This window comes from Phalacrocorax carbo, chromosome 2 (genome assembly GCF_963921805.1).
Source record: "Phalacrocorax carbo chromosome 2, bPhaCar2.1, whole genome shotgun sequence".
NCBI classification, from domain to species: Eukaryota; Metazoa; Chordata; class Aves; order Suliformes; family Phalacrocoracidae; genus Phalacrocorax; species Phalacrocorax carbo.
In genome coordinates this window covers 147,957,285-149,110,717 of record NC_087514.1, presented here as the reverse complement: position 1 = coordinate 149,110,717, position 1,153,433 = coordinate 147,957,285, and the positions used below count along the sequence as shown (strand labels likewise).

Genomic DNA, 1,153,433 nt, shown 5'->3' with positions numbered 1-1,153,433 from the left:
TGCACTACTTGTTGTCCAAGTTTCCCACTGTTTCCTCAACATTTGCACTCATGTCAACCTGCTTTTCCACCACCTACCTGTTCCTTTATCATTTCGGTAAAGAGTCGCCCTTGAATTAGCCCAGCTCCAAAAAGATTATTTAATCTCTTTTAAACCTCACTTTTCTGAGCCACACGGGCCATTTGTTAAAATGTTTTTATTGTGCTAACTAAATAAATTATTTCCAGTGTAAAAACTTAACCACTGAAAAAATATAATTTAAAAACTAAAGTTATGAGATTACTTAAGTTACAAATATTATATGAATATGGCTTTTTGCCATTCCATTCCATTGCCATGGCTTTATGTAAACTATGAATTTTGCATGGTCCTAAACTTGATATTCTTACTTTATTTCTGAAATGTTCAACCTTGAAAGTTCTTGCAAATACATATAATCCATTTTATCATGCATTTTCTTATCTGAGTCATGCATGGAAGTTTCTTCCTGTGTATGCTTGTCACATACTACAGGGATAACAGTCAATGAACAGTTGCATGTGACAGTAAATATCCCGAGGATATGACTTCATAACCCAACAGCAAGCCTTTGCTTAGATGTGTCTGGTGTCATGCTGTCTGCTGTATACAAAGGAAGATCAGAGATATGCATGTCCTGTACTGCCAGCTATGATTGATTATCTGGTAAATGTCTTTTGACTTTGAAATGATTCTTCATTATAGCTAATATAAAAAAGACCAAAAAAATGGATCTACTTGAGATTTTACATAATCTAAGAAGGAATTATTAACAAACCCCATCTTTTTTTTTTTTCTCTCCTTGCCAAAAAGAAAGAACATTCTTCAGACCATCTGGAAGAAGCTCTTGGGAAAGAACTGATTGTTGTATTTACCACTGACCCGGAGCTTGTTTGTCCACCCACACCCTTGCCCTGACTATATGTCTCAGGGCACTGCTGCCCACTGTGTAGTTGAACATTTCTGCCCTTTACGTCTGGCCCTGTCACCTCACCAAAGTCAATATAATGTCAATGCAACCCACAGACAGTCCAAGCCAAGCAGGCAGTTACTGCCTCTTACAGCACTGCTAGAGATTTCACTGTGCCATGTCTTCTCGTATCTCAGCTGCTCTTTGGGATCACACATGCTTCTCCAATGAAGAAAATCAGGTTTTCCTCCCCAAAAGGTGGCAAAAGATTGTAGACACTAGTATGGTAGATGGACAAGAAGCCAATTCTGCTTCTTGTAAGGCGGCAGCAGTTTTAGCACTGACAAAAATGAGACGGAAGCAAACACTAAAAGATTGACTGTGCTGCAGGAGTTGAAACTGAGGATGAGGAAGATGTAAAAAAGTACTGTCCTCAAAGAAAAAAATGTAGTAACAAAAAAAAAGGATAAAATGGAAGGAGAAACAAACAAAGAATTGGTGGAAAGTAGGAATAGGGACACAAACTAATTTGAAGTATAATAAGGAAAATGCTTGAGTACTGGAAAAATAAACAGAAAAGTTTAAATGGTTCAGCTATGACCCCTCTACTATATTTTTTCCTAGTCAGCCCGTTCATTTTTGAAATGGTCTCCTAAGGGTAATTCTTCATCATCTTTTGTTCTCCTAAGCACACTCTGCTACGCAAGGGTGCCTCTGCAGCTGTGACATTGCCAGATGAGATCTTCCTCCAAAGTAAGAACGGCACCACAGACTGCTAAGTGCCAGGACAGGGATTGCTACCATCCCAAACAAAATCATCCCAGACACCAGTCAAAACTCAGCAGATGAACACAGAGAGCACTGTGCATGCTGAGCGCTGGGCAGAACAAGAGACTGATTCTGTTCCTGTTCTATTATAAAATACATTTGGAACACCAGTGATGCTGCAATAACTCAGCACTTGTGAATGTAACGGGGCCTTCTAGCATCAAAACCTGGTAACCAGCCATGGTCATAATCCTCAGCCTAGAAAGGGATCACTGAAGTCAGTCACGGCCTTCATACGTGCAAAGATCTGCATGTGCAACAAGTTCTGTTGAAGAATCAAAGCCAAAGGGCAGGTGTAAAAAAATGGGAATTCCCGTTGAACTGGAAACCCCTCCTGGGACTTTTTATGTGATCATAGCACTGTTAGAGACAGTAAAGTCCCACATCCAGACAAAAGAGCCACCTCTGGTGCAAGCAGCTTTTTGCACAGGGCAAGTTCAACATCTGAAAAGCAAGAGCTGAGCAGAATCTCTGCAATATACAGGTGATGCATTGCTAAAGAATAAACTTTTAGGTTGAACAAAGCACTGCTGTTCTACCATGGATCTTCCAATGCAAACCTGATTATTCCATGAGCCAGAGAACATAAGTGCTTTGGAGAAGGGTGTTATGAAAATGTTATAATGTATGTAGTAGTCAGCAGTTAGTCTATTCTACCTATACTAATAGTGCTATGTAAAAACGAGCCATTAGGAGAAAGTGCATAATCATGTACTCAAGCACTTACAGGTTAATGCAACTTGCATACATGAAATACATCTTTTTCTAAAATTAATTTCTGTCCTCAAAAGAGACCCTGGAAATACGGCAATAACTCTGTGCTCTGCTAGTACCCAGGGTCCTCATTAACTAATGCAGAAAAAATAGAAAGGTTTTACATATTTTGGCACTGCCAGTTCTGAAGAACAAACTCAGCCGTGGGAGGGAAATGCTCTCCTACCTGGTTTCCAATTTAGTAAAAGAACAGCCTAAATTTCAGCTGTGCTTCAGTCCCACACCCATTTCGGGATCCTGTGCGACCTCCCTGCAAGCAGCAACACTGTGCTGCTTTAAGTCAGAAAAACAACCAGTCTGCAGCATCTTTCCTATGGAGGACACCGTTTATGCAGCATTGTATCGCGGCGTTCAGGGCCCCAGCTGAGTTTGCAGAGGAGGCAGATAAGCAATCTTTTAAGCCTTCCCACCAGCAAACTGTGTAGAGTGTCCAACATCCCTGCAAAGCCATTTTATACAGCTATCTTTCAGACTCAAACCAAAATCTTCATCTGGACCTAAAGCAGAACCTGATCCCCAGTTAAAACTCTTGTACACTTCAGGTACAATGTGCAACTGTAGTTAACCATATTTTGCTGTGGTGCAGAATCCCAGTATCATTGAGAAATGTTCCCATCTCAAGACACAACACACTTGATCCAATTTTTCAATCCACAGAAGTACAAAAGTGGTCATTTTTTGTATCTATCTGCTTACTTAAGACCTACCTCTCATCTTAAGACCTACAAATATTTCCTGCCTCTATTTTCTTCCACTAGGAATACTTTCTAAACGATTAACATTTCTACTCAGTTTCATCTCTTTCGTGCTCAAACTTCATCAACCTATCTCTACCAAGAGATCTTCAGGTCAGACAGTTTCTGTCAAAGCTGCTGGCAGGATTCATGTCTAGAAGTCTTGTATTAGCATAATTTAGAACCTCCAAATACAGACATTTTAACCATGTTATCTTCTCCTTTTTAAAGGACGCAGCTGGGTGACAGGGCCAAGTTCCCTTGAACTACTAGTTTTTCTCCCACTACTTCAGAATCATTTCCAGTCTCACACTAGCTGTCTCACTGTTCACTTTTTGAAATCACCTGTAGAGGTTCACGATTGACCTGCATCCAGATGAATTAAAGCAGTTCTTTATTACTGACTGTTTCAAAACTCATGTTTATGTTAGCTCAGTAACACATACTCAAATCAAAGTGGCCCCAGATCATGTAATTACACCCCCTAAAATATCAGCATATGCAAACACTTCCATGAGACAAATGTCTCTCATTTAGAAGCTAAATATCCAATCTAAGGTAGCTATATAGGTTCCTCCTCCTATAGTAAATGCAGAAAAATGAATATTTGACTGAAGAGTTACTTTTCCCATCTAAAGACAAATTCTGCCTTTCTAAAGCAGCAGAATTAATCCTCCAGGGGAGCCACACTCTCATTGCTGACTGCATTTGAAACTTAGGTGACTAACACATACCAAGCATATACATTTTAGACAGCTGATATGAGATAAAATTAATCTCATCCCTAATGATCAATGCTGTTACGATCTCTAGCCACATTATTTTTGTGTGTTCTGTGGCATTTGGCATGACAAAAATCTAAGACTTTTTTTTTATTAAATACTTATTCAAGGAGTTAAATCCCAACTCCATTGTAACTCGCTGCACTGCAGGAGCAACCAAACATCATCCTCACTTCATCAGAAAATTTGCACAAAGCCCAGAGAAAAAGTGCTATCGCACAGCTGCCGTCTGTGACACTCCACAATATGAAAAGAGAAGGGAAACAAACACTCACCAGGTAAACTGTTGAACAAACACACTGTGCTATTTACACTACATATAGATATACAGGAGACAGGGCACATATATATCTCTATCACATATACAGCATAAATAGCACAGTGTGTTTGTTCAACATATATATATATGAGACATATCAAGTTAGGGATCAGGTATCTTGCCAACCTATATCCAAACCAGGTCAAATCAATAAAAACCAGGCCAACCCATGACACAGACCAAAGTATTTAATATCTGGAATTCAGGGCTGCAAACAAATAAGGAATTTGAAAGCTTTCCTAATATTAAGTTACTTACCTTTCATCTAAAACCCCTGTTACTTTTTAGGTAAGAAAACGGAGCTCATGAGTAACTAATACAGGAAGGAACTTGGAAGCTTTATTTGCAGCTCTTGAGTCCACACCAAATAATTTATTTAACCCAATTATCAGGTACCCTGTAGCATGGGGGCAAGCTTTTATAAGTACCATCCTGCACAAGATTTACCAGTACAAAACACCTGAATCTGTATCTGTGAGTATCATAGAGGTGCACATTAAGTGTTGAATACTACTAGAGGTATTTCTGTAGTGGAACAGGATCAGCTGTGTTCACATAAGGCAGGAGATAACACATGCAGTCTGGAACCAAACTTGGTGAAAGCTACTCATCACCATTCCCTGTGCATTTCATACAAAATGCTCCCACAGCAGAGAGCTGATGACATGAACCTTTGGCTAAAGGATGGTGCAAAGAAGCTGGGGATGGTATTCACTCAAAAGCAGGAGGCAGAGAAGGATGCCCTGTTGCACCTTCAAGCAACACCTTTACACCTGCGACTGCAGCATGAGCTCTACTAGTTTAACTGCAACGATTTCGGCACAAAATCTGCTCAGAGATTATGCTTTGGTCATGTGATGAAAGTAATGGACTTCATCTTTGGGCGTGCAGTTTATATATTTTCCCTGCTGAGTATCGGCCAAGTTCTGCTTCTCTTACTGTGGGCAACCCAGTCTCAGTACCGTACAACACGTGTCCTGGGCAAGTGTAGGCTGTGTGTCATCTGTATCATACAGTCCCACTGATAAACCACTGATGGGTCTGACCCATCTCTAATACTTCATCAGCAACTATTAGAGTTTGGATGCTCCTTAGGATTTACCTTTGCAAATGAAGCAAAATGAAAGCAGTTAAAGCCCACAGAAAGCCAAAGGCTAGGGCATTCAGGTTTGCCCTGACCAAAGAGGAAATTACTAGATTAATTTTCTCAATACTTGTGCTTGAGCACAGATGCCAGAAATCTCTATTTCCCTATAGCAAGACTTCTTTTCATGTTTTTAAATTTATTTACAAATCAAATATTCTTCAAGCGGGTATGTTTTACAGGATTCTCAAGAGTATCGCAAATGACAAACCAAAGGGCTAGAACTCCTTAAGTGATTATATAATCCAAGAGTTGCAAACCACTGGGATTTTACTGTATATCCCTGACGAGGATAAAAAGGAGTCTTGCATTATTAATGCTAGCTCTGTTTTCTTTTTCTTTTTTTTTTTAAACTCAAGCAAAGGCACTTACTCTGAAAGCTGTTCACTGAGAAGATATTGGGATGATAGAATCCAGCCTTGCAAATACATTTGTAGGCTCCGAGCACAAATCCAAGGCCTTTAATTGGCATACACTGTGAGAAAGGAAAAAAAGAAAAGTCATGCAGATGATCATACAGTGATATACTCAGATGTACATTCAAGCATAAAAACATTACAAGATACTGTGAGCAGATTTCTAAGAATAAACAGACACCCCTTCCAGTCTGACAGTATTTTCTCAGTGACTTTCCCCACAAACATACATCACAAATTTTTTTTCTTTGTTGCTCATCACCAGCAAACAGCAAAGATTGCTGTTATCAAGCCTGTCCCACTGATAAATCAATCAAGTGCTAAATCTGATTCATGTACTTTGGTTCTAGGTGGGACATCAGATGGCTGTGTTTTTTCCTGGAGAGTTTCCAGCACTCTTCCCCAGCTGAGCAGGTAGGGTTCGACAGCTGGAGCTCATGCTACATGAGGGAGAACATGGACACCTGCAGCCAAGCCACCAACCTTCTGCAGGCAGCATGTGGGGTGACCCCACGGCACTGGCAACCATACCAGAGCGGAGACTGACCCAGCCAACACAACGCCAACAACTCATTAGAGAAAATGGTTGCAGACCTAAACCTGACCTAGGTGAAGGAGAGCAAACCTACACCAATGGGAGCCCCATACTTCTAAGCTCGCTTGTCCCTTTTTGAGGAAGTAATATGTGAAACAAGTTTTAACTTCACTTTTGTTAATTTTGACATCAGGACAACCACGGTGACTTTATTACAGTAACAGAATATCTACTCTCAGACCATTTTTGTACAACAAATACTCTGCCCAGTACAGAGGGAAGAAACAGTCCAACAACATAAAGGTAGAAACACTGGTAAAATTATTTTCTCCCAGTATAGCTTGCTTCACTTTATCAGATCAAAGTAGACTACTGTACTAGATGCCTCTCCCATCAGTATAGGTGTAACTATACCAACATACCTCCATGAACAGGAACTAGACACTAGTAGTTCCTCAGCGAGCAACTGAATTGTTTAACTAAAACACCCTCTGTCCTCTCATTTCCTTGAGTTTCACTTGTTTGTGACCATCTGTGACTTCAGAATGTGCTTCAGTCTCTAACTGCCTGTAACTGGGAAGAAGATGCAGAGGACAGGGTTTGGTAAAAAAGATCTGTTTCAAAAGATCAAATGCAAACCAAGAAATGACAGTCTGCACTGACACTCAAGAAAACCTCAATTTTTTGATCTCAGATTTCAGCTTTGTGACATAATTCTGCCTAATGTTGGGAAAGACACTTGCTTTTCTTTGCCTCAGTGCCCCAGATGGCATCGTCTTTTCTTGCACCCTTTGCCAATCTGGTGTCTGTGCACACAGTGCACGATTGCAGGTGCTATTGGAAAACAACTAATAAGCAGGAAACCGGCATGCAAGAACACTGAAAATTCATTCAGCCTTTGTATAAACATGAAAGCAAGAAAGAACAGGAAGAGAACACACAGATCATTTTTCTTCACACTTCATTGTCACCCTACGGAAATGTGACTGTTGACAAGGTGGAGGACGGAAGAAATTGAAGTGGGATGAGTGTGTGTGCAAGTCCAATGACAGCAAAACCTTTTTAACCAAGCACAGAAAAGCAGTTAAAGTAGTAAAAAGAATTTTTCAGGCGAATATTCTGTTCTGCCTTTCTAGCTTTTTGCTTTGTAATGGGAAGGTACACAGTGCTATCGAGTCTGCATTTTCTTTTCGAAGGCAAGGAAGAAAAGAAGTAGCTTCTACTGAATTCTGCGAACACCACAGTACCCCCAGTACCATATCCATAATCCATTCCTACTGAACAAATTCTTCATATAAAATGTGTCACAGGCTCACAAATCTGTTCTGCATTAAAATAAATGCTTTACTGATGATCCTTTCACACATATCCAATATTCACACCAAATAAAAGTCTAACTTTTGTTGCTGACAAGTCTAGAATTTGAAAATGGACAAAATATTTCAAATGCCGTTATCTTTCCTTGGTCTTGGTTATTATCCTTGTTTCCAGTCTTTGGCAGCCGTAATGCACACCTTAAAAACCATCAGTCAAATTCTGCCTCTTGCAGTCCATCTAATCCCATGGAGAAGTGTAACAGGGATCAGAACATCAGTCTGTTGAAAGGAGGGAAGGAGAGGAAGCAAGCCTAGATCCCTCTAGATGCAGTTTCAAACTCTGAAATTCCACCACACTCAACACTTCATGGAAACAGAACTATGTACAGCCTGAATTTTTTTTTTAAGAAATTGCAGCAGCAAGGCAGGGAAGAACACTAAATATCATATGGGCAAAAATGGGGAAAATACTTTTCCTGGAAAGAAAAAACACTCCTCTTTTTACCAACAATTTAATAGTTAATATTATGTTAACCAATGGTGGTAAATATTATGGTGAAAATGGTAATAAACAAACTGAGTAAGAGTTTGCTCAGGTACAGGAGGAGTTCAGCAAACAAAGTCCAGATTCATTTAATCAAGGTTCTTTTATCAGATACAGAGGCTTTTCCTGGCTGTCTGTGGGTGAATATGCCCAATACACAGCAGGCACATGCAAGCAACTTTTGTCCTTGCCCTGGCAAGTGGACCCCCAGAGCCCGAGTCCAGCAAAGATGTACTAGCTCAGCCACAGCAGCCCACAGCATCAGCCATGGGCTTCAGACTGCCAGGAGCACAGAGGCTGAGCAGCCCACAACAGACTGCATAGACACAGCCAGTAAAACATTAGTCTGCTGCTAAGTTACTTAAGATTTGATCCATATAGAACTTAGCACTGAAGAAAAGATGTGTGAAAAATATCCACCTCCACATAAGCAAAAAAAAAGGAAGCATAAAACTGACCTGGTTTCAGATTTCATTATAAATGTGAAAGCAAAGCTGTGGGAATAAAACCACCATATTCCCAAGTAATTTTTTGTTCATTAGTGGCGATCAGCTTTTTGAAAATAATGCTTTATTTAATTCATATGAGCAGCTACCTTGGGTTAGACCAGAAGCTCCATTTAGGCTTGTATCACACCTCTTTTGTGCCCAGCAGCAAGTGTTGAGGTAAACAGTGAAAGATGCAGTGTGGCTACTGAGTGAGCCTTCCCCTGATATGTCCTTTAGGACATCATCCTCCCAAATGGAATTTGCATTGCTTTAAATTCCAGCCATTAGTACTTATAGATGGCTTGGTTACAATTCAGAACAGCTTTATCATGATCTTTGCTAAAAGGAGAATAATCGGTGTCTGTACTATTCACACTGCACATTTATTCCAGTTGTCTGTTCCCTGGTTTGCAATTTTATACCTTCAGCTTTACAATACTTGCACAACATAGCGACTCCCAAGTTTAAGACAGTATACTTTAAATTATACAGTCAGCCCAAAAAATAAGATATTCAACAAATGTTTATCTTGTAATTATTTATAAATAAACAGGTCCTGAATAAACACAGACACATCATCTAAACTAGTTTAAAAAGGCTGTATTGATTTCATTTTTATGCTGCTTGTTGTAAAGGACAAATTTGGAAAAACCTATTGCGATAAAGACTATATCTGTTGGAGACAAAATAAATCCTTCAAATAAGCCATGCAATTGCTTTGAAAGTCTGAGCCAAACCCTCTGGCATAAGAGAAGCAAAGCCCTTCATCAGACCTGATTAGCCAGAAACCAAGTGACAAAGTATTCAGCAGATACACAAAGCAGATGTTACACCCACATCAGAAAACAGAAGGGAATAACAAGGCAAAAAGAAACCAGTAGTTTAACAGAGAAACATGTGGCATCATGTCCTACATCTAATTTAGAAACTTAGATAAACCACCAAATAAATCTGGCCTGTGGCATTCTGGAGCAGAGGGGTTAAAACAGTAACTTTAGAAAAAAAAAAAAAGAAAAGAAAAGAAAAAAAGACTAAAAATGTACTCAGCCTTGACTCAGGTATTTCAAGGTATTTCAAAAAGCATCTTTCGATTTCCACATGCAGAGAGTGATGGGGATGTCTCCCTTTTCTAAAGTTGACTCCTTCTTCAAAGCATGGAATAAGTGCAAAGTCATGACAGAAGCAGCTTAGAAAAAATAATACAAATAAGCCCACATTTCTTTGCACTGGTTTGGGCAGCATGTAGGGACTTTCTAGAAAATACTACGTACAGAAGAGTCATTTTCTGCCTGGCACACAATGACAGCTGGAGCCGGTTGGTGTCCTGTGAGACCCCGAGAGCTCCTTTCTGATCCTGTTTACCATGTTGTCAAGCATGCTCGCTCATAAAAATAAAGGAGATAAAAGTCAGAGTAAAATTCTGCCTGCTGAAGTCAATGACAGTTCTGTCATTGAAAAGGCTTTACCTGTTATATCTTCTTATTTCATTTCTCCTTCAAAATCAGAGTTTCATGTTAAAGTGTGTTTGCAGCCTCAGAAGTGAACAGTGAGCACATCCATACATTCAAGGTCCTGGTGCATCACCCAGGAGCACCCTGCTTGCCTCCAGACAGCTCAGGAGGCAGCCAGCTGCCAACAACACTACTCATAAGCTTTTTGCTTTTCAAACATAACATTTTATTTCAGAAGGACAGGACAGGGCTGGACACTTCATAATTTACACTCCAGGGTTACTTGGTAGGCCCCTGTAGCTTTTCTCCTCCCTTCTGAATGCATCGGTGGAGTTAATTCTTGTTTAAATTCAAGTTTAAAAACGTGGTTTCCAACAACAATGTACTTAAAATGACATTGAATTGTTTGAATTCTGATCAGTCAAAGCACAGCAATAGCTGATCTGATTCATCTCAGAGCAAAGGTAGCCGTCAGGACAATATTTATCTCAATAGTTTGAAGCTTTGCTAAAAACTCCCCACTGCTTTTTAATGTGATTTTCCATTGTTCTGGTCCTGTTAAGCCATGGGACCAGAGTAGATACTGATGGGAAAGAGCCTCAGCTCATTCACACACATAACTATAAACTGCATGTGATTGTTAAAGTTAAAATGTCTGATTTTTTATTAAACTTTTTATTACTCTTAGTCAAAATACTCAGAAAATAAAACAAGTTTTTCAAGTTACACGTTTTTGTTAGGATACATTTGTTACTACTGACAACCAATGAACAGAAAAGTTAACGTCAAATCATCCCCAGTTTGAGCAGGAAAACTCTCCTATATGTAAGAGACTACAGAGTCTTTAACTTCTGATTAACCACTTTTGCAATGTCGATCAGTTCGGTTACCTGGCTGTATGTCTGAGGAATCCTAGAGGATTCCCTTCTGGTTCTCTGTCACTCCCAAGATGCCATTAGCAGCGTATTACTAGACAAACATGACAAAAATTCAAGTGCTAGTGAAGAAAAAAAATATAAATTGGTGGAAATGGAGCGTTTTGCAAAGAAATGAAAGTGAGGGGATCAGAAATACAAACAAATGACAGTACTTGCTTAGAAGACAGTGAGAGAGGGGGGAAAGGTGAATTTTGCAGTGTTTGAAAGCAGGTTACTTGGAGTGGGGAGGCTAAGCAGCAAAAAACTCATCATCAGCTGTTGTGCATACAGAGAACCCAAGGTCAGCTTACAAAGTGCTTCCCACAGCCCGGATCCTTTACTAAAGGATGAAAGCACAACAATTACAGCAATTTCTGGAAGATGGGTAGCTTGGACACTCAAAGGTTCTCAGCAATGACAGTGTTGAAGACAGATTTTTCATTACTGCTGAAAATAGCTGTGCGGGCTACAACCAGGCTACTTCAAAAAAGGAAAAAAAGTCTTTATACGGCAGACTGGAATTGTCATTGGTAACCTGGGTATCATTGTAGAATACATCAAACTTCACTTCTGATTAACGTGATAAACAACAAAATCACAATTTCTCCTCTCCTTAAAAACTGCACAGCAATTGCAGGGGAACCTGTTACAAGACACCAAAGGTAGTGATAATTTTATAGCCATTAAATAATGCAGTGTGATTAATTTTCAGGCACGTTCTCAGGGCCAGATTTCCTTGGCTTTGAGGATAAATTCAGATATTTTGTCTATTAGCACAGGTTAAACTGCATTTAGAGCGAAGTCTAATTCACTTCCTTAGTGTCTTACCCACATTAGAGAGAATTCTCTTCCTACTGTATCTCTACCCCTTTTTTCCTATCACTAGGATAATTTTGTGCTTTAAACATGGGCAATACTGGAAATACCAAACTTCATCTGCAGAAGACCTTCCAGAAGCTGTCAAGGAATACACATAGGTCCTTTACCTCCAGACATCTGGTTCTGCCAACTACTTCTGCATTCATCTGTGACTTGGCACCAAGTGTTGCAAAAGTTTGCCTGGAAAATGGACCACACAGTAAGAGGGGATTAAGAAAGCTTGCCAAAACCTGCAAGAATGTGAGGCATTTCCAAAAACATTTGGTGGGGAGAAAAGCTGGATCTATCCCTGATCCCCATGAAGGGTGCAGTTCTGAGTAGCAGAGTACTCTTTCTCACCTATTGACATTTCTCTGAATTATTAACAAACTAGCAGAATTTTGCAATGTTTTAAAAATGGAAAAAACCCTCAATTTTGTATTACTTATTGATGTTAATTTTTTTAACCAAATTTTCCCAATTGGCCATTCACATTTTCTTCTAAAAGCCAATAGGAAATACTAGAATAGGCAGTCCAAGCCAGCAACTAATCAAGAGAACTGTGGAGTTGAAGCAAAGAAAAATCATTCACAATAGGAAAGAGTAGCAGAGGGTGCGCAGGAATTGCACATTTCATCTCACAGAAGAGCATGGCTGAATGTCTTGTAGACTGCACCGTTCTTCATAAAGAGCCTGACTGTTACAGAACCACCAGCATGGATAGCCTGCTGGCCTTGCTCTTTGGAAAGGGAAAAGAATTCCTGTAGTTCATTCAAAAGCTACCAACTAGCGGCTATAATCCACAGGTAATTTAGAGGCATAATTCAAAGAGGGGAATAAAACGGTGGAAAACAGTGCACAATATTTTAATAAGTTAACATGGACAACATTGGTAAACCAATATTTTCTAGCCAGCTGCTGTATCTGTTGTTTCTATAGCATTTCCCAGCAACCATTAATGTAGTTACTTCTTGAGTCTTAAACATTATTTTTAGGCTGATTCCACACGCTAGCAAGCCATATGTGATCGCACTGGAAAAGGTGTGTAACGGTTTGTGTGTTTCTCCCCAACCCACAATAATTTTTTCGACGTACTGGCTGGTTGCAGGCAGTGCAGCAGGGGTGAGAAACTTGCTAAGTTCCCACAAGCTTCATGAAAATAACAACTAGTAGAGAAGAGATACCTTATCAGTGCCCCCGCTGAGGGAAAGACTACATCATGAGGATGTACCTTTTATTAGACACTAGAGAATGCTCTTTCAAGTGCCACAGTCACAAGGAAAGCTTTAGCTGGCACTGGTGCCTTCTTAGACATCTGCTAACAGTATAAGGAAATGCCCTAGAAAACCAGCATAAGAAAATGCACTAGAAACCAATAATCCAGTGCTCCTGTTCCTTGGCATTCAGTCCATCTTCAGGAAAAGTTGGCCAGTTATTCCAGAGGTTTTTACTACTCAAGACTGCTAGGAGTCTTGAGTAGAGTCCAACTACGCAAAGCCGGACAAAAGATGCTTCTAGTCACAAAATCATTTCTTACTGAAATTCTACTTGCACATTTTGCATGAAACATGATTGAGAAGATAGCTGCACAAAGGATACAAATTTTATTATCTTTGCTCAATTTTGCAGCATTCCGTCCTTTTGTATTAGTGCAACATTAGATGGCAACTGAAAGAAAAATACCCACTTCATTGGTACTTGAATGAAGACACAGTGTTATTTATCACAAAACAAAGTCTGACACAGTCTGTTAAATTCATCTTTCTGTTCACTTCATGGTCATTGGTAAAACAAAACACCCAGCTAGATTCTGTCCATCAGCAGCATGCATTTTAAAAGCCCATTTGTTTCATGCAAGAAGGCAGGCAAGTCCTGCAGCAGAGTGACTGCTCTGTCCACAACTTGATGAAAATCCTTTTATTAATTTTGCTTTATTCTGGATTGTAGCCTCTACAGTTTAACAATGTGTTAACTCATCAAGAAAATTAATCTTGCTTACAAAATAGTACCAGAATTTGAGTTTTTCTACTTGTCAAACATTCATCTCCATGTTCCAGCCACAAGTCTCCCATCCTCAAGGTTGGGATGTATCTCAGAACTGAAGTTCAGAGCACAGTTTCTAGGTTTAACCTATGATCTCAGCTTGTCAAAGTATAGATTCTTCTTGAATGCTTTTGATCTCATCACCTGGATTCTCTCACAATTTCATCTGTCAAAGGAAACAATGATTTTGTGACAAAGCCATCATTCCTCCTCTTGCCCAAGAACACTGCAGATCACGGTCTGTCAGGCTGCTGATCAAGCACCATCATAAGGGTCATATCACAGTCAGAAGAAGCACCATTTTATTGCTGCCCGAAAAAATTCCCCCAGACTCCCATTACTTGACAATACCAGCTTCACACTGACCTTCACAGCTTCGCTTTGTACACTTACTCATTACACCAAACAAGTCCCACAGAGATGCTGCATGACCTGCTAGCACCATGAAAATACAGCACCCACTATTTGCCAGCTATTTGCTAGCTCATTCAGCCTCTTCTTTAGCACTAGGCAAGCACAGGGTTTTAGAAAATCCATTTGGGCAAGACATATAGTTATACTTTTGGTTATAACTAAAATTAATATGAAACAGCAATATACTTAATAAATTAATACCTTTCTACTTGCTTACTGCTTCTCATCCAGGACCCCAAAGAGATCAGCCATGATAGTACACCATGAAATCCTGGTTTTTGCTCTGTACACTTGCTTTCTTCTTGCAACCTTTATCAGCTTTGAGGAAAAATGGCCTAATTTTGAGTAGTAACTGTCCTATAGGTAAACCCTCACTTCTAGGTCTAAGGCTAGCCAGAGGGCTGGTGATCCAGCTCACTATATGGAGCCACCATATTCTAGGAAGACACACTGAAAATCTTTCCTCTGTTCTTCTGCTTCCTTTATCTCAAATCTAGATTCTTACTTTTTATCCAAAGCCAATGTAGACTTGATGACTCATATCTCACTCCTCCATTGTCTTCTAGAACTGGAAGGTTTGGCCATGAATGTAAACTCCTTGGAAGGCTCTCTCAAAATGACTGCTTTTAATATTTAATGATGCTTCTCTCTGCCCATCATCATTTTTCCCTCAGGTTTGCACTTAATCCAGCAAGGCTATTCCTGTGCCCTGGTGTTTAAAACCACTTTTCCCTGTTCTGCTTGACTGCTATTTCCTGCCCAACCTGAACTCCTCCTTTATACAAAGCTACAGGCAGCCTCAGTTTAACATTATAAAAGCCACCCATTATAAAGATGTTCTCTGAAGCTTATGGTATGTTTAACACCAGCTTTGATACAGACCTACAAGAAGCATTCTTATTTTAATAGACTGAGAATAAACTATTGTTTATAGACATGTATATGAAAGCAAATACTCCCTTGTCCTGTCTCCAGTAGGGAGCCCCTGTGTTACAGAGTCGACTTGTATCCACAGAAATTTTAGGTGGGTGTCAGCTAGAGCACATGACCTCAGAGAAGGGCTCTGGGACTCTGTCAGTGATATGCCAGGGACTTCCATGGAGCAGCCCAGAGTCACAAGTGTGCCAAGGTGGCTTAAAAACTTGGTAGCAGCCCTTCTCCATTGTGAGAGCTCCCAGCAGGACAGCTTGTATAAATCTGAAGTATAGCTAATCTTTACCACAGAACTACAGCCACATTTAGTTAATCCTCCAGGATGTATAACAATACACACCCCAAAGTGAAGGTTAAGTTCAAATCTAAGACGGAAGGATGAAACACACTTTCCATTTTAATTTGTTCAGTACTCTGCTTTCCCTCAGTTCAGCAACGCACCATTTTTGAGCCACAGTCCCAAACCGACAGACGGCTTAACCAATTCTAAAATGAGTTCCCTGCTAACCTCAACGGCAGATGGCAACGCCACAGAGATACAAGAAAGATGAAGTTGTTCCAGCTTGCAGCAGGAAGCCAAAGCAAAGCATCAAACAGTCTCTGGAACTACAAACTCTGGAACTTTGTATTACTTCTCCTGGCAGGGTAACTACTGATAACACTATTCGAAAAGCATGTGACTGTAAATTTGGAAGCCAAATTTGTAGGGATCATTAAGAATGTCAGAAAATACACAGCAAGTCTATCTGCACTGTTAATTATTTCTTCCTCAAGTACTTGCAAGTATACAGTGGCAGACGGGTAACACTAAAAACACAGGAATCAAAGTGGCCTTCAGGCAGTAAGGTACCTATCACCCACCAATTCTATTCTATGAGCTTGCATGAAAACAGGGACTAATGAATAACAAGTAATATGGTATATCAACTGGACAGAAAGAGAGCTGGAGTTTTCTCTCTATTATTCAGGAGCTGCCAGGAGCTGGTTCACAAAGCATGATGGACTGGATCTTTTCTGACATTGTTAAAATTAAAAAGGAAATTGTTTTCTATTATTAATTATAGAAATGTACCTCCTGTTCTCAGAGCTCTCAGAAATAGTGAAACAACATCTGGTAGCAGTAAACTGTACACATACACTCAGCAGACAATAAGATGCTCAGAAGAGTTTGCCTCAGACTCAACAAAATGACATGTTTACTTTCCATCTGACAGAGCAACCCCATTTTATTGGAAGCAGCTACAGAAATAGCACCAAAGACCTGTCAGCCTTAATGTGACACACACACACACACACGTATACACAAAAACCCACCCTCACTCCACATCATCTCACTTTTTACCTCTCACTTCGAGATCACCTGAAGAGGTTGCAATACAGTTATCACTTCTGCCAGGTGGCAAAATCCCCGAGATCAGTGAAGCTTAAGCCAGGACAAATGAGGGCAGAATCAGATCCTGTCACACATGCATAGAGTTTAGTTGGTAAACATGTAGATATTATAAAGGTGACAATGGAAAGGAAACAACTTTCAAGTTAAGAGAGAAAATGTTTGGTTAGTAACTTAATAACCTGCAGTTTAATGGCATCAGATTTTGTTTCATATTTATAAATAAATAAAGCTCACCTGTCTTCCTGGGCTAACATTTCCACAAGAACAACAACTTTATAGCACACGGACTTGTAAAATTAACTTACTGTTATGTTTTGTGTTACTGCTCTCCCCTCTCTGTCCTTTCTACTCTTATTCTGCTGCAAAATGCAGCAAACACCTCACCAAGGAAATGAGACTTGTGACCCACCTCCTCAGAGAAGTCTCCCACCTCACCCCCAGAAACGACACAGACTCTCCATTCACCTCACTCCAACAGACTCTTATTCCCAGTGCTCACGAAGCAAGAGGCAAACCCAGGCACCCGCCCATTCGGTAGTCTCAAGAGCCTTCCCAGTTCAAATACATTGCCCAGTACTTTTCCAAATCTTCTACCAGCACAAATGGGACACAGATGGGATCTTCTGAATTTCTATTCTGATAAATCTAAAATTCCATCTCGACCACTGACTTCATTAAAACAAAAAAAAACAACCTCCTGAAGCTAAATTGCATTAACGTGTTTCTGTATTGTAAGTGAATTATAAACCAGCAAGTTTGAAGACAAGAGTCTCTATTGAGTTTTCTTGAGTCTGAGGCAAACTCCCCCAAGTACTGTCATTGCTTCAGTTTCCAGAAAGTTTCTGGATTCTACATGCAAAATTTGTAATTCTATAATATTGTAAATGCAGTCCTATAATGTGATAACTATATCCAGAAGAGGTTTTATACAGTTATCATGTTACAGAATTGCATTCATTATATTATAGAAATAAAGCTGCATGAATGGACTGTGGCAGAAGCTTATGCTGAAATCATACCCCCACTCATATCAACCTTCCAGAGTCAGCTGCAGGAAATGTAATGAAAAGCCTAAAACCTAGAGGCAATGTTCTGAAAGCTCAAAAAAAGTCAGAAACACATGAAAAACCGAAGCACACTATTAGCAGCATGAGAACCTTGCCAACCTGCAGAGCCCACACACTTCCAGGTCAAGTCTGGAGGTTCTTGATAAAGTTCAAAATGTTCAGAAGTTCCTAGGCATCTGCATGGTCACTCCAGGACAAATACTTCAGCAGACTGTCAATGTGACCTACCCACTAACAATTCTTACTGATCTCTCACTAGGAAGATGCTTCCTTTACTTATCTACAGGTTTCTTTTTGCCTTGTCTTGCAAATGATACATCTTCTTTTTCCTATCTATGGACTTATTGGGGGTGTGTGACTTCTTTTTTGATCCCACTTGCAAATCCTCAAAGCATCTGAAGATTAGGCATTTCATACAGCTTTGTACCATGAAAAGTATTTTGGTGAACTAGTATAAATACCAGGATATTTAGTCACTATCATACCCATAAGGAAATACAGAGGGGAAAAAAAGAAGAAGAAAAAAAGAAAGGATCCCTGCTCTAAAAAGCAATAACTTGCTCACCATAATGTAAATACTCTTAAAGTGTTCCCGTGACATAAAGTTACCTGACAATCTAAATTGTACTTAGATTTTGCTATCTCTTTGCTATCCTTATTAGCTCATTTGAGACTGTATGCTGCTTATAATTACCCTGACCTGTAAAAAAAACCCTGTTAATATTGGCAGTGATGCTGGTACTGGCAGAGCAAGTTATAGACACTGAAGTTAATTATATTGAAACTAAAGTAAATTTGGGAAATGTATTTGGATGCACTGAGCATTTGGCTACCTTTCAAATTACAATCTACTGTAAACGCAGAACTTAATTTCCCCAGTGAAATTATATAGGTTTGTGTCACAACAATTGTTAAGTTTTGGGCCCCTCACTACAAGAAGGACGTTGAGGTGCTGGAGCATGTCCAGAGAAGAACAACGAAGTTGGTGAAGGGTCTAGAGAACAAGTCTCATGAGAAGTGCCTGAGGAAGCTGGGGTTGTTTAGCCTGGAGAAGAGGAGGCTGAGGGGAGACCTTATTGCTCTCTACAACTACCTGAAAGGAGGTTGTAGTGAGGCAGGAGTCGGTCTCTTCTCCCAAGGAACAAGCGATAGGACAAGAGGAAACAGCCTCAAGCTGCGCCAGGGGAAGTTTATATTGGATAGTAGGAAAAATTTCTTCACCAAAAGGGTTATCCAGCATTGGAACAGGCTGCCCAGGGAAGTGGTGGAGTGACCATCCCTGGAGGTATTTAAAAGACATGTAGATGTGGTGCTTAGGGACATGGTTTAGTGGTAGACTTGGCAGTGTTAGGTTAACAGTTGGACTTGATGATCTTAAAGGTATTTTCCAACCTAAACAATTCTGTGATTCTAATTAGCAGTTTTGTGAAGGAGAAGTTCCCTGGGTAGGCACCAAATGTAAATGAGTGAGCGGGTAGTTAAACTCCTCCGCCTACAGAACGCATCCTTCCACCAGCATCCAGGTGAGTGCCACCGCCCCTTCATCCGCCTCCAGCTGTCACATGTGAGAGTGGGGAAGGACGGCATTTATGTACTGCACCCGTCATGCTTTTTCTTATTACACTTCCCACAGCTGCAAGACAGATGACTGAATACAGAAACACTACTTTCAATGGCACTCTTTAGCACCTTCAAAATTCTGCCCAGTTATTCATAGATACTGTTAGTATCCTGAAAACCATCTCCCTCCCTAGAGATACATTACAGACTCCTCAGCTACATCTCATAACTAATTCCTATTATAAGACTGAAATAAATACAGAGAGTAAAAAAAGAGACATCTCATTTTGCACTAATCTCTTTGTAATAAAAGTAAATACTACTGTTAATTTAGAAAATAAATATAAACTACACAAATTTATATAAATACCAACCATAATGAGTTAATATACAAGAAGAATACATAACTCACACTTAGCCACCAAAGAAACATGTTTGCGTGTAACCTGCATTGGAAATAACAGAAATCACAACTACAGTGGATATTTAAGATCACCATCAGTTAACTGTACCTAAAGCAACAATGTGTCTCAGTTTGAACTACAAGGAATCTGAAATACTTTACAGGAGTTATCAGATCTACTAATAACAATAATAATGAACATATTTTTTACAAAATTTCATTCTGATTTTAGTAACAACCCTATACTGCAATGTACTACAGCAGTCACTTTGCAACTTATGTCCTCACTGAATCACATCTTAGTGTATATAGTCTATATATTTTTCATTTAATATCTCTGTATGACAAACCAGCAAATTTCAGAATTGCTGTTCTAATCATTAACTGCTGATTTGCTCAGTCAGTACCCTCATGGATTACTTCTTATACTCAAGTCAGAATTTGGATTAAAGGTTGGTTTGGCAATGAGAAATTTCTAACCGTAAGACTGTAATATAAAACAATATTGAGCAAAATTCCAACAAAATGTATATATGACCTAATATAAACATGTAATCTGGAGTGGAGAAGACAGGAACAAGTCCTTAGCCAGAAGGCAGCCCGCTGGAGGAGCAGACAGGGGCTGCATCCCAGCCATGTACCAGGGTGGTCTCTTTGCCTTTCTGCACCAAGCTGAATAGAATTGGTATGTGCCCTCAAAAAAATCACGTCAGTTGAACTAGCATTTTTATTAAAACCTCATTCCATCAGAAAACTGTAGCTAAGCTACTCTTATATTAGTTTCTCTCATGTCAAAATTAACAATATAGAGGAAGGTGGGTAAATTTAGTATATCTTATTATCCCAATGACCCCATCCATTATCTTCCTCCCTCATACTCCTTCCCCAACCTTGTAATCTCTAAATCTTCCAGACAAAGCCATTTATCCTCACAGGCAATTGTGCTGCTGAACCTCAAACTCCAGCTGAGGAAACACATTTGAAAGGCAAACCAGCTTTTAGTGGCATAATGTCAAAAGCAGCTGAAAATACACAGCAGTTCTTCAAAAAGGACAATTCTTCAGGAAATCATTAGTGGTTATTTTCAGGATCACAATAATGTGCTCAGAGTTGCACAGAACAAAAGATGTATACGGTCTCTGTAACATGAAGTTTATTGTAACAGACACTTGAAAGACAAAATGAGAAGGATCCAATTCTGTTCTCATTTGCCTTTGTTTTAAATAAAACAAAATTCCAGCAACTCCAGTGCTTCCAGTCACCTCACTGAACTTACTGGCTAATGATGATAGAATCAAATCCACTTTGCTTCATTCTACTTTCATACTCAATTAATTTAATACAAATTCATTTTTTGAGACTACTAAGAAGTTATAAAACCTAAAGAACAAAGACCAGTGTAGCCCGAAGTGTCACCCATGACACTGGCTTCCAACACATGCCAGGACGGGCAGCCTTGCTGCTATTGCCAATTAGAAAATTATACTCATTTAGCCACATGATTTCTCGTCCTTATCAAATTCCAGCTTTATCAGTGAATACTTTCCTAAAACTGTTTAGTCCTCAAATCCTGTTTTTCAATCCACAGTTTCAGCAAGCCTCTCTCTTCGCTGTAAAGTATAGAGTAAACTTGCCTTGAGACGCCAACTAACTGTCAAGTTTTACCACTGAAACAGCTGGATTTCAGTGTTAGCCAGTGGAAAAAATCCCTGAGCTAGTCTTCAAGTCAATAAAGTGGACTGTGGGATCTTTGAGGGAGGAAGAGACTTTATGTTAACAGGACTGAAATTATTTTTGCTGAACACCCTACTCACCACAATCGATGCCAGAGAGATTATGAACACAGCCTGAGCTTCACTGGTAGGACTAACAAAGAGGCTTTTTCCAAGAAAACCAAAGATCCTTTGGAATATCTATTTGTAGCATCACTTGACATTACAGAAAAAGCTGGCTCAGAACAGAGCGCTGTGCCATGGCCTGATTCACATCTTTACTAGACAACCAAAAGAGCTATTAGGTTGCAAAAAGCCCCATCTCAAAAAAAACAGTTCCACTGACACAACTTCTGACAACTCAGAGACACCTTTTCACTTTCAGTAAATTAGCTTATTTTTATGCAGCAGTAACCCACAGCTGTGCTATGAGAATTTTACTGTTTCAGTAATAACAAATCTCTCTATAGACTGTATCCTCTCTCTTTATCATGTAAACCCACCAGACTTTTCATGTCCTAATTTATCTTCCATGCAAACTGCCCGCCAGATTGGAAGGGGTGTCTCCCCAACGCACAGGTTGGTTTTGCCCTTTCCCCACTCCTGCTTGCAGACCCATTTGCTTCCTTGGGAGGTTTCTCTACCTGAACAACCTAAACCAGTGCCAGTTAAAGCTCTCTCTTCTCTGCCCTCCTCCACGTATTCCTTTATTTCACTTTTCTTTCTGGTCTAAGGCATACCTCTTAATTTATAGAAAAACTGGGGAAAAGTTGCTAAATGTTTTTAGGCTGACATCCTGGCATTCACGTTCATTACACGTCTCCTTAACCGAATGTGTCAGCAGCTCCTTAGAAATGAAAATCATTAGACTATTATTCCTATTAAGATCACGCAGATTTCAATCAGGATGCTTATTATGAAATTTCATCCTTTAAAATAACTTTGCAGAATTCTATTCAACCTATTGTCCAAACAAATTACTTCTTTCACAGAGGTAGGAGGCACTCCCCACTTGAAGAGACTAACTTCAAGTATATTTTCTCCTCATTTGCTCTCAGAGGTAGGTGTCATAGCTGCATATGTCTTAAAGCTACAACAGAAATTCCTTCTTTGCACAGGAGATTCTGTCATCTCCTCTATACTGGTTTGCTTCTTACTCTGAAACAGCCCCTCAGATTTTCACAGTTACTTTGCTCAAGTAAGAAACTACCAAAATGAGCAAGACAATAAAAGTATAGCCCTAAAATAAGGTGTGCAACAAAGCTGTTATCCTGTTATCTGTGGAGATGTCAAGCATTCCTCAGCTTTTGGAAGAATCATTTATACAAATATTTAAGCCCTCAAAGCCAACACATTTACCAATCATTTAGACATAATCATCTTGTCACTTACATACAGCTCAACAAACATGTCACTGGGGAAACCCTACAGTGTAATTAATGTTGGGTTGAATGACAACTGAAGAAAAACATTATAAACGTTTTCATTCAAACCTGAAAGGCAATATCTAGCATGTCAACACTCGCTTCACCAGGAAGATTGATTTTCCCCATTATTATTCTTAATTGTACACATGTAGCTTTCAATGTAATTTCACTGAGTGCTTTAATCGTGGCTTGGCTTTAAGGTTTTCTGTTTAGCAGTGCAGTCCAAACTTTTATTCTCAGGAATCAGAGATCAAGCCACATCGCCTGATGGCACAGTTAAGAGATCTGATGGCCAGAGAAGAAAGAAAACAAGGAGAAAAACTTACTGTAATTTTTACAAACTTTCAATTTTTGTAGGTAAAATTCTAAAAAGAAACAGTAAGTGCCAGTTCCACTCCAATAACCGTATTTTCCTAAATATGGAAAATTGGTCCAGTCTTCTGAAGGAACTGTGGCCTCAAAAGGTCTTATTTTACTGTCAGTGTTGTAAAATTTCATAGAGTGAAACAACTTGCAGTCATGTTTACCTATGTTATGTTTCCTCTACATTGACTGCAGAGATGTAAGCAGAGCTATCTGCCAGTGTATCATTTTAAAACACATGCACAACCATTCTCTAAGCAGCACAACAGCCCGAAGCTCCAAGATGCAGCAAGGTCTCACCAGCACATCTGAATTCTGCATAAAGTGCTATTAGTGTCCAATTAAATATTAATTATAAGAATGTAGTTGTACAGCATTTAACTGGGGAAAGGCCATTAGCAAATCACAGTTTTTCTGCCAAAAAATACCTAGCACAGCACAATGTTACTTTCTGCCCTATTTAATATGGATCACAAGGAGGTAGTAAGTAGCCTGAAAGCATCAGTCTGACCAGTGGCAAAGGCTATGGTCCACTGTGCTCCCCACTTTTAACCAGACAAAATCCTGGCTAAAAAGCATGCCTGGGAGACATGAGTAGTATTTATTTCAACAGGGACCAGAGGCAAATGTTCCTTTTCAAAGAGAAGCCAAGCCTGTATACAGGGAGCCAAAGCCACAGCAGCTCCTGACCTGTCCTCTGCTCCCCTTCCCTTCCTGCCTGATGGAGGTTTTGGGCACCTGCCCTCACGCCCCAGCTCCTAGCTGTGTGGGGTCCCCGCCGACCACATGTGGACCACAGCCATCCTTCTCCAAGAAGGACGGACCATCTCCAGCTATCCACATGTATTCTTTGCAATCAGTTTAACCAGGAGATCCACCCAAGGACCATTCCCACACCCCCTGTCTTGCTCAGATGCCACCTGCCCTATCCTGGGGAAGTGTACCAGCTCTGCCCATGAGCCCTGCTGGCAGCTACACAGCTGTGACACCACTTTTTTCCCCTAACAAACTTATGTCATGTGATGGATATATCACAAAGACTTGAATTCTACCAACTGAAGAGAGCAGATCTAGTGCCTCCACTGAAAAATTGGGGTCGTTCCTACTTTGCTAACTTAGAGCGATGAGATATGGGCCGAAGGAAAGCTCTATCTAGCACTACCACAGGCAGGGGTGAGCAAATAGTTTTCAACTATTATTTGCACAATAAGAATTGTTTGGGTCATATTTAAACTACTTAACCACCTGCATCCACTCCTGTGAAAAATACTGGTGAGGAGAGGGAGAGCTTAAATTCTGTATGATTAAAACATGGGTTCAATAATGGTGGCAGAAACAGTAGTTTCCCACTGGGCACTGAAAAACCAGGAGTACCTACACCTACCGTCTTGCAGCAGGCATCACAGGTCCAGGTCCTTCCCTTGTGTTTAAGGACCCAAACTTGCATCTGGCATCCCCAGAGAGTGCTCTAGCACTCAAAATTGTTCTGGGAGTGGTTTCTCTCAGCCTCCACCAGAACAGTGCAAGATACTGATCTCTGGGCATTTTAGTTCAGGTCTCTGAACGTGTCTTAGAAAAAGCACCTCACCTCTCAGACACACCCTTTAGCTAGCAGGCTACGGATCCATTCATATTTCCTCAGTGTTTCCATGTCTCATTGCAGCACTTTAAGTGATTTATTAAGTGACACTAGTGGGGTGGATTAGAAGTGTAAAATTTACTCCTTGTTTCCTCACACCAAAACACCCCCCCTTACTTTTTTTTTCTTTCACAAAATTGTCTCCTGTTCAAGGTGCCCTCTAGGTTTTCACATGTTTCACTAGAGCACTGAAATATTTTATAGCACTCAGGAGAGCACCGGATGGCAGAGACACATGATCCCTGCCCAAGGAACTCACAGCCCAGAGAAGCAGGAGATGGCGAGTCAGTTTGGTGTCACAGTTATTGAGCTCTGGGAGATGCTCCTCCTGGGCTTTCCCACCTAGTCCTGACCCTCTTCTATTTGTCCTCTGCAGCCCTCACCTTTAGGGAGGCATCTTTACAGCCCTGAGCTGTGCCTGCAGGAATTGCTCTGAAACCTATTATCACTTTCGATACGGACAAACACAATCACACTATTCTTCCTTGTAACACAGGACACACGAAATGCTTAGGAATTACAAAGTCATCAAGCAGGTCTATAGGAGCAAACTCTTTTCAGAGAAACCTATGCAATCAAAGAAGGACTAACTCAGAAGCACCTTTATGTTGGCTGGAGAAGCTAGGCATCCTCAGTCAGGGTGAACTAGCTCCCTGCAATCCCTTCTGTCGGTTCCCAAGGCATTTCCTCTCAAGCAGTCTCTACTACCACATTTTCAGTACTTTTTGTGTCTTAGCACAGCTGCTAGTGGGAAGTTGGTAACCTCCAAGAGGATTAGAAACGAGGTATGCAACCTGGTAGAACACCATCACGTTAAGAGCTCCCAAGGGCTCTGTGGGAAACGCTTCTCCCACCTGGGGCCCATGAGAAACAGCACTGCAAATAGCACCACGTGCAAAAGTATGAAACTATGCTTGGGGACAGAATTTGAGAACGTTTTTTCACTCCGCTCATTCTCTGCCTGCAGCTGCCTTAAATACATGTAAAATTGTTCCACGTGATCCAACTTCCTCAGTTTCTGCACTGGGTTTTAGAGTAATGGAACAAGCTGAGCTTGTGATTTTTTGCTTTAGTTGTTGCCTCTGTATTAAATAGGTTATGCTGAATGCTTAGGGAGAATGAAGAAAAAAGATTTCTTCTTCTTAAATGTTGTCATCATAGGATTAGCCTACTAGGAGATGAATGCCAACGAACCTCTCACTGGGCAGCCCAGATTCAGGCACTCTCAAGCTGCAGATGCCCTGGGAGAGTACAGGCTTTTATTTGCAGTACATTTGATCCTAGCTTACACTTGTAATTATTTGTCACTGCTCAGCCCCATAGAAATGAAAGGATTTACATCTTTTTAAATAACTGGCTTAGAATAATAGGTAAGGGTTTGATGAATCTTCAAATGTTTCTTACAAAGACAATTAAATTCAGTCTGCATTATCTAAAAAGCTGCTACAGCAGGGAAGCAAAAAAACCAGTATAACTCCCCCTTCTTTTACTAATGCATTTTTATGTTCTGCATACCTAGATATTTAGCTATACACTTTTTAAACTGATAAATGGTGCACTGCAAGCACTATTTGAATGTTACATCTAGGATTACCATGCCATTTCTCAGGAGTCACAGTGAAGATTTTTAATACTTATTTTTTCCTGTAGTGTTGCTCTCCTTTCTTTTACAATGTTTTTCAACTTTCTACTGCAGCATTTGAAAATAAAACTGACCAAGAAAGCCCACCAATTAATTCCAGAAGCAGTGGTTGCAACAAAAAGTTGGTATAATAGATTTAAAATAGGCTAGTGCTCCAACGCCCCTGCCTCCCACAGTCAACAGTCATAAATCCTAACTCATTCTTTGAAATCAGAAGGAGGTTGCTGATGCAGACAGCTCCAGTTTCACCTGGGAGGTAATGAGGTGAAGTCATTGCATAGGAGAGAAGAAAAATACAGCCAGCTGACTACGTACCATTTAATTCAATGGCTCCCTAGTGGGAAGCATGAACAGCAGGGGTGCAGCTGACAAGTGAAATGCTGCTTTGTATAACACTTTACTACCCATTTATGGGCTATCAGAATAGCAAACAGTTAAAAGGCCACAGAGGAACAGAGCCCCATCAAAGCAATCTGCAGAGGTACCGTTTGTGGTTAGTAGGCAAGAATTCAGCAAGCTCATGGCTTGGCACAAGGCTTTATCCCTTGAATTTTGTTAGTAATTAGTTTTCTCAAAAATACCTTTAGTTTTCTCAAAAATGCCTGCCTAGACTGTGCAGTGCTTTATAGTATTGACAGAATATAAAGTCCTTGCTTTTAGACCTTAGACTATAAAAGTGAGTGATAAAGAGGATGTAACATCTCTCTTGCTACTCTTGATGCCTTTGTTACCTGCTAAAGAAAAATTCTATAGGCAGTACAATCATGGAAGTCTAGTTCTTAACAGATGTACCTCACGTTTCACTGTGAGCTCTACTTAAATCATCCCACGTGACCAGTACGCTTACACCTCCTGCACTTGTGCAACTTCTCCTGACTAAAACAGATGAAATCACCCCATGTCTTTCACCTCATGGAGGGATTTTGCTCTCTTCCACTCCTTTCTCTTCACAAAACGTGCAGGACCATTACGTGTCTTGGACCTCCATCCTGCTGTCATATTGGCCAACTGGCTCAAAATTTTCTACGTGAGACAACCAGACAGTCACACAACACAGTCACGAATGCACCTTTTCCATGGGAAACCAGGCTAAAATTACAGTAGAAATACATCCAACAGTAACACAGTTTTCCCCCACTCCCATCACTCGCAGACTGTAGATTCTGTGCTAATTACCCACCGAGCTGCAAGACTGTTCCTACGTAACCTGGGTGGCTGGCCTCCAAAACACTTCCAAGCACACTCCCTGTTCAGCAACATCAGGGTATTGGAGTGTGCCCACAAATTTGCCGAGATCTGACTCTCTTTATCCCAGGGCAGGACTGAACACCATGTGCGCTCAATTTCAACGCTTTTCTGCTGTTGAGCTTGCACATCTCTACAATCACAACTTCAACTGAATGACCTGGATAGAGAGGTGACTATAGAAACATTGGAGCTTCCAATATATTTGACATGTTACCAATTAAAAAGAGAAATCATCAGAAAAAACACTCTTTTTTTCTTAGAATCAATTTTCTCCACCATAGCATCCACGTTTCTACAAGCACTACCACAGCTGCAGATAGGTTAATCTCCCTATCACGATTCAAAAGCATGTCTCTTGTGCCCAGTACTACTTGAGTCAAGTACAACAGATAAAAGTCACATAACTCTGTAACCATCCAAGAGCAGAAAGAATATGGTCTCCTGCTGATCGATGGTGTCTTGAGAAGAGAGAGAACTGCCCAACACTTCATGGTTTCTGAGCAAGGTGGGTATAATATAATTTCCAACCAGTCCCATCCACTTCTCGGTCAGCTACAAGTCAACAGCACCGGCTGACTGCTGACCCCAAGCAGCTAATTGTCAGCTGCTTTATTTGATAGCACTGCCATGACTTGCCCTTCCCAGTATAGCTCCTGTCCCGTTCAAAGCAGCAACTAAGCAAGGATAATGATATAACCCTAACTGCTTATTGATCAATAATTAACTTGATTATCATCATCAGAAAACAGCTTCCCAAGCAAAATTTACCCAGTGGCCTCACAATCAGATGCTCTATCATTTCCTTAACAAAAAAAAAAAGGCATTAATAATAGCCATAATCAAAAGCATAATAGTTTCTTCATGGACCTTTCCCAGCCAGGGTAGTCACTTGTCTGTAGCCTGAAAGAATACAAAGCTGCCTAAACAATTCAGTAAGCACCACTGACCCATACCCAGCCAGAAAACACAGTAGCATTTGATCCATCATCTGCCACATTTGTAGCCGTGATAGCAAGCTGGGCAGCCTTGACCTGCATCATTTCCATTTGAGAATCACTGGAAATTTCCTCACAGCTGGGAGGCCACTGCACCTTGTTGAGACAGACATTGTTAATCAAACTGTCCTCAATCATAACCAAGGCTGCAGTTGCAACTTTACAGATATAGTACAAGGATGGACTACAGAGAACTGCTTATGGAAGAAAACATACTTTCTAATCTTGTTTTACCGATGGATTGAATTCAAGACATTCTGATTAGTTATGTTTAAAAGCAAGCATGCAGGAAGAAACCTATATTCTTTCCCCACATACCAGGAACGTGTCTTTGCTGTCCCCTAAGCAGTGCAACAATGGTGCGAAAAGATTTCTAGGAGAAATAGGAGTCAGAGTCTAGGATACAGGCAGTATGTATTTTCTTCTTCCTCTTGGTAAGTCTCCAGAGTTTTAATAATTATTAGATGCCTTTGCTAAGAAGGAGTTTCAGTATCAGAACAGAAGCCTATAAACGGTGAGAAAACACAGGAATTGAAGTGTCAATTCACTAACGTAATTTTTTTCATTTAAAAAAGTAAAATTAAGTTCAAGGTTGAATCAATGACTATTGGGTTATGCCATTATCATTACTGGCAGATAGAAATGTCTTTGATTTGTGTGCTGCTGCTCTTTCCAATGAAGATATGGGTACACATTTACATTTGTGCTTAGACTTGTGTTTAAATTTAAGATTTGCTTTTTGGTGTATTGGGAAAATCTAGTAACACACTAATCAGATTTTTAATTAGCAGATATGTATTAACACTTTCAGCTAAATTAAGGAAGGGGGTTTTGTCTGGGAATTACATGATTTTTCATTTCACTTCTCCGTGGCTGTGAACTGAAAGCACGCAATGCTGATACTTCTTTCAAAGTGACTTTCCTTCAGAGGACTTAAATTTTATATTCCTTCTTCATTTGCAGTTGTTCAGGTCAAAAACACACTTATCTAGAAACTAATTAAGTGTTTATGTTAGGATCATTGTATTGCTTTCATAAATAAGAAACCATGTTTTCTTTAACTATCTAGCGATATAAATAGCTGTCATTCCAAATATGCATTATTTTTATAATTTATAAGAATGGTTTTAAATGGTTAAATGCATATTTCAATATCTTTTTGTCATATTTTTCACATAATACTCTGGAATTATTAACATTTTCAAGAATCTTCCCTTATCCAAACTCCCACATATAATCAGCCAAGCAGTTTACCAACAGAAATAACAGAGCAAACAATGAAAATCGACTGACAGATGCCTAATAGCTAGACATTTGTAATATAAATAAGGGTAGAGAACATGTGTGACAAACATGTTCTAAGAAAACCAAAAGAGATGGCTTGATTTTGGAATATTAGATTGTGGAGAAAAGCTAAGGTAAACCAAGAATTAGCCACCAAAATATTTTGTGAATGTCCCTGAAAAAAAACATACCTAAGAAGTCAATTTCTAAAACCTGCTTGTGTGTTTTCCAGTTTTCTCAGTCCTAACTCATATATATGAAATAAAAGGAAAAAAAAAAAAACACAAAACCAAAGCTGGGCAATAAAAAATTTATGTCAAATACAGTCAAAGTTAGTGGAAAAATTCCTCTTGCCTTATTACAGTGTTTGAACCAAACTTTTAATAAATATCAACATGAAGATGCTACATAGATTTCTGAAGAAATATAGTCCATATCATTCTGACTGCATTTTCCTTTTGCTTTAATTAGATAACTTGGTTGCACAGCACCTTTGCTGTTTGCCACTTACCCCTTCCCCACTTCATCACTCCTTTACGCCACTAGGCTAAAGTTACTCAAGTAGTGGTATTTTCCTTCTTTTTTTTTTTTCTTTTTTCTTTCCCTCCCAAGATTAATTGCATATTCATATATTTCCACAAATCTTCCCCAGACCATATGGGAATTATTTCAACCTGCCCCAGGTTAATTTCTGTCATTATTGGCTATTCATTCCCATTAGAAGCTGTTACTCATCCTGTTACTCAACATAAAAATGAAATCCTTTATCTGCATCACAGTGATGCTGGCATTCGCCTCCTGCCATTTGGGCAGTCCATGGCAGCGACAAGATGACCGTCACTTTTTGAAAGTTTGCAGAAGCAGCTCCTCTGCTTGTTCAACAGATGGTGCAAACCAAGTCATCTCGCACACAGGCATAACGCACATAATTCTACCAACTGTATTATTAGGCTGTCAGGAGTGGCGTAATGTATATAAACCATTCTGTATATAAACCATTCTGTACTTGACAGCAAAGACTCAGTTGAAAAGAGGTCAGTGTTTACAACTCCAATAACAATAATAAAAGAAAATGAGGGTTTTTTAAGTTTCACTGATACAAATATGCAAGTGTTCAGCATGGTGAAACTGGGCAATGACGTTGCTTCCCAGTAACTAACCGATCCTGGAGCATGGAATCCTGAGTTACTTCACGTAGGAAAAAAAAAACAACTGACTTTCTCTCCAGAGAACAGCCAAATGACCGCTACCCACAGCAATTCAGGGAAGCAGAGGCTGTGGTGAGAGATCCAGGTCTATCCACTGCTCTGGACTTCTAGACAGTATTAGGAGAGGACCATGGAAGGAAAGATCAGTGGTATCTATGCCCCACTTCTAGACTAGAGAAAATCTTCTTCCCATACTTCAAATCTTTGCTCACACTTTACTTGCAGAAGACACGAGTCTCTCAAACACCATATATACCTAATAGGTTGTATTTCAAAGGACTACAGCATAAGCTGTGAACTGTCTGCTCAAAGTTCTGACCAGCTCTGCCACAGCTTCTGACCGATGGGAAAGAGCAAGAATTCAGGGTGTGTTTTCAGCCCTGGTCCTGCACGGTACTGTGGCTCCCAGGAGCCAGACTGCTCAGTCACAACTCCTTCCTATGGGGGACATCAATCAGAAAGGTTGACCCTGGTAAAGCTGGTGAAAGCAAACTGCAGCCTCACTCCTCTCTTGTTGTTGCCTTGGCTTTCTGACTTTTCCAACACAGCTCACCAAGACTGACACCATGCCGGGGGTGGGGCCATTCCTGATCACCGCCCTGTGAGACTCCTGGTGACACTCTAGCCTCGGTGAGCCACATGTACCTCTCTGTTGCAGACTCCCTGGACTGTCCTTTCATGGCCATGTCATTAGCTGCATTTCTGAATGGCCTGCACTGGCTCATTTCTCTACCTTTTTCTCAAGCCAGGTACCATAAATATTACACATCGACTTGCCTCTGAATTGATGTGACTGATGGCACCAGTATAGAGCTGGATGTGATTTGTAAAATGGAACTATTTCCACCTAAACCACCTGTCTTTCTACTAATTTCTTTTTGAACATAGCTATAGGCTTTCTGAGATGACTTCTCTAAACTTGTCTTCTACCTCCACCCCACGGTCCTGAAATTCAGATTTCTGTGACTGCTATAGCACTGCTTTATCTGATATCAGAAGTAAGGAGAGGAACTCAGGATGGCCCGGCAAACACCAAGGCAAAGAAAAGAATCACACGACACTATCTGTAATTGTGCAACCCAAGGCTGCCGCCCCTTCTTCATTCAGAACATAGGCTAAATCTGGACTTGGGATAAATCCTGGTGCTTACTGATGGTGCCTGTTGCCTGAGTAACCCTTGTTTCATTTGTTGCAGTAGTTCAGCAGCACACTGAAAATGAGGCAAAGCATTAGAGGACTTGCAAGACAATTTCATGATTCAGATAACTACATACTTCCTTGACGAACCTATTTCTATCCCTGCACAGGCAACAAAGGCTATGTGTGTGGTCAGCCTGGCAGACCTGAGCTCACCCTGCCTTTTCTCCAAGTCAGCATAAGCTCACCCTGCCAGTGAGCTGATCCAAGACCATGCACATCCACAGCACAAAGCCCAGGCTCATACACCCTGCCCAGGAAGACGGGCACTCAGCTGTATGTAAGGTGCCTGAAGTCAGCAGGATGAAGTATTTACTAAGAATGTGAGCTTTTCTACTGAGGTCAGTTTGGCTGAACCCCATCATACCCAGGGATAACTTGTGTCCTGTCTCAATCACTGCTGCAAGGAAGGTGCAGTGCTCAGGGCAATTCTCCTGAGCTCTCCTGACAGCTATCCTATGAAAACAGGAAGCAAAAGAGTTTTCCAAGAGGCAGAGATCTGCTCAAACCTGGGCACCGTGGACTCTGGTTAAGTCAAAATCAAGAGAAGCAAAGTGGCAGAGATCAGAAGACAGAAATCCTGCCCAGCACATGACAGTGGACTCACACGTTTTTGCTGCTGGGGAGGGACGCCAGCTGAAGCAGCCTGGTAACCACATGTGGTACGACCAGCAACTTCAATGGTCAGCCAGATAGGAGCAGGAAGAAGAAAAGACAAACAAAGCCTGTGAGTAAATAATGGAAAACAATTCCAGTGAGAGCTGCCTTAACAGTGCCTCTAAAACTTTTCTGTAAATAGTCCTCCAAAGGCTGCCTCACAAGAAATCTGAAATAAATGCTAGAGTCGGAGTGCTCAGCAGCCTGCAGCAATTTGTAGGCTGGGAGCATCCTGCACGCCGAGCACTGGCACTTACAGACTCACGGGGTGCTTGTTCACCCTCCCAGCCAGACAACAATAGGCACAGATCCTGACACCACTCAGCCCTGGCAGCAGGAGCAGGCTCTGCTGGCTTCACTGCACACCCACCCAGTCCCAAAGCACCCTACACACATCATCTATGTCTTGAAGTCGTGTAGGGGGACAGAGGTGACCATCTACGCATGGAGGTCACCTCTGTCCCTGGCTGACACCTTTGTCAATGGATAACAACTGCGGCAGCTCTTCCTATATATTTGTAGGCAATAATACTACTCTGTATTTCTGCATGGCCTAGCAAACAGAAGGTGTGTTGCACACTTAGATTTACTTGCATAATGCTACATCTAAACAAGTATTTCCAACAGTATTTTATAGTTGAATTAACCTATAAATAGTCTAGGAGTCAAAACACTACAAGGATGCAGACTACACTGTTCTATTTTTAAACAGGTAACTACTGCATTTCATTTTAGCAAACATTTCTCTTCATTCTTATTAAAGGGAAAAGCTGTTTTCATAGGGGTTGACAGAAACTGAGTAAAGGATGCTTTCTTATGAATCTTATGTAATTCCTAGCTTTCACAAGCCTTCAGAGTTAAAAAAAACAGTAGGAACCACCCAGCCAACATTTCATACAATTTAGCTAAAAAAAATCAGAAACAAGTGTTGGGGGTTAATATGCTCTGAATGACTCCAATAACCTTAGAATAAAGGTCTGAGCAGAGTTTGATGATCAGATGGTATGCACCAAGGTGACAAGAAGTGTCCTCAGATACTGTGAGTCGTTGTTTTAGTCCCCCTTCCTACGATCTCTGACCCTGCTCTGCAGTGATCATATGCTGCAGCTTTTCTTTTATCTAAAAAAAAACCCTTGAGAAGGTTACAATAGATGAAGTGATAGTACTGTAGACATAGCCTCCTTCTCCTTTCGTGTGGCAGTTCTCTGAAACACTCATAAAATATGTATGTTTTAAGCTTCTTCATGGCACTGACTATTGTGCTAGTTAGCTTGATGAAAGCAGCACAATAGCGAATTTAAAGGGACACCGCTGACTGGTTTGAGGCCTTAAAAATGGTTTGACTCAAATTCAGCATGTGTGTTCGGAGGTGTTTGATGTTAAACAAGTCTATTAACTACAGAAATGCATGTTGCAACAAATAACTTAATCTTTAATTCAGAATAATTTGTATTCTTTCAAATTATCTCCCATGAAGTTGTAAAGCCCCTTCCAAAACATGACTGTTACAAAATAAGAATACAGGAGAAAAAAAACCCTGCAAACTCTGGAACATAATCAAAATTATGTAATTTTTTAAAATTACTTTAGATTTTTCTCTATTTTTGCACAAACATCCCCAAGCAAAGGCCTTTGCCTATTCCACTGTTGCCATCTTCTGAAAAGATGGCTCTAAAGTAAGGATAATACTGTGGGGAAGTTCAAGCATCTTGGTTAAGGCTGAAAACTTTTCAGTCTTGATGACAAAACCTTCAGAGAAGCTCTGAGTATCCACTACCTCAGTCCGCTCAGGAATGCATCCAAAAATGGCATGTGGACTTCAGCCTTAACACTTCTATCGTTAGCCTTGATGACCCACTCACCCATCTCCCGCAAGAAAATTGCAGAACTTGGGTCATCAATACTGAAGGCCCTAAGCGTGTTGAGAGTGCCCTTAACAACAGCTAACCAGGCTTTTACACTCTTTAAACAGATGCTGACATCTGAGGAAGGTGCAGAAGCTAAGTACTCCTGACCTTACTGCCCCCGTACCTGGTGTTCAGCCTGGCATGCATGCAAGTACCGACAGAAGCAGGCTCCCTGCAGAAGGCAGCGGCGGCGGCTGCCGTTGCCTAGTTGAGCATCTGCCCCTCTCATGCGTTTTTGTACTAGTTTTTGGATTAGAGCAGTTGCATGGAACACGGAAAAGACATAGGTTTAGGTCCCCCCTTGTGTGATCGAGGTTCAAACCCACAACTTGTAAATCCCAAAAAAAGAATGTTAACCACCAGACTCTGCACTCTCCACATGTGAACAAAGACAAAGGGCAGGAGGAGGTGAGAAGAGCTCCTCAGCTACGTCGCTAAAGCATTATCAAACAGAACCAAAGATTTATTGTACAAGACAAAGAAGTTACATATGCAGCAGGAAGAAGGCAAGTCTCCTCTGTATCTAGTGAGGTCTCTGACCAGTTGGCTACAGTGCTTTCTCCAACCCTTTTCTCCTGTCCGATTCATCTTGAATCCTTGGTCACACAGTGGCATTAAGTCAACAACAGGAGAGGTGACTGTCCCTGCCTAGTGGCACGTTACTCCTCTGATCTGAATGGTTTTGTATTCACTCAGAAATAGGAATATTGGAATCTGGTCTCCTTCATCCTGGGTGAGAGCTTTAATTACTGAGCCATTGCAGAATGAAGATACCAGCAGCAGCCTTTCCTCCAGCTGTGTCTTAAATTAAAAGAGTGAGGCATGGTGAGTTCCATGGGAAAAAATCAAAAAGGCTGCCCATAATGAAGGGGGGGCTCAGCAGCAAGTAAAGAAACCTCTCTGCTGCCTTCGGTGACATGCCAGAAGTCATACAATGGGTCAGCAGCAGAGCAGGGAACTGAATCTAAATCTGCCTCCTAACCCAGTGCTCTTTCTGCTCCACCTTCTGAGCTCTCAGCACCAAAGCAGAGCTCAGCCACCCAAGATTCACCAGCTTTACATGAGTTTGCCTTGCAGGGTGCTGAAGCCCTCCAGCACATTTCCTCTTGGACAAATCCAAGATGACACACACTATTCCTCCCCTGCTGGTTTTATGTTGAGGTGCCTGCCATTCCCCTACTTTGAAGAAAAGGACAAAGCAGAGGAAAAGCCAAATGCAGGAAAGATTCAGAGAGACCACCTGTCCAGCCTCTGGGGAGCCTTCTCAGAGTGCATATCTATGGTCAAATGATCAAAGGAAAACTATTTTTGCTCCTACCACTCTCCTCTGGGTCCTTTGAAGAAAAGAAATAACAGCTCACAACAAAAGTGAATATTTACTCTTGCAGTTTACATAGCACGTGATCGCTATCCAGCTTCTTTGGCTTTTGCTACACCTTTTGCTAAAGCTTCTTTGGCTTTTGGCGCTTCCTACAGCTATTGGAGTGGAGAAAGGCTTCTTGTTTTCAGACATCAACTATTTCAGCCTCCTGAATACTTCTTTCTTGCAGTTAACTAGCAAAAAGTCTCTCTTTATCACTGTCCCCCAAACTGCTGCCCATGGAAATTGGCAGTCAAAGGAATAACATCTGCTAACGTCACCAGAGTAATCTATCACCACCACCTTCGTCCACCTTCCCCTCTCCCTCAGAAGGATAAATCAAATTAACTGTCAATTGCTTAAAGGTTTTCCCTCTCTTTCGTTACCCCTCTCTAACGTCTCCTTACAACTGTGTGGCTCGGAACATTTCTCAGTGTACGGCAGATACCACACCGATAGACAGTAGGATAGTCTTAATGCCAGAAAATCTGGAGTGACTCATCTTCATGAAAGTAAGCCATGTGAGTCACAGCCATGATGACTCAGAAGCCTGAGGAGAAGGCACCTTTCTGGGAGAAAGAATTGAAATTGTCCTACTTTTCCAAATAAATAACTTAGAGAGGAGCTTCCCATAGTGGTAGATTTGGGGGGAAAGGAGTGAGGGGGAATTACATCATCAGAAAGGGACAAGATGTATATTAATAGCACTAAAGAAAACCACCAGTTACATTGTAACTCGACATATTTTAATTGTTAGACCTCCTATTTAATAAATAATATCCTTCTTTTCTTGTTCTGGCAAATTAAACTGTGTTAGGCTTTTTGTTGAAGAGCTTGATTGCCTGACATCATTGACCATTCAATAATGATTTCATGAGTGACCACAGGGAAAATAAAATTTAGAAGATCTACAGTTCATTAAAGCTGTCAACAGAAGTGGATAAATATGACACATTGAATAACAAATTGTAACATTTCTGGATGTAAACGTGATAAGGCATTTATCCATCATGATTCACTTGATGGTAGCAGAAATATCAGATTGAATCATCTGAAACAAACAGTATGAACTTCTAAGTCTGCTATCATAATTTTTATAAAAACTATAAATTATAACTCTGCTTATTAGAAATTGTGCAAAGATATCAATTAGCAAGCACCTGAATGTGATGGCAAGTCATGCAAATTTCCATCTATGGATCACATGTGGTCCAGGCTACGTGAGCCACAAGGCAAAACAGTCTGTGTCTACAGATGTTATGAGGCATTTCTGTCAGGGTCTTACACAGACCTACAGAAGGGAGAAAGTTCATTAAATAGAAAAATTCAGTGACTAGAGACAGATAAGTTAGAAAACTCAATCTAATTATCTGGCTTGATCCATCAAATACCAGCTAACCTATCCACCTGGTGCTGAAGCAAGTGCCTCAGAATGGTCTGTCATACCCAGGGTCTGCACTACTGTTGAGTAAACTCTTTGGAATGCATCCAGTGTTAGAATCATTTTATTCTTCAAGTTTCAGCTCTTGCTGACAGATTTGTCCTTAAAAAAACTGATTTTTCTTTCTTCAAATTGATCATCGTACCCTATGGCTATTCTGGCCATGTCCTTTAAGCACACTGTCACATGGAATAGACTAATCAATCGCTGTCTCTACATACCTTCTCTTCAACCTGCTTTCCATTCCCATGAATTTATTTTATATTTCAATTCCTTATATTTTTCTTTACAGTTATGAAGTAATGCAGCTTCACTTAAAACCTCAGCAAAAAGTTTTATGCTAATACATTTATTCAGGAAGACTAGGAACATGCAAATGAACACCTGAGGTCCCTTCCAATCTGAATTTCTCTATGAGTCTATCAGATTGTTACAGTGCCTTAAATAAAGAGCAGCAGTTTGTTACTCCACCATAACGTACCTATTTGTCTCAGACAGCGTCACCAGGTGAAGACACAGCTTACAGCACATCTCTACCGCACAGGCAGTCACACAAACGGCTGCTCAAAAAGGCTGCCAGCATTCAGATACTTCATAAGGAGAGGAAGTGTGTACGCATGCAAAACAAATGGGTTCTGCAGATGGTCCTCAGAGAGCAGACCTGTGGTAAATTATTTTGAATATTTAGCCCAACAGCCAGCACGGCTAGCTCTAGCTGCCACTGCTGAGGACATTGCTGCCCTGGGTGTTTATTCTGCCCCTGCCCCAGCCCCAGCTAAATTACTCAGCTCACAGTATGGCCTTACCATCATCTGCTGGTAAAGGTGGGTTTGCATTATAGCTTAGGATGGAAAACTGATGCAGGTAATGCACCGGCCCATAATCCCCTGTCAGCGCCCTGCAGCAGGGGTGCAGGTCTCCAACAGCAGGGACATGCAGAGGGCTGGGAGCAGCAGTGTTTCAGTCTATCATGTGTAGGTTTGCCAGCAAACATCTGCCAGAGACTGGAATTTACCTGGACTTAAAATTCAGATAATTGTTTGTCTTCCTATAGATGCAGGTAGAGCCATGCTCCCCTCCCACATTTTTATTACTACCTGAAAGGTATTTATAGACATTGGCAACATTTTCTACAGTGGCCAGCTCTTGTACATATTCTGATTTCAGGATACCTCAACTCAATTCACCTGAAAAGGCCCGGTTACCATATGCACCGAGTGCCAGCTCTCTCCAGAAGCAGGTCATGTTGAGGCAGCTGAGCTCCCTGGTCCCTCTGCACAGCCAGAACACTCGATCTGTCTCCCTGACTCTTTCTCTTCATCAGGGTAGATCTGTGGCAGGCGTGAATCAGCAAAATTCCCGCTGGTAACAGAAATTTTAGTAGCATCTTCTTACAGGTTTTCTCCTTCAGTTGTCACAGACATATTGCCCTTCAGTTTTCTCCCAGTTTTCCATATTTTTGTCACCTCTTAGAAACAAACTTGAGGTCACAACACAGAATACTTATCTAGAAGCAGCAAGTAAAGGCAATTTAAAAGAAAAAGCATAAAATATAAGTAGAAACCAAGCAAAAGTGACTTGCTAATCTGTGATTATATGGTATTGCTACTTTTTCTGACATGCACTATTAGAGTCAGTGGTTTGGGGGCTGCATTCAGAAAAAGAAGCAATTGATTAGAGATCCACAAATTCCTCTGACACAACTGTGTGTATATTTATAAAAGTCCTATTTCCCTGAGCACAGGAGGAATCAAACAGCAGGAGGCAGTGGGTGTGTTGATGCTGCAGGACGCACTGCAGCATAGAGATACCATCTTTAAACAGGCTGGCTTGCACACGGGGAAACTGGCACTGCCGCAGCAGCACAGAGCTCCAGTTTGGACCAGCACATCCACGCGGGTTTGCATGTTAACTCCCTAACACTTTAAAAAAATTTTCCTTTGGTCCCTGGCAGCGAGCTGCCTGCCCAGGCTCTCTGCAGAGCAGCCAGGCAGCACACCCAGGACTGAAGTCCAGGCTGCTCCAAGAAAGCACAGAAGTTTCCCAAGCCAGAATGACTCTTCCCTAACTTGGGAGCCCCTATATTTAAGCATCTCCAATGCCACTGCATGTCTTTCTGCTATTATGTCTCCTATTCACCCAGAGTGATTTACATGAGGCTTCAGGAGCTATCGCAGGGTAAGACTGAATGTGGGAACAATGTAGACACTCTAGCCTAGAAAACATATTTACACCTTAGACAAGCACATGCACATTCTTACAGAGTACTGACAAAAGGAACTTCAGTGGCTCCAGGAGCTAAAATCTAGATCAGGCTCAGGCTTGTTGATACTCTTGGCTCAGTCCATGAGCCCCTCTCTCTCCTAGTGCCCAAGTACCTTTGCTCTTTCCTTAGTTCCTGTCATTCCCTCTGGGAAAAATCACTCAGAGATGCTGAGTGAACAGTGAGGACAATAATTATCCCCCTGCATCACAACTCCACCTTTACAAGCTGCTTCTGCAGGCAATTGATAAGATCCTGAATTACATCAACAACAGAAATGGGCATTGCTGCACAGCCGTGTTAATGCCTCTATTAATTCACAACATCCATGAAACGAAGGCCAAATTCACGGTCAATGCTTACAGGAGGCTCCAGACACAGCCCAAATCAGACATAATTAGGACAGCGTATGTTTAATGATAAGGCATTGATACTGTTTGACATTGAAATTACTCCAGAACTTCAACTCACAAAGGCTATATGTTTTAATTGTAAAGGTATTTATAGCCTTGATAAGAGGATAAAACTAAGCCCCTTCTGCCTAGCCCTGGCTGCTGAGCACATGGATGTTAAAGATCCCCCTTGCATTCAGGGATTGGGATAACCCATCTTCTCCAAAATAACACTGCTCTCAAAACTAAGTTCACAAGTGCTTGTATCATGTTTGAATAGGTAGGTAGGTAGGTAGGTAGGTAGGTAGGTAGGTAGGTAGGTAGGTAGGTAGGTAGGTAGGTAGGTAGGTAGGTAGGTAGGTAGGTAGGTAGGTAGGTAGGTAGGTAGGTAGGTAGATAGATAGATAGATAGATAGATAGATAGATAGATAGATAGATAGATAGATAGATAGATAGATAGATAGATAGATAGATAGATAGATAGATAGATACCTTCCTTCCAGGACAACTGCTTACACCTAAGGTACTAGAGCAGTATAAAGTTAAATTGGAAATAAAAGTAAATTGTTCCATTTCACTGGTTAAGAACAAAGCTCAGAATACAACAGTTAGTACAACAGTTGTAGACACAACATATACATAATTGTAAGCACTTGTTCTGATCTAAAGACGATTAAAAGTAATACTTTTTATAAAAAGCTGCTTGTTACAAGAATAAAGATGCAGAAGTAGATTATAGTGTGCTTTTTCTTGTGTACGCAGCCAGTTGAAACATAATGCAAAGTTATGTGTATAAAGAAGCAACATATTTGAATTTACCTGTCAACATCCTAGACATAGCACTGCAACTGCAAGGACCCATGGAAACCAGCAGTACAAATTCAGAAATTAGCTTTATAAAACCACTTGTACAATTTATTAATTTTGACAGAGTAGTTGGTTGTACCAAAAAGGGTGCACCATATTGCAGGCTGGAATTACAGCATGATATTAATTTATAATCAGATTTTCATATTTACATAGAGAGGCGTGAGAAAGATGCGTGACATTAGGAAAAACAACACCACCACCCCCAAAGTACTTTCTATTGCAAAGCATTCTATGATCATTATCCAGCAATTGTAACCACTTGTTCTGAAGAGTTACCAAACAGGCAGGTGAGAATTGGGGAGAAAGCACAAATTACTCAGCATACCAGACAAGGAAGAATCCTGCTAGACCCAGAAGTCAGATGTGCCTTTCAAAATCCAGCCTTGCTAAGCCTTCCTGAATTAATAAAGAGATAAGCTACATACCTTCCTATCACCTTTTCCACAATTCCCAGTTCAAAATATAGGTTGGTTGCGCAGTCCTAAAATTCCCACTTACTCTGCAAGAACTAACAACTTCTTCCCTGTCCAAGAGTTTTGCAAATAGAGCTTTAAGAAACACCCTGCACAACGAGCAGAAGTTCCAGAACATTTGGATGGGACTGCTCAAATAAACATTAAGGACATCTGTTCTGAAAACTAAATGAATCTTTGTGGTTTTATATGAGTAATAAGCTAAAAATGGATCATAAGTGGCCAAAGTCTGTTCTCAATCAAACAACTTCAGTGATTTCAGCACTACTACCCTAATTATCTCAGCTGATATGCATCACTTCTGCCCGTTGGCACAGAAGCTGCAATATTCACTATATTACAGGATGAGGTGCTTTCCTCAGTTGAAATCCTCTCCTTTCATTGTCTCTTTACTGGTAATTTTATTTCCTGCTAGTCTTCGTTCTACTATAATTTAGTCATTTCATTTCACTTTGCACATTTTTCATCAAGTTGAGAATTACAGTTTGAAAAAACTGCATGAGGAGAAAGGCAAAAATGGAGACAGGCTACCATTAGCATGCATTTAATCCACTCAAATCACACCTCTGTTCAGTCCAACAGCAAAGTGTGAGCTAGTCACAGCCATGAGTAACACAGTGGGATAGATTACCAAAGGAACTAAGGAATTTCTCATTGATTAGAGCCTTTAATTTCAGATTGTAGGTTTCTCTCAAAGTCATACCTGAGTTCAGCTACAATTTATCGGACTTGATGTCTTTTACTTATATCCTAGAAAGATAAATTTCATCCACAGAAGGAATTACCAAGTGACATTTTGTGCTTTTAATTATGCAGGTGATCAGGCCAGTTATTCGTATATTCTCTACGTGGCCTTGAAATCAGTGAGTCACAGCTGAGGCTATGATATCTGATTTGATGTGACCTAGACTTTACAAATGAATATTTCAATTTACAGACTAAAACAATTGTACAGTAGCACAGTTCATAAAGTTATCAGGTCCTGGCTGGTTCCAGCTCTTAGTATTCTTGGATAGGAACGTGTTTCTTAGCTTTGGTTTAATCCAAGTCCAAAATTAGGAAACATTTCATGTATGCACAAGCCACAGCCCTTAACTTTACCTAAGTAATAATCAGTTCATATAGTAATTATAAAGTAATAGTCAGTATGGGGGAAAGAAATCAAAACCCACCAATATTTTCTTTCAATAACTAACACATTAATTTGTATCACTGCTAACTTGCAGTAATTTTCAGACAGAGGAATACTAAGTGATTTTGTAATCTTTACTTCATTCTTTTTATGTCTTTGAAGAACTCAAAGAATAAAAATTACACTTGTGCAAGACAGTGAATTCAAATTTCCACAGCTCCCCACAGAAAATCATTCGAGGGTGGGGAAGTTAATATCTCGCAGGCCATCATCAGCAGAACATCCCTTGCACTAATGGAACACAGCAATTCTCAATTACCAAATGGTAGAAAGCATTTTATTCTATTCCTGGCAAGTGGCACAACATCAGACATTAAAATCACATAATTTCATTTTTATAATATTTTACATTCCTTCCCCCCATTTCAATTTGGATGTTATATTAGCAACCAATAATACAAGAGCAGCCAGAAATAGAAATCAGATCCTTGTACTATCCAAGAATAGCTTTAAAAAATATTTCAAAAGCTATGAAGCTTTAACCTTCGCTTTAAACTTTTAAAAAGAAGTATTACATACTGGATCCTTAAGTCATATCTGAAATGGGAGGAGGCAAGATTAGAAGCAGATATCAAAGGTTAATATCTCACAATTTACAGTAAAGAAAATAGTTTGGCAAAGGCATAAATAATACAAGGTTACCTAAGAATTTCCAAGTATTATTTGTTCCCTAAGTCTCTTTCAGTAGCAGCACCATTCAGTAGCACCAGCTACAACTCAGCAGCTGCAACCAACTGGAATACATTTTTCTTGTCTCATTGCTTTTTACACTGCAGTAACCAGTGTAATGAAAACAATACCCTTAAGGCTAAATTTGACCAGGGGAAGTAAACAGGGACCAAACTCAGCCCTTCTGTGAGTATCATACTCCAGTAGGAGCAAAGAGGATAAATATGAGGCTCTATTTGGTCCTGATGTAGAAGAAATTGAAGTCAGTGGAGTTAAATAAAATTTTCCTACTTCATGTCTCACTGTAAAGGATTCTCCAAATTGACAAAAAAATACTATAAACTTCTTCAAAATTTCATAAAATTTGAAGTCTCTCATGTTTCAGTACCTGCACAGAGATATTTTTTTTTTAAAAAAAGGACAATTTTTCATTTAACACCTCGACTTCAACAGTCTTATTTTGTTCCACCAGTGGTCTAGAATGATATTATGAATTTTGTAGTACTACTATCCAATCTAAGTTACTGTGAGAAACCATGCTGAAGTCTCCTTTCAAACACAATGCAAACTCAACACCACAGGAGAACCCAGAGCATGTCTCCATAGCAGAGAAAGGATTTTTCACCACTTTTACATTACTGCAAGGACCATCGAAGGTCTTATGATCTCTTGACCATTTTAATCAAAAGAAACCACTTAAAACAACTGTCAGATGTTGCCAGCTGAGAATATGGATATCAAGCAGTGGGATTTTTGGCTGTGTTATGACAGCTCAGCAAGGTCTTGGATGCCTTGATATTACATGCATTAGACTAACATATAGTACATCTGCCAACAAGCAAAATTGCTTTATACTGAAAAGGGACTATGCTAATTGCACAAACCTATAGACAAGTTAAACACTAATAACGATGATCCCCGTAGTACTGACAGAGTTGAGTAAGCACATAGAACTAACAAAGCTAAGAAAGAATAAGATGCTTTCAATTCTATTGCTATATTTGTTGTTTTAACTTAAAATAACTGTACCTGGAATTACTTGCATATCATAATAATTTGAAACAGCTACAGACTTGTGTACTTTAGGTGTACACAAAACATGAAGGAATAAAAGCAGCAAATTTGCCACCTTTCTCCACTGTGCACAGATATGAATGTAGTGTATGAAAACCTTAGTTTAAAAAAAAGTAGCAAATGCATGATATGATATACTGGGATGTGAACTAGGTAAAAGGGGAACTATAAATCAAACTGCTGGATAGCCAAACTGAACCTGTAAGGGCTGCTTGAGGTGCTGCAGGTGTGAGCAGTAATTCTGCTACTGAATCATGTTCATGGCTTAACGGTACTGAAATCGTAGATGCTAGAAGGTAAGACCAAGCTCACACCTTGCCTTGGAAAGCTGTATCACACAGAGTTACAGAAAGAGGGTATCTGTGTCTAGTGAGTGTTGCAGGCAAGTTAGTAAGCCCCCTTGTTGGCAGGAGTTACTAGCTCAGGATAGCCAGCTCAACAAAAATGCAGAGAAAAAACAAGAAACTCATCTCACTTGTTCACCCTGGAAAACCACAGTTGTATGAAAGAGCCTGTGCTACCTGTAGCACAGCCCTGGACTAAGCAGCCCAGCAGGCCAGGCATGCATTAGGAACCACTCCCTGCCTGAGGGACAGCACAAATTGTCTGTAGCAGAACTCAAAAAGCTATCAGCCGTCCACAATCAAAAGATAATCGCATATAAAGTAGACTTAGCAGAAAAAAATGTAACCACACTCAGCAATGGGATAAAATTTCTTAGTCTGCCTGTGCATTTTTCTGGGAGCTGTAGCATAGATTTCCAATTTTAACACAGATTTTTACAATTCTTCAGCCTCTAGGAAATCACTGTACAGTTCACAGAATCCCAGGTTGGAAGGGACCTCAGGGATCATCTAGTCCAACCTTTCTAGGAAGAGCACAGTCTAGACAAGATGGCCCAGCACCCTGTCCAGACGACTCTTGAAGGTGTCCAACGTGGCCAAGTCAACCACTTCCCTGGGGAGATTATTCCAATGGTGACTCTCCTCAATGTAAAAAATTTTCCTCTCGTGTCCAATCAGAATCTCCCCAAGAGCAATTTGTGTCCATTCCCCCTTGTCCTCTCCATGTGACTCCGTGTAAAAAGGGAGTCTCCATCTTCTTCGTAGCTGCCCCTTAAGTACTGTTACATTGTAATAAGATCCCCTCTAAGCTTGTAAGATGATATCTTGGGAAAAAAAAATTGCATAGGTTTAGGACTCAGTAATGTATGGTGATAGGCAGAGAGCAAGGCGAGACTTCAGAAAGCTAAGCAAAAGAGAGACAAATTCACTACTCTCTTTAACCGTTCCCATTCTCCATAAAGCTAGAAAGCTGCAGCTACATGGTGCCAGCAATCACTCCCACTTGCTGTTCCATACAGCTAGATACCTCAACTGGTTGTCCTATTATGAGCAACCTTTGACAAAAACCCTCAAGAGCACAGGAGAGACACATTAAATCAGCCCAAAGGCACAAAGGCGCCTAGCATCCAATCTCGTAATTGTGGCTAATAGCAAATGTAAGGAAGCCCGTAAGGACTGGAATAATATACAGTGAAACTTCTCCACAACATTCTCTTAACTTCCATCTTGGAGGTAAGAGATCAGATTTGATAATCATCAGATTTGATAATCCCCATTTGATTTTACTTCCCTTCATGTGTCCAGACATTTTTTTAGCATGGGAATTGTTAGCTTTCACGGTGCTCTCTGTCAAGGAATTTCAGTGCTGAACTATTCAGCACATGAAGGGATCCTCTCTTCTTTTTGTCTCCTGCTTGATGCATTTGGTAGCTTCCTTCCCAGAATGTCATTATTATGGAAAGAGAAAGTATCTGGTACTCGGTCACCACTTGTGGGGGAAAGAATAAAAATAAAATAAAATGAGGCAGAATTAGACCTCATTGTATACAGTAACAAACCAGTCCTGGAAGAGAAGATTGATACAGGATGGTGTTCTCCCAGCAACCTGAGAAACTGGAGTCCTCTTCTCCAGGAAAGAACTTATCCCAAAGGCTACAGCGGACCATTAAAGCTGGTGGTTGTAACTGCAGTCAGTAGCAGAAATTGCAGGGCTCTGCCTCCCCAGGCTCTTGTGAGGAAGTCAAGTCTTTGCCACAAGTATCATAACCAGTGAGGAACCTGAATTGTTTCTGGGTCTGCCAGCCTGTTAGGTAGGGATGGGAGGCAACACTGAATACACTTAACAGTAATCAATAAAATTACTCATATTGAAAGGAGTTACACGCATGCCACAGTTTGTATTTATATCCAGCTGTTTAACAAGATTTTTATGTAAATGTTGAAAGAAAACTCCTGAGTGCAACAGAAACATGGAACATATTTTCAAAGAAAACTCCTTACAGCTGCATTTCTCACATGAACATGGCAGGCAATTAAATAAATATGCTAGGGTCAATAAGCATAGACTTAAGAAAGTTAACTAATTTAGAGCTAGTCCCAAAGAAGGGAGCTGAAAGTAATGAGGAAATAACCACACTACAACAAGAAGAAATATTGCAGAGGTTTTGTCACCACAGGCTTCCAATATGGTCATATCATGGCATATAAAACTGGGGGACAGAAAGCAGACCCTGCTTAAAAGTAACCACTGCTATGAATACATGGTAAGCAGAGATGATCTGTACCAGAGAGCCAGGGAAAGGCAGAGCCTTGTTCCGTAGCACTGGTAACAGATAACACGCTTCAGGCTGGGAGGCAGATGTTGGCCATCACATGCGTTCCTCCCCCATGCTAACAAGGAGCGCAGCCTGGCTGCACTTTTACACTCAGACACAAAATCCCTAGTAGACACTAGTCCATACTGTACAGAATTTTTTTTTTAAAGTTTGAATTTAAAAGATATTCACCTATCCTAAACAGAAAGCTCCCCTTTGATTCTGCTACAGATCATGTGTTAAGTTCTAATGTTTTTGCATTTTTCTATTTCATTATTTGGGGAAAGAGTAAATGCTCTCTTCTGTTAACCTTTCTTTGAATAACTGTTTCTCCAAAATAAAATGCAAATCTTCAACAGCTATGTTATGCACACGTATGTACACACACAAAGCCATGCCTTTTCATATCCACTGTTTTAAAGACAGCCCTCAGTCAAAATTAGCCATATTCCCAAGCTGATTTTCAACACTCTATCCATTTAATGAAAAATCAGGCTGTTTTCACTAATACAAACAAGAACACAGACATATTTACTAAGGAATCCAAATTCTCTTCCTTTTCCTCTTACACACCATCTCACTTGGTTCCTAATTTATTGAGCACATCACACTATGTACTTCATCAACACAAAATTTAATGTTTAAATAAGAAATAAAAATAACCAGACATTCATAACTAGAACAACTTCAGATTTTCATTCTGATTTTTTTTTTACATTTAGTTCCAATCATTAAATCTTTACTTTTTTAGTAGTTGATCGAATTTGGGCATGATGTTTGCTGACAAATTGTACATTCCGCTTTTCAAACATTATGCAGTGAGTTCTGCCGGTGTTTCCCATACCAGACGTGTGCGTTCCAAGTAGTGTTTTCACTGAATTCTTTTTAAACTAGAACGATCATTATCTGAAAAATGTATTTAAAAACCAGTGCTAAAGTACTGGCCTTTATATTGCAAATCCTTTTAACCACTGAAGACAAACAAGGGTAGGGGGTTGGAAGGGATCTTTTGAGGTCCCTTCCAACCCAAACCATTCAATGATTCTATGATTCCATTCTGTATACTCAGTGGTGTGTACTGCCACAGTGGACAAGGGTGTAAGGGTCAAAATGGACATCAATGCCAGCCAGCTACCACCACACTACCTGGTGCACCTGATGCTACCTACCACTCCAGGTGATGCTTTAGAGGAGGGAAGGGCAGGAGGCTACAACCCTTTTAATCTTAGTTCTCATGTACATCCATGGTCTGCTGCTTGGGTAAGGATGCTAATGCCTGCCCTAAAATTAGAAACACTTAATAGCTCAAATTATATTTTCAATTTCAAAATTAACTATGGGATAGCTACTTTAAAAGAAAAACAGCTGCCATAGGGATAGGCATTGGCTCTCTACGCTAAAGTTTATATTCTTACGGTAGAACATAGTGTATTGATGTGTACCCTGAAAAATACCACATTCAACAGGAAAACTGCTGCCAATTGCAGCCAAACCTCTACAGTTCCTGGCCTCCTTAAACAGAGCCAATGCCTCATGGAAGCCAAGTGGTCAGCACAGGCTCCTGGTGTCTGTGTCTTCTTAGGTGAGGCACAACTGTGCACCAAGTCCAAAGAAGAAAGGAATAGAAACGTTTTAGCCCCTGTGGCTCTGCTGTCTCTAGGCACCGCTCCTGATGGAGAAAGCTGAGAGTGCTTCTGACCTGTGCTTTCATGGGACCTTCAGCTTACAGCTCCCTTGCGCCAAAAGCAACGCTGACCAAGCGAAAAAGAAATTAAGGAGAAAATGTATATGAGTGCAAGGAACTGAACAGAGTGGGACTCTCCAGCTTGGAAAAGACATCCTTCACTAGAGGCATGATTGACATTTATAAAATGACAGACACAGAGAAAGTGAACAGGGAGGGACAATTCACAGTTTCTTATAACACAGCTAGAGGCAGAAGAAAACTATTGTTTCCCTGCAAAACGTGCTATACCTAAGCAGGGGCAGGGAGCTGAGACATTTTACCCCAGTCAAGTCAGCATTTATGTCTGATCAGCCTTGTAGGATTTTGTGTGTGTTGGCTCTCATGGAGAAATCACAGACAAGAATCTTAATAAGTAAAGTTAGTGGGTTGGTTGTTTTCAAGATAGCAGATAATTAATTCTAGGAAGACTTCTCCAGAAGAGTGGAAAACAAAACTTCACAAGACTAAAAGGCTTTCATTTGTTCTACAGAATTATCTTTCTTCTGTTATGTTAGTGACAGCCAAGTAGATCATATTTTGCTTTCCTGAAGCTTTGAAATGTGTCTATCAAAATCCATTACCACAGCAGCAGCCATTCCTACTAGAAGCCATTAGCCAGCAGGAAATAACAAAACTCTTCAGACACAAGCAAGAAAAGAGAGCAAAAATTAGAAATATGCTAAGACAAGAACAGGCTAAAAATATCAGTAAGCAAGTTTCCCGATATAACTGAAATACAGTCAGAGGAAACACATCCAGCTCCCAACAAATGCTGATAGTTGCTTTACATGGGCAATGGTCACTAACTTGAAGCAAAATATTACACTACATAATTACACTACATAAACTCTCAGAATTTGGTTGAAGAAGCTAAGAATACTTTTGAAGATCATAGATCTACTTTTTCTGTACTAATAGAGGAAGATCTGCTTCTCCCAGGCCAACAGTCACATCAGCACAAAGAACCGTCCTAAGGGTACAGGCTGAAAAGGATTCACCATTTTTCATAAAGTCTTCACTTTAAGTTTAGACAGGCTTTATTTTGACCTACCAAGTTAGCCCTTTGGTAGTATTTAACTGTATCAACAGAGAAGAGAGGAAAGCATTTTACTTTCTATTTGGATGACAACAGTAGCTCAGGGCAGAAGCAGATCAGCATCTTCAGGGTAACGGAGATCCAGCTATACTACTTGCAGTGTACCGGGCCAAGACACCCAGAAAAGTCACTGGAGAAGATGCAGTCGTAACCACCCTGTGAATCGCTCCCACTGTTGACCATGAATGGTTCAAGCTGATGGGAGTTTTAACCACTTATTGTGATCTCCACACTCCAAAACGCTGACTGCAGAAAAACGCAGGCACTGCATAGCAGTGCCCATGGGTGTTATCCAACGCAGACACAAAGGATTGTGATATAGGCCAGAAAGCAGACAGAGGAACAAGATGGCCCAGCCTCACTGTAATGCTGCATCTCTTTAATTGGTCATTCATTTGTCTGGACCTTACTAATTAGTAGGTCTTCAAAAATTTAGTGCTGTCACTTTTAAAAGGCCACAGAACATGTGATAATCAGTTTTATCAAGAAATATTTATAATGAACACTGCTAATATTTAGAGGCAATTCGAGCCTTCAATGAACAACCTCAGGAATTTGGAATAGGAATACAAAGTGATTTCTTCTGTTTGTAAATACATGCACTTCTGGGGGGGATTTTTGCAAGTTTTTTTTCCCCTGTATTTTCTATGGCCACTTAGTGCATGTGGCAGGGACCTGCTCTGTGTCAAGTTCCATAACCCAATGCAGCGATCACATTTCACAGCCAAGGCTGCAGCTGGTGGGGGCGGAGTTTGTAGAAAGAATGCCCTGAGAAAACATCAGACAAAACCATCCTGACAATTTCTATTCGGGTGCCAGGACATTCTGTTTCAGAACTGTCCCAGCCAGACAGGGCTGTTTAGACACGTTATGTAGCTACTACAAACCTGAAGCTTCATCTGTACCCCAGTTGCTTGTGCTGCCAAGCTATTGCTGAAACTACAAAGGAAAGAGTGTATGTCCAATAGGCTACACTGTCCTTCTGCTAGAGAAACATCTGCAAAAATTTCTCATTTGTATGAGCAGAACAAAATTTTACCCAAAACGATGAAGTAATATGCTTCAGTTCTGGATAACGAAAAGCATGCACTCTTAGTAGCAAGAAATCCAGGGCCAACCATCTGGGTAAGGTTACTTAAGCCTTCTGATGCCTAAACTAAAAACAGGCTTGGGCAGGTAACCCAAATAATATGTCAAAGATACCTAATTTGAATGAATAAATTCACCCACCTTCTTCACCTAATATCAATTGCATAAGTAGTTAATGTAAAAAAGCATTCACCCTGAAAGAAGAGCAGAGACCTTTTCTCCTTTTTTAACACATGGGAAACTCCTCCTGATGTCCTAGGAAATGGAAGGCCAAACTTAGAAAACCACTGTTTAAAAGGAATGGATAATCAAGAAAAATTGCTACTAAGGTTACATAGGAAAAATAGGAATTTCACAGCCAGTTGCATCACAGAACATGCTATTTAATGTAGCTTTACCTGAAATTTTATACCCGAAGAAGCAAGTAGCTAAGGTAGATGAAGGGCAGTGTTAGGGTAAGCAGTTACACAGAGCATGGCTGAAGTTCAGAGCTTCAGAAAATACTTAGGAGCCTGATAACCACTGAACTTGAAATCAGGGAGAGACACTCTCGAGGACTTCTGAAGAATTAGATAGAAATTAGTGATCAAAATTCATCACCAATTACTTCTGACTGCTAAGACAGCAGAGTTGATCCTGACATATATCAGGAGGGGAATACTGCAAGGGTGAAGAGTCAACATTAATATCATACTATGGCATTCATGAGGCCATAATTAAAAGGCAGTGTCCTGTCTTAGCACCCAAATTTCAGAAAAGATACGGACAAATAAAATGAAGTCAAAAACAGCTATAGGCATGAGTCAAAGGTTGTGAAATATGCACGAAGATAGTCTAATTTACTAAAAAATAAAATAATCAGTTTCATAAATACTTCCCTGCCACACAGAATTCTAGTACTGGTTGCCTCTTTATCCAACAAAATGGCCTGACTCATTCCAATTACTAGAAAATGAAGTTAAATAACCTCAAAATAGAAATAAGTTTATTATGTTTGCCAATTAAAGTCACAAACTTTTGGAACAGCCTGGCATCTCATGTGGTTTGTTATAGATGACTGGAAGAAATTAGCCAAGATCAAATACCTTTATAGAAACCTTGTTAAAATTGAATGAGTAATTACAAACGTGCTGTAGAGGCAAACGAAACCATAATTATAAAAGACAGTGGTTCCTCCCACCCCTAGTTGACAAAGCTATTTTAAGAGTTTCAGATTTCAGTGCATCAGGGCAACTCCATTGATTTCAGATAATTTATCCAAGACTCACTTCAATAGAGCTGACATTAGGCACTGGCACAATGTCTCTGAGTAATGCACCAAGGATTACAACATCCAGTTCAAACTGAAGTAAATATATTTTGAAAGTTTTAAGAAAAACTGATACCTAGGCATGCTGTATTGTTGAATATTGCTTCCAAAGGGTGTTAATTAAAACCATTTGCTATTATGCCATCTGCTATTTTCAGTGGCACGTTTTAAGTGCTGCAAGATATGACAGACATACCAGAAATAGGCCAACTAAAAAAATAATCATGGTTGATTCAAATAAGTAACCCACTTAGGGAAGCTTCCTAGATGACTACTGAAGCATCACAGATCTGCAAGCGCAGTTCACTTCAAATTTCCAATTATTTTTCACATCAGTTACAGATACACAAGCACACTAGTTGCATGTATTTCACATCTCAAATTGTCAACAGGAGCAAAAAACTGAGTAAAAATATCAATGCATACACAATTTACGACACTCACTTCCTGTTTAACTAAAGGCTACATTCAGTTCAGTCTGGGTAAAGATACCAACCATTTTTTTTCTTTCCCCCAAATTTTTGTCCACTCAGAAGTCTAAAATGTTAAAAGAACAAAGGAGAGCATTCCAGCCCCCTGAAAGACTAAAAGAGAACATAATCTTTGAATATAATACCAGGAAAAATACCAAATAATGAAGCAAGGAGATTATATAATCTCTGAATTCAGCAATTGTGAAGCACATTCTGGGATGTGTGCCCATTCCTGGTGTATACAGTACGCTGGAGTAAATTCAGAAAAAGGTCCATAAAAATGAGCAGAACACCAGAAAACGGGCTTTATAGGAAAACTTCTTCATGATAAAAAAGACGGAGTTGTTCAGATTGAAACACATGTTCATAAAGAAGGCAAATTTTATTTCATTACCAACCAAGTATCTATAGTGGAAGAAGTTATTCAACAGCAAAGGAGAGCTTTAGATATGTGTCATGATGAGGCTGATATTTACATGCTATCTCTGAACCTGCACATGACATTTATGATGAAAAACAAACTGAAGGGAGACAAACATATATGTAGAATAAGAGACTTATTTTCACCAGAAAACCTATCAAGCCACCAAATAGACTTTTTGTAAATAATGCAAAATTTACACTGTAAAAACAAGAGAGGATCTCCCTCGCCAAGTCATTGCCTTGTGGTCTACATTTCATGCAGGAACTCATAGCTAACTCTAGGTAACCTGTGCTGCAAAAGGGCTTGGTCTTTTAATTTCTTTTGTCAGGAAGTTACTGCACAGAATTGTTTCATAAAAGATGTAACAAAGCTCTCTGAGTAAAAACAGAAGACTAGAAGGCCTCTTGTTCAGTCCCTATGCCTGCTACCACTGCATGATTTTTAATTCTATCCGTCAGTAATTCAGCTGGTACCTTTGATTTTTGTTTGCCTCACCTTGAAATACTTAAAATCTTGGCATTCTGCAAAGGTACTAGAGTGTGAAAGAGCAGCTGCAGTCTATTACAATGATAATGCAGTGAACACAACCATGAAGGCTTTCCTGAAAGCTAAATGATCTGAAATATAATGGATGGAATATGGCTGTTCCTTCTGTAAAAATAGATGACAGAATCCCTTAGATTTTTTTGCATTAAAAACATGACTCTGCTTTTAATGTTCACAGTAAGTAGGGCTAGTTTGGACTAGGGTAACAGCGAGAATCATTTCTCCTAAGAAATAAAGAATTATTCAGCATCACTATTCATTAAAAAAAAAAAAAAAAAGGAAAGAAATAAGTAATTTTAGATGCCAAAAAGACATGCATAAAACTATGTATTTTTCTTGCTCTTATGAAGCTTTAATGAAAAATACATCTTTATTCAATGGCAAGCCAACTGATCTTAATCAGAACAAGCTGTGGATGCAGAGGGTGATGGCTCTTATCTGTGTTAACCACCCAGAAAACATCCCTCTTTCCCTTTTAAGCAAGAAAACCATTGGAATCAGCTAACACCAGACCCTGCAAAAAAAAAAACCAAACTGTCCAGACTGAAATGTTTCTATATTGTAAGAAACCTGGAGACTGCTGAGATGGAGACTGAAGGTATAAAAACAAAAGAAAAATATGCTTGAAAATAGCTTTTAATAATTTCTGATTAAATAAATGATGGATGTTTTAAAATATATTTTACAGTGGGTGACAAAGAAATGAGAATTCCTAGATTCTGCGACTCTTACATTAAATAGCACTTTTTTTCTAACATCACCTCACCATACCCAGTAGAGCTGCCTGTGAATTGAGGTGTAACTGGAGAAGGGTAATAAGCATCTTTCTCAGAAAATACAATGGGAATGGTCCTGTTTTTCATTAAATTTATATTCATCATGCCTCTAACAGAGTTGCGATACAACTTGCACACTATTTTTTGTTTCTACTGACGTAAAAAGATTTCCCTATCTCTATTAAGCACTGGTAGGGACCTCTACAGCAGTCCACATCAACAAGAAAATTCCAGTATTTCTTTCTGGTCTATTAAAACTAATAATCAGTTCTACTGCTGTGACAGTACTGACAAGTTAAAAAATAAGAATTTTACTCAGTAGGGAAATTATAATTTTTGCAGGAGAACAGAGACCGAAGAGATTCTCAGTAGATAACAAATGAGATCCACAGGGCTCAACCCATCTGTTTGATTTCCCCAAACCTCTGCTGTTGTCCCTCCCCACCATGAAATGAACCCCAAACACACACTGTTTTCTTTGCCTGGGTAGTCTCACCAAGCTCACTAGATGATACATAAGCACTCTCAGCATTCTTTGTATGCCTTTATCAGGCTTCAAATAAAAATGGCTTGGTCTGTGTCTGTCAGACCAGAGAGGTTTCTAGTGTTCAATTACTTAGACAAATGCTGATACATCCTTTTGATTTCCACAGGCAAGGTTACAGCATCTGTCGTGGCATTTTCCTCAGCTTTTTTCCTCTCCTCTTTCTTGACATTATTTACGACATATGGTGTCCCGTAAGTATTTATGCGACACTTGGGAAATGATGTCTTCAGCATGAAGAGGTAACAACTCAGCTACCTGTACTTAACCAGGCAACATACAGACATTTATAAATTGGTGTAATCTGTGCAAAATTCTGTGTTACCTATCTTTCCTCACTACATCTGCTACCTGGGCTGGGTAAATTAAAATTGTCTTCTGGACCAACTTTTGTCACTTTTATCCTTATTTAACTGTGAAAATACCTTTGCTAGAAAAGAGTGACACAAGATGGACCTATCAAACAATCCTTTTCAGTATTACTAGTCTCCTCCAGGAGGCATGTAAAAAAATTCACTACAAAGATGGGTAGCCCACACATACAGAGTGAGTGGTTTGTACCCTCTTTTGATTGAAGACAAGTTTTACAATGTACTGACCTCATTTCTTTAGTCACTTCCAAGCCAGACTTCATATCAGGAATGCACTTAAGCTTGTGCTGAAAATTAAGGTGGCATTTCAGTACCATTTAGGTTTAAGTCCTTCTATCCTGTTTCTGATGATTTCCTGATCTAGGACCTTGAATGAATATGCAAACAGATTCAAAGTCAGAGTCTTCATCTGAGGGTGAAAGACTTTAGACAGCCAACCTTATTGTTGGCTCCTTTATTGCTGGTTCTCTTATTGTTTTTTGAAGTGTTAAACAGAAACAAGGCTCTGAAGCCTTTCTTCCCAGCATTGCTTTTTCAAAATAAGGTCATTAAGGTCTAACGACCCTATAGCCGCTGAAGGCAACACAGGTATTGTCATTAAATTCCTGAGAAATGCAATTCCTCAATTTTTCACTATATTTTTACGAAAAAAAAAAATTCAGAGTTCTCAGTACCTGCCAGTCACAAAAGAATTGAACTTCCAAAGTCTCCAAGAGCTGAGCTCTGCTTCCAAAAACAGCTTGTGTATTTACAGTCATGCTTTCTGACCTACTTTTCTTATTTTCCAGTAGGAATACACAACCTAAAAAGATGGAATTTAATTACAGTAATGGTTCATAAAGAAAAAATCCATTTTGTTACAGTCAACCATACAGGTTAAGCCCTGGAAGTCTTTTCACAGGCTACAGGAGCATACTAGTTTGCTTATCTTTCATTATTGTCATTGCTACCTACTGATTAATTGACAGGTACTGTAGACAAAGTGCATACAAATACTTGGGAAAAGCAAGGTCAAAACAACATTTGAACCTGAAACATTAGAACACTGAACTGGAAATTGTTTAGATACATACTTGCATTTAACACTCACTGTTAGACACAATACTGAATTGTTCAAACTATTTATAACTTGGGTCCTGCTACAGACCTGGAGAAGAAGAAAGATGGCACCTTCTTACCCAGGAAATTTTTTCCCCCTAATTTTAGCAGTAACACACTCATACAACTTTGGAGAAAGGTGCTCCCAAAGTACCTTAAAGACCGAGTAACTTTGTTTCAAATGGATAAACAAATTTCATTCTTACTTCTGAATTCAATCATTGGTATCTATATGATACACTAATAAGGTCGGACAAATGTAAACCCGATTTTGTATTGTATAAAGAACCGAGAGCACATTTTAATTTTGAGATTTCAAGTTGAGTTTGTATGGGTGTAAGTTAAAGTGAAAACATCTGTAAAAAATTGTGAATACAGAAATTAGGTAGTAGCCACAAATATGAAACAGAAAGGAATGGAAGGAATAATAACTAAAAAACCCTCAGAGTCATGTTTTGGGACATTGTGGGGAATTAAACACCTAACACATGACAGTTGCTAGAACAGTGCCACAGGTTGAAATTGCACAGAAATGCAAGGGTCAGTGATGATATGACAGCCTAACTCAGAAGCAGTTCCTTGGAGCCTATGCAATCACATTCAAGTAAACCCTGTGTAAGTAAGAGAAAAAAGTACGCCTTTTTTAATCTGTCAGAATTAATCTTCAATAATCTTCAAGTATTCTATTTCCTCCTCCCAGGGTAAGAGAGGGACATGAAACAAGCAGCAAGATATGCTCCCTACCACACAATATTTCAGTAGAGTTCTTTCTTAAAATACCTAGTTCTCAAATCAGAAGTTTTTCTCATCCTATCCAGACATGCAATTATGTGAATACAGTTACCAACTGTAGCAGTAAAACAATTCTCAAAAATTATGTCCACTGCTGGAATTTCCAATTTTAAAACTAGGTCCAGCCTTTTCACATTGGGCAAACTGGACACCCTGACCCTGATCTGACTTCTTACAAACTAGCACTGGCAAGAACACTCTTAAAATTTAAATAAATAAATAAATGAGCTACTTAGTGCATGATCAAGGGGGGTTTAGCTTCTTCATTAAATGGAAGGAAACAGATCATATACAAAATGCATGAACTGAGAGTGACAGAGATGAATAATGTATCTGTTACTTGTTTGCATAATGGAGTTATTTGATCTACTTTGACTTCTCAGGCAGAGCAAAAGAAAAAAGTAATAGTTTTCCCACCTTCTTCCAAGAAAGTCCTCAGCAACTCATAACCTCCTAAAGGCCATAGGATGCTATAGAATACTAATAAACTTCCAGCTCTTGTGGGGACACCTGTAAAATAGCAGATGCTGCCACTTGCATTGGGAAGACAACAACCACTGGGCATCTGCCTGATCTAATGAGAGAAGCGTAAGCACTCATGCAGAAGGTGGCAGACGAGTGTCCATTTGTGCTCAGATGGCAAGAAGAGAGAATTTGCATAGGGGAGTGAAAAACAAAGGTATTTCAGAGAGGTTATTTTAATAGATCTAGGGTCCTTTTACTCACAAACAACCCATACTCTTATGAACTATTAATACAGTAGTTTCTCCCCAAATAATCATTTTAGAAAGCTTTGGAAACTTTTAATTGCTTTCAAAAGCCTTAATCATTATTTTATTAATTCAAACACTGTGATAACATTCAATCATTTATAGGGCAAAGTTCTGCAGTGGGAAGTTCAGTCCTAAACTGAAGTCAACAGCAGCACTGTCCAATGAGGAGGAAAGCTGAACATCTCTAAGACCCACAGATCAGCTTCCGTTGACTTTACAAGCTATGACTTAGAAGCCATACTTGTACAGGGTCATACGGCACTGCCAACTCCTACGGTCATAGTGTAACTTTTACACAATTGAAATGGTTTTAAAGCTACAGGTCTTGGAGCTCCTGCAAGTAGATCTCTCCAAACACTTTTTCACTCCAGTGTCTGAACCAAAAGTATTTTGCTTGGATTGGCTTGAAATCTTCTCTGGTCTGTGGTCATATAAAGTAACATATCATTTATGCAGAAACCTTTCAGGAATACAAAGGCACTTCTGAATACAGGAAGACCCTTTTTTGTAAGGGGAATTTCCTCTGAAATTGCAACCAGTTTTTCTACCCACACTTACTCAGTTCAATATCACTTTCTTTCTGGAACTCCCTACACACAGTTGTTGTGGGATTCATTCTCCCTCCCTTTCTTTTTTTCAAGTTACTGTTAAAATCAATGCATAGAAATAAAAAATGGTTTTCAATGTTTTCCAATTCAAGGTGCCCTTAAGACAAACTATCTTATACTCTGAGTAATAACAGCAGGTTTATGCATTAAGAATTTTCCATTCTTTTAGACTTACACAGTTAATACCTTGCTCCTAGCATCTTCAGCCACAAACCGCAAGATTTATAGATGACTCAGTAGTATGAACTTTTACAGCCAAATGTCAGTGAGAAACGAGAAAACCAAGACATAACTCTTCAACCACAGCAGATTTTTTTGTCCTCATTTCATCCCAGAATGTAAGTTAACAGTTGCCCAATTTCTGTGGTCCTTCAAATTGTGCTTGAAGGTCCCTCAGAGGTTTGGTCCAGCAGCTGAAGAAGACTGCCTGACCTGCCCAAACTGTTACCATGGCTCTCATGTAGCAATTTAGGATACAGGCAGATATGGTGTACTTGAAAACCCTGAGATCACCTGTGGACAAACTAACTTTCTAGGTGGTCCTTATCATCTCTATGGGAACAGCTTCTTTCTGAAAATTTCTTAGGAAGCCTTGTCTCTTGTAATGGCAGAACTATAGTCCTACTAGGTAAATATGTCTTATTACAGAACAGCTTTGGCATTACTTTCATCCTGGATAATCTAAAACTAACATTAAAACCAGGGATTTTCCAATAAAAAAGCTGCCTGACAGAAATTTAAATACAAGAGAAGTCTAAACTTAGAGTCTAAAATGTAAGTTAGTTCTAACTTACATTATGACAGCTTCCTACATAGTGCTTTACTGAATAAAAATGGTTCGCTTACTTTAATGAAAACAATTAAATAGGACTGCATTTTTCTCAGTGTTTACATATTTGAAATTTAATAAAACTGCTTTTTCCCATCTGATTTTAGTTAATATCCTCACTATGTTCTCTCAAATAATTACATCCTCAGGTAAGAAGGTCCTGTTATTTATTTTTCATTACACTAATTTTTTTTTAGCTAAGAAGCCTGCTGACCTCTCTTCCTCATAACGTCTCATACCTGAAAGCACCTACTATTTTATGAGTAGAATATTGTTGTAATTTTTAAGTCCTAAGAGCAAAAAAATAACTAGGAAAGAATCTTCTCATTGTGACCTAGAAGATGCTGAGCTGTGCTTTACAAACCAATAGCACATAGCAAGGTGCACTGGCAACAGCACATGGTGCTCTGCCAGAGTTTGTTTGGGTGTACTGACTAACTGGCATTAATGCTTTAATCACTTCAAACATGACTGAATACAGCCAAATACAACGCCACTTTTAAATTACCACCCTTATACAACAACTAACTTAACGGCATGACTTTCAGGGACTGAGGTTTACCAAGTAGTTCAACAAATGTTAGCTTTAGTCATTATAAATATTTTCAGTGCAAGTCATAAGAAAGAGCAGTTTGTTTCCAAGCTTCCTATCCAGCATGAGGAAAGGGATCACCCAAAATTGCTCAGTCAGGTCTAAATCCATCCCAGTATTGTTAATTACTGCCCTAAAAAGTTCTTTTGTTATTGACAACCTGATTCATTACAAAATATTAAAAATAAAAAAACTGGAGGAAAAACAGGAAAACCATGGGCCTTTCCCACTAAGTGACCTGTTCTCCCCATCATCCTATTCCTTTTCCTTGGCTAGAACACAGCCTACTTGACTTCAGACTCTTCAAGTCTCATTTACATTTGCTTTTAGGAACATTTACTTACTCGACAATAAACATGTCTATATTGCTTACATCTGTGATGTAGAACCCATCACACATTTTTCCAGTACAAGTGGGGATTTTGGGGGAAAAGTTCTTAACATCTGTCTCCATAAGAACTAGTGCAACTCTGGCACATGGTATCACATTACAGAACACACCCTCATTGTCATCTCCCCTGAAGAAGCTTATGAAGGGCCTTTCCCATGAAGATCAGACTGTGCCTCAACATTCAGGATCATCAGATCTGAAACATCAGTTAATGGCATTTTGACAGAGACAAGGAAAAAATGATTCTTTGTCAGAAAGAGGAATAGAAAAAAGCAACATTATTTTGAAGGGGTGCTGAAAAAATACTAATTTTGGAATCTACATTGTAAATATCTTTAGATGTTTTGACCACTCACCATCCCTCCCATATGTAATCTTTAGCTTTCAGTCAGAGCACAGTTTCTTGAGTCAACTCTCACAAGATCAGTGTTAGCAGTGGTTCAAGGGAGAACCTACTTTATACAAGTAAGGAGAAAAAGAGAAAAAGATAAAGTTAAACAAGTCTGGTGTCCGCTGATCTGAACCTGAACTTTTCCTTCACAGATGTTTGGCCACAGTGTTTTGAGATGAGTGTGCAAAGTGTGCAAGTAGCTTTGAAAAAAAGCTGTGCTGTTTCTTTAAAAACTTGTCTTCTCCATAAAGATTGTCTAAGACTGTTATTATGAGGCTCCACACTTCTTGTATCTATCCTAAACAACATTCACTCCTAAACAACATTCACTCCGGTCACGTCTGTAGCTTTTCCTCTCCAAAAACCAAACTGGCAGTCTCAGGCAAGCATCCAAAATGTAGCTGTTCTTTTTTTTCTTACAGACTATTTTCAGGGAGAGAAATGTGACCAGTCCAGTGGTGCTCCTGTTGAGGCTCTCAGGCTGCCACAGCACCCCGATGCATTGCCTCATTTCTTTCAACAAGATGCGATGTAGCAAATAAACAAGACTAATTCTGTAATTGAAATGTAGTGGGGATATTTAAGAAGGCACAAAGAAATTTGTCAGAGGCCCACTGGACTGTCTTTCCTTGATTTTCATTACAGAGACAATCTTAATAGGAATTAGGCTCTTAACTGTCCACCAAGTTAACAAATCTGAGGAAGATGAAGGAAAAGAAAAGTTTCTTCTACTATTGCTCTATTTTTGTTCAGCTATGCTAAGAACAGTTTTCATATGTATGAACAGACCTGGTTCAAAATAGAGACAAGCTGCTGATTCAGCAAGCCAAGCGCTGCCATTTCTGCATTTTCGCCTCCCACAAGAGGCAGAGACACCTTCACACTACCCATCTGCAGTCACTCGATCCTGCACAGCCCTGGGAACGCACCAGCCTTTGCTCCACAGTCCGGCAACCAGGAGTTTTACAGAAACCACATTAACTCCCGTCTTCTTGAAATTCATTACAGAGTAGTAACATTTTCAAGAACTTCAGGGTTTTTTTCAGGTGCATTATGCTGTTAATGGTAAAAAACTTCACAAATATGACTGGCTGAAGCAAAAAGGAAACTAGCTCTGAAGTAGGAAGCTCTCTAATGGGGTTAGACTGAATAAAATTGTACCAGACTGTTGTATAATTGTCTGGGTTTGGAAGACTCTCAGCCAATTTAGTTTAGAAAAAAAATCAAAGGGGAGGAGACATTTGCTATACTTCAAAAGCCCTCAGCAATTGAAAGAGTAACACAACCAAAGGTACATATGATTAAGTGATTCAGCACTTCTGTGACTTTATTGACTATATTTTAAGCTAAAGGGGAGTATTAGGTAAAATAATCTGACCAACTACGTAACACAGACTATGCTGCTTCAAACAAAACACCTCTGCCAGGATTCCAACAGCATATAAATGGCTAATACAGGTCTTCCAGAAAGGTATCTGGTCTGTATGTGAAAACCAGAGAGAGAAGAGGTTGTACCATATTTGGATTTTATTTTCCTGGTTAACAGTGTAAATATCACCAGCCTACAAATGCATTTGTGCTCCTGGTCATCCGAGAAAAATAAACGACACAAAGGTATAATTATACCTTCGCCCCACACACTCCTCAGTGGCCTGCCTATCAGCAGAAGGGATTTCACATAGATTGGAGAAGCGGAAGGCCCAAGGTAGGGTGCAGCAGTTGGCTGCTCTCCAAATGCCTAAACACTCGCACACTTGTACAATACACAAGTTTCTGCCAGTTTCAAAACCCACTTCAAGTCAATGCATTCCAACACACTTACTAGAGGCGCTACATAAGCTGGTAAGAAAACAAAAATAATAGGAGGAGAATAATAGATCAGAAATATAGTTAGAAAGAAAAGCTGAAACTCCAAAGCATTTCACTGATAGTCAGTCTAGAGAGGAGAAAGGCAAAAACAGACTTAAGGGAAACAGTTGCACACAAAGAGCTTCATTTACACCTGCGTCCTTCCCTAAAGCTGGAATACAACCTAAAACTAAGGCTAGGCTAAGCTAGAGATTCCCATTCTGCAGGCTTTAGAGCACAAATTTACACAGTTGTTTTTCCCAAAAGACAAAGTGTGGTGTGGGATTTGGTGTAGGGAGAAGGTAAAAGGGAAAGGGTCTGATTGTCCCAATTATGGCACTGTATCAAAAGACAAAAATAATTATTGGTAACATCCAAGATGGCCACACAGTCCCAGGGTCGCATTGTACCAGGCATTAGACAGACTCAGATTTCACTTCCACTCAAATAAATTGCCAGTGAAAGAAAACATTAAAAACACACGACTACAGTGGCGGTTACCAATATAAAGCTGCTTCTCAGAAGGTTAAATATGACCACTGTGATGTCTGCAGTCATTCCAAAAATGAAGGGAAATGCCGCTAGTAAGTGGTTATTTTCTTTCAGAAAATAAAAAGGTTCTCCTTTCCAAAAGAGGAAGCAGAAACGAAAGACTTTTTTTAACCTGCACAGAGGTGCTCCAGAAGTCAGAATGAATGCCTGCCAGAAACCTGTCTGACCTCAACGATTTGGACCACATCCGCAGAGCTGTACTTACTAAGAGTATGCTGCTTGTACTGATGGTTAAATTGAAGAAGATCAATAGTACCTGAGAAGGTGATAAAGGGAGAATGATCCACCGAATGGTGAGCTGATTAGCCTTTGTTGCAAGAGGGAAGAACATATCCCATTTGCTTTCATTCTCTTTCCAAGATCTAAAATCCTTTGCTACAGAAGATATTCTAAAAAGCTGGTCATAGAACAAAGCACAACAGGGGCTCTGAGGCCCAGCGCAACAGGTCAGCAGCGCTGTTCATCTTCGCAGAGATCACAGATTACTGCCTCTGTTCTTCAGGATCAAACACGGATTAAAATCATATTAGTGAGAACTGTCTGCATGCTCCAGACTGAAACATCAATTCCCAGTGTAAAGCTATTGCTATGAAATCATACAGCTATGGAGAGTCTGAATGGATAACAATAAACATACTCACACTTGCAACCCAAAATTATTTGGGACTTAATCATCGCAAGAAATAAGAGGGAAAAGCCCAAGGACTGTTCTTTGTAACAGTGTTTATATCTTTGGGGAAAACAAATGCAGTGGAATAAGAACACAAAGGCAAATGTTTGATGTTTGCAATCCACAAGTGAGACGCTATTTCTTTGTAAATAAGGGCTAATGTTAACAATGTTAACAGTGTTATTCTTGTCATGTGACTTACTAAGAAGGTAAGTATTCAGCTGTTTTAGAGAATTTATCCTTTTCAAGGCCTTTTCTTCTACCACTCCTTTCTTGATAGGATGTTGAAGCTTGTAGCTCTAGCTTAAGGGAAGCCTTCTGTGGCCATAGGATCCCACTGACAGACATGGTGCTTCACACACATACCGACTTTGCTTTCTTTCATACATCTGTGAGGCATGGCGGTCATTTCTTGTGTAACATGCATATACATTTAAACATAGAATTAATTCAAGGGCTATGGAAAATTCAGTGAGAAGTGAAGACTATAAAATTGATGCATCTCTTAATATTCCAACATTGTCACCATTTAACAGTGTAATAAAGATATACAAATAGGGAAAATAGTTTTAAGTTTGGTGCAATACAATACAATGATAAAGATGTAAAATGTGACTCCTTATAATCATGTAATCACTGAAGAAAATTTTTCTAGGTTATACTTGTAACAAAAAAGACTGTTATAATGTATCATTTTTGTTAAGCAATGTTAGAAAGCAGCTAGAATAATCCACTGATGCATAATTAAAAGCAACTCTCAATCACGTATGGAAATGAAACATAACTCAAATACACATTAAACCTGTAAAAATAATTCTTCCGTAAGTGGCTTACTGAGTAATACTTCATGAAAATTGCTTTTTATAATTACACAGACTATGTAACAATAAAACAGTCCCCTAGAAAGCAATCATTATTATGGACTCCTAACCTGCAAGAAAACTAGAACTTCAAAATTATACTTCATTCCATTACCAAGGCAAAAAAAAAAATCATCCTTAGTGTTTTTCACAAAAATATTCCAGGAGATTCATATCAGGATGATTGCAGCATATTATTTAGACATTTAATTCAAACAAAATTCCTATAAAAATTCCATATAAATTCCATATTTCCATATAAAAATTCTGTAAAAGTGAACTATCAAGAAATGCCTCCTTCAGCTACTGAAATGCAATATTCACTTCAAAGGGCTCTGGAACGATATGAATTCAGGAGTTTAAGTTCTACAGGCCAAATGTTTGCTCTCACAGGCTTAAAGCTAATTTGTGCCATGTCTTGTACATATTGGAATATGAAGGTGTTTTATCATGTCTTGTAAAAGTGTACAAGTTCTGGAGTGCTCCTTTATTTGACGTCCTTTCTTGGAAGAGAGACAAGCTGTTCTGGCTGAACTAAAAAACACAATGACTACCTAATGGCGTAAGATAGATATGATTAGTGATTGAACTGGACAAATGGTATCAAAAGTTTCTAAACCTTTCAAGAGATAAAAAGGACACATTTTGGTGGGGCTTTAACTGGCAGACAGGTTTCTAGAATTCCCTAAAATGTTATCACCAAGCCATTTTCCATTACCATACAACAGGACTTTCTCAAAATGTCTTTTTCTCATTTTTCCTCATAAGAAAGGATTAAAACTAATGCACATTTTAAATCAAGTTTTATCCGTCTTTCAACTTATACAATTTCCTGGAGCAGCTCCCTGAAATACATATTTTCATATTCCCAAATTAATACTTTTTTTAAATGTTATTTGAGGAAAATGCACTGCTGGTGTTGGTTTCACTCCATTTCAGGATGAAAACAAGTATCAAACATCATAATTTCAAACAAACCAGTAATAATTTACTGAAGAACCCTAGCAATTGTCCTCTATCTCTAGGACAGTATCCTATACATTGTAGACTGATTTACTCTGTTTAGAAAACTCACATTTTATAATGCAGCATATGTTATCCAAATAAATCCCACTACCAATCTGTATTACAGATCTTACCCCCTTTCAAAGCTTTAACCATTAGATACTTAGATGATATATATGAAGGGATAAAAATATTTCAGCCCCATCCCACGCAGCAAGCCAGTATCATTATTCAAAATCTTAGTGATAACTCTACTAAATCAGCCTTTGAAGTTCTGAAAGTAAATTAGTAGATACGTTTGCAGCTATTAACTAAAAAATACAAATCTGAATAAACTTAGTCCATTTCTTCTATTGTAGTAGGAGAAAGAAGTGTTGAACTTGTTACAGAAAAATCAGAAATTATTTCTCAGAAAACTCACATGCACATCATCACACACATGAGAAGTTTAAAAGAAACAACTGGTAAGCAAAAGCAGCTGGCAATGGAAAAGAGTCTTGACATAAGTGTAATAAAACAGAGCAGAAATACAAAGCTCAAAAGGGATACCATATTCTCCAGATATAAATCAGAAAGGAAAAACGAATCATGCAAAAGATGAAAGAAGAGCTGACCACGGAATCACACAGCAGGTGAGGCTGGAAGGCACCTCTGTAATTATCCAGTCCCAACCCCTGTTCAGAGCAGGCTCAGCTAGAACAGGTTGCCCAGGGCCATATACATGAATATCTCCAACAATGGAGACTCCGCCATATCTCTGGGAAACCTCTTTTAGTGTCTGACCACCCTTCACAGTAATAATAAATAAATAAAAATAGATAAATAGATAATGACACCCCTCCCCCCCACCCAAAAGAAAAACAAATCACACTTTTCTTTTTATGTTTCACTTGGTGCCCGTTGCCTCTTGTCCTGTCAGTGACTACCCCTGAGAAGAGTCTGGGTCTATCTCCTTTACACCTTTCCATCAGGTATTTACACACACAGATAAAAATCCCCGAAACCTTCTCTTCTCCACACGGAACGGTCCCAGCTCGCTCAGCCTCTCCTCGTTTAACAGGTGCTCCAAACCCTTAATCATTCTGGTGGCCCTTCGCTGGAGTCACTCGAGTACACCCATGTCTCTTGAGCGGGTGAACCCAGAACTGGACACTGCCCTCCAGCTGCTGCCTCACCAGACTGGGAAAGATCATCTCCCTCGACCGGCTGGCAATGTTCTGACTAATGCAGCCCAAGAGGCTGTTATCAACCTGATGTCCACCAGGATGCCCTGAGTCTTTTCTGCAAAGCTGCTTTCCAGCCATCCAGCCCCACAGCCTGTACTGGTGCATAGGGTTAGGTGCAAGACAAGAACCAGTATCTCCCCAGCCTCTGTAACATCTCATCACAGAATGCCTACATGCAAACGACCAAGTCATTCACAGTTGCCGATACAGGCATATATAGGCACGCATGCATGTGCATGTATATGATATTCATACATATGCACACACATACACAGATTAGCTGTAAATAAATCTATATAGAAAAACAGACACACAAAAAATATCTGAAGGTTGCAATTTATAAGCTACAGAGAAAGCTCAGTTTGTTTCTCAGGTCAGGCCAACCCAGTTAGCTTTATTTTCAAATGTAAGAGTAAGACAATAGCTGTAGCTGTTGTAGATGAAAGTTACACGACTCACTTTGCCTAAATTAGAATGCATAGTTATACCACTCTATTAAGATTTTTTTTACCTAGCCAACCATATTTGAAAGACAAAAAAAATTGACAGAATGATTAGATGGAACTGGTAATGTAAAAAAAGTAACTACCATATTCTCACAGAAAGAGTGGAGCTCAGTAAACAAATCCTACTATTTTATGCAAGTAAATGGAAACTGATTGCCCTGTGAACAATAGTTGTGGTAAATCTGGAAACTAAATTTAACTGCAGAGGAATTCTGATCCTGCTGCAAGAAGAAAACAGAAAACAAAATTGTCTTATTTGTCCAGATAAGGCTGGAAAGCTGGGCTGAGGGGAACCTCATGAAATTCAACAAAAGCAAGTGCAAGGTCCTGCACCTGGGGAGGAATAACCCCAGGCACCAGTACAGGCTGGGGGTGACCTGCTGGAAAGCAGCTCTGCTGAGAAGGACCTGGGAGTGCTGGTGGACAGCAAGCTGAGCCTGAGCCAGCACTGTGCCCTTGTGGCCAAGAAGGCCAGTGGTGTCCTGGGATGCATTAAAAGGAGTGTGGCCAGCAGGCTGAGGGAGGTTATCCTCCCCCTCTACTCTGCCCTAGTGAGACCACATTTGGAGTTCTGCGCCCAGTTCTGGGCCCCCCAGTTCAAGAAGGATGTGGAACTGCTCGAGCAAGTCCAGCGGCAAGTGACAAAGATGATCGGGGGGCTGGAGCATCTCCCTTATGAGGAAAGGCTGAGAGACTTGGGTTTGTTTAGCCTGGAGAAGAGAAGGCTGAGGGGGGATCTCATCAATACCTATAAATATCTAAAGGGTGGGTGTCAGGGCGATGGGACTCTTTTCAATAGTGCCCAATGACAGGACAAGGGGCAGTGGGCACAAGTTGGAACACAGGAAATTCCACTTAAATATGAGAAAAAACTTCTTTCCTGTGAGGGTGCCAGAGCAGTGGAACAGGCTGCCCAGGGAGGTTGTGGAGTCTCCTTCTCTGGAGACATTGAAAACTTGCCTGGATGCATTCCTGTGCCCCCTGCTCTGGGTGTGCCTGCTCAAGCAGGGGGCTTGGACAAGATGATCTCCAGAGGTCCCTTCCAACCCCTACTGTTCTGTGATTCTGTGTGATTCTGTCTCTACAGTAATATCTACTTTTCCTTACCACCTCTTCCAAGAAAAAGAGGAATCAAAGACAGTAAATATCTTATTTATCTTAAGAAGTTTACATGCATAAGATGTTGGGGAGAAGTGTTTTTTGTTTCACTACTTGTTCACTGACAGAAAGAAGAGTAAAAGCCTTAAAGAAGATTAATAACAAAAGCAGTAATATGAGGAAGCTCAGTAATGGCTTATAAACTAGCTGAAACATAAAAAAAAGAGAAGAAATAATCAAAAAGATAAAGATTAAAAATCAAAATGTTCTGAATTCCCATACTAGTAATGGTGCTTAATATATTAATGATCTAAAACAGCATAGTGCAACAATGAAGCAATGAAGAAACACAAAAGAAGATAAGTAGGTTAGTAAAGACTGAGAAATTTCTGGGAGACCAGCCCCTGCCATCAGCCTACAGTACTGGCAAACGCAAACTAGATGAATAAATCATATTAATTACTCAGATGTAAACAAAAGCATAGGTAAACCAGAAGCCATTTCTTCATTTCCAAAAAAACATTCACTTCCTACCAGAAGAGACCAACAAAAACTACAATATTTGAAAACTAAATTATTGTTTCCATTAAGGCTATTACTATAGCTCAGTACACTACTTTGAATATGAAGATTCAGCAGCTATTCTCTCTAGTTTTTCATCTCGGGATCTTTAATATGTTTTCAATCTAATTTTAATTTGTTACAGAAAAAGAGGAATGGACTTTCTTCTCAAGGCTAAATTAAACTTGTTTCTTGTGCAGGTATCATGAAGTATAAAAAAAGGCAGAAGAAACAGTTGCTACATTTAATAAAAGCTTTTTTTAAAATAAGGCAGATGAGTTTTTTCCATCAGTTTAGTTTCTCAAGTCCATGTTTTTTCAACAAAAATAATTAACTGTAGAATATGTGCATGAGCAGAATTTTCTTATTTTAACAACCAGAAAACCCCCTGCAGTATACTGCCTAAGTAAGCAAACAGCTAACTATGCAAGTCAGGAACAGAGTCTGCACGGTTCATAGGAAGCTGGTGTCCTTTGCAATGACAGCAAGCGCAGCAACAGCGTGTTTAGCCGAGAGGAGGCTGGGTGGCTTCATTTTTGACCAGAATGCTATCACAAAGCAAGATCACTAAGAAAACTACAATGCTGGTCAGACACAGGTTTCAAAAATACATCAGGATGCTTAACTCTTCCTAGAAGTATATGAAGTGTGGGGTGGATGCATGCTGTAATGCACCCCAAAACCCCACTCTGGAGATGTCCAGCCTGGGCCCTGGCTGGAGCACACCAGGACTCCCTCTCAGCTCACATCCTCAGCATACCTTTCTGCAGAAATCAAACTGTGCAGAGGGTAATTTGCATGCCTGGAGATCACACCTCAATTTGAGTCATGGTGTTGATTAGTTTAGAGACAATCATTTTGCCCCTGTGTCCCAGCTGTAAAATGGAGGTAAGAGCCTTTATATTATCTCACAAGATATGGGAGTACTTGCGTATCTTCCAAGATAAGCATATCAAATCTCACATAGAACAGACCAGATGCTTTTATACTGAAATGCTGTATATTTATCTAGTTGCATACATCTAATTGTGCTTAATGCTACTAGAGACATCTTTCAGATATTGTACAGTGCTCTGAAGGTAGTGATCACAAATAAGAGCCCTGAATGAGGCTGTACTCTGTTTATGCCTATATCTGACACAGCTACTGCCACTTCATATCTGGGAAAGGTAACTCACAGCCAGCCTGCCAAAGGAGAATGCTTCAGCTCGGCTACAGCCCCCAGGCTCCTTACTGCAAGGTTTTCTGTGGCTCCCGTTAAACCCTGATCTTCCATCTCTTCCCCCAGCCAGAGACAGCCAGTTGCTCAGTCTCTCTCCAGGGAAGAGTTCTTCCCTGTGCCTGTCTCCCTCTCTGCAGCTTCCCCTTTGTCCCACCAGGTATATTTCGTCCGTGTCCCTCCAGGTAACTAAGCTGCTGGGCCTCACCTCTTTCCTTCCAAAACACGACAGGGAGAACCACCAGTTCAGATAATTGGCATTGCCTAATAGGATGCTTTGACCAGCAGGGAAACATCTGAAAGCTGTAGCAATAGATCTGAAAGAACTGGTAATTGATGCAATGCTATCATCGCCTGTCAACTGCAAGAGAAACCAAATACCTCCCTGCTATTTTCATTTTTGTCAGATAGCATCATTCAACCACTCATCCACTGCTTTTCACTTTTTTTCACTCTGGGGGAAGCAAAACAGCAGCAAACAGAACTGCCCCAGATGAATTTAAATGCTGAAGTTAACACTGCTAACTAGGATGAAAGGAACTGTTGCAAAGGTTTTCTTCTTTTGAAGAAAACATTGATAACCAAGATTAGCTCCTGCAAAACAGTGTTATTTAAGATTTTTTTCTAAAAAGGCAGAGATGCTGTAGCTAAGCAACCTGGCTCTTCCTTAAACTGAAAGTTGGTTTTCATAGCACCTTGTTTATCACTGAAAGCTCTGACGAACCTCCACCTTATTTTATGTAATCATGTCTGGAGGAGTGCCAGATTAGATCTGGTACACTGTGGTAAAGGGACTTTTCCCATGAATGCAGATGATGCAAAGTTGTTTCTAAAATAGCATCCAAAATGTTCTTTGTGTCTACTGCATGCTCTTCAAATACACCAGGCTGTGTGAGCTGCCATCGGTCTAAGAGAACAGATACACCCTTCTGCTTTTGAATCCAAGAAGTGCTGGCTATGTTTTTGTTATGTTTCCTGAACCAAGCCATTCCCCTTTCTGTCTTAGATTTCCCCTTTAGCCCAGGATTTTATATAGTATTTAGTATTTGTATTCTACCACTAAAGATCTTGTTTTCTTCTGAGAGGATATATAGCCTGATGTATGCTCTCTGCCCTGATTTGGGTACTTCTCTTGCCCTATCTCAGATGCAATCTGGAGCTCCAAGGATGAGGACTGTTTCCAAATTAGAAGTTAACTATATTCCATAAACCCTGTTCACTCAGATTGAATCACAAACAAACAGCTTTCTTTTCAAATTTTTCTCATTCTGTGTCTTTTCTAATGGACAGGACAGAAAATACATGCAAGTAATAAGCAGAACAAGTGATACTGGATATGACCCACTGGCTTATGACTTTGGATGCTAATCTCTTGCCATGCTTCCCCTCCCACAGAGCATGTGCATTAATAGCCTTTTCCCAGTTTGACAAGGGCACTGGAAAGCATCTGTTTGAAAAACCTGGGTTTTTTCCTCTCTCCCAGCTCAGTCCCCATTACAATTTTTTTTAATCAGCCCCCACCTCCCCCGTTTTCAGTGGGTTGTCTGTAACACTACATATAGTATATTAAAATATGACAGTCCCAAATGTTTTGTTAAACAATAGAAAAAATATTTTGGCTGTACTGCTCATTTATTTTCCCTTCTCAACTGGTTTTGTGTTTGTGCAGAATAAATACACACACAGTAGGCCTATGCATCTTTCTACAAACACAGATATACACACACTATATACAGAGAGCAATGCAGCTTTTTTGTTTACTCTGCCTCTCTCATTCCCTCTAGATATTTTTGCACGCTGTCATTTGTGGAATACCGTTGAAATCCAACGGGATGTCAGCTGAGCCTGCCTCGTACTGCAAGCTGTTGGCAGTCTCATTAAGGATGGGGAAACAGCGTGGAGTCCGCTGCCGTTTTCCACAGACTGATGCTGCTGGTTGGAAGCGTTTGGCCGAGCTCAAGGGGCTACGCCGGCTGCTTTCTTCAGATGCTGCTCAGCCTTGATTTTCTTGTTGGTGTCTCAATAAGAACTCTAAAGTTGTGACTAACAGTGCCAGCAGCTGCTGCCAGCATGTATGGGGAAGGAATCTAATATATTAAATTAAAAATGTTCAAAGGTTTCAAACAGGGTAAAAAGGCATGTTTTCTCACCCCTGTAATCAGCCTTGCCTGTACAATGAAATTACTTTGGATTTGTTATTGGGTAACTATATTTTTTCTACGTTTGTTAATTTCAGAATTATCTGCATAATTTTGTTCTCTACCTGATTAATTATTTCTAACCCTGCAGATATTACCTACCTCATCTGTTGCAGTCCCAGAGAATCCAAATCTCTTCCCAGGTATTTTTCAGGGAAACTGTTCCCTATTTAGGTGTCAAGATAGAGGGCAGGAAGGAGAATGTAATTCTCTGTGCTTCACCATGAGTTGTCCCTTCTTCCCCCAGGTCAAGAAAAGAACAACTGGCCACTAGCCTCTTTTTGGCTGATACAATTGAAAAAAAAAAAAAATCACAACTGAAATAGACTTCAACTGCTGCTGCAGTTTGGCTTTGCTGTGTAAAGTCTCACCTAACTTCCTGCCTAACTAGACTGGGCAGTTTCCAGTCATCCTGAGACTGAAGGAGGGCACTCTTGTTCTCCCAGTTCATCTAGGCTGCTATGAAATCAGGGATATATGGGTCCCGTGCACAAAAGAGAAGAAATCAGGAAAAAATATTACCATATATTTGGAATTTAGGTAGTCAATTTAAAAATGGGGAATCTAAAGTTCCCAGCGCTTGCTTTTGTTTTGTATTTAATTTGAGAACATCAAACATAAAGCAAGATATTTAAGAGTCACCAATCTACCTCCTGAGGAACACCTAAATCTAAGGACAGATGCCAGTTAAAGGAGGAATAGTATGTCTAAGAATTTTGTGAGTCATAATATTTTTTAGTTCCCAACCACACATCATTTTCTTTCAAGCAAGGACTAGCATTACAACTATTCTATCACATAATCAGGTTACCCTTGATGACCTTCCAAGGCCAAGTCCCAATGTCACAGTTAGCATCATCTCCTAGTGATTCTGTGCCAGAGCACATGAAGGCAATACAGTACTTTCATCAACAATCTCTATTTTCTGGAAGAAGTTGAATCCCATCCATTCCTTCCTTTTTTCTGTCTAGCACATGCAGAGACCACTGGTTTACTATATGTTTACGTTCACTGTAATGCACCTCCATCTCCCTCCTTTCATTTGATTTTTATTTAGAAGATAAACACTTCAGGACAGCACAGAAAGTAGGAAAATTTGTCTGCTATGTGTCTAGTAGATTTTAGCCACTATAAAATTAACTGAAATATAAGACAAATTAAAGAAGCATTTTAGTAACCCATAAATTGTTCGGGTTTGTTTTTTTTTCTCCTCTTGTCCATTCCCTAAGTAAGTCTCTTCCCCTTCTCTGTCACTTGCAATGTTTTCATAGTGTTAAGGAAGAGGGGAGTTGTATCTCTGAAATCTTGAGCTTTATGCCTTAGATTTAATGGCACTGGTAGCCCAGCCATGTAGTATGGGCTATGCAGTAAACACACTTTCAGAGCCAAATCATAAATTCACTATGGCAAAGGCTTACCAAACGGTCTGCAGAAAGGCTATGCTGCACTAAATACTCAAGTCACCTAACAGAACTAAAGAGACGATGGAGGGTCTAACTCAAGCAGAGCTGGAAATCCAGAGATCTCCATTCTCTTCCTTACTCTGCTGGAGAGAGACTTTGTAATCTGGGGCAGAGCATTCCAGCGTCAGCAGGTATTTCTGTATTTGCATCTAAGAAGGTAAAGGAGAGGATAGGGAATATTCATTTCATCAGCATTTATAAAGCAAACTGTGTGGAAAGCATTTTTGCACCACTGTAATTTATCCTTATTCCACGGGGTAGATTCCAATGAAACAAAGTGTGAAAAGCAGCATATGGGACCTGCTTGTAAAGCAAGAAGTCCCCATCAGACTGAACTCTCCTAAAGTGGTGACCATAGGGGAAAAGGAGAGAAAGCTTCTCTGTAGATCATTCCTAGCAACTCTCCATCCCCAGGGTCACTGTTATTAAGCAAGGAGTCTCATCCTCTTTAGGCGCAATAACAAAAGGCACTCCCTGCTTGCAAGTTTCATTTTGTTGGAGGTTTGTATTACCTATATATCCTTCTCTTAGCCATGAGAGCCTTGTTGATTTAACACTCTAATAAGTGCCATGGAGAAAGATGAACAGCTGGCAGGTTTTTGCTCCACATACAAGTAGAAAAGCCATTCATGAAGTGGCATTCAACTCCTTACCTATGTTATTAACACCTTAAGGTGTGAATGTGAGCCACACTCACATGTACAGCATCACCCATTAAAGAACCTCTGTCCTAGAATGTATATTTTTCATTCCTTTTTGCATCACAGGAACTTGCTTATGGATGACAGAATCACAGTGGGCTTACTAAAACAAAAACATGCAACAGTCTAATAAGAAGAATTAAACATCTTTTGTAACATCAGCAAATGTAGTGGATCCTATTGTCAAAACAGCACAAAGTGGCTCCAGTTTTACACTGATATCAGGTTGGACTCAACAGTAGCAAAAGTGCTATATAAGAAAAAGATCATTGTAAACTATGTAAAGCAGTCTTTGTTAGCTCTAAAGAACAAGGAAAATACTATTCAGAATAAACAGGAACAAAAGAAAAGTAGTAAAATCAACAGTGCAGTTGAGTCTGGTACATAAACGCTCTGCAAAGAAACTTAGTTGAGCACAGCCAGCTTTACAACAATACACCCCAGAATTCCACCACAAAGAGCTGATCTGTAACATGTTTTAAGTAAAAGAAATGTTATTCTCTCCTTCAGCAGAGAGGAAATGCCCACCACCCTCTTAGCAGGAGAGTGAAGCCCTGAATGCCAAGAACCCAGTCCTGGCTCAAAGCTGGTGGAGACACCATCCCTACATCAGCGGTCCATGACAGCCACCACAGTTTCTCACTCACAGTAAGAGATAAAATCATAGAGGTGAAATTTTCCAGCTTGCCCACTTGAGACACTAAAGACTGTGGGATTAAAATGTTTTATGCAAGTCAGAAAACTTTCCATAACCCTTAAGGTTGTCTTTCATCCAGAATTTCACTCTGCACTCAGTTTCCTAAATGACACTCTGCTTACCTCACGTGCAATAATAAAATGGAAGGTAGATTTTACTGAACGTTGTATTTATGAAGAAAACCACTTTTCATAATCAGAGTGAATTCTACAGAGAAACAAAAACTACTTTTTACTCCCATGAAAATGAATAGTGAAGAGTGAAAAAAATCCTTTTATTTCCCCTCCTTCTCCAACAAATTCTTCCAGAGAGACTAGCTTTTTGCATTGTTCTCTCCATGACACGCTCTTAATGACTTAGATTTGGAAGTGTAATTGTGGAATTATATCCAGTTTGGTTTGATTCAAATTCTGTTTTCCTCTATATTAAGAATAGAGAGCATGATTCAGAGCCCATTACAGCAAACAATGGGCTTTGAACCAGACCAAAGGTGCGTTAAATCCCACCATTGATCTTTCTGAATTCGCTCCCTCTTAATTTTGCCTTGGTTTTTCTTAGTCTTCTCATAGGGGTTTTTCTTCCATTTTCTTCTTGGTTGCAGGAAGAGACGCAACTTACAATCACACCACTCTGCTTACAATTTTGCTTGTAAGACATTAGGAAAAGGAGGAGCATTTGCCAAAATAATCACATTCAGGATAACTAGCACGTATTAAAAAACAAGGTTTACCAGATCTCATGGGAAACAATATTTTCTTCTATGAAGAAACAAAATATTTAAGTATTCCCTTCAATTCATAAGTCAAAAAAAGTACTTGACAAAGAAAAAAATCTTTTCTTCATTTGCAGAAATATTTCATTTAAAATTAGTCTGTCAAAGACTACTTGAATTCTCATTTCAAGCTCATTTTAAGGAAAAAAAAAAGGTCTGAGTTTTTCTTGCTCAAAAGTGTTAGTAGATGAATTCATCAAAACCAACTCCTTTCCTAAATTTAGATTTAGCTTTGATAAATTGGCATTTTATAACAAATTAGGCAAACGTCTCTTGACTTCTGGTAGACAACCATCAACTTTCCCTACATTTTAATTGCCCTTTCTGAAAGCACAGAAGTGCAATGAGGTCCCTGCTCTTACAGAAAAGACATTGGTGCCTTTGAAAACAACATCATATGTCATAATAAAAAGAAAAATCATTGAATGTATTTTATTTTAAACTTTGATTGAACACATATGACTGGCCAGACTGAGTGATCTATGATATGCTGACAGACGGAGCCAGACACAGACCTTCAGAGGAAAGGGGAAGTAGGAAGGAGCTGAACGTAAACATTTAGTCAGCTCTGTCAAAACGTTGGCATTTCTATTAAGAAAGAATTACAGTATCCAATTCTGCATCATTCTACCAAAAGCCCATGTTTTTCTGAATAATTATTATTAGCATTTGAGCTACTTTTACTGTGTTTGCGTGAAATTCATGCACACCATAATGCCTTGCGCAGAAAGATTTTTTCCAGCCTACAAACCACATAAGTCTATAAAATAGATAGCATTTATACTACAGAAAATCATTCATAGTGGAAAGACTTGTTTATGAAGTGTAGCTCGGTCCCTTAGGGACAGACATACCTCAGAATTGTTGAGATGACACCTGTGTGTCCCCGAGAACCACCCCTCACTTGAACACTGGTCAATGTCCACCTTCTGCAGATTGATGTCAACTTTGACAACACCTCTGAAAATAGAGAAAAACAGCCTTTAACACAGTGACTACAGAAATAGTTTAAACTTCTTTATAATGCTGTAGCCTGGAAAGCAGAACTACATCCTTCTAAATACAGAATTTCATTAACTCTCTGAAAACAGAATTTCTGTGTTCCCAAAGCCACGACTGCAGACACACATTCTTATGTTAGACCTTACTGAGATGTACTATGACAAGAGCTTGATAAACCTAATGCACTAAGTGTAATGCGGCAGGTAAGAATAAGTTATACACTCAGTTTAATGCCCTTCATGTTTTACAGTGCAGCAAATAACTAAAATAAATACAATGGATGACCTGCACTATTTCAGTGGCCAGCAACCTCCCCAGTCAACCCCAAGTACAGTAATAAGCACCACACCTCACCCCTGTGCCTGGTGACAACAACATCCTCCCCTTTGCTCCATGGAACACTATTTGCCAAAACAACTGGCAAAAGCCTTGCCCGTACTCTCGCCAGAGACACCCCAACCTCCAGCGACTTCAGGCCTCTCCTCCATGGCTCAGCACCCTCCTCCAGCAAGCACCCAAACCCCTTTTCTCCCCATCTCTGCCAGCCAGCACTAGTATAATACCTGATACAACATCAGAAGGGCAGGGTGAGCCAGGAGTAGGCCACTGGTGTCCGTGAAACCAAAACAAATTTATCCTACACACAGATCCTCAAGGACTGTCTCAGCTGTATTACTCCTATGCCAAGAACACTGATGTTTTCATCATCAACAGCTCCCTCAAATTTTTTTGAATAAAAGTTAACAACCTGATTTGAAAGCCAATGCCCCATTTTATAAACAAATTGGAAATCACCAGGGGGAAAAAAAAAAAATATCTAAGATTGTAGTTGCTTGTCTCAAAGAAGCCTTCAAAAATTTCCTTACTGTCTCTAAAATAATGTCCAGAATGATTATGGATGTAGAATATTTATAGCATCATCTCATGAGAACACATATCTGACAACTTTGCTGCTGTCGGGACTTAGCAAAAATGTCAGTATGCAATTTTGGTAGTTGGGTTGATGGGTGTTCTGTACTGATTTCTTAAATCCAGGATACCATTTCTTTTAAATCAACCATTTGCAGTCACTTTAGACAAAAGTTTTGATTTCCACAACTACAAACACGATCACCCTTTCAGGCTGTGGACTACCAAGAGCACAGCCCAACCTTGATCTCAAGAATACCTTGCTCACCTCAAAGTAGGTTGACTCTATTAGTTAAAGCTCAGTATATATGGACACAAATCACTCTTGGGGAGATTCCGATTGGACACCAGAGGGAAATGTTTCACACTGAGGACAGTCAACCATTGGAATAATCTCCCCAGGGAAGTGGTTGACTCGGCCACATTGGACACCTTCAAGAGTCATCTGGACAGGGTGCTGGGCCATCTTGTCTAGACTATGCTCTTCCTAGAAAGGTTGGACTAGATGATCCCTGAGGTCCCTTCCAACCTAGGATTCTGTGATATATAAGAACTCTAATAATAAAAGAGCTACAGAGCCACATATTTGAGATGCCACGTATGAACAAAGTCAGAACATGCTTAAGAGATAAGCTTGATCAAAGGACAATGCTGCTCCCTCAGAGCAAGTGCAAAGTGTCCACAACTGCTATATTTGGACATTCATCTTCAGACATGCTATATAGTAATTGAGAGAAATACAGGGACATTGTTTAAGCAATCTGAAGAATGCATTAGGAAATTATGTAGGATAGCCAGTAGGAAGTTAGACAGTACATGTGCACTTCATCCCCCTCCATCTCCTGCCTAGATGTCTGATAGTAGGCACACTTAGAAATGATCTGAAATGTTTAAGTGCTGGCTCTAGCAAGCTCAACTTGAAATACCACACACCATGCTTCTACAAGATTTAGAAATATTTTTAGTTTACAGCTCTGTGCCTTTCCAGTCATTTTGGACAACAGCTTCTTCAGGGACTGATAAAACTACACATCCACCCCAATGAACTGTTTTTCCCATGTTCTAGGCAACAAAACCTCAAGTGGAAAAACTGCCACACTGTAAAGACTAACTCTTGATAAGATGTTGATGTCAGGATTACAAGCCTATCTTAACCTGATAACAAGGTATCTGTCTCCATTGCTCACAGAGCAGAGGTAACCAATTCCTCACCTGGTCATGTGCAGATCACACCAGGTACATTTCTACTATTTTCTGGACCTTTCTGAGCATCAGCATGCAGGCCAGGGACAGGACCTGTTCTGCAAGTGAATAATCTCACTGTGGCTAAATACAGGCATGAAGCAGGCAGCAGGACCAGGACCAACACTACTCCTTGCTCTCCTAGTTCAAGCTATAAACCAGGCACTTTGGCAAGGGTCTCAAGCATTAGCACCATTCTGACTACTCTAAAGAAATCCGTTTGTACAGTAGGAAAAACAGTGATGATTCATCCTTATTAGGACGGCAACAGGTTCACCTGGGAGACTGCCTAAGCACCTTAGGGAAGTAGGTCTTTATTTCCTTACATGGAAAGCTTTTCCCTTGTGTACATTTTGTTTTTAACTGGTAGGAGAGGAAACTCCCTTTCCCTCTACAAACACTTCTGCAAAGAAAGAAGTACAGATTGAAAATTAAGGGTAAACTAATCACTGCTAGGAGAGGAAAAACACCTTAAGAGTTTGCTGTGTGGCATCAGGAGCAGGGCCTGTAGAAGCACAGAGTCAGTACAAAGGGACATAAAAATTTTCAAAAGAAAAATTAGCATTACTTGCGAGAAAGACAACACATACAAGCCAGAGGAATTAGGGACAGCAACTGTACTGAACAAGCATTTGAGTACAGCCTTGTACCAGATGTGCTGCAATTTGAAGAATTAGTGGCATGTTCTAGTGGGCCAAGAGGCAGAAAGCAGGAGAGCATCCTAACACTCAGAGCCATGTACTAGAAAGACAGGAAATGTATTTCCTGATTTTTCACATCAGAACTGATCGAATAACTTGTATCCTTTGAAAACTCTCTGATACAATTATTTTCCTCAAAACAGATGTGAAAATCATATTCATATAGCAGCCGTCATTGAAAGAAACCTCTTGTGATCATGCAGTCCAACTGCCTGCTCAAAGCAGAGCAAGTACAGCAAAGTATAAATATATATAAAGCAAAAGGTACAGTTCAGTTGGGTTTCTTAATACCTCCACCTCTCCAATGGAGACTTCACCACCTCTGGGAAACCTGATGTAGTGCCTGAACACCCTCACAGTGTCTAAAAAAGTTTTCTGATGTTGAAATGGAATTTCTTGTATTTCAGTTTGTGCCCTTTGTACTTTGTCCTTTCCCTGACCACCCTGGAGAAGAACCTGGCTCTGTCTCCTTCATGCTTTTCCATTAGGTATTTACACATATGTACGATTGCCCTGGAGCCTTTTGTTCTACAGGCTGAACAGCTCCAGCATGCTCAGCCCTTCTTGTCTGTCAGATGCTCCAGTCTTTAATCATCTTTGAGGCCCTTCACTAGGCTCACTCCAGTACATCCATGTCTCTTGTACTGGGGAGCCCAGAAGTAGACAGTCATCTATATGCAGAAGGTTATTGGGTTGGTTAAATGCTATTTCCCCTTCATAAATCCATGCTGACTACTTCCAATCACATTCTTCATGGGTTTCAGAAGTGGTTTTCAGGAAGATTTGTTCCATCAAATTGTGATTGATATGAGGCTGACCAGCCTGTAGCTCTTGGAAGATATCAAGTACCTTGGCCTTTTCCATATCCTCTGTCACAAAGTCCACTGCCCCATTCAGCAGCAGGCCCATGTTCCCTGTTGTCCCAGCTTTCTTGCCAGTGTACTTATTCCCCTTCATGTCCTTCAACAGATTCAGCCCCATATGGACTTTGGTTTCCCTAACTCCACCCATGAATGCTCAGTCCATGTCTTCATATTCCTCCCAGGTTACCTGACCCTGCTTCCACCTCTTGTGCACCTTCATTTTATGCTTGAGCTTTGTCAGGAGCTCCCTGTTAAGCCACACAGGCCTGAAAATTATATAATTTCAAAATATTTTCACAATACTTCTTCCAGAAACACTACAAAATTCTTCCATTTGAATCTGAATGCATTTTCCCTTTGGTTCTCTTGTGATAAAACTTTTCTTACAAGAACGTTTGCCCTTCACAAAACCCAGTCTTCATGACCTCAGTACAAACTTTTCTACCCACGCTCTTCTGCGTGCAGCTCTTCTGTAGCAGAGCCTGAACCTCTGATATGATTAAGTTGTTCTGCTTCTTCTGAGTTTTATGAATTTCTGGGGTGAAAATCTACAGGAAGGAAACACAGTGCAGTCCAGAAGCAGGCACATGAAAACAATCTCTCCTGACAGTTATAATCTACCCTAGGCTTTCCTTTTTCTCCCCCATGGTGCATATTATTCTTTTCTCATTATACCCCTGCAATGTATGTTCATGCTTCATGGTAACATCACAGCTCTGCTGAGATAGTAACAGGGTTTCCAACTACTTGAGGATAGAGTGCTTTCCAATAATAATAATAAAAAAAAAACCTTTCTTTAAGCATACATGTGGCATTTACAGAAAGCATCGTGATGATACAAGACACACACTGCATTCATTTGGGATGCTTTGCCATTTTAAAACACTATCTCAGACTTGTACCCCACCGCTCTTACATATAGAGTACACCAAAATGTACATGATGATATATTTCTGAAATTAATGTGATTAATACAGTAGTTGGCACAGCCTGGGTAGCCACCCACATTTTCAGTTATTTTTGATTCAGCATTCAGAAAAAAATTGAACATATGGAAGAACACATCCTCCTAGAATGTACATGGACCAGCTACCCGTAAGTGTTATATTTACTGAACTAACTGGGAATAATTGCAGCTCTGCTATCTTGATAGAAGCAATCAAGACAAATATCAATTGTATGAGAGTAGACTCAGCTTGTCAGCATAACACATTCATCCATACTGACAATGCTGCCTGGCCAAACCAAAGCTACAGTGATAAGTTAATAACAATATTACTGGTGATTGTTGACCATCTGGCAAGTAAGTATAGTTTGCTTATCTCCTTATAACAATAAATATTTGTTTCCTGCCACAATTTTACAGTTCTTACACAAAAAAGATACTTAAGGATTTGTGCCTGTTTTGGCTGGAATTTTCTTCACAGTAGCTAGTATGAGGCTATGTTTTGGATTTGTGCTGGAAACAGTGTTGGTAACACAGGGATGTTTTCCCTGATGGCTGAGCAGCGCTTACGCAGGGTTGAGGCCTTTGCTGCTTCTCACCCCACCCCACCAGCAAGTGGGCTGGGGGTGCACAAGAAGCTGGGAGGGAAGGAGGCACAGCCAGGTCAGCTGACCTCAACTGACCAAAGGGATATTCCAAGTCATATGACATCACACTCAGCATATAAAGCCGGGGGAAGAAGGAAGGGGGGGACATTCAGAGTGATGACATTTGTCTTCCCAAGTAACTGTTACAGGTGATAGAGCCCTGCCATCCTGGGGATGGCTGAACACCTGCCTGCTGATGGCAAGCAGTGAATGAATTCCTCCTTTTGCTTTACCAGTTAAACTGCCTTTATCTCAACCCATGAGTTCTCACTTTTACCTTTCTGATTCCCTCTCCCATGCTATTGTGGGGGGAGTGAGTGAGCAGCTGCGTGGTGTTTAGCTGCCTGCCAGGTTAAACTGTGACAGACACATTCATGTTAACATGTAGATAAGAAAGAATTAGTTGAATTGAACACAATAGATAATCATTGAAGAATAACATCATCAAGGATTTTCTGTCAGGTCAGAGGTTTGATTTAAGAGGCTTTCATGTCTGTCTTAATTTCCAGTACCACTGTTTGTTGGCATGCTGTTTGCCTTGAAATCTGTGCCAGAAATTGATTTAAGCTTATTTTCCCAGCCTACTAGCTATCTTGATAGTTTCAGTAGTTATAATATTTCATTGTAACAACATGCTGTAAAACCTATATCTACAGAAGATTTTTTTGCCTGTACCATTACATCATAAAAAAGCAGGAGCACATTCTTTCTCAGTCAGCTTAAGCCAGAGCTGCACAAAATAATAGCCTGCCAACATTTAAATAGTGATAAACAATATCTCTGTCCTGTAGATCTTCAGAAGTTTTTTAGCACAGAGGTCATCACGGCTTAGCTAAACAGGCATTCAAAGTTTGTCTTCTAAGTTTGTACACTTATTTTTGTACCTGTAAGCATTGCAAGCACCATAATTAAGGTATAAGGCACTGTTATCACATGCTGAAGCAGACATCCTCCAAGTCTAAATGCCTGCCTAGCTTCTCACTGCCATATTCTTTCACCCCTACATGCTGTCCTTCGTAGGTCTTCCTTATCACAAAAACCAAAGAAATAAAAACAAATTCTCTATAGCCATCCCAAATCTGCAAATACCCACACCTCTAGATAAATGAAATAAATGTATACTAATTACATTACTAAATGTAATTAGTATAGCCAATGTTTTCAGGGTTATACTTTTCTGACCATTCTCATTTTGGAGGCTGACACTTTCAAGCATATTAATTTGCAAACAGTGCACACTGCCTGACACCTGAGAGCCCTTCAGTGAGCATCCAAAAACAATCCTGGTATCAAATTCACAAGTGACTTCCAGCCATAAGTCTTGCTGGCAATCAACACCTCCTGGCAGGTTCAAGCTGCTCTTTAAAGTTAAGGTTTACTTCACTTAGCCATTTTTAAAACTACTACCTTCACATATCTGGCCAGATTCACAAGAGGGTACTGGGATGTTACGAACAACATAATTTTGACCTTGTCACACAGTTACCACTAATTTCTTACTAACAGGACAGAGACATTACCTAATTCCTCAGCCATAGCATGACTACTGCTTTTCAGCACATTTTCACAGGAGAACCAGCTTTCACTAAAAATAAACTTAACTGAAGAGTAAGAGTGGGCACATGAATTAGGATTCACCTGCAAAGAAAATCCCTCTAGGCCATTTGGGACAGTGCTACAAGGGTGGAATACTTGAAGCTGAATCCTCTGTTGTCTGAAGAATTATTTCAGATATAAATCTGCCTTCAAATTTATGGCATGCCATGCTGCCTCTCTGGGGATTTCCCTGCAGTTCAGTCAGAGAGCTTCCTAGATACTTCAAGGGGTGGTGATTTTTTTTTTTTGCTTGAGGATGTTCAAATTGCTGCTAGCATCTTAACTCTGTCACAAAGCATCACCTTGTATAGGAATGCTGAGGTGTCAGTGATGGTGGCATACCACTTACATTAGATTCTCCCTACAAAAGAGTGTCTTGGAGCCAAATTCAAGCTATTTAGTAAGAAATCAGCATTTTTTTTTTAATGCTCCCATTACTATCCATGAGGTCAGAGAGACATATGGAAAGAAAGGATCTCAAGGAACAGTATAGAAAGTCATACAAGAAAAGAGGTTAGGAACAAGAAAAGCTTTTGAATTAGAAGGGCCCTACACAGGACAAATGGCCTCAGCCTAACTACACCTGATCTTCTGACACTGAAGATATATTTAAAGGCAGTAAGGGAATTTTAAAACTGAAAAGTAAGTGGAAGGCAACATTAAAAAGGGAAAAATGCAGAAGCATAAACCTAGGCAAGGAATGTACAAAACAAGAATGTAAGACAAAACCAAAAGACATTTTTAGAAGCAGCATGTTAAAAGCATAGTCTCTACTAATTAAAAACTTTTCAGATACATCAGAAAAAGGAACCCTGAAACAGAATCTGTAAGGCCAAAAGACAACCAAGATATAAAAATTACTCAGTGTAGAGATAGCCTATGCAGAAAATAAATTATTTTCATCACTGCACACTTTGGAGCCAGGAAGTCTCCAACCTCTGAGCCATTCTTGAAAGTATTAATGTGACAAAAGACAGCTTTCACATGCAGCGATGTTAGCAGGCTGGGCACCACAACTACCCCTGCTGTGTTCAATATATTCACAGATGACCACAAATGGGTGACCAGTGACAAAGTTTGAAGTTGATAAAAATACTTATTATAAACCACAACTAAATCTGACTGGCACAGAGAAGATTAATGAACACTTTCAAAGTGTTGGTTTTATTTTTGGGGTTTGGTTTGGTTTTTTAAGTGTTGGTTTTGTTTTGTTGTTTGTTTTTTTTCAGTCATAAGAATCTGGGATCTCCCAATGAATTTTAGATTCAGGGAGCAAATTTAAAAAACAAAGAAAAATTTTTTTTTCTCTGAACAGTTCATGATTATATTATGGAACCCAATGCCAAACTATGCTGCAGAAGACAAAAAAAAGGGTTAAAAAGTTAATTAGAATCATGGGGGAGAGTTTAATCCATACTTACTATCAACACTCATTCAGACAGAGTCTGAAAAACAAGGGGGTTTTTTATTGCCTATTATTTGTAAATGGGATATAACCAAAATAGAAGAATTCAGCACTCCTACTGCTCTTACACTTTCCCTAAGTACCTACCAGAAGCTGCTTTTAGAGCCAGGGCTAGGTAAGCCTTGCATCTGACCTAACAAGCAATGCTTTTGTTCTTAACTTTAGGGACATTTCTCTATCTCAGCCCAGGTTCACAAATAGACAGAATAGGAAGTGACACTCCTGGAGCTGAATCTCAGATGGTAAGGACTGTCACATGCCTATTCCCTTCAAAAGAGCTTTGATAATCTGCTGTGCTGGCAGCCTTGCCCAAGGTGGATAGGGGTAGAGAACAGAGAAGCGGAAACAGCAGTTCGACCCAAAAAGCTAGTTCCTTTTATTGCAACTTACTATGTGCTATCTAATTATTGACATAATACAGTATGCATTTCAGTCCTTTCCTGGCCAAATTTAACATTTTTCTTCAAAGACACACTTCTGTTTCTCCAATAGTGAAGAAAGTTGAATCACACTTAAAAAAAAAGGAAATCTGTATTTGTTTTTCCATTTGTTTCATCACTATCCAGTCTTCTATCCTCATCCATGACCTCATACGAAAGATTGTTTGGAGAATACTCATAACATACTGGGGGCTTCTATAAGCAGACAGTAAACCATAGGAAGACATCTCTCTGTTCTCACCTCTTTTCACAAAGATAAATGCAAAACTTTCGGAAGTTCCAGGAAATACATTATTTCTTTTCATTTTTGAAACCCATTCTAAATCCACCCACACCTTCAATCATGTTATATGGGGCTAAAGTAAGAAATTAAACCACATTTAGAAGAAAAAAGTTACTAATTCTTACAGTCTCTTTTTTAGGTCTACTTTTACGGTTATTTTACCAAACAATTTAATACCTGTGAAATATTTGTCAGAAGAGGAAGTCACATATATTCCCTAAGAAATTACTCATTTGACATATATAATTATACATCCACAGTTTAAATTGCCTTCAATATCTCCTCAACTAAGAGCCCCATTAAGGCCTAACACTGGTGTGGTCCAAGTCATTGTTAATAGTACAGTGGAAATCACTACATTACACTGCCTTTAGGGAAAAACAGCTAAATTTAACTGTGCAATAAGGATTAATCTTTGCACCAAGGAATACCTTTCTAATAATTAAGAGAGAAGGAACAAATGTCACGAAGACAAAAAATATGAAGTGGTAACACCTGATTCAGCCAAAGTTCAGAATGAAGTTATCTGCGAATGCTCCAGAACACATCATCATTTAAAAAAAAAAAAAACTAACTTACTCAGCTTGCTGATTGTGGAGCTTTCTGCCAAAACAGCCATTATTCCATTGCATTCTCTCAATAGTCCTTAAAAAAAGGTTACTAATACTGGCCTGGATTGGGCGGGGGGGGAGGGACGGACAAGGGAGAAGGGGAAAGAAATAAAAAAGAGACAACTTACCTGGCCTCGCTGGAACATGGAGAAGCAAGGGGGTGTGTGGGGGGAAAAAAAAAAGTGTCACTGTACCCTAAAGATATTCTGACTTCTTAGATGAGAAATAGTGTTAGAGCAATGACCAGTTCCCAAAACATTGGCATATTATAACACAACATTAAAGAAAATGAGAAGACCATGCAAGAGAACATTTTGAACTGCAAAAGCAACCATTCATCAGAGTTTGAAGATAATTGACGTCATTGCACGAGGCTGAAACACTGCACATGAATCTGACTAACCACATTCAACAAATACTGGAACAAAACTTGGGAAGAGGGACCATGGCAACAGAGAGCTTCTGACAGGAGACTAAAGAATGTGTAGTCTAATAAACAAAGGTGGAGAAGGGACTGCTGCCTATAAATAGGTCAGGGCAGTAAACATCAGGGAAGAGTGCTATTTCAGATAGGAGACAGTTCTGGAACAGCAATAAATGGATGAGAACTGAATGTGTATAAACTTAGATTTGAAATCAGAAGAAGATATTCAAACATTAGGCCTGGCACGCCAGTAGACTGGAGAGTCAAGAGGGAAACCCATCTACTTTAAGATGGAGTTTGGCCAGCTGGTGACATTAAGTGGACCTGTGACAGCAGATTAGACCCAGTGACCCAGAAGGACTTTTTTTTTTTAAACTCATATGTTCCTAGCTGACTACTTGCACATCTTTCTTCCAGATCAAATTGTAATCCTCCACACTGGCCTCCTAGACTGCTGAAGCAATGAAAACCTCCTGTTTCCTCTCCATGGGTCAAGCAAGTACTTTCTAGAGAAAGAAACATACTCACAACATGCAGCTTCTCACACCTTTCCACTTCCACAGTAGGGCTGCAAAGAGACCACTGGCTCACCACATGCCACAGAATATGGTTCAGTCTCACCACGTAATAGGAAGTAGCAGAGGAGGGTCACAGAACATCAGCGACAAATGCTATCATCCTCTACCCTCTGCAGTACTAGAGTTGTGGAGCAATTAGACATATTAGATGGTGAATTCCAGCTGCAAACTGCATCACCTTAGACTTTTTAAGAAAGGAGAAGGGAATGTTTAATATCACCAAGTGATTACTTCTAGTCTCTGCAGATCCTCACTTCTGAATGACAGCCTACACGGTATTTTGTAAGCAGGTGGGAACGTTCTTTCCCTACACTCTGGGCAAACCAAAGGCCAGCGAATACAGACACTACCAGCAAGAACTGCTAAGTTGTTGCAGACAGTCAGCACCACTAACACTGGGCTAATGCGGTCTCACTGGGTCCAAACAGCTTCTGGTACAGTTACCAGGACAATCAAGTTGTCTTTGGTTTCTCCATCTCAGTATTGACCTACAGTGCTAGCCTTGGCAAGACAACTCTAAACAACCCTCCTTGGCCTTCACTTTGGACAGTTTGGCTGTCATCTCTTGGGAAGGGGAAGAAGGGGGTGTGAGGTGAAATTAAAGGCAGATAGCAAGCTGTTTGCAAGAGCCCCACCACCACCACTTCCTCTGGCAGAAGGCACTATAACCCTTCACCACATGAAGAAGCAAGCCTTTTTTTCTGCATTTTCAGAATGTCATTGACAACAGCATTGCAGTAGTAGCATGTATTAAACATAACCAGTAGCAATTATTAGTATTGCCTTCATTAAACTCTTTCCATTGCTACACTACATGACATACCCATCTGTTACTGCAACAGAAGAGATACTAGGAAGCAGGAGCAATGGCTTTTCCTTCTGTAATCTGGAAGAACTCTCTTCCATGGAGAGAATGTGTTCTTGAAGGTCTCTTGCCCTAATGTACCTTTAATGTAACTTTATGTCAGCAAAGATAGTACATAAACTGTTAGAAGAACATTAAAGGGGCTTGCACTAAATTACCATCAATGACCTCATGCCAGACTATTAAATGGAAGGAACGTGTACGCTGATCCATTAACATGTTCCTAACAGATGGTTCAGAGATACTTTGTTGGGAGAACTGATGTAGCTTCTCAAAAGATGGAGGTTAATACATACTGCTTTTTACCATATGGGCCTTAAACAGGATTTTGAAGTTAAACCATTGTGCCACTCAAAGACAGATGGTGAGGGGAAAAAAGCTTATTTCAAGAGGCACCTTATAGTAATTAATACTAATGTTCTAATAACTGCATTAGATTTTACATTTTTATATTACATGGTTATACTTCAACCCATTTCTTAAGAACTCAGAGGCTGTGCGCCTACCAAGTATAGAAAATATTGTGCAAATATTAGGACATCCCACAAGTCTTTGGGGAAGTGTACCTTTTTTTTATAGTATTTCCTATGCTGCAGAGTTAGTTTTTTAATACCTGAAATAACCTGTTATTAGAAGCCCATCCTTCATGTAACATACCTCAAACTAGGAACACAGGATCTATCATTTAGCTTTACCATAATATGTGCACATGTGTTCATATATACATATATACACACACACACTTCTTCCACCTGCTTCCTTATATAGTTACCAAAAACATACTGACCCATTTTCTTAGAAACACTTACAAAACTCTGGTTTTGAGTTAGTTTTGTCCTAACTGTTCACTTTGAACTTGCACAACATACCCCATCACAAGATCTAAATAAGAAGAGGCTCTCCAAGCTTAGATGTGCTTCATGGATGCCCTTTGAATTATCAGAGTTACAACAGGTTATTTCATCATCTGAAGTGCCTCCCACACGGTAAACAGAGGCTGGGAAGATGAGGAAGCCAAGGCAGTGCTTTGTACTGCACCCAGGAGGACCTCTACTGGTTGCCTTGGTTAGCCAGGGTTACTCCAAAATGGACTTGGTGAGTTCTGCACACCAGAGCTACCACAGCAGAAACCCACACCACTGAGATGCTCCCTGGCATCACAGGATCTTGGCACAGAATTAGGCTGAAGTTTTTGGCTCTGTTTTTTTAGAGACCTGGTTTTATCTTACTGAAGTCAAGATTGAAGCTTCTTTGAGTTAAGCTTGATACCAAGAACTAAGTTCTCAGGCAGCTGGTTAGTAGCTGCCAGCCCACCCCCAGCCTGGTGGTTCGTTAAGTTATAAAAACCTCTATCCCCAACAAGAGAGTGTCAGCCTACACTAGCTTTCTTCTGCACCCTGAAGTTCATCAAGTGTGAAAAACTGCATTTCAATTAAATACGAGAAGTTTCCTGAACTTTTCTGGATCCTCACACACACTCTAGAGGTCTGCAGTAGAGCCATTCTTGGATTTTGGTCTTGAGTAGACTTCTGCACCAAACAGCCTGCAGGTGAGCTCACTTTACCTTAACCCTACAACCTGTAAGTGTGAGGATTTCAGGGCAAAAGGTAATTCCATAGAGGTAAGGTAATCAGCCACTTTCTATTCAGATTTTTATTTTTCCCCCCACAGATGCACAACTGCATTCACACCTGGTTGATCCTACTGGATTTCAGACTAAGCCAAGAAAACCAGTGTTCACATACACAACTGCCTGGCCATCTAGGTGTGACAAGGTATCTCCAGTGCCTTCTGCATTCTTGTCTATCTTTACCTACTACTGAATCACAGCAGAAAGCAAATTCTGTGCTTCTCTCTCACCCCTGACAAATGCCAGCTGCTTCTGGGCAGTGGGCATTCCCCAGGGGACAGAGTTATCTGTGAGCCCCACCACAGGAGTGCCGGGGGGGGAAGTCTGACATCCCGTGCCCCACAGGTTGCTCTCATTCCTCGGGAACATCCCTCTCGCCTGTCAAAACAGGAAGACACAAGATTGTGCATTTTTGTGCCCTCCTCTCTGCTAATCACAGCCCAGCTGCAAAGTCCTGGGGGCAACAGCAATACAAAAAATAAGTAATTCTTTATGTATGCCAGTATCAGCTACACAGCTATCTAATGGGGTGGGGGGTCCTAAGAAAAGCTTCCCTACTGCCCGCTCAGGTAGCGGCCACATGCACTATTGACAGAACTGCAGTCACAAACACTTATTTACCTACAAACACACTGACCACTGACCAGGCTCGAGCACCTCACACTGGATGTGTTCTGGAGACCAGAAATAGCAGTTTACCAGTATAACAACATTGTTTCCCAGCTGGTTAAAATCATAGCTGGCATCGAGCTAGTTTTAATTATGTAGTGTAGTAAGAAATAATGCCTCAGTAAACACCTTCCTCTTGCAGTGAGAAATAAACTGGCAACTGCTGCTCTTCTCTCCCCCCGAGGAGGATGCTTGAAACCCCAGGCATACCCGTTTCACTGGGAGCAGGTAAAGCAAATGCCATCTCACAGACGGAGATGAAAGCGATTCTCTTACAGAGCAACAGCTCCCTAAGCCACACAAGGTAGAGCTCAACGGGAAGGCCTGAGGTTGCTCTGCGGTGTGACTGAGCAGCCAGCCTGGCAAGGGTGCATCAGGTCACTCCAGAGACACAGCATGCCTGTCCCTGGGGGGGGGTGGGGGCGGAACCAAGACCCCATCCTACCCCCTTCTGAGCAGAACGCAAGCAGAGGAACACTACTCCTACCTGAACTCGGGGAGGAGGTTCGGACGCAGCCCATAGAAAGCTGCCGAGAGAGTCACTAGCCAGCCGGGTTTGTAATTCCCATTCTCACACTCCAGGTAAGGCGAGGACCACCTGATGTGGTTCTTATCAGCGGTGAAGCTCTCCCGCCTCTTCCAGCTGTTCTCCAAAGTTTTGGGGCCCGTGTTTAAGACCTTTCTGTGCAGATGTGGCCTCCACTTGCGCCTCAAGCCGTGGAACCACTCTGTTTCCACAGAGGTGTTGGCCAGGCGGTGAGCCGAGGAGGACAAGTCCTGCAGGAGGACCTGGCTCTCGTGCCTGCTGGCCTGGAGGAACACCTGGGGGGTGGCGGAGAAAGGCTCCGTGCTGAAAGTGATAGCTGCCCTGGAGATGTTGGGGTCCCCCTCCAGGAGGCTCCTGATCAAGGCGCGGTACCACTCCAGGTCCTCCTGCAAGTTCTGCTCCCGCGACTTATTGCTCTGGAGGATCATGTTGAGGAAGTTGGTGGCGTGGGTGAGGGTGTCCAGTGCCCCGTGCAGGGACGGGTGCGAGGTGAAGCGCGACTTCCCGGCGAGGCTGGCCAGCTCGTACCGCCCGGAGCAGTTGGCGCGCCGCAGCTCCCGGGAGTCGCCCGTGTAGAGGAACGAGGCCACGTCCTGGGGCACCTCCTCGGCGAGCCGCTGCGCCAAGATGGTGCTCTCCGTAGAGCGGCTCCGCGGGGCTGGCGGATGCTCCCGGCTCTTCATGTGGCTGAAAATAGGCTGCCTCCCTCTGAGCGCCCGGTCGAGGGCCGCCTGCCCTTGGCTGGCGGCAGCCCCGAGCCCCCGCTGGGCAAGGAGCAGGAGGAGAAGGAGCCGGAGCAAAGCCATGTCCCCTGGCGCTGCCGGTCGCGCAGGCACGGCGAAGCGGCTGAGGACGGGCTCCGCGCAGGCGGCCGCGGCGCAGGGGCGCGGACGCGCAGAGGCGGCCGAGCAGCAGCGGGACGGAAAGCGGTCCCCGGCCCGCGAGTCACCTGTGGCGGCGCCGCCCGCGCCCTCCCCAGCGCCGGGCGCCGCGCAGCCCTGCCGCCGGCCCGGAGCGGCTCGCCGCCCCCTCCGGCGACGGCAGCGGCCGCAGCGAGCCCGCTTGCGCGCCTTCTCCCGCCACGGCCACCGCGCTCAATGAGCTGCTGCCCGGCGCAGCCCGCAGGGGCGGCGGCGCCCGCGCCCGGCGCAGCGGCGGGTCCCCCCGCAGCGCCCCGCCGCCGCCGCCGCCCGCGCTCCGCCGCTCCGCATCCTTCGGGCGCCGCTGCCGGGGAGGGGCCCCGCGGCGCGGGACTGCCACTTGCTGCGGGGCTCGGCGGGCGGGGCTGCTGCCGAGGAGCCGGGCGGGCGGCTCTCCGAACGACGACCCCCGCCCCCAGCTGCGGGAGGCTGCTCACCGGTCGGCCCCGCACCGCCCGGCGCCCCTTCCCCGCCGGCCCTTATAGGTGTAGCCCAGGCAGCTGCCGCCCTGTGTGGCCGCCTCGCCTGTCAGTCACCCGGCAGCCATTCACGGGGCAGGAGGACGGCTCCGTGAGGCGCTGAGGGAGGCGGCGCCGCCGCCGCGAGGCGTCGAGGCACCTTGCCTCACCCTCCGCCGGCTCGGCTCGGGGCGCAGCCGGGAGAGCCGCCCGCCCCACTGGCAGCCGCCCGCTTTCCCCACCCACCCCTGCCCAGGGGCAGGGGTCGCGGGCGGGGAACCGGCCGGCGGAGGGGGGCGGGTGTGCTCCGCCGTGGCCGGGCCGGTGTGCGGGGCTTGCCCGGGGAGTGTGGCAGCGACCCCTGCCGGGCGGCCGCGGGGCGGCGCCGCTGCGCTCTGCGCCTCCGCGCCGGGGGCGATCGGGCGGCAACAGCGGGACAGCGGCCGGTGGGGCTGAGGAGAGCGGGGGGCGCTGACGGGTGCTAGAGGTGTCCCCGTCTCCCGACGCGCCGGCGGGGGACGGGGGGAGCCCAGCGCTTTGGGGGAAGGCGGATGCAGCCAGATCCGCAGCGCGGGCCGGCGCCTGTCGGGGCTGCCTGCCGCTGTGAGGGGGGAAGGCGCTCTTGCCTCAAGGCGGGGGTGGCGGGGGGACGGAGGCCAGCTCCGCGGCTTCCCCAGGCGCGTGGGGCCGCCGGGAGGGAGCGGGGAGCCTTTGGCGGGGGTGCGACGTTTGGGTGGGAACGGACGGCTTTGTCTTCTGGGCCCGTGGGGCCCGCAGCCACGGCCCGCGTCCTCCCGCGCGCCCCGGCAAGGGGAACCGACCCGCTTCCCTCCCCCTTCAACCACTGTGTCTGGTTCATCATATTTCTGTAACCGTAACCTTTCCTCCTTTTTTTCCGTGGAGTTTTATCCATCACCTGTCTTTTAGCTCCAAGATGCTAATTCCTACTGGTGTCTTCAAAACTAAGCCCTTAATCCAGTGGTTTTCCACGCTGACCTGTGGAGCCCTTGGTGGAGCGGAAGCAGCGCTGGCCCATCACCTGGCGCTCCTCCTCCCGCCCTGCTGAAACCGCCGATGGGAACACCCAAATGAGTTGAAGACGCGTTACATTTTTCCAGATAAGCCACGGGTTGTGGGGCCATCGTGGTCAGTAGCAGGCATCCAGTTCAGCAAAGCGTTTAAACACGTGTTTAACTTTGTGCATTTTCTGTGGCAGAAGTATTCGCCTGCTCAGTATCTAGCTGTTGGGTGACGGGTTTGTGGCAGGAGGCAGTTAGCAAAGGGTAGAATTTTAGAGGAGGTGGTCCACAACAAAATCTCCTAATTACAATTAATTCCCTTCTAGTTTAGTATAAAACTCCCTTTTGGAATTCAAAAGTGCAGATGAAAAGAGTAGTAAAAAGAGGACCATTTTTTTTCTTTCTCCCACACACACATGTGCATGCACATCCTATAAGGAGCAGATTTCAGTCATGCAGAATATATGATCTAATTTTAAACCACCAACAAGATATTTCTGCACCTTAAAGCATACTTTTATTTTAGAACTATTTGAAACTATAGTTAAAGGAATAGTCATTCTAATACAGCTAAATGTAAGTAACTTTTGCAGTCCATATATCCTAGTGATGCACTTTATCTCTGCCTATAGTCACCTTCAATAATTATAATATCACATGTGGATAAGAGAAAGTTATAAATACCTTTTTTCTCATTGCATGCAGTTGAAGAGGATAGTTGGTGCTTAAGAGTAATTCACTTGTAATGAACTGTCCCTCAGTGAACAGCCTGTGAGATTATTTGACACCACATTTACTGAGCAACTCAGAAGCCGGAATTTACGGTTTAGCACAGCACAGGGAGCCTGTGCTTCCAAGTCTGCACTGAACAAATACCTGAAGATGCAGCGTTTGCTGTGGATAAGTGAGGACTGGGGCTTTTGACAGGAGCAGCTGTCAGGGCTGGGCTGAGCTAACTTGGGATCAGTTACATGGGGAGATATCAATGGCAACATAAATAAACAAGCATTTTTTTTGACTGTGTGCCTGTGCTGATTCTCTGTACTGGCTGTCACAGGCTGCTCTAAAGGAAAGGTCAGTTCCCTGGTGGGAATTCGCTTCCCCTACTGTAGCCTGACTATTAATACTTATCTAAATTGCACTAGAGCTGCTAAATGGCCACGTTCACACATTCTCAGGGTGATCAAATATCCCTTTAATGTTCTTGCATGGTAAGTTCCTTCTATTTCCTGCTCTCCTTATACTCCTTCCAAAACCCTTGTCCAGTAGCACCCACCACTGTCCCACACCCTTGGCCTTCACTGACACCCCGGGAAGCTCTTCTTCTTAACCCAAAGGTTTGGCAGGAGCAAAGACCTATATGGGTTAGGGCACAACTCCAGCTGCTGGAAGTCTCTCCCTGGTCTCCGAGTCAGAAGGCTCTCTTTTTCCTGTCTCATCGGTTTGCTGTGTTTGTGCTCTCTGTGCTACTGAGTCAGAGGGAGAGGATGAGAGGTTAGCTGGAGGACTTTTTCATTAAGGGTGCCAGGCTCGTTGTTCAGCCTTGCACAGCTGCATCGCAGAGGGTTCAAAGAGCCTTTCTTCATCCTCTAGGGCTTCCTCCTGCAGTCAGTTCAGCTCCCAAACAGCTACTGTGTACAGCCAGGTCCAAAATGAGACACAAACGGATTTTAAGCCATTGTAAACGTGCATCTTCTTACAGCTTTGTGAAAACTATGCTGCAGGACCCAAAGCCTACCATTCATTCCCCAGATCCAGAGAACTGGCAATATGGAAAGATAGTATCCTCTTAGATTAAAGAAATCCACCCAATATTTTATTTACATGATGTTACTACAGATTGGAAGAGATGTAGGAACCTTTCATCATTGTATTTTTATTTTAATATTATAATGCACTGATGATTCTGGCCTGTCATTTGTACTCAGCTGACTGTGTCAGAAATCTCTTCAGCTGTTACCAGTACAGTGTGAAAATGGACTGGGAGTCCCTGAGACACAAGATCCCTGTGACTGGATAATGTTTCCTGCGCTTCTGCCTCAGTTCTGCCAGGGGTGATGCTTCAAGCCACCCACCAGCGAGGAATCAGGGCATCTGACCACTGTCCTGCGTATTTCTGCGTTGTTACAACTATCGCAGTTGCTGTGTGCAAAGCACCTGTACGTGAAGGGTCTTGATTGATTGTATTACCTATCCAGCTGGAAGTCTGCACTTGGATGTTGCACAAGCTCAACCTGAGTCTAATTACAGTGTAGAAAAAATAGCAGTGCAAAATGTTAGCAGTTTTTAAGAGACTAGAGGAAGTGTAACCTACTTTCTCCAGGTATAGCCTATATGAAAAGATCTTGGTTTATCTGAACCATTTGAAATGCTAGAAGGGTCAGAATTATTGCATTGTTACAACCAATTGGAACAAAGGAATGGCTGTTGTAGCTGTGAAATGTATTTAAAAACTCAGTTCTTTATTAATTTTTGTCCTAAGCTAATTAGGTGATATACAGAGTATACTCACTAAGAGTAAGTGCTAAAACTTTGAGAATTATGCATTGTCTTTTTTTCACAAAATAGATAGAAAATGTTTATCAAAATAATTGTTTATGTTGTTCAAAAACACATGAAAAGTAATGTGTTTTTAAAATAAAAGTAGTCTTACTTTCAGCCTGATTACCTAAAGAAATAATGTTCCTGCAGTCATATTTTTGATCTGTCTGATGAGTCCCTTCTGATCCCATTCGTTCATTTCAGCTAGGTGTGGCAGCAGTGCAAAGGTCTCAGTGTTTCTGCAAGCTTCTACAAATGTTGTGAAGCTCACAGCTGGATCAAAGAAAGCAATCCAAATTCATTTTCATCCTGGGGGAGAAGCTGCAGAGTGAGTTCAAGAGTTACATGGTCTCTTTGGTCTTTCATTTGGCCTCTCGTGTTGGCCAGTAAGAGTGAATATACCCCAAAACTATAGAAGGATGTACTGCTTCCTCCCTACCCAATAGACAGGGAACAGTGGAGGGGGCTAGTGTGGGGGAACTCAGAAAGCCAAGGGGGAGCTGGTGGCACTGCATTTTATATACAATGCAAAGAGTACACGGGGGCTGGCAGAGATGCTGGGTTTATTGCAGGAGAGGGCAAGAGAGAGAGTGAAGAATCCGTTGGAAACCAGGCTTTGTTCTCTTGTTTCCTCTCACAAATGAATTAAAACCATCACCTAAATATTTCAGAGAATAAAAAAATAAGAAATAGTTAAAATGCATAGTACAAAATTTCTTACTTAGAAGCTGATGGAAGAAGCAGCAAGAGGTTACCTGTCAATGTTTACTTACAGTGAGAAGTTCAAACCCACTGCGTATTTTCTTAGAAACATGGAGAGGGAAGGAATCTCACAGAGGTTACCCAGTACAGCACTCCTGCGCTGCAGCAGGATTATGTACAGCACAACTGCCTGTGGCAGGAGAGTATCTGCCTTTCTCTCAGAGAACTTCCAGACAGGTAGACTCCACAGCTGCCCTAACTACCTTGTTCCAGGTTTCATCACCTTAGCACCAAATGTAGGGTGAGGGGGTTCCCTAATATACCAAAATCTCCTTTACTTTCTTTGGTTCTTTACTTTCTTCTCAGAGCACAATCACCATAAGCTAGTATCTGTCTGTAAAAGACCACTTTGACTTACTCCGTTTTTTCTTTCCTCTTGGCTAAATTAATTCTTAACAGGCTATGCTTTCTAAAGCTGTTGTTGGTCCTGCTGGTCTCTCCTTGACCATCCATTTTGTTAGCCTGTTTCTCTTGGCGTCCCAGACAAGGCCTCCGGCTACTCATCCTCTGCAGGCTATGTAAAATTCTCTTTTAATACACCCCACATTGAGGTCTGTCTGCTTTTTCACCTTCACCACAGTGTTGACCAGTACTTCAGTCTGTAATGCTAGGTAATCCCCATAACCTTTCAAAACATATTGCTTCCTAGTTATCCATTATCTATTTTTATTTGAGGATTTGAGCTCTGCATTCTCTGGGTAGTACTTTGACCTCGCCTTTGTTGAATTTTACTTTGCTAATTTTATGCCATCTCTCTGATTTTTCAAGATTAGCTTTAATTCCTATTCTGTTCTTCAAAATGCTTTTAACTCTCTCCTTGTTTCTTGTAGTCATTTGCTAATTTTAGGACCTTTATTTCCTTATCCAATTTGTTCATTAACCTGTTTAATAGAACGTAGCTGAGATCAGAACCCTTGAGGAAACTACTTGAAACATCCTCCTGGTACCTAGCTTTTGAGAATGGCTTCAGAGGCAATTGCTTACCAACTCATGACCCACCTACACAATATTTCCTTAGCTTACTGATGAGAACCCCATGCTAAGCATGTAATGAATGTTGCTGATGCAGACATATAGCACATCTGCTTCATTGCTCTCCACGAGGTCAGCTATGAGGCAAAGAAGAAAATTCAGTTTGTTTCATATGGAGTTTTCTTGACAATCCCACACTGGCTAATTTTAATCAATTTATTCTTTTCTATGTGATTACTAAAAAGTATTTTAATAGCTCCTTTCTGAACCTTCCTGGTGATATTTATTTCATGAGGTTCTTTATAATCTCTTCTCTTTTTCTGAAAATACATAGTATAATTTTTTTCCAACTTTAGAATCTTCCTCCCAAACACTTGAAATGGCAAGTGGTAGTATGTGTTTGAAAGATCACATCTTATCTCCAACAGAAAATGTTATTCTAGATTAGGAGAAAATTGTCTGTCAGACAACATATTGATGGCTTTGACTCCTAATTGTTTGTGGAGAACTTGCATCTGATATGCAGATGCATCTAATATGCAGATGCAGACTCTGCATTTTAAATAAACACTATTCAAAAGCTTTGTAAGCTTGTTCACAGTTGGGAAAAGATAAGGGGATGCTGAAGTTAAGGCTGCAAACACAGTCCCTTCTGTCTGTACTTTACAGAAATTATTTGAATGCTGGGAGACATTGCCCACATATACCGAGAGCTGTTGGTGCCTTCAGACTCTGTTGCAAGGACACACTGTGTAATGCACTTACACTAGGGAGAGCAAAACTGCAACTCAGAACATGAACCAATAGCCATCAGATCCCTGAGCCAGTGTCCATGAATTTCTTTATTTTAATTAAAACAAAGGTAAACCAGAAATATCTCTGACAATAAAGGCAGAGTACAGAAAACAATAAATTGCTAGCATAGTACCTGGGCTGTGTTCACAGAGTGAATCCCACTTCCCCATAATTTCCAGTATAAATGTTGTGCTAAAGAAGGACACTAAGTGGGCAACACCCCTAATAATGGATAGAAGAAGGCTTGGGCTGTATCCAAAAGGAATTATTAGTGTTTCAGTCACTATATTATGAAGCCTAAAAGCTAGCCTAAATCCCTGGCCCCTGCAGCAGAATGAACAGCTGAGCTCAACCCCTCAGCCATCCCTGGGAGAGCAGTAACGGTCACACACGTGGAGGAGTCGTCCTCGCTCCCCACTGTTTTAGCCACAGCAAGACCAGCGGTTAACTGCAGCCTCTCATTCACAGGGTAAAAATACTTCTTGTTCTTAGCCACTTAAGTCATGTATGTGGGTACAGATTAGTGGATGTCTGCTAAAGCCCAGCCAGAGGTGGTGATATTGCTCGCCTTTGGATTAACTGCCAGCACCACGAACATTTCTGTGGCAAGAGAGAGATGGAGGCCTTTCTGAACAAGAGCTTCAAAACCACAACTTTGAGAAGACAGCCCAACAGCAGACTGGGAGCTGGTCAGGGCCAGAATGGAGCCGCCAAGAAATGAATAAAAGGTAAATACACTAAGACAAGATAAAGGAGGAGTCACCTGAAAAGTAAAGTTTAAAAAAAATTATAATTGTCAGGAAAATTAAATCTCAACTAGGACATGTTATGTTGAGTAGCTAAGTTTCCTATGAGCACCTTGCCTTCAGTAATGAACCAGTTGATTACACTGAGCATCCTAATCAATGCAGTTCTTTTTAACACCTTAATATACATCCTTTGGGACTATCGGGGAAGAACAATCTGCTGGGTAAGAGCACAGGCAAGGTGGGTTTCTTTGTTCTCTTATGACAAGAATAACATTCATAGTATTTCCAACAATATCTCAACAAAACTAATTCTTTTATCGATCAATAAATCATGAATGCACACTATCCTGCCGAAGTCTTACTCTCCTATCCTAATCCAGTGTGTACAGCAGTAAAATGCTATCTCTTGTTTTCTTCCTTGCTTTCTCTCTGCTTGGGATTTAGGGCATTGTTAACTTTTTTGAACTTTCAAAGGTGTGACCCACAATATGATGGCATGGTAACTGCTTTGGATTTAACTGTATGTCTGGATTCAGTATTCTTCCTCTCACTTATTCTACCAATGACTTTCTTTTCAAATACATTTCAAAACTAAAATAATCTTGTATTTGCTTTCAGTTACATAAAATAGAACAAATTGTCATCTGATGTAGATTAGCATATCTTTACTGCAGCCAATGAAATTTTATGAATTTATATAGATAAGTATTTGCCCACTCGCCTTACATAAAGAAGGCAAAAACCAGAATTCCTATTAAAATGTTTCAAAAACCTACATCCTGTTACATTTTGTTCTAAGAATCTGCAGATGTCAGCTAATGAAAATAAACTTCAAAGGGAGGAATCATTTGAATTAATTGGGAGCTAAATCAATCTCAAAATAAGTTCTGTTTGGAAATGGTTGCTTTATACTGTGTTGCTGAGTGGGTATTGCCCTTTTAACAGCTCTGCTGTTTGATGCAGAGCTGTCCACTTGAAATAAGAAGCAAATAGCTGAAGCTACTGATCATGGACCTTGAGGTCTGAGGCAGCCCTTGCTTCCATGCTGATAATGTATTCAAAATAAACTCTCAGTTAAGGTGCTGCCTTTCATTTTTCTTGGAAAAACCAGGATTTCCACAAGAAACTGAGATTACCCTCTCTGCTCCTGTCCTGCCCCATGCCACATTCAACAGTGAAGCCAGATGAGAGATATGGTAGGTACTCTGACTCCTATTACCAGTGAACGAGAGGGAAATACCTACAATATCAGAGAAGGAAGGAGAAAGAGGAGCCAAGGAAATTTCAGTTTCTGACTTTTTTTTTTTTTTTTACAATTTGTAAAAAGAGGCTCTGCCTAACTATATGCAAGCCAGACTCCACTCTGGAGGAGAAAGGTAACGTGTTGGAAGGTAGTAATAACAATAATAATAATAATAATAATACCACCACCTCATGTCATATGTGCCAGGCTCCAAAACATTAAAACACCCATCTCTTTGGTTTATGAAACCAGTTTTAATGGACAAGAGGGTACATGACTGGATAACCCTAGGGCAAAGTCTTCAATAGTTGTACAAAACCTATAAAGTAAGGACAGAAGACAAGCAAGATTACTCAGCCATTTGTCACAGCAGTGTTTGGGTAGGAACTTTGTAGGGTTGATCCAGACTCAGGAGTCCTCTGGCATTGAAGAGGGAGGGATGACATAAAGAACTAAGGCAGGCAATTGATAGGAGCAGACTGGCAAATACACTGTCAGGCCTCCACTAAGACTGTCATTACTAAGGCCCTTTATTTGCAACTGTGGTGTTCATATTTCCTGGTGTGGATCACTGGTCACTAGGACCCGTAGTGAATAATGATGCACAGAACTACATCTTTCATACAGAAGGTAAAGAGGTCTTGTGGGGATAAGAGCTTTTGGTCTTTGAACTCAGAAAAAAATCCCTATAGTTGAAGAAATCTCTTCAGCCAATCCAGCATTCCCCTAAAAACCTTTTAAAATTAATTTGAGCTCAAGAGCAGAAGAGAATCTCTGTACATTTCTGTTAAATTGGAGACACTTGAATCTGTGGTTCAATGGAGCAAGGATGGCACTCAGGAGAAAGTGCTTGTTCCCCACTGATTCTACAAATCGGTGGCTTCCAAAAAGATTGGAAGCTAATGCGGATGAGGTAGAGGGAGAATTCAACCATTATGGTCAAGAGGAAAGCTATTTCAGAGGAACATTTCAATTTACATTCTCTAGAAAGAGTGATGATTTCCTGTGAGGAAAAAAAGATAAATTCTTCACAGAAATAGAAAAGAAGGATAACTGGTTTTCTACACCTAACCTCATTCTGCAGTTCCTCTCCCTAAGCCATATTATAGTTGGTGGTTCAGTTTTTGCATTGGTTATCCTTTTCTAAGGCAATTCAAATAATAAAATCAAAACAAAGGTATGAGTTACATGTTAAGTTATAGATTCAAGGACATTTTTGCTCATATACAGTTTTCAGCTAATAGACTGATGATATTTGCTTAACACAAATCATAATTAGCGGAGGATGCCTGATTTCCACAAATCCTGTCCAGCAGCATGGGATGGGCATAGTTGAGCTGTCTTTACAGTATTATCCAGCTGCTGTTTCAGCCTACATAACATGCACCAAGGGTGGACAGAGTGGAGGACTTAGGACTGACAGTGTTGAGAGCTATGTTGGCCGTGTCTTCCACTCTCTTTCGTTAAACGTTTGCAAGGGACAGCACCAGTCCAGCGCAGAACTTGGTGGTGTGTCTCTTTTGCCAGTGTATGCTAAAATACCAACTCCCCCAACAATCAATATGCTTCTTGATCCCCATGGTGCTCCAGAAAGAGAATTATGAGCTTGGTCACTTGTTAAACGTGTTTTTCCTGACTGGAAAGACAGTGCAAGGATGCCATTTGAGTGTGTTGTTTTCCAAGAGTATAAGTAATGGGCCACTGCGACTGTGGCAAAACATAGGTAACAGGACTTGCAGGAGGACTTGCAAACCACTCATGCCCCCTGTGCAGCTCTGCCTGGTGTGAAAGGCAATCACCTGCCAGCTTTCATAGACATACAATACTTTTACCAAGCATAAGTTTCCTTTTCCTTTACTGAGATACAGTAAATTTACTGATTCTGGGCAACCTACATAAGGACATTCAATTCTTCATATAAAATAGACTTGCAGTAGCTACAGGAGAAACCAGCCAGCTCCAGATAATTAATTCAGGCACGAATTACAGCTTTCAGAGAGGTGAAAATACGATGACTGGTGGTAGTAAGATAATCCAGGGACTTATTTTTGCAAGTGCACTGTTGTTAGTGCTGCTTCCCTGTTCAAAATCAAGTAGATACAAAGGCTAAAATCTATCTACAGTGCAGTCAATAGTAAACCACCCACAGATTTTTCCAGAGCTGGTATTTTAGCATACACTGGCAAAAGAGACACACCACCAAGTTCTGCGCTGGACTGGTGCTGTCCCTTGCAAACGTTTAACGAAAGAGAGTGGAAGACACGGCCAACATAGCTCTCAACACTGTCAGTCCTAAGTCCTCCACTCTGTCCACCCTTGGTGCATGTTATGTAGGCTGAAACAGCAGCTGGATAATACTGTAAAGACAGCTCAACTATGCCCATCCCATGCTGCTGGACAGGATTTGTGGAAATTAGACACCCTTCACATGTAACTATGCTGAGGACAATTCAGGTCAACGTCTTCTTTTTACTTACTTGCAAGAGAATGTCTTCTAGTTTTACCCTGCTGTGATTAGAAGATACATAACCTTCAGCTTTGCTCTCAGCATCGATCATTTGCAGCTAATATTTTCAGCAAGTGTAAGCAGCCTATGCATCACTGATTCTTTTGAATCACGATGTTTTAGTTAAAAATCATTTTGGAAAGTGAGACTTGGACTCTTTAGACTTGGGCAATTCACAATATTTTACTTTTTTTCCCCTCACAGATCTCAAAGAGTTATGTTAAAAGGTATGTAAAGCATCCATTCTCTTCCACAAACAGGAGAGGCATCTTCTGTTTGATAAGCCAGAACTTATCAGCCATCTTATCTCAGATCTGCTATTTATACTGCCCTTCTGCAAATGTGTTATCACTGCCCTGCACACTGTTCTAAGGCATTTTCCACAAAACCTACAGATTTCCACATCCAAAATGAGCACAACCCAGATCGAATTTATATAGAAGCTGGAACTCAGTCTTCACTTTGCATGGCTGTGTGTGGGAGTGTGTGCATGTATGTGTATTTGTGTGGGCGTATAAGCATTCATTTCTTAAATTTTGTTCCTGCTGTAAAAATGACTCGTATAGCAGTTTATTTTAATACCAAATTGCAAGGTTAGTTCATTTTACAAGATGGCAGCTTAACACATCGGGAGAAGGAGGGAGAATAGATTTTTCCTAAGATCTGCAGTGTCTGTGATGCTCTGTAACAAACAGAGCAGAACAAAATTCTGGTGACCATTTTGATGAAAAAGTGAATGTGCTCAGTGAGCCAACAAGAAGCAGTAAGAGAAATAAAATATGAGACTTGATAATTTTTTCCTCTTCCAGCCATTCCATCTGAATTTCTGTAATTTTATTTAAGGCAGAAATATTGTACTTAAGGGGGTTTAATGCTTTTTTTAATTAAATATGCCCAATTAGTTTGTGAAGAAATGTTTCTTTTTTAAAATCAGCTGTGATACTTGGTGAGTTCATTCTTTCCCTAAAGCTAAAATCAGCTGTAATAGCTTTCCTCCTAACTCTAGAAAAAACGTTCTGTAACTTTGGCACTTTAATCTCCACAAAGGCCGTATAGAAACAATCACAACAAATGAAGATTGAAGAATGAAGACAAGCTGGCTTTAGGGCTCCATTACACTAAAAATGGGAAGAGAAAGGAAGTATGGCTTCAGAGCCTGAAAAGTACTGTAGCTTATGCTACACAGAAATGAAAAGCTCAGCTGCCTGCAGCTGGCTTGCGTCCCACCGTCTGCGATTTAAGGCAGTAGGAGTCTCCTTTCCCTACCTCTGCCCAAATGAAAAAATTTTGCTTGTCATTTTGATGTACCTGTTGCGTAAAATTCACATAATCTGCTTAAAACCCATCATACCTGCTCTCTGCAGGCTCTCGGTGTCCCAGTGTCAGGGTTACCTTTCGACCTCCCACAGGCTCAGCCAGGAGGAACCTGTCTTTTAGGACCATATATCCCAGCAGCCCCACCCTGACCCAAGCGCAAGATTGCGTACCGTTAGCTGGGGTTCGCAAAGTCTGCCTGAGACCCAGGCACTGTTACAGGAGGAGGGAACACCACATGACATGTCTGAGAGCAGTGCTGCAGATGTATCTCCTACTGCCTTTTTCTTTGCTAGGAATGACAATGCTTTTGTACTAATGAAATGCCACATGCCAAACACACCAGGTACCTCCATTAAACTATCAAATGCTGCAAAAAATAAACCAAAAAAACCCTTTCCTTCCCTTGTCTTCATATTCTGTTTAATAGCTCTGATCCTCAGATGCTAATTAAGTTCTCTGCTTTCATCTCTTCCATTGCACTCCCCCATATTCATCAATGTGTGTACACACACACACACATCAACACACTTTGAACCCTATGACACTGTCCTAATCATGTTCATTTTCTACTCCAGCCCCCTTATCCCACCTGCATTTTTAACCCTGAAAGACTCCATTGCTCAGCTGAGGCAAAGTCACAGCAACCATTTGCGAGAACAAGAAGAGGACGGTGCAGCTGGCTTGCACAGCTGGGAAAGAGCAGGGGACAAGGTGGAAGAGCTCTTTCAGGTTTCCTGTTATGCCCCGGACTAGTGCCTGCTGGCTATAACAAAGACAGCAGAGCTGAGAGGTAAGGGTTAAGTCAGGTGAGGTCCAGGGCACGTATTCTGACTGAACCTTGCAGTACTTTAATTTTTTGTGCACCCTGTGAGTTCCACAAAGGTATGTAGCTGCTAGCCAGCTCTGCTGTGCTTTGCACCGCTGTTCACTACACTGCAGATGTTCACCTGTCACTTTGCTCTAGGCAATCAGACTTGATAAATTCCTATTGCAAACAGAAGATAAGCTCCATGTTTAGCAGAGTGGAATGATACCAAGTCTATTTTCATTTCCGCTACCACAGGAATATGCATTATGCATATATTTTACATTTATGCCAGTTGGACTCAATTCTGCATCTTCCTGTTAGCTGAAATGATTACCTGTGTTTTTGGCAGTGGCATGATGATGCTGTATTTACCTGAACAGGATTTTAACTCATGACCCGACTCAGCAGCTTAAAATATTCTGCTTCAAGCCACCTTGTTTTGAATGAGGATGCCGAAGATGGCGTGGTCCTATCAGTAGCAATGGTAAAGCACCTCCTGTAGTCCTTTAATCTTCCCCATCCCTGGGAGTTTTGGCCCCTATGGGGGACCATCTGTGACAGGGGGAGCAGTCCTGAGCAGCAGCACCCAGCCGGCACAGGTAGGGCAACCCTGGGATGCTGCTGGCCTTGCCCAGCACCATTTCCATGGCAGTGTTTGGGCATTAATGCCAACCTGGGAGCATTCCCAACAGGCTTTCTGGACACGGCCACCCTGTTCAGTGATCTGAAAGTATTTAGCCCTGCAGGTGCAAGCTGTACTGGGGCCAGTCAGCCTCTGAGTGGTTCCTGGGCCATTTTGCAGACATAGCCTACAACTCTCATCTGACTTTGCTCCTGTCTTTCCTATTTTCACCCCATAGATTCAGTCATATCAAGCTCAACCACATCTCTCTAAACAGACACGGTCTGTCTCTCTCCCTCTCTGCTGTCTCACTTGCAGCCACTCTTGGATGTTTCCTCTTTGATCCCTTTTCTGCATTCAGTTTTGCCAGTGCATTGCCTCTAACCATCTTCCATTTCTTGTCATCTGAACACTCTCTCCTTCAAAACTTCTGTAAATTCCTAGTGGTCATCCACCTATGCTATCTCCCTTCCACTTTCTTCTGTTTCTGGTGGCAGCACCCTGGTAATAGCATTTTTTATTGGGAAGCAATAACATGATGGTAAAGGTTTTAAATCTCATAGTCCTTCCTTTTCTCTCTCATTCCTTTTTCTCTTGGTTATCTTCTCCACTGACTTTCTTTCCATGTCATTTCATATTCATTTCCCACATCTTTAGAATTCACCAGCACCCTGCTATTCCCTCTGTAGCTTTGCAAGCTTTTTTCCTCTTCTCTCCTTTTTTCCTTTTTTCTTTTTTATAGGCAGCGGCCACTCTTAATCTTCGCAGGAACTATTCATCTCTGTGCAACACCTGTCATCTTCTGTGCCCCAGCTTCTCATTCTACATCTGGTCTGCATTTGCATAGTCTAGTCGTCAGCTGGGTTTCCTGGTGCCTTTCATAGCTTTCCCCACATAATTTTTAATCTTTTCAGTACTGCTTCTCCCTTCCTTTTTATCCCAGAGACAGAGGGACCCTGTTAGCAGGTTCTGTTTCATAGGAAATCTTTCAACATCAAAGAATACCAGACTGCAAACACTATTAAAATTAGTGCACAGCTCTCTATATCCTGGTGAGGTATAGCATTGGGAAAAGATTTATTCCCAAGATTTCTTATTCATCCTTGGTCACAGTGCCAATCAATTTTTTCTAGCCCAGAGGTTTTGGCACTCTGTTAATCTCTTTCTCCATGTCTGTACCTCCATGTCAGTTTTGCAAATCATCATTTCCCTAAAACCTTGCTCTACTGTTCCCAGTCCCTCACTTTTGCGACTGAATGCATACTGAAAGTATACTTCTTGTTCTAGGATTGAATAATTTCTCAGAATTCCCTAGCAATGGACCTCGTACAGTCTTCCCAAGCAACCTGACCCCTGCCCCACTAGCCTTGCTCCCTGTCCTTGCTTATCCCTCTTGCGATATCAGCCTGTTTTTCTTGTGCCAACACAGAGGACATGGTGAACTGTTCACTCCCTCCTCTTTGCAGGTGCCATTTAGATTTTGCACATATCTGCTTTCACCCTTTCCTTCTCTGGACTGAGCTACCACAGGGATTTCAATCTTTTTTTCTTGAGTCATATTTTCTAGACCTCTGACCATTCTTGTGCTCTCTCCTCGGGTCCCTCAGGACCTCTCTCTGTGCCAGATTACTCATACTAACACACTAGCTCTGCTTTACTGAAGAGAAGCATTTGCCTCTCCATTAGTCTGCTCATTCCCTGTAAAGTTTATACTTACACTGTTCTGTATTGGAGAGGAAGTCTCAGTGCTCAGGTCTGTGGTTTGTATATGATCTAAACATAAGTGTGAATGCTTGTTAATACATATAGAAGCGTTTGAAATAATTCTGATATCATGTAGCACATGCTTGCTTCACTCCTCCATCATCCTTGCCCCACAGGGTATGTCACTTTCCTAATAATTCTTCTCTTAATTCCCTTAGTAGTGTCTTAGGGCTGAAGGTACCTTTGGTTTCACTGTCAGTTCCTCTAGTCTACAAGATTTTGTTTCTAAAAGTAGCTTATTTCATTCTCACTAGCAGTTTTCTTTCTCCCTAAAATAGCAGGGGTTAATTTCAGGATTTGTGTTATCCATCTGTATTTCATTTATAAGATTTCCTGAAGACATATAAAGGGCTAAACACAGAAAGTTCAGTGCTGTATTTCTATTTGAAATAACAGAAGGATATAAATCCACCTCCAACCAGTGACCTTTCAGGATTTGCAGCATTAGATCACTTTGAAAAAACTCTGATGGATGAAAAATATAAGCATTAGGGAAAAGTAATATCAGGGATCCCTGGTGTCATGTTTGCAAGAAAAGATTTTATAGCAGTTATTTTACCCTTTGATTTATTCACACCTTTTGCATCTATCCTCAGGCCAAAGTACTCAAACTTCTCCATAAAAAAATCACATTTGGCCAGCTTTTTCCTCTAATGAGATGCTGGCTGTCTGTGGTAGTTTTTTTTTCCTGAGAGTCCTGTCTAAGTTTTTCCTGTGACAAAGGTCACAGCTAATGTTAAGCCTGTAATTTCCTTGCAATAACTTTGTGGCTCCTGACAATACTGTAGAAAATGAGGATGCCCCAAAGGGCAACACAGTAAAATGAATGTTGAGAATTTGCTCTGAGTGATAGGTAAGACCTGTTGGAGGTAGGCGTCCATCCACAGACATGCACACGCACACACAGAGTGTGTTAAGGTCATAGCATGAACCTTTTCACTGATGTTTATTACAAATATCATCAGAGAGTCTCTTCTACTTTTTAAAACTAGTTTATACATTAATCTAAAAAAACCTATAATGCTGAAATATCACTTTTTATGTTAGATAAATCCAAGAGAATAAACAACACCAGTTCTTTCAGCCAAGAGTCCTTCATCTCTAGCTTTGATTCAAGATTTGCTCTGAAGTCACACAAAGTCAAATAAGTCCTTCTAAAATTTGTCCGGTCCCCTTCTTCAGTAGTTTAGAAAGCCTTATATAGGCAGTGGATGTTGTCTACCTAGACTTTAGTAAAGCCTTTGACACCACTTCCCACAGCGTTCTCCTGCAGAAACTGGCTGCTCATGGCTTGGATGGGCGTACTCTTCCCTGGCTAAAAAACTGGCTGGATGGCTGGGCCCAAAGAGTTGTGGTAAATGGAGTTAAATTCAGTTGGCGGCCAGTCACAAGTGGTGTTCCCCAGGGCTCAGTGTTGGGGACAGTTCTGTTTAATGTCTTTATCAGTGATCTGGAGGAAGGGGTTGAGTGCACCTTCAGTAAGTTGGCAGACAACAAGTTGGGTGGGAGGGTTGATCTGCTTGAGAGTGGGAAGGCTCTACTGAGGGATCTGGACAGGCAGTCAGAACCTCATACAATTGTATGAGGTTCAACCAGGGCAAGCGCCGGGTCTTGCGCTTTGGTCACAACAGCCCCATGCAACGCTACAGGCCTGGGGAGGAGTGGCTGGAAAGCTGCCCAGCGGAAAAGGACCTGGGCAGTGTTGGTCGACAGCCGGCTGAACATGAGCCGGCAGTGTGCCCAGGTGGCCAAGAAGGCCAACAGCATCCTGGCTTGTATCAGAAACAGTGTGGCCAGCAGGAGCAGGGACGTGATTGTGACCCTATATTGGGCACTGGTGAGGCCGCACTTTGAATGCTGTGTTCAGTTTTGGGCCCCTCACTACAAGGACATTGAGGTGCTGGAGCGTGTCCAAAGAAAAGCAATGAAGCTGGTGAAGGGTCTAGAGAAAAGTGTTCTCAGGAGCAGCTGAGGTGATGCTAGTCTGGTGTATAGTGCTCCTGTCCTGAGCCATTTCTTAGGGGCTTTCCTTAAAGTCTCTGCAATATTTCTCACCACATGACAATATTTCAGATCAAACTATGCCAGCAGGCAGCGTAACTCAGATCATTTACCTAACCCAGACACAAACCTCACCCAGAATGCCACCCTCTTCAAGTCACACTAATTTCTTAAATGCATCTGTGCCATGTATAGCTTACAGACTTTTGCAGCCTTTTAGATCTCTGCATGGAAACAGGAATATTCCATATGATAACCCTTACGTGCTGATGTTTTGCAAGATAATCTACCTGTGAAAGGCTTGCGCTCTTCAGAGCTCTTCTGTGGGTTTGATGAGAGTCTTTGTAAAATAGGGTGGATATTACTCTCCGTAAACAAGTTTTTCATTTCTTCTTGTGGAAGCAGGTTTAAAAAAAGGGGGAATTAAAAAAAAAAAAAAAAAGCTTCTCTTTACTACAGAATTCCCAGAATCTGCCACGGGATCTGTGGCTATAATAAAAGCAGCCATCATGCCTGAGATCCTCAAGGCTGATTAAAGAAACATTACATAAAGCTGTATTCAATGACTAACAGAGCAGCTGAATAATTCTACCTGAGCCAATACCCTGGGACCTGTAGTGGTAAAAGGCAATCCTCTGACATGTCAGTGAGTGGAATTTGCCTTTAATCCTTAAAGGTAGGCTAGAAATTGAGTTTTCACTTTGTTCCTACTTTAGAGTTAGCAACCTGAATAGCTATTGGCAGGCTGAACAGCAGGAATAGTCATTAAACTCTTACATGGCCCAGTAGTAAGAGTGGAACCAGCTAACACCTTTGGGGTGGGCTAACAAAGGCTCCTTATTCAGGTACAGCACCCTGAGCATCCGTCCCCGGAGACACGGGGCCCCTGCAGGCAGAGCCTGCGTGTGTGTGGGCAAGTATGCGGGGCACCCATAGCAGCACCCACCTGGCCACCCACCCTGGCCTGGCCTCCCCAGCCAGGGGCTGCAGGAGCTGGTGGCCCGGGGGATGTATAAGATAGAAACAACAATAGGGGGAGCTCCATTACCTCGTCCAGTTTTTTAAAAGTGTGAGCGTTTGTGTCAGTAGCAGAGCAGTGGCTTCAGTTCTCGGAAAATCACTGTATTTCCTGTTCAGTCTCAGGCTGCTGTGCAAGGACAACGAGTGCTGGTGAGTTATAAGGTCAGGCTGATTACAGGTATTTTCTTATTAGAAAAACTGGCAGCCTGCTATTCCCACCCTTAAAAGTGGCCAATTATCAACAATGATTTTATCATTTCTGACAAAAAGTCAGAAATGCCACAGAGTTACTTTTAACTATAGTCTTTACATGCACAGACTGATTAGCTAATGAGATCAATAATTAGTCATGGGAACTTCATGCGCCCAGGTTGTGGTGCCTATACAATCAAATGTGTTGGCAGTTTCCCAGGAATTTTTAAAGCTTATGACCTGGACAGTTTACCAGTAATAATTCCAGAACATTTATTATTTTCATATAAGCTGTAATGTGCATAATCTAATACATAAATAATCATTAGAGAAGAAATGGAGAAAAAGTAAAATAGAATTTCTGATTCAAAGGAGGTGGTATGAATTTGAGTTACAGAGAATAAATGCGGGCAGATCATGGCAGAGCAGTTGTGGGGAAGGGAGAAGATGGGTACTCCAGGAGGGTGGAGAGGAGCCAGAGACACTGGAAGAGACAACAAAGTCTATGTAATACTACCAGCAGGATTATTATTCTCTTTATTTTTTTAGTGCTGGGACACAAAGATCAATTCTAGGCTTATTTCAACAGGAAAAATAAAATGCTTTGTACTAAATGGTCTCTTACCCATCTTAAAACGCTTCCTACCCAAACTAGTCCCCTGCAATGAGTGGCAGTGGTCGCACAGCAGGCCACAGTTATGCCTTGAAGCACATTTTTAAGCACCTGAGACAAAAGGAGGAGGCATTGTGTTCAGGTTCTGTGTGCACCATCTGCTGAGAGGAGACACACAGACTTTCAGAAGGCTGCCAGCTGGCTGGCCATTCCACTCATTTCAAATAAACATTCAACATGTTTTCAGTAAATTTGGGATGATAAAAGTCTGGTTTTTCCATTCTGCAGTTCTCGCTGGAGAGGGCGAGAGCTTTTTTTTCTCTTGGCTATATTATATATTTCCAGCAAGATGAGCTTTCACTTCAGATTGTTATTATCTCATAAAAATAGCCCACACGGAGTAATATTCATTATTCGGGTATTATATTATGACCTTTAAAGGGTCTTTGAAACAGGCTAAAGAATAAGAACACTTGAATATCCTTTACTGAGACTATATCTGAAGTATTCCAAGGATGCTCCAATAAATAAAGTCATTTTAAAGAGAGAGTTTTCTTCCTAAAGTGTTTCATTTATAAAAAGTAAGGAATTCAGTCAGCTTTGGGGTGAAAGACAAACACAGACACTGTGCTACTTTCACTGCAGAGTGATCCAGGATGACAGGGATCCCTGAGGTCCCTTCCAACCTGTGAATCTGTGATTCTGTGTGTGATTCTGTGTAATGCCATGTCTTGGTGCAGGACGCTGGTATCATGACTCACTCACTCTGTATTTAGCAAAGACTCTGCAGCCAACGCTGGGTGTCTTCAAGAGTTACAGACTCAGTTTTATGTCTCAGAGGATGCTCATCAACCATGGACATCCAGATGTTCATGTCTGAAGTGAGCAGGATGGAGCAGTCTGGCATGGAGAAAAAGGCTTTTGTAATCTAAAAGCAACACACACCTGAACCACACCATCACCCTCAGTAGGAATGCAACATTTTCAATTTTTATCTCAACATATTCTGAATCATATCATAAGGAGTATCAAAGTTTTTGGAGTACCCGATTCTCCATGCCTCTCTTTTTTAATGCCTGTGAGAATATGCAAACAACCAAGCTATTGTTATTAGAGGAAATTCCAGAGCATCGGCTATGGTCTGATAATTGCTCATCTGAATGCTCTTTCTTGCATGACATGTGAGGTCATTTTCCCCTCTTTCACTTACAGATAAACCGCCTCAGTCCCCTTGATCTGGAGAGGTACACGCAGGCAATTGCCATGTAGCCCCAAACTGTAACTCCCATTTTGTCTGCCCCCTAGGAATCTGTGCCTGTGACCATACCAGCTCCATTTACACAGGCATTCAGATGCTTAATCTGTCCTGGCACTTTCCTCTATCTGCTGCTTTTCATCTTGCATAAAAGAACATACTTTTTTTTCCCCAAATGTTTCTTTTTTTATGAGCCACGCACTATATAAGAGGTTCCGTTGTATAACCTCAAGTGTAAGTACCAGGTTTATGTCAAAGGATTTGAAGGTTTTTGGGTGCCAAAGACAAATGGACAGACAAACATACAAAACACAGTGTTCTTTGAGAGATCTGGGTGAAAATATTCATAGCGACAGCCTGATCCTTCAAACAAACATTCAGGTCAATAACTTTTCTTGGGCATATTCTCTTATCACCTCAAGAAGTTTGTGTAAAATTATTCACATGCATAAACATTTACAGAATCTTTTCAGAGGTCATTTCACATCACTCAGTATTTTAAGCCCATCTTTTTCTTTGGTGATATATATTGTTCACACATCAAGAAGCTAAATCAAAAGCACAGTGATATTTTACTGGTTTAAAATTCTTTGGCTGAAGCCATAGGGCAATTTCCTTCCCAGGAGGATGCCTCATTAAAAAAAGTTCTGACATAGCCTTTCACCCTCCACCCACCCCAAAAATGTAAAAAATTTCATATTTAGCTTGTTCCCTTCTGGGACAGAGAAATAATGTAAGATTTGTGACCATTAATTTACTGGCAATACCAATAGCCTGGCCAATGAAGTAGGAAGGAAGTATAGTTCATTTCAACAGCAATTCCTATTGTAAGAAATGTTTCACATGCTGAAATGTTCCGTACGGTGATGAAGATGCATCCTCAAGCTACTAAAAACAGACTGGGAAATTATTACATACAGAAACATAAATAAAAAAATTCCCAAAATAGCATAAAAGAATGAAGATAACAATTAAGTTAAGGAAATTCCGAATGAAGGTGGTAACTACATCAGGCAGTGGCATAACAAATATAGCACACATAAATAAACCAAGACATAATAAAAGGTAGATTTACTGAAGTGCATTCCGCACAACTCATATCCTGCTGCATTACTTCCTGTCATTAATTACCCCATCTACATCCAAATAATATCAATCAGCCAACTGGAAGAACAAGTTAATGAGCAAAATTTCATACTCTGGGGTCAAGTTCCTTTTCCTTCATTTGTCTTCATTAGCAGCACCTCTCAAGGCTTTCCCAAAATAGAAGACAGTGAATTAGTCAAAAAGATTTTAAAAGTCACACTCCAGAATGCTCAGAAATAAAATAGCAGGATTAGCCCAAAGCTCTTAGGATGAAATGGAGGTTGTTATTGTTATTAAACAAGATTACCAAAACTACGTGTCTTGCCCTCCTGATTATTTTTACCATCTGTACTCTTGACTGGGTGTCACATTTGCCTGGCACCTTGGCACTGAAGGATATACAGGTGCTTTAAAAATTACTGCGTGGTCTGTACTCTGTAAAGCGTCATAACTTTCCTTCTCTGGTTACTGCTCTTCAGTACATTGCAGTCAGCGCGATTCCCTTCAAAACACCCTATCCTTTCTTCCTGCTCCAGTTAAACTGGGCTTATCTCTTTTCTTCCCAAGGACAAAGCAGGAAAATCAGCCACTGCTGGTATCCCATAGCATCTGGACAGAAATAAGGAGGCCAATGCAGCCATGGGACGGCCACACAGAGGTCCTGCTTCTCCACACCCCCTCCTGGGGACTTCCAGTCTCCTTCAGCTCTGTTGTCCTTCCAGAAGTCATGCACACCAAGACTCCTCTGTGGACCCCAAATCCCTTAAAAAAATAGTTACGGGCGGGAGCTGGAGAGACAAGCAGAAAAGTGGGGTGTTCCTGCATTTGTTTTCCCAGGAAATCTCTTTGGCTTATGTAATCTCTGCTTATGAGCTTCTGGGGAAAAGAAGAAGGCAGCATCTCAGGGCCCCCTTCTTTATCAGTAGCCAGAAAATATAACATAGCCTGGTAGTACTAGGAAGTAGTTTGGCCACCACAGATATGCACCAACATGGAGTGAAAATGCAGCAGTTGTTTAACAGCTCCAGCAGTTTGCACGCACATGGTGGGGTCAGAAGCATCAGCATCACTGAGAAGCAGCACAAGGTGGAGGTGTTTGGACATTAAATGTGCACACAGTACATCTCTGCACTGGGGCAGAGACTCCTTGGCTTTCCTACGACCACGTTTAGAGGGACCTCAGACGTACCTCTCATGAGAACAGATGTTTCTTCTGTGCTGATCCTATTCTATTTAGCACTAACACAGAGTCTGTTTATAAAAGAGCAAGATGATAAATGGCAAAAAACTGCTCTTCCCTTGGAGCAGAGCAGTATTTTACCTGAAGGACATAAAACAGACTTCCAAGAATCAAATGGTGTCACGTAAACACGATCAAAGCCACCCTTTAGTGCAGTGCTGCCTACACATAAAGGAACAGGAAAAGGAAAAAATATTTGAGCACTTGGAGTTAAGATGCACTGGTGGCGGGGAGGTTCACTGTGTCAGTGAAATTCAAACAGTTGGTATAGTTCGAGGTCTCCAGCCCTGTGAAGGCAGAGGGCACTTGCAGGGATCAGGTCAAGGTGGTGAGGTATGATTCCCCTGCTCCAGTCCTCTCTCAGGATGCTCTGTTGGATGACCTTGGCCAAGGGCCTGCTGCGTCCTCTGCCCACTGCCCGCTCTCTAACAAAGGCAGGAGCATTTTAAAAAACTGACAATAATCCGTGATTTTTTGTTGTAGCCCTTTCAACCCTGACCTTTCTAACCAGGTGTTCAGGACCAGGTGGGGACTGAGCCCCCTGTTTCCAGGGGTGTTGGTCACACTCAGAAGCAAAGCTGATCTTTATGAGGACCCAACCGACCCTCCCAGCAGAGCCATTTGTTGTGGCACCCTTTAGTAGCCCCAGTGCAACCTCCTGGAGAGCCTTTAAATCACCCAAGTTAAAAACTGTACCATCATTGTGAAAAAGAGCTTTTTCAAAAGAAGTTTAATTTCTTTTTGTTTTATTCTTAAATCAGAATTTAACTGATAACAGTTCCTTCCAGGGAGTGGTTTACTTCTCAACTATTTGGTTCTGTTATCTCCCTGTCTCTAAACAAAACCTCTCGGCTCTCTGAGTCAGATCAGCTTTCAGGTCCGGGTCAGGTCCGTGAAGCAATGGCAAGTAAAGCCATGGCAGATCAGTCCTGCATATACAGCGGGCCCCATCACTGATCCCTCGCAGCGCAACGCTGAAACTAAGCCAATTCCTGCCTTAATGGCAGCTGCTGACGGCGAGAGCAGGCGACACCGAGGTGGTGCAGGTACTGCATGGTTAAACTACTTCTGCATAACAGGGTTTGCCGAGCATGGACACCACGGACCAGGGCAAAGGAGGTACTGAAGGGGGTCAGTGGCAGGACACAGTGCTCCCACAGCGCCAGGGCCCGGAGGGAGGCAATCCCCCTTCAAGGAACAGGAATGACTGGGAAGTTCAGGGTGCACAGTCCTACCTGAGTGCTTCCCTGCCCAACCCAGCTGGGCAGAGAGAAGAAAGGCTTGGTTTGATCTTTTCTAGTTTATAAGAAGCCTTAGCTAATGGGGTTGAGTGGACATTTAGTAGATGAAATAGGAAAATTAATTTACTTAATTTTATCATCAATTTCCTTGAAAAATCCCAGGAGAATTGCAATGCCAGACTGTAGATAGAAAATTATTTCTGCAAGAAAACAGATGCTGAGCTGCAAAACTGGGCCCTGGAAGATTAGCCTGGGTCCTCATAAAGCAGGCTGGGACTTCTTTTGAAGAAACCTTCTAAATGTAATTTGAACAATTAGCTCATCTCTGGTATTTCTAGACCCTTAGACAGTCTCTGTGAAAGAAAAAAAAATAGGCCAGCCAACATTTTGGCCCTACAAAGAAGCCGTATTAGAGGCAGTGTGACAGCTGCTAATGAGACAGCTATTATTGCTATTGATTTTCTGTGGAAAATTGACAGAATTGCATAACCAAGCCTGATAAAAGGGATATAAGATTGATTTTTATACCAACTGTCCACGTACCTTGTAGAGTCATTTACACAGGCAGATTGATGGTAAGTGGAATAGCGATCGTTTTGAAAATCAGTCTATCAGCAATTTATAAAGTTCAATTAAAGGCATCTATTACAAACTCTCAGTATGCAGTAGCCACTGCATATTAAATTGCAAACTTCATTTTGTGAGGCTAATCAGCCTTTCTTGCCACTGTGTTCCCAGTTCTTTTGGGGACTAGATGCCAACACTGATGACAAAAGAAAAATGGCAAGATTTGCTACAGCTTATGTGCCTCCTACTCAAAACAGAAACCTTTGTCAGCAGAGAAGATGGCCAGGTGAAGAAAACTGGCTAATGTCTACTCAACAGATCCCCGCCGTGAAAGCTTTAAACATCTGGTGATGTTGATCAAGGGTTACATGATAGGTGAAAGTGATACCCCAAAGCCTTAAAACTGTGAAGCCTTATTATAGTATCTGTACAAACGAAGCAGTGGTGTGCCTGAGCATGCGACAGGTAAGCCATCAGACATTATGCCTGTCTGTCATCCCTCAAAGAGCTGACAAAGGCTGAGGTAAAACAACTGTGGTACTGCCTTGAGCAGGACAGGCCAACCAGGAAATGGCTGCATCTGGCATTAAAAGACATGCAGGATGAACTGCACACACTGTTGTATAAACTTCTTGGATAATCATCTTAATTATTCAATATACTTCAATATTATTGTGGGCCTGGTATGTCGAATAGTGTAAAATAATCTAGAAGTAGTTTAAAGCAAGAGAGGTAGAAGAACATGACTGAATGTTACCACAAACCTAGGCCTGACTTCAATCATGCTAATTTAGGTTAATAGGATATAAAGTAACAGGAAAGAATTAGGGGCAAAGAGTGTCAGATGTGAGTGCTCAGCCATGACGTCCTATCTGCTGGATTAACAGAAAGAAGCTGGACTGCAAACAGCAAGGAGGTATATCTGCCAGCCTTAAAAGGACACAGATAATTTCATATTAGAGATAAGCTGTCAAAGGAAGAACTCAACCCATATCTGGGCTCATGTCCAAGGAAAGATTCTTTTCTGCAGATGTCTTGGGAGCTTCCTTAGAGCTCAGGTAAATTTAGGTAAGATTTCTCCCCTGCCAGATAACTGACCCCCTTATCAGTGAGTGATCTCTAAGGCAGAGCTCAGAGCTTTCAGCTATAATTCCCACTCCTCTACCTGTAATCAGAAATCTAATACTGAAGCCTTATAGAAACTCTTTTGCCTTAGCAATATCGCATTGTCCTTTTTCTACTCTTTTTTTTATCATGTGTTCAAAAATAAAATTCTTTTCCATCTGCAACACTGAGTGAATGGTTTCTGTGGAGAGCATTCCTTGGACTTTCTTTCTTTTGGCTCAGGTTTACAGACCAACACCTGCTAATGACAGGATCCCACTTAGCACATGCTTAGCATATGAATAATATAATTTATTCATTAGAAAAATGCATCATGGGAATAGGAAAACTAATAAAAGAATGTATGCTGCAATGTATAGGGAAGCAACTGAATTGTATAAAGAATGACCACTGGCTGCACCTCGCAGCTGATCACCTTTCTGTTCACACCAGGTAGAGAAATTAGCATAACAAATCTGGTGTCAGGCTAAGTGAGGAAGGCAGAGAGAGTTTGGTACTAGAAAGAGGTGGCTTTAGAGCAGGTTGCAACGCAGGTGCCCGTGGGTGAGCAGTGCTAATGGTGACCAGTGCTCACTGTCACCAGCGGCTGATAGGGGAGTCAGCCCTGGAAGGGGCACTTGACACTCCAGATGATGGAAGGAGGCTCCTTTACCTCCTCAGCTGGTACCTGGCAGCCAAGTATGCTTTTCCATTAATGCTATGGAGACGAACTAAACCACTCAGAAGTTGGAGTTGTGGGAAGAGATGTACCATGACATGTGTGAGATGGACAGTTTGTCCCCTGCAAACCTGCAGCTAGCCCAAGCAGACGTCAGGGTGGAGCTTCCCTGCTGGTGCAAGGAAGGCAAATCTCATTATGAAACACAGCCATCAGGTCAGCGTCTCTGTAGGGCGCTTAAAGAGGACCACTTGATGGTGTGCAAACCTCTGGTGGGTGCAGGAGTGCAGGGGCATTACTCCACTGTGCCCTGGGAAGGCGTGCAGAAATCCCTGCACCTATGAAGATCTGAGCAAGCATTTCCAGCACCTGAGTGCAGCTTGCATGGTGCAGCGTGGGCCTGGGCGGCTTGATCCCATTTACGTTGTGCTCCATCTGGGCAAGGAAACTAATAGGTCTCTTGGTGGAATTTGTTAGCTCAGATGATGTCTGTGTTGGGGGGATGGGGAGCAGGAGTTTGTCATGAAACGCTGCTGTAGCACCCATCTAAAGGTGCATGCGCTGCATTAAGCTGTTTCCCCCATAACTGCTTTTCCCTGTCTGCAGTTGCATGGCACAGCATGGCCACAGCTTGCCTACTGCTGTGTCTGAGCTGGCTGCCTTGCCAAGACGGCTGTGTCTGCATGCCCTGCCTCTTTGCAGCAGTGCCCACAGGTTCACTGAATTTTGAAGAGTTGGACAAACTCAGACAGCCATGGTCCTTGTAGCTGTGGTCCTTGTTGCAGAGAAAAGCTTTAGCATACGACTGGATGAACGCACAGCTTGTGAAACAAACAAAAATTAATGCAAACTTATTACATAGAAAATCTTGTGATTCTGTGATGCAGTCTGTTCCCTGGGGATCAAGGCCAGTGGTATAAATACAGCTAAGTGAACTTTACCTATCCCGATTTTGGTCTATGCAGAGTCTACCCACTTTTCACTGCATGACCTAAAAATCCAAGCAGAAGATTTTCCCAGCCATTAGCACTGGCCACATCTCTGGCCAGCTGCATGTTGCCATGCTCATGGTGCCACTGCCCTCTCCGCAGGCACTTCTCACAGCAACAGCCTCTCATGATTTTTACCCATCCTTTTTTTTGTCTTTTCCAACCTCCCTTCTCTTGCTCAACCTTCTCAACAGCTCTGTCGTGCTGGCATTACCTGTCTTACCATCTTGCTTGACTAGAAACCAGTTTGGCTAGGTTACCTGAAGGATGTAACACAAAGTAGAGCCATGACAGGTAGGTCTTCTTTCCTTCTCCCAGGGTCTGCCTACATATCAGAGCAAGCCCCCAGCTTCCAGGCCCAGTGGGCAGCTGAGTGTCCCGTCAGCTGCTGACAGTCACGTTTCCTTCACCTGAAGTGGGGCTAGTTTCTGGCAACTTTGGAGCTGATTAAAACTCTTCACAAGATCAGCTGATTAATCGAGACAACAGAAACGTTGATCAGCAGGAACCAGAACATCACGAATATTCAGGAGGCCCTAAAGTAAAATTTCTTTAATAAACGACACCCCCTCTTTCATGATGTCTGGAAGTGTCCCATTCATGACTACTGAGCTAGCAGCTTCCCCTCCAGCCTTCTTGCACGGCGGAGTCTGTTCACTATTGTGCTGAGGAAATATGCTGAAAATACTCAGAAAGAGTGACAGAGCAAAAAGCTCTGCATGCACCGATTACCCGCCCCAAGAGAAAGCAATAACCTAACTTTGATAAAAGAAAGAATTTTTTTTTACAGTGAGAACAACCATTCTTTGGAAAAACCTTCCCAAGGATGTGGTAGAGTCCCCATATCTGGAGGTTTTCAAGAACGGCAGTCCCAGGGTGCTAGGTAATAAGCTCCCTTTCCCACGAAAGATTGGACCAAACGATCTTTCGATGAGCCTTCCAACCTGGGCCGTTCTATGATTATGTAATAAAAGTGAATGTCAGCTCCTGAAATTATAAAGCAGGTGGTCATGGTCTGCAGGTCTCTGTTTCTCTGTTGGCTTTGACCAACTGTACCTCTGAACCCACAGCAGCCTGGTAAAGCAGGCAAGGGCAACCTCGGAGTCCCCTCAGCCACAGCATCCTTCTTTCCCAGGCAGCAGCAGCAGCACCCAGGACTGCAGGAGCTGAGAGTTTTGCAGTGTACCAGCACCCCAGCCCCTTGCAGAGCAGCTCCAGCAGCAGAGATGGGGGCGACATCTTCAAGGCTGAAGTCCTCTTCTCGCCCCTTAATGTGAGACTAGATACAGGTAGTTTGGCATATTTCTGTACACAGAGAAATCTAATTGGATTCATTATATCAGCATTTGCATACATTAGCATCGCCGCTGACACAGAGCAGAGTTGTTATTATATAACTGTCCCCATTTTGCAGGGGCCGTCAGTCAGCCACCTACGGCGCTGGCAGGAGGCATTTTGTGGGCGGAGAGAATATTGCAACCTGCTCTCCACGCCATTTGTTTGACAAACAGTATTGTATCAGCCAAGAGACTTAGCTATCTGTACCCATGATGACACATATCTGGTCTATCATTAAAAAGAAAATCTGTCTAGATTTATATGTGTGTAAATTAAAAAGGTATTGTTTCAGCAAACTTCTTAACCTAACTAAATTCTGAGCAAAGTGAATATAAATTTGCCATTACACTTTTTGTCCTGCTTTATAAATCGTAACAGAAGCTGTGAGCCCTTTCATATATGACTTTAGCCAGAAGCACATGCTGAAGCAAAATTTCTTACATCATCAGCTGTTCACCACTTTTTGTAATATATGGAAAATTATAAGCTCTGTAGCACAATCAATAAATAGTTGATGTATTCTGAGTTAGAAGACTTTTCACAGAATCATAGAATCGTTTAGGTTGGAAAATACCTTTAAGATCATCAAGTCCAACCATTAACCTAACACTGCCAAGTCCACCACCAAACCATGTCCCTAAGCACCACATCTACATATCTCTTAAATACCTCCAGGGTTGGTCACTCAACCACTTCCCTGGGCAGCCTGTTCCAATGCTGGATAACCCTTTTGGTGAAGAAATTTTTCCTAATATCCAATCTGAACCTCCCCGGCACAACTTGAGACTGTTTCCTCTTGTCCTATTGCTTGTTACTAAGGAGAAGAGACCAACACCCACCTCACTACAACCTCCTTTCAGGTAGTTGTAGAGAGTGATAAGGTCTCCCCTCAGCCTCCTCTTCTCCAGGCTAAACAACCCCAGTTCCCTCAGCCGCTCCTCATAAGACTTGTTCTCTACACCCTTCATCAGCTTCGTTGCCCTTCTTTAGACACGCTCCAGCGCCTCAATGTCCTTCTTGTAGTGAGGGGCTTAGTGGGATTGGAGTGAATACCCTGATTTCTAAAACGTTTCAATGCACTTTTTTCTGTTTTCTTTTCCCTGGAATATGAACATACAGGGTGACATTCTTAGGAACGTGATATTAATCTCAGCCCCTGACAATGGCATCATCCCCTCTGTATGCCTATATGTGGTCAATTCTGTTGATGGAAGAAGAAACAGAAAATTTCTAAAACAGAAATTGTAATTACTTTTTGATACAGAATTTGCCTGGAAGATTTTACCAACAGGACAAATATTAAATTTAATTTTTTTTTTTTTTTGCAAATAATACTACATATTTGGTATCCGAATACATGTCTCAAAAAAAACCCCAAAACATTAGCATCCTGGGAGATGCACCCTTTTATCACACAAGTGTCCTAACAAACAGTACTGAAGCTCATCGATAAGGAGCAAGACCTGAGCCATTAATGCCTGTGTGGATAATACAGCTAATGAAAATAACAGAGCAGCTCTTCAACTTGCAGAAGCTAGGGCTTTGCAGAGACGCATCTTCCTGCTGCACTGGAGGACATCGCTGATGATTAGAGTCCTGCGTGGTCCTAGAGAGGCTAATCAGTGACAGCCACGTAAACTGGGTGGTGATGAGTCCTTTCAAGAAGCTGGGGATAAGTCTATTTGTGACAATCTCTGTGGTAAGTGCAAAGCAGCCCCTATTCTCAGCCTCATTACAAATAAAACTTGTGATGAGAAAATAATAGGAAAGGTGGTGAGATACTGTCAAACACCTGTCAAGGCAAAAGCCAAATGTCATTTCCTAGACAATGCTGCTGTATTAAACAGGCGCTGTAACAGAGTGCATTATGCAAAGGAGGCACAAGATGGACAGTTTGGCAGCATTTCAGTTACTTTGGACAGGCAGATCACTGCCAGATTTTCTGGAGGACAGGTATTTTGCTAATTGATGGGAAATGCCAATGAAGGAACCTATGAACCACAGATTAAACTCAAAACTTTGTTTGACTGATCTACCAGTTACACTGAAATACAAGATGACACTCTACTTTTTGCAAAGAGAGGTTTGGAGCAAGTTTGTTTTCTTCTTTCTGGAGATGTAGGAGGAGTAAAGAGAGAAAACACAGTGATGGTCTCACATTCCCATTTAGGACACCTCTTCTGACAAGGCCGGTTTGGTACAGCCCTAGCCATTTCCCAGCAGAGGATTGCACATCTATGTAACGTGATGTGTTCAATACGCACTCTGGAAACTTCCTCATCAACACAGAAAAGGAGCCACAGCACAGTCAAGTTTGGAAAGAATGTGAGAAACATTACTAAAATCTGTGAGGATCTCTTTCAGAGAATGAAATGCAGCTATCAAAGCAAATTCGACCATGGTGCTCTTCAAATTGCGTTCAGGGCTCTGTCATGCTCACAAACAGAGCATACCACACTTTTGCAGAGTAAGAATATTTCCTGCCAGACATTTGGAATCTGCTGCAAAGCTCTTTCAGACACAGAGCCAGATCATCCATCAGGGGAAACACTGAGCTCCATCTATTTGCCAAAAAAAAAAAGAAAAAAATCTGTGTCAGACATCATTAGAAAAATACAGGGGTGTTTATTAGTCTTAATGTGTTAAAAATAAATAGCTTTTAAAAACAAAGCCATGATTTGGAGACAAAGAGCTAGCACTTTAGAAACAAACTGTTCTGCCCTTTGCTCTCCTTGAAGGACGGTGGATGGCAGCTCCCCGCGGCACAGCGTCCCCGCAGCCCCCTCTCCGGAGAACATGGCACTGCAGAGATAAAGAAGCTGTTAGAGCAGCCGTCGCCTCCCTCCCAGATAAGGATGACTAATAACTCACTCAGCAGGCCCCTCTTTTTTGGAAGTGCCATTCTTAAAGGCTTACAATTAGTCAAGTCTGACTGAGGAAAATAACGTTTCCTGGGAAGCGGTAACCAGCTGAGAAAGCCAGTGGCCCAAGATGAATCAATTAATCCTCATCAGCCAGTCCCCAGAGCAGTAGATTGGCGGAGGTCACCGGGGCTGTGCGTGAAAGCCCACTTCTACCGAAGCATGCACCACTGTGCACTGGTACCCCAGGCATTTTTAGAGGATGGGTCCTCATCCATCCACCAGCGTAAAACCTGGCATGACTAACCTGCCTGCGAGAGAGACCACAGAGCTTGCTGCGCCATAATGTGAGATTGTTTTCATGGGAGCCTCAGTCACATTTTTACTAAAAGCTAAACCCGCCATTCGCAGGGCTCAACTGGAAGAACACCGGCTGCCTGCAGAAGGGAGGGCAAAAGCATTTTCACCCCAGGGACCGCTGCCTGGAGCCTGGTACTGAAGAGAGGCAACATCTCAGCTGCTGTCACTGATGTTTCCCCAAATGTGTGCCCTATAAAGCAGCACAGCTGCACTTTTTAACCCCTTGGTGACTTCAGCTGCTGTTCCCCAGCGGTGCCGCTAATGCACGTAACAGAGGAGGTTCAAGGGCCCAGAGAAATCTCAGCACTAAAAGCCAGGCTTGGGGATGCCTGTCAGGAGGAAAGCAGGGGTCAGGGGGAAAGCAGTGCTTTTCCTGTCGCTGCAGAGAGCTCTTGCTGCGAGCAAATTCCTCAGGGAAGGGATGCCAAAATCTAAAGGCACAAAAGCAAAGAGGGTTTGTGCAACCATAAGGCAGCGTTGGATGCATCCAATATAGAAAGCAGGATGGTACGGCTCCAGGCATGCTACCGAGGGGCCTCAGCTCCCCCGCTGCAACGTTCCAGGCACAGTCACTGCCGAACAAGAAGAGATAGGAGCAAGCCAAGCACACCGTTCCCTGCCTGTCAGCAAAGGGAAACAACAGTCAGATTAAACCCTGCAGACTTCAGTCAGCAACTGCTGCTTATGCCAAGAATTTTGGGCTGCAGACAGAGGTCATGGAGATGTTTACACACAGCATTTTAAATCAGTTCCTGCAACTCATCGTAAGAGAAATATTTTCCTCACTGAATGTAGGCATATAAAGATTACCTGCAGAACTGCAGCCACATTTAACTACTGCCATGTTGTAAATATCAATAATTAAACAGTAACCATTCTGAAGATCACAGGAGAAGACAGACTAAACTTATGACGCTGTGAGAAAAGGATAGTTTCCTAAAATAACTCTGAGAATGTCTTAAAAAAATCTTGTGAGACTGTGTGTTTTCCATAGTCTATCTAGCAACCCTTCAGCTTTCAAGTGAAAGCAATATAAAGGATTAAACCAACCGAAATTTTAAAAATTCAATTAAGATAAAAAACTTCATGAAACGGCACTTTCATTCTGCAAGTACCTGCTCTCTGCTGCTTCACCCAGCCACATTTCCCACCCCCAAAAAAAATTGATTTGCCAGCCCCACAAAGGCAATAACACAAGAGGAGTGCAGCAGAGTCTGTCTGCCCTTTGCATCATCGGGAAAACTGAATGCTGTCTTCTACCTTTCAGCTACTGATGTGCATGCACTGCAGAAAACCGGCCCGGCTTTCCAGCATACGGGTTGTGTTTAAAAGGACTGGGATGGAAAAATGTCAATTATTAGCCAAGAAAATAGCCTATGGTGTTTATTGAAATGATAATAGGCCACCCCACAATTGATAGCTACGGTTATGGCTCTAATACTTCTTGTTTTACAAGACAGAAGGAGGACTGGCAAATGGTCCTGAAACACAAAACCGGGCAGACCAACATTTCAAGGCAGATTAGGTAGCTACATAATGATCTATATGAAATGAGCTGGTAGTATCACCCCACTTTTGGAGGCAGTAGATACTCCCATTAGAAAAATCATCATCAAAGCTATCATCTTTCCTACTGGAGGCAGACAATTCAGTCCTGGTTCTCTGTCCATTCCCAGAAACGGTCCTTCTGCGCAGCGTACGGACAGGCGGGGATGCGGACATCCAGGCCGTGCTCCTCGGGCACGTCCCTGTGCCGCTCAGCAGGCAGGCAGAGGCATTTGCCTTCCCAGGGTCTCAGGGCAGCACTTCTACCCAGGCAGCAGCTCTTGTAGGTGGAAGAGCCGTGCCTGCACATGCTAACCTGGCACTGCAAACCATTACAGCCATGTCAGTAAAACTGCCCCAGACACAGTCTTATTCCAGGATCAAGGTGGTTTTCCTTAACTTTACCACTGTAGACTAGAAATCAAAAATGCCCTGTTATTCCAGAGGTGGGGGTTTCCCCTTGGGGATTTATACCTATGCATCCATATTGGCTTACATGTACTAGAATAAACATATTGACAACTGGCAAATATCCCTAAACTGTTTGGAAATATAATGTTTAACCAGTTTAATGGACACAAGTTGTTCTTGGGGAGATTCCGGTTGGACACTAGTGGGAAATTTTTCACAGTGAGAACAGTCAACTACTGGAATAATCTCCCCAGGGAAGTGGCTGACTCGGCCATGTTGGACACACTTAAGGTTCAGCTGGACAGGGTGCTGGGCCATCTTGTCTAGACTGTGCTCTTCCTAGAAAGGTTGGACTAGATGATCCCTGTGATCCCTTCCAACCTGGGATTCTGTGATTCTGTGATTCTGTGATAATGGAGACAAAAAAGCCTGGGGAAAGGGGAAAGAGGGGGAAGGAGGGAGAAGGAGAGGAGGCAAAGGGCTGCTCTGTTTAACTGCTCTCCAAACTAAGAAATCTTGGAGCTACCTCTTTAAAGTAAGGTTTTCAGAGGATGCAGACATCCCTTTCACATGTGCTTTATCAATTCTGGGAAAGCTGATGAGACTTTCCTTCTGAGAAAGCAGGTGGCTCTGCTCCACCCAGCTTTTTGAAATCACCTAATGAGATAATTTCTTCCAGGAGACAACTGAGGAGCCCGCGCTGCACAACGGCCACTGAACGGCAGAGCAGTCTGAGAGTGAAGGGCATTCAAGGTTTCAAAACCACATCCTCCCTCATCTCAACATGATCGAATCAGTGATGAGATGGTGCCTGCAACAGCACTTGACAGCTATGAAGACAGAGCGACCAGTCCGTCAGTCAGCAACCAGCAGGTGAAACGGAGAGCAGCTCCCGCGGTCCCGGAGAGAAAGTAATGAACCCTCCTTTCCCCAGCCGTCTGCTGTGTGACAGATAAAACCAGGATTTCACTGCTGAGTTTGTCAGGTGATAAATTCAGTTTAGTTTAAGGCAGGAAATCTGGAAAACACTTATGACTTTTGTCAGCTGTGAGGGCACAGCGGGGACCCTGGCAACACCCCTCCTGTCCAACTGGAGCGACCTGAGCAATGGCCATGCTGTAGAAGTGTAAAAGCCAAGTGGAGACCTCACACTTAATTATCTTAAAGTTCATGTAATGTCATACAGCAAATGTCATCCCTACAGTGTCAGGAGATCTGTTCTTTCAGCCACTAATCTTTTTATGCCCTTAAAGAAGCAGGCCGTCTGTCTCCTCAGTCTGGCAGGATTTCTAAACAGCATGGAGCTCCAGTGCATCTCCCTGGCTCACGGGAAACCAGCTGGAGTTCAAATCCTTTTCCTAGTTCCTCACCTCCTACCCAGAAAGGAAAGATGACCATTGCTGGTTAAACAAACTCAGAAATCAGATGCTGGATTTATAGACCTTCCTTGGGGTTGGTCTTTGTCTTCCACTGCTGGTAGCCCTTAGTAGATGACTTTTGCCATAACCAGTGCTCTTGACAGAGATGTCTTTTTTTCCCCTCAGCTCTACCACAGGACTTTGGGTTTTGGAGAGCTGATTTCTGTCCTCAGCTACTGCTTTTTCCAGCTGCCCACAAGTGATCATCCAGGGCACAGAGGAGCTTGAGGTGGAAAGTGTGTGCCTGAGGCACCACCAAGCATCATCAAAGCACAAGACCCTGGGTTCGATAGAAGAAGCTTAATACAGTAGCTGTTTCCCACTGAGCTAAAAAACAAGATAACATAAGTAACAGCTGTCTAAGTCAGAGTTTAGGTTGCAGTGCTGCAGTAACATACTGATTTCTTTGGTTTTGATGAGGATAATGCTTTTGCTTCTTATACAGATAGTGTAGAATTAACACTCACTTCAGGATAAGCAAGTTTAGAAATGCTGAGTATTTGAAAATGCATTACTGGAGGGGGCAGAGGTGGGAGGTCTCCCTGAAGGCAGAGAAGAACAGAGACCTAGAGCAGACAGCCAGGTCACTAAGTCTTGTCCCCTGCTGTCACACAGCCCAGACCGTGTCATCCCCTCCAGACGACGGTCACTTTTCTTTGGCAATATAGCAAAGCATTTGCTCTGTGAAAAGCTTGAAGGGCTTATTGCAAAACCCCAGGATCTAGGTGGGTGGAAACTTCCTGATTTAAATAAACTCTATGTCCTCTCTGCATGCTGGCTTGTGGGCTGATATTGTCCTTTCCATAGATGGGACTCCTCCTGTCCAATGTTTCCCCTTTGCTGTATCAGCAGGCAGGGCAGTCGTTTGCTGGACTCATCCCGCAGCCATGCAGGATGCTGGCAACCCCTAGGCAGGCTGGACACATCTCTGAGACGGCTGACAGAGTTCCGCAAGGAGCTCATGCAGTCATCCCTCAAATGACAGAGCATCTTTGCTCTCCAGCCATGCTGCTGGGACAAAGTCTCCTGGGTCTTCCTGATGAAATTGCCTTGATGATAAAGGGAAGAGAGCAGGAGCCAGAGGAAGGTCAGAACAGGGCACGTGGGCCTGCATGGCGGCTGAGGCAGCCTTTCCTTTTGCCCATCACTAAACCTAACTATGAGAAGAGAGTGAGGTTTCCATTATTTCTCCTTTCCTCTTGTTGCCATTGTCATCTACAAAACGTGTCGTGTTTAAAAGAGGTTCGTACAAATATTTAGGTAACATGCTTTAAACATCACTATGTATTGTCCCAGTATGAAGAAATAATGTCTGGGCTCTGACATTATTTCTGTCCTTGTGGAATACCTTCTACAGTTGTTTTGACCCTCCTATGTAGAAACCATCCCAGTTAAAACCACACTGTAGGGCTTTGTGTCTATTCCTTCCCCTCTGAGAACAGCACCAAGGTAAAGATCTGTGCCATCTTTGAAGGGATGCAGTGACTCCATTCTTGTGTCCCCATGTCATTGTGCCCAGGGGGAGGATCCGGCAAAAGGGGCAGCCTTACTGGGGAGGCACCAAGGGTTGGCACAAGTTTTTGTTGTTCCTGTTCTGCAAAGCTCCCCAAAGCACTCAAGGACATTCTTTAAATTCCTTTCTCCCAGCCCGTTGTTTGATAGCCCATAAATAGCTCCTCTTCAATGCTGGAAGCCCCAAGCAATGAGCCAAGAGTGAAAATATTTCAGTGTTTAAACACTTCATATTTGTGGAGGCCAAAAGCTTCCATGCTCTGTTCTGCTTTAAATGTTGAAAAGAATTTAAATTTAAAGAGAAAAGAAAGTTCAAGAAATGCTCTCTGATTCCTGACATTCCCATAAAACAGGGCTGTTTTCCTTTAGTCATCGGTAGTATACCTAGAGAGCAGAGAAGGTCACGAACCTAGTGAGGATGAGCTGAGCTGCAGCAGCTCTGCATGCTTTCATGAAGTCGGCTTGGAGATCATGGCCAGGGTTTTCACATTCAGAAACTTAAATATGGAGCTGTGCAAACTCACCGTGGCTGAATTGCCAGGAGCCTTTATGTTCAGAGCTGGAACATGATCAACAATTTCTAAAAAATCAGTCTCTCTGTGATGTCTAATTTTGGGTACCAAAAAGCAAATCTATTTCAGAACACAAGTTACTTATGGAAATATTGAGATTTATTTTCTTTCATGTGTCACTCAGGGGATTACTTTGTTCCACGACTGTGAAGGCAAGACCAGGGAGCAGTGACCTGAGCTTTCTTAGTACTAATATCATATAATATTACTTTAGAAATACCATACCAGTACATACCAATAATAACCTGGTTATCCCATCATGCTCGCTCAGCACCTCCTCATAGCAGCATGAATTCAATTTTCTTGCTTTAAGGCAAAGCAGTGCTTTTGGATAAGGGAAGGGAAAGAAAGGAAACCAAAATGTTTTGCCTTCCTGAAGACTTTTGACCTGCGCCAGCATGGGTTGCGTTAACTGCCCCATTCAGCACAAGTCCTGCAGTAGTCGCTGGGGTGCACTTCTGCTGTACATGCATGCGCAATGCAGTGTTCTTGAACTCCGTGCCACCGGTTAGCATTATTAGGAGTAATGTGATGTCATTAGATGATAATCCATGGATTATAACAGAGTAAAATATCTGTTATCAACTTGCCTCTGGGATCTAGAAATGCTGGCTAGCCTTTTTCATCCTGCCAAATCTGTAACATAACATTTCACATTAAATGGCCCTTAGTATTAGGGATGTTTATTTATCCCCTAACCTAGCCTTACTCTGTGCACGTGTTTGCTTTTCCACCTGGGAGTATTCCTTTTAAATGATATGACCTGCGTGATTAGTTTCAGCACATGCTAAATTGCTGCAGTAGACAAGGGGCTCCAGGGGAACTACCCTTGCCTTCCCTGCTTCTCTGCTGAGGACCTCTGCATCCTATCCACCCTGGAGCAGACTAAGAGTCTGAAGACGTATTGCACTCATTTTGGTGATAGCTGCTATAAATGTTAAGTGGACTGTGAGGCTGAGAATATCCTGTGGAAAGCAGCTGTGATAATAAGTCATGATAAAAGTATTAGAAATGCCTCACAGTTTGTCAGCTAATGTATCTTTGCAGAGGAAATAAGCATGAGGAGCAGAAAAAACACCTCCAGTGTGGTCATTCTCACATAACTTTCTTGCACTGACAGGAGGTGGCTGAAGGTGCAATTGGGTCTCGTGATCGTTTGGCTCCCTGTCCCTGGACATGGTACTAACCTCTGCAGTCCACTGAAATGCAGCCAGGGAATTCAGAGGTGGGACACTCCCATCCCCACTTTGCAGAAGAATTACAGTCTGTCTCCCCTGTTCAGGGTGCTGCCATCACTCCTGCTTCCCGGCCGGGGAGAGGCTTGTGCCTCCCTGAGGCCTCCACTCCTCCTTGCCCCAGCTGTGCTGCACAGTCACGGACAGATGCATGGAGGAGCTTGTTCTTCTCTTGGACTGGCTCTCTCTCCTGGTTCTCCCCTAACTAAATGACTTGTTGGTTTAAGATGAAGCTGTCTCTCAAGTTCTCTTCCAATTTTAGGAAATTGGAGGATTTGTTTTTCAACTTGATCTGTAACTCTGACAGTTTGACCAGTTACTCAATCAAATACAGACCAAACATTATGACATTTTTCTTCCTTCCATAGGGTGTAGATTCAGCCTTTTCCAAACATCTTGCTACTTTTATCTAATCATTCACTCACATGTGATTCAGGAAACAAAAATGGGCAGGAGCTCTGAAAGATTTGACCCCAAAAGATTTGAGGAAGACCTTCAGCTGGTACAAATGGCATTTCTCCAGCTGGACAGTGGAGCGCTGCAGCTGTAGAGCTGCCAAGCAGCCAACCCTGGACCGTGGGGACCTGGCATGGTGCGTATCACAGCACCAGGCTGGCGAGGGAGGCAGTGGAGGCAACATCAGCCAGAGGAATCCATAGTCAAGACAATCCCCAGGCTCACCCCACTTTGAAGGAATGCCAAAAAACTACTAACACAAGAAAATGGATGAACCTTAATGCATTTTGCAACATTAGGTCCATAAACACAAGAAAACTGCAGGCCCTTTTATAAGCAACAGGACAGACAAACTCCATAAAGACCACTAGGTTCTTCCCTGTTGCTGAACTGGTTACTCAGGAGGTGATCTTTGGCTACAGCGATAGGGATCTGTCAAGTACCTAATCACAGTTTCACACATTCCTAAGTAATGCAAGAGGGTGGCTTTGGTTTAACATGTAAAACCACTTCTGCCTCCTGCTCCCAAAATGTACCTGGTGACACCTAAACCTAAAAGCCAAACAAGGATTTAGCTTAATTTATAGAATAATATTAAGGAGTTGGACATAAAAGATATGTTTTCCCTTCTTTTGGGATAAAATCTAATATAAGACAGTCTCATCTCAGAAGTAAGATTGCTCTAGTATAGCAGTCAGAAGTAGATCAGGCTTACAGACATAAAGCCCCAGCTGTACTGACAGGGGGAAGTGATGCTGGCAACTATTTGCCTATCAGATCAGGAAAGGGAATCCCCTCCAGGGCAATGTGGAAATGATGGGTGAAGAGAGAGTATCTTTGCTGTGCTGATATTAATAGTTCATTTGCAAATTTTTACTCAAATCTATTCACTTCAAAAGCTCAGCTTGGGGACTGAGAGAGATATTTTTCAACAAAACATTAGTCTCAATTAACTAAATGTAACTAAGATAAATGAGCTGAAAAAAATTTAAGCAGATAAAACTGGTGAGGCTGTTAAATCTGTAAAGGGAAGATGCTGAAACTTGGAAGGCACCTGAATACAACCCTGCAAGTATTCCAAGGCAGCATCAGAAAGGGTTACTGGGGCCCTCCCAGGCCGGAGATGCTGAGCAGCCAGACCATGTTGACACAGACAGTCAAACAACAGTGGAGCCCACAGCAAACACTGTGCACTAAGGTGGGAAAGAATTTTAATGAGTAATTTCAGTCTCATATGTGCTATGAAAAAAGGACTTGGCATCGTTCCCAATGACAGTGCCCTCCAGATTAGAGACTAAGTCACAGCATCCTCAAGGGAGGATGAAATGAGACAGCAGTAGAGTTTCTTTCTTTCTTCTTTTGATCCTGATATACTAATACTAATAGTAACATGTGTGCATAAGAGCTATGCTGGAGCAAAAAAAGCAAGCTGAAGAATAAAAAATAAAATAAAATAAAATAAAATAAAATAAAATAAAATAAAATAAAATAAAATAAAATAAAATAAAATAAAATAAAATAAAATAAAATAAAATAAAATAAAATAAAATAAAATAAAATAATCACAATAAAACAATGTTAACTGATTTTAAGGCATTAATCCAAAGTTCTACAAACACCTATAGCAGGTAATGCATTCTTAGGTAAACAGTAACTTATTTAACCAAGAGCACCCCTTTAAAAGACTATTTTCTGATGTCTTCAGAAGAACCAACATCCCAGTCTTTCAGATGAAGCAGATCTATGAAAGCAAGCAATATCTGGTGGGATGACAGGTTCTGCCCTCAAAAACACAATGGAAGAACCGGCGTGTACAGTGAAGGCAAAAGGAACAAAACGCTCTTCAGGCATCAGGGGCCATCAAAAAGCTCAGCTGTCTTCTGCAAAATATCTGCAATATGTTATTAGCCCAGGGTAAATGAGTCAGATGCTTCCCCCAGGAGCCATTACACCCTGGCCGGGCCAGGGGCGGGGGGCTGGCAGATGGCTGCTGGGGATGCCTTTCTGTCCGGAAAACCAGGGATGAAAAGAGTGTGCCCCTGAGCACAGCTGATCTCTTAATGAGAGACTCATCGCTGCTCTGTCCCCAAGCCCAGCGGGCCGCAGGAGCTCTCCCACCCTGGGTGGAGTCAGCACCAGGGCAGGCTGCCGCGGTGCCTTTGAGGCCTTGATCCTGCTTTAAGCTAAAAAAGTATGATAAGTCAGCAAAACTCATGAAAAAGCCATTGTAAGGCTGAAAGAGCGACATGCACGTTATTCCCCCAGCTCTGCACCGCGATGTGCCACGCAAACCCTCCAGGAAGGCAGCATTTTTAGTTTTCGAGCGATTGTGCTGCCACACTATTGTGGGCTTGGCCCCCTTGTGAGAGCAATTTCCCAGCCAAGCTGCAGAGCCAGGGAAGGCCAGTTTGCTTCATCTGTTACTGCCACTGCTTGTTAAAAGGACAGATCCTCTCACCACCATGCCATTAATTTCCACTTGATCCTGTTCATTATTTCTAACCAGCTTTTTATAAGTCAGTGTCCTGCAAGAAACCCCAAAATTGAGCATAATGGAGACCAGGCACATAGGGTGCTTATATCCAGATAAAGAAATACCGGTTAAACTGTGGATAGCTCCGTGTGATGCTGAATGTTTAACCTCGCTGCTATTGACGTGGCTTCACATATAGTCTTCAGCAATACTGAGGCCGCACGCACAGCTGGGACCACCCTGAGAGTCACCTGGACTTCGGACAGACATATTCATCCTTTCAGAATTTCCCTTTGAAATAATTGGGAACACTTGAAAGCAATTACAAGTTTGAAAGGAAAGATATGCAAACTCTTTGTTCCCATCCAAACCTGTAAGTAGTGACATTTTTCTACCTGTTTGGAGAGGTAATCATTACTTTTGAAAATGTAAGGTAAATCTTTTACAGAAAAGGCTTTAATCTATTGGGGTTTTCCCCTTTCTTTTTCCCTAGGTAGAGCCAAAAATCTTCAGTGTTTTCTACATTAGTAGCTTCCCTCAGGTTTTTCACTTAAAAATCAGAAAGGTACAGTTTTGCCTCAGTAGATTATTTCTATTATTTATTTGTGCATTTTCCTGTAAACAAGACTGACTGCTTAATGGACAGTCATCTCCTGTGTTTCTCAAATAAGAAAGTAGCTGCCATCTCAGAGGCAGACATGAGTAATTGCTTGGTAACAGCCAGTGCAGGGCTTTGCTTTTCACCAGGAACCTATTCCCTACCCAGAGACTAATTAGCTACTGCCGAAAGGAAAAGGGAGACTTGCAGAGATGCTCAGCGGCTCTCATTCCCAGTGATTTGCAAGGTGTTTCCTTACACCTCAGTCCAATACCCTCCTTAGCATGCTTGGCCACCTGCTCTGTACCTTTCCTCTGTGACAGGATTTAAAGACACGCTGCATTTTTGTTGTCTCTGGAATGAAATAAAATCCTGAATCCTCAGCTAGCAAGGATGAGCTCTTCCAGCTGGGCAAGGGGCTTTTGGTTAATCAGCGAGCGGCGGGGCAGTGTTGCTGGGGAGGCACTGGACCATCACTTGGTCACTGTATTTCCAGTTAAATATAAGAGAGAAACAGATGGGACAAACAGACATGTGGCTCCACTCTCTTCCCTGTGGCCCCCCCCCAGCTATCCTCACCCAGGCTGCCATGCCAGGTTAACTTTGCCTTTGAAACTTTAGGAAATCAAGAGTTTAGATCAAATCTCTCTCTGCTGGGTTTTCATACAATGCTTCTCTGTGAGACATGAAGATGATAGATCCACCTTATAGGACTACATAAATACACATATTCTCAGAGTAGATATTAGGAGGAAATTTCTGGAGGAAGTTATCTGTGACGCTGTAATTAAATACTGTATTGTAAAGGGTATGTATGGGGAAACTGAGCTAAGGCTGCCTAGGAAGTTATGACTTGGTTATTTCCTAGAAGCTGAATGTTTGGCCTTGGAACTGTAGCATTTCTTTTACCCAAGTTTTCACATGTCATATTAATAGGCAACTTCAGTAGCTTCAGTCACAGACTTGACAAGCAAGTACCTCCAGTGACGATGTCCCTTGTTCTCTTTCAGCTTCATTACACAGGTCAAGCATGAGGGAGATGAGAAAAAAGAATGAGATTTTTTAATTGCTTTGGAAAGAATGATGTCTGTTCATGTTCAAATTTATACAGAGTCACTTGTTGGGGTAACTGCCTTTAACTTGTGCAAAACAATAATGAAAGGGTTAACAGGGAACATCATGGATAATTATTGTAAAGTTAATAAATATGTAATTAATTTCCAGTCTGCATTTTGCAGTAATCCAGTCTTGCTCCCACTGAACACCATGGTAGTTCTGTGATTCACTTTAAATGAATCAGGCTGCAGAGCTATCATGTAAGGTAAAATCCAGCACTTAAAGAAACCCTTTATCCTGAAATTCCAGGGACTTCTCCAAAGATGCATAGTACTGTTACTCACATCACACAGATGTAGATACTGATGATACACAGTCACTCTGACGGTCAGGTGATGGATAATAAAAGAATAATTCATAGCCTGCTTAAATAAATGAGCTTCAGTAAAGCTACAGATTGTATTTTCAACGGGTAACTTATAATTTTATTATTTAAAAGGGAAATCCAACTTCTTCCTGCAATCCATTTTTAAATGCAGTTTGGAAAGTGTATTCCAAATATTTATCCTAAAATAAAATATTACCTTATCTATTAACTGTTACCTATTATCTGTTACTGTCTTCTCTAAATACCCCAGTTAGCTCAAGGTAACTCAGTTAGCTCAAGCAGCACAGGTAAAACCGCTGCAGTGGTGCCAGGCAGCTGCGGTACCGCAGCAAGGGGAGAGGGAGGAGGGGGCTGGGCCGGGATGGGATGGGGCAGCCGACACTGGCAGCGCTGGGAAGCAGGACCCAGCCCCGCGCTCGCCCCAGGCACGATACCCGCCTGCTCCCCATGGCAGGGCAGTCAGGTTCCCCAGTTCCCACGTGGGCAATGCTCTGAGAAGGCCACACTAGCTCTGCTGCTGCAACAGCCTCCGTGGGTGGCACGTGGCCTCTCCTAGACTTCAAAGTCAGGCTTGGCATCTGCAGATTTGTGAAACCCTTGATGAATCAGGAGTGAATCTTCCCAGTTTTCTCTAAAAGTGCCTGGCAAACACAGAAAGTGCATTCACAGCTGCATCTTCCAACACAGCTTCTGAGCTACTGTTTGTTGGGTCTTTTTCCCATCAGGGCACCCATACCAGCAGTTTCAGTTTAGGCATCTTCCCAGCCCCTCTAACACACTCTTATTCCCCTTGGACAGGCTGTATAAAGCAATGGGCATTTGCTTTGCATCATTGCTCTGGGTCCTGGTTCCCAGCTGAACATTGTTTGGACTTCTTGTGGCATAAAGGCACCTGGACTCCTTTGGAGAGCATGACGCAGATTTCTGGTAGTTACTCTGTAGTAGGGACTGCTCATTTTGTCTCACAGCAATTAGTTATTTCCCTTTTGTCTGATAATTCAAAGTGTTTCTGTTGGAAATTATGTATTAAAAGACTCAGCAAACTGAAAATTAGCAGTGATTTTTTCTTTTTTTTTTCTTAATAATAAAAGCAACCAGCGTTTCCAAAAATACTCTTTTCATTTATGTATCAATCACAAGGCAGAAACTGCTCTTGAATTAGCATTGCTTGTAGGAAACTGCCTTAACTTTACAGATACCAGAACAAAGTTCTTATTTTTGTTATCATGAAAGGAAAACTCATACATCCCTCAGCATGCCTATATTTCAAAGCCCATCTGAAACATAGCAGCAGGTGTAGCACTTTCTCCCAGTCAGCTGAAAATACTGATGATGAATTAATTGCATATATGTCCCCAGATCTTTGCCCCTCCTCCCAAAGCCAATCTCTTGGACCAGGCTGAACGCAAACACTGCTGCACAGGACCACCTGCTCTCCCTTGTGCTACATAATATGTTCTCCAAGCCCAGATGCATCTGGAAATTTAGTGAATCCAAGTTCAGAGGAGGCAACTAAGGACAGCGGGGTATAATGGAGCGGGCTGCACAAGAGGACCATTTATTTTCCAGTTGCTAGACTGCTGTGAGTCTCTCCAAAATGTGCCTTTTGCCTGTTTAGCAAATGCCCAAAAGTAAATGATGTTGTACACTGTGTGACAACCTTTCTGGCTTCAGCTTACTCCAACACAGACTGATTTGCTTAGAGGAGCTTGGGCAGCAGCAACTGCTACAGAGCAGGAGCTCACGGTGCAACTAGGAAGCCTTTCTTCCTGAGCACCTTAATCTCTTCGTTCTGTATGAAGTCCCACTTCTCCAGGTTCCTGAGTGATTTAATCATGTCGGCAGGTTAGATCATAGGATATAGTTTCTTGTCTTTTGTCTAAACCTAGTTCATGCTTTGTAGCTCTGGAGACCTCTCTCCAATATCACGTCTCATTGCTACTTTCCAGTTACCATTCATGGGTTTTTGTTGTACGGCTGCAGAGGGAAAATCAACTGACACTAAAGTTTATAGGCTAAATTGAGGTCACATCTTTCTCTGTAATAAACAGCCTTCCAACATGACCGCCTAATTTCTTCCCAGATAAAAAAAAAAACCCTCCTATTTTACAGCCACTTTTTGTTTCCTGCTTTTTGCCCAATTATCAACCTAATGAGCCAACTTTCCACTTATTCCATTACTCTGCATCACAGACATTGTACTCTGGTCTGAAATTTTGCCAAATGCTCAAAAGCTATTGCACTCCCCTGGTGCACCATAACATGAATACCTTCAAACAATTCCACTACGTTAATGAGTTATGACCTTTCTTCCTAACACTACAATCACTTTCCTGTCTTCTGCCCCTGCCTCTTGGCTGGTTTTCCATCACTTGTTTATTCTTCTCTTTATTTAAGAATATGCTGAAGGAATTTCTTACCCACTTCACGTACCAGTTCATATCTCTATTTTCCCTGAATGTTTCTATTTTCCAACCTTTAAGCTTTTTCTTTAAGTATCAGTTGGCAAGTAGCAAGTATCATTTATGCATTTGAAGTTACAGCTGAAATGCATACAATGTCATTATATACTATAATAAAAATGTATCGATTGATCTGATCGAAACTAGTGATTCAAATGTATCTTTCACTATATGCCAAAATGGATACTCTAAGCAAAATCAGAGATAAATGCTATTTCAAACCTGGTCCTCAGAACCAGCATTTCAGGGGCAGCTAAATTGCCACCCATTTTGTGTTTGAGTCTTCATTAAAAAAACAAACCAACCAACCAAAACAACAAAACACCAAAAACCAACCAACCAAAACACCAAAATTAAAATGGATGGACCCAATGTATACTTGCAGTCCAGCTTAAATTATCCAAGTAGTGCCTTTTAGTCCAATGCCCTTCTGCTTGCTTAATCACCTGGTTTGATTAGCAAGATGAAGAGATTGGCAACAAGAAACATGGTGCTGGCAGGAACAAGCCTGCTATGAAATGCGTGCAGAGACAGGGAGACACAGCATCTCCAGATAGGTTGAGAAGCTGCAGAGCACGTGCCAGATAGTGCACACATTTCTTCCATGTCCGAACCAAATGAAAGCGAACACAAGTTCAGTAAGGCTTTCCTGAATCTGAATGCCATCTATTTATACACATAGAACATCCAAACATTAAGCCTATAAATGCAACTAGGCACTCCCAAAGTGAGATTATTTCTTTAAATACAGGGATCCAAAGGCAGCTGAGAGTCTGTTTCTGCCATATATGAAATGTGATGTGCTTCTGGAGACAGCTGCTGGCTTTGGCTGTGGCAGCAAGGCGGGAGCTATGTGAGGGTCCAGCATCCCAGTGACTCCTGTGAATGGAGAACAAAGTTATTTTCATCTGGGTGCTTGCATAAGCAATAGTACAGAGTCTCTTTTGCCCCTAGTTCCTAGCCCAACCCTGGATACCCACGTCTGGACTGGGAATGTTGTTCTTGCTCCCCCAGCCCTGATGCCAAGCTGGGCACCCGGATAGGTGGCCAGAAGGCTAGCTGGTCACCACAGCCGCCAGGGCTGCCACACTGTGTCAGCATGGACAGCGGGGTCAAAAGCAGTGAGAGCACATGCTGAGTGTGCCTCGGGGGTTATACGATTGAAGCAATTTGACTGAGTGACATGAGAGCAAAGAGGTAAAGGGTATCAAGAGGCACTTTTGACCAGAGGCTGACTGGAGAATTGTCGCTCAGACAGGTCTGGAGGGAGCAGACAAGAGGAAATGAGGAACAGCACAGAAAAAATGTGGAAAAGGAAAAGGGAGAAGGAAAAGAAAAGCAGATGAGATAGTTTCTGTTGCATTTTATTAGTATTGCAGACTTTATATTTCATAAGAAAAGTTCTCAGTCACATTAAAATACCCCAGTAAATCAAGTACATGTCCTCAAGTTGCAGAGGTGCCATCTTCTAAGTCTCTGCTTTCTCCTTCAGGTTTTACAGATTCCTTGTCAGTATTTTGTCCCCAGTCCCTGAGACACTCTTACAAGCTCAGCACTTTCAGTTCTGCCTGTTTTTATCTCTTCTTATCTGCACAGTTTCAGTTTACATAGTCCACAGCTCAGCAACGGTTTTCTCAGAAACAGTGAACCAAGGTCAGGCAGCAATGCTGCACAAAACCAGCTGAGGGTCACGGCCAGCTGGAGTCCTGGGCCGCAGCCCACGCTGCGTTCCTGAGCCTGACTGCACAGCTCAGGGAGGTCGTGTGGTCCCTCTGCGACATCTCACATGTGTTGTGGAGGAGGGCAAGGGCACAGGCCAGATCCCGCCTGGATCTGCTAACGCAGCAGACTGGTACCCACAGGGATGCACACCTCTTTCTACACATGATCTGAGATGCATCAGTGAAGATGACTTTCACTATGATCTTATGAGCATGATATTCTGTGCATACACTAAACTGAAATACATATACAATCTATATGCATCTACTTTATATCTACGTGTGCATATATGTAAATTCTCTAATGTTTTCTGTCTCTCAAACTGAACACTAAACTGAACAGGATACCCTGGGAAGCTTCATAATCAGGAAGAAGTCATACAGCTTCAGTTAAACAGACTGCTAAAGTATAAATGCTCATTCCATGCTAAACACAATTTTTGAAGTTTTTAAAAAAATTTCAATGCTTTCTTTTTCCTTTACCTCAGAATTATCGTCAGACAAAAAGTAGAACCACCTCCCTGCCCCCAAAAAAGCTGTTTCCCTGGTATCTAGCCTCACTGCAGCGGGAACTTACACGAATCTCTCAAGAAAACCACAGCTCCACCTTTACAGTAAGAGTTTAAAGCTAGAGGTGGCCTGTTTTAGTCATGGCCATGTTTAAAGGAATTGTTTAAGGGGTCAGAATTTCAATCTTGGGCATTAATTAATGGACACTCAGCAGAATTGTGTCCAGCTTCTGACTATTCACTGGATCTGATTTTTGTTGCTGTTTTCCCCCCTTTTTTACTTTCTACATATTGAAGTCTGATTTTAAATATAGCTCTTCATTTTTGTGTCATTCATTTATGAATTTGGGGAGGAGGAAGGCAGGAAAAAAAACCCAACATCCCCTAATCAACTGGAATAAAAAGAAATGTTGCAAAAACCACCATCTCCAAGCTTTCTGAGAAAGGTATCAGCTTATCAAATATCAGCACACTCATGCACATACGCCTCTTCTCCTCTCAGGTCAAGTTACAATAACAAAATAATGTCTTCTGGTTTTCCTCTCCACTGAAAATTGTTGCATACATAACTTTTCCTTCCATTCAGAACTCATTGCGATTTGTAAAACCCTGCTGTCTGATAGCCATCAGAAGTAGTTAGTGACAATGCAGCTCACAGAACTTAAGTTTGAACATTTCAAAGTTCAAAGTACCCAATTCCAGAGGGAAATAAAACTCTTGATTTGCAGTCCAAGCACCAGCCTGAAAGGAACTTAAATACATTAACTACAAAATGCTTATTACAAGATTATTAATTTTTAATTTTACAATTTTGGTATTTTGAGTTTTAATATGGAGTTAAATTTACACTACAAGGACTGATTTTAAATTCTTCTTTGAAAAGGATTAGAAAATTTAAAAATAGTTATGCTAAAATGACTTTAAGATAATGGGTGATGGTGAAGAATGGGAGTGCATTACACAGACATATGCTTTGCAAACCAAAAGAAATTACCAAGGTGGTTTCAATGACACTCCAAATGTTACTGTTTCGTCACTTCTTTTGTTTACCCTGTAAAAACAGATCTACAAACCTCATCGCCACTAACAACATCTATTGCAGCCACCAAAAAAGGAAAAAAAGGGAAAGGCAAAGGAAATACATACAGAAGGAAGTTTAGGAACATGGGACTGGGCAATTGTTTCTGGGGAACTGGAGACAGCTACATAATAAAATTGCTTTTCTAAGTTGATAAAAAAAATCTTAAAGCGACGGGAAACTCATCAGGGGAAAGTTAAGGGACATTGGAGGTTAGAGAGACCAATTTTTGTCTTTTTGGTCCTTACCCACACAGCCACAGTGACCATAAGGCACAATAACTCGTCAGCTTCTCAACTGCACAATTACTTTTAAGCTGTTCCATTTATATGTAATTTGATTTATGAAGCAGACCATGCAATTAATACAAGGAACAAAAATTCGCTAAAGAAAATTATGCTCCTACTGTCTCTGAACTGACTGAACAGCCACCACCGTGGGAGGTGGGAGATCCACTCTTCACCCCGTAGGCTGAGCACAACAAGCTAAGTGCTCACAGAAGGCAAATTTTATTTTGGAAGGATTTAAATTAAAAAAAAAAAAGTAAGAAAAAGAAAGAGAAATGTAGTTTGTATTTTTTCATTTCCCAGTCAGCTGTCAGCTGTGCCTTGCGGAAATGAGTAAGAATCTGTGATGTTGGGCACTACAGAGATCTTAGTAGTTTGTGAAGTAGTTTTCCATCTAGCTTTTGTACCGGCTCTGTGCGGTGTTGGAAAGTTCACTTTGCACTCAAGACCTTCCAGCTCAGCTTCGGCACTCTGCATTTTGAAGTGAGGTTGACTGTGTATTAGGTTTGATTTGTCGTTAGTAAAGTAATTCCAGTGTCAGGCAAAAGTAACACAGTGGATAAACGTGTCTGTTTTATATGCAGACACCTTTGAGAAGGAAGGAAGGGACCTGTACTTATAACCATTTCATAATGAATAAGTAAGAGCTTTACCATCAGTGACCTACAAACACGAGGAACAGAGATGCTGGCAATTCAGGTGCTGCACACATCCTGGAATCTGGACTGAAAAGCTAATATTAACAGTTTGAAAATGTAACATCTTTTTGCTTTTTGTAAAGGAAGTGAGAGATGGTCTTCTGTTTTCAGCAATCATCAGTGTATCTTCAACATCCAATATAAATTCAGAGAATCCAATATATTGTTTTGATCACAGATAAAGTACAATCATACAATTTGGAAGTATATTAAAGTATCCGATACTTTTCTGAAATGCATATTTCTAGATTTCTGAGACTGAGGAAGTGAAAGGAAGAGAGTGAAAAAGATTAATTATGTTACTAGCTTGGGGAAGCAAATCTCCGTGTTGCATAATGACCCTTTGTAGCCCACTTATTTAAAAGCCTCACGGAAGTGCTTTATAAATCTAACTTCCTTTCAGTAGGCAAACCTGGTCGTCTATTGAAGGTAAACAACTAATTTCCTTTGGAGTACAATTATTCCAGAAAAATCTTTCATCAAAAAATGTAATCCAGAGTGATAAATCATTTAGAACAATAAAATCACTTGCATGAACAAACACAACTTCTGTCAGTAATTGGGCTTGCTTGCCCTAGGCCTAAGTTTGTTACATCTGGGAAGCGATACTACTTGTGGTTACAGTTCCCAGTATAACATTTTCCTTTCCCAGTTCACACTTACTCATAGCTATGCCTATCCAGCAGCAGTTACGTAAGATGCAATTCCAAACATTTATAATCCACCTCTTGCAAACAATAAACCTCATCAAATTAGCCCATCATGCTCTGTACTGGCAAAGCAATTTGCAGATCTGTCATGAAGTATCAGTACTGTTATTTGTCAGCAGTAAGTATGGCCGTTTTTTCTCACAGTGTTTGTTACCTGCAACACCTTGGTTATGGTGGCTGTCATGTAACTGAGAGACCCTTGGGCAAAAGGACAAATTCAGTGTCATTTATTTCTCCCATTTCTGGGAGCTAGAGTATATATCCATCTGATCTGACATCATGAGATGTCCCAGAAGCAACATCAGCAATGGTTGAGACCACTGATTTCCACTGGTGGTGTCCATTGCACCCTACTTGCTGTGGCATTTTCAGGGACCCTGAACCCTGCCGTTACCTTGGCTAACCTGTTTTGCTTGTTTAGCTGTGTGTATTTCTACTTACAGACTCTCCTTCAGGATGAGACCTCTCCACATGCCAGCCATCAGCTCTTGAGAGCAGAGAATGTTTCTTTCCTCAGTACGTTTGGTTTTCCTTTTTAACACCTTCGTGGGACAGGCTTCTTGCTCTTCTCAGTGGAGTCCTGTCCCCATTTACTCACCTAGTGCTGTGCCTAATTACTACAAAGAAAGTTCAGTGTGTAACTTAACTTGAAAGGTAACAGCAACAAATCATATACTTCCTCATCAATATTTCATGATTACTACATATAACTTTCTTTGTACGGCCACTTCCACATCCTTCAAATAGTCATTTTCACTTCACCACATTTCTTTAAAATTTGCAGCAAGTGGGAGATGTTCAGGCTCTTAAATTTTACTGGCAGCCAACACGAGATTCTATTAACTCAGGTTTGCTTCTGCAGTCCTTGTGCTAGATTTAACCAGCAGGTAGGTTCTACCAACCTGATCATTCTGAAAGTGTTTTTTAGACAGACAATTGTTTTCAGTGAATAAAAATTCATATTCTGTTTTGCATAGCCACCTTTGAGAGATGATAGAGGTATAACAGCATGTTAGGAAGAAGAACATCTGCTTAATGTCAAAGTAGTACCCACTCGGCTTGGCAAAGACTGTCATTAGTGTCAGCGGCGGAGGCAGCCACTACTCTGTCCTCTCCACTGTGTTAAATGAGAGGAACTAAAACCAGAGGGCTGATGCATTGGCGGGGATGGCACATGGAGCAGAAGGATTACCAATGTACACATGCATTAGAAAAGATGCCACAGAAGTTTTACTACCACAAAACAATAAAGAAAAAATTATCATAATCCTTTCTGTTGACTTGAAATAGATTTGAAAAAAAAATCCACAGCTTATATTGGATTCCAATTTAAGCACAAACTTAAGGCAATGTCTTTTATTCCAAACCAAAATGCAACTAGGGCAGTAGCTAGAATGGAAATATAAATTATTAATTAGCTCAGGTCTGATCTTGCAGAGTCAGCAAAAATAAGCAAACTTAGCCATGGACCTTAACCATGGGGGAAAAATCCCCAAGTATAATATGCATGTCTCTATGTTTTATAAAATCTAGCACACTTGTATTGCTTTAGTAGGTTGTATTATGCTCCCTTCATGCTTTATTTAAGGAAAAAGAGCAACAAGATATTTGATTTTAGCATGCAAAGATTACAAGAAACTGAAAAAGATGTAAAGCCTGTGGGCTCTGTTATCACCCTGGACGAGAGGCATTTGACAATATGTGGTTTGGTCATTTTAACAGTAAACTATGAAAAATCCTCCCCTGCACAGCAAGACTTATTATTTATACTGTTTTTCTCCTGTGAATACATTACCTGCTCTTCTTTATCCTAAAACTCAGTACAAGCCCCATTTGCTGCATCATATTCAAAACCCCAAACTCTTAGGTTTTGTATATAAGACCATAGTATAATTTGTGGTTTTGATTTAAATATTAAAGAATTCAGTTTTTTTTATTTTGAATTCTTATATTAAAGCAAAATTGATTCAGGATCTACAGTCGAAAAGCCTCTAGCAGCATATAATGCTATGAATTAATGTGTTTCTCTGACCGGGAACCATCACGTTATTTCTGGGTACTCCACATATCAATGAGTATTAACCTAATTATCATTAAGGTTCCTTACTGAAATTTGTGTCAGTTATGTGTTATAAAAATGAAAATATAAAAAGCTCATATAACATTACAAATGCTTATGACAGCCTCTCATTTAGAGCCCTTCAAAAACTGCAAGAAATTATCATGTCTAGCAAACTTCTGTTAGGAATGCCATCTTGTGGTTAAAAGCTGTGTATAACAACGATTCCAGGTAATTTTAACTAAATTTTTACTTCACTTTACTGCAAAATACAGTTTTTGCAGAAATGAGCTATTCATCTATGACCTTTCAGAACTGTATAGTATTCTTTTATTAACCATTCCGGATGAAAACAACTGTGAATATGGCTTTCCTGTCCTCATCTGTATATAATGCTAATTAATTATGCAGGGAGCACTAGTTTCATTAGGAGATGGGATGCATTTATTAGCATTTTAAACAGAACCAGCTTGACACATGTACTTAGTAAAAAAGTCCACTAAATGCCTACTCTATATATAATTTAGTGAATTAGTCTAAAATGTTTGGAAAATAAACACCTTTTTTTTTCCCCAAATACATTTTTACAGCAGATTCCTGTGAGCACACTTTACGTCCTCTAAACTTTGTGGAGCATCTTTGGTTGGTATATAAAAGGTCAAGTGAAACTGTAAAAAGGAAACATTGGATTTTTCAATTTGTCTTACATAGATTTTACTGTGAGCTGAAAATTAATTGAAATGGCCATTGGATCACAACTTGCTCATGAAAGCAGAGCAAAATGACAGGTAAACAAGAATGCAAAGAGGTCCAAAAGCATCTAATAAACTTTAAGAGATCCCTAACTTTTAAAAGCTTAGAAAAATGAATAATAATTAGCTACATTCAATACAGCTGACATTTGCATAGGCACTTTCCTACTATGTATGCTCTCCTCATTTTCATAATTAAAGTATATCTTGCCCAAACCATCACAACACATATTGTATAATGAAATTTAAAACTAATGAGCCATACCCTAATAGCCATGAGTCAAGTCAGGGTGTGCATTAGTAGTCCATTTGCAATTCTCTAGAGACAGGAAGAATAAGGCTAAACATATCCAGTAGCCTATTTAGCACACAACTTGTTCTGTGTACTGATAAGACTACAGCAGAACTGAAACGAGTTCACAATCTCTAGCACTCAAACCTCTGTGAAATACTGCTCATACTTTTTTTAGCATGCAAGTGACTCCTGGGGCAGCCAAACAGGACTGCCATGATTATTTAGTTTGATCTCTTGCACAGCATGGATCTGAATTGCCTGAATTAGTCCTCTATCAAATCACGTCTTTTCAGAAAATCATCTTCATCTAAGACATCCAGACTAGAGAAACCTTTACCATTCTGTTACATGCCTTTCTCTCTTCTTATAAAAGGTACATCTACTTAAAATCACTGGATCACTCTTTCTCTGCTAGATGGAAGAGACCTTTATTTTATTATCAAATTTTTGCTCCAAAGATGGTTCTTCTAGGCTAACGCTCCTTTCACTAAACTAAGTAGATGCTGCTTATGGAGACTCTCATGCCAGTGCTTCTCTTTAATCATTTTATTGCTCTCCTGACTCTTTTCTGTCCAATTTTCCAGCATTTCGGGAAATTGTGGCTATTGGAGTTGGGCACAGCATTCTTCTAAGAGGTTACACCAAAGCCAAATACTGACAGCAGTATTACTTCCCTGACAGTATTTCAATTTCTAAACCTGAGGATATCACCGGTCCTTTTGGCCACAAGGCATGCTGAAAATTCATGTTGGTTGAGCACACACATTACCTCCAGACACTGTTCAAAGTCAGCATTTCCTAGAGCAAATGGTTCTTTTTGGTATGTATGTCCTCAAATCTCTCCTCCTAGAGACACAGGTCTACTTTAGGCCACAGTGAAATGCAGATTGCTTACAGCTCTGCAGATTGCGTAAGCAGTAAGATTGGTTACTCTGTTTAAGTGGCTCCTTAGTATTTAAGTCTTGTGGCATCCGTAGATTTGAGCTGTCATTATTGTATTTCCTTCTGTGTTCTTAAACTTGTGGTTAAGAGCCAAATCCTGTGTGAACTCATTTAACAAATCTAATGGGTCACAGCTATCCTTTCATTTTGAGATTTCTTAGGTTTGGACTCAATTGGTGTTATGGTGAATTTTGAATTTGGGCGTGATACTTTGCATGTTTCCATATCAATAACTTATTTAAAATAAATTATTTTAAAATCTAAGGGTATTCCAGATACCAGTGAGGAAATATCTAAATAAAATGCTAGAGCAACAATTCCTGTGCTGTGTAACTGATTTTGCAGAGTTTGAGATACACTTTTTATGAAAAATGTGTTCCTGTGTTGCACAGGGAAAACATTGTATTTCCTGTACTTGGTTAAATTGTATAAGATATTGTACATAAGCAAGTAACTCAGGTATTTCCTTAATTCTGCTAAACAATTTTCCTATTAAACATTTTATTTCCTGTGCTGTCAAGGAATAAAGTCTTCTTGAGTAAAAGGCACAAACAGATCTACCGCCGTGCTGGGAGACCTTCAAAGGTTATAGCTATGTTGGAGAGCAAGACCAAGATTGATGTCTTTTAGATTGCTACATTGTGAAAAACTGCTGAAGCAACAGCTTCCCGGTTCTGATAAGCATACTGAGTACATGTAAAAACACAGTAACATTTAAATCCTCCTCAAGATGCTAGTGTATGTTCAGAATTAACTGCTTGTTCACGTTAATTCACTGGAATTAACTACTCGTTTCTTATTGCTTTTTTAACCATTCAAGTAACTTTTAAGCCCATGATCCTGAAATCATATTCCAAGTGAACCAAAGTTGCTCCACACTGTTAACAGACAACCAGTTCATCCCTCCACTGAACTAAGTGTGAATAAGAAAGATTAAACCATCATAATATTTCCTTTTCCATATTAATTCCTCAGAATACAGACTTTCCATACAGGATCAGACAAGTCTGTGGTGCAACATAAACAGAGTGTTTAGACATTTGCTATTTTTGATGTGGATTATCTTTTTATACATACTTTCCTTCCAGGATGATGCAAATTATCTCACTAACATCTCTCAATCTTAGCAAACTGAATTACTAGATCATTTACTGTACACCTAACTTTCAAGTAAACACAGGACAGAACATGCCTTTCAAGATTTAAGAATATCAAATTCTGAAACCACTTCCTTTAGTGGATTTTCTTTACATGACTTGATAGGGATTTGAGACCATATTTGCAAAGAAAATGCTATAGAATGGATCCAGCAGTATTTATTTAGAAAAAAATATAGTGGATACAAATTACTAATGCATATTTCAGGCATGCCAAACATGATATACTTAATAATGATGTGTGTTCTTGATGTCCTTGAAGAGCAAACCTGATGTCTTGAAAAACAAAATCTTCCCTTTAGAGTTCCATGTCCTAAAATATTCCATCACCTCGAAAACATAAAAGGCAATTCTTTCTAAATTGTAAGATACTAAGAAAACAGAATTATCTTCTGAAGTCATCTCTATCTGCATTGTTCACCCTTTACCTCAAATCACTCTCTTGTCACCCTGAGAAGCAGAACTGTGACTACAGGCAAGTAATGAGCAGCTGATAAGTCTGTAAGCAAAATACAGTGTTTTCCATATAAATATTCTTATAATAAAGTGTAAATATAGACATTATATTTGTCCTTACATTTGTCGTTAAGGGTCTTCATGTAATATCAGCGTTCAGCAAAAATTTATCTATACAGAAGAATAATAGCTTAACTAAAGCTGTGCTATCCAGGTCAACAAAGCTAGTGGAAATGTGTATATATGCACCCTCACACTCTCTGTAAACCTAGTTTATATTGATTTAGACTGAAACATCCTATCTTTAGACAAATAGGAGCAAACAGCATATACACCAAGCCTAAATGGCTTGAAGAATCCTGCTAACCATCACAATGTAGATCTGCTTTTGTACATCATTGGCACACCATTTTTGCCTTAAGAAGTTAATAGAAAATATTGGATGACAACATTCAGTGTGCACAATGTCTGCAAAAGACAGAAACCAGCACTTGTGTCCACTCTTAATCATAAATGCCCTTTGAATCTGTCATAATATTGATAGTAGGGAAAAAAGGTGCAATAACAGTAGCACAGTGTTTGTTGAACCACGCTATTTTTCTGACTGACATTCTGGGAAGGCAGAAGGATGGCTTCCCTCCCTATCCTATCCCTCCTGCAGCCAGCTACAGCAACAAGTATGCTGGAAATTTCTTCTCTTCCATTCCTCCAGGCCCAGCAGGATAAGGTGAGCCAGGAGATTGTACGTTACAGCTGCCACAACACAGCATCAGCACCTGGTCACAAACACTGTGTACACCCAGGATCACGACACCATTGCAGCATTTCATAGTGCCCGTTACTAGAATCCACAAGCAGATGTGGTGCACGAAAACAGTTCACTGAAATTATATGAAAGTCCAAAAATTAATTATTTTTAAGAATGAGTAAATACTGCATTGTAAATGCATTTAGAAATTCTGAGAAATGCACTAATATCATACATGTTTTTTAACCACTGTCTTTATACACCTTAACTTCACATTGAAAGCCCATAACTAAGTAAAACTGCTCATTTTTTCACTTACTCAATTCAGGTAACCATATCAACTGTTATAATGGCTCATGTGATATGAAAATAGCAACTAGTAATTTTGCTAATACTTTCTCCTTCAAACCAAACTTGAGTTACTGCCCTGAACTTTGAAATATTCATTGTTTGAGTCATGCCAAAATAAATCCTCTGTTAGTTTAGCTCTGACTGTTTTATCTGATAATCAGCTAATTCAAGGTAGGACCTTGGCTTCTAGCCTAATCGTTTCAAATCTCAGCTTTTCTCCTTTAGATGCTTTCTATGAAAACGAGTTCTTTGTAGATGTTTCTATAAAGTATAGTAACTGTGTGACTAATTGCCCTATGATGTCAAATGGCATTAAGCCCCGTGGAACCAGGTACTGCAAGATTTCCAGTGTCCTTATGCTGAAACCAACTCCTATTCCAGTAATTCAATCTGGGTAGTTGGATTTATTTGGGGTTTTGTGTTTTTTTTTTTTTTTTAAGATTTAGAATTCTCTTTTGTACTGAGCACATCCAGTGAAAGCACTACACTTTTTTTCACTTGGAACTACTGCAAGAATCAGACTGCGAGAATCAGACTGAAACATGCAAAGTGGATGTGCGCTTATCACCTACACAATAACTGCTTTCTTTGGGGGAATATGCTTATGCAACTTTTTCTTACAGAACCTGGACTTTTTTTTTTAATTACATATTTATGGTGTTTCTCATGTTGTGTCTGGAAAATGACAAAAAATCCTCTGTCCTATGAGAAGAGACTGAATGAGTTAGGCCTTTTCACCCTGGAGAAAAGGAGGCTCAGGGCGCACCTCATCACACTTTTCCAGTACTTTAATAGTGGCTAGAAAGAAGATTGAAACTCTCTTTCACAAGGAGCCACAACAAGAGGAAATAGGTACAAATTGCTCTAGAAGTAGTTTCATATTGATATAAGAAAGAAATTTTTCACAGTGAGAACACTCAATCACTGGAACAACCTCCCCAGGGATGTCGTAGAGTCCCCATCCCTGGTGGTTTTTAAGACGTGACTGGGTGGGGTGCTAGATAATCTCATCTAGGCTCCCTTTCCCATAAGAGGTTGGCCCAGATGATGTTCTGAGGTCCCTTCCAACCCAGGCTGTTCTACAATTCTGTGCAAATAAAAATAAAAAAATATTTTCCAAAGTTACTGCCAAAATAGTGAGCAAGGATGAGCAAAGAACTAGAGAAGTCCTAAAAAGGCATCCAAGAATGGCAGAATCTAGAAAGCTGTTGTGTTGCACCTTTGTTATCACTACATTTAATTTCATTGCATAACCTATTTACTGTGGCAAATGTACATCATGCTTGGGTCTTTTACCTTCCACTGGAAGAAATTACAATTTTTAAAATAGCTTGCTAGTTCTTCTCCTCTAATGTGGCAAAAAGTACAAGCAGACACACAGAGGAAGCTGGGCGGTATGGGAACAGTTCAAAGCCCCAAATGTGTCTTGACATCTAGGAGATGTTACCAATTACCACCTCTCTTGCCAATACTTCCCTATTTGAATCCTGGTGGGAACAACAACCTCCCGTAGCTATATACCGTCACATCTGAAGACTCTTAGCTCTTTACCTGTAACTGCATGCCACTCAAAATTTGTCAGTACATCATTTCACTATTTCTCTTAGTGTGAAATATAGTTATACTGTATGCCTTTGCCAAATATAATCTACAGTTTGCAGAACAAATTTGTCCATAACTCCATGATCTCCCAGGGCAACCCGCTCTGTTTGGCTTCTTTTTTTTAATGCAAAAAAACAATAAACAGCCAGTCATTAGCAAAATCAGATTGCTAACATAGATCTATTTTAGGTTACACAATGAATACCTCTGATGCTATCACGCTTTCCAGACATTGGAATTCATTCTTCATTTTCCTTGATGAGATGCCAAGCACCTTGGGAAGCTTCTTTCTTATACTAACTCATACAAAGCACAAATAGAATAGAATGGCAAGGAAATTAATTTTAAAAAAATATCAAACCAGAAGTAATTAGAACAGGAAAGCTATATGACCTCTAAGATAAAACTTATATTCTGAAAACTCAGAATACAAGAAATAAATGTAAATAAACAGTGAAGTCTGGTTCTTATTTAAGGAGAGTGCTGCTACTATTAGCAAATTCTTCTGTAACATTGGAAAGGATTCTAAAGCTGAAAGTTCAAATAGAAAAGGTCTAGGAAAAAGACTACAGCACACTGGAAAAGAGTCACATCTCAAAAATTATTAAAAATATCAACCGAAGGATTCTATCTTACACAGGAAATAACTGGGAGGAAAAAAAGGACCGGAAAACAGAATAACCAGATTTTTTTACATACATATACAATACATAAAAAATACTATACAAGAAAATAACACACCACCAAACTGAATGGTTCAAGGATTAACAATACAAGTATACTTCAATCTTTGTAGTGAAATCAACCCTCTTCAGCAACACACAAACATCATTACAGTATCCTACTATGTTTCGGTGCCCTAAGTGAAGTGGATTAAAGTTTAACTAATCACCTACTGACCAAATAATCACATCATTCTTGCAACAAAACAAGAGCTATTAGTTTCAGAAAGGTCAGACTTCATTATCTTCCTACTTTCATGGAGAATGCCTCAGGCTTGTGAAGGAGACAGCACTGCCAAGGAAAGCCAGCACTACTGCTGTCTCTACTATGTACAACCTGCAAAAAAGTATTCCAATCTTTTTATACTCTCAGTTCACAATCTTTCACCACTACTAGAAATCTCACACATGCTACTTACAAACACTGTTGAAAACTTGACAGCTGAATATAAAACTGTGGATGTTATGCTGTGGACTGGACACAGGCCAGATGAATCACGACTTTATTAAAACATGCATCTTGCTAAGAAGGTATCACAACTGACACAGTGATGTGTGATCAGTTACTCAAAAAACTTTCATAAAATGGTTTTGAATTAAGGTTTCTATATGGGACATCAGCATACTCATGTCAGCAGCACAGACCTGGTGATCCTCATTCCCCTTCTTTTTCAGAGTCTCTAACAGGCCCCAGTGGACTGGAGGCAGAGGGCTGTAGGAACTCAACAAGTGAAGCTGACTTAATGGATTCTGTTTTATTTCTGTAATCCTCAAGGCCCTCAAGATGGCAGGTGCAAACTTAGAATAATGAGCTGTGGATGTAATAATAATTGGGCAAGTTCTATCTTGTAATCGATCTGCAACTACTTTAGCAACAGCTGTATGTGTATCCAAAATATATCCTGTAGTACTGTATACAGAGTGAATGGCAGCTAGACAGTCCTCCTCAGAGCACCATCCAGCCACCACGTCCTGCTGAAGCTTTTCAAGTAGATCTTTCCCCAGCTGGAAGTGACCCTGATTTTCCAGCTGATTATATAATTGTGCCACCAGTTGTCCATCCTCATTAGTGATCAGGTGCAAGTATCGCTCAAGATTGGAGGACTTCAAAATATCTACTGCTGGTGAAAAAGTGGGAATTAATTTTCTTCCCCTCAAATCATAAACACCTGTTCTTATGAATTCAGTCAAAACATTATTTTCATTGTTAGCACAAATACATTTTCTAATAGGAATTCCCATCATTTTAGCATACAACGCAGCTAATATGTTGCCAAAATTTCCTGTAGGAATGCAAACATCTACAGAGCTTCCAAAAGGAATAATACTTTGATGAATAAGATCAAGGTATGCAGAGGCATGATAAACTATCTGAGGAAGCAATCGTGCCCAGTTTATGGAGTTTGCTGCAGCTAAAGCTGTTCCGTATTCTACTGTAAGAAAGCCAGTATAATCAGAATTAGTAAAGATTTGCTTTATAGCTGTCTGGCAAAAATCAAAATCAGATTTGACACCTACTGACCATGCATTTTCCTTCTGACATCCAATCATCTGTGATTTTTGAATTGCGCTTACTCCATCCTCAGGAAAAAAATTCATCACAGCAATTCTCTGTTTGTCAGTGTCATGGAGACGACTAAAGCCATCCAGGACAGCACTCCCTGTGTCACCAGAAGTAGCTACCAGAACCAAGTAATTGCAGCTTCTGGGAATGCAGTATGCAAATATATGTGGCACCATCTGTAATGCAAAATCTTTGAACGATGCTGTTGGTCCATGAAATAACTCAAGGAGAAACTGATTGCCTGCCAGATGCCTAACTGGGGCAATTTTAGAACAACTAAAGTTTTCTCCATAAGCAGCTCCAATAATTTCTGCCAGCTTAGAAGCAGGAATATCAGCAGGATGTATGCATCTTTCTAGTATCACTTGGGCTCTTTCAATGTAAGTTGCTTCTATTAGGCTTTGCCATTCTCCAGCAGTGAATTTTGGAAGTCCTCTCTCAGGAACAAACAGACCTCCATCAGGGGCTAAGCCCTCAGTAACAACGTCACTGAAATATTTACGAGAGTCTTTTTCCATACTCCTTCCAGATCTATTAGACCTAGTTGAAATGAAAGTTTCCAGTTCTGAGTCTTGGTATCTCTTCACAGCATCAAGCACCTTTTCTGCTACAACCTCCGCTGCAATATCCCCACACAGAACACGGATATCATACCACCTTTTGTAGAACTGCTTCCTAAACTGAAGTATGTCCTTGAGAGAAATACCAGGAGACTGGCCCACAATGCGATCCACTTTCATTGATTTCAGCCTGCTCATAATGACTGTTGCGGGCACATCCAGATATACAACTATTCCATTTTTCTTCATATGCTGCATGCCAGCAGAATGCATTGGATTGGACCCAGTAAGGGAAATGACACTTCCAGATGCTGAAAACTTCAACAGGGCTTTTCCTTCCTCCTCTAAAAATTGCTCATTACCAACATCCTGCAGTTTTTCCGACACACTCATATTCCAGGTTGTTTCAAGGACATCATCATCTATGTCTATGACAGGGCAATCCAGTTTCTGACCTACTATTCTCCCAACTGTTGTTTTCCCAGCACCCGGAGGCCCCATCAGGATAATATTTTTGTTTCCAACAAGAGAATGGCTTGAGAACCACGACTTCCATATCTGTGCAAATGCAACAGGTCTGGAAAGCATAAGTTTAAAACATGTGCTAGAAAGACTGTTCTGGGTTATTAGTCTTAAAGGCCGATACTGAACAACGTGAAACATCATCTTCGGCTGGGCTGGATTGTTTGGTTTGTTTTTTTGTTTTCTTCCAAGCCAACTTGACAATCCACTTAACTGCTTCAAAAGGAAAAAAAGAACAGCAATTAGTCCTTCAGCAAACATCTAGGAAAAAACCTAAAGGATATGAAATTCAGAAAAACAAGAATCCAAACAAATCCAGTTATGACTTCATCCAGGGAGGTATTTTTCAGAATAAGAGTCATTCCCCTCTCCTGCATAGCACCAGCTCAATTCCACTGACAAATCCAACTTCAAACAGTCCATGTCCTCAGGGTAAACAAAGACATCCAAACCTAACACTACAATACTAGTTGCAAATAATATTGTTTATAGGAATTCAAAATAAATTAGTTTTTTCTCTAGCAGACTTAAAGTACGCATTTACAAATAATGAAGATTAACTAAATTACCTCTTGTAATCAAAATTAATAAAATATGCATTTTTCCCACATCCAAAGATAACTTTGATTTCTTATATTGTCTTTCTACAAAAAATAAATACAAGACCAACTTAAATAGACAGAAAACTCAGACTTGTGCAACATCAAAGCTGGAAAAGTTCCATCCAATTCTCTTCTGAAGAGACAGCAAACCATGCAAGTGTTTTGTGAGGAACTCCTATAATGGAATTGTACAGAGTGTAGTTTGTGTAAAGTAAGAGAGAGAGAACACACGTCATGAAGACTCTCTACCCTAAAAAAAAAAAATCACTAGGAAAGCTGGATCTCCAACAAAGATTAAGCAAGAAGCTCTCAACATGGTGTTTTGTTTGCTTAGTGAAATCAACACCAGTAGCATCATGAATTGCAGCATGATTTGTGCATGTTAGGGCAAAGGGGTAAGAACTCTCAAAATCTCCATAATGGGGCAAAGAAGAGGCAGAAATCAGCACAAATTAGCACAGAAAATCTCTAGAGTAATTTTTTATTTTAGGTAGGCAAACAAGTATCATTTTGTTACTTATTCATTGTTCATGACTAAAAATGCTTAAAGAAAAGCAACAATGAACTTCCTTTTAGGAAATTAATGAACTTTTAGACATAAAAATCCAACCCAGTGCTTACTCATCAATTTTAAAAAAATATATATATTTTATATATATAAAATCAGCACTTTCTAGAAATTATTACTTTTAGTTGCTAGAGCGTGCAGTACAAAGAGATGGTTGACTAAGCTGCAAGTTGTACTTTTTTATTTCTCCTGGCACTGTAACACGTAACCAAAATGGCAGTCAGCGACTTCTAACAACTATGTTTTAGAGACTAAATCTAACTGCTAGCACCCCAGCATTTACTTTGCAATGTTTATTAATGGTTTGGGGTTTTTTAGTTTATATACCAGCTACTTTTACCAGTGGAAAAAAAAAAAAGAGAAATTGTGTTTTCCCATGTTAATCAAGACAGACTAAACAAAACAATTAAAGGAATTCAGTATAGACCAAGTTTTAAAATCCTTCAATTGTCCAGTGCCTTTTCTCTAGATGCTTGCCAGTCCAACAGCCTTTTATCACTGTGGAGAGCAGAAGGAGGCCTAGAATTGCAGTAGAAGGCAGGCAAACACCAAATGGGAACTGCATCATCTTCCAAAGACCTTACTCATTATTAACCTGTGTTTATAGTTAGCACACCAGTCCTTTAAGACCCTGCTGTTCCCCATCAGTGTGCGTAATAACAAATGACTCCAGAGACACAGTTCACAAACTTCAAAAATTACACACAAGCTCAAGTTTTGTAAGAGCCAACCACAAAACCAAAAGCTCTTCACTTCCAGATGCTCTAGATTCTGCCCTCTGTTCCCCCGTCTGTCTTTTACACTCTACTTTCTTTACCAAACTATTAGCATACATTACAAAGTCAAAGTACTTCTAATTATTTAAATCTTTCAATTTTCTTCCTTCTGGAAGGAGAGATGAGCTTGCAAACAGTAAACCCCTGTGTTTGCACCCAGTGCCATGACACGATAAACATGCTGTAATTACAAGGCAGAGATGAGAGTAAAGATGGGCGTATCATACTGTACATTTTTTCCCCAATCCTTGTAACATGGAAGGGAATGGTCACGTGTAGATGCAATATAAGGTTTTTGGAACAGTTATTAAAAAGAACAAACAATCTGTGAAGAGTAGTTGTAATATTCAGTATTATTATAAAGCTGTACCGTACTTGTAATGCACTCCAGTGAATATAAACATACAGAGCTACAGGGCCAGAAAGAGATATTTGTATTAAACATCCAGACCTAAATAACTAATGTTCAGGATTTTAAAAAATTTAGAGATAGTATTTTAGCAATTTTATTTCCTGAACGTGAGAATCACTTCAAGTGTCATGACAAACTAAGGGAGCACAAACCACGCCACATGTAGCGGCCTGCCTATCATGTCTAGTTGCGCTACAGATTCACTCTGAATCACTCAGCGCATGCTACACAGCTGCTGGACATAACATCTGGATTGCACTATGAATCTAGGCCACAGGGACTTAAATCCCCCCAAATTACAGGTGTAGACAAGGAAGGAACTAGGCTCAGATTTCTCTAGTTATAAGCTTACCACATCTACATGAAGTTATGAGCAGTCTATGGTATTGTTTGAAATCAACTTGGTTAATCTGGTGCAAAAATTTGCAGGGAATTTCTTTATTCGGCTGCTCAATTGGCTTAGTCTATTCCAGTGTAATTCAATTTTGCACCCATATAAAGTAAATTTACACAGAAGCTTGCAACCATTGAATTCAACTGTTTCTTTGAAACCATCTGTTAATCAATTGACAAAACCTTACTGTAAAAATTGCTCAAATTAGACTTTGTATCTCATAGGGATTACCAGTCTAGTTAGAACACCAAGCTATCCAACTTTAGATATATCTAATTTGCCCAAAAGAGTGGAGGATTTTTTTTGAAGCAGTTTACCTCCATACCTCCAATGAAATGTTAAGTTTTGACAACACACCCCGACCCTTCACTTGGGCTGCTGACAGCACCTACGTGTCACCAGCAAATACCCACTGCTTTAACGACCGCTGCCGATGACAAGGGTTACAGTGGAAACTGAACTCAGTTACCGGTATAGACACAAGCTTGCAACAACGTAAGGTACGGTTAAAATTCAGTAACCAAACCAGTCAGTGACAGTTTGCAGCTGTCAAAGACCTCAAGGTAGGTCAGGAGCACTAATTACCATATTTCAACACTGTTACCACAGGACAGCTTCCATTTGACTTTTCTCAGAGCTCTTATGCAGAGAGGAAAAAAAAATATAATCCCAAAGTAAACCAACTCCAGCTGTCCCATCATCATCCCTCTCACCAAGATCCTGCGGAGGCTCCCGCCTCACCGTTTCCACGCCCCCAAGGTGTCAAAGCGCGGGTGGGAGGAGGATGGGGGGAGCGGGGAGGGGCCGGGCCGGGGCAAGGCGGCACCGCAGAGCCGGGTCAGTCGCGCCCACCTTCCCCGCGGGAGCGCCGGCGCCCCTGCCCTGTCCGCTCGGCTTAGCTGGGCTGGGCCCGGCCCGGCCCGGCTTCAGGCGCGCGCGCGCACGTACCGGCTGGGGCGGGGACAGCTGCCACAAGTACCACGTGCGCCCCCCGCCTCACACACATCCCCCTCCCACTGCACACGCGCAGCCACCCCCGCGACCCGCACACAGCCCCGACGCACGCGCAGTCAAACCGGCCGGCGCGCCCCAACCCGGTCCCGCCGGCTTCACCTCCACGAAGCGCGCCTGCGCGGCTCCCGTTGCCGTTCGGAGCGACTGCGCCCTGCGCTACCTCTCCGGGCCCTCCGCTGGGCGGGGGCGGAGCCCGTGCCGTCCCGCTTCCGCCCCCTCACGGCGCTGTCTCCTAGCAACGGGTTTCCCCGGTAACGGCGGAGACAACAGTGCGGCAGCCCGCGCCTGTCCGGCGGCGGCCTGAGGGGGCGGCGGGCGAGGGGCCGGGGCCGGGGCCGGGGCCGGGGCCGGGGCCGGGGCGAGGCGGAGTGGGAGGAAACGCGAGGTGCCCCCAGCGAGGCGGGCGCTTCCCCCGTCCGGAGGATGGCGGCGCGGTGTGCCCAGGAGAGCATCTATAACCTCCTGCCCCGCCTGGAGGAGAAGCCTGTCAAACCTCCCAGGTACGTGGGGGCGACAGCACCGCTTGCTGACGCGGTGACTGGTTCTGGCAAGGCAATACAACTTACGGGTAACAGCTATTAAAAAAAAAAAAAAAATCTAGTTTTTGCTCCTCCTAATGAGTCACCACCACCTGAGGGCTTACAGCCTGCTCCATGAGCTGATGATTCAGTCTGGTATCTTCAGTGCCAACTTGTTCATTGACAAAAGAGTTTACAAAGCGCTCTTTCCACGCAGAGGAATTACCTGACATCTTTGTTGTTCGCACGTATAACAGTTTTTCAGTGAGCAGCTGAAAAGTTGGGGATTTTTATAATTTTTTCTCAGTGCCACACTTCCATTCTCCTCACATGTCAGATGTGTCTTCTGACATTGTTTCTTTTGCTTCTCCTCTCACCCCTCACCTTAAAACAATTAAAAATGCCTTTTGCCTCCCCCCCCCGTATTACTTCCTTTGCGAGTTTTTGGAAAGTTTGCAGCTCATATTCAGAAGCTTTTATCAGCGCTGCTACTATGACTCCCATTCACTGGCCCAGCATTACATAATTTCTTTCATCCTATTTCAGTATTTGCATAAAATAGGTTGCATTATTTGTAATCTTTTTGTTCTTTTTTTCCTTACCTGAAAACATGGTATAGCTTTTTCATAAACACTTAATTTTTTTATGTCAAAGGAAAGCGTAACTGTTCGGTCAGCTTTTGTCTGACATAAATTAATGTGACCTGTTTCCTAAAGATGGACAGATTTTAAAAGGTACAACAAGGTAGCCTTAGCGTTAGGAGCAGGGAGTTCTGCTCCTTCAGGAAAATGTGTGTGACCTCAGTCCTTCAGATAGAGGCAAGATGCTCCCAATCAGCTAATGATCAGCATTTGCCGTTTTTTGGAGAACATGTTTGCATACTTTCAATTAAAGCAGAAGTTACAGTGCCATATGCAACATGACACCGAAACAGCAGTGTGTGCATGCTGTGTGCATACAGCTTTTCATATTTGAGCTCTTACTGATCTTCACATTAGCCATTTCAGTTAGTGCAAAAACCGCCACTGATTACAATACTTCAGGATCGTAGTTTGGATCTGTGTAATATAAGAAATACACGGTTTCCTGTGCTGTTTCAGAGCAGTCATCCCTCTCATCTAATCTCCACAATAGTCTGTAACAGATGGTTCAACAGGAACGTTAAGATAACAATACAGTGGCCAGTGATAAGATAAACTGATGATCAAGGACATTCTGTCCAACTCTTGACTATGTTATGTTTTCTGAAGCATGAAGTTTTACATGCCTCTAAAATGTGTTTCATCCCATAGATGAAGCAGTGAATGTTCTCATCAATACAGGTCTCATCTTTCTTGAAGCCAGCTGAGCTTTTCCTTAGATATCTTTGATTGCTGTGTTACGTAAGGCCCTACAACATACTGCAACTGCAGCTTCTGGAACACCAAGATACACTGGCGTTTGCATCTTTCCCAGACTACAGACTTTCAAATACAGAAAATCCAGCAAAGCAGGTTAATGATCACTATTTCCATTTTGATGCACAACAGCTGCATATTTTGGACACATTTTGGAACAAAAGAAACAGCTCTAAAAAAAAAATTTTGAAATGGAGTTAGTTAAAAAATAAAGACCAAAGTGTGTAATGCATAACGTCATAAAAATAATAAATTCATGTTTCTGCCAGACCCCTTGAGGTACACACAGGACTCCTCCATCCTCCCGCATCACCCACTGAGTGCACCCAGGTCCTCGAGCAAATGCAATCCCACGAATGGGTTTGCCTTTGCCTGAGGCAGGAATAACCCAGACTGTTTTCCCCAGCATAGTTTTTACGTGCACTACAGGGACTCTATCCCCTTCCATAGTACGTAAGGGATCTGACTGGACAGGGCCAGATTGATTGGCAGATCCCCTTGTGTTGACTAACCAGGTGGCTTTTGCTAAATGTGTATCCCAGTGTTTAAATGTTCCACCCCCCATTGCTCTCAGCATAGTCTTTAATAGTCCATTGTACCTTTCAATTTTCCCAGAGGCTGGTGCGTGATAGGGGATGTGATACACCCGCTCAATACCGTGCTCTTTGGCCCAGGTGTCTATGAGGTTGTTTTGGAAATGAGTCCCGTTGTCTGACTCAGTTCTCTCTGGGGTGCCATATCACCACAGGACTTGTTTTCCAAGCCCAGGATAGTGTTCCGGGCAGTGGCATGGGGCACAGGATATGTTTCCAGCCAGCCGGTGATTGCTTCCACCATTGTAAGGACATGGCACTTGCCTTGGTGGGTTTGTGGGAGTGTGATGTAGTCAATCTGCCAAGCCTGCCCGTATGCATATTTCAGCCATCGTCCCTCATACCAAAGAGGCTTTACCCGCTTCACTTGCTTGATTGCAGCGCACTTTTCACATTCATGGATAACCTGCGCAATAGCGTCCATGGTCAAGTCCACCCCTCGATCACAAGCCCACCTGTATGTTGCATCTCTCCCTTGATGGCCTGATGCGTCATGGGCCCACTGAGCTAGAAATAATTCACCCCTATGTTGCCAGTCCATAGAATCATAGAATCATAGAATCGTTAAGGTTGGAAAAGACCCTTAAGATCATCGAGTCCAACTGCTAACCTATCACTGCCAAGTCCACCACTAAACCATATCCTCAAGCACCACATCTACATGTCTTTTAAATACCTCCAGGGATGGAGACTCCACCACCTCCCTGGGCAGCCTGTTCCAATGCCTGACAACCCTTTCGGTGAAGAAGTTTTTCCTAATATCCAACCTAAACTTCTGCTGGCACAGCTTGAGGCCATTTCCTCTTGTCCTATCACTTGTTACTAGGGAGAAGAGACCGACCCCTGCCTCACTACAACCTCCTTTCAGGTAGTTGTAGAGAGTGAGAAGGTCTCCCCTCAGCCTCCTCTTCTCCAGATCCACCTGAGCCACTTCAATCTTAGCAGCCTAATCTATCTGCTGGTTGTTTCGATGTTCTTCAGTGGCCTGGCTCCTGGGGACGTGAACATCCACATGATGTACTTTCACAACCACATTCTCTACCCGGGCAGCAGTATCTTGCCACAATGCAGCAGCCCAGATGGGTTTGCCTCTGTGCTGCCAGTTGTTCTGCTTCCACTGCTGTAACCACCCCCACAGGGCATTTGCCACCATCCAGGAGTCAGTACAGAGAGAGCACTGGCCACTTTTCCTGTTCAGAAATGTCTAAGGCCAGCCAGATGGCCTTTACCTCTGCAAACTGGCTTGATTCACCTTCTCCTTCAGCAGTTTCTGTGACTTGCTATATAGGACTCCATACAGCAGCCTTCCATCTCCGGTGCTTTCCCACAAAACGACAGGACCCATCAGTGAACAGAGCATATTGCTTCTCATTTTCTGGCAGTTTGTTATACAGTGGGGCTTCTTCAGCACGTGTCACCTCCTCCTCTGGTGATATTCCAAAGTCTTTGCCTTCTGGCCGGTCCATGATCAATTCCAAGATTCCTGGGTGACTGGGGTTTCCTACTCGAGCCCGCCGGGTGATCAGTGCAACCCATTTACTCCATGTAGCATCAGTTGCATGGTGTGTAGAGGGGACGTTTCCTCTGAACATCCAGCCCAGCACCAGCAGTTGGGGTGCCAGGAGCAGCTGTCCTTCAGTACCAACCACTTCTGAAGCAGCTTGAACCCCTTCATATGCTGCCAATATCTCTTTTTCAGTTGGAGTATAGCAGCCTCGGATCCTCTGTATCCCTGGCTCCAAAACCCTAGGGGTCGACCTCAGGTCCCCCCTGGCACTTTCTGTCAGAGGCTCCAGGTAGGACCATTCTCCCCGGCTGCAGTGTAGAGCAGATTTTTTATATCTTGTCCTGCCCGGACTGGCCCGAGAGCTACTGCATGAACTATTTCCTGTTTAATCTGTTCAAAGGCTTGTCATTGCTCAGGGCCCCACTTGAAATCATTCTTCTTCTGGGTCACTTGATAGAGAGGGCTTACAATCAGACTGTAATTTGGAATATGCATTCTCCAAAAACCCACAACGCCCAAACCCACTTGTGTTTCCTTTTTGCTAGTTGTTGGAGACATTGCTGCTATTTTGTTAATCACATCCATTGGGATCTGATGACGACCATCTTGCCATTTTATTCCCAAGAACTGGATCTCTTCTGCAGGTCCCTTTACTTTACTTTGTTTTATGGCAAAACTGGCCTTCAGAAGGATTTGGACTATTTTCTTCCCTTTCTCAAAAACTTCCTCTGCTGTATTGCCCCACACAATGATGTCATCAATGTATTGTAGGTGTTCTGGAGCTTCTCCCTGTTCCAAAGCATTATGGATCAGTCCATGGCAAATGGTAGGACTGTGTTTCCACCCCTGGGGCAGTCAATTCCAGGTGTACTGGACACCCCTCCAAGTGAAAGCAAACTGTGGCCTGCACTCTGCTGCCAGAGGGATTGAGAAGAATGCATTAGCGATAGTAGTTGTGGCATACCACTTGGCTGCCTTTGACTCCAGTTCCTATTGAAGTTCTGGCATGTCTGGCACAGCAGCACTCAGTGGCAGCGTGACTTCGTTCAGGCCACAATAGTCTACTGTTAGCCTCCACTCTCCATTAGATTTCCGCACTGGCCGTATGGGACTGTTAAAGGGTGAGTAGGTCTTAGTGGTGACTCCTTGGCTCTCCAGTCAAAGAATGAGCTCATGGATGGGAATCAGGGAGTCTCGGTTGGTGCGATATTGCTGCCAGTGCACCATTGTGGTGGCGATCGGCACCTGTTGTTCTTTGACCTTCAGCAACCCCACAACAGAAGGGTCCCTCGAGAGGCCAGGCAAGGTAGACAGCTGTACAGTGCTTGTCACTTTCCTTGCCTTTATCTTTTTAGATCCAGACGCCTTCTCTTCCTCTTGGGGGTACTCAATAGTGTTAAATAGGGCTTGATAGGCATGGGCCAGGCCCCAGCACATTGCAGTAATTTGTATCCCTCCAGGGCTGCCAGGGTGACAACACACTTCCTCCAAATATTCTACTAATTTTTCAGGATTCTGCACTTGTTCAGGGGTGAAGTCCCACGACACTGGCAGTGCCCACTGCCTTAGGCATTTGCCCGTACTATCCCACATACCCTGCCACGCATAGCTATCGAGCCTTGGGGCAGATCTCTGGATGATATTCTTAAATTGCATATTAACCTTAGACAGAACTGAAACCATCTGCCAGAGCAATACCAACAGATGTATCTTAACTACCCAAGGATGTTCAATATACTGAAAAGTTGTAACAAAGAAGACATTATATAAGATGGTAGCTAAAGTGCCATTCTGTATTTCCTCCATAAAAAGCCTCTCAGAGGAGGAGGTATAATTGCTAATTGTCTCCATGAGGTGGTAGCCGAAGTACAGTAACGGCTTCCATGCAAGACCCAAATAACCCATAACGCTCAGGGCCAGTGTTTTAATAACAAATCTCCTAGGCAAAACAACTCTAATCACTGCAGAGCACAGCAAACTACAAAAACCAACAGCAATTTTTAACATGTACTTTACAATCAGCATGGTATAGACTACACAAACTAATATTGAGAACAGATGAATCAATGCTGTGACCAGCAACTGTTATTATCTCAAACCCTTCGTGCCCCACGTTGGGCGCCAAAAAGTACTGTCATGGTTCAGCCTCAGTCGGCAACTAAACACCACGCAGCCGCTTGCTCACTCCCCCCACCCCGTGGGACGGGGGAGAGAATCAGAAGAGCAAAAGAACTTGTGGGTTGAGATAAGCACAGTTTAATAATTACAATAATAATAATAATAATAATGATAATTATAACAATAATGATAATATAACAAAATGGAAAAGGAAAAAAAAGGAAAAAAACAGAAACACAAATGATACAACCGCTCACCACCCACCGACTGACACTGACCGTCCCCAAGCCACTATTGCTTCCTCCCTCCCCACCCAGCTCCTCCCAGGTAACATACTGGGCATGACATTACATGATATGGAATATCCCTTTGGCCAGTTTGAATCCACTCTCTTAGCTGTGCCCCCTCCCCTCCCGGCTTCTTGTGCACCCGGCAGAGCATGGGAAGCTAGAAAAGTCCTTGGCTAGTGCAAGCACTACCCAGCAACAACCAAAACATCGGTGTGTTATCAACATTGTTTTCATACTACGTACAAAGCACAGCACTGTGCCAGCTGCATGAAGAAAATTAACTCTATCCCCACTAAAACCATGACAGTAAGCAACACTCAAAGCAGTTTATTTCCAAACTTTAGGTTTTACTGAGCTTCAGAATACCTGTTTTCAGTATTTATATGAACAGTGCATACAGGAACCATTTTTCCAAACTGTGATACTACTGACCTTGGAGACACAAGAAGGAAGAAACAAGCTAACTTCAGAATCAGAAGTACAACTTGTCAGTGCAGTGCTGGCCTTACCCTTCGTATGGAGGTTGTATGAATGGTGGCCTTTATTTGGGACGGAGTACAAAGCAAAATACTTAGGCATGACTTTGGCATGACCTGCCACGAAACTGTATATTCTTTGAAGAAGTATTTTTAATAATTTTCTGACCTTTAACTTCTTTGTGGCTATTTTTTAATGCCTAAGGTATATATCCACATTTAGACCATCTGTGAAATGTGAAGTAGCCAAAAATAAAGCTCAGTGGAAAACTATGGGACCAGCAAAAGTGGCAGTGCCATCTCCAAAAAACTTTCTGCAGAAACATTCAAAGGAACCCAAGCTACCAGCAAGTAAGTGTAGACATGAAATATATGAAATGTAATGTATTTTTAAATTTTAAAATCAATAATATTCATGTTGAAAATAACAGTTATGGAGAATAACATTTAAAAAAAAATTTAAATAATTTCATATGCTGGGGCAGATTCCATTGTTCATTTCATAGTATATAGGATACCAATATTATTTCTCTATTTTACAAAGTTATTTCTTACTAATTGTGTAAAATACTGAAACAAGTGACAAGGAAATTATATATGTGATTAGAAAACACCATAAGCATTTACTGTCATGTGGTACAAAAGCAGCTGAAATACGAAGAAAAATTATATCTCTTTTGGCTGTAGCTATTCAGATGTTGAAGATGTGTTGATGATATGTTCTATCCTGCTGGTATTTCAGTTTGTAATTATGTAGTTTAGATTTGTACATCATTCTTTTCTGCAACTGATCATTAATATTAAAGTAAATAATATGAATGGGGGTATTAAAAGTGAACTAATTGTTTTCAATGCTTGAAGAGATATGGGAAAAGTATGTGTACCTTTCTTGCTGTTGTAACCAACATACAGCTTTCACTCTTCAGCACTCATTGTCAGCTCTTAATCCCACAGCATTAAACTGGCTGGCAGTGTTCAAAGCACAGAAGTTTTTGGAGAGCTGCATGTCATAGAAATAAGAAAAATTGAATATTTGGTTGCAGAATGCATTCTATCTTTGGGCACAAACCATAATTCTGGGTATCAGGAGTTGACAATTCTAATGTTCAGCCTCATGGCTGGTTCTGCAAGGATAGAGTGACGAGCGAGTGCTGCTGGAGTTCTAAGTACATTGCTGTCAGAATTTGTAATTGAGTTCTAAAGTTTCAGCTTGAAATTGTTTTTAGCCTGGAAAAATAGAAAAGCTTAACATACAGTATATATTCAAAAAGCTGTCTAAGAGAATGTAGGACTCCAGCACCCAAATTTGCTTGGCACATGCAAATGGCTTTAGCACTGAAAATGCAGGCTCTGGAGGCTTAACACCTCAGGCAACATGGATTATTAGAACCTTAAGGTAAGCTTTGGTCCCCGAGGTCCTGTAGGCATCCTGGGTTGTTTTTGAATAAAGTCTTCACTTTTTCAGGAAATCTGAAGAGCGTTCGGTGTACTGGAATGTACTACCGCATGACATCTGAGCATGAATGCTTCCAAGCTCAAGACTTTGTTAAATTACCACACTAGTGGTTTAGATGGGCATAGGAAAGAAGGTTGATTCACCAATAATTTTAAGCAGTCCGTAAGATTCCTTTTAAGTACTTCTATTACAAAATTCGTGTTATCTACTTCAAATTTGCTATATAGTGAGATACAGCACTCTGACCCATTTTTCTCAGACAAGCAGCTCATAATATTTCTGTTTCAACTTGTTGAGCCAGGGCTTCATAATAGCAATATGTGCTTTGGTGTTTGCATTTGGAGTCAATGTACCAGAGCCTCAGAATGACTATGACACATCATAGCTTCAATCCAGAGTAGTAATTTCATTGCCTTGATTAGATCTTAACACATCTTGAGAAGGAACTGTGTCATTAACTCAGAAAGTTCTTGTACCTTTGTTGGATGGAATTTCATCCCGACCTCAGAGAAGTTGCATCGCTTAATTATCTCTTTTACAGCATGGCACTTTCATCACTTGGAATTTAACCATTTATTAGTTGTCTAAATGGGATTATGACATTGTCTTTACGCTACCTGTGCCACCTTCAAAACTGGGTTTGATCTGACTAGTCAAAAAACAGATTGCGAGGACAGAAGAGAAAGATTAAATTTTTTTCCCTAAAGTCTGGGATAACATCATTTTTTTAGAGTCTGATTACTCATCACTTCCTTAAAAAAGGTGTGTTTCTTAACCTTCAGCTGAATCTTGTTGTATTACTGTATTTATCCAAGCTCAGTTGATGGCTCCAGAAGAAGCAGGGCCTCCCAAAATAGCAAGTGTGCACCCATGTACTGCAGATAAGGGTGAGCCAGTGCTCACTGAGAAGCTTCAGAGATCTTGTTTCCAAAAGGACATCCTAAGAGAAACAGATATTTAAGTCTGCGTGTCCTACAGTACTAAGTTATGGCAAGCTATCAGGTTGTAAAAACAAAACCCAGGGAAGGACTGGTTTGTGGAGTCAGTATCAGGAAACCAGCTGTTGTAGGAATGAGCTCTGTCACATGTGACATTACAGTAATTTTCTGCCAACAAAGAACATGAACTCAGACAACCTGAATCAAATCATTATCTCTGATAATGATTGTGAGTTAAGAGTTATATCTAGTGGGAAATATGGTGGGAAATGAATTGTCTTTCACCACTCACCTGAAGTCAGACTACTCAGGAGACTACTGACTTTCTGCTGGTGCCTTGGAAAAAATATTACACAAAAAAGGAAGAGTTTCTATATTCTCTGGAGAAAGGACTGTGAGAAGTTGTTTACGAGTGTTAGGGGGCAGCAAGAGCAGGGCTTTTCCCTAAGGGGAGGGGAGGCAGAAATTGAGGGCAACCACAACACAGGCTGGGCAGTGACCTCACAAACAGGGCACAGTCCCACCACACCAGAGGCAGGCCAGAAGAGCGGGTGGTGATGAAAATGTGTCCTATCAGTGGCCTAGTGACCATCAAGAAAGATGGGGTAACAGGCCAAGTCCATTCACTGATTCCACACAGCTCTTCAGGAATAGGACTAGGAGCAGGCATGGCTGAGACAGCTACAGCTACATCTCTAGTAGAAGTAGTTTTAATTACATTGGAAAGAAGTCTTGTACTACTGCAGTTAGGAGGAAATGAGTGGCATATTATGAAGCAAAGCCATCTAAAACCACATAGTATTTCCTAAGTTATGAAACCTCTGTTATGCCAAACAAGCATACTCACTTTCATCATAGTACATTCCCTGTCAATTATTTCATTGTAGATACAGTTGGTTTCTATTTTTATGTAATTTTGTACATAATTTTTCCCTTTTGAAAAATGTAATAACATCAAATTGCAAAGCTCTTCATGGTTGTTGCTGAGAATGTTTACATGCTCAATTCACAGGAAAAAAAGAACAGGATAGTAAGAAATTGCCTGCATTATCTGTGCCACGGAGGACAGATCACCCAGTTATGGGAATTCAGAGCAAAAAGAATTTTATAAATACAAATGCAGTTGCTGCTATCACAGGATTGCCTAAAAAGCCTCAACCTATTTATGTTGATAGAAGACAGGGAGATAAATATCTGCTTGAAACTTCAGGACTTGTTCCAAAATATATTAAAAAAAAGGTAAGTTTTACTAAATTATAGTGAAAATACTGGTAGCAATGCCTATTTTAGGTTCTCTATTTCATTCTCCTATGAAATGTTTATGATTCTTTTTGAGATGTTTAGATACCACTGCTGTTTGTGGTAGACCTTTGAAATTCATCAGGGAGAAATCACTGGCGCTAGAGTTGTGCCTTGCCTTTGCTCTATATTCACTTGCTTATGCTGTCAGCAAAAAATTGGCAGAATGATGCTGCTAAAGCAACAGCATATGTGTTGCATTGGGAACCCAGGGAGTATCTAATGGGGAGACAAATGGAGTTCTGTGAAGAATGAATGCTGGAAAGACAGGCAGGGGAGAAGAGGATGGGGTGCTCTTCGGATGAAGGAACTGTTCAAATATATGGAGCTCTTCTATGGAATTGGCAACATGCTGTTTGAGCTTGTGGGTCAGGATTACAGGAAGGGCCAGGAAGTGTCAAAAGTACGTTTGTTATGGACCATCCAATCAGGTGAGGAACTGGGTGAAATATCTTTAAGCAACTTGAGGAAATCTTCAGATCACAGTGCACCTTCTTACAGAAGGTAACCTCCTTCACCCTCCTTGATATCTGCTGCAAGCACAACACAATGGGATGAAAGCAATCCAAAAGGTTCCTGGAGCACGTCAGCTTCTTAACACAGATGGTGGATGAGCCAACCAGTGGTCATGCTCTTCTGGTTCTGTACTTACAGATGAGAAAGAACTGCTCAGTGTGATAATCAATAGTAGTCTTGATTGCATAGGCCATGAAGCAGTTCAAGATCCCCTCCTCCTCGGGGCGGCAGGTGGTAGTGTACAGACCCTGTACTTCAGGAGAGTAAACATCCGCTTATTCAGGAAACTAGTCAGTAGGAACCGGTGGGAGGCAGCTCTGAAAAGCAAAGGGGCTTGAGAGAGCTGGCATGCCTTTAAGGACGACCTCCTCCAAGCACAAGAACAGTCCATTCCACTACTCAGGAAAACAAGATGTGTCAGGAGTCTGCCTTATCTAAGCAGGTAACTCATGAGAGAGCATTATGCCAAGAGAGACATGACATATGACATAACTCATGACAGAAAAAATGCAAAAAAAGTGAACCTGCAGCCCTTGCAGTACCTTTGCATGGCTAAACATATATATAACTGATGCTAGTCAGAGTGCTACCCAACACAAAAATATTTGTGAATCATTTAGCGTTTGGTAGAAAGAAGGTAGACTTTGGTACCTTCTGGCAGAGCTAGATAGCCTTCATTTTACAATGGATAAGGCAAAATAGATGTATTCCCCCAAGTACATCTGGGATATTCAGAAACTATTTTTCTTCCCAGAAACACATTTCTGCCACATCCAGTATGGGATAGTTTATAATTCCTAACTAGTTCAATTTTCATGTATGTGTTTATACTATTCACTCTCCTGTGGCATGCAATGTTCAGCAAAAATCAGGATACAGAAAGGCCTTTCAAATAAAGTATCTAAGGATTGTGTTTCAGAACCTAGAATATGGCACCATATAAAAATGTAAAGTGGCTTGCTGTCATCAACAGGTTTCAAACTCCTCACTCAACCATCAGTTCTTAAAAATAGACATTTTGGTTTCTGGATTCTGTTGACTTCCAAGTTTGTAAAAAGAAATTGAAGGGAATTGTTTATACATTTTGCTCAGGCTAGAAAGACAATCATGTCTGATACTTCTGAGAACACAGAGATTTAGGATTTTATTGCTCAGTGGCACAAAATTCCATTTCAAGCTGTCTTTGCAAATGTAATATACTATGGATGTCAGGTATGTCTTTGTTTCCGTCTTCAAAGCACATGTAAGAAACTTCTTCCTTACCCTTACAGGATTATGGTGTTACACCAAAATATGTAACACAGAGAAATGAAGAAATGAAGAGAGCTCAGAAAGAATATGAGGCCAGTATCTTGGAGCATCTCAAGAAAAGAGCCATGAAGCAGCTATCTGATGAGGAAAGGACAAATCTTCTGCAGGTGTGTATTTTGGTTTAGTGTAATTAGTAACGTGTACAAAAGATTAATAAGGTAATGTAAGTCAATATAAATAATAAAAGTATATTAGATTTTTTAAGCAAGGCAAATGAATTAGCTACTTTTTCACTAGATGGAGCTGTAGAACAATTGTAAACTGGACTGCAGGGAGCTGGTTTAGCTACAGTTTTAGTCCAGTTTTACAAGTACTTCAATTCTCTTAGATTTCTGTCCCCCTTAATGACTTGGAATTTAAGTGAAACTTCAGAGGAATGCAGAAAGTCACCTATATGGATTTAGTGACAGTTCTGACTCTCCACTTCTGAATCATGGAAAAATAGAAATTATTGTGGGTTCTTTTTTCCTGATGCATAACATTGCCATTTTTATTGGCAGTTTCTATCTGCATGTTGTGACCTCACTGACTAAAGCGTAAGGTCATGCCTTAAAATGTGGCAAAAACACAAAACAGAGTTAAATTGTGATAAATTCATGGAACTATGACTGTGAAGATTGTATTTTGTCAAGCTGGTTTGGGTACTGTCTTCCATACAGTTTTTATTGCACAAGATTTTCTAAAAAGAAGTAATACCATAAAAGAAGTAGAGTGGAAAAGAGAAATTTTAAAAGTACATCCAATCCTTGAACTTGAATTTTTCATGACCACATTTTACCCAAATTTCCTATGAAGAAGAGCCTTACATTACTGTGATATGTTTATCAGTCTGTCCCTTAATAACTTGATATTAGCAGCCACCTGAAACTACTTAGCAGATGGATGGACATCTCCAAGATGCTAAATTCCCACAAAAAAAGCCAGCAGAATATCTAGAAAGAGAACACAGTGTCTAAGTCACTTGCAAAGATTAACTGGTTAATCAGCAATATCCAAAATAGCTAGCAGAATGGTGTCTCTTGCTTATGCAGCAAGCAGCAGAAGACAGGAAGGAGTATGGGAGAGAGGTGAGTGTATTCCATTGACAGCAGTATAAAGAACATAACAGCAGGGGTGAAGATTAAGATATTTTTATGGTGGGAAAAGCATGGGACAAGCTGCTGTTGCAGCAAGTTAACTGTGCAGCAAAAATATATGTGCAAAAAGGCATGAGAGCTGCTCACAGTTCTGCACTTAGATTAAAATTCTGGTGTATATTTTTGAAGTACAAGAGTGCACTGAAATATTTCTAACTGAAAAGTTTTTAGATTGTTTTTATTAACTCAATATTTTCTTCTAAATTTTTTTAAAAAGTTTGCTTTTTCATGGGCCTGATTACTTATACAGCTATATTATCAGGAGGAATTAGTGTCCCCAGGGTATGTGGCTTCTGCCCAGTGCTCAGCTGTAGACATATGAGAATTCCTGTCTTTTAAAATAACTGACCTTGCAAGGGAACACGTGTACACTATCTGATTTGAAAGAATATGTGGCAATAGATGTCTGAGAACAAAATCCAGCCTCATGAACTTACAAAAATAAAGGGAAATAATTTGCGCCAACATTTCTTGAACTCTCTCTCCACTATGCATACTTTGGTTGGGATTTTATGAGAATAAAAGAGTATGTTGTTAAATGCAGCACATACTTCTCACTGATCCAGCATGTATTAGAATTCCTTATATAGAGTTAGATACTGAGTTTGTGATCTAGCCCATAGGCTGATACTAGAAAGGAAGCTGATCTACATATGCAAGTCCACTCTTAAAGTACTCTGTGGTTCAAGAAAATGCCTCCTTTTTACTTAGATGATTTGGAACAGTCTTTAAGTATGCAAACTAAATGGACTGAAGAACAACGTTATATTTTGCATCTGACTACTCAGTGAATCTATGTTCGTCATCTGTAACAGGTAGCATTAACAGTTAAAAACTGCATGGCTGCTAAAATCCACCTCCACAAAAAGTAATTGTGATTTAAAGTATATAAAGTATCACGGTTTCAACAGAAGGACCTGTTGGAGTGAGTCCAGAGGAGGGCCACGAAGATGATCTGAGGGCTGGAGCACCTCTCCTATGAAGACAGGCTGCGAGAGTTGGGGTTGTTCGGCCTGGAGAAGAGAAGGCTCTGGGGAGACCTTATAGCAGCCTTCCAGTACCTGAAGAGGGCCTACAAGAAAGTTGGAGAAGGACATTTTACAAGGGCGTGTAGTGATAGGACAAGGATTAATGGCTTTGAACTGAAAGAGGGTAGATGTAGATTAGATATAAGAAAGAAATTCTTCACTATGAGGGTGGTGAGGCACTGGAACAGGTTGCCCAGAGAAGCTGTGGATGTCCCATCACTGGAAGTGTTCAAGGCCAGGTTGGATGGGGCTTTGAGCAGCCTGGTCCAGTGGAAGGTGTCCCCTGCCCACGGCAGCTGGGTTGGAACTAGATGATCTTCAAGGTCCCTTCCATCCCAAACCATTCTATGATTCTGTGATAATAGTGGCCAGCATATTACATTGCTGTCAGAGGAGCTGTGGGGGAGATTTTACATAGGGAATCGTGATCTGCTTTTTCTCTCTCCACTTTGTAGGGATAAAGAAAATGGTTATGAGTGCATGCTCTAATGTGTTTTAAACCTCACTGTTTTCAATTATTTCCAAACCAGTTTTTACTAATGCACCCAAAGAATTATTTAGAAGAAGCTATGAGTGACTCTTCTATGAAAGTTTTGGAAATACTTTACTTACTTTCCTGACTATATGTTTGTAAACTATACCTTATGCCTGGTAGACTAGGAACTTTATTTAAGTACTTTACAGCCTTGAATTGCACAGACAATTAGCATTACAAGACAGTAAATAAATAGGCTTGTTGCTCTTAGTTTCACACATTGAGGTAGGGTTTTTAAATTTATGTAGATGTTTGTATATGAAGATTGTTGAAATAACCTTTATGGACAACACTTAGGTGCCCAATATGAATATGCAGAAAGTGCGAATTGCTATGCAATAAATACACTGTTTTGAATCAGTAAAATATTAGTTCATGTTAAAAAGTATGTTTTCTTTAGTATTAGCAGGGACAGGTAATTTTTTTCTGTTAAATCAATTCCTACAGTGAACAAAATCAGACAAGTTTTTAAGCACAAAGAGTCCTTGAGTTCTGAAATAGAAGCAAGAATCTTCAAAGCTAAATATGTATTAAGAAAAATTCCTCTAAATTTATCTTCAGTATGTTAATCAATTAGCTAATCTGGAGAAGAGGTGCTTAAGTGGAGAAGAAGGACATGAGGTTGGAAACCACAACGTGCCATAAAATCAGTGTGTCAGCTGAATCCGGTTTAAGTTATGGAGGAGAACTGAAAGCCTTAGTTCCCAAGAGAGTAACTTCAGATCTTCATTTCTGAAGATACTTTGTGATCTCCTGTAAGGAAACAGAACTGAGAGCCAAAAAAGTTTTGGAAAAATGTTTTCTCACTGATAGCCATATGGTATTATTTACTGATTGCTGTTTGAGTTCCTTGTCATAGGTGTGATTATTAAGTTCACCCATATAGTTTTCATTAGGACATTTGATGTGCTGAATAAACTCTACCAAACCCTCATATATGCCTGTATAGGGTGTGCAGATTTTGATTATCCTCTTCAGGAGAAAAAGTAAGAGTAATTGTTGCAGTAATTATGAGGATATAAAGACAAGTTTTAAATTGTATTTTTCTACCACAGTCTGGTTGCATTCAGCATATATTGGTGGATAACGGATTGTCTCTGATGTTGAATTAACAGGTTTATGAGTACATTTCAGATGATTGCATGGGGTTTTTAGGCTGGGTTTTAGCCTTGGGCTTTTATATATGGAAGATGCAGTTCACTTTACCTAGTAAGGTAATTCGTTGCATAGCAGCACTCAAGAGAGGTAGCAGTTATTGGAATTATTGTTGATAGCATTGGTGACAGCTAGGTTTTTTAGTCCAAATGATAAATAAGTTGCCTATACATGTTATTGTAAATGTAGATTAGGAAGGGAATGCAATTATTTAGAACTTTTTCCAAGTAGTTCATAAAGGTTAAAATATTGTGGGATCATTTTGGTGTCTGTGGTCTGAGCAAAGCCTCAATTAAGGAAAATGAAGCTGGCAGTGTGATGAACTGAACCTGCTGCTGAATTTTGTCTGGAGTTCCAAGTGTTGGTACTCTTGTGATTACTTAAGGTGGGTAACACCACTGTGTGGGATGAGGTGATAGCCGTGGTAGCCAGGTTGCTGTTTATGGGGAAGCGGTGTCTGTAGTACAGTTTGTAAGATATTTCCTGTTGCGTTTTGGAGAAAAGGGGGCATTTGAGTGATATGAGTTTTGAGGCAGCTTTTAAGAACCCTAGTAGTTCCTCAGTGAGCATACTAGCATTAGATGCAATGGGGCAAAGTTGCCTACCTGTAGATCATTGAAAGCACAGAAAGTCTCTTATATAAAATAAGGAGGAGCCACTCTTCATTTACCTGGTGCAGTTTTTCCTGAGGATGCTGAGGACTGGAAATGAAGTGTACGGGCTTCCTTGAGCTCCTGGTAGGCTACAGAGTTGACTGTTAGTAACACTGACATACTTTTTTTCAGTTTAGCATTTTTGTAGCTCATTCTTCATTGACTAGTTTAATTATTGTTTTGTTGCCTCTTAAAGACTAATTTTTTCTTTCCAAGGCACAGTTTTTTAAAGACCATCCTTATATTGCATCAGAATGAGTCAAAATTATTTCTGTTGTAACTGCTTTGACTTGTAAGCATTTAATTGATTTGGTCCAATTAAGACAGTTAAACGTTATTCATATATTTATCTATTATATTAACATTGCAGTGACACTTATCAAATGCAATATTAACAAAAAACCCTAAGTAGTTTATGTGCATATTATTATTAGTGAAGTAAGTTTTTCTCATATATTTCCTTTTCATGTAATGGTACTAGGGGCTGAAAAAGAACTGGGAGGAAGTGTACCGTGAATTTCAGGGTCTTTCAGTAGAAATGGACACCATACCCAAGAAGATACATAAAGAAAAGCTGGAATCACAGATGAAACAACTGGAGCATGACATAGAAGTAATTGAGAAGCACAAAGTTATCTACATTGCAAATGAGTAAGGACTGTTTTCAGGTATTGCCTCTTTCCTCTATTTCTTTTTCTCTATCCCTACACCTCCAAGAACCACCCCCCTAAATTCTCAGAAGAAATTGACGCCGCCAGCTATTCAGAAGGAAATATTTAACTAATATAAGTCTGTAGCTTCTTAGAAAAGTTGTTACATATAGTTCTCGTGTATATTTCAGAAAACGTTTTAAAATAAAATTCTTAATTAGCATATAAAACATGAATTTTATCTATTATTCTTCGTAATTTTTATTAACTACTAAGCTTTCTATAAACATAATACAAAAAGCATAAAAAATACTGTTTCTTATGTTTAGAGCACTTCCTTCCTTGCATAACCAAAACAAAGTGAAATAATTGGCTGCTGAAGACAGCTTGGTAAATATAACTTCAGGGAGGGATGGCTTCTGGACTAGTTATTAAAGAGCTGTTGTGCTTTACTTAAAAGCTTGAGCGCTTGTATTTCTAAACAGCTTGGCTTCTCCATAACATTTTGTGTACTCATTTTTGTTACTGAAAATAATTTTTGTAGTGGAAGCCCATAATAATATAGACTTCACGCAATACAGATACCACATATAGCTTGCTGTGTGCATTTATGTATAAATAATTCTGTAATAGTACAGTAAATCTACAGCTAAAGTAGAAAAATGTGTTTTAATTGCCATATGTATGTAATTAAAGCAATATACCAGCACGTGACTCAAGACCTAGGCAGAAGTTATATCAGCACACTATACTGCAATTATTTGCATAAAAAGGAAACTTGTTTTTCTTTCCTACTGCTTAACCTTAGCTTCAGAACACGGCTTTTTCTGTATGGTATCAATCATTACCACCAGTAGCTGTTGTGACATCATAGTCAAAAGTAAAGAAGTTAAGTAAAAAATGAAGTAAAAAATTTCAGATGAACCATTAAAAGCCAGATTTTCACGTACATTAAGTTCCTTTCAAAAATTTGTCAGGGAATGGCTTTGAAGACTTCACAGTGATTCTAGGCTGAATTTCTTGTGCATCTTAAACTTGTCTATGACATGCACTAGGAAAGCGTGGGTGAGCAGGAATGTGTATTTTGTTCTTTGTAACTTATTGTCAAGCAATCATGTTTATTTTTGAAAGATGTAAGCTGGAAGAAAGCTGTGGTTTTGTAAAATATGAATTTAATTTACTGTTTACTCAAAAGAATTACTTATACTGTATATTTTAACAAAACCACGCCAATTATAAGCACTTAATAACATGTCACATTATCTCCTAGTGAAGTACAAGATGCCTTTCTTAAGAAATGCAATATAATCAAACATGGCTGTTTCTTGTGGCTTAAAATAAAAAAGTAGATTTGACTCCAAACCAGCATGCATTCCCGCTGCTTCACACTCAGCTTTTAGTGGTGTGCGGACCATTTGGTTGAGTTAGGCTGACAATCTGGAGTTGGTTCTTCCATGTATCATCGGTGCTAACTTCACAGGAATGCAAAGAAGGCGATGGCCTATCCCAAAATTTGGGACAAGCAACTAGGCGACACTTTGAAATGTTCACCATTGACCAGTAATACTGACTGGTCATTAGTCATATTAGTATATTATTGGGAAGTTAGGAAGTGGACGGGAAGGGATGCAAAAAGTATTTCTGCTGAGGGAGAGACTAAAGCCAGTGCACTTCTGTAGCTGAGTGGGCTGAAACTAGCGTCTTTGAACAGTACTGTGGGGTTTTTCTGGATAAACCTCATGCAGTGCTGTGCAGGTAGCTCTGCTGCCACAGGGGATGTTCCCCTCTTGGTACACATGAATAGCTTGTGCCACCCTAAGGGGAGGTTATAACCTCTTCCAGCTATTTTGATGTGTATTCCATGTGATCTACCAACACTTCTGATTGTGGAAAAAAACATATTATAATGAAAACCATTGAAAATACACACAGAAAGATAATATACTTACCCTTTAACTCTCTCTGGGAAGTTTGACAAAATAAATTTACAGAATCCAGGGCATGCAATTCTGTATTTATGTGTTCAGGAAATGCCAATAATTGAAGGTGTAATGTTCATGAATAAACTAATATCTACCGTCAGTATAACTAAAGCAAAAAGGTGAGTAAACTCAATAGTTCTGATGGAATTGTTCCTTCATAAAAGTTATTAAATATTAACAGGAACAAGTCTCAAATCTTTTTTATTGGGCAGTTTTTCTCCAACCCATATCTTCAGAACAGTAAGTCCTGAATATGATAATCTGTTTCTGGAACTCCCTAGAGTCAAGTCAGGTTGAGACCCAGTGTGCAGACCTGAGAGCAGAACTTTTCCTGGGATATTTTGAAACAAAAGGAAATGATAATGTTCTTTAGTTTCAAAAATGTTTTAAGCTGTCTTCTTGGTTTAAAAAAAAAACAAACCAACAAACCAAAACCAACTACTAATGTATAAAAACATAGCATCTCGGACATTTCTTAACATCTTAATTTCACATAAAGATGTCTCATGTGACTTTGATTTTATTTACAGATTAATTAGTTTTCACCAGCAGGAGCTTCCAACCTCACCCATTTTTACCATGGCATTTTTACTGTGGCACAAGCTGCTGCAAGTTTTACTGGGGTTTTGAAATATATTCTGAGCATTTGCTGAGGGTGCAAGTTGTGTAACTAAGCAAATGTGTTAAGCGTGTAATTCAAAGTTGCTGGTGCCAACGGTGACCTTTCTACTGACTGTGACCAGCTGCATGTGAGTAAAAAAAAGGTAAAAAGCCCTCAGGATTGCTCAAACGCTTTTCTACAAACAACAGTGTTTAGAATGGATGGAAAACTTTTATCTTTCTACACTTGGTCTTTCCAAATCATAATTTCTGGGTGTTTCACCTTCACAGATAGGCCATAGAATTATACCAGCCCTAGCTGGAACAGGGTTCAGTCTTCAGAAATTCAATGCACTTTTGCAAATATAAAAGTGAAATTTCAATAAAATTGTTGATCGTGGGCTATCACTAAAATGCAGCCAAATCACACAAGCTGTGGGACTTAACCTGTAGTGAAGTTTGAACTTCACTCCACAAAACCAGCCGCCACTATGGGAGTTCTGTCCACAGGCTGAGAAGTAGCATCAGCGGTTGAAACATCCTCTAAATTCACTAGCCAGTTACTGATAATCAATGAAATAATGAGAGACAAAATCATCAAAATGCTTCTAGTACTTCATAATTATTTTATCAAATGTATTTTTAAATGTTCAGTATTTAATTGGATAGCCACCACAAAACACGTGCTAGACGCGGGATGAATGCTCTGATGGTCAGTAAGAGTTGTGTTGCCACAAACTGAAAATACTTCCTGTTGGAAGTTGTGCATGCCAAAACCATGTATCTATTTTTTAAAAATAGCAACATGAAATTATGATAAATATCTCACTGGCTGTTCTTCAGAATGAAACTATTTATATCCAGGAAGGAAGGGATCAGCTATGGCATCATCACAAATGCAGGGAGTTCCTGATTGTATGGCTCCGATAGAGCTGCCTCCAGCGAGTGTCAGGTCTGACAGGAGCATATGGGCTCCATGTGGCTGGTCTCAAAGTGCGGAGGTTTCTTGGGCTCCGCATGCATTCCTGGGGACTAACTCTGGGGCAGAGCCTCAAATCTGCCTTGCTGAGGGGTAACCTCATTCCCCGCATGAAACAGTAAGGGCAAAAATCTGTGGGAGAAATAATATGGGAGAAATTCCTCACTGATTTCCTTAGCCTCTGTGTGTGGGTTTTATTACAGGAGGGCACGTTCTGGCCCTTTGTATGTTTTTGTGAAAAACTGGCATTTCAAACTGCTGCTGTGATCACTCTGCCACAAAGCTAAAATCTAACCCTTTCACTGGCATACATTTCAGGGAAAACAACATATCTAAACATTTCAGCCCTAACGAAGGCAGACACCTTTCAGATAAGAAAACTTCACATACATGCAGATTAATGGGAGTCCTAGATAAATGCTAGTCCTAGTCAACGCTTTCATCCTCAGCTTTATGATGCTTATAATATTAATAATATAATTACAGGAGAGACAAGAGGTAACACCTATTATTAAGGTTGCCCAACATTTCCCATAGCCAGGGAAGCCAGCTGCTGAGCTCTGCAGCTGATGGGGATCACCCACCCCAGGAATCAGAGGCGTATTGAGCCTGACCAAGCTGAGGAGGACTGGCCATTTTGCCCCATGAGTGGACATCCAAGGTAGTGATGTATACTTGACTGCTGAATGCCTAGATTGTGGGTTTTTTTTTGTTCTGCCTTGATCTTGCTCCAGCTCCTTTTTGTTATGTAATGTGATGTAAACAAAATGTGAGTAAATTCAGGGTTTTCATCCTCCAGGCTTAGCGGTGGCATTACGGTAGGGATACAAAACGAGCTGAGCTTGTTTTTTTTTTTTCTTTGCTGTTTAAAGGGTGCTGAGGCAAATGTGACTTCCATTTCACCAGGTTATAAAGAACATACTTATGGTTCTTTTCAACATTGTACCACCTCAAATGATTGTACATGAGCAGGCATAGCCAGAGAGTAGATTACATTTGTGTCAGCTGGTCCTGTTGATGTGGCTATGAGGATGAACTGTTCAGTCGCAGCACTAGCCTGTGTTGTTAATTCGTTATTCCATGCCTGCCTCCATGTCAGCTCCACAGCCTGGAGAAGTTCACACAAGCATGCAAACGCTGGAGTAACTTGCTCTTCAAATCCTTCCTCAAATGTTCCTTTGCAATGGTGCCTACCAAAAATTTAAGAACAGCTGAGCTGCTGCTGAGCTGAGATTAGGGTTTATCTCACTGGCCTGCATGGTTTCCTTGAACTCCCCTGGCACTGTAGCCGGTTGTTTCTGGACTTAGGCTTAGATTGTAAGTTATCTGTGGCATGGATCATCTTTTTCTCTCTTTGCACAGTGTCCAACACAATAAAATTTTTGTTTGTAAGTAGAGCTGCTCCATGCTTGCAATAATAAATAAATATGATCATCTGGGAATGAATTAGGACCATGCAATAAAGGGAACAGATTCAAGTTGTTTACTAAAAGGGTCTGTCTTCCAAGAACCCTCATCTCATTTGTTTCAGCGTCTGGAAAGTAGGAGTCGAAGGAAGAGAAGTGAGATTTAAAGCACTTAACCTATTCCCTGGAGCAACATGATTTATTCACGTCTTTGTCATAGGATGTTTTTGAAATGCAATGGTAAATGGCTTGTACCTGGCTTTTTCACTGGGAGCCATTAATACTGCATTTCTCATTTTTGGGGTTCCTGACTTCTGCAATTTGAGCCCATGTTTTAAATACAGGATGTATGTGCATAAAGTTAGAAGTTATGCTTTGAACCTAGACGGCACTATGTAATAGTTTGAAAGCTGTTGTCTCAAACTGGTCACTCAAGATTAATGAAATTAATGTTTAATTTACTCTTGCTAGGTGAGAGCCCCCATATGGAAAATTCAGGTGATTCAATCCTCTAATTCCCAGAGCTGCTGTGAAGATAGACAAGTACCTCTAGAACTGCTCCCACATTGCTTCGAGGGCTGTATTAAAGCTAAGGAAGCAACGTAATAATTCTCTCTTCAGAGGAACAAAAATTCAGCAGCGTTCAACATGTGGCCCCAAGCACTGCACAATAAGGGAACAGCCACAGTTTTTCTGTCTGCTCAAGAGAATGGTCTGGCTTTTAAACAAACAATAAAATTAGGAAGCGGTCTAAATGCAGCATTCCAGCCCCCTCAAGGAGCGGGTCGTTCCGTGCAGCAACAGAGCTCAGGGGTTGGCGGGCCATGAACATTTAGCCATGCCTATGCTACAGGAGAACTTGCTGGATCAGATTCTGCTTCTCAATACACTTTGTGAGTGCATTGTTTATTCTAGGCAAGCTGTGAAGTATACAAAACTACATCAAAGATGACTGAGCTATTTTTGGGGAAAAAAAGTCCTTAAACTATTGTTCGTTTACTTGTTTAAAACACTCTGAATTCTTTTGTTTTGCAGATTTTCCAAAATTTGTTGTAGTTTATTAAAAGCAAGAAAAAAGAGGGATGAAGTCAAGTGAATAACCTCCCTTAAAAAGAAAACAAACCCTAACAGTTAAATTAATTACATTGGGTGTGACTCGCTATGTATTTACAATTCCCTGACTAGTTTTCATGGCTGTGCATGATGAACATGTCATAGGATATGATATGAACAGCATGTCTTGAAAAGAATGCTTTATCATTCAAACGCCAATACTTCTCAATAGCTGGTTAGGGGAAATATTTGCATAATATTATGAGGGAAATAAAGTTTATTCTAGTAGTGCAGGACAAAAGGAAATTTTTGTTTGCATTTATTTCAGCTGTAAAGAACTCTATATTAATAACATGAACTTGAAAAGCAGGAAGAGTATCTGCAGGAGCCAGGAAATTGCAAAGTGACGCTCTCGCTGCCCTAGTCTGGCACAGTGAGATTAATAACAAACAAAAATGTAGTTTTGTATTAAAGATGTTTATCGTAGACTGAATAAGTCAAAGCCCAGAATCCTGTCAAGCAGTACCTAATACTGATTTAAAGATCATAAAAAATCAAAAACCAGACTAACATCTTGAATGGCAGCTTTTAGGCATTTTCCTGATATCAAAATTATCACAGTTAATTTTCAAAGCCTAAGTCAGTCTTGTAGACTCAGTACTGTGATAGCTAAATGCTCTGAGTTTCCCTCATGGACCTTAGAAGCTGCAGTTGCTTTAAAGCTGAACTTTCTGATTCCCCAGGGTGCTAATTCCGGTGACACTGAAGGTGGACAGAAGCTAGGTTCCAGCTTGCGGTGCCACTCCATCACAGCAGTCACAGAGGGGAAGTATAGCATCTACACCACTGTATATCGTAGGATGCTACCGAGCCCTGCCTAATTGGACAGCTTTTCCTACAGTCCCCCTAGGCTCCCGAATGTAGGGAAAAGGTTTTAAAAACTGCTTCATGTTCTCCCATGTGTCTGTAACACTGGCAAATATGTTCTGCTGCACTCAGGGTCTTCAGCAGCCAGCCTATGGACCGGTTAACCGCCTCAGGTGATGCAAAAGAACGCAAAATTCTGCAGTATATGAAAGCTGGATGTGAAAGCAATTTAGAACTGCTTTCAACATACCCTGAAGTACTGTATCCACTAGACTTTTGTTTTCAGTAATCTCTTCAGTGGCCATTTTACCCAAAAATATCTTTCTCTGCAACACTGGGGGGGTTCGCTTACCTTGTAAGCACTAAGCAATGCAGGTTTATGCTTGATGAGATTGTTTGCAGATCTGCTGTTCACATACCAGCTGCAGCAACAGGCAGAACCAGAATAAGAGCTCTTACTTCATCCTCTAATTGGCAGACTTCTTCCTAGGTAAGCCATACCACTTGAAATATTCTGGATTTTCATTATTTTCTTGTCTATTTTTGGTGTTTACATATTAAACGGAGTTGTCAAATGTTTGTTATAACTTCTTGGGAGGAGAATACGTAATGGAGTTGCAAAGGCTAATGGGCAACTCCATGATAACGTTTGTCTTGGATTGCTTTCTTGATGTAACCCTGCCCCCAACCTTCTATTTTCAATATTTCTTTATGTTAGAGCTGTGAAAGGGTAGATGCTACATGTCCTGCTTTTATCAGTAACAGGGTAAGAGAGGAAAAAATATGTAACTGAAATTATAAAATTCATTCTGTAAAGGCCCAAGTTATAAATACATTCACAAGGGATTTGCATATAAGCCTTAACTCTGCTTTGTTTCTCAGTGTGTCACTTTTTCCATCTGCTCCTTTATATCTTTTGGCTATGTGTCCTGACCTACCCGGACCTACTTGTCAGTATGATCTACCCTATTCTCTTTGTTCTTGCCCCCCTTGATCATTTCCCATGGTTGTGTATCTAAAAGTGTTTATTCTTTTCCTCCTACCTTTAATTTATAAACAAACAGCTGAACAAAGATAATAGGAAAGTTTTTCAGAATGCTTACAGTCTTTTTCACAGTTAAGACTCTGATATGTTTAAAATAATCATATTTTGGCCCTAATTAAAGAAGATTTTGAAAATCTACTCTAAATTAATTCATTCTATACCAACTGATATCCTAAAAAGAATGTAGACCTTCAGAAAGTGCATATACTGCCGCAGCAAAATCCTTAGCAGCTTCATTTCCATCATGCAAAGAACCTCACTAATTCTAGTTTATGTTAATTCTGTGGGTTTACAGAACCACAAATTTGTCCCATTTGCAACAAAACTAAAAAATGTATTACATTTTATGCCACGGAAAAAATCTTACATGGAGAAGAGCAACTGTGTGGATTGGACCAGTGGCTGCTGATAGCAGCACTATCCTTCAAACTGTACCCCAGCTAAATTTGTCTAGTTTTTCATTTCCATATTTTTATTTATTAGTGGGACATGACACTTCATTACACTTCTTAAGTGAGCCCTGTAAAACTGTTGGAAGAGAATAATACCAAAAGAAAGACTTGACAAAACACAGTCGTCCAACCTTGACAGGAAGAACAAACATTTCCTGCTTAGGTTTTTCAGCTCAATGCCAGAGGAATCTATTTTTTAGTATCTGGTTCACATTAACCTTTTCCAAATCGTTAAGCTTCTGTCTGTGGTGTAGGTAGAACAATCTCTTGTATTCCAGTGGTCTCATAAAGATGTGGTTTAAAACGACAGAAAACTCTGTAACAGTGACCCAACTAGTCCAAAAGGTAGAAGAAACCAGTACTCATACAGCAGTGGCAAAATTAATATGAGTTTCTAGCTGTAATCCAAATAGCTTCAGAACTACAGAGCTCTACTACAGAACTACTGTGATGCTGATGCAACAGCAGCTTTATCTGTATTGTGGTGGGAACTGAATTGATTGCATTAGCTTTAGGGTGAACGTGAGCTTTAGAAGTTGTTCTTGCCCACCTCCAAGCAAGAAGAATCTTCAAATCTTGAAAAGTGATTCTGGGTACAAATCAGTAGCTTTTAATCCCAAAGTTCGGACGAAACATTAGACTTTCTTTCTCAATAGTCACATGAAATGTTGACATGCAGTTGAAATACAAAAGGATTTTGCCCGTTATGAAAATCTCCTATATATTTTACAAAAATATTTTTATTTACTTTATGTAGGTTTGTACAAATCTGTACCTGCTGTTTATCAAATTCACTACTTTTTGTTAAGTTTACTTTAATGCACTGTGAACAGCAACTATTTTTTTCCAGCATAACTCAGTCTTAATATACAGGCACCACTTCCGAGGCAGGCATATTCTGGAGTCGGCCTCTGTCACTTTGTAAACCCGATCTTCTGTTCTTTCAAACATGTTGTCAATTGTAGCAATAGTTCTTCTAAGACTAGTTCCTTAACCCACCAAAAAGCAAACAGATCTGGCTTCATGTAAGAAACAAAGCATTTATCACAAGAGAATTTTCACTTGCTTTAGCACTCAGCCAGACTTTAATTTACAGAAGCCTGCTTAACACCAGACTCGGCCTGTCAGTTCTGATGTAAGTGCACTAACAGGATGCACCTAAAAAACTGCCCACATTGGACACCAAACTCCTAATGCAGACGTACCCATGGATTTGTCTGTTATGGCTTGTGACCTGCAAGTCTCAATGACTTCGTTTTGAAAGCAGCATACCAAATTGAAATGTCTTCCTACTTGGTCTGTAAGAGCCCCCCAGGTACCACTGAGCATATTTCATTATGCCCAGGTGTCTCCTAAAACCAACTTTTTCTTCCTCTAATACTTTCTAGTACATGAATGGCAGAATTCTACCAGTTGTATATTTAATGGATAAATACTGTAAACTATTACCAACTTTCACCTTTAGGAAAGTGGAATGCTCCCCTAAAAGCTGTAATTTTACCCACAGTGGTCTGAGAGGCTGTTAGCATTTTCCCCAAAAGACTGGATACAAAATGGGTAGAGCGAGTCCAGGTTTGAACTTCTAATATGGCTATATAAAGGCAGACAACGATCAGAGCAACAGAGCAAGCTCCTTCTCATCCGTGAGGCTGTGAAAGCAATATGATAATTGTTACAGAACTGGAAGGAGGGTGGCATAAGGCGGCGTGGTTCCGGATCTGTTCTCCTTCCACTGGGCTGACAGCATGAGAAACACGGAGGTGGGCTGCAGGCATTCGGAACGTACCACTTGCTCCGGCACGTACACGGTGGCTGGGAAGCAGCACCAGCTCAGAAGACAGCAAAGATGGAAAGCAAGATTAATGAATTATTGGAAGTTTGCTCTCTGGCATACTATTCCGTCCCCCGCAGAGTATAAGTAAAAACCTATTAAAATGTCTATTTAAACGACACCGGTTTAATCTAATCTGCTAACCCGTTCGTTAGGTCTGTGCAGGCCTCCCCACCAGGACGCCCCAGCCTGCCCGCCTCTCGCTGCCGCTGCCTCCTCCGGGCCGTACCCACGCCCGTGGGTCCCACCTCCGGTCCCGCCCGGCGGGCACCGCTGCGCCCCGTGCAGCCCGTTCTGCACACCCGTCCCATGGCTAAGCTTAGCTTAGTTTAGCTCAGCTTAGGCGTTACAGTCCGCATTTCCTCTCCTCATCGCACACCTTCAGCAGATAAGCTGATTTTGTCACGGCTTAAGAAAAGCCGATGAGTTTGGTGAGCGCCGGCCGCCGGCGGGCACCCCGCGGGCTCTGTTCCCCAGGCAGGCGGGGGGCCCGGCCCCACACCCCGGGGTGCAGCCCCCGCCCTGGGGCCAGCCCCTCGGGCACCCCGCAGCTCGTCGGGCGGGCGCCAGGCCCCTCGCCGCCCCCTCGGCCGCAGCCCCCCGCTCCCCCGGCCCGGCGCGGCCCCGCCCCGCCGCAGCCCCTCGGGCGGACGAGGAGGAAGATGGCCGGGCGAGGCGGGAGCGTCGCGGAGGCGGGGAACGGCGGAGGCCGCGGCGTTGTGGTAAATGAAAGCGTCGCCCGGCCCACCCCGGCCGCTGGCCCCCCGCTCGCCCCTCCGTCCCCGGCTCCCGCTCCCGCGCCGCTCCCTGCCGCAGAGCCCGCGCTGCCCGCCCCCCGCCTGGCTCGGGTCCCCGCGGCCGTCCCTCCCCCGGCGCTTTGTGCTTGTCCTCCCGCGCCCGCCGGGCTGCGGCCGCGCTCCGCTCCTCGGCTCGCCCCTCTGTCCGGCCCCCGCCGCCTCCGGCCCCCGCCTCACGTCCGTCGCCGCCGCGGAGTGTCCCCGCTTGCCCCGGGCTCCCCCGGCCGGCGCTCGGGCCGCGCGTCCCCGCACCCTGAGCTCCGGTTCCCGCCCTCGCCTCGCCTCGCCTCACGGCACGGCCCGCCGTCCCCAGCCCTGCCGGGGCTGCCGGAGCGGGACGGCGCCTGGCCCGGCCCGCCGGCCGCGGCGGGAAGGTGCGGGCCGGCCTCCCCGGGCTGGAGGCGGGCCGGCCGGCCGGCTCCCGAGCTTCGCCGGGCTCTCGGCTTCCACCCCGAAAACGCGGTGCTGAATTACGCCGAGCGGGGCCGCGGCCGTGGCTATGCGTCCCCCCAGGCTGCTGGTGTAACTGGGACGGGGATCCCCGGGATCCCGACGTCCCTGGCTCCCACCGAAGTGCTTCGAGGCCTCGGAGGGTCTGGGAGCGCGGTAAAAGCCCGCCGTTGCGCCTTAAAAAAAGGGTAAAAGGGTAAAAGGCGTAAAAAAATGGGTAAAAGCGCGGCTGCCCCTTATTCTGTGGTGGCAAAAAGCCCGACGTTTGGCAGTGAGTTTTGACTGCCCGTGAGGCTGAATTAAGTATGCAAAAATGAACGAACATGTTTCTTATTCTGAGGGAGAAACCAGATTCTCCTGTGAAGCAAATACCACCGCTGCCACCCCTTGGGTATGCTCCGGCTTTATTGCGGCGTTGGGATTTTTGCCGAGCTGCAGAACCGCCGCCCGGGTCGCGGCCCGGAGCCGCGGGCTCCGCGTGGGCAGCGGCGCCCGCGCCCCCTCCGTCCCCCGCCGGGGAAACCCGCCGCTCTGTGTCCCAGCTCTGCCCGAAACCACCGTGCATCCACCGCCTCTCTAACAAGTCACTCTTTTAAAGTGGATGACTGTGTTTAGCACTAAAACAACGTGAGAATATTGCAAAGGAGCCGATGAATGCTCACAGCTATGTCCTGCTGTGCTGGCTCCATTTCTTTTGCTTGGTACACGAAAATGTGTGCATGCGCTCCCCAACCCCACCCCAAAACCAACCAAAAGTAAGGCCAGTGCAGTGTGATTTAAGTTTACAAAAGCTGGACTTTGCTTGATGCTCGCTCCCTTTATACCAAAGCAGAATCCAGATCATTGTTGCTTTAAAGGGAATGCTGTGCTTGAAGCTCACGTGTACCCGCTTTGCCAGACAGCCAAATTAGCAGTGTTTTTCCAAAGGTGTTGTGGTAGAATCTCCGGCTTCTCTCTTACACCTCAATGGAACGCTTGCGTGTATTGCCATGTACTTGTATTCCTTTCTGTATACATTCACATCAACTTTTAAAACTGAAGAATTTGTGCTGGGCTGCTTGGACATGCCAAACCTGAACTTTAAAAATAGCTCTTTCACTTGAAGACTTTTTTTATGCACTTGTGTACCTATATATTTAATATATATATTTATTTATCCAGTTGAATACTGTTTTTATATTGAAACAATCACAAACATTTCCTTCATATTTTCAAGGGCTAAAACCAGAAGTAAATAGAAGTTGCGTTTAATCTGGGGCAGATTTTTTTTATGTTCAACTATTAAACTGAGGACAATTTAACTTTTTTTTTTTTTAATTCACAAGGAGAATACTCATAAAAATTTACAGTTACTTGAAAATTGTCCTATAACATAACGCTATGAGTAGCTTTAGGGTAAATGAGAATTTCTAAGTTGGGAATATGAAATAGGCTTATTATATTAGAAAAAATAACTAATTAGAAAATACATGTGAATTTAATCTTATTTGTCAAATGCCAGTGAACACTTGTGAGAACTTCCATATTATTGCAAAGTGGTACGTTTTATGTTCTTTATTCAAGAGAACCAGAAGATTAGATAGGAGAATCAAAACTTCATCCTGATCCTGTTTCATAAAGAACTGTAACCTAAGTAAAAGCTATTTGTTTGTATGCATTCTGAAGCAGTTTCCATACATCTAGTTTGCTCTTCTGCATCACACTAAAAACCTGCAGTTTGATAAGGAAGCAATACTGACAAGGGTTCTTAGAGGGTGTTTATAGTACTTATGCAATTTAAAGCACTCTCTGGAATTGTTTCATTTTATGTTAAAAGGCCTTTGAACAAAACCATGCCAGAGAGTTCATTGCTACAAAATGTTTAAAAAGTGTCAGCCACCCCAATGCACTGAGAACGAAGGTGGGAAAATAGGAACCCCAGGCCTTCTGCAGCAGTGCTTCGGGAGCAAGATATTTATAATCTCCTGTTTCTATGGAAATGGCGAACATAACTAACTTCTTTCTTCTGTGTAGTTTCAAGGCTTGTGTAAGTCAGGGGAAAAGCTTTCATTGCTCCATATGGGCAAATGTTCAGTAGTAGTTACCAACAAATAACTTTCTTTGATACAGAAACTGTTGGGCTGAGTTAAGAAAACAGGACAGTCGAGGTGTCTGTAGCTGCCAATAAATATGCAAAAAAAACCCCAACCAAACAAAAATCCATGAGGCAAAGAACACCCTTTCAGTACTGCATGAGGCAAGGCTATGCCTAAGTTCACGAAGATTATTTGTGGAGGAACAGCTCCACATCAGATATGTTGTGTTAGCCTAAATATTTTTGAGACATGGTTTACTGCTCTACTACATGAAATCATAAGCAGAGGTTAGTTGCAGTGGTGGGCCTTTAAAGGCTATATTTAGCAGAAATGCCATTAAGACTTGCGCTTCACAAAGGCAAGTTTGTCACCATTTATTCTTCTACTCAAGGTTAATTTGGCCAAGCTGTAGAAAGAAGACAGACAATATGTGACTTGAGAAATGTGATTGTAAAGAAAACCTATTAGGCATTACTTTTTATCCTGAAACAATATTGAAGCAGTGTTTTAGTGATTCCAGTGTACCTTGTGAACCTGCAGGTCTTGGCTTTCGTAAGGAGTTGTGAAAATTGTTGGTTTGGAGTTTGTTTAGTTCTTGTGCTGATGACTTTGCACCTTCATAGCTTTCTGAAGCCTTTACATGTTGGCTGATTTTCGCCCTACTTAATCCCTACTGCCATTGTATGCTGTGGGGTCTCCTAACTGTTGTATTCTGATACTTATGAAGCTAACATATATTAAATCTGTAAAGTATTTTGTCTGTGAATGTATGGATTTACAGACTAGCTGATAGTGAGGTGAGATGCAAGCACTTTGTAATAACTTATATTTGATGACTTATCTAAATTAAGAACCTTACCTTTGGCAAGAAGTAGAGTCTTCCACTGATTTGTATAGATACTGTCCATGAACCACTTAATATATTCTCCCTCTGGGCTGTTTCACCTGTAGAATATTTACTTATTTATGTGCAACTTTAAAATACCTCTAAACCAGAAATTTACAAATTTTATGTATGATTTTATGACTTTTAATCCCCCTGTCTGAATCTGCCATTGGAGAATCCCTTCTTACTGGTAATCTTTCATTTGCATTTCAAGTTTGAAAGTAGTATGAAACTTAGACTTGCCACTAGTTTAGTATTAAATATTTCCTCTTTCTATCTAGTTGTCATTTCAGGGCAAATTTCCCACATTCTGTGGGGAGAAAACTGTAGCATTTGATTTCTGAGATATACCAAGAAGCAAAATAATTAATAGGAAAAGTGAAATAGTAAACTATAACTGGAAGAGTCTATGTCATACGATTAGGTCAGCCAATAGAGCGTACTAGAACACTGATTATATATCAGTTACACATTGTCAAACACCATGAAGTATTCTTAACAGCACTATTTGATATTCAGATTTCAGACAATTGGCCCGGATACAGTCTGGATTTGTTCACTTATCCTCAGCACTACTATGGAGACCTGGAATATGTGCTCATACCTCATGGCATTATTGTTGACAGGTATGTGTAGTTTTAATGTTATTAAATACGTTCTTTGGTCATTAGTATTGTTCTTTTATATAAAGCCTGTCATCCACAGACAGTGTTTGTATAACATTTGTCCTAAAATATTGTATTAGCAATTATAAATATACTTTTATTTATTTAATCTGGAAAGTAAAAATATGCCTGAAGTTTAGGAAATGCTAGAGTTGTAGTTGCCTTTGCAACTCCCTGTCTAATTTCTTTCACCTAATTTCTGATTTGGGCATTGAGTGAGATAGGGGTCCCACAAGAAGGAGAGTGTGATCATGTAGTGAAATTGGCATTGAAACTTAAATTACATGAGAGCTGAACTGAAGGTGAAAGAGCACTTACAAAGCTTTGTATATAGTTTTACTTGAATGTCCCGCTTGCTCTCTAACCACCCTGTGTTTATAATACAAAAAGGCTACGTTCAATGATGTACAACTTTGGCAACTCCCTGGTACAAATCATTGATGCTGATTAACCTAATGGTTTCTAACTGCACCACTGACTTCTACCATTCAGCACAACTGAAAAGCATGTTGGGGACCGCTTGGGTACAGATGCTTGGTTTGGAGGGTGGCAGTGGGAAAGCTTGATCATCCCCCATTCCTTACTCTGTAGTAGTTCCCATGTGCTCTCAGTGTAGGCACTTGATGGTGCTTTGTTATTTGTGGTAGTCTAGCTCAGTGTTCATGCTCAGTTATTATTTTGACGTGCCATTAAAAATCTTACAAAAAAGTTACAAAATGGAAATGGTAATTTTCAACAGTGTATTTATTAGGAATATCTGAGTGGAATTTCACGGCACATTTTCAGCCTGCTGCTTTCTACCTACCACATTTAAACAGCTGGTTGCAAGTACTGAAATTGTTGGAACTCCTTTAAAGAAGCTTGTAAACATCCATCATAAGGAAGAATTATGACTCCTGTATTTGTTTTTAAACACAAGCTTTCTTTCATTGCCTTTTCAGTTACCATTGTATTGAGTTTGTCATCTCTCTTGGTTAGGGTCAACTGACTTTTATTCCTCTTTTTTAAATAAATACATTACAACTTCAGCTCTCATAGAATTCAATACAAACTTGTTTCAAGTAAGCATTGAACTCCAGTGTTGTTTTTGTACTCCAGCAGAATGAACTCCACTGGTTTTTTTTACTCCATCAGAAAAGACTCATTCTGTTCTAATGGAAGAGGACACAGAACTAAATATGATGTGATTATACAAAATTTTAATGTAGGAAGAAGGCTCAGCACTTGAGAAAGTTCCCTTGTCAGTTGGCAGCAATTAAATATAGGCTAAAAAACTGGTACGTCGTTATTTAGAAATTGAAGTTACTACATTTTTATCTACGCTGGAGTTCATGCTCTTTTAAAATACAAAGTGGTCTTTGGAATTTTGGCAAATTTCAACTCCTCAAACAATCTGAGGAAGAATATTAAAAAATTAAAATCACCAGAGAAATGTTTCTTCTTAATGAGACATTTTCACCATTATGCTGAGACTTGATAAAAGGTTATAAAAGACTACTTTACTCATCTTCAGTAAAGTAAGTGGAAGTCTTTTACTAATCTTCATTCTTACATCAGTAAAAGGAATTATATATTTGAGGTAGAACAAAATGATCTAATGATATCTTCTATTTTTCAAATCTAAAAAATACTAATTCATGCTATATGGAATTTACTTGAGCATTACGAATAGAAAGATGTGAAAATGAAGTGACAGCTTTTGCTCATAACTAGTATATTATTCTCAGTTTAGAGCTTATTCTTCTCTGGAACATGCATAAAATGTAGATTTCACTAAGGTTCAATGTATTTATGTAGTGGCAAATGGATTCCCCTATTACAATGGGTAGATTAAAAAAAAAGAAAAATGTAATCGTGGAAGACATGGAATAAATTATAGGATTATTTAATAAATTACATCCTGTCAAGTAGTCCGCTCTCATTGAAACTACTGATCTAATTCAGAGAGCTATCAAAGAACTTTCCAGCAAAGGTGTTTACAGAAAATAATGCACTGAGCTGTTATTTCCTTAAAACATCAAACAACATTGTTCAGTTTTCTGTTGATACCTGCTTTACTTCTAGAAGTGACCTAGTACCCTGTTTTATGTCTAGAAATGCCACCTTGTTCTTTAGAAAGCAAAGCTACTTAAGATAAGCATTCAAAGAATCACAGAATGGCGGGGGTTGGAAGAAACCACTGGAGATCATTTTGTCCAACCCCCCTGCTAGAGCAAGCATACCCAGAGCAGGGGGCACAGGAATGCGTCCAGATGGGTTTTGAATGTCTCTAGGGAAGGAGACTCCACAACCTCCCTGGGCAGCCTGTGCCACTGCTCTGGCACCCTCACAGGGACGAAGTTTTTCCTCATATTCAGGTGGGACTTCCTGTGTTCCAACTTGTGCCAATTGACCCTTGTGCTGTCATTGGGCACTATTGAAAAAAGCCTAGTCCCATCGTCCTGGCACCCACCCTTTAGATATTTGTAAGTATTGATGAGATGCCCCCTGAGTCTTCTCTTTTCCAGGCTAAACAAACCCAAGTCTCTCTCTCAGCCTTTCCTCTTAACAGAGATGCTCCACTCCCCTGATCATCTTCGTCACTCGCCGCTGGACTTGCTCAAGCAGTAGTTCTCTGTCTGTCTTGAACTTGGGGGCCCAAAACGGGACACAGAACTCCAGATGTGGCCTCACCAGGGCAGAGTAGAGGGGGAGGATAACCTCCCTCAACCTGCTGGCCACACTCCTTTTAATGCATCCCAGGACACCATTGGCCTTCTTGGCCACAAGGGCACAGTGCTGGCTCAGGATCAGCTTGCTGTCCACCAGCACTCCCAGGTCCTTCTCAGCAGAGCCGCTTTCCAGCAGGTCAACCCCCAGCCTGTACTGGTGCCTGGGGTTGTTCCTCCCCAGGTGCAGGACCTTGCACTTGCTTTTGTTGAATTTCATGAGGTTCCCCTCGGCCCAGCTCTCCAGCCTGCCCAGGTCTCATTGGATGGCAGCACAGCCTTCTGGTGTATCAGCCACTCCTCCCAGCTTGGTATCATCAGTGAACTTGCTGAGGTTACACTCATGTTTATTATTTTTATCTGGAAAATTTATGTACTATTGTATGGCAGAAATGTGTATCTTTTGGTTTCAGTCATCTGCCACATTGTGTTTGCAAAGCAGAATTCTCAAAGAGAAGACATATATGGGAACCCTGCAATTCCTGGTTAACTGCAGCATAACCTTGATCATTCTCATGTGTGCGACCTTGAAAAAGTCACTTAAGCTCTTTGCACTCTTCTTTTTTGGTGTGTGAAATAGTGATACTGTACACTTTTTATAACACTTTGATGCTATTTTTCTTTGTAGTATTTGTGTATATTTTTCTTAAAATTGTATGGGTAGTGTCTTCCAAAGCCTATCAGTGCAAAATATTTCTAATAATTCTCTTCCCTATCTTTCACTTAATTTATTGTTCTTGCATAGTAACTAACATAACAAATTAGGGGATTGTCCAGGAATATCTTATATTGATGTTCCCTGTGAGGTAAAACTGAAGGCTAAGTTGCATTCTTTACTCCAAAGTCTCTGAAATGCTTTTGAATTCAGCATATGCTGAGATGTGTTACTTTCTTCTCTATACCTGGGAAATTTATGCATTTAAGGTTAATGAGTTTGATTCACATGCTTTGCATCTTGCATCTGTCACTCCATAGCTGCCGCCTGTGAACTTGATCCAAACCCAGGCAAGTCAAGACACTTAAACAGACTGTCAGTCAAGCTATCTGCTCACCGTAGTGTTTCTTTGTAGCCACATGGAAAGCATACCATGAACTTAGAGCATCTGCATCTAATGTTATTTTATCCTTATTTTTTTTGCCCCAGGACAGAACGATTGGCCAAAGATATTATGCAAGACATTGGAGACAATGATATTGTGGTTCTCTGTGTCCTCAAAGGTGGCTACAAGTTCTGTGCTGACCTTGTGGAGCACATTAAAAATCTCAGCAGAAATTCAGAAAGGTTCATCTCCATGAAAGTCGATTTTGTTAGACTGAAAAGTTACCACGTAAGTCAGCAACTTATTTATGTACATACTGGTTGTGTGTTCATAATAAATAGTAGACTTTTGTAAATGTGAAATTTTTTTCCCCCCAAAATTATTAGGAAAACAGTGTGAAAAATATTTTTGTTTGAAAAACGTGAGGTTTTCTTTCAAAGTATTTGCTCATGTCTCTCTATATTTTATAGATAGTATGAATGAGGATATGAAGCATCCTCAGACTATACTTTATTTAGTCTGTCTTCACTTTTGCACGGAAAATTACTCAAGTTTTCATCACGTAAAATGTCAGCATGTTGTTTGTTCTCAAAATCCTTAACAGTTCTGTGAAGTTTATTTCATATTACTTCATTTTCCACCCCCACCTCCTCATAGGTTGGCATAACTGCCAGATGTTAAATCTATGTCTTATTCTAAATGTTTAATGTTAAGCAAATGAAATGCTTTCATCTTTATAACATGCAGTTTACATAGTAGCAAAATAGACCACTAGATGATGATAGTGTTTTACAAGAAAATGAAATAAACCATTGAACCAAATCCAGTGTTGAAGTAAGGGTCAAGACTTCCTGTTATCTTCAGAGGAAATTATGCAATAATGATTCACTTGTTTCAGTGAGGCAATGATGACCGGCCTTTTTTTAGAATGTGTGATTACAATTTCTGTTTGCATAAGCTATAAATTTATATTCTACCTTGTAGTTCACACTCCATACTGAGGGAGCATTTCTAGAAATAAGTTGTCCTAGAAATGTCTGAGTAAGTAGACTAAATAAATGGAGTAATAATACAGTTGGTCTCTGAGAACAAATGCAACTTGCTGAGTCCAATAGTTCTTGCAGTAACACTACGTCCTTTCCATGACAGAGGTTGGTTGGTTGGCATTTTGCGCTAACACCGGTGACCATAAACTTTTCCTAACTTTCACAAATCCAGTCTGAATTTTTTCCACCGTGGAAGAAAAGTGGATGAGAGCCTTTTGTAGCCATTTGGTTAGGATTTGGTCCAGGGACTTCTCCTTCAAGAATTGGTCAGGTCTATGAAGGACTTGTGCAATACTAATATTGTGCAATTTCTAGCTATTTAGCATTATTACAGAACTAATTAATAAAATAAAATGTAATGTTTGTCTCACATAAAGGTACATGGGAATTATACTCAGTTTTTTCTTGGTGTAGTAATAACACTTCAATAATAGTGCTTGGCAAACAGTGAAATTACTTAAATTGTTTTTTATTTCGCACATGGCATACAGGTAGTTCACATGCTTTTCCTATTGGGTTATCTCCTATCCAGGGTGAAGATACCCTGGTTCTAAAACTTTTTTCCTTGGTTACAAGTCAACTGTTATTATCCATACTAACCCATAACCAATGAGTGGCAGGAGATGGTACCACAAAAGTGTGGAAATCTTCACAACGCTGTTTAGGAAATAAAATAAAAGCATGTTATATCAAGCTGAAACTGCAGTACAAATTTTGTTATGCAAGGATGCAATTATCAAGAGTAAGTCCTAGATGATCCTAGCATTTAGTGGCTGTGCATATTTTGGATCTTAGCCTCTTGCTTTAGCAGGAAGGTGGAGCCTTCCCTAGAACTAGTGCTTGAATCTATTTTTTAGAAAACAAATCCTTGTTTTCTTATAAGTGCTTCCAAACAGGTGTCATATATTTGGAGCCTGAAGCTGTGCTTGATTTAGTGCTTGGAACAGTGCTTGGTATCTGCCTGGTCTTGAGAAGCTGAATGACACTGCAGTATAAATTTGAAATTAGATTAATATTGGTAGATTCGTTCCGTGCAATATGAATAATGTAATGCTGACTAAAGTACCAGTACCACTACCAGCCATCCCTCACATTTTGAGTTATCGTTGTGTCCTGACCAATTGCAGGTTTTACAGAACGAACCCCTGTCAGCATAGCATAGTCAAAACCCTTGAGGAACTAGCTGTTACTTGTTTGAGTGACTCTTTATCCCAGCCTTCTGTGAGACTCCCGAATCCCCCACGTCAGTTTATTCTGAAATAACATTCCTCTCACAGTGTTTTACATTTTAATCAGAGGCAACTGATTACAGTTTTAGAGGTAAGACTTCTTTGCTTCCCTTTGCCTTTTCTTTTCCACTTTCTGTTAAGACTTACTACAGCTCTCAACCCGTTTTTCTCTCTTTTTATCTCTTTTTCATTTTATAGACACTGTTCTCACATTATTTATCCTTCTTCCTTTTACTAACTGTTCTCTGTTTCTCTCCTAAAGGGAGTCCTGCTGCTCTCAATATACTTCCTTCAGATATGTCTCTCTTCCCCCCTCCAGCTGTTTAAATCCAACAACTAATTTCAGCTCAAACTCATGGGATTTTTGAATTGTCTCATTCCAACTTCAGTACTGAAAGGTTAGTTGATTTTTTAGAGGTTGTAATTTAAAGTGGGATTTCTTGGTTTAATCATGTAGCAAAAATGGGCTGTAATTATGACCTGAAGTCAGATCTTGGCATCACTGAAATGATTGATGCATTAATTGATTTTTCAAAAAAAAACATAGTACATTTAGATTCTCTGGATATTAATGAGATGAGGGGTTGTTTGTACTTCCAGAATCAGAATGGGTTTATCTGGTTTCCAAAGTATTGATGTAAGCCTGGACATTTTTATGAGAAAACCTCCTGTGTTTTTCAAATAGTGTCTTAGTTTTGTTATCTCAAATTGGCAGGTCACATGGCTGAATTTAGTGCATCTAGAGGTAAAGCAAGAAAATACCATTTGTTTATTATTTTCAGAGGAAACAAAGCAGTATACAACTTAGGAAACCGTAGCTTAAAAATAATGTGGTTATTCTGTTTATACTTTAACGACATCAGTACTAGTTCTTAGACCTCTCATAGAATTCCTGCAACTGAAACTGGAGGTGCAGCCTTGTCTGAAAACATGTTTATACTCCCTCTAGAAATTGCACTATGTATTCCATTTCTTTAGTTTTGAGTTAGTGGTTTGGTTTTTTTTCAATACAATGCTAAAATGATACAGTGGAGAAAATTAAGTTTATACATGTGGCCAGAAACTTATAGGCTTAGGTGTAGATTAATAATAAAAAATGAGGTGTGCTTAATTGTAAACAAAGCTTATATCTGTAAATCCATAAATATACCATTTACAGAGAAACACTTGATAACATCGTTATAACTCAAATTTCAAAGGCTTCTTAATCAGTAAGAATGATATTTCAAATATTTATGAAAAGGAAAAGAGTGGTGGTTAGAAGATATGTGGATAGTTTTCCTCCATAGAAATATGATGAACTCTTGGAGAATGCTGTTTCCGGTAGACTTACAAGTTATATGATATACTTGTTCAAATTTTAATTTTGTGTATTTAAATGAGCTCAAAATAAGGAGATTGTTTATGTGGGGATTTATTAGGGACTGTAGGGTGACTTTACAAGCTTCTAGCACAGCAGGCAAATAAAAGAAAGCACCAAGGTGAGAGTTAGAAAATACAATTTCAGAAATAAACAGATATGGAAGTATCATGTAAACTTAAAGGTAAGGGTCAGGAAGTAGGTGGAGGGGAAAATGAAATGCAACGATCGAAATTTGAATGAGAAGAAGCAGCTCTGAGTTTTAAGAGGCAGAGAGGAGAAAACATACACTTTTTTGAATGGACTCAAGAGCAGTGAGACAGTAAGTATAGTAGGTAGACAAGGAAGTGCTAGAATAGTCCTCACATGAAATGGAAAGCTGCATGCCAAGTTTTAGGGGAAAATTATGTTTTCTGGAAACACTGACATAAGAACTGATAGAATTAGGCAGCTTCTTAGATATTAAGTCCTAAGACATTGGATTTTAATGTAAGATAAATTAGGAACAGTGGAATTGACTGCAGAGACTTTTGAGTTTAAAACTAGATTAATATATTAATATATTACATTTTCACCATACTGAATTTTTCCTGAGTGATTGCTCCGCCATAGGAAATCAGCTCTGAAGTAGAAAAGAGGTGAGGGTTTCAGATTGATAGAAGAATTCAAAATTATTTTCAGAAACATGTTAGGTTGAAGTCAAGGATGAAAAGTAATGGAGGAAGAAGTTGGCCTTGGGAATGTCATCCAAGGAGAATATGACACCAGCAGGAGAGGTAAGAAACAGGAATCCAGAAATCCTTTTATATGTTTGTGATACTGATAACTTCAGCAGATTGAAGAATTAATTAGGAAGAATCCAGAGGGAAGTGCAACAGAGGAAGCAGGAAGGTGTTTTACTAGGGTGTTTACAAGTTAATGGATAGGACTAGACAAGAAAGATGAATGAAAAGAGAGAGAACAAAGGAATAGAGGACATGGATGTCACAAAGAGGAGGGCTGAATGGCCTATGTCTTAGTAAAAAAAAACAGCATGAGAACCATACTGGAAGAGTATACATACTCATACATGAACAATAATTAGAGCTTCTCTTTGTTCAGTGTGGAGGCACAATTTACGACGCCGATAAAGGTAGAGTTTGAATTAGAGCTTGGGACAGAAGAGGATGTCATCAAGTATAATCCCCTAGTAATAGATGCAACAATATCACCTAATCCTGTTCCATGGGTATGCCAAATGCGATCTTTAAACCAAAGCTTAATTTTGAAATGGAATTGGAAAAACTAAGTGGAGAAGTAGAGGAAGTATGCAGAGCCTGTAGACTTTCTTGAGGAGTTCTTAGCAACCTGTCAATAGAAAAGAAAGTAAATGTGTGTGAATTAAGACTTCTTCAGTGGACAGATGATGGAAGCTAAAAATTGAAAGAATCACGCTAAGAGCCATTGAAACTGGTGGTGGGGGCTGGTGGAAGATAGGTAAAACACCACATAGTTTTATTAGGCAGACCAGTGTGCTTTCTACATGCATTGCTACCTGTTGTTGTGAAAAGTTTACTATTCCCATACCGTTATCCTTGGCTGTCTATCTAATTCTCTGAATTATTATATTTTACAAAGTAAGTATGATAGTAAACCTCATGTTTTGGGGAAGGGCAAGTGAATGTCAGTGGCATAGCTTTTTTTCAGTAAAAACCATGGTAAGCTAAACTAGGAGTGAGATGGATACTTTTCCTTAAGAATTTTGTGCACTTTTTCGTAGAATCATAGAATAGTTTGGGTTGGAAGGGACCTTTAAAGGTCATCTAGTCCAACCCCCCTGCAATGATCAGGATGCTCAGAGAATAGTAGATGAATTGTTGATAATCAGATTATACATCATAGTTGTTAATTCCATTTTAAGCACAGATTATTACAGAATATTGATCTGTTTTCCATATAGTATCTGAATTGTGGATTCTAGAAGTGCATTTTTCATCTTCTGGTGTCAAGACGACATTGGTGAAAATCATCCTGAAAAATATGAATAAACTTCAAAGGAATGATGCTTGGTAGTCACTTGGAGAAAAACTCTAGAGGATTATGTGTATTTGGTCAATTAATGTAATTCTTTAAAATGAATACATTATTTATGCTTTCCAGAACATAACCAATAAAAAAAATGTGACCTCTGAATTGTATTCTCTGCACAATGGTTGCACTGAAGTATGTTCACAAACAAATCCATTGATATGATCTGTTTCCTCTTCAGCCTCCAGCTGTTTGAAATATATTTACAACTGCTGGTTATTAATCTTGGCATAAACAGGACCATTAGTGCTGCAAAATTCTGAAAACAAGCAACAAAACAAGCATTATTTAATGGAAATCTGAATGGATTTGCTATATGAAGCCATGTCAGTAAATGGTTTTGCTAAATCTCTCTACTGTAGGAGTAAGGTAACAGAGGGATTTTGTAATGAGTAGGTTGAAAGCTGATTGGGAAATGTAGTAAAATAATTTATTTTTATGCCGTGTACCTTTACTTCTCATACACCTTTATTAAATACTTACATTGTAAAAAACACAACAGCATGAGGCATCAGATTATAATCAGAGCAGAGAATGGGGTAAAATGTACATTCCTGCTTTGCATAATAACTTATTTGTTATAATTTTGCTGTATGGAACTTGGTTTTTTAAGATCAGTATGAACTTTACATCTGAAAACGATGTGTTGTAATGCTGACCCTCAAAAGCAAGTAATTTCAAAATGTTTGTATTCATTTAACAACACAAAAGAAACAGCTAAGTGTATTGCTTGCATTTAACATGCATCCTGAGACAAAAGAGAGTCTACAGTAGCTTTTGTACTTGCAGGTTTTCTCTTGGGCAGGTTGTTATTCCCTTCATTTTGCTTCATGCACACAGTTTAGCTGATGGCTATGCCATCTTGATGCTGAGTAGCCATGGAAGAATTACAAATTGGAGCCTACCTGGTAGAATGAATTCCTATCAACTTTAAGGCCAAATTCTGCAAAAGTTTCACAGAATTGAACTCCAAATCATCTGTGAATTATCAATTTGACATGCAAATGAATAGCTTCAGTGTAGGCAAAATGTGGTTCATTTATTCAATTTGGAGAGAGGTTGTGCATGTACTAGACATTCAAAAACTAAAATACACTCTTGTCACCTTTTTCAGATGCATGGCTTGCAGTCAGCACTGTAGACAGTGAACACCTGTACAGAGAATTTTGCAGCATTGCTGCCTACAGTACTTGTTACAGCCGCTGTTATTACAGCACTACAGTGCAGTACACTGCAAAGTACGTAATTAGCTGACTTTTAGAAGCTAATGGGCAGCAAAAATATGACATTAATGTAGTCCACAGGAGCTGCTAGTGTCAAGGATATAGACCTTAAAGTTGTTGCTGATCTGAGAAATGTGTTTTAGTGATTGTAGACAGTGCTGCCAAATAGATGTCTTATGGACAAGCTAAACATGAGAGATTTGGGACTAGAAATCTACCTCTAGAATTGCCACAGGGATTTTGTGTCTTTTTCCATGTCTACGAATGGATAAAATGACATTTGCATCCTAAAGTAGTGGTATCTTTTTGACTGAGAGCTCTGTGAAATGCTCAAACCTGCTCAAACTAGTGAGTAAAAGGTCCTTTACAGTTCCAAGCCAAAGATGCTCCCAAGTCTTAAGCAGGCACTGATGTTATCTATGTATCTCTGATGCTTCAGTTATTTCCTGAAACTTAATAAGACCTGAGGTGGTTAATAAGGTGAGGAACAGTGGAAACAGGTCATATTTTGTGTGGATAGAATGTTTGGAGATGCTACAGTTCAGAGTCTTCATATTCAAATGTTCATTTGCCAAGTGTTAAAACTTTAAAAATAGAATATTTTTCATGAAAGAAACAAAAAACACTTCTACATGCAGCAGTGTCTTACTGCAAAATGTCAGCCTCAGAGACACTAAAGCTTTTCAGATAAATACCTGAAAATGTGTTAGTAGCAGAAGTTGTCCCAAAACCTTATTCTTGCAACTAGCTGATGAATTTTTAAAAGAAATTTAGAAAAATGTAATAAGAACAGCAGCCTCATTGGTTAAATTGTGGCTGGTGTTATTAGAGTAACAGCAGGATTCAGGTGACTTTGAGAATAAACTCTCCTGCCAGATTCATCTGTCCGTCAGGTACAGATAGTTAGTGGTTTGCTGTGGAAACTAAGACACTGGAAAAGGGTCTCCTGATTGCGTCTGCACTGGCTGGAATGATGACAGTCTCTGGTTCATTCCTCAGTGACTGCAGTGCCCTTCTGCCTGCCACACTTGCCAGCTCAGCCGCTTCTGAGCACTTCCTACCTGTCTCAGCCCAGATGAGACAGATGAGTTACCAGGGACTTCCTATTTGAACAGCTTCGGCTTGCTGGATTTATTTTTCCTGACCCAGATGCATGCATACATCTCAGCCTGCCGGTAGCCCCTGCCAGAGAGAGAGTTACAAGCTGCTGGGGACAGCTTGTGGGCAGTAACTTCTTTAGTTAGTTCAGCTCCTGCTGGAAAAAGAAGTCTGACCATAGACAAGGGATCCTCATCACCAAGGGTGCGGCACAGCAACCCTTAGACCCCCTTTTTCTTTATCCGAGAGATGCTCCTTGGAGGTGTCAGTAGGAGCTTGGATATTTCAACCCTAATTATTTTTGAGAACCAACCTACTTTTCATAGTGTTCTAAGGCAAACTGGAGAAGGCTATATTGAATGTAATAAAATGTGACCTTAAAATTCAGTGTTGTGGAACTTCTCAGGTCTGGAGGCAGACGCTCTCCTTTCTAGGCACCTACAGCTTCCATTTAACGTGATGGCAGAGTTGTGAGATATGAAAGCTTAAATTCATCACTCGCTCAAGGCTGTCTTGAGTGTAAGGAGGAAGAAAGTGTTTCTGATTTAAGTTATTTTAATTAAAACATACAGTATTTTCCTGTTGGACACTGCTTAGGGGCTTGGAGTGTTACTAATAATATAAGTAGGCGTTAATTTGTGGGCATGGTTCAGGGAAGGTCACAATAAGCCTATCATACAGTCAGTTTATCAAGTTTATCTGTAATGTAAAACTTACTCATAGAGGGATGATCTCTGTAACTGTATGCATCAGATATCACACCTACACATCACTTAAATATGTTAGCACCATCTGAATTCTTAGTGATTTTTTTAAGTATGAGTAAGTGTTTCAGTGACTCACATATAAAAGATTTGGGGGAACCAAACAGCTCAGCCGGGGGAGAACTGAGTAGGAAGCGGCCTGATTGCCATGGGGACAGAATGAGAACAGATGTGGCAGTGAAGGCAGAGTAGTTCTGAGCTGTGCTGCAGCTCTCCAGCAATATCAAAATATTGTTTTAAGGCATTTATGAGGCATATTAAAGCAAGTAATTACTTGCCTTGTAAAGATACTTTTCATTTTTATCTATTGTTCACTACTTAGGTATTGACTTCCTTTATACTGATTTGTGATTTTTAGCTGTGGAATTCCTTTTTCTAGCTGAAAAGATTTTACAGTCTTCCTGTACTGTGGGTTGGTACTCTGGTCTTCCAGACTTCAGATCTAACGCAAACTCCACAAGAGGTATTTTCTAATCTTTCTGGAGAAATTTGTCTCCCCAGGGCCACATTTTTCTAACAAGTTGTAATGTTTTATTTTGAAATATGTTTTTCAATTTGAAATAAAAGTTTTAGATTACAGTAGGTTATGGAAGGTACAGCTACTATGTATAATTGGAGTTTTAGATCTAAAGTTCAATTTTCTTAAATTTTTTTTTGGGTGAGCTTAAACCTTTGGTATTTTTAAACAATCCAGGTTTCTGGAACATCTTAACATTTGAGACCATGGATGTTTTTTAAATTGGTCAGTTTTAGAGCAGATTCAAAGCATCACGGGATTTCATTAAAAGCATTCGAGAGGTTGTCTTTTCAAAGAGTTAGAACCTAAAATTCCCCTAGATACAATGTTTGTTGTAAAGCAGAGGTTTCTTACAAAGCCTAAAAAATTGAAGTTTAGTCTTAGTAAAATATTTTGTTTCATATTCTGCCAAAAATACAGCAAGATACTACTAAATAATGAAATTTGCAGCAATACTATATGTTATCATTAGGAGAGACCATGGTCTGCATTTTCAGTCTGGTTCACAGATTTTTACAGTGACAGGGAGATAGGCTCTTACGTCTAAGAAAGGTTCAGAACATAATGGTTGCTAATCCTATTGTACAAATAATAGCTGACGAGTTTCAAAGTACCGTGACATTTTTAGGCATTGGAAAAATATCACCTTGATTACTTATGTGGTTGCTAATAATAGCATTTAATTTGTGTGTTGGTTTTTTAAAATTATTTTTAAGATCTGAAATGGGGCAAAATTAATTAAAGGAAGCTGGAGGGTTCTAATTTTCCCAAGGAATTCTATGACTCTCTTTTACTGGCATGTCTTAAATGCTGTTTCTTAAAACAGATCATAGCATGTGTGATGTTGATGCAGTGCCACACCCCAGGCATGCTCTAAGGCATAAACCAAAAGTGTTACTTTAAAGGAATATAACAATAACAAGAAGTACCATATTATTGCAGTGCCTATCTTTGTGACAAATACAAAATTATTTTCCCTTCTTATTTGATAGACAGAATACTTAAATAGAGAAGGGATGCTGTAAAATAACCTTGCAAAAGAACTCACAAAGGATACACGTGTTGTCAAAGGTTTCCAAGTTGTGACTAGCCAAGGGACAAAACACAGTAGTATGAAAGAGAGTGCTGCTGAGTTGTGATAGTCAGTGATACGCTACACTCCAGATTGCTGGAAGGGACTAAGCATTTGAGGTTTTTATCAGTCTCATCTTTTGTGAATTTGCTTACACCTATCTGTTTTCTCAGCCTATGGCTATTTGACAAATTTGAAGATTCTTCGCCTACCTTCCTTTTATCACCAAATCCTAGGAAATGCTGATAGTCAGGGTCAGAAGGTTAGTACTGGGTGCTTAGTCTAGAGAAAGCTGTTTTCTCTTGTGCTTGCAGAACCCCTCAAGGGGCAGGGTTTTTAGTATGGAGCTATAAATTCACTATACAATTTTTCACAATGTTAATCTACTTTTTTTCATTACTTAATAACACAATTTTAAAAAATGGGGTAAGATGGTACATATGGATCTAGTAGTGTCCCAGCTGGTGTGCTGAGACCCTCTGTTGATGCTGGGAAACATGACTTCTAGGTCCGCTGCTTTAATGTTCATGCATTTAATGCTGAACAATAATTGGGTAAAAGACAGATACTCCAGTTAACATGGACTTGAACCCAAACTGACCTTTTCCTAGCTAAGTCCAGTGTAGTTAGCCATAGCACACTTGATGTCCTTTATGGGTTTTGCATTACCGTAGCATAGTTAGAGAAGGAAGATTTTCTCTACACTCTTTAGCTTATGGTGGGCTTCAGAAAGCTGAGGAGGAAAAGAAGCCCTACTCTCCTATTCCAAGAGTATCGGCTTGTATTATGTTATCATCACAAAAGGTGAACACCCTTAGTAATGCCTCCTGGCAGTCCAAAATGAGTACCTAAGTAGGATTAAGGCAATTCTGGAGAGTACACTTCCTAAACTGTTCTTTTGGCTGTAAGTTTTAAATTTTATTTGCCTCCCATCTCTGGAGACAAAGTATGTGTCTGAACCTCACTTCATATGACTAAACAGCCCTATGAAATTGTTAGTACCTTTTCTCATTCTGGAACATATGCAGGTTTTATTCTATATTTTAAATATTCTTTTACAGAATAAGAAGTTATAGTACAAGACAACCTCAGACTACACTCTGTGGAAACTAACCTGAGTTTTGAGGATATATTGTGTTTCTGATTTATATATGATTCAAAACATTTGGTATCACATGCTATTGATTTCAGTTCTTGCTGATCTTTTTAAGTGTACAGGTGCTGTTTGTGCCATATGGTTATATGTGATGCTGCAATCTGCCACATTGTTAAACAAAATAACCCATTGAACTAATACCAAGCAAATATATAAAACTTTATTGCTAAACCAGAAAGGAAAATATGAAATAATTAATTGTCTATAATCCTTATTAGCCAAGTTAACTGGTCTAAATTCTGCTGCAATTTATAACATTTTGGCCCTTTTCCTGTAGAGTTACTTCATGTTTTTTCAAATAAAACTGAAATCGTATCTCTGTTTAGAGATTTTAAGGAAAGTTTTTCCTACAGTAAAACTATAGGGGTAGATCATGTATGCAGTTGTGTTTTTATAAAATTTTCTTTATTTGATAATATTTGAAATATATTTATTCTGTATATCTATAGAACTTGTTAATAGGTGGAAATATAGTGTTGGACACTTCCTTATTTTGCTTATTTTGCTTCCAGCAAAATAAGAGTGTAAAGAATTTACAGCTTTTAATATTTGCCCCTAGCAAATATGTGCTTAGTTGCAGGTATAATCTGTATTAACCTGTGTTAACTACATTAACATTGCATGTGAGTTCACCTTTGTTGATGTCTGAGAGTACACACAAGAGAGATCAATTCCAAATGCCTTGACTGTGAAGGGAAAAGCTTCAGTTGCAGTTTATGCTTCATTAGATCCAGAGAATCTCCATGGAAGCAACTCCTATAGGGGATGAATTTTCTAGTATCTGTTTCAAGATACCTTACCTTCTTTGTATTCAATACAGAGGAGGCATGCAGGAGTCCTGGTACACAAGAAATTACTGAATGTGTGAACAGATGATTGTAAACACTCCAATTTATTAAGTTCAATAACTTACTGTTGCACTGAGAGTTGTTTAAGCTGAATGATCTGCCTTGCTTTTACAGCAGGGAAGAAATATACACTTGTGTTACCACAGCTCACCTGATAAGGGGTACCTTGCTGTCATTAAGTTCGTTTGCCTTTCCCTGTCCAAAGCCAACTTCCTCATTGCAGAACTCTGGCCTTCCCTGGAACTGGATAGACTAGCCTGAATCTGAAGCACTTCCAACCCTGTGTGAAGGAACTTTTAGTTAAGAAAAAGAATAACTGAAAACTTCAAATAAGTTGTAGTGTAGATCCAACCATAGAGAAGTAAAGTATGTCTTGCACTGGAGTAACTAGAGCTCTGATAGATGTACCTACACCAGTCTGAAATTTACTCTCATTGCAGCATAGCCAGTGGTGTGGTTAGTAAGCAGCTCAGGAAGGCAGCTTTAAAGCTAACAGACATATATGAAACCATCAGTGCTTCAGTGCAAATGTACCTTTACTGTCCCTGCAGGATAGGTGATGTTCTGACAGTGGGTGTATGCCAGTTTATTTTATTTGATTTCCAGTTGGTTCAGCATTGTTGGCTTGTTTGCAAGGTATTCAAAGCACCTCCTACTAATATATCAGTGACCTGGCACTTGGTTATTTTGAATGTGGGTGTGCCCTGGAGGCTGCAGTCTGCCCTTTGGTATACATTTGATTCTAGGGAAGGGAGGGCATGCTTTCCAGTCTTTACTGGGAAACAATCCATGTCATTCCCACTCATTTGCACAACTCTCCAGCTTAAGAGTATTTACTAGCTGCCCTCTGAATGTTGCTGCTTAAGCCCGGATAGTCCTCCTAGTAGTCTGCCGTGAAAACCATGACAGTCCGTGTTCTGACCTACATTCTTGAGGGCCTTTATTCTTAGCTGTTGTTCTTTAGAGAAGAAACCCAAAACGGTATCAGTTCAAGAGTATGTTGCTTGCAAATACAGCATCTTATGTATTACCACTCCACCAATGTTCTTCTTTTTCTGCTGATATACTGAGGAAAATTTCTCAGCCTATACTTTATATATCAGTTTGACTTTACCTAGTAGTCAAAATACATTGATGATGTAGATGCCATACTGACATTTCGCCGACTAACATATTCATATATTGAAGAACTTCTCAGGAGGCAGGCTGCAAAACAATTACGTTTCATACAAGGGTGTCAGCATCCAAACTGGAATATCAAAATTTTCATTTTCATTATTATGTTCATGACTGAGATGTTAGAGCATGGTCATGTAGCAAAAGGTATCATAATTATTGAACAGTATGTCATTTCAAAGCAGACGTCTTTATAATTGCAGATACATATATCTAATCTCTGCCAACACCTGCAATTAACTTCTGCAGTGCTATTTTTTAAGTGCAGGAAGTTTGGTTATATTATGAATCAGTTTGCTGCAGCTAAGTCACACAGAAGTAATAATTTTCTACCTGAAAGTTGTGTGAGAGACATTGCTTCTGTGGTTTCATTTTTGAAAGATATTAACTGGGAAGTAATTTTTTGTCATATCTGCTCTGTTTTCATCTGAGCATCACATTCTTTTAACTGAAAAACATACCTGTAATACGTGTTAATTTATATGCCAGAATATGCAGTTCTGCTTGGGTTTGCTGTAATTTTCAGTTTCTGTTGCAGCCGTGTATTGTAGACATGTCTCTGAAACATAAATCCATTTCATAGGTCAGTTTTGTCCCTGTGATGTTTCAAAGTCTCAGCTTTTCTTTACTGTATGAACTACAAAGAATTTTGTTCAAATCCTCATCATCCATTAACTTGGTAGATTTCTTCTCCCCTTTGCTTTTAATGCTGTCCACCTTGTTCCCTCAGTGCCATTCAAAATGTAGCTGTGCAGATCACCTTCAAAGTTACTGTGGGTGTAGCCTAGCCGGTTGCTATCCTTCCTCCAGTATCAAATGCAAGTTACTGTTTTATTGAGGTTTGCTGAGACTCCATTCTTGATGATCACGGACCCCACACACATGAAATCCAATTGTTTTCATTATTCAGTGGGTAAACCCTGTAGGTAGATTCATATTTCTGCTCCAAGAAGTTTAGAGTGTAGAGCCCTATTAATCATCCAGTGTAATACTTTTGTAAAAAATCTGCAAAGACTGGATGCTAATATTTTTTTCATGGTGTAAGTTGGAAGAAATATTAGATAGGTTGTATCTTTTGAAGTCTTTCCTCAAATACATTTCACCTAGATTAAAATGAAACCTCTGAGTAAATGTGCAAGCAAATTATCCTGGAGTGGTACCAAAAGAGTTGTGTTAAACATTTCTGTGATACAGAGCCTGAGTGCATAGTTCAGGATGTTACTAATGGAAACTAGTAAAGATCATTGCTTCTTATGTGCCTGTGGTAAATGCGTTTGAAAAATAATTTCTTTCTGAGTGCTCAGTGAGGTTTTTAGGAAGAAGAGACTGATCTCATCTCTTATGCTGGGGTTCATCTCACCTAACTTGAGATTTCTTACAGTTAGTTGTCTAGGTGTAAGTTATTTGCTGTAGATTTACCATATGGTGAAACAGACGATTTACGTCATCTGTCTTGTTTTCTCCATTGACTATGAAGGGAGCCCAGGACACATAGATTTAGATGTCTTAACCTTCAGCTATCTAAATTAGTAACAGAGTAATGCTGTCTCTAATGAAGACCTTGCAAGGTTATGGGTCACCCTGTGAGAACAGAAGCAGCATAGATCACGTGCAGTTAATGGCAGTCTTAACAGAAAATAAAAAGGTGAGGTCAAAGTGAATGTGGAGACTGAATTCTGCTTTAGTGGACAAGTCACACCAAACCTATTGCTGAAGTGGTGCTTGACTCTTGCCTTTCAAACTCTGCCAGTGTTGGTATAAGTCAGAAACCGTACAGGCAGTAATTCTGAGCTAACCATTTCACTTAGCCATTGGGGAAGTACAAGGGAAGCCTTAGATGATGCTCTGTGTTTAACGGCTTGAAGTTCCGAGGGACAACTGAAAGTGATGGTCTGTCAATCACTTCTTTTTGGTCAAAACCTTCTTGGAAAACCCAGTTGTAGGAGATGGGATGCTGGTGTGAAGTGAGAGAGCTGGCTCCATGGGAATCCTCAGGTTGGCGGATCTGCCAACCACCCAAGTGGCAGAAAGCAAAGCAGAACAGGCCTGATGGTCACATCCTTCTTTGTTAAGAGTTTCCCTGATGAATTTTGGGAGTAAAAGGTAATCACAGTTTTTTGAAGAAGTTCCATATGAACTCTGCAGACTGTAGTAACTAGATGTGTGATAATGACCTGGTGTCCATATTTCATAATTTAGTTACGCATTTAAACTGTTATGTTAGAGCTACTTTTTGCCATGATTAAAGAATCTTTGTTTCGCTGAGCCCAGTACTAATGTACTCCAGATTCTGTTTCTTTAGAAGAGTAACAGATGTTCACAGTTTGGTGCAATTTTCAGATGAGCAATGCTGTTTATAACAAATTTTCCTGAGACCACCCAACTCATTTCACTTGTAACTTGAACTATGTCCAAGTGTTGATCTCAGGAGATGTGAAAGATGTAATAATTCTGTGCCCCACCCAGTTCAAAAGACATGACTTAGTATAGATGGAATTTAAACATCTATACTTCCAATGAACATAGAAAGTCAAAATTTTATCTTGCATGCCATGAAAAATGGAGGTGGAAATAGCCACATTCTTGCTTTCATTCATCAAGTATTCATAGGATCTGAAGCTATATATTGACAAGGACTGAATGAAATAAAATTATAAAACAAAGATGAACAGGTGAACACAGCAAATAAAAACAAAGAATTTGAGGTTTCTCCTGGAAAATGCAGATTTATTAAACACAGAAAAAATCAGAAATGCAGCATTAAATATAGCTTGGGATGAGGTGTATGGATGTGGCACAATGCATCATGCCTTGTTAGAAACAGCTGCAATAAATTTTGTGCTGCATTAAGCAAAACTGTGATTTTGATATGTCTCTATCTGGGACATTATATTTACCGTCAAGCATTTAACAGCAAAAATTGTGTTGATTGGGTTTAGGGATGTTAGACAGCAAGTCTTGAGAAACTTTGGGGGACTGAAAGCGAACCTTTAATTCATGTCTCTGCATTTATAGGAATTCCTAGAGACTCAATCATATCAGTTTTGTCAAGGTATGGAAGAACTCCCAAAGGAAAAAAGAAGCTCTGAATGACTTGAGACCATGAAAGTTAAACAAACAGTTCTGAACTGACAGTAATTGGTACTGAATGAAACAGATTTTCTTTATTTTCTGACATTTATTATACTTTACACTTAACATTTAATGCAGTGTTATTTTGAGATTATAAACGGAGAACTCAGGAAAAAACATTGAGAGGTTCCTATGGCAACCATTGTGTGCACATTATCTATATGAACATTATGATTACGGTAATGTGACATTGTAGTATTGGGTCTTGCTGTTTGGCAGGTATGTATGTTACAATATGGGCTAATTGAGGGATGTAGGGATAGTTATAAATTGCATTAAAATAAATTATCTGATTTTTTTTGTGTGAGAATTGCCCTACCGCATGATGCATGTAATTTCTTTAAATTTCTTGAAAGCACCTTAGCTAGAGGGTTCTGAGCTTGCATTTTTCTATATGGTTTTTAGGCACAGTGAATACTCAGCTCTGTCCTCTGACAGCAATCCTTCTCCAGGCAGAACATGAGGATTTTCATAATTGTCTGCAGTTGTGTCACAACAGCTAATGTGTGGATATGCAGATTGACAGGATGCTGTGATCCCCCAGCTCTCAATGGCTTTTGTGTTTGCTTAACTGCTTGCCAGCAATGAAGATGCTATTTCAGCATCTTCCTTTCAGCTGGAGCCAGAAATACCAAATGCAAAGGACACATAGCTGCTGTGAAGACTGCTGAAAGAATTTTTTTTGTTGTTAAAAATAAATACATTCATTAATCATTGCATCTCACTGTCATCTTTTTCCCCCCTCTCTTTTTCAATCAGCAACTAAAGGTAAACTGCCTCTTCATTACTTCTTGTGTGTTGGTCGTTAATGAAATTCCAGACTTTCTCATTTGGAAATGAAAAAATATTTTGTCACTGCCTTGGTTACACATGCCGTGATAGATATTAGCAACTGCTTTTTATAATCTTATAATAGTCTTGACCTGAATATGTCCCTGACTGTTGAAGAGTGACCTGTCTTGCTCTGCAACAAAAGGCTTATGCTTTTAAGTCTGAACTTAAAATCTTCTCTATCTCCACTTTTTATTTAGTTTAAAAATAATCTGAGGAAATCAGTTGATTGCTTTGTTGTTCTATTTTCTTTCTGTTTTTCTTTACAAAAATAAGAGAAGTGGTGAAACTTGTATTAGAAAACATATGGGATCTAGCCTTCATTCCTGCTATAGCTCTGTTTCCTGGGAAACAAATAAGAGCAGCCTGAATAGGATCTAAAACTCCTAGATCTGGTGCAGAAAAAGTGAAGGCAGGTCTAAAAACTGTCTTTTAAGGCAATGACTGCTAAGGACCTCTTAACAATGCTGTGGTGTGAGACTTTTTCGAGGAGTGGAATCTGAGTAAAAGGGGAGCCTTTTGGTGGGTCTGCAGTTTGCAAACCTGGAGAAATTGTCATCCGGGCAATTCTGTAACCCTTACTTACAGTTACTCAGGAAGGCTGTAATAATTCGCACCATCCAATCCCATGGGGACCACAAATAGTTCCTGGGGTTGTCAGACTGCTTGTGATCAAGTGGCTGCAAAGGTGCCTTGGAAGTCCCTGGACTTCTGCCACCTGGGCCGTGAGCGTGGGCAGATGCAGTTTCCATCTGCACAGGCGTGCATCTGTAACCGTGCCGCATGGCAGGCGCATGCGTGCTACCTCTGCCAGTGCTGCTTTTTGACGGAAAGAATCACAGAATCACAGGTTGGAAGGGACCTCAGGGATCATCTAGTCCAGCCTTTCTAGGAAAAGCAGAGTCTAAACAAGATGGCCCAGCACCCTGTCCAGACGACTCTTGAAGGTGTCCAATGTGGCCGAGTCAACCACTTCCCTGGGGAGATTATTCCAATGGTTGATTGTCCTCACTGTGAAAAATTTCCCTCTGGTGTCCAGTCGGAATCTCCCCAAGAGCAATTTGTGTCCATTCCCCCTTGTCCTCTCCATGTGACTCTGTGTAAAAAGGGAGTCTCCATCTTCTTTGTAGCTACCCCTTAAGTACTGGTACACGGTGATGAGATCCCCTCTGAGCCTCCTTTTCTCAAGGCTGAACAAACCCAGCTCTCCCAGCCTATCCTCATATGGCAGCTTCCCAGTCCTTTGATCATCTTGGTGGCCCTTCTCTGGACCCCTTCCAGCCTGTCCACATCCTTTTTGTACAGCGGGGACCAGAACTGTACACAGTACTCCAGGTGTGGCCTGACAAGCGCTGAGTAGAGCGGGATAAGGACTTCTTTATCTCTGCTGGCGATGCCCTTTTTGATGCAGCCCAGCATCCTGTTGGCCTTCTTGGCCGCAGCAGCACACTGTTGGCTCATGTTGAGCTTTCTGTCCACCAGGACCCCCAGGTCCCTTTCCACTGAGCTGCTCTCCAGCCAGGGAGCTATAAACCCCTTACCCAGTATATCCTCACCTACCTTATAAGTCCTGCTGTCCCATTATATATTTGTGGAAAAACATTTGACTTCAGGGCACTGGATTTATGAAATAAATGCAAAGTATTCAAGTATTGCATTTTTATCAGTTTGTAACAATAAAGCTTCCTGATGATACTAGTAAACTACAGTGTACATTGTGGTACTGCAGCTATTGTTAAAATTGGACTAACCCTGTCTTCCTATGGGTAGGGAGATTAGATTAGCACATGCACCAATTTGGCAAAAACCCCACATTAACTAGATTTAGTTTTGCTCTTGCGTTCTCTGGAAAGTTCATATAGCCTAGCCACGACTGTCTATTTTTTAATTTGGTACCTTCTTTAAGGCCTCTTTTGTCTTCCCTTAAAAGTATGTCTCCCTTAGGTGATCTTAACTTTGCATGCGCTGATAATGATCTTGGACTAGAGCTGGTTGAGAATTTTCCATCAGAATGTATTTCAGCTAGAAATGTCAGTAACACAGATTCACCAAAAAAAAAAAAGTTTTACTGCTTTTTCCAAAAAAATATCTTTTTCTAATAGGAAAATCAAAGTATGATATTCTGGTGCCTTTAGTTTGACCTGATCGGCAGTATTTTATTTTAGGAAATTGACCTCAAGGATTTTGTCTTTGAGTTAGTTGAAGAAGCAAAAGCAAAACTCTTGAAACTGTATGGCACGCTGAAACTATTCTTCATAACAAGTGAGAATTTTTGCAAAACTTTTTTCCCCTGAGAAAATACTGAGTGAATTTTTTCAAAAATAGCCGAGTTCTCTGTGTGAGTGACAGATGTAAGCACATTTCGCCTGTGTTTCTAAAGCCTGTTCCAAAAAAAGAATGTGCTTACAGGTGTTTGGTCAAGTGTTGAGATGCTCCTGTCCTCTCATCGTGAAAGGAACAAATACATTACTCAACACTTGTCACAGTAAGAAATAGCAAGCGAGGGAACATTATTTATTTTGAAAAGAAAGATGCAATTTTTTCTAGTTCAATAAAGCCTGGAGCTTGATGTTAGCTTAAGTACAACCATGAGATGATGGAAGCCACAGAAACAAGCGAGAGTGTGGTTTCATCATATACCAATACTAACGAGCATTAGAAAACATTGGTACCCAAGACTGAAAGATCCAAAAACAACTAACATGTTTATACTTCTATTTTATACGGTTATATCCAATTTCAAAGTTTTGTCTTTCTTCTTTCAGAATGATCAGTCTATGCAAGATATGCAGATAATGGGAGGAGATGATCTTTCAAAGCTGACTGGGAAGGTTTGTTAATTTTAAATTTAAGAAAGAAAATACATGCACTAAAAACACTTGAGAAAAGTTGTGTAATTTTGCACGAGGACTGTCAGATACTAATACTGGAATCAAATAAATATATTAATCTCTCTTAAATTGCTTTAATGCCATTGCTTGCAGATTGCAGATGCCCAAAAAGGTCAGTATGTATCCTCTTCATCCTAGTGTGGGGATTTCCCAATAGTTACATATGTACCATCGGTGAGACTGTGGGCAAAATTTGTGCTGGAATGCTTCCCCTGAGCTTGTTTATGTCTTGGAGCCTTGTTTTTATTGCCTTTGATGGGTGCATGCAAGCAAACCGCATGTTGACTATCCCTGCTGAATTCAGCATATGAGGAGTTTAATACAATTTTTCCTACTGCACAAAGTTCCGTTGTGGAACCTTTCACTTAGATAATCAAATGGAATTTTTTTTTATTTCAACATCAGGCTGGCTGTATGACTGAATTTGCTTTGTACTATGCTTGGACATTGTGGTAATGAAAGAGAGTGGTTTGAGTCAGTGAAAAGGCTATTTTCATCCAACCATGGTAATACAAAGCAGTACTTTGAAGAGGAAGGAAGGCTGATTTCATTAGCCAAATGGTCTATGTGGAAAATGGTCAGAAATGGATTCTTTACTTATGCATTAAGGCAACATAATACTTATCTTGTTATTTGTACTGTACGTGCAATTACTCTTTTATTAGCTGGCACTAAATAATATCCGTTTCTTCAAAGCACTCAAATGTAGCATGGGCAAATTCATTTGTTTTGTTGTACTAACTATAGCACAGAAGAAAAAACCAAGATAAAAACTTAATTTAAAATATTCTATTAATATTAAATATGTTTTGATGCAACTAAAATTTAAATGAAAAAAATGCTGTTTTACTCAGTATATTTTAGTGATACGTATGTCCTCGATTTTTACTTCTAAATACTCCTGCTGAGTGTTTGTTTCCAAATTATCACTAAATTTTTAATCATGTTCTTGGGAAATATTAATTCATTTGCTACTATCTAATATTCAAACACTGGTGCTACTTGTTTTTCCATGATGATTTTGCATATGTTTCTCTACTTCACAGGCAGAACTGGCAGTGCACCTATTCATCTTCCCTAACATTTCTCTTTCCCAGGTTGTCCAAACACTTTCTAAGCTTCCAGGCCCAGTTCCCCTTCCCCATCTTCCAATCCCCAATTCTTGATGAATGGTTTCAGTTATTAGTATCTTTTCCAGACATAATCTTTCTAGTATCCTTCAAATTCACTGGGCCAAAACATAATTTTCTTTCACAGGACTTTTGTGTATTTGTATGTGACCACATGTGTATGAGAGAGAAGGAAAATTTCACCCCAAGTAGTTCTGCTCCTTCCAAAAATAAAGTAAATTTTTCTCTTATACTGAAAAGCCCAGTGACCTTTTTCTCATTGGCACAGCCCTCCCGTTCCCAGGTTTGGAATGAGACATAAAATTTGGCTGTTGGTAGGCTAGGAGATGCTTGGGGAGAGGACTGAACAGCAATTCAGTTTAAGATTGCTGGGTAAGGAAGGTGGGATCTAGGGTAGGTGTGAAGGGGCTGGTTTGGAAATGAAAGTGGCTGCTGATCAGGAAGGGAGCCCAGTGCAGGAAGCTGGGCATGGAGAGGCTGAAGCAGAGCAGGAAGGGAGGGCTGGGACTGGCAGGGGAGCAGACTTGCTGAAAGGGCATGGTTGGGGGTTGTTTGTATGTGTGGTTGGCTGTGACACAGCTGATGTATGAATAATTAATAGCATTTTCACTATAACACATAAGAATGGGGTTTCCTTAAGACTTATTTTACTGATTGAAAAGCTGAGATGTAAAGCTTGAGCTCAAACACTCATACTTACACGTCTGAAGTTGGATATATGAAGGAGTGGCCTTATGTCCACAGATGCCAACTCCCCCATCTGTTGTTGACTTAAGCAATTAGTGCAAGTATTCAGCACATTTTACTAATCAGCCATTTGCAGACTGATTCAGAGCCTCCTACAGTCAATGTAAATCTTCCCTTGAAGTGTTTTTAGTACCTTAGTTTAGCTGCTGGCTTTTAAAACTGCTGGCTTTAGTAACCATTCTAAGTCACTGAGCGAATTAGTAGACTTACTGTTAGAATTCAACTTCCCTACTTCTAAGTGAGCTGGGTGTTTCTTCTGCCTGCTTGGAGTACTTATTAAGAAAAGATTGTAATTATATTGAAAAATTAATATGCCAGGTTAAGTCCCATTAACTTAGTGATCATGGAAGGTGTTTTCAGAAGTGCCAGCACAGGTTTGGAATGTAAGTTCCATTAAGTTTCTGTAAACTTCCAAAGCATCAATAACATAAACAGGTTTGAAACCTGCAGACAAAAGATTCTGAGATTTTGACCTTAAAGTGTTCTTCATCAAGTAATAACACCTGGAACCTCAGCTAGCCTATAACCTTAGTGAACAACTAAATAATTTCCATGTGTTTCTTACTACTGGAAGAAAAGATCACTGAGTATATTCATGAGCATGCTGTTCTATATCAATGTGTTTTTTCTGAGAAAGCTTAAAGTAAAAAATTCTAAAGCTAATTAAAGAGAGATTGTTAAGGATAATAGCTCTTCAGAAGGAAGAATATCTCCTCTGTACTTCTCTATAATATGCTGTATAAAAAATTTATAAGCCTGGGAAAAATGTATAATGACCCAAACTGTGAAAAAAAAATATTCTGGGAGAGGAGAGTTAGGATACAGACCCAAACTGTTACCTGAAGGAAATAATCCACAATTTGAAATTCTTCTGTGAAGAAGGTCACAGAGGCAAGAATGAAGATTTCCATGGCATGAATCATTAAAAAAGGTACTTGACGGATGAGTCCTGATATAGCTTAAGACTCTAATGCTTTGTGACTATTCATTTCTATGCAGAAAAAATATAATTTCAAAATCTCTCCTTTAATGATGTAAATAGTGAACATAAAATTTCTCATTGTTAAGTAGCTGCTGAGTTTTCAATTACTCTAAAGTTGAAATTCTCATTTGGGTAAAAGTTATCATTAATGTTTGTAAACATTGTAATAACTGTCCAGAAAAGTAGAGGCACTGTTTCAAAACAAGATGGCTATGAAAATTTATATAGATGAGGTGAAAGAACAAATAATATAACCCTGTTTGGTATTAATACTGTAATCGTACTGTGTAATACTGTAAAAAATCATTACATATTTTAAAGTATTTGTGGCATTTAAACAAAGTAAATTTTAAAACATCTAGAAATGTCAGCAGATTCAGCTGTACCAGAGTCGTGAGTTTTCACTGCCATTTACCTCTTATACTTGTATGTGTGTATATTTTCCCCTAAGAGCTCTGGAGCTGGTTGTGTAGTCCAAAGTCTCTGCTGACAGGAATCATTCTGTATATCACTCCCTACATAATATGTCCTGTAACCTTTCAAAAAATACCACTTCGACTTGTCTCCTTGCAAATGAGACAAGTTAGACAAAATTATAAACTTAAGAGTTTATATAATTTTGCAAGTACTTATTATATTTGCATACTGTATTTGATTTCAAAATTAGATCCATATATTTTTGTCATTATCACTATTTCTATATAACATAGAATGTGAACAAAATTAATCATTCTAATTTGGTTAGTAATTAAACCAAAGTAGTTATGCAGTTAGTATGATACAATTATCGTCCATGACATTTCATGGATAGATGTTCCAGGAACACAAGGCAATCTCACTTCCTTCTCTTATGCCTCTCATTTCTTCTCTTATTTTACTGAGCCATTTTCTCTGCATGTCATAGGTTATAACAACAGTTCTGAGAGCTGTTTCTCTAGCATTCTCCTAAATTTGTTAGCATTTCAGTATTTTATAAATCATATATGTGGCAGTTGTGTAACATGAAGTTTTACTCTCTAGATTTAAAATACATATTATCCTCTCCTTCCCCATTTTAAGTTTGTTTCTCAGAATTGTGTTGGTTCTATACCTATTATTTTTTTCTCCTTCAGCATTCACTGCTTTGAGCAATGTTGTGCTTCCTCTCCCTATATGCAAAAAAACAAAAAAGACATTCTCTTCAGAACATTATGCGCATGACAGACTATTTATATGACAGTAAAGGTATACAAAATCCACTATACACTTCTGCAACAGTCATGTCCCCCACTCATCTCTACATTTTACTGAATTCCTATCTGATGTGCAGCCTTGCCTTTTTCATCTTTTCAAAGTTTGATTTTATGTGTCTAAAGCATTACACATCTTCAGAACCTCTACTTAACCACCATCTTTAGTCACTTTTGTTGTTCTGCATTTTTTCTTAATTAGATTTTATACTGTCTACTCTTCTGACAGTTGCCATCCTTAACTGCAAAAGACACAATTTTTTTTCTTCCCCAAAGTCAATCACCTTTCTTTGCACTTCCTTCTTAAGTAACCTGTTCTACTGTTCATCACTATTCTCATTTCTTGTTGTTGTTCTGGAGGAAGGAATGTACAAAGAAAACTTCCCAGCCTTCCAATCCCATTTTTCACAATGGCTCTGCTCGCCCGCTCTCTACCTGCTTCTCCATCATACATGTTCATAATTCTGTTGATTTCGCCTGTGCCCAGAAAACCCTCTTCCAATTCCAGGTGATCTGAAAATTATACTTTCTCTTTCAAGTAAGAGAACGGAGGCAGTGATCCATTCCTGTGTTACCTTTAGATTGATTATAGTAATTTGCTCTACTTCTTATGCACAACAGAAGCATGCTGTAAAGACGGCTGCAAGCAGAACACGTGCATGTACGGCATTCACCACAATGCCCTCTAACAACAAAATGTCAGTAAGAGCGTATCATCATGCCTCCATTGTGTCCCCCACTCTGTTAACTCTTGGAGATACTGAACTGGTTTCACAGACTTTAAGTAGCTAGAGTCTGTATACATAGACTCTTAACGCACTAACCAAGTTGCTCCCATCAGCAGCTGACACTGACCAAAACGAGTGTCTAAAATATAACACTTTTCAGATGTTATCTGTCCTTTCAGGAATGCCATAAGATGTGGATCAGCCCAGCAGAAAAGATCAAAATCAGACATTCACAACCTTTTCTAGAACCCTGTAGAAAGCTCCTTCTTAGATGTCTAATTTGTCAAAAGTCTTTCATATTATTTTCTAACATCTTGATTAAGTGTTAGTTTATGTGGATTTAATTCCTGTGGATGCCATAAAATTATTTCACTTCTAACAGCAGTTCCCCTAGCCTCCTTTGGACCTCTTCACTGAAACTGGATGCATTATTGTTTAACCTTTGTATGCTGATGATTCTTCAGGCCTATGGCACTGCTTATTCACGCCTAACTTAAATTGTCATAAAACGTCTTGTTTAACAAGTAGTACCTGAGGTTCCCCAAATACAATGCTAAGAGAGCAAGTACTGCAGGTAAGCAAGTACTATCAGGTAAGCTGATAATCCGTTAACAATTCAGTTTGAAGAATCACATTATCAATTTATGGAATTCTGATGATATGAAGTACACATGAAAAGAAGGTGTCTTTAAAAATAATCTCTCTGAAAATGCAGATTTCTGAATGGAAATGGAACTAAAAGGAATGAAAAGACACTATTTTGTAGTCTTCCACCTCCCCACCCACCCACCCCCAGAAAAATAGAGATAGGTATAAAGAGGCTGTGTCTATTTTTTAGTCTTGTATTTTTTATGAATATGCATTCATCTGTGGAACTGGATATATGAAAGAACTCACCTTTTCCAGCAACTGTGTATTCAAATACTTTATAAGCTGGTATAACTAACAATATGTTAACTGTATCCCCAAATAGTTTAAGAATAGTTCTGTCAAAGAAGGAGAGAGGAAGGAACGCAGGACACCAATGGGGACTTGAAGATATAAGTAATTCCATCATTTCCATGTATTTTCTTCACTTGTAAGACCACCATTACCACCATACTAAATAGGATGAAAGTCCTGTCTAGGCTTATATCACACCTTCAGCAGCAGACAACTGGAATTTTATTAGGGAAAGGATATATGAAACACAGCAAGGACAGAGACTTATAAAAACCAACTTACATCTGGACCATCGTTTTGAATATATCAAGTGCTAGAACTGTTTATCCATGTCTGTGTCCTCTCTTTGTAACTCCAGTTACACCTCTAGTCCCACAAGATCCTATAGCAAGGAGGTTCATATTTAAGTAGTATGTGAAAAAGTTGTTCTTTCTTATAAGCTTACTACCTGCTTACCTTCAAAGAGCTTTACAAGACTTAGGTAAATCTGCCTTTTTGAATTGCTTCCTTAAAAATTTCTGCAAATCTTGCCACATTAACATTAATTTTCTTTTTTTTCCTTTTTTTTTTTTTCAGTACAGTTATTTGGCCTGATCACAAGCAGAGCTTTGTTTAGAGATTCCTATATTTTAAGGTCCAAATGCACCATTACATTCTTGCCTGAACTCCTGGGTAATTAGACTGAAGGGTCCCAGATGGTTCTTCACTGTGCCTACAGTTTCTCCTTCGAGCTACCAATTATTTTGATTTAAAGACTTGATGGAGAAACCTCCATACTTCGGGCATGTTTTACCAAGAGTCAACTGTCATCACTGCTAAAATGGTGAAACTAATTTCTCTTCTGAATTTGGGTAGCTTTTTGCTTTTCGCTGTTGCCTTTTTTTAATACTTTTGCCTACTAGATTGAGCAGTTTGCCATTATCAAATTTATATTGCTATATGGCTGCGTATTTGCCTATCATCCAGTTATTACTTAAGCTTCTTTCAGATAAACTAATACATTGGGAGCCTGCTGTAAAGTACAGGCATACGGTAGGATGTAAATGAGAGAAGGTTTGAAGGTAGAATTAATCACAGGAAAATAATACTAGGCGATTGATATAGTTGGAAGAAACAAAATTTCAAGCATGCAGATCCTTCTGTTGGTCTGAACAGAATCAGCAAACTTCAAGCTAAGCACAGATTGGGAGAAACACTTAATTTTAATCTAATGTGGTAATCAGACAATTTGGGAGGAAAAAGTTATTGCCCTACATGATCACCTGCCCAATGACCAAAGGGGCAGGTAAAAATGTTAAGAATTCCTCTGAGCTAAAATAAGAGAGCAAATTATCAGCTGTGGAACACTGATAAATGAGTTGGAGGTCAGCTGCAGTGGAAGATTATAATGTGCCGTAAAGCCAGTCCATGATTTCTAGTGCATACAGCAGTTCTGAATTTTTGTTCCCAGGCTCAGCTGTTGAAAGTATTTTGTGGTCTCTTTGAGGTTTTGGGCTGAAAGGTCAAAGTTCTTTTGTGAAAAATGTTCTCCCACTGGGAACTGGGCTGTTAATTAAATAAGAGCTATTACTTCCTGTTACAAACCTTACTTCACTGTAAGGTGTTTTTTCTAGGTCTCAAATCACTCCTCTCAGTCTTAAGTTCTTTGTGCTTTTTATTTTTGTTAAACAGCTTTTTTTTAAAAAATGTGTGTGCATGTTATTCTACTGATTTTATGCTGAAACATTTAAGGAGAAAATATCCTCTTTGTGTATCTTCCTGGTTTTCTTGCTAAACATGCAAGGGCTGTGTTTGTCCTCTTAGCTGTAGTATTGCATTGAGTATGGTTGTTTATTTGGTTACTTAAGTAGAGTTTCTGCTTTCCAGGAAATGCTCGCCCTTTCTAAATTTGCAACTTAGCATTTTATCTTGTTAAAATTTTATGTTTTATGTCAATTCAAAGACAGCTCAGTGCAAATGCCTACATGCAGAGTCACAAGTTTTGTGCACCCTGGTCACTCAAAACTGGAGAATTTTAAACTTCACAGCACCCCTTTGCATTTAAAAACACAGAGCACAGTTTTAGGGCCAGCGCTCTTTAATGTTTCTGTAAAGGATCTGGACACGGGAATTGAATGTACATTAAGTAAGTTTGCCAATGACACTAAACCAGGAGGAGCTGTGGACTCCCTTGTGGGTAGAGAGGCCTTACAGAGAGATCTGGGTAGGCTAGAGAGCTGGGCAGTCACCAACCATATGAAATTTAACAAGAGCAAGTGTCAGCACTTGCACCTGGAATGGGGTAATCCTGCTTATACGTACCAACTGGAGGACAAGAGGCTGGAGAGCAGCCCTGAGGAAAGGGATCTGGGAGTTTGAGTTGATGGCAAGTTGAATAAGTCAGTGCCCTGGCAGCCAAAAGGGCCAACCATGTCCTGGGGTGCATCAAGCACAGCATAGCTAGCTGGTCGAGGGAGGTGATTGTCCTGCTCTACACTGCACTGGCGCAAACTCTGCCCAGTTTTGGGAGCCTCAATATAAGAAGGACATCAAATTATTAGAGTGTGTCCAGAGGAGGGTGACCAAGATGGTGAAAGGTCTCCAGGGCAAGGCTTACAAGGAGTGGATGAGGTCACTGGGCCTGTTCAGGTTGAAGAAGAGGAGGTTGAGGGGTGCCCTCATCGCAGTCTGCACCTTCCTCAAGGGGGGCAATGGAGGGAGAGCTGCTGATCTCTCTCTGGTGAGCAGTGATAGGACACGACGAAATGGAATGAAGCTGCATCAGGGAAAGTTCAAACTGGACATTGGGAAAAGGTTCTTCACTGACAGGGTGGTCAGTTGCTGGAACAGGCTCCCCAGGCAACTGGTCATGGCACCAAGCCTGTCAGAGTTCAAGAGGCATCTGGATGATGCTCTTAGTCATATGATTTAGTTTTAGGTAGACCTGAGGAGAAGAGAGTTGGAATTGGTGATCCTTATGGGTCCCTTCTAATGTGAGATATTTTGTGATTCTATGATTCCATATTGCACCAGCCTACTTCCTGCCAGCTACCTGGTAGAAACAGCTGTAAACACAGGATGAATCACAGTCATCCGTATCTATCAGCTCCATCTGATCCATCAGCAATGAAAGCTGCTGATTCTCTTGCAACGACTCAGTAGAAAGGTGTTTCAGTCTCTCAGGGTTGAGCCACCGCCCCTTCTTTATTTGGACTATAGAAGAAATCTTTCCAGGACATATTTTAAAAAACTGACTATTCTCTGTGTTGCACTGTAAGATATATTAGCACCATTATTAGATTTCTGGACGTACTTCACAGATGTATCGGTGAAGATCGCTCTACTCAGAAATTAAGCCATCCTCAGTCTAGTCAACACGTCAATAAATATTCCTATTTCCTGTTCTCCAAGCTCCAAAATTAGACAGAAAATATGAAATGCATGCCAGAAGGCTGGATTACTTTTCTTTTCATGTGGTTTCCTCCTCTGCAACTGCCTCAGAAATATCTGGAAGGACAAAACAGTCTTGATCTATGTGGTACAGGAGCTTCAAATGCATATACTTGAAAAAAGATCTTTTCTTCAGAGTCCTTTAGCTTCCTATTGTTTGTCCAGCTATCAGTTGCTGCTGTAGCACCACAAGCTGGTGAGTTTCACCAGTCTCCTGCCCACCAGCTCACAGGTGGACTTTATGGTGAAGCTGAATAAGTCTTTCATGTAACTGTGGTGTTTCGCAAGATATGCTGGATGCAGCCAGCGGTGCATTTAGGGTAGTGGTGACATTACTGATAGTGTACCAGTTTGTTGTATCCATTGCATTTGCCTTTTATCTTCTTCTATCCATCTGCTCAAGGATAAGCTAATCTATTTCAACCAGCTTTAGTTACACATCACCACTATCTAGTCTTGGATACTGTATATCAAAACATTTCTTGGCAGTTTGTTCCTCTGATACTCTGCTATGCCATCTCTTTTCTGGAACCCTTCTATCAGTAGCCTGCTTCAACAGGAGAAAGGTAGGGGATAGGCAGCAATACAGTCAGTTTCCCAGCACATCATGTTGTTTTGTAGGAGGTGGTTTCCGAATATGGTACCAAAAGATGGCAAAACATTTTGAATGCCTTCAGTCATAAGGAAAAGTGAAGTATGATGACTTTAGTCACAGTAACCCTGCCTAATCAAAACAGGGATTAATATATCACTCTCAACAATCAGGATGCCTGCTTATTTATATATACAAATTTTTTTCATATCTGAATATTTCATACTGGCTTTTCCACTACAAAGTCCTTGCATACAGGATTTCTCCGCAGCACAGAAAATCCTCATCAATGTCTTGGAAATAATGAGAATGTGCATAATACAAAACAGAACCTATGTTTCCTGACCTAGACGACTGCCTGATTAAAGGGGCCTTCAAAGGACCAAGTCTCCCAGTGCATATCACCTGCAGCTGTTGGACTCCTTGACTCTGAGGAGAAGAGGCAAGAATAACAGAATGCTGGTCAGACAATTTCAGGGTCCACCAATATCCTTCCTTCTCAAGTTAGTCAACAAATACGAGATCTTACGCTTCAGCTGGAGCCATGCACAGTGACTATCACTCTTGTGGTCAGACAAACCCTACAGGCATGTCTGGATCCATATTAATCTTCTTTCTTTCATATGAGTCATTTGTGATAAGGAAATGTAGACGATTAAATTTCCATTAGACGGATGTATAACTGGTTGGAAAGACATTCTCAAGAAACAGTTAATTACACTTCACTGTCAGACTGGATGCATTAAAGCATGTTCTCCAGGGACTATACAATATTTAATTCATTATTTAAAAGATGGAATTAGCATTAAATGCTAGTGATACTACCTGGAAAAATACTACAAGATAGTATTATGATCTTAAGAAATTATTTTAAGAATTTGCTTCAAAGAATGACATGTAATGACAATAAAGATGAATACTAACTTCTGTGTTTGTATAGAAGTAATCTTTTGCATAAACGCGAGTAAGGAAGGACTGACTAAGCAACAGTTCTGAACTGGAGACGATAGGTGGATCACAAGTTGCACATGAGACAACAGCGTACCTTTATAAAAGATGTAACTGTTGTACTGGAATATATAGAAAGGAGGATTATTTGTAAAGTGTTTAGAGAGGTTCTTTGATTCTTCTCGACACTGGAAAAAGCTTCTCTCTGGTTTGGGGCACCACAGCTGGAGAAGGATTCTGACCAACTGGACAGGTTCCAGAGGAGGAGAAAAGAATGATCAGAAAGCTAGAAAATATAACTTGTGAAAAAATGTTGAATAAACAGGGGTTGTTTAATCTGAAGAAGACGAAACTGAGGAAATACATCTGTCATCAAATGTAGAACAACTTAAAAAGAGAAGGAAATAAAGCTTTTTCTATGTATGTCCACTGCAAAACAAGTTCAGGTCAAATAGCAACAGAAGTTTTCTAACTGTATTTTTGCTCTTAGATAATGAGGCACTAAGACACATTGTCTGGGGAAGTTCTGAAGTCCTCATCATGTTTAAGAACAGGTAAATCAGATATCTGTGAGGGACAGTTTTAAGTTAATTCTTTGGGCCACCAGAATAGTCTTGATGACCTTTCATGGTCTCCTTAGCCCCATTTTCTATTAATGTCTATGATTTTTTTCTCACAAGTTAATTAGTAAGGTCTGCTCTTTCCTCTTGGATTTATCCCGATTCCATGGCCAGCGAGGCTGCTGTCCCCTCATTCTGTCTAATTTTATGATTTCCACTTGCAAGTAAGCAAGAGAGTCCCTGTTGCTGCTCATGATAGGATAGCTGAAGCAGCTGTGGTAGCAAAGAAGTTTATTTGTCTATCAATGAAATATCCCAGGACTAGGCTTTTCTCTCAATCTGTCACATCCCTGTGTGCACTAATAGGCCTTAATGGCCATGACCAGTGTCACTTGGGTCCCCTACCCACACCTGTGGGCACAGGAGCCTCAGTTCAGTTCAACCCTGGGCTTTTAGTCCATGCCTGAGGTATGCTGTATGGGTACCAATCTTCAGCTCAGCTACAGCCATGCCTGTTCGTTACTACCAATGTTGATCCAGACTCTAACTCACAGACTGACTCTCAGTTTAACCTTGGACGTGTCTCATAGCTGTGGACCTGTCTGGAGATCAGTGGGCTGTGTTTGATCATGGTTACTCTCACCGGACCTGATCCCAACCTGTGGATTGACTTCCCAGCTTGACCTCACCTGATGATATGCACTCATGGCTGAACAAGTCTCAGGTCTGCTCGCTTGCCTCACTGGGCCACTGTGGGGCTGGGCCCTGGCTGGCAGAGCCCCTGCACTGCCAGCTGTGTTCTTGCACTCAGCTCATGGCTACCCTTCACTCAGGCAGCCACCAGCCCTTGCTGCACCCTGACATGGTGTGCTAATGCAGGACTTTGCAGCCCTCTGCCACATCGGTTTTGGTCTGTCCCAGCTGATGCCATAGCTGCTGGATAGGTCTTGTCACTAGAAGATCTGTGCTTTTCCTTTGGAAGGAAAGCTCTCATCAACAGTATGGAGAGCAGGAAGGAATGCACTGGCATGAATGAAAGCTGGCAGAGTGGGTCAGGATGTCAGGCTGATGTCAGGTCAGCCTCTTACCAGGTGCCACTCGCAGTCATCCTGGACTGTTTGCTGGTACTGAAGGAGCTCATTTCCATCTTTAGTTCTGGTGAAGTTCTTTCCTTGTCAACCCTTCTGCTCTTTCCTTGTATCATATATATATGTGTGTGTGTATGTATATACACACACATAAATATTTACATATATCACCGGCTGTGCAAGTTCCCTCGGGGATGGTTAAACCATTACTCCTGCACATAATCTGAAGGTATCACAGGTGTCCACTGACTGAATCGAGTGGTTTGCTTATGCCTCAGAGCCAGGTGTTCCGGGCTAGTCTTTGGAAGTGTTTTTCTAGTTATGACTTCATCCAGGAAGCCAGATGAGAGCCAAACCCTTTTTGGATCCAAATGGCTTCCTTCAAGTAAATGTGTCCCTGCACACATGTCATAAGCTTCTCCTGAACATGATTTTGGTCTCTTCATCTTACCTAGAAGACTGACATACTTCTGTTCTTTCCTGAAGGAAGAAACTTCTAGAGCCAGGGCATCTTTGGACTTCTGTTGTTAAGAGGCCTTTGACTTTTTACCTCCACAGGACTAGGTCTTTCAGATCCAGAGTTGTTTGTGTCAGCAGATGAGAGGTTTACAGTCAGGAGTGCCAAGCAGGATAACCACCAGTGAAACCTGTTATGAAAACACCAAAAAGGAGCCACCCTCTGAGATTAACACACATTCCACCGGAGCTCAGTCTAAATTAGTGGCTTTCTTGAGTGATATCTCCATTGCTGACACCTGCTGAACTACTACCGGGAGTTCCCTCCACACCTTTACCAAGTGTTTTGCCATTTCAGACGCATCCAGGTATAATACAGTGTGTGGTAACATGTTTCTGCAGTGGTTGGTGCATGAAGCATGCTGTGTCTCCTTACCAAGCACTGTGATTGTTAGGAGGAACTGCAGTATGAATATGGATAATCTATATTAATAATTTCTGTTTTGAAGTTTTAAAAAATATTTACATATCAGTTAGTGAAACTGTCAGAGGTGTGCTTCACAGTATGAGAATGGGTGGTGCAACGTGGCCTGTAATCCTTCACTGTGAGTTTTCTGGAGGGTGGAAGATAATTTATTTTGGAGTAAGATTATTATTGCTGTAGTCTCATATTAACATTGGAAATAGTATTTTAGTGAACTCCAGGGTACACTATAGTACATGGATAGACACACTGGAATGAAGTGAAGCTCATCCCCTTTGGATTTCTTCCATCTAGTTTTATTTTCTGAAGCTACATCTGTTCTTGCACAAAGAGGATAGCCTAGACAGAGCTGAGTAAAGTCGTAGCCTCTGACTGCAGGACTTGCTCTTACGGCTGGCTCATTTTCAGGCCACAGAAATGAAACAGGAAACTCCTTGTGTCCTGCCGTGTTGTACGCATGCACATGGACCTGTGTGTCTTCATTTCACTTTTTCAAACATTCGTTTCTGTTAGTTTGTGGATATTGTGTAATTGTTCCTTTTTGTTTGTTTCTTTCAGAATGTTCTAATTGTGGAGGTAAGTTGGGTGCTTATGTCATATTGTACTTAGGTAAAGTCACACGATCAAGTCGTGATTGTGTGTTCACTTTCTAAAACCTGTCTGTGTTTACGCTTCTTTAGCTGGGAGGTGGTAAAGAGGGAGAGGGTTTGATTTGCTTAATGACCTCTCAGTCTTTTTGCAAGTGCATGACGGAATAAACTACATTGCTGCCGCTCTAATTGGTACTCTGCCTTGTGATACCCAGGAGTCTTTGTTTCTGCATCATTTGATTTGTTCTTTCTGTGGTTTCATCAACTCCTGTTCTGCAAGTTGTTCTGTTCCTTGGAGGACAATGAATCAACTGCAGTGATGCCCTGCACTTCTCAGTTGCATGATTTTGAAATAGTAGCACAGCCCTGCACATGCTTTACAACTTCAGGGCTGTTCACATGCTGGTCGAGAACGTCAGTCATTCTCTCAAGTCCCTGTGACTCCTGCTCCTTAGTATTGCATCCTGCAGTGTCCCCCAGGGAGGGCACATCACGGATATGTTCCTGATGTAAATCAACAGTGTTCAGTTGTAGAGGAAAAGAATGTGTCACCTCATTGATGCTGCAAATTTTCTCTTAATTAATGTAGGTGATTCTCTTTCAAGATGTTGGAAAAGCAACTGGGATGGTTAGAGAGCACTCAGGATCTGATGGGCATTTTAGGCCTGGTCTGCTTGTGTGGGAAGTAAGCTGGACAGCGAATAAATGTGGGAATGTCTTTTCTTAGCAAAGGAGAGAAAAAAAGTCATCAGCCACAGAGATGTCTGCCAGGATAGCAGCTGAGTCGCCGCTAGGAGCTCCGTATTCGCTAATGCAAACTGCTGTAACAGCAATGAAAAATGTTCACAGCAAATTTTGTTAATGCTATTAGATAGCTGGGGAGCAGGGACAAGGTGTTGCTAATCAAAAATCCACACCCAGAGTTGAGGACCAACAGCTGCTCTCCATGCCATCGTCAGTTTTGTAGCCAGGTTTCTACTGATCTCATTCAGACCAGGTTGGGTACAGCAGCTCTGGAGACTCCTCATTTGTACTGGACTAGTAAAAGAACAGATAGGGCAGATTTAGCCCTGCCGTGGAGAGATGTTGATACACCGTAGTCTTGAGCATAATATGAAAAGTCTGATCCCTGCATCCTTGCAGTGCCCAGTAAAGTCCTCTCCAGTCCTATGTTACATCCCAAGTGCTAGGAACGTAGCTATTTTCAAGAGGAAGTGGGAAGTCCCTTAACTGATCATTTTATGAGTAGAAAGTGCTTGCTTCAAAGAGTGTGAACTCAGTTATAACCTTTTTTGAATGTGGCTCACAATACCTGGGAAAAATGCCTTATTGCCACAAAATAAGAAGGTGGAACTGCTCAGTCATGGCCCAGATTTCCCCTTTTCAGCTCTCCTTTGGTTTTTACTTACTGTGTTTTTCATGTTTTGTAAGGATATTGTTGGAACTGGAAGGACTATGAAGGCTCTGCTTAATAATATAGAAAAATACAAGCCAAAAATGATCAAAGTGGCAAGGTGAGTAAAATGCTGACAAAACTTAGTAAGTGATTAGTCTAGCCTGACATATTTTCCAGTGGAGGTTCTCATTCCAAGATCCTGCTTTAATTCGATGCTGCAGTATCACACGGGGAGCTCTGCAAAGGAGCTGCCTGAGCCACTAAGAGGAGGGTGGAGGAAAGGAGAGGAAATGCTTTTGTGTTGTTCTGCAGTGGCAATGACCCTTCAGCCACTTCAAGACTGGCACTGATGGACTTTGAAGGGGAACACACCCATCTCTTCCCTGCCATCAGTACCTTATCGGGAGGAGAAGCAGTACGAGAACAGTGATTCACATCCCCCAGAAGTTTTTTGATAAAGGGAAGTTTTTATGCATGTTATTCAGGTAAATATCTAGATTTACATGGGTTTTATTTTGTTTTTAATTACAGTTTGTTGGTGAAGAGAACATCTCGGCCTGATGGGTACAGACCAGATTGTAAGTGCTGTGAAAATCTGTACATGACAGTACAAGAAGTTACCACTATTCTACCACTTGCCTTTCATATCATTCTGTGGACTGCTAGAAGCATTGTGAAATATCTGTTGTCAATGGGACTATGGGATGCAATGGAAGGGTTTGTATAATAGTGCTTTGGAAAGCCCAGCCTCCTTATAGTCTGATGTTTTCTGCAGAGTACTAACATTATAGGGAAGTTATGAAAGGGTTTAATTTTATCCATGAAAGGTGAGTGTTTTATCTTCTGTCTCTGACAAACTATATAGAAGAGAAAATCAATCAATTTCTTCCTTTTGCTTCCTCATTGCACCTCTTTGGAGGAGCTGCAGGATTCCATCTGAACACGAAAGGTGGTTTATTGTGACCTAGTTATTCAAAGTTTCATTATATCATAATTAAATCCCCCAAAAGCAAAAGATAAATTGGGCTTTTTAAACTTCCTCCTGCTGCTCTGTTTGTGCCACACCAGCACCACTTCTCTCTGAATTATCAGTACTTGTACTGTGCTATGATGAAGCCATAAATGGAGCTACACCAAGCTGTTGTCATTTTAGACTTATTAGAATAAATGATGTAATAACAGGTATGTGGCTAAATACTGAAAAGAATAGATCCATCTAGAAGAGATCAGCCAGTATTTGCTACTGAAGAAGGCTCTGGTCAGCTGAGCTGGGGAGGAGGGTAGAAGGAAAGTAGGCAGGTGAGTACCAGGAGACAGCATGAAGGGTCTTGATTTGGGATGTGGCAGAGAGGGAAACTTTATGAAGCAAAAGTGACTCAATGTTGGGCATGGCGCTGTGGCTTTAGCCCAATCATCTGAACTGTGACCCAGACATTTTGTTGTGCAACTCCTTATACAACGGTGGTTTTAGCATTTAGAATTTAATCCAGTAAATTAAAGTATATATTTGACTGGATTCAGTAATGTTAAACATATAAAAATACGATAAAATTAAGTCATGAAGGGTAGCTTAATATTTTTATGTAACAACTTCTAAAATGAAACAGGTTTTATCCTTGTTTATTCATACTGTGATGAATTTTATAAAACATCAGTGATCTCTCTTGTGAATCACTGACAGTGCTGTGTCATTTCCTCCCTTACCCAAATTTCTGATTCCAGAGTGTCTATTGCCACAATTTTAATAATGGAATACATTCCTTACTTGAATACCTATAAAATTTTGATGCTGACCTATTTTTGTGTCTCAAGGTTCTGGTTTTCTCTGGTTACTTAGTGAATAATTTGGAAAGTCTTAACTTGTTTTATATAGTGCTGATACTGCACAGACCTTCACACTCAAAAAGATACATACCTACGCTTAGCCTCAAGTGTGTGAGTTGTGTGATTCAGCTACGCTGCATGCATTTACTTTGTTAAGCATGTGCATGAGTCTTCACAAGGCTGGGGCCTTAATTTAAGAAGCATTTGACATGTTTTAGTAGCATAATATGCAAAATAGTTTTTGCTGTTCTCAGAATAAAATATATAAATCTCTGAAAGTTACTTCTGAATTAAAACTACATTTTTTTCATCATTAGTGTGATACTGGACAGTTGTCATCACACACATATACCAACGGAGCTTCCAAACGTAGGCAGAACTTTTCAGCTCTGATTTTCGCTTCCTTCTGCATTGTGGCTGTTGCGTACAGTTACCACTGGCACAGCTCCCCTACTCCCTGCTGACTGTTCCCATCCCTGTCACAAACAGTCTATGAGCAGAAATGGTTATAGGGCTGCTGCTGACCCTGATGCCTCAGAGTCAAAAGTAACATAACCTCAGCTGACTACTTATATCTCTAGTTTGTTTGTCAGAGAACCAACATGTGAATTTAAGGGCTATATAATTGCCACTGACCTTGTAATCCTGGTGTTTGTTATTTGTCTCAATACAGATTACGGATTTGAAATTCCAGATTTATTTGTTGTAGGTTATGCTTTAGACTACAACGAGCACTTCAGAGATCTAAACGTAAGTTTCTTTTAAAAAAATAGTTTAAAAAATTTAAAAAATTTTTAAAAATCACTGTTTTACTTTTACAGGGTGTCTTAAATACCCCATAATTTGCCTCCTCCCTGGGGCCTTAATGCCAGGTTGGGGTCGTTTCAGTGAGTGTAGAACTCCCTGAAAAACCTCAAATAATCCAAAGGAGTCAGTGCTGTGAATGGTTCCTTCCCATCTCTCCCACCTAAGAGCAGAAGTCAAACCTCTGCTCCACTTCCATCTTCTGTGGGCCTAGGATTTCATGCATCCACCATTCCCAGTACATGCCAAGGCAGCAGTAAAAAGTGGAACACAGCTATGGTTCAGGCAGGTTTGGACTTTTACTGCTGTGTTGCCTGCCCCTTTCCTCAGCGAGACAATGAAGGAGAAAAGGTGCAAGCCGTGCCTTTGCTTCCTGGGGTACTCCCAGTGGTGGACCTCAAAGCTGGGAATTGCACATGGGAAAACTTGGTGTAGCTAGAAAGTGAAATCTGAATTCAATTCCAGGACTCTGGAAAGGAAGGGGTAGTTACAAGGTCGCTAGATTGGTCAGGCAAAAGTATTTCTGAACAATTAATTAATAATTAATAACCTAATTAGCTATGCTGTTGCAATCAGTGTTACCTTTTTTTCCAGCACATATGTGTTATCAATGATCATGGCAAAGCAAAATACAGAGTCTGAAGCAGTAACATACTCACCTGAAGATCTGTTAGCTCAGCGAAGCAGAAATTCAGCTACACTCCCTCAAGCATCTCCCAGAAGAGCGATTCAACTGACTTGTGTTTCCTTCAACTCAGTATAATAAGGGGTTTACTCTAGAGATTCTGATTAATATTTACAGAATTGACAGCTCTGGTCTAAAATGTGAAGTAGAGGACTTTTAAAGTTACTACCTTTTTTTAGTATTAAAATTACCACATAAGATGCATTTTGACTAATAATTTGTCTGCCTGAATTCTCGTCGTGAACGCCTCTTTTCTTCGCTCAGTCCATCATTCTACCCATTGCAATTTTCAAAAGATCATTCAGAAGTGCCATTCTGTGCGTGAAGATTGTTTTACAGAATTGTATTGACTTCAGCATCCCTTTAGCCTTGGTTGGATATGCTGCCGCCAAAGCAAAAGCATTATTTTGATTTAATTTCACACTACAAAAGTTTCACTGGGAGCTGCATGTTGTGTGATGGTGCATTTCTGGCCGTTCATTACAGCCTCTTCCCAACAGAAGTTTTAACTCTCAGAATGTGCTGAATTAGAGTGCTGGTACAAAATGAACCTTTGCAAGTCATCATCAATCGGAAATTGGAAGATGTCACGGTTTTGGTATGTCGTGTAGCCATAGATCCAACCTGTCTGATGTGCTGAATTTTAATCAAGAGGAAACAATGCCAGGCAGGTTTCAATGTCTGTGTGGTGTCCTCTTACTTCTATAGGACACAAACAAGTAAAAAAATTAACATAGTGTTCTCCTGTGCGTATATTCTCAATTAAACCTCACTGAACACAGAAGTTTCATGCTGGTCAGACAATTATTCAGTTATGATTTAATTTTTGTAGCATGTCTAAGTTGAGATTTTTTGTAACCATTCATTGCCTTTGAGAATACAGATCTGAAAATGTTGGAGAAGACTTGTATAAAAAAGGAAAAAACATAGAAAACCTGTTAATGCGTGGATACTGTAGAGATTCCTTCCTTCCCTCTTACATCATGTTTGAAGAAGTTTGTTAATTTGCATGCTGTATTAAGTGTGAAAAGTTGAATTTTGTACTGTATGTAACCGTTCTCAACAACCTCCCGTGGGAAGCCAGCACAAAGTAAGTAGCTGTATATCAATAGCTATGCCCTGGATGGTAAGAGGCAGGTTGTTATTAGCTTCAGGTTCCTTCAAACAAATAAAGAAACACTAAGAACACTTGTTACATTGCACAGTTGTTTATTTTTCTGCTTTGGCGTATTTCGCACATCCTGTAAAAGCTTGTCAAAAATATGCATTTAACTGGTAATCTAAACATACCTACGTACGTATCCTGGGGCTCATCAGCTATTGTTATTTGAGGAAAATCTGTGATGTTAATGGAATGAAGAAGATCAAAGAATTATTGTGATTGCTAGAGAAATGCTTTAGCCCTCTCTTCTTTACTCCCTTAACCTATATTTTTAAAGAGTTCTGTCAAAAAGCTTTCCCTCATAGAAGAACTTTCTTCTGATTTAGAGAAGAAAGCACACCCATACAACCCCTGGAAGAAGCTGGTGAAGAGTTTAATCTCTTTTTTTCCTTTATGAGAGTGTTAAAGTTTTTCCGAATGCTTCTGATTTCCATGGATTTAGTAGTATTGGCACATTGCGTAGGCATGCTTAGGCCTATGCTTAGCCCAGGAGATCCACTAGGTTATTTCCTTTTTTCCCTCTCTTTTTAAAAAGTCACAATCCAATTCGCCTTGCTACAATGAGCGGCCTTCAGCGGCAACAACAAAAATGTAACAAGTGTATCGGTGTGAAATTAGTGTGAAAACATGAAGCACTGTAGATGCACATAATTCAGACTCTGTTAGAGTGGTTTCATTGGAAGATTCTGTTTACTGAAATCTACATACTTAATAGAAAAGACCAGATTTGTAGAAAAGAAGAACCGGTATCTTTCTTCAAATCAATTTTATTTTCTCCTGCCATCATATTTTTAACATTGTGAAAAAGCACCATACAGATTTCACTAGTGAATTTGCACGTGCAACTATGCTGTGAATAAGAGGTGGTTTTCTCTTCTGATGTCAGATTTGAATTGTGCACCTCTGTATGTCTGAGCACGTCCAGATGTCTCCGCTGCCACCCATGTTACTCTTTGCTTGAAGCACTGAAAAATTAGTTTTCAATTACTTTAATAATCAGGTTCCAAAATATTATTTGTGCAACTGGGGGAACAGGTAACTACGCGTGTATGTCTGATTAATATTGGGCCTAGTTTCTTCAGCGTGCTCAGAGTGTTTAAAAGAAATCATACGTTTTTCTGTAGCTGTCTCCAGTTTAATAGTCGTGTTGATTCCATTCCTTTAACTAAAATGCCACTGCACATCTTTTCAGTTGCGGTGGCACCCTACGACCCCCAGAGCAATGTATATTTTTTTAATCAGTTCAGCAACATCTCTTACTGAAGAAGAGACGATGTTCTTTACAATCCATTATTTTTCTGGACAACGTGTTGATGTGTTTGGTGAGCAGCCATTTTTATCTCTCAGTTGTTCTTCCCATGCACTCGTAACACCAGCATCCTTTCCCTACCTGGTGAACACAGAGTAACATGGGCAGCAGTTTGGTTTAAAGTTACATAAATGTTCATCAGCCGTCAGGTTCCCCACTGTATTCAGTTCATTCACGCTTACATCTGGTCCAATTCCAAAATACCTGAAAGCGATTTTCTGGAGAGAAAGCCAAAGTGGGAAGAATAATTCCTGCCACTTGGTTAACTGAATATCATTTAGGATTTCATGATACAAACTAAAGATATCGACTGAATTTCTAGTAGTTTCTGCTTTAAAAATACATTTTAAATAGTCTAAAAAGTCTGTAATTAAACTTTTTTCAATTCAATTAGCTGCTGCCGTATTGTATTTATAGTTGAACAAAGTAGAAAATAGTGTGGTTTTTTGATTGCTTACTATTAGTGTTACATTTCCTGACCATATTACGTTAATCCTTGAAGTTTTATTGATGAATTTCTAGAATGTAAAATTCCAACCTCTCCCCCCAAATACAACATTAGCTGTAGGTGACATTCAGCTGCAGAACAGTTTCTGGTCTGTGAAAGAGTCAAATCATCACAGCTTATACACAGCAGAACGCTTAACTTGGAGATGTACTTATGTCATGAGTCATCATTATTGCTCTGTGGTGAGAATAACATTTATTTCAATAAAAATATTGGCGTTTTAAATTTTAATATTTCTTTATACTGAAGAAGATAAAGGCAAAATCAGCTTCTCTGCATGCTTGCATTTTTATTTTCTCAGATAAAATAGCAGTGAAAACCCCTAGTGTAATCAAACTTGTTGCACATGCAGACTGTAATTGAGTCTAGCTACATAGAAAACTTTAATTTTCAGTTTCAGTTAAAAATGAGAATCTCAAAAGAAAAACTTTACAAGAGACAGAGGGATCCTTGCCCTTTTTAAAATGTTTTCCAAAAACTGATAGCCTACCTATAAAGATCTGAGGTGAATGCAATACCTAAGTGTACTGTGAAAGGTATTTCCAATTCTTTTTCTCCTTAGATTGGAGGGAGGAATTTAACACATGCAAGTTAATGTAGGCGTGGGATACCTCAGGTCAGTCTTCCAAAAGTTAGCTCTGGCCGCGCTCAGCAGAGAACTCAAGATACCTAGCGAGCGAGCGTTGGCCTCCCTCTGTGCTTGTTTCAGCGTCCCCATTTGAAACCTCGCAGGTGAGAGAAGCAGTGTGTCAGGTACTTCACCCGTCCTTTCAACAAAACTGAAGTGGGGGGATAACAAAAGCTTTCACCCCAATGTCACACACCTTTCACAGTTATCCATTTAATGCTGTATACCTTCCTCCAGGAAGTCAGCCACCTCCGGCTGTCTCAGTACCCGAACTAATAGTGTTTGTACCACCAGGGAATGACTGCTGCGTTTGCCAGGGCTGTTCGGAGCAGTGAGGACCATCGCAACAACACGTGGCCAGCTAGAAAAGATTGACCACAAGCCATAAACTATGCTGTGGGATTATTTTGCGGTGCTAAAAGGATAATTCTCTGTTAAGAAAGAGCAATATTCTGCACTTACTATAAATTACAAGAGGGGGAAGGTAACCAAAATAGAGAAGGGAGCGCTAACATTGAAGAAAGGTTGTCATCTATTTTGCACAAAACATGGAGAACACCCAATACCTTTTAGAAGGGAAAAAGGAGACATCGGTTCTGGGTGAGGCTTTGTAAGGCCCTTGAAGGTTGTCAGCTGTAGTTCAGATACTTACTTGTGCTCTGTCACGAAGTGCTGGCCAACACTACCTTCCTTTCTGTCGATAAACTAGGACTTGGTTTCTTTGTACCTTCACAGGAACACGTGTATCTACAGCTGAACTTTTCACTGTTGCCAGTGGTTTTTCTGGAACACAAAGTGGTTCTAAATCTGCAGAAACTTAGACTCAATTAGTTAAATACTTTGCTGTCATGCCTTGTTCCTTCTGCTGCTGCATGGAGCAATGAACTACCGACCAACTACTGGAGTTTGCAGTACAGCAATTTACTTGTAATACTATGAGAGAAAAAGGTTTGGATACCATTCAAAGGCTGACCTTTAGTTTGTTTCAGGAGTGGCATGAAAGATTTCCCCTTTTTTCTGTAGCAGAAAGACAAAAAAATGACTTGTGGTGTTGCGATCTAGCAGTCTCTCTTAGACCTGCACGATTGCATCTCTGAGAATGGTAAGAAAATCCTCTTTCTAATCATGACACAAAATGTCATTATATTAAATCATTACTACACATTCCAAAAGCCATTGGTCCTACTGTTAGTAAAGCTTTGTACATTTGTCAGCACTGTTAAGTCATGAGGTTATACAAGGGACAACTCTATTGCTGGAAGATATATGTTATGCCTTCATAGCTATTGAATTTGCATAGAAAAACATTGGAATTTAGCTAAGATGTTTTGGAAGCAATGCCAAAAACCAGAGTTATCTTGAAGTGCCTTTTCTCAGTAATTTTCCATTTTCCTAAACTATTAGAGGTATTAATCTCTTTTCTTCAGATTGCTTTTCCCCAGTTACACCCTATTTTTATGTTGTGTTCTATCCTGGCGTCTTTTAACCAAATTCTTGCCAGTCCTGTAGTTTTTAATGACACTCACAAACGTCTGTTTTTTTCCAGGAAAGATAATCCCTTGTTCTGAAACATTCAGGGTGCTCAAGCATCCAAGAAAATTTTATGGGATTTCACCTGCTTGGCGGGTGCCTAGCTGCACCCTTCAGTGGTTATGTACCTTAGAAAATATGTTTCCTGACTAATCTGGATAGACTGGGAAAACATGCAATAATATAACTTGGAATGAAAACAGGAGGTACCAGAATAAAAAGGAGAGGCAAGCAGAATCGTAGAATCATAGAACCATAGAATGGTTTAGGTTGGAAGGGACCTTTAGAGGTCACCTTGTTCAACCCCCCTGCAGTGAGCAGGGACATCTTCAAATAGATCAGGCTGCTCAGAGCCCCATCCTACCTGGCCTTGAATGTTTCCAGGGATGGGGCATCTACCACCTCGCTGGGCAACCTGTGCCAGTGTGTCACCACCCTTGTTGTAAAAAATTGTTTCCTTATATCCAGACTAAATCTACCCTCCTTTAGTTTAAAACCATTTCCCCTTGTCCTGTCACAACAGGTCTTGCTAAAAAGGTTGCCCCCATCCCTCCTATAGTTCCCATTTAAGTACTGGAAGGCCACAATAAGGACTCCCCGCAGCCCTCTCTTCTCCAGGCTGAACAACCCCAACTCTCTCAGCCTGTCTTCATAGAAGAGGTGCTCCAGCCCTCGGATCATTTTTGTGGCCTCCTGTGGACCTGCTCCAACAGGTCCATGTCCGTTCTGTGTTGGGGGCTGCAGAGCTGGATGCAGCACTCCAGGTGGGGTCTCACCAGAGCAGAGCAGAGGGGCAGAGTCACCTCCCTCGCCCTGCTGGCCACGCTGCTTTTGATGCAGCCCAGGATATGGTTGGCCTTACAGGCTGCAAGCACACATTGTTGGCTCATGTCCAGCTTTTTGTCCACCAGTACCCCCAAGTCCTTCTCCACAGGGCTGCTCTCAATCCCTTCATCCCCCAGCCTGTATCGATACATTGGGCTGCCCCGACCCAGGTGCAGGACTCTGCACTTGGCCATGTTGGAACCTCGTGAGGTGCACATGGGCCCACTTCTTGAGCTTGTCCAGGTGCCTCTGGATGACACCCCATCCCCTTGGCGTGTCAACTGCACTGCTCAGGTGGGTGTTGTGTAAGTAAGTGTGTCATTTTTTTGACATGGGCAAGAATATAACTTTTTCTTTCTGAATCATGCATGTCGTTTAATTGTTTTATCTGTTTATTTTTTTCATGAGAATTATTGTAGTAGTGTTTCTGCTTTTTCTTGGGAAATTTGGAATGAGGTGTAAGTAAGTGCTCAAAATTCAGCTTTTGGAAATAATGGTTCAGCATAAACAGTAGCACGGAGAGACAAAGAACAGACCAGATACAAAGGAATATTCAACAGTAGCATGAGCAGCAGAAGAGTCAAGGAAGGTAAAAAATGAAGTGTCATTAACAACTTTAAATGTAGAGTATTGATTGGAATGGATCCATCAGTGAGTGTACAGGAAGAATATTGAAATCAGTTAAATATGACCTGCTGAATGAGTGTGGAGACGAAAGACTTTCTGTTGAGAGCCAGTTTGGTCCTTGGCCCATTTATGCCATACGGGAAAGAAAACCATAAGAAACTGAAAATGTTTATCTTCCTCCAGAAGGCATTTCACATAATAATATGATGCTATTAGCTGCATTCAAGCTTTTAACTACAAACACCCAATTTAAGCTTCCAGTACTATTTTGCCTACGCTGTGTATGAGGCAGTCTCAGCTCTGGAAAATCAATTTGAGTCTCTCTGGGTCTTAAATTTAATCAACCACATTAGACACCTATGTTATTCCATCTGAATAGATCTCAGTGTTACTAATAGTCTCTCTTATTTCCTGAGGTTTTTAGGTCTTCCCATCTCAGGCTTTAGCCTATTCCTTAGATCTTTATTTCCAATTCTCCAAATTCCTCTTATTCCTTGTTGGGCAGAAAACAATTTACAAGCTCAGCAGGTGCTGGGAGCAAGGTGAAGGATGATCTGGAGACATGGCACAAACACTGGTGAGTTCGCAACCCTTAGGGAAAACAAACCCCACGAACTGCTGAGACACTCTCCGTGGCAGTTACTGGTCTTTCATGGGAGATTTTAAGAAAAGTAGCAAATTCATAATTTAAGAGGGAAAAAAATCTCTGGTTTGTGTCCCAAAGTATCAGAGTGGAGAAGCCGGCTGGCTTGCGAGGCATGGAGAGAGACTCCTTGTGCCACCACCATGGCCCAACAGGGTTTTGTTTGCTCCAGGAGCTTAGGCAGCAGCTGCAGCTGGGGGAGGAATCCAGCTATTGAGACGCAAATCAGCACAACAAACATCCCACTTTGCTGCAGTATTTCTAGCTCCAGTACTCAGACAAACACAGAATAGGGTTTATCCAGGTCAGGCCTGGCACACAGTTGATTCTGCCAGGCCTCAGCTGTATCCTGCAGCAGCCTAGCCAAAATATGCCTCAAAATACTTCGATATTTTCCCCACACAGGTCACAAGCTGGAATCCAAAGCTAGCAAGTGTTTTCCTGATTATGTTCCGTTTATTTATAGAAAAAGAGTCAAATATAAGAACATGTTTCCTGTGCAGAAGGGAAGAAGGAAGTCGAGGCACGTCATGGCACTGCCCCAGGCAGATCTGAAGTCTTTGGTCGGGCACAGACTTACTGGTGTTATTTTCCATCCCTTAAACTGTGTTTAGACTGTCTCAACTTCAGCAGTCTCTGAGACGTAAATTATTTTATGCAGAAGGACAACAGCATTTTGTGAAGTCAAAATAGGTTGTGAAAGCTGTATACAAAGCTACTTAAGAAGAAGGAGTGTGTGTTCTCTGTATTTGAATAGCAAACTAACGTCACAGCGTACGGGCCCCATTCCTACAGAGAAACACAGACCAACAGAACACAACTGCTCACACACCCCGAGTTAAGTCCCTACTGAGTCTTAGCAGGATCAGAGCCACAGTTTTTAGTTAGTATAGGTGTACACATGAAAATAGTATAATTTTCAATGTGAATGTTATTCCAAGCAGTCCTTTAGCGTCCCTTAGTATAACGGCATCAGCCTAAAAATGGGAATGCTTGTACTATTATTAACTATGAGAATTTAAAATTTCGGTACAACATTTAATGCGTTACTAAATAGCGTGGAAATGCGGTTGTGCAGTTTGTGGTAAGGCTTACCAAACACTCATTCACCAATATGGAGTCATGGCTGTTGAGGTAAATCTTCAGTACCTGAGGAGAGAAAGGGACATCATAGCTGTTCTCAGCCATCATTACATAGACTTTCCAAAGTTCATAATAAATACTTACAAGTCGCATTCTAGTAAGAAAGAAAGAATAGAATATAAAGTCTTGTTTATGAGTCATAACAAGCAACAGAGAGCACATCTGCTTTTTTTCTGCTTTGCAGCTCACCTGCTCATAAACGCCAGAGCTTTCTTCCCTGAGGCTCCTCAGGGCCAAACCTGGTCTGCCTAAAGCCATAGTTTCATCCATGTCTGAACGCAGCCATTATCCTGACAGAGCAGACAGAACCTCTGCATCATACACCTTAATTTGCTAAGAGAAACCCTTCCCCAGCCAAAGCACTAAACCATGTAAAATTATTATATGTATTGCAGGAGTGGCCACAAAGTAGTAGGAATCAGCTAAGCCTATGGAGTAACAGACTTGGGTTGAACCAGGGCATGGATAGTGGTGTTTTATCCTGCCATTTTTGGAAGGGCTGGGAGGATGAGACAGACTATCATAGTCTCTGGTTTACACAGCAGCCCAAGCACCTCGCTGGGAGCACTGTGCTCCCGCAGGACTGGGAGGCTCTTGTGGCGGAAAAGAGACAGCGACGCAGCTACTAATGTCATCTCCAGCATCCTGCCAAGGTCTCCTGGTATTTTCCAAGTTCAGCTTTCAATGTTTGAGCAGATGGGATCACAGTTTAAAATTGTAGGGGTGTAGGAGTTAGCTTTTCACCGAGAAAAAGCTCTAAATAAAAAAATGTCATCAAGTTAACTTCTTTAAACATCCCTGCCTTTCTCCCAGGGTTTGTGCTGCCCTCCCTGACTGCTGCTATCTTTACTCAGCTTGTTTCCACAACCAGTTTTTCTCATCCTCTGCTGGCTCTCACTCTTGCCCCCAGACTGCTCTATAAATGTGTGTTTTACAGTCCAAAAATACCATTCCTGACTTACAATTCCCTTGCCAGCCCATGGCTCCAACTGAAATAATTGGGTGGGTGGGAAGTATTTTGAAAATCAAGGAAGTAGGTGATTTCCATGTGTAGGTTTAATCAAAATTATAGTGCCAAGATACTTGAAACGCTACAGTAACAAGGCCTGGCTAATGTCTTCTGCTGCTGTTGAAAGGAGCTGCTGCTTTCACTCCTTTGGAGAGTTTTGATATTTAGGGAAATGTAGTGACCCAGTAGCTAGTACTGTATTTATCCATAACATAACTAGCAGCTAATAGAGAGCTACAAACTTATGAAGTTATTTAAGAATTTAGGGTTTGGATGGTTTGGGGCTTGTAAAAATTTTTCCTCTGCCCTCACACACTTTGCAAAAGCCCCTTGCCAGCATATAGTCAAAGGTCTTCTAATTAGCCATTCCAGGAAAACAAGCATTTATGATTTGATCTTTTGTCCATAGTTTCATCTAAGGTGAAAAATCCTGCAAAGTTGCCATCACTCTTCTGAGTTAACTCAACACAAAATCATCATACCAAAATTGCTCTAAAAGTCAGTTTTAAAATATGCAATTAGGCATTCATGTTTCACTGTCTGCATTAACTGTTTTGTGAAAGATAAAGAGTAGTTCTTATTTATGTATAATATTCCTGTAATGATGATTGTTAGGAGGAATGTGGACATAGAAAACCAACTTAAAATAAAAATCAGTATTTTTATCCTTGTTTGTAATAAATTCTCAGCTAAAAGGTATTTTTCTACTTCCCATATTCTCAGTTATTTTCCAGAGCTCTACCAAAACTCGTGTGTTCAGCATTTTAAGTCAGTCACAGGATTCCTGCTTGATCCCTGAGGTCCCTTCCAACCTGCGATTCTGTCATTCTGTGATTCTGTGACTGCCTATTGAGTGTACTTTGTTAGCTCTACCTTACTGACTTTTGAAATTACAGTTAAAACCCTGCACATGTTGGGTTTTAACTAAGGATGCTTACTTTCCCTCCTTCCAACTAGTGTGTTTCAAAGGTGGCATCGAGATTGTTCATCCAAATTAAGTTTCTTTTTACTCTTCTTTGTGCTTCCCACAGCAGGCCCCCTTGCCTTTTCCGATACATCTTGTGTGTGTTGATAGCGCATCGCCGTGCTCCCATTTAAATGCTGAATTATTTCAGCAACCAGGAAATTGCTTTCTTTTGCTCCAGTGACATTTTATGGCACAATAAGGCAGCCTTAAAGTGAGAACAACTAGCTTTAGAGGAATATCCTTTACCATTTGATCCCCTCTGGCCATGACAATAGCATAAAATATATACCGGGCCTCATCTTAGTTCCTGGCCTAGATTTTTGTGGCAATGCCAGAGGTTGCTCATCTGCTTTTCCTAGTGCATTGCAATCAACAGTTACCCCAGCAACCCTGGGATTGCTTTCCCTGACTCTCTGAACTGGGCAGGCTCCTGCACAAGCCTTACGTGGTGCCGAGGTGCCGTAACCCCCACCTTGCTCCTGCCCTAGGTACTTGTTTCGTACATAGGCGCAGAGTAATGCAGGATTACATTCTGATGCCTCCTGCCTCTCCTACTATTTTTAATTATTTGCAACACCTGGAGAAACTTCTAGAAGTCCTGCTTCTGGTTTTAGCCTTCACCTGTGCACCAGCTCGCTCCTCTTTGTCTCTAGAGATCTGTCAGTCTTTTAAAAAACAAGAACATTTTTTTTCCTGACTAAGCCAGATTCTTGGCATATTCTTCCAGCATTCCTTTGAACAGCCAGTCAGCAAACAACAGCACAAACACTCGCCTGCCCTCTCATTGTTTTCTGACCCTGATTTACAAGAGATCAGTGTGATAGATGTTTAAACTAACCACAGGCTTGGTTTATGCCAGGCCCCTCCATCTGAGCTTTCATGTCATATTAATTACAATTCCTTTAAATTCCATTGCAATCAAAATCAAAAGCAGCAGTTATATGCTTTCAGCACCTCCCACCCAAATATTGCTTATTGCTCGAGGCCAGATTCTACTCCTCTTCTTCTTTCTGAATATCATCTTCCCTTCTATTACTCATATTTTCACATTGCTCTTGAAAACCGTGGAAGTTCATCTAGTCGAGCAGACAGCCAAGTGTAGTGACATCCAAGAGCAAAGTGCTACTTTAGATAAGAGTGCTACAAGCTGGCCCTTTGCAGACATTTCTAAGCTGGCTTTCACAACATGTGATGTGGGCAAGCATACAGTCTTAGATTTTCTGTTTTGAAAATCGAGAAGTTACAGCCCTGATTTTAGAGATACCTATCAGCTCTACTTTCAAGCTATTAGGGAGTGTGCCACAACAACTGAAAACAAAGGGCTGCAGGAGCTGTAGTATTAATGTTTTTTCATATCCAGCAGTGGCACTGCACTGGGCAAAGTGTCCTATTCAACAGCTGCATCTTGAGGGGACACCCCGTCACAGCACTGGCCAGTTGTGCTGGGGTTTAGCTACTCAGCGTCTTGCCCAGTAGATCAGCTGCTGGACTGCACTCCGCTTGCTGCACCTTGGCCTCTTCCTAATACCATCTCCTTTGTCCCTCACTGCATTTCATTTACTGTCTAGCTTCATCTTTTCTTGTATTTTTAATTCTGCTCTGTCTTAATTTTGCTGGAACTAGCAACCTTCTGCTGGGCTCTCAGACTCCGAAGGATCTGCTGTACTTCCTTTCTGGTCTCAAAGGACTGCCGCTGAAGCTCCTGGCAGAATTTCTTTCTTGTAGCTTTTTTTTCCCCCAGACTCTACTGAAATAGCTGTTTGACTTTCCAATAAGAGATGCTGCATTATTACCAGGAGCAGGTGGTTCTCATTTCAGAAATTTCAGTCAAGAAACCGAAGCATGTGACATCTTGTGAATCACAGATTCTTGCTTTCTGTCCTGACATTTCTCTTACCTTTTTGAGTCGAAGGCTGATCCTTAAAATGGATAACTAAGTGAAATTGCACACCACACGACTACAGCCCAGCCAAATATTATCTAGACAAATGGCTTAGGTGGAGTCACTGCAAAATGCAGAATTAAAAAAGATCGCTAGATTTTGGCCTATATGATATTTTTATATTTGTATTATTAGTTTCCAGATGAAATAAAAATGACATAGCCTGACAACTCCTAAGTCAGTGTCTCATCTATCAGCATAACTGCATATTTATTTTCTTTTTCAAACAGTTCAACCTGAGATCCTATTTTCCATTTTGCAGCCTTTCTTCACTCTTGCCTGAGAACTTGGAGTGATGGCAACCCTGGCCAGCCACCAGGCGCTTCAGCTTGCTCTAGGCTGTAGGAAGTTAAACAGAAAATGTACCATGTTAAACCTTACAATCTGTCCAATTAGAAAAAATGTATGAGGAAATAAAGCAGGAGGTCACAGAGAAAATTATTTTTTAAACTTATATTACAAAAAGTTATCTACAACAAGAGGTTATATCAGGTTTAGACATCTAAAATTAAAAATCTTAATGTCTTACACATTTTAAAATATGTCTCCTGGCTTGGAGGTCTCCGGCTAGGGTCTGTCTCTCTATTTGGTGTTATCTGAATTGAGCTAGTTGAAAGGCAATTCTGCTGTCTTCAGATGAGTTCATCCAGTTTCCATCACTAGCCCATCACGTAACAACAACAGCAACAACAACTTTATACTTAGCTCATGAAGATAGGCCAGAGAATCTTCTTCCGCACCTCGCTGCCATCCAGACAGGCTGGAAGGCAATGCAGTGTCCTGGGAGTAGCCATGCCTGAGCCCATAACAACTGCTTTTTTGTCCTACTTAGTATCTGAATGATCTTTATGTTTGCATTGTGTGCAAAGGACAAGAGCCCGGAGCTTGTGCACATGCTATCTGAGCAGCTCTTGATAACGTCAGTGCCACTGAGTTACAGTCATTATCCCTGATAAAAGTGATGTTGTCTTGCTGCCTCCTAGGTGGATTCACTGTGAAAGAGGAAAGAGCGTACTTGCAGGTGTAAGGAGCAATGCTTCCCGAGGATACTTTAGTCTCTCCCTCCTTAAGAAACCTGTCCTTGACCCGGGTTGCCCATCTGGGTGCTCTCTCCTCCTTGCTGTGGCTCTGCTCCTTGAGCTGCACATCTACAGTCATGGCTCATAGTTTTATTCTTCAGTTCTGACCTAGACCTTCCCTGCTTTGTCTTCTGCCACCTGTGCTCCACTGAATCAGGGTGCTTAGTTCATGACTTCCATAAAGTTCAGAACTGGAGGTAAGATGAGTCTTTCATTCTAATTTTAAACTATAATTTAAAAAAACATTTTAAACTGTTACTTATAGAACTCAGGTATTTTAAAGACAGGAGCTCATCAGGGAAGGAGAAGGAATAGTGCATCGCTCTCCGCAGCTTCCTTACAATGAAGGCTAACAAGGAACAGACTGTTCTATTGATGCAGTATTTCAGCCTGAGCTTCCGGAAAGACCAGTTATCTCTTAAGGGTCCCACAAAAGCCTCTATTGATTTATTTCCAGCTAAAACTACTGCTCCTTCCTCTGATGTGTCTCCTACTTTCAAGAGATTTACTCAGGTTACTCTTCATGATTTCAGCTTCCATGTCTTTAATCTTTCTTATAAGGTGTTAAGGGATTCTTGTTCTCTTTTCAGCATTTTCTGCAAATTCAAAAAATAGCTGTTTTCAACACCTTTTCTTCCCTCTCTGTACTTTGCTTCTGAAGGATCTCATTATAAATACCATTTCAGCAGCTTTCTCCTTGCTTGTGATTCACCAACCTTTCTACTTCAGATTTGTCATACTCTTTCCAAGTGAAAATTTTGACTCGTCTCTCCGGCATTAATTGCCACGCTACTGTCTGGTATTTCCTAAGCTGGGTTAGTGCAGCACCCACATTGAGATATTTTCGGTAATCTTTTTTAATGCCACTCCACTAAACACATTTTCTTGAAACTCTTTAGCTTGTGCGTCCTCTTATTATAGAAACCTGACTTTGGTTTCCCACATCCGTTACTCCCACCTGGTATAACATGCTCCCATAGTTCTGTCACAGGCAGGAAAGAGGTTGTAGGTTTGTGTGGGCTCACGAGTCACTGTATCCTAAAAACGTGAGCAGTTCTCAGATAGGTTTGGTGAATGGAAGTAGATTAAGTCTTGAAAATATCTCTAAGGCTAACTTGTACTATCCTTTGCTCGTATTTTTTTTGTTTTATCTCTGCATTTCGAGAGGTGAATAATATATAATCAAACCTACCAGATTTTTCTAAAGACAACTGTACCCAACTGCGAAGGTGTAAGCACAGAAGAGAGGGGCTGAGCGCTTAGCACTGACCAACGGGGAATAACTGGGAGTAATGAGATTAAACTGAACAAAGGAAAACCACTGAAGGTTGAACATCAGGAAAATATCCTGGCTGTGTCTATCAGACCATGGACTGATTTCCCACGGGAAGTGGTGGAAACTCCATCTCTTGAGTCATTTAAAATTAGACTAGACAAATCACTAAAAAACAGAGGGCTGGGAGCAACCCAGTTGGAATTGGAAGGGGATGAAGTAGATGGTTTCAAAAGATGGTTTAAGTCTCAGTTCCTCTTATTCTGGAAATGAATACCATGCCTTGTTTAGGGTCTCTTCACGCAGGACTGCCAAATCTGCAGCTGCACTATGTTCTCCTCATTATGGTCAGGTTGAAATGCTAATGTGACTCTAACTGATAATTTTTCTGTGTTGTGGTAATGTTACAGCTCAAGCCTGCTAGCATAACCAGAGGAGTCCCCCACGGGCCCTCCTCCTCCCCATATTGCAGACCTGGTTGGGGACTGTCATAGGATTTTTCTGCCAAAATGCTTCTTTGTTTTGGACCGATTCCTCGTTATTTCCTCTACCACATACCCTGCTGGGCTGAGCTCCCCTAGATGGCAGAGCTGAAGCAATTTAAATTGCAAAATGCTTTATGCAGCCTTGCTGAAACGGGGACTGCCATAGACAGCCCACTAATTTTTCGAGAGCTACTTGCTAGAAACAGCTTCTGCTGTCATGGTTCACTCTCTGCTGCATGTGAGAGATGGTCCAACTCCACGTATAGTTAATGCAGTTAAGATTTGGCTCCAAAAGGATATTGTTTCCCATAAACAATTCAAGTTTCCATTTCTCAAAAACAGCAGGCCAAGAAAACCATTCATTCATGGTTGTGCCTTTAGCAAACCCCCATGGTCCAGCTACACTGACTTTTCAAGAAAAAACCAAAACAAAACATCTTTGACACAGCTGGGCAAATGCTTGGGAAAGCAATGATCGTGATGAGGCAAGTTCAGAGAAGGTTGAAGTGACATTCTTGTCCATGTACATTTTTCAAGCCTTCTGTTACATAAAACTACGTGTTATCCCATTAGCAGCGTTAGCCCACAGTTCTTCTTTCTGTCCAAGCACAGATGTTTTTCCTACTAATTGAATTCTACTGCAATGCATCTTTTCGGGTTGAAGTGCTGAAGAAAGCTGAACCCAAACTGTGTCACATTCTGAGGATTTCTTTTGAAATTTCTGTAAGTTTAAGGATTTGCTAAAAATTATTTGACTTCTGTGATCTCCAGAACTATTTTAATTTTCTACAGTTTGAAGACGAGGACAACAGGTCAGGAGCTTTTTTTTTGGCGTATTCTTTCTTCTTCAGCTGAACAGCTCCATGTGGTGAGTTGCATTTCTCAGCTGGCAAAAGACTTGATATGTTTTGAACTAGTGTTGGATAGGCACAAGGTGCCTGAGAGTTTCCCATCTTACAGTCAGAGACAAAGTACATAAACCGATAATGGCTGTGGTAGATATATAGAAGGAAAAAGGAAATTACTTGGGAAGCAAGAAGATTGATCTGAATTATTTCAGGAGTGTTCTTTTCTTACGTATCTGAGCATCTAAGTTTAGGTAAGTAATACATTCCAAACCAGGAGTTGTGAGTAGAGCATAGCAAAAAAAGAAATAATTTTACCTGCATTGATAAGTCATCAGTTCAGAATCAGGCTAACCTTCTTACTGAATTTTTATAGCTTTACAGTTTATTCCTGAAGAATTTTCTTCTTTTATCACAGTTATTCTGCACGCACCCAGTCTTTTCCTGATTGTTTCCTTATTAGTCCTTGTATCTGTTACACTTCCCACCTCTTTAATCTTTTTTTTGCTGAGTTTTACCATTTCTAATTTCTTACTCATCTTTGATTGCCTCCAGCTCGTTTCACATTTACTTTACGTATTTTTTCAGCTTTTGCGTCCTCCCTTTATGTCTTAGCTTTATAATTACTGTAGATCTTTTTTGATTTTCCTCAGTACTGCTTCACAGTATCAAATACTCATGTTGCAAAATCTCCCCTCATATAAAGATCAACAATAAGTGAGCTGGAAGTCATCCGTATTTCATTATATTTGGCACTGAGAAGCGCAGCTTTTAAAGAGCCTCCACCCTACAGCTGCATCTCATCATTGATCCATTTAAATGCGCTAATCTAGCCAAAAAGCAAATGTTTCCCATTACAACCTGTCTCTAAGTGACATCTATGTGCTAGTTTAGGAATAGATCTTCATAACAGAACTACTTTGGAGGTAAAACAGGAAAAGATATTCTTCTGGTTCAGTGCTAAACACTTGCATGCTTTTAGCCTGAAATAAGTATGGAGCCATGCCCTTCCATCCAGTTACATAGTTGGTAAAATAAACATTGTGAGCATTGCTCACTGAATACAAATTCTGTAATTACAAGATACATGTATGACCGGTTAGGTGAATAGAAATTGGATCCTATATTTGTAGGGACATGTCCACAGAAAAGGAAAATTATTAAAAATTCTGAAGTTCGTAATGAATATAGGGTAGGATATCTAACATGCTACTAATATCCCAAAGGTCCTCAGCTCTTTATAAGGGTGCTCATACCAACATAGCTTTGTGAAAGGAGTAATGAGGCCTGATCTGCCCACGGGCTAATACAAGAGTGTGTGAGATGGCTTTTTAGTTTGTTTGACTTCATTGACATACCACTGGGAATCCTGCTAATCAAGATGAAGTGTCTTAAAAAAAGAAAATGTGGGTTTTGCAGGTTCTGTGACACAGAGGCATTTTGACGTCAACCTCATAGAAAGGTGAAAAGGAGGTTTCTTACAATTAAGCAGGAAAATAAACAGCATATTCAATACTATACTTGTTATTTCACATATGCATATGTTGAAATAACAATTGATATCCAGTACAGATTATCTTTCAGTCCTCACGCTGCCTTCATACTTCTCGGCAGTCGGTGGGCTGCAGGACTCATCCCCAGTGCTCTGTTCCAATGCTGTCACAGGAGAACTAGAGGGTTCTATAATGAGAAAGTGGGTAGCTGTAATTTTGGTACTCAGGAACTCATGGGAGTCTGTTTCTTGACACCGAAGTCAAGTAGATAAAGAAGAACATACAGTGAGACATGCACAGGCTTCAGAGCACTTTGCAGGAGCTGCTACCAAGCGATCCACGGAGGTTATACCCAGCTACTTATGCATTCTGGCACCTTTTGAAATACTATGGTGGCTGCTGAAGGCCTTTCTCACTGCCAATTGCTTTTTGCTTGTGTTAGATGGGTCCCTGACTCATAGTTTCTGCACTGCTAACACTTACAAAACTAAGTCTATTTTTGATCACACTGGCATCTCCTTTCCAAAACTTCTTCCTTTCCCTTTAATTCACAAATGTAGTCAACTGCACTTTTGACCTCTGGTAAACCTTCCCATACACTCAGCCTTACGGTAGACATACTGTTAAACCCCTGAGCTGTATTTGCTTTCTGAATTAACGTCCCGGCTGTGATAAACATGGCAATTTTGGATAACAAAGTTATAGTTTCATGCAATTCAGTCATACACCGAAGGCTGCCTTTATAGACACAAGGACTGAAAAATAACCTGCTGTAAGGAGGCTTTGGTATTCAGTCCCATTTCCATGAAAGGGACATGTCTCAACTACTACCTTGTCCAGCAGTGAACAAGATAAGGATTTAGTCACTCCTTGCTAAAGAATAGTTTAAAGAATATGTGTACTGAAAATCTTTCTACAATGCTGACATTCAGAACTGATCTTCAATGAACAAAAAACCCCCAACACTTGTGAGAGTATATACTGTGAAAAGACAAGATTTGAAGTCAGTTTTAATGCATTTGGCATGTAGTATATGAGGCTTAACTCTTCACCTCAGTAGAGGTCAATTATATCATGTCTCAATATTTTACTTTTCTCTAGACTTATACACAAGTCAGTTGTGAAACAGATCTTCTAATAATTTCTTATGGCAGTGGACACCACTGCTTTATTCTTTGTTACTATTAAATGGACCCAATTTCTACGTCAATAAAAATGACATGTACTAGGCATATAGACTCCAGGGTCACAGCCATTCCTGGTATAGCCCACAAAAGACAGACTGCTAAGTTTTGTAACATGATGAATGAAACTAAACTGAAAATCAGTATTTTCTTTTACAGAAGCTTTCAGAATACAAATCCTAGTGCCTTGCTCAGAGTAAAAAAATCCTGCCAGTAATACAGAACCTGCAGCATAGTCACACTGCCACTCTCACTCCACAAAATGGTATGACAATTTATGAAGTGATAAGCCAAAGAGTTAGGGAATAACTAATTAATGTAATTGAAATGTCTCAGTTAGTATACTTGGTTAACAGCAATGCTACCAGGATAAAATTCCCCCTACATACTTGGATGAAAGCCTTACTGTTAACTCATGTCATACTTATTTCTTAACATAGAAATAATTAATACGTGTATATGTGTGGTTATATAGAGCAGAATTGCACAGCTGTCCCCTGCAACTTATCAAAGAGATGCTGTTTTTATATACAGGAATAACGTGTTACTTTTATTGTAATTCTCACAATACATCGGTGGACAAAAAGGAAATGGGCTAATAATATACCATTATAGTTACAGTAGTCTGGGCTCTCCCAGAAGTCAGTGAAGAGAAGTAAGAACCCCAAAAAGTTGATTCAAGCCGTCTTTCATAGTGGTATCAATATGTCTGGTCAGCTTCTGTGGCTCTTCATTGACTACTGAGAGAGCCTAGCTGATTAGTTCAGATCAAATGAACAATTTATAGATGGGTAAAATCAGGTGTCACGAATACCATCCTCAGTGTCTAGTGCACTTGGAGAGCACAAGGCAGGCAGAAAATTTCCTTTGCCTCAGGATGTTAGGGCTTGTGTTATTAGGCTCCCTGTTTGTGCAGAGAGTTCTATTGCAGCCAGATTTGTTAGGATTTGCTTGTACCTGGAGTTAGCAACAGCAGCCATGCTGGAACACTTTACAAGAACAAGAAACAAGGAACAAGAGCCCCTCATTCTTATCTTCACAGTGAGCTAAACTAAAAGCGAGTAAGACATTCATATTTTTGAAAGAGACTACCCAGCATTCGCGTTGCTAATCCATTAATGTTTTCAATATTTCAGGAGTGCTCCTGCTCTGAATTGGAACCAAAAGCAAGCCTTTTCATTAAAAGCCAGAAGGAGAGAGGGAGCATGAGATCCATTTAATTAAAACATTTCCAGCCAATATGCTAAGGAACGTTTAGGTTCTGCACGTACCTTATGCATAGTCAATGGAAATTGCATGAGCAGAGGCTGAAAAGGCTTGGAGGAAGCTAATGTAAAACGAGCAAAGACTACAATAGTCTAGACTGTAGATTACAAGAATAAGGATCTGGCATTTACCGGAGAAGAACCAAAATATTTTGCTACTACCCGGACCCGCTATCAGTGGCAAGTGAGCCCCGACATAGTTTAGAGCAATCTATCAGTCTGCTCTGCACCAAGTGCCACATTTGACAGTATTAAGGTGTTCCAGCAATGCTTCTGCAGAGGATGCTGCAAGGAGTGGTACCATGAAGCAGCACAATTCCCTTGCCCAGAAGTGCCAGTCTCCCTATAGCAGGCATATCCTCTGGATGGCTCAGTTGTCTCTATACCCTCTTTCAGTGCAGGGTAGCATAACAGGTGGGGCAGTACTTCGATAGTCCAGCAGTCTGTGAAATAACCATTTGGCTCTAGGTGTAGCTAAAGTAGGCAGCTGTCTGAGGTAGCTGTCTTCAAGAGACACTAACATGGACCACCCTTTCCCAGTGATCCAAGCAGCGTGCCTCACTCTCTGCCCTCATCTTTGCTCTTGTAAGAACGATATCGTCATGATCAAGAAGAGCATAATCCTCTGAGCCGGAGTGAGAAAACATCTTGCAGGAGGAAAAGCCAAAAGATGACTGCTGCAGTGTTTCCACTCAGTTCATCCCCTTCGCTAAGGCAGCTAACTATTGGAAGGGGACTTGAGCTCTGCACAGCTGTTATTTACCTCTGTTTTGAAATGCAGAAAATTGCAGTACTCTGTTTATTTAACCCTTTTTTGCTTTGGAAGTATCATGCAGTTCAAAAGGCAATATGACTGAATTTTAAGAAAACTGTTGTGCTGGCAGTGTTTTAACAACTGTTTCTTTGTAAAAGAAAAGCAACAAACAAGGGAAAGGAGATTAAATAAACATAGAAGCTATCAACAGTGCAAAAAAAAATCTTAGCAAACAGAGAAGTTTCACAAATGATGACTGGTGCAAATCTTTGCTTTTTGTCTGGCTTTCATCAGTATTTCTCTAAAACTTAAGGATGCCTCCAAAAGAGGAGCTTGACACACCACAAAAGCAATGGAACCTGTTGCTCCTGCAGCTGTTCCTGCAGGTCTGGGAATATGAAAAGCAAACAAGCATATCAAGGAGGAGGGTTTTCCCTTTAGATTTCTTTTTCATATTAATCAGACCCAGTTATTCAGGCTAATTACCTTTATAGAAGTTGTGTAATACTTGTGTCCCTCACCTTAGGCAGTTGTATAGTCCTGAAATCTAACAGCCCATCCCCATCTGATCAAAAGGAAAGACCACTCTTAATGTAACAAAAAGATTAAGCCTTTTCCTTAGACTTTGGGGAAAAAGTACTTTGCATTACTGTGCTCAGAGTTTGTTTTGTATTTTGCTTAGGGCTTAAGGACCGCCTTGAGACTTAAACTAACTTGGACTATTTCCCCTCGCATCCTTTGTAACCCTTTGGTCTAATCCTGCAAATGACCTTTGTGTGGACATACTTTGCATCCACATGGAGCCATTTGGAGTCTGGTGCATGTGAAACAGCATAGTACTGCAGCAAAGAGTTCAAGTATATCTAATGAGTTAAAATATTTGGCTGCTGCTTTATTCTGGGAAAGCAGTTCTGAAATGAACATCTGAGGGTGGCTCAGCAGAAGACTGGGCTGAAAATATTCTGTAAACGTGGCTTTGTTCCTTAGTTCATTACTTTCATTTTGACTTCTCCCGGCATTATGTTATGGCTGATCAGATTTCTGGATTGATTTTTGTGTAGTTTGCAACTCTAAGCCCATTGCCACACAGCAACAAACTGGTGGAGGGTGCTAACAATTAATTTAGTCACAGTAGAAACATGTTATATTCAATTCAATTCAGTCAGTTCAAAAGCATGTTTCCACTTCATACACTACAGTTTGCATAGGCAGTCAGCATAGCCTGTTTACAGAAAATTAGTGAGCATTTCTGTTCATTAGTTGCAATAATTTACATGGATGGGTTTCCATGGTTTTTCTGTACATGCAGACAAGGCACTAGGAACCTGAGCCCAACCCCAGGTGTCCCTAATTCCCACAGTTGTCTCCGTTGGTCTCTCAAACTAGAGCAGAATCACTTGTCAGATAATATCTCTATCTTTGACCAGCCAGCATCTTCTGTAGCATTTCACATTTGTTCAAATGGTTTGTAAAACACTGGAAGAGATTGAATCCAGTATTTTCTTCTCCTTGAAAGCAGCATTCATAGACAATTCTTTCTCAAAGTACAATGTAGCTTCCTGGGGAATTTATAATATTTCTACTACAGTATAAATCCAGGAAGCTATGGTGACAGTTTAGCTCTGTTAAAATACCAAACATATTCCTAATCCAGCCTCTTCTGGAAAATTCATACCATGCAGACATAAATACAACCCAGCTTGCCTCACAGATTTTTTTTGGTGGGGGATATTATGCTTTCGTGGACACTGCCTCCCCATTTTTTATCTCACTTTTTAAAAGCCAGAGCAGGAAGATGGGTGGTGGGAAAACAGTGGGGGGAAAAAAAAACCAGCAGAACAGTGTAATATCACTTTCAGAGCCTAGTCCCCATAAATAGTAATCAGCTTACAGGTTTAGAGACCTTCTGGCCTTTAGATGGCTCCTGCTGTCCCAGAGAGCATCTCCTGTGTCTCTCTTGAGTGAAAAGAGAGCTGAGCAGTGGTCGGTCAGCATAAGTAGCAGCACATGGAGTCAGGTTTAGAAGCCAGTAAGAGCTGAGTACCTGGTTTCTACGGGGTATCTGGTAGTGAGGTTCTGATGAGCTCAAAGTGAAGTAAAAGCTTGTTGGATGAGGTAGGCAAAATAAGAAAGCAGCAACTGATACATTGCCTTTGGGTGGAGCACATCATTTTTGGAAGGAAGGAGGGTTCTGATGAAATTGGTGTGTTTCTATGATATAAACATACCATTTTTACTCCTGAGCTGTTTCTCATTGCCTGAAAGCTATCTTGATCCAGCCCCAGCTATAGGGAAGTTTGTTAAACAGCAGGGCTCAGGAGAAAGCTGTCATACTTCATTCATTTAAAGGGAAGCTGTGGATAGCTGGAAGAAATACAAGATGGGTAGCCTGAATTTTGGGGATGGCTGTTAGCACCTCTGTGCTACTAAAACACAGTTTCACTAATCAGCGGATCAAGCTGCTGATTATGTGATAAAGGAAGGAGAGAGTGATAACACTGTTGTCAATTCATCAACAGCTACTTCCACCTAAACTGTCAGTTCAGTAGTTAAACTAAACATTTTACAAAATAGGGCTGATTTATCACCTCCCAGTCTACAGCACAGAACCAAACGCAGAGCTGTTATTTCAGTGGAGGAGCTAAGGTAACCCAGATTGTCATTTCACTTTTCTCTGCCATTCAAGCACTTAAACCTTTTCTGTCACGGCCAATTTTAAATAGATTGGATATTTATTGTGTTGAACTCTTTTAAACTGTACATGTGTGGGAGGGGAGGGTTTCTGAGGGAAAATGCTGCACATCTAATAGTCCCTGCTGGCTTTCTAAAACAAGTTAACATTGTTTGACCTAAAGTGAATAAACCCTCAGCAGAACTGAGGCTGATGACTTTATCTGTTAGACTCTGGCTCCTCTAATTTAAAACAAATGAAAGAATGTAGACAGTTTAAGTGAATGCAGAAAAGATGGGAGTGATATTTTTTCCCTTAGACCTTTACAAAATTAGGAAATCTTGCTGTAAACAACAGGCATGGCATTTTCTGAAACAAGTTGTTATTCCACAGCGACAGTTTCCAACAGCAGAACATGAAAAACAGGAGTTTTGCTTTGCTTATGATTTCAGAGTGTTTCAGTAGATTTTCATTGCTAGGAACCCAAGTTAATAGTAAAATGAGTTCTGCTGGGCTCCTCCTAGCCATAATCTTGCTTGCTCAAATTTTACACTGCAACTAATTCCCCTGGGTTCACTGAATTATACTTGAAATTGCTTTTGTCTCTGGCTGGATGACGGTAAATTCCTGCAGGCTTGAACAATTTCGTGTTTCTTTACAGAGTACCAAGCTTGCTGTTGGAACTGCAACAGGAACTAATGCCCCAAACCCACCAAAATGTATCAGACTCAGAATAGCAGGGTGGTTGGTGTGAACAACTGAGGCTTACTAGTGTAAAAGTCATGCATCGGCCTGCCTCGGAGCACATCGGTAGCCTCACACAAACACTCCTGGGTCCAGTTCAGAGAGACAATACGCAGACACACGTGGGAGCGTGTATAAGTACCAAGTTAGTCTGTGAATTCACAAGACATCAGAAACTTTTCACCATCTCTGCTTGGTCATCCTTGCTCTGAAGGGAAATGAAATACCACGAGCCTCTCACCTGAACACAGCTTCCCCTCTGTTTGGTGACAGATCGGTGATGCTGGCCAGGAGGAGCTGTCAGCTCCTGGCTTCTCTTTGCACCTTGGACATCTTCACCCAGACTGCATGAGGAGCAGCACCCTGACAGAGACAGCTCTCCCTTCACATCTCAGCTTTGTTAGCTGAGAAGACTCCACTGAAGAATGGAAGATACATCAGCTGAGACATTGGTTTCCATAGGGTAGCTAGCTGCTTCCCAGAAGTAGACAAATGCCAGAAACCAAATGGCTCCTTTCTCCTTAAAACACAACAGGATAAGGACTAGATGCCCAGACGTCCACCCAAGCTATAACATTACTCTCTGTTGGTACCCTCAAACCCACAAAGTACTTTGAGAGTATGCAGTTCATTGCCCGCTCTTCTATACCTGGGATTTTAGTCTGTGTACAGACATACTCCTCTGTCATTGTGGTCATGTCACACCTCCTCTTTGCAAAGGTGTTGGAGGCATATGTATGCACACACATGTGCACACAGACACACACGCTCTGCCTCTAAGGAGAACATAAAGGGCCAAGAAACAGCAACACACAGCCTGGATTTAAAAAAAAAATAATCTCCTTCATGTAGCACTGAAAGGCAAGACCCAGTTTCCTGCCTCAGAGAAAGCTGACCCAAAAGCACCTCTCCCTCCATCTACCATCATCATCCCACAGTTGGTATGGGAGGAGACAGCCCGACCATTTCTACGCACGTTTCAGGTCAGGACATCAGGGCCACTACTCAGCCTGTGGATAAGTTCTGCGGTCTCATACTGCTACTGGAAAGATGCTGAGGTGTTCTTGAAGCAGTGGGTGGGGGAGTTGTCCTGGTACAGGATAGGAAATAAGCCCAGGGAAGTCAGTTCCTGCCAGCGCCTGCATGGAAGGGTCAGTTCCCATGCACATCTCTACTCAGTGGCCACAGTCTCAGGACACAGGTCCTGAGAGTATAGCCAGAAATATTCCTCACAGCTTCACTGAGTACACCCAGTAACAGCCTTCACCTGAGGTCCTGGACCTGCCATGCATTTATGCAACATCACACTCGAGCTGACCCATTGCCTCAAGTAATAAACAGCTATGCCAAGAGGAAGGATCACAGGGGAAGGCAAGAGGCTGCATTGCCCACCAGACTGGCTAGCTTAGTGCTGGAGCATATTTGAGGACATAAAAGTCACCAGCGACACACTTCTGGTCTTACAGAGAATCCCTTTCTCTCCCCCTCACCTGTGTTCAGCATGCCTGGAGATGCAGGCTCTGCTCTGCTTCAGTGCCCAAGTACTCACAGGAGACTCTATTCCCCCTTTGTTCACACCCAAGGCTTGCCCACAGGCTTGCCCTGTACCTGCTCTGCACATCTTATTATTCATGGGTACTGCTGGCAATCAACCTCCTATCTCAGATTGGAGCCCCTGCTATCCATTTTTACCATGCCTTCAATACATTCTTCTTTTTGTAACATATCCATTTTCTTTTAACTTTATCCACCTGAATTTTGTTCCTAATGGTTAATCCTTCTGTAGATGTCTGAAGTATAGTCCTCTCACGTCCTATCTCATTTCTTGTGGCTTGATGGTTACCTCTTGCAAGGTCTGCTAATTTCTGTTTCTACCTCTGTTCATAGAATCTTCAGATGTCTCTGATCAGTGGTCCTAAGCTGGCCACTGTTCCAGCTCATAGATGACACCTTAACACTCTCCCAAGATGTGCACCCCACCACACACCGCAAGCATCCTCCTTGGCTTCCCAGTAGGCAAACGCCTCCTTTTCACTACAACTTTAGGTAGGCAAAGATTCCCCCTGAGGGCCAAGTCCTGCAGAATACTGTATGCACTTAAAATGGTGTTACTTCTAGGGGATATTAGCCTAGCACCCTGTGACTTCTGAAGACAGCACGACGAGCTTCAGGATGCCAAAATTGTGTCTTACTACGGACACAGTGGCAGGTCTGGCTGCAATTCTCCTTGGCAGTGCCCTGAGATTTGAAAACCATCAGCATCTGGGGCCAAGTGAGGTAGGCGTGATCTCCTGTGAATAGAAGATCGAAATAAGAGAAAGGAGACACTTTGGTCAGAGTTCAGCGTATACATGGGAGCCAATACATAGGCATGGCAGCAATGACATTTATTTCTGTTGCCAGAGTGTAGGTGATAGGAACGTCCATAAAGTGAGAGGGGAATACTGTGGTACAGTTACCAAGAAAACTGCCACCCCCAGTGATGTCTAGGGTGAATAATGTACTAGTGCTGGACAGGAAACAGATGGCTCTATCATGACTGAATCACAGGAATCTCAGTGCAGAAATCTGTAAAGCAAATAGAGTTGCAGACAATGGTCCTATTACTGTGTAGGTCTAGTCATGATTTCATGGCTTTTACATGTCTAGGAAGGGACTGTCTGCTAGCTGCAATATCTTGGAAATATCAATTAATGAAAAGTACATGCATCATTCACTTCTCTAGCTCCCATTCTGGGGAGAATCTAAAGACTTGGTCTCAGGCAGGGCACGTGTCAACATCCTTGGGAGAAAGTAGAGAAGCTGTTAGACTGAGGCCAATCGGTGCTCTGGCCATGTGCTGAAAAGTCTGTAGCCAGCGTGCTCACAGCACAGCTCACAAACACTTTCAGGGCATCAGTAGCAGTCATTATTACCTCCAAAACAGGAGGTTCCAGAGGTGTTCATGTTCAGCCTGAACCTCTCAAAGCAGGCCCTGACCATGAGATTTAAGCAGTTGGGGTCTATGGTGGAAAGTGTTAGAATGATCATAACCTCAGCAGCTCCTACAAGTGACATTTTCTGAGAGCAAACATTGGTACATCAGCATCAGCAAGTACAAACATCTACTTGTTTAGAGGTTTATCTGCTCCTACTGACTCTTCCTTTCATCCCCAAACTCAGTCTCTGTTAAACTTGGACCTTTTCCTACTTAACTTTTCAGACTTTCTAGTCTTCTCCTTATTCCAGCACAAAATACCCAAGATTTACTGCTGTCTCCCACTACTGCCTATCTAATCTACCCTACCCAGGTACTCCATACTAATCTAATCTAAAAAGTCCTGTAAGGAACCTGCTCTCACTTTAACCTCTGTTTCTCTCCACTCATGTTGTTCTCTAACCCAAAGGTAGGGCATTTAGGACTGGCTATGGCTGAGCCTCCTCACTGCTTGTGGCACCTCAGGTCTGACTTGTCATGGTGGGCTGCAGGTGGTTAGAAAAGAGAGGGCCTTCAAGATGCCCAGGACAATGTAACTGCTTCGGAAGTAAGTTGCTTCACAGTGGGCTGAGTGCAGGTTAGATGTCTAAACACATGGGAGAGAAAGGCATTTCTCTGGGCCCTGCTAGAGGTGCGTGCTAAGGACCATGTGGGAAGAAAGCAGGTACCTAAAACATATTTAATGTAATGAATTTCAGTCCTCCAGTCTATCTGGCCAAGTAAATTTTGATGCCCACAATTTAGCCTCTAGAATTTCTATATTCTCAAGAAATCACATGCTCATTCATTAAGTGGTAGTTTAAGAAGATAGAGCCCCATAGTTGTGCCACCACTGACCCGGCAGAACAGAACAACTGAGCACCCCCCCACCTCTGGACTGCAGAGCAGGCTTAACTCTGCCTACCTCAGCAATTTAAATTCAGCTGCTAGACTTTGCACTGAAGTGGCTCAGATGTGCTCAAAAATGTCTGCACTAGCTCTCCTGTGGGGATGATACTCTTTAGCAAGGAGTGATAATAAACAGTAGGATGGTGCTAACACTTTAAGCTGCTACAGCTGTCTGCTAAGTGAATATGTGTCAACACCTTCAGACTGGAAGGTGAGAAAGTGAAATAGCTCTCAGTTACCCTAATTCGGCTTTTGCAATCTCTTTTATTAAATCACTTTCAAGGGTGGTTAAGGGACTCCGAGGTTTTGCTTCCATGTTATGAATCCGAGATAATGAGTATGCTTCTGAAAGCTTGCATCTTCTTTAAGTTTTTCTGTTGTAACTATGATACCATATTTAGAATGAAAAATTACAGCAGCATAGCCTTATACATGAAAGTCCTAAAAACACCCCAGTGTCCCAAAGAAAAACATCTGCCACAAAAAAATAGAACGCTAATTAAAAGGAAGAGAATTAAGTACACAGTTTAATAAAGATTTGCTAGTGTAAATATTCTGTTGATAATTACACAAATATAACCTTCGCAGAGTTAATAAGAAGATCTATTTCCTCTGCCTGGCTATGAAGTAATTTGTGATTCTAGGATCACATTTTCCTCTGTGATATTTTCATCTCCCTGTTACAGTTTGGAAGCTAAAGCTACAGAAATTGATTGGCAAAGTAAGAAAAGTAAAAATGGAAGATTTGCCACTGTACTGATGTAGCTGTGCTGATATAAATAGAGACTTGATAGATACTAAACGATCACTCAGAGACTACTTGTGGTTTAATCTCTCTGAGACATTTTGTAAATCTGACAACTTTCTACACGGATATTAGTTATGATGCTAATTTAGATTTGGAGTAAGTGCTGTGGCTCCTATAGAAAAAGTGATTATTAATAATACACAGAACTGATTTTACATACATTACGGATTTTTGGTGATGTTCTGCAGATTGACATGATGACTACTGTGCAGAAAGCAGTATGCAGCCGAGCAAAAAACTACACTTCTTGGTTCTGTTTGATAACAGCTTCTGAACAGGAAAAGTGCCCCGCCGGTTCCCATTTTCCACCCTTCAAAAATCTCAAGCGATTTTAATTCTGGTCTCTTCAACTTTTTGACAACCATGGACCAGACTATATTAAAAGTTTGCTCAGGGGCTGAATGGCAAATAAATCTCCAAATGTTGTATAACAGTGAGAAACGATTAGGGAGCTGGACAGAACCATCCTGTGGATGGCCAACTGGACAGCTGTATGCTTACTTAAAATATCTATATATAATCTCTTGTCCAGGTCAGGTTCAGCCACAAAGTAGCCTTTATCATCAGAAATTTATGAGGAACTCAAATTACTACTAAACTACTACAGGTTTTTAACTGTATATATGCCTACTGAAATCCATGGTAGCACACAGGATTGTTGGTAAGCACCCAAATCAGTGCGACAGGCCTGAAGCGTAACACCCTTACAAACTCCGCAGATACGACCTTGGTTGAGAAGAATCAGCATTTGGACCTTGAGACTTTTCTTCCTACTACCGGATGTAAGCTCTTTCCTCGGTTCTCTGGATACCAGTATTCATACCTGCTGCCGATGTGAGCAGCGGATGGATGGCCAGGCCGGTCACCTCTTTTAAGAGATCACTCAGAGTAGTGTCATAATCTCCAACCCCCCCCAACCCAAAACAGTGTTATTGTTTTGAAAGCACAAACAAGACACTACCTTTCGTTTCACACAAGACTTTTACCATTTCTTACAAATGCTTTTTCTTCATTCCCTTTCACAGACACCTTACTTATCCAGCCTCTGCACTGAAGATCACCGTTCTAGAAAAGGAAAAAAAACCCACACACTCCGATAACGATAGGTGAAGTACAGAAAATATTTCCGTTTACCACTTTCCCGGAGACAACAAAATGAGCCTCCCCCCACGCTGAGAGGCGGCCGCAGCCCCTCGGCCTGGACCCCCCCGAGGGCGGCCGTGGCCGCCGCCGTCCCGCCGCGGGAGCCCTCACGAAGCCAGGTGCAGGTCGGAGCTGGCAGCAGAGGCACTAAATCCTGACTTAGGGCGGAAAAACTGAGAGCAGTGCTGTGTGGACCCCCCCCTCCGGCCCCCGAAAACGCCTTGGGGGGGGAAGAAGACAGCGCCAACTCCCGCCGCCTCAGGGCGTGCTGGCGGGCGGAGGCCAGTGGCGGGGCGCGGGCCCGGCGGGGCTCTGCGCTCCCCGGCGGCAGGGCGGGTGCCCTGGAAGGCGGCCGGGAGTCAGTTCCTGCCCTGGCGGTGTCGTCTGAGGAGGTGGGTGGATTTTTTTGGAGGGAACAGAAACCGCCAGCCTGGAGGCGGGGGAAGGGGACAGGGACGGGCTCCCCAGCGGCGGAGGCAGCGGGAGCCGCCAGCACCGGGATCGCCTTACCGCCGCCGCGGGGCTGAGGGCTCGGAGCCCCGCCGGCCGCCGAGTAAGACGGGGGCCGGTGTGAGGGCCGGCGTTGCCCGTCGCGGGGTCGCGCTGCCGGTCCAGGCTCGGCGGGCTGGGGCCGCTTGCCGGTCCTGCTTCTGTCAGAGCGGGGGCCACCGTGAGGCGCTGGGGCGGACCCCGGGACCTCGCCGGGGCGAGGGAGGGGGGTAACGGGACGGTGGAAAAGGGAAGGCGCACTCGGAGGCCACGGACAAGGAGGTACCGCGCCGGACCAGGGAGGGACCGCGGTCGCCGGCGCAGGGGAGGCGGTTAAACCGCGCAAACCCCCACACCTTCAGGAGGGCGCTGGCTGAAGCTCCCCGGCGCGCCCGCGGCTCCCCCTCAGGCCGAGCCTGGGCCGGAGCGCAGCCAGCAGCTCCCGCCCGCCGCGGCGGGGGAGGCCGGTGCCCAGGTGGCCGAGGACACGCGGCGGGCGCAGCTGGCGCAGCGCGATGGCCCCCAGGGCCGAGACGCCCTAATTGACGGCGGCGGGGTACAGGCAGAGCCGTCCCGGCCCCAGCGGGCGCCGGCTGCTGCTGTCGGGGCGAAACAGCGCGTTCGTGCGAAGGGGGGGCGGGAGGCTGGAGGGAGGGGCGGCGGGCGGGGCGGCGGGCGCGGTGGTCTGATCGCGAACGACTCCGGCTACGTAGACCGGGGGGAGGGCGGGCGGGAGCGAGCCGCCTGGTAGTGGGGTAGGCTCGCCTGAGAGACAAAAGCCCGGCTCCGCCGAGGCAGGGGCTCGGCCTCGCTGCTGCCGCCGCCGGGAAGGCTCTTTTGTTGCCGTTTCCTAACCGGAGTTTGTGCGTTTCCCGCCACCCCCCGCCCGGTCATAGCGCTGGTTACGACTGGGGCGAGGAGTGCTAATAGGCGCCGGCTTCCGCCCGGCTCGGTGACCGAGCGGCCGCCCGGCTCCCTGCCCCGTCCTCCACCAGTTGATCAAAGTTCGGCCGGGGCCAGGCGAGGAGCGACCGGCCCGCCGCTCGGGGCTCCCCACCTCCCCGCCCTCTTTCCGCGGGCTCCCCCGCTCCCGCCCGCAGCAGGAACGCCTGTGTAGTGAAGTAGGAGGGAGTGGGCGCCTCCCTCGCCGGCCCTCTCCTCCCCGCGGCTGGGGCTCTGGATAGGAGGAGCCGGAGGAAGAGGAAGATGACGAGCGGGTGCAATTAACCTAACGAGGGACGGGTGGCGGAGGAGGCGGCAGCGGCCCCGCGCCGAGGACTGACACATCTGCTCTCTCTCTCCTTCTCCAGCCATGAAGACAGAAGCCGGGGAGCGCCGCTGAAGCCTACGGCCGTCCCGGCGCTCTTCCCTATGGCAGCTGCGTGAAGGGGCCGAGCCCCCTCCCCCGGCGGCGGGGCTGGCCTCGGCGCGTCGGGCGTGCGCCAGTGGCTCTGGCGCTTGTTCCCCCCTCCCTTCCCTTCCCCGATGTGGGCTCCAGAGGATTTGCTCCTCCTTTGTAACTGGGAATGAAATAATGGCGACCCGGTGGGCTGCGGGGCCACCCGGCGGAGATGGAAGAGACAACGAGCCCCCCCCGGGCGGCGGCAACGCCGCCGGCGGCCAGGTAGGAGCGGGGGGGGTGGGGGTGTGGGTGCGGGCGGGGCGCGGGTTGCGCGTACGCGGCGGCGGGCAGGGCCGGGCAGGGCGGACGCCTCCCGCCGCGGGGAACGGCTTGGCTGGAGCGGGCTTAATGGCCGCCCCCTCTCTCCCTCCCTTCCTCCCTCCCTCTTTCTTCCTGCCCGCCCGCCCGGAGTCGCTGGGAGTTGGACGCTGGGAGCGGTGCGGGCGAGCGGCTCCCCGGCGGCGGAAGGGGAGGCTGCCGCCCCGGCCCAGGGCTGCCTTCGCGGTCGGGGCATCGCTCCTGGGCCGGGAGGCGGCTCCGCTTCCCGCCCCGCACGGTGGCCGCGCTTCTCGCCCGCGCCCTCGGGGCGGCAGTTTCCGTGGGGTCCCCTCGTACCCCGCCCAGCCTCGCTGTCAGCTTGCGGCGTGTCGCCCCCACGCTCGGCCGTTCCGCCTGTTTGCGGCGTCCCCGAGGGACGGGAGCGCTTCGCAGCGCGGCGCTGGGGCACAGCTTCGTGTGTCCCCCCAGTCGCACTCAAACCCTGGTGCTTTTTAGTAGAAATACGGGCCCGGCCTCTGCTTCCTTGTCCTCAGTACTCGCCACCCCCCTGCCTGTGCGCGGCAGCTTATATTAAACGTATTTCTATATTTCTACTGTAGCATTTCTTGCAAGAATGGTCCTCGGTGTGTTTAGTTTAAAAACTTCATGGCATGCCCTATGGTGGCATGATTGCATGTTTGGACTCGCAACACAGAGTTTTTAACGCAGAACCGTGTCTGAGGGTTCCTTCTGTGCTGCCTATTAATAGTAATAAATGACCGCAAAACAACTGTAACTTCGGATCCAACAAAGTACAGATGACAGCTTCGGTGGAGTTGTTCTAAGATCTGCCTTAAATTTCATTTACAAAAACAAACTTGCTTTTGTATTTCTCGAAATTAGGGTGTGTTGTGCCAAAGACAGAAAACTAACTTGAATCTGTAGGGCTGTGAAATGGATGCCCTTTATATAGATGTTCCCCTTTTGTTTGTGAAAATTGAAATATAGTGGAGTGATTTTAAACCTACTAAACTTAAAAAAATTAGGTTGTGGATGGTTTTTGGTTTGGTTGTGTGGTGTTTTGGGGGATTTATTTTGTTGTTGTTTCTTTTTTGACACTTCTAGTTTACTGCTATCCTCAATTAACCCTTTTGCCTTGGTTCAAAAGTGGCACATACGGTATTGTAAGATTTTCCTTACTGCCATCATCTCAATTAACAGATTCACATAGCCTCTTAAAGCAGGTGGGTTAGGTGAGGGCAAAATGTGAGTCTTAAGTAAGGAAACAGATGATGTTCAGGTTTAAGACTTGGTGATTAATTATGATTCTTAATTTATATGTAGATTTAATCATGCATTATTCTTGCTGATGTCCTTTTTAAAAATGTAGCTGAAAACAAGGCCATATTTGGAGAATGTGTCCTTTAATACTGTTCAAATAGTGTGAGAAGAGGGACGAAACCGCATGTCTAAGTGTAAAAATGAAAATCTCCTTTATAATTCTGTTATTGAGGCTGCTGGTCTTTTGGCACTGGCACTTGTCATAATCCACCTATCCCTACTGTGGTAAGCCCTAACAAGGCCTGCGGCACATTTGGAGCTCATCATGTTAAAGCTGTCTAATTGGGGACTACTAATAGGTATGGAATTGCAAAAGGGACTGCTGTGCCTGTTGTTTTGCCTGATGTTGCAGTTAAAACATAACTGCTATAAAACATGCACTTAAACTGCCGATTGCCTTAGTCACAGCAGGCCTGACATAATCTTTGCTTGAATGTAGATAGCCCTCATGAATGCCTAATCAAGGTTGCAATGCTTTTTCAGTCACTTCAGTATATGTATTGCTGCATGGCTTAAAGTTCAGCTTATTTTCTTACGACTTTTTTCATAGATTGGTGTGAAGTGCCAAGAGGGCGAGGATTTGCAGCTTGATTTGTAGAGTGCTTCATGTGCTATAGGTGAACAAATTCTTTTAACTGAAGTTTTAACTTGTATTGAACAGTAAGAACCACTTTCCTGTTGAAAAAAAAAATCAGAAAACCCATTTCATGAAACACAGTTACTATAAAAAAGGAATTTTAAGTTTGCAAAAAAGTTGCTGCAGTTGCAGGGTTTTATAGTGTGCTAATACTGACATGCAAGTCGTTAGCAATTGTGGGAAATGATTTATATTTTGGGGAAACTGTATCCCATATGGCGTTTGCATTGTAATGCAATATTAACTCATCTATGCTTAATGTTTAGCTGTAGACCTTATATGCACAGCGGGTTATCATGAGGAACTCCCCAAGCATAGCCTGTTTTCGTCATGGGCAAGGGAGTTGCAACAGAAATTAGGATTTTCAGCCAGCTAAGATTTTGAAAATGTTCAGCTGTAAACATGAAGGTTTGATCAAGAACTGAAAAACTTGTCCTCTGGCTTCAAGATCAGTGGTCAGACAAAGAAAGGGAATGTCTGACTGAGAAGCTAGTCCTTCTGTGTATCTTTGCACACAGAGGTGGCAGAATTGAGGACATGTGATTTGACTCCTTTAGGTAACACATATGTTGGTTGATAATTGTTTTTTGTTTCAGATGCCCGCCTACTTTGATACTGCATTCCATTTGGTCATGCCTTGCCATGATTTTTATTTTTGCTGCTTTCTCCCTCCACCTTAACACTGTACCTGGTGATCTTTTTCACTTCAGAGCCCCTTCATTGAAATGATTGTTGAGAACAAAGATTGTGCATTCAAGCTTGCAGGCTCCTGTCTGAACATACAGCCCCTGTTCAGAGGGACAGATCACGTATTCTGGGCTCTTGGGGGAGCTGGCAGAGAGGGCCAGGGACTCTCAGGGCTGTTTGCCATTCTGTCTGAAATCTGACACACATTTGCAAATGGGTGCGAGAATTGCTGAGCTGATATTCATAAGGACAGATAAGTGAGAGCGTGTTCTTTCTGGCTTTTAGATTAATAGGCATATACTATCTCTGTTTCGTCAGGTTGTAGCAGTGTTTTGCTGGAGTAATTAAGCCCTGCTGAGGTACAAGCAGTACTAGTTCAGTCACAACATACCATCTACAGGCCTGTCCAGATTTGAGGCTGGAACTGGCCTCTTTGTTAATGTAAACTTAATCTCCCTTCCTCTGCCTAGAAAGGCACAACAAAAAGTGCTTTTTTTTGCTTTTCTATTCTCACTATTTTGCTTAAAAGAATTGCTAAATCTGTTCGTGGTATAATTTACTGTTAATCTGTATTAAAATTAAATTAAAACTGTTAAATTAGGGATGAAAAAATAATAACCACAGCATGTGTGGCTTTAAAAGCCAAATTTTTATTGTAAACAATACTGGTTCTTCCGTTTATGCAGACTAAAAATATTTTATCAAATTTTATTAGGAGTGATATTTTTCTGCTGGAACTCACTAGAGCACACATACGTTTAGATATTTATTGCAAATTTCTAATACTTTATTGCAGATTTGCATTAACAGTATGGGGTTTTGGGTGGTTTTGGTTTGGTGGGATTTTGTGGGTTATTTTTGTGTGTTTTTTCTTTTATTTTGCTTAATAGCTGAGTTGTTAGAAATAGTTGATTGTCTTTAGAGATTCCTGATAGTTTCTGTATTTGGCAATAATTAGAAATACATTTCCAAAGACTAATATAAAAGAAAATTCAGAGTTTATTTAGTACTTCTTTGTAACCACAAACATACAGTTTCAGAAAGGGGGAGAAAACCCTACAATATCCTCACTCCTACACCTTATTGGAGAGCACAACTACATAAACTGAAGAGAAGCTTGTGCTGGAAGGGTCAGGAATCAGAGAAGGGCAATGATGATGCTAAAAATAGAACATGATTTCTATTCTCACAATAATGAATAGATTGTTTACTATTTTAACAACCCTTTTGGGATGATATTGGTAAATTTTTGAGTGGTGACTTCCAGCTGTTGTGTGTCTCTGCTATACAGGCACAAGGACCAAGGGCTGTATTTTGATCCTGCATTTCAATCTTTATGTAATTATGCCTGTAAACATGTAAACTGTTACGGAGCTCTGTATAGTTGGAGATTAGTTCTTTTTCTATGCCTGATGCGTAGAGGCCGGGAGGTTTAACCATAATGTTAAAAACCAGAATTAGAGAAATGCATTTGTAAGATTCTGTATGTCAAATAATACACTATACCAAAACTAGTTGGAAGTGTATACTACTTACGGTGATAGAGAATTCTACGCAAACCTTGCATCAAGGGACAACAAAATCAATATAGTACCAGCATTACTAGGAGTTGTGGTTGCAACTATTCAAAAAGATTAAGTCAAATTCTGTTTAATCATGCAAGCATAACACTGACTTCTGCTCTCGTTTATGTCTGAGTAAGCCTAAGATAATTTGACAGAACACGGACCTCTTCCGTGGGGAAATATCACGTATTTGATAAGCGATAATATAAAGCAGCAAGTGGTTCCTTCAACAAGAGGAAAGGATCTGCTCTCAAATATATCTGCATCTGATGGTTTTTAAAGTGACTTTTTGCTTACCAAAAATACTCCTTGGCTGATTGTACCACTGCGATAATTGTCTGAAGAAACCCAGTTTTTGCAAGAGAAACCTGATGGGCTGGAGAATATCTTGAACTGTGTCAGTACAAAATAATTGCATTTATTGCATGCAGTGTATACATTATAAGAGTAAACTTTTTTCTTTACAGGTTTAACAAACGTCAAAGCACTGAGTTGACTTTTTTCCTTGTATAAGCTATTTTTAATGATTTCTAATATTAAAACGTGAAAATAATGTATCTGCTACTTCAGATGTATTATTTCTTGTCTGTTGTATTTACTTGGATACACAAAAAACAACTGAGAGAACAGTTGGGGAAGAGATATTATTTAATCGTACGCAATATGCATTTGTGATCTTGTCTCTCTTGAATGTATGGAAGTGTCTTCCTGTAGGTTGGTGACCAAATGGTAGCTCAGCAGAAGAATATGGGCTCTGAAAAGAGTAAAAGCTGCCTTTTTGTTTTTTTTTTTAATTAATTTTATGAATACATACACATATTGCTGTGTAGATGGTGATGAGAATAGGAACATGAGCAACCAGTGAGTCTTACTAAAAGCAAAACTTTCTGTATCGCTTCCAAAGGAAGCCTGTGTAGCAGTGTTAGACTAACCTGTTAGGAATATGTACTGATGCATTATAGCTGGTGGCTTTTTTTTTCTTCTGATAACAACTGGAAGAAAAATAAAGGTTTTCTAGCATTCAGAATAACACACAACCCCGTCCTTGCAGTTGTTTGTATATCAAATTACATCGGATAGGAAGCAGATACAAAAAATTAGGAAATGATGTTAAATGAAAACAGATTTATTTCCCGTTGTTAACAGGGGTCATTATTTTTAAAAAGCATGAGTTAGCCCTAGTATAAACGGTGAGGCTTCTAAATTGTTATTGAAAAAGTCTGAATTGACAGTACTCCAGAAGTCAGTCTGAGCTGTTAGGTGTAACTCCATGGTTGTAGAAGGTGTCAGAGTCTATGATCTCATCAAATCCTTGAATTTAGGGCCTTGCTACAGAGGAAGTGTTTGTCTGCCTACCATAATAGATAATATATGCATATATACTAAATAATACGTTGTGACAAGCATAGTGGATGAGAGTTGTGCTGTCTGGTCAGATTGGTGGATGAATGGGGATAACCAGGTCACACTTTGCCTGTTTATTATACAGAATGTAGATTAAGGCAAATACTGTGCATTTCTCCTGTCTAAATCCTTCTTATGTCTTGTCACTTTTAATATTTTTGCAAAGACACTTCTGTTGTATTTTTTCCCCATCATGTAGTAGTAGGTATATACAGTAGAAGTATAAGTGCAGCTGATGGGTGAGAACAGAGATATCGAACAGGCTTTGACTGTGTTCAGAGGCTCCACATATCTTGTAAACTTGAAAGTGCCTAATCTTAGAGTTGCAAGGTGGGATAAGCTGTTTTATGTATACAGTTCTTAAATACAGAAAGATTATTTAATGGGAAGGCTTCCTCTGTTGTATTCTTCTTTTTTTTTTTTTCTGAAACCAGGGCAAAACGCATTTTCCCTTTACTCCAGTTAGGTGGGAACTCTGGCTACTCCCTGGACTGTTTAACATCTTTCATTAGTAATGCTGAAACAATTTTCTGAATTCACTGTTTTATTTATCATTGCTGTTAAATTTGAAGAGGACTGTTCTGGGGACATGATACTAGAGTTTAGGTGTTGGATCACTTAGTAATAGGAAAGTAAAAACTAGGCACAGCTATATGCTTTGTTCTCTGAATCTCTTTGTTTGTACTGGGGACTAGAACTACCTCATCTTTCTGAACTGGTGTGCCTTATTATTGTTTTGTATGTCATCAGTGAACTGCATTCAGCAGGAAGTCTTGCTGCTTTATATTTTCTGTTCTTGATTTTTGCATTGAAAACTTGAAGTTCAGGAAGTATTTATGAGTGAAGTGTTGGGAGCTGTTGCTGCAGCTTTCTGAATAGCCTGGTGTTTGAGAGAGCCTGATCATGTTAGTAAATATTTGGTGCTGGGCATGAGAGGTTCTGTGTGGGCATTCTGGAAGAATGCAAACAGCTGTTTAGATTTTGAGTCTGGCTTGCAACCATGAGCATACACCTTTGGGAATGTAGGTAGTAGGCTTATTTTTGTTCGAAATTTTATTTCCATTTGCCAGCAGCTGCTGCTTTGCTGAGAGTGAATGAGGTGCCTCCTTAGAGGACATGGCTAATTACAGATCGGCTGTTGGTGGAGGGGTGCACTTTGAGATAGACATTTTCTTTTATGTGTGTGTCATTTGCATAATGTGTTAGGACACACAGTATGGACTGCATTAAGCACTAGCAAATACACTGTAGGGAATAATCTTGCACTGGCATCACTGGGCTGGCTGGATGACATAATCTACCTTTTAATTTTGGGGTTTGTGCTTTTTGTTTGGAGGGTTGTGGAGGAGAAATCAGATAGAAACCTTTAAATCTTACTGAGGTGAGCATTTTTAAACACTTCTGAGCAACAGTTGCAGTTGAAAAGCATCGAATCAAGAATCAATCAGATCACTTGAAAAGAAAAACATGAACATGAACAAGTGATGTTGTATTTTTACTGTCAGAAATGGTAGCATGCCCTCCTACTTATATCTATGTATATTTCTTTGTATACTTTAATGGAGTCTTATTTCTTACTGAAATTGGATTACAAATCACTCTTTTTAAAGACTATTTTATTCTCTCGTCTTATGTTTCACTTTTTCATCTAAGCATATGGGCTTTTCCTGTTAAGTTGATGAGAACGTAAGATAATAAATGCCCCTGTAATAAAAGAATACTAAACCCCAAAGCTTCCTCAACTGTTTTAACGTTGGTGTTGAATATATAGATGTTCTGTGCTCCAAATATAGCATGGCATTGAGTCAAACTTCTCAACTTTGATAACTAAAACTGAGCTAAATCTACAACTTAAGTTGCATTTTTGTATTGGAAAACTACATGGACAGACACAGCTTAAAAACTATGGAGCTAAAATCATGTGGATTTCAAAACCATAAGACAGTTCCAGTTATTTTTGAGGCAAAGACAACATTTTAACTTGTCCAAGGGTTGCCCTGTTGTAATGGAATGTGGAAGTAGTTGATTTCCTAAGAAACTTGACTGACATTTAAATACAATTCTTTAATTAAAATTAAAGTCTGTTATAGTTTAGACATGTTTAAACGCATACGTCCTCAGTTTTATAATGTTTAAAAGGGCCAGGGTTCACTCAGTGCTTGCAGGGGTATGCAAAACTGTCAAAATTCCCTTGTGATGCAAGAATAGAGAACTGAAACATTTTGTTGTTGTTTTTGTCCAGCAAAAGAAGCAGCAGATCTAGTATGTGCACCTCAAGCAGGTGGCTCTTACTATCTGTAGGTTCTGACCTGTTTTTGTAAGATAAAGATCTGTTTAGGGTTATCTCCGAAAGGAATGCCACAGTTTTCACGTAACAAGCAGTCCCATTGCAGTTCATGCTTTATTCTTGTTGCTGTGCTTTTCTTCTCAGCTCTCCAGTTTTGATGCAACTTTAATAAGGAGCCTGTGACTCTGGTGCAAAGTATTCCCATGTGTAGCCACAAACATTTCTTATTCATTAATGGTTGTAAAATCTCACTTGTTCCTTCTTGCATGCATTTTAAAATTTTATTATCCTCAATCACCATGGTAAAAGGTGAGTAAGTAAACTTTGCCCGGAGTAATCAATTTTCATGGCAATTTTACAGGCCTTCTGCTCCATTCTGTATACTTATGCTGTTTTTGTATGGGTCTGTCTGAATACAATCTCACATTTTCTGTTTGCTTGAGTTATTTTTAAAAAATTTGTTGGAGGAGTTGTTTTGGAGCTGCCTGTGAGGTAGGATTTGAACATGATCTCCTTTCTTGTCTTAAGGAAGGAAGAACAAATGGCTTGAGTACTGCTGTTGGGATATTGAAGTATCCCATCTTGCCAAAGTAGCACTAATATGAATGTTTGAAGAGTGAAACAAGTTTACATGAATAGTCTTCAATGTTTTTCACAATCTGTGCATCTGAATCGGATGCTGGAGTAATTCAGTAGCCATAAATAGTTTGGCAAGCTGATGTTCTGATCCTGCTGTCATGGAGGTAATCTTGCAAGCTCATTAATTGCATCTCTTTTGTCAGCATCTTAATTTTTAAAAAAATGAGTAATAGTATTACTGCTTTTTAATCATACTGCATACCTGACCAAAATGGTCCTTGTAGCTGAGTTGGTGGAACAAAGGAGTTTTCTGTATGCAAGTGTTACGAAACATGACATTGTATAATGGATGTAGGCCAATACTGGTAGCATTTCATAGCCCGTGCCCGCTAGGTGCTGTTTTTCATGACTTCTTTATAGATAGTTCTGAGTAATTTTCTCTCTGTTTAGACTGTGACTGAGAATATGATTCAGCTGTATCTCTAAAATAGGTGTGATTGATAGTTTTCTGCTGTGTTTGAGTTAAATGGTAATGGAGAGGTGAAGTGCTTATTTCTTCTATCTTCCTTTGTACAGAAATTTTGCTTGTTGATGCTGTTATTCAGGTTAGTGAAGAGGAATTGCCTGTGCAGAAATGCAGAAGGACTTTTTCATGTTCAGCAGTAGTTGATAAAAAAATTAAAATGAAAACTCAATGTGCATAAGTGGTAAGTAATATGTCACATATAAAATACTGAGAGGTAATGATTAACTAGGAGCTCATATGAGTGAGGTCTTAAAATTGTGATAGGTAACTCTAAGGATTAAACAACAGCTTAATGCTCGGTGGTGGTCAAAAAAGCAAACTGTCATCCAGTTCCAAATAATTTTGAACAGTTAATGTCCTCTGTCATGCCTCAGTGTATAAATCCATAATGCACTTGGAGGTGGTGTGTCTAGGTCTAGTTCTGTCCCTTCCCCCTTCATTTTTTCCCATCTCAATAACAATATAGTAGAGCCAGAAAAGTCTCGGAGAAAGGGCAGCTATGATAATTGAATATATGGAGTTGTTTCTGTACCAAAAACAACTAAGGAAGCTAGGACTTGTCAGTTTGGGAAAGAGGAGAATGTGGAGATGGACAGATGATTTTAAATGTGGTAGTTTTCTCCATCTCTTGAATTTCTACGGATCAGCTTTTTACTATCTACTCCAAGAACTTGGGGGTGCCAAATGGACATGGTGGAGTGAGAACAAGCAAAAGGAGCTGGCTTTTTGCGTAAAAGTTAATTGAGCTTCTTCCTCTGTACCATAATATTTTTGAAGCTAGGAATATGTATGTTAGGTGAAGGATAACCTGGATGCGTTTTTGGAAGAGCAATTACCAGATTTTCTTCCAGGAAGAATAAAAAGACAGTTACTAAATACCCTTTTAGTGGAATGAATTATGGATTTGTGAGTAATTGAGACTGGGAGGATGTTCTAATGATGCTTGCTGTTGTGCTCTTTCCGAATTATCTGCAACTATCTGCATTTGGTCACTGCTGGAGATGGGCTAGATGGACCTTTGGTCTGTTCTACAGGCGTTCGTATGTTATGATGCTGATTCTGTGATAGCTTATCAGGGTTCCTCCTGCTTTCAGGAGGTTCTGTACCAAGCATGCTGAAACAAGGCAGTTGTTTGACATCAGCAACTGGAAATGCAGTTTTTAAATGTTCAGATCTAGGGCCTATTTTTGCTTCTTGAAGGCTCAGACTAGATATCACAATTAGTCTTTGTTTTTCCTTGCTTCTGTAAAAGTTGCTATTAATTTTTATTGTATCACATGGGTCTAATGTTCCTCAGTTTTGGTAAGTGCACGATTACCTGCTTTTGTGTTCACCTCATCTCTTCCTCCATCCCCACTCCCAGCTGAAGGAGAAGGCAAGGTGATTGTGGGGCTTGTATACAGGACTTAAATATGCTGTTGTAGTTCTCATTTCTCTTCTACTTGTTTGCAGTCAGGTAGGTACTTTTTTTGTCTGTTTTGTCTGTTTTCTGCATTGCTTTTTTAGTGGACTGCATTACATTGCAAGGCATTATTCCTGATTCCAAGTCCTGCAAATATTGCAGCAGCAAGACCAGCAGATCCCTAAAAGCCAGGGAAAACTCCTTTCTCCTTCTGTGGTGAATGATGCTACTCAGTGTTTTGTTCACTGTGGAATAGTTGGTTGATTTTCCCTTACTCCTCTTCCACTCCAGTTCTGTGGTACCAACATAGGGAAGGGAGATGGCACTTCAGGGGGCTACACAGCAAGCTATGTAGCTTCAAAGGCTGCTGCACTGGAATGAGTTGTGTACAGGTAGGGGAAGGACTGGAGAGAGAAGCTCCACCTGGCAAAAAGGAATTTCTCCCCTTCACTAATCCTGACAATAAGTTATCAAAAAAAAGGTAAGCTTTTTACCTATAGGACTGTGAGACAAGGTGGCCACAGGATAGTTTTGTTGAGTTGGAGTTTTTGTCTTTTGTGGGTGGGCAGACCAGCAATCCCCACCCCCCAAGACCAGGCCATGCTGCTTTGCACTGTTTTTAAAGCTAGGTCTAAAATGTTAAAAGGCATCTGTGGCTAAGATGGTTTCTGCTCGTGTAATCAGTGATTCATGGCTCTGAGAAACTAAATTCTTTAAGGTGATTGAGTAGAGACAGTGGTAATACTAGACAGTTACTCAGCAAGGCGTGTACAGGTTAAAGTTCTCACTGGTAAGTTTGTAGAGAATATTTTTTTTTCCTTATTTCACTTAAACTCTGGAGTTGTAGAAGCTTATGGAAAAAAATCTTGCATTCAGTTTAAGACTTCTTAGAATTCAGTGATACCTGTTTTTCACACTATCTGGTGAGATGTTATTTGGGAAAAAGATTCTCTCCCCCGCCAGTGTGTTAACCTTTATCCATTGAATGGCCAGTTGTCAGTGGTTTAAATTGTGAATGATGCAACATCAGTCAGTGATGTAATGGTTGTCTGTAGGCTTCCTTGCAGCTTACAAAGGGAATGTGAAGTTTGGAAACAGAATTTTATCTGCGTCTTATGTTCTGTGTCTGCTGTGAGGGAGGTGAGGCACAAACACTGCAATCATCTCTGTCTCATTTTGGAAGGGTGAATCATAATGTTTTAATGTTTTATTGTGGGGTATGTTTTTTGTGGGTTTGGGCTTTTTGGTGGTATGTGTGAGTTTTGGGGTGTGTTGTTTTTTTTTTTTTTTTGTGGTGTGTTGGGGTTCTGTGTAGGTTTTTTGAGGGGTTGTTGGGGTTTTGGTGTTTGTGGTTTGTTTTTGTTTTTTTTTTTTAAATTCAAGCCACCAGATGAGTTGAGGGGAAGGAATTATGTGTGAGATGAAGAACAGGATTTGTGGGAGTAAGTTGACCTTAAATTCAGTTAATACTGTGGTCACTTCCCCCACTTAGATGATCTGGCCTGGCAGATTTCTCTTTGCTTCTTAGGACGCAAGATACCACAAACTTTTATTCCTTGGAAGGGTCTTGTAATCTTCCCTACTTCTGTAACAAAAAGCAGGGATTACAAGAGTACATCCTCAGCTGAGTATGACTAGCCTTTTCAACCCATGAGGAGCAGTGGTGGTTCTTCCCCTGTATTCTATATCCCATGGTACAATTGTTTTTTGAGGAACTTGGTTTGTTCCTTCTAGACGCTCTTCTCATTTGGGAAAGGAATAGGACTAGTTACATTTTAGAATGACTCATTACAGAAGGATCTTCCAATGAATTTACCCCTTAATAAAGCCTTTCTGGGATAGTTGCACTTTCCTTCACAAGCCTGTTTTTTCACTATTACCCTATTTTACGTATTGTTGTTACAAAGTGGTAGTAGAGGCTTTACTGTTCCATTATGCTATTTTGTACTTTGTGTTCCGTACAGTTCCCAGAAGTTCCTTCATACTTATGGCTTAAAACTATTGTGGTCCAGACTACTTTTTTTATTATTCTTAGTGCAGATTTAGGATAGATACTAGAAATTTGTAGAAAATATGTGTAGGAAAACATTTTGTGATGACTTATGATAAGAAAAGGTTTTTTTATACTTGCAAAAAAAAAAGCATTCACAGTCTAATTTAGAAGAGTGAAATAGGAGAAAAATTACATTGTTCCTATTTCATAAAATAACCTCCATAAATCCTTTCAGCTGAAGATTCTCATGGACTTCAGCAGGCTTTGGATCAGCAGTTCTAATAAACAAACTTTTGAAAAAAAGCCAGTTGTGTCTATTCTATTACCGTTCTCTAAATAAAGCTGACTGCTTTTTGTATTATGTGCTAGAGTATAAGTAAACTTGCATTGTTTACTTTCTGCAAGCCTTCTTTTGGAGAAATCAGTGCCAGGTTTAAGCAGATATCCCAAGCAACTAACATTTTCTTCAAGTATTAGAATAAAAAGGCTACAAATACTAATAAAAGTTCTGGTTTTTTACAATACAAAACTATATATAATATCTAAAACCTGACATGCTGTTATATATGAAGTCACAAAATGAAAACATGAAGAGTTGTAAAAATAATGGTATTTTGAAATTAAATACACAATGGCAATAGATATATTTGTTTCACAAATGAAAAGTTGATACTTTTCTGTAACTCCTCTATTAGCCAAATTTAGTGGTGTAAAAGGCTTGTCTCTTTAAAGGAAATCTCGGAAGACTAAGGACTGCTTTTTTGAGTGTCTACAACTCAAAAGAGTTGTAGATAGTTCTCCAAAACCAGGCAAATAAGATTGCTTGCTGTAAACATATTACAAGTTGTGAATTTCTAAACTGTAGGCTTAATCTTAAAAAAAAAAAAAGTTAAAAAAAAAGAAATTCTTGAGCGTCTTTCCATAGCGAGTCATAGACTGAAGTATAATTATACTTCATCTAGAGTCTCCTTTCAGCATTAACAAAGTCTGCCTGTTTTAAGAGAATTATGTCTTCCTGTTGTGTTTTTTGTTTGTTTGTTTTTTAAACTTTATGAAATGAAGATTCTAATTTTGGTGAAGTAAAGGTTATAGAAGCTTTATGTGTGAAGGATGTAGGTATCTGACCTGGAAATGGATGGTTAAATATATTGCCTAAGCCCTGAGCTGGGAAAGTAAGAACATATTAATGCTCTGTTAAGAAATACTGCTGTTATGGGTTTTCTTATTGCAATTGAATTTTATCTGTCCTTCTGCTCTGTGATCCTTTTGCAGCTCTTTGTAGTCAGCTGTGACTACTTGAAGCATTTTCTTTTTTTCCTGCCTCCTGTTGGGCTTTGGATAATGGGGTAGATTATACACAAGGCGAAAACACACCTTGTTGAACATAGTTATAAATTTGGTAAGTAGATTTTTGTATAGCCTGAACTTGAACTAAGAGGTAGTCAGAAGACAGTGCCCATGATGGCAACATACAGGGGTCAGCTGATAAGTAGTAACTGGTCCAGAAACTGCTGCTATGCCTGCTGCAGTTAGTCTTTGGTATTAGATCTTCTTATGACTTGAGTTTCTGGTGCTCTGACACCAGTATCAAGGTGAATTTGTTCTTTGGTTTTCTTCTCTCTTCCCTATACACATGCGATTATATGTTGTTGCAGATCCTGGGATTGTTGAAGCCAGAAGTTTGAGGAAAGGGTGGCATTTGCATGAGTAACATAGTTTCAGTGAAATTAGATGAGGATGGCAGAGAAGGAATGGATATACCTTTACACTTACCTTTAAAGGCTTATGCACATGTTAGCAGAGGGTACTGCCAGACTATATTGGACATGAACAGTTAGGGAATGTTTGGGATTTGAGCTAGAATGTAATACTGTGCCAAAAAGTAGTCTGAACCTGATTTGTCTGCAGCTGCCGTTTGTGTAGCTGCTGCATAATGCATTCTCGCCATTGAAAATAAGGCATGGAGTTAAAAACTGTTTTCATAGTTAGTGAATCATTGAGGTTGGAAGACGCTTCAGGAGATCACTTAGTTCAGCCCTCCAGGAAGGTCAGCTGGAGCAGGCTGCCTAGCACTGTCCCCAGGCTGGTTTTGACTCCCAAGGATAGAGACTCCTCTGCTTCCCCCGTCAGGTATTTATACCATGGATGTTTCTACCCTGCCCCCTGCAAGCCTTTCTAGGATAAAACAGTCCCGGCTCTATCGGCCTTCCCTTGTGTGACATGTGCTCCAGTCCTTTGCATATTTGTGGCTTCTTGCTGGACTTGCTTCAGTATGTCCATGTCTGTCCTATACTAGGGACCCAGGAACTGGACACATCACTGCAGATGTGATCTCACCAGTGCTGAGTAGAAGGGAAGGGAAGGGTCCCCTCACTCAGCCTGCTGGCTGACCTTGCTTAGTGGAGTCCAGCAGACTGTTGACTTTCCTTGCTGCAAGGGCACAGTGGTGGATTATATTGTCTCTGTTGTCCCTCTAGAAACCCTAGGGCCTTTTATGCAAAGCTGCTTTCCAGATGGTTGGCCCAAAGCCTGTTCTGGTGCTTGGGGTTATTTGTCCTCAGGTGAAGGACTTGACATATTCCTTTGAATTTCATGAGGTTCTGGTTTGTCCATTTCTCCAGCCTGTCGACATCTGCCTGAATGGTAGCACGCCCATCTGGTATATCAACCATTCCTCCCAGTTTTGTATTATCTGCAAACTTGCTGAGGGTTTACTCTGCCTGATTGTCCAAGACATCAGTGAAAAGGTTAGTCTTGACCTCAGTGTGACCTCTGGGGCACACCACCAGCGACTGGCCTCCAGCTGGACCTCTTGCTGCTGGTTACAACCTTTTCAGCGTGGCAGCTCAGCCAGTTTCCAGTTGAGTTCATTGTCCATTTTTCTAGCCCATACCTCATCAGCTTGTCCATAAGGACATTATGGGAGACAGAGTCAAAAGCCTTCCTGAAGTCAAGATAAACAACATGTGCTGCTGTTTTCCCATCCACTAACCCAGTCAACTCCTTACAAATGGCTATCAGGTTGGTTTAAGCATGTTTTCCTCTTCATAAATCCACCTTCTTGTCCTTTGTGTTTGGAAGTCTTTCTTGTTGCCCTTCATGGCCTTTCCCAGATGGAAATCCAGGCTTTGGCTTTCCTAACCCCATTGCTGCATGCTCAGGCAGCATCTCTGTATTCTTCCTGGACCACCTGGGTCTTGCTTGCAATCCTTGTATGCTTCCTTTTTACATTTGAGTTCGGTCAGAAGCTTCTTGTTCATTCATGTAGGCTCCTGCCACCTTTGTTTATTTTTTGCACACTGGTATGGGCCATTCTTGAGCTTGGAGGAGATCCTTGAAAACCATCCAGCTCTCCTGGAACCCCTCTTCTCTCCAGAACAGTCTCCTGTGGGATTCTTCCAAGCTGATCCCTGAACAGTCCTGTTCTTCTGCAGTCCAGGGCTGTGATACTGCTATTTGGCTTTCTTCCCTTCTCTCAGGATCCTGAACTCCACTGTTCATGGTCACTGTAGCTAAGGTTGCCCCTGACCTTCATGCCCCTGACAGTTCTTCGTTGTCTGTATGAGGTCTAGCAGAATGCCTCTTTGTTTTTGGATCCTCAGTCACCTGTGTAAGGAAGTAACCGTTGGCACGTTCCAGAACTCTACTGGATTGCCTGTCTCCTGATGTGATGTTTATAAAATTATTAAAAATAACAATACCTTTATTGCATTTTTTTTGGTGAATACTTTCTGAATTGTTTTAGTAAAAAGCAAAATAGGAACCTCCCTCATAGGCAGTTGGCCAGGAACCTATACAAGGGAATTAAATGAAGAGAAGAGGAAGTTTCATCAGAGGGTTAATCTGTTTTATTATACAACAAAATTTAAGTGCCAGGATATATAATTGATAAGAAAACCAATGAAGAGGTTTGGTAAAGGATTATTAAATAGAACTGAAACAACAGCTTGCATTCCTACTATTAAGTAACTTTTAGCTACTGTTTTATGTCTGTTGCATGTTCAGAATCTGGTTGAAACTAATTTGGTACATTTTGCTGTTTTTGTCTCCTACTGCATGTTAGTGGTGTGCATTGTCTCATATCATTGTTTGACATAGGATATTTTGTGCAAATGCCCCGTGTGTTCTTAGGTCGTGGTACTTCTGCCATTTGATCTGAAGTTGCAGTGTGGTGATTTTTTTTAAAATTGTTTCTCACTTGAAAAACAAGGTTAGAAAATACATTGTCCTTCTACAGACGTAGTAAAAAATGAAAACAAAATCCTCCAGAAGAGAGCCACTTCTCTAGTACCGGATGTTTTTGCACAGTCCTATTACTGTCACTTATGTAATGAAGAGCTTGGCATGTGCGTAGTGGAGTTTTGTGATTGATAGGTCACAGTGTGCATACTCACACTTGGGACAAGACTGGTAAAAGGCATTCCTAAGATATACTGTGAACTGAATGTGAATTTTCTGTTAAGGATCAAGACCTACTCTTGACCGAAAGGTTGTGGTGATACAAGACAGACTTTCTGCTGAAATACAAGCCGCTCTGAATTTAATTCACTTGACTCACTGTTTGTTATGTAGTCAACCTATAGTCTTCCACTACTAAACCTCCTGCTTCTTTCTTGGTTTCTGCTAGTGTGATTTCCGCCTTCCCACCGTGTTCCACACATTCAGCTATGGTTGTTTTTCTTTAATTTCTTTTTGAATGTTGGAGTTTTCAATAGCTTGTTTTGTAGGAATTTTTTGGCTGTAATGTTAATGCTCCCCGGAGCACTGACAGAAGTCTGATATCTGATACATCATGATTGATTTAGGACTTGCTTGTTAAGATGATATGTTTTTCTTGTAACCATAATTTCATTAGGTTTCACCGACACATTAATTTCAGGCTTTGAATATAGCTCTCATAGACTGTCTAGAACTTTTTGATAGCGTTTTGCATGGTGCATTCCTCCACATACTGAAAACTGTTGGAGAGTGAACAGCTTTTTAGTTTTTGAAGTACACCAGCTCAGGTGGTTTTATGTGCTGTTTCCTGGGTTTGTCTACCTGGATTTCTGGCTTAGGTTGTTTGATTAAGTCTTTAATTATTTGGAGTTTCCTTGATTTTTAAGTGCTAGTGTATTTATTTCATATTTGCTAGGAGCCTTTAAGGGTGGGATTTTTTTTTACTTTTTTTCATTTGTTTTTCATGGTAGCCCTGAACTTTTCAGTTAAAAAATAAAATAATAAAAAAATATTTGACCCTTAACTCATCCAGTTTTGCATAAAGGGATTCTGTTGTTTATGATGTATTTTGTCTTTTGTACTCAGCACAGAGGGAGAGTTTAAGTTGTGACAAATACTACAAATTTGATCATTCATGTTCTATTAAGTGTTTGGTTGCCTTTGTACATTGTCCATCACTTGTGCTGTGCAGCCTGAAAATGAGGACCATGTAACGCCCTCCCTCTCCCAGCTCATCCTCTCCGTTTCCTACTGAACTGTTACCTGCTCAGCTGTTGGGGTTTCTTTCCATTATTTGGTGTGTGGCAAAGACTTTCTCCTTAATGGTTAAAAGACCTGAGAAAGGAATTACATGCTGATTTTGCAGCTCTAGAGGGTATGGCTCAAACAAGTCAATGAAGAAAAGAATTGGTACTTACTACTCCTGTGAGTAATGCTGGTGGTGCAGTTGTTGCTATAGCTGTGTAGCTTAGTAATATAGTTGGTCATACTTCTCACAACATTTGCACTCAGATGCCTTCAAAATATGTTGGTGTTATTCCCCATCGGTTTGGCGCTGTTGAGGTTGTTCCTCCCACGAGGCTGTACCCAGTTTTTGTCCCTCTCTACAAGACAGGACAAACTGGAGAGGGGGAAGATATTCAGGGGCTGGAGCACCTGGCTGAAGAGGAGGCCAGTGGCACCAGCTTTGCTTGGCCTGGAGCAGGGAAGGCCAAGAAGGCAGCTGGCTGGGGTCTTTAGCTGCTTGAAAGTGAAAGGACAATGAAAGAACAAGAGGGAAGAGTTGCAGTAAGGGAAACTCCAGCTGAATACGAGGAGAACAAATTCTTGCTGAGGGTGGTTAGGTGCTGGAACGGGTTGTGGGAGGTCCTGGAACCCTTCCTCTTTGGAGACTTTCAGGACTTGACTGGGCAAAGATCACAATGGCCTTTTTATCCGTGGTCTCCAGTGACAGTCATTAGAGCTGTGTGTTCTTTCTCTAAATAACCTTCTGTTTTGTTACATTGTAAAACCCATATTGGTGTGTGCTTTCTAATAAAAACAAGGCATTTCTTAATACACTTACGCCAGGAAACGAAGTCTGTCTGATCCTGTAGAGTTCTTTCAAAAAGTTGGGAAAATGGAATTAGATTCAATGCAAAGTACTAAATTCCCTGTTGCTCTTACACTTTGATTCCCCCCACCCCTGAGGCCTGCCTGTGTAGTACTTCATGAAGATAAAGCTTTCAATATAATCTAAAGCTCAGCAGAATTGTGCTATTTTGGACTAGTGGGGGCAGTGTCTATTTTAGAAATGAAGGTGTTTCAGGGATAAGAAAAAAATGAGGAGTCATCTTGATCTTAAGTATGTCTGGAGAACTTCAGTGTGATGATTGAAGAGGTGATGGCTTGTCATAATCCAGCATGAGTTTTGACTAGGGTGATGATTAGGTCAAATTTACAGTTCCTCTTTATCATTTAACTTTAGAGGATAAAATTTTGGTAAGGAATATTAGAAGAAAATCAGTATCACATTGGCTTTCTCAGGAGCTATTTTGTCTACATGGCTGCTGTACTAACTACCTTTTTGCAGGATTAGTGCTCAAGGAAAGTGAAGGTACAAATCTGCTTTCTAGAGGTTTCTTTCTTAGCTTATTTGTATGTTGGTGAATTCCAGAAATTATATTTAAAAATAAATACTTGGAAGCTCTTTGGGTTTCTCTCATTGTGCTTAAACTTCTCAGTGTGAATCATTCTCTTCTGTCAAGATCTCAGGATAAGGAGCAGGAAAGATGGATCCTAGATCAGTGTGCTTATGAGGATTCTAAATCTTTATGGTAATGGTGGAGTTATGATTTAGGCCATCATACCACAGATACCATGCTTGTCCTTCATTTATTAGTGAAGTTACCTCAATGAATGCTATTACTGGTTTCAAAATAATGTTAAAGCTACATGCATATTTGTGTGCAGGGTTGGAGGTGGGTTTATGAATAGGTCTCAACTTGGTGGGCTGGAACCCTGTTGCCCAGAGTTTTAGTATGGCTCTGCTTATACCCTCCCATAATAGTGAAAACCTCAAAATATTTTTAAGCTAAAAAAAAAAAGGTGAGATTTTGCACAATTTTCTCCTATATAGAAAGTTGATAGGAAAACAAAATTATTAGGTTGAGTTAGAAGTTAAGGGAATGTATCTCCAGTCCTTACTGACTAGAGCAGAATAAGTCACTGCTTCTAGAATTAGTTTTAGATGAGGCTTCTTATTTATTCAATTTTATGAATTGACCAAAGATCACTACCACTCAGAAACGAGTTTCCTCTAGTCCCTAGGAAGTTTTTCTTCCAGTTCCTCTAAGGCCTGGCTGTGTTTCTAGTGGTATTCTTAGTTGTCTGTGGCCTTTAGTGACTTGTGGGCTTACTACCTTGCTGCCAATACACATTTGTTTTTAAATACGCTGCAGCGTGTGCTTGGATGTTCCTTCCCAGAGAGCCCCATCTTTTGTAGGGCTGAAGTGGTTCACTGAAGGGTCAAGCAGCAAGCTTTCAGGTTGGCCTAGAGATGTCATGTAGATTTGAGAGATCATTTGGAAAGTGAAACTTATTTATCATTAAATTTTTTTATGCTAATGAATTCTGTGTGTTTTAGCTAACATGCTAATAAGAACAAACTTCTCTTTTTTTAAGATGCTGCCTGCTTTGATGCTTCCCTACACTGAGGGAAGGTACAGCATTCTATTGGTCTTCCAGAGGATGTGCTGACTTTTTTTTAAGAGCTCTGGAAGGATGAATTGTGCTACCAGCAAAGTGAGGCTTAAAAGTATAATTCTAGGCGACACATTATTACTAAGATCTACTTAGATACTATCCCTGCGGAACTAAGTGTGTTGTCTGTGGTTCTTTGCAATCAGTGTATTTCACATTAGTGGTAACCACTAAAAATTACCCTGGGTTCACAGTGCAATTGAAGTTTTGAGGCCAGAGGGTGAAGCCGTTGATTTCCTCTGTAAATGTAATGGGGCAGTACTTCTAGTTGAGGAAGAACAGGTCTTTATCAGTGCTACAGTAGTACTTTGCATACTGCTTGTTTTTGTCATAAAAAGTTTCTTTTATCCTGTGGTTAAGAAATAAAAAGGTTTTAAATTCCAGTGTATGAAAGAATTAAGTATCATGTCAAGTCTCTCATGCCACAAGTAATTGCCTGTTACATACACACAAATTCAGACACCTGGCTTCTGTGCTTCTGATCATTTAGACACATTACTGTAATGCTTAATTTCACATAATGCTTTTTACATTCTGTATAAAAATGTGCTCAGTTGCCTGAACTCTAGAAATACGTGGAATTTGGGATGTACTCCTTTCTTTAGCATATTATATTGCTGCTTTTAGCATCTGCCTGGTCCGTACTTCGCTGTTTTGAATTTCCTTACTTTCCTTGGATCTATCCATTGTTGAGCTAGAAATCGGAGCAGCAGCACGTTTGCTGTGCTTATGTTTTGTGAATTTGAGCTTTTGCTCTCTAGAAAGGCATGCTGCTTACTCTCTTCAGCTCTTTTGTTTTTCTTCCTTACAGACATATAGAAAACAGGGAAAGCAGAATTTAACCTATTGGATAATGAAAGTTGGTCAGAAAAAAAGTTTTTTTGTCATTCCACCTGTACTCATATAATCCTTTGAGGAGAACATGGCTGTAGGCCTTTTCTGACTTAATAATTTTCAGTTGCTATGTTTTTTTTCCCCCCAAGAATTCACATGAGCATTATAAGATTGAAATGTATTAAAAGCACTAGCCTATGGTTCTGCAAGTTTCTTTCTTACTTCTGATGAGGAAGATTACAATCTCTGCATTTCTGTACGACAACTTGAGAATGATAATATCACAGGATTATGGGAAAAAAGTATGAATGGAGTAAAGAATCAGTTTATTGTAAAAACAAAACGCTATGGAATGTAGCTTGTGCATTAATAACAGCATGCTGAAGGGAAGTGGAAGGCAATACGGTTGGAAATGCAGGGCCTGTGTTCTTCAGGCAAAAGATATGGTAGGAAGCAGGTAATGTGATTGAGCAAAACAGTAAAAATCCTTGAATCTGATTTCTTTTGTGGATGCCATCAGTCTGCCCATCTGTTAGTTCCTCTACAGTTGCTCTTCAGCTCATTGGCCAATTTTGGTCAAATTTCAAGGCAGGAAAAAAGTCTTGGAGGTAATGAAGTGCCTGAAGTTTGGAGCAACTCAGTAGCTAGTTGGAGAGAAGCCCAGGTTACTGCTTCACACTAGAGGTGAGATGGGGGAGCTCTGGTGGCCAGTCAGCACATGCATGACTGCTGTCTAGCAAAAAACTTTATTCTTACCTTCATAGGGGATCTGACAAGAGGAAAGATGATGAGCAGGAGATACAAGATACGTGAGACCAAAGTCAGTTCTTCTACTCATGTAGCAACTTGATATGTTTAATTTGTTTCTAAAATAAACCTTAAGCCTTCTTAGAATTCCGTAGCTTGCTGGAAAATGTTACCTTCTTTTAAAGTGTGTTTTCTCCCAAGTCAGTCCACCTTTGGATGAATGAAGGCTTTAGTGAAAGGGTGGAAACTTGCAGAATGGTGGGGAAGAGCTCTGATCAAGTGCACGTGTTTTATACAACAAAAAATACTGGAAGCAATTAGTGTTATCAGATCAGTTATCTGACGCATTCTGAAACTAACTTTGTGTGAAACCTGGCGCGGTCTACATGGAAAAAACACTGGAGAAACTGAAGGAAAAATTGGATTTTTGAATTTCTTCCAATTGCCTGAATTGCCTGGAGAGATTACTAGATTGGTAGAGTTTATAGAGCTTTACTTTTTAAAAAGAACTCAAAGATTAAGACTGGAGTTTGAACCTCTGACAACACAGCATATGGAAGCAAGTTTATAGGATCTAAACTAAAATTTTATGAATAAACTTGACATACATGGGGCAGGGGCATTTGATTTTTGTTTGTTTGTTTGAGGTATCTCAGCTTCATCTGAAGGGGTTTATGATGATAAATTCTATCAAACTTCGTTAGACAAGCCTCTGGCACTGTGCAAGTTACTAAAATTTGGGGGCAGTCAGAAGAGAAAGCTAGACGTAACAGTCACCAAGCTGTATTAGTTAACAAGCTGTTTTTATTTCACTTTTCTTCATTTAGGAGTGACAAGTGGTGATACTTGTTTCTCTGCTGGGTTCTGTAGCTAGAGTGTGATAAAAGTTCTCTGTACGGCATTATGTTGACTGTAATCAATACAACAAATAGTCTGACAGGTTGAAAATCTAACCCGTAGTATCTTTATTTGGTAGCATATGTTAGCTACTATATTTACACTTGATCCCGCTACAAAAGAAAAGTAGAAGTGCAGATGTAAGTGTATTGTGCATTAGTAATCTAATGTCTTAGAATCTATGTCTACTGGAGAAAATGTACTAATGAAAGACTCTTGTTTCATCCTTGGCAAGCTGTAGTTTTCTAGTCAGTGGTGTTCTCTTAAGGACCCTCTTTTTATGTATTTCCTATCTATAGAGAGTGATAATTTTTAAATACCATGTTTTTTAAAATTTGCTTGAAAGTAGGGGTGCTGCTATAATAACATTTAACCAGAGTTAGGCTTCAAATTGCAGTGGGTAATTCAGTACTAATAATGCTTTGAAGTGGCACTTTTCTCTGTAGTACTAGCATAACACCAACAATGTGCAACTTCTGCTCAAGCCTTAAATTTGAGACCACAGGTGGGAACAGGAGAAAGGCATTTGGAGTACTTTGAGATCTCTTTTGGTGTGGAGGTGAAGCAGCCAAGGGGGGCATACAGCATGTCTGCGCCTCACTAGCTGGCATGTAGCTGCCTTCAAGGAGTTTGCTGTAAGAGTTTGGAGCTCTCGCTGCGATGGGAACCTCCAGCGAGGTATTGAGGAATGTACCCACCAACTCCATGTAATGTTCACTTACAGCTTTTTTTTGTTTTAGGGTTTTTAGGATGTGTGCTATGACTCTGATCATTACCTGTATTTCAAGAGAGTTATTCTAAAACAAACTTAGGTTTTCATTCTGAAATCTAGCACCCTGAAGAACTAGTGTTCAGTATGAAGTTGTGTGTGCTCGTGTTTGAGTCTTTCTATCCCAGGTGTTTTTTGTTGGAGTGGAAGCAGAATGGACATGTAATGTCTTTTCTTTCTTGATGTGAAAATGGTGTATGCTTAATCATTGTAGCACTAAAATTCCAGTCTACTCTTCTGCTTTTTTCATATCTTCCCCCCGGCTACATTTGAAGCAATGAAGGAAGTTAAAATGATAGGATACTTTAAAGGTACAGGGAAAGGTAAGACTGTAGATAAGTAGTGCAAAAAATATCTTGTGAACTAAGATAACGTCATTAAAAATAGTGCTCTGGTAGTGCAGATGGCAAAGCTTAAAATTGTAGAGATTGACCATCTGCAAGGGTAAGTTATCATTTCACATAAACATGTTTTTGTTACTCCAGTACACTCATGGAAAAAACCACTCTGTGTTTAGGATAGCAAAATAAAGATGGTCTATGAATAATAAGTTTATTAATTATGTGTAGTACATTTTCCAGCATGCCAAAACTGACTTGAAGGGTTTGTTGTTTTTTTTCAGTTCAGTCAGTGATACTAGTTAAGTGGAAGAATTGTTAGGAAATTCTTAAATATAGTTAAGATTAGACTTCAGCTTCCTGTCGGAGCTTACCTTTGACTGACAACTTTGTATGGTCCATTTCTTGCTCCACCAGTGGGCTGCTTTCCAGCTGAGGGAAGAGGAAGGCAGGGGAAGCAAAGGAGGTTGTTTTTGTTAGCTGAGAAACTCAAGTTTCACACATGCACTGGTAATTACGTTTTAATGAAGATTTTATTTGCTCATTTTAGCTGGCTTCAGGAAGAGCTCAGCTAGTCTTAATGGCCTGTTAAGTGAGGCTTTCTTAACTTCAAAATCTGTACTTGGTGTTGGAGGACAGTCTGCTGTTATCCCCTATGGAATGTCAAAGTTGTATTTTGAAGTAGACCATCTAGTGAAGCCTTGAGAACCCACTAGACTAACTCAAATATGAATATTTTATTGAAGATGTTTTAGTATTGAATAGTTCTTGTATTTACCAACAGTAATAATTTTAAATTTTGGTTATCTTCTTACAGTCTTAGTTCTGAGAAAGCAGGAATACACCTTTGTTCCGATGAGGCTGGCAGAGTGTCTTCCTGTGCAGCATGACATAGGTGTTGCTTTCTAGGATTGTCTTGCAAGAAGCTCAAGAAGTTCTTGGCACACAAACAGTTCAGCGTTCTGAGCACCCCTTGGTCTCAGTAAGAGGATATTGGACTGTAAATTAAGGTGCTTCAGTGTGGTCACACTTGATGATTAGCTTTATCCAAATCTTGTATTTAGAGATTGCTAGATTATTGAGGAGGTGTAACTGTATTGTAATAGATTTGCTGTGTAAATAAATGTCCCAGTATATTGAAAGGATTTTCTCTATAATCACCAGAGCTAGCACTATATTTTCCTGTGTGTTTTTATATGGATTAATCTATATTAATATCTCAAAATGGAAGTTTTGGGATTCTGAAGCCCAATCTTAGGCATGTAAGAAACTTATGTAGTTCTGGCTTTGGGCTTGGATCAGAAAATAGTGGAGCTGATCACACGGCACTGCAGCATAGTGAAGAACAGGAAGACAACAGGAAGTACTATTAGAATTACCCCTGGGGTGGAGCTCAAGCCAGTTGTGGACCCATGTGTTTTCAGATAGGAGCACTAGTTCTTAGGAAGAAAATAGGTGTGCTGTTGGTACCAAAGGCATTAAATTTGATGTGATTTAATTTAGGTGCTTTTACTATCATTTGGGGGGAGGGGTTACCCCCAACTCCCTGCTGTCTAACCTGATCATGGCTGCATCATTACCACTGTGTACAGTATGTCTTCTAGAGGCACGTGTGTAGACCCAATGAGTAATGTAGTTTAGTTTGCCGTAGCTTACAATTGTTTTCCTGTGGACAAATTCAGTGGTGGTGGTACATTGTGATAGCAATAAGCATTGTAGTATTTTTTTCATGTTTTGGTTGGACATGAAAAAATTACTATGGAAAGAAAGTTCAAATTAAGTCATGTTGTGTTTCTTCTTTGGGTGGAGATGATGTAAAATAGCTAGGTGAATAGTACTAATGGGATTTAAAATGCAGTTAACAAATACACTTGTTTTTAGGTTCTCTTGGTTTTGTTTTTTCAACTTCTGTTGACATATAAAACTAAGGATAGTGAGAGGACAGGAAACGACAGGACAAGGGGCAATGGGCACAAGTTGGAACACAGGAAGTTCTACTTAAATATGAGAAAAAACTTATTTCCAGGGAGGGTTCCAGAGCAGTGGAACAGGCTGCCCAGAGAGGCTGTGGACTCTCCTTCTCTGGAAATACTCAAAACCTGCCTGGACACGTTCCTGTGCCCCCTGCTCTAGGTGTCCCTGCTCAGGCAGGAGGGTTGGACAAGATGATCTCCAGAGGTCCCTTCCAACCCCTACCATTCTGTGATTCTGAGAGTAAGTGAACACTGAAATGAAACTGATCAGTTGCATGGGCACTGGATTAGACAAACAGGAATTTCCACAGGAGCATACCATTTTTCTTTTGTCATCTAGGAACTTGCAGGTGGAAAGCAAGTGATCTGCTCTTGCGAGAGATTGAACTGGAGGTAGCAGTGACGGTAGCTTGAGAACTCCTGTGTTCACACGAGTTTGATCTCATTAAAACTGTAAATGTTACAGAAGTGCTTAATGTGTATCACAGAAGTATACTTTGCCTAAGAGTACATATTGCTTGTATTTCTTATTCAGTCCCCACTAAATTTGACTATGCATTTCTTAAATAGAACAGTGGTAGAAGCTTGCTTCCAGTTTCTAAAGGTTGTCTGCTGCCTTACTGGAGTTCAGTTTGGGATTTGGTTGCTGTTTTTCCTCCAGCGTATTAATTTTTGTGGAATAGCATACAAAGCGATGCTTTCCTGTAGCTGATGTTAGTAAAAAGTCAATTCTTATTGGATAATGATTATTCCCTTCAAACAAAGGAAGAAATCTGTAACTGAATAGGTCAGGTAAAGGGGAAGAGAAAATGCATCTTGTATCGCATCCTAAATAGAAGTTGGTTAGAGTAGGGAAACACCAGACTAGTCCACTGAAAATGGCAGAGGCTAAAATCCAAGGAAGTGGGGAGTACTTCAGCTTAACTGGTGAACTGGTAGCTCAAGGGAAAAGGAGTGTTCTCTCTGTTGTGACTCAGGCTAACTCTTGACAGATCAATATTGCTACCCCATATGCTGCTTTGGAAGCAAAAACGATGATGCCGAGATTGTCTGAAAGTGGATGCAAGAGGATTTTTGAAGAGTTAGTGAGCCAAACTGATGAGTATCTCACTTTGCATGAGTCTTTAAAATGTTACTAGAACAACTCTCTTGATGTGATTTAGATATTATGAATTTGTTTGCAGGGGATGTGTGTTCACAAAATTAGTAACAAAAGTACATTGTTCGATTCATTTAATGAGCTTATATGTTGATTAAAAAATAAGTTGCATTCATGCAGAAGAAAAATGCCAGTTATTTTCTCTTGCCCTTAGTTTTTGATGGAAGAGTGGTAAGTCTTGTGTACTTCCTTGGCTTTTTGGTCCTTGGACTACTAGGAGAGTTGTAGCATTCTGGTATGAACATGTTAAACAGCCTGCAATGGTACTGTGCCAGCTTTCCTAGAGGTGTGTTTTTTTCCCCTAAGGATATCTGTTCTGTTTCTAGGTCTGTTAACTGTATTGCGTCTTAAAAAGAAGTTGATATAGGGGGAAGGAAACACTCCAGATACTTTTTTTTTTTTTTTAACATGGAGAGAGGTATTTTTTGTATTTACTGTTCTTTCCTTTTTTAATGTTCATAGCTTTTTGTAACAATTCCAATGATAGGAAAGAATTCAGAATGGAAATCATATTTCAGCCTCTTCCTGCTCTTGACTTGGTTTGTAGGAACTTTTCTCATGTCAGTGTTGTGAGCTGAGCAATGGAAATACTCTCTTTTTTTCAGACATGCTTTTCCTTTTTGTTCTTGTGCACGTCTCCATTTCACTTACTAAAACAAGACAGATTTCCTCTGGAGCTTTACCATCATCGTTAATAGTCAACACCTTGTTGGTAACTTCTGAAATGCATTTCAGTTGCTCTCGAAATTCTTTTTAAGTAATCACTGTACCACTGTGGTTAATGGCAGCAAAGGGGATTGAAACATACTGTAAAAAGCTTTTACCTCTTCTGTATTTGGGATAAAAAATATGAACAAAATCTTGTCCTTCCTAGGAGCGTGTAAATTCTGGGGAAAATAATCGCTTTCCAGACTTGAAATACATCTTATCTGATGTGGAAGAAGGGAGGAACTAATGAAGGTGCTGTTTGTTGCTTGTGTGTGTGCACATGCTTAGTTTTATTTTTGAAGTTGTTAAAATGTCAGTATAAGGAAGAAAATACTAGTTGCTTGGTGTAGAGTGCAGCAAAGCCTTTATTATATTGGACAGCAGTGCCACTGAAATTCCTGTTACTGGCTCCAAGCATGCTAATTTTTTTAACTGGATAGATGAAGTAATAACTAGGTTTGCTTGGAATGGGTCTTTCCCAGTTCACTTGTGTTCTCAGTCCAGTCACTGTTTACTGAAGTTTTTCATGCCTGACTTCTAAAAGATAACCTTAAAGAGTCATTTTTATACATTAGCACATATAAAGATTCATGGTGCCTTCTTACACAGACATGTTCTCTAGTGATAGCTTGACTAGAATTAGCTTAATTGGGAAAAAAAATGCAAAAGGTTTTCTTCAGTAAAGGATTTACCCTTTCAAAGCACTTGGTGCTCTAAGTTCTGAATAACATCTTTTTGGAACACACTTCAGTGGGTGCTGACAATATGGTTGACTCTGGTGTACAGCTTGTATGTTTGCTCACGTACAAAAAGTATCTGGAGTTGTTACGAAATGGAAACCCTTCCTTTCTGTGAGCATGAGCTGGTTTTTGTGTTTCAGAAGGCTCACTGCAGGTTTTAGATAGAAGTATAGACACTTAAAGGGGTATGACTTTTAGGAAAATCATGCTTCTTCTCTACAGTTACTTTTTAACCTTCCAGAGTTTGCGTATGAGTCTGACAGATTCTGGGAAATAATGAGTTGAGTAAGTTATGTTTCTGGCCTGGTTTTAGCTTAGTTACCTCAAAATAGTGGGATCCTAGACCTGCGGTTTTTAACACCAGGAGAAAACATGTGATTTTGTGACAGTCTTGGAGGGGACATGATGCTTTGGTCAGGCTCTTCCCTTTTTAGTTAATGAATTGCATAACTGAGCTTCAACTTGATTGTATTCTTGGAATTTTAAGTGGTCTCTCCATTATTTTAAGGGGAGGAAAACTGACCAGCAGTAGAACTTCCCTGGATGTCATCGTCATCTTTTTTCAATCAAAGCTCAGTATATGACAAGGAACTGTTTGGGCAATTGGACATTGAGACCTTTGGAGGCTGCTAATGCTGATGTATCATCCTCTAGTTATGCAGTGAGTGCATCTTTAAATGCTCTGTTGGCTTTTTTTTTATACTCCAAATTGGAAATGCAGCGGGGAAGCCTTGCTTTTAAATTTTGGGCAAAACTTTATAAGCTTTTTAAAAGTTTAAAGCATATACGACGCACATTATTATGGTTTTGTTCTTTGCATTAAACTGTTCTCTTTTTAAGAAAAGCATTAGTAAATAGTGTTGGAGGCAAAAAGGGACGCCCTCGGTTTATTGTATGTCTACTTTAAGGAGATTCCATCAATTCTTGTGCACTTGCACAAGAATCTTCTAAGTATAGTTAACCAAGCTTAGGAGAAATAAAGGAGGTCTTCCAAAAAATGTGTTAACAGTAAAGAAAGTAAGGTCAGAGCAGAGAGTGCGAATCTAGTGGAATTTGATTTAACCTCGTGCCAGGAAGGAGGTTGTCTCTTGTAAATGAGAGAGCAATTGTCAGGCTAGCTGAAGATTATCAGGAAAAGTTTTCAGTAATGGCAGATCATTTACAAGTACAAGGTTGACTTAGAGGAAAATTTTGAGAAAGTCAGTTTTAAGCAATAACTGCAACGTGCTGTTGAAGGTGCTACTCTTGCAGTAGCTTCTGAGCTCCTTGTATGGAAGGGACTTCAGTAAAGACTCAAGCTTGCAAAACCTTTGGAACTCATCTCATTCTATGCCTATTGGAATTTACAAGCATTTTGATGCTGACTTTTGGTGGCAGTTGTCAGGCCAATAACTGTTTCTGAAGATATTGTCCTACTGCTCTATATTGTTATTTATTATTTTATCTGCAGTATTTAAATACTTCGGCATGAATTGCAGTGGTATGTAAGCACTGGCTAGATGAGAGGGGAATAAAATACATTTTGTTTCAGAATTTCTTTAAAACAGATTTGAAAATTAATGCCAAAAAGTAACAGGTTAATAATAATGGCTGCTGATTTTATGGGAAAAGTTGCACAAATTTGATTCTGAGGTTTAACCGAGTCTTTTTTTTAATATATCTGTGCAATGGGAGACTTTTAAAATGTACTATGTTGAAGACTTTATTAGGCGTTTGAGTGATTCATAGGGAATAAATACTGAGTAATACTTTATGTGTCTTGAAGTACATAATGGATAATGAAACTGATCACTGCAGAATTGTATGAAAATTCTGTTTAAGAACCACCTAGTTGATGTTGTTTTTAGTACAAAACAGCAGTCTTCTATTAATTTTCCCGATCTCCTTTCCCTTCTTCTTCCACCTTATTTAGTTGGTGACAGCGTTTTTCCACAGCACGACAATGAGCGTGTGGCAGGCTGCTTTTCCAGCCATGTGCAGGCTGCCCTACACGTTCTGCCGGCATCCCTGCTGCTGGTCCTGCAGGGTGCTGGGCCCTTCCTCGTTCCAGTGTTCCTGTCCTGGAGGCGTTGCTGCCTCACTCTGCTCCAGCAGCTCTGCAGTAACCCCCCACTCCGTAAAACATTCCCAAACATCCTCCCTCTCCAAGATATCTCAAGCTTGGATAGTTAAAATGTGTGTTGTGAGGAAGTATATCTGTTCCACCTAGTAATAGTTGCTAAGCAGAACATTTCTAGCCCCTTGTGAGTGCAGGCTGCTTGAGTGCAGACCATTTAACTCGTACAAGGAGATTTTTATTGTTTTAGTATCTCAAACTCTTTAATCCCCTTCTTTAAGTGCTTTTTCTGAGGCCACATTAATTTTGGGCCATGATACACTGATAGTACTGTTCTCCCTTTTTCATAAATAGGTGTTGTAAGAATAACAGTCTCAGCCATGTATGTCATAAAATGCACCAGAATAGATTCATTGTACGCAGCTGCGTCTTGGAAGTTTGCAGACTGCTCACACTGGTGAGGAGGCAAGAGGTTGGCTTGGACTCTGGCATTAATTCCCAGGGCCCTTGGGATGAGAAACTAGAACAAGATTTTTTTGTTTGGTTAAAACACATGAGGCCGTATTTGTATAATTGTTTCAAAGTTACAAGCGGCTATTTGGCCACACCATTTGTTTGACCCTCATACACAAACTTGTTTTATTTCCAGGATGCTTTTATAGCGTAGATTTTCTTTCACATTTTAAGTACTTTTAAGTAGTTTGGCTGTTGCTGAACCAAAGGATGAATTGGCCACCTGTATGGAGGAACAGCTACAAGAACTTTGCATCGCACATACGTTCTTCCTTGAGGCAGAGAATGAGTGCTGATGCAAACAGAACACTGCCCTTCTCCAGTCTGAGCCTGGGAATGGGGCGACCCTTGAGGCCCTGTTTTCTGTGGGGCTGTCTCTGCTTCTTCCTTGGCTTTGGGTCAGAATATTTGGGTGCCTTCTTGTGTCAATGGAGAGATGTTTGGAACCTCTTAACACCTTTGACAGCATGTTCTAGTTGTAAATTATTACAGCTAGTAGATAAAACCATGCCTGTTTCTGAAGCATCTGTTAGCTAGTTGTGGTGTTTAAACTGCAAATTATTGTAAGTTGTTTCTGTGAATAGTCTAATAGTTCATGTAATTATCAGATAAAATGTGTATGTGTCTGTGGAAACACATGTCCTATCTTTCTGAATCTTACCTTTGAAGGGGAAGGGGGAATACAAGGTAGACAGTCACGGCACAGCAGGTGAGGTGCATGCTGAAATAGGGTGGTTGTTCTCAGACTGCAAAAAAGAAATACGAAAAGGAAGAAACAAACTTTTCCAGTATTTCTGCAGTTTCTCGGGATCCCACTGATCTTCCATTTCCCTGCCAATAGGGCTGTCGTCATCCTTTGTTGCAGAAGGCAGGCAGCATTTCTGTGCAATGCTAACAGTGTTCTGATAGCTTTAAAGGGGAGCCTGCCGTTTAAGAATCCGAAGTAGAGAAATCTGTGTAATTTTAACGAAAACTGTCAACTTCTCTTGACTTTGAAAAGTCGTTCATACTGTGTTGTGTTTAAAATATGGGCTGTAGGCTTTTGGACCTCATGAAAACACAGAAGCCATCATCACATCTGTGCCTAAGCAAGTTTAAGATTCATATGATATAATTATTACACTAAATTATTGATATTCGGACTGGTTTCAGCAGCAGCAGAAGTGAAGGGGGTGGGGAGGGAGAACAAGCATAGTTTGAGTGCCTTTCTGTATTTGCTTTAGTGAGATTTCTTAGGTTGTACTTATTTCCCTTTTTTTTTTTTTCCCCAGGAATGCATAATTTGGCAGCTTTGGAAGTATTATTTTAAAGAATGGTACATAGTTCTATCAGTTTATCTTGTTGAGTTGGCACATGGTTGGGGTGGGAAGGGAGACTGAATAGGAAGGAAGGTCCTTGTTCCTGAATGTCATTACTGCATAGCACTCATATCCTCGAGGATCACCCGGGCAAAAGCTGAGTCAGAGCACAGCAGCAGTCTGCGCTAGAGCGAGACATGGCCCAGTTCAGGATTTTGGACTGCATGATCAATCACAACTGGAATTTCATATGTAACCTGTATTGTGCGTGGAGCGGTGAGGTTTGTTTGCTTATCCTTACACTTTTTAATATGATTATATAATTTAGCATGGGGGGGAGGGGGGGAAAGGCTCTCGTTGGTCTCTTCCCCTACCCCCAATCCTACTGAGGATGCAGTATTAGAAATGTTGTCGTTTACTAAGGAGTTTATTAGGGTTATTAAGCATACAAAGCATGCTTTGACTATATAATTGCTTTTTTTAACATTGTGGGTACCTTAGATTGTTCTTTTAGAGTTTTAAGCTTTGAGGGATTTTACTTCATAAATTGCACAAAAAGATAAATATCACATACAGGAAGGGGGAGATATGCCAGGATAAACTGCATTGTTAATAAATATAAAGCTGATTTATTTTCCTGCTTCAAAAGGACTCAGGACATCTTGGCTATTTCAAAATACTAATTCATGAATATGATTAAAAAGAAAATAGTGTGAGGGGAGGTTGTTACTTTTTTTTTTTTAAACATACAGGATAAAGTAAATTTCCACAGGATGTTATTCAGTTCTTAATGTGGACAGATTTAAGTCTAATTGACTGACTTACTGCAGAACTGGGTGGGGGGAGGGAACCCAAACCTGCCTGGATTTTGAATTGAAGTGTTTTAAATTAGAATCCACTTACTGAAGGATTTAAACTAGTGTTTGCAGTTGTAATATTACTTTCAGTGTACTCTAGATATTACCTGTATTCCTCATATAACATTCAGCCAGTCACTGAATAAAATGTATTTTATTCTTTGGTGTAAGGGGAAGGTAAACACTTCTTATAAAGTTGCAGTTTCAGTACAGTTAACTAGAGGCAGGTGACTCAAAAGTATTCCCACCATACATAGAAGTCCTTTGAAACAATATGCCATTTAAAATACAAATGAGCCCTGTGTGTCATGTATGTACTGAAACTTCTTAGTCAGGAAAATACATTGAATACACTGCTGTGGGATGTTTTGGTGGTGGTGGTTTCTGTGGTGGTTTTTTTTTTTTGTTTGGTTCTGGGTTAGTTTTTGGGGGGGTGGTTCAGTGTTGTTTGGGGTTTTGTGTGTGGTTTCTTTTTTTTAAGATGCAAAAGCTGATTCACAACATCTGGGTTTTTTGAGTCATCTCCTTAATGTTACAGGTTAAAGTAGTATCTTCTGTTGAAATAGAAAAAACAGGAAGCTTCAGGCATTCTCTGAGAGTCTTAATTTTCATAAATGCTTAACTGTTTCACTAAGTTTGACGTAGTTTTCTTACACATATGTAAGAATTCACCTATATAGGCAAATTCAATATGACAATTGCTTCCCATACTTCAGAATTCAAGAAAAAATAAGAAGGGTCTTGGCTCATGATGTGGGCAGTCCCATGAAGTTTTAAAATAAGTTTGATATAACTAGAGGGAAGGAAAAGGGGGTTGTTTTTTGAGCAGACTGAAGTTAAAGGTATTAAACAAAACAAAAACCAAACAAAAAAAGAGGAAAAAAAAAACCCAGTCAAAAATCCAAGCCCAACAAACACCCATGTACCCCCCCACCCCAAAATAAAACAACATTCCCTCCCCCCAGCAACAACAACAACAAAACACCGAAGCCAGAACAGGGTTCATATAACCTAAAACTACTTTCTTACCAAGCTAGAAAGAAAAAACAAGCCTTAGATCAGTATAGTTCAAATTACTTGCATGCTTGAGGTAGAAATGTTGCTGTTTGATCTTGCTAGATTTCATTATTTAAGTAGAACATGCAATTGCTGTTTTTGGGTTGGTGTGTGGTGGTGTTTTGGTTTTGTTTGGTTTTTTTTAAACTGAAGTCCTGGGAACTATACATTTTCATGAGTTGCTGGTGATATGTGTCTTTGAAATGAAGCTGAAAGTTCATTTATGAGATACTACAGCACAGCTACTTTCTTCCTACTGCACTGAAATGCCATCGCAGAACTGGAAGCTGTCAGGCCTGGTGTGAGACACATGCTGCTGCTTATAGCAGCGTTGCTCTCCATGTTCTCCACCTAGCAGCCTGCTCGGACACTGCTGGTGAGAAAGCAGATGGGTGACCTGTGAAGTCTGAGAGTGACAGCTCTTAAGTGTAACCTCAAAGAACAGCTGTGGCTTGACTCATGGAATCCTTGAATTAGCAGAAGTTACACAGCTGCTTTGGCAATTTCTATCCATCCTGACCCCAGTAAAAAATCAGGGGATGAATTACGGCTTGTGATATGAGAGCTGAGTTGAAGGCTTGCCTTATAAGACAACAAGTTTTCTAAAAAGTCATCAGAAATATATATTCAAGAAGAAAATAGAAATCTGAATAGCTGTCTTGTATGTGTTACTAATAATTTCTCAAATTAGGTTACAGAGTCATTCTGAGGATTTCATAGAACCATAGAATGGTTTGGGTTGGAAGGGACCTTTAGAGGTCACCTTGTTCAACCCCCCTGCAGTGAGCAGGGACATCTTCAAATAGATCAGGCTGCTCAGAGCCCCATCCTACCTGGCCTTGAATGTTTCCAGGGACGGGGCATCTACCACCTCCCTGGGCAACCTGTGCCAGTGTGTCACCACCCTTGTTGTAAAAAATTGTTTCCTTATATCCAGACTAAATCTACCCTCCTTTAGTTTAAAACCATTTCCCCTTGTCCTGTCACAACAGGTCTTGCTAAAAAGGTTGCCCCCATCCCTCCTATAGTTCCCATTTAAGTACTGGAAGGCCACAATAAGGTCTCCCCGCAGCCCTCTCTTCTTCAGGCTGAACAACCCCAACTCTCAGCCTGTCTTCATAGAAGAGGTGCTCCAGCCCTCGGATCATTTTTGTGGCCTCCTGTGGACCTGCTCCAACAGGTCCATGTCCGTTGTGTGTTGGGGGCTGCAGAGCTGGATGCAGCACTCCAGGTGGGGTCTCACCAGAGCAGAGCAGAGGGGCAGAGTCACCTCCCTCGCCCTGCTGGCCACGCTGCTTTTGATGCAGCCCAGGATATGGTTGGCCTTACAGGCTGCAAGCACACATTGTTGGCTCATGTCCAGCTTTTTGTCCACCAGTACCCCCAAGTCCTTCTCCACAGGGCTGCTCTCAATCCCTTCATCCCCCAGCCTGTATCGATACATTGGGCTGCCCCGACCCAGGTGCAGGACTCTGCACTTGGCCTTGTTGGAACCTCGTGAGGTGCGCATGGGCCCACTTCTTGAGCTTGTCCAGGTGCCTCTGGATGACACCCCATCCCCCTGGCGTGTCAACTACACTGCTCAGCTTGGTGCCATCTGCAAAATTGCTGAGGGTGCACTCGATCCCGTTGTCTGTGTCACTGATGAAGATATTAAACAGTACCAGTCTGAGTACGGACCCCTGAGGGACACCCCTCATCACCAGTCTCCGTCTGGATATCGAGCCATTGACCTTGTAGATCCCTCTGTATCTCCCCAGTTCAGAGAAGGATGCTGTGGTGGACTGTGTCAAAGGCCTTACAGAAGTCTAGATAGATGACATGCAGTGCTCTTCCCTTGTCCTCTGATGTAGTCACTCCATCATAGAAGGCCACTAGGTTGGTCAGGCAGGACTTGCCCTTGGTGAAGCCATGCTGGCTGCCTCATATCACCTTCCTGTCCTCTGTGTACCTTAGCATTGCTTCTAGAAGTATCTGTTGTATGATCCTCCCAGGCACAGAGGTGAGGCTAACAGGATGGTAGTTTCCTGGGTCTCCTTTCTACCCTTTTTAAAGATGGGCACAATGTTTCCCTTCTTCCAGTCCCCAGGGACTTCACCTGACTGCCATGACTTTTCAAATATTGTGGAGAATGGCTTAGCGACTACATCAGCCAATTCTCTCAGGACTCTGGGATGCATCTTATCAGCTCCCATAGACTTCTGTATATCCAAGTTCCTCAGGTGGTCACAGACCTGATTTTTCCCTTACAGTAGGAAGGCTTTTTTTACTGCTCACCCACTGTTTTTACTACTCACCCCCCAACTCCCTGGCATACACTTCCTAAAAGTAGTTTTTTAAAACAGGAAGCGAACAAGTGTGAAATAAGGAGGAATATTTTCTTCTGTCTACCATGGTAAATCAGACTTTACAATAAATACTTTGACGATGCAGCATGAGAGTTACTGTGACTGGAGACAGTCGTGCTTTGATGCAGCAAGCTGTTGTGTGTATTAGAACATTTTCAAAGGATATGCAGTGTTTCATACTAAAACAGAAACCTCTAAACCCAAATTATTAGATGATGCAAATCAGTGTAGTTCTGTTGATGTCAATGAATTACAGTTTTTAGTCCAAACCTTGGGTGGGATTGATGGCTATCATGTGGCAATCCATGAATAATCACTTGGAAGCCTTCTGCAGTAATCTGAGTACAAAAATAAACCAAGTTGCTTGCAAGTTTTCATATCTCATTCTTTGTTCATGGGACAGCTTTACTACCTATTTTCTAATCTTTCTTAAAAAAAGTTATTGCAAAGTACCGAAGTGTTTTGCTGCTTTTTGTGTTGTCCGTGACTGTTGTCTTGTGGGACATGGGTTAGATTCAAGTTGGAGTCTTACGGGCAATTTAGAACTTCAACATGATTGCAAATGTAGGATTAGTGAAGGAGAGTAGCAGGTAGAAAGTTTGTATCCTGTTGGGAGACCGCTGTAAATAGATTTCTGTGCAGATTTGTGCCTGTACTTATTCAGGCTGCCCCAACAGTATCACAGATGATTAATCCTATTATTAAAATAGTCTGGTCTTGGTAAACATGGAATTTTTAGTGCTTTTTCTTTAAGGAAGAAAAAAAGTGTCTTAAATTAAGCTAAGGCAATGACAGTTTTTTCCCTTTGATAGTCTGGTGTTCATGGAGTTGTAGTCTTGGAATCATAACAGCATACTAGCTGTGATCCAAGTAAGAGCTGTTCTTCAACAAATGTATGGAAGTGCTAAGTAATATTTTTACTCAGTAATGTAACAGCTAGGCTCATCTTCAGTAAGATGCAGAAGGAGCTACTCCCTCTGTCCTTTCAAGGACATCTTTTATCGTCTGTCAGCATGTGGGTAAACTCTTGAGATGCTTGGTGTGTCTATTCACCTTGTGGCCATGGTGGGATATATTAGAGCTGGTATGTCTAAAACAATAAATACCACTTCTTTATGTGGTTGGAAGAATTTACTGCTGGATAATATAAAGTAGATGATGTAACAGCTTTGGGTTTTTTTCTCCTTGCATCACAAACACCTTGCTTTCATGTGTTACGTAGGGAACAGTAGACCACAAGTTGAGTATAGGTTGTCTTCTTACCAGCAAAGAACAGAGGTCATCACTGTGTTCTAAGCAGGCTTTTATTAGCTTACAGAGAGCAGATCTTCTCATGTGCTGTTCCCATTGGTTCTTTGTTGAACCACATCTGGCTTCTAATCTTTATCTTATTCCTGCATCCTAGCTTCTAAAAGTAACAATAATGTTTTCAGCCATGTGAATGCTTAAATCTTGGGTTTCTCAGCCAGAGACAGGTATTCTGCAAAGTTCTGTAAACTTAGAGTTGGTCAGATTTCATTGCACAGGGTTGGCCTGACCATTGAAGTTGTTAGGCCTGGAGGAACCTTCTCATCAAAGACTATATTGATGTACCTGAAAGTACATTAGTATGTTGTGACATTAGAAATAAGAGATCTTAACTGCTATATTCTTTAAACTTAAATTCATTATTGCAGGCTATATTTTCTGTGAGGCAGTATGTGAGAATGAGATGTTGCAGTGCAAGCCCAGCTCTCATGTTGCCTTCAAGCCCCAGAATGCAGCAGTACTGCAGCAGCTGCTGCACTGCAGCTATTTCTCTTCCTTTGGAGAATTTCCAATAACATTAAAAAAGCTTTTCCATCTTCCAAATGTGTCACTTGGAGGATGAAGGAACAAAGGTGGCTGCATTGCTTCTGAGATATTTGCAGGTGATAATGGTTTTGAAATGTGATATTTATGTTATCTTACTGTGCTCTTATTTCTGTTTATCTGCTGCCTCGAGGGGGGAGGGAATATGATAAAAATCTTGTCTCAGCAGTTCAGGGTGTGAGGTTTTCAGTTTTATTGAGTAAAAGGTGTAAAATCATCACAGGAAATAGCTGGTAGCTGTACTCATTGTGGAATTCACATTGCTGGAGAAACATTTTGTAATGTTCAGATGTACAGGGAAGTAACTCAGCAACAGTGGGCAATTCAAGCCATAGTAACACGTGTGCAAAGGCAAGTGGTTCTTACATAAGCAAATAGATTTATTTTAAAATAGATTCCTATATCTCCCCACCCCAACCACCAGACAGAGATACAAATGGACATTTATTCATCTATATCAACCCTTCTTACATATTCAATGCAAACTGTGACGAAATATGCAGGTCACGCATGATCACATCGTAAGTCAATGTTCAAACGCTTCTGGATTTGCCGCTAAACTGAAAATCCTGTGGACAACTTTCTCCTCTATCCTCTTAGTGACCTCTCATCTGTGGGCATAAAGATTTGTTTGGGGGGTTGTGTGGTGTTCTTTTTTGTGTGTGTGTGGTTTTTTTTTTTCTAAGGTTAATGACTTCACAGTCCTTTTTTAAAGCATCTTCTTGTGCATTGTGTCTTTGTAAATTAAGATCTTCACTGAAAAAGCTGCTTTTCGTTTTCTGTTGTATATGCACAATAGATTACAAATGTAGGGTTTTGAAATAATTTGTCTTGGGCGTTTGGATATATGGCTTTGCATCTGTGTATGGTAATTTATTTTTTTTTGGACAAAACCCAAGCCTTTTCACATCTGAGTTTAAGGCATTTAAAACTTTAGAGTGTGTTGATTTGCATATTATGTAGTACGTTCAAGGTAAATATCTTGAAACACAGGATCAGGATTGTATTTAAGCGGTGAGTTTGTCTGCAGGAGTTTATTAATAGTCTCTGTATTAGAAAGTTTAACACTGAGTAGCTCAAGCTGTATATTTAGAGGTTATTTTTGAGAAGGGAAGCTATATAAGTGGGGATGTAAAGAATCTTGACACATTTGTCTTACAAGTTTTGTGGTGTTTTGAGTCATGTTCTCTGTGTTAAACTTCCTAAGGTGATTAGGCTTGATACGAGTAGTTCTTCTCTCAAGTCAGTTGTTCTTAAAACTCTGCCCATGTATTTAGGTAAATCTTCCGCAAACCCAGTCAGACTCTGGAATAACAACTCCTTTGCAATAACCATAATTTTAGGGTGACAGTTTGGATTTTGACTTTGAGGGTCAGTTCCCTGGTCTTCCAAAGGCTTCCTTTTGTCTTTGGGCAGGTCAGAGACATTTCTGTTGTACATGAAATAAAATATTAAGTAAAGCTGCAATATTGCAGAATTGATTGATCTTAACAGCTTGAGTTGTCAGCAGGATGCATTTTTGCAAATGAAGTGGTTTGGCTAGCCTCTAAATGATTTCATTTTCCTGTTTTTAGAACAGAAATGAGCATATTCTGTTTATCTTGAAAAGTTCAGTAGCTTCAGTAAGAGAATATCAGCCTTATGCCTGCATTTGATACAGAGCAGGTGTAAGGTGTATTTCTGTCCCACTGCTGAGCCCACAAAGCCCTTTCTCAGCATTGTAGCTGCATTGTGGAGTAGTCTAGTCCAAGCACAGAGGTTTGTCGTAAGCACAAAGAGGCTGTGGAAAAGCGGCTTCTCTCATGAGTAGTTTGGCCAACTTTTGAACTATGTTCCTTGCAGAGTTTATAATTTTTTGAACCAAGACAGCCTCTGGCAATGGTGGAGAGAAACGGTATGAACTGAAGGACATGTGTAGGTTGTTTCAGAGCTGACGTTAGTTTAAAGCTGTGTGCATCTGGCTACTGAAGTGGGGTCTGTGCAGATCAGGTTTTACACTGTGTGGTGATGTTTTTCTTAATGGCTTCTGGGAAACTTTCACATATGTAAATAGGTAAGTTATAGTAGTCTGAAAGAGTAGTGGAAGTTATCTGGTATGTTCTGTGCTTGATTAAACCATGAAAGCAAGAGAGTACAAACTTTGAAACTCATTCCTTTTTTTGCAGCGGTGTACTTAGCTGGGTACATCGGCAGTGTTTCTTCTTGTCCTGTCCCCGTTTGTAGGAAGCAGAGTGGGTCATGGGGTGGCTCGTATTCTTGGGTCTATCAGAAAGTTCCCAGAGACTGAAAGAAGCAATGTTAAGGCAGCCCTTGACAGGCGGTGACTTTGTGCAAACCAGTCTTTATCACTTCTGTCAGACTGCTGAGAAGGTTCTTTTATCATGCATGGAGTAACCTCAAACATTCCTTCAATGCTGGGGGGTAGAAGCATGCTTTCTTGTCTCCTGTCCCTGATACTTCCAGATTAGACTGTAAGGTGAGGACAAAGCATTTCCTATTCTTAACAAGCAACGACAGAACAAGCAGAGAAGGAAAAGCTTCAATTTAGCTAAATTAAGATCACATGACATTTTGCTGTTATGTTACCAGCCCTGCAGATGTTTCCTTTCTTTCCAGTTTAAGGATGTAGCTGTTAAGAGGGGAGGCTTTTGCTAATGAACCTATAAGAAAACAAGGAAGCTCTCAATTTCTTTTCATTTTTAATGTTTTTCTGACTAAGTTTAATACTGTGAACTGTGTTTTTATTGTAAATGCTAAATACAATATATAAACAAAAACACAAGGTGAAAATAATTTGCATCTCTGCCCTGTGAAGTCCCTGGTTTTTTTACTCTGTTTCTTGGTGCTCTTGCTTGAAATTGGCTGCTACTCTGTGGAAGTAAAAGGCATGATCTAAACTGAATTGCACTTAAATTAGCTTTGAAAAGAATCTTAGTAAAGTAGTACAGTTTTTCAATGTGGACAAGCTACTACAAATATACTGGTATATATGTGCAAGCACACAAAATATAATCTACTTCTTTGTGTGTATGTGTATGAAAATATATTAGACATCTGGTAGATTAGGATCACTTTAATGAGTTTATGCTAAACTTGCTAGTATCTGGTGTTTAAAGGGAGACATAGTAAGTTAGTTTCTGTGTATTATTTGGATAATTTGGGGCTTAGGTGCTAACTCTGGAGAAAGTACTGTTTGAGCTGTGGTGGAGCACAGACCTGATCATGCCAGACCCAATCTTGCTCTTGTTGAAGGTAAGAGCATAATGCAAAAAGTCCAGGTATCAGAACCATGGTATAAGACAACCAGAACTTGCTCTGTGTAAAAAGCTATTTCAAGTCTAACCAGACTTAGTAGGTTTGAATTCTTCCTTCTGGATGTTCCTTCTGGATCTCCCCTGGCCTGAGAAGCTGCATGCTCCTTTCATTCCAGCAAGTATGTCCAGCGAGGCTCAGTTTGCAGAGCCAGTTGGTGTCACTGCGTTTAATCCAGAGCCAGGTGAACTGAAAAATTTTCAGCTGAACAGACACATGGAAGTGACATTTTTGAGATACTCCTTTTTCAGACTGTCACATGTCACTGAGTCCTTGAGTGGTTTGCCAATGTAAAGCTAGTTATTTGTGTTGTGATGGAGGAACTTGATTTCAAATCAAGATGATAGAGTTTTTCAGGTATAGGCTTCCTCTAACCCTTTCTACTTTTCTGTATTTGTGAATGGAATGTAAAATATGAATATAAGAATATGAAATAAAAAATGCAATATAAATGTGTGAGCATTTTAAGGTGAGGAAGGAAAGTAAAGGTTGCTGTAGATAGCCCTCAGCTTTGCTTTTCAGGTCTCGTGGAATAGTGATCAGACTGACATGAGCACCAACTGCCATGCTTTACAAAGCAGCCTTTCATGAACAGTAGAGCACAGTAAGGAAAGTTTAAGCTGTGCAATAAGTTGCATGCGTGGAGGTTGTTATTGTTTACTTTCTGTGTGTGCCTTGACCTTATTTGAGAACTGAAATCCTTTATCTTGAAAAAACTGTTTCCCCTTTTGAATGATTGTTTACTACAGTAGTAGTTATAAAAGCATACAGAAACATGAGTCCCTCTGTTCTTCTTGCACCCCCAAGCCAGCTCTGTAGCTTGCATGGAGCATGGCAGTAATGCATGTCTCCTTCCCTGTGCCTCCGAGCCATCTGCTGTGCTGGCACAGACACTTTGTTTTTGAAAGGTTGCAGATTTGCCACTTACTTCATACATTTGGAGTAGTCCTGTGTCACTTTGTTAAGCCTTTTCTCCTTACCCGGGCTTGGTTTGAGATAATTTATATGTATTATTGAATTGGGTTATTTAGTTCTGAGATGTATTTCAAAGTCTGTATTGGTGTCCTTACTGAACTCTGCTGCAGGCAGTCACTGCCTTTGTTACTGAATTAAAAGAATATTCCAGGCTTGTATTCCATCTGGGTGGGATTCACGCTCCTAAAAGTGGCAGGCTTGCTGCTGGGACCACCTCCTAGCAAATACCTAAATTTATGTCAGTTAGTCCCCCAGAAAGGACCTGTTGCTATGGCCACCTGGACTTAGTGCCATAATGGTGCATTAAATGATTAAAAGTGAGCTCCTGTGAGGGAGGCATCTAGACCTGTGGTCACTCCTTGGAGTGATGTTGTCACCTTTGTTGCCTTGCCCTTGCTCAGAAATGGCTCGTAATGGTTATCAGCAAGACCCATTAGCGGGGTGAGTGAGGGATAGCTGCTCACTGAGATCTACTGCCTAACTGCTGGTGGCTGCTTAGGGCCCGACTGCACAACCGAGGTGAGCAGCAAGCATGAGAAATGGCATTGCTCATCCTTGCCCTTAGTCTTATGGCAATCACTAATAATTTGTTTCCATTCTCCTGTTCGATACTGAAACCACTCATTGTAATAACTTTCTCTCTGTCTGAGGTCATAAAGGATTTGGATCTTGTTCTGGAGAACTAGTAGAGTTCTTCAGTGTTTTGCTGTTGTTATCCTTTCCAGTTCCTGCACCCCCCTCAGCTGCAACTCAAGAGAAATGTTATTGTTGGGGATTCTCAGCAAATATCCTGCACTTCGCATATTCAAACCACCTGCCCCATAGAAGATGAATGGAGCGACTCTGAGAGCTGATACTGTCCCTGAGTTTTGGAGTTGGAGAAGTCTTCCATTGGAGACTGATTTTTTTTTTTTTTTTTAATTTTTTTTCTTCCTTCCTCTCCCTGCCCTCATGAAGAGCTGCTGCGTGGAAGAGCTGTGCCTTCCAGTTCCAAAAACAGACTGTCTTCTGCTGTCAGCAATGGACCCAGAAGGAAGAGCTTGACTGGACCAGTTTTTTCTGTCTCTGTGAATGCCACCTACTGATTGTTGCATGGGTGAGGACTCATGCTCCATTTATCTCCACATCTCAGCTTTCTCTTGTGGTGAGAGTGGTTCTGCAGCTGTTTGATCTTCTGAGCTTTGAGGGCTTGTTTATATCTTCATTTCCAGTTTCAGGTGCTTCATGGCAAGGCAGCCTCCTCTTGATACCTGCTGAAAACAGGCTCAGCAGTTACTAGCATTGGGCAACTGAGTACTTCCTGGAGATTTCTTAAATATTTAGCACTGACGTGGACAGGAGGGAGACGGATACCTTCTCTGAGGGTCTTGCTACCAGTCAGTAGGTCCAACACAGTCTCTTGGATACAATCCATTTTCCCGTGGCCTGTTCTGCAAAAGAATGGAGGAATACTTAAGGTTGTTCTGGGGGTGGAAACCCTTTCCTCTTCTGTGCTTCAGTACATCTCCATGTCTCAAACTACCTCATTCTCTATCCAGGGTATGCTCTTCCAGTGTCACTCTGGAGATCATTCATCCTGAACTACTTTCACTCCAATCTGCTATGTTGGTTTTTTTTAGTGAAGTGCTGTTAATAACAAATACATGTCAGCACATAGTAAATGCCAGCAGTTATGTAAATATATTGTATATACTGTTGTGTATATTGTACTGTAAATTTGTATTGTATGTAAGTTGTATATTGAATTGAAGTCATTAGATTGGGGGAAGCTTTTATGTTTAACACTATAGTGATTTATTTCTACTTAGCAAAGTTCAGTTTGACATACAAACAGGAGGTGATTATACTTAGCCATGCCCAAGCAATGTTCATATTTCTAAAAGGGGACAAGAAAAAAGATGCACTTTCTGATTAAATTAGAAATCACAGGGATGCTTAATGGCAGGGTTTAAATGTGATGAGAATTTAGTTTTAGAGGAGAGTATGTACACAAGAGACTCAGAGATTACACAGGGAGACTCTCAAAGCAAAAATATTGTTTGAAAAAGTAGTATTTAAGGCAGAGGCTTTGCATACAGACATCTTTACAGCCTCAAGGCTGTATAATGTCTTGTTACATGAAGAAGGAGGGTGTGAGAGGGAAGTCCTGTGGCGCTGTCACAGCATGTAGGTAGAGGCAACTGATTCTTGTTTATTATATATCTGCCCTAAGCGTAAATCTATACATAAATTAAACAGTAATTAGTAATTATATATTTTTAAACTGTGTTGCTTGTTTAGTGTGAAGGGTGACTTTGGGGTAGTGTGCAAAGATAAATCTTCCAGTTTGACACTCAAAATACTGGAATGTTTAGGATTATTTGTTAATTATACAGGCTAACTTTGGTGTTAGTAAAGAAGGGGCAACTTCTTTGACTGGTATGCTTGCACTGCTGCAGATACCTTTGGAATTTAGCTTAAAGTTTCTTTAAAGTTTAGTAGTATTAGTAGTTTAGTTGTTAAATATTTAATTGATACACACACCCCCCCCTTTTTTTTTTCTTTGCCTTTTTTTTGGGTGTCAGCCAGCATCCAAGATCATACATCTAGGAATTTTGTAGATTTCCTTTTATCTGATCAGTTTGGCAGGCAGATTTCTGACCATCAGCATGGGCTCAGAGATACTGATGGTTTTATCTTCTAGCTACCTTACAAGGACAAAAAATGATGGAAGACTTCATTGAGGGAAGGACACTGTCAGTACCTAGACTGCCAATTTATACTTCCTGCCTGAATTTCTGTCCTCCCCAACATACATTCTACCTGTTTAGGGGAAGACTACAGGGTGTTGTCGAGCATGGAAATCAGCCAGAAGTCTGGACAAGTGGATATTTGACATGGAGGCCTACAATTATTATGTAGGATTTAGGTTTTCTGCATTCCAGTTTTCCTGCTGGTCCCTTTGCAGGGTTGGTTTTTTTTTTTTTTTTTTCCAGTGAGAGGTGAACATGTTGCTGAAGCTCAAAGTGATGGAACTCATTTGTTTTGAAGACAAAGCTGTGTCCTGGATACCTTCAGGATGGATTTGCTTAAGGTGTCATCTTTGAGTCAGTAATTACTTTTCTTCACTGGGAATGACTTCCTTCTGTATAAGGTGCTATCTGGACATTCCAGTCTGGTATAAAGAGATTAAAAATGTCTTAATCTCACCCTGCATCTTGAGACTATTTCAGTATGTGATCATTATTTTTGGCTTTATGAGTATGACCCAACTCCCTTGAAATCTTTGATTTATAAGCTTAAGGAGAACTGAAAGGAAAAGACTCATTTTGTAGCTTGTGTGAATGATCCTGTTTTTGAGGTGCTGCTGAGACAAAACATTGGCTGGCTTTCTCTGGATGCTGGATATACCTCTGTATACTGCAGAAGAGGATGGAGATAATGTACCTCGAAAGAAGTTGTATAACCTGTCCTGGTTTCAGCTGGGATAGAGTTACTTTTCTTCATAGTAACTAGTAGGGGGCTATATTCCCTTGTTTTGGTTTGCTTGCACATGTGGCTTTTACTTTACCTATTGAATTGTCTTTATCTCAACCCACCGGTCTTCTCACTCTTCTGATTCTCTCCCCTATCCCAACTGGGGGTGGGGGGTGGGGGAGGGAGCAAGCACCTGGGTGGGGCTTGGTTGCTGACTGGGGCTAAACCATGATGAACCTTGTACTTGGATATCTTAAATGTCTTTCTCAGATCTTTCTTAGAGGAAGTGTTACGTGTTTTAAGAACGCAGAGGAGCTGTGTGTTTTGAAGGGTTTGTGGTGGTTTTCTATCACATTGGAGGACCAGTGTTCTCCAGTGGATTGAACTTGTACTTTGTCAGAGTTCACTTATGTGCAGGAGTCAGATCTGTGATCAAGGAGAAAATTATAAGGGTCGAGGGGACATGTTGTCCTCTAGGCATGATACATTTCTTTACTTCATCATTTCTGATCAGGTAGGTGTACCAAAAAAAGTAGAAGTATTCTTGGGGGGGTATATTTATTGTTGCTTATTAACCTTTTTGTCGGCTTTTAGCAAAGCAATTTGAAGTTCTCTGTATGGTTGACAAAGAAGGTCAGTGGCTTATTATAACTTTAAAAATCATTAGTGGAAGAACCTGATTATTAAAGAACCAAAGGCTGACTTGCAGTGAAACCTGCCGTTGTTCTGCGGGTAATGTTTTTTTGCCCATACAGGCAGGGCTTTTTTTCCTGTCTGTAGCCTTAGCCAGAAAAGAGGTTTTTTTAAAGGAACTTATACTTTGTCACATAAAATAAGATTCAACTGTTCTAGAAAAGCCTGTTTTCTCTGAAATTGCAGGTATAACAGGGCAGTTAACTAAGTGATAGCTGCTTGGGTACAGAAACTAGGGAAAATAAATGACCTGATACAAGAAATATCGCTGTTTTCAAGTGAGCCTACCATTTATTACAGCATTTGGAATATCCTGTCTTGGGATGATTTTAGGGATTAATACTTATAATGAAGACCTGTTTTGCTCTGGCTTATGTCAGTAGTGACTACAAAAAAATAAGAATTGTATGATGGCTGTTGAATCCATAAAATCAGGTGACATCAACCCATTTTCTGTTCAGCATACATTCATCTAACTGAATTGCTATTTCAGGTATCACATTTCTTGGTGGACTAGCTGAAACTTGAGCAGTGCTAAATGCAGCTGAAGCAGGCCCTGCTTGGCACAGCCCACCTCCATGCTTTTATTTGAGGTATTGATAGCTAAGTCCCCTGGTTAGTCTGGTGGGTTTTGGTTTTTCCTTTTTTCCCCTAGCCTCTTTTCCTTTTTTCCCCTAGCCTCTTTTCCTTTTTTCCCCTAGCCTCTTTTCCTTTTTTCCCCTAGCCTCTTTTCCTTTTTCTCCCTAAATACAGATTTACGCTCCAGAAAGACTCACTTACAACGAGTTGTTTATTTATGTAATTTATTTGTGAAGTGTTCTATATGGTAGAAAAAAAAAGATAAAGTTTAAAACACACTTTAAAGCAAATCTTTATGTTGGTGCTAAGTGTTTTTAGAAATAATTTTGAACTAGTGTATTGCACACAAAAATGAAGTACAGATGAAAATTGATTACTTGCATCAACTTTGAAATGGCTAGAATGATTTTTTTCTTTTCAAGGATAGGTAGTGCAATGTATCAATTATTTCTTGTGTTCACTGTTCATTGTCTTCATTCATCTATGAAGATAGTATTCAGAAGTCAGAGTATACGTATTCATCTGTTTAGATAGTCAAGAAGACAATTCTTTATTGATAGTTTGTATTGCAATTACCTATGACTGTCACTTAAGGATTTTTAGCATGCTAAATACAGGTCTGTCCATAAATTGTTCAGAAATTTAAAAGAGGGGCTTTGGAGAGCATGCGAGTTGGGTGTGTTTACCTTTTTAAATTTTTTTTAGACTGATATAAAGGGAAATTATTGAGTTGCCATTTAATTGGAAATAGTATAATTTAAAAACATCAGTGCTATGTACTGATTCTACATAATTCTGTAATTGTTTGTTAAGGTCACAGTGATTCATGTAGTTCTTTAAGGTGCCATCTGATCTTTCATGGATGTTTTAATTGCTCAGAGAAAAAGGGTTAAATACGATATTAAAAACAAAGTATGCATTTTACAATGCACTTAAGCATCTGTTGTATGTCCTTGTAATTGCATATAACAGGAAATGATGCTTTGAGATACTTTGTGCAGAAACTTGTATGAAGAAATCCTGAGGGAAATGATGCTTGAATCATTTTTAGTACCCTGCGATTCTTCAGTCCTTGAACTCTCATGCATTCTGACTTTGATTTTGAGCATTGCATCTATAGAGGAACATACAGATCTTTAGTAAGGACTATGGGAAAATAATCTTTGGTTTGTTAGATTTTTATATGAAATGAAAATCAAATAATTTTTTATTCTCTTGAAATGCAAATAAGTCTACCCTAAAGACAGATCACCTCAAAGATATGAGTTATTTACGTATTTGTAACTTGATTAATATCATTTTTGGCTCACAAGGAAAACCATGTAGGAACTCTGCCTTCAGTAACATATTCTTGCCGATGTTAAACATCATCTGTTTCTTGCTTTCTGTCTTGCATCTTTGTTTAGTTTGTGTTTTTCAAAACTTTTCTTGTTCTTTTTAAAAGCCTTCTCTGGCAAGGGATTTTTCTGGTGGGTGTGATGTGGTTGGCCATGTCACAGGGTGACTCAACAGATGTTGACTCTCTTTTCTATATAACTTGGATTCTTGTTCATAGTGGTGGCTGAAAGTTGCTGTTACTGAATATGTCTCATGTTTATTATTAATATTGGCTTTTTGCATTGCCTTGTTGGCAGACCTCGCAGCGGGTCCAAGGATGGCATGAAGATAACCTTGCACTTCTGGCAGGCTCTTTCAAGAAATAATGATTTGACTGGGGAGTACCATTGTTTATGAACAGCTTTTAGTTCAGCAAATTCCATGAATGCTTAAAGTTAACATGAAATTACAAGGAAATTAGAGGTTCTCTTCTCATTACAGTCAAATGCTGCATCTCCCATTTCTCAGACCTGGCGAAGTTCTCTGTATGGCTGTATTTTGAACTCAGGTTACAGTATTTCTATACATAAACCTCAGTGATCCATTGTTATACATACTAAAATTGCCTTTAGGCTAATTAGGGAGGTTTTTATCAGAAAAAAGATGCAAATATATTTTTCAGTGCAACATTTAAGCTTACTGTTTACATATCCATAATGATAGGTGTTTGCTTATTACAATTTCTCAATCTTGTACAATATCTGCAGTTGTTTATAATTGTTCAAAACTTCCGTATCAAGTGTTGCCTGTAAAAATTTGAGAGGAGAACAAAAGATTGCAGGAGAATGTTAAATAGATGGATTGCTGCCCATCACTTAATGGGAAAAATCCCTTTTTTTTTTTTAGAGGCCAGTGATATTTTTTTATTAGGAGCTTTTATTTTTTGCCAATTTACGAGGATCAAAATGTTCTTACTGGCTCTGGTTTCTGCTCATGTCATGAGATTGAAAGGCTGAGAAGGGCCATTTATTTGTGCAGAACTGAAAAAATGTTGTCATGTTCAGAAGCTGAATAAATTGGTGGGGAACACCTCAATAACAAACCCCATCCTTAGGCTAAGGATTGTCTAACTTAATCTTTGCACTGCTTGAACTTTAAACTAAAGCCACTCGCCCTGACAGTTCCACAGTCCTTGCTGATTTTTCATTCCTTAGCTGATTGCACAGTCTTTTTGGTTTCACACAAATGATTTAAAATGTGAGTGAAGATGATAGATGAGATCAGACTGGGCTGAGATAGAGTCCTTGGTATTTATTACTGTTTTTCCAAAATCTGCTGATAATCCTTCTGGGCTTTTTAGAGGAGGGGGGCCCTGTCGGAGATTACCTGGTTTTCTGGTTCCAGAAGTGGCTCCAATTCTTGTCTTGGTTGTAGCACCAAGACCGTTCTCCATTTGTATGTTTTTCCTTGCTGAAGAACAGATTTGTTGGAGGTAGCAGGGGGCTGGTCTTTGAAGCCCTGGCTACTATTTCCTTGTCCTCCCTGTTGGATGTACCAAGATGTGGGTTTCTGAGGACAAACCATAGCATCTGTGTAGAAATGTGTCGTGTTTTACATACCTGAATGCAGAATGCTGTTCTGGAGGGTTAACTATCTCACCAAGCAGCCACAACACTTTCCTTACAGTAATATTGTTGCTGTCACTGTAGTTAAGTGGAAATGCTTTGCCTTCTCTGTAGATGTTGATTGGGCTTGGCTGGGCCCACCTTGCTGATAAGCACTGCAGTTGGAGATCCCAGTTGTAAAGCTGAATCAAAAAGGATTATTTTGGAGCAGCCCAGGAAGAAAACCAAGCACTAAATTCTGACGTGTACTAGCCAGTTGCTGAGCCCCAGCAGCAGGGCTACAGAAGGACAAGAAGACTATTATTTCTGTTTGAATACCCTTTGAATAGGCTATAGGCTCTGGTATCTAAATTTGTTTCACGCATCGTTGAACTAGAATATTTAGAGGAGGGTCATAGGTTTTTGCATGCTTTCTTTGTATGTCTTCTGCCTCTGATTCGAAACATGTGGTGTGGCACTCACTTTGAAAATTGAAATGGAAGATTTCATCTAAGTCTGAGAAGATAAAAATATTTATAATAAAGTTTCTTGAGTCATAGGCATATAAAATTACCCTTAAGAAAAAAACCCAAGATGTCTTGTTTCTGCATGAGAGGAGGCATTGCAGTAGGACTTTAAAAGGAAACTAGACCTTTTTACTTGTGTATTTAGAATTTGCATAATAAAATGTTCAGAGAAAGTAGCTATGGGTGGAAAAAACAAAGGTGAAGTCAGAGGTATGACTAGAGGAAAGGGGTGTCTTGCTGAAGAAGCCTAACAAGTTGCATATGTTATTCAGTTCTGTTTTAATTGTTGTAAGTGAGGAGATACTAGGTTGAGAAAACTGTGTCTGCGCTATAAGTGAGGAGGAGATGAGTTGTTTTTGTATATATGTGTGTGAGCTATGTGCACCCAGAAATGAGGTCCCAGAAGGCACATGTTTGTATCTGCAGAAAGCAAAGCACGCAAGCTGTACGCATTTGTTGCAGTTCATTTGAGCCTTTCACTGTTTTATGTTGACTTTCTTGATGTCTAACTTCATTTAAAATTTAAGAATAATTCTGTATGTGATAGGACCAGAAGTGTAATATTGTAAGGATGCTGCTTTATAATACACATTTCTTCAGAAAATACCAGTGATCATTAAGTTATTTTGGTTACAGGGGGAGAAATTATATTTTCAAGTGCACAGTAATGTATTATTGGTTTTTTTAATCTTTAAATTATCTAAATTACTGACTCTGTGTGTGTCTTTTTATTTTAGGCAGCAAAAAATAAAGATGGAAAAGAGCAGAGTGAAGCTATATCACCATCGGAGGAAGAAGAAGCTTTTTCTTGGCCTGGTCCCAAAACTGTTGTGCTAAGGAGGACATCTCAGGGTTTTGGCTTCACCTTAAGACACTTCATAGTTTACCCTCCAGAATCTGCAGTACAGTTTTCTTTTAAAGTAAGTGAAATTAATAATGAAGCACTTATATGTAGCTTTACTACACTTCTTCGGGTCAAAAATCCAGCTTGCTTGAAAGTAAGACACAGATGTGTCTTACAGAGATGAAAGATCCCTTGTGTGTAAGGTGGATGGGCTCACTTATTGCGTTATTTGATAACCATGCACTGATCTGTTCCAAGAAAATGGAATTAACGGAGTATGAGCTCACCTGAGTTAAAAATATTTGTTACCATGGGTAAGACCAGTGGTTATTGTAGAATATGGAAATATTTTTCTGGAAATTTTTATTTTAGCAAAAGCCAGTGTGATTAGTCTGTACACCTTCTAAAGTGTAGACTTCAAGGATGTGAGGCTTGGGTTTTTTTTTGTTTTGGTGGTGGTGTTGTCCCCCCTGAACTGAAAATTTGTCGTATTGTCATACAAAGAGAATAGCCTAAGCATTCTAAAATGAATGTACATTAGAAAGATGGGTTGTGTTTCTATATTATGTTCTGTCTGCTGAAAAGAACAACAATCTGCAAATAAATAGTTCTAAATGTTAAGTAGCTAATTGGTCTGCATTGCTCAAAGGGTGTATGTGTGCCTCTTTGAACCTTTTGAAAGTCGCTGTAGGTACCTGGTGTTGAGAAAAAGTCCATTTAATAGTGATAGAAATTTGAATGTTGACAAGGGTTTTTTCCTAGTGAGGTAAAATAACATTTGCTCATTTTAAAGTCAACAAGTATGCAAGTTCTCATAATCTGTGCCACCTTTTTTTTTGCTTTTGCAGTTAGGCTGAAGAATAGATTTTAAGACGGGGAATGGGTATATGGGTATTGAAGTTTCACGATCTTTCCAGACAGCTAAGTGACTCATGTGTCTCTGTGGGAGCCTTTTTTTATTTTTTCCATGTGGCTATAAGATTTCCACTGAAGTAGAAAAAGCTTTGCAGGAGAAAGTTGGCACACTTTTCTGGTTAACTTCAGCTATTCAGCCTGCACTTGAGTGCCAAAATTTTTTCCCCTTGACAAGAGTCACTGAAGCTAACTGGAAGCAAGACTATATAACCTGTTTTGAAGGACAGAAATGTTGGGATCACCTGATAACTGTTAAGAGAGTCAATATCTGGTTGAATTCTAATGTGAAACAGAGGAGGGAGGGTGGGGAAGTCTTAGCTGACCACTTGTTAGCATCTCCCAACAACAACCCCTATTCATGCTGAGGGTGAAAATATAAACAGCATGAGCAGGCTGAATCTCCTTAACTAAGAAGTGACTGGATAGGTTTCTTTGTGAATGTGTTACTAGATCTCTCTGAGGAGGACGATATCTTTTTCACATGCAGAAGGAGATAGGCACAAGGAAGGGCAAGTACTATAAAAAAGAAAAGTCAGCCCTTCCCATCTCATTCACATCTGATGGTTTCTGAGAGACACCCAAGCAGTACGTAGTGAGCCTGATACCTGTAAATCTCGAGGCGTGTCTTGAAGTTCTACCACCCTCTTTTTCTGCAAGAGAGCTTTTACAACTTTTTTTTTTTTGCTGTTTCTTCTATGATGTGTCTTAATCTGGTTAATTCATTCCCATTTCTGGCTGGTTTTTTTTCCTTATTTTTTGAAAAGGAAATGTTGAGATTGTTGGATAGATCTAATACCTTTATTCAGGGCATTCAGTTACATCTAAAGATGATAAGGTTCATTTGGACAGAGCCCTGGTCAATACTTCTATAAATTAACCTGAACTGTTGTATGCTCTTCTCTTCCTTTTGCTGTCCATGAGGTGGTAGAAAAAAAGAACAGATCTTCAAAATTATTACTCCTAGGTCTTCATAAGGTGGCTTTTATAGAAACCTAGGTACCTAAGTTATCACAGAATCACAGAATGGTAGGGGTTGGAAGGGACCTCTGGAGATGTTCTTGTCCAACCCCTCTGCTTGAGCAGGCACACCCAGAGCAGGGGGCACAGGAATGCATCCAGGCGGGTTTTGAATATTTCCAGAGAAGGAGACTCCACAACCTCCCTGGGCCGCCTGTTCCACTGCTCTGGCACCCTCACAGGAAAGAAGTTTTCCCGCATATTTAAGTAGAACTTTCTGTGTTCTAACTTGTGCCCGTTGCCCCTTGTCCTGGCGTTGGGCACTATTGAAAGGAGCCTAGTCCCACCGTCCTGACACCCACCCTTTAGATATTTATAAGTATTGATGAGATGCCCCCTCAGCCTTCTCTTCTCCAGGCTGAACAAACCCAAGTCTCTCAGCCTTTCCTCTTAACGGAGATGCTCCACTCCCCTGATCATCTTCATCATTCGCCACTGGACTTGCTCAAGCAGTTCCACATCCTTCTTGAACTGGGGGGCCCAAAACGGGACACAGTACTCCAAATGTGGTCTCACTAGGGCAGAGTGGAGGGGGAGGATAACCTCTCTCGACCTGCTGGCCACACTCCTTTTAATGCATCCCAGGACACCATTGGCCTTCTTGGCCACAAGGGCACAGTGCTGGCTCAGGGTCAGCTTGCTGTCCACCAGCACTCCCAGGTCCTTCTCAACAGAGGCACTTTCCAGCAGGTCAACTCCCAGCCTGTACTGGTGCCTGGGGTTGTTCCTCCCCAGGTGCAGGACCTTGCACTTGCTTTTGTTGAATTTCATGAGGTTCCTCTTGGCCCAGCTCTCCAGCCTGTGCAGGTCTCGTTGGATGGAAGCACAGCCTTCTGGTGTATCAGCCACTCCTCCCAGCTTGGTATCATCAGCGAACTTGCTGAGGTTACACTCTATCCCATCATCCAGGTCATTGATGAATATGTTGAACAGGGCTGGACCCAGCACAGACCCCTGGGGAACACCACTAGTGACAGGCCTCCATCTAGTCTCTGCTCCATTGATCACAACCCTCTGAGTTCAGTTGCTGAGCCAGTTTTCAATCCACCTCACTGTCCACTCGTCCAACCCGCACTTCTTTAGCTTGCCTGTGAGGAGGCTATGGGAGACAGTGTTGAATGCCTTACTGAGGTCCTGATAGACAACATCCAGTGCTCTCCCTTCGTCAACCCAGCCAGTCATGCCATCGTAGAAGTCTATCAGGTTGGTCAAGCATGATCTTCCCTTGGTGAATCCATGTTGACTGTTTCTGATAACCTTCTTGTCCTCTACATGCCTGGAGATGACCTCCAGGATAAACTGCTCCATCACCTTTCCGGGGACAGAGGTAAGGCTGACTGGCCTATAGTTCCCCAGGTCCTCCTCCTTGTCCTTTTTGAAGATTGGAGTGACGTTTGCTGTTCTCCAGTCCTCGGGCACCTCTCCTGTCCTCCATGAACTTTCAATGATGATGGAGGGTTCAGCAAGAACATGCACCAGCTCCCTCAGGACTCGTGGGTGCATCCCATTGGGGCCCATGGATTTGCAAGGATCCAGTTTGCATAAGTGATCTCTGACGCAGTCCTCAACCGATAAGTCTTCCTTTTTCCCCGATTTGTCCTCTCTTCTCTGGGGGCTGAGTTGCCGGAGGGCCAGCCTTAGCAGGAAAGACCAAGGCAAAGAAGGCATTCAGTAACTCCTCCTTCTATGCATCCTGTGTCGCCAAGGCCCCTTCCTTGTTCAACAGTGGGCCCACTTTATCACCAGTCGTCTTTACTGCTGATGTATTTGGAGAAGGCCTTCTTGTTATCTTTGACATGCCTTGCCAGATTTAATTCCAAGTCGGCCTTGGCCTTCCTTGTTGCATCTCTGCATACCCTGACAACATTCCTATATTCCTCCCAAGTGTCCAGTCCCTTTTTCCACATACTGTGTACATCCTTTTTCCATTTGAGTTTCTGTAGGAGGTCTTTGCTCATCCATGCAGGTCTCCTGGCTCCTCTGCCTGCCTTCTTCCTCCTGGGGATGCACTGATCTTGAGCTTGGAGGAAGTCGTCCTTGAATACTGTCCAGCTTTCCTGTTTATGGTACTAAAGGATGAAATTCATCTATTGTCAGCCTCATGCTAATATGGGGCAAATCTGATTTCTTTGGCTGTCCTTATTTCACCAAAGATCATATTGGTTACCAGCTAATTACAGTCTCTCTCATTGATTCTAAGCTCAAGTATCATTTCTCCCTCTTTCCTCATTCATCAAAATTGTAAGGGCCTCAGAAAGTGGAGGTGTTTTACTCTGCATACCTTAGAGGTAGTATAGTAATGATAACTATGTTTTGGTTTTCTGTCTGTCTTAAGTCTTGTAGTAGCTTTGTCCCTTCTTCATACCTGAGAATGAATGCAGTTACCTCTGACATAAGGTAGAGATTACAGCTCTAAGTGAAAGATGCCATTGACATAACAGCCGGAGTTACTCAATCCTCTACTAGTTTCTCAGAGCCACAGTCTTTCCGTTACCACAAGTGTAAACCTGATGCTGTCGCTTTCCCTCTAGATCAGTGCAGAGGTCGTCTTTTACTCCAGGGAAGTATTTGCATTCTAGCTCCTCTGATTGCTTTCAAGGTAGGCAAGCAGTCTCTTGCAAGAGATTTCAAGACCTCTAAATTTTAGCAAGCCAACATAAATTGGGAGAGGCAGTAAATAAAGGAAAACTATTCTAGATGGTTTTCCTTCAATCAGTCTTTCCACATTCTTGGAATTTTTTTTTTCTCTTGAGTACCCACTCTTGGTTCCAATTCAGAAATATTCAGTGAAAATGTCTCCATTAAAAGTTCTGCTCCTGTTGCTTGCAGTTCGTGTGTGTTTCAAAAACTGTTGACAGGTCAGGTGGAATTCCCAGGGGAGAAGAGGACAAGGCTCCTCACACGGGGGGGAACAGTGGGCATCTTCAGGACAGAGAGCATAATGGTTCTAGGCTCCAGGATGTGGTAAAGTCACACCACAGCTGAATATTCCATGGGAATGGGAAGAAAAGCTTCCTACAAGCCAGAGAAGGCTGCAACTTGAAAAGCCATTGAGGTGAATTTTCTTGGAAGCAAAGAACTCTACCCCAAAGGATGTATTGAGTGGGGAAGAGTGGGTGTTATTTTATAAAAACCTTTAATAATCTGTTCTTTGTCTGGGTCCATTTGAGGGTTTTTATTTAAATTTGAAGAAGTTCGGTGTTCTAGTTGTTAGTCTAATAAAACCTATGTTCAATTGAAAAGCTTTTTTTCAGTTGTCCTGGGGAGCTTGCTACAAGGAAGAGGTCTAGGCAGATCTGCCTCAGATCTGGCTGACTGGGAGTCCCAAAACACACTTGTCTTCTAATATATTAACACCTAATAGTACTGCCTTGAGTTAGCTTCAGTTCTTCAGGTGATTTTTTTTTTTTTTTTTTTTTTGGTGTGTGTGTGTGACAACTTAGTTATTTCACAGATTGGAGGCACACCTTACCCTTGCTATTCAAAAAGGAGAGAGCTGTGAGGCCTCCCCTTCTCTTATTCAGCGGTGCAGAGCACCACTTTAACAGAATGAGGGTCACTTTTGTGCAGAAGCCAACTCCACTTTACTGTCAAGCACATGAAATTCTAGCTGTCTGGTCCATCTCATGGATGTCTCTAAATGTTGCAGAACTTCAACAGGGGTTTCTTTTGTTTCAGTGCTGATCAGAAAGACACAACAGTGCTAAACTTTAATTTTATTTTTAATGATGCTACTGATTTTTTTTTCCTGAAAAGAACTGTTCAAAACTTGAATAAAATAGGTGGAGTCATATAACCAAGAGACCTAGGGTTTGGTGAGGGTAAACTCTAGTAGCAGATATTTCTAATCTTACATATGCAAAGCTGATGCTTGCCTTTTCATAGACTTCCACTCTCATTAATGTGAAACTACAATTCCTGCTGAGGTAGCTAGACCAGTGCACTAACTGGCATTGAGCCACCTGTGTTAGATGTGTAACACCTGAATAAGCAGGGTGAGTTGCAAGAATAAAAGTTGATACCTTAGTGACAGGGTGACACTGACCTGCATAACTGCGTATGAGGGGCATCCATAAAGCTTTGTTTTCTCCATTTACATTTACATCTGACTGGAAAACAGGCCTTACTTGCTGTCACTGAAATGACTGAACGTGATTTGTTATAGTTAATTCAGGGAAGTATCTCTGCATATTTTAATACTGAATGCTAGTATGTTCTATTTAATTTATATTATACTTTTATTATATATATTATATTTTTATATTTCATTTATGTCATTTAATGTTCAGTTTGTACATGATACTGCAGGTCTAGTCACATTCGGGATAGTGTGCTAAAATCTAGTATCTTTTCATGGTTCCTGCACAAAACAGCTAATTAACTACAAATCAAGGGACTCTCTTTCATTGCAATTGTTTATAAATTAGTTAATAACATTATAATAGAGGAAGGTTATGGAGGAAGGTGGTGTTTGGTAGATCTGTTGGGAGGGACAGCCCTGTGTGAAGGATGGTTTGAAAGATGATCTTGGAACCTGAGATTGTAGTTTCACGTATTTCATTTTGCCAAAAGTACTCGGCTGTGCTTGTGTGGGGCCACACACCAAACTGGAAATAGCTGCACATTCAGGAATAAATCATCATGTATCCTTGCTTTCCATGCCTCCTTTCCCCTAAGAAAGTGCATAGGGAGCGTGTAGATTATTTCTTGCGCTAGCTTTGCAAAAAGTCTATGTTAAATTACACTTTTAAAATCAGATGTTTATTAGGATTTGTTAGTCAGCAACATGCTTTTTTTTGCATGTGAAGTTCATTCTTCAAGTTTGATAAGTCTGAGAAGCAACGAATTGACAAAAGAAAACCTCTTTAGGTATGGAAGCAGCATATACTAACATCTTGCAATGTGTGAGAGGTAAATAGGAGGGAAAGCTAATTCCAAAATGTTTGTGTTGTAAAGCATTCCATTTTTAAAGGCCTGAGCTCGCTGGCTTGATACCATGAAAAACTGATGTTTTGCAGCTGTCTTCTGTAACAGAGCTTTGCATACCCGGTGACAAACTGACAAGCCCACTGCAGTATTTCATAAACAGTGACAATTCTGTATTAGCTAACTTTTCATTTCCTTTTTTTTTTTGTGTTTTATAGCATCAAACCAGGTAGCCTCCCCTATGTGAGACCTATGTTTTCTAGACTGAGCTCTCATATTTGAAGTCCTAAAGATGTTTTTTAACTTGACAGATTCCGTGGAAACTAGAGACATGCAGATGTTAGCCGTGTCTAATTCTTTGCTGCTGCTGTTCTGGGTGATTGCAGTTCAAAACCAACTGGCTATTACAGGGCTTCAAGGGATATAAAAGTAACTTTTAACAGTACTTTTCTACTAGTGTGGTATTACTCAATAACTTGAGTAATCATTTTGTATTTTAAGCATGCCATTCTCCCTCAGTACATTCCAGTTGTATGAATTTTTTTCTTTAAGGACTGTCAGTGATAGCTGGTACTTATGATTGTGTATATATAGTGCAATGAGCAGAAGGGGAATCTTCATGCTTGTTACTAAATAGTGTCCAGGGTAGATATTTTTCTCTAGGCAGTACTGCTAAAGGTAAAACAAACTCAGTATTTCAGATTTCAGGAAGCATATTTGGAACTTACTTACAAAATATTTTGTATCTCTTGCGTATTATTTAACTCTGAATCCTTAGATGACTAAAGCATAACCTCTCCTGCCTGGCTTTCAGTGTGGAAACATGCTTGCAACAATACACAATACAGTATTAGGCTTCCTAACAGTGTTTCGGGGGTTTGGTACATTTGTTTTCAGATAATGCCATTCATGTTGTTTCTGTGGGGATGTGTCATGGAACTGTGCTTAGTTGTTGTTGGCTTTTTTTGCCCCCCCCCCCCCCCCCCCTTTTTTTTTTTAAACAGCTATTAACAGTTCATTTTTGGCATGAAAGCCTCAATTCAGTAAAGTTGATATTTGTGAAAAAGTATGAGATACCAGAATGCAGACTTAATCTTAGAAGTTCACTTCAAGACTTCATAGCTTATAGCATTTTTCCATTTATTCAATTTTTAACATGCACTACTCTTTCTTTATTCTAGGATGAAGAGAATGGGAATAGACAAGGTATGTCTTGTTTTTATTCTTTCGCAGATCCAATATGTTGAACATTTCTCTTCAGACGCGTAATGCATTACAATAGCTACCTAAGAGTTTGAAATGTAAAAATTTCTTCAGTGTGAGCATCAAGTTCATTGAATTTCACAGCATTGGAGCAAAAGAAAGAAAATATCTGTCTTCTAGCTTCACTTATTTTAATGAACGTAGTGGCCATGCAAACACCTCCACTAAACGTGTGCTGTATCACTTCTGTGCTGTGTATATCACCTTGTCATGTATGTGACAAGAAGACAAGAAACCAGCTGTGTTACTTTTAGTGCCAAAGTCTCACGCTCTCTTAATTTGACCTGCGTGTAAGACCCACAGTTATCTGTGCAAAGTACTACTATAAAGGGTTTGAGCTTCATGTATATATTTATATACATGTATTTAAGAAAAACTTCTGTACGTCTAAGAGCAGCCAGTATGAAATAAAAATTTTGTTGCAACTTACTCAGATAGAAGCAACACATAGTGATGGTAAAAATTATCCATGAAAGTGGTATACAACTGTTTTAAAAACAGAAGATAAAAAAGGTTATTCCTGTTAGCTTCATGATACTTTCTTCAGTATTTAATAGTACCGACCTAACGTATTTCATCAGTTTTGGTACCCTCATGTACATTTTAAGAGATCCATGAGACGTGCTTCAGTGATGTCAGATAAGATATGTGAATAATTCTCGCACTTGATTTAGGAGGGATGGAAAAATCACTTATTTCTGGGTTATGCCTGTCAGTTCACCTCCACTTTCATAGCATTCTCCTTCTCACATTACCTGTGTCTGCTCTCTTTCTTAATTCACCAATTAACATATTTTTCATTAATTGGTGCTGCATGTCAGTCCCACTTAATTTAAATTTCTCTTTGGTATTTCGCTATTTTCTCATCCATGTTTCCCTTTTTGCTGATGCCTTATTCTTTCCTTAGGAGGGTGAAAAATGTGTTGATTTAGGTAAGGAACTTGAGTTTTCAGGTTGAGAGCCCAGTCCCGCTTTCTGTTTTTCCCAGTCTGTCATGATGGTAAGGTACGCAGAGGAGGTGGGATTAGCTGCATTGCACATGTAATGTTCAGAGCTTCAGTTTGTGCTCCATCTGGCACTGCAGTGCAACTCGCTGAGGACAGGCTGGTTTGAATGTGGGTACCTTTGCTCAGAGGCAGCGTAGGGTGAATGCTTGTTTTACTGGTGGGTTACAGTCTGCTTTGCACTGTAGCAGAGAACGGTACCCGGATTCAGTGTACTTCATAAAATTTCATTTAGTTGGGAGATGGAGAACATGTCTGTACTTCTGTTTCAGGTGGTTTTGTGTAACTGTGTGTCATGGTTTAACCCCAGCCAGCAACTAAGGCCCACACAACTGCTCAGTCACTCTCCCCACAATGGGATGGGGAGAGAATTGGAAGGGTAAAAGTGAGAAAACTAATGGGTTGAGATAAAGACAGTTTAATAGGTAAAGCAAAAGCCACGTACACAAGCAAAGCAAAACAAGGAATTAATTCACTCCTTCCCATGGGCAGGCAGGAGTTCAGCCATCCCCAGGAAAGCAGGGCTCCATCACCCCTAACGGTCACTTGGGAGACAAATGCTATCACTCCAAATGTCCCCCCTTCCTTCTTCTTCCCCAAATTTATATGCTGAGCATGACATCATATGGTGTGGGATATCCCTTGGGTCAGTTGGGGTCAGTTGTCCCAGCCATGTCCTTTCCCAGCTTCCTGTGTACCCCCAGCCTGCTCGCTGGTGGGGTGGGGTGAGAAGCAGCAAAAGCCTTGACTCTGTGTAAGCGCTGCTCAGCCATCAGGGAATACATCCCTATGTTATCAACACTGTTTTCGGCACAAATCCCTAATATAGCCCTATACTAGCTACTGTGATGAAAATTAACTCTACTCAGCCAAAACCAGCACACTGATAAATTAGAAGCATTCTGGGAAATAAGAATGTACTTGAACTTTCTTACTTTTCTCTTGGAAGCAGATGACTGTATCCATTTCATCCTCCTAGTCTTAGCTGTTGTCACCTGCTTGTTAAACAGTGAGAAGTCAATTTCTTCCTGTTCCTCATCACCCCCCATCCACCCCCCAAACTTGACCTCCGTAATCCATTTTGGCATACAAAAAGAAAAGGCAAATCCCTTTAGAAAGGGGAAAAGAGTCAATCCTCTGTGCCAAACCAGCATGGAAGAGACCACGTGTGGTCTAGAGAAAGTAGTTCTGCAGTATTCTCCTTGTCATAGGGAGAACTGGATCAGTAAAGATGCAAATGTGGATCTGTTTATCTAAAATGTTATCTGAGATCTGTTTTTCAGTAGAGGAACAGCAGTAAATGAACATTTATTTGCTTCACTATGTGACCTGTACAGGGGGGAGCAAGATTACTTTCTGGAAGTTTGTGTAGCACCTTAAACTATGAATCATAGCTCAACTATTGCTTATTTGTAGCAACGTAGTATGTTTTATGCCTTGAAATAAAGATCAAAGGGCACAAAGTGCTCTGGAAAGATAAGTGTTCTCATTAGCAGGAGAGAAGGTTGCTGGATTTGTGCTCCATCTGGAAAGAGAAGAAGAGATGACTGAGGCAGAGGTTGTAGGTGTCACTAGAACTTAACCTGCCACTTTTGTGTATTATACTTTTGAAAAATAACAAAATGGGACAAAGTGTGTAAGATGTTTTTCTCCAACATTTACACTGCTGCAAGTTGTTCCTGCTCCCAAATGAGGTGAATAGGTAGCTTGTGAGGAGAAAAGCGTATCTTAGTTTTCATGTTCACAAATATGTTAATTTAGCAAAAGCAGCTATGCCAGAAATTCTGTGAAGGATTATCACAAGAATTCTTAAAGTAATTAACATTGGAAAATTAGTCCGAGCTGCTTTGGAGTGGCAAGAAGCTTTGTGTTTGGCTGCTGGCTGTGGGGGTCCCTTGCTGCTGAAGCACCAGTAGCTTCAACAGCTTGAGGAAGAGCAGGTCGCTGAGCAGGGTGCCGTGGGTTGTGTGTCGTACAGAGGGGCCATCTAGTGGCAAATGTCATGTATTTTCCTTCAGACTTAGTTGGAAAACCTGCCCCTATGAAGCTCTGTCTTATTAAGATATTTTTGCTATTAATTGATAAACATTTTTCTTTTGAAGTCTGTAGATGATCATTCACTTGAGCTTTCCTCTCACAAAGACTAAGCCAAGGGGATTCAGGCTTTTCTTTTTTGTGAAGCAGTGTGTGCCAGTGCAAAATCGTCTTTTTTTTTTTAAAATTGATTTCAAGTGAAGATATCTAATCACCTACACTTTCTGCTTTGCCCTTTTCACAGGTTAAATTTACCTTTAAAATTGAGATTTTTGTTAGGTTCAGCATTTACAGATTCAAGTAGGTGGGTGTAGAGTAAAGCATTTCTATTACTATTGCCTTTTACTGAAAGCACTTGAATTTTTTTTTCAAAGGACCTGAGTACCTAGTTAAGTCTAGGGGGCGGAAGATAAAAGCAAGTACCAGTTTCGATGTATTCTAACAGTGAAAGAAATGTTTTTACATGGCTATATGTTCTGGATTGGATTTTAATGCAATGTTTTTAGTATATATTTTGATCATGCTTCTGGCTTGCATAAATCTTGCTTTCAGTAAGCAGTAAGATTTCAAAGCACTTAGAATAAAAGGTAATGCAAACTTCTGCAGGAGAGCTCTAAACTAAGAATGACACAGGAGGGACATATAGTAAACAAGTGAGAGGGTGGTGGATTGGGTTGTCAGGCAAAGGGGTTAGGATGGTGTGGACAGGAGATGCCTCATGGGCAGCAGTTGGGACAGAAGGGGACTCTCTCAGGTATATGCATGTAAGTAAGGGAATGCCTGTAGGACAGTATGGTGGGGGAGAGCTCTCATGCCTTTTTTGAGGGCCTCTCTGAAGGCCCTGCGCACTCATGCATGCAGCATGGGGAACAAACAGGAGGAGTTGGAGGTCTGCGTGCAGTTGCAGGGCTATGATCTCACTGGGGTCACAGAGATGTGGTGGGATAGCTCACAGGTCTGGGCTAGAGTGCTGCAGTGGATGGATAGGTGCAGGGACTTTGGGAAGGACAGGTTGGGAAAGCATGGAGGTCAAGTTGCCTTTGTTGTTGAACTGTAAGAGAGCAGGATGCTTGGAGCTCTGGTGTGGGATGGGTGGAGAGCTGGCTTAGAGTTTACGGTCAGGATTTGTAGGCAGACCTGTGTTTTTGTGGATGTCTGCTACAGACTGCCTGATCAGGGAAGAAGTAGGTGAGGTTTTCTTCAGACGGCTGGTGGAAGCCTCACGTGTGCGCATCCTGGCCCTTATGTGGGACCTTAGCACCCTGTTACCTGCCGGAAGGGCATACCCTGAATATCTTGTAGCTATTATTTGAAAGATTTCTGCTTTTTCCTACTTTTACCACTTCAGGTTGTGACCTTAAGCTAAGCTATTGAAATGCTTTTCTAATAGGTGCACTTTATCAGAAGGTGCAGGTCTTTCCCAGTGGATCCCTTGGCCACGGACTGGAAATTTGTATCAGCTTCTACTGTTTTTCTTGAGTTATTTTCTGTTACATTGACCAGCCTGTATTAACTTGGAGTATTTCTTTCATGTGTTTTGAGGCTGGTATAATGCCTGTATTCTTCTTGTTTTCTGGACTTACCCTATTTCAAGATTTTATTTAAGAGGTATCTCACAGGCAGAATTCTCCCAGGAGAGCATTGTAGGAATATTTGGACACAAACTGAAAAATACCTATACCTATTAAAAATAATAATATTTTGTATTAAAAATTTTCACTGTCAACACGTGGTAAGTAGTGCTGGAGTAAACCATCTCTACTGCCATGCTGTCTCCATGCCATTTCATTGTGTACTTAAGATGGTATTGTCCTTCAAAGACTCTTTGAAGCTGTGGTTGGCAACACACAAGTTTAGTACATACTAAATGGCTTGGTCATTTCTTGTATCTTGTCCTGAAACACATTTTTCTTCAAAAATATGGCTTGTGAATCATGATGAAAACGAACAGTGGTAAGCATATAGAAATATCCTGAACGGAATTTCATCTTTCATTTGAGAACAAAGGTATCTTATGTTTAATACAGTGCCTGGATATGTAGTGTCATTATAATCCAGTATCATATTTTTTTAATATGGTGTTCTCGCTTTCCTACTTTATCTCCTATTTCTACGTAGAAGTATCTATAGCAACTAGCAGCTTATCTTGCCATAAAAATGAAAGACGAGTTAGGTATATTGCTCAGTGTCCTTTTCTGTAGAGGCTGAGTGTGTGCTTTCTAATGAGACTTAAGATACCTGTTTTCACTGAGATTTCTAGATTGTTAAATTATGATCACCATGCTAACTATGGATTAAAGTTTCTAAACCTCAATTTTCTAAGCTAAATTGTTCCAATTTTATTACCTGAGCTCCTTCAGCTCTGTGCATATCTGGCTTGGTGTTGCAGAGCCTTTGGGGGAAGGGTGGAAGAAATGCAGGAAAAGCTTTTAATTCCTTACTGCCGCTTATGTAATGCCTTGAGTTTTTTATGTTTTATTTCTTTAAACAGACTGTTGATTTCTGTAATGTGGTTTGTGTTCTCCCAGGATTCAATTTAATCCCACGTTTTCTAACATCATTGTCTATCAGCTTAGTCTGTTATGAAATAAACTAATTGTACCTCTGATGATAGGAACAAGGTAGATAAAGAATAAGGGACTGAATGTGAAAGCAAGTATTTGGAAAGGTCATAGATTACTGGGATGATAGGGTCTAAGGTATATGGTAGTGGAATAGGAGTAAGAGGCAAGAGGTGTATGACACTGATGCTTTAGTATAGTGTCACAGTAAATTGTCCTTTTTTGTGGATTTTTAATCCAACTTTATTTTTAACACTAAATGTTCAGAATGCTAAAAGAGGACTCATTTAGTTTTCCGCTGGGATTAGAGCCTGATAATTCCTTGTTCCCTTAAAGTACATCCAGAATGTCCAGCAGAGTGGCCCTCCAACTTGTCACATGTATAAGGTTTCTCAGTGACTACTATTGAGGTCAAATCATCTTTGACTTTTAATAAAAACGCTAGGAGTTGCGTAAGTGTAATTTCCATGGATTTAGGGGAGAGTCTGTAGGTTCACTCCAACAGATATAAATTGAATGGCTCTATGCTTATCTAAGAACTAAAGTAAATCCTCTAGACTGTTTAATCATAGGTTAAATTTTAAACTTGAAAAGATTTCATTTTAGATTTGAGACAATTGAAAAACTGTCATAATATTGGCAAATAATGCAATGGGAAAACACAGTTTTGGAGAGTTTGTATTTAAGTTGAAACTGTGTTATGTTTTCCATAACAATGCCAGATAATTTTCTCACCTTCCCACCCCTCCACAAAGATGGAGTAGAGGTTGTGTTAGTCAAATGGCTTGAAAGAAGAGTAAGCAAAGGAAGAAATGCCATCTCTGAGTTGCCTAATCAAAATGCCAGAGCTGCTTTGAGTAATACCAGAATGTGTTTTTCCTGTATCACAGAGTTAAATGCCAGGTATTCCTCTGCTAAATGACTCAACGGTGCTATTTTACTTGTTATGCTCTTTTAGAAGCTCATTCTTGGCCCTGTATTTTGCTTAATGGTTTTCAGTTGAGTTAATTTGTGCCTGACAGTGGGTAAAATAAGCTCTGTCAGGGCTGGGACCCGGGACCTTTGGGCTTCTTTTCTGCAATGGATTGCTGGTGGAGAAATTCTTACTATGTATGATATTCAGTTTGCAGATTATAAAATCCAGAATTGTCTTTAGCTGGACTCTCTCAGTTAAATGTAATCCTCACATTTTTGTGATGTTATATTTAATAACATGAAATCTCTGTTAGTAAATGTAGGTTCTGCTGTACTTTCAGCAATCTCTTTTTGAGTAGCTTGGGAAATGATTAGCAGGTTTTTGATTCACTAATCGTTTAGAATCATTTGTCCCACTGTAGCTGTACGTGTATCTCCTCCCTTTTCCCTTGGAAAAGGCGTCCCGAGGATCAGCGCCACTTGGCATTGTTGAACCAACAGAGTGCAAATGCCTTGGATATCCAAAAGCATACTTGCAGATCTTTATGTTCAAGAGGAATGTTCCTCCCTCTTCAGTCAGAGAAAGATATACATAAAAGCCTGTCTTAAATTAATAATTTGAGATGTTTAATGGGGTTGGTGATTCTTCGGTATAAAAATGAAAGTCACCCTTGCTGTCTGCTGAGCATAGGGCCAGGAGTAAAAATATTCTGCATAAGGTTAGCAAAACTCTGTAGCCTTTACTCAGTTCCTGCGTTTTGAGGATTTCTAAGCATGGGTCAGCTGCCCTGAGCAAAAGACCTTTTTTCTTTTTTCTTTTTTTTCCCCTCTTTTCGTCTCTCTTCCTTCCCTTCCCCCTTTAGGAAGAAGATAAATTGTATGTTGTTAAGCAATGGTTTCTTAGGAGAGACTTTGTAAGAAAGTAGTATTATACTGTGTCCCCAAACACTTGCAGGTTTGTGCTCTGCAGGTCATAAAGGAAGAGCTGTGTCAGCAATAGTGTTTTGGTGTGGGTGGTTTTGTTTTGTTTTGGGTTTTATGGTTTGGTTGTGTTTTCTCTTTAGAGAATGTAAAGGCTCTCTGCAGAGAGGTGTCTTCTGAGTAGTGTTTACGACTTAGATGTTTCTGTCTGACTGTGTGTTATATCAGAAGGTTAATCACTACAGAGAAGTGATGTGCTTGTTGCAATTTTGTAGTGTGTTGGTAGATTTTATAATATAACTTCTGCTGTGTCACTTTGTTTTCCAGATGAATCACAGAGCAGTATAGTAATACTGTCAAGTCTGCAAAGACTAGCTTAAAAACTAACTCAAGGTTACTGCATTTGGTATAAAGCTAGTTATGTCTCTTGTAGCAGCTTAATTCCAAACTAGCATTTTTGGGAATTAAGCTAGAGTTGGCAGCTGGATGAAATCAATTTCTATGTCAAGTTTAGGAATCTTGGAGTAAGTTTTGCTGTATGTGACACCCCCTATCCTCCAAATATAAGTAAATTATAAATATTAACAACTCTTAATTCTACTGTTCTGTTTAAAAGCAATAATTTTTTTTTTAATGTTCAATTTTATCATGGAGAAAGAGCATATTACAATTCTATTTTGCAAATCAGATGTCTGTGCTGGTGCAACGTACTCCCCTCTGCCGTTTCTGGCATCTCAAACATTTGTCAGGAAAGCTTCCTTGTAACTTTACAATGGGAAACTTACTTTCCCTGATCAAGCTGTGAAGGTGGTATTGACTTTTAGTCTCAGCTAGTAGATGCAGGTAGTATAAGGGTATAGACCATTAATTATGATAAATTAAAGCCTTCCTTATATATATTTTATTTGACACTTATTTGAACAACAGTTGAATCAAGATACTACTGTCTTAATTCTGTAGATTCTACTTTGATCTCAGTGGTTATTGAAGGTAGCAATTAGCAATTTTCAACCAAAAAATACTAATTGGGAGATTTGTATACAGTTATGAAAAAATATATATGTTGACTAGGAAAAATCTTGTTGCAGTAAACTGTTTTTCTATACTTGTCTTGCATTTGATTACAGGTGTTTGTGCTGCTTCAGACTACCTAAATGTTGTTGTTTAGACTAAGGACCTCATTATAAAGACTCTCCTAATTTCTTACTATCCTTGTTTAAGCTAATGAATTTTTGCCTTGAGCGTTTCATATACTTGGTGATTCATTTTTATTTCCTTACTTCTGATGATACCAAATCTCTGAGGTAAAAATTCAGACACCAGTTTGCCTTCTCTAAAGTTACATTTTCATTTGAATAGCATCACTTAAGGAAGTGATTGCACTGCAAGGAATATTATAGTTACTCTGTTGGTAAAGCTACATTACCACCTGGACAATAACTTGAGATCTAATTTATCCTGACTGGTCACCATTTACTCATGCTGGAGATTTTTGTGTACTTACAAGACATAAGGGAAAGGACAACTTTATGGACTGTTTTTCCATTTCTGGTCAGCTAACTTGTGTACTTAGCAGCTTCATATGCTTCTATTTCTTTTATTGGCCTTATGTAATACCGCACCTCTGTTTATCGCTACACTTGTGGAGAAACAAAGTAAATACAAAATTCTTTTTCACAGAAATTGTGCTTTTCATCTGTGCTGCGTCCTTGCACGTGTGAGAGTGTTCCTGGCAGCTCACACTTTCACTTGTTCTTTGTGTGTGATGTCGTGTTTTCACTTGCGGCTGAAGATTTGGGAGAAAGTCTTATTTGCTGGTAGCTTGCAACAGCAACACTTAATTATAAAGTTGTTCACAAAAGTATGGAGCAGGAGGGAGGAGGCAAAGTAGTATGCAGTAATGAGCATTGGAAAAGCACTGGCAAATAGAATAGACTATTTCTGTTGCAAGGGACCTATAACGATCCTCTAGTCCAACTGCCTGACCACCTCAGGGGCTGACCAAAAATTAAAGCATGTTATTAAGGGCATTGTCCAAATGCCTCTTAAACACTGACAGGCTTGGGGCATTGACCACCTCTCTAAGAAGCCTGTTCCTGTGTTTGACCACCCTCTTGGTAAAGAAATGCTTCCCAATCATAAAATCATTCAGGTTGGAAAGACCTTTAAGAACATCGAGTACAACTGTGAACCTAGGACTGCCAAGCCCACCGCTCAACCATATCCCTAACCATCACATCTACACGTCTTTCAAATACTTCCAGTGATGGTGACTCAACTGCTTCCCTGGACAGCCTGTTCCAGTGCTTGATAACCCTTTCAGTGAAGAAACTTTTCCTAATGTCCAATCTAAACGTCCCCTGGTGCAGCTTGAGGCCATTTCCTCTCATCCTGTCACTTTTTACTTGGGAAAAGAGGCTGACGCCCACTTCGCTACAACCTCCTCTCATGTTATTGTCCAGTCTAAACCTCCTCTGGCACAGCTTTGAACCACTCTCATGTGTCATATCATTGGATACCAGGGAGAAGAGATCAGTCCCCCACCCTCTACTTCCCCCTCCTCAGGAAGTTGTGGACACCAATGAGGTCGCCCTTCAGCCTCCTTTTCTCCAAACTGGACAAGCCCAAAGACCTTAGCTGCTCCTCATAGGCCATTCCTTCTAGGCCGTTCACCAGCTTTGTTCTCCTCCTCTGGATGCATTCAAGGACCTTCACATCCTTCTGAAATTGTGGGGCCCAGAACTGCATACAGCACTCGAGGTGAGGCCATACTTTTGCTGAATACAGCAGGATAACCACCTCTTTTGACTGGCTGGTTATACTGTGTGGATGCACCCCAGGATGCAGTTTGCCCTCTTGGCTGCCATGGCACACTGCTGACTCACGCTGAGCCTGCTGTTGACCAGCAGCCCCATATCCTTTTCTGCAGGGCTGCTCAGCAGCCACTCCTCTCCCGATTTGTACTTACGCCTGGCAAGGTTATAGTAAAGCTACATGCCTGACAGGCTAGTAATATGAGGGGCTTTACTGTTCTTTGCTGTATCACCTTGTAAGGAACGGCTGGCATGTTCCAAAAAATTAGGTGTATTAGAATTTAGATATTGGATCAATATTAGAAAGGAAAGTCATGAATCTGGTCAGAAGCTATGTATTGCAGAGGTGGGTAGAACTTTCCACTGTAATAATCTGCTCTAGATGGTGGACTTTGGAGGGAGAGAAGTTAAGGCTCACATTTTGGTTTTGCCTGATGATTGGGTGCAGACAGGACCCAATGCAGATTTAGGCACAACTAAACTGAAGTGTAGTGATTGCTAAATTTTGAGACATGAGATAAATTACTTGATTATCCATTTTACTTTGAATTTATTTCTGTGACGATTGAGTGCGCATCTACAAGATTTATTCCCCCACAGTTGGTCTGAAGGAACTATCATGAGCTCCTACTGTCAGAAAATATTGTTTAGCTTTGCTTGAGTTTCAAACTCAAAACATAAACATACACTTTGAGGCTACACATTCAAGGAAGTTCATTTATATGTTACTGATGGAAGGAAGTTTTGGTTTATATCCAAGTAGGTAGAAGACCAAAGAGAAATGAAGAGCATGTATTCATCTGCCAAAGCTTGAGAGTCCTAGGTTTTTTTCTCCTCTTTACTCATATTTGGGTATTACTGAGCTGTAAAATGAACCTGCAAATGTAACAACATTTTAAATCTTTCATCCTAATCTTTTGCCCCTAAATGTATCTTCATCTTTAGGGTGGTGGATCACTTTTTTAGGAAGAAGAATGACTGTCCATAATAGCTTCCTTCTGCATGTATGACAAAGAACCAGGTTTAATGTGTAATCAGCTTTGTGAATTGGTCCATTAAATAGCTGTGAAAACCTGAAGCGAGTGCCTGTAGTGTTGAAGAACCTCTCAGTGTAGCTGACACATTGGTCAGAAATCAGATGTTCAGGGAAGCCTTCAGTCTCTGGTTTCCATAAGTTGGTACCATTTTCTCCTCTAACTCAGAAGTGGGAAATATATTAAAGGTATTCAGTGTTATATATTGAATGGGAGTTGACCTCTTGCTTTGTGTGTTCAGGTATGGACAAAGCATAAAGTACCATTTGAGTGTTAAACAGTAGCCCAGTAATATTTTTTTGATGAGCATTTTGAGAAGAAAGCTGAGGTAGGCCCTTGGTGTTGGGTTATAAGTATCAGATATTGAGTGATAAGTTAAATGTGCCATGGGAGCTCCATTATTTTTATTTTTGTCACTTTTGGGATTCTAAATCTCTTCAGTAAAAGATGAAGTGACAACAGGATGTTTGGTGGTCCTATAAAAGATCATACTTCAACTACTTCAGAGTCAAGTTAAAGTAACATTTTGTTCATGGCATCTGGTAAATTATTCCTGAAGCTTGTCTAAACTTGCTGAAATGTTACTGCTTCTTAAAGGACGTGACCCATCATATGTTCAGCGTCTATTTAAATCAACAGATTAAAAATGACAGATATTACCTTAGGTTCACAAAGAGCATTTTGTATGTCTTTTAGCTGTGTCCTGCTAATCAAATTATAAAGTGTTTTGGGACTGAGCTGCCAGCTGGAGTTTCTGGATTTATAATTCAGTTGCTTTGTATATAGTAGTTATCTGATTCTGTCAAATCAACTTCTTGATTATTCTCTACCAATCTGGAGTTATTTTGAGAAAAGGCCATTTAGAGCTGTATGAGTAAGCTACTTTGTTCCTATTTTCTGGTAAAATGGCAGGACACTGAGGGTCTGCAGAATGAAGGCATGAGGCTAAAACCCGTATTTGAAAAATGTGAATCAAAGTGAGAGGGAAGTCTGGTTTAGTGCAATTTATTAAAAATCTTCAAATATTGAGCTTTTCCTACATGGAAACTGAACCAAAAAAGGGGCAAGGGGGCACCTTATTTATAGTCAATAAATAATGCTGTGGCTTAATGAACAGGGCCAGGTGGGATATTTAAAACTGTAACAACAGTACTTCCAAAAGCAGTGCCGTTTTGTGCCTGAGTCAAAGATTAGTCACTGAAGCAGTGATTAGAACCTAATACTCTGGTTTCAAGGAGTGTTTCTTTTATCAGCAGTGCTTCTTTTAAGCAATCCCTTCATTCTCTCCTGCTGTTCCTGCTTTTTCTACAGTTTATACCACCCTTGCTCCTATGCCAGAGTTTCTTGGTAAACTAGAACCCAGACCCAGTTTATTTTCAATCCATGTCAGTTCCTGGGGCTGGCTCATCATGTAGCCTCCAAAGGGTGGTATTCCCCCAGCTGAGAGTGTGGTACAAGGGTAGTAACTGATGATAGGAGCTGGGAGGGATGGAGGCTGTTAAAGCCAGCAGTGGCACCATAAAAGCTTGTCCAGCTGTAACCTTTGAGGTTCTGCCACTGGTTCTGCTCATGTTTTGTACCATGTAGGACAGGAGTGTCAGGAGAGACCAATAACAGTGTAGAAGAAGGTAAGTTCACTCAGTCTTCTGGTAGACTAGAAATAAAGTGTTAAGTTTTATTCTGGGTGGGTTTTTTGTTTGTGTTTGGTTTTTTTTGTTAGGGTTTTTTGTTGTTGTTTCAGTGGTGGGTTTTGTTTTGTGGGTTGGTTTTTTGGGTTGTTTTGGGTGTGTTTTGGGTGTTTTTTTTGGTTTTCTCTTCACTGTCATAAAAATTACACTAGTGAAGCTGTGTACAAGCTGTAAACTTAATCCACCCTACACACAGATGTAGCTCAGGACAGCATCACTGCATTTTAGTGTGAAATATAACTGTGAAGTGTTTTGTTGTTGTGGTTTTTTTGGGTGGCTTTTTGGTTTTGTTTTGTGTTTTTACTGTATTACGCGCCCCCCCATGTTGAGATTTGGAAGCAGTGGCTACTTCAACTAAGAATTACTTAGATTTGGTGGCACGCATGTAAAAGCACAAGGTACCTGTGTTTCTGGAAGTATAGGAATTAAGTGTATACTGAGAAGGCAAGAAGAAACAAGTGTTATGGTTTCTAACTACTGTAGATTAACTTCTACATTTATATTGTGTGTGTATATATGGATATGCACAGCACTTGCTGACATTATAATTTACTTTGTATTATAAATTGATTTTTGAATTTTGATAAATCTTCAAGACAACTTTAGACTTCGTTTTGGAACATCTGAAAAACACTTAGAAAATCAGTGTTACAGTTCCATGAGGACTATAAATCAATGCTTTGGTTTTTTTCTTCTAAGGAAAGATTTTAAAATGTTATTTTTCAGTTTGCACTACTAACTCACACTCAGTTTGTCTAGCTTATATCTTATGCCAGATGGTGATCTAGAAGAGGAAGGGGTGATTCTTATTGAATAGTGTAGGCATCAGCATGAAGTAGTAATGAGATGATGAAATGAACCTGAAAAATACTACTTGCTGGGACATATTCACATGTTTAAGATATAGCTGTCCCTCCACAACGTCTCCTTTCTTTTTTTCCCCAGGCACCTAAAAGATTTTCAGTGTAGCCAAAAGAAATACTGTCTTAAGGACTTGTAGTCTCTCTTCCTTCACTCATGCCAAACTGAACTTGAGTATTTAATGTAATGATGAATATGGCAATCCTTAAGGCAAAAACATTGTAATGCAGTATAATTAAATGTTTTTAAGAAATATTCTCTCTTCCTCAGGAAAACAAAGAAATAGACTGGAGCCAATGGATACCATATTTGTTAAACAAGTTAAAGAGGGTGGACCTGCTTTTGAAGCTGGACTGTGCACAGGTACTGTTCTTCTGTAACATCAATAGCATGTTTGAGTGTGTGATGTAAAATATATGATTTAAGCTGCTACATATAGTTCTATCTTCCATTTAAACCTTGTTCTTTCCTTCAGAAGTTTGAAACTTCTCTTTTAAGTTGTCGTCTAGTGGTTTTTGTCTCAAAAGCACTGTTGTGTTCTTTCAGGAGGTGTTATGTAAAGTATATCAAGGCATTAAAGTCTTAGTCTTTCTATATTATCTTTTAAAAAGTAAGAACAAGCATATGATAAAGTATGTGAGGAGAAAGAGAAAAAGGAGAATGACACCTGTAAGCTCCTATTTTTTTGTGCTTTGTGACAAATTGATAACCTCAAAACATTCAGGTTTTTGTCCTTTAAATGAAACTCTTCCATCTCCTTTAAATTAAATGGGAACAATCTAAGTCTATCTCTTCTTATCAGATTTTGTTCAGTTGTTTGATTTAATCAAACTGGAGAGCGGAAAACATGTGTTTTTTTGTGAAGTGCCAGGTAGTTTGTCACATCTTTACTTAAGAGTCATAGAATCATTAAGGTTGGAAAAGACCTCTAGTATCGTCAAGTCCAACCGCCAACCCAACACTACCATGTCTCCTAAACCATGCCCTGAAGTGCCATGTCTACACATCTTTTAAATACCTCCAGGGATGGTGACTCCACCACCTGTCTGGGCAGCCTGTTCCAATGCCTGACCGCTCTCTCAGTGAAGAAATTCTAATATCCAATCTAAACCTCCCCTGATGCAGCTTGAAGCCAGGAAAATAAAAGCTATGTTAGAATGGGAAGTCTTGCAAGTCTTAAAAATGTAAGATATGTGTTACGTATAAGATGGATGCCACTACAAACACAGGTTTCTGTTCTTAAAAATATGGCAAAACATACGTTCTATGAAAGGATTGTGTTTCTGTCAATAATGGGATGTTGATATTTTCTGTTGAAAACAGTTATGTATGTACATTTCACTTGAATAATTTTTGTATGTTTCTTCCTAAAGAAATGCAAAGATTATAGGATGATCACAACTTAAAAAACAGTACTAGATCCTACTTGTATAAGGCATTTTTCTTGTTTAACTCCTCCTTAAATAGTTATTCAGGGAATGGCTACTTCAGCATTATTTTAATGCTGTTATATAAATGTTTTGGCTTGATAAAGTGCAGCATATGTTGAAGTTTTACAGAGGAGCCATGTTTATTTCTACTCTGTTCAGTGTTTGCCAAATTGAAAGAGGTGAAATCTGTAGAGAATATTTTATTTTTAGGCATAGAAGAGATTTTTAGGAGCCCAGAATAAAGAACAGAAAATAAATGAGAAAATAAATTTTTAAATTAGCAGAATATTCTTCTTAAACACACTGTTGATAGCAGTTTTATTTAATTACGTCATACCACTATTTCTTGTTTAAAACTCCAGGGTGAAATATATTGCTATATCTCTGTCTTGAAATTATATTATAAAACATTCAGGGAATGATCAGCAAGGTAGATTACACAGTCTGTATTAGAGGTTAAGCATACTTCTTACTTTCTAGCATCAACTGGTATTTTGATTTTTTTTTTCTTTAATTCAACTTGCTTTGTTTCATGGTCACACTAATGGAAAGAAAATACTTGAAAATATAATAAGACTTTAGGTAGTTATGCCTGTGTGTCAATTCTTACTTCACTGCTGCAGGGTCCTTTGCAATAGTCAGTCTCAGCCCATGCTTTGTTACCCAGAATTAATGAGCTTTGTTTCAGGTGCCCACCTGGCTGCTACTCACCAGAAAGCTTGGAGTAATCTTGCAAATTTGAGGAATAGGTTACAATATCTTAAATGTAAGACAATTAATTCGGAGTTTTTCTGAATACTCTTGTAAAATTGTATTTGTTAGAAAGATCATACTTCCAATATTTAACCTCCGAGGTATTTCAGTATAAAAGAACATATCTGTGAGTTCCGAACATCAGTATTTTAGAAATATATTAAAACAGACAGCCAAAACCGATCCAATTTCTCATGTCATGATCTTCATGCTGTCATTTATGTACATGCAAGAATATAAAGAACTAAAATACGTGTGGAAAGGGAGAGGGATTAAGTGTATTAATTTTTAGTTTGAACCCAGGTGTTTAATGGGCAACCAGGTTGATAGAGAGCTACTAGAAAAAGCCTGCATGCTTCTATGCCCTTTTTTTGCACGACAGGCACTGGCCTTCCCCTTTATATGTACCTGAAAGTGAGCAAAATTGTGTTTTGCAGAGTTGCCTGTTCCCACTTCTCTCGTGTAACCACTTCTGCAGTATGTCCCACCTGAGTTTTTCGGCAGGTTCATTGGATGAATGCTTCAAGTAGATTTGTTTCAATGCTGTTTGTAACCTAGTTTCTTTCTTTGAAAAATAAAAACTACACAAGAATAGGTAAGATTATATGAACTACTTCAAAGATATTAGTAATTACAGTTTTTAGTGGGTATACTGAGTAAAGCTCTCCATTTGTGGGCAGGTTCTGAAACAGCCTGGAAGAAAGCCAGTACTAAGTTCCAGAGGAGGATCTTACGTGTTCTGTGTGTTCTCACAAAGTCTTGCCATGTGACCTAGCAGGACAGGGTTCAGAGCTTGTAAATAAGAATATTTTTTTGGCATAAACTATAGCATTTCTTTTTCCTGCAATTTTTTTGAAGTATTTATTTCGGTGTGATACTGAGCATTTCAAAATTAACTTTGTTTTTGTGAAAGTTCAGTTTCTCAGCCTAATTACGTAAGGTATTTGTGTGTATGCAACAGTGGGATAGGGTTTGCTCTCTGTCACAGATGTCTATTATGTGGATTGCTAGCAGCCATTAAATGTTGCTGCCAACCTTTCTTTCATCACTTAGGAAGCAAGAGGCAAAACTCTGAGAGCTCTTTTGGGTGAGGAAAAGAGTGATAACCAGCTGATAAAAGGACATATATAAACTTTTATAAAGTTGAAAATATCGCACCAGTTTATTTGCATGATGTTACATTGCGTGTGCAGACCAAATTAAAAACAGTCAGCAGATCCATGTGTTTTAGGAAGTCTGGAAATCCCTGGGGTCTGCATAGGGAACTTCCACAGAGCACGAGCATTTACAGTGTTATTGCCACCAAGTCAGGCCGAGTATTCAGAGTGAACAGCTTTTCCCTTGCTTTACTTTGATCAGCCAGAAACACAAAAAGGGCTTTCAGTTTCTAAAGCAGTGTTGAAAAAGCCATTCCCTTTGGCTTGCTTTGCATGGGTCCTTTCTTTCAGTTCTTCTTTCTCCAGCAGCTTTCCAAAGCTCCCTATCTGTAATCCTTTAAACCATTTTCTCCTCATTAGTAAATTCAAGATACCTCTCTACTCTTCTGATCAGAGATGACATAAATACCATTTTTTTGGTGGTGGAGTGGGATGGGTTTTTATCAAAAGCTGAAAATAGCTCTACGTGATATATTTGCCGCTTAAAGTATGAGAGTATATGAAGCGCTTAATGAGAAAGGTGCAACAAACTATTCAGAGAAATCTGATAAAAGTGATGTTAGGTCTAAAGATTGATTTATATGGATAAGAAATAACCCATTATACTGCCGAGGATTCATTGAGAGACAGTAGTGTCTTGGAAACAACCCACATTATTCTGAGGAAGGAGGAAACTGGAGCCTTTCAAAATATTCATTGTTTCTCAGAAGGAAGAAGTACAAAACTGCAGTATTTGCTGCTGTTAAAGCAGATATGCACAGCTACGCCTGGCAGTGTTCTGAATTAAAGTTTGGTTTTGTTCTGAGGTTAAGTGCTGGAATGAAACGTCTACTTAAAATTTGCTTAAGAATTGGGCAGAGTTGTCAGCACGTGTGCTACCAGCCATCAAAAGCTTTATTCTGAAGGTGGGATACTTAAATGAGCCTCTAGTACAGCTTACACCTGCTTGTGGTTTTCTTTCTGTGAGTTTCTAGGGGATTCATTTGGAAGCTTATAATAAGATACCACACCTGAAAATATTCTCAGAAAAGAGTAGAAACTTGGCATCCTGTTTGCGGTTATGTGTAGTTGTATTGTGCATTTTTCATTTTCTTCTTTTTTCATTTTTAAAGACGACTGACATTGAATTTAACATATTTGTGATCTTGAGTTTTGTGAGGTACAAAAGTACAAAACAAAAATTATCCAAAAAATGTCTAGACAAATTAATTTAAGGTATTACTTTTCGCTTTACAGGTGACAGAATTATAAAAGTCAATGGAGAGAGTGTTATTGGGAAGACATATTCTCAAGTCATTGCTTTAATACAGAACAGGTAAGATACTGGTATGTAATTATGTGCCATGCTTATTTTTTTACATGAAGTAGGAAATGACCACTTACGGTGGTTCTGAAAAAGTCATCGTATTTTTAAATATTCTTTAATACACATTCAGTTTTACTATTTCTGTTTTCCTGTATTTACTGAATGCTGATAACGGTTTGAGAATGGGTGTGCCGAGTTGTGCCACAGTCCTTTTATGTTGGCACTTGTCCCTTGTTAGCAAATCACGCTAAGTGCTATAGAGGAAGGTCATCTAAACAACCTAATAGATTAGTTGTATATACACCACATGCGTATGTGTCAATTTAAAAAGAAAACCAGAAAAATCTACCTTGCTTATGAGATCTGATAGCTAGAAATCAGCATATCTAGTAAAGGAAAAAAATTATGCTGGTGCACACCTGCAAAACATCTGCACTACATCTTGGCTTTCCTCTATTTTGTAGCAAGTTATGAACCTTGCACAGAGTTGAGGTAGTATTTACTGCTTCTGCAACTCACAAGGGCTTGTTAGATCATGTCCATACATGAATCTAGGTACTCGTTTTCAAGTCTCATATCTGCCTCTATTTTTACAGTTTTCTTGGTGTCAATTTCTGTTCAACAGCAACAAGTTTCCAATATAATGGGTTATGTGAAAAAAGATGTATTATGATCTACGTGGAAAAATGTTTTCTAAATACATCTCACATGTCACATTCTAGTTTTAGTGACTCTTCGTGCATTAAGACTTAGTTATCCTTACAGTTAGAAGTAGGAAGAATAAGATCCCGATCATCCTGTTTCAGTGGAGTCTTTATTCAATATTTCATTCAAAATACATATGTATGCTTTTTTTTTAAACAACAAAACTCTTTTCAAAGGTATGGCAGGCAAAGTAGACTGAAATGCATTTTGTGTCATTAGTACTTTCTGTTCAAGAGCTGGAAAGGTGGAATGTATTTTTTTTAAATAACCTTTACTGGAGATAACACTAGCCACACATCATTTTTTGCCATTTTGTATTTGTACACACAGTAATATTGTACAATAGTGTATGCCCAAGGCACAGAACATTACTTTACATGCCGAACAGGTACATCAGTCAATGAAATCTCTTATCTTAATCCAAAAAAGAGAGAGACCAGTCACATCTTCCAGTGGCCTGTGCGGTCAGAGATTCTTAACTCCAGGTCTTCCTGCGAATAAAGTTTTATTTTCAGCCCTGTGAGTGTAGGTAGGAAACTGCCCACTGTGGATAAAACACAGACACCTGAACAACACCTTATCAGTGATTACCTAGTGCAACCAGGAATGGTGCAGCACACTGCTGCATCTGTTCCCCTAATTTCCATGAGTGCACAGATGATGAAGGGATGCTATTGTTTGTTAGGAGAGGAGAACAATTTGTTGTCTTGAGCCAGATGTGTACATCACAGAAGACGGTAACAAAAGGTCATGTGTATCCTTGAGTGTTTTATACAGCTTCAGACGTCAGAACTTAGCTGGCTTAAATGAAATTTTCCCCATGAATTCCAGTGGCACTTACGGATGGGATATAATTCAGCCATGTTTTGTGGTGTTCCTGGAAAAGTTTCAAGCTGTGTCTAGAATGTTATCTGTTTTGCTCTGTTTGGTGATATCAAAGCTGAATTTACACTGATTATTTCCTCTGGAAGGTGAAGGGCACACCTCAAAAAAGTTGCTAGAAATAACTTTGTCCTGTAAGATTAGTTACTTTTAAGTCTAGGTTTCCTACTCTTTACCAATTGTTGTTAGTTTGGTCCATTAAGAATTTATTCTCATCTGTTTACACAATGAACTTGAAGATGTGTTGATTAGTAATGTAAACTCTGTAAATTATTTCTGGTTCTAAATAAAACAAGAAACAGATTCTGATTCCCAACTTTTTTTTTTTTTAACTGTGGGGAATTTGAATGATTAAGTGTATCCCACTTGTTTCTCTATGCAAATTCTTCTTGAAAGTGTTGGGATTACTCAGAAATATACAGAGCTTAGCTACTGATTTGTGTCATTAATACAAAATACTACACCAAAAGATAGTCTTTATGATGATAGTGCATTATAATGCTTTAGTTTGAGTCAATAAATTTAAATTTGACCCTCAAAATGTGTACTGAAAGTCATTTGTGTGGTAGAGAATTGACAGTACTGTGTCTAATACTTTAGTGTAATCTGCCACTATCTGTGTGGCGGTTCTTGTTAACACTTCCTAGTCCATAATTTGTGTGTGCATTATATAGCACAATATACCAAAAGTATTCCTCCCTACTTTTGGTTTCTGATATGAGAATTAAACAATATTCTGAGAGAGCATCACAAAGTACAAAGTGGGAAGATCCAAATTGTCTCCAGAGGTTTTGCAGGCAAACTGGAATATAATAGTTAAGTAGTTATTTGAATTATGAATAAATACTGTTCCTCAATGGAACCCTTTCTTCTTTTGGATGGCTACTTAAAAAGGTGTTGAATTGCATAAATGGACTTAATTCCTTTATTTAAAAAAAAAAAAAAGGGCACAAAATACTTGTATAAGAAAGTAGTTTGTTCTGTGTTGAATTTTAAGTAGGAAACTTTCCTTTATATTAAAAGTACTTGAAGAGGAACAATGCTGTTTATCATATTTTTGACTTCCAAAATGTTCATCCTGGAAATAAGCATTGATTATTATCAAACCAGGAGTTGCCTAATACAGTTTACTCATACATGCTACCCTCATGTAGAAATTAAATCTGGACACTTCATTAGAAGTGCCTCAAGCTATGGTATCTCTTTCGTAGTCTCTTTTTGTTTTACAACAGCTAAGTAGTTTAATATCCATAAAAAGGAGTTTAGGCAAAAGTCAGCTCTTGATGACATTACTTTTAAATAATTATTTTAGAGTTTTGCTGTTTATGCATTCAAAATACTATTGTAAATGCACTTTAAAAAGTCAATACTTTTGTGTTTCTTGAAATTCAATATTCTGAAAAATCTTTAAAAGACTTTTGAAGAGTTATTTTTTCCTAGCTGTGCGTAGACTTAAAAAGAAAAACTTAAATCTATCACTGCTGATCTTTGGTTTTAAAACTAAAGTAATTTATGCTGCTTGGAGAACACTTTTTTTTCCAACATGAATAATGGTTTAAGAAGTTTGTGAAACCAAATACCCTTACTCTGCTATTTTGGAATGCAGCCTTATGTCTGCAGTTGCTAACAAATGGAAAAAAAACCACAAAACAAAAACATTTTTCATATAAGAAAGCATAATAAATTGCATGTTACATGTTTGAGATGATTTCTTTCCTTTCTACAGAACTAAGAAGTTGAGGTTCTTCTCAGTGCTTTCATAGATTGTTCTGTGTGCCCTCAAGTTGGTAGTCCATCTCTGTGCTGGCTTTGTCTTTTCTCAGCAAATGCGCTGAACTAACCAGGACAGATAAGCTAATTTCTAGTCTAGTCTATCCAGTTAGATTGTATGCTTTTTTCTTGTGTCGGTATTGGTCAATTTGTTTAAATATAATGATTCTATAAAAGTTAGAAAGGCCTCTATGATCGTCAAGTCCAACTGTCAACCCAACCTTGTCTCCTAAACCCTGCCCTGAAGTGCCATATCTATGTGTCTTTGAAATACCTCCGTGGATGGCGACTCCACCACCCCTCTGGGCAGCCTGTTCCAATGCCTGACCACTCTCTCAGTAGAGAGATTCATCCTAATATCCAATCTAAACCTCTCCTGGCACAACTTGAGGCCATTTCCTCTCATCCTGTTGCGAGTAACTTGGGAAAAGAGACCAAAACCCACCTCACTACAACCTCCTTTAAGGCAGATGTAGAGAGTGATACAGTCTCCCCTCAGCCTCCTCTTCTCCAGACTAAACAATGCCAGGTCCCTCGGCTGATCCTCATAAGGCTTGTGCTCCAGACCCTTCACCAGCTTCGTTGCCCTTCTTTAGACATGCTCCAGCAATTTAATGTCTGTCTTGTACTGAGGGGCCAAAAACTGAACACAATATTTAAGGTCCTTCCTTCTTGTGACATGTAATGTGAAATTTCTAAAAAAGTCATAATCTCTTCATTTTCTGTTTTATGAGCCTAGTTAAAATAGTCTATGCAAGCTATTTCTTTTGTAGGCTTTCTCTGTACCTGTTCTACTTTACATTTAATGAAGTTGAACAGAGTATTGCTCTATCTCAAATGAGATAATGAATTCAGCTGTTCTGTATCCAATGTTACAAGCATATACTTCTCTCTTGCTTGTGAAAATACTTTTTTCTGGTAGATGCTAACTTTGCGTTTCACTGCTTCACAGTATTTCACTCTGGATAACTGCTGCACTGCATATTTGGTGTCCTGATTTTGCTTGTATTTAAATTATATTGATTGAACTGTCCAGATTCCTAGATCTTTATTCTGCTGCTTTTGGTTTCAGCAATTCAGAGTGACAAACTCAGTACTTAAAAATAGCAAGTGTTTTTTCATCCATATTTCAGATGTCATCTGACTGAGTAAATGTTTAAGTTGATTCTGCTAGGAGGTGATTGGAGCAGAAAGGTGTAAGTCAATGCTTGCCTTGGTGTAGCCCCGCTTTTCACATGATGTGGTAGTTATGACATCTCCCCAACAATTTTAAAGAGTGCTAAGAGACTTTAGTTTTAAATGGAAGAAAGAGAAGTTTTAACTTGTCTTCACAGATTTGCCACTTTGTTTTGTCTGAGAAGCTCCAAACAGCTAATATACCTTAGGACTTAGAATTTAAAAAAAAAAACCAAACACCCAAAGAAACAAAACTCTTGGCGTGATATGCTGGTTTTGCTGAGAATACAGATTATATGTTCTACTCCTATTTGCTAAAACTGTGATTGAAATCAGTGTTTATTTCTGTTGTGTAAAGTAATTTGACAGAACAGCTGAATGTGGGGCTTTTTGAATGGGTTTGACCTATGGAAGTTAATGGATCATCTTTGTAACAAGAATTGAAAGTCTCTTCCAAAAGTTCATGTGTGCTGTTTTTCTGTTCTTTTCTATTTCTTTCAGTGACAGCATATTGGAACTTAGTGTTATGCCAAAAGACGAGGACATTCTTCAATTGGTATGTTTATGAAGCTTATCTTCAGACAGTATGTTGACTAAAAAAAAAGTCTTGCTCTTGATAACAATGTCTTTGAAACTGTGCTACCAGCAAATAATTAGAATTAACATTTATCTCTCTGTCACTCCTTAGATACTTTCATACTTGCTTGCCATCCCTGAAATTTCAGAGGAATCCAAATACAGGGGAGAATACCTCCTTCACAGGATGTATCTAGCATCTTTTTAAAAAAAAAAACAACTTAGGATAGCTTAGAATAGTGTTCATATTTTTATTATATTTTGGATTAGTTTCCTTACGTTAAATTTATAAATTGCATTGCTTTCTTTAACTAGGCTGTCTAATTTTAAAGAAGTTGGGAATCATTACTAAATTTTAATTAAAAAACCTGGCATATGATGTTTAAAATGTCTTTTGGTAGCAACTCACTAATTGTCAGTGGATTTCCAGGAAAGAAGCAAGGTGACGGATGTGCTGAAACTTATTGCCAAATTTTTAAATTGTAACTGCTGTAAATTTTTTGTTACACTGGTGCCTATACGTTGTCAATTTGAACTGAGGTCCCGCATATAGAGTGAAAGAATTCATCTGCCATGTAATGTCTCTAAGTCCAAAAAAGCTGTGAACAAAATATGATGTGCAAGTGCATGTTGTGAAGAATTAGAAAAACACCGAATGTACTGATATGCTGTAGTTTATTCTTAATTCAAAGTAGAGGAAAGAAGAAGACAACAAGCAGGGTAGACTTTCTGGTTAGTAGTTAGAAAAATGTATTTTCTAATCCACACAGAAATAATAAGACTTGATTTTAAATAACAGTTAAGAAAAACCTGTGGGTTTCAGTAGATGTTTTTCAGTATTAAAGATGAATTAATGGGTAAAGAAAAAAACCTAAGAAACTCTGTTTTGAGCTGAAGATGAAGATAGAGGCTAGGATAGGAACTCAGCCAGTTAGGCCAACAAGCCAAGATTATTAGAATAGAAGTTATAATTTTGAGAACACTAGATAAAGAAGTATTTCAGTAATCCAGTACAGAAAATGTTGGGGGCAGGTGATGAGTTTTGATTGCATGAATAAGTGGGAGGGAAAAGCTGGCTTGGTTTTTGTGTGGTGGTGGTTTTTTTTTTTTTTGGTTGGTTGGTTTTGGGGTTTTTTGTGTGGGTTTTTTTTTTTTTTTAACTGGAACTGTGAATATGTAGAAATGCAGGAATAGTTCTACTTTTTAAATTGTCTGAATGGCCTTATGCATCTGACACACTCTTGTAGCCATAAGAGTCTAAGGATCTGGGCAATGCAAGATTTGTATGTTTAAAGTTAAACCTTTGTATTTGGCTGGGCAAGGAGCTCTTGGGCATATTTACCCTCTGCTGATGAAATGTGAAGTGCAAGCTTCGGGTGAAATATACATGAAAAACAATTGATTGGAATTTAACTCTTTATATCAAGGATTGAGATAATGGGTGCAGAAGAAGTAAGATCAACCTTGCCTTTGGGGTAGAGAACGATATTAGTAAAAAGAAAATAAGGTGAGATGAGGAGTAAAGGAAGGAAAAAAAATAAAACTGCCTGTGGGAGCTCTAGACAAAAAACCTGGAGATATGTGTGGGAATGATTTCCAGGTGTAACTAAAAAAATGTTTCTTTTAAGTTGTAAGATGTGGTAGAGTTGTGAATTTTGTATTCCAGGCTCCTCTTTTGAAGATAGACAGAGCATTAGGTTTAAGAGGTGGAGTTGTCATTTTAAATAAAAAAAAATGCTTTATGTTGCCTCTGTAGCTTGTATGAGTTCTTTCTGACAGTTGTTTGTTTGCTGTTGTCTTGGGTTGGTACATGATTATGATACAGCGTGGTGGAGTTCATGCTCCTGTTTGCTATGATGCATCTGTTTGGGTGAAAGTGGGCTTGTCTTGGGGACTGTCAGTTCCACATAGCATCTGCCAGGGGAAAGCCATGAAGAGACAGATGTTTTCTGTAGTTTGCAAGACTGAGCATTGTGTGTACTTGGGCCTATTGGAAAAGACTTCTGATAGCAGCAGTTTGTTCATGTGGTTATGTCATGGTCTGTATGTTAGTATGTATGTTTTCAGGTGTCAATCTTTGGCAGAGTTGCAACATGTGAAGATACAGGTTATAGAAATTAATTGCATCAGACAACAGAAGTCATCAGTTATGGCCTGTAGTTTCCTCTCTTTTAGACAACCACAGAGGAGAAAAAAAATTTTATAACTTCTAAAATAACAGTAGTGTTTTGAGACACAGTGTGCCACTGTAACTTCAGTCAAACAAAAATCCATGCAATTCCTCTGAAGGTCGTGATTATTAATCTTCAGCCTCTAGATGTTAGGATCTACTGTTCTCATTACAAGATTTGGTTAAGAACTTTGCTCTACTTAAAGCTGAACACTCACATTTAAAATATTTTCAGAGTAACAGTATAGAATGTTATTCCTTTCACTCCCAGTGAAAAAACAGTAACTTTTTGTTTTCAGCTGAGAAACTGCATACTTCTTTTGTTTCATTTTTCTATTTTTATCTTTGTGATTAATGCTGTATTAGCTTTTGTGGAAACCTGATGACTAAATAAAATATAAACCACAGAGTTAATTCTTACTCCTCAGTGAAGTGCAGCTCATATAAGTAAGTTATAATCTGTGTAGCGGTAGTGTCAGTATAAGGGCAAAGGGAACAGTAAATGGTATGGTACAGTGCCCTTAATAGAGGAAAAACGTAGGCTTTTGTTGCTGAAGTTAAGTTGTTATAGTAAGTTAAAGAATTTAGTTGTTTTCTTTGACATGTGTCATAAATTTCACTGTAAATATCTTCAAATGGTATCGCTCAGTGTAAATTGTTGATGTTACATAGTAGTATGCTATAAAAATAGAAAAACTCAGAGCACTACTGGATATTGTAGTAGGAGCTAATGAAAGGTTTACCTAGTGCAACGAGGATGAAATTGTTTCATTATATTCAGGAATGATGCTGGTTGGGGTAAGTTTTATAGTACTTGGCAGTCTACTCCATATAGTGATGACTGATTGCTAGGTTAACTACATAAAGAGCACAGTTGCTTATTTCTATCCTTAGTTTGCTATTTATAAACCTTGAGTTTTGTCTTCAGAAATATCCATATATGTCTGTGAGCCTCTTGGTATATAGAGTTTCTGTAAAACAGGGCTTGAAACCTCTTCGTGAATAGTAACAATGAGGTGGTCGAATCCATAGGTCATTGCCCTCTGTGGCATGTGCACACTCCGTACTTAGAAGGGAATTACATGTGAAAACCTGCCATGAGCGAAGCCAGTGTCAGTCATGTTTGTTCACTGGCATGATCTTGGAAATGTCACTTTGGGGATGAGAAGAAGGATATTTCAAACATCTCTATCCATGACAAAAACTTGAACTCTTGACAGCTACAAATGTGTTGGGCTTTTTCCATGCTCCTCAAATTTGAGATTAGTTTACCTAAAATTATCTGTTCTGATACTTTTGAAAAGTTTGTAGCTATGTAACCATTTTGAGACCATGAGGAGGATTATTATATTATACTTCCCTCAGTGTTTCAAATTTGATGTATCTACATACAATTTCTGTAGCAGTCTCAACCCATTTTGACAGAATTTTGGCATCTTGTAGGGTTTAGTACCACTGACTTCATACGAATGGGAAGACACATTTAGGTCGACTACAAAAAGTTCTTTTTTTCAAGTGTATTTAATGGTATTGTTGCTGGTTTGTAGCCTTTGGATAACAAATTTAACACCAAAATGTTCAAATTGTGACACTTTTCAGTTGTTCAAAAGCTTTTTGTGCTACACAAAAAGTACTGAATGTAAAGGTTCTCCCTAGAGATGAAAAATTGAAATTGCTAAGCCCATTTACAGGTCCACCTTATTATGACTGTTGTCAAAAATCTTGTTAATGTCTAATGTGTATGTGTTAGGGTGTCCTTAGCACACAGGGCGTTTGGACCATTTTTTTGAGCTATGATTATGTTGGAATTTGCTTGGTTGCTAATCATTCCTTGTGTATGTAAAAAAAGAATACAGCTTACAAGTCACTGAGTTTTTAAGTATCAGGTACTCGAAAATATCACTCTTTTAAAAATTGGATCTTTAATATGATCTACATTGGAGCTGTTCATTTGGAAGCTTATTTGTAATGTAGCATATTAATGTTTATAGATAGGGTTTATTATATGTAAACATATGTAGGTATTAATTTGTAAATATATATGTGTACTTTGTGTATGTGTATATAAACACACATACTATAGGTAAGTTATCCTGATTGTCCATCTTTAATTTTCTGGCATTTCCCTTGGTACCCACTCAAAAGTTTATCTTTCCTAACTCTTTTCCTACCTCCAACATTTTAATTTCAATTAAGTTTTAAAAATAATTTCCTTATAAGAATTGCCCAAAAGGTAGCAGGTTACTTCTAGTCCTAGGTGTTGTCACCATTAAATTTTAGTAGCTTACATGCCTTAGTATTCCAGAAAGACCTCTGTAGTTTCATTCACAAAAATATGTTATTGGGCATTCTGTGAATAATGGTAAACGTGGAAATAAAAGGAGGCTGTTAACTACTATATGTTTTTGACACGTTTAGTTCCCTCTTGCATATCTTTTAATTTACATCTTAATCTTTCCTTAAAATTACAGACCATGGAAACTGAGTATCAATAACTGAAAGTTGACCACATTTGAACAGAAATGTTTCTCTTTTCATAGATAGTAGGGGAACAAAAAACTCCTGGAAGGGAATGACCAGGAAAGCAAGTGAAAGTCAACTGAAGCATATATTTTCTTTTTTTCCTCTTTCTAGTCAGGTGATACGGAAGTTTTCAGTATATTGGGAGATCTGGGCAGAAAAGTGTTTGCTCCTTTGTTATTTCTGACACTTAAAATTTTTGTGGAATTTGGCAGTTTTCAAGGTCTTGTACCCTGAAATTGTCAGTGATGCACCTGTATTAAAAACCAAGAAAAAAAGAAAAATAACTTGCATAAGGAAATTTGTTCTAGAGTTTTAGATGTTCCAGTAACCTCATGCTTCGGACTACAGGTCTGCCCACAGTCAACTTTAACAATCAGACCTAATGGAGCAACATGGCTGTTTCATTGGCAAACTGAAATATTTGCATTACTTTTAATAAATAGAGACGTTCTCATAAATGGCTGTATTTAGTCCAGAGTCTTGTAGCATTTATTTAGTCTCAGATGTCGTACTGACACAGTTTCTAACGTGTGCAGAGGTAACTATTAAAGCTCTGGCAGCAAGTACACAGAAGGAGGGGTGCAGTGTGAAGATGTAGTGACCTAGAAGAGACTTAAAACTTTGTTATCTCACATTGTGTGTGTTAGAAAATACCATTTGCATCAACCCTCCTCACCTCGATTTAGACTGTCTTGTATATATTAGTCTCACATAGCTTGTATTTGGAAATAAAATTTCTTGGGCTTAAGGCATTAAATTTTATGTACTAAAATTTCAAGATTTCACTGTCATTGGGAAGAAAGAGTGTGCGCTTTTGGTTTGGTTGGTTGTTTTTGGTGGTGGGGGGGTGGTTTTTATGGTGCTTTTTTTTTTGTTGGGGTTTTTCTGTGTGTGATTTTGTTTGGGGTTTTTTTTCTCTGTTTTGGGTTTTTTTCCCCTCCAAATTCTTAGCTGACCGTAGTGTTTGGCTGGTTGTCTCCGAGTAAAAGAAACTTCTTGAGCTGTATCACTAACATTCTCACCAGAGAAAACACCTAACTGGAAAATATTTCCTTTAAAGACAGTTGAAAACCTTTTCAGGTGTGCAGTTCCCGTACTCATGCTAAATGTAAGAACAAGTTAGGACTGGGGGAGAGAATAATTTAGTAGTAAAAAAACAATCTGAAGCCAAACTGGTTGGAGAAGGAAGGAAGAATGCCTCAAGCTCAGTCTTGCAAGGTGCTGGGTACATTAGCTTTTGATTCATCAAAATGCTTATCTCCAATTTTGCAAGTAGTTCAGCTGAAATCAGTGTTATTATTCATCCTTTAGTGAAGTGTAGTGAAGCATACTCATCCTCAGTGAAGCATATGCCTACATGCCTTTATGGATTTAGACTAAGGGGTGTAGGACATGGTTGGCTCAAGCTCTTAAAAGTACGGCGTTTCACCGTGATTCGTACTAAGAGGAATCCTTGTACGTCCGCTGTCATTTATTCTGACATCAAGTGGCATAAAACTGAGTGGGGAAAAATGCAAGCAAAACCCTTCAGCTGAATTGGAGGGTTAATAAAATACCTTGTAGAATGCGGTATTTACTTAAAATTTATTTTGCATATCATGTGGCACAAATGTATTAGCTTACCAGTTAAACCCTTAATGTGCTAATGGTTATAAAAATTGGCAGTAAGAAACTAATTCTTTGCCACAGGAGTTTGCAAACTTGGTGCAAACAAAACCAGATTGCAAGGTGGGGAAGAAATTGTACCCAGTAACTGGAAACATGCTGAGTTCTTACTGTAAGTGCAGCAGTTTTCTTCTAGTAATTGTTGCATAGCTGTTATCCATCAAAGCTGTTAATGTCATTCTAAATCGTTGTATTTGTATAGTAAGCTTTCTGTAACTGCTGTTGTTTTGAGAAGGTGGGAAAGAGCTCATAAAACATCAAGACTGATTTTTTTTTTTTTTTTTTTTTAAAAAAATCCTGTTGGGACTTCTGAATAACTGCTGAGTACCCAGCTCCTGTAGGAATTTGAGTGGCTTGGCTGGCATCTGAATCAGGAACATCAGTGATCTGGATATTAAATATTTTTTGGGGGGGGGGGTGGGGGTGGGGGTAGTTGGAAGGCTTTTTTTATTTTTAAGGCTTTTAAAAGTCTTAAATTTAAGTCATACCATAATGGGTTTTTTTATGATCTATTGCAATCACTTAGTATGTGGAGATACTACCTTAATCTCTATGTCATTTGAGGAACTAAAGGGAAAAGAGAGACTGCATTTCAAATTCGAACTGCATTTTCTATATAGTTGCAAGATATGTTAAGTATCAAAATAGTCTATTGGTATAGTTCACATTTTTTAGTCTCTGACCATCTAAAAATTTTAACCATCACCTTCTGGTTAAAGCAATTAAAATATTTCATGGTAAAAAGGCTGATAATGCATGATCCAGTGTGACATTATTTGGAATGGAGTCATGCATTTCATTTTAAGGTGCAGTATTTCCCTGTAGCCCTTAATCAGAATTATGAAACAAAGATATTTAATGTTCCTTTGCAGAAATGTCACAGCCCCTGTTTATAAACTACTTCTTTCTTGGAAGAAAGCTCAACTTTGTTCCAGTGATTTCTTGGGAAGTGCATGGAATGAGTTTGAAAGGAGAGCTGTACTTTCTGTCATCAAAACCTTTTTTCCAATTACTCTGTCTTGCTGAGAACTGTCGCTCTGTCTGTCCAGAAACACCTGCTATCATGGAAACACACTCTTTATTGGGGGGAGGTGGGAAAAAGCCTAGCTGATTTCATTTTGGACCCTGTAAGAATGCTGTCTTTTGAAGATGTTTTAATATCTGTGAAAAATTTTGTCAAGAGCTGAGAATTGATTTTTATACTCATTTGTAGTCTGCAGCTATGATCAGATCACACCAGTTTTGGAATTTAGCCTTTCTGCTGTCAAAGTCAATGAAGCATTGTTTGTCATGGGCGTGTTTTTAAAAAACATAAGTCCAGTGTGTTTTATATTGGTGTAATGTGTGCGTATCCAGGTTTTGAACATCTGTATAAAGTAATAATTGTTTGGGGAGGATGACTGATTTTGTCTTGCATGGCAGTAGTCTCTTGCTCTGTCTGTTTTCTGGGTCTTCAGCATCTTTTCAATATTTATTTTTTATTTTTACGGCCCACCAAGATCATAAATAGCTTTTGTTTAAAGATCTAGAACTATTTATCTTTGTATGTTCCTTCCCTCCATTAAATGTGCCAGTAGCAACCTGGCTTCATTTTTACTATGAGTGGAGATACAAAATACAAATCACATGAGTAGAGTGTTTCTGCAGCATCATTCCTCTAATTTCACATGTACAGCATGAAAGCAGCTGCAGTCAGCTGACAGCTTGTGGTCATGTTCAGATATGTGTGGGGAAGGGGCGTGCTGTTTTAAATGCATAAGAAAGCTGTTGTTTCGTCATCAGGAAGCAGGGATGGTAGCGGCCCAGGGGAAACGAGAGACAGTAATGTTGCTGTAGTAGAAGGGAAGTCTTGTTGCACAGAGCCAGAGCTCTCTGCAGGCAGCTGTAGAGATGCACGAAGGCAAAATGGCACAAATGTATTTTGCTTTGTGTAAGGGTAGAGGATAAACGCAAGGAGCAGGCAGAAGCCCGAGATGGACGTGCTCACAAGGAGGGTGAAGTTATTTTTTATGCTCTACTGCCCTTTACCTCTGTTGGTACCTTCCAGTGAAATCAGTGCAGTTGTATTTTTAGCTTGCTGTATCCAACATCGATATGACAACATAATTCTGTCTCTACATCTGTAAGCAGCTTTTACTATGTTTTCCTGTTTTCTGCCAGCTGCAGTTTACAAAGGATGTCACAGCACTGGTAAGAAATGTACAGTAGCCATTTCTCTGATGGTTTTGTAAGGCATGTTTTTCGTAATGATTTGTGAGAAGCAAGAAAATGAAACAGCAAGTTTGTCGGAAATGAGCTAGATAGTCTGAGCTGAATTTTCTTCATAATGCTAATCTCTTAATTTGTGGTTTGTGCCTGCGTTATTTGGTTGGTTTTCTCTCAGTGTGCTTTAATATTTTGCACTTCACTAATGCTCGGTGTAACATTGCAGCAGTATTGTAAATGCCTCGCCCTCCTCTGTACTTCGCTCTGTATTAATTTTATGGCTGCACTTGGGCTTTTATAACCTGTCTAGTGTTAAGACAGGGCACATTGATATTCTGGAATTGAGCATGTTATGATTTGGACAGGAAATGCTGTGATATTATACTATGCCTAAACGTGTAAAAGCCCTAAGAAATTATTTTAATCTTCTGTTGCATTGGCAGGCTCTGCATTGGGTCTTTATTTCATTATGTTTAAACTGAACAAAGTCATGCTAAAGTTTTTCAATAATACGGTATTGTTTAACTATGCTGTATGCTCCTCATTTATTTATTATTTTGAATGTTCTGTTAATTTCACAATGATAAATGCTGCTTGTCTAAAAGGCTACAGAAACATATCAAGTGTAATATAACCATTTTTTTTTCTCAGAAGTCAGGCTCTTAAAAGTGCAAATAAATGCACTAAGGAAATTAATTTGAGATTTTAGTTTGTGTTTTAGTAGTGTGTGGGCAGTAGTGGGTATGTATGAATTTTCATACTGTTTGTACCTTGAAGTTAAAACTGTTACTAATATTTTTGCAATAAGGTATGTGTGCCATGTACTGGCTGTCTCCTGTAAAATGTAAGATGACTTATATAGGGTGTTGGCTCACAACAAAGATGTTACTGCTTCAATTTATTCATTTTATGATAAGGAACAGTAGCTTTTATGTAGAAGACATCTTAGAGGAGTGTGTGTACGTATATTTGTGTGTACTTTTCGTATATACTACATTAAGTGAACACAGTTCCTTTACAGACCAAACGAATAGAGAATTTTCTAGTGCTAGTTGACTTTATTATGCAGCATTTTAACATGTTGATTGCTGTGAAATTCGGTTTCCAACAATGTAAAGCTTAAATGGGAAGAATGTGTGAAGCATCATGGTAGAAAGCAAATTTAAAGGGGGGAGGGGGGGAAATACTGTGTTTTGTCATTGCCCTACCCTCAGTATTTCACAGAATTGATCATCAGTTTTGTTTTTTTTTTTAACTGTTGAGGGAGGGAATGTATGTAATGATTTTGCTTGTTCTGTTTCTGCTCACTAAGGGGATGGAATGCTATTTTTACCTAACATTTTATCTCCAATTATAAATAGTGTGGATTTTATACTTGTGTTTCGTCTCTTGAAGCTTGATCATGCAAATGTTAGATTGTGAACTTCTCTCTCTTCGTTGCTACTGAATACTCACTTAATCTTCTCTCCACAGGCATATTCCCAAGATGCCTACCTGAAAGGCAATGAAGCCTACAGTGGTAATGCCCACAACATACCTGAACCACCACCAATATGTTATCCACGCCTGACATCCACAGCTTCTGTTATGGCACAAGCTGGTGACAAGCTGTCTTCTGACTTCTCGCTGGGGAAACAGCAAGTCAGTAGACCAGTACGGGCATTGACACAGCCAGAGAGGGCCTACAGAATGGAAATACAAGTGCCTCCATCACCAACAGACATTGCAAAATCAAATACAGCTGTGTGCGTTTGCAATGAAACTGTAAGGACTGTTATTGTGCCTTCTGAGAAGGCTGTAGATTTGCCATCTTGTAGAAATAATCATACTGGTCCATCACACAGGACAGAGGAAGTAAGATATGGCTTAAAAGATCAAAGCAGTCTAAAAGCACGGACCACATCATCATCTTCTTCAGTGTCCACTGCCATTGTACTTCCCCAGACTCCAATAACAAGGCCAGTTGATCCGACTGGAACACTAAATAAAGCTTCAAATTATGTAATGTGTCCAGAAGGAATCCCAAGCACTAGACCTCCTGCACAAACCACAGACTCGCCCTCAGTCTCTACTAATCATTACAGTTCTCCAACATCCCACCAGCATATAGACTGGAAGACCTACAAAACTTACAAAGAGTATATTGATAATAGGCGCATGCATATGTACGGCTCCCGAACAATACAGGAAAGGTTAGATAGTTTAAGAGCAGCTTCTCAGAATACAACTGATTATAATCAAGTGGTGCCAAATCGCACTGGTTCACAGGTACGGCGCAGGAGCACCTCTCATGACAGGGTTCCACAGTCTGTTCAGATCCGGCAGAGAAGCGTATCCCAGGAAAGACTTGAAGATCCTGTGTTGATGAAAGAGTGGCCACGAAGTGCTTCACAAGATACTTTAACTTCACCGTCAGTTAATGCTAGGAATCACAGGGCTCGGTCATGGGATTATCTCAGCAAACAGGGTGAAGTGCTAGAAAATTTTCATTCTGAGAATCTGATTGCAGATACTAATGGAGATAGGAGAAAGACTTACAAGTGGACAGGGTTTACCGAACAAGATGATCGGCGAGGTATTTATGAGAGATCTAGACAGCATGCATTTCATATGTCCCTTCGAGGTCAAAATTTTTCTACGGCTCCGAGTGCTTATATTTCGGACAACAGGAGAACAGGTAGTAGAGCTTCTCTGCCTGGTTCTCATTTTCAGAAAGTTCCACCAGATATCAAAATGTTACAGACTTCTCGAGACTTGCAAACTCCAGGGGGAGTTTCAAAACCTGCAACTGTTTCACAAGAGAGATTGTCTCTCACACCAGCCAGAAGTTCTAAAAGTAGCTCTTTGAAGAACTCTGCCCCCTATGCAGTAAAACCATCATTCCCCCTTAACCAGGGCCTGGATGCTATTGCCAGCAAAGACCAAAGAACAGTAAATCACTTACATCAGAGTGGTCTGTTAAACCAACAGTCAAGGATCCGAGCAGAAGGTGCCCCAGATCACAAAACAGAAACTGGCAAAACCATCCAACCCTCCTCCCTGTCTCCAGCTTCCGCCAAACTTGTTCAGCCAACAAGCGAGAGTTCAACTACCTCTGACAATGTAGATGGTTCCATCAGACAAAGGAGTCACAATTTTGAAAGGGAAGATGTGCATGAGCCTGAAATTCTGCAAACAGATGCTCAGGAAAGTGACAAAGACACAGTGGTCATGCGGGACAAATCACCTTCTGGCCACCAAACTCCACAGCCTTTGAGGCATCAGTCCTACATTCTTGCTGTAAATGACCAAGAGGCAGCCTCGGACACTACCTGTTGGTTACCTAACGATGCTCGGAGAGAAGTTCACATAAAAAGAATAGAAGAAAGAAAAGCATCAGGTTCCAGCCCACCTGGTGACTCCTTGGCTTCTATACCATTTATTGGTGAGTTAAACTATTCCAGTGTTCATCAAATGCTTGTCTCTGCTAAAGATGATGGAGAGCACCATGCCAGGTAGCTGACTGCTGTTCCTGTAAACCCCGAGGCTGAGGGGCATGGGGGCTCTTTTCTCATCTACAATAATATTAAGCTGGTAAAATGAAAAATAGTCTTCAGTGGAGGAAAAAGGTGTTCTGTTTTGCTTGGAGCCTTGGAGGCTCAGTGTAAAAAACAAGAAGTCTACAGTGATTGAATATTTTCCTAGAATTTTCCTTTAACCCCTGGAGAAGTCTATATTATATAACTGTGTCTGGTTATTACTCTACATAATGCTCTAATGGTATGTATGTGACCAACTAGCATTTGCAGCACCTTTCAAACTCTAGTATGAAATATATTTGGAATCCAATAAAGAGAGAATACAGATGGAAATTGGTATAAGGGTGATTTGTGAAAAGAAACAAAAGCTTGTCAGCTGAATAGGTGAGGTAAAAGCTTTCTGAGAAGGATGTGGGACAGAGAAAAGCTGTTTCAGGTGAAAGGATAGCAATAAAATGACGTGAATTTGCAAGTAAAGGTGCTAATGTGGATATGAGTTAAAGGGTTTGTGGAAGCAGAATGTGAGAATGCAGAGATTCGCCTGTGGGCTGACACAAATGGCTGGAATTACAGGGTTCTTATAGGAAGGGGGCTGAGCACTTTTGAGGTAATTTGGAAGAAAAGAGGAACTCATGGAAGGATTGTCAGTTGTAGGAAAAGAAATAATTAAAAATCCCGTTTTGGGTACATGAGGAATTGGAGTCATCAGCTGAAGAGAAAGTTTCAGTGGCAGAGCATTTTTGTTCTACTCAAGTAGTCAATGCCTGTGTCATCTTTGCCCTGCTGTTGTTGAGTTGGGTTTTCTTTTGTTGTGGCTGGTTTAATCATTTAGAGTCTAGATGTCTGCAGACCTTTTCCACATGGACTGCTTTATACCTGACTCTGTGTTCTTGAATATAGTATAAGAATGTTAAAAAAAAATACTGAATTTTGATTCTCTAACTCATGCATATGAAAAACAACTCTTCTTAATACTCTTCAGTGCATTTACAGTTTAGGTTAAGGGAGTTACAGACATTGCCTTAGGACAACTGTCTTTTACTGTGGATCTGCAACAGTGATTTCCCCCCCCCCCCCCCCCCAGAATTATCTATAATATTTGCTACCTGTTTAAAGTAAAAAACCAAAAATAGTGAAGAAGCTTTGTGTGCATCAAAGACTGGAAATCATACAAAAGATACAATAATTCTGTTCTTTTGACAGAATTTTGTTAGGACATAACAAAAATGCTTTCTTAGCTAGTAGGTGGTTTTTATATTGGGTTTTCCTTTTTGAATGAGAGTGGTATAGACTTTTTTGATTACTGGATGCATCAGTATCCAGTGTAATTTTGGATTCTTCTTTAGACCCTGTCAATCTTTAAGGATTAGTGCAAGTTTGTAAGGCATGTAACTGGTCTTTGTGCACTTTTTTTAAATACTATGCCTAAAATCAAAGTTGAACACTTGATTTAAGTTATGTGTGGTATTTGTACTCACTTAGGAGTGGTTGCTGGGAGTATTCTAATCCTGTACAATTTAAACATCATGTAAAAGTCAGATTGAGATGGGCTTGATTTTGACAAACCTTTTCTACACAATCTCCTGTCTTGATTTTGACAAAGATTTGCCCTGAACTCTTCTGTAAAATCTGGAAGCAAGCCACATGAGTAAATATGTTGATTAAAGCTCAAAGAAGCCTTAAAAAATGACAATTGTACTGCATTCTGGTAGCAGCTGAGCAGTTCAGGAGAGACAAAATGGCAACTCTTCATTGCACCCTCTGGGTATGATACCACATGGATTGTTTGAATTCTTAGGAGCTCCCTTAGCCTCTTGGACTGAAACATCCTGAATACTCCAGACATATTAAAAAGTGGTGCTGCTAGAGCGTGGGCATGGTCTGAGCCAGCAGAGTTCTTGTGGCTGTCTTTCTATCAAGAAATTCTTGTGCCAGTACAGGTGCTGTGGAAAATTTCCACCAGAGCTCCAGCACACTGAAGATGAAATAACCCTCTCTGAATAGGAGGAGCATCAAATGCCATTAAGAGTGGGCATCTTCCAAAGTTAGAATTAATATGTATGATTCTAACTTTGCTTGTTCCACTATCATTATGCCTAATTACAGCTTTGCTTGTTAAAAGCCTTACTTAATCAGGCGGATAAAACCCTAGATCTGCTTTGAAACTCAGTTAAAGGCTATTTAACTCTTCTGAAGGCAAATCACTTGGATTTTTCTTTGTGTTTTGGGGTTTTGTGGTGGATTCCCCCCCACTTCTGTCTAATGATTGAGAAGGATGTTGCTTTGCATAAAGATGTACCTTGGTGGTGGCAACCTCTCTGCTTCCCTTATGTTTACATCAACGTAATTGTTTTTGCAGTATTAGGTTTTATTAGGTATGGTTCATTTCATACATGCACTTAGTGTGCCTTGAAGTTATTTGTACAGTAGATCTTTGGAGTAGTGTAAAAATGTAAATTTGAGGGGAATTAATGTCTTCAATATTACATATTATTGCCACTTTAAATACTTCATGGTGTGTTTATTTTTGTTATCACTTTCTGCTCATTAAAAGTAATAGATATGATCAGACCATATTTTGGTAGAAATTCAGCCAGGACAGTTGGCTTCTGCAGCAGTATTTTGTGACTAACCTGCTCTTGAGAATAAATAACACATCAGGATGATATTAGAGCATCTCCTTGTAAGTAGCATGGTGCCCTGCACCACAAACAGAAATCCAAGCAGTTTCCATTGAGCTTGTTCTGGCAGATTCTTGCAGGGATTGTAGATTGCTGAAAAACTGCCTTTTAACACTAGTTCTTTCACAAAAGGCTGTTCTGAAACAAGGAGATTAAATTTTGGTTTGCACTTGCTAATAGAAATGAGGGATTTGTTCAGAGCAAACCTAGCAGGTATATGTAATATCTTTCATAGGAGAAATTGATTTATTTGAAAAAATTAGGCAAGATATTGTATGCTCAAACTCTTCATCCGGTAAGCAGATGTTCTTGGGGGATGAGGAAGCTGCTGGTTTTACAGAAAAACATACTTGCAGGCTTCAGTACTTTCTATGTGCTGCTAAATGTGCAGGGTATTGTGGGTAGGTTGGAAAGCTGCTGTTTCTATTTCAGGTCCAAAGAAATGCTCTGTTCTTGAAATGACTTCTATTGTTTGAAATTATACCAGTTAGTCTAATGAAAGGTTTTTCCTTTTGTCCAGAAATGGTCTCACCTGTTCTGTAGACTAGTAAAAACACCATTATCTCTCTATCAGTGACTATATTAGCAATTGTGGCATTTAAAGTACCTTTTTTTCAGACTTGTAATTTGTACACAGTTTCTCTGTTAGAGAACAGCAAGTGATAAATTTCTGACCTACTGGATGTGTTAACCTGCACTGGGATGGAAATTAGAGTGCTACTTAACGTTTTTGTAACTGTTGAAGAGGTTGTTTCAGAATATAGTTACTTTAACTCTTTTCTTAGATGTAGATGTCTAGTGTGCATGCCTGAGATTTGCAGCTAGCTTGAAACTATTTTTTCCTTCTTATAACATTTATCGTAGAGTAAAAAGCAATTAAAAAAAAACAAAGAGTAATCCAGCTCCCAGATTGAGCTGAATGAGCTCCCCATATGAGTGAAATGGAGAAACTGCTTCAATACTTAACCTGATTGCAAGATGTCTAGCTGCCAGTGCAGTCTAGGGCTTTGGCCATTACTACTGGGTGAATGTTTTTCCAACTCCACAGTGGTTTGTCACATTAAAATTAATTTTAAATGGATATGTTTAAAAATACTTAGCCTAAATAAACATAACCTTAAATTTTTTTTGTCAAATCAAACAACTTTATAGTCATTCTGTTATAGAGCTTTTCTTTTAGGCATGCAGGAGCACCAGATAAGTATGAAGACTTCTCCTCAGAGGTGTGATCCCCTTTTTGAAAATATCTAGTACATCCTTACCCTAGAAAAATTTTAGGTCACTTCATTCCACTATTAATTTGTGAATAACTGGGAGAAAATTAGCCAGATTAAAGTATTTGACCAGACTTTGATAATACCAAAGTGTTGTAAAAATTAGATGAGTGTTCTTTCTCTGGCTGAAATTGATACCTAAGGAAAGGTGTAAGAGCAGGACAAGGATATATAATACTTAATGTTGGTACTTTCTGTTCTCCAGCCACTTGCACTTTACAACATTCCTGAGCCAAATGTGATTTTAAGTGCTCCATAAATGTCTCCATTCTCTTTTGTACTACAGTGACATTTTGCTATCCAATACCGTGTATTGATTTAAATAAAGATTTGCCAGGAGTTTCACAGCTTTAACCACATGGTATTTATTCCCCCTGCTTTTTGTGTGTGTGTGGTTTTTAAAAACCTGTCCCCTGCTGGCTGAATTTCGCTTACAGATGTTGTAAGAGTGACCAGCAGACTGCTAATCTTGATTCACCCTTTCCATGCCACTCATGGTTTTCTCTCTCTATTGTTTCTGCTCTTAGAGCAGACAACCAACCATAGTGATTTCTATGCTAGTAATCAGGCAGACTCTGCTTTTCACCTTGCATTAAAGAGCTGATCTTCATGCTAGTTTTCAAAACCAAAATTTTTAATCGTGTTCCAATATCTATTTTTCTACAAACCTCTGTCATAATAAAAGTATTTGGGTACTTGATTAACAGGTAGGATATGTTTAGCTGGTTTCTAGTAAATTCTGCTCAACCTTCTTTTCAAGTCTTTTTTTATCAAATACTTTTTTTGAAGTAAATTAACTAAGGAAATAACACCCAGCATTAGTTAAACTTCTCAGGCATCTGTATTGTACATGTGATGGCATTCTTTTTCTCTAATGCTGGAAGTAGAGGGTGTATAGGAATTACCTTATCAGTACCTACCTTTAAAGGGTAAGTCATGTACATAACTCCAAGTACATTTTTTTGAAATGCAATGAGTTTATTGCCGCCTTTTAGTGAAATATGCCATACCTTTCCTCTCCTCCCCTGACATCTTTATGTCTCTCTGTAGGCTGCTTAGGCTCTGGTACAGAAAACAACAATGTGAATACACACATACTGAAGGTAGCTGTATTCTTGAAACTAGAAAATAAATTGATGCACTTGAATACCACACTATGAAAAGGGTTATGAAGGTGGGAATAGAGAAGGGTTAGGGGAAACAACCAGAAATACTCTTACATGCAATAAAGAAATAGTTGAAAGAATGTACTGATTCTGATTTCTCCTTGTGAGAAGAGATAAGCATCAGACAGAGAAATTCAAAACCTCAAAATTCTGCAGCAGAGGTCATGGCTTGTCAACCCAAAGTCTGTGGATACCTTAAGGGCAAGTGGTAGCTGAGAACAGATAGTTGTTACGGCATATTTTAAGGAAACTTTAACTTTAGCAGGAACTGTTAGCAGTCAAGATGAATATGAAAATCTTCAGCCATTCTGATATTTTTTTCTACGAGTTACTGCCTTGCTATTCCAAACTATGAAAATATAAATGTAACTACAATAGAAATTAGAGCTGACGTTCATTTTTGAGGGACTGTTGCTTCCATTATTTTAGCAATAGCATTGGGATAGCTTTTAACATGTCATCAGTATTTCTAAGATAAGCATCAGTCTTCAATTTATTTTGTTTTTCCTTCAGGGTTTTACAGTGTGGCCTCTCAAATAGTTTTTGCTACAGGCTGAAAATGTCAGTGTTTCTTATCCAAAGAACAATTTTTAAATCATTGTGGTATTCTGAAGTATAGCAGCCAAAACACAAAATTACAAATTAATGTTTTAAATACCATTTAAATGCTTCTGTAACTCAAAAATGCTTTTTTTAAAATGAAAACTTAAAATTTTAAGTCAATGATTTGTAACATCTAGAAGAGTTTTAATTGAGTAGGAGCATCAGATTTGTTTGGTAATGGGTAGTATTTTCAAAGCAAAAATTATCCTTAGTGCATCATTATAATTTAAAATAATAATTACAGGTAATAAAGAAATGCTGTCAGGTTCTTGAGGGGAAAAATGTATATTGAGAATTGTATTTTTTTCACATGGTGGGGTAATACTGTGAACAGGAACCTTTAGAATTGCTTCATATAGGAAGATGGCTATACATCTGTTTAATACTGAGATAAGCAACAGACTGTCATAGATAAGGTTTTCAGAATAGCCTCACATGAAGACTAACCTTGGGAAGCCTTTTTATGTTTGTGTGAAACTCAGTCAGTATAATAAACATTATTTACATGAGCACATTAGCAGAGGACTGGATTTGATGATTCAGGAGGCTTGTTCCAAGTCTTGTGTTTCTGTGGCTTACAGAAATGAATGTGCTCAGCATGCAGACATGTTTCCATTATATTCTGTTGGCTACAAGAGGATAATTACATAAACTCATATATTAAGATGTTCTTTGTAAAGACAATCAGTGCTGTTACTGCTGGAAGTACTTAAAAACTAAAAAAACCCCACCACACCTTAAAAAAACCCAAACAAACAAAAAAAGGTTTGGGGTTTTTGTTTGGGTGGGTGTTTTGGGTTTTGTTTGGTTTGGTTTTGTTTGGGTTGTTGGTTGGGGGTGGTTTTTGGGGTGGTTTGTGATTTTGTGGTTTTTTTTTCTAAATGAGATAGCGAGTCATGATGGATCCAGGCACCAGGGTATCTTCTTTCCAAATCATGTGTTTTAGGCTTGGAAGTCTTTAGTTATTGGAGCTTTTACCCTTGCAGGTTGAAGTATAAGATGCAGCAGCTTGTACTTCTAGGTCTGTAACAAAAAGTCGCTGCTGTGGGGTATTTGTTAGTCCTTTGTGCTATCTTGTGTGATAGCAGGATTAGTTCGATATAGTTTATTTTTTTATTTGAACAATTCATTTTTGTTTTATTGGTTATGTCTGGCCTTCTCACTACGCATGTGAAATTGTATACATGGTCTTTTTATTTGATTGTCTTCCTGACAGGTTTTTAAGAAAAATGTTCTATGTCTGTGTTTACCTTAAATTCAGCCTCTTTTGAGGTGTCTTGGAGATAAGCAGCCTCTGAGATAGACCTGTTTTTCACTTCCTTGCCTGTGTGTGGATGAAGGTCCTCTTCCTACCGCCAGTGTCCCATCTGCCCTCTCTCCTTTCTTCCTGCATTCTTCTCACTGGTACCTCTTCCTTGTGGCCTCTGCCCCCCAGCTCTGCTTTCCCTTGCTCTGCTTGTGCCTGTGCTTCAGCAGCCTTTGCTTGACTCCTTGTGTCCTGCCGGTGCCGAGGTGAAGGACGGGAGATCTGGTCCACGTTGTTGTACCATACAGGCAGTGCTACCTTATAGCAAGCTGGAGCAAACCTAAGCTGAGAGGCACAGAGGGAGGTATTAGACGTAGGGCAAGATTAGAAAGCCTTCATGTACTGTATTTAAGAAGACCACTTCGGAGCAAGTGGTGTTATGGGTGTCACAGTACAGAGCCTGTTGTGGTATCGCGTAGTACGGAGTGCTTGGTTAGGCCAAGGGTGCAGTGTGCAGGATGGTTGTTGACAAAGGGCTTGGAAGTAAGGGAGTGCCTCTAAAGCCAGTCTTGCTGCAGGGGCTGCTCATGTCACTGGCGTGTCCTGTCTTTTTTTTTTTTTTAATACTTCTAATGAGTGCCTGATAGTTTTGTGCCTTCTTTTCTTCTATAAGCAAGCAAGCTTGCCGTGTAAGATTCATTCTTAAATTACACCCAAAAACCATAACCTGTTGTTTCAGAGAATTACTGAGGAAATAGAGAGGCAATGGTTAAAATACTTATTGTAATGGCTGTCAGATAGATGCCATCTCAGTATATAGAAACCTTCACATCTGTGCCTCCGTCGAGTGAAGATAATGTTTTTAATGACTCTTCTAGTCCTGTGCTTTGGAGACAGCAGTATGAGTTTACCTTCCTGTTGCCTTCTGCAGAAGGCTGAGCTTTTTACAGAGAGCAATCACTGTTACAATTCCACAAGATCTGTGAGTAACCAAAATTGCATTAAGTTCTACAGGGGCATCTTTAAACACATACGTAATCCAAGAATTGAATATGGTTTCGAGAAAGCCAATAATATTGAAGTACAGCTATCTGCTTCAACGTATGCAGTTTGGGAAATTGTATGTTGAGGGATTTTTATGTCTGGGGTGGACACTGTCTCAACATTCTTCACATAAAGAGCAATTTAAAGCTGTTTTAAGTGTGTGTTACTGCACAGCTGTTATATTTTTGATTTGAATCTTCAAATCAGATAATAAATAGTCTTTGATAAAATACATACTTGTTGAATTAAGGTTTGTAGCCACATAATTTGCATTGTCTGTTTAAACTGAAATGCCTAATTAGCGTGTTAAGCAGTAATGTGGTCTGCAATACTCTTGCTAAATAATACAGTTCTGTCTTACAGTCTTTTCAGGTGGTAATATACTGCTCACAAGACTGCCCTGTCCAAAGGGGAATACATATGAAAGACGGCTTTAGCCTTGGGAAGCTGTTTTTTTCCAGTCACTTTCTATTACCAGCAAAGAAAGATCCAGCAACCTGCATCCCCAGGGGTTGGTGGGAGAAATCACCTTTCTCTGTTAATGATATAGCCCAAGCATCCCTGATGGTTAGCCTTTCTGGACTAAAGTTAATCCATTGATTTGCTCTCTGTTTTTATATGTTATGATTCAGTCAACCATTTCCTTAAAAAAAATAAATAAATAGAACCAAACCAACAAACAAAAAAATCCCCAAACCCAACAAACCAACTAAACAAAATCCACAATCATAACCAACTTGAATAAGCAGGGAACTCATCTTAAGATAGCTTTAGTGCAGCTCAACCCATACATGTCCCTCCGACCCAATGAAATGCATGACCTAGAGAGGAGATGGAATATGCTCATCAAGTTTGCAGACAACACCAAACTAAGGGTGTACAGTCAATACACATAAAAGTGTATTCAGAAGCCTAGAGGGATGGTCTGATAGGAACCTCTTGGAATTCAAGGAAAAATGCTAAGTCCTGCTCCTGGAATAAGCTAACATCCTGCAGTGGTACCAGCACCTTGATGGTGATGAAGACTTAACACCATACTGGTCTGCATCAATAAGAGCACAGACAAGACATTGAGAGAAGAGATCATTCCTCTCTATTTGGCACTTGTTGGACAAAAGCCCTGAGCAGTGTGGTCTGGATTCAGCGCTAACCCTGCTCTGAGGAGGAGGTTAGGCATGGGGACCTTCCGAGGCTCACTCCCTGAATAATCCTGTGATTCATTTGAATTATATTTAAGGTTCTCAAAATGTGCCCCCTTCTGTGTTCAGGTGTTCAGATTGTTACTTTCAAACCTTTGTGTGTAATCCTGAAGGACTGTTCCAGGAGATTCAGGTATAAACAAAGACATTAAATATTATATTAATAATGATAAAATTGTATGCAGCATAGTAGGGTATGATATAGATCTGTGGGGGGTTTTTTCTGTGACTTTTTTTTGTGTGTGTTCATTCCTTTGACTCTTTGGAAAATTGGTTAATACTTGCTCCTTTGTTCCTCATCCACGGAGTAAAGATAGTACATCGTCTTTGTCATGCTTTCTCACCCATGTAATCCTGTTTTGAAATCTCCTAGTTCTGCCTCTGAGCCCATTCAGTGTAAATTTATGTCTTTGCAGAGTCAGAAAGTTAATATTGTTCCAGGTCACTTAGATTGTGTACAGATGCTCCCTCTCTTTGTAGGTCCCTGATCTCCAGCTGCACTGCAATACAAATGTACTTTGATACATCAATTTCTCTCTGCTTTAGCTGGCAAATCAGTTAATGCAAGTTAACTGTAGTTGGAGCTGTGTTGCCTGTTTGTTACAAGTTTTCAGTGTCCTGCCTCCTATAAATGTTTTTTCATTGAACAGCTCTTCGTGAAAATCACTAGTTGCAACTGTTGACCAGTTCCATGCTCACGTTCACACAGAGGTGAAAAGCGGCAACTTCCCCTTTGACAGAGATGCTCTGTCACCATGCTGGCCCATTTTCTGATGGCGTCTCTCTTGGGTTGCTTCCTAGACAATAGTGCAGAACAAACTATTTGTATCCTTTTCTCAAATGAAAAGTAAAACTTTAAGTAGTCCCAGAGTCTGACCTTTTTGTTACAGATATTTAAAGGGACACAGTCATCTGTGAGATAACAGACAGAGAGAATTATTTTGTGTGGCTTCTCCTCTGGCTTGTGTTTTCTGTACGGTTCACCACCTTTCAGGCACAGTTGCTTTCATTCATTGGTGAGCTGAGCACATCCTTTTGCATGCTCTGCGAGGAGGTTTGAGCTGCAAATACATCAATTAATCAAGACAACAGAAGAGGGAGACAAATACTGCAAGCATCAAAGAGGAAAGTAAAAAATACAAGACATTATATATAGTTTGGTTTTTGTTTTTTATTGGAGGGCAGTGGTGGAGTTTGCCAGTGCATTAACTCAGTAGGCAGTAACTCATACAGTGTACGTCATGGTTTGCTCTATAATCACTTTACATTATGTAAAAGCTTGCCATTAGCTGACCTTCAACCTCTTCAGGGGTTGAACAGAGTTATTTCCCTCCTCTACCAGTGTCATTTGCAATTTCTTTAAAGCTTCCCTATTTCTAAAACCACTTTAATTTTGATTCATCTGGGGATTAGATCCACTGTGAAGTAATAATAATTTGAATAATTATTGTTGCTTTCAAGGACTTAGAAACTCTTTTTCCTCAGCTGAATTCTTGGATTTAATTAAGCGTTGTGCAAAATTGCATAGTGGCGCCTAACACTTTCGTATTCACAGCTTGCACAGATTTATTTCAAGCACTAGCATTTTTGTAACTTTTGGGAGTAGAGACTGTGACATTTTGAGTCTGTTACATAAGTAATTTAAAGCTGAGCATTTCCAGTTTGCATGCTATAAACTAATTAATTGTTCAGTGAGTGGTTATATTCTTTAGTCAATGTTAGTGTGCTTCTCTCCGGCTTTGCTGCAGGGAAGCTGAGTAAATGAGAAAAGGCAATAGGGCAGTGACCTTTCACAGTTTTGAAATGGAAGTGTCATGAGGTTTTTCCTATCACCTAGTTGCTGTAGAGAAGAGGTCTGTGAATGCTTCTAATTTGTCACTGTGGGGGAAGGTAAAACTTTGAAATTTTTTCAATTGAAATTCACGTTTGCTGTGAATTCTTTTGCTTTTCCTTTTTATTAATGTTTCTAGTTCGCAGCTAGGTTTTTTGGGGGGTATTTTTTTAACATATAACTTCAAAAATTATTTTATTTTCCACTCCAGACAATTTAGAGGGCTGTTTTGTTTTAAATTTACATTGCCAAATTTTGATGATGCAAGTGCTGCCTTAACAGAACTGTTAGCGACTGTTGGAAAAGCACAATGGAGCACACGCAGTTGTGTTTGCACAAAGCAAAGAATAAACCTCTGTCTGTGAGTGTTCATTGATTTCAATAGGCTTTTCAGTAGCTCTGCATATTACAATTCTTAGCACCTAGAATACATTCATATTCATCATGGCAGTACAGTTCAGCCCCTGCTCGTGACTTGATTTCGCCCCCCCCCCCCCCCAATCCCCCATTCCCTCTTCTACCAGAGCAAGAAGTAGAATTATTTTTCTAGTCCTAGTAATGTGTTCTGGAAGATGTTACGGCTCTTTTCATAGAATGATTGAAAATGCATCTTTTGGCTTCTTCCGTCTTGTAAGAAACATGTTAAATACTAGAAATACTTAAAGCTTTTTGGAATCTTTCATGATGACCCTTGTGGCTATTGAGACTGTGAGGTGCTGGGCATGTATGGCATGCAATCGTTTGTATGAACAATTAGTGGAAGAACTAATTGGTATGTAGTAGTGCCAACTTCTAAAAACATGAGTACTTGCTTTTTTCATTTTAATGTATGGAGGATGGAGGGGTTGGTTCTTTGGATGCTGGAAACCTGTTTAAAATGCTTTTTTGTTTGCTTGTAACTTGGCTTTATTATTTGAACGCTCATTTAAACCAGTTGATTTTCAGTAGTCTGAATGCCCTTATTTTATTGTAGGAAATTGTCCTTATCTGTCTCTTGAGTTTAGACTTAGTGATGTAATAAGCGTGTGTTTCACTTATGCACGTAAACAAAAAAGGTCTACTTGAAAATAATATTACAATAGTTTAGCAAATAATTCCTGTTTCATTCACTCACAGTAAAATCTATAGTTGGGTATGATGTTCTTTGCCCTAATCTCTAATGTACAACTAACATTCTTAGGAAATGAATCAGGGTCCTCTTTCTTAAACAAAAACCAGAAAAATATGTTTTGCAGTGTGAATTAATTGGACCCTTATGTTTGTTTGAAAGACTTAATGTTTAAGATACTTCATCTGATAGCCCAATAATGAGAAGCTCAGGCAGCTATTTTGTTTGAGCATTTGAATAATGCATTTAATATGTTAATATATGACATGTTACCTTTTTAGATGAACCGACTAGTCCTAGTATTGACCATGATATTGCACACATTCCTGCTTCTGCTGTTATTTCCGCATCTGCTTCTCAAGCACCAGCTGTAACAACTGTTCCTCCCAGTCCCACATCTCCAATCCCTTTAATTCGGCGACAGCTTTCACATGATCATGGTGAGTGCTGATTTCTTTTTTTTTTTTTTTTTCTTTCTTTCTCGCACAAATTTTTCCTTTTACACTCTGGAGAACAGGAGTGAAAATTGTGAACTCTTCATTGCTTGTAGTAAACTGCAAAAATGTGATTCAGATTCTTACATACTCAAAAAATTCTATTTGTCTGTAGAATCTATCCGGCCTAGTGTCCTGGATAGCCAGCCTGCTGCAAAAACTGAGAGATCAAAGTCATATGATGAAGGACTGGATGACTACAGAGAAGAAGGAAAAGCGTAAGTTTATGAAAAATATCAGTTAATTTGGAGATCTGTTTTTTAAAGTGTATAAAATCTCATTTTAACATTTGTTTTTCTCCCAACAGATCCATTAAGCATGTATGTAGTTTAAAGGGGATAAAGGTAGGTATATATGTATGTAACAACTCCTAAGAATTACACATCCTGCTGTGACAAGTTGTATGTCTTATACAACTCAGTTATACAGAGTGGTGTGTGAAACACAGATGTGAAGTTTATTGGAATCGTTACTCATCAAATTGTTCTTAATTTTGATTGATTTGGATATTTGAATTTATTCTAATGTTTTTCCCCAGTTGGTGCTGTATGCATCACATAAGTAAACATGGTCCCTTTTTTTGTAGGCTCACCGCATGGTCCTTGATTTTTTTCATTTTCCTCAGCTTCTGTAAGCAAAGCATATCCATGGCATGCTTTTGTAAAAACTTACTAATGAGAGTCTAAGACTCCTGCAGTTTCTTAAAGTATTCTTGGGTTGTGTAAGGTCACTGTTGTTGTATGGAAACTTTAGAAATTGTATTTTCCCAGGGGGATATTCTGTGGGGCTTTTTGCTGAATGAGGTGTCAGCTTTTAAAAAGAGAAACGTGTAGAATGTAGGGATTGTTCAGAAATGTATTTAGAAGTACACTGTGGGGCTCTTTCTGTGATGTTTTCTTCAGGTCCCAGAGAGCCAGAAATCTTCTGAAGACTCTGGTTCCCGAAAAGATTCTTCTTCGGAGGTCTTTGGTGATGCCTCCAAGGAAGGATGGCTCCATTTTCGTCAGCTTGTTACAGACAAGGGAAAGGTACCTGCCATGTTTGGTTTTTTATTAATGTAACACAAATATAAGCTGGTGGAAATCTAAGATAAGAAACTTAAAGCCTTCCTGTTTTGCTTTTTTAATTATAATTTTTGGTGTATGGGCATCAATAAGACTGACAAAATTTTAGACCTGTTACAACACTGACTTCTGTGAATTCCTCAGCTTCTTTTACAGACTGCTTTCTGAACTGTCTTCTGAACTTCTGAACTGATAGGATGAGAGGAAATGGCCTCAAGTTGCACCAAGGGAGGTTTAGATTGGATATTACAAAAAATATCTTCTCTGAAAGGGCTATCATGAACTGCAGTAGGCTGCCCAGGGAAGTGGTTGGGTCGCAATCCCTGGAAGTGTTTAAAAGACACTTGGATGTGGTGCTTAGGGACATGGTATAGTGGTGGACTTGGCAGTGCTAGGTTTATGGTTGGACTTGATCATCTTAAAGGTCTTTTCCGATCTGTGATTCTGTGATTCTAATTTTATTTTCAAAGCATCAGTGAAGTAAACTAATGTCTAATGACTAATTAAGTGGTAAGAATCAGTCCCTTGATAGTTGTAGTTTGAAAAAAAAGCTGTATTTTTTGTGAATTTGTGGAGTTGAGTTCAGATCAACCTTCTGCATAAGTATAGACTAATGCTTAAGGAAAACTGGGAGTCTGGAATTGCTGTACAGTGTTGTGTCAATGTGTCTGACTTGAATGGAGTGTAAAAGGTGTGGGCAAGAATCCACTAAATATTTCTCACTATATTTGTATTAATGCTTCTGCAAATTCTAGTCACATTCTGTTTCTTGCTGCTGTCATACATGAATGCATGCTTGATGGGTGATCAGGGCGGGCAGGTTATCAAGCAGTTCACTCCTTTAATGGGTTGTAATTAGTGTACTTTTTGTGTAGTCTTTCCACAGGCCATTCTTAACAACAGTATAAGTAGGTGGTTAGTCTTTCTCTTTAAAACTTCTGGAGGTATATTTATTTTAATCCAGAAACTAATTGCAACAAATAAGCAAGCTAACTTACCAGTTGATGTTTTTCAGCGAGTTGGTGGGAGCATTCGGCCATGGAAGCAGTTGTATGTTGTTCTTCGAGGTCATTCGCTTTATTTATACAAGGATAAAAAGGAGCAAGTGACCCCATCTGAAGAAGAACAACCTATAAGCATCAATGCCTGTTTGATAGACATCTCATACTGTGAAACCAAGAGGAAAAATGTATTTAGACTCACCACATCAGACTGCGAGTATCTGTTTCAAGCTGAGGACAGAGATAATATGTTAGCATGGATTAAAGCAATACAAGACAACAGCAACTTAAATGATGAGGTAATTTTATAATATATAATGTAGAAGCCATAGTTCTTTTGATGAAAAATTGATTGTGTTTTCTTGTAATTAATATTTCAAGAAAAGAAATAATTTGCCATTAAACAATAGACCAAAATGTGCACAGGAACATACAAGAAAATGAGGTGAAGGGCAAGGTAACAGAATAAATTGAGTTGTAAAAAGCCTGACGTACTCATTATGAGAGAGCAGACTTTTGAAATAAATGAAGGCTGTTGCTGATTTGACTAAATATACACTTTATATTAAACTGATCTGTCAAAAATCCCTAGTCTTTTGTAAAATGTAATTTCAGTATTAGAACCAGTGTGTTCTGTCTTCAGACTTGTGTTGCAGAGTGGTGCGTGCAGTGGTATAGTGTGATGAGTTTCTCAGTAGTTACAAAGTGAAACTTTGAAAGATGCTTGTTTCTGTGATTAAGTGTTGATGTTCTATGAATTAAATGTTAATGCTAACTACAAAAGGCAAACATACGCTATTTTATATGACATAGCAAATTCTGTCCCAATATTATTCGCAGTGCATTTTCATTTTAGTGATGAGCAACAGAGGAATATATTCATGTCTGTGGTTGTGCACATGAGCTCAGATTTGAAATAATTATCCGTAGGAAAATGGATTAATAAACATTACTAGGCAGATGGAAAAAAGCACATCTGTATTCATGGCTGTTTCAGCTATACGTGTAGTAGTAATTAGATATATATGTACTGTGTACACATAGGATTGGATTTTTCATAGTAGTAGGGTGTGTTGACTTGCATGTTTTCTATTTAAACTTACTTTCAGTTTAACAGGATTTAATCAGATTGTATCATTTTGAAAAAACAGTCTAAATAGCAGCATTTGATTTGTAATTGCTCACTTTAGTTTTCCTCATGGTTTTTAAATGTTCTGTCCTTACTGTCCTCAAGGACTGCCTGTTAGAATTTTTTTAACTGTATTGAAATATTTTTAATGTGTGGTCTGTTGAAAGGAAGAGTTAATCGTATTCTTAGAGTAAAAAAATATTTGTTGTATTTTATAAAATTATAAAGTAGATCTCAATTTGTTTTATAGGATACTGGTGTCACTAGTAGAGATCTAATTAGTCGAAGGATTAAAGAATACAGTACAATGATGAGGTAGGTGAATTACATGCTGCCAGTAGTTTTCGTAGTCGTCTTATCTCGCTCCTTTTTACTGAAGTAATACATCTTGTTTCAGTTCTTCCAGTGGCAAAACAGAACCATCTCCCAAAACACCTCGCCAGAGCCTAAGTATCAGACAGACTCTGCTTGGAACTAAAGCAGAACAGAGGACCCATAGTCCACATTCTCCTAAGGATGAGTCTGAAAGGAAGCTTCTCACAAAAGGTCTGTATGTTTTGTGTGTTTCTTTAGTTCCTTAGAGCCCCAGTGTGAGGCCATTGAGGTGCTTTTCTCAGGTTTTTCGAACTCATGAATATACAGATGCAAACCAGGTATTAACCAGTTTTTTTCTGAGCTGCAGCTCTAATAATTCATTTCTTGTAACTATTTCATTGAAATATTACCTTAGACATACTTCAGCTTTTCTCAGATCCCCAAAGCTTTTTATTCTAGTCCTCTCTCAGGAGGGTTTTGGTCTTTTTTTCCTGCAGCTCCATGTAGCGTTAAGAATATTAAAATACAGGTGTTACACTTCTTGTGACCAAATTTTACCAAGCTTTGGAAATAATTTTGTGTGTAATTCATACTTTTGTCTCCAGCTGACTTGGAAATAACAAGGTAAATTCATATTTTAAATATGCTGTTAAGAAACCAAAGATTTTCACTGAAGTAGAAGTAGAGGAGAAGGTTTTTTTCTGCTTGTTTTAATCTTTAAAATACAGGAGTGAATCTGTTACCTTTTTTCCAGAGCAAAATGTAATACCTGCTGGGTTCTAAACAGGTCTCATGAGCTGGCACTGCAAACTTAAATCAGTAACTGAACGCCATCAAATAATGTCACGAGCTGCTTTTTGTTCAGAATGTGTAAACGTATGGTATAATGTGCTTGTAAGGATGTTGCATACAGATTCAGGCAACTGGCTGAACAATCAGTTTTGATCAACCACTTTTGAACGGTTCAGTCTCGAATTCAAGCTGTGAGTGAATTGTTTTATGTTACCAACAAATGTCCCTTCACTCCTGCTATGCTACAGATTATGTAACTAAATTGCATATGTTAAGTAAATGTCAAATCTGCTGAAAGAATATTTCCAGAAATACTTGAATAAGAAGGAAGTACTATTGTGTTAGGCAACTTGCAGTACAGGACAAATGGGAATTGTAATTTGCTACGTGAATTGTGTAGGAGAGGTAAACAGAGCAGCTGAACTTTTTATTACTGGATTTTTTGATAGATAATACTTCTAAGTATTTGAGTCCTGTTTGGAATGATTTAGGAGTGACTAAAATGTGGTAATTTTTGAAAGAGTGAGTAGGTCTGCACAAGCGTGAGCATGGCTGTATAGTTTCATAGGTATTTTGTGCAGCACTGTGTTCAGTAGAGACTTATGCTTTACTAAATGTAGATTTTAATTTTTAAAGTACAATTTATGTACCTTTTAGACTTAGAATGATGAAATTCCACAGTACCATTCAGCTACTTGCTTTTCTAAATCTGGGGTTGTATGTTCAAATGTATGTCTTGAATCACAGAAGAGTAAAAGAAGATATGTTTAAGACAGCCTAATGTTTACTGAGTTATTGTGGGAAGCCAGGCCAGTTAAAGAGGTAAAAATACCGTAGGGTGTCACTTGATCTTTGCAAAACCGTTACCTGTATTCAAAGTAGGTTTTGTGACTTAAATGGTCTACTACTTCTTATTTCCTTGTTTGCATGATGCTAACAACAAAAAGATGAGACAAGCCCACCAAAAGACAAGGGAACGTGGAGAAAAGGCATTCCAAGCATTATGAGGAAGACATTTGAAAAGAAGCCATCTGCTGTAGGAACATTTGGTGTTAGACTAGATGACTGCCCACCAGCTCATACCAACAAAGTATGGAAGAACAATTTTTCTTTCCACTGTGATTTTAAAATACTTTGTGTTAATTACTTTAAAATGTGTATATTACTGTTCTTCTTCAGTATATTCCGCTGATTGTTGATATATGCTGCAAACTGGTTGAAGAAAGAGGTCTTGAATACACAGGTATTTACAGAGTTCCTGGAAATAATGCTGCCATCTCAAGTATGCAAGAAGAGCTCAACAAGGGAATGACTGACATTGATGTTCATGATGATGTAAGTCTTCGATCATGCTGTTTCCAGGTTGAACTCCCCAAAACTTGTTTGTGTTGTGATTATAGAAATATAAAGCATGTCTGTCCTTTTCTTCTAAATGTATAGAAATGGCGTGACTTGAATGTGATCAGCAGCTTGCTGAAATCCTTCTTCAGAAAGCTCCCAGAACCTCTTTTTACCAATGGTAAGTTGTTTACGTTATTACGTTATTATTTTGTCTTTAGGAATTGCTGTTGAACAGTTGTCTTATATCTTTCAGGTGATTTGAGAGAATATCCAGTTGGAATCATTCTAACTCTGTAATAAATGCTCTCTTTCTTCCTTAAAGAGCAGGGAGTTGTGGTGATCATAGAGCTTGAGAATGAGAGCTGTAAATAGAATTTCTGTGCTGGTGAAGGAATTGTGAATTTGAAAAAAAAGAAAACCTGAGTAAAATTTGCCATTTCACTGTTGCAATAGTCTATTACAGCTGGGTTTTTTTCCCCACTACCATCTTATATTATATACAACATCATGGACAAATTTGACTTCCAAAGGTCATTCATATATATATATCTCTCTATAAAAAGATATAAACTTTTATTCACAGGGAGGTTGTGGGGGTGAGGGTGTGTAGAGATATATATATAGCTTGTATACCTATATATATGAGTTTATATATATATATATGTATGATTAATTTCTACTTTTTTTTAACAGACAAATATGCAGATTTTATAGATGCCAATAGAAAAGAAGATCCTGTTGAACGTCTGAAAACACTGAAGAGACTGGTAAGCTGAAATCAGGTGTGTTGTAGGTGCACTACAAAATTAGCATTAAATGTTTAATGTTCTGAATAATGATTGTTTGTTTCAGATTCATGATTTACCTGAACATCATTATGAGACTCTCAAGTTTCTTTCTGCACACCTGAAGACAGTAGCAGAGAACTCAGAAAAGAACAAGGTACCAGAAACAAAAGTATAATGTATTTTCATTTGTTTCATTATTAAGTACAGTTCTTGTGCAGGATTGTTTCTATTAAGGTGATAATTTATTACCAGAGATAAAATTAAGACCTTTGCTATGGTGAGAAGATTTTTGGATCAGACTAGGACTTCTGCAAAATATGCACCTGGTATTAATTCTCATGGGGATAACTGCTTATATCTTAAATTTATCCCAAATCTGTAAATTTCATATAATCCCATCGTGATACCAATAAGAGGGTATGTCTAGGCAGGGCGCAAGTGTGTGTCTGCGGCCTGAATGAGCCTGTTGACAGAGGCTGTCGCACCAGCTTTGTGTGAAGTCTGGCTTCCTGGCTGCTTGAGTAGCTTTAAGACTAGGACTTGCTGTAATTACTTGAATATTTGGTGGCCCTGTAGATGCTGGCTTGACTGGTTCTAAGAAAGAAAATTCATGATGTAAAGGATGGTGGTTCACCACTACAGGGTCTTAGTCCACCACTAAAAATAGCTTTTTGTCATTTTCATGGCGTGGGGAAGAGTTAGTTGCATTAAGTGCTTCTGTGCATGCTATAATCCTACAGTAAATGCAAATAATAGTATCCCCTTTTTTACCTCTCAGGGAGGGGTAGCTGAATACAAAGCTGTGCACAATATGGGTGTGCTTATGGATGCTTACCTCAGGGCACGTAATGTGGTGGCTTGTTCCTTGGCTACCAATGTGCAAGGTACAGGAAAAAAAATTTATGTGATTGCTAAATAGAGGAGCCTATGGCCAATCTGAAATAATTTAAAAGGTCAGAAAATTTCCAGTTCGAATGAACATGGTAGGTTCCAACATCAGTTCTGCAAATAATACATTCTAGTTAAATATGAAAGAAAAATACGTGTGTGTTTTTACATGAGAACATTTAATAAATTACAACTCTCAGTGGAATTATAGCTGAATTTATAAGGAATTGATAGTAAATGTTATTTTTAAGTGCAATGCCAAAATTAAACCTTTAGTTATAGTTTTATGGGTTTGGTGTGTTGTATAAACATTGTTTAAATAACGTTAATATTCCTATAAGGCTAGATGAGTGAGGTGATATCATAATTGTATGACTTGTCAAAGGCAGCATTAGGGGCTAGTGTTACGATGTTTGCAACTTCCTTGTGGTAAGCACAAGGACCTTGCTTCCTATATATTATTGGTCTGTTCTATGTCACAACAGTAAACTATAAGTCAGAGAAATAAGCAAAAATGGAAGGTAAGTGTTCTACTGCCGCTGGTTTCTTGGAATTACTTGTCAGAGATGTAAAATTAAAAGTAAATTAAGTGGATGATTAATGTTGTGACATGATCGAATACCTCTGGGTCTGTCTCATGAATCGATGTTTTGGGTCTATGATGTTGGTTGCTGCCACCTCCTCCAAAGTAGCTGCAAATTGAATGAGCTCTGTCAGTAGACATAATACAAGAGTTGATTACCAGCTTAAATTTTTCATAGGTCACGTAAACATTTTCAGGGAAAAAAAAAAAAACAAACCTGAGAACTACCAATGCCTTTGTATAAAGCAAAAATTCTTAAAACATCAGTGTTTCTAAGCAAAAAAAGTCTGTATGGGAAGAAGAAAGAAAAAAAAAACCCACCCTGAAAATGTAAAGAATATACCCGAGTTCTTGAGTTTTCTGTGCTTGTGGAGCTATTTACTTGCAATTGGTTAAGGAAGGTTGAATTCTATATTGTAGAAATGTAGGATGCACTTATAGCAGCTGTGTATGGAAAAGTTTTAGTGTAGTGTAACATCCTACCTGAGTCAGTAATGTGTTTTTAAAAACCTTTATTATTTAAAAAGGTTCTCAGATATTAATAGTGTTACATTAACGTACTTAGCCCATGTTATTGTATTTTCTCATTATAAATGCATGATGTGGAAATATTTCATTTCTTAGATGGAGCCAAGAAACCTGGCAATAGTATTTGGTCCAACACTCGTGAGGACTTCTGATGATAACATGACACACATGGTTACGCACATGCCAGACCAATATAAAATTGTAGAAACACTCATCCAAAAAGTAAGTGGATGCATTTCATTATTTAAAAAATAAGATCATACACAGATCGACCAGCTTTTCTTTTATTGGGCCAGTTTGGGTCTGGTATTTGTCCTTCGAACTCCAGGATAGTTTTTAGTAATGTCCATGTTTGATTGTCCACATCTGGGTTTTGTTTCCTGTGGGGTTTTCACCTTTTTTATTTTAAATTGTAGCATGACTGGTTTTTCACAGAAGATGATGCTGAAGAACCTCTTGTAAGTATTGTGTCATAAATATTTTTGGTTCTCTTGGTTTATCTTAGTTTAGAATCTGCTTCTGCTGCCTTAGAAAGTGTATACTTCTTATTACATCACTATGGTTTGCTCTTCAGAAGCACCTTTTTAGCTCTCCAGTCCTTGCGGTAATGATTTTTTTTTAAAAAGGGAAAAAAAAAAAGCCATGCATTTGTTTTGAAAGTATAGAGCAAAATGGGAAAATAAGAAAATGTGAGGAAAGCGCGTGCTCAGGTGAATAATGCAATATTCTAAATGCTGTTGAATCGTAATAAACTATTTGTGAAACGATGATGAAGAGATCTTTGTTTATTAACTATAGACAACAGTTCAGGAGGAAAACACTGTAGAATCTCAGCCAGTGCCAAACATAGATCATTTACTCACCAACATTGGAAGAACGGGAGTATCTCCTGGAGACGTATCAGGTAACTCTTGCCGGACAGTGTTAGTCCATAGGCTAGAATAACCTACTCTGTTAACTCACTGTAACTCTCTCTTCCTATTTGCTTTTACTAATAAACTGTTTTTCTCTTTTCCAAAAGATCATTAACACTTCTTAAAGACTTGAATTGTTGATAATCACGCATGACATAATTTTGAAAACGTCTAACAGAAATATAATCATTAAAAGATGAGGCTTGCACATACTATTTTATTTATTCACAGTAACCCATGCAATCATCATCGTGAGGTGAAGCAGATATGCTGCTGTAAAGTGGTTTGTTGTGATGGCAGAAAGACTGATATTCAGTGGTGTTCTAATATTGTTCCCTCTGAGCATTAGGAATGCAAAAATTGAGTTATGTTTTCTTGTCAAGTGATGGACACTTTAAGTATGTTGCAGTATGTCTATACTAAAGCTGATTTCCTTCTGTTTATAAATGCCATCCTCTTTTGTGGCTAAGGACAAGCATTGCAGGCTCTTTTTTGGTGACTTCTTCCCCCTCCCTTCACTATACTATTGCACTAACCCAGCATGTTGTATCCCACAAATGTTATCCCTTCGTCTCTAGCTTTTGTTTCAGTTTTCAAAGGGTTGTTCAGCACTTACTGAAACAGTCACTTTATACTGATGTTGGAACAGGCGAAGTGGGAGGAGTCTATCACACGGTGATGTCATTAGTGGATTCTGTGATGTCACTGATGGACAGCTGGAACTGTAGGAAGAAGGAGGACTGTTGCCCACACTGTAGCTGCCTTGTCTGCAGAAACCCCCGTTTCTTGTAAATGGAAAAAAAAAAAGTTGATCTGTCCTGTAAATTTTCTTTTAAGAGTATTTTAAACAGATCAATGCTACTTTTTAAAAGTTTTTCTGCTGTTTCTTGTTATCTCTGAAGCAGACCCTGAGGAGAAATAGCATGGTATGGTCTACCAGTCTTTCTAGTCATAAAGCATTAGCCATGTGTCAAAAAGGGGTGTGGCAGGGGGCTCAGCTCTTTCTTCCTAGGGAGAAAGTCCCTAAAGTGGGAACACATCCAAGTTCATATTTTTTAGTCACTGTGCTAGCCCCTTCCTACCCCCTTTATAATTGTATGATCTTGGGTTTTGCGAGACAGTAAAACTATGGTGTCCATTTTTCATTTCATAATAGCGCTTGTTACAGAAAAGTACAAAACTGGTAGCTGTTGAAATCTAGCAGATTTAAAAGTAAAATTTCAACTATACGTAGTCAGAGGTGGAGAGAGATGTGTAATTGGGGTTTTACACACAAAATATTACTTAATTCCTTTAAAACCTCACAAAAAGAATATGACTACATGAACCATGATTTGTACCTAGGGCAGCCAACAGTACTAAGACATTCAATTTTGCTTTGGTATCCTGAATCTCAGGAGAGTACCCAGTACAATCCTGAAAAGGTGTCTCAGCTGCGGTTTTACAGGGGCTGTATACTTAAAACATCGAATAAACATTAGTATTTTTGTGTTTTATTTAGAAGAACAGGGCTCCTTTGCCATTCCTATCATTGAGCTGATTCTGCCTACAATTCACAGCATCCTTTCATGGCGGTGGCTTTCTGTGGTGCAGCTTGCATCTTTGTGAGCTCTGACTATTCACTCTGTTCTGGTTTTTATTTGCTTCACATTTTGTTCTGTGCTTGTCTTTTTCCATAAGTCCAGCATTGTCTGTAGAAACAATGAAAAAAATGCACAGAACTGAGCAGACTTGTTTGTTTTTTAATTTTTCCACAGATTCAGCTACTAGTGACTCAGCAAAATCTAAGGTAAATCATTTTGTGAAATGTAGTTATAAGCTTCTGAAATCTGTTAAATATTTGCTTGCTTTATCAAAATCCTTATATGCAGATGTACTACAGAGCTTGTGTAGAATTTTTTTAATAAGTGGTAATACTGTTTTCTCATCAGATAATTTCAGTGTTACATTGGAACAGTGTCACTTGTTTGCAAGTTAGCTGCATCTGCCAAAGCAGTCAGCTGCACGCATGAACAGCTTTGTTCCAAACTTTTGTAACTGTGAACACTTACCTCCTTTTTGCATCTGATTTAGTGGAGGTAAATGTATATAGTATGTTCCCTGTTATTGTTGGCATACTACTTACTCCCAGACAGTATTTGTGTTTCCCTATTTTACTGAGAAAAGTATATGTAGAATTTAGCTTTTTCTTCCTCGGAAGGTAATAGCTCCTCCTCTTACAGGAAGCCAAAGGTTGTGGTTAAAGGTTGCTGTGCAAAATCTCCCTAGGAAGTATTGCTCTGCTTGGGAAGACAGCCTAGTAGATGGGGGGAATAAGGCTGGAACATGGGCAGTAGTTCTGTCCTCATTTTAATGCTAGAGTTCTCGTGTGACCCATGGACAAAACCTTCAGTCTCTTAGGCTGTTTTTCAATAGTTGTTAACACTGGATGTCTTTAGCACTGGTGTGGTATGCAGCTGACCTCAGTCAGCTGTGAGCGCCTGATACCGGTTTATGCTGGTGTGCATTCTGGGGTTCTCACTGATGCCCCCCTTTGAGCTGAGAGCAGGACTTAATGCGTGCTCCTGGTTTGTTGTTGAGATGCCAGCCCAGCTACTTTGTGAAGACACTTGGTGGCTCAGTCACTGCCTCAAAAAAGCCCAACATTCAGGACACCGTGTCACACTGCCTGTGCCAGGACAGCACACTGTTTGCAGGTTGCCTCTCACTGACCGCCACCTGTGAGTGGCAGAGAGCAACAGCATCAGTCAGGCCGCAGTCATGGGCCTGCGAGCAGCAGTGCAGAGCATGCAGATTGCCTGGGCCAGGAGCCTGATTACGGCTCAGCCAGCCCTGCTTGCAGCAAGACATGTTTCAGGTGGAGCTCCAGCTGGCTGCAGTGCTTGATACCCTTCTTGGTGAGAAGGACATGTACCTGTTCCCAACCCATGGAAAAAAATGCGCAGAGCTCACCCATCCTTTATGGGGAGAGTAGCTAATGCAAGAATGCCATTTGAGTAGTGAGAAGAATTGCTGTGGTCACATGAAAAATGGTAGGCCCCAATGTCCAGTGGTCCGTTGCCAGTCAGTTTTGGATTGGCGCTTGTCTGTTGGCGCAGCGATTCAGACCTGTTACCTGCTGTCCAGAAGGCTCTTTGTCCACGCTGCCTCTAGGCAGTCATTGTGCAGGAGGCCAGGCAGTTGCTGTAAGTAGTTATCATGCAGGCTTCTCAGATGCTTCTTTTCCTGGGGGCTCTCAGCAAGACTTACTGTGTGTCTTCTGCCTACCCTGTCCTGATCTCTGAGCTCTGCATCAAGTACGCAGGATATTCTCTGTCATGCGGGAGGAGGTTCTGGTTAACCATGACTACTTCTGTTACTGTTGGTTGAGTAGAAGTTTCTCCCAACTCTTCCCTGTCCACGTTCACATAACCTAATTACTGCATCTTCAGTGAGGCTGTCATGGTTGATATAACCACTGTGTTTTTGTGTGGCTGTTTGACCTTGGCATATGAAGTCATACAGTGGTAGCTTTCACCATTGCCAGCACCTCTTTAATTTCTGAGGAGATAGTGAATAGGAATGAAATTTGCACCAAGAAAAAGTTATTTGAGTAGAAATATTAAATGCACTGTATCTGTTCAGTGCTTTGCTTTGTATGGTCAGTGCATTTATGCTACAGTAGTAGGCATCTTGCGACAGTTCACTGTTGCGTGGGGGCTGTGATTCTGAGCTTATGGAGCAGAGAAGTATCTTCTTGGACAACAGCTGAGTAGTTGGATGATGACTAGTGTGCATTAGCTTTCGCTTTGTCCTTAAGCTTATTCTCTTACCTAGGCACCCTCCACCTCTGGAATCACTAGATGGTCCTTTCAGTAATGATGTCCCAGTTGTTTTGTTAAAACCGTTACCATGATGATAATAGCTCTTCCCCCGGCTTTTCCTCTCCCTCTCGGAAGTACAGCGTAGTAACAAGTGATTGGGATTTCAAAGACTTTTTGAGCATAGCCCATCACTGCTGGTCTGCTTTCCTCAGGTCAGAGAGGCAGGCTAGATGTCTGAACATGGACTTAAGATCAGGTAGCTGACACCTAAGCGGCTTTTGTTGAGCCCCAGACAGATGTCAAATTTCACTCCCACTATGTTAAAGGTCTCCGATGTGAGCAACTGCCCTTTTCAGTAGATATCATTGCTGTGTTCTTTTCTTGAACCCTGCAGTGTGCAAACCACACTGGTCAGCAGTCAAACACAGGGTGGTACCTGCCCCAAACCTCCCACTTCTTTTAAAGGTGGCAGTGGGGCAGTAAGCACAAAGGGTGCATAGCTTTGAGGTGGCTAGGTGGTAATGTCAGTGTAGCTAATAAAATGGAATAATTTGGCTTGTCCCATTTTTGCTTCTGTGCAGTTCTACAAGCAGATTACTCAAAAGGCAGGAAGAAGTTTATTTCTGTTAGTTTCCTAACCTTGCACCTAAATCAGGGGTTTGTATAGGGTTTTTTTGTATTGGTACTATTAAATCAATATGGTTTAAAAACTCAGTCTGAAAGATGAAAGATCAGATGAAAGATCAGATGAAAAATAGTTTGAGAAATCAGCCTTTCCACTTAGGTAAGATACCTTGAAAGGGCAGACTGAAACCACACTCTTGGGACCTCATCTGTGACCCGTTTCTGTTGCAAACCAATCTTGAAAAGGTTGTCTTGCTGTAATGGAGCTTGCTTTATTAGCCAATCTAAAACAAAATAGCTGTATATACAAACTAGTCTTTGTCAAGGTAAAGGGATTCAGGCAAAAAGCGGAATTCTCAGGATGAAAATTGACTTCTTGATAATTGTCGTGTAGACTGCAGAAAGAGCATGGAAATATTTCCTGAATAAAGGTAGTTTTTCTGCTCTGAAGCTTGGGATATGTTTTTTAAAAGTCTCAGGCTAAAGAATATTTCTTTGTGATTTCTAACCATGCCCTCCCCCTGCCTCCTCTTCTTTCTTTTTTTTTAACCAGGGTTCTTGGGGTTCTGGAAAGGATCAGTATAGCAAGGAACTGCTTGTGTCCTCCATTTTTGCAGCAGCTAGTCGCAAGCGGAAAAAAACAAAAGAGAAACCACAACCAAGCAGCTCAGAGGATGAGTTGGATAATGTGTTTTTCAAGAAGGAGCTTGCAGAACAATCTCGTGGTGACGCAACAAAAGAGGACATAGCTAAAGGGGAATATGAAAGAGAGAGAGATATAGGGAGAAAGCAGAGGATGTTTGTCCTGAAGGAAAAAGAGAACAGCAGTAAAAAAGATGTGAATGTTGTAAAGGACGAAAAGAAGACATTAAAGAAAGAAAGTATCCTGTCAGAGGAACCTTCACTGCCTTACCATGACAAATGTACAAAATCACCGAATGTTAGCTGTCTGCAAACCATGCAGAAGAATAACCCAAAAATGCCTACTTCACAAGCTTCTTCCCTGGTTGAGGAGACAGTGTCTGACTCCGGCACTATGCTTAGCACTTCCTCCCAGGCTTCCCAGCACAGATACTCATGCAAAAAAGTAGCCAGCCCTGAAATTAAACACAGTGAGTTTTTAGCAGCTGATGTCAGTTCCATCACCTCAGATTATTCAACTACTTCATCTACTATATATCTAACTGGTTTAGATGCCAGTATGCTGAGCCCTGAGGTGCAGTCAGTGACAGAAAGCAAGGGAGAAGATGCTGATGATGAAAGAAGTGAATTGATCAGTGAAGGGCGTCCTATGGAGACAGACAGTGAAAGTGACTTCCCTGTCTTTGCCACCAGTGCTGCTGCTGAAAGGCTGGCCAAGGGGAAGGTTTCAGAAATGGTAAAGACCAGTCGGAGGAACTCTGAAGAAAGCGAAGTAAGTTGTACTGAGGGAAGTTCAACACCAAAGTTAGAGAGTCGCAGACTTTTTAGCTCGCACAAACTTATTGAATGTGATACACTGTCTAGGAGAAAGTCTGCACGGCACAAAACGGACAGTGAGGGTTCAGGGGATGCAAAGAGTGAGAAGGACTTGCCTACTGTGACCAAAATGTTTGACATAATGAAAAAAGGAAGATCGACAAGCAGTTTAGCTACATCAGTCAGAAGTGAGGCTGACAAACAAGAACCTACCTGGAGACTTAAAATTACAGATAGGTTAAAGCTGCGACTCAAATCATCTGCAGATGACATGTTTGGAGTTGGCAATCAAAAAGCTAACTCTGCAGAGACTGCAAAGAGAAAAAATATCAGGCGAAGGCACACGCTTGGAGGACAGAGGGATTTCGCTGAAATAAGTGTCCTGAATGCTTGGAAAGCTCAAGAGCCAAGTCAAAGTAGAGAGAGAGAATCTGAGCTTTCAGCTGTGAATCGGTTGAAGCCAAAATGTCCAGCGCAGGACCTCTCGATCTCAGACTGGCTTGCACGGGAACGTTTACGCACTAGCACAACTGACCTTAATACGGGTGAAACTGGAAAGCCCAGACTTGAGAACACTAGCTTAGCAGATGTATCAAAGGTAGACCTGCCTTTATCTGCAGAGATGCAGGCAGATGAAGGCAGTTCTTCCAGCAGCTTGACTTTAATTAATAGAATACCACCTTCGGGACCATTTCAGCCACCAGACCAGGTAAATGGTGAAAATTATCAGAATATGAACAAAAACAACTTTAGCCCAGCAGTTGATGCCCATCCTCATAAACTGTCTGGGACCCAAGTGGTTAGATCTCGATTCTACCAGTATCTTTGAAATGGGGAGATATGTCCACTACAGCAATTCATTAACTTACTGTTACACTTCCCAGTAACTGTGTGTATGTGTGTGTGTACATATATATATATATTTTCCTGTACTGTTGTTGTTATGCAGCCTTCATTTGGGCTGGTTTCATCAATATGCTCTGTGGAACGTCTTCACAGTGCATTACCACAGCCAGAAGAACACTAAAGTTAAAGTTATATATATATTTTAAGAAAAAGTATATTTGATGGCTGCATACAAATGTTGAACAAAGCATCTGATGCAACATGCTGTGTAGTGTATACATGGTTTTCTGACTGAGAGTTGGCCTGGCATTAGTATGCAGAAAAATCGTTCTTTTGGTTTAGTCACTAACAAGTGCCTCATCATAAATTCATTTGGTTTGTTAGGGTGCCATATTGTTAAATTAGAGAAACTTATTACAAACAAATGAATGCATTTTACTGTTAACGAGTTTCATTACATTTTACAAATGTTAACACAGGTGGCTACAGAGCTTCCATTCCTTAGGCATTCCAGTAAATATTGGAGTTTTATATTTCCAATTTTAATACAGATTTTGAGTTTTATGTGACTTGAATTTTTAATCTTTCTGTAAAATAAGTAACTTAAATGTACATATTACATGTGTATCTTTTCTTCAGATACCAGATTTGATATAAATGTTGTAACATAGGCGTGTAGATAGTGGATACTGGATGGAACTGGTTTCTTTTATTGAGAATATAATTCTGCATGAAGACCTAATGAATCCAAACCTGTATCATGCCTGTGTGCATACCCACTTAAACACTGGAAATAAAATTGTTTTGGTGACTCTTTGCGTGATGCAGATTCATTCTAATGAACAGTTTTAAAATGTCATCTTTACAAGTTGCGATTGGTAACTGCTCTCAGGATCACAAAAACTGCAGTTGCTACTGGATGAAGGGTGCTTCTCTTTAAAGTCTTGTTTGTGGGACGAGATTCTGGAGGGTAGCATATGAGAGGGGGTTCAGTTGGTTAAATAGCTTCGTCTTGATTACACGATCTGACTCTAAGGTATGTAGCAAGCTGGTTTATGTGTCATATGGTGGTTTCGTAGCACTGAAAAAACCAACATGTCCATAATCATCCCAAAGTCATAAAGAGTGAATACCAGTATCTGCCAGTCAAAACACTACTGCAGTGTAGCTCTTGGACTTTTTATAGTGTTAACTGTGAAGATGAGTTTGTACGTTAAAAGCCCTTCTGTGTGCAAACTCTCTAGCAGTTATATTTTTTTTCTTCTGTTTTCCCACTTGAAAACAAAGCAGCTGTTCACCACTTTGGGTATTCCCAGGTCTTAAACTGTCGCGTGCTTGGCAGGGGATTAAACCTGTATTGATGATAAACAAGCAATGAACACTGAGCGTAGAAAAATCTACTCTTATGCATGTGTCCCCTTACTGAGAAGAAAAGGAATTATAATAACTGGGATGTGTAGGCTGACATGGTTGCAAGCAGACATTTCTTTCCAAAGTGACTGTAACAGTCCCATGCTTTGATCTACTGTGCTTTTGATCCTTGTGAGAAATCATAAAAATTGGCTGTCAAGAAAAGCAACGGATGTGGCAGTTGAAGATCTGTGGAAGTCCTCGCCACGTAATTGTGTGCACCCAGTACCAGCTCGCATAAAAATAAGTCATATTCTTGTGGTCTCCTTGCAAACTAAAATGTCTTTTCCCCCCAGAGCGAACAGGAAGCTGGTGCTTTAGCAGCGTTTCTGTGTGCAGTGCGAGGAAGAATGGGTATGTTTTGTGAAACACAGTAATCGATGATGATTTTTGTTGTCAGTTCTAATAGTAAAGTGTATTTGAACAAGAGATTTCAAAATATGGTGTTGTGACACTTCTGTAATGCTATTCATCAGCAAATACCCATTCTCTCTTACTGGATGCATATTTTGTCCCATCATTAGACTCAGGGGCTTCTTAGAGTGTGTGTTGAGCATCCACAGTAAGTCACAGGGGTCTCCTTGATGAAGCAGTACACTTATGGAGCTACATAAGGGGTCCTGTGGGTCTGCGTCTTATTCTTATTTGACAAGACATTTTGATGGAACAGGTTAATTTTTATTTTGATGTGTTTGTAGACAAATAATGAGTTTAACTCCTGAGTCTAAATGTATGGCTGCCAACTCTTATGCTTGACAACATAGAACTTTTACTTTATTGGCTGGAAAAGAGCACAAGATCTTTTGAAAAATTAGGAACTTAAAAAAAAAAACCACAAAACACGAACTGTATTGGCTGACAATACTACAGGTACAAATTTAAGGCCTTGGTAGCCTCTGTGATATCTTCTGCTGCTGCACTGGCTGCGTGGAAGCTGCAGAGCAGTTGCAGAAGGAGCTTGGGCAAAAGTCAGGGCTATCTGGAGTGCAAGAAAAGGATTATGGCAGTTTGGACCCCCACTGCCTTGCCCTTTCCATGTAAATCAGGGCTTGGAAGAGATAACCTGGCAGGCAGAGTGGGGGGGAGGGGAGCTCTGGGGAAGCACTTCACTTGAAGGGGAGATGCAGCGAGCGATGTGTCAGGTACATCAGGGAGCAGCGATTCCTGAGCTACACCTAAAGAAAGTAGCATGTGGCTGTGGGGCTGAGGCTGGGAAAACACTGATGCTTTTTCTGCTCTTTGAAGACTGCCAAGATTTGCGGCCCTTTTCAACTCTAGCCAGTGTGGCAACTGAGATGACAGACATTTTTAGGAGCCATTGCTATGCCCTGTTCTTAACAGCAGCTACTTCAGACCCTTTTCTGTGGAGCTTTTTTCTTCCCTTTTTAAATTTTGTTTTGTTTTTTCCTTTCCTGCTCTGGAAGAGAAGGGTGACAGTCAGATTGGCACAGGAAGGGAAATCCGCACCATAACCTACCCTGAAGTGAACACTTAGTGCCAGTATTTCCTCTGGAAGCTGGATGCAGTGGGGCAGGCAGCCCCATGGGCCGCAGAGCATCGCCCAGCCCTGCCCCGGCTCTGGCAGGCGCAGCCATTGCGGGTTGCTCGGGGCTGGCTGGGTTCTGAGTATCCAAGAGCCGGGACTTTACAACTTCCCTGGGCAACCTGTGGCAGTGTTTGATCACACTTAGGGTAAAAAGGGACTCTTTTGTTGTTGTGTTTTGGTTTGTTAGTTTGTTTGGTCTTTTTTGTTTAAGCAGAATTTCCTGTGTTTCAGTTTGTGCCTCTATTTTTTGTTTTTATACTCAGAAGGATTCAAACTGGCTTGGAAAGTACTTTTGGTCTGAGGACTGCTTGGAGCTGTGTACCTGGAAGTCGTTAGGAACAGGTCTAATCTGAGATCCGATGGGAAAGTAACAAAAGGATAAACTGTGGTGGTAGTAATACCATTTGGATTTCTGAAATGGTTCCAAACAGCGGTTCCTGTTTCAGTGGGGATCAGTGGTTTTGTCTGAAGTCCTTTTTCTGGGACCTGGTAGCAGCCATACGGCACCTTCCAGCTTTTTAACCCTCTCTGAAGGGCTTGTTACAGTCCCCATTACTATTGCTCACAGCACTGATAATGTGGAATTATGACATGGCCACAGTCCAGACAGTTTCTTAACATCTGTCACGCTGCTGCAGAGCTGAAGGAAAATCCTCTGCTGAGCTGCACTTATATAAGGGTCTCTTACTATCTGCAGCAGCCTGAGGAGGACTTCTCTCCACTTTGTCCGGATGAGAGGAAAGAGTGTCAAGTGTGGCCTCATCTGCTATAAAAAGCCATGTTCTTGTTTTTAAAGCCACACCATTACACTGTCCCCATTTAGATAATAATTAAGCAATTAATTGTGCCAGCCTGTGGAAAGAAGGGTGTAGTTTGATGTATGGCTGGGAGGGTGAATGACTTAAAACAGACCTGCCATCGTGCAAGTGGTGCATGTACCTGTGGCTTACAGTCATGAGACCGTAAAAATCTGCCTTAATCATCTGTTATCGAACCCGTGAGTTTTTAAGCGTGTAGGAGGAGCTGCCTCTTACTGGGCATCAGATGAATTTTGGCCCTGTACATTTCTAGGCAGAAATGTCCTGCACATCCCTCCTCTTCCCTGCCCTTTGCATCCTTTTCTGCTCTGCCTTCCCACCACTGTGGGCAGCCTGTTGCAGGGGCTGGATGCTGTGTTGGTTTGTTTTTGCTGCAGTCCCCATAGGTACAGTCAGCTGGCACACAGGGATGGCGCTTACTCTACTGTGAAGCCCTGGGCTGGCTCAGACTATAAAAGGCAGCAGGAAGGTCCTGCTCACCTTCAACTCCTTCCATCTCAAAAAGGAGTGGTGAGCAGCTTCAGTCCTGATTTTTAAGAGCATTGAGGTCCCATTGCATCTGAACCTGCAGGATCACTACAAACTAAAGAAACTTGATGGCTGCTCACAGAAGAGACGTGCTGCAAACACAACTGATAACGGGTCTGGTACCCTGGAGGTGCAGTACCCTGCTGGCTAATTGTTTTTCTGAAGAGCCTCTGTTGTCTTTAAACTGCCCAAGAGCTGGTGAGAGCTTGATCTGGAATTGGGTGTGCCAGAGCACCCTGGCGACAGCAAAGGAGGACGGGCTGCTTTTTTGCACGTTCTCTTTTTGAACATCAGCGAGCTGCGGGAAGCGCAGCGTCTCGCCAGCTGGGGGCTGAGGGCTGCTCTGTTAGCCCCAAGACCCCTGTTGCAGCAGTAGCTGCCCAGTGGCTCTCACCCCTAACTGGCTGTGGTCACCTCTACCAAAACTGCCTCTTCAAAACTGGTTTCCAGTGAGGAATCTTTGCTTTTTAATCACCAGCCTGTGCTGTTTCCTTCTGTGCTCAAGCGATTTATTTACAGTCTTGCTGAGTCCTCTAAATTCTGTGCCCAGCATTCAAGAGCATTGCTGGTACTGAGCTGCGGCCTGTGCACAGCCTTCCCCTGCCTGCATTTGTGAAAACCCAACAACACAGCTGTGCGAGTAGGATGGAGAGGGAATAAACACAAGCAGCAGCGGTGCCTGTGCAGCAAGTTATGTGGGACTGTGGTTGGTTTCCTGGTGGCTGCTGCACCCCACTCACTGAGGGTGAGACATGGAGGTGCACAAACTGGTGGGTGCTAGAAGACGTGCACATCGCAGTGTAGCTGAAGCCACGAGTGGGTGTTGTGGTCACTCCCTGATGGCGATTTCCACATTCACCACCACAAGCACTAATTACCTGTCGAGTACAGCACTGCCTTACCGGCCTGCTGCACGCCCAGTGACTGTGCAGCGACCCTTGCTGATATATGCAACTACCATCAGCATCTAAGTTCAAACAGATCGTGAGAAGGTGCTGCTGGAGCAGTGCCAGAGCTGCTGCCCACGAGTGCGTGCCGCAGCGCTGCAGGGCAGAGGAGGGCCAGGGCCAAGGTCTGCTGTTGGGACCCCTGCCTGTCTGCACCATGGCTCGTGGGGGACTGCTCTCTTGAAGAATCAGGTATTAGCAAGTTACTATTTTTCATTAAGTATTGGCTCCCTGGGGGATATCAGACCAACAGCTTAAGAACAAAGGCTACTGTGTCCATCATTTCGCTTGAACTTGTATTTTTTGCTGTGTGCCATAAAGGAGAAGCATGGCACCCAGCCTCCTGGTGCTCTTTGTATTTGCTATCTGCTGTGTGGGGACATGCATGAGCCCCACCTGGTAACAAGATAAGGCATTAAATCAGGTTTGTTCCCTTCAGAGCAAGGGAGTGTAACGTACTCAACACTTGACAAGGTAGAAGGCACCCTTGGCAAGCACGTGGTCCACAGCGTGCAGTGTGACAGAAGCTTTTTTGAGAGGTGGTTCCCACCTGACTCAGCTGCCTCCAGAACAGGCTTTGGGCCCACTGCTCTTCTGTACCAGCCGGAAGGGAGCTGGCTTCACGCCGGTGGCTCAGTGTGAGTGCACTGAATTGCACCTTAGGCTTCGCCTTGGCGTTGGAGCCGCCCAGCCTGTCCCGGGCTCGGCTCTCAGCCTGACACTGAAGCTCCTTGTTCTGCACGTGCCTGAGGCCTTTGCTGCCCTGCCAGCGGAGGGGCTGGCACTCAGCCTCAGCGCCGCTGGAACTAGACGGCGTGCCGGGCTTGCGAGGTAAGCGCTAACGTTTATGCTCTTTAATTATTCCCACTGCAAGGGATGCACCATCTGAGGGCCCAGCCTTGAAATGACACTTTTCAGAATCTTCCTGTTTCACAAGGAGGAATAAAAAAATTACTTGAAGGTGGAAAAGATGATTCCTCACTCGATCAGCCAAAGGTTGGGTGGGTTTGTTTTTGGGGTTGTTTTTTGCTGACCTGGAGTTCCAGCACTTAGCTTTTGTCCAGGTAAATTTGACAGACCCCATTTTCAAATTACTGCTTACGTATGGCTTTAATCTGGGGAAAATAAAGTCAATTTTTCTCCTGATGGTTTAATGCTCTCAGGCAAACAGCTTAACAGCTAACTGAGACCATTGTAAGAGTTATTAGTGACAAAATACAAATATATAAGCATGCAGCCCTTTATTTTTGTAAAGATCTTTGCTTATCATAGTTCTGTATATTACATTATGGTGTTATACAAATAAATTTATTTACAAAACCATGAGCTATGCAAGCTTCTTGGGTTTTTTTTCCTATTTAACTGATGTCCATCTTTTTTCAACCCTTCCCCATGTATATTTTTAAGCATGCATAAAAATTAACTTTGGTGTGATAAAACTAGTCTATGTGCCCAGCCACATACAGTATTTATTTATATATATTTATAGATATGTACAAAAGTTTGCCAGTATACAGAACAGTACAGAAGTGTACATTTTAAAATCCACAATGCAATACATTAATGGGTTACCAGGTCTCAGTAAAATAAAACTGAAGGAAAAGGGTGGATTTAGCTAAGAAAAACAGGAGTCAGCAACTACCTATATGTGAAAAGAGCTTTTTTTTTTTTTTCCTTGGCTTTGCAAATTCTTAAATATAATCTGAATGGCAGTGCAATAGATTGAGTTGCCTCATACACACTAAGACCAGTCTTGTTCTGTTTCTTGTGTAGAGGTTTACTGTCCAGCATACTACTTTCAAATGTACATTACAATAGTATCAAAATGTTTTGGCAAAAAGATCTCGAAAGGAACCATGACATTTGTTGACAAAAATAGAAATCTGTAACAAAGCTAAATAACACCAAAATAAAAGAAAAATAGTTTAGTTTCAGTTTTACAGATGTGTATAATCACACTTTAGTATATCTCTGTTCACTTCTAGTCCCCATAATGAAAAATAGCTTTATACAAAACAACTTACTAAATTTTTGACCATACGTTTCCCCATGCTCGGTACACCTCTGTGCGCACGCACTCGAGTTCACTCACACACCTTCACACTTTTTTGTAAGAGGTGCTGCCTAAAGGAAGAAAACGCTCTTTTATCAGTTACAACAGCAACAGTTTTACAAAAAAGCTTCACTCTAATCTAGTGTAGTAATTCAGTATTTAGCACGTGATTAGTATTAAGCCTCCAGCAATACAGCAAAACGGTTACATTCCCTGGTTAAAATATTGGCTGCGGATTCTTTGAAAATGAACAAAAAGCCTTGGTGAACTTGCACGCGTGCTGTGCTCAGCCTTTAGGATGGCTCCTTGGCTGCGGATGGGGTGGACTTGCCGGCATTTCCGTTCTGTGCCTTGTAGCTGGTGAAGCTAGGTGTGTGGATTGTCCTGATGCTCTTCATACCTTGGTTCAGTGAAGTGGGAGAGGTAGAGGAGGGGGGGGAGGTAGAGGAGGAAGGAGGGGGTGGCCGGCCGTTTTGAGTCTGTAGTGAGAACGAGAGATGGTGACCTTTCCCTGGGTAAGTGGGGCTCTGGAACTTGGAGGAGCCGTTAGAGACAGAGGGGATGAGGGAGGTAGAGTAAGTTATGCGACCTGTCTGAGGACCAAGAAGGTTAGAGGAAGGAATGGAGGTTTTAGTAGGTGGATTAAGAGGGTTAGAGCTGTCACCGCTAGAAGCAGGTGCTGAGCTGCTTTTCCCAGAAGTGGGAGAAAAGGCGGGGATCTTAGAAGCAGGTAGGGTAGGGGAAGTAGCCTTATAGTCCCCACCAGCTTTCTTAGCACTTCCATTAGCCTGCAAATAAAGATGGCAGGAGACAGTTTGTCAGAAAGCCAGTAACATGATAAACCGACAGGACCTGGGAAAATAGCCCTACAGAGAATAAGAATTAACAGTTTAAGGCCTGAGCTAAGTCTTGCAGCTGTGGACTGGACCTGGTAGAAAACCCAAAGTGCCCATCGAAGAGTGCATAGAGAGAGACAAAGAGCCAAGAAAGCTTTCGTAAGAAGGCGCGATCTATGGGTTATAGACCAGTCACTACATTGGCCATGCTTCTGGGTTATTAACATGTGAAGAGACATGTCTGGCCGGAGAGTTAATGTGCATCTACTGCCATCTATTATACCAACAGGTTAGTGTCCAAGGCTTCCTGTAAAGACACTTTGAACAGAAGCATTCCCAGCTCTCCTAAGGAACCGCCACATTTACCAAAGGGAAAGTAAACAGGTAGTTGACATCTTAAAATCACAGCTGAATACCACAGTTTAAAAAAAAACAAAAACAAAAACAAACCAAACCAACAAACCAAACCAAACAAAAAAAGCAGCAAGTGTTTTATTGCAGACATGCATGCACAAGCATGGTGAAAAGATCAGTAGATACTGTCATGCCCCCAGGATCCAGGATGTCCAGTTAGACCTCACTCGAAAGACAGGCATCCATTATTTGGTATAATCTCAGTCAGTTACTGGAGATTTTAAATAAACAAACAACATGAATTGTCCACCCAAACACTGGGTTTAGGGTAAAACTACCTGTCTGTATTGGCGTGGATCCTGCAGCTTGTGCTGTTTGCCTGCTTTCTCCATGCCTCCTTGTCTACTTTTTGAAGCCATGGGGACTGGCATCCGGCTTGTTTGGGAGGCAGCGCTGGAGCCCTGCGGAAACAAGCGGAGGGTCAGGGAGGGGAGACAAGGAGAAGGCTTGATCAGTACCAGTGTGCTCAAAGAGGAGACTGCACACCATGCGCCCCCAAAAAAAAGCTACAGTACTACATGCAGGGAAAGTTCAGGAGCTTCACACCGCAGGTGTTAATTTCTGGAAATCAAATGGAGAATCAGCTACCGATCAGCCTGTATTTCATGTCAGTGACGCTTGTCATTTCACACAGCGGATTATTCAACCCAGCTCCCCTGCATTTGCCCATCACCAATCAGCAGCAAAGATTAAATAAAAAAACCAACAACCCAACGGTCTATTAGCTGTTAGACACCTCATGGGGAGCCCAAACAAGCCACCTGAAAGGAAGCAAACAAATCACAAGACCCTCTTGTTTAATGGTGATTATTGCAGATTTTAGAAAGCAGCCGGAGGTTTGATTTCTCAGTCTAAGGTACCTTACGTGAAGTGGCTGGGATTGACGGAGGGGGCTCTACACCAGCAAGGCTCTCATCCAGCACTACAAGCTCTCGGGGTGGGGTGTCTGGTACTATCTGGGCAGAGAAGGGGACACTGCTTCCCTCAGAGCTGTATGTGCTTTCAGGGATAGATTTTGGACTCATTTCACTGATGGTGTTTTCCAGCTGCTTTATAGTCTGCTCAAGGCTGTCTAGCGTTCGGTATGTACTCTGTCGAATTTCGTCAGTCCTAGACAGGGACGCTGCAGCTCCAGCGGGTCCCTCTTGCTTCCCAGAAGGACTTTTGTCACTGTCCTCAGGATGAGACCTGGTGATTTCAAATCTCTTTGCTTCCTTGTGCTGCTTCAGGGTCCCATCTTCCTCCTCTTCTTCATAGACCACAACCTGCAAGGTCTTCTTCCCAGTCTTGGTTCCTGTCCGTATTGCCTGCGTCAGAGCAGCCAGCTGCTTTTTAGGGAATTTGAACTTAAATTTCTTCTTCGAATCATGCCTCTGATCGGTAGCGTCCAAGTTTGCTTCTGTGCTTAGCCCATACATCTGACGGTATTTGTTAAAATTTGTCTTTGTGCTTTCATCCTCTGCAGGAGGTGTGGTTTCTACAGGGTCAGAGGAAGACTGAAGGTTAAATATGTACTGCTCATTGAGACTCTGAGCTGCTGAATACTCTGCGATTGCTTTTCTGTCATTAACTGCTGGTGGCTCTTCCTTCTGGCTCTCAGAGATTTCATGTGCTTCATTTTCTTCCTCCTCCTCTTCCTCTTCTATCTTTTCCTCTGTCATCATTTTCTCCAACTCCTCATCACATTCCTCAAAAATTGTAGAAAGCCGTTTATAAGCTGACCTAATATCCATCGGTTCATCAAAAATTATGATGACGGGTTTTTTGTCCAGACACACCACTGGCTCTTCACTGTCTGTGTTTTCTGGGATACCCTTCTCTGACGCCACATCCTTCCTTGCATCAATGTTCACTGTTTGCACATCTCCACCTTTCCGGCTGACTATATCGTGAACTTCTCCACTCGAGAGGACCTGAACAGCTGTTTTAGTAATCATGAAGGCAATGTTTTCTGTGAGAGGGTTGTCCTCACTTGGAGAGCTAGCTGGAGAGTCTGTCTCTTCAATATTGCTCATACTGTTGCTTCTGGATGCTTTGGATCTTAGCACAACCTGATTGTAGTTGACTGCAGAAGCTTCTTGCTCCTGCAAGGAAGGTTGAGGCCCCGCAGCCTCCTGCGTGTGCCTCATGAGAGGGGCAACACTGCTGATGGGGATATGCTTGCCCGTGCTCTGCAAGGCTTCACCCTGCTGCAGGCCCTGGCAAGCATCTTGTGAGAGTCCATAGGTTGGCTTTTGTTTTCCAGTGTCAACAGCTGGAAAATGGGATCCTAAAATATCTTGAGCCCCTCTTCGTTCGTCATCCTCTGGCAAACTGACACCGGAAAGGTTTGTGCTCATATTTAGGAGGTTTTTCTTAGAATAGTCTCTACTGTCTACAACCAAACCCTTGCTAAATGTAGGACTGTCATTCATTGGAAAGACAATTTTACTGTCAGCTGTGCTGGATGAATCAGAACCCAATTCTTCTTCAGTTTTCCCTTCCCTCTTCTCTTTAGGATGGTCACTATCTGTGGGAGATCCTGTTGTAGCCCCATACACCTAAGGGGGAAAGTTGGATTACTTAGTTATTCAGGGCTGTTACCTTTACCGGACTGTTTTGTTTTGTTTTGTTTTGTTTTTTTCCCAAATAATTTACCATTCTTAGGGGAAGCGCAGACCTTGTGAACTCACCACTTGGTTTACTGCTGCAGAGGCATGTCTGGAGTTGTCATCTGATTCCTGTCTGTCTTCAGGACAAAATTCCAAATTTTGGCAGAACAGCGCGTGACATTACTGCTCTGTGCTAGGCATGGGGCCAGTAGGGGTTGTTACCTAGGGCTCTTGTCTTATCAAGGCATCCAGAATATGCCAAAGCACACTAGTTACCTTATTTTCAAAGCAGTGCTACCCTGACCCACTTACTTTCCAGTTAAAAAAATCCCTAGTCTGTATAAGATTGAAGTTGAGAAGATTCACAGTATCTGATTAAGTTCTGCTGGGTCACATGAAAAGAGGCCTGATGTGGAAGGGCTGACAGCAGGGCACTCTGGCTTGCTAGCTCGCCAGAGCACCAAATGCAACAGTCTGGCCAGCCTTGAAAGGAAGTTTTGTACTGGTAAAAGCTGATCAATTTATGACAGTTTGCTGCTTCTAATGTTGCTCACACCCGAAAAGCACTGTTCCATCACAGTTAATATGATCACAGTCTGAGCATTTCTAAATCCTTGCTGCAGCTTAAAAGTACTCCTTCAAAACTACCAGTAGCACCCTGCAGCACCCGTGGAAGTGCAGAATGGAACACTGAGCTACATTCATTTATAGGAACTACTTTGAACAGCACACAGCGAGGTCATCCACTAGCTCAAAAGTAATATATTCCCAGCAATGCAAAGTCGAGGGAACTTCAATCTTTATTTTCAAACGAGGCCCCCTGAAGATGCTGTTTAGTAACACCAGGCTTTCCTTTGGGGCTTGGTTTGCTAAGTGCTAGTGACAGCTTAGGCTAAACACCAATCATCAGGGTGAGGGAATGGCCTGAAGAGACACCATGCCTATGAACGAGCAAGAGAGGAATCTACAGTCAAATGATGACTTGCCAAGAAGGAAATTAACCTGGCCTCAAGTGCCTGAAGGCAGTGAGCCAAAAGCATTACTGCTGACATTGCTTGAGACCAGAAGCTGATGCCTAACACACCAGAGTACTTATATGAACATCAAGATGTGCAGAAGATCAGTCAGGAGAGTTGTTCTCCCAGCTGAGATGAAGGAGTGACAGCACAGAAATCCACAGGTTGGCTAGTGCGTGCACTCCCCATGCATACAGAGGTTCACAAAGTAGAGTTTCTACATCTCGTGTGATATTTTCTTATACACTGCCTGAGGATTTTACACAGAAAAACTTCACACGCAATCAAAATGCAGGAGTCAGAAAGTCAGCGGTAGACCAGAGTCACTGTTCATCTCTGCAAAGGCTTATTAGCAGTAACAAGGCTGTGCAGCTGCTCCACAGATACCTTGACATCCCTCATACTTCTAAATAAGGAGGAGCTCTCACACAAACCAGCCACAGCCAGCGAGGCAAAAGTGGGCAGGCTGACACTGTCCTCACCTCGGGCTGAGAGCTGGTAGCAGAACAAAATGCCAGGGCTTGTGGCCACCTCAGGCCCAGACTTGCTAAGTGGTAGGCGCCTTCCAGTCCCATTATGGGTCACAGCTCCCAGAGCTGGGTCAGGCCATTTAATGGATATGCTGACTAAGTTACTGAGTGCCCATTTCTTTTTTTTACTTCCCATCTTTTTTCAGCATGTTCCACTTCTTGTTCCAAGCATCAGTACAACATCTTGTGGTGTCATTGTACAAGCTATCTCATTTTAGGAACTGCTGGTTTTCTACTGAAAAATAAAACCACAATAAAATTCATTTCCTCTATGAGTTGAGTTTATCATGACCATAAGGCTCCATATTTAAAGCCAATAAACACTCTGACCTGTCAGATGACAAAACCAGATCTCATTAACCTTAGTTTCCTGGACTCTCGGTCATTCCAATAAATAGCAGTTTATCGCAATAACTTGGCAGCACCTTTCAAAGAAACATTTGCGCTACAGGATGTGCACTGTCTTGAGTGGTGACCCAGGTTTTCATGTAGCAATATGATCATCTCATTCTGGCACCAGCACTACTGAGAATGAATAGATCTACATTCATGCTTTTTTTTTCTCTCCATAACACTGTCATACACTCTACAACAAAGCAATTTTTCCCTTTTACTCATAGCCATGAATTTGTACCCTCATCCTGCCAGGCGTTTGCAGCTTTAGACCAGAACTGCTGTTTTGGGCAGCTCCAGGCCCTTGTGTGCAATGCCCTGACCTGACAGCAATACTTTCTGGCAGAACGTATGGATTTTGATGCTAATAATGTATCAAACACCACCATCTAGCTGTCACCTTGTGCTTTACAGCTGCGGTGCCCTATGCAGATGCAGCTCACTGTGGTTAGGGCAGCTGCGTTCTCTGCCCTGGGGACCTGGCAAAGTAATTTTCTCTCTCCCTGCCTCAGTTGCTGTTAAATGAAGTTGAAGTGCAACATCTCCCATAAAATCCTTAGGGAGCTACTCATGATGCTGCATCACAGAAGGTATTACTGCTCTTCCCAATTTGCATACACACACAAAATGCATGACAAAGTCAAAATGCTGGACTGAGGAGCTGTGGTTTCTTCCCTGCCATGCCACTGCTTCATTGCAAACTGGAATTTGGCTGACAAGCTGTCATGCCTGCATGACTCCCTAAACCCAGGAAGGGTTCAATTCACTATTCTTAAACTTAAAAAAGAGGTCTGAAAAGGCAGAACTATTTGTCATTTTCTTCATCCTGCACACTGGCTGCCCACTAAGACCAATCAACTCAAATGGCAACCCCAGTCCAGACACAGCTGTGACGGTCACCCCCAACTTGGCTATGGCCTCAGACATGTGGCACCTCTTCTAAGGCCAAAGAGTGAATCCTGGGCATTAACTTTCAGAATAAGGGAAAATTCGGCCCATCCACCTTGACTCTATCTTCCAATAACTGAATGGGCTTTCTGAATATCTAATAACTATTTCTGGGACCAACAAATGAAGCAAAATAAAGCAGAACTTCTCTAAAGTGGCTCTTGAAACTGCGAGGAACCACTATTTCGCCTCAAGGCAGGTACAAAGCTTAGGAGAGATGCTTCACTATCCATTGCCAGAGCAGCACTGGAAGGATGCTCTGAGGAGTATGAGCATCTCTCTGTTGGAAACTGATGGATCCGCTTCTAATTTTGATTTCACAGACTCATAAAACTTCATGCAACCCTTGTATAATTACTGCTGAGACACATAATTTAGATTGATGTACCGTTCCATATGAGTGTTTCTGAGCCATATTGAGATAAAAGGAAGGAAACCACTGGGCAGTGGTGGGCGGGGGGTTAGAGAGAACAGGACACGAGATATAAGATTAGTTTTGAAGGAAAGAAGGTTATGCCAAGACCGGGTGGCATGTTTACAAATGCCACTTGTTTTACCTTCTTTTCCTTGTGATGCATTAAAGTCCCAGGCCTTATGTCTTTTACATGTGTATCATTTCTGGACTGTTCAGCATGACTGTTTGAGTTTACATCCATAAAAGAGCACTTCTGGAAAGCCTAGGAAATAAATACTGCAGGTTATCAGGAGACCAAGTAGCCTTTATAAAGAAATGCCTGGAGATAACGAACTACAAAGAGAGAAATTGTTGAGCTGTGAATATTAAAAACAATATCATTTACAAGCTCATGAGATGATAATAGAGATTTTAGACTAAGAGAAATAGGGCATGCCCTCCAATCAGCCGAGACCGCAGCCTAAGTCATCATGGTCACCTCAGTGTCCCCTGCTGGGAGACAAGCTTGATTTCTGTTTTTACAGATGGGGAGACAAAGGGACACAAAGGTGCTGCAAACTATCCAACCTTAAATAGGAGGCCCATTACAAACTTTGGGCTTGTGCTAGTACCTACTTCCTAGCATCTGATATCTCTTCAAAAGCCCCATATTTTTATATTTTGGCCTGAATGAAACATCACTTAATAACTAAACCTAAGGTTTTATGTATTACAATAAATTAATCCCAAAGTTCAGCTCTCTTTACTCCACTTACTACCCCCCAAACACTTCTCCTGTGCTTCCTTTATGCTTTCTCACCTCCATTACTGGTGAGTATTAGCAGGGGTTTGCTGTTTCCCTGGATAGGACAAGCAGAGCAGAAATACAGATTTTCTTCCCCAGATGTTCTCACCTGGAAGCGTTCTATAGGTTGCCTGCAGAAATGTGAGGTAGAGGTGGGGGCAGCAGGCCTTACACATTCAATAAATGAGAGAAAAAGGCATCTAATACTTCTGCCTCACACCTTGCTGTCCACTCAGCTCCCAGATTTGTCTGTCTCATGGCATATCATGCAAGAGCTACATTACCCCCCTTCTCCCTACACAAACTGTTATTAAAACTTGGAGATGTGTCTTTGCCACAGCCCTCACTAATGCTCCAGATAGTGATAGTCCACTTCAGGTTCTGGCCTCCCACTGTGTATACCCCAGGGCATAGCCTGGACTTTTCAGTCCTTTGTCTTGCTATCCTCTTTCCATTTCCTTTGGTTTTCTCTATCCAGCTGGCTCTCAGATTCAGAGGAGCAGAATCATCACTGCACAGTGCTGACTCCAACTGTGCATCAGTGGGACTTCTGCAGGCCTCTAGTGGCATGATCATTGGTGCGATGTACAGGCAGGATGCCTCTGCCAGCCAGGGGAATGAGGGAGGAGTGCTTACAGGAGTCAAACACACCATGACACACAAGGAGATTGTATTTGTGTACCATGTAGTAGGGAAATAATTTAATTCCTGGCAGCTCTCATGAAATTAATAACACTGATTACAGATTAGAATCAAGCCTGTTCTTTAAATATTGTACTCCTCAGATGTATTCCATGTTTATGCAAAATTAGAAAAGTAACAATAATGAAAAAAAATCCAATGCAAAAATCAAGGTGTAGAGCTTCTTCTGGGTTTCCATTACAACATATTTTTATGTGTTTATAGACCAGAGTACCAAAGATGACCTGGAACTATGAGGCCAAGTAGTCTTGCTCCTCATAGTACAGGGTATGGACTTTCCCCAGCTTACCCATCTGTGAGACCAGTGATGTGTTTTTGAGTTAGGCATACCATCTACAAAGGCATCCTCCAAGTCCTTCAAACTTTAAGTGATGAAGAATCCACTGTTTCCCTTGGTAATAATTTGTTTATTTATCACTTTTGCTCCAAAATATCTGCAACAGTGTCCAAATATATTTTGTGCTATAGCAGCTGACATCAGTATGCCTTTTCCTGCTAGATTGAACAGGTACTTCCCATAAAGGTGCCTCCACACTGTACTTAAGTCTCTTCCAAACCTTCACGTCCTTAACAGCCTTAACAGTGCTGTTAAGGTTTAATTGTCCCCTTAACAAATAGGGGACACCTGGACACTTAGTCATGCATGCAGCAGCCCAGTGCTGATCTCACTGATCTGTACACACAGGTAAAAACACTCCCTGTTCTCACATCTACACCCAAAGCAGACACTAGCTTTGTGGCAACAGCACTGACCTGGGACCTCCTGCCAACTTGCTACTGCAACTGCTGTTCCTTTCCAAGACATGCAGCTGTGGTCTGGCCTGTATTTGTTTTTCTTCATGTGGACTTTATATTTCAGTGAATGTATTATGACCATTAAATGACTACTGTCATCTCCCTGCTCTCACACCTCACTGGTGTTAATTAAGCTGATTTAAACAGTAAGGATTTGAAATGTATTTCCAGGCCATTGATGAAAATAGAGTGGCACTGGGCCTGCAGCTGGTCTCTGTGGGACCTGCCTATAAACACCTGCATCAAAGGCAACACTTTCAGAGCCATACAGCTCCCAGTCATGCCGTGATTTTTTTTGGTATACTTTTATCAGAATGTTATATGATGCTTGGTCAAATGACTTATGAAAATGTTTATAGGTATACAATTCAGTTTAAGCAGTCAAACCTGCCACCTGATCAAAGAGTAATGTTTGCTTTGACAGATCTGTGTTCCATTATCTTGTGTTTACTAGCATAACTGTTGATGTCTGTCCTTCATTTCTTCACTGACTGAGTCCCATACCTGATTTTCCATTATTCTGCCTATGACTGACATCACAGTAGTGAGTCTGCAGCTCCTGGATCAACCAGTTTGCCCTCTCTAAAACATGGTACCCTGACAACATTCTAAAATGTACTTGATATCTTGGTATTTCTTTAAAATGGGCATTGCTTGTTCCCCCAAACTAGCACTCAAACACTCATTCCCATGGTTGAGCTACCATATCTATTTGTCCTCCTTAGCTCCCCTCAGCCCCCTTTCCAGACCTTAACCTCCATTTCATTTTCACCCATTGCAAGGCAGCCAGGTTGCTTTCCTGGAGACAGGAGCCAATGTGAAAGTTTCCCCATCCGCAGCTCTCCTGTCTCACTGGCCATTAACACACAAACAGGGAACAAGAGTAAACCACTTCAGGCAAACCTGCAAACCAGCTGTTTGAAGTGCTTGTGGGTGAGAGTTGAGCAGGGTGCACCCATCATATATAACAGCTGCTGCTTAATATCCATGTTTCCTGTGCTGCAAACACTCCCTGGGCAGCACTAAATCCACTTTCCAGCAGGTGGACAGCAGGATGATCTCAAGTCATGACAAGTGCCCTGAAACACCCCAGTAACAGAAGTTATAGCCAGTTAAGCTGACCCACATCTCCTTCCCTTATGTGGGCATGGAAGAGGACAGGGGGTGCCCCTAGGAAGCTGGAGCTTGCTGATGGTAGCTGGAACAGTTGGCTTTTATTGCAGCATCGCCATCACTGAACTAAAGCAGCCTGTGTGCTACCCAGAGAAGGACCAGTAAGAGAGCACTACTCGTACGTCACTGGCAGAGTAATGTACGAGTTACACAACAGGGAACAGCAAATGTTTCAGTGTTCAAACACTCTGGGAAACACTGGACCATGGCACAGAACAGGTGAGCACAACCCACCAGGAGCAGAGCCCGTATTCTCTGTTCCCACCAATGCTAACACAAATGATGGGCTCTCAGCACCTTGCCGGTCTGGTACTAAGTGAGAAATGCCAGGCCAGGGACAACTGCATCTAGTGCACACCAATATTTTACTTGTCCCATCTACATGTGTAAGATTCTCCAGTGGTAACCCCTGCATTCTTGACCACTCTCTCAGCTCGACCTCTAAAACAAAATTTGGGTGGTGCTTAAAAAACGTGTACCACGCAGTGCAATGAATTGGGACAGGTGAGACTGGCAGACCTACTTTCCTTCATGTTCTGAGCTATAAATTGTGCCGAGGCCCTAAAAGTGATATTAGGCACAGGTGTCTTCATGTGCAAGCCAAAGGGCATACCTGTAATTCTGCCATTATTTTATCTCCTTCCTCTTCCTCTTCATCTTTTGCAGCTGATGCTACAGCATGCCCTGTGCTCCGAGACAATGCCTGATCCTCTTTAGGGGCTTTGGATTGTCCTGTTTGTCCAGCATCCTCACTGCATTCCTACAAGGGGGTAAGAAAGCACAGACAGACAATATGGTTGAGCCCTCCTGATGCAAAGAAAACACAGAAAATTCAACGCTACCTGTTGCAAGGTCCCTCTTGCTTTTTAAGGAAATTGTTACTTCATCAGTTCAAAAGCAACCAGTATTGCTGATACAATAGCATGTTTGCATATTAAAAAGCTTCCTAACTTGGACTTCCCTCCACTTCCTTCAGGGAACAGAACAGATGAGGAAAGGAAGCCCAGAGAAACTAATTTGCAACATTTCTGTAAAAACACTCTCAAATCTGAGCTGATCTTCCCCATCTGTATAAGGCATGCTTTATTTTATTTTTAATCTTCTTACCACTCTAAATGAAAGCAGCCTGTGACTTGCCTTCTATATTGCTAGGAGACAAGAGCAGCAAGACTCCTGTAAACAGAACTGATCAAACCTTACTTGTTCATTTGGCCTAAAGCAGTGTTTCCTGGTAAGCAGTTTCAGTAGCTCTCCAGGACGTAGCTCTGTCTCAACTTATTTTGTGGTTTAAAGACACAGCCCAAGCCTGGGAATGTTTCTCTGTGCCAGCCATTCATCAACAGTCTGCCTAGAGTCTGAATCATCAAACCTTGACAGCAGCAGCTTCTTTTCTGGCTGCATAGATGACATCTCCTGATCTCGTTGTGGTTAGTCCTGAACCTGGCAGGTAACTGCGTCGCGGAGGTGGAGGAGGTGGAGACTTGGTCAGTTTGTCATTATCCTGTTCCCCATCAGGAACTTCTTCTGCAAGTAGACAGAGCAGCACAAAGTGAGCATAGGTGAAGGAAGGAAAAAGTATTTGCATCCCCACCCCAATTGGAAAGGAAAAAAAGGTCTTAAAAGGTCCTGCTGCTGAACATATATGAACAGAAACATATTTAGGATTCAAGTGGAAGTGCCTTGCACAAAAACAGACAGTGAGAAATCATGTCACTTCACCCAGAAATTTTCAGCAAAACTCTCATCCCCCACATCACTGTGGCTGGGTTTCAGCATACAAGTGTGACAGCACAGCACACTTCTGCAAATCAACCACCTGTAAAGGAGCATATGAGGTGCAGGTTCGGCTGGGTACCTGGTTACAGATAGTACCCCTGTAGCTTCCTTTGAAAGTGTGGCCACTGACATGGCTTCTAGCATGACACCAGACCTGGAGGCTTCGTTGTTCTCAGCAATTCTGAAGCAACCAGCACACATTTCTGTTCTGCCTCGGAGGTGCTGCCAGCAAGGTACTAGGAGAGGAGCTGAAGAGTTTTGTCCATCTTATAGTTGGACAAAACTAGCTAAGTTCAGACAAAGGCTGAGAGGAAAAATGCTATGCTCTGCTCTGGAGACACCACCTCTCCAGTTCAATGCATCCTCTTGCCCCTGAGCAAGGCAGGGGAGTACCAAGGGCAACTGCACTTGCTTCTCTTCTAAGACAGCATTTGTTTTCACTCACTTTATTTACTAATAACTATTCCAGGAATGCACAAGTTTGCCTTTGAATGCTCATATAAGAGCCCTATATGTATATTTTGCTAACTCACAAAGATTCAAATATCAAATCCAGTAGCTGAGCAGAGCCAGCCCTTGCTTTCTGAGGAGAGTCTTCCCAGAGAAGACCACCTTCTCAAACCGGTGTTTCCCCATCATGGTGCTTCCCCACCCAGCCACCACTTCCTCTTCCTCCTTCCTGCTCCCCACAGTCACTGGATGGCATTTTTTCCAGAAGCAGCATTACACTGCCTGTGACTTGTCCCTATTTGTTTCTGGTCACAGGCTAAGCACCACACATGGCAACAGCCACCACGTTCACACTGCTGTTTACAATGTTTGTTTTCAAGAGTGAGAGAATGACCTTTCTGCAGCTACTCAGTGTTATATAAACAGCTGGAATAAATATAACCCAGAAAGATAAAACCTCCTGCTTTGGGGATTACCCAGCTGTTTAGGACTAAGTATTCCCTCTGGGCAAGTTATTGCATAACTGCCTGCTCCCAGGGCTGTGTCAGGCTCCTCTGACACGCCAGCTGGCCCCTGGGGCTGGACGGAGCCCTTCTCTGACCTCGCCTCATCTTTGTTCCCTTCTTAGCTCAAATGTTCTTTGAAACTGCTTAAGATTAAAGAAATGCTCTCTCGTATTATCTCCCTCCCTGCTTATCTGGCACTTACTCGAAGGATTGCAACAAGAGTGAATTTCCAGATGCACTTTTCATTAGACCACTTCTTTGGTCAATACGCACCAAGTTCTTCATGAGGCCATGAAGAATGTACAAGAATGATGTACTGCTGCTGTAAAATCAGAGTAATTCTCTAAGGTAGTGTTTAGCAGACTATGATGTGAGGCCTGTGCAAATCCCTACTCCTTTTAATGGGCTCAACCCATTACCTTCGAACTGGTAGCAGTTCTCACTGCAAGGACACCAGTTTTTCTCAGAATAAGAGCAAGGCTGGATGAGAGACATGGACAGCACAAAACCAGAATGATTCCTACCATCTCTTACACATCTGTGAGACATTCATCCATCTCTGTCTTCAAAATGGGAAATAAAAAGGAGAAATACAGGCAGGAAAAATTGTCAGTGAGTGGCAGGTGCACAGGCTGCTGAAAGCTAATCCCCTCACATCCCTTAACTGGCACTGTTAAGGAGAAGTTGTATGGGGTTTGCTCACAGTCAATGAGAGAACACCAAGCAAGATGTAAAACTTCAAAGCTGGATTTCTATTTTCTTTACTAAACAATTTTATTTCCCCAGTCTAAATAGGAAGGAAAAAAAACTTTGGAGGAAAAAAAATGAGGAAAAGACCTTATTCTAATACTTTCCTCCCCCCCTTATTGCTGAGTTCTACTAACATATTTACAGAGAGGAATAAATGGACAAGTACAATTCACTCAGTTGGAGGCTGACCATGATCAAAACCGCTACTTTATGGAACCTTCTTTGGTGCCAAAGGGCTCAGCACTTCTGTGAACAAAATGGGAGTTGTTCATCGCCAGCCATTTCACTGAACTGAAGCATTCTTTGACAGGTGCAGCCAGGCTGGAATTAATTTCCCTCACCATACAAATTTCTACTTGTACCAAAAAAAATCCAACATCTCTTAAAATTATCCCAAAATGATAATGCCTGCCTTGAGACAGCCTTTATAGCCAAACAAGCAAACTGTCTCTAATGGAAGCTACTGATCACTCAGCATTTGCAAAAATCAGGGCATTCTTACATATGAAGGCACAAAGAAAGATGTAGAAGCCCAATTTCTAACGTACATTTTAAAAACATTCCCCATATTTTTTGCTGAACCATCTTGATAACAAAGATGAGTTAGAGTCAAGACATTAACGAAGTCTTTACAAAGTCATCTGCAAAATTGTGTAAATGACATAATTTTACTTTGTTTTGTGCTTTGCAAGGGGAAAAAAAGTTTCTTAATTGGGTTCTGTGTGGAGAATGGTTGAGACAACATATTCTGGCAATGTGATCTAACCGGCTTCTGCAGCAAAGCCAACAGAGAGCTCTGCTAATTTATGGCCAAAATGTCATATGCACTATATTAGTAAGTAGGTGGTCTCTCCTTCCTTATGTTGCTCAGTTTGCTAGTCTACAGCAGACTGATATTGAAAATTTCATCTTGAATCAGAGAAGAGTTGTGTGGCATGTGAGATATTTAATCAGATATTAAGGAAATGTTTTGCCGTTCCCTTATTTACGTTACTATTACAGGATTCATTATGCACAACAGAAGGCAAATGTCTCAATCTCATCACATTTCTCCTCAAATCTGCTGGCTACACATTGTGCAAAATTGTATTGTAGAAGTGGATTAGTTAACTATGCGAGTTACAAAACTTCTCTGTTATTGTGTTCTGCACTTTTTAAGATGTCACAGCTCACTGCACCCATATGGTATTTATTTTCACTGACATTTTCTATTTATGCCACACATTATACAAGATAATTGTGTTGATAGCCAGTAACCTCACTGAACGGTGCCAGAATTCTAAAATTATTTTATGAGGTTCAACAGAATTTATTTTAAACATGTACGTTGTGAAACATCCAAGGAGCCACAACTTGTCAGTGCTAAAGGTGCACCTGGAACAAAATGCTGGCTCTGAAAACACTCTTCCCAGATTCTATATGAATTTGCATTCACAAGCCCCAGGGCATCGTTTTGCAGCTATTTACAGCCTTGTCTTGCCAACACCTTGAGTGCTGCATGCAGCTCTGGTCTCCACAGCTCCAGGACACAGTGGAGTTAGAGAAGGGCAACCGAAACCAGTCTAGGGAGGGAGCAGCTGGCCTAGATGGAGAGACCAGAAAAGCTGCAAGTTTGCCGTTTGGAGCCCACGGGGCAGGCTGAGACCTCCAGGATATGATCAAGGTTTATCCACTGCCTCATGATTTTATAAAGGGAATGCAGAGCTGTTATTTGCCAAATTGCAGAATAGTAGAACTATGAGGAACTTGGTGAAGCCAGTACAAGATAATTTTAAAACAGATGAAGGAAAGCTCCTTCACAGGATGGGGAGTGAGCTCCTGGAGCTTGCTGCTACACCAGTGGGGAGGCAAATGGTATGAGCAGGTATAGAGGAATTACTGGATAAAAGGTCCATAATGAATATGAAAATGGGGAAGCTGCGATATACCCTCTAATATCAAGTGGAGGTGCTGGGGGAGTGCTAGCAGACTGCAGAAGGTGGCCAGGTTCTGTGCCACCCACAGACAGTATCTCCCATTGTCTCTGTCAGAGATAGACTGCTGAGCTGGGTGGACTATTGCTTAAGTAGCTGGGTAAGAATTTTGCAGCTGACTCATGTTTGGCTAATGAGCTAAATCCAAGGTTGAGCTGACAGAATTTTGAGAATAGGTTGAGATAATTTCAGCCTCAAGACATCTCATCATTTGCTTTACCAGGTAAAACGGCCCCTTCCTTACCCATTGAAAGTTTGAGAATAGGTTGAGATCGTTTCGGCCCCAAGACCTCAAGCTGAGGCATCTTCTACGTTCCTTGAACTTTGAAGAAATTCAGATGTGGATTTCTATGTTAAATTGTGAAAGACATAGGACTGGAAGGACACCCCAGCATGCCACCATGAAGTAGCTCTTCCTGTATAATTCTTGATCAATGCTAGTCTGAGCCATTGTCTCCAATAATGGGGGTCTTGCATCCTCCTCTACCTCATACAGCCTTCTTCAGTGTTTCCCTTTCCTTATCATTATGAGGTTTTCCCCTAATACCTAACCTGGATCCTCCTGGTTGCAACTGCTAACTTCTACTGCTGTTCTACCCACAAAAAACAAGTTGGTCTTTTCTTTTTTAAGCAGATTTTTATGTATTCAGATTGCTTTGTCCTTCTTCAACCTTTGCCTCTCATACTAAACAAAACCAATTTGTTTCTTTTTTGTTTCCCAGAGATCATGGTTTTTTAGAGCTCTGGTCATTATCATTGCTGTCCTCTTGAGTCCCTCCTATTTGTTCAGTCTTCCCTGAAATCCAAAACATTGAATTTGGGAATTTCTATGTAAGAGCTCACCACTGCTGAGCAGATTCATGTGTCTTGTAGATATTCCTGTTCATCTCATGATGATGTTTGCCGTTTTTTGCTACAGGGTCACAGTCTGACTCTCGTTCAACTTGAAACTCAGTATATCTATATTATAGCTGCGGACAGCCAGAATGCTTACTGTGAAAGTCACTCTCATTCATTCCTACATACCTATCCACTTCCCCAAGACAACTCACTTATGTAGCATCACAGGTCATTTTCAGACCTCTGAGGGACTCATCCAAAACACTGGTTGTATTTATAGTTTAAGATTATGAAATTAGCAAGGATCATTAAGATCAAATAGTCTGACTTTCCACTTAACATAGGTTCAAGGATTTCTTTAAGCAGGTCTTGCATCATACACAGAACTTGTGCCTGAGCAGCCTTTCAGAAAGAAACAGTATTGCTTAAAGATTTGAAGTGGCAGAGAATCCCATACGTTCATAATTAAAATTTATAAACTGTGATTCTGTGATAATTAAACTTCAGTGATTAGTTTTCTAAATGTTAAAATTTGACAGCTGATTTTTAATGTGGCTTTTTCTAGCTTCAGCTTCCAGTTGCTGGAACGTGTTGGAACATGTTCTGCAAAGTTAGAAGGCCTCCTTACCCTCAGAAACCTCAGGCATGTCTTGATCTTCTTTTGATAACAAGCATGTCTACAAAAAGAGCTTTTTAGGTTTCTGACTGTAACATCATTTGTGCTCAAACTCTTTTTGTGGTTCTTTCTTTGCTTAAGTTTTAAGTGTAAAACTGAACACACAGTGTTCTAGATATAGATATAGTACAGTATACAGATACTCTCATCTCTGTCAAAAGCAAGGTGTACTCTTACCCTCCTGCTCATGCGGAGGCTTTATCTCCAGAGGACAAACTCACTCTTTTCAGTTGCAATATGAGGAAATTAATCTTCAGCTGGTTACCCACACTGGCATGTGCAAAATCACTGCATCCTGTCCACATGACCTGCATTATTCCTCAGGGACATACTTCACAGGTGTGATCAAGAACACAGAAATCTGTAAACTGAAACCACCCTAGAAAGTATGAAAAATAACCTCTCTTTTCCAGCTATGCAATCCTTTACCATCATTTACTCTAGCAAACCTTACCTGAGACTTCTAGCTTTTCCACTGCATCCCCTTTAGGCAGGGCTGCTGGCTGGGGAGGCATTTCCAGGTTAGGAATTGACTTCATTATATTAGCCTGGGCCTCTTCCAAGAGCTTTTCAAATTCTTTTCCATTATAGTGATCAAGGTTTTGTCTTTTTTCTTCCCATTTCTTTTCAGCTTTCTAGACAAAAACAGTAAAGCACTTATTTATTTCTCTGATTTAGGTTATGATCACTTCAAAAAAAACCATGTGTAAACATTATAGGTCAATATGGATAGATTCTTTTAGTTCTAGTCAGCAACTAGAGGAAATACATTAACACTAATTATACACTGGTTCTGACATCCACTGTGATAGATATGGCACAAAGACGTGACAGACCGACAGTGGCCACTGTTTGCTGAAGGAACAAAGGCAAAATTTAAATCTGGGTCACTGCCTTACTACGTCACACTGGTGATGAGAGTTCACTTGTGGGTTTTCTCAATACCTCTGTGTGAAACTACTGGAACTTCATACTCGTTCACTTTTACCTCTCCATAATGAGGGCTGTGGAGATTTAAAGAGTGAATGAAATCTGCTGATGCAAGTGTTGCCAGAGAATCATATGTTATTGTTCAAAACCAAGGTATTTTAAAAAAGATTTTTTAGATATTTTTAATAAAGACTATTTAAAAGACACAGTTACTCATTTTGGTTACGTGTTATTATCCAGTTGTATTTAAAATCAAAGGGTATCTTCAGAATTGCATGGTGTAGTTAGGGATTATGCACATAAATCCCCAGAGTGCATTTGAAAAATCCCACCTGCAGTCTTAAGAGTGAGACTGGGAGCTCAGACCCAAAGAGAGCACAACTGGTTAAGTAGAATACACCTTACCTCAATTGATACAGCTCGGTTTCTGGTACTTGCACTGTGAATTTCCTCAATGAAAAGACTTTGCATGGTGGTGCCATTGACAGAAGCCTGTGGTGCTGGTGTGGCTTGTGTGGGCTGGGATCCTGTTGTGGGCTCTTGCAGGGGCGCTGGTGGGGTGGCAGAGAGATGGTTGCCCGCTGGCACACCTTCGCTGTGGCTGGCTGCCGTGGGTGAACCCTGGCCATGGTTGACCAGGGCTGATGAGTGCTGAGATTGATGGATGACGACAGGCGAGCTCTGCACATGATGGACCATCATTGTTGAGAAGGGCACGACTTCTGACTTGACTGATGACACCTGGGACTCTGATGTGATTGCTGTGAGGTTTTGCTGTGCATGTCCCTGGGTGTGCTTGAGCTCCTCCTGGTTTTTCAGAGTGTCATCTGCAGTGGACTTTTCCGTAGCAGAGTATTGCACAGCTTGGGATGGATCCACACCCCTCAGCAGTCCTTCTGTAACATGTCTGCCCAGCCAAATTGAACACAACAGCATGGCACATGGTTACCACACAGGCGAGTCATGAGCAATACTTAAAAATAAACTTTTGGAAGGGAAAACCACCTACATCAAAAACACAAAATGGTGTTTTTTCTTCCTGATGCTCTCAATTGTGTGATTTTATAGCTTCCTCTCAGAGTCAGGGACTCAGAGCTTTGAAGATGGCACTCTAATTAGGATAGTTTTGCCTTTTAAAATGTTTACAAACCTTCATGGGTGTACTGACGCTTTTTGACCAAACCAGGAGTTACAGGGGGTTGATTTTAGAGTGAGAATGGAAATCAGTTGACTTAAATTTTATACGCTGTATCTAGCTAAACAAGATGTTCCTCAACTATTAGAACAAAAAATGGTAGTTACATAGAATGGGAGGAGGCAGTTTGGCAAATTGCCAAAATAAAGCCTTCAAATGATACTTCACAAAGGTCTTGTCTGTCAAGAGTTTGGGGTAGAATGAGCTGAGGATGTAAAGAGTCAACTATTTCTGGCAGCTTGCTGTGAACTGGCTGAGCTTTGGAGCGTAGCTAGCCATCAAATGTCATCAGTTTTTCCGTTACTGAATCAGAGTTTATGAGGCTTAATACGTAATTTCACTGCAAACAAATACTTTTGGTAAAACTTTGGCATATATATCTTACTGTTTTTTTTCCCAAACAGAGTAAGACAGGAAATAACTGTAGTAATTTTTAAGAAAATGAAATGAATAGGAAAGGATATAGATGTTTATCTACATGGGAAAAATAAGTGATGGCTCTTAGAAGACCTGTTACATCAACCATTTTTTTCATCTGCCAGTACTGGCAAATCCATTTTACATATGTTCCAGGGTATATGGAAACAATGAAAACCCTACATTCCTTAGAATAATGGTAGCAACAATAGGCGTATGACTTACATTTTCTTGTAATTGAAGTAAAATTGAGACTACCACCACCGACAGTTTGGCCTGATTCACTGATTTTGAGTATGAATTAAATCCAATACCTATTGACTCATATAAATCAGCAGTCATTTGCTGCTCATACATTCTGACAAACACAGCTAAACCATGGCACTTAGAGGACACAAATTTTACCTAATATTTCAGCTTTGTCTAATGCATCTTCCTTGCAAAGAACAGAACAAAGAATTTGGATAAATTCACAAGCATATGGAAAAATATTCCTTTTTAGGAATAGGAATTTGGGATTAGGATATCTTTATCCACTTAGAATATTTTCCTATTTTATTTCTTAATGTTACATTTCTGGGGATGCATGTTTCAGTGCCAGAGAATACTTCTGTTAGCTTAGATTGCTGTAAATGCCTACTGTTAATTAGCTCAGATATGGGACTGATGCAACTCTGTAAGCTTTCTCATCCAGGTACTTCCCAAGTCCAGAAGTGGTGAGTTCAGAGCAAGCTAGTTTCAATCATAAGATCTCAATGACTGGCGCTGTTGGTCAGAACAGAACCACCGCAGAAAGCACAGGAAGGTTAATTTGATTTCCCTTGAGAGGGGCCTAGGAAGAATCCATAAAATACTAAGATACTCCCAGCATGTTGCATTTCTCAAAATTGCCTGGGGAGAGGGGAAGAACCCAAACCCGAAAGCTGTTCCACCCCTGCTTGAGGTAATTCTCTACTTTTTTTTTGGGGGGGGGGGGGGGGGGGGGGGGGGGGAGGGGAAAAATCACCTCCTGAGCATGGTAAGGATATCAGTCATGCTGCGCACACGTTTCAGCAAGCTGTCTAGCTTGTGTGGTTCTTCTTTTAGGAACCTCACGGCTTCTACCTCAATCCGGAGGATCGCACGCATTTTATTCTGCAATGTCGGGAACTCTCCTGCGAAGACAACAACTGTGAAGCTCAAGAGGAATTTATAAAAGACCTGGAAGAAATGGATTATGGGGTGAATGTTAAATAGTTGAGTGTCTGCCCCTTTCCAGGGGCCACGCAACAAGCTCCTTAATCCCAACTTTAAATCTTTTTGGAAGTGAAATTTAACCCTCTCAGATCAAAGGCAAAACTGTTCTCAGCCACTGTGATTAAAAGAGAAGGACCATAAGTAAAAAGGAATGGTACATACCTTTCAGGGTGGCAACAGCTTCTCCCACTTGACGCAAAAGAAATGCTCCATCTTCAACATCTTTCAGTGTAACTGTCTTGCTGGAAGCAGTGGAGTCCCTCTTCAGGTCTTCAACAAATGTCTCCAGCTCACTGGCAAAACAAAAAAAGTAGACATAAAATCTGGCACCACAGGCTGAAAAAAATAGCAGGGTACCATGAGGGGAGGTGATGATGCTGGACACACATGCTCAGAGCATAGGAAAAGGCTCATAACTAGTCCAGGTCATTGATTTCTCTGACGGGCTGCCAATGTGCAGAGCACATTGACCTCAGGGCAGCTGTGCTATAAAGAGCAGGTAGGGTGGTGAAACACGTCTAACAGCCAGACTTCTGGGGATGCAAATCCTAGAAGGGTACAGACACACTGTACCACTGCAACCAGTACCGGTTTGCACCTTGCATTTTCTCATTGCTGATGACATGCAAAGGAATGCCCAACAGTGAAGCAACCACCCCAAAACTGGCACTAATGGCCCCTTGGTACAACCTTGTTTATCTGCCAGGTCCTGCTAGACAGGATACAGGGTCCTGTTTCCACGACCAGCCAGACTGAAACAGCAAGTGTGCAGTGTGTGCAGCTTTTGCTCAGCATTTGGATTCAAGAATGAATCACTTCAGATATTTTTTTAACCAGTGCTGTCCTGTGCTTCCTCTGGCTCCATCTGGTGCTTCCTCATTACCTTTCCCAATATTCTTTTCCAATGTTTCCATACTTCACATAAATTTTCACAATCCTTCAGACACATAAATTTTATTTTTGTTCTGTGGGGAGCCACTTTTTTCCATTTAAGGTTGAGACCATATTGCTTTACTGGAGTTTCCACACAGAAGCTTAAATATTTCTCAAAATAACCTGAAATGCATTACGTGCAACTATACAAACTCCGATGTGAATACCTCAGAAGGATCATGCCTTGAATATTTATTCTAAAATAAATCCACCTCTGTTAAGATACCCAATTTACTAACAGAAATATCCTGAGAAGCAGTTTAATTGCATGGTAGAAAACAATGTAAAGCAAACTCTGTACTGACAAATTGGCTACTCGTTTTAGCCTAATTTTGGGCCTTATTTCTTGCATCCACACAGGTAGCAGTTTTGCAATTGCTGTAAGAGAACCAAGGTACGGGCTGATTGCCTGAAGAAGGGCAGGGGAAGACTGCCTTCCACACCAATCGCAGGCCTTGCATTTCCACACATTTCCCTTGTGCCAGCACTGCCACACAAATCCAGCAGAAAATTACTTATTTTCAGCCAGGTCACTTCCTAGATCCATCTCTGTGGATAGGTGACACGAGGAGGCAAAGAGAGGAGTAGGTGGCCAGTAACAGGATAAAAAGGAGAAAATCCCTTGGAGACCATTCACATGAAAGTGGAAGCACAGTCACACAGAACAATAAATGGCAATACAATAGCAGTTCTGATATACAGAGAAACAGAAACAGTATCAGCATCTGAACACTAAATGCACACAGCAAAGCGTTCATTTCGATCCAAAGACTAACCTTTAGAAACTATAAAACAATTTTGAAATAAAAATCTTAAGTTGCTTCTGAACAGATCAAAAACAGGGAGGTAAATGATCCTGTTCCCATTTTAAGACAGCTTCTCCCAAAAATTCTGCCTTGAGAAAGCCTGGGGGAGTCACGATTTCCACTGGCACAAGCACACTTGTAGGAAACAATTCAAGGGACCACACGGTGGCAGTAAGGGAACGTTTCTCGGGGTATTTTTCCAGCGCAAGAGGCCCCGATAATGCAGATCTGTCGTCTCTGAGTCCGTCTGCCTTTGCAAAAAGGGGCACAGATACAGTCTAGGCAGGAGCTGGGAAAAGAATTCGTCTTTCTGTCACTTACTGCAACGCAAAGGCTCCCTCCCTCCACAGCGGTGCCCTACAGTCAGGTACCCTCCCTAGTCTCAAGGGCTGATACTGGCACTCGGGCCAGGCAGCGCTGCTTTGGGAATCACAGGGCACACTCTACTCCCCTTTGTAGGTCAGCACCAGAAAAGCAGCTTCGCAGATGCTGCCATCCGCCAGGCAACAGCAACAGAAAAATAAGCGCAGAAGCTTAAATTGGTTCATGGGTGGGAAGAAAAGAAAGGAACAAGCACAGAACAACGTTATGATGTTTTGGTAGGTTCGTGAGTGTTGGAAATGTAGGGGTAATGGAAAGACTTCCAGGTAGCAGACAACGGCTTTCTTTCCCCTTTGTTCTTTGAGCAGAAATGGAAGGGTCATCATAAACCCCTTTGATTCCATGCACTGATACTATCAAACAAGACAACTGATCCTGAAATTACTCAGGGGACCACCATATTACACTGCCTCATCTTGGTAACTGCAAGGGAAAAGAAACTTCAGCCCTCAGGAGCCAAAGTTTGAAATGGATCCAGCAGTCTCCAGCATTTCTTTTCTGTAACTGGGGAAACAACTTGGCTTTATAGATTGGACTGAGCAAACCCAATTAATAAAACACACACCTTAATGCAGTTTCAGAAGGCTAATACAAGATAAATTATTTTTCTGCATGTATGTTTTACACAGGGGAGCTGAGGCAAACTCTTTTGCTGAGATCTTTCTTTAGGCAAAAAAGCATCAGACGATCTGTCTCAGATTGCATTATCACTAGAACAGGTTACAAAATGGACTGACAAAATTAATACTAACAAATCACCCAGGTCAGATGGTATTTGTCCTGGAGTTCAATAGCAACTCGAGGGTGAAACAGTCGAATTATTAATGCTAAGCATCTAACTTCTTGTTTAAAATTGCTTTGGCACCAAAGTAGTAGAAAATGTCATAGATGATACAAATGAATTTTTAAAAAGGGGATGGAGCCATCCAGAGAACTGTACTCTGGTGATACTGACACCCAGAGTGGTGTGATTGACAGATAACAAAATAAAGAATAAACAGTAAAAAATTAATGGACCAATAGATAATTATGCTGTGTTTGGGTGGAATTTGATTTGTGTAGAGAAGGTAAGTCTCACAAATACACAAGGAAACAACAAAAGCATGTGGAAAATCTATAGCCCAAAAGGCTTTCAGCAAGGTATTTCAGCAAAACCTTTCAAGAAAGCGAAGTTGCCATGGGACAAAAGAGGAAATTCTCTCATGGATAAAGTACTGGAAGTAAAAGGAAGGGATCAATGAACAGCTTACTCAATGAATGTAGTTTGCTGGTGGGTTCCATGGGGATCAGTACTAGGGCTGGTGCGTTTCAACATACTATAAATTATTTAGAAAAGAGGATGAATAGTAGAGTAAAAAAATCTTGAAAGGATATTAAATTATTCAAGGGAATGAAAATAAAAGGTGACTGCAGAGGGCTGTAGGTGGACCATCTGATACTAAGTGACCTGGTAAAAACCAAAGATTAAATTAACTTCTAATGAATGTAAAGTAATGTTCATGAGAAGAGGAAAAATAAAAACAAAACTAACCCCACTGAAGCCCAATCATCTCCCCAAAATCTAAGTTTTTATACACAATGATTAACTTTGAACTGACGATCATCCCTTGCATGTGAGACATTGGATTTGTAATGGAAAGCTCATGTGGAACACGAGGACAGGGGGACCGGGACCACGCCACTGCATGAAGTCATGGCATGCCTACATTAGATATAGCCATTGCAGGGCTCTCTTCTCTCCCCATTCCTGCCTCACAGATGTACACTAGATTTAGAAAGGGCACACAGATAGGCAACAGGATAACGAAATGTATAGAATGGCTTGTACAAGAGGAGTAACTAAGCAGACCAGGACTTTTCAGGCTGGAAAAGGCACGATCAGAAAATGGAGTGGGTGAGTGTCTCTAACATCATGACTAGCATGGAGAGGGTGAATATTCTGCTGTACATAATCTAAGAGTTTGGGAATTGATTGACAGATGAAAGATTAAAAAACAAGCATAAAGAGGTTCTTTCTACCCAAAAAAGAATAACGCTATAGAATTCATTGTGCTTAGATGCTGTACACAACAACCAAGTTTACATAGATTTTTAAAAAATGCATAAGTCTGTGAAAGGTAAACAACCCATGCATAGCTTTTACGTATGAAGATACCATCTCTGCCTTGGAAAATCCCTGAGCTACAAGTCATTAAAAGCAAGGAGTCATGCTCTGAGCAGTTTACCATGTTCTTATATCCTTTCCCAAGTTATCTGCTACCAGTGGCTCTTCAAGACCGCTAAGTGGAGTTTTCTTTGTACTGAGCATGGTTATACTTACAAGTCACATACTTTTCCTAACAAAAATATAAATTGTAACTTACTATGGATCATATACAATTATACAGCTAGGATGTGGCTACAATTTAAATACTGTGCTTGTAAGCACCCCTCTATTAAAATGCTTACAACAATCTACAACATATAGTAGTCATACCTGTAACATGTGCCTCACAGCACAAATACTTCATTACTCAATCTGACATATCATCGTAATTTGTCCTTGGTCTGCTAAACTTTAAGGCTAATATCTACAACCACAGAAATGTCCTATATGCCATCTCTAATGTTGAATCAAAAGACGAGATAGAAGAAAACCTACCCAGTTAATTCTGAGTACGTATTTCACTGTTACAAGTGTGAACAAACACTATGTTTAACAGCGTTACTTAGATTTCATTAGATATCTCTGAACTGTAATCCTGCTACAGCTGTGACACACACGGGCACACTTCTATAGGCACCATCATGAATAGCTGCTCAACAGAAACCTTGCTCTGAAATGTACACTGACATTTCTGCTGTTTACAACATGAAACTGCCAATATTTTTTTTTATTATTTCCCAGTGATAATCTTTAGAATGGCAGAAAGGAGAGCTTTTTAAGCTGAGATTTACCACTTCACAGTCATAAATACACTTTTGTAAGTACTGTAGAAATCCTTAAGCTCCCTTGTCTTGCGTGAAGCCAGTCTACTGATTTAGTCCTATGATTTAAGAAAGGTCAAGAGAGCAACAGTTGAAAGCCTAAGAAATGGTAATTGTTTTGTTCTGTTGCTTTGCATTTGTTTATACATCTGCGCTGGGATCAGCTTAATTGAGGGTGCCTATATAGAGTGCTAACCTTTTTCTGAATACTGCCAGTGACATTTGATGTGTAATTTTGTGATGTATGCTCTTCATTATTAACAGCCATCAGCTGTTGAACTTAAAGCACTGCCATCAGATGTGCTTTTTCTTTTGGGCTATGATCCTGCCAATGTGCAAATACATCATAAAGAAATCTCATTGGACTCAATTGATGAAAAATAATTGTTTGTGATCTAATGTCTGTTTCTAGCATGTCTCTAAAAGGGTTGAATTAACAATTACAGCCCATGCATGATCCAAGATACTTTCCTGTAACATTAACAAATGAAGAAGCAGAGAAGCAGCAGAAACTCTGTAAGCAGGAAAAGATTCCAAACTCTGATAAAACAGAACCATATTGTAATGAAAGTCATATCCTAAATGAACAGCTGTACCAACTAATGCCATTTGCACTTGACCTCACTCAGTATCCATTTTATGAGGCAATGCGATGAACAACCAATCCAAAAACTAGGCAATGAGGTACACAGGAATAAAGCGATGAACAGGAGGGTAATTACTTAAGGCTACAACACAATGTTATTTAAACTACAACCCAGCTGAGAAGATTATACACACCAGCATGGACTACTACATATTAAACTTTTCTTCACAGAAGACATATACTCCCTTAGTAACATTCTACTTTGTCTTTACAGATGCACCATTTTTATTACAAATCTTACTCATCTAACAACACATTGATCAACAGGAAAGATTTACTCTCCTTAGCTGTCAATAACCATACTCCTATGGCTCTTCAATCATCATTTCCAGTGACAAGCTGACTATAAAGTTCCACTCCATTATGGAGCAGTTCTTCAGGTGTGAACTAAATGCAGTAATGAGAAATAATTATTTATATAGCATCTTACAAATGGGAGTGTTAGAACTAGTTAAATTGTTTATTGATTTCAGCTTCATCTTGCCTCCTGCTGACTCTGAACATGAACGAAAACAACTAGATCCTACCAGCCTTGTTAGGCCAAAGTTTTGGGGAAAAAAAGAGTCTTAAAAAGAGCCTTTACACAGCAACAAAAAAAAAAAAGTAAAGTATTTTTATCTGCAGTTAAGTGTATGGAAATCCCAGTGAGTAAATTTTAGACAGACACTGGCATTGCTGACTGCAATTAAACTTCAATACTCTATTCATGAGTTTCCCCTACCTCTCCCATGCAATAGCCAAAGCAAATACTATTGGAATCTGATTTTCATACTTAAAGCCAAACTCAGTACCTTCCTTTGCATCCATCTGTTCTTGAGGGAATTCCTTCCTCCTTCCCTAAAGCATAATACATAAAGCTGAAGGGGAGACCTAGGGTAGGGAGAGGCTTCAGAAGATGGAGGTGGTCATGGTCCTTAGAGTCACCTGTCCCTTTACAGGGGACTTCTGAAGAGGCTGAAACTCTTTGTACTGGTGGGACTTACCCAGTGGGAACCAGTGATTTGTACAACACAGACACAGTTTTATAGCCAATATGAATGCAAGGAAAAACATCTAAAACAATATTCACAGGTGCAGCTTCACTAAAGTTTTACTAGTTTTAGGTTTAAAGTTTTAGTAAACCGAAGTTTTCACTAAAGATACTGCTTTATGGAGGAAAAATTCAGGCAAAAGCCACAAATTCTAAGAGATTCTCAACCCACCATAACTTCTTTACAATCTTTTCTTCCTCGTTGAGGTATTTCTGTCTTTCTTGTTCCACCAGGTTGCGCTGTCGCTGCACAGGATCTTCAAGCCTCTTCACTGTTTCAATCATTTTGCCATTGATTTCCAGCTCTGCTTTCTTCACCATTGCCCTCAGCATCTCCTGGTTCTGCAGCTGTTGTACAAAAGAAATCAACTTCAATTTTTCCTGCTTGACTGACATCCCTGGCAACAGAATACATTGCAGAGCTCAGAAATAGGTTGGGATAAACATACCCTTACAGCGAGAGAGAGTTTTAACCTTCTTTCCCTCTTTAACTTTACCTATAAACATCATTCCATAAGGAAGTGTTGGGGTTAAGAAAAGCCTAAATCTGATTAACTTCTAATATCTATATCTAACTTGTGAGCTGATGAATGAAAAACGTTGGGATCAGTACACCACCTTCAGTGCATAACTTCTGCAAGGATTGTGGCCCCTTTATTCTGCTCAGTCCATCATGAATCAAGAATTAATCATGCCTTACAAGAATGCTGGAAGCTTGACTTCCACTTTGCATGTATCTCATACGTTTATGCATCGCACTGCCCATACATGCCTGGTGGATAATCCCACACATTAATGACAAGGCTGGAACGCACTGCTGTTCTCAGAATGGAATTTTTCAGTCTCTCAAGTGACAGAGGAAGGATTGTGCCATCCGGTGTCATTTGGTACAGACACACAGCTCATCTGCAATACATAAAACCCCCTTTAAAATATGATAATTTTCTGAGAATTGTAAAAGTCACGCTTCCTTTCTTGTCTTAGCTTTATGTTAAGTTTCTAAAGCATTCTTTTTCTTACTGATATTAGGTTTGCAGAGCAAAACACAGCTAAGAAAACAAACTAGACTGTACTCTTCTGTGGCTAGCCCTAGAACAGCTATGCCCCACACTCACACAAACAAAACCTGTTTAAGTCTCATATGCAAATCACAAGTTTCAAAGTGATAAGCAGGGCTCCATCTAGTCACAGCTTTAGGATATAGGCAACATGAACACAACCCTGTAAGCCCAGCAGCCTTCTCATACTGTAAGACTTTAAAAAACACCTGTGTCAATTGGAAGACAAAGTTCCAGTTCTAAAACTAGGAACTGAACCGTCAGCTGTCTTCTAAACATCCAGGCTTAATAGCCAAACCACATTTAACATACAAAATAAAAACACTGTCTAATAGGAAGGATCACAAAAATGGGTTACCTACAAGAGAGTAGAATACAACAAGATTTCTTTTTAAGTTGATTCAAGAGAATTCACAGGAGGAAAAAAAGCCTCTGCCCAGGTCATTCTTTGCAGTCAGTACAGGAATTAGAGGAACAAACTCAGCTCTCCCCTCCTGGCTCTTCAGTCCTTGTGCCTGCCTGCCTTCTCCAGCGACACAGCTGTGATGACAGGGAGGGTAACACTTCACTGAAAGTGTGGCGGGGGAGTTGTTAGCTCAAAACTCAGCTGAAGATAAGTGTTAGCAGTTAGGGAAAAAAAATGAAGCTGGAAAACACTTGAAACAGCGCAGATTTATAAACATTGTCAGCTGCTTTATACTAGACTGGATTCTTTTGGAGACAGTGCATATGTGTATTTTTCCTCACTATGGGATTAACGTTTGGGTTTGATAAATCAAAACCTCTTGTAATGAGGCCAGCACAGCTATCTGAGACACATATCTCTTACATCGTTCCACATTTTCAAGAAGAAAAACAATAATGAATGAATAAATGAGTGAATGAGCATGTAACTCTTCAGTCATACAGTTTATTCACAGCTTTTTAAAAAGTGGGGAAATTTGACACAGGGCAGTGACTTGGGAAATGTGAAACAACTGATCTGAGGTCAGCGAGAAGGTCAATAATGGAATCTGACTTAAGTGTCAGGTGTCCAGAATTTAAGTCCCCTAAGTTCCTCAGCTGGTAACAGTGACTCCCAGAAATACCAAAATTGAGTAAGTGTGTGTGTGTGTGAGGTTGTGCAATGGCAGGCACAATTTTTTTCCTAATATGGGGGTAAATAGGGGATCTATATTTATTGTAGTGACACCTACAGCTAAGGTGCTTGTCATTTACGTTTATGCAGTGATTGAATAGTATTAGAAAGCTTCAGTCATAAAACTTCATCCATTTCTGATAACAAGGTTAGGGAAAAAAAACCAAACTCAACAATATTTCAAAAAGCTTGTATCTTGAGGACTCCCAAATCTCAGTGTTTGGAGTGAGCTTCTGAAGTCTGGGAAATGACTCATCTTGGTATCAACAAGATGGCTTTGCCATTTCTATGAAAATTCATGCAACACTTGGCTAGTTCTGCAAAACCTGGGTTTGTTCATGCTTAGGGAACAGGGACAGAAGATGAGAAGGGCGAGGCACAAATGGGTGCAGAGAGAGAAGAGAAGGAATTGGGGAGAGGAGTAATTGTGGACTTAAGCAGGGCAGAGTCACCAGCCAAAGGACAACATGAGGCAGGGTGGGGTGAGTGGGAGCAGAGGGGAAGAGCTGTGGGTGAGGAAGAGGAGGTAGCCGCTGGCCACTACAGCACATTTACCTCCACATTCTGGAACTGAACTTGATTCTTATCTTTATTCTGCCAGCAGGTATCAGATCTGAGACTGCCTGGCTGAGTGTACACACCCCATTTGTTCCTCAGACCACCTCTGCCAGTTACTGCACCACCTGAAGTAGTAGTTTTATGGATCTACCAGAGTTATTCTGGTTCCACAGAGTAGAACTTTTTGTACTTCAAGCTTGCTTGTAAAACAAGCCAAATAAACTATCTTAGACATTCACACTTGAAAATAGGCTGTTAAAACACTGTTCAAGTTCCAAAGTCGAGTGCTCAAAGGTAAATAAAAGCAACGCAGGTTTTCCCATCACCACCAAATGGCAATTTGTTGCTAATTAGAGTTAGCTTGACTTGTAACTGCAAGCAGCAATCCATCAGAAAGAAATTTAACACAGTTTTTTGGAATTCTAGCGTCCTCTCCTACATTCATTACCCTTGGATCTCACTCCCAGCCTCACCAGTCTCTCCTGACACCTACCTTGTCCCTCTTTGGCTACTGCTCAAGCCATTATCTATCACGGCTCTCTCACAAGTACCCCAGCAGCATCTCTGGCACCCACTTCAAGAACAATCCGATTACCAGTTTAGTTCACTTTGAACCAATTATTATCTATGATACAGTTAACTGGAAAATCAAGTAGGTGCTCACAGCCTTGCTTCTCTTTAGGAGGCAAGCATGGAGCCTCCCAGACCCTGCTGGGAGAGGCTTCTGGGCCACCCACCTCCCCACACACTACAGTGCTCAGCCACAACCAGGGACTGACTGCCTCCAGCTCAGGATCTCTGTAGAATCTAATTCCTGAAGTTTGTTACCATACACAGATTAAAGGAAGTCTCACCAATTCTATAATGCAGCTCAAAACATATTTGAATTTCTAATTCAAAGTTACACTTGTGAGACTGATTATCATATACCATTTATGACAGTATTATTATTACATTTTCTATCCTTCCTGCAGCACTCATTTCCCTGCAAATAATACATTGAGTGAAGGAAAAGCATGTATGCATACACATCCCTCATGCTGAACCTCAATCATATCTAACTCCTTTCCCTTAAAAATTGTTCAATTAAAGAAAGGAAGGAATAGACAAAAAAAAAAATCCAACGTATGTATGAGCTAATGATACATACAACGACCACATACTCTAAGGCTTGGTTCAAACCTGCCACTAAGAGTTCTCATTATCTGGGAGTGCAGAATGAACCCCACTGAACTCCTCATGGGCTCCAGTCTTATTAACAACAAATGCATCCAGGACACAAGCTGGGTTATAGCCGATCTCTGGCAATGAGGAAAACTCCACAGCACGATGAAACTACTCCTTCTTGAGGATCTCTGAAAACCAGAGCGCTGAAGGAAGATGCTAGTGGAGTAGCAAGAAATGTATCTAACCTCTAGCAACAGCCATGATGCAAATGTCTTTATTTCAAGAATCTCTGGTTAAAATCCAACCACAGACTGAAACAGTCTTAACTTTTTGGTTGCATCTGGTAACATATACATTTAACTGGTGTGTGAATCCATACATCTGGATCAATTGTTGCTGGGTATGTTTTAAAAAGAGGATTTTGCCAGCACAGGCAAAGGCTACATGAATGAACGGGTCCATTCTAGCATGCATTTCTCTGATTCTATGAAGCAAATGAGCAAGAACTTACAATGATATCATCAATTGAAAATTGAACCACAGAGAGTAATAAATAGAGTTTTATGTCCTGTTCCTGTTTCTTAGTTATCCTGCCAAATTTTGTGCCTGTGCAATCATCTTTTTCAGTTCTTTGGAAGTGTTTCTTTTAGTCTGTCACTGTATGAAAAAAAAATCACACAAACAGGAACAAACTGACTGCCAACCCAGGAGAAACAGTGAAAGTGAAAAATATGAAGTACTGTCAAACACATTATGCAAACAACCTGGAAAAACAGAAAAATACTTTTCCCTTTTACTTATTTTCTAAAAAACCATAGCACAAATTTTTTTCACTGCAAGTGTGATATCTCAGCACTCTTCAGTTTAAAACACTAACTGTTTCACTTGCTGCCCTATAAACTGTAAGCTCTTCTTCAAAATAATTCCACCCATTCAGGAAAGCCACAACAAACCTCACTCTCATCAATGTAATTTCTATGTAATATACCAAAGTTTCCCTTGAGCTACAGATTCTTCCTTCCGACTGTCACAAATTTGCCCACTTCCTACCTGCACAATGCACCATATTTGCTATCATTTCTGAAATCAGGGAAGCCAGCCAGAGTTAATGAGCACACTCGGGATATGTCCTTTTTTTCCTTCTCAAGACTTCCTTGGCAGCATTGATTTGTGCAGATGGTACAAGCTTCTTCACTCCTGTGTGCCATAATGCTATATCTGATCAAAAGCAAGGTTACTGCCCCAGGCGGGGCCGTGGAGACAAGGTGCAGCTGGAGAAATGCCACCTCCTTGGTGAGCAGGCCCTGAGAGAGCAATGTGCTCACTGCCTTCAGCACAGCACTGCAACCTCCATCCCACTTTATGAGGCCACATGCTAAGCACAGCTGGTGGCCAGACTGCAGGTGTTTGCCAAGAGCTGCATTTGGTACACAGGGTTACAGAAGGACAGAGGGACTGCAGTGGTTTGTGGCACAAAAGTGGAAGAATATGCACTTATACATAATGTGCCAGGGCAGAGATTCCAAGCCAGAGCCTTGAAATTAGGTGGGGACCATGATGGTCAGCACATACGCAGCATGGCTGGGAACAGCTTTTGAAAGATACATTTGCTATAGGAATATACTCATCCTAAACTGAAAATATAAATACATGGGTGCTGCTGTATCACAGGCAGAGGTCACCTGGCTGACACAACAGTTTGCTCCAAATACCTTCTGCCATCTCTTCATTACCAGCAATCTGAGCACAGGACCTTGCCACAACATCTTCAGTCTTGGCCACATTTTTTTACCCTGATGTTTACCTCACCCTTCTGCTCCCTTGCCCTATGTCTCGTTCATAATTCAGTTTCCTTCACTGAAGGAAGTGAAGGCAAAATGTGCTCTGAATTCTGAGCTGTATTATCATTACTCTGTTCTAAAATTAATCATCAAATCAAAGGAGATTGACATAGTACCACTCCCATATTCAAAACCACCCTGGTTGTAATAGCAGTAGCTGAAGCCCTACAATACCAAACAGGTGATGTCACTTTCCAGGCAAGGAAGACTGGCAGAGTATTGAAGTTTCCCCTGCCGTCCACTTTGCCTTACAAGAAGGTTTTATATCTTCTGAGACAATACACAGTGCTCTTCAGTTTCCAATTAAGTGAAGGGCTGAAGACATGTACAGATGCATAAGCTGATTTTCACAGTGTCTGAGATGAACAGCATATATTTACATTTGCAGCATGATGGTACGTGTCAACAGAATATTTTGGTTAACTCTTCATTGTTCTTATTGTTTCTTGCAGGTTTTGAGGTGTTGATGTGTGTTAGGAAGGTACTGGTAAAATGTGTAAGTAAGTAAGGCACAACAAACCTTTGCAGAAACTTCTGAAATACCTTTTTCCCTTGCTGCTCAGGTTGGCTATTCTTCTGGATTTTGTAAATACAGGACTCAAACTCTGGCTTAATGCATATCTACTGATCCTCAGCTCCATTTGGGTTTCCTGACATCAAAGTGGTTTATTCAGGAACTTAAAAACTGTCCCAACTGTAAACAGTATGGAGCAGGAACATGGCTCTTCCAACGTATTTATATAGCACATAGCATAGCAGGGTCCAAACTGTAATCAAAGACTTGATATTATTGTAATATAAATACTGCTTTAATGTCTAGAGTCATCAAACAGAACTAGAAATGAAGTTTTTTTCTCAATATGTGAGCAGCAGTAGTTAAACTGAGCCAATTCTCATACCTCTAGGACTATGAAAGTAGCGTATGCTAAAGCAGAATACGCTTTTCTGTCTATAACACTTGGGTGTCTCTTTTGCTAGAACTCTGCTACTGAGAATCACTAGCGTACAAAATGTAAGAGGGAGGAAGGAAGGCATTTGCTGACAACCCACTTTCCTGGCATTACCCAGATAAGCATACCTGTAGCTGCTTCATCTGATGCAGCTGCAGCCGTAGATCGGACACGTTGCGTTTCATACCATGCAGGCTGACTTGCATTGATGGGGCTCCAGCAGGGTGATGGATGACAGCTGACTCCACAGCTGCCAATGCGTTCTTCCCCCCAGATATGTTAGCAGCACCTGCAATAAGCAGTGGCACAGACTGAGCTGACCTGCAGAGAAGGTGCAAACATGACCCTTCCTCTTCCAACAGAATCCACAAGTATTTCATACAGATGGACAAGAAAAGAAAATTACAACTGCCAATGCTAGTCCAATATATTTTGAGGAAAGACAATACAATATCAGAGTGTATCTGTGCTGGAACCTCAGCCATATCAGAGCACTGCATTTCCACACGACTGCTTCCTACCACCTGTAGTGGAGACGGGATAATAAGCCATAACTGCAGATTACACAAAACAGCAGAAAATCAAAATGGTGCTGAAATCAGCTTCAGGATTGTCCTCCCAGGAGCCATCACAGTCTGAGTTGATGCAAATTCACAGGACTCCTGAACTGCATATTTGTTGATTAATTATCACTGGAGAGAGATTCAGTCAAACTGCCAAGCATGGGGAAAAGGTTTCTATAGAGAAACTTCCTTTGCTGCTTAAAGTACGATTGCATTATTTCTATCAGGTGTCTCCAACAGCTACTGTACAAAACCGTGAGAAGACAAATGAAACAATGGTGCAGCAGAGAACTGCTCTCCAGCCATGTTGCATCTACCCACTCCCCCTTAGTCTGTCATCTATTCAGGACTGTGTTTACAAGGGAATACAGCATAACACAAGGAAGTGAGCTAAGCCACACTCTGAGAATAACCGTCAGTGTCCTCACAAGGCTTTCTTCATTAAATAATGCTGTCCCTTTACACGGCATCAATGTCAAGCCTCTTCTTTTCAGTCTGAAGTTCCTGGGAAGAAGCTTTATTTACAGGGTACAAGCAAATTCCACTTCATCAGCTAATAGTCATGTTACAGCTTCTCCTAGAAATTTGCACCTACATACTAATATTCTTCAACTTTTCTAATAAGTACAGCACTATGTAGCCCTGTGTACTCTTCTAATCACAATACCAGATCCACCTTGTCCCTCAGGCTCAGACAGCTCAGATGCCTGCCACTCCCTGAATCATAGAACCATAGAGTGTTTTAGGTTGGAAGGGACCTTTAGAGGTCATCCAGTCCAACCCCCCGCAGTGAGCAGGGACATCTTCAACTAGATCAGGCAGTTCCCATTTAAGTACTGGAAGGCCGCAATAAGGTCTCCCCGCAGCCTTCTCTTTCCAGGCTGAACAACCCCAACTCTCTCAGCCTGTCCTCACAGGAGAGGTGCTCCAGCCCTTGGATCATTTTTGTGGCCTCCTCTGGACCTGCTCCAACAGGTCCATGTCCCTCTTGTGCTGAGGGCTCCAGAGCTGGATGCATTATTACTATTGCATTATCACCCCCTCACTACAGGAAGGACATTGAGGTGCTGAAGCATGTCCAAAGAAGAGTAATGAAGCTGGTGAAGGGTCTGGAGAACAAGCATCATGAGGAGCAGCTGAGGGAACTGGAGTCATTTAGCCTGGAGAAAGGGAGGCTGTGAGGAGCCCTTATCGCTCTCTACAACTGCCTGACAGGAGGTTGTAGCAAGGTGGGTGTTGGTCTCTTTTCCCAAGTAACGAGTGACAGGATGAGAGGAAACAACCTCAAGTTGCATCAGGGGAGGTTTAGATTGGATATTGGGAGAAAAATTTTCACCAAAAGTGTTATCCAGCATTGGAACAGGCTGCCCAGGGACATGGTTGAGTCACCATCCCAGGAGGTATTTAAAAGACATGTAGACGTGGTGCTTAGGGACATGGTTTAATGACAGACTTGGCAGTGTTAACAGTTGGATTTGATGATCTTAATGGTCTTTTCCAATCAAAATTATTCTATGATTCTATGTTATGATTATGTCATTCTCCACTTCATTTTCTTCCTTTTCTATGAATAAAACAAAAAATCTGAGGAAACAGAAAATAACTCATCAATGGATCTGCACAGGGATTTTGGTTATCATTTGCTCCCACAATCACACAATCTATCAAATTCAATGAAATTAAACAGAAACTAGCACTGTGAGCTTTTCTTTGTCTGTTGAAGGCAAATTTCCAGTGCACCAAAGGGCATGACACATTCTTCTGGCTGGAAGAAGCGTGAACCCAAGAGCGGTAAGTTTTATCCCCACCCTCTCATCCCTAGAGATCTTCTCAACCAGTAAAGTCTCCAAATGTGCCCAAGTGTACAGCTCATCATAACAACACATTGTTATTCATTTGCCGACAGGTGTGGATACCTCAAACATAGCCTTTGCAAAATTCATCTGGGGGAAGCATTTTTAAAGGGTGGAAATTACGCCAGACTATTTTTATTTAAAACCAGGCTGAAAGGTTTCTGAAAATCATGTTTCTCGCTTTACCTACATTTGCGATTCCTGTCCATAAATGCACAGAAAGCACGGGCCCCTCTGGCTGCACCCATGCTACATACAGTGTGCCACGCCACAGGCTTCCAGAGACATGCTCAAACAAAAAGCTGTTCTATCCTGGTGCTGGCCGTTGTAATGCTATACCTTACCTAAATGCGCTCCAGCTAGATCTGCTCAGTGCTTCAACAACGGCACTTTTCATTTCACTGCTGAGCAAGCTGCTGCGCATTTTTGCTATACTCCAGTATGATTCAATGCTCTCTTGACTTTCAGAGAGCTGCTTAAGAGAAAGCAACACTCAAGAAATAAACAGTCCTTGTTCACTGCCGTTCTGTACGCACTCCATGCTTCAGTCTAATGTATGCTAATACTTATCTGTCTACATTTACACTGCAGTTTTTCCTACAGTCAAGCAGCTATTTCCCTCCCACAAGCACTATTTTTTGCAATTTTTTTAAGAAAAGGGTATTTAGTTCATAAACCATACAGACAGAAACCACCAGAGAGTCTGAAAAATGTGGATCAGCCTCCAAGAGTTCTGATCCCTAGCCACATATCTGGACTATTTTTGAAAGCACATCTACCTTTCTGCTATTCTTTGCCTCAAGCAAAAGCTCCAAAACCTCAGGCCCCGACCCTGTGCTGATGCAGCCAAGGCATGAATCAGTCTCCACCAGTCTCTCCCCCCAAGCTGGACCCCAGTCAAATCACATATTTTCGCAGGAAGGGGTGCCTGCTTTCCTTTTAGTGTAGATGGACTGTGATCTGCTTCTGTAAACAATAAATGTCTCCAACTCCCTACAAAGCAGCGCTCCTCCTCCTCTGCTGCCTCGGCCACCTACTCTCACCATTAGGTACTCTCAGCTGCCACAGTGGCCCTGATGAAGAGCGTGCTCAGACCTGTGAAGCACAACGTGGGACTCCTGAGGATGCGGAATACAACCACAAACACTGAGTGAGCATGGGAGCTCAGTAAGGATCAGCAGCTGATTTCTCAGAGATACATACTTCCATCAAAAAGGAATAAAAGAGCAGCTGAATGAGGGGCTGCTTCATCTAGGGAATACAGCTCACTTTTGGAAATACTCCCTGGCTGTAGCTTTGCGATTAGGTGTGCGGCCAGGTGGATTGAAGGGAAAGCAACAGCATTGGCTCTCAGGTTTGTAAATAAACCCTTGCTAGATAAGGGGTCCCTAAGACAATGGACAAAACAAACGTTAACTGATTTTTATGAAGGCTAATACACTAAGCTGTCAATTTTCAAGTACAGAGAGAACTGATGTGCAGAAAGGGGAAAGGTTTGCTATTTGCCCAAACTCAGGAAGGTAAGGAACACAACTGTGACTCCCTGACACTTGACCTTTGCTACAGAATCACAGAATCATAGAATGGTTTAGGTTGGAAGGGACCTTTAGAGGTGAGCAGGGACATCTTCAACTAGATCAGGTTGCTCAGAGGCCTGTCCTACCTGACCTGGAACATTTCCAGGGGTGGGGCATCTACCACCTCCCCGGGCAACCTGTGCCACTGTGTCACCACCCTCATTGTAAAAACTTTTTTCCTTATATCCAGTCTAAATTTACCCTCCTTTAGTTTAAAACCATTTCCCCTTGTCCTGCCACAACAGGTCTTGCTGAAGAGGTTGCCCCCATCCCTCCTATAGTTCCCATTTAAGTACTAGAAGGCCGCAATAAGGTCTCCCTGCAGCCTTCTCTTCTCCAGGCTGAACAACCCCAACTCTCTCAGCCTGTCCTCACAGGAGAGGTGCTCCAGCCCTTGGATCATTTTTGTGGCCTCCTCTGGACCTGCTCCAACAGGTCCATGTCCCTCTTGTGCTGAGGGCTCCAGAGCTGGACACAGTACTCCAGGTGGGGTCTCACCAGAGGCACCAGAGTGGTTGTAAAGTCACGACTCTCCTCCTGTTTTCCAGATTTTATTTTTCTTTCTAAAGTGCTAAAATTTTGTTTTGAAGCAGGCTAGAAGAAAAGGCCATCAGATGACACCCAGTAATGTTTCTTCACAAATTACTCATGTCCTTATTAAAGAGCCATAATATTCTCAAGCATCATTTCAGGAGACACATGACAGTTACTTAGTTCTCTTTCCATCCATTTAGAATCCACTAAACAAATAGGCAAATGCAATGTTAAGGATGCAATTCCATCATTAACAAGCTGTTCTGGCCAGGCTCTAAAGTACCCTTAAAAGAATAAAATATTCTCTATGTATAAGTGTGCAATTTCACCTTATTGATCTGGAATTAATTCAGAATCATATTTTACCTGTGAATGCTGACAGAATTCAAAGACTGGTGTGATCTGTCTTTGAATCTGAGATATCCAAGCAGATACAGACCATGTTTTTAATTCACAGATCATCACAGCAAGAGTCACACATGTGAAAAAGGCACGCAGATATGCACAGGTGACAAGACAGGTCTCAAAGAGTGAGGAATCAAATCTGAGCCCTAGATGTGTAATACTTCTCCCTCTTGCCATCTCTCTGTCTTGGTTTGTACTGGTGGTGCTAGTGCAGAAAGATGTACTCCTTGATCCCTTTTCCCTTTACTGAAATGTCCTTCCTCTTCCAATAAGGCAGCAACTAGCAAAGAACTATTGCTTTTATTTTTGTAATCTGTGATACAACTAATCTCGATTTAATCAACGAATGCAGGATTTAACCTATTAGCCTCATCACTTGATGAACAAAAATATGACAGAAAAGAGAGTAAATGAGAATTTCTCAGCATACTTGTTAGTAATCTCAAGGAGACTCTTCTTAGTACTGTTTGTTTTTAGAGTCACATGCTGTTCCTAAGTGAAGAGTCCCTTGATGTCATTCACTTTTGATGAACTGAAAAAGGTTAAAAGGATTCAGTCATGGGATTTCTCCTAACATTAGCAGAAGAGAAATAGACTGTCTGTGGAAGGTTACTGCTCTTTGAACCCAGCCCCTATGAAAAAACTGAGCCTAAAGCAATAACACATAAGAAACGCAGACAAGCATGATTGTAACAGGCTCATTTTCCCCAGTGAAAAAGCATTTTTACTTAGGCTCTCTAATATTTGAGGCTAAAGAATCTGCTGCAGACTGGCAAAGCAAAGACAGGTTAAATACAACAATTTGGTTTGTATGAAATGCCAAACAGAGTATTTACAATCTAGCTATATAGCGTTATCTAGGATTTAGAAAATTTGGTTTCTTTCCCTTCCCAAGTGAGCTAGTTCTCTATTTTTTGCATGAAAGTCTCCTATCATTGGAGCACCTACTATAAAATACAATGTTGGTTCAACATTGATGAGCCAATTTTATCCTGCACAGATGTTTTATTGTTCAGGATGGGAAGCAATTCACATTTCTGCTTACCAGTGCTCTAGAAAGGACTGCTCAATCAACATTTTATATCACTTTTTCTTTCAAATAGACTTTGAAATTGCTAAAACTGGTATCTCAGTGCACAGTTGTCAAGTGGGATTGTATACTAAGAGAGCTGACTGTCTAAATGGCTATACTTAATAAGGATTGGGGTGAATTGAAGAACAAAACAGAGGTCAGCAAAAGTGTTTCTAGATGCTGCTGGCATGTTTAAACCCAAGCTTAATTATAAAAAGGAGAAACATTCTGCAGCATATTCTGTCAGATTGCCTAATTTTCAAGTAAGCAGGGACTGCATTGACTTATTAGACCCTGTCATGTGCAATTTCAAAAGCAAAATATTCTGTTATATAAGACTATTCTTTTGTACAGCAGCCTTCAATAACAGCTGATGTGAGTTACAATACTATAGTATATTGGGGTCAGCATCACACCTTGTTTCCCTTACCTGCTACAGTTTAATTTTGTGGCTGAGTCACGCTGGAAGGACAGGATTTAGGAATGCAGATGCTGGAGTTACAACTATACTTTATAGCACTGATAGGAATCCTTGCATATGGCTGGCTGCATGGCTGGTCCCACTGTCCTGTCCCTGACTCCCAGGTGACCAGAAGTGCATCTGTTGCACAACCTGAATGCTGGTATCCTTACTCACATGCTGGATACAGGCATTGCTGTGTGACAAAGTCCATGTCTCTGTCAGTACGTGACAGATGCTGATCTGGTCTTTTGACAGTAAATTACTCCCCACCCCACCATGCTTGGACATGGAGCTGTTATATGTAATTTTGCCATTTCGGGGACACACATTCAGTCATACGACAAGGTAGTGAGGAGTCTTTAGGAACCACAGTTGCAGGAAAGAGCTTCTGGTCAGGTGAAAACCATGCGGTTCTGGTGGGCTGGGCATGACTTCTACACCAATGAATCCCCACCTTCACCTTGTGTAGGGCTGTTTTCCCAATGAATATTGTTTAATTTCTCATTTTATTGAGAGCACATTCACAAGTGCACACACAAATCACTGACCAGTTAAGGTTGGTTTCTAACTAAAAAGGGACTTCTGAAGGTCATCTGGTCCAAACTGCCATTCAGAGCAGGGCCCACTTAGATCAGGATCTCCAACTCAGTGCCCCCTGCAATGTACTTACCTGACTTAGTACAAACACAGGGAAAGCGGAAAGGCCGAACAGCAATACAATACAAAGAGGAAAACAAGGCAACGTGTGTGCAGATTTTGATGGTTTTATAGGTGCTTTGTATGAGACGAGGCCTGTGCAAGTGGGAAATACCATAAATTCTCAGTACATAATGACATTGAAATAAGGAAAAGTCTAAGAGCATTTTGCAGCTGTTTTGAAAAATGATGGACTTTTCAGTAACTTGTCTGAAACTGATAAATTACAACTTATTTCTTCACAGCGTGAAGTATCGCTCTCCCCATCCAGGGGCCAGCAGGAAGGGAAGAGTTGGAAGGGGACCAGAGAGTGGCTTGGGAGCAAAGCTCCAGTACCAGGACGTTAGCTCGCTCTTGCAAACCTTGCGTATGCTTGATAGTTTCCAGGTCTGGTTTGATTTCTGTCGGTTAGGAGGACATACTGCAATTCCAGACAAACAGGAATCCTGAACGTGAACTAACAGCTCCAACAGAAAGGCTAGTTAAGAGCATAATAGATTTGCTAATAAATGTGTGTGGTTTACAACCTGCCAGAGCGCAGGCCTCCTTGTCGGAACAGCATTACAAGGAAGGAGGGAACTGCCTTTATTTGCATTCAGTGCATGACAAAGGGTGAAGAGGAGGCATATAAATACATGCACACCCTGCAGACATCTCCAGCCGCAGTGCATACACAAAGAGCTCCAATCACATGGAGATCTTCTTTCACAACAGGCTTAACTCCATCTCCTAAACACTTAACAGCTCTCCAAGTGGGAAGCTAAAATAAGACCAGATCTTATTGGCTTCATAACTGATGTTTGCTCAGAACAGCCTTAATAATTAGTAACAGATCAATACGGCTTAATTAGGGCAAGTGCTACCTTGCTGACTGCTAAATTTCTTGGTGTCATTACATTCATAGCATCCCACTGACAGAAGAACCTTAGAGAAAAGTTCAGAAAAGGAGTGAAATATTTAGCCTTCTACAGCAATCTGGATGTGTCTGGGGTTAATGGCAGAGATATAGTATAGACGGGCTGAATCACTGGAAAATCCACCATATGCAGAGACTCTTTATCTCATTTAAACTGTTCAGTGCAGGTGTGAAATTCATTCCAAAGACCACCTCGACCTGTCAGATATTCCTCTCTTAACAAAGATGTGATCAACTCCCATATCCTGAACTTAAACTTCAGTTCTGACAGTACAGCTATGGGAATTTAAGTAAATTTGTAATTTCCATAAGCTGGGATGGTAGTAACGTTAGAACTATTCATATACCTGAATGAATTGTAAACGAAAAGTGAACTATCTTACCTGCAGTGTCAATGCTGCTCTTGCTGGACACAATTTTCAAAATCATCTTCTCACTAAGTAATAAAAAGAAAAAATAATAATTTTAACTTACTAACAATAAAAGTGTAGTGAAGTTTATAATCAGCAAATTAAATAGCCTTGTCTAGCATATATGTTTTTAATTTAAATCACCAGTAGCTTCTCAGTTGTTTGTTTTTTGGTTTTGTTTTTTTTTTATAGCAGCTTTTAATACAAGTTAAGCAAGGAATGGAGTATAAGCAGTAGAAAGCATAGAGATGTAGCTACATTAATTCTTTTGAACACAAAGAAGAGTAATGCAGTTAATCTCCATCTATCATTTGGCATATTCCTCCTCTCTGCCTAGCATTCTCATGGGGATGATCAAGATATTTAAAAATGATTGAGCATTCAGGGTTTCTTTACTATTACATTCAAATATTATTTTTGTTGATTGATTACTAAAATCATTACAGAGAAACAGATTTAATGAATTCTTTTTTTACCTAGAAGCATCTTTGCTATTACTTGTATTTGGCCCTTTAAAAAGCGCAGACTGAACAAGACCAGTTAAACTGGCAATCTGTTTCTCCATGGCTTGTATCCTCTCTCTGTAAGACAAGAGAACCGTTTGTTAAAGCCAGATATATTTGCTTTCAGACTTGTTTTTCTAGGTGAATGATTACCACAGGATTGGAATGACACTACAGAGTTTGTGCAAAGGCCCATGTGTACCAGTTTGCGTATACCTTGTTGCAGCAACTTACCGCATCTTGGTTTGGACAGCTTTTGCACGGTAACAGACAATAAAAAAAAAGACGTCTGCTTGGTTAAAAAAGAACAAAACAAACAACCACCCAGATAATAAAATTCTAATGATCTCACAAGACAGGCACCTAAAACAATCAGTTACCGCCTCCTGGAACTAGTGAAGATAATTTTTTTCAACATTACATATATTTTCCTTTTACCTACACTGGGCCAGTAGTTTTGCCTGTATATAAGGTTTCAGGATTAAAGACTTTACACTACTTCTTGTTACTATTTTTACTTTCCCCAAACCCAGGATTTTTTTCTGTGAAGCATTTAATCTGCCCAAGCTGACTACTTCCCAGCCCAAATCCTTTGCACCTGGTATCAGAACTGTCTGCTCTGGAAAGGACAGCAATGTGACAGACCAGGCACAGGACACCAAATGCAGACTGTACAGCAACATTTTCATAAAACAGATTTGCTTTCATGTGCATATCCAAAGAAATTCCTAAAAAGCAGAAGAAACGAGATGCAGAAGAACCATAACAGGTATAGTTAGTATTTTCCATAGGTAACAAAAGCCACTAAACAATGACTTTTTTTGGACAGGAAGGCTAACATTTGGGTGTTTATCTGTTTATATAAAAGCACATATTAGTCAGGTACCAGGTGACTTCCTCGGTGGGCTCCAAAACAGCCTTTTGCTCACACAGATGCCTACTTTCACATGCCAGTATATCAATGACACACCATGATACAGACACACATCAATATAAGACCTCAGAGAGGACCTTCTGAAAATGCATCCCCATATACCAGCATATGGGGAGCGTACACCATGACTGGGGAGACACACAAAAGCCAATGCTAACAGCGGGCTGTGATTTTGGAAGATAACTGGGAACAAAACTTCTCAAAAAGCAAGTGACTTAACACCAGCAGCGATGACTGATGCAAGAAGATGGGACAGACACACACAGCTCTAGACTGATGCAGGGGCCACCCATCCCAGCAGTGGTGTCTTGGGCACGTGGGAGCAGCCAAGCTCCAGCCACCCCCAGCTCCAGTAGCCATTTGGTGGCCAAAGCAATAATGCCAATGGATAAGGGCCATATAAACTCAAATGTAGGTACCAGTACCAGGCAAAAGCAAGCTGACATGATATAAAGCGAGTAACAAGCCCAGATCGTAGCCAGACAGATTATCCAGGCTAATTATTTCACTCACACTCAGGGAATGAAGTAGAGGTTTGCTGGGATAGCAAGCAGTTACCATAGCCAGAAGAGATTCTGAGACACCCAGATGTTGAGAAAACAGGGCAACAAAACAAGTAATGAGATGCTAACAGACACAAGGAGGGAAGAAGAGAGTGCTCAGTCAGTCCCCAGCCGGCAGACGTGTTCTTACTGCGATTTAATACAGCATGCACGTCTTACTTTTCTGTCTTCATGTTGAAAGGTTTTTTCAATGGTGATGAGAAGACTAGTGAATCTGACCTAATTCATTTGAAACCAAGAAACACATTACAGAATTTCCACTATTATAAGTTTTAAAATAAGAAACTGGTTCAGGCTACAGTAACCTTTGGAACAAAAACAAGTAATAAAAGCCTGGGATAAATATATTCTAACAAACTTTAACACAGCATTTTTGACACTTAATAATGAAAACATTTTTTTTTTCCCAGACAATCGTCACAAACCCTTCCTGGAACTAAACTCAATTGGAAGTCTATCTGTTTTACCAATTCATAAATATGATGTTTTTTCCATCCCACATACGATAATCTGGAAACAATTTTCTGCTTCAAAAGAGATTATGGCAACACAAAGCTGATCTTGTCCTTTGCCATGAAATCTAGGAAAATATGTTGTTAAGAGGGAGAGGGATGTTCCAGAGATAGGAGATGATGAAAAACGAATGAAATACTGGAATCAATTGCACAGAGCACATTATTTTTCATATGGTAAAAGCATTAAGAATGCGAAGAATCTACATGTGCTCTGGAGTTACTCTGTTAAAGACAAGGCAAGATTTTTCCTGTAATCGTTTCACTGTAATACCCAGACTCGTTATGTCCATCAGCGCCAAACATTTCAAAAACAGGTGTCTGAAAGGAGGCGCCTTTCAGGCATTAAATAAAACGGCCTGATTTTCAGAGACCTGGCGGTCTGACTGAAGGCGGTGGGAGGCAGCGGGCTCCAGCGTGGGCAGGGAGGGACTCGTGCCCTGGGCTGACGTGGCTGGAGGGCTGGTGGCCCAATCCTGCTGCTTGCCACATGTCCCCAGAGGAGCAGGGACAGGCTCCACAGCCACCCCCTTCCCCACTGGCTACCCTGTAAAGGGCTGGAGCAAGTTCGGCTCCGGAGAGAGAAAATGAATGCTTTCCTCAGCCTCTGCCAGGCCGAAGTCTATCAGGGACGCCGGCACTACCATGACAATTGTACGGTTTTGGTTCTCAACATTATATTCCCTACCTCTCGCTGTGCTCCCTGCTGTGGAGAGGGAAGGTGGGGGGAACAGCCTACCCCACCATGCCTTCCTGCACCAGGGGTGCCATGGACAGGGCAGGGCGGGATGCGGAGCACTAGGAGAGAGGGTCAGGCAGAAAAAAACACAGTGGTGCCACTTTGCCGGTGGTGCTAGCACGGGAAGGCCGAACCCCGTCTCTGTTCCCAGATTAATGTGCCAGATAAATCTGCATCTCTCCACCACCCAGGAAGAGATGGGAGGGTCCCTTCTACAGCAGTTGGGAAAGAAATGGCTATTTTTTCAGCCTGAGCACGGAAGGGCATTGTTTCTCATTGTTTTCCTGTGAATGCCCGGAGAGTCAGAGTTGGTAGCACAGTGGGGAAGGAAAGGAGGGGGCAAGGTCAGAAGCAACTCCCAGCTCTAACAGGGCTCTTGGTCAGACTTGGCTTTGGCTTGTCACAGACCTCGGCCAGCAAAGCAGGAACGAGCCGCTAGCCAGCCCTGTTCTCACAGCAGCCTGATTCACAGCCCCGGTCCTGGGCACATCCAGGCACCTGGGCCCTGCCTCAGCATCTCGCTCCCCAGATTCAGCACAGGCTAAAACAAGCCCTTGCTTTTCCAGGGTCTGTGCACTGAGACATCAGATTTCATCACCAGATTTCTTCCTTACAGCTTCACAAATGTTTAATGTCATTCCCTCTGCTGGAGCTATCTGGAAGTAACCCCAAGCAGGGTACAGCATATTGCTGAATTGGTACCCACTTCTCACTGTGATGCTATTTAAGCGTGACTTGCATGTTCCTACCCTTTCCTGGGGACATCTTTAATATTCACATCACTGAGAAGATACTTCATGCAGACACAAACTAGAACTGGGCTGTGTAACTGTTCATTCATGTTCCTTTCCAACCTTAGGCTGTGCAACGCATCATCCATAACAGACGTACTCAAATACCAAGTCTGACACCACAAACTAATTGGCACACTATCCTGGGGAAAGATTTTCAGTGGCTTCAAATTTTATAGTTAAACCCCGAGTGAAGTCTGTATATTAATCAAAAAGAGGGTCAGAGACAGGAAAAAATACATTTATTTCTATATTACCCTATGAGAGAAACATTTCATTAGAAATTTTTTTTTATCTCACTGGAAAAAAAAAAAAAGGAAGCAGGAGTAGGTTGTCTTTCCTAATGGCTTCCCTAGAATCAAGTGAAAGTGGTATAGTCAGACCTTACCCCAAAGCCCCCCAAAACAGCAAAGTGGATATCCTGGAAGGGTGTGAAGCAGAGAGCAGCAGAACTCTTCTATACTCTGCTCTCCTCCCAAGGGAAAGATAGACACAGATGAATATTTCAGTCTTCTAAGAATCAGGTTAAACTCAAACTTTCTACAGGTTGAAGTCAAAGGGAAAAGGGAAGCTCTGAAGCACTGCCAGCTGTGATACTGTTTGACAACTCTTATCCAAGAGTCTGCATCTCATCTTTCCACAAACAGTTCCTCAAACAGAAGGAAGCTGAAGTACAGTTTAACTTTCCTGCATCCTCAGTTGGTTACTGGCATTCATCTTTTTCTGCCTGGTTATTCAATATCTTTCAGAAAGGAAGATGCAATTTTGGCCCTGTGGATAGTATCTGAGAGGGAATATCTGCAAAGTCCACCTGTCTTATCCAATTCTCAGTGCGTTGCTGATGGAGTCTCCCACTGTCCATGGCTTTACAGAGTATGACAATTTTTTCCCTATGCATAGAGAGTCCATCCATACTTTAATGTATCGAACAATAAAGTGTTTTTGTGATGGGAACATTATCCAGAAACCTACTTATGGCTGTTACACTTTAGTCTGTAACTGCAAGCAATGAGCAGTGAATGTGATCACATTTTTTGCTCAGTGAACCACATTCCACCATCATCTTTTCTCACTAACACATGGCATAAAAAGAAGAGGATGAAAGTTGTATTCAGGCAAAAGAAAACCACAATATGGTCCTGAAATGCTTTTGTAGGAAGAAGGTTGTATAGAGCTATCTTGCTATTTTAAGGACCATATTTTAGCGAGTGGCAGCATTTATTATATATATATATTCAGCACTATAAAAAACCTAGATTTTTGCAACACAACTTCTCTTTTAAATGCAAAGATTGTAAGTTAAATGGCATTCAATTTAATGCACTTTTTGGCAAATAGCTTCCTTTCCAATTTATCAACATTTAAACATTTGCTTTGCCTGTAGTAACTTCCAGAACTGTCCACCATAAGCTACATAAATGGGTCATTCAAAAATATAATAGCAAATCACTGTTTAAACAATTCATGCTCACTCAATAAAACGCCCCTCAAAGATGAACTGCTGCAACCTGTCACAACTTCTAATATTTTTGTGCATATGAATACTAATATATTTTATTTTTAAAGAATCTCCATGAACTTTGTTCTTTTTGCTGTTGTAAAAGAGCTTTATATGGAACTTTTCTGGTAAATTAATTACTGTAGGAATTTATTCAGTGCTTTATGCCACAGAAGTAGCTACCTTGAAAATACCTGAGGTAAAACAGATACAAGAAAGAATTAAGTGAAGCAATTAAATTGCCCTCAACTCTGGCTTAAATAACAGGCTTGACAAGACTGGCTTCCTCAATGCAAAACTAAAATGAGAAACTCCAAAAGAAGAGATCAGAAATATCGTTTTTCCTCTTTTGTAGACCCAAATCTGCTGCAGTTAACGTTCCAAAGGTAACGGACCCATTTTCTTCAACAAAACCAGGATACAGTCAATGAGAGGTCTGATCTACTCTAAGTACCCAGCATATTCTGATAAAGTACATATATATCCCACTTCAGCCCCGGACTGGAAAAATTGAAGGAGAATTAACAAGGGACGGGAGATTCAGTTAAACTTCTGGCATTGTGGCTCCCCATTTAAATATTTTCTCTGACATACTTAAACCATGCATCGTCCCGAAGTTGCGACAGTGCTACTTCAAGGTAATTTCTGTGAATAGATGGCACAAGAGATGCTTTCTTTGTTCTCAGCACACTCCACTAGGGACTGAAGGAACAACAGTGCTGAGGTGATGGGTTTGATGCTTGCAGGGTCCTCAACCTGCTCCTGAATGAGTCAGGATGGGAAGTATCTCTTGTCACAGTGGACAAATGCAAAAGACCTCCCTTCCTCAGTATCCCCAAGGCTAACAGATACTCAATCTGCCCTTTTGCTGCTACCCCACACCTGACACCATCTGCATGCAGGCTGACTGAACACACCACCAGTCCCTTTCTGTGGCCTGGTTTTTAGGCTCTTTGCAGTCATCAGCAAGTGGATATTGTACACGATGGAGCAGCATATGCCTCATTTTTACCATGCCTAAGAGAGGATGAATTCAGCCCCATCTCTCCAATCCCAAAATATTCTTTCTCACAGAAGGAAGCCCAACTGTACTGTTTATGGGTAAGAACTGTACAGGATACTTTTCTGCCATTATATATGCCACCTTTCAGGTGTTCTTAACAACCCTGTAAGAATTCAGCCCCTGCTGAAGCAGAGAAAGAGCACCTCAGCCTGGATACTCTTAGTGTTCCTTGTTTAGTTTAGTACAATCTCAACAATGTTTGCTTTCAAAATTTGTGAAATCATTACAAAGCTAAAATAAGGCTTAGAACATTTTGTATCTGTAGAACTCAAACCCAATTCTTAATATTGCGGTGGTTAGAAAACACACCAATTTGCATGAATTGCTTTTGGTATTTAAAATGATTTTTTAAAACATCACATTTTCTCAAGGTTAAAAAACCTGACAACCCATAAGGGCAGCTTTCAGAATGATTCTTTAAGTGCCATGTGGCTGATGCACACCATGCTGAATTTTAAGGTCATGTATTTATTTGGAAGTGTAATTATGCAAATGCTATTTTCATCACTGTAAATATATTCTGGGACCAGGACTAAAACTCCTGTACAAACCCCCCTTAAGGAGTTGTGGAACTATCTGTAAAGTTGTCCTTTATATATTCACAAATACACAGCCTTGTGCCTGTCTGCGTAGCTGAGTGAACAGATGAGTTGCCTAGAGGGCAGAGAGAAAGTCCCACAGACTCTAAAGTTAGTGGTATCCTCCCTTATTTTCCACCCCATAACAAGAACCTTGTAAAATTTTTGAACTGAAAGCTATCTCTAAGATTACATTTGGCAAATACAGTTCAAATTATTTCCTAGTTTTAATAATGGAAGCTTGAAATGAAATTTCAGGTACCTGCATATTTTTCTGGGAAATAAGTAGATAAAAATCAGGTTTCACTGTCACTAGACTGTAACATTCCCAAAGTCATACCCTTGCATCAACATAAATACCAAGCTATAAGCCTGTCATTTTTGTGGATGGCTGATTTTCTTCCATCCTCCATTTTCTCCCCACCAATGGACTTCACAACACATTCTTTTTTTCTGGCCAAGCATGGTCAGAGGCGATTAATTGTTGAGCAAGTTGCTCAGGTGGAAGGGAAGTTTGGGGGCTATATGGAGCTCTGTATCTCCCCAGTGGTTAAGGCAGTCAGCAGTTACCTTTGGCCTCTGTGAGCTCAGCATTTTCCAGCTATTCATTTTCACTTCCCTAAAGAGCTCTATAAAAGTTAACAGCACAAACAATATGCTAGAGATTAGCACAAGTCATACAAATACACAGCAACCAACTGACAGCGTTATGCTTTTTCTCTCCTAGGGCAGGGTCTATGGCAGAAGAAGCCTTCACAGACCTTTGTGTAAATCTGGTCCTTAAAAAGACAGGAGAGATCATTGTCGTCATTGTCAGAGCACAAAAGTTAACAACAGTCAGGTCACCAACTATTTGTGATGCTGGAAAAATCACTGGGAACAGCATTCGTGTTTCAATTTCTTCCCTGGGACAGACTTGCTCTTCTCAGCAGTTTCCCCTCGAGGAACATTATTATAAACAACTGTCCTATTTTTATGCAAATTCATGTTTTACAGGAGATAAGACAGTAATGATAAATTCTTCCCATTTCCTAACACTAGATGAGAAAAACTCCACTCCATAAAGAACCAAAATTGTAATATCAGAGTGTCATTCTTAACGGGGGTGAAATATATTCCCTTATTAGCAGGAACAGAACATAATTTGTTCTTGTAACATGATCTGGTTGTCTGGAAAGAGAAATCCTAGTTAATCATTTTATTTTATTGTATTTTTTCCAATGACTGAAATTTACACAAATGAAAATAACTAGGGATTCATCATGGGTTGACAATACTTTCAGATTAATAACGGGTGGTGTCACATCTCCTCTAAATCACTAACTACCTTGACAGACGGCTAATAAACACTGCAGCCCAGTGCAGCAGCCTCCTGCATATAACATTTTCCCCTGGGTGTTAAACGATGCAAGATGTGCAGATTAGGAATGTTTCTCATTTGCATAAATTAAGCCCCAGCTCTGCCTTACCTTGTCTCCTTGTCCTTGGGCATCACAGGTGACCCATAGCCAAAAGCCTGCTTGTCAACTGGAGAGGGCATCACCTCGGCCATGCCCTGGAGGCCGAGGGCGCTCCGTGCTTTCGCATCCACAAACACTGGTGGTCCCGGCTCCTTTTTGAAGGACTGGCGGCTGGGGGAAGACCTGTCAGGCTGCATGGTGTGTGGGGCAATGTGAGCGCTATGGTGAGAATGAATATCGATCATTCTCATGTCAGCCACCCTGTGGGGTGAGGCAGGAGGCGTTTTAGAGCTGAGAGTGGGCAAGTGGCTCTCCGGGTACTTTCTTGACTTTTGTCTGTACAAGGACTGCTCCAGCATTTCAGGCTGCATAGAGGGGTTGCAGTAAGTGCTTGATGACCTCATGGCACTGCGATGGTAGGCTACAATGTGATCGGGGACATCGAGGGGGTGTCCGGAGTGGGGTGCAGCCACACTCATCCTTCCCTCATGAAACAAGTAGGGGTCACCGTACAGACCTTCATTTCGGATCAGGGCAAGGTTTTTGTTACTCAAGTCCTCATCTGGCTTCACATCCCGTCTCTCCAAAATGGCGCTTGGGCTGGGCGATATCGAGCGCGAGGCTGGCACGCTGGAGAGCCGGTCCCTGGGGATGGTGGCATTGCCTGGCACACCCATGGGCCGGCCCCCACCGTAGGGAATCCTGGATGGAGAGGGAGGCATGGAGTGGGGCACCGGGGTGGAGGGTGGAGAGCTGGGCATCATATGTGAAGGGTGTGTGGCAGATCCGGGGCGGGAAGCACTTGGGCCATCTCGGCCTGTATAAGCAATTTCCCTCTGCATCTGGAAAGAAAAGGAAAAGCATATAAGATATAAAATTACTGAATGAGAAAAAACATAATGTGGGTTGTGACAGCCTTGTCATCTACAGAAAAAAAAAAGGAAAAACCAAACCCTCAAGACCAAATACTTTGTCATCTGCATACGTAAAACATGTTGGGACCTCAGTGCCTAAAGAAAATAACACCTATAAACAGAAACAAAAGGGGCTACATTAAAGGAATATGACAGTTTTAAAAAAGCTTTTACTTACGTAAATACCTTCTTACCCTAATCTGATATTCATAGCTACCAAAGCTGAAATTAGGGGTTTCAGTGCCAGGCATTCTAAGTACATGTAGCCAGGGACAAACTTCAAAAGTTTATTGATCAGACACACAGGCTAGAGTTCACTGGTTCCAAACCAGGAAGGAAATGCTGATGCTCTGGCATCACAAACAGACCCAAAGTCCTTAGACAAGAACAAGAAATATTACAACTAATTGGCCATTTGCTTCAGTGCAGGATTTAGCCTTTTGCTAATAACTTGATGTGGTCTTTATTACACAAAGGATACACAAAGTGTAGAACACCACTGTAAGACACTCAGGTTGCATGAATACAGCCCCTATAAAACATGTGCCGTGGGTTTCTTTCACTGCAACCAAAGATGACAAAGCTTCAGATAGTTTATGAGGAATGCACTCTGAAAGTCACCAAATATTTTATCATAGCTTTCTAAGCAGCAGCAGAAACTGCCAGCAGTAAGGAATGAGCAAGGAAGGAAAAGAAAGGGAAAACTTCCATACCAATGTATTACCATTTTGTTAGCTGAGGCCTTGGCAAAAGAACGCAATGAATACATGGGCTTCTGTGTCTGTAGCATCTCACTCTGTGCAGCAATGACCTCTCTAGATGGTTGAACACTGTCAGTGACAGAAGTGGGAGAAATTCTCCCTCTAGCAAGCATCATGTGCCTGCTCTAGTGCCATTAGGGTAGGGTGGATAAACAGGAAGATGGAAAAGTCAGCTGGGTTCCACCAGCTACGTAAGAAGAAAAATCATAGATTCTAAAATTTGTGTTGGCAACTTCAGCTTCCCTATCACTTACAAGGGACTGTAGAAAGCCAAGTGTCACTGAATTCACCTCATGTTCCTGAAGTTACACAGCATACGCTAATGTGCAGTGGAAATTGCTGATCTGAAATCTTCACCATTTTTCTCCCCTCTCACTCCTTGCTTTGACAATATGACTGGATTAATTACAGTTACAGTGATCCACAGCTGATGAAGCAAGAAATTACATTCTAGTCCTGCCCCACCACAGGTTTTTCCACTGGTAAGAGAATTGTGATGGGATATAAACAATAGCTGTTCTCATCATGGCAGGCTCCGCACTTGGAAATTACAAATGACGTTCCCCAGGGCCATGGATCAAAAGTCTGGAGTATCAGGTATCAGAAAGAAGAAAGGAGATAACCTGATTGTGGCAGCAGCAATAATAAATAAGTGGAACAGAACAAAGCAGTTCGCTGGGATGGGTCATAAATGAGCCAGACAAAAGTCATCCAGCCAAAGGGGAGCATGGGGTAATTTTTTCATTTGCACAGAGAATTACTGTAGTCTGGAATTGAAAATAAAATACAACTAAACAGTATTAATAAAATTATCAGTGGGCATTCAACATAGTTTTCTATCAGCTTGAAGAAACACTGCAACATGCTGAGCTGTATTGTGTGTTCAGACTCTGGACCTGGGCCAGCAGAACAAAAAGACTCCTACTGACTCTGAGCCGCTTTGGGATCATGCCTCCAGGGATAGGCAGCCATAGATGTTTTACACTGAGAGAAGAGCCTGGAGAAAGAAAGTCATCCTTGGTTTCTTCTGTACAAGCTATACCATGCCCTGTTTAGTTGCTTCAGCTAAAGCTACAACAGATGCAATAGTATCTGGCACAGAAACCATAGTCACTTGGGTACGCTGTGTTGCAGTGAGAGAAAAATTCCAGTGTTACCTTGTAGAGAGGAGAAAATTTCCATGGGAAGCTTTCAAAACAACATGTTTAATTTCCCCTAACTTCTGGACTTCATATTCCTGTATATGCTCATTCATTTATCCTAAATCAAAGAATACTGTCAAAATAAAATTCCTATTTTCCACCTTAACATATTGCCATACTTCAAGATGGAAATGAGGAGTTCAAATATGGGACCGAGCTATTGCTCAAAATCCTGTGTCTGAGTACTGACATATATTATGCTATTTACTTTTGCTTTAAAATAGCACTTGGAGTACACAACTTGAATCAAGACCCCGTTGGGCTGAGCTAGGCACAAACGCCTGGGCAGACAACCCCTTCCTGAAAAGTTCACTTTCTATTTTAAGCCATGACTCAGCCCCTGGGTGGAGCATGGATAAGGCGAGAGCAGTCAGAGCAACAGAGTCCAGGGTGCCCAGGGCAGGTGGACAAAGGCGTGTGGGCTGGGCAGGGACATGAGCTTGTGACCAGGAGCCAGGCAGCCTTACCGGCTGGATTACAGTGTCTTATGCCACCTGGTTGATATTCTCTCTCTTTCCACTTTTCTCTCTTCTCCAAAGTCTCCAGATGGTTTGCTAATGGCAACTTCAGCAATGTGAATGATGGTCTGTTCTTGCTTCTCATCTCTACATCTTTTTGTGATATTCAAGGCACACTACCCTCTTTCATGTATACCCCACTTTCTGTGCCATTTTTCTTCTTCCTGCCCTCCACCACAAAACCCTCATTTTGCTCACTGAAAACACGTAATCTAATACGCAGGCTTCCTTGAGCCACAGGTTCTTGGACTTCAGCTGCATGACTCAGGGACAGAAAAGGAGGATATTGGGCTTATCTGGGCCTCTAAATACTAGGTGTTATCACAGCCAATTGCTGGAAGAAGGTATTTTTAGTGCAAGCATAGGATCACATGCTTTTCGACTGCAGCCACGTAATACATTTGCCTGAGGGTGTGGTTTTCTTCAGCACATAGCTCTTCCTTGTTCTTACCGCCCGTAGACTTTGCATCCTCGAAAGAGAAATTTGTTTTGTCAGGCCTTAGGTTACAATATGGCAAATGGCTAGCAACAATTTCTGAGTAAAAGATTTGAGGGGAAAAGACATCACTGAGAATCTTTCGCTTTCAGCAATAAAAAGGATCACACTGTGTTTAAACATCTCCTGTGGAGGTTTTTGGTCAGTCTAACAACACTTAAGTCTATAAGATAAAGATTCAGATTCTTTTTTTTTTAACAGAGCAATGAAGAACCGAAGAGTTTCTTGTTTCTATATACTAAAGAGTGAACATCATATAAACTCAGTTATGTCCTTTAGTTCAGAATTAGTTGGTATACTCAATAACTTGCTGTATTTTGAAAATTACTATATGCAGAAAGACAGCAAACCATTTATCCATCCGCCAAGGGCAAGCTGCTATTCAGTGATTCAACAGCTGGTGATTTCTGCAGTTCAATCCAGTCTGCCTTGTCATCCATCAGCAGGGCTAATACACTGTGCTGATCTTTATTCTAAATTTGTTACAGCTGTCCCATCTTGTAGGTCACTCTTACTGCCTGTCCCACCATGGGCATCTCACAATGAAGAAACCATCCTTACTTCTGTCCCTTCAGTTGCCTTCAGTACATTTGCATCTGTGGCACACACCAGACAGGGCAGGTGGAGCCGTGCCTGCACGCACACCAGGGCAATGCCAGCTATCACTAAGTACTGAGCCTACCACTGATTCATCAAGCACCACATCAACCCTTCGCCTCACCATGCAGCTGGATACCAGAGGTACAGCCTGACTCATGCCATTATCTGCTAACATCTCATAGCAAAACATAGGCAAAGGGAAAAGCAGGCCAGAGTTTCTGACCTGACAGCCCTTCCCATTGCTCTCCCAGGCCTCGTGTACGTTGATAAAGAACACAGCAACTGGCTTTTCCCCAAGGATTTCAGCCTGCCAAAATACCTACATGGAGCATGTTTCCTAGATGGAGCCTATCCATGCACCCTCTCAGAGACACCCTGGAGTTCCCAGCAGACTCCATTAATCACCTCTCAGGCATGCAAAGCTATTACTTTTCTTAGCCTCCTGTTGACGCCCTGCGTTTCTCTGAAGAAACTGTACCTATGCTCCTCAAGCTGGCTCACCCAACAGTAAACAGAGGACACCTGCAAAGAATTTTATCAACAGCTTGGAGAGTCTTTGCTGAAAAAGCTACAGAAATGCAAAGTACTGGTAGAATACTGATAAATTCATCTGCCTGTAAAGAGACCTTTTATGGCAATTGCTCACCAGTAGAAAATAAAAAGTGAAGCAATCCTTCACTTTTCTCATCAGGAAAGACTTAATTAAAGAACCCCAATCCCAACAACAATACAATCCATTAGTTTGTTCTTTCCTTATAAAAATAAACTGTCAGCTTTACTGTATAAGTTGTCCAAAAATCTCAGTTTAATCAGTAGTTGCACTTTATGATGCCACTTTTGTTATGACTGATCTATCATTCAAGTTGGATTTGGACAGCTGAAAGCACAAATCCACTTTTGCAAAAATCTCTCATATACGGTTTTAATATTTCTAAAATAATATTATTTACAATAAGAAATAGTGCAGTTGAAAATTATAGAATTGGTAAACAGTCTGATATTTGTTTTTTTTTTAAGTATCTGTACCATGGCTATCTGTCTGAAGGTAAATCCTTATGCTGTCGGACATCAGTGAGAGGTTGTCACACTTGTCTGTTCTTGCCTTCTTATTGTATGCCTTTTAATTCCTATAAATATCCTCATTCTATTGGGTCATTCCAGAAAAAAACCACAGGCTGGCTGCAGCTGCGGGTTCCTCCAGCTGCCCAATGCCATACTTGAAAACTGCAAACACATTAGCATAATTTTTAGCTTTTTCCGGTCAGGAACTTTCCAATGAAAAATACTTTCAGCAGAAAATGCTAATCCAAGAGAGCTGAAACATTTGGTAAAAACATCAGTAAAGAAAAAAGTTGGAAAAAAACCCACCCAGCAGATTTCAGTCAAACACTGACATTATTTGTTATCAGACATCCCTGGGGTGCTCTAGAGCTTTGACTTTCCAGATTCACAGGCCTGGGTGACTCAGCCAGACTCTGCCCTGGGGTAGGGACCCTAGCTCTTCCATGGTCTCTACAGCACAGAGCGTACTTAGTTTTGGGGTGATTTTCTAGACCAAGCAGTAAGACATGCCAGGGGTTTCAATGTCCATCACTCCTCAGCAGTGCTTCCAGAGTAGAAGTTTATTTGGCAGTTTTGGCTAAGAATGGGCCCCCTGGTGCCCAAAAGAGAGAGTTCATACCATGAAAGAGCTGACCTAGGCTAAGTTGGAGACCTGGCCTCAGCTGAGTCTAGCCCCACAGTACAAGGCACTAGGAGCTGCCAGGGTTCACAATTGTTTTTCATTATGGGAACCACATGCTGGTAAAATAAAACTGATTTCAAATGTTCAGCCTTCCCATGAATGGGGAACTCCAAGACCCAGCTAGCTGTTCTTAACATGTCCCACATATTTCCATTGTTTTTTCCTGGATAATTTTCCAGACAAGGAGTTGCATAACACCCTGAGAAATGTCAGCATTTACTGTAATTAACTTCCCATTCTTAACATTCATCTAGGTTTCAGTTCTAAGGCTCCTTTTGCACAGTTTTGGTATATGCCCAGCTGTAAAATCTCTGTATTACAGTGAAAGAAGAGTTGAGCTAAAAACTCAGAACACCTATGAAACTGTAATTTTCTGGTTCTAGTGAGTGAGTACATCAGAACAGAATACTTAATTGGACATATATGGATATGGCAAGAAAATCACTGAGTTTTTCTTCTTCCATTTATGCTCTTAATTCTATGGTTTTCCTTTCCCTTGATCAACTACGCTGCAATCAGCCAATATAAGACGTTTCTTAGGATGAGGCTGTGATGATAAGTGATGGTGAATCCACCCAGTCCTCCAGTTTCATGTTTCGTATGTTCATAGACTTTTTTTTGCCAGGCTCAGTCGGCTAGAAGCTGACATGAACAAAATAGGAGAAAGAGAAGATGACACTCACTATCCTAGGAGGTGGAATTTAGAGCATATAAACATGAGCTCCAGAAAGAAGGCATCCTGAGTGAAACTTAGTCAGGTGTCATCACCATACTACTCAATAGCACTGTGACATCCAGTCTCCACACCTTTCTGCCAGTTGTGTGGAAATACACAAAGGATATGGCATAAGCACTATTTCATCCTCAAAAGCAGAATTTTTAGGATACCATATTGTAACTGCCCATTCACTGGCCTGAAGCTCAGCCACAACATCGCTTCCCTTTCTATGCTATAGAGCATCAAACACATTCTTAACATTATTGTCCCTTATTTTATACCTATATCTTTAATGCACACTTGTGCATGAACCCAGCCCCTACAACCATCCAAATGTTTTACCTCAAGGTAGTTTACATGTCTCAGTATGTCCTTTTATATCCCTGACTACATATAAACTTAATTCATACCATATCCCAAAGCTCCCATGGGAAAAACAAAGAATACCTAGTTCACTTCTTACTGAATGTAAAACAGATCCATAAAATTCTAAGCTAACCACAAAACAAATTTAATGGTAGTATCAAAAATAATGTTTGATTGCTTCACCTTGCCTTTAAGTCAATGTGCATGCTGAAGATGGATCATGCAAACAAGCAGAGAGGAGAGTTTCAGACCAAATCCTACACAGTCTGCTCTTTCAGGCATAATTTCTTCAGCTATCCTGATGTTACCCTGACTATTTGTTCTACAATTAAAAACAATAGCACTCTTATTACACTCTTAGACGACATTGTAACCTATGGGCAAATACAACAATCTTTGATAAGATTTTTGCTCTGAAATAATTAAAGCCACTTACTGTTACTTAAGGAAATCACCTGTATGGCTACAGCAGAGAGATGAACATTTGGTTCCACTTCTTCTAATAAAGCACTTTTTGTTTTCAGCCTTGAATCTAAATCCTCAGTCTACAGTATAGTATTTTGTATATCCATGCTTTCTGTGAAAAGGTTTTGCAACAGTAAAAACGTTCCTTGTTCCCTCTGCTCACAGCAGGGGCAGGCCATCTTGCTTTACCCGGTCATCTAAGTAATGCTGCTTCAATAGACTGAAGTACTTTTCCACATGACAAGCCTGCAATTTCTCCTCCCCTTTGAAATTAGTCACTAAATAACCTCCTTGGCATGTCACCCAGTCGCAAACTGTGCAACTCTATGTGATTCAATCGCTCAACCATTTTTTAATGTGAGCCTATAAGATATATAGAAAGAGACTAACATTATGGAATGAAGAACAAGAGAGACTCATAAAGGGGAAAGCCATAAATAAAACAGTGAGTAACCTCCATTTAGGTAAGAGAGTGCATTTCAAAGGCAACAATATGAAACACGTACATATTAATTCCCCAACAGGTGAAGACCTCCAATTATTTAGCAAACCCAGGACATACAATTCTAGAAAAAAAATACAGCAATTATAAACCTTAGAAGCTCTTCACATACTCAGATTGGCAGCGACATTTGGCAGAAGGAAGTGCAAGCTCCTCCCGTGGAGGAGGCTGTCTACTCATTAACCTGGTACCTGAGCCGCCTGGCTAACCTGAACTTTGGGGCACCCATAAATCAATCTCATTATTATCTCTGCAACACACCACACTAGCCATTAAGATTAGGTGGTGGTGTTTGTTTTTTTGTTTTTTTTTTTTTAAAAGGGCACAGTAGAGAAGGCAAATGTAAAGAAAAATTTTGAACAGGAAGGATGCTTCTCTCCCTTCCAACCCCTCATCCCAAAACAACACAGAATATAGAAAATGTCTTCCTAAAAATACAGTATTTACAGTCTAAAAGAGATAGCATTTAAACATTGTAGGGGAAAATCTCATAACACGAGCACTTCCCAGTCCTGCAGTTATCTTCTGGTTTGGGGGGGCTGTTTTTTGCTGTTGGTTTGGGGTTTTTTTTGCTTGTTTTTGTTTTTATGCAAGTAAAAAATTGCATATATTATCATGACTGTCATTCAAAAGAATCAAAATACAACTTAAGCACATGGCCATGAGCTAATATCTCTGTAAAGAACCAGTTATAATGGGACCTTACTGGAGTAACACTTCTGTTTCACAGTACTGCTGTCAGTCTCTCAGCCATTAGTGAGGGAGATGTCATTAATTTCCACTGCAAAAGGGCAATCTGACACAAAGCATTTGAGTAACAGGACAAAGATCAGAGCAGATCTGGTAGCCAAAACTAAAAATCCAGGTGTTCCACCCTATACTACACCCAGCCCAACAGCAGAGAAGTCCTCCAGCTTTGCAGACAGCAGCTGTGTGTTCTGATTTGTAATTTACATTGTAAATTTGTATGCCATTGTTGGTCTTGACCAGAACTTCACAAAATTTGTATGTAGTGTAATACAAACAGTCTTTTCAGAAATGTAAAAAATATTAATTTTGTCTTAAATGTTTAGTTTTCAGTTTCACTGTAAAATATTTTAAAATATTATTTTTTAAAATATTTGCACTAGAACTCTAATAAAGTATTATTACGGCACAGAAACAATGTTAAACCTATTTATTTTTATTTGAAATTTAATCAGTCAAGGCTCGTTTCTTGCAGTATAGGAATAAAGCAGTATTTACCATTGAAGCATCTGGTTTATATTTGGCAGGTTTAACTAACCAGTCAAGCATCCCCTTTTAATGAATGGATGTATATACTTGACCTAGTTAAAAAGCTGCTTACGTCTGCTGACCAACCAGACTCAAAAACATCAAGAGTAAAAAACACAAGCAAATTATCCTAGCCCACTTTTATGCCATACATGCTTTCCAACAGTTGCAGAGCATATTCTTCCATCCACATTCTTCCTTACAGGCTATCAAACCTGCAGTGAGAAATCACATTATTATGCTAATATGCAGGATTAAAAAGACCACTATATTTCACTGCAGTTTCTCTGCAATGAGTTGCAAGCTGGTAGGATGCACATTTGCAATAATTGGACTCTAGCATGATAAAGTATATCTCAGAACATCAGACATACTATAACCAGTCGTCCATACACCTGGCCCTATATGCAAGTGTCTTCAAGTACACCTGATGCATACGAAAAGTTTTTCATGAATCTCCTTTTAATTTTAAAATACATCAGGCATAAATATTGCACAGATACATCATTACCAAAGCTGTAATTTAATTTGTAGGTTCTAACAACGCATACAAACAATTCAAGCATCACTTTCCATTTCAATTGCTTTATCAGAGCCCTCAAGCCTTGTCTAACTTGCCATGTATTATCCCGTGTTTAATTACTTGCCGTATATTTGTTTATAACATACTGTACAGAACAAGAGTTCCTTTTCAGTTTAACCCCCTGTATAAACAAAGGGTATGCCCCTAAGAAGTGCGACACCCTGAGCTTCACTGAGATCAAGCCTGGAAGTTTAGGTTAGCTTATTACTTTAAAATCAACATTAATGTCTATGTTAATGATAGGCCCAAGTTACCACTGAGCTAAATCACCAGTCACCCTACTTTCTTCTATGTTATTAACAATGTTGGTCTGTTGGACCTTTCCATCAATTTGCCCATCACATTAATTTATTTTCTGTTTTTCTTCCCTCATTTTTAAGTGGAAAAAAATGTTAGAGACACAGTTATAAAGCCAGAGAATATTTTGAAGTCTACTGTGTGGTATACACATGTGGCATAGACGTAACGTATTGCTTGACTGCTGATCAAAGTTCTTTCTGTTCCCGATAACAGCACTTTTGGTTCTTATTCCCTTAATACTACTTTCATGGATGGAAATAATTAAGCAGTTAATGCTTGTACCCCTGTAAACAACCATTTCCTTGACAGAAAACAGAGAAACACTTCCAGGCTGGATTGCTTGTCACTAATTCAGGACTTGGTTTCATTCTCAGCACTCTGGAGCAAAGCTTGTGATGGAGTCATTGGGGTTTTGCTTAAATGCAACAAGTTAGTTCAGTCCAGCAGAATCCAAATGGGAAGACAGTTTGCTGATGATGGCTTTAACAGCTGTATTACAAAAGAAGCATTATTTTATCCTGGTTTGGGGGGCTCAGTTTGTTTTTTGGGGGGTTGTTTTGTTTGCCAAGGAAAGTCTCATGCCACCTTACCAGTCCTATAGCCTACCCAGCTTCTAATTCTGATCCAAGAAACCAACACTGTAGGAGGACAATGACCTACGTATGGAGCTGTCTGCAGGATCTCCTAAATCTGCTGCCTCTGATACACAAGATTCTTGAAGGCAGCTGGAGAACCACCATCAGCATCTTTCTTCCCTCTGCTTAGGCAAGCACTATGACAGAAATCTCTGTGTGTTTATTCACCTTCTGCAGTGAAAGGCGAGAGATCGACCCCTAGCTTTGCCTCCAAACATTCAGCAGAGGAAGAAAAAAGTGGTCATGTCCAATCCTGTTCTTAGTCTCAGATGCTTCCCCATGGCAAAAATGGGGGAGCAGAACACAGACCCTCAAGTTGCTGTCCTTCACAAAGGCACTGAGGTGACACACACCCCGGCACCCAGCCAGGCTGTGCTGGTGCCACCCTGCACTCCACACTGCTCTCCATGACCCTGAATAACTTCTTCAGATTGGTGTCAGCTTTCCCACATCAGCGCTCCAGCCCACTGCCCATATTTATACCTACAAGGATGTGTGTGGTGTTTCCCTGAAGACTGAAAATCCTACAGAAGCTCTTTGAATTTGAGAGGCCAAGCTAAACAAACAGGGAAGGAACAGAACAGTTCTGGCTGCCTGACACATACTGGATTTGAGATTATGTACAGTCTACACTGTCTTCTCCTAAACATACGTATTGTTTGTTATTCCCTCCGTTTACTTATTCCAAAGGCATGCAGTGGAACAGATACGCCTTGGGGTAGATGCAAGTACCATAAAGTTCTCATACTTATTCCAAACTCTCTAGTTCTTAAAAAAAAATGCAGACAAACAAACAAAAAGCCCTCCCACACCACAGAACACACAACTACTAGCCAGAATGAACCACTATAAAGGGGACAGGCAGCTCTACAGCTTCACTGCTGGCAAAGAAGCACATGGCAGAACAGCTGGTGCTTGTGTTGTGGAGCAACGTGTACAAGAAGCCTCTGAACCACCGCAGAAGTGGGCATCTCAGCTCCAAAAGAACAGTGCTTCATTGTAACATGTATATTAACATTATGTATACATACATACATGTTTCCATAACAGTAGCGCATTTTTGGCCTATTCTTTGGTAATGGCAGGTCAACATAATCAGGAATTTTAGATTTTTAGGGATTTAAAAAATTAAAGGCAAGCAAGTACAAATGGGAAATCCTGTGCTGGAAACTCTATAAGCCTCTCAAAATTTATTTTAAGAGTACTAGAGCAAATATAGCCAACTCTCACTGGAGTTGCATGGAGAACTTTCTGCAAAACTGAACTATTACGTCAGGTCTGCAGTCTGTCTCTCTACCCTGTAATTTAAACCTCATGCTTCCCCCTCATTTCTGTACTGATTTAAACAAAGACAGTTTCGTAGCTATTGGAAAGTATCGCAGTATGTATTGCAGACATATACGCATTAAGCACCTCTCAAAAGTTAAGACGGCACTATTAGTTGCTCTGTATTGAGGATTTGTCTCCCCTAATGTTGCATTGAAAGACAGTCAGCCAGGCACCCTCCAGAGTCAGCTCACTCCCTCTGCGGCTGGGTGGGACAAGCTGCCCTTTGGTGTTCCCACCCATCACCACTGACTGCAGTGGGCGGCAATTTTTACCCTAAGCTTATAAGGATTAGACCTTTTCCCTAATTCTCTATAGTGAGCCTGCCCACATGTCTTTTCATTTAGCTCACTCTGCTCTGTTTTTCATCCTTTTTTTCCTTTTTTTTCTTCTTTAAAAGTCAAGCTGAGATACTATAACTAGAAGGGGTAACGGCAGCTTCATTGCAGCTGCTGCTTGCTAGTCCATGCAATGGACTTTGCTGTGATCCACCTTGGTGGATCCAACCTAGCCTGGGGTTCCCATTTGATTGAGCTAAGAATTAAGTGTCTCTGGCCTGAAGCTGGTAATAAACATTATTTATTTAACAACAGACCAATATAGAAGCACCTCCACTTTTCATTCTCCCCTTCCTCTGTCCTACCGTTAGCACGTTTACTTATGCCTAAACTTTTTAAAGGCTAAATGTAGAGGACTGAGTTTGTAGCACGAAATTTTTCCTGCTTAGTCCGTATGTAATGGAGAAAAATTAATAAAAAATAGCAAGAGTCATATGCTGAAAATATTTAACTAATACATAACTCATTAGTTGGACTCAATGAGCTCAAAGGTCTTTTCCAACCTAAATGATTCTATGATTCTGTGACACTAGGAAGAGATGGAATAGATAAAGAGGAATTATATGAGAGGATAATAGGGAATTCTGAGTGTAAAACTACAGAAGAAAGAGGAAAAAAGACAAAACAAAAAGGGAATGAGACAGGGTGAAAGACAGTAATAGGAGTTTGTGAAAGAGCCCAGAGGTGAAAGAGGGTAATATTGGAGATGGAGTGTTAAGAACTGAATAGGGAAACAAGAAAGGGATAGTAAATAGCAAAGAAACAAAAATAAGAGACTTAAGCTAGGAGGTGAGGAACTGATGAGAAAAAGAGGAGTTAAAGAGACTATAAAATATGAAGGAAAATTCAACAAAAAATTCAATGAAAGAATGAGAAAACAGAATGAGAGTGGAAAAACATGAACTAATGCAAAATTTTCTTCAAGGCTAGATTTTGCATTAGTTCTTGTTGTTACAATGCTGTAACTTAGCATAGTAGGTATGGGAGGGAGAGGGAGAGAGGAAGAAAGGAAAGAGAAGAGGGAAGAGAAAGATGAAAATACATCCATCATAAACTTCTTTAGTTTGGGTTAATATTCTGAGGTCTTGTGGGGTTTTTGGCAGGTGTGGTCAGAACATGTGGGTGGTTATTAGGAAAGAAGTGAGCAGAGCACTCTAGGTAAATGCCAGATGGAGCAGGCCGTGAATGCTTGAAGTCATGGGCAAAGAAGCTATGACACTTGCCTTTGCAATCTATTTTGATATTCAAAGCAAAGATACTTGAGATGCACTTCAAAGCTACGAATGGCTTTTGAAACCTAGCACTTAGTTCATACATTACCACTAAAGATGTAGTTAAGGTTCAAAACAGCTTCATCTCCCTCAGACATTGCAGAAAATAACAGCTTTCTACAAGTCAGGCCTTAGTGCAGCATCTCCGAGATGACACGCAGTGGGACTGAACGCTGAGAGATAATGCTGAGGTGGCTGTTGCCCATTGTATTGCCTGGTCATTAGTGGGGGGACAACAGAAATTCTGGTTTGATAAAATCACCACCAAGCTCTGACAAGTGGCGGGAAATGTATGCGTGTGCATGCACTTGTGCATGCAGCCCTTACTTCTCAGAAAACTTTTTCCCACATCAATTCCATTGTGTTATCAAGCCCCTGACCACACAGACTTATGACCCCAAGCATACCTGCATATCAAGAGCTCTCTGGCCATCATAATGTCCAATGGCCCTTCCCATTCCTAGACCACCTTTTTTTCATGGGTAAAACAAGACTCCAACAGAATGATAAGGAGAAAGTAATACTACACTTCTTGCCATAAAACGTTGAGCTTACAACGTGCATCAGCTTAAATCTAGCTAGAGGAGCAGGCTGTATATTTGGACTAGCTTGGTTACACTGAACCTGCTGACACTCCCTAGCTGACATTGCCATAGATTAGCTGTCAATGAGACAGTTTTGGCAGCACACTGAGTGAACTCTGCTTGGAAGGGAAGGGAGTACGAGGCCACGTAGAGCCTGATCCAGACCAGTTCCATGAGGGCTTCCAGTCTAGCCATGCTTTAGGCAATCTGAGCAAAACGATGCATGAGATGCAGCACATTTTGCATTGGCCTGACTGAAATCAAGGTGCCTCTGTGTGGAGGTTTATTCCCCCAGCAACATTTCATTGTTTGACCTATCTCCCTGCTAACAGTCTGCATTACTTTATTCCTGATCAGCAAGACAAACATCCGGATCAGCGAACCTAGCAGGCACTCATTTCTGCATATTTACGAGTGTATTTCATTTCCTACTAACACATGAAATGTGACAGTTAAAAAAAAAAATCATTGAAATTATCAAATTAAGCAGGGAGAAATTAATAAATCTCTCATGCTTGAATTTTGTATGCTTCTTTAGTGTACTTTCCAGACAGAATAGAATGGTGAGTACACTAAGGAACCTCTTGGCATTTCAGCCAAAATTTTCCAGGGTGTTACCAAAAATGACAAAAATCTAAACATACTGGACATACTGGAACGTAACACATTTCAATCCTAAAAAGGTCGGATTTACATAATTACATCATTGGTTTGCCAATATCCACATTTATCTCATCAGTATAGCATGGCCCGCCCATCTTATAAGTTACTAGACTGTTTGGATAGAACATATAAAAGCTGTTTCTGATTTTTTTTTTTAAGTTAACATTATTATACCCCTCATAACTAGTACTGCATTCAAACCAACGGTTTCTTTTGTTTTCAAATCAACTGGGTTTTTTTTTGCTTTTCCACAGGTGCTTTTTAGGTAGAATTTTCTGAGAACAAACAGGAGTTATGTAATTCATGAAGATGTAGCAAGCATTTCCTCCTCCCCTCCCCATTCTCCTTGAAGGGATCAAGCACATCATGTACATAACGTAGACAGCCACCACCAACACAGGGAGCTAAACCCTTCAGACCAGTCTCAATTTCAGCACTTCCTCAAGGCACTGCTGAACTGATGGGGTCATCCCTTTTTTTTTTCCAAAAAAGGAATAGTTTCAAACATGTGCAGTTCTGGTACAGATCAGCATTTCTATTTGGTTTAAATATGCTGTATATCAGATTTCTTCTCTTTAAATAAAGAAATACTGTTAGTAATTGCTGTCATAAATCAAAATAAATGCATGGCTTTCTGACTCGCTGTACTAATGACTCAGATCTTATTTTTGTTCCATATTTGTATCTCTTCTCACTGCACTGAAGCCAAATAAAACTGAACAAGTTGATATGGTTAAATGAACATAAAGGAAAGCATAACCCTTGGTCTAATGAGTCAAAACACAATTTCTGTTACATATATATGGAACAGATTAGGACGTAAATAACATAAAAATGTTATGAAACAGAGCTGATTGATAGTTAAAAGACCTAAGCAGCATGTTTACACCTGTAGCCAGCTGCTTCTTCTAATATAAGGGCATAGCAAATCAGAAGAAATGAGTTGCTGGGTTGAGTTTTGGAGTCAGCACTATCAGCAGGAGAAATGGTCATGGAAGCCTTATATACACCTGGATTTTGCAAAGTGAGTGTCTAAGTTGCACTGCTTCTCATACCTGCAAGGCCCAGCAGTATTTGCAGTTGTAAATACGTGCTATCAGTGCCTCAATTAAGAGTCTCCTTAGATCACAAACTTCTTCATATACTGTTTGAGCCCTATGTTTTCTTTTCATTTTACTTCCTTCTATTCAAAAATATACACAAATTGGTCAGCATGACTGAAGTAAACAACCTAGCTTATCCTAAGGTCAAGCTATCTATAGCAAATACTAAGTGACTGAGGGACTAGCCCTTTACCCGACACACCCTTTCAGTCTTTTCACTTAGTCACACGGAGTTCTAATTTGCAATGATGTAAGAAAGGCATATGTTCACACAAAAAATAATTTCAGCATCACATCATTTCTCATGGAGTCCTGTTGCCTGCTGATATTTGCAACTGCCTTGCTCTTGCCAGCTGAGGCTTTTCTTACCCTAGATCTTACATGTATCCAAGAAAATATATTTTTACTGCTCATATTTTCAGAAGTCTGATTAGTTTTCCAGAGCCCTTATTAGAAAAAGTATGATCCGACATGGAGAAGAATCAAGGTCCTCAGATATATAGCTGCATTCTCCTAGACACGAGGTACTGGTTAACTCCTGTTTGTTCAAAGGAAGATGGGGACAGAATTAATCCTCTTTAGTATTCATTAGGCTTATCTAGAGACAGGTAACTAATAATATACTGAAGTGAAGACTCAGTGGAAAGCAGAGAATTTGGGTCATGATCATGAACATTTTGGATCTGTGAAAAACTTCTTGGGAAAGATAAGGTCCTGAATAAGAAGCAAATGGCAGTTTTGAAGAAGAAAAAACATTGCTTCTAACTTTACCTGGGTTCTAAGAACTGCGGTACCAAAACATCCACCTCCACAAAGTGATTTTTAGCCCCTGTTTGAGTAACAGCTCATTTGGAAATCTAACTAGAAATCATAAAGCTTGGTTGGACTTTGGCTTATGGTGCAGGGACAGGCAAGTCAGATAAGCTACTTTGTTACAAAGGAGGTAATGGAGGACCTCCCGTCTTAATAAGGGAGGTCACAGCCATGAGCATTTTTATCATCTGTCAATGTGTTTAGGGAGCTCTGGCAACATCCGTCTCTGCCAGCTACTTAGGATTTAAAGTAAACAGCCAAATTAGTGCAAAATGTTCTACTAAAAGCGAGGACAGTGAAAAAGAGTAAAACTTCTAAAGAATTGGAACAGGGAAATATCATGTAAAAAGCAGTGGAATAAGAATAAAACCAGAAACTACTAGACAATAAAAATGGACTCAAATCCAATCCTTATACTTTAATTCACGGCAGTGAAAGTTTTGCCTGAGAACCTCAGACTTATGTGAGAGATAAGACTTCTAATGTTAATGAATGGCTGAAAAGAACTTCACACAAGGCGGATCACATGTAGTCATTAAATAACTTCATCAGCTCCAGGGCAAGCTCTAAGCAAACCTCAACATGAAAGGCAGGCTAGCTTGAATACAGGCCTGTTAGTGGGAAATAAAGAACTCTGCTTAACTAAAAATTCCACTAAAAGAACTGTATTGTGGTTGCAAGTTGATCTGTGTCCAGAGATGAAACTCTCTGGGAGTTTCCAGGTAACTGGTTTGTGATATCTACCCTATGACACTCCTCTTAGACTAACTGGAACATTACTGCATGGGTGCGGCAAGCTCATGTTCCTTGAACAGTTAAATATCAAGAACATGACACTTTCTTTCAATGGCAGGCTTGTTATAAACTTAAAATCCATCCTCACTATTTGAAAACTTAAAAAAAGATATCTTTTAAAATGTTGGTACAGTAATAGGATCTACATGGTTACATTCCTTACACAGGTTGTTTGCGAAATAAATATAATATACCAAAGCGCATAGCCATCGTATTAAAAAGCCACAACGCAGCATCCATCCAACCATAACGCAGGATCTGTGCCTTTAAACAGACTGACTTTTTGCCAGATAACATTTGAAATTTATATAACGTTTTGTGTGTGGCTAAAATAGAAAAATTCTCTTCCCCTTAAAATTCTATTCACTTTCCCACTAACTTAGGCTTTCTATAGCAGTAGGTATTGTATATCAAAGGGCATATGAATGAAAGAGAACAGGTACATTTACAGTCTTTCATCACAATCTGATTTGATGCAGCTACTTCTCAGTGTCTGCAGCTCTGTAGTTGCATAAATAATTGGCAACTACTGACAACCCATTCGAAGCAACAGTAGTAAAATTCATAACAGTAAAAAAAAAACCCAAAAACTAGAAAGTCAGAGACCTCTTTTATATATTTTGTTCAAATCTCAGCAAAATTTGTAATGGCAAGTTGGAAAATAACTGTTTAATATGTAGATTTGAAACTAGACATAAAATCTGAGAGTAGAGTTTGGTGATTTAGAGAGCAATTAAACATTTATTTTCTCATATGGCTCAAGGAAGAAGAAACAGTTTTCATTGTTCTGATATAAATTCCCAGTTGATCTGAAAATATCTTTTAGTTTGGAAAGAAAAAAAGAAGAAAAGGAGTTAGATATCTCTCACTATTTGTAAGCATCATCTTACCTTACATCTCTTGGTGAGTTCTGTTTCTAGACGACTTTGGCAGGTATTTTAATTCAGAATTAGTTTCAGCAATACATGCCATTTCATCTTCTCTTTAAAATAATCAGCTTTTTCTCTTTTCCTCAGACAAAGTATGTGGGCTAAGAGAGCTGCAGCATTTCTGTTCAAGCGATTTCATGGACACTCAGAGGCTTTCTTTCTACTGTATGAAAGTTAAATCTGAGTAAGGAAGGCATTTTTCCTGTCCCGGAAATCAGTATAACCAAAACCAATGCTGAGCTAAGGAGAAATGTTTCTTCCATGTGTTCTGTTTGGCAGACACTGCAAGTCATATCAAGGAAACACGTGATGTTTATAAATACAATATGGCTCATGTTGTCATAACCTTTCAATGACAAAAAGAGCATTAGAAAAAGCAGACAGCAAAACAGCAGGAAAGATGAGATTTGTATCATTTGGAAGGTCTCTATCAGATAATAGAGGTATTAGCGTTTGCTTTTTCTTTTTTCTTTTTCTTCCCAAAAGAAAACAAAGTTTTATAGTAAGAGGATCAGTAAGGCAAACACATGGCAATTTATATAAATGCTGTCCTTTAGGCATCCTAGCACTAAAATGCATTCACCCAATTTATTGCTTGAATTCTTTTCCAATAAATACTTTTGCCCTCAATACCTCTACGTAGTTCAAGGAGCTGTTATTCTTTTTAGCCATAGTATACAATGAACAAATGTAATTTTGGCAGCATCTGCAGATTTTATGTTTCTTAATGTTAAGATCACAAACAATCCAATGAAAAGAAGTTAAACATCTCAAAGAAGCTGGATGTATGTTTACAGATACCTTAAGAACACAGAAGGATAATCCTGCTTTTATTATCGCTGTATCTTTCCTGCAAACCAGCATTGAATTTGAGGCTTCTTGGATGCTTTAAATTCTTGGGGAGTTGTTTGAAGTGTTTTAGGATTTGTAGAGTTTTTTTTAACTTCACAGAATACACCTAACTCTAGAGAGTTAAAATGTTAGCAACCTGCTAGCCAAGCGCTTTCAGTGGAAAAATTAAAATCTGCTGTTGTGCAATTTCAGTAATAAAAGCTGTTCAGCACAACAGTTTACCCAACTTATCAAATGTCTGCCTTATTTTACTGTACAACTCATTTTAACCCATCCTCTTTCACCTTGGCAGCCTAAAGCTCCATCACTGCCAGGAACATCATCACCTTTTTGCCATTCTAACTCCCAGAAAATGTGGAGTTTCCAGGTACCCCCTGCTCCCCCAACTCAACTCCAACTCAATTTACCCTAATTGTTCTTTCTTGGAGAAACAGTCTCTAAACAAAAATCCAAAACACCGCAAAACGTACCTCAATACAACAGCAACCACAACAAATATTCTTTGGATATTCTGGCCTCGCCCACCCAGCAGAGGTCTGGGATAAAGCACTGACCTGCTAAGGCCCTACGCAAGTCGGAATTAAGCAAAAACATGGTGGGTCTAGGATACTTTAAAACAAAGTGTTATCCACAGACTTTACGGCAGGTGGTTGGGAAGAGAAAGATTGCCAAGGAAAATAGCCACCGGTTTGTTATGAAGTAAAAATTCCCTCCCAATTCTCAAAATTGGCAGACAGATGAAGCCCAAAACAAACCACTGCATAAACCAACATTATTAGTATCCAACTGTGCCACCAGAAACACAGACAAGCTGCAATGACAGAAGGGGAAGATTATAATTTAGGATTCTTCCCCTTTTAGACTCTCCATAAAAGGAGGGTGTGGGGAATGAGGACAGAAAATATGCTGTGCACATTCGGTGGGGGAATCACTTCCACTCAGAGTCACCAGGGGCTCACAGCAACAACCCAGGATAAAAGGAGCTGTGGCACTTCCAAAGAAATTCAATTCATTCAGCAACATACGAAAATCTGCCGTCAGTTCTTTAGATGTTGAATCTATACACTACCGCTAAACACGAGAAGAGAGGCAACCTAGACCCTACATCTAGTAAGCCTGAGAAAGCCTTTTCCTCTTTGAATCTATGCAAATCACAAACGTTAAATTTAACGGCACAAACCACATGGCTGTGTACATGCATTTGCACTGGAATTCAAAACAGTGCCAGGGAGAATAAAAAGATCATCTAAACCTTTGGACATGAGACAGTATTTTGTCAAAAGAAAGTACTGTTGCACAGAGAGCTAGAAAGTGCTGATAAATGTTACAAATTCAGGCTAAGGAATAAATGAATTAAATGCAGCAGTGTGAAGATACATTTCTCCAAGGAAAACAGCTGCTACAGTTTTTCAGCATATATTTTGGGAAAGGAATAATAAAAAAAGGAAGAGCACAGACACAAATATTCAGTGAGACAGCACTATGTGACTACCTCTTGCTTGAACAGCATTCAACATGGCAGACCTGTCAAACAAACCATGCTCTTCAAGATGTAAACAGTCACAGCATGGTATCAGTAGGCAAGTAAGGCACTCAAGGATTTCAGGAGAAACTGTCCTTTAGAACTTGCTTGGACTGCAAGCACAACCCATTCAGAAAAATGCATGAAACACAAAGAAGACCAGGGAAATCAGAATTAATGGACATGAATGCTGAGTGGTTTGACAGGAGATCTAAAACTCACGGATCCCACATTCCTCTCACACATTCTGAGTCTTCTTGTCCGTACGGATAATACTTAATACTTCAAGTGTTACTGCCAATTCTTATACAGGTCTCACATCTGTTTGGTAGTTAAAACAGGTGTCCAAGCTGGCAGCTAGCATTATTTTCTGAGATTATTTTGGGTCTGTTACATGGAAATGATTATAAATCACATGAATAGAAGCCTGAACATCATCAAACCCAGGGATAAAGGTTCCAAAGGGAAAAGAAAGCGAACAGTAGAAAAATCTGTAAAGGCAAAACTTTCCCAAACCTCAAAAAACCAAAGCTTTAACTCACATATGCCAGGAGCTACAACCACACTCACAGTATCACCATGGAAAAATGTACTTAAAATGGCTAATTCACAATATTCTAAATACTGTTCTGAATAAGCTGCTTTTCTGTAGGTTTTTTGAAACAGTTATCCATGATGCAGAGCACAGTGTTACAAAAGTTACTCCCTACCTCCCACAGTAGTGAATTTAGCGCTCATACATCACATGAAATAGAAGAATGTCAATTTACCCAATGCAAACACGCACAAACACAAAAGGAGTGATGAGAAGCAAAGCTTTTTCCACAATCTTTTTGGTACCGTGCAATACCTGTACAGAAAGTGTACATGTTTCTCACTTACTCCTCACGCATTTCCACCCCCTTTAATCTGGTTTGCTAAGGAAAGAGGGATAGACAATCCATCTGCTTATCGGTGGTTGTCTCCCCTGACCTAATAACCTGTGAATCTGCAGGCAAAGTTCAACCAGATTTAACTGAAGGGTAGAGACCATTAGACCGCTATGACCCTACAAATTTTGCCAAATTAGAGATTTGCAAGAAGATCCTGCAGTACTTATGCTGAATAGAGGAAAAGTTGCAGTGTGTGCTCCAGCTTTTTAGACTCTGGAGGATGAGGATCAGAGAAAGCATTATTGAATCCCTCTACTTTGAGAAAAGCCTCAGTTAGGATCTGAGTGTTACTGCACAACACTCATCCTTAGACAAATGCACACCCTTAGACAAACAGGTTTTATTATTTCCGGAGCTCAAGAAATCACTTGTTTCCATGCTCATAACTTTGAAGTGCAGAAGTTCACACAGATCAAAGGGAAGACTTTTTGCACGTTTCTCCACAAAGACCCTATGAACATCCTGGCTCTGACTTTACTTCTCAGACCAGCAAGACAAGAAATTTGCCAATGCAAAGGAAAAGCCAAATGAGAAAGTAAGCTGTTTTGTTGGATGCACAGAATTTCAAAATGGCATCTTTGGCATTTCAGCAAGCAAAATACAATACTCTACCATGAAACCACCACTTCTGCAAAGGTCATCACTGTGTTGCCATAATTTCTGAGTTATGGTCAAGAGACATAACTAAGACATACTCAAGAGGTATAAAGTGTGCATATCTGTTGTACAACACAGTATTTGGATTATTATATTATCACAGTTTTTGCACAGAAGCAACACCTGTGTTCAAAACAACTCTGTTAAGCAGTAAATGCCTGGAAGAGGGCAAAAGAAGTAGTCTTTACTTTTGAATATATGGAGGAGAAACAGTAGTTAACCATATCTGAAAACAGGTCTAGAGCACAGAAATAAAGCCACAGTAGATACATTCAGCTTCCACTGCACATGGCACAAACTTTGTAAAGCGATGGTGAAATTGTTACGAGTTAATGTCATAATGCACAATGATAGTATGTCATGCCTTTGAATAGGAATGAGATGTATCGGATACATCCAGTTACTGATACAGGAATATAACTAGAACTGAAGAATTTCAGGACCTTAAAGAAGACACTAAAAACTCTCACACTGGCCCTTTGAAGCACATCAATTTGCTCTCTCATGTTGTGTGTGCAGCAGTGTGAATAATCAAGTAATTAGATTTCTGACCTATTAAAAGAACCATTTTATAACTGAAGTACATAAATGAGAGGTGGCTGAGAATAGTGCCTGTAAATAAACTATTGCAATCTTTCTAAAATAATGAGGCTCTAAACTGTTGAAACAGCAGAAGTATTTACATGAAATATTAATAATAAAGCAGTGTGACATGCTCAGAATTGATAATGAAACCAAGAAGCAAATGTACAATTAAGCAAATCACAGGAAATTTTCTGTGCAGTTCAATCAGCTTTGGAGCACATAAAAGCCACAAAGCAGGTAGTACGGTACTGGCATTCGCTTCTGGCCCCATTGAACTCATTGGGTTGTACCGTTTCCTGGGGACAGACCTAGGATGGGTGGGAAGGAGATAAGGTTGTGTAAGCTCACCACCGCCACCCTCTGCTGCAACATTAGCTGGTGGTAACACGGTGGAAGAGGTGCAGCACAGCCAAATCTCCTCCTGCCCTCTCAGCATCGATGTGGGAGATTACAGGCCAACAAAAGATAGACACAGTAACAGAGAGAAATCAAATACCTTTCAAATGCCTTTGCTGTAGTTTCTCAATACAAAATGTTCACTTGAAAATGCAAATACTTCAGTCCTTGTTCAGTACAGGTAGGAAATTTTTGAAAAAGACTAACCCAATTACACCACAATAGGTATTTATCAGGATTTCTTATTTGAAATGGTCGTGTTTCAATAGAATTCAAGCTAGGTACATCTGCTCAGCTACTGCAAACCAGTCCATGCTGAAGCCTTGCTGGAGTGACCTAATGCAATGCTGTACTTCACTGTAAAGGGTTTGGAAACATGAAATAAGAAGTTGTATGGACTCTGAGCACTGTCTGTGTCCCAAAATAAGTAATTAAAGGCTGTGCTTTGTTTCACATGCTTTAACGCTAGCAGACTAGAACACACAAAAAAACCAGTTAATGCTCAGGTCAAGTAATTGGAAAAAGCAAAGCAAAGAAACATTACAGTATGTATATGTGTGATATATAAACCCTCAATTTTATGAATTGTTGTGTACATATTACAGTTAAGAATTTAAACATTTAACATAAAAGCCGGAAGAAAGAGGAGTATAAATGCAGCATTAGTACTTACCCTTATATCTCCATTTACAGCTCTGGAAGTGTGATTAAATGCATGTGCAGGATCTTTGTTGTAAACTTTAAGGAAAGATCGGTCTTGAATATTCCTGGAATCAAAAGAATCAGCAATGATAACAGATGAAAGTAGTTGTATTTACTTTGTTGCCCAAAAGTTTCAGGTAACAGACAAACATAGTAGGTCTGCTGCTGACCTATAAGAAAAACCTGAATGCCATAAATTAGACACACACAAGCAAACAAAAGCCTACTTTGATTCTCTTTCCCATGGGAAGTATCATTCTTTTGCTATAACTCCACACCCATAAAAATTAGATAGTGTTAAGTTTCTTTCAAGATCCTGCCATAGAGTGAAAACACTTTGAAGACAATAGAGCTTCAACATTTACACGGCGCTCAAAAGGATTTAGTTAATATTTACATGTTTTATTGTGTACTCAGCCCACATGAATTTTTGCTATTCTAAGAAGCAAGAATATCAAAAGAAAAGCAGTCTTTCTAACTGCAATTATTCTTGAGGCGATTCTAATTATCAGCTTGTTCACAAACCTGAAAAAATAATCCAGAAAAGCTAAAAATTCAGTAGCAGGTAAATCCTTCCTCTAAACGTTATCTATAATAAAGATTGGTTTTTAAGGGAAAAAATAGAAACTACAAAAACAAATAAACAAGCTAAAGTTTTGATGAAAGCTCCCACAGAAATGGTTGAGACAGAAAGCCCAAAGAGAATATTTGTGTTTAATAAGGACCCAACACTTTGTCATTCATTAGTCCACTTTTAAACTACTACATTTAGGAAAAGGTTAGGTCACGTTAATTTTCTATTTTGTTTCAAAACCTACCTGTCAATAATTTTATGGCTTAGACATTTGCGCTGAGTTCTGCTGATTTCTTGCTCACATTTAATCAGCAGTAAAGTCTCCAATCTACACTCAGTTACATCCTTTCAAAGCTGCGATTCCTTTCATTTCCCAGTAGTGATCTCTAGAGAATTTACTTACACATGTGACTGAATTCCTTTCCTCCAGGTGCAGCTACAAGTCTAGTGAACTGATCTTAATCACTGGGATTATCATTTAAAAATGAAGGAAAGGATTCTTGGGCAGGTCCAATTTCTTTCTTACAATGTCATATTACAATCAGTGATTCCTTTGAATGGGTAGCTAGTCAGAACTTGTGCTGCTGTTGTAGATGTCAAGTAGTTATTAAAGAAACCCCACAGCTTGAGAGATCAGTGCCTTCTGTTTAAGAACTTCAGGGCTGATGAAAAGTTTAGTATTTATGAGTGTTTACTTGTAGACTGCATAGGAAAATAGCTACCTTGTGGCAAGTTCAAGTTCTTCAATTATTTATGGTAACATAAACTGTTTTCCATCTTGCAAATGTGACCCTTTCGCTTTGAGACTTGCACTGGGAGTCTCAGTTACCATTTTCTGCCTCAGACTTCAAAATATGTTCTTTTCGATATGAAGCAAGCTCTCTCATCTTCAGTTCAAGAAACAGTATATTATTCATTTAAATAAATTCTATCTGCTGTCTTTTCTGTCTGATGGCTATGAGATGGCACCTCAACTAACTGGAGTTTGTTTTAAAAGCATTCTCTGTAAATATTTCTTGTAGAAACATGACACTTTAAAGTAAAACATTGCTGCAAGGCAAAGCACCAAAATACTAGGCATTTGATCTCTGAAGTTAATTCTATTTCACCTCATGTTGCTATTCTAAGATAAACATTACTGATAACAGGTATATATTACTGTACTTTTATTATTACTATTATTTGCATTACTGTAGCTCCCAGATGCCCTTGGCATGTTCAAAGGCCTCATTGATCCATGTGTGCTGTAAAAACACCCCAGGAATACAACTTCTTCACCATCTTACAAGGTGAATAGAAGACACAAAAGACAACAGGACAGCTGCAGAGACATATGGGAACAAAAAGAAATGAGAAGGCCATAGTGTCTCCAGCCGGAGGAGCAATAAACAGATCCTGGGCTCACGGGCATGCTTTGAGTAGGCAGTGCAACAGAGAGAGCAGGAAGGTGGGACTGGAAGACCAACACAGTGGCTTTGCAGATGTCTGTGGAGGATGCCTTCCAAGCGCGTTAGAGAGCTGCCTGAGAGAGAGCGTGAAGGCACTTGTTCGAAAATTAAAGACATGTAGAATGAAAGTTGACATTATTCACCAAGTGGAAGCAGATGGTACTCGGTACTGAACAAGAAATGAAAAGTAGCATTGAAGTGGGCTTGGAGGAGCCCTTGTAATGAAGACAAGTAGTTTATATTTAATGAGATGGATAAGATACAGCCAGAGGACAAATGAAAAAAATGCATGAGAAACAGTCTGCTTGTCAAAATAGAAGAATGATCTTTGTTGCTTCATTTGAATGGTTAAGAGCAAACAAGATTACCTGTGTCAACTGCTGAGAAAAGACCATTACAGCAGTTGCTGTTAAAAAGCTGATTAGTTACCTGAGTGTTTTTTTGCTACATGGTGGGAAAGGAAAGGCTGCATCATAGGGATGTTATGCAGAAAAAATCGGAAATCCACACTGGATGCAGAGACCTGAAACACTTTAAAAAAAGGTCCAGGTTATGGGCTTAAGTAGAAGATAGTGCTTTGTCCCCAGTGATTTAAAAAAAAAAAATAAAAGAAAGAAAAGGGGAAGGATGGCCTAATGAAGGAGAACATAAGCTAGGCTGAAACTAATGCTCCATGAGGCTATATTAAAAGAGAAGATTGGGATTTTAGTTGGGACAGAAGAGCTAGGATTCATGTCATCCAACTACAGACATTCACAGGGAAGACAACAACAGCTAGGTTGTCTGGCATGTGTAATTTATCAGACAATTTTATAGGATTAATCACAACCAGCTCAAAATGTGGATGTAAGAATCTCCATTTGGTCAGATGAACCCCATCCTAAGGGAGAAACAGAAAAATAAATGGGAGTCACCCAGGTATTTATGATAATTCAACTAATCCACAGGGATAAGATGATAGAGACAGGTACAGACAAGGAAAAGGCAGGAGGACAAAGCCCTGAAAAAAACCAAGGGAAAATCAATGTTTAAGAAAAGGACTCCTCAAATGATACCTGAAAGGAGAGGAAAAAGACAGGAAGAAATCAGGAAAGAACAGCCACTGAAACAAAGGGAGATCAAAGTTGCAAGAAGAAAACATTGAAAGCACGAGAGATCTGAGAGAAAAAGGGTGTTCACAAAAGCTGGCCATTTGTTGACTTTGACAGTTGCAATAGAACAGTAGGGAATAAAAGACAAGTTGGAATTAGAAGAATAAAGCCCCAGACAGCTTGGAAATGGGTCTAGGACAGAATTAGAAGAGTAAAACTCCAGCTTCACAGTTGTAGTCACTGCTCAGTGCAAGACTGAGCAAGTTGATGGGGTGGGAAGTGGGAATGTATGTTGTGTTCAGGGACAGTTTTGTGGGGAGGCACAGAAGCATGCTAGCAATGTAAACGTAGGCATTTTAAGAAAGTAGTAAATTAATAAAAAGACAGAGCAAGAGGTGCAAGGCACAGAGGAACATGCGACAGCCTCCGAGGTAGGTGGAGAGCTTAAAGAGTTGACTGAAATACCTGCATTTAAGACAAAGAAGAAGAGAGAATTGAAGGAAGACATGGCAAGCAAAGGAAAGAACAATGATACTTCATTATCTGTTCTCTGAGGGGAGACACTGGCAAGATCTTATGAAGGAACAAAAATGGAGAAATTGTTGTGGAAAGTATTCAAAAGCGACGAAAACACAGCTGGTAGTACATGCTTTGGACTCCATTAAGCTGGAATTGTGGAGGTTTCCTTAGTGAGAAGGGTGGCAGAACTGAAGGAGGGAATTTTGCTATGGAGAAAAACAGCTGGGCCGTGGGATTTCCTCTAGAAATGCTCTACAATACAGGCATAGGAACAGAGGAAGCAGATGTTGGGATTGAGCCAGGCCTGAGGTTGGCAGAGTGACGCCTGCAATAGGAGCAAGGGAAAAAAAGGTGGAGTGGTATTGAGATAATCAACAACCATATTCTCGGGGGAAGGGAGGAGATGAAGTCATAAACTGTTAGTCTGAAACTCAAGGGAAGATGGAGGGATAAAGTGAGAGACAAAGAGCTGATGGGCCAGATGATGGTTGGTAATAATGTGCTTGGCAACAGAGATGTAGTAACCCATATCTTGATTTAATCAGTTGATCCAATCTTGTGAATAGGCTGTTTGATGTATAAGAAACTTGAGCACATGGTGAATGATGATGCAAAAAATCAGATGGGTCTTAACATAGGCATTACAGTGGCCAAACTGGGGTGTGGGAGTCTGCAAAGCAAGGAAAAAAAAAAAAACAGAAATTGAAATCCAAGAGGTTGGCTAATGACAAGATACTGGATAGACAGCCTGAGGAGAGCAAGACACAGGAGAGAAAATGGAGTGTGGTGCTGCTCAAAGACTAAGAATAGGAATGGGGGAATTGGAAGTGGCAAGGCTAGAAAAGCTCCAACTTGCTCTTTTGACTACAACATTATATGGAGAAGTACCTGAGCCACAGGATCTCCAGAAGAAACAAGGCAGACAGTACACTTCTCTTCCTTTCACATCAATTTCCTGCGCTACTGGTAGACTGGGAGAGAGTAAACACCTTTTCTGCTTTCTCCTTCATCTTCTTACACTCCTCTGTCCATTCTTTCTATCACATTACTTCTTATGAAAAGGACAGCATAAATGCCCACCATATTTCCTTGCACAGTTTTACAAAGTGTAGCATGTCTGAGGTGTGCCTGAGAGCTTTGTTGCTACATGATTTGGGACTTTCTAGGGACCCTGAGAATCTGGTCCCTCTGGACACACATCAGGACTGAAGGAACAGAGTTCATTAAGCAGCTGCACTCCCACAAACTAAAGGATAGAAAGACGTACCCAAATGTTAGTCAGATCATTTATTGACCAAGCTCTGAATTAGTGAAGGAAAGCGACTGCATCAATCGCTGCAACCTGACATAAAATAGAAAGGTGGTGGGACTGCTGCAGCAGTAGCCACCGGTGCCACAGATCTTCAGCAGTGATAGATGATGACTAATTGGCACTGTTGTGAGGACATCAGTGACATTCATATCTGTAACTTCAAGCTCACAAGTATCAGGCTTTGCTCTGCCAGCGAAGAAAAACCCAGTTTTTCTGTAAATGTTGTTTTGTGTTCCATATTTTAAATACGTATGTCTCAGTTAAAATTCAATAAAATACTAAATATGTGAATCTGCATGTATTATATGAATATTTGAACAAGGTACGCCATTTATCAATGGCTTGTGCAACAGATGTGGTACCTACAGCTGAAGGCAGTGTCAGACCAAACCTCCCATATTACTCAGATACCACTGAACATGCCTTTATGTGTCAGGCTATCTGTCAGATACTTATCAACTTTACTCCTTTTTATTCTGTAAGTGCACTAAAAGAAAAAAAACCCAAAACAAACCCTGAAACCCAACAGCTATAATTCCGTGTTTACTTACCTCACATCACACAATTCATAGTATATGTTTCTGCTCTCATCCTTTATGTAAATGGCCACACTCGGCGATTCCAGCATTTTCATCGTCAGCTGCTGGGGGAAGGCACTTACAAAAAGGGCACGAATTGTGTCTGTGCTTGTGATTTCATTCGGCATCCTCAGCTGCTTTGTTTCATCTCCATACTGAAGATACAAAACACCTACAAGCAAAATATAAAAGCAAGTTACATATTCTTAAGTCCACAGAATTGACCTGGGCTTCAAAGTCCATGGGGAACACAGCCCAGAATGAGTAGAGAAAAATCAACTCTCACTCCTTACTCATAAACCACATACAACATTTTCCTTTTCAACACACTATTGGAACAGAGCATAGAACAGTGATATGGTTGTGCCTTGATAAATACGCTTGCTCCAGTATGGCACTTTGCTGAGAAGCCTATTTTTACTGTTCTTCAGTTAGATAAATCAGAAGTTTACCTTAAGAAGGATAATGGAAAATCTCAAGCACACCAAGTCTGCTCTGCAGTGGAAGGTGTTGGTAAACCACAAGGTACTTGTTAACACAACGTATTTTAACACACCACTTGTTAAACACAATGTATTTTAATGACTCCATGTACCCTGAAGTCCCGCTGGCACTTATGCTTCTGTTACAATGGATTCACCTGAAACATGACAATAGTGCCATGCTTTTTAAAACACAAAACATGACTGCGAAATGCCCTGCTACTGTCGGAAGACAAGTATGAAGATCAGTGTGAACAAGGAAACTACACCATGCAACTCCTATGAAAGTCCAAGTCAGACAACACTGTGGCTACTGCTTCTCAGTGCTCCTAGATACTCCCAGCCCTGGGCTTTCCTACCGCTACAAGGCAAACTGTGATGTTGAGCTTTCCCCTTTGTCATGCTGGTATAACTTCATTTCAGAAATATCTCTGGAACTTCTGATCATTCTTCACCCTACGGGCAACAGGCCACAGCATTAAGCACAGGCCATAGCAGAAAACATTTATGTGTAAGCCAGGCCTAAGAAACTTAAATCTTTTTACAAATTGCTTCACAACACTCCTGTCAACAGAAAGGTATGTTTTATAGTAGGGGAAATTAAACACCCAAGAGGTGAAAGGACATGTTCAAAGAAAGGTTTACAAGTGTAAAACCCAGATTTGATGATGATCATGCGAACATACCACATGACCACCCTTTCCTTCCCTGCATACAGAGCTCTTTCAAAAACAAAAGACTTTCTGCTCCCCTTTTACCAAGGGTCAGTGACAGAAGGACTTGCAAAATATTTTGTCATTTCTCTCAGGGCTGGTCTACATGAAACAAAACACAGTGCAATGAAACGTGCTGTGTCTCCTGCACAAGCAGGACCCATCTGTGCTGGGTTCAAAGGGTGCTCGGAGCAGCCACCCTGCACCTTTAGTCCAGCTAGTACAGCTTCAAGGACTGCCTGTGCAGCATCTGCAGCTCACACAAACACATGATGCATGGCAAGGTGCTTGGCTCAGATACTGCCACTTGGCTGTAAAGCCCACTTGGCAGCTGCAGACATGCCCACATGGTGTAATGGTGAACCATATCTGAACTCATGGGGTCCAGGCTGGCTTTACAGTAAGGAGCTGCATAACCAAAATGACTCAGCACTGTACCCATACCGATAAGATCATAACTCCTTAGTTAAAACTGGTAAAGGTGTAATTTATGGCAAAAGCTAATGTTATGCATGCAGCATAACACCACCCAACTCACATCTCTCAGCACCTCCATCTAATACATGGTGCTGACCTAACCCTGACTAAGCACCATGTTATCATGGTTATACTGCTAACGATGATCTCAGTGCTGGGCAGCTTAGATGCTTAGAAGAGCTTTAATCACAACTTGCTTTCATTTACAGAACAGGAATTATCCTTACAAACTGGTTATTTAAGAGAGAAAAACAAGAAACACACAATAGTAAAGAAAAGTTAAATGCCTGATATATCAAGAATAAGTTAACAAACTTATGACTGAGTCATCTTCTGTGGCCTTTACAAATATCAGTTAATTCTCTCACACAATGACTTGTAAATGGAAAAACACTAGTACTCACATAATCCTCTCATAATTCTCTTCTCATAATGAAGAAGAGAAAACTGAGGCAGAGCGTTAAATAACCCCTGAGTGTAATGAAATAAAATACAGTCAAAGCTTAAATTGGAATTCATTAATTTCCTTCCTGTGAAGCTACAGGACACTCTGTCTAGTCAAGACATCTTTCAAATTACTGCGCTAAAAAAAAATCTTACTGACATTTAGCAACACCTTAATCCATAGGCTCCTGTCCGAAGTGAAGTATTAACAGATACTGTCTGTATTTGGCTGATGTTGGGTGCTTGGGTGCTATAGTATTGAAACCTTCCCACAGAACCAGAAATCACTGGTGTGAACAAGGCACTGCTGCTCTCTTCTGACCCTATGTACCCTCTGGAAACTTTGTGTCCAATTTGAAAATTTCAAGTAATTAGTGAAGCTGGTTGGACTACAGCAATCAAAACCTGGATGCACTGGGTGCATGGAATGTCTTTAAATCGAAGGTGAAAAGTTAGGTATAACTAAAACGGGGGGAAGTAAGTACAGGAGGCCTCCAGATCTTGTTGGGTGAATAATAACATCAAAAACGGTATGGTAGTATACTAGGAATTATTACAGGATATATAAGGAATAGAAAATTAGATAAACTAGCGAGGAAAGCTGTACCTTAAGGTGAAGAAATATGGAGTACATGGTGAGGAAAAGCAGTGAGAACTGTCAGAAATCAAGCTGAGCTATGTTTTGTAAAGTAAAATAAATACCACAATGTTGAGTTAGAGGTTGGTAAAGTTGTCATTAGATTTATTTCAGTCTTTACCCAACCATCAGTTAATCATAGCTTTTTGAGGTGATGGACAGTCTTTGTCTTTTCATGCTGGTTTAGCTCGGTCTTCCACCATGAGTCCATTGAGTAACCAGTTTTGTCTGCACTTTACCTGACACTGAAGTCAGCAGCAATGCCAACAAGCAAAAGTGAGAAAATGCTCGCTTGTTTCTCCCTCGTATTTATGTTGAATCATTAGTTGAGACTTAAGTCAGTTTTAAAAATGAAGGATAACTTTTAAAATCTTGGTGATAGCTATTTTTGTTGGGACACTTCAGGACAATCCAGAGGGGATCACAATAAAAACGGCCAAGCATTTCCTCAAAATCCAGTTTACAATCTTTTTTTTACCAAAACGCCAAGATCATTCCAATTTTCTTTGGGTTTTATTTTACAAAATTGTAATATATAAGACTGTAAGGGTGGCATAGGCCCATATTTTTCTCCTCTCCCCACTCCCAGCTCTCAGGTAAACAGAGATAACAGAGTTGGTGTCCTTATCACCAAATTCAGCAAAAGTCAGGCAGAGAGATGTTTATTACAGTAACAACTCTTGCAGTGTGGAAGAAATTCTTCAATATGCATTTCTTATTTTCCACAGCCTCAAGACTCGTCTCTCCTATTTCACCACACACATTTTCAACTACTCTGAGGTCACCGCCATGATCCTTGTGGTATTTCTAGCCTGAAGCTCTCATACTAGTTTCCATTAGCTACTCCCTGCTGATAATCTGTCCTCCACATTCAGAAAATGTCCATAAATATCCTTAGCTCTCTTCAAGTACTAAGAGAATCAAAAAGTACATCTTCAAAAACAATTACTTATTTTATATAATTTTCTTCCAGCCTGAAGAGTTTTGCTCAAGGTAATAAGTAATTTGATAACAATTTCAATAAAAACAGGAACTGTTTAATTTAGTCCAGTTCTATTTCTTACTGCTATTTCAGCCTTTTCTGCTATTTACTGTGAAAGCTGTAATTCTGCAGTAGATCTGCTACCTAATGAAAAAACATATGGAAAATTCAGTAGTCACATAAAATTTCTACTAAAGGCTTATGAGAAGTAAAAATCTTTATTTCTCTACATTATTTCTCTACAACTATATATTTAGCTGGCTAAGAAGAAAAAGCAAAAACCAAAAAGAAAATGGACAACTTTTGTTAGCTAAAGAAAAACTGGTATTTTTCATATCTGACTGCAGATAAAACCTGTGAAATAGCCTATTGCCAAAAGACAATTTGTCCGCATACATTTGTCAGTGATTCCATCAAGTGTAGACAGTTACTTCTTTCATCTAGAGAGTCTGAGGGAATATTTCAGTTTAACCCAGTTCCCCAGGTGGAAAACAATGTTCTGGCAGATGACTTTTGGACAATAACTGCATCTATACCTTTGCTCTTGCCAGAATAGCCCAACTGACCAACAACATGACTTTTTCATATCCCTAACTGCCAGAACAATGCCAGTAAACTTGGAAGAACACAAAAATCATATAATACTTAATGACAAAATATAAAAAAAAGACAACTGAACACTCAGTGAGATGAACTAGAAATCTCATGTGTACCAGAGCTATTTTTCAGGGGTCCCATAGACTGCCATGCTGCATTTACTCCAGTTCACATTCAGCAATTTAGCATAGTAATATCAGAGGACTACACACAAACAGGCACAGGACATGCCTATGCAGGGTCTTGCAGCTGCACTGCTTTTGCCCACCAGAAGCTGAGCTCCTGACCTCTGAAGAAGCCAGTAAGCCATGGTCAGCTGGCTCCCAGGCAAAGGTAGTAAGCTGGCTAGCACAACTTCAGAGGATGTGTCTGCCAAAGACTACGTAGGCATGTCAAGCATTTATGGACACTGTAAGCAAGTATTTTACACGGGCATTTTTGTTAGCAACTTTTAAAGGGCCAATAGTAAAAAAGACAAGAAAACAGCAATTAAATTTCTTGGAATACATGTTATTCCTCTTGAATAAACACAGAGGGAGAGAGATTAATCCTACTCAATTGCATTTCCTTCCTATAAAAATCAGCTGTATCAAACACACATTACTTGAGTGGTGACTATTTTTATAAACCCTGATTTTTAGTACTAACCCATGAAGAACTGATGTGTTGAAGGGCAGAGTGTTACCATTTTAGGACTCCATAGTCATGGAGTATGACAGTCATGTAGGCCATACATGACTTGGTAGTTTTGCTGCATCTACCAAATTTTCTGGTAGGAATTATCTTCAACACTTCTAAAGTTATTTCATTTCTAAAGAGTTCACTACTGTTACTAGCACGTTTAGGGGTTGAGCCATCAGCACATAAGAGCACAGCTGGCTACAGCATCACACCAGAAATCCACCTACACGGGCTCTAACAAGCAGCTTGACTTTTTAAGTCGTTAAGGCCTACGTTAAACAGGATCTTGGACCTGTGAGCTAGTTAGCATGGTTAAGGAGAACACCAAGAGGTCATTTGCTGAGTTCTCTCCAGTTTGTCGTCTCTTTTGTACCAGGGGAATGAAAACTGGTCATAATACTCCATGTACAGCTTCACAAATACTGCGAAGAAGGGAATAATCACTTTCCTCAACCTTCTTGTTGTCAGACCCTAAGTCCTTTCTGCAAAGCTGCTCCCAAGCCACTCTGTCCCTGCCTATGTTGTTGCACAGGGCTATTCTGTCCCTGCTGCAAGACTTCATTTGCCTCTGCAGAGCTTCATGAAGTTCCTGCTAGCCCATTCCTCTGGCTCACTAGGGTCGCAGTGAGTGGCTGGCTGACCCTTCAGTATATTAAAAGCCCTCCCAAACTTAGTGCCAGACTTGACCCTGCTGATGGTTCATTCCATCCCAAAAGCCAGGTTGTTGATGTTAAAAAGTACTGGCCTCAGAGCCTACCCCTGAGAAAGACCACTGAAAACCAGCTTCCAGTTAGACTGTAAAGCATAAAGCCCTTGAAGGCCACCCATATCTCCCGTGTGGCTACAAGGATGCTATGAAAGGCATGTGAAAGACCTTGTTAAAGCCAAGATAAACAATATCCACTGCTCTGCCTACATCCCACAGCTGGTCTATTTATCATGGAAGGTAATTGGGTAGAAGCAATGGTACCAAGTGCTTGCTTTTTATGAAACAGTTGAGTAGTTAAAAATTTATCCAGCAGGGCTCCCATCAGCCCTGCTCAGACCATTGCCCCTAATATCCCAAGAGAGTACCCTCATCAGCAGCCTATCAAAAAGGCTCTGATGCAGTGATTATCCTCTTATCCTGTTTAAATTGGGCTACTCTATAGCCAAAACTGCAAAAGAGAGAGAGAGAATGAGAACAAAAACAAGAGACAGACTTACAAGATACCACAGAGATTACAATATTTCCCTCTGAGAACAGAAACTTGAACTCAGGCCCAGTATAGTAACTATGCATTAGAATCACTACCTAAACATATAAACAGTATCATGAGCAATGACTAAATGCAAGAACTGTCCTCATTCAGGGACTTGCTGTCAGCACTGGCATCAAATCCTAAATGCACTGTGCTGAGGGACAGGCTAGTAGTGTGCTTCTCTGCTTGGCCAAAATCTTGCGTGCCTTGTGATGCATGGAATTGCAATACACTTTTCTTTGCACACCCTTGTGCAGATGGAAGGGTCTGGTGTTTGTGTGACTTACTACATTAGAGGTAGACTTACAAATTTTACCTAACAGGAAAATTAGATCAAATTTGTCCAAGTGATAGCTCCTGTCCCAGATACGACCCATGGGACAGCTCCATCTGGCCTCCTACTCTTCCTCTGAAGGGTAGTTTGGCCTGTACAAGCTATTGCAGCTGCCAAATCCCTCTTCCAGCAGACATTGAATGCTGAAAGCCCAAATTGCTGCTGCTAAATCAGAATAAGAAGTGGTGGTAGAGCAGGACAAAGACGTTGCACCTTCTGTGCAGGCATGATTTGGAGTAAAGAGAAAAGCTACTGCCACCTCGACATAGCTTTATTCAGTTGATCAGTTTGCATCCTAATTACTCTACCTCTCCCATTATCTTTACCACTTTTCATTCTGGTCCTGCAATAGCAGTATTTTCTCACTATGTATATTACCCAATACGGTGAGGTCCCATTTTTAGTCAGGGTCCTTTAGTAGTATTGTGCTACAAATAAATAATAAAGATTGCATTCAAAAAACATTTAACAGATATAGCAGTGACAGATACAGACTTGCATAACTAATGGTTTTATTCAGCATACTGCATATCTACTCCAGTAGCACTGCAATGAACCCATTGAGCCTATGCTGATACAGCCTGTTGCAATGGAGTCAAATACAGCTCCAGTGTGACACAGCATCTAAAATATACTGCTTGACAGGTTTTTAGTGGCAGACAGAATGTGCTTCTGTTGAAACAGTATGTACTAAATAATATCTTGCTTCTTGGAAGGGTTTTTTTTTTTTCAGATACACACAAGACATTCGCTCATAGGAGGAAGAATGGGTTAAGTAAACAGTAATTGAGTGCATGAGTGCTAGCCTGGGAAGGCCCATATTTCACTCTTCCATATAGCTGTCTTTCACAAATCATGTAAGGACAATAAACGAAACAGAAAAAACTCCCAGCCCTATGATATGTTGATATGAATGTTTATCTTGCTCTTTTGACACAAAATATTTCAGGTAAGAGGTGCTGTGGTTTGTATTTTATTTTCTTTTTAAGTCCAAACACTTCAGCTAGAATTTGAAGAAATATGAAGATAAAGCCTAGAAAAGTTGACCAGGAAAACTACTGTTACCTTAGAATATTTTAATTTCTCAGGGTCTGTGTTTCAATTCAGTGAACGGGACTAGTTGTTTCACGCTGTTTCTCCTATAGAGCTGACAGCCCATGTTAATGTACCTGACCACGGCAGCAAACATTTACATGACTTTTTTGCATGTTGGCTGCTTTGCATACACTGTAAAAAGACAAGATAGGGAAAATTTCTTTAGGATGACTGAATAGATTAAAGCTATACTCAGCCTTAACTTGAAATGCGGTTCCCAGGGAGTTCCTCTCCCATGAATTAAACTGAAGATCCTGCTGACTTCATTAGGCTTGAATCATGCCCTAAGGACTCCGAGAGGGCAGTGTCACTGCTAAAACATCACAGACTTCTCTTACAAAATCTATGGCCGTTCGCACATCTTCTGCCTGATTTACCATCCTTATGTTAATCTTTAGCTCATAAATAGTAAATAACAATTAATTACCACCAATATAATATATAAGTCTACCTTTAGCATTTACATTTTCCTGTGTAAGTCTTACAGTGCATTGCATACATATGTACAGAGAGTTATTTCTACTGTCGGGTGACAGCAACCAAGTCACAATCCCTCTCTCTGCAAAAGTCTTCATATGTATAAAATTGTAACTATGACCGTGACACTCGTTTTAACAGGCTTTGAGAAATACCGGCAAGAAATGCTACAAAAGATCCAGGTGTTACTGTTATAATCAGTAACAGAATTTCCATAGAAGGTGGCAGCAAACTAACTAATCAGACACTAAAATCTGCAGCTGCTAAAACTTGGGGTTGGGAGCTAACAAATAATATTCAGAATATTTCATGATTTTTTAAAGATTGTCCCTGTGCCAATCCTTAAGCAGTTGTATAACTTAACTCCTGTGAGTAATCCCTCTGAAGGCAAGCAAAATGTAAATCTTGGCAGAACTTCTGCAGAGGCCTTTCAATGCCACCTAATTTTAGGCACAGGTTTGCCAGCGAGGAGTCCAGTCATCCTCTGCTTCCTGTTCATCTGGACCAGAGCAGCTGGGTGCCCTGGCTGGGACACCCAAAGAAGGCACCTGCAGCCCACAAGCCATAAAGCTTCATCCTTCTCAGTGACTTCTAAAACCCAAACCTTTGTGCATTTATGGAAATCCCTCCTAATACCATATTCCTCCTTAATCCAGCCCTGCATGTACAGCCCGACCCTGTGGGAGCACCTACTGCTGTTACTGCAACGGGAGGATGTAATCACACCCCGCCCTTCGGGGCTGCAACCGACCGCATCAACTGCCCCGACCACTCGGTCACCACAGAGAATGCTGGTGCCTGCACTTACAAAGGATCAGGCCCATCATCTGTACAGATGTGCCACAAGGGAGACTACAAGTGAAAATATTTGTCAGCCTTTATTTTGTTGCGGAGGTACCGGAGCAGCGACAGCAGTGAGCTGCAGCGCGGGCACGGGCTGGCTGCTGGCATAACCTCGCTGGGCACCTGTCAGGTTCTGCTCCCTGCAGGCAAATTGCAAGTGAAGTTTGTTGAAAGCTTTTGAGGACTTTCCAGGTTTCAGTTGATTCTCGCTCTGACAGTTTTGCTAGATAACTTTTTCCCACAGTTATCACACTGGAAAAACTCCCAGCTTTCAAATAGATATTTAAAAATACATTTAATTTTCTCTTGCACAGTGAATTAATTTATTTTAATATCTTGCTTTGTCTCCAGGCTGCAGATTGATGAGGCAAGTGCCGATTTCTGATGGACACCTTAGCCAAGATAGACCTTAATTTTGAAAGCTGTGGCTGAAATTTTAAATGGCCCCACAATTGGAATACTGTTTTCTGGGTCAGCTCCACATGGCATGCGATAGCCTCACGTGTCAGAATACCATGTTCTATTAGATTAGTTCTGACTGACAAAACCATGATGTTGAGGTAGCCAAAATGCATTACCGTTATTGCTTCTCAAGCTCCATGTTAATTCAGACCACAATTTAAAAACAAACTGGCTTATATGTAGTTAATAAAATAGGAACCTATAGAAAAATTAGAATTTCAAAACAAAAACATCTGGTTTTTAAAACAACAGCATTGAGATATTAAATGTAAAATTAATAAAAATTCCCAAAGTTGGTCATTTTCCTCACTGAAATTATGTTGGCCAAGGATCAAAACATAATTTGTGTTTAAATTAGATTAAATTTAAAAATTAATAAAGATGGAAGAGGAGGTGATTATACATAGCTTGTTTAAAATCATGTGAACAGAAATATTTTCATTATGCTTTTAAAATTGAACTGATAAACTGTGTCCTGTTTTTTAAAAATAAACACTCCCCTTGTACTACTGGAAGGAAAAACAATCCTAAAAGGCCACACTCTGCAAAGAGTCTCAAAATTAAAATTTCAGAACATTGCTTATGGTGGTGTTAGAACACACTGGCAGAAAAGACTGAAAAGGACATCGTCGTAAAGGAAATGCATTGAAGAATAATAATCTACAACTGAACTATTTTAGAATCATTTTTAGACTATCTTTTAAAACAATTTGCTATTAATAGTTGCTGGAACAACCTGAAAATGACAGGCTGTGGGTGGTGTCAATATATTACCTCCTATTTGACTAGTATGATGATCCCTTAAGCCACACACATAGCTGTGACATCTCCTGCAATGCAAGTGGGAAAAAGGCTTATTTTGCTCCAGTTTCAAATCTAAAAGTTCTCAACTCAGATGCTTCATATTACATTGCTTCCTTCCCCGCCTCCCACTGCATTTTGCCTGCTCACACTGGGATAAGCCAGGGTCTTGTCTCTAGTATGTGAAAGACAAGCTAAGATAGAGTGCCTTGCAAGGTCTGAAATCCTGGCCATTGAATAAAATGGTACATCTTCATGTGACCATCCTCCATTAGGCCCTGGACAACACATTTCAGTATATGCAACAGATGCTAAAAAAAGGGTTTAAGAGTGGACTCCTTAATAGTGCACTTCTGCAGCTCTGGACCTCTCATCCCAGCAAAGATACTGTCAAGTGCAAAGAAGGGCAACAACGATAAACAAATGTCTGGGATAGTTTCTGGGTGAGGAACAAGTGATTACAGCAGCAGTTCTCAGTCTGGAGAAGAGATGACCTGAGGGAGATGACAGGCCTACAAAATGAGAGATGGCCCAGGGGGAACAGATAGCAATCTGATGTTTGCTGTCACTTCTAACACAAGGATAAGGGAGCACAACATTAACTTAAAGCAGATAGGCAAATACAAAACAAAGCAACAGAAAAGTGATGGTTGGGCAGTAAACCAAGAAAACTCACTGCCAAAGTCACAGCTGCACTGTTGCGGACATGAAAAATTTACATGGGTTCAAAGGGAGACTGAACAAATACCTGGAGGAGACATCTCTTGAGGGTTATTGTACAGGCAGAAAGCTTAACCAAGAAATCCCTAAGCTAAATATAGCTTGAGGCTGGGAGAGTACTTGGGGGAAGGTTCATACATACACATACTTACCTTGTTCTTGCTCTTGTCTGGACTAGTTGCCTATGGTGCCTCTCAGGGACAAAATACAGAGCCAGGCAGGTTCTTGGTCTAATCCAGTACAGTCCTATAATCTACTAGGTTTATTCATAGTGACGAGCACTTAAGCCTTTTCCAGAAACAGGGCTGTTGTATTCTTTTCAGATGTGCACACTGACAATGAGAAAGCTGTTTCTAGCTCAGCTTTTGGGGGAGAAAGCACTGCACAAAGCACTGGCGCATAGCAGGCCACCTCGTTTGATGCCAGCAAAAAGCTTCCTGAAAGCTGTTTATCAATTCTCAGCTCACAACCAAAGCAGGAGTTCACAGCTGACATACCCTACGCGTCCTGGGGTAATCACTGAATGCCAGCTGAAACCCACACGGTGAAGCTGGACTGAGAGTCCCCCAGGGACCTGCAAAGGCCCAATCCACTTGACATCACATTGAAGCAAATACACATTTTCCAGAAAATCTCAGGGTGAAGCAAGACATTCTGAGGATGCCCTAGCCAGCAGTGACATATAGGCAGAGATGAATCCTCTGCATGTATAGTAAACATACATGTGCTACACACTTGCTCTTACCCAAAAAGTCTTGTCCAGGTTGGAGTCTTCAAAATTTCTCCCAAAAGAGCCTGACATATTGGTGGCCCAACGGGCTTCAGGAGGACAGCAGTGCCACTCCATGAATTGGCATGGGCAGGGATTGGCTCCTTGTCCCCAGCCCCACAGCTCTGCACTTGCCAGCTCTGGGGCTGGCAGGGACCCCTTCCAGCCCTGTTTTCTTCTCATTGGTTGTGTTTGTCAGATATCATAATACCCTTGCCAGAAACTGTCTTAGATTGTTGAGGAACAAGTAAAGCACTGTGGCAGGCTTTGGTATGGTACGATTTACAGCCCAGCTTTCAGTTTATGTCACTCTGTGTGCTGGGAGATGAGTCTACTGGAAAGCAGCATTTCAGCTTATTACCTCTGAGCGAAAACCTGCCTTCCTCAGCAATCCGCATGCGAGTTAATGCTGCCTTCTCACAGCAGTTTAACTGCCCTCTGGTGTCCTCCCTCAAAAAAACAGCCTTTACTTGTACTATCCATCAGCTGAGAACAGAGTCTCTGGGACAAAAATCTACTCTTATAAAAGGAGGTCTGGTTCACAGCTGGGCTTAATTCAACCCTGAGATATGGGAAGAATGAGGAAGCAGCGTCGTTCACCTGCACTAACATATCACCCATGTCAGCATGCAGATGGAAGGGCACTGCCTCAAAGTAAAGGGCATCTCTGTCAGCATATCCATTCAAATCCTCTGCCTGGAAAGCTACTGCCACGCAAATAGCAAGCCTTTTTACTAAGAGCTGGATCTGTCAGGCAATAATATCTCTAGGTTTCTTCCAACCAGCTCTGCCTTTGAAGAGATGATAAAGTAAAACCCCTGTGTCACCTGTCTGAAAATGAGGGTGCAGTCTTGTACTAAGTTCACTGCCACATAGTGTGCAGGCTTGGCAAAAAGTATTTGCAATTTTGGGTTTTAACCATTCATCAGCGTTTCATGTCAAGGTCTGCATCCTCCTCCTTATTTACCATGTTCCCAGCACACTTTCAGATCTTATGAAAATAATTTCACCATTCGCTCAAGTTACCCAGTACCCCATACTGAGCTCATTTCCAAAGAACAACCTGACAATAAAAACACTGCACTACCAAAGTCTTTACTTTTTTAACCCCAAACTATTCACAAACTATTATAAATGCACAAAGGGAAAACACAGGCTAAAAGCAGGGAGGAGAAGGATGGAAGCGGGGTCTTACCCAGTGATCTTTCCTTTGTTTGGTTTGCTGACCGCACTACAGGAAGGCTTGCCCGCGTGCGGCTGCCCCTTGAAAAGGGGGTTGGAGAATCGCCCTCGGACATGGCCTCTAAGGAATCCGCAGATGCTTCAGAGAGGTGTTCTGCCTGGTCACCCAAATTGGGCTGTGGGCTCTGGGACGGTTTTGGGCTTCTCGTCTGCAAAACAGAGCATTTCATTATTGGTCTACTGAAACGGGAACGGGGGGGGAAAAACAGAGAGAAGACGGAAGAAGTCCAAACTTCTTCAAGTACTGGTATGTTGAAGGTCACTTCTGTGTAGATTATTTAGAAAACAGTGTCCTTGGGTATTCTGCTACGGTTTTTATGGCTGTACATCCACGTTGCAAATTTTATTGCTAACAAGGCCCTGAGGAGATGTATAGTAATGCCATTCCTTGCTGCTCAAACAACCGCTATAGTATAGGCATGTACATACACACACACACTTATGTTGACAAGTCTACTAAGAAAATTCTCTGAAAAGAATTACTAGATGTAATTGTAAGCTGTAGTTGTAAGTAAGATGTAGCTGTGAGCTATCAACCTCAGTATATTCTGCAGTGCTATGAAAGGTACAGGTCGTGCAGCAAGGCCAAAATAGCCATCCAACATTTCTAGCTGAAATCACAAACAATTGTTTTGCTTTTTGTTGCATCAGCATAAATCAGAAATGTCTTCATTAACTGACCAAATTAAGTATGATTTTTACTGGGCAATCATACTAGTAACTTGCTAAACACAGTATCTGGAAAAAGCCAACTCTCTCAAGAGGGGAGGGAGATGGTTTCATTTATGCACTTCTTCTGACCCTTCATTGTAAGAGCTGCCTAACAAAAACTCACTCAATACAATGTTCTGAACATTTTTTGCTAACTATAAGTGACATTGTAAGTGCTTTCTACAAAGACGGGTTCCTTTGAGAAGTATACTCAATACTGTTTGGTGAAACTCCCTCAACCCACATGTTACTATTACTTTGGAAGAATAATTTTTCAGTCTCTCAAGCAAACTCAATGTCACAACAAACTAGAACAGACACTGTACAAGCAGAAATTCAAAGCAAAGCAAGCTTACTCTGTCCCAAAACCAGTATGTAAATACAAATTTATGAAGGCCTATAATCAGCACAGGCACAAGATGCCATAAAACATACACACTTTCCTCTTCCCTATCATTTAAGGTCAGATGCTAGTACATTAAAAACCCTCTGTATTAAAATCAACTTCAACTCTAGGTTTGAAGATGTCAAGATCCAGAAAAGATTTAGGTTCTTTTTGGAAAGTCAAGATGACTTATCTTGCTGACATCTGGTTCCTTCAGCGGTTTTTCAAGTGAAATGAGGTGAGCTTTTCTCAGCAATAGCTTGCATCATATAATATTTTCTTTATGTGACCTTGAAAGTATGAAGAACTTCAGCTTAGTAGATTTTCATTAGCTGATATAGAGGCCTGTTGTTGCCAAGTTGTGCAGTTGCTCACAAACTACAATAAATTAGAAATACCTCACAAGAAAGCTAAATCCTCCAGAACTTTTCACTTTTGAAATGCTAATATTAAAATATTAGGTATTATTCAATGTCCCGCAGTGAAATTGTTCAAGACCATTGAATATTTGCAGGACTTAAAGCTAACAACATTTGTTCTCAGCAAACTAAAGTATGCTTTGAAGTGCTTCTGACATGGTCAGCACTAGTCTGCAGGTTGTAAATACAGGGTCTTTTGCCTGAAAATTTACAGAGGTGACAAGTGACCTGCAAACACAGAGAAAGAATTTGATTAGTCACTACTTCTTCATTCAACTTTCCAAAATTGCTTAGAACCACCACTGCTGAAGTATTTTATTTCCATAGGCATATTACAGCAGTACTACCAAGCCAAGCCATTACAGCTTTGTAAGTGATTAAAAACTTATCTCTATGTATCCATTAATAGGGAGGTAGAAGGCACATCATTCTCACTTTCTAGAAGACCATAACTAAAAATAAAACAAGATGCAAAAAAAACCCAACCACCAAACAAGGCAACAGAATCAACCTACAAAATGTCTTTAACTTCAGAGTTTGTTGGGAAGGGGATTGCTTTTGTTTCTTTAAGAAAAAAAAATACTCTGGTAATATGAATCAAGCTTATTTTGCTTTGCTTTTGCTTATTTTTGTTTCTCTTTCATTTGAATCCCCAGATGTCATTTGAGACATGCATTGCATGTATATAGTTTATCGACACATATGAACAGGTGCATATCTAAGCAGTAAGGGGATACTTCATTACCAGAGGCAACACAGTTTCAGCTGCGCAGCTGCCCAGCGTGTCCTGTCAGTGCACAGATGGAACCAACCTCAGCAATGTTGTGCTGCTTTGGTTGTCCCTGGGGCGATTCTTTAGGACCTCACATACAGCATCTCAGATCTCCCTGGATGATAATGCCAGCATTACTGTGACTAAAAAAGACCCCTTTTGGCAGATTCCTCAGCCCAAATACTGCAGCCCCAAGAGACATACCGGAGCCTTCCACAGCAACGCAGAGGCACATCACCAGTTCTGCTCAGACATAAAGTTTGAAAGGCTTCAAGTTATTTGCCATGCTCAACTCGTGTAAACATTGCATTTCAGGAGTAATTCTGAATTTTAAACAAGTTATAAAAAAGTCCTCAAACACAGCAACAACAGTGGCTATTCAAGTAACTGAGAGATATGAGTGCATATTTGATAGGAAAGCATTTTCAATATTGGCAATGAGCACCAGGCTTGATGCTACTTAATAACCAAGTGAATTCCTAGGCAGCACTTCTTAGGAAAACTAGCCCATGAAGTGGGGAGCTGACAAGCAACATTTATGGAGCCATAACCTACAAGGACTTGTAAAGGCTGTTGAAGAAAGCAGGACAGAAACCTTCCGCATTATCTAACCCTTGTAATAATTATTCAGTGTGTTGATTACAACATCAAATAAGGTAAATAAGACAGATGGCAAAGAAATACTTAATAAATCATACCATATATATGTTTTCCATAGAATGTTCACTAGCCTATTTTTAAAATATTCAAAAGCTTAAAATAATATTTCAGGAAGTGTCTCTTTAAGTACTTTTCAGGAACTAGCATGCAGTATAAGCACTTACAAAATAAATATTCACCATATAGCCTATGTTTCAGGACCTATCAGAACCCAACTAGAGTCAAGGTGTAGACTGCTGCTACTAGAGTCAGGACTGCGCTGTAGCTGCATGTTGTGTAAATCCAGTGACATCACTGTGCCTGGGTGGCCGACTTTTTAATATATCTGCTAGCAAAGGGCAACAACCATACTACCTAACAGAGAAGAAAACTCAAACCGTGCGCACTAAGGAGTAGCACTATCCAAAGTTAAGACATTTGTAACCAGATACTCCACACAGGCACACAAAAGCAAGTAAACACCAGCACTTCCCTAGCCACACCTCTGGGATAAAAGCCAGGAAAGAGAAGAGGGCTCAGAACTAGGCAGCGGGTCTCTCTCTTTTCCCCTGTGCCAATACTAATTAGGTTACAATTTCTTCAGTCAGCCGTGGTCTTCCCCCCTCAGCTATATGTTAGGAGACATCCCCCTGCATGTTTTTTGTGCAACAGGCTTGATTTTTCAGCCAGCTGAGTAGAGCTGAACCTCCTTGAAGACTTCTCTGATAAAAGGGTCTTACCTATGTTAGTTCTGGGTAAGAAACTCAGCAGAAAGGAAAAGCCCAAATAAAGATGAACAATTCTGGTGAAAACGTACATATAATTACATAGTGCTTTGAGATTACCATTTTGTTTATGATATGCTCTTTTATTTACAAGGATATAGATCCCTGTAACCTTTTCAGGGTATATATTTAAGTGTAACACACAGAAGTAGCAGTTACAGAAGATCTAGTATCTTCCAAATACGCTTGGGTCTTAATCAAGAATTAAAAGAATTAAAACTGTGGTTAATCATGCCTCATGAGTGATGCCTGTCTGTAAAAACAGATGCCTGCCTGCAAAAAAGTGCAGCGCTCTTTAAATGCAATAAAATTTCCAATAATTAAAGTGAAATCAGAAGGCACCTGAATAAGGAAAAGTGAAATACTGCAGGGATGCCAATGTAATGAGCAGTCACGGGGCGCCAGAGATGTTCAAGTGCCATGCATATTTCTGCCTCTGGTTCTCTGCTCACATTTGCCCCCACTAACCCTCTCACCCTGTTGTTCTACATGGTTTTATAGCTCTGCTCGTCATAACATCCCTCCATTCACATTTCCAGTTATTTTCCATACTAATCTATATAACGGAAACCTTTTCTCCTTTCTTCCTTTATAAAAAGCGCTCCTGCAAATTTGCTTCACACAGTTTCATAGACAAAAAAGAACTAAGAAAAAAATCCCATGACCTGACGAAGGATTTAATTTCATCTCTTGATCAATTCACACTTTTTATTTCCCGTTTCCAGGAACTTCCTTAGCCTTTATCTTGATAGAAACTTATCTCTTCAGGAGAAGAAACTTACCATACACATCTTCAAAGTTGCTAGCAGTCCTGGCAGTGTACAAATGGTAAACAAAGACATTAAAAAATAATACAGTGCTAGTAAAATAACTCCTTCCAATCATGTCCTCTAAAGAACGCACTTCGCATAGGCAAAAAAAAAAAAATACCCCATTTGATTGTCTTCTTGACACCTCAAGTAAAGAAGACAAATTAAAAGAAAAATGGAAACCTGCTTTTCTTGACCTTCAAGTAAACAATTTGTGCTGGGACTTGTGCTGAAGATGGCTGCTGGATATGTGACAGACTGCGAATATGCACATAAACAGGCTCTGTTTAATGTATGATGAATTTATTAACTCTGAAACACTGTCAAAGCACATGAGTTCTTATTACCACAACAATAATACTTCTTCATCACATTTGTGTCAAATTGTTAAATTATGGTCGTCTGAAGGAAGGATCTGCTTTTTCCAAAGATACAGAGTCTTTGGGGTCCCATATTATCAAAATTATAGGGTCTTACTTGTCTGGACATGCTATTAGTGACATATTGCTGTTGGAGAGAAAGTGAATACTACCCACATGTTCTTATTTTTAAGCATTTATTGTAACAATGTTTTCCATAGCACTTCTCAGAAAAGTTAAATGATTATACATGCCTATATAGACTAAAGTTCATATTACATCTGTGCAATAGATGTATCTGGACAGTCTCTCTCACTGGGGGAACCGGGGGTGGGGACGTGATTCAGCAGCTGAATGCAACATAAAACCATCTTTCATGACAAACTGGCTTTTCTCTGTGTATTATTTCACCATTATGAGATGCAAAAATCTATGGCACATTCCTTTCAGACACCATCAGTTAGAAATGGTACTGTGCCAGGAGAAGGTGCACACCAGCATCCGTGCTCTCAAGAGCTGAAGAGAGCAACTGCCCACTCAACACCATGTAGATTCTGTAGGAGTTATACCGTTCCCTGATGCCTGCTCATGGGCTAGCAGATGCCCCGGCTTTCATTTCTGCATTTTGAACACAAATATTTCACTGTTTTCTGTTGAATCAATGGCAACGAGTTACAAAGCCAGCCCTTGCTCACTCTCAATTTGGTGGCAATGTTAATTTCTATAGTATGAATGGCGAGAAGTCTTTCCTGCTTGATAAGGACAGACACAGTGCCTGAACCACGGTTGCCCACCGTCCCTAGCACTGAACCAAGGTAACCCACTTGCCTGCAGCCTCCCTGACTTTGAGGCATGTTCTGCCCAAGCTCCCCCTCAGCTGCAGTGCTGCTGGCCTCCTCCTGCTGCCAGCAGTCCAGAGGAAAGGCTGAGTTCACCATTTTCACCGCAGGAGGAAAGCAAGCAGAGCACAAATCACACAGCCTCCCCAGGCTGCCCACAGTGTGGTAATTAAGCAAAGCAATGAATTCAGTGTACATGAACTTGAGGTACAGCCCGGGTGCAGATCTTTTCACGCTCTGAGCAAGGGAGGAAACAGAGCCAGATGAATTTTCCCAAGTAAGGTAAAAGAAAGCATTCCTCTTCCCTCCCAGTGTGAATGAGAAGGAGGGGAAGATAACTCAGCCAATGGCACCAGCGGCCACAGGAAGGTGCTTTATTAAAACCTGGCAATGCTCAGTCACAGCCATACATTACCAGAGCCCATCACTACATCAGGATCAGAACGCCATGCTTAGTGGTTATTTTACTCATTTCTATGAATTTATCTTAAGGCAAAACTCCTCTCTGCTTATGACAGGATCTTTATTACTACTCTGTATTCACTGATGCTGACCCCAGGTTCTTTTGCTTAGCGGAAAAAACATGTCTAATGATGTGTCAGAATTTATCTGCCATGTTTTTAGGTTGGAATGATATTCAAATCATCCTAAAAATCTGCACATTTTCCCAGAAGCCTTGGTAGCTCCTGTCAGTGGCCAGCTGCACGCTCCCTGCTGTGGCAAGCTGCCAAAACCAATGTCTTTTAATCCTGAGAGCTGTGAATCACCGAACAGGACATTTGCAGGCTGCTGACTCCTGCTCGTCCTTTGCAGGACAGGACCATGGCTCACTTCAGCAGGGTGATCCCCAGAGTCATCAGAGAAAGTTTTTCATTAAACTCTTGTTATAAATGACGGACATGAAGCAATATTTTCAAACTTTGGCTCCTAACTGTAAGCACCTAGATAAACTGAAGCCTGTTCTTCAAGAAAGCTCTGTTTACAGTAAAGATATTAATTAGAAGCAATAAAAGCTGTAGGTGCTCAGCACTTACACCACCAGACCTCTTATTCAGATGTTTAATTGGAGGAACTTGCATTTGAAATTGTTGCCCTAAAGAACTCAGCAGCCCATCTAAGAGCAGCTTAATTAGTCCAGACAAGTCCAGACTGAAATATGCAACATGCTGTGGCATCTCTTTGGAATACATGAAATATCAGAAAAACCCAAGCCATCCATGGTTAAGTGTAAAAATATTTCTCGGTATGTTTCTGTCCAAATCTAAGGTTTTCTCTTTCTACAAATGCCAGCCTGAGATTTTAGGGTAGGAACTGAAGCAAAACGATAGACAAAACTAAGTCACCCATTGGGAATAAGGAAAAATCACACTGAATGAAAGAAATCTTTCATTTTAAAATAGAATCGTATAACACTCTGCTTTATTCTAATGCTTTGTGACATGAAGTATTTATTTCTACATGATAGTTAAATTTAAAAAGTGACTGATCACCTCACTACTTTTCCCCACAAAGGTTTCTGTGGCTCCACCAATTTTGCTCACAGCAAAATTTGTTCTTTCACAGTCTCTGTCATATTCTTGCATCACAGCTTCAGTTTATTATTACTTTGTTTAAATAAGTTATCCATAAATTCCAGCCTGGACATCAACATTTGTCTTAATTAAAATCTTATGGCAGTTTCAGTTGGAAGCTATTTCTCTTTTCCCTCCTAAAAACCCTACTGTGAAGTATTCATGAGCCAGCATGACCCCTTGTTCCATCCGGGAGATGGCTGCATTTCATCAGCAGCGGGTGAGGTAACTCCTACCTACACAATCCCCAAAACCATCATGAGAACTCTGAAGATTAAAAGGGATGATTTAAACAAAAACTGTCATTATGGTGTTTAAAGGGGAAAGATCTTTACATGCTTAAAACCACATGCAAAAAGGAAGGGGAAAAAGAAAAAAGAAAAAATATATACCAGATGCCTAAATGTACCTAGGGAATAGTGTGTTCTGATTCAAGAAAATGATTATCTACCCATCCCTGTTCTCCCACACACGTTCCTAAGGAAAATAGGAGGAGGGTCTCTTTTTTGTGGTGTCTGCTTCCCAAAGCAAAGGAACACGATGCAGCCATCCTGGAAAAACCTGTTTTTCTCTGTTTCTACAAGCTAAGAAGTTCTTAATTAACATGCTATTTTAAAAATAACCAAAAAAGGAGCAATCAACATGAAGGCTGGTGAGTGGGAGCGAGGTCTTCAGGGTAGGGTGTGAGCTGCCCACTGTGTGGGCCAGCCCTGGCAGCCGGTGGGCGCTGCCAGCCCCCAGCAAGAACAAACTCCCAGGAAAAGCAAGTGGGAGGCAGAGCTGCCTCCAGCAGCAGCACACCTACACCAACACCTTATTTTTAGCCTCTACTCATGGAAGTAAACGTGTGATGAAGCGCTTATTGGAGCTTGTTGCTCTGGCACCTGGGAGAGTTAGGGGGCTGCTACAGGAGAGATGCTGTAGGAGAGAGGAGCTTCTCCTGCTCCTTTCTTCCAACTTGTCACTGTGCCCTTTCACTTCTTTTTCCCTCCCTCGAGGCCATCTCCTTGGCAAGGGAGGGAGAAGCCTTACTGCTGTCTACACCTCTGCCTCTCCTACCCTTCCCTGTGGTCGGCATGTTTATTGGCCTATTTAAGTCCTGTAAGTGGAAATTTGTCGGGGAAGCGACAAATTGGGTGCAAATAAGCCGCTGTGCACTCTGCATGCTCCAAGGCCTCATTCCTTGCTTGCAGCAAGTGTTACCTGCTGCTTTTGTGATTGCGCTTTTGACTGCAGCAGAAACCATGCAGAGGCACCTTCTACATACGTTTCTAAAAGGCATGTGCACATGGAGGGGAAAAAAATAACGGTAGTAGACATCCATTCTATATGGGGTTACAAGCCATACAGAAATGGAAGAGGAGCTGAAGAGGATAAAGGGGAGATACAGGTGACTCCACATGTGCACAATGTACATATAAGATCATTCTGCAAGTTGCAGACTAAGATTTTTTTGCATGTCAAATACAAAAATACTCCTGTGCCCACAGAGCTCTCCTTAACTTTGCAGCAAGACTTTTACCCCTTTAAGCCAGTTCAAAATATGTATAAATAGATAAATAAATAATGTTAGAATTGGGACAGATAATAGGGATCACTTATTTATCTAGGACCCCCCACTGAATTTTGGTGGGTTTCAAGCATCTAAGACAAGAGTGTGGATTTTATGTCTATCATGCCATTAAAGAAAATGTCAGAATTTAAAAATTGTCAAAGGATGCACATGCATCACACTCCCATATGCAATCAATCTATAGGAATGACACTTCACTGCTGTGAAATACAAAGGGAAGAAGCATGCAGATCCATATTTATTCGAGAACGCTAGTTGTGAAGCAAGACACAAACAGTTAAAGGGTAACAAACTCAATCCACAGCAGAGTGCAGAAAAAAGAAAGTACAGTACTAACTCTCTGAGAGGATTCAATTTTCATCAAGTACCTTTGAATGTCAAGTTCTGAATGAAGGGAGACCAACATGCACTGCAAAACCTGTGGATCAAAGAGAGAAAAGAAGGGGAGGGGGAGAGATAATTGTTAACAGGAAAAGAAAAAGGAGAACAATAGAAATTAAAAGAGAATAAGCTGTACATACTGAAAGTATACTGGAGGAGAGAGGAGAGGAGAGGAGAGGAGAGGAGAGGAGAGGAGAGGAGAGGAGAGGAGAGGAGAGGAGAGGAGAGGAGAGGAGAGGAGAGGAGAGGAGAGGAGAGGAGAGGAGAGGAGAGGAGAGGAGAGGAGAGGAGAGGAGAGGAGAGGAGAGGAGAGGAGAGGAGAGGAGAGGAGAGGAGAGGAGAGGAGAGGAGAGGAGAGGAGAGGAGAGGAGAGGAGAGGAGGCACTGAAAAACAATGAAGGAAAGGCACACGTGCCAAGAAACAGTATGCTCTATCAGTACTTAATATGCATTATTCTCAGGACCCTTGCTGGACTCAGTTTGGATGCACTATGTGTGGTGGTGCGTCAAAGGAATCGAGAATGTTCTTCTAATATAAGAGTCAGTGGCAGAGAGTTAGGCCACACAGATTCAAATATATATCTAGCAACCACATCTGACAAGAAATGGCAAAATATGCATTCTTCCTAAGAAAAGATACAGCTTTTGGCTGGAGTTAGCAGCCATCATTACACTTCTGTGTTTGTTTCACACTTACTACAGAGACATGGAATTTTTCAAGCAGAACTTAGAAATACTGTATTATTCTTGATTAACCACCACTTTAAAAAGAATAAAAGATAAACTATGGAATGATTAAAAAGTATTCTCCAATCACATCTCTCTACTATTCTACATCTGATCTTAATGCACACAGAATGTGAAAATGTGCTAAAAGGGGTTTAAGGGCCAAAAAAACCCAAACATTTTTTCCTTCCAACACATGAATGAGATGCAAATTGGAGGGGAAATTGCCTGCTGCTGTTTGAGTCCTTATAGGTGGAAGTCCTATATTTTCCTTAATTTTCGTTTGCCTGCAGGGTGAAGGTGGGGGTAAAAGAGATTTTGTGTAGTGCTCTAAACAACCTTCTCTGAGCAATTGATTCCTCCTTCAGCAAGAGTCAGGCTCCCACGACAACTGCTGCTGCCCCGTTCAGAGCATGCAGCTATTCATCCCAGGCAAAGAAATGCGACTGCTTTGATAACAAGGACGTCATTGTTAAAGAATCTTATTTAGCAAGTAATTATAATGCCAACATCATAATTAAGAGAGCAATTCAAAGAATCTTTTGAATTTTACAAACCCAGGGGATATGAACGTATGAGAGCTGATTCTGGGGACGAGATAAGCAACATACAAGTGTGCTGTTATTTTTCATGTTTTTGTCAATTGGATACTTTGGAAGGGCAGTACCATTTTATTTAAAGAGAACAATAGATCATTTTTCTCCCTATGATAAATGCATCATTTAGAATTGTTCAAGTAAAATGCAATTTTTACAAATAAGCTATTTATGCAAACACAGTACAAATTAAATGTAGCCTTCCGGCAACAACTGGAGAAATTCCAATTCCAAACCACAAAGACAAAACAGTCTGTTGCTAATGTCCTGGTAATACTGAAACTGTATTAGGGTTTTTCATGTTTTTATAATTTCACCACCCCACACATGCAAACCTGAGAAGTTCTATTTGCCCTTTAATTCAACTATTCTCGTGATGAAAAAGAAAAATGTTACAGATTCTCCAAGGACTGAATCTCATCTCCATGCCAAATACGTAAAAGTTCCAAAGGAAAAATTCATGTTTGCTTGACATCAAGACCATGCTTTGGAAAGGACATTACTCTGCACAATGGCAGCACTAAAAGAGTGCAAGGGTCGCCCTCCCTAAAGCATTGCATAGCATCAAATTGAGCTACTTAGTTTCCTCAAACCCTGTCACCTCATGGGGAATTGCAACTGTGTCCTTCTTCTCTGGACTTTCCTAGTCCCAAAGGAAGTGAAACATCAATTCTGACCTGAGGATGGGTAAGGAAATGAGGATGTTTGACAAAACCAGCAACACTTCCCACCCTCAATCCAGGGAAAATGTTGTCTGTATCCTTACCTCTCCCCCTCCTCTTATTGTAACATGGTATTTATTTTAATTTTAAAGCAACTAGATAGATGAGGACTTGCAGTCCACTTAGATCCAGAATTCTCTCCTCGCTCTTACAGGAGCTGATCTGAAAGCAGAGGGATGTGATGCAGGATTAAGAGTTAGAGTTCTCTGAATAAACAGTCTGGCAGGAAAAAATGAACAACACAAATACAGAACGAGAACAGCAGTGCAGCAGCTGGCTTCACCAGTTCCTGCATAAGGTAGCACAAGGAGGTAGATGAAGCCTCCACAGTGTTACATTGCAAACTTTGGCTCACCTAAAGAAGATCCAGACATGCCAATATGGGAGAAATATAACCAAGACTGTTACTGCAGGCCACGTAAAGCCCTTGTTATGAATGAAATTTGAAGACATTTGGGTCTGAATCCAAGCCTGAAGCATGGCTTCCTTTGGAACTTTCCAAAATATTTCTTAACTTTCTGTATTCCTTTCCAAATTCAACACCACACTGATGCCTTCATCAGCACTCTGATGACCTCGAGGATATTTAAAGAGGGAAAACAATAACGATCTATTTCTTCCTTTCCTCCTAGATTGTAGGGGAATATTTTTTTTCCATCTGTGGGCATGCATGTGGATATATATAGTCCACAATGATGGGAAATGAATTCAAGGAGAGCTTTGCAATTTCGAAATGCAGCAAGGGCTGCAATCTCGCCCACCCCAGGGACAGGTTCCTGGGACAATCCCCCGTCTCCTGCTTCCCTTGCTGACTCCATCATTGTTCCACAGAGGTGAGCAAACACCCGGCATGAGAGGAGAAACAGGATATCAGAGCAAATCCCACAAAAGATTAAAAAACCCCGGACTTGACTTACTAAGAAACAAAGAGCTGTAGAGCACAGAACACTTGACTAATGTGCTCTGAGCAACCTCTGCTGGCCAGCAGATAGGATCCCATGCCTCCTCCTAAATGGAGTTGTATGGAGCCTGTGATTTCATTCCCATATATGAGAGTGCAGATGCTTAGCTGGTTTAAATGAACATTACTTGACCAACTTGAACAACACAAGGACAACCTATAAAAGGTGGGCCTGACCCAGTGAGATGGAAGAATGACCAGGATTTCCACTGTCAGTCACCAAAGGCACCCAGAGCAGAGGGTCTTGTTGAAACTAGTGTTAAATCTTCATGACCTGTGAAAGCAAATAGCCAGAATACAAGAGGTACCAACTCCTGTCCATGTTGGAATGGCATGCAAAGAAACAGGTCAATATAGGCAGGTAAACATATAAAGGTAATGTGGAGAAAATCAACAAAACAGCATAATTTCCTCTGGAAAAAGTGGAAAACGTTAGAGGCCAAGGAGGAGAGTGGAAACCAAGGCTGGGACATGGTGTGCAGCTAACAGAATGGTTGCAGAGCGTTGCTAACCGCAAGTATCAGCAGGATGGGGTGTTACATGGAGAAAAACTAATTTCAGGAGCCAGTCTTTATTGTAATAAGAAAGGTACCAGGGGCAAAGGAAACAGCTGCAAAACATGTTGCTTTTGAACTTTAAACCTAAACAGAGAGAGTGGTGGCCCTGGAAAAAGGTGTAGAAAGCTAACAGTCACAGGAGGAAAGCAAAGATGCCAGGAATGTGCTGAATGTCATCAAAGAAAGTCACAAGAAAAGTCTGGTGAATACCACTTGTAAGGTAGTACCTGAAGGATTAGCATGCAGTAACTTAGGGAGGACAAGGACTAATATCTTGGGGGTGACTGATTGTATTAGTCATTATCCCAGGGCCTTCAAAACAAGAGTGAATGAACTGTTAGTCTGCTTTGTGGGATCTGCTTGCTAAGCAGATCAAATGAAAATAGTCACCATTTTAAGCAGGATCAGGCCTGTTGAACACCAAAATGCTGTCTCCAAAGGAAAACGCAGATGCTTGAGACACTTAGATTGATGATTTAGTAGGAGACATCTGTCCCCCTGAGTCAGTCTGAAATAATGTCACAGAAGGGTGTTAGGAGCATGATGTGCTCCCACCGCAGGAATGCAGCTCTGCTGCTCTTGCTGGCAGTGACGATATAAGCCGAAGTGCCTTTTCACTGAGGTACTGGGAGTGCTGTGGAAGTGAAGAATCAAGGAGTGCATTAAACTTTCTCCTTTTTTTCAGTCTGTGTAATACACCCTTGATTTACACTTCTGATGGATTTCAAAAGGGAAGTCCTTACAAAGGCAGAATACATTAAACACATTACATTTATTGTGGGTCATCCAGGAAGATGACACAGCTGTTGAGACGAGAGGTACTAAAATCAGAGACAGGTACAGGTATGGTGTGAAGCAAAGCTGGGTTAGCCAAGACATTACGGTGCCAATTAGTGTTCCCTAGGTTTACAGTCTTTGGGTGAGATCCTGCAGAGACATGCAATCAGCCGACGCTGGAGGGAAATGATAATGAAAACAAAAAAGGGCTGAAGATGAGTATGTAGATTATGATATACAACTAAATAAGATGCTGACTCATAAATCCTCTTAAACAGCTTGAAACTGAAGGAAGGAAATGAGTGTCAACTGCCTATTTCCTGTGCACAATGGTTTTGTGGGGAGGATGCAAGAAAGTTATATTTTTCAACAATGCTGGGATGGGAAAAAATCAGGATGGCAACTCAGTTGGGTTCAGGCCAAAGAAGTTCTTCAAACAGAAATTTTAAGTGCACAGGTATCTGCCAAAGTAGGGAAAGGGTGAAGTCTTTTACCACATGGAAAGAGCGAGTCAGTGTACAGGATCAACTGCAAGAAATCTGCAAGAAAGCATTTAAGCAACCGAGGAAAAAATGGAGATGGCCAATGACAAATGGTTCGAAAGGAAGCATGGAAACAAAAAGACCAGTGAAATGTAAACCAGGAATGCAGTCAGGGAGATGAGAACAAAGGAAGACGTCTGCACAAAACATTAGGACTTCTTATGTTTCAGGATTTATGTTTTCCAGCACACTCGACATCTACAGCATCCCTCAAAATGTATATGTTCTTTGGCTCCAACTCATTGAACATTACAGCTGAAAATGATACATGTGTTAACTTGGAAAACTTTTTTTTTAATTTCCAAACAACAACAAAAAAAGTTAAGGTCTCCTCTTCATTGTTGTTTTTGTCTTTTTCTCAGTTTTTGTAGAAAAAATCTTAAAAACTTGTGTTTCATTTAATTTTGGTGAGGATTAAAGCTAAGACAGTATTTTACATAATTTCATATAATATTTAATAAACATTAAAATAAAACAACTAGAACTAGACAACTTTTCAAACATCTCAAGGGAATCCAGATCATATTCCAAATCATACCTTTTTTAGAGATATAAAATAGCTACACATTTAAAGTAAAAAATAGTCTGGCATTCAAGAGGTTCAGAAGTTCTCCAGGGTTACATAGCCTTCCCTCTTTTGCTGTCTCTCCACCCATGTGGAGATGCTATGTTGAAACGCCACATTTTCGCTCTGTCTCAACAGAAATACAATATTGTATCTATACTCCAGTTTATGTGTAATATAACATAAAAGCATAACTTCTTGTTGACCTTAGCTGACTTATAAGTTTCAGGGGTTTTAAGCAAGATCCTGCAGGGTATTGTACATTTCAGTCTTGGCTCCATCATGAATTTATGCTTAAAAGTATATGATTAAGCAAATAATTACAAATAATCACATAAGAAGTCCATAAGACTATTTTCATGAACAAAGTTAGGCAAGAACAGATCATTTGGTTGTTCTTGGGCCCTAACATCTACAGTGGTGAAAGCTCATCAGACTCTTCACTTTCCACATTTCACATACAAGTAACCAAGAAAATAAATAAAATAAATTATTCCTGTATTTATGATTTGTCTGTCCCCTGCTATAGTATTTAAGTATCACTGTGCAATGCAACATGGAAACCCAGACTGGTTGGTGCAGGCTGGAAAAAAAGATGGTTGGGTCTAGTTTCTCTAAGGTAATTTGAACGTGATTTGAAACTGTGATTTTAACTGTGAATCACTCTTCTGTGATGCATAAATCTGTATGAGAAAATCCTACAATCCTACAGAAGATCTCAAAATCGGTTGCCTAATGAGATGTACGAGATTACAAGGAAGTAATTCACTGTGTCTCCTACTAATTCTGGTAAGATTTGCAGGGAACAGAGCAATTTTGAATTAGTGGTTCAATTAGGGGTTTTAAGCCACTGAGATGTAATATCTGAGATAACTGACAGTTTAAATATGGATTCAGAAACTAAACTTTACTAAGTTAAATGCCAAGAATATTATCTACCATTTTTCTTTATCTGTCCCACAGTCAGAAATGGGGACAATTAGACAAACACAGTATCCTTGTTTCTAGTAGTCTGTCTCTCCTATTACTCATTCCCTTCCTCCTATTGTTATAATCTCTTCTTGGAATCATAATATATTGGTGAAGATAAACAACAAAAATCTATTACGAATCTTTACAAAGGAATAAAGAAACGATGACCTAAGAAGGAAAAGATTTTCATGAGCTGTCTCCACTATTTTGAAAAGTAAGTAAGAATAATAGAGAAAATATGATGTCTAAAGAATATAGCTGTTCCTCTTTCTCATTTTTCTGCGGTATTTTTCTCTCAACTTTATTTAAACAACTGGCTGACCTGGTTATTCATACAATAACCATCACTGAAAAGCACAGTATGGTGTATGCAATGACAACTGATGGTTTACTGAGAACAACATCCTCTGAAATGCAGAAAGACGCATGGCCTTGTCATCTTCCATTGCTCAGTTTTAATTTTAATGTTTCTTTTATAAGTTTCTTCTTGTAGACTTCATTTTGGCCTTCACTATTGATTAAATGTACCTTATTTTCTAAGCTGTGATCATCTCATCCAATTAAACATTATAAAAGCTACCCAAAGTGACCAAAATATGGATTATATCCTATTCAAAACTATAAGGTTACAGGGGTTGCTCCCCTCAAAAAAAGAAAAAAATTATATGGTAATTACTCAAAAGACGGCATAAACAACAATATGGCTGTACACACATTTTGTTCTACCTTTCTGCTGTGTTCCTCCATAAGACAAAACAACATTAATGGACAGGCTTTCTAACAACTTAAACCCCACAACTCCAAACGATGGGAACTGCAGGTCTCTGCTAAGAACCATCATTTTCCCTACTGCCCTAGACAACTTTAAGAAAAAGCTCATGCAGTATAGTACCTGCCTACATCAGGATGGTAGGGGACTGCACCCAGTAGCCTGCTTTTGTGCTCAGCTCTTATGGAAAATTATAAACTACTTCATTTATGTGCTTCAATGGGCCTAATTTCTTTTAAGAAAATAGGTTGTAGAGCAGAAACAATTTAGAGAACAACCATAGAGGGTAATCTGGCTAAGACAAATCAATGCAGAATTGTAGTGGCAGCCCGATTCCTTGGTGAACGTTCTCTTACCTATTATTTCTTCATATACTAATGCGTTCTTAGAAAACTCTCATTAATCAGAATTCCCTTGACCACAGAGAAATGGGTGAATAAATTTGGTTATGCTCACTTTAAACTGTATTTGGCAGTAATCTCCCAAAGGTGCTCTGCTCCCTCCCCTGCCCCTTCCCACCAAAATCCAGTATCTTAAAAAAAAATAAATTTGTTTAAGTAGGCCCACAAAAATTTCCAATCATAGCTTTCTGTGGTCCAAGAGTTACCAAGCTTTGGTTCCCATTTCAGTCCTTACAAAACCACTTTTCCTGTCCTTGCCCCACCTTATACAACAGAATTCACAACACCTATCTGCATTACAAGGCTTCTGCAATAATTAACTCATGAACAGTTTCCATCACACTGCAGGGAGAACTGCTAGAGAAAAGTATTACGTTTATACACCACGTTAAGTTTGCGCTTAATCTCTTGTAAGGATCACAAAGACTTAGCACAGTACTGAGGTTTTGTTAACCACACTCTCCTAGATTTTCTCTTAGAACACCTAAAACTTTGAACTACAACATCAAACATAAAAAGCCTACCTGCCTTCTTATTAACTGAATTTATTACCTTCCACTCTTTCTTAAACACATACCTGTCATCTACACAATTACAAGACAAATATGAGCTCAGAAATGCCTTTGTGCAGCACATACCAGCTTACGCTTGAATAGTATATAGAGTAATTAGAGTGGAATCCAGCTGAATAAGTCAGTCTTATTATCTCATAATATCAGTTATCTCGTATTAGTGAGATAAATAATAAGTACGTGTAATGCCATACACAGACAGAGATTCTGCAAGGTCCTGAGTGAATCCTGGTTTTGATACAATCAGATATCACTGCTATGATACTAGGGCCTAATTAACAGCAAACATTAGCTTATGGAAAATTATCTTGACATCATATTGCAAAACAACACAGTCAGTTTTCATTGATAAGGAAATTTAAATATTAATTTCAATTTCAGATTTTTAATAGATAGATATTCAAATATCCTCATTGCAATATGGTTTATTACATATTGCAAAATCTACTTCTTAAAATTATCATTTAAGGGATAAAATGAAAAACCAACAATAAACAAACCATAATGTCAGCTCATTCACCAGAAATGTCAGTTCAAATATATTCCATTTGGAAACAATAGATGGATGCTACCAGCTTTACAAACTTTACAGAGCAGGGAATTGAGCTAGAGTTGGATTTCAAGAGTTGATCTCATCATTGTTCACAAGCCAACACGGAGCTTTAAAATTGAAAAGATTCTACAGCATATAAGATGGTTTCCAACTTGTAAGGGGTCCAGGCCCTGCGCCAATGGATAACAATTTGCAATACAGCTTAGGGTTTTTCAGAGGAGAAGATGGGGGCTGGGATATCACACATTAATGCAGAAAGGAATATGCAATTACATATTATTATGTGCTACAAAGGGAGATGTCTTTCTAAACTCTTGTTTCCTTGTATTGTACATGTCCTCTCTTCAAATGCTTAAACATTTCCCACATTGGGATCTTTATTTTTTAACATCTTTGTTCATCAAAATTTTTCTTTATAGTTACAGTGCTAGCACCACTCATAAATGACAAAATATTAACAATTAAGAGAAAGCAAGCCTAATATGAGCCAATAGATATATTTTCTGGACATCAGAGGGAGATGCAGGGAAAAGAGTGTGTACATTTGAATTGTCTCTTTGATGATTTACTTTTCTTTTAGAACATATGCATTAGTATTCTTAGAGCTGCTGAAAAGTTACCAAATCAAAGGTTAAAACTTTGAAATGAAGTAACCTTTACATGAGCAGTACATATTTTCTTCTGCTCCTGCGTGAACATTCCATGACCTCATGTTCCTCAGTGCCTCTCCTCCTCTAAATTCAGCATAAATTCAGCAAAAGACAATGTTATCTGTTCAAACAAAACAGATATACACAAATATTTGAAAAAGATGTGTCTCAGTGTTTTTGAACTACATGGCATGGTCTTCACTAGCCAATAAATACTGTAACCAGAACATAATGTAAGTTTGTACTTGAGCATTATCCATTTGCCTGATTACTGAAACTGCAAGCACACATGTCTCATGATTTAGAGTTATGCATCAAAAGGAATCCTACCTTTGCAGAAGCTCAGGGAATGTGTTTTGCTATAGGCATTAAAAGAGGGCTAGGATTTCATCCCTACAGTGTTATACCTCTTTCAGTGTCTCTAAACCTTAAAAAAGGACTTGAAAGATGCAAAGTGAAGAAAGAATGGGTTCTAGCATATTGTTCTTTCAGCAATTTTCTGAGAACAATTCACTTTCCAACAGGTGATTCTGCAGGAAATGACTTATAAAGCAAAACGTACTGAAAGTAGTCCTTTTTAAATGTGTCTGAATATGGGTGAAGGTCCCTAACCATGTAAAAACAAATGCGTTGATCGAATCTGCATATATTCTAGGGTCGTTTTTGCCTACTCTGTCTTGGTGTTATCTTGGACACTAGAAAATAATTCCTATTTTGGCCGTGGAGCAATACTTACATTCTTTTTTTTTTGCTCTTTGTTCCTCATCATCCGCCTACTTTTATTGGATATAAATAAATCTTTATTCTCCAAACAGCAGTGACATGCATATTCTCTGTTTCCAAACATCAAGACCTCCTATTCTCTGATGTAACTGTTAGTAAGGAAAATTCTGTGCATGGTAGGTTACAACATCTAAGTGTGCATTGTAGAGGTGTATTTTTTCCCTTCAGTGTCCTCAAAAGATTATCTTCTTGCTTGCAACTTGCATTAATTCTTATTGAGAGAGATTATGACCCTGAGATACACTCAGGAGTGCTATACTACTCAACATGCTGTTCACAACATAAACCGATGACGCAGCCGTAGTTGGTCTCAGGAATAACCTCCAGGTTGACTAGCTAGAAAAGATAGCTTTTATTCCTATCCACACAGAAAGGAGATGCAAAGATGGTTTATGTTGCAGATAATAGGTATATGACAACTATTTCATACTACAGGATTTTTCATCAGACTGTTGCAGAAGAGAGACTGAAGAATGCCTTTCTTTTACTAAAATCTTGAAGGTTCTGAGCAAAAGTAATTCAAAACTGAAGAGATACTCTGACCTGAGTAACTCAAGAGGGAATACTAAATTCTTATAAAGACATGAAAATATTCCAGACTTCTGTTCACATTGACTGCATTACCCTAATATCCCTTTAACCCTCTTAAACGAGTTCCCATCATCAGTCATTTTCTCTAGTTATTGAAATTCCCAGAAGTATCATTATTTCTCTACTGCGAAAAATCAAACAGAAAACCCAACCTGACAATGAAGGTGGATTAAGGAGAATTCTGTGAAAGCAGATGTTAAAAGGAGTTCACTGAAGGTTAGGCAGGGTAAGAAAGCCAAGTGGAAAAAAAATTCTAACTGATGATCATATCGGCTCTGACGTGCATTGACTGAGCTTTCAGATCTGCTTATCTCAGGAAATGAATAAATGGCTAGTAATTTTGATAGTATCCAATAAGGTAAGGGCGTAAATTGTGCAACACTACTGAAAGAAACAAATTTATGTTTCATTTTTTTCTGAAGGAACACTGAATTCTAAAAAGAAATAATAATTTCATTATTTCAGAAGCTATTAATAAATAATCTCATGTCATATATCTTCTGCCAGAGTTCTAGCAGGAGAATAAAGTAGGGCATAGCAAAAGGACCCAGGAGCAGAAATACCTAGTTGGCTCTTCCGATTCACTGGTACAATTCAAGAAATTTATGATTCCACAGACCCCTCTGGGATGTGAACTGAGGTACTGTTTGTTGATTTTCTAAATAATGGTTTAGATTCCTTCCTAATATCTATTACCTTTTTATGTTTCATTTAAATCTGCCTGTCCAGAAAATTGAAAGCTTTTAGGAAAATTCTCATGGAGGAATTTTAGGTTCTAAATGGTAATAATTGTTAGACAGCATTTGCTGAATTTCAGAACTCAAAGATGTGAAGCTTAAATGCATGTGGCCACTTGTTTGTAGGGCACAGAGTTAATTCAGTATTAGATTATATGATTTATAAATGAATGGTTTAAAACTCTAAAAAAATATTTTTTTTTCATTAAAAAGATAAACCCTTCTTTAGGAAAGGTTTCACTGATAAGGGCAGATAGAGCTCCCCAGCAGTATTGCTTATGTTGAAGATTATAGAAGATAACTTATGCCTAGAATGAAAACTGAAATTGTTCTACCACGAGGGATGAGAGAAAGGCAGACAGTTGAATAATATGGAGAAAAAAAAATAAGTGAAGAACATCCAGAAAAGTATGTTTCTAAATCAGCTAAAGGAAATTGCCCAAAAGGAAATGAAAACAAAAAAATTATGTTTGTGTGGCCTAAGAGTACAAGAAAACACAGATGTCTTTAAAAGCATTTTGTAGACAATGCTAATTTGGAAAGACGCTCTCCCATCATGAACGCTTTCAATCTAGTTAAGTAGAGTCTGCATGTCCTGTTTACACAAAATACTTAATGGAAACTTGGAACAAAAACTATTCGGAAAGTGGGCAACTGTCTCTTTATGCCTTAGTAAATACTAGATAAATAATGATCATGTATGGCCTAGAATGAATCCTTATTAGATAGCATTTAAAATGAGGGGGAAACAAAGCAGTACTTACCCTCTGAAAACTTTCTTCTGAGGATCTACGATAGATACCAGCCTATTAAAGTCTGCAACAGCAGCTACAGTATTTTTTGTGCAAGGAATGAGAAAGGTGTGCTAACAACACGATTCAGATAACTGGTAAAATAGTTTGCAAACTCCTGCGACTTTGTCAAATGTATACCCCAAGCAAGCAAGCAAACAAACAAAAGAACCCTACCAAACGTTAACCTTCACGAGGTGAACGAACTGCTTTTCAGGTGAGCTCTCAAACTCCAGACCACATATTAATAGATGGGATATGCCTGATTTTGGCTGCAGGGAGGACAAAGGCAAGTATCTCTCAGCCGCTTTGAACATCCTCAGCTCCTTAAAGCCAAGCCATAAAAGCCACGTTATGGCTCAGATATGTTAAGGTGGCTATAGAGCTCTCCTGAATTGCCCCACACTGGGAGGTTTGAAGAAGGCTATGAGCAGTGGGGGAACACAGCTTCAGCCATACACCCTTCACCCACCAGTAGTCACCTGTAGAGCTGTATATGTTTAAATTTGTAGGCAAATCTCCAAGCAGCAATTTTTGCTAGCTCTCAAGCTGGCTGACAGCACAGCAGCTCTTCCGGTCATGGCCCCTGTGATGGCATCTCCTCAATTGCACTTGCAAGTGTTGCTTGCATCAAACGTTGTTATACGGAAAAATACTATGTGGCAATATATGGAATAGATTTAGTTTCATTTAATTCATGTGCAAGAAGAAGAAAAGTCAGTCACTTGAGAAGAGCCAGGACTCTCTCTCCCCACACTGCCACAAACCATCTATGGGCCATAGCTAAGAACAGACCATACCTAGCCTTCACATATGCCTTATGAATAATCTAGTATTTCCTGAGTGGTTTTAATATTTGCCTTTTTGGCTAAAAGGAATAATAAAGTAGTATTTTAAAAGTGCAATCACAATATATTATAGCATTTGAGAAATTCTTCTAAGTATCTGATCTTCTTGGGTAGGATAAAGTGCATGTCTTTCCTAGTCACAACTGATGGTAGCACAAAGAAGGGAAAACCAGTGTAAGTGGTTTTTAAGTGTAAACTTAAAAATCTTATGGTGGGTATATGGAATAGTGGGACGAGAGAGAGGGCAAGTCTTCCTTTGGGCAGCATAATTTGCAAAGACCATTTTCTTTGCCAGAAGGGCAAAGAAACTTCTTTATCATGGGAAATGAAATAGCAATAAAAGTAAACTGATAAAGACCTGCAGAAAGTGCTATGCAAATTGCTGCAAGTACAGTCACAACCTACCACCTCAAAGTGCTGCATTCCTAATGCCTGAATCTGCTGTTTCACAATATCCTGTATTAACAGCAAAACACATTTCCAAATTGTATCTCTCCATTTTGTGTGTATTCTTTCCAGACCAGGCTTAACTCATTAGAACTAAGAAAATGCCCAGAGGCAATTTAGATTTCCTCTGTATATTGGAAAAATAGAAGCTTCACAAGAAACCTTTTATCAGTGTGCTATTGGGGGGAGAAAAAAAAGCTAGGAGGCAGAAATGGGATAAAATCCTTCTAGACCTCCATACAGCTGAAAATTGGCCAATTCAAAGAATAATTTCCAAAGCAACAGACCATGCTTCATCTCTTTTCCAATTATTATTTTCTGGTTAATAAATATGACCCTCCTAGCAAGTACTACAGCTTTCTTAAGGCAGTGTAGTTTAAAAAAAAAAAAAAAAAAAAAAGTGGAATTCTAGTAAACTTACTGGCAAAAGAAATACATTTCAGTAGTAAAGTATAAAATGTTTGCCAACTATGTTTCAGGCTATCGTTCCTTTTCTTGATTTTCTTATGTTAACTGGAGCGGTTCAGAAAAGCACAGAAAAATGCTTGCTGTGTAGTACACATTTTGCTGGAAGGAAGAAGTCAGCTATTCATATAGTTGAATTCAGTGGCACAGAGCTGATGTAAAATCTAAAGCATTAATGTATTTCTATAAACTGCAAACAAAAGCTTGGAACTCTGAAAATAAGTAGCTTTAACAGCCTGGCTTCTAAAATAAGAGTCACTAAAATGGTGTTAACTATCAGTTATTAGTTTGATGCCATGGGGAATAAAAGAAATCATATGGAGTATTACCAGCCTTTACTTTGAATTTTCAGTGGCTGTTTTGTTTCAGACAAAGAGGTCTTACACCAATATACCTTAATTTACTTGTTAGATAAAACATGTAGACCCCATCATACTATTTATGCTTCAGCTGTACTGCTTGCCTTATCCAGGACCAAACAAGACAGGCCCAATCTGCCAATAAATACTCAGATCTTAGAGAAGAAAAAACCAACTGCTTACTATTTACTAAACCGGAGACTAGGTAGTAGTAACAATGTACATGAACTCAGAGACATGTTTTGGTTCTCAAATACTGTTAAGCAGTCAAATTCTGCTAGCCTAACTCATGTTGAGCAGTGATTAATCCCGCAGTATATATCTCTGAATTTTTAGCACTGAAAACAAACAAACAAAAACAAAGTCAGAGTGTTCACAAGAAACGATCTAACTACTTTCAAGTAGGTGGAGGTGCAGCTGGTGGTGTCAGATGTTTAGGGGATTTCTTCTCTATATTTTGTCTTCACAGTCTTATATCTATATTTTCATCATTCATTATTACCTTCATACCCCTCCCTGTATTTTCTTCAACTGGTGACTCCTAGGGCCATGTCTTACCCCTGTGATACCATGAAGACATGCCAAGCAAAAATGTCCCATGTATCTGGTGGCTGTCCATTCCCATAGACCACTGCGATAAGGGGAGAGGCTTGCCACAGAGAGTAGCTCATTGGCACCCGGCATGTGAAAATGACCCTACTTTTCAAGTGAATTGCTATTTTCTCTAAAGGTTCACCTTTGCTGGTAAACGGTGCCCCCATGCCAGCTTTCACACTGAGAATGTTCAATATCCAATGTTCCGTGCTTTGCAACATTCAGTTATTACTCTGGTGGCATGCGGCATACCATAAGGCCATAGGCATCTGGGGAGGTAGATGCCCTTAAAAACTTTATGCCCAGTGCTGAATGTACATGGAGTCATGTATAGCAGTTGTATAGGAAGGAGAGGTCTCAGCTAGTTCTGCCTGACAAGCCCTACCAAACGTGTTTGTGAGGAGGCCCACTGATTTGTAAAATTTTCAAACGATGAAGCAGATACAGAGCATTCTGTTAATAATACTGCTGAAATACTTCAGACCTTTAGCATGGCTGAATTATTCTGCACTGTATCCCTCAAATGGTCTGAAACCTTCCATGTTTATACAAAACCAGATACCCCTTCGGGCAAAGAGTGCTCCACATTTCAAAGCAAAGTCAAATACCAAAAAATTATTCATTTGGAACCACAGTGAAAGTTCAGGCATGTTACTGAGCAGATTTCACTGAAGGCTCTAATGATCTAATCAGGATGACTTAATTGCATTTGGCTTTGAAACCAAAGCGCTGCACCCAATAAGGAGAGGGTTGTTCTGCAGTACAGTAGCAGCTCCCATCCGTAAGAGGAACTGTGTGAAGAAGCATCCACATAGCCCACAGATAACTCCATGCAGAGACTCAGTCGCCATAACAAGATCATCTGGAATTGCAAGCACAAACAACATGCCTATTTTTGGAAGCACGTTTGATCTATTGCACATGCGGGGATCTGAACACCTTCTGAGAGAGAGAAAATGATGAGGTTACAAACATTTGCACAACAATTTGTTTAAAAGCTCAAAAAACCTCATGAATAATAATCTGGGCTAACCTTTCAGTAATGACTTTCTTCCTGCTGTATAAAACATATTATTTGAAAACCATCATCACTGCTATCTTTTTTCCGTGCTCCTTCTTCTCTAATATATATCTGACAATTATATTGCAAATGCGCTCTGAAGGATGACCTGAAGACAACTTTTGAAAATTCTCTTTGTAAATCTGTAAACAAAAAAGAAATATAAAAACCCTACAGCCCAAACAGCCCTTTGTATTGATTAAGGTGGAGAGTAACGCCGCTTTTATTTTAATTCAAAGGGTTCAACAGTTCTTTGTTCGTAAGACTATTTCTCCAGTATGCTATCCTATTATTGGAAAGTTTTCATCTCTGAGTATGACAGAAGAGAAGTAAAACTAGTATCCCACCAACTGTTATTATAAATTTTCTAATTATTTAAATAGGTGAAAATTAGAAATGTTCACATTCCTCCTGACAATTAAAACACACAAACAGTGATTAAGTTAAGAGCAACGCACTAGTCCAAAGCCAGGCAATAGGGCTAATCCAAATTAATTTCTGTTAGAATAAAGCACATCTTACCAAAAAAAAATCACCTTGATTTAAAAAAAAAAAAAAAAGAAAGAAATAATAGACAACTCCTCACACCCCTTAGCTAGCTGTTCCAGTAGATAGTTTTCCTCAGGTAAAAACACAGCCTCCAAACAGAAAGCATCTTGGCTTGACCTCCAGTTGGTTGCATCTTGACTGAAGGTGGGAACTCCTGCTTACCAAGCGAGTACTCTGATGAATAACCTCCTGAGGCTATTCACTAGAATGCTTTTCTGGGTCTTCGCCATTATTTAACACTCTTTGAACTGGAGAAAGCAGAACTGGAAAAAATCTTTCAGGAGTAATTCCTTCAATTCCAGTTGGGTAAGTAGTGTAGTCTTCCCAGCATTACTCAAGAGTCCCCTGCTCTTACAAACCCCAAGACCATGCAGCCACTCCCACTCCAAGTTGTATCAGGAGTTCACCACTGGTTGATTACCTAATGACAGCTCTCAATTTCATCTGAAGTCAGTGCGTTGCAGGTCTGAGCCCTCGGCATCTTGCATGGCTCATGTTCTTTGCTCCTGGATGTATGTCTTGACATGTGGCTACACTGAATATCACATTATTGCTTTCAGTTGAGTTCATCAGTTGATCCAGATCATTTTGTACTAAGAACCTTCTCGTTGTTGACTACTTCCCCATCTAGTACCACCTGCAGATTTTCCCCACTAGCTGATTTGACTGTGTTCTTCCAGCAGAAACACCAGCAAATATCACAGGCTATCATGAGCAAAGCTCCCCATAATTACTGGGTAAACTGAAAATTAGTGTGACCAGCCTAGAAAACTATGTGGAGCTGATCACATGTTCTCTGTTCTGTGCCAATTTTCTGGAATACTGGATGCTTCAATTAATATTGAGATAGTCCTTTTATTCTCAGCGTTCAGCTGGTAAAATTATGTAAAAAATAATTAATGCCTCTATCATTTACAGAAAAACAAAACAAAACAAAAACAAACAAACAAACCAAAAAGCACAGAGACTGTAGGAAGAAGACTCCCTAACCTGGACAGCAATCTGTATAAGTAAACTCCTCAGCCCAAACACCATGAGTATGAGATTATCTTAGAGAAGGGGGCATAATTCTGTCCCTTAGAAAAAGAAAAGACTAAAAAATGAAAATAGTTTAGGCCTGGACATACTGCTGTAATAAAATAAATTTTTAAAACCCCAACAACAAACCAAACAATAAAGGACAAAGATAAATAGTAGAATATTGGCTCTAAAGAATAATGGTTCTTTGGCTGATAAAGCAGGTTATCTGTCAAAAATGCAAAACATGACACCTTTTTCTAATCCCAATCCCAATCTCAAACTGTGTAGGGCAATCAGACTTCAGACATGTTTCCTGGACCTCAGCTGCAAACAAGATGGTAAGACTTGACAGTTTGTTAAAAAAAAATATCTGTTGTTTCACTGCAAAGAAACTGGAAATGCCCAAACTGGAAGAACAGATAACAGAGGAGAAAATATTTGGAGGTAAAATGTACACAGCTATGGTAGGTGTTGCATGAGAATAAATTTACTCCTGCAGTACCCATGACCTAAGTGCCCCCTGTTAGGACATCTACCAAAACCACAATTCTTTTTTTCCCCATTTCTAGAGGGACTAATTAATTAACCAGATTCATCACAACAATGCTTTACCACATCAGCAAAGATGCACAATTCACTTTACTAGACCAAGGAAAGATCTGTGAATATCTGTTGTTGTAAAGAAAGTGCGTAAGTGCACGTGCATACATATTCAGAGAATAAATCCAGTACCTGCTTGTCAGTCCATTAAATACAGTTATTTTACTGGCAGAGTACAAAAACACTGACAAAACACAAACATATAAACCCTTAGTCCTAAAGCTGGAACAGCTGCCTTTGACTCCCTAAATGCCAAACACTTTGAATTCATATGCATGCAGAGCATTGTGGCAGAGGTGAGACCTTTCTGTGAGAATTTTGTATGTACACATAGTCCACACAGACCTACCCATTCAACATATTGGTATATTTATACATAGGTTTCTGTACTAATCAGTGTATACAGTGATGTGTGGTTGCATTAATATCTACCCTCCATTTTTTATAGTTTTCACTTGTGTATCGTGTCTAACACTAATTTGACAGGCACTCACTTTCAGCTTTATACCTGAGTTTCTTTGCCACAGCTATCAACAAAAAACCTTTGAGAAATGTCTCCCTGCTGAACTAGGAAAATAAAATATTAACAGACAAAATTTCTTGACCAAAGAAATTTTAGCCTGTTGACAGATATTCAGTCTGTCTGCCATTGAACTCAGCCACATAAGAAGATGGATCATTAAGCATAAATCTATATCTGAGTTTATAATGATCTCTTTTCTATCTCAATGCAGAGCAGGTCAAGTGCTATCTTTTTTAACCTATTCCAGAAAAAAATAATGAACAGGGAAGATAAAAGAACTGCTGAAAGTTTCTGAATAGAACTTTCTGCTTCAGATCAACATTTGAAAATCATTCCCAGCTGTTAAATCTGAATTCTTAATTGTACACAAGAGGTTGAGGAGAAAATAATCAGCAGATGCAGCTACAGTTTGTTATATCTGTGATTATCTATTCTATGCATGATTTACAGTTTTCAACCATTTTTGGAGAGACAGGCACCAAATTTATTCTTCCAATACTGTTATCTGTGCACAAGTGTTTAATTATAGGCTTCCTCACATTTTCTGTGGAATAATTCTTGAGTGCAGAATGCTATATTTCAATTCCTGGAGCTTATACCCTCAGAGAACATTAAAAAAACCCAGGGATTTGTGGTGGCAATTCCAAGATGCTAAAAGCTCAGACTCACTCCCTGTGCTGTTCTGTCCCCTAATACCTGCTTTCCCCAGAAACTCAAATAAACCTAGCCATAGTGAGGGGGGGGGGTGGCAGGGGGGGAGAGGTAAAGTAAGAAATTCCTGGGGAAGAAAGGATGGGGAGGGGAGAGGCAAACACAGCAGTTTGGGTTATCTCTTCTTTTTTTCCATCACCTCACATATTCCATCTCCATACCCCAGGTCTCAGACAAATCTATAAAATTACGCTCTACATGTGCTTCAACATGTTGGCTTAGGGAAGCGAGTTTACAAAGAATTCAAGCCTGAACACTTCTCCATTTGCAGCCTTTAATCATAAAGTCTTCCAAGCACGTTAACCTGAATACTAGGAATAACATGATGCTTCCAGGTGTGCTGAAGTGCGCTGGGGTCTCCCCATGTCTGGTGGAGCCTGCATGCAGACAGTGAGGATGACGGTATGGACTTTCAAGCTCACAAATGTGTTAACAATTTATAGTAGAGGTCTATCACACTTTCATGTCAGAGAGGCAAGAAAAATGGATATTTAACCCAGTAAATTGTGTCGCTCCGTAACACAGAAGCCATTACAATATGGATGAGATCTGGAATCTATTAAAGGACATAATGGAAAATAAAAGCTAAACACATAAATAACTCATCCACTTGGAATTTCTTTTAAAAATATTGAAAGGCATTAGATGCAACCAAGATTAAGTGCCTGTAAAATATATTTTTAAAAGACACACTTCTTTTTCACTGGGACACATGAGAACAAAGCAGCATCTAAAACCTCAACAAAGAGAAGCTTTATTACTTCTGCCTAGAAGTTTTAGGCTCCAGCCTTAATTCACTTTGTTCCTCATGGCTGTGGTTGGAAACCATAGCAGTTTACTTGGCATGTACTTTATCTATTCTGGCAAAATATTCATTGAGGGCTAAAGATACCCAGTGACTGCAACACTGAACCTTTCAAACCCAAGGACTAAATATTTCAAGGATGCACTGAGTATACATTGGACTGTGGGAGTTCCTCCTCAGTGACAAAATATCATGTATTATTCAAGGCAAGGTCTCTTTAAAACAGATGGGTCAGTGGTATGGAAATGGTTCTGCACAGGCTGAAAATTTTTGACCATTAACCATAAACATGCAATGAAAATTAGTTCCAGCATGCTGTATTTTATGTAGGAGAATTTACATCTCATAAAATACTTAAAAATGCTTTTCTTATTGAATTATTCTAATGGTCACTTAGCTATCTTTTGGAACCTATCAGAATGAGAAATGTACATATACATAAATTATGTATTTATACTATGGCACTGTTTCAATTAAATCTTTAGCGATGTGTTTTAGCTGAAATAGCTACATATGGACAGCAGATGAAGCAAGATGAAACTATTTTTTTAAGTTAAAATCCTAATTAAAAAAGCATATATTCAGTAGGAATACATCTTCTGTTAAATATACCTTTGTTTTTCAGTGAACTGTGGAGTTTTTCTCTGATCACATATACATTCTACAAGCACTACACTAAGGCAAAAATCTATAGGCCTACTTAAATAACCACAATACATAAGGTCCCCTAAAGGCACTTTGTTTATAATAATTTATAGTTTTAACATTTCCAGACTACACAAAGGTGGTGGGTTAACATACCAGCATAGCTCTGGACTTCAGACATTTAAAATAAACACAGGGTAATGACACCATGGCGTGGCAGGGACTACAAGCATGAAAGGGCCACACAGCAAGCGGCATTCCCCTCTGCAAATTCTCCGACAATGCCTGAAGAGAAGATGCCCTAGAACAACTCTGTTAATTACACTTAAAAACTACAAGAAATTTAGGAACCTTATGATCATGGATGCACAGCAGGACAACAGGGTAAACAAACACTCCCTAGCCAAAATGCATATTACTATCTTCTTTAATAGTCTCTTGTAGCAGTGGATCACCACCTCTGCAGAAGGCAGGATCCCCACCGGGCACCCAACTCAGGGGCTGCATCTAACACCAGACCTGCCAAGCCAAGGGACTGACCACTGGGCGAGGATGTGGGCTCTGTCAGGGCAGTAATTTAAGATTTTGGATGGGACCTTGGTTTCTAGACCTCTAGAGATGGATGTATAGTCTGAAGAAAAGAAAAACAGCTCCAAAATAATAATTAAAAAAGCTTCTTCCCTTTTCTTAGCAAATGGGATGTTGGAAAATGCAGCCTGGGGGCTGCATGAGACTGTAAGTCTTGCCCTGGAGCAGCAGCTTGGCATGGGCAGTAAAGAGAACGCAGGCAGCTGGGCTCAGGGAGGCCAAGTTGGATTCTCCCACACTTCCCTGAGCTGCAGAAAATCCTCAGCTCTGCCCTTCGGCAACAGCAGGCCATGCCACACAGGAGGGGCAGGCAGCAGTGCACCCCCTCGCTCTGCCTTGCACTGGCGAAGCAGCAGTGGGGAAAGCAGAGGGGCTGAACCTGTAGCTCAGAAGAAGACCTCTCAGACCAGGATCCCTTCAGCTTCTCCATGATCAGCACCAGCATCTTTCCAGCTCCAGATGCCTGAACAGCTCCTGTCATCTCCTGCCTTTGCTTCCAGGCAGGGCAGGCACAGAGGACCAATACAGGCTACAAGCCAAATCTGGCTGTCCACAGAGGACCAGGAAGGGGAGAAGGGAGCGATCCCCTTCCACGTGACGTGAGGGCTTGCAGTCCAATGTGGGTTCCAAGGAATCAGCTGTGGTCAGAGGAATAACTGGTCTCCTGAGTAGAACAAGGAACCTCCCGAAGATTCCTTTGCTACAGCAATACTGGGTGATTGGGAAAGGTAAAAGCATGAAGCACACTCAAGCAAAAACCCCCTGCGGCTACAAAAGGCAGCAAACCCACTTACTGCAAGGAGGACAACCTGCTCCTCAGGAGCTGCGCAGCATCTGGCCCAATAGAAGCACCCAAAGTTCCTAAAACAGTTATTCTTTTAGTGTAACTTCTAGGTGAGCTTTTCCTTCTAGTACAAAAGTTTCCATGATGCAGACCCCATGCTGAAACTTGATCTGACCCCTGTATCTTTATAGCAGAGAGAAAAAGGAGCCACAAGAAAGGACTGAGCAAGCCTGGTGAAACACTTAGTGTCTGTGTTCTCCACCATAAAAATCAAAAGATGCTTTAGTAGACTTGACAGGACTTCTAAGGGTTGGAGAGCATCTATCTACCAGGGTCCAACAATTCTCAGTGAGGACATCAAGGTGTTGCAGGAGCTCAGGCGCTGGAGCACAGCAGGCTGTACTGATCAGGGGATGATAAGTCGAAGGAGTGCCAGGAGTGAACCACAGGAGACAAAACAGTCTCTGGGAACAAACTTATAAGCACACACTTGGAAGTCTTCATTTTCTGCTGCTTGATCTTATTTTTCAGAAAGGAAAAAAAATGACAGTTTCACAACCTTAACTAGCAGTTGCTCTATAAATAATGAGATAAAAGGAGAATACATACAAAAAGCACTTAAACATTTACCTCATAAGCTGTTGGTGAGGAAACACAGGACTATGAAAACAGTAGGCCTGGACACCAGCAGTATTCTACTGCTCCATGTGCCAAGGAATGCAGATCTGTTGCACAATGAAGTTCATGCTGCCCCGGTCATTTTCATGCTCTGATAAGACCACTAACCTGCATAGGACTGTCCTAAAAACATGTATGACCCACACGCATAAAGAAGCACCTTCAGAATAACATCACAATGGTGTGATGTTAAATATGAAATATTTATTCTCCTAAGCAGCCCAAGAAGGTTGAAATAATGGGTTATGTACTCAGTAAAACTGGGTTCAGTACAGGTATATCAACACTCTGACCATTGACAAATTTGTGTCTCAGTTTCCCCACTTCAAAATATAACAGAATCTCCCCACTCTATAGGGTTATTGTAGGACTGCAATTCTCTATTGGCCATGACAACTGTCAAATCCTTAAGGAAATAATAAATTACATCACTGATGATATGCTTATTGATATGCTTTGCCATCAGTTCAAGAGTTTTTCTTAGTAACATAAACAGCTTTGGCAACATAAACGGCTAATTAAAAAGCTAAACAAAGACAAAAGAAGTTGAATTCTTCCCCACCTTCCATAATTAAGTTCAGGAAATTTGGGAGACCTTTGCTGGTCCTGCCACTCACTCTTTAAGGTCATGGTTTAAAAAAGCCAAAGCAACAACAGAGCATGAACTCCCAGTTCTATGCTGCAACCAACGAATACAACCTGTAGATACATGAAGGGAATGCTAAGTAACAATAGGAAAGCAGCTGACAGGCTCTGACAGGACCATAAAATAGTTTTGATGAGTGTATTTCAAAAATAATGCTGAAAAACTTCAGCACATTCAGAAAAAAGCTATAAAATTCTGAATTATGGAAGATGACAGAGAAGTTCTCCCTGCAGGCTTTATCCAAAAGAAGATGAGAAAGTGACCTGATCATGTAATATAGATACCTATGAGAGATTTCTGATAGAAGAGTACGCTCTAATTCAGAAGAAAAAAGCACGTGAGACAGGGAAAAAGCTATTATAGCAACCAGTTTGGTCCTAAAATGTACAGATGTATATTTTTTAATATTATATTATGTTTCTGGAGGTGAAACCCTGATTTTAGTTGATGGAAAAATTCAGGACTTCAGCAGGACAAAAATCAGAGGGACAAGATTATTAGTAAAGAGAGCTTTAAGAAAAATTTGCTCATCATATTTTTCTTTGTTACTTATTACTAGCCTGGTTGCCATGGTATTAAAAAAAGAGGAAAATTATAACGGAAAAGGTACAAGATATTGTGACTTGCAACAGTTTAACTAAGGTCTTTAGCAAGGGGAATGGAAGGACATCCAACAAACGATTTCTGTTTTTCATGAACATTGTTTAATGCCATTTAAAGGTACTTGACTAACAGCTTTTAATAATGTAAAAGCTGCATATTCCACTGAACATAGTCAGAGAGAAAATACATCGTAAAGAAGGATGGTTGGGCAGCCGCCAGTTGGCCACTATTTGGGTTTTGTGGTGATTATGATTTGACAAAAAGGTAACACAGGACTCTATTTACCTTCTTAATTGGTATCAGAGCACCACCTTTCTGGCTGAGTTTGGTTTCAGCAAGAACTAGTGACATATTAAAAAAGTATTCAACAAAATCTCCAATTCTGTGCATTTTCTTTTCAATTCACAGCAACAAAGAACCACACAATAAGGCCCTGCCTAGGTTTGAATCAGGTTTTGTGATGCAAGATTATACTGAGTCTAATCTTCACGGAAATGTCAAAGTGAAGCTGAACAGGTATTTCCTTTGCATCTGCATCATGCAAACAAGCCTCTATGCAAACCGAACAAAAGAAGAGCTAAACTTTCATTTTATTAGAAATCAGTCAGGAACAGAAGAGACAGAGAGAAAATTGTTTTGAATGTCGATGTCTAAAGTTACCTGTGTTTTACCAGCCTTGTGGTTGCAAATTGAGCTATCTTGCCGCTGTTCCAATGGCTGCGTCATTAATAGAAAAAATCCTTCAACCTTCTCCTATCTCCAGGCAAAAAAGACAGTGCAACCTGCAAATATGTAATCAAAGCAAATGCCACTCAACCAGACACAATAATCATCCACCTAAACTCCACTTTAGTAATGAAACTGAAGGGAAATAGGATGCTTGTTGGGAAAACCACATTTTCATCTTAGATGACCCATATAGTGAAAACCACAGAAAGGAAAATTTGGCTTGGTCTGTCCCCTACATCACTCCAATAAAACTGATTTGGTTTAAATCAGTAGGACTGAAGAAGTCCAACTGAAGTCAGGGACTGTATGAAGTCATGTCTGATAGAGTTTTCACTAGCAGACTATCCTGCGCGAAAAAGCGATGGGGAAACAACAGAGTTCAGGCTGAAAGGTCAAAAATAATGATTACTGTGTAAGCAGTATAGCTCACAAACATTTGTATCCATGATACACACTGTGTTTAATTGGTCTGTTGATATGCCTTGCCTTCAGTTTTATGAGCTTTCAGTCTTGCTCTACAACAGCCGCAATAAGAACACTAAATCTCCAGGCAACCCAGCTCTTGTAATCTTGCCAACAGCGGTACTGCTTAGCTCCAGATACATCAATGTCTAATTGCCACAAATATATATTTATTTTTATCATCACTGGCAGTCCACAGTCCTATCACCATCTATGTAACAGACAGCTGAAAACACAGCCATGAGAAACCACGGAGCTGACTCAGCTGTTCTAGGAACCAAACACAGAAATTTCAAAATCACTGTACATCCTGCCTGCTGAGATCCTACAGAGAGGATAAAGGGAGTGAAAATGTTAGAAATTTCTGTGTTTCATCTCACCCATTGCTAACAAGCCAAAACCACTCTATCTGAGTTTTGAAACTGTTTAACTTGAGAAATTTCTTTCTACAGTCCCCTAAAAATGTTCCAATGGCAGTTCATGTACAGCAAATTGAATCTTCACAAGAGCCTTCTTCCCTCTCATGGAGCTTTGGGACCCAAAGGAGTGGGGCCATGGCTCCCTCCACTCTGCAAAGACAGCTGGAATACCAGGAATCTTGTCTGCAGAAGATTAAGGGTAACATCTGGCCCTGACCACAAATACAGTGTCACAATCTTTAGATTCCCACTGGAAATTTCATTTAGTAGAGCTTTGTAGATTTGAGTCTTGGTCCCTGCTCCAACACTAGAGGCTGTTCCAGAAGACAGGAGGAGGAAAGCTGGCTGCAAAAACCAGCTTGCACAGGAGAAGCCACAAGAGCTGAGAGAGGAGGTGTGTATACACACCAAGAGCAATTCTGAGACGTGATGAGGAGAATGCAGCACACAGGATGTGCTGTACTCCGGTGACCTTAAGATAGCCAGGCTCAAGGACCTTAAAAAAGGTAGCAGTCAGAAAAAAATCCCTGGAGTTGCTTGTATGAGCAGCAAAGACCACATACATGCAAACCATGCTGTTCAATGCCCTGGGGGACAACAGCTACTGAATTTAGCAAGAACGAAGACACAAAAAAAATTGATGTATCTGATATCCACACAGAACACATTACTGGTTAGAGACCCAATAATAATATTTTCCTGATAGACCACTTTTTTCAGATTTTCAGAACCGAAGAGGAAAACAATATTTGATTAAAGTGAGTTGCTTCAGAAACATGGAAGCTGCTTATGGTTAAATATTTCCCCAATACATGAACAGCAAAAAGATAAGATTGATTGTCACCACAGATGACTGGAAGTACTGTTTCCTCCTTATTTAAAGCTGTACAATTTAGCAAGTGCTACTCTCTTAATGAGGAAAGACAACTATTATTTAGGTCCTGCCTTCATTCAACATGCTTTGTCTGCCAGGCATACACGGGCTTCTTCCAAGGCAGCAACGGGTGCCTGGCAGAGCTGGCCAGAGAAGCAGGAAGGCAGTACAAGAGTGTTTCATTTGGAAACAGAAAGCAGGATAAGTATCTTCCAAAATAAGTAGTTTCATAAAAACTTATTTTCTTCTGAACCTACTTGATCACTATCACACACAAGAGTATTTAAAAGATTGCATCTGGTCTGCCACACATGGTCTCTCCACGGACTGCACCTCCAGCAAATTGTTTTGATTCTCAAGTCAGTCTCCCTCATGCCAGTGTGGTATGATGGGAAAGATACTGCAATTTCTGTGACATCACTGGAGTTACCATTTTCAGCACTGCCAAAGCATTTGTTTTAAAAGAAGTTTCTGTACCCTCATGTTTTATTTGTATTCAAGAAAGCCCTACCATTACTCGTAGCAAACTCTGATACATAGACTCCATGCTAGAGTCTATGTATGTTAGACTGTTAGACTCATACATGGAGTCTAACAGGAGAATCCAATTTTTTTTTTTTTAACTAGAGCTGTAATTTATGAATTAAATAACTAAATATTCTGTTACTTTACTTTTCCAGACTCTCATTACTCCCGTTTCCTCCTTCAACACTCCTACACAGGCATCCCACACAGTATGTATTAAAACCACAGAGTTCCCCTTGAAGGCAAGGGTACAGGATAATTAAGAAAATGTTGCAAGTATGGCTAGTAGCTATAGAGATTTGGAATCAAGAAATATACTGAGATAAAAATTATAAGTGAACTATCCTGAGAAAAATTACTAGGAAAAATAACAACACCAGTAAGCAGATAATCCTCAGACTCTTTCTGCAGCACTGTCACCACCATCACCACCCAGGTTATCAACAGCAGTACGATGCCCAAATGGTCCTAATGCCAGAAACCCCCTCTCACCTCCCCAGTGCACTTAAGCCCTGGAAGGCTCCAGGGGGGCATTTTGACTGGCTACAGAGTAATTAAAAGCCCAATCTAAAAACCACAAGCCCAAATACATCACTGAACAATGGACATCATAAGAGCACGAAGAGGGAAGAAATAACTGTCTGTTAAAAAGGCAAGTTAATGGCCACCGGCCAGGTCACTGGGACATTTCATGGCTCAGAAGTCGACCCAGTGGTTGAGCTGTCCCCTGTCTCAGTGAGGCCAGGTTTTCACCTCATCACAACTCTTGCTTATCTGGTAATCATCTCTCTCTTTTACGTTCAGAAATAAATGAGACATGCTGAGAAAAGTAGCATAACGAAGTGATGACTCTGTGTCTTTTCCAGTACTAGCATTTTATTAAAGGGGTTTGTTTGCCAGCTTATTTTTACAGGAGCTCAAGAGGCCTAACTGCATATTTGAAAGCCTGTGCTCTGCTCCAGTTTTTGATGACAAAATGCCAAAGTTGAACATGCAATGCCAAATATTCCAGACACCTCCAGTACAATAGCTGCTTTAAATGATGTCTTACTTTTCCTGCTCCGCAAGGCGTACAGAGTAGCAAAAATGTTCTTGTCCCTTTTTTTCTAAACATAGTAAGACACAGTAATGGTATAGAGTTCCCACTTCACCATTGGAAAGTAATCAAGCAGACTAGCCCAGCTTTTCAATGCCATGTTCTGCAAAGCTATTAAGATGTGCAGCGATTCACACATCTTACCTTTCAAGTGGATTAGTGTGTACTATGTATAGAGACATGCCATAAATCAACCCCCTAATCCATATATACAGGGATTTGTTTCCTATGCTGTGTAGTGGATTATTTGTAAAACATTTAATTGTGTTTCCCCCACATAAATTGCTTAAAATAGCCAGAAAATCACTGTAAAACTAGTATGTCAAATAGGAATTGATAAAGAGCAACAAAACCTCTTCTGAATGAAGCTAAAATAAAACCAAAAATGTTGAAATATAATGTATTTGTACTGCACTGTTAAGGACGGTCCCCAGCTGGGGATTAGGTCTCACAGTGCAAGGTGGTGTACACATACACTGCAAAGCTTGAAGAAGGCAACAAAATCCACTCAAAAGCAACAATAAACAAAATGTATGGTCAAAGGAAAAATGTGAATATACAAAAAGTCTGCAAGAACAAAAAAACCCCCACATACCATTATGGTCAGTTCAGTAAGGTAGCAATTAGCATACCAGCTGCCCAGTCATCCGTGAGTGCTGTACAGGCAACGTGATAGACCTGACTTATACAGAGCAGTTTGAAAGAGGGTGTGTAACTGATTTTGAGGAGATCCTAATAAAAATGGGAAGAAGCAAGTGGGGGTTTGAAAATGTTGATGTAGCCTAGGGACTTTCAGCACGTCTCTCCCATAACTGTCAGTGCAAATGCCATAATGAAGCACTATGATTCACAGCAGAAAAATGTAAATCCTTTAGAATCTGAAATGCAGTTGACCAAAACTGTGTAAACGAAGGCAATTATGAAACAACCCCACAGCACTGTGCTCCACAAAACCTTCATGCACTAAGAAACTCACCTAAAGACAACAGATTTGCTGGATATCTTTCTAATGACTCTGTTACATTAAGTCTGCCACTTAAAAGAAGTTTCAACAAGCCACTTCACTCCTCCAAACTAATGTATTAACATTTTTTAAGTTATCGAAAATGCTACCAAATCAGAATGCAGATTTTGTGTTTAGGTGTAACTGGGAAAAAATGGATGCAAATGGAGTCATCAGTCAGGAATTGGAAACTGCTGGGAAACCGAGGAATTTGAGTCTGTTTGGGCAGCGGGATATCTGGGTGATAAAATAAATTAAAAGGATTAAAAGGTTCTTGTTCATGTAATAGTTTTCACTTAAATAATGTTTTTTCCTTAAAAAAATAAAAAAAAAAGAAAGAAGAAAGAAGAAAAAGTCAAGCAAAGGGAAGTAATTCCTATTACATTTGATATTCCCTATATTGCAAATGAGAATACATACAGGTATCTCATCCCTCTTGCTCCCAAGTTTGCATTTCTTTCATCTCCACGCATTAGAAATTTATCTCTTTCTCAGTTTTTACCCAGACAAGGCAAAAGTTGTTTTTCTGCAAAATCTCCAGCTTATCCACTTTATTGTTTGAAAGATGCTCCACCTTCTACATTCCTAAATTGAAAACTAACAGATGCCACCTAGCACGAGTGCCTGAATGTTCAACAGGGTGTTACTACTTGACGCCCTCACATAGGCACCTTCAAAGAATACTCACAGTCACAGGGCAAGAGGAAGGTAAGTTCTGATACATATTGACAGATGTAAAAAGTAATTTATAAATGGACATAAGCATATATATGAATGCATATGAGCTGCAGTTACACTGTGTTCCAAAGACCTATAAAAAGTAATTTCTTAGGGCAGGTACACAATATGGAGAACACATTGCAATCAATTTTACTTTATCCATTTTTTTTATGGGACAGTCTGACATGTTCTATTACTCCATTTCAGTATGGATCTCAAAGCAGACATGGGATATCAAGAAGTATAGTACAAAAAGCTCACTATGCATGATTGAGTTAGGAACTCTTAAAGCAGACTATATGATTATGAACACTATATGATTATGGACACCTTAAAAAGTCATCTAGACTGTGCTCTTCCTAGAAAGCTTGGACTAGATGATCCCTGAGGTCCCTTCCAACCTGTGGTTCTGTGATTCTGTGATTATGAATCACTCAACAGAAAAAATCCACCAATACGATGAGCTAATCTAAGCAAATAAGTTACACGAATTTTTTTCATCAAATAGGTTTAAACTATTTTACAAGATTTTTTCCTTCTGTCCATCCCCAACAGGAATAGATTATGATGATTATATCCAGGACTTGTTATTCAAGTTCTAATTCATTGATGATAACATAAAATCCTTCCTAAATTATGGCCAAGAAAAACAGCCTTGCCCACGTAACAATGCAAGGCATTACTTCACACGTCTGGAAGAATCCCAGAGCTTCTACTTCTGTAGTTCTTTGAGATCCTTTATGGTAGCATATCCAGCTATGCAGTATCTGGTCTACTTTTATAAAGCTTTTGTAAAGCTTTACAAAGTTATTTGCACTCCTTTTTTGTTGATTTTTAAGTGCCTTTGTTCTTGACGCTCAAACAATTACTAAAATCCGCTTTCCAATTAGCTTTAGAATCCAAATGTGTTACTTTGCTAGGCTTAAAAGTGGCACAAAGTTCTTAGGAATTTGTCTTTTTTCTCTGAAAAAAATTCAATCAATCCATTATCCGAGATTAAGAAGTTTCCTATTTTCAATTAGGTTCTTCTTGCTTGTCATAAAGGCTGCTGGGCATACTGAGATGCTTAATACAGGTCCTGTAGTACATACAAGCTTTATGCATGGCATCTACGAGTATCTGAGAGCATCTACATTAAAAGTAGACAGGGACAAAGTTACATAGGTATTTAAATAGGTTATGCCACCTTATCCATGCTGTTAATTAAGTTCAAGCTAAAACTCACCGTATGCAATTCTGGAAAGCTCATATGTTAATTTATATACTGTGATTATTTTTGCAATATGCTGACACTACAGAGTAGTAGTGTAACACAGCACTACGCTGTAAGTGTGCACTACAGTGTAACACTACAAAGGATTTTGTTGGTTTGCTCCACAGTTTCACTGGACAGAAATGTAGTTTCATGCTTGAAACTCAACAAAGAGCTTGCAAGAATCTTTCAAACAGATGGCTCTGTGCTTGTGCTAGTGACTCTGGAGCGCAGCACTGCCACAAGGGTTCTTACGCATCTGGCTGTTTTTGGTGAAAACTCACTGACTGATACACAAAACATGATTAGAGGGTTTTCCACTAAAACAAGATTAATGCAGAAGTCATGGTGAATAGTGATTTACAAATTCCCTCTGCAGCTGTTATTGTGTAAAATTTAAGTATATGGTCTATCTGCAGTTCATTAACACATCAGCTTCTGTCTATGATCAGTCTACTCCAAATACAGCATGAAGGACATCAGGCCATGAACAGGGATATACTTTAAAACAACCTTGCCTGAGGGACACAATGGGTGCTAAATAGTGTCTTTCACATCCAGGTTTACCAGGTTCTACAGGAGAACTGCTGCAGTTCATTGTTGAAAGAATTCCTGCCTTACAGGTAATGTCTATATTGGTCACAAAACACTCACGTCCAACTTTTCTTTACACTGTTTGATTAATTGCAAATAAGGCAACTTTGCTGAAGATAACAAACGCAGAACTGACTGCCAGCACCAGCAGCTGAACCTTCCAAGGGGCTGAAGGTGGGATTAGACAAACCTCAGATACAACAAGAACCAGGACTGCATGGGGCTTGCAGGAAGACAACTGGTGGGCCAGGTTGGACTAGGTCTTCTTTCTTTCACAAATAACAATGTTTTATTCTTCCCAGAAATCTGACAAGAGTAAACTTGAATGGCTTTCCTTCCAAGGCAAGCAAGAAACATGACTCTTCTCTAACAGACATTAGTATAAAAAGAAAATGCTCTTGATAATAACTATGTGGTGATAACTCACCTCATTATTACCAGGGCTTTGTCATTTCAAGACCTCTCATTTCCTTAGAATATGAAAGGAGAGAAAATATAAAAGATCCATTTGTGTAGCACAGCAGAGGTTAATGTTCACTACGGAAGGCAGAAGTAATCCCTCTTTTGCTGTGGTCTACACATCGCTGCAGTAATTGGCTAAAAGGCCCCTGGCTACTCTTCCTGTGGAAAACAAACTACTCCCCTCATATCTGCAGGGCAGAAACAGTTGATGTGGAGAACAGAGCCCATTTCTCTTTGGTTTGGGTTTTGGGGTTTTTTTGTGCCCAAAATAAAGTAAGTATTAAATAGTGAACAGGAAGGAAGACCTTACAGGCAGGAGCTCATCACTAGAGGAGGCACCATGTAAGCACTAAATGACTCTCCCCACTACTGCCAGCAGGCAGCAAAGACTTCATTCAGGAATGATTGTATGTTGGACCCTTCTCCTGACACACACAGATTGGAAGGGTGAGATGGGGTAAGAAAACTGGGCTACAGATGAATCCTACCCACCAAACAGAAAAGAAAGACTCCCTTATATAAAAGAAAATAAATAATAAGGGAGTAAACATTATAACTGTATTCTCCTTTTCATCAGTAACATGCCACTATAATGTAATTTCTGATTACTCCCAGTACATTATTTTTCCCTACCCTAATATCATGCACACTAGAACCATAAACTTGGTTTACAAGATCAAAGAAGAACTATGATTTTTCTCCTCACTCCTTCAATCTGTTGGTCAGACAGGTGTCTGCCTGCCACTGCACTGCCCTCATTACTGTGATATATAAGAATAAACATATTTATTCTCTGATCTAGCAGACAAAAGGTGCTCATAGATCAGTCCCCAGTGCATTTTCTGTCCATGAAACCTGTATGCAACCTTCTAAGGAACATTTCACTTCTCACCTCTACTGAAAATGAAGGCATTTGTTATTCAGATGACAGTTCAATGTCTCCCCATCTCTCCTTAAACTTTGCAGAAACAGACATATACTTAACTTCAAGAAATCTGCCTAACTTCCATAGTACTATAATACTGGTGCCTTTAAAGATAAACACATGTACAGGAGGCTCCAAAATGAGATCTTTAGGTAAGACCAGGAAAAAAATGTAGAATTAATGAAAAATTCTCTATAAAGGAGTTACTATACCCCTCAAAACAATAAGAGGGAGTAGTCAGCACATTAGTAGCCAGTCTTGTGCCTCTTGCACATCCACAAATATTTTTGAAGGAAATGACAATATGGGTACACAGGGAATAAAAGAAGGTACAAACAGAAAATACACGTTACCTTTTTCCCATCTCATAAACCCCAGCTTTAATCTACAGCTAAACCAACACATTACTAGATATTCCACATCAACACAATGGCACAAAAACTGTTAAAATTATCTACTTGGAATATTTATGCAGGCTTCCATATTGTTTTATATCTCCAAGGACATTAAATGAATTACCATTTATTTATGGCAATGTAATATGTAATAATAGAAATTAATTTTCTTCAAGAAATAAGTTCTAAGTTTTATTGCTGTATACTAATAATTGTTACTTAACTTATGAACCATTTTCCCTCTACTTGCTTCTACCAGCTAGTGCAAATGAAACTTGCATGCCTTTTGCAAAGCACAGAAGAATTTGCAAATCAATTGTTGTTATTGATTTGCCACCACTAGACACCTCTTAAATAAATGTAATCAGCCACTTTGACAAAGATCATCATGTTGCCACCGTTCAATGGAAGGAGTTATAGTCACATGAAACAAAACTGTTAGGAGTGGTGGGGGGGAAAGAGTTCTGCAAAACACACAGCTCTGAAGCTTGTTTTGCCTTCTGTTTGCATCCTTTGTCTCCTACCCCCTCCTCATCTACCCACCATGACAGTGTGAAACCCAACCATGCTCCCTCCACCAGAAAGACTCTGCTGCCATTAGTCTGGAGAGACATATGCGCTGTGTGCAGTCAGGTACCTGTAGTGCTGTCTCCGCTTCCCTCCCAAGGTGGGTTTGGGGCAGCGTAAGGTGCTCACTTGGGGATGCCTCCTCTACCCTGTGATCTTTAGGATAACTATTCTCCTTTCAAACTTAAATAAAATTGGCCAAGACAGTTTTGCAGACAAAAAAGACACATAATCAATCATATAAGCTTGTTCCTCTTAGGAAATAAGTCTAAAAGCCAAATAAGCCAGTGCACCTGACAAGGTTGTGTACTGCAGACAGGTCAGCAAGAAACAGAGAAGTTGCTTTGGGAGGCAGATGAAAAAAGGAGGTGGCTGATGCTGACAGAGAAATCCAGCTGAGTATATTTTAGTACTGTCCCAGGAGCTAATCACATCATTGGTGGCTGTGGGGGAAACAGGAAATCCCAAATGACTTACTTTGCTAGTGAATTAAGACTCTAAGCACATTACCAAAGAAATCCTGGATCTACTGAAGTCAAGAGGCGCTATGACATTAATGTCAATACACTTAAAATTTTACCCTCATCTGCACTAGGATCCTGGTATGTGATTTATTATTACAGCCTGGATTACAGGGTTTTATTGGGTGTATTGGCTTTCATTTAATTTTTAAAGTTTGATTTAAATATAGCAAATAAATTGTGACTCTGTGTTAACTTTCCAGGAGTTTTAGTTCATGATGTAGCATTTTGGCACAGGACTGTGGCCTTAACTCTGTCTTTAATTAGGTGTGCAGTACTCTCATTTACTTAAATGGGATCTACTCATGTGTCTCTGGGGACAAGTGAAACAAATGGTTATACTTGTATCTGAATAAATATTTTTGCTATTACTAAAAGAGCTTCAGCTTTGACTCCTTGGGAAGGGCAAAGATGAAGGGTTACATCCTGAACTAATCTAAGGCTGAAGACATATATTTATGGCTCAGCTGATCTAACAGCTCGGTGCAGCTGGAAGGAGGGAACTCCTCCTCAGTCCTCCTGCCTCCATCCCAACCATATATCCCAATCTCCCTCCCTGTGCATAAGGTGAAACAATTTGCCACCTTCTCTCATGCCTCAACACCAAGGTTAATCTTCTCCTGTTTCAGTGAGTCGTTAACCAGTGTGTGGGAAAAGAGCAAAGAAGGATAGTGGGTTGTTAGATCAGTATAGCCAGAATGCGCAATTTTACCCTATGTTAGCCTTGCTGCAGTAAAAAATAATGGAAACAGCTGATTTATACTTATTGGATAAATGGTTTGCCCAAGGTCACAAAAGAGGAATCCAGTGGCCCTGGATACCCTCATCTCCCAGTTGGCACTTACATGCTTCAGTGAAGCCTCTGCCTTTCTCCTTCAACAGATATATTTTCATAGCCACTTGCCTTTAAGAAAGTAAAATCTGGAGAGCTCTCATTTCCTTAACTAGATGCCATTACCACTGGCATTCACAGTGTTCCTCATATCAAGTACAGAAAGAGCCACCAGGAGCCACATTCTACCTCTCAGCTCTTCCAGCTGCTGCCTCCAGCTTGCCCTGTCCCCTCATGCCTGCCTCTACCCTGGCCTCCATGAGGACCTCCACTCCTCACTGCAGGGACCCCCACCTCTGCACCCCATCCAGAGGCCACAGGACACGCTGCGGACCAAGGCGCGTTAACCAGCCATGTGCACAAGGGCAACAGATGCGAACCATAAAGCCAAAAGGAATCCAATATCTCATGCTTCGCAGCAGAAGTTAATGGCTGAGAAAAGAATATAATGATATGGTACAGGCACATAAAGTTGATGGAAAATTCACCTAAAACCACCTGTAAAACTATGTTTTGTTAGTGATTTTTCCCGATCGGCATTATCTGCACAGATTTATGGGCTGAAGTGTTTCCAACAGCAAATGCAAATGCTGAGGGAAAACACTGTGTCTAAGCTTTTATGCCAAATCCAGCCTGTAGTTAAGTTTGCATAGTTTTGACAGCTGAATTAAAAGATTCTGTAAATTCCCCAGATCAGGTTTCAGATCACGACTGATTGAAAGCATGAGCAGTACTCACGGAGGTGTGTGAACTCCTGCCCTGCTCAGGCAGCCGAGTCCCATGCTGATGCCAGCACTTCAGCAGTGGCACCGGCCGGTGGTGCAATGTGGCCCTGTGAAATTCACTTCATGGGCAGAGCAGGTTTTGAGGCAGAAGGTTTCCCAAGGCAGCCTCTAGAAAACTGTGACGGCTTTTCCATCATCCAGCCATATCCTCTTAATAATCCAGTCACGTATTTACTAGGGAGGATGGCACCGGGACGGCTCAGCTGTAACAGCCATAAGAGCACACAGGCATAACGACTTTTGCTGGATTATCATGTCCATTCCTTGCAGGCAATCAGGCATAGGAGGTGATTGATTTTTGGAAGCAATCTATTTGCTTGCACTGCTCCAGAACTGTTCTACGACTACCCAGGTGCGAGCACCTCTTGCTTAAATTCACCCAGGACAACACACACCAGCTGGCCTTATGCCAGCACTCTCCTTTATTTTAACTAGGCCCTTGTGCCCCTCTCTTTCTTCCATCTAATAAATTTACAAAGAACAATCGAATGCCTCCGATAACAAAGCTCACCTGGAAGGGATACCATTCTTTCAAGATGTGCTGCTTTTTCCCCCTCAGCCCAAGAGTTCCCAAGATGGCCTCCATGCCCTTCTCTCTTTGGGGTGATATCTCTCACTAAAGCGGACAGCTAAGTTAGGAAATGCAACCTATAAGCCCCCTGCCAGAGGAGGGCAGGAGTGCAGATGTTGGCAGGGCCCCAGCCTGAACCTGGACTGAAAGCAGCACAGCTCTTCATCCTGGCTGCTAAGCAGAAAGGATCATGCTGACGTTTTCCTCGTTGTTCGCTTAGTTTCTGTTTCTGACTCATAGATATTCATTACAAGCGCAGGATCTTCCCTGAACTGTCACTCTGAGGACAAGACAACAAAATTTCTTCCTTTCTCTTCTTCCCACATCAAGGGTTGTAGCTACCACAGGGGCACATATCCTTCAGGACACATTTTCCCTAGCCTCCAAGTCTACCACTGCCACAAAATACTCCATTACTTGTTTGTAGCTGCTTGGGAAAACTCTGGGCCACACCACTCTTCAGCCTGAATTTGAATATTGTCTTCTGTTTCAATAGATTCATAAAATTATGAGTATGCTCCAAATCCAGTATTGGTCTCCCCACAAAACTAATGAGCTCTGGACCAGAATTATATTAAATTTTAGTGTGGAAGGTATTTTCTGTTTCAAACAGTTTCAGCATTTGATTAAAGCCTGATTAGACATTAACATAAAAGATGTTGACATTTTAAAAAATGCCATTGTAATTGTGTCAATTTACATTCTAAATTAATACAATTATCTAAACAAGCAAACTGTAGTATAAAACTGTTAGCTGCTACTACTAACCAGCAGCTGCAATCTGACCCATTAATCAATTACCTAGATAAGGTAAAATAGTCTCAAGTTTCAATTAGACATAAAGTAAGTTTCATTTCAAAACATCAATTTATATGCAAGTCAAAGTTGCACTGCAGGCATGAAAGAGTATTACATTTTGGATAATTGGTTTTAGGAAAAAATACAAATTACAAAAATATCTCCAAAAGAAAGTGTCTTTAATTGCATATAAAGTAGTTTATGATTATTTCCTGTAATTAAAGCCACGATTTGCTGGGACTAAGCCTTTTTGCAGATGAGTAAGGTATTTTTGATTCACACAATCCTCACTAAACCAGAAAAGCAGAGTAGCTGCTGTATTTAAATGCATGATCATAGACTTGGCTTTTCATGTATTATTTAAATCCAACCCAGATGTAATTACAAGCCTTTGTGTAAGATCTGAAAGGGCCATGACAAGGCTGACCAGCTGGCCTCTTCCTTGCCACGGCACTGGGCCTGGTCAGAAACCCCAGGTTTACTCTGGGTCTCACTCCCAGACTGCGTGGTCCCTCTGGTGAGACGGACACAGCAGCAGGAGATGGAGAGGAATCTCTATGTCCCTGGAGGTGATGGGCCCATGGAGTCAGCTTTGCTCATGCCACGGTGCTCCCCTGAGTTGCAGAGCAGCCCCAGCTCCTGCCTTCACTGCTGCTCCCTTGGAGCCCTTAGGCAAGTCCACAAACTGCCTGGTCTTTGTCTCTGGATTCTTTAGAGTGAATTACGGACCACCTGCCTTCCTCCTGGGATTCTCTCAAGGTGAATTAGCTTCTTAAATTTGGTTTAAAAGGACAATCTGGGGAGATCTGAACAAAATGGCTCAGGGGGAAATGTATTTTTAGCTAGTGCAGAGCAGTCTAAGACACAGTGGGCAAGCTTCTTGGTGGCCGTCAGATGCTACTATGTTTGAGGACCTGCCTAATTTGAAGGCCGAGCCCCCTCTTTCATTCTACCTGCTTCCAAGATCACTGGTAAGTGATGGCCTGTTTTTATTCTCTTAAGACAGATTTAATTGTTAGACTTATGCTAAGGTCTTAAAATTTAAGTTGCGCTTTAATTTCTGAAGAACACTGTGAATAAGAACCTTCTACTTCTCTCCACCTAGCGCTGTCAGTGTTCTGGCATTCCTTTTCATTTCCACATGCTCCATGACAGGCTAAAGCACATTAAAGCCAATCCTGTGACGTTTTAGTGAACAACAGCCCCAAAAGAGGAGGATGCAACCTTGTTGTGTTTTCTGCCTAGCATCCTCCCAAACCTCGTGTCACTCTCTCAGAGACATAGTGTACTGTACTGCTACGCAGATCAGCTATCTCAAACACGGCTGCAAAAGAAGAGTAGATCTTAAAATCTAAACACCAGGGGCAAGACAGCACATCTTGAACATTGTATGAGTGTGAAAGAGATACCAATTTCCAAATCCTTCCAGCCACCATTGTGGCAAGTGAGAGCACCTTCCCTCAGGTCTGCATCAACACTGGAGCATCTCTAAGAAACTGGAAATCAAGATGCTTGATTCTCATTCAGCAGTACTGTCCTTCTTTACAAACACTTAGGAAGAGAAGAGACACCAAATTCCCTTTTTAAAAGCCCAATACTTTCCCCTTTCCCAAAGTAAGGAATATCCATGCCAGGATGACATGCAGACAAACAGGAGGACAGGACCAGCAAATGCAACAGTGTCACGTAGAGCCACTTCCACCAGCTATAAGTTTCTTGAAGAAAAGGAAATGCTAAAGCTCCCTATCACAGGCCTGAGTTACAGAGCTTGCCTGCCCACTGTACTAAATCATCCCCATTTATGCTTCTGCTGGACATATTGTTACTTCCATTTCTGCATCCTTCCTCAGACAAAGGCACGCTCTGGAAAGGTGCTTGTGCCGGGGCAGGGAGGCACTGACCTGTTGCTCAGTCACCAGGTTTGCAAATCAGAACTGACATGAGTAAATGTGGGGCACAGTTTCACAACCGCTGCTCAGCACTGCACCAAAGGCAGCCAGCGAGACAATACTGATGGGTAACTCGGTTTCTGACTCGCCTTGTATTTCCACCCTGCAGTTAATGGCCTCCTGTTTCCCACATTAGCAGGTAACAGAGAGGTTAACTCACTTCACCCTGGCTCACAGCAATACGCAGAAGTATGTCCAGACCTCTCTTTTTTGATCAAATCATCTGACTTCATATTTACACCTTGCAAACTGCAAAGCTAGCAAAGCCACAGGACGTGGTGCGATTTCACCTTGCAAATGCTCAGAGGCACAAGGACAAAGACAAAATGCCTTCGGGAGCTGCCTGAGGAACTAACCAATGACTCACACAGTGCAGCCAAGCTGTGTTTTTTCTGCTGCTAGAAAAGGATTAAATTTAACTCGTTTTTAACCACAGAGTCTATTTGAAGGCTCATGTTTTTCCTGAAAAGTTCAGTTTTGTATTTGCTGTATACAATGGTTACACCTCACAGGGAATGCATTCATGGCATTTCCTACTGCACAGAGGAGGAATTTCCCTTTGTGCAGTGAAGTATTACAATGTAAGCTGCATCCTAGTATTTTCTTTATTAGAAATACTTTCCCATTAACAAAGTCTGTAAAAAAAATAAGTTAAAAACTCTTATAACCCCCTCTGTATAGAATTTAATTTATTGATTACTACATTTCTTTCTTGTGCTTTTTTCCCCAGAGACCTGCTCCCCTGGCAATGTTCTGTGGCCAAGGGACTGGTTTGAGCCTTAGTCTTTTACCAAGGAGCCAGGAATCAAGCAAGGCAGCCTGTCCCTGCCCTCTGCTCCTCTCTTCTGGGGGAACTCTTCAGCATGACTGAGCCACAAACAGCAGGTCACAGGGCACCTTTGTTCTCAGGACATGAGGAAGAAAGCCGTTTTAAACCGGAGTATCTTTTCATTCCTTCATTCCTCTGAGCCTACCTTTCTGTCCAAAACTCTCCTAGCTACATGCCACTAAATTTGCTAAACTTTATCTAGTTTTGCTCTTGGTTCTGTGATGAGCTTTATTGTTTATGCAGTGGGAGAAGTTAAAGGCTGCAGCCACTGTTGAAGGAGGAAGGAGCAGGTCCACAAGACCCCCAGAGGTCTTGCAAAATGAGAGGAATGTGCTTCTTTCATTGTGTTCTTCTAGAAATGGGAAATACCTCTGCCTTGTTGGAGACACGAGTAGTAAGTCAGAAGGATGCTGCTTGTACCAGGGGTGAGATTGGAGCTTTAGTGTTGGTGATTAAACGGTGCTGGAAATAAGATGCTGCATGCATGCATGATCAGTGCACTTAAACAGTGACATTCACAAGAGCTTGGAAAAGATTTGGAAGGCCTGGAATAGGAATGGATTCTTTTTATTTTTTTAAAACTAATTAATTATTTTCTTTCTCCTTCACGTCTTATTGCACCTTCTTTATAAATCTCACCAAAGACTTCTTTGGTTTAGGTTTCTTCTGAGGCAGTCTCAGGAAAAAGAAACTCTGGAGTTAGAAAGCATCAGTTCAAGAGCCTCATGCAGGCAAGAAAGGTACAATGAGTGTGCTCAACAACAGACTCTGTTTTCAAGTTGGAATATGAAGAAACCATGTGAGGATCACACCAAGAATCAACTCTGCGTGTAGCTTATTATGTTCAAGTAGCAAGGACCAGCTTAAAAACACAGCTGAAAACTCTATGCTTTTGGAGGTAATTACACCCTAAAAAAAAGAGCCAGATTTGCGATCTAACTAAGCTAAACTATATACCAGACTGCTGTCAATTTTATATATGTTCATCTTTTTTTGAAGTTTGACACAACATGCCTTGATCACTAAGAGCCAAAACCCCTACTTACTCTCTGCTGGCCACAAAACCTCCAGGAAAGGGAACCAGAAAGGCACTTGGCCACAAAACCTCAAAAGCAGCTCAGACACACTCCTCTTGCTTTTTCTCCAGGTTTACAAATCAGATATCTTAGCCAAAGTTATTAATGAGTAAGCAGGCCACGAAAGATGAATTTATTCTTTCTGCTCTTTAGCTAGAATAATTTCTAAGGATTTAAAGTCCACATGCTATTCTTATCAACCACTGTCAAAGGAAGATTTAGTTCATGAGTAAGTCCATAGAAAGAAAGAGATCAAAGGTCACAACTGAATTCCTTGCCCAGTTCATTTGGGTTTCAATGACCTTCTGCGACCAGAACAACATAAGTGACAAAGTGCTTGAAAATCAGTGGAGAGGCACCAAGAGCGTATCCTAGAAGGAAAGCCCTTTAGCCCCATAAACAACTATCCAAAAGTATATATAGCTTGCATGTGAATAATGATTTTACTGAACAGTCAAGGGTATTTAGAGAAATACATTACAAAATAAGTTTTCTGTTGCATGTTTGCATTTTTAGGGGAGAAACAAGTAGGGCCATCGAATCATATTAGCATTAAAAATATACATTAAGTAATGTTAACTTATTCTAAACTGAATTTGTAATTACTTATGCAAATACAGGCCCCTCTCTAAATCAGTACCAATATACCTCCCTTTTCAAAAGTTGTCAACAAGGGAAAACTAGTTTACAACTATTGGGTTACCTATTACTGCTGTGGATTTACAGCTATGTTTTCTTTGGGAAGGAAAAAAAGAACAAACCAACCAAGAGAGGAAGTATTGACCAAAGGTACAACAGATGTCAGCAAGAGGATAAATAAGCTGAAATAAAAAGGAAATTTTTCTCTAAGCTTTCTGTCTAATGATTTCATTTATCACTCGCACAATTTTTTCAAGACAAAGTGCAAACTCTTAGTCAATAGTGTTTCTTTAAAGGCAACAGCAGCTACGTATAGTAAAGCACAAATTTAATGCCATGGCCAACTTTAACAGAGCAGCTTTTCTGCTGCTCTGACCTGCTCTAGCCTTCTGACATTTAAGTCTTACAAGCTCAAGCTCAATTTAGCAGAACAAAATCAAAGCTCATATGTAAGATGACATAAATTGCATGTCACTAAGTAGGTGAGAGTTTAACTTAGCATGGCACAAGTATGGATGGGGCTGGAAAATTTTCAGCAATACACTCCTACCTCCCACTCCTGTGACTTTCATACCTGGAACAGAGCACACCACCTGCATGCAAACAGGCTTTCAAACACTGGAGACCAGCTATTGAAAAAAAGGAAAAACTGCTTGTCCAAGTCATGGAAGCAGATGGTCAAAGCACTCTCAAGAAACAGTTCAAACAATAGCATGCTGGAGGAGAAAATACTGACAAGAAAACAATTTTCTGGGAAGAAAAAATACTTGAAGCAGGATATCAGGGAATAGTTGGAGAAAGGCAGCCTGGTGAGATCTGGAGAGCCGGAGACATCCTGGGCTTAGTGTTTACAGTAGGGGACTCAAACGGCAAAGTCTTCCTTGTTCTCCCCAAACCTGGTGCTTCTAGGGTGTTACGTTGTACCCTATCCTAGTTACCGACAGGTTACTGTGGCCTACCTAGAGATTATTTCAGAAATAAGAAGGAGCAGACCAAAGGTACACCTACTCCAGTAACCTGTTTCCACCACCAGCTTGAAGTAGGTACCCAGGGAAGAGGTCAAGAACATGGATGCAAGTAGTGATGCTTCTCCAAAACTCTCTCCCGGTCGCTAGAAATTTGCAGCTCTTTAACTTGCCTGTTCTTTCTCCCCTCCATCATATCCCACTCAGTCATCTCATTTCTTACTGTGCTGACTTGCCCCTGAAACTGCTCCCAAATTTTGATCATCAGTGTCCTTCTCCAAACCTTGTCCCCCAGTTCTATTACACCTTTTTGGTGTTGGAGACACCTGAACTGCACACACCACAGATGCCCCATGAATTTATAGCAGCAGATGACACTCTCTGTCCTGTTCTCTGTTCTCTTTTTCTAATAACTACAAACATCAGACCTGATTTTTCAATTATTATTGAACACATTGACATTTTCATGGATCTATAATAACTTCCACATCTTATTCCTGAGTGGCTCAGCTCAGTGCTTACCATTTTATACATGAAGTTAAGATTAGTCTTCCTCATGCAGTATATTTTACAGTTATTTAAACTGAACCTTACCTGCCATTTTAACACCAAGTCTGAAGATCATTGGGCAGTTCTTCACAGGTTGGCCTTTAGCAATTAGCAATTAGCAGTTGTCAATCATTTTGAGACAGAACCCTAAAGAGCTATTATGTAGCTCATCTTATGCAAGCGTAAGGAAAAAAAATACAAACTTTGTACTTCAAAATACCAAAGCAAAAAAAATACCTACAGACTGGGATATAATAGGCTAATTATGATGTTCATAGAAGCTCAGTCTTTAGGTTACTATATCGACTAACCCCTGTGCCTCAATAAAGCAAATCAAGAGAAGCTATAGCGACCTTTTTGTGTTATCCCACATTATTTTCCTGATTATTCAAAGCTGTGAGAATACACTCAGATGACCAACATGAGTAATGTTGTAGCTTAGAATCTTTAATCTGTTTAGCAAACTTCAAGTCTACACAAAATGTTAAGCTCCTAGATTTCAATCCCCTTTTGACTCTATACTGGACAAAACCATCTCAGCTGAAAGATCAACTTATATCAGGTACTCAACTACAGTTGCCTAGCCTCAAATTTTTTACATGAGAGTGGTTACTATGTAACTGCAATTTAGTGAATTTTTATCTTATAGATTTGAATTACATTTTCATATATAGATTTCATTATTTGAATTTTATAGATTTCAATCTCCAATAGATTGCGTCTTTTAAACATTTCGAGCAAATAAGATACCCAGTGACAACACCAGCAGTTCTGATACTGTTGTACCTAAATATCAAGCATCATACTTCACAGTGTTCTCAAGCACCAGCTTCATAGGGAGAGCTCAATAAACACGTCTGTAATAATCTTTACTTTTATATATATAGATACACACATCTAATATATAGGCAGATAACATACAGATAGTAATTATATATATTTTATATATATAAAAGGTTTCATATAAGCATGTACATTTAGTACACTTTAACAAGTTATTTTACTTTAAGGATTTCTAAAAGTCAAAAGTTCCATGTATAACCATGGTTGTTATCTGGTCTTTATGTAGTTTTCCTGTGAGTTATCTGCCCAGTTTAAGAATACTTACATATTCTTATCTGGATTATATGAGAACAAACAGAAGTGCAACCAGTCCCCAATAAACACACACATCTAGCAGAAACCACTATGTCTATAAAATAATAATCTTTCATTGCAGGCAGCTGTTTACTAATAAATAACTGCACGAGAAGTCCTTGAAGGAAAGGCCATAGGAGAAAAAACCAGTACTTTAATTAAAAAAAAAAGACATGTAACTAAAAGCACTCCTGAACTGAAAACACAAGTCTTTCTGGCATCCTTCCCAGCTACTGCTTGATTCAATGCCCTGTGTGACATTTTATATATCCTTGTATTTGAACTACCCAACCATATTTTGTTTCTTCCTTCTCCTGGTTTTTGAACTACTGCCGCAATGGTGTCACTATATAAAGGAAAGGTACCATTCCGTAGTGCTTTATGCTTTCTGTTTGTAACTTGATTAATGCAGCTGTTTAAAAACTGTAATTGATCCTCAGGTATCTCAATATTTTTCATGAAACTGGACAGGATCCTGCAGTAAGAATTCTGAATTTTGAACTGAGTTTTGCATCCCTTGTGTTGCCCTGTAACACCTGTGGTTTTGTCAGACTTGACCCCAATTCTAAAAATTGCTATTACCCTAATTAACTAACATTTGACAGTATCCGCTATGCATCAGGCATGGGGCAAACAAGAAGTTAGATGGCCCCTTCGCCACAGAGCTCAAACTTTAAGAAAAACAAGTGAAGGACAGCAATGCACTAACTCCACTAATTAAAATTTTTTAGAAGACAAAGTTGTTCAAACACTGATCTTCCCTAATGGAGGACACCTACATTGTAGATTCCCACAGCAGAGCTTGTCACTCTGGGTTCCCTTAAAAATCAGCGGGCATTTTTAAGACACATGTCTTCTGATGCATTTTAGATAACTCCTTCAGGGTGAGTACTGAATTGTAGATTCCACTCCCTAAGGGGACCCTCTATTAATTAGTGAGCTTGCGTGCACTAACTAGCCGGGTTAGTCCACAAAGATGCCATGGTACGCACAGATCTCACAGAGGAATGTGCCAGTCTGCAAGAGGGATTTAAAGGCAGAAAATCTTAAGGGAAAAACTTATTCAAGCAGCTTGTTCAGGGCTTAACGGGTGTATAAAAGGAGGTGAAAGAAGTAAGTGGAGAAACATGTTGCAAAACAAAGGAAAAAGTGTAATGGGGTGAGTAATAGTAAATGATGGCTCACAATCATTTTGCTGGAAATAATATTTGGAGATGGAACTGAGAATTTCAGAGATACACCAATGCTACACCCTGTCCAAAAAGAGAAGACAAAAGAAATCCATCAGGAAATTATTCATATTTCACTAAGCCATCCCTGTAAAAGAAAAAAATATACTCACAAATATTATCTAAATTACCTTAACATACTCAGCTTAAGCAAGTCATCAACCATCTGAACTTACTGTGTGCTGCCCTGCTACCTGGGGAGCATTCAGATTCTGTAAATCCTGAAGACTTGTTTAAATAACTGCAAAACCCCCAACTTCTCATCATGTAAAAAAAAATCAGTGTCATCCTTCCTCTTTTGATTGTCCCTCCTCAGTGCAAGCACACAGCTGTCCAAAAGGATCAAGTTTCATCTTCCTAAGCCATTTCAGTTGTGACGGATCCCATACTGCAGTTTATAAACAGCCTTAGGTACATCATTGGTTACGAACTGGTAGATTTCCTAACCAACATCATTAAAATACAAGGCAGTTCATTGAACTTGGAAAATACTAAGAAATTGTTCTCCAGAGTGTAACATCTGGTATAAAGGAGGAGAAAAACACTGTTTTTAAGTGCAAGACATGTAAGAACTGGAGGCTAAAACAAAACCCATTAATCTATCTCCACCCCTATGTTCAAAATGAAAAACAAAAAAATACCCTTTGGTGCTTCATATTAGGAAGACACAAATCTGAGATGTCTCCCATCTGTTTTGTTTGCAGTTTTTTAATAAAAAAGCAAAATTACCCTGTCCTTTTTTCTACTTTCAATAGAAGTCCTGAAGGATATTTTCAGATTTGTAGGTCCAAGGTTTTTATACTGTTCTCATCCCATTTTATCTGAGCGCCTGTCAGATATAACTATTTTGCCTTGATGAACCTATATCTGAGCTTTTCAGATATTATTAAAATTATCATGATCAATCTTACATGCACCACAGATCTGGCTGAATTTAGGGAGCTGAGCGGGGAAGTAACTACCTCTGTGCTCCTGTGATAAACTCTTGACCTCCCTGGTACAACCATGAGTAGCCCATGGACTTTCTAAGCTCTTTGCTGTCCCCAGGAAGCTGCTGGCAGCCACAGACCACCAGACAGTAACAGCACTGGCCATGACCCCTCTGCCTCACCCTGCAATACTGCCACAAGGAAATTGGATAGAGTTGGACATACTGGCTTTAAACCACCCGGCAATTTCTTTCACTAGAGAAATTCCTGCCATCTAGTCAGAGCTTATGGTTTATCTGTACCGTCAGAGGAATGAGTCAAAATCCCACCTGTGATGCTTTGTTCACATGGGTGTGTTGGGAAGGCTGCTTGGACAGTGCCCTTAACCCTCACTGCACAAATATCGCTGTACACAGTTTCAGGAGTTACCTATTGATCTTGGATGAAGAACTAAGACAAAAATAGTCTTTCCTGGGGACAAGAACTGTTTGAAGCTGGCTTGTGGATGCCATTCTTCCTATCCAAATACACCCCCATTGTGCTCACAGCCCTGAATATCCACCTTTGGCTCGGTTCTTCCTGGAGATTTTGTTCTATTTTTCCTTTTATTTTGCAGAGAAAGCCTCTGTGCCATGGTGCATCAGCTGAATGAGTACTAGCTCACTTCACAAAGCTTAAAATACTACCTGTAGTAGATGCTACTGATCCCATATATTTAAAACAATATAAAACTGGTCACCACTTCTAAGGAACATAAAAATGCTATTAATATCCTTGTGTGACATCAAATTCTCTGTGATTCATAGGACTTAAAGCCCTAACTTTTGAATACACTTGGACTGCAAATCAAGGCAGAAAATTGATTTTGATATTTGTTTTTGTTTTTCTAAAATGATGGCTGCCTTCATTATAAACAAATGCCACATATTATAATACAGATCACTAAAATTCTCCACCAGCTGTAGGTATGGCGGAACATGTCTTGGCTTTTTTGTTTTAAGATATTGAGTGACATTTTGATGTTCATTTTAATTCAGGACCACAAGTTTCCTCAACTTTCAGTGAAGAAAACAATTAAAAGTAAACACATTCTAAGATTTGTTTCCCACAGTTGAGGTTTTCTTCTGCACAGTTGAGTAAATGTATGTCTCTCCATCCAGGTACAAACATGATCGCATAAGTTATCTTAAATAGTAACACCCTCTAGCTGTTCTTCAGCCTCTTGCCAACTTTACCAGCAATTGGCTGGAAAGTTATTTCAATATTATTAGAAAGAGGAAAACATTTTCAAGGTCTCAAGTAAAATGTGCTATTGTTTTACTCTTGCAACACAACAGCACACAGACATTCCTTCAAGTAACATTTTCAGTATTTTAAAGAATTATATGAACTTTAAAAGTGTTATGAACTCTGATGTCCTCATCTCAGCGTCTTATTATCCAAATAGCATTATGCTGTGCAAAATGCTTCACTGGCAGCAACCATAAATATGCTCCCATAGCATAAACAGAGGGCAAAATTCCCCTCCTCTCCAAGCCTGAATACAAGAGACTTCCACAAAAATGCCGTGGGAGAAAGCTTTCCCCTGGGAAAGGTCACATGGTGATACCAGTGGCCCTGGCTGCCGGCACGGAACAGCGGAGGGGCGCTGAAGGTCACCGCTGCCCAGCTGCACTTGGCTGACAGCACAGATCCATGGGCTACCCCCACCACCTCACCACGCTCATCTGTGCTCTCACAGCCATCCCTCCCCTCCCCAGGCTCTCCAGCTTCGTCACAGCGGGGGGAGGCAGCAATCCTATGAAATTTATGACATAAATAGCTTGAAAGTACCATTTCTTTGCAAAAATAAGATAGTATTAATTCAAATAAACAATGTGCTTGCATTCCAGGGAAAAACTTGGTAGCAGGCATTCAGGTGTTGGCCTCACTTCAGTGCTCCATGGCAGGATAGGGCCATGCAAGCCAAGCATTGGTCCTGGAAAGAAAGGGTGCATCACACTCAATGTTAAGCCCCTCAAGACCATGGAGAAATGGTCAGAAGCCTCCAGAGATGATGAAATTGTGGCTTCACCAAGTGGTGAAACAAAACACAGATGCGTATTTGTGGAGAGGATGGTTAAGGAGATTGTGCTGGTTCTGTAACAGCAACAGAGTCAAGGGGATGGAGTTAACAATTTTGTACTCCAGCATGCTTTTTCAGGAGCTTTACATCAGTCGCTCTGTTTCATGCTGGTTAACATGTAATTTTAAAAGTCTTCCATAAGCTTAGTGGGCTGCATTAAAAGGACTGTGGCCAGCAGATGGAGGCAGGTTATCCTCCCCCTCTACTCCACCCCAGTGAGACCACATTTGGAATACTGTGTCCAGTTTTACGCTCCCCAGTTTAAGAAGGATGTGGAACTGCTTGAGCAAGTCCAGCGGCAAGCTACAAAGATGATCAGGGGGGTGGAGCATCTCCTTTATGAGGAAAGGCTGAGAGACTTGGGTTTGTTCAGCCTGGAGAAGAGAAGACTATGGGGGGATTTCATCAATACCTATAAATGTCTAAAGGGTGGGTGTCAGGACGATGGGTCTAGGCTCTTTTCAATAGTGCCCAATGACAGGACAAGGGGCAATGGGCACGAGTTGGAACACAGGAAGTTCCACCTCAATATGAGAAAAAACATCTTTCCTGTGAGGGTGCTGGAGCAGTGGAACAGGCTGTCCAGGGAGGTTGTGGAGTCTCCTTCTCTGGAGACATTCAAAACCCGCCTGGACGTGTTCCTGTGCCCCCTGCTCTAGGTGTGCCTGCTCAAGCAGGGGGGTTGGACAAGATGATCTCCAGAGGTCCCTTCCAACCCCTACCAGTCTGAGATTCTGTGATTCACAGTATTCATACTGTATTAGCAAGCCACAACCTGAGAATGGGACACATCATTTTGCAGGTAGAAATGATGATGACCCAGGTCGAGCAGTATAAAACATCAGAAGTGCGTTTCTCATCAGTTGCAAAGCTCTGCACACAGCCTTGAGACTTCATAGAGAACAAGGCCCAACGTTGGGAATAATACAGAGACACGAACCCAGGGCTCCATAACACATGGCAGAGTGGCATATTGGTGTTAGGGGTTGGGTTGTTTTTGAGGAATTAATTGGTTGACTCCATCACCCACAACCTACAGGTGTGCTATAGTTGTTAGCAAAGCACAAAAAGCCTGTGCCAAATAATATTCAGCCCCACCAAGAACTCTAATAAATAGGAACTGTACACTTGACTCATTAGCACTCTCTCTGGATGCTTTGTTTTCCTTTAAATTATTTATTTCATGTCAGAGGGAGAATTAAAACACTTCTAATAACAGCTGGCATGTACATTAGAGACTTCTGTTTTATATAACAGAACATTCATTCCTTTTAAAAGGGAGGAACTACCAGTTTAAATGAACTTTACAGGGAATTTTACATACTCTCAGTACAAAGAAATATTTTAGATCACAATTATCTGGAAAACAGAAAATCACTTTTATCCTCCAGAAAATTTCAATTCAAAAGTGCTTCTTTTTATGGGGGCCTGAGGAATGACATTTTGGTAGCAGAACTGAAGAGACTTAGCTTAACAAAGTATTTACCATGTTAGTGAATGAGCTCCCACGTTCCCAGCCTTAGTTCTAACTCAACTTTTTAAATGTGGTGGATTTTTTATTTGAAACTGATACAAATTTGCACAGTCCATATATTAAAGTAGGTACTCCTCATGAAAAGATGCACTCTCAAAGCATTCTAGTATTCCTGCTTTTGACTGAGAAGAAAGATCCTTCACAGCATTTCAGAAATTCTGCTTCCAAATCCAGGAAGTACCATTAAATCAAAGACTTTTTTTTTATTGGGGGAGAAAAAAAAAAGGCAAATTAAAGTTCATAAAGGTACATGCTGAGGCTGGGACGAAGTTGAGACTGATTTTTATTCTCAATTGAATTGATTCATTCAGGCTGAAATGTCAGAAAAAAACAGGAAAATGTCTTTCTAAATTCTTGGTAACAGCATTTCTTTTTAAAAAATTTATTTCCTCTACATTTAAACACCAGCAAAAGACTCGAGATGAACTCTTCTGCTTGTTTTGCAGAGCCAACGCAGCTGACAGTGAGATTTGTGTGGGGGCACCCACACACACTTGGAAGGTCCACCACTGGGGCATGGGGAGAATTTAATTCCTCTGCTTATTACTGTCAAGCTTGCTATGGTTTAATACACTAATGCGATATTTATGAATCGGACTGTCTAGACTATTAAAAGTATAAACTGGATAGAGACAACTTTTTTTTTAAACTTAGGCTATTATCCGCTTTTATTAAAAATTTGGTTTTGCTCAAAAGAGAAGCAAGATCTAAGAGCAAGAAGGAAAGACAGCCATTACAGAAAGAAAGCAGAGCTGGTTAGTAACTTTGCAACTGACAATTTATCCCTCACTTGACTGGAAAGGACAAATCACAAAAACTTTAATTTTTGCTGTGGTTTCAATAAAGAATGTTTTACGAGAAAATGATATATTCACATGTAGATGTATTTTAAAGCAGATACAGTTCAGATGGTCTCTGGAACCATTAGCCCAAAACCCAAACTGTCCTTACAGTGGACTGAAGATCACCACAACTACCTCCAGCTGGGCTACACACAACCAAATCAAAGCCTGATTTCCCAAGGCACAGACATACAGGCCTCTTGTACGTCATTCGGGGCATCCTCCCCAGCTACTAGAATTAAGCTCATCAGCACCGGTAGCTTTGTGCAGCACCCACCTCAATCTCTCCTGCTGTTGCAATCACCTCTGCAGCACAGCAGGAGTTCACTTAACCCCTTCTAAAATTGTGTATGCCTTTCAGCAAGATCCACGCTACGCCTCAAGCCTGTAACACTACATATGCAATACATTGCTTCCCTTCTTTTTTTTACATATTGCTATGATTATAAGAGCATATCAAGAATTATTTTCTGCTTAGAGATTTCCCATATTACTTTAGCAAACATAGCATTTGCCCTTTTCTTGTTTCTGGCCGACTCCTAACAGAAGTTCCTCATTCTCAGGCTATGTCACTTCGTTCTCATCCTCCCTTGGAAAACTCATTCTGATTTCTGTCACCTTCTTCCTCCACACAGACTCCTATTTCTCATTCTGCTGTGCCAGCAAATAACTGTCAACATGGTGCAATGTCCCATTTTCAGGTACACTTCTGTGCGTTGTTGAACACTGCTCCAGTGAAGGGATTTTTTTGTCTCTTCTTTATCCCACCATGCCCCAAAATAATTTGGTCATGGGTTATTTCTTTATTGCTTTAAGGTGCATGTAGTTTTGTCCATGTTCAGAAAAATGCACTGTAACCAGATCCATTACTTGCAAGTGACAGTACATGAAGCAACAGGGAACTTTGGTGGTACCTCACAAAGTAAAAATGAGAGGGTGGGCCAATCCTGAGATCTCTAACATTGCCAAAACTTTTGCTGATGTAAGCAAGAATTTTCCCAAGGGATAGCTGAGGAGAAATTCAAAGTTTTGGTCTGGGAAATTTTTGAGGTGGTGATCACTCAGTCCTTTCTTGTGCTTGTTTATGATAGCTATATATTGGTACCCTGACTAGGATACCAAGAAAATATATATTACTATTACAATAATTATAAATGGTGAATTCTATTTACCCTAACTCTACCCTAATTCTATTCACTCTGATTCTTTTTCTTGTATTATTTCACTTACAACACTTATTTCTATCTTAAACTTTCAAGTTAACTTAAATTTCTAAATACTAAAGCAATTTTTTAGTATCTGAAATAGCTCATTTTTGTTACAGTGCTATATTCAAAAGCAGCTGGGTCAAACTCAGTTCCTTATGAACAGTCCTTGGAACATTAAAATTGCATGAATAGCCAAGAGCCTCAGTCACATAACCAAGGCCAAGGAGGAGCTAATAAATCTCTGCCAGTTAGCCCTATTCATCAGTAACTTTTGTTTGACTAAAGCATATCAGCTAGAAAAGCAACCTGTCATAGTTCGAAGATTTAGAGAGATGAAGAACCTCTTGCTTCCCTTGATAATTTGGCAGAGTAATGAATCATTTCTACTGTGAAAAATGTTGTGCATTTCTCCTGATTTGAATCTGCCCAAGTCTCCAGCGATCACCTTTAGTTTGTGTTATGATTTTCATTGCTGTTCTAAAAAGTCTATATAAAACCAGTGTATTTTCTTTTGCTTCAAGAGACTTATATTGCTTAATCAAGGAAGCTCCCTATTTTGATAGGGTCAATGGATAAAAAAATCATGGTTCTCAGAAAGAGTTTCATCAGATTTCAGACCATTTTGGGTGACTTTCTTCTGCAACGCTCCCATGGTTCAACATGCCTTCAATAATACTAAGTCTGAAACTACAGTACGCATTCTTGTCACAGTGTGCATCGAGAGGTAAGGCTATTCTTGAGTCCTAATCACTGTCTTCCTGGAAAATAACTCCTCCTCCTTTTACAATAGCGTCACACTAGGAACTCCTGTGAAATTGCACTTCAAAAGATCCTTACATCCCCTCCAGACTTAACATTTTCCAGGCTATGGCTTACCCCACTCCTGGAAATTCCATCTGGCTATAAGAAAAAGGCAAACTTCACCATGACAACGATAAAAAACTGCAATACATTGCACAGAGAAGTGATAGAATCTCCTTCACCAGGAATATTCAAGACAGAGTAACGGGGCATGGAAAACCTAATCTAAATCTTTGCTTTCTACAGCAGTTCAGGGGGTGTCCAGAGGTCCTTTCCAACTTAGGCTGTGACACACGATCACATGCTTGCTTAAATGCAGTTAATTCATTCTCCGTTAAAGTTTACACAAGCTAAGGCAAAAGTTTACAAAATCATTTGGTCTTGTAGGTTGTAATGCCACTGCTATTTCTCTCAATACCAACTCGATATCTTCTTTTAAGCTCTTATGTGTGAAAAGTTTGATGCATGGAGTATTACAGTATATTGCACGCTTATCTGAGATACATCATGTATTTACTCCATGCTCATAATCATTAATTTGCTCTACTCTTTAAATCCGAAAACTGACTCTGCAGGCAGCTGCATGCTTCTACACCACCAGCAGCAGATTCTGCTGCACAGAAACTGTGTGTGGGGCATACGCTTACCTGCACGCAAACACACACACATTTCCTAAGATGGCTACTTGGGTCTGACAGTTCATTACCTCTGTCTTTATCTTTCAGCCCAAAGGATATGTCTACACATCTGACTAAAATATTCATTGCCCGCTTTATTTGTAACTTTCTTTGTAAAATTACCATTCTAACACTGGTGTCTCTTCACATCGTTGAAGAACTGCTTGCCAACCTTTTTTGTGTATTTTAATGATGAAGTATTCTGGAAACAAAAGACAATCTCATAGTACAATATGCTCTCTGAGGTTAGGAGATACTCTGATTTTGTAACAAGATACTGTGTACCCGACAGGACAATATGTCAAACTCCTATGGCAAAAGATTGCAATGCAATTGTTTGGCAGCCTAAGCAGAGTGAATTTCTTCATCAAAGTCCAGATTCCAGTAAAAAACTACATTTCTATAAAAGCTGTCTTTTAATATATTCCCAACAACTGTTTCAAGAGGTGACCACATTTAACATTCTTCTATATGGAAAATTTTAACTTCTAGCTATATTTACCTCCTCCCAAATGAACTCATTTCACCACAAATTTACAAAAAATAGAAAATAAGTTTGAGCAACCAAACTCAAAGTTTTGTTAAACTCAAGCTGGCAAACCAGGATGAAAGCACTTTATTACTGACCTTTGGAGCAATCCATGGATTTCTTAAAATGTTAAATGTCACCTACTTTCCCCGCTGCTGGTCCCAAGGGGCAGCAGGTCTTGAGGCACCCTTATCATTCTCCTAAAAACATCCAGATGACGGCCTTCCCCTGCCTGTGTCTGCATTCTTCTTTTCAGTTTTCCAGAAGGAGGAGTAGAAACTATGCTAGTATCACTGAACAGCTATTTCCCAGGACTAAAACCATGCCAGATGACCTGTTCCAATGGTCCAGCCACGCTGGAGGCTAATACACCTCTGGCTCCTCTACAAGGTGTTGAGGTTGTGAGGAATCTGTATCTTTCCGATATTTCATCCTTTAGATCATTTCCTGGATGCTACAATAATCTCTCTCCAGCTATCAAGACAGTGATCCCTAAGCGCTAGCTGCTACTAGTCTTTCTGTAAAGGTCACTGCACTCTACAATGATTTGTGGCAGCCTGTAATACAGGAGGGAAGACAAATAAATACCTTGCAAAAGACAGAAAAAGCAAAACAACTGCATCATAGTTCACTTTCATTTTGTTTATCTAATACTGTGGCTGAACAAAACTCTTAGAAGTTTCTTGGCCTGTGAACCTTTATCTGCAAACCTTTAAACAATGAGCTTGCTCTCAACGGTTGGATTCATTCTAATTGTACAAAACTGCTTAGGTTAAGACTGCACTGCTTTCATGTGCAGCACTGCACAGCAATGTGGCAGAGAAACAAATACAGGTTCTGTCCTCTTGACTCTCGGACTGCTAATTATGAAAAGGGGGGAAAGGCCCTGTTACATAGCCTGTGGTCTTATCCCTTATCCTTTCTGACCAGTACAATCTGGCAGGAAAGAAATAGCTCTACTGATAAGAAGGAATCTCTCTCTTTTAAGTGAAGGTATAGTAGCTGCTCTCCTTCAAGTCAAACAGAGCTCGTAGTACAGTATTTATTTAAGAAATTTTCCAATATGATGAATTATTAACTTGTTTCGATTGTGCTTTTTTGGATCAGACTGAGGAAAAGAAGTACAAATTCCACAATGTCTCCAGATGTCAGCATCACTTTTGATCAGTGCACTTTGGACTCACAGAAGCAAATCACATTATCAGTCAAAAAATACTGCTGAAAAACAGCACTTGTATTAACAATTTAATCAGATGCTTCTGAAATAATCTACAATGAACAACAGTTAACTCAAACATCTACCTGGGATGGTAAAGTCAGTTTGATGTTTGTATATTCCTACTTACTGAGACCTTCCAATAGGAAGAGGTTGGTTATTACACACGATCCGCCTTGTCACATATTTATATGGAGCTTTTATGAAAGGCATGCTGACAACCACCTTCACTTCCATGGGCGATATTTGAGCATCGTGCCTAATGTGTGCCTGAAGCCGGGGCTTAGGTAAGAAACAACTGGCCGATCCTCCTCTTAGGTGAGAACAAAGTGATAAAAGATATTGCATGGGTTGTGGGGCTGGGCAGATTTGTTCTTTACACTGCTTCTTGGTGCCTGAAATTTCAAATGATCAAATAGCAGAGCTATAGTTATGACTGCTTACCTGTCTCAGTTATTAACAAGAAAATTAGAAATTCCCCCTTTATTTGTGAACCAAGGCAGTCTAGCCATGTAAAAGACAAATGACGTGTTTTTGTTGAGCACGATATCACAATACCCAGCAGCCTGTGCCAGTCATTAGTTTTCAAAAGGATTTTAATGGTTCTGCTCTTTAGTGCAACCCCCCAAAACACCTAGAAATGACTCGAGGTGTGCTGCTACCATACATGCAATCAGAAAAGGGTCCTAAACTATCAGCCTCTGATTTAAAAGGCAAAACATTTGCCATGGCTAATCAAGGCTTTTCTTCCCCACATAACTCTCATTCAACTTTCCCTCTCTCTTACATTTCAGATAAAATAATTTAAATCTGCCTATTGCAACAGGGCGCCGCCAGACTCAGCTACTTTGCTGAATTTGGGTGAACAAACGCAGGTGATTTTGTGGGTTGGCAGAGATATCTGCATGAAATCAGGCTGGCTGTTTCAGTTAAATGAGCAGGAAAATGATATGTAAGCTTATGTTTCCAAACATAAGTACTTGCCACATAGTGAGGTAAGTAAAACTAGCTCATCACCCTCATCTCCACTGAAACTATCTGAAGGCAGAGCGAACATTTTGAAATGATGACTGCATTTTAAAAGACCTCTGAAACATTACAGAACCCAGACATTCAAGAAAGTTTTCAAACCACAGAGAAGATAAGCCAAAAACATAAGCGGCAGTGGCTAGACAAACCTCAATTAAAAGGCTCGATAACTTTTGTCTGACTGCTTTTTTCAGACAAAGTCAGAAGTTAAAAAAGCTATTCTGCTCTCAAAATCTAATAGTGCAATCCTAAAATTAAAAAAAGGAGAAAGAAAATGATAAAAGCATAGACATTTTGGCAGTATCCAGGGACGACTGACAAGCGGCAGCAGAAAGCACAGATCAAAGAACACATAAGTTCTTTTATTGTAGAAAATGCCTAGAATTCCATGTTTATCTTACCACAATAAGCTACTGAATGGTTATCTAAGCTGCCCTTGTTTTGCCAGGCAACTCAATACATCTGTAGATTTTACCCAGCATTAGTTTTAGTCTGGAGTGGTTAAAATGCTACATAGCAAGTAAACTTTACCTAAAAGGTTATACGTCTCCTTAGGAAAAACAGTCTTCACAGGGAGTGATCACCTTAAACAGAAAATCTTTTTGGTATCAGTTCAGAATTATCTGCCCCAGTCTCTACAACTAAAATCACATAGCTGTGATATATCACAAAAAGCCCAACCCCTTCTCTCTCTAGTAATACACTGCTAATAGGTATTGTGAGAAATCCACAAAAGTACATTTAAAATACCCCTACCCAACCTGAGAAGCAACTCACAAGTACTTGAGTGCTTATGAACCATTCTTTTATTTCCCAGTTTTCCTTTTATAAACTTTTAAAAGTTTCCCTAAATTCCAAGCTGGTTTTGCCTATGTAACACAGTCACAAAGAAATCTGTCTAACATATTATAAGCGGAACTATTCTTGGCAAAAGAACATCTCTGAGACAGGTTTAAGTAATACAGAAACAAGACTGAACTTGTGAGTTCACAGTTTCTTTAGAACAAAGCAATACCTGCTGTCACAGCACGAGGAAAAAAGATATCTCCAACCCAAAATATTACAGCAGAAGCAAGGAAGACACGGGGAAAAAAACCAAGTAGCTCACTCATCTTCACTGTCCAAGTATCTTTGGAGTAGAAGTCTACTGTTTTCTAACCCTTTCAATTCAGAAGGGGCCCACAAAGTAGAATTTACTGCAGAGTGCTGGAAGACTTCCAATAAATAGATTAAACCCTACATATAAACACTCCTTATAATTACAGAAGACAGCACCTTGGTTTTTGGACAGCATATGACAAATTTTGAAACCATGAGATGAAATAAAATCGTACTTCAACATGGTTCAAGGAAAGTCTTTCTTTCTGAAGACTGTCAGTCTCCCTCTCAAAAACATCTGATAACTACTGTAGTAACCTGAAGTTTTTTGTGCCTTTCAAAAGCAACCTAGAAACATATATAGACGATAGGATAATAATAATGAACGCTCGAGAACATTCCTTCTTACAGGGAACCATCTTCTGAAAAAAACTATCTATCCAAAAGCTTCCATTAACTCTTCTACAAGCCCCACAGAGGAAAGCCCTGACTCTTCATCAGAGCTGTACCTGGCTGACAGGAGAGGCACCAGAGGAGCAGCAAAGAGCTGAGAGGCTCCTTTTTCTTCTTGGTTGTGCCACAGGAGCATGAGTGGTTACCTCCTCCTCAAAATCCATCCCCTCAGTAGCAGACTGCCTCCTGCATGGATCAACAGAACCAGGAGCAGCAGGAGTCCCTCTTCCTGCTGGTGCAGGTTTTCCATAGGTGTGCATATGCAGCAGAGTCCCATCTGATGTGAAATTTCGTTAGACATCCGGGTGTATGAATGACTCATATATAAAAAATACTGGTTTCTCATGGTTGCATGCTTGCATACGGGTGGGGATTGAACAAATACACATTTGCACATGGGGTAGAACTACCCTTTTGTGACAGGATTAATACCTGAGACCAGGAGGTAATGATTTAGCAATGAAAAAAGGACGTAAAACATGCAGAGTAAAAAGACACAGGCATAAATTGTGACCAAAGTAATACAAATAATACAAATGCTTAATGCTATGGTGAAATCTTTTGTGGAACTGAGCTACAGCAATAACCAAGTGTCATACGTGACCTCCCCAATGGTCCTGTACTACTGAAAACTATTCATTGGCCTTGGGAAGAAATCTGACTCCTACTTGCAGTGGGGTCCCAGGCTCGATATGGGATTAACCCAGCTGTTCAGGACCGGATTAGAAAGCTGTGGCTGGGAGCCCTGCCTTTGCAGCAGTGCCCGTCAGCTGCCGGGTGCGAGGGAGCTGTGAGAGCCCGGCATGCCGGGGAGCAGCAGCAGCAGCAGGTGCCTGCAGGACCTGCCTGCACAGGAAGGCGCCTGCCACAGTGTCCGGTGCGGAAAGCACTTGGTAAAAATAAAATAAAAGGGAAGTACATATGAGACAGAAAGAAATTAAATGCTTGCATCTGATATCAGAGGAAGAGCACTTCGGTCAGACAGCCTGCTAAGGGTTCGAGCCAACTGTACTCCGGTCAGCAGGAACATTTTTATTGACATCAACACCAGCACCATGAGGGCCAAGAAAAACATTTTGTGATCTGTGCTTCCTTGCTCCGCTCCACCCCACCCCACCCTTTTGCGATGTTCAGAAGAGAGAAGTTCTCCACTGATTTCCAGAAAGCTTTTGATGCTGTTTCTGTCATGTGTTCTCATTTAAGTTCTCCAGCAACAGACACCATACTAATTGCCTGTGGTAAAACAGAGAGAGTCCCCAGGCTACGTAGTGCAGAAACCCTTCTCGGCCCTGCTCGCCCACTCAGGAGCATGCCAGGGGCTGGCAGAAGGCACCATCCTGCCTGTACTCCAAGCGCTGCATGTAGCATTAGCCAAAAAGATGGCAGCTTGGATTAGCAGCTGAAAACTAATGGAAACAATAGTGATCCTCAGTAGAAAAACCCCAAATACTGAAAGCAGTTACTGCCAAATGATGGTACCTGGGATACCAGGGTGATTCCAGCCTAAGAACAGAGGAATACCGAGGTTCTGCCCTATCCCTGCATAGCAGATGTTGACATAATGTTGTCTTTTAAATGCAAAGCTATTAAGCAATTTTAATACGAAATAGCATTTTTAAAAATAAAGAATGCATGATATGCATAATAAAAGAGTGAAATTAGCACACAACACCTGTGAGGTTTGGGAGTGGGTTTTTTTTAAAAGACTTTTAGGGAAAAATATAACCTAGATCAAGTTGTTACTGAAATGATCATTTCTCTGTTAAAAAAAAAAAAAAAAAAAAAAGGAAATAAAACAGGGTTTTTAAGATCTATAGGAAATTTTATAAACTCCTAGCTTTCCAGGTACGTATTTTTAATGGAAATGTTTATATTACATGTATATTTTTAAATATTTTTTTACATTATGCTAAACAATTCTTCTTTCTTCCGAACTATATTTACTGTTATTTAAATCAACATCATTCAATTATTTCTTTATTCAGCCAATGGGAAATAAGTTACATTTCTTCTTACTTATTCGAATCAAAGTCAAATATTTGTTCCTTCTGTGAGTAATTTATTACTAATTACCACAATCTGATGTATAGTATTTTGTGTTACTAAAAATAGCGCTACAAATGAATAAATGCAGCTAAAATTATGCTTTCAAAGCACAGTGGAAGAAAGCCCAAAGTTCATACATAGACATTGACAGCAGGTCTGTTTCCAGACTTTAGACACCCACATACCCACAAAATAGGTGCAAATTTGAAAAGCCTCTGCTTATTCATCTGGCAGTAAGTGTATCTGGAAATGAATATATCATGTAAAATTTAAAATCAGACTCAACTTCTTCAAACACAAAAAATGTTTTCAATTTTTGGCTTGTCACTGTTTACTTCTTCCTCTTGCTGCCTCCCTCCTTCCTTGGAAGACAGACATCTCCCTCCAGACTGAAAAAATACTTAACTTTGATTGAAATTTAATTACAGTTAGGTTTTCTATTTTGAATTAAATCAACATAAGAGCATTGAGACAGTCTATTAAATGTATACCTAAGAAATGTAAACACTTTAAAGGCTGAAATACTCTTAAAACTTAGTTGAGATCTGGAATTTATAGTCATGAGACATTAACATAGTCAAGAATTTAGCAATCCAAAACAGAACTGGACATTCATGCAGGCATCAAGAAGATCCCGTCTTACAACTAACGAACATAATTTTGGAAGATAAAATAAATCTCAGGATGTGGTGCAAAATAATCTGTAACTACTAAAGTTCAGAACATGTATGACATGCATGGCTGATTTTCCAAGAACCACCTCCTGAGAGGTTGTGAGACCCTCCTTAAGAACCCATGGCAGAAACCATGGTGAAAAATGTATTATTGGTCTTTCTGGATTTCAGACATAACCTAAGAGAACAGCTTCTCTATTCCTTTCTTTAACAACTAATTTTGACTTTTAGGTTAATTTTTTTAAGTGAAGTGCACCTATGGCAGTATATTAAATCAGCCAGTGAAAGTCTTTCCTAAACTTAATCAAATGTCAATGCTCAGTGTTTTCTAAGGCAGCAATCTCCAACTGAATGAATGGAATCACTAGAATCCACAACAGAAGAGACCACACAAAATGCAGCGGTACAAAAGGTACTAATTAATGACCAAAAAAACCCCACAAAAACAAAAAAGGACCCTTCAAAACATAATCTCATCCAACCACAAGTCCCTGCATTGGCTCAGTGTGTCAAGATGGAAAACTTAATGCCGTCAGATTCTGAATTTACTGAATTGCACAATTATCATGATTGGGTGAACGTTAAAAACACACATCTCAGCGGCTGCTGTCAGTCACAGATGTTGGCTGCAATTTAACAATAGCACTGTTTCTCCTGGTGTACTCAACTCATTTGAAGAGAAAGGAGATTGGAATATACCTTCATAAGAGATCTGCTTGTCTTATTTACTCTTGTTCTCTTATTTGAGCCGAGAAAGGAGATTTAAATCCCAGGGATTATGGTTAAACCAAGCCAGTTAATCAGGTGATTTCAGCATAGTCTGCCTTTGTTAGAAAATCACTGAAAAAATGCTGTAATGCAGCAGCAATGATCCAGAGGTGCATTTACTTTGCTAATGACTGACATAAATATGTGCCCCTCTCCCAAGTGACAATATGCAAAGAGCACAAAAAATATGCCCAGTAGGAAGCTAACAGGGCTATTCAGATGAAAAGAGAACAACCAAAGCACAATCACAGCCATTTGCAGAGAAATGATCTTGAGACAGCACGTATTCATAAATATTGTGACTAATCACGGGCCACAGAAGTAATCCCTGATCAATGACCAGTGAAGCTGTGCTGTAACCTCAGCTCTGCCGCTAACATGGTCTGTTGCCCTTATCCATCACCTTTGCCCATCTGTGATTCTCCTCATCCACACACAAGTGATCCAGCACTATGGATGAGAGAGAATGCCTGCCTGAGAACAGCATGGCCAATGTTGTCTGTAGACCAGGGCTTCATTTTCTCTTGTCACAAACTTTTTGTGCTCTCATAAGCAAATAAGGGGCTTGAAATGAACTTTGGGGTCATTGACAAGGCCCATATGGAATGGTGCTCGAAGGACATCTCCCATGCTCTTCACCCCTGAGCCAGGCATGAAGCACAGCAACCTGAAGTGCTTCGGTTTAAAAGTAGAGTTGGAAGAGGAAGCAGTGGCAAAGTACCCTTCATACACCAATCTGCTTCTGCAGTATGTGTAAAGAAGGAGGGGAAGATGTGGTTTTCTGGTTGCCTAAGCCTGAAGGATATTCAACAGTCACGTCTCCATCTCTGGGCAGAGGACTTTCATAACCAGGCTACAGTAACATGGGGCTGAGGCTTTCCATCACTGACTCCTGAAACTTGGCTGCAGAGAAGAAAGGAGCACAAAGTCCTCATGGCCAAGGACAGCATGAAGAGGGGAGCTCAATTCTGCAGTCCTGTGATGAGGTTCATTCAGCAGCTGGCCTGAGGGGCTAACCACAATGCTATGGAGGCTGAACCCTCTAACACATCACTGCCCAGTGGCTTGACTTCAGAAGGGAAAATGTAGGCTTTGCCTATCCCAAACGCCTCCAAGCACTCCCAGAGGAAGGAGAGCATCAGAAACAGGTTCAGAGAAGGCAGGATGTGCCTCTGCCACAAGGCTGGTCACTGACAGGCTACGGAACAGGAGACGGGCTCCCCCCTCTACCACCGCTGAAGGGGTTAGTTCTGCACTGAAGCCATCCACCAAACAAGGCCCTGCTGACTGCTTCTGTGCAGTTTTTGGTAGTCATCTACAGAAGCAACCCAAAAAGCACCAGGACTAAACTGAATATGTGCAAAAAACCATCTATAAGTGCCTCAGGATATTTTTGGCCAGAACAGCTTAAGTTTCTGAAACCCAAGGAATCTCAGGTGTCTACAGTAACTGGGAGAGGTTTCCATGGGCAACTCTCTTCAGTGCAGCTGCCTGAACTCTGATTTAAGGGATACCAAAGTCCTAGATTCTTTATTGGATCTAACCGTAAGTACTGAAACAAGATTACTGCAGGCATTTATTCAGTCAGCTAAATACAAAGTATTCTAAAAATACTTTTCTTTGTAATAAAATTACATTTAAAAATACATGTACAAAACTCATATGAACAAATGTAAGGATATAACAACTACCTGGGACTTCTGAGTTACAAACAATACATACAATTTAAAATGCAGAGGCGTTGCCACAGAAGAAAAGTTACTAATCCTGTTGGGGCAAAGTAACTGCACTGTTGTGTGGTTTGCATGGGGGGAGGGAAGGAAAAAGAAAAGAAATTGCTTTATTAGCCTTTTTGCAGCTTTGTTTTGTTTGCTTTGTCAAAAGAACACCTTTTTTTTTTTTTTGTTACTTTTAACTGACAGATATAAATGAAGAAACTTATATTTATCAAAGTGAGTATTATCACTCTAGTTAAACTCCACTTACTTCCAGAGATACCTTAGGGCTAGGAGTTTAATATGTACCTTAATATGTTGCCTTATTCTTTTAAAGTAAAGAGTAGAATTGAAAGTCTTTCCACTGAGATATTCTACTAGGAATATTCTTCTTCCTCAACATTTTCACTTACAGTCGATACAAAGCAAATCCACTTTACTTTGCTAATGAACTAGCTCTTTGTTCATTTATCTACCAAGCTATTTATAAATATCACAATCACAGCATTATCTGGGGGCTAAAGAGCATGTTTCAACTTAAAACAAATGGACAAGTCATCCCATGTCCTTCCATAAACAAAAGTTAAGGGCTCGCATTCCAGCAGAGATTTAAGCTGGTAATCATGTTTCATATGTTCAGTTCCATACTTAGGTGCTTTTAACAATGCAAAATAAGAGCAGTTGCCCTTAACATACAGCAGCACTGGAAAGCAATAAATTGTTGTACCAGATGGTACATGAGACAGGGGACACGTGTGGATGCTGCGGAGGGTCCCCCTTCTCCAGTGTACAACGGGCTCTATTGGGCTTACGAAGACTACACAGGGAGGAGGGGGAATTGCCGTCTCATTTGGGCAGGGCGGTAGTACCCATCAGCGGAGAGGGGGCAGGCACTCACAGAAATCTCCTGAAACAACTTCTGAAACTTTTTTTCCTCCTGAACAAACGCCTACAGCCTATGCTGACACAACAGCAAGTTCTAGCTATATGACACTGACCTCTCGGATAAAAATAGGCATTTTTTTGATGACGCATTATATACAGCAGTATACATACCAAGCAGTAATTCAAGAAAATGGATTTCCTCAACTAGAAAAAATCTGCAGCAACATATATCCAGATTAAAATCGCATTCTTCACAGACACTCTGTATTTTTAAAATAAAATCTAATTTTTTAACACTGGTTTTAAACTGCTACAGACTAGACATGTACTCACACAATATTAACACTAAATCAATTTCTCCCTACCCAATTCCATGGTATCAACCAGCAACAGTGTAATGAAAGCAAAATATGCTAGTTCATTTGACACATTGTCATTTGTACATATTCTAGTACCAAATAATTAATACTCAGACTTTGGGAGAAAGGTTAAATTGAAATTAATTCTGTAATATTCCCATAACTGGCTTAGTTTCAAGGTATAACTAGGGTGTAAAAGCAAAAGAGCTGTGACAAAAAAATCAGTGATTTTTTCACTTTTTACTCCTTTCAAATCCATTCACTTTAATAATCACTACATGTTTTAAAAAAAAAAAAAGTTTATTTAACCTTGCCCGATCAAGCAATGCAGAATGTCAGAAATCCTTTATATCCTGTTTTTTCACCTGCAATTAGATAATGTGCTTACCATATTCTGCAGCCTCTTCATTCCCTAAATCCTACTGAGGATTTACATTGAACCGAAATTTTTCTCAAGTTTACATTTCTGAGGCGTCTTTAGGCAGAACCTAAGATTTTTCTCTTTTCACGTTTTTAAGCCCAGACATTAACTACCGCGAGCCCCCACCCTTTCCCACCTAGATCTAACCCTTTTCAAACGGAGTATTTTGAATCAACTAAACTTTGCAGCCCCAAACCTGCTTCCCGTTATCATATCACTGCAGTGCCAGCGGGGGGGCTATCCCTTACACACTGGTGTTTACTTGATCTGTCCTGACTGATGTAAGCACAAAAGTGGTTGCAACCCCAGAACCCAGGGATTTCACTCTGTCTCCAGAGGGACTGGAAATATCCCCTTTTGTTTATACCTAAACCCCAAAAGTCCCAATAGCATTTCTGTTGCTAGACTTTTACCTCCAAATATGTTTACCCTTTACTAATGTAGTTTTACTCAAGAAAAAAAATCTATTAAGAAACGCCCCAATATTACCCTGTGATACCAAAGCATATACTCGAAGTCTGTTTAACCAACTGATACTATAATCCATTAAAAAAAAAAAAGCCTCAGTATTTTTGCGGACATCAAATGCTGGAATAAATGCTGTTGTAATTTTAGGGTTCTATTTTCACAGTTAAAGGAGAGACATCTGGCAATAATCTACAAATAAATAAAGTGTCTCTACTCTTAGTTTCTCCTCCAAAACACCACCTAGGACATTTTTGCAGCATGATTCATATAATCAACATAATACATTACAATGCCTTTCAAATAATTCTGAATTCTCAGTTCATTCAATAAAGAACTCATTTTTGAAAGAGAAAAGGGAACATGCCATGCCAGAAAACTTGCTTTATTGACTCAGCCTGCTGCCAGGAAGAGCAACGTGGTGAAGCAAACTCCATGATTTCAAAACCTTTTTTTTTTTTTTTTTTTTTTTACAACGAGGGCAGAGAGAGAAAAAGGTTTATTTACCGAAATGTGAGATTCCACAGGTGAGGCCAGAGACGGTCTGAAATCCTTTTCCTTTAGTTCCAAAAGTTTTAATTTATGATGAAGCCTCTAACAATCCTTTCAAGCTGCCAGGTAAAACGCACGCCATATCTTCGCTGTATTTTCTTTCACCCTTTTGCAGTGTAACTTTGTTATTTGCATAAAGCTTAGTTCTGGCCTATGGGACTTTCTGAACATCTACATGTTAGATTAGCTGTCTTGACATGCTCTATCAAGCATGACATCATGGATCTCCATGGTAACCCTAACCACACCTGCCCAGATGCCAGAGTTACCTGTCATGTTCAGACCTAACTGAGCATAACAAAAAACCCCCGAACTACCATTTTCTAGCCACTCAGCCTCGCACAGGCACTGGAAGGGTTTTTGTTTGTTTGTTTGTTTTTAATTGATGGAAATCTAATTTCGTTTGCCAATAAATTTGTTCTTCACAGAGCACTGGCTGAAACGCTAGAGCTGTTACTGACCCGTCCGCACCTCCCAGAGTATTTCCCAGTTAAACAACAACAAAAGAAAACCGGGGCACACATCTTCCAGCTCATTTTCTAAAGGCACACTCAAAAGCACCAGCTCTGAAAAACTTCTGCACACTCATTTTTGTTCTCTGCCCCTCAGAAAGTTTTTTCTTTAGCGAGGTGACTTGTAAAACAGGTTCAGGGCAGGGATTACCCGCCTCCCATGGCCAGGTTAGCATTTTAACCTCTTAATTGCAAACTCTTTTTCATCCTCACAGCCACTGACCCAGCTTTTATACTTGTTCCTGCTCTTTCCACAACCCCACTTAAGCAGTGACCACGTCCTGCCATGAGCTTAGCAGCAGATGTTTCACACCATCTCAAACTTCAGAAGACTGCAACTGTTTTCCTCCTTTTCTCTTTTTTCTTTCTAACTTTTCTGGGATTACGTTAGTGCCTTACTTTCATTAACACAGATGAGACAGCCTTGGCAGAGACAAGGTATCCAAAGCTCTTGTAGAAAAAATATTTTGTTCCTCAGCTTTCCAGGCTTTCAGGTGGAGGGAGCTCTGATGCCCAGCTGTGGGTTTGCCTTGCAAGGAGGAAAACATGCAGCATGAGGGCGAGCCCCTGGGCTGTGGGTTGGAGGGCTGCAGCTGTAGGGTGCTGCGTTCCCCTGCAGGCTTTTTGGGGTGCACAAGGCATGTCACGCCTGCAACCCCCAGCTTCTGCAAACTCACAACCTAGTTTACCACATAAACCAGCTTACCTGCGGGTTATTTGCCTTGTGGCGGTATCCCAAGGCCCTTGTGCAAATAAAGACGGCCCCTGTCTCTGTGAGCTTTCCTTTCCAGAATAAGGTATCACAAACAGGGTAACAAACCTGTGAGGTAGGGAAGGGATGATCTGTGTGCACAGCTGGGAGGTTTCAGGTCACCATGTTAGTTAACCATCAGTAATCCCTGCTGGCATTTTACATGGCCATGATTGAACTTCTGATTTGTGGCAGGTTATCAAGAATAGAAACGGGTCCTCAGGAGGCACATACAGGGAGGGATTTATCTGTATAAACGAAGCCTGGAGGAAACCATTAATACATAGTGGAAGATACGGACATTCAGAGCTGACCTTGCTGGTGGAGGTGATACAGTATGTTCTGACAACATCAAACATTTTTTTCCTGATGTTTATTTGCTGCAAACCAGGGGTCAGTTTGCCATGCTCAGATACTGATGGTTAAAACAGACAAGAGAAGAAAGTCCACAAAAAAAGAGGCAATTACCAATCTTGATTTTCTGGCCTGTTTTTGTTGGTTATGGACCTGACAGGATTTAGAGCAACCTGGAAGACAAATTACATTATATCCAAGGGACTATCTCCCGACTGTAAATATCAGGATGTTCCAGGTGCACCACTTGACACAGAGTTTAGAAAATGGTGTTGCACTGGCTGCTCTCCTGGACAGATCTCCCATAGTGGGTCAATTCCCACCATGGATAGTGTTGCCACTTTCCAGATATTAGAACAGTTGGAAAGTAAAAAGGGAGGAAAATAAAACATAATATTGCAATTCATGTCTTCCCACACATCTTATAGATTCTGTATGTGATGCATATATGTTACATACACATACATACTACATGTGTGTTTTTTGTCGTTTATGTTACTGCTACACACGTATATATACAGACAAGGGGAAAACCAGGAAGTATGTATGCTATACACAAACACACACCCTCTCAAGCAAAATTATATTATGGTCTTATTAATGGAGCAGCTAAGTAAGCCTGCATTATGCATACAAATAGAAATATATATGCATATACCTGTGCATATATATACACATACCTATATATACATACGCACACAGAGATACATATATATACACACATACAAACACACACGTACGCAAAATACACAGATACATGTGGGTTCACTCCAAGACACAACTGGTAAGAAATAACCCCTCTGAACTGCGATGCCATGACCATAATAACCTGTTCCTGCATCTGATGAGCGATACTGTTGATACATTTCAACTAAGCAGATTTCTTAAAATCACCTGGAATAACCTACTTCTGCATGTTCTTAATGTGGTTTCTGTTCAGTTTTTCTTTTTTAAGTTATCCTGAATGGATGGATTCTTCAGTCTTTCCCATTCCCAAGAAAGATAGTTTGATGCTCTAAGAGTAATTTCCAAGTTATTTTGTTTTAAAATTCACACTCATTACATACAATACCTAATGTCTAATCATCAAAAAACAGAAGCAGGAGACATTCACATGAATTTTACCCTAATAAATTAGCAAGGATGACACACTTTAAACAAATAGCAGGAACAGATACTGCATTCCTTCTGTAATTTATTGCTTTCAGAAAAGGCTCAAATTACAAAACGTGTAGGGTGTAATGCTGTAGGCTGTTCAAACTGGGTTTGCAGTGTCTGCAACACTGGAACTAAATATTTACATGACACCAGAAGATCTAATCTCTGGATTTCACCCCCCTCCTGCCCCCTTTATTTAATTTGTATGCTATCTTTATCCACCACCCGGCACATTCCACACAGTCACTAAAGTTCATAGAAGAGATGGGGGGGGGGGGGGGGGGGGGGGCGGGGAAGAAAAAAAATCAAGACTTTCAAAGGAAAGGAGGGAAGCTGTTTAAAAATACAGAATAGATCATTCTCATTAGAGCTAAGTCTCGCAGCATTTTTAGCTGGATACATATGGATTCTAGCAGTTGTGTTTTAAAGCAGTGATGGCACCTGGGATCTCCAGGAACTCTGTCAAAGAGAAGTTTTAAGGGGGAGTTACCAAATGACAATCTTTTCAAACCTGTAACAACGGTCAGATCTCCAAAGGTTTGGAAGGCTTCAAAAGACACTGGGAACTTGGTAAGAACTCCCATAGCAGAGCAGAGTATTTTACCAATCAGTTTTTATTCCTTATTTACAAATTAATTTGCTGCTAGTACTGACCTACCTATAAAACACTAAGAAAAAAACCCTTTTTATAAAAGGTTTGCTGTCAATCATTTGTTAAACTCAGAATAACAGGCACAAGATTTTTGAGCCTGAACTCTAAATTCTGCTATTTGATTGAAAAAAATGAATTATGAAATAGAACACAGATTGTCTGTAAAGCTGAACCCATTAAACTCTAGCATCGTACCTAAACTAGAGCCCAGAGGCTCTGTGAACAAATCCTTGCACACCATTCCCTGAATTCAGAAGGTCGGCGTGATGGTGGCCTCTGCCTGCTCTGAGAAATCATCAGCATGTCACATGTCCTCTGACCCTACATCTACTTTTCACTGCTGAAAAGCAATTGGAGGCAGGTGAAAAGCAAACCACCTTAAGGTACACTGCTGACAGACCCATGTGGATGTCAAAACAGCTTGGAGGAGGCAGACACCTGTGGATAAGTCCATTCTGTTTGTATTAAAAGACTCAAAAAATAGAAAAGAAAGCAAATGAAAGGGTAACAGAGCCAGCTAAAGCCTACAGACAAACTATAGATATTTTCTTTTCTCCCAGGCAGTGGTGCCAATACTGAAAGTGTAACAGAAGTTAACAGCTGTTCCACATTTTCCCTTCAGCTGTGAAAAATAGACGGAGACCCATACAGTCAGATCAAGAGTCTCACCTTCATCCCTTTCTCTGTGTATATTCTAAAAAAAAGAATAAAAATTGACAAGCTCTCAAAAAAATGTCAGTTTCAACAAACAATTCCAAGGTAATATTGAATAGTTTCATTTTTATTATTGTTTCTTTGAAATTCAAGGGAGCAACTGAATCTTAAGCTATATATATTAAAAAAAAAAATATCTGTTTAATGCTTTGTTACTCTCTCAACTTTTGTAATGAGGTAACACTTGACTTTGTAGAAGTTATAAGGACTGTTTAACAAAAAACTAGATAAGAATTTGAGTTTCATACCTGATCTCTCAGTCTCTCCTGGTGTCCCATTATTGCTGTAGCATGGTGGGGATATTTCTGTTTCAGATGCTCAAGAAAAGCCTCTCTCTTCCTGTCCATTTCTGAGGTTTGCATTCCCAGTATTTCTTTGGAACTGCGAGGGCCACCTACTGTATGTCTTCGAGGGATGTTGCGGGTGGACTTTGAATTAGAAGAATTGTGACTGTTCGGGGTCGAAAGGAGCACTTTAGATCGGAGACATTCTGCATCATCTAGTGATGTGACATGCAAATTGGTTTTTGCTTGGTCTGAAAAAACAAAAACAAAAACAAAAACCCCAAACCAGAATATTATAAGAACTTAATCCCAACATTCAGATTAATAAGAAAAATAAAATAATCGATATAAAAGCTAGCTTCTTTTAAAAGTCTGGTTATGTTCAATGGCATTTTCTGCATCATTAGGCATATACACATTGTAAGAAGCAGCCCAGAAGTAATCATTTATATAAGCTACGCCCAGTACTCGCATACATTTAACACACAACCGCAGTACTGCCTCACAGAAAAGTGAGCATCATTAAAGTAGATGTTCCTTTTATATCATCTCTACTAGTATGCGACTTGAAAAGAAGATCTGACAGGGCCCTTGTTCCTTGACCTTTAAAATCTACAGGATGCTTGCCTCAAAAAGAAGCAGGTTTCTTCAATAGGCTCCAGCACACTTAATGGCCCCGTAACCAGTATCCGTAAAGATACCAACTGATAAAATTCCTATGACAAGGAGATTTGAAATCTTTAATCTTTTTTTTTTTCAGTGTGTTTTCAACATGCTCTGAAATACCTATGAAATAATAAGACTGTTTTGGAGGCTTTTTCTCCTGATGTCTGACTGTGGTCTGGTTTTAAATTTCACGAATCTCCCTTGGATTTTATATGTCTCAGGACAGTGGGCTAGAAAATACTACATCACTTTTTCAATAAACCATTTCTTAAGAAACAGAATAAAAGTGAATTTTGTGTGATATAAAATGAAAAAAAAAATCTCAGTTAAATTTTACAACCTTAAAATCTACTTTAAGACCAAAGACCATGACAACATTTCTAAAGAGATAGGCAGACACGGAGGGTATGTAAGTGCTGGCTTATCTTCAGGTAACTGTGTAACACGAACCCTCTAGTGTATGAAAAAGTGTGGTCTGGAGTCTTGTTACCTAATACCTTTGAAAAATCCCTCATTCCTTTGTCAGCAAAGGAAAAACAAAAAAAAAACCCAAACCAACCAACAAACCAAAAACTGGAAGCATTGAAAAGGCCTCTCCAAGTATGATGTGGCCTTCCCCATCTTGTACTGGGCAGCCTCAGACATCCCTGTGAGTGTTAACTCTTTACAGCACCTCCCAAGAGCAGGAAGCTCCTTCCGCTACAGGTTTTTAATACATCTCTATTTCTCTCCATCTGACACATTTCCCCTTGCAGCCCTTTATCCTACCAGCGACTGTCTCCGCAGCATGCTGCCATTTATATGACACTGCTGTTTGGAAACAGGCACCTACTCACTTCGTTTTATGGTTCAGTCAGTCAGTTTGACACCCTGCCTACCACTTGCCTCAGGATTTTATGCTGAGGATCTTTCAGCTTTCTGTTATGAATTGTCGATTGCCTGCCAAGTCCCACATAGCATCAAGCCCTGGTAATAAAGCAAACCCTCCACTGGTGGGGTCGCTGCCACTGTGGTGCCCCACCAGTTCACATGAGGAGCCAATTCCCTTGGGTTTCACAACAGGACTGGACCCTAGAAGGTCCTCAAAGATTTTCCATGTTGCTGTAAGCTCCCTATAAAGCTCAAGGACTCCAAAGTATCAACAACACCCACTTGTTTGCATTCATGGAAACCTATCCTGAAAGCAGACTGGACACAAGAGCCCAGATTGCAGGTGGCACCACACTTTGATGAGCACAAACTTTGGAAACAGGTTTGGTTCACAGGGAAGTTTTGAGTCTCACACAGATTCAAAATGCCATCTCTGATCTCTGCAGCACCTTCTAAGACCATCTTAGAAGCACAATCCTGGTTAAATCTTAGAGCAGCAGCCTCACATATGTACACACACACTCAACTTTTCCAAGCACAACTGAAAAAACATCCAGCTTCACCGATTACTGAAAATTCAGAGCACCAACTGCCAGGTACAGTCAGCTTGTTTGAGAAAAGTGGCAGAAAGGAGAGTTTTGCTTGCAAGAAGTAAGCATGGCTACTCCAGATGCAGTCAGTCAAAATAGTCCCTGAAAGCTGCACGGTCATTTCAGTGGATTTTACACTGGAAGAAAAAAAGGTGGGATGGGGCTGGCTGGAATTTACCATCTTTAATTTGTTGCACCAAGAGCCCAGAAGCTGTTGGAACAAAGGCTGCAGATATAAATACGGGATTTCCTTGGAGCTTGAGGGAGTCAGTGTGCACGTGGGTGACTGAGTGTGGCAATTTGGTAGAAACCCTTAAAGTATGGTCACAGCAGCAGTTTCAATCACTGAATTGGTGGCAGGCAATTCCTCAAGAAGGCAGGTAGACCTACGCTGACAAACACAACTGAGCGCTCATGAATGTGTATTTCAGGTCCTAAATCTCTCTCATACAAAGTCTTTCCCTACACTGCACCTCAGTCATTTCAATACATTAAGAAAAAGCTAATTATTTGGAACATAAAGAGACATATCAAGTAAAATGTTTTACCACAATTTGTTATTGGGTGAAAACTTGAGAAGGAATCAAAAATAACATATTTTTCTTATACTATATTAGAAAGTTCAACAAATTCTCTTATTTTCTTTCAGATATTTGGAAAATACTTCATAAATACCAGTGAAAAGAAAGGAATGTCAACTATGCAAACTAATTGCTAGTCTTGCCAGTGAGCTGACCTGGGCATTCAGCAGGATCCCGGTGGCATTACAGCACACAGCTGCACGTGACTTTCTTTGCAAACCAAACTCTCTGTCTTGTTTGAATATGGGTCTTTCCCCTAGCAATTGCTGAAAAAAAATCTTCCTTGGCCTCTTCCTAGACAGGGGCAAATGACTTTGATGGTTTGAGGTTGAAAGCTGGGACGGTGAAACCTCCCCCTGTGCACCTCAGGGCACATAAGCTCCACAGCTGCTGTGTGGGCCACAGTGCTACAGGGAGGAGAAACTGAGGGAGGTTTTCTGGATCCTGGAGTTGCTCAATAACAGTGTGGGCAAACTTTCCATATCTTCCAAGTGAAGATAATAGGCCTAGCAAATCAATCTCCACAGATAACTGTGAAATGTGTGAACGATCATCTGATGGTTCCCAGAAGAGAGCTGAAAGCTAAGAGTAGAGAAAGGCTAAATTATGCAAGTACCCTCCTTGGAAAAGGAGTAAAGACAAGCCAATGGAAAACACAGAGGTATGAGATAAGCTTGTCTCCCTCTCTCCCTCCCTCATATTCAGAAGCTGAAAGCTGAAGGTCTTTCTGTTCAATAAAGTAGCAAGTCTAGAGGGCAACAAAAAGCAAGACTTGCTGATTGACGGGGCGGGCTTTGGTTATCCAAAGGCTTAAGTAACCCTTACACTTGAGTTGCTTCTCTGATCTGAAAACAAATATCAAGATTTCTTAATTACCCATTACTGGAGAGGGTAGAACTACAGGAAAGGCCCAGGTCTGCAGCACAGAAGCAGCATGCCTAGGATTATCAGGAAGATTATAATGAAGGATTAATTGCTGTGAGCTGGAAATTAAAAAAAAAAAAAAAAAAGAAAAAAAAAGTCCTTCAACACATCCTGGTGGTATGCAGTTCTTCTAAGTCACACCCTCCATGAAGTCTTCAAAGGTCAGGAAAGTCACTTTGCTTTATTACTTTAAATGTTGTGAAGATTTTAATAGCCCTGTTTTGCATCCCAGGTGACATGAGAGAAGAATGTTTTCAGAATAATTTCAGAAAGGAACATGTATGGTCCTGGCCCGTACTGATACTATGAAACTGAGCCTTGAAGCAAACCACATTCAATTCTTAAAGTTTAAAAAAGAATACAATTTTAACAGCATGAGTCAAACCCTATTCCATTATATTTATGCTAGCAGTAAATCTGAAATTATTTGGAACTTTTCTAATTTACTCCACTGTCTTTAAAATTAGTTCTCTTTCCAAGGAACTTTGAAATGCAAATTCTGGATATGGGCCAAAACACTACACTTGGTTATAAGCTTTCAGCATTCAAAATTTTTGGGAATCACATGATTGGTCTGGTCAGACCATTGTTTTTCTAGCTCCACATGTATCTCAGGCAGCTTCACACAACCCATACATATGAAATATGTTGCTGAAGGCTTTTTTTTTCCCCATTCACACATATTCTTTAAGTGAAGATTTCCGTCCCACTAAACATAAACATATACAGAGATGCACGTGACTTGCACTGCCCAGTATTTTAACTTAAAAAATGAATCAAAGGAGCATCAAGTAATTATTGAATCCCCAAGAAAAAAAAACAGAGATGAGTATTTTTTCTCCTAAGTTCTCTAAGCACTATTTTCTGCAACTACATACCCGTAAACTTGTGCAATTTTTTTAAAACCACATGCACCCGACCGTGCACTATTTGTACCACAGAAGCACAGTAACACAACTTTTTCTGAAGTGCCTGTGAGAAATACAATGCCCACGAACTGGGAATATTCACAGGTGCTCCACAAATACTACTACAGGAGACATAGATTAGATTAGGTATTTGTCATGCTACCTGAATGTTACGCTCCACGTGGAACAGCCCACGTAGAACTCACCAGGAAATAGTTTTCATTCGCTTTTAGACAAAATATGTGCAACAGTAATTGTACAAATGCACTACAGCTGACCCGCCGTGAAAACCACGCTTCTAATGTTTTGGAGCGAAGCCAAGACAAACCCAACTAGTTTCACACAAAGTACCCTAACCCTGTGCCAGTCTGCCGTGAATTCCCCTCTTTTAAAAGACATCCTGAGAAAAAGATGAGCTCAAACCCACTTTAATGGAAGAAGAGCTATTTCTCTGCCATGGGTGGCATGCAGAGCATTTAAAGGGAACGTGACATTATTTCTCCCCCCCCCTCGCGGGAGCAGCACCCTCCGCACCAGGCAGTGACCGGCAAACTGTGACAGCAATACAGCACGCTCCGTGCTTCAAAGGTTAGACCGGAATCTCTCTAGAGAGAAAGTTAAACTCACAAAGTCAGAGCACTAAGGAAATCTGCAGATCCATTAGCACAAGAAAGACATGCTTTTTCCCCCATGCATTCTGCCTCCAGTTATAAAAAGCAGCAACCAGGGGCATGTTTAAATGTAACTCCATCTTTGCCTGATTCTCCTACTTACCCTTCATCTGTCTGCTGTCTGTCGAGCAAGCCAGGCACAGCTCAAGTTTCTGGCTTTCATTTTCCTCCATTGTCCCTGCCTACCGCACAAGCTCCCCTCTCCAACTTGGAAGCCGCAGCGCCCGGACTGTCAGCGCCAGTCTCGGGGAGGGGAAAGGAAACCCTCCCTTCCCCAGCGCAGGGTCCCCCTAAGCGCCCCGCATGCCCGCCATGCCGGGGCGCGGGGTCTTCGCCGCAATGGTGGGCAGCGCGGGCGGCGGCGGCCGGACGCGCCCCCCAAGCCCTGGGCCCCAACAGGTGATGGGCTTTTCTGCTGGCGAGCCCCTAGCCGGCTCGCTTCCCGCTGCAGCCGGGGAGCCTTATGAAAGGGAACATTTCAAACATGATTACAGGCCTGAGTCTCTGCTGGAATCCGAATCCGTAGCCTTTTAAATCTCTGTCATGGGACAAAAGCCTTTCCACAGAATATTTTTTTAAGCTCGTAACCACCAAGCCCACAAACATTCCTGATAAATGCTCCTCTGTCTTTTATAGCGTCTAGTTTAAAAGTAATTCATTATATAAGCGCTTTGAGGTTTTGTTTTCTGTTGAATTCTTTCAAGCTGCTCAGAGAATGAATTAGGGAAAAATCAAGATACAGGAATTCAACTTTAGTGAAGCCAATAAAAATGAATGGTAGCAATATGTAAGCAGGGACTTCGATTAAGAGGGATTTTGAAGCCTCAGTAGCAAAGCATATAGAAACATATAACTAATTCTCTTTTGGCAGATCAGCGGCAAGAAGCCTGCATGAGAATCAGTAGATCCGCTGGGCTGCGAGGCAAAAATAATGCGGCTGAAAAGGATGAGATCAAATCCCACAGATTCCAGCAGCTGCCACATGTGTTGATTTAGTAGAGAATATCAGACTGAATCAGTCTATCAAAACCATAATGCAGAGCCAGAGATGGTGGAACAAACTCAGTGTTGAGTTACAGCATCAAGACCAGAAAGTTTATCCATGGACAACTTCTGAATTAGGTTAAGAACAAAGCATAACTGAGATATTAATAAAAATATGCGATTTCTCATTTAAATCAACCTCATACCGTAACACCAGATAACAGTTAGTATCTTGGATGTCTTTTTAAACAGACCTAGCATAATCTGGTCTTCCAAGCTTTCTTCGATTCTGACTTCAGTATAACATCAGCTAAATTGCTTGCAATGACCCATCAACCACCCAGTCCAGACAGGCTAGGAAAATCCCGCTACGTTTCCTTCTACCTCTCTATCTGGCAGAAATGTCATCCTGTCTACTTAGATTATTGAATGCAGAAATGTTTTGTGTATATATAAATTCAATACAGAAGCTCAGAAGAATCATTCTCCTCATGCCCCAATCCTCCCCCTTGCAGACAGAAAAATCATTTGAGTAAATTACAATTAACAACTGATAAATAAACAAAACTATTGTTCATTAGATCAGACATACATATTCTCTAGCACTTAAGAAATATTTTCCTTTCTAACAATTAATTTTGTATGGTCTTGGAACCTGGCAAAGGTCCCAGAAATCTGGCATGGAAAACACAGAAAAGATGAAAATACAATCTAAACATTAGCACTGCTATTTAAGGCCTGCAGTACAGTGCTCCCAACAGAATACTCCTATAGTTGCCCTGCAATATAAAGAAAACAGAGTGATATACATTGTATTTAGCGTAGTGTTTTTACTGGCCTGGGGTTACTCCTGCTCATTCTGATTGTGGACTATTTTAGGAGGAGGAGTGATGGCCAGCCATCCCACTTATCTGATGTAGCCTTTTGTGATATGGAGGAATGTGTCTTTAACACTGAGGTTTTCCTGAGTCTGGACAGGCATGATGAGCCTCTTGCAACTTATATTCACGGCCAGCTGGAAGGAGAAGAGGGCTCTTACAGGAACAGTGATCACTGAACACCACCAACTTCAAGAAATACAAAATAACTCAGAAACCCCCGATGGGAAAAGAAAGCCAGTGCAGTTGCCTGAAGTAGCAACGTGAAAGATGTACCAAGACGTTACCTGTACACAGCGTTCAGAAACTGAGAGTTAGGAAATGAAGGGCATTTAGAAAGACCTTATCCTGCAATAACACAATGGAAAGCACAAAACGTACTTGCCTACAAACGCCTGAAAGGAAGGTGCTTTTGCAGCCTTGTACAAAAACAGGGTTAGTTCTGGAGATCAGTATAGTTTGTACCAAGAGCCTTAATAAGATCAAAAGCAATGCACTCTAGCCCTTTAGCAGGTCTTACCTCCATCCATGGTGGGGGAAAATAAAAAACTAGATTAGTTTAAGATTAAAAAAAAAAAAAGTAATTAAAGTTACAATACTGACTTTTAGCCAGCACCATTATTTTCCACAGCCAAGAGCACAAGACAAAGAGTTGGTCTCTTGACTCCCCCACTGACATGTCCTAGTGAGCAGCCAGGTGCCCCTTGGGGCGGTGCCAACCTGGTCTGAAACTGTTGCTTTCATGGCCACAGCAAGATGCTCCCAATGCTAAGACTGACAGTAAATGGTATTGCTGATGCTGCTAAGGGGCCTGAGCAAAATGCAGAAATGATTTAAGAGAAATTGCTTATTTCATTGTGGACATGTGACTTGAAAACTGAATATCACCTTAGAGGAACTTCTGTGGCTGCAGTAGTCGTCTCTTGAACAGGATTAAAGAGCGTTGGCAAAAGGTGAGCCTAAACATAGCACTCTTTAGTATCATCAAAATCAAACAAAACAAAAGAGCCCACCCAGCCTCAGAGGAAACATAATTGCCTCTGCTGCTGCTTAGGACAGGGAACACTTGGGACAGCAAGGTCTCAAAGCATGTCCTCACTTGAAAGGAAAAGTCCTTGGTCCCAAACTAGATTTAATTAATATATGTACTAATGCCATTCCTTAAGATGTTTCCTAAGTCTATTTAAAAGAATTAGTGAGATTTTAGCAGCTGAGATACTGGAGGCAGCCAGAACCATTATACTGTTAGGCTCAGATAAAGAGCTCCCCAGCACAGTCACTGGGATGAATCACTAACGACAAGTTAAACAAACTTGATTAACCAGTTCACAGCACGCAATCAGCATTTGTTTATCTGTGGAATCAACAATAACAGTGGTTCCTTTTAATTACTGTGCTCAGATCTGGACCCATCTATACCAAAACAATGCAATTCTGAGTTTAGCATATGCGTAAAAGGAACAATTAACAAATACTGGGTGCGCTCAATTAGTCAAACTTATAATATACAACAACAACTCCATGGCTCTAGGAATTATTCACAACTAAAAAACTGGGAAGTTAATTATTAATAGTTAAATCAGAAGAGCATCTCATAATTAATGACCTGTCTCAACATCCATGTGAAATCATGTAGCCACTGAGAAAAAAGTCATGACTGCTCCCTGCAGGAACCAGCCTGACACTGTCTAGCTTACTGTAGTCCAGAAACAAAAGAAATATTAGTCCCAGAGTGGTAAAGGACAAGTCTGGGAGGAATAATGAGCACTCAAGCAGGTCACACTGCAGCACCTCTCCAAGCTGTTACGAAGCCAGAGATCGCTTGGGCCTGCCCTGGAGGAGGGGAGCATCAGGATGATGCTCCAGTGGGTCACGAAACCTCCCCTCCAGCTGGGGAGTTGTGGTGGCCACTCGCTAGCAACGCGTCAGACCAGAAATGGAGAAAGTAAATTTGGAAAAACAGCACTGATGGTGGTGAAACCCTGATTTCCACCTCGGCCAGCAGAGAGCAGCTTCAGCGCTGCAATTCATTGGAGCACATCCCTATTCTTCTTTGTGCCCAGCGAGTTCACTGCAGTCCTCTGTGTGGTCTCTCAATGCTTAAAACTAAAATAGACTCACTCCTAAAAGAAAAGGTCCACATTCAGATAGCGTATTATCAAAGATGATGTAATACTAGCCACTAGCAACAAAACAGACTTACTCCTAAAAGAAAAGGACTATGTTTAGGTAGTATATTATCAAAGATGTTCTAATACTAGCCACTAGTTTTTGCAAAATCAAAAAAATCTCTGAGGTCTATGGATACGAATTAATGCAGGTAGATCTGAGGGAAAAGAGGTTTATAATATTTTAAAATTGTCTACCTATTTGGTATTGTACAACAAGGAATCACAGATTTTTAAGATGTGGGGGGGGCTTTATGATCATTTGGTCTCATCTGCTTAGTAAGGGATTTCAATGAACTGGGTCCTATTTCTAATGCAAGGATAGCGGTTAAAATATTCAGTGGTTAAATTAAAGGGAAACATCTGAATTTTATTTTAAAATTTATGATGACAAACAATCTAATACAACTTCTGGCATTATTTACCATTAAATTACCTTTGCTGTTAAAAAATCTGTGGAGAGTTTCAATATTTATACTCTCCCCATTCCAGTTCAGTTAAGAACTCTCATACTTGCCAGGAAAAATTAGCCAAAGGAGTGAAATGGTAACACTCCAGCTGAAGCAAAAAAGAAAACTGAGTATGAGCCTCTCTACATATGTCCACAACAGAATTTCATTGTGTCTTGTCAGACCTACAGGTTTCAGCTCTCCAAAGAAATTCAGACACTGACAGTGGTGCCAAGAGCCACCACCAGCCTTAATCACTAAAACAACTATTAAAAAGAGTCACGAGGAGGTTGAACATGAGCTATTCAAGCAGAAGATGCATTCACCTTTCCAATTACATTTCAGATGGAGCTCTGGGGAGCAGCAATAATCACCTGCCATTTGGCATCACTGAGCTCTCAGGTATGAAGGAGGATGCAGTGTCCCAGCCTACCTCCCGCTGACAAGCGCTGTGCAGTTAAGTGCCTTACGCATCTCCAGGTAACAGAGTATCCTTCATTCACTCCAAAAGTCACAACTCTGACACCTGGACACCTACATCATCTTAAATAGGTTAGGTTTTCTGTTTTCCAAGTTTTACTCTTGTTTCCTTCTTCCCCCTCTGAGTTTTTAAACAAATGAAAAGGTCTGAAAGCAGTAAACACTTGTGCATGCCCTAAATCAAACTGAGACAAAGGGACTGTGGTCATCACAAAGAAGCGCTAACATTAAAGTGGGGAGAAAAAATAAGAGGTGGTTCTTCTCTTTCATCCATAACTTTACCTCCCTCTCTAAATTGGGACAATCCCAACAAAGCTAACTTGATACACTTTAACATGACTTCCCTTCCTGCCGCCCAAGGTAAGATGAAGCAGAGCTAAATGAGCATACTTACAGAACACATATTTCTGAGTACGTAATGCAACACCTTGTTTCAGACTTTCTACCCCCCTGGCATTGTCATCCCACCACACCAAGCTAACATTAATATTAGTACATTGTCACCAGCACAGCCAACTTTGAACTGAAGACCCTGGCACACTACAGCTCCTCCTCATGCCTGCCAGCCTGGCCAGCCCTTCACACATCACACTTCCCATACAGGATCACCTATGGTAAGGCATAGATCACCCTGCAAACACAGAAACAAAAAATATAAACATCTGTTTTTGTAAGGTACCAAACAAGTAACTCTGTGAGAGGAAACCGTGCCTTACATTGTGGAAACGTCAGTCACTAGAGTTTAATCAAATGAAAAGCAATATGTGGGTGGGAAGAAACAGTGTAGGGAATTGTTTCTGGGGGACGTGGAAGAAAGGGAGGGGAGAAGGTTACTTTTAAGTCCATCTGCTCTACATTCAAATTCTATTTCTCCCCAGTGTAAAGCATTTTGGTTTTGATAAGTTCCCTTTTGGATGAATTTGCTCATAGAGAGCTCTGGTGAGAGTTTGGATTCAAATTGGTCCAACTTTTTAGCAGTGCCAGAAGAAGAAACTTAACGCCTGAAACACTGACTATTGCTGGTTTCATGGATGTTTGCAGGATCTGGTTGTAAATGTATGAGGTGACATGCTTTAGTGATCAAAGGTATCGAGAGTTGCTCTCTGCAAAGTACAATTATACTTTAAAAGAATCGTGAGAGATCCTTTATTTCAGCTCTTACCAAGTACACATGGAGCTTGTATGATTGTCAGATGACTGCTTGAATTAATAGGAAATACAAAGTGTACTTTGATGGAGCCTAGGTCCAGAAATAATATAATAATAGTTCAAGTTACGTTGTGATTACCAAAACTATTTACTTATCAACAGGCAACTCTGATAAATATTCTACCAGAAAAGAATGGCTTAAATAAAATAATTAGTAAATAATGATTAGAAATTAACACAATGGCACCAGTATTTGCCAACCCACAGTATTCACAAAATTAATGATGATGGCCTTCCTTAAAAAGTCACTTTTTTTTTGGGAACACTATCCATTTTATTCATCTCTGGGCTGTACCCAATCATATATTTGACTTTTCTTCACAATGTCACTAGCAAGAACTAGATTTTTTTCCAAGACTCAGGCTAAAATCACGGAAGAGGTCAGTGCCACTGTGACTTAATGAGTTGGGCATTTTTAATTGCTCTTACTACAGTTTCTCCCTATCCCCTGCCACAAAGGCAGTACTACACAGCAAATGACAGTCTAAGTGTTTGAAAAGAGATAAAGACAAGCAGAATAAATTCTTACAGCTTTGTATCCATGCAGATCCGATTGCTAATCTAGCATGGACGGTCACAGGTCATGGTTTGTAAAGCTTTTGTTTCTACAACCTGTAGAGCACCAGCTCCTGAAGGCAGATGTAAGAGCAGGGGGCCACTGTAGAACTTCCAACATGTAAATGTATCAATGACCTCTCCAACAGTATATACAGCCCCTTCCTTCAAAAGTGCCTCTCTGACCTTCCCAGACCACGCTGATGCTATCATTAAGACAGCTGATCAGTAAGAAAACAATCAGAGCTGACAGCAGTGGCACTTCTTTTCTGTCTGAGGCCTGCCCAATCTGTTCTGCCGAGATGCACACTTATTAATTCACTATCAGTGTTTAGGATTTCACAGCTTTAGGGCAACATGGACCATTTAATTATCCTGTCCAACCTCCCAACACAAGCCATTAAATTTGACATGAGGTCCTCACACGAAGGCCAATCACTTAAATGAGATGAAGAAGACCTTACGGGTCTCGGGATACCCATGCTGCATCTGCTCTAGTGTTTGTTTCAAACCCTGCCACACAAGTGATGAGATCTACCCAGATGATCAGCATAAGAAAGTGAAGGACATCAAGCTCCCAAATGACTTAACCCTGAGGAAAGTTCTTTCCTCTGTCTTTAATTTCCCACATCAGACATCCACCTTAAAAAAACCCCAAAACTATCCTAACCTCAGAGATGTGGTGCACACATTCAGCCACTGTCTCCAGCACAGCCACTCTCTTATGCATGAAAAAAACTGAACAGAAAAAGAAAAGCACCTCAAAACATACCTAGCCCAAGGTGCGTGGAAGGGGGCAAACCCTCCTGAATGCTGTACGTTACTAGCTGAAAGGCTGAAGCACGACAGTTGATTATAATCACTGTCTAATACAGAGCTGCAAGTGCTACAAGCATGTTATTTGAGGGCGTTTCAGCACACAGGCCCGTGAGGGTGGGTGATGGAGCTGATGGCCCAGGCACACCACGTCCAACAGCAGCAGGACTTCCATAACTCTCCACCCTGCAACAACCAACCCTGTAAATACAGGCTTTCTTGCTGCACCTGGACTAACATGGTTTTGCAAATATACGCATTCTCATTTCACAGACTATGTTGTAGTTAATTGATGTTTAATTACCCTCAGTGCTAAGGAATTGCTTCCTATTTCTTCAGGGTAAGGTTGACTTAACTTCAGTTTCCAGCAGTCAGACTTATTCCCCCCTTGTCAGCCAGACCCACCAGGGCTTTAGGACCTGTGCTGGGTTAGAAAGCCACCTCACAGCTTCCTCCTCAATCACTCATATCAGCTGAGCTCCTGAAGACTTGCATTATACCTCAGTTTCAGTTTTCATCTTCGAAAACAAGTCTTTGTCTCTCTTTATTTTCTTTCTAGTATACCCATTTTCTCCTTGCAGTGCAGCTAGCAGAATTATCAGAGCCCATTATTCTGAACTTAATATAACAACAGTAATAAGGGGGTACATGACCTAAGTTTACCTCAAAAAACACCGGTGCAGCTGGATGCTGCATGACAGCACAGAGCCCCCAGGGAAAGGGGTATGAGGATGGAGCACTCCACAGCCTGGACAGGGAGGCTATGGCCATGGCTACCTCCTCCCGAAAAGGGAGATCATGCTTTGGGCATGGCAAGGACAAAATGTCCAAGCACCAAGTGAGCTGCAGTGACATGACTCTGGTGTCATACCTTATTTCTCCTACAAGGGGAAGTCTGCTTCTTCTGTGCAACACTTTTGCAGAAGATAAAAAGGGAGAAAAAGTAACAATGATCCATCTCATCAGGCTCCAAGAAGCACACAAAATTGCCTGGGGTGAAGGCAAGAATAAGCAACGTCAGCACAGAAAGCTGTCATAAAAGGTTTAAGCTTATTCAGAGGTTGAGCCTCTGCCTCTCTCATGAATAAATACATAACCCAAGACAATTTAATTCCAACTGTTTTGTATTTCTTACAAAAATTTTCCAAACAACATGATGACTCAACAGGTGAGCTGTCCACTGACAACATAAAATGACATTGTATTATTATCTCCCTTTACAAACTGCAAGTCTGCACTGAGATATACAAATATCTCTCATAATATAGCACATGCCTTTACATGCAGCATAACTGAGGATAGGGAAGAGGCACTAAGTAGTGACAATAACAGGCTTTCTTCACTCCAGAGGAAAAGGTTATTAAATACTAATTGGTGACATAGACACCTTTTACTGCATACACATATACTCCAATACTCTGATTTCCAAGGCTCATCTGCAAAAGTATAACTTTGTGATTTACGATTTTCATACTATTGCCTTAATCTTTCATAATTAACATCATGATGTCCAGTGATAAATTCACACTTTTTTTCTGTCTTTTTTTTGCTCTACAACTGCAATTAAAAGATAGTATGTCAAGACGGCAGCTAGAATGATCTCTAAATCCTTTTACCAGTTGGAGGAAATTCTGGGCAAAGTGCTGGAAGGAAAGAAGTATCAAAATCTCTTTGAGACAAGGTGACAGTATTACTTACATGCCCCCATTTCAGTTTTATAAGCTCCCATAAATCCTCTCTCACAGCAGAGAGTAACACAGGAATGCCCTTGGAAGAGGACATTGGGTAAGGAAAGGATGAGTTTGCAACCCATAAGTAGTATTCATTCAGTGCTTTTAGTCTGCGTTTTTGCAAGGAGTCTTGCTGTAAGAGCTCAAATCGAGAATTGCTGGTCCCAGTAGAGAAGCTCTATCCAGAGCTATTCTCTCTCCAGGACTATGGTAGTAAACCTAAATGCAGAAGATGGTCTGCAGAATGGAAATTAGAACAGAGGGCTTCACAGGTCTGACATCAGTTGAAGCACCTAAATCAAATCTGAAGCACTTCTAAAGAAGTGCCTGAACGCAGCCAGAAAATACAGCCTGAATACCACAATAAGGGGGTAAAATGCTACAGGCAGTAATTATCAATCACTTTCTTTTCCCAACCATCAAAGTAATTTGTTTGTTTTCCGCACCCTACAAGGAAAAGACTGGGTGGTCTTCTGATTTTAAGAGTCTGAGAAATATTCCTCTGGAGGAGACGGCCACACTGGGCCTCCTGGGCAGCATGAGGTCCTTTTTCAACACTGTCTTGCAGTGTACTTGATTTTAGTCACAGACATTAAGACTGTGTCAGTGCTTTGCAAATCATCACTAAATACCTTTTCTGCATAGCTCCATGCAAATCTCAGGAGTGTTTCCAAGACATGAATAAAGCACTGGTTGTTGAAAGGTAGCATGTTTTCAGTTCCTCAGCTGTCTTCATCAGCTTGGGACTGCCACACCGCAGGGATTCTTTATTTGGTTAAAGACTAGTTCCCCGTCATCTTGCAGAAGTTGTCACCAGTTGTAAGAATATAGCAGCTTTATTCGATACATGATAAGTAACAGTGAATTCTGAGGCTATTAGTTCATTGAGGGAGTGACATCTCAATAAACCAGAAACATTAAACCTCTTGCAGACAGCTTAAATAATTTACCTATTTTTTAAAAAACTTCTAGTACATTGCTACAAATTCCGAATTTAAAAAAATAATGAAAAATTTTTGTATCTTCAGCCCCTTCTTAAATAATGTACATCTATTAATACCTAGGCTCAAAACGATGCCATTTAAAGTCTAAGTTGTTTGCATGCTAAAAAACCTAAGCCATGGAGTGTTCAGTGTTGCAATTCAGCATCCTTTGTCAGTAAAAGGAAGCTAGGAGAAAGTGGGGCAGGAACCAGGCTGAAAAGCTTTCTGAAAGCTGCAGCTGCACCCAACAGCTCAAATTTAAAATCACACATTATTTTCTCTCTTCATTTTGTGGGCTCTGCCACAGTTTTCAATAAACCACAAATTCAGCCATAGAGGCACTATCACTCATAATTTTCTTTTGCTGATGGAGCTAAACTAAGAACCATAAACACTCCCCACCCTGACTTCAGAAAGTAGTGTATGTCACTTCCCAATAGGACTCTGACATATTGCATGTGGACAACGTGTTAGGCGAGTAGCAAAACCCAGATGTGGACTTGTGAAATCAATAATTTAATGTTGCAGAGAGAATCGGAAACACAAGATCATATGGGTCGAGGAAAGCAGAAGCAAGAACTACATTTTCATTTCCCAACCCAGTGGGAGAACAGACATGTGATAGCCAGCAGATACGGTTCCCTTGGATTTCCACAGGGCATGTAGCAACATTCCTTGGTAAAGAACCAAACAGAGGAGATCCTCCCATCAATAAAAAATGAATAAAGATAGGAAAGACCCTGTAGGAACAACTGCCAAGTTTCCCAAGGGATGGAGATTACTAATGGCATCACAGAGAATGCACTGGTCCAGGCAGCGCTCTACTTTAGTGAGCTGGAAAAGAATGTACAAGTGAGGTGGCAGAGCTTGCTGAGAACGTGACAATATTCAGTGAAGTACAGATGAGGGCTGATCATGAAGAAGAGACTTCACAAGATTCATTGACTAGGCAGTAAAGTGACAGATGAAATCCCATATAGATAAAAGTAAACTGATGCGCGTTGACTTTGAACAGACTATTACCACTCAAAAAGAGAGTTTGAGGTAATAACCATTTTATGAAAATTTCAGCTCAGTGCTCATTAGTGATTAAAAAACCAAATAGTTGTTAGAAAATGCTAGGAAAAGACTAGCAAATAAGACAGATAATATCATTATGCTACTCTACAAATCCACAGCCTACCCACATTTTTAATATTGCATGCAGTTTTAATTCACTCCAGGTCAAAACAGATACAGCAGAAATAAGAACGTTAAGAAAAAGGCATCATAGATGATCAAAGTTATGGAACAGTATCTGTACAAGGAACAACTAAATTATGTAGGACTCTCCATTCTGAAAACAGATGACTGAAACATCTGCTTGAGGTCTATAAACATGAGTGACAGAGAGAAGCTGAATAGGGAAAGACTGTTCATTGTCTCTCTCAATACAGACTGTAGGGCCATCAAATTAAACAAGTAGGCTAATGATTCAAAAATGCATAGATGTGAATATTAATTTCACAGAGCACTATGGAAGTGCTGGTAAGCTGGGGAACTTCTTGCTGTAGGACATTTGAGTTGCTGAGTTTAAAAAGTTTAAAAAGATAAAAAAACAGGTTAATGGGAAAAAATTCCATTGAGCACTGTTAAATAAAGGACATAATCCTTGGTAATCCCGTAATCATATATGGCTGGGAGTTGGGAGGATATTCCAGAAGTATCACGATGTACTCTCTGTGATCCGCTACTCTTTCCTAGGGAACCATCACCATTTGATACAGGTTGCCAGGCTGGACCTCTGGTCTGACCTGCTACAGCTGCTTTTACACTTGACAAGGTACAAGAAGCCCTAATGCTGACAGTAACACTTTGTCATACATGCTAAGCAGAAAAAAACAGAAACAACTACATTACAACAGAAAAATAACAAGCCCAGACCTAATAAATACACTATGCTGTGTAGTGAGAATCGTACAGACAACTCCTCCTGGAGAGAGGATATGGGAGAGAATGAATGGCATACAGTATGTTAAATCATATCTCATTTGTTGTAAAAATGGCCTTAAACAGTTGTCTACACAGCAAAGTTAGTGTAGTGGAAGCTAGAGGATGACTTTGCCGTGCTTCGGCTATTCCACAGAGTTGGTGGACAATGCAGGGTAAATCTTATATGTTGTCAGCATCTGAAGCTCTGACTACCCCCAAGTGTCAGAACACTACTAAACCTGAGCAAGCGATCTGTACAGCTCTGGGGGGCTGAGATCATCTTTTGTCTCTCATTAACTCCCCACTACCGAGAGGCCACTCTGGAGGACTTTAGGTGCCATGACACAGGCTGAAGCACAGGGTAGAACCAAGCCTCTCTCATCCTTCCCCATCTTTCTGGAATATTGGACCCTGGGTAAAGGCAGGCAAGACTGTGCAGATCAGCACACAGTACTCCACAGCGTAGTACAGGGATCTGGTAGCAGCAGGAACATTGGCAATTTGCTCAATTAGAAGCATGAAATCTGAATATCTGCCCATGCTACTGCACACAACCTCTCCATGCGGGCATCAGATGTTTTGTTCCTGTAGTTCTTCGGATATTTGCTTTTACTATTTCCTTACCTTACTGAGATGTCTAACCACCTCCCTGCCTTCCTATTCCAAGAAAGCAGGAGAGGGTGTTTTGGGTTTTGGGTTTTTTTTTTTTTGTGTGTGTGTTAGGAGATTTTTCAAGGGCAAAGAATAATGTACCTTTTATTAAGCAGCTATGCACAGTAAGAAACTTTTTACTAGCAATTTCTCAAGGAATGTTATGACTGGCTGACTTGAAAGAGGCCTATCCAGAATCTCATTAGATTTTCAAGTACTTTAGAAAGCAGTTCTTACTGAATTATCAAACTTGCAGGAAAGTAATGGCAGTTTCATACCTGAGATTATGTACTTCTGTGTTAACTGCAGAAACATATCAGACTAGTAAGGAGTGTCATGCACTTGGAGCTACTGCAGTAACAGGGACCTGCTGGGTTATGTTGGAGAAGACTCTTCGTAAACATTAATTTGCATGAATAAATACTGTTTTTCAAAGTGATGTACGTATGACATGATATCCAGTGATCTAACTCGGTAACTCTTGACCCAGAAAATCTGAAGTGGTTAACAAAAAAACCACGAAAGCTTCGTGGTTGTGGAGCACACACAGTTCACACCACCTTGCATAAGCAATCTTTGCATACTGCTGTTTGAACAGAGCCGCCAAATCCATCCTCTGTTGGAGACCAGGGCCCCTGCATACGGGCCTGCAAGGGTGGCTGCAGGCTGGCAGAGGCACTGGTTATTCTAGAGCTGGTTTACGCCCATCCGCAACATTGACACGGCAAACAAGGGAAAATCAGAGTGCTATGTTCTAGTTGATGGGACTTCTCCTGAGATACCACCAAAGAATCCCAGAGCTTCCTTCTTCTGAAGGGAAGCCAACCTGCAGCACCTCACCTAGTCTCAGCCAGCAAAAACACAAGCAGCTAGTGTAAGATACACACCTACTAAACCACAGGGGTGAAACAGGAACCTGCTGAAGGTTACTCATCCCACTCCTTCTAGACACCTATTTTAGGATGGGGTGAATTACTCTCCTGAGATGTCTTTCCATGACTGTAAAGCAGCATACACATTAGACTAAATACCCAACACGTATAGGGCCAGTGTTGCAGGAGGTGACTCACACACAGGCAGAGCAGAGCACTGATTTTTCAGTGGGCAGCTCTCCATTGGAGGTAGTGGTGGTCTCCTGAAAACATCTGCACATATGGCTTTTTGGATTGTATCACACTTCATTAAATATTTTTGAGAATATAATAAAATTAATTTTTTATTTGGAAAACATGTACTATATATATGGCAATGTACTGTATATATGGCAATATCTTCTAATACTCTTTAACATTTCCACAATGTTTTAGACAGTTGGTGATTCCCATGTAGACTGTTTTCCTGAAGAGCCAAGCATATATTTAATCCTAAATTTTAGACTCATGTTCCAGATTCTCTGTATGAAGACTTCCCTATTTCTATTTTTGCCCAGCACTTTTTGTCATACTGTTTTGCTGCCAGCAGACTGGACAAATCAGTTTCTTAAATGCTTCTTTCCTGAAACAAAACAATCCAACCCAGAACATATTCTAAGGAGACTCTCACCATCATTAAATACCATTTTACAAGGCTGAGGACTCTCTGTCTTTCCCTTGCACTACATTTCTGCCTGCAGTCCCATACCAGATGGAGTTGTTGCATGACTCCTGGCCAGGCTTTGAAAACCGAAGCATGAAGCCTGCTCTTAAACTTCTGTCCGTAACACTTCATGAGTGGTTGCTGCGGCTGTGCCAGAAGAGTTGCAAACAGCACTTCCTTCTACACTTTGACCCCAATCCATGTAGACACTGTGGGCTCTCCTGAGCAGCGCCGGGGTCTCAGGTCTGTGCAGCATATGGCACCACGCAGAGAAGGTAACACTTCTCCCTCTCACGCAAACACACACGTGCATTCTGCAACTGCCTGCTTAGCTGTTTCTTTTCTCATCTCTCGGCTCATCATCATCAACATATTTTGCTGACAAAATATCTTACTTTGACCCTTACAGCCCCCCACGGAAAACAAATCAAGAAAAGCTCTGGCAGTATGTAGAGATGAAGGCATAGTTAAAAGGTTGAGATTTCAAAGCTGTTGGTAGCTGGACAGAGTGGATAGTTGGATTGGTGAGAAGCAGAGAGCTGGGCTGGGGGTTTACAACAGCTAAGGCTGCTCAGCATCAGCCTGACTATCTACATGGAAAGCGAGCACCCACCTGCAGGCGCTGAAGCTGCCGTCCCTTAAAGCACACAGCCCAGCAGAAGGAGAGGGAAATTGCTTCCTGTCTTGCTACTTTGTCTTAAGACTTGTCCTAGCTTTTCACTTTGTGGTCATCAGATGGCTATGCTCAACGTCCTGCCAACGAAGTACATGCAATTTCTGCAAAACTAAATAAACAGTTTCCTACCATGGAAAGTCCCAAAGCACTGAGAAAGTAGGTTGATCTCCACCCACTGTGTTTCAAAACTTCCTTCATAGCCTCAAATTACAGCCTTCTAATGAAAGTAAGGGAAAATCAGATGACCAGAGAAATCAGACTTTGCCAATAGAGGTATTAAGAACATGGAAACCACTTTAAAAAAAAATATCTTTGTAAAATGTGCATTTTCCTCTCATCCTCAGCAAAACAAAATGAGCCCCAAAAGAAGAACATGCAGAAGAACATCCTCTGCGCTCCCTCCAGCTGGTGACGGCGGAAGGCGTACCCCGGGCCGGGGCAGCACGGCGGGGGCGGGGGCCGCGCGGGGACCGGCAGCCGGTGCGCTGCTGCCCCCTCCTGGGCAGCCCTGCCCGCCGCAGCGCCCGCCCGGGTCACAGCCACGCAGGACCTGCCCCGGGCTTCTGAGATGCGGTGCGTGGCATTTTGTAAAGGGAAGGGAAGGCAAAGGCGAAGGGCTGGCAGCGCCCCGCCGGGGGGGCCGGGCGGCTCTGCCCCGGCTCCGCTGCTCGGCAGTAACTATGCGGGCCCTGAAATTGTCGTCGAGGGTGAGGTTATTCCAGAGCCAGGCAAGGCAAGGACCGACTCTGTTAGCACTGTAGCTAGCAGAAAGAGTGGGAGTGCCAAAGGAGAGGGAGATGCTGAGTAGAGAGGTCTCTCTGGCTGTATCTGTAAGACAGCTCTCCCACTGCCGAGGAGACATAATCAAATTAAAAAGAGACAGACAAACAAAACAGAAACGTTCCCAGCCAGTTTACAACTGGATCTAAAACAAAGTTATACTCCATAAACCTGAGTCTCCCACTGAAAACATGTTGAGAGAAATTATTTCTTTGATGTACGTGCTCTTAGTACCATAGGCTCACACCAGCTCTGAGGGGTCAATGTGCTCATGTTCCCTCAGACCAGGAGAAAAGTCTCTTGATATTTAAATCTGAGGCTTGCAAAGCCTCATCTAACCTCAACTACTGCTTTCATCCACTGGAACAAAACCAACCACACAGGATGAAATGCAGTGCTGCATAAATCAGAGATACTGTAGGACTCTGCAGACAGGGAGCCAGCGCAGCTGTAGAGAGCTTATATGATCTGTCTTTGCTGGTCTACAGCATCTAATGGCCCACCAGCTCCTGCTTCAGCCTTCTCCTCCCAGGTAACTCTGAGCAAAGTGCTGAGCACAAACCCAAGCCTGAAGTCACATCAAAGCAGATTGCTAAGGTAAGATCCCCAACTGAGAGAAAAGTCAAAAAACTTTATCAGGCCTGGATAAGAAAAGTAATTCTTAGATGCTGTGTTTGGGAAACCTTAAATTGTGATCTTCTTGAACACAAAGGAGTAGAAGTTCTCTATAAGGCAGGCATGAAACAACTTAAAATCTCTGTCTTTCTCCAAGACCTCATTTGCTTTCAGGGTGAAAGCCTCAGACTGTTGTCTCTCACCACAGCCCCAAAACTGGCTAGACCACAAGAGAATCTGCTGCAAGCCAGTATAGTGAGACTGATTAACCACTTAAACGTTACTGAAGATCTCAAAATAGGTCTTAAGTGGAAGGTGGTACATTTTACTTTGTAAACACTCATGACACTTGTTTTTGTAGTTATACAGGCAAGCGCACTTGGCACTCTGCACACTCACTGCAGTGCCATCAATATGAACCACTAAGTTCTGAAGTAGAATTCAACTCTTATAATTGCTCTTTAGTTACCGGGGTTGATGTCTGGCTGAAGATAAAACCAAACCAAAACATGAAGTCTTACACCAAACACAAGCTGTGATGCTGGAAGAATTTTTAACTGCTCATATAAAATACCCACACATGGGACATTCTGCATTACTTCTTAACATTACTGCATTTCCTTCACAGGGATGGGGTTAGATTTAAACCCCAAGGACACATTAGCATTGCCTATGGAAAGAAAAATACCCAAGGAATTAATAGCTGATATACCAAAAGGAAAAGAAAAAAAAAAAAAAGGCAAAAAAAAAAAGCTTAAACTTGACTTGGCAAAGTCTTTACACATATTAGATAAAGACTTAGAAAACAGATGCTCCTTCTTACCAGCAGCCAAGATCTTCTAATATCCCTACAACTTGTTAATCAACTAACATATGGTACCACTTTAGGAAAACACACCATTCTGATTTTGCATTTACATGTCCTGTTTCCTACAGAACTATTGTCAAGATTCAGCCATTGTAGTATAACTTAGTAATTTTAATTCCTATACTTTAAGTTAATCAACAAGCACAGAAATAAAAAGAGAATTTATTTAAATCCAAACAATAAGTAAAACTCATTTTCACATGGTTTCCAGTGATGGATGAATTTCCTCTTACGATGCTGAACATCACCATTCTGTATAAAAATAAAAATTTGCTGCAAAATTACAACCTAAAAGTTCTGTTGACTTTGACTTAAAGCCCCTGAAAAGCCAATACATTAAGTTTTTTGGGCAAAGCTAAACTATCAAGGCAAAATTTAATGTAGCTTGGTAATATCTGCACAAGGTAGTTCCCACATATACATAATTTTACTAATGTGTTTTAGTTTATATTTTATACACACGAGGCCTTACTGCCTCCTAAAAAGACACCATAATTTACTTATACACACAATATAATACTTCTAAACACATACTAGCTACAAATTAAAATATAGTTAAGGTTTCTTTTTAATGAATGCTGTGCACTTATTTAAAACCAGTATTGCTCTGCTGACCTAGTCCCTCTCAGCCTGCGACTGGCTTAATTTACCAATACTCAGCTGCTGGACCTTAACAGCTTCTGCCACCCTTACATAAATTCAGTGCAAGTCCGTTCACAATATCACATACCTTGCACAAACCCACCACCACTCCATCTGGGTCCTGGGTCATCATTTCTGCTACTTCACCACCCCAGGGCGATGTGATCAGCCTGATCTCCAAAAGCAATTTTCAAACCCTGCTTACAGACTGCTGCAACAGTTCACCACCATCTGCACTGCTTCTCCAACACTAAATTCAACCCAATGTTCTTGCACCACAGGCAGGTGGGGTTTGGCTGCTGTGGTTTGTTCTGCAGTGCCACCGTCCCTCTGCAGCCCTGCCCATGCCAGCCCTGGGGCAGGGTGGCAAGGGTCGACTAAGGTGCAAAGGTGTGGGGCAACGGGTGCTCGGGACTTTGCAGCAAGCGGCACGAGTATTTTGCCGTGTCACCCTGCAGACAAGGTGACATCCAAATAGCCCTGGTCAGAGTATGAAAGGGAACGACTGTCTCTGCTCAGATATGAAAACTGTAAGCAGGAGCAAAGAAGTTTGGCAGAGAAAGTCTATAAAGCAGTAAAGCTTGTGAAGAAAGCTTAAGGGGGCATTTATGCTTTATGTTTGCTATTTAAATTAAAGATAGGCAGTTTTGAATATATATAGTGTACACATATTCTACATTTTGAGGCCGTTAGGAGGGCTTGTTTTTTGGCTGTTTTTTAGTGCTTTTAATATCAGACACAGATGTAGAACAATTTTAAAAAACACTTTCAAAATACTGTCATATGGAATCTTGTTTGTGAGTACAAAAAGAATTGCCTTACAATGCCACTTCTCAGCACTTGGGATGACAACAAACGCAGTTCTATTTAAAGGAAGAGATAACTAAAATTTCTGAATACCTGAAACACAGTAAAAGCACCCGACCTGTTTTATAGACAAATTACCATTTTTCTTTCAGGATTTCCAATGGCAGGATAAAAATGAAAGTAAGACGTGAATTCCTGAAATTTGTCTAAGATCTGGTTTAAAAGTTGAAATCTGGTCTTTTGTTTGCAAGAAATACAAAGGCCCAAAGTTACAGGAAAATGAAGTGATGTAAGAAAACCGAAATAAAGAAAATTCTGTAACCTTCAGTTATTTTACACTTTCCAAAAATTTTGTAAATTCATATAGATAGGCTGGAAGAAAACCTGACATTCTCAATTTATTAATGATTAAACTTTGAACTATCCTATATGGACACCTGTAAGCACAAACACATAAAGCTACGCCTGTTTCACAACATATCTCTCCCTCTCTATATTGTTCACCATCAATTAAATTGCAAACTTTATCAAGAGGTGTGAGAATTTGCTGTATAGTGTGTGGTGAAACAGTCCACTGAATTCTGGTATGGGTTTCAGGCTATTACTCATAATATAATAAATGATACTTTAAAATGGATTGCAGAAATCCTCTCTCAGTTAAATATTCAATTTTCATTTAAAAGTAGTAATAATCTTCTTACACAGATGCATGAATGAAATGAACGTTCAGAGTTTTACATTTTGGTGCACACATCTGACAGAGATCTTTAAGAAATCCAAAGCAGGTGATACTGTCTGTGGAAGATAAAAGTGAAAACAAGTCCCACCTGGCCAAGTCCCAGAGCAGAACACGGAATGGGACGAGACACTCAATGCCAGAATGCGTCTCTTCTCGAAGGCTAGCACGTACGTGACAGGGACAGTGTGTGAGGGTGGCACACCTGGGTATACAAGCAGCTTCACAAGCAAACTAACTTCACACCTGCAGCAACATTTTTGGCTTGAAAGGGGTTGCAGAAAATACCTTGATAAATTATCTGGTGGAAGATGTTTCTTCTATCTCCAGCTTCTTTTTTTTTTCTTTAATTAGTTATTTTCTTTTGAGTTCTGCTGCATGAAAGTTTAAGAAAGTCCCTCATTAGCTTACCAAACCTCAGTTCCTAGGTGTGGCACAAGGAGGACAAATGTAAAGTTTCAGCAGTTTAGGACTTTTGGGGTACAGAGCCTCTTTGGCATTTGTATAGCAGCTCCTACAACGGGTCCATCCCAGCAGTGGATTCCCAGCCACTGGGATGAAGACAAATTTCCTGCTGACAGCCAAGGAGCGGGCAGGGAGGCACAGAGCGGACTGTGCCAGACCTGGTTGGGATCCCGGGCTTTGCCTCGTCACCCAGGATGCCTGCTCCCTGAGCCAGCCCCGTGGGGGATGAGCAGGGGGCAAGGGGGCTTCATCACTCTGCTTCAGCACCCACACCTCGCTGCAAAAGGAGCACCTTCACTGTGTAATGGAGGAACACAAGGGCTTTCATCTTGCCTCCATACCCAGGTCCGCTGCCCGCAGCCTGCGCTGTCCTCTGCTTCCAGCACGACAGCACACACCTCTGGGTAAAGTACAGAATTAGTATGCCTTGAACACCTCTCTACTTTCAATTAAAGTGAAAGAGAAATGCACCTAGACAAACACTTTCATTCTAATGTGCTCACCTAGGATATCTAGCTCTGCCTTGAGGGAGGTTTGGATTGCCATGGTATTGATATTTAAACAGAGCCCTTGATTCTAAATTGTTGATGGAAGTATCCTAAAGCAACCTGAAACATCTGAAAAGATAAGAACATCACAGATACATGGATGGGCAAAATTACCTCTCTCTCTTAATCCAAGCTCCTAGAAAATGAAATGCACTGCTAATGTCTCTTAGAGGTACCTCGTAAGTTTAGGCTGATACTTTGTCATACAAGCAGTAGCTGATCTGCTATTGTTTTCTTTTCTAACTGAACATTTCACCCTTGCTATACCACCAAATTAGTATCTGCTGAGTTCAAAGCTATACACAATACCCACAGTTCTCCCACCCCTTAAAAAAGAAGATAAAAGATACTATGTTTGCAATACAGAAAATTACATTTCTACATAATAATGAGATGCATATCAAAACTTCATATAATTTTTTAACTTACTGAACTATTCTCCTCCAGCAGAGCATTCTCCACCAGCTATTAAGAACAAGAAGGGAATTTCCTCCTCCTCAGACTATTCTTGAAATAGATTTCAGTAAGTCTTCCTTTCCAATCTCAGCCTTCAACAACAAAAGGAAGCAACTCAATCTACAGGCAGGAACAACCTCACAAACTAAAAAAAAAAAACCCAAACAACCAACCCCCCTCCCAAAATTTTGACTACCACTTTCTTAAAGGTCAACACAGCATTTTAAGAAAGAAGATCTCTATGATCTGTTTTAAAAGACTTCCTACTGCAGAAACCTAAATCATAGCATAATGCTTACTTGCCTTGCCTTTCAAGTCCGGAAATCTCTTTGTTAAGATCACTTACAGTAAGGAAACAAGTTTTCACTCACTCTGTATGTGTATTTTTATAAGCCAATCTTGTAAATAAACCAGTGACAATTTATGGAGAGCAATAGTGGACAGATTGCCTTTGCCATGAATGTTAAATGAAAATTTCTACATCAGCCCCACATAGCCTGGCAAGATCTGGGAATTCACCCCACACGATAGGGCCAACAGTCAAAAAACTGACAACAAAAAAAATAGGCTCAGGTGGTAACAGCCGCCTGACAATTTTACTCCAAGCAGCTATCATTAATAGGCAAGAAAAAGACAAAATATTTACAAAGTGGCTGTATAAATGTACACTGCACAGCATGGAACAATCTCATTTTGAAGATCTCAATTAAATGGAAACCAAATCAATAGCTAAACCATATGCTAGAATCTGAGATCAGCCGTGTCTACAGCAATGATGAAAGGTGGGCATTAGCCCACTTGTCAGACTTCTGCGTTCAGTAACTGAGAAAACAGAGGGTTCCTCTGGTTTTTGAGTTTGACTGGGGTTTGGGTTTTTTTAAAGACACAATGTTCTTTGTCTCTTCTTCATTTCCTCAGCCTGGACCAGATCCCCTCATCTCCTAAAGGCTAAGGAAGGGGGCTTTGCACAGCAGCTCGTGAGACTCCTTCTTAGAGACCCCTCTGTAGCACTAAGGGATTTTGGGAAAGAGAGGCTAGTGCTGCAGCCCCAGCTAAAGCAGCCTCAGCATTGCTTACAATCTTAAGAAGGGTGGAAAGCCAGAATCGTCCCTGAATAGCCCATGCCTTCACCCTGGGATTTGATAATGAAGCTTGAAATCTCTGCTATGCTATGAGCACTTCAGCCTTGACACAAACTTCCCAGGACTATTCTGAGGAGACTGTGTTAACACAAGAAGTTCTCCGCAAGGTTTTCAGTAGCATTGGATGGGTAATCACAGGCATCCTCAACACATCATGCTACTCCTAGATTTACCAATCCCTTACTCTTACCTTTTTCCAGTCTTGCTATAGACTTGAGAAACAGAAAAACCATGATCTAGCCTTTTAATATTTATATGTGAGACAGAAGAATTGTAACAGCACAATAGAATCATCACCTTCCATAAAAAGCAAGAGACAAAAAAAAGTCCTTTCTGAGGACATACCTTCCCCTGCCCCTGATCAACTTAGGACAATCTGACCCATGATCAGGAAGACCACAGTGCTCTGGATGTCTCTATGGAGGTTTTATTTGCTGTATCAGGACCCCAGGCTGCTCATCCAGGCATTGAAGTCAGATTACCAAAAGTCATCTTTTGGAATAACAGACTAAACAGGAATTAATCTCCGACTCAAAGCCTCAATGTAACAAAATGGTTTTTCAGAAGAAAGAAATACAAATTATGGGCAGATGCTCCATCAGTGCAAAAAAATGATCACAAACTGAAAACAGAAACTTGGGGGAAAAAAGCGTTCAGGAAATCCAGAAAGAACAGTGTTGGGTCAATGTGACAAAGGAAAAGAGCTGAAATTGAAAGATACTTTCTACTGCGAAAAGTATGAAGAAATACAGGAAAAATATTTCCACAAGTTATCTGGAAAAGAAATCCTTCATTAGGAAGCAGAGAAATAAAACTGAGCATGCTTCTGGGAGAAATGCGGAGAGACGTATTTGATGGCTCATGGCTACCTGCCATCTGATTAGCAGGGAGTGCTCCTACCATATAGGCAGAAGGTATGAAAATGCACCAATATACTGAAATCCTGTCCTGAGAAGGCATGTGACAATACTTTAATTAACACTGACAATGCTTGCACCTCCCAAAACATCCATAAAATTTGTTACAGATCTATTCAGTTGATTATGATTTTTATTTCATATGAGAAAAAGGAGTGCCATCTCAGATTAATTAGGTTTCCATACCAAAATCCAGGTTCATCTTAATACCAGACTAAATGCTAACACATGCTGTCTTAATTTCACATTTAAAGTCCAAGAGACAGCGGTTCCCAAAGTGGGGTCCCAAGCTCCATAGGGCCTGTGGCAGGTTACTCAGGGCTCTGCAAAATTGAAATCTCATTTTACAATGCCCAGAAAGCATCCTTGGGGAGTAAAGAGAGTGCCGTTACTTTTCCTATACCTGCAGACGTTGCCCCTGCTTGGAAGAGAGATGGAAAGAGGGTAGTGGCAGGACCCAGTAACAGGCTGCATCCACTGTTTGCAGGAAATTCCTATTTACCAGTGAATAAACTTCCCATAATGCTCTTTACCATATCTTCATTTTACTCATCATGTTATCTCTGATTATGAAGTTACAGAATGTTTGTTTGCTGCTGCTAATAATGTATTTTTTTTTAATGAAAACCACTACTCGCTGTAGCCTTCTCTGTCAGAGTCACCCTGGACACAGCTAGGATGTAGGTGGGGAGAAGCAGCTGCTGCAGGCCTCATACACTGCAGATCAAATGGAGATTCAGAAGATTCATCCCAGTTCTTCCAAAAACTTGGTGTGTCCTTGTTTTGCCTTAGTTCCCTTCCAGAAAGCACTGTTGTAACCTCTGACAACCTGCTATGGCTGTGCATGCATGTTTTGCCACAGCTGCTACAGAAATATCCTTTGAAAACATGACCTTGCACTTCTCACGAATAGTCCCTCAGATAACCCACTGTAACGCATTTCGTAAGGGTCCTCTGCAGGGGTAACATGCCAGTAGCATTGCAGACGCTTGTTTTAATGATGCAGCTAATGCTTTTACCTCAGTTACACTATTCTTAAAACTAGTAAACTAATGCTTATATTTCTGGTTTTGACAATCCTTATGACACAGAGAGCAAAATTTTTATACAGATGTAATTCCATCCTCCAGGCAACCTGAGCCTGATCCAAGTGGAACCCAACAGATGCCTAGAGTTAGAGGAGGGAAGAGGCTTTCCCATATCCAACATGCAGCAATCCCACTACTCTTCCTCACGCTTCCTTGCTTCTTAGACCTCTGTCCTCTCTGCTCCTGGCTGTGGTGGCCCAATATCAGCAGGAACAGCTGGAGTTATCCCATCTCCATTAGCCTGCAACCCAGCAGCCAGGGAACCACCCCGGCAAGGGGAAGCCATGGACAAAACAATGCAGTCAAAGAGCCTCATGACAAAAACGTGTCTGCTTATGTTAGTTCTGTGGTGACGGTATGGTACCTGGAGCTTCTCCACCCAAGACAGGATTAAGACCACAGGACAAGAAGCAGGCACACAGGTTGTTCTCTTGTATTTAAGGCATTTAAAATGCACCATGGGTGGGTGCTATCAGCTATCACTGTTTCACTGCCTGTGCTGGGCTGTTTGGTATCGCAAGAGGCAGGTAGTAGATCTGATGCTGAAGACATGGGCATTACTTGCAGGTAGAGACTCAGTGTATCGAAGACTGCTGAATGTCAGTGGCAACATTCATTCCTGTGTCCTCAAAAGGAGGTTTCTAAGACTACAAGCATTTCAGAGTCGTTTGAATTAAATTCTTGCTCTGATCTGACTGCGTTCCCACAATGGACAAGGACAAATACAGCCACTATTAAATGACACAGGAGCTGCACAGTACTTGGAATACTTTTGACAAAGTAAGGAAGGAAAAAACTTGTAACTTAAGAGCCCACTAGAATAGAATTAAGAGAACTCCATCAGTGGGTTCAAGAGCAAGCAAAAGCCAAATGCCGATTTGGACTGGTGACAGCTGAAGTAGAACATAACATCACAGAGACAGGAGACTGGGAGGCTGACTGATTAAAAAAACAAGAAAATGAAAATTCATTACAGTGAAAAAGAAGATCATCCTTCTAAAGGTACAAGACCATTAGGAGGATATTTCTGTAATATGATTATTTTTTTACTGTGTTAATATACCTTATTAAAAATAAGGAACATTGACTGGCATAAGGATGAAGCCCAGTTGTAAATGTATGATCTAAAATACAAATTACAGATAAAGAAGTGGTTACTGAAACTTCCGGAAAATGCATACACATCACCTGAATTAGAACAGAAAGGCAGAATAGACACAAAAATGGACCATTGAAAGATAGTGAAATGCAGGAGGTGTGACCCCAGAAAACACAATAGAGGGGGCAGGGCGGGGGGGAGGTGTGGATGCACAGAACTGCAACATCCTGAGGATGAAAAGTGGAGAAGAGGAAGAATGTCTACTTGTAAATAAAATTAATATTGTAACCCCAGATGTGCCAGGTCTGAGATGGATTAGAATCACGACTACTATTGTAAATTAATCTCTCAAGAGAGGGGACTCAGAGCATAGTAGAGGAAAAGAATGCAGTTACTAGAATATAGAGCTATTCTGGAACCAGGCAGTGTTGGTCAGAAAGAAAAGACAGCCAGATGCAGGCATCTGACTTATGGATGTGTTCATGCCTCAGAGGCGGCACTCACAGCAACGGGGAGTTTTCAGACATGAGGACCAAGCTGAATGCACAGGACACAGGACTATTCTACCTATCCAGCTGCAAAAGCAAATCTGGGTTGATTTATTGTTATTACATGGAAGTTTGCAGTGCTGTTACACACATGCTAAGAGTGTGGCAAATATTTAGTGCTCAAAGCCATGAATTTACCTCATGTGTGCACTAAAATACAATCGGAAAATGCATGGCTCCATTTATGCTGTCTTCTTTAGCCTTTTACTCCAAACTGAGAAAAGAAAGATTGCTCTAAACAGTAATACATTATCAGAGTTTGGAAGCAGATCCCAGGGAAAGCAACTGAAGACTTCAAGGGAGAAAAAGCCAACTAGTGAGAAGTGAAGGAAGAAGCAGCCACAAACATCCAAAAATAGAAAGTCCAGTAGGAAGTTCCCCTACAGAGATTTAATCTGCTATTGTACTCAAATCCTGGCATTACCAGTTAAAATCTACAAGAAGCTATCATCTTTAATACATCACCTCCTTCCTACTGTTCTTTAAAGCAAAGAAGCTGATTAAACATCCTGCCGCACTCCGGTAACCTTAACAGTGCATTTCTTCATTTCGCACTGTAAAAGGTCAGTCACATGTTAAATTGCTCGTCTTTGTGTGAATTTACACTCAGCACAGGACTAAGTCAATAAGGGTTGTACTTCTGGTCTTTCCAACAAACCAAGTACTAAAAAGTAGGAGACAGCATCTCACTTCAGAGAGATGTTAAAAATTCAAGTATTTCTCACTCCTTTAAAAAGTTTGACTTTTACATTTGCTTAGTGAAGCTCCAGATCAACTAGTATGGAATATTTTACTAGGATATGACTGTCTCTCAAAGCACTAAAAGAGCAAACACCATTACCCTCATTTTGCAAAGCAGGTAAGAATCTTAAAAATGATGCCTTTATAGTTCCTTAAAATATAAGTTTAAAACCCAGAAGTTTTAAGTCTTTTAAAGAAAAGGATAAAACCAAAAATACAAATGTGAAAGTATTAGACAGCTAGCATATATTATAATTTATTTTCTTTAAGAACTCATATTACTCCATACACACCTCTATGAACTGCTGAACTTCTGACTGGAAAAAGTTCATTTCTATACAGCTGCCAAATCTCATTTGGAAAAAAGTGTAAGACTTGTTTTTAATTTTATGGGAAATACAGCCATGGGATCTGTGAAGAGCAGTTTTTGAGATCCTTGCTGCTGCCTGACAATTCTTTAAGGCTTTTGTACATTTGGGTACCTATTGAAGTTGGTGGGAAAACATGTTTGTTTTTTAAAGTTGCAAGGTTGGAGCTTTTGCTGGATATACTTTTCACGTGGGACATCAAAGGATGGGTCCCAAACCGTACTTTTAATCACTTCCCTCTCACCCTCATGAAAACAAAACCACACAAGTGCCTTCTCCAGATTGTCATGACAGCACATGGAGTAAAAAAAAACGGGGGGAGATGCGGGGGATGGGGATGATATATATTCTCAAATGTTTCCCTATACAGAGGAACAGGCTGGCCATGGCCATAATCATTTCCACCCTTGCAGTACAGGAGATGTTTCAAGTCATAAAGGTAAATGCTTTTTGTACAGCAGGAATGCTACAATTCAGGCTAAGGAAAGGAGTCATAGACTAAACAGCTTTCCAATATGCACAGTAAGTATGAAAACTGAGCTACTTTTTGAATTGGAAACAGGCAAATCTGAGTGTGATTCCACACTGCTGCTGCCTGGTACAACAAGGGGTTTGGACTGGACACAGGAGTCCTCCCTCCAGCTGTGGACTCCTAAAAGCAAGATGCCAGCACTTCAGAGCAGCCCTAAGGCCAGGCACGTGGGCTGGGGAGCTCCAGCAGCCCCTGGCACCATCCCTTCCTCCCGGCCCACAAGGGCTGCAGCTGTGTGACTGGTCCCCAGGCTGCAAGGCACTCTGCATTGCTGCAAGTCAGGAGGCGTTCTACAGATGCAACCTATGGCTTATGTTGCACTACTGCTAGGGTCACCGAATACACCTGCAGTGTAATAGTGGTTAGAGAACATCTATGCTCTGAGTTTCACAGAATCTGTCAAATGAAAATGAAAGGCAGGACTGACCTTCACAGCAACTCCCTTGGTTTTATGTACTTTAAGTACAGTGACCTGGATGAGTAAATGGATGGACTCCATACCACACCAGAATACACCAGCTGTGCTCTCTTACCTGCATTGCAAATGTTTCCAAAACCTTTAAACTCCCTTCCCCCTTCCCTTCTCATTACGCTTTAAGGCAATAGTAGGTGCCATGCTTTGGTGCACAGTTACGTTGTCCCCTTAGTATACCTAACAGTAAGAAAAGGACAAGAAATTATTTACAGCTATCCACAGTTAATAGCGTACACAGAACTCCTGATTACAGAGGAAGAATAAACCCCCATCCTCACAGGATAAACAGGCAATATATCACAATCTGAATACACAGTGTACTTATTGCTCTTGCTATTTGCATTTGCTAATATTTGAATCGAACAATACAACATTAATATTCTATTAATACAGTGCTTATATAGAATTTCCTTTCTTTAATATACAAGGAAAAGAAAACAAGTCTGTATTGTGAAACAAGTGGTCAAATACTGCTGGAGCATCAAATCACTCACTTCTCAAAAAGATGCACAGAACTCCTTGTGTACTGCCTCACTGCATTTCACTCTGTGCAGCGCAGACATCTACTGCCCAGAGAAACTGGGAACAAGCACACCCAGCATGAGAGGTGACGGCGCAGGCTGATGGTACCTCTGGTTACTCCCTCATAGGATGAGAATGGAAAGGGTCTACAAGAGGCCACCAAAAGGCAAACGCCTTTCCAGAGTTAGGAACTGAAGCAAACCAGCCGTGTAAGAGAGGAGCAAACCAAAGGCTGCCTTTGCACAGCTGCAGTTGTTGGGGAGGCAAGGAGCCACCTGCGTGAGAAGGACCAACCTACCTCACACAGCTTGTCCCCACCCAGAACCACGTTTGTTGGTTGGTTTTTTTTTTTTTTTTTTTGCAATGGCGGAGCTTCAACATGGAAGAGAAATTAGGTTTTGTTTTATTGTTTTAATTCTGGGCTCCCAAGTCATAGGCCATAGTTTCACGAGCTTGAACTGGCCTGAGGTGGTAATGTCACTGCAAGAAGACATCCCTTCTTCCCTCAGCTGCTGACTTCCAATCCCTGTTCCCACAAACTTCTTCACAGCCACATACTGAACTGTGACAGGTCAGGGAACTGACCCTGCTGAAACTAACCTTTTTTTAAAAAAAACCAAAACTAATCTCTTTTTTTTTCTTTTTCTGGGTTGGTGGTTTCACTGCAAAACATAACTCACACTGAGACCCTATTAGAAAGGATAAAATGATTAACTGTAAATTGGATGAAATACTAAAATAGTGAATTGGTAGAAATACTACTCCATATACTTTATTGGAAAGTTAATAACTTTTTGCCACCAATTCCAGTGGCAATATGAATATCTTTTTATGCTTTTAAGTTAATTTAAATTTTCTTTGATTTTGCACCTGTTTGGGACACTTAGTAGGTGTACTGAATGTAAGGCACAGAGAGAATTACTTTGCTCTACTTGGCAGATGTAGCCTATAGGTATGCTGGGCTCACTACATCCAATCTCGTCTAATCTCAAAAGCAAAGTGGTTCTGAACATGCTCAGGTCTGAGTCAGAGCTCTTACTCCCCACAAAAATGCAGCCACTTCTGGTGCACCATATGGCAACAATCCTGTGTCAGCAGCACTGTACAATAGTTTTTCAGAAGAAGAATGAAGAGCAAGTTCTGCACTTGAAACTGAAGAGAGATTTATCCCACAAAAGTATGCAACACATCATTAACCAAACCGGAACGAAGGCAGGACATCAGCACTCGAGTGTTATGGGAACTTTAATGGTGAAGGGTCAGGGATTCGATCTGGTGTCCAAGCAAAATGCCAGTTATAGTTTGCACAATGCCATCAGACAGACAATGCAGTTTTGCTGAGAAACTATTAATTTAATGTTATGGAAGCAAAATATTCAGCTACAAGGTTCCATTATACTAGAAGCCTTTGACCCTGGTTTATCCTGGAGTTCAAGCCCTGATAATCTATGTGCTTGAAGCTCATCTTGGTGGATAATGGAAAATTCTGCTCCATTTCCTCTGGGACTTCATGCTCATTAGTCACAGCATACCAATTAAAAGCTTTGTTAGAAAACCAGAGGAATGTGACACAGCACATGTACAAACCAGGAAGCTCCATTCACATATAGCATGGATGAATGGCTCTGTATGGAAAGCCAAGCATCGCATTAGCAGGTCGTGTGCATCAGCATGCAAGATCAACAAAAGACGTGCAAGAATTTTTAAGTCAGCACTCTCAGTAAGCAACAGATTTTCATTCTGAACAATGAGAGTTACAGTATTTTTCATAGCCTACACCTTCCTTCTAACCAAAGTTTATGTAAAATAATTTAAAAGTTATGTTTTCTTGCATTGTTACTTTGGCAGTCATCTAGTGGGAAATCACTAAACATCACCACCAGCTACCAAACGGATTCTTTTCCTAACCATTAGAGGTGAAGCTGGGGTTAGTGCCCTGGCAAGCTACTTATGAATTAGAATAACAACCATTTTCAAAGGGGATTATTGCCACTATGAACCACTGTCAAGTATCTGTAACAGCAATTCTCAATTAAGGAAAGAATAGGACTCAGCGTCTGCGCTCTGATCATGCAGCTAATAACTGACTCCCCCTCAATCAAAACAAAAGTGGGATTTAACATGCAGATTTAGTTTTACAACAGTTTGTGTTACCATTCTATGTTAAATCATTTATTACAGAACTTGAAAAATAATGGTCAGCTATAGCTGTAAAAAATTCAATTTGTTACATTTTATTAACCCTTAATTCTAATCCAGCATTTTCCCCACTGTGAACAAGCTGCTCCCAGGAGATTTTAGGGTTAACAACTCCCATCAACAGCATGCTATAAACCCAGCAGAGGCAATAGCTCTACCTTTCAACTTATATTTTCATTTCTACATTTCAAATGCACCATAATGGTGATGCTTAGCATATTTCTTATATTATAGACAAAATACTTTGTAAAATATTCCATCTGTGACAGGGATTATCACATTATGAAAACTGCAGCATGAGCAATGCATCACAGAGGAGAAGAAACTTTGAAGGATAAGAGAGTCTTATAGCCGCTTGGAAGGACATTTGGAGAGGCATTTGGGATACGCTGAAGCAAAGTCCTTGTCGAGGACAGCAGAGCTTCATTGCCTCCACCATCCCTGCATCCCCTAATGCCCCAGTGAAGCCCGTGCCATCACTAAGCCCACCGTCTGCCCCCGCCTGGCACCTTCCCACTCCCACCCACCTCTGTGACTGCTCAGAAAATTGGCTCAAGGAACCCATCCAGTGAAAAACTAACCTAATAATAAAAAAACACAAATAAATGCTTGGGTGACTAGCTCTCAGTTGGACCGACCTTACATTAAATCGCTGGCTGGACGGTAACAGTCCCTGTGTAACCAGCTCCAACAGCGATATGTCTGCACTGGGATCCCATCTGCACGCATGGCAGCTCCTGTGCCTTCGTTGGGGACCACAACCCTTCCCTACACAAGGCCTGGCCGGAAATCCAGTAGAGTTTATTCCTCCTGCAGCACAGTGGGAACGTCACTCTTTTCCTGCCCTTTTTCTCACCAGCACATCCCTACAACCTTTACTCTCAGTGCTGGCAACCCACCTCATGGGCCTGTGAGGCAAGGTGATGGCCACATCCCCAGCACCTCTGCAGCCCCCGCTTTGCCCCAGGGTCTCAGGCTGTGGTGAGGGGCAGGGACAGCCCCTGCCCCATCTCACCTCAGCAGAGTGCCAGGAGGCAGACGGGGGAAGGAGGGGAGAAGTGGTCTTCTGCTTCCTAACCTGAGCATCACCAGAAATTGTTGGCTATGGGCATTGGTCCCATCAAGCATAGGAAGAAGTCAAAATTTTCGCTTAGAAGTTCCCTCTTACAGAAATGTTAACTCAATCGCCTTTCTTTGTACCTACAAGTAAGTGTGGCTAATTTTGGAGCACTTAATAATTTGCTCATATTGTAGGAAGAAAATGTCTACTTGGGCAAAAAAACCCTATAGTTTACAAATCCCCGCTGTCAGGAGCAGTGGCACTGTGGTGCCTCACTGAAGGAGCAGGCTCAGCTGGGCTCGGGGGACTCCTCAGGGCTGGGCTGAAACCATGTCCCTCACCACAGGCCACAGCCCCACCGCGCCACAGGCTCTGCCCACCTTTGCTGTGTTACACGTGATGGGCACCAGGGAGAATGTCATGACAACTTGTAAAGAGGATGACATCTCCCTCCTCTCCAGGTGTCAGAGGAATGGTGTGAAGCAAAGCTAATGACAACTCAAAGGGAAGCTAAGCAAGGTAAAATAAGTTAACAGGATGGGTCCTTCTCCTCCCCGCACAGGCCTCCCCAGCCACAACTGACACTTTCTCTAAGAAAGGCTGCGGTTTTCCTCACATTTAGATCTGATGTGAAGCTGCTCAATGATGATTTAGTGAAGGCAGAAAGACAATATGAAAAATGAAATGGCAAATAGCTAGCTTCTTGATATGAAGACAAAGAACAGGATTAAAGCTGCTCAGAACTATTTTTTCTGCCAGTTTTCACAGCGCTTTTATTACAAATCCACTTCCTCCTTGGGAGATGTGGGGAGGAGACAGAGTAGAAGCTCTTGAAAATGCTCTGTGGTATTTCGGACCAAAAGAGCTAAGAAGGTCTTGAGTTTAGCACATCCCTGTCCCCATCCCCATCCTTAGTGAAATCCAAAATAGATTTTGGACTCTTCATTTGTTTTTTGGATTTTGAGCATTTAAATTAGAGGAAGGTAATATTTCCACAATTTTTATGTCGTAACTCTAATGTTGTGATTCTTTTTTGTTTTTCTGAAATCAGAGGTTTAAATCCACTTTTAGGATTCCAAGAGCTGGAATAACAAGAAAATAAAAAGCTGGAAAAAGACATGAGTTTCTTCTTTCTATCAACACCAATGATGGCTTACTTAAAACAATATATTTACAGGTTCACAGTCATACTAAAATAAACAAATAAAAAAGTAATAAAAAAATATTTCCTTGCCCAGATGTCTGTTATTTTGGATCAGTCTGATGGCTGCTAACACACCACACTAATGTTAAGCAGTTGCAGGAAGGCAATTTTCTCTTAATGTTCACCAGGTTAGGTCACACACAGTCTCTCACTAAAGCTGCTCTTTTATTACTCTAATTTTTCATGTTGCTTTTCTACTTTGTGTCTGATGAATACAGCTGCAAGCAAAAGTTAGACCGTTATCTTGAGATAGCAGTAGTCTCATTCAATGACACATTAAACTTATTCTCATTTGAAATGAAATTTTATTTTAGGGTAAGCCAAAAGAATTCAAAACCTACCAGTACGTGTCTATCCTTCTAATCACCTACTTAATAAAGAAGTAGAAGAAAATACTCACTAATGACTGGAACAGAACTTCAGGATAAAATATTTTGGTTCAGATACCTGCTTACAGCCCATCCCCAAAAAATTTCCTAAGAAAAAAATAAGACTACATGCATATAGGCATGTTGAAGTAACTTACCCATTTTCAGCATCAGAAAGCTAAAAATAAGTTTCAGTATACAAAACACCAGTAAACTAATGAAATGGTAAAATACTTCTTTCCTGTACAGTATTTCACTTTTTATTTACAGTAGCAGATGTCCAAAGGACAAGTACTTGCAATTTTCTTATTAAAATAATCCAGAGTTTCCAGACAGTAAATAAATATAAAGCACCTGAGAGGTTATTCTGTGAGTTTTTTTGTTTCCTTAGGGGGTAGTGAAATCTTTTGAACTTCTTCAAATTACATTTCTCATCATACTCCATTCTAGCTTAAAAAAAACCCAAACAACTTTTAATAAAAATACTTATCTTTCTAATGGATAAAAATTTAACCCAGCAGAATCACCCTGAGCCTCTGAACGGGTCCCTTGTACTCCCAGTGACATTTATCGTCACCTAGCTCACATTATGTTACAGCAGTATGAGGACATCTGAAGGAAAATGAAACAGGCTCTGAAGTTGTGTGTGTGTTAAAGGATTTCCTGCGGCAGCCTTCCCACTGAGACACAGATTCCAGGGGTGAGGAACTGACTTGCTCGGGATGACCATTTGCAGGCATGCAGAGCATGAGGCCAGCGATGGAGGGATGTACTCGCTGCCTTGACATCCCCCCAGTCCTACGCAGTGCTCATCCCTAACGCCAAAGGGACATTTTCTACCTTGTAACATTTTACACATAAATATATTTGTGTTGCACCTAGAGTCTGTGCTTCGCTGTTTGTTTCTCTTCTTTCCTGTTCACAGATATCTGTCCTTCCCGTCTATCCTTATCTAAGATAAGCAGCTTCAGTTTACACATGATGTACCATGCAAAAGCATGGTTTGGAAAATTAGTTCTTGAAAGGATTAATATTTTTTCCCTCTCATCACAAATAGGTTTCTGCTTCTGGAGATGACATGTTTCAGTTTGCAGACAGAAGGGGCACTGCTCGTTCTGGTGTATGGGAATATTTCTCTTCCATGCAAAAGGAAAGCTGCACACAGCCCAGCGCAGGAATAATTCTAATCGCCAAAGTAGCACGGTCTGTCATATTGATGCAGCTGAAATCTCAGGAAGTGAACAAAACAATTTCTTTATTGGGGGTGTGTGTGTGTGGTGGGGGGGGTGTGGGGGTGGGGCAAAAAAAAAAAAAGCCTTCTGTAGGCTTTGTCATACTTTCAGGGAGGGTTTTTTTTCCATTCTCTAGTCTTTGCAATACCAGCCTGGCTATTTGAAGATAAAGGAAATTTCTACCACTCATTTTGACTAATTTTTAAATGTTTTTCCCTTATGTTTTGCACAGAATTGAAATTACATGCAAAGGCCTGTCCTTCAAATGCCGTTATACAAACCACAGAGAAAAACCTCTCCTTGCAGTGAACGCAGTGCAATGGAAACCCTTCCAAAGAAGGGCTCCATGCTTCTGTCCTGAATTTTCTTCTTGAAGAGCCAGGTAAATCCCCTCCCCTCTATTTCTTTCAAAGGTTTCATCCCTACCATCGGCCTCCTGTGTCACACATGTGCTCCTCTGCTTCTTGATTGCCTATACCAGGGCCACAGACAAAATCCATCCAGCCATTTGGATCAATCTCAAGAGCAACCAACTTTGTATTGTGCAATGGTAGGGGAAAAATGGGCAAACCTCCCACCCCTGATTTTAAGAAAGATGTGGTCTTCTGGCATCCACAGCACTCAACCTGACTGCATTATTTTTATAGCTACGGACTTGACAGTCAAAGAAGCTGTAACTTTTCACCCCCAGGACCACGTTCACTCATTCTCGGTGCATCCAAACACAAAGAGTGGCCCATACCACCAAGAAGTACAGGGTATACATTAATGATAGAAAGAAAAACACACATAGAGAACAGGAGAAACAGCAAAACCTGAAGGCAGACGCAGCGATGCGGCAAGGGAAAATAAAAAGCTTTTACAACAGGGAGAAAGCTGAGGGAGGACAGAGCCAAGATAAGAGAGTAAGGTGAAATAAATCTAAGGGAAAGAAAACATGACAACAGTGAGTAGAAATAAGACTTTTTAATCTTGAATACAAGACAAACTTTGACAGTCTGTGACATGTGCAACCACAAATTTTATTACACAAACCTATTTTCACAGGGTGATGCTCAACTGGATACTCTGCTTATATCACATTCTACTCTCGAGGCTCAGTTGTTCAGGAGCTAAGACTATGTAATTCACATATAGGAAGCCTATGTAATGCATATATAGGAAGTAGGCAAAATGGGAAAGCTGTAAATCCAGATATAAAAGACAGGAACTGACTGCTGACGTCGATGAGAGTATTACCTAAAGAAAAGTTATATAACTTCATCACTGCTCAAATAAAGAAGCAAATAGCAAAGCTGGCTATTACAGTTTGCTAAGGCAGGATCACTTCTATTTATAAATTCCGAAAAGGAAATGTAAATCTTTAGATGTCCTTTCTTCATTGCTTTAGGGGGCTTTTAAAACAAAAAATAGAACTCATAACTTGAACTGTCCCACTTTCAAAGTTGGAGCTCTGTAGTACATCTCCCCATACTGACTACTCTCCCAAGTAAGAATATGCAATCTCTCTCAGTAATTGAAGCAAAGAGAAGATCTAAGCTTTGATAATGATTAGTGAATTTCAAATAGTTTGGATAAGCAACACCCAAAAGCTCAAAATGAATATTCAGATTTTGTTCCGCAGCATGGTCTGCAAATTGAGGATAGAAATCTCAGATGATAGCTATCTTAGATCTCCTGCAAGATCCTCTGCATGCCCTAGTTATGTCTAAGCACGAAATAACACAAAAACACCAACATATTTAGTTATGAAATGCAGAGATGTCTGAATATTCAAAATTACAAATATTGAGAAAATAATAAATTTGCAAATAGTCTAGCTTCATATTGGGCCCATTTCTTAAATAGTTTATAATTTGTAACTCCTGAAATAGGCAGTCTCCCACCAGCAGTGGTTTCCACTGGTGACTCATCATTGCCTGCCAGAGAAAATCCTCCCCATGCTCACACCCACTGGTGACCTTGCAGAAAGACTGAGAATAGTGTGAGTAAAGGACAAACGCTAGATCAACTTCTGCACCTCTCCTGGGGCTGAGCACTTGCCTTGCATGCAGGTCACTTCTCCTCTGCCTGGAAGTGCCCAGCTCAGCAGGGATGCTGCTGCTGGGCAGTGGGGCCAAGCCGGCAGGCGTGAGAGAATCCTCCCCCAACCAGAGCCCTACACCGGAGTCCCATCTCAGCTACACCATTGTAACTGAGCTGAAAGCAATGCAATTGCATTGATGTAGCCAAAATCCAAAAGGCAACTATGTGTGAGGCACGACTACCCATTTGCAGAGAAAATGCCAGGATAAAAGCGGCATAGCAGGGCGAAGAGCTCACGGCTGGCTCCTGCCCCATAGTAGCCACCGCAAATACCACCCCCCAGCAGAAACCATCCTGTTTTTTTGAAAACACTTGCTCTTCTAAACAAGACTATGGGCAACAGCCTAACATTTTCCTGGGATTAATTTATTCACCAAACTTGCTAAGTCTGTGTAAATTATCATCATTTACTTGAAACAAATTGGAGAAAACCCAAGCAAAACACTTAACCCAATGGTCTAGTCCCAGAAACACATCACTCTGTTGTTTTCGTTCCCCTTAGAAGGCTTCCACTATGTATCACCTCCAAGGACAAACATTTTGGCAGAGGGAGAAAGCACACAGCACGCCATCAAAGTTAAAGATTTGTTTTTGCTCACATAGTTATGACTTACACATTTCACAGAAACAACAAACAATTTACCCTATTTCAGATACGGATCTTTTCCATCTCAATGGGAGTTAATTCCTTCAAGCTGGAAAAGGGAGTCCAAAAAAACCTGAATAACTACAGTGAGATTATACGCAACATAGCCTAAGGCTGCCAATATTTTTCTGTTCATTGAAGGAAAGACTGCATTACTGAGCTAGACCAAACGCCATTTCCAGCAGAAACCCTTCCTTCTCCTTTGCTGCCGTGAGGAAGATTACATTACGCAGCGCTGCACTAAGCTCATTTATTCCATTCTATTTTTTTTAATCACGCTGTAAAAATAATCAGCTCAGCTACTCATACTAATCATAGAAATATTAATACAAGACACTAACTACTCTTTTGCTCCGGGATTTTCTTCTCTATGCTAAATATGAGAGCCATAAAGTTTATGCTTCCCATAAGTTGCAAAAAATTGTGTTTTACTGCAGAAAGCTAACATCAAAAATAATTACTGTTATAAACATACAGCAAAATACAGTCACACTTGGCACATATCAAGGTTTTATGTGAAAAATTTAGCACAATGCCAGCTGCAGTATAGTTTTGCTTTTTTCAGATGTACAGTGTAAAAATCACTTTTACACTTTTTTAGAAACAAATGTTTAGAATCAAAATGTTTAGAAATACAAATAGGTTTTCCTTTAATGAAACTATCCACATAGTAAAAAAGGGACAGATTAGGATAAGCCTCTCCAAAAAAAAAGCAAAATTCTCTTTAAGAAGCCATTTTTATGAATATTTTTTTGAGACATCGGAAATATGAGTTTTCCCTCCCTTCTGAATCCAAAACACAAGAATTTCTTAATTTACAAGAATATTACCATACTACCTGTACCAGTATTATTTTAAACAGTCTTCCCTCCCCATATTCACAGTGTCTCTTTTTATTGGGAACAGAAATCCTTTTTATTACCTACTCTGTTTCCTCCAGGCACTACATCATATACAATTTTTTCATGAATCAACACAGCTTCATCTAAAGGTTAGTCACGTACTTTGTCCTACCATGCTTCATATTTGGAAGCCACCTAAATTTCCACCCCACGGGTTCTCAAGATCAGTCTAATTATTTCTTTTTGTGCTAATATTATATTTTATGTATAAATCCATCTGTGTATGAGACAGTAATTGTATTCCTCTCAATTTTATTTTTCACAGAGTCAGAAAAAGCAAGGATTATGATCTCCAGTCATAAAACAGACTCTCCATTCCCCAAGGCATTTTAGAATCCTGCCTTGGCACCTATTCCAGTTTGAATTTACTTTTCTTAAGTACATACGATCACATTTGCACAGACTTTTCTGTGTTATACTTTACACACACCTTATACAAAACAGCATTAAGGCTTCCTTGTATTGGAAATGTACTTCCTAACACTGCCAGATGTTAGATGATCCATGCTACAATCAGATTTGTCTTTTTTCCACTAATGTATCACTCTGTAGCCTCAATTATCCTGTCATTAGCACTCCAGTGTCTGTCCAGTCTCTCCCCACGGCCCTGGTACAAGCCCCCAAGCGCATGACAGCATTTCTGACAGCAGCCTTTCATCCCACTTCCACTATTCTTCCACTTCATGTGCTCATCTCATTTCTTCTACAAGACACTCCAGTCTTTTGCATAATCCTTCTGACAACTTGTGTCATCAAGGTTGTATTATTTTGCATTATTGTTGGTTTTGTGGTACAATTACTAATGGAAACTTTATGTTAGACTAATCAGTTCTTGGGCGCTCCTTTGGAGACCTCCAGCCAGCCCTCCAGCTCCAGTTTTGCCTCTAGTTAATTTTTTCACCCTCTTTCCTCTCCTACAATTCATTCTTAATTCCTATGTTAACAAATCTCTACACAGCAGATGACACACACAGGTTTTTTTTGAAGTCCATATCGATTTGATATATGATTACTTCTTTTGTTTAGAGAATTAGCTTAGCTATCTTTTTCAATTAAAGTTATCAGCTTAGTCAGGCATGACCTTCTTGTGGAGACCCTACATTTTATTTTAACTCATTTATCATGTTTTGTGTCATTGGCTTATTCTTTCCTGAAAACTTTTTTGTAAAAGACTGCATACTATTGAGATCATACTAATGCTCTTTAACTGAGTCATTTTTTTCCAGTTAAAGTACTATTTTTAATTTATTCCCCCAGGTAATACCAATTCCTGATGTGATATATTTATTAAAAGTACTTGCTGTTGGAATTGCAATTATATTATGCAAGTTCTTGGATGTGGATTATATGGTCTCTTCTGATTTAAACAATTATATAATTTAAGTTTTGCTTCCCCTGTGGAGGTGAGAATTTCCATTTCTGCATAATCATTCCTATTAGCTGCCCTGCATTTGTCCCAGGTTCGAGAGCATCATTAAAATATGAGCAATGCTACCTATTACATCTAAAATCTATCCACCTGTATCACTGCTATTGTCAAATGTTCATCTTTTTACACTGACTGCACTTCCCTTCTTCTTTACTTTCTATAATTGTTACTTTTAAAAAAATAGTTAAATCCTAGTTAGGTGTATTCTCAGAAATTTGCAGTTCACTCCCATGCTTTCTAATTTTTAGTGTACAGTTCTCCATATTAGTCACTCCTCTTTCCATTCCTTGCAGACTCCTTGCTTATGCTTAATAATATTTCAGGATGATTATTTATCCAGTGAAATATGGGGAGCTTTTTTAGAATGTATATCAAGCATACATTTATATTTATTCCAGCAGTTTTTTGAACCTTTAACTAATGACATTCATGCCTGCTTTACTTAGTAGTCCCTGCACTTTTTACTCCAGATTAATTAACTACTGTCTGCACCTTCTCAAATATTTGTCCTTCGGAAGCCTTACAGATCTATGGCAGTTTCCGAGTCATTCTCTCCCTGCCCTTATTCCCATCTAGCTTTGACTTACCATAACACTACTTCAGCAGAGCTTTTATCTTAGTTTTTCTTCCAAATGCTTTTAATTCCAGGAGGTTCTATTTTATCCCATCTTCCCTTTATCAAAGCTTTATGCCTTTAACGTGCACAAACACCCAACCAAATCCACTTGCCAATACAAGCCTTCCTGAACACATTGCCATTTTTTGGATAACACCTCATTTCACTTCGGCACAGATAGCCCTCATGCTTCAATGCACCTGCCTAGATCCCTACACTGATGCACCAACGCTTCCCCGATTCACACTGACCTCACCCAACTCCCAGCCTGATGAGTTGGGATCCTTTCACTAACCATATCTTCACATCACAATTTTTACCAACAGTAAAAAAAAAAAACAGTAGGACTTGTTTTTTCTTGCTAGTTATCACTTAATATTGTTCCTTTACCCACTTCTGTAGTCTTACTTATCCAATTTTAATTCCCCTGTGCCCTCAAAGCTTGTAAAGGCATCAAATGGGCCTCTCTTGCACTTTCTCCTGTATCCCATTTCACCAGTTTAAAATTATTCTCATCAATCCCATAAAATAAGCTGCATATTGTCCACCCACTGACAATAACCTTGTTACTGATATATAATAATGAAACAGCCCCAAACTTTCTTCATTGCACAGTTCATTTCACAACCTTCTCATGTCTTCATGTTCCTTCACTAGAGGCTGACAGATCTACTGGAGATCAGCTCAGCTCTCTCCTGTGCCACTCCCACCTTTTTACTGTCACTCTTGATCTGCTCCAGCGGGAGCCTCACAAAGTCATTCATCACTCAAAATTGCGTTCATAAGGACTTTTCCCATTCCTCTCTGGTTTCTTTTCAGATTCGGGTATTTTATACCCTTGCAGGAAGCAAACCTTTCTCTGCAGATCCCCTTTGGTGTTCTCATCTGTACTCTGCAGGTAATCCATAATGATTGCAATATAAACCCAACGTGTGCTTTAATTTGTATTAGGCATCCATCTGACATGCAGGAACTCAGCTTAATGCTTGTGCTCACATTTTTTATTATATTTCCTTATGTAATGTAATGGACCTAAAATGCTTGCAACAGGAGAGAACAACAATGAATAATTTTAAATCAATGGGTCTATTAATATACTATTAAGTATTAACATTTTAATGCATGAACAATACCATCACGACAGATGCACAGCCTGGCCAAAAATTCCTGTCCTCTTTATTTCTCTTTTTCAACATGTCTATAAGTCCAGTTACTGTCATTTATCAGTACTATCATAAAGAAACCCAGGTCTCAAACTATCCCTTCAATATGGCAACGCTAATGCCACCACACACAATGGGGGAATGAGACAGGACAACCTGAGCAGTGATAAAGGTGCAGTGGTGGCCTCATACAATGGCAACCAGCAGACCAACCACCTCAAGGGTTTGCATATCCATAGTGGGTCCTCATGTACCCCTCCGGGGAAACCTGTGTACTCAAGCACCTTTCTGAAATGCCTGTACACCAATGCACACAGCATGGGGAATAAACAGGAGGAACTAGAGGTCCGTGTGCGGTCGCAGGGCCGTGATCTCATTGCAGTCACAGAGACATGGTGGGATCGCTCGCGTGACTGGAATGTGGTCATGGATGGCTACAGGCTTTTCAGGAAAGACAGACCAGCAAGGCAAGGTGGGGGAGTTGCTCTTTATGTGAGGGAGCAACTGGAATGTGTCCAGCTCTGCCTTGGAGTGGAAGGAGAACAGGTAGAGAGCTTGTGGGTAAAAATTAAGGGACAGCCAAGTATGGGTGATACTGTTGTGGGCGTTTAGTACAGGCCACCTGATCAAGAAGAGGAAGTTGATGAAGCCTTCTACAGGCTGCTGGAAGTAGCCTCGCAATCGCAGTCCCTCGTCCTCATGGGGGACTTCAACCACCCTGATAAATGCTGGAAAAGCAACACGGCGAGCCATGAACGATCCAGAAGGTTCTTGCAGAGCATTGAGGACAACTTTTTGATGCAAGTAATGGAGGAGCCAATGAGGCAAGATGTGCTGCTTGACCTTATCTTAACAAACAAGGAAGGGCTGGTTGAGGGTGTGAGAGTCAGGGGTACCCTTGGCTGCAGTGACCATGAGATGGTTGAGTTTAGGATACTGCGAGGTAGAAGCAGAGCTATGAGTTGGGTTACAACCTTAGACTCCAAGAGGGCCAACTTTGGCCTCTTCAAAGACCTGCTAGGAGGAATCCCATGGACTAGGGCTCTGGAAGGCAGAGGGGTGCAAGAGAGCTGGACAGTATTCAAGGTCCACTTCCTCCGAGCTCAAGATCAGTGCATCCCCAGGAGGAAGAAGGCAGGCAGAGGAGCCAGGAGACACACATGGATGAGCAAAGACCTCCTACAGAAACTCAAATGGAAAAAGGATGTACACAGTATGTGGAAAAAGGGACTGGTCACTTGGGAGGAATATAGGAATGTTGTCAGGGTATGCAGAGATGCAACAAGGAAGGCCAAGGCCCACTTGGAATTAAATCTGGCAAGGCATGTCAAAGATAACAAGAAAGGCTTCTTTAAATACATCAGCAGTAAAAGGAAGACTGGGGATACAGTGGGTCCACTGCTGAACAAGGTCATCCTGGAGGTCATCTCCACAAATGTAGAGGAAAAGAAGGTTAGCAGAAGCATTCAACATGGATTCACCAAGGGAAGATCATGCTTGACCAACCTGATAGACTTCTACGATGGCGTGACTGGCTGGGTTAACGAAGAGAGAGCAGTGGATGTTGTCTATCTGGACCTCAGTAAGGCATTCAACACTGTCTCCCATAGCCTCCTCACAGGCAAGCTAAGGAAGTGTGGGTTGGATGAGTGGACAGTGAGGTGGACTGAGAACTGGCTCAACAACAGAACTCAGAGGGTTGTGATCAATGGAGCAGAGGCTGGATGGAGGCCTGTCACCAGTGGTGTTCCCCAGGGGTCTGTGCTGGGTCCAGTCCTGTTCAACATATTCATCAATGACCTGGATGATGGGATAGAGTGTAACCTCAGCAAGTTTGCTGATGATACCAAGCTGGGAGGAGTGGTTGATATGCCAGAAGGCTGTGCTGTCATCCAGCAAGACCTGAACAGGCTGGAGAGCTGCACCCAGGAGAACCTGATGAAACTCAACAAGAGCAAGTGCAAGAGTGCAAGGTCCTCTACCAGGGGAGGAAAAACTCCAGGCACCAGTACAGGCTGGGGGCTGAATTACTGGAAAGTGGCTCTGTTGAGAAGGACCTGGGAGTGCTGGTGGACAGCAAGCTGACCCTGAGCCAGCAATGTGCCCTTGTGGCCAAGAAGGCCAATGGTATCCTGGGATGCATTAAAAGGAGTGTGGCCAGCAGGGATGTTATCCTCCCCCTCTACTCTGCCCTGGTGAGACCACATTTGGAGTGCTGTGTCCAGTTTTGCACCCCCCAGTTTAAGAAGGATGTGGAACTGCTTGAGCAAGTCCAGCAGAGAGCTACTAAGAGGATCGGGGGGTGGAGCATCTCCATTATGAGGAAAGGCTGAGAGACTTGGGTTTGTTCAGCCTGGAGAAGAGAAGGCTGAGGGGGGATTTCATCAATACCTATAAATGTCTAAAAGGTAGGTGTCAGGATGATGGGTCTAGGCTCTTTTCAATAGTGCCCAATGACAGGACAAGGGGCAATGGGCACAAGTTGGAACACAGGAAGTTCCACCTCAATATGAGAAAAAACATCTTCCCTGTGAGGGTGCCAGAGCAGTGGCACAGGCTGCCCAGGGAGGCTGTGGAGTCTCCTTCCCTGGAGACATTGAAAACCCGCCTGGATGCATTCCTGTGCCCCCTGCTCTGGGTGTGCCTGCTCAAGCAGGGGGGTTGGACAAGATGATCTCCAGAGGTCCCTTCCAACCCCTACCATTCTCTGATTATGTGATTCTGTAATATAGTCTAGACTTTAACAGATGTAGTTAGGTGTATGATCCCAAAGCCCTCTCCCATCTCTTGTTCCCCCCAAACATTAAGAATTTTTTGGCTTCTTTCTACAGTTACTCTCTTAGAAGTCCTAGATTTTCCCTTCTTATCTACTCAGCAAGTGTCTTCAATAATCCTGCATAACTTTCCAGCAAAATTATCTACTACTCCATCACCCAAAACAACCATCCAGCTCATGTTGCGCTTGCAAATGTATGCTAGTGCCTCACCCTCCAGGTTCCTCAAACTGGGGCTAAGAAAGAAATTATATGCTGCTTGATTCTAGGTATCATTTTACCTTTTCTGAAAGAGTTACATTTTCTACTATTTACTACACAAAGAACTCCTTTCAGATTTCCAATCCATTTTCATCAACTGAACTAAAAATACTAATTCTTGTATCTGTCTGAGCTGGTATGTACTAGCAGCAATGGCTTCAGCATAAACTCAGTTATATTCGAATATGTTGACAAAATCTACATTACACCAATGTAGTCATATAGACAGAACAGTACAAAACTACAAAACACTGGAATTTTTAAATGGGAATATTCTTCTTGCTAAATGAACAGTCAAGGTGCAAGTACAACTTTGTAACAAATGGAGCCACGCATTTTCCAGTTTTGCTTTGATACAGCACTAAGAACTTTCTGTGGCTCTTCCTGAGCCTTATAATATCTGGCATTTTTTCTCAAGCTTAAACTTGTAAGCTGTGTGATTATACTAGATACCAGCTTCCTTTCAATTTTACTATTTAATCTTTTTTTTCACTGGTTTTAAAGTAAGTTTCTGGATATCGTGTATGAAGTACATGTATGGTATCCTCAAGTATGAATATCAAATCCTCTAAAGCAGAGAGCAAAGAACGGAGAATGCAATGTGTACACATTTAAAAAATATTATAATTCTTAAGCAGTTTAATAATTTTGGTGTCTCTAATTAATAGCTTTTGAACATTTTATGTTGGCATCTCTCACCAGTGTAGTGCCAGACCCACTGAATTTTCCTGTGAAATACGTCTTAGAGTTCACTGTTTCATACACTTTGCTACTGTGAGTTTAAGCCGAACTAAACCACACCCTGATTCAATTCTCAGACACTTATACCTTACTAAAGATGATTCATTACCCACAGAACACCAGGCTTTGGGCAGACATTTAGAGCCCTGCAAGCGTCAGAATAAAACCAGCTGCCATCGCACAGATGAGGAATTAAGTTTGGATGTGCCACAAACTGCTCACCCGGGACACACAATGAGTGCCACCATTCAACTGGTGACCTTTCAAAAAGGATTCCCTATTCCTTTAAATATATTTTTTCTGTATTCTTCTGAACACAAGCCCACAGGCAATGTTTAATATTGGTTTGATTCTTGGAAGGTTTAATGCTGCACCTGGATCTAGAAAAACACTGAACTGGTGTGAGTGCCCACAGCAGTACCACAGGTACTTGTACACTTTCAGAATAGCCACTTTAATGAAAACAGTTCAGGTCATCAGCTTCGCTTCCAGACACCTCATCTCCCAGCTTCATGGCAGCCTCCTCCATATACATACTAAGACCAACCACAAATATTCTTTCAGCAAATCCCAGTAGCTCCTACTCCTCATTTTTTTTCACACTTTGAGGGAGACAGGATAAAATCAACCCACCTGACAAGGAAGCAGTTTTCAGAGCACATGTTTCTCTAGCTCTCTGCTCTAATCCAAGGAGCAGCTCTCAGAGGAAACATTGCTCTCCTTGCTGGCCCCGGGAACACCATTTTATCTTTGGATGAAAGTGCCACAGAGAGGCCACAAGATATACAACAGGCAGCCAATGTATTTATGTGGCCTACATGACTCTCCCATTGAAGTGAAATTGTGGTTTTGCTTATAATTAAAGCTGCCTGTCACCTTCCAAGGCAAAATACTATTCACAAGTCGCTCATAGTAAAGTTCTATATGTACAATGATGTTCCACAGGCATTAAACAAAAGTTGAGTTTCATTTAATGAGTTAGAACTTTTGCTTTGTTACTTTGCCATTATCAGACTAGAGGGGGGCAGGGAGATACCCTCCATAACGACTTCTCAGGGAGTGGAGATTTACAATGAGAAGACTTTCAAGAAACCAGAAGAGCTGTCTTTAGCTGCATTATGCTGAATTGTCCAGATACAGCATTTATAAGGCATCTTGCACCATACTGCAAATACCAGAACTTCAGCATAGCAGGGAGGAACATGCTCCTTCCAAATACCTATTTATTTTATAGTCAGCATTACAACATTCGTTAAGTGAACTCAGGGAGACTGAACACCCGTGTTATTTAGCTGAAGGAGTTTTTAAAAGATGAAAGGAACATTCTCTAGGATGCCTCACAGGATGCAATTCCTTTAACAAACAGCATGTCTGGCTTTAATAAGTGGACACATTTCTGCATAAACTGCAGAAACAGTTAAAAAGGTTTTATTTGGAGTCAAACATACTGGAAAGAGCATGAAAGAAATAACAGAACCTTTTGAAAGTAATACTTATGTTACCATATTAAGAGGAAACCTTTCATAATATACAGCCATACCGTTAGATTAACTGAGCTGCAATTTTAAAAACTAATGTTAGAGACAGTAAATATACCTTAAGCCAAAGTGTTATATTATTGTGACACTTCGAGCATGCTGATACGTTCCCGGTCAATGTTATTTACTGCCATTATGTACACACCTGCTAGACAGCCACATCCAATAAAGTATTAGTGTCCTCGTCGTAGCTCAACCTTGCAGCTCATCAATTGCCCAGATGAAACTGTGGCAAGCTGGACTGGGTCTGTGAACATAACTCACTGCTGCCTGCAGGATACAACGCAGAAACAAGCCCTTGCATCCCTTGGCTAGTGAAACAGGTGTGTGCAGCTGTCAGAAGCTACCTGGGTAAGGAAACATGCTCCCCAGCTCCTAACCTCTCAGGAGGGATGAAGTGCTACTAATTACAGATGGCAACTGGGCGCTTAGGCTGTCTGCTAAAGACAAATGAAGGGTACCCCAACTCCTGTGGATAGATGAAGGTAAAAGCAAAATCAGACAGATGAATAAGGAATTGCATTACTCCTGCTGTAGAAAAAAAAATTTAAGGTAGGAGAAACCATAATTCTTGTTCACTATAAAACAAAGCCTACAGACTCAGACTTGCCAGCATACTGAGTCCAAAAATTTTCCTGGCTAGTGAATAGCTGAGTAACCATTTAAATCAGCTAGTGCAAGTCATTCTTCTTCCCCTCCTTACAGCTGGTTGTCTCACACATCAAGACACATCAAAAAACTGAAACCTACTTATCTGTGGATATTGACTATGACCACTTAGTAGAACTGCTAAATACACATCACTTTGGTTTAGTAAAATTGTCTGATAATTAACAATGTTATGAGAATGTTTAGTACCAATGCAGGCAGGTTGCAATTCATATCGCATCATCCAAAACCACTATTTCCTTTAGTTGTTTGGGGTTTTTTGCTCTTTTTGAAACCAAGAAGAGCTCTGACAGTTTCATAGCACTCTCCTGAAAAAAAGGTGTATCTTGCTTACCTTCCCCTGGCTACTAGGCTCCCAAGGGGCTTAAATACACTGCTCATTTTACAAGGCTTGCCTGTGCTAAGATCACCTATAACAAATGTTGAGGGTGCTTGCTTTGTTTACTTCAAGTCTATTGTAAGTCCAGTTGCAGTGAGCTGAGAAAGTAAAAGAGAAAAGACAGGGCTCGGACATACTTCTTTCAGTCCTTGGAAAAAGTGAACATTTCATTTTTCTCATAACTCAGAAAATCAGAGCTGAAGTAGTTAGAACCAGTTTTGGTGTTACTGAATGTGTTCTTCAGAAAAATCAAGGAAGATGAAAAAGGTATTTATATTAATTTCTGTAGCAGTAATTTTGTGGTAATTTAAAAGAGATGGTATACAGTATTTTTACTATCTTCAACACAAGTGTTATCAGATGTTTATTCAGTTTTTTCCATGGAAAGTATCAGTAATGTTGTCTGCATGTATATCAGCTTTCATTAAAAAATTTCTGAATCCTTTAAAAAGGCTTCAAGTATTTTTAATCATATATAAGCATGGTGAAAAGACACACATTTTACCACTAATTCTGACTCAGTCAGGATTCAGCTTCTAAAGAGTTTCCTAACACACAACTCATCCCGTTCCTTTACAGTGCCTTTCACTTAACACCCAACCCTTGCTACTGTCGGAGTCCTGTTCCCCCTAAAGACGCCCTGGTGCATGGCTAAGGTGAGAGAGTCCTCACTGTTCCATACATCCAGGTTGTGTCTATATTTTCACGTACCAAAGCACACATTTTTCAAACACATCTTTTGACCGGGCAATGAGCAGGTGGCAATTCCACATTGACACTTACTGCAGCGAAGCCCCTTCTGCCTTCACCATGTATCTTCACGGCAGCTACAGAAAACATGTGTGGAAGATGATTCAAACTGTAAGTGGATCTGTACCTGCTTTTAATGTCCTCAAAGCAAGCATACAGCTGAAAACCAGAAATGAACTTAATCAAAACCTTTCTAGAGGGCTAAGAAACTCTCTTTAAATAGCCCTGTCACTATCTATGGGATCTTTCATCTCATATATTAGCTTCGCTGATGATGCAAGAATATCTAGTCCCATCAGCTGGTTGCATTTCCTTACTGCTATGAGACATGATGCGCCTCCTGAAGAGATAGGGACACTTGGGCAAACTTCCCCGCATATCTCTCCAGAACACTGTCTGAGAAACTGCTGAACGCTTAAGCTCATCAGCCACACATCCTATCAGCACCATTTTAAAATGATCAGTAAACGCTGGTTTTGGCTTTCAAATATGTAGCGTGACAAGGCTTCTGCTTGAGAGATGACATTTTATCAGAATTATTATATGTAATAAATATATAGATTATATAGGATATAAAGATCTGAGCTGTTACATGCCACACAGTGGCACAGAACAGCTCCAACTCATCGATATAGCTTAAGTCAATGTACTGATAAGCATTACACAACTTTTTGAGGAAGATTAAAGACCAACTGGTGTCAGAACTGCATGCTTAAACATGCAGTGATCAAGGGTGAAAATGAAGGCTGCATCTGCTACATACTACCAATATTTTCACACAGGGCTTGGAAAAATCTCTACCCTGTCATCTGCAATAAGACTTGTGCTTATGGACAGAAAAGGGAAGAGACTAAAGAAATTAAGAATTATGCTTTTAGTTGTAAATTACCATTTGAAACTTAACTCCTGTGTTGCTACTGAGAAAATACGGAAATCATTATTAAACTACTACTGTAGTTCACCCCTGTGGATCTTCATGGGCCAGCTGTGTGTGATGTTCTGTACCATACACCAGGGAAGCAGCCTGGAGCTTCCCATATTTACCTCCCTAAAGCTTTTGGCTTTGCGCTTGTGGAAACTTCCCTCTCGACAAGAGTATTTTCTGCATTTTCAGTCATTAGCTCATTCAAAAAAAAAATACAGTTCATTTTGACTTCTTGAAAAATTACAGTTTTCATGCAAGGCTAAATAAAGAAGATGACTACAGGCCACCATTTTCATCTCTAGATGCATAGTATAGATTTAGCACTTGAGTAAACGGAGAGATCAAGGCTACTGCCACTGGCCCCCAATCCTTGGAACAGGAGGATACTGCTAAATGAAGCTTCTAGATGATTTCAGGGAGTAGCTGCATGGCATAGTGGACTAGAGAGCAACCCCTAATGCCTCCAGAACAAGCAACAAGATCAGCATTATGTTCAAGGAGGTCATGTCAGTAAGGCACCCAAGGGGATTTCATGCACACGACTGAAATCTTTAATTTACACTGTGTTAAAATAGCTTTCCAGTCAAGCAGGAAGGAATTGTTTTGTTTGCCACAAACCATACAGCTAACTACCAGCAGCTTCCCTGATGATAAGTATGACTATTCCCTAATTTCACCAGTTCTGAAGACAAGCATGGCAGTAGATTAATTACAATCACTCTCTAGAACTGTGTCACAATTTTCTAGCAAAGACTAGTTTGTAATAGCGTGGAAAACAAACCAAAAGTTATTTCTCCAAGTTAAATTTCTCTTTGCCATGCTTTTGTTTATATTAGGACATAGCAGCATTTGAACAGATGTATCTGTCATGCAGAAATACCTGTATGATTGAGAAGCCTCTGAACTCCTCTAAAAATACAGAACTAGCTTACCTGGCACTTCTATTTTCTTTACATGCAGTAACACACACCAAACTGATGATATTAAAAACCAAACAAACAAACACACTAAGAAACGAAGATAACAAGGTTCATTTAAATACATTTCCTCAGACAATGGGAAAGCATTGCTTTATTTTTCAGGTGAAATTACCAAGTCACTGTTCTTACTTTAACTATATATGATAAAAACCTGTTAATCTGATTTTTTGATTACAAATGTAACCATTCTGCAAACTTCCAAGAATAAGATAGTAACATTTCTGTATTTATCTTTTCGAGAGAAAGATTGAGATTATAATGAAAATAATATTTGTAATATCTAAGGATTCCATTCCAGAGCTATTTCAGTGTCCTCCACTTACCTGTTACTTCTGTTGTGTTATATTGGAGATTAACATAGTAGAAGCTTTCTAGACCAGAATAAAAAGGGAGAGTGAAAACTCACTGCAGCCTCTTTAACTTTGCGGGTCTTGCACTCAACTCAAGAACCAAGTATGAGCTGTACCTTATAACTCATGTAGCTTGCACATAAACTCATAATTCCTTGGCTTGTGATAAACTGCATTCAGTGGATGTAAAAAATCAATTCTGTTTCCACATTACAAGTACCCAGGAGAAAGGTTTCCTCTCCGCACTTTCTTCAGCATTGCACAGAGCATCCATTTACTTTGTCAGTTATGTGTTTTACACGCTTAGTCATCAGCAAGTAAGTCCTAGTTATACTGTTTTTCTACTTAAAACCACCTCCTGACCAGCTAACTCCAATCTGATAATTACATGGTGATTACCATCACCACCATGTCCCCCACAATCTTCCCTGGGAGCTGCATGTGCTTAGCCCAGCCGCAGATGGATGACTTGTGTAGAGGTACACATTATGTACTCATAAGCATTACACAGGTATATAAAGGATATTTTGGTGCCAGAAGGACATTTTTTAACCATCATTCAAGGCAGTACAATTTAAACTATTTCCTTGATCCTGATGAACTTCTGAGGTTGCGTAGAAGTATCTTTTCATGTCTGTAATTTGATTTGTCTAAAAGCTGCAGCTTTCCGCCACCCCAAGCCTCTTGTCCAACCATGGACAATGCAAACCATTGCAGAACACAGGGCTGTGAGCTACAGAGCCCTGTGAAAGAAGAGGTCAGCAAGTACCACTGAGGTCAAGGCTGGCATTTAAAGTGATACCCCAGCTATTCAAGCTTGAAGAACAGGAAGCATAATTATCCGAACTGAGATCAAATGGTAATATGAGGTAAATGAGCACAGAGCTAAACTGGATCACATAATCGTGTACACTATAACAATGGGGAACACAAGAAAGGTGGCAGATGAGCCTCAGTTAATTACAAACGGTGGCACATGATCAGTACGAAGAGCAAACTGCACAGTGAGATGTGCAGGCTGGAAAACGGCCAAGTGTAACATGTGAGTTTACATGGCTAGTGCATGAACTGAATGCATGATTTTAACACTGCCTGGAACATCCAGCATGTGGGTGAGGTCACTTATCATGCACTCATGATTTCATTGGTAAATATGTGTTACAAAATAATAACTGATAGGGTAGCACTGGGCTTGTTGCATTGGAAACATTTTTAGGGATGGCTGCGCTTTGGTCTCAAACTGCTGGATTAATTTTAACCCCTGTAGGTGCTATTTGATCACCTACACCAGTGCTATGCTTGGTATTTATCCTCTGCCCTAATGAAATTGAGATTTGAAAGAGAGACAGGTCCTAATGGTTGGGTACTGTCAACCATACGCAATGGGGGAGAGGGAGCGTCGCCAGCCAGGCAGAACATCATCACTGGAAGATAAATCTGGAGCTTCAAAAAGAGATGATGCATGGTTCCAGGTCCTAACTGCCAGCTCAGGCTCTGCAAGATTATGGCCAAGATGCAGCCAGGCAAGACAGCTCTTTTTGAAAACATGTTAGTGTGTTAGCCAGGCAGTGCCTGCACCTCACTCAGCAGGGCTGCAGTCTCACCTTCTCTGGCTAACCCTCCTTTCCTGTGTCTTCCAACAAGAGATGCTTACAAAGTTTGATTTCAAACAATTGAATTAAGTCTGTCTATCTCACATCTAGATGCTGCAGATGAACCTGAGTTTTGGAAGACAGAATGTTGAGGAGGTCTCTCCAAAGTTTTGACTGCCCAGGAAGCTTCTCGTATGTCCAAGCTGTAGTAAAAGGCATTAGCCTGTTCACAGACTTGAAGTATCAGGCTCAAGGTAGACGCTACCTAAAGCAGGACACAACCTATGTCAGCAGAAGATTGTTATCCTAAAACACACATTCCTCAGTAATAGTACAACATTGTTCCTAAATATCTAGATATTAATACTCTGCATATGTCCGGCCAGCTAGCTGTGCATTCCAGATGTTTTGATTCTTCATGTATTTGCAGCTTTGCCTTTTTTCTTTTTTTTCCTTTTTTTTTTCTTTTTTTCAAGCAGCATTAATAACTGCTTCATTTTTTTTCAGAGAGTAAAAAGGGTGAAATCATGACTGGGCCCCAAGTCTTCTACCTTTGCTTAAAATGAGCAGCAGCCCTGGGTGACTACTTATTGCATAAATGCCTTAGTAGTCAGAGGAAGAGCAAAGAAAAGATGGATCCATTGCTCAGTGGAAAAAGACAGTTTCTAACAAATGGCATGGGGAAAGCAGAATTTTAAATGCCTTTCTCATATCAGACTTCACTAAGAGAGTCAGCTGTGACCATGTGTCTTTCATAATTAATACCAGCAACAAAATCTAAATAGAGAAGGAATGAAACCAGACAGTGTGCTGGGTCTCATGAAACTCATCCTCGGGCACTCCAAGATCTAAATGATGAAAATGTCTGTGTTCTTAATATTTGTCTGAATTCACTCAGGATGGGTGAAATACCAGAAGATCTGAAAAGGGCCAGTGTTGTTCCTAACATTAAAACACAAGAAAGGATTTAGGAATTAAGATCAGCTAGGGCGATCATCTTTCCAGGGCAGGGGCAACCTTCCAAATGCCTAGAAGATTTAAAAGATGATTAACAGCAAAAATGGCTCCAGGAGTTAATCAGAAGCTTAAAATACTACCACTGTGTAAAAAACTGTACTTGCAGTAGGATTTGTCTGCAAGAAACGTAACTTAATCCTTCCATTGCACTCAGAGTTGGAGTACCATGTCCAGCTCTGAAAATCCCATTTCAGAGGAGATGCGGGCTAACCTGAGGCACTCCAGAGGGTGGCAATGGGACTCTTCAGGAGCTTGGTGACACTGACATTTCCATCAGCATCACTGTGTATGGATACTGAGGCCTGTTTTCATGAAGAGAATTCCGAGTCCCCTGGGATTCCTCAGAATCCAAATTCTGGGAAAGATCATACAAAGGAAGCCCAAATTGTTTCAAATGGAATGCTTTGACTGAAAGGGAATTGGCATCTCCCAGAGAAACTGATCTGAAAATTTCTGACCCTGCTTGATATCAATTTCTAACAGCTGGCCACAGCTGTGGTGCTGCTCAGGTATTACCACCATAACACAAGCACCCTAAACCGAAGTCTCTTCTACAAGATAATTTGAATTTTCACATTGGTTTTCTAACCCATGCAATAGGGCTTCAAATAATACTGGGAATTCAGATTAAAGAAAGTTCTATCAATATCATCACTTAATTAGCAGGCAGGAATAATAAAAGATAGGAGCTGACTTTCCAGTCTGGGAGAATACCACAGGCCATCCACCAAAAAAGAAAAGATACATAAACATATCAAGTAAGAGGCATATTAAATACATGGGCATTGCTATTTCTTTTTATGACATTTGCATGATGTTCTTTCCACTTTCAAACACAAACCTCTCAACTGCAGAACAATTCTTGTCTTGAGATCACACAAATTAACTTACTAAAACTGAACTCGCAAGTAATATTTTAATCTACTAGAATATCCACAACATTAAATAAACAAAGGCATAAATCTAAAAGCTATAGTTTCAATCCAAAACTCTAGCTCTTGTTTTGATAACAGGACACATTCAAAAGTTATACACATTATATTTATAGGGTCAATTCTGGATGGAAGAAACCTGTTTTGCAGAAACAACTAGACCCCTAATACTGAAATGCTATAGTTCCAATTCAGCCATAGCATTTAAGTATTGCACTACATTCTTAAACAACTATAAATTTTGTACATACATAAAAAGTTATATGAAATACATACTTACATCCTACATATGGCAAAGGGATATTCATAAGTTACATTATGGAACAGGAATATATTAATGGGGAACATTTAAGTGCCTACAATCTGTGCCACCTCTTCAGTTCCTAAACTTCAAAACCTCTGACTGATTTCAGAGACACACAATTTAAAGAAAAATCAATCTTCAAAAAAGTTATACCTAATTTCCTCCAAAACTGTAGCCTCTCCAACATTCTTTTACCTAGATGGTTCAGGCTTTTCTTGAGTTGTGGGGGGATTTGGTCATGTTTTTTTCCCATCCCATATTATTAGTCCTTATAGTATAAGAAATGAAAGATCCTGAGCTTCCCAAGGGGATGTATAGCGCTCTCATTCCAATTATGGCAGGTCCCAAAGGAAGAGATTTCAAAGTGAATATACTTTTGCAGTGGAAAAATAGTTCTGTAAGCAGTGCAACTACCATAACCTGGTTTCCAATGCACTTTTTTTTTTTTTTCCCCCATGGTTGACTACTCATGTCATAAACTGAATTATACTTAGGTTGCAGCATGCATTCACCTCCAAAAAGTTTCTGTTAGAATTCACACAATCTCCTCCACAGGCTGAATTTGCCTCTCTGGTGAATACCCTGAGCTGTGAGCTACAAACCTGAGCTTGTCCCAGGGGTATGGCTTTCATGAGGTCTCACCCACACGTGAACTGTCTGATGTGTTATAAGAGTTGAGCATGCACTGCAGTTTTTCCCTGAACATTATATTAATCGGGTCTTCCTTCTCCACCCAGCCAGCAATTTTCCACTGAATTACAGAAAAATATAGACGTATAGTATTTGACAGGTACAGAACAGAGTATCATATAGAGCATACACTGTACACAGTATATCATAGAAATGCAGTATTTTTGAGACACTTACCTCTCCATCATAATTGCACAGATAATGGGTAAAAAGGTTACTGATGAAGGAAAGCCTGGCAGGGTGTTTTGACATGACCAATTTTTTGCAGGAAATCATGCTGAAAAAAAGCTAAATCGTACTTTATACTTGGGTCTGAGTCATGATCTCATAGCAAATAAGAACAGGGACTGGCTTATCATTCCTTACCTAAACAAATGTCCAGCTGTTCAGTTTTCAATAACCATAACTCCAGTTTATATATTGCATAATCTTAATTGGAAGGAAGCATGTTTGCTTGCCCCATTCATCTTCCAGGTGAAGTCATACATAAAAAGCTACAGAACTAAAAGTACATGGGTGATGAGAGAATGTCTACTGTCTCATACCTGATCCCTGTTTCTGCAATGCAATTGTGAATTCCAGGAGTTATTTTAATAATGTTCTTTTCCAGGTTGAAAAGTTTTTGTCTATATTTCTTTGGTATTTTGATATCTAATGGTCCATGCTATTTGTTCCTTTCTACTACCAATATACTAAAATGAAATAATACATTCCATACCAATTTGCAAGTCTATGTCTCAAGCTCAAAATTTTGAGCAGTTAGCCGTATTAGAATACATACATCTGATACCAACCCTGCTTTCGTTATCATTTTTCAGACTACTGTATAAGACAGTAAAATTTCTTAATTTTTTATTTAAGATCACAGTAGAAACTCTGCATTTTAAAAGCCAAAAAATATGTATTGGCAGTAAAAGAGACAGCTAGCATTAAATTTGTGAGATAATGAACATTTGTATATACAAGTCCTTATAAGACCTGCATTCTCTGTCTTGATGAATATTTAACAGTTGGAGAGGAAACAAAAATACTGTAGGCTAACTACAAACATTCTTTGCTTTGCTATTGTTTTAATAATGAACTTCCTTGGAAGGCTAACCCCTAATCTTACATGTGTTCTGTATTTGTAGGTACATCTCTGTCAGGAAATGCTGTGAAATGGAAGTTTCTGACAGATAAACTCCCTGGCCTTAAAGATACCATAGATATTACTTGAATGTAGGAAATAATCATTTCCAAACTTTGCCCATGATTCAATATTTCTTTATTTAAAAACCATAAGAAGCTTCGAGATAATTAGTAATACACATATGGATAATATAGTTATTATGCTGGAGTTTGCCATAAAAATAAAATGGGGAAAACATAAGTAATTCCACTTTTTATGGTACTGTTATTACTTGTTTTGCATGAAGAGTCCATAGATATGAATCCCACTATATCCCTAAAGTCCTTGGCCCCTAGCTAATAACTAGGGATGGGACAAACCAGTTTTGTCTAGTTTTGGATCCAGCTGAATATGAGATACCAACAGTTTTAGTCTAAAAGTATTGACCTTGCATTCCAATTACCATAGTCTGCAAAGTAAAGTGCAGAGTTGAAACCAGGGAGGAAAATCTAATGGAAAAAAATAGAATGAAAAATAAAGCAAAGTGAAACGATGTGAAGCCAAATAATAAAGCAAATACCAAAACTCAATAAAATTGGAGAAAGGAAATTGAAAAGGTAGTCATTAGTATACTCTCTGCTTTTCTTGGAGGAAAGTATGGGCGACAGAAATTCATAAAGCTCTCCTATCAGTAACATATCCCAGGGGTGGAAAAAATCATATTTTAATTGATTCAGCCTTGAAAGAGAGAATGAAAAATGAAAGGTTTACCTATCTCTATTTTTTCTTCCAACCAGCAAATCCTAAAATGCTGTTGAGTTTGCAAAGATAGTCACTTGCCAGATGGGAAATACCAAAACTCAGACTGTTTCTGCCACCCTATTTCCCACCCCATGTGCATACGCGCTGCGGTACAGTCTTTCCTTACTCCCACGCAACCCCCACCTTCGGCACGGGCCACCGTCTCATTTTCTGCACAAAATGAACAGGGCTCATTTCACACACAGGGAGTCAAATGCTTCGTCTTAACTATTCTGGATGTGCACTTGGTGTTCACATACCGCGTGCTTGTCAGACCTTGATCTGAAGACTAAGCAACAAATTTTGTAGCCTGGGTGTCAGTATTCCTCATTACTGTATTAAAGTAGGTAAACATTTGTGAAATGTTTTTCTCAAAAGAGTCCCTATAAAACAAGGATGATCTTCTACCCATTCCTCCCTTTTTTAGTGAGATGAGAAACTGGCATCCAGAGAAATTATGGTCAAAGATGTTCATTAAATTCAGGTAAAGAGTAACAGATAGCTGCAAGACGACCTTCTTGAGTCCTTTGTATTAGACAGTACTTCATGCGATAAAATTACAGCTGACACTGACTTCAGTTACTGTTATGTGTGTTCAGCACTGCAAATCAGAACCCATGGTCTCAGACTTGAACATCTAAAAACTAAGGCGAAAAGCAAATCCAGACAGCCAGCATTCCCCTGTGAAAGCTGAGGCAGTATGTCCGATACCACACAGACCTCTGTGGCAGAGACAGAGAGAGATCCACTCCAGTCTTTAATGGCTTTACCTATACGGACTACTTTTCTCTCTGCCATAAGCTGTCCCCCTGCCTATACAATCCAGCTTATCAGTTAAGCACAACTCATCCCATGCACAACACAGGGAAGGACTCCTGTAGAAAAAAACCCAACATATAATCATCATTAAAATGAGTCATCATGCTTTATAGTCCCATTAAAATTGTAACCACAATTTTGCATTTCCTATCTGTTAAACACTGAGACTGCATTGCTGTCTGTTGATACCATTCGTGCATGATATCTCTTTGGTTTTAGTTTAAAAGAATTTCAGAGAAACCAGAAATCCCAGTGTGTTGCTCATGAAGACATGCAAAGCTCACTAGTAGGAGCTAGCCCAGCAGTCGCAGCTTGTTCTCTTGCACACAGAGGAGGATTTGAAGGGGTAATCCACACATGGCACCACAGGGTTTCTCTGCCATTACATGACAACAGATGAAAGTTGTCCCCTTCTTCCACGCCAGGCTGTTCAAGACCCTGCTCCCCACCTGCCAGAGCCTCCTGCTCCCATTTCCCCAGCCCAGCCCCTCCAAACCACCCATTTCTATAAACCAATCTTTTGCCGTTTTTCTTCTCCAAGCCCCAGTCCTCTTCCCATGGGAGCTCTCAGCCTCTCCTCACCTTGCACCCTATTTCAGCCATCACATTCAGCCTGTACCTGCCCACTGGCACCTTTCCCATTTTCCCTCTTTTCCTCTTCAAGAACACTTGAACACCCTTCCACTGCTGCTCGCACTCTCTTGCGCTACTCAGCCCTGTCCCCAGGATACTGCCCTGTGGCTCCTATACCCTTTCCTATTTCTTTTGGCTTCTGCCATATCTGCCACCCTCCACTACCCAGCTCCCCATCTGCTACTCATAAAACATTTTCCAAATCACTTTGGCCAATGCTTGGACTCCACTGGGGGCCATCCAGCCAGTCCCATTTTCAGAGAAAAGCCACACATTCTGCATTTCCATTTCCATTGTAATATGCTCCCTTCAGAAGTATCAATATTTGTTCTTCAACATCTCTTGCAAAAACAACTCACAGTAACATCTTGCCTAATGTACACAAATCATCCCTGTGCAGAAAGCCAGTACATAACAGGAATTAACTCATGCTCCAGAAAACAGTAAGTGTAATGCTATAAGTACTAGAAGCACATGCCAGGTTGCAGCACTACTGATAGCCACCAGGTTTGTCTTTTAGAGGAATCCTACCTAAAGCACTAAGCAGTGCGTGCAACCCTTGCTTTTAGTTGCAAAGCATTATATATCCCAAAAACATTTAAATAAGATGAGTAAAAGCAGGCCCCAAGAGCTCCATAAAAATCACATCCCATAAAAGGACACAGTTGCTATTCTGTAAATCCCACATAACTTCCTGTTCTTGAGACATCAGTTAAATAAGAGAACAGAAAGAGGACAAGCTACTGTTTAAAAACCTTCAACTTGATGAAAACCCAGCTGTTACAGGGTTTTCTATGAAAGTTTTCAAATTTCAAAAACTTGGCTGGGAAACATCGTTTACTATAGCACCGATAAATATTTGGTTACCAGGGTAAAAAAAAAAAAATTTGTACATCTGCCTTTTTTGGAATAAAAGTTTTAATTTCTTGCATACATTACAAGATCGAAAATAAGTTTCCAAATTACATTGCTAAATAAGCAAGAAGGTCTGTGAATGAGACCAGAATTCTAAGCCTCCCACCTCCAGTTTTTCTATTTGCTCTCTTCTGCCTTTATTAAAGTGTGTCAGACCCAGTTTCCTTTGTAGAAACAAACAGATCATCCATCTCCCTGAGTAAGATTAGATGTCATCACTTCTCCCTTCTTTGTGAAATAATAAAAGTCATACTGCAGGAAAAAAAATTCTTTTAAGCCTTTTTCAGCCAGGAATAAAACCTGTAACCTTGGATGCCATGTGTGTGAAATGAAAATACATAGTTTCAAGTTACAAAGGTCTATGATTTACCTTGGTTTTCCTACAGATTTAGGATGAAGGGACAGTAATTTCTGTTCTGGATTGAAGGCATTCTGCTTCTCATTCATATTTAAGCATAAAATCTATTAAAAGTCCAGTTAGAATACTACTACTTTTATTTCCTAATAGAATGGCTCATTTTTCACTGTGCGGATTAAAAGACTACTTTAGATGCAGTTCTAAGGAGTACCATCACAAAAACTAAGTTAAAAAGAGGCAAAGCTAATGTTCCTGCAGCCCATTGCTTAACAGATCAGTTAAAGTATATTGTAATCTTATATATTATCCTCCACGTTTGCTTGCATTCTGAAAGCATATAAGCCTTTCCAAATACACTTGATCTATTTAGTCAAGAAATCAGCTCACAGCTCCCTTCTTAGGAGCTCCCACCAACAGGAGTTTTACTTGCAAGGTTGAATGAGATTCTGTGCCTGCACTGATGTCTATTTTCTCACATTATTTAATCTTTCTCCTGCTTGCTAATAATTACAAATTATCATTTCAAATAAAGTCTCATGATACATGGTCACATTTAGACTGTAAAAGATTGTGATTTACCACTTTGACAGACCAATGTTTTTAGCTTGTATACAGCACCCAGCCACAAATAAACAACAAAAATGTTTTGAGTCTTTTTATTTTCAAAACAAATGCTTTATGTACCAGAATCTGTCATTTAGAAACAATATACATACACACACGCACATATACACACATACATACATACCCCCTATTCTACAATAATTGATGTTTAGGGTTTATTAAAAAGGCAATAACTGCAAATGCATTTGATTATTTTTTTTGCAGCATGAAATAACCAGTTACCTTTCAGGAAAGGAGCCTTCCGTGGCACAAGCCCTTCTGTGATTTCCACCTGCTCTTGCTGATGCTGATGCTGTTTAACCAGGTTTCCTTCACTGCCAGCTCTCAAAATCTTTTCACCTAGCCTAATTTTTCTTGACCGGCTGTTTAAATCTTCTTTCCTAGATGAAGGTGATTTAGGAGCTGTATTAGCTGACAAAGGCCGAGCCAAGCGAGAGGGTTTGGACATTCTGCCTGTGCCAGAATGTACCTGCTCCAAGAGCAATTTCTAAAAAAAAGAAATCCTTCCCAGCTCACTTTCCAGCACAGAGGCTGGGGAGTTTGTGTGTGCAGCACAGCTGGATGTGAAGTGCCGTGCTGCCAGTCCGATCAGTTTTAAACGCCAGGCGTTGGGTGGTCATGCAGACAGTTTCCCGGACCTGTGGAATGTAAATGTGGTCTGGGGTAAACCAGATGACTCTGCTCCGGCGCTGAGTCCCAACCGTGCCGTGGGGAACAGATGCTCTTCCAGGGACTGTCTTAAGCTCCCAGCGTGCAACAACAAGGTGCCAGGCAGCCCCGGAGCAGAAGGGGAATGCCCCACCCACGAAGGTACAACAAAACCACCCAGGTGCGGGGTTACCTCTGCACACGGGACCTTCCCTCATTCCTCTCCCAACCCTCTCTCTCAAACAAATGCTTTCCTGTTTTAGCAGATTTCTTCACTGTGCACCAAAACTGTGCCGCTTGAGCACTATATGGTAAATGCCTGGTGTCAAGAATCCGTTCGTCTTTGAGTTAAGCAAGGTGCAAGCGTAAATGGATTAAATGATGCATATTCTCCTACCATTGCATTTTCTAACTCACCAAAATAAATGAAGGATTGACAGTGAATATCATCTCTTTCTAAAAAATGGTCCAAATCCCTTATTATTAACAGGCATTGCTTAGGAAATAACACTGCACAGAGTATTGCCCATTATACTTTCTTCTTTCGCTGGTACACATATACCTAAAAACCCTGGCTTCTTGCACACTACAAATAACCATGGTCTTTACTGACTTTCTGAAGAAAAAATTCCTGACCTCAGGCTACATTATTTCGAACCTCAGCTCCTGGGTGCCTTTCTTTGAAAACGCCTAGGCAAAGCCTGGCTTACTTTCTCTGCCAGCCCTGCACTTGCGAATGCTGCCAAGACACAAAGTATTTGGTCACATGAAAAGAAAATTCCATTCACTGTAAATTTTCAAACAACTTCTAAAGAAAAAAAAACCCAACAGTGTAAACCAGAGAAAACATCACAACTACACTTACAGTAAAGCTTCACACTGAATTTTAAAATGTATTCCTCAATATCCCAGCCGGCTGGTATGCTGTATCAATAAGAGAGTATGAGGGATCATTTTATTTAAAAGCTAGAACACACATAAGCAAATCAATACTACCAGAGCTAAAGTACTAATAGTTACTTAGGAGAAATGCTTAACAAACAAAAAGACAGGAAAACATGACTAAATTATCACAGACATCCCTCCTTTTCTTGAAGTGGCAATTGTGCAATGCAGTAAAATATTTTGCATGCTATTTCCATGTTTTTTACAAGAGTCCCACACTAAAGAAGTAATTGCTTATGTCCCTCTCTAAAGCATGTTGTCTATTGCTTTGTTGCCCCATCAAGAATGGGACAGATTAAGTGCAGTACAGCAAGCTTTGCCATGATATTGATAACATTCTGCGTATAATTTTATCAACATGGTAGGAGCTCTACATGAGTGGGAAGACTTCAACTCTCAAGGAGGGACTTGACGGACAGAAGAGTAACTATGGGCTGATTAGCAGTGCTTTGGCACAGCAGGTCATGCAGAAGAAGATAAGAGTACAGAAACAGGAGCGAAACAAGATGATGAATGGAAAGTTAATCACATAACTGGAGTGAGGAATGAGTGAAGAAGGTAGAGAAAAAGTGAAAGCCAGTAAGTATGCGAGAGCTCGGTTGTACTGAGCCTAAGTAGTACTGTCATTCCCTCTAAAGATCTTAAACTGTTTTGCAAATAGCTATTTTGAAGATCTTCCACTATGATTTCTTCATCAAGCTCAAATACTCTGTGCTTAAGAAGAGTTTTTAAGGAGTGACAATAATGCCTCTGATGCTACATAGGCATATTTTAATTATCCCAAACACAGGACAATTGTGGTATAAAATTCAGCTCTGACTGACAAGATAAACAATGGTGTTTTGGTTTTTAAATCAATACTGCTGAGGGGAATGCTACTGAGATCACTGCACATGGCACATTCTCCCAAACTGGCCACCCTTAGCACAGGGTACTCTTGGAAAAAGCAGCCTCATCTGTGAAGCAGGAGTCTGACCAGTCAATCACATTAAGTGTAAACTTAAAATAATTTAATTTCTAAGCAAAGCAAGGACATAATGAATTCAAGTTTTTCATAAGACTCTATAGCAACAAGAGATGGGAAAAGGGAGATGTTATCAATCTGCTTCTGACAGAAGCGTGGGCTCTAAGTCTTGTCCATTTGGATATCAAGGTGACACTTCTGCACTATGCAACAGCAGCAACATCCTGATAGACATTAATTTTTGACAAGGAAGAAGCTCTTTGTCTCACAGCAGACACAGGCATGCAGAAATGGGGTGAGTCAAACATGTTCCTCAAACACTGGAAGTTCCAAGAATACTCCAGTCAAAGATGACCATTTTCAGTATATCTTGGTGCCTGAATAGCAACCAGGTGCCCAATGGCATTATGTCATGTGAGGAGAGGCTGAGACAGATGGGGCTGCTCAGCCTGGAGGAAAGACGACTCAGGGGCATCTTACCTGTGTGCATAAATGTTTGATGTGGGGATGAAAGGGGATGGAGCCAGGCTCTTCTCAGTGGCACCCAACAACAGGACAAGAGGCAAAGGGCACAAATTGAAATACAGGAAACATAAAGAACCTAAGAAAAAGCTTTTAATACAGTGAAGGTGGTCAGACACCGGCACAGGTTGACCAGAGAGGTCATGAAGTCTCCCTCCTTGGAGATAAACACCACCCAGCCAGGCATGGCCCTGATCAGCCTGCTGTAGCTGAGCCTGCCTGAGCTAGGGGTTAGATTAGGTTACCTACAGAAGTGCCTTCCCACCCTGACTGTTCTGTGATTCTGTATTATCAAATATATTCAAAAGTAATTTATAAACTGGAAGCTTCAATAGCTTTAAATCTGTCCAACACTAGATGCACAACCTTCTTTCTCCAAAGTCCCAGTAAAAACTATCCCATGCCTGACTGCCATTTCTGGGAGGATCTGTTTCCTTTCTGGTCATTACTCAATTCTAGCCTCTTGCAGGCTGTGGCACAGTGTTCCCAAAAAAGGTGTTGTTTGGTTGGTTTAAAGGTTCTGAGGTGTGAAGGTGGTGATTCCATCCATAAGCATCAAACCTTTAAGCAAAACAAAACAAAACAACAAAAAAACAACCAACCGACCAAAACCCCACCCAAAACATAAGGTTGCACAGTCCAGCCCTGATTGTGTTTTAGGCTGGATGTAGACACAGTAAATCGCTCATTATGAAACAGCACAAGAGCACACGGCCCAGGGTTGCTGCCAGCTCCCCATCGCCTCCATCCTGACTGCACAAGTCCTCTCCCCACCCCAGCTCCCCTGAAGCCCTGGGATCTCCCTGGCTGTGGGGCAGGTCCCTCCCTGACATCCCACTCCCTCCACCTCAGGTTCCTAATGTAGGTCCCCAGGCAGCAAGTCTTCTAGCAGCCCTCAGGCTTTCTGGAGTCCCAAGGTACTCTTTTGAACTACTTTAAAATACACCCACAACACAAAAAAAAAAAAAAAAAAATCAAAACCAAGAAGCAAACAAACAAACAAACAAAAAAAGCCCCAAACAAACCCAGCGCCTTTTCCCTTAGATTTCAGATAGCCAGCTTCAGCTAGCTGGAGAGGTCGTGCTGATGTAACATATCATTAAGCAAAAAGCAGTTCAGGTTGTCAGGTTTTTGTGAAGTGCTGTGGGAAGTTTTCTAGCACTTTCGGACAATGAATAAACTCTGTCACTGCCTCACACAGCAGAAATTAATATTAAGGGACCAACAGTGCAGTCGATGCTTTTGATAATCACATATATGTAAACAAGTAATATTTTTAGAATGCCATACACTTTCCATACACTGTTTAAAACAATGTCCTATTAGTTTCAAAATACAGGTCTCCTCTTTCCTACCTAGAAAATAAATAACTGCTGAGATATGACAACAGGAATTTGTTAAGAGTTAGCTAACAGAAGGCATTTTTACCGTAGCATATTAAATAGGTTATTATACTGCTATTAACTTAAGTAACGTTTGTGCCCCTGGGATAAAAGAAAAATGACTAGAGATGTTATTAATCCAAACAAAGCATTTGCAAAGCTTGAAATTTCCTTTTTTAGGCACCCATGAAGTTCTAGTTTACATTTGCACTTAAAGAACTAGGGAGGGGAGAGGATCCCTCTCATGCAAACCAGGAAAAATTGGTAGCTGATTCCATACGGTTTAGGGTGTGGTGTTTTCTCAGCCTCACCAAATCCTCTCCATATTTTGGCCTGCAACTATCTAAAGACGAGAGAAGCATGCATATACAAATATTTCAAATCCAGCAGACTGTTTCTAAACTATTGAGAGGCAGCAACTGCTACATGAGTAAATGGAAGCTGCAGGTGCAGAAGTTAAAATCATAAATTAATGAAGTCTTCTCTTTACAAAATTGAGCAAGTAACCAGATGGCATAACATTTTCAGCAGAAAATGAGAAATAAATGTATAGGCACCAAAAGAACAAGATCAGTGATGAAAAAAATTTCAGATGCAAGTCACAGATAGGTATGTAATGGGATAAAAAAAAAAGTTTAGTGCTTCAGAGAGGTAGACTTTCTGGTAACTGAAGCATGCAAAATTAGTGTCAAGTTAATTTTGCAGATGCTAAAGCTTTCTTAGAACTATTTGCCAGTGCTTTATTTTTCCATATATGGTTTCTGAAATATTTGCATAATACAGAAGGTGCTTCATGTTCAACATTTGGAGACACATTTTAAAACATTTCACACAAATCTAAAAACATTCTTCCTGGAAAAATAAACCATGCAAAAGGAACCTAGTCAGTCATTCAGTGACAGGTGAACCCCCCCAGTGGAAAGCAAGCTGTAATTATGGCAAGTCCTGTCACTCTCTAATATGGTCTTAAAAAGAAAAGTCTGTTAAGGGTCCTGCTGTAATATAATAGCTGCCTACAACGTGCTACAATTAAACCAGAGTTGTCATTTCTACCAGGAAACCCTGTTCCAGAGATTTACTACTCAGCCATAAAAATGTAATCTCAGCTCTAAGACTTAAAAAAAAAAAATCAAAATCAGAAAAAAAACCTTCAGGTCTAGTTTAATTCCTTTTCTTCAATTTTTAGAAAATTAAACCATAGCAAAACCTTTCTTAAAGATAGAAGATGTTACAGCTGTGGAATCTGGACACCTTATTCTGCCCCAAAACCAGAAATACCATCAGTTAGGGCAGAACAAATTTTCTTTATTATTCTGTCACTTCTGCATCTTATATTTGGCTTTGGTTCAAGACCTTCGAAGTCCTGTATTTGCCTCAGTGCAGAGGTCTTTGGCCTCCTAATAAAGTGTTTACACATATTGAACTATATAAAGGTTACCGTTTTTCTAAACCAGTATAGTTACATCACTACTATCCCTCATCTGGTGTTGTTCTGTCCTTAGGGTGTGCTTTTTGGTGACTGCGCTTGGCTCCCTTCCCCACCTGAAGGGTCATACCAGCCTAACCACGCTTGCACACACATAACTGCATCTACCATGGATGGATGGTGCAGAAGAACAAAGCAGTGGCACATTTGTGTGCAAACACAGCCAGTAACCTTTGAACTATTTGCCAAGATTGTTGCTAAGATCTCCAGTTGGTGCCAACTGTGATGGCAGGCTTGGGTACCTCATCCTGATGAGGTGGTTTTAATCACAGAGCAATTCCAGAAGGAGCAATCAGCTGTGAGCAGCTGCCCATGCAACTCATAACAAATACTTCTTTTTGCAGAACGTTACCTTTTTCTGTGTATCAACCGCTCACAGAAGAAAATAAAATTAAAAGATTTACTCCATATGTAAATTATTATTAAACCCTACCAAACAGTGCTCTGTGATTTGGCTGTTCTTGCTGCTATAATGACTGTAATGACTAAAAGAGCAAAACTTTATACAATCTTGTTTCAAAGTTCTTTTATTTGTTCTGATGTTTTAATCAAACCAAATAAGAACGTAGGTTCAATATATTCTTAAAAGAATATCCCTTAGCTATAAATCACAGATCATTACCATTATTACTTCATTGTTAAATAACATATGAATGTTGTCTTCCACATCTGCAGTTATTTCACATTAGACTCTTAAAGCCTTTTAAAGATGTGTACAAAAATATTTCTTGTCAAATTTATAGCATTAGTAGCTTTAATAAAAGTTAATAAAAGAGAAAAGTGTTGAAGTTTCAGAATAACTTCTGATATCATATAAGTGAAACTATGGCTGGCTTAGTCTTTAATGCCACTATAAAAAGGGGAGGGAGTGGAGCAACTTGAAACACTACACTGACATTTTACTCTGCAGAAAATGTTAGTTTCAAATGTTAGTTGCTGATTTGTTTTAGCGTATCTGCAGCCTTCTCTAGATTTTTGCATCATAATTTTCAAATGACCACCTCTTAATAAAAGAATAACCTTTTAAGGAGCTCTAACACATCAAGAACACAGCACAAAGAGCTTAAAGTTTTACAGAAGATAAAATACGCCTTACAGAAAATCAGCCCATACGATGGTTTGAATGAATTCTTGGAATGAAGAAAAAAGGAAACAGGTAGGAAGCAGGAACAGACTGGATATGCCAGGAGACAAATGCAAACCTTGACTGACAGAATCCTGTCCATTTGAGCAATGCATGGATAAGCAAATTTAACTGTTTCAATATTCCTTTTCTTTCCTGATGCTCTACATCACGCCCATGTAGGCCAAAATTATATGAAAAGTAAGAAAAGACATGACTGAAAGGAGGACAAACTACCGGTGTGAAGGTAATCCACTCATATCCCACATGAAGAATTCTAGCTATTCCTCATCCAGCGAAGTCCAATCAATGGCAGCCTCAGGAATGGGGGCCGCAGGGGATGCTCCCATAAAGAGGAGCTGAGCTACAACAAAAAGAGAACAATGGGAAAATAATGGTCATCATCTGAAGAAGGTGGTAAGAAAGAATGGCTGTCTAGGGCAGCCTATAGCTCTGGCACTTTGACTGGCCTATCACAGTCTTTCTCCACCATAGGCCTTGGATGCAAAGAAAAACCTCCACAGGTCTATGGAGATGGGAAGGGAAATAAGCAGATAAAGGATTCTTTATAAACAGGTATTAAAATAACAACTCAGACCAGAATTTATTTTGGGGCTTTTTTTAAAGCAAAAATAATTAGCCAGAGCCACTGCCTAAACTGCAAATAGGCACAGAGAGTGTTATACCAATCCAGTGTCCTTTTCTCAGGAGCAGCCCTGGGATCGATGATTTAGCCAACAGCAGAACAAAAATGTATTTGTCCATTTGTGAGATGCAATTTTTTTCAGAGACCCATTAATAAAGATGTCAAGAAATTAATCTGATCAGTTTTCTGTGATTTTTGTGCTTTTTCAGTGTTTGGGGTAAGACAAAGGGAGAAAATGTGAAAGGTGTATTTTTGCATTTATATTTTTGACCCCCCACAGAAAAGAAAGGAAACAGTATCTTTCCCGCAAGTCCCATTTAAGATGTACATCATCACACTACAGCCAGCCTTACTTTTTGTGCAATGTTGCTTAACTCAATACAACATATATGATGCACGAGGCTCTCTTCTGTGTCAAAATTGCAAGTGACTGGTGTTGAATTTGATCCCTCTGTCACTTACTGCCCTCACAGCACCATATCAAGTGCCCCTAGTGCTGACTGAACGGGTTTGAGTAAACTGTCCACAAACAGTTAGCTGCTCAATCCCTTGCTGTCTGAGCCACTCTGGAGAGATGAAAATGTTTGTTAAGACAACAATAAAGAAATCTGCAACTTGATTTATTTGTGTTTACGTAGCTATACATGATAGTTCAGGTAATCTGAGTTTATTCCCCTAAAAAGACCAGGCAGTGCATCCTCACATGTTCAAGCCATCTGGAAAGATATTTCTTGGTTTCAGTCTACCCATACTTCTAGAGACTAAATGTTCTGAAATCTGGAGATTTTATGCAGATTACTTAATATCCTGCTTTGCATATTTGATGATTCATTACCTTATTTACATAAATGGCAACAAATGGTCCCAATTACTAGCACTTAAGTCTGAAAAGGCTGCAGCACAGAGCATGCTTCAGGAATGCAGTAACTGCTGTTTTCTTTATTTCTAGCATATATTTGGGGGTGGCATCCAGGTTACCCTGATGACTCCTCCCGCTTCTGTCATTAGGTATTGCTTATCAGGAACATGAAGGGAAATGCAATACAGTGATCAAACAACAGACAATAGTAGATGGCAATGAAGCAAAGAAAGCTGAAGCAGTAGTCCTTTCCAGCCAAGAAAAACCTTGAAAAGAACCAATAACCCTACTATTAAAACATGGGTCTATGAAGTATGTTATTAACAACCCCAAACTATTTTCTGCATTGACACCATGCCAAGTGCAATATATAAAAATAAAATCTCATTTGAAAAAAGCTCAATGGCCATTTGTGAAGGCAGGTTAACACAAGCTAAAATAAAGAGGACACTGCATGACTAGTGTTTCCACCTAGAACCATTAAGGAAATTGGTAAAATAATGTTTGGAATGCATACTCTATTTCCCAAAGAGTACCTTTTTTACTGCGCTCTACCAAACAGGGTTCTGTGATCTGGCTGTTCTTGATGTTATATTGGCTGGCTGTAATGACTAAAAGAGCTAAAAATATACAGTCTTAGCTCAAAGTTGTTTCATTTGTACTGATGTGTTAATCAAATAAAATAAAAATTTAACTTCAATACATTCTTAATTGATCTTAGAGGGTTAAAATAAAAATGATGCTGTAAGGATCACTACATCTTTATATAGTGATGTGTACAGACATGCGTACTTAAAAACACAGACAAACCAAGAGAGACAGAAATAAAATAGGCAAAAATTAGAACGTGAAAGGGAACAATAACTCCCCTCCAGTAAGCCCTCCTGTGCTAACAGGTACCAGTCTGTTACGAGGGGGGCTTCAGCAAGTCTTACCTGAATTCCCTGCACTGAAATACAACCACCAAATCTACCATGTTATTATATGAACCATAAAATAAACAGAATAATTCAGAAGTTATTAAAAATTAATGTTATAAATACTGAGAGCAACTCTTCATTATGTCCCTCATTTTAGTAGTCCTTAAAACGCCTTTCAGTGAAAAGGTCTGTATGGGGGGGAGGGGGGAAGTCTGGAGTAACTTGGGTCAAGAAAATGAGGATTCTCACCTCAATAAAGTGCCCTTTGAGGGGGAAGAATAAGATCTGAGTACCTTCCATATTTAACATTAGAATTAAACGGATCTTTTCCATTTCTGCTGGCCTTTAAAGACCAGCTTGTATACGATTTACTCTCATGTCAACATTAAGTTTTGCTACTGGGAATTCAAATAGCTCCCAGATAATGCATGAATCTAAAGAAAACTACTACCTTCTCCATTACATATAACAAATCTGCAATGCTAATATCCATAAATCATAGTAAAAATGGAGGCAGTGACCACAAAGCTAGCCTCAAGCAAGTAACCCCTCCAGGTCTAAAGGTGAGACCTTAACATATGGCGATGTCTTCAACTGAATAAAATAATCCCATTCTCAGTCACTTGCCAAGTAGTATGATACACATCTTCTGAAGAACAATATTATACAACAACAAAAAATTTTTTAAATTTACAATGGTTTGGAACATTTGCTGCCTAAATTTTTCCCACCAAGCTTCCTCACAATTTTCTGCAGCACAAATCAGCCATGTTCTTCCACTAGCAGCAACTACCTCTGTCTATTCTGCAGCTAATAACATCACAGTCACTTATCCCTTAGTAACACTGATTTCATTCTAGTAATTAAATCCACCCATTTAGGGTTCTACACTCAAACATAATTGCACATTTTAATTTGGCAGAACCTAACCACAGAACAAGAGTCTGGTCCAGATTCAGGGTTTAATCCTACACTTTCCAAGTGCCCTATGGCATATTTAAGTTATCTTACAGTAGCTGCTATACTATACATCGGCCTTGGTCCCATCTCTATCTCAGCCACCAGACTCTGCAGTTAGAATTGCTCTTTTGGTCATTCTTTCCATTTATTATACTGACCATCAAGTTTTACTGGGCTAACTATGCTACAAAGCCAACCAAAAGGGAAGCCTTGCAGTTTGCAGGACGATACCACCAATCGGCACACCTGAGATGTGATGGTGAGGAAGCCTGGCAAGCATGGGCAGGGACTGGTCCTCTGGGTCAGGCTGGGGAAGCTGCTGGTAACAAAGGCAATCTGGGGCAGAGAAGAGGGGAAAGAAGCAAAGATTCAGCAGAGGGAAGAGTAGGATAAAAGAAAGAGGGGGAAAATTCTGCCAATTATCATGGGTGTACCACATTAGGCATATTTTCAAGTAGGAGAGAATATATTAAAAATATTAAAATATATTAAAAACTGGCTGGACGGCCAAGCCCAGAGAGTGGTGGTGAATGGAGTCAAATCCAGTTGGTGGCCAGTCACAAGTGGTGTTCCCCAGGGCTCAGTGTTGCAGCCGGTCCTGTTCAATAACTTCATATGGATATGGTTTAGTGTTAGACTGGGCAGTGATAGGTTAGTGGTTGGACTCGATGATCTTAAGGGTCTTTTCCAACCTTAACGATTCTATGATTCCATTATAAGTTGTTACAGAAATGGGCTCCTCGGAAATGCAAAGAGATGTCCATCTGCCTGCTCACATGAATGCAAGGAGCTGCCCTGGGGATTTTGCTTCCTGGAGCAGCTTCAACCCTTTCCCCTTTCCAAATACCTGACAGAGCATTAAGGAAGAGGCCCCCTTCACCCCTCCATCCCGAGGTAGAGTGCAGCCCTAAACAACCCTCAGGACCAGCCCAGGTCAGGACAAAATTCACTTGTGTGTCTCCTGAGCATAATTTTAAATGTGATGCCCTGAAGCTTCCTTGACCACAGTTGTGATTACCATCCATTATTTCCAGAAAGTTTATAACTGGGTAATCTTTTTATGTTGGTTACTATGAAAAAAACAAGGTCAAATTTCAACATGGTGTTAATGGACACATGCAATCTGCAAAGCACAAATCTCTGACTGGCTCTGTGAGAGGTAAAAAACAAAAAACAACCCACCCTGAAACCTTAAGAAACTTTGTTATAGATGATATTCATGAATCAAAGTGCGTTATTTTACCAATGGTCCATAAAATCCTATTAAAATCATAAATATACCAGATAGACTTCAGGGAACTGTGTGGTTTTACTCATTTCTAAAAAAAATATATACTATTGATGAGAAAAAACTTTCCTAGCAGTACAAATGACAGAGTGGCAGGCTGGAGTGATGGTGTACTCCAGGGTGATTTGTTCAGCAAAAACAACAGGTGCAGCTGGCTTTTTCCAGCCATAAGTCTTTCCATTTGCAAGCTAATAGTAGGTTGCCAAGTCAATGTATGCCTCCGTAGTTTAGGTTACATAGAAGGAATTTTTTTAATGTTGCATAATTGTCACAGAGGTTTAATTTTAGACAAATGAAGAATTCAAAGAGCAGTTAATTAAACCCTCAGAAGCTATCTGTTATTAATTTAGAGGGGAAATGTCCATTCCATTCACAGAACAGCAATTAGGCTAAGGGCTAAGTCAATACATTTGCATTTATCAATTACTGTTAATTCACCAAGCAGAATTCAGGAACTTTCATAAAGAATCTTCAATTCCTTCAGTCCTTAATTACAACTCATTAAATTTTCATTAACTTCAAGCTTAGTAAAAAGCAAGTCTTTGATGGTACCACTGTAGGCAGTGCCCCATGTTAGATGGTTCTGTGGAAGTTATTTGTGTTTGGCCAGTTATGCCATTGCTGTATCACACAATGTAACACATCAATCAATGATAAAAAAATACCCCATGCCTCTTCATTTAAATTGACCCTCTGTACACTTTAGAGCTTTGCAGTAACTTTTAAGATAAGGCAATACCACTCAGTCCCTTAAAAAAGGGACACTGAAGTGTGAAAGACATGCAGAGATCAGTCAGGAATGCCTAGACTGCCAACACGCAGCCAGTCTGGATCTAGATAAGGTTGAGTAAGTGCTGATTAGAGGGAGACAATTCCTCCCCTCGATCTCCTGGCCATGCCCCTGTCCATGGAGCCTGGGGTATTGCTGTCCTTCACTGCCACCAGGGCCTGGGGCTCTGCAAGGGGCTCTTCTTTCTGAGAGGCGGGACGTGGCGTTTGCCACTGCTGAATCCTGAGGTCCCTCTTGGCCCCATCCCTCTGGCCTGTCCTGGTCTCTCTGGAAGGCAGCCCTGCCCCTCTTGTTCCTCCAGCAGGGTGTCCTTTCCAAACTCAGTAAGGATGCTCTCCACCACCCCCTCTAGGTCCTGATGGACAGGTTAAACACGATAGGTCCTACACAAGCCCCAGTGGAACCATGCTGCCACCGGCCTCCAGGCAGACTGCAGCACTAACCACCGCCCCCAAGCCCCACCGCTGCTTTGCTCACCCCAACCATGGCGCAACTTAAGCACAAAAATACTGGGGGAGACAATGTAGAATGACCATTTAACAAAAAGATAAATGGTGTTGACAGCTATGCCCTCATCTCAAAATCCAGTCATTCTGCCACAGAAGACAGTTGGGTTGGTCAGGCATTAATACCTGGCTACAGAACTTAACAAAACAAGCGAAAACATGTCTCCCATGGTAACAACATATAGGGAAGAAGAATGGGGGAAACATTGAAAAATCAGGCCACTCAAAGATTTTTTTTCCCCAAAAAAACACCTTGTGTACATCTTTACTATTGATTTCGGTAGGTCAAAAATTCCACATGAACAAAAACTTCTGAAATAGGCAGGCAGAAGCATACAGACAAACCACTTTTTCATTTGGGCATTTGACTCAGTTACAATTATGAAATTTTTTCATTTAAACTAAAGGTGACACAAGAAATCAGTCTTTAATGGAGATATCACAATAGTAAGCATGAAAGCTGGAGGAGGGATAGAGAGGGTGAATACATGGGCACTGCCCAGGACCAGCTCTTTACACGGCATTATGTATTTTCAGAGACATTTCAAGGCTAGAGTGTAAACTTAAACATGTCAACAGACAAAGAGGAAGGGAATTTTAAGCACTAAGAAAAAAGCATAAATCTCGTATTAAGAGAACAAACTATTTGGTATCCATCTTAGCTATATGATTTTGAGATTTTTTTTTTCTTCTTTGGTCCAGCACTTGATATAAACTCCCATGTGGGTTAAATGACACTTATGCATACTTCAACTGAGTGAAGCACAGTTTAAAAAAACCACAAATTTTATAAACCATATATAAATAAGGATGTACAAAAACCTAATTTTACATGACAGTATTTTTCATTTTCTGAAATAAGATTTTCCATTATTTATGGACTTATTTAAATGCATTGCATATTAAAGTAATTTCAAAAAGATTTTAAAATGAGACCTTTACTATTAAAGGAAAGACTCCTGTTACACAACTTCTCCTAGACCAAGATCAGATACCAGATAACAAACTGTTCTATGTGTTTGCAGCTTCAGCATTATCAGTGGATGAGTTCGGTTTTTAAGCTGATTATGTGATCCGGACCTTGTTTTATGCATGAGTGTGAGAAAAAAATTGCTATTGAGAAAGAAATAACTATTACCCAGAACTTGTAAAATGTGTAACTTTTTTAAAAGTCTCATATTTTGCTTAAAATGGAACTCAAACATATTAAACTGGCTACAGTTTCTGTACTATGTGGAATGATATTTTTTCCACAGAACCACAAGAATCTCATTTTTTAAAACAGTAGGTCCCTCTAGGATTTATTCAAGAGGTATTCTTATTTTACCAGCAGCACGGAAGGACAAGGGCTTTGAACCTTTGTATGTTCAGTGCAAGTTTTACAAATGCCTTGTTGAACTATGTAGTATAAGAAAGTTTCAAAGCATATGTATCTATACAGGTATATATCTGGCATTAAAGAAATATGTAGTCAGGTATGATTACCATTAAAACTTTACCAAAAAAGAAGAAAAAAAATATCATGAGCAAATGGAGCTTATTTACTTATTTTTCAAATTAAACTGCAAGCACAACATATATTGTCAAACCCCCTACCTTGGAACCAACCACAACCACCAAATGTGTCTGAGCAACCACGTGCCAGAATTGGGGCTCATCGGGGCAGGAAGGAGGGTTACAGTCTCCTGACTCCCAGGGTAACATTTGAATGATAAACCGCTATATAGATGAGTATGATGTTCCTTTTTTAAGCGTGAAGTTTTACAGTACACATATTTCATAGTGCAAATGCTGGCTGCTGAAAAGCAAGATCTGCTTTTCTCCTTCCGCCAAGACAGACCCAGACATTGCATCTAACCTTCAAAGCAAGCCATAAAACATTAGATCCCTCTCGATGGCCACCTTCCCGCCCACCTGGCTGGTTTAACGGATTTACGCATAATCTACATGAGCACTGGATCTAACACAATGGAAGCTGAAGAACTACTCGCAGCAATAGGCCCCTGTTTTCTCCATAGCCCATAGTTTCATCAAAATAGATATAACATTAATCTGTTCCCTAAGTCAACCTTAAACAATCATTAAATGCTTTACACCGTGATTTTAAACTTCTTTTCTCACCGAGTGCCACAACCATACATGTTTTCTCCACACAGACACAAGTCTTTCTCCAGACAGTTAAATTCTGCAGCAAATTGAAGATCATCCAAGACTAAAAGGAACACATACAAGAAAGGTAACATAAAAATCTTATTTATATTGTATTAATTCACTGTCTCATTTATTCCAACGCAACATGCACATTTGCACAAATATATAGTGCCACAGAATTTGGTTCCAGTTGTTGCATTATACCCAGAACTTTGCACAAAGCCTGTGTGCCTGTGGGATTTTTATTCTGTTCTTCAGAGGTCAGCAGATAACAGACTGACAGAAATGAACTGCTGGATCTTTGCCTGAAATGCATATTTACCAGTCCCCTCAATAAAATATACAATGCTGCACTTGTGAGTAAATCTATGAGCCAGATCAAACACTTTGGAGTATGGAGCTGAAGCATGTGTTTTCTTCTGCCATGAAGCACCTTCAAAAGTCTTCAGATTTTTTTACTTCCCCTGCAAAAAGGGCTCCTCACAAGTCCAGGACAGATGGAAGGACATGAGGGTCCTGCCACAAGTTCGTAGACTGCTTTCTGTGCCATCAGGGAAGCAGCAGACCAGCAACATCTGGTGTGTCCAACCACTTCTTGGTCCATCATTTGCACCCTTTCCATCACCAGGAATAACATTGACAATAAAAACACTCTGCAAGTTTAGCATCACAACTTTTGGCAGGAACATCGCCACTATTCCATAATAAGCCACCGTAGAGGTCACACTGACAAACCAGAGGAAGACTCAGCTCGTACGATCCGTCCCCAGGATTATGTTTCCCTACTAAACAGATGTCTTCAATCACAAAGACTGCACTTCCTTTTTTGGCATTATTAATCTTATGAAAAATGGTAATTTTCCTAGTGGTTTGACACATTCCACGTGGCTGCTCAGCAACATCTTATATAGATGGTCATTTAAACCCTTTTGCACAATAAATGCCATACGGGAAGGTTAGAGAGACAGGTGATGTTCAGTTTAAGCCAAAACTAGTGCTACTTTGACTCCAGCACTCTGATGAAAACGGGACTGAACACATGCTATCAGCTCATCATTCCCACAAACTACACTGTTCGCGTTGGGGTCTGCTCTGCGGTGGAGGATGGATGAGTCACTACACAGCATCACCACTAAAAACATGTAGCCAGATACACCCAAGTAAGGGCATGCCAACTTCCAGAATAGGCAAGAATTTTCAAGCAAGTGAAATTTCTTGAGATAGTACAGAAAGAAGAAAGAGCTAAATTTTTTGAGATGTTACCAAAGAAAGGGAAGTAAAGACTGTCATGGAAAGGAGAGGAATGCCTCCCCAGGACAGCACTTGTTTCATTAGTGTGGACTCAAAACCTACAGTACCAGCAAATGCTCTATTTACTTTGAGGCTGCTTGCTTGCTACCTGTCGTTTCAAGATAGTACCATATTTGTTATATTTCAGACATTCCAGGAGTCAAAATGTAATTCATGTTATTATATAAAAATAAGAGGAAAAGGAGTTTTCATCCAAATACAATTCGATGCTTTTTGTTTACTAAACAATTTAAAGAAAGACTCCAGAGACTGAAGCTTCCTAAAAGATCACACCAGATAAAACAACAGACAGAACAAAAAGGAGAGCAAGGAAGCAGAAGTAATGTGAAACGTTTCAAATCATGAAGAAAACATGATCTGTACGTTAGATGCAAGTGTTAGAACTCCAGGAGGCTGTCAAGGAGTGACAATGAATTTACTTTTCCTCGTGGATAAATAATGAAAAAGTAAAATTTCCAGAGATAGGTGAGCAAATGTATCATTGCATATATGGAATGAAATTGGGCATAGCAAGTACCGAGTTTTCCCTTGATGCAATCAGCCCAAATTGGTGGTCTGCCACATCTCCTGGTCTCTCAGGAAGTTTCTTTTAAAAAATCAGAACATCAGCTGCTATTTCGTATCTATCCCTATGAAGCACACAGAAATCTAAGGTAATGACAAAGAAGTCAAAAATCAGTTGAAGGTGTCTGCATGGTCCATGATAATCTTCAGAAGTTTTACATAATGTTCTGCTTATTAACAAAAATTGCAGCTCACCATTAGTCCAGGATGAAACCAAATTCTCATCTAACAGTTCAATCACAACCCCGAAGTCAAATAACATCTTTCTTCTCAGCCTCCAAAACCTTTAAAGTGACTTACCCTGAGTAGGTTCTAAGTTCAGTCCTGAGTCTCATGAGTATGTTCATGACACACTGCTTAGGACACACTCCTCAAGGATGGTTCAGGCTCGCATTGTACATTGACATGTCTTTGCTTTCATACCACATGAGTAAGAGGCTGGGATACCTCCTCAGTTTGTTCAGCTGATTTTTAAGAAATAAGGATTAAAATCTTATACAAGTCAAGACACCATGAGTTTCCAAATTCGTAACATTTTCTGAACTAACTGAACAGGAACTGAAACACAATCAAGAAAACAGATCGAGGCGTTCTCTCCCCACACAGTGCTTCACACTGGGCAGACTTAAAAAGGTGCCAAGAAAACACTTAGTCAAAGGCTACAGTGCTCCATGAGTGTTGAGACAGTCTCAGCTCTTCAGATGGCTGCTAGCATGAACCAAGGCTTCTTAGGCTCCTGATTTACACAATTAGAAGATCTTGAGCACAATCAGATCCAAAGCCCATATCAGAACCTTCTGACTTATTCCCACTAGGGTATACTCAGGTCAGTCTTCAAATATATCAACTTAAAATCCAGCTTAAATCACAAGTTAAAAATACCTCATGTTTTGTCTACTGAAAAGAGTGGTATCTGATTTTCAGGACTCTCAGATCTGATTAAGAATAGGTTGTTGTAAAATGACGTTAGGAATCCAAAATACAAATCCCAGAAAATAATGTTAAGACCAATTGAAATGAAAACATTTATTAGCAAAACAAAAAATAACTTACAGCCTTCTTATTTTCCCACTCATTCTTTTTGGAAACCTGCAGCTCTTGTCAATAACGTTGTAGCTGCTGAGTTATTGCCAGAAGTCACACCTTGGGGATGCAGCCTGCTTATATTACCCACATTCAAACATTGCAATAGCACAGGTACCTCACAAAGGGGTTTGCCTGTTTCTGTGGTTTGCTTTGCAGATAACACACACTTTCTACATATTGCTTTGGGATCAAACAGATGATAAGGAGTCCAGTTTGGCACTGGTCTGCAGCGTCTGTGACTTAAAGTCACTTAAAAAAACCCAGGGCAAATCAGCAGAGGGTTGTAGTAGCATCAGTTCCAGTCTCCTCTGAGCACATGCATCTGATTGTACAGTACCCAAATCACAAAGGAATCAAAACAATAAAACATAGCCAATGTGATGTGGTGGAACCCATTATTGCAGATACTAAGTGCCTTCTTATTTTAACAGAGTGATGCCCATTTACAGCCCATTTAAGTTAAACAATGAGATCTTTCAAATGTGGGCACCCCTGTCTCTGATTTTGTTTGATCTTAGTCTCCCCGGTAACACCCGGGTTCCTTCCAGCCTCATTTTACTCCCTTTTCCTCTGTTTCACTTGACAGAGACTGGACAGAGTCACAGACACCCACAAATCCTACCCAATACCCCTGCAGATCCTCAGATAAGAATAAGCAGCCAGGGGCCCTCCATAGAGAGTTGGCTAATTAACCCTTTCCTTATGCCACCAGCCCCAAGGCTCATGCACTCTGTCACAGACACTCAGGGTAGATTTAAAAGGTTGCTCAACACTCAACTCCCAGTGACCTCAAAGGAATCTGCAAATACTTATTGTTTCTGACAGGCCATGTATTTGGATTGATAAACACAACCCTGTCAGATGAAAAAAGGAGTTTCTATTTTCATTTCAGTTAAAAAGAATGAAAAGCATTCAAGTATTTCTTGGTGCCAAGTTTAGGCACTTTAATTTTAAATTTTGGCTGAAACACTCATTAAAGTGATCTATGTCACCTTATCTTTTCCACCCAGACAGCTCCTTTAGTATCTGTCTTTAGATCTTTACCTCTTTAACAATTGTTTGTATTCAAACTAATTTTGTATTCAGTATCTCCATCAGGTGACTTACTGAGTCTAGTTTTGTCCTACCTGTATAACAGACAATTTTTCAAATACAAACACTGCCTTTATATAATCTGCTGCTGAAGAAATGACTAAAGACAAGCATGAAAAAAGAGTGCTTAAGCTGAAAAATAAAGAATATTTAGTTGCATGAAACAATCTGAAATAGACAAAATAAATTCTAATTTTACAAAAAACACTCTTCTACTGCAATGTCACTGACAGGTGATTTTTGCTGTTTGGGTTTTTTTTAACAATGTGAAATTATTTATTTTAAAGAGGGAGCCTGCAGATATGCTTAGCTAAAATAATTGCCAGAACCAGAGTGGCATTTAGAGTTTGAGTGCTCCAATAAGTGTGTGCACAACAGGATAAATTCAGCTATAAACTAACAATTAAAGAATTAAACAAAACAATTAATTCAGAATATGATGATCAAGTTTATTAAGAGTCTGTGAGCGGCGATGCAGAATCCATCCCACTGCACTGACACTACCTAAAACCCATGTGATGTTCTGCAGTCATCTGCAGTCACAGTATGGTGTCCCAAAGTCATCTCAGAGGTACAGAAAATAAAAAGTTACGCAGTAATGTCCTTCTCTCTATCAGGACGTTAATGGAGTGTGAACTATATCAAATGAGCACAAGGAAGAACATTTGCTGCAAATTTTACTCAACAGCAGTTCAAGCTATCATACATCAGGAAATGAAAATAAGAGGTGAAGAGTACATATTTTATTATTTCAACAGCCTACTGTACTAATGGAATAAAAACCTTTCCTCATAAAAAGACATTAGTCTATGCTGACCATACACTTTCTCTCGCCCCAGGAATGAACTGATACACAGCTGAGTCTACTTCAGTACCTACAAAATGAATTGTCAGTTGAAAACAACTAATATTCTTCTACTATATTTCACAGACTTTTTTTTACAGCTTCTATTTTATGACTCGCAGGTTAAAACCAAGTTCCTACAGTATGTGAGAAATTTTTGTTCTATGACCTTGAACACTACGGAAGTTATCAGACATTTTTTGTCAAACTTTCATTACATCTGCAGCTACAATGTATGTCTAGTCTATCTTTCAGCAATACAGAATGATGCTATTGAGCTGCCTATCATATCAGTTTTAAGGCAGTAAAGTAAATACTTTTCAGAAAGAAAAAAATAAAGGTAGTAATAAGGAACGGGTGTTCAGATTTATCAACTCACAATACAACATGTGTTACGTGCATGGGCTTTGGGGTAAGATCATTGGACTTTCATTTACAACACCTTAAATTCGTTGTTCAAAAGGCTGATGGAAATATTTCTGGATTACACTCAGTTGCTGAAATTTTGAAGTAAAACTTTTACAGCTGTATAAATATTGTTAAAGTATAAATGTTACTCATACACCTTTATTTTTTCTCATGTGACTTTCAGACCACCAGAGGACTCTGAGTTTCTACAACTCTAGAGTCAGACCAACAGCATTTCATGCAGGGATGAGAATTCAAGTTCAAGGATCCCTTTACTAACCTGGGCCATGCAAATACTTCTTGTTCCTCCCTTCACGACAAATACAAATAATATTGTGTGCAGACATACTATGTAAAACTTAGATTAGGGACAACCAGTATGGGGCAGCCCTACATTTTGCATCGAAGTCTTATCAGTGGTTCTGTATCAACAGGGATGACTGAACATATTGCTCCCATATAACATCCACCCACACTGTAATAGACATAGTGTCTTTATGAACTTTTCCCTTCTCCAAATCCGCCTTTGATTTCTCTCCTTTCTCTCTCTCTCTCTCTCTCCTTTCCCCCAAGGACTCAAATATCCTCTATTTTTCTAAATAATTTGAATGTGGTATTTCGTACTGCCCTTTTCCTGCCACTTGCTCCTGCCTCGGATCCCACTCACCTTTGTGCAGCACATTCCTACTACCCTTGGCAAGCCCAAGTCTTCCTTTCCTTTCGCTGCTGTTCAACACGGCACTGAAGAAAATGCCTGTCCCCATGTGCAAAGCCTGTCCTGGTCTTACTTGTTAAAGAGAAGAATTACATAAAACCAGGGAATTTAGCGAAAATAAAACCTAAGTGAGCGATTAAAAGACTAAAATAATTGCTGCTGACAGGACACTCTATGAAGATACCATATAAGAATGCCACAGTAAAAGCACAGCATGAGAGTAAAAAACACCAAACGCAAAAACAAAAGCAGTTTAACAGGTCCCCCCGCTCCTCCATCTCCAAGAAACAGTATGAAGAAGAGAGCAAAGAGGTTATCCAACAGGAAAAAAAATTCTTCTAAAGAAAGGCCATGCCCAAAAAGGAAAACAGAACTCATGAGCAGGAAAGGAAAAGATTACATGAGTCTCAGCAGTCCAATACAGGGAGTAAGTAAAGCAAACAAAATGGATGTTTTTAAAAGATACAAAGAATTATGAAAAAAGAAACAAGGAAACAATAGAAAGCTTCAATCCATGCTAAAATTATATCAGGTATTAAAAGCTATTGCATCAAAAAACCTAAAGCAAAAAATCTAAAGCTATTTAGGTTTTGAAAAACCATTAACAAAAATAATTTGCAGTCTGTTCCACAGGCAACAAAGCAATATTCAGATACAAAGAACATGAACTGAAAAAAAAGAGACATTGAAAGAAGGAGCAAACATTGAAAGCAAGCATTTAGTAACCTCTCCTAATCAGTCTCTAAGAGCTGTAGTATTTTGTGGAATGTTTGAAATATGCACTGACCTACTTAGGATGTTCACAATCAATTTAAAAGAAAAAAAATCCTGAAGTCTGGGAGCTGCTCGGTAAAGCCAGCAATTCCCCTTCCATTTAGTGCTGTGATAACTTTGAAAAGTACCACTTTTCCCACAAACGCTATCTCACTGCAACACTACTAATAATGATTTCTGTTCCAAATTAATCTTAAATGTCCTGTTTCTGCCAAAAATGTAATCGCCTTCAAGCCACAGAGTGCTGCACTGCTAAAAACTTGCATCAGCATCAGGTAACGGGCAGCGCAGGGCATACATCGGTCTGTCCCGGCACCTCTCCCCAGGGACACTAAGCAAACCAGAGCAGCTGCTGGTGCTAGAGAGGCGTCAGCTGGCAGGGCAAAGCAGATACCCCCAAAATCTGAACACAGTACACATACCTTCAAAGGTTAGGTCATCTCTGCCTAAGTTATCAGCTAGGCAAGCAGCCAACCCACAAATTCAAGGCGTGGGCTCCGTGCTCACAACCCATGCTGTCCTTTTGTGCCTCTCCCCGGTGACACCATTCTGTCCTCGTAACCAGCCTCTCACAGGGTAGCAATGAGTCTGTCAGACCTGGCACTCAGACCCCCGACAGACTGGCGTATCGCAGGGATTGTGCCACATGCGGACAACTCACAAAAGCAGCAAAGCCAATTTTGAGCTCTACTGATTTCTATATTTTGCCTTTAGGTCAGGCCTGTGTCTCTAAAAATAAGTTTCTAACCTCTACCAGGTGAAGGTTCCTAAGAGTAGCACTGAAAAGAACAAACACTGAATGTGTGTAAACTAAACTCCTGAGGGAAACAAACCCAAAGCTTTTCCAGCAATGTCAGAGAGGAAGTTTAGAGGGCAACTGAAGGAAGAAATAGCCTTCAGTCCTGTGGGACAGAAACGCACCGGGGATTCTGAAATTAGATAGATAATACAGGGAAGTAACTATGTCTCACCATCTTATGCAGTCAAAAGTGAAGAGTAACACCTTCAAAACAGATCCTGAAAGAGCAGTTAGAGTAAATATTTGATTCTACAAAAATAAATAATAGTTTGAAGCCGATGAAAATTACTACAGCTCTAACAAGAAAGCAAACACTCCTGCGATCTTCCTGGGTAGATGATGAAGAATCAGGGGATTAAAATATGCAGAAGTTACCTACTACGTGTTTTTTGTTTTTCTTGGGAAAACACAGCCACAGGGATTCACCTCCACGGCTTCAGCAGAAGGGAATGGGAGCCAGCTGCACTGAGCAGGGCCTGCTGCCCTGCAGAGAATGCACAATGAAAACACAGGAGCTCATCCCCCATCCCCCCAAAATGCCAGCACAGTACACGAATGCTAGATGGAAACACATTATACTACTAGTTTGTTATTAGGATGAGAATCAAACGTTTTGATTATCCACACTGCAAAAACAACTGTGGCCTGGCTAAGTCGAGGACCATTTCTCATTCGGCGCACTACACGGCATGCACTTGTCTGAAGCGCTGACAACTGTCTGCAGGGCAAAGCCCGAAGCAGCTAAGGCCAGAGTAGAAGCAGGTTCTGGCAGCCAAAATATCTCATCAAAAATGTCTGCAAACCATAATTTACGCTCTCCAAACGTATTTTATGCAGTAGCTTTTAAATGATGGGCTTCCTTTACTGCAGTCCCATTAAAATACGAGGTACAGGTTTCATCCACATGACTACGTAACGCCTGTCCAAGGGTTACTACATGCAATAGCACATAGCCTGCTGCACCAACAGCAACATGGCAATGCAACATTTAATACTCTCTCATTTAATTTTGCCTTATGCTGGGGAGTTTTTTGCACCAGACCGAAGATAGCAAAATCCTAAATAGGCACTGAATATTTTTTGATCACGAGCTCTAGAAGGCAGGAATGTCACTCACTGCATGTCTGCACAGGGAATGCACAGCTCCCAGGTTAATGCCATTACGCGCCTGGCTCCAGCACAACACAGACTCATGCAGTAGGGTTTGGCTTTCACTCAGTGATAGAAAACTGAAGGTGGGGGACAAGCACAGGAAAGAAGAAAGGAAATTCCCAAGTCAGCTGCCCTACATTTCCCAAGGGGCTCTCGCGGCCTTTTTGGAGCTGCACATGGCCTTGTACTGAAGCAGCATTGGGAAGAACTCCTGCAAAGGGGGCAGCAGGAGGCTGTCAGCCCGGGCAAGATCCTAGAAGAGACCGCCAAGTAAGACCACCAGATCAAGTCAAGGACACTTTTATTGCAATGTCATTAAAATCCCTGGGCTGTGGTATGGGCTGCTTCTGTATATGGGCACAGAATGCAGTGAAGAGGAACGTTAATTAATTATTTGAAACGTGAGGGATTGTGCTGCCTGACACTGCAGGCTTTAAAGCTTACCTACAACAATCCTGTGACTCCCAAGAGCAAGTTTTATACAGCTGTTTCCTCTCTTAAACCTGAAATCAGCTTCAGAAGCTATGCTAGGCTTAATAACAATGTGTGCTTTCACATGGCAGTGAAGTTCCAGTTAAGACTGGGAATGTTTTTATATTGGACGTGCTTTCAGAGCTGAAGATTGTTTGTTTGCCCCAGAGACATTATCCTTTGTATTACACTGTAAATTATGGGGAGAGGAACAGGAGCAAGGGACTGTCAAGATCTTACAGAAGGTCAGTAGCAGTACCAAAAGCAGACCCTTGTATCTTTAACCCCTGACCAAAGCTTGATCCATTAAAAACACCAGCTATTTAAGTATGTGCATGTTATGAGTACCTTATAACCGCACACATTCAGAGAGTTTTAATGTAATATGTCTATCAATGGTTGAACAGGCAAGATGTCACACAGGGCATAAAAATAATAAAATTATTTGTGTGTGATCTTTTTCAGTCACTATATTGTTCCCTGGCTCTACTGAATGTTCCTACAATTTTTTCCCCCCTTTCAAAATCCAGGTAGCAAAACAAGTATAAATGTGTGTAACAAGAAGCCTGATCTTGTGAGACACTGAGCTTCCCAGTATAAGATAAAATAAAACCTACCAGTGTAACTCCTAGGTTGATCATGAAAATGAAAGCAGGGGGTGGGGGGGTGGGGGGTGTTCCTTTCTTTGCTTATAGTCAAATATTTATCATTCATGATTTTAAGCAAACCTTAATTACATAGACTTAAGCAAAGTATCAATAAAATAAAGCAGCTACCTTATGACAGCCCAATGCCCAGCGCCGGAGCCTGGCCTCCAGCACCAGAGACCAGGGCAGCCCAAACCCCCACGCCTGGGTCTGCTGCCAACCCACCATGTCAGCTCAGGCACTTTAAATTACAGGATTTCTCCTCTGGAAAAGGAACACATAGCCATTTCTCAAATACCTATCAAAGTAAGCAGGGGTTTGGCTTGTTTTATAATTAGCAGAACTTTGAAGCCTTTCTGAGATCTGGAACATGAAAAATAAGCCTAGTGGCCTAAACACTGCCGCTGAAGTTGCCAAAACCATACAAGTGCATACACCTTGTGCTATTTATCACATTTGCTGCCATGCACATATACATTCATAAAATACATTTTGTACACACACACACACACACAGAGACCATGTCAAAAGCAACTCAGTCTTCAACTTATTTACAGCCACATGTCAAACTGAATTACCCAAGTAACAACGTATCAAAAATGTAAATGCATGTCTTCCATGTTAGGAGGGGTATTTTAAAACAACTGTTTTGCTGATTGAATGTACTAAGACAAACAACTTTGTGTTACAGGAATATTCTGTAATGTCAATTTAAGTATTTTTCTTGTTGACTTGGATGAAAAATATAAAGCACTGAAAAAGGCCAAATGATATACCATAACTGCTGAAATTTTTACATCAGGCAGGAAATATAAACAAGGGAAGATGGCATAATTGTTAGGTCACAGCTGCCAATAATTCACAGACATTAACAGTTCAAAATAGAATAACATTTGGTGGAAACTGGTTTTATGGGATCTGTAGTGACCCATGAAAATTCTTCCTTTTACTGTATTGCAAAGAGTTTCAATCCTGCTTTCCAAGGAAAACTTCACAGGTCTCAGCAGAACCTGTATTGCCTTCTAGTGTTTCTGTCAGAGTATTTATTAACCATGATAACTTTCAATATACACAGAAGCCTACTATTTTTAACTCGCAGCATTCCACTGCATTTAGTCTGGCTTTCTCAAATTACTGTTTCTCTAGGGTTTTGTTTTTTTATTTTAATTGTCCCAACACCATAAAGTGCCTACTGTCATTAAATATTAAATCCAATGCTCATATATGTTTATTATGAATGACATCCCAGACATTTGTTTGCCTGCTGACTGGTCTTCTTTTAAGTAGACACTTTTCAGACAAGTAAACATGACATTCCAATTCAGTAAGTTTTCCAGTCATTTTTTGGTCCTTTTTTTTTTTTTTTTAATCATATTCCATTCTTTGTACCAGGTTCTTGTTTTCTGAAATGTGTTGAATTAGATATCAAAATTGTAAGCAGCCCATAAAAATACAGAGGTAACAGTGATTAGTTTTGCAGCTTATTGTGGTACTTCTTTCCTTAGGACACTGAATAAAGAAATTAATTCACATTAAGCTTTCAAGAAAGAACAAGAGACGTCAGTATTGCAGCATCCAGATTCTGCCCCAGCATAAGGGAACCAATCAGAAACAAACCTGATAGTAGAAAAAAGCAGGTGCAAAGGCAGGGATAAAAATATATTTGTTGAACAACTGTGTTTTCCTCATTGACTTGGTCCATGAGGGTAGACTGGGACACAAGCAGCGAGATAAAAATTTCCCCCACTATTGTAGTGGTGTTAGGATATTTTTTATTTCTTAAAAAAAAAATTCTTAATTTTATTTTAAGCCACAGGCAGGAAAGAACTGCTAAAACAAGCACTTTTAAACATCACCAGGCTCTTGTCCTAGAAGAACCTGGCACCTTCAGCTCACCAGCCAACTTCCCATTTTCATTTGACTTACCCAGGTCTTCTTAATACCATTCAATTTTGTATGTACTTGACCCTTTCATCCAGGGAAAGCATATCACAAAGTGAATGCTGTATAGACCCTTCTGCTGTGCTGCTGTCCTGCACTGCAACACACTGGACCTAATGATCCAGGAAATCTTCCATCCTATGGTACTTGTTCAGCAACACCCAAGTATTGGAACTGGAATAATCAGTGGTATACTAATGTAAAGGTCAAATTGTGGAATTTATTTTTTAAATGCAAAAACTGAGATAGGAATCTCAGATTCCCTGTCAGCCTATCTTTACAAAATATACACAATAGGTATATCATAGTGTTACGGATTTCTGGACCATTTATTCTGCAGATATGAATAAGCACAGCTTCTGGATACAAAGGTTAAAAGTATTGACTGTGTTTTTCTGACAAATATTAAAATCGAAATACCACAATAACATTCTTTAAATATTAAAATCACCACTGAACTTTGTGTAGCAATATACAGCTGTACAGCATTTATCAGTATATACGTACCTCCTCCAGGCTAATGCGCAAGCTTAATGTTAACTGAAATTGTATTACATTTGTTTGATTTAACATTCATAAAACAAAACCAACACAAATTAAAGCTCAAAAATTAAAAAAAAAAATCTTTTACCAGTATTTCTTTTATTAGTTCATAGGATTTGCAGGATGGAAATTGACTCTTTTTCATTTATCTTGCGTAGACCCAGCTACAGCACTTATTTAAATACAGTACTAGGAAGGAGAGAGGGATTGGACCTGTCAACAATATCAATGCCACCTTTCATTTCACCATCTAAAAATAGAAAACCCAAGAAATAATTAAAATTCACCAACATGTATACAACAAGGAACCAGAAGATTTTTTCCCTAGGAAGTAACATTTTCACCAAACCAAAGACTCAAACCATTTTCTTGCTTTTCATAAAATCAGTCTCTTCCCAGTTACTGTGAAGCAGCATTGCCAGAAACTGGCTCACTTGTGGGTTCATGCAAAAGGATTTAACAGAGCAAGCTACTAGATCCAGCTCCTAACCATGAAGCTGTGTATTACTTAAGCCCCTGCACCATCCCACTTTTGCTACGTTAATTCAGGTGGGAAGAGTTGCTTCACTCTCTGTTGAACCACTGGCACATTTCTCAGAAAAGCACCCTTGGCAGGCAATGGGGTACGGCTGTACGTGCTCTACAGCTCAGTGTCCAAGTGGGGGGAAGCTCTTTAAACCAGTAAATTAACATATATGGTCCTGCATAGCAAAGATACACACACCTTCCCTGCCCTGTCCCCTCCATGTCCCATCCACCCCCACGCCCCAAAAAAACCCAGCAGTATTAGGGGTTTTTGCTCTTCATATCGCCCATTTTGAGAATTTCTCCATGGTAACTTGCTCTTCTTCTCTCGGTCAATACAATACCTCGTGTTTCAATTCAGCAGATGTTTCTTCTTATTCTTTTCTCTAAGATTCATTATTTATTTTACATTAATGTGTACTGCATTGCATCTGCCACCTGTTAACCTAGGCACATGAAATATCAAAATCCTTTTATACTAATCTGGAATGTCCCTCAGAACTTACTGCTTCTTCTAGCCCAGCTCATCCCTCTTTTAGGGATGAATCCTGGAACCACTGCCCAGACTGGGGAGGCACTATCTGCACAAGCAATCAAATGCGCTCGCACCAGCCCCAAGGACAACTCATCATTACTAAGGGCTCCAAACCTGCCCACTAAGGACAGAATCACTTTCAAGCTTACCTTCATTATTTCCCAGCCAAAATGAAATGGAGAATCACAGCTGTGAGAAACACTCATATATGTCAGAACCGCCAATACAATAGGAGTATGAATAGCATTAATGTCTAGATGGATAGCATACACAAACATTTCTAGCTTATTTTAAAAACATCTCACGTTGTGGATTGTCTGGATTCTCAGTTTCATGAACCTGAAACAAGATAAAAGAATGGACTTGTGCTCTGATAATTATTAAATGTAAAATATAGAAGCAGGCTTGGCAGCAGAGAATGGCACAGAAAGGCTCTTCCACTGGTTTCTGAGTACCCTGTTCACTTAATTCCTAAAGCACTCAATTTAGAGGAGGTGGGCTGAAATTCTCTCAGGAAAAGAAAAGCATTTCACTAAAATCTCACTTCCGGCATAAGCACTTCAATCGCTATGTTCATGAAGTAATATTTAAGATAAACCACCCTCTTCTGCATTCCCCCTATTAGATAGCAAAACCTGTAAATGCCCGAGGATCGTCTTACCACCAGCTAGCCTCATTTCAACAGCTGCATCTCCCCCTTACATCCAGAACATAAGGATACTAATTTTTGGTGATTCCTATTGCAACAATTCACCTTTCTGGACTTTCAGGGAGGAGAGGTCGGGTGCAAATACTCACGAAACCTCCACATTATGTTTGTTCCATGTGTCAGCTAGGAAGACAACCTCACTGACGGAGAGCTTCCAGAAACCTGGCACTCAACTTCCAACTCAACTTTATTAATGAGCTTCCCCTGCAGTTCTTCAACTCAAAGTCTAACTCTGAATGCAGGAGGTCCTCCAAGGCTGAGCAGCAGCCTGTCATTAGGAAGGACAGCCCCATAACTACCAGCTACTTCTTGCCAGACTTGCAGAGGCTCTCTTGTCATTGTAGCACTGAACATCAACATGTTTCATGGCTTCATGAAGTCAAACATAACAAGAAAGAGGTTACCACCTCCTGCTACTATAATTACAGCAACTTAATGCTTCTCCCAAGGGGATCCAGCACCTGGGAGCAGTCAGTGAGTTCATCAGATGAAGAGTAACATGTTCCACAGTGAAAAGCAGTTTTCCTACTATCCTGGTAGCATCACCAGGACCACCACTGGGAGGGAAACTGTGGTCTTCAAGTAAACCTGGGAGCTCTCATCAACAGCTCCTCAGGAACAAAACTACATGTTTGGCTTGGAACCACAACTGTGTATCAGCCTGTAACAGGATGAAAGACTCCAGAGAAGGGTTTCTCCACAGCAATCTCGGGCAGTAGGTCAAAAATCCCCACTAATTCTGGCAAAATATTGCATTTGCACTTGCTGCATTTTGGTGAGTAAAAAGAAAATCTGTGCATTATGTCAGAGAATAAAGGCTTAAAGCAAATTCCAAATGTTACCCTGCTTTTTCTGGGGGGTCTTCCTGGTGCGTACATGATTAAGCAGAATCCAGATTCACAATACAAGGACCAGGGAAAAGAAATGGCACTAAATAAATCTAGGTGTAGGAGGGAAAGTATTGACATTAAAGGCCAGAACTGACATAAGCGTTGAAATATATCTATTCATGGGACACATAAGGTTTATCTCCTAAGCAATCAGGCATAAAAACCTACATAAAGACATGTAACAGAGCAATATGACAATCTGTAGAAGCTTCTATCATCAACCACAGCACTTTGTCTCTTTCCAAACGGAACCCAGGAAAAGCCTGCGTCTATCTATCAACCTTTCAGAATAATCTATTAACCACTAAGATGAAGACAAGCACCCGTATTTCTTTTCTTCCTATTCCCTGAATACTCCAATTTAATTGAAGACACTTCGGATAAAATAGAAGTTTGTAATTGAAATTAAACTATATTTCAGCTATAGGCCACAAAGAACAAATTATTAAATTAGTACCTAATTTTAAGCTGTGTTATAAACCTCTTCACATTATCAGAAAATGAGCATACTGTAGAAAAAGTTGCTTTTCACTAAGTAATATTGTATGCAATTTTGTAATAAATGAGTTTCTAGAGAAGTTAAGCTTTACGTGCTTATTTCTCCACTAAATGAACATTAAACCTGTAATTTGTGTATCTGCAGTTCTGTACCACTCAGGTAAAAGTAATCATCAGAAAGAAATAAAAATTCAACATGTTTGTCCCAAGAGAGAAGCCACCCCATTGTTCCCCGCTGCCAGCTACATGCCCCCATGCAGCCCTCCTCCCCTGCATGGCTGGGGCAGGGGATGTGCTTAGTGTCTGCGTGCAAAGTAACCTTGCGGGGGGGGGAAGGGTCAGAGCAGGATTACCCCTCTCAACATCCCAGAGTGTTTGCTTAGAGATGTCTAGCCCAAAACAGCACAACGCTTTCTTTATCAAAGATATATAAGGTTTTAATATACCTACCCACCCACGTTTTATCTCAGGAGACATCTTTCTGGCATATAACCTTTGAGCCTCTCATTCCTTGTCTTGCCAAAAGCAATTCCCCCCCCACCAAACAACTATATTTACAGACACACGTGATTTATGTTGGAGGTGCAACACCTGAGTAGAAAAAGAAACATTTATAGACCACTTGTGATAAACTTCAGAGAGAAGAGAAGGAAAAAAAAAAAAGCAACCACAAACCAAAAACCCAAACCTACCCCTCAGCACAGCAAACAACCACCAAAACCTGCTCCAGGAATTAGAAACAAACTTTTTAAAATATACATAGTTCAAATAGAGTTTGTACAACTCAGAGAGAGATACATGTATTACTAGTACAGAGAATTTTGAGGGAAGCTTCTTAGAAGCTGGAAGTGTTTGTTGACCTAGAAACTACAGAGAAAATTACTTGCATATCACCTACAATCAGCACTTCATCTGTTGAGTACAGGCTTCAGAGAGGCTCTTTACTCCATCATCCAAAATGTAGAAACACAAATTAAGTTCTTCAGAGGTCCTTGTAGGACATGAAATACCTGATTTAAATGGTCAAATGCTTTCAAAATAAACAACAAATACACAGAAGCATTTCAGGGGGCGAAAAGTGGTGGCTTTGGGGCACAAAATAAATGAAGGCACAGCAGTTGGCAGGTGTACACCGGAGATGGAGGGAGATCCAAGTGCAAGCTACAGCAGAGAAGTCTACTCAGAATCAGTAGGAGAGTGATTTTTTCCAGACATTTCAAAGACCAGAAAAGATTGTCCTCCAGTTTGGAAGCTCTTGAATATTTAACCCAGTTAAAGCCTGGCTCCTGCTCCTTAAAGGCTTCAGTGATAGAGGCTGAACCTTGCCATGTCACAAGGCTGGCGAGCTGTGAGGGAAGCCCAGGGCTCAGCCTGCACTGCTCTTCCCAGCCTGGAAAGCAAAGCCAGAGGCCAACACAGGTTCTCCTTCCACCTTTGTAGTCACAAAAAGGGAGGCAATTGCAAAGGATACCAGTCTAGAGCCCTAAAATGAGGATGGGGCCCCTCAGTTGAAGTGCACATGTTGAGGGAATCTATCATTAGATGAATTCAGAGTGTAACCTCTCAGATGGGGCAGGCAGGTAAGAGTACTGCAGCACCATCAGTAACTGTGGAGCAGTAATAGTTGAACACTGTCCAGAGATAACCAATTGTTATTTACAAAAAAAAAAAAAAAATTATCTTCCTCCTGGAAAGCAGCAATTGCTTTCTTTTGCTTTAGGGGCAGGATATTAGACAAGCTAAAACTTCGTTAATGTAGTAACGGACCATTTACGGTTTAATTGCTATGCCAAGAAACATAAAAGAAGGTTCCTAAAGCAGCGTTATCTCTGCTGTGCTCTTGTATAATGTTACACTCCTGCTTTGCCTCTTGCACATAATCTGATGCAGGGTAGGTTAGGGTAGTGTTTGTACTACTGAATGCACACTGGGCCATAAAATAGGCACACAGGGAACCTGAACCAATTTTGCCATGGGACACTTAACTTCAGTATTCCTTGAATTGTTATGATTTTTAACTGTGTAACCTTAAATTTGCATTAGTGCAATTTCCTGCATTGAAATATGTAGTCATTCTACACAACTTAACATGTCTTCTTGTAAACATAATCACTTTTATCATTCCTCAGGCAACCCATCCCTCCCAGCCTTCGAGCATCAAAATCTAACAACAAGCACTGTTTTTGACGAGCTGCTTTGTTCCTCGTTCAGATTTATCATTATATGAGCATTTAGCCCCAAGGCAGCATCTCAGCCACACATCCATTTACTTATGGTCTACAAGAACTTGTAAAGCCTTGCCTGGCATGCAAGGGAACATAGCAATCATTTCACATAAGTTCAAGGGAGGAAACGAGAACTCACTAATTTCTTTCATTTCTTTAGTCGGGATCTACAACTTGCCTCAAACATTTTAAATGGGCTAAGGCTAGAGTTGCTATAATTAATGTCGTAAATTCAAAAGGGTTATATCATACTCATGATCTATAATCTATGATTATAGTTGAACATGATAAAAATAAAATTTCTAATAGATGTTTCTTAATATGTTAGACATCACCAACAATAACACCTGGGCATCTTGGAGGCATACTTGGAGGTTTTTCAGAAAATTAAGCTTAACTGGAGGGTAAATAAAGTCGTCTTTCTCTTCATCATCTCATTCCACTCACCTTTTGGAAACTTTTATTTCTCATCTTGAGTAGAACAGACCCACTGAAATACACATGAATGCATACTGGAGCTGTAACACATGATGTTTGTGAGGGTTTTTTTTTTTTAATGTTTATACATAATTTGAGGGGAAAAAAGACAGAATGAAAGAGCAGGGAGTAATGCAGCCATAACAGACCTGGGAGTGGGAGAGTACTGAGTAAAGGTACGTTAGTGACAAAATTCTAAAGCTTTCAGTGGAAGATATCATCATGTTGATGTCCTTCTAGTACCATAAAACTGTCCTTTAAAATGGAACAATTCATCAGGAGAAGTAGGGAATTATGTACAAGACGCATTAGCAAGGGTAGAGGTGTCACTTTACAGACCCATAGAAGTTTCATATATTTCCTAATCTGTTTGCTGTCTGTCAGCTCACAGGACATCGCCGTGACCTGCTAAGGAAAAGCACAGCAGTCCTAGAGGTGTATCTCAGTTCATCATATACATATTCTCTCACAAAAGGCACAGCATGCTACACAAAACCATTAACAGTAGCTCTTTTCCAGTTAAAGTCCTGAAGTTACTCCAGAGTGAGTTCAAGTTTACAGTACAGTGTGTGTGTATATATATATGCCAGTTTACATGGTGCCTTTTTCACAACACACTTTACAGAGCAGTAATAGCTGTTTATTGTTGGATAAATCACTGGATTTGAATGCAGTAACATACAAACAGGCCAAGAGAAGAGAGTATTTTTACAAGAAAAAAAAAGTATTTCCAAAAACGTTGCCCTTCAGGTGTAAATCACATTTTCAGAAGCAGCAGAGGGAGACTCTTTGGAAGAGCTCACTCAAATGAGAGTCAATTATCATGGAGAACACAAAAAAGCACAATGGGGTAAAAACAGACCTTTGGAAGCAACATAGAGTAGTTTAGCCAGCTGAATTATGATACTCACACAAACTAATATTCCTTTTCCTTGCACATTTCATTTACGCCTTGCCCCACATCATCGCAGCCTTCACCTTCCCACTCCTCTTCACTTCCCCACTACAGAAACACCTCATCAATACACTGCAGCTCATCTTCTCCCATCTCTTGGGTCACACCGTTGCCGTCTTCAAATACTTTGACTTGCCTCACTATCCTCTTCAAGATAGAGTTGTTACTTCTTAGAGGTGGAGACATAAGTGGGAAATCGAAGACGAGCATGACTGCCCCATCTCCCAGCCCTGTGAGCTGGCTGCCTCTGGGCTCTCACCTCAGCAGCTGGCTTGGTGGCAATATGCTCCCCTCTGCTGAAGCTGAAGGTGGCTGGGACACGTGAGACAGCCAGCTGCAGGCCTGGTAGGCGAGGGAGGATGCTACAGCCATGCCGAACGATGGCTCATTTTTGCAGTGGAGGCTCTGGAGACCACCTCAAAGTGAATCAGAGGCACCAACTGGATTGAGACTGTCTTGGTTTTCCTCCAAGTTTTATATCTTGTTTAACTTGTTTTGTCCACATGCAATCATTACTTATTTATTATATATAGGCTGTCAAATATGGGTCCTTTGTGGATAAAAAGGGGGTTTGTACTGCTGGCTGACCTACATTCCCATGAATAAGGTTTCTCTTCCTTTCAAGTTGGCTGTGGTTGGAGTAAATATCCACAAAGTGTACTGTGTTCGGGGAAATAAATTCAACTGAATCTCTATTCCAATACAGCTGGCAAGCTTTTCCAAGGTTGTTTTTACACAAGCATTTCATTAGTTTTAATTTAGCTCCAAAGTCGTGGCCATTATTTGCTGAGGAATTCCCTTTGTACTTTAAATTCAAATAATCTAACAGATCTGAAGAATAAATAATGGTGGATATAATTTAAGGTACCTAAAGAAAAAATGTGCAGCAGGACTAGCAAAGCAAGATGGTAGTAAACAGCCAAGGGAGCTGAGCTTGATCGGCCTTGGGAAGCTGGCCGTGCTACTGCTGTGCTGCTTGGATGGGAACCATCTTACCATCCACAGACATGGCGCTCCAGTACTGCTAGAGCATCTTCTGTAGCCTGTCAACCAAGCTAGCAGTTTCTGGCCTGTGAAGTTAAGATATCCCCGTCCTGAAACAAGTGCCTTAATTCTTAATGCTCTTAATGAGCAATCTTCAGTACCAAAAGAGTTTGTCCAAAGGGTGACTCACAGATGTTACTTTTGAAAGCATCAAGATAGAAATTCAGAATATGAACTTAATAACTTTGTTTACTGAACTCTGGTATTGGGTTTGTAAAGTGGCTTTTTTTATTCCCTGATTTAGTAATTTTCTGTATTTTGAAACACCAAAATATTTGTTAAACATATTTAATTTGTGCATTGTTCAACCAGCAATCAATCCTACCTACACCATCTTTAAAGGGTTTTTGGACACAATTTTCTGATCACTGGTCCAACAATATCCAAAAGGGGATAGGGTAACACCAAAAAAATTATGACTTCAGCTTCATCGCAATCTCTGTACACTCACTCACAAGACAAAACTAGTTTTCTATAACACCCAAAGTGTTTACACCATAAATTTCACCTAGAGGGGCAATGTGGGGAAATCCATCTATGCAATTTTTTTTCACTGCAAAGATCAAGTGGGTTTTAGACAGGCAATAATGCTACTGGGGATATTTACCACTTTTGTTTTCCTTAACCAGGGAATAAAAAAACCACAGTGGCAATTTTACTACTCTTTTCTATAGAGAGACTGGAGTTTCTCTCTCTAATCATTTACTTAGTATTCTCCTTCAAATTACATACTTTTTGTAGGTCTCCTTTAATTTTTTTAAAATTATTATTTTAAATCACTCCCTTTTTTTCCCTCCACCACTTTAATTCCTTCCTCCTTATCACAATTGATATGTGCTAGTTTCTCACTTTGGCTGAAATTAAATTTTTCCTTAAAAATGCTTTCCTCTCCTAAGCCTTTTATTCACAGGCTATTATAAAGGGGAAGTGATTGCAAATGAATTGGACGAAACTGTATCACCACAGACCCGATGTCTGATCTGGCCTCTCTTTTTTTGGCAATGGACAAAATCTTGCAAAACAAACCTCTATACACTAAATCTCATTTTTTCTACATAGCTTTTTGTCAGAGTGATATTCTGGCATATTACCTAGCTAAAAAAGTATTTGATAGCCAGATCCTAGCTTTGCTCATACGCTATTTCCCAATAAAATATATTTACACAATATTTTTTTAAAAGTTAATATTATTTATAAAAAAGTAAGCACATACAACTGATCAAACTTAAACCTTAATGTGGAAATAATTTTTACAATTCTTGGTTAATGATGATGAAATTTTATTGCTGAGACTTCGGGAAATAAAACACCATGTTGTTCACGGACCCTAATACAGAAATACACATTCTAAGAGTTATCTGCACATCGGGGTCCCCTATTTCAACTAATACATTACCCATTCAGGTGGCTCTTTGGGCACAATATCTAAGTATCATTTCAAAATCTGATGCCTTGGACTATTATTTTTACTAACATGTATATTTCAGTACGTTAAAAATGTTTCACAATTGAAACAGTCATTTTACAGCAGTTAACATTACCCCCAACTAACAACCTATTTTTTATTTCAGGGAATTACAAAATAAATAACTTTGGTTATACTAAACTCACCCTGGGCTGTCGAACAAGCGTAGAGGCACACTCACTTCCCTTCTTTCTCTCTTTGATGTTGGTTTTAGTGTCTGTGGGCATCAGTGCAGGAAAATGAGAAGTGTCTGCAGAGCTGGAACACCCACTCTCTGCTGCTGCTTCTCTTCTTGACTTCTTCCAATTTAAAAAGAAATGTGCCAGCAACACTCACTCCTTTACTTGTCACGACCTGGGGAAGGAAGGCCTAGTAAGACTGCTCTCATATGGCAACAAAGTAGTTAATAATGGGAAAATGCAATTCATTTTCCTGGACAATCTCAGCGTACACTGGTGATAACACAGGACAAGAGACAAAACGGGCTGTATGCAATTCAAGTGATGTCCATTTGTCAGCACTGGTACTCACTTGACAGAAAATCCCTTATTTCTGTACTGCCATTCGCCCCTTTCGCTTCCTTCCCACACATACATATGACAACACCCCCAAGGACAAAACAAAAGACATAACCAACTCCTTCCTTGAGAGATATTAGAGAAGCCAGAATATCAGCTCAGAAATGTCTCCAAGATGTACCTCACTTGACAATCCCCTGCATTTAAAACCAAAACAAAAAAAAAAGGAACGATCCTATTTAAGAAAACTCTACATAGCACTAGCTGAAATATACAGTTATTTCAGCTTTCGATGAGAAGAGGTGTGAGTGAGGACCAGTAACTTGCTGATGAGAGAGGGAAGCCGCAAACTCACCACACGCTAAGAGCTCCCCAGGGAGCCTGGAAATAGCAGAAAGACAAAGTGCCAAGGAAATAAAATACAAAGGTGAAACTTAAAACCTACTTAAATTGTAGGACAAATATAATTCACCCATTATCCAGAACTACCTAACCTTCTAGGCACTAAAACCCAATAAGTGACTCATTCCTTACATTTCTAGGAAAAGTTCATTGTGCATTAACCTTAATTACTCACACATATGCTTATGGTAGATCGGCATCTGCTGATCAGCTGTGCTCCAAGACATGCAGACTCCAGCAAACAGCTTAAGTTATTTAAAAATGCTGAAAAATGAGATGTGGCCAAGAGTGCAGTAGTGGCAGCAACGATGGGAGCACATATAAGCATTTTATGCCTTTGATCACTGGATAAGCATTTTAAAAGCAAGAACTGTCTTGAAAACAGGGCCCAGACAGGTAAACACCCTAATCCCTGTGGTGGAGCCTGGCTCCACCTTCATTTGCTGTGTTACTGTTGAGCTCTTGGCTGTGGAGTGGCCCCATCTCAACTTAAAGAGCCGACAGTGCTTACAACCTTCACCGTCCCTTGGCTGAGATGCTCACACAAGACATGGCAGGCAGGCATTCATGTAAGTTAAACTGTCTGGATCATTCCCCTGAGATATTTATGCTCCTTATACAGTTGATATATCGAGGCAAACATGTAAAGCAAGAAGGCAGGATTGCCCATTGCATGTCTGCGGAGATGCAGGTCTCCAACAAGTGCCCAGGGAATGCAGGTAGTTATGCTGGGCTGGTTGGGAGTGGATCACCTTCCCCGAAAAGACATCTAAAATTTTGGTGAGGCAGTGCCTAGATGAGATACCTATATAAGAGACTAGATTGCATCCCATGGGATGCCCATGCAGCCTCAGGAGAACTGAGTCACAACAGCTGTGCCTCAGTCATATTTTAAGCTCTAGATATTTCAACATCTGGAACAGATGTTAGTGTTATTGATCCCTGCTCATATAAAACTAATGTGTGCTATATCATAACTGTCTCGTGGGGAAATAAATTTTTTTTAATATATATTATTAAATGTAGAATAAAGCTGAGGGCTTCTGAACTACTTTAGCCACAGAAGCTGACTACTTGCATTCTTTTCTAGGTCACTAAGAATATTAATTAAGAATCACATAAACATAAATCATTGATTTATTTACTGCAGATTTTGGACTGAGTTTTCAGAGCAAAAGCACACAGTTAATTGAACCAAGATTTTTAAATTTCTACTGAAAATGAGATATATAACTACAAAATGCTGTGAAAAGAGGAAAGTAAGTTTAGTTTTTCATTGCCTCCCCCCGCCCCCCGCCCCCCCCCAAAACCAAACAAAACCAAAAACCAACCCGCAGTTCTACTATGGGCATAACCTGTAAGAGGACTAATGAGGCATTGCAGTCACGTTGAAATAACAGTTCTTGCCTTCATACCTGAATTTCAAATGTTGAATATGTAATTTATAGACATTGATCTTAAAAATAAATCAAACAAGAAACCCCATCTAAATAAGACGAAAATCCAAGAAAACACTTTCCAAAATTCTCTTTTGTTTTTTTTTCACCTTCTGTTCACATGCCTAGGTGTGTAAGTAATTCAGTTTTAATCACTACCTGAACTAGTTCATCACATACCTAATTTATACATGGTAGAGAAAACTGCTTATTAATGACTCCTTTCACATGGCAGCCAACAACAAACCCTTCATCACATGTAACTCAGCTGCTGAACAGTATTTTCTTTAAATAAGGAACTAACATGAAACTCTAAAGCATCAAAACAACTTACAAAAGGATTAGCTATTATAAAAGCTAAACTATTAACAGTAAATAGTGAGTTGTTTTCTTTTTTTAAAATCTCACTATTCAACTCAATAAATACAAAAGACTCCTGCATGCTTCTTCAGGTAAAGTCCAGATCTGCTCTTTCATTTGCTGGGAAAACCACAATTACATAGTGCCTACTGGGCCTACATTTAGCTTCAAAGAAGAATGAAATCCTAGTGCTGGGCATTATTGCACCTGGCTTCTCCACACCTAGAGAAGACGTGCCTAAGGTCACTTTGCAGCAAGGGAAGAAACTCAGCGTGTGAAGGGCAGAACCTGCAGATACCAGCATGGTCAGTGGGGATGAGTCTAAGCCAGCAGATGGGAAATAAGAGGAGAGAGGATGAGCTTACACCAGCCTTCTCAGTGCACGCCAGCTATTTCACCTGCGATGATGCCCCCCCTTTACTGCAAAGCCCCAGACCACGAGCAGTGCGGGAGGCAGGAGAGGCAGGTTCAGATATCCTCCCCTCTGCCAGGTCCAGTCTGAACCCACAGCAGAAACAGACGAGACCAATGTTTCACCGACACTTTGTGGGAAATGCTGAGACAAGGTCTCTTGGTGAGCTAATTACACTCTGCATCAAATAATGCAGTACTTAGTGAGAGAGGGAGAGAGAAGGGTGATACTACCAAACCTAGCAGTTTCCAACATCTACTCAAGAAGAAAGAGGCCTTGCTTTCTTTTTCTGCTAATATTTCTTTTATAAAAACACCTTAAAAATGCCTCATCCCACAAATTTGTAAGTGTATAGTCTTGTTTGAAGGACAAAAAACTAGGAAGCATTTCCCACATACAATGGTATGCATTGAGTTATTTGCAACAACTTTTACCTGCAGCTTATTGAGAGCAAATCATAGAAATGGAAAGATGAAGCAAGTTTTGTCCAAAGTACAGATAAAACCAGGCTTTTGCTAAAAAACATTGTTACAAAATAAAATTACTTCTAGCTTTATCTCCTGTTTAATCTCCTTTATTCTGCTGGTGGACTTTCTATATCCCTAATGCAAGTGAGGAATCACTGCAGGTCTGCTGAGCCTCACAAGCTGTACTGATGAGGCATCAGATCACTGCAGGATGTTAATTTATTTTACTCCTTTTTTATTTGTTTTATATTGCAAACTTCTATGTCTACTTACATTTATTTACAAATGTTTTTCAACTCCAAAACTTATTAATTTACAAATATTTTTATTCTTATATTACATGCATACTTAAACACAACAAGTAGGAACCCTAGCACTGGAAAATGCAGGTGCAATCAGTTACAGTAATTTAAGTACACTGTTAGTAACAATGGGAAATACCATTTATGCACTTCAGTGAGCTAATGCTCTGTTTTCTATGTATAAAGACAGACAAATATATAGGACCAACCCTCAAAAGACACAGAATGGCTCAGCTCCATTTACGTCACCTGAACCAGGAAATTAAAATGTATGTGATATTTGAATTGGCAGATGCAAGGTGCAATTTTATCTAGTAAATTGCATTCACCTCGTAGTGTTCTCAATCAAAACATGTATTTTTTTGTTACAATCCAAAGTTAAAAGGGTAAAAAATTCTCCCTTCTTGTGACAGCAGAGTGAATCCTGTTTATTAACGCAGATAACATCAGGGTCTCTTCCAAGGAACCAGTCCTGTTGTTGCCACTTTGCTCTCCTGAGATGCTCAGCATCAAGCAGGTTCACCACGGGACACCAAGGGTGACAAAAAATCCCTAAAAATCGCTGATAAAACTCTCACCAGCCCCAGGAATTCATGGTGCGAACTTAATTCAGAGAGGTCTTAAGAACTCAGATTCGGAGACATCTTAACTACTTGGTCCCTGACAGAAATTTTAAAAATGTTTTTAATTTAAGTATGCTTTTACTGCGCATAGGTGAACACTTCATATGTCCTCTCTACTCCTCAACCTTTGCTACATTATTTTAGCCTGCTGGCAGGCTAGCATCAATAAGACGTAATCAATTTTGAAGGATTTTTTAATTATTATTTTTGCATTGGTTAAAATATTTTCACACTGTTTTCTTTTTCTCAGAAAGTAACAGAGTAACTGCTAGTCCTTGTGGTTGACAGAAATAGATAACATTTGATATACAAGATGAGCACTATACACCAGATATACTTTGAAAGTAAAACATATCCAAAATCCCCATTCAGCAAGTTATTTTAAATTTTCTTAGCTTTAAAGAAAAGTGGTAGAAGAGACTAAAGTTTATGTTCTCAAACACTTGCTAAATCAGGCTGACCTGATAAAATTTACTATCTTTACTATCAGATCTATTATTGTCATCAGTAAAAGTACCACTGAGACCTCAAGCTACTGCTTTCAGTTAACTGTGCCAAAAAAATAGACAATTGGTGATCCATTTAGAGTATTTCAGAAGTGCATCTGAAAAAGCTGTGCCATTTTCAGGCAGCCTTTTTACATGAAGATTTATAGGAATCATGAAACCTCATGCCATCTTTTTTCATTCATTATCTGAAGCCATTTTCCCCTTTCCTGGAAATGAGGTAGGCAGCAGCCTGTGTGGAGGAGGCTGTTGGCGTAGACAATATAGGCTGCTACAGCCGATGCTAATGATTGGACTGACACTGCTATTTGTCTTCCCCCCTTTTTTTTAAGGGACATTTTTCAGAAACTGTTGTGAAACACCAAGTCAGCAAGATCTAACAATGAATGGCTGGTCCCTGTATTTCACTTAAGTCATTAATAATGTGAACTAGGTATCAATCCAGTCATGAAGTTCTTTCTGAGACTTAAGAGCACTTCAACAGTAGACTAGAGAAAGACCATTAATCTTTGCAGATTATGTCTCTATATGCTATGCTAACATACCTTTAACAGCTGCATTGGGAATTTTTACTGAACTCTGCTGTTGTAGCGATATTAATCATATTAAACACTTAAAATATATAAATAATATAGCCTGATATAGATACATAGCCCCAGCCCTCCAGGCAGTCATCACATGAAATCACCAAATCTGATCAAACACTTCTAAATAAATATAAAGCACTTTGCTTTAACTTTAAATCTCATACTTTCTTGAAAGACTTATTCTGAAATATCAACTAATCAGATGCTTTCCTCTTCAAAAAGTAAAATAGCTGCTGTCCACCATGATCTGAACCTCTCAAACTGCTTCTCGTACTCGCAGATGGAACAAATACAAATATTTTCTACGTATAATCCTAGCACAAAGTACAGGAAATACTGAGTTGTACTTATAAGAAAGTAACCAGTTATTACTTTATTTCATAAACTTATGACCAGTTCATGATTTTATTATATTCCTCCCAAAGAGGAAAAACATCTCTGGTAGCCTCCTTGTAGGAGTCTGGGAATGCTACCCAGGATCTCAGGTCCCTAAAGCAGACGTCAGAAGACTCTAGGACATGCCTGGGAGGAGTCTTGGGTGGATCCTGGAGGAGAGAGTTTCCTCCCAAGGAGAAAAAGCACCTTGGGAAGCTTCCTTGGAGGAGTCCAGGGCTACAACCTGGCATTGCAGGTCCCTAATCAAGCAAGTTTTAATCCTTCACATTAGAAATAAAAGTGTATGTAATAATGCCTGTTAAATAAGAATGGTCAGCTCCTAAGAACAAAAATGTAAGAACACCTAATGCCTTAAAAAAAAAAAATTATGCAAAAGAGGGGATGAGATGTGCTGAATGACCCGAGGCTTTATTGAGGGCACAGAGCACTCATGACACTAAACAGTGTCTATAGTATTTTATTGGTCCCCTAACTGTCTGAGCAAAGAAAATCCCATGCGAGAGAGAATGCAGGTTAGATCCTTCTCTCTTTCTCTCTCCCAAAGACCCAAAAACACATTCAGTGATTACTTTCTAATCTCCCCCTCATAACCAGAAGAAAAACCTGCCGATGGGAAGCTCACTGCAGCCAGGTTAAGCAGAAGGGCTCAGACTTGGCTGAGCTTCCTTCTTTTTCTGAGGAAATTCTCTTCCAATTCCTCTCCCCACCTCCTTTTTATTGCCATCAACCTCTTTCAAGTCCTTGTTTGGATACTTCTCCTCAATGTTTTCCTTATGCCCTCCAGACTCTGATCAAAGGCCCTGCTGTATCCCCTTTGTAGGCAGGAGTCATTGCTCCTCTTTGCTGCTGCTGACAGCAGTGTCTAGGGTTGGCTGTGAAGTGCTGAGAAGGCAGCAGGAAAGTTGAAGAGAGAGGAGAGGACCCATTATTATAAAAAAACCACTGAGAAATAATGCATGTTTTAAATACCACTACTGTTTTCCCCCTAGCCCCACTGTACTTATTCATAGAAGTCACCAATACGTCACCAGGTAACCTCTGAAAACACTCTATATAGCAAGATCTTCTGCTAAAGCTAAGGAGAGTGTAAATAATAGTTAAAAAAAGAAAAATAATTTTACTTTTTTTTTCTGGATGCATCCTATCTGTTAGTACTTTCAAATAGCAGATTTTTAAAAACAGCCTTAAAAAGTTTATTCTTACTCCTGCTGCTTGCTGTGCCTTTGCCTGCTGTCGTACAGCAACTCCTTAATCTCACACTCAGAGCTGGTCTGTGGTACGGGAGCTCAGCTCAAGAGGAGGCGGTTTGGCAAGCAGACTGCCTCGCTGCTGAAACTGGGGTAGTTCCCTAGCGAGAACAGAAAAGAACAAAGGAGCCTGTAATGCTACAAGGGGACTACAAGGAAACACAGGAAGGAGCTTATTCTTGTTTGGAAACAAACAAAAAAAATTTTCCGATCAAAACACTGAATTAACATTATTAAGCAGTTTCTTTGTTGCAGCCTAGCAGCCAGAGCAGGCAACACAAACAGACCCCGGGAGATGCACGCAACACAGTATCTATCTTGCACAAAAAAAACCCCAAATACATAAAACTTACCAGTGCTACTTTGTGCTTCTTTTGAAAAGAGAAAAATAGCAAGTACTACTAGCAATTAGACTTTCAAAAGAGCATAAATAACTCATGTGTCCAAACTCCACTAAGTTTCAATGAAGTTAACTGCCTTACTTCTCTTGAGGCTTCCCTAGCCTACACAGTTACTTAAAAATTTACTGGAGGTTAGACAAATCATTAAGATGAATGAGGGCCGATTCAGAAATACTCGGGAAAAATTAAAATCATTAGCATATTTAGCTCTATCTCGGGATACCAAAACCAAATTATGGCTGAAATTCAGAGCTGATGTGGAAGCTCTGCATATTGTGTACTCACATGTCAGGGCTTCCGCAGACAGAAGGTGCACCAGAAAGCTGTTGCTGCACACATCACCTATTAATCAATCAGATTCGTATGAGAATGAGAAACTATCCAGCGAGATGCAAAGTTCCTGAGGCTGCATTTTGTCTTCTTCCTCAGCAAAAGAGGATGAATACCTCTGTAAAAACCTGTCATTCCCCCTACTGTTTCTACCACCACCATTAGGACTTCGCAAATGAAGACTCAGTGTGTACATAATCTCCACTGGGCATTTGCTTTATTCTCTGACTGTTCTTACAAAGCAGACACAGTGAAAGTGACTGCTGACTCCTCTGTCTGGGCATTAGCACTGAGGCACCAGCCACCAGGTCAACAGACACAAGTTATGCACCAACAAACTATTGTGCCACTTCCAGCATGAGGCCACTTAAACTGCATCTGCTAATCCCATGGTTTTCCATGCCCAACCGAGACAAAGCAGGCAAGGCGGCACCTAAATACTCCTTTTCCCTTTAGATATAAAGGGGGCTTTCCTGATCTAACCCCAGGGATTGGAGTCTGTTGTGCAGCTTCATTTGATGCTGTCTTGTTTTTCCTACTGAGAAAATCAGGGCTTACAATGTGCCAAATATACTTCCCCCATGCATAACTACAAGGGCGATTAAAAAAACTAAAATGGTCAAAATATTCTCTCATCCCCATTGAATAAGGGCTTGCACTGCTGCACAGAAAGCACTGCTGGTGAGAGTGACTTCCTTTGCACTCCCTTCACTAGACATTCCTGACAACTAGGACATATTAAACATTTTAAATTATTAAAACCTCCAGGCACCCTGCAGACAATCCATGCTGTCTCCATACCTCATAGGTCATACACTTAAAATCCATAACAAAGGCCAGTAACTTCTCAATGAAGATATTCCAAATATCCAATAAAAATGAAAGATTGTGGAATGGCATCCAAAATGCTCCTTGTCCTCTGGGAGGGAAGGTCAGCACAGGCCTTCCCTCACTAAACACACTGTGCTTTCATAACTCTCATTTATGTAGACTATATGAAATCAGCCACTTCACTAGATTTAAAACGCACATTTCTTCTTAACCAGAAACATAAGCCGGAGAGAGGAGAAAAAGGTCTTTATAGTGAATGATAAAGACACTCATAGATCACAATATATGCAGGTTTTATTACTGAAATGCTCAAAGATTAAGAATTAAAATGACCCCTTACACTACCAATATCAATTAAGTATCCAAACTCAGTTTCTAGACGCTACACGGATGCACACACGCACAAAGCACACTGTCCTAGTTTCCCTTGGATGCCTATATTCAGGGATATCTATATTCACCTAAAGCAATGCAATGGGACTATTTTGAAGTGCGGGGCTTTGGACAATTTTTAATAAGATTACTCAGTCACAGCATAACAAGGAAGCGAAATAAAGGGATCTTGCAGCAAGCTGGAGTAGGGACATGCACTTCAGGTGTGAGGCTGTACACAGATGGCCACGTACATGTGTCTGTGTATTAAACCTAATTTATACAAGATCATACCCAAGCGAAATACATATATAAAATCCTTTAAAGTAACTTGCTGTAGTTTCCAGTGGATAAGACTGAGAAAGGTAAAGAGGTTGGTTTATCTAAGGTTCTCTTTTCCTCACAAACCAATGTAACTTGTGCCTTGCCATGGAGGAAGTTGGCCAAAGACAATGTCAAAAGGGGACAAAAAGACAGAGGGACAGAAGGGTCACCAATATCCAGCTAGTGCCTGACACTGGTGCGAAGACAGCAGCAGGAGCCAGGCACCCTCATGACAGGATTAATCCTGGCTGTACCCCTCCAGTGTCCTCTAGCCCTCCGAAGCGCATGGCCGCACACAGACGATAATCATGGGAACAGGCACCAAAATATTTAACATATTGACAAAATATTTAACAAATCTACCATGGTATCACAGGGGAGGCTGAAATCCCCTGCGCAAATTTGTCAGACTTTGTGTGTCTCAGATGAACTCATACACAGGCAAGGAGAGGTGTGGTGTTCACATGTCACCAGACATTTCTGAAGAACAAGCCAGCAACAACTGGTTAACATAGATTTGCAGCATCAAGAACTACAAGGTGGAAATATCACTGATGCCAGGTTTGGCACTGAGGAAAAATTAATTGAATGGCTTATGGAAATAATGTGCATACATGCACACTTGCCATTTGTATCCCTACATGGCTTTGCATGATCGTCCTACTTTCAAAACACTTCAGTCTACTGAAACTTTTCTATATTCTAGGCTATTCTTACATAAACTGTGGGTTTGTAGGTGGCTTTGTGCCTTCCAAACTATTATTTTCACTAGCTTCTTGAATAACAACTTCATGCTTGCAGAAATTTATCATTTAACAAGTTGTTTATTAATGAGGGGTCATGTAGGTTGATTAATTAAAAAAAATTCAGCAGTCCAGTTTCATTACATCAAGCACAGGAACTGAAGTGGCCTGAATGCATGTAAAATACTCTGGGGGCTCATAAATACAGTGTAAGAAAATGCATAAAATTCTTAAATATTGGTATGCATATGCTTTGCACATTGAATCACACTACTATTACTTATGATTTGATAGTATCAACAAAATGATTGGCATTTTCTAAACATAAATAGATGAGCTCACCCTCGAAAAAGCACACATGCATTGACCAATAAAAAGGAGAAAACAGAAGGAAAAAGCAGATGAGATAAACAGGGATTATGAGAAATCATTACATTTCTACTTCATCGCTGTTAGGTACTTTGATATTGCATAAATTCTATTTAATACGTACAGTAGACTAGTCCATATATCTACACAAGCTGCCCTTTGATTATGAAGGGGAGGCCCCTTTTTCCCCCCCATACTAAAAAGGCATCTGTTGGAAGCATCTGGAGAAAAACCGTCAGACCTACCAGAGGGCTAACACTAGGGAAAGTGGGATCCCAAACCACAGGAGCAGTGCAGTTGAAAGCATCAGTGTCCAATGGTACTAGTGTCGGCTAGGTGATATTACCATGGCAAAGTATACTTCAGCCTTTTCTGGTGAAAAGTTGTCCTTAAACAATAGATACATACTTCTGTGTAGAAAAACTGCTTGAGAAGCCAAAGAAATGGAGATTGCTTCAGCCTGCTTGAAGGGTTTAAGAACCTAGATGACAGGACTCAAAGCACAGCAGCTCAGTGCTTATCTTTTAGCAAATTCTGGGCAAAAAGCACAGGGTGAACAGATGGAAGAAAAGACCATAAGACAAGAACAGAGACAGAAGGTAATATCTGAAACACAGATTCCCCACATCACTACAGCCCCAAACACCAAAGTGGCTGAGATATCAAAGTTCTGGGACAGGGAGAGACTAGTGCTTACATTGTTTTGGGGCCCAGGGCAGAGGGGTTTCTACATATACCTATTGTACAACCGCTAACAGGATCCTGGACAAGTATGAAGGTCAAACCAGTTATTTTTCACTGGAATACTATACATGACTGCAGGGACAGGGACTGAGAAGGTCTTAAACCTACCTGATTCAATATGAGCACCCACTAGGTGAGCACTTACTACTTAAACACCACAATTGCTTATATTCCCCACACTTCCTGACATACTTTTTGAACAAGTATGCTAATAGAAAGTATTAGGCTCCTCTCACCCTCGGTGAAGACAAGCGAGCACATTGTCAGCAGGCTCCTGTATATTTGCTATACAGGAATCTGGAGACTGGAGGGGGGAAGGAGCAGAAGCCAAAAAGCACAGACTTAAACCAAAGGGGAAAACCAGATGTGAGCCTCTTGTGATGAAGGAAAGAGTAGTAAGAAGTTGCTTAAGACTGCACTAATTACTGCTGTGCTGGAGTGGCAGTCTCAGAACTGCTATTCAAATCTCAGTTTCCTGAGCAGCTTTACAGTAAAGATAAATATCTAGTGGTACATCTATAAAAATGAATGCCATAATTTTGTGGAAATTTGTTTTTAAAAGTTGTCTTAAAGGAATTCATTAAAAATGCCTAAATTCATTGAAAATGGGCAATGTAAGTGTTTTTTCAGCTAATTCCAATCTAGATTTCAGGCAGATGAGATATTATCTGGCCTTTGCTTGCCTGATGGCTCCCTCTCACTGGAGCACATCAGAACCAATTGCATTATCTACACTCCCCAATATGAATCAAAGTCCAAAATGTGTTCTATAACAGAGATAAAAGAACAGAGCACAGACATGATCCATCACACAAGTGAAACATAATAAAGCTCCAACCCTAGACAGGACATCTGTCTGCTGTGCTACAACACGAAGCTTCCAAAGCCTCTGAAGTCTTTGAAGACTGATGTGGTAATTCAATTTGATGAAAAGGACCATATTTAATTTTTTTATATAGCGTACAAAGTGAGTTTATATTTTGGTTTTGGGTTCTAAACGTTTAATCATGAAACATCTGAATCAGCAGAACAAGGAGGACAGTTCTCTACAACATATTTTCTTTTTTGTTTTGCATAATATTTAATAATATGTACTTTAATAATATTTGTATAATATTTAGTAAGAAGCACATTTCTGAATCCCCTCCGTGGATTTCAGTCTCTTTGTGGAATTCAGACCAGAACTGAGGTAAAAATTGACAAAAGTTTTAATGCAAAGGGATGACCCATTCAAAGGATTCCAAATATTCCCCCCCCCCCCCCCCCCCCCATTTGACGGGCGGAACGTCAAGCTGGGCAACACCTAAGACAAGCCCCGCCTCCCCATCTGCAATGCAGGGATGGCACAAAGGCACATACAAAAGCTTCAAAGGTTGCAAAGGGCAGAAGGCACATTAGGGGACATATCTTTGCATGTGTATGGGGACAGGAAGGGGTAAGGGAGGATGGCAACACAGATTTTCAGTTCCTGCTCTTCCCTTACAAGCACAATGTAAACAAGTTTACAAAAAAAGGTGTTTCTTTGGACCTTAAGTGCTATTTGGGAAGGGAGCAATACTTCAAACGGCTCCTCTTTTTGGCAAGTAGTCCCACTACTTAATGAAACGTCCCTTTTTATTACTGTATGCCCAGTATGCCCAACAGATTACACATAACAAAGATGGGTGAAAAATTTTAAGCTGGTTTTTCCTGATCCGACTTTCTACAACATCACAGGCAAAGGCAAACCACAATATGAACCTTTTCGGAAACACAGAATGATTTCTAGTATAGTAACGACATCAGCCTCAGCCAGTTAAGTATTACTTTTAACAACATCTCATAAAACTGCATAACTTAGAAGATCTTCTTTCTTAAATGCCAGAGAGTGTACACTGTGATAAATATTGATGGCAGGGCAACATTTTTGGCTTGCCTGTTAATATCGTAAGAGTAAATGGCCACACTTCAACACAGCTTTCTGAAACTCTTCTCATTATATTCCTTCAGAGACCTGTACCCTGGAAAGGATACAGGTAAATCATACTGAAATAGCTTGAATTTTCAGGCAGTAATAGTAGACATGCCACAAGGTCTCTATTATTGAAGAATTTAAATAGATAAAAATGCAAGAAGATTAAGAAGGAAAGAAAAATAAGAGTAAATATGAAGTACAAAAAAAAATGGAAAGGAGAGAGAAAGACTAAACAGAAAGCATAACATTGGGATATACTCCTGGATAATGACAAGAGACAATGAGAATTATGTTTTTTTCAGAAAAAGCGTAAACATTTTGTAACTTTTTTTGTGGCATATTGCACAGAGGTCTCTAGTTGTGCTGAGATACAGGCTTCAGTTCAGAAAGCCTAACGTCTTCCTTCTTCCATGTCAAAAGAGATTACGAACAACACTAAACACAGGCGTGTTTGCCCAACAGGTACTAACTCCTGCTCAGTGCCAGCGTGTCTTCCAGTGCTGCGTTAGGGGTGTGCTAACCAGGTGGAGAGTGATGTGCACAGTATAACTGTTTGTTTTGTCAGGTATTTAGTGTGGTCACACCAGGAAATCTTTGGACTGCAGGTGTTTATTTCCATGGAACATATACAAATACAGCCTAGAAGAGCAGTAACCTTCTGAGATCAAGGCAGTGTCTTAAAATTATCTACTCCTGAAGCTTTTTTATATTCAATTTTTAAATTATCTAGTAAAATTTGACATGTCCCCTATGCACAATATAGTCATCCTGAAGATGTCCTTCCTGAAAAATGTGCATGTTGAAAATGCTTATATTTATAAGCTTTAAAAAATACAACTATTAACAATGCTAAAACCAGGAATTATTTAGAATTGTATCAAATCGCATTAAGAATGCTCTTAAGTTACGTGCTGTCAGTTTACACCTACGGCAACAAATGTACCCTTTCTGCTCTGCCAAGGAGCAGAAAAAGCTCTGAAGGACACCAGATTTGTCTAAGAATATAGAAGCTAGCAAGTGAACTCATTTTCACCAAACACTAGCTGTGCTGAAATGCTCTTGCTTGCTCTCTCTGCTACCCTCTAGTGAACAAGCAAAAATAAACTGTAAGATTCAAGTGTCTTTGCATAAGGACAATGTTAATCAATTCAGTTTTCCAGTTTCAGCCTAAAACACAGACCTCTGGCAACACCACTTCTGGCAATTATTTTTCCTGACCTTGTCACTCCATAATTTGAGACGTTTAAGACTGCAAACGGCATGGAAAAACAAAACAAAACCCCACACATTTTTATTGAGGAGGTGACTGGACTAGTTGACCTCAAGGTCTTTCTAAATTCAGGCCCTTTTCCTTTCTTCTCCCAGTGATATGCATTGTTTAGTGGTTTAAAGCTTTTTTGTTTTTTAATTGTAACTTGCTTCGAACCATGGTCAGTGTTTTGCTCATGATGAGGGGCTAATTGTATTTCTTTTACAGGGAATGCTGGGGAGGGGGGGATGCAGTGGAGAACTGAGCAGAAACTTACAGAAATCACAGCGTTTTGGAATCCACTGCCAGATACAAGAAATGGGTGTTTCAGTCTTAACTACTTAAGGAAAGCAACATTCAGGACATATTGTGAAGGTTACTACACTATTACTGTTTGCTGTTCCTCTATGCCACTTCTAGCTCCTTTCCTGCCTCTTTCTCAGGATTAAACAGATGGTAAACAGAAGCTAATGCCAGTGTAAGTCACCATCTGGCTAATAGATGCATTTTTGCATAGGCTCATTAGCATGCCTGTTCCATCCCAAATCCTCCATAACAGTTTCATCTCCATCTGCATCATCTTCATAACACAGTTAATAAATGCAAAATGCATATTCGAAGTTGCAGTTCATATGGAACATAACCACAGCTTTTAACTAAGTAAAACATCAGAAGTGGGAATAGACCCAGCCCCCCTTAGCATCAGCTGCATTTGCTCTCTACTCCACTTCTTATTTTATTCTACTTGAATATTTGCCTTTAATTTACCGCTGTTCATTGTTTGTCAGACACATACTCTGTAAGAAAACGCAACTCCAATCTTTTTTACCTTTGTTTTACTTAGAGGGAAAGGCAAATCATCAAAAAAATTGCATTAAAACTTTAGCTTATCTGAGGTATAACTTGGCTGGCTTTGCCAATTATAATTACCCTCAGATGCCTAAAAGCAAGAGGAAGAATGACAGGGCTAATTTTAGACTACTCAATAGCATTAGGGCAGTTCATAAAGAACAGGGTTTTTTTTTCTCCTTGACTAATTCTGTTACCATTTAATAGTACTGGTCAGAAAGTTCAAAATTTCAGTTATTTAAGCTCAGCAAATTACTGCTCAGAACCAACAGTGTCACAACAGGCTAACTGACAGATAAACACAATGACAAATAAAAATATATGCAGGCCAGGCTGGAAACAAGAGTAATCAACAGTCAAGTGGAAGTCAAGAACACCAGCACTGTGCATTGCAGCAATTCAGGATACCAACAAAGAGACACTAGTGTACCTGTGAGTCATCAACTTTAAATGAAAATGGGAAACATTCAGAGGAGGGGAAAATCTACTAATGTTCACTAGTATGTTATCTATGAGCATTTTAATATAATTAGAGCAAGCAGTTAAGTACATAAAATTGTTAGGCCAAATCCTTAGGGAAAGACAGCAAAACCAGTCGACTGAAGCCTGCTTCTGCAGCATAAGCAAAGCACCGTCTGCTCTACAGCCAATCACTGCCCCATGCAGCAGCTGTGGTTCACAGGTACGGTGTTTCAGCCACCCCAGACTTAAGAGTGGTCTGAACTGCTACTAAGGTTAGAAGGAAGAGAGGCAACCAACAGGCGCCAGACAAGGTTATCTCTGAACTGAAATGAGAAGGGCATCAACATTAGATTTGGTTGGTTTAGGTAGCCGTGTGACTTTGGAGCTAATGGAAAGGGTAAGCAAAGGGTAGAAAGAAAATGCGTGTGCAAGCAGCAATGATGGAGAAGAATGAGGAAGCAAGAAAAGAAGAGCAAAATCAATAGAGAATGGAAATTGGTAGAGATAGGAAAGAATCTGGAAGTGCACAAAAAATGTTGGTTGTACAAGCCAACAAGAATAAATCCTGATGTCTGGATATGCCCAACAATTTTCAGGGGATAACATTTCAAACACACCAAGAACATGCTGCAAACAACTTCTTTACCCAGATTCATCCAGATGCAAATACAGCCTATGACCAGTTCTCAGAAAGTCAAACTTAATTATAAAATTTTCTTTGACAACAATTCCGATACAGACAGCAACACAATCTAAGAATGTTAACTCCTACCCATCCATCAGTAAGATTACAACTTCAGTAGAGGTCTGGTGGGGTTTACCTCAATTTTATTTGGCAAGACTATCATCATTCTTTTATACGTGCACATTGTCTTGAAAGCATAATGGTTTGGCTTAAGACTACTGAGCTACTAACACAAATTATCTAAAATATGTGGGGTTTTAGTAATAAAATAGAGTTACGCTGACTCTGAAGAGAGGTGGCTAATTTTAGATGTCTTTCCACAAGGTGCTGAAGACCCTCAGTTTCAAGTGATGGTATTTCTGTCATAGGTGCTTCACGCTGCATAAGTTTTGACCTTAGCCTTCTAAGTTTCAGAATTCCCATCCAATCTACTGGCAAAGTGCTTCAGTTTTTAAAGTGCTGTTCTCAAGGCAACAATGCATTGCTTAATCCGATATTGGACAAGTTCCACACTTCAGCAGCAAGCTCAGTTCCAAGCAGAATTTGCAATTGTCAGCCCCCAGTTTAAAAAAAAAGAAAAAAAAAAAGAAGGGGTATTTCTGGCCTCTTTTGTAATACCAACCATTTATTTTCCCATAGCTCTTTTCCAGTCCTTTGTGTTTCTACATCTGATCTGTGCCTCATGGCTATCGGCCTCATGCTGTTCTTCAGCAGAAAATGACAGGCAGCAGCATGAAAGGGATGGCTAAGAGTCCAAGGATCTACTTTTCTCAGCCCCAGACTGCAACTCTGTTTCAGCAAGCTCCTATCAGTAATCGTAGTCTCACACCTAACATGGGAGTATAAGGACATAAGGCCCACTGCTGTACCAGGGCCTAAGGCAGAACACAGAAAGCTCCCAAAAGCAAACAAACAAAAAACCAAATGCACCCCCCAAGAATTCTGCACACAAGACAACTAACTCCGAAAGAGTTAATCTACTCAAAATAACTACTCTTTAGGCTTGCTGTCACAAATATAGTGCGCTGCTCTCACCATTATTAATCTGGACCCATTAAAGGTATCCACCAAATGAAGTGCTGGGACAGGGGCAGCACCTACAAAATAAGACTACTGAATATAAATCCTTCCAATAGTTGATGACATGCAGTTGGTGCAAGCAGACAATTCTAAGGTCTTCATGAGAGTTCAAGAACTTCTAAATCAACAAGTTTAATCAATTGGCTTATGTCCAAAAGACAAAATTCAAGAGGGGGTGGCTTATATATAACATTATAGTCATATGGAACATTTTGGCATGCCCATCCCAGGTAGAGATCAGAACAAATATAGGAGGATGATTACTACCTTATTAGAATATAATGTTATGATATTATAGTCTGCACTTAGCCTGATAATACTAAAGACATAAAACAATCATCCACTTAATTATTTCAACACTTGAACAATACAGATAAGATGAAAGATTTTTTTTTTCCTTCTTTAAAGCAGCAACTTTCCAAATCAGGATTAACAAAAGTGGGGGGTTGAGGCAAAAAATAGAACAATTCAAAGGGATTTCAGGCAAATTAAAGCATTCTGTATGGTAAAACGGAGGTTTTTATTTCAGATGACTTAAGCTTCAAGGTATATACACTCAGACTAAAAATGTCAATACAAATATAGAAACATACCACCTTGCAACTGGTGTTTTCAGTGTAACAGGACACCAAGTATCTCTCCTTCCTCACTGTTCCCCCACCCACCAAAAAAATCCAAAGACTCACTGAAATCTGATTTTTCGAGCAAGGAAACATAATTTTGACCAAATGGCATTTTCCAGGAGAAAAATAGCAGCATGAAAAAATAAACGTAACCATTGCTTTCTCCAAAGCTCCTCCTGTGGCAATGCCAAGCAGTATGCCATGTTGTTTGTCGGGCAGCTCTACTACAAGCTTTGGCTCCCTGTCTCCTACTTCAACAAATACCCTGTTAGAGCAGTCAGAAAGCACACTACCTACCTTTGGCTTAGTTCATTCCCATCTTCCTACTTCTGACTGGGGCAAAATTAGCTAAGCCTTCTGGAAACATTACGATTATCCATTTGGAGAAGGAAGTCTAGTGGTTCTTTCTATCTAACTCTTTCAAAATATTATATGAACCATTATTGTTTCTCTGTTCAAGAATTCCAGATGGTTTTTTAGAATACAATAAGCCAAATTCAGAACGCCCCTGGAGAGAAGACCTGCCAGAAGTAACACCCACAGACTGAAAAACATTTGCCACACACCAGGACCAGTGCAGTCCATCTTGAGCCAGCCCTGGGTATTGCGATCCGAAACCGGTGTGACAGGCCCAGCAGTAACCCAACTTCTGTTGCTCAAATCCTTGAGCTCTGCTAGCTCATAACCCTGAGCTCTCCTAGCCTGAAATCCTGAGCTATCTCAAAACCTCAGAAGTTAACCAGCTATCACAGAAGGAATAATCCCAACACTGCAGTTCCTTCTCACCATAAAGCCGTTATTATTTGAGTATTTATACTGTAGCAGCAACAGCTTATCTGGTGCAGATAAACCTCTAAATCTCTTCTGATTTACAAAGGACAGTCTGTAAACAGATTTCTCCATGCAGCTCCACCGTGTTTTAAGTAGCCAGGAGATATTTTCTGTTCTCAGACTGGTGGGGGCTGGTGCAAAACTACACCTTTCCCTGGGAATGCAAGCCTCCCACCCCACACATTGCTATTTCCCAGAGCCCTATAAGCAATGAGAGAGGAGTTCTGGGTAGTTTTGTTGCCTATTAACAGTTTAAAGCATGCAGTAAACATCTTCACCATTTTGCCTATGTTTAATGAGTTGAGTACCCAATTGTCGAAGATTGCTACCGACCACCACTAGCATTTCAGAAGATAAAAATAACCTTAACCATTAATATGCTCAGACATACCAGGCACTTACCGTAACTTTTGAAATGTTACCCTTGGAGAAATGCTAGGGGAAACTCCACAGCTCTTATTAGCTAGAATTCAAAGGAGGAAGAGAACAACAACAGGATGAAACATGTGCAGGCACATTAGGGGAGGAAGGGGAGACGCTCCTTCTTGCCTGACCAGGATGTAGCAACTTCCAGCGATTGCAGCCCAGCCCCTTCACCAAACTGGTTTGTGCCTTAAAGGGTATGCCAGGGAATTAAAGATACATCACGTGCTTTTGTTGTGGCAACATGCTTATATATTTTTTTAAAATAATACTCAATCAGAAAACATCCACTGCAACCTTTAAACTGAAGTTACTGGGAGAGAGGAACCTCAATCCATCCCACTCCTACCAGTTTGGTACCAGTGCCAGCAACAGATACCCAGAGCCTGGAGAAGGATCACAGGTGAGCAGGAAGAACACCTGAAGAGCAGCACAAAGGAATCCCAGCCACGCCAGCCAGTAAGCCAGCTTCATCGGTGGCCCAACTTAAATGCCTTTATGCAAATGCACATAGCATGGGGAATAGACAAGAGGAGTTAGAGATGTGTACGCACCTGCAGGGCCATGATCTTATAGGCATCAGGGAGACACAGTGGGATGGCTCTTATGACTTGACTGGTGGAATAGAAGGATACAGGCTCTTTAGGAAGGACAGGCAGGGGAGATGAGGAGGGGGTGTCGCCCTCTATGTCAATGACCAGCTGGAGTGCATAGACCTCCACCTGGGGATGGGTGAGGAGCCATCTGAGAGCTTATGGGTCATGATAAAAAGGCAGGGACAGGTGACATTATAGCAGGGGTCTGCTACAGGCCACCCAACCAAGAAGACCAAGTGGATGAGGCCTTCTATAGACAGATAGAAGCAGCCCTGGTCCTCATGGGGGACTCCAACAACCTGAATACCTGTTGGAGGGACAATACTACAGGGCATAAGCAATCCAGGAGGTTCCTGGAATGCATTGATGGTAACTTCCTTCTCCAAGTGATAGAGGAGCCATCAAGGAGAGGTGCTATGCTGGACCTTGTTCAGACCAACAGGGAGAGGCTGGTGGGGAAGCCTTTGCAGCAGTTGCAGTGACCATGAAATGGTGGAGTTCAAGATCCTTAGGGCATTGAGGAGGGCCCACAGCAAGCTCACTAACCTGGACTTCAGGAGAGCACACTTTGGCCTCTTCAGGGATCTGCTTGTAGAGTACCATGGGATAAATCCCTGGAGAGAAGAGGGGCCCACAAAAGCTGGTTAATACTGAAGTATCACCTCCTCCAAGCTCAGGAGCGATGCAACCCAACAAAGAAGTAGTCAGAAAAAAATGCCAGGAGGCCTATGTGGGTGAACAAAGAGCTGAGCTCCTGGGCAAACTCAAACAAAAAAAGGAGGGTGGAGGCAAGGACAGGTAGCCTGGGAGGATTACAAAGAAATTGTCCAAGCAGCCAGGAATCAGGTTAGGAAAGCTAAAATCCCCTGATAGAATTAAATCTGGCCAGGGATGTCAAGGGCAACAAGAGGAGCTTCTATAGGTATGTTGGTGATAAAAGGAAGACTAGGGAAATCATGGGCCATCTCTGGAAAGGAATGGGACACCTGGTTACCCAGGACATGGAGAAGGCTGAGGTACTCTATGACTTTTTTGCCTCAGTCATCATTGGTAAGTGCTCTAGCCACACCACCCAGGTCACAGAAGACAAAGGCAGGGACTGGGAGAATGAAGAACTGCCCACTGTAGGAGAAGATCAGGTTCAAGACCATCTAAGGAACCTGAAATTGCACAAGTCCATGGGACCTGATAAGATGCATCCGCAGGTCCTGAAAGAACTGGCAGATGAAGTTGCTAAGCCACTATCCATCATATTTGAGAAGTCATGGCAGTCCAGTGAAGTTCCCACTGACTGGAAAAGTGGAAACACAACCCCTATTTTTAAAAAGAGAAAAAAGGAAGACCTGGGGAACTACAGGCCAGTCAGTCTCACCTCTGCACCCAGCAAGATCATGGAGCAGATTCCTCCTGGAAACTATGCTAAGGCATATGGAAAATAAGGAGGTTATTAGTGACAGCTAACATGGCTTTACTAAGGGCAAATAGTGCCTGACAAATCTGGTGGCCTTCTACAATGGGATGGACAGCATTGGTGGATAAGGGAAGAGCAACCGACATAATATACCTGGACTTGTGCAAAGCCATTTGACATTGTCCCATGTGACTTCCTTGTCTCTGAAGTGGAGAGACATGGATTTGATGGATGGACCACTCAGTGGATAAGGAATTGGCTGGATGGTCACACTCAAAGAGCTGCAGTCAACAGCTTGATGTGCAAGTGGAGACCAGTGACAAGTGACATTTCTCAGCAGTCAGTATTGGGACTGGCACTGTTTAACATCTTTGTTGGTGGCATGGACAGTGGGATTGAGTGCACCCTCAGCAAGTCTGCCAAGGACACCAAGCTGTGTGGTACGGTTGACACACTGGAGGGACCCTGATGGGCTTGAGAGGTGGGCCTGTGTAAACCTCATGAAGAGCCTGTGTGAACCTCATGAAGTTCAACAAGGTGAAGTGCAAGGTCCTGCACATGTTGGGACAATCCCAACCACAAATACAGTCTGGGCAGAGAATGGATTAAGACCAGCCCTGATGAAGACAACTTGGGAGTGTTGGCTGATGAGAAGCTCAACATGAACCAGCATGTGTGCTTGCAGCCCAGAAAGCCAACAGTATCCCAGGCTGCATCAAAAGAAGTGGAACTAGTCAAGGGAGGTGATTCTCCCCCTCCACTCCGCTCTCATGAGACCCCCACTTGCAATACTGTGTTCAGTTCTGGGGCCCCCAACATAAGAGGATATGGACCTGGTGGGGCTAGTCCAGAGGAGGGCCACAAAATTGATCAGAAGGCTGGAGCACCTCTCCTGTGAAGACAGGCTGCGAGAGTTGGGGTTATTCAGCCTGGAGAAGAGAAGGCTCTGAGGAGACCTTATAGAAGCCTTCCAGTACCTGAAGGGGGCCTACAAGAAAGTTGGAAAGGGACATTTCACAAGGGCATGTAGTGACAGGACAAGGGGTAATTGCTTTGAATTGAAAGAGGGTAGATGAATTTCTTCCTTATATCTAATCTACATCACTATGAGGGTGATGAGGCACTGGAACAGATTGCCCAGGGTTGTGCATGTCCCATCCCTGTAAGTGTTCAAGGCCAGGTTGGATGGGGCTTTGAGCAACCTGGTCTAGTGGAAGGTGTCCCTGCCCAGGGGAGGGGATTGGAATTAGATGATCTTTAAGGTCCCTTCCAACCCAAACCATTCTATGATTCTATGGGGGGTTTGTTACACAGAGGTAAATAAAACATCATGCATATAGAATTAAGAAGCCTTTCTCTCCAGGCACTCAGCCTCCTGTGGGCCATAACTATGCACTGCTAGTGCACAGCTGGTTTACAACAATTTTTTTCCTAAAATGAACGATTAGAATGATACATATTCAAACAACTCACAAAAAGAAAATTTAAGTTAAGAGAAGAAAAATAAAAAGACAGTTTATATGGAACAATAGAAAACAATTTACAAGGAATCCACACACACAGGTGCTTTTTTAAAAAAAAAAGAATCCCATCTCTTGATTTTCATGAATTGTTTATAACCAGATTTGGTTAAATACAGATTTTAATTAGTATAAGTCAGTTGATTCAGAAACAGGTATTAGTATAAGTCAGTATAATAGAATTGCGAAGACAGCTTTTTAGCTAAACTATACAATCTTTGGATCATTAGTTCAGTTTCAGGAACTTAGGAGGTAAACTCAGTTCCTACCTTACTCTATACAGCAAGATGTGGAAACCATTCTCCTGACCTCCACCAGGCCAGGATGCCATCCTGACCTCCTGCACCACAGCTGCACTGACTGAAATCCTCATCCTTGTTCTTTTTTTCCACATAAATGGACTGAAAACATGGAGAAATTTAAAACACCACCCCCCCAGGAAGGACACCTTCAGGGATCCCTGCAATACGGCACACTGCAGAACTGGGCTATGGTGAGTGATGGGGATTACAGAAGTTTGTTGGGCCAGAGACAAATCACAGATCACTTGGAAAACACCAGCAGCATGTAGAGACTAACAGTATTCAGATAATACTGAAAATCTATGCAGATTATATTGGCACCACCAGGTAGCCCTAACAGCTCCCCCCCCCCCAGGTCTGTGACTTCTTACTGTGTCTCTTCACCATATAATGCAACATATCACTTCTGAGGTTCAAAGGAAACTTGTGGAGGGTAATAGAAAAGGTTCTGAAAAGTGACAGAGCCACATGCACCAATCTGTATTCTTGTCATAGTTTTAGCTGGGATAGAGTTAGTTTTCTTCACTGGTATAGTGCTGTGCTTTGAACTTAGCATGGAAAAAAAATGTTGAGATAACACACAGATGTTTGGGCTGTTGCTGGGTAGCGCTTGTACTAGTCAAGGACATTTCTAGCTTCCCATGCTCTGCCGGGAGGGGAGGGGGCACAGCTAAGAGAGGGGATTCAAACTGACCACAGGGATATTCCATATCATGTAACGTCATGCCCAGTATGTTACCTGGGAGGGGCTGGCCGGGGGAGGGAGGCAGCAATCGCGGCTCGGGGACGGGCAGCGTTGGTCGGCAGGTGGTGAGCGGCTGTATCGTTCGTGTTTCTGTGGTTTTTTCTCCTTTTTCTTTCTTTCCCTTCCTTTCCCATTTTATTATACTAACATTATTGTCATAATAATAATAATAATAATAATTAGTTTATTGTAATTATTAAACTGTGCTTATCTCAACCCACAAGTTCTTTTGCTTGTCCGATTCTCTTCCCCATCCCACAGGGGTGGGGGGCGAGTAAGCGAGCGGCTGCGTGGTGTTCAGTTGCCAGCTGAGGCTAAACCATGACAATTCTATATGTGGTTTTGTGCTCCTGAAGCCCCATACAGCTCTACCCCGGTACTCCCCTACATAGAGAACAACCCCCTTTTCCTCTTTAAGATCGATTCCTAGTATGCAACAGAATCAGCCCAAAATTCAGAATGGCAAAATCCTTCATCTGTGCAATTCTACTCAGAGCAGGGTCCTGCAAACATCATCCACCACTTATTCCTGCCTAGACTGTACATCTCTGTTCCTTCCCTCCTCTTAGATAGGAAAGGAATTAAGCCTTTGGAAAATAGCAGGTGATTTACATGCATTATTAATACCTTTTGATGTAACAGTATTCAATATGTCACTCTTTGTTGCTTCACGTAAATCAGTCCCTTAGATTTTAGGGGAATATTTGCCCACTCACTGTGTAAAGCCAAATATTACAAAAGAAATTTCTGCTTATTTCTTAACTCAAATTAATTTTGTTTTTATAAGTTTATAGTCTGGTGGATAACAGGTATTTTGGAATGAACTATAAAATCAAAATTATAGGCTACATTTTGCATGTGGCACTGGCAAATTCTACATACAATTTCTATCATCAGTGGTAAGGATTAGTAAAAATTTTTCTATTCAAACAAAAAACCTCACACACACTCCCCTCACATTATTTCTCATAAATGCAGTCAGGTTACTTATGCCATCATATAAAACTATGAGACACATATAGACTATTCCCATTTACCAAGTATTTTTTGCCAAAGTGGACATTCATTTTTCTGTTTCATGATTAATTTACGGTTAGATACAGGTGTCTACAGGCAAAACCTATACATAAGCAGAATAGCTCATCAGCTACAGGTTTCACATTACTACTCTTAAGAATTCAGTGAGGAACTAAAATCACACAATGATGAAATTACTTTCCTAAGGTTATGCAGGAAATGCATGGCAGAAATGGGAATCAAACCTTAAACCACCAGAGCCCACTTATGCACAAAAATCAACCTTCTACTCTCTTGAATTTGGAAAGAAGAATTTAAATCAAACTGCTGTCTTAATCCACCAGAAACATATAATTGTACACTGCATAAATTATGATGAATTTACTTGCAGCCAGATGTCTATTTTGCTAATATTGACAGATTATTCCATGTGTTATTCATCATATATAATAATTTTGTTCGGAGTTGTGGTATACTAACATCCTTCTAGCAAACTGGCCCAAATTTTTTCCATTTTAAAGTACTTCTTTCAAAACCTATATTCAAAATTAATCTGAAATTTTCTCCATCCTTTTGAAACACAAACATACTAGCCCCTAACTATAAAGTCAAATTCTAGCATCACTGCCTGGTTTATTTTAGCTCTGAGTGCCCTGCTGTCAAACAAAAAGCCTTTAATGAGATTAAAAGAAAAAAAAATTAACTAAATACAACAACTCACTTGGGCATCTTAGAAGATCATTTAATATCCATGTAAAAAGTTTGCCTGGGTCTTACAGCTCTAATACTGAGGAAATAACATATTGGCCACAAGAGCCTGTGGTTTACTTTGGCCATGGGTTAATGTAAAAAGCAGAACAATAAATAAATGGCCATTTGTCTCCATCTTCATCAGTGTTGTATAGTATGTTAAAACAATGTAAATCTGAACGGTATAAACTGTCATCCCTCAAAAATTATGAATGGCTTCTCTGTGCTGGAATGTTTCACTGAATCCTGATAAGTGATTTGCAAGGCTGAGTAGAAAAACAGAAATACCTTTTCTGTTTCTCATACAAGGATCATCATCTATTTGATTCACCTTAGGAACCAGATCAGAATGGGCAGCGGTTCCTGCAAGTCTTGTTTAAACCCAAACAATCAGATTGAGATCTTTCTTGTTGTCACCTGATGATAATAAATGTGATGGTATTAGTTCCTTCCTTGCTAATCAATGTCAAAAGGTCTCCATAAAACTTCAGACAATTCACAGTCATATTTAATGAGCTCCTGAACTGAAAGAGCCAGGAGGGAAATAAGACTTGTGCTGCACTTGTTAAGTTCTATTTAAAAAAAAAAAAAAAAATCAAAACAAAACAAACCCTGCACTTTTCCCAGGGACTGCATATACCTGAAAGTAATGTGATTAGCCTTTGCTGTGAAAATATTAGTGTCACCCAGATCTGCCTAAATGGTAAAAAGAGAAATTACTATTAGAAATAAAAGGACTTGAAATTATTTCCGAGAACATCTACATTTAAACTCCAAAATAGCTAAACCATAAAACATGTATTTAATAGTAGAAAGCTCTGCAATCAAATGACACTTAATTCCTTAGACAGACCTACTCACTCACCTACCAAGCCTTTAGCACTAATGTAAGTTAGATTTTAATGTAATCTCAAAAGCTGATACAAGAATTCCCGTTTATAGGCCATTACAAGGCAACTTTAACCCACGTATCAAGATTATACTTTAGAAATGCTACCCAAGACAAACACCCCTTTCTGGTTTTGGGCGAACACTTTCCCAAATCTTGGGTGGTTTAGAGCACACCAGAGGGTGCCCAAAGGCAACTAACAGGCTTTACCTGCCAGCACTCCTGGGCACTGCTGCAGGAGTCTGACCTGCCTCATGGTTCCTCCAGGGACATGCTGACTGTCTCAAGTACATGTCTCAAAGCGGACATATAAATTGCTGTGTGTGGCTATCTTAAACACTTCACTTTGGTTGATAATAGTTATGCACTATGGGATACTCAAACAAGAGGGAAATGAATGTGAGGACTAATATAAGCTCAGTAAATGTACTTTCTTCTACTCCTCCCAGCTTCTGTACGTGCAAATTACTGCCTCTTACACTCTTCCCATTTCAGTGGAAATCAGAGATGACACTCTAATTAAGCTGCTTTCTGTAAACCTCTACTTAACCTACTCACACCTAGTCCACTATGAGCATTTGAGGCAGCCTATACTGACAACAAACTCCCGAGCAGGCTTAGTAAAGGTTTCTCTTGCCATACAATCATTCCTAAGGAAAACGTTGGGTGAGCAGATGTTAAATGGAGCCTTCAAGTGTTTCCAACTTGAAAACCTGCACAGGAGGGGACCATCTTTTTAATAACACAGAATCTAAAATTTAGAGAGTAATAACCATTCAGACGAGATTGTTATCTTCTGTAATGATGCAATAGCTCCTTGCTGCTAGTGGCTGGAAGTTATCCATCAGATGAATTTAATTTTTAATGTCACAGTACTTTTTTTTTTTCATTGTTTCTGGACATCAATTCATCACCATACTGGAAAAACTGAGAATACAATTTATAACTAGAGAATTGATAGAGACAAGCTCACATCACCTCACCATTCACATCACTTATCAGTGAAGCCAGAACAAGTAGGAACTCACATATTGGGTTTTGCCTAAAAGTCTGCCTACACAAATATTTTAACCTTTCCCTAGAGACCCTGCCTCTCTGTTGCCTGCAGTAGGGCCTCAAAATTCAGCAATAACAAAGCCTTGACCTTAGACGTACGTCTTCTGTCACATTGTGACATTTCCTTCTAGGTTCTGGGAGATGTAAACCTTTACAAACCTTACTTTGCATTCTCAAAATAAAATACTAGCAGCGTTTTGACATGACTGAACACAAATCCCTTCCTACAGTCATGCTTTACCACCTCCCTTCTTCAGTGAGATCCAGTCCATACCCACCCTGGCAGCTGATCCCACTTTATGGAGGATAAAGGAAGCCATCAGATGAGATGCTCCTAAACATCCCATGTCCAACACTGGAGGAGACACCTAGGACAGAGCAGCACCTTTCCAAAGGGAGGGCAGAGTAAGAAGCAGAATGATTACAGGTCAGAAACCTTCCATCTCCCAAGTCATCTACCCTGGACCCCACCACTCACTTTGTCCCTAAGCTGCAAGGTCCCAGGCATTGTCAGCAAGACGTCGAAGCTGGAGCTCCAGCACGTCAGGCCTCACAACAGCTCCAAGCTCAGGCAGGGACAGGATTGTCACAGTCCTGCTCTTACCTCCACCCGCATTTTAAAGTCCAACTTTTGCTCATTTGAGCCTAATGCCTGATTCAGAAAACAGGATTCTTTCAAAGGAGCCAGAAAAGTTCATTTGTTATAGTTTTACAAACTCCTTAACATTCAGAAGTTGGAGCTAATTCCAACATTAATTGCCTAAATATTTAGCCAAATTGCTTCCCTGCTCCCAAGTCAGAGGGTAAAAAACCAGGCTGATGCATCTCAAGGTTTGCAAACATAATTGCTTTGGCATCCATCGCTGTGAAGTACTGACAGCTCTTCATAATATCCAATCTGCTTGAATATTCAAAAGTTAGACTTCAGGGATCACTGAAATTGATGTAGTTTTCCTTCTTTTTTATGGGTTTGGCTTTTTAATGCTGTAAAATGGACGTTATGCACACTTCCTTACGGAACACCCTCAGTATGCAAAAACACTGGTATTTTCCTCTGCTAATAGTAAGGTAGTTGAACACAGAAAAAAATATACAGACACACACATATATACAATTAATAAAATGTTATTTCAAACTCAAAATAGGCAGCACGACTCCGACACAGGAAGAGGGTTAATCTTTACTTTTAACTGCTTTCAAGTTCACTGCCATCCTTTAAAATTCTCTACCCTCCAAAACAGCTACCAGCGGTGCTTCCCCCCACATTGTTTAGTAGCTGTCCATGAACTATGGGAGCACAAAACGCACCCAGCATTTTTGAATCGTATTCTAATTTATAATTAGCAAACATACCTACATTAAATATTTATTAAACTCTCATTCATCCGTTTTTAAGTGATTTCTGTCAATCATACACACATCTGTTTTTCAGAGCAGTAGAAGCTGCAAGAATGATTGACGAGCACATAAAAATGGACCTTTTGTATACACCTACTTCAGGTTTCTGCTGCAGGGAAGGAAAAGGGGACAGTTTTCCCGTGCCCAGATATATACTCTAAACAGCGCAGCTATCTGACAATTTTGGCAGGTATAATTTTCTAAGAAGAACAAAAGCCAACTGGAATATCTTAAAAGAAGTCACAGGGCTCTTCTGCTATGTTGAAAATTTCCCAATAATTCTGAGGCTGCCATGCATATTTCCTACAGAAAACTTTTTTATTATTATTAAATTCAAGTCTTAGTCAATTAGCATCTCCTCTTCCACCTCCCTGCCCCTGGCTGAAACAACATATCTTCTCCCTAACCTACATTCCCCACACTTAACAAAGCTGTAGGTGCCTAAGTGTTCTCCCACTTGACACGTTAAAATTGTTTTTAACAGCTTAGTTTACAACTGAATGCCTGTAATTTCCTAACATGTCCCGAGGCAGTTTCCTAAACTGTGTCATTACCCCGACAAGTCTTCAGGGATAGGGCTAAGCACGGTTTAAAATGTTATCTACAGCGCTCCTTCGGGGCTTTTAAAGAGGTTTCCTAGTTATTTGGGTGCTTAATATCACTGGGGGAAAAGTGCTTTTATATTTTTTTTTATTTGGCATCACCTTTCCACTATATTTTTTCTACAACTAACAAAGTCATATCCCATTTTAATTTGTAGAAAACCAGTATTTTCTATTGCCTCTTTTGTATCTTCTCAAAATGTTCTATCATTAATTTCATAACACCTTTTTCCGCTGAACACTTTTTTCCCTAAGCACTTCCAAATTGCTATTAGGAAGGCTCTTCTCCCTTATATGTTTCATTTAACACCCTACCTCCACTAAATGAAATGAAAAAATACATTTTTGACCAATTAATTATGAAATAATTTCAGGTTTTACAGGAGTCGTTTTTTCAACTTTAGTCTTATTCAGCATCATCTTATTGAAAATGACAGCCATTGCACGTCTCACTGGTTCAGTAAGAGGAAGAAATCTGCAACCTCAGAAAAGCTATACACTTTTTTTTCCCCTCCCCTTCTTGAAAATGCACTGCAGGATTACTCTGAACATCTGGGCATCAAAGGGAACTGGATGTTTTTATGCAGTACAAGTAGCTCAGCAGGGTTATTTTGCCTTGATTTTTATCTTCTTTACAAACTGATAAAAATGGGGATTGCTTCTTTGACATACAGTACAGGAACACTAAAAAGAAGAAAACTGGCTCCTGCTTCTGCTGTTGACTGAATTTGCATATTTATTTCAAAATAACAGGGTGAACCACAACTCTTGGCTAGTCTCACTGTACCTGGGAGAGAGTCATGGATTAAGATTAACATTAAGATCTGTTAAATTATTGGAAATTACAATCAAGTGATAATTTGGGGTTAGAATTCTGGCAGAAATGAAAATACTGCTTTGAAAGACATCTGCACTTAGTTACAGAGTTCTTGTCTATTTGTTGGTGACAACAGTGGGTTTACACAGCACCCATTCTCATCCAGGACCATGCTTTTGGCTCCTAATGCTTTTACGGCAATGCATGACCATCAAATACTTCAAATTCTCTACTGATATAAACCTTGAATATGTCATAAGATGACCATATGCCAACGGAGGTCACTCAGGGTAACAGAGGAAATACGTTCAAGAGCATATTGCTTCTTGTGTGGAGCCTGGTTTGAAAGACTAGCTCCCACAAGAGCAGCCTTTTCCGACAAGGGTTAGTTACTGTGAAGCCAGCTCCCAAGCACGCCTCCGGGTGGCTGGCACGGAGGTCCACTTCACAGCAAGCAGGGGGCTGGTAATGTCCTGGAAAAACTGCTCAGAGCTGGAGCTGAGCAGAAGACCCATGCTACAGGGTTCAGTGCTGCTGTGAAGTCCACAAACCCAAAAATCCTACATGAGAAATAATATCTGTTCCCTGAAATCCTGCAACAAGGACATGACAACCTCCCATTCAAGAAATTTATTTCCTGTGTTTATCTGCTAACTTTGATGAAAAAGTTGTTTCTATGACTTTGTAATGTGTCAAAACAGAAGACTGAACTGAATCCCAGTCAGTCACAAATGAAATTAACATCCAAGATCCCATCTAAATCCAAAAGAGCATCACTGTAATCTCGATCTCTAAATTTCAGATTTATACTGTAGTAATGAATAGAATCCCATTGTCAAGTCTGATTTGCAAAGCTAAAAACACATCCTTCGCCACATTTTTAAACCTATTGAGGTCAATAAAAATCACTAAGTGAGAATTAACAGTAGTTCTCCAGGTACAGTGCAGAATCACATTTTAAATTCTCTTTTCTAGTTTTAGGAAACATAAATAACAAAACATAGTAAATAAAATGGAAAATGAAATATGGATTCTAGCCCTAGAGAGCCACATTTTTTTCACCCCACATAAGGTTACTTCTAGCAAATATAAGTTAATAAAACAGAGATAAACTGTAGGAATAAAAGACTACTATTCTTATAACTTTAGTGGTAACATATTATATTTAGAAGATAGGCTGAGTAATAGATAGATGGTTAGAAGAATTAGGTATTTCTATACTTTGACTTGTTATTTTCCTTAAGGCAGGTTACTGTACTTTACTGTATGCCAAAACTAGCTACAGCCAACATCATTCAAGAGTTAACTGTAGGTTCTCAAAATTAAATTATGACATTTTCATGTATGTAGTGGAATAATTTCTCCATTAAAACATATAGATGCGCCAAAGTGGACATTGACTAAATATTAACGTCATTGTGTAATGCAATTAAAAGATTACAAAGCTAGAAACAAAACATTAATGCTCACAAAATATTTTAGAGAGTAAAATATTCCCTTGAGACAGAAATCCACAATTATTTGCATTATAACTACCAAAATGGTATGCTTCTTTTCATAAGATTACAGATTAAATTAAATTTGTCCAAACAAATTTTTTATATCCAATTTGTTTTCTTACCTATTTGAATGGGATTTTGGCAGAAGATTCTAGTGTTTCCTATTCTTAAACTTTTTCATATTAAATTATATTCAGAAGGTAACAGTTAGCTTAATGTACTACAGGAAGATTCTTTGACCTAATTACTATGACGAGTAAACTTTAACATTTTTCTCCCCAGTTATTTGTTTCACAGCATGAGCTCAATAAATTTCTTTCCTGTTAGCAGAGGGATATATATTTCTATCTTCCATGTAAATATTCTTAAACGTTAACAGTGATATAGCAGTTGATTAACTATATATATTTATTTATATTTTGTCTTGAACTACTGAATGAATTGAAAGAAAAAGAAAACAAACTAACTGTAAAAGAGGTTGCTGGAGAGAACCCAACGAGGAAAGCGTTAGCACTGATATGGAGCTGCAGCACAAAAATAATTAACACTGGCCAGCAATGAAAGCCATAGGTAAATAATAACTGACAAGCAGAGAAATAAGTGAAGGCCCCTTGTCATTTAGCCCAGCCACCAGGACAGCCTCCCAGCTGTGGAGCTGGTCAGAGCCCTCTCTCCTGAGTGCTGGTGAAATTCCCAAATGAAGAGTTGCTCCACAACCTTCCCAGCAGTGTCCAACCTAGGAGGCACAGTCAAGCTCATCCATTGGACTTCTGGCCCAAAAGCAGCAGCAAGCAGGAGACTACAGCAGCATGTGTACCACCTGCCCTGTCTCCATCCCTCATGGTGGCTGTTTAGCGGCTGCAGCACTCTTGGGCTCTGCAGGAAACTCAAACTTCAAACTTATTTCCCCTTCCTGACCCCAGGGAGCGAGGATCCCTCGGTCGCCTATGCCTGCTCTAACCACCAGCATGCACAGTCCTTCTCAGCACTCTTCTTGCACATTAAGTATTTAAAATATTCAATAGACAACTTCACACATAAAATGTATGTTCCTCACCGAGTTCACTGCAGGACGTCCTGCAGATGGGTTATTCACTTCATGCCAAGGAGGTGGCACACCTGGGCTTACAGGCACCAAAAAGAGGTACATGAACGTAACTAGATCCATAACATAAACTAAATCTAGATTTCCTCAGACCTAAATAAGGCAGAAATGTGTTAGATGTATCAAAGGCAGGATGGGAGGAAGAGCACAACAACAAAACAGGCTTTACAACACAGGGTTTCATTTCAGCTATCCATACGATGTAATAACTCACTTCGAAATTGTTTCTTCTGTGCCTCTCCTGCAGAAAAAACATGTGAAGATAGAACTAGGAGAAATGATCCTGCAAAGAATACAAGTACAGCCTCCAGCTATTACAGGCACTGGAGTCACCAGGCATGACCACGTGGAGAGAACAGACAGCATAAATCACCTCCGCTCCCTATGTACAGTAAATCACTGTCACCCTTCTTGACCTCCCAAAAATTTGTTTTGCAAAGCCAGATTTATGCAGCAAGTAATCTAATCTGAGCAAGCCCAGGAACAGCCATACCTGCTTGTATAAATAGCCCTCTCCAGAAAAGCAATCTAACTTTTACTTTTGTTCATTAGTGATCCTGCACAGACTGATCAGCTCCCAGACAAATACTGAACCTTGTAAAAAAGCCCAGGAAGGTAAAATAATGGTAAAGTTTCTTATGCCTATTGTTGAGGTCAAAAATATTTCTCTGTGTTACAGAACTACTGACTGATGCCAACACAACTTGCAGCTAACCACCCTTGAAACATTTACTGGGCTAAAGTTTCAGCATAATGATTTTATATATGCATTAAACAAGATGTTGTAACAGTTCATCACAAGCTTCTTTCTGCTTCATAAAAGAATGTGAAACACAGGAAATGTGAAGTCAATTGCTTTTCTCTCCATAGATGAATGTGTGAGACGCCAAGGTTGTATTACAAATGCACGGCATTTGTTCCCTATAAATCAGTATCTACAGATTCACAATTTCTGTATTCCCTGAAGTGGCAGAAAGGCATAATATATTTCGAGGTAACATATATTGAATTTGGAAATCAGTCTAAAACTGTGGCTATTAACAGGGACAACCAGATACTCACCTTCAGAAGGACTTCATGCTTCTGAATTTCTTCCTCAAACTCTTCCCACTTTCAACATTAGATACTCACATTTTAACTGCAATTTATTATGAAACAAAAGCAGTTATTGAGAGAAGCAACTCTGCCATGAATGTCCACATTAACAACAAATCTCAATAACTGGGACTGTTAAAACATGCAGGTCTCAAGGCTTTGCCAGTTTGGAGACAGCCAAGCTGAACTTTTCAAAATTCCTGGGCCCAGTAGCAGCCCCCACACACTGGGAAACCCCCATTTGGATGTTTCATAAGTCAATGAACAGACACTGCAGCCAGTGGTGTTGCAGGCTACAGTGGCCAGACCCTTGCTAGAAATTAGCACCACCACATGAAAGCACCACTCTCCGTTTCAAATTCAGGTAGCAACTTTAGAAATTAAGTAATTTTATATCTACAGCAAGAGGTGCCTAACAAAAACCTCAGATAGATAACTATATATGAGCGTTGTTACAGGTTCAGAATGGACTAATAAATGCTGAAGAATGTGACTGTTTTAAATAAGAATCTTCTGACACCAGATTAAAAACCGCAGAGCACAGCTCGGCTCGTTGCCTGCAGTCTGGGACATGCAGCCATGGCCAACCTTGACAAACTCACTGGAGGCAGAAAGCTCTGAGCCTTCTGTGACCAAACTGCTCTATGTTTTAACAGACCTTTTCCATCCTGCAGATGCTCAGGATAGACTTTGAGACATCACACTATACAAAGCAGAGATTAACTTAGCCTTCAATAGGGAATGGCAGGTGGTTGCGTGAGGAGGAAAAAGCCATGTTTTTATGAATGCTACAAAATGTTTGTAAATATAAAAGTGTTTACACTTGGGTTGGCATGACAGTGATTTGAGAGACAGGAACAGGAAAATTAAAGTCTCCTGAAAAACAGTTCTCAGATTTTGATGCAAATCAGAAAAAAGCTCCATTCGGTGATACTGTCAACATCTTCAGAAAAGAAACATCATCATCTCCGTTTCATGATAGGAGAAAGAGGTAGCACAGATCAAAACACAGCTTAGCTCACCATTACAAATATTAAATTGCAGTTCTGTTGTCAATATCAGAGCAAAAAATAAGCCATGCTTAGAAAATGCATGGGATAAATTTTTTTTTTTTTGGTAAGGAATGAGATTAATAACTCTCAGGAACTAATCTATGTTTCTAAAAGGAAGAAACATGAAGAAGGAACCTCCTCCCCCATGTTCTCACCCCACTAAATATCTCCCTCTCCAGAAGGTGAGAATTCCACATCAGAGTAGAAGATCAGGTATGGAAATCAAAGTACAGGCAGCTTCATTTCCACCAAGCTGTTCCATCTTGAAGCCTGTGGTTAGCACATTTTTTCCCAACACGAATTTTCTTCAGAAACTCCTGTGAAGAAAATAAATGCCAAAACAGAAGACTCTTGGAAGTACAATACTTACTTGAAGAAAGAAAATGTAGTCTACAGACATGCTGCCAGGTGAATTTATATATATATTTTTAAAGCTAACATTTTTGAAATCTACATTCAGTGTTTTCCTTTCTCCTGGCTACAGGACTCAAAATCCTCTAAATCAGAGAGGAGAAAAAAAAAAAAAAAAAGAGTAAAATTATTTTTTCTATCTCAGAAACCAAAAAGATGTCATAATATAAGAGCAAGTTTCTATCCCCCTTACTGTCCCAACATCCCTCAATCCCAGCATTGGTGTTTTCATTGCAGTAACCTGTAGATTTTCTGCTGTAGCCAGTCTGCATGAGATTCCTTCCTAAGCTAAAGCCCTTCCTTTTCTTCAAACTATTCTCCACACAGAGGCTCTGGGTTACAGGTGGGCTTCTTCTCTACAAATTAATTCTGCTGCTGTTAAGGGAAGAGACAACAGTTGTTATCTGGTGAATGACCAAGTTGCAACAAACACCTTAATTTTTTATATTTCTCCTATTCTCAGCTCAAGCTGTTCAGAGCAGAAAGGAATCTTCTCAAAACAAAATCCAAATCGGAGGATGGGTACCAAGCTCTGTAATGTCTACATGTATGGGAGTCCTCACCATTATTTCTCTACCAGTAGTGCACAGCACTTGGAAAGATATATCTGGCTATGTCCAGTAGACTATACCTATTGCAGCCTCCAATACTTCAGGTAGGTCTCCATTTCATCAGGTCCTGTCCAGTGACTGCCGTTCCTGCAAGCCAGTGTCTTCTCCCTCAATGTCCAAAAGTTGCACCTTCAAGTAAATGCTGGCAGACACCAGCTTGCAGACCCCAACAGTTAGCGCCCCTTGCCATCAGACACATGCTTGTCTTAGCGTTTATTAAGACTGAGCCTGATAAACCCAAAGATGGTATAAAAACCCTGCTCAATAAATTATATTTCATAGTTCAGAAATAGCTAACTGCTTTACTGTTGAATTGATGGTTTCCTTTTCTTCTTTTTCTCCACATGGCTCATCTTCATCCTAGCCATATAAGAAACCAGGCTTTCTAACACAGAGCTGTATAAAATTAGGTTCATCTTTCTCTTAACTACACACACAAGGTAGATAAAGTTCAGACTCAACAACAAAGCCACTTTGTAGCATGGAGTCCAATATGACCACACCCTATATCAGAAGAGACTACTTGAGGTACTGAGTCCATCCCAAGCATCCCACATGTCCAGCCCAGAGGGGGTCTCAGTCTACTCGCATAGGTAACTCAAAGCACATCTACAACTCCAAACTCTCTGCCAAACCCAGGACCTATGACACTAAATGCTGCAAGTCTAAGCTACAAGAGTCAGGAAGAAGAATCAAAGGCATCACTAATGAAGAGCATTACCATAACAGCAGAAAATGTCTTAAGTAAAAATACTCAGGTGATATTAAATGATAGACCATAATCCACGTTCCAAAGGACAACAAAGTAAATTTGAGAAAAACAGAAAATAATTCCTAGATGACAACATCCAGTCTTAAACTTGGTCTAAATTTCACCATTCGTCCCTTTTTCTCTACATATAGCCAGCTACCAGCTATCATTACTTCCTTTGCAACTGCAACTAAGTCACTCTAAGTTTGCAACCTTTACATAGTAGCACTACATCCAAGAAGATGACAAAGCGACTATTCAGTAGAGAAGTGACAATCCTGAGGTCAGATGTGAAAGGCCTCCTTTGCTGCTGGCCAGAAGCTCTATGCTAGATCAAGAAACCATCCAAAAAGCCTTCTCAGGAGTTGCCCCTTCCTAACCAATGCCACAACACCAGTTGGCTGCAGCTGGCAAAGCAAAAGCATTTCTGTCTCCTGCCCTGGGACAAAGTGCACGTCAGAGTTGATCACTACATTCCTTCTGCACAATTATAGTGCCCGGGCTGGATGTAGACCTTTAGAATAAATAACCCAGCCCAAAAATCCTGTTCTAAAAACACATTTCCCACACACGACCAAAGTTTTCCATAGCGTAAGCACAAATATACAGGTATTCCCCCACACTTGCACATCCAGCCAGAAGGCAGGATTGCACACAAATGTTGGATCCAATGGTAAGACTTAACATGACAACTGTTGTGAAGGGGGGCATGTGTCTGATGACAGGACAGGAGAGTGGTTTGACACAGTAACCCCCAAATGCCTCAAAGTATGTCTTCTCAAGCCATAAAACTGAGGTCATTGCATCGCCCACTTCCAGTGGGGTCCTGCTTTGTGCCAAAGCAAGAGAGAAAACACTGTGGCTACATTGTGTGCGCAAGCCGGACAACTTCAGTTCAGTCAGCTCTTTTCATATTTCTCGCATTTGTCAGGGAACAGTAATATTGATCTATATCCTCCTTATTTGGCCAAAATCCACTTGCGGTCATCCAAAACATTCTTGCTTAACACTTAGCTAATATAATGCACGTATCCCATCATCAAAAGAAATAAAGCTATATGTCAAAGCAGCAACAGATACATAAGCTACTTTTCAGACCACTAGCAACTCTACACGCTTACTTTAATAGTTTTGGAGGATACAGTATGCAAGTGGAAGAGCTGAAGGTACATGAAGAGAAACTGTATTACTACGACAACAGCATTGAATCAGAGTACCACTGATCTACAACCATCAAGTGCCTCTCCTGCTTCTCCTGTATTGCATAAAGTAAGGCAGTCCAGATCCAGTCACCCCTTCTTTTCCACAGGTCAGGTACATTATATTTTTGTCTCCATATACTGTTTATAGTAAAGTTAATTTTCAGAAAATAATTTGAAGTCAAACTGTACTCCCACTTCTGCCCCAGATTTCAGGAGGACAGGAGGGAATGAAGTGTTTGCAGGCTTTTCAGTAAGCATCCTGTCTTCCAAATTCTGACAGCAACGCAGACTTAAAAAAAACCACTTCACTTTTACAGGTGAAAAGCGGATCAGAAATGCACCACAAAATTCAAAATGTTAAATTTCTTTAGTTTTTTTTAAGTAATAACAAAATATCCATTATTACATAAGAAAATGTGAACTCCTAATACATAACACTCTAGCTATCCCTATGGCAGGATACTCTACTAAATCTGATGTAACGAAACAACCCTCAACTTGTGCTCTCTGCACTGCCTGTGCAGTAAATTATATGACTGCTTGGGCAAAATCCACATTTAATTAAGAAGCCTACATAGTGGAGAGTGCTTAGCTACGGCTTTGAGCCAGAAATCCAGTGACAGTCTCATAAAAATCACCTGGTTTATTATTCCTGATGAAATAATACTCACCTAAGTATTTCTGCAAGAAAAGAACGTGTCACATGTTGCCAGCTGTCCTGAGTTATTACAGTCAAGCATTAGCCACAGAATGCCACACAGCAGCAAGCTAACATGACTACTGCAGTATATAAACACCAGCATTCCTCTTGTGTAATAAAAACAATACTTCATAAGAATTATCACAGGATATTAGAAGATACAGCATGGCCAATCCCCACCAAAAATTCACAGGGTTTCAAAGACCACCTTTTACCTGACCCCTCTCCCAACCGTTATCTTTTCCAGTTTACATTTGTCCACGAGGGCTTCAGCAAAGATCTGCTTAATGTTAATGGTAAATATTCATCAACAGGTTCCCTCTTCTGGAGACATGAGCCATCATAAGCATTTTTCAAGAAGGTGAAGTAAAAATCCATCATTAGTCTGTGTGGCACATTTTATATAGTAGCTGAGGGAAAGCCGATTCACAATCTCCAGAGTCTCCTGTGCTCTCAAATCTCTAGATTTCTTCAGGTCCTTGACCTCACACTGCTGATGCAAAAAGTTTCCACTAGATGGTGCAGGATATGTAGGACATGTAACTCTAAATTATTAGTAAATATACATTCAGTAAATAGCATTTCCCCCAGTTTCAGTTACAATTCTCTTCCCTTCCAACAGAGAGAATTAGTTTATAGGAAAACCAAAATGTATACCTTACAAAGCATTAATACAACCCAAGATGTGTGCACACTGGCTCTTCAGGAGGATAAAAGCAGTAACCCTGAAATCCTATTATCCAGTGAATTGCCTTAAAAATTAAGCATGCCAGTTTATTACTTCAACTAGAAAAAAATTAAAGCCATGCCAAAAAAAAGTGAGAAGTCTCATTCGCCCCCCCTTAAAAAAAAAAACAACCACAAAACCCACAAAATAAAACAAAACAAAAGAGACAGAAAAAGCTAGGAAATCCAAGAGAATGGAAAAAACACTAGGGTTTGGTCAGCCCCGTTTCAGCCCACATCTAAAGTGCTATTCTGTTTTGAAGTAGTGACTATGAAAAGACAGCTTCTTACTCCAAAATCTTCTACGGGGGACCTGACGTGACAAATTCAGCTTTCTCTGGTTGTCAGCACAGCACTCTATCCCTCTCCCCAGAGCCACGACAGTGTGAGCTGGGGAAGGGGGGAGGAAATTAATTATCAGAACTGCTACGCAAATTTCAACACTTATTCTTTTGCAAGAATTAGTCTCAGATGATCTACACAGTTATCGCTGAGGTCTTGATAAGAGTTGGGTACAATACAATTGTTAATTAAGACATAATTTCTTCAGAAAAGTTTGCATTATTGAGTGAGAAGGAATGAACTCAGCTTGACTCTTGGATCACTGAATGAATTTGCAGAGTGTGGAATAAATAATAATAATTAAAAAGAGAAAAATCATAATCCTCACTTATTTTTAACCTAGGCACATATTAAAATAGAAACCATTAAGACACAACAACGATTAAATCCCACTGACATTTTTAGGCAATTTTCAGTGCTGAATAGCATGTTAAGTCTATACGCTGTTGAAAAAATTTGAAGCAAGCACACATGATCTAAAGCAGAAACAGATTCATTCCCCACTGACTAGTAATCAGAAACAACTGAATAAATTAGAAGTGGCATAAAATACTACGCCACAAAAATACTACTGAGCATGTTCTACAGCACAGGGAGAAACTGGAAAGTCCACATGGGCCACAGCTGAAATACAAAGTCTGGTGCAAGAGGGAAGGAAGCAGGCAGTGAAGCAGAGAGGACTTGGAGACCTTTTTGGGGTGACCCAGGAGAAAGCTCTCCAGGGTGGCAGGGAAAGCCCAACAAACCAGAGCCAGGCTCTTTTGCTGGGAAGAGCCGCACACTGTATTGCTTTCCAAGAGATTTTGATGCTCCTGCCCACAATCAGGCAAACAAAGTAAAACAGTTATAGCTTCAAATGAGCAGGGGAGGTTTGGTTTTGTTTTTGTTTTTTAATTTAGCGTCACCTCTTACAGCTGACTTCTGAACAGGCAGTTACAAGGACAGTCCACTCTGAAAGCAGCCACTGCAAAAGAAGCTCCCATTTGACTAGACTAACTTGCTGCCACCAAATTCCCCTCCTGCCCATGGATGGCTAACAAATAATACTTTTTTCCAATTAAAAAAAGTGTCTGGAGATACTGAGCTTTCATTCTCTCATCACAGCCTCACACCATTCAAAAAAACCAGTTTCTCTGTTCTCCCAGAAAGCATATTATTTAATCTCTCCTATATTCCAGATGTGAAATTAAATTCACAGGAAACTGAAAAGGAAGACATAATGACCTGAGAATGAAAAGATAGCCAGCAATCACCAAGTAAAAAGATCAGGAAAGAAAGGAAAAAAAGGGGAATAGGCAGAACTGTACCCAACAAGAAAAGAAACCCACACTGACAGCAAACAGAATAATAGGAGAGAGTGTACTGTGAGAAGGACATACATATTTTAAAACGTACTTCTTACCCTCGACGACTAGGATAGTAATTACTATTTAACACACACACACACACAAAAAGAGAACAATTATCACATAAAGACTGCATCAAAGTTTAAGCATAATCTGGTAAATCCAAGTGACTTGTGTAATACAAGTAACAATACAATATAAAATGAATGTTGGAACAAACCAGCAACAAAAAAAAAGTTATTGTCTTCCCCACTCCACAAACAAAAGTGGTAGTAGTGTAGGGTAAAAAAGGTCAGAAGATTTAAAAACAAAAATCAAAGGCTGAATATTCCTATATTACTACATTGAAAACATGAAACAAAATTAGGGTGATCTGATAGACTACGATATAAGACTGATAATTCATCATATTACCTCCAAACTGCAGCTTTCAGTAGCAAACTACAGTTACTCCTTCCAAACTTGAGAACGCTGAGACAATACTGAATTCCATATTAGTGTGAATTACATAAGCATTTGACTATTTTATATTATAATAACACAAGAAAAATATAATTATCTTATGCTTATGTTGCTGATAGAATGGCCTTTCCAACTTTTTTTATGATAATTCAGAAATATTTCCTCTCAATTAAACAAATTGACCTCTTCCTCCTACAGAAGAGTGGTTAAGAAAATCATTCTCACAGTATCCCTCTCCTACTACTGCTCCTGCTCTTTGGGATTTTCTTCCTTCCAGGTGGAGCTCTTCATCCTCCCTTTCTTATTTCCCTTGGCTTCCCGACTGTCTTGGTCTTGAGTGTCCTCTGAGCTCTGCTTTTTCCTTCCTCAGATGGTTACTTCTTCTCTTGCAGCTTCGCCAGCAAAGTGCCCAGCCTTAGAGAGCAGTCCTTGGGAATCTGATAACACCTTTGTACTTTAGACTTACTTGGGAGCTATGTTTGAGGGTATTTCATCATTACTTTATAACTCAATGCCAAGCAAGTCAGTTACAGACTCAAATGAAGAGGTCATTCAGCTTTATTTTTAAAAGGCCATATGTACTTGTGGAGCCAGACTATCTGGCAGCAGATGCACTGAATTACTTTATCAGGAGTTCTTATCAACATCTGTCTGGAGTTCATGGTTTTGTACATTTTTAGAATTAACTATTGTAAAACAGGTAGCTGGGAAGAAAATACAAGCTACTTGCTTATCCCAGTTCAACAGAAGCCCTGTGGGAAGAGTTTGCATAGTACTCTCATAAATCATTACAATCAACTTTCAGTGAAGGGGTAAGAAAGGGGGAGGGAGGGGCAAAAAGGACATTTCACAATAAACTGGTTTTGTACTATTGCAAGCATCACCTGTATCTACTTCAGGAGGGGCTGATGTAATATACTCATCCCGTGACGGTACCAGAACCACCTCTCCTGCTGCATGGGATTGTGGCACGCTGCTGTTAGGCACTGGCTAAGAGAAGAGCATCCTAAAAGGCCACCCACAAGTGGGTGCCGCAGCTGCCACTCCTGTTATGAAGCGTGCTGACAGGGATATTCAGGAACAGTAACCACTATTTTTACCCTCCCCTGTGGTACTCTACAGCATATATCAAGTTTAACTTGTCCTTGCTTATATTAAAGCCAATACACAACCCTCTAAAGGGCTTCTCCTATGTCATCGTGTCCCAGACTTACTGTACTTCACAGGGACATCAACTACAGCAAACTTTTTACTATTCTAATTACATGAAGGTTTCCAGGATCCACTCTCTGTGTGTGACCAGTGGTCCTTTAGCTTCATTTAATCATAGTTACCCCTAAGAAATGAAAAAGTGGGAGATAAGATGACCTCACAGGTCTTTAACCTGCTTTTAAAACTTCCCATGTAGTGGGAACTGCATCTTCTAGGGCCAGACCCCGGCACCATGGCTGGAGCAAAAGCAGAGGAGAACCTCCAACTCAGAACAAACGCTGAAATTGCACGTGAGCAGCATTAGAGAGCACGGGACTCCTGGGTGAACAGATTTTCAGACAAGAGTTAAAGGACACTCTGAGAACAAGAAAAGAGATTATTACAGCAGTTACATGGTACTTAGGAGATTCAGTGACTGTGTGGGAAGAGGCAGCCAAGAGATGCAATACAGCTTGGTGCAACATGGGGAGGAGAAGCATAAGAGACTAGCATGCAGGGAGCAGACTAAATAGAGCTGTAGACAGAAGTATTAAAAAATCAGGGGTTTTTAAAAACCTTACGTATGTTACTCTCTCAAGGATTGAATTACCTCAAAATATTATGCTGCATCATTTCCTCCTTCCTATACCATCAGACTACTCACAATACGTTATGAGAAAATATAGATGCTTAAAATCAATTAACACTAATAAAATCATTGACTCAATTAGTCCTTGTATAGTTCAAAAGAAAACCATATGCACAGGAATACAGCTGACACAGAAAGGAAACGTCAGCAGATTGTGTTCAGCGTTAGTCTGGAGCATGTAAGTGCATCACGCCAGCAGACCTGACCCAGCCTGAGGACCAGGGCAGCAGCTCCACACTAAGTCCCTTCTCCCTGCACCAGTGTGGGGTAAGGCACATCTGCTGTCACTGAAGCTGGTGGAGCTTTGCACCTGCAGGTCTGACCCCTTTATCTCCCAAGCAGGTTGGCCTCTTGCTGACTGGGAAAAACTGGTCAGCCGCAGGGGCCAGTGCTGCTTGTTCCAGGCCATACTGAGCCCTAACCAGCTGCTGGTGTTCACACCCATGCTCTGATCCTGCTTACTAGTCCAGGCATAGCCTACAGGACCAATTTCCAGTCCGAGCTAACAGAAAGCTGTGTCTTATGATGTGATTTGCCTTGCTGATGCCTGAGTGGGATTTGGGGGTGCCACAGCACCAAGACAATTACGGCAACTGGATAAAGAACAACTCACTAAGCAAGCCTGGTACACCCTGTTTATCTCCAGCACCGTATTCAGCTCCTTTTAATTTATTTGCTGCATTCCATATTAAAAGAACTTATATTTTTTGCCCTTGGCACTCTCATTACGAAGTTACTCCCCAATATTTTTTAAATATGTTCTTTTCCATTTCTATTTTAAAATATCAGATACAATGCTTTGTTCTTGAAAATGTCTCCCTTGACTTTAGATATGCATTACAGATATGTACTATTTATAATTTGAGGAGTGGGGGGGAAAACACCAAACAAAAACCCTTCTATATTCAAGCATTACAGTCCAGCAGACTTTGACAAACTAAGGACTCAGATTAATGTAGTCTGTCCCTTCCAAGCCCAAAACCTTACTTACATGTATGTTTGTGCTTATCTTTCCATTAATTTTAACTTGTGAGAGCTCAATCCAAGGCTATTTACTAGAGCCAGCTGTTTTAATGGCCTCATTACTCACCCAAACCCACATCTCAATAAGCTTAGGGAAGCTGCCAAAGGATTTGGCTGAACCTCTTACAAGGCCCCATGACAAATGGCAACTATCATTTTATTATCTCAGTGATATGAAGGTCTGGTTAGATTCTCCAATTCTGGATGATTAAAGAACAGCAGCGAGTTTCTGCTTTCCACCCATCATTAACAAGAAGATTGTGACTGCTTGGACATGCAGGCATTACCACTACGATACATACCCTATCACCTCCAGGCTCAAACCCTGGAATTTGCTGTAAATCAAGCAAAACCCCTGGGGTATATTCAAAAGCCAGGACACTTGCTGCCTGTTGCCTTCCTGAAACAAGAACTTTGCACTCATCAGGGGCACTGATAGAGCCAAGTGGAGACTCTCAGCCCAGCACACCATGGTACTGAAGAGAGAGAATTAAGGCCACAGAGAGCCGCAAAACGAGCTCCCTCAGAGTTCAAGCTCATTTTCCTGACACCTGAAGTTGACTGGTTTACTTTCAGAGGAGACTGCAAAAAAATCAAGGCTTTTGAACAGATGGATGGGAGTGGCTGAAGCTCTCAAGGAAGCTCCAGGATGGGGTGTTTCTGAGGTAAAATATCTTCTTTGGTGCCTGCTTGCATGCAGCCACTTGTTTTGCAGTGACCATTACTGTATTTCTGCAGAAAATGAACCCCACCCTGACATTTAACTGAGACAGAAAGCTTGTTCTTTGTCTTAATTATTTTTTTCAAGGCTTAAAATTACTATTTTAAGAGACAGAAGGAAAATTACATATGAGAATAAGGAAGTTTGAGTTGTTTGACAGTATCAATCTGCTCCAGCTCTGCTTTTAGAAAATAGTAATCTCTACTTAATCACACTAAAAAGGAGTCCAATTTATAAGAAGTTTGGCTTAAGATTTATTCTAGAAGAATAAAGAAAGCAAGCCTGATCTGCACTACACACCTCCCTGCAGCGTTCTGTTTGCTGTCCCTTTTCATTGCATTTCCATCACTTCTGACATGTTAGTTAACAAAGCACTGCAATAATAAAAAGCAAAACACAATGTGGGATGGGAGAGAACAGCAACCAGAGTCATTAAAAAAGCCATGCATAACACCAGCGTAACTGAAGGAGCCAGAAAACAAGCAACTGTGCTTCTGTGCAGAACTGCTGCTACTATAAAGGTGTGAACCTCACAGAACCTCACAGAAATCGTAGGGGTTGGAAGGGACCTCTGGAGATCATCTTGTCCAACCCCCCTGCTTGAGCAGGCACACCCAGAGCAGGGGGCACAGGAATGCATCCAGGCAGGTTTTCTATGTCTCCAGGGAAGGAGACTCCACAGCCTCCCTGGGCAGCCTGTGCCACTGCTCTGGCACCCTTGTGCCTTGTGCACACTCTTGTGCATGCAATGGGACATGTTACAAAAGTAAATACAAACAGAGTTTAAGGCATTAGGGGAAGCCTTCTCTCTCTCTCGCTGGAACATGTTGCAGGTGGTTCCCCCCACCCCACCTCTCCCAGAGGCAGAAAAAGGCTGCCCAGAATTTACTGCTCCAGGCTTTGTTACAGATAAAATTCATCCTTCTTAACACAGATCAACAGCTAAGAATATCAACCCAAAAATATTCTCAAGTTCCCAGCAGTTTCCAGCTCCGTTTTTATGACCCATTACAAAGGCATCTCACCGACTATGCCATGGGTGCCTTGCATATTTATCGACTATTCATGTTCCAAGTAATGTTAACCTTTTTTTTCCTTTTTTTAAAAAGTAATATTTACACTTTTCATTCTTGGGGTGCCTTCAGACATTTGGCTAGAATTCAAACTTTGAATTTACTGCTCTTACTTGTGGGGTGTTTTCCTATCGTGCTCCTATATTAGACTGCTGGCGCCTACCAACTCATAAATTTGTCTCTACCTTGTTAGTATTTTTCGTAGATCTTGTCTTAACAAAGGTTCAAAAGTTCATTAGCAAAATGCTACTTTTCTCTCTTCTTGCTGAAAAGTCTTTCAACAGATAACGTCAAGAAATTTAACACAGTTATGACAACTGAATTACATAGCACCACATAGACCTTGTAAGGTTGCAGAAAACCTTATAAGTAATTAACTGTTGTTAACAGGTTTACGTTGGCTCACCAACACATACTTAGACCCAAACCTGAACTGCTAATAAGTACGTCAGTAAATTTTGTAAGGAAATAGACCAAATTACTCCATGGCAGGACGTTACTCAGTTTGCTTATTGTTTTCCTAACAGAGAAAGGCAGATTACAGCTGACTCTCTACTCACCTACACATACTGGAGGATATTCTTGAAGGTTTTTTCATAGTACTAGAAGCCTGCATTTCCCTCTACCCCATCAACATCCACCAGCAAATCACAGAGCCACACTTATAAAAGAACTTTTCCTTGGAGACGGTCCAAGTGTGGAGGGGAGCAGGCACAAGGTTACAACCTGCGCTTGGAAGAAGTTATTTTGCTGTAATCTAGGGTCGAACATGCCACCTGGGACAAAGGTACTTTCAGTGTATACAGAAAAGCATACAACACGTGGAAAATGGTATGGGGGGGTGTGGATCACCATTTAATGGACACCAATTTACCTGCACAGACATTTTAAAGTGTCCTTAATTTACAAAAATAAGTATGTGAATAAATTTACAAAAATGAATACATGAATAAAATTTACTCATAAAAACAGACTGGCTGTCTCCACTGGATTTCCTTCAGCAAATGTGGAAGGATATTATTTGCAGAAATGAATCCTAGTCAACATTACTTTTACTTCCTAGTTCTTGCAAGGGATATGTGCAAGCATACTGAACAAACAATACCACCCAAAAATTTCTTAATTTAAAAAGTGAACATATTCAAGGGCCAATATCAGTAATTCCCTATAACCACATTCTCCCTTTTACATTGGGCTAAAAGACAAACACTTCAGTTGACATAGAATATTTATTTTCAAATTAAGCTCCAAACTAATCTGTACCCTCCTAGTGCCTGCTTGTATCTCTGGAACTCTGTAAGCGAAATGCCAGACAGTCTTACGCTGGTAACAGCTGAGTGGTTTCCAATTTACACTGCTTCAGAAATTACCATCAGCATGTACAAGTGTCCTGCTGTTTCCTGGTGATGTAACTTCATAAATAGGAGCCTATAGTACAGGCCAGAATATGACAAGTACCAATTAAAAAAAAGAATGAACCAATCAACTCTCCTAGGATAGAAAAAGATGTTATTTGTTGTCTCTCATTAATCAAGCTGTCACAATCCTATTTTTTTTTTAATAAAGTCCAGACTTTTTACTGTGAAAATGCTGTGACAAGGTGTTTGCCCCAACATTTTAAATTTCCCCAGAAATCTTACAAAGGGAAAGGGAACAACAACAAAAAAAAACACCCCACACTCACAAAAATGTTCCCAGTAAGTTTATGATATTCCCTCCTAGAATAACAACTAAAATGAAATCATGGTTCGGGTCTACAGAAAAACAGAACAGTATTCAGTCTTATATTTGTTTTCAACAACAACACGGAAAACTGGTGTCACAAATGTTTTTCCCCATTCACAGAAAGAAACTGAAGTTAAACATTAGGTAAAAAGCCTTTTCAGCAGTATAAATACAAATACTTAGTAAAGTTTTCAATGACTCCATACCATTCTATGGTTATTAGCACAGCAGTTTCAATATGACTTTGGATGAGTTAAAATATAGTTTATCTCATATCAAGCTACTACTGAGGAAAGCAAAGTTCATTAAAATAATGCATTCACCTTCAAAAAAAGAGAGAGCGCACACACGTATTTGCAACAGTAACAGAAGTGCTCCTAGTTTGACTGAAGTAAGGAAACACCTTGACTGAGTACTTCGTACTCAGTCCTTACTCAGTAAAACTACCACCAAAGTAAGAATTACTGAATGTCAGGAAAAGACCAAGTACTAAAGCCATGTGCATACACATGGCTGTGAAGGGAGCAGGAAACAGTACTCCAAAAAAATCTGGAAAAAAAAATTTAAAAGCGCTCAGTGCTAGTAATACAGTCCATTAAAAAAGACAGCATGTATATCTGGGTGAACCAAAAGCCCATAAGCTTCTAAACAGAGTTCTAATGATTTTCAAGTCACAGGCAAACAACATCCTGAAGGAAAGCAATTGTTCTGCCTATGAAGTGATGGAAACAATTATTGGTGGTGCCTCGGCCCTCCAGCTGTAGGATATGCTCTGCTCTTGTTCATGGCGGTCGTCTCAGCTACTCAAAGGATTAAAGAAACAGGAAAAGACAAAACTCCAGCACCAGGCAGACATGTCTGAATTAGTAAATTAAGCAATTTGTTCCATGATCACAACGGCAGCCAGCATCAGCAAAAACTCAGTTTCAGACTGGAGAGAGTAGCTGGTCCTTCATATGCAAATTAAGCAGTATTGAGCTGCCACATCTAACACATTATTTAATGCCAAATCTCATTTGAAATGGTTAATCCTTTGCCTTTCTCCATGAAAATACTATCCAATTTAAGGCACAGTCCAGTGCTTCTCAGGACATTGCTGGGCTTGTATATAACCAGCTCTGTACACCCGGCATAGCCGACAGGAACAGCTGCTCCAGAGCCATCAACAGAGACTGCCCTGGTATTCTGCCTTCTGTGTCCATGACTGTCCGCGGCTCCTTCAAACTCAGCTCTGGGCTCCACCTCCACCATGGATCTCCCATTGTAAGAACAGAAAAATAAAACAAAACAGCCATCTGCAGGACTTCCCTCACAAGCTATTCAAGCACCCCTACTTCAGAAAATACATCATTCCTTTTTTTCCTCCAGAACATCATTTCAACCCATCTTTAAACAGAACTGAACATTGCAAACACGTACCAATATATGTAGTTCCACTGCTTTGAACTAAAGTATTGATATCAGAGAGCTAAGTATCAACATACCAGCTGATCAGCATCTTTCCAAATTCAAGATTGTTCTTTTTAACCCTGGAAAACTAAATCCTTTGTTAGCAATTGTTTGGGCTGGAAAGGTTTCCCCAACCCTATGACGCCTCATGCTTGGCCTAACTATGTTTCCACAAGATCCATCTTCATGAGCATTTACTGAATTCTTTTTAAAGCCCCTGAATAGGGTGCTAAAAGTTTCTAATTTCCTCAGTTTGTCTGATATGATTAGTTGTTCACCAAAATGCAAATTAAAGTTCAAAAGAAAGAAGTCTCACAGAGCGCTCCAGAGGTACACGACGATGGAAGTTTTTGATCAATGTAGAGAGGCAGCAAGCCATTTCGTTCGACTCATTAGCAGCATCCTAGATCACGCCATCTCCCTCTGCCATTCCCATACCCCCTCCTGCTCTTGCAGCACTCTTAAATAAAACAGATGCTCCTATGAATCCCACAAGAAGTTTGTTATATACAGTTAATTATTTGCAACATCTGGTAACACAATACTCATCTGAAGTCAGCCACTGACAGTAGAGGTCAGAGCAATGACAAAGCCATCAGCCTCTGCACCACATGAGCTGCTTCTGCCCCATTTCTTCAGTGGATGGGATGAGTCCTGCCTATGCTTACACAACAGTCTCGTTCTGATGTAGGCTACAGACATGGCAATTCAACTCAGAGAAACAATTTCCCTTTAAAAGTGATTTATCATTTTAGCAACAATTTATTGGTTTTTTCCCCATTTTTTTCTTTTTTTATATTCAGTTAAGTAAGAGTGAAATCCAGAAGGGTTAGGCAAAAAATCTGCCAAAAAACAGCACCTGTGCAGTTACACCTGGGGAGAGAACAAGCACTATGTCAGGCAGAAAACAGCCAAGGGGAAGAAGTTAGAGCAAGTTAAGCAGGGTATGTCAGCCTCAGTGATCCAGCCAAAGCACTGCTTTGCAGGCAACTGCAATCAGAATGAAAACGATAGCAAGAAGCCATAGAGACACAATCCAGAGTCAAGGTATGAAGAACATCAGACTGAAGGGCAGGATTAGAGGAAACAAATATCACAAGCTTTAAGATCAGGTGTACAGCCTGTAAGTGTCAGCATATTCAGACCAGAGAAATGCAGCACACCTGGATCCACGAGAGCCCACCCATGTTTCCCACCACCATTTCCTCCTGTTGGTACCAACCCTTCCCAGAACCTACCCAGGAGCAGGAAGCCCCTTCTTCTATAGATTTCTGATACATCTCTATTTCTCTCCATCTGCTAATTTTAGTGTTCACAGCCCCTTACCCTCCCAATGATAGCCTGCCCAGCATGCTGCCATTTACATGGTACTGCTGTTTGGAAACAGGCACCTACTCACTTCCTTTCATCGTTCAGTCAGTTTGACACCCTGCCTACCACTTGCCTCAGGATTTTATGCTGAGGATCTTTCAGCTTTCTGTTATGAATTGTCGATTGCCTGCCAAGTCCCACATAGCATCAAGCCCTGGTAATAAAGTAAACCCTCCACTGGTGGGGCCGCTGCCACTGTGATGCCCCACCAATTCACATGAGGAACCAATTCCCTTGGGTTTCACAACAGGACTGGACTCCTTCCAGGGTCCTCAAAGACTTTCCGTGTTGCTGTAAGCTCCCTATAAAGGTCAAGGACTCCAAAGTATCAGCAACACCCTCTTGTTCGCATTCATGGAAACCTATCCTGAAAGCAGAACTGGACACAAGAGCCCAGATTGCAGGTGGCACCACGCTTTGATGAGCACAGATCCCAGCACGACTTTTGAAACAGGTTTGGTTCACAGGGAAGGTTTTAGTCTAACACAGATTCAAAATGCCATCTCTGATCTGTGCAGCACTGGATAAAGAGCACAGCCCAGCTCTTGGGGGCCAGTATGGATCCAGACCACTATGTAATCGCCTCACACACTACTTTACCTGCTTTTGCATCCCCAGGATCTGGCAGAACAAACTGTAGGATGCTGTAGACATCAAAGTGAGGTTTCTTTTCTCAATCTTCTCTCTTTCTGTGGTCCTTTAGAAAAGGGCAACACCAAAACCCACACACAGCATAGTACTGAAAAGATCCAGCTCTTTTTGAGGAAGATGTTCTTAGAAGCACAATCCTAGTTAAACCTTCAGAGTAACATGTACGTATGGGTGTACATACAGAAACCCCACAGCTGCAGTCACTGAATTGGTGGCAGGCCTTCCTCAAGAAGGTAGGTAGACCTATACTGAGAAACACAATTGAGAGCTTGAGTATTCTGGGTCCTAAACTTCTCTCGTGCAAAGCCTTTCCATATTCTGCACTTCAGTCATTCCAATAGTTCAAGAAAATATCTAACGATATGAAGCATCAAGAGATGTATCAAGTCAAAATTATTTCAGAGTATGTTATAATGCTTTCATCAGTATGTTTTGTACAAACTATTTCATAATGTATGAAAGAAAAAATGCCCTCCTCTGTTCCACACTCTCTTTAATTCACAATGGAAATTTAGTACACCGAAGCATCCTCTGCTTTTGCAGTGCTGAGCCCTAAAATATTGGAGGTAGCTTAGCAAGGTCTTTATGTCTCTCACTAAGAAGAGACCTTAATGACAGGTAACCTGTATAATGACCTAAAGACCAAAATTATATACAAATTCCTGCTGGTTTTGGTTGTTTGGGGTTGGTTTTTCTGAGGGAGTGGGGAGGACGAGAGTTGGGGGTTTCTTAAGCTAATTGCTAAGTAGAAATTGTACACCAAGAAAGCCATGCTTTATTTTATGAACTTCAAGAGTAGGACTTCATTTATATGACTCAACATAACCATACAGATTAAAAGTATTTTTTAATCTTGTATATATGTATTTAATGTAGAGTCTTTAAAAAACGAGCACATATTTAAAATAAAAAGAAATAGCCTGTTTTCTTTTCTGTGATAATCATATGAGAATTCAAGCAAAATGAAAAGGGGATGGCTATCATCACTTTTGACCTACTTTTTAAAAATGTATCAAATAAAAAAAGTATTATTTTATGTAAAAGCTCACAAATAGGCTTAATGCACTAAGAAGTGGGAGGTGGGGGGGTGATTGTTTTTTTAGAAGTAGCTCATTCCAGTGAAAATATCATCTTCCTTTCACTCTGTAAACTCAGAAGACCTACAGTTACAAATCTAAGTACTAGTCCCATATGGGAAAGCCAGCTACAGATATGTTTATGCACAACCAAATTCTCCTTGCAAAAAGCAGAACTTAAGTTTTATATACATAAAAGTTGAGTCTTATATACAAGTTAGTTAAGTTTACACATACACACATAGACATTATATATAAAGTTGATATATATATTAAGGCATGAGATCAGACCTGGTATACTCTGGGCAAACACAAACTCCTGCTGCTACAAAATTGACTGAAAAAGGTGAACACACATGAAACCTCAAAAATATTACCTTAAAATAGCTTCATTCAAAAATTGATTCAAAGTTAAGGCACTTTATGAAAACACAACTGAAGTACAGTAGCAGCCAAGAAGCCAAGTGTTTTATGAATGTCCCAAAGTTTTTGCATACGTTTCTAAAAATTTTTATTGTAAATGTCAAGAGGCACCAGCAATTTTCTTCAGCCAAGGTTAAAAACAAAAAAAGTAATTTGTGCACTAACCTTACCTGCTTTGTACACAAGATGCTGTACTTGAGCGCAGAATATTCAGTTTCTTTTTGGATCTAGTTTACTTAGAAGTCCAGCACAAAGGCACCTAAAATAAGTATTTAATAAAATCTGTATTTAAGAGTCTATGTGAACGTGGCTAGTTTTCCAGATACGTGGGGCATGCAGAATTCCCACTAAAGCCAAAGAAGTTGCAGAGCTTGATTTTTTTAAACAACACCACAAATATGTAATAAGAGGTACTCCTTTCAGCATTCCCATACTGATACTGGCCCTAACTGTATGTATGAGGCATATTCCTTTCAATTTCCATTTTTCATATGAATGGTCCTGCAATAAAGAGGAAAACAGAACTAGATCCTGAGACTTAAAAGCAGATCACAATTAACTGTTTACCTTAGCAATAAATTGTCACTAAGGTAATGGAAATTCCACCGTCTCTCGGATTAAACTCAGATTTCCCCCACAAGAAAAAACACATGTGCTTTGGATAGGAAATAATGTCCAACGTTTTATAAAATTCCTTTTTAGGCATCACTTCCCTCTTAAACAAAAATCATAACTGAAAACTGCCTTGTCTCATATTTAATAGACATATTTAAAACCAAGCACCATAAAAATTTTCACAGACAAAAGGAAAAACACATTAGAAGCTCTTGAAAAAAGTAAGGTACTTAAGAATAACATGGTAAGTTGTTTAGGTTCCAAGTACCATAAAATACTAGCAAGTTCACAATCATTCATGTATTATAAAGCAAACTGTTGCAGAATTCCTTAGGAAGGCAAGAAAAACTAAGGACACCACCTGCTTCCACTCATAGTCCACCCCCTGCAACCCCATGATGCTCGCTCTCATGCACTGCTGGGGGGGGCGGGGTGGGGGGGGTGGGGAACAACCACATTTCATGTGTGCCTGCATGATTTTAAAATGTGAGAAAAAAAAATATTGGGGGTAGGGGAGATTTTACATTGTCATTGGACACTTCACTTGTGGGGTGAAAAAAGGAACTATCTTAAAATAACAGCAGTTTATTTGTAAGAAAATTAACTTTTCTGCTAACTGTAATTTTAAATCCACCAATATTACATATGCATGAACACATTGTTTGTGCAGTACATGGAGAGAATAAGGAAAACTCATGAAACTATGTTCAAGGTGGCACAGTCTCTCAACTATTTTGGATCTGCTGCCACAGTCCCAGATTTGAATAAGGAATGTTACTCTTCACCTCTGTATATGAGTGGGCACAAACCTCTCAACTTCTACACACATGCAAATTGGTAGTGCTGGCGTAGTGTTCAGATAATAAAGGAAAGCTCAAGAATAGTGAATAGTTTTCTACCAAAGACCTTCAAAACCCCAAATTACACAAGAATTAGCCTCATGACTGATGTCCAGTGGGTTCTCTTTTCCTTTATTTACTTTGCTAATATGAGTGACCTTAATAATAAACACCTTTTCTCACCCTTGCTATTACCTTAACAGTCAAGTGTCATAGGCATAATTTCTCGCCTTTAGGAAAAGCAACAGAAGTAGGACAGTTATAAATCTTTTTACCCACCAATGCCTACAACTTTTAAAAATTACTCTAAGACGCAAAAACGCATTTTTGCAGAAAAAAAAAATCATTTAAGATGTCCTGTAAATCTGTCATTTGTTTAATTTAGGTATGTCCTGAGGTCTCCTATATTAAAGCAATGAACTGGAGTCAATGACAGAATACTTTCTTAGGTGATTATGTAAAGAGCAGTAGATCTTAAATCTGGACCTCTCTCGTGTTATAAATGTTCTTACAGAGCTCATTACCAAGCTTTCTTCAGGCAGTTAAGAAAAAGAAGAGTCAGCACTGGCACTGAGTGAAAACTGCCTGTGGTAAAGGACATCCTTGAGCCCTTCCATACTTCTCAGTGGTACCAGATTCATCCTGGAAATATATAAAATTTCTGTGAAGTGTATTAAATACTGGTAAAATAAGACAAAATTAGATGTTTAAAAAAAAAATCTAGCAACTAGTCCTATGACTGTGGTATGCTGTTAGCTGCCAGTTTTTATGCCTTTTGCTTACAGTTACTCTACCAGAAGCCTTCCTTGGCCCAGCTACAGCATGCGGTCAGGAAATACTGAGCATCCAACAAGCCATTCTGACAAGAGGCTGCTAAATTTTGAGCAACAAACAGCTAATGTGGGAACAGCACTACCTTAAATGCATTTAAGGCACTCCAAATTCTTGCTATATGGTTCCAGTAGCTTTACTCCTCTGTTTCTTCTGATGCTCTCCTGGTTCTCAGGCCAACTATTTCCAGGTGTACCAGGTGAGAAGAACACAGACCTTCTGAAAACTGGCATTACAGAAATCACAGATTCCTGGGAAACTCTTACCTTCAATGGGAACTCATATTTGATTCTGAAAAATGTAAATGTAAAACAATTTAGGAGGATCTCAGAAGATTAAAAAAGTCCTCGGCAGCATCTTTCATTCAAAACACAGTTAACACAAAATGCAAAGAAAATACCAGGATTCTATGAAATTTAAATAATGTGCTTTCAAGTTTACCACACAGCTGTAGAGGAAAAGAAAAAAAAAAAAATCATAAGCTAGGAAGTGTAGAAACTCCTCTATTTGGCAGTAGGACCAGAGCAGGGAGCCCTCTGCGATAGGGCAGGAGTGCTGTGAAGCAGGGAGCTCTGTGGCCGTCTCCACAGCCATTTGTATCTGCTTTGCCTTCAGAGCACACACCAACAGCACTGCCAATTACAGGAATAGTTTTTGAAATGTGAATATGGGTGCTCTGAAAACTGGACTGAGACCAATAACTCATTTTGCAGACCTCTAGCTAGTTATTCGGATGTTAATGGTCTTCAGCCACCATAGTCGAGACTGATTTTAAACCAGTTTTAAACTACTACCCTAAGAGAGAATAATACCATTTTCTCACTACCTATGTCATCAGCCATCCAATGCTTCCCAAAGCACTAAACATTTTCAAGTGCAAATATTGCTATACCTTCAACAGTTGCTATGCAACACTAGGTCTTATATTTCCTAGAAAGATGCGAAGGAAATTGGACTCTTGATCCTTAGCTTAACTACTATTACTCACCACCATATCTGCTATACACAATTTGGATTAATACACATTGAGGAAACCAGGGTATAGTCTTCAACAATTTACTTTTAGAATCTGGGCTCTGCTCCAATGCATTTCCCCCCTTATTTAATATTTAATTCTTTTTTTGAACATGACCCACCCCGCAATTTTAAGAGAAACCATCTGAGTTCTTCATTCAGCTATATTATAGTCATTTTGCTTCAGAATTGCTCCCACAACAGTATCAGGCATGTCTTAGGGATAATTATGTTTTATGGTTATAAAAGTTAGCATTGCTGGAATGCGAGAGGACTAAAAGTAGAGTGCACATACAAGGTTCCTAACGCAGCCCTTCTCATACCCACAGGAGAAGGAATCCCACCCCATAAACAACCTCCCCCCTCAACTCCTCATCTTCAGGCATTCTGGGACAACAAGTCACCATATCAATCAGCAAAATTCTCAGGAGTAACAGCAGGATTTTTTTCTCCTCCTTCGTAAAGCCAATTATTTGCTCCTCTGTAGACACGCAGACATTTTTAGTAACACTTCTGGATAATCAGCTTTATCAGCCAGATGGTACATTTTTTGGAACAAGAGACATGGGCTGTTTGTTTCACCGCAAACTGGGGCAATCCATTTTGATAAGAATTTAATTCACAGTTAATACAGATTGTTGGCATCTGGTTTTATATGAATTGATTGCACAGAGGAATCAGGTCAAGATCAGCTCTGGGTAAGAAGACCGACAGATCTAATGGCAAACTCCTGTCACTGCACATCAGCATGGAATTTGGCTAACCCAAAGTTGTCCATGCCCCAGCAAGACAGAGCATGCATTGTGTGTCCCCCACCAAGACATTTAAAAAGCAAAACGGGGGGAAGGGACAACACTGGTAAATGCTCTCCCTTTTCACTTTAGTACGCACAGAAGTCCTTTACACTGTGACATATGGCCATGCTTCTTAATACTTGGGCTTCATAGTACCTCAGTTAAGAAAAGATTAGCCAACATTAATTATAAGACCAGTAGTTTCACATGAAGTACAACTTTTTTTTTTTTTTTTTAACAGTTTTAGTGTAGTAGATTCTTTTTAACCAAAAGATAATCTGTTGACCAGGATCATTTAAAATTTCAAGAATTGCACATTTACATTGTATTTACAGTAATTTCCAGAGCATTTTTCAGCAAGTGGATTCACCTTGTTTCTCTCCAAACTCACACTAGACCTTTCTTTATCACATTAGAAAGCTTGTAAATGAAACTGTCTTTGGGAAAATATTTCAGAATATGTGCTTTAAGTTCAAACTGCAGATCATTTTGAGGTCTGGTCATAATTTTGTTCACATTCTCAAAATCTTTTACCTTGAGGTTTGGCATGTATAGGGTGTAAGACTACAAAACTGATGTGTAGCACAGAATTATTTTATCCTTTGCATAATAATACACTTGATATATGTTCTATTTTATGTTTTGATTAATTTTATACTATCTGAACTAGATCATTTAGAAGCAAATACAAAGTGGACATTTTCCTGCACATCTCAACTGCTTTCTGACAGAGGCTCTGCTAGAGTCACAACCACAATGAGAAGAAACAAAAATGGTTTCCCACCAAGTACAGGAGAAAACAGTGCCCATTACGCAGTTTCAGCATAAAGTAAACAGAACTAAAGCTCTTAGCCACTGAAAAAATAAGAGAGTCGGGTTCCCAAGTCACAGAATAAGGACACACAACAGCGTGTTTATGCTGCTCACTGATTTTTGAACAGTGCTCCCAACCCTAAGCATTGGAAAAAAAAAAATCATGACCCAATCAAAATATGACTCATGGTTATCAAGAAAGGAAATTCAGAGGGTTTTTTTTATTTGATCTTAGCAATTTCACCCTTCACAGTTCTCATGTTTTTTCTGCAATAATGACAAAGGCAAGGAATTATTGGCATTTGAAGAACAAAGGCTGCATTTCCCGTAATCAGAGGACTTGGAGGTGCAGCTGCAGATAGCAACACAAGGCAGTCTGATAAAGTCTCAATAGCTACCAAAAATCAAAGTATTTTGAGATCCCCGTCATAGCAGCCATCCACAGCTGATACTGCACTTCTTTGTGACCACAAAGTCTGTTACCACTTCACGCGGTGGCAGGCAGACTTCACCGCCACCTCTCCCCGCGTGGGTCCCATGCAATGGGCCCGCACTTTTTTCAAGTTTACAGCAACCAGCAGAAGAGCAGGAAGACACATGTCCTTTCTGTTGCACCTGGGAACAGCAGAGGACAATAGGAGGAAAAGAAAAAAAAAAAAAAAGAGAAAGAAAGAAAAAAGAACTAAGCCAGGAAAATAGAAGGCCCGCAACATTTGTTGTTGACTTCATTCAAATAATGCAAGATGCAGAATGTTAGTAGGTCAAAAAAAACCCCAGCCTCCTGCAGACTGAGCCTGAGTCTTCAGTTCTACTAAAAACTGGTTTTGGCTGATGCAGCTGTTCAATTTTAGCAGACTTAAGTCAGGATAAAGCAAGCCTAGAAAATTCAGTGTTTCTCTCTAGCAATCTGAACTTTCCTTTTTTTTAAATGTAGAAGTAGGAATTTTTGTATAGTTTGAGATGTAACTTTTATTACACAGAGGGCTCCATTCAGAAGATTTTTAAAAAATGAAACATTAATATAATCTTTGGAAAGAAAAAACAGCAAAAATTGGAAATGACATTACAAATATTGTGTCTGTCTGAAGCAGCATTGAGAGAAAAAGTAGTTTAAGCCACTGTTAATTGTCAAAGTACTGTATGACAGTAGGCAGCATAACCTAAACGTGAATTTTTGTACGTGCACTCAACAGCTGAGCAAGAAGTGCTGGTTTTATGTGGGAACTATTAAGCCAGGAGTTTAGAGCTCCTACCAGGTACCCATGACACAGAATGCATCACCCAGTACATCACAAGGAAGGGAGAAGGGTCCCCATTCCACTCAGCCTCACTTCATACTAGTTTTGCTTTGGAGCAAGTTACTCTGTACTGCACTTTGAAGGACATTGCAATGAATGTGCACTTCATTGCTAATGTTAAATTTCAGACAGAAAATTTATTACTTCCTGTATTTGTTAGCTTTACAGTAAAATAGCAGCAAGTTATCATTAATAACTTCTGGCATCTGATTAAAGTACAATTTGGAACCCTCTGAAATCTTTTAAAATATATAAATATATTGTAACAGCAGCAAATAATCTCATCAAAAATGAAAAGCGATGTACAGTTCTGACAACATAAACCTACAAGTTAAAACTGCAGAAGAGACAGATGGAGGGGTTACATTTCATTTCAGGAAGCCTCCTGGCAATCCTTCAGTAGTTACAAAAGGACAAGGCCCATTTTATTCCATCTATTTTAGCATTCTCTGAATACCACAGACAGCCTCTAATGATTTCTGTAACTGGTAATTATTCCATCTTTCTGATTAGCCTAGAAAATGCCTCCAAAGCATCCTTCTGTGGGACACGGCACTAAATCCGTCCTCAAAGTCAAGCCCTCAGCAAACCAGCTGTACTATTTTGTAGAGGTTAAGGCTAGAAGGGACTATTCAAGGCAGCTAGTCCCATCACTTGCATTTCACAAAATATTACATTTCTCCCTCAATCCCACTTCAAGCCCAATGACGTTTCAAGATTCATCAGAAAACGTTTGTCCTACAGGTGAAATACCTGTATTAAAGACAGCACTGATGCTATAACACGATGGAGAACTGACAAGGTATGACCAGAGGCCCAGCACACGGCCACGATACTAACATACCTAATTCAGAGGACAGAAGCAAATTCCCTCTGAAGCCCAGATCTTATGACCACATGAGTAAGAAATGCCACACCTTCCCAAAAAACAGGGCTCTGTACAACTCCAAGCTCTGACTGCCCCCCAGAGCATCTCCTCTGCTGCCAAGGAAGACTTCAGTAGCTTCTGAGAAGGGCAAGAAAACCCAGATGGAAACCCTACCCAAATATATTTGGTCACCGGCATCTCAGTCACATTAAATCCTGATTTCAGCAGCTGAATCCACATGCTTAAGATCCACTCACAGGCACTGAACACAGAGCCAAGCGGGATATAAGGACATTTGTGGAAACACAAGCAGTTCTGTTCTCTCCATGGCCCATCAGAGAACAGGAGGATGCAGAGGCTCAGAGCGCAGCCCATGGAGCAACTCACTGCTCACAAAAGGAGGGCTACGGCTACTGAGCTCGCAGAGCTGTGCTTAGCAGAACTTGGAAGAAAAGGCCACAGATGGTTAATTCGGACTTAAGCAGCCAAGAATGTTGATAAACAGGTTTATTTTCAGAGGTGCACCTCGGATATTCATGTGTTATTTATGTTGAACCCCGGTGGAAAACTGCAAATAAAAGTCTGTTGAGAAAAAAATAATCAAATAAGAAAAACAGGGATATTAGTCAACGTACTTTTATGGACTCACCTAAGGATTCATTGTGATTTAAAAGAGATGAAATCTAAGAAGTTAAACAACTCTAAAGAGCATGATTCAAGATCATATAACAATTATTTCTTGACTTTTAATATAATTCTTTATAAAAGGGGCTTAAAAATGAGGAAAAAGACAAAGTAAATAAGCAGTGCATGCAGCTGTTTCAGGAAGCTGAACGGCAATCAGTCTGCTGTTTTTCTTAATCAGAATAAACATGGTCTTTACTTCAGACTGTTCTCTCATCTATTTATCTCACACTTCACACAGCATTACAGTGACAACCATCACGTCTGCTGGATGAAAGAACAATCCAGGATATTACCACCAGAAGTATAACAGATAAAAATTAAACACCCACCTCCCAGAAACAAAAACAAAACCACCAACCAAAGAAAAACCACACGACCAAAAAATCCCCACCAAAGAAACCTTTCAGTCTCTAAACATCTTTCTTTGTTTCCTGTCTTAGGTCCTGTTCAAATCCCTCTGAACATCCTGCCCTCTCTGTTCACTTTCCTTCAGTTGACAAGGCAATTTAGCCCAATTTGACTAACAGTCTATATATACATGATCTTCTTCCCAGTATTTATTCACTCTCCTCATTTACTGGGGCTCTTGGACAGAAACAAGACATGCCAACATACCATTCCTTCTCTCTGTCTTTGCCAATTCCCCCAGCATAGTAAACATGTGGTGTTATGACTAGGGAGCACTTTATTATTTGCTATAACATAGCAAAGCATAATACCATGGAACATTCTTGCTGTCACATCCATATTCACAACTCCCGTGCCTGTGTACCTCCCTCATTCTTCTTTCCAAATTGCAGCTGGAGGAAGGCAAAAAGGTAATGGCTTTGTATTTCAAAGAGAAATGAGTGCACCCAGCACATTCCTAGGATCACCATCATAAATTGGCTGGGAAAGGACAAGCAGATACTAGCATGAACCTGCACTTCTTATGCATCCTTAGTTTGGGGCAAGCAGAAGCTGCCTGTTTTATGCCAGGATGCTTATATGCTGTAGCAGGAGCAGTAAGCAAGTCTCCTTTTCTCCAGCATCAGAGGTGCCTTGTGGCCCCTGACCATGAAAAGATGAGAGGTTCAGAAACATCTGCCACGTCTGCCCTGCAGCCTAAAGCCGAGCATTGTCAAAGTCTGATGCGTCACTACCATCACTCCTGGTAGCAGCTGCTGGGTGGTTCCACACCAATGCCACGGGATTGGTGTGGTAGCAGGGACCAACATGTAGCAGCAAGTGCCACGTATCAGGGAAACCCCAACATCTCCATCTACCACCGCAGATAGCTCAATGGTGCCCCAGCTCCCCCCTTAAACAGAGGAGCTTCATTCTCCTAAATACCGGGGGAAACACACTCACTCTCCTCCCCATTTCTCTGTACAATACCTTATACCCCCATCTTGTGGCTTGAACTACTCTAACAGTTAAAGAAAGATTTTAATGAAGATGGGGGAGGGAGAGGTAGAAAATGATAAAACAATGTGTGCTGCCTGTTAAGAAGGAACAGAAGAGATCCTACCCATCTCCGAGGGGATGCAAAGGGACACTCAGTTGTGAGGCCAGCTCCTTTTTGGATAGAAGGTACTTCTGACTTTACAAGGTCTTTGAAAGAAAAATTAAATATTTGCTATAATATGTTAAAAACACTTCAACAATATAAAAGGTTTTCATATTGTAATCCAAAACTTTTTCTTGCATTTTTTTCAATTAGTTTTACATAAAATGGCTTTGAATTTTGTATTGTAATCAACAGGATTTCTGAGGTTAGCAAAAATTCCCTTTGCTGCCAACGTACAAAAAAGAGTCTGGTTCTCAGAACAAGAATGGTACAAGCTAAGTATATTAGAACTAGATTATAAAGAAAAAAAACCAAACATACACAATCACCCTGCCATTCCCAACCAAGTGTAGCCAATTGGTGGCAATTAGCATACTGTGCATAGCACAATTCATCTGGCCATCCGCTGGGCTGCCAAAGAAATTCTGGGTGGTAGTTTGCGTTGGAGCTTATCAGCAGTGCTGACAAGGGATGCTGGTGCATCAGCAAACACCTTCTAAAATATGTAGCAGTTTGGCTGCTGTTTTACCTGTCAGCCACTTTTCAGTGAGCTGCTATCAGGAGGGAGAACGCTTAATCACAGCTCTCCAACAGCTAATATTAAAGGAGAGGGCAGGATGACTTCTGGCAAATTAAAGTCAGCTGATGTTACCACCCTTTCCCTCATGGCCATACTGTTCCCCAGAGCAGTGTGGAGTAATTTTAATCCATTGCTGTAAGACAACCTCAGCATTTGTTTTCTCCCATTTCAACGGCCTTTTGCATAAAAGGCTGGGGCTTTGCCAAGAATGAGCTTGCAGAATTTTGCCTTGCTAATGCAGGATCTGATTCCCCAATCCATAATTTAACTTACACTGAATACTTACTACAAGGGTATCCTTATAAAACATATCAGAGATGTAAAATTTCTAAGCAGCACCACATTCTGAAAAATATTCACCATATTACTTATTTTGCAGACAATAATTGCTCTTGGATGCATCAAAGACCCCTTTACACAGAAAGATCTTAAATAGAACATGTGTCATGAAGACGTTAGAGATGTGGTCCTTCAGGGGTTGTGGTCCTCAGACATACTACTTTTAGAAAATCTGTAAAAAGGCATCAATAAAGGTTTCAGTTTGCTTCTTTAAAAAAAAAAAAAAAAAAAAGGAAAAACCCTCCTCTAATCATGACCTAGAACTCATTTTCCTTCAAGAACTTCACAGAAATTTATGATAGCAAAAATGCCTGTGAATTTCTACCTTTTTTCCTTCCTCCACTACTCCTATCTCAAGACTATAAGCCTGATCTTCCCTTCAAATCCCATGTTTCCACTAATATTTTCAAGGAATTACTGCATCGACAGCCTGACAAAGGCACCCTTGAGAGGCGTGAATGACTACAGAGGGGGAGCTGGGTTCAAACTCTTTGATAAATTGGTCTGAGCAAGACTCTACAAGATGCACAGAATTGTAAAATTCGTTTTCTTCTTGAATCCATTAGCAGATCTGAACAAATTAGTTTTGACAAACACAGCACATTCTCACTGACCACAAAAAAAAATAATATTGAAAGGAGATCTAAGGCACTCCCCAGAGCTGTATGGAAAATAAAAGGCTTCTTAGAGCAATGTTTAGACCAGCACACTAGGCTGACAGAAAACTAGAGGTAAGTTTTCAAATCACAGCATCCACCCACTAGCTTTGTCAAAGCTTTGCTGCTCAGCATAAGCACTGTCATAGCATGCCAAGGATACAAGGATAAGGGTCCACATCTGGAAAGTGGGGCCGTGCCAGCATTACACCTCCTGTCCAGGGTTGATCTCTGCATCCCGCAGCAGCATTATGGGGCTCAGCTGCTCTCATACCCTACAGTCCTTCCCACAGCCAACAATGGTTTGCTTTGATTTGTTGGCAGTGAAGCCAAAGGAGATGGAGGAAGCTGTTCAATCCTGGCAGAAGCCAAACTTTTCTGATTATCTCACCCTCAACAAAACCCAACATGCACTTAGCACACAACTGAGTGAGGATAGCACTGCAACAGTGATGACTAACCCAGACAGCTGTAACTCTGTTTACTACAAGGAACCTAAGAATTACTAGGAGAAACAGCACAGCAGCTCAACATGTACAAGCATCCCAAAGAGGAGCAAGATTAAGACTAAATATTTAAACAAATGTAATATTGAAATAATAAAACAGACCGTAAGTAAAACTGAATAGATGTTAACATATACATGTATAAACTCATGCCACTCTGTGCCTCACCACTGCACCCAGAGCTCTCCAATTTTTATTGATTGTATGGCAGCTATTTCACATAGAAAGCTACATACACACACTCAGGAACCACAATATGTTTAACCAGAGCTTAAAGCATTCCCTTTGACACAAAAAATATACGTCACTCTGGGACAGGCCACAGCAGGAACTGGCACAGAGTCCACCTGGAAGATGAAGACACTGAAATTCAGGTCTCTACACCCAGGTCCCAACATGGGTAGAGGGGAGCAAGCAGCTGAGCCCCACTCCAGCTGACACAGGGGGCTGAGTTCTGGACCACTGCACATGTCACAACATTTCACTCATATACAAGCCCCTAGCTAACAGGAACAGGAAGAAAATAAGGCATCGACTTGTTCTTTTGGCTGCCAAACATAAGTGCTGTGCAGAGCGTGAAGGATTCACACGCACACAACTCCTTTCCATCATTAGGGGATCCTGAGTATGTGTCACCTGTCCTCGTGAGGTGTGCTACAGGGTATTGAGTGCTCTGGGACAAGGATTCCCATTTTCCCCTTACCTTTGGGGCTGTGCATTAGGATATACATACCCTGCAAGGACAAAGGACAGGACAGGGAGGCCTGTCATCCCAGGCAGTGTCCCAGTGGTCACAACCTAGCTCCTGGAACAGTGCAGTTATGGATGCCAAAAGGATGCACCACCAGTACTGCATCAAGGAAGACCCTTTGGCCCAGCTCTACACAAACTTTCCCGTGGTGAGAAACTGTGGTTCAAATTCTGCTGTGAACAGGGCAGAGAATGGATTTTAAATTGGACCTCTTTCCTCTAATATTTTACCTATCAAGCTAAGGACATTTTCCAACTTTCATTCTGTGGGTCAGTGAAATGTAATGACACGCATTAAAGGGAATTATTTTTAAAGCATATCAACACAACAGCAATGGAATGGTATCACCGGTGCTTCAGAAGAAAAACCCACACGAATATTCACATCTTTTATTCATATATTTTAGTGAGACTAAAAGCTCACATACTTTAAGATTCACATAAGATAAAAAATTGTATATACATGAGGATGAAGACTGCAACAGTCCTTACTATTCTCAGGTTCCTGGATACAATGAAAAAGATTGATGGACTTTGGAAGAAGCCTGCCCACACACACAGCACTGTTTCATATCTTTTTTCACATTCAGATCACACAGGAGACAGAAAAGAGTTACCAGGTGAGACAGTTATGTTCCTTTCCTTGCAGACAGTTTTAAAGCTGTTTGCCATGCCTATCTAAGTATTTTTATTTTTTTAACTCATGTTGCACCCATGCAGGAGGCAAACCAACACTAAAAAAATAAGTGCTGACATAACAGCAGTAGATAGGGAGGATGGCTCATCTAAACTAAACTACATATTTGCCAGTCATGCCAAAGATTCTTGTTTGGCTTTCCTTGTAATTGCATGCCAAGTGCTGCCTCTTTGGGCAGAAGACTCGTCCCGAGGGACCACACATAGCATGCCCCTGCTTTCTGCCTCAGCCAGCAGCACAAACCAGCACTGCACAGCAGAAAGGAGGCTCACACCCAGCAGACTCCATGTGATGCTAATGACCTTCCTATTCATTATAATCTTCTTGCTTTGGGGACCTAAGGAGGTAGCAATTGTGTCGTTATCAAAATATTTGTCTTCAGATTTCTACCTGTTTTTAAACATAGGATGGACCTAAGACTGAACCTGAAATACTTATTGACTTTCCTACTATGAATAAGGATGGGTCTGAGCTAGCTACTGTCTTTTTCAAATGTATTTCACAGTTTCCCACTACATACTATTGAAAAGGCTGTTAGCTCTAGATGAAGAGGCTAGAATAACTCCAGAGAGCATGTCTTCTTTCTGAGAGAAGGTTCAATTTGATTTTGAGTGAACAGACAGTCACCTATGAAAGTGTTTTTAATAGACCTTATTTCCATCCTAGAAAACTGACCTACTCAGGTCCGAGCCACATGCAAGAGATATGCAGAGCCCCTAGGAATTTCAATTACCAGCCATAGATTATAGTATCTGCAGCAAGCAGCTCCAAGTTTTACTTATCCTTTGCAGCCAATGAATCTGATGAAGCTGATTCAATGACTCAGGGATTCCTAGAGAGAATGAGTCCTGAATTAAGTCACGCAGCTACAACTTCACCTAGGTAAAACACACAGAGGAGTAATAGACAGAAATAAGCTTCAAGCAAGTTGGGTTTTTTTTTGTTTTGGTTTTTTTTTTTCTTTGCTATCATCTAAAGTACCATTAAATAATGGAGAGCTGGCATTACTTACTGACTGGGTTGTTAAACTACGAGTTTTGCTAGACTACACCCGGAAGAGCAAACATTTGTGCATAAACATAGCACTAAGTATAGAGTTTTATTTTGAATGAGGTTCTTGCAATGCTAATCCGTGATTTCCACTTTAGGATTAAATTCTTCCTATGCAGAACCCCTTGTTGTGGACACTCCCAAACTGCACCCAAGATGCTCATAAATACTTATTAGGAGATGGCACCTTTCAGAAAAAGCACATAAAAGCTGTTCTCCAGAAATAATACACATTTCTTGTGAGCCTGCAGATGGAACTGAAGTTACTGATTTTGACCTCTGATGATTGCTATCATGCGTGATAGCATTAGCAGAGATATTCATAGCTAGAGCTCTCCACCAAGACGAACAGTTCCCAGTGCAGTGTTTCCCCTATTCTCACAACACATATTTCTCACCCTGTCTGCCAGAATCCAGATTTGTTTTAGTAACAAGACCATCTGCTTTTTGAAAAGGTTTTTTTTTGGGGGATGACAGATGGATGAGGTTCAAATTCTTGTTGCAACCAGCAATGAATTTTTACAATTCATTGTCTCTGCTGCTTACTGTCTTGCTTTAATTACTTGACAAGAAGAACTGTCATGGGAGGAGAAAGAGTTTTCCAAATGGATAAAATTTTGAAACCAAAATAAGCTTATAAAATAAATTTCTGATGTTTTAACTACAAATAGTCTAACTCCAGGTTTGTAACCTAGTTCTGTAATCCTGTATTGGCTCAGGTTTCTCTTTCATGTCCCAGAATAAAGGGATGTGGAAGCAGAGGGAGTACTTTAAGGGGCTATCTAGAGTGTTATAAGCATCATTTCTCCCCCCACCCCCAAGTCTCAAAATATTATGTGGCTCTTTCAAAGCCTTAGTTCTTGAGGTCTGGTGTTCACAAGAGAGACACACTTGCTCTTGTAAAGCTCACAAAAACACAATAGACTTCTAGCCCTCAATATTAAGGAATAAAAACTTCAAAAGTTGGTAGGCAGATTTATGGGGTTTGCTTAAATTCTTTCATATTTTAAACACCTCTCCATTTTAATTTCATATTTAATACCCTTTTTGGAGTGACAAGCTTGGAATAGCAAATAAACCTCCATGATACCACAAAAATGTAGTAAGACAGTCCCCACTAATACCGTGCTGCCAAGCCTCGATCCACAAGCCATAAATTAGACATCCACTAGCCACGAGCGCCCCACTACATACATCAGGAGGAGGGAGGCACTGGGAAGTGCCATCGCTGACCACAGCTGTATCAGGTCTGCACCCGGGCTCCAAACCAATGTCACTAAGTTGCCCACAGCCTCATCAGCGTTTTACTTATTGCCCAATGGTCAGGGACGGGGGTTAACTACCAGCCTCTGCCAGTCATGCATGTAGCCCCAAAACGGGATGCACGCTTGGATTAGGGAGAGCTTCAGGCAGCTGAAGAGCCCCATGTTGCTACTCTACTATGACAGGAGACCTAAGCTGTGTGCAAACAGGGGAAGGAGGGGAGGGGAGCTTTGTTCTTCGAAACAAATAATTGCGCAAAACACTAAACGATCCTCTAGTTCACATCCCTAGATAATGCCACAGAATTGTTCCATCTGTGAAAATATTTCAGTGAACCACATCAAGTTTATATCCATTTCTTAACAGTAAGTAAATGCTGCCTGTACAGCTGGAGGCACCAGCCTCACCCTGCACCTCCCATGCCCTGATAACCCAGCGTGCCAGCCTCACAGACATGCACCGCTGAGAAGGGGCACATCCATATCTCAAACAAGGCACAAATGCTACAGAAAAATCGAGCTCAGATTAACGACATTTGGAATCTGTCCTTTATTACTCATTCACTATGGAGCCTTTGTAGGCTTCAGCCTTGGTTTCAATGAACTGACTGTTTCAAGAAAAGGAGAAAAAAAAAAACAGATGGAAGAAAGGAGAAAGTCTACGGGGTAGGGGGAAGCCTGACAGCAGAAACAGAAGTGTAAAGCAAGAAATAAAACAAAACCAAAACAAAACTATCAGGTTTTTTGCTCCAGTTGCTTCTTGATTTCCCAGAAAAACTAAAAGCAGATGCTTTAATTTACTGTTTCCATAGTACTGTTTAGTGTGCCTTCATCTATTTCCTGATGTTATTCCCATTTTTCCCTCTCATTTACTAATAGAAGGAATGAAAGATCACAAATAATATAGACAGGAAAAAGTGACAGCCAACGAATTTTTCATCATGTTAAAAATAATTTTCAAGATAAAGTCCTTACTAACCATGTTCTCCTCCAAAAATAAATATAATAATCTACTCCTCAAAATCAGTACAGAATAGATGCTGCCAAGCCTCTAAAACTACCTGTTATGGTTTTGATTGGTTGGGGTTTTTTGTTTGTTTGTTTGTTTTTAAATATGACTAAAAAAACTCACCTAAAAACCAAAAGAGCACATTTCATATGCAAGCATTTTCTAGCACAGCAATGATCATTGTTCTCACATCCATTTCTTTGTACTCTGAATCTACGACCATTTTTCACACATTCTTTTTAAACCCTGATTAATTTAACAGAAAGAGAGTAGGCCAGAAGGAATCTCTGTATTGAAGACATTTCTCCTAAACTCATATTGGATCCAAAGCAGCCATGATTATATATTACAGGAGCAATCTATTTAAAACTAAGATAGCAATAAAAGCAGTACAGAGAAAAGTATTTGAACAGCACTGACAAACTCCACCACTGTAATGTTTTCCCCATAAGTCTTATCAAAATTCTAGCACTGAATCTTTTTTCTCTTTTTGAATGCTGGGATACTCCAAAGGTTATTTTTAAAAGAAAACACCCACAGAGGTTACTGACTGATGCCTGCTGCACTTCACAATGCTTGTCTGCCTGTGCATCACTCTGCTCCACTACACGCTCTCCTGTACCTGAGTGGCGCCAACAGGGCTGCACACTGGCCCTTGCACCTCACCAGACATTTTAAATAAAAAAAGTTGATAAATAATTTCTCCTCTACAACACTCAAAGGTCAAATAATCTCTATGCACCTCGGCAATGACCCACTTCATCACAGAAACTGTGAGGGAGCTGCAGCTGAGACTGCCAGTGATCCACGGAGGTTAAGCAGTGATACTGACCTCTCCCAGGCTGTGGTCAGCAATGAGAAACAAATCACCAGCTTCATAGCAGGTCCCTCAGCCCTCCTGACAACCAAAAAACTGCAGGAATATTTCAGCCCCAGAGGCTAGTGGAAGGCTTAGGAGTAAAAAACAAAACAAACAGAAGACCCAGAGAGAAGATAGTGTGCTGACACAAAACTGGGAGGGAGCATGAAAAGACTGTTATGGATAAACACTCTGCAGTGGAGGGTCAGCCATACAGGATGGGATATCTTCCATTTCCCTGAAAATGGTGCTAGATAATGGGGTGGGGAGGGGAGGAGAACAACAAAAACAAACCCACACCTCAGCAGTAAACTGCAGAAGGAGATGGTCCCAGGTTCAAATGACTGACATGCAACATTACCAAAGATCAGATCTCAGTCTGATTTGGGCCGAGGGCCCTGTACATGATAGAAGACACAAATTTCAGACCTGCAGGGGCAGCAAACACCAACTGAGCATCAGCTGCTGGATGTTGAGTAAATAAAACTTCCTCACAGAAGCAATGAGAAATCTCTCTATCCTGATACAGGGTTCAGCCCCCATGTCCTTAAGCTTCAGATTATGGAAAAGTCCAATGTGTTTCCCTAGTTACACTCCCCACCGCCAAAAATACACGTACTTCTACAGTTCTCACTTGAAGAATTAGCCATTCTCCTCAAGTTCATGACAGACCAAAATTACCCTTTCCCATTCCAGAGGGAAGAAAACATCCTTCTTGGAAGGAGCAATCAGGTGGTCAGAGTCCAAGATAACTTTGCAGCTAACAAGGAACAAAGATGAAGAAACCAAGCAGTTCCTCAATATGCTACCCCAGTGGTGGACTGTCAGTGCTAAAAGACAACAGTCCTCTCTTCCACAGAGGGTCCTGTAAGTCCTCCTGAATAAAACAAGGGGAAAAAGGAAGACAATGGCTCTGCAGGTCTTGGCAAGGTTGTAGGAATCAACACCCAGCCGGGTGAGACCCCTGCTTCTGAGGCTACGTGCTGTGGGCAGCTTTTATCTTAGGATGCACCTGCTTTGAAAACGGGTATAGGCTCATTGCCTAAGGCAGAGCATGATGGTCTGGGGCTCACCATGAGGCATCATGCATTTATTGTGTTAATGTTGCCCAGGTCATGCCCACAGCAATTGCTGAGCCCATCCTTTCAGGACAACATGATGGTAGATGGTCTCCTTATTGGAATTTCAGTTGAAGGCACAGCTTTTCACAGCCTGGTGAGGAGGGGTAGAACTATCATCTCAAAGAACAGATAAATTTAAGTCTCCAACTGAAATAGACATCTTTATGTTCTCACCAAAAATGTACTAGGGCAATGCCAAGGGCTACAGAATTGAGGCTATAGTAAGTGGTAAGCGAATCTGCTCCAGCAAGGAAAAGGCAAGGAGGAACATGGGGCCTCCTCATCACAGCTGCATCCAGCATGTCAGAATCCAGGAACTCCTAAGAACTACATCTTGGAACACAAAAGAAGGTAAAAAGGATCTTGCAGTACTCATTTTTACAGACCATCTGCCTCTCTCAGGACCTTGCAGTCTTCAGAAGAATAATTTTGCAGATATTATTTAAAATATGTATAAAAAAGGCTACAGAGATAGGGAAATGCTCTCAGTGCCAAGTCTCTTGACTTGCCAGGTCTGAGATGGAATCCAGACTACATATACCTTTTTATTAATTTTTTGAAAAGCAGGGTAGAGCTTAAAAGATCAGCAAATTGAATATTTGCTCAGGATGCAGTTTCCTCCCATAAAATACAATCACCTCATGAGAATATCTGCAATACAAGTATCCCATCACAGGATGGGCAAAGTTTACAGTCATCCCAGAAAGGAAGGAAGGAAGGAAATGAGTAAAAAGAAGGAAAGGGCTGACAGAGAAGTACCATACAACTAGGGTGTTCCCTCTTGATTAACATCCAAAAGGAGATGAAAGCGGAAAAGAAATTCAGAAACCACACACCCCCAGACGCACACAAAAAGAACAAGGAGAGAAAACAGACCTGAGAGCAGCACTGGCAAAGGCAAAATCTGTAAAGTAAAAGAATTCTGACTCATTCAAATGACCGAGAAAGTGAAAATCATATATCAGGTACATCTGTTTTGCTTATGTGCACAGGCACAGGAAAGGCAGGTTGTGAGTGCCTTATGCATAGTGTCAAGGAAAGCCCATTTCCAAGTTGGGCACTTGAAATACAAATACCCAACATGAATACATACACAGAGATAAGAAAAACCTGAAGTGAAGAATACCATGCAACACAGGAACACCTACACACATTTTCTTTTCCCACAGGAAAAACAATAGATTTGAAAAACAGCTATGAAAACAAAACACCTCCAAAACATGCAAGTTTGATAAGCAATGAGCATTTAATGCAACGAGCCAAATAAATGTAGTGAATATCCACAGCAGTGAGGGTAACATCATTAAATACCAAAAACCAATCACAGTATTCCTTTAACCTCCTAATTTTTACATAAGTCTCCAAGTACAAGCCTGGGAATGGTGCAGGGGAGGGAAAGGCATAGGAGTGCCAGGCTCATGAAGCTTGAGCTACTCAACAGCCTTCACCCCCAGCTCCCCAGCCACTGCAGCAGCAGCTTTTCAGCTCCGAAGTGGCGGGGGGTGGGGGTGTGTGTGTGTGTGGAAACACCACACAAAATCCAACCAGAAAACCCAAACGCACCTCCCTAGACTGGAGCTGGAAGGGAACTACAGCTCAGCTCTCGGAAACCAGGCAGGTTTGGCCAAAGCTGGGGAAAAGCCACATGCTGCAGCTCCACCACATAACTGTTTCCATTTCGGGATTAGGTTGCCCAAAATGGACCGGTTTCATTTGATACTATCAAACTGTTTAAAAACAGCTACTGGTATAAAAAATAATCAGCCTATAGTGAATACCAGTTATGGCTGTATGTGATCCAACTGATACCCCCAAAAATCTACTGCTGGAAAGTGCTCACATATAAAAGCACCATTAAAAACAACCATAAGGCAAATTTCTACTGAACTAAAATCACCCTACTCTAAATAAATGAACAGTGGAAAAAGTTTACCAAAAAAATCTCTGAAAAAGATATGCTTAAAGAAGTTACTAAAGGTTGGAGTGGCACTAACCAGATTTACATGGAGAGACTGAGACACCACCCTTCCAGACCCCACTTCAAAGCTTTGCTTCCTCCCAGCTTCAGTTAATAGCAAAACCCCAAACGGGAGGTCACTTGCAAGTACTAAACCTACTTAAAAATAAAAAAAATAAAAGTAGTACCTCAGATTCAAAGAAGGAGTCTTGCACAGACCCAAGCCTTGCCCTCAGAACCATAAGCATAGGAGAAAGGTGAATTTAAACTCAGTCTATCCACAGGCAGCCGATAACCACCGCAAAGCATGATGAACAGACACAACTTCAAACACCTGATCTAAGAGTGGTGGTTCAGTCTCATGAAACCCAAAAGACTAGCAAGAGCACAATCCCTCCAGTAGCACAGAGAACAACCATGGTTCTCAACATGTTTGTTCCCCGAAGAGGACATGATCAGAAGTTAAAGTGACTGTTACCAATGTACTGATAGTACTCTGCTGATAAGAAATTCACAAGCAGCTTCATAACAATATAGGCACAACAACAATTCACATTGCTTCACAGACACATCACTCACCCACCCCTACTGTGAGTCTTCCCAAAGGAGATGCCCCAGCACACCACCCCTCAGGCACCAGAGCAACAGGCCACAGTCAGTGCTATCAAGAACTACCAAAGCAGTCCACTTCAACAAAATAACTTGCTAGCCCTGACCATGCAGACAGACTCCTCTCCCACGTTGTCTCAGTTCCAGGGGAAAGCAGGAAAACAGGCCCAACAGGCTGTCGTCTGAATTGACAGGCCTCTAGGCAGAACAGCATCTCCCTCGCAATCGTCATCATCTCCCAAACAAGATGATGGGACGAGCTGGGAAATAACTGATTAACAGCATGACTTCAAAAGATCATTTCCTGAGAATCAGACAACTTCTAAGAATCAGCAGCATCCTCCCCCATTACTTCAGACGCTGACAATGGATGTCAATCACTGCATAAATGGGCTGATACTTACTAGAGCAACTACAGTAGCAGACTAAAAATGCAACTATTTAGCCTCAGGAAATTCAGGGAATTAAAATGCATGCTTGTCAGAGTCTAAATTAAATCCAAAGGGCAACACTCCATCAGTAATCTACAAGTTTTCTAAACCAAAGGTCTGACGAACCACCCCAGCGTCAGCCTGAGTTACCTACATATAACAGGATAATTTCTTCTCAGCTCTGCCTGGCGTATTCAGGCTCCAGACTGTCCAAGAGGATTCAGCTGGACTGTTCTTTGTTGTACAAAGCCAAGAGACAATATTTCTTCTTTTCAGATACATCTCTCCATCCTGCCCATACATACATGGGTTAAAGCAAATTATCAGATGCCAATCAGTACTTTAATTGTCTGCCCTCTTGGACATAAAGCCCAGGTGGATTAATTCCTGGAGATTCACCTTAGGCTCAAGTGACTTCTTGCCAGAGCTATTAGGATAAGGACCCAGGTCTAGAAGTCCACAGTTCTGTCTAACAGCTGATAACCACTCATAAATCTGCAACCACTGACACACAAATATCTTGATTTATTCTCAAAGATGAGAACCATAAGCATTGTTTGCTGTGGCTCAGCAAGACTCCCTAGCAGACATACTGATCTATACACGAATAAAGCCATAAAGAGTGACCCAATTCCAATTCAGGCACTGAAAACAGTCAGATGCCTTTCTTAGAGGATCAAACAGGAGGTCGCAGCTACCCACCACACCTTAGTTTTACAAGAGGGAAATGATTCAACCAGAGTACTAAGTTGAAAATAATTATTCCAAAACAGGTAGCATCACCTAACAAATTTTAGCAATACATGGAAGATGTGATGGGAGTCAGGCTGTGTGAGGGAAATAAATTGTTCAGGGCAGAGAAGACAATGATTTTCCAGGAACTTGTTATTTTTGAAAGAGGACAGCAAGAAGACATTCCAGATGCACCTCATCTAAACTACCTTCCCCACCCAAATGCTTACCTTTTATACAAAAAAGGGACAATGAAGGGACAACTCAACATCTTAATGACCATCTCCAACTCCTACTAATTAAGCCTCTATATCCTTCCCATCCAATATATAGCCACCTCTCCAGAGGAAACTGTCTCCCAAGCCCACCAGAAGCTAAAGAAAATGCACATGCAACCACCACTACCCAGTAGATCTTCTTCCAACACACACAAAGCCAGGAAAGAACAATAAGATGAACAAGAAGGGGCCAATGAAAGCTGCCCACGTCACCGCATTTGTCACAGCTACTGAACACAAGTGAGACATGGGCAAGCACTGGGGACAAGGTTTCACACTCACCCAGCTCCTTACAGGGGAGCACCACACTCCAGCAGGGTGGCCAGATAGCTCTGCCATGAGGCATGCCAGGGCATCGCAGCACAGCAGCTGCCAGCAAACTGTGACTTCAAGAAACCTAAAACAGTAAAAAAGCAAGTTAAGAGTGAATGTGCCAAAGCTCCTTTCAAAACCAGCACTGACGGCCTCCCACAGACAGCTGTGGCATTGCCACAGCTTAAAACCCTGCAAACAACACATCATCAAGGTTGACTAACCAAAACATTGTTAGTTAAAATGCAATTAAAGCTGGAAATATGAGCAATTTAACGCACCAGAAAATATTGCAATGATCTCAAAACCAAACATTTTTGACCCAATAGCGACGCCCTGCAGCAGTTATTAGCAAATAGATGATCTGACTCTTAAAGCATCGGCTGCCCTTCAGTGTTTCATCACAAGGCAGAGTTGACATATGCCTCAAGAAATTGAGCTCCCAGCATTTGTAATACTATCTTTCAGTTTTATTTCACCAATACCCATTTCCAAGCTTCATCCATCTGTGAGTTACTTTTAGTCATTTCAAATAACACATTATACCTAGAAACCATAAAGTTAAAAAGAACAATACATTATTTCTGATCATCCAAGAGTAACAGTATGAGTTTAAGTATTAACTATGCAATTAATGCTATTTAGGTTCAAGGTGATAATACCTTGAAATAATGAGGATTATCAAAAGTACACCAAACAATTTATATGAATCTACTGGAAAGCTGAGATATAATTATGCAGTTTGCCCTTTAACTTGCATCTGACAGTGGTTTAAGTGACATTTTCCAAACTTAAGGCCAACAGTCTATATTCACAAAGTCTTGTAGGCTGATAATCGCAGCCTATGCTCTCTCAAAACAAAAGTAGTTTTAAGAACACTGCTCAGAAGTAGGGAGTCACTGGTCGCATCTGAAAACCACTGGCTGCATTAGTGAGGCTCAAACTACCCAAAGAGAAAGCAAAAGGCAGAATCCCAGTGCCTCTGCCCCTCCTTGCTTCCGTTTCCCAGCAAAAGAGCACAGCACTGGAAAGACGCTTCCATATTGCCTCCAACATCAACATCAAGACTCGCAAGTGGCATTTTTCAGAACAAGCTCAGACAATCCATTAACAAGAACCACAGATTCCTATCTAGGATTAAAAGGGCTGATGTACTTGAACACATACAGGTAAGTGAGCCAGGAGAAGGAAGAGGAGCCAGAGAGGGCACTAGGTTTGTGTCTTCCAAATTAAGAATGGCAACACTACTTATTTAAACCTGAATGCAGTCTACACAATCACAACTGGCATAATCAAAACCTTTTGTATAGGCTATCCTTGATTAAATTAGGTTAATTTTCACTATAAATTTGGAAAAGAATGACTGGTTAAAATGTCATATAATATCCTTTATCCAAAGATTGCTGTAGTTTAAGGAGAACACAGTTCATCCTTCATACAAAACAGAAGAGGCTAAATTGCTCAAACACAAAAGATAACTCAAATTCAACTACCAAGTTGTGCCCAGCAACTCTGTAATAATTGCATACGGAACACAAACAGGCTTTGTGGAGAACTCATAATATCTAATCAGCTATAATTGTAAATTTTATTTTCCATTTGTAAATTACCAAGGGAGCTAACTAGAGAACAGGGGATGTAAAATAATATTCTAGCTGGGGATATTTTGTTAACACATAAGCCTCTACTATGCCTTCCCTAATGCCTGCAAGGCTTTTCTGCTTCTGAACTTATTTTAATTGTTAGCTTCTTTTTGAAGCTATTTCAACTATAATGCAAGCGATGCTCTAACAAATTCTCAGCTCTGTGCTATTTTCCCCAAACAGTTCTTCTACATCATCTACAGATCAGGATGCTGAGATGTAGTTTCTATGCTCACGTGCATCTCTGTTTCTGAGGAATATCAATATTCTCATCAAGTGAGATGTTTCAAATTTTCTAGACTGTAAAAAACACCAAACAAAAAAAAACCCACACCAAAAAAAACCCAAAACCCATACACCTTTGACAGGTGTGTTGTTTTCCCACATTAACCCTGTTTTGGCACTTAACCCAACTCTCCCTTCCCCAGCTGCCCAGTTCCTGACCAGTCCTGCTAAGCCATGCAGCTCCACCATCAAGCACAGCCCTCTGGAGCCAGGGGAGGTGTCTACAGGGTCCAGCCAGCGGCACAGCCCAGGCAGCACCACACCGATGTACTTCACACTCCTCCCTTACAAGGTTCATCCTTTGTGCAAGCAGATCTGGTAATTCACATTCCTCTCCAAACTTGCCTCTGCCAACACTTATTTTTCAGATGCACAAGCAGTTACCCTCATCCTAAACTCCCAAAACACTACCAAGAGCTGCACTAAAGACATGATGTACTGGGTACCTCAGCAGAAAGCAAATGGCAGTCGCCTTATGCTTAGAGCATCCAAACCCCATGACTCTTATTGCTTAAGGGATGTTTCTGACATCGTCCCATGTCATGCCTTCCCTTTGATGGCATCTGACTACATTGTGCCACCAATTAAGGTGCCACTGTGACAGGGACCCTTCCAGAAGTGCACAAGCACTGGGCAGCCCAGCTTACGCCTTTGTCTCCTGTTCCAGCAGTGACAGACCTTTCAGTAAAGGAAAACTATTGTCAGCTACATCTGTAAGTGGAACTATCCAAAACTAAATACAACTTAAAAGGGGAATAATATAAGAAGAGAACCAAAGGATACTGGCCTGCCTTATGAACAGATTCTTTTCTTTTTAATAAGCTTAAATGTGCTTCTTCAAGGCCAGCAGTCAAGGAAGTCAATACCCCATTTTGCCAGCCCTGCTACAGGAGCCACACCAACCTCACTGAAAACGCAAAGGCAAAAAAAAAAAGCCAGAAAGTCCCTCCATTCTGCAGCACTCTGACAAATAATATGTAGATGGGTGGAAGAATTAAGCCATAATTAGCAATCTTGTTAACCCAGGTAGTCATCTTGTGTCCTTTACCAAAGGGGGGGGGGGGGGGGAAGAGAGAAAAAGCAAGCTGTGACAGGTTGTAAAAAAGCAGTGACAGGTTGTAAAAAAGCAGTGACATAATGTCACTTTTCTGACAACAGCAGCTGACAATTTTATACAATAAATAATGCTATTTTATAGTAACAAGTACATCATCAGCAACACAGTAAAGTTAACATTAACAGTGACAGAGATTATCTCTGTTCTCTATTAATCTGCATTCTTTACAGATGGCTATTTATGAAAATTAAGCATGAAGCTGAAAGGTTATCTATGGCCATATTAGCAAACATCTGCTTGCAATTCTGATTTCATGTTTGCATGCTATTCTTGGAAAAGCAACCATTTTCGAGAAGTACCAGATGTGACCAAGTGTTCTTAATCGTAAAATATTCGTTTTAGCAAGATAAAAGTTCAGTGAAAAAGCAGGGCCAGGAAAGAAATCATATTCTCTGAAGACAGAAACTGCTTTGCCCCTGCCACTGAATACTCCAGGGAAAAAGTGTTTCTGAAGAGGAAAAAAAGTATTTTATTTAGCGTGCCACTACAGATAATTACTCTTCATTTTTTTAATATGAAACATTCAAAGGAATAAACATGAACTCAGTCTCAACTTTAAAGCTGACATGTTATGCATTATATGAACTGAACCACCTATTTACTCTCAGGCAGTGGGATTGACACGGTACCCTTCAATCTCCAGTAGCAGGAGCTCAAGCAGCCTTCCACAAACTGACTTTAGGCATCCTGACTTCCTCCCCAAATGACCTCACCAAGATCCCTCACTACCTTCCACAAGGGAGAGATGGTTAACTTTGGGATGGGAAGGTGTTGCAGGCAGCAGGCTCTCAAGGAAAGCTCTATGAGAGAATTAAGGTAGGCCAAACCAAGGAGGGAGGGGTCATTTAATTCTTTCTTAGAGCCTCGCTATGCTTACTTAATTCCTAAAAAGTAAAAAAAAAAAAGTTTCTGCACCTTCAAAATATTTGATCATGATGTTTGATAGCTCCACTTTTCAAATAAGTAATACCGTAAATCCAAAATAAATTTGTAGATAAAGTGTCAATATATTTGCATTACAAGACAAAATGAAAGATGTACAGCTCCTTTTATATATATATAAACATACCCAGTTGCAAACATATACATATTCTGGTTATAAACTATACTAGACACCTTTCTTTGCAGATACAGTGCTTCTGAAATTAAAGAAGAATGAAATGTAATAATGAAATATTAGAGTGAAGTATTACAAGTTTGGCCATCAACATTTATTGGCCTGATTTAAGGACTTTGTTAGAGTGTCATTTTAAATAAGGGGTCCTGAATAACAAAATAATTTTTAAAAAAGCAACCAAACAAAACTAAACCACTCACACACCCACACCCACACCCAAACCCCCAGTGGTTCAGAATAGCTCTGCTAGGCTTGAAAATTACTCTTCTGGTGAACCCTTCATGCAAAATTCTGAGCAACACACTTCATTTACATCCCTAATAAATTTTCAGAGGAACGCTGTATCATATAAAGATTCAACTTCAGGAAAGCTCAGGTTTCCCAAATACCATATGACAAGAAAATATTGCAGTCCTAAACTTCTCTCCAGTCTGCAGTTCTTCCAGGGTTTTTGGTTTGGGTTTCAGATCTTGTTGTTTCGTTGGGTTTGGTTTCTTTAATTAGTTCATAGATTTAATTTAATCCCAGACTGGCAAATGACAACTCATAACATTTAAAGTAAAACTACACGTGACAATCAAAGACCTGGGTTATTAGCTGATACTGCTCATACATCCTTTTGTGTGAGGAACACTGATTATCACAAATCACAAGTATTAAAAAGTCATAAATGTTGTCTTTACCTACATAAAAAGGAGTTTGATCCGGGAGACTACTGTTTCTTAAAATATCATCTTAGATCGTCTTCATGTTCTAACTGTTTGGGGCATTCACTGAAATCATGATTCACAGTTTGAAGATTTCTCCATTGGAAGAAAATATTTCTTAAACAATTAAAATTCTCATACGACCTGGCTCCTTGTGCTGGAGCTTCAAGACTACAAATTATAAACCTCATAATGAAACTGAGTTAAATTCTGTATTCCGAATCTCCACTGTAATTTTTTATAAGTAAACTATTCATTTAGAAACAAATATGGCCACATTATTCAGCTTATAATATATACTTCCTACTACTCTCTTACTCCATATCTGATTCCCCTCTAAGACGCTCAACTTCAATTTACATGGAATCTAGCAGCTTTTTCCCCTCAAATATTTATCAAGATTTTTTTGACACTATGTTTTTCTTACCCAACACAGTCTTGTGGTGGGAGGCAGAAATCCTAATAACTTCATAGTTGCTTAGGTCATGGAACTTCCTGAATGGGCAACAAATAAACAGATAGGAAAGAGAGAATTCTTTTCAAATAAGAGAATTTGGAAGGTAACCTGTGCTCAAGATTTGGAGGTCTTAGTGTATCAAGAAAAAGCAAGAGAAAAACAGAAATTCAGCTGGTTTAAAATTCTTAAGAGTTTTGCATTGAACACACTAACATTTCAGAATTTGGTGTTTCAGCAAAGGCAGGAGTCAGCTCCTTCTCAAAATGCTCCTTTCCTTGTGACGGGGGAGCACAGTGCATGTTCCTAAATGACATGATGCAGAGAGCAAAGAAAAGTGATTAAGAACTGAGCACTAATTTAATGGTGAATGAAGAGATTATCAAATAAAATTAAATTCTAAATATTAAAGCTTCTTTGTTCACCTCAGAAAACATGAGCCACCCTGTTCTTTTATGGCCTAGCAATGCTTTCACGTTTTGTTTCACTCCCTTGGCCGATAGGCTGCCCTGAGAGAAGGGGACTCTGCTGAGGGGCAAGTTATGCCACACGAGGCTATTTAAAGCTAACTAATTGAGCTGCGTAGCACAGCGTGTTTCCCATCCATGGGCCAAGCAGAGGTGATGCCTGCAGTCACAGAACAGAAAGAAGAGCACACCTTGAGCTACCTATGCGGGAAGGCAATGGCTCAAGGACTCATCCTGGGACAGACAGGGGCAGCAGGATAGGGAAATGCAGAAACAGACACAGTAGCAGTAGGGCAAAGGAACAGAAACACCAGAAATAATTTGTTTAATGCAAAAGCACAAGCAGATCTCAAATCCTTCCAAGTCGCTTCAGCAATGATGCGCACTTTTGTAAACAAAAGTAGCTCTTAACATACTTTCTACTTGAATTCCTCCAAATGGAAGAGTAAAGCAGAACAGCTTCTGGTTTGGATATATGAAAGCATCCAAATGCTGTTCCTCACACACCTCTGCACCCTTGACACCATTTTGGGTGTAAGCCAAGGGTCCTAACGCCCCACGCAGATGGGCAAGTCACACCCACACACAAGCGGTATGTTAGCTACTGTGCACAGGAACATCTGCTTTTAGCAATGGTGTCTTGAGGTCAGAAAGTTAGTCAAGGAAAGAACCATTTTCAGCAATCAGATAAGCTACGAAGCTATTATAAATTCGTATGTTTTAGGTCTCTGCTATTCCTTAAAATTCTTCGAGATAAAAGAGTACCTTCACTCAATTCCTCTTGCATAAGAGAGCAAGACAAGAAGTTAAATGTGCAAAAATGAGGGGTTCCTGGGGGAGGGACAACGAGGACCCCATTCAGGATTGTCTCTGACTAGCATAATCCACCAGAGAAGCAAAAGGATAAACGAGACTTATGTTTTAAATATTTACATCACTGTACTTCATATCTTTGCATCTTAATAATTTTCAGCTTATTCTGTGCCCTTTACAGATATTTGTTCAGAATTTTTAAAATGTCAGCCATAAAAATAAAGCTAGTACGGAAAAGTAAAACTTTATCATTCATTAAAAGTTGCCAGCAACTCTAGAAGTCGGCTACATGCCAGCAGCCTGTGCAAGAAAGAGACTCTTGTTCTTGCCCCGCATACAACGCCCCACATAACCTTTAAAACTCTGTTGGCCGCATAAAATAGCATTGATCCCAAAGTCCCTAGGAGTAAGGCCCTGCAAATAAGAAAGCTAAGCCACAGATGCCCTGTCCCATCCCGCGCCCAGAGCGGCGGGCGGCGAGGGGGCAGCCCCCCGGGGCAGGGGCAGGGGGCGTCCCCGGGGCAGGGGGTGTCCCCGCGACCCGGCGCGGAGCCGCTGCGCTCCCTCCTGTGGCCGAGGAGGGCTTCAGCAGCAGCCCAGCCTGCTCACGCCTCTCCTTTGCCTGAGCACACGAACCCCGAGTTTAAGAAGGGGCAGCGGATGCTGAGCCCCTTCCCGCGCCGCAGCTTCCATTTAAGCTCACCCTCCCAGCAGAAGTGTGCCGATTCTCTTCTCAGTCCTCCCACAAACGCAAGTGTTTTTGCCTACGAAGGAGCAAATCCCGCTTAAAACACTTAATTGCTGCACCGGATGCTAGTGAATGGTCTAATTTATTGTGAATGATATAAAGCATTCAGAGGTCTGGTCTTTATTGAGCAATCCAGAGACCAAGCTCTGTGCCAGAGACCATGAAGAGAATCCCATAACAGAATTGGTTACAAGACTTGCATTATGAAAACACAAAAAGTACAGTAATAGGATCTTAATATCTACCCATGGAGACACTTGGCTTAAAACGAAAATTTGTAACATTTAGCATAAATGAGACCATACCCTGAAAGCAGTAAAAAAAAAAAAAAAAAAACTACCAGTAAATCTGCACCTACAAGTAACCCAGAAAGGCACAGTGACCTCTGTCCGGTAGATGCAGAAGAAACAGTTGTCATATATTAGGGATACACTCTTTAAGTTAAAACAAAGTTAAAATAGAATTAATGCACTCATTGCATCATTTAGAAACTTTTAGATGCCATATTGCAATTGCAATAACAACATCAGAAACTAATAAACAGCCGCGGGTTGTTAAACACCAAAACAATACAACTGAAGTCAAACAATTCCTGTGCACGCTGGTGCTCTGTTAACATTAAAGCAAACATCAGAAGGAAGAATCTCTCACACTTAGGCTAATCTGTCTCCATGTCTTTGCCCTCAAGTTTTCCCCCATGGAGCTCCATCCACTAGAGCTGAAAAGAGGAGCTCAGACACAAGGCTTCGTGCAACCCCTGCCTTTTCAACAGTTGTGTCATTTACCTGCTTTGAGAGTAGTTAATGATGCTTATTAGCATGCTGACAGCTGATGTATTCATCATCAATACCATTAGTGAATACAGCAGCAGTTAGAAACTTACAGCAACAGATAAAGCCTGAGAGACTGCAACTGCAGACAGTGAACTCTAGCTCAGTGCCATTAGCGCTCAGTCCATTTTCTCATCACTGCCACCACACTAGAAAAAAAAAGGGAAATAGCTTTATGCTTTCCTGCCCCTATGAATGTTGAAGTTTGTTCATGCAGCTGCAGAGTTTCAAAGGAAGGCACATAAACAGCCCTCAGCAACTTAAGATACTAGGATACAGGAGATGTGGGTTTAAACCTGCCTAGGCTGAGCAATCACTAGCAATTGCTGAATGTCTTTCCCATTTTCATGCCAAGTGATGCTGGAAGCACTAACTAGGGGCTGAAGAGTAGTAATTCCTTAAATCACTGTTCACATGACACCTACTAGAGGAGAATTCATGCTGACCTGAAACACTACTGAAAGTTCTTCCAGCTAACCTGCTTGTCTTTGACCTGAACTTCTCATAATCAGGTTCCAAGTTTCAGAGAAGCAGAGGTAAGTCAACATCTAAATGTTGGCTTTTCTAGCTGCACAACACAAAGCGACAAAGCTTCAGGAACTAGGTCCTGGTCTTGGCCACGCGTACTGCTTTGCAAACGCTAGACTTTGGACTTCTCGCACACCTGATATTTGGCATTGCCTCAGATGCCTAAGCTCCATGGAGACAGGCTATCAAACATAACCCACACTCAGCATTTCCTTGATCTCTGTGCCTCCTGCCCCAGAAAGCAGGTTTTAGCTTGGATTCTGAGGCACCCAACTCCTCTGCATGCAAAAGAAACAGCCCAAGCACATAGGTGAAACACCTAAGTCAGGGAACCAACCCTCTGCTTCTAAAATCAAATTGCAAAGCCTCCTGTTAGGCAACACAATGAAAGCAAGATCTAATACAGAAGCACGCACCAGTGATACAGGTTGGAGAAACTCGTAATGCTATTTTCACTGTGAGGACAGTCAAGTAGCAGCACAGGTTGCCCTGAGAGATTGTGCAGGCTCCATCCTTGATGTTTTTCAACACGTGACTGGATCAAGCCCTCAGCAACCTGATCTGATACCACAGCTTCCCCTGCTGCAAGCAGGAGGCTGCTCTGGAGATCTTCTGAGGTTCCTTCCAGCCTCATTTATCCTATGAGTCCTTATGATACATGCCACAACATGTCATGCAATTTGACCTTCATGTTATTCTAGCCTGTGGTAGTACCTCTCAGAGGCTAAACACAGATTACTAAAAACTGATTCCATGAAGAAGACTTAGTATCTTACCATTTTTGAAGTTCCAATCTGGCCCAAAATATTCTTTATTACTGGGAGGAGGTAATGCAAATAATTTTGAAAAATACTATCAGCTAGATACCGTTGTTCTCCAATCTGATTTCTGAAGCAATATGCTTAAAATCAATTTATGTATAAAATACACTGTCTTCATGCAACTTTTGCCTAACCCCAAATAAAATAACGAACTCTTCCTACTGGAAACCAACCAGATAGTAGATGACAACTCTCTTCTTTTCAAGAACAGCAAAAGATTTTTGTTTGCAGAGAGTCATGAAACCATAAGCTAGATTTTATGATAAACATTAACTTTGCTAAATAAAAAAAAAAGACTGTATTCATTTAAAGTCCATATTAGCGAAACAATATTGCCTTTTTATGGCTATCTATTACATACTAGCTGAATTTCAATAATCAATTGTAATTCAGCACCATATCATCTATTTATATCTGTTGTTCTCAGCCAACTGCAGATTACTGCATGCTCTTGAAAAGTTTGGCCAGGATTTCAGCATAGTTAGCAAATGCAAGCTGGCAAGCTCTTAGCCAATTAAAGTCTTTATAATGACTATACCACCACAAACGAGACTGCTAGAAATGGGACTGGACAAAGTACAAAAAATCTTAGAGTCATGTTTATAATACACAACTCCTTCACGCTTCTCTCCAATTTTGCTTCGCTGATATTACAGTAGCATGCTACTACTCCATCAGTCTTTAAGCTGAAGATGTTTAAGTATTAGCTTCATGTTCCAATTATGTTAAAAGAGGATTATCCATACTAAAATATGGTTTATTAGAATAAATGTAACAACAGAAAGCATTTCCTCACTAAATACATAATACATGTTCAGCCAAACTACTAATTGCATACTCCATGACTAAGTAACAAATACATATAATCCATCCTTACGGATTTCAAAATGAAGACAAATAATTCTACAAAACTTTTTCCAGCAAACATTTCTAAGTAACCTCCATATACACTCTGAACAATGAAGGATCGAAAATATTTCCTAATTGCAGAATTTAGACTCTTGCCAGACATGCAGTTTCCAATGTAGGACTCATCGTTACTAAAGCAATACTCAGTCTTAACTAGCTTGAGAGTCCATGTTCTATGGGATTCCAAGAGAACCCTGCAGCTTTTCCCCATTGGCATCCCAATATCCAAGAGCAACATAATGCTGAACTCTGACATGCTCATAGAGGGTCTTCTATTTCCTACAATACTGCAAGAAAAATTTGGTTTAAACAGGAAGTAGTATGCCAATGATGAAAAAAGTTAATACTGCTACATTTCACTTTTAGTAACACAATTAGTTTCTAAAACAGTTAGTAAATGCCTAATTATAAGCAGTCTTGCATATTATGCTGTACATTATCCCCGAGTTACACAGCAAGACTGCATTTATGCAATATAGTTTCAGTGAATTCTAAGGAAAGTACAGAAGTGAGCGAGAAATGTCAGTCATGCAGTGATGCATTTCACAGCCTGTAACATTTTTGAATTTCTAAGAATACATCACAAAATGCAAATAATAAATAAATGCATATCTTTGTTTGCATTGTTTGTTCCTTAGAAAATCTGCTCTAAGACTTGGGACTCAAGCTACAGAGATGACTGTTTGAACTGCATATCCAGACATGGGAACAGAGAGATGGAGAATACCAGCATCAGCTGGGTCAGCTCTAACATCACACCTACAGAAAAAAAGGAGCAAGAGGGACACGTGTGTGTTGGGATGCATGTTGCCCAGAACTGCTAAATCTGACATGGCTAAGTTGCATTATTCCAGAGTTAAGGAATTCTTGAGCCAGTAGTGCAAGCAGGGCTTCCTGCTCCATCCTTGTAAAGGAAATGAGCATGAGCACAAGAAACACTGAAACCCTCTTTTGGAATACAGATCACAAGAAAACTTGAATAAAAGGGAAGCACCAGGTAGGCAAACTGAAGAGTCAAATGCCAACTTTTGTGAGTATGAGCAGCACAGAGACATATATAGCATCTCAGCAGCAAGCAAAACCCCGTAAGTTTTTTGTTGTGGTGGTTTTGTTTGATTGTTTTAAGTTGCATCCTTCATCAAACACTCACCCACAATGAGAAAGCTTGCAAGGACTCTTCTAAAATTCCACTTCAAAGAAACCCATATCTTTTTTAGCAATACTGACTAAGCGCTGGCACAGGATGCCCAGAGATGCTCTAGAGTCTTCATCCTTGGAGATGTGCAAAAGCTGCCTGGACAACCAGCTCTTGGTGAGCCTGCCTTAACAGGGAGGTTGAACAAGATGACCTCCAGAGACCTCTGCCAACCTCAACCACCCTGCGATGTTCTCAACCAAACTCCTACTGACTTCCACAGAGGTACCGTTTTATGTTTCAACATGCTCAAAGAAGGGACACAGAAAAGTAACAGCTTCCCCTGCACCTCATAAAAGCCACAAAATTATTTTAGTCTATACTGCATAAAAAGAAAAAAAAAACCCACACATTCACAAATTGCACTTTAGAAAGGGGGAGTTCGGGGCCTAAGGTAAAAAGATGCAGAATACTATAGAGGAAGGAAGAGATACAAGGGAAAAAACTATACAGTAACAAACACAAAAGCTATGCTGTATGAAAAAAATAAACAAACAACAAACCAGCCATGGCCCACAAGATTTTACAGACTTACCATTAAATTGCACAAACTCAAACACTGTACCAAGTGATTTGGTGATACTCCAATGAGTCAGTGAATGGTTTCTAGAGAGGTTTCCAATGGGGACCTAAAAGAGGGTTTGTTCCCCTTCCCCCGCTCAAGGAAACTGGAACAAAAGGGATAAAAACTGATCATTTTAATACCCCCTTAATAAAAGGAAAAAAAAAAAAAAAAAACACCTTTACCATCAAGGTACATTTCTGGAGGGACCACTGCACTGTCCCAATCCATTCTGTCCCTGCCACAAAACCCATTTCTTCTCCTGGCATGACCCACTGCCCTGGCACAAATAACATTATTACCCCAAGATCTGGCGGCATACATCAGTGTTAGCAGCAAATATCTCAGTGTTTTCCTTTATTTTGTATACATGTTTGGAATTATTTCATTTCATGCTGGATTGGAAAACTACTGTTCCATTATTTAATTAATTCTGAGGCATTCAAGAATATAGCCAATTCCAGCTCATATTAAATGAAAAATGGAAGAAACACTATTATTCAGCTGTGTCAAAAAAAAAAAAAAAAAGAGAGCCGTTTTGCATATCTAAACTATGTATACAAGTTCCCAGGCATCTTTAGTGAATCCAAATCTATAAATACAAATCTAGAGAACCTTACAGATAAACTTAATAACAAGCATTATACCCAAGTCTTCACTGGATCAAGACCAAGGACCTCACCTTTTTCAGTCAGACGGATTTAGATTTCTGGTATGACAGAAAAATACCCCTTTGCACCACAGTACAATTCATTCAAGGAAAAGCAATTTATTTTTTGCAGAATTAAAGAATCAGCGATGCCTGGCAGGAAAACACTGCTCTGGAAGAGGCCCAACGGCCCAAATAATTGCAATGGACTAGAAAGGCCTTCACCCCCAGGTCAGCAATTTACATGCCAGCCAGGGTATTTATGAGGGAAAGCAGTTACCACCAACTGCCCTTTGAATGCTCAAGTTGCCAGTTTTGGAACCATTGCTGGGGCACAAACATGTACAGATACCACGACAAACCAGTCACATGGACTACTTCAACAGAAGAGCCCAGGACAGAGGTAATGCACAAAATTAATTTATCACTTATCAGGACTGGCCTAAGATAACTAAGTCAGGTCCGCAGTACAATTCTTCTCTACAGGCTTGAGCTTCTGCCCACCACAACAGTGCCAAATGCAAGATCAGCATAAGAAATTATAAGTAAAAATACCCTTTCATCCTCCATCAGATTGATAACTCATTACAATTTGATACAAGTAATGGGTCAAATAGAAAAAGAAAGTCCACATTTTTCCCCTTTTGCTGCCAGCTAACATTAGTTCCACCCCACTTTCCCAGTTATTTCTTCAGTTCCTTCCCTCTCAGCTTGCTTTGTGTCCTTTGCTTCTTGCTTCATTGCATTGTCCTTTTTCTTAGTCCCATATTTGCCACCCATAATCTACTTTATCCTCATCACTTTCTTCACTGCTTGTAACTTGACTTCTAACAGTCCTCTGTAAACACCGACTGATTAATCAAGATAATGATTATAAAAATTAGCCAGTTTTGTCTTCAAAACTTCTGTATCTATAAAAAAAACCCTTAAGTACTTTGGTTCTCAGTACAGGGATAAATTTTTCCATATGGATGTAAAAATCCCAAGTGTCACAGGGATACAAAAGGATATTTGAAAAGTGAAAATTCAACCACGGCTGAGAGTTAGAAGAGGAACTAGAACTAAACTTCCTCATCTTAACTCTGAGTGAAAAACAAGCTTCAAAATCATTAACTGTCTCCTTCTGCTTACAGCAAGAGGTCACAGCAAAAGTCAAACACAAGAGAGCTGTTCAACTAAGGGCAACCTTATAAAATACAAACTATTACCAACAGCAACCTAGACGTCATCCTTGCCCCAACAAAACCACTGCCTGGACAGTAGCTGTTACACAAGACTCCACACTAGAGAGCTGCCAAGCTCTACCCTTCAATGAAGAGAAATGAATTTATTCTCTCAAGAAACAATTCTGCCGTACCAGAATTGGCTTCTTTAGGAATATATCAGAAAGAAAGGCAAGCTACCTTTTCCCACCTCTTCCTATAGCCTAAACCAAAAGCTACACATATGGAGTAACAGCACAGTATTTCATCACAAAGCAATAAACAGGAGATTGCTATTTCAAATAGCAAAAGTAGGTAGACAGCAAGTTAGCTATTCAGAACATCTATCTGTTTTTTTTAAAAAAAAAAACACATACAAAACCAAACCCCACAACCCATGATTAAAAGGAATACAAAGGCAATGTGCTTCTTTTCGGGGCGGGGGGGGGGAGCAACTAGATGCAGTAGTTTTCTTCAATGGCAGCTTTATTGTTGCTCATTGAATGCTTTAGAAAACATAGCTGTTCTGAACTATAGCAAATTGTCAAAACAGTTTTCAAATAATTCATCTGCCATGCAGGGAAAAACAGTATATAGTTCCAGGCACAGAAGCATTACAAATACTCAGTATTTGTACTCCTCGTCTAATTTTGCAGTGACCTGTGGTTAAAGGCTCTCTAAAACCCACAAGCCTGGACTATGACATTATACAAAATCTTTGGGCCTATGCTCATCAGTCAGAGCTCCAGGTACGCACAGTATGAAGTCAGAGCTAGCTTCTGCCTGCAGAAAGTTATGCACTATTAATGCTGCACCCAGATTGTACAACAAGATCAGCTGTGCACATAGAACTTTCTGCATGCATTACTTTGGGTGTTATCAAAAGAATTTGAGATTAGGTTATATTTCTTGGTAAACATACAGTTAAGAAAAAAAGTTGTTATATTTAATCAGAGTTCTTCTACCTTGGTCACTCTATAAAGACGTCATTCTTAGAGAGCTAGATGATACAGACCTCTACACACTGCATACTCACTGCACTTTGCACATTTCACAAGGTCAGAATAAATAAATAAATAAATATGGCTTTGATTTTCATCTCTAACTTGCAGAAAGTCCGTCTTAAGTTTCTAAGTTTACATCTTAGTATTTAACATTGTGCAATACTTGCTCTAATAGTCTAACTATGCTTTCACAACAAGAAAAAGCTACTGTCCACGTAGGCTTTCTGAGCAGTGCAAGACATGCAAATGATCAGCTGGTAATTTCCCTGGCAGTACGCAATGCTCATCTGCAGAGCTCGGAACAACTATTTTGAGGGTATCAGGACAGAGAAAGAACAGAAAAATGAAAATTAATTAAGAATGACCAATTTTAAACAGCAGCACAAAATGTAAAGCACTAAACATGACATTTAAATATTCTAAGAAACTTACATCTCCATGCCCACCAATACTGCAGGCGGGGGCTGAACTTCGCCACACACAGACAAGCCAAATTCCGTTATTCTTGAAGTTAACAATAGTTTTGCGTTAACTCTAGAAGCAGCAGAAAAAGCTGGCCCTTGGCTGACAGCAGATCATACCTCAGGACACGCACATGGACAAAGACAGAAGCAAAGCATGCCCTGAGCATCCTCCACCCCGAGGTGGTCCCTGCGAGCCGGGCAGCGAGTCGAGCCTCGGGGGCCCTGCACTTGAGATGTCTGGAGAGCCGCGCTTTCGTCCTCAGGGCGCAAAGGAAAAGCTTCCGACTCAAACTGCGCATTCTTAAAGGATTTTTTTTTTCTCCTCCAAAGAGCACAGTAATTCTGTTGTGAAAATCTTCTGACTACGGTCAACACATGCAATACGCACACCTCGTATTTTTGGTAGAAAAGTAATTTTTGTGGTACTCCAAGTTTACCAATAAGTAACTTCTAAGTTTGACACATTCCTAAGTTTACTCACAAGCAGAAGCACACGGAGGCAGGCACAGGGACAGCGAGAGCAGCCGAAGGATGCGGCGCTACCGAACGCCCCCAGCGCGCCCGCCGGAGCCCACCCGTCTCCGCGCAGCGCTGAGCCGCCCGCCCGGCTCCCCGCGGAGGCTGCCGCTGTCGTCGTGTCCCCCCGCCCCGGGCACCCCCACCGCTCCCCCCGGGGCCGGGGCGCCTCGCCCTGCCCTTCGCCTCCCCAACTTTGCTGAGGGCCCCGGGGGAGGGGGAGACAGCCCCACAGCGCCGACCCCCGCCCCGCTCAGCCCCACCTGCCCGCGACGCAGCCGCCCCAAGGTCACCCCACCACCACCACCACCATCACCACCACCACTTCCCCGGGAAAGCAAACTTTGGGTACCACTCACTTCGCGGAGCGGAGCGCCGGGATGCGGCGGGCACGGAGAGCCGGGGGGCGGCGCGGAGGCTCCGCCGGCCGCAGCGCGCAGGGCGGGCAGCGCGCCTCCCCCTCCGCCGCCTCCCGTCTCCTCTCCTCTCTGCCTCTGCACCCCCGACGACTTTCTCTTCACCTGCAGGCAGCCCGGCTGCGGCGGGGCGGGCGGCTCCGCAGCTCTCGGCGGGACCGCAGTCACTGCGGCAGCGCCCTGCCCTCCCCGCACCGCGGGGGGAGCCGGGCCGGGCCGCCCAGCCCAGCTCAGAGGCCGCTCGTCCCACCGGGGGATGGGCCGAGCCCTGCCCTGGGGTGCCCACAGCCCCGGGGGGCGGCGGGGAAGGGGCAAGGAGGGAGCTCCGGGGCGCCGAGGACCGTCCCACGCCCCTCCGCGAGTGCGGCGGCAGCTCGGACCCGCTGCACCCTCTCCTCCCCGGTCCTTTCCCCGAGGCGGCTGCCTCCCTGCAGCTGCTGGGTAGGGATTGCCCCCGTGCTGTCAATCACCTCCCCGGTGAGGGGCTATAAATATTTATTAGGCATCCTAATAGCTGCATCAAGCTAAGCAGAGCACTTTATTCGTGTCGCTCCTGTGAGTCAGACCTCCAAAACCTGTCCTACACGTGCTTAATTTTAAGTCGCTCCCACATTGCCCCGGCTGGCTCCGCACCGGGGAAGGGGTCTCCTGCCACAGCCAGGTGGAGAGGTTTGCTAGCAGGGCATCGGCGTGTGCCCCGACACCTGAAACCTTCCTCCCTCCTTTTTACGGGAAGCCAAATGTTTGCTGGCTTGAGCGGTTTCCATCAGAATGGGAGGCGACCGTCTCCTTCTGTGGGAGCATCGCAGCAGTAGACCTGTTTGGACAAACTGGGCTTTTATGCTCTAACCCAGCTGTGACAAATGTCTTAAGTGAGAATCTGAATGCATGGGGAGCCCTGAAATAAGAAGCTAAGCTTGAATGCAGTTAGCTGGGTAATCACTCTAGAAAATAAGGTTAAGAAATGGTAGAAACTTTCTACAATTGCGTAAGTGTTTTTAAAAAACCCCAACAGGGTCTCTCAAGACAGAAGAATGTTTGATTTTTTTTTGTTTTGTTTTGTTTTCCCCCCTTACAAAAATGTCTCAATGCTGACTGGTGTATAACCACACTGATAGGATCTCCCCAAGCTTGCAGTACCTCCTGCAACAGCTGCCATCTTTCTAAATTTTGCTTAACTGAGAAATTTTAGAGGTAAGAGTAAGAAAGATCAAGACAGACAGCACTTAAAAACCCTGATTACAAAGGCATAAGCTTGCTTTGGTTTATTTTGACGTAGGGTGGTGGTTTCATTTTGCAGGTGATCTTTAAAATGGAATCAGCTAGTAACACAATTTTGGTTTCTGCTTTTCTGAACCTCCTGCTCCCAACCAGCTGACACTTCTGTCTGGAAACTGAACAGTCTGAGCTTGACCTTTCTATCATGAAGCATATAGGTTTGTCTGCATGGAATGCTGGGGAAAAAACAGCGGCTCTGAAGTTGAATAATCCCACTTAAAGATGAGTTAGAGCTGCAACAAAACATTGTTTATACATATTCTTCCAAACTTCCTGCTTGCTAATATAAGTAAATAACTAACTGGCAGTTTGTCCATCTCTGAGGTTTTAGAGTAGATGCTCTAGAGGGAGATCTTACTACCAGGACTTCAGTTTTGCAAAGTACTTCAGGCTCAGACTGACTAAGTACTCAGACTAAGCAGATAAAACAGGCAAGAGATGGCAGGTGAAATGGAAGCACAAAAAGGTGAAATAATTTGCCCAGGACCATGCAGGAGGTCTGTAATAGCACTGGATGCAGAGCTGGTGTCTCTGATTCAGCAGCCTGTACAACAGTTCCAGCAATGCCAGGCATTGCCTTAAATGACGAACACAGCACAGCCTGAAAATCAAATGTTCAAACCATGTTGCCTATAATAGTGTTTGTTGTTATGGTGCACTAATTTATTAAGGTTTTGTTCTCTTTCTCAACAATGCTAAACACTAGCAGCAAAAGGTGTTCAATACAATTTCATGCTGGTGTCCTGAAGCCAGACTATTTCAATGGAGCTTTGCTCTTTCTTGCTATATAGAATCATAGACTCATAGAACATCTGCCCATTTATTGCCAAACTGCAAAATTAATGTATGCAGATTGGGTTTCCCAAGCATTGGTGCAAATCATTGCCCATCCACTGAAGATACTTGTGAAAGGAATAATTTTTGAATGACATCTGACTTTACATGCCAGAAATAAAAGTAAGAACCTATATGCCCTTATGTAAAATACCATAACCTACAACAACGGTAGCTTAGTTCATGATCATAATGTTAACTACATTTTTCCAGCTTTGAATTTTTCACTTAAAGTAATCCTAAGTACTTGCTTATTATCATTACTTATGATGGCTCTTATGGGCCATCTTAGGCTGTAAGTTCCTATAGTAGAACGTGCTTCTATACAGCTAACAAGATGGTGATTACTGCAAACTGGGGTAACCTTAAAGGAAACGTCTGTAATGGATACAATCATAATATTAACAGTATAATTATAATAAACTGAAAAAATATGATTTTGCATTTAGCAATGTTTCAGATGGTTTCATTAAAAAATAGCTGAAATGATCTTCCGCAGCATTTTCAAAGGAAGCTGTTCAGTCCAGCTGAGACCAAATCTGTATCTTTTCTTTTCAGAAAGGGAAGAAGGAACCTGTGAGGGACAGAAATAAAGATGCTGCCCTGCAAGCAACCATCTATACACTGCCGTGTGCTGCATGAAGGGCTCCTGCTGTGGAGATGCTGCTTCACAGCACCCACAGGGGGCCTGGGGTGATTTCTGCTGTCACCAACACCAGCAGAGTCAAGGTCTCCTGCTGTCTCACAAGACACTCCCCGAGTCTTGCTGAGCAGGGGGACTGAAGGTCCCAGTCCTACACAGTGATCTGTACAGGGAAAATTACTTAATTTGATAGGAAAATTGCGGTGATGTCCATCAGGTTTAGTACAGGACCAAGACCCCCCCCCCGTCTGTTGGCCTAAGAAGCAGGTTACAGCCCAAAGCCTTGTAAACATGTACTTGCAAAAACTTATTTACACTGGTGGAAACCACACTGAAGAAATCCTTGTATGGGATAAATTCAAATCCATTATTAATCAATTAAAGATTACCTTAAGTATATGCCCAGTCTTCATTAAATTCTTGTTAATTAATACCTTACATTAAAATACCGCATTTCCACTTGCAGACAAGTACTAATTTTTCATGTACTCCTATTGAAGTAAACAAATTTTCCTCCATGCAGAATAAGGGTCTTGGAGATGCTAAAGTACCACCTTCCCATTCAGTGGGATTTTGCAAAAGGAATCCCTTTTCAACATTGTCTTCATGTGAAGTTAATTATTTGATATTTGTTAGCTGTTATGTACAGCTTCTGTAACGGTTGCAAAGAGCAAGGTACTGATATGCAGCTATTCACAAGTGGAAAGCAGTAAGCAAAATGTTGAGTCAGCTGGAGATATTCCATTCTAAGATGAAGACGTACTTTTTAAAAACTATTTGGTATCATGATAAGGTTCTTGTAAGGATGTGTTGTGCTTCACTAAGTATCCTATTTACAAGAAAGTTCTAATTCCCAGTCGCACCATGAGAAATGAAGGGAATTTTTGTAGATATGATACCCATAAAACTTCTGCATTCACTGATTTTATTGCTCTATTGTCTTTCTGAGACAAACATGAGGCTGCTTTAAGTTACCATTACATCTAAATCTGTTCAGCCTAAATACAACATGCCTAAATAATCCCTTTTGTTTTTCAAGAGTCAAATAGATATGGGGAGTATTAAAAAAAAACAAACCCAAAAAATTTTCCCCAAAGTTTTATCACCTTACAAAAGGGAAGAAAAATCTAATATGATATTTTCATTCTTTCTTTCATCTGCTCCCCACCTTCTGTTCTTCTACAAAGGAATGTCTAACTTTTGTGAGTGGAGATTAAGTACGCATTCACTTGATATCTAGGTCTGTCCAGTGACGTTCACGCTGGGCAATGAAGTATTTCAGGACACCTGAATTGATTATATATAATATTGCGCTGCTGCAGAATTACTTAGGGAAGGCGCAGTTCCCAGAAAGTGCCGTTCACAGCAACACGGAGCCACTGCAACAGAACCAAACCCCCAGGGAGGCTGCGAACTTGCACTTCGGCTTCTGAGCCAAATTCATCCCCCTTGCAGCACAACCTGGCATCCATGTCAATGAGGAATTCATTTAGTCTTACATTTTCTGTGGCTATAGCATGCATTTGTTTTCATTTCTTTCCTGTGGAATGATCTTTAGACTTTATTTATATTTTCCTGGATTTAATTCAGATCTCTAAGCAGGGAGCTCTGCAGAAAAAATGTCCTTCAGAACTTTCTGCATTTAAAAAGAAGGGAATATTGCAAGACAGTGTCTCATCCTAGCAATGGTCTCCCCCTCTTAGAGCACACAGTCCTCCTTGAAACTACAAGCAGCAGAGGAAAAAGTTTTTTAGAAAAATTAGGAAAATAGAAAATATTTATGTCTATCAGAGTATCATAGATTTTTGTAATAGTATGTAGCAGAGCACTCATCCAATTTCAAAAATGTTTTAAAGCAAGAGAGAAGTCACAAAAAAAATTAAATTCCTATGAAAATCAACTGCTTGAGTGTCCACACCCAGGACACAACAGGCAGGATCCAGCTAATTCGTCTCCAGTGCAGCAGTTTTCCCATGGTGGTTTGTCCCTGAGCTACAAGATATTCTGGAGCACCAGTCAAGTGTGTGGCAAGTGCCCAGATCTGGGTTTGTAAATGAAGAGTCCTACATGTCAGCTAAGTGGACACAGGTAGAGTGCAGGCTGGAGAGTCAGGGGAGCACCTCCAGCTCTAGTGCCATTGTCATCAATATTTCTGATGTTGGTGTTTGCAACAGAGTCCTGGTTCTCCCCAGTGAACCTAATCCCAAATCTGCATTTTTCTCTGTTTCTGCTGGAAAAAGCCCCTGATTACATGTTTTCTTTCAACATTAAATGGCTTTTTTTGGGTCCCTCAAAGAACCGAAAGCTGCTTTTTGCCTTCCCCCACCCCAAGCATTCACTTTTTTTTGTTTGAGCCAAAAGAGAACCGATTGAATCCTCTGCCCATTTTGGCACTGAAGTGGGGCAAGGCCATTTTCTGCCCTTCCTAGCAATTCAGTTTCACTCGCTTTTCAGTTTAATTTACTTATGTGTTTCCTATGCACTGCTGAAGAAGACTGGATTTCTGATGCTACAAGAACATGATGACCCTGGAATCACCTAATTTTGAATACAATATATTGAAGAATATATTAGAAAATAAAAGCTCACATAAAAAAGAGGTTTTAGGTTTGAACTCTGTACCGGACTGTGTCCACTGAAACTACATTAAAATGCCAAAAATCATAGCATTTCAATAAAATGGAAATGAACAATGACATATCAACATTAATGGGAAGACAACCCAAATATTCTCAATTCTCTTCCCAGCTAAGTCAAGCGCTCTGCTTCTGGCTTCAGTGGAAGGTCATAATGCGTAACTGAGAGGAGAAGAGTAATGAGAAGAATATGTTGAACAATCAACAAAAATTTTTTGGTAGGGTGTTGAAAGCTCCTAGCTGTCAGTCTTCCTGGGAAGGTCAGAGGATGGGGACAAATGCTGTATCTTTGTCTTCAATAGCAGCTGTTGGCACATAAGCTTGTTAGATGCTACTGTAGCGTTGCCAACCATGGTTTTACAGCAGCAATGGACCAGCAACTGTTCTGCAGTGTAGGGCAAGGTGCCAGAATGAAAGGAAAGCGTGCATGTACATGTTTGGTTTACATGTTTGTTGTTTATATACCTGTTGCCAAGGAAGGAAGGACAGCTAAACACTCAATATAAAACAAGATTATGAAGAGTAATGCAAAAAAGGAAGTTCACCCTCTCCTCACCTCCACAGTAGGGATTAAGAAATGTTGCAGAACTACCTAACACGAATGCATATTTATGCTGTCAAACTTCCTCCTGGAAACAGATCCATGTTTTTTAGCCATGGGTTTTTAACCACAGGTGACTTTTTTTGGGAAGCTGAAATCACTTTCAACTATTTTATTTTTAATGCTTTGATTTTAGAGGTGCTGAGTAAAGTTGTAGGTAGTTCTTAACACATTTTGAAGCCTAATAGAGGCTGAGGTGTAATAATGACCCTAGAGGGATCCCTCAAGGATCTCACAGGGAGTTATGCCTCTGGTAGAAACACTTCTGACTGGGGATAGAACAACATCCTTGCAAAGAGAAACTAAGATGACCAGAAGTCTCCAGTTTGGAAAAGAGATAACTGGGAGGATATGACCAAGATATTGAATTGTGGACAGGCCGGAAGGGGTCCAGAGAAGGGCCACCAAGATGATCAAAGGACTGGGAAGCTGCCATATGAGGATAGGCTGGGAGAACTGGGTTTGTTCGGACTTGAGAAAAGGAGGCTCAGAGGGGATCTCATCACTGTGTACCAGTACTTAAGGGGTAGCTACAAAGAAGATGGAGACTCCCTTTTTACATGGAGACACATGGAGAAGACAAGGGGGAATGGACACAAATTGCTCTTGGGGAGATTCCGATTGGACACCAGAGGAAAATTTTTCAGTGAGGACAGTCAGCCACTGGAATAATCTCCCCAGGGAAGTGGTTGACTCGGCCATGTTGGACACCTTCAAGAGTCGTCTGGACAGGGTGCTGGGCCGTCTTGTCTAGGCTGCGCTCTTCCTAGAGAGGTTGGACTAGATGATCCCTGAGGTCCCTTCCAACCTGGGATTCTGTGATTCTGTGAAATAATGAACAATATGGAGATGGAAAATAAGAATTCGTTATTTCACCTCCCTCATAATTAAAGAAGTGTAATTTACAAGTTGAAATTATCCAATTTCAACTTTAAAATAAAGGCATTGAAGCATTCAGTAAGACAATATCTGACACAGCCTGAAATACATATTTGCAAAAATCAGTTAGACAGTGTTTTACAACCAATGTCCAAGGAGAGCTGTTGAATACTGTTCCACAGAGGCAATGTTTGCCACAGAAGTCCCTTAACTGACAGAAATTGCTTGCATTTTTGCTTATACTTAATTTCTTCGTAGTAACCTGCCACAGGTAACTGTTAGACACAGTATATTGAGTGGGGTGGGCCTTTGCTCTCATCCAATATGGTTGCTTTTACTGTACGATTAAGCAGTTCCCAACAAAACAGAAGAACCTGTGGATAAAATGCTAAGGCTGGTGTTGTCTCTTTGACTTATGGAAACCTATGACAGACACATCAAGCGTAAAATGATGGGCTTATGCATTTATTTCTAGATTTATAGAGTATTCTGTTTTATCTTTCAAGTAACTGAGCTAATGCCCTGTGCAGCACACATATAAAGATGGAGAGCTATCATGAAAACATGAAATCAACTCTTGGAGCTTCTAAAACATAAACTCCTGGAAAACTGGCTAATGGCACAAGCTTCATTCTATATATTCAAAGATGAATTACCAATCAATATTTCAGGATAGTTTATGAATACTGACATTCACCTGCTTGGTTTATAGGGATCGTTATTTCCAAAAGGCTAAAGAGAACATGAAGTATGTCAAGACTGCATATGTCATTACTATAGGAAATGAAGTACTAAAACTATGTTTCTACATAATTCACACACAAAGTGAAGATGACATGCTGCCTTTGGAATGGTGACAGTGATGGCATGATTCAAAGCTAAAAAACTGTAGATTATACATTCATAACAATAGTAACACATTGAAGTAGCTCAGAAGGTTCTGAGTAGAAAACATCTCTTAAACAGTATTCATGCCTGGAGCTAAAGGGGAAACACTACATAGGCAGGGCTCGCACTCTGATAACGCTACTGCATTTCATATAGGTCTGCAGCTTATATTGGTTCTTAGATTCTTAGATTTTTTTAGCCATAGAAATCAGTAAATGCAGCATTCAGTCATGCCTGGAGAACTGCACAGGCATATCTGGTTACCATCATGCCCAACAATGCATCATTTGAAATTAGAAGGCCACCAACAAACCAGTCACAAACTTGAACAAATACCATTTTTTTCCACCATTTCAGGTCATAGAATATCTACTCTAAAACTTACTGCATGATAAAAATTTTACTGGGACACAGATAAAACACTTTCTCTAGCTGAAAGCTGCAGCAGCATGCTGTGGCAGAGGGGAAAGGAAGAAACTTTCCCCACTACCAGAAAATCCAGCAGTTTCATGTGCCTGGCCACCTTGCCATGGCTCCCACGTCACCTGGCAAACCAAATCATTTTACCAAGACACGAAAAGCTTTTGCCATCTGGGTTAGCCCCACATGCATGTGCAGTTTTGTGGAAACGCTGTGTACGTGCCACACTCTTTCTTAAGTATAGACATTACTAGGTTTCTCAAGGCAAACTCTGCTGACACACGAGCTGCTTTTTTCCTTCTTTTAAGCCTCACCTTATTTGTTTTGCCATACTACAATTGCTATGGATAAATAATGTTGTGACCTAGATAGGTATCCTTTAAGCACCAGTGATCTCAACCCCAGTGAGATCATAACGACGTACTTGAATGCTGGTACTATGGAAATGCTGTGCAGGCTTCCCAGAGGCAGCTAATGCAGACCCAGGTTTTGGCCACACCAGAGCATCCTATTCATTCAGAACAGGCTAAGATGGAAAATTTAAAAGGAAGATAAAGCCATTTGAAAAAAGTAAACAGTGTTTTCAGTAAACAGGAAAGTGCTGTAACTCAGTGGTTTTAAGAGGACTGACTTGTAAGTCCAATATTCCATTAGCAAGAAGTTTTTAGAAGCATGTTTTTCCTTTTAGGTCTGTAGCATTATTCAAATATACCAGAATTGTATGAAAGAATGCTGCACACAAGGAAATAAGAACAGCTAATGCAAAATATTGAATTAATATTTTATTGCAGGCAACTGAGACATTTTTTTAAATTATGCCATCCAGTCAAGCACCCTTCTCAATCTGAGAATGTGGTGCTGTCTTTCATACACCTGTTGCAGGGGCTGACTTTAGCTGTATAGTCTTTGGTTTTAGATGCCAACCTGTTGGCTGCGTAAAGAAGAAAACAAACTAATCCGAGGTCAAACAAAAGATCAGCAAGGGAAGGATACGTGAAAATGTTTTCTAAATTTTGTCCTTTACTTCACGATCACAGACAGCCTGCACTATTTCAATTATGCTCAAGGACTTGAAAAGCATGAAGCAAAGAGTATGGTGTGCTGTGTAAGATGAAGAGCAAAGGCACAGCAATTGCTCGTGTCCTCCGGGTGCAGGATGAAATTCACTGTTATGTGCATCCATCATCCTCTGCTGCAGGGCCTTCTGAGGGGTACTACATAGCTTAATACAAAGGAGGGAGACATAACTATTTGTCTACTTGTTTATGTTCTGTTGGCTTATGGAGTGCCTTGCAAAGGATGAAATTCACTGCACTGTCCCACTTTTTTGATTGCAAGCTCACCTTGCTGCTGTCTCTGGTCGCACACTGCTATTTAAAATCCTCTCCAGCCACAGACTGATATACATTGCTATACCATGCATTGCAAAGTCAGTAAAACATTCTTATGGAACTACTAAAAATCATGCAAATATTGTGTTTCTTCAGAATTTTGGAATGTGCTAAATTACTCGGATACTATCACAGTGACTTTTCCCCTAAAAATATTTATTCTACTATTGAAAGGAAGAAAAAACATAACGTAACAGGAGGTGATGCTCTTACAGAAAACAAAAAAAACCCCAATCTATCCAAATCCTGTTGCTTATCCACTATCTAGTCTGAGGAGAACTGCCTGTAAGGCAAACGTTTGTTCCAAGCACAGATTCCCTCCATACTCTGGTCCGTAGGTCATTACTCATGTCAAGGATAAGCAGGACTTTCTCAGCAGGAACTTTAATAAATACAGGCAGCTTTTGTTGAAGGTATGAGGCAGGTAAGAAACAGGAGAACAATGGCTACATATAGGTGATAACTGCTATTAAAATTATCAGTGCCTAACAGATACTACTGGTGTAAAAGCTTCAATACCGAAGCTGTAACTGCTACAGGTGATAGGATACCTTCAGTTTTTCATTACCATCATCACAGATTTTGGTGGAAACTAAAGCCCTGGCTTATCCTTGCGTCATTGGGGAGCACTGCGTCCCAGAAGGTTATTTCTTACTCTATGGGACACTCAACAATGTGACATCCATCCTGAACTTTCTCCATCCCTGTGTATGAGAAAGGAACAGCACAAGCAAGAGGAAAAATGATCCTGTGGCTTTTGAGGGCTCAAATGAAGAAGTCCTTAAGTCTGAGCCTTCCCTGCTGAGCAGTCTGTTTCAGCCAGGCTTACCTGGGTCTGGCATGCGATTACCTCACAGATGCAAGGATGCCAAATGGCCTGCAGGAGACGTATAACTGCATATTCAATACTGAAAGGATTTTGCTGCCTTTCTCTGTACAATAGGATCAAAACGACAATAAGAAATTGAAATGTTGTACATCTCCACCACACTTACTTCTGAAAATCAAAACCATTTTTAAGTCACTTATGTCCCGACATTAAGCGCAGAAAATGACAAATTCTTTACACTTGTATATTTTGGGAAATTATACACATGTGAAAGCTTTGCTTTCATTCTAACTTGAAGACACAAGTTGTTATATTTTGCCAACTTCTGTCCCTTTTACTCACTTAGTCCCTGGCCTTATTTGGTAACTTGTCTCTGTGTAACTTCTAGTAATATAGCATAGGCTTGGCTTCTTTCTGTTCTGTGCCCTAATACACCGGAACAACCAGGAAAAACAAATATGGCTTTACTCTGAACTTCACATCTTTCCAGCTTTCCATATTAAGCCTCTATCTAGTTTCTCCATATAGATTCATACATATTTTAAAATGTGGAATATAAAGCTTATAGAAATTGTGTAGCCAAAGTTCTTTTTTGCAGAATAATCAGCAATATTTGGAGATGTTGGAAACAGAACTTGAGTCTATGACATTAAAAATACAGAAAATTTATTCCAACCTAGAGTTCATTAAAGATGCACAACTTTTTGCTGGAGTATAATTTCATTTTTTGTATAAATCAACAAAACCTGTAGCTATTGCTGTCAATACACGTGTCCAAATGTTGGTTGTTCAGTTAGGGTAGTGAGGCAAATCGTTGTTTGAAACTAGGTCTTCTAGGGTCCTGTAAGTACCTGAAACCCCGTTTGTTATTTGACTGCTTCTGGTTTAAATTCTGACAACTTTTCCACAACACCAGCCAACTTTACGCGTGTTGGTATTTTTCCTATGGTGGGTGATGTCCCTAACATGACAGATGAGCAGTTTATTTCACAGGTTTTGCAAAACAACCTTCAGGCAGTGAAGCCTCACTGACCCAACTGATTTGGAATGTCTTTGAGCCAATTACATAAAAGCTGAATGTCTTTGCCAACTCCAGTACCCATCCAGCTCTTTCTGTAATCAGATTATCCAATTTTATACAGTTTCTGCACTGCCCACTTTTGGATTTGAGTTCACAGAGTGAAATGCAGGGGTTTTTTTCTCTTTCAGCCATATTAAAATGTTAATTAATATCTTGAGAACATATCACACAAAGAGTAAAAAGATTTATACAAGGATAGTGCTGAGATGAATACCACCCCTGAGATGTGCCAGTGTTTATTAATAAAGGGCTAGTTTCAAGCACTGAATACATTTTCAGGTGACATAAAGTGCCTTAGCAGAAGGCCGCTGCTGTGCAGAGCAGTCTATGCCTGGCAGTCTATCCTCAGAGAAGGTGAAGAAATGGATCGGGCTGGTTAGATAAGGCACCTCTCCATGACTGTCAGGAGATGCACTGATTCCATGTTTCCAATTTATTTGCAAATCCTGTTAGCTTAGTCCATTATTTCCAACGTGGATTATCAATTTGACTGAATTTGTAGATAATGAAGCCTCATTTTTTGAAGTGCCAGGCACCCAAAGCATTATTTGAAATCAATGGGTTATGGGACTATGCTTAGTACCTCTGAAAATTAAGTCCAAAATGAATTGCAGATGTAAAACCAGTGGCAAATAATTAGTTTGAGCGTACTTCCAATGAAGCCAATTACTATAGTTTTACTGATGTTATTGGGCATGAATCAAGCTCCCTATCAGGATTATATCTAGTGATTTTAAAAAATGAACAATTTCCATCTCATTTAAAGATGCCCTGTAATGCATTCGTTCACCTTACCATGTAGTGCCTCTATCAAGGAGACTTTTCAAAATTTTCTACATTAAGACTTGCATACCAAGCAGTTCGTGCTTACTATTGCAAATAGATAACAAAGCTATAAGTTTTTTAATAAGCAACTGCTGAATATTATTAACAGACAACGTTGGTGCTTTGAGATCCATTCTGCTTATACCAAAAAAATAGGAGGGATATGTTAACAAGGTAAATTGCAAAGTCTTCAAGAACTATAAAAAATTTCAACCAGAGAATAACGTAAGACGCATTGACAGCATCTTATATGAAACCTACCACAAGACATGAACGTACTTCAGTTGCTGCCTTAGCCCTTATTCACCTCCCTGCACCAGCCCCAGCAGGAAAAGATGATATATGTTTCAAGGGGGTCTAAAGGGGTTTTCTTACATTCCTCATAAGCCACACTCTTTAGGAGCAAAGGATGGAATTTAATCATTGGGTTTGGAAAGGACATATTTCTAGTAGCGTCCTAAAAGCTCGTGTTTATGTGAAAAAGTATTTTAAGGTCCAGTTGAGTTGTGATAATTAAATGTCTGAAATTTGTTTCATATATTCAGAAATTCAAAATACATCAAGGAATACAAGTTTTTAGCAATTAGCTTTTCGCTGTATTTTGCATCAAATTTTAATTCCTGGTTACAGAGAAGTAGGCTGCCCTTTACACCTGGGCAGAGTTGGACGGATGCTATTACTGTTCAAGAGGAACTTGGGGACTCAGGTGCAGTAGCAAACCGCCCCATTTTCAGAGGATCTCTGAAGCTCCTGTTAGATTTGGTTATCCTCCTAAAACAAAAACAACAACAGCAACAACAAAAAGAGCAGTGGGAAACTACTAGTGAGGGGCTGTGCTCCTGCATTTTGTCATGTCCTGAGCAAAAGCCCGGTTTTTGTCCCGGTTATGTCAGCACATCACAGCAGTGTAAGGTGTTAATTTATGGCTTGGGAGTGGTGTGAACAAGGACAAAAATGGTAGCAGTCCTCCTTTGTGGTATTAGCTCCAAGGTGACGTGTTGCTAAGTGCTGAGAAAGTGTTACCCCTTCACAGCACATCCGCTGGGTAGTTTCCACAGGAAGCCACAGCTATTTAGGCATTTTAGGCTATTTTTCCACAGCTATTTAGGCATGGTGAGAAGTTGTGCTGGATATCATCTATTTGTACGACCCAGTACATAATTTTTGCAGCCTGCCGTGCTGATGCATGCCGTGCTGCTGGGTGTAGGCACGCCCAAAGTGTCCTCCCCCCCAGAGCACCACAGGAACTGCCAACTGGAAGGACTGTGCCCCAAGCCACGATGTGTCTTTTGGCCCCTTCTGAGGGTCCTGTGAGCTGCTTCTCCTGCTTTTGCACACCCCACCCCACCAAAAAAACCAACAAACAACAAACCCAAAACAAAACCCAAACACAAAACCCCAGATATATGCGGCAGCAGAAAATGTACCCTCTCACCCTCACCTACAGCCACCAGGGTTCAGGAAAACTCCTCTGGTTAATGCCAAGACCTCGTCACACAGCCCAGCCCAGTGCTCTTATCGGGAAGGTATCTCTTCCTTTGAGGAAACAGAACAGTTGATTGAATAAGCCATCCTCATCCTCGTTTGCAGTTTTCTTTTTCTTTTTTTTATTTGCCTTTTTTTTTTACCATTTTAGGTTATCTTTAGCCTAATTAAAGTTAATTCAAGAATCTAAATGACTTCATATCTATTTTTACCTCATTTCAAATAATAACTTTAATTTTAGAAGAGAGAAATATCAAGAAATGAGGCATATGTGACTGCTCCTTTTCACAGAGGAAGTAAACGCATCTTATTATGGATCTATGCATTAAGACAGGGTCATTTTAATATGTCTTCTTAGACTGTAAGAATATTTTATACAAGGTAATTCAGGCATCTTTATGTAATGCAAGAATATGGCTAATGTTAACATTCATGCAGTGATAACAGAAATATACTCTTCTGTATTTTTTTATTTTTTAGATACCTGTGAATATTTTTTAGATATCTGTAAATATTCAGATTCTTCGGGTTGGAAGCATGTTATTACCTGTCTTTAAAGGATTTGATCTTTCACTTGTCTTCAGTTTGGGGGAAAGGGAAAAGGAAAGTCATTGCTAACTTCCCAGTTTCAAGAGAGACAATCAGACATTGCCCTAGCACTTTCTCAGGTGGCCACCGAAAAGGAGCACAGGCAGAGGGGAGAAGCACATATCACCTTTCTTCTGTTAGCAGCTGAAAGCTTCATTTCTGCAGAGCATGGGGGGGTGTGGTGGAAATCCATGTCTTGAGTAATATTCAGCTGTATCTTTGATGTATTGATTAGCCATAGAAAAAAACATACACCACAAAAGCATTGGTGCACTGGGAAAAGTGAATTTCTGTTAAACCTCAGGTTATAGTTCACGATGTACAACAGTTTCATGGGAGAATGAACAGTCCAGGAATCTAAGAAACAACTGGAGTGTAAGGCACATTTTAAAGATATCTATCCTGACGTTGTTGGAGTAAGATGATCTCAGCAGCCCTGTTTCTGGCAAATTCTTCGCTGGGTTTCAATGAGAATAACCATGCAAATCCATGACGCTTTGTTCTGAAGACAGCATATCTATTTACTGCAGCTGGAAACTCTGACTTAGAGGCATCTTGCCTTTCTGCCTCCTGGGTTTTGTTACTGATATCTCGGTGCTTGTTCTCACAGAGGGTTGCTTCACCATTTGCTGGTTTAATACCTAGCATTTCAGTAAAAACAGTCCCCTGCCCCAGAATTATACCATAGAATATGCTTCAATATTAAAGAGCTCTAGCTCCAACAATTGTATTCCACAGCTTTCTAGTTCATGATATAAAAGAAGATCCATAGAAGAGCTCCCTGTCTACAGCGTCTTCCTTCTCCATTCAAATTCCCCCTCCTCAGACTTTTGTGTTCTTCACATAAGACAGGCCATGAAATAATTAACAGTAGTTACAGTTTGCTGGATGACTTTGTGCTACTCATGTAAAACTGGCTAACTACCTTCTATGGGACTGATTTACCTGAAACTGATAAAGGAAGAATATTAAATGTTAAAAAACACGATGCTTTCCGAACAAGATCAAATAACACAGCTCTACTTTCGGAGGCCACCCTTTGTAGGCTGTTTACAAAAAAACTTGTTGGTTATACAATCTGTCAATGAGATGTTTGCTTTTTTCCCCTAAATTTAATTAGTTTTTGATAGATTCATCAGTTTTCATCTAAATTATTTTTGGTGAATTCTAATTGGTTCCTGCTGTGGCTTGGCAGCCACATAACTGATCATATGCCTATTTAATCCACTCATGGGATATTTAACAAATTGTTAGCTATTTCACTGTGCACTGAAGTGTATCTCTACCAATTCTTTTCTCCTGTCATGCTACTGGGGCTATTATGACAGTCCATTATGTGATTTATTTTGTGAAATAAATGTGAGGTGTTGCAAAAACGGCAATACATCATAATCTTCACCCAAAATACAATAAGGTCAAGACACATCTCTAAGCTTGTACATGCAAAATACTAATACCTTTCTTTCCAATCTGTGGACAGTAGTTTGCCTTTTCTGACATTAACGTACTAAGTAAGATATATTGCAGTGAAATAGTTACATGATAATTCATTTTATGCTTCTAAAATAGGTACTTAATTGGTTAAGAGAAAAAGTAATAGGTCTATTTATCAGATGTTTAGGCTTGTCTACCTGGGGAAATAGCCTGGAATAGTTATTGCATACTAACTCTTCAGGCAGACATTCTTAATCCATAGTGAAAACGTCTCTGCGTATTTAGCTTAATCCACACTGTGAACAAGTACAGACTGGATGCGGCACTTTAAACTCACCCCCTAAACTTATTCTGCAATAACTCCCCCACATAGACAAATTCTTAATGAAAGCAATTTAAGGAGTTCAGCAAAATAGCTGTAAAGCTTACTTCTTTTATGCAGTAAAATGCTTGCTCTCCTTCCCATGATGCAGCTGGTTGGGTAGGACTAGAGGAGAAAGTTGGGAATGTATAAAGATGTTTCAAATAGGAGTACCTGAGGTACAGGTACATATGCTCCCTCTTCCCCCAGTTGCCCAAATCATTTAGGTTAGGTGGTGTTGATGCTTCTCTATTCTAGGTTGCTCAGTTTGGTTTGTTTCTGGTTTTTTACAGGATGTAGAGAAGAGTACACATGATGCTTTGGAATTTATGGTACTTGCTCCTGGTTTTCCTAGTGGCAGATGAGCTGCTTGGGTGCTTGGTCTGCAGAACAGTCGTGCAATACTTCAGCTCTCTGCTGGTGATATGGTACTCAGTGTTCCTTCTCCTGGCACAGGGAGGCTGAACAACTGAATGCAACTGTTCCTGGTCAGACCTGCCGGTGTGAAATGCTGTTTCTCTCTCCCGAAATTAAATACCAGGGTAATGATGCCCATAAAATGGTGTGAAATTTTGAAAGACAAACATGATAGATGTGCAAAATACTATAAAGCACAATCTCAGTAGAAAAACCAAGTTTTGCCAAAACCTGCTAATTTCAGTGTGCCACAATTCACACATTAACAGGCTTCAAAAATCCATAAATCAGATATCAGAAAACAAGGCAAAGCAAAGCTAGTCTAGCAAACTACCTAGATTATTATTAAACTTTGTTATAATTCACATGTTATAGGAGACACACAGCAGCTTCTGCATATCCATATTTCTTTAACAGGCAGTAGTAGGTGAATACGCAAGTGCAGTAAAGCACTGTCAAACCAAACCATTAGGGATGACAGACCCTGGCAGATTAAGTCATGATGGCAAGATCAGTGGTATGTGAAACTTGGCTAATGATGTCATGCCCTTGTCAGCTTGCATTGGCTAAACATGTTAAGGTTTACCAGCAAGCCCTATGGCTTAGTGAGTGCTACTAAAGGGAATTTCAACCTGAAATAGGTCGACATGAGCGGAATATAAATGATTGTGCCACAAAGACTCTTGGTGAAAGCCTGGCACTGCCAAAGCCAATAGGAGCTTGGCCAGTGACCTCCATGAGGCCAGGATTTTGCCCTTTGGCTTTTGCAGATATGACAATCAATTAAATCACTTTGCTTAAATTCTGTAAATGGGTTTTCATCCTATGTCATGAGACATTTGTAGATTGTAAAGTGTGTAGCGGGGAACTGTGTCTCATTAAAGAACTGTACAGATGCCAGGTTAATGGGACCCTGGTCCTTCCAGGGACAGCCTGTACATGCTGAAGAACAAAGCAATAAAAGAAAGCTCATCCGCAGTGCAAGAATGATCATGCTGTAGGAATTAGTTAACATTAATCATCTGAAATAACTGCATGTGATGCTTTATGCAGATGAACAGAGCAACATGGGTAAGTCTGGAGGGAGCCACAACCAGCTTGCCCCTGTCAGAAAACATTACAGTGAGCGAGGGCTCAGTGGGAGGAGTTGTCTCCCTGCCGAGACCGAGCTGCTCTGGCAGTTGGCACTCCAGGAGCCAGCCAAAGATTTCCAAAGGGGAAAGGGCACAAAAGAGGGGCTGGACAACAAGCCAGGATGAAAGTGTGCTGCATCTCTTTGAGAGACAGAGATCTGTGGTGCGTCTGATGCTTCAGACAAGCAACTGACCTTGACGCCCTGTCTGCCAAGCAGAGCTGGTGATTATGTTTTAACCAGTTTGGTTTGCTTTTGAATCAGCCCTCCATGAATAAGCACTGAAGCTAGTTCCTTTAAACAGGGTTTGTTTGTTGTGGGGTTGGTTTTTTTTTTTGCTGTTAGGCATAGGCGTTGGTAAGCTTACCAATTGACCAAAGGAAAAACACTCCTCCATAGCCAGAATTACAAAGGCAAGGGAGCAAACATGCTCACCCCTAAAAGGTAATCAGCAGAGATTCTCAGATTATACAGAATATACAGAACCACGTTTGAAGTGTTGTATAGGCAGTATCTCCCCCCCCTATCATTTCATAGAAGCACAGGTCTCCTGAGCTCTGCTGAACACATCTAAGGGCAGTAGAATGGAAAGAGTAAAGGCAGTGTATTTAATCCTTCTTTGGTGCATTCTGTTGTCACACATTTCAAAGGATACTCCTAAACATCTAAACATCTCCACATTTATTTTTAGAAACATCTTGACCAAAGAACCTTGAAGTTCAACAGAATCCCAATGGCCAGTGGCTATGACAAAGTTAGAAATCTCATTCTGACACTCAGGTCCATGCTTCCATGTTTCCAACACAGTTGTTCTGGGTTTTTTAATTGCAAATACACAATTGTTTAATTGTAAACATGGATAGGTATTTAAATTGTACTTCATTTTTACATTAGATGTATTTGCTTTTTTTAAAAAAAAAAAAAAAACAAAAACAAAACACAAACATAAATGGTTTATTGTTTTCTCCTTCTAATGAAGTAAATAAAACCAGATGGGAGGAGGTGGAATTTACTAATTCTAAAAATGTAGGGACCCAACATCTTAGACACATTTAGACAACTAAAACTAAAGAATTATAGTGAAATTTTTAGAAGTGCCCAACAGGCTACATGTCTTACTTCTGCTAACGTCAAAGATGGTTTTACTGTCAAACTGCCAAAGAATGGCAATCTGAAAGGTAAGAACTAGAGTAATATTGGTGTCAGTGCCAGAAAATGTTAATGCAGGTGATATTATGGCAAAAGAAATCAGACACAGGCAAGTAGCTAAGAACAAGCAGGTTTCAGAGAAATAAAAGCATATATTGAAAAAAAAAGTTATGTCATTAAGGACCCTAGAAGTGTACAATATCTCTAATAATAGTAATTCAAGAGACACTTCATGGAATACAGTGACCTCAAAAGATAGATAGATAGATAGATAGGAGTAATAATCCTTTAGTGAGGAGGAAGATGCTGTCAGCAAGAAAAAATAAGGAGTAAAAAAGGAACGTAACAGGAGTGAAAAGTAACAAGTTTGCATGTTATTGCCACAGCCTTTTGGGCTGGCCATGGACAGGCCCATGGGACAGCCCTGGGCAAAGGACACTGTGAAGTTCCTGGGATAGAAATGTGAAGTTCCTGCACTGAAATGTGAAGACCTGTATTTTGATACTGACTTAACCCTCCTCCCTGTTTCTGTGCACATACAGATAAACCTCCAAAGCCAGGAATAACAGGGAAGGCAACATGTTTCAACAAGAAGGCCAACTTCGGCAAAATTTGAATGATTGCAAATAACCAAAACCAAATAGGAAATTCTGGGAAATTTACTTACATTGTGAATAACATGAAAGAAGCAGAAATAAAGGTACGAACAGGGACAATTTCTGAGAATATGAACATTTCAGGTAAGGTAGAAAGCAACATAGAAACCTTCCGCCAACATGTACAAAAATGAAGCTATACAACAACAGAGGTCTATTGCCACCAACAGGCAGCACAGAAGCATGCCCAACCACAACATGGTCCTAAGACAGGACAAGAACCAAGAAGTTCTTTTAATTTAGCAATGCCATCTATATCAAAGGTTGAGCAGGGTGGCGAAGTTACAAATATTGAAATATGTGAACAAACAAAGGAGATACTAATGCCCACAAACAGTCAGATTGAACAGGGACCAGGGAAATACTAAACCAGGAGTACATAAGGTTCAACAGCAAATATCAGCCAGAAGCCAATGCTGGGGTGAAAAAGGGTCTGTGAAAGAACAACTGAACAACAAACTGGCGTATGCATGAAGTGAGCTGCAAATCAGCCCGGCATAAGTAAATGAATGGAAAGGCATACGAATAGTTTTATTTAACTAAAGAAAGAGAACGATAAAACACACTTTTGTGCATTTTAAATTGAAATACACTTTCCATCCAGAAGCAACCTGGCACAAGCGCAGAAAAAAAGGTGTCTAGTAATTCAGCATATAATAATGTGTTAAAAAAAAATTTACGAATGTTGTTACAGAAAAAAGCAGGTTATGGTATGTAACTGCCGTAATAAATATGTATGTAGGCCCAAGAGAGTAACAAATCTGGCGTAGAAGTATATTCAGTTGCAAATCTGTATATGTGCATGATTATGAAAATCAATAAGAATTGTCCTTTCTTTTCTGAAGTACAAATACAAAAAAAGATCAAAATGAATGCTTTCAGCAAAGTTCCCTTGTTCCTAGTTTCAGGCCAGTAAAAAAGAGTTTGAACAACAGTTTTCAGAAGGCGTAAAAACCTCATAATTAATCATTTCTTCAAACACATCAAGACGAGGAAGCTATAGAGTTGGTAGGCCCATTAATTGATCAAAGCACAAAAGGAGCTCTCAGAGAAGATAAAGCAGAGGAGGAAAATTAAATGGGGTTTTTGCAGCCTTGAAGGATTTTAAGCAAATTTCAGGGCTGGAATCCTTCTTCATACATCAGAGGAGATGTGCCAGAGGAACTCTGAGTGAGTTCATTAGAAGAATCTATGGAAGAAATTGTCAAAATTAAAGTAACAAATTGTCAGGCCCAGATGATTTATAAAGCTGACCTACTAAAGGAAGCTGCAAGGCATTTAGAGCTGCCATTGCACCACAGGAATGGAGGATGGCAAACGTGATGATAAATTTTTAAACAGGTACAAGCTATACCTGGAGAGCTACAGTTTAGGAGCTATAGCACCTATTAGTTTGACAACTGTATCAGGAGAATTGGTGGGAACTAAATCAGCAGATATTGGGAAAGTGTAGTATCCTGGAGAAGCAGCTTTCAAAACGGAGTCATGCCTTGCAAAGCAGGCAGAGTTCTTTGAAGGCATCCAAGAAGAGACTCAGTTAAGAACATGGGCATGAAAAAGCAAAAGAATGGCTGTGCTGGGTTTGCCAAGTGCCCAGAATCCTGCAACCAAAAATGAATGCACAATGCTCCTGATGAGTACTCTTAGGGCTTCCAATCATTTTGACTTTCACAAACTCCTTAGGCAGCCTTTATTTCTATTCATTTAGTAACCTTCAATGAATTTGTCATCTGTGAACTAGCCCAGCCTGTCCCTTGAGTCCACAAATACTATCCACATTGTGTGTGGCAATGAATTTTGAAACTTAACTACACATTGCATGAAGAATCACCTTGCTTTTTTGTTCTAAGTATGCCTTCTAGCAGCGTCCTTCAATGTCCCCTAGTTCATGTACAAGAAGAGACAGTGAACAAGCAGTTCCCACCCATCCTGCACATAATAAATGGGGTTTATTCTCCTGGGATACCTGAAAAGTATTTGACAGCATCTTTCACCAAAAGCTCTTCAAAAATCTGTGCTGCCACAGGATAAGAAAGGAACTCCTTTCAGGAATAAATAAAGAGTTAGCATTTAGGAAGTGAGGGGTAGGAATAAACAACCAATTTTCTCAATGCAGGGAAGGCACCAGTAGAGTCTTACTGGAATATGCGATAAGTCTGCTCTGTTCAACACACTTCTAAATTACCTGGAAAAGGAAGTGAATAGTAAGATGGCAATGTTTTCTGTTGATAAGAATTTATTCAGCGTAATCACAAAAAAAAAAAAAAGAACAGCAGGATGCGGACTGACTGCATGATTAAGAAGCAGATGAAATTCAAAGTAGATAAATGTAAAGCAGTGTGCATGAGAAAAACAATCCTAACTTTACACACACAGTGACAGTCTTTGAATTAACATTAGCATTCAGGAATAATGTCTTGGAAATATAATAGTCTATGGAAGTGTCAGCTCAATCCTCAGGAGTAATAAAAAAGCAAATTGAATGTTAAGAGTTATTAGGAAAGGAAAAGAGAAGAAGGGAGAGAACGTCATTCCACACTGTGTAGATGTGGAACACTCACACTTTGGATACTACAGACAGTTCTTGTCCACCCATCTCTAAGTGTATAGCAGGTCTGAAAAAAGCATTCAAGGCTATAAGAAATGTCTGTGAAAACAAAAGTGTATAGGGAACATAAATATGGACCTTGTGCTCATTGTGTTTCCTAATGCAAGAACGAATAAGTATCAAAGGAAGCTGGAAGATGGCAAATTCAAAGCAAACGGAAGAAATAAAACACACAGTCTGCTATGAAATGTCTTTCCATAGGCTTTCACAGAGCTTCCCTGGCTTCCAAAAGTGACTAGTCAAATCAGGGTAAGAAAAAAATCCATCCAGTTCTATTAGGTATGAGGACAAAATGTATAGCCCAGCAGCCACAGGTCACCAGAAGCTGAGACATTATGTTGGGGAAGGGTTTTATAGCTGCCCTAGCTTTGTACTCCTCCCAGTGCATCAACAGTTGGTTGCTATCAGAGAGAAGATAATGGATTGAATTAATATTTTGGCTGTACAGGCTTAGACTTTCTCATGTGCTTAATCAATACAGTCCAGCTTCTAAGTTTGACAGCTAATAAAATACTTTTTTTTCTTTTGTTCTAGTAAAGTAAATACCAAGCTGGGAGGAGTGGCTGATACACCAAAAGGCTGTGCTGCCATCCAGCAAGACCTGAACAGGCTGGAGAGCTGCACCCAGGAGAACCTGATGAAACTCAACAAGAGCAAGTGCAAGGTCCTGCACCTGGGGAGGAACAACCCCAGGCACCAGTACAGGCTGGGGGTGACCTGCTGGAAAGTGCCTCTGTTGAGAAGGACCTGGGAGTGCTGGTGGACAGCAAGCTGACCCTGAGCCAGCAATGTGCCCTTGTGGCCAAGAAGGCCAATGGTGTCCTGGGATGCATTAAAAGGAGTGTGGCCAGCAGATCGAGAGAGGTTATCCTCCCCCTCTACTCTGCCCTGGTGAGACCACATTTGGAGTGTTGTGTCCAGTTTTGCACCCCCCAGTTTAAGAAGGATGTGGAACTGCTTGAGCAAGTCCAGCGGAGAGCTACCAAGATGATCAGGGGGCTGGAGCATCTCCCATATGAGGAAAGGCTGAGAGACCTGGGTTTGTTCAGCCTGGAGAAGAGAAGACTGAGGGGGGATCTCATCAGTACCTATAAATATCTAAAAGGTAGGTGTCAGGATGATGGGACTAGGTGCCTTTCAGTGATGCCCAATTACAGGACAAGGGTCAACGGGCACAAGTTGGAACACAGGAAGTTCCACCTCAATATGAGAAAAAACTTCTTTCCTGTGAGGGTGCCAGAGCAGTGGCACAGGCTGCCCAGGGAGGCTGTGGAGTCTCCTTCTCTGGAGACATTCAAAACCTGCCTGGACACATTCCTGTGCCCCCTGCTCTGGGTGTCCCTGCTCAAGCAGGGGGGTTGGACAAGATGATCTCCAGAGGTCCCTTCCAACCCCTACCATTCTGTGAAAGTAAACCTATTTGGTATGGGAGGCACTGACAGACAATGAGCACAGAGCCCCACCAGACTATGAAAATTAGTATATATTTTTAGTAGCACTTTCAAGTTTCATATTTGAAAGCTACAATATCAGCTGTGAAAGAAATAAGTGAATGCAGGTTACCAAAAACTTGACACAGGAGCAGTGCTTCAACAGGATGTCTAACCATAGCTTGGCTTCAAGTCTTCATGGCAACTGAAGATACCCAATTGTGTTGACCCTGGCATACCAATTTAGGTGCAAGTAAGTTCATCTCAGTCACAATACTCCTCAGTTTTAACTACAACAAATACTGACATGGTAGTTTAAGTCTTGGTTTGTCACTTTCTATTAACCACGGACTGACAGTTACAGAGCTCAGAGTTTGACCCTTGCTTTATTTCCACTGACTTTAGTAATACTGGGTGGCACAATTTGGTGGCATTGATGCCGGTGAGTGCACTAGCTGGGAGAAACAATCAAGGTGTTTGTGAATGGGCACATCAATGGCAGAGGTACAGCAAAACTGAGGACAAGCCTGAGATTTTGTGGGAATCTCATAGTAACAGGCATGACAGATACATTTGGCCACCAGGCTCTGTTATATTCAGCTGCAGAAAAGTGTTCATAGATTTTTGAAAAATAGAGTTTCAAGATCTTGTTGTTAAACAGACCAGGCAACAGTAGAACTTGACAAAAAACTCCATACATGTTCTCCTGGGGGTTGATACAGACAGGGTAATCTAGAAGGGTTTAAAGACAGAAAAGAAAAAAAAGAAAAAAAAAAAAAAAAAGACCTCAGGAATACCACTACCACTTACTTCCCAATGTCTTCCCACAAAAGAAACTAAGAGTTACAAGATGTCCCTGGCTTGGCTTTGCTTTGCTTCTATTCTTCCTGCATGCTGCGTGATGGAGCAGGCACTGCTCTCCATATGAATGGTCAAGCAGGGAATGGCTGGGAGGTGTCCAGCGTCACAAGATCAGGACCCCTGCACACACAGGAGCCTGGCACATGCGCATGTGTACACACACACACACACACATGCGCACACCCATTCCCAGGTAAGGGGAGTACCAGCAGCCAGGCTTCCACTCCATCTGTCCCTACAGAGGCAGAGGGCACCTCCCCACCGCCTGACCTCCGTGCTGGGAAAGTCCTCAGGGTGGGCAGGACCTCTGTATCTATTTACTGGATATCTAGAGCACCTTCTTAACCCTAACTGCATGGGAGAGGTGCACAGCACATTAAATCATGATCAGCCAGACTCCAGACAGAATTTAAAGCACACACCTACTCTAAGCAGTACATGCCAAGTCATCCTACCTCACTTCTCTGGGCAAGCTCGACAATCCAAGCACCAGCCTCATCATAAAGACAGCATTGTTTCAGGTTTTCAGGGATACAGTGCCCCAGCAGTTTCAATCACCTTTAGCTACAATTATCAGCATTAAACACACTGAAAATCAGGAGCTTAAGGGCTTGATTTTGGTTAGTTTTATCTGAGATGCAGCTGAAAATGTTCAGCCCGTTTATCCCATCAGTGGGAAAAGACAGCCCACCTGAAGTGGTTTGGAAATGAAGGGAGATTTTGCTAGAGCTTCTTGCTAGCATTTCAGCAAACTTCCCAAACAGGAATTTAAGAATTCAAACAACTAGTGATTCAGAACTAGTAGCACATAAAGTCTCACAGAAAAAGTAAATAATATAAGAAATCTGCATGTGTCCTTTGCCAGATAATTGAAAAACATCCTGCAGATTGTTCTGACATGTTTTTGAACTTGTGTTTTACTCTATGAATTGATGTTAAACTGTGACCCTTTGCTGGGCCATTTGCAAATAGGAAGATTGTCACATTAAATCACTATAAAATATACCCACATTTACATTCCAATTTTAGCCTGCATTTCTCTAGTGAGGCAGACAAAATAAGAGTTTTCTTTAATTGAAGTGACTCCCCGGAATGCTAATGAACACCTGATTGAGTTTGGACATTTCCGTAATTCTGATGTTCTTATTTTGCTGACAAAAAGTCAAGGAGGCAGCTGACCTCCTCTAATATCCTCCTGTTCAATGGAAGGAAGCATATGGGGAATTATATTCTTTTTTTTAAATTAGAAAACTTGTTTCACTTGTCTGGAGATAAGATGATAAGACAAAATAAGAGTGAGAAAAGTCATCACGTTTTTGTGTTCACCTTTTGCTTACTGGAACATTTTTCTGAGAGCACAGGCTTAGAAAGCAGAAACATGTAGTTTGTCCATTTCTGCAGTGGCATAAATTTTTCCTTCCTTCCTTTACGAGACAGACTTCACAATAAACAGATGCAGAAAATGTGAAGGTTTTCAGCACAACATTTTGTCTTTACCACTTGACAGATTTTGTTTTCAGCAGAAACACAGTCATTAGGCCAAATGCTCCCTCCTGCATTTTATGCAGTAATGTACACTCATGCGGAGCAGGACACGGTACAGGAGGAGAACGGGGGCTTGTGCCCTGCCGTTGCACAGGTGCAAGGGATTACCCACCCCGAACAGTAGATGAGAACTCATCCAACGCACTTTGCCTTCCACATGGCACAGCCGGTTCAATCCGAGCTGCTCCTCCTGCCAGAGCCCTCATTTCTCTGCTGTGACACTGCCGGATTAACTCCTCTCTCCTCTCTCCAGAACCCAAGGCGTACAGCCAAAGATCCAGTATTACAAATCAACACATACATGTATTAAAGACTCCCTAAGAGTGATGAAATGCAATAACATGCAGGTAAGTTGTTCTCTGTAGTTTATCAAGACAACAGCCACATCCAGTGGATGGCCTCCAGAGCCAAAATGGAGAAAAGTCTGGCACCCAGCAGAGGGAAGCAGGTTGGTGACACCACAGCTGCCTTGAGTGGTGGGGGCTTGCGAGCATCAGGACAGGAGACCTTCCATACATAGACAACTTCCTGCAGCCCCAGAGAACAGATAGTCTGATCTCTCTTTCAGTCTTTAAACAAAACACCACATTATCAGCCTCTTTAGGGAGAGAATGATCCTTAAAATTTGTTCCTGAAATTTCAAAATAGAGCTATGTAACAAAAGTTATTTTTCTTTGATTTAGCATTTCTAAATCAAAGTTTGGGAATTAAACAATTTTAAAAAGGAAATGGCAAATAAAAGCAAAGTGTTTTCTTCCAGTATTTCTACTGTTTCAAATGCTGATCGGAAAGGAACATGGAAATGGGCATGGAGTAGGAATACCTGTTGTAAGGGCAGCATAAGCACATCTGAATAAACAAGAGCTGACACAGAATCTTCGCTTAATTTCCTAACCAAAGTGTTTCAGACTCAGAAAGCTGAGATCTTTCTCTCTTTTTCATGTCCTTGTATTTCCCTGTTTCATCTGGAAGTAGAAGTCATCAAAAACCCCAGGCAGATGTTATTTCACAATTAAAGGACAAGTGAATCTTTGAGGAAAAGCCTGCCTCTCAAAATGCCAGCTACTGATGGGACAGGCAGAGAAGCTCCCCTGAGATTTAAATACATATCCAACAACATTTTGCTATCTGTCCGAACACCCCATTTAAGTGGCTGCTGATATTATACACAGGTTTTCAGCTATCAGAATAGTCTCATTACAAAAGGAAAAAAAAATCTTTTCCAGGATTAGCCTTTTCTTCAGGCTTTAAGATATGGCAATCTGGAAAATGTAAAGGGCTTCACTTCCTTACTTAAGAAGTCATCATCTGCATTAAAGCAAGCAGAGTACTTAACATTTTACCAACAGAGAAGTGTGCTGGAACGAGGTATGACAATAGCAAACCATTCTCAGCAGAGGAAGCACTTGCTGGCATTGGCAGTCTCAGCTGTCAGCTATGCACAGACCTCAGTAAACATTTGCTGTGTACTACAGTTGTATACTATAGTTAATTAAATGTTGAGGGGCTCGTTTTGGAGAGTGAAGCCTGCTAATTCTGTGCCTTGAAAATATGTTCATAACAATGACAGGGCTTTTTTTAGTTCTAGCTGTACATTATCATGAAGTGCAAGGCTATATCACACTTCAATTGATTAAGTGCGGATTGCCCCGGTAGACAGATTTGATTATGCTGCAAATATGAGCTTGGGGAGGGTAATTAGTAGTTTCATTCTCATGCTGCATCTCCAGTTCCACATTTAGATTATGAGCAGAGTCTTTCAGGTTTCTTAATTTATTTTTACAAGATATCACAGATCCACAGCTGTTGGCAGCAGACACAAAAGAAGGTGCATTTCTGAAACATATTGAGCCCTTAATTATTAAGGCATTTCTTGTTTTGGTGACCTCCATCCTTGTTCAACTTAACCGTAGTCGCAGTCAGCAATAGCTGTGGAAGAAATGGAGCAAAGACAGCTAAACTGTTTAGGCAGCAGCATTAATGCTGGCTTTGATTGCTTTCTTCACCTGTTCACTTTCTTTTATTTAAAATTGTCAGGTGGCTGGCAAAGCGCTAGGGAAAGTTTACGTTTGTCCAGTCATGATTTTCAGAATACAGGGTTTTTTGTCCTTGACTTTTCTTCTTCTGTCTTGCAGGGACATAGGCACAAAACCGGGTTCTGAATTGTACGCTAACCTGATGTGAACGAGAGATATGAAAAGACACTATTATCCAGGCTAGCTCTATGAAAAGTATTTCAGTGGCTAGTAGCCAGCAATGCACAGTATATATGCTATTTAAAATGGCAAAAAGAAAGAAAAAACAGTATTTAAATACTTTTACAGGAGTAACACAATCATAAGTAGCCCCTAAAAAACCCCAAAGATTTGGTAGGGAGAATTGCTGACCAAAATGCAACATGCATAATTAGAAAGTAATTTACTAACTACAGTAAATTTGCTTAAATGCCACAGGCGGAGTGGCAAATTACAATACATTCATTAGGGTACTATAGGAGTGCGTTATTTTGTGATAGCATTTTCTTGCAACCTATGTGGGGCTTTGAGTGCAGAGCTTTGGGTCATTTCCATATTTCCCAGGCCACAACTCCTACCTCACCGGCAACAGTGATCTATCCTGACTGAGCTGTAGCCTCAAGAGAAGTATCTTCTGGATTTTGAACATCTACATTCATAGTAAAATCTCTCTCTACTTTTTGCTTAAAATCTAGGAGTACAGATTTATTTCAGAAATATCTTTCCTCAAGCTGATTTATCTTTATGGAAAACATCAGTGGGAAATCACAAAATAGGTTTGAATATTACTAAAAGCATTCTTGTTTTAAAAAGTCATGTCAGCAATGTGCCACAGTCCTAATTACTGCAGAGAAATTAGCAAAAAAAATTATATGCAAAAAAATATGAAGCTAATCAAAGTTATTAGTGCATTTGGCTAGTCAATCATTTCAATTGCTTTAGGCTATGATACAGCATTGGTATCGGAGAACCAGCTATAGAAAAATAACAACAAAAATGTATTATGTGGCTATCCAGAATTTGTATAAACATTGAAGATGCGGTATTGAACCAGATAACCCCCTCAATATCAAACTGGAATGGCTCTGGTAATTCATATTAACCAACATTATGAGAATGATTTTATATGGAAGGTGGGGTTGGCAGTCCAATATATCCTATTTTTCAGTTTCTTCCAGAAGTGTGCCCATTCAGTTAAAAGACATTTCTGTCCTGGGTTTTTGTTCCAGGCTGTATGTGTTGCTGGGGCTGTCTGTTTTGAGTGTTTCTGCCCAAATAGTTCTATCATTTCAGGGAGAAATACTTGGAGAAATCTGTTGTTTTACCAGTTTTAAAAATTCTGATTGTAGAAGAGACAAATCCAGTGCTACTGTGTTTTGACATAACGGCTGATTCCTGCTTCTGAGTTGCACTTTTTCTGCCCTGTGAAAATCTGCTCAGATTTTGCCAGGTTTTAAACTTCTGGGGGAAAAATGCAGTTTGTTCTTGTTGGGTGGAGACTTCTATTTTCTCAGTGCAGTTTCCAAGAATTTCCTTTTCTCTGGTCTTGCTCAAGCCACTCCAGTGACTGGGAGGGCACTGTTGCCTCGGTGTGACTCACAGCCTCCGGGACACCCGGCCAAGGCAGATTTGTCTCATGGATGTTCTGGGCTCAGCTGCTTCTCAGTGCTGGAGTGGAGATGACTCAAAGGCCAGAGGAAGGAGGAGGAGAGGAAGAAGGATCCTGGGAAGGCTGAGGCTTGACGCTGGAGGAGAAAAGGATACTGGCTGCCCAAATGCATTGGGGCTGAGCCAGAGGGAAAACAGCCTGGGTTTGTGGTGGAAAGCACCGTGCAGGAAGGATGTGACTAACTGGAGAGGGTGGGGTAACTGGGAGTTCAGGAGAGCAGAAGCCAGCTGAAGAGGCAGAGCTTGTGTGATGGGAGATCCAACTCGCTGCTCGGAGAGGCCCCGGGAACACAAGGGAGGTGGCGGCAGCAGCCGCAGGGTAAGGCAGGAGCAGGGCTGGGCAGGCAGGGTGCAGGTGGTGCTGGGACCCCAGTCAGCTTCAGGAGGAAGAGACACAGGGCATCTCTGAGTTGTCTATGTTTTGCTGTTTCACTGTTGGAGCCTTGTCCCCAGGGACAATAGCTACTAGTACAATTAGGAGTGGACTTTAATCAATGCCAGTGTGCTGGCATGGTGAGCAATGGTTATTCATCCTGCTGACCCTTGCTTATTCACTGACTGCAAATACCTGCTCGCTTAATTGCTCTCAAGAGACTCACTCTCCACATCTGTAGGACCAGGTTCATGGTGACTGTGGTTCAAGGGAATGATTTCAGGATTTAAACATACATACTTAGAAAGACAATAAAAATGTTAGACTTCAAGACTCTGTTACAATTCTCATACACACACATCCTCAGCTGTTATTTTACGACTGTCTCATTATGTCAATACTAGTAAACTAAACAGTTCAAGGGAGCATTCCCAGGCACTGGAGCTGTCAGAGTTGCATCCAGCTCAAGGCTGGCCTGTGCCAGCTCCTGCTCTCTCAAGCCACCCCTAGACACATTTTGGGAGTTAGCACAGCCTGGGTTCCTTCCCATCAGCCAGGTCACATGCGACACCTTACCCCAAAGCCTGGGGGAATTTAGCAGAGACAGGGGCCATTTCATGGCAGCTGCCCTCTGTGCCGGGGAACCATCCTGGGTACACTTGGTTGATGAGTTCAGACATGGCTTTTACGTGACACCTATACCCATTCTTCATGCTTAGTGGGGATTTTATTGTTATGGTTTATTTTTAACTTATGGTAAGTTTTAGAAAATAAACAATTCCATCGGTTAATTTTTCTCAGATTTGCCCAGCTCTACTTAAGCTCCTAAAAGCTCATTCAAACTGAGCATCCTCAGAAACTTCTTACAGGTATTAGCATGCAAGAACGTACTATGTTAGTGGTGTATTGCGTAGTTCCAGAATGGTGTAATTCTCAGAGTAGTAAATGGATTATTTGTTAATATGTCTCCTATTACTTCTAATATTGGCTCAAATAATTGTAATAATTGTAAATAATTGTGATGTTCTTTGTAGGTTGGACCTCCTACCCATAACTCAGGTCCTCGCTCAGAAGGTTCTTGCTCAGAAGATGCTCATTCATTTGTTTGTGAGAACTCTGAATTCATTCATTCATTCAGGCCCCTCCTCATGAGCTCAGCCCTCGTAATGTTCCTCCACTTTTTTTTCAATGGGTCACAACTTCAGGTATTGAAAGACTGAAATATTTAATATTAGTTCTTGCCTGGGAAATGAGAAAGACTTAATTTTACAATTTATTGATTATACATGACAGAGGAGTCACTGTTTTCATAGTGTGCAGAATCACCACATATATACACAGCAGAGTGTTTCTAATATTGCAGATATGGAACAGCAAGATTCTTCCTGATATTAAAGTATTTCCTTGCTGTCACATTTTTTATTTATTTTACCTTATCATTATATTCATTGAATTCTCAGCTGTTGCTGAATTAAAAAGACTGATTATATGTGTCAACACTTTTTTCTACCATTCAGTGATATTTTCTCTTTTCATTAATCAGACTTTTTAAAAAAATCTTTTTCTTTATTGATCTTAATTTGTCAATTTAAAGAAGTCTGAAATTTTGATTTTAGATATATTTCCAGCAGAAATCACAAGTTAGAAACATGTTGCCAAAGAGAAGAATCAGTTATCTTTTGCTTCTTTTAATGTAGGAAAATGACATAACGTTTGGAAAATCAGAAAAATGTATGCTTAGATATTATGTAAGACATGACTATAATTTTGTGTCGGGTCCTTATTTTTCCTATTTCTCCTCTTTCTAGCCACAGTTTATAATATATATAGAACTAAACACACATAGCACATTCAATAGGCACATATAAATTCTAAATAACTGCCTTGTACAACTAGAAAAATACCACAGTTGTGAAGTAAAGTAGCCACTCAGAGCATCTTCAAATCCTTGAAAAGGAGAATTATTTATGGCAATTGCCAGATTAAGGTAATTACTGTAACAGTCCACCACTCCTATATATGTCAAAGGAATGTGTATTTTTATATCAAGCCAAATGGCTGTATAGGCTATTAGGATCATTTTATGATGCTGCTATAACTGAGACAACATCTCACAACAACTTAGATTTATATGTCTAATAACGGTCTGCTTTTTTTAATATATATTTTCAGTGATTTTGTGTGGCCTCCCTATTTTCTAATGTAGATTAGTGGCAATGTGTCTGGTTTAGCAGAGAGGCTCTGCTCCATAGCATTGTTTGTGCAGACTGTGCAACATTACCCACTAAGTGTTTTCTATATGGGGCACTAAAACTCAGATTTATGCCGCATCTTTAGAGGTGGTAGTCAGCTGCAGTTGCTATTACAACAATTCAATTTTTGTATAATACACAGTAAACCTCCGTAGAGAATGGTTTTATACTCTTTTAATGTACTCCATATGCTGAAAGAAATAGTTTGAGATTAAGAGAGGTTTATGGTAGACGTTTGCTAAACTTCTTGTTTTCATTCAGAAACCCCAGAGACCCATAACAGCCCGGTGTTAGCGTCACACCCCAGCTTCTGGGGCTGGTTGCCATCTCTCTTCTCCATTGCATACAGATCTCAGGGGTTGTGCAGGCTGAAAGGGACAAAGAGTCACCATCCAGCCCTGTCTGGACCACTACTTCTTATATCTTTGCCTCTCCCGTCTGCTTTCCCATCCATCTGATATGTTTCTTCTTGTGCTATTTTCTCTCCTGGCCTCAGTTTTGGACTATTTAATATGAAAAAAAAACCTGCAATGGAGAAACTTCTGCTCTGACACTTCCACTCTTTCTTTTATAATGGCATCTTTTTTTTAATATATTACACACAAATATGGATCTAAGCCATCTTTCTTATCCAGAGACCTCCAATTTCTGACTCATTTTTCTGTAACTTGATAATGTGTTTGGCAGTGAAGGAATATAAAGATTATCTGTGAAATTTTTAGAAGCCAAACAAAGCTGTAGTTACAGATAGAGTCAGAATTTCAATGACTGACTTCAGACAATTAAAAGGCAGTCAATATGTCTTTACACAGAGGAGGAAAAATGCATTCCTATGCTGGGCAGATACATAAAGAGCTGTGTATCAAACTTTCAAAGCTATGCAGTTTCTCATGCAGGTGACCACAGGCAATTTACAGGCAGGAACAGTAACAGTGAGGTTTGTGAGGCAGGCTTTGTTCCCAGAAGAAGGGAATTGCCTGTGCTGATGGAGAAGCTCGGTTAACAGCGACTTCAGCTAGGACAGATCACAAGAAGCAGAGCAATGTAAAGTCCTCCAAACCGGGAGGGAATAGTATCACCTCTAACAGTGCAGCATAAATCTAGCTTTTAGTCCCCAATACAATAAACACTTAGGTGGCTAATGTTGCACAGGCTTCACTGCAGTGCTGTGGAGCAGGGCCTGTCTATGACAACAGATATAGCCACTAATCTACAGTAGAAAATATGAAGGCCAAACAAAATTACCAAACGGCCACTGACAATGCTGGCAGTAGCATTGTTCAGGGACCAAGAGGAGCCTTGCCACAGCACCCCAGCTACTGCAGAGCTTAGACATCAAAGATTTAGAAGAATCAAAAACTAAAGTTGCAACAGTCAAGTCACATTGTGATTTGGACATGATTAAAGATTTCAACAGAGTAGTGGCTGGTGCAGGTCTGGGTAGAGCAACTTGCAGCCCATCAGACAGAGCTGAGAGAAAGGCAGACAGTCACAAAGCTGACTCAAGATATCTTCCTGGAGAATGAAGTAAAAGGCTGATTTAAGGGAAATAAGCATATCATTGAGAAGGAAACACTCAAAAAAGTGTTTAATGTAAGAGGAAGATCCTTCAGAAAGTTAGTAAGGCATTGGTGTAGGCTGGAAAGTAAGGCAATGAAGACTGGAGGGTGGCTTGGTCGAAGAGAGACAACACTGTGCTGTTGGAACACAGTTGGAGCAGTACATTTGGAGACCACTCTGAGCAATGTTAAATTGGAATTACATTCCCCAGAGACAATGAACATCAGTGAAAAAGTCTGGATGTAAGTCACTTAATAAAATAGTGTGCAAATAAATAAATGTTCCAGAAAGTAACTACATTACTACCAGAATTAACTCATGAGAAATTAGTCAAGTTAAAGGCCTTAGTGTTACCAGTTTCACCATATGTTGTAATTTTTTTCCTTCAGAGCAGCTGGTATTTTCCTAGGCTGTTCAGGTCATGCCCCTATTGTCTAACCATGACTAGCAACATTAAAACCTTTCCCAACCAAATAAAGTCTGAAAGCTATTTCTTAACTAGCTGCACATTATTTTGTTTTTTTTGCTTTGTTCTTCAGATGCAGTTCAGAAAAGTGTGGACTCGCTTTATGAAATCAATCCCTCTTTAAACAATCGGGCTTCCTTTTTTTTTATTTTTTAAGCCTAATCACTTTGCTAGGAATGTGACTGTGAATTGAAGCATCGTTATCAATGTTCTGCAGGGAAAGTAAAGTGTGTGAGAAGAAAAGGAATACAGTGGGCGTTGCTGCTGAAACAGTGCTGGGAGGGCCAGGCAGCCTCTCTACAGCTGCATGGGCTTTTGGCTGCTGCAGTAAACAAACAGGAATGTGACAGGCTGGCATGAATGTTTCTTCCCTCTGGTTGAGAAGCTGCTGTACACTATCATCAGTTACTAGAAAGAAAATGTAAAGTTTAACCTGCAGCTGAGAGAAATCAGTGAGCAGTAAAAAATGGGGACAAGTCAGTAACGCAGAGTGAGCAGGAGGTGTCAGGCAACAGACATTCTGAATATGACCAAAGCAAAATTATACATCCAGGAATAAAAAGGTGGTTTGCATTATGCATTAATATTCTCTGGAAAATGATTGCCCTGCAGGGGACATCATGTATAACCAATTGAACATGAGCTCCCAGCTATATATTGTCATCTGTAGTGTCACTGTGATTTGTGGATTGATAAATACATACATGCATACCTATGAGTCTGTGTAAGTCTTTGATGGGAATATAAACTTTATTCCTTGTCTAGACACATTTGGAGGGTACGTGTAACTTTCCCTATCACCAAGAAGTTACTTGGTGGCTACAGTCCATCAGTTTGCTGCATCTAAAAGGCTTAAGCATATGTCCTGCATGACAAATTTCATGAGCCCCCAAGCTGGAAATGACCTTTCTGTACCCTGCAAATATGTATGGGGCTGAAGGACACCTGAAATGGCAAAGCTGACAAAGCCAGGGGTGGTGGCCTACACAGCTACCAGCACAAGTATAGGAACTGTTCACCTGCACCAGGCTGCCACAGCAATAACAACTCTGCCTCAAGCCAGGCTTGGTTGTGGAGTAACACAATTAAACTACATCTAGAACTGTGTGGACCAGAAGATATGACAGTTTGATGGCTTTGCCTCAAACTGTCCATCCTTTGCTACACAGTTGCTATCAGCACACAGTTTTCTTGAGCAGGTAGACCCAGTCTGGCACTTTCTACTCTGATATTCCAGCTATTGCTCCTTTCTAGTTTTCCCTGTTAATTTTGGTGCCACTCAGCTGCCTAATGTAAGCCAAAGACATGCCCTGTGGAGAGATGTCATGCAAAACTGTGGATGTGGCTCTCCTTATGGCCACAGAGAGGCAGGGAGAGCAGCCTGGACAGTTTTCTCAGGACCTGGTGGAAGTACGAGTGTGAATCCCACATAGATCTCCTTGCCCCAGGACTCACCCAGCACCCATTCCAGTCTGCACCCCAGCCCACGCAACAGCCTCCTGTATAGAGCAGCAGGGGACACTGGGACACCAGGGAGGAGGTGACTAAAGGAGGGGTGTAAAGCCCCAGTGGCTTCAGTACACCTCCATCAGGCAGGGCTTACTTCAAAACCACTGCCAGTCCTTTGCTGAAATGCCCTGAAAGAGAAATCAGGAGGTCCCCAGCAAATGTCCTTGCTCAGGGTTTGCTCTGTGCACCTACCTGGTGGGTAAAGGGGTCAGGTGGCAAAATCCCAAATCCCTCTTTCCCCTCTGCATCAATCATAACTGCCTGCCCAAGTTCACTGCATGCATCTCCACACAAACACTCTCATGTTGTCTGGTCAGAAAAAGGCAGGTGGAACTCCAAATTTATGCCAGGTGGAACTACCACTGCTATTGTTCTGCCAGGAGACCTAGGATGGCTGCAAATCCAAAACCTCCCTTCCAGGGAGGCAGCAGTGTGTCCCTCCTGCTGCCTGCCCCTGGGGCATGTTGAGGAATTTCCCATCTCCTCTGAGCAAACCCTGGCAAGAGATAAAGTCAGGTTTTAAAGAACTGCTTCCTTGTCTTACAAGCACAGAAGATCGATGGGGCTTGTCCTCCTCAGTCATTTAGCCTGCTTATTCTTGGGATGTTTGCCTGACTAACACTCCTAAATGCCTCTCTGGATCTAACTGCTGGTGACTTGGGGGTTGTTATTTCACACTCAGTAGTACTTTCACATGGACTGGAGGAGGGGCTGGTCACCACCCCTTCAGGGGAACAGTCAGGGTGTTGATTCCTATGCCCACCTCTCCCTCTCTCCCTCATCCTCTCTGCAAAGCCAGAAAGCTCCTGGGAGCAGTGGAGGTCAGGAGAAACACTCTTGCCTGGAGGAGTACACCACGGACCCGCAGCCCCCAGGTACAGGGCTGACCAGCTCGGGGCCACAGTGGCTGCCCAGCTTCTCTTCTTCCAGTGCTCAGAGCACTGTCCAAGGAGGGCACACCATGCCAGAGTGGGTGGCACCCCCAGACCCATCCTGGCGGTGGTCTCCATCACTCCCTCCTTCACTCCCTGCTGGCTCTGAGGGGGCAGCTGGAGCCCAGCTGTCCCGCTCCAACCTTGAAAACAGGCAGCACAGTAAGTGCCAAGCTTTGTTTCAGACCACACAGGCAGCAATCTGGAAATGACACATCTTTTTCTGGATCCAGCCCTTCAGCAGAAGAGAGAAAATACCTCTCCTTGGCCAGGCTTATCCCCAACCTGGTGTTTGGCTTCATTGCACTCAACATGACAACAAATATCTGGCTGAATTTCTTTTCCCATCTGGGCCGTTCCTGTGGTTTCCCTGTCCCAGCTGACATTTGCTTCCTGTCTTACTTTACAAGGAATTCTGATAATCCTTTCTACATGCGTTTCAGAATTAACAAGAATTAACAAGCACCTGTCTCCATACTCTGCCTGTAACTATCTTTCAGCTTAATAGGCCTGGTGCTGCTGGGACCCAGTTTAGGAGAAAATGAAATAGAAACATGACATTCCAGAAGCTTGAGGTATCACACAGAAATTGCAAATGCTAAATGGGTAGGGAAGTCTGTAACCGAAGACAAGGCGTATTCTCTTTGCTAACACTCTGGAGATATACTTCACAGAGAATCACACAAAATCATATAGATCAGAAAAGACCTTTAAGATCATCAAGTCCAGCCATAAACCCAACACTGCTGGTTCACCACTAAACCATGTTCCCAAGCACCACATCTACACATCTTTTAAATAACTTCAGGGATGTTGACTCTGCCACCTCTCTGGGCAGCCTGTTCCAAAGCTGGATAACTGGATAACCCTTTTGGTGGAGAAGTTTTTCCTAATACCCAACTAAACTTCCCCTGACACAGGTTGAGGCTGTTTCCTCTTGTCCTATCATTTGTTACTTGGGAGAAGAGACCAACAGCCACCTCACTACAACCTCCTTTCAGGTTGTTGTAGAGGGATAACGTCTTCCCTCAGCCTCCTCTTCTCCAGGCTAAATAACCGCAGTTCCCTCAGTCGCTCCTCATAAGACTTGTTCTCTAGACCCTTCAGCAGATTCGTTGCCCTTCTCTGGACACGCTCCGGCACCTCGATGTCCTTCTTGTAGTGAGGGGCCCAAAACTGAACACAGTACTCGAGGTGTGGCCTCACCAGTGCTGGGTACAGGGGCACTATCACCTCCCTGCTCCTGCTGGCCACACTATTCCTGATACAAGCCAGGATGCCATTGGCCTTCTTGGCCACCTGAGCACACTGCCGGCTCATGTTCAGGCAGCTGTCGACCAACACCCCCAGGTCCTTTTCCTCCAGGCAGCTCTCCAGCCTCTCCTCCCCAAGCCTGTAGCATTGCATGGGGTTGCTGTGACCGAAGTGCAGGACCCGGCACTTGGCCTGGTTGAACTCCATACAATTGGCCTCAACCCATCGATACAGCCTTCCTACCCTCAAGCAGATCAACGCTCCCACCCAACTTGATGTCATCTGCAAACTTACTGAGGGTGCACTTGATGCCCTCATCCAGATCATTGGCAAAGATATTAAACAGAACTGGCCCCAGCACTGAGCCCTGTGGAACATCACTTTGAACATCTTAACCTTCAGGAAGCACTAAAGACATAATATTCAAAGTTTTTTCTCCTTTTTAAAGAAGAGCCCTGCTTTTCTAGATTGTATGTTAAAAACAGAGGATGAAGTATTTTATTTATTTTTAAGATTGCCTTTTTAAAAAAAATATGCTGTAAGAAAGCATATTTTGGTAACCCAGCTGAGAATATAGGATGTAATATTTAGGGGTTTTTTTGAATGCTATCATTTAGCATCTGGAAGTTATATTTAGGGAACTGAGAGATATATGAACATAAAAGAAAACATATGCAACATGGCATCAGGGAATGGCCAATGACTAGAAAGGCTTCAAGAATTCAGCACAGAAAAGAAAGGTGGCTGTGGTTTCTAACTTGCAAGATTAGCAATAAGGATTTAGTGATCTGGATGCTCTTGACACCATTATATGAGAACATGGACAAAATGAAAGATACTTTTGATCTACAGTTCCCATTTAGAAAACCCTAAAATTAGCTACAATATATCTGAGGTGCTGAGTGTATCTCATAGACCACTGAGCATGTCTGTAATTAACTTTGATTCTTTGAGTGCAAAAGGATGTGATTGATTATCATCCAGACAACAGGCCTGGAAAATGCAGCTCTGTAATGGATATAAGGGTATATAATGCTCCCTGCTAATTCTAGCTCAGTTATAGGGTGTAATATTTGGATAAATTGCTCAATTTTGGAAAATACTATTTTTAAGATCAGATTTTGATATTAGAATACACTGGATAAAAATGCTCCAGGGAATGAAATCTAGCAGCAAGCCCTGAGGATACACATGGCAAAGCCCAGAATCAGAGCCAGTGGTTTCAATTCACACTAGCTCCCTCCTGACCCTGTGCAAGGATATTTTGGGGAATCTTCTCAGACCATCTCTGAGATGCCACAAAGTGACAAGGCCCAAGGCTGCCTGACTCGCTGCACAGGCTTGTGTCTCCAGCAGAAAAAGGGCAGCAGGCTGAGGTGAGGGAGGCATTAGGTGCACCCTGCTGCCAGGTCTGCCGAGCACCATTCAAACACCTGGTGAGTCGGACAGTTCCCAGAGAGGTCCCAGAGGGAAAAGTTGCCTGAAACAGCCTCAGCAGCGACCTGGAGCAGCCAACTGACAGGATCAATCTAAGGGAAAGATTAAATCCTTGTTATTAGGTTACATTGACATTATAACTGTATTTCTAACAAAAGAACCAGTTCTTTAGCAAAAGAGACAAAACACTGAAGTAAATTTTACACACACAAATAATAAATCTTGACCACCAAAGAAGTTAAGTATTGGCACAGGATCGTTATACAAAGCGACATTTTATTCACTTTGCTGAGCTTAGTCCCATTAAATTGTACATAGTTGCTGAGAAGGGTTCACAACTCTTTAAGTATAGAAACCTTATTTCATTTATATTACCACTAGGTGGCTCAAAATCAAAAAGCAAAATACACCACTGCTCAATCTATGATCAGAATAAACACACATGATTTAAAGACTATTACGTGCTGTCTCATAATTGTCATCCTTCAAAATTTTCTATAAATTGTCAAGCTCCCCAGGTTAGTGGTAAATACTCCCTTGAGAGAGCAGAGCTGTCATAGCCTCAGACTTATTACTGTACTTAAAGATAGATGTTGCTTGTGAATGTGTTGGAGAGAAATATCCAAATGAATAATTTGTATTTTTCTCCCTCTTAAAATCAATTGCTACTGAGTGAAGTCACCAGCTGACAGAGACTAATGGAGGATGTTCAAAAGCATCTAAATAGCAGCCTTAGCACGACATTATATTTTAATCTATTTTAACAAATCATCTGAACAAGTAACTTGTTTTGTTTCATAGTGATTACCTTTATTTATAACTGTTAGCAGCTTATGACTTGAGGTCTAACTTTCTATTACACATTGCTTTAGATTAAGGACAAAGCTTGCAAATCAAACCCATCCTTACTTGAAAGTAACTTACTGATAGGCGAGACTCCTGGGTATAGATATATATCTGCAATCAATCAAGCCTGCTGGCTTAACAGCACTTTGCTCTTTCCAGGTCAAGTAAAATAAATAGAAAGGACAGTTTCTGCAGAACTTCAAGAGGCAGATTATGTTATCTGCTACCTTACAGCCAGCCATTGTCCTACCACTGACATATGAATTTCCTCCTACTGAGGATGATGGGACTTGTTAAACAGGAGGGTGTCAGAGAGAAAGAGCGAGGCATAGAAAGGATTTCTATTTTCTCGTAATTCAAATGTCATAAGTAGTGTATGCAGATCTCCCATTTCTTACACAACTCAAGACGTGGTATGAGCCACAATGAGTACCTCCTCACAGTGGTCCTTGCACTTCCCATGCAAATAAAACACTTTCACAGAAGCTGTAATCTGGGCAGTTAATATACACCTGGACAATAAGCATGCTTTCATGTGGTGGCTCACTGGTGAAGATTTCGGTATCGACATGTGCTCATCACAGCCATAACTGAGATAGAGGGAAGTCTCCCAGGGGACAAGATCCGGGCTGATACCAGATTCCCACCTATAGAGTCTTCCTTGGCATCTCTAGAAAAATACACTGTGTGCTTGGTTTTTTGTTTATCTTTGCTGTTTGACCAGGCACGCTCAGACCTAGGGTGCTGTGATATCAGAAGCAAAGACAAAGCCAAGGTCCCTAGAATCTGTGTCAGGCTGCAGGACCTCAACTGGATGCTTCTTTGGACAAGGGGAGCTCCCCGGAGCACACACCATCACACCTTGGGCCTTAAAAAGAGAATGTTCCTGGTTCTCCTACCAAAGTGTTGGATGGAGCTTGCCTTTCCCTGCTACAGAGAAAGACCTTCAGAGAGCAGCGATACTGACATGAAGGAAACACCCAGAATAACACTCCTCCCACACAACAGACCCCTCAGTTGGAGGCATCAGTCTGTTAAATCAGTTACACCTCCAAGATCTTTGCAAGTGCCTTGCAAGTTGCCCTTTGGGAACAACACCCCACTTTTTCTACCTGAGTTGTCATCACGATGCACACCAGTTTCGCCCACCAGGCTGAGGCACAGAATGTTCACCTACTCTGGGTCCTGGAACACCCAGCTTCTGCCCAAAGACACCCTGGATGGCCTTGAATACAACACCCTGCTCAGCAGCAGAGGTTACAAGCAAGAAGGTAGGAATGGCTCTTATTTGGGAATGCTGAGCTGTCACCACAGCTTTATTAACCCCAACAAAATCTTTTTTGGCATTTTTCCTTAGAAGTGAAACTTAGCACTCATAAAATGCAACAGAGCTTAACCTCCATGTTACAAACCTTGTAGCAACCTCATAGGAGGCAACTGCAGACCGTGTGCAAACCTGTTACAACAGGTAATAAGCTACATAATGTAGCAACTTGCTACAACAAGTAACAAGTTTTCCTAGATACTTGTTTTTACTAGGGCTTAAACACCTTGCGCAGCTCTCACGCATTTGTGAAACCTTGACAACAGCCCTTGGTGGGGATGTCACTGGCTGCCCCCGGGTTCACAAAGGCATGGGGTGTTCTGGCCTGAACCCAAAAAGGGCATGTGGAAGAATCATATATCCTCCACTCAATGGCTGTGTTCTTTTGTTTCCAGCATACACCTCTAAAAACTCTCATCTCTTCAGTAGTACCTTGACAACTAATAAAGTACGATGTTCTTGCTTTGTATGATATGGTTGTCTTGAAATTCCATTGCGTTATACACATGTGCGCCCACACACATATTTGCTACACTTTTTGGTTCCCCACTGGCTAACTGGTGTTGGAGCTGCTGTTGCTTGAAGGTCTGTCTCATTTTGACGCACTGTGCACTGCTCTGCACCCTGCTCCTGGTGCAGAGTCCAGCTCAAGGTCCTTTTCCTGATGTTCAAAGCCTTCATATCTGCTTCTGCCCACAGTGATAAATGATTTGTCCTTCTCATGAAAAAAAAAAAAAATTTAAAAAAAATTTTATCAATAGGAGCAGACTTGGGACCAGAAGAGGCTGCACCTTCAGAGACGCCAAAACAAGTCCAAAACAAAGGAAAAATACCCACTAACTGCACCAAATATGAATGAAACTTAAAACCCGCCTTTGTGGTCTCACTGTCCAAGCTGATGCCCAGACCAGGTCACACTGCTGCTTCCTAACACAGGAGTTTGGTTCTTGTGGCTGAGCGGGAAGGCAGATATCTCTCTTAAAAAACTTTCTAGCACTATGAAACAACACTATGGTAGATGTAGATACTGGCTATAATCCACAAGTTTTCTTCTGAGATGTGTGCATCTAGCTGGTAATATTTCCAAAACTAGGCATTTACTCTGTGGTCAAATTGTGCAGCAGTTTAGGATTTTGCCCTTGCCATGTGTCCCCAGAGCAGTGCTGGACACTTCTGGAGCTCTAGGCCATGGTTTCTGAAACCATAAACCTCTCTGCAACATTTCTCGCAGGACAAAGGGGTTGCTCTTGGAAAGCCCTCCTGCCTGCAGCCCAGCATGGCCACCACCTACAGTGGAGTGGGAACAAAGAGGCAAAGAAAAGGATGGGGATTAATTTAGGCAAAGATAGTTTGAAGGCTTGACTGGAATTAAGAGTTGCAGGAGTGAGTCATAACCCTCAGCATTTTGTGTAAAGACTGGTTGGTTTAGAAGTGCTTGTGATAAGCCTCTCTTTGTGCCCTTCTGCTGAGCACTAGGAGTAGATCTGTGGGAAGTAAATATCCTGCCATAGACCTGACTCATCTGGGAAAGAAAACTGCCATAGTTCATGGCTCCTCAGCCTGGCATCAAGCTGGTTGCAATTTCCTACATTCAGCTGAACACCCTGCTTGCAGTGCCGCAGCCTGCATGCTGTGGGGTGTACAGACGCGTGTCTGTTCTGCGGGAAAGGACACTGAGTGGCCTGATGCTCTCCTCAAAGCCCTTCCACTCTGGGGAATGGGATTGAATATATAATCACTAGCAAAAAGTGAGAAAAACCTGTGGAAAAATATGGTTCATGTCTGACAATCTTTTTTTTTTTTTGCCCTCATTTCAAAGAGAAAGAGCAAGAAGGCATTTAGCATCTTTATTTTCTAAACAGGGGAATGTCTGTTCCTACAGTGCCACCTTCAGTTCTTTCCTGCTTATAGTCTCAATTTTACCTAATCTGTTTCATTTGCTGAAGGACTTCTACTATTCTGTTAGTGAAGGCCCAGACAAAAGCATTCCTGTCTGATAAATCTCTTTTATAGTAGCTTGTGTCGCTAAAACACAACACTCTTCAGAAACCAGGAGATAATACCTGAACGTTTCTCAATAGTGTTAATTGTCTCTTGCAGCCAAACACATTCTGGACTGACAAGGCGATTGCTGATAATGGGTAAGTAGGAGTAGGGAGGGGTACATTGAGCTGGTGTATTGCTAAGGTGGTTTTTTTCCCAAACAAACATGGTAGGTTCAGTGTATGCTGTATGGATCTGAATGGTTATTGTGATAATAAAAATGAACATAAGCCATAACAAATATACGTTCTTCTGTCAGTTGATCAAAAAATGGAGTTATCAAACAATTATGACAAACATAAAATTACGTTGGTTACACTGGCAAGGTTATGTGCAGCTTGACAGTTCACCGACTGAGCTTACCCTCTGTACTAATTAATTTTATACCCAGAAAATTCAGTGCAACTATAGTAATTATTTGTTAACAAATGCATAAATAGAATCTACAAAATACATTATTATTCATTTCCGTAATGAGAGCTATTTTTTATATGGGGATATCTAACAAATAGCTATTTTGACTTTTCCAGGGCAAAAATCTGGTATCATGCTCTTCTACACATGCTGCCGAGAATATCTGCAGTAACGTTTCAGATTTTTTGAAGTTCCTTAAGTACTACAGTCACATTCACATCAGTGCTTGTGCTGTCCTTACAGGGTCCTGTCCCTGGGTGTTGAAAGTGATGGTACATGGTCACTGGTACAACCACAGAATGTATCAAAGGCCATGACTGACAGAGACCATGTGGCTTTCAGAAGGCCACAGCACAAGGGGAGCAGAAGGTCCTGCCTTGTAGGTAAACCTCATGGCAGATCCTCAGTGGGAGGTTTTGTGCCCAGTGCCAATCACTGCCAGGGCCTGTGTCATCCCCACAGCAATGAGAGGAGCTGTCTTCAACATCATGCAGCCACATGAATGTCCTCTTGCAGCCCTGTGCTGGCATGGGGGACTGAGGCCAGGGCTGTGAGATGCCCCCAGCCAAACACCAAGGGTCAGGGTGGAAAGGACCTGTTGCCTGCACACCTGTGGGGAAAGAAGGTGGCAGTGGTTACTTGCTCCGTGTGAGTTAACTGGGCAAGCGCTGTCCTCAGCCAGGCTCTCACCTACACAGCTTTGAAGGGCAGTGTGGGTGCCCTTTCTTGATGATTTGATGCTATTCAGGCCCAAATGCCACTCTGTGGGGGTAGAACTAATTCCAAAATCTTTGTGAAGGACCACAGCTAGAGAGATTTCTCTTCAAGCTGCCCATCTTCCATATAGTATTTGCCTCAGGCTGGGGTTGCAGTGGTTTCCAAGGAGGCTGGGAAGGAAGAAGGCTGCATCCCCATGCCTTGGGCAGTCCTAGGGCCAGAGAGGAGAGAGGCCAAGGGGATGCTGGTTTGGGAGTGGGCTGTGAGGAACGGTATTTGGTCTATGTTCTGTGCATGTTATATGGATGTAAATTAATTCAGAGTGCAAAAATGGCTTTTGGTCCTTGCCAGAAAACAAAGGTGGGATTCAGTTTGAGACTGAGGTATCTAAATTTAAGCACCTAATTGCAAACCCTTATTTGTGAGCTGGGCATCTCAGTTCCTACTGCAGTCAGATTCAGCTGCCAAAGCATTGGTATATGGTGCCATTAAGATGTCCTGGAGTTTTCTGGTTGGCCTCCAGCTGCTGCATCAGAAGAGCTAAGGTCTCCTGTAGGTCCTGTATCAAATCTGCAAGCCCTATCCAGATGCCTAACATAGCCTCGGGCATCTTAAAGGTACCAGTAATCAGTAGTAGTAAGAGGGCAATTGAATGGAGCCTCTTACTGTCTTCTTCACCATGGGCAGACTCAGTCTCCAGACCCTACTGTCTCTGATGAATATGTCTCCCCTGAGGGTTGTGGACTGGATCTTCACCATCTGTAGTGAGAGCTTAGAAATCTCATCTACAAATACACTAATTTCAGTGTCCCGGGATGAGTCCTGCCCTAAGTGTTTATCACTTGGCACTGCACATTCTCTCTCATGACTCAGTTCCATGAGGAAGCTGTAAAAATCCAGTTGCAGGACATCCATGGGACGGATCTTACATTCACCATCTCCTGGGGGGCCTGTGCTGCCAAGTGTGGCTGCTGGGGACCCCTGCTGTGACTAAGGTCCAAGGAGAGACTGAGCCTGAGGTGAGGACAGCAAGAGGGAAGGCACAAGTAGTTGACTGTCCTGGGCCCAGGGGTCCCGGTGGGGCTCAGGTTCAGCCAGTGGGGATTTCTTGCAACAGCTTCAAACAGGCAACCCCTGGGGAAGCAGTGGGACCAGCTGAGAATCTAGAGGTCCAGGCAAGGCCCAGGTAAGCTAAAGAAAGCTTCTTTCCCTACTTTTGCTACTGGCAAACATGAACAGACACAAGCGGGTCCACTTAGGTAGGTCTTCATGGTAAGTCACATAGAAAGCCTTTCTCTTGCTGATTGTGCTGAAAGCACTGTAGGAGAGGACATTCCAAGGACACTCGGTGCTACTTTGTGTGGACACATCTGGGACATTTGGGAAGTACGGTAAGGGCCTGAAATGTGCATGTGAACTCCAGCTTGGGATGCTTTCCTGGGTCAGTCCCCGGGAGCAATCTGATATATACATATGGTCAGTGAGACCACAATTTCAAACCTCATGCAGTTGGTTTTTTTCTAGCTAAGAAATGAATATCTTGGCTGTCTCCTGCCTTTAAGCTAGTGTAACTATGTGCCTGTATAAAATGAATGTGACACATTGCAGTTTCTAGTTACTAGCATTTTATGCCTACGCTACCCAGCATAAGTGGTTGAAAAAGGTTCTGGCACTGTTAGTTCAGACCTTAATGCAACTACATCAAAGCCAGCTTCTTCTAATGGACTGAAACACTGAAGCATTTACTTTAATTTAAAACATTTAGAAACTGAACCTAGAAATGGGAGCACTTCCCCCAAATGTGGCACATATTGCCAGAAGACCCACCAAGGCTCAATTGTTTCCTCCCAGCAGTGAGAGCCAAGGTTCCAGGTGAGACAGCCCTGACACACACATCTGTAATTCCTGGATTTCAATCCCTGTCATAGTTTCCCAAGTGCACTCCTTTATACCGTTGTGCTGAAAGGAAATGACTTCACACAGATGCTACTGATGATTGCATGCAGAAGTTGTGATTTTTTTGCCTGCCAATAAAACAGGACTCTCCCACAGTATATTACTACCAATAAGTTCCACACTCAGGGTGGGGCTCCTGAAAAGTGCATCTAGTTATCATCAGTTTCCAGAGGAGTGACCATTCTCTTCATTTGCCTATCATAAAGTAGAACAGAACTTTTGTTTGTTTCTGTCTCCGAAGTAAATCATAAAAATACCACATATTTGATATGAAAGTGAAGTTCTGTTCTAATATTTTTATCTAAAGCATAAGATTAACAAAGTGTCATACATAGATAGCATCTGGTGCAAACTATTTTAAAACCATATTTAAAAAAGGGGCTGAAGTGTCTGTGTCTACTGCTTTAAGGCTTTCTCATTGACAAAACTTTTCTTTGCATTTCTTCTGCCAAGTACATTCTGAACTCTACAGTACAAAACCCCTGCCTGCTAAGTGACGTGGTATTTGAGCTTCAGATTAATATCCTCTCAATGGTTTTTCTGACAAGACGATAATGGACCAACCAGAGCAGCTTTGCCTGGGAGGAAACTCATAAAACATGAATTGGAGAGCCAGTCCATAAATAGAAATCACTCAGATTGTATATCTAGTCCAGCACAGTGCTAATGAAGATTTCATCCAGGAAAAATGAGTGCACCCATCCCCCTCTGGAGACATTCATCCACCTTCAACTCAGCCCACTTGCACCTTGGAGCTGCGACTCTTCCTCTCAGTAATATCTCATAGGTTTGCACATTTTCTGTGATTTTAACATCTTCTGAGATTATATATTTCAATCCTATCTCATATTGACAAGGCTAGAAGGGGAAATCTATCTAAACTACTTTGAGAAGGCTAGAAATGCCATATTTATGGGTTGAAAAACATATCAGGCATATGCAGCAGATCTGATCTGCTGGCTGCAGCACACGTGTGCTGCATGGATGGCCCTAACACAGTCTGTGAACCCCACACGTGCCTGTTCCCCATGTCCACACACAGACCACCAGCAGGCAGCCCCTGCCCATGCACCTGTAGCTGTAGACACAGCTAGGGCTATCGCACCTCGCACAGGCCAGCTGCCTGCTAGGGCATCCTCCACCACTCAAAGCCTTTACATTAATGTTCGAAGATTCTGGGACAGGCTCTAAGTCAGTGAGGAGGTACGGGCTTGCTGCTACCAGGCAAAGTTCTGTGGCCTCTGACACAACCCTACAGCAGTTCAGACCCACTGTTCGAAAAGGTCCTTTTTGACCTCAAACCCTTTGCAGCCTAATTGAGAGAGATATATTGTGCCTGACTGACAACTTACATGCTCACAGTTCGTTTTGGGATGTAGTTTCAGTCCCCATTACAATATTTGCTATCAAAAAATACCTCTGATATTAGTTCCAAACAAATAAGCTGATGATCTGGAGCAGGGTGATTGCTTGGGAATTTTTGTGGGGGTAGAAGAAAAGTTAGGACATGGTAGGAGAAGAGAAGCCAAACATTATTTTCTTAATTCCTCAGTAAAAAGCAAAATGAGTAAAGTGAGCAACAAGCAAATCCATTTAAGCACAAAACAACAAGGCATCCTAGGAGAGTAAGAACCAGAGCTTATATAAGAGACATTACACACCTCATTACGGAATTCAAAATATTTGACAAGGCAAAGCCTGTTGAGATCTGTAAATAAAGTATGAATGTTGGTGCTCCAGGGCAAAAAACAAGAACAAGCAGATACCAAAAGATACAAAGATGAGTTTAAATCCTCCATCTAAAGTCTTTTAAAACACTCTAAAAGTTCTGAAGTTTCTCAGTGACATTCTGTTCTGTTCATTCAGTGTAGCAAAATGCTGAGCAAGCGACAAGTACGGGGCAAACCTGATTGCTCAGAGTGTAGAAAAGGCACTGCAGCAAAACAATTACCTTGGTATGTTAAGTGTCACTGTGGAAGATAAAGCTATCTGGCCGGTGCTTAAATGAGTGAAAGAGGTATTTATTACCATTTTTATGGAGAATAAATATATTCTTGCTTACAAATTAGTAGCAAGGTGAGATATTAATAAATAAAGATCTAATAGATAGAAATGTCTCATTGCTGGATCTCATTTATGCAAGGCTGCTAAGTCAGGCTATGTGGTCCTTACTCTGGTGAGCAGGTCTGCTCACTTTGGAGGAATAGCAAAGGTCTGCGTCTCTTCAGCTTTTATACAAATTCAAAGCCCAGAAAACACGGCTACCTCGGAGAGGACAGACAGCAGCAAACTCAAGAATAGCACACTTACACCCTTGTTACAGACTGGTGTTGTCATTCCCAAAGACATCACAAACAGCTCCTAATCTCTCAAAATTTAATCGAAGCTGGTTTTCAACAGAGATTAGCTGAAAACTCAGCTCAAGGCAACTTTCTGAAGATAAAGGGCTCAACAAAAGTCCCTGGCTTGCAGAATTCAAACCCGCTGCAACATAATACAAGCAACAATTTTAAAGTACTGAAGAAGGACAAACTAACTGATGAAACTGCCTGTTTCATTATTGGTAGAGAAAATAGGCCATATCTTTACCTGTAATGCAGTTTTTGGTTTTTATTTTTAAAATGTACATGTTATGTCCAGCAGAAGATAGTTTAGCATTCTGTTTCTATACAGATTACAGCTTCAGACAACAGACCACTAATGGCAAAGCAGTACTGAGCAAGATACCACACAGATTTACCTTATTTCAGCAATTTCACACTACAATCACCTAGCTAAACCTTTTGGACTATTAGCAAGCTAATATTTCTCTATTTATCATTCCTTTGCAAGAAGTTACCACTGATACTAATACAAAAACTAAACACACTCACTCAACCCTCTAGATTAAGGAAAATAATCTAGCCAAAATAAAACAACTCTGGCATTATATATATGGCTAACATATATTATATTAGCACAGACTTGCTGTAATTTGTTTTCATTCTGTGCAATAGCAGCCAGAGAAATGTTCCCTGCAAAGCCCATTATATTTATATAAAGAGAGATATAGAAAGATGTATGCACTGAGCAGCAGAATAAAACAAACATACATTTTTGCTGCAGGAAGTCTGTGAGAGAAAAGCTTGAATGTCAGTACTAACTTGGATTTAGTAGCACAGCTCATCCATCTTCACCGAGGTCAAATGGCTCAGGACTGTAACTCCGACAGGAGGAGGAAGTGAGTACACACCAGATTGCTTTGTCCTCCCCCTCTCCCTCCCCAAGGTGAGAGAAACATCAAAAAAAGTCTCATCCGTGATGAGGTCAGAAGACCACATACTGAGGAGAGAAGGTTCCCTAAGAAAAACCACTTTCTCAGGCTTCGGCAGCAATTGCATATAAAAGGCTTGACCATGGTTTGAGTGTAACTGAGCTGTCAGTTTAGAGGGGGGCTATCTCTGTATTCCCTCCTATAACAGCACCTACAATTAAACTGGCCACAAGGCTCTGCATACAGTATTTCTCCAGGGACAGAGCCTCAGACATATCAGCTCCACAAATTTTAACAATGTTAGAAATCAGTATCAGTATTTGATACAAGAATCTGAAGACATAAATGTAAAACCAGACCTGTAAGTTGTTCCCTACAGGCAGCCAGACACCCTCCTCCTGGCTTAGCATTATCCCCCCTCAGGTTTTGCAGACCGGGATTCCCAGTCCTGGGGGCTCATCCACAGCACTCAAGCACAGATATATCACACTTTTGCACCGGAGCATAATCACATGCTCTCTTTCTTGAGAGTTCCTTTCCTAAGTTTGTCAGATTCAATCTGCTTTTGACTCTCAACAACCATTGAGCTGAAGCCTTCAGAAATCTATCCACATTAACTCTTATGCCTCTTTTCTGAGTGATACTATGGAATTAAATCCCTTATTGACTATGTTTATACTCAGAGGTATGTTTTTTTTTCTTATATGCATTACCTTATAATTACTGACATTTAATTTCATGTTCCATTTCATTAATCAGTCAGCTCTGCAAATCTGCTCAGCTAACTTAAGATCAGACTATTCCGAGAAAATATACTGGTTTATCATCTGCATTACTGCCACTCATTTTATTATTCATTTCTTCTTACTATATCCTTTATGTCTTAAATGGCGTAGCCATAAGCCCACATCCAGGTGATAACCCATAAATAACCTCCTGTTATATCCAACATACAGTCATGAAACACCTGAACATGAAGCAGGATCTGTCAGAGTCCTCCTCTAACAGCCTTATGACTTACATGTTCCTCCACATTGTGCACCGTACCTGTCCTTTGCAACATGCCTTCTTGCAGTCTGTGAAACAACCCTCTCTCCTGGGTGTGGTGTGGTACACAATGGGGGAACACAGTGGGGTGAGCTGAGGAACAGACCCCTCATCAACATACATCAAAACTACATCCATAAAATTTCCTACCAGCAGCGTGAGGAGACAATGGCAAAGCTGGCCCAGGTCAGCTGCATGACATCTGTGAAAGAGACGGGAGCGCTTCCTTCTGGCTGTCCCTGTGTGTCTGTGCTTAGGGATATCTTTGGTATCAGGTCCCTGTTTTGTTGTCTTTGGCCATTGATGAAGACAAGGATCCAAGGAAAGAGCCACCTTACCGGTGGGAAAGTTGGTCCTTTGATCTCCCACTATCTTTTCAACAGCTTCTACCGATGCCCTTGGTATAGATGTCAGACTTCTTAGTCCAGAGTTTTTCAGATTATTCCTCAATCCCTTTTTAAAGACTGATGTCCCATTTACAGCCTGCCATTTTTTTTGTCATTAAGGGCTTTAGACAGTAACTCAAACAGGACAGTAGCAGTTCCATACTTTCACACCAGAATACACCTGAAGCTCCTGCACGAACCTGTTCTGGTACTCAGAACTGGTTATGTTCAGTTTACTGGTTTATTCCAGTCAGAGTTTCTCACGCTCACCTTCTGCAAAGAATGACTCCAGTTGGAGCCTCACTGACCTCTCCTGTAAGCAGCATTAATAGAAACACATCATTTAGCTCTGCTGCAAGGTCCTATCTTCACAGAGTGCCTTTTCTACACCTTCATCACATATTGGCCCAGTTGAGTTTCTGGTCAGCTTCTTCCTTGATGGTTTTGAAAAAGGTTTTACAGCAGCTTTCACACCTTACTAGGCTGCCCCTCTAAATCCTTGCTGGCCTACTTTACTGCAGTGTGACAATCAACTTCCTACAGTTTATGATATTTTCTATTTTCCTTGTTCAGTAAGACTTCCACTTGTTAAAAGATGTCTTTCATGTCATTTAGTAGTTCCCACTGCCTTGATGTTTGACTGTGCCAACATGTTTTCCTTTCAGTCTTTTAAAAAATATTCTCTGGTAGGTGGTATACTCCATGCTTCTAAAAGAGTGTTCTGAAGCAGTCTCCATGCTGCCAACATGCATTTTACTGGTTTATTTCATCTTCTGATTTCCTATGCACGATCTCACTGATTTATTGCAGTTCTACTTCCCAAAAATCCCAAGTCAGCTGCACATACCTCCTCAGATTTCTGTTGTTCAAGAATAGAAAAGCTGCACTAATTTGAAACACCATCTTCTCATGGGAATGACGCCAGCAACATGGGCTTTTATGAGAGGATCCTAGTGAAGTCAATCGACTAGCATAAGAAAGGGCTTTGAGGAACAGAACCTGGTAAACTTTTACCCTAATCAAAAAATAAGACTTTTTTCGTATTGTTCTTTTGTGCCCTTATTGTCTGCCTACCTTCTGCCTGATTTTGGGTATTTTCACACCAGTATAATTATTTGCACATAAATGGCATAAATTAGGCATAGTCTTGTTATCCAACCTTATGGAATATTCATTCTTCAAGGAATTGTAATTTAAAATTGTTATATAAAAGAAAGACATTTGTAATTAAGAATTAAATTTAACCTCCTTCTAAAGAGTAGATCTGTTTTCCATATACTTGTGAAAGTTGTGCCTACTATGCAACCTGAATTGCTTCTTTTAAATAGCTATTTAAAGAACTGCATTAATTATCATCTCCTCAGGATTCAAAAACTTGGTGTGGACTGGAAGAGAAGAAAGGTTTAATCAGGCCACACTTTCACTCCCATGACTCTTTTCATAACCTGTATGAAGGCAGCTGCCATCTGAGCTGTTGCACAAATGGAGGGTAGCAACATCCTACAGAAAAGTATGAATCATAGAGGTGTTCAGCCTTGCCTTTCAGGGTTCTGACTGTAAGAACCATGCCTGTGAAAGATAAAATACGCTTTTTGTCTCCTGAGTCTTGTGGGAGTAAGGGGCTGAGGCTATATCTGAACTTCCATGCCCTGGTGTTCCAGGTGACTGTAGTGGGAAGGGGGTGAGGTGTAGCACAGGTCCCCTTTGGCCTATGTGCTCCATCACCTTCCCGTGGAAATCCAGACCTTGCAGAAGGATGGTGCACACTTGGATCTCTGTTCAGTGGGATGTGGGTTGTGCTGGGGCATATAGGCAGTCACAGGTGTTGCAAGACACTCTCAGGTACTGTGCTTTTGACCTAACTTAAGCCCAGGATCAAAGGTAGGTTGGGGCGGCTGTACTTTGTGTTATGCTGCTACAGTGCAGCCTGGGAACATCATCCAGCAGTGCAGAGCAAGATGAGCCCAACTGTCCGATCCATCATCCCGCCCCCAGGCATGGGGTACATGTCCCTGCAGGGAGAGCAGGGGTCACACCAGCAGCCCAAGGACACCTAGGGAGCCTTTGTGTTGAAAGTGCTTCCAGGTGAGAAGACATGCTGGCTTCGTGGCTCCTCCAGGTTAATAAATCCTGCATATGTGAACCCCTGTTCAAACTACTGGTTTCCTCTTACCTTGGCATAACTATGAAGTAATTTGTCTGAAATCAGTGAAAGCAGAAACAGGTAAGCCAGAAGAACTGAAAAGTAACTTTACCTTTATAAGCCTCAATTGACCTTTCCTCCATGCAGCTAATGGCTCCCATGGGCTTTGTGGTTTGGTGTTGGTTGTGGGGTTTTTGTAAGCTGTCCTTCATGATGGTCTCCATCTTCTCCTATGGTTTCAACAGAAGCAGAGTCAAATCCTGTATGCTGGCTTCTGCCTTCCTTTGGGAAACAAAATCTGAAATAGCAGATAATGGCCCACTGACCATGTGCAGCAACCAGAAAATTCCACCTCTTGTTTCAAAATTAACATATCCAGACCAGAGCAACCACCATGAAAGCAAGGATGTAGGTCCAACTGTACAGAAGAGGTCTGTTTCTTTTTTCCCAGGTGTGTAAAGGTAGCTCACGTTAACCAGGTGTGTGACCCGCATTGGCTGCTACATTATTGATTTTCAGCTGTCTAAGTCGGGTTCCCAAGCGTCCCCATGATTCCGGGCGTCAGTTTGCAATGACACCTGCAATTCAAAAAGGAGGTGGTTGTAGTTGCTCACACAAGGCAGTATCAAAAGCATGCCAAAGCGGATTACAGAAAATGCCACTGCAATCCTGCACCTCTCTCGGGTCCCTCTCAAGTCGGTTTTGTTTGTCTGTTTTGAAATTTATCTCAGACTTCTGCAGAGATAAGAATGGGAGACAACATTACCAGGAGCTCACAATTTTGTTCAGTTTGAGAACTAAGTAGAGAGGAAAATAAAACTTTATGATTTAAGTGTCAGCTCAACCTTTACTGCTAAGTCCCTAACGCAGTGCTAAAATTACTCTGTTGGAGAAAAAAAAAACCACTGTCACAGAACTGAAGCGGTTTGATCTCTCCTAATGTACAAGTGACAGAAGTTTAATCCTGGATGTATTTCAAACAAGAATGAAGAGCATAAATTGCCCAACAAAGCTCTTAAAACAAGGCTAAGTAAGAAGTCTGGCAACCACAACAGATTGGTTGTTTTGACATGTTTGTCCTGAAAATTTCCTCAGCAATTTTATTCCCCCTTTAAAAAAGGCTCCATTAGCGATGCCCTGGGAAGGTACTTTTTAGTTTTAATCACATTTTCATGGTCATGCTGCAGGTAGACTGTCAGGTGGTTTTAAGATTAAGCTGCTTTTGAACTTCAAATCTATGTGATTACAGGAATGACAAACACTACAGATTACAGCACTGTGGCCCTACCTTTTCCAGAACCAAATCAATTGCACAAAAGGTCACATGGTCAAAGGTCTGTAAATATTAAGTCTCAGTAAGCAAATCACACCACTCAAGATCCAATGGAAAAGAATCACTTTGTTCTCAGAACTTAAAGGCATATCCCAATGAGTTAAAACATAATATCTCTGTTTAGAAATTACAATCAAGTTTTGCTTTCTATGGACATTCTATGCTTCACTAGCTCTGGCAGGACTTTTGAATACAAAATATTAGTAACAAATTATACCAGAAAAGCCAACAGAGAAAAAGAAAATTACAAAAGTCAGTCTCTATACAATATTTCTTCACTATCTACAATAGGAAAAGCAGTCCTTTAACACCTCATGCTATTGCTGTATAGAGCTGTATAGAGATGGCCTATGAAAATAAATATTCAGTATTTATTTTTCTTTACAGTTTGGAATTTTCTGGAATATTTGCTGCACTTCTGGAGAATGAGGAAATGTATTCCAAATACATATTTGTGATTATATTATTTCAAAATTTTATGCAGTTATCCTACGCTCACCTTCCCTTTCTCATCCACCTTACTCCCCACCAAATGAATAAAGGAAGAGAAAAATACCCACAGTTTTATTCTAAAGACATCTTCACAAAGCATATATTACATATGTTTCCTCAACTAGCTGAGTACAGCTTTTCTTGCTGATGAAAGATCCCTTAATTGACTTCATTCAAATCACCCCAGGTGGGTGATTAAAAGATTGATTAGGGATTTGTCCCCTGCCTGTCAAGTCTGACTGCAGCTTCCTTAGATTAATAGCGTATCTCTGCCTGGGCTTGAAATGATAATGCACTGCTTGACTGACTGAAGTGTCCCTGGGTCAAATCAAATAGGACAAACCGATGCTACAGAACATCTCCCTGGCTGGCATACAATATTAGCTACTTTTCAATGCACAATATATTTATCTCCCACTGCCCTAGAGCTTTCCATGACCATTGAATCAGAGAAAGAAAATCTCTTTAGAGGTGGGGAAATGAGAAGGAAGAAAAGGAAATAATCCACAAAAAGATGAGTTTATTCACACTTGCTTACCCTCCAAGAACCAATTTTCCCCTAGGAAGATTTTTCTCTAAACACCCACTGGGTTTCTGCTCTCCCCATGCAAGTTTGGCATCTTTAACTAGCAGTTTCTGTCAGGACAACGTGCAAGGTCATAACCTTGCATGCCCTTGTGTTCATCTAAACCTTTCTGTGAATAAAACATTTGAAACTAATGTTGTTCCTTTATTGCTTAGAATCCAAAACAGGATATTGCAACAGCAGGGAAGGTGGGAGGTTGGTGGGATTAATCTGAACAGAATATATCAAAGACCTTCTCCCAGGAGGAGATTCCCACCTATCTGATACCTGCCTTCTGCGGTGAGGCAATATGATGCCTGTTCCCCAGATGAAAAACGAGTAAATGCTGGGAAAAGACCTCTATTAAGTGGAGGCAATCAAAAAGTGGAATAAAAATACTCCTCAACAGGAGTCATGTCTCAAGTGAGATTCTGATTTCAGTTGATGAAAAAAGGTCAGTGTAAGCAAGAATTGCTGCAAAGAGCTGCAGTTGTCTTTATGACTGGTACCACGAGCTTCGGGATCAAAGATGACTGCATAGAGATTTCCAGATTCCAATGAAACAAAGTCCCCAAAAGTTGAAAGATGGGTTGAGCTTGTTTGGAATAGAAAATTTATAAACAGCATCACAGCAAATTCTGAGTGAACTGTAACCAAATGAAAGCTGAGGGCATTCAGTTTGCTGGTGCCCAACAGGTGAAGCAGACCTGGACTGAAGCACAGCTCACACCAAGACAGAAGCGTGTGGATGAATCACCAGTGCAGTGGATGGTGCTCAAGAGTAGCTAAAAAATAATGAGCATTAGCGAAAATCCACTGCCAAATCTCAGACTCTGAATAATGCTCTTTTTTCTCCACAGAGAACAGGCCTGGCTGACTGATCTATAGAAAGCCACAGCTCATTTTTTCAGAAATCCCTGTGACAATCTGAGCCATCTTGATCCCCTGGGCAGCTGAACTGACCTCTCTTGTGCTTGGATCATTGCTCATCTGCAGCTCTGTCGAGAGGCAGGCTGAGTCCTTTCACATAGGAATTTCTGAAATACAGCCAGACATCACTGACCTTTCTATTAAAAACTACATTAAACTTGATTCTCAGGCTCAGCACTGCTTGAGAAAGAAACACAAACTGCACATTTCTCAGGGAAGTGGCCACGAATGAAAACATGTATTTTAACATTTGTCATTTGAGGACCCACCTCCTGGAGAGGAAAGGTGTTCAAACCACAGTCCTGATGCTTAAATAGGCAGGTGATGATTATTGTACAAGTTTTCTAGTATTGTCTCCTTACTGAAATATGAAACAAGGCAAATTACTGCTCTAACATGTAATGTGACAGCCTACCACAGGACACCTAGCTGGACGTCACAAGTTGCCCTCTCACAGGAGTAGACAGTTGAAAACAGCTTCCATCAGAGGCAGCAGGACAAACAGCATCTAGCACTCCTGGATGGGAAAGTCCAACACTCACCCCATCATACCCCACCCCACCCTGCCCTGTCCCATCCCACAGACCAGCACACACCAGCAGGGCATTCTCAGGGAATACCAATGAGTAGGCAGGCTGCCAAATCAAGGCACTCTAACAAACAAATTATCATTAAGAACAAGAAGAGATTTATTTTCCATCATTCATTTCCTGCCAAACACTTGGCTCTGCTTTCTACACGAGCCATAGAGCTCTGCACATAGGTTGGCAGACCAGAGCTCCACTGCTGTGAGAGGCAATAAAAGACAGGGCATTGACTGGATTTTTGTCACTGTAACCAGATCCAGATAATACTTAGGTGTGCATACAACAGTGTACACAGCAGTGCTTGCAGTATCAGGAGTCATGTTGCAAAAATCTCACCTTTCTGAACTTGCCTGTGTTACAACCTCCATTTTTAAGCAAGCTGGCATTAAATGAGGTGCAAGTAGTTCACAGGACAACTGCTGATCAGCTGAAAGCCTTAAGAATATTAGCTTTAGAATGGTCCTTCTAATGCAAATTGTCTTAATGCCCTGTTACTCTTAAGTTCACAGAAGTCCAGGTAAAATGCCTCTCTTTCAAAGTGATGCTATGGCTTTATCTCTTTGTTCTAATTAAAACATACTTAGTGTCCTGTTCATTCTGCTAGTGCTTTTGTAAAGGCAGATATGAAAAATAAAATGATTACTGACTAGTGATTGACATTTCCCCCTTTCCTCCCAATTAACAAAGTTTCCAATCACTTGTTCACTTTAGCCTAATGGTAGCAAGACCTAAGACAATTACGTAATACAGATGAAACAGGGAGTCACAATGTGCTGCAGCTTATTAAAGAGCACTTTACATTACCCTAAAAGCTCATCACTTTAATAGGCCTTGAACGTTCCATTAAAAAATTAACTCAAATAGTAAATTTTTTACTCTATGGATTTTATATAAAATGCTTCATGATTTATTCAGCTTAAGAATATCCAGAAATAAAGTCTCTATGGTATCTGAATTATTGTATGAGCAGGATTCTTAAGCATGATGGTAATGCAATGATAAACAGCTAATAAGGCTGACAATAGAACAATTTACCCTTTTTTGCAGAAGGAATTGTTTCTTTCTGGAAAAAAATATTTCCTCTTATATCTTCCTAAATTTGAGTTCTCTGTTTACTGATTTATTTTGAGTCTTGTTGCTCTTGTTCCATGTTTGTTTTACAGGGGAAGTGACTGGCTGAATCCAAGAGATTGACCTTAGTTTTCTTAACAGTAATTCATTATGCAGCACTCCTGTGTGTCTGCTGTGGCCTTTTGTTAAACAGCTAAGTTAGAGACACCTTTACTGATAACATGAACTTATTTGTATGGTTTTGGTACTGTCTTAAGTTATAGTACTACTACATTAAAAATGACATTTTATGAAGAATTTCTATTCTATTTCAGTTTTATTTTTCTTTTATCCAAAATTCCCTCCAGGCTGAGAGAGACGTTCAAGCTAAAGGTTAATGCTGACATTTATGGTTCAAAATTTTTGTTTATATTTGCCCATAACCACATAAAAACAAATGAATCTCATTTCCATATACACTTGGTAGCAACAACAATTTTCACCAGCACTTTGTATGTAGAAGGCGAATGTTTTATTGTTATTACTCAAAAAATGGTGATGATAATGAGTTGAGCAACCTTTTGAGCGGAGGCAGATTGCAGAGCTCTCATTGCATTATGCAAACTTTGAAAATGTAATTGGGTTACCAAAAATCACATTAAGTTGTCATACATATTACTTTCCTCTCACAATATTGCTGATTATTAAAATATTTTGCAGGAATGTGATCTTTTATGATGCACTTTTTAAATTCCCTCATATACTCATCAACTTTAAACCCCAAATCATACCTTTGGTAGTTAGCGATGTCACAAATGTTGAAATACACTTGGCCATGCTGGAGAACAGTCCCAACCATTCCTATTCAGATTAAGAGTCATATGAAATATCCTTTGTGTATTTTTTGTTTCCTGCTCAAAATCCAGTAAATACAAGAAGCTAATTCTTTATTTTAAATCATATGTTACCTTAACACTTCCACTTTCTGTAATCAGACCTTTATTGTAACTCTTGTGTACACATTAGAATAAGAGGCTTTATTACCAGATTAGTATTTCCTCCTCGTTCAATCTGCAAATATGCACAGGCTTCAATTCAGAGTCCTCTAAATTGAACAGACATGCCAAAAACTTACTTATCCCATCAGGATTAGCTTCCCTTGATAGGTAAGTGCAATAAAGAAAATAAATTATTATTTTTTTTTATGGTTAGGTTAGGACCAACATTTTCTTTGGTGGTAAATATGATTCACTAGGTCACTTCTGACTACATTAAGAAAAAACTTGCTAAGAAGCAAGTTTAATTCCCAAAGCAGTCACTATTACATTTTCATTGCACGGTGTCCAGCTGCTGAACGTCGTTGATCTGCTCAGTCCAACATATGGCTTCAGTCAGTCATGGGTTTCCCAGCAGCGACATCAATCACAGAGTTGGAAGAGAGCAGCAAAAGGAGAAAAAAGGCTGTATCATTTCCCATTTTTCCTGCTACTCTTCTTTTTTTTCCAACACTCACCTCAACTATAGTGCTCTGATTTACTGTCCATCTGCTGTGACAAGGGCCAGCCAAGCAGGGGAGTATCATCCCCAGCTACTCCTCTCAACAGGTCCACACTCCACGGTCACCCAGGTTGATGTACAGTAGGATTTGGATGACTACACTGGACACTGGGCCTGGAGAATCCCGTTTCTTTTTTCTGCTGCCCCACCTGGACCCATCGCAGTTCTGCTTCTGCAGCTTTTCCAGCCACCACACTTGCAATATTTGCAGTCCTGCCACTTTTTGCCCATCCTGGTACAAGCCCCCTCCCCAGAGGTGGGCATGTGGATGGTCAGAAGGCAGGTCCCAAAGGGCTCTGACAGCTCATCCATCCCCAGAATTTGCTTCCAGGTCACTGTTTGCCCTGCAGAGCTCAGGAGCACCACCGCCTTAAGCATCCAGCAGCTATGGTACAGCCTGGAGCTCTCAAGCAGCGAGCACCATCTCCAGTGTAGTGGGCAGGGCTGCTCTCTAAGCAGCCTCACCATGAGCAGAGGTAGCAATGGGATGAGCTATGCTGGGCTGGGACACAGCAGAAAAGGCAAGCCTGAACAAAGAAAAGAAAATAACAAAGAAGTAAGAGGAGAAAAAGCCTTCACAGAAGTGAGCACTGCTCGTAACATGAGAGTACCGTACACAGATTTGTCTGTACACAGGTTTGTCTATACCTTTTCCTGCCGTTTGGGTTTCAGCTGACCTTTTCCTTCTGTTCAATCTATTGTACCACTGCCACCACAGCACTGCTGCCTCTGCAGCACTGCTTTTTCAGGAATGTTTCCCTCCCTTCTCTCTCTTCTCTGCCAACTCTTGTATGAGACTTTCCTTACACTGAACATTTTCTCCATCATTAATTCTTCACACAATTCCACATTAAGCTTTGGTTACATGAGAGAGAGAGGCCTTTACACAGGTTATTTTGTACAATATAGAAAGCATGCTCAGTCTGTCCCTCACACGGTTGGATCTCATCCCACTGCTGTAGTCTATGCTGGCAATCCTGAGATATTCTCTTTTGACCAGGAGACACTGATATTTTCCATTGAATACTACATTAAGACTATTAGGACACTACAATGCTAGTAAATATAAGAGGTCAAGGCTCATCCTCTCGCCTTGAAACCGAGGGGTGCCTTGCATCTCTGCAAGTAAACTTTTTCACACTTCCAGGAAAGGAGAGTGGTCCAGCCTTTTGGGAATAGTCCCCAGCAGAAGCTGAGCTCTGGACTAGATCCAAGATTTTTTGGGGGAAATGCTAGTGGGCACAGGTCAAAATTGTGCCAGAAACTGAACTAATAATCTGGTTATTAACCTGGGCTTAGATCCTGGCACTAATTAGATTACTAGTGTAGCTGTAGCTTTAAACAGCTACAGAATCTACCCAATGCAATAAGGGCAGCTAAATTTTTGTAACCATTTTTTAATACATTATATTGGCCAAAAAAATTAAAAATAATTATCTTTCATTCATTCTTAGAAGATGTTTTACACAACACAACTGTATAGGCTTGTGAATTCTCAGTTGCCGCATTGAAAACAACCAACTATGTACCAATGCTTTCCAGACCAAGCCCTGCAGGCAGCATCTCAGACTTGCGCAAAAAGGATGGAGAAGGCAAGAAGGCATAAATGGAGTGGCATCAAGGGTGCACAGGGCAGTGCGCACGAGGCTGAGAGGGATCCATGAGGAGAGCAGAGTTAAATAGGTTATACAGGCACAACCGTGTGCTGCTATCTAGAAGCAATACATAGATGGACAGAAAATTAGACAGCTAGATGATACTTCCCTGCTGTTAGTCTGGGTTAGTGGAAGACAGGTATGGCTGTGCTGTGCCAGCTCACTTCTGCTGAATGCAGAATGCCATGATCTTTGCCTTAGAGAAGATCTCCAAGATCCAAAGCAAAAAAACCAACCAAACAAACAAACAAAATAAAACCCAACCCCGGAACCAAATTTATCATCTGCATGGATTCCCACGTGTACCTGATGCCGATGTCTTGCTTCTGTTCACCAAATGGTCCCAACCGTACACGCAATCTGCACGCGGCTGGAGTCAGACCTCCTGCAGATGCATATGCACCCTGCTCCCCAACCACCCTTTTATTGCCTCTGCTCGGTTCCTTGCTCTGGATTTCTAAGAGTGACAAATGTTTTCCTCCTTCATATAATAGCCATGTTACTCTCTTTCCCTGAGGAATTTTTATTTTCATTGCTTCCTGCTATTTAATTTTCTAATAATTCTCCATCCAATACTCAAATACCTCTTCCTTCAGTGAAATACAGGAACTTCATCTGCATACGTGGGAAGAATCAACCAAGGAAGGGCAGCTTAAAATATGTACAGCCACTGTCTGGACTTTTCAAAACCACATGATAATGACTTTGAACCCCAAAAATGTGCAGTGGGTACATGGTATTGACTGCACTGGGAGAGTCAGGAGGGTCAGGCTCAAACTTAAAAGAAGGCAGCTTGAAAAATATGAAGCTGACATTACATTAGGGAAGAATTACAGCTGCTGGGTGTCATTCCTCCATTCAGAGAGGTGAAGATTTTTAAAATGCCTTTTGCAAGACAAAGTATGACAAACTAAATGAGTCTGCTTTCCATTGCTGGCTGATTTGCCTTGTGTGCTTCTCCTGTGTTAGAGTGAGGCATCCCGCTACTTACAGACTATAAGTCACTGGGAGAAGAGTCATCCAAAGAACAAACAAGACTCCCACTACAATGGTTTATTTCCATAGTGATATGCAGAGCCACCTAGTAAAAAGCAGAGTCTGTCCAAGCAATAGCACCAGTACTCAGGTTTATTAATTACCTTACCTCCCTAGCTGTCTCAAATCATTTTAGAAACCACATCTAGGCTGTTCAGGATGACCATCATGCTGCTTCTCTTTTACAAAAAGGAGTGGCAGCATTTAACACATGTAAGTTCATTAAGTATTCTTTACCCTTTTTTTTAAGGAAGAAAAAACTTCCTTTAAAAAAAGGTAGGTTTTTTATCAAAAATTTCCTTAAAATCTTATTTTTTAAAAAACGTTCTAAATGGGAGCATAAGAGACACTTTCAGCAGAGAAGCCAAAGGCTCCAACCCCAACTTTTGAAGCAAGGACAGCACAAAAGAGACCAAAGCCCCAAGACACCTTGTGGAAGCACAATTCGAGTTCACATTGCAGACTTACAAGCCTCTTGTAAGTTGTGGTGGAAACCCACCAGCCTCTTGCTGAACCTCAGAGGCAATGGTTAGCCAGGTAATGTGTTTCCCTGCTGAATCCTTTGTACTCCATAGGGTATGAAAAATTCAGGTGAATCACTCCTTACTAGTCATGCAGGATACATTTTGATTCATGACAAAGCAGCAAAGATGAAGAATTTTTAAGATGAAACTAGAGAAATGTCAGATCTGGCAAAAGGAAATATCATACAAAGCTTGTATTTTATTTTGTTTATGGCTCTATTAAGTTAAAGAAATATAATGTTATTTCTGAACCTGTAATTACTATCAGCAACATATTTTGACCTATGTTAAGCACCTGAGTGTTTGTGCACGTATATATATATGTCTGTACGCATGGATACATTTGTATTATTAGCCTGGATAAATGTATTATGATACATATTACTTACAGGCTTTGTTTTCAGAAGGGTGGATGCCACAACATCAACTACAAAGTGTATCCCCAAGCAGTCAGCTGGTACTTTGACTAAACTATTCATTTCAATATTCTGATCTCAGAACACAGAAAAATCGTCTGACTTACTTCATTCCTCTGCAACAACTTATTTTGCATTTGTGCAAGCTCTCTGAAGCACAGACTGACAACCTTTGTCAGGAGCTCTATATGTTACTACTGTACATAGTATGTATATGCATGTAAGCAATCAATTTGTTTGAGGTCGTGTTTAGGCATACATCTACACTTCCCTGTAGGTCTTGCTGAACCCTGACTGTGGCTAGACTAAAATTATGGAAAACAGTTCCCATGTAGACATTCACCATTCAGATCAGGCCTACACCTACTCTGGTATGTCTAATACCCCCGTGGAGTTTGTATTTGTCTCCTCAAAGAGAAAGATACACTTGCAAAATAAAAGATATTCAGGAAGACCAGTGGTTTGAATAATTTTTTCTTGGAAATATTATCCCTCTGAGAACTGGATTGATCCTGCAGTTTCTGTTTTATGAAAAGAAAGAAAAAAAACTTTCACTAAAATCAAACTAGCATATGCAGTTCCGGTTTTCAGGTTGAAGCCCAACAACTTTATAGTTCAAGGAAACCGCAGTGGATGTTGATGAGATCAGCTCTAGAAATGCAGCCTTCCATAGCTAGAGGGATTTGGAGAGGGGAAGTTAAAAATCAGAGAGGCTACCGTGCAATCCAAGTAATGTGGCAGGAAGAGTGGCGGGGTTACCCTGCCCTATCAGAAGATCCACAAAGAACTGCAGAAACTGCTCTGTTTGGTGCCTGAAAGCTTCAACACACCCTGAGATCTATGAAGTGACATATTCTTGTGCAATAAGGAACAGAAAGAAGGAAGCTTGGGCCCAATGTTATTCAATACCTTTATAAGTGATCTGGATAACAGCGTCAAGTGTAGCCTGATGAAGTCTGCAGATGACACCAAGTTGAGTGGGGAAGCAGACACTCCAGAAGGGAGCGCTGCTTTGCAGGGAGATCTGGATAGGCTGGAAGAGTGGGCCAGCAAGAACCTTATGAAGTTCAACAAGGAGAAGTATAAGGTCCTGCACCTGGGAAAACACAATCCAGGAATGCAGTACAGACTGGGATCCACCTGGCTGGAGAGCAGCACTGTCAAAAGGGACCTGGGGATCCTGGTGGACAGAAAGCTCAACATGAGTGAACAGTGGCTGCTGCGGCCAAGAAGGCCAACAGGATGCTGGGTTGCATCAAAAAGGCCATCGCCAGCAGAGATAAAGAAGTCATTATCCCGCTCTACTCAGCACTTGTCAGGCCACACCTGGAGTGCTGTGTACAGTTCTGGTCCCCGCTGTGGATGCGGATGTGGACAGGCTGGAGGGGGTCCACAGAAGGGCCACCAAGATGATCAAAGGACCAGGACGCCTGCCATATGAGAATAGGCTGGGAGAACTGGGTTTGTTCAGCCTTGAGAAAAGGAGGCTTAGAGGGGATCTCATCACCGTGTACCAGCACTTAAGGGGTAGCTACAAAGAAGATGGAGACTCCCTTTTTGCAAGGAGTCACATGCAGAGGACAAGGGGGGGTGGACACAAATTGCTCTTGGGGAAATTCCGATTGGATACAAGAGGGAAATTTTTCACACTGAGGACAGTCACCATTGGAATAATCTCCCCAGGGAAGTGGTTGACTCAGCCATGTGGGACACCTTCAAGAATCATCGGGACAGGGTGCTGGGCCATCTTGTCTAGACTGTGCTCTTCCTAGAATGGTTGGACTAGATGATCCCTGAGGTCCCTTCCAACCTGGGATTCTGTGATTTATAACACACAGGACCAAAGGGTGAAGCATGAGGAATTCAAGTGCCATGTCACCATTTTGTCACCAATGCTTTCTCTTTCAGCAAGAGGAATTTCTCGGTTCCTCCTCCAGGCTGCAGGCAAACTGCAAACTTTAAATTTACACCTGTCTCTGAAGCTGACAGGTTTGTTTTGGGAAAAAAAAATAATGTGCACTTCTGCAAACTCAGGAGATGCTGATGGACATGTTACAATAATATTCTCTCCTCTGGTCCTCTCCTCCCTGCTGCAAGTGGACGGTTAGAGCTTATTCAGAAAGACAAGAATGTAGTAACACACTCAGTGATCACAGTTTTCCTTATCTTTTAAAAAAATGTTACAGTCTAATCTTTGCCTAGTGACTTCTACTAACATAGATGAAAACAAAAGCTGGCATGGGATCACTGGGCTACAAGGCTATTAATCAAGCTATAAGCTCTTCAGACAGAAATTTCTGGGACAAGCGTATAGCCTTTACTTCTGATTTTAATTTCTAGTGTAACGTGGGCAGAAAAAGAAAACATCAGCAACAGCAAGAAAGAATATGCAGCTGTGATGTGTTTTCCTTTGGCATTTCGTCTGGGCTACTTCATGCAAAGCTGCATCCATCTTTGTGTAGTTGTTTCTCTTTCAACCCACATGTGTCTGTGGTTCTTTGCACTTACCTGCTCCACCAGGCAACAGTGACACTTACGGAAGAACATCTTTCACTTTGAGACAAACTACAGGAAAGATCCAGGAGAATTATTAGCCCATGACCGATTTGACTTACGTCCTACTTGGAAGCAGATGGTCTGTTCCACATATGCTGCCCTAGACCCAAAGTTGCCCAGACTTCAATACTAAGAGGAGCTGTAGAGAGGACAAAAGCCCAGGTGCAATAGACATAAACCCTAAAAATAGTAGAAGAAAAGATATTGAAAGAAAGCCAAGAACTACATTTCACCTGGAATTTCATATCTCCAGTGCTGAGCAGTCTATGAGCAAGTATTAATCATAGATGCACCAAACTCCTAACCATGTGCTTTTCTTCAACATCCCTTTTTAGTCACATCAGCTGCAGGCTGTTTCACTTTGAATGTGTTGCTGGTTAAACCTTTCTTATCTTTCCATTTGCATTAACTTCAGGTTTGGACTTTCAGTGCTCAGTAACGTCCATCTACGGTATCACTCAATGTAAAATATTCCACTTTACTAACACCAGTTACATCATCCTTTTTACATCCAACAACACAGCTATCCCTACCCATAACTGTAATTTAATTTTAACTTCTATGACTGCAACAGTGTTTAACAAGTAATTGCTGCTTCTGGTAACTACTCCTAAGAAAATAATCGCTGACAAAATGTAGAACAGAGAACTCAAGTAGGTTAACTTTGGCCATTTATTGCTGTTACTAATTATACTAACCTTCTTATCATAATTACTTATTGGCCTACTTACCCAGTTATCCTAAACTCATAGCCTTGACTTCCGCTATGCTCAGGATTCAGTGCTAGTAAAGCTTAAGTCTTTGTTAGTGACACTAAATACAACCTAAAAATAAAACAAAGAGTGAGCAGTAATTCAAACAATACCATTCCTTTGATAGCCATTTCCTTGGCAGTAGTTGTTACTACTATGAATGTCCAAGGGCATGAGAAAGGGAGAGCTTATGGGAAGAAGAAAATCTTCCATAGACTAACCGATACAGAGGGGAAAAAGCTTGCAGGCGTGCAAGACTTTCTTCAACAGTGCCATGATATTCAAAGTTAAATACAAGCTGAAGAAATTCCTCTGAGTTTTGGCTGGGATAGAGTTAATTTTCTTCACAGTAGCTAGTATGGGTCTATGTTCTGGATTTGTGCTGGAAACAGTGTTGATAACACAGGGATGTATTCCCTGATGGCTGAGCAGCGCTTACACAGAGTCAAGGCCTTTGCTGCCCCTCACCCCACCCCACCAGCGAGCAGGCTGGGGGTGCACAGGAAGCTGGGAGGGGACACGGCTGGCACAGCTGACCCCAACTGACCCAAGGGATATCCCACACCATATGGCATCATGCTTAGCATATAAAGCTGGGGGAAGAAGGAAGGAAGGGGGGGACGTTTGGAGTTATGGTGTTTGTCTTCCCACACAACAGTTATGCATGATGGACCCCTGCTTTCCTGGGGATGGCTGAACTCCTGCCTGCTGATGCGAAGGAGTGAATGGATCCCTTGTTCTGCTTTGCTTGTGTGTGCAGCTTTTGCTTTACCTATTAAACTGTCTTTATCTCAACACACGAGTTTTCTCACTTTTACCCTTCTGATTCTCTCCCCCCTCCCCTTGTGGGGGGAGTGACCGAGCAGCTGTGTGGGCCTTAGTTGTAGGCTGGGGTTAAACCACAGCAGTTAGGCATGCTAATCAACGGAGAGAAAGGTAACTGGAGTCTCTGGGACAGTGTTAGCAAGACGAGGTGGTGAGATGTTGATCTCCTACAGGGAAACAGGAGTAACAGGTCATTTATTTCCTGTGGAACTTGAATGAAAGCCTTTTTCTCTATTTACATTGACAGCTGTAGTTCATCTTTTGAAGGTTCAGCTTCACCTTTTTAACACCTGTTCTTGCTCAGGCCTGACAGGTCAGAGACTGTGGTGGCTGATGGTGTGAAATGCTGATTATGGGCAGCTGGGAGATTCTGTCCCTGCCAGCACTGCCCGCTCTGAGCGCGGGAGTTGCTCAGCTTCACCCATGCAGCTTCTGCAAGGACATGTGGTGCGTGGGGTGAGATACAAGATATGTGAAGGGTACGATGCATGGCCAAAGGTGCAAGGGAAATCGAGAGAGACCGCCTGTTACTTGGGGCATGCTTGCAAGAGAAGGGGTTACTGAATAGGCCAGGCCAATAGATAATCCCCTTTAGCTGTGAATAGTCAGGTGTGGGTAAAATTTTAGGGGGAAATATCACATATTCTTAGCCTGTTCTTAGTCTTCCCTCCAAGTGTCTGATCGCTCTGAATCAATACAGCTGCCCTTACATTCTTATTCTGTAAAATGAAGACATATGATCTGGACTGTCATAGCCATGGAGGTGAGGTACATTTTTCTTTTGCTGAGGCACAGTCTGGATTCATTCACTGCAGATATTTCTTTTTTTCTGATTGCAAGTTAAGTGAAACAGGGATATTCAAAGCTGAAGGGGCAATTCTTGGAAAGAGTGGAAAAATTCCTGGAAAGGAATTTTTTCTGATATAGGTTATAACCCTTAAATTATTTCCTGAACTGGTTCCAAGCTACTAAAAGTTGTTAGGCTATAATTTTGTATTGAAAGCATAGCACTGAAAAATGAAATAATTTCAGAGAAGCATTGTTTTGGAGTTAAAACTTTTTTACGTTGTAGAATTGAATACTGAAAATGTTGAGCTCAGACACCACTCATTTGGGCCCAGCTGCAAACCAGTTAGGTTTCTTCAAAGTGATTGCTGTTGCAATAGCTATTTTGGATGCACTGCCACAATGACTGCCTAATGGCATACACATCCATCATGAGAGGAATGCAGTTGCTTGGTCCTAACTATATAAACATTTAAAGTTTATATTACAATGTAATTTTTACATTACAAAGGCACGCTTTCATATACCTTTTAAGAAATTAATGACCTTGAAGAACTGCACCATACATATGGCATTAACTGTTTGGTAAAAGTCTATTGCATTCTTTAATTAAAGTACAATTGAAAATAACTTCAGAAAATGTTTTCCACATACATTTTGATTTTTGTTGAAATAGATATTATACTTAAAAATAGTTCACCACACCACACCAGTGAACACAGTGAGTTTTTTTCAGTGTGTTGTAAAGCTAAACTTTGGTTCTCCCGCTCTCAGTATGTTTATAACAGGTGTTCTGGGTGTGTTTAGGAATCCTGGAACGAGCAAAGCTTTCCACATCAGCCAAAACCACATCTACTCATAAGGTTAGAAAACGCACACCCACATACCTTTATCTTTGCTAATAAAGCAATGTCGCACCTTAGATTTTTAGTGCTTTGATGTTAGTCATTAAGAGAGGTCTCTAATCCTCTAATAATGCTCCCTTCAAACTGTAATGTAATCTGTTAATCTTTTTAAGAAGCTACTGAATTCCTCCATCATAAGCATCTGTTTGTAGTGACATATGTAACAAATTGAGATGGTGTCTCTTTAATATTGGTGAACTTTTCTGGCCTACTAACTGAAAGCAACGAAAAAGGAAGGGAATAAAGTTTAGCCAAAAGCATACTTCGCTCACACTGGCTGTTATATTGAGCTAGACTTCTGCTTCACTAAAACCTGTGAGGAACTGCAGAGAGTAATGAAACACGAGACATATCACGAACAACATAACTATTATTCTCATTCCCATTATTTAGGTGTCTGATTCATTTATTTACAGGTTCAGCACTGTAAGGAACAAGAGTTCTGAGCATTGGAGAAGTAAGTACAAATTATTATTACAATTATATGCAGCCATATGCGTGACACTTATTTACAGGGGACCAATTTTTCTGCAGGGTTGAAATAGCACATCTTCACAGTATTTCAATATATATCTGTACTGGTAGAACTGAAAGCCAAAGGTACACAGTACAGCTCACTTTTCCCTTTCTATTTTTAAAGTTGTTTCTGTTGAAGATTGTTTATGCACCTACTGCTTGAGAGAAGAACATATGATGGCAATGCTATTTTCCTACAAATCTGTTTATCCAGTTATGTAAGGTAAAAAAAGACTCAATCTCATCTGTCAGTAGAATATAACTTACTGAGGTTTTTATCTCCTTATGTTTTTTTAAAGGCATTGAAGAGATGCTACAATAAACAACACATAAGTTTAGGGACAAAAAGCTTTGTGAACATGTTTCTATCCCTAATCATGTTTGGGATAGAGATAAAATCTTTCATACAGCAAATTAAAACAAATTAATGTATGTATGTAATGTAATGTAAGGTAAGGTATGAAATAGCCTGAGAGGAGAGAACTTATTTTGCAAATTATTATTAATCAAAGAGCTGGCATGGTGTTCTGCACTGGCCAAAGTACAAACAGTATTACTGGTCCTACCAGGGCTGTATATACAAAGAAACGGAAAGTCTCTGTCTTTTTGAAAGTTGTGAACCTCACTAAAACAAATGTGTTTTTAATGATAACTACATGATTATTTTTTTTTAATTGAAATTGTGGCAGAGACATCCTTCTGTTCAAATGCAAGACTAGCATTACAATGTTATGCTTATTAAGGGATTTTAGTTGTTACATATTTGAACATAAGATATTTCTTCCAGATTTTATAAAGACTGTTTTTAGCAAGACAGTTAATAACTGGATCTATTTTGTGAGTTTTCTCTTTAATCTGCAAATACTTACAGATGCATGAGTAAATGCTATATTTCTCTCCAACTAAAATATTGAGAATAAATGTTATATTTTAGCATATATAAATAGACATATGCACATGTACCTACTCAAAAACAAATGCAAAGCAAGTTTGCCAGAAAAAGGTTACAGCCTAAAGGAAGACAGCAAAAGGAGCTTAACAGAATGGAGAACTAGAAATGTCAAATGTTTCATTTGCACCTATCATGAACTAGCAATTTACAACCACGGAAAAATAAGGAAAAATAAAGTGCGTGTATCAAATCTACCATGACTCATAGCAGCCCTATTGTACTTTCTGCTGTTTATAAAGCCTGTTAGTTATAGCTCATGGCACGCTAATGCTGTGAGAAAGTTGTTCCTTACATCTCTGATACACAGAAACTGAGGAAAAGCAGCTGCACGACTTGTCACAGCCACGGGCCACCGCTGAAGCTGTGGGTAAAGCTCTGCTATTGCAGGGATTTTAACTTACAGTTCCCAGTCAGGGGGACAGTTTTGTAGGGTGCGATGTAGAATATAAGATGACCCAAACGCAGAAGAATTTGCAGTCTAACACAGCTTTTTAAAACCTTAAAATAATATGAACCTCACAAAACACCATGTTGTCCAAGGGTCAAGAGGCAGCAGGTATCGTAGCCTGTCAGACCTCTGTGTTTCCAGGGAGCAATAGCTACAACACTAGCAGGCTAACCAACCACTCTATTCGGGTACTTCCCTTGCCTACTTTCAGAGCAAGCTGCTGGCTCTGGTACATCAGGATAGCTGGTGGCCCTCTCAGTGGGCTGCTTTGTCTGCAGTGTCTACAGCTCTGACCGCTCTGGCAATCCAAGCGAAGCAGAGTGCCATGGTAAGACAGCCTTTGTTACAGCTCTTGGCACTTACCGTGACTATGCAATGAACTGAAGTTACTTAGAACTGAAGCATTTTAGAAAAAGCAGGTCTTTAAAACAGTCTTCAGACCTTCCTCTTGCTGCCTAAACCTCCTCGGCCCTGGAGCAGGAGAGAGCTGAGCTTTGCCAGGGCCTGTGCAGAACCAGCCCTGGCCCCAGCAGCTCCTCTGCTGTGCCCCACTCCCTGCCCTCCACAACAGCACCCCGGCCAACAGCTCCAGGATTTGCGGTGCTGTGAAGGCTTGTGGTTGCATTCAGGCTTGTAATTTGTTTAACTTGTTCACTGAAACAAGATGAAGACTGCCTTGTTCCAAATGGCTGCTTGATTCCATCATTCATAAGGGATCTAGTTCCTATCAGGGTATTGCCAGTAAAAACAAGGCTTGCTGTTAATACAAGCAATGCTGCTATGCCCTCTTGAAAAATAGCTGCCAATCTGTGGGTCACGGAGGTTAGATCCAACATGACTAGGATAGATGCTTTGAAAAGTGGCCATCACCACTGTGGGTGATGCGTGCAGCAAGGGCGAGGGAAGAGGCACTGGGATCAGAGCACGGCGACAGGTTGCCAAGAATGACAGGGAGAAGGGGCTGAGAGGGTAAAAGCAAAGCTGAAGGTAATGCAGGAGGCAGTGATGGGAATACAAGCTGGTGGGACAGTGATGGCCCTGCCTGGGATGACAGAGGGTGAAAGCCATATTTTCAGGTAGCCAGGACAAATAAACTTTTTTTAACATGTGCATCAGGGGATGTGTTTTGACCTTTAAAAATTGCACAATTTAGAAACAGGCAACTTCCTCCTAAACCTTCAGAAAAAACAGAACAAAGTGTAAGTGTTTCACAGAAATGTGACTGTAGAACATCTCATTATTCTAAGCCACCCTTCTGAGCTCTGCAGCTCCAGCACAGCACTTTGTAAGTGGGGTCCAAGGTGGGGGGGGAGGCAACAATTGAGACCTCTGAGTCCCAAGGATTGGCAAAGCAGCTAAGTCATATTAGCTAGGGGTTGGAAATGAGCTGCTGCCATGTAATTTCCTCTCCTCTCCACAAGAATTGCTGAAAAGTGGTTTCTGTTATTTATTTATAACTGCTATACCATTTTCCTGCTTGTATCACCACAGCTTCCTATTAAATGGCAATTTGGTTATATATAGTAAGTTTTGTATGTCTAATACAGAATCTTCAAGTCTCTGCTGGGGCTACGTACTCCTCATACAATTTTTGCAGCTTGATATTGTAAGATTGTTGCACAGCAGCTCTGCACAAAATAGGAATACCTTGAAATCTAGCCCATAGTTAAATCCCTAAGGGCTGACCTGTGCTCCTGAGTGTTGACACCGAACCTCGCCAGAGTGCCCAGGACCCTGCATGTGCACCAGCAGAGATAGCAAAACAATCCTGTGGCTCAGGATCCTACTAATCTTCTTCAGAGACCTGCTTTTTCCTTCTATCTAACAAGAACTGTGCTGCCATTGAGACATTGCTGCCCCTGCTGAGCTCAACAGGGTGTCTCTGCACAGCACTGTGTTTTGCAGCACAGACATACCCCTAAAGACTAGCAGAGTAATTTTCTTTCTTCATCCCACTGGGCAGCACAGATGGAAGAAAAGTCAGGAAATGGCATTTCAAATACTGTACAGGTGATGATGCTGACCTTCCATATTAGATTTTTTCCCTTCAAAGATTTGCTTTCAAGAATCTGTGTAAACAGACTCTGCATTTAATTCCCCATCTGCAATAACTAGAAGCAAAAGCTATTCTTTCAGGAGGCAACAAGGTTCAAGGTTTTGCTGGGGTGAGCTGACCCATCAGCACAGCAGCAAAGAGCCCAAATAAGCTCCATTCTCAATTCTTTTCTTCCCTCTAAGAAATTAAATCTGAAAAATTACAATAAAGTACATAAGAACAAGAAATGTCAGATTTTATAACATCCTATGCACATAATATTTCCTGTTCAAAAATCCCTTATGATTTACCAAACTTAACACAGCTGTAAGCACTTCCTTTAAAAGGCTATAAGGGTGGAATGAATACTTCTTTACAAACTTACTTTTCACAGCTGTGTGCTTGAATTACACCATAAAGTTTGTGAAATTGAAAACAACACATAAATCAAATCTTATCAGAGGTAAAATTTCTGAAATATATTTTGGGCTTGACTCCCAAGAGCCAAGACCTCTAATCATATTTAATCTCTGGGTGGGAAAAGGTAACATTTTGCTAAAAATGTGAAAAGCTTTTTTTATGCCAAGGAAATGAAAGCGAAGTTATGTGAGATGCAAAACCCACAGGTCAGGCCATTGAAAAGCAAGGCTTCCTGGCATGCTACACTTCAATTTCAGAGACAGATGCATCACTTTCATTTTTGTTGGCTCAGTCTTGATCCTCTCTTCAGAGCACTTAGCAAATGCATAAGCATGCACTTAATGTAAGGAATATTTAGCAAGAATAAGGCTCTCTAAAGAAGGCTTTCAGTCTGAAATTATTCTTTCCAAGTGAGTCTTTTTAGTAGTGAGAGAATAGAAATCCAGTCCTAACCTTTTAGGTGTGGTGTGTATACAAACATTTTTGTCTACTTATTTTATTGCGTTTTTCCTTCCTCATCCACAATCACCACAGATATCTGCATGGAAAAGAGATCTGTACATAAGATCTGGCCTCATATCACAGCTTCACTTAAAAAAAAAAAAAAAAAAAAGACAACTGGAAGTTAAAACGTCTATGTCAAGAACTAATTTTGAGGGGTTTTTTCTTGGTTTTAAGCAGTCATGTAACATTCCCTACCATAAGGTGCTACTCTCCTCTCCTTTGATAGTATTCACTGTCTCTGGAAACAATACCCAACATTTCCTCCCTATGTGATGGGAATAATCAAAGTTTACGGGGGGGCTAAATACATAATGGTGGTACTAAATAGACTGAAACAAATAAAGAAGCAGCAGGTAAATCTGGATCCAGGGTTGAACTTGGTAGAAAACCTGATTGCATCCCACTGAAGATCTCCACATGACCAAATGTCTGTAGCATTTTCAGACCTGTAAAATGCCTCCATGGCTAGCGCTCAACTCCTAGTAATATGTATTTATAGGTCAAAGAAAAAAAGTTAATGTAACTGGCTCGGTGCAGACTTGAAGATTTTTATCTGAGACATTTTAAGTGAGTAGTGAGAGAAAACTGATTTCATGTTCCAGTGGTGTATAATTTCTTTTCTTCACACTTCATACTAGACAGGAGTGATGTAAGACACTGTTAGGAGAGCCAATGAGATATGCTGGAGCACAAGTTTCCCTACACAGCGACAGTACCTGCTTCTTGTCTACTTCCTCTATTGATATCAAGTGACCGAAAGAGCTTTGATATAGCTGCTGGCTGGCTAAAGCTCAATCCAGAGAGCACTGAGATAAAGCTCAAAGGCTTGAAGAAGCACCAAAGTCTTAGCTGAGATTAACTCAATCCCTTGACTGAAGTAGAGCATCTACTATTACCTACTTGCTCTCACAGGCTTAGAAGCCTAGCTGGCAGAATGATTTCCTCTAGATGTTACGGCTGAGGCCACTGCCAACGTTCATGTTGTATAACCTGTCTCTGGGATGATGGATGCCATGATTCCTTTCAAATACAGCCTACCTGGAGCAGTTTCTCTTTTGTCACCTGGGGATAGGTCTAGCGCAATACATCCTGCGTGCTTCCAGATAACAACAACAAAGTTAGATTTTCTCTGGTATTTAATCTACTGCTATTTACTAACCAAGTAATACCACAGAAATTAGTAGTTTCAGAGGGGAATTTAAGGAGTGGTTTTGACCCACCGAGCTCAGGGCTTGCCGGCCCCACTCCTCCACTGAGCCGTCCCATCCCAGCCGCTGAGCCAGCAGATGCCAGGCTGGGATGCCGGCCCTTGGGGGCCTGTGCCTGACTGCTCCCAGGGGCAGACGTCTCGGCCAGAGAGAATCTGGGTCAAATGAGCCCAAAGAAATCTGAGGTCATGCAGGATGCACAGAAAATTGCTGTAATTGCCTGGTGATTCTTACATGCAACCAAAGTGTACTTCAGGTACATATTGCAACTTGAAGCGTGAGCATACAACTAATGCCCAGTGTGGTATATTACCTGCAACAGTTAGGTGGTGTTCTAGTCTAGTCATGCCAAGTTTCTTTCTTGAAATTATGGAGGCTTTTGTGATAGGTATATAAACCTAAGTGTCACTGAGCTTTTGGACACTGGTTAATGCAAAATGTATTGTTGATGTTAGCCAGAGAAAGCTACTGTGGGGACACAGCACTAGTCAGTTCAGGAATCATATTGCCCCCTCACTTCCACACCCCAAGCCTGCCAAGGTTAAAGAAAAATATTATCCTGTGTGTTAATTATCACTTAACTGATAATTTGAAGGACTCCTGGAAGCAAATATAGCAGGAAATTTGTTGTGACAATGCCATACAGGATTGAACGGTTAGAGAATTATTGCAACCCTGTCCAGTCATTTTAGGCAACATTTTGTTGTAAATATGACATTCTTTTGGGTTTTTGTTTAATCAATTTCTGTGTGACAATGAAGTGTTTTGAAAAACGTATGTACGGGGGTATCCCAACAGCCTCCTTTGCAATAACATATTTGGTGAAGCTTTCCATGGTAACCATTTCTCATTAAAAGATTCTTTAATTTACCTAACAGAGCCCAGATTTGTCCTATTTGTCCATTTTGCAGCATGTTTGTCTCTGGCCAGAGCCATATAAAACTCTTCCACAAGGAGAGGAAACTGACTACGCAAATGTTATCAAATACACAATCAAATAACTGAATTTTTTACAGTTTGCTATCGTTTCAAAAATTTCAGATGTTACAGGGCCTCTGCAGGGCAACTGCTGTAAAATACTAGCTGATAAATGGAAATCTACTAGGAACCACATTCACGCAAATGTTTTACATGAATTATTGTGAGTAGGACAGCTACCTAGTTGAGAAAACATCCATAAATATTTACTTCCTGGTAAGTCAGACAAGCTGCATGCCAAAAAAAAATTAAATGGAGATGAAGTTTTCAGATATCAGCAAAGCGTGTGCTGTTTGTAACACTGCTTCTCATCGAAGTCCCAGTGGGATTGCAGCTTTGTTGTGCTAAATGCTCTACAGTATAAAAGAGAGTCATTTAGTCAGGGAAACTTCTTATTCAACACTTTTATGGGTATAAATCTGAAGTAAAAGATCTTATTCCACATGTATTCAACTTATCAGTTCAGGAAGAATGCAGGCCACATGCACAAACATTCCTTACCTAAAGCTAAAGATTTTTTTTTCACCAGATGCTAGACATGGTGGGAAATAAATGAAAAAAGCAATTACTTCCTGGCTTCTAATAGCAGAACAGAATTTTCATTTTTAATCTACCGGTACTAGTCTCTTGTGTCTCCATTCTCAGTTTAGCAAAAATGTAATACGTTGTGTGATAACATTGATTATTTCTTTATTATTAAGAAATAATAAACACAAGGGCATTAAAGCTTTTAGAATCCGCAGTGATGATGCTGATCTATAAGATGACATAACCATCTTTCAAAGCAAAACAAGTCCTTTCACAACTGCTTCATTTTGGGCACCACCTTTCCCTCCAATTATACATAAGCAGCAAAAGAGCTGTCAACTCCTAAACACATTCAAATGTCTTATTTAACTAGGTTTTAGTTTACAGCATAATTAAAAGATTGTAGGTAGGGCTTGCAGGAGTAATGGGAATTGTTTCAGTAATTAATGAGACAATAATTTTGTCATTGTTCCTACCTTAAGCCACAAAAGGCAAGGTCGGTCCCTGTGAGTAACCTAATCCAGTGGTGCTACAGTTTGGTAGGAAAGTAAACAAGTCATATAAACACATTAGGTAATTGCTTAATTGCTTAGTCAAACCTCAATCTTTAAGTCATATGGAAGACAGGCAATTTAGATACAAAATGTGCTGTGTTACTTATTTACAAAAGGAGTACATTTTGACCACAGTCTCTCTCTAAAAAAGATACAAAGAAGCTCAGTTGGAGTTCCAAAGATCATGCTATTCCTAAAAGCAGCCATCTAAACTTGAGTACAGCATCAGTGGTGGGAAGAAGTATTGCTCTTAGCCATATTAAGTTAAATTGACAGAGCTTACTAAATTCCCACCCAGATATCTAAAACCATGGGGGGTTTTGCCCAGAAATGTTGGCTAGCTGAACAGCTGAAAAATGAAGTTTTATGTTGAGCAAGAAATAGCAATTATATGCAGGAAAAATGCTGGATCCTTGTACCTGTGAAAATAATATCGTGTAGACAATGAAATTATGGGTTAATCAATTTTTAAAAAAAGGTATTTCAAGCATTATTGGAGTCTTGAAAAGCTGCTAACATGTGCTTTATGTGATTTTTTAAATTATATTGGTCCTTGAAAACTGTTTAGATATTCAACCATGCTTTGATTCATTGATATTTAGCCATAAAAGTTCACAGACAAGAAAAATACCATGTCGTTGTGAATTTCTCTTTGTTTTTTTCTGAGATAGAGTGTTGCATCCCTTCTTTCATTTGCAGCCCTGCCAGAAGCTTGGCAGAGTAAGAACTTTGTAGCTAAACACCAATGAGCAACAACAGTGAGCCTGATGCAGTGTTACCAGGCCAGCAGCACAGGCCCATCACCCATCACAGAGAGTCAGGATCTACCTGCGCTCGGCATGTGGGTGAACACAGGAGACGAGAGGATGGAAGACAACCTGGCTCCTTCACAACCATCTCCCGACTCCAGCTTTCCCCCCAGCTACCTTTCCCTCCTACAATAGTCTTCTCCACTGCAGATGCCACTCACACAGCTTAACTGTGCTACAGAGCTGAAGGTTCAAACACTATGAACCGTGCCTCGTAAGAACACCACACACATTTATTTTCGACAACTTCCATTAAAAACTGTAGGAAATAAAATAAGCATTAAAAGCATATTGGTTTAAAAATACACCCTAAAAATGCAAAGATCACGCAGGAAAGATTAGTTCTATGTGTGTACATGCATCACGCTACTATAACTGCACCCTCACATTTTATCCAGAGAAGCCTGATCTTATTCAGTATTTAGGACAAATGTACGAAGAGACAGAATAATAACCACACATACAACTTGGCAGTGTTTTAATTCTATAAATTTGCAGTCTGAATACCATGAATGGCTTTCCTTGTAGATTTTAAATACTAACTTTAGAAAAAAATGACTGAAGTAAAATATATTACTGCATTGCCATGGCTCTCTACCCATTAATACTATAAACTTGCCTTTAAAAAAGACACATTACAACTTAAAACTGAACAGGAAATATGAAAGCCACTTTTTCCAACTAAAATGCACTTCCACATGTTATAAATCAGCCTGTATATTACTAAAATTTTCAAGGTTTAAATTTTTCTGCTTCTTTAAAAAAGCCCAGAATTGCATTTGGCAGAGCTGATGCCCTTTCAAACGGTAATTCACAACATTCCTGCATGCTGCATACTTTCATATAACTGTGACATTCGGAAATGGGACAATCTTTTTAACACCAAAGCTGAGGGTTTTTTTCATTTTGCACCTTTTTGCACCAACATCCTAGGAACACTTATCAATGCATATCAGTAAACCGTTACATATGTATGAAAGAGTATAAGCAAACAATAAGCAAAACATAGTTAATGCCAGGTACATGTCCCTGTTGTGAGAAACCTGTCATCATTTTCTGCTTGGATTGAGAAGCCATGTATGTGCACACTGACACACCATGAAACCAAAATTAGAATCAAAAAATCCTACCAACAAATTCCAACATAATAAAAGCAAAAGCAGGGAAAAGAAGCATTTGGGTGCATGTGGTTTTGTACATGAACAAGGAGCACTGAAATACCCCTTTATTTACAAGTGACATTAATAAAACAGATTTATCTTGTACACATGTAATGTACCAGCCAAGTACAACAGGACAGATTAACCCAGTAGCTGGCATTAGGCAACTTTTATGCATCCTAAGTAAGTTACCAAGAACAAAGAATCATCCATTCAACTTCCAAATAGAAAAGCATTGGCTGAGATGAAGAACAATGACACACAAATCTTCCCTTTCCCACTTGCCCACCATTCTTATTTTGGGATGCATCCATTGTACATAAAAACCAGTTCTTGTAAACCTTGCTTCACGTAACAGAGTCTGTGCAATAAACATGACCATTCTAACGTATCCATTGCACGTTTAGCGACAGAACGACATAGTCTTGGCAACCAGAAAGTCCTGAAATGAAGCATCCGACATGTCAGCTAATTCACAATTCTATCATAAAAACAAGCAAAGATGGCATTGCAAAGTTTTATCGTGATGAGGAATCTATGGGAGCAGAGCAGACGCCAGTTCCCATTTGCTCAGTTTAGCATTAAAGCATTTTCTACCTGACTTAAAAGACCACACAACCAAGTACTGAAAACCAAGCTCTCCTCTTGCTGTCAATAATAAAGAGTCAGTTGACCAACGTCCCCAGGCAGGTCTAAGGATTAGCTGGGTTATGCAAGTGATTAGGCAAGGTTAAAGTAAGTGGGTAATGAAATTATAAGCAAGGATAACATTTGTCCTTCCCTCGTTGCCGGAATTGTTGAACAGGGGACAGCAAGGGAAAACTTGCATCTACTTTTGCTGAGGCAAGCAACAATGTTACAACTAGTTTTGTAAAACTCTGTCCATATTAGGATCACTGCCTCTATAAAACTACTCCATAAAACTGCCAAAAGAGGTGCCTTGTTCCATGCTCCAGCGATACATCCTCAATGTCTTTAACACTAGCTCAACAAATAACCTAGTTTTTTCAAATTCCTTGAAGTTTTCTGCATGACCCTGCAACTCGTGCAACAGCATCACAATTGCTAAGGAACCCCACAGGAACTTATCCCAGGGTTCTGCACTGTTCATTTTTCACATTATTTTTTTGTTGAGATTTTAATATAAATTATATCTCACAGAGTGAGCCCTATGCAATACCAATCCTCCTTTGCTTGGCTTACTCATGAATGTTTCTAATGGTTGTGCCACAAAGCACAAACAAATCATGAAACAAACAATTCATGAAATAGCTGAAAATGGTAATTTTAAGAGACCTAAAAAAATGTTTTTTAAAAAAGTTTGGGATATTGTCAACTTTGAATGAATTATCATATCCAACCCAAAAACCTAAGCGGTCTGGATACAAAGGTTTTAATCACTCAAGCACATCACTGATATTTAGTGGTGCCATATTAATATTTTTGTGCTTGCAGCCACCTGAGTAGCTGTTTTCCTCATCAACTGTCTCTGTTCCTAATGAACACATCCATGTTCGCATCTTTGCCTTGCTCTCACCCCAGAGCTCAGCTTTCCAGCGATTCAGTAAAGTTAAGCAATAATGGACTAGCAAGACTGGTTTTCTTCCACCATTACTTGACCTTTAAAGAAAACGCATGATCGTGTAAGAAAATGGGGAAGAACAGTCTGCACTTACCAAGTGTTTTGGAAATAACATAAAACTTATTTAAATCTACTCTTTGCATCACATAAAACAGTACCAAATACACAATCGATCCTACAGCTCTTTACCACAAGTGCACTCAATTAAGACTGCTGCATTTCAGCTGTTTAGTTCCTCTTTAACCCAGTACCCTTCTGCCACTTAAGGATGGCCTTCTAGTATTTTTAGAGATTGGGGGTAGCTTTGTAAATGTATACTCTATGTTTGTGTGTGCATGCATTGTTTAACAACTTGCAAGGCATCTCCAACTTCTAAGGGGAGCAAAAAGCCGTATTTCCTTATGACATTACCTCTATTCAAGTCACAAGAGGCTTGCTGAGGCATCACTGGTGACAGGGCAAATCTAAAGCAAGTTTGGGCCTGGCTGCAGACTGGAGATTCCCAATTGCTGAAGTCTTAAGGCCAAGTGTGCCTGGCCCTGCAGGGAGCTGCTCCATCACAACCACTGGTAGTGGCAGCCCAGGTACTAGGCTTCAGAATCCCTCTTCTAAAGCATGTTAATATACAAAAATATTTCTCATTCACAAAGAGATATGCTAAGATCTCTTACAGTTACAGAAGAATTACAGATTAAATTGCCTTTAAGTGCTTGTGTTTCTTTCACTTATTCACAGACACCAGAATTACAGTGGTTCACATTTGTAAAGTGCATGCCCCTTCTTCCCACCTCTTAATGGAGGAAACTAATGTTGAGAAGGTCTTGGGAACCCACCTGCAATTCTTCACCATACCAGGAATGCAAAGGGCGGGGTGGGGGGGAGTAAGAGAGTTCAAGTAAAATTATATTCTTTATTCATTCCATTTTAGCTGTGAATATTCCTATTATACAAATACAGTATAAATTCCAAAATCACAATATATTACAAAATAAAAAAGTACAAACTGCATTACTTAATAAATATATCTAACAAGTTAATCAGAAAGGAGAAGAGACAGGATTCAGATTGGAAACATTTAAATGTTTGACCCAGCAAACTACACAAACCTCAGTTTAAATACTTTTTTTGTCTTTTAAACCATAATGTAGAACACCTTTCCCGATTTCTAGATTAGAAAAATAACATCAAGTGAATAAAGTGTTGTGATCAGATAATGATTTGTTGGTGCAACACCAGTGCCAAAAAAGAAGCAGGGTTTATACAAAAGACACCGTGACCCCAGAAACAAAACACAAACACTGAGGTGCAGCCAAGGCAATTATTGCCTAAGCAGGAGACTATTATCTAGTCACAACATTCTATTGCAGGTTAATGTTCTGTTATTACCGATAAATAATATAAATGGAGCAGAGGGTGAGCCAACCAGGCAACAAGAGGCCGGTTTACTCAAAACAGTAATTAAATACAGAAGAGTCAATTGCTCCCTGTACTGTTCACGTGTAGCTGCATTCCAACTAGCTCAAAGGACCTGTTCTGTGCTCCAGGCAGAGAAAGCAACTGTTCTGAAAAGCTGTCTGTTCATACTTTGCTGCACTTTCACAAAAGCCATTGTTTTAGTTTTGCAAAAGAAAATACCCACGATGCTTTCATCAGTTAGGGAGGGTCAGTTTGACATCAACTTCATCTGGTAAAAATATAAGGTTTATGGGTAAAAAACACAGCAAAAAATAGCTGTTACATCATAAGCCTTATTTACAAAAACTGTTTACAAACGTTTTTGGCTGAACAGCTGAAAGCCAGGTACTAATGTAAGATGTGGAAGATGGAGGTAACAGTTTAAAAATATTGTGCAAAAAATACATTCTTATAGAAAATAGACAGCGAGGAGGGGAGACACAAACATACACAGAGATTCTGCTTGCAAATAATCCGAGGCTAAGTTTTTACAACAGAATATTATAAACACGTTTGTATTTATCCCCCGCAACCTACAGTCCTCAGTCTGGGGTGCTGCTGCTGCTTCATTAAAGATTAAGGCATCACCATCACAGCCAGCACGCCTTCTGTCTGTCTCAGTCCCTGCAGCAAAGCTCCCAGCCTGCAGCCCAGGTGGTCTCAAGAGCAGGCGTTCTGCTCGATGTACATCTTGGACAAGGACACCGCCATGGACTTGGCCAGCTCCTCATCCCGCCTGCGCTGTACCTGAGTCTGTCTGCACCACGCCTCGTACTCCGGGTTGGGGCACACGCGGTCCAGCACTGCGTCGTAGTGCCCATTGCTAAGCCAGCTCAGCCAGATGCTGGGCCGCGTCGGGTCCTCGGGCCCCAGGTAGTGAACCATGGTGGAAACGGTGGGGCTCTCGGGCCGGCCGCCCGTGGTGAGGTGGATGTTCACGTTCAGCATCTGCCCCATGGCCAGCAGCTCCGGGTAGCCGGCCCAGGCCCCGTCCTGGGCGGCGCCGATGAGGAACTCTCCCACGTCGCCCTCGATGATGGGGTTGAAGTGGTCCAGGTGGTCGGCGATGTAGTGGACTGTCTGCTCGCGGAGCTCGCTGTGCAGCCGCTGGTCCCCGTACACCGCCTTGCAGACGGCGCGGTAGAGGCAGTTCCCGTCGGGGATGATGTGGAAGCGGAACCGGCCCTTCTGCCGCAGGTACTTGTCCTGCTTCTCCACCTCGGCCAGGTACAGCGCCAGCTTCTCGCTGCGCTCCGGCCTGCTGCCCGGCCCCCTGCGCGCACCGGCACCCCTTCCATCCTCCTCCTCCTCCTCCTCCTCCCCGCGCGAGGGGCCGCCGGCGGCGGGCTGCGCCTGGCTGCCGCTCCTCTCCGCGGGGCGACAGCCGGGGACCGGCGCGGGCTGGGCGCCGGCGGCCGCCGCCTGCAGCGCCTGGCAGTGCTCGCTGAGGCGCAGGCTGCGGTTGCTGGGCTCCTCGGCGAGCGGCGGCAGGGCGGCGGCCTCGCCGTCCCCCCCGGCCTGCCGCATGCTCTCCAGGATGCCCTCCAGCCAGGCCCGGCTGCGCGGCGAGGCCGGCACCAGCTCGCCGGGGGCCTCGGCTCGCTGCACGATGCGGATGGGCACGATCCGCTCCGGCGGCCGGCGGCGGCTGACGGTGACCTGCGCGCAGGAGCTGTACTGGGGGCCGCCCGCCGGCCGGCTGCCGGGGCCCGCCGTGGGGCCGCTCGGCATCACCTCCAGGCAGGAGAAGGCGGGCATGGCGGCGGCGGCGCTGCTGCTTCCCCCCCCGGGAATGAAGGCGTCCTTGGCGGGGCTCTCGGTGGCCGGGCTCGGGCCCGCGGCGTCAACGGCGCTCGGTGCCTCCGCGGAGGGCGGTCCCGGCGACAAGGAAACCTTGAAGACACCGGCGGGGCTCGGCGGGGCCGCGGCGGCTGCGGCGGCCGTCCCGCCCGCCGGGTAGTGGGTGATCACGGAGCTGTAGAGCTGCATCCTCGGCTCCCCGCGGGCGGCGCTTTATAGGCGGCGCCGTCGGAGCCGGGGCGGGGAGCTGCGGGGGGCGGCGGGGGGGGGGGGGGGCCGCCCTGGGGCTGCCGGAGAGGATGAGCCGCCCGGGTAAAAATAAACAAGGGCATCACCCCCCTCCTGCCGCCGCCGCCGCCCCGCCCCTGCGCGCCCTGCGGCCGGCTGGGACCCGCGGCGGCAATTCCGACTGCGCCACCAGCCCCGCCCCTGCCCGGCCCGGCCGCGGCGCTGAGGCCCTTCTGGAAGCTGCTGGAGGCCGGGCCCGGGGGCGGGGCCGCGCCCGTGTTTACCTCAGGGCCGAGGCACGTTGGAATGCGCGGGGGGGCGGGGCCGGCCTGGCCCGCGTGAGCCTGGCGGAGGGGACGCGGGGCGGGGCCGAGCTGGGGCGGGAGGTTCGATCCTCCGCCGCGCCGCGCCGCGCCGCGCCGCGCCTGGGGGGCTCCGCTCCCCTTCCCCCGGGGAGGGGCGAGCCGTGCGTGGCGGACCTGGCCTCGTCGGGGATCGTGTGGTAACGGGGAGCGCTGAGGAAACTGCAGAGAGGGGGACGCTGCGCTGGGTGTCCTCGGGGGGCGACCGGGAGAACGGCGCGGAAAGAAGCGAAAGCAATTCCTCGCGAAACAATTTGTCAGCCAAGCAGCTGGATTTTTAGACCCGATCATCAGGTATAAATCGTTGGAGGTGTTCTACCTACAGCTGACTGAGTCCATGCTGTATCCATGTTACTGGTGAAAAGGAATGATGTATCTGCATACGTATAATCGGTGTCGTGATTCATAATTTGCAGCTGGGGTAGGCATTATATCCATTAGTTTTCTGACAGTCGCTGGCACAAGCTGCTATTTGTCTCCCTGTAACCCTGCTTTGGAAAATGTAGCGCATGCATACATGAAAAGTACAATATAAATCATCACATAAAAACAGGAGAGTCCATATTTAAAATATAGGTCTCAAAGATCATTGCTAATTGGTTTATTAGTGCCTGTAGTATCTTAAAATCAAGCCATGTCTTTCAGCCTTAGCTGTGGTATAAATAAAGTCATATCTAACCCTTTGTCCACGAACGATGACGGTATCTGCACAGGCTGGATTTGATTATGTCTGACAGGCATGCTGATCACGAAACACCAGTTTACACTATGACCACATGTTAACACATTCATTTATTCCTACCAAAATGAAAAATAATGATACTGATATATGTAATTTCAAAGTGATATTTACGAATTTTTCTGGATTTCATCCCATAGTCTCAAGTATCTTTGAGATATTTGTCTTTTTTTGAGGGATTTTTGGGGAACAGTCTTAGTGATCCAAGCTGACTGCAGAACTTGAAGAAACCAACCAAACAAACAAAAAACCCACTTTATTTGTATATTCTGAAAAAATTGTTTTCCTTGCTCTATTTACGCTGATTAAAAAGATATAACTAAGAGGATCACATGCAACAGACTGCAACATCAAAAATAATTGTTTCTTTGGAGCCTTGGTTGTCTTTTGGATCCACGACCAGGGATCTATTTCCTATCTTTAAGCTCTGCAGATGATTCCAGGGCTCCCAGCAACACAATATGGAATTTCATTCTCTTTATACAGAAAATGTGTTCTGATCTCCTTGGCTAACTTGCATGTTGAAGGAAAAATGCTGAAATCCTTGGTGCTAAAAACTGTGGCTATTTAAGGGAACAGTTTCCACGTCCACCTTGGTTTTTTGTTTTGGATAAAACACGGCAGCTAATTCCATGCGTTATTGAGAACCTCTTAATAAAAATTTACAGAGCCAGTATGTTTCAAAAATTATCGCCTCTGAAGTTGAAATGCAGGAGGTATATCAGATATAAATCAAAGCCCAAATGTCCTGACTTACCTGCTATACCCAGAAAGTTGGTATCTTTAGAACAAATGGTGATGGGCATTAGCCAGGAGCATTTCTGGCAGCCTGTTACAGCAGGATAAGGTATTACAACTGCTCTGAAATTACAGAGTGACTCTTGTATTTCAGAATGTTCAGAACTTTGTTTTAAATATAGTTTGTGAGATCAGTCAGCAAGTCTTTATTTCTGAACTAATCAGTGCTTAGAAAGGAACATATATTGATCAAATGGTAAATTGAAATCTTTCCTCCTTGAAATGAAGACTTAGAGTGAAGGAAAGATTTCCCTTCAGTTTTACTTCTTAGTCAAAACTATACAAGGTTTACTTCCAAGTTAAAATATGTTCTAGTACATTCATAGGCGATTTAATTTGAAATAGTTGGAAGTTACTCCCTCCTAGGTGGTTTTAAATGTGCCAGTAGCTGTCCATTGTGGGTTTGTTCATTGTTATTATAATAAAGATGTACATTACTTCACACTCACCAGCCCTTATGCCTAGTTTTTTTAGTTTAAAAAAGGTATCTCTGTGGTTTTGCTTAATGAATTGCTCTGTCCACCACTGAAGGCCAGAGCTGACTACAGGATGGTGGGTTTAAAGTCTTAAATAGTCTGGGAAGAGAGAGAGGGGGAGAGAGACAGGCAGCTCTTTCTGTTAGAGAACAGTAAATGGTTCCAGCAGAATAAGGGCACTTTTGTCATGAGTGAGTGCTGCATTTTGAATACCCAGTACTGCAATTTTCTTTTTTCTAGGATATTCCAGAAACTCCCGCTAATGACTATTCTGCCTCCCCAAAACCGTAGGTTATTTGGAACAGTGGTACATTAACGGATGGGCAGCTATTTAATTCTGGTTGTTAGTTACAATGAGGTACAACGCTTGTGGTGCTGCATTTGAGGAACAAAACAGATTTATTATGTATGCCCAAATTACCATCGTGTTAGTATTCTGAAGCTCTACTATAACATATTCTCGACAAAAAACCTTGTTTATCTCTGAACAAAAATCCAAGGAGTATCCTGAAATACATGCTAAAATATGCCAGCAGTTTTGGGTAATGGTAGCAGATAGATAGACTGTTCTTTTAGTCTCTTTTCATTTATAAACAGATATAATATCTTTCCTATATCTTCGGTTAAAATGCACATAGTAAGCTTGCTAATAAGGTTAAAATACAATCAAGGTCTGTTACTAGGTAACTGAGAGACAAAACAAACATTCGTACCACTGTCTCAATGTTAATAGTACACTACTTTTAGCATATTTATTACCTCCCATGTGAAGTAAATGGAAAGAGAAGCTCACCCTGGTGTGTTTTATACATGTTTGTTATTAAATACTGACAATGTAATGTAATGTAACCAACATTTTCCATAACTGAGCACCCAGGGTTAGTCACACATACTTGGCCTGGCAGAATCCAGACTCTCTGGATGATCAGTAACAAAAATCCCATGGCGCTGCTGCAGCACAAGCATTTCATGGCTAGTTTTCAGCTTTCATACTAGCAGTTACTAGAAATCAGCGCTTGCCTGAAATGGCATTTTCTTAGAAGCCTGACATCTGGTTTCAACAATAACATCCTAAACCATGGTCTGCTCCAGAGAGGAATGTTCAAGTGTTATGAATACAGCTCTTGTGAAAAACGAATTTCAAGGAAGAGTTTGGATGCCTTCAATTCCAGGGTATCTCTAAAGGCTAGGAGCACGTGGTTGTGCCATTAGTGCCTTTCACTACCAGAAGATGGGGTTTTCCTGTTTCTCTGAGCTGCACATAGAGCTGCTGTTGATTCCAGGGAAAAACTAAACTTTGCTTTAGTGTGGCCTGGATAAAACACGACACACAGGTTGTGTGCTTCCAGAATATTCCTGCATTTGGCACTTCTGTCACTTTGCCTGCATGTTGTGGCCTCACAGGCATTAGAGGGGCTTGGAAAGCAAGGAGAACAGAGTGCGGAGATCCCTTTCACCGTCTTCCATAGATTAACATTCCTGGGCTTCTGGTTCACTCCTTACAGGGCAAGGTACAGTCTTTTGCTAATACAGAATAGATCTCAAAACAATCCCTGTAGTAATAACGCGTAAAGATCTCCTGTGGCTAAAGTTTCTCCTGACGTGACTGTTATCACTGGTTACGCTGCACATTCCAGGAATTGTTCAGAAGGCAAACCCTGATCACAAAAACAGCTGTGGAACAACAGTGGTATTCACTGACGTAAAACTAGATGCCTTAGAGTGGAACTACTTTTAACTTTAATGTGTAGTAGATACATGATTGACATAGAAGGAACAAATTAATTACATCATCAGGAACATTTACTAGTGAAGAAGGGAGGAGAAGGTAGCTTAAACAATGTATTGAATGACACTGGATAAGTGTTTCCACTGCTCTTTATTTTTTTTTATGCTAACATAACAGCCCTTCAGCCAAAGACATTTCTGGCTGAAGTATTTAATGAATTTATAGGTTTTTTGTATGTAATTGGAAAAATTAAATGTTTAATTTTTATTAATAATTTGTAGTGTATCAAGGACAAAATTTTAAAAATAATAGAAAATAGAAATATATATCGAGTATCTTCCAACAGAGGGAAGACATACATATAAGCTGGAACTAGAAGGAACTTTCTGAATCATCAGTTTTACCCTCTGTTGCCTGCAGGGGATCATATCATATCATATCATATCATATCATATCATATCATATCATATACCTTATCATATGATTCCTTTCATAAAATTACCAAGTTACAGGTAACTTACTCAGGGTATAGTTGATGAACCTGTAAAGATGTCAGGAGCCAACAGCACTGTCAAAAGAACCAATTCTGCTCTTTCCCACTCCCAGTCTCTTTTTTCTTGTCTTTATGCCAGCTACTTTGCGATGGCTTAAGGGTTGGTATTAACTAGACTACCTACTTCGTTCAACCCTAAATGTACCACTAACATAAAAAGGAGAAAGTGTATCCACACTTACTTCTGAGGTGTAAATATGCTACATAAAACAAGGGATGTGTCTCAGAGAGCTTTGCCTCACAATCTGTTGTTCAGCTTCTGCTATACTGTCATTTTAAAATCTTACTAAAATCAGATTCACTCTATGGGTCCACTAGTCATTAGAGATCTAACCCACGCTATGGCATCAGGTGGCAAGAGTCTGTGGAAAAAGGGCTATTGGTGATAAATATAGACACTTGCTCATATCTCAAGGGCTTGGGTGGTATCCCACTTGATAAGTGAGCCTCTAAATGTGAGGGATGACGCAGGTCAAGTGTCACATTTCTACTCAGAAGTGTAGAGGGCATTTGTGGTGGTCATTGTGCATGAACCCTTAAGATGCTACCAATAAAAAAGGGACCTACAATGCTGTTTCCTCTGAAAAAAACCCTAGCGGTAATAATGTAATGTAAACAAGCTTTATAATGTGTATGACATTTAGAAAGGGTTATCTTCTCTAGTTTAATAAACCTTATGTGATATTAAAGTGTTTGCAATGTCTATATTTTGTTTGAGGAAATGAAATAGTCACCTTCTCTCCCTTCCATGTTGGTTAACAACTAATTTAGGGCAGAGGAAAGTAGCTATTTTAGATAGTACCAAGAGCAGAACAGAGTTCTGACCAGGACAGACTCTGAAGGAGGTTGGGGAAGTGGGCAATTCAGAAACACCAGAAGCAGGAAATCACCACTCACAAATACAGGAAATATTATTAATAGATTAATCTTAATAAAAACTGTAAGGACTATGGTAGGAAAGCAGGTGCAATACTGCCTACTGCTCAAATCAAAAAATACTCCGGTGAGGTAGCATGCAGCCAGCACTTCTATGTGTGACCTTGCGACAGAAAGACTTCGGAAACTGAGACTGATTCAATGGGAAGTGTCATCCCCTCTATTCTCCATAACCTTGCAACGCAAACCTTTCCCCACCTTTCTCCCATCACTAAGCAGCAAAAGGGGGAATCATCACTTCATACAGAGAGGTGAGCATAGCAGAAAGCCACATGTCGTCACTCATGTTTTGAGAGTCATGGAAGAGCACGTAATTACATTAACCAGCTTTGTTGTTCCACTGCAGAGTCCTTCCTGTGGGAAAGGGCTGTGGTTACGTGCTACATAACCAGCTCAGCAAGTCATGTCCTAGCGCTGATGAAACGTAGGGATAGAACTTACCTCATCACAATTAAAAACCTGCTTTGTTTCCATCTGCGTAGCACAGAGCTAACTGTTACGGCAAGGTCAGATCACAGCTATTTAACTCCACTGTCTAACAACAGAAAATAACGCAGGTAGAGCCATTAGAGAGGATTCATCCTGACTGATGTCCTATGCATATGTGTAAATAATTAAACCTTTCCTAACCTAGTTTTTCCGTACCTAAATGTACAATATGGAATTATTTTTCTGTTTTGACATTTTCAAAGCTCTAATCTGAGGGTTTCTGTACTTATTCAGGTGTAATTGAAACATAAAAATTTTATAAAGACTCACTAGTTATAAGTTACATTATCCACACATGAAAATTTAAGCATTCTTCAAATTGTGATTTATAAAGAAGGACAATTTTATGAAAATTAAATGTTAATCAATTAGTAATTCAGAGTAATCAGCTTACTGTATCAGTCCTGGGCCTTTCAACTGAACAGGGATTTTTGTGCATGTCCATCTGAATTTGATATAAAATTACTAGAGGAAATTTAGTATATCTAATCTTGCTGTATCTAAATAAAGTTTCTGGCACTGCATAGCATGAGGCATTACCTAACCAGCAAAGATAGGGATTAGAACGAGATAAAAGGTGGTGATGGGCCTGGCTAGAGGAGAGACAACTGAAGATAACTTAAAAGAATTGTTAACACTGAAAGAAAATTGCAAATGGGGTTCTTCAAAGATCCATCTTGGGACTGACTTTAATATTTTCATTAATTCTATTTGTTTCATTAGCACTTGGTGTGCTACTGACTTTCACTAATGACTCAGAGCTGAGCAGCAGATTTTTGAAACACCATATGGGAAACTTTTGAAGACTAGAGATGGAATTGTGTACGTGACTAGATGAAATTCAACAGAAAGATCACCCACCTGGTGACAGGTCAGTATTTCTGCTATTAGCAGAATCTCATCTGTGCGAAACCAGCAGGAGAGGAGGAACACCCACACATGCTATTCAACTGCAGAATCACTGCAGCTTCTGATGTGATGTAGCTTTCAAAAGGATAAATAAGATCCTAGAATACATCAGGTGAGACCGTATCCAAAACAAATAAGGATTTATTGTAGAAAGGACTTCTGAGATTTCATCTGGAATACCATATGCATTTCTGGTCTACATTGCTTAAGGGTGTTGCATTTCGACTGGAATGTGAGCAAAGGGGAATTAAAACGATCAGGGCACTGGTGACTGTCTAACAAGAGGAGACTAACTGTTCTTGGCTTGCTTTATCTAATGAAGGTTGAGAAGGGATCTCTATAAATACATCACAGATTAAATACTAGGGAGTGAGAAGAACCCGTTAAGTTAAAGCACAGCGTTGGCCAGGAAGAAATGGATACAAACTGGCAATGAATAAATTTAGTCTTGACTCACAGCCTTGGCGTTCAGATATGACATAACTGCAAATAGTTTTATGAAAGGGACCTGGCAGCAAAATACTAGTATCAGCATGGTGAAATCAGGATGGCCTATGAATGCGAGGACCATTATCATTTAATGATAACAGCAGGGCAATAGCTTGGTAAAGACTTTGATCTTAATGTGCAATCAAATCTCATCCCTCTTCTTCGTTCCATGTATCTCTGTTTCCTGGGGGTTTATGACCTGTCATTCTCTCCCTCTGCAAATACAGCTCTCTTCTGAAAATGCTGTTACATTTTTTTCTTCCAAATTGTCCAAGGAATAGTGTAATTAGTTTAAACAAAGAGCAACTCTCTCTGATGAAGTTCGCTGCTGCTTTATCAGACTTGCAGAAGGATCTATATGCCTGAAGATCTGTTCGCTTTTTCCAACAAAGCCAATAAGAATACAATAGATAACATTGTATTTCTCCTAGGTCAACAAACATGCCTCAGATAATGAGGAAAAATAGGAAATGTGTATGGTTTTAATTGTCATACTTGTACTGTGACCTACTCTAACGTAGAAAATTGTTTCTCTGACATACAGGACTAAGCGATTTTGGGCTGTAAGAAAAAATATCAAGAACTGTTAGCACATGAACCTGGTTACCTTGGAGACTCAGAAATTAATGAGCTGACATTAACTCTTGATGGCTTCAGTCAAAAGAGACTGAAGGTGTAAAAAGACCACAGTTAGAATCTGAAGCAAAAACCTGAGGTAGCTAGAAGGGGAGAGGAGCTTTATTGGGCGTTGCCAGTTCCATACCATCACCATTTCCAGGCCAAAGAGACAAAGAGACATGTCACGAACTGCCACAGAAGCTTTGTTGTTCCATTCTAACATAAGGCACCCTAAACAGTGTGGTTTAGTTACACAATGAAAGGGTATCTTGTTTTAAAAAGATGTTATCTGCAACTGTAAGCATCACTTCCTCAGAGGTCAAGTTCATCTACACTGAGTAGGAAGCCATGGTGAGACAGGGCAGTGCTGATGCAGAAGCCCAGTCTCTCACTCATGGTGCCACAGTGCTCCTGCCACAGAAAGCAGAAGCCCCAGCCAGCGAAACAGCAACGCTCAGGCAGAGATGGGGCACAAATCAGAGGAAAGCGGGATGTAGTTTTCAAAGATTACAACTAAACTCATTTTGCAAAGTTAAAACCAGTATTTTATTATTTCATACTCTTCTTTAAGATTTGGCACCAGTACCATTCCAAATCCATTTTCAGCAGCTCCCTACTGAGTTAAGACACCATAAAATCCATTTCAGGGAATTTGGTGAATGAAGACTATAAACAAGTATTTTTTATTATTATTATCTTAAAAGAATCAATAGCTGGCCTTGCCCAAGCTAGACAGCAAAGACATTTCTAAATAAGCAAGATTATAATGACCGCAGCAGATAATTAGGCTGTGAAGCATCGAGCTACCTAACGTGAAGATGGTAGTTAGAATCATAGGACCAGACTGTAATCAAAAATAAGAAAACAACCAAGGCAGGATGAAAGCAGTATTCCCCAGGGCTCAGTGTTGGGGCCAGTCTTGTTTAATATGTTTATCAATGATCTGGAAGAGGGGATCGAATGCACCCTCAGTAAGTGTGCAGACGACACCAAGTTGGGTGGGAGTGTTGATCTGCTCGAGGGTAGAAAGGCTCTACAGAGGGACCTGAACAGGCTGGATTGATGGGCCAAGGCCAACTGTATAAGATTTAACAACGCCAAGTGCCGGGTCCTGCACTTGGTCACAACAACCCCATGCAACGCTACAGGCTTGGGGAGGTGTGGCTGGAGAGCTGCCCAGTGGAGAAGGACCTGGGGGTCTTGGTTGACAGCCGGCTGAGCATGAGCCAACAGTGTGCCCAGGTGGCCAAGAAGGCCAACAGCATCCTGGCTTGTATCAGGAATAGTGTGGCCAGCAGGAGTAGAGCAGTGATCGTCCCACTGTACTTGGCACTGGTGAGGCTGCACCTTGAATATTGTGTTTGGTTTTGGGCCCCTCACTACAAGAAGGACAGCGAGGTGCTGGAGCGTGTCCAGAGAAGGGCAACAAAGCTGGTGAAGGGTCTAGAGAACAAGTCTTATGAGGTGCGGCTGAGGGAACTGGGGTTGTTTAGCCTGGAGAAGGGGAGACTGAGGGGAGACCGTATCCCTCTCTACAACTACCTGGAAGGAGGTTGTAGTGAGGTGGCTGTTGGTCTCTTCTCCCAAGTCACTAGTGATAGGACAAGAGGAAATGGCCTCAAGCTGTATCAGGGGAAGTGTAGGTTGGACATTAGGAAAAACTTCTTCACCGAAAGGGTTGTCAAACATCAGAACAAGCTGCCCAGAGAGGTGGTAGAGTCACTATCCCTGGAGGTATTTGTAAGATGTGTAGACATGGCACTTCAGGGCATGATTTAGGAGGCATGGTGGTGTTGGGTTGACAGTTGGACTTGATGATCCTACAGGTCTTTTCCAACCTTAATGATTCTATGATTCTATGAAGAATACCTGAGTTACAAGGATCAGTTTAAACTACTACTCAGAACATGTGACTTAATACCAAAATCTCCCCTTTTATATTAATTTAAGTAACATTTGTGAATGTACTGACGGCTTATCTCCTGTAGTATATCTAAGTTCTTAAATTTCTTACCAATTACGTTTCACTAATATAACAAGACCACTGTTTTATCACTTTTTCAGCTTAAGCTCAAGAAAAAGAACAAATCTAGCATTTAATTTTATCTTGGCAGTTTGTATCGCTTTCCATATTTCTTCTGTGGGTAAAATGAAATAGTGCCCAGAGCCAGCAGAAAAGATGCAATTAATAAAACTATTTTAATTATTGAAAATAAAGGCACATTTTTTCCATAAACCATATGAATCCCTGACACCTTTGTGGATTCACAGAAGTTGGAATGGTTTTATCTATGCTAATCTTTCCAAATACTGCAAACGGTGATTTGTAATTTGGGATAAAGGAAACCACTTCTGGTCTGTAACAATTACTTATCACACTGAACAGACATAGATGCTAATCCTGGCAAAATTCAACTCCATTAGAAGCAATCTTACTGTTGAAAAATCCTTAAGGCTTCTATTAGCTAAGTCATTATTTGGTTCTATATTTATAAAGTTATGTGGTGTTGCTGTGATGTTTGATCTTAAAAGTGTGCCGTCCCTCTAGATGTAACTTCAGTTCAAGCAAATATGGGTGATTTTTAGTGTAAATGCTAATAGCTATTGATGTCAGAGCACTAGAGATCAAATAGAATATTCAAACACAGATTAACAACTTTATAGTTCTTCCAGCTAGCCTGTACTCTCTGATGGACTTCTGTCAAGGGAGAAAATTATGCATAGCTTTCGGTCATCACACTATTGTCCCTAACCATTTAAAAGCTAGAATGTCAAAGCACAAGTTCAGTATTACAATGAAAGCAAAGAGGCCACTTATAGTGGCTTATGCTCATGTCTTACATCACCTTGTTCTACCCTGCAGTCATAAACTGCCTGAGATTTTTTTCTTCTTCTACCTCCATCACCTAAGCCACTATTCTGTATTTCCTCCACTGTTTCTTATTCTTATGTAGGTTAAAAAGCCCATCAGAACTTCTCACCTATTTTCAAACAGGCTGGAGGAGGGGGAGGTGGATAAAGCTCAGGATGGTCAACGCGTGATGGGAATTCGGGTGCCACGCCGTATGCACTATTCTCCGGCGCTGCGTCCGCCCCGCGGGGAGCGGGCCTGGCGGGCCTAGCGGGCCTGGCGGGCGGGGCCCGGTTGTCGTGGCTCGGCGGGCGGTGTCTCGCGGCGGCGGGCGGGCTCGGCCTGCCGTGATCGCCCTGCGGGCGGGGGCTGCCGGCCCGCGTCCCTGGGCCCTCCGCCGGGCCCTCCGCTGCCGCGCTCCCGCGCTGCCTGGGGGAGCCGGAGCCCGAGCGCCGGTGAGGGGCGGTGGCGGGCGCTGAGGCGCGCTGGGGCCGGGGCTGGGGCCTAACCTGGCGCCCGGCTAAGCCGCCGGCAGCCCTCGGCCTCAGCCCTGGCTTGTGTGGGTACGACCGCTTTCCATGGAGACCCCCCCGTTTTTGTAACTGCGGGCGTCGAGGACGGCTCCCAGTCAGTCTTGGGTGACACCAGACATTAATGGGACTCCGTGTCATGGTGCTTTCACCATGAAACTGGTCACGTCCTAAATTTTGCTCTTGGTAATGCTCCTGGAGCAATTAATACGCTGAGCTTTCACCTCTCTTACCCATTTAACCACCTTCCTTGTATTTTGCTGGTGTTCCAGGGACTGACAAGGGTAAGACTCTGTCTTGTATACACTACTCTCTTCTGTTTTGGAAGAATCTGCTTGTACTTTTGATTGAAAGTAATCTGTTTGTGCACGAAATTAAAGTTAATGTGGCCCATGGTAATTCAGACTTCTTGGCTGGGCTGTGCATCTTACAGGGCAGCCTTGCAGCGGGGATCACAGCTAGGATCAGTCGAAACAGTGAGGAGTTTCACACAGAATCACAGAATCACAGAATGTCCTGAGTTGGAAGGGACCCACAAGGATCATTGAGTCCAACTCCTGCCCCTGCACAGGACAGCCCCAGAATTACACCATGTCTCTGAGGGTGTTGTCCAAGTGCTTCTTGGACAATAGTGTCAGGCTTGGTGCTGTGACTGCCTCCCTGGGGACCCTGTTCCAGTGCTCCACCACCTTCTGGGTGAAGAACCTTTTCCTAATATCCAACTTAAACCTCCCCTGGCACATCTTCCTGACATTCCCTTGGGTCCTGTCATTGGTCACCAGAGAGAAGAGACCAGCGCCTGCTCCTCGTCCTCCCCTTGTGAGGAAGCTGCAGACTGATGAGGTCTGCCCTCAGCCTGCTCTTCTCTAGGCTGAACAAACCAAGTGACTTTAGCTGCTCCTCGTACGGTTTCTCCTCTAAACCCTTCACCAACTTTGTGCCCCTCCTCTGGACACTCTGTAGTAGCTTTATATCCTTAATGCACTGTGGTGCCCACAACTGCACACAGCACTCGAGGTGAGGCCGCACCAGCGCAGAGCAGAGCGGGACAATCCCCTCCCTCGGCCGGCTGCAATGCAGGGCTTGATGCACCCCAGGGCGCGGTTGGCCCTCTTGGCTGCCAGGGCACACTGTTGGCTCATGTTCAACTTGCCATCGACCAGAACCCCCAGGTCCCTCTCTGCAGAGCTGCTCTCCAGACTCTCATTCCCCAGTCTGTGTGTACATCCAGGGTTGCCAGGCCCAAGGTGCACAGTCTGGCACTTGCGCTTGTTAAACTTCATACAGTTGGTGATTACCCAGCTCTCCAGTCTATCCAGATCTCTCTGCCCTCCAGTGTCAACAGCTTCTCACATTGTTGTGTCATCAACAAACTTAATTAGTATTTTTTCAAGTTCTGCATCAAGTCATTTATGAAGAGATTAAAAAGTACTGGCCGCAAGATGGGTCCCTGCAGAACCCCACTAGTGACTGGCCACCAGCCCCATGTAACCCCATTTACTACAACCCTTTGAGCCTGACCCATCAAGCCAGGTGCTCAGCCCCTGCATTATATGTTTATCCAGCTGTACGCTGGACGTTTTGTCCAGGAGGATACTGTGAGAGGCAGTATTGAAAGCTTTATTGAAATCCAAAAAGATTATATCATCGGGCTTCCCTTGGTCAACTAGGTGGGTAACCTTGTCATAGAATGATATTAAGTTTGTTAAACAAGACTTTCCCCTCCTGAACCCATGCTGGCTAGGCCCAATGAGTGCATTGTCTTTCAGGTGCTTTTCAATAACTCCCAGAATAATCTTCTCCATAATTTTGCCAGGCACAGAAGTGAGACTGCTGGGCCTGTAGTTACCAGCGTCATCCCTGTTGCCCTTCTTAATGGTTAGGACAATGTTTTCCAGCTTCCACTCAACTGGGACCTCTCCAGATTCCCAAAAGCATGGCAAAATCATTGAGAGAGGTCTCACTATGACATACAGCCAGCTCTTTAAGTACCCTTGGATGTATCCTGTCAGGCCCCATCAACTTACAGGGATCTAGCTGGAGCAGCAAGTCCTGCACAAGTTCAGGGTTTATTGGGAGTTTATCATTCCCACAGTCATACATAGAATCATTTAGGTTAGAAGGGATCTTTAGAGGTTGTCTAGTCCAACCCCCCTGCAGTGATCAACTAGATCAGGTTGCTCAGAGCCCCATCCTACCTGGCCTTGAATATTTCCAGGGATGGGGCATCTATCACCTCTGTGGACAGCCTGTTCCAGTGCTTCATCACCCTCATTGCAAAAAGTTTCATCCTTATATCTAGTCTAAATCTACTCTCTTTTAATTTAAAACCCTTATTCTGTCACTACAGGCCCTATTAAAAAGTCTGTCCCCAAATTTCTTTTAATCCCTCTCTAAGTACTGAAAGGCTACAATAAGGTCTCCCTGGAGACTGTCTTCATGGCATAGGTGCTCCATCCCTTCCATCATTTTTGTGGCCTCCTCTGGACCTGCTCCAACTGGTCCATGTTCTTTCTGTGCTGAGGATGCAGCCCTCCAGGTGGGCTCTCACCAGAGCAGAGTAGAGGAGCAGAATCACCTCCCTCGACCTGCTGGCCATGATTCTTTTGATGCAGCCCAGGATACGGTTGGCCTTATGGGCTGCAAGTACTTGGAATGTATCTGAATGTTCACAAAATAAAGAGGTCTTCGGAGCACCTCTGATTGAATGCTATTAAAATTTTAAACCTATTTGCCAGTTGGGATGACCTGTTAATTAGATAGATCTGGGCAAGAATTTTCTAACACCAGCCATTTCTAACAGAAAGAAATTTTGAGAGTCAAAATATTATGTTTTAACAATCCACTGCTCTAATTTTTTATTAAAAATGTAGCAATGTTAGATGTCTTTTAGACTATGTTGCTAGAATAAAAATAATCAAATTTGTCAGTCAGACAGAAAATCTAGCTCCTACCCGAATTCCAAGATTTCTGGGCTTATATAGTTCTCTACAGAACACTGAAAATAGGTGTGGCACTTCAGGGAATGGTTTAGGAGACATGGTAGGGTTGGGCTGACGGTTGGACTTGATGATCCTAGAGGTCTTTTCCAACCTTAATGATTCTATGATTTTATTTACTGATAAAATACATTACTTTCTCTAGCATTTTCTTTTCTGTCCTTTAGCATAATGCTTAGTGGTTTTTAACTTTTTCTTATTTTAATAAAAAGCTTGTCTTCATGAAACAAACATAGAAACAAACTGTTAATGTGTTTATTGGACTTTTAAACTCCCCTTTATCTTAAAAAAGTCAGATAAGTGAAATTATAAAAAAAAAAGACAGGCACCTTGCCTCTGAATTTTCATTATTAACAGAATATTGATTAACTTGATTAATGCAAGTACTGTAATATTGCAAGTGTTTTTTTGAATTGTCTGGTTTTACAGACCTTGCATTTGAGATGACTTAAAAATAGGATATTACAGCACAGGTCATGCCATGCAAACAGATATCAAAGAAATACCAGAATTAAAGGAGCTAGCTGTTGCAACGCAAGCTTTAATCAAGGTAAATTAGGGAAGTATCGTAACAGAGTCTTCCTCATGCTATAGAACGTGTACTTTTGTCACTGTCATCTCTGTTTTGTGTTATTCTTAAGGAATCTGTTTGACTTTTCTTCTGTCTGCATATACCTGTTTCAGCTAAATTATATAAATTTCTGTTTTCAAAATAGAATAGTATACAAGTATCAATAGATGAATTAGAGATTGGATTACTTGGCTATCTGAATCAGAGAAAATTACATAGGGATTAACATTGTTTAATGTAAAAAAAAATAAATGTAAGTGAAAATTCTGAAGGTTTAAACCTATCTAATAGTGGCTAAGAGTCTGGAAATAAATGTAGGACTGTCAATTCCATTGATACTTGCCTGATATCAGTTATGAGTATGGCTAAGGAGACCTCACACATCCTATAAAGGAGGTTAAATAAAATAGTGCAGTGCTTCTGCAAATCACATACAAAAGCAAATTATAAAAAAGATCCAAATCTACTCTTATCTACTCTTGCATAGTTATATGTGTGTCTTAAGCAGCGTCTTACTGAAATTTAATGCTTAGACTTGGGAGGGAGGGTGCAGTCCATAAGGAGGCACAGGGCAGCCTGCTTAGCATAAATGCCTTAGCAATTTGTGATGGACGATGGGTGCCTCTAGAGACCTGCAGAGGGAGATCTGTTTAATCAAAATGAGGTGTTTCTGTCTGTCCCTTTACTGTGTAAGAAATTACAAAGGAAGGTGCTTCAGGATATAAAATAATTATGTGTTCATAAAGATTAATTTCCTAGGAAAAAAAAAACCTTTTTTTTGTAGTTCTTAGGTGGTGTATATATAAAGATAAGAACTAAACTTAAATGCTTTTGGTACTATTTTTAGAAGCAATAGCTCATTCTACCTCACATCCCCACAAGACTTCTGAGTATTTTGCTCATCTGAGCTAGCAGCAAGCAGAATGCATTTCCTTTAACACTTTCTCTGTCACTTCTTGATGAAATGCAGATATTTGTTCTTTTTACTATAAAATATTTTGCAGAGTATTGAATTAGGATTTATAAGCAAGTTTTGACCACTTTCTGGGTTTATATTTTGATATCTGTATTGATACCTATGTGTGGGTCTCCTTTGCAGACTCTGACTAGTTACCATCTGGCAGATACTTGAGCGTTCCTAAATTAGTTATTTTTTGAGAAAGCTAAATATCTTTCCTGCATAAATATTCTCTGCCTGTCAAATATTTAATCCAAATATCTTTAAAATATGCAGTACTGAAGGTTTGGAGGGGGAGGTTTTATTTTAACAGCGAACACTTTGTACATCTGGAAACAAAGTATATTTATATCGAGGGTCAGTTCTCATGATGCTTTCCTTGCCTGGGAATACTGAAATATATGCACAGTATTGTGTATTCAGATCTTCCATTTCATAGGTTACAGTTTTCTTAATGTCAGTTCTAAATTTTTATCACCCACAGGAGTGATACTGTGAAGTGGTGCTTACATCAAACATTACAAAGTTGTCATTGGTACTTCTGACATGGCAATATATGTTCATTTTAACACATTTTTATAATCTATGTTTTGTTCCGGAGAAGTAATTCCAGTTTTCTTCACATAAGTACTTTTTAATTTCATTAGAGAATATTATGGTGCAATATTTCTTATTTTCACTAAAGAAGGCTCCCCAAGACTTCAACAGTCAGATTTGTTATTTGGGGTGAGAATCAGCTCACAGATTAAGAAACCTTAGGTGTTAGGTGTCTCACGGGGGTATCTTTGTCTGAGCAGGGCATCTAAACTTCCCATATAGTCAGTACAGATCTGTCTTTGTAGTTAGTGGAGATGTCTAAAGATATGTTACTTGGCCTCTGTCTCTGATTTCAGAAAGGGACAGGTTTCGCTTAGCCCTGTGTCATGTCTGCCAGCACTGCATAAGACATCTTTCATACCTCAGTTCTTCTGACATTAAACCATGCGTGCATGAGCCACTGAGTGAAGCTCCATTGACTTCATTGCCGGTAACAGAAACTTACTCACCTAGTTCTTATGTAGACACCTAAATTTAGGTGTTTTGCTCTGCAGATGGAAACAGCCTAAGGTGTCCAAAGCACAGCTGTGAAGCCGTGAGCTCTGGGAGGTGTAGAGACACATGCCCAAGTGACTGTTGTAGATCAAAGAGGATACCATAGGGTATAGAAATGTATTAGATGCTTGTATTTAGGCGATTGGATCTAGCCGTCAGCATCTTGAACAGAGTAATGAAATAGTTGTACTTCTGACTGCCTTACTTCACATATAAAATAAGTAATGCTAAGATTTTGGGGTTTCACTCATTTGTTCCCTCCACCAAGATTTGTTCATCTACAAAAGCATCATGGAAGCACGACATAAAGAAAACATGAAGAGCAGGCTTCAAATCTTTGTAAATACATAAATGATCGACTGAGAGATATTGCGCTTTTACATAAATGAGTTAAGATAAAAATTCTTTTTCACTTACATGTTAATCTTCACTAGATGCCAGTTCTTATTCATGTACCCTCTTTATGCAGATTGGTATAATATTTTACTTAATGAAAAGTAATCCACGGAAGTATTGAAGGTAAGGAAATGTTTTTAAAGTGCTAATATAGATTTAAAAGTGACTGTCTGAGGTGTCTTTTGCAAGTTTGCAATTAACGAAACATGGATTAGATTGTACTTGGCATATTAACAACCATATCTATGAAAACTTTTTAATTGTAGTGTGGTTATTTCTAGTAAAATACTTTATAACAATATTTTAATAGGCAAGAGATGTAGCACACTTCCTGTGTGTATAAATTATTTACTGTTCTTTTCCCATTTATTTTTTTGAAATATATAGTCAATAATCTTTAGGTAGTAAATCGCAGCCCATGCCAGCATTAACACTCCTAGGCAATCATGTTGCAACTAGTGAGCACTCACTACAAGGGATAAATATGCATAAACCCTCAGTTTCAATCTTCTGATATAAACATCAATAAAACAAATATTTTTAAAATCAATGCAGAAAAAAAAGCGATGTAAAGGAACATAAGCTTACTTTGGTTTTAAGTTCAAGAGCTTGGATAGCATTTAATTTTCTTAAATATAAAAGAAGAATATGTAAGAGTTGTTTGGTTTGTTTTGGTTTTGTAATTGCTCCTGTCTTTTCATTGCACATCCAAGTTCTCAGTAATTTTTTACAAATTGAATTGCTGAAAGAGGTCCAAATTCGGCAAAGCTGTCAACAACAGTATGTGATGCACAGGCTATTCTCAGACCAAATATTGAGGTGGGTGTTAATCATTAATGTGGTAGTGGACTGCTGGTCTGAGTATTAATACGTCATAAACTGATTACAGAGAATAGCTTGGCACTTCAAAACCGAGAAAAGGGTGTATTTGAATTTTTCGTGAAGACTAAGCATTTAAACTGTATTGAATAAACACAAAATAACTAACACAAAAAGTATAATTGTTTTTACAAGTATGCAGTTTAGGATACTTGAGTATCGTTTTAGATGAGTGACATCGTACTTACTACAACATGAATGAGGTATGTTAGTAGATACCAGTGGAAAGAAAGCAAAAATTGCAGAGGTTTTAATTTCTTGACTAGTGAAAAACAATTGACCACAAAATACTCGAGTACTGTAGGATTAGACCCAATTATGCAGTCAGTTCTTACTTGTCCATGTTACTGAGGGTAGTCAAATCAAACGAAGCGATGAGCATGCTTTAATTCACAGCAGATGAGGGGAACTTGCTTTAATTGACAGTCTGTGACTGGGTCTGTTAGGAGGCAGAAACATGGTAATTACACAAAGTGCTGTTTGGTTCAATAAAAAATTAAAATGTCTTGATAAATTTGGGAATTGAACTCTTAGGCGACCAAGTAGAGGACGGTGACCCATCGTGGGCACTCCAGGTGGCTTTCTACTGCCCTCTAGGGACTGTGCCACAAACTTCCCGGTTAACAGATTTCAGTATGTAATTGGAACAGTAAAAAAATCCAAATCAGAAAGTATGGAACTTGAATTTCATCTTTCTTCCCCCACGTGCAAAAGGAGCATGCAAGTTTGTATTTCCTGACCAAAAAAAAAGTCATATTAAATAAAAAAAAAAAAAAAAGAAAATAAATAAACCACTTTACTTACATGGATAGTTGTGAAAGGTAGTGGGTAAAAATGTTTAGCAATAATTATTCTACTGTTGTTTATACATAGCACACACAAGTGGAGGTATATAGTGGGAACCATGTACAGTGTGTTAGCAGCATCTACTGTACAATACAGTATATAGAAAACCATAAAGAATCCTGGAAGTAGAAAATAATGTGTTTTTACAGAATGAATGATCTAGACATGTGAAGGGACAGGAGAACAGGTGCACTTGTGAATGAGTTCAAACCAGCATTAATCATGTGGATGTTTCAGAGAATAGGACAGGGAAATGTGAAGCAAGGAGAAAAGTTCACAGAAAAGATGTTGGGAACTGTGAGACTGAGGAGTTTTAAAAAGATGTGAGAGGAAATCAGAATGCTGAAAACACTGAACAAGTGACAGAAGATGATATGCATTTCAAGAGTGTTGCATAGCTTGAAGTGGGTGATTAGAAGGCAAAAGCTAATCTTTAGCTTCTGTAAAGAAAGGGACTATGAGATTTATGAAGACTTCACAGACAGTAAAGATGTTATTTTTTTACTTTTGTTCTTCTTCATTCCTGAACAATGATATGTAGCACTATCACTTAAAGAAATAAATTCTGCTCCGAAACGAAGTGTTAAATAGGGTTTTTTCATGAGATTTGTGGAATCTTCCTAGCGATGACTTTAACGCTTTAAGCAGGGTTGGTTTAAAAGAACACTGTAGACTATATAGACTATTTGAAGAAAAACTATGTTCCCTTTTAAAATTAGGTGGTGAAAAACTCCTTCTGGGAAATAGTCACTTCTGAGAAAAATTAAGAGAGTGACACTTGTCTCCTGTGCCACTTCATCAGTAACGTAGACATGTTTATGGTGCAACTGTGCTGACCTTGTTTTCTTGATAGTCAGGGCAGAGAAATTGGTATTTTTTAGGACACAGTTCATCTGATCAATTTTAGATACCTACTTAAGGGTGAATTGAATTGTCCTCTGGACTCATCTGACTGAACTAAATCTCCACAAACTGCTAAAAAAGCAAAGTGTGACTAGCTAAAATGTGGGTGCCTACATATGATTGAGTAACTGATGCACAGAGCATCTAGAATAATGCAGACTTCATTTTGTATGTGAAAAGTTTTCTTTCCCAAATCCAGCTCCATGGTAAAAAAATTGCATATGAATTCCATGGAGTGTATAGCAGCAGCGTTCTCACCAGGGGATTGCAGGGTCAGCTTCCCTTTGCTTTGCTTTCTCTTTGGAAGATCTTTCATTACTCTTGGATTCTGCTGGTCCAGCTTCAGCAACCAGGTAGAGATTTGCCCCATCCCAGGCGTGTGGATAGCTTTGTAGATAGGGTGCTCTGAGAAAGGAGAACTGCATTTGACTCCACTGTGGCTGAGGAAATAATTGAACCCTACTTCTTTCACTTCCTCAGCAAGTGCTACAAATGTTAAATGCAAGAGAGAGTAATTTCTGCTAATATTAGTATTTTAAAGAAGTTAACCAATATTTAATCACCTAACCTTGGAAAATAACTTTAGGTAACTAAGTACTCCTGAAGGAAGATCTCAAACACTTTTGGGCATAGAGTTTCATCATGGCCAGCTGTTGGCAGTGCACCACCTTGGAGAGACATTGCAGTATAATCACAGAATCACAGAATGGTAGGGGTTGGAAGGAACGTCTGGAGATCATCTTGTCCAAGCCCCCTGGTTGAGCAGGCACACCCAGAGCAGGGGGCACAGGAATGCGTCCAGGCAAGTTTTGAATGTCTCCAGGGAAGGAGACTCCACAACCTCCCTGGGCAGCCTGTGCCACTGCTCTGGCACCCTCACAGGAAAGATGTTTTTTCTCATATTGAGGTGGAACTTCCTGTGTTCCAACTTGTGCCCGTTGACCCTTGTCCTGTCATTGGGCGCTAATGAAAAAAGTCCAGTCCCATCGTCCTGACACCCACCCTTTAGATATTTATAGGTATTGATGAAATCCCCCCTCAGCCTTCTCTTCTCCAGGCTGAACAAACCCAAGCCTCTCAGCCTTTCCTCATATGTGAGATGCTCCAGCCCCCTGATCATCTTCGTCACTCGCCACTGGACTTGCTCAAGCAGTTCCACATCCTTCTTGAACTGGGGGGTGCAAAACTGGACACAGCACTCCAAATGTGGTCTCACTAGGGCAGAGTAGAGGGGGAGGATAACCTCTCTCAATCTGCTGGCCACACTCCTTTTAATGCATCCCAGGACACCATTGGCCTTCTTGGCCACAAGGGCACAGTGCTGGCTCAGGGTCAGCTTGTTGTCCACCAGCACTCCCAGGTCCTTCTCAACAGAAATAATAGAAGGCTGCACGTGTTGTTTCTCTTTGAAAGTCTTATTTTTATTTTTTGACTACATAAGAAATAAATCATCCATTGTAGGTGCTCTTTTTTAATCCTGTAATGCAATTTAAACACTTTGCTTGTTCAATCAAGAAGATGCAAAAATAAATGCCAATAATTCAAAGTTAGTATTTTAATAGTTTATTCTGTTATTCTGTACTTATGGTGCATCTTCTCCTTATTTTAGTTCATACATGTCTTAAATACATCCTTTGAAAGTTTTAAAATATAAAGGATATGTAATTTTTTTCCAAATTTCCTTTTTCTTTGCTGTGCGTTTGAATTCTCTAGTATATTAGATTCTGTGTTAGATATAACGCACTTTAAGTATTGAAATGTCAGATACAGTAAAAATTAGTTTTTGATACTAGAACAGAACTCTTGAATGTAAAATACGCATTATGATGTGTTCAAATTACAAAAAAATATTCTATAGCTTTCAAAAAGGGTTATGTGGTTTATCCATCAGGCTCAATGAAGAATCTTTTCTTGTAATGGAAGTACTACAACATAAATGGAGAAGACACAAAATGTTCACCAGGAAAACTTTTGAAGCTTCTATGTAACAAGCTACATGAGAAAGAATCTATAATTGAAGATCTGGAGAAAAAATTGCAGGAATACCAAGAAAAAGGAAGGGCTAAAATGGTATGTTTTAGTAAAAGATCATAAACTCATTATCCAAATGTGGAAATCTTTACACTTATTCAACCAAGTATATTTCTAGTGCCATTATTTTCATAGGAAACATCAGGTTGGGAAGGTACTGGAACACTATTAGGGATTACCCTGTGCTATTGTAAATATTTTGACCAAAATTATTTATAGTACTCTATTAATGTCATGCAAATTTCTATCAGTGATAGTTTGACCAAGAGTTGGTAGTTGTACTATGTTTTTCGATCTATTTTTTAATAAAATAGAATAAAATACTTTGTAAACTATTTTTGTAAAAACTTAACCAAAAAAAATCCCCAAAAGTAAACTCAAAAAGTTTTATCAAACTTTTATAAAACATTACTCAGTGCTATTCTTACCCATGCAGTAACATCTCAGTTACAGAAAAGTCCACCTCTGTTCTACTGCGACTTACAGAAATATTTACATCTTCTCGTTTCTCTTTGTTCCTGCTTTCTCTAAATAACTTCTAAAATAAATATTTTCTTTTATTTCTTCAGAATCGTGTTGTTTATAATTTATACCAGCATTTCAACTGTGCAATGAAGGTATACCTTCTTTTAAATTATAAAAAGAAAATACAAAATCCCTCGTGTTTTATTTTTCTCAACTCCTGCAATAGAAGTTCATGGAGTATGACAGCTACATGAGTACAACCATTAATAGACATGAGAAGCCCTTTTCATTTATGAATCTTTTTCCCTACCCTGATGCAGACATAAAAAACTAGTTATAATGGCTAAGAACTGTCCTGCGTATTCAGCCTGTAGTCTTCAAAAGGGAAACATAATTCGGTCTCGTATGTCCATACAGCATCTTCGTATCCCTTCTGTAACATAAACATATCCTTCTCCTACCCAAATTAACTATACTTATCTGCAGTTCACTGAAATGCAAGAAATCTCTAACACTTTTTCAAAACTTCATGTGTGCTTCAGGCTGATAAAAAGCAGTCTTCAGGCTCTAAAGCTTCTAGCTAAGCCTAACACTGGATTGCTTTTTCATATCAGCTCTCCATGCATCATTGAGATGTATAGTACTAATGAGATCTGAAAATACCATCTAACTGTGCTGGCAGCCACCTACGGTAGACACTATGGCCTGTAAAGGAGAAATATGGGGTCTACGATGTACCCTCTGAGGAAACGAGGTATCTCTCCCCAGGTGGAATTCATAGCCATGCAACCTGTTCTAGAACTGGATCGGTAAGCCAGGTCAGTCATTCCTGGGTACAAAACAAAGTGATGGTAATTCCTTCCTGTACCAGACTGTTAACTACAACAGTGTCATGGTTTTAGCTGGGATAGAGTTAATTTTCTTCACTCTAGCTGGTATAGTGCTGTGCTTTGAAATTAGCATGGAAAAAAAAGCCTGTTGAGATAACACACAGATGTTTGGGCTGTTGCTGGGTAGTGCTTGTACTAGCCAAGGACTTTTCTAGCTTCCCATGCTCTGCCGGCTGCACAAGCAGCCAGGAGGGGAGGGCACACAGCTAAGAGAGGGGATTCAAACTGACCAAAGGGATATTCCATATCATGTAATGTCATGCCCAGTATGTTACCTGGGAGGGGCTGGCCGGGGGAGGGGAGAGCAATTGCGGCTCGGGGACGGGCAGCGTCAGTCGGCAGGTGGTGAGCGGCTGTATCGCTTGCGTTTCCGTGGGTTTTTTTCTTGTTTTTTCCCTTTCCCTTCCTTTTCCATTTTATTATATTAACATTATTGTCATTATTATCATAATCATTGGTACTATTATTATCATTTTATTGTAATCATTAAACTGTGCTTATCTCAACCCACAAGTTCTTTTGCTCGTCCAGTTCTCTTCCCCATCCAATGGGGGGGGCAGGGAGTGAGCGAGCAGCTGCGTGGTGTTCAGTTGCCAGCTGAGGCTGAACCACAACATACAGTCAACAGTGGTAGGGCTTATTTCTCTTCTGCTCCATTTGGGTAAGCCCTGGTGAGGCTGTTTTACTTTATGAAAATATGTATATTTAAATGTTCTCTGTAACAAGGGCTGCAACCCAGGGTCCCATGTGAATATACTAAGAAGTTGTCATTGCATTCTTTATGGCTCAGATTTCTTCTCCAAAAGGTGAGGAGGCTGGATGTGAACAGGGGTTGTCATTAGCATGGTAGGCTGTGGAGTTACAGGAGTACAGGATCACCTCCTCACTATCTTTTAGAAGTTCTCATTTGGTGGGAGTATTTTTTAGAAGACCTAGCTGGATCAGAAAGCAGCTCGTAAAGAAACTTTTGTAACTTCCACTGGAAATTAGATGTTATACCTTTTCTTGCTATTAGGGTTCAAAATAGTTTGGCAGCAGTACTTAAACTGTCTTGAAGCTTTTAGTGAAACAAGTTCAGGTAGTTGTAGATTTTAGTGCCTCTAATGCAGAATTCGTCAGTGCATCATCAGGGATTTTGTTGCAGATTTTGGACTCTGCATCTTAACTAAATGGCACATGTATACCCAATGTAATGGCTGTGAAACCACTGAAAAGACACCCAAGCTGTCAGGTGGTGGCCATCCTGGAGCCACAAAGAGAATACTGATATATATGCACATGTTGTATCTAAAACATTGAGTTCTGCCTTAAAAAAAATCATAGATTCTCACTAATAACAAAAACTGAGAACGTAAATAGTATTCCAACTTTCTATGTTACAAAGAAATTATGTTAGTTTGAAATGACAGAAGATGTAGAGAGAAGCAAAATGATAACTGACTATATACTAATTATAGGATTTAAGCAATGGGAAGGGGAAATGGGCATAGTCATACTCTCATCAAGAAATGTGTTGTAAGGGGCATTATTGAAATGTGGTAGAACCGTATCTGAAAAGCTGAAATATTTGACTAAAACAGCTTAATAGAAAAGATTAAGTAGTTTAAAAAATAAAAAAATGAGAGGAGTGGTATTCAACAATAAAGAATAATTTGTTTTTTTAAATTGTTGATAACTGTACATTAAGACTCTTGCAATCCTGAACTTGTGCTAGCATAACTCTCTGGTGAGGTTCTATTACAAGCAGCAAACTGAAGAACAGGATGAGTAACTCTTGAAGCACTCATTCATATCATGTGAAGATGCAGATGGTATGGCAGAAATTTTTTATTCCTGAAACATACTCAGAAAATCAGAATTTTCTGTCAAAAAGTTTAAAAATAACATCACCAACAGCTGCTTTTGACCTCCTAATTTATTGATTATAGTTTTCTAAGGAATAGAATAGAATAGAATAGAATAGAATAGAATAGAATAGAATAGAATAGAATAGAATAGAATAGATCGGATTTTCAATTGGAAGGGACCAACAGCCATCACCTGGTCCAACTGCCTGGCCACTTCAGGGCTGACCAAAAGTTAAAGCACGTAATTAAGGACATTGTCCAAATGCCTCTTAAACACTGACAGGGTTAGGCATCGACCACCCCTCTAGGAAGCCTGTTCCAGTGTTTGACCACCCTCTTGGTAAAGAAATGCTTCCTAATGTCCAGTCTAAACCTCGCCTGGTGCAGCTTTGAACCATTCCCACGTGTCCTATCACTGCATACCAGGGAGAAGAGATCAGCTCCTCCCTCTCCACTTCCCCTCCTCAGGAAGCTGTGGACACCAATGAGGTCGCCCTTCAGCCTCCTTTTCTCCAAACTAGACAAGCCCAAAGACCTTAGCTGCTCCTCATAGGCCATTCCTTCCAGGCCTTTCACCAGCTTTGTTCTCCTCCTCTGGATGCATTCAAGGACCTTCACATCCTTCTGAAATTGTGGGGCCCAGAACTGCACACAGCATTCCAGGTGTATGGTAAGTTAATAACTTATGCCATAAGTACATGCACACATTTGTGTATTCAAGTGGTTTTGTATGCACATACATGCAATATTTCAAAAGCTTAATTTACATTGGTGAGGGAAGCTGACTGAGGCTTAAAATCTGAAGACAACAATATGAATAAGCTGAAATCTCTAAGCAAGTATTTAGCATTATGTGTAAAAACAAAACTATTGTGTGATCAAAAATCCTCAAGGAAGAGGACAGCATTTACTAAAGTGCTATTTTAGTTCCATGGCAAGATGACATTAGCAAATGATAGAAATTAAAGCAACTTATAACAAATGTGGGAAAAGGGAAAAAATATGGCAATTAATATAATTAGAAGTCTTTGAAGGGTATAAAATGGAGAATGTATCAAGGAAAGAACTATAAATGGCACCATTAAGGACAAAATAATCGTAATGTTTCGGGAGCAAAGGAAGTGGCTGCAATTGTATGAGTTTACTGTTAGGTAAAAATTGTAGCATCAATAATGTGAAAATCCTAGGGATCAATTTTATAGGAGGAGGCAGAACAAGGTGCTCTTATCCCAAGTTAACCATTACTTTCTGATTCATTAACCTCCCGAAAGGGTTTTAACTGTTTACAGAGAGTACATATTTCTAGATGAGGAAACCCAGATAGCTTAGATCCAGGGGTCCCCAGAGACTGCTGGCCTGTTTATGTTAGATATGTTAACATAATGGAAAACTTAATATGGGCTTTCCTAATCAACACTAAAGGCTTTACACAAAAGCTGATTTCATTATTTCTGTAGAATACAATTCTGGTTGAGTGATACCTGTGAAGACAAGACTCTTGTAAGGTGTTTGATCTAGTAACACTGTTTAAAATATAATATTCAGTATGCTATGATAAGATATTTCATGCCTTAAAATTTAGCTTTGTGATCTTCCACTAAGGGGTGGGAAGCTCCTAAAAGTCTGTAGTTTCAGACCTCAGGCAGAGGTAGGCAAACATGGATGAAGCCCTTTCCCTACAGCACAAAACCAGGACGCACTGCAGTGAATTTTCCTCTTCAGTTCAAGAACTTCAGTCAAGGTAGACTGTGGAGCTTGTAGGGTAAATTTCTACTGTTGCCATTTGTCCTTTTAACTCCAAAAAGATGGGATGCTGTCCAGGCCCTGCACTTTGCATAATTTTTGAACCAGATAAAAGCATTTTCTTTGGGCAAAGCTCCAGTTCAACAACGAAAAATTCTAAAAAAATACCTGTAAATGAGGAATCAACATTGTATAGGTCTTGTTCATTTGTTCGGTTAGTTTTTATTATTACAGATTTTTATGTTCTGTAATAATTAATAAAGGTTTCACAGTACTCATCTGTGACTTGGACTTAAATTAAAACACAGCTGATTAAACTAGCAGGCAACACAGAGTGATAGATAAGTAATGCCAGCACATGGCAGTTGTAGCAACCTGTGGTGCACTGGGTCCTTTGAAAGAAATTACTAGTTATACCTCTAGAAGCACAGAATGCAGCCCATACCTATAAAATGGGGAGGTATCTTCAGGAATTCAGCATCTTAAAGAAAAATAAAAAGGGGGAGGGGGGGGAGTGGAGTACACTGGCAACTGAACACAGAATCATAGTTTACAACAGTTTTTAAAAGGGTTGATACTTGAGTTCTGGAATTTATGAATACTAGTCCTAATCTGCACAGTTAGGGAAGTGAACAAGAAAAAGTCCAAACATTTTTAAGAACTCCAGAAAATGCTCTAAGTTGAAAAACTCAGCTTAAATCTGTTTAGAAATTAATTTGCAATTACTTGATTACAGAATCTGAATACCTTGGCAAGGAGAGGACTTAGGGATATTTGCCTAGGGTTTGGGATCTATAAAGCATTCTCTGAAGAGGTACTGTACACAAAGCCTTCAGCCTCTCTCCGGGTCACAAGAAGTGTTCTAACAACAGTTCACAAAAATTCTCTAATTGGTCTTTGTCCCAGACATGTTCCTGAATGGATGAAAAAAGGGGCGGTAGCGAAGGCTGGTTGGAATTAACAATTAGTGTCAAATTGGCTGGTTAACCCTTCGTCCTTACGCTGCACTTCAAGGACTGCTTCAGTACCTGTGCAGTCTCTAGCTGATCCATACAGCAAAAGTTTGTCATCACCGGCTTCTTCTCCGAGAGTGCTGCATTTATACAAAACAAAACCGAGAAACTTTTGCTGTTTTCCTCTGTCAAAGACTTTGCAATGAAATGCCGATTTTTCTCTCCAAAGCTATGCTGTCGTTAGTCTTTTTTTTCAGCTTTGACATGCCTTGAAAAGGTAAATGAAGTGATATGAGTCAGTAGCAGCTTTTGGTCTCTTCTCATCTGGTGTCTATATTTTGTTACATTTAAAAGATCTCCGTAGATGACAAAATCAAATACAATGGCTATGAGGTTAAACCGCTATGAGAATGATTGCCAGTTAGAGCATATTGTCAAAGGAATGAGGGCATCTTGATCTCCTGAAATCTTCAAGACTGGAAGCCCTTATAGAATATAGGTATTAGAATCATGGAATCATTAAGGTTGGAAAAGACCCTTAAGATCATCGAGTCCAACCGCTATCCTATCACTGCCAAGTCCACCACTAAACCATATCCTCAAGCACCACATCTACCCTTCTTTTAAATACCTCCAGGGATGGAGACTCAACCACTTCCCTGGGCAGCTTGTTCCAATGTTTGACAACCCTTTCGGTGAAGAAGTTTTTCCTACTATCCAACCTAAACCTCCCCTGATACAGCTTGAGGCCATTTCCTCTTGTCCTATCACTAGTGACTTGGGAGAAGAGACCAACAGCCACCTCACTACAACCTCCTTCCAGGTAGTTGTAGAGAGGGATACGGTCTCCCCTCAGTCTCCCCTTCTCCAGGCTAAACAACCCCAGTTCCCTCAGCCGCACCTCATAAGACTTGTTCTCTAGACCCTTCACCAGCTTCGTTGCCCTTCTCTGGACACGCTCCAGCACCTCGCTGTCCTTCTTGTAGTGAGGGGCCCAAAACCGAACACAATATTCAAGGTGCGGCCTCACCAGTGCCAAGTACAGTGGGACGATCACTGCTCTACTCCTGCTGGCCACACTATTCCTGATACAAGCCAGGATGCTGTTGGCCTTCTTGGCCACCTGGGCACACTGCTGGCTCATGCTCAGCCGGCTGTCAACCAAGACCCCCAGGTCCTTCTCCACTGGGCAGCTCTCCAGCCACACCTCCCCAAGCCTGTAGCGTTGCATGGGGTTGTTGTGACCAAGCGCAGGACCCAACACTTGGCCTTGTTGAAATTATAAACATACCACTGTAACATGGGTAATAATAATAAATATAAATAAATATCGAAATAATAATTTGCCTTGCAACTCAAAACAGGTATATTTGTATAATTAATATTTTTCATGACAGCTTGTACAATTGCTCCCTCTTGTGGTGTACATAATGCAGACTTTAGATAACTGGAGTAGAGATTAGAAATTGAAAGGCATGTAATAGTTTGGATGTCAGTTTTTTGCGAATGGATTGGCTTTTAAGGCAAATGCCCAATAAATCAACAACAGTAACCACTTCAGTTTATAATTTTAACTAGAATATGCTCAAATATTTTCTTCTTCTGTGTCATAAGAAAGCATCAGTAATTTGCGTCATACTTCTTTGCAATAAGAATGCAAAAATTATAGCTGTTATTCAAAAGGTCAATTGATTATCTTAAGTGCATATTAAATACTGCACGGTACCAAACAGACATGCATATTTCTCAACTGCGTAATAGCTATATTTTCTCACCTTACCTATTTGGCTAGAATACTCTGAGTATAGGTGAATGAATCTAGTTGAAGTTTGTTATAGTCCAAAATTATGTACGCCTATCTGTCTAGTATTATTAGGAAAGCAATCGTAAGCGTCTACAATACATAACCTTAGCAAATATATCCTAGATTTTATTAAGGCATAAAGAATTTATTAATATGCATATTTTTTACTTAAAGCAGTAAAACTTTTAGAATGACACATAAAACAGAAAAGGTGAGAAATAGCGAAGCCTCCTATATAAGGCATGACATAATCGCCTCCAACCTCCAGTCTTTTTTTTTTTTTTACAACTTAGAAGTTCCCTAGTTTAAGCAAGCCAAACGCTACCGCTGTGGGCAGATGGTAGCGAGAACATTGCTACAAAACCTGCCACTCAAAGTGTAACAGATGACTGTAGCTACAGAAAATTGTCCCTTTGTTCATTTTGCTAATGAGTGTCCTCATTGCAGCAGGAGACTGAATAGTTAATTACTTGCAGTTCTTGGTTTTAGCAGATGGTGGAGCTAGAGCTAAAGGTTGTCTGCGTGATGTGCAAAGTGCAAGTTCGTGCAGAAAATGTGTGGGTTTTGTAGCCTTAAAACAGTAAAAGATTATGATTACGTTTATATTTCAGGTACCATTTAAAACTTAGTCACAAGATTAATTAAAATCTTTTTGCGTATTTTATGTGAAGGTGCTTCTTTGAGCATCGGCTGTTGATGCTCAAATACAGCCAGAGCAAAAGAACAAACACTTAAGCCTATTAAGAGCTGTAGCAGTTACTTAAAAGGTCTTGTGAAATTCTAAGTTTGTTTTGCGGTGGTTGAGCACTGCCAGAGCAGGGTTTTAGCTAACTACTAAAATATTTCATGTGCTGTTTTCCTAATGCTACTGTTTTCCCTAGGGTGTGCTCATCCCTCTGCAGGATTTGGTAGAAGTTTTCAGTAAAAACATGAAAGCTAATAATTATCTCAGAAGATTAATTTAAAATCTGTTACTGTGTAAAGACTGTTTAAAATTAAATACTGTTGAAGTATTTCATTAGAATGTATTTTAAAATTACATTATTAAAAGTAACTTTTGTTAATCAGACTTGGGCTTTATATAAACCGCTACTGTTTCTTCAGTAGCACTTCGCATTTTATTTACATGATTTCTTATAAAATCAGTGAAAACTTTGTGGCCAAAACTTTATGTACATCGGCAATTTTTTCTGGTAAATTGGAGATCAAAAAAAGTTTTTCTGAGAATAAACAAATAGTTATAGACTAAATTTTACCCATAATTATATTACAGTTTAAGTTTATATGCCATCTGAAAACCTTGGAGTTTTATTTTTGAAGTCCTTTAACATTTTTATTTTGAAGTAATTTTTTAAAAGAGTCCATATTTTTACCAAGCAAAGGAAATAATATCCTAAATTTTCTTCAGTCAGCAAAGCAACTGCTGTCTGAGTCTTCTCCTTTGTGTTAATATTTTAAATGGTTTCAGGAGTTAGTTAATATTCTGGTATTACTATAAAGATCTGTGCCAGCTTTGAAAGCTTTTCTATAATTTTAAAAGAAATATGTGGCAGTAAAATCTAGACAGCCATAAGACAATATATTCAAATGTTTTCAATAGCTTTGAAACCAACAAGAAAAAAAGAGTAGCTGTCCCAATAAGCTTCAGTTGCATAAGAAGTCTTTTCCATAATGGACGTGGCAAGATTTAAACAAAGGACACGCATAATAAAAATGTAAATGAGTTTGCTTTACTAAAACTATAACTTTAAAGTCTTTTGTTGCATGTTATCCTGGAACCTTCTTACAAGGTAATCACTGTTTGCATAGAGATTTAAACCGTAGTCTTCAATAGCATTAAACCCCTGCACGGTCTATGTGTGACAGGCATGCAAAGCCATGTTAATGTTCAGAATATGAATTGCCTCTGGGTGGCTCCGACACCAAGTAGAAAACCAACTGTGTTGATATCAGAAGGCCTGATGGACTCCATGCGGCTCCCAGCCTGAAAACTTCACCGCTTTGACATGTGATGTGCTCCTCATGACACTGGCAGCACTGTCACTGAGAAATGGCACAAAGGCAACAAGCCCCCCTCCTTAGCCATGCACTTTGCAACCCCCTGGTGTTGCCTGTCCACAGTCTCTCCTGCCTGCCTAGTTACGGACAGCACTTCATAAACACGGGGGGAAGTGTGGGTGGATAGGCCCCAGCTGCCTTCCTGGACACAGCCTCCATAATAAATTGACCTGAATGATGAGGGCACACAAACAGTATGATATGCATTATTCCTGTCAATAAAATGTCCCCATGTGTTATGGTCTTTGTATATAATGTACTGCAGCCTTTCTTCTAGCAGGGACCTATTTAGAGTCTCGACTTTTTTCTATTCATATTATGACTCTGTAATAGAATTCAGAAATTATATGATACTGTGTTGTATAATATTACACCAGTGCAGCATATTTAAATCCCTGATTCCTTACTTACAAATTCAAGGCATCGCAATCTTTCAGGTTGTCTTTGAAGATGATGACCATGAAAAAAAAGATGCTTAAAAAAGAGAATGAGGATTTCAAAGAAGAGGGTTGTAAATGGCACAAAGAGATTTCTCATCTCGAAAGTGCTCTGAAATGCACTGGAAAATATTTATTAGGTAAAACTTTAAGCTGATGTTAGATCAAGATGATTAGTTTAAATGCAGCGTGTAAGAAATGTTACTGAAGTTGGAACTAATTGTTAACGGCTTCAGAAGGATGGTGACTTACTTCTGGACTGTTGTCTTTTTCTGGTATGGAATGCTAATTTTGTATGTATTTGTAGAGAAATTCATACATATTTATTCAAATTTTAATGCATATATTTACATATTTTTAATTTATGACAAAGAAATATTTGCTGTGGCTTTTGAGACTTCTAATATTGCCTAGCAATGTGGCTAGAGTTCATATTTTGTGACAGATACATGCCGTAAAGTTACTGAAATAGAAAGTGTCCTATGTAGATAGTTATATTTTTAAATTATGGTCTACTATTTTATCTTAAGGGAAATGTATTGAAACATGCTCTCTCTAGAGTAGTTTTTGAGCTTCTGCAAAATATTTGAATTTGCATTTCTTCATATAATTAGTTTGTGTTTCTGTGGAATTTTCTAAGAGAATCAATTTCTATCAAATAAGCCATCACTGCTTTTGATACCTGTGCTTCATTACAGTTCTTGAAAGGACAGGGTTTTCCTGATAAATACAATATACAGTCTTTACCTGCAGGTTACTCTCATACATCACCAGAGTTAAATATTTAATGGAGGACTAGAAACTATGGAAATAGGGTAGAATTTGGCTGTTCAGCTTTGTTATGTCCATGTAGATTAGACCCAGTATCACCTTTAATAGTGGCAAGATGAATTTCACACAGACAATATTCCTGATTCATCATCTGAGTCCATGGTGTGTCTTATCTTTTGGTAGTTTTGTACGAGCAATAGAGACCCACCTGCTAAAACACTTTGTATTGGCTGTGCCGAACAGCAAGGATGTCCAGAATTAGTATTAATGAAAAGCTGTGGGCACTCAGTCACACTTGGCTCTTGAACTTACTTCTTCGTCTCTATCTGGCCAGCCGGCTGAGCAGCAGGAAGAAGGCTGTGAATGTCAAGGGCGGTGGTGAAGGTCACAGTTCTGCCAGGACTCTCATCCCCAGTGCATTCCGCTGGATTTAGAGGCTGACCTGAAGCAAACGTTTTTAATACATTCATGTAGGCATGTCATTTCATAGGTTTTTCTCTTTCCCCTTTTGATTTCAGATAAGCAAGTTCGAAGAACATGATCAAAAATGGAAGCTGATGAGCAAACTGTTCAAAAGGTACTGTAATTTTTACTTTTGTAAGCTACACTCTCGGCAGAACAGTAACAAGCTTGGACTGTTGGCAGTGTATAGTGCAAATAATGTTAGAAGGATGGCTTTACCTTGAATTATGTTACATTTTGGTTTATGGTAGTGTAACTCACTGTAGAGTAATAATGAATTGGTATTCCTTTAATCAATATAATGATTTTGATTTTCTCATCCTGTCATATTTCATAATGTTAAAACAGTGAAAATTCTGAATACTTTAAGAAAAAAAGTACACATTCAGTAAGCTTTTGAAGGCAGAGAAAGAAGATTTGTGTAGGTGAATAGCTAGTAACCTCAAAAAAGAAAATGGTTATTTTGTATAACCTGTGACTTGTTAAGTATTCCATTATTCCACTAAATATTCTGGGGTAGAGCTGTTAATATGTGTGAACTATTATTTATATGCTATCTGAGTAAAACAATAGCTGAACAAGGTATAAATGTCAACTTTTTAAAAGAACCTTCCAGTGACAGCGTTTGTTAATTAATAAGTGATCTCAATAAAAAGTTGACAGCTCTCAGTGTTCTCCCAGTATAACATCTAGATATCTTTCCAGAGGGCTGCTTCTCTTGTGGTAGCTCTCAAAGGACTTTTTTTCTACAGCATATAGTTCTCATTCTGAAAATTAAGAAGTAGGCACAGAACTTCTTCCTATAACAAACATTCCTTCTGTGAAACATTTCCAAAATGTTCAGTAGATAGTTCACTTCCTTGTGGTGAAATGTAAGGGAGATAGTGATACTTCTATATGCTAATTCCATGATTACTAAATTCTCATGCAAATTCATAATTTTTTTATATATTTTTTGGGAACTGAAGGACTGGATTTCTAAAATCATCGCTTTCATTGCCGTTCCTGGTGACCTTAGATGAACCTCTCTTCTATGACCAAGTTTCCCACTCTGAAAATAGTGATGCCTACTTACCTGTACAGGAGTATTGGAAGGGTAAGTTCATTAGGATTCTGTACATGAAATCCAAAATCAGAAGTTGAATATTAATTGGTCTGCTGATGCACTACTCTGTCAAAGAAGGGATGTGCCTCCTGCTAGTTTTTCTCTTTTTCTATCTAGGTCTGACAGTGCTCAGGAATCCCACTTAGGTTTGAAGTCTCATTATGCTGGAAAGAAAGGGCCAGTCATCTGTTCCTAAAGTGAACATTTCTTCTTAGTTCATTTGCAAAGTCCAAAGGACATTTTTAATAGTACATTTTGTTCATCCTTTCAGTCACAGGAAATTAATCCTGAAACTTACTCTATGTTTTCCTTTCCTTCCCTTCATCTCCATCCAATGGAGGACATTGTCTTACATCTAGTATCTTCCTATAGATACGACCTCAGTCTGTGCATTTAAGCAGCAGCATAGGAACTCTTTTCTGAATGCCTCTCACATGATATGGAAGTGCTATATTTGTGTAAAAATGGGTCACACGCCTTCCTCCCAAACTGCTTCCAGTACAGCTACCCGGGCAGGCAGCCCTTCTCGGTCACTGCGCAGGCGGTCAGGTGAGCTAAACTGTAAAACTGAAGTGCTGTGAGAAATCTTTGGAGCAGTCCTTCACTTCCCATTACAACTCTGATAATGAATCTAATTATATTTCCATTCCTGAAAGAAAAACTACAAGTCTAAAAGTTTGACTACATTGATTGAAGTTTCTGACTTCCCCCCGCCCCCTCTTTTGCATATCACATTCAAAGATGTTATCTCAATGGCCAGAAAGTACATAAAATCTTCTTTGGTTAAAAAGCTTTGATCTTTAAAAAGAGGAGCTGCCCGTGAAGGCACACACTGCTGTAGTGCCCAGCAGTTGGACATTTTATTCTAGAAATTTAGTTCAAAAAGTAGATACAGATGCCAGTATCTGATATACACTGCATAAAGAAAAGTTAACGCTTAAAAATGGGATTCAGAGCAGACACAGTCAGTAATAAGTGATGATGAAACATGTTGGAAGCACAGTCTCTTACCTGGACCAGCTAGAAATTACTGATTGATCTCTTGTAGATGGCACTTGGAGTCTGGATCTTCCTCCTGCGGCCAGGCGGCCAAGCTGTGCACTAGCTGTGGTCACTCTCTGATTTTTCTCAAAGCATCATAAGAGATGGCAAGGACTGAGTTTTTCATAAGGACTGGAGCACTTGCCGAGGGTTCTGATCCTTGATGACCTTGAGGACCTTTGAACCCATAGCTCCATATACCAATGACTTAACTGCTAGTTTATGCTGTGTTCTGGTGGGAAAATGTTCTCTTTAAAGCTGGATTCAGGGAGAGCGAGCACAGAAGAGCCATAATCTCCAGGCTACGTGTTAGGATACTCAGCATAAAGGAAGGGACTTTTCTATAGATTTGTTCTTTCTTTCTTTGGATTTTTGCTGGGTAATTTTCTTGGGGTTTAGGGGGGAGGGGCAGTGGGGGGGTGTTTTGTTTATTGTTTTCTTGTAATTCATACTTTAATGTCAAATGCATAAATGATCTAACAAGTCAAAGCACAAGGCTGTCCCTTTCTCATGTAGTCACAGCTTTGGTATGTCGTCAAGCTCATGCATGAGTATTCTGTATCTAGTCTCATGAATTTCATATTCTTTGTGTCCAATGGCACAGCTTGAACAGAACTGGTGGCTTATTCTCATCATAGAGGAGTAGTTAGGCTACTTTTCCATGACTTGGGATATTGTAATCAAGCCCCATAAAACTCCCAGCGGCATACAATGTCAGCTGCCCTGATTTGTGGCAGAGCATTCTAGCTTCTAGGTTATTATGCTGAAGGGGAGCGATTCTCCATTTTTATGAAAGAAAATTGATGTCAGTGTTGTACTCAACATTGACTGGTTTTAAATTTGTTCTCAATGCAAATATGGTGAGTAACAAACTCTGCTCCTGGTGACACTGAGAGATATAGATGTTTAGCTTCCATGTGCCAAGTGGCAGTAGCTCTGACAGAAGTCCCAGGCAGCTCCAACCCGGCAGAGCCAAGGAAGCTTTGCCTTGCAGTGTAACTGCCCAAGGGAGTTTGACTCTGGAACTTCTGAAGAATTCTGCTTGAATTGCTCTTTAGGCACAGTCCTTTGTCCTCGGTGAGACTAGATGTGTAATGTGCCTGACAATGTTTGTCTCACGAGGATACGTTGGAGCTTGCTGCAGATGATATAGACGTCTGCTGATCTTCCTGCAAATTTACAACAAAACAGTGGAATTGCCCCTGTTTCCAAACTGCCGCTGCTGTTTGACTCTGACAGGTTTCCACAAATATCCACATTTCTGAGAGTTTAAGTCACTGAAGTCTGTTTCTAATGTTTTCATCATCTTCCTACCTCCTGTGATATCACAGTCTGCTTATGTCAAAAAAACTTCATATGTGAGACTTGTGACATTATTAAACTCCACATAAAAGTATCTAGCTCTAAGTGAAGATGTCTGTTACCAGTTATAATACAAAAATATCTGTATGTCCACATGTAGACTCTTGATCAGAAAAACTGGACTTAAAAAGGATTTTTAGACAATTATGCCTGTTTGTAGTATGAAATCCAATATTATCACATGTTTGTTTTTCAGTTGAATGAAATTCAAGAGTGAATGAAGGCAAGATTTGCGAATGAAAGACCATTAGTTTAAAAATATGGTAAGATATTTATGTATACATTATTTTTTGTAAAACATCATTTATTGCAAAACTAATAAAATATGCAAAACCTTTTTAATATCCCATAGATTGAATAAACTTATTTTTTAATTAAGGAAGTTGTTTTACAAGTGAAAAAAAATATAGCAAAAGTACTTTACAGGGTTTTTTTTTGTTCTCAATGTATTTTGAGAGAAACAGATGTAAACAATACTACTAGAGATATCTTTTTCAAAAAGCTACTACTTTTTTCTAGGAGGGCTTGGAAAATATTTAATAAATGCAACATTATTTGAAAAGATTTGCTGCTGCTGTTTACAAATGTCATAGGCAACGATACAGAGTTTTGTCTTAAAATATTTTTGTATTCTGCATTAGTCTCATAAGAACACTGCCTTTTATTTTCTTTTTACATGATCCAGGAACTTTCCAGACGGCTGGTCCTTTATTTTACCATTTGACTTTCTTTTTCCCCCTAGCCTGATTTCGTACTGGCTTTCACACTGATCACCACTAGTATGTCTTTGTTACAGTAAACTGACTGGGTTTATTATAATAAAAAATAAAACACAGCTTGACTTGCAATCTAAATGTGCTGGAAAAGAATATGATACTGTTTAGAAGAGAAAAGGTTGTGAATAGAAAATCAGTACCACTTCAGTTATTTAAACATTTGCTTTTCTGCAGCTTGTCAAACTTTGTGCCAAGTCATAGCTGCTTTACTTTGTTTTGTTAATCTCAGCACCATGTGTCTTGGGCTTTTTTAATAGGGGGCCAATCCTGCAGTACTTACTCAGTTTTCAGTTTCAGTGAGTCTGGGTAAGGACTGCAGGACTGCATTTTTTGAAAATTAGAGGAAAAAAAATTATAGAGTAGGTCTTTCAAATCTGTTTGTGAGGGTTAAAAAAAACCACTAAAAATAAGTTGCCTAGTAAATAAATTTTAATAAGCACCTTCATAATGAAAATGGTTTATAATTCTTATCGTATTTTAACAAAATTTCTTTAACCTGAAGATGTAAGCAGGACTGTATTGGAATTAGGAAATTATAAATAAAAGGTTTTAAAATTTTATTTTCTAAATTTAGGCCAGGGTATAGACTTTGCTCTTTCAAGGAGAATCTTCTGGGATAAGAATGTGCCAGCAGAGAATGCTGGCTAATGCTAAAAATTAGTCTGGTTTGTATCTTTACCAAAAGCATTTGTAAGCATTATTGTAAGATGATATAACTGAGGATTGATTTGGCTTCATAGCCTATTTCTGAACTGATATGTAACATGAAAACAACTTAGACAGACTTCTGGATCATAGCTGAGGCACCTAGAAACATCATTTTTAGAATATACAGAAACATATAGGAACAACAAATTGAGTTGTGGTAATTCTGGAAATCCCAGTGGGGCCTTTAGCATCAAAGCCTAAGTAGTCAGGTTTGATATAACCTTAATGTCTTAATGTATATTTAAAAATCTAGACATTAGAAAGCTTTTATTAATTCAGGAGAAAAAAGGGGTTTTCAAAATAAAATTAATTTTTAAAAAATATTATTAGACATTTTTACTTCTTTTCATTATTATTATTATTTCGGAATTAGTTCTAATTTTTACCTAGAAATGCTTCATCTAAGGGTTTTTTGTGGATGAACTGGGAAAACCATTCTTTGTGCAGATGTAGTAATAGTCTGAGTTCAAAACAAATGAGTACACAGGAGTCCAACCTTTGCAAAGGCTGCTGAGTGAGATCTGGCCTCACTCTTCTCTCTCCTCCTAATTCTAAAATTAAGCACACAGTTGCCAAACATCTAGAACATATTTTTGAGGCGGGTTCTAAAGTCTTTTAGTGCCCCAAAATACAGAGTATGCCTTGTGATTTACTGTGAAACGTGGCGAAGATACCTTGACTAATCTGCAATACCTAAGTATTTAACATGCAACTTTTTTTGTGGCCTTATCTTTTGATGGCGTATTATCAAACAAATGAGTATTAAACATGAAAGAAATATAGCATAATGTAGTTAAGTCAGATAAGTCAGAGCCGTAATGTGCACAGTGACTTGGGAAATAGCATTAAAATTGGAAAGCTTATCCTCTGGGAAACAGCAAGGAAGGAGTAGACTCGGTAAGAACTTAAACGCTTTGCTCATTGAGACTTCTTGTTGATACCCTAAGTGCATACAAATGTGGAAATGAGAGATGGACAAGCAAGAGAATAAAAACACTCACAGAGTACATAGAGCTCAAGAGAAAGAAAAGTGAACACATTGCAAAAAGTAATTTGTAAATAAGGTTGAGTCTGAAAGTAAAAATCCTACGACATATGATTGGAATAGGCATTTATGCTGTCAAAAATCTTCTCTAAGTTTTAACAAGTTTTTAAAGCAATTTCATGAAGATTGTTACATAAATACAGTATTTTCTGTATTACAATACAGTTCTGCATATTTTGACTCTATTACAAAGAATTAAAATGTGAGTGATACAGAATTACATTTCCTAGTAGGTAAAATCTTGGAAAATGTAACAATTCTAGATGAAAATAAGCAATTACAGAACAGGATCAAGTACCCAGAACTGAATCAATAGTAAAATCCTGGAATAAATATTAGGGGGAAAAATGTCAATTGATTAAATGTTCACCTTTTGTCATCTTTAATGATTCTGTCAATATTCGGTTTCATTTCATTGTGTGTAAACAACACTTTTGCTTTCCTGTCGTTTGGGTAGTACAAATTTATGAGCAATGCTGAGCCGTAACACAGAAACGACTGGCTTTGTTACAGCTCAGTACAAGCCAAGGAGTTGCTGTCACTTTCTAATGTTGTTGACAGTCCCAGCTTTCCGACAGAGTTTTCAAAGAAAAAGTGTAAGTATTTTTCTCTCTAGTTATTATGTCCCCGGATGGTGAACTGAAAGACAGTTTTTCACTGTCATAGATCAAAGTGCTGATACAATTAGCTTTAAATCTGCAAAAAGTTGTATGCCTTTTGAATATGCCATTTACAGATGAACCCTTATTTTCTCCTTTTAATACAATTTTTCAATAAACTATAGTTCTGGGTTAATATTAGACTTTTCAAAAAAGTTTATGCCTATAGTTTTGTACATATTTCTTGGTGGTTCCTTTTCACAACAGAAGGAGAAAAAAGAAGAAACTGAGACAAAAGTGCAGTGTCCTGGGTGTGGCACAGAAAAAAGTATGCAATTATCTTTATTTCCTAAGTAAACTATAGATAGACTTTGTTAGCTAAGATCGCAAAGTGCTCTGCTTGTGTCATACCTCTGTTTTGTCTTAGTCTAGTTCGTCTTTTTCCACTGGTTTCTCTTAAACCTGTGTTTGAGTTTTAACTGAGTAATGAAATACTTTCCTTATACTGCAGTAGTAACTACTACCATTGCAACACACTTAAACAGTCTTTTTTTCCTCCATGTAATCCAGATATAGTAACGCCACTACTAGACTTTGTCCTTATCTTCTACTCACTACCCCTTCAAACTAAAACATGTACTCGCGGTTCCCTGTCCTTTAATCTAGAGAGAAGGAACATGGCAGATCACAGGGCATGATGTTTGACAGCTATAATTAGTGGGTTAGCATAGCACAGGGTTTGTCTGGCTGAAAGCAGTTCAACTGACGAGGTAGGAATCTGGTGGAAGAAATCCCTTTATTAGCATTGTACCTTAGAGATAGATAAAAATACTGAAAAACATTTGAACATTAGACCCAGATCCTAGTTTTGTCCACAGGCAGCAATGCTGTACAAAAAATACAATGGCATGAAGCACAGGGACGGAAAACTGGGATTCTTCCCATTTAACATAATACTTACATATTTCAAGACCAAAAGCAGCACAAATTCTACCTTAAACACACGCCATAGTATTGCAGAAGACCAAGAGCTTTCTGTGCTAGGGCAGTGTCTTCACACAGCAAGTTTTAAAAAGGTAGTCCAGGTACTGAATAAACTTTTATTTCTGAAGCTTAAGCTGGGAATCATGTTTATCCATGTGTGAAAAGTATTTCCTCTACTTCGTCAAGATTAACTAAGAAAGATGTGATCCTGAAGGGCCTGTGGAAATAGAAGCAGAATTTAAAATGCTGGTAGGGCATTTGGGTAAAGCTGGCAGCTGAGTTAGTAAGCAGCAGGAAAATCCTAAGTATCTACGTCCTAAATTGGGAGGCCTCTGAGAAATTACCACAATACCTACCATGGAGGTCGAGGTCCTCCAGTTATGTTATACCTCTATATGTTATGTCCTCTATATGTTATACCTGATATGAGGTATGATTGCTTATTCTTGCAAACATATGCACTTAATTTGTCCCAACATTCAAGGAACAATAATATATGGATCATAAATATATATTAATATAAATATATAGATTATATGAACATAAATAAATAGGTGAAAGTAAAGAGTATTGCAAAACAAGAAATTTTATTGGGGTTTGTAATATCCCAATATCTGTATTGTCTGTAAATATATACATAACTAGATTTTTAAATGGTTTAATGCTTAGTGTAATTTTCAGAAGCCTAAAGACATCTGTCTCCCAAACACTTTAAAATATGCCCATGGTCAAGTAAAGGTACTAACTCCACAGAGGAGCTCATTCAAGCAATTTGTTTGTCCTTCATGAAACTCTAGTTTCATTTGAAATGTCATCGGAGAGGATTCCAGTGGCAGTGGCCTAACTCATTTTATTAAAAAGTTATGTCTTTGTGTTATTCTTGATGTTTGGGGAGTAACTCTCCATTTATGCTTTCTTTTTTTCATGCTGAATGATCAAAACCACTTTGATTTACAGAGAGAAAGAGAGAAAGTGTGATCCGCTTTACATAAGTCATCTTTCCTTCCCAAAGACTTACTTTTGTAAGTCCTTCTGCACACTTGCCATCTTTTGAATCCTTTAAGTAGAAAAATGTACAAGTAATAAGGAAAAACCTTTTAACATTTTAATAGGATTTGAAGGTTTTCCTTTAAAAAATGTGCTTTCCTCCTTTGTAAGAATGATAGACACTTACGAATCTATAACCAATTTCCGTTAGTTGTTTGAACTATTTTTCTACTATGAGGTTGCTGAATGTGACCATAATCAAATAAAAATGTAATTTATCATCTGCACCTACTACTACATCCTGTCACTTACCAAAGCTGTGAGGAAAGTTACACTGTTTGGATTTCTTTTTTGCTATGGATTATATTTTAAACATTTTCGGAAAATAATTCCTGGGAAAATGTATATATATGTATTTGTGGACACCCTTTACCTTTTGCAGAATATTTTAATAATACAGAATGAATGTAGTGAACCATTATAAGAACAGAGGATTTTTAATTGTCTCATTAGTCTTAAAGTTAGATTTACTTTAGGTTTCACAATGCCTTTATTTGAGTAAAGGTTGTTGATAATCCTGATCTTCCTAAAACTTCAAATAATAGGAAAAAAAAGTCAATGTTTAGAAGTTAATATCTAAATCAATGTATTAATCAGCCTGACTTTTTGAAGCTGGATTTCCTTCAACAGTTATTTGACATATCCTATTAATCATAGCTAGATTTGGAAATCTATGGCATCTGGTGAGAACAAGCCATATGCTGAGATAAACTGAACTGGAGCACATCTACGTTAGTTGAAATATGTGTGATGTTCGCAAGTGAAATTTGATTGTATTAAAACAAAAAATTGGTATATTGTTGGTAATTATCTATTTGTTACTTAGACTTAGGGCTCAAAGTATTACAGGCATAGAAGAATATCCTTTAGTGAAGCATTTGATTTATATTCATGCTTAATGGATTCAGTATCATTTAAGTACTACTTTAACACTTCCCCAGATGTCTACTTGCCCAAATGCTTTAATCATACAGTAAAATCTCAGCAGCAATAACATAAAATTTCAATCTCAGTAGCAACAATGTAACATTTCGACAGAAAATCAGCCTCCACATTACTTTGAAAACCTTTTTCTGTCCTTTGTCTTCCTCAAGCAGGAGGATATTTTTCTTCAAAGCCAAAAAAGATGCTTAGATACTATGAGAATTGTCTTGCTACAGAATTTTCCCTGGTCTTAAAGATGTGCATCCTACCCCCTAAAGATTAGGCAGGGGTTGAAAACTAGGTCTTCACCATGTAGCTTGGCTCATATAGCTGTGATGTTGAGTGGTATAGGGGATAAAGAGCTGTAGGCAATAGTTACATCACTTCTGTACTCAAATAGTGACATCAATCAATAGTTACATCACTTCTGTACTCAAAAAGCCCATATTCAAGTGTTTATGCATGTCTAGACTTTTACTGAAGGGTTGTTAGTTTTTCCAGCAAACCTTTCCAGTGTTGGGCTGGTCTGTTTGAAAAGAGCAGAGCTTTAGGCTAAAGGTGACGTGGCCAGTTGCAGGAAAGGAAAGATATGAAACTCAAAAGGTAAAATAAAATTCCAGCTTATATAAAAAAAATAGCACTTAACTTTTGTGGATGAACCATTCTTTACATCTCATCTTTTATTCTAGTACAATTTGATAAAATAAGAATTTCTGTTTTTCCAGTATTCTATCAGGTATAAATTTTGTGACTGCAAATGCTTTTTTCCTCTTGCATCTTTTAGTATTTTGTGATTGTGACTTAGTATTTTGTGATTTTTCTGTTATAAATATGTCAAAAAAGCACTATGCACCGACCAAGTTTGTACCTGTCTGAATATACCCGAGGAACCAAAGGAGCACTTTATCATAGTTTCACCTTTAAAATGACCTGGCCTAGTTTTTCTCTTGTCAGAAGTGTTTTGAGGAATTTGAAATACTGCTAACATTTTTCTGTGTTCCTTTAATGCCTGATTCTCCTGTTCTATCTGTCTTTATCCATGGCTGTACAATATTTTTTGACCACTTTACTGCTGCTATTTCACTATCTTTTTTCCTGTTAGCTGAATTTCTAAGAATATCCCACCCATAACAACCATAGCTCCATTATGTTTTTACTGGTACTCATACTGTGGTTCTTTCTAGTGCCTACAACCTTCCTAATTGCTATTGTGCTTTAAAACACGTCAGAGATAATAGCATTTTAACCTGGTGAATCAAAAATTCGTTTATCAGAGCTGCATGGTTTTGTATTGATATTGATCAATGCTGTATTGATCCTGCAAGAGAGTACATGAATCCTCCTCTTCCACGTACCCTTCTAAAGAGAGCAAAGTGCGTTTATTCCCTTCAGCCCAGACCTGGCCACTCCCCAGCAGCCATCACGAGGGGGATGTGGGGATGTCCAGGCCTAACCTGACGCCCTGCCCATAGCTCTACAGTCCTGGGAGGATGGTGTCTCCCAGAAACCATGTAGACTTTGGCATGACCTGACGTGCTTTCAAGATATAATCTGCTGTCAATGAGTACAACACTAAATGATATTGGCACAGTTCTGCTGAACAGTCTTTTAATTTTTGAATGTGGGTTTGAAGCCACAATAGCACATTCAATAAAGTTCAATTACTTTTCAATTACTATTAAGTACACATACAGTGTTAGCTGATATTTTGCTCAGTGTTTGTACTGTAGCAGATTTGGTTGTGTAATTTTGTTTTGTAGATAGAGCAGGGGACACCTGCATTCACCTCTAGAAATTTTTATGTATCTAGATAGGGATTATATTTACACTGGAAAATCCATTTTGAAGATTCTGAAAATAATAGGATATCTGTTTATACTCTGTTTCAGCTGATGACTGCATACTGCACTGTTGATAAAACACGGTATATATGCAAGAAGAATTAGCAATTATCACAGATAAATACTAGCTCCAGAGATAGATAAGTATATTAGAATCATATAATCGTAGAATCATTTAGGTTGGAAAAAACCTTTAAGATCATCGAGTCCAGCCAGAGATTATTCTAGCTAATTCTGTCAAAGGGGAGGTTTTTTCTTATTGAATGCTTTTTATTATTGTCTTAATTTAGAGCAAATAATTCATATCCAAGTGATATCACGATGGTAAGGGTATAATAGTAGAGCAGAAAGAGTGTCACAGGTAATAGGGCTGACACAATTCCCCTGAAATTTTTTTCATAGCCTTATGTCTGTTATTTGTAGTTCCATTTCTCAGTTTCTTTCTGTTTTCTAATGTCCCTAAATTCAACCCTTAATTCCTAATATTTAGTACAGGCTGAATGTTTTTTTTCCTTACTATTTGTATTCTTCAAAATTTACTCCTTGTTATTGAAAATCCCTATAATGGTGCCATAATTAATGGGAAAAAACATTTATTAGTGTTTAAATCTGTCCTATTAATACTGTTGAGGCTCATTCAAGCTTGCCAAATCTTTCAGAACTTAAGTAGACTAAAAAGAGTGAATTTTATACATGATCTTCACAGACATTTATAAAACCATTTTGATGCCACTTGTAATGCAAGTAACGGAAGCTATAAATGTATCTAAAAATGAGGACAGCAGTCTTCGGCTTGCACACAAATCTTAAGGTTCTAGATTTTTGTTTTAAATGGCTCAAGTAATTGTAATTTCAGGACTTAAGAAAGAGGAAAGAGTACTCCTGAAATTCCCCAAAATTGAAGATTCTCAGTCAGGTCAATGTGTCTGATATTTCTCTCTTCTACATTAGGCAAAAAACGAAAATCCGTCAAGCCCTCTGAGCAAGTCTGTGAACCCATTGCGTCTTCATCCATCTCCAGGCCACTGTGGCTGTTCAGCCAACAGTGTTTAGGTCTAGAACCTTTTAGGCAACTAGAAGTCTTGTCCAGGGTGATACCTAATCATATTTTGAAACGCAATAGTTAGTAATTTTTAGCAATATAGCTATAAGTAGCTTTTTGTACTCAGATAAGTAGGCTATGTTGTATTTCAAACTTTGACCTTTTAAGATGAAAATGAGATTGGGAGGAGGGGGAGACGTTGCCAAAAGACAAGCTGCAGAATGCTCTTTCCTACTCAGTAAATTACAGTTCCAGTGTCTGAAAGCTAAGTGTGTTTGAACAGTGGATGAAAAACTTACTGAACATGAAAAGCTTTAGTTATTAGATTCTGGACATGCTTAATTTGCTAAAAATTAATTATGCATTTGATTACATATCTGAAATATATTAAAGTTCTTCCCTGAAATATAGTTCATATAATAACCATGCTAATATGCAGCATATAATCTATGCTACAGAGGAGCTCAACTTCCTTACCCCAGTTAAATTTTTGAATCCTGTTCAGGAGGCAATAGACTCTATTTGCAAGGTTTAGAGCGAGGTTCTTTTACATCGCCTGAGGTACTAAGGTGTTGTAACCATGCTGAAACGCTAGCTAAGTAATAACTTCCTCTGTCAAATACATAGTTAGTTTTCATCTGTACTAACAGATGCATCAAACAAACTTAAGTGATGAAGTTTGGTATTTTTGCAAACTATTCATTTGCAAATAACATGCCCTCATAATTCTTGTTACATAAAAGCTTACATAAGGTGACAAATATATAGTTATGTGCTGGGAACACTTCATTAATGACACAGAGAAAGGATTTCCTGTAGAACAGATGGCCCTTGTAGTGTTAACCAAACTGTTCATCTAAACCAGCATTGTCTGGAACCTAATGCCCTCAGGCGAGGATCCGACCCAGTTGTGGAGAGGCACCATGCAATCATGACAGATGGTCCTGTGTTGAGGCAGTCCAGAGACCATGCATATGTACAAGGGTGGTTGTTGGGAGATGAAGCTCAGAGCGGAGAATATTCAGTAGGCTTATGGTTATGGGGTGTCCTGGTCTCCTACTCTGAACAACATTAATGTAAAAAAAAGCAAGGCACACCTTAAACTAAATGGAAGGAAGAAAGCAATAGTTTCTTAGCCTTCACCCAGATTTCATTGGGTAGATCAATAGGGAGCAGAAGTTTGTTTCATTAGTTTCAGCCAGCTTAAAGAAAATATAAAATTTAGTCCACCATTCAGTGATGAGTTGAATGAGTGACAGTAATAAATACATAGAATTATACATTTCCAACTTTTGAAAAGAAAAAATTTCAATGCATTTAAGTCCTAATGGATGTTACATTCGTGTTTAGTGTTTCTTATCTGTTTTATGTATAAATCTGAATAAATTCTTAATTAGGCCTACCTGAGGCTACAAAGCTGAAGGCTATAAAATACAGTTTAGATAACAAGGACTCTTCTGATCAAGAGATGGATCAAGATTCCTTCTGTATTAGGGTTCAGCTTCAATCAGCTGGAGATGCTCTTGAAAAGGGTCAGGAGTCTCATTTGTCTTCAAAAGTTGAATTTTAATCCAGTTTACTGTTGCTTTCCACATTCAGAAAGAGGCTTGCTCTTTTTTCAGCCAGGAAGACCATAGTTTTGAGAGATACATGTGATGACAGCGATTTCAGAGGAGCACATAAAAACAAAGCAGAAAGAATATCAAAGCACAGAAGGTGTTACAGTGATCTAATGAGAAACATGGTAATGGTTTGCAATGAGGAAAAGGAGTGAGCTGGAAAAATATCATGGAAGGAATTTTTATGTTTAAAATTGAACTGGTTGAAGCCTAAGAAGTTGCTGCTGTTAGCACTAGTTTTAAAGTGGGGTTTTTTACCATCTTTTCACAGAAAATGTTACAAGAAGTACAAGTGCAACTGTTGTTCATTTCTTTTTTACTGCCATGCTGAACTGGGGTTTGGAAGTGCAGCTGCTTCATCAGGAGACCATCTCAAGAGCTGTGGATCTTCAGTCTGTGGAACCTCTTTAGGTGCGGTATTTTCTGCCCTCCCGTGTCCCAGCAGCCAGTGAGGGTATCAGTAAGGGTTACAGAAGCCCTATTATGCTTACATTTCAAGCATCTGGGGATTAAATCTTGTGGCTTTAGAGATGCTTTGCATCATTATCCCATGGCCTGAGATCTAGCCCACTTTGTGTATAGCTGCAATGGGCCTGAATCTGCTTTTACAAACTCTCCATCTACGCCGCTATATCACTACTGAAATCTAGGGTGTTACACCAGTATAAAATCCATGTGTGGAAGGAGAATTTCACCATGCCATTGGTTTTGCAGTTGTTTAGCAATAATTAATATTTACAGTGAATTTCATTTGCAGCTTTCGTGGTACATAGATAAAATTACTTTTCTTTATTTAAAAAGGCGTCATTCTGCAATACTATCTATTCTTTACCTCTGGTGTTTACACCTCTGAACTAGCCACATAGCTACCGGTGTGTGTATTGGAGAGAAAGTGGAATGTCTCTGCAGCTGAAAAAACAAAATGATGACTTCATCTGGGTAGGGCCAGGGTTTAATACAAAAAAACCACCGAAAGCTTGGAAGTTCTGTTAAAATGGGTGGGTGGATAATGTATTTGAACTACCAGGTTCAAGTCCAATGTGTCTGTGTGGAGACTTATGGAAATGTAACAGGGATGAAATGTCTCTTGGGGGAGAGAACGTGGATTTGTGTGAGGTGTGGAGAAGCAAGAGGAGATGGCTGGGGAGAGGATGGAACAAGCATCTCATCTTCATTTTTTTAGATTTGCTCTGTGCCATGTAGAATATAATTTACAGTTGGAAAAGTTAGATATATGACACCCTGCTGAGAGAGAATGGAAGATTTGAGTTGCTTAGTTTCTTTCAGATTTCTGATATGGCATGCCCAGTCAATGGTGCTCTCTTTTCCTGAATGAGAAAAGTATTACAGGAAACTAAAACAAGTTTGTGTGCTCATTAGACTTTATTTGACAGTTTTCACCACTGCAAGTAGAAGAAAAAGAAGTTATAATGCCCAATCTGCCAGTGCAAAGTGAAACTGAAATGATAATGCCCGAGGAGAAAAGGGAGTTGGAAAAGGAACATCTTACGAAACAGAAATATCTTACAAAACAGAAGAAAGGACTTACTGTCAAGGTGATCTTTTAATTATTGCAACCTAATACATTTAGGTATATATTTTATATAAATATTTGTATACAGGCCTTTTTAAAGTCTATGGATCTCACACAACTACTGTGTCTTTAACATTTTAATTGCTAAAGTAATGGTAGTAGACAATTATGCAGCAGCTTTATCCCAGGACCTTACAGGATTTCTCATGCCATTTCTCTGAGAGAAACAGGAATCAGCTTCCCAGAAAGGAGAGTGAAGATCCAAAGTCACACAGACTATGTCTGAGTTGTATGGCATGGATGCTCTGTGGGCACCAGAATACGGGCTCTGTACTTCCATCCAATCACCCGGACTGGAAATGTGCCACAGCTCCCTTCTAGTCCATGTACCCGGATTTTCCTAGCTCTTACATTTGACATGGGACTGGTTTGAGTCAGGGCATCCCAACAAAAGCGAAGATTAGGAAGCATTCCTGAACCCCAAGTATAGACATAATCATTAAATCAGAGTTAGGTCTGAGTCAGGAGTTCAATTCTTTGTTCTAATCACTTGACCAACACAAACTACTGGTTTTGCCATGGACATTTTATGGTGATCAGCCTTGACTCCTTGTCCATTTAGGACAAGGGCAATTTCACCATCGGTAGCAGTAAGATGAGGTTCAGACACATATGCATAGGACAAGACGCATTTAATTATCCACAGTGCTGTTTTAATTATAGTTGCCAAAATGTTGCCTAAATGTCAGTCCCCTTAGAAACAAAGAAAAAAAACTGAGCTGACTTTGAACTACTGGCTTAGGTTACGAAAATCTTTCAATTTTTAACAGGATACTGGAAATATCTAACAGCCCAAAACAGGAAAACTTGTCCCAAGAAAAGCACTGTGTACGAGCAACACTTTGTAGATTTTTTTTGCATAGTTGGTGAATGAACACTCTTTTAGTTACTTTCAGATAACATATGTAGCACCTGAGCCGCAAGCTGCTGAGAGAACCCTGACTGCTGAAGCTGAGAAACTGAAGAAACATAGAGGTCAAAAAAGACAAACCACAGAAAGGTAGTGACCAAAACTTTTAAGATGTGCTTTGAAGACATTTAAGAAGCCTCTGTGTTGATTTAACTTCTTCTCTTCACACTTTTTCATCTCTCTTGTTTCATATGTCACCATTTTCTGTCACTACACTTTCTCTATCCCAGAATCACAGTGCTTTCTTCTGGTTTTCATGTGATCACAGTTCTCCTTTATGCATACTTTTTTCCTCAGCCAGTTTTCTTCTCTCCCCTATCCATCCTTTCTAGAATCTTCATCTTCCTCTATATTCTGAATCATCTTGGCTGGAAAATGCTGATTGTCGAAACCCACAAATTCCCTCTAATTATCAAATGTAATGAACTTCTAGCAAAAGAACACAGAGGTTCCCATCAAGCTCTGCTCAGAGTCATAGAGACTGGCTGAGAATTGTAGCGATTCTAGGTCAGACAGCTATAGCACAACTGCTTGGGATTTGCCATGAAGCTGTGTCTGAGGCTGAAAACCTTGGAAAAGCTATTAATGTCCTTGGTCTAAAGCTGGTCGTAGTATAAACCTTTCCCATTGAAAAAGCACTTGGACAACCAGATCTACACTGACAAATTATTTTTAATGGTGTAGATACCTACATTTGTCCTTCAGTCTTCATTCTCTATCAGCCTCAGTGTGTCTTTATTGCTTCACTCATATTCTTTTTTGGAATAGAGCAACCAATTCCTCAAGACAAAACCCTAGAGCAGCTCTGCGCTGGTTTGTTCCCTATAGGCAGTACAGTTGAGATGGCATGCCCACATAACATCAGGCCACGTCTCAGGACATGCAACATATGTGTTTGGCACCATGCTATAAAACACCTCTCTCATATGCCATGACATAGCCCAGCGCTATTTTAGGTAGAAAATTGCAGACTAAGAATATCTAAAATTCACACATGTGCCCCATGGCACCCAACTTGGCCCAGTATGAATGCAACCAGTCCACTCTGGAGGTCACTAGTACTGATCAGTGTGGACAAGTCGTGCAGCACATCTTAGGTCTATGATTTTCTCCCTGCAGCAAAATATTTCAGTAGTGCATATCCTATGCAGTGCACTCAGCATCTTCGTTGTCTGAAGAAGCACGCAGGATTTACTAAGACTGAACTCAACAGCATGCAAATAGGGTGGAAAACCTCAGAAGCCTCCATTCTAACAAGGGTTGTCAGAGCTTCCAGGATCCCTACTATGAACCTAGGAAGTGGAGTCTGACAGCTCTGGGACTAGACATGGAAACTGTAGGGTTTACAGCCAAAGGTAGATTGTATGTGCGTGTTGCCTGGAATGGCAGGATAGGAGAGCCCTAGCAGATGCCAAATTTTCTTGGTGGTATCTTTGCTACTGATGTAGACAAACTTTCATTTCAAATTTATGGAGCCCTGATGGAATCTATTTAATCTTGTAAACATTGTCTTTTATTTTTTTCCAATATTTTTTTTTTCAGAATTTCAGGTTTATTTCAAATCCATCTGGACTGATTCTAAATTTTAAAGAACAAAGTATCCTACCAACTGCACATTCTGCTGTATTTCCGACAGTTCTTTTCCTGTATTTTTTTATCTCTGCAACACCAATCAAAGGCGTGGAAATACAGTAATTCCTATCCTACAAATGGTGAACTTAATGAAGGTACATCCATTGCACAGCAAACTGTATTGTATTTCATGCTTGTTTACTTTGATACAATATCTCTAAGGTCAATGGATAGTTTCTCATTAAGTTCAGTATTCACTGAAATAGGCCCCAGGTTATCTTCTCATCTGAGAACGGTGAGAATAGAGTACGCTGATAACATAATGACAGTGTTATCAGTGTTTTCAGTAATAATGCAGGTCTTTGTAGAAAAATAACATTCTATTATTCTTACCGGGTCTACTTTAATGAGGACACACTGTGTTACCTGAACAGGTAGGTACTGGAGGATTTTTTTAACAGAGACCATTAAAATTACTTGCTTAAATAAGAGATGAATTTGTCGTTTTGTACATAGCTAATCATTGTAACATCATAGAAACAGATTAATTTTGGTGAAAAGCCAATTAATGGTGAGATCTAAATAGACTATAGGAACATCCTTATTTTAGCTTCTTCTTTTCCTGATAGTTCATTAAAGAACCATGCAAATTGTTTTTTCATGACACTGTGACCATCTGGGCAGCAGATATTTGCCTTTAATTTAGCCTGTATATTTTTATAATTTTATTATACTCATATTTTTTAAAAAATAACTATAAAATATGTGAGCCCTCTTGTGGCCAAAATATCTATGTGTCTTACGAAATCATCAAAGACCGCGTGGCCTTCATTCCTTCATTCTTCATAAAAATTAAATCCATTTGAGTTTCCTTTGCACTTTCTTAATTTACTGTTTATAGCTAAAATGCCCATGAAGCTCTGGTTTTGTAATGAGACACAAACAGGGCACAGAACTCCAAGATTTCTAATAACTTTGTCCATTCTGGTGTAGTTGCCATGAAAGGTGCTAGTTAATGTAAAATGGTTTTTGTGAAGAACTTCTTTACCGTACAGGGTCTTTTTTCTTTGAAATCTTCATACGTATCCAAGATTTCAGTCATAGGACCAAACATGACTCTTAGTCAGAGTTGTCTTTTACTGAACTGGAGCTGAATTCTGTGGCGATTTTGAGGCAGAAGAAACTATAATTCTTCGCCACTTGTCACTCTTCCCTCACAAATTCAAAGGAAAATAATCCAAATGATCCAAACTGCATATTCTTATCTAAGAAAAAATTTTATCATCTGTTACAATAGTTTTCATCCTTTTCAAGTTTTTTTTTTTTGCTTCCCTTCATTAAAAAGGTCTGTCTCTGCAGTGTAATGCCTTTATTTGTTAAGAAGGAGGAAAACTTTTACAGCTGTTCAAATTACCTCATGAGCTGGACCTTGAGAAATTAGGTGGTAATCTTCATTGATTAGATAAAATATCAGCACTCTGTGGTTAAAGTTATAGTAAATTTACAGACAGGAAAAGGATGGTATTTAAAATTCAAAGTGTGTGTTCTACTCCTCACAGATTTTTCCACTGCATAAGGTCTGTTACTTTACTCATACAATTAATGTAATATACTAATTGCATTTTAATGTACATGTGTCCCATGGATCGCTGAACACTTACTGGTTATTTGTTCTCATTCTGCTGATCGATAATGTTTGCTTAATTATTTTCCCTGAGGCCTGAAAAAGTTACCAAAAAAGTACATTTTTTGGTAACTGGCTATTTTAAAGTTGTGCTGGAGAGTATTGATTGCAATATCTTAACCTTCATCTTTATCATAACGTTTGAGGTATTTGTGTAAAATTATTTATTTATGACACAGCTATATATATATGTTAAAGAAATACAAACTAGCAACATATCTATTTATATTTTCATGGTCTAATCCGGTCTTTTATTTTTGTTTTCTGCTATTTTTAGTGTTTATCACAATCCTTTCAGTAGTATGGAATCAGATTAAAACAGGAGTATATTTGTTAATTCTTGTTCTGTTACTTTTTATCTATTTTTCCCTTTAAAAAGTAACATATATTCATGCATCAAAAGAGATGCCATATTGACAGACATACTTGGTGTTCATCAATAAATTGCATTGTACCTTTGCATCCTTTATAAACTCTCAAGGAACTCTTTGCAAAGTGTCACTGTAGAATGAAACAAATTGAAGATTTCTGGTACCTGATACCCTACATAAATTATATGTGCAGGAAATACACAGGAGTTTGTAGAAAATATGTCAGAGAACAGGCAAAGGTTAGTGAATTTAGTGAGAAAAGAAAAAAGCCAAACTTCCTGTTCATTACTGGTGAAACCAGGTAAGCTTCTCATTTTCAAAATTTGAATGGGTGTAAATATTAATTTGGCAGAGCAGTGGGTAGTAATTCATAGATTGATTTATTTCTTTAAATAAGAGCAATTCAACTGCAGTGGTTTTTGCCCAGCCTTCGATGTTATTTTACAGGGAAGCGCCTCCTAAGGTTAGCCACTGATGGTGAAAGTGCTCTGAACTTGAACTCAACTGACTGACGATCATAGGAGTTAGACTGAGACTACCCAGAACTAATATACTCCATCTGTATTTAAGAGTCCCTTATATTTACAATTGTCATGTGAATATCAATCAAATGTCTGCTTCATTATAGTTACTTTGATATTTTGGAAATTAATTTTCAGTATGTTTTAATGACGTATTGCAATTCTTAAAATTATAACAGTCTAATGTAGGTTAATTTAATGTGAAAATGTTTTCAGTCTGCATGTGATTAAGAATGAGATGCTTATTAGCCAAACCCTGCAATGTCAGTTACTAGAACTTAAACGTACACCCTTCAGTGAGACAGTAAGTAAAGATGAGGCAACTGGTTTATTTTATTTAATGCTTCATTTCTATCAAAAGAGATCTTTCTAATACAGGAAGACACAGAAGCCAGCTCATACCATAAAGTCAAACAGATTCAATATTGAAAATGATGAAACAGTAAGTCCAACAGGGGCAGATTGTCAAAGCTGGATATGCTCAGCCGCATGCAGTACCATCTTGTGTACATAATTTGTGTGTACAAATAACACATAAATTGTGACATCACTAGGTAAACATAACATCCCTCTGAAGTATATGAATGAACCATAATGACAACTTTTTGGCCAGTTTGTGAATTCAGACCCATACTGTAGGCTGCCCCTGGTGTCCGCCTGTTAGGAGGTAGAGAGGTCAGGAACTGTACGGTTTGGCACGTTACTCGCCCTGTGGGCTACACACATTGTATGTCTTAACACTGCAAGGAGAGTCCTCCTCTGATGCACGTGGGTACAGTCGGCAAGAGTGAACTTTTCTCCAGGGAAGTTAAAGAGGGGAAGATACATTCTAGTCTAGGTGCAGGACTAGCGCAGACTCCTTACTGCCTAGATCAGGGAGGAGGCTCCACGGTAACTCAGAGGCCTTTGGGATTTAATTTAAATCCTCTAGATTTCAGAAAGGTCTTCAGTCAACCCCCCCTTTGGATGGGCCTGGGTTAGCACAACTTCATATTGTCCCTAAGTCATGCCAAGTTGTGTTCTTGCAAACTAGACATAGGAATTTAAGAAAATTATTTCGGCAGAACGGAATTGGGAGGCGTAAATGTTTAAAATTAATTTATTGCATGGCAGTTGGTCTTAAACAGAAGAATTAATTTTATTTCCTTCATACAGAGGTGTGTGTGCTTTGTCCCATTTCATGATGTTCTGACACCATGGCAAGAATTTCAGGGAGCATAAACAATGTGGAGCTTGTCAAATGGAAAATATTTTGAGTTTACCATTACCAGCATAATGAATGTTCAAACGCAGAGTTGCATTAAAATAGTACCTTCCAACAGGTTTTTTTTTTTCCCGATTAAAGTCACATATCAAATCTAGTTGCAAACATATTCAACTCTCAATGTAAAAGACATGCAATTCAGGTACAGTCAAGTTAAAACAATCCCCTGATGGTTATACAGTGATGGCAATTCCATATTCAGTTAGTCAACCAAATGTTACATCCTTCTTAAAATATTTTATTAATGTTGGTTTCTCACTTATCAGCTTATGTGTCCTAAGCTACACTTTCTTGAAATGTGTTTAGAATGTGATTAGCATGTGACTTACAGGCGGCTTGTCCTATTTGTGTTGAAAATGATACAAGAGGTATGAAGGGATTCAGAGCTGGGTTATATTTCCCTTCAACTTTAGTATGTAACTTTTTTTTTCTAAAAATATATGTTTAAATATGTTCTGTATTTGATAACATTTTTGACAATTTTGTGTAGCATAGGGTAAGACTTTTGTATATCCAAGAGTGAACATTTATCATATGCATAATGGAAGATAGGAAGGTAGGAGAGTTTCTTAATGTCAGGTGACAACCTGCTGCAGACATATATGGAATTTCCCATTTCTCTACAATATGAATTATTTACATGCATTTTATATTATTGTTTATTTTTTGAAATATTTAACTACTTCAAATTGTGTGAGTTTTTTGTTTCCAAATGCATGCAATAACAAGTATTTGTGAAAAGCATGCCAGCTTCAGTGTAAAAGCCAGGTGCAATAAAAGAAAAAAAACTTATGTGGCTGCCGTTGTAACCATCTGCATATGAACTGAAGTAGCATTGTCGCAGTGGTTAGCAAGGCCAGTGTAAGTCTGATTCATCCAGTAGTAAAACAAATGGGAAGACCAAAATTACTTGCATGAGAAATGAATGGGTTTCTAAAGCAATGAACACCACCAGTTGCCTAACAGGCAAGAGTTTAATTTGTCTTGCTACCTTTTAAGTGTAATACCTCAACCTCAGTGAGAAGATTATCAGATTACTTCACGGAATGGAAAACTCTATACCCAGTTTGTGAGCACAGGGAGAGTCTTTATGAGAATTATTTGTCCCTCAGCTGGGATTATTGTTTGAAATTCTGATATCTAACGTAATGTGAACATAAAGGCCTATATGATCCAATTATTTATGACAGAAAATGACAGGGATCCAGGGGCCAGCATAGCACCAGAAGACACTCAGGTGGTAAAAAAATTACATTTAAGTAAAGGCTAGTGAAGAATAAGATATTGTTCAGGTTGCTATAGGTAATTCCAGAAAAGATACCAAGGTTACAAAAATAATGAGCTTTCCATTTTAACCATCAATTCACATAAAGTTAATAAAGAACAATTTTCAGTGAAAAGCATCCTGAAGTATCTCTTTTCAATTCTTCATACAAGTCTCTGCAAATAGCAAAGGATAAATTGACTTCCAGATGCTTCTCTCAGAAAAGAAGACTAAAATATCTTAGAAAGTCTTTTTAAAAAGTGAAATTATTTAAAAGGAATATTAGATGTTTACGTGCTTAAAATTATGGGTATTAATAGTCTATGGTTTATACTGGTATGTCTGTTCCTAACAGCAGTCAAATTCACTCTATCCACGATTACATGACCTTCCTCAAATTACGGAATTGAATAAAACTAGTTTCTTAAGCAAGATGATAGAAAAGTGCCTTATTTGTGTCATAACAAATTGCAAGTCAGAAATACATGTGGATGTACATATAGATATATACAGATGTCGATGTAAACAGAAATAGACTTGCCTGTATATATTTGTCTGAAATATATAAATATATATCTGTAAATATGCATGCAAATATTAAATTCCTCATGTTCTATCGTGCAAAAAGGGCATGTATGAAACAATTACGGCCATATTAGGTTTGGCTTAAAAGCTGGTAGCTGAAATATCTCTCAGGGGGATTTCTTCAAGCCCTCATTACTAAGCTAAGCGAAAGAATTGTTTATACAAATCTCATTATTTTATAGTGGTTTAGTGTTTCTTTGCTTTAAGAACAGTTTTAATTTTATTTCTTTTTCCTGGATTTCAGATTAACTTAACTGTAACTTGGATTTCTAGTCATTTGGTCAACCAATAGCTTCTAATCAACCTTGATATGAAAATATTTCCCCTCTAGCCCCCAGTATATTCCAAGTCTACAGAAGAGCAGAAAGACGATGAAGATTTAGTTCTTGGATTTCCAAACACAACAAAAATGGACAGTGTTTGAAGATGGTGAGTCTGAAATTTGTGATGCACAGTAACCTGCTCTGCAGTTTAAGTATTTATCTCTAACTGCTTAGCGTATGGTTGGGTATGATCATATTTCTCCTGATGTCTCTTTCTTGTAAGATTTTATAAGGGTTTGATGTACTGTCGTTGCTTTCCATGAGAAATCACAGATGGACTTAATTCAATTTCAGTACTGAATTCTAGCAATATCACCATGAAACTGTGTATTTGAAGATTATGAGAACTTCTTTAACCTCTACTTTTGTTTGCTATGGGGTAGGTGTCAAAACCATACGTGAACAATAATGCATCAAAACTGTAATACTAATCTCTCTTCTTTTCAATATCTCTGCTATTAAAAAATAAAAAGCATAATAACCATTAAGCACAACACTGTCTCCTAGAACAGTCTCCTTCTCACTATATCTCCTAAAATGCTAGTTAGCAGGTTGTTGTTTTGACGTACGATGTCAGAGTTTCTTTACTCAAGCCTTATGATTCCTTCTCCAGCAAGATGTTTAAAAATATCTGCTTAGTATCAAGCATATGGATAGCGTTCTTTTAGTCCAGTGTCTATTCTTATGGCTAAAACCAAACATGCACTCTTAAATGTTTTGTTGTATGTAACTCTTCACATGTATATTTCTCACTGGCTTTACAAATTTAGAGAATCGCTACCTTTTCTACATTTGTATCTCTAAATGGACAAATATCATTTAAACATTTCTCTTTAGTTTTGCATATACTTTAACCAATGCCAGCTTTTACCCTGGGCATTGCTCTACTCCCTGTGTCCTGTTTCTGTAGCTCTTCTCCAGTCTTTCTTCTGATTCTGTATGTAGAAGCTACATTTATTTTGGAAAGAGTTAGAGATAGCATGGGTATGGCATTTGTTCTTGTCAGTCCCTGGGACAGTTTTGGTCCTGGAAATATTTAGTCATCTTTGCTGTTTTTCAGCTAGCATTGGCTGTGCTGTGATTGACAAATAATAGTGATAAAGGCAGCCATGAAGAAAAAGATAATACATTGTACATCACAGTACTTTACCTTTCTGATTAACTCTCTTCTTTTTCCTTCTTTTAGTCAGCTGTTTGCTGAGGCTATGAACAAAGAGCTCAGTTGGCTCTGTATGCTTTTGGAGCATGATCTCAATGTCAGTCTCTGTAAAATTTTTCCACATACAGAAGTCCAAGAAAGAAACTAAATTAAAGAGAACAGAGATATTGACATTCAAAAGGACTTGGCTCTATTACATTTGGTGGCATTCGTGCTGGCAATGACTATTTTCCCTAACCCAGAATTCAAGTGAAGGAGTCTTTGAAGAGCAGGGAAAAAAGTTCTTTGTTTCCAAATTTTAAGTTAAAGTATGGTTGTCTCAGAGACACAATTGTGTTATTCAAGACACGGGACCAGAAGGCTTGGGCTTGGAGGCAGCCTCTAAGAGAACAGGTTATTTGACTAGGGAAGTAGGGATGTTTGAGTGCCTATGAGGTAGTGTCTGTTCTTGATGTGCAGATGAAAGTCTGATTGCTTTAGTAACTGGAGATTTCACACTAGTTTCCTTTACTCTACAAGACTGTCTAACACATAAGCCTTGCAGCTACCTACCAAGCAGGAATTTGTCCAGCTAGGCACTGTTACTATCATCTCCTGGTAACTGCCCATGTTTCCGGTAATACGAGCCAAATGTTGTATTGTTTTTTCTCTCTCAAAAAAAAAAAGTTCATCTATGTGAAAGGACTTCTGAACTGTCTTCCTTCTTTTTCTCCTTCCTTCAGCCTCTAATATATTAATACACTAATACCTCTAGTACAGCAAACTGCTAGTCTTCTGAGACTGATTTGGAGAGTTTCTTGACTGGCGGTTACTTTTTTTTCTACCACCATTACTACGGTAATTTCCACCTGAGTTTTTCACAGATGGTGAACGGAGGAAAACCAGGCATAACAGCCTGTGATTATTTGGTTTCTTATGTGCAATCTATGACTCCATCCCATATCTAGGTGCCAAATGTTATTTAGCAGTCTTCACAGTCTTTTGTTTACCAAAGTCTCAGAGGAAGAGGAAAGCTATCAGGCTTCAAAAAAAAGCATAGCAAAACATAAATGCAGTTGCATTGCAGAGTGGTCAAGAACTCATGGAAAATCTTCTGCATTCTATTCTAATGAGCCAGAAGCAAGTTTCAGCTTAGAGAATATTAATATGGACTTGTTTTAATACTTCAAACTTATCTTACTGAATATTGGCTGGATGAAGAAAAAAAAAGTAGATTTTTTTTTTGAGATGCTGAAAGGTGGCCAGCTGAACTGTGACTATTGGAGTAGAAAGAAACCACACTTTCAGCAACAAGGTTATCAGTTTTCACTGGTGGTTTGAAAGGATTGTTGCTAGCTTCAGTGGGACAATGTGGAGCACAAAGGAAAATAATGTGATTGAGAATATTCCTATCTCTGAAATACCTCAGCAATTGTTTCCTTGACAAGACCAGCTTGTCTGCTCATCTGTTCTGATAATGCTCAATGTTTATATTATATGAAGCTATTTATAGCATTCATAAATACCTTGTAAATGCCTGCTGTAAGCTATTTTAGATCTCATATGTACCGAAGTTCAAAGTTAAGAGTTCAGGTTGTTTTTGGAACTTGTTGAAGTAGCCAAGGTGATCAGCTGGGGTAGAGGATGAACTGATCCCTCTGTTCGTAGGACCCACCTCTGGCATCATAGCAGTCTAAAACATAAGATGCTAGTATGCCTTGCTCTGATTTTTTAGTTTAAAGAAGCAAACTATTTTTCACTAAGGTGTAGTGGGAAATGTTCCTCCAACCTGAATTCTCTCACTGGAAAATGCTCATAATGTCCAAGGGACTTTGAATTTCTACATGCCACCCCAGGGACTGGTTTTCTTTGATTTTGTGCTTTGTTTTGTTTTTAGCTCTTTTGAAAGGAAAAAAAAAAAAGAGTTAGTTAGCCAAACAAGACTATTCACCGCAGCATCAATTTTACTGATAGGAAAATATTCCCTGACCTAAAGGAAATTATTCAAAGTTCTTGATTGATTTCCTTTAAAGCAATCCTAACCCTAATACTTAAAAATGATCAGCAAATAGTTAGAATAATTTTTCCAGTTCAGTTATGCAAAGGACTGTATCAAAAACTGTGACTCAACAGAAGATTCCACCAACACATAGTGATGCTTTGTCTTCTGCATAAAGCTTGATATGTTTCTCATGACTAGTTGATTAGATTGCAGAGTGTAATGTCTGTGTGCATAACTGGAGCTATACAGAAATAATTGTTCTAATTACCAGTGCTATGTAATGTCCTTCCAGTTATGGACCCGTATCGCTGGGTGATGTCTGCCCTACAGGTTCCCCTCAAAGAGGAGATGGGATATTCTGGAGGAATCCTTGATATTTGCAATAACCGTTCTGTCCCACGGAGTCTCCTCTTGACAACTGAAAAACTCTGTGTTGAATATTCTGTAGTAACCAACCTCATCCATGCTTCCATATCCAAGTGAATTATTAGAAGGCATTCAGTCTATTCAGCCATATGGATTTTCTGTTTTGTACCCTTACACCCTCTCTTGCCATGGATACCGCTGATGGTGGAATGAACAAGACACAAAAGGTACTAAGAAAATGAATAATTTTTAAGGAAGAAAAACCAAAACTATCTCTTACTTCTTCCCAGGTTTGACTATTGACCTACCTAGCTTTAATTGCAAAGTACACTTGCAAAATGCTTTACCTTTCCTCTCTCATGGGATTACTGCCCCAGGCTTTCTGTGAAGATTTTGGACATTCAGCTGTAACAGTGTGTATGGATAGAATTCAAATGGTGTAGGTGGCCTCTTTGCAGAATGTCTCATTTCCACCGATGTCATTGCTGAAGTATGGATACATGATGCTGCGTAAGGGAGGACAGTCCTGGAGTCCTTATTCAGTACCGACTGCATGAGCTCTCTCTCTGTGCATGGAGTTTTAGGAGGTGCACTGCTTGGAGTCACAAACCACATGAATGTATATATAAGCACACACCAAAAGAAGAAAGTTTTCAGTAACTTTTTGCCTTCAGGTTAATTTCTTCTGTGTGCATATGCAGGTCCTTATGGTCCAACCTGCCCCCCTACCTCCCCTTCTCAGTCCTCTGAAGACGTTTCAAAAAAACCCCAAAAAACGCAAGCAGAATGTTCTTTCCCAGACCTTATGAAAAGCGTGAGCCAAGGGTAAGAAAAGGGCTTCCCTACATTCCCAGTCTTGAGTTCTTGGGTTTGTGTATCTACGGTAATGAAGAGACAGCCTATCTTAACCAACAGCAATAAATAAATACTAGTCGGTAAATAGAGATTATTGAAATAAGAATTTTAAACTATTAAACACAGTAGATAGTCTGTCCAAAACTGGGCAAGGATTTACTCTTCCAATAATAGAACAAATTTGCTTGATTTGCTTCAAATCATCTGATCAGATGTTCAGGGAGAAAAACTCTGGTAAGTTCCAAACTGAAAACAGTCCATTCGAGCTTCCCAAGGAAATATACTTGGAGCACTGCTACCCCAGTTCAAGAAAGAAACGTCTATATGATCCAGATGTAATTGATTTTTAAAATATCAGCTTTATGTCAAGAATAACAAGCTAGAATTTGTTTTCAAGATACTGAAGCCCTCATAACTGATGAAAACATAAAGAAATGCTTCAGGTATATGATTCCTATTGAAAACATCTTTGATTTTATTGCAGGTGGTCAGCTTATGGAAAGATTACTGACATCAGTTCATAAATTTTCACTTAGAGAAATTAATGTGTGTTTCTTTTGTGAAATGGGGAAATGCGTCATTTTGATGACGCTGGCAAACAGTATGGAAACGAGAACAGTGAAATCATCTCTTGGTTGCATCCACACACCTGCAGATAAATCCAGTGAAGTGTGTACACTGAGGTGGAATTAATTGCAGTAAATCTAAGGTGACCTCATTGTTTGGAACTTTTTCAGCCTGGGAAATTGTTCTTGAAACAGGGAAATTACACAATGCTTAATGCATAGGTTTTTTCTGTGAATAAGTTTGCTGGCATTTAATGAAATAAATAATTACTTAAGCAAAGACATGAAAAAGCAGGGCCTTAGGAATGTATGATGTACAAGTTGAGTAATTCAATAGAATTTATAGTACAAGTAATCGTCACTTTATTAGCTTCAATATAGAATTTTTATTTCCATACAAATATATTTTTATACAAAATTTATTATGTCTAATGTTAAGCCTTTTTAAAGGTAAAAGAGAAAATCATCTAGTTTAGCCTTCTGCAAAACAAAATATTTTACAAATGCTTAGGAGCAGTATTAAACCTCATTATCCTAGGCAGGTTCCAGCCCATGCACCTGCCTTCACCTTACCTATATCCTTTTCTTTTTCAAAGAGAAACTTTTTAATTCTTCTTCACCACTTTTGTAAAGTAGTCGCAAGTGTGAGTTGTAAGTACGGCCCATGTAAAGCTCTCCTGTGGAGGAGACTTTCAGCTTTCAGGGAAGCAATTGTCCGGTATTGTGCATGAAGAGAAAAAGCACCATACATCTGAGTGGATAGTGAATGACAATAATACACAGTGAAGTCAGGGAGGGTTAATGCAGGAGAATTAAATGAGGTGTCAGCTTAAAAGCATCAGGCACAGACAGTTACACAGACTGTTGTAAAGTTGCCTACCTCCCTCGCCTCCAAAATTGAACTGGCGCATCAGGGAAGATGCCAGGTCTACCCTGCTGCTGGGGAAAACCAAGGACATTATTCCACTTAGGTCTGAGGCTGAATTGCTCTTTTAGCACGTGTGTTGGACAATAAGGAGACAATGAGTTAGCGTAAATGTAAAATGTACCTATGCCAGTCATTAAAACCATGGTTTAGAGTGGTCTGGGCATTTTCTCTGGAAATGATTGCTCCTAAAGTATTAATAAGGACCAATTCTTTGGGGGAAAGAGACCCCTTAACCCACACTCAACCTCGTTTCCAGTCCCCTGCCCATCCCACACCCGCCCACTGTGGGTGGCACTGCTGGCCTTGGGGTAGGCTTGGGCTTGAGCCTGGCAAGCCATGTCCCTTCAGCAGGCTGCTGCCACCGTGGCTTGGCAGCTGCTCTGAGAGGCACCGTTTTGGTCTCAAATACAGGCACGGAGTGGGCTCTGACCTGTCCTGTGTCGCTCTGCCTGTGGGCAGCAGGATACCCTGCAAAGGCTGGCTGGGTTCTTGGCAGTGGGAGGTTATTTCATTACTTCAGCTATCTTTTCCTTTTAAAAACACCTGATAAACAGGCACATTTGTAAGCATGTGACAGAATTACTAAATGCTCTTTCCAAGACTGTACCTTGCTTGGTACAGCCTTGTACACACTCTTCTTGGCTGTGTCTGACTCTTAAAGGCCTGTGGGCGAGTGTCCAGTCCCCGTGGCCATTAACGTTGGGGCCTTTCACCAACAGTGGCAGTACTGGCACAGAAATCAGATTCCTCCTAGGTAACTCTCCATCACAGACCTGCTGATATCCATAGGATTGTTTTGGAAATTATTTTTGAAGATGGTCCAAAATACTGCTTGCAGATATTTTAAAAAGTATCGTTGAAATTAATATTCCATTTTTAAAAGCTTGGCAGCATCCATCCAGCACATACTAAGTGCCCTGCCCTGGGGACTGGGTTGGAGCTGAAGGGTTTGCCTGGTTTTCAGCTTCAGTCCCTGTTTAACATGCAATATTATATTCAATATTGGGAACATACAAATTGCAGCATTAACGGAATATGCATATAATAACTTGGATGCATTGGGGCAGGCAACACTGAAAATCTGCACCTGGAGGCACCTCTCCACAACTGAAGGAACCTGTCCAGGGCCCAGGATCCCTCAGAGTCTTTTAATGAAGTGAAAGGGCTTCACTGGGTTTAGTCATCCCTTTACAAGGTAATCCATAAAAGTAGCTGTGAAGTCATCCTGTCCAGCTCCACTGTACAGTAGGTGGGCTGATAATTAGTGCTGTAGTTATGTGTAGAAAATTCAGAACACTCGCAAGCTATATTTCATTTAAACTGTTGGGTAATTCTCCATTCAGAAATGGTGATGCATAGAGATCCACCATTAGGAATGGCAAAAGGAAGTGTGCAACACTGGAAGGTGAAGTTTTGCCACAATATTTACTCTCTTCCTTGTTTAAAGATGATAAAACCGAACACCTAAAACCATCTATGCTTTCCATTGTATAGCATCCACTGCTGTTGATTTTTATGTACTCAGGGAGAGTTTTCTCACAGTCCGCTGTTTGCATCTATTGACTTTGTAATCTGCAGACAGACTCTTAATGAGCAGAAAAGACAAGAATATCAAAGATAAAACCTTGGAATAACAGTGAGCCTTTACAGCTTGTCAGTAAGAGAAAGCTCAAACATAAATATCTGATTTACAGAAGTAACATAACTTATTTTGGTAGATTACATTGTTTCTGTTTCAAATTACTCTGTCAATCGAGGAAGAAGAGGTTAAGAGGTCATATTTTTTGTAAAAAAAATGCTTGAAAAGGCTTTTTCAAGGGATTTTTCATAAATTTCATCCCCATGCTTAATTACTTATTTGTGATGGTGCCTAAGCTCTGCTCTGCCTGACAGATATGCTGATTTTGTTAAATGTTGTTTTACAAATCCCTTCGAATAGGCATGAACAGGACCACCCCCCCTCCACACGGACTGGAGTGTAGTGATTTGCCCCACACAGTAGCTCCTGACAGGTCGTCATCACGTCTTCATTTCCAGTTTGATCTTTTTCCCTGTGGGGCGAGGGTTTGTCGTTGTTTTGAGCTGCTTTACTGGCGAGCGGAGGATGCAGAAAATGGCGTGGGCTTTTTAAGCAGAAGCGAGGTCAAATTTGAGAGTCCCCTAAATCGACAACTTTTAAAACAGTGATTGCCCAGCAGGAGGAGGAGGGTTAGGGTTTAAAACGTTGTGGCAAACATCCGCCTGGCCGCAGTGGTGCTCACCTTCACTCCTGAGTCTCAGGAGAAACCCCTGTGTCAGCCCAGACACCGAGGAGGGACCCTTTCCCTTCTCCCACACCCTTTACGTGTGGGGCTGCGGGAGGGCCCCGGGGGGCCGCCCACGCGTGGCTGTGGCCCCCCCCGAGCCCAGGCGGGGCTCAGCGAAGGCGGGGGCGGCAGCGCACCGGGCGGGCACCGCGGGCCCTCGGGGTGCGCCTCCACCCGCGGCGTGGGCAGGGCCGGGCGGACACGCCGTTTCTGACACCTGCCGCCTCGGGCAGGGGCGCGGGCTGGGGGCCCGTGGGCGGTTTTGCGCGGAGCGGAGGCGCCGGGGGCCGGGGCGGGCGTCCGCCGCCAGCCTCGTCCGCCCCGTCCGGCGCGGGCCCCGCCGCGGGAAGGCGGCGAGAAGTTCCTCCGCGGCGTGTGACACGCGGGGGCGGCGGAGCGCAGCGTCCCCCCCACGCGTGGGACGGGCGAGGGGCGGCCGCTGGGCTCCTGCCCGCCGCGCCGCCGCCTTTCCGACGGGATCGGTGCCCCGGCAGCCGGCGGCCCGAATAAATTACAAACCCGCATTTAATGTTAGTGACTCTTTAAATGGAATTTTTCATTCAAAGTTTGTCATTAAAATAGAAAGGCCTTTTGGTTGTGACCATACAAGCATAAGAAATTGTATATGTTTGCGATACTGAATGAATCTCGCCCATATGCTGCGCTGCAAGGCTACATGAATGAAGCATTTACCAAATCAGGCCCACCACATTAAACAGAAAAACAATCTTTATTCATGGTAACTTATCAGTTTCAATTAATCAACCTCAACAATAGAAATTCTGATGTGTTCAAGCAACTTGAAAGCAATAGGTCATCTCCAGGGCAGCCATGTTGTGTCTTTGTGCCTATGGTTTCGAACAAAGCAACATCTCCGATAAACGTACATCCACACACACAGATGTGTGCCTATATGTGTACAAACATCTCGGCGCGCCCAGGGCCGCGCTATCCACGCACGGCGCTACGTAGAAGCGTTTATCTTTTTGTCGTACGAAAAGTAATTGTTTTCTAGTATTTTTTTTTTTTTTGAGCTCCGCAACTTTAAACAAAAGAAAAGAAATTTCCATTGGATGACCATCCTTTCAGTTTCTCTGCTGCTATGTGAATAGCATTGTGCAAACCATTCCAATGGTATTGAAAAGGGGTAACCATTGGTTTGATTTGGTTACACGGTTTCGTAAAGAGCTCCCTCCCACTGCCTTAGGGTCTGTGAAAGGTCCGTGACCTGTTTAGAACTGCCAAGTGAAATGTCATGTCGCCCCTCCCAAATGGGAGTATCTGCATTCATTTGATCAGTATAAAAAATGATTGGGGATGGCGAGATCAGGGCTTTTGAATTGCAATTTATAGCAGTTTACAAAAATGCACATTGTTGGAAAAGAAAACATGGAAGTGTTTCTTTCTAAATTGCATTACCTGTGAAATGTCATTAGTCTTTTTAGGATATCGCATCCTATTTTTTATGATCTCAGAGAGAGACTTACATGAAGAAATTGGGTGTTTGCTCGAGACACGAACGCATCCCGCGCTACCTATAGCCGCCTGCTAAGTTTTGCCCTCAGCTGCTGGAGGAAATGTTTCCCCTCCAGGCTGTGCTTACGGTTCTGCTGTCATCGCTTGCGGGTACCGGCTATTTCACGAGAGCTTGTCATTTCAGTGGAACGACGTGAGGCTGCTGCTTTCCGGGAGGGTGGTTTGTTCATGTCCAGGGCTCAGCATCCTCCCACCTCCCGTCGAGCGCTTTGACCACCGCCGCCGTGTCCGGGACGGATTCACTCAGCGCTTAATTTGTTACTCTCGCACTTGTCCTTCGCCGCCGCCCTCCCTCGGAAAGGAAAAAAAAAAAACCCGAAACACGAGGGAAGGGTTGCACTTATCGCAAACAGTCCGCCCTTGAATTTGTCATCTCTCGCACGCCATTTCCCCCGGGGGGCTGCGGCCCTTGTCCGCCCAGCCCTCTGGTTTTGGGAGCAGGGTGCGCGGCTCCCGGCCATCCCTCCCTGCCCCTTCCCCGCCTCCGAGCCCGCCGTCGGCCCCGCACCCCTCGGCACCGGTTTGGGAATGTCAGCGCTGCCGGTCACCTGTGGCACCGGCGGGACCGGGCGGGGAGCGGCGGGACACCCCCCCTCCACCGCCCCCGCCGGGGATGCTTCGGGCGCGGTGCGGGATGGACAACAGGGCTGGGGCGGAGAAGAGCGGGGAGGGGGTACGGGCGGGGGTTGCGTGCGAGGGGTGCGGGTGCCCCGGGCCCACCCGGTACGGCGGGCGCCCTTGGTCGGGCTGGGGCAGGCCCCGAGGGCGGGGGCGGGCAGGGGTGCGGGCGTCGGGGCCCGGCAGACGGGGCGGGCGGCCCGGGGCTATTCCTCCCCCGTCAGGTGCCGTGACAGAGGGCGAAGCCCCCTTCCTCCCCCCCTCACCTGCTGCCAGCAGCGCAAGAGGTGGCAGATCGCTCTGGAAACAGACCCCGGCCTCCGGGCCGGCCCTCCCTGGGACTCGCCTCCCGGGCCTAGACCCTGTCTTTAGGAGCCCAGTGTTGCTCGCCTGAAGACGAAACCTCAATAAAATACACCCTCGCCTCACGGCGAGCCTGCAGGGCGGCACGTCGGGGTGCACGGCCACCCCGGGGACCCCGGGCGGGCCCTGGCAGGCCCCGGGGGGGGCTGCAAGGGCAGCGTGTGTCCCCGTGTCCCTGCTCGGTCCCCGCCTGGGCCCACCCGGACCCCGGGAGCCAGAAGGGTTGAGGTGTCGCCGGACAAAAGTCGGATGCTGTTTCCACAACCGTGTTCGCCGGGTCCCGGCAGAGATGCTCTTTGTAGCTGTCGCCCAAGGCTGAAACGTTGAAACGGGGCAGATAAATTATTAGGAGTAAAAGGCTTGAGCGGCTTAATTGGGAAAAGCGGTCCTGGTTCCAACCAATGTCCGTACAATTGCACACTGCAGTCCACCATTATTCGAGCTTCATCTACTATGCACTATATACCACCGTCTCCAAAGGATTGTTGCCCTAGAAACTTGTTTTAAATCTCCAGCTATATATCAACACCTTGTTTTAGCAGTCCTTGGCTGAATTACAGTTACACAGTTTGGCGCTTCTTTCAAATTTCCTCCCATCAGTTTGGCCAAAGAAAGGAATTTTTCTCCTTTAGAAATGAATTGGCTTAATTAGTAAGTAGATTAATGGCAATTGCTGGTGAGTTGGTTTCCAGCAGAGTTTCACCAGAGAGGGTTAATCGGAGTCAGGTCTGGAATCTTTCCCAGAACTGGCTGCCAGCCATTTCCGTCAACCAATCAACCCCGTAAACAAACGCGCCATCCGCTGAAATAGAGTTTATTTCTTACTGTCATCCCGCTGGAGTCATTTCCCCAAAGAGCGGCCACCTCGCAGTGGGTTAGAAATGGATCGCCCTGAACTCGGGGCTGCTAATTCCCACCTATTTCCCCAAATTCTTGGAAGCGTTTCCCCGGCCAGAAAAGATTTGTTGGGTGCATCGGCATTCAGTAAACACGCAACCTGCTTTCAGCAGCCTCCGGCTGAGATTTTTTCTCTTCTAAGTCGCCGATAATTCGAGGCAAAAACAATTAACGTTACGGGGCGACCCAAAACGCTTTTCCAAAGCCACCGCCTGAACCGCGGGGCAAGCGAGAAAAAAAAACCATCAGCATGGACTGTGACATATTTTCCAGCCTTTCCACTTATTTTTTTCTATACCGATAAAACGCATTCATACTTCGACTTGCAGCTGCATTAGTCCTGAAAAAAAAAAAATCCCTGCTGAGAAATGCATATAATAGGAAAAACAGATCGGCTGGACAGCAGCGTAATTAATGCCAGAAAGGGCCGAGGCCGGTTTCATAGTTTGTCTTTTGAGGATATCAAGACGAGACCTGGTGAAAAATGACGCATGCTTTAACATTTCAGAAAGCTGGCAACTAGCAGCGTTCCCCCCCCTCCGCCCCTCCTTTTTTTTTAACTTTATGCCTCTGAACAAAGGGGTCGGCAGAACTAGCTAGGTTGTAATGAGTTCTGTGTCCCTAGCACATTAAGTGCATCATGGAAACATATTGTATCGAAATAGTTTGGAGGAGAATACTGGGGATGAAAGAGAAAGGGTGCTTTGATCAGCTCCCTGGGGTCCTGAGTGCGCGCAGACCGACTTGCAAGGACTTATTCAGCTCCAGCGAGACACACTTACAACACCATTCAAAGAAATTTGCATATCTGTAATTTATCACATTTGTCCCGAACATTTTTGCAAGGTAAATAAAAGTTGGCTGAATAAAAAATATCAATCATCACAGAGCGAGGGAGAGCGGGAGCGGGAGAGGGCGAAGTGTTTGTTTAACCAGACACCGTTTGGAAAACTTTTCCTGAACGCGGGGTAAAACCCACCCCGGAGCGGTTTGCACAGTTTATTTCAAGCCGGCGACCGCGCGGGTGTCGCCGGCCGGAGCTCCGCGCCCCGGTGCGGCCCCCGCCCCGCCGGGCCCGGGGATCCGGCACTACGCGCCCCCCCGCGCAGCACCGCGCAGCGCCCCGGCCCCGCCGGCCCCGGCCCGGCCTCCGCGGAAATGCCTGGCAGAGCCCGAGGGGAGAAGGGGAAGGGGGGGACGTAAAAATGTAAGGTCGGGGAGGGCCCCCCCATAGGGCCTCATTCGGCATCAACTGGCGGCGGCCACACCGCCACCGGCGTCTTCAACTTGACCTTGGCGAGGGCTCCGTGCCTTCGCCTCATCTGTCACCCGCACCCGGTGACAGTGATGCATTTGGCGGCATTGTCGGGGCAGGGCGCGGGGAGAGCCGTCGGGACGGGACGGGCTGGTGGCGGAGCGGGCGCGGGGTCCCGGGCGGCGGCGGGGAACAAAAGTCAGGCGAGACGCCTGGTCGGCTAATTCAGTGAAAGGCGCGTCCCCGTGTGTCGTGTGTGTGTCCCCGTCCTCCTCCCCGTGGGAAGGTCACTGTCGCGGGCTGCGCACCACGCAGCCCCCGGCCCCGCCGGCCGCGCCGACGGGGCGCGCCCGTCGCCGCTCCTCACGCCGGTGGGCAGCCCCGGTCCTGACACGTCCCGAGGGCTCTGTGCTTTCTCCGCTTCCCAAAACTCCGCGGGCCCGAGGCCACCGGCGGCGGGCCGGAAACAGCGGGGCAGTCCGACCCCGCCGGGGCGCTCCTTGCCCGCCCCCTCTCGCCGCGGGCGCTCCCCGTAGCCTGCCTCGGGTGGAGGCAGCCCGCCTTCCGCGGAGGGGCCGTCCGCCCCGGGGGCGGGCGGCCGAACTCCCCTGGGACCTGGCTCGAGCCGGGGCCGGAGCGCAGGAGGCTGGGGGCTCCGAGCCGGCCCCGGCCCCCGGCGTACCCCGGGGACAGGGCAGCCCTCGGGGCAGCCCTCGGAGACGATTCCCGGGCCGGGAACCCACCTCCCTCCACCCAGCGGACGGCCCAGCCCCGCCGCCCCGGGCTCTCCACCGCCTGGCCCTATTACCGCGCCCCGCGGCGGCAGCGCGCTCGGGGTCCCCGTCGGGGCGCAGAGCGGCGGCGGCGGCGCGGCCCGCCCGTGGGACACCTCGGCGCTGCCTCCGCTCGGGGAGCGGGCAGCCTCCGCCCGGCGGGGCGGCGGGCTCGGGCCTCGCTCCTCCCGCCAAACGGGGATCCCGGATCGACCGGGGGTCGGGGGTACAGGGCGGCCGCGGCCAGTCCGGGCCGGGCAGGGCAGGGCCGGGCAAGAGCATCAGGAGCCTCCCGCCACCCCGGGGCTGCCCCGCAGGGCGTCCCGAGAGGGGCGGGCGCGGCGGGGCCGGGTCTCCCCGGCCCTCTCCAAGCCGCTCGGCGTGCCGGGTTGCGCGGAGCAGGTGCACAGGGAGAGCGGGGGCCGCGGCGAGCCGGGGCGGCGGGGCGCAGGCCGGGGGCGCGGGGGCCGGGGCAGACAGGGGTAGGGCTGGCGCTCCCGCCGGCCGCCTCCCTCCCCGGGCTGTCTCCGTGCCGCCCGGGCGGGCGCCGCGCCCGCGGCCGGAGAGCCGAGCGCTGCCTCCGGAGCCGGCGCCGCCGCCCCAGGGGCCGCTCGGGGGGGAGCCCCGCTCCGCCCGGCGGGGATGCAGCCAGACAGGGCCCGGCGGCGCGACGCGGCGGCCCCTCACGGGGTCCCCCCCGGGGCCTCCCCCGGCGCGGCCGCCTCGCCGGGGCGGCCCCGCCGTGGCCCGCGGGGGCGGCCGGCAGCCGGGCCCCCTCTTGGAGACCTCCATGCGCAACGCGGACCGGCGGGCGGGAGAGCCCCGCCGCCACCGCCTGCCGCCGCCCGCCGGGGCCCCGACGGCGGCGGGACGGCGGCGGGGGCTGCAGGCGGGAGCCGCCCCCGGCGCGGGGCCGCCCCTCCCGCCTCCTCCCGCCCGCGGCGGCGGCGCGGGGAGCGGCGGGGAGCGGCGGGGCGCACGCGCGCCCGCCCGGGGTCCGGCCCCGCGGCGGGGCGCGCGGCGGCGCGGGGCGCGGGGGCGGCGCGGGGCGCGGGGGCGGCGCGGGGGCGGTGCAGGGCCGGGGCGGGGGCCGGGGGGGCGGGCAGGCGACCCTCCGTGCCCGCCGGGGCCGCCCCCGGGCGCGGCGGTGGCGGCGGCGGTGGCGGCGGCGGCGGCGGCGGCGGCGCGCTCGTCCCCGCCGGGCGGTCTCCGGCAAGGCCAGCGGCGGCCGGGCGCGCCTCGCCTGCAGCCGGAGCCATTCATCCCCCGCCCCTTTGTTCGCCCTGAGAGTAACGCCGTGAATTAAAAGAAATGACAATATTTCGTATCTGCTCGCCCGGCCAGGAGAAGGGCCCTTGAGCCTGGCAAAAATCAGGCGGATCATTCATCGTGCCACCCCGCACCTGTGGGCTTGGCATTGAAAACCCCGCGGACCTCTTCCTATTAAACTTAATTATTCCCCCAAGGCGCACAATGGTTGAAATGGAGCAGGTTGGAGTCTGTTTATTGGTCGTAAATGTTTTTCTGAAGATCTTCTGAATCTCATTGTTAGCTCGTTGTTTGAGGCTGCCCTCTTTCTTTCAGACGAGAGTAGCCTTGGACTTTTCAATTTTCAATCGTAACATCTGCTTAATCGTACGGATCAAAATATGGAGACACAAAACATATGTAATGGTTGATTTGTTAAATCCTGGTAATGAGTTATTAACAAGGGAAAACAATAGGGCAGGATGGTGAGAGCCTTATGGTAACAGAGTCACTTTATGTAACGCCTGACGTTTCCCTTCTTGATAAATGGAACTAAGGTCTGAGCGCCAGGTGATAGCAAGAAAATCAATGTCTTTAGGGGCCGGCACCGAGACTTTTTTTCTATGTGAAAAATTAGGAGACATAAAATTTAATTGGCTGATCAGGGGAAAGCAGTGGTCTTAAGTTTAATTGCCAGTAGGCTTAGCGAGGGAGACAAAACAAGATTTGGGCCTGTTTGTTTGCTTGCATCCCAGCGCCGAGTCCAAGTGTATCGTTGAAAATGTGTTTTATTATAACACATGTCATGCTTTACAGTTCCCATATTGTGTAAAGACAATAGTTAATGGTACATTAAAGACAAGCAAACCATGCCAACACGTCTTGGACACATTGTAAGGGCCTCTCTCTTTGCTGGCTTTAGGCAGCTGCAGTCCAGGACCCAGAAGCACAAAAAGAACAAGTTTGAAATACCAGGTGCATCCGAGAGAACCACGACAGGGATTGATATGTTATAGCCCAGGACATGAACCTAGCAATAAAGATATCATTGCGATTGTTTGCGGCTTCCACGCCATGTAAAGCCGGAGGCGCCGGAGCAGGCTGCTTTCTGGCAGCGGAGGCTCTGCCTCCCCGGGCTCCCCCGGCGCCCTCCGCCAAACCCGAGCACCTGTTGGCCAGACCCCGGCCCCGTCGTGGGAATCGCCTCCCGCCCACGCTTCCAGGTCTCGGCAGCGCGGTTTGTTGTGGAGTTATTTAGGACCATTCCCACCGGCTGCGGGATGCTTTGGAAAGCGGGAGGTTTACCAGGGGACACTCAACTGGTGTTTGTTCGACCTCGCAGCTGGTACGCGGTGCCAGCGAGAGATGGGTGAATGGGAGAGGGGCCGAGATGCCGGGCCGGGGAGGCTTCACGCCCCGCGCCTCGCAGGGCGCTGGCCCGGCCGCCGGCAGATGAGGGGCCCTGGGAACGGCGGCGGGACGGGTTCACAGTGCCCGGGGCAGCCCCTGCCTGCGCACCGCGCTGCCGAGGAGGCACTCACGCCTTCCATCCCGCGCTGGCTGTGCAGGCGGGCGGGCCGGTGCCGCCGCCGGTCTTCTGGCCTTGGGCGGGGGCGGTGCTGCCGGTTTTTTAACGGGGGATTGTCCGTTTCGGACACTTAAATTGTCTTTTCTTCTGGAGCATCGCGAGTGACGCTGGTCCCGGGAGGACAGCATCGGTCCGCACACCCAGAGGCCGCACCTCCCGCTTGCGGGAAGCGGCGACGTGCCTGACAGTGCCTCTAACACGCTTCCCCCCCCCCCCCCCACGATCCCACTGGGAATTCCCCCCCTTTTAGTTCACTCCTGCCCCACCTCGCAGCCCCAGCCCCCGCGGGGATGAGTGGCGGGGTGGGGGTGTCGGGCCCGGGAGGGTCACCCCACGCCCCGGGGCGCCGTCGGGGCGGTCCGGCCGCGGAGGGGAGGCCCCAGCAGGGACCGGGGTGAGATTTCAGACGGGCGGCGGGGACTGCGGGAGCGGAACAGGGGCGCGGGGGAGCGGGGGAGGCGGCGAGCGGGCACCCGGGGCGCGTCGGGGGGTGGGGGGCAGCGATGCCCGCCGTCCCCTCGCTGGCGCCCGCGGGGAGGACAGGGGGCAGGTGGCCGGCAACGAGGGCTGCGTGGCCGTCGGTCACGCCTGCCCCACGCTGATCCTTCCCGCGCCGAGCCGCGTTCCCCACCGGCAAACCCCCCAAAACTGCCGCCAAAGCTTCGAGGCGGGCGTGCGGGAGCCGCCGGGTCCCGCTGGCCCGGGGGACCCGCACCGGCACTTTTCCTCCTGCCCTGTTGCGGCTGGATTCTGTGGCAGGAGCGCGGCGCTGGGGTGAATGGATGATGAGTCGGTCAAAAGGAGCTGTCAGTCTCTTTGAAGATTGCGTTTAAAGGGACTTGCCAAGTCAAGACGGGAGAGTGACAAGATAGAGACCCTGGTGTTTTACATGCGAAGGCCGGCTCTTCCGCTTCATCTGCACCATACTAAAGGATGTGTTGAAGCATTGAATCGCAAAAAAAGTGGCACGCCGAAGAAAAGGTGCCACATAACAATGATTGTAGTGTTTTAATTGTGGGGGACCGCATCACCAAAGCCAATTGAGACGGACGGGGCCATACACAGAAGGAAACGGTACAACACTTCCATAACTTATAATTAAGCTGAAGTCCGACTAACATTTGACTTTCTAATGAGTGTAATGAGATTACATGCCTGATGGAAGCATTTGTGCAAAAGCGACTTTCTGTGTTTAATGAGGTCCTAATACAGGACAAGATCGAATTATAGGTCGGCTCTTTTTCTCGCTCAAAGAGCCCCGTTTAAGTTCAATGACACCGGTGCCGCCCGCCTCCCGCCCGCTGCCGGACGGGGCGAGACTCGCAGCCGGGCAGCCCCGGCCTTGCACGAAAAATGACCAAATAAATAAGCAAAGCCCACCCTCCCCCGGCCCAGCCTCAGCGTGTTTGTGTGGGTAAGTAGCTCCTCTAATTGCTATTGGAATAGATCCATGCCATCCGCGCTAGGGAACTAAATGTGTCTAACTAGGTTAATGCAATTAGCATGCACGCAACATATTGCTCCCACTTTGCGGCAGCTTTGAAAAAAAAAATGAGAGGGAGGGATGTACAGTATATGATGAGTAATAATTACACCCCGGCTCACCCGGGCCGTTCCCATCCGCCTGGGCACGGCGCGGGGACAGCTCTGCTCCGGCCCCGGGCCGGGCCGGGCATCTGGGGCTCTCCCGGGGGCCGAGCCGTCGGGGCTGAGCCGCGGGTGCCACGGGAAAATCAGCACCTGCGGCGGCGGGCCGGGCCCCCCGCCCCAGCCCCGGGCCGCCCCCTCCCCGCCCCCGCCCTGGGCAGGTGCAGCCCAGCCGCCCCCCCCCCCCCCTCCCCCAGCAGCCGGGCAGGCTGAGCTGGGACTACCAGAGCGACTCTGCCACCAGTTGCACGGAACCTTGCCGCCCCCCGTCCCCCGTCCCAGCGGCACCCCCAGGTCTGCGGGGGGCTGTTTCCTCGGCGCCGCCGGTGCGCGGCCCGCGGCAGGCGGGGGGCAGCCGGCAGATTCCCAGCGCGGGGGCCACGCACCCCCAGGGGCCAAACTTGCCCGGCCCCAAGGCTCGTCCCCCCTCCCCGGCACTTTTGGGAAGAGCTTTGTCCGGCTCCGGGTAGCGCGCCCATCCCCGTGGCGGCGGGGCCGGGGCGGGGGGGACACAAGGCAGCGGGGGGAAGGGGGCAGCCTCGCAAGGTTGGTGTTTTGGGACTCGGGTCTTTCAGCTGGAAACCACAAGCAGAGCAGAGGCGCTGAAAGGAGGGGACCTCCTGGAGATAGACAAAGACATCAGTTGGAAACACTTCAGGAGAGGACGTCAAAAGGGGTGGAGAGAAAGGGAAAGTCTCCCCCCGCCCGTCCCCGTCGCCCCCCACGGCTGTATAAGAGCAGCCCGAGCCGGCGATGGGCAGAGCGGGGCTGGCCCCTGGGCGGAGGGTGCCGGCTGGGGCGGCTCCCGGCCCCGCACGGCCCCGGGGCTCCCCCCGCCTGCCCAGGGACCGGGCGCGAGCGGCGGGGCTTCCTCGGGATGGGTCTCTCGGCAGCTGCTTCCCATAAATACACCACTCCGCAAGGTACAATCCGGGTTTATTATTAAAAAAAAAAAACAACAAACAAACAGTCCACGTGCGGCAATAAATTATTTTCACAGGTTCTGGCATATTTTTTTTTGTCCCTCAAAAAAGGTGCTGGTGGAATAAACCTATTGCATATCTTAAAAAAAATCATGATAAATTATATAAATTATACATTCAAAACAGACGATTCTACCTCATTATCACTACTCCGTAATAAATAGATAAATAAAGTTGATTGCCCTTAGAGTCTGAATCTTAAATTACATTTACAATATAGGTCTCTACATACAGCATGTACAGGGCCGGGGGGGAGGGCGGGGGCCACCCGCGCCGCGCCTCACGCCACGAAGTCGAAGGGGGGCTCGTTCTCGATGTCGTTGAGGGAGGGTTTGTTGTTCACCTTCCGCGGGTCCTCGGGGGTCCACACTTTGGCTGTCCGGATGATGTTTTGTTCCTTGAGCTGCTTCTCATCAGTCCACGACAACGAGTGACCGGCCAGAGGGGGGAGTCCGTAGTCGGGGTCGCTCGGGGAGGGAGATCCTGGTGGGGGGAGAAAGGCAGGGGTTATTGCTGGGGCCGACATTCCTGCGGAGCGCGGAGTCGCGCCGGGCCGGGCCAGGCCGTACCGGGCCGGGCCGGGCCGGGTCGGGCCGCCACTTACTTGTGCCGCGGTGGCAGATGATGATTTTCTTGGGCTGGCTGGGGCTCTCGCTGCTGGCGCTGCGCAGGGGCAGGTCGGACTGCACCAGCTCGCTGAGGAAGTTGATGTAGCCGATGGCCAGGCGCAGCGTGTCCACCTTGGAGAGCCGCTTCTCGTAGGGCAGGGTGGGGATGTGGGAGCGCAGCCCCTCGAAGGCGTCGTTGATGGACTGCATCCGCCGCCGCTCCCGCACGTTGGCGGCCTGCCGGAGCTGCTGCAGCTCCGCCTCGGAGCGCACCCGTCGCCGCCGCTTGGCCGACCCCAAGGCCTGCAGCCGCTCCCCGGGGGAGAGCAGCGCCGCGCCCGCCGCCCCGCAGCACTCGTAGGGGAAACCGGGAGAGGCGGGGGACGGCGGGAAGGTCGCAGCCGGCGCCGGGCAGCGGTAGCCGCCCTGGGGGTCGCCGCCGTCGCGGTAGTACTCCTGCAGCTGCCGGCTGAGGAAGTCCACGTCCGGCTCCAGCAGCCCGTCGGCGGCCAGCGCGTCCCGCGGGGGCGGCTCGGGGAAGAAGTCCTCCTCGTCGAAGTAGGGGGGCGAGGAGAAGGAGTCCAGCCCCTCGGGGAAGTGGTCCAGCAGCACCGACTCCATGCTGCGCCAGGTCCCGGCGGGGACGGGACGGGACGGGACGGGGCGGGGGGCGGCAGCCCCGCCGGGACGCGCCTGCAGCCGCTCCCGCCGCCGGCCCTCTCAGCCCAGCCGCCCCGGCGGCGGCGGCGGCGGCGGCGGCGGCGGGGCCCCCGCCCCTGCCCTGCCCTGTCCTGCCCTGCCCTGCCCTGCCCGCCCCCGGGAGGCCGGGAGGAGGCCGGGCCGCTGCCGCCGCCGCTCTCCGGGGAGGAGGCCGGAGCCGGCTGGCGCGCCGGGCCGGCACGCGAGGAGTCTTATAACGACATCCCCGGGCGCGTGCCGCGGGTCGCCGCCGCCAACCAATCAGCGCCCACCGCGGGGGGGGGGTGCGGGGGGGCCAGACCCCCCTGTCGGGGGGACGGACACACAGACGGGCACGCAGGGACGTGCCCGGGGCCGGCGGAGCCCCGCAGAGGCGCGCTGCCCGCACGTCGGGCGGGCAGCTCCGCTCCGCCCCGCCACCTCTCCCCGCGAAGCCGCGCCGTGGCAGCCACCGGCTCAGCCTCCCTCCGGGCACCGGCAGCGGCCGCCCCGGTGCCGGGTCTCCCACACCCCCCGGGCACTTTCCTTGCTCCCTTCGGGCCCGCCGGCCCCCGCCGCCGCCGGCGGAGCCGCTGCCGGAGTGGGGATGGGGTGGATCGATGTCGCGGGGCTTCTGAGGCGTTTGAAATAAAGACAACCCCATCGTAACATCAGAATAAATCACGTCAGCTCCTCGCGCCCGGCCGTGCATCGATTCTGACCGCATCGGGCCCTGTTGCGTCTCTCCTTTTCCCACTCCCGCTGCCCCCTCAGGACGAGCTCCTTTGGCGGAGGCTCGGTTAATCATTCCCTAACTGGCTCTCACTGATTAAAGCCTCAGAAATTCTCACTGGGGTGAAATGGATTTCCCGGCAGATTAGGGGAGGATTATCTCTGTCATTAGCGCTGCAATAGTTTGTCCGGCAGAGTCTGTCGAGGTTTATCGAAAGTGACTTTCCAGCGTGCCACCAGCACGGGCAGAGATCAAACCGCGAGTGGAAACGCACCCCGCTCTATCAGCAGAGCAAGACAGGGCCAGCTCCGGGAGCCTAATAAATGACTCGACTTCAAAGCCACTGACAACGCCGTGATAACGGCAGGGAAACGCGTGAGTCACGGGAGGGAACAAAGAGCTTTGCAAGAGCCACTTCTTAGAAAGTCCTGCCTGCAGATGGACCACGCGAAAAAAACGAGAAGGGAAGGAGGAAACCGCGCGAAGCCAGGAGCGCGCCCACGAGTGGGCGGGGAACCCCGGCATGGGGAAACTGAGGGAGTTTCCCCATCGAGGGGCGAAGCGGCTCCCCGTTCACGTCCAGCCGGGGAGCGGGACCGGGGACCTCGGGGGCGGTGGGGGTGGCGAGAAGAGGGCTGCGGGTACGGGGACCACTGGCCGGCTGGGATGGGCGGTCATCTCCGCCCGGTGCCCTCCGGCGCGCTTCGAGAGCCCGGCCCGGCCGCCCGGTGCTGTCGGGCGGCGGCTGGCCCCTCTCCAGCTCCCCTCTGCCGAAGGGAACACCGCCCCCGGCTCCGCAGCCTCCTGGTGAAACGGGGCCGGGCTCGTTAATGACTTTCTCCAAACTGCAGCAGGAACAACCGCGGTCCGGCCGTCACTGCCTGCCCGGGAGCCCGGCGGGACCTGCTCTGCTCCCCCTCTCCTCTGCGGGTCACCCAGGCCGGGAGGGGCCTGAGGAGGGCTCCGGTGCTGTCCCCTGTTGACAGCCGGGGCAGTTGCGAGGCCGGACCAGGGCTTTATCCCAGCGGGTCCTGAAAACCTCCATGGATGGAGCCTGCACAAGCCCCCAGGGCAACCTGCGCTGCTGCTTCACCCTCCTCGGGGGTAAAGCGTTTAGTTAAGTGTTCCCCTGTGGATATAAACTCCGAGTCTCTCCCGTTTCTCATGGTGGAAAAGGTTTTCCGCCTGCCCAGTCTGGATGTCTCCTGTTTCGATTCACGCCCGCTGTACCTCCCTCACCCTCGCACCACCCACCGCTGTAAAAAGCCGGGTTTCTGGAACCCCCGCAGGCCCTGGCAGGGTGCTGCGGGGTCCCCCCGACGCCGCCTCTGCCCCGCTCTAAGCCCGGGCAGCTGCTCCCGCGCTCGCCGCCTCGGCGGTCCTTCGCCCCTCATGGGTGTGTTTCCCGTTCCGGCTCTCCCAAAACCGGCCGCAGGACTTAGGTACGGTCTCAAGAGTGCCGACCGTGAGGAAAACCCCTTCCCTCGGTCTCCTAAGCTGTGACCGTGTTCACGCCGCCCACGGTACACGGCTGGCTCCGGCCCAGCTCGCTCCCACCAGCACCCCCAGCCCTTCCAGCGGAGCTCGGCGGGGAGAACGGCGGGCAGGAGGCCCCTCGTCTCCCCCGCCCCAAACCTGCAGACCACGCACGGAAACCGCGGGGCTTCCCCGTTCCCCGCTCCGAGGCTCGCCGGGGGGCCGCGCTGCCCCTTACGCCGCGGGCAGCCCTCTCCCCAGCGCTCGAGGGCAGATGCGCAGCGGCCCCGCAGAAGCCGGGCGTGAGGCGCCGGTGGCGTGGCAGGAACCCGCCGTCCCCGGCCCCTGAGGCTGCTGGGGGGTGGCGTGGTGGGGCCGGGGGAGCCCACGACCGTCCCCGCATCCCCACGAACCCCGGGAGCTGCCAGCTCCCCGGCAGCCGGTCCCAGAGGTGCGCCGCGCAGCCGAGGCGCGGTCCCCGCGCCCCTGTGCCGCGTCACGGCCTGTGCCAGTAGCCCAGCGCCCAGGCCTCTGTAGACCCCGGTGGACCGGAGCTCCGCCCGAGGTCCCTCTCGTCCCCGGTGCCGCTGGGGCACACCTGGACGTGTGCCCGGTCCTTCCCCACCACGGCCGAGCGGACCGGGCACGGCGGGCCACAGCTGCGGTTGGAGAACCTCCTTTTCTGAAAGCAGATAAGCCAGCTGCTTCCCTCCCTGCCTGGCACGGCCCTGCCCGGGACGAGCACAGCCGAGGAACGAACGCTGCGTGTGAAGGCATCGTGCCTGGAAACACATCTTGAAGGTGCCGAACATGAAATCCTCCCGGATCCGTGTCACTCGGGTCCCGAAACACCCGCAAAAAAAAAAAGAAGAAAGGAAACGCTAAATTTTAACAACAAGGAGGTGACTTCGGGGGGATTTCCTGGCCACAGAGCTGGCTCTGTTCCTTCTGCTGCGTGCCCAAGGTGTCGTCACCCATGGGGTGGCGAGTCCTTGCTCCTGCCACCCCGCGGCGGGAGCCGGGGAGTTCAAAGCCGATGAGCAAACCACTTCGAGTAGCCCCTGTCACCACCGCACCCACTCGAGGGACACGCACTCCGACGCTGACCCACGGCCTGTCTTGCAGCATGTTGCCCTAGTCAGACAGCCCAAGCGCCACCAGATCCAGCGGGAGAGCAACTTCCCCGAAATCGTCCCTTTTCCCCCCAAAGCCCCTACCGCCAGCCTTCTGCCAGCGCAGCTCTTAGACCACGGTCTGTCCCTGGGGGCGAGACAGACCCCAGGGCATTTCTCCTTCACGTGCTGGTGAAGCACCTTCCCGAGGGTCACGTCTGAAGGCTTCAGGCGGTGATGGGGAGGGAGAACAGGGTCTCCCCTGTGGACCTAAGGAACATACGTGCCCAGAGCGGCTATGCCCAGCCGTTGCCGTGCCCGGAGCCTCTCCCCGCTCCCCGGGGCCGGCGGTGCCCGCTGGGCCCCGCCGCACACTGGTGCCGCACCGCCGGCGTGAGCCCGGCAGCTCCCGACGACGGGAGCGCGCTCCTTGGGGGAGCAGGGGGATATTTTGGGAACTCACTGCTTCCAGACTGCTGGGGACTCGCAGCCTGTCTTGAGAGCGTTCAGACCTGGCAAATCTTTGGCAAGTTTGCGGGTAGTGCCCCAGGGGAGGTAAGCGGTGCGTGGGACGGGTCTTGTACGGCCCTTCTCCCCCTCGTCGTGCACGGCCGGGGCTCTGCGTGTGCGCCGCGGTGCGAAGGCGCTGAAACACTACTTCCCCCGCCGCTCCGTGCCCGGCCCCGGGTCAGAAGCGGTCCCCGCACCGTGCTGAGCTCAGCCCTCGCCCCTGCAGCAGTGATGGCTTTAAAGCCGAACGGTTCCGGGTTTGTATATTTGCCTTTGCGGAATGAGCACGCACCGTCCCCGAAGGAACAGCCTGAGGCGCGGGGAAGCTCCTCTCGGGCTGCCTAAGGCGTTACGAAAAGGAAACTTGGGAACACTGGGAGCCGGTACCAGCGCGGCCCGGGCCACGGCAACGCACCCGGGCCAGCACCGCCCGTGTCGCAGACGCCCTTCGTTCAATGTTTGTCCTGCCCGAGTGTCCCGCCCGCCGCCCTCCTGCCCGCCGAGAGGGCTCACCAGCACAGCAAATACATGGCCGGCGCCTGACCGTTCGTCATTTCAGTTCCCCGAGGGCAGGAACCAGCACACTGCCTTCTCTCCACAGTCAGTGGCAAGCGACAAATCTACCTGGAAGCCACCTCTGCAGGGACCAGGAGTTGCTAAAGGTCCAGTGGTGGGGCGGGGGATGGGGCCAGGGCAGGGCTGCGTGCGGGGTCTGGCTCACCCCCCCCCACTCCCGACCCTCCGTGGGCCCACGCAATGCCTCCCCGCGCCGATGGAATAAGAGGAGGGCGCGCACCCTGCACCGAGGGGAGCGGGAGCACCGGGCTTGCCAGGTCCGCCGGCCCTGCCTCTGCCGGGGTGCTCGGCGCTGTACGCGTCCCCGCCCGAGGAGACCGAGCCTTCAGCGAGGGATGGGGCCCGACCCCGGCTCGGGAAGACGGCGAGCACCTCCTCCGCGGGCGGGGGGCTCCCGAGCACAGCTGGCACTCCACAGCAGCTCTGCTTCTCTAGGGCAAGAAGCACTCCCGGCCCGCCGGCGCCCGTCCCTCCCCGGTGACAGGTTTCACCTCGGGGTCTGCACGGAGCGTGGAAGGAAACCGGTCCCAGCTCTCCGACTGCCCCAGCGTCGTCGGCGCTGAGCACGGCGGTCCGTGCCGGAAGGGTCGGGCCCCGGCGGGCCTCGCCACCTCCCAGGGCTCTGCCCCGACTCTCACAAACACCCTTTTTAGCCTCATGTCCCCGCGCCTGGCTGCCTTAGCGGCGGCCGGGGCGGCAAGTGGCTCCCTCCGCGTACCCGGGACCCGCGTACCCCCTCCGCGTGAACAAGGGACCGGCCGCCCCCACCACCCACCCATGGGCTGCTCCCCAGCTCCTCCGCCGCGGTACGAGTCCCAATGTGAGAAGCAGCAGCACTCGCCTGCGGAGGCCCCCCGGGGATGCTGCGTGGGGAACGCGGCCCCACACTGGCCCATAGCTGCCCCAAGCTCTGCCACCTCCAACCCGCCCTCCCACCCCTACGTGCTCCAGCTTCCACCTTCTGCTCCGTTTTGCCCTGAGCAGTTAGGAGATGAAAATGGCTAAAAGGTGGAGTTAAGTGAGCAGCAGTGAGGTCCGAGGTGGCGGGGAGCCACAGGTGACAGGGGACAGGCCCACACCCCGCACACTGCCTTTTAATTGGAGGCTTCTGAAGTAGTTCCAAACTCATGTCATGCTCCAGAATAACGAAACCTGTTACCTAAAGCTAAGGTAAAATCCCCAACCCCCTAAAGCCCTCAGGTCAGTTGGGTTTCCCATCCAGGCCTAAAGTCCAGCTCTTACTCTTATGTTCCCTGAGTATTTTTCCTAACTCCTGTTCCAATGCCATGAAACACAGGCATGGAGAGACAAGCTGGGAGAGTTCCCCCTTCCTCTGTGCAGGCACTACCCAATATTCTTCCCAAATCTTCAGATCCACCTTGTCAATGTCTGGTTAAACGAGGGGTCTCGGGTCTACAAAGGCACAGTGGGGCAAATACCGAGCATGGCCATTTCTTCAAGATTAAAAACTTACCAGCTCGCCTCTTGGGGTTCCTTGGTGTGCTGCACTCTTTCAGAGGTGCAACGTTTGATGCAGAAAGGAAGCGGGAGGCTTTTGAAAGACCGGATCAGAGTTAGCCCAATATCTATGCAAACGATATTTTACCAGGAAAGGATTAAAAAACCCCAAACCCTATTGCAATTCCTGATTTCATATAGCGTTTTATTTAATTAAAAAAAAAAAAAAAAGATAGAATCTTCTCAGTTCTTTTTACCATTGAAACCGTAATTTAAATTAACCTTTGCTCAGTGCAACCTTGGGGGATTGTGTGTTTCCCGGTAATAAGCTTTTGAACGACTTTCCTGCTCTGAAGGCGAGGGGAGGAGGCCCGCAGGCCTGGCCGGGCGCGTCAGGGTCCCCCACCGCACGCCCGCCACCGGGCAGGTCCGCGCTGCTAGACACCAGAGGACGAAAACTCGCTTTGCAGAGAGGTCTGCGGGAGCTCTTTTGCTTCCCGCGGGCCGGCAAAGCTCCACCAGCCCTCACCGCCCCGGGCGGCGCCCTCAGCACCCCCGGAGGCAGGTGCCCGGGACCCGTGCGCCACCCGGGGGGCTCCCCCGGAGCAGGGAGAGGCCCCCCGCAGGGCGGGGGGCTGAGGAAGGAGCGGACCCGGCCGCCGATCCCCGGCCGCGGCGAGCCCGCCCCTTCTCCCGCCGCCCCCGTGAGGCCCATAAATACGATGGGGAGCAGCGCTCCCCCCCCGCCACCGCTACCGGGGCGAGCGCGGCGCGGCGGGGCGGCGGCCCCACAAAGGCGGCGGGGCCGCCCCGGGCCCTCGCACGGCCGGCGGAGGAGGCGGCACCTGCAGCCGGGGTCGGCCCGGCTGCACGCACTCCCCTCTGAGCTGGTACCTGGGCGCTGGGTTGGTAATGCACCATAAAGAGCCTCCTTTCAGGCTCTTTCAAGCCGAGATCGCGGAGGTCACCATGTCTACAAACCCCCCTCTGTCGGCCGCTCGGGCCGGGGTGCCAGCGCGGCAAGCTGGAGAGCAGGCACAGCCCATGGGAATCCCAACACTTGTGCCGCCGGCTCCCCCGGCCCGCCCTTCTCCCCCGCTCCTCCGCTCTCCCGCCCCGAGGAGCCGCTGAATGTAACAAATGAGCTGCAATCGATCTGCGGGCACGGGGGAAAATCAAATTATATGGTGCGGCTGGGCGGCCGCGGCCGGCAAAAGGTGCGGACGAGCGGCGGGCGGGCTGCCGGCGCCGCTCCGCCGGAGCGCTCCCCGTGGGCTGCTGCCGCCGCCGGCCCCGCGCCCGCCGGTCTCGGCCCGGCTCGGCTCCGCTCCCCTCCCCCGCTAAACCCGGCTCCCCCAGCCGCCGCCTCCCTGCTCCGGCCTCGCTGCCGGGCGTGCGGAGGCGCCACCAGCCACCGCAAAGCACCTGCAGGGGTGCATCAAAGGCGTCTGTCGTCCCCTTCTGGGGCCGCTTTCTGGTCTCCTCCCTGCGCCCCTCTCCCGGGCAAGGGGAAGCAGCCTCGTCCCGGCATCAGCCCCTCCGGGCCCGTCCCGCACCCGCGGAGCCCAGGTCTCGCCGCGCTCAAGCGAAGGGGGAGCCGGGCACCCGCCGGCCCGGCCGGGCAGCACCTGCCCAAGCGGCGGGTGCGAGCAGAGGGGGTTCAGGCAGCGAGCTCGTACCTGAGCCCTTTTCTCGCCCCCCAGACGCGGGCGTGGGGACGGCTCCGCTTGGGAAAAACCCCCGCGCGGGCCGGCGGGTCCATGGGAATCTGGCCACTTGTGCCGGCCGCAGCCGGGAGGGGGCTGTGCTTCCTTTACAAAAAGAGACACAATTAAGCAAAATGCTCAATGAACATTATAAATGATGTGCAATCGCCTCGCAGATTGCTTAGCAAATCAAATTATATGGTTGCTCACAGATGATTTCCATGTGCTTTAAAACGCAAACAGGTACTTTCTGATTTTGGTTTTTTTTGTTGTTGTTGGTGGGTTCTTTTTCCCCCTAAACAAAAAATCAACAACAACAAAAAAAGCGCGCAGCGCCTTAAACATTGCAGAGCAATGCCACACGCTGAAAGGCGGCTGTGTGAATATTCACGTTCTCCTTTGTTCGCCCCTGAATTTCACAATAGCTCGGGGAGGGCACGTCCACTGCACTCTTGTAAATTTACCAACCCTTGACTAAAACCGCCAGGCACCTGCTTGGCAGAGCACAAAGCTGCCTACGTTTCCACCAACAATTTACTGATTCATCAGCTTCTAAACTGGTCCGACAATAGAAGGGCTCAAAGCTAATATCATTTAAATCAACGGAGATGGCCGAGCTGGAGGCTCGGCTGCCGGAGGAGGCGGCAGGGCCGCGGCGGCCGCCCGGCTCCTCCCGCCCGAGCCCTCCAGGTGCGAGCGGGGCCGGCCGGGGCTGCCCCCCGGGCCCGGGCCCGGGGCCGCGGCAGGTCGGCGGAAAAGGCGGCCGCGGTGCGGGCTGGGGGATGCCGGGCGGGTGCTGGCTTTGCCGGATGGTGAGGGCCCGGCACACCGCAGCGGAATGAAACCGCGACAAACCCAAGCGGCCCCGCAGAGAACAGGTTCCTAAGCGGGCGGTGCTGCGACCGCCCCAAAAGGCGCAGGCAGCCTGGGAGCAGGGGCTGGCTCCCGCGGGGTGCCCTGAGCAGGGCCTGGCTCCCCGGGGGTGGCCGGAGCCCCCGGCGGCATGCCGTGCCGGCCGCGGTGTGTCCCTTCTCCGTCCCCCGTGGGCAATTTGGAAGCAAGGCCACTGGAGGAAAACAGTACACAAAAAGCACGTTTGCTAAGGAGTCCCGTTTTCCAATAGACAAAACCACTCATGGTTCCTTGAGGCCAGGTCCTGACAACACTCTGCTCTGATCCAGAGGATTGCTCATTTGAAAAATTACACCAGACCATCACCATAACCGCAGAAGCGCTAGGAGAAAACCAAGCAAAGTAGGTGACAATTGCTGAAAATGCTAGCGACATGCTGTACAGTTTTAAAAAGGGTAATAAGCCTGCCTAACATCAGCCGGCGGGAGGCACTGTGACTTGGTTTTAATTTTTTTTCCCTGACAGCCTCCGATGACTAAGAGCTCTGGCCCAGTGGCTAAGAGGGCACTTTCTCCAACAACCGCGTTACACCATCTCTTCCATAAATACATCCAGCTCTAGATTAAAGAGAATTAAGCTTTTCCTGTCGTTGCTCTTTTTTGTTGGTCAGGGGTTCCTTGTTTTCTAATCTCCACCCTTGATTTCTTCCTCCCTGGTTTATGCCCATTTATGCTTGTGCGAGTGTGGGTTCCCACGAAAGATCTCTACCTCCACGGGATCTTCCCCTAGGTTTACATACAACTGCTACGTTCCTTCCCAGCTCTCATTTTGCCGGGGCAAGCAAAGCAAGCTCAGGATTAGCCTCCCTGATTCTTTATCACCCAAATCACCTTTCCTTGCCCTTTTCTCCATATGAGTTACTCTGCTGGGACAACCAGAGCTGTAACTGTACAGTCACCCCAGAGAGCCCTCACAACTCCTTGGAGAATGCAGTCAGCATTTGCCTTTCTGCCAAAACCCCTCACTTTGTACTGCGAGGGTTATATTTACCCTTCTCATGGCCACGTTCCTCCAGCAGCTCATGACCACTTTGTCATTAACTAGTGCCCCAAGGTCTTTTTCCTCCTGTCTGGCAAGGACTACAGAGACCACAGCCATAGCACACGCTCTTACCATACATCCCAAATGTGTGCCTCAATACTGGATTTCGTTCCTTCTCTGCCACTCTGGTACTCACAGTCCTAGGCTTCCTCCCGATGATTTGTCAAGCCTGTGCAGTGTTGGGACGCCCTTCCTGCTCTGTGGCTTTGTCAGAGGTTGTTAGTAGAGTCCTTCTTTTCTGTTCAGTCCGTAAGAGCAAAGAGATGACCATCCTGGGCCATGGCATAGGTCCACCCAGTTCCCTCACCAGCCTGTGCCCATGGTAAGAGTTCAGGGACTTCTTTTGCCAGGGATTGTTTCTGTGTCTCCAAGAGCTCTTGACATATTTCTCTCCTCTATGAATTTGTCTAATGGCTTTCAGAACGGAAGCAGCAAGTTGTTTTATTAAAATGATTAGATACTATTTAGTAGAAAGTTTTAAATGAATGATTCCTGTCTTGGAAACGGATGCAAGACTTACAGATGCAGGTAAACCCAGAGGCCTAAAAGCATCTTAGGGCTCCATGTTCCTCAAGGATTTCTCCTCAGCTACTGTCGAACCCTACAAGTTTCTCTCCTAAGGAGACATCCTACACAGCTGGTGTTTTGTGGAATAGTCTTGGCTGTAATACAATATGAAAACTATACTGATGACTTTTAGCTAGGAAGAGCTGACCTGCCATGGTTGTTCAGTTCCAGGAAAGGACTCCCAGTGGAGATCCCCCAACCCCCATTTCCAAATGCAGTTAGGTTTTTCTCCAGCCCAGAGTTAGATGTCTTACAACATTTGTTGGCTCCTGGCTGAGCCCGCTGGCTCACTCTTGCATTCTTTGTTGATCAACCGCCTCTCACCATACCAGGAGCCTTGGGGCTGGGTGCCCAGTGCCTACAATTTAGGCATTGCAAAACCACATCCCTGCATCCATTCAGCCCTGAGGCTTTTATCTTTGTGGCGAATTATTAACCAAGTCAGGGACATAAAAACATCTACACAAGGAGATGCTGCATTTCCTTTGGAAGTTGTCCACACATGAGTAGTATGTTTTTACCTACCCTGGTAGCTCTTCTATGCTCACCTTCCAGTAGGCATGGGGGAACACTCCTCATTTCACTCTATGAGAAATTTCTCATGATGAGGATTGTTATCATGACTCCTCTCAGTGACCTCTTCCTGAGGCTAAGCAAATGCATTTCCCTTCACTATGCGCTTTTTAAACACCTTAATGTTTTTGCTGTCCTCTGCTAATTTTCCTGTGGTTTTTCTTCAAGTGTAAAGTCCAAAACCAGACACTGTACTTAGGCTAAGCCTCACCAGTGCCAAGTAGAGCAGAATAATTACCTCAGCCTTTTACCCAAAACACTGCTGCTAATATATTCCCAAATGGCATTTTGTTTTCTGCATAGGTTTTATCCCACTTTACTTGGTTTACATGGTTCACAACAGCTAGTTGATCTATTCCTGTACTATTGCTGTCTTATCAGGTGTTCCTCATTTCACAAACTGTGCATTTAAATTGTCTTTTGTCCCAAGACTGCATTTTGTACTTGTCTTCATTACAGTGCAGCTTATTGATTTCAGGCAAGCTCTCCAATCTGTGAAGATCAATTCTGAGTCCTGATCCTGTTCTCCAAATCAACCTTTCCCAGCCAGTGCTCTCAGGAGTTGAATTAAGTACTCTCTTTTCCAGTAGCCAATTTATTGTTGAAAACACTGGGGCTGCCCCACTTGTCATGTCCAGCTTTGACAGGGAACCACGGATATGGGCTTTGGTATGATTCGAATATTATGTGCTCATTCTAATCCTGACATCATTTAGATCTTATTACATGGTTTTGTTTACTAGAAGAGTAAGGATTCTGACAGTAACAAAGTTGACATGTATCACATCTAACTCTTTATACACTTGGCTAGTTAGTCCTTCAAATAAGGACACCGAATTAATGTGAAGTGATACATTCTTGATTAATCCATGTTGATACATTCTACTGCCTTCTTATTACTACGTGCTTACAAATTGATTAATAATTGACTCTCATTATCATGGTTACACAGATGGATTTATACTTCCCAGGATCCTCTTTGCTCTTTTTTGAGCTTGTAAACACATGCCTCTGGCATCAACGTTCTCAAGCAAGTTACTTAGGTTGTGAATCATCATCGCCTCTAACTTCAGCCAGTCAAAAGCTGGACAGTAATTAGGAGAGGGATTCAGTTCCTTACACACAGAAGTATGACACGCATGGTCTAGTATCATGTTAAGTCTATATAGTATCAAAGACATTTCTTGGCGCTCACAGGTATGACACAAGACTTGCAAGAGACCTGCACCTTTCTAGAAGCTGAAGCTTCCATGTGGGACACCTGATAGCATCTCAAATCAGACAGGGCATCTATATCTATGCTAGAGTAACTGCATCTGTAAGTATAATGTGTTCGTTAATAGTCAGGGGGAAAAGATCGTGTAACGAACCACCGTTAAGAGAGAACTTACTTAAGATGGAGTCTGCTGGCCTTTGAAGATGCCACCCCCGCTTCACTGGCAATAAAAGGAACCAAAATATTTTAGCTTCAAGTTACAGGACTAATATTTAGGTGGCTACATGTTTTTCAAGGCATTCTGACATTGAAACGGTTCAAATGCCTAGCAAGAGTTCTGAAGTACCTAAGTGCCCCACTCCCACACTGGCCCACGCTTATACTGGCTGATTTTCAGCACTACTGACAGACACCCAATGTAGGAAGCTAATTACTCCAAAGCCTCCCGAAATGTGGAGTGCCCTCTTTACACGCTTACAGCTCTCTAACAATTACCAAGTGAACCTGCACTGATTAAACCTGAGCTTGGGTGTCTTTGTTGATTGAGAGGAATCCAGGGTTTTATAACTCTGCCCTATCCATCAAGCACAGAGAGGAGCCTTTCACTCACCCTCAGTTGTTGTGATGATAACTACATGAAAGCTTGCAGGGCACTCTGATCTCTGGTAACAGAGCCACATGCACTCAGGGCAGGAGGTTTTCATGCACCATGTAGTACAGACTGCAATACTGGAAATTCACCTGAGCTGCCCACAGCCCTGAGCTGTTTTAAGGTCTTCCTCCAGATCTACAGACAGGACACTGATGGCAGGGCATGTCTAACGCAACAGCAAATGCCGTAAATTAAGAAAACATCAAAGATACATCAGATGACAATTGCTTTTTTGTTACCAAACCACTCCAGACCTCTTCTGGACACAGCGAGTCCCAAAGGTACATGAACACTGTAAATCCACAGGTTGGGCTGCAGGCATACATTCATGCTCTTCTAACGTATGAGATCTTTATGGTCAATTATAGCTGAACAAATAAATGACATATAGTACGGATGAAGAAAGGGCAGCTGAAGAAAGCAGCATTTCCCTCATCTGTGCCCTTATTTGCAAGCTGTCAGAAATTTGTAGTAATAATTCTACTGCCAGTAGCTACAGGCTGTTTGATTTAATCCATGCCTCCACCAGCTTCCCCATGAACAGAGCCCACAAGGAGTAATCATATAATAATTCAGATCCAAACGAGCTGCTGCAGTTTCCCACCCCAGCACGAGGACTGAACCCGAATTACCCTAGGCCACCTGTCCCCGCTCACCACTGCAATGTACAGTAGAGGGATTTAGCTCTTATTTGTAATCTTTTGTCTGCAGCCTTGTTGTTTGGGTGGGGCTGCACCTGTTTGTGGCGGGTGGGAATCCCTTAATTATGGATGTGAGGCTGGGCAGCGAGAGCTGGCCCTGAGTGCTGGCACACAAAGGCTTAGGGGAACGCGTGTGAATTCAGTGCCCTCTTTATGCCATGCCACCATTCATTGCAAATCCTCTGCAGGTCTTCACGGCTCAACTCCTGCATTCCCAGGGCTTCTGCCTGGTATTTCACACACTGGATTGTCCTTTCTTTAGAGGGCTGAGATGCTGCCTCCCTGTGTTTTGGATTTTTGGGCTCTGTGCTTAAGAATAGCAGTTGAGGGACAATAATACATTTTAAGGTGTACTTTTGGCTATAGCATGACCAGTTCTTTCCTATTACCAAATGTAAATTGAGCTTACTCGGTCAACATATCCCCATTGCTTTGAAGTGTCATGTTAGTAACGATGGCTTGAGCCATGGCCACCCAGGTTATACACTCTGAATCTTCAGAGATGATGCGACGACCCCAATAGCTTACCTCACTAATCCCAGTTACCTGCTGAAGCCCCTGTCCATGCTGCCTCACTTCAGCGAGTGCCTCATTCCCTCCTGCCCCTGCCCTAGACTCCCCTCTGCCCTCAACACCTCATCTCCTGCTGCCTGGAGTCACCATCTTTTGCTCCCTCTTCTCCCTCCCTACCCAAGCTTTGCCTCATGGCAAATGTCACTCTTTCCCACCAAAATGCCAGCAGAGAAGACACGGATAGCAGCCTGCCTCCACCTTTGAACTCCAGAGGCCAATGCCACAGACACCTCTCAAGAACACAAATGAATTTGTGCCTAGACTTTGCACTCCCCAGCTGAAGTGTGACCTATTCGTAAGAAAACTCTGGTGTACCTGGCTGCCAAAATCGACCAAGCTTCTGTTGAGCATGAACGCAGACATCCCCCAAACTCACAACACAACAGTTTTTTCCACCCTTTTCCACGCCAGCTCCCGAGCTTCTTCTAGGTTTGCGGATTCCTCACGGGAAAAGCGGGCCGGGCGGCGAACAACGCCAGGGTCCGGCCTCGGGGCTCTGCCGCCATCTTGTGACGCCGCGCGGAACGGCGCTGACAGGGAACGGCCCTGTCATGGCGCTCCCGCTGCTAGCCGGGTCCTCCGTGCCCGCCACACCGCCAACCCCACCCCACACCCCCATCCGGGGCTGGGAGGGCGGCCGTCGGGCCCCTACAGGTGCTGCGACCTGCCGTGGCCACCCCCTGCCTTTCCACAGCGCAGCACACCAAAACGTGTTAAAACCGCTCCAGAAAACCAGGCTCGCCAAGGCACAGCAATGCCTGAATCATTGCATCATGACTAAAACAGCCCTGAAAATGGTTGAAATTTGTTTTCTTGCTAATAATGGTGCTTTCCATTTGCTGTGCTGCTGCCTCAGCGGCTTGCAGGTTTCTGGCTGTGGACCAGGCCGGTAGATGTTCTTCAGCCCACATTGATTCAGTGTAAAGACCCAAGCTAGTACTAGATAATGAACGCTGAGACCTGCCATGAACGACTCCTGTGAAGAGAACGAAAAGGGGGTTTAGCTGGTTCCCCACTCGTGGTTGCTGCAGAGCGCAGCACCTGTACACCCCTCTCCTCCCCTTGCTCCTTGGCAGCGTGCAGATGAGGACCCAGCATCCATGCCTTCTTTGAACCTGTTGTTATAGCCATGAGGATAACCAGGGTTGAGAGCCAGCTGTTGTTGAGTTTATATGACAAATGAGAGGTTCAGATGTAAGATTTATAGCAATTACATTGCCACCTGCTATTGCTTTAATCCGTATCCCAGCTTTTTAATTGTTAAGCGGGGGGGCTATTGGCACATGAATACACAAGGACTATCTTAAAAGGTGTAAAGCATTAGGATTGCATCCCAGTCATCACAAGTAGGGCTGCCCCTTTTTTGAGTTTTAGCCTCTACTGTGAATTTTGGTCTCATTTTTGAACAGTTTTGTCTTGAGCTTTCTAGGACTCCTGTACTTTATAATTTCATCCACGATTTAATTCATTCATTCATTCATTTATTTATTTTAGCAAATGCAGATTATTTCATTTTAGGCTTGGCCTGCTCTTTCTAGTTTGGCTTCCTGACAACCTTCTGCTGTCAAGTGGCCTGCATTCATTTGCATTGTGTCTGATTTTCAGCAGGTCCCTATCTGAGGCCTATTCCTCCTGGCTGTTACCCATGTGAGCGGTCCTACTGCAGTCAGAGTGATAATAGCTGTCAGTAATTGGTACTTCCACAGGTTTGCAAGGTCAGGGCTTGCCTCTTCCCCCCTTTGGATAGCTCTAATCTGCTCACAAGTCATGCTTCATCAGAAAAAAAGAACACCAAGAATTTTGAAAGGTTTGCTATCAGGTTCCACAAAGGGATATGCTTGGGAGAAACATACTGGAGAGACATACAAAATAGACTATGATTTGCATAAGGAGCTACTGAGAGAGAGGAACTGAATGAGAGGTCGAGGGAAGGTTTTTCACTGACTTCAAAGAGTATTGGATCAGATCCATGCAGAGCATCTACAACTTCCTTTGATGCACCAGCAAACCAGATAATGAGCCTCTCTTCTCCATACATGCCCTACCTAAGGCATTATGTGGAGAAAGACTCTGAGACTGGCAATGGCACAAGCTGGTTTTAGAAGACAAAGTAGTCTGTAAAATCTATTTGGGAGAAGCTGTTTTTTCTAGGTGATCTAAGGTTGCAGCAGGTATGAAAGCAAACGTACCCTAGAGGTCAGTGCAGAGCAGCCATTTGACCTATTCTGTGTTCTGAGGGAAAATTGTCAGAGTATTCTGGAATATGAAAGTAGATTTTTTTTAAAGTGTATTTTGAGGTGACTCCAAGTAGTCACTGTGCATCCCTCTTCACAATCACCCAACCGTATGCCGTACCTCCACAGAACAGGATCCCAAAACTGTACTCTGTTACCTTGCTCAGACAGAATGTTATCTGCTTTATGCTACACCTTCCACCTCATATTCCCACTTACTCCCTATACCACACCTCACCCCTTGAGGTCTGCCTGCTGCAGAGTAGCCCAGCCTTATCACCCCATCTGCATCACATCTCCCCAGCACCCACAAGCTGTCCCCCCACCATGGTCCCAACAGTCTCGTTTGTCCTTCTCCAGGCAGAAGGACGGTTCTGATAGCCGGTAGGTCCCAGCAGATGCTGTTGTGGTGGCCGCAGGCTGGGAAGTCATCACAAACACAGCTGATCAGCTGTAGTTATCTGTGGAGAAGTGCTTAATGGGCCGAGTTAAATACCACAACACGGGCAGAGTGGAAGAGTTTTACTGTGTTTCTTTGGAGCAGTTAATATGTTATCTCTGTTTTAGGCAATGTGTTTTTTTTTCTTGGAAATTCCTGCCTATTCTTGAGGCAGATGTAGAGCAAGAAGGCGAAATCTTGCAGAAAAGAAGATAAATTGGCAGAGGGGTAATAGAAATAAGAATAGCAACAGGGCCAAAATAATAAGCCATCATAAGCATTTCTGCAGCCCTTTTCATCTGTGGATGTCAAGCAATTTGCAAGAGCTAAAAAAATTAAGCCTCCCAGCAGTGCTCATACGTCAGAAATACGCAGTTTCTTTCACCTATTGCTTAACTGCTGTCACCCCTGAATTAGGACAGAGAAGCTGTGTTCATTGCTCAAGGCAACGATGCCTTGCAATTTAGGGTGTGAGAGGCTAACTCAAACTGTAAAACAAGGCAGCATTTAGAGTCTAGAATTGGCCAGGCCACTGCCTTACAAAAAGAGCCATGGATCTTTAACACCAAGTGGTCAGGCCCTCAGTTTGACGTCTCAGCTGATAAAACAGGAAAGGTGAAAGCAGGGGCAGAACCAATCTTTTAACAGCTGGCTATAGGAGAAGACAAATTTGTAAACTGAAAGAGGGACAAAGAAAAAACATTTACCCCCCGCTTTTAATAGAGGTTCATTCATAAAAGTAAAGTGAGGGCTACAAGGTCATAGAAAGTTACATGTGATCCAGTTTTGGAAAATGCCGTTCTTACAGACCAAGCCCAGAGGCAGAGGCTATTTGGGCTATTGCCAAGGAGAAGTGTCATGGAGGCCCTTTTTTTCCTTCTCTGGGGGCCTACGGAAACTCCAGCTAGACATATTGTACACGACAAGGTTTAATGACCTTTGTTCATAATGGACCCAAGTGTGAATACCCAAGCGCATTCAGGAGAGGCCCAGGACTAAGAGGTAATGTAAAGCCTGAAATAGGGAGGGAACGTTTTCTGGATTGGGAATAGGGTCATTCCTGGGGCAGTGGATGTGTGAGGGTTCATTTTGCACCTGGTATTCTGATTAACAGTGTGGTCAATCTCCTGAACTTTCCAAGCATGAACACCTGCTTCTAGCTTTGCTCAGATCCTAGCCCTTCACAAGGCTTTCTCCTTCAGTAATCCAAGAAAATGCATAGGCATCCCATGGCTGTGTCAGAACTGTCCCCAAGAGACTGTCACACCAGGGAGGATTGACCTCAGCTCCCGCATTCCTGAGAGCTCACAGTCAGCTCTTTAGATGCATTCCTCAACGTGCTTTCAGTCCACGAGCTGTGTCCTCATCCTTCAGTGCTGACTCCTTCTGGAAAGGAAAACATGCATTCTCGTTGTCTCTCTTTGACTCCAGCACCTTCCTTTGCGTTTTCTATGCCCCTTTCCCAACAGTTGTGGAAAATACTTTGTTATCCTTTCCTGTTCCTTCTTCCTATCATAAATTGTGTGGATCCATCTTCTGATCTTCCAAAAATAACACCTAAGCAAAGATGACCTGGCTGTGGGCCACACTTCTACATCCCGTACATCAGTAACATGGCAGCACAGCACAGTCTTTATTTCCAGAACTGAGCAGGCTACTCAAGCATCCCTAATGACTTTTTTTCTTTTTCCTGGTTTCTGTTGCTGACAAGTTTTTCTGGAAGTGACTTTGTAAATGCTGTTAAACTGCGTGCGCAAAGGAGGTGAGCTGGGTGAACACAGCTGATGCCTGCTCTGCCAGCCTCCCTGGAGCCTGCAGGCCATTTCCCCACAGTCACCTCCAGCATGTGCAGATAGCTGCTGACTCAGGTGTGGGCGTGGGACTGCGTGTTTGATCATCTCTCTGGCACCAAAGGAAGCAGACTGAGTGTTTGGAACTAGAAGGGTTCAGGCACAAGGTGAGGGTAAGCGCAGTCAATAAAGCCAGAGCCCGGAGGATATTACAAAGGGATTTCTGAGGGGGGAGAGAGGAAGGATGCCACAGAGCAAAGAAAAAAAAAAAACAACAAAAGAGAAGACAATAAAAGGGACTGCAATAATGGGCATGAATTTCTCTTTCTTCTGCCCCATGGCAACCTGCCAATCCCTTCCACACACATTCCTCAGCGCTACTAAAACCAGTCCCCATGGACACACCTGCCTTGAGACAAATTCTTTTAGTCTTGAAAAAATCTGGGCACTCCTTCAAAAAGAGCTTTGCTTTTAAACTACTTTGCCTTTGTGAATTTTGGCAGCAGCTCACACTTGGAGAGCTTTTGAGAACCCTTTCTGTAATCAGATTTCCCTGCCCTGCCCCGGGGGACTGTGGGCGAGTCACTTCCCACAGCTGTCCCTCAGTTTCCTATTCTGTGACATGTGGCTCACCACTACCGCAAAGGGCTGGGGCTAGGCATCATTTATGTGTAAAGAGCTGTGAAATCCATGAGGTTGATGGGGTGCTGAGCATTACACGACATACTGTGAGGCTAGTGTTACTGCAGCTCATCACTTGGGTATAGCAGGAGGTGGGACAGGTGCAAAAGTATGGTTTAAAACACTTTGCTCCCAGTGCAAAAAGTCATTAAGTGAATTGAAGAGGAGGCAGTTCAGTTGTGTGGTAACAGGACTCATTTCTTCTACACAGTATGACCATGGTTGAAGACCAGAAAATGCAAACACTTATGAGTACTAGCTAAGCCCTCACCATCTTGTTCAAAATGAGAAAAAAAAGCAAAACCCAAACTGAGACTTTTTCAGTTGCTTCTCATGCAGGCTGCCTCCTGAGCCATCTCATACTGGAGGTGTTCTTGGGTGGCAAAGTCTGATTTTCGCTCTGAGAAAAGCGTCTCTTCTTCTCTTGTTCCAACCAGAATCAGACTACGTTGTCAACAAGCTTAAAAGATGATCCAAATGATTTGCAGCATGGTGCAACAAAAAAAAGCATCACTACAGTTCTGTGGATACATGCCTAAAATGCCCTAAAATGATGGGCATTATGGTTTCTGGTGAAAGGAGGGTGAAGCTGCTAGTAATACAGGAGTAACCTGCTCCTTCTTTCCTATTCTCTGTGTGCTCACAAAAAAAGCCATGCCGGCTCCCAAGCAGAGAAGTTGCTGTTAGCAAGCTGCCTTACCTCATTTCTACCTAAAGCTGTCATGGAACAAAGAACATTGGTTCATTTTAGATTGTGTGGCAATATGAAGCACAGGCAGAGATTACAGCTGCCTAATTCCTAACCAAGCCTGTACCACCTTTGCTCTAAGAAAGAGGTCAAGTATTGCTCTTTATGTGCCAGAGTTGCCCTAATTGGCTTAGTGTTGGGTTTAATACCATAGCTGGAAAAACGTATGTTAATTTTACCTCCTCTCTTTTGATAATTCACCCCCCTAAGCAATTAAGTACCAAAACAAGTTATAGAAAAAACAGGGTCTGAAGATCTGGACACTGTTAGGAGCCATGCAGAGTCTAATTCTGGCTTGGCTGCAAATCTAATTTGTAGTCTTGAATAAGTCAATTAAATTCTTCTCATCAAGTCTTCCCTCAGTAAAATTTAGAATAATTACTTGCCTTGTAGAAATGCTGCAAAGACTAAGAAAGTCTTGAAATAGTTCATTTTAAGATGTTAAAATCTCTTAAGAATTATGCAGAAACCTCAGTTAGGATTTATAAAAGGTTATTTGAAAACACAGTGGGATAAAAAGTATCATAATGGAAACTAATTAATGAAATAACAATGTTGAAAAACTTCTCAGATGTGAAGGATAGAAAATAAATCTGCAGTTGCCTGGCAGAGTATATTCAGTTCAGAAAAGCAACTGCTCTTTATTCACTATGGTGGAACAAAGTCAGTGCAGATACATGAGGAAATTCTTGTAGCCTACGATACTCTTTAATAGTGTCTTCCATCATTATCAGCCTTTATTATTCAGGATCTTTGGGTCTTGAGCTGGGATCAGTCCTGGTGTGGTTGGTACCACAGACACAGAAGATAATGAAGTTCCCTGCTCCAAACAGCTCATGGTCAGAGGTCCTGAATGTCCAGCAGTTTACATCACACAGGAATAAAACCATAAATGTCAACAGCTTTGTTTATAGACATAAAATCAGTACATGTAAATGCATTGTCATGGGAGATAAACTCAAATACATAATGAGAAATGTCGCATGGATTCCCCTGGCAGATGCATGAAGCACAAGGTAACAGTGGCATCATTATGGCTGGCGTAATCCCAGCTGTCAGGGTACACCAGTTGCTTAGATGTGCTCTACATGCACACTGAGAGATGCAAATTTCAGGGAGGAGGCCAGGAAGAGCAGGGGAACTAAGTGGCTCTGCAGAGCCATAGATGGATCTCTTCTGGTTTTGGCAGCCCAAGATAAAGCACAAATGTATTTGAAGAAAACTTGACCTTAAATTTACAAAGGCAGACATTACTGGAAGAGCACAGGCCAGTGCCATCAGTATGTATGAGACAAAACACAAGGTGGGACCATGCTGTGTTAGATCTTAAAAGTGAAATATAGAAGTTTGAACTGATATATAGAGAATAAAAAGCCAGCAGAGGGAACAGTAAAACCAAAGACACAGGCAGCTTGCAGTTTTATACATGCAGATCTTGGTACACCCTCAAAATTAATTGTTAATCTAATAATAATAATGCTGTGCTCAAAATATAATTATCTTGTACCCAAATGCACATGGTCCTTCTCCCCCATCTTGTACTGTATGACAAATAATAGAAAACAAGGCTATCAAATATGCCCTTTTGTAAAGGACTACTGAGGAGTATCCCATTTGATCCATATAATTTTTCACAAGTGATAATGTAATAAAAATATGGATCACTTCAGAAACCCATGCCTTATCCCCACCACACTACTTGAGACTGCTGTGCAACCGGTTCCAGCCACTGTCTGATACAGCAGAGAATGTGAGTCAGACATTGCTAAAAAGGCATCAGAAGAGCTAATTCAAGAAGTTCACACCCATTTCCTCCACTCATTTCTCCTGTATCTACTACCTCCGTCTTGCTCTGCTCAATCCTGCACCACTGGCTGTGTTTTATTAAAAGAGGTGCACACTGCCTGCAACAGGGAGGGCTGGGAGTGATAAGAGGGCTTCTGTTGATTTTGGTTTTTATTCCAAATTGATTACTGACTATACTTACAAAACAAAATTAGTTCCCCTGTTCCTCTACTGATATATACACACAGGTACATGCAGATATTTTAGTGTTATGGTGAAGCGTAAGGGGTGGGATATTCAAGTGTCGCTCACTATAGCTACTCCAAACTGAACCACACAAACAGAAACCACACAAACACAGCCACACTGAAAGGTGATGGGCCACTACTCTGATTTTACACACATGGTGGAAGCCAAACCTTCTTCTTTTCCTTGTTTTCATTTGAATAAGCAGAACAAGGTTGCTTAGCTCAGTGTCTGGTTTCTCTGGGGCAGCTGAGTTGTGCTTTGTGTTGTTTGCTTGGTGACATATCAGAATAGTGCAGATCAGGTGATGTCCTTGGAGATATGGGTCTGTTCATATGATTATGTACCTGTAATTAACACAGCACAAGCTAAAAACTGGAGCCTTACAGGACTCTTTCCTCAGGTCCTGCTGCATGAGTGAGGAGGCACCAGCTGCTTCTTAGCCCAAATCTCCAGTTGCATACGATGATCTTTATAGGTGTAAAATAAATGTGCTCTCTGCTCAGGCAAGCTTCTTCTGTCAGTAATGATTACTAACTCGCCAGTTCACTGAGAGTTGGTCAACAATATACATCCCAGGTACTAAACTGAGCCTTGTTTGCACACCAGTCTGTGTGTGGATACTTGTTTTGTCAGCTCCATGGTCTATTTTGTTTGTATGGCATTCAGTCTTATCCGCAGGTGTCAGTGAGACCTGGTATCTGTGGCGACAGGTAAGAACCAGGTATTTTGCCAATTTTCTTCCTATTCTGTCATTTGCAGAAACAAGGAGCATTTCAATTTGGTATCCCAGCCAAAAGTCACTGTACTCAGGCAGGTGCTGGCTTCTTCCTCAGCACCTGGCTGAACACAGAAGTCCAGCTGGGGACATCTTCTAGTCGTGCTCCTTTCTGAGACAACCCTCTCCTGATGTGAAAGGTGAGGAGAGGGGAGTGGGCTACCTGGCTAAAGAATGCCTGTAAGGACCAACCTCCCTTTCCAGTAGGCATGCAATAGATTTTAAGAAAAAAAACCTAACCAGTGAATGAAATTATATCAGGATGGGGAGTACCTGAATTCAGAGCATGCAAGGATGGTGATTTCTGTACAGCCTGCAAAGACTTGTGGGAGCGGACACCTGAGCAGGCTGGGCATGTACATCCTGGTGAGAGCAGGCAGGTGATAGCAAAAGGTGATGCAAGGATGTCTCTGCATGGCAGAGCATGGTGCAGCACAGACACAGCAAGCAGCTGCTGCTGCTGTTAACCTCTGATGACAATGTGACTGTCACCATCTATGACACTACATAAAACCAGTAGCAGCAAGTGTCTACCTCATTCATGCTGCTTCACACCTCTGGTGGCTGTTGTGCCATTCTGGGTTAGGTTGGCTGTAGTGATCACTGTCTTTGTACGATGTTTTTAAAAGTTATGAAATTGTGGAGTTCTGTAGAAAGCACAGGAGAACGAAAAACTGCAGAGTTCCAAGGCAGAAGGAGCAAAACGAAATTCAGTGCAACAGAGGTCTGCTTTCTGAAGACATTAAACAGTTTTAAGACTACAGTAGTCTAAGTAAATGAACACACCCTTTTTATTACTGAGGCAACCAAAGTGGGGAGAATGGAAACAGCCTGTTATAGGTAAAGCCAAATGAGATGTTGCCTAGTAACTCCCAGCAGGGAAGCATTTAAACCCGGCCAGTTTAGTGAAGCTGATGTTCTGACTCAGAGATTATTTTCTCTGGAAAAAAATCTGAAAGCAGGAAAGCTCCATTTAACAAACATGCAATTTATTTTCCTGTTACAGCAAACTATGGTGACATGCTTGGGAGAATACAGAAGTATTTACAAACTTGCACAAGGAAGAACAGGCAAAGCACATTTTCAACAAAACCGTCACTTTACTGAACATGTTTTTTGATGCTGATTTTCCCCCCAAAATACAGTAAACTTCACATTCATTTCTATTTTCGGATTTGGAAATACACAAGTGATAACAGAAGTCTGGAAATATGACACAGTTCATTACATTATTATTACATTATTTCTGTAAGAGGAAGTTCCTGGAGCAAACCCTACTTCAGCTCTGCTATTGGACACAGAATCAAAGTCATAGATTCAAAAGAAGAAAGGCTTCATGTCTCCACTGGAATAGTTTTAATTAGGCCCTCCTTCAGGACTTTGTTTTTATGGGTTCATGGAAAAGTTACTTGGTTTGGCTAAAGGTCTCCCACATCAGGGGAAAATACCCCCCTCAAATCTTATCTCGGGGTTCATGTTATATTTGCTTCCGTTTAGAAGGATTTTAGGATGATTTTACAGAAATAGAAGCTCTGGCACAGTCAGCCAGGTCAGCCATGTGCATCTGTGTTCCTGGGTGCCTGGAACAACTACTGTTAAGCATAGACAATGTCAGGTTCAGGAGACCACTTCATTTCTGCAGTCTCAATACAGTTAATGGTGATAGTTATGAATGTGAACTATTGCATAGATTTTTTTTTTTTAATTAAAAAAATACAATAAACAGATCAACACTTACATCACACTAACCATGAAAAGGAGGACTACCAAAGAGTTACCACAGAAATATGTATTTTATCAACACTGATAATAGCTGGAAAGCAAAGCTGCAATGGCATAAGTCTGAAAATTTGAGTTCTATATTAAAAGTATGAGAGTTTTTCACAAGCTTGTTGTATGAGCAGTAAGAGTATGTTCTGTAAGCCAGAGATCCACTTCTCACTGACCAGAGCCTGGTCTGAAGTTTAATGAAACGCTGTTGATACAGAACCTCTGCCCAGAAGGTGTGGGCCCATCATCAAACACATGGCCTAGATGTCACACTGTAACAGAAATGATGTACCATTGTTATCATTAAAATTATGGACAAACATTATGCTGGTACCTGCTGTGTTATCCTGAATGAAGAAATGATGAATGTATGATCATTGTATGATGAATTCACTGTTGAGTTGGATGGGTGGGGGAGAGACTAGAAATACATCCTGGAGCGATCACCTCTGGCCAGAGGATTAATATCTGCCCCTGAACAATCAGTTACCAGGAGAAGTTGTCAAAAGGTACTAATGCCAGAAAGTATAGGAAATAAATGGGAGGATCTAGAGTCCTTAATACATAATGAAAATTTCAAGTTAATTGAGACAGTCAGTGTAAGTCTTTCACACAGGTCAACTGAGTATTGTCGCCCTCCCTCCCCCTCAAATTACTGATGGGAAAAAGACTCAGAATAGGTACCAGTGGTTCATTGTAAAATGGGAAGATTGTCTTCAGCTGGAGTTCTTGAAAGGTGTTTGCTGGATATTACTGCAAACATGGACTGTACCTGATAATGGACTGCAACAAATGCTCGTTACATTTGCAGATAATACCTAATCCTGCTAGAAGGGGCTGCCAATTCATTAAACTCAACTGCATACTTTTATATCTTAACAGATGTAATAAACAGAACAGACACAGTGTTGGGAAGAAACAGGAGTGGCAGTTCTTCAGAGAAGGACCTGGGTATTACAGCAGGTCCCAGTACAAGTACGGGTCATGGGTTGGGGGAAGGTAAAGGTGTAACAACAGGAACACTGCCAGGACAGGAATTGCTACCACACAAGGGTGGCTTCTGTGAAATGAGAGAACCTGTAGAAGACAGCTGTGAAGATGCGGGGCACCACTACTGCCATGCAGGGCAAATAGTAATAATCTTCAACTGCAAAGCAAACTTAGTGTTCTCCCCAGTGTCTAACCAAAAATAGGAAGACATGAACATGACAGCTCATTATTTAGCGAGGCTGTGGATTCTCCGTCACTGCATATTTTAAGAACCACTTAAGCAAACGTTTAGCAGGACTGAATTAGGAAGCATCGACCCTGTGATAGGGCAAATGAGTGAACTAAATCTCCAAGTCCCTTCTACTGTCTCTTGTCACATACTGCAGTCCACCTGAGGTCCTTGGAATAAATTTTCTGTCTAAGCTCCAGACCTTGGCTGTACTTACACAACTACTTTCCCTAGTCACATCATTTTCTTCACCCAAACTGACTGTCAATACTAGATATTTAGAGATCTACTCATGTGTTTCATACCAAGAAGTGAGATAGAATAGTTCCAGAGATACTGTAATTCTCACTGCTAGATTTAGGTAGATTTATTCATGGGCACAAGAAAACATATTTGTTAAGGTTTGGGTCTTTGGGTATCACCCCCAAAATAAACATACCTGTTTGCAGACAACTTCAGTTTGAGTTGATCCAAACAAGTTATCTGGTTGTCTCATGATACTGGTATTACTTCCATCTCTGCCACAAGTACCATAAGCCTCAGAAAATGGCAGCCATCCAGTCCCAGAATTGTACTTCTTTTCTGAGCTATAGTGGAAACCAGATCTTCTTGTTAATTAATAACAGAGATGTTACAAAAAAGGTCCATTTTCAATAAGAATATTGGCTTTTTTCCTCATCCTTGTCTTGCAATACTATTAATAGTGTTTGGCACAATAGAAATTTTCTCACTGGCATCAAACTGTGCTGGAAGCTCTTTGCCAAAGGGAATTCTCAACCAGCCCACAACAAGAGCTTTTGCCTCACCATTTCTATTTCACTGATGGTCTGATAGTCTGGCAATTTATAAAGCTTGAAAAAAGGTTTTTCCAACAACTGAGCGCATTGTTTAGCTGAATTACACCTGCAAAGTTGCAGTTCAAAGCCTGGCCCAATACAGCACAACCTCAGAGAAGAGAGTTCACAAGAAGAAATGAAGTATGGAAAACAGCTGGGTTGGCCAACCGGACCAGGCTCACATTAGATGATGGCTTTGGCTTGCAGACAGCCATCAAAACAGTTTGGTAAATCAAACAGAGCCTTGCTCAAACCATCAATCGACTAATCACAAATCCTCACAGCATGAAGCCCTGCTTTTCCCAAGAGATAATCACAGCCATGAGAAACAGTACTACAGACTGTCAGCTTGTGGGTGCCTCCTGTTAACATCCAGGATTACCAGCCCTGTTTAGGTGCATATTAAAACCTAGAGCATACTGGAAAATACAATCAGAAAATACTTTGGGGATTTAGCATACAGAAATGAAATAATCCCTCCTACTTAAAGCTGTGCAAGTTTTGATAGCAATAAGTAGTTTCTTCTAGCAAAGAGTAACCTAGTGTGAGTTAGAGCGAGAAATGAAGACAGACTCACATACCACTAGGATCAGTGGTCCGGAGACCCACCGCAACTGTTCCCTCCCGATTCCCCCCCCCGTTTAGCCCACTTTCACAAACCCAATGCTCTTACTGGCACCTAGTGGTGGATGGAGACACCAGCACCAGCAGCAGCTTTTCTGTGATCAAGGGGGATCAGTCCATTAGTCAACATAGAATTTAAAGCAACATATCTAGTATATACATTGTGGGTTTTTTGTGGGATGTTAACACAGTGAAGAAAAAAATCTGAAAATCTCACTTGCAATGCCTTTTAGAAAGGCAAGACAAACAATCAGGGCAAAAAGCTTAAAAGAAAACCCAACCCAAACAACAGTGCATGCTTTAGCATGCGTTTTATAATTAACTGTACAGGGCTGCCTTTAAGCAACGCAACTGTGGAAATATAAGAGGATTTGCAAACACAGAATGACCAAAGGCTCTGCTACCTCCTCCCCTCCATAAAACCAAAGCGCGGCAGGAGACAATACGGAGGCAGGCTGCACCGAAGCGAATGCAGTTTGCACCTCTGCGCCTGCATGAGAAGGTATTTAGGGCTCCAAGACTGTTTTCCTCCAGCCAAAGAGAGCCCTCTGCCACCCCTGCTACACAGCCACCCGAAGAGCTACACTCTGCCTACTGGCCACAGCCTCCCAGACAAACCCCTGGGGGAACACAAATGTCCATACACCACTTCTGAGTTTCCCTGATATACTTGTGCCATTACTTTCTTTATTTTAAAAATATTTCGGTCAGAATTCTTCATTTTCTGACACGGATCTTCTGCTTATTCATACATAGATAGGAGGATCATCTCTGAAACCCAGTAGAGTCAAGGAAGGTCTTCAATACTATGTGGGTTTTGCATCTGACCCTGACTGACTCCATCCCTCACATGCCGCTCACAATACTTACGTTTATTGTAGATGTTTTCCACTGCTAAAGGATCAATCTTTTGAGCTGTTAAACTAGCTCTCAATAGAAATGGCCTCTGTGTGGTTTTACTAACAGTAATATCACTTAGATTCCCTAATAGAAACATTTTAGTACCCCAAAATATTGCTGTTCAAGATCATATTTGTCCTTTGAAGTATTTTACCACTTAATTTATGGATAAATGGACTTTCCCTAAACATATGCATTAGATTAGCCTTCGACACACCATTCCTCAAGCACATGTCATTTACTTTGATCCCTATTTCAGTTGTCCTGGATGGAATCCAGATAGTTCTAAAAAGTGCTTTTTGCTGTATGAATCTCAGCTGTAGGTTTACCGTTTGCTGAAGGTTTGAGATTTCATTAAAGCACCACAATTTGCTATCTATAAAGGTTAGGGGTTTGTTCCATGTATTTCCAACTCTTTCAAATGAATATTTGGTAGCAGAAGATAATAAGTTCCGGGAAAAATGTATATGCACACACACGTGTACTTGAAAGAAAGGAGGAGATGCTTCATGTTTACCTGTAGCTAATGATCTAATGCATTTGAAAAAGAAAGGACATTTTTAATGCACTAGGAAATAAACACGATGAATGCATCTTTTATCAAATACCATTTTGGTCCTCATTGTTAGTGTCCTCCACAACAGAATGCATTAATGGAAAAAATATTTTCAGACCATTTTGCACATTAATAATTTTCAATTTCGTTAAAAGGTTTTTTCTGTAAGTTTGGGGGGTTTTATTTCTCTGTATCAGTCTGTAAAGCTCAGCATTATTTTATGCTTTAAACAAAAGTACCTATATTCTCTGAGAGCTGGATACTGCAAAAAGAAGCATGAGTATTTGGTTATATTGTTGTTTTGTTATTAGTTTAGCAGCAGAAACATTTCCTTCAGTGCCCTCCTCTCTTCGTGTTGGCCTGTCAACATCTACTGTCTAATATAAAGGATGTCTAAATTGAAGGAACATCGGAAGGAATTGCAGGAACTCTTCCACATCTTAGTAATTTAAAATTTCTTTAACTTATCTGAATTTTCCAAAGGTATTTTTATTTGTCTTCAGCATATTCTGCAATGCTGCACTGGCTTCTGAAATAATTTTATTCAAAAGCATTTATTAGCAAACCATTACAGAAAAACATACATGTAATCAAATGTTAATTTGCATAACAATACTTTTCTGTACTCGGCCAAAGGAAAACTAAGTATTCATGGTTATCAGCCTTAAATTTTAGTTAGTTTATTTTAGTTTTACCATTTAGGTTTATTTTTAATACAGCCGTTACATTTTTTTCCCTTCTTACTATCCAGGCATCCTGTTCCTCAGCTTCCCATTTGAACTTCTGATCTGTGATGCATCCTTTAAAGTCTTCATAAAAATGGGCATATCGGCCGTATTCCATTGAACTGGCAGTTGGGAATATATAAAGGCTATTTTCTAGATCAAAAATATGAGGAACTGTCTTTTCTGGTTCAGTTACAGAGAACAGAACACCCTCTGCATATCCTACTCCAAATTACTCTATTTCCTTTTACTCAGACTTTAATGAAGTTACAAAATATATAGTATTGTAAAGAGCACAGAGGTTAATAGCACAGCCATTTGCAGCCAGGTTTTGAATAGTAGATGTAACCAAAAAGGCAAAAATAGTAGAATTTAATTTAGGGAACAAGATGGGGGTGGGGGTGAAGAGGAGGTCTCAGCTCCAGTACGAGGGACCCAGCGGTAAGAGCATAACAACAGCCAGCCTAAGGCAGACCAAAGGTCTCTCTAGCCCTGTAGCATGACTGGCAGAAGATTACTATGGAGGAGCACAAGAACAGAGCAAACATACAGTGCTACTCACACATAAACACAAGTGTTTTGTGGCAACTTGTGGCTGAGAGACCTCTTAAACAGAATTATTATCAACCAAAAAGGCCAGTGTGTGTGGCAGGAGAAAAAGGCAGACCCTAATGTAGCAACTGCTATCTGCTGGCCACTGGAGACCCTCATGCACTAAAGAAAAGGGCATACCATGTACCTGTATCACCACAGGTATCCTAGAAATCTTATACAGAGCACTCTGGCACCAAAGAATTGTTCTTCTGACCTACAGTTTCCATTCCTCTCATGAAAAGACACTGCTTCTCCTGCCACAGTTAGGACATTTTAAGGATGCTGTGAAACCTAAATGATGTTGTTACCTGAACAGTGGGGCATCGCAGCACAGGTCGTAGTATATTCCTGATTCCATGTTATTCAGATACATCCCACTAAATGGCTTTTAAAATGGAAGGAAAAAAAAAGAGAGAAGTTAATAATGCAGGTCTTTAAAAGCTCACCATCTGGACCAAGCATGTAGGAATCAGATTCAAAACAGGAGAAAAAAACATAAAAAGAAGGCTTCACAGGGGGGCTTTGAAGCACAAACATTTGCAGCCTAAAGAAATGAAGGGGAGGATGCCTTTGGATTAATAGTGAAGACTACCCCCTGCCCCCAGAAACTTCGAGACCAGTCAGATGCATAAATCATCCAGGTACCAGGGCCAGAGTCATGACCTCCAAGGAACTTGTGAAATGTGCAGGATCCCAAAGACCGGGGCTCTGCTATGGAGTGCCACAACTTCAAAGTGGCTCTACAAAGGGGCTCTCTTCCTCCCTGCATGGTCTGGAATTAGGATCTTTATTTTACAGATAAGGATTTGGGCACAGCTCACGTGATTTAATCCCACAGTACATGCTCTGTGCATGCAGAAGCCCTGGCTCTGGCCTAGGGACACCAGCACTCCACCCACACGTGACATGGCCTCCATTACAGAAGGAAGCAAAGCGTGGGGACAAGGTGGGTGGGTGATCTGGGACACGAGGGATAACCCAGGTCCTGGCTGGAGTGCTATGCATAAGATTTCTGTGGCTAATCTACATATGGTCAAAAAAATGAGGCTACAGGACAAAAACCATGATCTTCTCCCTCCCCTCTGGAGAGGCCTCCACTACTGCCACACAGACAGCTGAGCTGGCAGTAAAGTCTCCCAGAAAACAAAAACAAAACACAAAATATGAAAAGAATGCAGAATGTTTTTTCATCTGCAAACCAGGCCGGGTCAGAACAAAATCCACCCGGTTCAGTATGTTGAGTCTAACTTTCATCCACAGGAAGACAGGGGAAAACCTGTGAGGCAACGGAGTAGTGACAGCTCCCCAAGGCAGGTTTTCCTCTGCCCAGCAGACGAGGAAGTGGCTTAACCTTGGACAGCATTAGCGCTTTTGCTTACCAGTTCAGTTCCTTTTTCTCTTGTAACATAGAATTGCTCTGGAGTCAATATTTTTTGTCCAGTCTGTAGCAACAGTTGCCGCAGCTTGTTTAGTCAGAGAGCCCATGTCTTCAATTAGATATAGAAAGATAATTTGTATTATTTTTTAACACTGTTTTGATTTAGACTGTATTGATGCTTTCCATCATCACCTCAATTCTCCCAAAGTTTCTAAGGGTACAGACAGAGCACAGGAGGGCAGGTCAGGGATGTAAAAGCAGGGGCGAGTGCAGGACTTTGCATCTGCCTTCCATTCTGTGTGCTACATAAGGAGAGCAGCTCCGGCACATCACTTGGGAAGGCTCCGAATGGAAACAGGCACCTGCAACCCCAGGTACCATCCCCTCTCCCAGCACAGCCCTCTGTTCTGGCTTGGGATAACTGCTGGTGCTCCTTCCTCATCCCTGGGTGTTGCTGAAAAACCTTTGGTAGTTTGCCTCTTGGAAACCCTCAGAAACCAGAACTGATGCTCATTTATGGACTATCAAAGATTAGCAACTTCCACAGGCCTCAGTGAAAAGTGGTGCTGAGGAGTGCTGGAAGAAAGCAACACCTACAGCCTGAGAGAACAGGGGGCTACAGTTAAGTGGGTGGCACAGAAAAGGATAGCAGAAGTCACCCATCATGGTGCAAACCTCCAGCACCGCCTGCTATCCGTCCTTACTGTGCAGCATGTTTATGGTGGTATGAGATTGGCAAAGAATTAATAGATTGGCTGAAAAACAATGAGTAAAATGGCTTCATTCCTTCCTAATAAAAAAGTCTGAGGTAGGAAACTACCTCTACACTTATCTCCCATCAGCACAGCATGCATGAAAAAAGAGCAGCTCCTGAGTGAAGAACACTTGCCTGGACTCATCTGTTGCAATGCTGAGATGATACTGGGGAAAAGAATTTGAAAATTACAGTTTAACTATAAAAATATATTTTACCCTGCCAGTTCAAGAGGCATACAGCAGGCTGACTTAGCCCTTTCCAACCGGCTAGAGGACACCGGGGACAGGGGTGCCCTCCCATTGCAGGGCAGCTCCTGCCCTTTCCCCGCCTCACGCTGTGGGCAGAGGGTACCTGTGCCACCGCAGGTGCAGCTGCTGCCGGAGCTCCACAGCGGGGAGCGGAGGAGGAGGAGGCAGCGGCGGTGGCTCCCGAGCATCCTCCGGAGCAGGCGAGCCACCATATCGGTAGCGTCTCCCCTGGTCCCGCACCGCCAGGTTGCGTGTCTAATTCTTGTGTTCAACCTAAATAATTGAGCCTTATAAAAGCAATGAGTAAAGCACCCGCTTAAATACCAGTGCAGCATTTACAGCTAAAGGTTTCAATCACTTCTTACCAAGAGGCAAAGAGTTTGGCTTAAAAATTAAATGACAGCTGCAGCTGTAAATATGACAAAATCCTGTCAAGGCTTTTGCTTGTGGCTGTTTTAGGTTGTTTTTAAGGAGAAGTCTGGTATTTGCATGCAGAAGTGTTCTTGCTCTCCTAAATGCATTTTATAGGCTCTTAGTTGTATTGACTGAGTAACTGTGGAGATAGTGTGCTAAGTGGCTAGTGTTTACCCAGTGTGATTTGGTGTCACAGCTGCTTTGACTGGGCCTGTAATAGGACCTATATTTTATTTTGGTATCCCATGCTTAAAAGGTGGACCTAAACACGAGTTAGTTTGCTGGGTTAAGCCTTAATGCTCTTGTCTGCTTTTTTCCAATAGCTCTATTTCTGATTTGGAATTTGTCATTACTGAATGATGTGGAAGGAACTGTTTTGATTGCATTGGACAATAAAGCCAATAATGGTGTTTAATACAAAATTACTTTCTTTTTAGTCTAATCCTTCTAGCCTAGTTTTAAAATCAAAGCTAAAAATAGTGTTGTGTGATTGGTCCTGTGTATACACACCCTTTTTATTGAACCGTCCTCATGTCTAAGACAGTGAGTTCAATGGCAGCCGAGGACATCCAACACAGTGTATGATCAGTACCATGGCTGTAATCAAATCCTCTGCTCAGATCCGTGAAGCCACGCACTGAAAGACAGATAGCAGCAGGGCTCACAGATTATCACATTTGTTGTCTGCAGTAGCAGGTGAGAGGGGGGCACACAGTTGATTAATGGCTTTGTCCTATATAATAAGACATGGTGGAGTGAAGTTGGAGCACCTCGATAAAAATCCCGGTATGTGATGCCTGCGAGTCCTCAGGACCGTGATTCAGGATGGTAGGAGAGCACCGCTGCTGGGCACGGAGGAGAGGCCTTCGCCTGTGCTCTTGGTGCTGGCAGAGGGCAGCATCTATGCTGTAGGCAGGGCAACACTTTTCCATGTTCGACCATTTTGGGAAGTGAAGATCAGAGAAAGATCTTTCCAAACCCCTTCTAGCTTGTCCCTATGGCTTCTTATACCAGTCATTTACCCATGGTTTAGGAGGGAACTGGAACATGTTAGGGAGCCTTTGGAGAAGAGAGACCCAATCTGACACTCCCCCAGTTCTGGCAGCTGGCCAGGGGCTGGGAAGCGCTGGCAGGCAATGGGATCACTTTGGGACTCACTGCTGCTGTCTCCAGTTCAACCATGGCAGAGGTGCATTTCCCTCCCGTTCCTGGCCTTAGTCTCAGGCAGTGTTTGCTGCTGAGGAGGACAGGTGATCAATGGAGTTCTCCCTGAAGTATCTGGGAAATGAAGGAGGGTGAGATAAAGTGATTAGTCCTGAAACTTGCATGTTTTAATGTAATTGACATTGATTTAACTGGTGCTTTTTTAAAGACAAAATGAAATTAAAAAAGAACAATCAATATCTTCCTTGCAGCTCTCTGTTATTGGTACTATCCCAAAATGCAGCAATTTTGAGGTGGTGGGAACTGAACCAGCACAGGTCCGTTGCCGTGCCATCTTCCTTGGGCTCTGGAGGAGGGGAGCGGGTACCTGGGCCATGCACCCTGGGGAGCAGAAAGCATTAGGCTTGTCTGCCCGAGCCTTGTCATTCTCTCTGTTATCCACTTTATTGCAAGCCGCTGCTTGTTTAAAATGAGCGTGGTGGTGGAAGAGGCAGGTCCCGTTCATGCCAACACCCATGATCCACATTTGAAGTGGCACACCGGCAGATCAGATCCTCTGTTTTTCCCTGCAACAAAAGCCTGACCTGCAGTCCCCCAAACCGGCATGACAGGTCTTCCTCAAGGAGAAAACAACCTCCCTGGCTGGAGGTATTTAATTTTTCAGATCTTCAGTGCTGAAAAACCAAATCATTGCCCTGTCATGCCTGTAATGTTGCTTCCCATGGTTACAGCATATACCAGGCTTCGTAGCTAGGCAGAGAACAGGCCTGCATTTCTCCCAATAGACTGTTATAAAAGCCAATTAGGCTGTTACTTAATTTTCCTTCTCTTTTTCTCCCTTATGCACAAGGGGAAGCAGTTAAAAGTCTCCCCTAGCTACATTATGTAAATTTTCAAGTAAATTCTCCCTGCATGGTAATTCAGTGGGTTTATTGTTAAAAATGTCACCTGACTCCAGCACATACACAAGCTGCACCCAGGGAAGGGTCACTCATCAAAAGCACCATGTCTTGTTAGATGCAAGTAGATGGGGGAGAAGCTCCTCAGCTCCTCCTGTAGCATTACTTTGCACCGAGGCAGCAGCAGCAGCATGTGTGTAGGTGGGTGAAGGTGAGAGTAGCAGGGAAGCAGTCACGGTCCAGACTATGCTGCTAATATTTATTCAGGCTCTAACCATTTCCTAGCCCAGGTTCTGCCTTGACTGACAGCTTGGGGGACAAGCAGAGCATCACATAATGCCTACGCTGGCAGATACTGAGCAGTCAGCCAGGAAGCAGTGAGGTGCAGAAATCAAATTAACTCTGTTCAAATTCAAACCTCTGCTTAAGCAGCTTTTGTTAATAAAGTCCCTTGACATTACTACGTATGGAAGAAAGCACTGAAATAGCGGTATTTTTATTTTATATACATTTTTATGCAATCAGTTTTCCTCTGCTCATTTTGTCACACCTAATACATGTCCCTTCCTATGGGATGTTCCCATTGAAACATACGGGAGCTCAGCATACAAGAATTTGGCTTGGACCTGTCATATGTAGTGGTACTGTGTGCCCTGGTCCCCAGAGAATGAAGAAAAGGGACCGGCAGGTGCGCACTCTCTGGCGGCCTCCATTGTCCCCACAGAAATCCTCGCGCTTTCATAGGAGATGATCACAGGAACTCCACATCCTTCCTCAGCAGAGTCTTCCCCCTCCTCTAACAGACTTGATACAACTCCACAGCTAGTTTCTAGCCACTCAGATGTGATTAAATTCTCAGCTCCTACTATATGGAGATACTGTTTCCATGTGGAAACACTAACCAGAGATGTGCAGTAATGCTCTGGTGCTGAATTCCAACAATGGAAAGGGATTTCAGCAAAAATTTTTAGTAGCAGAAGTGCCAAAGCATCCTGGAAAAGGGTATTTCTGGTTTCCAGAGGAGCAGGGAGAGTTAATGCAGATCTGAAATGCCACGAAGCTGACCATGGATTCTGCTGAGATTCATTTGTGGAGTGGCCTGATGTGATTCAGGGCAAAGACATCATCAGAAATAATGAACACAAAACTTCTTGCCTTGTTTGCTTTATGATTTAATATCTCTTTTTGCTACTCATAAGCCATAGGATACCTAATTATTCTGACCCCTGTTTTTAGAAAAAAATAGGTCATCTTTGTGGACTAGCTTAAACAGGAGCTTGAGTCTAAGGATAGAATAGAATAGAATAGAATAGAATAGAATAGAATAGAATAGAATAGAATAGAATAGAATAGAATAGAATAGAATAGAATAGAATAGAATAGAATAGAGTTCCAGTTGGAAGGGACCTACAGGTTTGTTAAACTGTGACAAATGCTTTGAGTTGGATTAGACCGAGTGTCCTCCATAGGTCCTGTCCAGCATAAATTATTCTAGGATTCTACTTTGAGAAATTTATTGCAAAACGAGTGAAGGCATGAATTCAAAGTGAAGTGGATATTTTGCAATTAGTCCTTGACTGTAAACTCTACTGTTCAATCGGGCCACCTGTTCAGATAAATTTCATCCACCTTGGAAAGTAGACACGCACTCTGGGATGGAGTGAGTGCGCCTGCAGGGGCAGCTATTGGGAAGCAACAGCTCCAGGCTATTTCCCTGGATTGCCCCGTTCACCCACTATATCATACTACCCAAGCTCCTTGAGCCACATGGACAGTAACAATACATTTCCCAAACTTGTGTGTGATTTCTTATCCCTTGCACCTCAAGGTAGTGAAGAACTGTGATGGTTCTTCTTCCACCCAGTGCCCAAAGCCTGAACAAAGCATTGAATGAACAGTTATTTGGCAGCAACCGCTGTAGCAGCAGCTTTCTGCAGGTTATCTTAATGGATTTATCACCCTGAACTAAGCCCTGACCATCTGTTCTATCCTCTAATTACAAGTGCAGAAAAAGCTAAATCATGATTGCATCATAAAAAAGTGAAATATAAGTGATTTAAGAGTGGGATATGTCATGCTTCACACGCCAATTGGGAGAAATTGCTCTCCCTCCAATAGACTGATTTCCCTGATAACAGAGTTTACCTCTTTCCCAGCAAACAGGAATTCCTGAGGAGCAGGGCTCACCAGAACAAGTCTGATTCCCACACACTCATCTTAGATGTGTTTTAAAATTTCAGTTTCACATAAGTGCAGTTATCCTTCTGTCTTAGATGAGCTCCCAAAAAATGTATTTTAAATGCATTTTCTAATCAGGGGAAGCATAAACTCATGCTCCTTAAAAATCCCCTAAAACTCTGCATTTCCTCCATCTCACTTTTGCTGTGATGAAGGCATGGCTGGTAGAGTCGCCCACTCATTTTGTGCTGGTAGCTCACCTTCACTGCAATGCTCTTGTTTTGGAAGACAGGCAGAAAGCAGGGGGCTGAGTACATGCCCTGCTTCTCATGAATGACCTTAAAATCTTTTCTACTGCCACTGTCCAAGATGCCGGCGGTGGTAATGGTTTAGCTGGGGGTTCAAGTTCTGATTCATTTGGTGTTGTGTGGGTAAGGACACCTGGCAATGTCTGTCCTTTGTCCTCTGGAAAACTTATACTAAAAATGGATGCAACTAACAAGTTAAGTTGAGGGGCCAAGAAGTAATAACTTGGGCCTCTCTATTTTTTATGGGGTGTACGCTTTTGCCACCATCACCTCTTCCCAGCGTGAAGCATTGTGCCCTGGGTCTGCAGCAGCTTCAGCAGAGCCTTCAGCAGTGCCAAAGGCTGTGAACTGGCTTACGGGGGGGTTTGATGGGGCACTCAAACACACTGCTGGCTCCCTGCAAGAGGTACTTGTCTCATGGCTCAACAGGGAGGCTGGACTTGCCTCTTGATTTGAGTTAGGTGAGAATTATGGAGTACAGTCCTTGGTCTTTGGCATGCTCGCCAGTTACCTGTTGGAAAAACTAGCATTCTGTCCTCAGGGCATGAGCTGGTTTTCCATTTCATGAAAACGGAGTGCCCAGTGGCAGTCTGGCCCAGCATTCCCTGCTACCACAGGAATGGGATTTGGGGTGTCCTTTCCAGAGCCCATCTGAGCAACTCTGGGCTGAGAAAAAACTTCTACTCCAGCCGCATGTGATATCAGGGCTGGCCAAATCTGCAGGGACAACTACCCCTACGGGAACTTTAGGTTAGGAGCCTTCTAAAAGACAGAGTGTAGTGAGTCAATGCTGCTGCTGTCAATGTTTTGGTCCGTATTTGCTATGTAGGAAGAGGGTAGAAAGGATCAGAGTGGCCTCTAGATTTTACACAGAACTCTCGTTTCCACACAGTACTACCATTCACCTAGCAGGGAAAAATACTGCTACATCAGGTATTGCTAGCATGTTCATTAGCATGCACTGCTTTAATTTTTGAGTGGCAAGCAAAGACACCTTCCCAGCATACCTAATATTCAGTGGCATTTTGGTACCAAAAATGAGCACAGACTTGACTGGAATCTCTGCTCCTGTTTACTGTTGTAGTCCCCTGGTCAGCAAATACACAACAAGTGGTAAGAAGGCACTAAATTGCTGGTGCCCCTTCCTTATCCCTCCTCTATCTTACAGTAACCAAAGCTACAGACTAATCCCTGAGAGAATGACTGTGGCTTTCTGATCGGAGGTTTTGCTCTGAAGAAGGCACCCTGACCAATGAGCAGCGTGCTACTTGGCACATGTAGCACTGCATCCTGAACTCGCCCTGCGTTTCATGTCAGTTTAGAAGCGTGCCACAGGCTACATAAACAGTTGGCTGGCGGAAACTGTCACAAGGTACTTGCACCCAATATAACATTTGGCGCAGTGCTGCGAAGCCCTCGTCCCTGTTAATTCCCAGTACTTAGCGTTCTTGTCATTGGGAATTCCTAGAGGAATTTAATACCTGAACAGCTCTGAGCTCATCCAGTGTTTAGTCTTATGGTCCCTGATTTCTCAAAAATATGTTTATACCTAAGGGTCAGCCTTTAGTTATCTAGCTCTCTTTTTGGTACTGCAGCTCCCGTTAATAGCAGGTGGATCTAAGGTTAAACTCACTCACATTAGAAGTCTACAGCAAAAATAGTGTTACGAAAAGAAATTGGCACTCACAGCATGTGATTCTTCTGTATCCTCTACCACAGATAAACTGTGTCTTAAGAGTGCCTATTTGTCAGAGAATACGCTAGTTTTCCAACTTAGAAAATTAGATAGCATTACCAAAGTCTCTTACATCTTGGGACGCTGAGCAGACTTCCACCCTTTCCTAATTGGTTCCCTAATGCCAATTAAAACTAATGACTTGACATTTTGAAAAGCCTTTTGACTCTTGAATACCTTTTTGACACCTGGCCTTTAAGGAATCTTCTTTCAGATTCTGTCATTAAAAGCATCTTGTTTACAGAATTTTATATTAAAAAGGAATTAAAAACATGCTGTGGCGTGGGGTTTTTTTCAAATCCTTCTTGTAAGCAGGTAGCACTACTGATCTGTAGAATACTGTAGGTTAGAAAACACATGAGAGGAATATCAGAAAGTGGCAATCCAGGGACATCTCCTGGAAACAGCAAGAGAGAGCAGCAACAAAGAAACGGGGAACACTTAGTTGATGAGCTGTAGTTTAGATATGGGACCAGCGCGTGCTGAAGTGTCTGGTCAGGTGATTAGATCAACCTCTCTTGCAACAGAAGGGTGAACTGGTTTTGGAACAGTTTCAGTTCCACAAGAAGTTAGCACCATGCTTTAAAGCAAACTTGTGCAATGCTGGCACCACAAAAGGGAAAGATGTTTACACACTGTGGAGTCCATGGAGGAGTTTGCTATTTTTGGCAGTTTTATGCAGCATGGATGAGGGAGTGAGAAGCAACAGTGGACAGCTCTAAAGTTTTATGTAGTCTGGAAAAGGCTTGCTCACAGGTAGGCCTCCATGCAAAACCTAACAACACTGCACTTTCTAGAAGAGTCTTTTGCTGAAGAACCTTTTTTGTCTCAGTCTAAAATAGGCAAGGCAACCTTCCACAGACCAAGCATTAGGACTGCTAGAAGATAGGGTCAAAGAAATCCTCTGCTGTACTCACTTGCAAGGTAGGACGAGAACAAGGAGAGCTGGTCGTAAACAGCAGTTAAGCAGCTGGGTATAGCCTGGGCAAAGGGCTGCATGAGCAACAGGATCTGCTGCCTACTTTGATATGACTGGTTTTCTCATCTTGCTGTGTTCCCCCAACATTCATCCGACTTCAGGCAAGAGCTGGCTTCAGTTATGCTTTGTACATGTTTTCCACAGATGACATCTTAGCATGTCAGTGAAACATCAATGAGCTGGAAGAACAAGCTGGTTCATTAGCATGCAAATAAGCTCATTCCTTAATGAGAGAAAAGCTTTTACTAGCTCATTGTGTCTCCAATGCACTAATTTCTTCCATGTCCTACAAATAACATTTTTATAGGTCAAAGACACGTATATGCATATGTCTTTCCCTTTGTGTTTCCGTCATTTCTGCACGTAGTCTACCTATACCTAAAATGTTAATTCTGTCTGGGTGATAGTGGGTAAGAAAGGCTAGATAAAGTCATTCCAATATTTCTGATATCTTTCAGGGTCAGAGCCATTGTTTGTATAATAGAAAAATAATTAGCTCATTAAGAGGGCTAAAAAGCTGTTAATTTATCTGCAAAGTTCTGCTGTAATAGCTGCACTGGTAAAAACTGTGAAAAAAAATCATGTCCCAAGTCCAAGTAGCTGTATTGCAAAGCCCATGGCAAAATGCTGGAGCCGAGTCCTTTGGTCGTTTCCCTTTGTCGTGGTTCAGCCCCAGTCGGCCAACTAAACACCACGCAGCCGCTTGCTCACTCCCCCCACCCCTGTGGGATGGGGGAGAGAATCGGAAGAGCAAAAGCAAAAAAACCCCTTGTGGGTTAAGAACAATTTAATAATTAAAATAAAATAATAATTATAATAATGCTTACGATAATAATAACATTAATTATAATATAATAAAAAGGAAAAGGGAAAAAGGGAAAAAACCAGAAACTCAAACGATACAACCACTCACCACCTGCCGAGCGATGCTGCCCATCCCCGAGCCGCGATTGCTTGTTCCCTCCCCACCCAGCTCCTCCCAGGTAACATACTGGGCATGACATTACATGATATGGAATATCCCTTTGGCCACTTTGAATCCACTCTCTTAGCTGTGCCCCCTCCCCTCCCGGCTTCTTGTGCACCCAGCAGGGCATGGGAAGCTGGAAAAGTCCTTGGCTAGTACAAGCACTACCCAGCAACAACCAAAACATCGGTGTGTTATCAACATTGTTTTCATGCTAAGTCCAAAGCACAGCACTGTGCCAGCTGCATGAAGAAAATTAACTCTATCCCAGCTAAAGCCATGACACCCTCTGTGCCATCTGGAGAGAGGTGCCGCTGCCTGGGAGGAGAGGAGATACCTTGGCACAGCTGTGGTGGCAGAGGGTTCGCTTTCTGGATGTGCCAGTAGGTGTTTGTGTGTATCTGTGCTGTATTACACATTTTCGTCTCTACATTGTGCTTCATCGTGTTTTGGATATGTTGATCAGCACTCAGCAGTTAACGCGTTTTAGCTGATCAGTGATGCCCACTTCTGCTATCCACAGGCACAGTCCTGCCTCCCAGAGCTCACTGCATGGCCAGCCCCACTTCTCAGCGTTTGGGTGGCATCTCTCTGGCCTGTAGGGCTGCAAATGTCCAGTGCCTCACAGAGATCCAATGTACAGCATTGAAAGAGATCTTTTTTAGCTTCTGTAGTTCAGGTAAATAGCTCACATGGGCGAAAAAGAGGTCTTTTGTCAGGGCGTGGTAAGGGTTTTGCTGTTGCTGCACTATGAGCAAAGTTTGTTGAGGAGAGACTGGCCATAGATTTGGGGATTTTTTTCCTGCAAAGCAGTGCCCGTGGTTCATAACCACTGTAGCCCACAACCAAACGGCTGTTTATCTGTGTGTTTCCTTCCCTGTGGCGAAAAGATGAAACCACTTTGCAACTGACTTTGTTCTGCTCCAGAGCAGCCAGATCCCAGTAGCAGCAGTGCCGATGCCTTTCCCGTCCAGCAGCCCGGAGCCTGAGCACCCGCCCTCGCCTGCCTGCACGGCAGTGGGCTTATGCAGCAGGAGGTGGGTCTGAACTCGGCCTCGCTACCCTGAGCAGCGCCCGCATGCCCCATGCGATATCCCGGTGCCAGTAGTGGATCACCCAGCTGATCATCCTACTGCTGGGCAAAGCAACCCCTCCAGGCCTGGGGTTGTTTCAGAAGCGAGGGGGCAAAGCAGCATGCAGGCGAGTTCAGGGGTCTTGGAGGAAGGGCCCTGGGAGCTTGAATCCCACCTGCCCAGGCACTCTGTAGCTCCCTGGGATCCCACCACCAGCTGTGGAAACTCTGCTAAGTATCCCTGGAGCAGCTCCTAGCCTCCCTGGCCACCCCCTTCCCAGTATGGCTTGTTGGGTAGGCATGCCTTAACATGTAGAAGGCAAACATGCGGGAACACGGGGTGAACACACACCCAGCCAATGCAGGTCTTTCAGGTCGCATGTGCTGATGTGTGCTGCTATACTTGCGCTGCTGCATATGGAAAAGTCCTCCAGAGAAAATGCAGAGAGTAAAAAACACAAAAGGAGAGAAACTGAAGGAAAGGACAGACAGAGGAGGTTGACAGCAAGATGATGCTGTTACACAGGCCAATATCATGAATAGCCTACTGGTCATCTTCGATGGTGCTCTTATTCTATACATAATAACTTTTTGAACACACTTTGATTGTCTCAGAGCTATGGTTTCCAGCAAGCGTTGTGCTTTCCCGGTTCCCTGCTGGTCTGGGTGGTGTGGCTGGGCCGTGCTGCAGCAGGCGCATGTGTGTTGGGCTGCAGGGGCACCCTGTGGGGGGGCTGCACTGCCCAGTGTTTTGGGACAGGACACCCCCGCTCTTACCACTAAGCAATGTTTTGGGTTTTTTTTAGGGATAAAGAAGGATACCATATCTTTTTACTAGTTCAACTCAATTGTCGAAAATACCCACCCTGTGACATGAGGGGTCATTGTTAAGATGATGAGGATATATACTAATGGGCGCACAGGATGTGAGAATGCTTCTTCCTGTTACCTGTGGCTTGACCCAAGTAATTCTTCACTGTCTGCAGCGGCTGTCATTTTGGTTTGTGCCTTGTTCCTCTGTGACAGCTGTCACTGAACAGGCCGTGCTGGTTACTTGTTTGTAACTCACATCTCCGGGGCAGGGGCTGGCAGCCCCAGGGCTGGGTGAAATGGGGTCATCTGCCGTGGGCATGGGTGGAGGTCATGGTCCCAGGCAAGATGGGTCAGGGCCATTAAGGCCTGTTTCTTTACTCTTCTGAAAATTGATCTTTATCGCAGGAATTTTTAGCCAATATCTCATGCTGTAGCACCAAATAGCCCAGGGGCCCAAACCTGCTATTGCTACCTGAACCATCACCTCCCTGCTGGCTGTAGCTGTCGTGTGGTGGTACCTTGTTATGGAAAAAAAAATGGATTATGAAGAACGAAAACCTTTCTAGTATAAAGTCAATTGATCTGAATGACTAAATCAATAAACGTGACTCTGCTGACTGCTCATTTTCATACACCAGCGAAACCCTTGAGTGTTTAAACAGAGCTGCTGCTAAACCTCTATGCTGCCGCTCGAAGATCTGTAGCGCCAAGAACTCTGGCACAGGATTAGAAAGCCCCTTTTCACAACCAGCCTCTGAGGGCAGAGAAGGCATAGCAACTGGAGACCACCTTGGGGAGCTTGTGGAACCCTATAAACCAAACTAGTCAAGATTACTGTGAAAGACTCTTTTTTTTTTTCCCCATTTTGGCCAGCTAGTTAGTCCTGATGCCATGGGAGTGAAAACATGGGAACGAAGGAATGAAGCTTGGAGGATGTGTTCTCCTAGTTAATCAAGGAAGATACCAGAGGTATAAGAGCTGTGCATTTATTATTATTTCATAAGTCTTGAACTCTGATTCGTCTTCATTGTATACATCCTATTCTTCAGATTCTTTGGTGAGTCTTCTTTTATCTTCTGCTAAGATCAGAGCACATACATGAAATGGGTGAAGTTCACGGAATCAAAAAGGCATCTCCTGGATATTTGGACCTTCTACCTAGTGAAGCATAGGAGCTGCCATTTATTGCAGCATTTAGCAACTCGGATGGCACAAAAGCATAATGGGCAAATCCTTTATCGCATAAGGAAATTGTGTATTTCAAAGGCCTGGAGGATGAGTCACTATGTCGAGCATGTAATCTCCAGACCAGAGACAACCTTTTTTCTGATGAGTCAGTTTGGAATCTCCTGTTTGTTCACCTGTCACACGGCAATGGGGTTCTCTGTCATGGAATCATAAGGAAACCTTGACTCATGTTAGGGTTCAGGAAGGCCACGGAGCTATACAGAGCGTCCTGAGATCTACGATATTGATACAGCTCGGGCTTGCCACTGTAACCACTGATTTTGCAGCTAAACCAGAGACTTTTAAAGACACCTTATTAGACTTTGCATAGTAAGATTCTCAAAATCTGCTGCACTTGCTCCTCCATATGCCTTCATCCTAGGAAATCATGTAGCTAAATGTTCAGTAATTGTCAGTTGTAAATGGATTATTAGGACCTATAAAGAGAAAAAAGATAATTCATTCAATATTGTATGGAGGTCTAGTCTCATCTCTAAAAATACGGTATAACTGAAAGAGAGAAAAGTAAGGAACAGCACAATGACCAAGGTATGGGTGGGAGGCTGCACAAGAAGTGATTAAATATACCCTGCATGTGAGTATACTTAGGGAAGAGTACACTGAAGGAAGATAGGATGGAGACCCATAAGAACACAAGCCTTATGGTGAAGCTAAGTAGGAAATGAATGTCCACTGTCTCTTCTACTACAAAAGCTAGGAGATATTAAATGAAAGCAGGAGATGACAAGTTGAGAATACATGAAAGGAGATGCTGCTTTGGACAACTGTAAATACATCTAAGTAGGCACAAAGCAAGTCCCTGAACTGCAAACAGATGAACACTACCAAAGTACTCTGGAAACGTATAAATGTATTTGTGCCATGTTCTTAACCTTTTCTATATTGACCATGGCTGGAGATGGGCTGCTTGGTTGGACAGACTCTTTGCTTGAGCCTGGACGTTCATTCTTATTTTTTCTTCTTCTACTTTGCTGCGATTGTGTGTGTTGTCTCCAGGCTTTGAATGGGATTTTTTTTGCTTATTTTCAGTGTTCTGAAGGAAAATTGGTACTGCCAATGAGTTCTTGGAGAGAAGACTCCAGAATAAACCAGCAAGAGAGCTATGAATATAATAAATGTATTAATGCACTTTTCTATCTTAACTAAGTTGGCATGTTAGCCAATAAATGTCTGCTGCTTCTGCACCATCTCCATTTTGACACTGTGTTGATAATGAGCTGGATTTATAGAGGAATGAATCATGTAGTAGAACTGCAGATTCATGCAAAGAAGCTATGGATGAAATAATATGTCACCATTCAAAACCTCTAATTACTAAAAATACTTTTTTGTTTTTCCCTAAAGCCAAGTTTGATGTAAAAAATAACAGAATAAAAGTTCCTCCTGAATCTGAAAAGAACACCTGTTTTTCTCTAAAAGCCTTGGATTCTTCTCAGGATCCAGAATTAATCAGCAACAGAGATTTACTGGAGCAGGAGTTCATTTCAATCTCTACTATGCAAGGGAGTACACAGTCTGAGGGGTTGATGTTCTGCCATTGCTGTAGTTTATCAGTGGGTAATCAGAAACTATTTGAAGTGTGTAAATTCTATAAATTACACAGCAGTTGTTCCCTGTTAGCATAAAGATAAAACAAATGTAAGGTAACCTCAGTGCTCCTACTGCTCGGGGATCAAGGGCAATGGAAGGGAAGCATGGAAGTGCTGGTACTGCTGCTGCCAGTGATCTGTACTGCCTCTGCACCCGCTTGGGGAAAATCAGAGGAATCTGTTTCTGCAGCAAGGTATTTACCAGAAGCACCCCTCGCAAACATCTCAGCCAAAAACTGGGCTGAAAAGCCTGGAATTATCGACTCAGAATCCCCTTAGCCACAATGGTTCCGGCACACGCAGAAAAAGCAAAGGCAGAGAAGTGGGCAGGATCAAAGCGTTAGACCCTCTCATACCAAAAGCTCTAATGCAACCTGAAATCACATCAACAGTGCCATCAATTTCGGTTGGCCTGCTGCTTTGCTGGTTCATGTTTATTAGAAGGATAAAAATCATGTCTGACCTTTCATCAGCACAGTCCAGTTTTGTATTCCTTACTCTGCAGATGTGCTATATATTAAACATTGTGGGTTTCAAGGCCAAATCAAAACCAAAATTATTTTTTAAGATAATGAATGGCAGAGGGGTGTGTGCACACGCAGGTGTGGTGTGTCAGTTCCCGATGCCTTGGAATAGACCCTACAGGAAGCAACAAGCTGAGCTTCATAGTCAGTATGAAGCCAAGTAGTTCTGTTGTCCAAAAAGCAGATTTGTTGCCCGGTATGCAATGAGTCAATGATCACACACTCAGAAGAGACATTGCTAATTTACTTCAGGGTTGTGCAAGCCTGGGTGCTCGGTGGTTTTCCACAAATCAAGCACCTCGAAGCCGGCTCCTTTCTTATATTTATACAATAAATTCATACGTATTCTGCCAATCTAATACGTATTCATTCCAATCTACATAAGTTGTGTAATGGCATTAAGTCACTCCTCTTGGCTCCACTTCAGATCCTTCTGCACATGTATTCCTCTCTTTGGGGGTCCTTGATGGTCTCTGGTGGTCTTCATGGATGAAGTGCCCTAACCCGTTTTATCCATAGATATGGTCACATGTCACATAAGGACAACTCAAGGCTATTTTCTCTTGCCAACTCTCCATTATTTTCTTCCAAAACAAACGTTTGTCCTTGATTAAATGGATAACGCTAAGGGCCAAGATATCCTGTCTTTAAGCTTAGGTTAAATATTAAAACACCAAATGCTACACAAGCAATGCTTGATCAAAAAGGAATTTAGATTCATGCTAATTAAACATAGACAATACCTCTTCTTTCCAAGGGGGGTTGTTCTTATGCAGTTCCAGTGAACCAGAGGAACCAAGACTACAGTGTCTTCATGCTAGCTTCTCTCAGAAGCGCAGACAAAGATGTGCTTATAAGGATGACTTAGAGGTGCCTCTTTCAAATCAGGATCTACAGTCCGCATCACTATCCTGGGATAATTATCTACATACGCTCTCTTTTAAGAAGCTGAGCATGTCTCATTTGGTTTTCATTCTGCACAGCTGCTGGCTATGATGCCTACTTTTGTGTAACTGCCCAGTGGTTACAGCTGTGGAGGAATTAACCTCGTTTCAGTCCCTGCCTTTAAGACAGCTTTTCACGTTGCAGAGAGTGCCTAACCAGCAGGGTGTTGTTCTAGGTAGGGTACAGTTTCTACATGTTACATAGACACTGAGTAAACTATAAGAGTATTTCTGGTAGTGGGCACTGGAGACCCAGACTCTTTTCCTCCCCAAAGGAAAAACCTAACTGTTACCCCTAATATTAGGCTGAAGAGGTTGCTCAACTTTTCCGTTTCTATAGCCTATTAACCCTGCATTCTTTTCTATGAGTTAGCAGAACTTCAAAAAGAGATGTGAAGAAGCGTTTAGTGCTTAGAATATACCCTGGCAGTTAGGTAGCTGCAGACTGTTTTGCATCAGACTGAAGGCATCAATCCTGACTCTCCCGTGTCCCAAGTGACTGACCTGCCCACTGAACTATTATGTAAGAATAAATATGAGGTCCTTCCCCATCTGCTCCTTAAAAGAAGGTAGGGGATCAAGCCAAATGGTGCATGCTGGGCATGTCCTGGGAATATTTACCCAGCTGAGCCCTGCAGATACTTCTGAACATTTTGTTTTCTGATTCAGATCTGGAATGAACGTGAGCTGGGCTGCTCTTGTCCAGGCTGGGGGAATTCTTAACGTGGCATGGGCATAGCTACAGGTCCCTGGGAAGCGTCAAATAAAAAAGTGTGGCATCTCTTGATTTACTGGACAACTGAACTGCAGTTTTCAAAATAACAAACTGGGATTTAAGCGTTTCTGTTCCAATTAGATCTCATTTCTGACACTCAGGTGCATTACAATTTTGAAGTGACAGAAAGCTAATACAAAGACAAAAATTGTGAAAGATAAAACAATCTCCACCCAATATTTTTGGATCATCAGAGTCTGCATTATAAAGCCTGTGTAGTATTTTTTTTGTTTGTTTAGCTAATCGTTTTGTATAAAGTAAGCTTGTATATCTAAAATACAAGTTTCCAAATTTTCATTTTGAAGAACTTACTTTTTGTCTTTTTTAAAAAAATATTGACTTTTATTAGAAACAACAGAAATGGTTTTGTTTTTCAAGACTTCCTAAAACAGAGTAAGTCACACTTTAACATTATGGTTCCAATTCAAAATAATGGAATTCTAATGTAGGAAAACTACACAAAATGTTAGCTAGTAGGAAATTAATTCTTATTTTACTTCCATTTACTGCACTTTCAAAGTTGCAGGTTCCTATATCCAGTCATTCCTGTCAGTGACAGCATAGCACTTTCATCAGTCCCCTACCTGCTACACAGCAATGACAAGAAACACATCCTCACCTTCCACTCACTTCTGCTAGCATATCGTGTATTTTGTTTCCAGAGTTCTTTTTCACTCTGATTTCTAGAGTACTGCTGAACATAAGGTAAAAAAAGGAACATGAGCCCATATAAGTGAATTTACAACAGAAAGATACAATGTTCCCCAAAGGGCTACCAGAAAATCATGCTGCATGTCAGAGGAGGAAGGAGGGGGAGTAGTGGGATCCTGCTCGTAAGCAGTAATGAACACAAAAGATTTAAACCTCCTCAGACCAAAGCAGACTATGCAAGTGACTGAGCTTATACAAACATTAAAAAACTGAAAGAACACAGACCCCAAACTTATCACATTTTGGTGGGCAGGAAGTAAATGCCTTGTTAGCATTCTGAAGTTCAGTTTTGCACAACGTTGTCTCCATTGGCCTAACTTCTGTACAGGACCTTTTCTCAGTTTTCTACAGTAAAGTAAACTCACTTGATAGTGGCACTCCCTGAAATACTCTACTTCAGTACATTCCTGGCACCTTCACCTGAAAGTGTTTATAGAGTGTTCTAGCCCATGTTTTACCTCCCTCAGATACAACATCACACTTCAGCAGCACCATGTTACCAAAGGCTGCAAGAAATACAAATTCCCTGTCCAAAACTGCTCCTTTCTCAGAGCCTATTTTATCTTCAAGTGAAAAATGAAGAATTTAAAGGGAGATTGCAAGCAATAACTTATCCATCATCTGTCTTATCTGTGCCAGGAGAAAGAGTATTTACATTCATCCAGAGTATGTTATTATCCATAATTATTAACTTTGCCAAGTTCCAAGAAATATAAATGGGATATTTTCTACAGAGGCTGAAAGTATACTATTATCTTAGTTCTTCTAACTCTCAGTTCTTGGGTTGTTTCACACAAGAAATTGTCCAGATGTGTTTAGGTGACTTGTTATTTCACCAGATGTCCTATTTTCTTGCTTCATGGACATATAATTCCTATAAATTGTGCATGGGAGTTGAAGGAACATAAGAAAAAAAGAGAATACACTGTATTTTGGAAATAATGCAAACCTATTTAATAAGTTTTATAATGTTAGCACATACCAAATATTATTGATCTACTAAATTTTCATCTGTCGGTCTACAGTTTAGTCTTAAAATAGTACCAAAAATTAATGACATTTCTAAGCATTGAGGTTGGATACCTAAAATATGTTTAATTAATATTTAGGACAACATACCAGATATGCTTCTTTTTGATAACTGGATCTGAAACCCCTTATGTTTAATAAATATTAGCACTGCAAACATCTTTAAAATAGTTTTTTTTTTGTGAAATTTGTCAAGATGATTATATATGTTTGTACTGATCTGCCTCTGCACTTCCCTGTTTTATCAAAGACCCTGGCTCAAACATTAGATCTACAATATACTCCTGAGGAGGGAGCAGAAGCCCAGCTATTCCTTGAGGAGAGTCATCAACCAATTTAACTTCATTCCAAGCTCTGTTATACTTGCCACGAACTAAGCTACAGCCAATGCCAATTCTGTCTGCTATCACCTAAAAAGGAAAGAAAAAGGCATTAATCACAGTTAATACATGTAGCTTGTGCAATATACAGCAAGGCCAAGTGATGCTTAAAAAGAAAACAAATACCTGAAAGGCCAAGAGCTTTCTTGAAACAGACTTTGTACATCTCTAAAGTCTTCCAAAGTGCAAATCTTTATTGTTGGTTCTGCTTAGAAACTGTAGGCTTTTAAATGTGTCTCTACCATATTCTACACACAACATGAAAAATACTCATTTTAACTCTTTTCAGACCCTGATACATTTGTTTATCAGCCAGTCCTTCAGATCTCAAATAAAGTGCAACACCCATAGTACCCAGCAATGTTTTTTTTTCTAGTTGGACGACTTATTTCTGAATAACATTTTGAAGAACTGTGTATACAAGCAGTGGGGTGTAGGTATGTTGCACACATATAGCTAGAATGAAATATTAAGTGTAAAAATGTAACATTTTTATCAGTGTAAGTTTAGGACTGCTGCTTTACTCCAAAGCACATTCCTTGCTTTTCAGCCCTGCAAATTTGGGAAGCAATGAAATGTGAGGCAAGTGGCTGCAAGATGAAACACCTGCCTTTGCTCTGTGCTGCGCTGTCACTGACAGACCTATAATGGTTTCCAGCCACAAAACTACTTTCTCAGAATGTGTCTGCTGTGAAGGAATGAAATCCTGAAAGATTTCTAACTTGTTACAAATGGACAAGGATATCCATTGCTTAGACTACTGTGGCTTTTAGAGAGATGATCCATCCCTACAAAGGTTTCTTAGGGCAGCGGAGTGTAAAAGAACATCAGTGCTGCTTCAGCACAATTAATTCATGCCCTCAGACCTCCACAAAATGTGTCAGGAACTTACTTTCCCCATGGATACCATAAATTTAGGATTGCAGTCTTTCTCCTGTGTACTGTTCCCTAGGTCCTTCCTGCTTAATGTGCTAGGCCCTTGCTTCTCTTTTCCTCTCCATCCGAAGAGGAGAAAAGTCCGGCTACCCAATAGCCAAGGAAAAAGGATGGGACAGATAAGCAGGCTGTACCAGTACATCTCCACATGAAGACACAAGAAATAAATCTTCCCAGTCTAAGAAACTAGAACATAAAAGCTGTTATATCCTGTCATAGAATACTGGATAGATACCAAATAAAAATTGTCCCAACAAGTTTACATTTGCAGCATGGAAAAAAAAGGAAGCTGCATAATTCAATATTTTACAGTTTACAGAAAATGTAAAATGTTTTGACTCTCAATCAAATATTTTGGCTTTTTGCCATTTATCAAGTATTCTGCTGATATCACTTAAGACAATTTAATGACAACAAGAATGTTTACAGGAAGAAGCGATGCTGGCTTTCATTCACTGGGAAATCAACTTTGCCAGTGAAAAGTGACTTAAGTGTATACAAAAGATTTTACATGAGTATAAATATTATATTACACTGATGGAAGTATACTTTAGTTTATGATATCCATTTAACATCAATAATATTGTGTTGTAAAATAAATGTTAATGTACCTTGAAAAGTAAAGCCCTGTGATAGAATGTCCCCTTTTTGACTTTCCCGATAGGCACAACGTTGCATTTCAGTTCAAACTCTATTTCACTTATGTGAAGTTCCCAGTTGAAGTCATGTAGTTTGTCTCTTTCTATCGGGCCACCCATCTTGTCTGCAACAAACCTGTTCCAATTTATACCAGGATCAATGACATCTGTAATTCCTCTTGCATGTATCACAAAAATATAGCAAAATGAAATGTATACAAGCAATAAGTGAATGACATATAAGACTTTAACACTTCTGCTATGTTTGCTTTAATTATTTTACTTAGTAACTCCTATTTTAAATATGCTCCCTGTTAAATATCCGTAACCATAACTCAGGTGATTCACATTTGTCACAGACCTAAACCAAGGTGCAACAGCTGTCAGCAGAGATTCTGGAGAGGTCTAGTATAGACACAAAGTCCTCAGGGAAAATCACCAATAACAGTGTAATTACTGAGGAAATAGTTCAGAGCTAGTGTTCATCTTTACAGCTAACAGATTATGTGAGCTACGTTTTACAATCCCTAGCCTCTCCATTTGTATCAAATAATAATAAAGGTGTGAGAATATATATGACAAAAATAAAGCCATAGGTAATGATACCAACATAGTAAAGCAACTATATCCAGAACGGGTACTTCAACTTCTGTATATGCTTTCTTATTCAGTGTTAGGTTTACAGTTGGACTCAATGATCTTAAAGGTCTTTTCCAGCTGAAATGATTCCATGCTTCTATGATTTTATGATTATCTTGAAGCCAATATCTGGGCAGTGAGGGGCATGTATTTATCCATTTAAAAAGAATGGCTCAGTGAACGAAGCAGAAGATCAGAACTCACAATCTGTGCAAATGCTGCCATAATTATGTCTTTGGGGTGATTGTGCACTCACAAGATCAAGTCCCTGCCTCCTCATACACACACCTTCACCTCCCCTACGCATGGCCCCTGCACGTGAAGTTCCTCAAAGCGTCCTCGGCCACAGGCAAAAGTATTATTGAACATTCTCACTCTGGACAAGGTGGCGCAGAGCTGACATGGGAATCACAAGCCACTGCTTCAGACAGGAAGCTAAAATCTGCATCACCTCCTCTGCAGTAACTGTGAACAGGTTCTGTCCTCACAGTACATGCAAGGCAACCTCAAAAGCAGTATTTCTCAAAACTTAGGGCCTGAGGAGGTACTGTTGCAACAGCGTGGGTACAGGGAGTTATCGCTGAGCAGGCTAGACATGGTATCTTGAAGTTGCGAATTCCTGGATGGGTGAGCCTGTAGAAGTGTGGGGCACCAGGCAGTCACTTGTGCTGCTTGTGCCTACAGCCAGCCCTCAGTAATGAAATCTTCTTGGGCCTACATGCACACCACTCTCGTGCGCACACAAAGATGTACTGTGTTTGTTTAAAAGGAGAGAGCCAGCACTATTGCATGTTCCCTCATCTTCTCTGGCTCCCTCCCCGGTGAGCACAGCAGGAACTCTGCTCAAGCTGCCAGGCGGCCAAGGGCTGCTGCAGCTGCCTCCTCCTCCCCTTCCTATTCAGCACATACTATTCAGGCAGCTGCTTAAAATGGAACGTACACATAAAAATCCCCACAGAAAACATTCTACTTAAATTTCACGTGATTGTTTTGCTGGACTGTGTGTCTGCAAGTACTTCATTGGTGTGTTTGAAGAGTGGATTTGAAAGAGCGTTTTATGGATTCCACCTTGAGGAAGGCAGCATGATTTATACACAGCTGGATAGTTAAGGATGAATATCTGCCCTGTCACTTTTTGCAATCAACAGAAAAGTCATTCCTCATATCACATTAGACCACTTCATTAAAAATGAGAGTTAGTAGAAGAAACAAGTTTAGTGAGACTCAGCGGGATCTGACGCCAAACTCTCCAGATTCAGGAGGTAGCCGGGAAACTGCTAAGATAGTAAAGGTTAAACTAAGGAGAAGATGAAAGCAGACACACTGCTTGGAGATGACAGTGATTGGTGCCCAGGCTGAGTAGTCAGTGTAACTAATGAATCACACATTGATAACAACAGTCTGTACATGCACCATTTCAATATTCTGGCACTATTAAATCATCAGGATGTTAATTACAGCAGCACCTAAGAACTACACTCAAAAAGTCTCATGTTTTTGGCTCTATAGGAAAACAAAACACATGAGAGTTTCTGTCCCAAGGGGTTTCCAAACGAACTAGGCAAGAGAGATTGTAAGAGAAAGAACAGACACGATATGTGTAAGTTGCAACAGTCTCAGTATTAGGCTAGGGTTTTAGCCTGTGCATTTAGGCTCCACAGCACCTGGGTCTCTCCTGTTCCTTGGTGATATAGATGCTATATGCAGCTGATGTGTTCATTGGAAAGGACCAGTACAGATATATAAATGGAAAAAAACCTGAAATTGTCCATATGAATATTTTCAAAATGAGAAATTTGTACCCTTTTAATGCAAGTGATATTTTATTTTTTAAAAAGTAAACTGATTGCAACAAAATTATAAACAAATTATAAAATCTAGAATTATGTCAAAACCCTGGACCAAAGCTGATGTGGATTCCAATTAAGGATGGAAAAAATAAAAAGTTTGGAAAAGCTGTCCTTGGATGAGAAAACCATTATTTTACCAGTTCAACTTATTTGCATTATTTATGGAAACACAATTGGGTACTCACTGTGCAAGAGCCACAACCTGTTCCCGGGTAGTAGTTAGTGGTAGAATTGTTTTTGAAACATCATTAATGTAATCCAGTAAAATGAAGTCAGCTGGTCGTAGCCAATGTGAATTTTCTAGGTTTATTTCATCCTGGACTTTAGATACAATCTGCATAACTTCTTTCATTTTTTCCTCTTCTTTTTTCCCCTTCCCTTTCCTTACACAGAAAACAATATGCACTTATTTAGAATACTGTCATCTCTAAAGTCCAAATTCTGATATAGTAGTTCTCTAACAGGACATTTTAGACAAACTGATTTGGGGGGAAAGGTAGGGGAAATCTTTTCTCTTTATAATGAATAGTCCAAAAACCACAAAGCTGTAGAGAATATTTGTGGAACATGCCCTCAAGAGATGGTTAGGAACCAAATAACACTAGCTCCATATTAATATTCCTGTAAATTCTCATTTTATGTTTGTCTGTGGCTCTGATATGCTTTTCCCGTATATGGATTATCCAGGGGAGAAGACACCTATGTACAGCTACGTAATAATAACAAGAAGTTTCTAGGGACTATATAGGAAACATTTTTAGACACTTGCAGCTTGGTTGCATATGGTCATGAATTAAAAATCATGAACTCCCATGAGTTTTTACTCAATAGAAATTTGAACTTCAAATAAAGGAACAAATGGTATCAAAATCATGGGTCCTTGACAGGACATGCCAAGCAGTAGTCTCTGTAGTTGCAAATCCACATACTTCAAGCATTATACAAACTACAACATGGTTTGTCACACAAAGATTTTGTAAGTCATCTGTTTTTGCTGACTTCTTTCATTGTACATGCTACATTTTCACTAATGTTCAGAATCTGAAAAATGACTGTGGTCCTGGACAGGCATCATAAGCTCCTAGCAGAGGTATAAATGAACTGCTTGTTCGTCTTAGATAGAATACTGTGCATTTCACAAGTTATGCAGCAACTATAAAATCCATATCTTACCCGAGGTATTGTTAAGATCTATACAATCAGCCAGTTTAGGATTTTTCATTTGTGGGAACACACGGGACTTGTCTTTTGTAAGCGTTATGTCTTTTTTCAGCATAGGTCCTGAATAATTCTAATGTGGAATATGACAAAATTTTTTCCCTTTGTTTAAAAGTTCTGGCTTATTTTTTAAAATCCATACTATCTGTGGCATTCTTGGAAGGAAAAAAAAAAAGAAATAAAGGACTACTAGAGTACGTGGCTCCAGGGCACACTATCATTACTGTATGCTTTTCAAATTATTCTTATAATTTTTAGTGAACAGCATTCTTAAGGTGGAAGGCATTGGACAAATCAGAAGGGCATATACCATTATCAGTAGTCTAATTCAAGCAATTTGTCTTTGGAATACTTTGCAAACTTTTCTTTTACCTATTGAAATTTATCATATTCACAAAAAGCCCTTTTCATAGATTTCATAAAGCACTTTTTTTTAGAAGGATAACCAATTAAGATTTAATCTTCAAATTATAGAAAGTTCGCTACCCTCTTTCTGGTTATTAATTACAGTTATACTTGAAAAAAGCAGACAAACAGTTTTCTTTATCTAATGTGACCCTATTTAACTATAGCCAGGGGACCTTACAACGCTAGATTAAACAGCCACCTTCTTCTCCATTTATACACTTAAGATTATGGTTAAGAACACCCTGTTTAAAAAAAAAACCACCTGAATTATTCCCACCTCTCTGGTGTCTGACTCAGGGGGTTTTCAAAACAACAATTTCTACAAATGGTATAATTCTTTTTCCTTGACAATTTTCTCTCTTTGTGCCCTACTATTCCCTTCTATTCTCCCAGTATTTTCTTTTCCATATAAAAGGTGCACCGCTAAATTAAAGCGCTATAGCAGGAGAATTTGTTCCCTTTTTCTATCTGCTCAAATGACTTTTGAATCACTCTTATCCTCCTCCTTTCCAGTTTTCAGGAAGAAAAGACCTGAGAAGGATGGGTTTGAACAATGGTTTGTTTGGGGTTTTGCTGCTTCTTATTTCTCTGAGGTGTGACTGTGTTCTTTTTCTTGGTGGAATGGCTGATATAAGGTTGTCCCCACTCCTCAACTCTTCAGTTCACCATGACTCTCTAATATTTATCTCATAAGGAACTATGGAGTTGCTTTCTTACAGATCAGTGCTATGAAGTAATCACTAACCTTTGCAACAGACTTCTGCTATCTTTTCCTAGCCTCTTTTTTATCCCTGCTTTATTTACCAATGGGAATTATGACATCAGAAAAAAAAATCACTCCCCTTTCCCAAAGCTGTCGTACTACACGTGAGACATTCTTGCTGCAAATGCAGAGGAACATTGCAAAGGAGAACTCATGGCGGTTAATAGCCTCCAAGCTGTTTCAGATTCCTGTTGCAACTTCAGTACAGAAGTCCAAAGGGTCATCAGAGAGTCAGTGTGAGGAGGAAGGCAGCCCTTACAATATCCTGCCACCAAAAGACATCCATAACACCTGTTTTCTTCCTTTTTGCATAGCTTAATGCCTTGGCTGTCTTTAGAAAGGGAGTAAATGAGCATTGGCAAGTATTTGCTTAAATGCTGTACTGGAACATAGCATGGAATAAATGCGCATTTATCAGTCTACATTAAATATTATCTTTTAGCCCAGTCAATGTGTATATCAGATATGCAACTGTTTGATCAAAAATGTTTCTATCTGTCTATGCAAATATATGTCAAACTATCAACTAGGCACTTCCTCTACATCTAATTCAAACACTTCCAGCAGACAATTAAACTGCCCTTTCTCTTAGCTTTCAACTATGGTTTATATAAAGTAGTATCACTTTTTCAAAACAATGGCTTTAAACTGTGGTCAGTAGTACTTTGCAAAACAATGATGAACAGAAACATATGATCAAAGGAAAAAAATACTTAGGAAGAAAGCCTAAGCATGTTTGAGACTTGGAGTCAGATACTGACCTTCAAAAGTAACTCCCATATATCTCACAAATTAATAATAATAATGAAGTATGAATTATGGATTCAAAATGAATGACAATGGGGCTATAAATCATACAACTTGATCATGACATTCAAAAGCAATTATTTTGTACTTGAAGAAAGAAGTCTTTGTATCCCTGCAAGTTTACTATGGGAAATTGAACAAGGTATTTGTTTTTTCCTAAAGAAAATTTTGTGCTTTCCAAAAGTGTTATGACTGCTAACAGAGCAGTGTGTGATTGACATAAATTACATTAAAAAGCAACTATCCAAGGGTATCCTCATCTCACACTGTAATAAACAAACTTCTTGCCAGAACAGGTCTCTAAGCACTGCACAGCTGCTTGAGACTATGCAACATGGTCTATGGTTCTAGAGCTCTAGAGCATCTTCTGAGATGAAGGAGTCCCCCACTGGCGCAGAGCAAACATAACTGGGGCTCAATATATTCCCTTGCCTCCTACCCCTTTTTTGTAAACTGACATACTGGTGGTGGGCCATGACCAAAGCATGCTGGGCAGCAGGAGGACCTGGTAAATGAGCAGAAGCTAGCATAGGCCTGGTAGGACACTCAGGATGTAGTATCTACTCTTTTGCATTCTGAAACAGGAACCTTCCACAGTGTGATTCATATGATCCATTTCAGGTATCTACTACAAAATGCTTTAAACTGAATTCCAGAAGTGCTTGCAGTCCGAATAACTAGTCAAATGTAAGCGTCTGCCTTGTAAGTCAATAATTTTCGGACAGACTTATCTTACAGTTTGGGTCCTGATTTAGGTCAGAACCTCAATCCTTCACAGTCAGTAGCTATTATCTGTCAACAATTTGCATGCCAGTTCTAAACAAACTGATAGACGTATAATTCAAAGTATAATACCTTAAGCCTTTTTCTCTAGTGCTGCTTTTGCTCAGTGAAGACCGTCGTCCAGGTAACTCCTGCTTTTCCTCTATTGGGGATACCGCTGAACTGTTGAGATCACAAAGCAGGTCCCATTTTTCTCTTGATTTCATCTCTCAAGCACACACAGATACATACATACATACACAGAAATATATAAGCAGTCTAAGACATCAACCATTATCTCTATCAATAAAATGCCTGTATAGACAGTAGCATATGATAATTCATGGATGAGCTCCAAGCTAAAAATCGCAAACATAGTATCTCAGTTCCTACAACAGATGCTCCATCTCTCCCTTCTTTTCAAACCCTGCAGTGCTTAGCATTTTGTAGTGCCCACCACTGACTAGAATTAACAGCCCTGAGGCATGGCTAAGGCCCCCTACACCATAAAATAAGGAATATAACAAAGTCAGGATTGGAACCCACAGAAACCAGCATAATAAATGGTCAGCTCACTAAGTTAGCTAACAGAAAAGTCAAGGAGAGTTGTAGGCTATATCACATTCCTAGCAATGGCTAGACACCATCCCACTGATGGCAAGGAGGCTCTATTTGGACTGGTTTTGGAATCGTGAACATTCCCCTGGAATTAGGCATGTACACCTGCCTTCTCTGAAAGGCACTATAGTGGTCGCGATTGTGCTGCTGTTTTACATACAGAGTTACTGGTTCAGTTGGGAGACAGTGGTTCAGTTTTCTTCCACAGGAACAAACTAAGGGTTAAGCATTTTGTATTAAAAGTAATGAAGACCAGGACTAGAACTTAGGTCTCAGCTCTCTCAGATAAGTGGCCTAACAGCTGAAGTAGAAAGCTCTGTTCATTATGCCTCTTCATTAGTAAACATTTACAACGAACCAGAATAAGACTGCTAAACCCCAAATATCATGTGATCAGCTGTCTGCAGGTGGGAGGAGCAGGCTCACATCCTCTTTCTGTAAAAGAAATTAATTTTCCACAACAAGGTTAGAGATTCTGACCAATTTTGTATAAGCAGACAAGCCCACCAGGTCAGTTCCGCTGAAAGGAGTGCAGGACTGTACCTAGTGTATGGTATGGATCAGAGGGAGCCCTGCAAGAGCTAGGCATTTTTAGGTTTGTTGCTGTCAAAACTAGGACAGTTCTGAGCACACCCTTCTCAGCTTTTAGCCATCCATGGAATTTCACTAGCATAAATTTAATCTAGAAATAAGGATGCATGTAGGCAGTGTAGGAACTTTCGTGGGTCTAGGTTCTAAATCAAGAAAGAGCTGCTTCTACCCTAGTTTTCCTGTGTCTTGGTTGTCAAGCTGTAAAATAACAGCATTTCACTGCCTCCTAGGGATATTGAAAGGAAAAACAGCCAAATAAATGGCAAATGTTCAAATACAGCATGAAGAAGGAGGATAAATAATTACTAAGATTGACAAAGGAAGATTACTGCAATTAAGAGGTGAAAGAAAGACTCCAAAAACATTTTTAACATTGTATCTGAGCATTTGTAATGTGTTAGAAAATCTTCTATAACCATTTTCAATCAGAATTCTACTTCTAATGTTAGAGAGCAATGACAGAGCATTGACAAGTAAATCTTTAGACCATACCTTGCTTTTTCTCTACTGCTTTTTCTTGAAATAGAAGGTGACAAGATAGTCTGTTCATAAGATGAATCTTGTGCCTTTTCCTCTACTGCAAGGACACTGAAACAGAACAAGATATTTTTTCATATTATTTGCAGAGATAGTATTGACACGTTAAGCTATGAAAATGGAGTTCTGATTTTAAAGGACAGTTAATATATTCATAGGAAGTACATAAGTGGAAGACATAAAATAATCACTAATAAACCGGATACTGATTCAGGGACCAAAAATGAAGTACGGAATACCAAATGATGGACATGAGTAACTGGTGAGTAAGACTGCTGCCAAGGTGCAAAGGCAAGAAGCTGTATCAAAGTCAAAGAAAGAAAACATGATAGTTAAAGACAACTCTAGGGATCAACAAAGAGCATGGAAGTTTAATTTGTCATAGATATTCTCAGACATCTTTATGGTGTCATATACAAGCTTAAAAGGGAAGCTAATGATACTGTAAACCAAATAAGTGATGTGTTGACAGAGAAGAAGGTTTTGGACTTGCAAAATATTGGTAGAGCATTCTTTGATCTGTGAGACTGTTTACAGGAAATGACTCCCAGTTAAACAAGCCCAATACCAACTTCCTGCATTCACATCTAAGATGATTTGTTAGGCTGGCTTCAACTTAAACAGAGAAGAAATGGACGCAGGCTCTTTATCAAGCCTGAAAGCTTGATGCTTGGCTTTGTCCTGCCTCTTGGGATGTTGTGCTTAAAATTCCACGCATTTGTCTGTACAAGATTATCAAATCATAGGTTTCATTGCTGCATGTTGACATTCAGCTTAGATGACATAATTATTATGGCAGATGACAAGCTTTGTTGTAACTAATAAAACACAGGGTGTCCCACCATCAGGAAGGGTGTTAAATGAATAAGTCTTAACGGCTAAGTTAAAAAAAAGCAACTCAACTGAATAAATCTTTTCTGACTAGAGGGAAGAGAAGTTATTTTCCAAATTATTATTTTATAAAATACAAATCTTTTGCCTTCTAGTACATAAAGCATTATGCTGAGATCTCTCTATTTTATGTATGTGTCTACGTATATACTATGTAGTTTGTACTGGAAACAGTGGAAACAGTGGAAAAGATGAGCTATTGCAATAAATGTTGGTAGATCAAACATGACTCACTCTTCTCGTGGTTTAGCATTAATGAAGATTATGGCACGACGGTCAGTAAGCTTTTGCATACTCAGTTCCTCCAATGATAAAAATTTCACTCCAGGTTTTACCTACAAGAAAATTAGAATAAAAGAGAAGGTGTCCTGTTCAGTTAAAGATGAAGAGAAAAAAATACTTAAAACATACCTAAAGAGTAATTTAAAATTCCTAATCTTTAACAGAAGACATACATAAGAACTTGTAAAGCCATTGAAAATATGTGAAAGTGGTTTAATCTTCATTTGCATTTTCTTAATAAATTTTCTTAGAAAAGATTGTTTATAAATAATTTAACTTGTATTTATTGTTACTATGTCATTCCAAGCAGTTCTAGAATAAGGAAATGCTCCAGCCTCCAAAGGCTTTACAATATAGGACAGAATTTTCAAAAGGAACCAAGTGCTTTAGGAGGAGGTATTTCACTAATTTCAGTAAGACTGGTATTCCTAATTCATTTGGGCATTTTGAAGAGTCCTCCTCAGATGTAAACTGAACAGAGCACTAACAAGTGATACATAGTGGAGTCATTCTGTTTATGTAAACAGTGCTTTGTGAGAGGAAGGGTCACGACCAAGGTAAAAACATGAACTCTCTCCTTCTTTAACAAACAAACAAAAAGTCCATAGGTCATTCAGTGTCAGGTTAGTATTAAGTATACTGCAGGGAAAGAGACCAGAAGAACTGAGGTCTGAGAAAGGATCTGGAAAAGCACTAGGGGCTGCACAGCTTACATAGGATTGGGAAGAAGAGTGCACTGGGGAATAGCATGAAGATGATGAGATTTCATCCATGAAGAAAGACAATCAAAATAAATTAGTATAAAAGCTGGGAAACTTCAGGACAAGAAACCAAAGTATTTTACAGAGCCAGATTCTGGCTTTTGTTGTAGTATTCTTACTTTTTCTAATCAAGAAGAAAATTCTACTCTTTCTAAGGAGAATAATGTATTTAAAGTAGCTTACCTGGCCACAGTCGTAGAATCCATCAGTAATGATGTTACTTGATGACAAATATCCCATCTGGCTGTACTTTTGGGGAAGATTGTTATCAAGTAGCTTTTCTAGAGCAGCTTCACTAAAGCTACTTTTGCGCCCTGCTGATAGATTAATTTCTTCTAGGATGTCTAAAGCACTGTTAAACACAATACAAAGCTAATTCATCATTAAATACCAATTAATTGTTATTATATAATTCAGAGTTAGATTTCAGCATTGCAAAGGCCAAGACAGATTTATTTCCAGGTGTTAGCCTGGTGCCGCCTGGGCCAGCAAGGAGCTGGCTGTGATGCACAGAATTCTTTCTCTAGGGGAGGAAAATGCCTTGCAGTGCTTAAAAGCAAAAAGCAATTCCTTTAGGCAGTTAAACAGTTACATAAAGAAATGTTGACAGAAGGATGTTAGGTACCACAGAGAACTTGAGAAAAAGGATGTAAAAGCAGAGTAAAAGGAATAATGTTCAGAGCTGACCATATGAAAGAGTTTGGGGAATCTCTCTCTCTCTATCTCCCCCCCGCCAACTTGCAATGCAATTTGCAGATTCCGTTACAAAATGTGTGAATCCTTCTGGTTTAGGACTGTTACTGTGTGTGGGGAGGGATAGTTGGCAGAGATTTGCAAAACATGCATGAGCATGGTAACACAAGCAGTTGTGTCAGCATTACCAGGTGCAGGACTTTTGCATCATGGAGGTAGAAACACATAATCATGTGGGGACACGGAGGAACAGGAATTCAGCTTAAGCTGGTTTTGGTGCTGAAACCCACATACTGATAACTTCTGACCCAAGAAGCTTAGGAAAAGGTCACTAAGAAAAATGAAGCTGAATCAGGAGAACATAACATAGCGCAGTTTTGGAACTGTTTAGGAATGAAAACAACGGGAAAAAAAAGGGAGATATATTCATGTGTGTGTGTATGTGTATATTCAGATTTATATCTCTGTGTGTCTATACACACATGCAGACATTCTTCGCATCCTAAGGAATCAGTTTTTTATATACATGTAATGAATTCCACGTTTAAGCTGCCCATTTCTCTCTGTGAACTACACAGGGAGCCTCAGCTGTGGACGTTTACAATGTAGACTTCTGAAGGTACATCAGATGGATTCCAGAGAACAAGTTTTTCAGGCAAGGCAAATGACAACCTTCTCTTTTAGAAGACAGCAATGGGAGAAAATAGTGGAACAGCAGTACAGGCTATTTGTCACACAGCATACTGCAACAAAGTCATGTAACCAGCAAGTAATGCAGAGAAGGATTTTAAAGGGTAAAATGAGTAAGAAAAGCCTAAAGAGTAGAGCAGCGTCGAAGACAGATGACATTACAGGCACAATGGCACATTATCCACATGTGGAGGAAAGACAATCCAAAAAGGGAAAAATAGGGCTGCACCAAAAATTCTGCAAAGACACAAAAGCCAAAAAAGCACTAATACAGAAACAGAAACACTGACACTTCCAACAGGGAAGAAAAAGTAAGGGAAAAACCCAAAAGACCCACAGGCAAAGTGAGATGCAACTATGCAGGGACTGAAACAAAAATAAATGTTTCATATGCTGCGAGTCAGAGAGGAAAATGTAGGCCTGTTACTCAATGTGGGAAGAAAACTCATAACAGATGGCACAGAAAAGACTGAAGTGTCTGATGCCTTTTTTGCTTCAGTTTTCATAAAAAGGGTGCAAGCAGATGCCTGGCAGTAATATTAACAAGGAGGTGGAAACAGTAGGCTTAGCATGTCTAGAATAAGTTTGAAGAGACAGTTATCAGTGCCTGAGGAGATTTACCTCATACTACTCTATGAATTGGCAAAAGCAATCTCTGAACTATTTATAAGTATATCTGAAAATTCAGGGAGGACAGGCTAGGTGCCAGGAGAGTGGAGAAAGGCAAAGATAGTATCTAGATTTGAAAAAGGAAGAACAAGGAAATAATAGAGATCATTCAGCCAAATTTCAGTGTCCAAAGGACACCATATCAAATTATTAAACAGTTTGCAAGCAACAACAGATAAGATGGTAAGAAATGGCCATTATGTATTTGTAAAGAATAACTTGTGTAAAGCCAATGTAATCCTTTCTGTGATAGGGTAATTGCCTTAATGTATAGGCAGAAGAAGTAGATGTGAGATATGAGATGCATCTGAGATATGTTTTGACTTTAATAAGTCTTTTCACATATTTCTACTTGAATACTCATGAGGAAGTCAGGGAAATATGATCTACATGAAAATAACATGAAGCAGTGCCTGACTGGTTGAAAAACTATGCTTAATGTATTATTATCAATAATATGCTGTCAAAATGGAAGGACACATAAATTAAGAGTCCTACTCCAATACTGTCACAAAGAAGGGATTAAATAACAATAGCGCTATATGCAAGATATAGAAAAGAAGTACTGAGCTTTATTTGATGGTGGTATGACCTCAGCTGAAGTACTTCTTCCAGGCTGGGAGATGGCACTTCAAAATGGCATAAATAAATGAGAGAAATTCAGAAATGTGTAAAAAAATGATACAAGATTTCAAGACAGAAAGAAGTTGAATATTTTTACTTTGTCATGAAAAGGAAACAGAGAGGAACATGGAACGTGAGAAAATTCAATTAGTTAAACTCAAATTGCTATAAAAAGGTGGTTATTCAATCCCACTGAAAGTAGGACAACATGTAGTTGAATTGATTTGCTGTAAGGGATATCTAGAACTCAGAAACCCCTTCTAATTGTAAGGATACTTCAGCACTGGAACGGGTTATCTCAGAAAGTTGTGAAATCCCCTCAGAATTAGTATTTACAGTTAATAAGCAAAAATATATCAGTGTACCTGATTCAGTCTTACAGTGGGCAGATGGATAACATCTCCTCTGAGATCCCCTCCAGACCTAAATTTCTGAGATTCTCACTCTGCAGAATCCCCTCACAGTTTGATTTTAAGTATCTGTGCAGTAATCAGAGAAGCGTCCAGCAGAGGGAGCAGGGCAATTACATATGTTTTAATTTAACAATAACTAAGAGAGTCACCCTGTATAAGAAGCCCTGTGCCACAATTCTTATAACTTAACCCAGCTTTTGTAATTCAGATATTAATATATGGAACTTGGAGCTTTAAGAAGGAATAAAATAGAGTCTCTTTTATGTGACACTTCAGCAAACCTGCAGTCAACCAGAGTTTGTAAACCAAATTTCTTTGAGTAATAAGTACAATTTACTGCATATTGACCTTAGCCTGAAACCTTAATTTCAGTTTCATATGTATGTGGCACTGTAGTCCCTAATTTTGACATCGTCAATATAAAGCCTAATTCAGTCACAGAACAATAAATGTTTTTATAATTCCAGATGGTTCTCTCTTTGGGCTTGCATTCTTAAGACTTCTGTTACTTAAAATCAATACCATTTCATCTGTAACATCTGTGGTGCAAAAGTAGTTTCTGCTTACCGGAAAGTTAAGCTAAACTTTCATTATTCTGCTATCAATATGTAAAGATCAACTTAATAGAGTTCACTCATCAAAATCTTCCCTCTGCCCCGTGATACTATTTCTACTCACCCTAGCCTGCATAGTTCAACAGCAGTTAGTTCATCACTTGCACAGACCATAACAGCCCAACAGACATTTCTTCTGACTTCTTCATTCTTCGAATGCAGCAATTCAACGAGTGGTCCTAGTCCACCTGCATTTCTGAACTATACAAAACATGAAGACATTGCCACTTACATATTTCCTTCCGAAATATTCAAGTCTTGTAGACAAGCTATGCTGGGGGCTGGTAGAAAGGCAATTTATGAGCATTCTCTGCTTCTGTGAACCCTGCATAGGCTGGAGCTCAAGCGAGCTTCAGAGTGGTTCAAGGCACACATGCCTTCTGGCTCTGGCTTGCTTTTCAGTTATGAGATTGCAGTGTGGAAACTGAAGAGACTATGCAACCCAACACTGCCACGGAGAGTTACACAGCTTCTTCTGTGTTCTGTTGCCTCCTAGCAACTAATTTACATGACAATATATTTAAATTTGTATTGTATTGGATGTATGACAATCTTATTAACATCCTGTTCTCTTGTGTGCTACAGTATCTTTCCTATACACGCTGGAGGAAATATTGCTCATTTAGATTTTTGAAGAGAACGACATTTAAGGACATTGAAAGAGGTAGATTAATTGTCTATGCCCCTTATTCATGTCCTAATTAACAGCCTTGACCCATGAGAAATCCCCAGCTTACGATCCATGAATGCACATATCACCATCCTTATTTATGAAAAGAAAGTAATATGACCATTGATAAACAGTGAAAAGTTCAACTTGCTGGATGCCACTGATCAAAGGATTAATTATATTTTGAGTTTTATTTGAATTACATTTACTCCATGCACACCCAGTATCTTATAAATCAAGATCAGACATTGCTGTTCAGGCCTTGAAAGTGGGCAATAGAACAGTACTGAGGGAGAGTAAAGAGGACAGAATTTCTCATCTTCTAAATACAGCTGACAGGTGCAGCTGAGTGAAACCTTAATGTTTAATGCTCACAAACATGGGGATTAAGCTATAGCCCTGGTTAAAGCTCATTGAAGCCACTGGAAATCTGTAAAACGATTTGGGGCGAGGGAATACATCAGTAAAAATACAAATTAAAGAAAACCCTTTCCAAGTTCTCATGACAAATGGAGCTAAATTCAGCTGAACAAACCTATGGTGAAAGTGAAAAATTAGTTACTGTCTAGAAACCCTGGGACTTTTACGAGACATACAAAATGCAAAGATCCTAGGTAAGTATAACACAACCTCAAAGAAGAGTTTTACCTCAGTTCTTGCATCAGCATGACAACCAAATGCGGCCACGGCAGATGCTGCTTTACTTTGCACTTGGCTGTTGGTCGAGCGCAATGGTTCTACAAGCGCACTCATAACACCACGGCTCTGGATATTTATGCGGAATGGCTCTTGCATGGCGAGATTTGTTAGCACTGTGGCAGCATTAGCAACGGCTCCATCTCTCTGAGCATTCAAGGTATTTACTAATGGCTCAATTCCTTCAGCCTTAGCAACAGCGCTAGCAAAATGAAGGCAAAAAAAGAAGAAATTTTTGTTATTTTAGGACCATTTTTTCTTCTTAGTGTGTTACACTTACCAACTAAATCAGTATTACATTTCAAGAATATAAAATATTCTTATCTGCAATAAATTGCAAGATGGTAGAAATTATTCCACTGGCTTCATACAAGCTGATTTAGGCAGCAGGAGTACAACAGACACATCAGCATAAAGTTCAGGGCTGGCTATGACTGTGGTTCCACATCAACTAGTCTACCAGCAGCAGATCCAGCTTAAATATTCCCTCTGCCCCCAGATGATCATTGCCGCCATAGCTAAAGGGTGCTGCCTCTCAGCAGTGTTGGGACAAATGCTGGGGTGGCCGAGTTCTGAGCTAGACCTGCAAAACCACCTGTTTGCAAATAAAAATGGGGAAGACTGTTGGGATTTTTTAAAGGATCAATTTCATAGATATGGGTTAGAGAACAGCCAAGAAAAAACAGTTGAAGAAGCACTACTGAAGAAATCGTAACTTCAGGCAGGAGACAGCAGAAGGTGCACGCAGCTGCACTATTAGAGGACACATTTGCACATGACTTAAATCTGATGTGCTGCAAAACTAATAGTCAGGTGGCCCACATCCCAGTCACAGCAGAAGGAACTGGCCTATGAGCACTTTGTTTTAACACTGTTCTGCTTCTGGCACTCACTGGGACAGTGCCTTTTAAAAGAAAAAAAAAGTCAGTTTCATATTTAATATCTGGGATAAAGAATATATTTGAAAGCCACTGGTGACATTGCTTATACTGATAGTAAAACTCTTGACTACAACTGATGCAGAACCTGAAGAGAGAACCTAGCCTGGCTGAGGGGAAACTACAGTGCTCTAACAAATCTGAAAAGGCGTATGCTTTTGGGTTACCACCTCGTTATGTATTCTTTGGTTTCTTTGCCATAGGCAAAAGAGACTACTGATTCATATGTAGTTTAGATCCTTCAGATGCCATAAGATATTCGATAACTTAAGATTTTTGTTGAACTTCTTGCCAAAATTTTGCTTTCTACTAAACAACAGAAACTTACTTCTTTGTCTACACCATCTTGCATTCATTTCAGTGGTATTTTTTCCAATGTCATTATAAACCAGCACACTATAAAAATTGAATTGTATTCCTTCTGAGTTTATATATAAAATTTGATCAAATGATTTGAGGCATATGTCCAATTTACTATCTGCTCTTAGCAATTTTACATTGGGCTCATCTGTTTGTTAAACAAAAGTTGGCAATATTGTTAGCAATGGAAATGCGCAGATGGCAATTTGAATTTTCACTGCAACTGCTTTTTATACCCCTTTTAGTACACTTTGTCTATATCAAAAACATAACAAACTCTCTCACCTCTATACAAGCATATCTAAGCACTTCAACAATGGAAGAGTGTACATTTTTTATAAGTTTTGCTAAACTTCTGTCAATACATTAATAAGAGAAATCTGGATGTGAAAATCTTACTTTTGCTGTAACAGCATCTTACCAGAAAACTAACCAACCTTTTGGTAACTTTCACAGTTACAAAATAAACATAAGCTTAGAAGTATTACATATACAGGAAGCAGCTATGCTATCAAAGACTGTCAAGGCATTGATAAAACCAAAAAAACCCTCAAGAATCTGATGGTCACACTCTCATGCAAACAGGGCAGAAAGCAGAATACACGCTAACCTGTGCTATATAATCCCATTACCTGGACAACATGACATAGATCTTACTGTGAACCAATCTTAGTGCAAATATCTCCAAATCATATTTTCAGAGAAGGGGATGCAGGTACTCCTGAGCATACCTGGAAAGAATCAGCAGAGGGCAACAGGATTTGTTACTCTGATCTCTGCCACAGCTATAAGCTGATGGCAGCTCACAGGTAGTGCTGGAACATGGGTGTAAGGAGGGCTGGCAGGCAGGCAGGCAGGCAGTAGCCCCCAGTTTGGAAAAACAGGGAGAAGGCTGCAATCTAGGGACTGAATGTGAGTAGGGTTATTAGCTTTGGTGCAGCATAAAGGTATGGCCAGTTTGACGTTGGCTAATTAACCCTCCTGGAGCACCAGTAACTTTAATGCAAGCACTTCAGTCTCTGTTCAGAAGTGAATCCCATGTTTTCAGATGTCCTGCACTGCACTCCTCAGAGTGTCTTCAATTAGCTGGATTTCCCCTTATCTGGTTATCCTCCCTCCCCTTCCCTCCTTGACCAGGTAAAGAAGAGCTGAAAATGTTTGGTTTGGTGAGGGTTTGGTTTGGTTTGTTGTTCGGGGTTTTTTTGGGGGGCATGGGGGTAGGGGGTGTATTTGGCTTGGTTTGTTTGGTAGGGTTTTTTCTTCTTTTTTACTTAGGTAAGGCAACTGTATTTCTAGATATAGTATTTTCTTCCCATGAAAATTTTATCTAGATTTCCAGCTTCAGGAGTGCTGTAGCTCTATCCAGGCTGCTGTATATGAAGAAATCCTGGACATGTTGATTGCACATAATCAGCTATGTACCACACATACCACAAGTTTCCCAGAAAACGTCACATTCATAGCACATGTAACAATGATATGACGTACCTGCTGGTAAAGCACTGGAGAGACTCACCATACATGCACACAGCCATACACAGTAAGGCATGTCTATAAGCTATCAGATTTACAGCATTACACGGTATATACACACATACCTTATCCAGAAAAAATCCCCAACCCAAAATCAAACAGTTTTTCCTGTACAATGGATACATAGAAATTTCAGGATTTATGGGACAGATCCACTGCCCATGAAATGCATCACTGCATCTCACAGGTGTAGTATATCCAGTACTTCTGCAGTAAGTATAGGACTTACTATTCCTATACTACACCCAATAACACATGTATTCTCCTGTAGGAAGTCCTAATAAACATTTAGTCCCTAACAGACTGATTCCCAGATGATACACAGAACTGAATGATGTAGCCAATCTCATTGGAAGCAGATTTACTATAATTTCCATAAAGCCAGCAAGCACACGAGTACTTAACAAAAGAGCAAGGTGACAGCTCCTCGTGTGTTCAGAGCTGACCTCAGCGAGGTACAGAGCACAGCCAATTTTCTCAAGTGCCACTCAACTTCAGAAAGGTTGAGAACCACTGATTTAGAAGATCATACATATTTATTTCAATCCTGCATTCTACTTGTGTGCAGATTCATTCTGAATCACAGTTTCATGAGTATAGTTTAATCAAGTAGCACAATGGATCACAAGGCAAAAATAATTAATGTTAGAAGTAACAACAGCAGGTAATAAGAGTTGAGGGTAACCAATACCTTTGAGAATAAGGTTTTAGGAGGGCACGAACACCTGAAGGCAACGCTGTGTCCTGATAACAGACATGTACAGAAGAGGTTATGAGGGAAGAAAGAAGAATGAGGAATCCATAGTTCAACTCACTCCTACCCCATAGCCCTCTGGAGAACACAGAAATCATGCTGCCACCCTGGGCCACAGAGCCCCAGCTGCTGAAGAGACAGAAGCGTCTGACTTCAGAAGGGAGCGGAAAGAATGAATATGCTTCAGTTTTTAAGGTGCTGAAATACTACAACATTAAGATCTAAGTACGGAGGTCCTTGCTCCCTTTCATCTTGGGCAGAAATATGCACTGTGTAGTTTTTTTATTACAAGGAAACAAAAGTCAGAAGAAGCAGCTTTTACCAGCACTGTCTTTGCCTAATGTAGATCAGCACTCGCCTCCCTCCCTGCCTCCAGAACACACTCTCCTTGAGACGTATTTTACTGAGATAGTGCGCTATCAGTGCTCCCACTCTAGGACAAATCCTCAAGAAATAAGGGAGCCTTGGCTTAGCTGAAAAAAAGTATACACTTTTTGATGTGGAAAATCCACAGCTCTTTTCCCCCATGCTGTGTAAAGATCCAAAAGACACCAGCTTCCCTAATCATGGAGAGAAAAGATTAGGGAAAAGGAAAGAAGACAATGACAAGGGAAAAAAAAAAAGATGTTGCATTTGCAATATCACCAAAGTTTTTTAGAAAAGTGCAAGCTATCTGAATCACAAACAAACAAACAAGAAAAACCAGACAAGATAGGTAGAGAAATTACAGAGTTCAAATTAAAGGTAAAACAGTTCAAATGTTATGATTGAGAAGCACATGGTTATGGCCATTAAGAGTGCCTAACCTAAGAGGGTTAGGAATTTACCTTAACCTGGGTATACATGGTGCAGGTACCCTAATGACCTTAACCATGCCCTGTAATATTCTGATTACAACTGAATTCAAATTACTGTACTCAAGAATAGCTAAAACATTTTTCTCAAGTGTCATTGGAAAGGCAAACATTAAAAGGTCAGATAATAAATATTTAATTTAAATTATTAATTTTAAATACACATTGTAACAACTTAGTAAAAGATATCTTGAAAATTCTCTAAAAGATGACTCAAAGAATAAATGCTGAGAGTTAGAGAACAACAAATGTTTTATGTACTGTTTTTACTGAAAAAAAAATTTAAAAGTTGACAATGAAATAATTACCAAAAGTTTCACAATAAAAACCTTTTTCAAACAGTTACTTTGGAGAGGCATATGAATTTCACTCAACTGAATATTTAGTTGCTTTTGTTACCTGGGGTGCAATTGGAAAGCTCAGACATTGGTAGAGTGTTATGAAAACAATCATCAGTAAAAATTGGACCAAAACTCTGGTTTAGTTTGTTGTTGTTGTTTTAATTTTTAGGACTGTAAGCTCTCTGGGGCAAGAACCACCTCTTTGTTGGCATCACATCAAGCTTAATAGCTCTGGTACCTGACCAAGCCTCCTAGCCACGGTAAGAAATATAACAGATTATTTGCTTCTTTAGGCATAGGGAATGGTCTAGCCAGCTTTTCCACCTGAACAGAAGGTTCAGCAGAATGGAGAAAGCAACTCTCAGTGTTCAAAGAGCTGACAGAAACCACTGAGACTGTCCCGCAAGCCCTTAACCTAAGCAGCCTCCCATGGAGGGAGGATAGAGGGGAAGAGCAGTGGCACAGCTTCACACTACTGTTTGCTCTGGATTGTGTTTAATTTACACTAGTGAGATTCACACTTCATATAAATGGTAAACTATGTTTAGTTTTGCTTCTCCTACCACAACGGAACATAAACTGGTTTATATTAAATAATATTTTTAAGCACATCTATGCTGTTTACTTCCCCTTTCTAACTGAGGATTTAACACAATTTCTGCTCAGAAAAAAACCAGATTTTTCCTCCTCACAAAGGCCACTGGACTCCTTATGGACTTCATTTTCCAAATGTATTTGCAACTGCATGTTTAATTTCTGTGCAAAATTACTGTGATTGTGTGTGAGGTGCTTAGCTAGCCATTTATGCCTGCGCATATCTCATTTTCATACATAATTGCATGTAAATTATGCATAAGAATTATGCATCTAATTACACACACATTTTTTAAAATCAACTCTATCTGCGTTAAATCGCATGATTTCTTTTTCACACAAGGCATTTTTGACCCAGCTCTCTTACATAATTTCTGACTGTGAAAGACTGTCATAACCATAAGTTTGAAAAACCTCAAGAAATACATTTGGTTTTATCCCTTAAATGTATTAGTATTCTTCATTTGCCTTGTTATGCCATCAGAATAATCACATCCAATAAATGTCTTCTGCATTTACCAAAAAGTTCACTTTGTGATTTAATTATTTTCAAAAGCAATTGACTGTTGTATACAGTCACTCGTATTTTATTTAAAGACTAATATTACTTCCGTTTTCTTTACTATACAAGGGAAATTAATGTCAGTATTTTTATTCTGAGTAAGGGAATCTAGCACAGGAGACTAATCTACAGTTTGGGGCCCCTTTGTGCTACAATAAAAATATTGATGATATCAACAAACCATATTCATTTTTCATTTCAGGAACTGAACCCTCTATTCCTATTTTTTAATGACAAGTACCTTGTTAAAACATCAACAAACCCAAAACTCAATAAACCTCACAGTCTGGAAGCAATAAAACCTTAAACTGTCTGGGTTAGCAGAGCCTGTAATACCTGACTCTCAGTTAGAGGTACACAGAGATTTTCTAATGGCTGTCATTGAACTCATCTGACAGAGTTACAACGCTCTCAGTTCTAAAACTGTAGTACGCCTAATTTAAAATATTAAAGGGGCATTGGTAATGAAATATCTATCCATGATTATTTGATCCTTTCAGTTATAATATTATTTGCAATATTTATAAAGAATTTCTGACACTTTCACCATTAGAAGAAAGGCTTGAAATTCAGCAATAAAAGGACTTTTCGCCCCTTAAATATCCCATATAGCTTCAGCCAGGATAAGCTCATGAAAAAGCCACTATCCCCCTCTCTCTTTTTTCTGATCCAAGAAGCAGTATATGCAAAAATCAGTAACTCATCATAAATGCCGAGAGTCTGGAATCCACATTGTGACAAAAGCAAAATAACAGGGGACGTTCAGGAGCTGCCAGAGCAACCTTTATGAAGGTGTAAGGGAAGCAAAGTAAGAGCCAAAGCAGGGCCTCTACAAGAACTCATCTGAACACAGGGACTGAGGAGGTAGTGGCTCCTCTTCATCTTTGGAAGCACCAGCTGAGCAAGGACAAAAAGCTGTGCCAAGTCAGTCGCTCTACAAACAGTACCCTGTGAAACTTGACCCCATCTTCCACTTCTAGATAAGTCTTTTCTGGACAACTATAAACTTATCTGAAATGGCAGCAATTTTTTTTTGCCTTGCTAAAGGTTCACACTCTTATGATGATTCAAAGAGGAGAAACTTATGCTTTTATTTTTCTCTCTTAAAATTAAATCTCTAAGAAAGTACACATACACTGCTACATTAAGATAAAATTACTCAGGTTACAAGTGAAAGGTTTAAAGTTACTTGTGAAAGCTTATTTTTAAACCCTTGTGTGTATGACAGTCCAATCAGCCAACATGCCACAGTCAGCTAGCGCACAGGTTACATTCACAGCAGGGCAGAATTAAGTTTGCATGATCAGCCATAAACCTGCAATTCCCTTATATACACTTAAGATAAATAACTTCACACTATACTAAAGCAAGTTAAAACATATACTTAAACAATTTGCATTTAATTTAGAAATATGCTACAAAGAAAATGTGCATGTAAAAGCACCAATACATTTTTCTGAAATTTACTCACATGTGAAACAACCCTTGCCACTTTTAATTAATTGAAAGTATAATTAATCTCAGTACATATCACTGAATGTAGGGATATACACACAAGAGAAATTATTGTACTTGTGCCACTGTATAAGCCACAGTTTTCTCTCCCAGGCTTATGAGTCTCCACCCAGGAGGAAGAAAGTCTCTGATCCCATAGATATCTACCTTGGGAAGCTGCAGGTGACAACACACATGCTCTGAATGAAATTCTGGCCTTCCACAGGTAAGATAGATAGTGCTCATAACACAAGACTTTGAATGTAGGAGAGTACAAACAGCCCAAAAGATTTTGCTATATCTATAAGGGGTAGAACTTCTATGTAGTTACCTTTATCCCAATTTAGAAGTGTTCTGTTTTCTGTCTGAAACTATTTTGAATACATTTAGGTTCTCATGCATCTCAGGATGCTGTGACATGAGATCTCTGTTAGATGGAGATGAATGCTCTATATTGGCCTCTGTCTTCAATATAACCCCTCACAGGCAACAGAGTTTAAAAAAACAACAAACAACTATTTTTTTTTTATCGAAGAGCTGTACTGGGAACAAAATGCAGTTACAGTGCCTGAGTGTATAGAGGAACTTCTCCATAGCCATATCTTCACAATTTTAAGCGACAAAACCAACAGCTGGCTGAGTGAAACATTTTGCACCTGCCAGTAGGTCTTGATTTAGGGTACTGTCCTTGGGTTGTGTATCAGTCATCTGATGTCTGATGTGATGTTGAAGTCATGGTGCAAACCCATTTCTGAGCGATATCCCAGCATTAGGCCTTGATTCAGCTTCTCTGCCAAGGGAGAAATTTACCATAAAACATTTTGCAGTTTTCGATGAAAGTCAACATGTAACTTGTAAGGAAAAGCTTGTGAGGTCTTGGGTAATGACCATGTTGTCTTTTTTCTTTGGAAAGCACCATTCACACTACGGATATGCGGTAAGAGAAACTCAAAATAAGAATCTGTTCATGGCATGAGTTAACTGTAGTTGTATATGGGCTCAGCAGAATGGGCTCTAATGTAAAAAACACCACCACAAACCACAAAACCCAACAAAATCCCTTTACCTTGGAGCACAGTAACTCAAAAATATAATTCTGTCACTAGGGGTCAGTATTAAAACATATTACCTTTACACAATAGAGCTAGCGGCATTCTATTGTTGATTCTCTGCTTCAGAAACACAAACTTATGTTATAAAGAGCTATTAAGCCATAAAAAAGACAAAAATTATACAGCGGATTATTACCTATTTCTGTTTTTAAATGTAGCTCTCATGTACTAGAAATTTTTGTTCCCGTTCTCATAAATGATCACATATATTAATGCAAATGTATTCTTTTACATAATACCAACACTTCAATATTGATCCATTCATGTGAATTAGGTTCCATCTACAGTCTTGAAAGAGAAAAGCTATGATTAAATTTTCCATTTTCTAATGGGGAAGATTACTACCTAGCGATATTACTACCTAATGGTAATAATCCTTCCTTCCTAATGATAATAACAAAATTTGAAACGGAAGAAAAGGGGACATTCTTTAAATTTATTCCTTGACAGCCATACCCATCTTAAAACCAACAAAAATCTGTTGTGGGTACTGAAAAGAAGGTGAGAGGCTCTCACTACAGGTGAGGATTATGCACACAGAATAGACTGAGGATGTATTTTAGGTCATTAGATCAGTATATGACTTTCAGTTTGGAATAGATACAACACCCACTGAAGTCAAGGGAAGAACTCACTGTCTCCTCACTGGTACTGCCCATAAACAATGAATTCCCAAGCTACCTTCCTATCCCCAGCCTACTCCCAAATCTTGAAAATCTTGATACACACAAGAAATCACACATTCAGATGCTGTAATAATCCCTGTAACTACCTATACGTACATAATTTTGCTAATGCAAATAGGTCCACTGATTCCTGTGATGAATTCAAGAGTGAGAAAATTGAATAGCATGAAGCTTCCTGACGATGCAGTTTTGGGGATGACATTTTACTATCTTGAATCCAGATACAATACTTAGAAATATGTAACAAGACACTAATTATAAACCCCAGGAGAAATATTTTGCCAGATCATAAGTCTGTTGTGTACCACAATTTCCTGTAGCCCTTAGTACAGCTGAACAAAAACCATTCCTTTCTTTCTTCCCCAGACCAAACTCTAACTGAAGTCTATAAATTTTGCACTTAAAATAAACAATATAAGACAAATATTATTGAAGCTGTTAATTAGTTTTCATGTCCAGTACAAAGCTCTAAATTTCAGAGCACATGTTTTTCTTTAGTGGTAACTTCATTAGGTGCCCAGAATTCAGACATTGCCAGATTTATGAATTCAGCTACTAGAAATGGCATTCGTGCTACAATACTGAAGGAAAGAGCTGGTCAAAGGAATGTCTGACTGACTGGTACACTTCAGATCTTATTTCTATGTGTGACTTCTAACTAATATCATATTTATATTTAACACAATTAGCTTATCCTATATATATGAAAAGCAAAAATAATTTATTAAAAATAGGAAAAAATAGACAGAAGTAAAACGTTTGTTCTGTAGTTAGTTGTATAGCACAGAATAATTTATTTTTCTGTCCAATAGATGGCACTGCTGTTTCTTTGTTTGTGTCTCATTTTTCAATTTGTGCATAATATACTTTATTGAAGTGACTGTGCCTACATTTCCCGATGCTTGGACATATCAAAAATAGACAGATTTCACAGATTCTTTAAAATGGCATTCTGCTGTCCAAAGAACTGCATACAATTTTCAATAAAGCAAGTTATTGTTCTGGATTAAAAAATGTGAAGTGGATGGAAATACCCAGCTGAACATAATTCTCTTCTTCCCAGCAGCAGACTCACAGAAACAAATTCTGACACATATAACAAGGATGGCCTCAGAGCTATCAGATTGTAACATCCCAAAGTAATTCCTTTACTGTGTGTTAAAATAAGTACATGGGATTTTAAAGTGTGATATACTTTGCAATTTTGCTTTTATTTAGCCTAATTATCAACAAGTATACAAAGAGTTTTTCATCAATATACAGTAGCATTGAAATTCTGTCAATACTTTGCGATAAAATTCTGATAAAAGCATCATCTGGGGGTGCCGATCTGTAAACTAATGAGGCATTTGGACTGCTGTACTTTTTTCTATGTGCTACTGAAGCGTGACACAACATCAGTTCTGCAGCAAAAGCTTAAATGCTGAACTATGTTAAAAGTTATTTATAGTAATTTTTATGTCTTCTGGTAGAGACCACATTGAAAATCCATGTTTTCCAGTAAACCTGAAAACTTAAACAGTTGCTATGGGACTCATGTTCTCTTCTGCTCTAGATCTTTGGTTAAAATACTACAGGGGCCAGAATCATTCATTAATTTATTTTTTGCCAAATTGTGGTTGCTTGGGGACTTGTGTGAAATGACAAGCTGGTCTCTGTCCCGTTCATCGTGAACAGGTGTTCTAATTACAAAACCTCCACCATATTTGACACCTTTATTAGCTGTCTCAGTTGAGAAACAAAGGATTGATTGGGTAGGGGTATAGAGCTAGCCTTTCATTGCTGTGGGGAAGCACCTAAAGGTCAAGGTTAATATACATTAGTGGGGGGTAGTATTGCCCATTGCCTATGCTGTTCTTGTGTTATTAATCAATGGAAGACTTATCCTTACGAGCTATCTATTGTGGGAGCCTTAATTACACAATTTGTTTTAACTTGTATTTTTTTCCACATTATATGAAAAGCAGACAACATTTATTGACCAAATATTCCTAACAAGAAGAACAAATCTCCAGCAAAAATAGTCTTGCGCTCTGGTTACATTCTGTAATATATGCTGTACAAAATGAAAGGGCAAGGTACACACCCTTCAGTCAATATGATACATACAAAAATGCACATGACATGAAATATGGCAGAACACATATATATGACTTCAACAAGAGTGAATTTTTGGCTGGCCAGTAAACAGTGAAAACATTTTTAGTAAATAGTCTTCCCCTTTACTGTAGCCATTTTGTTCTTGCCACATAAAGTCTCCCTGCTACTACTAGCTTTATGATTTAATATTCTTGGAGGGTGTATAACAAGAATCTAATATATAACCAATAAAAGGGCACTAGTCTCATTAGTCTCATTTGGGACCAGAATATTGTGAACATAATTACACAGCAAAGTCACATAATTATAAAAGTATATCAGCATCTTCATTATATATACACTTATTTTCAGTGGTTTACAAGACACACACAAAATATTCCAGAATGAAATATGACTACGGTAACTCAATCTGGAATGCATTTTCTCCAAACTATTTTTTTCCTATTATGTGAATGTAAAATAAATATGGGCCAGATACTCAGTCAGTGAGCTGGAACTATACCAATTTCTATCAGCGGAGGGTTCAACTCTATATATTCATTTATAGATCCTAGTCACACTTGGACCCTTCTATGACTTATTAATGGTTTTGATTTAGAAATGAAGCTTTGAAGTAATTATATAGTCACATGGCATTCATCCAATATACATATTTAATGTAAATTATTGCTTCCTGACTTTCACAGAAGACCTGTGATTAGATTATCTGGTGCTTCCATATTGTACTGGAAGCTGGATTGCAAAGAGAGAGAAGTGTATGTAAGCCACCTTTACAATTTCCTGACTCTGCCCAGCAAGAAACAAATACGGTCTCCATTATAATGCTGAGGAACAGAGACAGCTATTTCCCTGCCTGAGGTCTCAAAGAATTGTTCCAGCAGTTGAGCTAAACAATGTCCTTACTATCTCCTTGGCAAAAAAAAAAAAAAAGAATGAGTTGGCATAAGCTGCTACACCAACTCAAAACTCTCCAGAGATTCCCTTTTCACAATATGAAACCTCAAAGGGCTGTGCTACGAAAAACAGCTGTAGCGGGGCTGAAAGTTTGACCCCTAGACTCCAATACCGTACTCTTTTTATGTGTGTATGACTCCCCCTGACACCAACTGAAGAGTCACGGACATGAGGAGAGCAGAATATCAGACAAAAAAAATCTATGTGAATCTGAGAACAGAATATTATTCTCTTGTGTCAAATTATGGCCCCATCTGGTAACATTAAGTGAATATTGGTGACTATTAGAGCTGAATCAATAAATTGAAACAAATAATTTATTTGCGGAGTTGTTTTACTTTTTCACTTCAAAGAATGCATGTGAATGGATTACAACTTCCTTGAGTATATTCCAGGAAACTTTTAAGGAATTTTATTTTATGGTTTGTTAGTTACATGTGATTGCTCATATACGTCAGACCGCTCTGTTTCTTTTCCCTGAACAGAACTTTTAATAGAGTTGGGGTAACAGAACTCTGTAACTGACAGTAGAATTTAGTTGATAAAATTATTTTGCCACTCAGTCAGCTAACCATCCTTTGTTAGTTGTTTTGGACACCGAAGTTACACTTCTTTTCTATTAGAGAATGCACTATGACCATTCTCTATTACTTGGGAAACAATGAAAAAAGAAAGAGAAAGACAATGACAATATTCAGAATATCTGAGTTCTATCTCCCTCAAAGACTGGGTTGAAATCAGTCAAAAAAGTTGCATGAACCATCAAATTCTAAAGGATACCTTACTGATTTTGAATTTCCAAAAATTACCCCACATCGAATGTCTTAGATTATGAGGCATATTTTCTTCGTACGTTCTCTTCAAAACATGATTTATATCTCTGCTTTCATTACATCTGCTTCATACCTTTCCTTGATAAAACAAACGTTAGTAGAGATAGTGTAACTCTTGTAACACTGATGAGAACCAACCTATTCCAGATGACTCACAAGCACCAAAAAAAGCCTCAGAGTCAAATTCAAACAGACCTGCCGTGTAGGATAAGGACAAGATGAGGCATTCTTTAAAAATCAAAATATTATCACTTGTGCTTAGTGTTTTAAATAATAATTTAATTATTGCAGACTCACCTTGCATTACTAGGACTGGCTGCTGTCAAATTAGCTAATGCTGTCACTGCAGCTTCTTTTACCTCTTCATTGTCACTGCTTAGCAACTGTACTAGCTGGGGAATCCCTTTGAGAGAAATAATTGTGTACATGAATCTTTAAATAAACCATGGCAATCTGAAAAATTATAATATGCTCTTTATAAAAGGAAGAGCACAGATTCTCAGTTCATCCCTTTCCACCTTACTTACCCTGGAGTCCAAATGCACGTTTGCTAGCTAAATTCTCACACATGGCAGAAATTGCTTGGGAAGCAGCAACTTTAACTCCATCATTATCAATTTCCAAAAGGTTTATGAGACACCTCTCAGCGTCTTCCTCATTTAAGATTTTTCTGTTTTCAGCTTTAAATGAAAGGGAACAATAGCATGAATCTGCATTCATTTTCCAAACCACTGAAAGGACACAAATTTGATTTCATATAGTTGTTTCCAACATGACACTGGCTTTTGATACCATGGAAGTGGAAATATTTTGGCAACAGAGACACCAGCAATAAATAAATATGCACAAAGCACCCAATCCAAAACCCATTAGACTTCGGTGAACTCTGAATCAAGCCCAAAAGGTGACTATTAGATACAGCTTTAAACATACATAGCCCAACAGAATGCAAAGTTTGTTCTCTGTAAGACTTAAAATGCCAGAATGCATACAGGCTTGATGAAAACAGCTTTTCCAATTCAACAGATCATACTTAGGATCATGCTCACTTCAGTTCATGCCAATGAATTCCAAATGCATAAAATTGAAGAACATACTAGTAAATGTACAATTGACCTTGGTGGAATACAGTTAATATACGACAATAGCCAAAAAAAGACAAGAGGTGTTAAAAATTGGATTTGAAATTCTGCACAGCTTGCAGTTCTTCTTTAGTGCACACTTTGCAAAGAACTTCAATTTCATACTTTAGCCTAGTCACACAGGGTTCCCTGCTGACCTACACTGCAATGATCTGCAGCAGCTAAGGAAGGACATAGATGTTCCCGTCCTCTACACAAGTAACAACATTGAGCATCTGCAAAGTATCTACAGACATCTGACAATTATACTAATAAACTCACTCACCCCAAAATGTATGAGATCAGAAGTGTAGGTGTTTGCTAGAAAGAGCCCTGAGTGAAACTTTCTCAGTGAGAAAGGCACTGGAGAGTATAGATGCTCTACAGTTACAAGGGTTAATAAACATTTAATCATATGCATAATTTGAAGCAGATTAATTACATCCTTGAAGTTGTGTCTACATGGTAAAATTTCTGAATGTATCAAAGAAATTCAGGAACCAATTTCGACACATTTCGAAACTTTACCAGTGCTTACTGATGGCTTTGAAGGATCATTCCCTTATTTGGACTGTTGTCTTACAAATAAAAAAATTTAAAAGGAAAGAAAAATATAGGAAGTTTTGTTTTAAATAAAATTGAATCTGTAGTCAATAGAAGTGAAGAAATAGAAGTCCACAAAGCCAATGAAAAGAAAGTTTGATTGAAAATCTAGTTAGGGCAAAATGATTCGATGCACATACATGAAACGGGTAGCCATTTTCTCCTCTCTAGCTCAATTTTAAATATTTTTAGAACCATCAGAGACACACAACTGAAATCACAAAGCAAAAGATGCAACAAATTAAACAGGGAGGATTTTAAGCATCAGCAGAACCTTGGCCACAGCCTTGATGCATATCAGCCAGCTCTCAAGAGAAGGCCTTAATTGGGATTACAGACCGTTTTGACAAGTCATCAAGTATGCCGCTGGCCTGTTGCTTGCCAAAGTAGTCCATAATCCCTAATAATGATCTCTAGAGGTTCTTCATGCCTCAGTAATTTGGTCTTTGAACAGCAAGTTACTTATTACTATACAGATTTTCTTAAAAATTATTCTTGCTTTTAAAGACAGTTATGATGATGGGTGTTTCATTTTAAAGATAACTTATGCCGATGTGAAATAATAACAACAACAATAATAACAAAGCAATTCTGAATGAGTGAAAATAGTGACTTAAAATATTTTAAACAGAATAAAGACTTTTTCAATAATGTGAAAAACAGATTTTGGATTTGAATTTATAGTAAACAGTATGCATCTATATTTAGCTAGCTATACAGATAGAAGAAAATTATTAGTATTTTAAGATCCAGGTGCCAATTCTATTCAAAAGATGATTATTTTCTGCTGATCCTCTCTCTGTTGAGTTGTTTCCTTTGGCTTTTACTACAGAAAAGAAAGAATATACAATTGAAAAGCATCCTTTGTACTTAAGGACTTCTCATGTCAGTGCCAACACCCTATTTACAGTGATGAATTGCTTGACCCCTATGTAATTTGAAAACATTGATTTAACACAAAATAAAATATTCAGGCACCCTCAACTAAGAGTGTCTGTAGTACTAACAATTCTGTTCAGTCTTCCATGCATTGACCCCATCATGAGCCAACCTTTGTTTTTCGATATATTTTCCTATTTCCCTTTTTTACCCCAAAATCATGGTGAGAGTTCTAATGATCACTGTCATCATCTTATGGAGTTATTTATACCAATTTCAAGTAAAAAAAAAGTTAATGTTAAATAATATCATGACCTCTCACTGATAACCCAGTTGAGATAACCCAGATAAATAATGAAAAAACATATGTTAATCAGGCTACTGAGCATGTTTAGTACGCTCCCTTTTGAAAAGATTTGCATGTAAAGAATGGGAAGGCCTTCAAACCAGAAGTTTGGCAGAGTGAGGCCAAACTCAGGTGAGCATGATCATCCCTCTCTCCATATCCACTTCATAGTATTTTGTTGTTGCTGGTGTGGCTGGCATTGTCAGGGGAAAGTCAGGCCCTCTTTAATCAACAGTCCAGATAACCCACTCACAGATATACAATAATTTATAGCATTAAATTATATTTTGCATTCTGAAATGGCTGCATTATTTGCTGGGCAAGGAGGGAATCACAGTAAAATTCACCGCTTTAATTCTGAGCATACAAAATAAAACCATTGATAAATTAATATATTAAATTCAGAATTATGTTACAGAACCACACAAACTTTCAGGGGCAAAAGGATAATGATGATGTATTGAAATATGATCAATTTTAATTTACATAAACAGAGCAGCATCCTAAAGATGCTATTTAAAATTGAATATAGTGTTTGTACCATGCAGTTTATTCTGAGATTGAGAATAGCTCTTAACGGATATATCTGTCTTTTAACAACAACAACAAAAAATTACAAGAGTGCCTTTCCAAAGGGCTGAAAGGGACATAAACCAAAACTTTGCTATGATCACATCTGTCAGGAAAAACAACAAAGCTAAATTCCATCTGTCAATAATAATAATAATTTTAAAACTAGACATTGCCCTATACTCCACTGCCAGGATTAAAAAAAAGAGATAGATACCTGTTCTATCATAGCAGAAGTTAAGTTTTTCATTTCAATGAAAAGCAGTATGTTTTTTTCTCAAGTATGCAGGAAATGTTCGTAAGTACAACCACTATCATCAAAGCTGAAGAACATGGGCTACTGTATGGCTACTGCAAATTTAATGAAAAAGTCTTAAAAGAACTTGGAGCTTTGTGGCATTATATTGGATTTACAACAAGGCAAGTATTAGTAAGGTATACACTAATGTTGCAGTTTGCATAGGCTGTTTAGTATATTTACAACCAGGATCCCAATAAACAAACAAGAACTGCAAAAATTTCTGTATTCTTTTTCGCACTTGGACTATTTCTTAAAATAGCCCCAATGCCACTTTTCTTTCCACTGGAAGGCTGACTTTAGACCAGTAGCTCTATGTTTCTGAAATAAATTCAATAATTCTGGGGGCCATGTTGAGCAGCAAGTTTCCTGGACTGTGTTTTCCACTGCACCAGTACAACATGTTGCCCTTTGTCTAACTGGTTGTAAGCACAATTCTACAGCTTGGAAGCAACTATTTTAAATCTTCTTTTGATCTATTTTCCCAGCTTGCTGCACCCATACCAACTGTCATAGGCTGAAGAAGAGAGCAAACCTTTATAATGAAACCACATTGACTCCATTTGTAAAGAAGTATGACAAGATGATGCATCTTCACTGATAGTAACATCCCATGATATAAGATCATAGGCAGTACCATAATATATTATGTCTAGTTCTTGCCACTGTGTTTTAAAAATGTTGTGTTCAGTCATGCTTCTACTAACAGCTGCTAAAATATTAGGCCACAGAAACTGAAAAAGGTGTGAAAGAGGAAAAGAAGGCTATGCTTATGTGAAAATAAATATGAAAAAGGAGTAGAAAGTAGTAGGAGCAAATATAAATCTGCTTAGCATACTACTTACAAGCCTGTCACAAGACTATAAAAATGATGCTGACAGTCCTAAGTAGCATAATAAAATCACAATACAGGAAAATACACAAAGAAAATACTGGTGTAAGAAAGTCCCTTCCTACCTTTGACACCTAAACATTAATGAAAATAATTTTCAGTGACTTGCAAAGCTTCCAATAGATAATGATAAAAGCATACAGAAACCCAGAGAATACTAGAAAAGGTAGAGTCCACTCTTTTCATATATCATTTGCAATCCAAATAATTACAAATATTCAGGATGTCAAACTAAGGAAAGTGAGAAAAGAATTGGAAAGATAAGATGGGCAGAGAAGGAAGGAGGCCTGAAATACTGCAGAAAGGAGAGATTATTTTAGCCTTGTATTAAATTAGGTAACACATTTGTAAAATGCACATAAATTAAAGCCATGATTCAACCACGAGATGATAGAAATATGAATGAAATATTTAAGCTCTACTGTCATAGTTATTGTCACCAAAATCCCTTGACAGAATTAAAATCTTTTATAGACAGAAGTATGTTATTTCTTGCATTTTGCTATATAGTACTACTAGGCATATGTTGCAACTCAGAAACCAATGTATGGAAGGAATTTCAAATGTAGATTTATTTAAAGAGCATCCTTGTGGGCAAAAGTGATGAGCATGTTCTGCCTAATTCAGAATTCCTTGGGGAATTAAAGAAAAGCATATAAAAAAAGAACTATAGGATGAATAATTATAAAAAGATGACAATGAAACTATTTAACTCCACTGGGAATATTAACCTGCAAGCCATTTGAAAGGCTTTTTTTCACGTCCCTGTTAAAGGAATCTGTATTTGAAATTGCCTGACATTTAGACAAGCAGTTGTATGCAAAAGGAACTAAGCTTGTGATTAAGCCTTAACTGATACCAATGAGAAATAGTGCCAGCAGAGGTGGCTTAAGATGGCAGTTACCTGGCATCACTAAACAAAAGATAAAGAGCATATTTCCAGAGCTCTGTTTTCCTTTTTGAGGACAGCATTTTGCAAGAATATATTACATGTAAAATAAATTGAGGCAAAATCTTAACATTTTAATATGTAGAGAGCCTAGTGTCCAGTTGCTGCTCTGACTGCCAAGATTCACCACTGTAATTCATTCTTGCCAGTGTTTTCCTCAGCACAAGTACTACCCTCAACCAGATAAGATGGCCTCATTCTGGATGAAAATTTACTTCATTATCGAATTCACATGCATGGATTTTTAAAAAATCACATACAGTCGTAAGCTGCTTTGGTAATTGCCTTTGCTGCATTCTTCTGAATATCAGGAACAGTAGAGACTCCTACAAAGGAAAGTAGCTTTTTAAGGCCTCCTGTCTGCTGAATCAGTTGCAGAATATGCACATCTTCCAGACAATTTCCCAACACGGCAAGAGCTTCCACATGTAGATCGCTGAATTCCTAATAAGGAAAAAAACCCAAACAACTTTCAAATCAGGATTAAAATATCTGTGGCTTTTAATTTTTTAGGACAATTGTCATAATTTTCTTTTGGACAGGTTATTATACTGCAAAGTACATTTGTTCAGACTCATGTTTTTGTACAATTTCTTTGCTGTGCCTTAGGATGCAACACAATTTATCAAAACAGTAAAAAAACCCCAAAGTCTCTCATTTATATCAGTGTGGGTTAGGCAGGTATTCAGAAAGGACTGGTCATCTTAAAATTCCAAAAACTTCACAAATTCCTCTATGCATTATATTTCCCATGGTGACATCTGAACCCAGGAAGCACTACAATGAGTCTCATAATAACATAAACAATGACATTTCCAAGGTAGGAAATTATGTTTAAGACCATTGATATCAAAGTAAATTCAGAAAAAAAAATTAGTGTTCAATCTAGGAACCAGCACTAGAGTTCAGCATATAATAAAAAATTTTGGGAAACATTGTTAAAAAGCTATATGGTGAATTTTTCTGATATTTACAACAGCTTGAGAAATGGACAGTAAAGGCAAAACAGTATTACTAATAGCAATAAAGCAATAAAACAAATATAAACATTTTGGTGAATCCATCTGCTCCCTTTCTTAGGAAGCTAGGTATTCTAGCTCCTCCTATTTCTATCATAGTTAGCTCCAAGTAAGGAGCTCTTTCTTCTTTTATCACTCTTCCATAACATGAATAATATTTCTCATTAGTCATACAACCATTATCACCAAGATCAAAAAACTTTCAAGGCAAGTAAACTGTACATTGGTTTCCAGTATCTTCAGAAGACAATCTAATCCTTTATTTTCTCCCAGTATTATCCTGGTTTCTCTGTCCTTGCTAATTATTTCGAAGGTTTTAAGGGCTAACAACTGAATAACTGGGTATTCAGATTTTAGTAGTTCCAGCAAGGGTGGGATTACATTCAGTGCACGAACTGCAGCACGGCTTTGAAAATCCTGCAGTAAAATATTCAACAAAGAACGTTAGTAATACCGAATGTAACGATACATCAGTTCCTGACTTTACAGAAAGAACACCAAAAATCTGATTTCAAACACACAAATGTGAGTCAATATTGCAGAACTTCCAGTTCTGGAGATTTCTTTCTTTTCAGCTAAGAATAAAACTAAATATAATCAAGCTCCAGCAATCTTAAATTCAGATTCTTTTTTGCATGACTGAAGTACACACTACAGAATCTAGTCCTGTCTAAGGAAGCCTATTTACTCTTGTTTTTGCCATGCTTGTCTCACCGTACATGTTTCTTTGAGAAAGTTCTTTAAATTTAGTTTAATCTTTTTTATTTACCTCAGTGGGGGGAAAATAGTTTTCATACTCTACTGTGGTTGCCTGGTTATATCTTCTTTTGTTTTAGTAATTATAAAATGACAATTTAAAATTTCAACTTTAAACAGTGTATATGCAGCTTAATAAAAAGACAGTAGTAGATTATATTACAATACAAAAAGAATAAATAAATTACAATTTACTTTTAAATAGCTTATTGCACATGTGCAGCATGCAATTATCCTTATCAATATAAGCAAGCACCAGGTGCAGTTATCCAGATATACCCTGCAACAAAGACAGTGAGATAGTAAAAAAGGAGAAAGAGTAAAATGTGATTCTGAATAGACATGCTCTGATGCCCCAAAAGAGATAGAGTTATAAACTGAATTCATTATTGAATTGATTCGCTTAAGCCATGGAAGAGAACTGCCATACAAATGCACCATTCTTTTGCTAAGCAGCATATGGATGACATTAGTGCTGAGTGTGAAAGTGGCCAATAACAAATCTATTCCTCCCAGTATGGCAAGTAGCTGTTGACAGCATTCACCTATCATTAAAAAGATTTTCAAAATTGTGGCTATGGACTTGCTGGCCAGAACAAGGCACAATGCAATTGCTAGTTCTTTAATTTACAGGATTATTCCAATCTTTTGGAGAGACAGGTTATAACTGACATTACCGAGATTAACATTTTCCAAATAAGAAAACAAATTCATACTTAATTTAAAAAATCTGAATCTGATCTCACTTACATTGCTGTACGGCATGGATAATTGCATTAAGTTCAACAGAATTAGAGTCAAATCAGCTTTATTCATAACTAACGTAACAATCAAGGACTTGGGTGTAATGTTTTCAAATACATTGATGAACACCGGAGAGTAAAGGAACAAAATATTTTAACATTATTAACCCCACAGAGGATGGTGGGGGTGGGGAGGAGAGTGCTTCTCTGCCTCTAATAAAACAACAACAAACTTTACCTGCACCAGGAGGTAGATACATTCAACTGAATTCTTCTTAACGTCAGGATCAGGGCTACCCAGCAGTCTGATAAGTGGTTCTAATCCACCTTGCTCAAATATTTGTACTTTTGTAGTATATTCAAGAGCCATATGTGCTAGACACAGAGTAGCAAATTCATGGATAACTACATCTTCTGGGGGGGAAGAAATATTGTGATAAAGTTTTAATCAGCACAGTTCACCAAACAGTCGTTTAAAACATTACTTGAAGTCAATAAACAACAGCTGTTAATCATACCTGACATCTCCATAAACATGTTGCTCCATCTGTACAACATAAAACGCTACTCAGTGAGTTTACCTATTTAACATGTAGTATGACAAATCATAAGTTACAAGGAAGATTTTGTTAAATTGTCTGATCAAATAGCAATCATAAATGATTTCTGAGTGTATTTTTGCACAAGGAATGAATACTGCAAGCTACCTTCTGGCGCCAGCGCTGATATAAGTGAACTTGTGACATCCAGCTCCCTCAATAACTTCTTGACATCATCTGCAAGGAAATAAATACAAATATGAAGTCTTCCGTTTGGCAAGAAAGAAACAGATTCTGCTCCAAGAGAAATGTACTTATGGTTACTCCCTGGGTTGACAAAAACATCTGACTGAGAATGACACATGTGAAGTTATACCAAGATCATAATGGGCCCAGAAAACATACAGGAGATTTTCAAGTACCACATGGCATTCTTCGACATTTGATGTATACAAAGTTCCTCAATACTTCATTGAGACTTCACTGAAACTTCATTCAAAATATTTGATTCTAGCAGGTTCTGATTAAATAATTCACAGTTTTAGCTGTCAAAGAAATGCCCCAATAGTTAAAATTATTTGTGGTTAAAATTATCAAACTAAAAGCAATCCTTCCACTATTGAATTTTCAAGCCATCACTTTCTAATTTTATGCTAACACAGCCCACACTGCAAATTGAAAACATGAATTATATAGGTCTTATTAAAATCACAGCAAAGACTTTCAGAATGCATTTTTATTGTTGTCAATGGCAAACTAGCAAAACCACAACCACTGGATAGAATAACCTAAAACCATTCTTTGGGACAGACTTCATGTGATCTTACAGAGCTGCATTGTTAGTATCAACACTTACAGTGTTGAAATGTAAGGAAAAAAAGGTATGAGCTGAATTCTCAGTTAAGATGGGAGACCTTCAGTCCTTCAAATCCATGTTTGTGCAGCAGTGTTGGAAGCCAGCGTCTAAAGGGAATGACCATATGCTAATGCTGAGCTGAAAGTAAGGTAAAGAATATAAGGTCCAATGCTACGTGAAAAGCAGGTAGCAAAAGACTTGAACAGTGGTTAGGATATCACCATGGAAGACAACTGAGTAGAACACCTACCAAAATAAAACCTGATTAATTATATTAATTAGATGTGGGTTTATGAATCAATGTAACAATAACAGCCACTGAAACTCAACCTTACGTCACTTATTCTTTCATCTTCAGGTGTGTCTACATACCACTTTCTGCAGTTTGACCATCTGGCAGTCAGCCACCTAGCATGGGTGTAAAACATTCATTCTCATCTTATAAAAATGTACAAGAAAATCTGCATATACCGTGGTTTTATAATTTAATAGTGGTATGGCTACAGTAGATACACTGTCTTGCTGCGAATGCAATGTCTCTCAGAGATAATCAAGACCTCTTGAATTTCACTAGCTCAGATGCAGATAACAAAATATTTACAGCAGCACTGACCTGCCAAAGAAGCTGGGTAAATATGCATGCCAATGCTTATTAGTTCAGGGCTTTTTTTGCCATCAGTCCTTGAGTTAGCTACTTTAATTTAACACATTTTCTTCCTTATCACTGTAGTTACACTAATGCCTCAAGTAACAACTGATGTTTAACCATAGCATTTTCTGTAGATGATAAATACTACTTTATCTTTCTCTTCCAGTTTTTGTTAAAAAAAAAAAAAGTGTGTGTCCTGTCCACATTGGTGGGCATCTTATGCAATCCATTTTCTGTGACAAACACAATTCCAGTATTAAACTGTTTCAATTTGGCCCCATAAAAACAAAAATAAGGGTTGCAGGAAAACTAACTTCTCGTATCATTTTTTTCCAAAATCAGTGGAGTTCACTTTAGCTGAATTTGTTCCTTTATTCTGGGCCGTTAATACAGGATTTTTTCAGATGGGCCACCTATTGCTTTGGTGACCACACTCATACGCATTGAAAAAATATTAAAAAATGGGAGACTCTTACGATTAGAAGCCATGATGCCAAATACCATGATTGCATTTCTGCGTACAATTGGATCTTCATGTGAGATGAGTTTATACAGACGTTCCACTGCTCCAAGACCAAGAAGGGTCACTTTGTTTTCATCACCTGAAGAGTAATTAGGTTAAAAGTTCTGTAAAAATGCAACAAGCTCACAGTTCTAATGTAACAACGTAGAACAGCTACCAACCACTTATTGGACTCTAGAATCAAAGAACAAAGGCCTAGACACAACCTTGGGAGATCATCTAATCTATACCCTAAATAAACATGTGCCAAATAGTATCAAGGATTAATTCACATTTGTAAAGCAAAGGGTGCTTCTGTCCATTGGACAACTCAACTCATTTGTTGGAGATGGCAGTGGTAGTACAAAGGACAGCTTTCTATTTAGCAAAGTACAAGTGAATGATATCATTAAGAACCTCATTTTATTTTTCTTTTTTCTTGCCTCATAATTTTATTTTCCTCAAAATAACAGTTAATTTATTCTGTGGATCTGTACCACCCCTCAACTGAAGCAACTACCAGGATTTGGCTCATTAAATCCCACCTGAGAATGGAGCACTTTGTAGCTGCATGCTGGCCATGCAAAGAACAGAAGCATTTTGTATTACAGCCTTCTGTCCCTGCTCAATCAAAAAAACCCCCAAACCCAAGAAACAAAATCCAAAACCTACTCCTCAGTTCCCATAACAGCTTTAAAATTCATTTTCTAATGAACCATGCCTGTCCTTTCTGGCTACAAGTAAGCCATGTGAGAAGAAACTGGAGAGCTATGCTCATTCTCAGGCCAAAACACAATTAAAACACAAGAACTATTTTTTATTGAGGGATGGGACTTCATTTACTAGCAACATCCAAGAAACAAATTAACTGCAAAGTGAAAACAACTCCTCTTGTGCCACACTGCAAAGTTGCAGTCTAGTCTTCTGGAAGATTGCAGGAATATCTACATTAACAATTTAAAGGATTACTGATTTAGTAGAAACAGAAAAGTATCTGTCCTCTTGCAGTACACCATATGTTACTGCGGGCAGCAGGGAAGAAGCCAACAAGAGTCTGTGGTGTGTGCGGCTCATAGCTGTCTCCCAACAGGCCAAATTCTCTCTTCCCATATTCAAAATTTGGTTGCATGCCCCCAGCCAAGCTTGCCGCATTAAGCTGAACGTAAACATCTTTCAGAACCCAATGATCCCATGCCAACTGTCAAAGCCACTCTTCTCTCACAACTTCAGCAGTGCCATCGGCACAACAATCAGCATATAAATCCACAATTTCTAAAGAAAGATTAAATGGAAATTAATATTAAAACAGATTAATTTTACCAAGAATGCTACCGATGTATGTCAATTTGAGTGGCTGGCATGGAATGAGAAGGAGACAACTTAGGAAATTATATGCTACACAATTTTGAGCCTTTGCTACATATTCATCGTCTGGGTACCCAAAGCATGACGCTTAGCTATAGAAAATACAGGGACCCTTGGAAAATTTGGAATCTTGTTAGATTCCCTACACATACAGAAATAAGCTTGATGAAGGAGGGTGAGTGGTCTGCAATAAATCATCTGTCACAAAATTATTGACATAAGAGATACATGCAAAAATAACAGAAACAGGCTAAAAAGTAATTTTCATTGAAAACTGAACCTTAAAATAACTACACTATTATAGAATTTTCAAACTGTAACATAAAAAAGATAATTCTTTCCCAGATGCCGGTCTGTTGCTCATAACAGAACAGATCTGGGTTACACCTAAACCAAGCTCCATTCAACACAGAATATAAAACTTTACAACAAAATGATAAAAGCTTCCTTCACACAAACCATGGGACTTCTTTATAACTGCAAATACAGGTTTGATAGATATTCCAGAAAGCCCTCAAAACCTTGAAAGAGACCTCTGAGATGAAATGAAGATTTTAGTGCTAGGAAACTAAAAAATTGTGAATTACTACAAAAAACTAAGCAACACAAAGGAAAGCTCATTGCAAAAAGACTAACCTTTTGATGCAAATTTATATAGAGCATCACATGCTTTGGCCAACACTTCCTCTTCAGGAGAACCAAGCATCAGCACAACCGTTGCTGCTGTTTTGCTCTCAATCAATAAAGGATCAAACTACAAACCAAAAAAAGAAAGAATAGCTTGATTTATACTGAGCCTTCCCATGTGCTGCAGTAGACTCCCACATTTCATTAAAAAAAAAATCTAGTTTGAGATCTACACTGGGTTAGAAATATTAACATAAGTTGCTATTTACTTGAGGAAATTCAATTTTTTAATAACAATTTGAGACATTGTTGAAAACTAAGAAAGAATAATTTACTTCCAAATATAATGATTTCATCCCATATGGAGATTTTGGGAAAACCCTGACACTTCCTTGTACATCTAGGAAATCCTGAAGGCAACAGACTATGTAATTCTGTTACATGTATAACAGCACTCTGTGGCTTTGGAACCAAAGCCTATGCACAGAACCTATGAACTTAGGTGTTGTACCAGGAAGAGGATTTGGTTACTCTGTGACATTAGCACTTTGTGGTTGCTTTAAAATAATAAAAGGATGCTTCCTGTACGTTCCGTGAACCCAGTTCACTGTCTTACCGTGTTCTTATACTAGCTGAAGTATTTCCATCATATAATCCCTGCTCAGCCAGCTAGAAATGATACAAAGTGTTCATTTCACTTCTGACCTCTCTCATATAGAGAGAAATCTTCCAACAAATCTGGCAGTTTTCACCCTCTTAACAGATTCTCTGGGACTGACATCACTTGAGAAAGGGAACCTTCTAAAAAAGTCTTTCACTCTTTAACAAGACTCAAGGATTTCTGAAAACTTTACCCATTAAAAAGTTTTAAGCTTATTTATATTTAAAATAATTTTTAATACCCAAAAACTGTCTTCTGTCCTCGCAGTTTAGGCCTATGAAGTATCTGTGCTACATACAGAAACTACTATATACTGGAGTTGTGCAGTCTCTCAATATGAATGTATTTATCTTTAAAATACAGCAGATTAATCATTTAAGATTGTAATACAAATTACTTAAAATATTATTACAATTCATATTTATACCATATCAATTTTAAACTGTATATTATGTGTTTTACTTTATTAAAAAACCCTCTAATAGTTACATGAGAGGCACATGTTGCTAAACAATAAGGGCATGAAGACACATACAAGTCAGTTGTCAAGCAAGGAAATTATTTGGAGAAAACTTTCAAAAAAGTTATGTGTGTGCTAGAAGGAAAATGAACAGAGAGGAGGCCTTTTTTTTCTTCTCCCTCCTCTGACTTATTAAAAAACAAGGCAAAATATGATACTAGTACCCAGACTTATACATTCATATTTTGGGTAGTTTCTTAAACCTAAGTAATTTCATCATCTTCCATGAGGCATATCACACAATTTAACAGTCTGCAAGATCACCATCCAAGTTTCCTTAACAGTTAAGAGGTTGCCTGGCTAATGTGCTTAAATGATGTCCCCAGCTTCAAGCAGGTCTGAAAACCTGAACACGCTGTCCAACTTCACGCTTGCTGTGACAAGCTGGAGGCATGCGACAAGTCATGGAACAAGCTCCTTTTTAAAGAAAATACGATCAGCTTACTGTACAATAAGTCATTTCTCTTAATAATGACTCAGCAACAAGAATTAAACCAAATAGGGGCACAGTGGTCCAAGTTACATCATAACAACGGGCCTAAAATGATAGAATTCTTTATGGGAATTTTCTTTTTAAATTATAAGGAGGCAAAATGTTCGGTTTATCACAGCAGCATTCATTCTACCCAGTTTGCTGATTCCACCCGTATGAGAAGCATATAGGAGAACTAAGAGATGACTGAAAGCCCCTTTAGCCACCCGCATACTACTCTACTTCTGCACATTTGTGTCCTTGTGTGGACAGAACATGATCTTCCAGGTTACTGCTGATTTAAGCATAGACATATCTCCTGGGTCTGGCCAAATACTCAGCAATGGGATAAAACTGTAATTTTTAGTAAAGGCTGTTAGCCCTCCAGAGAAAAATAAATGTGAAGATTGATCTCAGATGAAGTTTAATACAAAATGAGATATGAAATAAGAATTTTAAATCTCATTTATTTACATTGATCTAATACCAAAGATGCTATTAGGTTGCTCCATTTTCATTACCTCTCGTGTTCACAAGTAAATATATAAGCTACTATTCAATGATAATTCCTAGAATTTAATGACAGGTTGGCACATGAGCAGAGTGAAATGGGTCTAATCTCTACCCATTTGTATAGACATTATAGACCACTATTGTCTGAAATACTCAACAAGTACTTTCCTATTAAAAGCAATTTTGTGCTGAAAACACTCTAAGAAGGGTCATTGAAGTCAACGTATATTTAAGAAGTCAGAGACCTGAGCAGGTCAGTGATTTGCTGGGATCTAACACTGTTCATCAAACTACCATAGAACTGGATGTGACTTTTGCTTATCATAATGCCAGCATAGCGAGAGTTCCCCCCGCTTTTTTTTTTTTTTTTTTTTTTTAAATCAAGGCATGCTCCATGCAGTCATCGCAGACTCTTCCCTTAATGCCACATACAGGACAGATTATATACTAGAATAATATGCCTGAAGTTGCAAACAACCCTGTATTAAACACAGAAATTTAATTGGTTTACAAGCAACAACATTTCCAACATTCAATTTGTATTAAGAAAAAAGCAAGTTAAATGAAAAAGAAAGCTATAATTCAAAAAATCCTATATGTCTTTGATCATGATTTTTGTGTACATGTGACTTCAAAGCCATTAGAAACTGCAAAGTATTTGGCTTTTTTGTTTTTGTTTTTGCTTCCGTCAACTTAGCATAGTTGAAATTGAAGGTAATACAAAATACATAAATATGTTTCCAGTCAGACCAAAGACCCATCTAGCCCAGCATGCTATCTCCAGCAAAGGCCAGTAACAGCTGTGGGCAAGCAGACTATTAAACTTTGTTTATATTCCCTCCCAGACTCCAGCACTCTGCAACCCAGAGAATGGGTGAGCTTGTGATTTTATCTCTGTGTTCAAGAAGTCCAAGAAATTATTTCCACCAGTGAATTTGGTAAATAATTTTTTAAACCACCTGTATTGCAGCCACCCTTAATATTCTGAGACACAAGTATCATAGTATAATAGCCATATAAATAGTTGCGCCTTTTCTTTGTTTTAAAACTAACACCTGATAATTTTGTCCTCCACGGTTCATTCACCATAAAAAACAGCGGAATAAATGACACCCATTTGCCTTCTCTCTATATTCATTGTTTTGTCTAAGTTTCTGTGAAATTCCTCTTCACAGCCATTTTCTTTTGGGGATGAAGAAACCTAGAAAAGGTTTTCCTAATACAGAAGCCACTCTGTCTATTCTTGTCTTTCTCAGTACCTTTCTATAGTTCACCTGTACCTTTTTTGAGATGGAAAGACCAGAACTGTTAATGGTGTTCAACATGTGCATGTGTAACACATTTGCTAGTGACATGGTGTTTTGCCTTTTATTTCTGGAATTTGAAATGATGTATTTATTCACTTTTGCCTACTTAGTAACTGGCTGCCACTTTCATGAAAGCATCTACATTAATTCTGATAGACTGGATGACAGAGGCTGCAAAATAGAGCCCCATGACATTCCACTGGCAACCTCTCTCCGTTACAAAACCTGAACAGTAATTTGTTTTCTCACCTTTGCTTTCTATTTTATAACCAGACATTATTGCCAGTAGAGGAATTTCTTCTCACCTGTTAGTGTTTATGTGAGTGAAGAGCCTGGTCTAAAAACTTTTGAAAAAACTAAATAACTGTATCAACCAGATCACCATTATCCACTTGCTCACTGACTCCTCTAAAGAATTCAAATAGATTTCAGCAATCAAACTTTCCCCTACACAGGCAATATTGATTCTCCCCCATTACTATCATATTTATCCAAGCTTTTTTTTTTTTTTGGTAACTCTACCAATTAACACAGCATGGAAGATAAACTGACAAACTTTCTGGCCTGTAATTATTGATGTATTTCTTTTTGAAAATGAAATTTTCTACCTTCCATTCCTCTAGTACAAATGGTATGTATTAAATAGCATAAGCAACAGTACCACAATTTCAGATTTTAGTTATTTTTCACTTAGAAGACAACCTGGGACAATACTATTTATTCATATTTGGGCAATTTCTTCCCATTTGTTTTAGTGATTTGCTACATAGCTTTGTCTTCTGACAAAAAATAAGTAATTTTGCTCTTCTTTTAGGACTTTAATCACCTAATAGTGTCCCCTTAAGAAGCTTCTTGCTTCTAGTAAATTTGGAAAAGCTTTATTGCTAGATTTTGTATCCTTACTATTTCTCTCCCAAAATATTTTGGTGCATTGTGACATTGTGATTTTACTTTGTGAGTGCAAAGATTTTTTTGTTTGTTTTCCCATTTAGATGCAAATTTCACCTTTTGAAGGATGTATTTATCTGCTATTATTGTATTGTTTAATCATGCTGTCATTTAAAAAATATCCTTTGAATTTGAATTAACTGACTACAGGTCTGCTTTATCCTTGCACCTTTCATAGTGTCTTTAGAGCATTACCAATACCTTTAATATTCTTAACTCCTTTTCCTTTACCTAGAAAAACAGAGTTAATATACCTGGTCATGTTAATTGTTTCAGTTTTGTCATTGTCTGATCACCTATACTAACAATACAAAACCAAGATATTCCACTGAATGACAAGCAGCTGACATTGGAAGGCACCTCTGGAGATGATCTGGTCCAACTGCTCCCTTCAGAGCAGGGTCAGCTAGAGCTCAGGGCCAGTGCACAGTCTGATTTTGAATATCTCCAAGCATGGAGACTCCATAACCTCTCTGGGCAACCTGTGCCATGTTCCATCATTCTTAGAGTAAAAGAGGGTGGGTTTTTTCTTATGTTTAAATGGAACCTCCTGGTTTCATTTTATGCCCATTGCCTCTCAGCAGGCACCACTGAGAAGAGCCTGGCCTGACTTCTTTATGTCCTCCTATCAGGTATTTATACACATTGACAAGACTTCTCTCAAGACTAAACAGTCGCAACTCTCAGTCTTTCCTCATATGACAAATGCTCCAAGCCTTTGCAGGCTTGTTTCAGTAAGTCCATGTCTGTCTTGCACTGGGGAATCCACAACTAGACACAGCACTCCAGGTCTGGTCTCACTCACCAACGATGAGTGGAAGACAACAGTCCCCTCCCTCAAGTTGCTGGCAACACTCTGCCTAATGCACCCCAGGATTTTGGTAGCTTTCTTTGCCCCAGGTGCATGTGGCTGGTGAATGTCCACCAGAATCACCAGGTCCTTTCCCATAAAGCTGCTTTCCAGCTGGTCATCACCCAGTCTGTACCAGTTATTCCTCCCCCAGGCACAGGACTTGGCATTTCCCTTTAATGAACTTAATGAAATTCCCATTTTCCCATTTCTCTAGTTTGTTGAGGTCCCTCTGAATGGCTGCACAACCACCTGGTCTCTCAATCACTCCTCTCACTTTGTCTATGAGAATGTTATGAGGTAGTGTTGAAAGCCTTACTAAAGTCAAGTCATATTCATATTTAGGCATTAATTGCTCAAAAGAAGGTGTTTCTGTGGAGATTGAATTTCAGGAGTTGACAGTGCCAATTCACCTTTTGAACATCAGTGTTGTGAATGAAGCCATTTTAAAAAATACTCAGGTATCTACAGCTTGCTTTCAGTGATAATGCCTCAGTATTTTCTCTAGTGGTGATCCTAGGCTTCGATTATAATGTCTATGCCCTAGCTGATGATCAAATAGTAATATTGTCTAGACCAAACTTAATGAAGATATATGAAAAGTTCCTATCTATGTCAAAACTAGCATATTTTATTACTGTCTAAGGTCATCCATATAGAGATGGAGGCTCAAAGCAATATTTTTCCTGGAGAAGCCCAATTCTTAGAACAGGCAGGGAAAATAGAGTCCTCAGGAGTACTTTCTAAAACATACAAGCAGTGGCTAGGATAAGAGGTGTGTTTTCCACCTGTTCCTAGAAATCTATAAAAATTCGGGGTCATCTGCAGTACCATATATTCTCAGAGCATTCCACCTATACAATGGCCCTCTTTTATAAGCCTGTCCACATTATCTCAAGGTTTCTTTTCTTGGATTTGACATTTTCATAAGCAGATTACCAATCAGACATAATAGCTAATACATCTTTTATTTTGTCTGCATCCCATTTCCTGCCATCTGAAATATCCAAGTGAAATTTTGAGATTTGATTTTACATGATCACTATAATAATATTCTTATAGCTAGAAAATTTTCTTGGTTGAGAGTTACAACTCATCAATGATCTATTTTCATATTTAATACTGTTTTGCTATGCAATGTTCAGGTTTTTTTTCTCCTGATAGAACTGCTAGAAGAGATATGCTAGCCTGAAGTACAATAAGGGTAAAAACTAAGCCAAAACCTGCAGATGCCACCTGGACTTCACTCTTCCCAGTTCTTTCATTTTTAATAGTTTTATTGACCTTTTCTGTAAGTTTAATTTTTTCAAATGTTTTTTAATGTTATTTACAGTTTATTGTAGTGGTTAGTAGGTTGTACCATACTTTTCTCCAGAAACTCTTAATGGTATCTTTTGGATCTAGAAATTGTGGTGCTGCTTCTATTGACTATCTAGATATTTACTGAAAAAGTCAAGTTTTATTACCTTGGAAGGGGATTAGCTCATCTGTATGCCTTAAATCTACTGTCATGCTTTAGACTGCAAAGATACTTAGCTTTAATTCTTCAGGCCTGTTTTAATTAGTCCTATCCACACACACCTTCTTTGTGTCTCTTCCTGGTTTTCTAGGTTATTCCATACAGAAATGGCTTTAGATCAATTTATCCTCTCATGTTGAAGTTTTATGTGAAGACTGCTTTAATAAAGATTTACTATTGATTGGAGCTTATGCATTACGTATGTAACGTTCATCTTTCCACAGAACAGTTGGGCAAAACCTGGTATCAATTGTTATGCCTCAGTGACATCATGGCTATTGGTTATTACTGTCTTAGTCAAAATTATTTATGCTTATTTAATACTGAAACTGTGATGTAGTTTTTGCTGATCAACTCTTCTATGACCTTTGAAAAAGCTCTTGCAGTACCATCCCTCTTTACAGACAAACCCATTGTTTTTTTTAAAACAGTGTACTGAACTTTGCATTCAGTTTCATGCTCCTCTGTGGGACTTGAGGTTCTGATTTTCATTAACTTAGTTATTTTCTGGCACAGAACGTATATTATACTCTTTTCAGTGTTTCTGTCTTATTTCCTCTACTTCTTTTTGAGTAAACCAATTAAACTTTAAAAATACCTATATTTTGATCCTCTTTATTTTGGATGTGTGTGTGTCTTTTTGTGCCTTGTGAATTTATAGAAACTCTTGAAAAGTGTGCTGGTGTCAGACCCTTAATCTCTACCTTTTGAAAATAAAGTCACATTACCACCATTATTCCATATTTGGCTTCAGCTCTTCCAACGATACCAGAAAAACCTGAACTGCTGCTAAAGACTATACATCTTGCAAAAGATCCAGAATACATAATACTGTCATTCAAAACGTGTATAATTTTGTATTTAGTGAAAAACTCTGCAGATCTATCTAGGCTCTTAACTCTTTCAGCCTTAAAGAAAGGGAATGTCTCCACAGCTGAAAAGACAGGCAGATTTCAGGTCGCTCTTCTCCTTTCTCCTTTGATTTTTACAAACGGAAAGCTAATACTGTTCTTCAAATAAAAAGAAGCCTGGATTGTTTCATCCATTACTATTTGCAAAGCCTGCCAAAGACAACAATCTCCACAAAGAACTACACATGCCCAGTCACTCTGGTTTGTATGCTGTCCAAGAAAAGCAGAAACAGAATCATCTCTAAAAGACATTTTTAGAACAATGTGGGTAAGCTAGGAGAGTAAGGAACTATGTAAGGATGATTGAGCTGGGCCTATAATTGTGTAATGTTTACTTTATAGCGCATAGCAGTTTATAAACTTACCACATCCTTGGGTGGAGGCTCTTCTTCCTTCTTTACTTTTTTACCCATTCTAAAAACAAAAACAAACAAATGAAAAAGCAGACAAACAAACCCCCTTCTGTGTTTTAGGAACTAGTTTACCAGTGATTTAGGAAAGCTTGTAAGACAGACATTCTCAGTCCTTTGACCCACCTAATCAGTTTGAAAATCTGTTTGATGTAATAATTTCTATGCAGAAAGAAAAACAAAACAAACTTTCTAACACTTGAACACATTTGGTAAAATACAACCGTCAACAAAATATGTAACTAAAAGGAAAGATCTGAGACATCACAGACTCAAGTTGTAATGTGGTACAAATACATAAGACATGCTTTTCTGTAAGTTAGTTTTAGCTGCATCTATAAATCATATATGAACCTGAAGGTCCTATTAGGGTATTTCCCCATGTTTGTCTATACATTCTATGCTGGCAAACATTCTACAGAACTGCAAATAAGTTCTACCTTGCAAATATGTTTCAAATTCAGTCTGAATTCTCTTCATATTTCACAGAAGACAAAAATCAAGTCTGCAGGTATTAAGACACAGTTCTGCACAGTACAAATTTAACCGATTTAAGAGAGTTACATGTATTTACATGAAGTCCGGCTTCTGTCTTCTGCATTTTCTGTATTAGTACATGTGCATGTGAACCAGGAGGACCTTCTCAGCTGCATCTAATAGCAGCTTCTGAAGCATACAGATGTAATACCTCAATGTGGACCTAATTTCACGTGGCTTGGAAAACTTCAGCGGAGCCTTCCCGTTAAGCTACAGGCAAAAGTAAAAAGCAACATGACCCACTAGCACTAGCTATGCATAGGCCATAACCCAAGTTATGCCAAACTTAGGTTTGTTTTAACACTGTGTAAAAGTGAGATGTGAACTGTTAGTATTGCTTAGTAACTCCTCAGTTCTCAAAAGGAAACCACACCTTCACCCTCAGACAGGACTATCCTGACATTATTATTAACTGTTAAACCCTGTGGTATAAGAGATTATTTCCTAGTGCAATATGAGCTGTATCCTGGCTGGTTACAGAAGTCAGGGCTATTGTTTGTTGTGTTCAACAAAAATTTGGAGCTCTTCTTGAACCCTCTGATTTTTTTTCAGGTATTGTTCCTCTGCTGGCCTCTCAAATAAACTGTAATGCAGCAGTAGTGAAACCAGTTGATAAGCACACCCTAAAAATGGATCTGAAATTTAAAACTTCATAGGCAGGTCACTAATTACAATTTTGAGAGGAAGACCCATACAATCAAAGATTCCTCAGCTCCAATCTGCTTTACCCTTGTACATCTATGCATATGCACATATGAACACATATATACACACACTAGAATTCAGTGTTTCAGAATGCGCAGCTTCAGCTGGGCACAAATTAACTTACACAAAAGAAAGCACAAGGACAAATTACTGACAGCGTATTCAACAAAAATGATGGACATACTACCTTCTCATTTACACAGTCACTGTGGAAAGTAAGCGTCGTGCTCACATACAAGAATCAGATTTACACGGACATTCAGGAAATCTGGGTTACTTCAATTGTGTTAAATCCTGGTATGAAGATATGGACACTTATTTAGAATTATTCAGTTCAGCTCAATTCATTTCAGATATAAATTAAGCTAAACTCATAAAAAGCAATTTTAATTCTCAATGAGTTTAATTAGGTTTAAACCAAACAATTAAAAAAGTTAATTAATGGAAAAGTATTTATAATGTTGAACAATTAATGTTCACAGATTCAAACAATTATACATAGTCCAAGACCATGAATAACTAAAGCCTTTAATTGTAAATATTTCTCCACAGTGTATAAATACATCCAACGTTTGAGAATATTTTCAAGAAACATACGTTTTTCTACATGTTCAGAAATATTTAATTCCTTGGTAATATTAAAAAAGCAGTATGATCTGTACCAACAAACACAGAGAACAGGACAATTACTTTATTGTGGATTATGCCCCTCAGGCTGTCCTTTGCTGCAGTTACTATTCTGGACTTCAATGCACTCTGCCATCAAATGTTGTGTTAGCTTTGTTCCCATACAGCCCTCTGTATTCAGCAGTCATTCTCTGACTTGAGGCAGTGATGCACGTGGAATTCTTTGGCTTATTGATAATTAAAAATGTGTCTTCTGCATTGAATTTTAATTATCACAGACAATCAATGTGTACAGGTATTGAAAGGCTACTGACCCATAAAAGAACTCCTCATTCAAATCCCTTTCTTTCCATGATAACTTCATGTTGTCTTTTCCTCAGTAGGTTTTCAGTACACATATCTCTGATTCTTGGTTTACTATTCTAAATATTTAGAATTTAGAACAAATTTTTAGCAGGATTTAGATTTTTAAATGTGATTAAATGCTGGGTTTGTGTTACCTCCAAAAAGTCATTTAAAAACTAGTAATTAAGTGTAATTAATTAATTCTTAAAGACAAAATAAAGAATATTCTCCTTTGACTAATATTCTCTACTTCATGTTCTGCATGTTTCTAGAATCATAAGAGCATACTTTTTCCACATATGTTTTTTGAGATTAAAGGGTTGCTTGTTTTAAATCATGTGGAGCTAAAGGTAATAAAGGACTTTGACATAACAGATGTAGCCAATGCACAGTCAGCAATCTATGAAGTTATCATTCTGTGCTACTTCCTGTCCTTCACCTGGAATTTACTGCCTTCAGTGGTAGACAAATCAGCCTGCTTTACTTAGCTCCTACCCAGCTTCAGTGCAGTAGTCTAAGCAGGTGTTGTCTCTCAGCTGGCAGGACAGTCATTATGTCTAAATAAATCCTCACGCCAAAACTTCAGTCCTCAACACTCTCCCTCAGCTCTCGCTCCTCTTGGTGCCTAAGCTTGGCAGGCACTTACTTCCCTCTTTGACTCTGAACTTCATTAGGGCCTCCATCTTTCCCATAGGATGAGAACTACCCCAGTGTGAGTATCTTAAGTTGAACCAGTATCCAGAAACTATGAGTAGTGTCCACTAAACTAAATTAGGCATCAGTGCTTAAGCTAGTTGCTCTCCTTGATAATCGATGGGAGATCTAGTCAACATATTCAAAAGCTTTTAAGGCAGATTCATCCTAAAGTAGGTATCTAAAACTGAATTGCTCCTTAAAAATAACTACTTTTTCCTTGGACCAAAAACAGTCAAGAGTTGCTAGCTCATGTATTGACATTTACACTGACATCTAAAGTTAGTGAGATAACCTTAGTACCCTGTTTCTCCACTTGAATCCACATGCCAGGCTAGGTCTGGCAGATACTATCACAGTAGACTGAACATTAACAGAACTAGGCATATGACAAAACACAGCCACCTTGCCTTTTTAAAAAGTGTCTGAAGGAATAGACCCATCTCCAGTAACATCCCTGTGACCAGAACATTTCACCCATAAGTGGAAAATGATTTTGAGGAAGGTCACAAATGTGAACTTTTTAGTTCAAAAGCAGAACCCTCTAACCACTTGGCTGTTATATCATGAACTGGCATCTCTGCCACATCAAATAAAATAAGGAAAATTTATTTCGTTTTTTGAAGATTTGTTGCAGGTGCCTGTCCAGAGGAGCAGATTCCAAGTGCTAGATTGTAAGATAATGATGGCCATGATCCCTGTACTTAATTCATTTTATTGGCTTGCTCTAGGAACCTCTCTGCTCAGTGTGAATAGCTTCTCAGATTGCAAATCTGAGATATCCACTTATTTCTAGTCACTATACTTTTTTTTAAATACAAGATGATGGATAGCAAGTGAGCTTTAACAAAGAAGAGTCTATAAATCATACTTTGAAATATGAGGAAAGTCTTATAGTGGTTTTTCTGTTCAAAATACTGAATCCTTATAAACACTTCCTTTATGCAGTTTATATCAATACTATCAAAGTCCTGTTGCATATACTTAAAGACCATAATATTTTGCAGTTTTAAGTTGGACAATGCATTTAGAAAACACTACCTGTTCCATTTGCATCTTCTGTTTTCTAAAACCTTAAATAACTGACACAACAACCTAGGACCCCGCACATACTTAATGTTAGTGAGGCATGAGACAAAGAACAGGAGTAAGTCAAAGACACAGCCAGCTGTGGAACTTACCTCTTAGACAAGCAATCAAAGGTCTCTTCTGAGAGCAATTACTCCTATGGAAAAGCAGCGCAAAGAGAAGGATTTAAGAATAGCTTCTAACCAATTATTTATTATGTGATCCACTTTGCAAATTAACTGCTCCATGTTTTAAGACAGTCTGAAGCTGTGTTACTACAGCCTGGCCATGATTTTCAGATTCTTCCCCAAAATGACATGCAAGTGAGATTTTTTTTGCCTTCCAAGTGATAATTACGTAATCTCAATTTAGTCTACCTTAGTTTAAGTGAAGTCTTGCTGTTTCTTCTTGTCTCACAGAAATAAAAATCTTTTTTTCTGTGATAACAGTGAAAATTGCCTATGAATTGGTCATCTTCATTGATTAGTTCAACTGATTTCTGTATGGACACTCCAGTTCTGCTGCCTTCTAATGCAATCAAAAGGAAGATATAGCAATTATAATTGTAGCATGAGCAGACAACCTCACTCCTTTCTTGGGGCCAGAAACTAGTATTTCCTTTGTATGCCAGCTTAAATATCCACCTTATCATTCTTAGGTAGTTTTGTCATAATTAAGAGAACAATGTGGAATAATCTTGAAACTCCTTCCTTTCTTCCAAATTCTTCAACAGACTCCCCTTGCCCAGTGTTGTAATGCCAGTGCAAGCATTAAGACATAATAAAAAATGGTTTCACAGAAGAAGAGAGTTAAAAAGAGATACCAGGTCCAATTTAATATTCAGTTTAATATTCCTGAAGTTCCTGAAGATATATGCTATATGAAAATAATACATTATATGAGAGACCAATTAAATCAAGACCTTTGAATCTGCCCACTGCTTTATCTGTGTCCATGAGTATATTAGGAAAAAAATGACCAGGATTAAGTCAAGAATTAGCTACTATGCAAGAGACATTAACTAATGAAACTTAACCAGAATCTGTTCCTATACACAAGATAATATTTTCTATTTTGACCCAGCTGTACAAAGTTAATCCCAATGAAAATTAAAAAAAAAACATAAACAAAATAAATATATTCTGAGAGTTCATTTAAAGCTTCCATTATTTTAAATGATCTATGTGTTTATAAATTACACATGCACAAAGCAAAAGAACCATTAAAAATACTGAGAGATGCAGAGTGGAGTACCCTGCAGACATACCCTTAAAACCAAATTGAGTTTGTAGTTAGATGCCAGGCTGAAGAAATAGCTATGAGAGAGAAAAGGTGGGGATTTCAGGTGAGCTAAAAAGTATATACAATTATTGATTTAAAATCTCAGAAGTTTTAAGATACGCTGATAGTTTTTATTTGCATTCTGGTATCATATTAACATTCAGCTGAGTGTTACTTTCAAAAGCCCAAGGGTAGATGCTTAGATTTTTAACAAAAGCCAAGATTCTCAGGTTTTTGAGTCCCCAACCTGATGCTGTGAAATATGCAAGATTTGCAATAACATTTTGACTCATGTACAGCCTCTGATTGATAGCAGTGCTTTTTCTCATACTGCCCAAGGACCATATTTTGCTGTTTTCTGAAGCAGAACAGTTTGGTACACCTAGTAAGAGGTGTATGAAGTCAGGAGTGTTTCAGTCATGTTAAGATCCTAAGCTGTAGAGGCAGAACGTATTTTCCAGTTTGTACAGTGTAAAAGCTAGTATATGAACGTTAATAAAGTAAAGTAATGGGAACTAAAGAACATGATAGCATTCTTTCCAAATCATGGAACAACTACGAGGCCTCAGCACAAAAAACCTTCAATGACCTTCAATGAATAAGAACAGCCTTCCATGGCAGATCAGTATCCTGCCTCCAGAGTGGTAAGAGCCAAATGCTTCTGATAAATGCATGAAACCAATCCCAAAAGTCAGATTTCCTCCATCTGTTACAGGTTTTTTATTTCCCTAAAGTACAAAGGTTTAGATCTCCTGAAGTTTTTACGTTCTTCCTAACAATAGCAGCTATTTTTACTGTCCATATAAAAGCTTAATCCTTTTACTCGTCATTCTTACTCTGACATGCTACAGCACAGGTCCAATTGTCAGGTGTACCGTATAAGGAACTACTCCTTAGATTTAAAAAATATGTAAACTGTTCAAATGTGTTATTCAATTCAACACAACATCCTCTTGTTCTTGTATTACAACTTCACTTAAAAGATGCCCTGACTTGATCGTTTCTACTTTCTTTTATAACTCCCTGTACATTCTGATTTATCACCTTTCTAAGCTGCCTTAATTATTTTTCCCATATAGCTTTTCCAGACATATATGTTTCTAGTCCCAGAGTCCCTCTGTGACTGTTAAATCTTTCTCAGATATGATGAACCTAACCTGAAATACCATAATCAATTCTAGAACACTACTGATTTATTCTAGTGACATTATAACTTTTTGGGTATTAATTTTTACCCAATTTCTTCAGTGAAGATTTTCACTAAGCTATCCACATATGGTAAACAGGTCATTTCCCCAGCTGATCACAATTAATTTAGGTTCACTACTGAAGAGTATATTGTTCCAAATATTCCCAACAGTGTAAATTATGTCACTTTCATCAACAATTAATTTTATCAGTCATGGTGTTACCAGTTCATCTAACTGCAGAAGAGCTCTCAGAATTTTCTAGCAGTCTTCTTCAGACTTAACAAAAATTATTTTCTCTCACCAGAAAATTTTGATTTCCCTATGTTATTACTAATTTCCAAATTATAATGAACATATTAAATAACATCAGACCTAGGATCTCTCCTTGGAGAATCCAAGCTGTGACAACCTGAATGAAGGAGATTTTTAGAAATTATGTGTGTGATTTTAAATGTCTCGCTGAGACGCACAGTGAAATCCCTCATCCCATGAGGAAGAGACTAAAGAAAAATTGACTTAATCTAAAACAAATGAGAGTAGTTACCCAACCACTCTCTGAGCGATAATAGCAGGGCACTTTTCATACAGAACTCAAAGACAGTCTGCCTTAGAAAGAAAAACATTTTAAAGACTAATAAAAAATTAAAGACACTCCTAAGTTTTTAGCCACCTGCGCCAATCTACATGTCTTAAAATGAATGCCTCCTTCTGTCAGGTTCACAGGGACATTGGGCTGAAAGAGACATTCTGAATGATCAGATTCATTCCTCTCCTCCGTCACAGCCACCACATCACGTTAATCCCACCGGATACCTATCCACTGTATCTTAAAAACCGCTAGGTAGTTCGTTCCCATTTCTCTCACTAAAAAGCTTTTCCACAAGCCAATCGCTCAGACAGCCAGGGACCTTTTTAAATTTAAATTTTTAGCCTACATTTATTCATGACTAGTTTACTGTATTCATGTCATGTTTGAACCTTTGTCAATTACTTTGCTGGCATGTATCAAAATATATTATACTAAATATTTATATCATACTATATATATTTACTATATTCTAGACATACTATATAGTATATAGACTATATATGTTTATATATATAGAATCAGGATATATTTGAAGGTACCAAACATATCCCCACTCACTTTTCATTGTTACATTAAAGAACTCCTCTAATTTCCTCCACAAAGTGATTCTTCATGCCCCACATCAACCTCATAAGCCTTTTCTAAGTCAGCCTCTTGAAAACATGGATGACTACAGCTGAACACAGCATCCCAGAAGAAGCCTCTCCTGTCTTGTACAAAACTGTACTCATACTTCTTTGTCAACACTAGAAATACCTCAGCTGTGTCACTATGACATCCATGACTTTTATGGTTATGTCAAACTACAAGGGTAGCCCTATAATTTAATTTTAACTGCTGGTTTACCATGCTTTAATATGTTAAGATAAAAAAAAAAGAAAGGACATTTGTTACAGTTTATGACAAAAACACAGAAGTAGCAAGTTTGCAAACAAAAGTAGGAACTACAGGACATATAAGCCCATTTTGGCATTCTCTGTGCAAGCGGAACATTAAGTAATCATAAAATGGCAGCATTATAAAAAATCACAAAAATTAAATAAAACAGTGTTGCTTCCACCAACAAAGGTGAGAAAATGAGCTTGCTCACAGCCAATGAACAACAGAAACCAGATGCGTTTGTCTTGCATGGGTTAAGATAACACAATATCAAAATACTTTATAGAGATGATAATTTCAGATAAGCAATAAGAATATAAAATAAGAGTTTGTTCTACAGATTATGCTCCTCTGCCAGTGAATCCATACTTTGTTTTGAAATTCTTGTCTGCAGACGCCCCAAAACCTTTGAAACATCAATAAATTCGGTGAGATTTCCTCCCTGATAGCCTAATCATGTCAGTGTTCTTTCAGATAAAACCTCTGCATTTAAACATTTTATTGTTTTTCTTTTTTTTTTTCCCTGATCTATTATCCATACAATTTTAGGTCTCACACCTTTCATGTTACTGTCACACATAAATTCTACATATCTTAGCTGTGGTTCACTGTCCGTATTACCTATTCAGATTTTTAAATAAAATTCTTTTCTCACCATTAAAGTTTCCTTAGGGCAGGTCCACTGCAGTTTCTTGCTTCCCAGTTCACATCTAAAAATACAGGTCACAGTTATCCTCTGCTGAACTAGCCCTCCCACCTCCCTCCCTACCTTTGCCGACACCAGTTCCTAAGCTCCCGCTTTCCAGAAGGAAATAGCGTCAGGAGCCCCTAAGTGCAGGATTTACTCTCCTTGGTTTTAAATTTTACTTATGTTCATTCTGATATACTTCAGCTGTCATTACATCTTACAATTTTACTATAAATCCTGCAGTTGTCACTGCTTTTCTGAAAGGTGTAGATGCTGTTATCAATCAGACCCTAAGTTTTCAGGCTTTTTGGTTGTGGTTGGAGGAAACTTCAACGTAGCCTTTAAAAATAAGAATAACAGATTCTTTTTAACTTCGACTCATGACTTTTGAAAGACCTCCGTGCAGCGATAAAGCGCGGAGGAACCCAGCCCGCCAGGCGGCGAGGCACGGGGCACCGCCACTCCCCGGCCTCATCGGCAGCGTTAGGGCTCTCACTGGTTACTCGCCAGCTACGCAAAACGGATTATTTATGCCTACTTGGAGCTGGCAGCGCCCAGCCCCTCCGCCCTCGTCAACCCGCCTCCCCTCAGGCGCGCCGCTGCCCTCCGCCGCCAGCCACCCCCTCGACCCACCGGCCCCTTCCCCTCGCCCGCTCCGGGCCTGCCGCCGGGCCGGGCCCCCCCCGCTCACCCGCCGCGACCGGCCGCGCCGCGCCGCCCGGGGGCGATCACGCCGCAACAGCCCGCGCCGTTGTTTCTCCAGTTGCTAGGAGACGGCTGCGGCGCATGCGCCGGCCGCCGCGCGGGGCAGCGGGCGGGAAGGTAGGCTGGGCAGGGCCTGCTTGAGGGGAGCCCGAGGGGAGCCAGGACCGGCCGCCCCTCCTTCCTTCCTCTCCCCTCTCCGAGTTCTCCCTGCGTAGCAGCTCTTCATTTAACATTAATTTCCAGAGTCTTTGGACAGTGATTTCACCATGACGCATGCATTTATCCATTTCTTTGTTATTTGGAATCACAGAATCATTAAGGTTGGAAAAGATCTCTAGGGTCATCACATCCAACCGCCAACCCAACACACCCACACCTCCTAAACCATGCCCTGAAGTGCCACGTTTACATGTTTTTTTGTCACCTCCAGGGATGGTGACTCCACCACCTCTCTGGGCAGCCTGTTCCAACGCCTGACCACTCTTTCAGTAAACAAATTTTTCCTAATATCCAATCTAAACCTCCTCTACACAGCTTGGGGCCATTTCCTCTCGTCCTATGGCCAGTGACTTGGGAGAAGAGACCAGCACCCACCTCACTACAACATCCTTTCAGGTAGTTGTAGAGATACACTGTGACTGTTTGCTTTTGTGAGCAAAACCCTTTTTGCTACACAGTTTTGTGACTGTTTTTAAGCTATGCTTTAGTTTTTCACCTAGGTAACTTTCAGAAATTCAAAAGCGCATGATAAAATTCATACATTTGCCAAAGACACAAGAAAGTTCTCCATAAAGCACAGAAGAAAAAAAATAGGAGAACTGAGAAATTTTATTGCTCCTAAGCATAAAAAAATGCATGTCACGCACGGGGTCCTTAATAAAACAATGATCATTAGACTCTATTATATTGTTTGTGCCTAATTTGTGAGATTCTTTGAATAAATTTATCCTAACTCCAAAGTGCTGGTGACATATCTTTGAGGAAAGCATTATGTCATTAATACTGATGAGCTGGGGTAGCAATGAAAATATAAATCCATTATTTCAAAAAACTAAAGGAAAAAGCTGCTTCCTCACCCAAAGAATACTGAGTATTTCTGAAAATTAATAAACATGTACAGTCTGTCTAAAAATTAAGTTGCCATGTTCATGCCTTCCTTTTTTTTTTTTTTTTTTGACTTGTCCCTGTTTCACTGTATTTTCAGTGCATTCATGAAAAATAAAAAAACTGAAAAGCCATCAGTTCTTGGGAGCAAACAGATAAAAAAGGTACGCGACTTAGAGCAAGGCACAGGCAAATCTCTGTCAGAGCATCACCTGTCGTGGCCCCACTGGTAAGGCATCAGCACAGAGCTTTGTCAGAGGGCCAGAAGGACTGTTTCCTTTCTGTTATCTGCTCTAGGATGATGATGGAGAAAGCCATGCTGTACGGATAATTGTGCTATTCTCAGAATAATAATTCATTGTAGTATTCTCTTTTGCCAGCCAGGGCTATTTTGGAAGGAATACTCAGCCAAATTCTGAAATCAAATAACATTTCATAGCTTGAAATGCAGTTTAATTGCTATCAATAACTGCAGAAGTAACAGGAAACAGGCAAATATAAAAATTTTTGGGCCTCAAAGTCAGGTAATAATAGGTAAAAAAATTACAGCTACTCTCAGCTCTCTCCTGTGATTCCTTTCTATCACAAATCTCATTGCTTTCTCCCCAGATTTCTTATAATGTTGTACTGCAAGTATAAATTTAGTTCCATTTTTATAAGCCGCATCAATCTGTTGAGATCATAGCACAAGCAGATCCTAGCCTTACACTACGATAAATGCGTACCATTGTAACAGAACACATGGTGGGTCATTGCTAGGTGTAAGCAAGCCACATGTGTGAAGGTGTCTCATTCCACTTTTAACAAACATCACCACTCCCATACAAAATATACAGAGTTTTATAATCACCTTCACTGGAAAGCAACTGCCATGACAAGTCAAGAACCATTTATACCAACCCATATCTCAGCAGGCAGGAGAAGTGACACTGAACTTCTAAGGCCGGCTTCTGGCTGATTGACACTCCACGAAGTCTGGCCAATCTCTCATGCTTACAACAGTTAGTAGAGGTTCTGGCTGGCAGGGAAGAAAAAGAAAAATTTTGCCATAGGTTGGTAGAGGCAAGTCATCTGCTAAGCAAACTCCTTTGTGGATTTTTATTTCTCTGAACAGACTTGGTGACCGCAGTGGCAGGCAGGTGATAGACATATAAAAAGAGGTGAACATAAATAATGAAAGCAAAGATTTGGTTTTAACTCTGTGGTGGGTCTGGCTGGGATGGAGTTTTCTTCACAGCAGCTTGTATGTTGCTGTGTTGTAGATTTGCATCCAGAACAGTGTTGATAACACAGTAATATTTTAGCTATCGCTAAGCAGTGCTTGCACATTGTCAAGGCCTTCCCTGTTCTCATGCTGCCCTGCCAGCGAGTAGTCTGGGCATGGGCAAGGGGCTGGGAGGGGACACAGCTGGGACAGCTGACCCCAGCTGAATGAAGGGATATTCCACACCATAGGATGCCATGCTCAGTAATAAAGCTCGGGGGTGGTCTTTCCAAGGTAGCTGTTGCCTGGGGACAGGCTAGGCATTGGTGTGCTTGTGGGAGGTGGTGAGTGATTGCCTTTGCATCACCCGGGATTTTTAAACTTTTTCTTCATTTATTAAGCCGTCTTTATCTTGATCCACTTGTTTTTTCTCACTTTTGCTTTTCCAATTCTTTCCCCTATCCTGCTGTGGGTGTGGGTGGTAGCGAGCAAGCTGCTGGCAGATGCTGAGTTGCTGGTTGGGATCTACTCACCACGAACCCAATGATTTCCATGACTGGGAAAGCTTTTCTTGCCTTCAGTGATGGTAGTTCTTATGGCTATTTCAAACAGAATTCTGGCCAAACATTAGTTGCTTAGGTCTTTTCTTTATTTCATATTAACGGTCACATAAAAGACATGTGACAATGCAGAATCCATGTGAAAGAAGAGGAATGTGGTAATTAGGTGCAGGATCACCGTGTGTTTCAATACACTCCTGGAACAATGGGCTCAGTTATCTCTGAAGGCTAAAGTGTTTCATGCAGATAGGACACAAGCGGGTAGTCTCAAACTCGTAGCCAGCACCTTCTCACAAATCTTATAAAGAGTATGCACCTCTATTGTGTCGCAGACAGACAAACAAAAAAGAAGAAGGACAACAGCAGATGACCACGAGAAAGACGAGCACACTTTTCCCTCTCCAGCTCTGTTATTCATGCCATGTTCACATGTCTAACCTTCAGGATCCAGAAGCACCTTAAGGTGTGTGCTTTTGTGGCATTTTGACTCTATGACAGGTGAGATTTGAACACATCCCTTCTGTGCTCCTGTTATTTTCTGTTCAGTTGTGTGCCTTGTAGTTAAGGACCATGAGCACATTGTGGGCACCTACCTACTCCATAGACTAAATAAAAATGGTGTTATCATTCTGTGGAAATGAATTCTACAGAGATTATCCTTTCTGTCTTAATTTTTATCTGTGTTTGCCATGGGTAGAGGCAATCAAGCACTGTGTGACAGCCATATAATTGCAGCATTTTTATTATGCTTTGGCACAATAATGCAAATACACCAAGAAAAATATTTTTAAATTTAATTTTGTGAAAATATTCTAAGGGTGTCATCAAGTAACAACATACTAATAAGGAAGCAAAGGAAGAGGACTAATGAGGAGAACAGTTGCAAAATGTCATGAGTATTCACAACTGTCAAATAGTCACAAATGACAGAAATATTTATTGAAATACAGTTGATTCTAACACTAAAAAATACACAAACCAGAATAATAAAAATTGTATTAAAGATAGGACAGTATGAAATTAAAGAGGCTTCTACAGACTAAATACCTAATAAAGTGAATAAGGACTTTATTAGCTACACATTTTAATGAAATTTTATTACTTAACTTTTGATAAAGCCGCTATAGAATTTGTATGCTTTCCTATGAAGGAACAGGGCCAAATATCCTATCAATTTTATTAAATTAAGGCTCCCGCCAAAATAAATCAAGTATGGATTAAAAACATATTTGAAAGAATATTGTGGAACAACATTTTAAATATTTAATTTCAAAAGGGATTTAAATGCATAAGCTGCTGCTAAATCAAAGTATTTGTTGAATTTAAGTCTCAGAAATTTGAATGTCGAGGTGTTGGAAATTATCTTTCTAGTGTTACTGAAAGCACTACTGGGGGAGTAATTTCTCATTTCCTGAAACACCAGAATTGGAATTACTATTTGCTGGATTGCTTGTCTGAAATAATTCTTTTTCCATTAAAAAAAAAAATCAGTCATAATTTATGCTTTAAGAAATACCTGATGACATACAGTACAAACAGTCTTGTCATATAACTTGTTTTATATCAGTCTCCAAAGACACTTAAAAGGAACTTTCCTTTTCTGACAAGAAACAGCTGGCTTAGGGAGTGATGAATTTACAGCATATCATCTTGGCATTTCAGTTTGCTGTGTTACTTCACGCATTAAAATACTCAATATCGATGTAAATGGACCTCTTTCTCGAGGAAGGAAAAGGAAATCAAAACAAAGAACAAGCCTTTCATTCTTTTTGCTTGCAAGTGAGATTCGTAAGTCTTCATTTTTTGCAGGCACCCTGCCTCCACCAAGTGTATGGTGTGGGAATGTTGAAAAATGCCTTCCCAGTGTGGTTGTATTCTCTAGTCGGTTTTTCTTCTATACAATATTAAAACTAAATTAATGGGTGATTATTTTTAGTGAATGTATTAATCACAGTTTGTAAATGGCAAATTGCATAGCACTATCGTTTAGAAACTGATTACTTGCAGCTACAGCTTGTACAGCCTAGATCTCTGACTGCTGGTAGTGGTATATAACAGCAGTCCATGTGTGCATATGTACTTAACATCTTCAGAGACACTCAGAAGAGGACGGGTGGTTCACCAGTGAAAGTTTTAAGCCAGGAGCTGAGACCATCGACCTCCTGTGTAATCCTGAATAAGCTGCATAAAATGAAACCGATTTTGTTGTTTAACTGGCATTATATAGTATATATAATATATTAATATTAATATTAATATTAATATTAATATTAATATTAATATTTATAATATATACATTATATATAAAAATTTTTTATATATAATATATATTATATAGCATATATATTATATAGTATAGAAATACCTTAGTATTTCTATACTTTAATTTCTGCCTGTGAAACCAGACACTTCTGAAGTCCTCATCATACACAGTGTTTTGAGCTGAGGTTCATTAAGGTCCTCAAATATTGTTTCTGGAGCATATAAGCATTAAAAAATTAGGAAGGGTATGCTTAAGTGGTATCTGGTAAGTCAACAGGTGGCACACTTCTTTGCTAGGGCATACGTATCCCAAGAAAATGGGATTGTATTTTAAGTCACTGTGACTATAATATTTTTTGTTTTTAAAAAACAGTAGGTTAGGAGTGACCACAGTCACAGTGTGTTTTTTATCTAAAGTGGTATTTGAAAACTGGAGATGTTACCAGAGACAATAAGGGATGACTGTAGGAAAGACTGAAGGAAGGAATAAACTGAAGAAATCGCCTTTTTGACCTTACATCTAACACAGATCAGATAATTCTGCCTAAATTTTTTCACAATCTCTTAGCAAATATATTTTAAAAAATCACTTGTTTTCCCAAGACATAGTTCCTTTTTAAGGCTAAACTGAATTAGTTCTCTGGGGTACTATTAAGTGTCACCCTGGACATGCTAAGTTTGATATTGGGTTTTCCCAGAGGCTATAATCTCTCGTGCTGATGAAGGAATACACAGTCTGTGTTTAAAAAAGCCTGAGATTTTTCTTGCCCAAATTTCAGTTTACAACTTCAGTCTTCAAAGATGAAACATTCTGTAGTGTCCTCAGGACAAGTTGTGCTGTATTGTTTCCATTCTTGTAACAGCACCGATCCTCTGAAGCCTTGTCAAAGGCCGTGTTTCAACAAGGAATGACAACTCTGTTCTTATCTTGGATTTGAAGGCAAGAGTCACAAAACATAGAAGATAGTTTAATGAATATTTTTAAGTTGTTTCAATTCTGTAGCATTCAAAATGGAAATTTTTCTCGGTCAAAGTCTTTGCTCTTATAATGACAGATTTAGAATTCTCAGAATTTGAGGTTTTGGCCCTTTTCTTTTCCTCCCTATGTTTCTTTCTGGTTAGGAGGGGAAATTAAGCAGGTTTTTCACTTTTCTTCAGTTCCTCATCATTAATCTACTCTGTAGTTTACATAACTCTTTCAACTCAGAAAACAGTACAGAGTACAGAATTACAGTTTCATTTTCCTTTTGCTTACTGTGTGTAACTTTTAAAAAATTGAGGCAAATAGGTCTGGAGCTGAGAGAGAGAGAAGAAATCCTCCATGTAGGGATTTTTTGAGTTTGGAAATCAGAAAAGAAACAAACATTTTTAAGTTTGAGGTTATGCATATGAGTCATAGAAGTAATTTATTCCTGAGAAAGATACTAGTTTGGAGGAAAGCCTATTTATTGCTGTGATTTTTTTTTTACTAAAAATTCCCTTTACATCTAGAAAATGGGTTCAGAAACAAGAAATTGTATTTAAAAGTTATTTAAATTATAAGTCTATATATTGCTTTTAAATATTATTTGTCACATTCTTTAGTCTTAGCTGGGATCTCTCTCTCTGTTGTGCTTTCTGGTGTTGAACTGTGACAGTATGTAAATAGCCTGTTATTGATGAAATATTTTAAAGTCAGATACATGTGTTTAGGGATACCTAAGTATCTTCAAACCGCTTTCTTCTCTTTCACCCTCCCAGTCAGTTAGGGGAATTTTTGTAAAAATCAGAGTACCTATTTGTTCCCACACCCTACTAATTTTTAAGGAAACACTTGTTTTGGAGTGCTTTTGCCAGCCTCTCACCAAATATGAGAATCCAGCATCTTGCTGGCCAACTGCTTAATGAGCCCAGGGGTAACTTGAAAGATGCCAGCACTGCTGTCTCTGAAGCCTGCTTGTGGTGCCAGGCCTTATTGTTAGAATAGTGTAATTCACAGCTTGAATTAGATCTAGATATAGATCTAGACCTACCAGCCAATCTCTTCTTATATTTTTGTTCCTATAAAAGCTAGACAAAGTGAAAGAGGAGCACAAAAAGCAAGATGAGTTGTGCTTCAGGTCAGTGACCTTGAAACTGCATGGCAATGAATGAGGCTCATGGTTTAACTCGGAATTATTTTGAATTTCATACATGTTTCCTAGCTTGATTACTATCCAGTTCTTGTTTTGGCATTATTTGTGTTGAAAATTACCTTGGCATATTGTCAGCCTACCAAAATGTTACCTATTTCTGGATATTAAGAAATCGGTCTTCAGCCCAGTGATTTTAGGTGTTTGGCAGGGTGCATTAAGGAGCCTTTGGTAGGGCATTTGCACAGTATTGTTTCGGAGCTGTGTTTAATTTAGGGTGATGAATAAGATGCTGTGCTAATTTTGGCTGGGATAGAGTTAATTTTCTTCATAGAAGTTAGTATGGGGCTATGTTTTACATTTGTGCTGAAAACAGTGTTGGTAACACAGGGGTGTTTTCCCTGATGGCTGAGCAGCGCTTACACAGGGTCAAGGCTTTTGCTGCTTCTCACCCCACCCCACCAGTGAGCAGGCTGGGGGTGCACAGGAGGGGATATGGCTGGGACAGCTGACCCCAACTGACCCAAGGGATATCCTAGACCATATGACATCATGCTCAGCATATAAAGCTGGGGGAAGAAGAAGGAAGGGGGTACATTTTGAGTGATGGTGTTTGCCTTCCCAAGTAACCGCTACACGTGATGGAGCCCTGCTTTCCTGGGGATGGCTGAACTCCTGCCTGCCGATGGGAAGCAGTGAATTAATTCCTTGTTTTGCTTTGCTTGCATGTATGGCTTTTTGCTTTACCTGTTAAACTGTCTTTATCTCAAACCATGAGTTTCCCTACTTTTACTTTTCTGATTCTCTCCCCACCCCACCTGGCAGGAGTGAGTGAGCAGCTGTGTGGTGCTTAGTTGCCAGCTGGGGTTAAACCATGGCAGATGCTAATACGTTGTGCAATACAGCCCCTCCTTTGTCTTCCTCTTTTCCTATGTTGTTAGGAGTTATTGGATCTTGCACTCCCTTTGACTCTAGAAGAAGTATATTTTCCATACTTGCCCAGTCCTGATTTCTAAGTAGATACATGTTAATGTACCTTTTGCTATGCTTAAATCAGAATAGGAGTAAATGCTGTGTGTTTTGCAGAATAATTGTTGTCCAGAGCAGCAATAATTTGAGTTCAGTTGCCTTACGTGGTTCATTGATAGATAATATGAACGCAGCAAAAACTTTCCAAAGAGTTTGGAAAGTCCTTGACCCGAGGGTGTGGTTCCCAATGCAGAGGGTAATGGTACAGAAAAAGGCTTTTAGAGCATATAATGGTGTTTTGGTCACCTTCCTTATAATTAGGTAGACATGCAAATGACTGTACCTAGACAGAACGAGGGCTGGCTTTGTGGTACCTTGGGATCTTGTTCTTTTCACCATTTGGATTTTGGGACCACCTCGCAGAAACCAAAGCAGGGGTTAGAAGGGAAGAATGGAAGCTGGAGAGTTCACAGGTTTTAGTCCCTGACGCAGGACACATGCAGCCAAGCACACTCGAGTTACGGAGCTCAGAAGTACTCTTGGTCCCCTGGTTTGAGTTAACGAGGTTTGGTTCTGTACCGATTCCCAGGACTTTTGTTCTTGGGAGTCTGGTGATATGCAGCATTCTTTTACTGTAACATAGAGCAGGATCTGAGAAGTTACAAATAGCATGTCTCTGTGTTTTGATGATAATTTAAAATAATTTATTTACATGACGTACTCTTAATAGATCAGCTTTTGCAGAAAATGTGTTGTGGCACGTGACACAATACCACAGGCATTACATCTCAACCTGTAAAGTTTTGCAAATCATCTGAGATGAACTAACAAGATAAACACAGCAGTTGTATATATTTCCATAGCAAGCACCTCATGTATTCCTTAACCAATCCAGGAGGTCACCAGCAAATGAACAATTCTGTACCAAAAAGCTATTTTTAGTCCAGGTGGTGTTGTTTCCTTTTCCATTGTGGTTACCCTGAAGTAAGAGATGCCATCACTGCCAATGTAGAACTACTAGCCAGTGTTTAAATACTGCTGGTTTGCATATTGTTTGTATATTTTCTATATTGTCTTCCTGTGTCTTGTGCAACTTGTTAATATTCAGGTTCTGTACTCTGGAATCAAAATAGACACACACTTGTAAAATATGGTGCGTTTTGAGACAGTTCCTCTTTCCAGAACAGCAGAAGTTTCTTTGCTTGTAGTGCCAAGCCTCCCTCCAGACAGCCACCTCCCCAAAACTGTTCATCCCTGGGCTACATTACTGCTTGCTACATGTTGCTTTATCTGCTCCTTTCTGTACCTGCTTCAGATCCTCAATCCTTTTCTCCATTCAATAATCACTAGTTTTGGCACCTACACATAGGCCCCAGCGCCTGGTATGCACGTAGCTCAGTCATTGCTAGGATATGGCCTATATTTTGGGCAATGGCTCTTAATTTTTCTTGGTTTTGGAAAGTCTCTTGCTCCAGAAAAGAAGGGACTTGGTGACTTCTTACGTGTGCTGTGTCTGCCATGCCCATGCACTTGCCTGAGTGAGTTTTAACAAGCTCTTTTTATATGTCAGTTTCTTCAGATTTATTTTGTTTTACCAATGTTACTGCAAGGTAATAAGAGCTAAAGGTAATAGTTGGAGACTTAGAATAGCTCAAGCAAAAGGTTAGAAAATAAGTGATAAGAAACTACAACAGTAATAGTAAAATCAGCACTGTAAGTAAATAGATTGGAGTTAGCAAGGGGACTAAGTGGAATTTGGCTGTCCCTAGCACCCACGATGCAGAGTGCTGTTCTGTTCACGATACATCGGTGTAGTTGCACCAGTCTTTCTCTCTACAGGCTATATCTGCATCAGCCTTGATAATATGGAGTCTTTTAAATGCTGGGATTTACCTGACAATCTGCACAGCAGTTCCAGTGTTGCACTGGCATTCCCTTGTAGCTGTGAACTGCTGCAGGCCCTAGTAAAACAGGAGCAGATGAAGCACCAGATAAATAGGATAAGTTGGAGTTTAACAGGAGTTATTTGTAGGCTCTCCTAACTCAGCTGAGTGAAGAAGCCAGCACTGATTCTGAAATAAGCAATATTTGTATTTATGATAGCAATTATTCTTAATCCCTTCCTAAATTACATTCTTTCATTTTTAATGTGCGCTGCTACCTCAGAAAGTATTGCTTGTATATAATTTTACTGTTGATAATCAGGCTGGTGTGATGTGTGAAACAGACCAATATCTTACAGCTCTATCTAATTTGCCCTTACAGGAAGTCATTTGGGTGATTGCTTTTTTTTTTCTCCATTTACTGTGCCAGAATTTACGATGTGATAGATAGACCCATGCTTTATTCTGAGCTCCTTTTATAAACATGCCTGATTTGAAGATGTGCTGGATTTGTGATTATTTACTTTCTAAACATTTAAATCCATACACTAGCACTGCTTTTTGTTGCTTGCTTGTTGACTGTGGTTGTATGTTGAACTTGAGTCGGGAGGAGAGAAGCTTTCTTTCTTGCAAAGAGAAATCAGATTTTAAAAGCATTTAGAAAATGGCTGGTGTCTGCTTGCAGACCTTCCAGCATATTTTAATTTTCACCTTCAACAAATTCGATTGGACGTCTTCTAGTCTATTGATATCAAAGTGCGTATTTAACAGCTTCTCATGTAAAATTAGGCAAAGACGACTGAGGTAAGTTTTCTTCTTAATCAGCCCAAATTTTGAGACATGTATTTGGGTTGCAATAGCTGGTCATGCAGCCCATGCAGTTAAGCAATGGGTTAACTGTTTCTCTCCTTGTGACAGTTCCTCAGTTGCTATAGATTAACAGAGCTGACTTCAGCAGAACCAGATCTATTTCCAGCAGCTCAGGATATGGTCTCTTTAGCTACATTAGAATTAAACAAACTTGTTCAATTAGCAACAATTACTTTTGACAGTGAAAGGAAAATATAGGATCTTTCTCACAGGTGCCTGTCTTTGGTCTTAGTCCACTGAACCATTTAATGATTCTGTTTGGTTTGGTACTGCAAGCTATCAACAAGACAAAAACAATTTTTTAAAAATTAGTTCTATAATTTTCAAAGGCCTTTGCCATTAGATGTTCATCTCTTTGTGTGTGACTCAGGAGGCAGTAGCAGCAAGAAGAGGTGCAATGAGAAACAGCAAAAAGAAAAGAGATGCGAGATGCATAGGGGAGGCTGAAATGGATCACTTGACGACAAAACTGAAGCATGAGCAGTCAGAGAAATAAATCAAAGGATGGTATTGCTTATTCTGTTGGATTTTCATATATTCGTGCAGAAGGCAGGGACATATGCTTAGGATTAAAGCTAATGTGCCTTTCAAACAAAAAGTCATTCTCTGGGGTTTATGTTTTCTGTTCTCAGAACCCTTGACTTCAACATTGAAGTCATTAGCAATTATACAAGAGAAGATAAATCTCCTTCAGGTCTCCCTGACTGGACCTAAAAAATCTGGATGCAACATTTCCCCAAATGACAGCTTGATACTTATCTCCACCTAGCTCAGCTCTGCTGCATAGTGTTACAATAGAGTCCCTCTATTTTCTTCTGTAAAGTGTTGGTAAATTACTAGAAAAAAAAAGGCTTAGAGTAACATAGGTACTGAAGACCAACACAAACGTACTGACATTCTTTAGAACAAGTGTTATTTTCTATTGGGCAGGCCTATGGATAACTAAAGCTTTTTTTTTTTTCCCCATTTTCAGGAATTCTCCATGCCAACATATGTTTGTTTACTTCAGCCATGAACAGTAGATCTGTCTTCAGTAAGTCATAATGAATCATGATTATTAGCAATTAATATCTGATAAGATTTCAAGATCATTAGAAAACATAAATCACTTTTAGAGTGTTATTCATAATATTCAGTTCTATCTTTCTCAGAATAATATGGAAACCCTATCACAATGATTAACTACATGTATTTCTGTTATTATTCTGACAGGTTTATCAGGATGGCATATTTCAGATTTCTGTAAACTATAACAAGATATGATAGGCAGGCTGGATAAGAAAGGATAAATATCTTCATGAGGAAAAATTGGAATAATTATATATTGTACTTGTTAAGATGGATCTTGTTGGAAGGTAAGATGAGGAAAGATATTATAACAATTTCACGGCCACAGACAATTTTAACTCAAGATTCTACTTATTTTTCCACTCGGCAGCTATTATATTAGCTGTAGCATAGGGAGATCAAATGGAAATAGAAAACAGGAAGCTCTTTCACATTGCAGGCGACTGTAATGGGTATTGCAAACAAAACCTAGCCATTTTTATTTGTCCCTTTCATTGTGCTAATGAGACTCTCTTGCTTATAAAGGGTTTCACTTGGCTATTGAGCTTTCTGCCAGTTTAGAAATTGGCTAGTACTATATAGTTGTATTGTATGTTTTAGCACCTGTTGTTATGGTCATTACTCAGGGATAGTGACAATTGCCCTTTGGTCTTCTGTACATGCTGTTCTTTCCAGCTTCTCTATGGCTTATTGTTTTTCGTGCTCTGAACCTGTCATCTTCCCAGCCTGAATAATTTTCTCGCTGTAGGACAGTTAGTGTCTCATCAGTCAAATACTTCACTATGGAAGTGATTTATTCAAAGCCGTGGGGTTTTACAAAACTATCAAGATCACTTTCCTGAATGACACAAATGATACCATTACTAAATATAATACAGAGGGATTTATTGCACTGTCTGCTTTATAATAAACTGCAAGTCCTGTGCATTGTATAGTATCAGATATCAGTGCTTTCAGGTCCCATTTATTTCAGTACATGTGAGAATGCTGTGCGAGGCCAGGGGATGAGGGAGCACTGAGTGATGCGCTAACATGAGACGGGGAACTGGGCTGCATCCAGAGAGTGTATCCCCTAGCAGGACCTCTGTGAGCAGGAGGCTCCATCAGGATGGCATGGACTTGCGACAGCTTCATTCCCGCTCCATGATTTCATGTGCCAAATCAAAAGATCCATGTAAATGCTGAATAAACGTGTGTGTTGGGTCTCCAGCTGCAAGCGAATGCCAGGCAGGAGCCAACTGCATGAACTCTGCACACAGTGTGAAATACTTGGCAGGTCCAAAGCCTAAATTCAGTGACACGGTGGATGTGATTGCCATGGTCTAGCATCTTGTACAATCACTCACATCTTTTGGATGAAAAAGATAGAAGGCTATAACCACATTGTGCTTACTATGCCAAAAGAAACATACAGCAAGAAAATGAGTTGAACACCATTGGATATTTTCAAATTCTGTACTAAGGAAGGAGAGAATATAATAATAATATTCCCCAAAAGATAGAGACTGTTATAACAAGTGACCTAAAAGCAGAAAAGGATCCTTTACTATAAGTACAATCACAGGTTCAATTTTATGTCAGAATGCTTTTATGAAGCTGGTCATAGCTGTCAAGTTCAATATGTAATTAATATATTGTGCTGAATAATGATTACGTGGATGCATTTGAGGGTATTCTGGTGAGTTCAGTATGCAGATGTTTTGACTGATATAGACAGCATTATTTAAGATTTTGCCAGTGGTTATATTCACACAGAGTTATGCAGTTATTTATGGTCTAGCACCTCGTAGTCGTCTAGTGGGCAAGATTTTCTATGATTCTGATGAACATTACATTCATTTTTTCCAAACACTGAGTTTGTATTCATATTCCTCCTCCTCTACTTTAATTTGAACTTTACAGTAAAGAGTTTCAAGCAAAAAATGACAAAAGATGTAGCAAGTGACCAGTGCTCACTTCCTTTGAAATGAGAATCAAATCCACACCTCAGTTCCAGTCAGTGGGTTTGAGTTCTGTTGACAGTGTAGTTTGAGGCCAGCCACAAACATTTCTGACTTCCCATTATGCAGAGACTATAGTACAAAGCTAATTTATTAGTTATATTACTAATATTTCCTTACTGGAGCTACTGTTTGCCAGACCACTTTGAAAATGAGGATATTTTTTTCTGCGTTGATGTATCAGTCCTGAATTTAATTATTCTCTTTTCGTTTGGGACAAGACAAACCAAATTTCAGGTTTTAGACAGCTGATTGGCAGTCTAAAATGGGCAGAGGCAGTGCAAAAGGAGATGTCATTATTTGTAGTTTTCATCCTGCGGACATGAAAAATACAGAGTTGTTGTCTAGTAAGTGCTTCCACTTTCTCTAACAAAGTTGTAGACAGATAGTGGAAGACAAGTATCCCTTAACTTGCGGCTTGATATCCAGCTTGACTGATATAATTCTTAAAAATCATGGTCTAAACATGCTCCGAAAGAATGGAAAGAACATGAGAAACAACCAAAACATAGATCTTTCCAGTGAAATATACCCCATATATCTATGGGTTATAACTGATTCACACATTTGGCTGTTAGTTGGAAGAGCAGTAGGTAATTTGTGCTCAAGGACAAAACTTGTGTTCTTGGAGAGTATGATATGTTGTTGTGCCAATGACGACAGGGACTGGACTCACTAGCACTGGAAGCCCTTTCCACTTCGGTGTGCCAAGTACTGAATCACCTAACATTTGAAACTGAATACCTGATGATGATTTCTTTTTTGTTCCTCTGGATTTCTTACAATTTTTTTTTTAATCATTGCAGTGTATTTTGCAGAATTAGCTCCTTTGTTATTGTATTATTTTACAAGTTACGTACAAACTAGGAACCAGGGGCTCCAGTTTAGTTGCCTGCACATAAAGGTAGTCTGTGTCATTTCAGACATCCTAGAAGACCTGACATCCTCAGGTAGCTGCCAAATGCAGTGTATGATAGGTTCTCTTTTTATAGTGCTCAGCTAGAGGCTGTGGAGGGTATGCAGGAAGCTAGGGCATCTCAAATGGCGTCCCCAGGTGCCTGTGTACAAGTATGTGAGTCTAACCTTTGCGATGGACTTTAGTTCACAGATTTATGTTTCCACAGAGAGTACAACATCCTACAAGCCTCTACAAAAACACAATCAGCAAAACCCCTAAAGAACGCTGTCCTGAAAAACAATTTAAAGATTAATTATGACCCTTTGCAGTATTTTTATTGTTGCTACCGTTGTCATGTCATGTTAACAACCAAATTTGCAAGACCTGCTTAGCTAAACGTGTAGATTTCTGCCTGGTGGCACTTTGAAAAACTCCTAGGCAGGATAAATGTGCTGCAAGAGGGCATACCTAACTCTCGCTGGTATTTCTGGAAATGAGACATTTACCCTTTTTAGGCATTTAGAAAAAAGCATGTCCCATAGGATGTTTGGGAACCTATGTACTTTGGAAAACTGCTCTAATTATTTAACTGAAGATAAGACATACCAGATAAGAAGTATTGGGGAACAGGTAGAATATAAAATAATTTTAAAGAAAGAGACTGACAAACACCATGGCCCTTCTAGTTATGCATCATCTGGCAGCTTCTTCAACAAATCACAATAATTAAACTCTGTGTGGGAGAATGTGGGAGGCTGGAAGGTGTTTATGCACCAGTTCAGAAGGACTGGTCACGGCGTATGATTTGCCATGCAGATCTGCCAGTGCAGGCAGATCCTGGTGGCAGAATCTGACAAACGAGCAAGCAAATCCACTGTGCTGTGGGGGGAGATAAGCAATGCTGTGATGAGACATAAAAAGGCAGTAATGTCAGAATTGTGATCAGGGAATATCATAGCCACTGTGTTTTGTATATACTCAATGCGGGGGTGGGGGGTGGGGTGGGGATACGTATAACAGATGACCTGAAAACAGCAGGTTTTAATTAATCAGGATGCAAGATTATGGGCCTCTAGATGACAGATCTAGTGTATAGATGCAGAAAAGCTAGATATGAGAAGTATTTCAGTGGTAGGAGCAGCAACCCATGCACATTGGCTTAGAATTTAGTTGGAAAGGACTTCTGGAGGTCATCAAATCCAGCTCCTTGCTCAAAGCAGGGCCAAATTTCAAGTTGCAGTAGGCAGTCCAGCTAAATTCTGAGTATATTCAAGAATGGATTCCTACCCTTTCTGTGCAACATGTTCCTGTCCTTAAGCATCCTCACAAAGAAATTTTTTTCTGTGTTCACTCACAGTTTCCTTTGTTGCAACCTGACTGTTGTCTCTTGTCCTTTCCCTGTGCAGCTCCAAGAAGAGTCTGGCTTCATCCTTTCTTTAAGCCCAGTTCAGCAATTCAATGCAGCAACTGGATTCCCACTTAGCCATGTCGTCTCTGGGCTGAGCAAACCCAGACACCTCAGCTTCTCCTTTCCTGTCCTGAGGTTGCCAAAACTGGACATGAGTCTCAAATTGAGGGGACCACTCACTTCTGTCAGCCAGCCAGCTGTGCTGCTGCTAGTGCAGCCTGGTATGGCATTAGCACTGCTGCTGCACTGATATTCAGAGCCAGAGAACAGGGAGTCTGCAGAGAAGTGGTCTTTGTAACTCTAGTTTCTAAGAACCATTAAAAAATCCCAGATCCCATTAGGGCCCTTTTATGTCTATCATTACGTCGGATAACACATTTAAACAGACTACTGAGAGTTCTCCTAGCATGGGTGAGTTGCCTAAATTGTATAAAGGAAAGTGTAACTGCAGTGCTCAAGGATAATATGCGGTTGTTCATCTATTATTTTTTTGCTAACAAAACAAAAAAGAAATGAATTCACTGAGGCACACAATGCAAGGACATTGTGAAATCTGAATAATAAGTGAAAAATTATACAATCCCAAAAAAAGTGCATGAATTTCATATACAGTGCATAAATAAAAAGCTGTATGTATTTTAAATCCAGTTCATCTGAAGACTAGTATGTGAAAATTCAGTAGGTTCATCCATGACTAGAAAGAAACAAATGCTTTGTTTTTTATAAAGTTCTCCATATAGTTGTATAACAGAAGTTTATCAGTGAATATTATGACTGAAGTTATCCTTTGCAACTTACAGGATATGCATGTAAAATATGTGAGTAGTGCAGTATGAGTAATGGTAATAGTTTATACAGGGTGCAGGCAAGAGTCATATATGTTTGGCTTGTTTTTCATTTGCAGTGCTATCATGAAATTGTTGAATGTCTCTTGAAAGATACTGGGGACCCTCAGTTTCCACTGTAGAACTTTGTCTTTAATTTCAGCATATATTTTAAAGGAGTACGTGAGCTCTTAAGATTCTTAATGTATTGTAATAAACGTGCCTTAAAATATTATTCTTTTTCAATACAAAACAGATGGTACAGATCCATGATGTATACAGAGAACTTAATCTAAAGCAGCCTTGATCTGTGTCTGTAGCCCTGCCACGATTTATTTTCTTTTGTAGGTTAATTCTATTGCAGATTGAAATCACAAAGCGGAAGTGAAAGATATGTGGAAACCTTCATTTCTACTTTTTAAATTCTGACCAATAACACTTGGTCAAATCTTCTGTGTTCCCTTTTGGCAAGGACCATGGAGGGTATGTCTTGGGCTTTGCATCAGATTATTTTTAGGCTCTATTGTGATTTCCTCTTTACTTTAGTATTTACAATCTGCAACAGCAGAAGTTGCTATGCTGTTAGAGGATGACCTTCTGATACCGTCTGTCAAGTGCACTAGTACAAACTCTGGAAGTATATGGCTCTGATTTTTTTCAGTTGTTTTAGTTTTGACTAATGCTAGCATGAAATCAGAATCAGACCAGCAGAATTATGGTGGATTTGAATTCGCTTATGTGTTTATTTATATTCCAGTGACTGTACTTTTAATGATAGGTGATGTACAGAGATAAAAAAAATACACAAAATTTAATCGGATATAGAGCACATTAATAAAATAAAACTGCATTTGCAGGATTTAAATAAACTATCAGTAAAAGCTGTATGATGGAATTTACATCTTAACTGAGCAGAGATATGAAAACTGACCTTCCCAGCCCATTTCAGGGTCTCCATGGTGGAAGTCTCCCAGCCCTCCCTGCTTGCAGCCTCACCATCAGTAATGCCATAGAGTTAAAGCAACAGAGAGATGAGCATAAGTGTTAAGGTGTAAAAAATGTGATAAAACTGCATATATTTTTTAAAAGGGCTAAAATATCTGTCCCCTGGTTAGCATGACTAAGCATCAGAGGCCACTGTCTAATGGCAAAGAGCACTCTGCTATGTCCACATTAGCAAGTAATTTGGTGCTATAAAAGGAACAGTTAATGAAGTAACTGGTACTGAGGCCCGTACATCTGCATTGTGGGCAGTTCAGGGGTTTTACTTTGGAGAACTTTCAGTTTGGTCCCCTGGACCACCACAATCATCACCATCATACATATGGTCTGAAGCTATCTGAGGCTGTGTTTAAGTTAGCAAGTAGTGTGTTGTGAGAAAAGCAGGCCTGCAAAGTGAAGTAGCTGGTGCTGAGGACCACATTATATGTGTTTCAGACAATTTACTTCATAAAACACCTGTGATGTTCTCCCATGAGCTGCTGAAGATCTTTGAAAATTACTCTTTACCTAAGATCTCATCTGATCTTATGTACTGAATGTCCATTAGTAGCTGCAGTGCATTAGGAGAAACCCTTGCAGTACATTTTCCAGTTTAGTTTCACCTACAAGCAATCCAGTTTAGGCTGTCTGAGACCCCTCTGCAGTATGAATCAAAGAGTAAGTGGGACAGCCAGGAGATCTGCTTCAAATGCACGTTTGTGATCTGAACTGACTAGCAGTAATGTAGATGTACCCTAAAGCAGCAAGCATGGTTACAGGCTCATGTGTCCCCAATTGGTGGCCATATGGAGCACAGCCATGAGGTTAGCTTTCTCTGAGAGGAAACCCAATTAGTATAAACACTGTTCTGCAGGCTGCACCAACGTGCAGTAAATGAGGACTGTCGGGATTTGCATTGCCTCAAAACACAACACTAATATAGATGCAGTTGCAGCCTTGATTTTGTGGCAGAACATTCAGTTCTTCTTGGCATCTAAAATGGAGCCGAAGTAGACCAAGCCTCTGTGCTAGACTCGGGAGGCAAAGATAAGAATTAGAAGAATTTCTGGAGATGGGTTTGAAAATTAATCTGTGTGCAGACATGGCAATCCAATACCCTTGCACAGCCCTAGGCATTTAGTGAGATCATACACCAAGCAAATTTGCCCTCTGTAGAATACAGCTGGTGGAGGAAATTCCCTGGGCTCCTGAGCCACTGTTCCCACTTCCAGCCTAGAAGATCAGCAGCAGTGCCCCCCGGAAGTGGGGCAGTGCTTCATTCCAGAATTTTGGGATCGGTTTGGGGTTTTTTTTGTTTGTTTATTTGGTTGGTTGGTTTGTTGTTGTTGGTTTTTGGTTTGCGTTTGGGGTTGGGGTTTTTGGTTTTTTTTACTACACAGTTGCCATTAGGTAAAGAGTCATTTTCAAAGATCTTCAGCAGCTCATGGGAGAATGTCACAGGTGTTTTATGGGCTATAGCTGTAGCCTAAACATGGGTTTGAGTTTAAGGAAGGCTATTATAGCTGCCATTGAGAAGACAAAAGACTTTAATTATAAATTATGTTTCTTAGATATTCTTTAAAAGTCTTATTATAAACTAAACTTGCTTTGGCTGTTTTTCAAATATCAATCTACCATTCTTACACATTATAGGTTTATTCCAACAAAATATGAGTGGCTCCAAGAAAAATTATAAGTAAATAAGAGGAATATTCACCTCAGAAGCAAAACAAATACTTTTTCTGTATCTAGACCAAATATTAAAAATTAACCTGTTATACCTTTTAGCTAAGGAAAGCCATTGGTAAACTGGAATTCATTCATGCTTTAGGCCTTGTAAGAGACATCAGGACTGTCCAGTAGAAAACTATGTGTAATTATAGAAAGTAATGGCCAGAGACAACCGTAGTACTGTCAGTAATGATTAGTAAGTCTTTTTAATTTTATCTAATGGAATTTTCTTGATTTCCAGGTTGTTTGTTGAAGCTCTAGAATTTAAGTACTGCTAATAAATTCCTTCCTCAGATCATATTCCCAGTGGTTCCACTGAAAACAATCCAGAAAAACATATTGTTTATTTAACTTGGAGGAATACTCCTATACTGAATTAGCAGTCATCAAGAGCTATTTTAAAGATACATTGATTTTGATCCATTTAGAAGCTCTTCATTTTACAAACTTGCTCAAGAGAACCTAAGAAAGTTTTTTATGAAAATGTTGTAGCTCAAACAAGATTTTTGGAATAGTTATTGCTACCTTTTGAAGCATTTTGTTTTATATGAACCTGCACTTCTGCCCTAATGTTTGCTATGTAATAATTCTGTTTTCTTCTTTAGTAGTACAGATCTGTCACATTAAACTAAAGTCATGAGACCTCAGTCACTCCATTAGAAATGGAGCAAATGATTTGTGTACAATTATTAAGTGGAGACAAAAGGAAGCAGAGAAATGCTAAAGCCAGGCACTAAAGTCACTTCAAAACTGTAGGTCTTACAGAGACCTGGCTTGCTCACATACAGTGCTTTATAAAATGTTTTTCCTAGAGATCCTGATGTTTTTCCTGTGGAAATTAATGGCAAAATGTCTGGGGTTTTACAGAAATTCAGGGTTAGATCTAAGTACTAAGGTAATTATAACAAAGACACTTAGACTTAAAGTAAAACAAAGAAAATTCTAATCTGTTGATTAATATGCTGTGGCCAGTGTTTAACCAGCTCACTTCTTAATGGCTGTCAGCTAATAAACACTGCTTTCATTAGTTTAATCAAATACCTTGTTCAGAGTGGTGATAGATTAAATTGTAAATGTGCTGTGCAAGGTGAATAAGCTAGAGGTTTCCTAGACACCCAGCGTGTGAGTGTGGTCAGGCCCAACAAATTTCAGAAGTATGAGGTGTTTGCTTTCTTGTGAATCCCCCCATCCTCTCAGAGAGTTAAAGCTTGCACAATTTATTTATGAACTTGCCTATTAACTTCTTAAAAGAAAAAAACATCCTACGTAAAGAGTGGTCTCTTTGGAGAGAGAGACATATTTCACATGCCGTGAGTGCTAAGGACTGATCAGCTTTGTCCTTATTACAAACGAAATGCAGATTACTTGCATGCAAAGCAGTTTACCATACCTTGGTAGGGTAGATATTTGCAGGAGGGCTGCGTGACCATACCAAGTCATGCGAGTGCATGTGCTGCACATGCTGCCCTAATGGTGCAGGAAGCAAGGAAGGAGGGATAATCTGCACTAAAAACAATGTGACAGAGACCAAAGAGAACAATGTTTGAGAACACCAGCATAGGATGAATTTCAGAAGCTTTTATCTTTGATTAAATAGTGCTTTAATTCTTTCTTTTTGAAATATGTCTCATTTCTGATGGCTGTTTGTGTGGAGAAGGAACAATGTTGAGCACTTAATGCATTGGATGGAGAGATCTGGGATTTATCTGTCTCTGATTCCCCATGTAACTTCCAGCTACTCATTTCCTCTCCCTGTTTCAGTTTCCTTATCTGTAAAGTGGAGTTAATAATAATTTCTATTTCCCAGTGTGTAGTGAAGTTAGACAATTCAATTAATAGTTGTAAAACTAATTTAGCTTCTGGGGCAGAAAGTGATAAAAAACTGTAAGAAATTATTCATAAATGTGGTAAGCCATCACTGCCCAGATCTGAAGAACAAATATTCCGCTTCATATTTTTCCTTACTTCTGTTAACTTACTTGCATCACCATTTCTCTTTCTTTTTACCCAGCATATTTGTATTAATGTAAGTGATATCCTTTTATATGGAATATTATATTAGCTAACTATATTAGCTAACTGCTAATATCAAACAAAATTAAAGGTGTGGGCCATATTCTCTGTTGGTAGAACACCACTGACTGCAAGTCAGTGAGACCCAAGTCAGTTGAGACCCACTGAGCTAGTGGGTAAGTTTACTTAGTCTTTGGTGTGGTTTTATTTCTTTTTTTAAAACCAAGTAAAATATTAGCAGACAATGGACTGCAAACAGTGTTTCATACTGGTAGTAATTTAATATATTTTTACTTTCCATTGTAATAAACATACATCCTAAGGACTGGCAGACTGATTAATTCAAACAAGTCATACACAGTTTAAAGCTTCAGTTTACTAGCTAGCTGTACAGGCTTCTGTAGAAGTAGACAAAAATCCATTGTGTCCTTAAATTACTGCTTCTCCACATGCAATTGTGTGTATGGGAGGAGGGGTAAAAGCAAGTACAGTATGCTATTAGCTGCATGGCTTTGATACGCAGGTTACAATAAACAATCATATGGGGTATACCCATGGGAACAGACTCACTGAAATTATAAGGCTTTACAAAAAGCTTATTGCAGGGATGTGAGGGATGAGAAAAAGTTAGAAAAAAAAAAACTCTTCAGAAAGCTGGGAGAAAAGAGTTGCATAATTCCTAATGTAAACCATTATTGAAACTTCCCCACCCCCCTACCCCAAAAATGTATCAGTTATTAGCTGTGATATTTTTTTTCAGGGTGACCATATTATCCTGCTTTGTGACACCAGCATAAACACCAGCATACCCTGTCTGTGTCTGCATTGCTCATAAATGGTCTAGAAGGCCCTAATGGTCTAGACTGTCGATACACGAAGTGTCTCCCGATGCAGAGTGGTAATAATGCTGAGGGTTGGTGGATCTGCTGAAGCTCCTTGGTTTCAAGGCTGATTCTGTATTAGCTCCAGCCTCAGCAGATGATGCTTTGTAGGAACACAGACTTAGGTGTAGCCGCCTATCCATGAAACATCAACTGAAGTGGCCAGGATGCAAAACTATGACCAGAACTAAGACTCAGGTGTGCCTCCTACATCACAAGCTGAAGGATGGGGCTTGGTGCAAGAGCCTTAAGTCCCCAGTGAGAGGGACTCACAGCATTCCTGAGCTTTGAGTGACTGAAGCAGAAGAAGGGAGATCAGAGGGGGTGGCAGGAGAAAATCATATTGTTGCATGCATCCCACACTCATAGTGTCAAGAGAAGGAAGTAACCTGCGTTCCTAGTACAGTGGTACCATGTTGGCGTTGTCTATAGCAAACAGGTATACAACATTTCAAACACCTTGTTTGATGATAACATAGAGATATCTAATTCATTGTGCTGCAAGTGTTGTGCCTATAGGTCAGCAGATGATTGTGCAGCAGGACAGAGAGCAGCACAGTTATCAGGGTCAGCTGATACCTTCCATTACAGCTTTTTTATCCCCAATTACTTGTAGCTTTGTGCATCTCCAGCAATTAGGGCTGAAATTGTCCATCTTGCATGGGGAAAAAAGATTCAGTCAGACAATTTTTCTTTCTTGTAAAACTTTTAAATTCTTATAAAATCACAGATTGCTCAAGCTCAGTAAAGAAATTTGCATTTTGAAACTAAAAGATGTGATTCTACTTTCCCTAGCATGCTGTAGTGTGTGATAGCTCCCAGGATTGCCAAGACTTCACAAGAGCTACCTCCACAAAATAAGTGACCATCTTTGTTCCAACTTGAGGACACAAGGACAAAGCTGAACTTTCTTTATGATGATCTACATTTTGGAAAAGGTGAGGCTGAGCTTGAAGCTGATCTGTACTATGTGAAATCCATTGATACCCAATAAATAACAAGACACATGGAATTCTAGGCTAAGAAGTACTGAGAGCTGAGAGTATTTTGCTAGGAAACTTGTAGGTTGACTGCAGGCTTGCCCTGTGCTAGTATGGTTTCCCAGGCAGCTCCAGGAGTGGAGAAGAGGACTGGGATAAGAACAGGCTGAGGGGACAGCAGAAATATTCAGGCCTGGGAGCAATAGGAAGAAGAAGCCATTCCAATTAAATGACACTTCCTTTTCAGAGACCTAAAAAAGATTTGAAAGTCTTCTTTTGTCACTGCCAACAACATCCATACAAAGGTGTGTGTTCCATCTTATTCCACTCTGCTGTCAGTCCATGCACAGGCAAACAAGTTACAACTGCAAAATATTCCACTAACTTAAACGGCAGGTGTCTTTGGAGTAGATCTAAATTTAATCACCTTCAACTGGTCTGTTATGGGTGTCAGTAAGAAACTTGTGAGTTTTCTATCTTTTCAGATTACTTTTCTAAACTTGTGCCATTAAAAATTTACAATCTAAATACTCTGTAATTTACATTGCCAATCTTTCAAAGCTAGGATTAAACTGAACTTACCCTGCCTTCTTCCTCCTCCATATATATACACCTTGTGGTAAGCCTATAATTTCATTATTATACATTATATTTTTCATTAAAAGACTTTATTTTTCTGGCCCCAGGATGGATAGTATTCATCTAATGAGCAGCCTTTCAGCCTCTCTTCTGTTCTTTTGTTCTCTTCTTCTTCTGTTGGAGCAGTTCTACCTGGTATAAGTGAAATATTCATTGGGTCAGAGTGGCTCTGTAGCCTGATTGCTACAGTGTTCACCTGAGATGGGGGAGTCAAGGCTCAACTCTCTACTTCAATGACCAGTTAACTATTATATCAAATGGAGTGACAACAGCAGGAGAGAATGAGAGACCCTTTCCTCACTAGCCATTAGACCAGATGACGGGGCAGTCACAAGAAAGGTAACAAACAGGAGGAACTGGAGCTCCGTGCCCACTCAGAAGGGTACGACATCATAGGAGTAACCGAAACATGGTGGGACACCTCAAACAACTGGGGTATCACAATGGACGGTTACAGGCTCTTTCGTAAAGTCAGGCAAGGTAGAAGAGGTGGAGGAGTTGCACTCTACATCAAGGAACACCTTGAATGTATCAAAGTCAACTATGGTGATTGCGACTGCTCTATCGAATGCCTCTGGGTTAAAGTCAAAGGGGTCACCTCCAAGCGGGACCTCACAGTGGGCATCTGCTATTGACCTCCTAACCACGGTGACGAAGCCAACAAAGCGATATTTGGGGCACTAAAGCTAGCTTCTTGCCAACAGAACCTGGTCCTGATGGGTGACTTCAACTACCCAGACATCTCCTTGAAGAACAACACGGCAGCTTGCATGTCACCTACTAAGTTCCTGGAATATATAGAGGACTGTTGCCTGATACAAATGATAGACATGCCAACCAGGAAGGAGGCACTGCTGGACTTGCTATTCACAAACCGAGAAAGCCTGCTTTGTAATATCTCGGTTAGTGATAGCCTTGGCTGCCATGACCACAATATTGTGGAGTTCGGGATCCTGCTGATTGTGCTGAAGGTCAGCTCTAACACAAGGATTCTGGATTTTAGAAGAGCAAACTTCAGTGCACTCAGGGCTCAGTTGGGAGGGATTAGATGGGAGGCTTCCATGGAATACAAAGGAGCTAGTGAGAGCTGGGAATTCTTCAAGAACTCTCTACTGGAAGCACAAAACCAGTTTATCCCCTACAAAGGAAAAGGAAGTAAGCGGAGCAAGAGGCCCCCATGGCTCAACCATGACCTACTGGGTCTACTCAAATCCAAAAGGGAAGCACACCAGAAATGGAGAAGTGGAGGATTGTCCACCGAGAACTACAAGGGCATAGCCAGAGAGTGCAGAGATGCAGTCAGAAAAGCCAAAGCCCAATTTGAATTGAAACTGGCTGTAGACATAAAAAATAACAAGAAAGGGTTCTTCAGACATGTCAACCACAAGCAGAAAAAGAAGGAAAACATAGGACCATTGTTAAATGGAAAAGGAGAGTCAATCACGAATGATGCAGAAAAGGCAGAGGTCCTCAACATCTTCTTCACCTCGGTCTTTACCAGCACTGCAGGGTCCCAGGCTTTGGGAACAAAATTGCCAATTGAACCAAACACCAACCCACCATCAGTGAAGGAAGAGTTAGTACATGAGCTACTACAGGAGCTTGACCTCCACAAATCGATGGGCCCTGACGACATCCACCCGAGGGTGTTGAGAGAGCTGGCTGACATCATTGCTAGGCCGCTTTCCATAATCTTTGAGAAATCATGGAGAACGGGGATGTCCCAGAGGACTGGAGGAAGGCAAATGTTACCCCTATCTACAAGAAGGGCTCAAGGGAGGATCCGGGTAACTATAGGCCCATCAGCCTTACTTCAATCCCTGGGAAAGTTACGGAACGAATCCTCCTGGGGCCATCACAAGTCAAATGAAGCACGTGATTGGGAAAAGCCAACATGGCTTCACTAAAGGCAGATTGTGCTTGACAAACCTGGTGGCCTTCTATGACAAAGTGACTTGCCTGGTTGACATGGGGCGGGCAGTGGACATTGTCTACCTGGACTTCTCCAAGGCCTTTGATACGGTCCCCCATAGCCTCCTGCTGGAGAAATTGATGTGTTATGGCCTAGACAAGTGGTCTGTGCAGTGGGTGGGGAACTGGCTGACAGGCCATACCCAAAGGGTGATGGTAAATAGCTCTTTCTCAAACTGGCAACCTGACACAAGTGGAGTCCACCAGGGATCGATATTGGGCCCAATGTTATTCAGTATCTTTATAAGTGATCTGGATAACAGCGTCAAGTGTAGCCTGATGAAGTTCGCTGATGACACCAAGTTGAGTGGGGAAGTAGACACTCCAGCGGGAGAGCTGCTCTGCAGGGAGATCTGGATAGGCTGGAGGAGTGGGCCAGCAAGAACCTTATGAAGTTCAACAAGGAAAAATGTAAGATCATGCACCTGGGAAAACACAATCTGGGAATGCAGTACGGACTGGGATCCACCTGGCTGGAGAGCAGCTCTGTGGAAAGGGACCTGGGGGTCCTGGTGGACAGAAAGCTCAACATGAGCGAACAGTGGCTGCTGCGGCCAAGAAGGCCAACAGGATGCTGGGTTGCATCAAAAAGGGCATCGCCAGCAGAGATAAAGTAGGCATTATCCTGCTCTACTCAGCGCTTGTCAGGCCACACCTGGAGCACTGTGTACAGCTCTGGTCCCCGCTGTACAAAAAGGATGTGGACAGGCTGGAAGGGGTCCACAGAAGGGCCACCAAGATGATCAAAGGACTGGGACACCTGCCATATGAGGGTAGGCTGGGAGAACTGGGTTTGTTCAGCCTTGAGAAAAGGAGGCTCAGAGGGGATCTCATCACCATGTACCAGTACTTAGGGGGTAGCTACAAAGAAGATGGAGACTCCCTTTTTACACGGGCACATGGAGAGGACAAAGGGGAATGGACACAAGTTGCTCTTGGGGAGACTCCAACTGGACACCAGAGGGAAATTTTTCGCAGTGAGGACAGTCAACCATTGGAATAATCTCTCCAGGGAAGTGGTTGACTCGGCCACGTTGGACACCTTCAAGAGTCATCGGGACAGGGTGCTGGGCCATCTTGTTTAGACTCTGCTCTTCCTAGAAAGGTTGGACCCTGAGGTCCCTTCCAACCTGTGATTCTGTGATTCTGTGATTCTGAGGTGTGACCCCAACACAGGTGTTGATCAGCTGTGGGCAAAGTGCAATTTGGACTTGAGTTTCCTATGTCACACCAGAGAGCTGTGACTACTAGGCTTTTGGCTCATTGGGAGAAGGCCAGGTGGTTTTGGTCAGACATTTCATTCTTGTCCAAAGTGGTAAAAATATTCCTGCAAAAACAATTTCCTTTTTTTGACTCATAAATATTTCATGGCAAAACAGTATACTCAGAAAACCTCCACTCAGCCCTATAAATACCATCCCAAGTCACAAGGACTTCTGAGCCTCTTCTCTTTACTCAAGGACTTCTTTCTCTCTGGGTATATCTGGTAAGTTGAGGCAGCTACTACACCTTTGGGAAAAACTTAGGTACAAGAATGATGGTGGTTACATAAAAGCTGCTGCATTCCAGTATAATCATGCAAATTGGGTTGGGAGTGATCCCCTAAATATTCTGTCCTGATATAAACTATTCTATAGAATGACAATATGAACCAAAATACCAACTAAACTTTAAGTTTACCAGAATACTGTGAGGTTTGGGGATTTTTTTCTCCTTTGAAAAAACACCGTAGATAACACTCTAGTTGCCAGTCTAGATAGGTGCATGATCACCAACTGAAGTATAAAAATGAAGTGCATATTTTCAGAGTCATAAAATGAAAGCATTTGAAACAGAAGTAATTAAAAAGACAACCAGTACACTTCCTGTGAGGAAATTAATTTATCTTGGTTGTAGCAGTGACCTGTCCTTACTGTTCCCTGTAATAGGAACCAAATGCCAGATGCCTGATAGCATTACTGTTTCTAGGTTGCCTCATCGGAAACAAATCTTTCCCCATGTGTTTTTTTTAAGCAGGGTGATCTTTCTTCATAGCCCAAACTGACAGTTTCCAGGCTCTATTATAGCTTATATACAGACAGGGGCTTTGGGAGGGCTTCATCTCCTCTAACTTTGGATAGCAACAGCAAGAGGTTTCTGTCAGACCAAGTCATCCTAACCTCCTCTTATATTTAGCTGAGAGGAAACAGATGCTTTCAGGGCATGGTCCACCTGTCCTGCTCTAGGACGCAATGACTGGATCTTCAGTGCTTAGAAAGAAGTCCAGATGACTAGTTCAGATGAAGAAGACAGCTCTTCTGAGTTAAAAAAACCTCCTCTGAGATTAAAATCTCCCTGTTCTTTGTTATTCTACAGATTTTAGAAACAATTTTTTTCTAAGTACAAAAGCGAAGTTTTTTACATAATTACAGTCTCCTGGATGGATGGAAGGAAGGAAGGAAGGAAGGAAGGAAGGAAGGAAGGAAGGAAGGAAGGAAGGAAGGAAGGAAGGAAGGAAGGAAGGAAGGAAGGAAGGAAGGAAGGAAGGAAGGAAGGAAGGAAGGAAGGAAGGAAGGAAGGAAGGAAGGAAGGGGAAAGGAGCTTGAGGCAAGTGCTGAAGAGATACCAAGTTTCTCTGAATTATTAGAAGCAACTGCATTTCTTTAAAAGATATATAATAGTAAGTGATATATTTAGCTTCCAACACTTCCAAAGGAGAAAAGAAAATAGGTATATCTGAATAAACATGTTCCAGAGCACAGACGTAACAACTTGTAATGCTGATGTTAGCCATGCTATAACAAGAGAAAGAATAAGTGACAGTGAGTCATTGCAGTGACATGTTTTAATTTTGCAGATCAGGACATCCTTAAAATGATACTTGCAGAGTAAGTAATATATGAACTCATAACATTAATAAAAAATATAATTGAAATTATGTATTTCAGCATATGAAATATGAAGTATGATATGCTTCCCATAGCATTTATTTTCTATTTCTAACAAAAGGTAATAATGCAGAATAATTGGCATAATTTTCTGAATATAATGGGAAATTCTGAAATTGCATCAAAAGTTCCTGAAATGATAGCTTAAGTAATTGGTTTGACAATTCAAAGAAAATACTTAAACCTTCTTTTTTGGTATTTTTCTTTGGTACTATTTCATAATAGTTATCTTTTCTATTTCAACCAGTCTCTTGAAAATGGCAATTCACCTAATTCATCCAATCTCAAGAAAGCACAATTTAATCTGGGAGCAGAGAAACCATTGAGCTTTATTATAAGCTATTAAAAAATGCCCGTGGTGTGAACAAGACACCCCATTCTGTAAGAAGTGAAGGGTGAGCCCAAGTGCACGAATTCTACAATGATTTGACATGAATTTTCCTTTATAATTTTAGCTTTTGTGATATCAATTATCCAGTCGAGATTTAAACAGACCAAAAAAATTATTTAGAATCTTCAAACTTTCATAGCAATTTGTAAGGAAAATGTAAGTGCTTCAGATGTTTGGGTTTGATCTCAACTATCATCAGTTGATTATTCAGGTTCATTAGCCAGTCAAATTACAGAAATGTCACTGAAGTTACCTTGTAAATGTCAAGCTGAATGTCAGCTGACAGCTGAAACAGTGACATTACTAAAATGCTTCATATGAGGGTACTTTTTGTCACAATAAAAATGTTTTCTGTCCACTGAGATGGCTGTGACTCAATGGTACCTAATTTTACACGTACAGAGGAACAGAAAGGATGGCTTCTGCTTTCAAAGGCTGCAGAGGAAACAGTTTTGTGAATCTTAGTATGAAAAGCTTATGTAGAACCTCTTCAACATTTCAAGTTGTACACTTAAAAATAATTACTTCATATGTAACTTAATATTATGTTCATGACTCTTGATGAAAGGAGATCAATGTGTTTATGTTCCAAACTCAGTGTTTCTTTTCATATATTAGTACAACCCCTAATTTGGGAATGAGGGGGTTAATTCCGCCCTAATTACCTAATTGTCTACCCACACTGAAACAAGCAGAGCAGCAGCACTCCACTTGACTGTAAAGTGGTGGAGTTTTTGATTCTACTGGCATATTGGAAGGCTTTTGGACAGTTGTGCAAATTACAGTATAATGCAATACTCTAGAAGAAATAATTATACCCAGCCACTGTAAGCCAGGAACTGCACACAAAAACTTGGGCCTTTTAATTTGGTTGCATATAATGTATGAAATGCAGTTCTTCCAAAGCTAATGGAACCAGAGGGACCATTATGATTATGACTCTCTTAATATATCTTTCCATTTAAAAACTGGGGTCAGACTTGAACAGAGCAAAAGGATGGAGTATGATTTGAACGCTAGACACTGGCTTACAGGATCATATGAAGTGAAAACACAGTTAGCATATGAGTAACTCCTCAGCGCCATTGTGTGCTCTGTAAGCTGCTGTTTCAATAGCAATGTATACATTGCTGGTATGGCAGGTAACACTGAATCATTCCCAGTGTTTTTTGCAAAACCTCCAGAAAAGGTAAAGCGTAATATTATTGTGTGTGTGGCGGGGGAGGGGGTCTTTTGGTTCTCTTTACCATTTCTTTAAAATAAGACATGAAAAGATACTTTGTTTTTTTTGTGGCTAAAGTGGATTCTGATTAGTTATGTACCAGTATGGTTCTCAGGTTTTTTGAGTACCTTTTTTTTTTTGACATCTTTGTAGCCAGCGCTGTAGCAGGTTTCTATATTGGCAGAGGTGGAGGATATATTAATTAATTAATATTGAGTTGTACCTTATTTACCCATTAGCACTTTTTGAACTTAATAGCAATATTTGGAGAATGACGTGTCCCAGTTCAGCCCTTTGCAAGTGAGGGGTGCATTCAAGCCTCTGAAAGTACAAAAAAGCATCAATGTTTCAAAGAGTACAAACAGGACATGGAGGCAACAGGACACACTGGCCTCTGAAACTAAAACTGTGGCATTATCATGGCATGTGTGATGTATGTAAGATGCCAGTAATCCCAAAAGGCAGCTGAAATTTCCACACAGTAAGAACATTTTTGTGATATGTGATTCTCAAAAATCAGTGAAATTACAGTGAAATATGTCTAAATTTTAATTCCTAAGACAAAAGAGGGGAAGAAACAGAACTATGCACTTCACAGGAGGGGCAGTCTCAAGCAAATTTCAGGTTACGCCATTTCATTCTCACAGATGCTAGACAATTAATCCATACCTTTAATCATAGTATAATGAGAGAGATCAGGAGACAGAGAAATATAGTGTTCCTGGAGAAACAGAGGGTTCTTAAAACATTCGTTGACGCTCTCTGTATACCCAGTAGCAACTGGAAAACCTCCAAGTTGAATACTGAAAGGGAACCCACTCCTAAAGATGGCATTGTAGAGGCATAGTGCTAATGAGTTGGCTCCTGGCTACTGTGGCCAAAAGACACCTCAGAGCATGCCTAAGGCTGTGATTTCCAGAATAATTTTCTCCTCTCCTCTCCCTCTTACGCTGGTGTTGGTGCTCATCTGATCCACAGCACACCAGTTCATGGACTTAACAAGCAGAAAAATTGTTCTTTTCTAGAACTTGATCACACACCCCAGGTTGAAACACACACCAGTGGTAAAACAAGGGAGGGAAAGGGGAAGATGCAGGTAGGAGTGAAGGGTGAAGAGTTGCTAAATTGTAATGAAGCTGTAGCATAAGTGAAAGATAAGACAAAAGATTGGTAGTGACATATTTTATACTTGCAATTACAGAATCACAGAGGTTGAGGTTGGAAGAGACCTCTGGAGGTCATGTGGTCCCTCTGCTCAAGCAGGGCCACCTAGAGCCAGTTGACCAGGAATATGTCCAGAAGGCTTCTGAATATTTCCAAGGAGATTTTTCTTCTGTAATTATGTTAAGAATAAAATTATTTTCATATTAAGCTTTCTAGGGGTAAAGTAAACTTACGTGAAGCTGACAGATAGATGGTATCCTGCTTCCCTGAAAGGAATGACTATGGCCAAGTGGTCTTGAGAGAAATGCTTTTAATGCCTGCAAAAACAGTGTAGATTTGGGATTCACAGAAGTTGGGTTTCCCCTCACATGGAAAAGTGCTGAAACTGAGTACTCCAATTTCAGTTCAGGAAAACTGTTTCCAAGGATCTAGATTTTAATCCAGACATTGATGCTCAAGAACCCTAAATCAAGTCCTTCTCTACCACCAGCAATTGTCGCAGTAGGTGCAACTAGCCTTGCTCCTGGTTGAAATCGAGCCCAAGGGGGTTCAAAAACGACATCCCTCCTAGTAGGTAGAGTAAGTGCTGGTGTTGACATCCTCAGATGTCGATGAAGTGATCCTTCTCTGCAGAGAAGGGCAGTGCATCAGAGCGTTTTTTAAAACTGTCTTTAAAGGTTGTGTGTCATCCAGAGAGACATGCAAAATGGATTGTCTGATTCCATCCTGAAAGGGGAAGACTTGACAGATTTTAACAAAGTGATGGCAGACCGAGTCATAGATTATAAACTGTTTAAGACGGTTGTATTGAGTCGTCCATCATACCTGAAATTCCTTGGCTGAAATTCAGACATCTCAAAAAATTAATAATTTGAATCACGTAAATCATCTCATGAACTAGATGACTTTTTAGAAAGTGACTAAAAGGACTGAGGATTAAAATGCATTAGTAAATGTAATTGCTGTGGATCAGGTCTGTAAGGCTTTTGACAATGATGTGAAAAAGAAGCTTGAAGTTAAGCCCACAAAAGTCAACAGTAAAGGCTTTTCTGTGCATGAAAAATAGAGTTCTTCACTGAGTCAAGAGGGCCAGGGCAGGGCAGTGGCTATGGCCAGACCACACCACATGCCAGGGTGAGGACCCTCCTAGCAGGTGTAAAGCAGCACCCCTGGGCAGGAGGCAAACATGGACAGAAAGAGCACGTGATACCAGACAAGCCCATATTGTCACAGTGGCACAGTTGGCAAAGGCTTGTGCCCTGGCTGCCAGAAGATACTGATTCATGTTCCTGACTGCCATTAACTTGTACGGCCAATTTATTATAACCTTTCAATGTCTGTTTTCCCCATCTGCTGAAAATCAGTTAATTAACAAATCAACGATAATTTGTTCTGTTCTTTTAAAAGATATACGATATAGAAATGTCAGATAATACTGGTAACTTCCTTTGGGATACTTTATAAAAGTTTTCCTAAAATAACAGGTTCTGCCTAGAAAAGGACACATGTCCCAATAGCTAAAACTTCAGGTTTCTCTCAGCAGAACAAGGCCCAGCAGGCACAATGTCCATTTTGGAAAGGGCCAAAGTACTGGAAATTTTTCCCTACCAGGAGAATGCCCAAAGTAGTCATTTCTAATCTTAGAGGAGGGAGGTGCAGGGATTTATTCCATTTCAGACAGTAAGGCTGCCTGCGGCATGCTCCCTCTTTTCCCTCTTCCCGTTGCAGCAGTTTCCCATGGTGTGGTCATCTGATGTGCACTGAGGTCCGGCTGTACCTGGCTCCATGCGGTTCCAGTGCCCCCTTCCTTTTTGGTGATGGCCTTTCCTTTTAACCATTCCCTTTCATTTCCAAGCCAAAAATGTTCTTACCAATGCCAGTGTAAATAGATCTCAAGTCACCCAAGCAGCCTCATGCTTCTTTGGGCAAAATTCTCCTCAATTAGAGTTATTCTCCTGAGTGAAAATCAAAAGAACCAGTCCTCAGGTGTCATTATTCACATTTTTTATCTCTCTAGGTACTAGCTTGAAGTAGTTTTACTGTAGAATAGCTATTTTTCAGGTAGTTCTTTTTATCTGAATGTTTTTCAAGTGCACTTCTATGCTGGTGATAAATACATCATCAATGACACTTTCCTTCTCCTCAGTTCCCTCCTTTGTATACATTTAGTGTGATGACTCTCTACTAAAGTGGTTAAAATATTGTTACAGCGCTCCACTACTGCATGCAGTGCAGAGCTAATCTTTGTGAAAGGATGTAGTGTGCAACCAGAACTCTTTACTGAGGTCCAGCCCAGTCAGTTGACCAGGTGAAGTCAGTGAGGGTATCACTCATGCTGCTGAACTTTCAGTACTAGAGATGATAACAAAAAAAAAAAAAGAAGAAAAATCCTCACATTGAAGGCTGAGTTCTGAGACTGACCATTACTTGTAAACTTGACAAACTTCACCTGGAAATCATGGAAAATATATCTGCATATTTGTGGACAATTTTCAGGATGAGATTTTAAAAATAAAATTTTCCACTCCTGTGGAAATCAGTTATGAAACTCTCCAGGACAGTGGTGGAGCTTTTAGAAAGTGGAGTTTTAACTGGTTCAGCCATCAACCTTAATCCCCTTCCATTCACATTATTGACACGGCTGTAAATTTTCACCTTTATTCTATATTCTTCTTATAGTTAATGTATCTATCCACTTTGTTAGGCTCTTGACTAAAATTGTTTGTTAAAGCACAGTTCTTATAACACTTGAATGTGGGAATAATCTCAGAGCTGCAGTGCAGAGAAATTACTTACTTTGTCCTATTAATTTCTAACTCCTTCTGTAATGATTTTTTCTCTCTTCAATTTTTAATATTACTGCATTAGTAATTACTACTTAAGTATCACTGCTATTATTAACTAACAAGCAGTGTGGTAGTTGGAAGAACATTAAGAATTCATTATGTAATTTCCTTGTGTACCAGCTGGGACACTCTAAAGCTAAGCAGCAGGTATTGTCAGGGAACAGAGCCTTGGGGACTGTGATACTCCTAGAACGTAATGAAGAACTGACCAGTGTAGCTTTCTGTATACGGAAGAGAGGGGATTGCATTTCCCTCTCCAGCTTGTTAGGGCTAACCACAGCACGGACCATTCCTTTACCATACCCTATACTCTGATGTGCAAATACTATTTTCGTCACAGAAACCAAATGAATATACAAAAGATTACATGTATTTTTAAATAGTTCCTCATGCAAAAGATATTCAGACTTGGTTTTTCTCCTACTTTTCCTTAGAGACTGTTAGAAGCAACAGTATTTCAGACTTGTTGAAATGCCTAGAGAAATACATCTTTCTCCTTGAGAGATTTGTTTCAAGCTAATACTACTTTCTGCCATTGAACATGACAAAGGACAGAGCCAAGAGGAATCTGGTAACTGATAGAAAATATCCCAGTAATGGATGAGAAAGCAAATTAATAAAATACTGATGTGATAAGTCATACAAATGGTTTCTCTGCTCTGAGCGAAAGGGGAAACATGACTGGCTACCTGACAGAGTAGGTCACTTTGATGGCATACTTCGTGAGACCTGCTGTCCCAGCAGAAGCTATTTGATTTCATTTATAAGGTAATGCTTGTTTCACAAGCTCGGTCTCATTCATGCTTTCTCTGCTATTCCTTTCTAAATATCTAACCTAATGCCTAAACCTCCAAAGCTATTTTCTTGTCACAAAAAACATGCAGAAGAGGAAAGAAAACACCTACTGATTCCTCCCTCACTATTTGTGCATGTGTGTCTGCATAGTTGTGCAAGAAATAAATGACAAGGAATAATATTTTCTTGTAACATTTTTTCATGGTGTCTTCTTTGTTAGTCAGATAACGATCCTGAAACATAGATTCTGCCTGCCAGTTAGTGAAAAGAGCTGATCTAACTGCCATGTGTAAGAATGGCTAAAGCCTCTCCTTCACAATATTCAGCAGCCAGAATAATAGGGAAGAGGACACGTAAATATCAGGTTACATGGTTATGTTTACTGGTGTTTTCTCTGCTTTGGAAATAGAAGAGACCCCACAACCTGCCACAGGTTTTCTTTCCTTCCCTGCTTTCCCCACAGGAACCTGAACAGAAACCACGTGGTCTGCAAACTGTAAGCAGCATGGAAACGGTTTCCTTCCTCATCACAAATATTTAAGTATGTCTGTCTTATTTTTGTTTTGACAATTTTCTATCAGTAAATATTGGTGTTAAACTGAAAAGCAGGGTCCGCAACACTAAGTGTGGTACTAGTTCAGTGTCACCAGTACTCTGCTTCTTACATTCAGCACAGCCTTTAGGCCTTCCCTACCACGGGGCAGGAGTTTAAGATACTTCTTAAGCTTAAGCTCAAATCAAAATATAGTTGTTCGAGGAACTGAAAAACCACACTGGAATGCATGAATATTACATTCGTAGACAGTCTTTATTCATCTTTGCTTCAAAGCAAAACAAAGCCTCGTGTTCTTCAATGGAGGATGGGAACCCTGCCTTAATTTCTGCAGGACTGTGCAGTACCTAACATCAAAGAGATGCCATTTATATCAATATGAAAACTCCTGCAGTGCTGCACTTACTTTGCAGTTTGCAAGCTTCTCAGCCGCTGTTTCTGTCTGCCTCACAGAGGAAATGTGGCTGCAACTTCACCTGCAACTGTAGAAACAGTGACAGCGTAAGGAAGTTGAGGGCCAAATTAGCTGTGGTTTGTGGTACGTCTTCTTTTGCTACCATTTTTATGCCGCTCTAATCCTACCCACCTTGTACGTGTAAAACAATATACTTTAGAGAGAACTTTGGACATATACGAGCTGTTAACCTGTGATTTCAGCCCTTTGTCTTCCCACTAATGAATTAACCACCCAGCCTACTTTAGATATAATCACAGAGAAGACGCTGTCCTGGCATCTTTTTAAAAGATTTTAAAAGAACTATGACTTTTTATGTGAGAAGAGGAACTAGCAGGGATTGGGACGTGTTCTGTGCTTAGAAAAGGCATTCCTTTTTACCTACAGTAACTCACAGGGATAATTCTACACCCTACTTTCATCTGTGTTATGTCAGTTGTACATCCCCTCTCTGCTGGATTTTGCTCTCATGCAAAATAAATACAAGCAGGATTCTCGAACATTTGGAAAAAAAAGAGAAAACAGGTAAGAAAAGTAGTTAAAAACAATGTAGAATACACTAATAATCAATTTAAGTTATTATAAATCACATACCTATATTGTGTCACCTTAAATTTAAAATAAAGTATGGCTGATATTATTTCACCGTATTTTTACCACCAACAAAAAATGGGGCAAGTTCACTTTCATTTACTTGTCAAAACAATATCTGCAGTGTAAATGGGGCTGGCCTTAGCCCATGCCATATCTGCCTTCCAAAGCCCTCCACTACATATTGAATAATTTCTGGTAGCGATGTAACGCAATCACTTTGGAGCAACCTGATCAGGCTTCTGCCTAGAAAGCCTCTTTTTTTCACTGTGGGACCACTGGCTTTCTCCAAAGCTGAATTCCTAGAAATTATCATGCATCCCTAGTGTAACTGAGAGAACCTAAAGCCTGTTAGTCCTGATAACAAACCTGGGGCATGTGCTGCTGAAGACGGGTATGAAGTTTTCTATGACATTGTATAATGATAAAAGCTTTGTCTGCACAGGTCATGTTCTGTGAACAACACTAGCAATTCCTACTAATTAATCTCATACAGTACTCTGGTCACTGACACCAAGCCACATGTGCAGACTGAGCAGTGTCTTATCATCCCCATGATGGGCAGAAAGTGCCACCTCCACTGCTAAAGCTTACCAAGGAAGAAACCCTGGGCAAAGAGGCACCGCCTCAACTCTAGAATAGCTGCAGTTATTTTGTTTAACCTACTTTTAAAGGCCAGAATAGGCAAAGCACTACAATCCCTTAGAGGAGAGGATGTCATACATGTAAAAAGGTGCTCTTATGGTATAACAGCTTCTCCTAAGAACAGGAAATAACCTACCTCTGCTAGTAAAATTGTTTGGTATGTGCAGCTGCCATCACTTCTGCACTTGTATAACTATTTACATTAAAAGTTACACTGCTCTTTTAACTACAAAACATTAACAAAAAGAATTGTGTAGATCAGGCCTCAAACACATATATTTTCAAACATGCACAGGAGGGAAGAGTTTTAGTAAACTGAACTCAACCACTACCACTGCCTCACATAAAACAGTCATGGACTTGTGGCTTGCAGCTGCTTAACCATATCAAAGATGAGTCCTATCACAGGTTTGCATACACATTACCATACAGTCAAAAACCTTTCTCTTTATTCAGGTCTAAAGAACTTTATGCAGTTTCTTGGAGATGTCACTAGAATCTCTTTCAGTCTTGTGCCTGAGCAGCTCTTACACCATTCTTCTTTCTGCCCTCATGAGAAATGAGTTTCATTTTCTCTGAAGTCGTTTGAGTTTTATGTAGTAAGTAAAATAGTTAAGATGGACAAGTTTTTCTTCATCCCATTTGGTTTTTCTCCTTTCTTATTGTGGTGTTTATCAAGCTGATTATTCACGTTTATTATAAACATTATATATTTTATATAATATATATTCACATTTATTTTATATAAACTAATATTTTAAACGTCTATTGGCACCGGGAATTAAAATAGTAATAGTAATTAAAATAGATTTAAGGAAGTGGCTTTGTCTAATTTCCATTTTCTTACAGAATATTTCTTGGAAAACATCTATTTGTTATACAAATCAAACCAAATTGAGACAGGATTGTTACCTAGGGCAAAAATTTCTCTAGCAGAACAATATCAGAATTTACTGAAACCTAAATATTGCAAGATTTTTACATTCAAATATAAAATTTCCTTAAAAGGAGAGACCTGATAGATTCTAACCCTCTAATAGCGTATTAGGGTCCCATTTTAATTTTTTAATTGATTGAAATAATAACATGTTACAAACAAGCCATAAAGAAGAAAGACTGCAAAATCACATCCATATTGGAGAAGGACAAGAAGGAGAATCTGGGGCAGCACAGGCCATTCAGCTGAACTGCACTTCCTGGGAATATTGTGGACTCGATCCTCCTACAAGCTGTTTCCAAACGCAGGGAAGATAAGAAGATGATTGGGAACAGCCAGCGCAGAATTATCAAGGGCAAATTATGCCTGAACAACATGATTGCCTTCTGTGACGAGATGACTTGCTCTGGGGTGAAGGGAGGAGCACTGAATATTGTTTACTTTGATTCTAGTAAGGCCTTTGATACCGTCTCCCATTATCTCCTTACAGCCAAATTAGTGAGGTATGGACTCTGTAAGTGGATGATAACATGGGTAGAAAATCAGCTGGACCACTGTGCTCAAAGAGTTGTAATCAACAGTATGAAGCAGAACTGGTAACTGGTTGTACAAGTGGCATCCCTCAAGGATTCATAGTGGAGACAATAGTTTAATATCATTATTCATGACCTGGGTGGTGGGATGGAGTGCAGTCTCTGCAAGTTTATAGGTAATATGGCATTTGAGGGAGCAGCTGTTATGCTGGGAGGACAGTGCTGCTGTTCAAAGGGATACGGACAGACTGGAGAACAGTCTGACAGAAACTCATGAAGTTCAGCAAGGGCAAATGTGATCTGGGATCTTGCATCTGGGACAGAATAAATGGGTTGTACTAGCAAGTGTAGCCACCTGTTTGGGGAATGTGTTCATTCCCCTCTATTCATCACTTGTGAGGCTGTATCTGGAGTACTGTGTCCAGTTTGGGGGTACCTAGGACAAGAAAGGCATTGACATGCTGGAGTGACCCCAGTGGAGGGCCACCAGAATGGTTATGGGTCTGCAGTACATGCTGTGTGAGAACAGGCTGAGACATCTGGCTTTGTTCAGCAGTGAGAAATGAAGGCAAAGGGAAGGTCTTACTGCTGCCTCCAAATACCTAACAGGAGAGGAGCATAGAGAAGGCAGAACCAGGCTCTTCTCAGCGGTGCCCAGTGTCAGGACAAGCAGCAACAGACACAAGTTGGAGCATGGGCAATTCTTATTAGATATATGGAAAAATGTTTCCCCTGTGTGGGTGGCCAAATACTGGAATCATAGAACCATAACATAGTTTAGGTTGGAAGGGACCTTTAAAGGTCATCCAGTCCAACCCCGCTGCAGTGAGCAGGGACATCTTCAACTAGATCTGGCTGCTCAGAGCCCCGTCCGACCTGGCCTTGAAGGTTTCCAGGGATGGGGCATCTACCACCTCCCTGGGCAACCTGTGCCAGTGTGTCACCACCCTCATCATAGAATACATCTTCCTTATATCTAGTCTAAATCTACCATCTTTTAGTTTACCCCTTTAGTTACCCCTTGTCCTATCACAACAGGCCCTGCTAAAATGTCCATCCCCATCTTTCTTATAAGCCCCCTTTAAGTACTGCAATAAGGTCTCTCCAGAGCCTTCTCTTCTCCAGGCTGAACAGCCCCAAAAAGGGAAAGGTTGCAGGGTTTCCTTCTTTGGGGATTTCAGAACTGGAATGGATAAAGTCTGGAGCATACTGATGTGTGGTGAAATGTTGACCATGTGAATTCTTAAAATGTACGTAGGGCCAGATGTTAAGTGTTACTTTGTTTAGATAACATATGGATACATGCGAGACCTGGTTTTCACAAGGACTGTGCCACTAGAGCTTCAAGATTCTGTTATTGTTGTCAGTGCTCAGGGTCTTTGTACCTGGTGTTTTCTGTCCAAAATGAAGGCATCCAAAATGAAAGGATGTTTTTGTAAATTGAGCTTTCAAAACACTGCATCTTACTTTTCTGTGACTTTCATGAGACTTTTCCAGGGCTAACGTAATTGGTGTTAGTGTCGCTTTTCAATGACTCCAGAAGAAAAATGCCATAAAGTCCTACAGCAACATTGAAAGAATGCACAAACGTAACCTTATAACAAAACCCTCAGTAACAGCAGTAACCGTCTAAATTAGAACATGTGGGAATGACTGTAGCTCTCTAACAGTTCTTCAGCTATTGTAGTTCCTGTGATTAACCACAGTAAGCAAGAAACGCTAAACTGGCATATGCTAAGGAAGCTGTGTTTCTGGGCTACAAATTGAAAAGGCTGCTGAAGCGCTGTAGCAGGAAGTAAAATTCTTCTGAAGTTTTACAAATAATAAAAATAACAGCTAGAGGAAAAAGGAACTTACAGTGTTTTTTACGTAATAAGATAAGCTCTGCACCAAGCATTTTTTATTAAAGGATGTGCATTTAAATAAATTAAATACTACATTTTATTTCTTAATCTGTTATTAAAATGTATGCCCTTTATGTTTTAAAGGTTATTAAAACCAAATACAGGAAGGTTAAAATATTTTCAATAAGAAAAAGAGCATATTTTGAAAAAATATCAGCTTTTATACAAGCACAAGTGCAATTTATAGATTATTCAGTGACATTTATTACCTGATGTTGAACAACATAACTTTCAAGTTGAAGAATAAACAAGATGTATATACAGAATGTCCTTGTTACGCTTACATGTGTTTGTTACCATTCATAAAGTACCACAATTTTAATAGTGAAATTATTTGTTTTGATCTATTTGCTGGGGAAAAAAATTGTTTATGTATTGTTTCACATACCCCCCAGCTGGAGCAACAGCCTACAGGACAGCTCTGTAATTTCCTAGCTGACTACACCTGATAAAAAAAGGAGTCTGGACCAACAGAAAGGCATCAGAAAATCCCAATTACTCTACAAAGCTGCACATGACAACTCAGAAGTTTGAGTTGTAGTCACTGCAAACCTAGAAAGGGTTAAAAGCCTTCACTAAAGAAAAAGGAAGAGGTTAGCCCTTAAAGACTCTATAAGCTGCAAAACCTGGCAGTTGTGGCTTGTTAAACTGCTGGGAGGTGGAACTGACAGCTGTGCTGCCTAAGTGGGGAAGTCATAAAAGGGAAGCGGAGGGCCCCAGAGGGAGTGGGAGAGGTGGGTTTTAGCATTTCTCTGCCTAGGGAGGATGGACTTTGTTTGAACTAAAATGGACACTGCTACTGCTGGATGCTGATCGCAGGGAGACTTCTAGGTGGCTTGTTTATGGAGAGTTGAACAAGGTGAAAAGGAGCTGTCCTGGCTTCCTCTGCTTTTAGGACTGTGACTAAAGGAGCTATGCCTGGCTGTACTAGTTTCCCAAGGCTAGATGAGTGGGCTGTGTATTTTTCCACCTTTCAAAAAACCCCAAACAAACAAAAAAGGAAAGCATCACCTGGGTTAGATGCCTGATCTCTAATTGGGGGTGATAGTCTCTTTGCAGGCCTCTGGTTATGTACTGAGGTTCCTGTTGAGAAACAAAAGGAAATTGGTGGTGCTTAAAATGAAATGTCAGAATCTTTTCTGCTTATGAAATTATTACATTGATCTTTAAATTAATTTAATTGTAATAATTTTGATTTTGTATTTTCATAGACTGTTTGGGATACTTTGTAATAATGTGAAATTCTGTGAATCTTGTAGCTCTTGATGGCACATCTGAAAACTGGCAGGCGATGCTTTCTGCCTGTAAACATATGTAGCCAGTAATCATTCCCACATACAGATTGTATTTGTTCTTCTGAATACAGAGCAATTAAGGAGTCTGCATTTTAAATAGTTTATAGATACTGGTTTTCTATTTTTCCTTTTCTGTTTTACAAATGAAGGAAATGCTTTGTCTTCAAAATATTTGGTCTGGTCATTATGTATTTCCAATAAAATGGTTAATGATTTTGTGTCCTTGTAGGGTTCATTCTCTTGTAGAAGATTAACTCACTTCAGATATTACTAATTTTCACATGTCTTTAAGAGTCTTTTTTTAAAAAAGCAGCAGTATTTTAGAACTACAGGCTAGATTTAAAGTAACCCAGCTTGACTTGAAGTGACATGTGCCCAGACCAATTTATAGAGTAACGGAACAATTTATGAGCCTGCCTTAGCTGAAATTGGTTTCTATGGCAGTTGGCCCAGGGAAGCTCTGTGGGCCTTCTGTTCTTTGCAGCTGCAGAAAATAATTGTAAAGGGAAATATTACCTTCCAGTAGCTAGGCAAAGCCTCACTTACAAACTGTGTGATATCCCTTTCCTTAAAATTAGAGATCCTAATAAGCCAGAAGAATTGCTCTTGGTGACCAGTGAAACAAAAAGCAAGCCATTCACATACATACTGCAATAAAGTAACAAATTAGAAAGTGTTATGTTTAAACAAAATAGCTAAACAAAGTTTTGCTGCAAGCATCAGAAAGAACGAACAGGTTTAAAAAACGAGCTTGCTAGTCATGGTTAATCCCAGGAAATTCAAGGGAGCTCCTGCCCTTGTTTTAATTTATTCTAACTGTTGATGAAATCAAGCAAGGACAGCCATTCATTAGCAGTCTTGCTAGATCATCCTCTCTTCTTCCTCTCCTGTGTCCACCAGCTTCCACCTGAGAGCATTTTGTACCAGAAGTGGGACAAAGCAGAAATTTTAGTACTGATGGCAGAATAAAACCTGAAGCAGACAGGACAAAATAAAATAGTTTTCCCTAAGTCTATCTTGCCCAGAGGACCTTCCTTCCAGTCTCCATTGGAGCTTCCAAATACACTCAGTTCCATGAAGGAGAGTGAACTACATCAGAGTCAGAGTGTGTTCTGTGCTTGCAAAAAGATCAGCTTAGTCCACTGGTGATACCACACCTATTTAATAAAGTTTCCAAGCCATGTGAATTGACCCTGACTGAGCTGCCCTATTCAGTCCTTGTGGAGTGCAAAAGCTTTACATTCAGTCTTCAAAAAACTCTGGATACACTGAAGGAGTCTCAAATACTTGTATATCTGTGGGGGGTGGATTTCTTTAACATCGAGTAGGAAGTGCCAGTCAGGATTTGAAATGCATAGTAACTCAGAGAATTAATCTCCTACTTTCATAAGTGTTCTTACCAACACTGGACCTACAGACCCTGAGCAGACTTCCAAGAGCCAGCTGAGGACCCACTGCAACCTCAGAAGAGGTTGCACTGTCATAATTTAGCCCTTCAGCCTCCTGTCAGTGCCTGGATCATCATCACATCCAAGTTTGCTCACAGGTTACCAGTGAAGTGACACAAGCAGTTTCGCCTGCAATGCAGCATGAATGCAGTTGTGGAGATACATTGCCCAAGAGATGTCTCTCCGTAGGCATTACAGGCAACACTGTACCAGGTTTGGTCTTAGCTCTGAAATTTTTCAGTGCTTTCTTTCATCTCCCAGCACTGTAAATGAACCATGAATGCTGACTGCAACATATACCCACAGTGTCATGCTATAAATTACTTTTAATGGACTGAAATACAAATTCCATGTTACGCCAGGCCGTATGAACAAAAAACTCCCTCACACATGCACAAAAATGACCATAGGGTGTAAAGGAACAAAGAGAAGATCTGGGCTGTGAGCTCTCTCTCTGAAGAGAGCCTGTGCCCAAGGCTCAGCCTCCAGTAAGGATTAGGGCTACAGTTAGGATTAGGGTTGAGGGAAGGACAGGTGGCTGCTGCAGCTGGAATGGGATTACAAAGGAGCTTCAGAGAAAAACTGTGGGGTGCAGAGAGAACATGGAAGGGGAAATGTTTTGGTGTGAGCACTGGTGGGGTGTCCTGGTCTAAGGCTCACCCTGTGGTCACGGTTAGGGCTGAGAAAAAGAGAGAGCCAAGTGAAGGGCTAGAGCTGCAGTTGGAAGGGGCTAGAAGAGCACTTTCAACGTGAAGGGTGGGCTGGAAAGAGAAATTGGCTTCAAGAACCTTTTGTTGTGGGCATTGGTTGAGGACCATGTCTGAGGTTTAGCCTCTGGTTGGGCTTAAAGTCAGGGCTAGGCTTGAGAGAAAGAGAAAGCCAAGAGTTTCAGCTGCAGTGGGTCTGGGAAGGAATGGATAACTGGAATTGTAGGCTGCAAGGACAATTTTTTTGCCAGAAGTTTTTGGGTTGTCCTGGTGAGTTCTAGTCCAAGGCTCAACCTTTGGTTGGGTTTACTAATATGGCTCTGTAGTGGGTTGACCTTGCCTGGCTGTCAGATGCCCATCCAGTCATGCTATCACTGCCCCCCCTCAACTGGACAGGGGGAGAAAAATATGACAAAAGGCTCCTGGGTCAAGATAAGGACAGGGGGATCACTCAGTTATCATCATGGGCAAAACAGACTCAACTCAGGGAGATTAATTTATTGCCAATCAAATCAGAGCAGGATAATGAGACATATGAACAAATCTAAAAACACCTTCGCCCCCACCCCTCCCTTCTTCCTGGGCTCAGCTTCACTCCAGGCTTCTCTATCTCCTCCCTCCAAGTAGGGAAGGGGAATGGGGAATGGGGGTTGCGGTCAGTTCATCACATGTTGTCTCTGCCGCTCCTTCCTCCTCACACTCTTCCCCTGTTCCAGCATGGGGTCCCACCCACAGGACACAGTCCTCCATGAACTTCTCCAATGTGAGTCCTTCCCACAGGCCGCAATTCTTCACAATATGCTCCAGCATGGGTCCTTTCCATGGGGTGCAGTCCTTCAGAACAGACTGCTCTGGCATGGGTTCCCCGTGGGGTCACAAGTCCTGCCAGCAAACCTGCTCCAGCATGGGCTCCTCTCTCCATAGGTCCTGCCAGGAGCCATCTCCAGCGTGGGCTTCCCATGGGATCACAGCCTCCTTCAGGCATCCACCTGCTCCAGCGTGGGGTCCTCCACGGGCTGCAGGTGGATATCTGCTCCACCATTAACCTCCATGGGCTGCAGGGGGACAGCCTGCCTCACCATGGTCTTCACCAGAGGCTGCAGGGGAATCTCTGGTCCAGCACATGGAGCACCCTCCCCCCTCCCCCCTTCACTGACCTGGTATCTGCAGAGTTGTTTCTCTCACATATTCATACTCCTCTCTTCCAGCTGCTCTTTTTGTAGCAGTCTTTTTCTCCATCTTAAATAAGTTATCTCAGAGGAGCTACCACTGTTGCTGATGGGTCTGTCTTGGAGCCAGCTGGCATTGGCTCTACAGAAATTGGGGAAGCTTCTGGCATCTCCTTACAGTAGCCACCCCTGTAGCTCCCCTGCTACCAACACCTTGCCATGCAAACACAATAGAGGCTAGGGTTAGGATTAAGGTTGAGAGAAAGAGATCCTAGAGCTGCAGTGAAAGCAGGGTTAAAAAGGAGACGGGCTGCAAGGAGAACTTGGCTGGGAGAATCTTTTAGTGTGGGCATTAAAGGAGGGCCACAGCATATCCTTAAGTCTACATCAGGGTTAGATGGGAGAAAGAGGGATCCTAGCATTTCAGCTGAAGAGGAGTTAGCAAGGTGCTTTGAAGGGGAAGTCTAAGCTCGAGGAGGACTTGGCAGTGTTGCCTGATCTGAGACTCAGCCTACCATTATGGTTGGAGTTACAGCTGGGGTTAAATCTGACAATGAGAGAAAGCCTAGTGCTCCAGTTAGAATGGACCTAGAAAGCGTGGAGTGCAGGAAGAACTTGGTTGCAAGAACTTTTTGTTGTGGATGCTGCTTGGCACTCCTGATCTGAGGCTCAGTGTTACAGCTAGTGTGAGGTTTAGGCTTAGTGCTGGGAGAAAAAGAGACCCTAGAGCTCCAGGCCAGGCCACAGAGATAACTTGGCTGCAAAAACTTTTAGGTGGAGGCACTGGCTGAGGGGCCTGGTCTAAAGCTCAACATAACTGTCAGGTTTAGGGTGAGGTTTGAGGTTACGGTTGGCAGAAAGAAAGAGACGAGAGCTGCAGCTGGCTTGGGGCTAGAAAGCACTGTCCCAGGGAAGTGTAGGCTGCAAGGAGAACTCAGCTGCAAGAACTTCCTGGTGTGGGCACTGGCTGGAGGCCATGTCCAAAGCCCAGCATATGGTTTGCTTGAGAGTTAAGGTTAGGGTTGGAAGAAACAGAGGGCCTGGAGCTGCAGCTGGAGTAGAGCTAGAAAGGAGCTTTGAAAAGACAGAGCACAGGGTAGAAAAAACTTGTCAGAGAGAACATTTTATTGAGGGTGCTGGCTGGGGGCCCTGGTCTAAGGATCTGTGTTAGTGTTAAGGTGGGCATTTGGACAGAGACAGCCTAGAGCTGCAGCTGGAGGGGAGCTTAAAAGGGAACATGCCAAAGGAAAAGGTGGAGTGCAAAAAGAACGTGGCTGTGAGAATGTTTTGGTTTGGGCACTGGCTGGGGACCCTGGGCTGTGGCTTAGCATAAGATCAGGTTTGCTCTCAAGGTTAGTGTTTGAACTGGGAGAGAGAGCCCTAGCTGGAGGGGCTGCAAGAATTTGGCTGGGGAAATTTTTGCTGTATTGTTTTCTTTGAATGAATATGTAATTAATTTTGCTGAAACCCCTTGGCTAGGGGGCCTGGTCCCAGACTCAGCCTCTGGTTAGTTTTATTTTAAGGGGTAGGGTTACAGCTGAGGGAAAGAAAGAGCCTGGCACTCTAGCTAAAGCACAGCCAGAGAGAGACTTCCCAAGAGGAGTGCAGGCTGCAAGCGTAATCAAGTTTTGTCTCTTCAAGCGACCCCTGTCTCCAGCTGCAGGTATATCATGGATTCAGTGGAAAACCCGTGCCCACAGTGGTCCCTACAGGAGAGACAGGTACAGGCAACCATCCTGTTCTTGGTGCTTAAAATTGCAGATGACGAATCTTTGCCCTAGACCTTGTCATGAAGATAGTCCAGGCCCTTGATATATTGTAATTCTGCTGTAAAGGTTATGGTCAACATCTTTTGCTCCTCTGATAAAACAACCTGCCTTGGTAAGGATTCCTATTTACAGGGAAGAGCTCTTTAGAATCTAGGCCGAGATGACAAGAAGGTCTCCTTGAAAAAAAGAGCAACTTCCTTCCTCAGCCTTGCCTTCCCTATAACAAACTTACCAAAATGCTTGTTGTTTATTGCATGTTTAGAAACCAAAATGCTTCACTATATGGATTTGCTCTGGAAAGAAGACGAAAGACATGTATGTGATGGATGTTAGTCATGCTGATGTGTGCAAGCACTGGACGATGCTCAGATGTCATGGTGTAAGCATAATGTAAGGAATAAAATGGGTACTGAACTCTTCTGAAAGTCTGGCTTCAAATCTATATTTAGGTATCTAAGTAACCTGCTTTTATTCAAAGGTGCTGACTACTCAGCTGCTTCCATTGACTGCAGTAGAAATATAAGGGATTTTTGTTGTTGTTGTTGAATCGATTTTCAAGAACAAAAATTAGTGTAGTCTCTCTGTAACTCCAAGTAACTCCTTGCTCTAAAAAAAAATGACAGAAATGACAGAATGACAGAAAATTAAACATAGCATCTCTGTTCTGTCCTACTCTCCCTACGATGCAGAAAAGGGACCATATAAAAAATCCCAGTAACTGCTTCTACTCAGGAGGGAGATTAAACACTACTGGTTTGGATTCCAGTGTAATAGGTAACTTTGCTATTGAGATCACAAAGGCAAAACAGAATGGAGAGGATGAGACACTTGTACAACTGTTTGGTGCAACAAGTTCTTAAATTTAGGAGCAGCTGTGTAAGTCCGTGTCAGAGCCCTGAGCTCACCTATTGACCTTAGTTGCCCTGAACAGCCTCACCTGGGAGCACCCTCTGCCCAGGATCTCCATTTAAGCTCAGGGAAGGCTTAGTTTAGGTCTTTGCCTGAGCTGTTTTACGTATACCTGTCCTCAGCACTGTGTTCTGGCTATACCTTGGTCCTATATTGCAGGTGGCTTGTCTGCAGTCTTATTTCTGGCCCTGTCTCTCAGATGGACCCTGTGCCTGCATTGTGCCTTCCTGGATGGACATGGTTCATCACCTCAGCTTCTCTGGGACTGCTGACGTGTGCTGTTGCCAGCACGGGTGTGTGGACCCTGTGGGAATGGGTCCTGTCATGGAGGGCACTGCTTGGACTGGGATGACCCTCGGCTGCTGGTTTATCCACTCTCGTGGAGCAGCCCTGCTCTTGCTTCTCCCTGAGGATCTGGTCACCTTGCTGAATGATCAGCCGATGAACAAAGCAAGATCTACAGCAGGCAAGTCAGTTTGTATGATTCAGAGGTTGATGGATGACTTATTGTAAACGCACAGAAGATTAATGTTCTGCATTATCTGTGTGTATTGACCCTGAACAGTGACTGCAGTTGTCATTAAGGCTCCTTGTTAAACAGCGGAGGAAAGTGTTTTTTGCGTACAATGTTTCTGAGTTGGGCAGATGTGCCTTTGCAGGATGTTATCTACCAGCTACCACCACATCCTCTGCAGCCATAGAGGTAGCGAAGAAGCAGGGTTTTGTGTGGTTTTTGTTTTTCTTTTTTTTCCTCTGGGTACTAGTAGAGGCGTGTAGTTTATAGGGGTGCAATGCTTTTGCAGCAGACTGAGTTTTCAGAATTTGCTGTAGGCTGGCTGAAACAAATAGCTCTGCTGATTGCAGCTAGGTCAGGAGCAGCTGGCAAAGTCCTGCCTCAGTGTCCTTCTCGCCCCCGGAGGTCTCTTTAAGGGAGGGGACCTGGAAACTTAGGCGCCTATTACAAGAGCTGCACAAAGTAACGCTATGTGTGCTTAGTTAGATAAAGATAAGGACGATAGTAGGTTTTGCTTCCTAGAGGACTTGGAGATGAGTGTGAGGGCGGGGCACCGGGCAGGGGACGAGCAACGCCTTCCTCCCCCGCCAGGCGCTGGGGTTGGTGGCCAAAGGCCCCTCTCCTCTCAGCGACGAGACCCCCCCCTCACCCCACGCCCGACCCCGCCGCCGCCCTCAGCCCCTTTCCTCCCTTCCCCGCCGCCCTGCAGCCTCCAGCTCTCCCGCAGCGCCCGCGCAGGCGCGAACCCGCGGGGGGTGTCGGCGGACACGCGGAGCATGCGCGGTGGGGCGGCAGGAAAACGAACCTCCGCCGGCGTTCCCGCGCCGGCCGCGGGGGCGGGGCGCGGCGGCGCGGTGCGTGGCGGGCGGCGGCTCCCCCGCGGGTGGGGGCGGGGCCGCGGCGCGCGAGCGGGGCCATTTCAGCGCGCGGCACCGGCGGCCTGGCCGGGATGCGCGCGGCATCCCGCGGCTGCCATCGCGCCGCCGCCGGCCGCCTGCCCGCGGGGCTGGGGCGCTGACTCGCCGGCTCGCCCCGGCCGTTGTCTCCCGCCCGCGCTCCCTCCCTCCTTCACGCCGCTTCTCTTCCCCCCCGCCCCCCCGCCGCCGCCGCCGCCGGCTGCGCCATGGCGGCCCCCAGCAGCATCGTGCCCGTCATGGCGAGTAAAACCAAGACCAAGAAAAAGCACTTCGTGGCCCAAAAAGTGAAGTTGTTCCGGGCTAGCGACCCACTGCTCAGCGTCCTCATGTGGGGGGTCAACCACTCGGTAAGCGTCGCGACCGACCCCGCCGACCCCCCCACCGGGGGCTGCGGGAGCGGGGGGCACGTGCCGCCGGTTGTCGCCCTCCGCCCCGGCGGGGTTGTGTGTGTGGGGGGGGGAGGGCCCGGGACCGCGTTACCGGGCGCGGTGGGGGCGGGCGGGGGCGGCGGTGCGGGGCCGCGGCGTGCCTGCGGTAGCCCGTGTTCTCCCGATCCGCGGTTCCGCTCCTCGAACAACCCACGGGTGGTGCCCGTGGGGGGACGGTGCTGCGAGCGGAGCCGGAGCCGCGCCGAGCCGCTCCGCTCCGGCCGCCGCCCGCGGGCGGGCGTCGCATAAACGTACTGCGGTCGAAGGAAAAATAGCCGGTTATTAGCGTTTAACTAGCGAAGTTTTTACCCTCTTCCGCGCAGTTTGCTTGAGCAAGTGTCTCTTGACGGTTTTGTGCGCTTGGGGGAGGGGAGGAGGGCCGGTTTTTGTTGTGGTAAAGCAGCAGAATTGCAACATTTGCGGAGTGCTATATCACCCTGCGGAGGATGGGGCTGCTCTGGCTTCAAAAGAGTCCCCGTACCGGGTGCAGTAACGTTGAACCGCTGCTGTTCAGCGTTAAAATTAGGAGCCTGGTAAAGATGTCACATGGTGTGGGCATTATGAGGCTCAAGTCGCAGCTTTACATCTTTAAATAGCTACCGTGGCAGGTTAAAAGTGTAGAGCCCAAAGATCACGTAAAATCAGGTATCGGGGCAGTTAAGCCAAAAACTTGTTCTCTTCTCTTGCTGGTGTAAAGTCTGAACGTGGGGCTGATGCGGGTTACTTCTTGTTGCCGCTTAAGGGCTCGTAAGGATAACTGCCAGTGTGCAATTTGAGATCAGACCACAAATTTTGTAACAGCTTTATGAAACAGGCAAAGCAATCTGTAGCATTGACTGGGCATTCCTTTTGTTTCCTACGCATCCAGATCCTGTGAGGCTCTTTCTTTTGTGTATGTTTTGGTAGTTTTTGCCTAAAGCCTGGGGGCTGAGCATCAAGGCTAAGCACAGTTAGGTCTGTGTTAAGCAGCACGGTGCCAGAAGTGATGGTCTGGGGGAAATGCTTTAACTGTACGTACCAATATGGTACGGATGACGGAGGAGGAGCTCTAGTGAGGATGAACGGTCTGTGTAAGATAGCCCTGTGAGTCGGTAGGAAACGGTGACAAAGGATTTCAAGTTTTCTGTAGGGCAGTGGTAAGCAGTCACATCCTATGTCATGGACTGATAAGAAACTAGGTATTTATCTACAAAGCAAAAAGATCTCCAGTAGTGGAAGTGCATGATATGCTGTTTGCAGAATTGGGCTTTCAAATATATGTTTCTTTTGCTGGTTCTTTAGTGGCTGGCATTATTTGTAGAAAAATTCCCAAACAGGCCTCTTTAATGAAGGAAAGCAAGCTGGTAATTACAGGGTGAGACACTTACTGAATGGCAGTGCTCTAGCTATCGGCAGTCTCCCTGGGGAGAGAGAGGGAGAAGATCTCTGAGAACAGATCTTCCTGTTGCAACAGCTTGTTGCTACATGCGTTCATACTGGAAAAACCACTACTTTCAGAAGAAAGACCTCTCCAGTACACACAACAAAGTAAATAGTGACAAATACAACACTGTACGTGACTTCTGTGATTGTGTACTGTGGTGTACATAGCTGTTCCCATTAGAAAATGTGATAAAGAAATGTACTGGTTCATGGACATAAAATTAAAAATTGTAAACTAAAATTCTTTCAGTCCTTTGAGCGGGGGCTCAAAGAGCAAGCTCAGCAATACAACAGGCTTGGAGAAATGCAGCTTCATGTTTATGTGAAGATGATGGTTGTAGGTGTATCTGATGCACGTTCTGCAGATATTCTTCCAGTTCTTTACCCTGTTGCAAATTGTAGTTGTGACTAATGCATTGAGCCCCATAGAAGCAAAATCTCTGAATGAGAGAGCATGAAAAAAGTTAACTTGATGTGTCCAAATGTAAACATCTCTTTTTAGCCAAGAATGCAGCACTGAAGTGTTGCAGACTCCTCTGTTAGATGCTTACCCGGTCAGTTTGTAATGCTTCATGTGGCTCTGTCCAGCAAATGAAAGTCAGTGTTCAGTGTGGTTAGACTCTTATCACAAATAAGAATTTCTCATGGGAGACGTAGAAGTTATGTGTGTAGATTCATTAAGAACAGGGATTAAGGATCATTAGGTTTCATAGCAGAATAAACAGAAATCATAAGCAAAGGTTAGACTGGGAAATAAGCACAGATTGTAGTTCATGACGATAGTAATTAAATAAGCTTAGAACATAGCAGTCATCTGAAAAAATCATATTTAAGACCGCTTCCAGTGTGGTGCATATCAATTAACAAGACAATAGCAGTCTCTGAGTCTTACTGTCTTGGGGAATAAATATGTATTGAAACATTGAAGCTGAGATGTGGTTCCCACATTTCTGACAGGATGTGGCATATATTGGAAGGAAGCACTTGGTGAAGATAAAAAGGCAAAAGCGTAGATTTTTTTGCAGGCTTTTTAACTTTTTGATCTTGGGGCCAAAATACTGCTGTACTTGATAGTTGAGTTTTGGAGGATTTTCAGATCTTAAATTGAATCCGTGAAGAAGCTCCATCTAAGGAAAAAGTCACAAGAACTGTTCTCTTACGTTTCCTCCTAGGGCAGGAGAGTTGACTCTATAAAGGGAGATCTTGAGCATTGGTGTCACAGAGCAGAGGGCTTAGATCTAAGCTGTGAATTCTTAATGGGAGAAAAGTCTGCAAGGTGGTGTCTGTTACTCAGGGTTCTTATACATTACCCTCCCCACCTCCCTCTATCCAAGAAACTGTTAAGCAGATTGCTTTGGTGGTCCCAGTTCTTGTTTAGTTAAAGTCAAGAGATACCTATACAAAATCCTGCTTCGTAATGCGGTCAAATTCAGTAGTAATGTAGAAGGGCATGTGAGGGAAAAACATGTAATAATCACCGAAATATACTAAGAAGCAAGAAAGCATATGCTTGCATTCAGAGATGTAAATTAATTTCTTGGTATGCTGAAATACGCTGTTAAATTAAACATTCTGCTAAGTGAAAGGGAAAGCAACTGTATCCCATTTTGTAGATGAGATTATAATAATGATGACTTGTGGCAGCAAAGACTAATTGTTGGTGCGCTTGGATCTTGCAGGCATCTGCATCATTAAGAGTTGATCTTATCTCGATCTTTTACCCGGTATCAAAGATAATCTGACTGTGCTACTGAAACAAATACTTAAATTCAGTGGTTAGTATGACTTAAAGCTATATTTTTAGCTAGTTAACATAATTGTAATATTTCATTTACAATTGATGTGGTAAATAATACACTTATTCTTACCTTCGTATTGCTGCTGCTGGTGAATTTCCAATAACTGTGGGGAGGAGGAAAGGGAAGGAAAGTGGCATGTAACTCTTTGCCTAATGCTTTTGGAAGTAAATGTTCCTTCCTTGTCTTCTGTGCCAAAAATGAAAGCCAGGCATTCTGTGTTTTTGCGGCCTCTGAGTGTCCCAGGCACAGTCATGGTGAGTCTGCTCTTGCTCGTGTTGGCTGCATGCTTCTGCTAGAAGCTTGTTAGGAAAGCTGGGAATTTGTAGAGAAGTAGGCATAGGCCCTTCGAAACATTTCCCTCAAAGATGGAAGAAAATTAATAGAAGTGGGGGTTTTTTGTAACTAATGTTGAGGTAAAGAATGGACTGCTGGAGACCTCACCTACTGTGTCAACCATTAAATGAAATAAATTTAGGAGAAGAGAATGAATGTCTAATGAATTTGAGTGTATTGTACAAGTTTAAAAAATGCAGCCGAAACCAAACGCCCCCCAACCCCCTGGCCAAGCCCTTGGAATCTGTAATTACCATCTGTTTCTTGGATGATTACAAGCTGATCTAAAAGTCTAGCAGTGCCTGACTTCTCAATGGCACTTGCTGCCTAATAAGGCAGTGGAACAATAAGAATACATGGATCAAATGACTGTTTTTACCCCCCCAGCATATTGCAGAGTACATCAGAAAGAGCGTACTTTCAGTGGTGAAGAATTCAACAGATAATAAACTCCGACCTCCTTCAGCTGCTCACATGAGGCACTGGGGGCCTGATGCTGCTGCTGCACTCTCGGCTGTAATCTGGCTTGATGTTTTTAACAAAAGTGGAACAGCACCAGGACAGAATATTAAAAGGCGTGAGAGCTGTGGGACTCCTCTGTCAGCCAGTGTAACTCCTGGATTCATTCACCGTTACAGTTAGAAGTGGGGAGGAAAAAAAGTGTGACAAGTAAATGCATCTTTCCCCCTCATACATACTAGGATATATTTGGTCATGTTAGAAAAGCTTCTGTATCTCTACAGAAAGCTATAAAATGTCTGTGTTCTTGTCAGTTTTCAGTTTGGGGTTTTTTCTTAGCTAACACTTATTTCCTGTTACAAACTCTTATCCAGACGAATACACAAATAGCTCACTTATTCATGCCAGTCGGTATGTTTTAACATGGCACTGGAGAGCTTGTTAGGTAAATGTGCACCCTCTCAGTTTGTGGCATAAATCAAGTTTCTTAACACTGACTTACCTAGCCTCTCTCCCAAGAACTTCCTATCCTGAAATGTTGTACATTTAGGAAAATGACACTGAGAAGAGCTTATTGAGTAGATCATTAGAAAGATGAAGCCTAAAATAATAAAAGTGGGGTTATGCCCTCTGGAATAAAACCTACTGACTTATGTTTATGATCAGTTTCCTTTAAGGGGGGGAGGGGGGCAGAATCCATTAAAACAAACACAGCACTTACTACTAGCAGTTTATCTTCATAAGTTATGGGAGTTTAACTTCTGAGTCTATTTTTATGATCCTCTTAAATGATAATGAGACTAGTGAAACCCTGAGGATATGGAACTATCATCATGTTGACTCATGGCATTGGCTGTCAGTACAACAGGTTGGTTGGAAAAAGTCTTGAGATGGGGAGGGCAACTTGTCAGTTGTGTTGTCAGTTGTGTTGCTAGTTGGGTATTTAATGCAGAACACCACTACTGCAATTGTGCCCTAAGTGGCTTTTCAAAATGAGTGAGACAAAACTAAAGTTACTGATCTTAGAGATTCATAACTGTGACCTTGGAAAAAACAAGCCTTATTAATTGTTTAACGGAGGTAGTGGTAGACTGCATGGGAGAAGGCTCTTTCGAAGAAGCAGGAAGAAACAACATATTAAAAAGCATTGATTACAGCACAGCAGATAATAAAGCAATTAAAGCTATTTTAAAATAAAGTCAGCTGGGCACTCAGCCCAGCTGTTTGTATATAGAAGGAAGTAGAACAGGAAGAGCTATTTATTGAAAACTTGGTTCTTTTTTGGGTGTCAGGCTCTGTGTACTGCAGAAATTAATTTGATACTGTTTTTGCAACTAAGTGGATGGACTAGTAAAAATACAAATTGTAAATATTTATTTTGGTTGGGATAAAGGTAGTAAACATTCCTGCATGAAATAAAAATGGGAGTGATGTTTCATGCCCTTCTCTGAACTATTGAAAGGGACTCATACAACAGCTTCTACTAGGGATGAGACGGGAAGGGCTATGAAAAGAGCTCAGAAACTGCTTTGAAACTGCTGTCAGTAGTTTCTTCCACCCTACAAGATGAGGTGCTGCAAAGGCTAGGATGGGTTTTTTGCCAATAGGTTTTTGAAACAAGTTCATTAACCACAGCAGGGAGGGCTGGACAACTTTCAGTGAAGCAAACAGGTGGCACAAATTTGCTTTGCTGACTCAACTTAGTCATCTTATTTGAGTATCCTGTGCCAGATACCTTAAAGAGTCTCTAGGGGATTATTTTCAAATTCCTTGTTTGTTAAAGCAGATGCTTGCATTATGCCTATTGGCCAGAGCCTGGTAGATGTTTATTTTTCCCCCTGGAGTTTCAGGGTGACAAACTTTGTTTAATATAACTGACTCACCCCGTTATGCAGTTATGCAGTTCCTGCTGTACAGTCCTGTTTTCTGCTCAAGGAATTGAAAACATCTTGTGCCATAGGGTTCCATAGGCTAGCTGTATGTTATGCAGCTTCATGACAACTCTAGAGTAAGGTGAAACTACCTATTATTTACAGAACTTCAGTGTAATCTTGCCAGAGCTAAGTGCTCAGAGCTGTAGTCATGTTGGCTTACAGATAGCTTGACATGTTGAAAGGTTAGTCATCTTTGAACTATGGGGTTTTAAAGGCTCGAAGGAAGTACATGTTCATCTTCATTTTCTCCTGACTAAGTGATTATGACTGCTGTTGTGAGTAATAGACTTCAGTATGAATTCATTACTTTGTTTACTCCCAAGGCCTATTTCCATGTTTTCCCACTTTTTATACTTGATGCTTACTAGATACATGTCTAACAAAAGTCCTGAGTTCTCTTCCTCATTTTCACTGTTGGTAAAGCACATGTTTGCACTTAGCAAAACAGCTGAGGCAGTCTAAGAAATTGCTGCCTCAGCTATGGGATGGTAATGACAAATCTTGTTAAGTTCTCATGGTCTGTATCCCCGTATGTGGTGAAATGGGTTAGCTTTGAATTGTTGAGATGGTAACTTCTTGCATGTGGCTTGCTATGCGAACATCTGCCTTATGATCTTCCTGTAGAGCCTGGGCTGTTCTATAATAAGTTAATTAGTTTTGTGTTGAGAGATTGCTTAAGAAGGGTGTTGTGAAAATTGTTTGAAGTAGCTGAATGCTGTAGTGATGGATGTGACAAACTGAAAAGAAAACATTAGCTTTATCTTCAAGGAGTGGGGTTGAATAGTTTGCAGTAGAAATACTTATGGCCATGCACCTTTTAGAGTACTTATTTTTCATCAGACTTGCTGAACAACTACCTTGTGTACTGAGGCAAGGTAATTAGTTTAATCCAGCTCTTTTGTGTGCATTGTAAGTTCCCAAGGCAACCTTAATATTAACACAGCTGTGAGTATATGCATGATCCCTTTAGATTATAAGACAAAACTGAAAAAATCACATTCCCTTATGTGGCATTATTAGAAAGCCTGTGGAGTTCCTTGGTGAGGCTGAGACCTATAGGACTGATTTAATCTTTCACTTTCCCCAGTCTCCCTCTTGGTGTCTCAGTCATATGCTCTCTCACCTCTCCCAACTCTGCTATTGCTGTGTTTCATTTTATCAATCAAGCCTCTACCATTCCAATCTTGCTGGTTAAGAAGTTCAGCCATATATGTTTTCCTTATCAGTAATTACCCAGCTCCAAAGTAATAATCCAGCAAAAATAATGCATTTTGAGTTTTTAGATGGACCATAATTCACTGAAGTTCATCATCCAGCCATGCAGACAGCTGTGCCAGCACAAAGAACATGGAGTTGGTGCAAAAGCAGAAAAGATGGGAAATAACTTATTTGTAAGGAAGTGCCGGTTCATGCTAGCATAAGGTTAGTCAAACCACAGCCTCCATAATACATAAGCCAGCTAATGCTGGGGCTGCTGGACTTGTTTCCACTCTTCTGGCACAGATCTGATCCTGTGGTGATTTCATTTGGGAAGATGCACTAGAGGGAAAACTAATGCAGAAAAATGAATAGGGTAGGTATGGTTTTTATACCAGAACAGGCCATATCCTCAGATTTCAGTCCCAGCTTAAAGGAGGAGCTGCAACCACACTGCAGGGAGAATGGAGGGAGGAGACTGATGTATGTGTACTTTAAGGTGGGTTTTTATAGTTGCTTAGGACAGCTGGAGGAACTTGGAGAGCTCTGGTGTGACTAGCTCAATTTTATATTTGGTAGCCTGGGGTTATACTGTTGCCCATAGTGTAAACCACTCAAGTAGAGATCTATCCCTGTGGATTCTGCACTTTCAACAGAGAGACCTTTCTCAACTATTTTAACCTTTTGAAATAATAATGTATTTTGTAAGAGATGGACCTCTTTATATTTTACCTGTTGGCTTCTGGTCAGGCCTTCAGTCTTAAGTCTTTGGAACATGCTGAACCATCTAATATCATAATTTGCCTATCCAGGTAGAGAGTAAATGTCTTCAGAAAATTTATAATGGCATCCTAGGGGCTGAAATTTTTGAAGTTGCAGTTTAGAAGTAAGTGCCAATATTTGGAAGACCTTCTAAACAATAGTTATTCTTGAGAATCCTACCTTAAATGTTTTCTTGTAGGATATCAAGCCTGTGGCTGTAGCAGTTGCTATCTTTTTTTTTTGGAGGAGGGAGAGAAGAAAATACCCAACTTTGGCCTAAGACCAGTCAAAAGAAAGCAGCTTAGTAATTAATTTATTATACAGAACTGAAACAAGGCAATATCTGATTAGCTTGTGGTGCCAAGCCTCAATAATTGTTAGTAAACTAGTAGTTCTGATATAATGCCCTTCATCTGTGGCATGTCCTGTTGCAAAGTACACTTAAAGCTGTTTTGCAGAGTTTAGCTCTGCTTTGACTGTGTTGCCCAGTGTTTTGTAGAGCCTTGCTAGATCATTTGGGTACCAAAACCATTATTGGTCCAGCAGGTTGTGATGTTGTGATATTGCTGGCTGTGTTATTTGTTCAGTGTACTTGTGTTCTCAGCCATGTAAGTTGTTTGTAGTTAGAGAATATTTATTGATGTTATGGTGTGGTGTGGCCCTCATCGTGCATTGGCTTCTGGGTGGTAATAACAGAAAACTTTTCTAGAAGAGCTCAGAGAAATACTGAGCTTACATACAGAGTATGTAATTGTCAGGGCCTTTACATCAGGCCAACCTGATCTATTGTGGTTGCCTGCAGCTGAGCAACAATTGGAAGACTGACATAACAAAAGCAAGGATGCTAATATCTGAGCTTCCTGCTTCAGTCTTTCTGACTTTTTGTATTTTGATCTGAATGTAGAGCCCGTTTTGGGAGACCAAATTGCAAAATACCAAAAATGGAGAAAGCATAAATAGGATATCTAGTTTTATTTTTAGTTTAGGATCATAACTTCAAAATCTAATACTGCTTTTTGCTTATTTCTTTTTTAATAAAGGCCTAATGGTAGACAAGGTTACTTTTGACTTCTGTAATTCTGAGAACAGTGGCACAAACACTTGCATTCAGCGTAATGGTTCTAAAATTTGTGCCTCTTTAATTGAGTATCCCTTTTTCATGAAGTATTGCATGATTTTCTTTTGCAAATAATGCAAACAATCACTAAGATTCTGTTTGGGTAGATCTCTTCTGGAGTTTGTTCTTATGTACTACGTTGTTTCTAGGGGTTTTTGTGCACCTTTTCCAATCCTGAAAGAAAAATATGATTTCTTCCAGACTTACCCAAACAGCCTATATAAAGATATATAACTCCAGTTTTAAAGATGGTATGCAAATCAATTCTTGATTCATAAACTACATATCTGAAACTGCTTGGTCCAAGTAGTGATAATATTTAAAGGCTTATACTTGAAATAAAATTATTTTTACAGTAGGTCCTTGAAGAGGAAGTACTTATCAACACATTCTGTCTCAGCTGGCTATTCAAAAGAGCTGGTTGTCTTTCTGGGAAAGATAGCAGTCTCAAACAAGCTGACTTCACTGGAAAGCCCATACCCAATCTCCTCCTCCTCAGTCACCACAAACTTGCAGTTGGAGGATTCAGAAATGACTCACTCAAATTGAAATGCAGTGTCAGATGCTTGGTGAGGTGCTGCAGCTCAGCACCACCCTCTTGTGCAGCATCTTGAGGCTGATGCAAACTAGGGTTTCCCTGCTGCTTGTACTGTTCCCCCTCCCCCTGTGATGATAAGGGTAGCAGAGGAGGATTGAAGAGAAATTTTCTGTCATAATTATTCTTTTAGGTCTTAAGCAGAATCATCAGATTAGTGAGTTTTCAGTCTGACTCATGCCTCACTTGCAATCCGTGATGTATAAACTAGCCTTCTCCTGTGCTTGCACAGTGGACAGGACCAAACAAACAAGAAAAGCTTTTTGGATATTCCCCCAGCCCACAGAAGACAAGTAGTAAAACTAATTTGCAGAAACAATATCTTAGTGCTTATTAACACACACATGTACCTGCTTGCAGGCAGAAAGCACTGCAACCACTGTTTCCAGAACCTCTTGCCCATTTCTGTGGATGCAAGGAGTTCCTGATATAGCAGTTTTCTCTTGCTATTTTGGGCTTCAGCTGATTCAACAATGCTGCTTTCTGTTTCCTACCTACAGCTGCAGGCAGTTGTAGCTGGTTATTTCATTTGAGTGAGCAATGCCCTTTGGGCTGTGTTGGCTCAGGGATGTTAATAGGGTTCAGATGTCTTTGGGCTCACAGAATCCTGTGCTTCTCATCCCTCCTCAGCTCTCTGTTGCAGTACATCAAAGCAATACAGTATTGAAATACTGAGCATTTAGTAGGCTAGTGTTCTACACCTTTTTCTTGGTAGGAGTTGGGGTGGATTTTTTCCTTTTTCACCACATTTCCCAATGCCACTTGTCGGGGGGGTTCCTCCCCAACCCCCCGTTCAGCAATTAGCTGTGTTTCATAGTGGTATTTAGTTCACTTTTCAAGCTAATTACTCTTCAGACATTATTTTTGTACCTGCTGAGTCTTTCAGAAGAAGGTATATTGGAAGGATCTCCTTGGAAGGTGTCATTTGGTAGGATATTTTTAATATTCCTATCTTGTTGAGGAAATCTCCCAGGCCTTCATATTTAAGTCATCAACTTTTTCATTTTCCTGTGAATGAATTCCTAAGGTTTTCTGGTTGAGCGTGACTTCCTTTCACAATTAAAGGCAAAGCACCTAAGAATTTACTGGAAGAGCCTGAAAGCAGTGGTTCCTCCTATGTGATGTGTTGATCACCTGAAAGGTGAAGAAGGTCCACTGAGCTGTGAACAGCAGTGACTCCTTTACAATGGGCTTGTTCTTGCTAACTGATCTGGAGTTGATGCACCTGAGGTCTTGTCCACACAGTTATAAATGCAGAGACTCTTTCCTGCAAAGCCACATTTCTAACTATTCTGCAATAGAGTACATGTAATGACTGGTAGTTTGGAGGGTGTCCTTGTGCTGCTGAAGTGACACAAGGATGGCTTAGCCACTTGGCATGTAAAAAATACATGTTTATCTACTTAAGAGTTAATTAGGGGCAGAAAAAACTTCCTGTTTGGCATTGTCGTAGGACACTATACTATTCTTTTGGCAGCATAATGCTGAACAGAAGTTCAGAAATTAACTTTATTAAGAACAGAGGGAGTCAAGGGGTGTAGAAATATGGCTAGCTGGCAGACAGTCCCTTAAGTAGCTGTTGCTATGTGCATAAGTTTACCTTAAAAGCAAGGCTAAAAGTAATTTTAAAACTACTTTTTTAAAACTCGGGGTTTAAGGGAGCCTGTGTTTATAGGCTTTGTTTACAAAGTAGAATGGTTTAAATCAGTGTGTTACTTTTTGTAGTTGAGTTGGCCAAGGGTGTAGACATCCTTGTGCTCAGCTGGTGGGAAGTAACACCTGAACCTGAAGTAACCTGGTTGCTTTTATTTATGGTGCCATTGGGGCTCTTTTCTGAACTGAAAATATCAACCAGGAGATTGTCACATATAAGCAAACAACTAATATTTCAGGTTGCTTGTTCTTCTGTGAAACTTGTATTCTGACCAACATTAGCCTCCTGATAAGCAAAACTCAAAGGTACCTGGATTGTCTGTTCCTTGACATATATGTAGCCTGTTCCTCAAAAAAAAGTGGGGCAAGTTTGAAATGTTCCATGAACATTGGACTTACTGGTCAAAGTCTTTGAAAAGAATTAACTTGGGAGATTAAATAATTTCTGACATGGCAAGCAGTGTTTGTATTAAAAAAAAACAAACGCAAAACCCTAGGCCCTTCATTAAAGAAAGAACATAAATTTGGTTGTGTAGAGCTGTCAAGGTGGAAGTTGTGTAGCTGCTCATCAAGACAAGTATTTTTACTGCAAAGGCTTCCGTGCTTTTCTTCACCTACTACTGATCACTGACTTTAGTGGTGCAAGCTGGCATGGATCACTTAAATGATGAAATTTAATACTGTGCCTTCAAGTAAGTAGAAGAAACAACAGCAAGCTGAGGTAGTAAAGCATGATCCTTGAGTTACATGTTCTCCACCACTTACCATTGCTTTCCTAGCTGGCAAGTTTGAGCTCAGAACTGGTTTGTCAGATTAACCCTAGCTATGTTTTGTGCCATTTTTCCCCTTGCTTGATAGACTAAGGAATTGAACCCTAAAACAACTTTTTCACAGAAGGTATTGTGTGTCAGTTCCTCTTTTCATGTCTGTTTTTCCAAAGGTGTGTTTAAATCTTGGCAGCTTAACTTGATTGCTCAAATACTTTGAGAAAGCATTAAGTATTTTGCATATAGTGCTGTAGTAAAGAATTTTGCCATCTCAAGAACAGCAATGTTAGGCAAAATGTCTAAAGAGAAATAACACTGAAACTCTTATATTGTACAAGAAGAGTGAAGAGAGGAAATGTGCTATTAGAAATTAAAGTCCTAATTTGACTCCTAGGAAAGAAGTGGTGTAGATAGACTGTTTAAGTGAGCTGGGCCTGTAAACAGAAATTCGGAGAAGGGGGCACCACACCCCTTATTGTATCTTAACTATCTGCTTGTGTAGTTTTAGCTGTGGTTTTTGGCTCCTAGGAGGTCCGCTCGGGTATTCCATAAATGCCAAAAATAACTTTTGGAGGTCAGGCAGAGATGCTACAGAAGATGGACTTGATAACCAAGATTCCCTGCTGTAGCTATCTTCTCCCAGCACTCCCTAGTCTACTTTTATTCGCATTGGTATTGACCACCTTGCTAGAGGCTGATCAGTATGTAATACCCACACCCAGAGCACGTAAGTCTTCTGACAAAACAAATCACTAATTTTTCTTCTGCTAATTCATACATTTAAGAAATGCTGATGAGAGGTTTTCCATTTTTCTAATCCTATTTCACTGAACAGAAAAGTAAATCCTGCCTCAGAATGAAATTTGCTATTGTATCTGGCCTGATGCTTCTGTGGACAGTGTTGTTGTACCCACTCTTGTGGTATGTCAGTGTGCGCTGGGGAAGTGCGTATGTGTGTACTGGTATAACCAGGAAGCTGACCTACCGCATGATTAAAAAAAAATAAAATCCAAAATTCTGGAGGGAATAGGGCTTTAAGTATTGTAACCCCTCTTCTGGCCAGAGGTCTGGAAACCGAGAGTATAAAATACCAATATTCACAAGCAACTTAAGAGTTTGAAGAACAAGACGTGCTTTATATGTATGGGTTTGTATGTCACTTTAGCTGGGTCCTGACATGCAGCTCTGAGGAATGTAAATACTCAGCTTTCCAGATATTATGGAGTATATCTGAAACTTTGCTCTGCACCATGTTTTTTTCCATACAGATTAAAATATGGGCTAATAGCAGTTGTCTGGGTAGTCACATTTCCCCCCCCCCATGATGTGCTTGATGTGCCAAATGTTTTAAATATTCTGCAGGCTGTACCCATAAAGGAAAATTATGAAAATATCTCTTGGTTGTTAAAATGTATTTAGTCCAGGAATGCTAAACTTTGTTACAGTATTGTTGTTGATGCAGTTGTGCCATACGGTAATCCCCAATTTGTGCCAAACTCCTTGCTTGTGCTTTGAAAAACATGCAGGTGTCTGACAAAACTAACTTCCAGTTAATTTTAGCCAAGCTTTCAGATATATCTAACAGCTTAGAACTTGAGGTACAGTGGAGAAAAGCATCGAGTCCCACCTTCTGCATTTGATGTTGTTTGTGATCCTTTTGCCCTAATGACTCTTCCAAACTGAGGCTTCAGAGACCATTTTTTCAACAAGCCTGACAAACCAGGAATAAAAATGCTCAGCTTTTAGACTCCTTGAACCTAAAATAAACAGTGTGCTGTGAATCACAGCACTACCACTGCATAACTGAGGGGAGCTTGCAATTTTTAATATTTTTTTAGAAATAGGCTAGTCAAGATTGCTATTTTTGAATTTTACTATACCTTCCAGGACAGAACAGCTGACTTCTCTGCCTGATTAACCTATTACTTTGTAAAGTGTTTTCTAAAGCCTTGATCCTGTGCATTTACATATATCTGCTTAAGTAACGCAAGGAGGAAAGTGCTCTGGAGAATCTGACTGGGGCTTCTGGTGGAGGTGGTAGCTGGCACAACAGTGAATCATACCACTTTCACAGCTCCCTCTATGAGCAGACAATTTTGCAGCTACCTTGGAAAGGCATGTTAAATGATACAGTGATAGAAATGCAGTCAAACAAATCCAGCCTAGAGCTTTGATCCTAGGCTAGTCATGCTGGCCCGGCTTATGGGCAGTGAAATGCACTCTTAAAAGCGTGCAAGGTGACTGATCAGATAGAGGTGCTTGTCACATGGGTGTCTAAAGTTTTGGAAAGATAATTGCCACCAAAAATTTGAATTAAACAAAATAGTGTAAGATTGCTTCAAAGCTGAGTTAAGCTAACAACCAATAGAAACTCTCTGCAATGTTAATAATCTTTATCCAGGTTATGACTGCAGAGTAGTTGCATTGCTTTATTGGAAATAGAAAATATTTCCTGTGTGACTATAAACATTTCTTACATAAGTGATGTTTTCCTTGTCTTTTAGCTCCAACACTGAAACTGAAGGCGTTTAATTAATCTTGTTAACTTTCCACATTAATTTACTAATTAACTATTTCAATTATTTATTAGCTCTTTTTTCTTTTTTCCCCTCCAAGGGGTACTTAAGGTCAGGAAGGACGAAATAACTAACCTGAGGCCAGTAAAGCTGCAGTGTAATGACTTTGCTCCTGAAACTTTCCAGAGATCCAAAGCTGAATCTGTACCTTCCCCCTCTCTGTCTGGAAGTGGAAGAGGGCATGTTCTAGGACAGAGGGGAATTCCGTTTGGGGGTTTACGTGTTTTTAGGACGGTCATGATTCTCTAATTTCTGGCTGATTTGTTAAGTAAAGGCATGGCTTCATCATCCAAGTGAGCAAATATGATCAAATGGCAGTGCTAAGGTGGGGTCCTGCATGAAACCTTGCCTTCCTGCGGGCACAGGAGTACAAGTGTGGCTGTGCGGTCAGCTGGGTCAGCTGCATGTCCTGCTGAAAAGTAATCCTCTCTGGAGACAGGGAGGGAAGAACAGAGGTAAGACAGGGATGGGATGTGAGTTGCTTTCATTTAAAATAACAAGCAAGATTGCTTGCTTTTCCTCGTGGCCTTTTTAAGCACTGGTAGCAGCAGTTAGTGGGTGAGACAGCATGCAGGGAGTTAGTTGGGTTGTGTGATTTCTTGCTGCAGAGGAAAGGCTAACTCTTGGTCTAAGCCAGCTATGAACCAGATCCTGGGATGTAGTGGTTTTTCTCCCTGCACAGATGCCAGTGACTTTGAAACTTGAAAAATGTTAATTCTGGTGATGATCAAGGGGAGGAGCAATAGAAGAAAAAGTGAGACCTCTTTAAGTCAGCTGCTTTTTAAAGTTTGTGCTGCTAAAGGCTTTACCAACAGACTTCTGAGTAGTTGGTTTATTCTTGAGCTGCTTGTCCTCTAGCAACAGACACCAAATTCTGTCTGACTATGTCTCTTATTAGCTTCACCTCTCTTTACACTTAATATAGCATTTTCTATATTGTGAAAAGAAACAGTAAAATCTGATGAGACTGATACTACCAGTTTAAATATCAGTCTTCTAGTGGAAATGTTTTTCAGACTTCTTAGCAGCAATGGTAGCCAACTCAAGTGTAAAGGAAATGAAGGTGTAGTCTCTGTATGGGGTTTTGTGAAAAAACACTTTGGACTACAGGTAGTCCATATCCATGGTAGCTTTTGGGGATCTTGGAAATGCTTGTTTGTCCCGGGGGAGACACTGACACCAATTATATTGCTGAACTTAAAAATTAGTGTTTTAGTCTTAATCATCTTAGTATTTGGTCTTTAATACTGTGGTTTTTGCAGTGAAGAAATCTCAGTAAACTGTGCTCCTGCATCTTTGTCAAGAAATTGGAAAATTTTTCACTTCATTCAGTCCTCTGAGACTCCTTCCTGGCATTATGTGAGACTCTGGAAAGTCTTCTTCAAATAAAAGAAATAGTATCATTTTTTCCATGCCTAGACTCTATTCTCTTCTATTTTCGGATGTGCATCACTTAGACCTCTGTGGCTGTGTCCCTGTCCAGTCTAGGGTGGTGTCTTAGTAAGTCTTTCCCCTCAGGGACAATTTATGCTTACTTTGAATAACAATTTGCCAGATAGGTAATGCTACATTAGCTTGTTTGCATGTCTTTAGGGAATCTGACTATATGCTCCCAGTAGGAGTCTTGGAAGGTGTAAGTTTAATTTGTGGTTCAGTTTTATATGTTCCTTCACTTTTACCTCCTTTCAGCAGCAGTTGTTGTTGGTCTTGGTCCTATTTCCTTCCTTTTTTTTTACTGTCCTCAGTATTGTACCTTTGGCCAAGCTGTTTTAAGTTTGCAATTCAGCAGGAAAAATGTCCTTTTTAGGAAACTACTTAATCATTTCTGGTGGGATCTGATGAGTGCCAGTGCAAAACAAGGGGTAGGCAGAACTACCCAGCAGGCTGCTGGGAGTAGCTGGGCAATGAGTCTGTCCCCCTCATGATGGGTGTAAGCTGTTGGGTTTAGTGTCTTGCATCCCTTCAGCCTCATTCTTTTCTGTCTTAACTTCACTTGTGTTGTGTACACCTGCAAACTCTTACAGCAGTATTACTTTATAGCTGTCTTGAGCAAGCAGGTATATATTTACAGGGACAAAAAATGTCAGAGGAGTCTACTTGAAATTACATACACTTTTCTGCACAGATACAGTGCATTGCTGTGTGTTTTATATGGTAAATGTAGTAGTTAACTGGCTTACTAAAAAAAAAAACAACTTCTGCATCTACTGTTGTCCCAACACACCACTTTAATTTGTGTCTTTGTTCAGAGACTGTCTTAAGTGTCTTTACCACTGCAATAAAAAACATGCTTCACATTCAAGTTGTTTCTCCCCAAGTTCAATTCAAGTTGTCTTTTCTTATGTGGTCTTTCTACTAAACTGTGTCCAATGAGTACAAATTGTAGCACATCAGCAGCACTACCTGTGGTATAAGGTAAAGGGATAAATAAGTCTGATCAAGCCCCTCTCAACTGTGTCTGTGGCTTTAATAAAAGGAAGTCCAGCTCCTACTGCTTAGTTTATGCTGGCTCTAGTATTTGTCTGATCATCCAGTAAATCAATTCAGTGTGCGAAAAGACCAGAGACTGATCTGGCAAAAAGTCTGTGTTTTGTGCTTTTTGTTCTTATATTGCTGGGTTCATAGGCTGAACCAGCTTGCTTTCTGATTGAAGAGGTTGGTAGAGGGGGGGAAGAGGAGGTGAGACTGTTCCCACTTGCCAAGTGGCAAACCATGTAATTCAACTCAGCTGTGAAGCAAAGGGCTGGAAACCAGCAGCCTGAGCTGATCTAATTGCTGGCTACTGGTTGGGTTGGTCTCCACCAGCTGAGCTCAACAAAAGGCCTGTCAAATAAGAGATGTAGAAGTGCTGGATCTGACTGTCAAGCTGGCTTAGATGGCCACAGAGCTACAGCCAGAGAAGATAAGCAAAATTAACACTGTAGTGCTGCATTGTGTTGTACAGTAAAGTTGTCTTGTGCCTGAAACAGTTATGCTGATAATGAGTATTTTTACTTTCTTATGCTGTTAGGCTTCCATACGTCAAACCTGATACCTGGCAGTACTTACGTACTAATGTGCTTTCAAGACCAGATTCTAGGCTATGCATGAGTTATGATGCATCCACTTTGTGCAAATATTCTAGCTCTTCCTTTTCTTTAATGATGGCAGTCTTTGGTGAGGGCTTGAGGTGTCTGCAGAGTTGAGTTGACTCCACGCAGGACATGGGCATCAAATACTTCCTAAGTATTCTGGACCTGTTCCTGAACCAGAGTCGTTCGGGGTTTTTTTCTGTTTTGCTTTCTACCATTGTTTCTGCAAGAGTGTTCAGTCATGGTTATCTACCTCAATTTTTTGTTTTTAACAACCTGGATGTTCTCTGATACCTGAGAACAATAAAATACTATCATCCAAAGATCTCCAGAGAGAATTGTGGCTGCATGCATGTGCAAATGTTCTTTGGAGATGTAACACTCCCCCACTTTCTTGGGATGTGGCCAAACTAGCTTATCTCATGTTGATGTTATATCATAAAGACTTTTAGTGTTTGTGATTGGTTTTAACACTTCCTCCTTTCAGCATTTCCTACACAATGGTGTTGTAAGAGCTATTAGTGCATGTCATGACTCCCATGAGTAGTAGACTTGAATGAGGTTTTTGGACAAGAATTTTGATGCTTGGCTGTAACATACTTATAGCACTGGTAAATGCTTGAACTTTCATTTTTATCTTCATAGGTGTTACATTTCATACTTTAATTCAGATCTTGGATGCCAGTTATGGTTTGTTCATGTTGGGTGTCACTAGCACCTTGCTTTCTTATGGTTCAGGAAGCCTGGAAATGTAAAGGTTAGTGGCAAAAGGTACCAAATATATTTGAAATTTAGAGGACATTAAGTATGTCTGTGTATGTCTGTAAAATGCAAATATGTTGATGGTGAGGCAGACAGCTACTTTTTATATGTGCGACAAAAGAAAATTGTAAATACTGTACTAAAAGTGGAGAATGGTTTATTTTAATACATCCTTGTAATTTCAGGGGACTTAAAACACAATCGGGGGTCTTGGCAGATGGCCAAGGGCACAGGCAGCTTCTGGAACTCTTCCAGCTGCTAATGGAGTGTGGATTCTGATTAAATTTAACTGTGGCCTATGAGCCTTGGTCTGCATATTTCTGTATGTGTTAAAATGTATGTTTTTCTAACTATTAATAATGTAATTTAAAAATCTATTTTAATACTCAAAGGCAGCTCTGCAGTATCCTCACAACATGGATCTCTTCTATATGTTAAGCACAGTGTGGTCCATTACATCACACTTTCTAGGGCTCTAATATAAAAACTAGCTGTTCTAAAAGTGTTAAAATACTTTTGTGCTGGCAGCCTCAAATCCTCCCACGAAACACTGCTGCATTAGTTACAGGAAGTCTGTTCTATTGTTGACATAATTAACTGGTTAAAAAAATAATCTAATATAGTGGAATTGTGGTGTGGTAGATGGGGCCTTTGACAAGAATCCAGGCTTGTAGTTTGGACACGGAGCTGCTGGATCAGTTGCCTGCTCGTCCATTTTACTACAGCTGAAATGGTTACAAACAAAAGGAATGACAGGGCTGTCCCTCATAGTTCAAGATACGTCAGTGTAGGGAAAACCATATTAAAGCAAGGTGGTAGGATGAGGTTATTCATTTAATATGGGAGAAATGGGGAATTTCCCAAACTTTGGACCTGAAAGAATAAATACCTAAGAATTGCTAGGCTAATGTCAAAGTCAAGCTTAGTTCTGCAAGTGCATTCCTGTTAAAGTACTTACAAATGCTTTTTACTTTGATACCACAACTGGTTTGGGAGAAGGGGAAAGTAGATTACTGTAGCATTTGTATGAGTGCTGGTATGATCCTACAGAATAGGTGGCTGTATATTGTATTAGTTCATCTCTCTACATAGAAGTACATTAGGATTTTTTGGTTTTGCATTATGGGTTTGTCAAGTCAAGGAGTCAATCTATTGAATTAAAGAGCGATAGAAGGTGAGGTAATATTTTCTCTGGAAAACATCTTAGAAAATTGATGCAAAACTAACCGCCTAAGTGCGTACAAAAATGAATGGCTATGCCTCAGTAAGCTGCTTGTAAACAATCGTTGATGAGAAGCCTTCAAATAAGGTTGTATCTGTAAGAAATAGAAGTCACCCATCCAAATGATTTGAGAAACTCTTCAGGTGCTTTGTTCTTGGTTAGGTGTTTTTTGTTCTCAATTGTTAATAAAACATTTTCCAATTAAGTCATGTAACTACAGTGATGTCATAGATAAGTTTTAGTATCTTTGAACTGCCCTTGTCATTCCTTCAATATTGCTAAACATAGCGAATTTTATTGTGCTATTACATACGCTATGTTATTATAGAGGTCTGTGAACTTCAAATAATGACTTCTTATTTATGAAGAAATGATGGGTCTGATTCATTGCTGCATTTCTCTCTCCAGTCTTAGTTTTGGTCCTTACACCGATTTCCAGTTAGCTTGTAAATAAGTGTTGGAAATGAACAGGCAGAAGTCTATGTGTAGCCAGGCTTCTAAGTTCCTGTTAAACTTCACTGTGTTTCTTATCAGCAGTACTTACCGCATTGTATCTTTAAGCAACACTCCTGTCTTTGCTATTTATTTTTTTATGCTGAAGAGGCTAACCAAGACAGTACAGTGAGAGGAGGCTGTTGTGTGCAGAATAGGACCTTGACACTTACAGAAATGGGAATGTGTATTGTGCAGAGGAGACAGAAAATTAAATTATCTTGAGATCAAGGCAATTAAAACTAAGGCTAAAGCAAAGGGAGGTAAAACTAGTGAGCTGTGTTCTGTCCCTCACTGAAAAAACATCAGGTTAAGTGACTTGTTAGTTATCATGATGTGAGGAGCATTAGATACACTTATTTCAGTGGGTTTTAAAGCCAATGTTCTAGTCTGAAGAAATACTGAATACTTGGAAGTCAAGTGTAAATGTTAGTTGGATGTTAAATGTGCCAAGTGCTAAAATATTACTTTAAACACTGAGGTTTTGGGGGAAGACTTAAGAAATAAACAGATTTATTTTTAGTATTTCTGAATGTCTGTTGTGCCTTGTGGGTAAATCAAGGTCCTGCCTTCACACTCTGGAACTACAAGGTAAACATTTTGAAATGCATTAACCTCATTCTAAGCACCATTATTCTGGAAAGTGATGAGAAAACTAATTCTATAGCTAATGCAAATTTAATGTTGTGGCATAAATTATAGATATTCATATCACTTTTGTATAAGTGATGAACAGTCTGCAGCCCCTGGGTAGGAAAATGAAGAAAATTAAGACTGCATGACGCTATTCAAGTCTCCCTAGTTCCTGTAGACTTTAGCTGTTGATGTTCAGCACAAGTTTTGTTTTATACTTTGAATGTAACTTTAGTTTTTTATGTAAAGGACTTCTATACATAAGGTGATAGCTGCTTGTCACTACAGTGTGTCTGTGCAATATATATGAACTAACACATGAAATGGGCTGAAATAATGGTTGTTCTGGTATGTAGTTGTTGTATTAATTTTTTTCAAGGAGAGTTTCACCTCTCTGTCAAATCAGAACTGACCCTTCTAAAGCTGTCATGGTGTGCCAGGTAAATCTAACAGGTCCCTGAGTGGATAACACAAGCACTCCTCTGAGTTAGCATTGTGAAGGAGCAGCAAGTGTGTATTTAGGGTCATTTAATGCTTCCTAAGTACAGTTTCTTAATGTGCATCTGATCATTAAGATGTGGGTTTTTATTGTTTTTAAATCCTAGATTTAACTCCTGTTTTCCAAACATAACTTGGAGAGTCCTCCCCTCTCTCTCAAGTGCTAACCTGAAAATAGGAGGGTTTGCTTCTCCAAGATAGTGATCACTTCAGCTTGTGGAGCAACTCCTCTGTTTGCATTTCTACCTTCAGAATTACCTGTGAAGGGATGTTCTCCAATGCATGTATAGCCCAGTACTTTTTAGAAAACCGTTGGCTTGCATGAAGCAGGGCATTTGGCTTGTTCTACTCCTATTCCTTCCCCTTACAAAAAGCACCAAAAAGAACAGTATCATGCCCAGCTGCCAGTCTGGCTTCTGTTTTTCCTTACAATATAAATCACTGGGGGAGGGAAGTACTAACTCCCTCTCATGTGTGTATTTCCAGCTTCCTCTATGTAGGTGCTTCACAACTTTGAAAGGTTAAGTTGCTTTTTGACTGATCAGAGCATTCATGTTTTAAAGGACGCTCAGGGCAGCTATTTCCTTACTGATGCAAAATGAAAGCAAGGTAAAACTGAGCACCAAAATACATGAAAGGAAGATGATATTCTGCAGCAAGTGGCTTAATGTCTGTAGAGTGCTCACGTGGATCTGGCTATTCTTACTCAAAACTGTATAAAATTAAGAATAAATGCAACAAATATCTGCCTGTAAGTCTTCATATACTTACAAATGTGAATTCTTCAGACTTCTTCAGTGATTTCTAAAAATCCATTCTCTTTCATCATCCCACCTTTTGGCAATTATTGGAGAAGAGGGACTTTATTTTTGATAAAACAAGATAGGAAGGGGACCCTTTAAAAGCAAACAAGCAAAAAAAACCCTAAACCCAAAAACTTTAGCCACAACTTTCTCTTAGCTGTTGCAGTTGGTTTCCTCATGCACTAAGTAGTTCTCAGCCTTATGAATATTCTGTAAGAGTTGGGGTTTTTCCTCTGTGCTGGGATCTGTAGGTCTTTGTGGTCATTTAACTTGTGAGAAAGCTGGCGTATACAATTGCATTGAAATACTATTATGGGTGTTAGGCTTATGCTTGAGTTGAAATAGCTACTGTGACCCCAAAAGACTTACTGGAAATACTTTTTCCCCTTTCTGTGTGTGTGGAACATACAGTCAAAAGTAATATTTGCTTGATATGGCATCTTAAATAAGGCTTTAAAAACAAAGAACTTTTTACAAGGGCTACACGGGAAAAATGAAACATTGAGCTGTGCTCTTCTCCCCAGTATAGCTGTAAAGTTCTCTGCATTTTATGAGTTGTCTCAGCTAGTATACAGCAGTACCACCTACATCCATGGTATTTACTGCCTGTTGCTCACATCCAGTTTCTCAGTGCATGTATCTGACCAAAACAAAAACATTAAGTAACTTGTATCTCATCCATTTTAGTCATAAAATGGCTTCATATTGTTTAGTTAAATTACTGATTTATACAATATATCCACTGTTAAATTTGAAGCTGTTAGAGTAGTCCATTTTAAGTGGTGTTAGCAAAAGTTCCTGAGTTGCATGGTGGTCTCAGTTGCAAAATTGCCTATCTGGGATATGCAGTTGCTAATTCCTTTAGGAAATGTGTCAGTTCATGATCTGTATAAACCTGATCTGCAGGCTTAGGTATGGTAAATGTTTGCTGAAAATGGTCTTAAGTCTGCTCCCTCCCGAACTTATCTGTTTAAACCAAGACCCTGACTACCTTTTTTTTTTAAGACCACTTGCCTGCTGTTGTGCAATGCCAAGTCTGAGTCTCCTCTGCTTGGGGCTTGGCAAATGAATGCATGGCTACAAAATGAGGAGTCGTGGTGCCCTTCTAGGGTCTGTAGCACCCTAGTCAATTGTAGGAGTGGTGATAGCAAGCCTTATGTTGGAAGGAAAATGAGATTGTTGTACTGAGAGAGATGGTCTGGGTCTCAGGAGCTGCAGAGTGTCAGGCACAAGAGGTTTGACAGTAGTACTTGATTATCAGCCAGTAATTAATGTAAGCAGTTCACCTCAGCTTGGGTTGCTGTGCATTGACTGCTTCTAGTGCAAGCTGTTAGTTCAGCACTAGCTCTGATATCTTCATGCTGTGTTGCAGCCTCTGGGGCTTTTTTGTTTGTTTTTCTGTGGTGTGTGTTGTTTGGTTTGGTTTTTTTATTAGTGCACAGACCTGCTGTTGCCAAAAAGGATGATGCAGGTATTTTTTCATGCCTCCAGTTCAGAAGGTTGAAAAATAATGGTTCTGTTCATCTGCTTTTGACTGCTATACTCAGAAATCTTACCTCTGTATTTTAACTTTACTGATTATGAAGGAACTTCTCCAAAAGGCAGAAAGCAGCAGCTTAGCTGCCCCCACTTTCCATATGTGAAACTTTGTATGCAAGGGTAGTTTCTCAATATCTTTATCCCACTCAAGCTCTGCTCTTGCTTTACTTCTGCTGAGGAGCTTGACTTTGGCTTCCACCAAAGCTGAATTTTTAATGAGCAGAGAGGAAAATAGGTAGCTTAATCACTTGCCTAGGGAGTAACCTATTGGATTAAAAGAGGAACAGATCAGACTCTGTTACTGCAACAACCTGTGTGTCTATGAACTGCTGACTTACCTATATTCTTTTCCAGCTGAATCCTTTCCATTCCCTTAAAGTGATTCCATATTTCTCTTGTCCCTAAACTCCTGTACTGCTCTAGATTTTGGAGTCATCAAATACTTGAAATGAAAATACAAGCTAGTGGTTCTGTGTCTTGTCCCCCAACTGTAAATCCATCGGTATTTGAACGCAGAGGTATTTAGCCCATCGGCAAAGAACTTTTAGTCTAAATGTGACAGCATCGAGATAGTGCTAATGCTTGTAACTAATCATATCTTTGACCACAAATGCACTGTTTCATCCTGTCATCTCTTTGAAAACATGCATTTCTATATCAACCTTTCTGAAGCCTTTTAAACCTAACCTTGATTTACTGTGCGCGCCATGATTGATGTAAAGGCACTGCCTCCCTGTTCAGAGTGGTTCACAAGTAACAAACTGCTGCCATGCACTTGTTTCCTGTAATGGTCTGGGTTTGTACACAAAATAAAGTGTTCTTGTTTGTGAATGTGTCTATCCACATTCAATAGTCCACATGTCAATAATCCAAGTGGGCCTGTCTGCAAGGATACGTCAATTGGCTTTAATTCATTGACTTTCAAAGAACTACTCTACAGTCTGGATGATAAAGTTGTAAGGGTTTTGGGGGGGTTTGATTTGATTGGGGTTTGGGTTTTTTAATTCACATATAAATTACTCATGTGGAAACTGGATTTATTCCAGTGCTGGTATCTTGTAGTGAGAAAAGTTGTTGGTGAAAAAAATGAAGCTCAGCTACCACTTCATGTATTAAAAAACCCCAAACCCCAACTAGATAAACCAACCTGGCAGTGATTTAAGAGAGCCATATATCTAACTTTATCAAATCCATACTTCTGTGTCTTTAGATTTTTTTTTATCCCAACCCCTCTTTTTTTAAGGGGTCGAGGCATATAATTTGAGTCAATGGAATCATCTGCTTGTGTAACACAAATACTGTGGTGTTGACCAGCTGTGCTTATTACACACTTGTTATCAGACAGTGTGACTCAAGGAAATGGTAGGTGAGAGTAGATTAGTTTGTACTCTTTAGAAACGCTTAAATCTATATTTAATCAAACATGTGTATCAAAGTATCTCATTCAAAGAGATGCTATTAAAAAAAGACAGGGCAAAAAAAGCTTCTTAAGAGTCATCTGGTTACTTTCTTTTTAAGTCCTGAGTCTCTCAAGGTGACATGGAGTGTAGCGAAGGTGACATGGAGATATAGGACTTAGAGATTGTATCTGAAGCAGAGTGCCTGTGTGCCATCTAGCAAAAGAATTATAGAAGTGCTGAAGAAAGCTGCAAAGGACAAAGACAGCTGGAAGAAAGAGACCTGCCTTCAAAACAAAAAAGCAGAAGGCATGTTCAAATGAATTAAATGACAATCATGAGTCTGGTAGTCTAAATGTAGAAACACACTGAAAAGTTTGGTTAACAGAAGGCATCAAAACTGATCTTCCTACAGATCAGGTGGTCTCCAGGCTGCCTGTAGGAACTGCTGATGATTAGGGTGTAAACGGAGCATGTGTAGTAGATACAGCCTTTGCAGAGAAATTAGATTATTTGTGTCTTTGTTCAGTGGGGAGGAAACTGGAGGTATTCCAATTTCTGAATGCTTCTTTGCGAGGGACTTCAACTGGTGAGTCTGACACAGTAGAGACAGAAGAGTGTGTGGAAGTAGCTGACAAAATGGTCAGGAACACAGAGTACCAGGACTGGGTGCTATTCACTCTGGTTCTAAACACCCAAAGATGGAATAGCTGGGTTGCTGATGGTGGTATGTAAATTCTTGTTGTTTAAATCTACCATGGTGCTAGGGGTGTAGAGAATGGCAGATGTGATGCCAAAATTTAGATAAGGGAGACTGTAGCGCTTGCAGGACTGTAATCATGTCTGAAACAGTCAAATTAGTAGCATTATTTATGCAGATATCTACCGCTTCTATAATCTCTGCTTGGAGAAGTCAATATGACTTTTGCAAGTAAATCTGTCTTGCAACCTTGTGGAGGCTGTTGGAGGGCCAACAACCATGTGGATAAGAGTAATTTAGGTGTCTCTAATTTCTGAGGGGATTTTGAGGGTCCCTCACTAGCTTGTTTAAAGGAAGCTAGCTGGCCACAGCATAAGAAGGGAAGGCCTTTGTGTGGATGAATAATTCCATAAAAGATGAACACAGAGCAGAAGTAAATGCTTGGCTTTATCTGTAGGGAAAGTCACTTCCAGGCTGCACAAATTACTGTAGGATCTAACACTTTCCTAAACTACCTGGAATAGCGCTGGGGAGCAATGGGGAAGAAAGTTTGTTGATATTAAATTATTGGGGATAGTAATGGTGAGGTGCAGCTGCAAAGAGCCACAGGAGAACTCAGGTGACTGAATTTGTAATTTTGTCACCTGTCAGGGTAGCTACCTGAAAGTGATGCACTGAGGGCAACAGCCCCAGTTTTGCTTACAGAGTGAGGGATGCTAAACAGGCTATAACCATTCAGGAGTGAGGTCTGAGTATTATGTCAGCATTCAGTAGGAGCCAAACAAGCAATTGTTGTGAGTTACTGTAAGAGGAATAAAGAGTAAACCAGAAAAGGCTGTTGTGATACTGTGTAAATCCAGCTTACGTCCATGTTTTGAATGCAATGTGCAGTCCCTTCCTCCTGCCAAGAGGTATAGCAGAGCTTAAAGCTCTGAAGGCAACAAGGATGATTAAAGATATGGAACAGCTTTGATGTAGAGAATTGACTAAAGGAGTCAAGATTCCTCAGGCTGGAAAAAAGTTGACTGAAGGTGATGTGAGGAGTCTGAAAAATAATGAGTTAAACTGAGGACTGGCTAGGAAATGAGTTTTGCATTTTTCCATGAAAGATGCAGAAGCCAGCTTCAAAACAACCAAGTGGTTCTTCATGCAACAAGTAGTGAAAGTCATTGCTAAAGGGTACTGTGGACGCTAAATATTTACATAAGCTCAAGGTTATAGTGGGTAAGTGTTGGTAAGACTGACCCATTGAGCGTTACTAAATGCACAGCAACTTCATTCTGTGATATGGGGAAGCTGGTGAAACTGCCACGTGTGCAGTTCTTATGCTGCTCCCTGGGGTGTTTATTTACAGTCACTGTCATGCAGAGTCTGGGCTGGATGGACTTTCAGTTGAAAAACAATATATGTTCTCATGTTGTGTTCCTGTTGCAGTGTGACCTTGTGCTCTGTCTTAAACTGGACTTTTATGACATAAAAGGAAAGTAGTGATTACTTATCCACTCTATAATGTGGGATGTGTAGAGTTAAAGACTCTGTTCAGTGTACCATTTTCTTGTTATTTATGTTAAAGTTTTATTATTGATATGAATATTTTAATAAACAAAAGAGGCTTTCTTATGACAGCATGAAGTTTACATGCCTTGCATTTGTTATGTTTATGGTAGGCTTGAAGCCTCTGAATAGTTTGCTCATTCTGTTGCTTGATAACACATCTTACATGCTCTGTAAGGCTATCATTACAGTTGCTCAGATTGAGCTTACAGGAAGAGATGACATGATAAACTATAATTGATATTGCTGGAAGTTAGACATACTTTTCAGTATAAAACCTTACTGATTACCATATGTGGTCTCAGTTATGAATAAACCTCCATGTATTCTCTACAGTCTGACACTCTAGTTGGTGTGCCTCAGGATGAAAATGTACTTTTTCCTTTGTGTGATAACTTCTTTCTTTTTCTGTGTTTCTTAGTTACTACTTTATTTGAAACTCAAACACTTTGCCTACACCAAAGCACTATAATCCTATCATATTCTGTCATCTTTGGTTTGCTCTGTAATTCTGCTTTTTCGAGTCTGTTTCTGTGAGCAAGCATTCTGTGTGAAAAGTTGTACTGATGGGTCTACAAATTGAAATTGAGACACTGCTTTTCTGTAGTCAACTTGAATCGTCTAAATGTACAAAAGGAAAAATTGACTTTGCCTCCCTTGACTACCTGAAAGTGAAGGGAGCTGTTTCTGGCACATGAGGGTGACCAAAGGCATCAGCTGGTTCTGTGAGCTCATCAGCATCAGGCTTCAACATGGATGTTGTTTCTGTTCCTTGATGATGTGGCCTCACAGCATATTACTGAAATGTGCGAAACTGCTCTGTTTAGTGGCCCTGGAAAAAAACTGTCTGCATCAGCAGAGACTTTTAATCTGTAGTTTTATTTGAGGGTATTTAAGATGTGTTCTAGGGACATAATAGGCTCATCCATTTGTCTTGCCCCTTAATGCATACTTCTTACCCTAAACCATTTAATTTATGGTTGTAGAACACCTTTTCCTCACAGGGGCCTTCTGTATTATATTGTCAGATCATGTTTCTGCTGTCTTTGTTAATTGCTTTAAGGCTTCAAAGTGTATAAAAGAACCTGGGCTACACTTTGAACACCTGTAGTTTCCTTACTCATAAGCCAAAGTATCTAGTTAGATCCAGTAATGTAAGTGTTATAATCATTTAGGTATGGGTTTCCACACTTTTTTAAAAAGTGTTTTAGGGGGATCAATAAGAGCAGTATTTGTTGACCCAGGGTTATTGGAAGAAGGTCAGAAGACACCTATCTTGACTTGCAATCAGGGAAGTAATGCTAAGTGACCTTTTTCCACTTTAAGAGATTTTTAAAGATCATAACATTAAGAGACCCTTTGATAGCTTTTGTTGCACAATTTAATTCAGTTACTCCTGAATTAAGACTGTCACTTCAAAAAAAAAATTATTGATGTATATTTATATCAGTAAGTCTGTAGGAGGAAAATCTTTCCCAGGAGATGGGATAGCTCATCTTGTCTTCTTTTAAGTATGTACTGTGAAATAAATGGCTGTCTCGAGGTAGCTGAACAGTAGCAGCAGGAAAGGAAGCTAGATTTTCTTCACCCCCAAGTACCAGCACGTGTGGGAGGGGAGACTGAAACTGCTAATACCTCAACCTTCTCTCCTACCCATAGTTACAAGCCTCTTAGTTTAGTGTGCACTACCTCTTACCCTTTCCTTCTCTTTAACTGTTTCTCTGTTCATTCCTTCTCTGTAGTTCCCTGCCCATTCCTCTAGCGATCACAATAGATGTGAACACATAGAGCTTTGTTTTCCTGAATTTCATACTCAAAATTACCACGTAGTACTTAAATTTTAACAAATTTTAAAATACCTCAGACAGAAAGGGATTTGAGTAAAATGTCTTTGAGTTTTTCTTAAGCTTCTCTAAGATCCATCTTTCATGGAGCTGAGAGGAATTTTTCGGGACTTCCCAGATACACAAATACATTTTTACTTCAGATTTGTGGGGTGGGTGTGTGTGTCATGGAAGTAATCTGCAAACTAGTTGGGTAGAATACTTCTGTACTGTAATATTTGCTGCATGGGAGCTCGCAAGTGATGTCAAGCTGCATTGCTAACCAGCCTCCTTGTGCTTAGAAAGAGAGAGGATCCCATGAACTGTTTTAACTCCATAGAATAGCAAAAAAGTATCTTGTTCCTCCTCCCTATTTGCAAGCTTAAGCAGCTTGTGGGGAGGTCTGAGGGCCAAGCAGGCAGAAGGCAGGGGTGAGGAGTGCGTGGCTGGAGCCCGTGGGAGGGAGGCAGCAGGAACTTTCCTTTTTGGCACTGCTTGAGCTGTTATATGGGCTCCATAAAATGCAATGAGCCATGCTCTTAAAATCCTTATGGATTTTCAAGAATTTAACACCTTCTGAAGTCTGAACTTAAACTGTTGCTAAAATTTGAAACTAGACACCTATCTTGAAAGTAAAGGGGTCTCTACTTGTTCTTTTTCCATGCATCAGTGAAAGAGTTTGGAAGAGGCAAATGGTGAATAAAATACAGCCTTGTGACACAGTGTGATCGAAGGAATACCAGCTCTGTTCTGAAAGAAGTCGAAAATGCTTTACTTTCTCTGGTTAAATCCTGTCTAGGCAAAGTTGATGCAGCCGTTCAGTAACTGTCAGCCCTGAAAACTGTGTTAAACTGCTGTGTTTGACAATGCTGATCATTTGAAGGAAAAACATTCTAGTGTGGATTTATTTATCATAATCAAGAAGAGGTGGAAGGAAATAACTATGTACAGTCTTATCTGTTGGCTTCTCTCTAGAAGGAACCCAAGCTTAATTTCATTTAACAGTACTGAATTGGGTAGAATACACTTGCTGGGAGGTGGCTGAAGGACAAGGGAGTGGAGAGTACAAGACTGATTCCCAAGCAGAACTGACTGCAATAGGGAGCAAGTATTTTTGGGCTCCAGAAACATTTTGAGAAGCTTAAAAGAAGTCTAAATATGAGTCTAAGAGAAGGTTGTGCTTGCATTCTTCAAGACTTCCTGTGCAAAATTAATCAGTAGGTCCTCACATATTAGCTATTGATTACTATGTGCTGGGACAGGAGGGGGTGTGGAGAAGTATGCCTCAGATTCAAAATGCTGTGTGTTGAATACCTCTGAAGTGAATAAGAAAGGTCATTAACAGTATCAACAAATCCTCAGAAAAAACTTCAAAATTAATTTCCTGATAATAAAGCAAATCAAGTTACTGTCTTCAGTTCCCCCTTGAGAACTGTACAAACACATGTGCAATTAAAAATAAGGTTTAAGTCTGCTATGCCTACAAATATTTTAGCTTTGAGATTTTCTTGAGTTAAGAATTCTCACCTTAATGTCTTGCAGCCCAAATACAGCAGTAATACCTGGAAGTGCCCCCAAAATGAAAAACACCTATGCCTTGTTTAGAGAGAAAAATGAATAACAAACCTACAAAACAAAAAGAAAATTTAAGAGCTTTGTGTAATGCCTTGGAACTTTAATTCTTAAAATGCTATTTTGGCAGCTGAGGGGCAGATGTAGGTGTCAGGGTCAGTGTTGGTGCCCTGAGGAGTTGATGTAAAGGCAAGCCTCTCTTCTCCAAGAGCAGTCTCTGCCCTCCATGCCTCCTATCTCAACAGAACATGCCCATCCAGTTTTCAAGATGGATGAAGCATTCAGATGGCTTGTTTCAGTTTTTTTGGAGGCTTTATGATTTTGGAGGTCCCATGAAATATATCTACAAAACATGTAAGTAACAGTACTGCTCATAGTATAGAGGTTTTAAGCATATGGAATGAGAAAATACATTAAAAGATCTCATCTGTTCCATCCTACTTGTGCCTGCACCAGCAGTGGCCCAGCAGAACTGTTTGGCTGCTGGTTTAAAAACAGACAAGCAACAAACCAGCCACTGCTGCCTTTCTTCCTGCTGTTCACTTCCTCCTCCCTCCTCTCTTACAAAACACAGCCCCCCACATTCCTAAAGGGTGATTTAAAGAAATCAGTGATTTCACATGAAGCTTGGGGGGTGGGGGGGTGGGACACACTTCCTCTTGCAGACATTCTTTTCTCTAAAACTCAAATAGTGTTAGCACCTACCTGTGTTTTGGGGATCTGAATTAATCCTGCTGTATCCAGATAATGACTGAATATGCAAGGCAAACGGGGCCAGAAGCTCAAGCCTTTTCCTAGTGGGAACGAGTGGGTTGCAAAAGATAAGACTGTTTGAAAAATAAAATGGACCACTTATTTAAAAAGTGCTTCTTTAAAACCTGGAAGAAAATTATCAACCTGTTTAAATTCCCTTCAGGTTCCTACTACCTACAAAGCAGCATCCACTGCCTAGTTCCATCTGAAAAATGTGAAGACTAAACATCAACAAGAGCAATGCTGTCAGTTCCCAGTACATGAAAATAAGATCTGGAGAAATAATAAACTCATCAGAGGTTGCTTTTAGCTTCAGGTCTCTATGGGTTATATACTTGGGCTTCTTTCTGCAAGCATGTGGACTAGACATTTTAACTTTGCTTTTTATATAAAAACAGATGCCAAGAGTGATCCTAGAAACTGGAACTTTCCTATACAATGAGACTTTTTATAGATTAGGAGTTAGTAACTTCAGATCAATGTTGCTGTGCTTTAAAATTCAATAGATTTTCATACATTGTTGGAGTAAGTAAGGATTTTATGTAGTAGATGTACTTTAGTAAATTGTCTGTTCTTTCTTTAGATCTCTAATAGTGGAAACAACTTTATTGCCTTGGGGGAAAAAAAGTCATACTCTTAACTTTTGAAGATAGTAACACCTTTAAGCTCTTGTGACTACACCATTTTAGATACTGATCAAGAGACAATTGCATGAAACATGGTGGGGGTAAGTGCTCTTGGTAAATCAGGGAAATCAAATGCTGCAAGCAATGGTTCGGTTATGGATTTGCCTAGGATTTGTTTCAGCAGATGATGTGCATTCACCTGGTTGTCAGCGCTGCCTGTGTTTTTATAGCAACAGTTGCTGTCAGCTTAAAAGTGTAGCAGAAGAGTTCAAGCTTTTAATATTAAAAGAAACATTCTTGAACACGTAAATGGTCATGTAACTTCATTTTGGAGTAGAAGAATGAAGAGTGTAGTAAAAGCATAAATATGGCTTACTTGCTGTAATAAATTTATATTCCTATTTGACATGCGTTCACCATTACTGGATGCAAATACAATGGGAACTGAAATGGCAGCAAAATAAGGATTCCTATGAGAAGGTGTACTATGGCTTCCATATAGAACAAGCCATGGCTTGACTGAAGTGTGGTAGAAAGCATTGTTATGGAATCAGATGTCTAAAGCTTTATCTAGTTTCCAGTTAAATCAATAAGACTAGCTGATCCTAATGGAGTTTTGATTGTCACTCTGCCCATTTGCTGATGGGTTTGGAGGCACAAGGGACTTGATTTTCTTCCTATCTCAATGTAAAAATGGTTTCCGGCACTACCTTCTCATCCCACATCTGACTCTGCTGCCAAATGGACAATTAGCAGCTTTGGACCCAGAGTTTGGACTGCAAAAGCAAAATGTGGCTTGCATTTGCTGTATTTAAAGCAGAGACATGAAGGTGTATCCTTCCTGTGCATCCCCCTTGGTTGCCACCTGCCTTTGGAAGGTGGGCTTTCTACTCCAGCCTCTTTAGACCTAGTGCTCACCAGATCCCCCCGACCTAGACATGGGGATTTCTCATAGCGCTTCTGGAGGTGAAGTGTATGGTTGACGAATTTAAAAAAAAAAAAAAACAAAACCACAAACCAAAACCCATAGATTTTCCCTAGAGTTTAAAAAAAAACTTATGGAGAAGACTGAAGCCTTGTTAGAAGGAGATACCATTGAAGGCACCACCTAATGCCTTCACCCGAATCAGTTACTCAAGAAGTCATCTCTTGTACAATATGGTTAAAAACACATTTTAAAATGGGGTTTGTTAGTGATTAATTGTCTTAATAGGCAACACAAGCACAGTCTTTTTCTAAAGTTGAAAGTGTTAGTGCAAGTGGCTACAGTAGTTGAAATTTTAAAGTAGTGTGCTTACTTCTTCAGATTTTAAGGATCAGAGTCCTGAACTGGAATAAGAGCTCATTTACAGTAGCTACTTTGATCAAAACTCCAGACTGTTAAAATTAATTTTGCCTGGCAAAGGCCTATTTTGTAGGTGTTGAGAGGACTTTTTTTAATTTAAGCTTATTCAGCTATGTAACTTAAAGTAGCAGGAGTTTTTCTTCCTTGTTCCACATGTGAATAAAACTGAAGTACGAAAGAGTGAGTACTACCTCAAAAATCTTGAAAGATGGTGATTAAAAGTAATCAGGTTAGATAGCAAAGCACAGATAGCTTTAAAAAACTTTGCTAAAGCCATTAAAGTATAGTCAAGACTGTTTAAGCAGCGATCTTTATCTGGTATCCATTTTTAAATTTTTCTTTTTCAGTATGTTATACAAATTCTGAATTTAAAACCTGCTTTTTATCATAAATAATTGTCAACTGTCACTTTCTAATACTCTAAAGCCAAGGAGGTCTTTTTCTCTGTGCTCCACAGGTTTATGTGTGTGCCTGCATATACTGTATTACATGGCAAAAAAAAAAACCCCAAACCTTAATTTAGCAGAGAGTATATTTAGTTGCTGGTAAATGAAAATAGTAGTTAAAGCTCAAGCATTAAGATTAGTATGTATTATATAAATCAAGGGATTTTTGACGTAGGTAATGCATCCCTTCACATTATACCTGTGGCCCTTTTTAAATTTTGTTTTACCCAGAAGTCTTTTGAAACAGACTTTTCCTCTGATCCGTTACAGATTTATTACTGAATTACAAGCTTCAAAACTTCAGGTGGTTAATTGTGATCTGTGAAATACGGGTTTCAGATTGAAACAGTGTGTATATGTACTATCAGGGATTTTGATGCCAAGGTAAAAGGAGAAAAAGCAAGGTGTGGTGTTTTCTGCCTCCTTCCTGCAGCAAAACTAGACCACAGAAAAGCTTGAAGATATCTTAGACTTAATCCTTTAAGCTCATCTAGGCATGAACTCTGTGGTCATTTGGAAAAAACTGTGGAACTGTATAGTTTTGTAACAGAAACATTGAGTGATACAAATGCAGTATGAATAGAAAATGTGTAGCAATGACCATGAAAAACTGGAGAATAAAAGGTTAAAAACCGACCTGTTGCTAGCCAAGGACACCATTCCTGGCTGTAAAATGTGAGGAATGTGTTGTTTATGTCAAGACCAAAAGGCTAAAAGGAAGGCCCTGAGGAGTAATGAAGCTGCAGCACATCCCCTGTGCTCTCCATGTTCTTAGCTGGGGAGGAAAACCAGGTAACGGGCATGCAGCCTGACCTAACACTTACAGAAACTGAAGTTAGTGATTTTTTGAGACAAAGCACCACTCAGTATCAATCACTGACTCCTGAAAGATAGGAAAGAACTGGTGTAAAATGCAGGTTTTATCACCAGTTGGGGACCCCAAAAAGTTCAGGAGGTCAAGATAAGTAGGTTTCCCTCTGGCAAAAAGCATGCAGTGGACATGACATCTTGGTACTTGAGATTTATGTGGGAGTGAGCAAGTGAAATCTGAGGGTGTGAAGGTATAAAATCAGCTTGCCTTTTTTCTCCTTTTAATCTTACCCTTCCTGTAAAATTTTGTAGTGAGCTGTATGGTACTAATCTCCCTACATATTCTTCATCTTCCAGAAAGCTTCTGTAACTTCTATTTTATTATTGTTGACAGCTGAAGCTGTCAGAAATTTAAGTTTGCTAAAAATAGGTTGAGATTCCTGTCCTTGAAGGGAAAAACAGTATCAAGTATCTTTACTTTAAAAATCCAATGTCTTGCAAGCAGGGCTGTAGGTATACAGGAGGATATTTAAGAACTCTGAGGGCTTTATTTTACATTTTGGTTTTTGTCATGCTGATAGTACTTATTGCAGGGAAGTGTATGTCCTCTGGGAGAGGCTAAGATTTCCTCTGGGACCTGTTAAGATACTCCTACTGATAACACATTGTAAGTATTCATGACCCTCATCCTTCATGTTACATCTTCTCTGCCATCCTCATCCAGGGGTGGGCTATTCTGATGTTCCTGGTGAATGTTGTTGAACTTTGAAAATTTGCCTTAGCAGCACTTACGATGATGAGCTGAAGATAAGACTGAGGTTAAGAGTATCTAAATTGTTGCCTGAGTATGTGAGTTCTGAAAGATCTCTGGAGAACAATTTGCAGTAAAGCATTTGAGGGCTCTTGCATCGTCTTTAAGTGGTATACTTCTGCCCTTGTGGTTGCAGCATTACATGAGCCTGCTAAAAGTGATGATGAATGCCAAGTAGCATAATAAAGGCATGCCAGATGTACTGGTGTGTGAAGCTGCCACATTAAACTGTAAAATAATTAAAGCGGGTACAGGAACTTCCAAAACCTTCAATGTCCAAAAAAAGACACTCTAATTTGCAAGGGAGGAGAGGAGGACCTTGATGGACCAGTGAGCAAACACGAACTGTGGTCTTGCATTTCTCAGACACTATATGGCTGAATGTAAGGACAGGGAGAAAGGAAAGCTGTCTCTCTTCCTAGGTGATAACCTGTTTTTTCTTGCTAAAAGCAAAGACTTAAGTAAAATCTACTAAAGCACCAAACAATATTTAATACTTCTGTGGAATCAAAAATTGCTCTTACAGCAGGATCATAAGGATGTAAAGATGGTTTATGAACTCTAAGAACAACTTGCAGCAAAGCATTTAAGGGCTTCTTGCACCTTCTCCAACTGTTATGCTTTTGCAGTTACTCAAAAATATTGATGAACATAAGCTAATTCTTAATTTGTCATCATCATGACTGAGAAAGGAGAAAAAAATAATCCAAAATTCTGCAACAAAACTATCGGACATCATTCTGTACAACCCTGGGGAAGCTGATTAGAAAAGTGTTACCTTCCATTTCCTCATATTAATAAAGCATTTTTATTAAAAAATCTGAAAGACCACAGAGCTAGCTTATCAACCTACATGCAACAGCCTTGAGACATGCTACCTCTTTTGAAAGGGAATTCATGCTTAAGCAATAGTTATTCAGTACTGATGCTTGGTCTGCAGGTGAAGCTGGCTTCTGCTAACTGCTGCTGTTCAGGTCAGTGTGCTGCTGTACAAGCCCAAGTTTAACCACTTTATCTAGGGGGAAGGAACTGATGCAGACTGGTCAGTAGTGGTGGGGTGTAATATCTTGAATCCCATAAGCTGTACATTCTAATCCATGTGCATTAGAACCTAAAAAGCAGAAAGGTGAAGTCATTTTGGCAGTGCTCGTTGACCAGGTAATTCTGAATAGAAATGTTACATCCTAACACTAGCATCATATTCTGTCGTCTATTCTTAGCTGAATTTACTGCAAAATTCTTGTCCATGCAGGGTAGTTCTTATGGCAGCATTTGACTCAGTTTGGGTTGTGGGTGTTTTCCTGTAAGCAGAAAAGGGTCAGACTGTACTATGGTTCTACTTAGGATTATAATCACTTTACACTGGAATTTGTCATCTTCGGCTGGCAGATTACAGTTCTGTATGGTTGCCCTTAAGGCATTTTAATTTTGTTACTGACTGTTCAAAGTGCATGTTTTTGAGATACTAAAAGGAAGCTGATCTTCACATTTTTCTTACAGTGGACAATTTGTATTAAAACAGTATTGCAAGAGTTTTAACCAAATCACAAATAACAGCTGTAACAACTTTATCATGCCTCCTTTTTGAAATGCTTTTTGCAAGTGATGAATGTTTAGTAAAAAATCCTTCTGTGACAGGAGGATTGGAAGACACCTAGTTTACAGAACAGCACTTAAATATTTTAACATGTAAATTAGTCTAGATCCTACAGTTGCTTCTGTAGTAATGGAAAATGAGCAGAAACTGGACAAGTGACTGTGTTTATGCAGCCTCAGAGCACTGTGTGTGACAGTTAATGACACCATGTTCCTCCCGAGATGGGAATGGTTAGTACAGATCCAGCTACAATGGAAAAACACCCTTTTGTAAGGAGGCAATTGAAGCTTTTCATGAAGAGAGTTCAAACTGACAATAATTTCCATTGAAATCTCAATTTAAACCCTAAATATTGAGGCCACAGAGGAAACAATAGTGAGCCAGCTACAGCATAACCTTTGGTCAGTAAGCTAATTATGTTTTAGAATATAGTGGTTTGTTGATGAGTTTCTGTAGAAACTTAAGTCATAGGGAATACTAAATTCAGAGTGAAATAGTTTGTAGAGGCTTGAAGTCTAATGGAGCTGGAATGGAACATCAATTACTGCTGATGGATGCTGTCATTCAAGAGAATCTGTTTCTGTAGTAAATAGTGTGGGTTCTTGCAGCAGGAATGGATGCTGCTATGACAGCATACATGGGAATGCAGTCAAAGTTTTCAGATTTGTGTAACAGGTGATCAGATCGCATCAGTTTTTGTGTCCCCCTCTGCCCTGCCCAGTCTGCCCCTTTAAACACTGCCAGAAAGAAAAGAATGAGCTGTTGCCTGACGAGAAACTTGCTGCCCAGACTTTCCTTAATCAACTAGTCTTTATGCACATGACATACCCTAGTGAGTAGGTCAATTTGCAGTCCTTGATCATGCTGGTAATGGATTGAATTTATACTCTCTATCCTAAATGTCTATTATAATCAAAACAGGATGTTAATAATTTTTCTGATACCTGGTTGTAGCTACTTCTGAATGACAAATGAGGTTTTCTCATCCTTTTTAAGCATCTTGGAGACAGATTGCTTAGCAACAAACACCTGAGAAAAACTTACTGTATAGCTGCCCCTCAGTGCTTGAAACAGCATGCAATTCCCATTTTTACTGTTTCAAAATGCTAATTAACCAAATGGTATATCACAGTAATGATGTTATCTGTGTTCTTTTCTCCTTCCTCGTGAAGCTTTGTCAGTGAATGGTTTAAAAGTTTTTATGAAGTCAGAAGAAAAGGCAGTTAATCTGCCTGATGTTTGCTGCTATATTAACATAGTACTTTGTACTAGAAAGAGTAACTGATGGGTCTTGTTCCTTCTGTAAATACCTTTCCTTTCTTCCTCTTCCTCCTTACTGTATTTCTCCTCTTTCTCATTACAGCCCATCTTTTATTATCGAGCAGAAGTTCGACTGTACTTCCCCTTTTTCCTCCTTCCCTGCATTATTTATGCATTTGTATGGCCTCAATCTGCCCTTTCATTTTCTTAACACAGTGGGATTTTTGGTTGGTTGTTTTTCTTCCATATGTATATGATAGTTATTTTACATTGTCTTTAAATATTGAAAAGCTACTTATTAACCTTAGAGTTCTGGGAGCCCAAATAACTTGTCAGCAATGCAGTAACTGCATTTAGGGAGTAAAGGCAGTTCAGAACTTCAACAAGGATACTGCCAGCTCCCAAAGATCCATTTAGTCCACATTCTGCCAGAAAATAATGGGTGCTGAGGAGATGTAAACCAAAAAGGATACTGTTCTGTGACCAGCAGTAGACACTTAAGGGCTGAATTTGTTTTCCTGAGAAGGACCTCACTCAGCGGTATTTTATGACAACATGGAGTTACAGTTCAGTGCAGGCACACCTCAGGGGTTTTAAGCCTCTTGGTTGCTTGTCACCTATTGCTACTCTTCCATATGCTTGTATCACAGCCTGTAAAAGCTGGTGTCTATATGATACAAATAACCAGTAAAGAGATTTCTTCAGTCATTTGGTGGCAGAGTATTGCTCTTAGCTGCTAGTGAGCTGTAAAGTTTTAAAGAAAAACAGGCAAGGCTCCTGAAAATGGTAGGGTTCTGCGTTTTTTTCCATAGAAATGTTTGGAAAATATGATAGTTTGATCAAGCACCAGAGCATACAAAATACACCTCTTGTTACATCCTTCAACCCATAAAAAGTAGCAAATTCAGTAGTGTTAATGGAAAAAGCCTACACAAGCACAGTCATCTTCCTAAGAAATATCAAGTCATTCTTGTTGTGCTTTCTTTCTTAAATTATGTGCATCCTTGTCAGAGAAGCATGTACAGCTGATCTGACAAATGGTTAGCAATTAAAGGATCCTTTGATTTCTACTGTGCTGCTAGCTGATGATAGTTGGTGTGAAACAGAACTGAGATTCTTGTGGTATTGTGTGATATCCACAGCTCAGGATCATACTGAGGGAAAGAACAAATGCCCCTTATCATTCTGGCGTCTAGGAGCTGATCAGAGCAGCACAGTCTGCTTCAGTTAGCCTATGCTCATCTCTAATGCTTCTTTTAAAAAAAAAGTCACTGCATCTTTCTAAGGTAATTTCTGAATATTGTCATTGCCCTTGTGATGGTTCACTTTCTTGCTGTACCAGGACTAGCTGCAAGAGAGTAGAAAGGCAAGTGACAGGTCCTGGCTATTAAAAAAAAATATATATTCCAGCAGCTCACAGTGCTCGATGTCATGCGAGTTAATCTTATGAAACTGCCCTCATCCAGCAGTCTCACACAAAGTGCTGTGTCTTCCTTGTCATCAACACTGTAGGAGGAATAACAGTCTCATCTGTAGTAATCTTAAATGTTTGTAAAATGGTGGTTTCTCCCCTAAAAGAAAAAAAGGCCAATCAAATTCTAAATAGCCCGTAATTTCCTTCAAGATTGGTGGCTAACTGCTGCCATGTTGTATTGTGCTCGCTGGTAACTCACCCAAAGGGTGGTGGGACCAGAAGGAGCTTTGAAAAGCTGGGGATACCCAGCTGCAGTGCTGATGGGGCTTCAGGAAGGAATAAAGGAATTTCTTCCATGTGGAAGAAATTATGTGTAATGAACAGTCAACTTCACAGAATCACAGAATGGTAGGGGTTGGAAGATCATGTCATCCAACCCCACTGCTTAAGCAGGCACACCTAGAGCACGGTGCACAGGACTGTGTCCAGGTGGGTTTTGAATGTCCCAAGGGGAGGAGACTCCACAGCCTCCCTGGGCAGCCTGTGCCACTGCTCTGGCACCCTCACAGGGAAGAAGTTTTTTCTCATATTCAGGTGGAACTTCCTGTGTTGCAATTTGTGCCCATTGCCCCTTGTCCTGTGGTTGGGCACCACTGAAAGGAGTTTGGCCCCATCCTCTTGACACCCACCCTTTAGATATTTGTAAGTATTGATAAGATCTCCCCTCAGTCTTCTCTCCTCCAGCCTAAACAAACCCAGGTCTCTCAGCCTTTCCTCATGAGATGCTCTAGTCCTCTGATCATCCTTGTAGCTCTCTGCTGGACTTGCTTAAGCAGTTCCCTGTTTGTCTTGAACTGGAGAGCCCAGAACTGGACACAGTACTCTGGATGTGGTCTCACTAGGGCAGAGTAGAGGGGGAGGATAACCTCTCTCCATCTGCTGGCCACACTCCTTCTAATACAGCCCAGGATATCATTGGCCTTCTTGGCCACAAGGGCACATTGTTAGCTCAGGGTCAGCTTGCTGTCCACCAGCTCTCCCAGGTCCTTTTCAACAGAGCTGCTTTCCAGCAGATCAGCCCCCAGCCTGTACTGGTGTCTGGGGTTGTGTCTCTCCAGGTGCAGGACCTTGCATTTGCTCTCGTTGGATGGCAGCACAGCCTTCTGGTGTATCAGCCACTCCTCCCATCAGCAAACTTGCCGAGGGTGCACTCTGTCCCTTCATCCAGGTCACTGAATATATTGAACAGGACTGGACCCAGCACAGACCCCTGGGGAACACCACTAGTTACAGGCCTGCAACCAGACTCTGCTCTGTTGATCACAACCCTCTAAGCTCTGTTGTTCAGCCAGTTTTCCATCTACCTCACTGTCCACTCATCCAACCTACACTTACCTAGCTTGTCTGTGAGGGTGTTATGGGAGACAGTGTCAAAAGCGTTCCTGAAGTCAAGGTAAACAACATCCACTGCTCTCCCTTTATCTACCCAGCCAGTGATGCCATCGTAGAAGGCTGTCAGGCACTTTTGATGTGCTGAGTTTTCCTTATCAAACAGAAATTGTGTGAAGGAGTTTCAGAGGCTATATTAATTTTATTTAAGATGTGCTTGGTAAGACGAGTCAAAAACCAGGTCTGTAATATTATATCGTCTCCTCTGAGTTTCATAAACTGTTCTTCAATATGAATGTATTAAAAGCAAAAAGTAAAATTAAGTTTTCTAGTTCTTCTGTTTTCTGTTTATCAGGAGCTAGTTTGAAAGAGTATATTAGGTGAAATATAGTCAACCGCTATGGTCCTCTACTACATCTACTCTAGTCCCCACCTGCAGGCAAAAACACAGGAAAAATATTTTCCGGTGTGATTTTACTACACATTTTTTAGATTTATCTGTTATTTTGAAATCTTTGGGATAATTAGTAATGTTTGGCATTTGTTCCCTTTCAAGAAAAGTTCTTTAAACCTTTAATTCAGTCATTGCGGGTGTCTTGCTGCAGCACCCTTTAGTTCTCATAAACATGCAGTAGCGATGCATAGAAGTCAGGAGTTGGCAGAGTGTGTGCCAATACGCTTCCGTAGGCTTGCACAACAGCAAATGAAATGTTGGTCTTTAATTCATGCTAGTTTTTTCACTGACATCCAAAAAATTGCATATGTGGTAGTTTAGTCCCAGATATCATTTGTATACAAGACAAACCCCTATTGAAAAGACAGAGTGAGAATGAAATGACTTGTTAGAAAAGTCCATGTTTCTTATAGCTGTATGCAGTGATAAATTTTTATTGTGAGAACAAAACTGTTGTGTAGTTTCAAGTTCTTGAGTTGTGGGGTTTTTTCTTGTTGTTAATGTGCTAAAATAATGATATATCCATAGTTGAAGACAGACTCTAACACTCTATTATTGTCCTAATTCTTTTTGATTTGACGTTACCCCAGCAGTGGAAGACAACATCCAGGCCAAAGATTTGGGTAGGGGTTTCTAATACAGCTATGGACAGTGGTGCATCTGCATTTGAGTTGATGCTGTGTTAGTAACTCAGACTGATCTGTTGCTGCTGCTGGTAGTGTAACTGCAGGCGCAGTGTGTACTTCTGTGCTTACTAGAAGTGTGTTATAGATCCTGGGGTGGGTTTTTAAGCCTGGGTGGGGCTCTAAGTGGGCAGCATTTCACTGCTGAGCATGTGTGGGATAATTTAATATATGCCTGTGTGAGGCCCTATTAGATGTGTCTAGACCTAAGTAAAATTTCAGGTCTAAGGTCAAAATTATTTCCATGTATGTTCTCAGTTTTGTGACTTGCTTCCCAAGTGCTGCTGGAGTAAACCTGGAAAACTTGCCCTGTATTCCTGTATCTTGTTGAAGGCTCGCTTTGGATGGATTTATAGGATTTGAACCAGCTTGGGGGGCTTTTAATGCATTTTATATTTTCAAGTTAGGGTGCCCTTTTAAATGCATTTTTAAACTTTCAGAAAGATTAGTTCTGCAATTAAATATGAGATTTTTTGTAGAAGAAAAACATTCCTGCTTTTTCTGGTTCACCAGAGATACTCCAAAATCAGATACTAGAACCTATTACAAGCATTCTTTTCCAAGTAAAACTGTCAGGATAGTGTGAGAAGAGTTACTCTTATGAATACAGTCTTTGAAACCTAAAAGTAGATCTCGGCAAGCTTCTGGAGCTTCAGAAAATTTTGTGGCATGTGCTATGTCATTTGCTTATTTTTGACTGTGGTCTGACAAATTAGGCTGTCACAGTCCTGTCCCATTGGTCTCCTGAGAAAATCCCCTTCAATTTGAGGCAAACCACTGCTTGTTTAGATATAGTTGATTACTTGGCACCAGAAATAAATTAATTAAAAGCCTTGATATGGACAGAAGGATTACCACAGGGTTATGCTATGGACTGGCCAGTATGAAATACTGTACAACAGTGTAATATTCTGCTTAATTCACTGCTTGCCATTTTGCCATGTAGCCCCTATCCCACTCTTGTGCTGGCTTTGGCGCTGATGTGGCACAGTGGTGAGCCATTTCAGCCTGGTAGCTCGCTGAATGAAGAAGGTAAAACCATGGTAGCTGTTCCTGTGGCCCAGCAAGAGCAAAGCACCTGCTGGGGACTGGCTGGGGTGAGGAAGGAGAGAGGCACAGATGGGGGATGTGCCAGATGAGCTTGGGCTATTTGCAGCTCCTCACCTTAGCAAAGATAGCTGGGCAGATGATGTGCCCAGAACAACTTGTAACTCCAAAAATAGATGTCTCAGGTTGAGTGTCACGCTGATACCTTGGGTTTTACTTGTATTTTTTTTGGCTTTCTTCCTTCTTACTACTGAGTTTCTCTCTCCTTCATTTAGTTTCTTTCTACAGTTCTTGGCTTTTCTTCCTGTTAACCTGTCAATGTCAGTGGGAATTTCCATTAAGTTTCTGTAGTTTGAATGCTGCAGCCTAGGCCTTACTCCCGTGGAGGTAGGGAGGACAAACACTGAGAGTCTGAGTCACCTTTTTATTTCATTGGGTTTATGGGGCAACTCCATAGATATCAGTGCAGATACTTTTGATCCACAGCCTTTGGGATGAAAGGATAGTCAAGCCTCTGAACCTCAGCAGAAACTTAACATAATGACTGTGCATCCTGTCTGGTATTAGGAGACCTTAGTCTGCTACATTTTGGATGAGACACTCATGGCTATAGTTACGTCCAAGTCCGAAACACTAAGGGTGCCTTCAGCACTGCTGCTTGCCTGAGTACCTATCTTCACACTACAGTCAAAAGCACCTTTAGTTGGAACATCATATCTTCAAAATATCTGTCCTACATTGTACATTTCATACCATGTTAGGCTGTCTTGAAAGTGAATATTGAAATCAGCATCAACTCTATTGTGCAGAAAAAAAGTACTTTTTCTCCTACTAGATAAAACCATTGTTTTGTTCTTTCCTTTCAGTTTTAAAGGGTCTGGTTTGTTTTATCTTGAATCCAATGTCTTGGTGTGGCATTTCAAAGGGGAAGGCTACCCATGAAAAATCTGCTGTGACATTTGTTTTAATTTGTTCTGCTTTCCTTGGTTATTGCTGATTTGGCAGAAAACCAAGAGATTCTTCTGGAGGAGACCTTGATGTGCATTTAAAAAAAAGACGTCATCAAGATAATCCCCCATTCTTGAATGCCAGAAAGTGTGTGAGAGGCATCTTTCGTCTGACTGTAGACTTTTGCATACTCTTCATAATATTGCTCGCTCACCTTGATTATGTCCCCAGTCACGTATTTATATATCACACCATATATATATCTCAGTCCAAGGCTTCCTGCAGACTACAGTTTGGGAAGTGGGAGAAGAAAATCAAGGTGTATGGACTTAAATCCTGCTCTGCCCAAAGACAGAGATCTTTACTGGAGCTGTAACACTGGGAGGTGGGTGACCATGCATTGTGAACAGGACCTTCTCCTGGGATTGCTTTGGTCTTCTCAAAGCACAAACCCAGCCTCTAATGAGTGGATCACTTACACTGCACATAGAAACTATCTTTAGGACTTTATCATTGTTGCATACTTCCTTTTCTGTTAATACAGATTTCAGCTTCTGGAAGATGAGTGTGTTTTGATTTTTCCAGAAAAAGAAAACAGTGGGTATTTTTAGCACCAGCCTGCTTTCCAGGTTGCTGTTCACCACCTTGTTGCTAAATGGATCCTCATAAATGTGGCAGCAGATATTTGCCGCTGTGCCCTTTGGATATGCATGTGTTGCTTTTTGTAAGAGTTAATCTGAGTCCCCTCAAATCCTTCCTAAAGGTGTGGTTAAGCTCCTTCAGTTCATTAACCATTTCTCATAGATAATGCTCCTGCTACAAATATTTTCATTCAGACAGTGACAGATAAGAAAAGCATGGCTTCTCCTTGAATGGCAGCACACTTCGTGTTTTGTAACTGATGAACAGAAATATCTCACTAAATCAAACTTGGTGTGATTATAGGTGAAATAGCGCACCCAGGATTTTATATTTAAATTATTTGGAAGCCTTTCTAAAATTACAGTGGAAGTGGGGGTGAATTAGTACGTAAAATATAAAAGATTTCACATGGAAATTATGTATGGTAATAATTATACTAATCAAAGAATTAGAGTCACTCCACATGCAGTGGAAAGTCTTCTGGGATGGTAAAACTTCAGAAGTGAATAAATGCATTTGGTGGTATAAACGTGTTTGCTAGTTGCTTTTTCCAGTCTAGGATTATTTTGGCTAATTACTTTTTTAATCTTTTCCCTTTTATTAAAAATGGGATAATAATCTGTGGCTGCAAAGTGGTTGTGAAATACAATTTTGAAACATCTGAAAGATGTTCAGGAAATGTAATACACTGATTTAAAAAGAGAAGAGATCTCAGGCTAGTTAGTGTAAATTCAAATGTAGACTTAGGACCAGGAAGTTCTTCTGTCAATAACACTGCATATTTCATGGTGAAGTGTGTTGACAAGACACATGCTTTTATATAAAGTCACATCAAATGAAGTTTAAGAAACCAAATCTGAGGCTTTGTATTTTTTCTTTGTTCCTTCTCTTCCCCCTCCTCAGCCTGCAGTGAGCATTACTACTATTTGAAAGTGCTTCCCAGGTTCAGTTCTCCCAAGAAGAGCAGCTGCTTGCAGACCTGCTTATTGTCTTTCCAGCATTGAGGGTTTGAGTTTTTTCTCCTAGCACCTTTCTACATGCTCTTTGCTATTGGCTCACATGAGTGACTGTATATTCTCTGTGAGGGAGAACATATTTTGCATAAGAGTCAACAGTCTTTACCTTTGGTCTCAAAAATTGTTCATGCTATTTGATAGTTCTCGGTAAGTAGGTGCTTTGCAAACATTTGATTAGTGGATTGGCAAAAGAATAAGTGAAGTCCACCCTGGCTCTACAGTAGCAGGTGGCTAGAGCCAAAGTAGTTGCTCTTGGCTCCACTTGGAATTAATGCAGAGAAAGAGGTGCTTTGAGGACATTATCTTATGGCCTGTTTTAAACCCTTGGCCATGACAAGATCAGTCTGGACTCAGTTTGCTGTTGACTAGATCTCAATCATAAGTGCAGTTGAGTCTTGTGCCTCAGCTCATGTTATTTCCATAGTCAGTTGAATTTTGCTCTGTGTGAGTATTGCTGCTCTGCTTCATTAATAGTTGCAAAAACTATTTACAACTTTTGCCTTAAATCTTAAGGCAGCCTAAAGTTAAATCCTTCAATCAATGTCATCTCTGGGAAGACCAAAGCTTGCTGATGGAGGAAAGTGAAGCAAGTGAGAAATTACTTAGATGTCTGCTATGTTTCCTGTAAATCAGGAGTTATTAAAGGCTGATTTAGGTTGGGGTGGACTAAGAGAGGAGGTTAAGAGGCTAGTGACAACTTGGTATGAACACTGCATGTGCTTCTTGGTTGAGGTATAACTGAGCTGTAACAGACTCTGGCAGTTTGGAGCTTGGATTTTATTTATGCTTGTGAATGATAACTGTTTGATAGTAACTGCAACAGCAACCAGTCTGAAAGGTAAGCAGAGCTATTGAAGTGTCTCCTGGTTGTTTGGGAGGTGGGGTGTTTCTTTTATGGGAAAGAACACACATGTAAGCTGCTTTGGAAGTGCCCCCACCTCGGATAGGGAATGCCAGACTTGCTTTTGGTTCTTCTGCTTGCCAGGAAAGATTAATGTAAGCAGGGTTCTTAAGCATACAGTTCAAAAACACTTTGTTGCCATTCAGATAACTAGTAGCATAAAGAAAGAAGGCAATCTGTAACTCTTAGTAAGGTAAAAAGCAAGTTATATAAATTTCTTTGAAACACTTAAGGTTTCAGATATTTTCCTCTTTATTGTACCAAATGCTTTCAATATACTTTTAAAGTGTTAACGAAGTGGATGTGTTAAGGGTAAATTACACTTGTAATTTTCTCTAGCCTTCTGTAAAACAGTAAATAGAGTAATTTGTGAACTCAGAAACATTTTTCCTTTAAGTGCTCTCCTTTCAAAGAATCTACTAAAAAAAAAAAGCTAAGACGACCAATTGGATAAGGATGGGGTAGATGCTGTTAAAGAGCCACATAAGCATTTCAGTAATTTTACTGCAAATGTATTCTCTCTCTCTTTCCAAGTGGAGCATTAAGTCCTTCTCATGATCTGGACTTCTCACTCCTCCAGAGCACTCATTAAACCAGAATTCAAATGTCTGGTGTGCCAAGATGGCCTCAGGAGCTGGAAGAGAGATTATTGTGTTGATGTTAGTTTTAGCAACTTGCTCCTTTCTTCAGAGAAAGGAAAAAAAAACCCAAAACAAAATTAACAAAAACCACCCTTACAGCTGGTGACAGTTTGTGGGTTAGATGTTCTGAAAGGGAGATTGGACAACAGTGGTTTTAATATAATTATGACACTTTTCAGCATTTGTTCTGTCAGGCGATTCTTTTAATATCAAAATTTATACTTTCTGAAGTTCCTGTTTCCTGTCACTGGCTTTTTAATACTTTCCTTAGGCTGTAATTCTTTGACCTGTAGTAAACAAGATTGATTATTGGCTTGCAGGGTACCACAAGTCAACAGTAAATTAATCACTTAATGCTAATTTATTTACAAAAGTATTTGCCTAATACGTGTATTGTGGATTTTTAGTTTCACTGTGACAGAGTTTTCATAGGAAAGAGATCTCAATAGTAATTAGTACTACTATAGTTTGAAAACTTTTACCAAAATAAATCTCTGCAGGTAAGGCTTGCCTTCATATTCAAACCTCCATCAGAAACATCTAGCTAGCTCTTGGGAGTATAGACTTCCCCACATTGCACAGGAGTCAGAGAGCTGTTTGTTTGGCACGTAAGAAAAATCAGACCAGAAATACCTGAAAGTGGGCACCCAAAATCAGTGAGTGGAAGGTTGGCTGCTGAAGGCACAGGTGAGTCAGCCATGCTTCTAATGGGAACCAGTTTCTGACCAGCATAGCTGATAAACAGGAGCTGCTATGTGTTTTTAATTTGCTTGCAAAACCATACTCCTTCCAAAACAGCTTGTACAAATGTCTCCAGCTCATGTGAGATGAAGTAAGCAGCTACAATGGCAAAAGTGCAATTTTTTGCTGGCATAAATGAGATGTACATGGTGGTTTACTGGTGACGCTTTTTGAGTGCAGAGCTAGCTCTAACTTCATTATGACCTGGATAAAACTAACAATATCCAGATGGTGAAACAGAGTGGAATATTATGAGAATACAGCATTCTGCGTATATAATTTTCACATGTACTAAAACCTCAGAAGTAACTCAAATGTCTTTCTGGGTAGTACTTGTCCTTAATGTTACTGTTAAGGAAACTTGTCTACTTCCCATATGGGATTCATCTGAGCTAGTCATATTCATTTCTCCTTGACATGTTTTATGCCATTAATAAGTCACTGACAAACAAAACAACTTATCCTCCTCTGTAGAAGTAGATATCTCAATTCTTTGTGGATACCTATACATTGATCCCTCTAGAGGCTATGCTGTGACAGTCTATTTTCACTGCAGGTGATGCTCAGGGGCCCTTGTCTTGTAGGAAGTGCAGGATATTTCCTCTCCTAGTAGTGTACAAACAGGGAGGAACGCAATACTAGTTCTTGCTTCTAGGTCTTTCAGTCCTGGGTCTGGTAAGGACATTCACTGCTACGGTTAGAGTGATCACAGTACAACAGCATCTGTTTATCCATTGTTCAGTATCTTAACACGGATTAATACGAGGCTATTCTTAGCACTAGCAGATAGATAGTATGTTATTTTAGAACGTGTATTTATTTAGTGTTTTCTTTGATGGTATCTGTGTTAGTATTTGAGGTCACTTGAACCAGACAGGGCAGTATGAGTCATCTTTATCTCACTGAATTTACACATTGTGGTCTAAAACATTTCTTTTTACCTCCTTTTTTTCTTTTCCTGGAGTATGACCCTAGAAAAACAACATTCCTCACGTTGTGCCAAGTGCAGCTCTCCTGGAAACTGGCTTTCGTTGATCTGTCTTGCCTTCTGGGCTTATCTACTACTAGACAGTAGAAGTAGAGAGACAATACAGAAAGGCTGAAAACAAACAACAACAAAAAAATTATTACACTACTGGCAGCCTTCCTGTGTTTGAAGCCTGCAAAGAAGTCATCAGTCTAAGGAAGGAAAACAGGTGAGCATTGGAATGATAATCTTCCTAACCAAAAGCTCAGCAGAGCTTTTAGTTTCACTGCTGTTTGAATTCAGGTTTTGGAGTTTGTGGTATAAAGTTTGCTGGCTGATAAAGAGCCTATTGACAATCTGAAGGTCACACATAACCGCAACTGTAAGCCTAGGCAGAGGTAGAGCGCACTTCAGAACTCATTAATTGCTTCAGACTTTGAAGTTCTACAGACCTAGCCTTAAGTTTTCCTTTTCTCACTTAGAGTCACTGGAGTAAATGTTTTTTTTTTTCTTATATATGGGTGTCCAAGGTAGGATGCCTCTGTCTTGCATGTGATAAAAAAATGCAAAACTTGGTATGATTGAGATAGTAAATTTACCTGGGAAAACATGTAGAGACCTGAATTGGAGAATGACAATATTTTAAGACTTAAAGAAGCCTAACTGCTTTTCTTTTCAAGGATGTATACTTTTTCAGTCTTGCTGAGGCTTAGTCATGGCAGTTCTTAGCCAAACATTTGGGATTATTTAGTTTTCTTCAGTACGTATTAGCAGTAGTGCACATTCTTGCTGTGAATAGACAAAATTCTGTTTACTTAGGAATTAGAAATCTCATCCTTTGAGATTCCAAAAGGTAGCATGAGACAAAAACATGTCAAACAAGGCTCTCCTTAAACAAACCTGTAGAGCTGAGGCAGAAGACTATAGTGAACTTTAAAGCAGAAGTTTAAATTTAAATGAAACTTAAATTGAAAAGCAACTGATTTCTGTTAATATAGAACCAATTTTAATTCTGTTTTGCATTTGTATTTGAGTACTGTCTTTCTAAGCAGGAAGGTACACTGTATGCCTATCTCCTCTGAAGATTCTTGACAGTGGGCTGGCAGGCAGGAGTTTGTTTTTAATGAAGAGGTCCTCTTTTAAATCACTTTGTCAAGGTCTGTCTGATAAATTGCGAAGCAAGGCAATAAACTGGCATTCTTTTTCCTAAGTTAAATAAAACTATCTTAAATATCCTGGATCCACAAAGTGGAAAATAAGTTAATCAAAGCAATTTTTATACTTGACATCATATTTTTTAAACAAAGGAAGCATTATCTGAAGACTGATCAGCTCAACTCATGAACATGCCTTAAGATTTCAAAACTTGATCTCATCTTCCCTAATATTTCTTAATTAGGGGACCAGGAAAGGAAAACAAGTCTTTTTTGCTTTTTTGACTTCCAGTTGGTTTCCCAACTCTGAATGACCTATCTGTTTAACTCTGTTAGCTGAATGAGCAGAAATGAAGAAAATATTCTGCTTGCACCTGAAAAACAAGTTAGTTACCAAAGCTGGTTTTGCAGTTCAGCAAACTGATTAAGTACTTAAATGTTGGCAGCAAAAGCAAATGTCAAAATTGTTTTGTGTGCAGGAAGTCCAGTCATTAGTGCAGGTTACTGTTATTTCTCATTTTATGATACATTTTACAAGGTATTGAAGTTAAAGCTTCATTTAAATTTAAAAAAAAAATATATGGATGACTCTTTATTCACCTTGTAATAATCAAATCCAAGAATGTAGGCAGTGCTTCTGACTTGAGGGGTTTTAGCTCAAAAATCTGTAGTAGCCCAAACCTTTTAAGCTCCGGAACTGCATTTATCTGCTGGTTTCCCTCTCCTGCAACTTTGCAGTGAGTGGGATTGGCAAAATGGTCCTAATAAACAAAAATCCTGGTTTGAGTTGGGATTTAACTTTGGCTCATCATATGACTGACCACACACCCTTGTTAGGTCAAAAGAGGAGAAATGATGGTGCAAAAGCAGGGAAAAATGGGGAAGATCAGAAGTGTGCTGCTTCTGCGGGTGGTGTTGGCAATGCTGACTTGTTTGAAGCATGGGCCTTTGTTTTACTGAAAACACCTGTGGCTCACTGTACCTATTTCTCAAGTCCTTTCTTGTGACTAGGTAGAGGTGTCTCTCCTAGATTTCCTGAAAAACACCCCAGTATTAACTGTGCATTTTCAGTCAGAAGTTGTATAAATTCATAAATGCTTCCATAGATAAGGGGGGGATAAAATGCAAGAAAAAAGCCTGAGCTTACAAGCCTGAAGTAGATACTTTTAATCCATCCTAGTTTTTTTATTTTTCCTGATAGTGGAAAAACAACAGGCATGTTCCTTCCTTTGCATGTGCGCTTCCCTCTGACTCCTCATGGCTTAGACGGCCACCACCTTACCTTTCAGCCGCTCTGCCTTTCTGCCACTGTAGAAATGAATTAACAGTTGAGTTTAATGGCTGCCCTGTATGCAGGAAGTCTAGTCATTCATGCAGGTTACTGTTATTTCTCATTTTATGATGCATTTTACAAGGTATGGCAGCTTTTGGTCTCAGTCTCCATGAGAAAAATGGCAATAGCTTTTACTGTGAGTTTCTCTTTAAAAAAAAAAAAAGCACTTTTCCAGTTCTTCAGGCTTGCATTCAAATTAAAACTAAGGGCAGTGTTTCCTTTTTAACATTGTTCTTTTCAAAAAATATTTCTTAGTAAGACAAAATGGAAAAATGAGTGTGTGTGTGCAGAGGAATGTGGAGGGCATAAGGGTGCACATTCCAGATCGCCTGTGCTGGTGTGGTGATGCAAAGCAGCTGCGAGTCAAGTTAACTGGTCCTTGTACTGCACAGGCAGCCTGCTCATGGCTCTGGTCCCAAAAATACTACTTGCTTTGATACTACATAGCTTCAGATCTTCAAAAATGCAATGCTGTGCTCACTGTGGGTGCATTATCCAGAACTCTTAAACTTATTAAAACTTCTTAAAATTTGCATTGGATAATTTTCTATATTAGGATTAGTGTTAATGGTTGAAAACGCGTATTGGTAGCTCAGGGCTTTTTAAAATTATTTTTAATTTATATGTGTACGTGTGTAAAATATGCATCTTTTCATTAATTTCTTGCTTAAGGGATAAATTAAACCTGTTCAATGCTTTTAATTTGGATTTTAAAGTGTGGAAATAATAAAGATAGCTTTCCTTTCTCATACTATTCATCAGAAATATATAACCTGAGTCAAATGTCAGTGATGAGAGAGTTTCTGTGGGCTGGTTCTGCTTTCTAAGTCTTGGAAATGTGATTCTGGAGTCCAGGAGATGAAATGAGTGTTAGCTGATCAAATACTGGCATCAACCACCTAATCATGGGAAAATACTTTTTGACTGGGTTTGAAACAATATTACCATGGATAGTGTGGTAGAAACTACGACCAAAAATTTCTTTTCTTTACAGTTTGTTTTAGTCTTTACAGTAAAAGTGATGTTTTGTTGTTGCTGTGTTTACTGAATGAAGAAGTTTGGTAATTTCTGTTTGATCTCCCCTCAGAGGCACTGCGACACCAGTGCATGTTCAGATTAACGGCGCTAAACCCACTGGAGTTGCTTTTTATTTGTGGGCTATGACAAATATAAATAGAAACTGGATTTATGTCCTCTTGCCTATTGAATGTGTCCTGTTGTACCCCTAAGCTCGTGAAATCCTCCAGTAACAAAAGTCTGACCCATAAACTGAGGAAAAGGGTCGTGCAATTATTACATTTCTTTTAACAAATTATATTTTATTTCACATCAAGGGATAAAAAAAGTTTACTGTGAGTTGTTTAACTATTTTAACTTCCAATTTAATTGGACTAGGAGGGTGAGGGGGACTCAAGAGTCAACGAGCTGCTGGCAGCTCAGCTGTGCCCTCCCCTCACAATGCTCTTCTGCGAGGCTGGGAAGGCTTTCTGGGGTCATGATGTACCAGGCATTTTAAATAAAATTTAAATTTAAATAGTCAGCCTGCAGCAAAATGAACATTGCAGGTGTTATATCTGAGCAGTTAATATCCCACAAGTAATGATAATAAATCCATGAAATTTTCTATATAGTGTTACTGCCAAAATAAATTGGGATTCTACATGGGAAAAGGATATCCAGAGCAGAAGCAAAACCTGGCTCATTGTAAACACACAGTGATACTTTCTTTCCCAAATACTGAACTACTGGCACATAATGTATGGCACGAGTAGCAAGAAGCTGCACAGTGTGTGTATATATATACACACCATTCACAACCAGTATATTCATCCATATATATTTGTCCATATATTAATATTCAATATATTAATCCAGATATATGTCTCCATATATATGGATGAATGTGTATTTTTAATAAGTCTGTCAGAAGGGGAGAGTAATGCATGTTTAGAAACCATATTTGAGAGAACAAAGATTCCTGCCTCTATGACCACAGAAGAGGTGGACAGGACAGTGCAAAAACAGCGCTTTAGCAATCCCAAATGGCTGTTCTGAAGTTGCCAGCCCACTTGGGCTCTTTTTTGTTTCCTTGGGCCTTAAGGCCTTTCACATCTCTTCCTAGGAGCTGTTATTCTATCCTAACAGACAACAAATCTCAGCCAGTATGGGTTTATGAAAGGGAGGTCCTGCCTCACTAACCTGGTCTCCTTCTGTGATAAGGTGACCTGTTTAGTGGATGAGGGGAAGGCTGTGGATGTTGTCTACGTGGACTTTAGTAAGGCCTTTGACACTGTCTCCCACAGCATTCTCCTGCAGAAGCTCGCTGCTCACGGCTTGGACAAGTGCCTCTGTGCTGGGTTAAAAACTGGCTGGGCAGCCAAGCCCAGAGAGTGGTGGTGAATGGAGTCAAATCCAGTTGGTGGCCAGTCATGAACGGTGTTCCCCAGGGCTCAGTGTTGGGGCCAGTCCTGTTCAATATCTTCACTGATGATCTGGATGAGGGGATTGAGTGCACCCTCAGTAAGTTTGCAGGTGACACCAAGCTGGGTGGAAGTGTCGATCTGCTGGAAGGCAGGAAGGCCCTACAGAGGGACCTGGACAGGCTGGATCGTTGGGTCGGAGCCAACGGTATGAGATTCAACAAGGCCAAGTGTCAGGTCCTGTACTTGGGTCACAACAACCCCATGCAACGCTACAGGCTTGGGGAGGAGTGGCTGGAGAGCTACCTGGGGGTGTTGGTTGACAGCTGCCTGAACATGAGCCGGCAGTGTGCCCAGGTGGCCAAGAAGGCCAATGGCATCCTGGCTTGTATCAGGAATAGTGTGGCCAGCAGGATCGGGGAGGTGATGGTGCCCCTGTACTCGGCACTGGTGAGGCCACACCAGGAGTACCGTGTTCAGTTTTGGGCCCCTCACTACAAGGAGGACATCGAGGTGCTGGAGCGTGTCCAGAGAAGCGCAACGAAGCTGGTGAAAGGTCTAGAGAACAAGTCTTATGAGGAGTGACTGAGGGAACTGGGGTTGTTTAGCCTGGAGAAGAGGAGGCTGAGGGGAGACCTTATCGCTCTCTACAACTACCTGGAAGGAGGCTGTAGCAAGGTGAGGGTCGGATTCTTCGCCCTAGTAACAAGCGATAGGACGGGAGGAAATGGCCTCAAGCCGCACCAGGGGCAGTTTACGTTGGATATTAGGAAAAACTTCTTCACCAACGGGTTGTCAAGCATTGGAACAGGCTGCCCAGGGAGGTTGTTGGGTCTCCATCTCCGAAGGTATTTAGAAGAAGGGTAGATGTGGTGCTTGAGGATATGGTTTAGTGGTAGACTTGGCAGTGATAGGTTAGCGGTTGGAGTTGATGATCTTAAGGGTCTTTTCCAACCTTAACAATTGTATGATTCTAAATTCTGTATTTGCTCTGACAGCATTTTTATAAATGGAGCTTCATGTGGCAAAAAAGTCTGGATGGCACCCTGATAGTGTCTGGAAGACTGGTAACCCTCCCAGGTGACTACAGACCTGTTAGCCCTGACCTCAGGCATTGCACTACTTTGAAGCAAAAAATTGTGTGGTAAATGCAAGAGGAACACAGTGCAACCAGGGTGCATCAGGGAGATAAACAAAGGGATTTCTCTAAATCAAGGAGATGCATTCCTTATGCATTTGGGCTTGTAGTACAATATTTAGCATGTCTACTTGTCCTGGAGAATGTAGATTGAGAGCTAAAAAGAAGTTTTACCTGAAAGCTGACGCTGGCAGAGCAAGTTCTGTACGCTGTGCACTCTGATTACTGTCTATGGTCCATGTTACCAAGAACTGTTGTACTGCTTTATGGAACAGTTAAATACTTGTAGTATGACCTTTGTGTACTTGCTTCTGCTGTCACTTGTGTTCAGTTAATTACCTTCATAAATTAGATTTATATAATGCAAATGGTATTGCTTTTTTTCATTTTTTTCAGAAAATTTGCCTCATGGCTTCACCCTTCAGCTAATCTATAAGTCAGAAATGGCCAGAAGGAATCATGTTTTAATGTTATCTTTTCACAAGCCAACAGTTTCCTGAATAACGTATTTGTGATGTTGGAATGTATGACAGCATGTTAAAGTGTGTTACCAAAAAGCCTATTCACAAGTTGGTCTTTCTTCTCCTTAATAATTAATTGTAACAATAATCATGTGAAATACATTACCTTCATTATGCTAGTGTAGAAATAACCAAAACATTTGGCTTTTCTACATTTGTTATTGCTTCTGAACAATAATGAAGCCCATCTGATGCCTTAAATTGTTGCTTTGTGGCATTTATTCTGCAGCCGTCCCAGTTTGTCATTCTTAGGCAGGATGCTCTTAAAGCCTTTCTCTTTATTAAGCAGCTGAGTTGCATGTGTTACATGTGAAATGGTTCCTTAGGTTTCATTTCCCATTATACTTTGCTTTTCTTTGTTGAAAAGCATTTTTCTATTGAATTTCGTTTTGCTGTTATAGCATTCAGGTAAGGCTCTACAGCATCTCCATATTTGTTCAACTGCTTACTGGAGTTTTATGTTTAACTGCATGAATTCATTTTTCCTGTTCAGAAAATTTTCACTTGAAAGATATGAACTTAAAAGCTGTTATGAAAGATGAGCATTATTTAAGACTCCTTTAAGTCTTTTCTGTTTGTTTGGTCAGTTGGGTGGTTTTCTGAGTCTGAGTAACATGATTCATGGAATATAAGTGTAACTTTATTTCATTTTGTTCCTGCTTGTTGAGCTCTTATTCCGGAATCCACAAAAGATCCTTTAGAAAATCAGCAGAACATCTATCTGAGAGTTGTGTATTACTTTGTATATAGAATTGAACTTATTTTCCTTAAACATTTCCCTATGTCATAAATAAAATACTTGTTGCCTCCTAGCACTCTTTTTAGGTATTCTCATGTGCAACTTTCATGACAAAGCCAAGTGAACTGAAGTTTCTGTTGCCAGATAGGCATTTTTTTCTTTAATTAGAAAAATATAGACCAATTGCTATCAGACCTTGTGATAAGTGTTTGTTTTAAATTAGTATTTCAAACCGTAACTGAAGATACCTATTGCTATGAAAGATTGACTTAAAGTATATTGACTTCCCAGCGTACAAATTGAAGTTAAAAAAGATGACTCGAGATATTTCTGCTCAAAAAATAGAATGTTCTTTTATCAATTTTGTGGCAAGCCCACTAGCTTGGAAATTGTTGTCTGAGCTGTCTGCCTTGTCTTTTCTTATTAACCATTATATTAGCAAACAAGAATGAGCTCACGTGTATTGTGTGCATCAACTCACCCATATCTGAAGGACTGTCATTGCTTTACAGCTTCCTTTTGGACTGAGACTGCACTTTATTTTTGTGTGCCATTTGCTACTCAAACTGTTTTGCATGTCAAAAATCTCCACTACAAATAAGTCACGTTTCTATTACTCTATTTTCCATGTCATTGATGTGTGCTAGTATCTTTGTACACACTATTGCATTTGTCCTAGCTTTTTAGGAGAAAGGGGGATTATCATCATAGGCATTATATCTGAGCTGCTTAATTTATATTTGGTCTTTGATTATTTGGCGCATTATGAAGTGTTAATTTTTGCACTCATTGAAAGGTGTAAGCAGATTCACAGGAAGCTTAACCAAATCTGTATAAATGTGGATAAATGTGGCTTTACTTTTGACAATATACAGCAGATGTTCTGGATTTTCAAGTCTCTTGGACATTTGCAGTCTAGAAAGACTTGAAAACTTAAAATCATATTCCCTTTACAAATGTTCTGGTGCTTTGTTGTAGGTTCTTTAAACACTGGCACTCCAAATTCTCTGAACAGGAGTGATAACAAGCTATAAAATCCTTCATTTGGATTCGGGGCCCTGATATTCCAAATTTAAAGATAAACACCAAGAAATAAATGTTCTTCAAAACCATTTTTTCCTCTGTTTTGGGACTGTATTTGGTACCTCACAATATCCTGTTTGGAGCTTTCTTGGGTATGTCACAATATTGTTTTCCACGTGAATGCATGTACTACAGACCTTCCGTCCTCAAAGATAGTCTTGTACTGTTGAAAACATCAACCATAAAGTCTCATTAAAACATCTGGGGTTTGCTGTGAAATTTTTTGCTTTTAATTCAAAGTCAGACCATAAGACTTCAGAAAAGTTTTGCTACTTTTCTGATAAAAAGTAAGTTAATTGTGTTCATTTCTCAGAATTTCTAAATCCATGAAGTATATTTAATATATTTGTAAAGTATTTCAGATATTCTGTGTTTAGTATTTGGGAAAAAGTGTGTCCTTCTGCATTAAGGTAATTTGAAAAACATTTGGTTCAATCGGGCCTACTTTTCTAGCATTAGATTATTGAATTTCATTGAAAGCCAACATTCTAATGACAGGTATCACCTGAACTGTGAAATCATGAAGCTGCTCTAGTAATTCCCAATGGATGTTTTGAGACATGTAGAACTCCAACTTCTATTATTCTGGCAGCTAGGTGGGCTTTTATGTTTGAGTTTGTCTCTCCCCATATACATTAAATTTTAAATGATCCTAAAAACTCAGAAAATTGAATACTTTACCCCGTGTTTTTCTTAGTCATATAATTGCTTTAATTTTAGGACTTGTTTCTGAATAGGAAACTAGAAATTACTTATATAGAAGTCTCCTATGCCATTTAAACTCCTAGCACATTGTGTAGTTAATAAAAAGTCTGAGTAGATATATTTTACCTTATGCTTTTAGGATGGAAAAGAGAGATGAATTTTTGTGATTGAAATGATGAAAACCTCATTTAAAACAAATTAAGGAGTGTTTTGCTGAACTGATTTATTTCTCTACAGCAGAACTTAGCTTAACCTTTTATTTCTTTTGCAAGAATGGCTTTGAGTGTAATTTAAACTGTCAAATGACATTTATCAAATGATGGTTTTACCCTGTAACAGGCAAATGTCTTCCACAAAATTGATTAGCTGCTGACCTCATCCACCCTTTTCAGACCCTTCAAGGTAGATTTCAGAGAGTTGTAAAATAATCACTTCGCTTTCAGCTTATACTTCAACACAAGGCGTTTACTGTCCCAGTAGCGATACTGCAGCTTGTTCCACATCTGGGATGGAGAGGATGTAAATGCCTGCCTATAGCACTGCCTGTCACCACTGGCCCATTGTGCTTTAAGGTAAACCTTTACTGCTTACAAAATAGGAACAGCTTTGGAAATGGCTTTTTACGGGATAATATAAAGAATAAGATCAAGAAACTTTACCTCCTAGATGATTGTGCTGTAGCAATCAGGAAAATACTCTGATAAGACCTACAAGCGTGTTCAGTGATCAAGAAGGTGCCGGAAGAATAAAGGATAATAGTCTCCTAACTGTGAAATTTTATACTCTGGTTTTCCTCCGTTGCATTCTTGTTATCCAGCCTTGTTTTGCAAGAGCAATCCATTAGAAGCCCATAGGCTTGCTTTCATAAGCATTAACCTACCAGTAAATGAATTAACTGTGTCTTGGAAGAAGTCTGTGGCCCTGTCAAAATGGTGTTTCCATGTCTGAACGAAAACTACTGTCGGATATTTTTTCTCTTCAGAGTTCAGTGCAGGTTTCCTTGCCAAAGAAGAAACTGAGATGCAGAAAGTAAACCATGAACATAAAAATGTCAGAACTGCTGGTGGTGTTAAAAGTTCAATTCTATTTTTAGACCTCAATAACTTCTTTCTTCCAAAGTCTCTTCCACTCCCACTTCTTCCAAAATCTGTGTTTAAAAATACACAAATCCATGAAAAATGCACTTGACTTTCTCTGAGTAACAAGCCAGTGGTAGCTTGTTTGTCTCCGCAGATCAGGCTGTTGTGAATTGGCTTTCAGTTCAGAGAGTTGGGAGATAAAGAGCTGATAAGAAAGTAGCACTTCAGCCCCATCCCAACATCAGGAGGAGCAGGGATTTTCCCATGTGTGAAACTGCCAAGATCCGTAACTGCAACTGAGATGTTTTATCAAGCCGTTCAGTGTGAAAATGCTCTATCCCTCCCTAGGTTCAGCCAGCAAGTCTGACTGGCTGATATGTTAAATTAAAAGGAAATGGTATTTATGCTGTATATTAAAGCTGAGATATTAAGTACAAGAAACCATATACAGAATGAAGGCTTTAAATAGGAAGAGAGTTTCAAAAGGAACCACTAGGCATTTCTGAGTAGTCTGCATGTGATTTGTGATGTGCCTGGGATGAAATTTTGGACATTGTACATGGCTTCTTCAATTTTGTATGGGGTTTTTTGTTTTTTGTTTTTGGTTTTAATGAATAATACCAGCTGTAATGTGTTACACGGGTTCCTTCCTGCAGCACTGTAGTGATAGGCATCAGCTTGTATCTGCTGGAGAACGGGATCATTGTTCTGGCTCCTCCAGCTAAACATGCAATATATGCAGTAAATTGCCTTTATTATATGCTGCTTAAATATCTCATTGTCTGCTTTGCATACAAGCAATTTATTGCTGCTTATGTTCTGACAGAATGAAAACTAATGTTTAATTATGCATTGCCCTAGTAATGTGGTGTTTAGGGTGAATGTATCTGAATTAAATAAGGGCCATTAATAATGCCTAACAATTTATGATATATTCATTGCTTGATTTCAAATCATATAAATTAGAGAAGCTTATTTGAAATGTCACCAATATAAGATGGCTTTGTGGGAACACCTCTCTGTGTGCTAATTTCAGAATCATTACCAGCTGAGTCTTACTATTTATTCAATGTCCAGTAGGCTTTTATTATTCCCTTATTTGCAGTTTAATTACAACCTCTGTTTTCCTGACAGTGTGAATTCAATCCTAAACCTGCAGGAACAAAATGAGTTGCAATCAGTTGGTTTTTGCCTGAAAGCCTCCTTTTGCTTCGGCCCCCTCCCACCTGCCATGACTGAGCCACAGCTCCGAGCAGATCCCTACTGCCACCATTTTTTGTACCATGTGTTTAAAGGGGTGATGCCAGTCTCACGCATTTAAAATTGTTCTTCCTTAAAGTTCCGAAGTCATGAGGGATGTCTCCATCTCACATAACACCTAGTTTTATACCAATATCATGGAAGGTATTTGAAAATACCTTCCCTTTTTAAGTTTCTGGGTCACTTGTTAATGTGTGCATGAGTTTACAAATGTTACTAATAGACATGAGGTACTTATACATAATATGCATGGTTACTGTGCAACTAAAATCTTAGTCATTCATATTAAATAATCCATTCTCTAAGGCTATTATATGGGATTTAAATTCCTCAAAGATATAGTAACCATTGTCTATCAAATAACAAGACAAACTGCAGCAAAATTTTGTGTTGGCAGTAACAAATCAGGGCAGTGAAAATATGTACATTGCAGGACTAAAAACTTTCTTTCTCGGTATGATGCATGTGGTGTTTATTGTAGAGATGCTACAATGTTGGTTCTCTTAGAAGTAATTGTAATTAAATTAATGTTTGATCCTGAGACCTCAGCAGCCAGTCAGTCCTCTGTCCAGTGAGGTCTTTCTGCTTCATTTTTGTCATGATTATCTCTTGTGGGAAATTATTTCTTGTTCATGATTTTGTTACATTCAGAAGCACTCCTTAGAGGAAAATAGATATTTCTTATTTTTAATGTAATTATTATAGCTATTGTAACACTGTTTCTATTGTAATTGGGAATACTGGACTTTCATCCTCACAGTCACATTTCATTTGCTATAGCTAAGGGAGCTAGCTGTATTTAATGGGTAGCATGAAGAGATGCACATAATACTTGGTGAAGGTATCACAT

General features: G+C 40.8%; 12 protein-coding genes and 2 long non-coding RNA genes across 38 annotated transcripts in view; 6 read left to right on the top strand and 8 right to left on the bottom strand.

Moving 5' to 3' along the window:
- GPR158 (G protein-coupled receptor 158) overlaps nucleotides 1-93,692 on the bottom strand; it is a 206,676-nt gene extending 112,984 nt beyond the window's left edge. For both annotated transcript variants that reach the window (XM_064444819.1, XM_064444821.1), the window contains exons 1-3: nucleotides 92,082-93,692; nucleotides 77,578-77,683; nucleotides 5,882-5,984 (exon numbers count right to left, since the gene is read on the bottom strand). In XM_064444819.1, the coding sequence (XP_064300889.1) occupies nucleotides 5,882-5,984; nucleotides 77,578-77,683; nucleotides 92,082-92,947 (1,075 nt within the window). In that variant the 5' untranslated portion in view covers nucleotides 92,948-93,692. The remainder of the gene's footprint in view (nucleotides 1-5,881; nucleotides 5,985-77,577; nucleotides 77,684-92,081) is intronic.
- A 55,949-nt stretch (nucleotides 93,693-149,641) lies between these two features.
- Nucleotides 149,642-159,797, bottom strand: THNSL1 (threonine synthase like 1). 8 transcript variants are annotated; one of them, XM_064444816.1, is made up of 2 exons: nucleotides 159,723-159,797; nucleotides 149,642-156,235 (listed from the first exon to the last, which is right to left on the bottom strand). In XM_064444816.1, the coding sequence occupies exon 2, from the start codon at nucleotides 156,164-156,166 to the stop codon at nucleotides 153,944-153,946; it is 2,223 nt and encodes a 740-aa protein (XP_064300886.1). In that variant the 5' UTR covers nucleotides 156,167-156,235; nucleotides 159,723-159,797; the 3' UTR covers nucleotides 149,642-153,943. The 8 variants fall into 8 exon arrangements, with proteins under 8 accessions (XP_064300886.1, XP_064300885.1, XP_064300880.1 ...); XM_064444815.1 differs by having other exon boundaries at nucleotides 149,642-156,238; nucleotides 159,723-159,794; XM_064444810.1 differs by lacking the exon at nucleotides 159,723-159,797 and adding an exon at nucleotides 159,360-159,713 and having other exon boundaries at nucleotides 149,642-156,238.
- Nucleotides 159,798-160,141: 344 nt separating this feature from the next.
- ENKUR (enkurin, TRPC channel interacting protein) lies at nucleotides 160,142-179,145 on the top strand. The gene is made up of 5 exons (XM_064444809.1): nucleotides 160,142-160,288; nucleotides 166,893-167,038; nucleotides 170,094-170,320; nucleotides 172,168-172,314; nucleotides 177,196-179,145. Exons 1-5 carry the CDS (start codon nucleotides 160,212-160,214, stop codon nucleotides 177,367-177,369), a joined length of 771 nt encoding a protein of 256 aa, XP_064300879.1. The 5' UTR covers nucleotides 160,142-160,211; the 3' UTR covers nucleotides 177,370-179,145.
- Nucleotides 179,146-188,164: 9,019 nt separating this feature from the next.
- PRTFDC1 (phosphoribosyl transferase domain containing 1) lies at nucleotides 188,165-236,412 on the top strand. Its single transcript, XM_064444808.1, has 9 exons — nucleotides 188,165-188,301; nucleotides 192,307-192,413; nucleotides 196,305-196,488; nucleotides 216,485-216,550; nucleotides 230,484-230,501; nucleotides 231,947-232,029; nucleotides 232,443-232,489; nucleotides 234,409-234,485; nucleotides 235,134-236,412. Exons 1-9 carry the CDS (start codon nucleotides 188,242-188,244, stop codon nucleotides 235,179-235,181), a joined length of 690 nt encoding a protein of 229 aa, XP_064300878.1. The 5' UTR covers nucleotides 188,165-188,241; the 3' UTR covers nucleotides 235,182-236,412.
- Nucleotides 236,413-238,934: 2,522 nt separating this feature from the next.
- Nucleotides 238,935-266,445, bottom strand: LOC135312110 (uncharacterized). The gene is made up of 5 exons (XR_010371768.1): nucleotides 265,972-266,445; nucleotides 264,945-265,048; nucleotides 243,552-243,605; nucleotides 239,484-239,614; nucleotides 238,935-239,192 (listed from the first exon to the last, which is right to left on the bottom strand). It is a non-coding gene; the product is annotated as an uncharacterized LOC135312110 (long non-coding RNA).
- On the top strand, nucleotides 265,408-392,425 carry ARHGAP21 (Rho GTPase activating protein 21). 4 transcript variants are annotated; one of them, XM_064444792.1, is made up of 25 exons: nucleotides 265,408-265,518; nucleotides 266,926-267,239; nucleotides 319,000-319,182; nucleotides 327,146-327,170; nucleotides 341,329-341,421; nucleotides 345,635-345,713; nucleotides 350,739-350,793; nucleotides 360,850-362,800; nucleotides 375,328-375,486; nucleotides 375,656-375,758; nucleotides 375,848-375,884; nucleotides 376,443-376,568; nucleotides 377,620-377,904; nucleotides 378,985-379,049; nucleotides 379,132-379,280; nucleotides 380,789-380,931; nucleotides 381,021-381,176; nucleotides 381,282-381,360; nucleotides 381,876-381,949; nucleotides 382,035-382,124; nucleotides 384,066-384,191; nucleotides 384,386-384,427; nucleotides 384,768-384,873; nucleotides 386,641-386,672; nucleotides 389,864-392,425. In XM_064444792.1, exons 2-25 carry the CDS (start codon nucleotides 267,150-267,152, stop codon nucleotides 391,595-391,597), a joined length of 5,982 nt encoding a protein of 1,993 aa, XP_064300862.1. In that variant the 5' UTR covers nucleotides 265,408-265,518; nucleotides 266,926-267,149; the 3' UTR covers nucleotides 391,598-392,425. The 4 variants fall into 4 exon arrangements, with proteins under 4 accessions (XP_064300862.1, XP_064300863.1, XP_064300864.1 ...); XM_064444793.1 differs by lacking the exon at nucleotides 265,408-265,518 and adding an exon at nucleotides 265,607-265,679; XM_064444794.1 differs by lacking the exon at nucleotides 265,408-265,518 and adding an exon at nucleotides 359,332-359,361 and having other exon boundaries at nucleotides 266,631-267,239.
- A 5,662-nt stretch (nucleotides 392,426-398,087) lies between these two features.
- Nucleotides 398,088-768,984, bottom strand: KIAA1217 (KIAA1217 ortholog). 14 transcript variants are annotated; one of them, XM_064444796.1, is made up of 21 exons: nucleotides 768,758-768,984; nucleotides 752,338-752,452; nucleotides 573,985-574,271; nucleotides 493,887-494,082; nucleotides 480,910-481,108; nucleotides 475,386-475,479; nucleotides 450,877-451,709; nucleotides 442,703-442,807; nucleotides 442,200-442,252; nucleotides 433,866-434,026; nucleotides 427,198-427,373; nucleotides 420,425-420,555; nucleotides 420,033-420,180; nucleotides 417,820-418,321; nucleotides 416,939-417,119; nucleotides 410,883-411,037; nucleotides 410,127-410,273; nucleotides 406,202-406,321; nucleotides 401,027-402,706; nucleotides 400,445-400,567; nucleotides 398,088-399,704 (listed from the first exon to the last, which is right to left on the bottom strand). In XM_064444796.1, the coding sequence occupies exons 2-21, from the start codon at nucleotides 752,399-752,401 to the stop codon at nucleotides 399,210-399,212; spliced, it is 5,850 nt and encodes a 1,949-aa protein (XP_064300866.1). In that variant the 5' UTR covers nucleotides 752,402-752,452; nucleotides 768,758-768,984; the 3' UTR covers nucleotides 398,088-399,209. The 14 variants fall into 14 exon arrangements, 12 of the variants coding, with proteins under 12 accessions (XP_064300866.1, XP_064300877.1, XP_064300868.1 ...); XM_064444807.1 differs by lacking the exons at nucleotides 752,338-752,452; nucleotides 768,758-768,984 and adding exons at nucleotides 503,133-503,213; nucleotides 579,334-579,736; XM_064444798.1 differs by lacking the exons at nucleotides 752,338-752,452; nucleotides 768,758-768,984 and adding an exon at nucleotides 600,246-600,381.
- Nucleotides 768,985-850,938: 81,954 nt separating this feature from the next.
- Nucleotides 850,939-853,753, bottom strand: OTUD1 (OTU deubiquitinase 1). Its single transcript, XM_064444789.1, has one exon. It carries the CDS (start codon nucleotides 853,484-853,486, stop codon nucleotides 852,158-852,160), a length of 1,329 nt encoding a protein of 442 aa, XP_064300859.1. The 5' UTR covers nucleotides 853,487-853,753; the 3' UTR covers nucleotides 850,939-852,157.
- A 37,059-nt stretch (nucleotides 853,754-890,812) lies between these two features.
- LOC135311755 (uncharacterized) lies at nucleotides 890,813-903,991 on the top strand. Its single transcript, XR_010371339.1, has 4 exons — nucleotides 890,813-890,880; nucleotides 901,474-901,613; nucleotides 902,597-902,758; nucleotides 903,693-903,991. It is a non-coding gene; the product is annotated as an uncharacterized LOC135311755 (long non-coding RNA).
- A 17,630-nt stretch (nucleotides 903,992-921,621) lies between these two features.
- LOC135311796 (basic salivary proline-rich protein 2-like) lies at nucleotides 921,622-926,199 on the top strand. Its single transcript, XM_064441823.1, has 2 exons — nucleotides 921,622-921,710; nucleotides 924,240-926,199. The coding sequence occupies exons 1-2, from the start codon at nucleotides 921,622-921,624 to the stop codon at nucleotides 926,197-926,199; spliced, it is 2,049 nt and encodes a 682-aa protein (XP_064297893.1).
- A 4,161-nt stretch (nucleotides 926,200-930,360) lies between these two features.
- PTF1A (pancreas associated transcription factor 1a) lies at nucleotides 930,361-931,693 on the bottom strand. Its single transcript, XM_064441762.1, has 2 exons — nucleotides 930,964-931,693; nucleotides 930,361-930,842 (listed from the first exon to the last, which is right to left on the bottom strand). Exons 1-2 carry the CDS (start codon nucleotides 931,586-931,588, stop codon nucleotides 930,640-930,642), a joined length of 828 nt encoding a protein of 275 aa, XP_064297832.1. The 5' UTR covers nucleotides 931,589-931,693; the 3' UTR covers nucleotides 930,361-930,639.
- Nucleotides 931,694-956,090: 24,397 nt separating this feature from the next.
- MSRB2 (methionine sulfoxide reductase B2) lies at nucleotides 956,091-962,861 on the bottom strand. Its single transcript, XM_009507280.2, is given in 5 exon segments — nucleotides 956,091-956,194; nucleotides 957,577-957,728; nucleotides 961,685-961,761; nucleotides 962,756-962,812; nucleotides 962,814-962,861. Coding segments are annotated over 5 exon segments (438 nt in total).
- Nucleotides 962,862-979,735: 16,874 nt separating this feature from the next.
- On the bottom strand, nucleotides 979,736-1,040,849 carry ARMC3 (armadillo repeat containing 3). Its single transcript, XM_009503531.2, has 21 exons — nucleotides 1,040,768-1,040,849; nucleotides 1,036,287-1,036,330; nucleotides 1,032,154-1,032,202; nucleotides 1,024,097-1,024,214; nucleotides 1,022,070-1,022,195; nucleotides 1,020,257-1,020,325; nucleotides 1,019,788-1,019,963; nucleotides 1,018,273-1,018,467; nucleotides 1,017,292-1,017,475; nucleotides 1,011,901-1,012,053; nucleotides 1,011,671-1,011,776; nucleotides 998,211-998,460; nucleotides 996,957-997,093; nucleotides 993,373-993,541; nucleotides 992,381-992,481; nucleotides 991,211-991,306; nucleotides 989,603-989,692; nucleotides 985,737-985,934; nucleotides 983,036-983,198; nucleotides 981,384-981,518; nucleotides 979,736-980,062 (listed from the first exon to the last, which is right to left on the bottom strand). Exons 3-21 carry the CDS (start codon nucleotides 1,032,199-1,032,201, stop codon nucleotides 979,949-979,951), a joined length of 2,628 nt encoding a protein of 875 aa, XP_009501826.2. The 5' UTR covers nucleotide 1,032,202; nucleotides 1,036,287-1,036,330; nucleotides 1,040,768-1,040,849; the 3' UTR covers nucleotides 979,736-979,948.
- A 50,645-nt stretch (nucleotides 1,040,850-1,091,494) lies between these two features.
- Nucleotides 1,091,495-1,153,433, top strand: part of PIP4K2A (phosphatidylinositol-5-phosphate 4-kinase type 2 alpha) — a 117,846-nt gene continuing 55,907 nt past the window's right edge. Inside the window, exon 1 of the mRNA XM_064444788.1 lies at nucleotides 1,091,495-1,091,899. Within this exon, the coding sequence (XP_064300858.1) occupies nucleotides 1,091,759-1,091,899 (141 nt within the window). The 5' untranslated portion in view covers nucleotides 1,091,495-1,091,758. The remainder of the gene's footprint in view (nucleotides 1,091,900-1,153,433) is intronic.

Bases quoted from the DNA above. Each gene is read 5' to 3' on its own strand.
- OTUD1 (XM_064444789.1), bottom strand. From the start codon at position 853,486: ATGCAGCTCTACAGCTCCGTGATCACCCACTACCCGGCGGGCGGGACG.
- ARMC3 (XM_009503531.2), bottom strand. From the start codon at position 1,032,201: ATGGGTAAAAAAGTAAAGAAGGAAGAAGAGCCTCCACCCAAGGATGTG. The intron at 1,011,777-1,011,900 runs GTAAGTAAGGTG...TTTCTCTCAAAG, and splicing joins ACGTGCATTTGGACTCCAGG to GGATTCCCCAGCTAGTACAG. The intron at 989,693-991,210 runs GTATGGTCTAAA...TGATCTCAACAG, and splicing joins AGCAGTAGAGAAAAAGCAAG to TTCAGCGGTATCCCCAATAG.
- PTF1A (XM_064441762.1), bottom strand. From the start codon at position 931,588: ATGGAGTCGGTGCTGCTGGACCACTTCCCCGAGGGGCTGGACTCCTTC. The intron at 930,843-930,963 runs GTAAGTGGCGGC...TCCCCCCACCAG, and splicing joins CATCTGCCACCGCGGCACAA to GATCTCCCTCCCCGAGCGAC.
- ARHGAP21 (XM_064444794.1), top strand. From the start codon at position 267,150: ATGGCGACCCGGTGGGCTGCGGGGCCACCCGGCGGAGATGGAAGAGAC. The intron at 379,281-380,788 runs GTCTGTATGTTT...AACAACAAAAAG, and splicing joins AAGGAAGCTTCTCACAAAAG to ATGAGACAAGCCCACCAAAA. The intron at 380,932-381,020 runs GTATGGAAGAAC...GTTCTTCTTCAG, and splicing joins CACCAGCTCATACCAACAAA to TATATTCCGCTGATTGTTGA.
- PRTFDC1 (XM_064444808.1), top strand. From the start codon at position 188,242: ATGGCCGGGCGAGGCGGGAGCGTCGCGGAGGCGGGGAACGGCGGAGGC. The intron at 196,489-216,484 runs GTAAGTCAGCAA...TTCTTCTTTCAG, and splicing joins TTAGACTGAAAAGTTACCAC to AATGATCAGTCTATGCAAGA. The intron at 232,490-234,408 runs GTAAGTGCTGTG...GTCTCAATACAG, and splicing joins TGATGGGTACAGACCAGATT to ATTACGGATTTGAAATTCCA.
- LOC135311796 (XM_064441823.1), top strand. From the start codon at position 921,622: ATGGACAACAGGGCTGGGGCGGAGAAGAGCGGGGAGGGGGTACGGGCG. The intron at 921,711-924,239 runs GTACGGCGGGCG...TTGTCGGGGCAG, and splicing joins GGGTGCCCCGGGCCCACCCG to GGCGCGGGGAGAGCCGTCGG.
- KIAA1217 (XM_064444807.1), bottom strand. From the start codon at position 579,403: ATGGAGGAAAATGAAAGCCAGAAACTTGAGCTGTGCCTGGCTTGCTCG. The intron at 417,120-417,819 runs GTAAGGTGTATT...GTTTTTGTCTAG, and splicing joins ACCGAGCTGTATCAATTGAG to AAAGCTGAAAAGAAATGGGA. The intron at 399,705-400,444 runs GTAGTTTTACCC...CTTTATTTGCAG, and splicing joins ATCCACGCCAATACAGACAG to GCTAATGGAAGTGCTAAGAA.
- ENKUR (XM_064444809.1), top strand. From the start codon at position 160,212: ATGGCGGCGCGGTGTGCCCAGGAGAGCATCTATAACCTCCTGCCCCGC. The intron at 167,039-170,093 runs GTAAGTGTAGAC...CTCAATTCACAG, and splicing joins GGAACCCAAGCTACCAGCAA to GAAAAAAAGAACAGGATAGT. The intron at 172,315-177,195 runs GTGTGTATTTTG...TAATGGTACTAG, and splicing joins AAAGGACAAATCTTCTGCAG to GGGCTGAAAAAGAACTGGGA.